The 979731-nt window shown below is 42.6% G+C and overlaps 5 protein-coding genes and 1 pseudogene across 28 annotated transcripts; 3 read left to right on the forward strand and 3 right to left on the reverse strand.

Annotated features, from left to right (window-relative positions):
- The first annotated feature begins 6229 nt into the window (after nt 1-6229).
- KALRN (kalirin RhoGEF kinase) lies at nt 6230-643452 on the forward strand. 2 transcript variants are annotated; one of them, XM_073305148.2, is made up of 35 exons: nt 6230-6522; nt 243394-243468; nt 262096-262210; nt 309135-309327; nt 313170-313682; nt 355047-355169; nt 366069-366260; nt 375664-375795; nt 385391-385621; nt 432047-432169; nt 477748-477939; nt 502186-502355; nt 505133-505307; nt 516495-516690; nt 520406-520572; nt 530269-530388; nt 535233-535451; nt 538547-538696; nt 539799-539913; nt 541880-541995; nt 544198-544320; nt 547504-547686; nt 548820-548938; nt 550368-550434; nt 552179-552288; nt 555789-555858; nt 556761-556850; nt 562964-563056; nt 566162-566273; nt 567468-567658; nt 568063-568164; nt 568909-569051; nt 571640-571742; nt 631040-631286; nt 641868-643452. In XM_073305148.2, the coding sequence occupies exons 1-35, from the start codon at nt 6450-6452 to the stop codon at nt 641885-641887; spliced, it is 5163 nt and encodes a 1720-aa protein (XP_073161249.1). In that variant the 5' UTR covers nt 6230-6449; the 3' UTR covers nt 641888-643452. The 2 variants fall into 2 exon arrangements, with proteins under 2 accessions (XP_073161249.1, XP_073161247.1); XM_073305146.2 differs by lacking the exon at nt 641868-643452 and adding an exon at nt 635501-635666.
- Nucleotides 630097-630330, reverse strand: LOC140895454 (small nuclear ribonucleoprotein F pseudogene; annotated as a pseudogene).
- A 12341-nt stretch (nt 643453-655793) lies between the features above and the next one.
- LOC144929079 (kalirin-like) lies at nt 655794-786519 on the forward strand. Of its 9 annotated transcripts, none has more exons than XM_073305149.2 (27): nt 655794-656017; nt 686136-686419; nt 687450-687554; nt 693173-693268; nt 695045-695175; nt 706476-706542; nt 707812-707915; nt 715788-715857; nt 717863-717949; nt 718843-718935; nt 726331-726381; nt 726773-726850; nt 727675-727860; nt 730419-730590; nt 733412-733650; nt 734573-734820; nt 738057-738180; nt 739353-739412; nt 759517-759544; nt 760695-760866; nt 762073-762194; nt 763881-764012; nt 770911-771075; nt 773250-773328; nt 774596-774796; nt 775858-775996; nt 778458-786519. In XM_073305149.2, exons 1-27 carry the CDS (start codon nt 655933-655935, stop codon nt 779001-779003), a joined length of 3864 nt encoding a protein of 1287 aa, XP_073161250.1. In that variant the 5' UTR covers nt 655794-655932; the 3' UTR covers nt 779004-786519. The 9 variants fall into 9 exon arrangements, with proteins under 9 accessions (XP_073161250.1, XP_078710908.1, XP_078710912.1 ...); XM_078854782.1 differs by having other exon boundaries at nt 687453-687554; XM_078854786.1 differs by lacking the exon at nt 774596-774796.
- A 1334-nt stretch (nt 786520-787853) lies between these two features.
- UMPS (uridine monophosphate synthetase) lies at nt 787854-795255 on the forward strand. 6 transcript variants are annotated; one of them, XR_012154198.2, is made up of 8 exons: nt 787854-788182; nt 789649-789802; nt 790523-791191; nt 791763-791938; nt 792534-792648; nt 792929-793082; nt 793167-793327; nt 794757-794819. XR_012154198.2 is itself a non-coding variant. In XM_073305154.2 (6 exons), the coding sequence occupies exons 1-6, from the start codon at nt 788030-788032 to the stop codon at nt 794781-794783; spliced, it is 1314 nt and encodes a 437-aa protein (XP_073161255.1). In that variant the 5' UTR covers nt 787854-788029; the 3' UTR covers nt 794784-794868. The 6 variants fall into 6 exon arrangements, 4 of the variants coding, with proteins under 4 accessions (XP_073161255.1, XP_073161257.1, XP_073161254.1 ...); XR_012154197.2 differs by lacking the exon at nt 793167-793327 and having other exon boundaries at nt 794757-794842; XM_073305154.2 differs by lacking the exons at nt 792929-793082; nt 793167-793327 and having other exon boundaries at nt 792534-792668; nt 794757-794868.
- A 7707-nt stretch (nt 795256-802962) lies between these two features.
- ITGB5 (integrin subunit beta 5) lies at nt 802963-919082 on the reverse strand. The gene is made up of 15 exons (XM_073305158.2): nt 918614-919082; nt 912570-912655; nt 895319-895523; nt 885474-885723; nt 878184-878352; nt 870840-871001; nt 868912-869007; nt 867522-867611; nt 862733-862867; nt 851266-851695; nt 813405-813627; nt 812003-812106; nt 806631-806747; nt 804461-804627; nt 802963-803581 (listed from the first exon to the last, which is right to left on the reverse strand). The coding sequence occupies exons 1-15, from the start codon at nt 918690-918692 to the stop codon at nt 803486-803488; spliced, it is 2409 nt and encodes an 802-aa protein (XP_073161259.1). The 5' UTR covers nt 918693-919082; the 3' UTR covers nt 802963-803485.
- Nucleotides 919083-942674: 23592 nt separating this feature from the next.
- Nucleotides 942675-976924, reverse strand: MUC13 (mucin 13, cell surface associated). 10 transcript variants are annotated; one of them, XM_073304695.2, is made up of 20 exons: nt 976803-976924; nt 968261-968314; nt 967968-968021; nt 967675-967728; nt 967382-967435; nt 967089-967142; nt 966796-966849; nt 966503-966556; nt 966210-966263; nt 963969-964004; nt 961102-961224; nt 959165-959271; nt 956531-956589; nt 955184-955353; nt 952510-952635; nt 951148-951262; nt 950195-950232; nt 946655-946742; nt 944776-944989; nt 942675-943291 (listed from the first exon to the last, which is right to left on the reverse strand). In XM_073304695.2, the coding sequence occupies exons 1-20, from the start codon at nt 976858-976860 to the stop codon at nt 943241-943243; spliced, it is 1617 nt and encodes a 538-aa protein (XP_073160796.2). In that variant the 5' UTR covers nt 976861-976924; the 3' UTR covers nt 942675-943240. The 10 variants fall into 10 exon arrangements, with proteins under 10 accessions (XP_073160796.2, XP_073160797.2, XP_073160798.2 ...); XM_073304696.2 differs by lacking the exon at nt 967968-968021; XM_073304697.2 differs by lacking the exon at nt 966796-966849.
- Nucleotides 976925-979731: the final 2807 nt, after the last annotated feature.

Here is a 979731-nt window from a genome sequence, read left to right on the forward strand (position 1 = left end):
TGGCAACACCTCCCTATACTGTATTCCATAGGGATAAAGTGTCATTCAGACCCCATCCCAAATTCTTACCAAAGTAGTTACAGAGTTCTGTTTAAACCAAATGATCCATCGACCAATATTCGTCCCTAAACCACATTCTAATCAAGGGGAGACTCGGCTGCATACTTTAGATATTCACAGGGCCCTGTCCTTTTATTTGCAGAAGACCAAATCATTTAGATCTTTCCCTAAATTATTTACAGCATTTGCTTACAGAATGAGGTCTCTGGGCTGATACCACCAGATCCAGGTTTGTATTAAGATTTGGGGTTGTATTAAGAGTGCAGTCAGGCTTCTCCAGGTGGGACCCCTGAGACAGTGCTTAGCCAGTCATGAAGTCAGGTAGGAGGACCGATGGGGAGCAGCATAAGCTCCTGTGGGGGAAGCCCTGAACAGGATCGGCTCTAGGCACGAGCAAAGCAAGCATGTGCTTGAGGTGGCACGTTTCCAGGGGCGGCATTCTGGCCATCCTTTTGTTTTCGGGGAACTTGCACTCTTGGAGCTGAGCCACTTAGATGGGGCAAGGGCACCATGCCCCTGGCCGCAGCGGGAAGGGGAAGCCTCAGCCCCCGGATGCTGAGCTGCTAGGGCCCAGCCGCTACCTGGGGAGGAGAGGGCGAGTCCTGCCAGGGAGCCGGGGCTGTGCTGCCTCATCTGCGCACTGGCTGCTGCGCTGCCTTGTGCCACCCCTTATATCGGGGCTTCTCTGCGCGGCCGGGCGGGGAAGGGGATAAAGCCCTTGCAGGCGCTGGGAGAAGGTGACATCACTCCCACTGCTTCCAGCGCTGCCTGCGAGCCCCAGCCCCACCTGAGCTTGGGGTGGCAAAAAACCTAGAGCTGGCCCTGGCCCTGAGCTAGGGCCTACAAAGAGCAGAAAGAACCCTACGGGAAGCTGCCAGAATCCCTGGGGAAGGAAAACAGTGAGGGGAAAACCTGCTAAGATGCAACAAAGGAGGAGCAGGAGCAGGTTCCTGTGGGAGAGGCCCAGAGGAAGGGTCAGTAAAAATACTTCAGTGGAGGCCAAGAGGGGCAGAAGAGTTGTTAGTTCAGCAGAGAAGGGAGATGTCAGAGGTCTGAGAAGCAAAGGGAGGCTACGTTAAGTACAAGCTGCAGAGAAGTAGCACAAGGCGGCTTAGAGACAGGAGCAGTCCAGGGAAACAGCAGTATTTCTGAAGAAGCAGACCTAGTAGCTTAATACAGGGTCCCTGGGCTGAAATTCAGAGTAGAAGGTGAGCCTGGGTTCCCCTACCAGCCCCTCGGGAAGGGGCAAGGAAGACCAACTGCAGGAGGAGAGTAGACTCCTGGGAAGCAGGGCCTAAGGAAGGGCCAGTTAAGATACGTCAGCAAGCAACAGAAGAAAAACTCTGTAGAAGCAGACTGGCCTCTTGTGGAGGAGACCCTGAGGGAGGGCCAGTAAGAACACTTCAGTGGAGCCCGACAAGGGGTGGAAGAATTATTTGGATGGTTTAGGTTGGACTTTCAGTTGAACCTTTTGTTCTCCCAAAAGGGGGCAGAAATGAAGGTGACTTGTCTGGAGGGCCAAGCTGTGGAAGACGCAGCGAAATGCATGCAGCCAGTAGGAGGTGCTGGAGATAAGGACATCTACAAAACAGCGATTTCGTGTTCAGTCCAGGCTTTCACTAAACACTGCTTCTTAGGAGAAGCATCAGGTCTGATGTTTGCAGTGCAGCTCTGCCAAAGAAACTTTATTTAAGCAGACTCTGAGCACCTACTGCTGTCACATCAAGTCATTCCTTGTGAGTCACCAAAAGTGTAATACATATGCACAAGAACTAGAGGATGAAAGAAAAATTATTTACCTTACAATAACCAGAGGTCTTTGAGATGTGTTGTCCATATGTATTCCATAACCTGTTCTCCATCCCCATTACCACAGAGTTCTTTCATATCTGAATTCTGCCATAGCAAAGGAACTGAATGGTGGTTAAGCCTGCTCTGCTCTGTATGCACTTGGTATGGGAGCACAAGGACACTTAATGCACATGCCCTGCCCAAGCGGACACTGCTGGCCAAAAAGACTCTGATCTCAAGCACATGGGGTGCATGCGCACCAAGAGTAGAATGTACATGGACAACAGATCTTGAAGAGCTCCAGTTACTGTAAGGTAAGTACCTTTTCTTAATCATGATGAAAGGTGCTGAAGGCATGAATAAGAGTTTCAGAAAAGGTGTGGGCAGTGTCTTGGGGATGAGAGGCAGAATTATAGAGTTGAGCAATAAAGGGAGACAGAGGTAAGTTCAGAGTCAAGTTTGGGTTGAGGTATAAAGACAAGATTTGAATTGAACAAGAAGATAGACATGGTGGAGTTTCAGTTAAGGTTTCGGTTTTTTTAGGACCAGCTTTTGTTACCCCCCCTTACTAATAACGTATAGTATCTTGCTCCACAAATAATCCCACTGATTCCAACTGTCACTGTGAGATAGAATGGCAAAATCTGGCCTTAATTAGTAGATTATCAGTTTTGGATATATTATCAGTTTTGGCTATAGTGGAATCGGTAGCTGATGAGGTTGAGAATGGCAGAAAGTGAGGAAAGGTTTTCACCATTTGCCCCTATCTTTCACATTAGTATCTGATTACCTGGATGTCATGGAATAACAGTAGGACATATGCTTTTCATCTTCAAGGCACTTTACAAATAGCAACTAGTTGTTCCTCAGAATACCCCTTTCAGATAAGTGAATAAATGTTATCCCTATATCACAGATAGTGAAACTGTGGTAGAGAAATTAAATCACTTGACAAGGCCACTTGTCAGACTTGGAACTAGAAATCAATGTGTCTTGGTTTCCCATCCCATTTTCCGACTATTAATCCATGCACCCCATCAGACCCAAAGCCTGCAAAAAGCAGAATGTGAAACTACCTGCAAGAACAAACACCATTTCAAATATCTGTTTCAGAAACCTGAAATATTAACAGCATGTTATGTAATATACTTAAAAACCCAGTTTTGTTACTTGATTCTCTGCACTTTTTACAGATACCACTGCAAAGTGCCTCATTGCTTTTAAATTTGATATGAGAACAATGCAAATTGATGACACACATGGAGAGGACAGCAAAGCACACATGGAAAAATCAGTGAAATCCTCTTGGAAGTTTAAGTACACAAGTTCAGACATGCACACACATACCTATTCAGGACATGGCACCCTCAGGAATGGAACTGCCAGCACCATGCTGTATACCCTCAAACACTATCCTATTGTAAGGAAAAATATTGTTTTAAAAACCAACTGGCACTGCATTAATTACCAACACTGCATGTTTCTTTGAACTAAAATTCAACAGGAGCTAGCTATTCTGGGACAAAAAGAAAAGGAGTACTTGTGGCACCTTAGAGACTAACCTTATTTGAGCATAAGCTTTCGTGAGCTACAGCTCACTTCATCGGATGCATACTGTGGAAACTGCAGAAGACATGATATACACAGAGACCATGAAACAATACCTCCTCCCACCCCACACTCCTGCTAGTAATAGCTTATCTAAAGTGACCACTCTCCTTACAATGTGTATGATGATCAAGTTGGGCCATTTCCAGCACAAATCCAGGTTTTCTCACCCTCCATGGATGTGAGATATGAGAGTATCCATTTTTGATTTTACATTTGGGGACAATGTATACCTTCAGATCAGCGGCACTGCTATGGGTACCCGCATGGCCCCACAGTATGCCAACATTTTTATGGCTGACTTAGAACAACGCTTCCTCAGCTCTCGTCCCCTAATGCCCCTACTCTACTTGCGCTATATTGATGACATCTTCATCATCTGGACCCATGGAAAAGAAGCCCTTGAGGAATTCCACCATGATTTCAACAATTTCCATCCCACCATCAACCTCAGCCTGGTCCAGTCCGCACAAGAGATCCACTTCCTGGACACTACAGTGCTAATAAACAATGGTCACATAAACACCACCCTATACCGGAAACCTACTGACCGCTATTCCTACCTACATGCCTCCAGCTTTCACCCTGACCACACCACACGATCCATCGTCTACAGCCAAGCTCTGCGATACAACCGCATTTGCTCCAACCCCTCAGACAGAGACAAACACCTACAAGATCTCTATCAAGCATTCTTACAACTACAATACCCATCTGCGGAAGTGAAGAAACAGATTGATAGAGCCAGAAGAGTTCCCAGAAGTCACCTACTGCAGGACAGGCCTAACAAAGAAAATAACAGAACGCCACTAGCCATCACCTTCAGCCCCCAACTAAAACCCCTCCAACGCATTATTAAGGATCTACAACCTATCCTGAAGGATGACCCAACACTCTCACAAATCTTGGAGACAGGCCAGTCCTTGCCTACAGACAGCCCCCCAACCTGAAGCAAATACTCACCAACAACCACATACCACACAACAGAACCACTAACCCAGGAACCTATCCTTGCAACAAAGCCCGTTGCCAACTGTGCCCACATATCTATTCAGGGGACACCATCACAGGGCCTAATAACATCAGCCACACTATCAGAGGCTCGTTCACCTGCACATCCACCAATGTGATAATGCCATCATGTGCCAGCAATGCCCCTCTGCCATGTACATTGGTCAAACTGGACAGTCTCTACGTAAAAGAATAAATGGACACAAATCAGATGTCAAGAATTATAACATTCATAAACCAGTCGGAGAACACTTCAATCTCTCTGGTCACGCAATTACAGACATGAAGGTCGCTATCTTACAACAAAAAAACTTCAAATCCAGACTCCAGCAAGAAACTGCTGAATTGGAATTCATTTGCAAATTGGATACTATTAATTTAGGCTTAAATAGAGACTGGGAGTGGCTAAGTCATTATGCAAGGTAGCCTATTTCCCTTTGTTTTTTCCTACCCCCACCCCCGACATTCTGGTTAAACTTGGATTTATGCTGGAAATGGCCCACCTTGATTATCATACACATTGTAAGGAGAGTGGTCAGTTTGGATGAGCTATTACCAGCAGGAGAGTGAGTTTGTGTGTGTGTTGGGGGGGGGGGGGGGAGGTTGAGAAAACCTGGATTTGTGCTGGAATTGGCCCACCTTGATTATCATACACATTGTAAAGAGTGTGGTCACGTTGGATGGACTATTACCAGCAGGAGAGTGAGTTTCTGGGGGGCGGGGGCGGAGGGTGAGAAAACCTGGATTTATGATGGAAATGGCCCAACTTGATTATCATACACATTGTAAGGAGAGTGGTCACTTTAGATAAGCTATTACCAGCAGGAGAGTGGGGTGGGAGGAGGTATTGTTTCATGGTCTCTGTGTATATAATGTCTTCTGCAGTTTCCACAGTATGCATCCGATGAAGTGAGCTGTAGCTCAGGAAAGCTTATGCTCAAATAAGGTTAGTCTCTAAGGTGCCACAAGTACTCCTTTTCTTTTTGCAAATACAGACTAACACGGCTGTTACTCTGAAACCTGTTATTCTGGGACAGATTTCATTTGCCCCATTGTATTTTCATACACACCCAGTAGGGTTTTGTCTTGTTTTGAATCTGCCTGAAAGAAGAGAGTGTTCACTGTGATCTGTATATCGGAAGGAAACCTCTGGTGAATGATCCATGTAGTAAGGACTAGAACAAGCATTAGTAAGGGTGTGTGTGTGTGAGAGAGAGAACTCGGCAGGAGAATATACAATAGGGCACAAGCCTGTATTGGCTGGGAGGGGGGGATTAGATGATTTAAGAGAGATGGAAAGAATGGGGGAGAAGAAAGTCCCTTGATCATGCAAAGATAAAGCTCCCACGAAATACACACACACACCCTCTCCCTCCCTCTCCCTCCCTCTCTCTCTCCCCCTTCCTCTTCCTTTTATAATATCCACATCCCAGTTTTCCTGCCTCCCTCAGGAAGTCCTGACGGCCAGAATAACCCAGGCTGGTTGAAATGATCATTTGGAAAACAACAATAGCTGGTGTGATACTGGCTCAGGCGGCTGCCGCTGCTGTAAGGAATTGAACTGTCATCTATGTAAATACAGCTCGGCTGGAGTCACATGTGCAGCAAGGGGCATTGTTGGCAAAGAAGAGAGGAGGAGGAGGGGAGGGGGAAGAGAGCAGAGCAGGTCTGAACAATAGAGAGAGGAGGGGGGTTGGCAGAGAGCCTGCTGTTGCTGGAGGTGTTGGGGGGCGGGAGGGGACTGCAAACCTCACACGACTGGCAGGCAGTAGGAGCAGCTGCTGCTAAGCCCTGGGAGCAGCAGCCCCAGCAGAGCTCACCAGACACCATGGAAGGGATGATCGCGCTGGTGCACGGCTGGGCTAGCTGCTGAAAGCGCCTCCATCCATCCCTCCCTCTTTCTCTCTCCCTTTGCTTCTCCTCCTCCCTAACTCTCTGGATATTAGCAGCAGCCGGGCTCGCCTCTCCTTTCCCCAGCCATGAATCCCGCAGAAGGGGCAGCGGAGGAAGGCGCTGTCCCCGATTCCGAGGTGGATGCTTTTTTCCGAACAGGTAAGGAAGGAATGGGGAAGGGGAGACGGAGGGGAAGGGGCTGCCATCGCCTGGGCGAGAATGGGATGTGAGAAAGGGGTTGTTTTGCATTGGCATCATCCCGGGGTGGGAAGCCACAAGGGACTGGCTGACTTGCTTTGTTTGGGGGCGCACGGACAGGGTTGGGGTCCCCTGGGTGAAGGGACCCCTGCTGATCTTCTCCTGTTTATATTTTGTTCATTGTCTCCTTCCCGTCCGCCTCCCCCCCCCCCCAAAAAAAAATAATAAAAAGACTTCAGTCTCACGGCTGGTGTGAGAGACATACACAGCCACTGAAGGAGAAGCCCCTTCTCTGGGCAAAGATGCTTTTGTGTTGGGGTTGTTTGCACAAGCACTTAACGAATTGACTGAGGATTGGAAAGTGTTGGTTGTCAGTTTCATAAGAGAAACCAGATTTATCCCCCAGCTTCTTGTTCCGTTTCCATTTGTTCCGTGGCTTGCTAGGAAATGATGCTGCTCTTCGCTTGTTACACAGGAATGGGGCGATCTTAGATCACTTTTTAAATGCAAGAAGGGGAGGGATTACATCTCCTCCCAGTTCTCGCATGGTACAAGATCTTAACATTGCAGGAAATTTATCGTTGCTCTCTCCCTTTCTCCTCTGAGATTGGAAATACAATAAAAGCCTCTCCAAGATGTTCGTTGATGGCTTGTGAGAACTACACATAAAAAAAGACATGGCATTGGGTCTCTAAACACGCCTTCAATTTGGGTTATAGATTGGGTCAGGTGTTGGAGCCAGAGACTCCGATTTTAACCATCCTTTTGCACATTGTCCACAATGTGTAACACCACTTCCTGGATCACTCCTCTGATCAGAATGGAGAATTAGGGTTAGCAAGATGTGGGGAAAGGTTAATAAATAATAATCATAGATCATTATTTTGAAGAGGAGTTTGCTTTCTTCCCTCCTCAGTCTACTAAATTTGTACTTTCACCTGAAAACTATAAATATACTATATGCACAAGTTCCCTTATCCCCTTCCATCTCAAACAACCCTTGCAATCCCTTTAAAGAGGCTTTGTTAACCCAGTGCCATCAGTCATGTGTACTGTGGCAGTGGTATTGGGCATTAGGGACACTAGAAATCAACACGGGTCATTACTGGTGAGCATATTTGCTTGGGTATCTCATTCCTCCTGAGGTGGACTTTGTTAGCAGGATCCAGAAGGTCAGGATCAAGAACAAATCCAATTGTATTTCAGTGAGTAGTGTGAGAAATAAATGTCTTTCAGTTTTAGAGGACAATACTATAACAGAGCATAAGATTAAATGTGACTCTACTTCTTAAAAGAACGTTTGGGCCAAATTCTCTAAGAAATGTGTATACACTAGATACCCACATAAAGTATTCAGAGTAGCAGCCGTGTTAATCTGTATTCGCAAAAAGAAAAGGAGTACGAAAGCTTATGCTCAAATAAATTTGTTAGTCTCTAAGGTGCAACAAGTACTCCTCTTCTTTTCACATAAAGTATTATTAGTTTGGTGGCCCTTATCTTTGAAACATGATTTTATGTGGGATCAAAGCCCCAAGTGAAACAATTTATGGGATTCCTTCTGATTCTGTAGGCCGAACCTTGAAGCATTACATGCTACTTGATAAATTTTTTTAATTTAAAATTGCAAAGGATTAAACACTCACTTCATAAGGGGATTGACCCTGGTAGTCTGGATTTGACACTTATTGCCACAGCTGTTTGTCAAGGCTTTGCTTTTCAGCTGCCTTTTTCCTTCTACCTGATCATTAGTTATGCAGAGAGCTTCAGGCTCCAGTTACAACAAAACAATCATGTAATCACCAAAACTTTAAAGAAGTTCATTCCTGCAGATCTGCTACAACTATGGTGGACTGAACCCTGTTCATGCGAAAATGCTTTGATCTAGAGGATAACTATAATAAGGTCTGACTGTGCATATCTTGTGATCCACAATCCATTAACCCAATGGATATTTGCCTCTTGACACCCTGCATGGCTACAAGCAAAGCATTTATAGATTTCCCATTCCCCAGTGGTGTACGTATTCTTGGGCTATTGAAGATTTGTGGAGTGCACTTTTTAAAAAAATTAGCATTTTTTCTTGGTAAAAAATTTATATTGCTTTAGAAATCTCCCCCTTAAAAGCTTAAATCATTGCCTAATGGCATTTAGTTCTCAACATAAGAAAAGATTACAAAGTTGAAGTCAAAGGGACTGTTCACATTTGTGTCTAGTTTGTAAAAGAAAGCATACTAAATAAGAAAAGAACACTCAAAAAGAATCCCATGATCAAACATTTTCCTATTCTGTGTCCTCCTCCAGAACTTCTATGCCTAAGGAATCATGAATATAATCTTGTTAGGTGTCCTATGTGTTTAATTTAAATGGTTCCTGGGAGGTTTTTTGGCATTCCCATTTACTCAAGTAAGTAAATAGTTTGAATCTGAAGGCTTCTATTCCATTGTGTGTCCTCTCATACACAAAACACTGACACTGTTTAAAAAGAAATTGACATGAACAAGCCTCATAGTTATATCAGGCGTGTTTTAAAATTAATACAAACATAAGAACAGCCATACTGGGTCAGACCAAAGGTCCATCTAGCCCAGTATCCTGTCTTCCGACAGTGGCCAATGCCAAGTGCCCAGAGGGAATGTACAGAACAGGTAATCATAAAGTGACCCATCCCATCGCTCATTTCCAGCTTTTGGCAAACAGAGGCTAGGGACACCATATCTGTCCATCCTGGCTAATAGCCATTGATGGACCTGATAAACAGAAATCAAGGCATCTGATGTTGGGCCTGACCTTAGTGAAACTGGTTATTTTTTATTGGAATAACCTACTTTTCTATGGATGCTTGCTTGTCCTATTTGGTTCTCTGCTTTGTGTGCTGATATTGTGACTGCCTAGAGTTGCTGTTGATGTCCATCTTAATGGATGCTAGAGAAAACAGCTGATGAGGTATATTCAGGGAGAGTCTAGATAGAACACTTGTGAACAAACTGAGAACCTGACCCTCTCAGACAGTCCCCTCTCAGGCAGAATTTCCACATAAGTCAATGGGAGTGTTGCCTGAGACAGGACTGTGAGATCAGACCCTGTATTACTCTTGTCTGTTTTTTTGTTTTTGTCTTTTGTTAAGTGGTTAGTGCTGTATAGATATGAATTACTAGTATTTATGTAGATTTTATAAAAGACAATTTCTTAGTGTCTTGGTGCATTCATGACAATTAAAAAATACTTTTAACATTAGATATCCCCTCCATATACAAGACTACCATTCAAAGATGCTGCCAAAATTTGGCTATAAAAAGGGCAATTGCAAGAAATTGTAGCTATCACAGGAAATAGCAAAAACTCAGAAGGCGGTGTCCCCAATGAAAACTCAGGGTCCTGACACTGTTCTCCATCAATATAGCAGTCAAAAGGTTTAGTAAACAGATGAGCTTTACACTGAACATCGAAGGTCAGTAGACTCAGCTCTCTTGGATCAACAGAGGAAGTATATGCCAGAGATGAAGGCTCTTCACGACGGATGTTTAGCAAGAGCACCCAGCAATTAAAATGTAGGATCTGTTATCAATGACAATGAAGATAACAGATCTGTAAGCGGAAAATAAAATCAAATTAATCAATCCAAAGTAATAAGTGATGGGCCTGATTTTGTTCTCATACTGGTGTGAAACAGGGATAACTTGTTTGAAGTCAATGGACATACACCAGTATAATTAAGATCAGAATCCTGTCAAATGTCTCTAAAGAAATGTGTGGCAGAGACTATTCTGATTTTAGTTACCATGGTGTATAAAAGGAGTAATTTCATTTACTTCAGTGGGATTGTATTTGTGTAACTGAAATCAGAATTCATAAATTCATAGACTTTACAGCCAGAAGGGATCATTATAATAATTGAGCCTGATCTTTGACTTCATACAGGCCATAGAACCAAAAGCAATAATTTCCACGTCAAGCCCAGAGCTTCTGTTTGAGCTATAGCAATTTGTGAAAGAATCTGGCCCTATGCCTTTATATACTTTATTAAGTTTTGGAGTTTTGATTTCTATTTGGTGACAAAGATTGAAAGAATAAAATTTTGCATAAGTTCTTAAGAAAAAGTGTCAGTGGTTTATTTCGTATCAGCAAGTTAAATGTATACTGAGTTTTCCAGTTTTTATGTTCTGTGCGACTGAATCCGAATGACTTTGTTGCTTGGAGAATGAGTAGAGTAACGGAAGTCATGATGTAAAGCCATGGTTGGAATGTCAGAACTTTCCCTGGATGTACGAGGACATATAAGAAAAGCTTTGTCTTTGTGCCTGTGTTCTAAGAATTTCTGTTACACTTTGGAAGCTGGTGTGAAACAGACAACAAAAATTTGTCAAACCTTAAATATTTATAGAGGTAAACTGATAGAAGAATCCAGCAAACCAGTGATTTCTTGAAACAGCAATCATTACTTCCTGTATACAGTGGATAGGGTTTTCTTTTCTAATTTGTTTTGTGTCATTTAAATCTAACATTGTTTCTGATGTGAAGAGGCAGAATCTGTCATTGATTCCTGTGGGTGAGTTGAAAGTTGATATTGTTCTATCTTTTTTTTTTTAGTGCAATGAATTATTCTCTTTTCCTTTTGCCTTCCACCAGCATGTTAGACTTTCACCATTGTTCATTTGTGTTCAAGTGACTGGCAGTTCTGCTACTAAATAATTTTAAAATGATTGGCAGTGGACAGGCTGTTTGATCAATAGATGTGCTTCAAATTATGTCTGCAGAAGGAGTGCTCCTTGAGGCTGATGGAATCAAGTGTCTCCTAGTAGGACAGATAAATTGAATCAATCTACTTGTTTCTGGTGGTAAGGTGTACTCATGGTGTCTGATTTCCTCACGGTCCAACTTTATAAGGTCTGTTTTGATAATGTACACTAATAAAGGAGGCTGTGATATGGAAAAGACTGCAATGTTTTGTGTTCCATTTGGAAAGGACCCCTGTTGTTTAAAGGGACAGTGACAATGTAGAGATCACACTTCTCTCTTAAAAAGAAAAGGAGTACTTGTGGCACCTTAGAGACTAACCAATTTATTTGAGCATGAGCTTTCGTGAGCTACAGCTCACTTCATCGGATGCATACTGTGGAAACTGCAGAAGACATTATATACACAGAGACCATGAAACAATACCTCCTCCCACCCCACTCTCCTGCTGGTACTAGCTTATCTAAAGTGATCATCAAGTTGGGCCATTTCCAGCACAAATCCAGGTTTTGTATGTACTATAGTATGGCACAATAATATTTATATTATTTTGTATTAATTTGAATAGCTAGCTCCCAGATTGATACCTCGTACCCACAGTTTCTGCTCAGAGCTAATCCTTTACTGCCAAGTTAACAATCCTTGATTCACAAAACAAGGGGGTGCAGATATAAAGGAAACATCAATACAGCATGGACTTTAGCTGCATTAGTAGGTGTTGCTATAGGGCCTGATCCGGTGCCCGCTGAAGTCAGTGGGAAAACTGGCATTGCCTTCATTGAGTTTTAAATCAAACCCACAGGGAAGAACAGTATTACTGTGAAAGAGAAGCCCCAAAGAATAATACAATGGCCATAGTGCTCATGAGTAAAGGAAACCTCTTTACAGTGGAACATAGATGGCCACATTTGTGTCTCGGTTGTCTCTCATCCATGGAAGGGGTAAACAGGTGTAACTAAGAGTCAGCTTTCACCAGGAAAGTATAACTATCACTGTTTTTTCCATGGCTGTATCAAGGCCTTGACAGAGTGCTGGGGAGTAGAAGATTTTTAAATATAGGATTGGACTTCAGAGATGTAAAAGAACATGCACCTTCTATGCTAAGGACCCTGTGGGGAATTCTCCCACTGCACAGGTGTGTTGGGCCTCTTTCAGGCAGGCAGGGCTGGTATGATGTATTTTGTTGTTTCAGCTGCTGTGACCTTATGGTCCCAAGGAAGTTTGATTATGGATGTATAGAAGCAGCTTTATTACTCCACTGTGACATGTACAATACAGTACCTACTGGTGTTTGGAAATACTTCATAGCTATATCAAAGAAAATACTTACAGAGCGTTAGACCTTATAAACCCAAATAGCTGTGCATTTTATGACGTGACCTTAAAGTAAGTCAAGAACAAGCTGAGATATTTGTGCTCTAATTTGATTTGGATTGGTGTCCTGCTTTTAATATTTTGGTGAATAAACAACTCCTTTTTTATAGGTCTATATGGTGCACATGCCCTTTGTTAAACTATGAGGATTCTACCACTTAGGAAACTTTGCCCAATGAGCCTTGTAAGCATAGCTGGGAGGTTTGTAGTACACATGTTGCAAAAGAAACCTGAATATAGGACAGAAAGAGAAAGCAAATGTAGAAGTAAAATGTGATAGTCTTACTAGAGAACTCTGGAATGCAGGTGGCTATAGAAGAAAAGTCATGGCAGGTTTGAATTTAAAAAAAAAATTTAGTCAGAGATTCTAGGACAAATTATGATCTCGGTTATCCTGGTGTAAATCTGGAATAACTCAGTTTACTTCAATGAACTTATGTTGGCTTTTTCACTAACATAACTGAAATTAGAACTTGGCCCAAACATCATGATGACATCAATCATAAAAGCATTCCTAAGTCAAGCCACCTGTGGAATACATGGGTTGCAGTACCATGTTATGGTCAGTTTTGCACAAGAAAGGAGTCATATTTGGTGGAGATATTTGCAGTTTACATGTCATTTCAGCTGTGGTTTAGACTGAGGCTGGTATTTGAACCCAAGGTACACCTCCATTCCCCCATGCAGCATTACAAAGGAGAGAATCCTATTTACATGACTACCTCATGTGGCTACAGATAATGTTAGTTTCTGGTACTATATCTTTTTGCTCCTTATTACAGTTAGGTGTGACAGCAGATTAGTAGAGACCATCAGTAGTTTAAAAGTTATACGTATCCAGTGCTGGAGTGTGAAGGAGTAATGGGAAAAAAATCATTGCTGTTTAAATAATTCCTGTTTCCTGATCCAGCATGCCGAAGAGAAGATTGGAGATAGCCAGGGATGAACTTTAGAAGATTGGGATCATATTTATAGTTGTTGCTAAATTTAACCTCAGATAATTTAGGCTTCAAGGCATGAGTAGTGCCATTGTAGTCAATAGCACTAGTCCTATGCTTAAAATTAAGTAAGTGCTCAAGAGCCTTGCAGAATCTGGGCCCAAGAATGGAATTTCATTTTTACTTTTAAAAGCAATGTGTTTGTTTTAATTAATTAATACCTAAACTATGTTGTATTTAATTGGGGGGATCTGTCTCCCTCTCTCTCTTTTGCCTACATTTATGCCTTACAATAGTGTACGAGCACCTCCTAGTTCATAAGAATTGCTCAGATAATATGACGAAACAGGCCATGTAGGTACATAGACAAATTAGGCAACCCCCCCTTAAAGGCAACAAATTGCCTTTAAAGCTAAAAATGAAATTTCTTTCCTGCAGCCTTATCTAAGACACCATTTTTGTTTCACTGATGGAACAAAGAACTGTAAGTAGGCACACTATACTTATTAGTATAAGGTCACATCATGCTTTTCGGAGAATAATAAGAGGAAATTATCTTCAGTTTAACATCAGTGACTGGTGAACCAGCTGCTCTGGTCACTTGTGTTACTAAAGTGGCCTTGGAGAAAAAAGTGAGTGGTGTTTGCAGCAGAAATTAAATTAACTCATTATATAATCTATAATAGTAGCTCGTATGTTAACTCAGCTGTGTTTTTCAGGTTTTTGATCACTTCTTTGTAGTAACTTGTAGACAAATGGCATAGGATGACCTGCCTTACTCTTTTAAGAAATCATTGATTCAAAAACATTCTCTTTAAAGAACTTGTGTCTCTCCTGGAGATTGCAGGAGTTTCTTGTCAGATATACTCTGTGAACCGTTAGTAAAACAGTAAAGGCAATGGGCCAGACTCTCTCTCACTCCCATGTAAACCCTATTGTCTAAGAGCAAAATTTGACCCAGTATGTTTATTACTTGAAATTAGTATATGCTTAGTAAAAGGAACTTGATAGAGGTTCTTTACTAATATTGTAGTTTCTGGCAAAGTTCCTGATTCCTGGAGTGTTCTCTGGCACCCCTACTGTTTTAATCACAACTGGTAGCCTATATTCTGAGCAGCAACATCAGTTGGAAACAATGGTGTCTGATTCTTGTTTGTCAGCTGGGACAATGGGCCTGCTGATGGGTTGTGGTAGAGGGGAGTGTGTTCCTTTTGTATGGCAGTACAGGCATGGCAGATGGCTAATTGGACATGATAAATCACTGGGGCAATGGGGGTAGCAAAAGGAGATCTGCAGGGATTATCAACTCATGATCAACTATCAAATATTAAAGAAAGGAAAGAAGTTTTCTATCAAAGCAGTTGAGTTTAACTTTTTGCTGCTTGACCATATGTCAGCCAAAAAAAGGGTAGAGGGACATCCTAACTAAACTCCTCGCTCCAGTTAATGTAAAGCATATTTCATTAGCTGAGAGCAAACCATATTACTGTATGGAAAGGTAGGGAAAAACATAGTCCCTAGAGATGCTGGCATGGCACTTAGTAAAATTAACGGAGTGTATCTTTCACTAGTCTTGTAAGAGAACATCAAGCTGTTGTACCAAACAGGATCCAAACTGGAAACAAGAATATTGTTGCAGTACTATTTCAATAGGAGAGGAAACATACACTGTGCCAAAATTTGGCTTTATATGTCTAAGGACATCAGTGATACAGTCACTGAAAAGTTAGAGTTGATTTGTGAGTATTGAATATATGTGTTTAAAATTGTTTTTGTTGGGTTTTAAGAGTTTGAAAAACAAATATTGTGGGGTCAACTCTTAAGGCCACTGGTCTTTATTCCGGCAACTGAATTAAAACAACTCAGTAAAAATGGAATGACGAGCTCAAGATCTGAATCATTGCTATTTATTTTTTATAGTAAGCATGCCTTAATTACTAGACCTACAAAGCTTAATTGGTGGAATTCTTGGCTCTGGTCAAGAAGATCGTATGTTCAAGTCCTATGCCAGAAGATGCAGCTGATATTTTGACACTATATGGTGGCAGTAGTCAGAAGTGCCATCCTTTGGATAAAATGTTAAACTATTCCTTTATGCCCATCCATAGCAGCCTTTCAGGTGAAAGATGAATTGCTCATGGCATTTTTCAAAAAAGAGTAGGAGGTAATTCCAGTGTTCTGGTTCACCTTTCCTCTCTCCATAAAACATAGTTTAATACCTAACTCTTTAAGTGAGCAATTGCCGAATATACAATGGCTGCTGCTACGTTTGTCTACACAGCTGTTACCCTGTCACTGTCTCAGTTTGCTGTTTTTTAAAATGTTGTGGGGTGCCTTGGGTGCTTGATAATGAAAAGAACTAAAATAACAGGTTTATGGCATTTAATAAATACATTTACATTATAGTAAAAATATATCCACCATAAATGAAAAATAAGTATGTAATACTCTACCAAACAATGGACATGATCTTCTCTCTGTGGAAATATCGTAGTGTCCCCCTTCCACTGTTTATTGCTGACTTTCCCCACACCACCTTAATGGAAATTCTTGCTGAAAATTTTCAACTTGTTTCTGCTGTTTCCAGTAGGCCACTATTGGGACTATTAGTCTATTGTTTCCTGGGACTATGGGTGCAGAAGAAACCAACAGAGACCCGTGGAAGGATTCTAATGGAATTCAGTGGAATTTCCATGAGGGTACCCTCTTGCTTGCCATGCTGTATTGTCATTTTTTATTATCTCTGTGATGTAACTTGGATTGTGAACTCCTTCAATACGGGAACTTGTCTCTTTATTTGTCTTTAAACCACCATGAATGCATCTGAAAGGGATTTGAAGAAGAATGTGGTGACCTTATGAACTAGTTTGGAGAGATTGTCCCAAGTGGAAGAAAGTACAAAGACAGCTGTGGGAGAACTGGATAAATGGATGGTGGAGACGAACGTTAGTAGCTGAGTGGAGGGAATGGGGAAGGACAAATAAAAGATGAGTAGATAAATAGTGGCGGACAGAATTGTCTAGGGCCTTAAAATTTAAGGAGAAGAAGCTTGAATTTAATATGCTAGAAAAGGGAGATCCCGTGGATAGATTCAAAGAAGGGGAGTTCCATGGTCAGAGCAATGGGCAAAGAAGAGGTTCTTAAGCACCTGTATCTTGGGAGTGGACATGTGAGTGTTAGGAAGGCCACATAGGAGGAAGTCACAATAGTAAAGAAGTGAGAGGATGAGGATCTTGAGAGTTTTAGCTGTTGGATGGAAGGAAAAGGTTAGATTTTAGAAATAAGATAGAGGAAAATGTTGCCGGATTTGGACACTGCCTTGATATGTGTGGTGAAAGAGGAGATACCTTATACACATACAGTGGGCAACGTTATAAAATCAACAGCATAAGTTACCACAAAGTGGAATTGCAGGCACAGCAAGTTCTTCCTCTTACATGTAGTTATATAAGTGTAGGGAGGTAATGTGATGTCTCTGACAGGTCACGTGCCACCTGAGGCACATTGCGTATATGCTAAGAAGATGATACCCCAGTGTGATAACTTGGCATTTTAATGGTGACCGCATTACACATGCATTCATAGATACAGTACATATGATTTACATTGTTTGTATATTATAAACCAACTAAAGAGTCTTCTTTTTACTTCAAACATGGCCATTCTTGCGTTGATGCTGCAGGGATCAGGTGCTTGATGATGAACCAAAGGCATTAGAGAGAGCCAAATCCTTGTGCATTCTGATTCATATTTATTGCCTTCTGTTCACAGAAATACGTTATAAAGAGCTAGTCGCTTTGGAACTGACTACCACTGTCTTCACAGCAATTGAAACTGTCTGCTTCAGCACAGAAAAGCAGACCAGAGAGTTCTGGGGATGATGCTAATAGAATCAGTCTGAAGCATTCAGATAAATTCAGTCTAAGGAGCAAGTCAAGCCTAACGGGTGAAAAGTAATGATCTTGTGAGCTTCAAGGGCCTGGATCTACTGTGTGCAAATCTCCAGCTAACAGCTTGCTCCAGTTCAACTCAGTTCTATTCTAAAGCTAGCCAGGTTGTGAAATAGCTCCGCCACCTATTATAGGATCCTGTTGGTCTGTAATCTATACACTTCTCCAGGTTGTTTATGAATTTCATAATGAGACAGTCTGCTAAGGAAATCTTTTTTTGTGTGTGTGTTTTGTGGGATGCTGATAAATTTTGGCCTCTTAAAAAGACTGACACGAAAACCAGATATAGAGAAAAACAGGATGGTTGGATCATTTTACATTAATTAAAACTGAGTTTTGTCTTTATAATGTTTTGTAGAAATGGTCCTTCTAACATCTAAACCCTTACCACAGAGAAGAGTCAAAATCCCATTTGTCTATACCACTGAATTATGCAGTGGGGCATAACCAGAAGCTCTGAACTGGTTGCTGTGATTGGAATTGATTTCATCTCTTGGTACAGCTGCAGTTCCATCACAGTGCTTTGCGTGGGAGACATACAGTGGTGTTGGTCATGTGCAGTGATCCAAAGAGAATAGATAGTAGTAGATCCTTACTCTGAGTTGCAGTCAAATGATAACTTTCTATAGCATGCACCTTGAGATTTAGTCAACTTGAGAGTGGATATGTGTAGAATAAGCAGTAACTGTTTTGTCTGATTCAGCATTCCTCACGCTCCTTGGTGTTAAGTGATAATAAAGATAATAATTAGTTGATAATACTTTGTATTTATATTGCATCCCAGGATCACAAAGCATCAGAATCCCTCTCTGTAAAATAGGGATAATGATACTGATCTCCCTTTGTAAAGCACTCTGAGATCTATGGATGAAAAGCACTATATTATAGCTAGTTTATTATTATTTTATTTATGAATATTAAATGAAAGAGAAGTATCATACATCTCCATAAAATGGGGATAAGTGAGGCACAGTTATGATCTGTGATTTGCCCAAGTTTACACTCTTACATTATTAAAAAATACCTGGTTAGCTAAACCCATTTTTATAAATACTCACACAGTTTTAATATCCTTTGTCTGGGCAACATGGACCAAGGGAAAGCATGCCAATTCCTTTTTGCAAAACTATTTTCAAACTTCAGAGCCTAAGTGCAGCACCAAAATCCATATTTAGGAATCGGAAATCAAAGGGAGCTGGGAGCAGTTAGTCCTTCTGAAAATCAAGCCACTTTTATGTAGGTGACCTACTTCAGGCACACAGGTTTGCAAATTTTGGCCTTAATCCTGGAAATGGGATTAACACACCTTTCTCTTGTCCATACTAACCAGTCAAAGTATCTTAAAACTGTGTTAGGCTGATGAACCTGTTTCTAAATATATATGGGCCAGGTCCAGAGTTGATGTAAAAAGTGGCCTAATGCTAGTGAAGTCAGTGGAACTATGCCAATTTATACAGACTGAGGATCTGGTCCAGGTTCAGCTAACATGCTTTTTGTGTTGCATAGATGGGGCCTAAATGAATCAATGGCAGAGTAGAAATATCTCTAATTTATGTATCTAGACATTTATATGGTGCTTATCATCATAGAAGCTCTGGACTTCAGCTGAGTGCCTAAATCCCTTTTAAAATTAGATGTAGGCTCCCCAGTCAATTAGGCATTGCAACGCTGAGTGCTGCAACACCTAAATATTTAAAAAAATCTGGATCTGAGTGCTTAGAAGCCAGGAGTTTAGACTTCCAGTCCTCAGCACTCACTACTATACACAGTCCTGTGTTACCTTTTTCTAGTGAGCATGCTATAAAAGTTGCATCTATTCTGAAACACTAAATGTAGGAGAGATTTAATTACATGCTATTAAAAAGTTCCACCTACATAAAAGAGCTTTGCTTTCTAGCCCAGGTTTGATAATTTATTTAATATTTTACATAGATCTCTCCTGAAGGGAATGTTTTCAGAACCCATTTACAGCCCTCTTTCTGCTGTTTGACTTTTACATTTGCCAGTTACCTTTTTGCCTGAGTTCCCTCCATTCTGCCATCAAACTTTACCATGAATGTCTCATACAAATGTTGAGTCCGTTAGTAACAAGAACATTGGATTTCTGGTCAATTCTTTGCAATCAGGTTTAACAGAACTTTAAACTTAGTATATTGCTTCCTTTTGTTAGTCTAACCTTTCTTCGTCCCTTATTTTCCTGATATAATCTAATAAATATAATTGTAAAAACTGTGCATCTCCGTTCCTGATGGAATCACTCAGTTATTTTTCAAGGTAGAGCGGATATGCCTTATGTGAGTATGTTTTAATGTGTGGGTCCTGAGAGCGGTTCAAACTATTCTATTTCTTTCCTTTATTTACCAGCAACACTCCACAGGTAAAGTACAATTAATAGATTTATTTATACCCATATTTAAACACTATATCAGAAGAACAGACAACCTGCATACAAGAAACATAGAGCCATGGAAAAAACATAGGAGGGGACAGAGGTCTAAACAAACTCACTTGGATGCACTCAGCACAGCTTCCATCTCATATTCTTTTCTGTCAGAGGAGTCTTGGAGGCATCAGGTATGGATCCACTAACCTATGGACCCCTGAGAGGTTTGCCCCAATTGTGTGACTCCTTTGTTGCCTCTGTATTGCTCCACAGCCCCTCCATCTAGCCCTGCTGCCCCCTCTCCCTAGCTGCCTGGTTTTCATGGGTTGCTTTCCCCACAACAGCATAGTTGCAGACATGGAGGGGACTCTGTGGGATTTAATGATTTTTGGAGCAGAATGAATTTCCATTCTCATATATACTTAAGTACTTGCCAGGTTTGGAGGAGAGCATACTTTGGGGGCATGGCTGCTCCCTGGCTCCGTTCTCTGCTGTCCTGAATCTGCCTGGGGCCTGTCCCTGCAGAACTCAGCAGAGTGGCTTCTGCAGGCAGGGCCGGATCTAGGCACCAGCAAAACAACCAGGTGCTTGGGGCGGTACATTTCTAGTGGCGGCATTCCGGCGCTGGCCATTCCACTCCTAGAAATGTGCCCCTACCACCCCAGCTTGCCTCCACCTGCTTCCCTGCGCGTGCTGCCACCGTTCTGCTTCTCCCCCCTCCCTCCCAGGCTTGCCGCACGTGGAACAGCTGTTTCACGCAGCAAGCCTGGGAGGAGAAGCCGGGAGTTGGCAGTGGTGGAATGGAGGTGAACTGGGGTGGATAGCGGTTCTTCTACCCCTCCCCGTTACTTCCTGTGCTCCCCCCACCCTTGCTCACTTTCGCTTCTCTCTGCCTGCTCCCCTGAACGTGCTGTCTCTCCCTCGCCTGAGAGGGAGGGGGAGAAGTGGAGCGGCAGCGTGTTCAGGGGAGCAGGAGGAGTGGAGGTGAGCTAGGGTGGGGGGTTGCGGGGGAGCTGCGGCACGCCCGGGGGAGGAGGAAGGGTCGGGGGCTTGGGGAAGGGGTTGTGAAGGGGCGAAGTTGGGGCAGAGCCGGGGCTGGGGGGCATGGAAAAAAAGTGGGGGCGGCCAAACATTTTTTTGCTTGGGGTGGCAAAAATCCTAGAGCTGGCCCTGTCTGCTGGGTTCCAGCATATCTTGCAGGTCCCTATCTCTTTTTACCCTCAATGCACCCAAACTGGATCTCATTCGTGCACTATTGAGATCACAGAAAACAACATCAGACAAACAAAACATGGAACCTTTATCCACACTAAGCTAAAAACCCTGAGACTGATGAGTCTTATGGGATGGTACAGAGTGCAATCTAGCTGTACTTAAGTAGGAGGCCTGATAGTGTGGGGGTGTAGTTAACAAAGAAGACTAAGCTCCTCCTTTATCTAATATGCAGGTATGTTAAAATCTGGGGCTAAAGACTTCTAAAAGTATTTCCCATGATCTGTCCCTTTTTGGTCTTATATATATATGTGTGTGTGTGTGTGTGTTTCTGAGATGACGGCCATATCAGGAACTGAATTAAAGCTTCCCACGTCATTATTTTTCCTTTTAGTTAGAGAAATGTGTGTGGATGTATTCCGAACAGTAGATCAGTCAGGAGCCTGAATCAATTAAATTTCAGAGGAAGCCAATTGTAGCAATCTATTTTTAAAAAATTATTTTCAGGAATTAGATTTCACGACCTGATTTGAACTGGACTTGGGCACATGCTGGACTTTGTGCTGCGGCCTGAGTCCACAGGAATGTCATTTTTCATCATTACAATTCCAGATACTTTGTGGAAACATGCAACTTCAAGACTCAGTCTTCACCTGGAACTGCATGAAAAACATTCCAACCACATATCAGACAGTGCCAAATTATTTCCCCCAATGCCATCAAAGATCTTGCTCATCCTGTGCATTAGTTATTGTGAGCTACAGCGGTTGGGCTGAAAAAGTAAAAATGTGTTTGTAAGATCCCAAAAGGGCTTCTTGGCTACCCCATTTTCCCCCAGGAAACAAAAATCTGGAATCTCTGTTAGTTTGTTTTTAAGAAGTGTTCTTCAGTGACTTATGCTGGTATTTTAACTTTTTTAATTTGACTTTCTATAAAAATGTCTTAAACTCCACCATGAATAAAGGGGCCTGTCATTATTTAAAAGCAGAAAGAACTGTATAGAACAGGGGTGGCCAAACTGGCTCGCGAGCCACATGCGGCTCTTTTACCGTTAAAGTGCGGCTTGCAAGCCCCACATGTCACCCCCATTCTTCGCCTACCAGACTCGGTGGGGGAGCTCAGAAGCTCTGCCTTTCAGGGGAGTGATGGGTTAGGGGCTTCTGTCCAGTGGGGAGGGGGGTCTTGGGGCTTCAGCCCTGCGGGACGCACCTGCTGGGACTCGGGGCTTCAGCAGGAGTGGGGCTGAAGCCCCGAGCCCCAGCTCCTGGCAGGTGTGCCCCAGCTCTTGAACTTCTGAAGATTGTCATATGTGGCTTGGAGGGCCAGTAAGTTTGGCCACCCTGGTATAAAATATGAGTTGATTAGCCACTAAAGATCTTGAAATATCAACACTGAAGCACCCATCCTTCTCTCCCAGATGTCACTATTGTTGGTAGTATAAATGTGGGTTGAAAGAGTCACTCTATTGCAAGATCCTGGTCCTGAAAGGGGCTGAGTGCTCCCAGTGTCAGTACTGTAAGTCAACTGGAGATAAGAGTGTTAAAGGTCCTGATCCAGCTCCCATTGCAGTGAACTGGGCATCTCTCAGTTTACTTCAGTGTGCTTTGGATTAGGCGCTGAGCACCTTGTATGGGGTGTTCCCCATGTTGAGAGATTGGACCTTAAAACTTTACATTTACTCTCTCAAAACTGTCTCAGAAATGTTCCTATTGAGCTGAAGTTACTCAAGCTTAGTTTCAGCCCAAAGATGATTGGAAAATTGTAACAAAATTGGGTAAGATGCTTTGAGTTATGCAACCATGAGATAGATATTTGCCTGTTCCAATAAAATTAAAAGGCATTTTTGCAGTTAGATAAGTAAAAGAACAGGTTAATGTTTAAGTTTAAGATTTGACATGAACGCAGTCGTCAATGCTGTAATCCCATCAGAATACTGAACCTAAACATGCTTGGTCTTGGTCTTTATTTGGATGGAAGATCTGCAGAGACATCTTGGTTCTTTTGGAAATGATGCTGGTGATTCCGTAGTTGTCAGTCTTTCCTTTGAGTCAGTAGTGAACTGAAGTGCTGGCTTAGGGGATGCAGTTACTGTAAGTGCAGCCTTTTGAAGGACAGCTAAAAGTGATGTCCTAACTCCTGGGTATAACTAGGTCCCTTACCATTTTTGGAGCCCCAGTGTGAGGGCTAGAATCCAATTTAGGTAACTATATTCTGCATCTTAAATTCCCTCTGTGGATTTAATTAATCTGTTTTTAGCCTAAACTGCTGTGTAATGTTGTTTTGCATGGTTAGGCAGCTGCTAAATTCCCCCTGCCCCCAGGGGCAGCATTTCAGTGGTGAGTGAATTGATTTCTATTCTATAGCTAATTGGCTTCAGTGTTGAAAGCAAAAGCTTTCACTGGAAATAATGTGGAAGTGCATTGTCCCAACATCTAGAGCTTGAGGGAGAGCAGGATGAGCACAGCTGCCACATCAACCTTTTATCAGGTGCAGGATCTGCTCAACTCTGTGCCCGGTTACCCAGGACCAAATTAGAATGGGTAAAATTTTTTTTTTTGGTCTAAATCTTTTTTGGTGAAAAAGGCAGATTCAGTGTCACGGAAATGTTTCTCAAGTTTATGTTGGATTCACTGAATTGTTTCAGCCAAGAAAACTCTAGAAACAAACAAACTAACCTAAATGACATTTTGACATTTTCAAAATATTGATGTTTTAAATTTGAAACCACATTCCGTTTCAAATTTTCTTTTAACTGTATTAAACAATCACAAACATTTTAAAATGGTTGAAATTGAAATAAAACGTTGAAATTTTGTTGAAACAAAACCTACCAGTCAACACAAATGGAAATTTTTAAAACCTTTTTGATTTGCTGAAAATTTAAAAAAATATATTTTGCGGCCCTCCCCCCTCCCCCCCAGTTTTTGGAATTGCCAGCAAACAAAAAAAACTTATTGGCACAGTAGATCTGATCCCTTCCCAGCCACTCGGGAGAGGCTGATACAAATAGTGGTGCTAGTTCTTGAAGTCCTTGCAATCCCAGCATAGAATCATAGAAGATTAGGGTTCAAAGACACTCAGCAGGTCATCTAATCCAATCCCCTGCTCAAAGCAGGACCAACCCCAACTCAATCATCCCAGCCAGGGCTTTGTCAAGCCAGGCCTTAAAAACCTCTAAGGATGGAGATTCCACTACCTCCCTAGGCAACCTATGCCAGTGCTTCACCACCCTCCTAGTGAACTAGTTTTTCCTAATATCCAACCTAGACCTCCCCCACTGCAACTTGAGACCATTGCTCCTTGTTCTGTCATCTGCCACCACTGAGAACAGCCTAGCACCATCCTTTTTGGAACTCCCCTTCAGGTAGTTGAAGGCTGCTATCAAATCCCCCCTCACTCTTTTCTTCTGCAGACTAAATAAGCCCCGTTTCCACAGCCTCTCCTCATAAGTCATGTGCCCAAGCCCCCTAATCATTTTCATTGCCCTCCGCTGGACTCTCTCCAATTTGTCCACATCCTTTCTGTAGTGGGAGATCCAAAACTGGATGCAATACTCTACATTTGGCCTCACCAGTGCTGAATAGAGGGGAATAATCCCTTCCCTCAATCTGCTGGCAATGCTCCTACTAATGCAGCCCAATATGTTGTTAGCTTTCTTGGCAACAAGGGCACACTGTTGACTCATATCCAGCTTCTCGTCCACTGTAAGCCCCAGGTTCTTTTCTGCAGAACTGCCGCTTAGCCAGTCGGTCCCCAGCCTGTAGAAGTGCATGGGATTCTTCCGTCCTAAGCGCAGGACTCTGCACTTCTCCTCGTTGAACCTCATCAGATTTCTTTTGGCCCAATCCTCCAATTTGTCTAGGTCACTCTGGACCCTGTCCCTACCCTCCAGTGTATCTACCTCTCTCCATCTTATGTCATCCGCGAACTTCCTGAGGGTGCAATCCATCCAATCATCCAGATAATTAATGAAGATGTTGAACAAAACTGGTCCCAGGACTGACCCCTGGGGCACTCCTCTTGATACCAACTACCAACTAGACATCGAGCCATTGATCACTACCCGCTAAGCCCGATGATCTAGCCAGCTTTCTATCCACCTTATAGTCCATTCATCCAATCTGTACTACTTTAACTTGCTGGCAAGAATACTGTGGGAGACTATCAGAAGCTTTGCTAAAGTCAAAGTATATCATATCCATCGCTTTCTCCATATCCACAGAACCAGTTATCTCATCCTAGAAGGCAATCAGGTTGGTCAGGCATGACTTGCCTTTGGTGAATCCATGTTTACTGTTCCTGATCACCTTCCTCTCCTCTAAGTGCTTCAAAATGGATTCCTTGAGGACCTGCTCCATGATTTTTTCTGGGGACTGAGGTGAGGCTGTAGTTCCCTGGATTCTCCTTCATCCCTTTTTAAAGATGAGCACTATATTTGCCTTTTTCCAATCATCCAGGACCTCCCCTGATTGCCACCAATTTTCAAAGCTAATGGTCAATGGCTCTGCAATCACATCAGCCAACTCCCTCAGCACCCTTGGATGCATCCAGCCCCATGGACTTGTGCATGTCCAGCTTTTCTAAATAGGGTTGCCCTTGTGTTTGGCTCCTGTGTATGGGTGTAAAGGAGAGGCTCCTTGCATCCTCTCCTCCTCTTGTGCAGCTGAGCAGGAGTTCAGCATGCCACAGCCCGTTCTTTAAAACAGCAAAGTGCTTGAGGATCCAGCAGGATGAAAGGTACCATATAAATGTAAGATGTTATTGTCATTAAAAAAAGTTGTGTTGGCCTGGCAGAGTTTTTACTCTCTGATAACAGGCTTGTAAATGAGTAACTGAGGTGTGCATAAGAGCATGTTCAGTTATAGAAGTGAAAAAGAGACAAGGGCTCACGCTTACGTAAGCATTCCAGGGTTCCCAAAGCAATGGATGCCTCAGTCAGGTCTGGCTGTAGCTGCTCAACCGGTAGGTGGGACCATAACAAGCTAGTCTTCCTGCTGTGTCATTTCTCCTCTATATCTTTGTCTCTGATGCTCCTGCTGGGGAGTTAATGTGGGGTAGTGAATAGTGTAAGTGTAAGACTAGACCAGCAATCACTAGTGAGTTGCAGTCTCATCTTTGCCACTGATCTAGTGTGTAACTTTGAGCAAGTCACCAAATATCTCTGTGCCTCATTCAGCCAAACTGGTGTAAGACTAATTCTGACCTACCTCACAGGAGGATGTCTAAAATACATCCCTCAAGTGTTTGCACCAGTAGCAGCATTGGTGCAAAGGAGGGATGGGTGTAGCAGCAAATACAGAAGATCAAGGGTTGTGTCAGAGAGGGACCCATATTGCACACAACTGAGCAGAAACAAATGCCTTTTTGGATTGTGGGGAATGGGGTGGGGAAGACCAGCTAGGCAGAAGAACCCCTGCAAGAGAATAGCATCGTGCAGGTGAATGATTGGTGGCCTACTTAGCCTTTGCCTACAGCTTCCACTGGTCTACCCATTAGATATAGCATCAGCCTAGACTTAAGTTCTCCCCTGGTTGCAATAATCAAGCCATTGGGATGGAGGAGGATTTTTGCACTAAGAAACCTAAGAAAGTAGATCACTTATCTGAAAAGCAAAGCCATAGCTGATGTTCCATGTTTCCTTGTTATTGCACAGATCTGTGTTACGCTAGGAGTGCTCTTCATCATCACCCACCTTCTCCTGCTGCTGGATCCTTCAGCGAAGCCATAATCCTGCATTTGCTAGCAGTCTCTTTTCATAGAATAGGTTGCGATTTTACAAATCTGACATTATGGCTTCTCTGCAGGAACAAAAAGGAGAAGATGGGCTCTGAATAATCATATTAAGTATTCTGCTGCTTCAAAGTTCTTTGCAAACATCAAACTAATCTTCACACTGTAAAAGAGGCAGTGTAGTCCAGTGAATAGTGCAAGGGGCTGGGAGTCTGGAGGTCTGGGTTCTATTTCCGCTGCCTCTGCTGGAGGACCTTGGGCAAGTAACTTCTTTTCATGCCTCATTTCCAAGCATTATAAGGTGGCTAAGGAACTGGCTAAAAGGGAGAAGGCAATAGGTTGTGCTAAAAGGTGAATTATTGGCCTGGATGGAGGTTATTAGTGCGGTTTCTTTAGGGTCAGTCTTGGGAGAAATCATATTGAATATTTTTATTAATGACCTTGGCACAAAAGCTAGGAGTGAACTAATTAAATTTGCTGATGATACAAAGGGGGGATGCATCGTCAATAAAGAGGGGGATTGAAATATTATACAGGAAGATCTGGATGACCTTGAAGACTGGAGTGACAGAAACGGAATTAAATTTAGTAGTGAAAAGTGCAAGGTCACGCACTTAGGGTCTAACAATAAAAGTTTCTTCTACATGCTGGGGGCTCATTAGTTAGAAGCAACAGAGGAGGAGAGAGACCTAGGTATGTGGGTCAATTGCATGACTATGTGTCATCATTGATGTGGCTGTGAAAACACGCAAATGCAATCCTAGCATGTATCAGGCGAGACATTTCCAGTAGAGAGAGAAGTATTAAAGCCATTGTAAAAGGCACTGTAATATGGAATTATGTACGGTTCTGGTCACCCATGTTCAAGAAAGATGAATTTTAAACTGGAATATGTGCAGAGAAGAGCTACTAGGCTAGTTAGGGGACTGGAGGGCCTATCTTATATGGGGAGCTTGACTTGTTTAGACCAGAAAACAAAGGTGCAGAGAGGGGATATGATTGCTCTCTATAAATACATTAGGGGAATACCAGGGAGGGTGAAGTGCTAGTGAAGCTAAAGGACAATGTTGGTAAAGAACAAATGGATATAAATTGGTCATGAACAAATTCAGGCTGGAAACTAGAAGAAGGATTCTAACCATTAGAGGGTGAGGTTCTGGAACAGCCTTCCAATAGGAGCTGTGGGAGCAAGCGACTTAATTAGCTTTGAGAGAGGACAAATTTATGAGTGCAATTGTATGATGGGTTGCTTGTAATGGTAGGGGGCGGGGTTCAAGAGCCCTGGGGCTCACTTCTGGTTTTTGTCTTTCCTAATAGCAAACATGTCAGGGTTTCAGTTGGCCACCTGCTGGAAGGTGGATATTTTCCCTCCCCAGTGTATTCTGGGAAGGTTTATCTCTTTCCTCAGAGGCACCAGAGATGTCCAGAGCTGGAGATGGGACCCTAGATATGGTGGACTAGAGCTCTAAGACAGCACCAAGTGTTCTCTCTCCAGAGCTTGGCTGGTTGGTTCTTGCTCACGTGCTCAGGGTCTAACTGATCATCATATATGGGATCAGGAAGGAATTTTCCCCTAGGTCAGATTTACAGTTACCTTGGGGTTTTTTGCCTTCCTCTGCAGCATGTGGGTGTGGGTCACTTGCCAGGATTATCAGGATATATTTCCTCAATTATTTCCCTGCCATTGCAGCGGTCTTGGGCACTGGTGCACCTGAGTTCTTTCTATTCTCTGCCTGCGACACATAATAGTCTGGTCTCCTGTGGGTCGCAATACTTTGGTCTAATTTCACTTGTGTTTAGTGTGTAGGTGCTGGGTGGTATTGGTGGCTTGTGACATACAGGAGGTCACATGATCTGGTGGTCCCTTTTGGCCTTAAACTCTGACTCTATTTCCACATCTATAAAAGGAAGATAATGATACTTAGCTCCTTTGTGAAGTGCTTTGAGATCTGTGTATGAAAAGTCCCTTATTATATTACCTAGTAAGATGTGTGTATATAATTATTAACACAGAAGCTGCTGTCTCTGTTTCACAAAAGGGGGAAACAGATTTCAAGTGATTTGCCAAAGACTACTGAGGGAGTCAGTATGAGAGCCCTCATTAGAACTCTGGAATTGCTGGCTGCTACTACAATGTGCAGACGACTAGCCGATTCCTCTCTTTACACTATACTCTTTGAGTAACCAAAAATTTGTTTAAATGCAGGTAACTTTGGTGTTTAGTAAACACAGTAAGCAAAATCATGAAAAATTTCAGTATGATAAGGGACATTATCAGGTCAGATATGACTTGGGTTTTTTTAAAATAAGCTTTTTAAAAACTAAAAATCAACAACGTTTCTGTGATTTTAAAAAATACGAACACACAAACATGCCACTGCATTGCTAACCCAATAGCATCATCTTGCTGGTTCAGGACATCCTGAAAATGAAATTGACTAGAAGCTAACCTCACTCAAAAATGAAATTGACTGTCATCTAATCTCATTTAGAGTGGTGTAAATCAGGAGTAATTCCACTGAAGTCAATGGAATTAAGCTGAACATGGTAGCAGAACTACATCCTTTATTTTCATTGTTCAAGATGAAACAAGTGCAAAAAGTACACAAACATATAACTAATGAAAAGAGATTAGATTCTCTATTTTAAATAAATTAAGGTGTTACTAATAGCACAGAAATGTATGGGATTTTCAGAAGCATTCAGTGTTGGCCTAATTATGCTTCCATTGAAGTTAATGGTAAGCCTCCAATTGAGTTCAATGGTACCAGATTTAGGCCATCACTGAGATCTTTTGAAAATCTTTCCCTACAACTTTTTGCCCTTGAGTTTTAACTGAACCTTCGCCCGCATGGAAGCCCTCTCTTCAAGCACAACTTTACTCTTGATTCTGAATTTTTCCTTTTTTGAGGGATTAAGCCAGATTCTTAATGTAATTTGAATCCATTTTATTGTAGGATGTATATTTAGTATCCAGTTGATTTTTATTTCCTCTAGAGTTCTTGGATAGCAAGTCCATTAAGAAAACTCACGGTTGCCAAACCAGTCTAAGACATTTGGAACTTCAATTACCTGGTGAACTCTTAAAGAGTAATTTAGTAATGAAAGCACTGAATGTATTCTGCAATGTGTAAGGATTGCTTACAGAGATAAAATGGTTTTGGCTGAGAGTCAGAGAAATACTTTTAAGATGATGTATCTGTGCAGCTACTTTGCTCTGCTCAGTCTTTTGAATGAAGCTGCATAGATTAGTACTGCAAAATGTCCCAGAACAAACTCAGCACTGCTGAATCTTGTGCACTAAAAATAAAACAATTAGTTGATATCTTTGCACTTAGAGTGTCTTTCATCTGTGGATCTCACTGTGCTTTATCAAACTGAATTTATTAATCCTAATCACACACCCTTGTGGGATAGGTAAACTGGCAGAAGCACATGCCCAAGATCACATACCAAGGTGGTAGCAGAATGTTGTCTGTGTTATACAATAGATGAGACTAGAGGATCACAATGCTCCATTCTGACCTTGGAATCTATGTATATTACCTGGGAGCTGTTAAGGTATGTTAAAGAAGGAGACTGGGAGTCAGGACACTGGAGTTCTTTTACCAGCTCTGCCACTGACTCACAATGTGACCTTGGGCAAAATTATGATTGACTCTTGAAGTGAACAAGAAGGGTAGGGTGAAAACAGACTTCCCTCCCATCTTGTGAATCCAAGTGCCACCAGCAGTAGCTTCTCAAAGAGGGCAGGATGGGACTTAGTTATACCTTCAGATGTAAATTACACTGCACCCAGTCTGAGATGGGGCACACAATTACTCTATCAACCTGAAAAGAAAGGGAGTACTTGTGGCACCTTAGAGACTAACCAATTTATTTGAGCATGAGCTTTGAAGTGAGCTGTGGCTCACGAAAGCTCATGCTCAAATAAATTGGTTAGTCTCTAAGGTGCCACAAGTACTCCTTTTCTTTTTGCGAATACAGACTAACACGGCTGTTACTCTGAAATCTATCAACCTGCTCATTGAGGCACACTGTCTCCCGAGTTCCTGGATTGGAACGATTCTGCAGTTTCCTCTACTATGTGCAGCTGGTCTCCCTTGTACTGAAACAATTTATGGCTTGATCTTTATATATTTACTTTACCCATCTGTAAACTGGGTATGTTAATAGCCAAACTGTGCTATGAGCATGAATGAATGCTTGGAGGTACTTGGACAACATATTCAGTGTCTTATTGTTCTATCACTAATACTGGTATAAATCATGTGTAATTCCATTAAAGTCAATAGAGTGAGTCTGGTGCAAAACCAACATAAGAGAAAAGAAAATTGAGTCCTATAAGTACCAAGTAATATCACCTACTGCCTGCTCATTCCTGCCCAGTTCGGGTAAGGAAGTGCTAGTGCATTTTGTAATGGGGTAGCGTATATTTCTTGATTTAAATTTTAGGATGTCAGTGTGTCCATGCTAATTTTATGTCTATCGTCACAGGTGACTTGCTGATAGCCTTGCTCAGGCACACTCAATAAAATGTACTTAGCTTCCAGATACCATGGGCATGGATGAAATGTAAATGCTAGATAGCTAAAATCTGAGTAGAGACGTCAGGATTTGGTCCCATGGCAATAGAATTAGAAAGTAAAGATATGAACAATTTAAAGAGACAGTAGCATGGAACATTTCAACTTCTGGAGTGAAAATATTGAAGCAAATATATATATATATATATAGGGCCAAATCACTGTTTCTGCAGTGGAAAGCAGCTGGAAAGCCAGGAGATCTGGCTGGCTTCAACCTGATGTCACCTGCCCTAATCTGTCACTCACACACTGCTCTTAGTTCAGATCCTGAAGACAAACAAAACTGTGCACTAGCGTCCTGGACTATCTGCATAAATTTGTGTGACTCTGTTTACGTGTGGGAGTGATACTAATAGGGCTTTCTTAACTACCCTGAGCTGGAGAGTTTGATTTGAAAACAAAACTTGTTTGTAGAATCAGGAGACACTAGCATGAAAGGTTTATAGAGTCTGAAGCCTGGTTGTGTCTCTTTTAAATGATGCTCTGATATTTGGTAGAACTATCCGTTTACAGCATCTGTGAAACTGAATGTGATTTGACACATATATTTTTGGCCTGCAGTCCATAACACACTTCTGTCTCGGTCAAGTGGCCCAGGCACAGTGCAAAGTGCTTGCGTTACTTAGGATTCTTAAAAAGCATTAATTGCGAACGAGTTCAGAGAGCCTACCTGACGCTTGGTTTAGACACTTCTCCCATTTTATAAGTGAGAAGGTCCTATAGCAAGAATAAGAAGTTCAGGTCAGGTGATTCTTTCAGGCTTGGTGTTTGATCATCGAAGTTTAAATGTTGCAATGTGTGGGATGTTTTCCCACAGCCTGATCACTCAAATATGCCTGAAGTTGCAGCCCTGCATGAAGGATGGAGGTTGGTTTTGTCCCTGGACAATGTAGAGGAGCCTCAGGGTTTCTCTAAACTGTACCCAGCTGCATTGGCTATCAAAGAACAATTCCACATTTAGGATTTGTTGGGTTACAGCACTGCTCTGGCCATGTCCCCAATGCACTCCCTATTGGAGTAAGAAGGGGGTTGTTTTAGGGCAAGTTATACCAGCTCAAACCATCCAGGGATTCCTTCACAGTGGGAGACTTTCATTTGTCCTGATTCGATGGCTTTCCAGCAGCTTTACACTGCTGTAACAGTGCACCACAACATGGTATATCACAATATTAATGGGCCAGAGCTTGGAGACTATTACACATTCCAGGCCAAATCCTGCCCTCGGTTATGCTGGTATAAAGCTGGAGTCAGTGGACTTGTTTCACATACTTACGTTCCTGTGAGTGAGAGTAGAATTTACCCTTCCTTGCTTAGACAAATCAGTGAGACTAATTTAATAGGACTTTGTTTAAGGAAGAGCTGGGTGAAACATAAGGGCCAGATAGTCACTAATAGCAATGGCCTGAGTAGGGGGCTGTGTGGGCACATTTGCTTCATGGGGAGCTTGGAGAAAGGTCTTCACTTAAGAGATCCTCTGGGAGGGGCAATCCCTTCCAAAGTTCACCAGTGGTCAGGGTACATCAGGATGGTGCAGCTTGCTCTCCTGGTCTGCCCAGCTCGGCCTGCGGCAAGGACCTGCCCCCTACTAACAGTCTTGGGCTGCATTCTGTCTAGGAAGTACTCACAATCAGCAATCCCTGTGCTCCTCCATACACAGGAATTGTATTTGTGACCATCCCTTAAAGGGCTGTTAAAGAAGGGAAGGCTACTCATCCTTTTTATGCTCTCGTAAGGGCCTGACACATTCTGGCCCCAAGTATAAATTGGGTAAAGACCGTCAGGCTTTTGCTCAACAACAATAGTGTGAAAACATCCCATAATCCTATTTTAGGGGTATTTGAGGTTGGTATGTTTGCCTAAACATTCACTATAAACACACATGCCTGATACTGATCTCACGCTGATTTTATACTTCTCTAAATCTGCCAACTTTGGGGACTTTCATTTATGCTGAATTAACATCAGTGTGTGTGAGAGCAGAATCAGGCCCATTGAAAAGGACTGCTAAAGTTAATTTCCTTCTAGGGCAGCCTTAGGCAAAGGCTATGCAGGTGGCTGCCTAGTCTGTCACATCTTACAGAGCACTGACTTAAAATGGGACCTCTGTGCCACTCACCAGCAGGACAGTCCCAAACTTCTTTCTAGTAGCTGCAGTGTCTTCTCCCCCTGTTTCTCCTCTCAACGGCATAGGGTGTCTTTGATTCTGCTCCATCATCTCCATAGGCTGCCTCTGTGATTCAACTCCACCCCAGAATCCTTTGTTCTGGCTAACATGGCGCTTCCTTTAAGTTATTACTGCAGCTGGCATGAAGTGTGGCACATTTGGGAGCAGAGGCTCTCACTGCAAACAACTGAGCATCAACAAAGATACCTGCTTGGCAGAAGGAATGGCACAGAAAATTGGGTGGAATGCTAAGCTGGGTGTGTTGGTGAGACGAAGGGAGCAGGGAGCAATTGAATAGGGTGCACCAAGAAAGCTAGGGGCAATCTTTCCACTCCTAGCAAAATCTGATCTAATGCAAGATGCAGGTATATTTATAACACTGTTTGACAGCTTCATGCTGTCTAGTCCCCAAGTTGATGATATCTGACTAAAAATGACGTTCCCTAGTCAATATTTATTTCCAAATGCATTCAGAACGTGACTTTTGTGCTTCCCTGGCTCTAGCTGACTGAAGCAAAAGCTCAACCTCTCACTTTTTGTTTCCGCTCTCTTGACATTTACTTGTAATGAACAGATCTGGAAGATGCAGTATATTTTTCTGGGTCACCAAATACATTATGTACTTGTCCTTCACACACAAAAGGCAATGTCTTTCATTTTTCAAACCATCAGCCTTTTTTTTTTTTGCCCTTTAAAAAAAATCATTTAAACTGAATGATTTTATCAATAAGCATTATTCATACAGGGGGAAAATCAATCAACAAATACTTACACTACATACACACACGCAATTCTATAATCATGTGGTGACAACCATCTATAAACAAAGGCCTGATTCTCCATTGTCTTGCAATTTGTGTGGTCTTTTACACCTGTGCAATGTGGATGTGAAATGCTGCCATTCTGATCAGGTGTAATGGCTGACTCAAGGGGCAGGGCAGAGGAGAATCGGGCTTCACTAGCCATCAGAATTGACAATAACATGGAAACTGGTTGAAATTAAAGCAAATTTCACAAGTGGTGTGTATCTTCTCAGCTCAGGTCCTGCTGCTTGACGGATGTGCGTGTGTATCACACACACACGTGCTGAGAGGGAAATTAATACACACATAGTCCTGGAATTACATCCCTGCATGAAAGAAGTATCTTTTTTATGGGATCTCAGTGGAATTCAGCCCTTTTTCAGAATTCAGAAGTCTTTGGCTTCTGCCCTCTTTCCACATCAGCTGGTGACATACTCTGTCTCTTCTTCTCTCACAAGATTTAAATTCCACTCCTCCTTTTCCATCCTGATGGCTAAATCTGTTGTCCACACCTTAATTTTTCCTGCCTCAGCTACTGCATCCTCCCCTTTTCTGGTCTTCTGACTATGCAGCTTGCCCTTTCCAGTTGTCCAAAATGCTTCCATGAAAATCATCTTTCTTGACTATTGAACTAACCATCCTCTCTTCAAACACCTCACATACTCCTCATTACACTGCCCATCAGGTTCCAAGCTCCTCATCCTCACTGTCAAGACTCATCATCATTTAGGGCTGACCTATATTTTTAACTTAATTTCTCTCCATATACCATCATCAGCCCAGTGTGGTCTGCCAACAATACCAGCCTTGATGTTTCTTTGACCCATTCCCATGCCTTATCCATGCTGCCCCTATATGTAGAACAACTCGATGGAGTTGGTAAGAAAATTCTCCCCACCCCCAACAAAATTTTGATGAAAACAAAAACTATTATTACTGACATTTTTAGAGGAAGATTTCACCTTTTCATTGAAAATCAGATATTTTTAGCCATTAAATTCAGACTGGAAATAAGTTGTGACTTTTGTCTAGCTTCAGCATCCAGCCATTGGATCATGTTATACCTTTCTCTGCTAGACTGAAGAGCCCATTATTAAATATTTGTTCCCCATGTAGATACTTATATACTGTAATCAAGTTACCTCTTAATCTTCTCTTTGTTGAGCTAAATAGATTGAGCTATTTGAGTCTATCGCTATAAGGCATGTTTTCTAATCCTTTAATAATTTTCGTGGCTCTTCTCTGAACCCCCTCCAATTTATCAACATCCTTCTTGAATTGTGGACAGCAGAACTGGACACAGTATTCCAGGAGCAATCACACCAATGCCAAATACAGAGGTTATATAACCTATCTGCTCCTACTTGTGATTCCCCTGTTTATGAAGCTCAGGATTGCATTAGCTCTTTTGGCCACACCATCACACTGGGAGCTCATGTTCAGCTGATTATTCACCATGACCCCCAAATATTTTTCACAGTCACTTCTTCCCAGGGTGGAGTTCCCCATCCTGTAAGTATGGCCTACATTCTTTGTTCCTAGAATATTTATTTAGCCATATTAAAATGCATGTTGTTTGCTTGTACCCCATTTACCTAGTGATCCAGAATCAGTGACCTGTCCTCTTCAAAAATTGAGGGAGTGGTAAATAATGTATGTTCTACAAACTTTTACAGTGATGGTTTTGTTCCAAGTCATTGATAAAAGTGTTAAATAGTGTAGGGCCAAGGACCAATCCCTGTGGGACCCCACTGGAAACATACTCGATGACGGTTTCTCATTTACAATTACATTTTGAGTCCTATTAGTTAGCCAGTTTTTAATCCATTTAATGTGTGCCATGTTAATTATCCTCATTTATTACATAATGTATTTGTTACAATATGTTTGTCTGACTTTAGATTGCAAGTCCTTGCAGGCAGGGATCATCTCTTTCTTCGTTTCTGTGTAGCATCTGACATACTTTTGGTCACTGAAAATAATAATAATAATTCGGCAGAAAATTCGGAAGAATTAAAAATCTCTGGAAGCCCATACACTAATGGCAGAAGAGGGCATCACTTCACTGAAATCACTGGACTTGTATTGGCTTACACTACTTTGAGTGAGCTTGGCTCAGACCCTACCCATGTGCACTCAAAATATACATGGAGCAAATCTTTGACTCAGTGGTTCAAGCAGGGCAGACTCCTTGAAGCCCTAGAAAATGAATTCTCTTTAAAACATGGAAAGGCTGCTCCTTGGAATGGAGAAGGTCTAGATTGTTATTAGGCCACTCTGATGCCCTGTATGCACCCTGTCCTTCCACCTCCTTCTTTCCTATATACTGTTCTTATGCGGCTGGTTCAACATGCTGCTGTCTGCAAATGTTCTCAGATAGTAATAGTTTTAAAGGTGAGGAGAGCCCTGTGGGGAAAATGAATGCATGGGGGAAGCTCATGCCCTGTGTAGCACATATAAGAAGAGAAGGTTCAGCATCTTGGGGGGTAGGGCTAACCAGAAACACTTGTCATCAAAAGGCTATGGGATAGTTTGTGATTACTGGGTGGGAAGGAGCACAGAGGGGTTTTGGAAGAGGAGTGCTAGAAATAGAAGGCAGAGATCACAAAAACTAAAGTGGGGTTGACCCCCCACAGTTAGTTTCTCAAGGTGTGGGGGTCTTGGGTGGGTGGGGAAGGTTCTGGATGCAGGGTGGAAGGGTGGCTATGCAGGGCCCTGTGTACTCGGTACCATGCTCTTCAGGTCAGGTACCATTCCTTCATATATGTTGTACATTTAGCACAATGGGGCCTCTGGGCATATTACTGTGTTACAAATATTATAAATGATGTATAGGGCAGCCCTGTGGAAGTCTCTGAATCCATAATCTGTTAAAAATGCTGAATTTATTTTCTTTGTATTCTCCCTCACCCCCAAAAATGTCTGGATATTGTTCAGTATGAGTTTATATTCTAAAAATATCACTGGGCACAAATATATAATGGAAAAAAGAGAAGCAAATTACCACATAGCCACACCTGTGGTCAACCTGTTAGCTAGCTGTAAGTCATAAAGTAACACAATACCAGAGGAACAATAGACGATCAAATGTGAAAACTATGTTGCTTTTTAAAAATTTGTATTTATCTGCAGTGTTTTTGAATGTGAATTTGTTGTTGAGAGAAGGCTTGTTTAGAATTTGCATCCAGTGGTTGCTTTTTTCTTTTTCTTTTACTTACGCCCCATCTCCCGCCTCTGAGACGTTGGCCTAGCTCTCATCTCCTAATCAAACCACTCTGGAGAGTTTTCAGTGTTTTGTGTATGCCAGTGCATGGTACAGCTGTCATATTCCTGCTGCTTGAGCAGAAATTTATGGTGAAGAAAGACAGATACATGTGGTGTTGGGTTATGAGGCTGACAGATTTGCTGTCATGTCTCATAGCAGTTTGTGTAAGATAAAGTAGGTTTTCATTTTTCACTCTATACTAGAGTGCAAAGATCAAAGTTGAAACGTACTCAGAATTAAATAACATATAACATCTAGACGGAGCCTGATTCTCCTCCTGGTGTAAATCTGGAGGCACTTAACTTAAGTCAATTTATAAAAAAAATAAAAAATTAAAGCTCCCACAGATGTACCTAGAGAAAGGTGAACTTGTACAACATACTGACAAACATAACCCATGCTGTCAAATAGTCTGCTGTCCCCTTCATGGTCTACTAGTTATGCCCAGATATTGGAAGACATGAACTCTTATCTGTTTTATTAGAGCACTGTTTTATGGTGTGAAGAATTGGCTGAGCAGCAATAAATCAGTAGAGGGCATTGGCAAAGGTGAGTGCTGTTCTACTATTTTCCTTGGGCTGAGAAAGGGATTAGGTCACCAGTAGGCAGTGGTGCTGGAACAATTTTTATCGTGGGGATGCTGAAAGCCATTGAACAAAACTGTAAATCCTGTATATGATGGAAACCACTTCAAGCCAAGAGGTACTGCTGCACCCCCAGCACCCCTAGTTCCAGTATCTATGCCAGTTGAGGAAGATTCCATGGCAGGAGGAATGGGTCACAGAGGCAGAGTGCCTGGGGCCCTGGAAGGAGCATGGTGTTGAAGGAAGTGCACTTTGGGATCCACCAGGTGTTAGGGTCTTATCGCTTTAGCATCTGAAGCATTGTTTCAACTATGGATGGTGTCTGGTGCACTACTGGGGACTGTCGTACCACAGCACGCTGGAAATTCTAGAGACAGACGGATATCTGCAATGGGTTTGTCTCAACTTTATTTAAATGTAGTTTACCCATGTGAATTCACTGTATTTCTAGCAGCAGCTGTCAAAATTATGTCTTGGATAAGGTGTCAAAACAGTCTGATCTCAATTCATTGAGGTCGCTGGGAGTCTGGCCTTATGTGGCTTTTGTTACATGTGTTTGAGCAAGAGTGAAACTGCACTGAACCTAATTAAAAGTCAACAATCAGAGAAAGATCTGAAGGAGAGAGAAATTTAGAAGTAGTACAAGATTTTGAAAAGTGTCTATTGATTTTGGATGCCTTGATTTTTGACAGTTCAGTTGGAGACACCTCAAAAGGGCCCTGATTTTCAGGAAGTGCTGAATATCTATCTTCTGAAAATCAGGCCCCTTTAAGGTTGCCTCTAGGTGGGCACCCAATTTCTGAAGCACCCAAAATCACTAGTCATGTATACAGATGGAAAGATTAAATCATGTTCTCTTGGGGTCCAATCCAACACTCATTAAAAGTCAATGGAAAGTTTCATATTGACTTTAATGGGTGCTGTCTTGGGTCTCCTCATGTACATATATAATGTCCATTCATGTTAAAGAAGTTACCACTTTGGTCAAGAGGAGAATATTTCCTAAAATCGAGAACTTCCTAATTAAATGTTAGAAGTGAAGTCGTCTTCTCCTGTTCTCCATCTTGCACAGTAGATTTCTACTCCCATAATCTTCTCTGTGCTTGTTACATATGATAAACATGAAAAGTGGGATACTTGAGCTGAATCCTGCAGTGGAAATTTCAGGGGGAAAATTTTCTCTAGAGTAAACTGTGAAGAATAAGTAAAAAGCCTGTTTATTCCAGGAGAGTGATTTCCCCTCCCTTATACAGTATTATATTTCTCTAAAAATATCATCTATAATGGTGTTTAGATGACCCAGTGTGTTCACCTTAAATATCTTGCCAAACAGGTGATACCAAATATTGACTACTTTCCTAGCAGAAAAAGGGTTTCTGGAGGGTTGCTGTGAATTTCTGCACATCTCATTCATGGTCCCTTGTCCAAATCATAGTCCACATTTTTTAAAAATACATTGAATTCAGGGAGGCTGACTATATCTGCTATGTTCCTAGTTACTACCATTTGGCTGGATCCCTAACTTGGATAACTCCAGATTTTTAACTTTTCTTCATATCCCATTTGTTTTAATGCTGGAAATGATCTTGTTACACTTCTCAATGCCTTGTCAATGTTGTTGGTATTTATACAGTGCCATAGGTCTGTATGGAACTTGACAAAAATAAAAAAGACAGAGTCCTGGCCCTAACTTAAAATTTAGATAAGACACAACAGATAGCGTTAAGATATAATGGTTGATGGTATGTGTGTTTGGGTTGCAGCATGCAGCGGAACGATGAGAGTTGCATATGAGTCTTGCTTGTTCCAAACATTTTTAGTTTTTGTATTTTATTTTTTAATCTGTTTTCTTTCTTCATTTGTAGCATTGGCATGATCGTATGCTGTAGAAAGAACTTTGAACTGGTCATAGCTTGAATTAATTAGAAAAATGTACTTCAGCCTTCAGGCTGGAGCGGTTTTATCGGAACTGTTCAGAGGAGATCTTGTTTGTCACAGATACACAATAGAATTAATGACCAGGATTGGGGGCTGTCATTGGCTAAAGCCATGTGGGCTCCCTATAGACCTACTAACAGCCTAGGTAACCAGCATAGAACAGCCTCAAGTGGGGAAGTAGGTTCTTTTTCAGTCTGTACCTGACCAAAATGTTCTTCCATAAATACATGGCTATTAACAGACCTTTTCATATGAGCATATTGGAGGGTCTACATTTGGGGTCCAATCCTGTGTGGTGCAGTGAGATATACTGAATGCCTCCAACTCATATTGAATTCAATGGCAAATGTAATTAAAGAGGGGATCCTGTTGTGTACATCCATTGGAGAAAGTACCCAAGTTCTCTCTATCTTTTGATGATCAATCCCATAAGAACCCATCTGGAAAAACAACTTTGCTTTAATTTATGTCTTCTTTGAACCTGATCCTAGGTTCCTTTACCAGGGAAACACTGAATGGGGATTTTGCCCATATAAGGACTAAGGGCTTTTTGTTTAGTATGTATCTGAAGTGTGCTTTCACACATAAATGTCAGCTTTTATGGCTCCTTAAAGATCCCTTGCTGACATTTAGGATATGTCTTACATTTGGGCTGGGAGGTATGATTCCCAGCTTGCTTAGACATACCCGTGCTAGCTTTGCTTTGGCTAGTGCCAAAAAATGGCAGTGTGTGTGTGGTGGCACAGGTGATGGCTTGGACCAGCTGCCTGAATAAGTACCCCAGGGGGCAGGTGGTGGTGTACTCAGAGCAGCTAGTGGCTGCCCATGCCACTGCAGACACTCTGCTATTTTTAGAACAAGCAGAGCTAACACTGGTATGTCTATGCTAGCAGGGAATCACACTTCCCAGCTCAAATGTAGATGAATGCTTACTTCATTGCACAGAATTTTCCTAGCAAATTTTAGTTTTTACCTTCTTGTATGCATCTCTGTTCATCCCCAATGGTGGATTTGACAAACTGTTTTATCTGCAGAGATGATGGTATGATATGCCTTATGTTACTTCTTTCTGGCCTGGTCTACACTACAAGTTTGTCAGATTTAGCAGCGTTAAATCCGAATTAACCCTGCACCCGTCTACACAACGAAGCCATTTTTTCGACATAAAGGGCTCTTAAAACCGATTTCTGTACTCCTCCCCAACGAGGGGATTAGCTTATGAAATTGACATCGCCGTTTTGAATTAGGGTTAGCGTGGACGCAATTTGAAGGTATTGGCCTCTGGGAGCTATCCCACAGTGCACCATTGTGACCGCTTTGGACAGAACTCTGAACTCGGATGCCCTTACCAGGTGTACAGGAAAAGCCCTGGGAACTTTTGAATCTCATTTCCTGTTTGGCCAGGCGAGCTCATCAGCACAGGTGACTGCAGAGCTCATCAGCACAGGTGACCATGCAGTCCCAGAATCGAAAAAGAGCTCCAGCATGGACCGAACAGGAGATACTGGATCTGATCGCTGTATGGGGAGAGGAATCCGTGCTATCAGAACTACGTTCCAAAAGACGAAATGCCAAAACATTTCAAAAAATCTCAGAGGCCATGAGGGACAGAGGCTAGATCAGGGATGGAACACAGTGCCGCATGAAACTTAAGGAGCTCAGACAAGCGTACCAGAAAACCAAAGAATCAAACGGATGCTCCGGGAAAGAGCCCCAGACATGCTGCTTCTACGCTGAGCTGCATGCAGTTCTAGGGGGGGGCTGCCACCACTACCCCACCCCTGTTCGTGGACTCCAATGATGGGGTACCCTCCGTCATGGCTGAGGATTTTGCAGATGGGGAAGATGATGATGAGGAGAACGAGCTTGGGGAGAGCACACAGCACACCGTTCTCCCCGACAGCCAGGATCTTTTTATCACCCTGATTGAAATACCCTCCCAACCCAACGAAGCCAGAGAAGGGACCTCTGGTGAGTATACCTTTTTAAATATAATACATGTTATAAAAGCAAGCGTTTTTAAATGATTAAGTAGCCCTGAGGACTTGGGATGCATTTGTGGCCAGTACTACTACTGGAAAAGTCTGTTAACATGTCTGGGGATGGAGCGGAAATCCTCCAGGGACATCTCCATGAAGCTCTCCTGGAGGTACTCTAAAAGCCTTTGCAGAAGGTTTCTGGGGAGAGCAGCCTTATTCTGTGCTCCTTGGTAGGACACTTTACCACGCCATGCTAGTAGCAAGTAATCTGGTATCATTGCATGACAAAGCCTGGCAGCGTATGGTCCTGGTGTTTGCTAGCATTCAAGCAACATCTGTTCTTTATCTCTCTGTGTTATCCTCAGGAGAGTGATATCGTTCATGGTAACCTGGTTGAAATAGGGGAATTTGATTAACGGGAAATTCAGAGGTGCCCATTCCTACTGGGCTGTTTGCCTGTGGCTGAAAAGAAATCCTCCCCGCAGTTAGCCACGCGGTGGGAGGGGGGCCATTGGCGCTGAGCTGTTCGCATTTGGTTAGCAGGGATCTTCCCTGATACCAGCCAGGCGGTGGGGGGAGGGGAAAAGCAATCATCCCAGAGAATGGATGTGGGGAGGGGGCTAGTTTGGTTTCTGCTGCTGCACGTTAACAGGAAAACTGCAGCACTAAATGGCCAACTCAACGGGCTTTGCTTGGTATGGGAAAGGAGGGGGCCGCTGTTATGAAGGTTGCAGAAGCCGAAAAACTATGGCTTACCATGGCCGCCTGCAAGCTGAATTCTGTTGCCCGGCCCTGCGTGTGTGATCTCTAACACCAAAGCTGCAGGCACTCAATATAAGATGCAAAATGCAACCTTGTACCAAAATCACATGTGCTATGTAATGTGAATAGTGTTGTTCACCGTGAAAGAGTATAGCCATTGTTCTGTAAAATGTATCTTTTAAAATACTTCACTCCCTTTTTTTCCTCCAGCAGCTGCAAATGTTTCAAGCCTCCGTCCTCCATCCCAGAGGCTATCTCAGGTAAGGCAGCGAAAAAAACACATGCACGATGAAATGTTCTCTGAGCTCATGCAGTCGTCCAGCACTGACAGAGCTGTGTGGAGGGACACAATAGCAGAGTACAGAATGGTGGCCAATGAACGTGAGGAGAGGTGGCGGCAGGAAGATCAGAGGAGGCATGAGGAAACACTGGGGCTACTGTGGGATCAAACAGACATGCTCCAGCGTCTGGTGGAGGTTCATGAACGGCAGCAGGATCACAGACTGCCGCTGCAGCCCCTGCTTAACTGCCCTCTGTCCTCCCCAAGTTCCACAGCCTTCTCACCCAGACGCCCAAGAGTGTGGTGGGGGAGGCTCCTGGCACCCAGCCATTCCACTCCAGTGGACGGCCCAAGCAACAGAAGGTTGGCATTCAACAAGTTTTAAAGTGGCCTTTTCCTTCCCTCCTACCCTCCTCCCACACCCCACCCGGACTACCTTGTGAGTTATCTCCCTATTTTTATAATCAATGAATAAAGAATACATGTTTTTAAAATGATAGTGACTTTATTTCCTTTGCAAGCAAGCTGTGATCGAAGGCAGGAGAGCGGGTGGCTTACAGGGAATTAGAGTCAACCAAGGGGGCGGGTTTTCATCAAGGAGAAACAAACAGAAGTGTCACACAGTACCGTGGCCTGTCATGAAACTGGTTTTCAAAGCTTCTCTTGATGCGCACCACTTCCTGCTGTGCTCTTCTAACTGCTCTGGTATCTGGCTGCGCGTATTCAGCGGCCAGGCGATTTTCATCAACCTCCCACCCCGCCATAAACGTCTCCCCCTTACTCTCACAGAGATTGTGGAGCACACAACAAGCAGCAATAACAATGGGAATATTGGTTTCGCTGAGGTCTGAGCGAGTCAGTAAACTGCGCCAGCGGCCCTTTAAATGTCCAAATGCACACTCTACCACCATTCTCCACTTGCTCAGCCTATAGTTGAACAGCTCCTGACTACTGTCCAGGCTGCCTGTGTATGGCTTCATGAGCCATGGCATTAAGGGGTAGGCTGGGTCCCCAAGGATAACTATAGGCATTTCAACATCTCCAATGGTTATTTTCTGGTCTGGGAATAAAGTTCCTTCCTGCAGCCGTTTAAACAGACCAGAGTTCCTGAAGATGCAAGCGTCATGAACCTTTCCCGGCCATCCCACGTTGATGTTGGTGAAACGTCCCTTGTGATCCACCCGTGCTTGCAGCACCATTGAAAAGTACCCCTTGCGGTTTATGTACTGGCTGCCCTGGTGGTCCGGTGCCAAGATAGGGATATGGGTTCTGTCTATGGCCCCACCACAGTTAGGGAATCCCATTGCAGCAAAGCCATCCACTATGACCTGCACATTTCCCAGGGTGACTACCCTGGATATCAGATCTTTGATTGCGTTGGCTACTTGCATCACAGCAGCCCCCACATTGATTACCGACTGACCGGTAGCTATCTGGCGTTGCAAGCTTCCACAGGGCTATTGACACTCGCTTGTGAACTGTGAGCGCTGCTCTCATCTTGGTATTCTTGCGCTTCAGGGCAGGGGAAAGCAAGTCACAAAGTTCCATGAAAGTGGCCTTACGCATGTGAAAGTTTCGGAGCCACTGAGAATCATCCCAGACTTGCAACACTATGCGGTCCCACCACTCTGTGCTTGTTTCCCGGGCCCAGAATTGGCATTCCATGGCATGAGCCTGCCCCATTAACACCATGATCTCCAAATTGCAGGGGAACGTGGTTTTAGAGAAAAGTGTGTTCATGTCCTCATCACCGCGCTGCCGTTGCCTCCTCACCTGGTTTTTCAGGTGCTGGTTCTGCATACACTGCACGATAATGCGCGAGGTGTTTACAATGGTCATAACTGCTATGGTGAGCTGAACGGGCTCCATGGTTGTTGTGCTATGGCGTCTGCTCCTGCTCGGGCAATCCAGGGAAAAGGGCGCGGAACGACTGCTTGCTGTTGCTCTGGGGGAGGGAGGGGCAACTGACAACATGGCTTAGGGGGTTGGCTTACAGGGAATTAAAATCAACAAAGGGGTGGCTTTGTGAGAAACAGAATGGCCCCCTCAAGGATAGAACTCAAAACCTCAAGGATAGAACTCAAAACTGGGTTTAGCAGGCCGTTGATTTCACGGAGGGAGGGAGGAGAACAAGAAAACAAAACAGATCTGGTCTATTTCTTGTTTTGATCCACTTCATCTATCTTTATACATATATATATATATATATGTATATATATGCTGGCAGCAGACTGTGCAGTACGACTGCTAGCCATTGTCATTTCCTGGGGTGCTCGGCAGAAGACGGTGCAGTATGACTGCTGGCCATTGTCTTCTGCTGGCTGCAGATTAAAAGACAGTGCACTGCTGGTAGGACTCAATCGCCATGAGACTAAACTTAAAAGGGAAATGACCTGGCTGAGTCACTCCCATGTTTGCCCAGGCACCCCTGACCTCATCGAGGTTGGTTAAAAGAGCACCCTGGACTACGTCGATGATGGCTACCAGTCATACTGCACTGTCTGCTGCCAAAAGGCAATAAACTGTTGCTGTGTAGCAATGCAGTACCGCGTCTGCCAGCACCCAGGAGACATACGTTGACGGTTAGCTGAGTGGGCTCCATGCGTGCCGTGGTATGGTGTCTGCACAGGTAACTCAAGAAAAAAGGCGCAAAATGATTGTCTGTGGTTGCTTTCACGGAGGGAGGCAGGGAGGGAAGGGGGGCCTGACGATATGTACCCAGAACCACCCACGACAATGTTTTAGCCCCATCAGGCACAGGGATTTCTACCCAGAATTCAAATGGATGGCGGAGACTGCGGGAACTGTGGGATAGCTACCCACAGTGCAACGCTCCAGAACTCGATGGTTGCCTCGGTACCATGGACACACGCCGCCGACTACATGCACTTAGAGCATTTGTGTGGGGACACACACAATCAACTGTATAAAAACGCTTTCTACAAAACCGACTTCTATAAATTTGTCCTAATTTCGTAGTGTAGACAAGGCCTTAGACACATGCTCAGTACTCTCTGAAAATAAGGCTCCTCTACAGTGTCTCAAGTTAGGCACCCAAAAACTGAGGCATTGAAAACCACTACTCATTTTTCAAAATCTTGACCTCTATCCCCTTTTATTTTTGAAGGGACTCCATGGCAGAAACCCATGTCTGTAGCAGAGACAGGCATTCATTCTTTACAGTATTAACTTTTTGTACTTTGGGATAATCATTAATGAACATTTCTGGTTTTGGGAAAAACACTGAGGACTGTAGGTGGAAGATTTTTTCTGTTTATCTCTGAAGCTGTGCTGCTCCATATTTGGAGCATTTAAGAACTGATCCTGAAATGGTGCTGTACACCTTCTATTCCCATTGATTGCTCTGTATCTCTCTGGATCAACCCCCTATACTGCTTAAGATGTAAAGCATTTTGTTCTGATCTCTTTGAAGGTTAATTTCCTCTTTACTTGGAGTATTCCCATAGCTATCCCAACAATTTACTGTTATTTATCTTTTTTCCTTTAGACCAACAAGAATTGTTGACAGATGAATGTGTTTTATTAAAATATTAAAGTGCTTTGCTTGTTTTGCTCAGCATGCTGCTTAAATGTACACTTGCTGGTAACTTGTGCATAAGTTTAATATTTCTTATTGACATGAGTCCTTTAGTAGCTAACATATTAGTTATCACCAGTTCATAAAACAACTGTTAGTTCCCAGAGTAATATGATTGCTGTAAATACCAATCCTTTTTGATCTCTAAGCAAGAACAAGCCAAAAGTAGTTGTACTGCATGGTAGTGAAACTATGTTTGGATACCAATGGCTTTATATGTACTTAGACCAAAATATTTACATTTGGATTTCTAATGTTAAACATATAAGTTCATATTTAGACACCTGTATAAAAACAGCTAGATATTCTGAGGTGCTGAACACCTCCAGCTGCCATTGGTTTCTGAAAATCAAGCCACTCTTGTTTAGGTGTTTAAAATTTGGATTTAGGTGACTAAATTTAGGCACCCATGTTTGAACATTTTGGCCTTAACTAGGCTGTACTGTGTATATGATAATCTATTCTAGTGAATAGGTGGAGCAGACCTAAACCACGGGAGGCTGGAATAAAACAGCAGAATGGTGTATATTGCTGTGTGCTCATGCAGACTAAGTGGTGCAGTAGCTTTTATCTTATTCTGAGACAGAAATGTTCATGGTCTGATTCAATAAAGATGGCATGTCTGAGCTTCATGCCAAATTAGGTTGTGGTACCACAAAAGATCAATTTTCTATGGCTTTTGCAATCCCTGGTTCCTACTGTTGTTTAATTTGGTGCTCAGGTGCTGTGTTAGTGAAGATCAGTTAATCGCTCAGATGTGCAGCATAACAGCACTGCATTGGTAATTTTTTTTTAATAGTGGGGAAAAAATAAGATTTTTAAAATCAGATCATTGGGAGCCTAGAAAGGCAAATGCAAGACTGGCAAGTATTACATACTGTTTAGACTCCTTTCTTTTCTGGGTTCTCCTTCAGGGGGTGAATTCATAACTGGCTTAGACTTCAAAAGGTAGAGCCAGTTGGTACAGTAGGTGTCCTGTGGTTTTAAAGACATAAACCCTTTGTAAATTATAGAAATGTTAATTAGGATTTAAACGGGTTTTGACATTGCTGGTATGCAGGAAGTGCTGTTTTCAGTAAGGGCATGATCCTGGTCTCATTGAAATCAATGGAAGATTTGCCATTGAGTACAGTGGAAGCACAATTAGGTCATTGTATAGCTGATAGAAACATATGAAAATAAGAACACTGATTGGAGGAGTAAGAGCCTGTCAAGTCTGTCCCAGCTATCTACCAAGTTTTCCTTTCTTGTACTTGCTCCATTCTTTTTTGAGTATTGCTATAGCAAAGCATTGCAGAAGTTTTGAAGGCTTGTTTACATGCACATCTGTTTGTCTGTCTATCTAAGCTCTGGTATGTTCCATAACTCTGATATCTGAAAGTCTCCCAAAATTATAAAGTATACCAGTACAGAGAGATTATTCTCTTTTCTCCCCAATACAGTCTGGACTTTTTGTTTGTTTGCTGTGAACAGTTTTATCTGGTGTTTGTTCTTGTGGGCAGGTTGGTGAAAGAAGCGTATTTTGCATGTTGCTCTGGAGGCAATGAGGTTCATGATCATTCTGATCATGTTGCTATTTCACCCGTCACTGCTATTTCACCTGTGCCTTCTACACAAATGAGGACCAGAGAAACAAAGTGCCTTATTCAAGGTCACACAATGAGTCAGTAGAAGAGTCTGGGATAAAAACCAGAGCCTCTAGACTCCCTGCCCCTTGCTCTTAACATTAAACATTTCTAACACACATGAATTCAGCTAACACACACGTAAAACAAGTTAGGGTGAAGTGAGTCCCAGGCATCAAACACTGTGGCCTGACCAAGGATCGTAACAAGATTCAAACGCAGCCAGCATTATTCACATTATGGTATCAGCGTCAGCAATATATAGAGAAATCTGACAATCAAAGGCCACTCCAAAGCCTGATTCAGGATTGTGATGTGAACAGTTGGCTCTCAAGAACTAGGTTGAAAAGGTTGAACATCGCACCTATGTTCTCAATTAATTACAGATAAGCCTAAGTGTCCTCCACCCTACCCACTGCCCCATCTATTCTAGTTTATTTCCACAAGTCCTTTAAAATATATGGGGCAGATCTTCATTAACATCAATGAAGCTATGACTATTTACACTATTTGAGGATCTACTCCTATCTATACATTTGAACACTTATCTTGAAAACTCATATCTTGTTTTTGAAACCAACCAAAAAGCAAGAGACAGGATTGAATTTTAAGATATAAGTCCTCTTTTCAGTGCACACATGAAACATCTATCTATCTGTCTTCCTTTTCTATCGTCACATATCCAATACACCCATCACCATAGTAATTAAGCACCAGCTACAAATAGCAAAGAAGCATAATGCTATTCAGTGATGTACTATCTCTGCTTCCCCCTTTTGTTGTCAGTATTTTTTAGAATTCTTTTTGTTGAACCACATGAATTAATGTAGGAAATTATTGCTGTGCATTTAAAAATCAGTTTCTACTGCAGTACTGTTGGGTTGGGAGCCCTCAGTCTAAAGGTTAGATTGAATTTGGACTTTAAATCGTACTACTGACAGGACAAGGGAAGAATGCACTGCCCCAAACTGGATTGCAAAAAAAAGTTGTTCTTGTAAAAGTTGCATGGAAGCTTTTATTACCTGAAGGTGTCATGAACATGGTTTGCCGTGCCAGCTGAACTATGCCATTTCTGACAGCACTGTGCCCCATGACGCACAAGCTATTGGGTTAGTGCTACAGCTGATCAGAAAAATTAGTTTAATCAGAATTTGCTAATGCTGCGAGATTGGAACATTTCACAGAGATGATTTTGCCAAAGTTTTGACGATTAGCTGCTGCCCGCCAGGGCTTCTGAGGCTGGAGACTCTAAGGTATCCAGCGGCTGCAGTCCTGGAACAGCCTGTCAGGTGGATTGCGCTGGGGACCTGAGGGCTTCTAGGGTCCGCAGCTCTAGGACAGCCATTCTGTTTCAGGGAGAATTTTTGGCTATTGTTCCTAATTAGAAGGAAAGCATATTCTGAAATATCAAAATCCACTGTGAAATGGAATTACCTGTCTCTGCACAGCCCTGGTTAGTACTGGCTCAAAGAGAAGAGTCCACGCTAACACCTCTTCTCCAAACACTAAGGTTTTCTTTGGAGGTCTCCCATCCAAGTATGTATCTTGTATGTGTTATTTAAATAACAATTCAGGGTGATACGGCTGCAGGCAATTTGAGAGAGAATCATTTAGCCAAAAAGATTTTGTATGAAAACTCATTTGTTGGTCCATTAAAAGTGCCACAGCACCTACCTTGTCTACTTTTATTTTTGAAATCTACTATGTCTTCAAACATTTTCCAATGTCCTATTTAGAATAGTGATTGAAATAGGCACTATAAATATGATGCTATAAACATCCAGGCAATAGAATTGAATGGCAAAACATCTGAGCTGCCAACAGCCTTTACCAGTACATTGTTCATCACCAATCTGATATAAGACATAAGCACACCTCCAAAGGAAGATAATCTGTAATGCAGAGACATACTCATTAAATTTATGACCAAGTGAAAATTATATATTGATATAAGAATTTGTTTATATCCAAGAGTGAGTCATTGATGGTTTGTGATAACTGCCATTTATAGGTGACAGGTAATTGTGTATTTTTAATTCATTTATTTAAATAGTTTAAATGTTCTTAATTGTATAAGGCCTCTGGGAGTATGTGCATGATTAAAAAACAAATGACTTTAAAGTGGAAGACTCCCTTTCCAGATACAATTGCATACCCTCCTACCTGGGCTTCCATCTGACAGAGACCAAAGAGATGGATCTACTTGTGTACCTGCCTAGTCCCTGTCATGACAGTATCTGAGCACCTCACAAAAATTAATCAGAGTAACTGTTTAAGGTAGGGAAATGATATAAACTTTACAGATAGAAAACTGAAGCATGGAGAGGTTAAGAGACTTGCTCCATCACACAAAATTTGTCAGTGTGCCAGAATGGAACCCAGATTTCCAGCTACCAATCCAGTGCCTTAACCACAAGGCCATCCTTCTTCCCCTTGTAACTTACCTTAAAGGTGAGTAAACTTGGGCTCTGCCAGACCAGAGTTCCAACTGTTGCCCCAGTGCTTCACATGATTCTAACTGCTTTGGTGGTACATGAGGAGAGACATGGTCTCTCAGAGAACATCTACACAGCCTGAAGCAGTGAGCCTCCCAGGCAGGATAAGAGATTCAGGTTTGCAGGGCCTCACACTAGTGTTCTAAAAATAACTGTGTTAGACAGTGCTTTGAAATTACAGTTCAGGCTGGAACTCAGGCTTTAAAGCATCCCTAGGCTTCAGGGCCCCAGCCCACGCTGAACTTTCTATACAGCTATTTTTAGTGAATTAGTGTGAGCCTGAGTCTCTTGGCCTGGGCTGGGAGGCTCACTGCCGTGGATTGTGTAGATGTATCCTCAGACAGCTGGGACTCCGGCCCTATAAGGATTTATAGAGAAAGTGAAGACCTTGAATTCCACCAGGATACAAACAAGAAAAAAGTACAGCTTATGGAACTGGCACAGTAGGCAGCCTGTGTATTGCTGCAGCAAGCCAGCAGGAAGCTGCAGGCTGCACTAGCTAAAGCATCCACTCTGCAAGTCATAGAGGCATGGATACCTGGTGAGGTTTGGACCTGAGAGAAGAGATTGCAAATACCTGGCTATACACAGCGGGAAGGAAGTAAACCCAGCTATTAATGCCACCTGAGAAAATAATTCCAAATTATTATTTATTGTTGTATGACAGTAGCACCTAGAAACTCGAGTCCAGGATCGAGAACCCATTAGGCTAGGTGATGTAGAAACACAGAACAAAAAGACTGTCCTTGCCTCCCCCACTGGGGAGTCAGTATCTGGCTCCACTATACCTTCCATTACCCCACTTGCAACGGCTGCGTCTTACCTGGATTGAGTTTGTCAGCTCAGTCTCGTCTATTTGCCAATCTCTGTCAAACACTGGAAAAGCAAAGGCATCAGACCTTCTGGGTCTGATAAAAATGAGACACAGGGAGGTATGTTATCCACATGATGATGCCTCCCCTCAGAATGTCTCACTGTCTCTTCTATTTACACACACAAGGTAAACAGCAGGGATGCTCAATTCTAGGTGATTTACAAGCATATTGTAAACAATAGTAACAGTTATAAAAGAAAACTTGTCAATGGTTGGGGATTATCAGGTTATTTTTGCTACTAGCCTGTTCAACTGCATGATGCTACTGCTGTTACCCTAGTCTTCCTTTCCTCTTATTTCAGAGTGGTAGCCGTGTTAGTCTGTATCAGCAAAAAGAACGAGGAGTACTTGTGGCACCATAGAGACTAACAAAGGTATTTGAGCATAAGCTTTTGTGGGCTAAAACCCACTTCATCAGATGCATTCCAAAATTCCAAAATACAGTTGGAAGATATATATATATATATACACACACACACAGAGAACATGAAAAAATGGGTGTTGCCATACACACTATAACAAGAGTGATCAATTAAGGTGCGCTATTAGCTGCAGGAGAAAAAAACCCTTTGTAGTGATAATCAGGATGGCCCATTTCCGACAGTTGACAAGAAGGTGTGAGTAACAGTGGGGTGGGAGGGGGAATAAGCATGGGGAAATAGTTTTACTTTGTGTAATGACCCATCCACTCCCAGTCTTTATTCAAGCCCAATTTAATGGTGTCCAGTTTGCAAATTAATTCCAATTCAGCAGTCTCTCTTTGGAGTCTGTTTTTTAAGTTTTTTTGTTGTAATATTGTGACTTTTAGGTCTTAATCGAGTGACCAGGGAGACTGAAGTGTTCTCTGACTGGTTTTTGAAGGTTATAATTCTTGACGTCTGATTTGTGTCCCTTTATTCTTTTACATAGAGACTGTCCGGTTTGGCCAATGTACATGGCAGGGGGACATTGCTGGCATATGATGGCATATATCACATCGGTAGATGTGCAGGTGAACGAGCCTCTGATGGTGTGGCTGATGTGATTAGGTCCTTTGATGGTTTCCCCTGAATAGATATGTGGACAGAGTTGGCAATGGGCTTTGTTGCAAGGATAGGTTCCTGGGTTAGTGTTTTTGGTGTGTGGTTGCTGGTGACTATTTGCTTCAGGTTGGGGGGCTGTCTGTAAGCAGCGACTGGCCTGTCTCCCAAGATCTGTGAGAGTGAGGGATCATCCTTCAGGATAGGTTGTAGATCCTTGATGATGTGCTGGAGAGGTTTTAGTTGGGGGCTGAAGGTGATGGCTAGTGGCGTTCTGTTACTTTCTTTGTTGGGCCTGTCCTGTAGTAGGTGACTTCTGGGTACTCTTCTGGCTCTGTCAGTCTGTTTCTTCACTTCAGCAGGTGGGTATTGTAGTTGTAAGAATGCTTGATAGTGATCTTGTAGGTGTTTGTCTCTGTCTGAGGGCTTGGAGCAAATGTGGTTGTATTGTAGAGCTTGGCTGTAGACAATGGATCGTGTGGTGTGGTCTGGATGAAAGCTGGAGGCATGTAAGTAAGTATAGCGGTCAGTAGGTTTCTGGTATAGGGTGGTGTTTATGTGACCATCGCTTATTAGCACTGTAGCACTAACCCAATAGCTTATGCTCAAATAAATTTGTTAGTCTCTAAGATGCCACAAGTACTCCTCATTCTTTTTCCTTTTATTATTTGTTACACTTACTGGTTGCATTGTGTCTTTAATCTGTAACCTCTTTTGGCAGTAACTGTGGCTTCCTATGTGTTGACATCACCTGCAGGTAGTGCAAGCTGGGCATCAAATTGAAGTGGGAAGCAATGAACTAAAGGCAGCTAAATGCTAGTCTTAGGCCTTGTCTACAGTACAGAGTTTTGTCAACGAAAGTTATGTTGACACTCAAAAAGCGCTGTAATAAAAGTCGGTATTGCATGTTCACACTCGCTCCCTCTGTAGGCAGAGTGTGTCCACAGTTGGGGCACTATCATTGACAGTGTGAGCAATGCACTGTGGGTACCTATCCCACAGTCCAGCTCGACATCTTCCATCACTAGGTCTTGTGGGAAGATGGAGCGGATCATGGTGCATCTTGGGACCAGGCTCAATGTTCCATGATGCATTGTTTTCTGTCCCAGCATTCCATGGGCTTCCAGCTTTCATGGCATTTTTCAACATCCCTTGTTTGCTATGCACTCCAGCATCTTTGTGAGAAGGGATGAATCCTGCACTGCTCTCCTATGCTCTGATACCTGTCATTAAGACATTGTGGCTGGCAGTGCAGTTAATCATGAAGTTTCCAACTGAAGAAAACTCCCAGTTGCCTGACATGCTGTCTGATATGGATAGGAGTAACTTTAGATTGCTTTTGGCATTCATGGAACAGCTGCAGAAAGTGGATCATCACTTCTGGGCTCGGAAAACAAGCACTGATTGGTGGGATCGTATTGTCATGTAGGTCTGGGGTGATGAGCAGTGGCTACAGAATTTTTGGATGTGGAAAGCCACCTTCCTGAAAGCGTGTGTGGAGCTTGCCCCAGCACTACGGTGCAAGGACACCAGAATGAGAGCTGCCCTATAGGTAGAGAAGCCCTTGGCAATCTCTGTGTGGAAGCTAGCAACTCCAGACTGCTACCATGGTCCTGAATCCATTTGGAGTTGAGAAGTTGACTGTTGGGGCTGCATTAATCCAAGAGTGCAGGGCAATTAATCGTATCCTGCTACGAAGAATCATGACTCTGGGAACTGTGGGTGAAATAGTGGACAGCTTTGCAGAAATGGTTTACCGTAACTGTGGAGGGGCGATAGGTGGCACACATTACAATTTTGGCACCAGATCACCTTGTGACAGAGTACATCAATAGGAAGGGGTACTTCTCCATGTTGTTGCAGGCACTTGTGGATCACCGTGGGCATTTCACTGACATCAATGCAGGGTGGTCCAGGAAGGTGCATGACGCATGCATCTTCAGGAACACAAGCCTGTATAGAAAGCTACAAGCGCGGACTTTCTTTCCAGACAGGAAGATTACAGTGGGGGATGTTGAAATGCCCATAAGTGATCCTGGGAGATCTGGCGTACCCCTTACAGCCATGGCTCATGAACCCTTACATGAGAAACCTGGACAGCAGCAAGGAGTGGTTCAACAACAGGCTGTATAGGTGCCAGATGACAGTGGAATGTGCCTTTGGAAGATTAAAGGCACGCTGGCAATGCCTTTATGGCAGGTTAGATCTCAATGAGGATAATATTCCCGTGGTTATAGCCATGTATTGTACATTGCATAATCTTTGTGAAGCTAAAGGTGAAAGGTTTGCTCAGGGGTGGAGTATTGAGGCAGGTTGCTTGGCTGTTGATTTTGAGCAGCCAGATACCAGAGCTATCAGAGGGGCCCACAGGGAGGCAATTCAAATCAGGGAGGCTTTGAAGCAACACTTAGAAAATGAGAACCAGTAATGTATATCTCTGTGATTGTGCTGCAATGTTACATTACATGTAGGTTTCCTAGGAAGCAATGGTGAAATTTGTGGTCTTACATTCCATTAAGCAAATGCTTAAACTGCCTGTGTATGTATTGGTACTGCCTGCTATCTCAATTTGCAGGAAACAAAGATGAGTTACTATTCAAAAACTTGGCTTTTATTGCGCAAGAAACAACACACACGCACACACAGACAAAGATGCTTGGTGGGAAAGGAGGCACCAGGGAAGGACAAACTTTCAGAGCTGTGTGTAGGTCCAGCTATCATTTTGAAAGTTGTCCGATGGGGTGGAGTGAAGGGGAAACTGAGAAGTCCCGGAAAATGGAAAGGACTGTGTGGGTGGAGTTTGGGGTGGCACAGAAAAGAGTTCTGAATGTGCTGCAGGAGAGGGTGGGCATGCATCTGATCAGTCTGCAGCATTATTAAGAACTTCAGCATCTGTGTTTGCTCCTCCATGACTTTCATCATCTGCTCAGTAGCGTCCTTAACAGACTCCTGATTTTCTTTTCTGTCCTGCCTTTCGGCTTCCCTCTGCTTCTTTGGTTCCCTTTTCTCTGCATTGGAGAAGTGAAGTAAATCCTGGAACATGCCTTATGTCTCTCGTTGGGGTGGTTTTATTTGGTTGCCAAAACAGAGCATTTTTGCTGTCAAAATCACATCACAGAGTGTACACGTTCACTGTTTTGTTGACAAAAGCTGCCTTTTGTGACAAGACTCTGAAATGCAGACAAGGCTGTAGAAAACAATAATTCAGCTTTAGATAACTCCGTGTTGAATGTCCCTTTTAGCAAATATCTCTAATGCTGATTGGATTTTAAAATTCCACTTAATACCTTTGTCTATGTCAATCCTAATACAACAGGGAAAGAATATCCCCATACTGTTAGGTGTATAAATTGGTAGGCTTTGCGGATTCTCCTTTCTTTTCCTTTGTCCGTTGCCTTGTAGGAGAATTTCAGTATTCTGGGTGCATATATCCTTTTCACCACTGAAGAGTTTAGAGGGTGAATTTTAAGAACATCTAGTGTCTAAAGAGCTGCTGGATTAAAGAATTTTGAAAATGTTTTAACAGGGCTGGGATTCTTTGTGTTTCATTTCTTTCTCTCAGCTTGTTCAGAATAATTTCAACTTGCTCCATTAGCGCAGCGGCCATGGATGAGATTTACTTTCTCACCATTCCCCAGTGCAAAACTTCAAGAGCATGGCTAGAGAGGTACCAGCCTCTCTTTATTTTCAAATTCCCTCTATGCTAATCTAAATTTTTCAAGACACACTCCCACCCCCATGGCCTTCAGTTTTCATTTTTGGTCAAAGTACAGGTGGTCAGCAACCCGTTTGTGTGTTTACATGTATGTCTGAGGATCCAGACAGAGTTTCTAATAGCAAAGTGATCTTTGAAGCCTCTAAAGAATATTCACCAACAGTTTTGTACCAATAGAAATCCCTAAATTGTATTCTAAATTTGGCACAAACGCAGGGCTGCTGGTTTCACTGTAAAAATAAACTGCTGTTTCTTTGGACACCTTTTGTTGTACTTCTAGAAGAATGCAGTTGCTTCCATGGGATATTTCCTACCTGCTCATTTACAAAATGTATGTGTAAAATGGACTGGAAATATAAAGTTTCTAAAAATAAATGAAACGCCATGCCAGCTCATGCATGCAATAGATGACAATACCATATGGTACACGAGATTAAATGGTGGTGGTGCCATATTTTTTAAATGGCACAGAAAAAAACGGATTCTTCCTATTATAATTTTACAGCATGCAGGTTGTTGAGCTGCCCAGGGTGTTCCTTTTTATAGCATTTCTTTAAACAGTTGCTTTTGTTTGTGATGTACAGTTGGGAGTGGGCTGTAGCTAGAAGTAAAATTGAAACAAAGAATAAAAAGGCAACCCTTACACACAAACTTCTGGTGTATTTTTAGATGAAGGGACACATTTTGTTGAACTGTAAAAGGTGGAGTCTAGTTGCTGTCTTCCTTGATTTTATAATGGTGCCAAATTTTACTCTGTTACCTCAATGCAAAACTAGATTGATTCCGTTGTCATCAGTGAAAATAAATAATATTTATTGTGGTGTATCACAGCAGAATCTGGGCTTTGGCATTTTCTGCTGCTGTATGTTAACTCTTGGTCCAATAGGAATTAAAACTGCATAATGGTACAGACTCAAGGGACTATGTTTATTCACACATACATAATGTATGTTATGTAAATATGTGTATATAAAGAGGACACTGCAGTTTGGTCTGATCAGAGTACCACAAAGGAATTTGACGTTATTGTGGTACGATTAAAAGCAATACGAAAATAGTTTCCAGTGTGCTTTGTTATTGTTTTTCTAATAGAAGATACCAGGGTCAGATTTCTCCAAAGCAGGCATAAATTGACATAGAGATAAGATAGAAAGTAAAAAAAAAACGAATTGAAAGGGGGCACTTCTCTGAGGCCCCGGAAAGTGTATCTGAGGTGGGAAGAAGTGGCTGGAGCAATGTCACTAGGGGGGAATAAGCATACATGTAAATAGGACTCTTCCATGCAGTGTGAGGTTGAAGCAGATAGGTGGAAAAATGCTGATGGAAGGTAGATCCATTTATCTAAAGCAGGGGCGGGCAAACTTTTTGGCGTGAGGGCCACATTGGGTTTCCAAAATTGTATGGAAGGCTGGTTAGGGGAGGCTGTGTCTCCTGAAACAGCCAGGCGTGGCCCGGCCCCCGCCTCCTATCTGACCCCCCCCCTCGCTTCTCGCCCTCTGACGTCTCCCCCAGGACTTCTGCCCCATCCACCACCCCCTGCTTCCTCTCCCCTGACCACTCCCAGACCTCCCACCCCTGACTGCCCCCTGCTGCCCCATCCAACCCCCTCCCTCATTCCTGACTGTTCCCCCAGGACCCTTACCCCATCCAACCCCCCTGTTCCCTGCCCTCTGACCGCCCGGACCCCTATCTGCACCCCTGACATCTCCCAAACTCCCCTGCCCTTTATCCAACCCCCCCGCCTCTTTACCACACTGCCTGGAGCACCGGTGGCTGGTGGCACTACAGCCGTGCCACCCAGAGCACCGGGTCAGGCCGTGGCTCTGCAACTGTGCTGCCCGGCCGCCCAGAGCATTGCGCCGGCGGCACAGCTCGCTGAGGCTGTGAGGGAGAGGGTGCAGCGGGGGAGGGGCCAGGGGTGAGCCTCCCAGGCCAGGAGCTCAGGGGCTGGGCAGGATGGTCCCGCAGGCCGGATGTGGCCCGCAGGCTGTAGTTTACCCACCTCTGATCTAAAGGCTGGGGATTAAAGTCTTTAGGTATGAAGGGACTTCTTAATGTGACAGTTCCTCCAAAGGAACAGGTGAGAATAATGCCATAAAACATCAAAAAAAGAATGACATAATGCCCTGACTGATATGCAAATGTAGAACTATTTATTGTATGCCTGCATCCTCCCCTCTTCTTCAGAACTGAAGGCGAGGACATCTTCATACCAACTGAAAAATCTCAAAGTGGAGGCATTGATGGAATAATGATTTAAAACAAGACAGTGTTATTGTGAGGAATTCTCTAGAACCAGAAAAGCCTCGCTTTTTTTACTGTGTGGATTTTGTGAGCTCTTATCAAATTATTGATGGAGTTCAAGGCACAGCAACCAGAGTGATGTCTGCCCTGGGAAAAGAGCAAAAAGAGGATTATTAGACAAAATACATCATAAAGAAAACAGAATAGCATCCAAAGTACAGTGCTTGAAGATATCTTTGGTATACCATATGTTTGACATGTCCCAAAAGGCATCTTCTGGAAATTGGTCCTTTCAGTAGTTATCTTATATAAAGATATAAACAAAGCATGCATGCTGGGACTTTCCATATGTTTGTCATAAAAAAATCCATGTCTATGTATCAAAGGAATAGTTTACAACTTAACAGTATGTGAGAATGGAAAATATTATTTTTGATGTAACCATTATTGGCCAGATTACTTGAGTTACTAATGCAGCATACGAAGTGTCCGAGGTGCCTGTGTCCCTAAAGAAAAGGAGTGCCATGAAAGCTTATGCTCAAATAAATTTGTTAGTCTCTAAGGTGCCACAAGTACTCCTTTTCTTTTTGCGAATACAGACTAGCGCTGCTGCTACTCTGTCCCTAAAGAGAAATTGTTCTATGAAATTGATGTAAATCGTGGCATGAGATTGACTACATTACAGATTTCATGGGAATTTGAAATTTCCATAGGAAATAAAATGCTGTATCTCATACAAACTAGATAGTTTTTGCCTTTTAAAAATATTCAGAATATATAGTCTGCTCCCATTGAGACTAATGGGAGCTTTGCATTGACTTTAACAGGAGCAGGAAAGAATCAGTAACAAGCAACGCATGTCCAAGACATGCAATATTGTAAGTCATGATCTTCCCATTAGTTGCTATTTTTCTTATTATTATTTGTATTATAGTAGTGCCTGGAGACCTCAATCAAGATCTGAACCTCGCTGTAGTGGGCAACGTACAGACACATAGGGATATTCTTACCGAACAAATAGACAAAACAGACAAAGGATGGGCAGGGGAACAGAGGCACAGAAAGGGGAAGTGACTTGCTCTTCCATCCAAGTTCAGTGCTCTAGACCACACTGACCTTTTTTCTGCATTGTACTAATGGAGGGCCTGCTTCTGCTAAATGAAAGGGATTTTTGCAGTAGATGTCAGTGGGACCAGGATCTGCCCCTAACTTTCCTAGGGTGATGGCAGAAGGGCAGTATTCCTGAATGATAAATCATATCATGTTATTGCAGTGAATAGATTTTGACTGGGCCATCTGTCTTTGACTTATGTTTTTTCCTGTTAGGAAGTGGGTGCTTTCTCAGGAGTGCTATTTTGATGCACACTATATCTGTATTGCATGATGCACTGCCACTATGATAAATGTAAATAATTGGAATTCTTCATTCTGTCTTTGCAGACAGGGCCTGACCATTCTTGTTCAACTAAGAGTTATGCAAAGCTCTTGGAAGCAAAATGTATCATTATGATAAGATTCTCTGACTGTGTTCAAGGCTGCTGTCATTCAGCTTCCTTTATTTATTAGCTTGTACTGGGGAGGAGAATATATACATTTTGATGTGATTCATGGTTAATGAAAGTTCCTTAGTTGCATCAAGCTACTGCTAAATGCAAAGCCTGTTAATTGAGTTCCTATACTTACTTATCTATTTATCTACATTCCTGGAGCCTTAAATATCCATGTCTCTTCCATGAAGGGGTGTCTATTGGTTATTGTTTTACAGGAACTCGCTGATCATCTGGAGCAGGAAATCACCTGCAGGGAAGTGAACTAATATACTTGTAGGACTCTCAGTCTGCTTTAGCTAATTTAATATATTTTTGTGTAAATACTTCTGTACTTATTCCACCTCTGGGGTGAAACATGGCAACTGTTTAACAGAACAATACTGTGCAACAATTTAGACCAGAAAGCAAAGAATACATTGGAGACCCAAATATATTTTATTTATAGCAGATGTTGGTATCACACATTATAATTAAGGGTGAAAAACACTTTCTGTTATGACCTCCTATTTTCAAATGCTTATAACTTTCCTGGAAAATCATCTTTTGGATTGGAGGTGAATTTTTTGTAACATTTGAGCAAAATTCCATAAGCTATTTTTGATATATAAAAGACTAAAAACGCAATACACTTTCTCCATTATAGAAAGAAATCTTCAGTAGATACAACATGATGAGTTGGTATTGCTCTTGGAAGCTTACTTTGTATATGATGTTATTTGAGAAATAGCATGTGATCGTGTAATTTAAGACTGTGTTGTAACGTAAACACACAAGGGGTCATTTCCTGATGTGTGTGCTTAATTGTGCAAACTTTCCATTGGTTCAGTGTAATTTTTTGTACTACATTCAATGTGTTTGTGTGTGTGTTTGTGAGAGAGAGACTAAAATAGATATTTTATAATAATGGTCGTGTTGAATTTAAACTTATCATTTATCTTTATTTTCATGCTGGAGATTCCATTATGCCGTGTGTGTGTGTTGTGTCTAATATACACATAATGGCAAATTTTACATGATATACGTACTCATGTCAACCCTGTGTGTTCAAGTGCTTTTTTTACTTCCCTCAGTGTCTCTGCCTCAGTTTTGCAGTAGTACTGAATGTAGATTTTTCAATGAATAAAAGTGTATATGTTTCTGCTACAGTTTCACTTTACTAGAGAGATCAGGGTGGAAAACATAACATGAAACCAAAGTGATGTAATCTCCAAGGGAAAAGTTGCATCAGTTGGCTTTAAGTAGAAATTATGTTTCTTTTTTAGTGAGTGTCTTGGATCAAGCGGTTTAGGGCTTCCAGCAGAAGTGTAAGTGCATCCAAATGGATTTTCTCCAGAGTAAAATGGTCTCTTTTTTTGGCTGTTCTTTTTATAGCAAAAATTATGTTAACGCTCAGCAATTTCTCATAAGTTCAGAACAGCAAAGTCCATTGGATCATCTGAAAAAAGTATCCAACATGCTGTATTGGGAAATCAAACCCCAAGAAGTAAGGAATACAGTATGATCCATATCTGAGGAACTCAAGAAAAAAATGAATAAAATTCATTTTATCAGAGGGGGAAAATGGATGACGTGTGTACTCATTTAGTTCTAAATCAGATAGTGGCAAATGCTTTTCAGAAGTTTATCGTTTTATTTCAGTTTTTCGTCTGATGTTGGGAAAACATTTTGATTTCATGTTATCAGACTGACTAAATGCTGTCTGCAGCCATGCCTTGTGGAACCCTGGTGAAGTCAGACTTAGGCTACAACTGAGGGCAGAATTTGGTTTATTAATTAATCCTTCTCAACTCCAAATAGGGGTGAGTATTATTAGCCTCATTTTACTCATGGGGAACCAGAAGCAGAGCAGGTAAGTGACTTTCCCAAGGCCACACAGTGAGGCAATATCAGGGTATTAGAATGCATGAGTTTTTGGATCTCTGCTCTTGTGTTCAAGCCACTAGACCATATCTCCCTCTCAAAATATTTTTTCATAAAGTGAGAGCACATTATAATTAGGATCTACTCTTTTCTAGTAATGTTTAGTGAGATTAGGGGGTTGAAGCCACTCCCAACATCAGCTGGTTTAGCCTCTGTATGATTAAGGATAAATTGAAAGTTCTTCAGGCCTGTTTTCTAGACTGGAGTATCCCATTCCTTTCTGTTTTCCCATCCTTCTCACTACATACTCTGGACCAAATTATCTGCATGTGTAAATGGCAAAACTCCACTGAAGCCTTATATTCTGAGACAAAAACCTGCAATAAGAAGGTGTTAAGGTTCATTGTAGGTATCAGTAATATAAGGGTAAAAAACATTCAAGGGATATTGTAAATATCCCAAAAGCAAGCATCACAAACCCAAGAAATTCAGAGTTAGGGTTACATTTAAAAGAAACCCAATATTTTAAGGTAAGAAATGCACAATTAAGGCAATCAATCAGCCTGAACTCTATGTTGTAGTGATGTCATGCAATAACCATGTGATTATGAATATGACATTTTAATGTTTGTCGTCCCAGATTAGATAAAACTGATTCTAAATACACATTAGATTTTTTTTTACCTTGTAGCATTCTACAAGGCAGATTATATTTCCAGCAAAACAAAGAAGTTGAATCCCTGCTTTAATTGCAAAATGATCTTCAGCATTAACTACTGACTTGCGACCAGTGCCTCCATAATAAAATCAGGCAATACCATACCTCACTTAGGGCCTGATCCCGCTTTCACTGAAATCAGAGGAAGCAGGTTTGGGACCTTAATCTGTACTACTTGCACCACTACTTTTTCCTTGCAGAGCCTGACAAGTGGAGCTGCTCCCAGAGGTGCCAGTTCATTGCCCAGGAAGTCAGGTGGGAAGATATCTGTATTCCTTGGAGGGCTGTTTTAAAATATTCTCCAAACCAAATTTAGCCTGCAGAACATGTTTGTCAGCACTGAATTGCTATAAATTAAATATTTAGTTTAGCTCTATAAAATTACCATGAAGATCATAGAATCATAGAATATCAGGGTTGGAAGGGACCCCTGAAGGTCATCTAGTCCAACCCCCTGCTCGAAGCAGGACCAATTCCCAGTTAAATCATCCCAGCCAGGGCTCTGTCAAGCCTGACCTTAAAAACCTCTAAGGAAGGAGATTCTACCACCTCCCTAGGTAACGCATTCCAGTGTTTCACCACCCTCTTAGTGAAAAAGTTTTTCCTAATATCCAATCTAAACCTCCCCCACTGCAACTTGAGACCATTACTCCTCGTTCTGTCATCTGCTACCATTGAGAACAGTCTAGAGCCATCCTCTTTGGAACCCCCTTTCAGGTAGTTGAAAGCAGCTATCAAATCCCCCCTCATTCTTCTCTTCTGCAGGCTAAACAATCCCAGCTCCCTCAGCCTCTCCTCATAAGTCATGTGTTCTAGACCCCTAATCATTTTTGTTGCCCTTCGCTGGACTCTCTCCAATTTATCCACATCCTTCTTGTGGTGTGGGGCCCAAAACTGGATACAGTACTCCAGATGAGGCCTCACCAATGTCGAATAGAGGGGAACGATCACGTCCCTCGATCTGCTGGCTATGCCCCGACTTATACATCCCAAAATGCCATTGGCCTTCTTGGCAACAAGGGCACACTGCTGACTCATATCCAGCTTCTCGTCCACTGTCACCCCAGGTCCTTTTCCGCAGAACTGCTGCCTAGCCATTCGGTCCCTAGTCTGTAGCGGTGCATTGGATTCTTCCGTCCTAAGTGCAGGACCCTGCACTTATCCTTATTGAACCTCATCAGATTTCTTTTGGCCCAATCCTCCAATTTGTCTAGGACCTTCTGTATCCTATCCCTCCCCTCCAGCGTATCTACCACTCCTCCCAGTTTAGTATCATCCGCAAATTTTCTGAGAGTGCAATCCACACCATCCTCCAGATCATTTATGAAGATATTGAACAAAACCGGCCCCAGGACCGACCCCTGGGGCACTCCACTTGATACCGGCTGCCAACTAGACATGGAGCCATTGATCACTACCCGTTGAGCCCGACACTCTAGCCAGCTTTCTACCCACCTTATAGTGCATTCATCCAGCCCATACTTCCTTAACTTGCTGACAAGAATACTGTGGGAGACCGTGTCAAAAGCTTTGCTAAAGTCAAGAAACAATACATCCACTGCTTTCCCTTCATCCACAGAACCAGTAATCTCATCATAAAAGGCAATTAGATTAGTCAGGCATGACCTTCCCTTGGTGAATCCATGCTGGCTGTTCCTGATCACTTTCCTCTCATGCAAGTGCATCAGGATTGATTCTTTGAGGACCTGCTCCATGATTTTTCCAGGGACTGAGGTGAGGCTGACTGGCCTGTAGTTCCCTGGATCCTCCTTCTTCCCTTTTTTAAAGATTGGCACTACATTAGCCTTTTTCTAGTCATCCGGGACTTCCCACGTTCGCCACGAGTTTTCAAAGATAATGGCCAATGGCTCTGCAATCACAGCCGCCAATTCCTTCAGCACTCTCGGATGCAACTCGTCCGGCCCCATGGACTTGTGCACGTCCAGCTTTTCTAAATAGTCCCTAACCACCTCTATCTCCACAGAGGGCTGGCCATCTCTTCCCCATTTTGTGATGCCCAGCGCAGCAGTCTGGGAGCTGACCTTGTTAGTGAAAACAGAGGCAAAAAAAGCATTGAGTACATTAGCTTTTTCCACATCCTCTGTCACTAGGTTGCCTCCCTCATTCATTAAGGGGCCCACACTTTCCTTGGCTTTCTTCTTGTTGCCAACATACCTGAAGAAACCCTTCTTGTTACTCTTGACATCTCTTGCTAGCTGCAGCTGCAGGTGCGATTTGGCCCTCCTGATATCATTCCTACATGCCCGAGCAATATTTTTATACTCTTCCCTGGTCATATGTCCAACCTTCCACTTCTTGTAAGCTTCTTTTTTATGTTTAAGATCCTCTAGGATTTCACCATTAAGCCAAGCTGGTCGCCTGCCATATTTACTATTCTTTCGACTCATCGGGATGGTTTGTCCCTGTAACCTCAACAGGGATTCCTTGAAATACAGCCAGCTCTCCTGGACTCCTTTCCCCTTCAAGTTAGTCCCCCAGGGGATCCTGGCCATCCGTTCCCTGAGGGAGTCGAAGTCTGCTTTCCTGAAGTCCAGGGTCCGTATCCTGCTGCTTACCTTTCTTCCCTGCGTCAGGATCCTGAACTCAACCAACTCATGGTCACTGCCTCCCAGATTCCCATCCACTTTTGCTTCCCCCACTAATTCTACCCGGTTTGTGAGCAGCAGGTCAAGAAAAGCGCCCCCCTAGTTGGCTCCTCTAGCACTTGCACCAGGAAATTGTCCCCTACACTTTCCAAAAACTTCCTGGATTGTCTATGCACTGCTGTATTGCTCTCCCAGCAGATATCAGGAAAATTAAAGTCACCCATGAGAATCAGGGCATGCGATCTAGTAGCTTCCGTGAGCTGCCGGAAGAAAGCCTCATCTACCTCATCCCCCTGGTCCGGTGGTCTATAGCAGACTCCCACCACCACATCACTCTTGTTGCACACACTTCTAAACTTAATCCAGAGACACTCAGGTTTTTCTACAGTTTCGTACCGGAGCTCTGAGCAGTCATACTGCTCCCTTACATACAGTGCTACTCCCCCACCTTTTCTGCCCTGCCTGTCCTTCCTGAACAGTTTATAACCATCCATGACAGTACTCCAGTCATGTGAGTTATCCCACCAAGTCTCTGTTATTCCAATCACGTCATAGTTCTTTGACATCACCAGGACCTCCAGTTCTCCCTGCTTGTTACCAAGGCTTTGTGTATTTGTATATAAGCACTTGAGATAACCTGTTGATCACCCCTCATTCCCAGTATGAGGCAGGAGCCCTCCCCTCACAGACATTCCTGCCTGTGCTTCCTCCCGGTATCCCACTTTCCCACTTTCCTCAGGGCTTTGGTCTCCTTCCCCCGGTGAACCTAGTTTAAAGATGTGGATGACGATAAAATGATGGATCCCATTGTGTGATTTGTCTTATGCCAGGTTTACACTCTAAACTGGGACATAGCTATGTTGGTTAGGAACATGATGAAGTGTGATCTCTGATTCCCATAGCTATCCTCGCAAAAGACCTAAGTGAAGATGCAGTTATGCTGCCCAAACTGTGCTTTTGCCGGTATAACTCATTCCAGCCCCCCAATGAAAATAAGTGAGGTTTCATCAATATAATTTTGACTGTCCTAAGCAGTTTTGTTGGCACAGCTGTGTCTATCAGAGATCATACTTCATAACACTTGACCAGCATAGCTAGTTTGGCAAAAATGTATAGTGTACAAGTGGTCTTAGACATGTGCTTTGTGCTGCTTTTATCCTTCAATCCCCTGCTTCCTTTTCTACAATTGCCAGCATAGGGATGCTTATTTTTAAGTAGATCATGAAATTCACACTGATTAAAGTGGACTTCAACTGGAAAAAAAAACTATATAAAAACATCTTCTTACTTAGCATATTTGCTCCCTGCATGTAATGAAAGTCAGATCTTTTTACTTGGGTGACAAAAATAAGTGTTTACTACTGTCAGCCCTGCAGAACCAATACAGCTCTGACAACGATCTGGATTCTTTTCTAGTTTATGCATCCTCAAGAGTATTGTTAACTAAATTCCATTTGCAGGGTCACCTGTCTTCAAATTATGCCATCAATTACACCTATTCAACCCCAGAGAAGACAATAGGGTTGCTCAGGTATTAATGAGACCATAATATGAGGACAGAGGCTTTGTGCAGCACTTGGCATGCAGAATTTGCATTATTGGTGATGAGAGCTAGGACAAATCCAGCTTGACTTTCAGATCCTGGGTGATGTTTTCAGGAGTTACTTTTATTAAAAACAGTTTTTACTTGTAACCTGAGGAACTTGCTATGGAAATTGGTGGCGCACAGTTGATGATCAACCTCATGTTGCCTTTTATGCTGAGTCACATCTCAGAGTAGAATCATACTTTGTAAGTAGAAGCCACTAAAGATTTGAAAGAACCAAAAATCTCCAGCAGACATAACAGTGGTCTGAGGAAGAAAACAATGCATTTTTTCTGACCATCAAAATATAATGAAAACTATTTTGTATCAGGAATAGCTGATGTGAATCTGAAAGTCAGGATTTTTTTTCCATCTCATGTTTTACCACTTTCAGATTTACATCAGGGATATGTCAGTGTTTTGAAAAATTAATGGGTTCAAACTGTGTTTCACCACAGCCACAGGTTTCCTTTTATAGCCCCAAAGAAAAAGTAGGCAGTGCTTGTGCAATGACTCTTGTAGTCATGTCCTTGGGTTTGTTTACTTCAATGTTGTTTAGTTACTGAATGCAATTTTGAGACCTGATTTTCCATTCTGTTACACTTGTTTTATGCCAGTGCAATTCCATTGAAGTTAATGGCATTACACTGTCATAAAAGTGATGTAAAGGAACGCAGAATCAAATCCTTAAATCTAAAGGGTTATTGGACACTAGCAGTCCTAAAGAGAAAGGGCCAACTTTTTCACTTTGGGAACCTAAAAGTTAGATACTTAAAGCCACATTTAGGCATCTAATTAAAAGTGGCCTCTCAGAAATCCTGGGTGTCCGCAGCTTCCATTGACTTCAGCGGGAGTTGGAGGAGTTCATCACCTTACCCCCCAGGTCGTGCTTTACAACCACTTTGCACAGATGTGAATGACTACACATGGTTACGGTAAGGAGAGTCAGTCCTTTGAGGCAGATTGTCAGCTGGCATAAATCAGTGTAAGCCCACTGAAGTCAATTGGGACTGTGTTGGTTTACTTCACCTGTGAAACTGGCCCATTGTCTTTAGATTCACATCAGTTCTGTTCTTGACACAAGATAGCTTTGAGGGTATTTTCAGTGGCCAGAAAATGCATTGTTTTCTTCCAACAAACTAAGGGCCAAATTGTGCCTTGCAAGCAGTGGCCTGAGTAGGGGGGCTGTGTGGTGTTCTGCCACCCACAAGGGAGCACCGGGAGGGGGGTGGGGAGAGGCTCGTCTTTGAGGCTTCTGAACGCTCCAGTGTGCACAGAGCTTGTAGAGAGTGTGCCATCCATTAGGTTGTAAGTATCCTCTCATCTATGTTAGTAAGGCTTGTTTGTTTTACAGGGTGGATAGGGTCCACCACATCTGAACCCTAACAATACTGCACTCCCCTAAGGTTTTTCCCTTTTGATGTACTTACTTTATTTGTCTTCAAAGACTGCCAGCACAACTACCATGCTTGAAAGCTAAGATGAGCAAATGAGGCTTCCTTCAGAACCCCTCAAAGTCCCTCCTTAATCATCTAGAGCATCATCCAAAGCCCATTGGATCAGGCCCCTAATAGGGTGGCTATTGAACAATGTGAGGCACTCCCTCCTTTAAAGGAAATTGCTTGCATTGCCTTTTTAGTACTTCCAGCCCTCGGAGCTGGAGACAGGGACCATTATTCTAACTTGGCTTGGCAGTTCAGAGCTCATTCACGAGGCTTCCAGGCTGGCTACAGCAAGGTTTAGTTGAACAGCTTTATACAAGGCCAGAATAATGATTTTTCTCTATTGTGCTAAGGGGAAGGAGAAACCTCCTGACTCTTTTTGCTTGATTGGAAGGAAAATGATTCTTTACTACTGGATTTCCCAAACTGCCATGTAATCCAAATAAATCTGGATTTTACCGAATTCCCATAAAAGGCTTAGTGATATTTGAGCCATTTTTTTTAACACTGTGCAATCTAGTGCCATAACATTACACATCAAAAGCTTTTTAAAAAATCATGGATAAATATGAGGGATTAATACAAAGCTTTTATTTCTACTAGGGGCGCACAGGACCTATTCTCGTCCATTTAATGATTCTCCATTTATGACATATAATCTTTGTTGGTTTGCGCTGCTTTCTATCTTACATTCCTTATCAAGTTTCAGAGTAACAGCCGTGTTAGTCTGTTTTCGCAAAAAGAAAAGGAGTACTTGTGGCACCTTAGAGACTAACCAATGTATTTGAGCATAAGCCTCCACGAGCCACAGCTCACCCCATCGGATGCACACTGTGGAAAATACAGAAGATGCTCCCATACACACAAACCATGAAAAAATGGGTGTCTACCACTACAAAAGGTTTTCTCTCCCCCCACCCCACTCTCCTGCTAGTAATAGCTTATCTAAAGTGATCACTCTCCTTACAATCTATCAACTGCATGAAAAAACTTGTACAGATACAGACAGACATCATCTTCCTTTCCAAATGCAAACAGATGGACATCGTACCAAAAGGACTGAAGTATCCATCCGATAAAGTGAGCTGTAGCTCACGAAAGCTTATGCTCAAATAAATTGGTTAGTCTCTAAGGTGCCACAAGTACTCCTTTTCTTTCTCCTTACAATGTGTATGATAATCAAGGTGGGCCATTTCCAGCACAAATCCAGGTTTTCTCCCCCCCCCTTTTTTTTTCACACACACAAACCCACTCTCCTGTTGGTAACAGCTTATCTAAATTGATCGCTCTCCTTACAATGTGTACGATAATCAAGGTGGGCCATCTCCAGCACAAATCCAGGGCTCAACAAGAATGTCTGAGGAAGGGGAGGGGGGGTAGGAAAGAACAAGGGGAAATAGGTTACCTTGCATAATGACTTAGCCACTCCCAGTCTCTATTCAAGCCTAAGTTAATTGCATCCAACTTGCAAATGAACTCCAATCCAACAGTCTCTCGCTGGAGCCCGGCTTCGAAGCTTTCCTGTTATAATATCGCAACCTTCATGTCTGCAATCGCGTGACCAGAGAGACAGATGGCCCACCTTGATTATCGTACACATTGTAAGGAGAGTGATCACTTTAGATAAGCTATTACCAACAGGAGAGTGGGTTTGTGTGTGAAAAAAAAGGGGGGGGGGAGAAAACCTGGATTTGTGCTGGAAATGGCCCACCTTGATTATCATACACATTGTAAGGAGAGTGATCACTTTAGATAAGCTATTACCAGCAGGAGAGTGGGGTGGAGAGAGAGAAAACCTTTTGTAGTGGTAGACACCCATTTTTTCATGGTTTGTGTGTATGGGAGCATCTTCTGTATTTTCCACAGTATGCATCCGATGGGGTGAGCTGTGGCTCGCGGAGGCTTATGCTCAAATAAATTGGTTAGTCTCTAAGGTGCCACAAGTACTCCTTTTCTTATTCCTTATCAAGGTTCTGCCATTATTTTCATAGTGCCTTGTTTTTATCTGATGATTTTCTAGGGCTGCAGTTCTTCATCACAGATACGCTATCACTGGGAATTCCACATCTTAGATTTTATTTTCACTGTTGCAAATTTATGATAAATCTATTGGGAATTGCAAGTGTTTGCTTCCCTACCATAAGGGGCCAGATTTATTGATACAGTGTGAATCTCCTATTTTATTCTTGAACAGTTGTATGGTTTGCTGAGTGACTCTTTGTAGATGTCAGATCTGAATTACATTTACTATTTCTTGTTATACCTTGTGAGGCTACAGCACAATGTGTAAAGACAAAACATCAATTAAGATATGAAATGTAGAACTTGAAGCTGTAGCTAGTAAACGAGGCAGAGATACTGTCAAAGGAAACATTACTGAAGGCAAAAGAATCTCTCCATGTGGATCTTAGTATGATACAAGGAAAATCTTCGTTCAAGAACTATATAAGTTAGTGTAGGTGGAAAATAAATGTAGGATGTCATCATTATGGGTATAGAGCTAAAAGCCTGCTTCCTCTCCCACTGGAACCAATGTCAAACCTCTTATTGACTCTGGAGGTACAGGACCAGCCCACATAAGCAAAGCATAGGACTAAACGCTGCTCTGATTTATGTTAGTGTTAATCACTGATATTAATTAAGTTATTGCTGATTTATAAGTGTCCCTTAGAGCTGAATTTGCCCCTGTGGTGTTGTCATTTCATCAACAAATATGAAGAAGGGGGACAGATTGTGAATCCAGTCTTGGTCTCATTAGGTTTTCCAGCAGCATGTAGATAACTTGGAGAAGAAGTGGTGAATGGGGATAAGTGACAGGACTTCACTGTTACTCCACATAAGCTTTCGTGAGCTACAGCTCACTTCACCGATGAAGTGAGCTGTAGCTCACGAAAGCTTATGCTCAGATAAATTGGTTAGTCTCTAAGGTGCCACAAGTACTCCTTTTCTTTTTGCGAATACAGACTAACACGGCTGTTACTCTGAAAACTGTTACTCCAGTCAGTACTAGCATGGAGGTTTCATTGCAATTTGACTTAGATAGGAGAGAGTTAAAAATCTGGCCAAGGTTTCTGATAAATGAGCGTGAAAACCTACAAAGGGCTAGAAGAAAGAGGCTAATTTGATTCCACTTTTATATATCCCTGTCTGATATTTTGGTGACATTTACAGCTATTAAATAGAGAGGATCTGTAAACTGTTGGTTTAAAAAAAAGGAAGAAGCAGTCACCACTGCCTCTGGAGATTTGTAAAAATATAGTTTTTATGCTCTCTTTAGTTATCAAATAATAGAAGACTCAGTAATGTGGCCAGACCATCAGAGACCAGCCTCCTGTATGCACTGTTCCTTTAAAATAACACTGTTAATTATCTTAGCTGTAGTTGAATCTGATCAAAATGTATTACACACTGGGGAACTGTTCATTCCAGCCCTCCTCATTTTGTCTTGTGCATGATGAATGCGATGTCTTCAACAAAAATGTGTCATTTTAACATAATACACTTCCCATGTTTTTGCTGTATGCAGAAGGACTGACAGGTCGTTTTTGTCTCTTGATGATGGACCTCTTATCGGTTCCTAGCATTTCAGATCAATCTTACATGAGTAGGTGATAGAGAGAGAAGTTATGATTACTATTGTTTTATTTGTTTGTAATGTGATAACACTGAGAGGCCCCAATTAGGGATTATGGCCACACTGTGCTAGACACTGCATGCATACATAGGAATCTACAGTTTGGAAACCTGAGCCTATGCATGTTAAAGTAAGTGAAAAGATTACCATTGACGTCAGTGGCCTTTGGATCAGGACTTATGGTTTCAATGTCAAGAGGAGAACATGAAGTCTGCTACTGCCTTCAAGCTAAGGACTTCAAACTTTAGTTCAAGCAGTAGAGCATCATAAATATCTGTACATGGCATAGCCATTAGAGGGGGACAAAGAACAACACTATTATTAGCATGGATTACATGAACATGTAAACAGTGATAGGTTTCTTCTTGACAGATTTACAGCCATTACACCTGGACAGTAGTTCAGCTACTCCCCATAAAGGAAACATATGGAGCTGGTTTTGTTGTTGGCAAAAACTGCTTATTTTTATTTGATGGCATTTGAGCCCTATGTAGGGAATATATTATTGTTAATGATTCTTACTGAAAATATTTCATAGTGAATTTATCACTAATGCAAAATGCGCATTTTATTTTCTGAATGGTTTCTTTGATTATATGTTGTAAATTTCTTGTTACAAAGGCAGTAGGAGGAAAACATTGGATTCACTCAAACAATTTCATTCCCAGTATAACTCAATGTAGTTTAATAGAATTACATTAGAGATTCATTTTGTTTGTTGTTATTATTTTAATGTGAATTGTAGCTTTTAATTATTCCCCCAATATCTTGTAAGTGCTGTAATGAATGGCTAAATTTTGGCAGGCAAGAGGGGCCCACCAGAAAACTAATAGCCACCACTGAGGTAAAGGTTGTTGTTATATATTTATAATGCCTCAACACCTAGAAGCTGTGGGCAAGTGCAGGGCCCCATTCTGCTAGGTGCTGTACATATGCAGGCTGCCCAGAAGAACTTAATCTAAATAGTTGTGATAGACAAAGAATAGAAAGGAAACTGAGGCACAGAGAGTAACTTAACCAACATCACATAGTAGGTCAGTGGCACAACTGGGAATAGAAATCATGTCTTTGAAGGCCCAGTCCAGTAACATAGCCACTGGACCACACGGCCACAATAGAAATGAGAGGCAAACCTAAGAACCACAGAGTGGATGCTTTGCAAGCCATGTGCATTAGGAGCACTGGAGGATTGTGTCAAGGCTGATCCTAGGGATGCTACCAGTGTTAGTATGCATCTGATTTCTGACCCTCTACGATTATCCCAGTGCATTTTTGTTCATGCTGTTGGCAAGAATAACTTGCACAGGGGCTGTGTATGGCAATGCAGCTAAACCAATATTTTCTTAGCCCTAAGATGACCACTCTCTTTAGTTCCCATATGCACATGTTCTTCTAGCAGTATTGCATTCTATGACCTCTGGAAGCTAACATTATATTCCTGCTCTTCTCAAGCACTTTGGTTATGATTTTGGTGATGAATTCAGGGAATGATCAGGGGATTTTGATCGTGGGCTAACCTTTGAAAGAGCAGAACTTGGAGAATAAAGTACTCACTGTACTGTACATCTGCATGCTATTTCTCAGAAATTTTTATTTAAGTGAGGAACCACATAGTATCCCTATGCCCCTGTTTGAGTCTATTTTTTGACATTAGACTTGCCATGATCTTGGAACTTCTGGTCCTGATTTTCTCTGAGCAAAGATTCTAGGGAGCACAAGATGAGGAACTACTGTGCCAACCAGCTGAGTCATGTCTGCTCGCTTACATAAAGGCACCATACTGTGTGTAACAGGGGACTCTTTATGGGATGGGATTTTCAAAGAGCTTAAAGGAGTTAGATACACAACTCCCAATGACTTTCAATGATATTTGAGTGCTATCCCTGTTTCCCCTAGGCTCTCTTGAAAACCTCAGTCTATAGCTCTCTTGAGCACCCTTAAAAGGCCCAAGAATGGATGAACTATATTTACTCTCTTACATCCTCTTCATGGAACTGATGTTTAGTATCAGAACATGGTCAGGGATGGCTTGTGTGCAAACCAAGGCAAGAAACCTTAGTAAATTCCCTATTCTCTATTGATATTTTCTGACATACCTGATCCTAATGAGTAAGTGCTCATCAGTCTGAGTAGGGAGTCCATAGTTTGGCCCAAAGCAATAGTTGCTCCATAAGATACTCAATAGAAAGATGAACTTTCTAATTTTGTTAAGGCTTGTCTTCTAAAAAATATTTATCTTGGTTTTATAGATGGAAGAAGTTGGGCTAAAAGAGAAACAGCAACATTCTTGACATGGGTAGCAGCCATTGTGATATTAAATAACCCATTATTTATTTTCAGATGCCCACCAGTAAATGATGCAAAAGATAAAAGTATTGTGTTGGGAGGGCTACTTCAATGTAATCTTTCACCCCACAATTGTTGCCTGAATGATTTTATTATAAGTATAACATGAGTTAAGGTCACTGTGTCAGAAAGTCAGCTGTTGCCTGGAGTATGCATCTGAACATCAATAACCTCTGTGTAACAAATAGCCCAGAGAAATCCTTTTGCTTCCTCCTTTTAACTTTTGCCTTCTCTTTACTGAACTGTACTACTGAATTTCAAATACAAACCCACTTAAAATGGAAATAACCTCATGTGGGCTGTTTCTTCAATGGTGTTGCTGAATACATCATAGCATGTGTGGATTGCTTCCTATTAGTTTAAATTAATAGCAGGTACCAACATTTTTGTGGTGCCAGATCTTACAAACTGCTTGACTGAAACTCATGTGAGTGCTGGTATAAATTCCAATTTTATACATGAGATTTTGCCTGGAAAAAAATACAGAAGCTCCAGAAAAAGGTACTTTTGTTGGCCAGATCTGTGTTTCTTTTGTTTTGCAATATAACGATGATTTGTGATGCTGTGAACCTGGAAGTGTGCAGAGTTATTACAGAACAAAAATACTTGTCTTAATGTTTTAACCTTTATTGTAGAGGAACTTTCACTTCAGAGGGATGTGTGGTCTGCTCCTGGGAGTGATGCACACACACTGAGAAGAGACTTAATTCTCCCAGACTGTGGAGGTGTAAATAGAGCAATATGCAACCCTTATAATTGTATAAGGATTCACATGGCAAAATGGTATGAGTAAGCTTTACCTAATGCAAACATATCGAGGCAAGTTCAACATTGCTCTTCAGCTTGTGTAGTCATTCAGGACCCAATCCAAAACACATTACACTCAATGATGGAAAGACTTCCATTGACTTCAGTGGACTTTGGAACAGGCCCTTAGGCTCCAGATGAACAAGATTCTTACATATATGCCTAACTTTCAGCATGTGAGTAGTTCCAGTGCAGTTCCATTGCTTATAGTTAGATACATGCTTAAGTATCTTGCTGAATTAGGGCCTTCCATCAGTATACAGTAGGTGTCAAATGCTCCCATTCATATGTCTCATTGACTCCTTCACATGCACAAAGGTCTCCTGCTTGGAGCAGCTTGCAATATTGGGAGGAGAGGGTAATTGCATATTTGACAGAGTTTGATGTTTGGAAATATATTACTTTTGGCGTAGTCTGATCTGGTTTAAAGTCAGGAAGCATGATCTTGGGCTTAAAGCACTGGCCTGGGATTCAGGAGATCTGGATAAAATCCCAGCTCCTCTACTGACTTCCTGTGTGAACTTGGGCTGGTTGCTTTGTCTCTCTGTGCCTCAGCCCACATCTGGGGATATAATCATTTCTTTCTCTCACCCTTTGCCTGTCTTGTCTATTTAAGACTGTAAGCTCTTTGGGGCAGTGACTGTGTGTGTGAATAGCATTTATCTCCATCTTGGTTGGGGGCTTTGGCTGCTACGTAGTACAAACAATAACAAAAAGAAAAATAGCAATTACTTAAAAGACCATGACTTCTGCAACTTCAGACATGTTTTGGCTGATGAGTTTTTGCAGCAGCCAGAGACGTGGTTGATCTTCTCTCCCCCTTCAGTTTGAATACTGATGAAGTAAATACTGCCACATTTAGGTCAACTGGCACATTTAGGCCCCTAGCTATATATTAAGTGGATGAAGGCTCAGATCCTGAAAGTTATTTAGGCTCCTAACTTTCATTTAGATCAATGGAAGTTAGGAGCCTAACTAAAACTTTCAGGATCTGGGCCAAAATGTTTTAATTACAGGGGAGAAAAGGATTCTTCTGGCACCGGGAGTTCAGCCCTAAATAGTGAATCTTACCCCATTATTGAAATCCCTTTGAGGTCCATGCTTTGTGCCTAGCATTTCCAGTTTGCATTGCTGAGAAACCAAAAAGAACACAATTGGAATGTTCTGCTCCTTTCTAGTTTAATAGTGGATTGTAAGGCCTGGGGCCTGTGCAGCTGAACAGACACAATACACAGGAGTATTTGGGTGAACGATGAAAGCCCCTGCCTGGCTTTTGTTTATTTGCCTTTTGAGTGACTCAAATAAAAATGTAATTGAATTAATTAATGTATTTATTTTATTTTGATCCTGAGTTGCAGCTCCCAGAAGGAAGTCATGAGCAACGGGGGAGAGAAAGGGAGATTGAGCCTTGTATTACAGAGCTCTCTGCTGAGACTTCTGGATTCCAGCTGCCTCTCTGGGCACTTCCTACTTGCAAGAAGAGAAGAGCCCTGTTCACTTCACACCTTCATTCTTTGCTTATATTTTATTCAGGAATGAAGGGCCCCAGAAAGAAAAACAGTGGTAGCTCTGGTGGGGAAGAAAGAGGTGGGGAGCAAGAGAAGGAGGAAAGGAGCTGACAAAGGAGCAGGAGGAGTTGGGCAGGAGCAGTGATCCAAACAGGTGACTGGCACACAGTGGGCAAGAAACAGCCTGCTGCCTCTTGTTGGGCAATGGGGTGTTGAAGGAGCTGGCTGCGAGGAGGCAGGGGTTGGAAATGGCAGAGCTAGATGAGTTGAATTCAGGGTTCAATGCAGTTGACATTTTCTGAATTTTAATTTTGCAACAAAAATTTCAGTGACAAAAATGGGTGAAAAATTTATCTTTTTTCCCTCTTGCTTTTTGCCCAGCTGTAGGCGGTAATAAGGCCCAAGTGCCTTCTGTCTCCCACAGTCAAACCAGAGGAGGAGGAACTTCTACCACTCCTCGGGCTTTATGTTCCAGGGATTCATTCTGAAGGCTTCACATTCCCTGAAAGTAATAGTTGGCTTTCTGCACTGTTGTCAGATAGGCTTCACATTCCCTGAAAGTAATAGTTGGCTTTCTGCACTGTTGTGGCCTGTATGGGTGGGTCTTAACATATTTTACAAGAATGATGGAGATTTGCCTGGTATTGAAACTTGGGTGGAGGAATGGGCTTTAGGTAGGGTGACCATATTTCCCTATGCTGAAAACAGGACACCTGGTAAAATTACTCATATTCATTTGAGTTCAACGGCAATCAATCAGAACTATGCAGAACAAACATTCAACTTAACATCACGTTGACTGAGCCCATGTTAAAAAGAAATACTGTGTAGTTGGATTATTTTTATTTACTTTCTTATCTTTAAGTCTTTAGGGTTAACATGGGGAGGGGTGACACCCCCTCAACCCATACGGGAGAGGACAAGCATACCCCTCTCTCACACAGCGGAAGGGAGGGTGGCCCACCAACCCAACCCTCCCTGCCTGGTGCTCTCCGCCCTCCATGCCTGGCTGGGCCTCCAGGACAGACACACCTCTTCTGGTACCTGGCAATGTGTCTTTCTGAGGCAACACGTGGTGGTGGCATGCAGGGTCACATGCCCCTCTCCCCAGATTTCTCCCAGGGTTCATACCAGAATGTGGCCAGCAGCAGCCTTTCGGCACTGTGCAGGAGGGAAAGGACGGGAGCTGCTTCTGGAAATGGGACGAGGGGCAAAGCTCTGCTGGCCTACAGCCAGCACGTAGAGGGGTTGCGCTGATGGACCGGTGGGGGGAGTGGCCAGCCCTGTGTGCTGCTTCTTTGCCCCACCACCATCCTTGCACACCCCTATCGCTGATCACTGGACACCCCACACTCACCACTGGTGGGCAGGCGGCTGGTGAGCAGGGATCTGGCCAGCTGCAGGATCTGCCAGTAGTGATAGACAGGGAGAGACAGAAAATATGGGACAATTTGCCCGTTTTTAAAAGTTTCAGGACACCTTCAGGAGGGCTTTAATATGGGACTGTCCCTTTAAAAACAGGATGACTGGTCACCCTACCTTTAGGAGCTGTACATGCTTTCCCATTACTTAGAGATTTTAAAATTACTTTTTCTTGTGCTTTTGGATGAAGTAGAATGACCAAAGGAACATGAATAATGGAATATACATGTGTGCATAGGAGAGAGATGCCTGTGCATCTATACATGGGTACACACATACACCCATTTTCTGTGGCATAGAGAAAGTAGCACAGAGAGAAGGAATATCTTGAAAAATTAGAACAATACTTTGTAAGCAAAATCTACACATAGAATATCAGGTCTGAAAGGGACCTCAGGAGGTCATCTAGTTCAACCCCCTGCTCAAAGCAGGGCCAATTCCCAACTCCCCAGATCTGTAAATGGCCCCCTCAAGGATTGAACTCACAACTCTGGGTTTAGCAGGCCAATGCTCAAGACACTGAGCTATCCCTCCCCATAGCACATGGTTTATGCTGTGCTGGATCTGGATGTTGTATTCCCTTTTTATGGGGCTCTATACAAGTATTATAACAGGGCTCTGAAATCCTTTCAACTGAAGTCAATACTCACAATGACCACTTAAAGACTGTCATAAATATAAAGGGAAGGGTAAACCCCTTTGAAATCCCTCCTGGCCAGGGGAAAGCTCCTCTCACCTGTAAAGGGTTAAGAAGCTAAAGGTAACCTCGCTGGCACCTGACCAAAATGACCAATGAGGAGACAAGATACTTTCAAAAGCTGGGAGGAGGGAGAGAAACAAAGGGTCTGTGTGTCTGTCTATAGTCTGTCTGTAGTATTCTTTGCCGGGGATAGACCAGGAATGGAGTCTTAGAACTTTTAGTAAGTAATCTAGCTAGGTATGTGTTAGATTATGATTTCTTTAAATGGCTGAGAAAAGGATTGTGCTGAATAGAATAACTATTTCTGTCTGTGTATCTTTTTTGTAACTTAAGGTTTTGCCTAGAGGGGTTCTCTATGTTTTTGAATCTAATTACCCTGTAAGATATCTACCATCCTGATTTTACAGGGGGGATTTCTTTATTTCTATTTACTTCTATTTTTATTAAAAGTCTTCTTGTAAGAAAACTGAATGCTTTTTCATTGTTCTCAGATCCAAGGGTTTGGGTCGGTGGTCACCTATGCAAATTGGTGAGGCTTTTATCCAACATTTCCCAGGAAAGGAGGAGTGCAAGTGTTAGGAGGATTGTTCATTGTTCTTAAGATCCAAGGGTCTGGGTCTGTAGTCACCTAGGCAAATTGGTGAGGCTTTTTACCAAACCTTGTCCAGGAAGTGGGGTGCAAGGTTTTGGGAAGTATTTTGGGGGGAAGGACGCGTCCAAACAGCTCTTCCCCAGTAACCAGTATTAGTTTGGTGGTGGTAGCGGCCAGTCCAAGGACAACGGGGGGAATATTTTGTACCTTGGGGAAGTTTTGACCTAAGCTGGTAAAGATAAGCTTAGGAGGTTTTTCATGCAGGTCCCCACATCTGTACCCTAGAGTTCAGAGTGGGGGAGGAACCTTGACAAAGACAATCTGCAGACCAAAAATTATTCCATGATATTATTCAGCAAATAATATTGAGTAATAAAGAAGTTTAAGAAAATTCAAAAGCTTTTTGGGGGTAATGCATGACAAAAAAGAGGCTATATTCATGGAAGGAATGAGCTGCTTGAATCATTTACTCATCTCTTATTTTATCACAGGTATTTTTAATTTACGTAGCAGATACAGCTTTTCTTATGCAGATATTTAAATGTAATCATGCCTTATTAAGCATCTAAATGTTCTACATGCCATAATTAGCACTGAGTCGTTATTCTTTTTCTCAAACATGGGGAAGTGTTGATACATAAACATCCTGTAATCTTGATTTCCTTTATGACAGCAAGAGTCTGACTTCAAACACTTCCTGCAACTATTTAGAGGTTAATTTAAGCTAAGGTAATTCAAATGCTGGCATAGAGCTATGCATCAGGACTTTTAAAAATCCCTGCAGCATAAAGGGATTCATATTTTGCTAATAAAAACAAACAGCTGTATCTCCCATATGGTATTCTCTTGTAAAATATTTACATTTGAAAGGCGCCCAGACTCTTTGCAGTAGAACACAATTTAAACAATGACTGTAAGTGAACAAAACATCTATTGTTGTCAGCTTTGATCGCAAAGGTTCTTAGCATACATCTTTTTTCTCCCACTCTGCATTAAGCTATCATCTTGTTACTGGAGAAAATGCCTTTTCTAGTAACTCACTACCTAAAAAAACAAACAAACAAAGAAAACCCCAGAAAGGCTCAGTGTAATGCAAGGGATTGTAAGATTTCAGTGGAGTCAAAGGGTGTGTGTAGGAAGAGAAATATTGTGGAAGAACCAGAGAAACAATGAAAGGAGAGAATGAGTTATTTGGATATGAAGTTTTATAATGGTTTGCTATTCTAAACTGCAGAAAAGTTGGCTCCAGATTGTTCTCCCTGGAAGCACTACCACTCCTTAGTTAGTGGCAGCAGTTTCCTTCGCTGTGTGTCTGCCAGAGTCTGTCTTTTTTAGCCTACTGGAAGGATAAATGTTAACTTTCCAGCTGGAATTGCTCTGTTTGCTTTCACAGTGAAAACAGAACTAACAATTCTGGTAATGTTATTAAAAAATATTTGTCATGTCAAAAAGTCTTGCTGGCTGTAATTACATTTAAACATCCCAAACTGAATAGCAATATTCAAACTGAGCTAGAGTATTTGATTAGGCTCAGTTAATAGTTACTAATGGATGTGCAGCTTTTTTGCATGACTCCAGGGAGAGAATGGGAGAATTAATGGCAGTCTTATTTGGAAAACTGTGAGTGACTGAAGAGGTCTGAGGTCTTGAATCTTGTACTATTCTGTGTGAGTTTGTGTGTAGTGAGACTAGTGTCAGCATTCTTCTATAAAACAGGGGGTTCTTATTTTTACAATTAAGACAAAATCTTAATAAAAATGAGTTTTTATTGTCTGTTGAGCATGAGGGTGGGTTTCGGGTATTTTTTTTAGCCTCTGTTTTGTCTCAAACCATCAGAATTCTCTTTGCAGGTCATGTTTGCTGTTGATGTTATGCTTTGTAGTGCAACAGGGACCTCAGCCTATAGAATTCAAACAATAAGCTACTATTAAAAACTCAGCTTCATGTAGCTGGGCACATGGTCTCCTGAGTGTGCCAGAAACCTACTGTAATTTATTAAGAGGTTGTCTACACTGGAGAGTTGTACTACTTTAAATATACTGGCATAGATAAAGTATTGTAACCCCCCTGTACAGTATAAAGATGAATTATGCTGGCATAGCTTGTTCTTGTACAGGAAGGGAAATAAGTGACACCAGTATAAGGCAGCTTCATATCAGTGTATCTGAATTTGGAAAAAATCTGACCCTTAACCAACATAGTTGTACCAGTTAGGGTTAGGTGGAAAATTCTACGTCAGACATTTTTTCATTGGACAATGCCATTTTGATGAAACCAGAAATTTTTTTTTAAATCAAATACATGTTGACAAAATTTCATTTAGAAAAAAATTGGAATTTGCGGGGGCGGGGAGAGTGTGGAATGTCTGGCTTCAACATTTTTTTTCAGCTAGACGTTTTCATTTTTTGTTTTGAAAGTATTTTAATTTTGAAATTTACTTTACATAAAAAAATTTAAAAGGTTCAAAATAAAAAGACAATGTTTTTGATTTATCAAAACAAAACATTTTGATTGACTCAAAGCAAGTTTTTTCCCCACAATTTTGTTTTGTGAAAAGCTGAAAAATTTTGACTTTGTGCCCAGTTCAGGATGGAAAATCTGTTTCCCAGTGAACTCTAATATGAATATAAACACTTTGTGTAGACATGGCTTTTAGTGGCTTGAGAAAACTGTTGAGGTACACTGTTATTACCAGTTTCAAGGCTCTAATTCAGCAAAACATGAGTCATCATATCCCTATTCAGTAAGGCACGTAAGTGCATGCTTAACTTTAAGCATGTGCTTAAGTCTATTCCATCCAGTGATAATTGGGCACATAAAGTTTAAATGTGCTTAAACCCTTTCTGAATAGGCTGGCATTACTCACATGCTTAAAGTTCAGCATGTGCTTAATTTTATGTGAAGCCACCCACAGTGCATCAGGTATCCAGTAAGAAGTGAAAAACAAGACAGAGTAAGACCAAACAGTGCCAACATGGGATACTAAAGAATTCGTTTTCAACAAAATATTTCCCTTTTGCTTTGACTGTATGTTCTTGACGTTATTAAGCGGTTGGGAACTTTCCTATTCATACTAAAAAAGCTATTTCCTTTTCATTTATTTATCAGCTCCATCTTGAAGCACATGTTCCTCTTTAAGTAGGAATAATTATGTACTCTTGGTGGGAGGCTGTAATATTTTTATGTGCTTTTTGACAAGGAGCCAAAAGGTGGTCCAAAAAAGTGACATCTTTTACTATATGGAATGTTTGGACTTCAGGAACAGTCTATATTTGGAAATAATAAATTACCAATGCCTTGAGAAAAACCATAAGATCTAAGAATGTTAATTTTATTTGTTAAAAAGAGCATAAGAATAATATTTATGACACTATCAGGCCATGAAATAACTTGGAGGATCTCTTGCTTTTCAAATAAGGAGATTCAAAGCTCTGTGTTTTTAAAATACATTTTAATTAATAAATAGAGTCATAAGAGATCAAAGAATCTGCAGGTGCAAGCTGTGTGTTTGTTAGGTTGATGGTGGATCTGCAATCCTAGAAGTCGTGGATGCTGTGTGTCCCACAGATCATCCGGCAACCATTAAAAAAACTCAGTGCAATAGAGGAGCTATTATTTCATACGGAACTGGAATCTATATAAACACATTTGCTATGTTTTTACTGCCTTGGATCTCTCCCTTATATTTTCTGAGGGGTTCAGAGGTGATAGCAGGAGGACAGTAACACTTTCAGGAGGCCGTGCTTCCGTAGCAGAAATTACAATAATTTTAACCCCTTAACATCCACGGCTTGCACTTGTAGTGCATGTACTGCCGTGGAACAGCTGTTGGTAACTCTGAGGCCACTAGGCTCTAAGCGCACAAAAGATCAGCTACATCAGGGTTATGACCCAGTGTTAATAGTGCTGTCATTTACTGTGTGGCTGCCACGTGACTTCCTTTGCTTTATCTTTAGTACTGGCTGGTGCAATATTTTCATCAAAATGCTTCCTTGCATAAACAAGGATTGTGGAAATTTAGCTTGCTCTTTTATTGAACCAGCCTGCTTTGCTTTTACAGTCAGAGTGCTTGCTTTAAAAAACTTTTTTGTGTCACTGATGGGGAAAAGAGTTAGGTTTCTATGTATACTAATCCCATGTAACCTGAATTACAACTAGTTGACATCTGAAAGACGTAGCTGCCATATGATTTTCAGGCAGACAGTCCAGGTTCTTTTTGGACTAATGATAGCCATCTTTCCTGGGTATTTTTGTTTGTCTGGCTCGTCCAGCAGCACCACAGAGTCTTATCCCTTGCAGAATGAAACTGCCTGCCTTTTTAGTGATAAATATTTTAAAATATTGCTTTAAAGCTAAATGTGCCTTTTCTTCATTCCAGGGAAAACACTTAAAACATAATTGATATTCTAGCTATTGTAGTAAATTTATGACCAGCTACGACTTCATCCTTGTCACTAGACTGCATGCCATGGCGACTCTGAACTCCATGGTGGCAGCAGGGATGGAACAAGTAAATACACTCCAGCTCTAAAAGCACACACCCTATACTGCTAACACCTAGAGGAGCCTCTCTATTGGGTGTTAGCAATATAAGACCAATGGCACACAATAATCTGCATTGTAAAAATTCAGTAAAATACTGCTTCATTTGTTTATAATGCCTCCTCTTTTCCCCTTCCCAACTAGTTCCTCATTAGCTACCTCCTCTTCTCTGTCTGCAGCTAGGCATTATGGAGCATTCAGAATCCCAGAGCTCTCCTGGTCTGGATGAAATGCACCTAGTTTTCTTCCTCTCAAATGTTTGAGCACATGGAGACCATTGACACCAAAATACCCTTCCTTCCATGCTCTGCAGAAAATACCCATTTAGAAGGGAAATGTTAAAAAACACAGTGCAATTAGGTGCCCAATTTCTATTGAGAATGATAGTGAGGCCAAGATTTTCAGATTTGACAAGTGATTTCTGATGCCCAATCTTAGACTCTTCAAAGGGGCCTGATTTCCAAAACCGCGGCACCTAAAATCACTAGTCACTTTGGAAAATCTGTCTCTCTAGTTTCCCATAGAACCCCAGAAGATAGTAAGGAGATAGGCAAAAACAGGGAATGCATCAACATTATAAACATGAAAACATTGTGTAATACCGAAAACATAAAATATCATTTACTTTCTTGCCAAGTAGCCTGGGCTGAAACAGATGAATGAGACTACACCCACATATTTGTGACGGCAGCACTTAGCCACATGTTGAAATTCTACCCAGCCAACTCTGTTTTGTTACTGGTGAGTATGTTTTAAATTTAAGTTATAAAAAAACCCTATTAAATATAGCTCATTACCAAATTCAGAAAATATCTTTAATGGATATTTCTTAGTCATGCAGATAATAGAGGTTACCCTTTGGAGAGTTTCCTAAAATGATTCTCCTTGCCTCTAAATCATCTGTTAGTACCACAGCAAAAAGAGTGATAGGGATGTGCTTAAATAAATGTATGCATTGATTAAAAAACCTTTGGGATGCTTAAAATGTGGCTCAGACACCTTCACATCACTGTTGGTGCCCTGTAAAGTCTGCCAGGTATTTGGAATGTCATGAATGTTGCATAATGTAGCACAAAGTGCTAGTCCCATCCTATGGCATCCAGAGGTAAAGGGCACAGAATTTCAAATTCATATTTGCAAAAGAAACCTAATTCTAAGAGCTATGTCTGTCCAATCAGGGAATACTAAAGTATCATATTACCTACGGTATGTGTCCAGTCAACCCAGCTGGAATATTAGTTACTTGTGACAAACAGCTCGTGAAGAAGCTACTTACCATAGAATTTATTAGGCAGATTGTTCAACTAATGAATACACTTGGGAAAATGGTGATCATGATCAAAGCAAAATATGTTGAATGAATTATTCGTTATTCAATCAGCTCTAAGGAAGTTCCAGCCTTCCCTCCTTTATAATTGACTATGGGACTATTGCCCTACTCCAGTGTCTGTAAACATGGGACCAGATCCTCAGTTGGTGTAAATTTCATATACAGCGCCACTGATTTTGATGAAGCAGTGCTGATTTGTATCTTGTGAACATATGGCCAATATAATGAAGTTCATGTGATAGAAGCTTTTGGGATGACTTTATTTTCCTTGCATTGAGCTATGTGTTTTGCCTAAGGACTGTGATTTCTTTGTGTGTTCCCAGTGCTCTCTTCTTGTATTTATTCTTTTCTGCTCTAATCTGCAAGGCTCACATGCTGCTTGTTTTTCAAGTGGTAGTGTTGAGTAGCCAAGAGTGGAACGAAGAGAAACTATGCAGTTGTCAGAGGCTGGAAATTAAGTATTGGATGCTCTGTTATATGTAGCTAACATAGAGGGTGACCTATCGCCAACATCTTCTACAAACTGCCATCATATCTAGCCTAGTACCTGTCTTGCTGTACATGGATATTCCTGCACAAATCTATTGAGTCGGATGCCTCCATCTGTTTCCTTCTTTCACTATCAGTCTGATATGTCTGTTCCTGGAAGAGCTGGAAGGAAGGTTGACTTTCAATAGGATGATCAGAATCTAAGTCATATGAAGGGCAAAGGACTGCAGATCAGATGAAAGGAAAAGTTTCTGCTTCCACCAGCTCTATGGTGAGCTGTTGTTTCCTCTACCTATTCTGCATTTTGGACTCCACTAGCCTTGCTAGTGATGAAGTAATCTGGGGCAAAAAGTAATTCCCCTTGTGCTGCCTCAATATTCTTAGACTCCTCTGGATACATGATGGATCTGGCTTTGTGTCTAAGGCTAGAAGTTTCACCAGAAGAAATGAGAGGGACTGCAGGGGCCAGTTTCTGTTCTCACTTTCACTGGTATAGATCAAGAGTAAGTGTATACTGGAGACAATGATTTACACTGGTGTAACTGAGAGCAGAATCAGCTCCTAACAGTTAAAAAAAAAAACAATTTGAGCTTTCAGTGATATCTTTTCATTGCTGATCTGAACAATGTTTTTTAAATTATGATTTAAAATATATTACATATAAGGCATCTACTGAAGGATATTTGCCTTCAGTAGTTTGCTAATGTTCTGGTAAGTTTAACAGGCTTTGTATTTGGGTTCATGACTGTTAATGCTGTTTTCTACTAGCTGATCATTGTCTCTGCTGATTTGTGACTGTGAGATGTGCTTATGTATAATAACACTCTTGCTCCTTCCTACTAAATGAATGGGCCAAATTCAGAAGTAGAGTTGCAAAAGGACTGTAAATTAGGTCCATGTGTATAAATTAATGATTTCAAGGAGGGTGTGGCTTCAATTTGATTTTCTTTTGGACAGAATGTACAAAATGAGGCTCAGATCCTGCCCCATTGAAGTCAATGGGAGTCAATATGAATGAAGTCAATATCCTAAACTGGATATAAATCCTACTTACAGTGATGGAGAAGTGGTTTGGAAGGATGGGTGTTGTCCAACCTGACATACAGAGATCATTAGAAAAGCGGCACTCTTAGCGTGACCGGGTGTGCGGTTTTTGATTGGAACACCCGTTGAGTTTCTGGTTGGTGGCACCATGCAGTGGGGCTGGGAGGCTCCCTGCTAGCCTCCATGCCATGTGGCTCCCAGGAAGCAGCTAGCAAATCACCCCTCTGGCTCCCACATGTTGGAGCCACCAGGGAGCTCCACATAATGCACCTGCCCCAAGCACTGCCCCCGCAGCTTCTGTTGGCTGGGAACTGCAGCCAATGGGAGCTGTGGGGGTGGCACCTGTGGATGGGACAGCGCGCAGAGTCGCCTGGCCATGCCTTCGCATAGGAGCTGGAGGTGGGACATGCTGCTGCTTCTGGGAGCTGCTTGAGGTAAGCGCTACGCAGAGCCCGTACCCCTGACTCCCTCCTGGGCCCCAACCCCCTGTCCTAGCCCTGATCCCCCTCCCACACTTTGAACCCCTCAACCCCACCCTGGAGACCCCTCCTGCACCCCAAACCCTCATCCCTGGCCCCACCCCAAAGCCCGCATTCCCAGCTGGAGCCATCACCCCCTCTCGCATCCCAACCCATTGCCTCAGTCTGAAGCCCCCTCCTGCACTCTGAACTTCTCATTTTGGCCCCCACCCCAGAGTCTGAACCCCCAGCCAGAGCCCCTCACCGCCCTCCCACACCTCAGCCCCCTGAGCCAGCCCAGTCAAAATGAGTGAGTGAGGGTGGGAAGAGCGAGCGACAGAGGGAGGGGGGATGGAGTGAGCAGGGGTGGGGCCTCAGAGCATGGGCAGGACATGGGCGTGGCCTCATAGGAGGGGCAGGGGTGGGGGTGGGGGTGGGGCCAGGGTGTTTGGTTTTGTGCAAGTAGAAAGTTAGCAACCCTAGGTTCGCTGATAGCACACCACACTTCGTGATGGGTAGGTAGCTAAACCCAGAGGAATCAAAGACAGAGAGAAAGAAAGCCTTGCAGTTCCATAGGCAACTGAACGCAGCAACTTCATTGAGGGTTACACAGCTAGTCCAGCAACAGCACAATATAGGAGGAATTCTATAAAATCAAATATTGTATAATTACTTCAGGTATATATATAGCTATAAGATTTTGCAAAATATATTGATAATATATAGCAAAATCTTATAGCTATGAATCTTTTATGATAAAATGGATAATGTGTATGTGTGCACCACTGCCCTTCATTGGATGGAATCAGAACTGCACATCTGTGAATTATTAGCCCTATACTGCTCAAAGCTGATGACCTATTTTCTTTAGCTCAAGAGGGAGGGGTTTTTACTTTGTGGCAGAAAAAGGTCTCTCTTCACTGTCACTGTGAAGTTCCAAGTGACCATGATGTACAGTGTGGTGATAATAGCGATGTCCTCGGTGGGCATGGGTTTGTTAAAGTAAGATCCCTATGTTTTCCATAGTTATAATACCATGCTTGTATTATAAAAAGGGGCCAATTCCCAAATAAAATATATTGTGAGGACTTTTTTGGTTTTGGTCTGACACCAACTTTGTCACAGTACTTGGTGGCTCCTGTGTGGGGTTGCAGGAATGTTTGGGGTGTCTACACTGGTGTGGATATAAATTAAATTGGGGCTGGGAATATGGAGGATTGCTTTATCTTACCCTATTTCTCAGCCCTCTGCCCCAGAGATGCCTACTTGCATCACCTCTGAATTGCCTTAGTATAACTTGCCACTTGACATGGCTGAAAAAACACCTTGTTTTTCACCTATAACATACATCCTTTTCCAGTTACACCCACCCTCTTCCAATCCATGAATGATTAATGATATTAGATTCCAGGGGGCAGACTTTTCAAAAGTGCACACAGCATCAACTAAAGTCAGTGGGAGCTGCAGGCCATTTTCACTTTTGAATATCCAGGCCACTTGTGAACACTGATGAATTTAAAACTAATACAGACTAGTGCACTTTGGCACTTACATACCATTTCCTGACTGCCCAATTTGCCAGTTACTGAACATCTCAATTTCTCTCAGCAGTGATTATAACCCAGTGTGTATTGTTATTCTGAGATGAATACACTGCTTCATCTTTCCTCACATCCTCTTTCCTAGATTTAATGCATTTACTTCTGGGTTAATCTGTAACACTTTTCATTATGAAGTAGCCTGAGAATGTCTAAAAAGAGGACTGTGTTGTATCTGCCAAGAAGCTAGAGGAAGAGGATGTACAGAGCTTCTTCCCATTGCATCCCCTCCACTTCCACCCCTCACAGAGGCCTGCCAGAGCTGCAATCCTTGTGCTTCCTTAGAAGCATAGAATCATAGAATATCAGGGTTGGAAGGGACCTCAGGAGGTCATCTAGTCCAACCCCCTGCTCAAAGCAGGACCAATCCCCAGTTTTTGCCCCAGATCTCTAAATGGCCCCCTCAAGGATTGAACTCACAACCCTGGGTTTAGCAGGCCAATGCTCCTTGCTAGCACCCCTATGGGTACTAGCCAGTGGTGAGCTAGAGCTGGTTCGCACCAATTCGCTAGAACCGTTTGTTAAATTTAGAAGCCCTTTTAGAACCGGTTGTTCCGCGAGGGACAACCGGTTCTAAAAGGGCTTCTAAATTTAATTGGCCCAAAGTGGCGCCTTAGGCGCCGACTCCAGGGGTGCTCCCAGGGGAAAATTTGGTGGGTGCAGAGCATCCACCGGCAGCTCCCCACCCCACCCCCGGCCCCAGCTCACCTCCGCTCCGCATCCGCCTCCTCCCCTGAACGCACCGCGCTGCCCCGCTCTGCTTCTCCGCCCCCCCAGGCTTCCTGCGAATCAGCTGTTCACGCGGGAAGCTGGGGCGGGCTGAGAAGCAAGCAGCAGTTTCCTGCTCAGGCCCAGGGAGGCAGAGCAGAGGTGAGCTGGGGCGGCGGGGGGGGCGCGAGTGCGAGGAGGGCCGCATGTGCCGCAGCAGGTAACCCGGGGTGGGAGGGCGCGCAGGGGAACCGCTCCCTGCCCCAGCTCACCTCCGCCACCCTCGGCCTGGCTGGAAGCCGCGGCCTGCTTCTCAGGCCTCCCAGGCTTCCCACCAAACAGCTGATTTGCGGGAAGCCGGGGCTGGGGTGCGGAGAAGCAGAGCGTTCAGGGGAGGAGGCGGAGCTGGAGCAGATGTGAGCTGGGGCCGGGTGCAGGGCGGGGAGCTGCTGGTGGGTGCTCTGCACCCACCAATTTTCCCCGTGGGTGCGCCAGCCCCGGAGCACCCACGGAGTCGGCGCCTAAGGTGCCACTTTTGATGTGATCAGTGGGGCAGCGGCCGTCCCCCCCCAGCTACACTCCCTCGCCCATAGGAGCCAGAGGGACCTGCTGGATGCTTCCTGGGAGTTGCCCCAGGTAAGCACCGCCGGGACTCCCCACCTCACCCCCCGGCAGGTGCCTCTGGCTCTTAGGGGTGGGGTGGGCACCCACTACGGTGGCCCACGAGACCCTCCTGCCCGGTTCTGGGGGAAGACAGGGGAGGGGGGTGGATGGGGCAGGAGTCCTGGGGGGGGTGTCAAGGAACGTGGAGGGGTTGGATGGGGCAGGAGTCCCGGGGGGCAACGACCCCCTCGTGGGGTGAGGAGGGAACCCGTTCTTAAGATTTTGGCAGCTCATCACTGGTACTACCCACTTCAGAAGGAGTGGGGAGGATATAGTGTCTAGTCTCTATCCCTCTGTCTGCATTGACCAGTGGAATCAGCCAGTGCAGACAGAGGTGCATGCTGCACCACTCTAAGAAATGGTTCCAGGATGTGCTTTCAGTGTGCCTGTGAGCTCTGGAGGGGATCGTGCTTTCTCGAGGCACAGTTCCTCAGGTACTTTCTGTGGATGGGGCAGCTTTGCATCGCCCTCAGTGTGAGCCAGTGCTAAATGTCACAACTGAGCCACAATGTGCTGAACAAAAGCCTCCCAAAGAGGAGAAGTCCTTTCGTTGTCAAGGCACTGACACAGAATCCTGTATTTGCTCATTATCATCTAAATATACTGTATGCTTCTCCCTGTCAACCAGGGTGCTATGTCCTTGTCAGAATAACGATTGATGCCTGACAGCAGCCATTCCTGGGAATACAACTCCCCATGCTGCCATGTTATGCATTCATAAGGTAATTACTAAAATGGAGGTGCCATTGATGAGCATATAATTTTGATGCTGGGTAATCCCCCTAAAAATATGTGGCACTAGTGCTGAATTAAAGTGGAGCTTTTGTATACTCACATATCTATATTTGAAACAACACAATATAACAAGGCAAATCCAACACAGAAACAAAAATAGAAGGTATCAAAATTGCTAGATATCAGGTACCTTTTTGATAACATGTGATCACTTATAGGAGTCCCATGTCAACTATGACAATGGGCTGTAATGATTTTTCAGTGAACCATTTCCTGCACACTCTCATTCAAAGTCTGGGCATATCGACCTAATTACCTCAACTCTTCTTCCTTAAGTCTGTTTTAAAAATTCTTAACAATTTATCTGATGCTATATATTGCTATAAATTGACTACTGCATAAAATTTCTATCAGACATACCAGATGGTCTCTCTTCCTTTCCAGTTTAGACTCTGACATGGTTCTACTTCAGTCGTTTTCCACATGATTCTAACATTCAGAGCAGCTTTGCCTCTAGTTTCTTTCCGTCCCTACCCTGCTCCCCACCTTTCCTTTCCTTTGTCACTGATGCTTGCTGTGTCATCTTGTCTTCTGGGGTGCCTGCCGCAAGGGACCTGAGCTCCAGCCCATATACATTTAATTCACCAGCTAAAAATACAGAGATGTCATTCCAGTCATTTCCACCCTGAGGGCAGGAAGCCTTGTGGGAACTTTACCATTTAATGAAATGCTTCCAGTGACACATTCTGAATGAGGTATTAGTATCTTCTGGAAATAAATCCAAAACCTAAAAAGGAGGACAAACTGTGTTGAACTAAAGTGTGGAAAAATTTATTTTAAAATTTCTGAACATTTTTCCAAAAGATACTGTATTAAGGCTTGATCCTTTGCAGTGCTGTGCACTCTCAGAGCAAGCTATGTTTGTCTAAGAAATATTTGCTGCACTTTTTCCCTTGGAGTTGAGGCCTCTCAGAACCAGGCATGTAATTCTGGGTGAGAGCCTGATATCCTTACTCCAGCAAAATTCTCATTAAAGCCAAGTAGTTTTGCCTGAATAAAAACTGAGAGCTCAGGTGTAGAGCTACCACTAGCCCTGAGTAATGGATAGCATGTGTTTGCACTACCCCAGAAGCAGACCATGCATCAAATTGTGACTCAGGGTCACTGTGTCCCCCTTGTTCTAGAGGGGAAATAAGCTGTGCCAACCCTGTACCTCGGCAGATTACTTCCCCCTTCAAGAAGGCTCAGCTGTATGGAAGGGGGAGTAGTCGCTGTGTATAGACTACTTCCCCCTCCCTGCCATGCTGTAATCTGTAATGTACGTAGCCTGCTCAGGGGAACAGAGAAGGAGAACCTGACTCCCTTTCACTCCCCTTTGTAGGATGAGCAATAACTTTACCTTCAGTGAGAGCTTCAGGTTTTGTGTCCTTAAGTTTAGTTGCTTTATGGTGCTGAAAATGGGGTTATATTAGAAGGCGGGCTTCTTTGTGCATCAGGCTTGCTCATGAAATTTACAGTAAGCTTTGAGAGTTTCTTTGGTTGTGAATTTGAAGCTTAAAACCTAAACCCAGAAATAAGCGATCAAGGCAAGATTTTCTTCCAAGCCTCTCAATAGCTTGCTGCTAATGCCTACTTACGCTTTTTCCTTCCGATGTATGATTTTTTTTTGTTAAACCAAGAGGCCTCATCATGGCCCTAGGATCGCCTCCAGCCCATCTCAACAGGAGCTATGCTCGTGAGCAGTAATACTGATTGACTTAATTGATGGGTTTGCAGATCCAGATCCTTGACTATTGTGCTTATGCATCAGTGTGTGTTCAGCCAGTGCTCTGTAATTGTGCAGCCAATTGGTTTTTGTTCCAAACTTGCATGACAAAATTCATGACTCTATTTTACTAACATTCAATATTTGACAAGCCACTAAAAAATAAAAACAGATGCAGCCATTATGTGGCTGCTTACATTTGCCTGCTTCTACCTGCTTTCTTCAGTCATGAATGAAATTGTAGCTTGTTCAGGGACAGAAACAGACCCCTGAATATGGTGATCAGGCAAAATGTATTCACCCGACTGACTTCACATAGAGGCTCTCATATAAGCCTGTGCTCCCAGTGGGTAACTGTGAGACAGTGTGCAGACAGATATTAGAATTCAAAATAAAGGCAAGTCAACCTCAAAGGCAGTGACACCAGGGAAGCCATATTGTGTGTTTGTGTGCTCATGCACATAGGTGTGTATATGTTAAACCCTAACATTCAAATTAAAATGTATATATATTTGTCTGAAATGGGTGCTTCTGGATGTTTCTGTACTGATTCTTTTAAAAAGTATTTCCCAGGGACTTAACTGAAAAATCTTTCTCCACCTGTTTATTTCTTGGTTACAGAAAGCAGGAAAGATTAAATTAATGAAGAAATTGTATTAACGTTTGTGTAAGGGGGGAGAAAGGAAGAGTTCTGCCAAAAAGTAAAGGAAGGCTTTCATACTTTGGCAATGACAGTGAAGTCAGTGGAGGAAAAATGGAGGACGTTTAAAGAATGTTTCATTAAGGCAGTGGAGGTAACATGGCAGAACGAGTGGTAAGATGGGGTGCTTTCAGAGAAGAAGCTGGTGGTGGAAATCTAATGTACAAGAGAAGTTAAAAAGAGAGAATTATTCAAAGAGTTTTAGGAAACAGGTCGTGATAATGAGACAGACAAAATGCATACAAAGAGGCATAAAAGGAGGCTATAAAGGCAGTTGCTAAGGCAAGAATGGAGGCTGAGGAGGAATTATACAGCAAGCTGGAAGAAAATGATAGCAGGAAATTGGTTTTTGGGTTGGCAAAAATGAGGAGTAATGAAGCACAGGGCATGAAGAAATCTTAGTCTGAAAGATGAGAACTGTGTGGTGACTAACCCTAAAGAGGTGGTAGAGGAATGGAAAAATATGTTTAAAGTCTGTTAAATGAGAAAAGCGTATTGCAAGTGCAAACACCACCAAAAATTAGGGAGAAGCTTGAAAAGTATATTGATCTCTGTAGAGGAGTAAAAGAAGCACTGAATAGGATGACAGAATGGTAAAGCAACTGGTGGAGATGAGACAACTATTGGTGTGCTCAAGATAGTTAGAGATATTGGAGTAAAGTGACTTCATAAATTACTATGTGTTTGCTGGGATCGAGCAAGGATATCAGATGACTGGAGAATGAGATTGATTATGCCTCTTTTGAAGGGTAAGGATGATGCAGATGATCCAACCACCTATTGAGGAATCACCTTGTTAAGTCAGCCTCTCAAAGTCCTTGAGGGAGTTTTGGAGGCAAGGTTGACATGCAAGGTGAAGGAAAATATAGGAGAGGAGCAGCATGGCTTTTGGAAGGGAAGGAGTACTGTAGATGCAATATTTTCAATGAGACAGACGTTTGGAAGAAGATAAATGAAAGGTGTAATTGCTATGGAGTATTCATTGATCTTGAGAAAACATATGACTCAGTTCTGTGGGAGTGGTCTTTTGCATATTGAAATAACAGGAGGGGGACTTGAAGAAGTTGAGATAATAGAGGCGCTACACTGAGGGTCAAGAGCTAAGGTGGTAACAATACATGGAATTTTGGAGAGTTTTCAGGCATGGTGGGATTGAGACAAGGTAGTGTGCTGAGTCCACTTCTTTTCATCCTAGTTATGGAGTTAATTAGTAGGAGAATCAAGCCTTTGGAGACCCAGAGAAAATTCATTTATGCTGACAATCTGGCTCTTTTGGCTCACAGCAAAGAGGAATTGGTAAATATGGTTTCAGAGTGGGCATATGTGTTTGAAGACCATGGTTTGAAGTTAAACATAAAATTGAAGTTATGCAATTAGGGAAGATGGAAGAAGAGCTGTTGGTTGAAGTATCAGGACAGAAACTGAAGCAGAAGAAGGAATTTGTGTCCTTAGAAAGTACACTTAGTGCCACCAGAGAGAAAAAGAGAGATGGAAAATTGAAAAGAAGAACCCAATATACATGGGTGGCAGAGTATTGAGGGACCGGCAATTAAGTAATAAACTGAGAGAAGACATATATGCTGCATGTGTTTGTCCCTGCCTGCTCTGTAGTTTGGAAATAGTTTTGTCTTACAGAGATGGAATAAAAGAAGGTGTAGGTAGTAGAACATAATATACTGAGGAGAATGGCAGGCAAATGGAGGGTAAACTGAATGTGCATGGAAGAAACTAGGGTAAAATTAAAAAAGAAAGCATGGGAGGAAGAAGACAGCAAGAAAGGACACGGAAGACTACGAATATGGTGGAAAGTCTCTGTTAAGAGAAGTGTGAAGAGAAAAGGACTGGAACTCCAAGAAGTATGAACCCATGCCATGGACCAGAAGGAGGGGTGAAGAATCATAGGCACCTCCAAACTTGTGTAAATGGGAAAAGGGGAAGTGAAGTGAAGAAATACTGATACTTATTATTCATGACTGACCTCTGCTTCCCCACTTGATTTAGTGTGATCCCTCAAGTTATAATTATAATTATCTATACCTATCCTATATCTATAACAGAAGAGGAACCGGGAAGATGGGAGGAAAAAGGAGAAAAGTAATTTGTTATAGTCTATAGGAGCAGTCAAGGATATCCATGAATATCTGAGAGGCTGGGGCTTTTATTTCTATGACTTTCTGGTGCAGAAGAAGGATGGGAGGGTTTCATCCAATACTTGACTTAAGGGACCTGTGACGGGTTGGACCCCCTTTCTGGGATGCAACCTGATGTACTGGGACTTCACTGAGCCTCTCTTACTCAGACAGCCTGGGTTCCATCTTCCTGCTTTGCTGAATTAAGCCCTTCGGCCTCTTGCAACACACACAGGTAGCGCCACACCCTGCTGCAGACACAGACTGAAGTCAGCTCTGTGTGAGAGGACTCCCCCAACACTCATGTGCACACCCCTTTTGGGAGATAAACCCAAAATAATACTGTCTTGCACTGTCAAGAAAAATCTGCACAGCGCAAGCTCATAAAAATCCGCGCTCTTCCTCAATGTGAGGAGACATGTGCACGACTTCTTGCCCCCCCTCCCCAGTTTGAAATTACATAAATTGGGTTTAATAATAAAATAAGTTTATTAATTACAAAAGGTAAATTTTAAGTGCTTAACGGGATAGCAAACAGAATAAAGCAGATTACCTTAGTAAATAAACAAAAGCTGCAAACTGATCTTAACACACTAGATAGGTAGGATACTGTGAAGGAGCAGAGAGACTGCAGCCGGGCACAGCATGGGTTAAAGAACACCTGTGAGTTCAACTAGCCCCACACGTTATACCTGCAGCCAATGCCAGGCATGGAGGGGGGAGAAAATAAGGGAGCCTGGCTCAGTCAGGGGCTGACTGGCGAAGAAGCAGGAGCTCTCTCTATGCCTGCCTGAAGGCACAGACCAGTAACTGGCCTGTCAACACAGCCACTGGAGGCAAGTAAATCTTCTCCTGCCAAGGGGATCCTACAGATAAGCCCCAACTGTGGGGCAACTGGACTAGCGGGGCCAAGCATCAAACTAAAAGGACTTGCATAGGGAGCAGGCCATGAAAACAGTCCCTGAACCCCCCACTCACAGCTGGGAGAAAGATCCATCTCCCCTGTTTAGGGGTTGAGTGACACAGGACCCTGGGCCAGGACCTGAGGGAGAAGGAGGGGTCAAGTTCCCCTACAGCCCCCTCACCAACGATGGATCTAGCCAGTAGGCTCCCCGGACACTGAGGTCTCTATCACAGATACGAATTAGCAAATTCTCACCCAGAGTGATAAACAGGCTGGCAGATTCTTAAGGCACCAGTTGTCTTGGCTTTTCCAGGGGTTTTCATACATAGGCTAAAGATCTTAGCCTGTGACCATCACTTCCCACAGTTCAGTCTTTGTTCCTCAGGTGACTTCAAGTGTGTTGTTGTAGGGAGAGTGAGGACTACTCATGTTGTCATTGTCCCTCTTTTTTATCTTCCCCCCACTTGCTGGAAAGCTTTTTTGCTGTGACCTGGGTCAAACAGTTTTCATTGTATAGAGCTATCTGACCTGGGTCAAACAGGTCAGTTCCCATTGTGTAGAGCTATCTCTGAGAGGTTTCTATTGCACACAGTTCCTGGGGTAATCCTTATGCTTGTGTGCATTTCTTCAATAAGCCACTAATATTGTTTGACCTTATCTCATGTAGCATATTTGAAATACGGAGACATGGTCAATATTCCCAGCTTCAGATACGAAAATGATACATGCATACAAATTGGACAAACACATTCAGTAAATTATAACCTTTCTAATGATATCTTACAAGACCCATCTTGCATAAAGTTATAGTTATATTCATATCAAACCATATTTCAATAAAGAATATGGAGCATAATGTCACAGGACCTGAACAAATACAGTTGGAATTTATGGTTCAATTTGTTGATTTTGGCTTCCATAATCTCTTCATTGTCAGTCATGGATCGGTTCACAACTTTCAATTTAAAGGATACCTATTATTGTATATAGATTCATCACGCTCATCAAATTTACCTCTTTTTCATGGTGGTCAGATGCAAGTTCCATTACAAAGTTCTTTAATTTGGCGTCTCCATAGTGCTCAGAGTTTTTACAAAATGCCTTTGGGTAGCAGCTCATTTGAGGAATTACTGTATTTTTGTTTACCCTTCTTTGGATGATTGGCTACTGAAGGGCACTGTGTGCAAGGACCTGTTAAGTTATATTGTCTTTACAACAAATCTCTTTTCAGATCTCAGGCTTCTCAACCACCCAAAGTCAGTTCTCTGTCCTGTTCAAAGGATTCCCTTTATAAGCTCCATACTGGACTCTGTGGAGGGGAGAGCCTTTCTACCAGAGGACAGCTTTCTTAAAATGATCCAGTATCTGTTAAAAATTTAAGTGTCCCTTTCAGAGTGTCAAAATCTTTTTGGGTCTCATGGGCCTTATGGCAGTCACTACTTACGTGATTCCATTTGCTTGTTTGAGAATGAGACCTATGCAGCACTGGATATCTCAGGTCTACAGACCAAGTTGGGCCAGCTTTCAGATGTTGATCACCATACCTCAGAACTTCATAGCTTCCCTAAAATGGTGGTCGGTCAGAGAAAATATGCTCAGAGGTGTACAGTTCAATCCCTCAAGTCCATCTTTGACAGAAACTTCAGATGCATCAAGCAAGGGGGGAGGGGAGGGTCATCTGAATTAGTTAACAATTCAAGGGCTTTGTTCATGTGAGGAGACAGCCCTGCACATCAACATGTTGGAATTGAAAGCCATTCATCTGGCCCTCATCTTTCCTTCCTCACCTACAAGGATGGGTTGTGCAGGTGGTGACAGACAATACATTTCTGATGTATCACATCAACAAGCAGGGAGCTGTCTTGTGTGCAGAGGCTATAAATCTGTGGGATTGGAGAATTCTTACAATGTTTATTCTATGGCCTCACATCTGGGAGGGGAGAACAGTGTAGTCACAGATTGTCTCAGCAGAGACAGCTCTCAGATGTATTCATGGTCCTTAAAGGATCAGTTGGTCCAGACCATATTCTCTAGCTGGGGTTGACCACGTGGACCTGTTTGCAACAAAAAGTGTTGCATTTTGTGCTCCAAAGTGGGCAAGGACAGCCTTTCCGTTGGATTCCTTCATTTAGCACTTGGGAAAGGGCTTGATGTATGCCTTTATGGCTGATGAACCTTTCACTTCTTTTCATAGAGACAAGATAGTTCTCAGAACTGATCCCAGATTCTTATCTAACGTGGTGGTCTGATTTTCACATCAAGCAGATAATTAATTTGCCATTTCTCCCCCTAAACCTCATGCTAATAAGGAGAAATCTGTTTGACACACTTTGGATGCCAGAAGGACCATAGTTTATTTAGACAGAATTAAGTATTTTTGTAAATTGTCATGATTGTGTGTCATACTAAAAACCACATGAGTTATACAGTTTCTGCCCTGATTGCCTCTTGGTGGATTAAACAATGTGTTACTGAATGTTATATGGTAGTAAAAGTTCCTGTAACTGCTTCGATTAGACCACACTCCACTAGTGCTGTGGTTTGTTCGTCAGTTGTGTTAGGCGGGTGCCAGTTGCTGAAACTTGCAGAGTTGCAACCTTGACTTCAGTGCACACTTTCACTAAGCACTATGCTTTGGACTTGGTCTCTAGGGAAGATGCTGGATTTGGTAAAGCGGTACTTCAGTCTCTATTCAATTAGGACTCTGTTCCTTCCGCCAGGTTAGTTTTCAGCACTGCTTATCAGTCTATCCCATAAGTGGGAATATTCAGAGCCACTCAAAGAAGAAATAAAAGTTACTTACTTGTCACTGGAATTCCTTGAGATGGCTCTGCACATTCACACTTCCCACCGGCCTTCCTCTCTTTGTCAGAGTCTTTCGTTTGTTCTGTGCCTCTGGCTTTGTGGTGCAAGTTGCTGAGGGCACTCCACCCACTATATAGCCCTGCCCTTAGAACATTGGTGATACTGAAGGGAGGGGTGGGGAAAGAAGAGGAAAATGTAACATGTTAGGCAAATTGCATGGGAGGGAAGATGAGCCAGACTTCAGCAAGATGCTTAAGTATGTGCTTAACGTTATGCACTTGCTTAAGTGCCTTGCTGAATCAGGGCCTAAATAAGGTCTTTGAAACTCTTTAGTTGATCAGCCAGTTCATACTGTCTTGTGTCCAATACAGTTTTCAAGCTAGTGTTCTAGAGCCAGTGGGTATAGTTGGTTTAAAATAACTAAGATAAATGTTAGATCTGGAAGGCTAGTCTAATCCACATTGTATGTTAACAGAAAATACTGTTTGGATAAGCACTACTGAACACAAATAACGTTAAAGAACTGAAAACAGCCCTTGTGTACAATCTCAAAGATGACAAGGGTCAGGAAGAAGAGAGAATAAATAAGCAGGGTATTGACATATTGCAAAATAAACCACAGATTCGTGTCAGGCTGGTGACACATGAACCTTGCAGTAGCTAGGGACCTGTATGCATCAGTTTATTTTTTTTTCTTGTGTCACAATTTCTTGACATAAATTTTAGTTCATTCGTGCTTTTCAGTGAAAGTAAGAAGTTCTTCTTGTCATGGATTCACAGAAACTGGAAACAGAAACTCCTGACAGCAGTATCAAGGACCTCTGATAATGTCTGCTCTATTAAAAGTAGAAGATTCTGGGGGAAGGGTGATTTTGTGGTTAGAATAGGAATCAGGAGAGCTCCATTCAGTTTTTGTCTGCCACAGATTTCCAGTTTGACATTGGAAAACTCAGTTAATCTGCGTGTGCTTCAGTTCCTCATTTACTGCTTGTATGCTGCATCCCTTTCTTCCACCCTTTGTCTGTCTTGTATATTTAGACTCAAAACTTTTCAGAGCAGGGTTGCTTCTTCCTACGTGCGAGTACAGTGCCTAGCACAACACGTGTCTGATCTCAGTTGGGGCCTTATGGTTACTAATACAAATAATAATAATGTTCAACTCAAAATAATCAGTTCATAAAATGGCATAAATCACAATGCTCTTGTTCTCTCCCAGCAGATTCCTTCCCTTTGAAATTGACAAGGCCACTCTCCTCTCTCCTGTGAGATCACCCCTCTTTCCTGTAAGCTCCAGTATCTTCTTTAGTCCCACGAAGGCTTCCTTCTCTCCTCCTAAGAAAGTCCCTGATATTCTTTCAATCCCTCCATGTTACCTCTAAGGTCATCCCCATTATTCAGTGACTCTGCTAATCTCCATGCTGAGACTCCAAGATCAGCTTTCAGTTCTTCTCCAGAAAACTGGAAGACTAATTTTGAATCCAATCAATCAATGTTTGTTTTGATGTACTGTATATGGTGTGATCAATATGCCTTTTTTTATTTATTTTGAATACTGGATGGAGGTTTTCAAAAAACATTAACTGCTGCTATTTAAATTGTGTGTTTCAAGTTAAAAGAACACCACTTGAGAAAGTTTCTTTGAGGGTAGCTACTATGGTTTGTGGAGCTGTGAAACTGAGATGCTTTTGGCTTTTTTATATACTACATATTTAAATTTCTAAGACCTCTCCTTCTATCAAGAATTTGGAAGCCACTTTGTTCTCGGAATCACTGCAACTGGAGGAGACTCCAACAGTGTGCTCTCTCTCATGGAGACTTGACATTTTCCCATTCTTTTTTTTTATTTTTTAAATCTAAAATAAGCTATTTTGGATGAGAAGTGCATGTTTAGCTCTTGGTGTCTGGAAACACCTAGTTACCAGAGGTGAAATTATACTCTCAGTCAAACTTACGCAATTCCATTTGAGTTCCTGTGAAACATTTTCACTTCTCACGCATTCTCTCACAATCTGTGCATGGCAGAACTGCCGCAGTTCTGTTGTAATTTGGTCTTGGCTTGGAGTGGACAGGAAAATGTGGCCCTGCTTTCCACTTTCCCTGGCTTTTCCTGCTTCTAAGACGTAACGCCAAACATAATGGTCAAAAATTAATGCCATCTTTTCACCAGTCATAGATGTTTCTAATGTAATTGTATAATTAGGTTTGTTTGCTTGGCAGTATTGCTGACATAATGTTAAAAGAAAAGGAGTACTTGTGGCACCGCAGAGTCTAACAAATTTATTTGAGCATAAGCTTTCGTGAGCTACAGCTCATTCATCGGATGCATTCAGTGGAAATTGTATTAACGTTTGTGTAAGGGGGGAGAAAGGAAGATCCACTGAACGCATCCGATGAAGTGAGCTGTAGCTCACGAAAGCTTATGCTCAAATAAATTTGTTAGTCTCTGCGGTGTCACAAGTACTCCTTTTCTTTTTGCAAATACAGACTAACACGGCTGCTACTCTGAAACCTGACATAATGTTGTACATTAACTCTGAAAACAAGAGGATGTATTTAAAAGTCCATCTTTATCATATAGGATTTCAATTTCATTGTGACTTAGGTTCCTAAGTAATTTATGCACTTTGGAAAATATTACATATAGTGAATAATTCATCCATTAATTTGAAATGCAGTGGAAAACTGTTTAGGTCATTGTAATCTCCATGTCACCTACAATTCTTTATGGTAGAGCTAGGTGACATTTTAGGATCTGTCAAAGTTGTTTGCATTTTGATACAGCCGTATTGCATGACTGTGGTTTAGTGAGGAGGAGCTGAGGGAATGATTCATTTAAGGTCTAAAGAGAAAAACAGCTTGTATCAGTAAAATAACTCTCATCTTCATTTGTAGACAGTACAGTAGACAGAAATCATTTTAAGTGGACATTATTTTTTCCTGTATTTAAGAGTTTTTGCATTCAAGATAGTCACAAACAGAGGAGGTTCAAACTACTTCAGATATCTATTAATGGGAGGAAAGATGGGTATCCACTGTGAACCTTGGACTGCTTTCCAGTGAGCAATATAAATCATTCCTAATCTTTACAGGTGGGATTTTCTGAAGTGCTCAGTGTTGGCCTAACTCTGCTACTATTCAAGTCAATGAAAATTTTACCATTAACTTCACTAGGTCAGTTAAGCCAATGCTGAACACTTTTGAAAATCCTATCCTAAAAATGCCAAGATTTGAGTTAGGTATAAGTGTGCATCAGTGCTTTGGAAAGCATATGAGGTGGAAAATTGACAAGAGATAATAAGGAAACACAGCAAAATGATCTAGGATGTTGATGAACCAATTAATTGGTAGAAGGAATGCGTTTCTCTCCTCATGTTTTCTTTTTAACAGCATGGTGCTGAGGGTTCAGAGGTGTGGAGAGGTGTTTTTTAAGGGTATTTCAGATCAGCGTTCAGAAGTTTGAAGTCTGTAAGTTATGAATCAGAATATCTGTCACTTGGCCTGGATTTTATTATGTGCCTTCTCTGATGAGTAGGTTTTGGGGATTCATAATTTGAAAACTTAAGAATTTAACAAGGCAATATTAATTTAATGTATATGCTACTTGATTGGGAGGAACATTCTCTTCTGCAGTCTGTAACAAACTCACAGTATGTTTCACTCATGATGCTTTTTAGAAATCTACAAAAGTTTCATGGCCAGAACAAGTTCAGAATATACAGTGTTGATCCAACAGTTTCATAGTGGGTTTTTGTGGAATAGATTTTTGTTTGTATTGACTGAGTGAAGTTGTTATCAGTGGGAATAATTCTGCTCTCAGTTAAACCTATGCAAACTCATTGACATCGCTGAGATTAAAGGAATGTAACAGAGGGCAGAATTTGGCAAAAATTGAATGAGTATATGGAATGTAGCATGTTTTGTGGTTAGGAATAACTGACTCCCTTTGTGAGCATTAGTCAGGAATTTGCCACTGATCATGCCTTTTTTTTCTTCTACAGTTTGTTTATGATTTTTTTTTAATGGATAGGTGTGTTTTTGTCCTAGTCTGTCACAATCTTTTTAAAGTTTTGCAAAAACATAAAATGTTTTAAAGGTTCATTTCATAGAGATGGCAGAATTATCACCAAAATGCTCCATACAAGAAGGATTGTTTGCCGCCTGCTGCTCCTAGACATGCACGTAACTATGCAATTACATCTTATCATACACTGAAATCTAGAAGAGATTTTTTTAAAATGCTTCAGTTACTTGAGTACATGAATAAATGCACTTCTCAAACCGCTTACTTTATTTTGAATAGTTTTCTCTACTGTATTTTATGAAATTTCATTGCCTATCAAGAGATATAGGGCCAAATTCTGTCCTTAGTTATATCTATGCAATCCCACCGATATAAATGAGGATAGAAGAGAGTAACTGAGAGCAGAATTCAGCCCTTTGTATGTGATTTCTTTGGTTCATATGTCAAATAAGTTGATATTCAGGGTATTTATGGCCACATCATTGGCATTCAGCCTTGTATAACATTGTAAACATTTCACAGTGATGAGGTGCAAAAGGTACTCCCAGTTGGTGTGGTATAAGAACACACAGAGCTGTTCAGTATGAATCTGTGGTGGCATGATGGGCAGCGTGCAATATGATACATGTTGAGTGAACCAAGTAAAGTGACCAAATAGACAGTAATTTGACTGTTTTCCCATGGTGTTGGTGTCGATGCATTATTGGCTCTGTTTCCACACCATAGTTTGTAACAGACATCCATTATTATACCCAGGGAGTCCTCCTTTTGCATCTTCATTAAGTATCAGTATCAGAGGTAACTCTCAGTGTGTTATATCTGGAATTGTCTGTACCAATATAATGGGATTTTTCTCCAATTTCATATAATTAAATGATATAAAAACTGTAGCCCACTACAAATGAAACAGCTTGCTTCCTTCTATCATGTGTGTGAATGTTCCTCAAGACACATGGGAGCATAGTAAGTACAACAGGGCAAGTGTCAAGCTGTGGAAGGCTCTGTGTGATGTAAAATGTATGATGATTCAGGCACATTTCTGAATGCTGGTTAACACATCTGACCATGGGGTAGGCCACTGCACAGAGTAATGATGCATTAGGAGAATGAAGAAGGGTTTTAGCAACTGGGGTAGTTAGAAATGTGGATGGGGTTCACATCACCACTCATAACTGATCCTAAAGAACCCAATCCTGCAGCCCTTATTCAGACAAAACATCCATTGGATCAAGTAAGGTTTGCTTCAATGGTCCTTAAATACCCAGCCATTGGAAGAACTCAAATTTAACAGTTCCTTTTAGAAAGCTACTTTTAATTATAACTACACAAGTACCTTTGGAATAAATGGCTGAAATGACTGGCTCCTAGGTTCCCAGCCCAGTTGCCAACCAAACATTGTTATCAGCAGATGACTGGAAGCTTATACCTTATACCATGTTCTATATGTTCACAGTATAGATTAAATGTATTTACATTTCAGCATATGGTAGGATTACACAGGGATACTTTAATCCAATATTTATGCATAGGGCTAGTGGTTCACATGTTATAAAGAGCCGCATTAGAAAGCTGTTTCATGACATGGCCAACACAGTTATGTCTGATTAATCTGAATGTCTTCTGCATACTTAGACTGTTTTTAATGCTGTGTCTGACCTTCGCACCATAATGCTAATGGTGCAGTGGACTTGCTATTGTCAGCTGAAATACAGTAATGACGGTTAATAAGAAATTAAGTCTCCTGAGAACCTTAGGAAAATAATTAGTACAATAGAAATATAAAACCTTTTATGACCGGCTGGATGAGCATCTGATGTGAGTTGGAGAAAGGTCTGTTTTAAAAAATTAGATGTTAGGTGCATTTTCCTCCTTCATTAATAATAGAACTTAGTGTTTTACATGTTCAAAGCACTATACAGATATTAACTAAATCATCCTCAAGTTGCCTCTGTGAAACAGATAAATAAGTATTACTATCCCCATTTTACAGAAGGGAAAAAACGGGGGCAAAGAGATGCTTTGACTTGCTCACTGCCACACACTAAATCAACAGCAGAGCTGTGATTAGAATTTAGGACTGCCAGTTCTGCGCTTAGTGCTCCCGATGTGCTGCCTCTCAGCCACAGGGAGAGAAGTAAAGTATTTCTGGATGGATGCAGGAGTCATCTGCTTGTGCCTGAACACCCTTGCTTTACTGACTGACTAAGGGGGTGTACTGTTGTGCTGCAGGGAAGTTTAGGGTTCATGAAAGCCCTAGAGACTGAAGTCACACAGTAAGTATTGCAATACTGTAAATATCAATACAGTTCCTAGCCCTAGAGGAATATCCACTTGGACAGATGAGGCAGAGTATATGCATCTCTACACTCACTCAGTCCTTGTTGCTTTAGGCTGCCAGGGGGCCAGTCAGTGCTAAATGTATTGGTAGCTTTATGATATGGATTGAGGCCACTAACATTGATCATCAATTCCGAAACTATGCTCTCTGGAACACTTGCTGGTGGTCCCCAGAAACCCAGCTGGTCACGCAGTGTTGGCTCATTGCTTTGTTTCCAACTGCTAAAATACATTATAATATAGTTAAAGATACTTAACTTCTTTGTTTCTATGTAAGCAATTGTACAATTGCCACACAGATACAAATGTGACTGGGAAGGGAGGCAGCTCTCACAGTTGTGAATGAGAAGGAAGGTGGTTCACAAGACAATCTCAAAGTCTGAGAAGCCCTGTCATAGACTACTGAATAACCTTTAAGCAGTAAAGGACTTTGCATCACAACAGACCTGAGTTAAATTTGAACTGGTGATCTAGAAATGAAAGACTCTATGTACTGGTCCTAATCCCCTGAATCATCTGGTGCCCCAGAGGAGCTGTTTTGGGCAGACTAATATTTGTTATAGTTACAGCGCTGCAATGCAGCTGATGACAACAAGAACGGGTTGGGTGAATACAAATGAAAAGTTAGGTAATTTCTTTTGTCTTGTGTTCTGTGCTCCGTTTTTCATTTTTGGTGCTGTAATACCACAGACCCATTTAAAACTGAATTGTTTATGTTTGAGTAGGATTGCTAAATTACAACTGACATTAACAGCATTGATGATTTAACATTTATTTATAACCAGCCTGCTAGCTAATGAAGGACAATGGTTTTTCTGGCAATCCAGGCCCCCTATTATTTAAAGGAGCCAGGCACAATTTTATGCAATCATGGCTTGTTGTTGTCGTCTTGGAAAGCAATTAGAAGTTTAATTAAAATCAACGCTTTCTATATTGGCTGCAACTGTAAATATCTGAAAATGATCAGACATGTGTCTGCAGCCTTTGGGATACAATGCTTGCAACGAATAGCGAACGTTTGCCAGATACTGAAATGAAGGAAAGTGTTGGCATGTATTTAAAAACCATATAAATGCTAAATTAAATCTTTTAGATCATATAATAATCTCCATATTTTTAAAGCTATTTTAAGTAGATCTGTCTCAGAATAAAACAAGAAGGAGAAAATAAAAGACATACTTTAGACAGAAAAGCATTACTCATCAGACTTTTAACTTTAATGATCACAAAGCTTTTTTTTTTAAAAAAAAAAACACTCTGTAATACTGTAATGTAAACCATATTTCCTGCTGGATGTTTAGGACAAATAGAGCCAGTTGCTGCAAGATATAATTAAGCTTACAAGTACAGTATAAACCGATAGGATACATTGAGATTCCAGCACAATAGCTATGCTGGAAAAGATGTGTAGAAGCTAAGCACTGTATATGACACTGTCCTTCTCTCTCCATTATAGTTAGTTCAGCACTTAAAGCTCTAGCCATTAAAGAATTAAACAGTAGTTGGTGTGTACTTTTTTCCCTTCCAAGAAGTTTTGGATGTATGGCATATGCAAAGATTCTAGTTCAAGAGAAACATTGGTTTGAGGAGGGAACATACCAATGTGGGCCAGGTTTAAGTAAGTGCAGCTGTATGGATTGAAATCTAATTTGGGCGTGTAGGGGGGAAATGCTCCCCCATTTTCCCTATACAAGACCTGATCACATACTTAGCAGCTAAAATCCCCCCAGATCTGTAACTTTATTTAATAAAAGGGCTGTCACATCCGTTATGTTGCTGGAGTGGGAGCAAATGGAGCAAGGAATTAAGGAAATGTAACCTTTTCATATTGCCTCTCATGTTCAAGTCCTAGAGCCTTAAAGGCCAACTTGACCTGCAGAAAAGGAGTGTCTTTTTATTTTAACGCAGGAACTCAGTTTTATTCAATGGCATTCACCCTGTAGCGCATGAAAGCTCTTGCAGACTAGATGATGAAGTATTAAGGCTGTAGGATTCTGAGTTTTTTTCATATGAGGAGGAAACCACAGCAATGTGTGTAATATTAATATTAACAGACTGTGTGCAGTTAATGATATCACAAGACCTTGATGTAATTACAGCCAGAGAGCCATGTTCTGGTCAACTGCAGCCATACACACAACCCCTCAGACAGATCACTATCTGCTAAGTGTTAGAATTATCTGTAGGGAATACATGCATGCAGGGGATGTTGCCTGGTCAGAGGCTGTACTGGCAATATATGAGAACCTGCACCATGCTTCCCTGGTCCCACTTCTGAATTCTCCTTCATGGCACCGATTGCAGAGGTTTGGTTTTGGAGGAAGCCAGAACCACAATGGAAAAACTCACTCCCTGTCCCACATTTTCCTGTCTGTGCATGGCTGTTCTGGCTGGTGCATGCTGTTAGGCACAGCATTGATAAGTATGCAATATACTCTGTATTAGTAGCACTTTGTTTATAGAACATATGACCCAATGTTACTGGCTTTCTGTGGTCATACAGAGGCAGATGTTCTTAAATCTTAAGAACCCTTTTCTATTCTGGTTTTGTAACTCAATCCCATCAAAATTTTATACAACATATCATGCCTAAAAATTTCATTTCTCTACAGCAAGAGAAAGGAGTAAAATTTCTCTTGGCCAGTTTTGAGGAAAGTAGCAGTGACCTGAACCAGACACCTGGTTCCAAAATGTGATGGTGTTTAGATTTCCAAACCAAATACTATTTTGCACCTTGCTATTATCTCTATAATAGGTTGAAACAATATTTAGAACTTTAAAAGGCATCAAAAACCAAATCTTAACTTTGCAGTTTGGCTCCCTTACTGATGAAGTCTCTTTTCCCAGTGAAATATCTCAAGTGGGCTGTAACCAGCAAGACCTTTGGTTGGCCATTTATGTATCCTTCACCACAAATAAAATAGGAAGGGAAAAAGAAACGAGATAATTAAATGGACACCAACATTACCTTTGTGAATAAATGTGTTAGGATGCTTGATGACAGTCTTGTTAATATCGCTTTCTGTCTAAAACTTTATAACATGCTCATCATCTTAAGTTCTGAGTTGAACTACTGGTCTCCAAATTTAAGATCAGGGGAGAATTGTCACCTATTACAATGGAAAGGTTGTTTGGGTGGCACGTCTGCCACGATGAGGACTAGAAAAAAATGAAAGTTGAGATTCTCATCTAATCACATGACTCCAGGAGATGAGGCTTTAAGAAAAATACTTAGTATCATAAGACTCAGTAAAACTGGGAGAGTTTGCATACTGTATTTGAATTATATGCTGTACATTCTGGAGTCTGGGTACTAGTCTTGAACTGAATTCCCTCCCTTTCTTTTAGGTTTTTAATTTGTGGTATTTCCAGATAAGAAGCAGGAGAGCAGTGTTTGTCAGTTTCCCAGCAATATAATCTATACATAAGAATTTAATCACATTCAACAACATTTCACGTTTCAAAATGTTACAATTTTGGAAATCGGAAATAATCTGAAGCAAAAATGTAACATGTTTGCCCAAGTTCAGACATTTATTTGAGAACATTTAAATGGCTAGCACAATAACCTACAGGACCCTAAATGTTTTCCATGTCTTGCGAGATCTCTTAAGCCAATTTAGTCAGAGCAAAGTCCATCATTACAAGACCACATAGCTGTCACAATTGTATCTTTCCAACCCATAGTCACAAATATTTCCCACCAGTTTGCCCCACTGAACTCCAATGAAGGCAAATGGGTGTTTACTTACATTGTAAATTGTGCTCCAGTTTAGTAATTTAGTTTCTTCCCTCCCTTTTGCTTTGTTTTTTCTGGAATGACAATTTTGTTATATTCATCTAATTGTTGTAAAAGCAGGGGAAATAAAAATTCAAAACTGAAGAGAACTCCTTGGCAGAAAAAGCCATTTGAGGCCACTGGGAAGTTTCTGCTGTCACTTGAAATGACTGCTGCGTGGGAGGATAATAGAAAGGCCTGGGTTTTGAAATGTGATTAGGATAAACAAATACTGGTTCTTATCCTTTAGTTAGTCACAATTTAATCCAACCAGCTCAGTGTAAAAGTGCATTTTTGGCCTTAATTGATATTTTACTAATCTCAGCACACAGGCCAGAACGATCACGTTTTGCTTTGACAGCATAAACTGTTGTGTAAGATTTAATCTGTACCATCAAAATATAAACATTCCCTTGGTCAGCCCATCATAGTTTAAACACCGAGTTACCATGATGGCTTAAATGGAGCTGTTTTTATGGCTGAAAACAAAATTGTCAGTGCTGGCTGGCAGTGGGGTCAAGGGGATCAATAAGGGCTGCTTTCCCCGTTACTGGAATCACTTACATTATTATAGGTCTGATCTTGTAAGCCCTCTGTGCCCTGAACACCTATGCAATCAGAGGGAATTCTATGCACAAGGGCTTGGCAGGATTGGACCCAAAAGTTGTTTAAAGTAGGCGGCTTGATGCCAATATAATTAATGCATTAATTGTGAAGAATTAAAGTCTTTAGGCATTGATTAAGTGAAAGCTCCTGAGGAATATCTGCTGAAATTTATCTTATTGATTATTTTCCTTTGGAGTGTTGAGTCCATCTTTGCTCTGTTTGTGACTGGGGCTGCAATATAGATTGTGGGGCCAGAGTTCTCTCTTTGGAATCCATAATGGTTCAAACACAAGGGTTTGTTCGCTTGTGCCCACAGTGCAGCCACCATTAGCAAACTGCTGCTGTGCCTCTGCTGATCCTTCACTCAGCATTACACCAACCAGCAGAGAATAGCCAGAATAAAACAGCACTCTGGCCTTCCCCCAGAGCTAGGAGGGGACCCACCACAGGCATCTCTTCCACCTTGGCAGTTTCTTACTGTGGAAATAGCAATGGCAGGATCTTGCTCTCGGGGATGGTTCTGCATGAGAATTTGAATATTTGGAGAAGGGAAGGATTCCATCAATCAAGCTCCCATTCTTAGGGTATAACATGCATTTATAGTTTAGTGAACTTTATAGTATGTATGTGTTCCACTGTCCTCTACTGCACAGAATCAGAGCTCCTCAGCTGTATGTCACTCAAAACCCTGTACCACTGGGAAGAACATTCTTTAGATCAGATGGTATTGGCCTGTGCTTTTGAAGCAGTGATGGAAAATTGGTTTTCCTTTAATCTACCTCTCATGTCCCAAGTTAAGAATTTGTGTTCCCTATGTAGTAGCTGATATCACAATTATGAGAAGTGAAGAGCAATGTCGAAAAATGATGCCTGCTCTGTATTAAGAGTTTATGATATCATCTACTGTTGTGAGGGAGAGACTGGCTTCAGTTTATCATCTGTGTCCTCACATCGTTCCTAGTTGCAAGACATTTTCAAAATGTTATTTTGATTACCAGAGAATTTCTGTCAACTGGACCATACCTTGTATGTAATAATAACAATAATAGTATAATTAATAATAGATTTTGCATTGTATAGAGCCTTCTATCAAGCCTCTTTTTCAATATTTTGGTTCTTCTGCTTCCATTTTATTCCTGAACGAGGAAGTAAAGAGGTAACAATATGAAATATAAAGGAGGTGAAAACTTGGAACTTTTCCAAATCTCAATATCCATTAGGGTTAGAGCTGGTTGGAAAAAAATCCATGACAATTGTCATAGTGTTTTCTGTTTGTTTTTAGAATTTTAAAATTAAAAAAAAATCATCAATATTTTGAAATTCAAAACATTTCAATTGGCTGTAGTTTGGGTTTACGTTTTAGGATGAAGGATCACATTATTTTATCTGAATTGTTACCCATCTGTAATTAGCACCCAAAGTTTCTACCTGGGATCCCTTTGCTTATTCATTTTTTTTTATTTTGTTATTGCATGTAGTGCTGTATAAGACAGGAACTAATAGTGCTGGCTTAAGCCAGACACTGTATCAGCAAGCACTGGAGAAGAGTAGGCTATTCACATGCACATCACTATCAACATTTATTTATGGCAGATTCTGAAAAGTACTGAAAATTTGCAACTCCCAGTGATTTCTGTGGGAGTTGCAGATATCCAGTACCTTCCAGGATTTGTGGTCTAAGCCTATTCGGGTCAACACCTATTGAAACCAATGGGAGCATTTCTATTCACTCCACTGGACTTTGGCTCAGGTCCTTGACCCTTATTGGGACTTTGCCAATGTTGGTAAACTCAAACTCTCATGTGCTTTTTTTTTTTAAATGAAATCCATTCTCAGAGTGCATGTCTGTCTTTGTTCCTTTTAAAATAAATACCTCAATGCTTTCTGTGTATTTAAAGAGTGAGATCACTCTTTTTCATACCAAACAATAATTATAATATTTTAAAAAATCAGTCTGTTTGAGGTGGTGGGATAAAGAAACAATAAAACCCTATTTTTTAATGTTTAATTCTAGATCAATTTATGGTTTTTACAACCCCAGTTCTGACAGTCTGAAATTAAAAGTCAGACATTTTAAAGTTTGTGAGAAAAAGCTTAAGAAAAATCAAGGACTAGCAGCTCAACCCTATAAGGACAAACAAGTGTACTCAGATGAGCACTAGTGAGCAAAACAGTAACAAATCAGACCACACATAGGATGGAGGAAAACATAACTAGTCAAACTTTAGAGCAGTTGCTATTATAAATCTCTGAGAAATAATGTGTGAAAAAGACTGCACCCCATTATCTGTGTAAACTTGAGGAGGCTCATGTTGATACAACAGTTCTGGAACTGCTCTTAAAAAACCTGTATAGTGTTTTGTCAGTAATCTGTGAATTAAAGGTCTCTAAAAGTACATGTTGATATGACAGAGATTTTCTGTAAGCATGCAAGTGTGGTCTCCTGTGCAGTGTAAAGTAGGTGAGGGGACTGTGCTGTGAAGTGTTACCAGCTGAGGCTCCTGTTCTTCCTTCCACTTCCAGAAGTCGAGGAGAGGCAGTGCCTGCAGGAGCCAACGCAGGTTCTAGGAAAAGGGAGAATGGAGACTGATAGCTGCCAATTTATGGAATTAGAGTATCAGTGATGGTCATTTAGATTTTGCCTTTTATACCTGTTTTTCGCAGTATATCAGCTGTATCCTTCTCATAGAGCATATGAGGCACTATTGATGCTTTCTGTTATCTATGTCCTGTCTATCTAGGACTCATTTGAAAAAACTAGGGCTCCACAGGTGATTCTCATAATTTCAGTGATTGGACAATCTTAATTTGTTCATTCTTCAGTGTCAAAATACCTATCTTTCTGTCTTTTACAATGGAAACATTAAAAAGCCTGCTGGGGGAGAGGGAGAAGGGAAATGAACAAAGCAAATTAGACTTCACTAATAAAAAATAGTGTTCTGCTATCAGGCCTGTCTTCCTCCCTTTCATTTACTCACAACACTTGATATTAGGAGTGATTGGGATAAAGAAATAAAGGACCAGCTCTCCAACTGGTATAAATCAGTGTGGATATAGTCAAGGGAGCTGTGCTCATTTACACCACCTGAGCATCTGGCCCCAAAGCTTTTGTTTTGATTTGCTGAAAAAGATGGCAAACCTGGATTAGAGCCCATTTACTGTAATCTCATCAGAAATCTGCAGTATCCCCAAACTGAAAGTGACTAGAAGCAGCCAGAAGGGACAACAAAGCAAGTTGGAGTAGCTTGTCAGAGGAGCAAGACCGCTCAGTAAATTTGAGCTACAGTGTAGTAATAAATGAAGAGCACAGTTTATTGTTAGTCATCTAATTTAAACCGGGGGGGGGGGGGGTAGAAAAAAACAAGGAGAAATAGGCTACCTTGCATAATGACTTAGCCACTCGACTGGGAGTGGCTAAGTCATTATGCAAGGTAGCCTATTTCCCCTTGTTTTTTTCTACCCCCCCCCCCCCCCAACGTTCTGGATAAACTTGGATTTATGCTGGAAATGGCCCACCTTGATTTTCACACACATTGTGAGGAGAGTGGTCACTTTGGATAAGCTATTACCAGCAGGAGAGTGAGTTTGTGTGTGTGGTTTTTGTAGGGGGGTGGGGGGGGTGAGAAAACCTGGATTTGTGCTGGAAATGGCCCACCTTGATTATCATACACATTTTAAAGAGAGTGGTCACTTTGGATGGGCTATTACCAGCAGGAGAGTGAGTTTGTGTGGGAGGGGCGGAGGGTGAGAAAACCTGGATTTGTGCTGGAAATGGCTCAACTTGATGATCACTTTAGATAAGCTATTACCAGCAGGAGAGTGGGGTGGGAGGAGGTATTGTTTTGTGGTCTCTGTGTATATAATGTCTTCTGCAGTTTCCACAGTATGCATCCGATGAAGTGAGCTGTAGCTCACGAAAGCTCATGCTCAAATAAATTGGTTAGTCTCTAAGGTGCCACAAGTACTCCTCTTCTTTTTAATGGAGTGCCAAGAGCTGTATTCATCATAGTAAAATGCAAATAGCCCATTGGTTCAAACTTAAGTGACAGACGCCAACAAGGAAAGTTTGACTGGGGAACAAAAGGCAGTATGGTTAAGGAAATCATCTAGCCAATGTGTAGTCTCTTTGTTCCTTGTCAATACACATCTCTAAATCTGTTTGCTTAGAACAAATGTTATAATAACAACTTTGCCTGCTGTTTGAACAAGAAATAGGGTCCTTTAAATTGTGTAATCACAGATTAGATAGCATGGAATCAGTTTTCAGAGTAATAGCTAGTGTTAGTCTGTATTCGCAAGAAGAAAAGAGTACTTGTGGCACCTTAGAGACTAACCAATTTATCTGAGCATAAGCTTTCGTGAGCTACAGCTCACTTCATCGGATGCATACTGTGGAAAGTATAGAAGATCTTTTTATACACACAAAGCATGAAAAAATGGGTGTTTACCACTACAAAAGGTTTTCTCTCCCCCCACCCCACTCTCCTGCTGGTAATAGCTTATCTAAAGTGATCACTCTCCTTACAATGTGTATGATAATCAAGGTGGGCCATTTCCAGCACAAATCCAGGGTTTAACAAGAACGTGGGGTGGGGGAGGGGACGACAAGGGGAAATAGGTTACCTTGCATAATGACTTAGCCACTCCCAGTCTCTATTCAAGCCTAAGTTAATTGTATCCAATTTGCAAATGAATTCCAATTCAACAGTCTCTCGCTGGAGTCTGGTTTTGAAGTTTTTTTGTTGTAATATCGCAATTTCCATGTCTGTGATTGTGTGACCAGAGAGATTGAAGTGTTCTCCAACTGGTTTATGAATGTTTTAATTCTTGACATCTGATTTGTGTCCATTTATTCTTTTACGTAGAGACTGTCCAGTTTGACCAATGTACATGGCAGAGGGGCATTGCTGGCACATGATGGCATATATCACATTGGTGGATGTGCAGGTGAATGAGCCTCTGATAGTGTGGCTGATGTTATTAGGCCCTGTGATGGTGTCCCCTGAATAGATATGTGGGCACAGTTGGCAACGGGCTTTGTTGCAAGGATAGGTTCCTGGGTTAGTGGTTCTGTTGTGTGGTATGTGGTTGCTGGTGAGTATTTGCTTCAGGTTGGGGGGCTGTCTGTAGGCAAGGACTGGCCTGTCTCCCAAGATTTGTGAGAGTGTTGAGTCATCCTTCAGGATAGGTTGTAGATCCTTAATAATGCGTTGGAGAGGTTTTAGTTGGGGGCTGAAGGTGACGGCTAGTGGCGTTCTGTTATTTTCTTTGTTAGGCCTGTCCTGTAGTAGGTGACTTCTGGGAACTCTTCTGGCTCTATCAATCTGTTTCTTCACTTCCGCAGGTGGGTAGTGTAGTTGTAAGAATGCTTGATAGAGATCTTGTAGGTGTTTGTCTCTGTCTGAGGGGTTGGAGCGAATGTGGTTGTATCGCAGAGCTTGGCTGTAGACGATGGATCATGTGGTGTGGTCAGGGTGAAAGCTGGAGGCATGTAGGTAGGAATAGCGGTCAGTAGGTTTCCGGTATAGGGTGGTGTTTATGTGACTATCGTTTATTAGCAGTGTAGTGTCCAGGAAGTGGATCTCTTGTGTGGACTGGACCAGGCTGAGGTTGATGGTGGGATGGAAATTGTTGAAATCATGGTGGAATTCCTCAAGGGCTTCTTTTCCATGGGTCCAGATGATGAAGATGTCATCAATATAGCACAAGTAGAGTAGGGGCGTTAGGGGACGAGAGCTGAGGAAGCGTTGTTCTAAGTCAGCCATAAAAATGTTGGCATACTGTGGGGCCATGCGGGTACCCATAGCAGTGCCGCTGATTTGAAAGTATACATTGTCCCCCAATGTAAAATAGTTATGGGTAAGGACAAAGTCACAAAGTTCAGCCACCAGGTTAGCCGTGACATTATCGGGGATAGTGTTCTTGATGGCTTGTAGTCCATCTTTGTGTGGAATGTTGGTGTAGAGGGCTTCTACATCCATAGTGGCCAGGATGGTGTTATCAGGAAGATCACCGATGGATTGTAGTTTCCTCAGGAAGTCAGTGGTGTCTCGAAGGTAGCCGGGAGTGCTGGTAGCGTAGGGCCTGAGGAGGGAGTCTACATAGCCAGACAATCCTGCTGTCAGGGTGCCAATGCCTGAGATGATGGGGCGCCCAGGATTTCCAGGTTTATAGATCTTGGGTAGTAGATAGAATATCCCAGGTCGAGGTTCCAGGGGTGTGTCTGTGTGGATTTGATCTTGTGCTTTTTCAGGGAGTTTCTTGAGCAAATGCTGTAGTTGCTTTTGGTAACTCTCAGTGGGATCAGAGGGTAATGGCTTGTAGAAAGTCGTGTTGGAGAGCTGCTGAGCAGCCTCTTGTTCATATTCCGACCTATTCATGATGACAACAGCACCTCCTTTGTCAGCCTTTTTGATTATGATGTCAGAGTTGTTTCTGAGGCTGTGGATGGCATTGTGTTCTGCATGGCTGAGGTTGTGGGGCAAGTGATGCTGCTTTTCCACAATTTCAGCCCGTGCACGTCGGCGGAAGCACACTATGTAGAAGTCCAGTCTGCTGTCTCAACCTTCAGGAGGAGTCCACCTAGAATCCTTCTTTTTGTAGTGTTGGTATGGAGGTCTCTGTGGATTAGTATGTTGTTCAGAGGTGTGTTGGAAATATTCCTTGAGTCGGAGACGTCGAAAATAGGATTCTAGGTCACCACAGAACTGTATCATGTTTGTGGGGGTGGAGGGGCAGAAGGAGAGGCCCCGAGATAGGACAGCTGCTTCTGCTGGGCTAAGAGTATAGTTGGATAGGTTAACAATATTGCTGAGTGGTTTGAGGGAACCATTGCTGTGGCCCCTTGTGGCATGTAGTAGTTTAGAAAGTTTAGTGTCCTTTTTCTTTTGTAGAGAAGCAAAGTGTGTGTTGTAAATGGCTTGTCTAGTTTTAGTAAAGTCCAGCCACGAGGAAGTTTGTGTGGAAGGTTGTTTTTTTATGAGAGTATCCATTTTTGAGAGCTCATTCTTTATCTTTCCCTGTTTGCTGTAGAGGATGTTGATCAGGTGGTTCCGCAGTTTCTTTGAGAGTGTGTGGCACAAGCTGTCAGCATAGTCTGTGTGGTATGTAGATTGTAATGGATTTTTGAGCTAATATATGTGAATGCATACAGTCATAACAAGTTGTTCCTGATGGCTGTAAGTCTGCGAGCTATCAATAAAACACGTTTATTTGCCTCCCCAGTGATAGCAGAACAGGAGAGCTTCTGCAGCAGTCACTTTTTAGGTACTGCAATTACTTGCTCCCCCTACCCCTTAAAATTCATCCAGGCCTTGATAAGAGCTTGTGTCTGCTTGTCCTCTTTAATTTATTGGAGTACTTTAAACCATTCCAGTTATCCATGAGCAGTACAGGGGAACTGATAATGAGCTGATATCGCTGTCTCTCTCTCCAGCAGAATCTTTTCTTTTTGTTAAGGCCTGGGGGAGAAATGGATTCTGACAGTGACAGAAGGGGCCACTGATAGCCACCGGTTGCATTAGTGGCAGTTTGCCAAGGAGCCATCAGCAGATTCACCATAAATCTTCATATTTATTTTTCTATGGCATCTATGAAATGTCACTTCTCTAAGCAGAATCAACTTTAGAAGGGACAGAATGTTAAAGGGGAATTTCAAATCTAAAATGCACTTTCTGCTTGTTTCTCAAGTGTTATGATTTAGATAACATTGGGGGATGTAGGAGCGTAGGAACTCCTGTACTGTTATCAGACCAATAATCCATCTAGTCCAACATCCTGTCTTTGGAGTGACCAGTACTACATGCTTCACAAGAAGCAGTAGACCCCTGTAATGGACATTTTTGCATTAATATGCCTAGAGCAGTTTCTTCTTAGCTCTCATAAGTTAGTGATTGATTAGTTTATGTCCTGAAGCGAGACAACTGATAACGCTTACACATTTCTCTCCTAAGCTAGTGTTTGCAATGTACCTGCAGATAATATTATTCATACAAATGCTCAATCTTTTTTAAAAATATCCTGTTAGTTTTTTGCCTCCATAATATCCTGTGGCAGTGAGTTCCACTGATTAAATATGCATTTGTGTTAAAAATTATTCCCTTTTATCAGTTTTACTTTCAGTGAAGTTCCCCTTGTTTCTATATTATGAGAAAAGGTAAATGGGAGCAATTTCTTTGTAACATTTTTAATTTGTATACCTCTATCATATACACTCTTATTTGTCTCTTCTCTAAACTAACTTTTGCAATCTTTGAAATCTCTCCTCGTGTGGACATTTTTCTATGCTTCTGATTTTCTATTGCCTTTCTCTGGATCTTTTTTGTTTCTTCTGTACTTTTTTAGATGTGGTTGACCAAGAAGTATTCAAGGTAAGGGAGTACTGTCTACACTATTTATATAAATTAATTATATTTGCATTCAATCTCCTTCTTAATACAGCCTAACATCTTGTTTGTTTGAGTCATATTCAATAAACAGAAACTTTCATTAACTTGTTCACCTAATGCTTGTTTCTTTAGTTATTTCAGTTTATGGATGAAATCCTAGCCTCCTTTGAAGTCATACCTACTGGAGTGTTTCTGTTCTCTCAGTAATTGGGGTGAGTTGCTGAGGCAGAGTTTACTTTAGACACAGATGATGTAGGTTACTGCCTCATGCGGCATTAGCACATGAGAGCAATGTGGAGAGCTATCTTCCATGGTCACTCTCTTCCAAAGAAGTAGGAACCAACAGGAAGTGAATGGAACCAAAGGAGAGGCAAGCAGTCTCTAGGTAAAGGAGAACCTGTTGTAAGCTTTTAAGATGAGAGAATGAATGAACTGTAGAGAAGTGGAAGAACAAAGGGTTAATTCCTAGGGCTTGTGCTTTTTCCTAGATGAAATAGTAAAGGTTCCTTATTCTCACAGCAATCAGCCATACCAAGGTGTTCGTTACTAGGCTATTAGTGGCTGACAGTGTGGCCAGTGCAGTTACCATAATCTACAGTTTGTGGTGTAGTATTATGTTGATAAATTCCACAGAGCATGGGGAAATATTTCTATACCTATTTAGGAGAGGTACATGTTTTTTCTTATGTAATAAATACAGGAAAAAACTGAAGAGAGAAAATCTTATTTTCCTTTTTTCACAAATACCTTGTCTTGCTTTGTGCTAAATAAATCTCAGATTTTGACACCTCCTGAGAAAATGGAGCAGGAGTTATTTAAGAATGATACCGTGAAGAAAGCATCCCTCTTGAGATTGTGGAAAGCATTTAGGCTTGGGTTTTCAAAGGAGTCTAAGGGTTTAGGCACTCAATCCTGGTAACTAGGAACCTAACTCCCTTAGGCTTTGTTGACAATCCAGGCTAAAGATTTCACTTGAAGGTAAAATTGGCTTCATTACAATACAGTGGAATACAGACCTGAATGAAGAATTTGACTGCTGCTGATTGAAAGTATATTTGGATTCATTCTTCAGGATTTTTTGTGGCAGCCTCAAATTAAGGAAATGAAAACAAAAATTGTATCTATGACACCAGTCAAGCAGTATTAAGAGGCCCAGTTTTTTTTCTCCTTTCTGAGGGGATGCTGCAGTGGAAATAATCTCTTTGGATTATGAAATTGCTGTGCCCAGAGATCCAGCCATTTTGGTTAAATGTCATATTGTTAAAATTACTGCTGTTGATATTAAATTGGCTGGATGGTGGTTCTTACTTACTAGCACAAGAACACAATTCTATCTCTAAGCATTGCTTTCAGGTTCAGTGCCACCAGCGTTCTGCAGCAAATCTATTCAGAATATGGTTAACTAAACCTCTTGGCACTATGGATATGTTGCTTCCACTAGAGCAGTGCTACTCAAAGTGGTGGTCTGCGAGCCATCGGCTGCCGGTCTGCATGCACACTGGAAAAAAAAATGCCGGTCCCCCACATCAGCTAGCTTGAGAAGCACTGCACTGGAGTACACAAAACAGATCTTACAAGATCCTTAGATGATCCTGAAAGCACTGCCAGGCACTTCAGTTAAAAGATAGGAAACAAAGGGTAGGAATAAAAGGTGAGAATGGAGAGAGGTAAATAGTGGTGTCCCTCAGGGGTCTGTAGTGTTCAACATATTCATAAATGATCTGGAAAAAGGGTTACGCAGTGAGGTGGTAAAATTTTCGGATGACACAAAATTACTCAAGATAGCTAAGTCCAAAGCACATGGCGAAGGGTTACAAAAGGATCTCACAAAACGGGATGACTGGGCAATACAATGGCAGAAGAAATTCACTGTTGATAAATGCAAAGTAATGCACTTGGCAAAATATAATCCCAACTATATATACAAAATGATGGAGTCTAAATTAGCTGAACCTGTCAATAAAGAGATTTTGATGTCATTGTGGATAGTTCTCCGAAAACATCTGCTTAATGTACAGTGGCAATTAAAAAAGCTAACAGAATATTCAGAATAATTAGGAAAGGGATAGATAATAAGAGAAAAATATCATATTGCCTCTATATATAATCCATGGCATGCCAACACATTGAACAGTGCGTGCAGATTTGGTTACCCCATCTCAAAAAAGATATATTGGATTTGGAAAAGGTACAGAGAAGGGCAACAGAAATGATTAGGGGTATAGAACATCTTCTGTATGAGGAGAGTTTAAAAAGACTGGGTCTTTTCAGCTTGGAAAAGAGATGACTAAGGGGGGGATATGATAGAGATCTATAAAATCATGAATGGTGTGGAAAAATTGAATATGGAAATGTTATTTACTCCTTCACATAACACAAGAACTAGGGGTCACCCAATGAAATTAATAGGAAGCAGATTTAAAACAAAAAACAAGTATTTCTTCACAGTCAACCTGTGGAACTCTTTGCCAGGGGATGTTGTGAAGGCCAAAACTATAACAAGGTTCCAATAAGAACTAGATAAGTTCATGAAGGATAGGTCCAGTAATGGCTATTAGCCAGCGTAGGCAGGGATCCAATACCATGTTCTGCATGTCCCTTGCCTCTGTTTGCCAGAAGCTGGGAATGGACGATGTGGGATGGATCACTTGATGATTACCTATTCTGTTCATTCCCTCTGAAGCACCTGATATTGGCCACTGTTGGAAGACAGGATACTGGGCTAGATGTACCATTGGTCTTACATCTGGGTTCTATATAAGAACATCAGAATGGCCATACTGGGTATCTGCTCCCTGCTGTAACCCATTAGACCTGGCTTTCCTCCTAGAGCTGGGATAGAACCCAGGTGTCCTGATGGGGTCTCTGTCTCCACAGAGTTAGTAATAAAATAAGAATATACATTAAAATTTTAAACCTAACCAGTGTCCCTTAAGTGACTTGCCATAAGATGTCAGAACATATTGTTAGAGCTGAGTGGGTCTAATATTTATTTAATTTTCTTTCTTTTATAAAGGGCTCCTGTCAGCTAATTGCTAAGTTATCTGTCAAAAAACTAGAGTTTTCAAGAAGGGACTGCCTAGATACTTGTGTCTTGTACAATAAATAAAAAGCATTTTCATCTTAGATGTTTTATTTAGGTCATGATCTGTAGTATTACTGTTATTTATTTGTTAAGCACTGATCACAATCACAACATTGTACAAGACCCAACTATTTAGGCAGTCCCTTCTTCAGGGAATTTCCAATCTAGGAAACAGCAAAATGGAACACACACTGTGAGGCCCAGAGGAAAAAATCCCCTTCAATAATTTAAATATATACATAAATATATATGTTCTTAATCTGATCATTGTCATTGTGGAAGAAGTGAGCTTTTTGGAGGGATTTGAATGAAGAGGGAATGGAGTCTTGTTGTACTAGGATTGAGGAGGCTATTCCACGCATAGGGATGCTGCATGGAAGAAGGCATAAGGACCAGAATGGGAGAAAGAAATGAAAAGGGCATTGAGGAGGCTTACTCAAGCAAGGATGGTGAGGGAGAATGTAATAGGAGTTGAGACCTGAGATGTAGGCCAGAGCACAGTTGCAAGTGTGCGTGAAAAACTTACTTTTGTGATGGTGGATAAGTGGAAGCCAATGGAGTGACTGACAGATAGGAGTGATATGTTCTGGTTTGGGTAAGGAAGATAACTTTGGCTATGTCTTTTGGTTGGATTGTGTTTTGGACAATTCTATGCTCTTGGGGCAAAATTGAGACCCGGCATCAGCTCACAACAGGTCTGAATTTGCTACTTTTTGTTTAAAATGTACTCTAACTTCTGTGAAAGCATTTTCAACCTTGTACATTTTAGAATGACCTTACCTTTTGGGTGGGGAGAAGCTGATTTTGAGAGACTCTTTAAGCAGAAAGCACTTTATTTTGCCTGTAACTTTCTGACTATTGTTTACACTGCTAAACCATAAATTCCACCTCTTGTACAGTGTCCTGCAATTTGTGAAAGTTAAGTTATGCTAATTATGTTTATTTAAATAACAATTAACTTGCTGCTCCTCTTAGGGTTTACTTCAGATCTCTTATCTTACGCTGGAGTCTTTCATGGTCTGTGGTTCTAAAGAAATAATAATGATGGACAGCTAGAATCTTGATAGTACCAATAAATATAGTGACTATGAAGCCTACCTTAATTGTTCGTGAAAGAGACTGATAAAAATCAATTGCTTAATGTAGGTGATCTCCTAGTAAGAGTGGCGCCAGAAGTGACTCAGTAAACTTGGGGATATTTTGGAATGGTGTCCTAAGATGGGAGATTGCCCAATAACAAAGGGGTCCATTTTATGGATTTCACTGTGCTTTAAATAATGTCATGCTTTTATTTATAATGTGAGACTTGAGTAATTTGCTCCTTTCATTAACCCGTAAAAGTGCAATTGCCAGAGGTCTATCAAAATCAGTAAGCCTAGACAGCCACAATAATTACAATCAGTTTCCAGTTTTAACTTGTGAAAATAACCATGATAGTATTATGTGCAAAGTCACTAAGCCTTTGTAATTAATTTTCTGCCTTCTCCATAACAGTCTTTTTGCCTTGGTCATTTGCATTATAAATCTTTTCTACAATGCCATGGATTTAAATTTTTAAAATTGAATTTTATTAAAGTAAAAATAAATCCCTTTACATAATAAACAGTGTTCAGAGTCCTGATTGAATACCTAAAAAGATTATTTAATTATTGTGTTGTTCCTAGACTACCGAATACTGTCAAGAATTTTAATGGCATTGTTCATACTGATGGATGAAGTGAGCTGTAGCTCACGAAAGCTTATGCTCAAATAAATTGGTTAGTCTCTAAGGTGCCACTAGTACTCCTTTTCTTTTTATAAATAGCAAGGTGGATAAATATTTGAAGTCTAAATTTTCAATAGCCTGTGTAGTCTCTCATTTTCAAACAGAGTAATCAGTTCATATAAACCATTAATAGGCTCTCAGAGGGTTTGGGAGATGGACACCGGGACATCTCCATATTCTATGGAACAGATTTGGGAGAACCTGCACAAAATATATTGATTAGTAGCTACAGGGAGCCAGTATGCTCTTCTGATTAGAGCCCAGGGCTGGGAGTCTGCACACCTGCATTTTAGTCTGGGCTCTGACACTGACTTGCTGTGTGACATTGGACAAATTCCTTAACCTCTCTGAGACTCAGTTTCTCTATCAGTAAAATGGGGGATAAAGTATTATCATACCTACTCGCAGGCATGTTGTGAGGCTTAATCTAAAGGAGTGGGCCTCAGTCTCTTCCATATCAGAATCCCCTTCTCATTAGCAGGATTATCCTGAAGTTTCCCTCCCTTCTAACTAGGAATGCCCTTCCACTTAGAAATATGGTAGGAAGGGCACGATGATTGATGACCTCCAAAACTTTGCCCAGGATTAACTCAGGTTATCCTAGTCATTCTGCTTGTCCTTTTTGGTTACTGGCATGTCATTAACACTCTTCCAGTCTTCTGGAATTTCCCTGGCATTCCAAGATATATTAAAATTTAACATCATCGGGCCAGAAATTTCATCAGCCAACATTTTAAGGACTCCTGGGTACAGGTTATATTGGCTTGCTGATTTAAAAATGTTTATCCCTCAAAGATGCTGTCTAACATCTTTCTCAGTTGTTAATGGACTGCAAAGTACTTCATCATCCTCCTGTCATATGAGTATGTCATCATACTTTCCAAATAGAGAACAGAAATATTTATTGAACATGTCTGCCTTTTCTGAATCATTATTAACAATTTTACCCTCTCCATCTAGTAATGAGCCTATACCACTGCTAGGATTTCTTTTGTTCCTAATATACAGAAAATTCCTTCTTATTGTCCTCGGCCCTGTCACAAGTAGACTTTTCCCTAATCAATTTTCCGCATTTTATACTCCTATTTCCCCCTTTTCCCAGTTCTTAAAGAACTCCCAATTTTCATTCACATTTTGGGTCTAAACTTTTCCTCCCAATCCATTTCACTCATACTTTTCCTCAGCTTCAGGATATTAGCCCTTTTGAAGCTCCTAGTATACATATTATTGGTTGAGACTGTTATAAACTGAAATGCCATCATTTTGTTCTTTGGTTGCATGAAATGTTGGTTTTGAATTGAAAAATGTTAGAAAGAGAGAGAATGTGGCTAGATTCTCAGTTATGCAAATCAGCAGAGCTCTACTGACTCCAGTGAGGCTACACCTATTTAAGCCAGGTCAGAATCTGGGCCTATGTTTTTAAGCTGTTAGTAAGGTACATTGGGTCCAGATGTACAATAAAGGTAGATGAATTCCCTTCCACTAAGATTTAAGCTAGTATACAAGGTAAATGAACATTCTGCTCTTAAAATATTGTTTAAAGAGAAAATTAAACTTGATTTCCTCTCCAAGCAGGTTGCTGGGAAACTATCCCTTAAAAAGCCCTTTTCTTTTCTCCGTTAGCAGCAGGGAAGCCTTTTCATGAAGTGCTTTGCTCCCTCAAGAAGGTCTCCTGCTGTTCAAGTTCTGTAGCTACACTAAGAGCAAGTCAGGAGGTGGATGTCAGAAAGACAGTATGCTAGGCTTTGGATTCGTGGGGCAACCTAAAAGTAGTACAAAGGGAAAGAGAAAAGCTGAACCTCTCCTGTTACAGGAGCAGGTCATTTTTCCAAGTGGAAACGGGAACCAAAACCAACCCCCGTCCTGTCTCAGTTAAAACTCCTGATAAGGCAATATTCCCATTCTTTAAAAAGCATAAAAACGTATGATATCATGTATTGTGTTGTGTTGTCAGGACCCGACACTTTAATGTGTATCATTATCATTCATCCTCTCATGTCTCTGTTTCAATGTTTCAGTTAAACTTGGTGCTTCAGCCTCTAGGATAACAACTGTGATCTGCATCAGAATAGTCAGTAACATGCTTCCAACTGGCCAGTGTACTGTCATCCTGTTTCCTTGCTTTGGTTTTCTTAACATTTCCTCATTTTTCTTTTTTTACTGTGAGACAAATCCCATGTGCTCACTCAATCAACACTCCCATTGAAGTAAGGACTGAACAGATCCTGAGTAAGGTAGTGGGGATTTCGCTCCCTCGGCATGTGTTAATTATTTTTATGAAAAACATATGCCAAAATCCTTGAGGCTAAATTGTACCAATGAGCCCCAGTCCTGAGCAGAAGATATTACTGAGCTGCATTATCCCAGATGGAGCTCCCTGAAGCACTGTGCCCCAATCTCTTGCCTTTTGAGGATGGCTAGTGCCCACATTGTGCCCCAGACAGTCCTTGTGCTTGATGGAGCTCGATAGCTGAAATTGTGGCTGAGCCTTGTCCAGGGTGGAAAAGGGACAGCAGGCTCCTTGGGGATAGCTACTGGTGTTTATAGAAGATGTAAGGTATTTTCAAAAATTCCAGGGGTAAATAAGAGGATCTTATCCTGAAATCTTTGCACAGGCAAAACTCCCATTGACTGCAGGATTAGGCCCACAAAGTTTTTATTGTTGGCCAGCTATTCATCTATCTTCTGCTCAGTTATATTTTACAATGTAATGGTAATGTTTTCAGGACCATCCAATCTATCATCTGCTTGGAAGATTAGGGTTTTTTGTTTCCAAAGAGAAAATTAATTCCCCTCCTGCTGAATTCACTTCTCTTTCAACTTAGTTTTTATGCCCACTTGACAGACAAGTATGTTTATTTAAGAACATGCTTATTAAAATGGGATAGACTAAATAAATAAATCAGAAAAATACTATTGAATCTCGATATTATTTGTGTGTTACAAAAGCCAAATCCTATGCAAGTAGTCCTGGTTTATTGTTCCACATAAGACAAAAGTTGTGCCAACTAGTGCTGGGAAACAGATCATCATTTTGGTTCAGATTGTATTTGGGTTTGCTGGTAACATGATGAGGAAATATTTGGCCCCTGAAAAGGAATAACATCCAAACCTGATCCAAAGGATAGAGGTGGGAGCCAGCAGTAGCACGGGTGTTGTTTGTATGCCTCTCCTGGACATATGAGGAAGGATGATGCTGGAGGTGGAGAAGCAGACCAAAGATTGGACACCAGATATCTGAATACTGACAGCAAATATTGGATGGCTGATATTCATGTTGTGATGGGTTCCCTTGGGGTGCCAACTGGAACTGGGGTACCACTGAACCCCCTGACCAACCAGCCTGGGCTCCTGCTCACACTGTACTGCTGTAACAATCTGCAAAGCCCTCCAGCCTGCACTTTCAGCAGCCTTCATACAGGTAGGGTCACACCAACTGCAGTTATATGCAGGCTCTCTGACCAGCCCTTGCATAGGAAGGCTACAGCCAAGGCAACTCCCAGCTCCCCATGCATGCACCCCTCTGGAGTATAAATCCAAAATTATACCATCTTGTGCTGCATAGGGAACTGTTCACCCCTTCCCTCAATGTGGAAGGGTATGCAACAGCCTTTGCCCCTGAACTATGATTCCCACACACTTCACTCCAACTCACTGGTTTTGATAAAGCAAAAACAAGTTTATTAACTACAAAGATGTATTTTAAGTGATTATAAGTGCTAGCAGACAGATCAAAGCAGATTACCTAGCAAATAAACCAAAAAAGCAAACTAAGCTTAATATACTAAATAGATTGAATATGAATTAGCAGATTCTCACCCTAAGAGATGATATAAGTCGGCTGCAGATTCTTAAGGGGCAAGCTGCACTTGCTTTACAGCTTGGAATCCCCAGGTGTTTCATTCACAGGCTAGAAATCTCTTTAGCCTGGGTCCAGCACTTCCTCCAGTTCAGTCTTTGTTCCTCAGGTGTTTCCAGGAGTCTTCTTGTGTGAGGAGTGAAGAACCAAAGATGATGTCACTCCCTGCCTTATATAGCTTTTGCATATGGTGGGAACCCTTTGTTCCCAAAGCTTGGTTCCCAGGCCAGTCTGTGGAAAAATACTGACATCCCAAGATGAAGGCCAGAGACATGTGGTCTGGTCACATGTCCTTGTAGAGTCATAGCAGCCATTACTTGGCGGCTGTCTGTAGCATTCTTAGGAAAGCTCCCCAGGTGGGAGACAAGCTTCCCCTAAGGCAGGGGTGGCAAACTTTTTGGGCCAAGGGCCACATCTGGGTGGGGAAATTGTATGCAGAACTGGGGTTGGGGTGCGGGAGGGAGTGCGAGGTGTGGGAGGGGGTGCAGTGTGCAGGAACAGGCTCAGGGCAAGGGATTGGGGCAGAGGAGGGGTGCGAGGTGTAGCGGGAGCTCAGGGAAGGGGTGGAGGAGGGGTGCATGGGGGTGCAGGCTGCAGCAGGGAGTTGGGGTGCAGGGGGGGTGCAAGGTGCAGACAGGGAGTTGGGGGGGTGGGGTGCAGGAGGGGTTCGGGCTTCAGCCCGGTGCCGCTTACCTAAAGCGGCTCCGGGATGGCAGCAGCGCACAACGGGGCCAGGGCAGGCTCCCTGCATGCCTGCTCTGGCCCCATGCCGCGCCACTCCAGGAAGTGGCCGGAATCACGTCACTGCGCAGCCCCGGGGGGGAGGCACACAGCTCCACGCGCTGTCCTTGCCACGCCTCCAGGTACCTCCCCCAAAGCTCTCATTGGCTGCGGTTTCCCATTCCCGGCCAATGGGAGCTGCGGGGGGCAGTGCCTGGAGGCAAGGGTAACGCACGAAGCCCTCTGTCTCCCCCACCCTCCCCGGGGCCCTAGGGACGTGGTGCTGGCCGCTTCTGAGAGCAGTGCGGGGCCTGTGGCACCACGGGGGGCAATCCTGCAGGCCGGATCCAAAGCCCTGAGGGGCCAGATCTGGCCTGCGGGCCGTAGTTTGCCCACCCCTGTCCTAAGGCCTATTGCTTTTTTCCTAATGGCTCATTGCCCTGAATAGGCCCTTCCCCTCCCAGCAATCTAGACAGATAACATCTTTCTAGGGGCGTTACACAGGTGTAACTACATTTGAAGTACAGTTTCATAGTCAATATTCATAACTTCAGATACAAAAATGATACATGCATACCATTGGATAATCATATTCAGCAAATCATAACTTTTCCAGTGACATGTCACATAACTTATCTTGCATAAAATACATTATAATTATGCCATAATCATATCATAATATCACTGTGCAGAATATGGGGTGCAGTTTTTCACATGCTATTCTGGAAATGTATCTTTCTTTTTGCCTGTCCCTACTGTCAGTACTTTGTATTTCCTTCAGTTTCTCTAGTGAGATGGGGAAAAATTTGTCGACTGTACTAGATCAGTAGTAATTCCATCATTTGCAATAGCCTTGAGTGGTTCTAAGAGAATAAGCTCCCTTTCACCTTATCACATACAAAAGTTGGGTTAGTTTTTGTAATGCTCCTCTTGATCAGGTATTTGGCAGGCATCTGTGGATACCAGTACTGAGCATGGGTGGGCTGAATATTTCCGTATTTGCAGAGTATTGTGGTACAATAAGGAAACCTCCATACCATTTACAGACATTTGCATAATACACTGAAACATGAGAAAGCCAGGCAATCAGAGTGATACAATATACAGTGATACAATCCTACATGTTATTAATCTTTGTGATGCAGGCTGTCATCTCTGCATTCTTTGTTAAAGAGGACATACTGCGTATATGGAGCAGCATCAGACATACTTTTTTCCCAGTGTAACTGGTACGCTACTCTAGGCAGCACTTGGCTAGTTAATCAAGCTAGGGAGAAAGGATGATGACATGATGATAAATATTTTTCTTACAGTGCTGTTTTTAATAGTCTGATTATCGTGGTGGCTGTGACTGATGGTCAAGATAAAGTGATGCTCAGAGTATGGGGGTTGTGTCTGACCAATGTTCCTTTGTCTGGTAAATGTTTCCAATTGTGCTCTACATTCCCTTTCTCCAATCAATCTTCTTTTGAGCCCATTCAAAGTAAAGAAAATAGGCTTTGGCAAATATTGATACACAGTGGTAACACACACAGGTGATTCATTTTGTATTCTTTAGCTGTAAGGAGGAGGCAAAATTTTTGCGATTGTTTGACACAGGTGTGTGTGTGAGAGAGAGGTGTCTATCCATTTACTGTAATATTAATTTCCTGCACCTTTTTAACTACTTGTTCGTTTCATAAACCTCTGGGGTATGGACTTCTGACCTTAAGCAGAAGAAGAGAAAGGGAGTCTAGATTCTACAGCTAGATTCTATTTGGTGTTGAGCAAAGCTTGGTCCAAGCAGGGAGTAGTTATGGCTCCCTCATCCTCAGGGCTGGATGTAGCCCCAATGCCACTTAAAACTGCTGCCGGGCAACTCCCACTGCATCATGGATGTGGATCCTTACTGGACCCTCCACCAGTGGAGGACTGATGGGGTGGAGCAGAGTGGAGGTGCATCTTGACCTGTCCCACCAATATGTCCCACCAACATGTACAGGCAGATACAGTGTGTGCAAAATAGGCAAGTGGATACATGACCAGCATCTTCTACAAAGACTTTGCGGGTTGAACGCCCCACTGCAGAGGTCTCTGCACAAACTAAACTGTTATGCCTTGTATTGTATTTGTCTGAGTTAGACTATAAGATCTTCAGAGCTGTGAAGTTCTGTACAACCCTATGTACGTTTATGGTACCATATAAATAAGTGGCCCACTGTGCCTTTTTTATTTTCTTTCCTTTGGTTATTTTTTGCCTATGTGAGACAAGGCTTTATCACATGATAGTAGCCCATAGCAGTGCAATAGGGAAATGAAACATCACTAAAATATATAAGAAATAGATAAAAAGTAAATAATTACATATGTGAGCTGCTAAAATGAAAATAGTTTGATATGTAAACAAATTAATTTTAGTTTGACAGAGTAATTGAGGCAGCTTTACAAGGCACATCAAGAACGGTCTCTGCCCTGAAGATCTTACAGTAGAATCTCAGAGTAACAAACACCTCGGGAATGGAGGTTGTTTGTAACTCTGAAATGTTCGTAACTCTGAACAAAATGTTATGGTGGTTCTTTCAAAAGTTTACAACTGAACATTGACTTAATGGAGCTTTGAAACTTTACTATGCAGAAAAAAATGCTGCTTTCCCTTTTTTAGTAGTTTACTTTTAACACAGTACTGTACTCTATTTGCTTTTTTTTTTTTTTTGTCTCTGATACCTGATTGTGTATTTCTGGTTCCAAATGAGGTGTGTAGTTGACTGGTCAGTTCATAACTCTGTTGCTTGTAACTCTGAAGTTCTACTGTACGATTTAAAGGTCCAGTACTGTAATGAACTCCACTTTGCAGTGAACTTCTGAATCTATCTGGAGCTCATTTTGGGATCAGGACCTAAAAGCAGACAGATAAGCCCAGAGACGCTGGAAGACCCAGGGGAGGAATTAGAATAGAGCACTTATGTACAGCCCCAATACAAGGTCATGTATCTACAAACAGAGTGAGTATAGACCATACTTACAGGATGTGGGGACTGTATCCTGTAAAGCAGTGACTCTGAAAAGGACTATAGTCTTTGTTAATAATGGGCTAACATGATCCTTGGATATATAAACAAGAATGTATCTATCAGGAGCAGGCAGATGATAATCTCTCTGTATATGGTACTGGTGAGTCCACTGTTCCGGTGTCCTTTACAGAGAACACTGAAAAATTGGAGAGGGTTCAGAGAAGAGCCACAAGGATGATTAGAGGGATGGAAAACCTGCCCTATGATGAGAGACTTTAGGAATACAATCTATTACATTTAACAAAGAGCAGACTGGAAGATTGCTTGATCATGTTCTTTAAGGATGTATACAGGGAGAAGATATCTCATACTAAAAGTCTCTTTAATTTAACAGACACAGGTATAACAAGATGTAATGGCTGGAAGTTAGCGCCAGAGCAGTTCAAACTGCAACTTTTTTTTTTTTTTTAAGTGAGGTAATTAGCCATTGGAACAGCTTCCTAATGCATGTAGTAAATTCTTCATCATTTGAAGTCTTTCATTTAAGCTCGGCTGTCTTTCTAAAAGATATGTTCTAATTCAACCACAAGTTATTGGATCCTATATAGAAATTACTGGGTGGAATTCCATGGCCTTGCATTACAACTTGAGATTCTATGGAAAATGTTGCTTGGTTTACACACTTAACTTCAAAATATCATATGCTCCCTCTTTTAAAAAAAATATAATGGATATGTCAATTGATTGATATGAATTACTGGACTTTGCAGAGGAAGGAAAGGGTAGGGACTGGGATTGGGAGGTTGTTCCATGCACAGGGGCAGCATGGAAAAGTTATGTCAAGGGTTAATAAGTTTGAATATATTCAGTCAGTATGTCAATAATACATTTTTTAACAGGATCCTATGGATTTTCTTACTCTTGCTCTCATTGTCTGTGAATTCTATACATTGCTATACTTTATGTAGCACCTTTAATCCAAAGACATAAAAGCATTTAACTAATGTTAGCTTCATCGCACTCGTGTGATGTTGTAGGCATTGTTATTATACCTGTTTTACAGATGGGTCAATTGAAGCACAGAGACATAGGGTGACTTGTTCAAGTCACATCGGAAATCTGGGGCATAACTAGGAATGGAACCTGGGAATCCTAGTGGAGAAGATGTATGCACTGTGTGTGAACATTTAGTCAGTTTTTAAGTTAGCTTGAAGTTGTCAACATAGTGGTATCTGATCTGGAGTACTGAGATCTACTGCTCATCTCCAAAGCATAACCTAAATAAAATGCAAGAAAAAACTATCTCAATTTTCAGCCAGTTCTTGAGCTGAAACAAAAGTGCAACTTTGAATTATAATCATTGTTAGCCGACACTGACTTGATGTGGGGTGGTGGGGGAACCTATAAGCACTGGTAGTGAAAGGCAATGAGTAGATGAGTGGCTGTTGAATATTTCTTTCAGTATATTTTCTCCCCAGAGGTGCCCTTTGTATTAGTCTCTTACCATGTGAAAAACTATAGCTTCCTAGTCAAGTCTGAACCAACATATTCTTCACACATTTGTCATTTTCATGTGTATTAGCATGAGCTTTTATTTTTACTTTCAACAGAATAGAAATTGAGCTAAAAGCTCAGTCAAGAGAGTTTTGCGTTTCATCTGGTTCCTAACCAAAAAAAAGTTATAAGCACACCTTCTATTTTACAAATTAATAAATAATAACATACTTTGAATATACATAGTGCTTTGCATATCTCAATTTCCCAACACTTTGGAGGGTGGATAATCATTATCACCACCATTGTACAGATAAATAAAAATGAAGGAAGGAGAGGATAAGCAACTTGCCTAAAGTATCACCATAAATCAGTGTTAGGACTGGGAACAGAACTGGGATTAGGAATGTCCATCTCAATGTACAGTCCACTAGAGCACAGCTTGAGACCTCAGCAAGGCACCCATTCAGTCATGATTTAGGCCTACATTTTCAGAATTTGACTAATGATTCTGGAGTGGCCAACTTGATACCCATTTATGTCTGTTTTCTTTAGATGATTTTGGATCTCCTCCTATTCCCATTGAAGTTAATGTGTTTTGCCATTGACATCAATAGGAGAAGAACTGAGCCCTTAGAATCATCTCCTCTAGCACAAAAGAATATGTTTGTCATTGAAGGATGAATTTTAAATTTTTTAAAGAATTCCTTCTAAGTGTTAGAGTCTTCCTTTTATTTTTATTAGAAAGCATTTTGATTTAGCAGAGATTACTTATAATTTTCTGAAAGTTGTCTGTTAGCATTCCCTCTAGTGAACTTCAACTTTTGAAGGTATTTCAAAAGTTTAAGAAAACCATCAGAAGTCTCTTCTGGTTCAGCTCATGAGCAACACCTGCTAAAATCAATATCCCATTGATGATGCAGAATAAATGATATTGGCAGCTCTTAGCTGGAAACTAGAATCTACAACTTTAAAATATGGGTAGAGGGTCAATAATGCATTTCTGGTGTATTAATACGTTTTTCTATGAGGAAATGCATAGACACTGTTCGATGGATTGGTATAATTTTTAACCCAAGCAGATATTAAAATAAATATTTAATCAGACCACTTATGGTGTGGGTCAGACAGTTAAACATAAATCTTATGAATAAACTTTCCTTCTCTTGTTCTGAATAGAAATGCAATATTGAGGAAAATGAAGTAAAATAATTTTGGTTTTAATGGCTAAATTGCTAAGGTAATTTGCAAAGTAATGTGCACTCTGCTTCCATTTATGCTGCAGTCTAAAGATAAGCGTGCCTCAAGTTAGCTGCCCTTTTACTATCCATATTTTGGAAACAAAATTCAAACAAATAAGTCAGCCAATATGTTTGACTCCTGGAAGGTAATACTGAAAGTCTTAAAGTGAATTGGAGAGGCAGTTCTTTTTCTATCAGTAATTTGTTTGTAGAGGAATTTTTTTTTTAAAAAAAAGAGAAAAACAGATTAATGAAAATATTCTTTAAACTGAATAATAAAAATTGCATTCTAAACATATTCATAGATTCATAGATATTAAGGTCAGAAGGGACCATTAATGATCATCTAGTCTGACCTCCTGCACAATGCAGGCCACAGAATCTCACCCACTCACTCCTGCAATAAACCTCTCACCTATGTCTGAGCTATTGAAGTCCTCAAATCATGGTTTAAAGACTTCAAGGTGCAGAGAATTCTCCAGCAAGTGACCCATGCCCCATGCTGCAGAGGAAGGTGAAAAACCCTCTTCCAATCTGCCCTGGAGGAAAATTCCTTCCCGACCCTAAATATGGCGATCAGCTGAACCCTGAGCATGTGGGCAAGATTCACCAACCAGGTACCCAGGAAAGAATTCTCTGTAGTAACTCAGATCCCACCCCATCTAACATCCCATCCCAGGCCATCGGGCCTATATATCATGAATAGTTAAAGATCAATTAATTGCCAAAATCATGTTATCCCATCATACCATCTCCTCCATCAACTTATCGAGTTTAATCTTGAAGCCAGATAGGTCTTTTGCCCCCACTGCTTCCTTTGGAAGGCTGTTCCAGAACTTCACTCGTCTGATGGTTAGAAACCTTCATCTAATTTCAAGTCATATTGAGAAAGCTGCCATACTTTGTGTCATTTAAGTGGACTGATTCTGGTCTAACTAGCCAGTTTCATTGTCAGTAGCCTTAGCTGTAAAACTTGTCAGATATAAAATATGGTTAATTAGATCAGAAAGATTTCCGAAATGAGAGCTTCAGGAGACTGAACTGATCATTAGAAGTCAATTTTTGAAATTAGAACAATTTAAATATCTGATGATTGTAAATTTAAATGGTACACACTACAGCTAAGGTACAAGGAACACATTCTGTTGTTACCCATCTCTGTGGACCAAAGTATCTTCTCTGACTTCATGGAGTCATGGGGCATATAGCTCTTTTCCCTCACAGATCTCTGACATTTCTAGATGAGTTCACTGGCTGGTGCCTTAATCTTGTCTTCAGGTAGATGAACTTTACAATAATGTACTGGCTTTATGGTGGAGTTTAGCACAGAATACATCTTACTGCCAATAACCTCTATGGACTTCAGGCTGAAACACCTGCTTCTAACCTCTCTTAGGTACAGCAGTGATGCTGATCCATAAACGAGGTAGCCTTAGAAGAAGTTTTTTTTTACTGGTAACTGGTTCTTGTTTTCTAACAATAAATAAGCCCCCAATCCTAGGGAAATTCTAATGTTCTTTCATGTCATGCTACTGACAAAGAAACAGTAACTGCTGCTCTTTGTCTGACTTCTGATGCTTCATCATTCTTCCCTTTTTTGCACTTTCCCCACACTGTTGTAGGCAACAGGACGAAATCTGCTTTTTGGTGCAAGAAACTGGACTGGGGCAGAGGGTCTCCAAATGTTATGGTTTTCTGTACGTGTCTGAATTCTTCAGTAAAGCTGTTTGGCTTCTTATGACTTGTATTCAACAGTCTAGGTACTGAGATACTTCATGGATAAGCATAGTATAAGCACTAGGATTGAGAGGTTGAACAGTCAGAAAAGAAAAAAAGCAGCAGCTAGAAGGAAATTTGAACAGTGTAAAAAAGAGAATTTTTGAAGGATTTTAAAAAAATTGAAGCTGGCGAGATTTCAGATCATGGATTGTACTTGGCACCGGACATCTTTATTTTGCACAGTGGAAGCAATACTGCACAGCAGTGACTAAATAAAAATGAAATCTACTTGTTTTTTATTAAATGATATTATATATGGTGTCCAACATATGTGTATTATTATAACCAGTGTTAACCATATATAGAATGCCAAGGGACAGCTGTAATATGCACACTTTATACTTTTTTTTAAAAGACTATATGACTTGCTCTTTTCTACAGGCCTATTCCTGGACCTATTGAGTTCAAAGAGAATTTGCCTTACCTTAGCTTACCAGTTTCTGCCCTCTGATACATTCACACAGCTACCCTTTTGGCAAAAAATGTTGACTGTGACCCCATCTCTGCTATGATGAATGAGAGATATAAAACATGGAAAATCACTGGGGTTGGGAGAAACATATTGAACATTATTGGGATTTGGGTTTGCAACTGGGTTCTTCATCTGTAACCACATTAGTGCAGACTTCAATATTATCGAAGTGACAACATTTATAATACATATGCTATTGACATAAAAGAGTCACAAGAGATGGAGAAACTTCTCGCTGCATTTCAGACTTGGATGAAATGTTTTTTGCTTTGTAGTGATTGTGTTGCTTACTGAGCATTTTACTCTAGATACTGTCCATAAAGGGCAAAATACATTGCTGGTGTAACTCACAGCAACTCAATTGAAGTCAATTAATTTGGTTCACAGTCTCCTAGAATAGAGGAATTCAATTAGCCAGTAATGGGGTTAATGATGGGGGCACACAAATGGTTTTCAGCTTTTCTTGTTAGGGATGTAGTTGATGACACCTCTATTCATGCTGACTTAATTGGGCCAGATTCTGCCACCCTGAATACACTGAACAGTATCTTACTTCACAAGCAGTCTCATTCATTTCAGTGAGACTGCTTATAGCAAAGCACTACGCAGCGTGAGGAAAGGGTAGCACAGTCTGGCCTGTTGTCTTTTATATGTTAATTCACATGAAACCTACTAACGTTTGCAGCTGTACTTTTTTTATTTATTTAACTTTTTTGTAATGATCTTATAAAACAGACAAATAAAAACTCCCTTAGTTTTTGTATTGAGAAAAGGCAGGCAATTTCCCCCTGCAACTTAGTTATGGCTCTGTAGGGACTAATAAAAAATAAAATTCTGTGTCTTGTTTAAATCATTAAGTAACCTTATCCAGTATTATGGGAGAAATATTGTCAGATTATCTGCCTGCTTTGATGTAGAAACTTTTCCTCAGGTAAAGCTTTTTCCATTGAAAGCCCATTCATGTCGCTTTTATTATCTTATTGCTTTCACACGTGGAGCATATTATCAGCTTAGGGACAAAATGCTGCTTTCCTCTTCCTTTAAATAGAGAGCTCAGTGAAAATAATATGAATCCTTCTGGGGTGTTTACCCTGCATTACTAGTAGCAGATCCATGGCGTCAGTGTTAATGATTTTATGTAGGAAGGAATGAAATCTCTGCACTAACCCTGAAGCACTGTGAGCTTTCCAGGTATTATTTTGCCATGCAGACATTTACTGCTGATTACTCTGGTCCTGTGAAAGGGTGTATTAGTTGTAACATTGATTTTCTTGTCCTCTTACATGGATAGAAAGAAATGTATCTGCCACATTTTGGTTGAGGGGAAATAAAACAATGTTTTTTACCCTCAAGCGTGAGCTAAAAAGAGTTCGGGGCAGGGACTGCTAAAGAAAACTATGGCACTTATACCTGTGATGAGGTCTTGGGTGGATTTTTAAACTATAGTAGTACATGTACTACTTATAATCTTTGGACTAAATTCACCCCAGGCTCCATGCTGACGGAAACTGTCGTGGAAAGTCCATCTCCCAGGGGAGGAGGCTCTGCTGACAGAAAATGGCCTCTAAAAATGGAACGTAGCACCACCGTTCAGTGGGTAATTGTGGGTGGAAGAAGCTGTAAGCAAGTCAGCCTCTGCAAGCAGGGCTCCTATGGAGTTCAGTCATAACTTATAAATGTCTCTTGGTAGAAGAGTTCAAGGGAAGACTTGCTAAAATAATACCTGCCCTCAGGGAGTGAATTCTGTCACCAACCTGGGCTGAACGGGGCTTAGCTGGCACCGGGGGTGGGGGCAGGGGTGTGTGCAATTTAACCATCACCAGGCCAGAAACCATGACTCCTACCCTTCAGTTTTAATTGTATAAAATCCAAAGCTGACAACTAGGAAAATGTACAGACTTATCCTTTCCAATTAGGAGTGGTCTCTTTTGTTTATCCCTTTAGCTGTGGCATTCTTGTTTGGCTGTCTCTAAATCTAATCTACCTCTCTAGGCATTTCTATACTGTGCTCATTACTGTGGTATGTAAGTACTTTGTGCAGTGGGGTGAGGAATGTAGTAAAAAACCCAAGGTTGAACCATGTTGCACTAATTTCTTGCCTGTGTGGAAGATTGTGCAGAGTTTGCCTTCTGCTTTCTATATCTTAAAAGGGGATGAAGCTAGTGTGGTTATTATTTATTAGTAGTATTATGTGTAATTTTTTTCAAGTGCCCAAAATGTCTTAGGTGGATTTCCAACCATAGAGGTTTCAAGCCAGAATCTCAGTTGGCATAGTTCCAATGACTTCCCCAGTGCTAGTTTAGAACAGATGAGGATCTGACCTTTCAGTTGCAGAACAAGGTCACGTCCAACTAATGGCAGTAAAATTTCCTCTCTTTTACAACCACCTCAAAAGTCAAGTATGTTTTTAGAATCTCATTTGTTTTGCACACTTTTTGGCTACTTGTTAATACTTCACACTAGCATTTGGATAGTGAAACCAAATTAGTCTTCAAAAACCAGTCAGAGAACACTTCAATCTCTTTGGTCAGTCGATTACAGACCTAAAAGTGGCAATTCTTCAACAAAAAAAACTTCAAAAACAGACTCCAAGGAGAGACTGCTGAATTGGAATTAATTTGCAAACTGGATACAATTAACTTAGGCTTGAATAAAGACTGGGAGTGGATGTGTCATTACACAAAGTAAAACTATTTCCCCTTGTTTATTTCCCCTCCTACTGTTCCTCACACGTTCTTGTCAACTGCTGGAAATGGCCCACCTTGATTATCACTACAAAAGGTTCCCCCTTGCCCCCGCTGGTAATAGCTCACCTTTCCTGATCACTCTCCTTACAGTGTGTATGGTAACACCCATTGTTCCATGTTCTCTGTGTATATAAAATCTCCCCACTGTATTTTCCACTGTACGCATCCGATTACGTGAGCTGTAGCTCACGAAAGCTTATGCTCAAATAAATTGGTTAGTCTCTAAGGTGCCACACGTACTCCTTTCCTTTATAGTGCCACACGTACTCCTTTTCTTTTTGCGGATACAGACTAACACGGCTGCTACTCTGAAACCAAATTAGTCTGTTTCACTTTCTAATTCCCATGCACTAGCACAATCCAGGAATGTGTGGGCTGCAAACATAGCAGGTGATGTATAAATCCAAACAAACATTTGACATTGAAAAATATATAATTTCAGGGTTTGGCAATTTATAAACTTGAACAAATGCTAAATGTTGTTGCCAACCTCGAGCAGAGATGGGCCCAGACGCAATTAGCTCACCTCGTCACGTGTGGATGAGGAAGATGGCCATGGGACCCAATAGGGCCACCTGGGAAAGAGATAAGTGGCTGTGGAAGAGCTGGAGGATTTAGAAGATTCCTGAAGGAGACCTTGGGGCATTTCTTTGTTGCCAGTTGGGGTGGAATTGGTGGAGGGTATGTCAAAGGGACCAGGGCGAAGCACAATACAAGACCCAGACGGAAGGCTAAGTCAAGTGGGGAGGGTTTCAGCCTAGAGGGTCCCCTGGTAACTGTGTGAAAGATTAAATAATTTAGACCCCACCCAGAAGGGGAACTATTGTTGTGAATACCTTGGAGTGTGTGGAGTTTTTTTAAGGAGTCCTGAGAAGGGGAAACTGAGGCAGTGCTGCTGCAGAGCCCCACCCCAGGTCACAAAGGGGCATCCTGAGGTGGTGTAAACTGTTACAAGATTCAACAGGGACTCTAATAAACTACAGGGATTTCTCTTCCTCTCCTTTTCTCTAAAGAATCCCTGTCGAATGGAAGCTTTGCTTTTCTATAGTGATGACAGTATGAAGTACTGGAGTGGTTCTCCATCTGCTGAATTGCACTCAAACTGTTATTCTTCATGCCTTTTCCTTCCTTCAGCTTGTAAAACTGGCAGAAGCAAATGAATCTGTAAAATAACAGCTCTGTGTTAATAAAGCATAATTGTACGTAATGGTGGTAAAAAGAGCATTGCTCCCACTAGGCTCTTTAGATCTCCAGGCCACTGGGAGGAGAGGAGACTTGTTAATCTTTACCTGTCCGGGGAGGGGATGGGTGAATGAACCCCATGCTAGATCTGGAGGGATGAGATAAAAACCCTGCCCTAAGCAAGCTGAACTTTTGCAGAAACTGCTAGGATTGCAGTGGAATGGAGTCACCTAACAACCTGGCTGCTATCAGTCTACTAACAAGGGCTGGTGGTGGATCAGTGGGGTCTCCAGTGTAGAAAAGCAAATTGGACCAAGTTACCATGTGAACGACAGACCTAGAAGGAGCATGCAAGATGCTGCAGGAAGTGGCATTGGTATACTTCCGTCTGAGTCGCTATGGGACAGGAAGTCCTTTTTTCAGTTGTGACTAAGAAGCCATGAATGAGCAGGACACTGAAAGTTTGATACACATCTCTTTGGTTACAGACAGATGTAACCAAATAGGAATAGGTAGGAAGATGTGAGTGAAAATATATTAGAGCTGGTCAGAACATTTTCAACAAATGTATGTTTGTTAAAATATATTGTTTTGGCAAAGTCAAAATGACGAATGACAAAGCCACTTTGATGAAATTTTCAATAGGAAGGGTGAATTCTCTGGTCACCTCTGACAAGAGAGAGCGACAGAATGAGACCCAACTCAAAAACCTGCCTTTTTGATCCAAAACTGGACATTTCAACCCAATTCCTTCTTTGAAAACCTTTGAAAGCTTTGGTTTTGGTTCCAAAGTGAAATGAAAACAAATTTCAAAACCTCAAAAATTGTCATGAAATGGAATTGTCATTCTCCGGCCTGTCTTAAAATATACCTATGGCTATGAGCCTCACAGGCCTATGAATGTTTTGTGAAAGGGAGCTGACTATTCCAGCTTTGTTTTCTTCAGTCCAAGGTGCATACACGATGACGTACAGACTGAACAGATTTCTGAAAGACCCATGCTGATTTGCATCAAAGTTGTTTTTCCTTTGTGATTATTGGTTGCTGTGTTCTTTTGAGGTGACGAAAGTGGGACCCTCAAAGCAATAATCCCAAGCCTCCTCTTGTCAGATAGAGATATGAGATTTATCAGCCGGTGCTGGAATGGGGTTCACACTCATATCATTAGCACAGGCTGGCTATAGGTGAGGTAGATGACCTCCTAAGTACAGCTGCCTAAAGATACTGAGGATTGCAGCAGGACTGTTGCTCCTAGTTATGATAGGTCTGAGAGATGCATATGTTTTGTATCTGCATGTCAGTCCATGGGGTAAGCATGATTTATGTGGGGCCGGATGGAAAAACTAGACAACGGAATAAAACCAGTGAACAGATATTCCCAATTTCTGAGTTGTTTAAAAAACTCATGTACATGTGTCAGAATGTAAAGATTAAGGAAGCTGCAAGGCAGCATTATCCATTGGATTAAGCCAGGGAGGACTAAGTTCAAACTCTGGTTCTGCCACCGATTTAAGGTGTAGCCCTGCTAAATTTTTCAAATGTTACTCCTGAGGGAATTCTGCACCAAAAAATTAAAAATTATGCCCACAATATTTTAAAATTCTGCAAATTTTATTTGTCAATAAATAAATGTGGCTCCAGCCTGACAGTGGGGAGCACAGGCTACTGACTGCATTGAGATGGGAGATCACCCTGAAGTCCCCCCTCCCTCGGTACAGGGACTTGGCAGTGAGGCTGCACCCGACCCTGATACAGTGCAAGGCTGTGTTCTGCAGGGAAGCATAGGAATTCCACAGTGCCGTTTTTTGCAGGTGCACAGTCATGCAGAATCCCCCCCGGAGTAAAATGTGCCCATTTATTTTGGATACCCCAATTTGAGAATGCCTGAGCCTGATTTTCACAATGGCTGAGCCACCAGGAAGCCCAGAGGAGTCAGTGGGAGTTGCTGAGCTCAGTATTGCTGAGAATTTAGTTTGAGGTTTCCTCAAGTTAATAATAGCTGTTGTATAGTGCTTTTCTTTAGTAGATCTCAAAGCACTTTACAGAAGAGGTCAATATCATTAGCTCCATTTTACAGATGGGAAAACTGAGGCACAGAAAGCTGGCATGACCTGCCCAAGGTCACCTAGCAGTAGAGCCAGGAGTAGAACCCAAATCTTCTGAGTCCCAGTCTAATGTTCTCTTCACTAGATCATCCTGCCAGCAGTTGAAATTTAAGTCATCTGAAGTCATTGATCACTTTTGAAAACTTTGACCTTAAACTATCTGCAGCTGCAGACTCAGACTTAAAATACACCATCAAGTATGCTGTGACTTATTTTTCAGTTTCTGGTAGTTTGTTACATAAGTGCTAATTATTATTAAGAAGATGGTGAATTATCTGTAGAGCACAGTAGGTACAAATGGCATTTAATGGATCAGGGAGAAAGGCTAAATCCTGAACTGAAGTGCCTTTAGAAGTCAATGGGAGATGCAGTTCCACATGGAATGCAGAATTTGGGTCTTTATTCAGGCAAACAGGATACATGGGGCATTAGTTCCATGAGAAGGAGACATCAGTGGTGAGATGATTAATGCAGGAAGCCCTGATACAAGAAGTGTGATTTAAGGAGGAACTTTTAAGGTGGAGAGGAGGAGAGCTCAGTGGATATGCAGGGGAAAGCTAGGGCACAAGCAGGGCATGGCACAACTCTGCCCCTTCCCTTGGACTTGATATTAATAACTGGAAAAATACATTAGCTGATGCTTCACATTACCGAGTAGAGCAAAAGATGCCATAATTAAGAGAGGGCTGATGCATTATTTAAGGGCAATTTGCAATTAGTGGTTCTAAGTGCCATGCTATATTATTATTTTCTCTCTTCTGTCTCAGTTCAATGCAGTTGGCTAATCTGCAAATTTACAATGATGGAAAGATCACTATGAACACAGCTATGGCTTTCCAAATTGAAGGGAGATGGAAGAGAAATGGAAGGCTTGCTACTATGGTTACAGAGGGAGAGAGAGAGAAAAAACTACAACAGTGGAACTCTGGTACAGCATGAGTGTCATGGATTTATAAATAAGTCAGTGCCATAGGCACTGATCAGCCAGAGGAGGGGGTGCCAGGAGGGAGGAAATTTGCATGTTGTTCCTCTGGGAAGCATTTTTCTCTAAATCCTTCCTGTAGAGGACAGGGTTTACCCCTTGCAGAGGAAGCAGAGGGCTGTGTCCACCAAACCTTACAGATCCTAAATATCCACTGAAGGTCAGAGCTTATGTCTCTGGCTCTGGGACCATTTCCTACCATTCACCTCCAGCTCCCTGGCAATGCATCAACAATCAAGCTTTGCTGCAAGGGAACTCACAGATCTTGAACTCCCCTGTAATACAGCACCTGGCTGTATTAACTTTCCTTAGGGGTTGGTGTGGGGAGAATGCATGCCTCCTCTTCCCATTCTCACCCCTTCCCCATGTCCTTGGGGCCACAGAAAGCCCCCACCCTATGTTCCAGGAGGTGGAAGTGGATAAAAGCAACTGTCCACCCCTTTCCTAATAGACTGGAGGAAAGCTGCATAATGTCACACAGCCCAGTGTTCATTATCAAGTACATTCGGATCCCTGTCACCTTCTTGCACTGTTGGTTTATTTCTTTAATAGTTTCACCCTTTCATTTGTTTCATGGACAAGACATCAGACATATTTGTTCATTCCATTCCATCCCCTATTGCTTAATTTATTTCTGCTGCCATGGCAGAGGTGTAAAGGTGCTCAACCTGTACTCTTATTGCATAATATTAAATATTTATTATATATGTAATATTGCAGGCAGTGATTCAGAAGTGATTAAACCCAAATAAATGTCATGAAAGCCCACAAGCAATCAATTCACTTTTCAAAATATTTTGTCTTTTTAATGTGTGTATGTATATATATTTTATTTTCAAGGATGTAGATATATTTGTTTAAATCCATTGTAGAATAATCTGCCTGACATGCCCCTATAATTCTATCAACTTCATAGCTGTCATTATTGTACATACTATAGGCACTTAATGGCAGCATCAGAATTAGCACTCACTTTCTTTAGTTGTAAAGCCATGGGCACATATCACTTGAAGTAAAGGAGAAGCTCCTCTTCCTGGTAGCAGAATAAGGCTCTGATCTGAAACATTGCTGTTGGTTTTAGGTTTTTTTAAGAGCTTGAATTTTAGCTATAGGCCAAATTTGACTTAATCATGATCTCCTTTGGGATTGTTCTCCACTCCCCAAACTAGTGCAGAAGAATCTTCCCTTGTGGATGTTTTAATGCAAGGGCCTATGACTTATCTTTTCTCTGCATTCCACTCCCTTTGAATTACATAGGAAGGAAACCATGTTGGGGGGGGGGGGGCGGACGGTTAGAAAACCTGGATTTGTGCTGGAAATGGCCCAACTTGATGATCACTTTAGATAAGCTATTACCAGCAGGACAGTGGGGTGGAAGGAGGTATTGTTTCATGGTCTCTGTGTGTATATAATGTCTTCTGCAGTTTCCACGGTATGCATCCGATGAAGTGAGCTGTAGCTCACGAAAGCTCATGCTCAAATAAATTGGTTAGTCTCTAAGGTGCCACAAGTACTCCTTTTCTTTTTGCGAATACAGACTAACACGGCTGTTACTCTGAAACCTATCACAACACTGTGGGATTCAGAGGAACATACAGAAAGCTTGTTGTCCTAATGTTTTGAAAAGAGGATGACGATGGGGTGGGAAGTGGAGTGCGAGAGAGATTATTGAGAAGGGAAGCCGAATTTGATTGATGTAAAGGGGAAATTCACCGCTGAAATGAAATTAAGTGAGAACTGGATGTAAGGAAAATCAGTGTCTAGGTTCATAACGGCTGTGGAGTTCAGGTGACTTATTTTCTGTATGGTTCACAGAGGTGTGCAAGAGCTTGGCAACTTCTTGGCTATTGCTGATACTCCTTCCTTGAGTTTCCAGTTGGGTGGCTGTACATCTTTGAGTTAAACCTCGTGCATTTAAACTGTGAGCTCTGAGTCTCGATGTGAAATTATAAATATGATCTAGGTTACTACAGTAGCAAAAATTTCAATGGACCTCTGATGAGTCTTGATTTTAGACTTAGCCAATGCCAACTGTTATTGTGAAGCCACTATTTTACCCTTTATACCCATTGTCCCTCATCCTATATGGCTACATATGTACAACCATCATAGGAGTAGGAGCTCATTTCTTCCAGTTGAAAAACAGGAATTTGCTGTCCCAAATGGAAAAGCCATCAACTCTGCTTGATAAAAGAGGATTTTAAATCCCTAACTTCCATGCTTGGGCTGGCTGTAAAGGTGACACATATGCCAGAATCTGGAATAGGAACTTGGTGTCCCATAGGCAGTGTGTATTAATACATTTCACATTGGCCTAGCCAATAGGAACTGTGCTAAACCTTGCTACTTAACTGGAAATCTCTCTTGCATACATCATGTAATATAGTCCAGTGTGCAGTAATTGCAGATGGAAAATGCTGCTCTGTGTGTGACTTTTATTTCACTTTTGTTCCACAGAAAAGCAGAGGGAGCTCACTTTGATAACTGGAACTCACCAACCCCCACAGCATTTAAACAAAATATACAACAGAATTGGGTTAATCCATTGATGCTGTAATCTGCATCCCCCTACCTCTCATTGGTCTCTACCCACTTCTTAGCTGAATTGAGGCCTCATGTTATTAAGACTTCTTTAGTTATGCAAAATATACTACAGATCACTAGCATGTGATGAAGTTTTAGCACAAATAATTAGACTGCAGTTGTTGAAATGAATGAAAAGGTCCCTATTGGGCTGCATTTCCCTTGCATCTTTTGTTATGTTTGTTTGAACAGTCATTAATTGGTAACATCGAGTCATTTGCAACGCACCTCACAGTCATTCATCCAAATTACTGAGTTGCTACTGCAGTTGCCTTTCATAACTATAATAGTAATAATAATAGTATGTATGTATGTAACTCTTGACATGTTTAGAGAGCTTTACACATATTAAGTAATTAAATCTATAGATATGTCTGTGAGGTAGAACCCCCCCCCCCCTCCCACACACACACATTTCAATTTCTTAATCTGATGAGGAGCTTTTTGGTCCATCAAGGGAGACCAGATGCTCTAAGATGCCCCTGATATTACTTTTTGTGTCTTGTGAACTATTTTTCTTTTAAATACCAGCTTATTTTTAAAAATTAGTTTTCAGTAGAGTACACCTGCTTGTCCTTACATTAGACATTTGTTTTAATAGGCTTTGTCAAAATATACAGGATCTGTTAAGGTTGATGCAAAAGTATGTTTAACAGCTTTCATCTTCTATCAGGTGTTCAGAGTGCCATGGTACTATCTTAATGAGCAGTCTGGAAATGTGTGTAATAATAGATCAGATGGGAATTATGATACCACTCTGTGGATCAGAACAAACTCTGGATACTGAGGGAGTCAGCAATGCCCATTAAAAGAAATGTTGGCTTTCCCATGTTGTTCAAGCTATCAAGGAACAAACCTGAAGGATATTTATTGTTTGCATGTATAGAGCTGAGCATAGTGGGATAGCATGTTGAGTCAGCTGGTTTCAGCACAAAGGTGCCAAGTCCACAGTGTATAAGAAATTCCATGAAAATAAAAAAAGAAAAAGGAATGAGCTAAAACATGAACTCGGAGTTGAAATATTTTATGAAACACGTTCTAAATCTCTTTGCTTTCGGACAGGCGATCTACAAGCCAAAAGAAGTAAATCTTTCTTTAAATGAATGAGACTTGGTAGACCTACAATTTTGCACACAGCATGAATTTAGCAAGGGAAGGAAATGGAGTGATTATGAGGCCAGGAGAAAGCTGTTTTGAGCTTAGTTTGAACAGCAAGAGGTGGAATATGTCCTGAGTACAATGCAGTAGAAAAAGAGAGGAAAAAAATCTGTGATGTGAACTAAATTAGCACTAACACACTTCTTTATTTTGTAACACTATAACTTCCCTGTCTCAGTCTGCTTTATTATATCCTTCACATGCTAAATCAACTTTTTAGGAAACTTCACTTACACTAAGGATTATGATTACATTGCATTTTACCAAGTCAAATGCTGCTCCAAGTAACTTCAGTGCAAAACTGGAGAACTCTGGGCCTGATTTTGCACCACTGCAACTTCCTTGATTTCAGTGCATAATTTGCACCATTTTTTAAGTTATAAAAAAAATACCCTTTATTAGCAATACTTAGCATTTATAGTTAGGTCTTTTCATCCATGGATCTCAAAATGCTCTGCAAAGGTAGCTAATATCACTTTCGCCATATTGCAGGTGGTAAAACCAAAGCATAGATTAAGTGAATTGACCCGGACCCATGAATAATTACAAAGTTGGGAACAAGATCTCCTGATAACATACCTAATAGACCACAGTGTCTCCTTAAATAAAATAAAAATGAATTTCCTCCATAAAATATCTTACTCTGTGTTTACACCGCTGTGAGATCAGCTTCAGGGCGTCCATCACTGTTCCCTCTAAGCTGTGCGAGTGTGTGTGCGCACACAGATCCTAAATACCACGCACAAAAATTTGCACAGAAGCACAACAATTTGCACAGAAGAAATTTTTTTGCGCACACAGCCTGTCAAAAATTTGCATAGAAGAATTTTTTTGCGTGCACAACCTGTCAAAAATTAGAGGGAACACTGGCTTCCATTAATAAAATGAGTTACTCCAGATTAGCTAAGATCAGTATTTGGCCTTCTGAATACCTAGAGAGGAAAGTATCTGCATTCTGGTTTCAAACCTTAGACTGAACTTTATAGTTGATCAGAGTAGGAGCACTACAACAGGTGAAAAAATAGGCAATCACTTTCCCAGTTTATATAGCAACCTGTGGTATTTCTTACTGGGCCTCTCTTCCTAAACTGGCAGGCACAGTATTGTCTGGATAGTCTTATTCCCTCCCCGGTGAAGTTCTGAAGCTCAGCTGTCTTCACTGGGCAGTACATATTTCCAAGTCCCTTCCCCTCTCACTACCCAATTCTGACTGGAAAATATGTTTTTAATATTGTGAAACAGATTATGTTTCTACACTACAAGCTCCACAGGAAATTCAGCATTTACTAATAATAAAAAATGACTTGGAGATTTCACTTGGAAGGGAGTTTAAGACAAGTCCAGAATGTTGAAGGGGCCACTCTTGCATTCCACTGGAGTGATATGAGGATGTGTGAACTAGGTAGTGATGGCCTTCAGAAAGGATTTCAAGTGTATGGAAAATATGCCATAATGGGAAAAGATAAAAGCAATGTCAAGCATGTGATGCAGGAAGGATGGCTGTTTGGTCCTGTTGTATTAGTCAAGTTCACGTTTTGTCCCCTGGAGGAAAGATCCTAAACTACCAAAACCGCTGAGGTGTATTATTATTATTTTGTGGGGAAACAGAGGCACTGAGAAGGAAAGTGACTTGCCCAAGGTCACAGAACAGGTGAGGCAGAGCCAGAATTAGAAAAAAATTCTCCTGACTCCAGTGCCCTATCCACCACACCACACTGCCTCCTGTAATTCTTCTAATGTGAACAAGAAAGTGACATTGTAAGAAAAAAAAGTGTTTCTAAATTTCTTTACAGACAAATAACAGACAATTTTCTGCCCCTTGATACTGAACATGTAAGCCCTAATCCTGCAAATATTTAAGTAGATGTCTAACTTTACTCACAGGAGTAGTCCCCTTAGTAAATTCAATGAGACTAATCATATGAATAAAGTGAGGCAAGAGCTGTAGTGTTCGCAGGAGTGGGGCCTAATTGCCCTATCTCAATCCCGATGAAGTCAATGGAAAAACTGCCTGACATCAGTGTCAGGTTTGGACCCTAAATTAAGATGCATTGATAAGGAGTGATTAAAAACAAGGGAAGATGGGGGAGGTCTGACTGATGTATACACTAAGATGAGTAGGCTTTAACAACATGTAGCTGCATAGCAGGGAGTGTGATTATTTTCAATGTCATTAAGTGGGAGACTCTGCTTTCAGACGTGTGAGAAATGCAGCTGTAGTTTATCTTTGGTTATGAGGCTTTATGATAGACATTTAAAAAAAAAATCTAACCATTGAGGCTCTTCAACTGTAAAAATTAGCTCCTGCACCCTGTGAGCAATGACCTGATGTCTTTCTTCATTTCTTCATGGGTTTGTGTTAGGGATATCTCTCAAGATAGTTACTCTTGAATGCCAGAGATCAAACGACTATCAATCTATATTTTTGCAATTGGCCTAAGGCACTTCCTAATAATCCACCATGAGGTTTATTTAGTTCTTAAAAATCACATAGAATGTATTCGCCCAGTGGTGGTACGGAATTTGGATTAATTATTGTAAAACATCTTGATAAGAATGGAGGGCAACTTTGAAGTCAACTGGACATGCTCACCCTGCTGTTCACTCTGCATCTTCACTTTGTGTTTATACAAAATAGAAATACCAGGTTACTATGGCAACTCCTTTTTCACAGGTTGTAATGTACTATAAATCTTTCCTATATGATAGATGGACAAAGAGAGAGGTAAGAAGATAAAAAGGTAGACTTGGAGATCATTGTATGTATGTAAAGATAAATAAGCCTAAAAGGTGGACATGTAATAATTCAAGGAAATGCAAAGCTCACAAACTATTCAGATATATCCATGTCTCTCTCTAGGTATATTATGTAGTCAATATTTTCCTCTTGGGAATACCTGCCTCATTTTTTTTTTTGTTTTTTGTTTTTGGTAAGCCATCTAGTGGAACTGAAGCTGGAATGTTAGGGTTCTATAATGTGTTTTATGCTTCTCTCACTAAACATTGTAGCAGCCTATTTATTAATGGTATTAATTCAAAAATAGATTGATAATGACCCCGGTGGAAAGTCATTACTGGTTTTCAAGGCAGTTAGTGCCTGATAAATCAGTAAAAATATAACTCTTGCTCCCATCACAAAATACAGCTCCTGTCGCTGACAGTCTTCCTGCTGTGCATGCGTGTTTGTGTTGGGGAGAGGATAATCTGCCATTGCAAAAGCAGTTTTTCTGTCTATATTGCAGATGTGTTTTGAGTATAATTTGTAGCCAGTTTCATACTCTTACAAGGAAGAGATTTAAAAACCATGGCAATATGAGTAATAGCTGATATATGTTTCTCTATAGTTATTAAATTATTTGCACTGTTGCAGTGCTCAGTGGCCCCATTTGAAATTGTGGACCCATTGAGGACCCATTGTACTACGTGAATGTACATGTAGTGAGAGACACTGCCTTCATCTCCTTCTTAACTAACGGCCAAAGGGAACTCTGTTAGAACTCTTGCCACTAAAGCTGAGTTTAACCCTATGGATGGGAATAAAGTTCCCAAAGCAATTCAAATGTCAAAGCCTGTGCCAGACCGTCTGGTGGTCTACAACACCAAAATATCATACTTCTCATCACCAGAAAGATTCCGTGGCAGTAAATAAACTGGGATTAACCAATTATCCTTAATTCATGGGCATGTCAGAAAGATTGTGTTGGGTCATAAATATCCATGTTGCCTATTAGTTACTCTGGACGTAGGGACCTGTTCACACACAAGTGAAAGATTCCACTTAGTAAAGGAAAGAAGCTTGTCTGTATTGATTGCTTTACTCATTAAGCTCTTGATACAGGAAAGCTTTTGGAAACCAGGCTGTAGTTAGCGGGATGCTTTCATCTAACTAGTTGCCCCTTGAACTGGAACACCAACTGCCTGTAAACTCTCTGTCATTGAATGGAGTTTCCTTTGCAGAGCTTCCTGCCCTCTGCATGGGCTTTTCAATGAAAAAATACTCTATGGCTTTTGACTAGTTGTGCTTTCCCACTGGTTGATAAGGTGTCAGACTTTTTCTTTCCACGTCTGTCTTGCCTGACTCAGGAAAAAGATACTGGGCAATGGAGCATTTCACCATTAGGTCAGTGCTGGTTCAACTTTCACACTGATAGATAGTGGCTGAAATATTTTAACCATGAGCGACCTGTGTGTAACGAGTTGGGGGTCTCCAGATCCACCACTGCAACTGACCCTATCAGGCAATCTCAGAAGAGAGGCCAGAACTGAATGTGTCTAGGAATCTGAACTTTCCTCTAAGACCTAGAGACCTAGTGTGTGGCTCACTCCCAGGGTGGTGCAGGGAGACCTTGCCATATGCACACGTTGTTCCATTGTCCATAAACAATAGGCACTTCATCCTTTAGTGATGTCAATTCCGCAACATCCTGAGAACTGAATTCACTTTAACAATAAATCTGACTCTTAAATAAAGGTGATTTGCATTAATGGTCTGGGAAATAAGTAATGTGCATCCCAGAACATAGGGCTTCATGCTGTTTTAAAGCTAGACAAAATCTCACTGAACGGTTTAAAATCAATAGCCCAGATGTAGGTGGATCACTCCTGCCATTCAGAGGGATTTTAGGAAAAACTTTGGTTTCTTCTGAGGGTTTTTTAGTTTGATCAAGTACTGAGCAATTTCACTTGGGACAAGGTGCACTGTTTCACAGCCAGTTCCCTATGAATGCAGTTTGTAGCTTCCTGGTTTATTTTTAACGTATTACTTGGGTAAGACAGAATAACTCTAGCTGAAATCAAAGGAAGTTGTGGATACTCAGCACCTCTAAAAATCAAATACTGAGTGTCTAGAGTTGGGTATTCAAAATTAGAAGTCACTTTAAAAGATTTCCCCTGCCTCAGTTCCCAAATCTGGAAAAGGGGGTAACAATGTGTAACTGCCCCATTGGGGTCTTGTGAATATTGATTTGTTAATGCATGGGAAATAGGAAGCTCTGCAGGGCAGGGACTGTTTTTGTTCTCTGTTTGTACAGCACCTGACACAATGGGATCCTGATTCAAAACTGGGGCTCCTAGGTATATAAAAAATAAGAATAACATTCATTATTGCTGAAACATCTGTTTTATATTTGAATTCATTTCAGTTAGAAGCTGTTATAGGGAAGTCAGAGTACCCATAATTTAGATGGTCAAAGGGCTACAAAAGATAATAAAAAGCTTTCTTTTCACACTGTTATGCCAAGCACTTAATGTATGCTGTGACTTTAGTTCAGCCATCATAGTTGTTGATGGCTATTGAATGATCCTTTTTGAGCTCCATAGCAATGTAGAATAATAGTTTTACGAACTGAAAATATGCACTGATTTTCAGAGAAACAGAGTGCAATTTATTTAGTGCACCACTAATGTTTGTGGAAGTCCTTTAAAATTATTGAAATGGACAGAACTCTGTCGCGCTTGTGAAGTTTGCTCACAATTTTCTTCATTGGAAAAGATAATCTGTTTGTGACCATAATCTAGTTAACATCAAAAGAAAAAGGATAAAGGAGCACTAAAAGAGTAATGAAGTAGAAACTATAATCTGAAAATTACAAGACTTTTTTTCTACTTCATTACTCTTTTAGTGCTCCTTTATGCTTTTCCTTTTCTAATTGTTGAGGTTTGCAAGAATTTTAAAATATTTTTTTTGCTTTCCACTTCGAGCATCCATGATGTAAGCAAAATATACACATCCAAAGGGTAAAAAATTGGCCACTTAAAGTTGTATCATTTTTTATTTTAAAGTACACTGCAATAGACACCCCAGAAATCTCTGTATATGAAATTCTATCCTCAGCTTATATTTATAACTCTCACAATTATCTAGAAGAACACTTTTAGTCCAAATGAAAATTAAAGACCCATATCCTCTGATACACAATGTACAAAATCTAATTCTTCCAGTAAACTTTTGCAAATCACTGCTTAAATATAGATTTTTGTATTTTTTTATAAAATGTTAGTAATTTATTGAAATTGCAGGGAGATGACAGCAATTTCTCCTTTCTGAAATTGAACTTGTTCTGAGCTAAACAGATATCTTCCAGTTGAGAAAAGTGGGTCAGACTTCTCAAATTAACCAGCCACAGAGGAAAATGTTTCAGGACTTTCTTGATGCAAATTCAGTTTTTTTAAAATTATTTTAATTTGGAATTAAAGGCACTTGTGAAGTGGGCTAAAGGTGAGAGAAGGTGGTGTGGAGGGGTATTGTCATTCTTATATATTCCATTCTTATCCTTGCAATTTTTTTTCTTACATTGAAAATGACAGTCATACCATATCATTTGGAAGGGCAGTATCCCATTTTAATGGGATCCAGCTGGAAATAATAGCAAAAGAATGACTGACTTGTATCCAGTTCAGCTCAGTAGTGACTGAATGTTGCTGTCATTCAATAGCTGTCCAGTGCTGTGTGTGAAATGAGTTTCATTGTCACAGGGATTCACAAACAATAACTACTGCCAAAATGAGCACTAGTTAGTCCTGTTACAGATAGTCCATTCTTGACTTTGCTGCTGAGACTATCCTCCTGCACCTAGAGGTGGTCCCTATGTATTATGGCTGACACAAAGTAACAGGGAAGCATGAGGGAAATTACCCTGCTGTTTTTCTATGCTGTACCCAACCTGTGACTTCATTCTCCCAGGTTGTCTATCCAGCACCTTTCAATAGGATTAAATTCACTTACAAATTTTAGCCTTAAAAAGAAAATGTGACTGATTTGTTGGGTGTGATCTAGTATTAAGGTACTGGATGGGGATTCAGGAGACCTGGACTCTAATTCTGGTTCTGCCCCTGATCTTCTGTGTGACGCTGAACAAGTCTGTCACTTTTTTGGACTACTTTCCCCTCTCACCTTTTATCTGTATTATCTATTTGGAGTGTAAGTTCTTTGGGGGCACGGATTGTGTCTTACTATGTGTTTATGTAGCACCTACCACAGCGCTGCCCTGATTTCATTAGGGGCCTCTATGTGCTACGATATAACAAATAATAATTGTGCAATATTCCTCTAATTGCTTCTACCAACTGCATTAAACATTTTAAGATGTATCATAATCTTCCTACAAATAGAGAGGATTGAAGAGCTATGAATAAAAGGAAGGTCCATAACCAGAAGATCCACCTGAAATTATCCACAGAAAGCTAAAGTTCTGATTTTAAGCTGAAAATTGATAGCTCAGCAGAAGTCACCTGGACACAGGACAAATGCAACCTTCTTCAGGGAATCATCAATCAGAAGGGAGTTACTTTTTTGCTTACACTGGTTATCCCTTTTAACAATGAAGGATAATGGCAGGACTCTTCATTTCATTCCGATGCTGACAGCTCTAAAAGAAAGATACTTAAATTAAAAAAGTTAACCTCCCTCCAGTGTTAGTTACAGGCTGATATATTTAATAGATGTTTCTATTTAATCATACATTTCCAAGAAGACAATCTAGGAAGTAAAAAAACAAAAAACAAAACAAAACAAAAAAAACCTGTGTGGTTCTCCACATTCATGAAATTCCAACAGCTCCCCTTCCCCCATCTTCTGTATTTCTCAGTGCAAGCTGGCCTACAGTGAAGCAATTTAGTTAACTACATTGGGACTGTATTAGTCCAGGAACACAACAAGACAGCTCTTTTCAAATGTCATACCTCCTATGTTTCTCAAGAGTTCCAAGTTTAATCCATCTAGTCGTTTACAGTTTCAACCCAGATGTCAAAAACATCTGTTAACCTGTCTGCGAGCATGAATGAGAAGGGGGGGGGGGGGATTTATGTATATTAGTCAAACTGATTTAAAGGGGGTAATAATTATTGTGAGACAGGAAGAATGGCTGATCTCTGCCTAACACGGAGAGAAGTGTCCACATGGCAGTCGTAGACCTTACTTAGCAAGGATGGCATGGGTGCTATGGTGTGTGCATTTGTCACAAAACAATTATTAAGGGATCAATCATGAGAGGTGCTGAGTAGTGCTGGGGATGCAGAGCACACTCATCTCCTTTTGTTCTCTGGGGGATGTAAGGGTGTTTAGCGCATTCAGGAGTTGTTCAGTACCATGCAGATTCAGACCCTAAGGTCTCAGTTCATCGTTCAGTCCTTATTCAGCAAAGTATTTAAGCACATGCTTAATTTTAAGCATGTATTTAAGTCCCATATGACTAATTAAAGTGAAGCATGTGCTTAATTGCTTTCCAGAGTAGGACCCTAAAAGCATAACATATAAATGCAGTCATATAAAATGCCATGTGTTTGGGGAAACATTTATGTCAATCTAATATTTTATTTATTATGTGCCTGATGGGAGAGTGCAACTTATTTTTTTAATTTTGCTGTAACTTCCTGTACGGCTAGAATTGATAATTCTATCATCATTTAGAAGCCACGCTACCTATTACATTTAATTACTTCCCCCTGTGGTTTTTAAATCAATGGTGACTTCAGAATGAGGGTGGCGTATAGTAAATTAGGTTATTTTCCTCTGCCACTTGCACAGTAATATGTGGCTACTAAGCAAATGCTGTTAATGATGGTGTATCTTCATTTACAAGCCACCTTCAGAGAGTGCGCTGCAAAGGCCCAATCATCCCAGTTGGTGCCCAGTACCCATTTGACAATAAAAGTGCCAGTTATGTCCAATCATCCCAGAAAAAATGTATGTTCTACCAGAAAAGATGCTATATGCTGATCACAGCTAAGCAAAGTGTGCGTGGTGGGGGTTAAGGGCCTAGTGCGGTGCACTGGAGCTGTAATATATGTGAGTGTGGCTTACTAAAAAAGGAAGTGAGGTCAAGGTCAAATTGGTTACTCATTCTGGACCAGTTCAGCAAAGCACTTAACCATGTGTTTAATTTTAAGTTTGAAGTCAATGGGAGTACTTAAGTGATTATGTGATGGTCGCTACCTTGGCTAACGTGCAAATTAGCCTGGAACCTCCACCTAGAGTTCAGTTTCAGAGTAGCAGCCGTGTTAGTCTGTATTCGCAAAAAGAAAAGGAGGACTTGTTACACCTTAGAGACTAACAAATTTATTTGAGCATAAGCTTTCGTGAGCTTCAGCTCACTTCATCAGATGCATTCAGACCTAGAGTTCTACATTCAGAGAGCTTCAAGTGCATGTCAGCAAGTCCTGATGGAGGGGAGTAACAAGTAGAGTCCCTACAAGCTCATTGCTTGGACCAGCTCTACTTTACATCTATATTAGTACTTGGAAAAGAGAAGTAGATCTAATTGTCAGATGAGAGGTATCACTTGGCAGTATGTCCATCACTTGGAGTGGACATGCTAAAGAAATTTCTAATTGGAATTACATACTGTCACTCTAGCTATCATGCAGATGAAAGGAAACTAACATGAAAACCCTTCATGTTATCTAACAAATATTAGAAAGCCACACACAGAGACTCATTAGTATATAGGGTCTGATTCTCCATTCCCGTGCACCAGTTTCAAGAGGAGTAACTTCACGCCAAGTCATTGGTTACACTGATATGAAAGATGTGTAAGTGAAAGGAAGAACAGGCCCACAGCGTAAAGAATCTGCCTCCAAACCTCAAAAGCAGTATGCGTGATGTTCAGGCCTTTGCTCACCCCTGTTGTGCTTAGATATTGCAGTTCACAAGGTGCACGCAAGAGCACTCACTGTTCTGAATTCCCCTCAAAGAGACTATCAGATTTAACATCTACTTGAGTTGCCTGGGGTCTTTGGGTCTAAGCCAGAGCTTTACTGTTATTCTGCCCTCAATTGTTGCATATGCGTTTCTTCCTTTCTTTCTTTTAAAAAATAAAGACCAAAGTGCCAAATTCTCTGCTTGTGTACAGTGGGGAAGCACCGTTACAGTTAATAGAAATGAACCAATGTACACCAGCACAAAATTTGGCCCATCGTCTCCATGGAGACAGCAGAAGTGTTTAGGCAGTTTTTAAAATGCATACTGCTTACACAAGGAGACCTTTACCTGTTTTGAATTACATCAACCAGGTCTGGTAATGGTAAGATGCATCCAGAAAAGTTTAAAGAGAATGAGCAAGGGATTTGAGGAACCTTTAAAAACTTTTCTAAAGCTCTTTCAGGAGAGATTCCTGAGGACTGCGAAGTGACAGACAAAACACCTATTATTTTTAAAGGGGTCAAGAGACAAATCAGGAAATGCTAGGCCCGTGTGTTTAACATCTGTTGTTGGGATGAGAAACACTTGGAAGCTATTTTAAGGGATGAAGTGGGAGAACACCTGGAAAAATGCAGTTTCACTAAGGACAGCTAGCATGGATTCAGGAAGGGGAGGTCACGCTTAGCTAATTTGATGGAGTCCTTTTACTAGGTTACTGCTGTGACATTGAAAGATGTGCAGTAAGTGGTTTACACACACAAAATCTTTGGTTAAGGATCTATGTCAGAAACAAATAACCAGGGTGAACAGTAATGGAAGAGAGGTTAAGAGTGTGCAGGGTGGAAAGTGGCTTGACACCAGGAGACAAAAGATAGTCATAGGTGGAAACTACTTGAGTTGGAAAGGGGTCGTGAATAGGACTGTGTGGAACCCAATGGATTCTGTTTGCATAGCTTCCACAAGCCGAAAAAAACAGGTTTGCTTAGGACTTGGGGTTCGGGTTTCACATAAACTCAAGAACTCTGAAATGAATTGGGAACAAACTCTGGACAAGTTACTCACATTGAAATAGGAGAATTTTAACACCTTCTCTTCCTACCCACTCATCCTCCACTACCTACTACAATAACACGTGTAGAGGGTGAGGAGCCCCGGTAGGTCAGTCTGTGTTCTACCCTGGTCCCTCGGCCTGCTGGGGATATTAGTCGGCAGCTCCTTCACGAAGCCATGAGCACAGGAGTGTACCTGGAGCGGTTAATGCCCCTCCCCAACACTTGCCCCTTCTGGGCATGAGAGAGACTCTGATGTACATCTGCTTCAAGTGTGCAAGGTTGCAACCCCTCCTCTGGCTCCTCCAGAACCTTCTCCTCAGGTTCTGGCTGCAATTTTCCACACCTCCTGATATTTGCACACCCCATCTGTGGCCCCACGAAGTCATGAGACCTTCTTGTCAACCTCCTTCTTGTGCTGGCCACGGTGGCCATCCATCATAGCAGGAGGAGGATGTTGGATAGGGAGGTGCTCTGTGACTGTGGGGCCTATTTCCCATAGGTCACATATACAGGCATAGTGCCTCTGGCTCCTGTCCTCTGGCTCCCTAAACACCCTGAAGGAGCAGTGGATGTTGTCCGGAGTTCTCTGTGGGGTACCCCCTCTGATTTGGACCCTGTGACCCTTACTCCCATCCCTGTTTTATCATTTGTTGCCTCCTGAAACTCCTTGATATCTGGATCTGCTAGCTCCCACCATTAGGCTGTGGGGATGGGCCTGTAGATGTGGGCGGGCTCATGCCCACCCATTCCCAGATTCTCAATAGGTACCTACTACAGGAACTCAGGACCTATCCCTCATCTAATATTTGCTATGGGGAGAGAGGGTAGTGGATCTCAACTCCACTTCCCCTTTGGACATCTTTTCAGGGCAACCTGCTGTTCTCTTTCTTTTCTGGGGACAGTGAGATGGTCTGTAGTTCCCTGTACCCTCTGGATAGATTTTTAGGGAAGCAGGATGATTTCTCATTACAACTGATTTAGTGATAGGCTAGATGATGAAAGTCCTCTATTCAGTTACAGAAATAGTAAAACATTGGCAGCTGTAGTTCAAACTTCTTGTCCCCCACTAACTAATGTGGTACAAAGAGCTAAAGTTATTGGCAAAACAAGTTATACGTTCTTTAGGGGACTGTATTATCTTCGTACCCTGATCTCTACAGGGAGGGACAATACATGGTTTGCTCATTCCTCTCCTGGTTTCCTCCCTCCCGACTCTCTCCTCCTGCACAAAAAACAAGGCCCAGGAAAAGGGGGAGACGTTGCAACTAAAATATCTTAGTGACTCCCTCTTTTCATGCTGAAGGGATATAAGCCAGCATGTAAAGGTTGAAACATACAGAACACGGGGGCACAGTCAGGCTCATAGTTTGGTGTGTTGGATGCAAGTTGTGGGGTAGATTTAATGGATACTTGCTTATCTCCACCCAGAAATTCCATTACTGGTCATGAAAGCTATTAGTGTTTTGGAGAAGGTGCTGCATGAAGCAATAAGGCTGCTATCTCTTCTAAATTGAGAGGAAAGGTTAAGGGAATTATTCTCTTTCGGCAGGAAAGAGACAAGTGAGGGTAAGGGAGTCTGAAGTGACCTTTACAGAAATGTCCAAAATTATTTAGGATTACACAAAGTCAATGACAGATTTAAGAACACGGGGACGTAATCTAATAATTAAGAAAATAGAACTAAACCAGGAAAAATTCAGTCCAAACTGCATCACACAAAGACAATAAATGCATGGGATTAGTTAGTGCTGAAGATGAATGAAGCAAAGATGATGTGAATCAAAGAGACATCTTGATCTCTTTCTCTTTCTTGGGAAAGAGAGGATTATGGGATTTAGTGAAAAAGCAAGGTTGGGTGGGGTGGGGTTTAGAGCTACCAAAAGTGGGCAAGTGGATTTTCCTGTTCCTAAAATATGTTGTTCTTTGAATATAATATGCTGACAGGGAAACCCCTGTGCAGGTCCACCCACAGCATTGTCAGATATGAGAGAGATTTCCTCAGGATCCCAAGGTGACAGTTGTTACCTATAGAGCCCACTGGTTTTGTTACAAGCACTCAGAAGGATTGCTCTGATCATTCATTAAGTTTTGTGCATCTTCCTTGGAGAGTGCTAATTACCATGTCAGGAATGTACTAAGCAGCTTGCCAAGAGCTAGAGATAGTACTGTTTACTTTCAGAGGAACAAAACACTCCCCAAGTCACCAAATACATCAAAGATGCAAGGAAAGTCTTGTGGTTTAGGTGCTGCTGTGCAACTTAGGTGATCTGAATTCAATTCCTGGCCCTGTAACAGACATCTGTGTGACCGTGGGCAAGGCCCACCTCTGTGCCTCAGTTTCCCCATTTGTAAAATGAGGATAATAATACTTGGAATCATAGAATAACAGAGTTGGAAGGGACCTCTGGAGGCCATCTAGTCCAACCCCCTGCCCAGAGCAGGACCAATCCCAACTAAATCCCAACTTCATTTCTTCCACCTTTCATCTTGCCTATTTGTCCTGTGAGTTCTCCAGGACAGGGACTGTCTGTTACTATGTGAATATATAGCACCTAGCACAGTAGGGCTGTGATCTCAGCTAGGGCCCTAGGTGCTACTGTGATAAAAGTATATTTAATCATTATTAATGAATATCAGTATTTATTCATCTGTGTTAGGACATAGGAGAGGGGAATTCCTCTTTGTGTTCCAAAGCTAAAACACTATGTCAGCCCTTAACACAAAATAAGCACAGAATAATAATTAGGGTAGCCAGTATATTCTCCTACTGTATCTATAGTTAACTTCAAGCCCCATTTGAAACCCTGTATATCCTGCAGGTTTAATGCCATAGTTTCAGTTGTATGCAGGAGATGTCTTTATGGTAATAATTGTTTTATGTGTTGCAAATAAATGAAATCATCAAAATGCGCAAGCAGCATCTGACATTAATTGTGTGAAATAAAATTCTGTAGAGAATTACACAAGAGAATCTCGCTGCTGGACGCTCCTAATCTTTAAGATTGATGTTTGTGCGGCTCAACAGGCTTGAAGTTCATTACATGTTGGATCGTTATTGTGAGTAGCCTGCATGTCAGCCCAGGTCATTCTCAATGAAGTGCAGTTCTAACGTGGGATTTCCGGTTTCCCATGTGGGTTTCCAGGATTTAAACTGGAACGTGGAAGAAAACGTTAAATTTGCTGGGTTTTCTTAATGCTCTCTGTTTCCTCATCAAATCAATACTGTTCCCTAAAACTCTGAGGTTTTTACAGAAATTAGACATTCCAGGTATAGACCGGTGATTACTAGACAGCAAAAAAAAAAAAAAGGGCAGCATTTCCATTCCTCTTTTGAAAGCAAAAGCCCCTGTTTATTAGAGCTTAATGAACATAATATATTGTAGTTATTACACTCAGGATGATTCCAGACATTGTCCTTGGAGGGGGTAAACTGAATCCTGATAATTGGCATTTAAGCAAAACTGGAAAGCGACACTTTATAATGGGTGGTATAATGCAGAACACCATCACCCTGCCTACCTGCCTCCTGTAGATTCAGTTTTGTCTGGTATTTAAGTACCCCTAAACTCCCATTTTCATTCTATTTGTTTTTGCCCCTACAGTTTAAAAAAACCCACCAAAATAAACCTTTAAGCTGAAATAATCATTATCAATTCCAGTATGACTAGCTGTCAGTATGCAGCTTAGGGAGGAGGAAGATTTTATAGTACTCAGCTTACAGCCATGATGGACATTTATGGACTTTATCAGGAACTTCTTTCCAGGCCCCCTGCTCATATTTTCTTTAAAGACAAGGATAATCATTTTTTCAGTCCACTACAATATCCCAGACCTTTGAAAATGATCTTCTGGTACTAAGAATAGAGAAGAACATGTACTCCAGTTAAAGCTTTATGTAAAATCCTCTTTGCCCTTTAGAGCATGGTGGGGGAAAACAAACCAATCTATTATTATATTAAAGAGAAATTCAGTAGATAGAGTGAGATCCAGAATATCTGTCAAGAAATAAAAATCAGTGTTGTTTTTAGATTTCTAATGAGGTTCTTTGAAATGTTAACAGAGCTTAGGCGACATGGGTGTTGTGAGTTGTTCATTTGAGTGTGTGTGTTCTTGCATGATCACAATAACATGTATATTTAAACCCCAATTATTGCAATGGGTATGGGAGATTTTTCTACACTAAAAGTGCAGTGCATTTAATAAATGTACCCTAGTGCCTAGCAGAGAGCAGCCCAGGTTCCCAACACACACCGCTTACGTGATGTCCAGCATTTAGAATCTGGTTTAGCTCACTGCGGTAAAAACAACATGTTACACTCATTAGAGTGCACTACAACTGGGGTAGGAAATTATTATGTTATTATACTTATAATTATTATATATTATACTTTTATACAGTATGCTAGTCAGTATAGGGTGGCAAAATACAGTAACGCTTTTTTTTAGCCGCATCTGCTTTAAAATGTATTATAGACTGGAAAAGTATAGCTGGGAAATTTGGAATTGGAGAAATTTGCAGAGTATGAAGGCTCAGTTGTAAGTCATGAAAAATTGCAAGGATTAAGGAAATAGCATCGTGGTTAAAGGATCCATAGTACTTGAGAATCTTGCTTATTTTTCACAGTAATCATTGTATAACATCCTTACAAAGTTATTTATTAGGTTATCTCACATCTAATGTGATGAGTATTGTTAAAGAGGTGATTAGAAGTATTTATCTTTACTGGAAAATAGCATACCCACATACAAAAGTATTATATGCCTTTACCAGCTGTACCATAAGTTCACTTGTTCAAGAATCTCTGTTCTCCCTTACGCAACTCAGTCAAATTGTGATTGGATAACAGCTGCTTTCAAGTCACATGTGGGGAGATTTTTGTTTTGTTTCCAGGATTCATATTTTATTACATGTGGTGGATTCATTTAAGGTGAGCTGTAGCTCACGAAAGCTTATGCTCAAACAAATTGGTTAGTCTCTAAGGTGCCACAAGTACTCCTTTTCTTTTTGAGAATACAGACTAACACAGCTGTTACTCTGAAACCAGATATTGTATAATAAATCCATTACAGCAGAGAATAATATGAAATTACTGAGATGCTGTGAACTTCTCCCATTTTCGGGAAATAATGTGCAGGAACTATATAGTATGGTTTATAGAGAAGTGTCTGCATTTGAGTAGTGTTTGAAGTGGCGTGTGCATATATGGACAGGTAGGGAAGAAGAATGGTCTTTTAGATAAGCCAGAGAACTGAGAGTCCACCTGTGTTCTTTTTCTGGCTCTGTCCCACATAGGTTGAATCTGAGGCTCCCACAGCCATGCACCATGTGTAGTTCATTTTCAGTTGGGTCTTAGTTCATCCCAGTACTTGCTTAAGTCATTCTCTATTCACCAAAATACTTGAGCACATACTTAAGTCCCATTAAAGTCAACTTAAGCACTTGCTTAATTGATTTGCTGAACAGGGGAGGTCTACTGAATCGGGGCCATCTGTGCAAAACGACTAGAGAATTCTTATCTGGTAGCATTTCACCCTCTGTGTGAGCTCCCCTGTGTAATCTTGGCTAAGTTATTTCAGTTCTCCGTGCCTCGCTTTCATCATCTATACAATGGGAATATTAACACCAACAGTATCTCAAAGGGGTGTGGTGAGACATAATTAATGTTTGTTAAGTGGTTTGAAATCCTCTAAAGGAGGTCCTGTAGAAAGCCAAAATATATCCATTGATCTATAGTCATTAATGGATTTTGGGATCTGTTAAGATGAAAGGTGTTATACAAATGTAAGATTTATAATTATTTTTACAGCATTATTCATGCAAAAGTATCACAGATCTCTTCCCATCTGATTAGTCTGTTCTGTTTAATTTCAGATATGTTTAAACACCATTACTGAATTAATTTAAATGATAAAATTCATGTTTTATATCTTTAGTAAAACTTCATTATTTTTTTTGTGTAACTTAATAAAGATAATGTGCAAGAATTCATTATAAATAAACCTGCAGAATTTGTATAATGAAATGGGTCTTGACTGTTGGTAGATCAGTGATTAAAATAACAAAGAAGTGTAGAAAGAAAGAAACAGAAATAAACTGGGTCCCGCTTTTAATTATCAATGTCTCCTGAAACATACTACGTAGGCCCAAGGATGTCGCTGGTGCCATCTATTTCAATTTAAAACTCTCTGAAATATTTCCTCTGTATAAACCCAATTACTCTGAAACCAATTTACATGACATTTGTTTCAATTTAAAACTCTCTGAAATATTTCCTCTGTATAAACCCAATTTACATGACATTTGCTTATAAATTAAAGGGAAGGTTGTGCGTTTTGCAGCTTTGCTGCTGCACCTGTGGCTAATACTGTGGAAAGACTAATGGAAGCAGGATTGGTGTTGTGGATAAGGTACAAGGCATGGATTCAGGCATTCAGGACTCCATTCGTAATTCTGCCATGGGCTTTCTGTGTAACCTTGAACAAATGGACTATCTTTTACGTGCCTCTGTTTCCCCATCTCTAAAGAGGGTATAATAATGTTCCATTCCTTATGGAGCTGGCATGAAGATACCATAACAAATGTTTATAAAACACTTTGAGAACCTCCAGTAGAAAGGCCAAGTAGGCTGCAGAGAATAAGTTATTATTGGACTTTTTAATTATAATTTCAACCAGTGTGACAGTAAGGAACTGCACATTCTTAGGCATACTGAATAAGTAATATATACAATAAACTCCTTGGGTGAGATTCTCACCCCTGCTTCCGGCTTTTTGAAGGCAGTAAAGGTCTGGAGTAGTGCTAAGAGGCTCTAGAAGCCCCAGTTCCAGGTTGGGGAGGAATTCCCCTGTTCAGGAAATAAGGTTGCCTTCCCAGGCCTGCCTTGAAAGACCCTGTAATTTATCCTCATGGCTCTCTGAATTATGCTGATGACCTTTCTAGCTGCTGGAACAGCCCAGGGTCAGGAGTGCTCTCCCCCATATTCCTCAGCCTGTGAATTTCACCCTTATTGTGCTAGCTGTTATTATGTAACAATAGCAGTGTTGAGAGTATTTTATCTCCACTAGGACTGAGGCTTTGTTTGTTTTGAATGTGGGCTAGAGCTAAATATTTGTCTCTGTGTGTGAGAGAATTTAGTGCCAGTTTTGTAAAATGAAGTCCTCTCTGTACAGATCAGGTCTGGCATAAATAGTGTCACTTTAGTCTCGTACATTGCCTTACCCCTGCATCTTTCCGTAAGCTGCAGAGATCACTCCAGGTGTGTGAAGACCAGAGGTGGAAATAGCAGTCTCCATACTTACCCAGTCATTGGCATCTCTCCTGAGCCTACAGACAAGGCCAGAGGTGCTGGAATGAAGGGTGCTGCTCTACCCCCTGGCTTGGAGTAGTTTCCATCATATACAGGGTTTACAGTTTGGTTCAATGGCTCTCAGTATCCCCACTCTACAAATTGTTCCAGCACCCCTGGACAATGCTACCAATTAGTGCCAGTAGTGTGGTGATCTGTGGTAGGTAAACACTTCTTTATTGGCAACTGAACAGGAAGATTGAAATTCTGAAGTGGTGGAAGATATAAAAACAAACTAAACCAACTTTGTCTTAATTGAAAATTTGAAGGCTGCATGGCAGAATCTCTGTAAAATATTTTGTGTGGAGACCAAATTCTAGTACCATTTGAATCCTTCAGAGGGGCCAGTCCTGTGTGGTTCTGAGAAGAACCATTAGCCTTCCTTTGATCATCAAAATAAAAAATGAGTGATATACTTTTCTGGTTCAAGGAAGAGCTTTAAAATGTGAAAAGAAAAGGAGTACTTGTGGCACCTTAGAGACTAACCAATTTATTAGAGCATAAGCTTTCGTGAGCTACAGCTCACTTCATCAGATGCATATCGTGGAAACTGCAGCAGACTTTATATATACACAGAGAATATATAAAGTCTGCTGCAGTTTCCACGATATGCATCTGATTAAGTGAGCTGTAGCTCACGAAAGCTTATGCTCTAATAAATTGGTTAGTCTCTAAGGTGCCACAAGTACTCCTTTTCTTTTTGCGAATACAGACTAACACGGCTGTTACTCTGAAACCTTTAAAATGTGATGGATGGCTGCCAGCGCTGGAGCAGTACACTTCATTTACTTACTTTTTGATGTGCAAGGAAGACGAAGGCATTGCCCTGGAAAAAGTTTGTGCAGTGAGAAGGTAGGGGAAGATAAAAGGGAGAGAGTGGAAAACCAGAGAACAGTCTGGCTTTAAAACGTGTCAAAGCCACTGCACAAAACAGCCTAGGCTCTGTAGAAATGTGTCACAATAGGAAATCGATTGTGAATTACACCATGTGATGCAGGCAACATTTTCCATCCTTCATTATAATGAGCAAGCACAGCCTTACATGATGATGACACTTAAGAGACTGCCCTTGGCTTAATTTACCCCCAGGCACAAGTATTCTATTGTATTTAACTCATGCATGGCCAGTGCTCTGAAATATGCATGCTGGCTGCAATGGTGGGTGGAGACTTGTAGAAACTCCAGGCCAATAAAGGCCCATCTTTCTTCTACTCTTATGCCTCATTGATCTCTTACAATAAGTGAAAAAGGACACTAATCAAGGCTATTGCTTCAAGTCTATTTCGTTTTCATTGTAAAGCAGTAGCGATGGGCTCTGTTGTAAAAGGAAGAAGCCTTTTCGCTCTGCATTGGCAGCTTTAGATGCCTTGAAACAAACCTTGCATAATGACAGGTTTCAGAGTAGCAGCCGTGTTAGTCTGTATTCGTAAAAAGAAAAGGAGTACTTGTGGCTCCTTAGAGACTAACAAATTTATTAGAGCATAAGCTTTCGTGAGCTACAGCTCAGTTCATCAGATGCATACAGTGGAAAATACAGCGGGGAGATTTTATATACACAGAGAACATGAAATAATGGGTGTTACCGTACAGACTGTAACGAGAGTGATCAGGAAAGGTGAGCTATTACCAGCAGGAGAGTGGGCCGGGGGGGGGGGGTGCGACCTTTTGTAGTGATAATCAAGGTGGGCCATTTCTAGCACTTTACAAGAACAGTAGGAGAGGAAATAAACAAGGGGAAATAGTTTTACTTTGTGTAATGACACATCCACTCACAGTCTTTATTCAAGCCTAAGTTAATTGTATCCAGTTTGCAAATTAATTCCAATTCAGCAGTCTCTCCTTGGAGTCTGTTTTTGAAGTTTTTTTTGTTGAAGAATTGCCACTTTTAGGTCTGTAATCGACTGACCAAAGAGATTGAAGTGTTCTCTGACTGGTTTTTGAATGTTATAATTCTTGACGTCTGATTTGTGTCCATTTATTCTTTTACGTAGAGACTGTCCAGTTTGGCCAATGTACATGGCAGAGGGGCATTGGCTCTCCTGCTGGTAATAGCTCACCTTTCCTGATCACTCTTGTTATAGTCTGTATGGTAACACCCATTGTTTCATGTTCTCTGTGTATATAAAATCTCCCCACTATAGTTTCCAATGTATGCATCCGATGAAGTGAGCTGTAACTCACGAAAGCTTATGCTCAAATAAATTTGTTAGTCTCTAAGGTGCCACAAGTACTCCTTTTCTTTTTTGAAACAAACCGTGTCTATGCAAGTGGAAGAATGCAAGAAACCAGCATGGACAAACAGAAAAAATATGGTGATGAATGATGAATAATTCTTTCTATGGAGTCTGAAAGAGAGACATGTATTTTTGGGAAGTTTGAGTGAATTCAGTGAAATGCTGGTGAAAGATGTTGACATGACAGGTCTGGAGACTGAAGTCCTCTCTGTAGCCAGAGGACAGACAGAACATGGGCAATTTTCCCCTCATCACCTCTCCTTTGTTCCTCAACTCTGACCTAGAAAGAACACCTGTGATGTGTATTCTTGTCCACTATGAACCAGATTGAGACAAACAGCTGATTTCATGGAGGCCACCAATCAGAGGCTGGTAACAACTTTCAAAAGCTGCTGAGGTGGGCTGCATTTGAAACAGCAAACAAAGGCTGAAGTGCTTTGTCTTTCACTATCTGTGCAATAGCTTAAGTAAGTACTTAATTAGTACAACAAAAATCTCCTACCCGTTATCACTGGTCATTATTGTGGCTGTCTGAAATATTCATGTAGAAGATAAACAAACTCCAACAGTGCCAACAAATGGTTGGGCGAGGGGTGGCAGGTCATCTCCCTGTTGAAAACACAGTCCTGTCCTTCAGCGCCCTCTTGAGCATTTCCACTCCTCCTCTTTAGCATGGGGACTTTGGGGTCTGGGACCGTGAACAGTAAATGTCGTTTCCAGTTGGGCTCTCACCTGAGGTGAATGTTCTTGTTGTTGTAACGTCCTCTTGCAGTGGTTAGGGGAACCCAAGTGTAATCTCTCCACCAGGCTCCAGTCCAGGACCCAATATTGGGCAGCTACACTCTGTACCTTGGGGTTCTGTGCAGCTGTCCCTGGACCACTTCGTACCTAAGTCTCGTTTAGTTTCACACAGTAAATCAACGAATTTTCAGTTTAGTCCCTGACCTGCACCACTCAGTCTACCAGGTAGATTTGTGCAGGTCAGCATTGTCAGGTCTCTTGTAATGAGCTCCTGGGCAGCACTTCCCCTCACAGAGCAGCCATCTGCTCCCTTCCACTGTTTTCCTGTCGCTGAGCTTCCCTGCAAGTTATTTAATCAACAATTAAAAAAGAATAAGGAAAATTGGGAAAGGTTAAAGGAAAACACATCACCCTGCTCTGTGGCAGGGAACATCACAAACAGTGTCTCTGGAATCTCAGGACAGTTCACAGTCTGTTCCTTGTAAGTCCCAGGCCGCCTTCTCAGGCCCTGGCTGTGCTGTAGGGATGCTGTGGGTTGGACACTTGCTCTGGTGGTGGCCACATGCTCTCAGGCTCTAAGTGGTAGGACTCTTCTTCCCAGTGTCCCCCCGCCCTGTCGGGGTTATGATCCGAGCCTGGCCTGCAGAGCCTCTTGGCTGAGGCGTCTCCCTGTGCTGGGCCTGCTGCCCAGGGTCCCCCTTGGTCTCCCCAGCTGCTCACCGCACTCAGCTCCGGACTGCTCCAGCCCCAGCTGCACAACTCTGTCTCTGCACTGCTGCTGCTGCTCTGCCTCCAGCTCCCTGGGCTGCTTCTCTGGCCCTTCTGCCTCTGGTTGCTGCAATTCTGCTGCCAGGACAGGTCTGCTCTGCAGGCTGCTTCTGTGAGACTGCTCCCAGCACAGACCTGCTTCCTGGGCTGCTTTTCTGGCCCCTCTGGATCTGATTGCTGCAGCTCTGCTTCCAGGGCAAGTCTGCTCTCTCTGGGCTGCAGCTCAGCTCCCAGGACAGGGTCTGCTCTCTCTGGGCTGCTTTTCTGGTCCCTCTGGATCTGGCACAGCTCTGCTCCCCAGCTTAACTTGGGCTACTGCTTTCTCCTTAGCTCGGCCCCACTCTGTCTGATCCAGGCAAATCCAGCTCACACGGAGGATGGGACCTTCCTGGCCTCCTGACTCTCTGATTAGCCTGCCCACCCTGTCATTCAGGCTGACCTGGACCATTGGCCTCTCCCCATTGCTCCTGGGGACTATCAGTCTCAGGGTCCTGGTTTCCCATAGACCCTTCCTCTTTTAGTATTGGGAGCTAGCCAACCAAAACACCTCCACTGAATGTTAGTAAGGGGACAACAGTCCCCTTACATTTGCATACTCCATCGCAATTCACAACTGTATTGACACATGAGGTTTTCACAATTTGTTTTGACTTGTTTTGACTTGTTCCAGTTTTGCAAAAATAAATAATTAAAAATATCAAAAATTTAAATTGAATAAGTTTTTTGCTAAAAAATTGGACCTTTTTTTTTAAATGAAAATGAACTCCCTTTAAGTTTGACAGGGTAACATTTTCAACAGCACTTAAGTACTAAGTTGAATGTCAATGGGATTTATGATCCTAAGCGCATGAGTTGCTTTTGAAATGTTCACCTGACATCACTCACATTTTGAAATTTCAATCTGATGAATAGCACTTTTCTTACTGAAACATGTTACATTACAAAATTGCACATATTTAGATGCAAAACCATCATTTCACAAACAGGGAAAATTTGTAGACTACAAAATGTACTGGAATGAAATGATCAATTAAAAAACCTTCCAATTATGTCAATTTTCATATACGCTGCTGCTTACAGGGTAGCTTAGTGAACTTAGTGAGACAAATTCAAGCAGGATCTCTGACACCAGGTCTGAATTTCACAATCTCCTCCTCCATCCAGATGAGAGAATAAGCATCTCCTATGCCTGGAACTGAACTGGGGCTACCCAGTACGGAAGTGAACCTCTTACTGAATGGGATACAGTAACCCTTTAACATATACATTCGTGGCAGCCCCAGATATTGGTCAAAATACCAGGAAGAAATAGAACATAACCTCTAGAAATTTGGGATCTTGAATTTCCCTTTCAAATGAAAGTTGTAAAGTTTTAAGTTAATAAGAATAAAAATCTAAAACCTTTAGACAGTTAAGGAGTCTCATTAAATCCTCTAGGACAAGCAGTCCTTTCTCACATGATTTGATATGTTTGCTGCTTAAACTGGTGAGTGCTGAGGCACTGTACTGTTTGTTTTGATTCCCAAAGCACAACTGTTATGAATCCCAAAGTGATAATAGCAGACTTAGAAGTGCTCGGCTCTAACAGATTGATTGGTTGTGCTTGACTATATACTATCCTCAGTCTGAGTCACTGTTTGCACATAACTTACTGGTATATACACATCGCCACTTGAAAATGCAGGTCGATGAAGTCCCTACAGTTTCTTCTGAACAGAAACCTTAGGACATATAAGTTCTGACTAGTTTATTCCAGTTTAACCTCTTCCATTCTCACTCTCCTCCCACTCCAGCCCCCACACATAAACACATTGAGGGTTGCATTTTGTAGTGTAGGACCATTATGATGTGTGGATGGGTGGGGAGGGGTGGGAGCTCTCATTCACATACCAGAAGGGCATGCAGTTTACTTAGACATCAACCACAGTTGCACAGCTTAGATCAAGCTCCTGATTTCCTCAGATCAGGGGTGGGGTGGGTGTATTTGGTTTGATCCATCTCTAAACCTAACTCTGTGGGGCAAGAAGGGAAGGTGAACATCAGATGTGCTACTAGCCAATTGTGTAATGTTATATGTGGGGGTGAAAAGTGGGGGAGGGAATTAATTCCTATCCTGAGCATAAGATTAATGATGGTCTTGTGGTAAAGGCCACTGGACTGAGTCTCAGTGGATCTGGGTTCAAAACAATTCCCAGCTCTGCAACAGACCTACTATACGATCTTTAGCCAAATCATGTTGTTTATCTGTGCCTCTGTTTCACTATCTTTCAAAAGGGGATTTTTCCTAGCTCACAGGGGTGTTGGGAGGACAAGTTTATTCACATTTGTGAGGCACTCAGCCATACAGTAAAGGGGTATAAGTTGAAGTATAAACCTATAATCATGAGATTTGATTAGTCTGGTCATGTCTTTTTGAAGGAAGATAATAGGAAAGCACATTTACAGCTGTTAGTTGCATCAAAGAGTCAAATTAATTATTGGTTGGTCTGAGTCCTACTCTTATGGAACTCAGTGGGAAAACTCCCATTAACTTCTGTAGAGGCAGGATGAAGTCCATGTTTGTGCTGTTCTTTGAAAAGTATAAGTGCTATATAGTATTGTTATTACAGTCTTCTCTTAAATGCACGCTGTAGTCAGTGGAAGCCCTGTGTGTGGATCTGAAGCAGAATTTGGCCCTATTTAATATAATTTGTTTGTAAAAACAAATGACAAAAATAAGGCCAAGTTCTGGTCTAATTTTCAACACACCAATCCACAGTGATTTAAAACTGGGATTACTTGGGCCTCACAGCAGGCCAATGATCGTCCTTAAGAGATTGTCTCTGGCATAGCAATAGTCTCTGCTCTGACTCCAGTGAAGTCACCAACAGCCTCTGAGGCTCCCCGCTTGATCAAAACCCCTGCAGGCTCTCGGCAGCAGTTTCTGGCTTCTTAGTAGCAGCTCCTGGTATGGACAGAGCTCCACACCAACAATCTCACTTCCTTTCCCAAAATGGAGTCCACCGCCTGCTCTCCCTACAGGAGGAAATCTGTCCCTCTTTCCCCAAGATATCATGGGAACCCAGATATCATGGGAACAACTTTCACGCAGTAAATAAGTACCTAGACTTTCACAATAAGCCAAAAATCAAGCTAATCTCATTTCAAAACAAGGCCAAAACAAGCCAATCCCTAAGAACCCCAACACTCTATGTGACTAGATCCCCCCGGTGTGCAGTCTGGGACTGTGGTGGGCCCGCTGTGCAGCCCTGACTCTCTCCCCTGGCCCTGCCCCCTTGCCCTGCTTGTCCCTCCTTGCCCCTGCTTGCTGGGAGCCGATAAAAGAAAAAAAGAATCTACAAGCCCAACAAGCTACAAGCCAAAAACTAGCCAACAAGCAACTCACAAGCCAATTAAGCCAAAAACAAGCCTAATGGCTGAGGGTTTTTGTTTTTTTTTTGTGAGTTTGGCATGTTTGCATGGGAATTGTAGTCTCTAAGGCTAGATTTCAGCACACAGGCTTTTCCTCTCAAACACTCCCAATAAAGGTCAGAAGCCTCTCTAGTAAAGGGTGCCTACATATATATATTTGATGTCTTTCTTTTGTATGTTGTATGCAGTGGCTCATCTTAATGGGACTTGTGCCCATAACCCATTTAGGGTATGGCTACACAGCAATTAAACACCTGAAGCTGGCCCCGGTCAGCTGACTTGGCTTGCAAGGCTCTGGCTAAGGCTCTGTAAAATTGCTGTGTAGACATTCAGGGGAAGGGTTCCAGAGCCCGGGCTCCAGTTTGAGCCTGATCATCTACACAGTAGTTTTTAGCTCTGCAGCCTAAGCCCTGCAAGCCTGAATCAGCTGACATGGGCCACCTGTGGCTGTGCCCCAGGTCTTTTATTCCAGTGTAGACATACCCTAAGTGCTTTTGACAATCAGCCCCAATGTGTATATGCAGCTTGCACACTCCACGCAAATTTGAAGAAAATAGTCTCCAGATTGACAGCCTTCAGCTTGTCTGGAGAGGATGTTGCCAACTGGGGCAACATGGTCTTTCATGGTCTAAGACTGCTGAAGAATCAGTCATTCTGTTTCTGCCCTGGTGGAAGCATACAAAATGTCTTTGACACACCGTTTGATAAAAATCCCGTTTTGCACGCTCTGGGGATGCTCCGTCTTCCCTTTAGAGAACAACAAAGAGAGATATTTATTGACAGTAGCAGCGAGAAAATGCATTACCACGCTATGGCTTACGGGACAAAGCCCTTCAATCAGGATGTGGCTAAAAAATAAATATCAGAAATGGAATATATTACAGCAAGGGCCAGACTGTCTCCAGACGTGTCTGAAAAACGAGGGGCTCCAGCAGATAAGACTTCAATGGCTTTCAGATAAACAACTGCTGAGAGCAGCCAATGCACATGCATTCCAAGGAAACTTGGGAACTGTGATTTGTGGGGCTGATCCTGTAAGCATCCCACTGGGAGATGGCTGTTAGACTTTCCTGAGTGTCAGCCTCACACATCCACACAATCCATCCTCCTCGGGGAACTGCCAGTATATTTTTCCCCATGACTTGCTGAGTTTCCAAAAGGTTCCCCTTCCTGAACTAAGCTTCCTGATCAGTGAAACTCTTAGCATCACATTTACCTATATAAGTATAATTATAATTGAGAAAGATTTGACCCAATGATCAGTTGGGAGTGCTCCTTTTGTTCCCCTATTACAGTTGTAATCACTGGAGTCTATTTAAAGCCCTGAAACTTTGAGATAATCATGGCCTCAGTCCTGCAAATACACATGTAACTTCATATATATGAAAAGTCCTCCTGAGCTCATCTGTAAAAATGGGACTGCTGACGTGCATATGTGTTTGCAGGAATGTTTAGTTCCATGCTAGCAAAAATCATATATCTTTCTCGAGACTGAGGACCTGATTCTCATTTTCATGAAGACCCCTTTACACTACACCAGAGTGTAAAAGGGTCTTCACGAAAAGGAGAGTTGGGCTGGCTATGAGAACACAGTTCTTGATGGATAGAAAATTATAACCGTTTCATTTTTCAGTGTAACCCTGGCCTAAGATTGTACTTAATTAATCTTGGGAAAAAGAACAGGAGTACTTGTAGCACCTTAGAGACTAACAAATTTATTACAGCATGTAGCCCACGAAAGCTTATGCTCTAATAAATTTGTTAGTCTCTAAGGTGCCACAAGTACCCCTATTCTTTTTGCAGATACAGACTAACACAGCTGCTACTCTGAATCTTGGGAAAGTGTCAGCCATTCACTGATTTTTACCATCTCTTTGTACAGCACCTAGCACAATCTTTGCTGGGATCTTTGGACAATACTGTAATAAAAATAATTATGAATGTAGCCATACATTTTTCACCCAGCCGTGTGTGTGGTATCCCGTTTACACATACATTGTAAGTTTTAATACCCACAAGTTGATCCGACACCAGATTTCAGTCCTGCTTTAAGAAATGAGTTTGAAGATGCTGGAGATGCCTTGGTACTGGTAACCAAATACTGCCAGAGCAAAAAGCACTTTTAACATTTGTCATCGACATTTTCAAACTTCAGTACCTAAAATTAGCAACCTGCAGGAGATTTTCAGAGCATGCAGCTCCCTCTTGTGTCTTTGAAAATCTCCCCCCACATTGTAGTTAGGTACTTAAATATAAGTGGTCTGCTTTTCAGGGTGCTCACAACCTCCACTCCCAATGACTCCGGTGGGTTTTCTGAGGTGTTCACAACCTCTGAGGATCAAGCCACTTTTATTTAGGTGTCTAACTATGTTGTTTTTAACTGCCTAGTTTTAGGCACCCATGCTTGATAATGTTGCCCTATAGGGCCCAATCCTGCTCTCATTGAAGCCAATGGTAAAATTCCATTGATTTCAGTGGAAGAAGGAGAAAGCTCATAGGGCATGTCTACACTGCAATTAAAAACCCGCAGCTGGCCCATGTCAGCTGACTCAGGCTCGCAGGTCTCAAGCTAAGTGACTGTTTAATTGTCGTGTAGATATTTGAGTTCAAGCTGGAGCCCAAGCTCTGGGACCTTCCCCCCTCACAGGGTCCCAAATCCTGGGCTCCAGCCTGAGTGCAAACATCTACACTGCAATTAGCCCATTAGCCCTAGCCCTCCGAGCCTGAATCAGCTGACATGGGCCAGCCGTGGATGTTTAACTGCAATGTAAACATCCCTGTAGTCACTCACCTGGTTCATCTTTACGCCAGGTATTAATAGCTTTTGATTGTGTTGTTGCTCACTGTTTGCTTCCAGCAAAGGATATGTGTTGATTGTACGCATTTATGGTTGTTCTCTACATCTCCTGACCATGCACTGCTGACATTGAGAAGGCTTGTGTTAGCCACAGTCCTGTACAAGGAAGAGGGTATGGCAAATCAAGGGTTAAGATAGCTTCACAGTTTTAGTGGTAATTAGAAATAATAGTGATTAAAAACCACAACTGAACTGATTCCAAAGGTCATAGAAAGAGTCCTAGGGCTTTAATGCTTTCGTATAATGGGCATTTTAAACCTAGTAGGTTTCTTCCCCTTATTTCCCCGAATGTATTTTTTCTGGAGATGTCTTTGATATGATGGACCCCATATCCGAAAGGGAATAATTATAGACAATGATACATACTTACACACGGTATATTTTTAACATAGTTTCTATTTGCAATGGAAAAAGAGAGACTGTGGTAGAAACAAGTGCTCTCATAACATGCATTTCACCATAATACACAGCCACATATTGCAATCAGTGAAGCAGACGTTGCAAATGGGCAGCTGATTTATTTCATGCTAGGCACTTGTGAGGCATCTATGGATTGAAGTGGAAGCATAAATAGGCTGATGCCATAAGATCGTCTTAGTAAATATTAATGAGGATGTGCTTTCCCGCTAGTAAAGAGTGAACGATGAAGAGGCAGTATGCACTGATAGCTGTGCAGAAATTAAACTTTTCCTTCTGTTGTGATCTTGTGTATCCTTTGAAGTGTATTCAAAAAGAGGATCCACCAGATTAAGTGAACTTACTTTATTTCCAGTAAGGACTATACAAAGAAAAAAGTATTGGGTAAAATTCATCCCTAGTCTAAGTCCACTGCAATCATGGAGTTACACCAGAAATGCATTTGGCCCACTGTGATTAATTTGAGAAATTTCCTAGTGATTTTTATGCCATGCTCCAACAGTCCATCTTTTGCAGCTTAGTTATTAATTCTTACCCCTGGCCTGTGAATCCAGCTAATTTTTTGTGTTCCAGGCTTTTGAAAGCATGTGGATAATCCATTTTGTAAATGCCTTGAATGACAAAAGTCTATCGTGATATCAGTTTTGCTGGTCACATGAAAGGGGATCCTCATTTGTCATTAATTTCTTTAGCCCCCCCGCCCCACCAATTAAAAAAGCAACGGGTGGAAGTTGTAAATCTGAATCTAGTTGCAAACCCTCCCAAAATTGCAGAATGTTGTAACCTGGCTCTGTTCCAGGCCTCACTCAACTTTAAAACGGAGTTGGTTTTCAAATGATTATTATTATTTAATTGCTATTTGTATTACTGTAGCACCTAGGAATCTCATGGATGGATCAGGACACCATAGTGCAAATTAGCTCTCTCCGGCTCTGAGTACATACTAAACACTCAAAAAGCTTGTCTTAGCATATGTCTCCATTCCCCAAAATGTGTAACTGGGCCAAACCCCTGTATGGACACACACATATCGGTTTAAAATGGGTTCTATAGGTTTAGCTTTTATCTGTACATTACCGATAAAGCAAAATGCCTACAACCTAGATTTAAATTTGTTTAAAAGCAATTTTGTTAAAAATCACACCTGTTGTTCAACCAGTGCAACTTTGTTTAGGCCAGGACTTAGAGCAGTCTTTCGAGCTTTTCTATGATCTACAGGCTTGTAAAGTCCCTCTGAGGGCTTTTATGCTGGCAGGGAGCCTTAAAGGTAGATGTAGGTGAGAATCTTAGAAATAGATACAAGGGATCACACACTTCCCCCAACTGTTTGCAGCCATGGTGATGGAGGGAAAGGGCAGGAGAGGTTTCACCCCTTCCTGAAACTAACTGCAAACACAAAATAATCAAACAAAACTTCCCTAGCAGGACTGAGAGACAGAGTGTCCTTTCAGCACTCTTGGTGTCATAGAGATGATTGTTTTGATGATCCCTCCACAAGATTTGTGTCTGGAGGAGCAGGCAGACTCTGATGATGCATGTATGGTTGGGAGGTGGGTCTAGTTATGATACCAAGATTGCCAGCCATAATGAAATAGTTGGCCTAATGTCATGACCCATTTGGTATTATATGCAAAGTTTCATGGCATCTGCCAAGTTTCCAGAGCTGCTGTCACAGAACTCCCATACATATAGTCACTTCCTCTGAATTCAATGGAATGGGGATAATGTTAATATTGCTACATTTTCATAAAGGCCTCAGATAGGACAGGTTGTACACTGGTTTCAGTGACAAAGATAGCATAGCCCAGTGGACTAGTTAAGGGTTCGGCCAGGAACTCCTGAGCTCTCACCCTGGCTATTTGCTGTGTGGCCTTGGAAAAGTCACTTATAGAATTTACGTGCCTGAATTTATTAATCTACATTGATATGTAGTCACATAAATAAAAGTGGCCTGATTTTTACAAGCTGTTGTGCACCTACCTCTCCAGTTGACTTCACTGGAAGCTACCGGTGCTCAGGAAATCAGTGTGCTTGTTCAGTTGCCCAACCTAAAAGAAAGGTTATCTTAACTTTTAAGGACCTGTTCCAGTAGCCACAAAAGTCAACAGTATTCTTTATATTGACTTCATTGGGCATTAGATTGGGTCCTAAATACAATGTATTATTCACACCCTACCTCCCAATGGCTGATAGCACTTTGTTATTAGCAGTATCAATGAGGGGTGAGTGAAGTAAGTACTAATACTAGACTGTATCACCAATACTCCAGCTGTGTGATACCTTACTCTGTGAGCAGTTTCATTGAGACAAATGGATTATATATGAGTAAGGACAGCAGAATCAAATTATGCACATGGCAATGCCAGGCAATCCAACATAAATATATATATAGGGTCTCATATGCAGTGTTTAGTTGTTGAAAAATGTCCTGGAAATTTTTTTCAGTAAAGTTATATTTAACTGAAAATTTAAATGGTTCAGGCATTCCTTGGCCCTTACTGATCAACCTGTGTTGCTGATGGCCTTCCCTGTGATATTTCCTAGTATGAAATTGACAAGAATTGGTTTTAAAGAGCTATGAAGATTCTTTCAAGAGACAGAATTTTTTTTTCTTTGGCATCTCTGAATATTTACTAGATAAATCTAGCTCATAACCTTAGTAGGTTTTCAGTGTCAAATATAAGTTTTAACTAAAAGCCGCTTTTATGGTTAGCAGGGATAACAAGCACTTCTAATTGTATAACTTGAAGGGGTACAGAAATTGTTTATACAGTGGAAGTCAAACAGAAAATAAAGATTTTATATTTAACAGAAAAAATCCAACATAATATTGCTCTATATTTAGCTGTAAGAGGTTATTAAATTACTGAACTCTTTGTGATATTTAAATAAATAAAGTCTCATTTTTCATTATGCAGCAGATCTCATTAAGAAAAAAAAGCTTTATATGAAATAATCTTTAGATCATCCTCTAATTCTAAGTAAATCTCTAAGAATGTTATGAGGAGAGAGAATTCTTAAAATGTTGAATTTTGTACCCTAATTAAATCTCTCTGACAGCTCTGTACATTATATGCAGCTCCATTCAGTACTGGGGTTTAGGAAAAGCTTTTCACAGCTACTTTTTCACAAGATGAGGTCCAAATTCTCTTTTATGTATTATAGAGGATGAAGGGCAATTTTCAGGTGATTGAAGCATTTTCACTTCCACAGAAGGTGTGCATATTATTTTTCTCTTCTTGAAGGGGAAGAAAATGTCTGAAGGGTGAACACTGCCAGCATTGTAATCAAGTAGGAGGAGCTGGATTCATTTCTGAAGTTGTGCTGAGAATGAAGTATGGGATTTGACTGATAGATTTTTAACTATAAATGGATTACTTAGAGTGTGACTGAGGTCATGTATAAAAAAGAAGCAAGCTAATTAAGTCTAATCTGCACTGTGAATGTCTTTTGTACTGATGATTGGAGATCAAAAGCTAGAGTAAGTTTTTTAAGATTATATTTTTAAAAACAAATAAATGAGTCTTATTAAGGGTAATTGGGGACATTCTTTCCAGAGGAACATTCAAAATCCTGGTTTTCCATGTGATTTTACGCACAAAAGTGTCTGTTCTGCCATAGATGCATGGGTGTTTACACACATAGCTTTTCCTTACATTCATGGTTCTCATGGGTGACTTTAATTTTCCTGATATCTGCTGGGAGAGCAATACAGCGGTGCATAGACAATCCAGGAAGTTTTTGGATAGCGTAGGGGACAATTTCCTGGTGCAAGTGCTAGAGGAGCCAACTAAGGGGGGAGCTTTTCTTGACCTGCTGATCACAAACCGGGAAGAATTAGAAGGGTAAGCAAAAGTGGATGGGAATCTGGGAGGCAGTGACCATGAGTTGGTTGAGTTCAGGATCCTGACACAGGGAAGAAAGGTAAGCAGCAGGATACGGACCCTGGACTTCAGGAAAGCAGACTTCGACTCCCTCAGGGAACAGATGGGTAGGATCCCCTGGGGGACTAACATGAAGGGGAAAGGAGTCCAGGAGAGCTGGCTGTATTTCAAGGAATCCCTGTTGAGGTTACAGGGACAAACCATCCCGATGTGTCGAAAGAATAGTAAATATGGCAGGCGACCAGCTTGGCTTAATGGTGAAATCCTAGCGGATCTTAAGCATAAAAAAGAAGCTTACAAGAAGTGGAAGGTTGGACATATGACCAGGGAAGAGTATAAAAATATTGCTCGGGCATGTAGGAATGAAATTAGGAGGGCCAAATCGCCCCTGGAGCTGCAGCTAGCGAGAGATGTTAAGAGTAACAAGAAGGGTTTCTTCAGGTATGTTGGCAACAAGAAGAAAGCCAAGGAAAGTGTGGGCCCCTTAATGAATGAGGGAGGCAACCTAGTGACAGAGGATGTGGAAAAAGCTAATGTACTCAATGCTTTTTTTGTCTCTGTCTTCACGAACAAGGTCAGCTCCCAGACTGCTGCGCTGGGCATCACAACATGGGGAATAGATGGCCAGCCCTCTGTGGAGAAAGAGGTGGTTAGGGACTATTAAGAAAAGCTGGACGTGCACAAGTCCATGGGGCCGGACGAGTTGCATCCGAGAGTGCTAAAGGAACTGGCGGCTGTGATTGCAGAGCCATTGGCCTTTACCTTTGAAAACTCGTGGCGAATGGGGGAAGTCCCGGATGACTGGAAAAAGGCTAATGTAGTGCCAATCTTTAAAAAAGGGAAGAAGGAGGATCCTGGGAACTACAGGCCAGTCAGCCTCACCTCAGTCCCCCGGAAAAATCATGGAGCAGGTCCTCAAGGAATCAATCCTGAAGCACCTACATGAGAGGAAAGTGATCAGGAACAGTCAGCATGGATTCACCAAGGGAAGGTCATGCCTGACTAATCTAATCCCCTTCTATGATGAGATTACTGGTTCTGTGGATGAAGGGAAAGCAGTGGATGTATTGTATCTTGACTTTAGCAAAGCTTTTGACACGGTCTCCCACAGTATTCTTGTCAGCAAGTTAAAGAAGTATGGGCTGGATGAATGCACTATAAGGTGGGTAGAAAGTTGGCTAGATTGTTGGGCTCAATGGGTAGTGATCAATGGCTCCATGTCTAGTTGGCAGCCGGTGTCAAGTGGAGTTCAGGGATCTTGTCCTTCAAGATACACAGCATCACCTGTGAGATGCTGAGCATCCTCAGTGAAGCCAAGGGAAGCAAAGGATGCTCAACACTTCATAAGAGGCCCTGAGCAGAGCAGAAGCCTTGCTTTGAAATTTTCCTTTACAATTCCTTGATTATAATTAGAATGGAAACCATGATTTCTCCAAGCAGAATAAACCAACCCCAGACAAGAATAACTGTGGAGAAGGATCAGGATGGGAAATAGAAATTTTAAGTGGTAGTTTAAGATTTTTCTCTTAATGAACAATCATAATGAACTGGTTTGACATATTATATATTGTATTTAAAGATACTGCATCATAGTTACTACTTATCATTTGGCCAGACAGTGTGTGGTAGTTACATGTGCTGTTGAGGGAGTGCAGTAGACAAATGGAAGATAAGGTTTAGGGCAGTCGTGGACAACCTGCGGCCTGTGGGCCACATGCAGCCCATCAGGGTAATCTGATCGCGAGACATTTTGCTGACATTGACTGTTTGCAGGCACAGCCCCCTGCAGCTCCCAGTGGCCGCAGCTCACCGTTCCTGGCCAATGGGAGCTGCAGGAAGCAGCGGGCTGCAGGAACATGAAGCTCCCATTGGCCGGGAACAGCAAACTGCAGCCACTGGGAGTTGTGGGGGCCGTGCCTGCAGATGGTCAACATCAGCAAAATGTCTCGTGGCCTGCAATCAGATTACCTTGATGGGCCGCAGGTTACTCACCACTGAGTATATCCCGGTGGCATCCTAATGGGTCAAAAGTTGATCTCCCATGCAAAGCCTTGTGAATGGGTTCTGTGCAGGGTTTAGCATTCTACCACCCAACCTTGAGACATGGTGTGGGACAACATTGCTGCGGTTCTGCAACCCTATTGCAGCCTGTGAGCTGTATGTAACATCCCTATCACTTCTGTCATGCATGCATCATGGCACAAAAAGTTTCATTCTGTAATACTCTTAGAGGAACATAACCTTTCGGTGACAGTAAACATCACTTGATGGATGTGCCAGCAGAGGTTTTACATGACCTTTTCCCCTTTTTATTTTATTTTTTTCTGATCTGTGAGTTTTTGGAGAATCATGTCTGGGATAATCCATCATAGAACAATGTAGTTTCAGATATGGGGCTAGCTACTGATTGAACAATGTCAGTTTGGCTGGGAAGTGTGTTTTTGGAAACCCCTCCCACAGTCGGATCTGAACAGCAAGAACTGTGTTGCAAGGAAGGAAGAATACAGAATAGCCAGTTCCTTGATAGCCAATACCCTCCCCAAGTGCAAAGAAGTTCAGTCAGTCTGGAGATCCATCCACAGATTCACACCATTTCCAATAGTAAAATGAATCCCTGAACGTCTTGTGTGTTGCTATGATTTGTATTACAGTAGCATCTAAAAGCCCCAACAGACATTAGGATTCCATTGTGCTTGATGTTTGTAGTAGTGTGTCCTCCCTTCGTGGGCATCCTCTCATCTCTGGCTGCAGCATTGCATGGGGTTCTCATTTCTAATGCCCCTACTGAGCTCTTCCTCAGCACTGCAATGGCCTTTCCCAGCCTTCCTCTTCTCTCAACACCCCACCTGAATATTCTCTGGATTGGCCCTGCAGCCAAGTTACATGAAAGTCGAACTCCTTTCTGGTGTAACACGAATGAGTCCCAGTGTAAAGTCCAAACAAATCCTCCAACTAATTCCCCTTTGACCTCTCTCAGGCTCCATTGTAGTTCCCTGATTGCCCTACCTCAGGTCTTCTACTTCTATAAAGTTCTTCCTCCATTGTTTCCTGTTTATTAAATGCTATCCTAGGGATTCTCTCTACAAGAGAGACCTGTCTTCTACAAACTATTTCCCCATGTTTATTTCCAACCCCCCCACCCCCTCACATGTTCCTCACATGTTCTTGTCAACTGCTGGAAATGGCCCACCTTGATTATCACTACAAAAGGTTTTATTTTTTTCCCCCCAACTCCCTTGCTGGTAATAGTTCACCTTACCTGATCACTCTCGTTACAGTGTGTATAGTAACACCCATTGTTTCATGTTCTCTGTGTATATAAAATCTCCCCACAGTGAGTGACCGGGCCCAGTCCATCCCACTCCAGACCGCCCAAACATTGGTGGAGCCAAGCCCAAGTTCCTGAATATTGGTGGAGCATGGGCACCATGGGCCCATATAACTCACCACCCATGGACCTACCTTCATCCTTTATCCCCATCTATTAGTGGCATCTTTCAGCTAAAGCTAGTTATTCCACTTTTATTTAATATTTAGTGGAGTTTATTTTTTGTTGTTAGGTGGTGGGCTGGTAGGTTTTGGCAGTGTTTTTTAATGGAAGTTCATGTATTTCATTTGGTGATAGAAGTCATTTGGAATAAGAGCATAACATTTTAAGATACGGACAAAGAGCATAAGCAACTAAAAACACCTCCTAAAACCAGGTACTCATGATAATATTGTGAGAAGCGGGAAGTCTCTGGTGAGTAGACCTGTGTAAAATATTTGCAGGAAACCTGAGTGAGACTAGCCTGATTTGGAGTTTTGCTACAATTTCCACATTTGGACCAGGATTCCAAGCCTCCTGTGTAAATCTCTGAGTGACTCTGGTGCCTTTTGAAATATATCTTTTTTAGAGTATTTATTTTATAGGGCTCCAGGTTAGAGCACTTTAAAAACGGTTGTTATTACTCGATATCCTTCTCTCCTAAGAGTGACTTATGACAGACAGGACAGGACTCCATCTTGATTTCAGTAAAGCTATGTGAATAACAGATGTTTCAGTTTCCTGGAAATTCTGATAAATTTAAAAAAAAATTTTGAGTCACCATGAAAACAAAATTATTTGAATTTTTTAGGAAATCAAAGCTTAAAAAAATCTGGTTGAATTAAATGTTTTGTTCGCTCTGAAACATTTCAGTGTTGAGCATTTTTTTTACATTCTTGTATTTTTATAAATAAAATTGAAAGCAACTACAAAACAAAAAGTAGTTTCAAACTGAAAAATTGAAACTTTTTGATTTTCTTCATAATTTCATTTTTCTATATGAAAAATTTGGTGAAACTGGCACAAATTTGCTAAACATTTTGGTGTTGCTGAATCTGCATTTTGGCTGGAAAAAAGTTTCAGCTGAAACATTTCACCCAGCTGTAGATTTCAGTGAATGGCCATTCAGATCAAAATGGAGCATTGCAGGTGGGGCCTGTAATGGCCACACTCTGATCCCAGTTATGCAGCATTTTAAAATTTGGATACACCTAACACAGCATACCCTAAGAGTTTGTATTTTATTTATGTGCATGACATGCTCTTATGGTTCTCCCAGTGTCTCTTTGTGCATTGAAGGTGATTGTCAGTGGCTCGTTCCCTTTCAACAGATGCTTTGGGGTGCACCTTTGAGGAATTAGACTCTCATCTCCTAAGTGGTGAGGAAGAATACTGTGTAGCACAGCTGAGTTGCACCACAATACTTTGTTAATTATAAGTCTCTAAGCAAGCGTGTGTTGTTCAGTCAGTGAACTGTGCCAAACAAATAATGAGTTTCTGCCTCAAAGAGCATATAGTCTATGGATCCAGTCCACAAAGATTTACATATGTGCTGAGATGTAACCACATGAGTAGCCCCATTGACATCAATGGGGAGTACTCGTGTGCATGAAGCTAAGCACAGACAAATCATTCTAGGATCAGTGAATTTCACCCCGTGTGGGACTGAATTGTTCCATAGACTTTGTGCCTCTGTACATGGGAGAATTTCACCCTACAGACACAAATGGGAATGATACAGTCCAGTATATTACTGAGCAACCATAGAGTGGAGAATGGACATTTTAGCTGGAATATTTCATGGAAGTGGTGGGTTTTGAAAGAGGAGAGTGCTGGTGCCTGATGTAAATTATTTGTGAGGGTATTCCAGTCATATGTAGGGGGAGAGTATGAAAGGTGGCAGGAAGTCAGGGGATGATAAAGGGGACAAAAAGGGAGATCAGAAGATTAAAAATCAATAAACCCATGTGATCCCTCTCCAAATAGTCCTTTGTTTTTTGTTTATGGAATTTTGTTTTTTAAAGATCAACTGAAATGCAGAGAAAAACACTTGAGATTCTAAATCAATAGCAGAAGGCACATGTAGACTTTACAAAATCATCAATACATTTCAGAACTAAATTGCATACAAAGAGGCATAAACATTGCCTTGTGTGCCTTGGCAAAGCTGCTCAAATGGCCTTAATATATTTTCAAGCAATTTTATTTGGAAGGTAGATGACTATCAGCCAGTGTTTCAGCCATATCTGCCTTCTTTGGGGCTTAATTAAGTGAGGCAATGACTGAAATACACTTTTATTTTTAAATAAAATTTCCTAGAAAATATATTAAGAACAAGTGAACTGTTCTGTGGAGGTGGGCAATGGAATTGTGTATGCCTATTCATGAATGGGCCTGACAAAATTTATCCTAGGATACTTAAGGAAATAGCGGAAACAATCTTGGAGTTAGTAGTTATCTTCAAGAACTCATGGAGAATGGGAGAGGTCCCAGAGGACTGGAGAAGGGCTAACATAGTACTTATCTTTAAAATGGGGAACAAAGAGGACATGGAGAAGTATAGACGTTTAACTTTGATACCTGGAAAGATACCGGAACAAATTATTAAAAAATCAGTTTGTAAGCACCTAGAGGATAATAGAGTTTTAAGGACTAGCCAGCATGGATTTGTCAAGAACAAACCATGCTTAACCAACCTAATTTCCTTCTTTCACAAGGGCACTGGTCTCTTAGATGTGGGGGGAAGCAGAAGACGTAATATATTTTGATCTTTAATAAGGCTTTTTACGCAGTCTGACATGACATTCTCATAAGCAAACTAGGGAAATGTGCTTCATATGAAATTACTGTAAAGTGAGTGCATAATTGGTTGAAAGACCTTACTAAAAGAGTTGTTATCAATGGTTTGCTGTCAAACTGGGAGGGCATATCTAGTAGGGTCAGGTCTGGGTCTGGTACTATTCAGTAATTTACTTAACGACGTGGATAATGGAAAACAGAATTTATGAGAAAAAGTTTAAAAAACTGGGCATGCTTAGTCATGAGAAAAGACTGAGGGAGGACCTGATAAGTCTTTTTTATAACAGCCCATAATATATTTTAAGACAATGATCAATTGTTCTCCATGTCCTCTGAAGGTTGGACAAGAAGGAATGGACTTAACCTGAAGAAGTGAGATTTAAATTAGATTTTAGGAAAAACTTTCTAACTGTAAAGGAAGATTAAGTTCTAGAATAGGATTTTAAGGGAGGTTGTGGAATCCCCATCACTGGAGGTTTTTAAGAACAGGTTAGACCTCTCAAGGGTGGTTTACTTGGTCCTATCTCAGCACAGGAGGCTGGACTAGGAGACCTCTTGAGGTCCCTTTCAATCCTATGATTCCATGATGTTTAAGATAGTGTGAAGCCAGCTCCCTGCATTATGAAACATTATTGTATGTAATAGAAATGAATTCAAAGACTGGCTGACATTAACTTTATGATCCTGATTCCCCAGAGATCTCTGGCCATTTCATGTCATTATGGCAGTGCAAAGCAGTCCTAGAATGGGTGGATTTGGCCACTTAAAAGCTCTTCCTGACTAGGAGAAGAGTTGGATGAGAGAGAGCTGCTAAAACGGTTCCTATGCCATGCTCTTTCCTATCAGCGTAGTGAGGAAAGGTAGTCTAGTGGATAGGGCACTGGTTTTGCATTCAGAACACAGACAGGTTCAATTCGCAGCTTAGCTACAGAGTTCCTGTGTGACCCCGGGCAAGTCACTTAATCTGCCCTGTTCCTTATCTGTAAAATGGGGATAAATATATCCATTGTTCCCTATCCATTTTGGGATAAATATATTAAAGACTGTGAGTGTCTCTGATACTACCTACAGTGGTGAGGGTCATGAGTATCTACATCAGGGTGAGGCTACCCAGCTTGAATAAGGAAGAAAGAATCAGGCTCTGTTTATGTAGGATACTTTTGAATGGGCTTAATTCTCTGCAGTGGGTACCCTGAGAAATCTTGCAGCTGGTGCTTTGGAACCCCCTATAGGAAGGTAGACTTGCAGAGTATACTAACTAGGGCATGGGAGCATCTTGCAATGAATCTATGCTGCAGAAAGCTAGCACAAGAACTAGGGGTCACCCAGTGAAATCAGTAGGCAGCAGATTTAAAACAAACATAAGGAAGTTCTTCTCACAATGCACAGTCAACCTGTGAAACTTATTGCCATGGGACGCTGTGAAGGCCAAAAGTATAAAAGGGTTCAAAAAAGAATTAGATAAGTTCATGGAGTATAGGTCTATCAATGACTATTAGCCAAGATGGTCAGGGATGCAACCCCATGCTCCAGGTGTCCCTAAACTTCCAACTGCCACAAGCATCTGGCACTGGCCATTGTCAGAGACAAGATACTGGGTTAGATGGACCACTGGTCTGACCCAGTAAGGCCGTTCTTATGTTCTCATAAATCTTGCACACTGGGTATGTCTATACGTTGAACTGGGGGTGTGAGTCCCAGCTTGAGGAGATATATTCACACTAGCTCTCAATTAGCTAGCACGGGGATGGGCTAACAGTCGCGAGTATATGCCTAGGGTCTCAGACAGATACGTACTTGGGGCAGCTATCCCCTCCGTCAGCTCACGCTGCTGTGGCTACATTCTGTTTTTAGCATGCTAACTGAATGAGATCTAGCAGAAGTATATGTCCTAGAGGTGGGGCTCTCACCCTCAGCTTGAAGTGTAGGCATACCCACTGTTTCAGCAGGCCAGGACAACAGCTCTTGTCCTTTAGCTCTAAAGATACAGTCCTTTTCCACTTGAGATAGAGCAGCATTTCTGTTTTGGATTTTGAATGGACCAACAACTTGATATACACATGCAAAACACTTCTGGCTCTGTCTAGGTTTTTCAGAACCATTTTTCTAACATTTCCAAATGGCACGTAAAGTAAACTCAAAATGAAGGTAAATTGATTTTACTCTGATTGTATTTTCCCATTGTCTGAGTGGTGCAATGATCCTGAGGTTTCCCAGTGCTGCTGTCCACCCCCTCCTTACCTTGGATGGGTCTGTGTTCATGGGATTGGCTGTAGCAGGAGATGGATGGAGGCCTGAACTCCGCCCATGGCAAGTAAGGCTTTATGAGATTAGTGAATGGAAGACACAATCACAATGCTGAGCATTATAGGGTAAAGTTTCAACCAGGGTGGAGCCCAGCTTCTGTTGCATTTTTGCAGCTCAAAATGGATTTGGAGGGAATTTGGACTAGCAAGTGCTAGCTACCTGATCTGCACCCACAATCAGAGGTGCAAATAGTCCATTTTTGAGTCTCTTTTAAATTACTGTTCCAAGAATGCAGATGCCAAGTAGGTGGGGTCAAACTGCATCTGCAAAAGGGAAGCCACCCTTAGAAAATTTAGCTCTACACACTGTGCATAGTAGTAAAGGACACCTGCTTTTCAAAGGGCCTCCTGATTAGCATGGTAGATAAAGAACAATTCTTAAGTGAAAGCTATTGTTCTGCTATTTGCTGCTGCTATTGTTTCCTCATAGTGCTAAAGTTTAATATGAATGTGTTTATTAGCAGCTCATAAAGCCACCTAATCGTGCGGAGTAGAATGAGTGCACATCTTTGATGGATTATTCCCCCCCTTAGGAATGAAAACAATAACATATTTAAGAAGTCCCCTGAGAGAAAGAGGAGGACACGACTAGGATGCCTTCTGATGTTTCTTGTTGATCTGTAAATAAGGTCAGATCTTTCTGCTGGCTGTTAGCATACCCACCCATCTGTGAAGAGACTTATTCTTAGGAAACCTAGCTATCTATATTTATATTGTTGTTCTTGGAACTAAAATAGGTATTTCACTTACAAGACCTATTTCTGAAACTGATGGATGCAAATTATAGTGGCCCTGTCCATATTTAGCATTACGTAGGCGTGACAGTTGTAGTATTCACATTTCACAGTGCTGACTGAATATAGCAAAGGGCTATCGTCCTATCAAACAGGAGGAAGGATGGACCAGAAGGCGTGAAATCTGGGTCGTATTTCTAACTCTACCATAGACTTTCTGTGTGATTTTGGACAAGTAACCGGGATATATTTTAAACCATCTGGAGGCCCAGCCTCCCTCCATGTGCGCACAAAATTTGAAACCATAAAATGAACTGTAGGTGCAAAACTGGGTGCTATCCATCTGCCTAATCTGCACCTACCATCAGGTGTGCATAGATTACAAGGCCAGAAGGGACCACTCTGATCATTTAGTCCAACCTCTGGTATAACACAGGCAGAGAAATTCCCGCAAATAATTCCTTTCAAACTGGAACATATCTTTTTTTTTTTTAAGAATCCAATCTTGATTTAAAAGTTGCCAGTGATGGAGAATCCACCATTACCCTTGGTAAGTTGTTCCAATGGTCAATTACCCTCACTTTTAAAAATCTACACCTTATTTTCAGTTTGAATTTCTCTAGCTTCAACCGCCAGTCGCTGGATCTTGTTATACCTTTGTTAGATTGAAGAGCCAATTAGCAAATATTTGTTCCCCATATAGGTACTAACAAACTGTGATCAAGATACCCCTTAACCTTTGCTTTGTTAAATTAAACAGATTGAACTCTGAGGTACAGATAGGTTGTCTGCGAGCACAGATTTCCAGATGCAAATTGCACACAAAAAAGAAGAGGACCCCAATTTGAAAATTGACCCTTAGTGTTTTTGTGCCTTAGCTTTCGGTGATAATACCTCTCTGAAATATAGTGGGAATTAGTCCCTAATCTAGCATCCATTGAAGTCACTGGAATGTCTCCCTTTGATGTTGATGGACATTGAATCATACCCTTAGTTTATATTTGTAAACTGCTTTGAGATCTTCACGTGAAAGGTGCACAGAAGTGCAAAGTATTGCTGGTATTTTTCCATTCAAAAGCAACATAGTGTTTTTTTGCTATTTCAGTGACCTGAAAGCCAGCCAAACAAAGCTTCAGTCTTCAATCAGTCTATCTTTCTGTCTCTTACAGGGACACTGCCACTAATCTTAGGCTCAAAATATAGATTTTGGAAGGGAATTAAAAAATAAAATATTGCAAGACTTAATGGGCCAGCTAGTGATCTCCTGAGTGTCATTAAATAGTAGGTTTCAGAGTAGCAGCCGTGTTAGTCTGTATCCGCAAAAAGAAAAGGAGGACTTGTGGCACCTTAGAGACTAACAAATTTATTTGAGCATAAGCTTTTGTGAGCTACAGCTCACTCCATTGGATGTACCTTACACCATGGCTCATCTCAGTAAAGTCAGTGACGTTCCTTGTATGGAGTGAGGTATGGCAGTGTGAGAAAGGTTATCCCAATCTGGCCCTAGATGAATAGAAATGTAAAGGTTTTTTAAAATTAAATATTAATCAAAACAATTAAATAGCCTTGCAGTGTTGTGAATCAATCAAACCAGCACTGATCTAATGCAGTGACTCACAACCTTTTCTGTAACATTGACCCCATATTACAACAGAAGAAAGTTTTGGGACCCCCATCGCTCATCTAGCCATAAAGAAAGGGGGGAGGGTTGCAACCCACACTGTCCCTGTTCACAATCCCAAGCTTTGAAAACCAGTTTCATGACTGGCCAGGCTACGGTGTGAAAGTTCTGTTTGTTTCTCCTTGATGACAGTGCACTGTCTTTTAATCAGCAGCCAGCAGAAGATGATGGCCAGCAGTCATACTGCACCGTCTTCTGCCGAGCACCCAGGAGATGACGATGGCTAGCAGTCGTACTGCACAGTCTGCTGCCAGCAAGATGTATAAAGATAGATGAAGTGGCTCAAAACAAGAAATAGACCAGATTTGTTTTGTATTCATTTTCTCCTCCCTCCCTCCGTGAAATCAACGGCCTGCTAAACCCAGTTTTGAGTTCTATCCTTGAGGTTTTGAGTTCTATCCTTGAGGGGGCCATTCAGTTTCTCGCAAAGCCACCCCCTTTGTTGATTTAATTCCCTGTAAGCCAACCCTGTAAGCCATGTTGTCAGTTGCCCCTCCCTCCGTCAGGGCTACGGCAGACAATCGTTCTGCGCCTTTTTTCTGTGCAGACGCCATACCACGGCAAACATGGAGCCCGCTCAATTCACTTTGGCAATTAGGAGCACATTAAACACCACACGCATTATCCAGCAGTATATGCAGCACCAGAACCTGGGAAAGCGAAACCGGGCGAGTAGGCGATGTCAGCACGGTGACGAGAGTGATGAGGACATGGACACTGACTTCTCTCAAAGCACAGGCCCTGGCAATGTGGGCATCATGGTGCTAATGGGGCAGGTTCATGCTGTGGAACGCCGATTCTGGGCTCGGGAAACAAGCACAGAGTGGTGGGACCACATAGTGTTGCAGGTCTGGGACGATTCCCAGTGGCTGCGAAACTTTCGCATGCGTAAGGCCACTTTCATGGAACTTTGTGACTTGCTTTCCCCTGCCCTGAGGCGCAAGAATACCAAGATGAGAGCAGCCCTCACAGTTGAGAAGTGAGAGGTAATAGCCCTGTGGAAGCTTGCAATGCCAGACAACTACCGGTCAGTCGGGAATCAATTTGGAGTGGGCAAATCTATTGTGGGGGCTGCTGTGATGCAAGTAGCCAACGCAATCAAAGATCTGATATCCAGGGTAGTCACCCTGGGAAATGTGCAGGTCATAGTGGATGGCTTTGCTGCAATGGGATTCCCTAACTGTGGTGGGGCCATAGACGGAACCCATATCCCTATCTTGGCACCGGAGCACCAAGCCGCCGAGTACATAAACCGCAAGGGGTACTTTTCAATAGTGCTGCAAACACTGGTGGATCACAAGGGACGTTTCACCAACATCAACGTGGGATGGCCGGGAAAGGCACATGACCCTCGCATCTTCAGGAACTCTGGTCTGTTTCAAAAGCTGCAGGAAGGGACTTTATTCCCAGACCAGAAAATAACCATTGGGGATGTTGAAATGCCTATAGTTATCCTTGGGGACCTGGCCTACCCCTTAATGCCATGGCTCATGAAGCCATACACAGGCAGCCTGGACAGTAGTCAGGAGCTGTTCAACTACAGGCTGAGCAAGTGCAGAATGGTGGTAGAATGTGCATTTGGACATTTAAAGGCACGCTGGCGCAGTTTACTGACTCGCTTAGACCTCAGCGAAACCAATATTCCCACTGTTATTACTGCTTGCTGTGTGCGCCACAATATCTGTGAGAGTAAGTGGGAGACGTTTATGGTGGGGTGGGAGGTTGAGGCAAATCGCCTGGCTGCTGGTTATGCACAGCCAGATACCAGGGTGGTTAGAAGAGCACAGGAGGGTGTGGTGCGCATCAGAGAAGCTTTGAAAACCAGTTTCATGATTGGCCAGGCTACGGTGTGAAAGTTCTGTTTATTTCTCGTTGATGAAACCCCCCGCCCCTTGGTTCACTCTACTTCCCTGTAAACTAACCACCCTCCCTTCCTCCCTTCAATCAGCTCTTGCAGAGGCAATAAAGCCATTGTTGCTTCACATTCATGCATTCTTTATTAACTCATCACACAAATAGGGGGATAACTACCAAGGTAGCCCAGGAGGGTGGTGGAGGAGAGAAGGACAAGGCCACACAGCACTTTAAAAGTTTAAAACGTATTGAATGCCAGTCTTTTGTTGCTTGGGCAATCCTCTGGGGTGGAGTGGCTGGGTGGCCGGAGGCCCCCCCACCGCGTTCTTGGGCGTCTGGGTGAGGAAGCTATGGAACTTGGGGAGGAGGGCGGTTGGTTACACAGGGGCTGTAGCGGCGGTCTGTGCTCCTGCTGCCTTTCCTGCAGCTCAGCCATACGCTGGAGCATATTAATTTGATCCTCCAGGAGCCTCAGCATTGAATCCTGCCTCCTCTCATCACACTGCTGCCACCTTTCAGCTTCAGCCCTCTCTTCAGCCCGTCACTTACTCTCTTCAGCCTGCCACCTCTCCTCCTGGTCATTTTGTGCTTTCCTGCACTCTGACATTGTCTGCCTCCACGCATTCGTCTGTGCTCTGTCAGTGTGGGAGGACAGCGTGAGCTCAGAGAACATTTCATCGCGAGTGCGTTTTTTTCGCCTTCTAAATTTCGCTAGCCTCTGGGAAGGAGAAGATCCTGTGATCCTTGAAACACATGCAGCTGGTGGAGAAAAAAAAGGGACAGTGGTATTTAAAAAGACACATTTTATAGAACAATGGGTACACTCTTTCATGGTAAACAAACCTTGCTGTTAACATTACATACATAGCACATGTGCTTTTGTTATAAGGTCGCATTTTGCCTCCCCCCCCCACCGCGTGGCTAACCCCTCCCCTCTCCCCGTGGTGAACAGCGGGGAACATTTCTGTTCAGCCACAGGCAAACAGCCCAGCAGGAACAGGCACCTCTGAATGTCCCCTTAAGAAAAGCACCCTATTTCAACCAGGTGACCATGAATGATACAACTCTCCTGAGGATAACACAGAGAGATAAAGAACGGATGTTGTTTGAACACCAGCAAACATACACTGCAATGCTTTGTTCTACAATGATTCCCGAGTACGTGCTACTGGCCTGGAGTGGTAAAGTGTCCTACCATGGAATAAGGCTGCCGTCTCCAGAAACCTTTTGCAAAGGCTTTGGGAGTACATCCAGGAGAGCCGCGAATGCCAGGTCAAATGAATCATTAAACATGCTTGCTTTTAAACCATGTACAGTATTTTAAAAGTACACTCACCAGAGGTCCCTTCTCCGCCTGGCAGATACGGGAAGCAGCCTTGGGTGGGTTCGGTGGGTACTGGCTCCAGGTCCAGGGTGAGAAACAGTTCCTGGCTCTCGGGAAAACCGGTTTCTCTGCTGGCTTGTTGTGAGCTATCTACAACCTCCTCATCATCATCTTCCTCGTCTGCAAAACCTGCTTCCGTGTTGCCTCCATCTCCATTGAAGGAGTCAAACAATACGGCTGGGGTAGTGGTGGCTGAACCCCCTAAAATGGCATGCAGCTCATCATAGAAGTGGCATATTTTGGGCTCTGACCTGGAGCGGCCGTTCGCCTCTCTGGTTTTCTGGTAGGCTTGCCTCAGCTCCTTAAGTTTCACGCGGCACTGCTTCGGGTCCCTGTTATGGCCTCTGTCCTTCATGCCCTGGGAGATTTTGACAAAGGTTTTGGCATTTCAAAAACTGGAACATAGTTCTGATAGCACGGATTCCTCTCTCCATACACTGATCAGATCCCGTACCTCCCATACGGTCCATGCTGGAGCTCTTTTGTGATTCTGGGACTCCATCATGGTCACCTGTGCTGATGAGCTCTGCATGGTCACCTGCAGCTTGCCACGCTGGCCAAACAGGAAATTGAAATTCAAAAGTTCGCGGGCCTTTTCCTGTCTACCAGGCCAGTGCATCTGAGTTGAGAGTGCTGTCCAGAGCGGTCACAATGGAGCACTCTGGGATAGCTCCCAGAGGCCAATACCGTCTAATTGTGTCCACGGTACCCCAAATTCGACCCAGCAAGGCCGATTTCAGCGCTAATCCCCTTTTCAGGGGTGGAGTAAGGAAGTCGATTTTAAGAGCCCTTTAAGTCGGAAAAAAAGGGCTTCGTCATGTGGACAGGTGCAGGGTTAAATCGATTTAACGCTGCTAAATTCGACCTCAACTCCTAGTGTAGACCAGGACCATGTTACAATTAGTACCAGGATAAGCTTAATTAGAAAGAGAGACCTGCCTGTGTGAGCTGCAGTTTTTATGCAATTGTAGCAATACCCTGAGGAAGGATTACATGGGGGGAGCAGTTTAAATTACTTGGAGATTTAAAGATTAGTTTTTTAACAATCATTGCACGAGAATTCAAGGAAAAAAACTTTCTGAAAAAGACGAAGTTAATTAAAAGATTGGATTTGGAGGCAGCAGGTGAATCAGATTTAAAATAGGAAGGGCCAGAACTCCCCTAGTCTTTCTTAGATGTGAATCACTGGCCTGTTCAGAAGCAACTTTGAAGCTGCAGCCAGTTCAGAGCTACATTATATGTATCCAAAGATCATAGGCTAGACTTGCACGAAGTTGATCAAACACCCCAGAAATAAACAGTTTGGGGCAGAGAGTATTTTGAGAGAATAATTTTCACCATGTCAGAGAGGTTTCATTCCCCTGATCCAGACAAAGAGCTATTGTGACGGACAGCCTGTATTACCTTCTTATTCACACTAGTGAGGACTTTTCTGTTCAGCTTATTTGAGATTTTGGACTTTGTGTGACTGATCACACTATAATGGAAACCAGACATAGATTCATAGATATTAAGGTCAGAAGGGACCACCATGATCATCTAGTCTGACCTCCTGCGCAACGCAGGCCACAGACTCTCACCCACCCACTCCTGCGATAAACCTCTCACCTATGTCTGAGCTACTGAAGTCCTCAAATCATGGTTTAAAGACTTCAAGTAGCAGAGAATCCTCCAGCAAGTGACATGAGAACCTATGTAATCTGTTCCATCCTCTCTCTATCCTGTGCAGAATTGTGCCCCACAGTATATGTCTTCTCAGCTCGTCTACCATGTTAAAACTAGATGACTAGACACACCACTGCTGATTAGATACATTTGGGCCATAGCCTGCAAGGTGCTGAGCATTCCTTTAATCTGATGAAGTTAAGTGGGAGTTGATAGCACTTAGCGCCTCAAGGATGCACTTAGCATCCTCTAGGGTCTGGCCTGTAAATTAAGGCTCCTTGGAACAGGGATCTGTCATGTTTTATTTATCTGTGAAGCACCAATGACCCCAATGGTGCTGAGTAAATAATAACATACTGTCAGGAACAGCCCCTCACAGGCTGGAGTAGGTGACCTAATTCTCTTACCCATCACTCATCTTTGATACTTTGTGACCAAATGTACAAAATCTGATATCTCAGCTGTGCTGTACAGCAAAGTGCTTAGAGCTGTAATGAGATCTAGGCCACCCATCCCAGCAAACTCACCTTCAGCAGCACATAGCAAAGAGGCACAGGCCCTGGGTGGTTTCTGTGCTCTGGGATTTGGTAGTTCCATCATTTTTCATTAAAAGTTTGAATATAAACTAGTTTACCTAAATGGTGACTTGCAAACACTGCAGAGGAAAGAGTTTTAGGATGATGTGTCAAATGCCCCAAATAGCAAGGGGATGAGGGAGATTCAGCATCTCAATGATTTCAAAATCTATTTTCACTTTCTCTCTGGCCCAATATCTAGGCTCCCAAATGCATCCTGATCCATAAGTTGCACTATATGTGTCATGCTGGAAATGTCACTTTATCAAAGCAAGAGTTCAATCCTGCTCTCAGTGAAGACCGTGGTGGCTTTGCCATTAACTTCAGTGGCAGCAGAACCATCCACACTGTTGGGTTTTAAAAAAAATGCAAACCCAGCTCTTCTGTCCCGTATGTATGCTGATTCCAACCAGCAGTGAAGTCTCATGGTCACTATTGTACATATAGTGCAGAGAGCACCAGCATAACCGGCCACTGCTGGGGACTAAGTGAATCATTCATCTGTTCCACTATGGTGGCTCTGTGCTCTTATGCATGCTGAAGAGACCATGCCACCAGGTGGGAGCCAGGAAGTCTTGCTGTCTAAACCTGGAATCGAGCAAATAAAGATAAAACCTGAAGTCTGTTATGTGCTGAATGCCCTCCTTGCCCCTGGTGTTCTGCACTTACAGATAATCAGCGCACAACTCTAAAGTTATGGACTTATTTCAGAGAATGAAGTTTTCTCCCTTTTAACACAGCCTGAGTGATTCCATTTTATAGGGCTCATTTCTATACCAGTCTCTTTAGAGTAAAAGGTCAAGTGCTGTTTTTCCCACATAAAATAAGCTTTCAGTGATTCACTAAGCCTTCTGGGAGGTGCTACTAATATGCTATTCTTATTGTTGTTCTATATTCTACTGATGACGTTCACGGTCATAATGCAGGAAACAAGATCCTGTAGAAGTGGCCATGTCTCGTTGTCTCTCTCTCTATTCTGTGCGTATTTACTCAGTTTGTCAGAGAACATAGTTTATTTTAACCTCAGTGTGGGGGAAGGATTTCAGTCTAAAATTCCCTGCACTTTAAAATGGCAATATGTTTTCAATTAAATACGTAGGGTTAGTAGCATATGTTATATTTCTAAAATATCTTTAAATCAGCTTCCTTAAGCACACACACATGCACACATGCATGAGTGTGCGCAAACACAGACACACTCAGAGGCCCAGATTGTTGACTACAAACAAGGAATAAACACAACAGCTCAGGAAGGGAGTTGCACTGAAAAATGGCCTTTGCACTCCCCCAAATTTTGGACAGGCCGATCCCAGTCCCGGTCCCTGGTGTAGCTCAGACAATCAGTTACATTGGCCTCTTGGAGCTGTTGGAAGCTAACTCGGCCGCTGTGGTCTGCAGGGAAGCCCCTTCTTTCCTAGCCATGCCCCCTATGTCAGCAGTGAGGTGATGGTATAGGAACTTCTACACCAGGACTACACCACCAGAGGATCCCTCTACACTAGAGTGACCTTCCTGTGACTAGCTACCAAGATCTATAGCCTGCGAGGTGCATAGCAGCTGCACCAGACTGGAAGATCCAGGCCATTCATTCCCAGGCTCCCAAATTCTCTCTTTTTCTTTGTGTGATTTGAACATCTGTGAGCTTGACATTCTTTGAAAGTCAAAATACACATCAAGCCAAAGGTGGGCAAAGTGTGGCCAAATACAGAATGCAGAATTCTTCAGGGTAGCCAGTACCACTCTAATCTTTAGACTGGGGATGTGACCCATGGAAAGTAGTGGTTCTAGCAAGTGATGATCCCAGCAAATGGCCATTACAGGCAGAATTTTATGTTCTGAGGCCCAGAGTATGACCTGCTGTACTTTCAAATCCTGTGGGATTCTTTATCCATACATATGTATAATATCCATATGTGATTATTGTTGTAAAAAGGATCATATCTGCCCATTCCCCAGTCACCATTACAGATGAATCCAAGAAGTGCAGATGAATGTCAAAATGAAAATATCTTTACAGTTCCCCCCCAAACCTCTTAAAATGAGGTTCATTGTGAGAGATCAGGCTCTTATTCCATCTCAGCCAGAGTTCATAGATTCCGGGGCCAGAAGGGACCATTGTGATCATCTAGTCTGACCTCCTGTATAACACAGGCCATAGAACTCCCCAAAACAATGGTTAATTACCCTCACTGTTAAAAATGTATGCCTTATTTCCAGTCTGAATTTAGCTTACATCACTATGTTCTCTAATGTATATTTTTAACTCTAGATTTGTGCTTGTGAGATTTTTCTTATATGAGGCTGAATACATAGAAAACTTTAATTCCAGTGTAAAATAGGCAATAGCGTGAGAATATTACTATATATGATGGCTTCAAACCCAGTTGTTGAGCTATGAAACATTTTAGCCCTAGAATCCTGGAAGTCTCTCAGCCCAGGGAGTTTCGATTTGCAGTCCTCTGTTATGAAAGGGTCCAAGTGAAATGTCTAGGGAAGTCAACCCCTACTGAGCCTTTTGCAGTTGTTTTATAGCTTCTTCTCTTTTTATTTAATGTTCATCGCTAACAAAAACAAACAAACAAAAAAGGACTTTTTCTTTCAGTTCACTTTTCTAGTCAAATCATCCCTTGTATCACCTGAAAGCATCCCACTCCCAAACATGATACTATAGAGGGCAGAATTGACAGATCCTGAACTGGGAGCTTCCCTGCTAAACTCTACCAATGAAATTACTGATGACCTTTGCAGATATCATGGCTTTTATGTTTCAATTCAGTTTGAACCTTGAGGATCTGATTTTTCTTTACTTTGTGGCAGCAAACACCAGCAGGGAATTCTTGTAGGCAGCCCATCTGGCAAGCTGGAGCATTAGGTCAGTGGCCAACCACCCCTTTAGGTAGCTAACTATGCAAAAAATAAATGCTTTTAACTTTCCAAGTAACTATATAAATGGTTTTGGAGATATGTTACTGGGAACCCTAATACTTCAAAGTCAAACATTGCTGTGTTATATTGCTAATAATATCCCCTTGTCAAACTCAATAAACATGAAGACATGGAAAGCTACCTTATTTAGAATGAGGAGACCTACCGGTGTGTAAATCCATCCTATTGCAGTGCCTTTCATTATGCATGGGTAATATTTTTGGTGTACTGAAAAGGCTTTTCGATTAGATTGTGCCAACCCTTTGCATAGCAGGATGCAAGGAACTTTCCACTACTACTCTCACAGCCCTGCACAAGAATTGTGCATATTCACATTACCTGTCCTAGGGGAATGTTGCCTACAGACCATTTAATGCTAAACTATCTGATCAGATTTTACATCTGGCAGTTCAGCTACAACTGGGATATGGAATCCTACAGAAGAAGATTGAGAAGTAGTGAAGTAACTCTAGGGCTGCTCCCCAATTCCTGTGACTACAGGATACGGATCACGTGGGATATGCCTTCCTGATCCCTGCTCAGTGCTCTGGAAATAGGCAAGAAGCTGTCCAAGGTCCCTGTCAATAATAACTAGGGGAAAGTAACTTCCAAAAAATCGAAATGTGGGCCTGGGTTCTACCTGGCCTTTATGTGGGTGCACAGTGGGAGGGGAAGGAGTAAGGGGCTTCCCCCTTTCCTTGGGCAGCATATATAAAGGCCAAGGGTATTTCCAGTCTCTGAGCTTTAAGGAGCACAAGGCCAGTTACTATCCTATTCCCCTGGAATATATACCACCCCAAAGGGGGTGGGAAAGAAGGGGGAATGCGCCCCAGTGTGTGACTCAATACCTCCTATTACTACAGGCTACATGCAATTTGTTCAATCTAGCCCTTGATTAGCACTTCAACCCTGTTCCATAGATGGATGACCAGGTGACTTGTCTGACTTAAATGTCCAAACCAGGGAAAAATCCTTTAGTTGGTTTCAGTAGACATGTGACTGTTTCCTGTGCTGTGAGATTTTTAATAGCTGATTCCTCTTAGTGCTTGAATCTTCTCGGGGATGCTCCATAGTGCAGTATATTTCAGTGCTAAGAAAATGCCTATTGAATCAGAGAACAATTACTTCAATTGATCTCAGCCTGGCCGCACTGCCAAAGCATTCAGTATTTCTGGCAACAAGATTCTTTCAGGACTGTAGTTTTTTAATAAAAGATCTTGCTAAGCTGTCAGTGTTTTTCTTTTACAGGAAGGAGGTGATGCACAGAAAGGAAATGTAATGGCTGTGTATAGGAAAAGTTTACTTTCTTTGGCTTTGAAAGTTGACATCATGCTAGCCTTGGGAACTTTCCACCTTCCATTGGGAGTCTCAGGTTTTGTCTAGGTATCATGTCATCTGTCCGAATTTATTTTGGATTAAAGAGAAATGATTAAAAGGAACTGACAATTAGACTTTGAAACAATTGGAGACCTGACGGTGTACAAGTGTAAGGCCTGTCTATCACCTTTCAGCTAAGAAGGTCTGGCTTCTTTCTTTCCCATCTGTCAATTCCCCGGGCCCACAGCTTCTTAAAGTTAAAATGCCAGTTCTTCTGATATGAGAGTGCTACTTATCTGATGTTATAGACACATCGTACTAACAACTCTAGGCTAAGATATTGGTAAACTTTCTAGCCAACACTACCATCTGAAAATTAAAGCTGGAAATGCCTTTTAAAAGAAAGATTGAGGGAATCCTGATGAGATCTCCATACCCCAGAGAATTATACAGACCTCAGTCAGATGCTCCATAAATTGAATCTTTTCTAATTATTATAAACTAATCTCTGTCTATTATCATCCATAGACTTTCTGTCCTTGGATCCTTTCTATAGCTTGTCACCATTTAGAGAATAATCCCTAAGTGACTGGTTGGCCCATTTCCCCATTTTTCCAGGCCTCTTTGGATCCAGTCTCCCTCTTCCTGGGTATTAGCAGGTCTTCTGTATACCCCAATTCAGGAAAGCATCCCTATTCAGGAACTATAATTAAGTGCTTTCTGGAATCTAAGCATAAATTTGTAGACTTTGCTGGGTATTTTCCCTAGCAGCTCATTGGTGCAGAAAACTGTTTCCAAACCATCTTACCAAACTAGGACCTCAGCCATAACCACCAATCTGCTATTCAATTAGTTGCTCAGACAACTTCCTATGTCACCTTCTGGCTCAAATAGCAAGTCTGAGCAAATCAGAGAGGATGGAAATCTCCTCCAATTAGGAGCTTTGTGGGCAGTGCCTCTGGTGAGCTAGGGTCCATCAGCCCCATAATCCCTGTTGTCACTAGCAAGCTGCCAAGTGATCGCTGTGGTCTGAGGACTGCTTGGGCCTCGTGGACCTGGATTCAAGACCTGTGATCCTTCACACAATGGTGGTTTGGTTGCCCTAAGCCCTACTAGTGTGATGAAGTTGGAGAGACTGGGATGTGGAACAGTCTAAACTATGCTGGTGAACAGCACATTGACAACTGAGTGGCTGGCAGGCAGTAGCAGTAAATTTGGGTTCAGCACAGAGTCATAGCGCTAAGGTAGAGGGATGACACATAATATTTGCTAGACCCTGCTGTACTCTGTAAAGAAGACTAGGTCCCACACTGATTTCTTGTCCTTACCTGGATATGTAACCATTTATTCCTGTTCTCTTTTGTGACTGATTCAGCATTCCACCATCACTACCCTACTTGCCATTTGATCCATTAGTCTTTTATGTGGCACTGCCCCTAAAGCCACCTAGAAGTCCAAGTAAATTCTTTACTTTTGCCTGCCTTTACTGTTACTCCCTAAAGGAAATTACTAAAGTTTGTCTACCATACCTCCCTTTTGTAAATCTGTGTTCCCTAGCTCATCTCTACCTATTCAAGTTATTTCCCATTTGGCCCTGTTCCAACTCAAAAACCTTTCCCAGTACGGAAGTCAAACTTAGTATGTCTGAAATTTCCTGTTTCCCTTAAAAACCATGAGCCTGTGAAATTTCATGCAGTCCATCATCCCTGAGATTCTGACTGGCTGGGCTATCCTAGAGCTCTGTCTTGTTATAGTTGTTCTCCTTCTTATTTATTTATTTTTTTAACATGTTCAGATGTCACCTCGCATTTCATTAATTTTTCATTTTTGGCCCCCAGGAAACTTCTCTTAATTTTTAGCACATTTTACTCATTCTCCCCACAGACCTTTGAGTCAAATAAATCATTTAGTTTCCTAGCAATATCCGCCTCATCTGTCATCAAGAGATAACGTTACTAAAACAATGAACAATAGATTTTAAAAAATGGACATCTGCAACTGCCAGATTTTTTTTGTCTCTACATTAAGATACTGATTCTATGCGCATGTGTGTATTTCTCTTGCATCTTGCTATTTTCCTGCCTGCCCGCCTCTCTCCATTAAAGGAGCTTGCCTGGGCTGACTTACTTTCCTGGCTGAGAAGAACTGGATGTAGAGCCCTCCAGGTCTTGTCTTTGGTGCTCCTGGGTCAACCAGAGGGTTTACTTGAGAACAATATATAGGAGAACCATAATTTAAAGGGAAACATAATGCAGTTTGTATTGCTTTACTGGGATACATGTGAACAGACATGAACAGGGACTGTGCCTCTTCAGGTGTGTGGACAGTGCTTATAATAGCATGGGGGCTGACTTAATACAAATAATAAACAATAACAATAATGAATTATACCAACTATAAAAGAAGGAACTGATGGAGATGGTGTCCTTGTTTCTTACTGTCTTGAATCACATGTTGCCATTTGTACTGTGCAAAGTGGCAGTAAATCTCTAGCATTTTGATTTGGTAGCACCTTCTACTCATTTTGCACGAGTGTAAATTAAGGTGTAGGGCCTGTGACTCTGATCACATATATTCTTGTGTAAATCTGCAGTAACTCCTTTAGACATTCATTGATATAAAATTGGTGTAAGGCAGTGGAGGAAGCCCAAAGGCTTCCATAGTTCTTCCCTTTTGGATAATCAGGGAAGCAGCTGGTAAACCTGAGAATGCTATATGTTAATGTGTGAAATTCACAAGGTGATTGGGTGAGATTAGAATGCTGAAGACCAAATTCTGCTCACTCTTACACAGGAACAAACCCAGGGATCTTAATGGAGTTTTTTCCGATTTACACCTGTGTAATTGAGAGCAGAATCTAGTCCAGAATCACTAATTTATATGACCAACTTCTGTGTTATTAGCAGCACTGTAAAGAGATAGAGGCACTGTATTTTCTAGTACTATACTGCCAGACATTATACTTCAGCTTTAACTTTCCTTTACATCTCATTTGCCAGTTTTGTAGTTTTTGTAGTGACCCATCACTACATTATGTCAGGTTTCAGAGTAGCAACCCTGTTAGTCTTTATCCGCAAAAAGAAAAGGAGTACTTGTGGCACCTTAGTCTCTAAGGTGCCACAAGTACTCCTTTTCTTTTTACTACATTATGTGTTATGGTTATCAAAGCAAATATTCTCAGGAGCATGCACCTAGCAGGACAAAATAAGGATTGGCCTTTACAAAGTGTCTGCTGCAGCCCTAATTCAGAGGCGTACAATATGGAAGTCAGTGGATGCCTTTTGCAGGGCATTCAGTACTTGTTGGATATGATAAGGAAAAAGAAGATTCAACAAAACATTGGTTTGGAAAAAAAAATTCTTGCTCTGTGATGATTTTGTAAGTTCAGTCTTGGGTTCCTGGTAGCTACTCCTCCTCCCCCTTTTTTAAGGCAGGATTCAAAAAGTGTGTAATTGTTGCATGGTCTGGAATATATTAGAATGGTTCTGTAGGTGGGCATAGGCTAAGGATTCAGGAGACCTGTGTTCTGATGCCAGCTTTGCCAATGGCTTGCTGCATGATGTTATCCTGAACCTGTTTCCCCATCCCCAGTGAGGATAATGATACTTATCTTTATAAATGTAACTGAATTGCTCAGAAAGTAGGAACAGAGAAAGGGATTCATAAGAATGGCCATACTGGGTCAGACCAAAGGTCCATCTAGCCCAGTATCCTGTCTTCCTACAGTGGCCAATGCCAGGTGCTTCAAAGGGAATGAACAGAACAGGTAATCACCAAGTGATCCATCCCCTGTCACCCATTCCCAGCTTCTGGCAAACAGAGGCTAGGGACCCCATCCCTGCCCATCCTGGCTAATAACCATTAATGGACCTATCTTCCTTGAATTTATCTCGTTCTTTTTTTAACCCTGCTATGGACTTGGTCTTCACAACATCCTCTGGCAAAGAGTTCAATAGGTTGGCTGTGCGTTGCATGAAGAAATACTTCCTTTTGTTTTTGTTTTAAATCTGCTGCCTATTAATTTCATTTGGTGACCCCTAGTTCCTGTGTTATGAGAAGGAGTAGGTAGCACCTCCTTATTTACTTTCTCCACACCAGTCATGATTTTATAGACCTCTATTATATCGCCCTTTAGTCGTCGCTTTTTCAAGCTGAAAAGTCCCAGTCTTATTAATCTCTCCTCATATGGAAGCTATTTTATACCCCTAATAATTTTTGTTGCCCTTTTCTGTACCTTTTCCAATTCCAATATATCTTTTTTGAGATGGGGCAGCACGCAGTATTCAAGATGTGGGCGTACCATGGATTTATACTGAGGCAATATGATATTTTCTGTCTTATTATCTATCCCTTTCCTAATGATTCCCAACATTCTGTTACCTTTTTTGACTGCCACTGCACACTGAGTGAATGTTTTCAGTCTTCAGCTGCATGAGGTGATGGGATGAATAGGAGAGGCATGTGAAGAGAAGGACTGTCTCTTCTCCTTCCCATCTATCAACATTGCCTTTCCCGCCCCCAAAATCCCCATACAGGTAACAGTGTTGGAATCAGTCCCTGCTTTTGCTGCTGCCCTCCAAGAAGTTCAAAGAAACTTGCAAGCACAGTTTGGTATTTGATCATTTTCTCTGCTGCTCCAGAGGTATCAGTGAAACTAAGTAGATACTGTACTTGTCAATATTGTTCTGCTGCTTCCAGCACTTGTCAGACAAAGCATTCAATTCACTCCTAAAAAGTGGGTGAGTGTATATTTCAGGCCTTGACAACAAATTCCTGTGTGCTTCTTGGTGTTTGAGCTATGACTCAGTGTATCATACTTCTCTAAATTTCACTTTTCTAAACTTCTCAGGGCTGGGAATATGTCTCCCTATGTGGGTTTTAAGCATGTGCTTAAATTCTCTTCACTTCAGTGACTGATTTAAGCACATGCATGAGGCTGAGCACATGCTTAAGCACCTTGCTGAATACACGTTTTCCTGAATTGGGGCCATGGTTTGTAAAGCACTGCTCCTATTGTCTATAAATAAATAACTGTAATTGCAAGGTTTATGGCATGAAGTCAGGGGAAATTTAATTGGGAATTGGTCCTGCTTCGAGCAGGGGGTTGGACTAGATGACCTTCTGGGGTCCCTTCCAACCCTGATATTCTATGATTCTATGATTCTATGATTCTATGAAAGTTTGTAACCAGTCACTCCAGTACAGGATGAAGTGTTCTCCTAGATTTTATACCTTCTTAGCATATATTTTTATGATTGTGCCCAAAAAAAATGATTATATTTTACAAAATAAAAACTTTTTCATTGCATATAAACCTTCGACTATGGGAACAGTATAGTATCAAGACCTCTCTCTATTCCATAACTGTGTTATTAAAACACAGTAAATTTGCCTGTTTCAGCTGGGCTTGCTAGCCAGCCCAGCAGGATACAAAACAGAATGGCTTATTCCAATATGCTTCCCATGAGCATTTTAATTTGTATCTAGTTGTAAGGGGACTGTTGCCCCCTTACTAACATTCAGTGGGGGTGTTTTAGTTGCTAGCTCCCAGTACTAAAAGGAGGAAGGGTCGATGGGGAATCAGGACCCTGAGACTGACAGCCCCCAGGTACAATGGGGAGAGGCCAATGCTCCAGGTCAACCTGAATGACAGGGTGGGCAGGCTAATCAGGGAATCAGGAGGCCAGGGAGGTCCCGTCCTCCGTGTGAGCTGGATTTGCCTGGGTCAGACAGAGTGGGGCCAAGCTAAGGAGAAAGCAGGGGCCCGAGCTGAGCTGGGGAGCAGAGCTGTGCCAGATCCAGAGGGGCCAGAAAAGCAGCCCAGGAAGCAGGTCTGTGCTGGGAGCAGTCTCACAGAAGCAGCCTGCAGAGCAGACCTGTCCTGGGAGCAGAGCTGCAGCAACCAGAGCCAGAGGGGCCAAAGAAGCAGCCCAGGGAGCTGGAGGCAGAGCAGCAGTGCAGAGACAGAATGGTGCAGCTGGGGCTGGAGCAGTCCGGAGCTGGGTGCGGTGAGCACTTGGGGAAAGCGAGGGGGACCCTGAGCAGTGGGCCCAGCACAGGGAGACGCCTCAGCCAAGAGGCTCTGCAGGCCAGGCTCGGATCATAACCCCGACAGGGCGGGGGGACTCTGGGAAGAAGGGTCCTAGCACTTAGAGCCTGAGAGCGTGTGGCCACCACCAGAGCAAGTGTCCAACCCACAGCATCCCTGCAGCACAGCCAGGGCCTGAGAAGGCGGCCTGGGACTTACAAGGAACAGACTGTGAACTGCCCTGACATTCCAGAGACACTGTTTGTGATGTTCCCTGCCACAGAGCGGGTTGATGTTCCCTTTAACCTCTCCCATTTTTCCTTATTCTTTTTTAAATTAATTGTTGATTAAATAACTTGCATTTGCTTTAACTTGTATGTAATGGTCAGTGGGTCAGAGAAGTGCCCAGTGCAGAGAGAGTACCCCGGAGTGGGGACACCCTAGCCCCTGTCCTAGGTGACCGCAACAGGGTTGGGGGTTGAGCCCCCCAGGAATCCTGGGCCCAGCCTTGTTGGGGTTACGAGGACTCTGCCATACAGGAGAGTGGAAGGGGAGTCCTCAAGGACAGGGAGGCCACTGGGTAAAGGAAGTGGGAGCGAGGACCCGGATCCTTTCGCTAGTCCACTTCACCGGGGTAGTGCAGAAGCCAGGAAAGTTCCCCATAATAGTGGGACTATTCCCCCGCTTACATAGTGAAGATTATTGCATCAATTTAATCTTTCTTAATATAACAATATTTAATTTCTTCAGGTATTTTGAGTGTTTCAGATTTGCTCTTTCAAATGCATATTAAAGCATCAGGAGGACACTGTTTTACTTTAAAAAGTAAATATCTTATTTAGTAAGTGAAAATGAAGGCTGGTTAGACTAACTTTCTAAGAATATAATAAAAAAGAAAAGGAGTACTTGTGGCACCTTAGAGACTAACCAATTTATTTGAGCATAAGCTTTCGTGAGCTACAGCTCACTTGCATCCGATGAAGTGAGCTGTAGCTCACGAAAGCTTATGCCCAAATAAATTGGTTAGTCTCTAAGGTGCCACAAGTACTCCTTTTCTTTTTGCGAATACAGACTAACACGGCTGCTACTCTGAAACCTAAGAATATAATACAAACCAAGATCTGTTCACTTGTTCAACTAGTTATTTAACAAGATAGATAATATTACTATGCTTGAAATATCTAATGGTTAATTAACATATCTCAGCATTAGCTATAGATAGGGAGGGAACTTCTTCTATCCAGTAATTGTGGGGTATTCAAATCCAGTCCATTTTATTTGTGTAGATACAATATAAAGAATACACATGCTGCAGATACAGTTACTATATAAATTGCCTACACACCTGAAGGATTGCAGACCCACAAGCTTGGTCCTTCATATCCTGAATCACAGGCCACTGTCATTTTGTTTAAAGAAAAGCCCTCCTTTAGCTCAAGTGTCTGGTTGGGTTGAGTCAGTTCTTGAGTGGGAGATTTCTCCAAGATTAACTACAATGCTGCAGAAATTGGTATTGGTATTTAGCAGGCACCTCTCTACTCTCTGAAGTTACTAATGTGAGCATGGTATTAGGGAACACTGTCTGTAATGACCTTTCAAATGAGAAGTAAACCTGAACTCCTAGCCTCTCTTGGTCCTTAAAGCTCTCAGGGTGATTTATTGCAAGGGTAGGGTGTCCTGGAATGAAAAAGGTGGTTGCTCTTCTGGGTTATAAAGAAGGCTAAGTAAATATTGTAATTTGGGGGAAACTTTTAGGGAAATTCCAGTTGCCTATGGTTTGTTGAAGGATTGCCTGGAACAAGCACATATTTTCAGAGAGAGCATTAACTCTTGCAGTGGAAAGTTCTCAGCACAGTTGGAACATTGTACTTCTGAAGAAGCATGATGTATATTCCGACAGCTGTCTGCATGTTCAGGGGTGCACAATTAAATTTGCTGAGCTGTGGTTTTTTCTGCTTCTCTGTTCAGTCAAGATTGCAGCTGCAGAAAGGTGACCATAGACTAGCCATTAAAGATAGATAATCTCCATCAGTTGGGTCCCCTAAGACTGGATTCAGCTGAATGCTAGAAAATGTACATTAAAGAACGATTCTCCATTGGTCAAGGACATGAGCTAAATCATCAAAGTAAATAGGTTTTTCTCACTTCACCTTAATGCTATGACTGGCCCTTGGGAAGTGGGTGTAATTACTGTCAAGTTGGTGAGGAAATTCTATAGTGCTGGGCTTGTTACAGTATGAAAGAAGCCCCATTCCATCCACTATATTTGAAAACTGACAGGGTGCTGAAAATGGTTACAGGGCTACATCCCAGTCCCACTGACATCAATGGTTCAACTCCCATTATCTCCTAAGGAACAAAGATTTGACCTACCTTGGGAAGATTTGGGGACTGTGTAGGAGACAGGAATTTTATTTACATTGTCCTCTTCGGTCTGTGACCATTTTTCATTATCATTTTGTCACATTTGGCTGCAGTCGCCAGCAAGACCCACTCTCTGGCCCCGCAGTGTTGTTTTCTGTAGAACCATTTCTCTTTAGAAATGTGGCAGATGGGGATGATACAGAAATTTCAAAACAGCATGATTCCAACTAGAGTACCAATTAAGCAGCCACTAAAAGCACCTTTATGGAGGACCTGTCCAGACAACAGAAGCCCCAAAGGAACAAGTGTTTTTTTTTCTCTTTTTTTTTTAAAGGGCCAGTGCTCTCAGTTTTTATTTAATACAAAAATTGAAGTGTAATGCTGCATCAATAGCATATAATATACCACAGCTTACCTAATTGTTAATGTTAAAAATAAACTGGGATCCCAAGGATGTCCTGGTGGTTTTGTGATGTGCAGATTGGGCATATTTTTTTAAATATAAAGTCTTTACATTAAGCAGAAAGTGCCATCTGGCCTCAGATTATAAAATCCATGTAGTGCCGTGTATGTTAGAAGTGCAAATTGTTTTCAGTGGTTTGTCATGAATTGTTAAGTGAGCGCACAGGTTCTTACCAGCAAAAGTGGAAGTAATTTCACATTTTTCAGTGATTTGCTCACACCATTTATTAATGCCGGCCATGGTCGTTTGATGTTCTTGTCTGTGTGTGTGTGTGTCTGCATGTGTGTGCGCGCAAGCATGTATAACCTTTGTTAATGGCTTATAGATTATTAATTAAAACATGCAGAGGTGAAAAACCCTCCATAACTGGCACTGGAACACACAACAGTCATTGCTGGCTAGTTCTTGTGAGAAGGTAGCTAGTTGATAAATTGGTTAAGATGATATACTGTCTTTACGCTCAGAAAACAAGAGGATATAGAAGCACCCAGCTGAGCAGCTGTGTGAACTCTTGTTTATCCTAAAGTTATTTAGGATCCTGTCTCTGGGACTCTGGAATCACATCATTGCAAACATACTGGCATCATAAATACTTCAGACTTGTAGAAATGATTACAAAACCTAATGTTCCAAAGTGGTAAAAGGGATTTAAAGCCATTTTGGTGATTTAAATGCTGTCTTAGTTATTTCCAGCTGGTGATATCCAGTTATAAAAATTATTTTCTTAATTAAAGGACATTAGTAATTAACTCTAATATCTATAAAGCAAACCAGAGTAACAACCATCTTCAGAATAATGAGACTTGTAGTCCTTTTGCTTATTTATAGCCCTTTACAATCTTAATCTGAACACTATGGTATGCAGGAGGGGCCAAATCTATTCTTGCCAGCTAAAAGCCTGAATCTGGAAGATACTGAGTATCTGGTTTCAATGAGAGATGAAAGTGTTCCGCACCTGGAAGGATGAGGCTCTTTGGGAGGTGTACATTACACTTCCGTGTGCCATCTGGAATCTCTGACTGCCACAGGATAGTCAACCGAGGGAGGGTCTATTAGTGGCATTACTTCCTACACTCCCTCTGCCGAGGAGTAGTTAAGTTTAACTTGGCTATGGACCTCACCAGTGGAAGCTGCTTAGTGTATGTGGTGAATCAACATATTCTCCAGCCTACTGAGCATATGCTGTCCATGGCTGCTTTCACAACGCTTTCCCCTTGTGTGCTTTCCACCACCAAGGACCCTGTACCTTTGGTTATGCTGGTGGCTGAATTTAGGTCCATATTTTTACCTTTAAATGTGAGGTGTGTGTGTGTGCACACAGTGAGAGAAAGAGGAACCAACATTTTGTTTTAAAAAAGAGAACTTTTTTGCCACTCATTGATTAAGGAGATTTCAAATCTGTCCATAGGACTGTGATGGAGCCTGGATGCCACCCATAGAATCATCCTTCTAAATTTCTCCTCCACACAGGGTGTCTACACTGCAGTGGAATCCCAGAGTTAGTGGGACTTGAGTTAGCTGACCCATGTTAGGGAACGTCTGCATTGTATTTTAACCCTATGTTAAGACTTTTCTAACCCATGCTCGAACCTAGGGAACTGCTATCCGCACTGCAGTGCGCAGACTCGAGTCGAAGTAACCACATGACAGAGTCGCTACGCCCCACTCCCAAATGTGGATGCTCTAGCCCTAGGACTGTGGTGCACTGTGGGAAAACTTTACTGCCTGCCTTGCACATTACCAGGAAGCAGCTCACTTTGCAAAAGTCTTGATTGGTTCTCTCACCATTGCAAACCCAAGAAGCTCTCTGACAGTGTGCTTGCAGATCAGTGATCAGAAGAGACTGAATTAATGCTGACCTGAGCTGAGCTCTTTGCAAAGGAGAGCTGGCTTCCATTTTCAACAACATGGATTGCAGATTGTTGAGACAGAGAGGACTACAGAAGTTGCCCCATGGAATTGTGGTCTTTGGTCTCTCGACGACCTCTGAATGCAGCATATTATTCAGTAATGCAGAATTGTTGTACTCAGCCACACTTAAAACCTGTCTCTTTCAGTGGCTTAATTAATACACTGTAATGTTTATGAGCTATGGTAAACATTTTGTTCTCAGTTAGGCTATCTGCAAGATTCAGACTATTGCCATTAGTCCTGAGATGTGTTTGGCATAAGTAACCCTATCCCAATCATTTGCCAGCTCGGGGACTTGTGTATAATGTGCGAAGGCTCTGTGCAGGATACTCACTGTTGTCAAACAATGCCTGCTGGCTGTTGGTAATTAAACATGCCTTTCTATGTTCACATTGCATCTTTTGACATGTTTTTAAAATTTTCTCTCATGATTTTTGTGCTTCTCGGATTGGTAATACTGCATTAGATAAATGGTAGGGGTTCAAATGCAAATGACAATGTCACTGAAATCAGTATAAGAGAGCACACAAAAGAAGTTTGCAAAAGGAGGCATTTAGAGGTGGTTAACTTTTATATGATAGTGGGACACTATAACAAATTTAGAGTGTGGGATTGGAACTAAGGGAGCAGGTTCCAGCCGAAAGCAGATTGATGGGGAGTGAATGCAGCAATGTGGAGAGGGTAGGAGGAAATGTAGAGTAGAAACGTTAATGGGGTTTCCCCATTTCTTTTACAGAGTGTGCTACATCTACAATGTTGAGAACAACCAAGATGTTTGTACCCTTCTCTTAAATGGTCATTCATGTAAACTGACAGAGACTACAGTTCAGATACCTGGAGAGCTTGTTCAGCCTGAACCAAGACTTTAGTATACTTCATACATGGAGCCAATGAACTGCAGAAGTCCATTCTGCAGAGCTGAAAAGGATGCAAATGCAGTGTTTTCTGTTTTATAGATTGTTACAGATACTAATAGAGGAGCCATTTTCCAGTGGCTTGGTGGCTATAGAAAACTCAAATCACACTGTCGGACTCTGCAGTCTGCTAACTGTAGATTCTATAAGTCATTGATCTATTTGATATTCTAGTTGCTATGATGTCAAACAGGAATACAACAGTGTTGTACTTTCAGGATTAGAGGTTGAAAGAATTTTGTCATTCAATAATCCAATCTGTCCAGTTCAATATAATCTATTTCCCCAGTGGAGTATTTAAGTACTTGGGAACATCTTTCAGAGAAACAATGGAGTGTGATATACTGTATTTTTGAAACTGATGTTCCATTTTAATAACAGTGAATATTACGACTAAGCATCACTTTTAGAAATGATACAAGAAGGTCAATAAAACTTCTCTTTAGAAGAACTGCGAGGTCACTACATAGCATTTTTCTCCCTGGTAAACTGCTAGCATCACTGACTGGATGAAACTTTCAAATTTATAGCCAAAAGCTGGCCCTACCTTTCTCATGCATTGGAAAGACTGAGTTTAGTGGTAGCAGATTCCTGGAGGAGGCAATGACAAACCTCCTATTGACCTCAGTGTTAGAGAAACGAGATGCAAGAGTACTAAGATGTGAAAGATCATGCCGAATTCTACTGGAGCCAAGAATTCAAAAGTAACTAGTGATTTTGGGTGCCTCAATTTTTGATGTGCCCAATTTGAGCCCCCTTAAGAAGGCCTCGTTTTCCAAAAGTGCTCAACTCACACCTTCTTGAAAATCAAGCCTCTTTAAGGTGTCTCATATTGGGCACCCAAACCACATATTATTTTTGAAAATCTTGGCCTATATTCGGATGTGTCCATAGATATTTTAAAACAACTTTGATCCTCGGTATTAAATCAGATTTTTTCATTCTTTTTGGTCCAATTCTACAGATAGCACCAAATCCTGCCTTCTTTGCTCTGTCCTTATTCACTCAAACACCCGTTGACTTTAAAGCAAGATTTGATGGAGTAAAGACTGAAGAGTGTTATCTGTTATCTTTGGGAACAGGAGACCAAAATCAGCATGGTGGAAGCAGGAGTTTCCCACTGATACCAGGCTATTTTGGCCCAAGTTCCTAACCCCTAGGCTTCTGTGGCAAGCCCTTCCCCCTTCAACTTATTCAGGGAACACACCCAATTGAACTGCATAGTCTTGAATACCCCCATTCCAAGTAACCCCTTCTGTGTGTAGGGAAGTCCCACAGAGCTCAGATCTGCCTTGAACAGGGGGTTCATATGAGTTGTTCCTGAAATCCTGCTCCCTATCCCCCACTCTGTACCAGTAGAAATTCAGGTGAATATTTCCACTCTGCAGTAAAATGTCTCTGAAAAGTTTGCTTACTCTATTCTTGATTGACCAAACCTCTGTAATTGGAACCTGATCCCTCGTGTCTAGTCTGTAGTTTGTTCCATTCTCATTTGAATACATAGATGTTTATCTTCAAGAATATAAACCAAGGGGCCAATTCTGCCAGGATTTATAAATACCAAGCTACCCCATTGAAATTCATGCTCTGGAAGTACTTGGGCCTGATCCTGTAATCATGTCATGCACAGAACTCCCATTTACTTCAATGGGAGTTCCATGTAAAACTGGTTGGGATTTTTTGTTGATGAAATTTTGATGAAATGGTTTTATTGAAACCAAATCTTTTCATAGGAATGGGTCAGTTTTGATTAAACGTTTGTCAGGAAGGTTTCTCAGGTTCAGAATGGAATTTCTGGGGGAGGGGGAGGGAAAGAGAGAGAGAGACAGAGACAGACCCCCATGCCAGAATAGCCCGTTGTTTAGGGCACTCACCTGGGATGTGGAAGACAGAGATTTAAATGACCCAGACCCAACATGAGCCAGCAATGAGATGCTGTTCCAAAAAAAGCAAATACAAATGTAGGTTGCTATCAGAGGCATAGCATGGAAGTCATGGGAGGTGATAGTATTGCTCTACTCCGGGCTGGTTAGGCCTCAGCTGGAGCACTGTGTCCAGTTTTGGTCACCAATATACAGAAAGGATGTAGAGAATCTAGAAAGGATCCAGAGGTGAGCAACAAAGATGATCAAAAGGATGGAATGCCAGCCATATGAACAAAGGCTAAAGGAACTGCGTATGTTTAGTTTGGGGAAAAAGGAAGATAAGAACATAAGAATGGCCATACTGGATCAGACCAAAGGTCCATCTAGCCCAGTATCCTGTCTTCCAACAGTGGCCAATGCCAGGTGCCCCAGAGGGAATGAATAGAACAGGTAATCACTAAGTGATCCATCCTCTGTTGCCCATTCCCAGCTTCTGGCAAACAGAGGCTAGGGACACCATCCCTGTGCATCCTGGCAAATAACCATTGATGGACTTATCCTCCATGAATTTTTCTAGTTCTTTTTTGAACCCTGTTATAGCCTTGGCCTTCAAAACATCCTCTGGCAAGGAGTTCCACGGGTTGACTGTGCATTGTGTGAAAAAATACTTAATTTTGTTTTAAACCTGCTGTCTATTGATTTCATTTGGTGACCCCTAGTTCTTGTGTTATGAGAAGGAGTAAATAACACTTCCTTATTTACTTTCTCCATAGCAGTCATGATTTTATAGACCTCTATCATATCCCACTTGGTCGTTTCTTTTCCAAGCTGAAAAGTCCCAGTCTTATTAATCTCTCCTCATATGGCAGCCATTCCATACCCTTAATCATTCTTGTTGCCCTTTTCTGAATCTTTTCCAATTCCAGTATATCTTTTTGGAGATGGAGTGACCACATCTGCATGTAGTATTCAAGATGTGGGCGTACCATGGATTTATACTGAGGCAATATGATATTTTCTGTCTTATTATCTATCCCTTGCTTAATGATTCCCAACATTCTGTTCACTTTTTTGACTGCCGCTGCATATTGAGTGGATGTTTTCAGAGAACTATCCACAATGACTCCAAGATCTCTTTCTTGAGTGATAACAACCAATTTAGACCCCATCATTTTATATGTATAGGTTGGATTGTGTTTTCCAATGTGCATTACTTTGCATTTATCAACACTGAATTTCATCTGCCATTTTGTTGTTCAGTCACCCAGTTTTGAGAGATCCTTTTGTAGCTCTTCGCAGTCTGCCTGGGACTTAACTATCATAAACAATTTTGTAACATCTGTAAATTTTGCCACCTCACTGTTTACCCCTTTTTCCACATCATTTACGAATATATTCGATAGGACTGGGCCCAGTACTGACCCCTGGGGGGACACCCCTATTTACCTCTCTCCATTCTGAAAACAGACCATTTATTCCTACCCTTTGTTTCCTATCTTTTAGCCAGTTACCAATCCATGAGAGTGCCTTCCCTCTTATCCCATGACAGCTTACTTTGCTTTAAGTGCCCTTGGTGAGGGACCTTGTCAAAGGCTTTCTGAAAATTTAAGTACATTATATCAACTGGATCCCCCTTGTCCACATTCTTGTTGACTCCCTCAAAGAATTCTAGTAGATTGGTGAAGCATGATTTCCCTTTACAAAATTCATGTTGACTCGTCCCCCAACAAATTATATTCATCCATGTGTGACAGTTTTGAAGGAGATTAAGGGGGTATATGATAGCTGGCTTGAGATACTTGAAAAGCTATAAAAAGATGTAGAAAAGTTGTTCTCTTTTGCCACTGAGGGCAGGACAAGAGGCAATGGGTTCAAACTACAGTATAGCAGTCTTAGATTAAATCTCAGGAAAAACTTCCTAACTCTAAGAACAGTAGGACAATGGAACAAACTGCCTAGGGAGGTTGTGGAAGCTTCTTCACTGGAGTTTTTCAGACCCTAATTTGGGACACAATTTTGGCCTGAAAGTTTCAATTTTAGTTGCAAATATATACTCCTTTTATTCCAGACCACAGTCTTATAATATAAGTATGAGTATAATCTTGGCTGGGAGGTCTTGACGAGGCCATGTATCTTCAAGTCCTTGTGAACCAGAACAGTGTCTCCTGATCATCATTCAAGAACTGCTCAATCAGAGCAGTTTCATGTAAAAAAAGCAGCTCATCATCTTGTGCAGATGAGTCTGGAAATGGAGAATTTTGGTTTGGGGTATGGCTTCCTGATCTGCATGATTTACTAATGTCCATGTGAGCTGGCATTGATCTGTAGTCTTTAAAATAGCATGGGGCATTTAATTGAAAAAACAACAACATTACAATGTGCATGAGACAATTGGTTATATACAGATATTGCTAGAGATTTGTTTTAATTGCTTTTGAGACTAAGTAAAATTTTATCCTTTGTGCATATAAAATGAACAGCAATTATTGCTCTTGTTTGAACAGGTCTCTAGATTTCCAGTAATCCAGAGGCATTTTCATTATGGATAAAATTCACCCCTGTGCAGAGAGTCAACACAAGGTCTATGCATTATTTACATCCCATGCAAGCCTCCGGGACTTAGGTAATGCATAGGTCTTGTTCTGGCTCTCTGTACAGGCATGAACTTCACACTCAGCTTGCAAATATCTATGCTACATTTTTCTTTTTATTTGCTGCAAAAGCTTTCCATTAAGGAAACCAAGATCACCCTCTTAAGGTGCATTAGCCCGTTTGACATCTCCAGTACAGATAACAATATAGGTCCTTTTCAAGTAGCTAGAGAAAGGGTAACCACTATGCTCTGAGCCTTGAACTACATCAGCTGAGGTAATGTGCTGTGAAGTTCCTACTCCTCTTGACTTTGAGAGCATTGTGTAGCTATAAGAGGATGACCAGACAAAGTAAATAATTGATATTTTGCATTCTGTTCGTATACAAGGGAAGGGAAAGAGAAAGAAAGATCACTAGGAGTTCATAAAAGACTGCAGCATTTTCCCATCATTTTCATCGTTAGATTCCCCATATTTCTTTGTATAGGCAGTTATCTAGGAAAAGGATCACATACTGTACTGTAATTTGCCCCAATTAATGCTGAATGGTCACTGCTCTAGTAGTTTCAGAATCAACTGATTCCCTCTAGCAGTGGATTTTGGTGAAGGTTAGTTTCTGTCAGTTTGTAGTTTATTCTCTTGAATCCCTGAAGCTCAGCTGATGTGATGCTATGAAAGACCCACATTTTCATTTGCTTGAAAGCTAGTATGTATTTTCGCCTACCGAGCAAATTATGTGAATTTTTTCATTAACCAGTTTTACCAGAGAGCCTAGCAAAATCCAAACTCAGGAAATGGCTGGATTTCTTAATCAAGACTTAGCCTTATTTTAAGAACTATTCAATATGGAAGTGTTAGAGATAAGCATATTCACCATATCCTTCCCTAAGATCACGATCTTGCATATTAGTTTTCAGGGCTACCAGTTTCCCAAGTGTTTGGCTGAGCTCTGCAAAAGCCATTGATAAGAGTTTATTTCCTGTCATGGGACCAGACCCTGTTTTCAATTACCATCCTGCAGTTTTATGGGCAACAGATTATTAACTTTTTAGAGGATGGGATGAATAAATACGGTATAAAAATATAATTCTTTTGAACTGGGACCAAGTTTAAAATTGCTTCTTGTGACTTTTAATCTTTTGATTTACCATAGTAACATTTTCATTAAAAAGCATACATGTGTTTCTTTTCTCATTTACACTTTCTTGATTCATTGTCCTCATTTACATTGATTAGTTCATTGTCTCCTCCTATTGAACTTTTAACTACAGCCAGAAAGGTTTGGGAGTTCTAAGTTAATGTGCAAATTTCTTCTGTCTGGAAACTCGAATATGTTCCAGTAAAAATAGGTGTTTGATTAATGGAAGAATTTAGAATGATTAGATTATTCTGTTTTCAAACAATCTTGCGTGTCTATGGCTTGGGATAAAAAATGTATGCGGTCTGAATAAATGATAAGCACCATCTTACCAATGACTCAAAGTACATTGAGTTAATTCTAATTCTGTTAGAGGAGCTTCCTGCAAATTGATATTTCTCCGGATTGGACAGTTCACAGAAAAGAATGTCTCTTTATGACTTAATGACCAGCTTTCAACATAAGCCCTCTCACAATTAAATCTAGGTCTTGGCTTAAAACAGGGCTTGGAATTTAGTCATCTGTGCCAGAAGTGCATGTGGCCAAGACCCGTTGTGGTGGAGATACTCCTGAAATCTTGGCTGATTGTCGTGTCTGGAGGAATACATTTGGCTGTCTGATAGAACAAGCCCTCTGTGAGGCCTAGTTTCCCCTACAGCAAAAAGAAATGGAAGATGGAGATCATCTGGCCATTGGTATCTCAAGATGCTGTTTCTCTGGCTGTTACCTACTGTCATCTTACATTGAAAGGGGAACTTCTCCTAGATCACCATGGACTTGGTATTGGTTACCCATACTAACTTGCAAACATGGAAGCCCATCAAAGATAGTATTTCCAGATGGGGAAACCATAATGAAAAAAAAAAGATTCCTCTCTGTAGAAATATGTTTTTCTCTTATATTGTGAACCTTTGATTCTGAAGAATTCACAGAAGTGGGAACTGAAGTTTTCTTTGTTTTCTAGCTATAGTTCAAACACAGTTGGCTGCCAGCTTCCTCTCATGGCCTTGTGGGATCAGCATTTTAAAAGTGAGAAGTAATTCAATTTTGGTACCAGTTCAGCTCTAGGCCTCATCTGAGTAGAGACTGACAACTCTGCAATTGTACCAGATTTCAATGTGTGTAGCTTTTTCTACCAAGGACAGTGCCACCAAACTCATTTCATTTAGGACTCAAGGTGTATTTGGGCTTATGCCGTAGAAGTGAAAGGTGAAGGGTTTTGTCAACCAAGCCATCCAGCTCCTACTAAAGAAAGAAAACACAATTTACAAAAGACTTGTGTTTGCTCCCCATCTCAGATTTTTTTGCAACAGCTTTAGCAGTTCTCCAGTTTATAGATGGACAAATGACATGTTCCAATAATGAGATGATTTAGTATATGGTATCATGTTGTATTTTCTAATCTGTCAACTTTTAGAGCCATCTTCACTTTGAAATTTGGTGAGATTACTGTCAGGAGTAAGTAGATGCTTGGGGAGAAAGAGAGAAGCATTGTAAAACCCATTCTGCTTGTAATGTTACTGCTAGTGCTCTTTACAAATGAAGGTAGCTGGGTATTATTTCTCACTTTCAGAAGGTCAGTGATAAATATTGTGTGGTTTTGGAACTTGTGTAATATCTGCTTCTAACTATTTGACAATGTGTAAATAGATCTAGAGACAGAGGTATTTGTAAAGTGTTTAGTAAAAATGCAAGTAAATAGCCTGAATGTGAAGAATAAGTAAATGACTGGTTCAGTTCCCCTTTTGTTGGGGAGGCAGTGTGGTCTACTGGATAGGGCACTGACCTGGGGGTCAGCAGACCTGGTTCTAGGCCTGGCTCTTACACTAACCTGCTGTGTGACCTTGGAGACGTTGCTTCACTTATCTTTGTGCTTCTGCTTCCTTTATCCTTATGAAGAGCATATACTCTTGGGACAGGAACTGTCTTTCACTGTGTATTTGTACAATACCTACCCCAATAGAACCCCAGTCTTGCTCACAGCCTTGATTCACTGCCTGGGTTCATGGGGACAAATAGACATGGCCTTGATGCACTACACTAATACTAATAATAAGTCGGACCCCCTTCCTCCCCAAAAAGAGGATCATGCTCTTCTCTTTATTTGAAGGAAACTATTTTCTGACTCCTCAAAGTGCCCTTTTCCTCAGGACAGGAGAGCACAAAGCACACTGTTCCCTGTGGAACTAAAGAAGGAATGTTTGCAGAGCAGTTAGCAAAAGATGTTCCTGCTGAAAGCTTTTTCAAGGATGACTCAAACAAGTGGGTTTTCTGAAATTGATATTCCTCAACTCTGATTTGATAAACAAATCATTGATGTGTGGTGGTGTGGGAATGCAGGGCATCACAGGGTCAAAAAAGGGCAGATAACACATGAAAAGGGCAGAGGACCAGCTCAGAAAAGCATTCTGTAAACACAAAATATAGGAAATGTTCTGAGAATTTGCATGCAGTGTGTAGATTACATAGTACCCCGGGAAGTTCAAGTTCAATAGGCTGATGGCTCAAGAGTTTACAGATCTTGGCATCACTGCTCGATGAGAGGATCTTAAATGATTTCTCTAGTCTGCTAGGAATGGACATAGTTTCATTTAAGAGGAACTTTACATGTCTTCTCTTTCTACTTATTTTTATTTTCTCTTGAACAAATATATTTATTGAGGTCAGTTTTAGAAAAAAAAATTTATGATTGATTTTCATAAGTCTTCTTACCCAGACCTAAAACAGAGAGTGCTGCTTCCACAGATGTCTGTTACACTGAATTCTTTCTCTACAAGGCTCTATTGTGACTACAGAAAAATTGGAGGGGTTTATTGCCAACCCCACCAGAATTTTTACCCCTGGAAACAGAAATTGACTTCATTCATTTTAGTATGTAAAGATACAGAATACTATTTGTATTTCATAAGCCATGTCTTCTGGACACTATCTTAGTTACTTATATGGCCCTCTTTACAATAATATCTGAGCACCTCATAGTCTTTAGTGTGTACTTTTCTTCACAATCTCCCTGTGAAGTAGGGATGAACTATTATTCCCATTTTACAGATGGGGAACTGTGGCACAAAGAGATGAAATGACTCGCCCAGGGTCACACAGGAAATCTTTGGCAGAGTAGGGATTTGAAACTGGGTCTCCTGAGTTCCAGGCTAGCACCATAACCATTACCCTTCCTCTCGCTGGTACCCACATAAAAAGATGTCAAAGCATCAGGTTCCAGGGCACCAGAAATGGCTGCATCAGGACCCCTCAGCATAGTTAGGCTATATTGATGGCAGTCCCTAAACTATGGGCCACCTGAAGCTTTTGTTGACTTTGATTCAACTTTAAGGCATCTGACACTTTACAGGAGGTGCTCAGCAACGGACAGGATTGGGCCAGAGAGAGGTTTCTTCTTTGCTGATGAATACAATGTAGAATGTGAAATCTGTGTTAATATACATACTGAATTAATGGTGGGGAGCCATTTGCATTACCCATTCTCACATTAGGACTGCAAATAGCACAGAATAGGACTATGAGCATATAAAATATCAGCTGTAATACAAAGTGATCCAGAAATCTTTACATCCTCCTTGCTATTCAGTGCTGTTCTATAGTGTTTCTAGGAAAAGTACATGAAGACAAGCCAGCAGCACTGCTTAATTTGATTGAGTGGTGATATAAGCTTGAAGTCAGGAAAGAATGAATTCCCCATTGAGATCCCATTGTCATTGGTGCTACCTTGAATGGAGTAAATTATCCAGAGAAGATTATAGACAGTTGTCTCACATTTAAGAGCTCTGTGATTGTGGATGATTTGAAAGGAGCTTCTAGTCAGTGAATATGTTTGTTGTAAGCTATGTAATTAACAGTTGTTGGGGCACTTCCTTTGGCTTTACCTCTGAATACATGAGCAGCACCGGAGAACAGCAGTACATTTTTCACCACCATAACTGCTGTAATTTGCCTGATGATAAATTGTTAACAACTTTCCTTAATGATGGAAGCCAGAAGTGTGCTTTCCAAACCAACAATGTTACACTTAACTAGAAATTATGACATTCTTATTTAAGTACACACCCTCATTTCCCCTTAGTGGGGGAAAAATGATTTGAGGCTCACTGTTCTCAGCTTGGCTGGGCTGCATGTGTCTGTAAGATGCACGCAGAAACTTTTGTTTATAAAACCAGCATGGAAGAAGTGCTGGGCATGCAAAATCTGATAACCTTTTAAAGGATAATTCCAGATCTGTTGACTTATTGCATCCTTAAATACCTTCAGTATTCCCAACCTTCACTGTCTAATAGTCCACACTCCCAATGCCTCCTATGCTGCCCTTATACATGGCACAAATTCCCTTAACAATCTAAAAAAACAGTATATAATGCTCCTTCAAGTCCTTCTATAATACCCATTGTAGCCATGATGGCATTGCCTACAGCAGTGTTTCTCAAGGACTGATCTGTGGACCGTGCTGGTCCCTGACATCTCCCTGACACAGTTTAGGAAAGCAATAAGCCACTCCCTGGTATCAAAAAGGTTGGGAAACACTGGCCTACAGAACACGACAAGTAGGTGTTGGCTAGGCAGTTGTGACTTTGTATGCACAGATTGTCTACATGATAATTTACTCCTTGGAGCTAAGATCATGTGTATTATCTCATCCCCTTTCTTTTCCATCCCAAATCATATGTTTATCTGTCTGTTGATTCTTGTAATTAATTTTAGGGCAATTTTCTCAGTTGCTGTCCATCAACATGGACCAATTTATACCAGGATTTAGCCCCGAAAGATTATAACCTCTTTAAAACAAGGAACCATCTTTTTGCTACTTGTTTATATAGTGTCTATAACAACGGGGCCCGAATACCTTATATGGGCCTGTAGGCATTACTATAATATAAAAAATAATAATGTATATGTGTTAACTCTTAGAAAATTGGTGTTTTCCAAACTGAGAGGCAGATGAAGGCTTAAGTTGTATGCAAGTATATGTCTTATGTATATGCCTGTCTAATCAATTTGACCATATGTCTAATGGAATAATTTGCAGTTGCTACACGTGGGTGCCTAAGGTTAGGCCGTCTAAATCCACATTTAGGCACTGAAATAAGCAGTCAGATTTTAAGAGGTACAGAGGCCATGCCATTTCAGGGAAGTTAATGGGAGCAGCTTCTGAAAATCAGGTCCCCTATCTGAGTGCCCAAATTATGGATTTAGGTAACTAGCTTTGAAAATATTAGCCTTAATTTTTATTCCTTTTCATTCCTGTTTGACTTGGAGAGCCAGTGCAGCTCTGGGAGACAGAGAAGAATTCTGTTCAGGCTCATGCTGGCCTTGTACAAGCCAGAAAGATGACAACTTAACTCTCATATCCCAGTGTGGGTTTATAGGCCTGACAGTTAGAAAAACAAACCAAACATCTTTTTACTTGTAAACTGAGCACATTTGATCTGGAAGTCATTGAGATGCAATAAACATGGAACTCCACAATCCCATTTTTATGGAGTCACTTTTCAGAGTAGAACCGCACTTAACAAAACAGTCATTATAATTGAATAGCAGGGTTTGTGAAAAGTGCTGGATTGAAAACATTGATGACAGAAGCCTTCTGTTTAATCAGGGAACAGCAGTGTCAGTGGTAACATAAACTTACAACATGCTGTTCCTCAAACAACCTATACCAAAGGCAGGACTTAATTTGTAATGAAAGAGGTGCCAAGGCTCACGCAATTAGGTGCCAAGGTTCAAGCAATTTTTTTTACTTTCATAAATGAAGCAGCAAGCCTAGAAGTGCCGAGGCTCAGCCCTGGCAAACCCTGGCACAAATTAAGCCCTGACCAAAGGGACTGACTGCCATTAGGGACTTGTCTGCATTATTACATTTGGTACCTGTTTCCCACAACTGGTGCAGGATGCACTGGAGTTAGCAATGGTGGAAGATGAAGTGTGGACACTCTTTTTGGAGCATATTTCTGTGACACAGTACACCCTGTCGTACTAGCACATTTGCAGCTGCACTGTTGCTAGAAAATAAGAACCACATTTTCAGAAACTCAGGGATGAAAAAGTAGTTCAATTGTTGTTGCCCATTTGGTTTCTGTGCAAATAACCATCCAATGCTGCCAATTACTGCTGGGTATACTTGTGCTTTTTTTTATGATGTGGACACCTGACTGCTGGGAACTGGAGCTCAGATTTTCAAAGCCACTAACTCATATAGTTTACGGAAAGTTTAATTGAAAAAGTATATAAATAATGCCTTTATGCTAAACTCAAGAGAATGGATTCTTCTAACAGTATCAAAATACAGCCTTCTGAATATTTTGACAAAAAGAAGGACGCATTTAAGTGTATTAGATATCACTGGGGGCTTGGGTTCTTTATTGCTGTCTTAGAAAGTTATTCTTTAGGGAGGAGTTTAAAGTGTACGTGAAAAGAAAATTATTTTCTTCCTGTAGTATTATTTGGGCAATTTATGGGCTCATTTGATTCACCAGTTTGCCTCTCATCAATATTTATTCCCATAATCTAGGAGTTTTGTGCGTGGTTCTGTGGTGATGCTTGGGGACAATGGGTGCGTTTGAAATGCATAGACTGACATATGGAGTTACTGCTCAGGGTGACACATTTGTAATTTGTCAGTGTGAGAGCAGTCAGTGTGCTTAGTACTGTAGTTCTTCAGTGGGGTGAAGACACCATCTCTTTGTTTCTCTTTGCATATCAATTTGAATTATTTTCTGTGGATGGAATGGTTGCTTGTCCATTTCACAGTACACTACTTAGAACATTGGATACTGTGGGACTGGTTATCTGGCCTCTTCCCCATATGTATGAAACAATGACAATGTAAATTTCCTTCCATAATATTTTTCATATACATTATTTATTCACATTCATGTCATGATTGCTCTATCTTGCGGTTTTCATTAGTAGTCAGCCTTACATATCTCTTACACCAGAGGTTGTCCAACTGTGGTCCGCGAGCTCCGTTCAGGTGGTCCACAGATAGTTCCCTCTAAGGTGTGCGTCTGGGCGGCTGCACATGAGAGAATGAAGATGCCACTCACCTAATTAGTGGAGCTGCGCAGGTGTGGCTCCACTAATTAAGTGCCTGGACCCTGGAGGAGATGCACTTGTAAGATGAGGTGGTGGCCTTGGGGGGAATAGAGGGTAGGTGGGAGGGGGCAGTGGGGTGAGAAGAGGGGGTGGGGGGAATTTGGGATGTGCAGGATTGCAGCGACCAGAGAAAGAAGTGACTTTTCCCAGTTCCAGGGCTGCGGCTGCTGGGGAGAGTCGGCCCTCCTCCCCAGCCTTAGCTCTGTGGCTGCTGTGGCGGGGGAGAGACCCCACTCCTTCTCAGCTCCAGGACTGCCGCAGCGGGGGAGAGAGGGCACATCCATCGCATTAGAAAGGTAAAACTACTGATATGAAAATATGAGTTGTGTGCTTCTATTTGAAGAACAAAAAAAATTTAATTTTTGTTTAATTAGCACTTTTATCCAAAGTGCTTTACAATAGTTAGTTAATGGTACAAGCAACATTTGGAAACGTCATTAAGTGGTCCGACGAGACCCTCAAAAATTTTCAAGTGGTCCACGGGAAAAAAAAGTTTGAGAACCACTGTCTTGCACTATGCAGGCAATAGGTGCCTTAATGTAAACTAATATTTTAGCATTTGATATGGATTTGTCCTGCGGAGATTGGTGGAGAGATCAGATTGTGTAGATATGTTTTCATGGATGGCGATCTCATCAGATCACACAAATTAAGCAAGTTTTGTCAGAGACATGGCCAAGGAAAATACAGATGATACAGGAAGTGTCATTGGTGACTCAGCAGGGAATACTCTTCCAGCCAAATCAGTTCCAAACCAATGCCACAGCATGGTTCTAGTGGGGATTATGCAGATACTGGAGGTGATGACTTTTGGGTGAGATGTAAACCTGAGATTCTGGACTCTTCCGTTCATTATAGATTCCACAACACTTTTTCTAAGATTAAAAGTTTTGGCCTAAAGTCTGGCTACTGTTCTAACACAGGTAATTACAATCTTTTTGCCTAAGTGCTTTAGGGCAAGGACTGTCACCCACTCTGTATTTGTACGGCACCTTGAACAATAGACAGAGATGGCTGGAGGATAACAGTTGTGTTTTGCAGCAACTTTTTAAGTTTTGAAATTTGGTTTTTTTCCAAAAAGTTTCATGTTTTTTTAAAACCAGAATTGTGCCAAAGTGCCCATTTTCAGAACAAAACCTGAGCTTGTCAATTCAGGCAGGGACGTGTGTATGGCACCAGGGTTTCTGTGGGGAGACACATTCAAGCCCCTTCTCTGCCTGATTCAGAGAGATCTGAAAACACTCATCCCAAATAACTTTCAATCAGGGATAGCAAGGATTTGAACCCAGGTCTTCCAAATCCCAGCTAGTGCCCCAACCAGCTGTCCATAGAACATGAGCTCTTGCTACTATCTCTGCCCTATAGCCAGAGGTGTAATTTCCAGCTTGGGTAGCTGTACATGTGCTAGCTCTGATGGCATTTCTGCTCTAAAAATAGAAGTGTAACTGTGGGGTAAGTGCTCGAGCGCTTAGTTTGTGCTGCTGCCCACGCTGCAGCAACTACGCTTCTATTTTTGGTGTGCTAGCTTGATCAGAGTTAGTGCATGTATGTCTCCCTGTGCTGGAAATTCATTTTTCCTTCACTTTAGAAGCAAATAAGAAAATACTACTAAGTTTCTCTTTTACCTCTTTCATTTAATGTTATTGTTTCTAATTAAACCTAACATTTTATTGACTCCAGACTGTAATTTAAGTCTTTACTTCAAAGCGAATTAGCATGGCAACTCCTAAGTGTTATTGATCAATTGACATAATGGACAAATCATTTCTGCAGCAACACTGGAGTTTGCTGGAAAACAACATGGAAGCCTTCATGTTGAGCCGTAAAATAAAAACATCCACAGACCCAACCAAATAAAATTATTTTGTTAGCAGAAGATTAGGAACAGTAATATAAATGTGTGTTCTGGGGGGTGGGAGGGAAAAACCACAAGATAACTTGGGACAGTGTATATTGTGTCAATTAAAAATACATTTGCAATGGGAAAAATCATAAGTGGCAGTGAAAAAAAATTACAGATGGAGGAGTGAAGTCTTACCCATGGTAGTAAAACTGGCAGAGGGGAATTGTGTATGCCCCTTTTTTGCCAATGGCCTGAACCCCATTGAAGTCAATGGAAGTCTTTCTCTTTACTTCAGTTGGATTTGGATCAGGTCCATAGTGTTTAGGATTCCAACAGGGTTACAGCAGCAGCCAGTAGCTAGGTCTTGTACAAGAAACCATGGGCTAAAATAGGCCTGAGTTATGACCACAACCTTAAATTCATTTTATTATGGGAGATTTTTAACCCCACCTTGTTATTAATCCACAAGACTATTTTATTAAAAAGAATGTGATGTTTCTCCTTGTCTGGTTTTGCTCATTTTTGCAGAGCACAGTGTTCAGTATAACCTGAATAAAAGAAAATAGCAACCAGCAAAATCCCTTTATAAGAGGGGAAGATGTGCCTAGAAAAGGCTTTTATAAAATAGCCTGGGGGAAAAAATGAAAATTATACCAAATATGGAGCACTTTTCTCAGACCTGCTGCAGAAAACAGTGTCAGTGCCGTGCCGTGCCCTCTGCCTTTGCAACGTAGCAATGTGATTAGAATACTAGGCTAGAAGGAGGGGCTCTAAATTAGTGGCCTGTGCTTTATAGACAAGTTAGATGGTCATTTGACTCCAGCTGTCAGGGATCTATATGGTAACAGCTTGCACCCTCCAGAGATCAGTCAGATTTCATTAACCTGTAGCGAGTTCTTTGTGCAGCTCTGAGCTCCTTTTAGCAAAGGGAAGCTAATTTGCTGAGTTTAGGCGGTAGCTGGATTAATCTCATTAGATATATTTTTCTTCCTTCTCTAAAGTAAAGCATGTTTAGGATGAAGAGCATGTTTCTGGTAACTGTGGCCTTCAGTTTTACAGTGTAATAGGATATGTGAGATGAGATTAAATGCATATCCTTCTGCCTCAGGCATCAATAAGGCTGCCTGGTAGGTTTATATAACTATACCTCATGTTGTACCAGCTCAGTAAAGTTAAAGTGGTGACTTGTCCGGGAAGGGATCGGAACAGTTGGTGATGTTAGTTTTTATCATAGACTTTTTTTCATCCTGTTTTCACCAAAAGACCTGTATAAGGGAAGCTGCATTTTCAAGTCACTGGTGACCCATGTCTTTTCAACATTACAAATACATTTAACGTTCTTGCCACAAGAATCTCAGGGTTCCTAGAGCAATATATCCTAGGGCTATAAACATTGGTCTATTTGAAAGATTTGGATAATAGGGGCTATATTGGCTTTAGACAGTAATTGAAAAGATGAGTAGGCTGACATTACATTAAACACAGACAGGCAGTAATTAATTGCTGTACATATATGGTGTGGAAGAAAAAATGTTAAGCTTAAAAAAAAAAAGTGTGCCTCAGAAGTCTTTAGCAATCAAGGAGGTAATTTGCTTTCCAAAATGATTCACAGCATCTCAGCTTAACTAATTAACAAAACAGCAGGGTTTTTGAATTTAACAGCAGCAGGGTTAGGACTCTGTGGGTACAACTACAAATGCCATCTAAGAATGTATTTCTAATCCTGCAATCAAATACCTTGGGATATTGGCTTTGCTCTTTCACGTCAATAGGCACCCAGCACCTTCCAGGATCAAACCTGTGGAGCAGTCAGAGTTACAAGTGGCTACTCTCTGTAATAGGAGCTAGATGAAGGTGAAAGAGGCAGGTGGAGAGGCGGAGGATTTTGCAGTGACAGGCATGACTCAGCGGTCCATAAAATGATTTTTATTAATGTTTAATGCATGTCAAAAATGTCAGAATAAGTAGGAGACATAAATTATTTAGTTTTGTGAGTTTTTTACCCTTTCCCCCCTGCTGATATATGTAAAGTGTTAGTTCCTGATTTGTTTAGGTATCTGATGCTATCTGAGAAATTAAACTGATCACCTTTACACTTAGAACATTTCACTGCAGCTCTTTTGAGAAGAATTAATGCTACTTTGTGGTCCAGTGTTTCACTAGAGAGCACTGAGAGATCTAGAGTGATTGGTGACTGGATTATATAAAATCTGGTAAAGTGGGTTGTGATTATTTGGGACTGATTTCTGGAGGAGTGGGCCATTGAATAATTGAAACAATGATAATGAAACCTAGAACAACTCTGGGGTCCAGTCTGCTATGTGTACTTAACGTGGGCAATTCTTATGGCCCTTGAGTAAAAGACAGTGGACTTGTGACCTGAGTCATAGTTTGGTTCCTAATTCTCCCTTGTTCCAGAATTGGAGTAAACTGTGTCAGCTCTTTTATCTGGCCCAGTTTACTTCACCATCTGTGCTGGCAGAGGCATGGGTCATGGTTCTGTGAATTGCCCAGCCCTGCTCTACAACGTCTTACCCATCAGTATGGGAGAGTAGCAGTCCCTTGGAGGCTGCTCTTCCAGCACTGCCGTGACTGGTGATGCATGTAGCCACATAGAGGCTGATCATGCCGGCTGCCCCCTTACTTTTCTGTGTGGGCTTATGCCATGGATCAGTTTGGCTCTAAATGGCAAATCCTTACTCATTCAAGAATTCACACTGAAGTCAGTGAGCCTCCTCACCAAAGAGGGACCAGCCACTTCAGTAAGGACTATGCATATCAGTTGCAGGATCCAGCCCTCATTTCATTTAGAGTCTTTTGAACTAGCTGGATCTGAAAACACTGCAGAAATAAATAATATCTATGGAATTAAAATCCTAAGCAATGGTAGAATGAGAGTAGGACCAAGAGATATAAACAAGGGAGGAAAAGTTTCTCTTCAGATGAGAAGAGTTGGTGAGACAGACATAGGAATAAAAAGATTAAAGAGAACTAATTAATAATTAGACCTGTGCTTCTGAATGTATAACGTGAACCAAAACCAAAGATGGATTATTATTTTTAATTGAAAAAACATAGTGCCATTCACACAAGACCCAATCCTTCTCCCATCCAAGTCAATGGGAACTTTGCTGGTGTATTTGTATGTGTTAGGATTGAGCACATGCACTCTATTAAAGAAAGAATAACAAAAAAAAAAAGGTTTCTATCTTAGAAGAAATTAACAGATTGTTTTTAATTTTGGGGAAAATGCAGTTCTGATTGTTTGGGATTTTGTTAAGGTTCTTAGGAAAGTTACAGGCGCTGAGACTAGGATCTGAATTGGCCTCTAATTAAAGTTGCTTTCTTACTGTCTGGCATTAAATCCCCTTGGGAAGCAGATGTTTGGAAAGCCCACTTTAGGCACTGGCATATGGTTCTTTTGTAAGGCCAGGGTTTCACTCCTGAATGTTGTACATAATTAGATATTTTATTTTTTCATCCTAGAAAAGTTACTGGGGACTGGAGACCTCTAGAAATTTGAGAATCTGGTTTTCTGTTAGATAGGTGGGTGACCTAATGATGTCACTTGATGAATTACAGGTGCAGGCTGATGTCTTGCAACAACACTTATGGCAAAAGCCTATAGAAAATACCAAGAATGAAATCAATGTAGTTTATAGAAATTTTTCTAACCTACAGAATTTAATGCAGAATGAGATCCTTCTGTACCAATCTGTAGAGTTTTTAATGGTGAATTACATCCTTCTTATAGAAACCCATAGGCAGATTTAAAACAGTTTATAGGGTTATTAAATTCTATAGAATGTTTCCATAAGGGATTCAGCTGTGACTGAAAGGAGAGTGAAATGAAAAGGAAATGTTCAAACACATAAGGTTTGGTCAGAGAAAACGCCCTTACTTGAAGCAACTGACAGTATTCTAGAGTAGAAATGGTCCCTAGCCCTGTACTAACAATGTTACAGGCAGCAGTCTTTTTGACAGTTATTGTAGAGCAGGATTCAGAGTAACAGCCGTGTTAGTCTGTATTCGCAAAAAGAAAAGGAGTACTTGTGGCACCTTAGAGACTAACCAATTTATTTGAGCATGAGCTTACGAAAGCTCATGCTCAAATAAATTGGTTAGTCTCTAAGGTGCCACAAGTACTCCTTTTCTTTTTGTAGAGCAGGAGTAGTCAATTATTTTTTGTCAAGGTTCAAATTTCTTGGTCAAGGTATAGTCAAGGCCCAGAAATCAGAGAAACATTTTTCACACTGCAATAACAATAATGATGGTAATAAGTAAATAAAAGATTTTGCAGTTGTTCAAAAGTGTCTGGTGGTCTGGATTTGGCCCGTGGTCTGCCTATTGACCATCCCTGCTGTAGAGTACAAAAATGTATAAGAGGAAAAGGATGGTTTTCTGGCTAAAGGCTCAGTCCTGCAAGGTGCTGATTATTCTCAGTTCCCTTTGCAGTCAAGTGTTCAGCAACTTGCAGTTTTGAGCCCTAAAAGTACAAGACTTGGCATCAGGTGATCCCACAAACTTCCGAAGTGATCTTGAGAAAGTCTCTTAACCTTTCTGTGCCTCAGTTTCCCCATCTGAAAAGGGAAATATTCTGATCTCCTACCTCAGAGGGGCTTTGTGAGGCTAAATTAATTAATGTTTGTAAAGTACTTCTGAGATCTTCAGATAATAACAACATTCAACGCTTTTGTAAAACTTTTCATTTGCAGATCTCAAAGTATTTTACAAAGGTGGGTAACCATTATTTCCCTTTTATAGTTGGGAAACTAAAACACAAAGAAGTGAAAACAGCTTGTTTAAGGTCACAGAGCAATATAGCAGCAGAGCCAGGAATAGAACACATGTCTTCTGACTCTGAGGCGCGTGCTCTAGCCCTAGGGCTATGGTGGCTAAAGGCATTATAGGAGTGCCAAGAATTGTTACTTTTATGAGGGCAAGAAATGAAACTTCTTAGACTGATCCCAAGCCCCAGATGAAAATAAAAAAGGAATGCCACTAAAGTTTGACTTGCATTAGTTACATCCTCATAGTATTGTTAGTGTTTGTTTAAAATAAAATAAAAATAATCCTCTGCTGATGGACATAAAGTATAGCATTCACCACAGATTGTACATTAATTCAGTTTTCTTCTAGTGCTTTGAGTAGTTTTGTGCCTTCATATGAAAAGACAAAGTCTGGCTGTTAGCTGAGGTGTGATACACAAAGTGTCATGTTTTTGACTTCAGATGCTGAATGCAGTTTGTAAGAGCCCACATGTGCCCTGAAGCTGATGAATTTGCATGTTTGATACAAGTGAGTGTATCTTTATCAAAGCCTTGCCAATTATTTGGCCTCCTCTCAAGCTGTGGGGCCACAGTTTAGATATTTGTATATTCAGAGGCTGTGTTGTGAGGCCTGGTGCTGCCAAGTGCCTCGTGGAGGGAATAACAATTTTAGCAATCAGCAACCCCCCCCCCAAAAAAAATTGAGAAAACCTGCCAGATCTTAATGTCACAGACAAGGCAATGGGGAAGGGTTTTAGCTCACAGTGGCTACCCCTGTATGAGGCTCTAAGTGACAGGAAATTTGAGAGACGGACTTTCCACTACAGAATGGGCAAGAGCTGCTGGATCTCTGACAAGTATTGGCAGAGCTTTGAAGGGCTGAGTATTGTTATCAAATAGCTCCGGCTGAGGGGATGTTGCAGAAAGCAGTCATGTTGTATAATTAATAGAAGGAAGGATAGAATGGGGAAACATAACAAAATATTAGTTTTGGATTGGGTCTAAGTAATACATATAAAAGGATATTCATCTTTTCATTTTAGAATAAATTCAAGTGTAAGATGAATATAACCTTTGTCTTGGCTGGGATAAATTGTTTGGCATATGGACCAGTGGTATTAGTCTGCTGTGCATACTGTCTGTTTGGTTTCCATGGTTCTTGTGACTGAACTCTTTAAAAAGTTCACTAGGACACAGTTTAGACTATATTGCATGTGTATGTGTACACTATGCCTAGCAGCATACAAAGATTTACTCAGTATAGTACTAGGGGAAGTGTTACAGTTCAAATTCATAATGTACTGAGAGCTAGAGTCAACTGTCAGGTCCCAGTTCCATGCAGGACTGAGGTATATGTTTAACTTCAAACACATACTAAAGTAGAATCATAGAATCATAGAATATCAGGGTTGGAAGGGACCCCAGAAGGTCATCTAGTCCAACCCCCTGCTCAAAGCAGGACCAATTCCCAGTTAAATCATCCCAGCCAGGGCTTTGTCAAGCCTGACCTTAAAAACCTCTAAGGAAGGAGATTCTACCACCTCCCTAGGTAACGCATTCCAGTGTTTCACCACCCTCTTAGTGAAAAAGTTTTTCCTAATATCCAATCTAAACCTCCCCCACTGCAACTTGAGACCATTACTCCTCGTTCTGTCATCTGCTACCATTGAGAACAGTCTAGAGCCATCCTCTTTGGAACCCCCTTTCAGGTAGTTGAAAGCAGCTATCAAATCCCCCCTCATTCTTCTCTTCTGCAGGCTAAACAATCCCAGCTCCCTCAGCCTCTCCTCATAACTCATGTGTTCCAGTCCCCTAATCATTTTTGTTGCCCTTCGCTGGACTCTCTCCAATTTATCCACATCCTTCTTGAAGTGTGGGGCCCAAAACTGGACACAGTACTCCAGATGAGGCCTCACCAATGTCGAATAGAGGGGAACGATCACGTCCCTCGATCTGCTCGCTATGCCCCTACTTATACATCCCAAAATGCCATTGGCCTTCTTGGCAACAAGGGCACACTGCTGACTCATATCCAGCTTCTCGTCCACTGTCACCCCTAGGTCCTTTTCTGCAGAACTGCTGCCTAGCCATTCGGTCCCTAGTCTGTAGCTGTGCATTGGGTTCTTCCGTCCTAAGTGCAGGACCCTGCACTTATCCTTATTGAACCTCATCAGATTCCTTTTGGCCCAATCTTCCAATTGGTCTAGGTCCTTCTGTATCCTATCCCTCCCCTCCAGCGTATCTACCACTCCTCCCAGTTTAGTATCATCCGCAAATTTGCTGAGAGTGCAATCCACACCATCCTCCAGATCATTTATGAAGATATTGAATAAAACCGGCCCCAGGACCGACCCTTGGGGCACTCCACTTGATACCGGCTGCCAACTAGACATGGAGCCATTGATCACTACCCATTGAGCCCGACAATTTAGCCAGCTTTCTACCCACCTTATAGTGCATTCATCCAGCCCATACTTCCTTAACTTGCTGACAAGAATACTATGGGAGACCGTGTCAAAAGCTTTGCTAAAGTCAAGAAACAATACATCCACTGCTTTCCCTTCATCCACAGAACCAGTAATCTCATCATAAAAGGCGATTAGATTAGTCAGGCATGACCTTCCCTTGGTGAATCCATGCTGGCTGTTCCTGATCACTTTCCTCTCATGCAAGTGCTTCAGGATTGATTCTTTGAGGACCTGCTCCATGATTTTTCCAGGGACTGAGGTGAGGCTGACTGGCCTGTAGTTCCCAGGATCTTCCTTCTTCCCTTTTTTAAAGATTGGCACTACATTAGCCTTTTTCCAGTCATCCGGGACTTCCCCGGTTCGCCACGAGTTTTCAAAGATAATGGCCAGTGGCTCTGCAATCACAGCCGCCAATTCCTTCAGCACTCTCGGATGCAACTCGTCCGGCCCCATGGACTTGTGCACGTCCAGCTTTTCTAAATAGTCCCTAACCGCCTCTATCTCCACAGAGGGCTGGCCATCTCTTCCGCATTTTGTGATGCCCAGCGCAGCAGTCTGGGAGCTGACCTTGTTAGTGAAAACAGAGGCAAAAAAAGCATTGAGTACATTAGCTTTTTCCACATCCTCTGTCACTAGGTTGCCTCCCTCATTCAGTAAGGGGCCCACACATTCCTTGGCTTTCTTCTTGTTGCCAACATACCTGAAGAAACCCTTCTTGTTACTCTTGACATCTCTGGCTAGCTGCAGCTCCAGGTGCGATTTGGCCCTCCTGATAACATTCCTACATGCCCGAGCAATATTTTTATACTCTTCCCTGGTCATATGTCCAACCTTCCACTTCTTGTAAGCTTCTTTTTTATGTTTAAGATCCGCTAGGATTTCACCATTAAGCCAAGTTGGTCGCCTGCCATATTTACTATTCTTTCGACTCATCGGGATGGTTTGTCCCTGTAACCTCAACAGGGTTTCCTTGAAATACAGCCAGCTCTCCTGGACTCCTTTCCCCTTCAAGTTAGTCCCCCAGGGGATCCTGGCCATCCGTTCCCTGAGGGAGTCGAAGTCTGCTTTCCTGAAGTCCAGGGTCGGTATCCTGCTGCTTACCTTTGTTCCCTGCGTCAGGATCCTGAACTCAACCAACTCATGGTCACTGCCTCCCAGATTCCCATCCACTTTTGCTTCCCCCACTAATTCTACCCGGTTTGTGAGCAGCAGGTCAAGAAAAGCACCCCCCCTAGTTGGCTCCTCTAGCACTTGCGCCAGGAAATTGTCCCCTACGCTTTCCAAAAACTTCCTGGATTGTCTATGCACCGCTGTATTGCTCTCCCAGCAGATATCAGGAAAATTAAAGTCACCCATGAGAATCAGGGCATGCGATCTAGTAGCTTCCGTGAGCTGCCGGAAGAAAGCCTCATCCACCTCATCCCCCTGGTCCGGTGGTCTATAGCAGACTCCCACCACTACATCACTCTTGTTGCACACACTTCTAAACTTAATCCAGAGACACTCAGGTTTTTCTGCAGTTTCGTACCGGAGCTCTGAGCAGTCATACTGCTCCCTTACATACAGTGCTACTCCCCCACCTTTTCTGCCCTGCCTGTCCTTCCTGAACAGTTTATAACCATCCATGACAGTACTCCAGTCATATGAGTTATCCCACCAAGTCTCTGTTATTCCGATCACGTCATAGTTCCTTGACATCACCAGGACCTCCAGTTCTCCCTGCTTGTTTCCAAGGCTTTGTGCATTTGTATATAAGCACTTGAGATAACCTGTTGATCGCCCCTCATTGCCAGTATGAGGCAGGAGCCCTCCCCTCACAGACATTCCTGCCTGTGCTTCCTCCCGGTATCCCGCTTTCCCACTTACCTCAGGGCTTTGGTCTCCTTCCCCCGGTGAACCTAGTTTAAAGCCCTCCTCACTAGGTTAGCCAGCCTGCTGGCAAAGATGCTCTTCCCTCTCTTCATTCTATACAACAAAGTACATTCTATACAACAAAGAACTTGTGCACTTTGAGGTCAATGGGATTTAAGCACGTGCTTAAATGCTTTGCTGAATTGGGTCCTCAGTTACATTGGTGTTACAGCAGTGCAAGTCCATTGAGGACAAAGGAGTTATTTGCATTTGCACTAGTGTAACTGAAAGCAGATTCTAGCTCCTGTTCTGTGAAGTGTAAGTAGTACAGTCCAGGCAAACTACAGTTCCATGGAAAATACCTGTAATGTTGGGTTTTGGTTCTTTTGTGCTCCCCAGATGAACATTGCTCACTTTGGTCACATCTCCTGTTCAGTGTGTGTTGAATTCAAGCAGCCCATTCACTTGAACACAAATTCATTTAGGAAAGAGACAACATATGGCAGGAACACTAAATTAGATCCTATTGATTGAGAAGGCAAACAATGGAAAGTAGAAGACCGCTACTTTTCTATCCTTGTTGCTTTGGTTTCATTCAATCTGCCTTTTGCCCTGGCCTCACTGCCTTCTAACCTGAAAATCTGTAGTGGTTACTGATTATTGTGAACTTCACAGATATTATTTTACTTTCTTAATTGGTTATTAAGTAGCATAATAATCTCGGCTCTTGCTGAAGTTTGTAGATCCTGGTGTTAAGCTTCAGTAATACTCCGAACTCAATAATGATTTTTACAGATTAATCATGCCTTTCTGTCTTTAGATTTGATTCATTTCTTTCCTTTTTTAACTCCCTCAACAGAATGAGAATGGAAAATGAGATCCTACCTAGTCTAGGAATGACCTTGGTTTGGGCAAAATCTTACCATCTGGGCACCAGGTGGGGGAAAGGGAGGGGAAGACCCTCTTGCTCCTGAGTAAACAGAAAAGGAGTAATGCACTCCTCTTTTGCAATACATTCACAAGAGGTGTGGTCAACAGACAGGGGGCGTATTCACACCACTTGTCTCAGCCAGATGGTGCCTGCAAACACAGGTCGGAAGCACATGTTGCTTCTCTTCAGCAATATGTGCTCTACCACACAATCCCCTGTCTGGTTCTGAACAAATCTGTCTAAAACCAGCATATTCCTGGTGGCAGAGAGCCCATCAGGCACTGTCTTGGCTCCGCCTCACTGACCCTGCTAGGGCAGGATTTGCTTTTACTCTGCAGGGTTTGAACAATAAATATAATTTATAATAATAGTACATGACATCGCTTTCTTGCCTTCCATCCAAGGATCTCAAAGCCCTTTACAAACTTTAATGTTTTTAATTGCCACAGAAGGTTAAGACGGGAGGGGATGTGGTTATATGAACCAAAGGAGGAAATGGAGTGCATTATGGGAAACCAGGAAGGACCAAGAGAGCTCAAGAGTAGGGTTGCCGGGTGTCCGGTTTTCGATCAGAACACCCGGTCGAAAAGGGACCCTGCTGGCTCCGGTCAGCACCGCTGACTGGGCCATTAAAAGTCCGATTGGCAGAGCAGTGGGGCTGGCAGATTCCCTGCCCAGCTCCTTTTGGCTCCCAGGAGGCAGCCAGCATGTCCCTCTGGCTCGGGGATGGCTAAGGGGGCTCCGCACGCCATTCCTGCCCTGTGTGCCCCAGCCCACAGCCCCCTCCTGCACCCCCAACCCCTCATCCCCGGCCCCACTCCAGAACCTGCACCCCCAGATGGAGCCCTCACCCCCTCCTGCACCTCATCCCCCTGCCGCAGCCCAGACTTCCCTCCTACATCCTGAACCCCTCATCTCTGGCCCCACCCCAGAGCCCACACCCCCAGCTGGAGCCCTCACACCCCTCCGCATCCCAACTCCCTGCCCTAGCCTGGTAAAAATGGGTGAGTGAGTGAGGGTTGGGGAGAGCAAGTGATAGAGGGAGGGGTGATGGAGTGAGAAGGGGCAGGGCCTCAGAGAAGCGGGGGTTTGGGGCAGGGGTGGGGCAACAGTGTTCGGTTTTCTGCTATTAGAAAGTTGGCAACCCTACTTAAGACAGAAAGAGAACAGGGTGTAATAAGGAACAAAAAAGAATTAAAATGAGTATAATAAATGAAAACGGGCAAAAATACTGGAAAAAAAAAGTAATGGAGAGAGGGGAAAATATGAAAAAGAAAAGGGAAAGCATTTAGAGAAGAAAGAACTATAGCATTCTCCAAGAACATAGAAAGGGGAAGGTCTTGTGGTTAAGACATTGGGCTAGGACTCAAGAGATATGGGTTCTAGTCCCAGCTCTAGACAGACTTCATGTCTGATCTTGGGCCAGTTACTTAATTTCTCTGTGTCTCAATTCCCCATCTGTAAAACGGGAAAAATAATACTTCCTTTCTCCCACCCTTAATCTGTCTTGGCTGTTTCCATTGTAAGATGTTTGCAGCAGGGACTGTTTCTTACTATGTGTTTGTACAGTGCCTAGCACTGATATTATTTAGTGCAACTAGGTGCTGCTGTAAGACAAGCAATAATAAAATCAACAGAGATTTAGGACCAAAAGAAGGATGAAGGAAAACAGACTCAAAAATTCGGAAGAAAAAATTATTAAAAAAACCAGAAAAAGATTCTAGGAGGGGCCTTAGTGAAGAAAAGAAGGAACAAAGTCAATGTGACCCAGATTCATCCCACCATAATTCATAGACTTCAGTGAAGTTACACAAGGGATGGGTTTGGCCCAATTTAATGCCAAAGTTCCTTAAGTGGTAAAATCTGTTCTGAGAACTATTTAAAAATGTGGGGTTACTTTCCTAAAACATTGCATGGAGTTTTAGACGAGTAACTCCCATCAAAGTCACATGACTGTAACCCCATGCAGTGCTTTGACAATATGCCCTCTTTTTTCAGACACATACTCGTTCTATGTATAAACTATTTCCACGGCTTTTCTAACAGCTGATCTTTATTTGAAATTGAGAGAATACTGCATTTTCCAGATTAGAGTTAAATCATTTCTAGGAACAGCCAGACTGGATCATACCACTGGTCCATCAAGTCCAGTATCCTGTCTCCAACAGTGGCCAAAGCTATGTGCTTCAGAGAAAGAAATCCTGAAGTAGGCAGTTATGGGGTAACCTGTCTCCAGGGATAGTTTACTGTACTAACTCTAACTATTAGAGTTTGGCTTACACCCCAAGCTTGAGGGTTTATATCCCTTCCAAAGCTCTTGTGTATATTATTAATCTTTTCTACTATAACCCTGGATATTCTTGTTATCCATGTAAATGTCCAATCTTTTTGAATCCAGCTGAGCTTCTGACTTCAATATCATGTGGCAATGAGTTGCACAGGCTAATTTATGCATTGTGTGGAAAAAAGTATTTCCTTTTATTGGTTTGAATTTGCTATGTTTCACTGACTGTTCTTTTGTGGGAACATTCCTCAAGCTCCCTTCCTCAATCATATGGTGTCTGGGTTACTGTGCCCCACCTAAAACTAGATCTCCCATTCAGATAACTTGAGGTGGGTAAATGACTGCTTTGAAGTGTTGTTCTGATGTGAAAAGTGACTATGTAAAAATAGCATTATGGGATTAGTTCCATGTTTGTCATTTCTCAGTGACTCCATATCAAATGGGCTCAGTTTACAAGAAGAATTTTTCTAACTGCCAACCCTGTAAACCTGATCTTCTCACACCGTCACTAATAATAAAGGGTTTGGCGGGACTAATTATGCTTCACTGACACTTGTAGTGCAATGGCTGGGGCACTAGACTAAGACTCAGGAAACCTGGAATCTATCTGAGTCTGCTCCATCCTGGTGGGTGATCTTGGGCATGCCACTTCATTGGCTGTTCCTCAGTTTTCCCATGTGTAAAACTGGGACAACAATACTTAACCTTCTTTGTACTGTGATTTGAGATCTACAGATCAAAAGAGCAGGAGAGATATTGTGGTGTAGTCCCATTCCCGTTCATAATTGGTGAATTAGTGACTGGAAATGAGCAAACAGTTCCACTGATGATGCAGAAGGATTGGAATCTAGCTCACTTTTATCTGTCTTGGTCCTGAAGGAATAATAAGAGAAAAGAACAGAGAGAATTTGTATTTTGCCCTTAAAGTCAGCAGATCTGCTGATCTAGGGAGTACCTTTTTACAGTCTTTTTTCAGTGCAGAGCTGTACTTTTACCACAATTCTGTCCTTCCTCCCAACCATTTGCCAATGGCTAGCTCCATTCTTAGGAGGCAGAGTGAGGGTAAAGATGTGTGTAGTTGGATGAAAAGTATTATTGGTGCCATGTTTTATGTATTAATCAGACCTGGGGTTTGTATACACAGGATTCCATAGGAAAAATTATACACTGTCATGCACAGAGGACATTGCATTTGGAAATAGAAACAAACACATCAGAAACCAATGTATTAGAAACAGCTGGTAGTTGGTATGAAAATGTTCTAATCTAAAAATAATAAGAATGGGCATGTTTATAAATTATAAACTAGAGAAAGCATATTTGCTGGGCCAGTTCCTCTCTGAGGCTGGGTTGCTGTTGATTTTTGGGCTGCCTTTTATCTTATTTGATCCTCTACTTTCCCTTTAAACACATACATACCCCTCCCCTGCAACCCTTATTAGAAAAAGACTACAATATAATACAGTAGTGGTCCAAAACAATACAATTTACAGTAGTATTTTGCCACAGGGTGGGCTGGCTTTTTAAGAGGAGTTGTTACCTGTGACTAATTAGCTGCCTCCTAGGTGACAGGTTTGAGGCCAGGGATCAGGTGATGGCCTGCATGTCACCTGGGGCCAGTTTTTAAAGGTATTTAGGCACCCTATCTTTAAAAGTCTGGTCCCAGGTTCTTAGGTAAAAGACCAACAAGCAGCTTTGTTGGGCGAGAGAGCTGCAAAGAGTGGGTGGGCTCCTACAGAGGACCCTGGCCCAAGGGAAAGGACCTGGTTTACCTGTATGATTTATGTTGGACTGTTTTGGTGTCTGAGAGAGAAACCCATCCCTGAAGAAAGGGGCTGTAAATTTGATACTGTTGGGAGCTTGATTTGGTGCCCTGGCTGATGAGTTGGCCCACGGCTTGCAGTCTCTTCGGTGTTTTTGACCACTACTGAAGAGTACTGTAGTATGTTTTATAAGTGTATGCACACACCTGCATCTATAAACCCTCATTGTTGTGCCCATTCATACTTTCCGTCGCACCTATGCTCTCTTAGTAAAGGCTGTTGTAACATCTTCATTAAGAGGGTCTGAATCTACCACAGGTGAGTTCCGAGGCTGAGTCAGGTGCAGGCACCATCACCATGGAAATGAAGTGTATTGCTGCTGTGCTGGTCCAGTGGGAGGTCACTCAAAGTTGTTCTGGAACCATGGAGCTTTGCATCAGGCTGAGAAGACCCTATTCATTTAATACATATGGCCCAATTCTCCAGCCTTACTCACATAGTGCCCAGTCAGCACCCACTGATATTAGTGGCAAAGGTCCTGTTAACTTCAGTGGTGCAGAAACTGGCCAGTCTGCAGTACTGGATCCACTGTTTCCCTCAACATATGCAAGGTAACATTGGGTACAGTTCTTCCTCCAGTGAAGTCAATGGTGTTGTATCAGGGAAAAATTTGGCTCAATGCTCTATTTCTGTACCTAAGAAGGATTATGTGCAGCTAATGTATCAGTTGCTCTGGTTTGTTTTATGATTTGTTTTAGAATCATAGGACTGGAAGGGACCTCAAGAAGTCATCTAGTCCAGTCCCCTGCCTCATGACAGGACTAAGTATTATCTAGATCATCCCTGACAGGTGTTTGGAGATTTTTAAGAGCAAATGGAAATTCCACAACCTCCCTAGGCAATTTAACCCTGACAGTTAGGAAGTTTTTCCTAATCTCCAACCTAACCCTCCCTTGCTGCAATTTAAGCCAATTGCTTCTTGTTCTATCCTCAGAGATTAGGAAAAACAATTTTTCTCCCTCCTCTTGTAACAACCTTTTATGTACTTGAAAACTGTTATCATGTCCCTGCTTAGTCTTCTCTTTTCCAGACTAAACAAACAAATTTTTTTCAACTTCCCTCATAGGTCATGTTTTCTAGACCTTTAATCATTTTTGTTGCTCTTCTCTGGACTGTCTCTAATTTGTCCACATCCTTCCTGAAATATGGCACCCAGAACTGGACACAGTACTCCAGTTGAGGCCTAATTAGTGCGGAGTAGAGTGGAAGAATTACTTCTTGTGTCTTGCTTACAACACTCCTGCTAATACATCCCAGAATAATGTTTGCTTTTTTTGCAACAGTGTTACACTGTTGACTTATATTTAGCTTGTGATCCACTCTGATCCCCAGATTCCTGATTGAATAAGGGGGTTAGGTAAATAACTGCATAAATCATCCTAAAATTTTGTCGGAGGCTAAATTACTATTATCCAAGACCTGCAGTAAATCAATCATCTCTCTCCTTTCTATCTCAATTTTCATAAATACATGCAAATTATTTGCTCTTGAAGCTATCAGAAGTGAGTACCAAAAGGTGAGCACATGAGAGGATTCCACAAATCAGGGTTCTTAAAGTGCAATGCAAGATTCAAATATAGCCTTGAAAGGGGTTAAGATGCAGGTTATGGAAACCCTCTCCCTGTAAGTGCAGGAGGAGTGCAAATCGAATCAACTACTGCTATATTCTTCTGGGGAGCTCAGCCAGCAAGCAGTGCCTATTCCTTTATCAAGAAAGATACAAGAACTAGCATAATACATTTGTTTTATGAGGCTATACATATGCCACTGCTATCAGGATGGATCAAACATGAGCCATTTAGTACCACAAACACAGGCTGGCCTCTTTCGACCAGCTGAATTGAAGAAGAACTTCTGCAATGGCAAACAGCAGCCTTTTGTACTTACGGGGTCAGCCACTAGAGGATGACATGATCACATATGCAAGGCAGGTTATTACGCAAGCAAATACAGACTGTAAATTTAGAATGCTACACTAACTTATCTTTAATAGTAATAATAATAGTATATGTACAGATTAGGTGCGGTTGTTCGGCTGTCTGCAAATTTGCAGTAAGGACCTCCGCCCTTGCAAAATGTGGGTAGCCTGCTGTATTATTGTATATGCTAAGGCTAGTTCACCTCTTACTGATTGCACAGACTTGCCGGGATAACGATCCCATGCCTTTGCTGTGTAAATAATGTATGGAACATGACAAAATACTCAGAGGGGCTTTTTTTCCATCCACATTCAATCTCAGGCAATTAAAAATCCTCCGCGAGTGGTGCTGCATTCAGCAGCTGTGACAAGACAAACCACAGAGTGCTGAACAACACAAGGCAGTCAGATGTTATAGCTGGAGTGAAACGCCTTATTTCAGGCCAATGAACAGAGCTGCTTCTAAGAGGGAGGTTTATCCCCCGCTCTGCTTTTCTCTCAGACGAATGGTGGATGTCGTCTGTCTGAGAAAGGCTAAAGGTAAAAAGAAAGTGTTTCAGTACACATTGTCACCTTTTCTGTTCATGTAACCGTGGCGGATTCAGAGTTGTATTGCAGCTATCTTTTTGCGATGGGTGTTCGCTCTGCAATGACAGTTGCTCTGTAGACCATGGCAACTGCAAAGATGTCCTTCAAACGTTCATTTTTCAACAGCAGCTGATGGAATAGCAGCATCTGGCCTGCAGTGGGACATTCATATTGGCTTATGGTATATAAGGAATGTGCTCTTGTCTTTTGAAAGAGTAGGAGACTCATGTCTTCTTGTGCTTCCAAGGGACTGAAAAATCAGTGATTTATTGGTGAAATTCCTTGAGGGGGTGAAGTCACTGAAACTGCAGGGGAAGATAAACAGCACATCAAAGTTCATGTAAACTGCAGGACTTGTACAAGGTTCTCTACCCTTTGAAATGGTGCAACAGACTCTCCCCTTGGGTCAGCCCAGCTATACTGAAGGGGAAAAGACCAGGCCCCACATAAACCCAACCCCTTTGGTGAATCTGTCACCAGGGACGATGCTCGATTAGTGCAGGCGCTGTAGTGCCCTCTTCACTTGTACTTGGGCTTTGCTTAGGGGCATATATGGGGAAGGCCACACTCTTCCATTCCTATGCACCTGCAAAGGGCGAGCCACAGTCTGGCCTATAGAAGGAAAGAGGGGAAAAAATTGATTCTCTGACTGAAAATTATTGACCCTACAGCACTCTGAAGAGTGAGATAGTCTGGGTGGATGCTTTCTGACTTTCCCCTTATAAATAAATTGCTGGTGAAGCTAATGCTGTTTGTGTCTCAACTACTACAATCTGTCTCATAGCCTATAAATGACAGAAAAGCACTTTCTGTTATTTGATTTGAGCAAAGTGGAGTGTGTAGGTAGCTGTATCCAGGGCCCAATCCCTTCTAATTTGGCATTGTTATTCTCCTCTGTTTTGCAGGGTCTTTTCGAAATGATGGCTTAAAAGCTGCTGATGTCCTTCCAATACTAAAGGAGAAAGTGGCCTTTGTGTCAGGTGGGTTCATCCTTTCATTTGTTTTCTCTTCAGAGGATGCAGAGCATCATGCCAATGAAAAGATGAGGAGCTCATTAGTAACAAAGACAACAACTTTTTACATCTTCACAGCACTGCACAGACATTTAAGGGCCAGTTTCTGATATCTGTACTGACATTGAATAATGCTCTGCTCCATGAGTAGTCCCACTGACTTCAATGAGATTACTTGCAGAACAAGATCCTACTCAGCATGTGTAAGGGTATTGGAATCTGGCCCTACGTGACTATGCCTCATGTACTGGGAGATAGGTAAATAGGCAGTACAAATGGACTCCTGGCATGAAGTTAGGATTGCCATTAAGATGTGAACCCAAATGTTCCCAAATTTCAGGGATCTTTGAATTAGCAGTTCCAATTGGGACTTACTCTAAAGATAAGCCCTCAGGGACAAAGTCTTAATCTAGGTCTACATTACTACAGAGTTTTGGGAGGTTCACATCTGGCATCCTGCTATGGACTTTTTGCCAGTAAACAGCATTATACACATTTTACAGAAAGCACCATACTCTACGCCCTGCTGTGTATTCAGTTTCTAATTCCAGCCTGCAGCTTTCAGAAAACCCAGTGAAGGATAATGATGAGATATTAATATAGCACCTTTCACCCTCAAGGATCCCAGAGGACACTACACATTGATTTACAAATCTACATTCTGAGGAACAATCTCGGCACAGCAGATGTGCAGACATCTGGGGCAGATGGGCTAGCTAGAGGAGGTTGGGCTGGGGTGCTTTCAGCGTGGATTGGATTGAGGTTCTATCAAAGTATGTTAGGACTTGCTGGGGTGGGAGGGATGAGGAAGTATGGATTGATAATCTTATACTAAGATGATCATATTTCCAAAATAACAGAGGGACATTTTAGTAGCAGCAGTTTTACAGTTGTGAAATATTCCAGTGTGCTGCATTCTGTCTGTTTTCTTTGATCTTTTCTCCTGGGTGAGAAAAGCTCCACCTGGAACAGCTCTCCCTCTTCCTTTTGCACCCCTCTAATTCTTGCTTCCCTCCTCTCTGTGGTTCTGTTGACTACAGAGAGGAGGGAAGCAACAGAGAGAGAGTCTGTCAGTTACATCTCCTTCAGCAGCCCTCTGCTCCCAGAGGCACAAGAGCAGGGGTTTATGGTGACTAGATTAGATTAGAACATTGACTCATTAGACTCATACTGCAATGGTATTGCCTGACAAGTCACGATAAACATTGGCCTTGATCAATAGTTGGCGTTAAACATGCTCACTGTGTGATGACAATGAAGCAGGTGTAGAAAGTATTTTATACCAGGATAGCAATATGACTTGAATAAATATTTTTGTCATTATGAAAACCTCACAGTTAAACTGGGACATCTCAGGTGTCTTGAAAAGAAGTTCTCAAGACACTAAATGAAAAACCAAGACTATCCTAGTAGAACTGGGAGACGCAGTCATTTTATCTTACACTGGTTTTATCTGAACATCTCAATGGGTTTTATGTACTTAAACTACAGAGCAGGATCCCATCATCAGCCTCTTTGGAAGGTGGAACATGATAATTAACAGAGCACAGCAACTGCAGAACTGTTTTGGACAGGAATTGAAATTGAACAGTGTGTTCAGTGGAACCTGCACGAGAGGATTCAGACAGGGATTATGCTGGAATTGAGCCAGGCCCCTTATGGGGCCTTGGAACACTTGGAACTTCTATTCACTTGGAAATGATCATGGCATCATATGGAAACTCATGGAATCTTTAATAGGACAAGTGGTCTGGACCTTGGTTTTACTTACCTGAAACTCCACACTGTGGCTTGGGTTCAGTTCTGACTCAGAGGGGAAACTTCACTCACTGAATTACTAACTCCTTAAGTACTGACCTGGCCCGAACCTGCTTGGCTTGTGAAATTTAAAGGATTGCTGCCAAACATTTGTATGCTCCTCTTTAGTTTCTCACTGTGATTCACTGCAGACAGGTATACTTGGGAAAGCTTTTCCCTGAAAGCCTCATTGGTCTCTGAAGTTTGTCTGAATGAAAATGTGATCATTCTTGACACAGCTAGCTAAATAGCTAGCTCACAATTTACAGCTTCTTCTCCAGAGTCTTCTACACAATGAATAGGGGTAATAATTGCCGGTGGCTTTTGAAGATGGAATGCATGAGGCTACAGAATCTTATTACTATAGTACCAGCATCATTCTTCAGTCCGGAGTCTAAGTACAGTTCAGTTTCTCTCTGTGTCATTGTAATGAGACAGATTGAGAAACGGATCTCTGTACGTGAATTGATTACTAGATTCTTTTAATTAAAATGGAACACGTTCCTAGAATATGGCATGACCACAAAGGAGAAAATGTTTGCTTAGAAAAAGAAAGATGAGAAAATTCTTGAGTCTCACAAAAATAATTCACTTGTAGTGTTGTCAGAACCGGTAGTGTGAGTGTTGGATTTGAAGTCTATACATCAGCATAAACGTCCTCAAGAGAAAAGTCATTTTTAGTTTTCTTCACTCAATTATTCTTATATCAAAGATATTTTTATATATTACAGTTAACTCCAGTGAGAAGCATATGCCAAAGTTATAGAGTAATTGGGGATGGTCTCCAAATCTTGATATTAAAAAAAAATGTATCAGTACACAGTCAATTCTCATCTGCTCATTTAGTTGTATGTTGTTTTCCTTTCCCGTAGTCTGTGGATATGTCTTCCCTTTCTAGGCCATGATCCTACAATGAGGTCGACCTATTGTAAGATTGGATCTTTGGAGTATAAATAAACTCCTCATGGCAGGAGCCATACCTTTTGTACTTGTCCAACCCTTAGCACGTTGTGAGTGCTGCTGTTTTGTGATCCCATATCATTGCTTTGAGTCTCCCAACCATTCATTCAAATTGGTGAGATGGACCATTAATAGGAGGGTGTAACCAAGTAGTGTGCATTCCAATAGGGAGGGTCAAAAACAGACACAGCACGAACTTACAGTGCAGTCCAGCAGTGTCAGAACTGTATGGAGACTTTCCAAGTGCCCTTGATTACAGATAGGGTTGCCAGGTGTTCGTTTTTTGACTGGAACACCTGGTCAAAAAATGGTCCCTGGTGGCTCCAGTCAGCACCACTGACCAGGCCGTTAAAACTCTGGTTGGCAGTGCAGGCAGGTTCCCTACCCAGCTTTGTGCGGCTTCCAGAAGCAGCAACATGTTCCTCCGGATCCTAGGTGTAGGGGCGGCCATGGAGGCTCCACGCACTGCCCCCACCCCAAGCACCGGCTCTGCAACTCCCACTGGCTGCGGCCAATGGGAGCTTGAGGGGCAATGCCTGTGGGCAGGGCAGGGCACGGAGCCGGAGGGACATGCCGGCCTTCCCGGGAGCGGTCTGGGGTAAGCACTGCCCGGAGTCTGCACCCCTCACCCCCTCCTGCACCCCATCCCCCTGACCAGCCCTGAGCCCCTTCCCACACCCAAACTCCCTTCCAGACCCCGTACCGCCTCCTGCACCCCAACCCCCTGCCCCAGTCCTGAGCCTCCTCCCGCACGCTGAACCCCTCGGCCCCAGCCTGGAGCCCCCTCCTGCACCCCAAACCCCTCATACATGGCCCCACCCCAGAGCCCGCACCCTCAGATGGATCCCTCACCCCCTCCCACAGCCCAACCCCTTTCCCCAGCCTGGTGAAAATGAGCAAGTGAGTGAGGGTGGGGGAGAGTGAGTGGAGGGAGGGGGGATGGAGTGAGCAGGGGAGGGGCCTCGGAGAAGGGGCGGGAAAGGTGAGGGGCCTTGGAGAAGGGGCCGGCACAAGGGTGTTCAGTTTTCTACTATTAGAAAGTTGGCAACCCTAATTACAGAGTTGAGGTGCAGCTAAGACCAGTTAGATTGTCCCACCTAAAAGTTAGTCCTAGAACTGCTTCTGGAGGATTGGAAGGAGGGGAAGGCTATGATTTTCTCTGAACTGGTTCTTCATTCCTTTCAATAACCCAGTGAGCTACCATACGTATCAAATATGAATTCTTTATAAACAGCACCTGAGGATTCTATTTCCAGTCCTAACAAACAGAGACACAATCCTAACAGCTGCAGGTACAATGTGGCTGCATCATTGGAATTTGATTGTTTTCTTAATTGACCACATGAAAACAGTTTAAGCAGTGGGCCTACTAGAGGCTTTTGCTACTTGCTCATGGCATACACCATAATAAGACCTTGGCTTTGCTCAGTTGATCCATTGTGCTGTGATCAGTAATGGATTTATAAGGGTTTGACAGTATTGGCGCAAACTGGAAGCCAGAAATTGATTTGTATATTGTGAAAAGGGGATGAGCAGAAAGGAAGGAAACAAAAAATGTTGTAGGTGATATTACTTCAGTGAGGAGTGGTGAAAACAGCATTCTGGAGTGGAAGTCCTCAAACTGGGGTACGCCTCCCTAGAGGGGCACAGAGGAACATTCAAGGGGGAGCAGCGGGGCCCAGGCCAGCCCCCATCAGGGATGGGGAGGGAGCGCCACCCAGCCCCACTCTGCTCCTAGCTCTGCTCTGGCCTGCCCCCAGCCATGGCCCTGGTTCCTGGTCCCACTCCCACAGGGGCGACTCGGCCCCTGGCCATGGCTCTGTTCCCAGCTCTGGCCCCGCCCCCAGCCTCGGCCCCCTTACACCTGTCCGAGTCCCCCCCTCCCCCCCACATCCCAGGTGCTGCGGCCCCGTTCCTGGCTCTGGGGGGATGTGGATGGGGGGGCATGAATATGAAAAGTTTGTAAATCACTGTTCTAGAGGATGTGATTACAGATGTTCATGAGAAATACAGATGGTCCATTTGAAGAGTGAATTCATGTGGGTGAGTTGTTGTCATGGTTACAGGGCTACCTGGACCTATTTCCCCTTTCTGATCTGTCCAAGTACACCCCCTCAGGTGTAGACCTTCTCCCTTTACTTAGCCTGGTGCCGAATTCCACAATTGTCCCACCCTAAGAGCAGCCCTTGGACTACAGTGCCCTATGTATCAACTGTGCTTACCCAGCAGGTCCGACTGAGCTGGATATCTGCAGTTCTTCCCTTTGGGAGTCTGTGATTAGTGGTGAATATAGGGACCAGACAGCCTTCTGAAACTACAGTATTCTTAATTTTGCAGTAGGAACAAAACATTTAAAGAAAAAAGATTTTAAAATAACAAACACTCTGCATACATTTATATTACCTCAAGGCTCTGATGGTAAGCTAGCCAGGTCTGACTTCTTCAGACACCGCAATGGGTGCCAGGGGACCCAATCTGGTTCCCTCGGACAATCCCCTGGGAATTCCACAATCTCTTTAGTAACCTATTCTACTACTTAACTATCATTATAGTTAAGAAGTTGTTCCTAATATCTAACCTAAATCTCCCTTGCTGCACATTAAGCTGATTACATCTTGTCCTACCTTCAGTGGACATGGAGAACAATTGATAACCCTCCTCTTTATAATAGTCCTTAACGTATTTCAAGACTGTAAACCTAGAGTGCATTTTAAAACCTGCGACACCAAGTCTCAGAGCTTGGGCCTTCAGATTCAGGTTTGTGGGGCTCATGCTATGGCGCCGAAAACAGTTGTGCAGACATTTGGGCTTGGGCTGGAACCTCTGCTCTGAAGCCTTGGGAGACAGTGGGCGTCAAAACCTGAGCTCCAGACTGAGCTGCAACATCTACCCTGCTGCTTTTAGCGCCATAGCACAAGGTTGAATCTGAGATCTAGGTTCTGAGGCTCATTGCCACGGGTTTTTAAAATGCAATGTAGACATACCCTCAGTTTACTTTTCTCAAGACTAAACATACCCATTTTTTTAGCCTTTCCTCATAGATTGTTTTCTAAACCTTGTGTCATTTTTGTTGCTCTCCTCTGTACTTTCCCCAGTTTGTCCACATCTCTTAAGGAGTGGTACCCGAAACTGGACACAATACTCCAGCTAAGGCCTTTCCAGTGCCAACTAGAGTGGAACTATTATCCTCCATAACTTACATAACAACACTGCTGTTAATATGCCCCAGAATGATATTCACCGTTATGAATGTCATCTTGTTGATTTCAGATGCCTGAAGGATGAATACATCAGAATATCATTTGTTCTTATTTAATGTCATACATAAGACATTTTTGCAGAACACTTCACAGCAAATTCCAATCTCTACAGGCAAATACAGTCCAACTAAACTGCAGCATGTAGGTTTTAACATTTCATACAGGTAGCATCTGTTTATGTTTTAAGGCAAGGATGGAAAATTTTAAGCTCTCCAAGTTTCTGGGAGAGTGACTGAGCATGGGGAAATCAATAGACATAGGAAGAAAGGTTTAATTGTTTTGGGAACATGTATTTATGGCATGCATTACACAGAGCTCAAACTAAGCCTTTACCAAAGGCTTTTTTTGTTTTGACTAACCGCACACAACAGAGGACACTAAACAGGAAGCAACTGGACAGTGAAACAGTTCTGTCATTCCTCAGTAATTCATTAAGCTTTGCTACCCCAAAAGCACACAGTCATCTTATGTCTTACACATTAATTGAAGAAACAGTGACTTCTAAGTCTGAGAGGCTAAAGACAGAGATCTTTACTGGATGGTCTTTGAGGGGAAGACATTGAATGTAAATAGATAAGATGAAAGGCTACCCTTGCAATTAAAAAGAAAAGGAGTACTTGTGGCACCTTAGAGACTAACAAATTTATTAGAGCATAAGCTTTCGTGAGCTACAGCTCACTTAAAGCTTATGCTCCGATAAATTTGTTAGTCTCTAAGGTGCCACAAGTACTCCTTTCCTTTTTACGGAGACAGACTAACATGCTACTCTGAAACCTTGCAATTAAGTTTTACTAAATTTAGGCCTGACAGGATGAATCAAAGAGGAAGCCTTTAGTTGTTTAGTTTTTAAGCCTCAACATGAGTCTGGAAAAATCAAGCTCAAAGGTAAAGCAATATTATGGTGGAAGTCACTGGCTTCCCTAAAAACCCCTTTGATACTGACACGTTAAGGCCTGACCGCATCTAGAGGTACACGGACCACATATCTGTAATGGTAGTTTCCTTTAGATGTACCCTGTGTAATTCATTTATTGCATTGCTAATTCCCAAAGCTCAATCCTGCTCTTAGAGAGGGAGTGATTGAAAATCCTCCTAAACTTTAAGAAAGTTTAGATCCAAATTTTGCCACTTGGGCCCATCTCTGCGGTTAGGGAGACTCTTAACTCATTGGAGCAGACTGAGATACCCATTTCTGGAATACTCTGGAACATGTTGGATTGTGAACAGAGCTGGCTGATCAAATTTTTAAGTTTAAAAAAAAAGCTTTTAGAACAATACAAAAATATTTGTATAAAAGACTTTTCATTCAAATTAAAGTTTTGATTCAAATCAAAATGTTGTTTCACCCTCTTTTCCAGTGAGAAGGAAAAGAAAAGAGGGAGAACCCCAAAGCTGAACTTTTTGTTTCAATTTGATGTTTTTCATTTAAAGAAAAATTTTCTTGTTAATTTCAAATGCAACTTTTTTTCATATCTTTCAAATTTTTGTTGCAGAAAATGTTTATTTTTGACCAACCCTAGGTGTGATTTTAAACTGATCATAATGATAAAAAGGTAAACTAGTTTGTTAGAATTAAAACAACATTGTTTGTGATGTCATTTTGTTCCTTTAGCATTTGCTGATGAAGTGATTCAGGATTTGCTTTGAAGGGAAAAAGGAAGATTTCTGATTATGAAACCACCAAGACTTTTGATTAGACCTGAACCTGCTGATATTGTGAGAAATAAATTAACCTGTAGGGAGAGATGTGGATGGGGCTCTGGGTCTGCACAGCTCTATAGATGCTTTAACCAGGAGTTTAAGACTGAAAGAGAAATAAAAACTCTCTCGATGGTTTCTGGCTTTTTTCACAGGTTGCTGTGGCTCTCAGGTAAAACATTAGTAGGATGCAGAGTCAGTGGCCATATTTCTCTCCATATGTTTTAACAATAGCTGTGGTTTAAATCAAACCATTTTAGCAGAGATTATTTAGTATCTGCCAGCACTCACTGTCCTGGCTCCTAGACACTAACAGCCTGCCAAAAGCAATCCACCTGTCTCCCTTCTGACTAGGGAGAGACCTCCTTTATGTGCTTCCTTAATTGGCTTGTTTAAGGTTAATGAGGCCACCTGTGCTGACTGGCTGAATCATCAATGAGGCTCAAGTGCTTTCAGCCTAGACAAACGAGAGGGTAAAAATCTCGCCCTCCCAAATTTTGTTCCCATGGGCTCGCAAGACCTTGCTAGACTCCAAATTAGAATCAGGACTCAATACAAACCCATTGCACTTAGCACTGGTTTCTAGGACAACCTACATAGGCTTCTAAGTGTTGTGTGCCCCGAAATCCAATCAGCCGAATAGCCCTTTTAATTGACCACAGTGACTTTAATTGGGTCAGAGTAACAACAAGAAGAAGACTAAAATAACTGCAAAACCCCCAAATTGTTTGCATAGCAAGAGAATCCTTATATACAAGCTACATCTGGTGCCTCCAACCCTGCTCTTGTTGCAAAGTGGCTACCAACTGACCAGTCTTTTGACTTCTGTAACACACTTTTCTAGACCTTACAGATACAGTAGCCACACACATACTCAGTGCTGAAAGCTCTCTATAGCTCAGTAAACATCCCTGCTTCTTGATGAGGACAATGGTGTTTGTCCTGGTGGAGGAATCAAGGGCGGGTTGTTTCTCTCCCAAGAGGGTTCCTTCAGGAAGCTCTGCACACTCAGCCACAGAGACACTTTGACAGGTTTTCCAATTGCTTGATCTAGTGCCTAGTGGTGGCAGTGTCATCATATATCCACTCCTTGTTCCTGAAGCACTTCTAGTAGATTCCAGGTTTCAGACATCCACCCTAATGGAAATGCACTAAGACACATCACTGAAGCAACTTTTCATTCATATTTAAACCAAGCCTTACTTATTAATATTGTCAGGGCTGGGGAGAGGCTGGTCCCAGAGTGTGAGGACCCAAGGAGGTGACTTGTTTTTAAATTGAGACCATCCTATAGATTGCAGCCGCAGGTTTTAGTCAGGTTGTTGATTTTTCCAGGTGATATTTGTTTCCTTTGCTGTCTCTTAGTGGGATTTTTGACCTCTGAAAAGATGTTCCCTGCATGAAATTCATGCAAGCAGAAATATGGCATTTTCCCAAGGCTGACTAATAAGTGCCAAGGCACAAAACTGAACATGCGGTTAGTGCCACACCTCTAGACTGATGGGTTTCAGCCATATAAGACATCTTCCTCATACAGGGAGGTATGAAAAATGGCCATGATTGCCGACTATGGGAAGCAAAGCTTTGAGACTATCTTTTAAAAATATTTATCCTGAAATTTGTAAATTATAAGGAAACTCATTTTCATAGCATTTGTAGAGTTGCTCCAGCCAAGGCCCTGCCAGTTCAGTGCCAGTCGGTTCCCATACAGTAGTGTGGTAGGCAAGGAAGTAAAAAGTGTAGCCGTAAACATTTAGATGTGCGAACAGTGAAAGCACCTGAAACCAGTACATAAGTCCAACATGGGTCCAACTCATTGGGTGTTTTGTTTATTTGCAAAATCCCCTACTTGGCTGTAATTGGGCCTCGTTTACATGCCATGGGTGTGTAAAATCCATTCAGCCAGTCAAATTAAAATCAATTGAATACTCTGTTAATCTTCACTGATTAACATCAGAAGCTAGGGTCCCTGATGGTTATTTGTGTTGATATCAAATCAGAGAGGCAGGTTGAGCCAAGGCAGGTGATCAACTTGGAGTTGGCTGCTGTACAACTGTGGCTGCCTGACTTTCTTCACCTTTCCTGGGATGATATGGGGGAGATTTTTCTGCAGTGGGGTAACTGACAGTGGTTTTTAAAATTTAGTTAGATTTAAATAAGTGCATGTAAAAGACTGCTTATCTCAGGCCTGGCCACCAATTACAATTACACTACAAAAATGATTACCAAGGCAGAGCATATTGCCCCACAATTCCTCCACATACAAACACAGTCACCAGTCAACAAAAACACATTACAAGTCAAATCAAAATCTCCTCATCCCTCATATTCCCATAAGAAACCCTATCCCCAACCACCACCCCAAATGCCAACTCATACAGATGGGTTTTGCAGCATGCCTGGAAAGTCAACTCAGTCAGGCTGTTTCAGGCGAGGAATGGGAGTGGAATTTGAAGTTGAGGAGCTGTCACACACAATGCTCTGTCAGCAGCTGCCTTTCGGATGTACTGTACCATAGATTCATAGACTCTAATGCCAGAAGGGACCATTGTGGTCATGTAGTGTGACCTTCTGTATAGCACAGGCCATAGGACTTCTCCAAAATAATTCCTATAGCATATATTTTAGAAAAACATACAATCTTGATCTAATGATGGAGAATTTACCATGGCCCTTGGTAAGTTGTTCCAATGGTTAATTACTCTCATTGTTAAAAATATAAGCCATATTTGCAGTCTGAATTTGACTAGCTTCAACTTCCAGTCATTGGATTGTGTTATACCTTTGTCTGCTAGATTGAAGAGACCATTATTAAATGTGTGTTCCTCATGCAGGTACTCACAAGTAATCAAGTAATCAAGTCATCCCTTAGCCTGCTTTGTGTTAAGCTAAATAGATTGAGTGCCTTGAGTCTATCACTATTACGCTTGTTTTCTAATCCTTTAATCATTCTTGTGGCTCTTCCCCGAACCCTCTCCAGTTTATCATCTTTCTTGAATTGTGGGCACAGTATTCCAGCAGCGGTTCTACGAGTACCAAATATAGAAATAAAATAACCCCTCTATTCCTATTCGAGAGACCTCTGTTTATGCATCCCTTGATCACATTAGCTTTTTTGGTCACAGTGTCACACTGGGAGCTCCAGGTGTGAACATAGAGCCTCATTCTTCACTGCCTCATACTTCTGAGGGTACATCTATACTGTGATGTAAAAAAAAAAAAAAAAACCCCAAAACATGTGGCATGCAGTCTCAGTTTCCAGTTCAGCTGACTTGGGCTTGCTGGGCTTGGGCTGTGGGTCTAAAAATTGCAATGTAGACATTGGGGCTCAGGCTGGAACTCAGGCTCTCAGACTCAGCTGAGCCAGGGAAAGGAAAGGAACATTACTTTCTTTGAGACTCTGGGTATACATGGATTTAAATTATGCTTCCCTAAAAAGTTTGTTGATTGCAGTTAGGACTCCTCAGCATATTGTTCCTCATAATATAGAGGTCTGTGAACTAAACTGAGCTCATTCTGTCTCCTGGTTCAGCACAGTTCTTCCTTATCATTCAACTGTCACTAAAAACTGGAGCTAAAATCCCTTTTGAGTAGCATTTCATTTTCTTTGGAAAGTTGCTTATGGTGCTAACTCTGCATGTGTCATGGAGATTTATGTTTGAGATTTAAGATAGTCTGGTGAGGCAATATATTCTTTGAACTAAGGTAGACATGGGAATCGAGGCCAGGACTCCTTGTTTTAATCCTACCTGAGGCCACAAGGCAATTCAGTGGCAAAGAAAAGTCACGTAGTGCCACTGTGGAACCCTTATTCACATTGACAAGTGCATATTCATGCACGTAGTCTCACTGAACTCCCATTTGTCAGGAGTGTGTGGGACAGCAACACGGGCCATTTTTGTCTACCATTCCACATTCTGGAGTACAAAAGGGAAAGCAGGCAGAGCTTTTGAATAGAATATAGTCAGTGGGAGAGTGAATAAGAACTGATATAGGTAGAGTGGAATGGTGCAAGGTCTTTGAATGTGAAGCATGATAGATGGAATCACAGCCCATCTTATAGAGGGGCTGTTTATTAAAGAAAAGAGATACAAACAATAGTCACAACAAAGAAGCTTCCACACAACTTGAGTCCCTGTTTTGTCTCCCTTACTTACCAGGGGACACACCATGTGCCAATGCTTGAATTGGGCTGGTGCATGCCTGTACATCATACTCTCTGAGTTGTCCACCATCTTACCTCACTTCTTTCCAGCCCTCGTTGTTACCTTTCGCTAGTCAGAGGCATTGATGGCAAAATTCAAAAGCTCTGGGACATGAAAGCCTCAACTCAGGAAGTTGGTTTGCCAGCAGCTGCCTGCAAGGGGAGCAAGAGGAGGGGCTGCCACCACAAGCCTTTTCCTGTGGGTGGGTGAACAATCGCAGGAGGAGCCAGCAGTGGAAGGTCCTTGGGAATGGCACCAAGGGGCTTCTGCTGCAGGGAAGAGTACCTGCTGTCTGCCTGCTGTCTGCAACCAGGGAGGAGCAGCTAGTGAGGAAGAAAAACAGCCCCGGAAGGGAAGATGACAGACCAGGATCAACACAACCCCCAGAGCTGCCAAGTTGAGAAGAGTCTACATTGGCGCAGGGAACCAAAGACCTGGCACACTTCCTAGCAGGAACCAGAGACTCCTAGCACATGGGACCTGAGGCAATTCACACATCCAGTAAGGGACTAGAAAGCTCCACTGTATCCTGTGACTTAATTGGAGACCCCCAGTGGTAGCATTTATGTGTTCTACTATCGCTATCCACTGAAGGTTTCTACCAGGAAGAGGTGCCTTAATTTGTTCTCTAAACTCTGTTGGCTGAAATTCACCCCATTCTATAATCTCTACATATTGAGGTGGTGACCATCTCAAATGAGGTGACATCTGCCCAACACTGTAGTATCTGAGCGTGTTAGTGGACAGAGCTATTGTTCCCCAATTTGACCCTTGCCCTGCCCAAGACTCTATGTAATGCATAGAGACATCTAGTGGGTGAATTGTGCATTGCAGGTAAACATTTCATTACACGAGGAGCTTGAATTTGATGCAGAAGCACAGAGGAGAGATTACCTTAGGGGAATGCCATGGTCACAGCTGCAGGAGTGGAAGCTGATTTCAGGAGCAGCGTTTGTGTAGCCTGGGAGGCGGTCAGGTGAGATATGGGGAAAGGTCAGAGAAGAGGAGGTTGCAGTTGCTGAAGCAGGTGATGACTAACTGATGAACAAAGGATTTTGCAGTAGGAATGCAGAGGACAGGATTGGTATATGGTTAAATGTTTGTTGTCAGTTCGTTTTGTGCCCACACACCTTCCTTTCTACAAAGCACTGATAACCATGGAACATCTGATTGCCTTTGTAAATCAGTACAAACCCTGTAAAAACTTACCTTGGAAAATAATTTGAAAATATTAACCTTTTGTTTTAGTATTTAATAAATGTAGTTAACAAACTTAATGACATGTTTGATTACTGCAGCTCATGCCTGTGGACCCTGTGGGAGGCAAGAGATGGGGCAAAGCAACAAGAGCAATCAAGACTCTCTACTCACCATTGCATTTTTTACTTTAAACAAATCCTACATGGATCTAGGAAAAACTAGTGTGCACAGAAAACAGCATTCAAGTGAAAATTGACATGGGATGAGATTGTTCTTGTAGACGGATAATTTCTGTGCAGGGGCAGAGTGTCTGTAATATTTTTAATTGAGGCCAAGAAAGATTTTTAGCCACGCATGGAACCAGTAATGAGTTCACCCCAGAGCACTGAACTGGAACTTGGGGGATGCGGTTTCTAGTCCTGGCTATTGCATGAGGGGTGACCTTCAGCAACCCACTTAACTTCCCTGTGCCTCACTTTCCCCAGTAGAATGGGGCTAATGATACTTAGCATCCTTTGTGAAGCACTCTGAGATCCCTGGACATAAAGTGCTATAGAAGAGCTAATTGTTATTACTAATAGTTCCCATTGATTCCCCAAGTTCTAAAATGGAACAGGAATATATAGAGATTAGTTTTGGAAGAAATTCTAGAATAAAACTTGTTATGCAAACTCTTTGTCAAATAATTGTAAATAATACAAAAATTCATAATAATCGTAACCTGTTTGTGGATAATTGGCAAACAGGAAAATGGTTACATTTGTGTGGTGCATTATATTTTCAATGAATATTTCACCCTGTTACACAAATTGGAGTGCTGTATTTCTTACCATGCATAAGAAATATTTGTTTCCTAAACAGTTCTTTTTGGCTCAGGTTTCTCAAGGTTTACTACCTGCCTCCTAGCTCTTGCATGCTGTGGAAGTGAAAATAATTGGTTCAGAGTCATTTCATGTATCCTTCCATCATTTGAAAAAACTTCAACTAGGTCACCGCAGAATCTTTGCTTCTCCAAAGAGAATTGGCTCATTTTCTCCAACCTGTCCTTGTGACTTCAGATTGTGTGATCTAGTATTATCTGCTCTGTTCCCTGGAGGACAATTAGATGAACTATTAAAAGAGGACTTTCAAACTGACTCAAAGATAGGCCAGAAATGTACTTGACCTGTATTTCTGTTACTATAGCTGAAGATCCTTCTATTACTATGTTGGCTTTCTTTCATGAGGTCAGCTTTCCTTCCTGCCTGATACTTCAGTGATGACGTAATGGTTTTGTTGTTGTTATGGTGTGTGAAATAATCTCAATGAAGAGTGAATATGCTCAAATCTAGAGTTTTTGATTTTTTTATATGAAAGCTGAACTGGGCCTATATGACTACAATTCAGCCTGGGAAATATTAATTATGGCACATCCCTATGGTCGTGCTGAATGGTGCACAGCCACCTCATACCCGGGGGAGGCAGAATTCCGCCTAGAGCTTCCTGTTTGTTCCTGGGAAGCATGCCCATTGCTACACCCTTTCAGCGGCTGCAGCAAAGTCCCTTCTACATGCCCAGACTGCTTAGGAACTAGACTTGTTGTCCCTTTGTTGCTCAGGGGTTCAAGAGAAGGGAGGCTTTTTGTGCTTTCTTCTCCCCTTACATGTCCTTGGAAAGCCAGACACATTCTTCTTTGAGTGATTGCACATGTGCATTCCGTACTTGGTGTCAGTGTACACAGTGCATGGCCGTTGGAAACGTTTTCCCTCAGTGATGCCCACCGGGCAGTTTGAGCTCCCCCTGCTGCTGTGCGCCACTGCATGCAGGTATAAAGAGCAGAGTCACCTCTATCCCGGCTCATTTCCTTTTTGCTGCCTGCGATGGTTGTTGGAACTCTGTTCAATGCCAGAACAGAATAATTCTCTCTCACCTTTGTAAATGGTGCGTGCGTGTAGTTAGTCTAGTCTTCAGGTTAGGATAGTTGATAAGTTTTTGTTGTGTTTAAAAAAAAGTTTTTCGGATTTGTTGTTTTCCCCATTTTGGGGAGTTTTCTATTCACAGTCCCAAGGTATGCTCCGGCTCCTGGGCTTTGGGGGAAGCACACATAAAGGACCAGTGCCAGATTTGCAGGGAGGTCAGGCCTGGGATGAAGAAGGGTAGGGAGGCTAGGCTGAAATTTCTGCTAATGGAGGCAGTGCTCCGGCCACCGGTGGGGCCGTCATGGTTTGAATTGGTTTTGAGTGCTGCAGCATCAGTGAGAAGCATGCCTCTAGTTTTAGTGGAATCCTGGCACCATTCTCCTTCACCTGTACCAAAGAAGAAATACAAAACTTCCATAGAGGCCCAAGCCAAAGGAAGTTCTCCATCCTGTAAGTCTGATAAGAGGAACTGGATCAGCCCCACCATGGTCAGAGGAAGGGGAATCTTTATTGTTGGACTCTGAGGTGGGATCTTACATCTCATAACCCCAAAGCAGGACCTGCCAGTTTCCTCAAAGATCCTCTCTTCTGACCTACCACTGTGACCTTAAATGGGACCTGCCGTGTTAATGTGGCCAGTACAGTGGGGCCCTGCCCTGTACCAGTGGTCGTTTTGGAACCCTTGAGGATTTCCTCCAGCTTCCAGATCTTCCCCACACTGTTATATTTAGTGCCCTGGTCTAGAAGGGTAGAGTTTGTGTACCAAGTGGCTCTGTGCCCAGAGACCAGTACTGGGTCTTGTACCAAATATCAGGAAGATGTTCCAGAACCAGAGCAACAGCCAGTAGCAGGAATTATACCCCCTTCAATCTTGGCATCCTCTTTATCCTCTACAGATCAGGCCACTTTGTCCAGGACAACTTCACCACCCCCCCCCCCATTAATTTTAAAGTTTATCAGGAGTTGTTAAAGAGAGTGGCTGGGCATACAGATGGAGGTGGTCAGGGAGTCCTCACATCACCTGATAGACATTTTATTATCTGTGCATCTGTGACAGGGTGGACTAGGCCCTGAGGCCCCGTGCTGGAGGCCTTGTGGCCTGCCACACCATGCCCCAGAAAAGGGAAGTAGAGAGGTCCTCCACGCTGCCTAGAGCAGCTGTGTGGAAAGCAGCTAATCAGGGCCCAGCAGGCTAGTATAAGAGCTGCAGGGCTAGACTGAGATCATTTCTTTGCTAGAGCTGGTGTAGAATGGCTAGTGCTCTGGCCTGGCTGCTGGGACTCCACCAGGACAAGGCCCCGAGGTAAGAGAGAAGAATGTGCGGGAGCCATGGGGAAGTGGTCCAGGGAATTATAGCAGCAATGCAGTTTATTTAAAGGGACATTGTGGACAACTGCTATCTATAGGGTCCCTGGGGTGGGACCTGGAGTAGAGGGTGGGCCTGGGTCCCCGCCCCAGCAGTCACTGGGAAAGTGGCCTGGACTTTGAGGCACCCCAGAAGGGTGACTGAACTGTTGTGGCCCAGCTGAGGAGCTGGGGCCAGAAAGATCCTGAGAGAATGAAGACATTGCCTCCAAGGAAGGTGCCCTGGGGCACTGCTCTAGTCCAGAGCAGGGACAAACAGAGACATTACAGAGGGCACTGAGAGAAGCCCCTGTTGGACTTGTACCCCGAAAGGGATTTGCTTGTCTTTTATCTCACAGACAGACTGTGTATGACTTGGGCTGAGTCAGTGAAGACCCACCACAAAGAGAGAGAGAGTAAAGGCACACACACATGCACTCAGCTAGAGAGCGCTTGCAAGAGGTGAGTGCAACCCCGTTACAGGGTTCCTCCAGGCTACCTTTGCTAGTTAATGATGCAATACTAGAGCCTATAAAGGCTTCATGGCAGATTCCATCCTCTTTTTGCCTCCCACCTCTAAAGGGGAAGAAAGAAAGTACTATGTATCCTTCCAAGGTTTTGAGTACCTTTATACTCCCTCTCACCTCTGGGCTCATTTGTCATCACAGCAGCTAATGAGAGAGCAAGAGAGGCACCAGGCTGCCACCCCCAAATCACAAGATGCTAAAAAGCTAGACTTATTTGTCAGAAAGATTTATTTGACAGGGCATTTGCAGTTGCATATCGCTAACCAATGGGCTTTGTTGGGGTGACATGATTTTAATTTGTGAGGCTCCATGGAAAAGTTCAGAGAGCTGCTTCTACAAAATGCTAGGCAGGAGTTTTCCTCCCTGGTCTATGAGGGCAGAGAACTTCACTGTAGGCATGAGAACGTCACTGTAGGCAGGGCTGGATGCTGCAGACTTGGCCTCTAGAACTATGGCTTCTGCAGTTGCCATGTGTAGATCATCCTGGTTGCAGTCTTCTGATCTTCCCCATTAAGTCCAGAATAGAATTCAGGACTTGCTGTTTAAGGGTTTTTCTCTATTCTTGGACCAGGTGGGCAGCAAGCTCCATGAAATTAAGGATGCTAGAGCCACCTTAAAGGCCCTACGTCTATACATAGATTCATAGATTCATAGATATTTAGGTCAGAAGGGACCATTATGATCATCTAGTCTGACCTCCTGCACAATGCAGGCCACAGAACTTCACCCACTACTCCTAAAAAAGACCTCACACCTATATCTGTGCTATTGAAGTCCTCAAATTGTAGTTTGAAGACCTCAAGGAGCAGAGAATCCTCCAGCAGGAGAGTGAATTTGTGTGGGGGGTGGAGGGTGAGAAAACCTGGATTTGTGCTGGAAATGGCCCAACTTGATGATCACTTTAGATAAGCTATTACCAGCAGGACAGTGGAGTGGGAGAAGGTATTGTTTCATATTCTCTGTGTGTATATAAAGTCTGCTGCAGTTTCCACGGTATGCATCCGATGAAGTGAGCTGTAGCTCACGAAAGCTCATACTCAAATAAATTGGTTAGTCTCTAAGGTGCCACAAGTACTCCTTTTCTTTTTATTTTAATGACAATGTATTTTAAGAATTTCTGTGAGACATTTGGTATTAGACATTGGCAGTTCTCCTGGATTTTTTTTCAAGGGGCAATGAAACTACATAAAATACCTCAAAATTCTCATGCCAATTGTTAAATGCATCCTACAAATGAGAAGCCCTAGGAGCCAGACACCAGATTTTAATTAAACTTTGAATTTGTAAGCAATTGCTAGATACATTAAAATGTCCTACTACATAAATTTTACTTAGGGACCAAAGAAGCAATGCAGATTGGGTAACACTGAAAAAGATTTCAGCTCTTCGGGTTTTGTCACATTTAACTCTCGCTGATGATAGGATTTTGTTAGCAGTCGCTGGTTGTATTAACTGTTATATTAGAAGCTTTGATGGGATTAAGTTAAGGTAAAAAGAAACATCAGTAAGAAGTTTTCTTGCATTTTTCCTTTCCTTGGTGCTCCAGCAAATGTGAGAATGTCTTACTCAATTAAGTGAGCCTGAAATCTACAAATGAATAAGGGGTCTTGAACATACAGTAATTTAAGTTTATCAATTCAGTGCACATACTTTTTTTGACATGTGCTTCCTGCCTGATTTTCTAACAATCCTTTATTTTCTGCAGGTGGCCGTGATAAACGAGGTGGTCCCATCCTGACCTTTCCAGCACGCAGCAATCACGATAGAATAAGGCAGGAAGACCTTCGGAAACTTGTGACTTATTTGGCCAGTGTGCCAAGGTAAAGCTCAAAAGAAAACACTTCAAAGCTGGGGGTGGATGAGTGGGTGGGGGAATTTGTTCTTGGCAGTTGCTGATTTCCAAGTATTAACCTTTTAGTACTTGGAACGGGGAAACATGTGTGTTCTAATTGCTTTCATCCAGTGAGATGTGATGCAGGAGCATGAGAGATTAGAGATGATACTAGTAAAGCATCTTGCTTGCACTGAACTGATGACAACAGTTCCTGTTTCTGTCATTTCTTTAGGTTGTTCTAGAGGAATTAAAAGGGGGGAAAGTGCTTTGATTCAGCTGCTTGGAGGTTTGTGTCTGGAGTTCTCTTTAGCAGGCTTGAGGGAGCCATTGTCTGGCATCACTTTTTAATACCTTCATTGCCAGCTTCAGGAAAGCTGGTGCAGGAAGGTATAATTCCCTATGCAGGAAGGAAGGGATTCACTCAGTTCAGGGTAGGCAATATTTCTGTGTCAGTACATCCTTGAGGTTTCTGCTGGGCAGTTTGCACTCCCAAGCTTTGCCTAATTTCCACCAACAGGATCTGCTGAGGGAAGGTACTGAACCTGCTGTCAATTCTCAAATATTGACTATGCCCTCTCTTTGGCCATCTCCCCCAATTTTTCAGGGTGTGCTAACTCCTTATATTCACTCCACCAGAATAGGAGAGTTTGCAGCCATTTAGTGTTTCTGCAGCCTTGTTCCTCGGTGAAGTTTCCAGGGTAGGCAGGCATAAACCCTGCACTGAATCTAGTCTTGTTTTGGTGTCTTGGCAGGTTACAAACCCAGATCTGCATATCTGGAGGAGGGTTTAGTTTACTTTCTCAGGATGCTGATTAAAATAAGAGTCCAAACTTCTCCCATCCCCAAAGATACAGGTACCTCTGAAGGTGGAAGCACATCTACTAGGAGAGATAACACTCTTGCCTCCCCCTGTCATTCGGAAATGAATACAGTCCCTCCCCAAAGGGCCTGATTCCCAATCCTTTCTCAAACCCTGGCTTCTCCTAGCATAGATGCTCTGCTTCACTATCCTTTTTCCAAAGTAAAAAGTCCTGTGTGGGTTATCTGGCCCTCCTTCTAGGGCTCATCTGGGTGAAAGAAGCTACTTCTCTCCCACCATGATTTGTCCCAACTCCAAGCTACCACTGACTGTCAGGGAACTACATTTATCAGTAATCCATCAACACTGAGGGGAGAGTCATGTTCCAGCCCATCTTGCACTTGGCGCTCTGGCTTGGGCTATAAAACAGTTAGCATTCTGGGTTTTTCTCAGACCCCAAATTGCCACCCCTAGTGCATTTCAGTGACTGTGTCACTTGTCCCACAGATTGTCTACAGAAGAACATTTTGGAACAGGTAATTGCTTCCCTTAGCAATCTTAAAGAGATGGTACCACCCATTTATAGGACTTACTCCTTACAAGTGCTAAAGCCATGCCCACATCCCTCAGAAGGGGTGGAAAACTTACTGCTCTCTTCACCCTATTCATCAGGCCTCTTCTAAAGTATGCCAGCTGGTAATAGTCTCATATGAGCCTTTACATCAGCCAGGGATTACTGAAGGGCAGGATGCTCTTGCCACTCACCTCCCCCTGGAAAGCCTTGACAAACCCATGGTCAGAGGAGGGTTGAGGGGGTTGGCCTAGAGCCATCATAGTCACTCTGTGCCAGCCAGGCATGCCACCTTTCCCAAAGCCAGGTTCTTGCTCACCGTATACAGTTTGCAGTAATATAAACACTGCAAAATAATGCTAGGAGGGAAGAGGTGTCATTTCCATGACCATCAAGAGATAAGGATATTTGAATAACGCACAAAGATTTACACATTATTCCAATCAGTGCCCAAAGTTAAGAGAACACATTCCAAGCACATAAGTGTTTGGGGATCTTTCTGAGATGACCAGTCAGGTGCAGATAGTTACAGGGGCAGACGTGCCTCTGTGTGCCACATAAACTGCAGCATGTGATTTTAATTTCCTGCCTGGTGACAAAATTTCATATGGCATCTGGCAGGGCTGCTTTCGTTGTTGTTTTTTACTTGTCAAGCCTTTTATTTACACACTGCTTGATGTCTCTCCAGCTGGCTCAATTTGTGATCATATTGTATGGAAGATTATGGATATGCTAGGGGTTGAGAGGGCAGTAGTGCAAATAAATGTCAGATTGCAACCAGTGCAAATAAATGTCAGATTGCTTTGCAATTGCCCTCCAGATATTGTTGTAATAAAACTGCTCTTAGATGTTATCATTTTTGCATGAGTCATAGCTATGAAGATATGGCATTGCCTCCTTTCCTCGAGATCAATGTTGCCAACAATTGCTCAGTTAAAATGGCCTTTTAGCATGCTTAGTCTTTATCTGTAGCTTTTCCCTTGTAGTTGTAGCAGAAGCACCCAAGATATGTGCCCTGGGTTTGCCCTCTTATACAAGTAAATCAATAGAGCAGTATCTGGATGCTTGTTTAGGTTGCCTCTCTCTTTGTTGTGTCAGCTATATGCACTCTTTGAGGTTTGGTATTGCCTAGCTTGTTAACTAGGAATGAAGCAGCTGAAAAAGCTTCAGCTAGCACAAAATATAGCAGTCGGGCTGCTTAGCAACATGAATCATTGTGAACACGCTACTTAGCCCAGCTCTTCTCTGTGCTGGCTCCCTATTGAATAGAGTCCAATTCACGGTCTCTGTCCTGAACTTCAAAGCCCTCCCTGGGGTTGGCCATAGTTAGTTATAGAAGAGAGAGCCTCTGCATGTGCAATGTGACCTCTCTCACCATGAAACTGGTAACCAACAGGAGAAGGCTTCTGAGAGGAGAACAAAGAAGTTTTATAGGAGCTGGACCTAAATTATGAAACTCACTCCTGCAAGATTAGGAATAACCACGCGCTTCATCACATTCAAAGCTAAATGCAAATCTCATCCCTTCCTTTTGTCTTTCCCCCAATGACAAATACATAGACATACACATATTCCACCCTGCTTCCTAAGTTATTTTTCCTACAGATTGTGAAGGGGGGGAATGGGAGAGAACATTGTTTTTAAATACTTGGGCAGGTGCTTACGTACTGCGGTGATGGAGACTAAAAGCACCTAGATGGACAGGACTGCACAATCTATTCTAGTTTTAAATTGTATTGCAGTCTACTTCTTTCCTAATCTTTTATTACCAATGATTTTCACTAGGGATAGCCAGGAACCACTCAAAGGTATTTATTTTTTGATGATTGTATCAAAATAACAGTTTGATTCCATATCATCAGCTCCCAGTCCATAGTCATTCATAGAGTATTTAATTTAACCCTGCTATAATTAACCAATGTGTCAATGACCTACCAAATTACATCAGTATGGATTCTGGATAGCCTGTCAGGAGAAGGAATTCTGATATTGCTATTGCTGAGGAGGTGAGGGCGTGTCAGCCTTGGTGGAAGAACTAGAAAATCTTCCTCAGCAAAAGGGACTATAATTAATCATACTGACATCAATCTAGCAATCCTGTCTTTATTCCCATTTCCTACAGCTCTTGAGAGAGAGATTAGCATCAATGTGGATGCTATCTGTCACTTAACCCTGGTTTCATATCTGAACGGAGAGGGCTGTGATGATATGTTACCATGATCTGTGTGCAGGGATAAGATCGGTGATGACATATAATGAGTTAGGGTGAAGGAAGTCTCTGCCCTAAGATAGCATTCCAAGTTTCTGATTCAGGTTTCTGTTATTCCATTTGTTTTAATAGAATGAAAACTCATTAGATGTTTAACTGACAGTAGTATCTCTTGGAGATGCAGCTGAATAGAAAATACTATTAAACAGCTAAGGCCTGGTCCTGACCCCCTAAATCATTGAAGTACTTGAAGTCAATGGAGCTGCTGGTATGAGTAAAGACTATTTCATGGGAGTAAAGGCTGCAGAACTGGGATCATAGTTTATGTCCAAAAATTATAAAATTCCAATTAGAGATTAGCATCTTAGTTTACATATGGGAATAAAAGGCACAATCCTAGGAGATGATGTGTTCACCTAAGGCAGAGGTGGTCAACCTGAGCCTGATAAGGAGCCAGAATTTACCAATGTACATTGCCAGAGCCACAGTAATATATCAGTAGCCCACCATCAACTCCCCCACCCTGCTCCCAGCGCCTCCCACCCACGGGCAGCCCTGCTGATCTGCGCCTCCCGCTCCCTCTCTGCACCTCCTGATCAGGTGTTTCATGGCATGCAGGAGGCTCGGGGAGGAAGAGCAAGGGCACTGTAGGCTCAGGGGAGAGGGCGGGAAGGGGTGGAGTGGGGGCACGGTCTGTGGCAGAGCCAGGGATTGAGCAGTGAGCACCCCCCGGCACACTGGAAAGTTGGCGCCTGTAGCTCCAGCCCCGGAGTCGGTGCCTAGACAAGGAGCCGCATGTTAACTTCTGAAGAGCCGCATGGGGCTCCGGGGCCACAGGTTGGCCACCCCTGACCTAAGGCCTGATCCTGTAGTGTCAGTACAAGTTGGGGGAGGGGCAGGGAAGGAGAAGTAACAATGTGTTAGAAATGTGATGCCAGACTCTGACTTTCTTACTCATATTGAGTAGCACCTTATTTCTCAAGTAGTTCCATGGAAATCAGTAGGGCTATTCATAGAGTAAGGTTTTACCTTTATTCACCGTGAGTATCTGCTCACTGTTAATCTGCTCCCATTAGTGCTAGCCTTTTCTACTTGTGTTTTCTTGATATGTGGGGCCAGATCTCAGCTGCTGGAAATCAGAGTAGCTTCCATGAACTCAATGGAGCTACTCTAATTTACACAAGCTGAGGATTTGGTCACAATGTCTTAAACTTGAGAAGCATGACCTTATCTCTGATGACAAGGGATTTAGGATCAGAGAAGTTCAGCTATGCTATTTTCCTATACTCCTTATATGGAGCATTATTCTGATCTCACTTACACAGATTTTACTTTGGTGGAGCTCAATTGATTTCAGTGGTGGTAGTCTTGATTTACATGTATATAAATGAAATAATCAGCAGGCCAATCTTTACTATTGCAGGCCCTTTAGAATCAAGAATTAAGTTTTGTACAGGCTGTAGGAGGATCAAAAAGGAGACAGCATATTATTAGCTTGAGCTTTCTGACTGCTCGCAGATCTCTGTATCTTGGCCTGATATGACGAAGGAAATATTCTTTCTCAGCTATAGTTGGTCTTCCTGCTGAACACATTAACCTGTCTTGGAGCCAAAATCTGCAAACTTCTTTGGTCTCTGGAAAAGGGGAATCCTAAAACACCTTGGAGACCAGTATTTTAAAGAAGTCCATTTTTATTTGTCCCTCTTTAAAAACCTTATCAAATTTCCCCATTCTGGGGGACATCCAGGACTCCTAGCAGCAGAGCAATGTTTTCAAAGGACAGGTCTATATGTTTGAAGCGCTTGTTGGAGATGCATTGATTCTAGTGTCTGTAAAATGTCTCAGAAAGGCAACTATTTAACTGCCTTTTAAAATTTATTTCAAGGTTTGGGAATTTTTTTTTAATAATTAAAAATATAATACATGGCCTGGCAAAATGTAGCAATATGTTTCACAACTCTGGATTAATTTCAAGCTGTTCATTGATGACCTGTGGCTGTGGTTCCCAAACTTGTTCTGCCGCTTGTGCAGGGAAAGCCCCTGTGGGCTGGGCCGGTTTGTTTACCTGCTGCGTCCGCAGGTTTGGCCAATCGTGGCTCCCAGTGGCCGTGTTTCGCTTCTCCACGCCAATGGGAGCTGCTGGAAGTGGCCCGGGCCGAACCTGCGGACGCAGCAGGTAAACAAACTGGCCTGGCCCGCCAGGGGCTTTCCCTGCACAAGTGGCAGAACAAGTTCAGCAGCCATTGACCTATGATAATGTGTATATTAGGTTTTCTGGCCAGGACTAGTGTGAAACTCATTTTGTTGATCGGGATTAAATGCTGCAATTCTATTTTCTGTTACCTGATCCTTATACAAAAAAAGCTTTAGAGTTGTTTTTGGAGGCTACAAAAATACTCACATTTTAAAAATAACACTGGGCCTTTAGTACTAATTTTAGTAACTAAATATCTGGTGCCATATGTCAGGTAATTATTCTGCAGTACACTTGCATAAAAAGAGCACATTTATAAATGAAGTGAAACTAATGAAGCTACTGGAGCTTTGGTATTTTCTTTAAATGTAGTTTGATTTTTTTAACTTGTATATATATTTCATATGCAGAAGGCTCATTGGGGGGTGGATAATTGAGGGGACTGGTAATGGTTTAAAGAGTCTTTTATTCTTCCTGGTAGCCCCTTCAGACCCAGCCTAGATTGGCACAGTTATTGTGATTTACTACCATCTAATGTCCATTTGGTGGTCTCTGTGAAATTAGTTGTTGGGCTCATTTCAGTTCCTAGGGTTCATGTACTAGGACACTGACCACATCATTTTGTGTTAAGTGGCACTTTGCTGGCAGTTTCAATTAGAGGCCATTGACTCAAACGGCCATGGAGATCGAGCTTTCCACTTACCCCCTTACTAGATGTGAGCCCTTCAGAAGATGATCCCTCATCTCCTTCCAGCTATGAAGATGACCTTTTCAGAGCAGGATTGTGGCATGTTGGTGGGATTGTACAGGGGAAGCTTGTGTTGCCTCAGTTGATACTGTACATAGAGAGCATACAGAAGGTCTCCAAGACTGGGAATTTGGCAATTTTCATCAACACTAAAAGCTGATATGTTTTAAAAATACAGTAATTTATAAAGAGCTTCATCAGGGTTTTCAGTCATTTTCAGGGCACAGAAGCCTTTGAGAGTTAGTCCAAACCTAATGGTGATGCAGGACATTTCACATCAATTCAAGACCACTTCCAATTTTGACTATTGTTGTTACCTTGAACAATTTAGCTGCCTGATCCTATACGGTGCTGAATGCCTTCTGCAAAGTCCTGAATGTCCTCTTCTCCCAGTGACTTCAATGAGATTTGAGGGTGCAGAAGGCTTTGTAGGATTTGGTCCTAAATCTGTTTGTTGCTGAAGGGTCAGTTCTGCTTCAAGAAAAGGAGGACTTGTGGCACCTTAGAGACTAACAAATTTGGGTGCCACAAGTCCTCCTTTTCTTTTTGCGGATACAGACTAACATGGCTGCTACTCTAAGAGTTCTGCTTCAGCTTCCAGTTGGATTACAGTGCAAGTGTTTTCAGTTGTATTTTGTAATGAATAACACAAATAGTATAATACAGTGCTTCATGTGTAATGTACTGTGAATTGCACACTTCAGCTAGCCTTTTCCTTCTAAGGACTGATAAATGGCATGATAACTTGGAGGCTGTGTGCAGCACTCTTTCCTAAGTGGTTAGAAAATGCATTGTATTTGCTCTAGCAGGAATTTCCCACATCCATTTGATGGATGTGTTGTGTGGAATAAAAAAGAGGCAAATAAGGCTGAAATAACATTAAGATCAGACAAAGGCAAGAAAACTGGCCTGTCTTATTTAATAATCTGTTAATCCTCAGAGTACATTTTTGTAAATGTCCATAACATGTGATCAAGGAATCCGAAAAAAACTTGGTTATTTCAAGAATTGATCTGTCATTTAAATCAGCTTTCTATGAGTACTAAGAAAATATTTTACCCATTCAGCCGGTGTAAAAGGTTTCTATTTATGTTCAAAAATTATTGTTTACAACATTTTAGAAGACCTGGAGTTCTGCTGTTAGTTTCACCTATCTGATTTCCAAGCATTTCCATTTTATTACACATTAGTTTGTTCTTGTTTGTCATTAGAGAATTGAGATTTTTTTGGGTCTATTGCCCTACTTCTTCAAACTGTCCATATATGACTCCATGTTTCCTACATGCTTTTCAACACCCTGGACAAAAGTCAACATCTAGTCAAATTTCGACCCTGAACCTGTAATCAGATCTATGTACACAGAGCCCTGCACCTGTGCGAATCCACATCTTAAGTGTGGTAGTCTCAAAAAGCAGCTTGGTCAAAAATGTTGTCATGGAGTCCCACGTTTATTGTGTCTCAGTGATTTCCATAGCTGTTTTCCGCATTTTATAAGTCAGATGTTTTTCTGCCAGACATGCATTTTAAAGTTATATTGGGTTCTTTCTCACTTGTGCAACATCTCCAGCAATAAAGATTCTGGAGGCTAAAGTTGGGGACACGTAGGGAACCCCTTATCTTCCAACTGGTGGCTCAGTTGTAAATGGATGTATAATTTGAAGACTGTGATGTTGCACTGCTGGCCCTGCAAGTGGAACTCAGTTAACAATAAGGATTCACAAGCCAGAAGAGAATTCAGTTCACTGGGCCTCTCTTCCCAGGGCTGAAAAGGAATTGAATCTTGTTTTATTCACTAATGTCAGTGGATGTGACTATATACATCCAGGGAAAAATTCTCCTGAATAAGAAGGTGACCTTTTAATGTAGTCACTTTTCAGAGCAGAAAAGTGGGCACTATGACCTGGTCCTGATGTCTTTTGGTTTTATTGTTTTGCCCTTTTCTAGTCTCAGTTCTACCCTGTAGTGTTCATGTCGTTACTGCGTGTGTGTGTTCAGGCCGTAGCTCCAGAGCTTACGGCTCTCTTACTTGCTAGGAGACAGAGTGGCAGCCAGCCAGAGTTCCATTTCATAAACAGATCTTCCCAACAAACAAAAGAGGAAACTCAAATATGTCCCCATTAAATACAGTGCATGGTCCTGCTCTGCTCAGCCACTGCATATGCTTTCCCCTTAGAGCCACAAATATGCCACTTCCCTTTAGCACAGAGGTGGGCAAACTGTTTGGTCCGAGGGCCACATCGGGGTTGCGAAACGGTATGGAGGGCTAGGTAGGGAAGGCTGTGCCTCCTCAAACAGCCTGTCACCCACCCACTTACTGCCCCCCTCAGAACCTCCGACCCATCCAACCCCCCCGCTCCTTGTTCCCTGACTGCCCCCTCCCGGGACCCCCGCCCCTAACCACCTCTCTGGGAGCCCACCCCCTATCCAATCCCCCTTGTTCCCTGACAGGCCCCCCCGGGACCCCTGACCCATCCAACCCCCCTTTGTCCCCTGACCGCCCTCTCCCGAGACCCCCCGTCCCTAACTGCCCCCCTGGGACCCCACCCCTTATCCAACCCCCCCCGGGACCCCCGACCGCCCCCTGGGACCCCACCCTCTATCCAACCTCCCCGTCTCCTGACCACCGCCTCCCCCCGAACCTCCACCCCATCCAACTGCCCCCCAGAACCTCCTGCCCCTTATCCAACCCACCCCCTTCCCATGATGCTCGGAGTGGCAGGACTGGCTTATTGGAAAGCCTGGGAGGTAGGCGGGCGTAAGTCGCATGGCCCGTACAGCTGCAGAGGAGGGGGTATAGCGGGGGAGGGGCTGGGGGCTAGCCTCCCTGGCCGGGAGCTCAGGGGTGGGCAGGACGGTCCCACGGGCCGGATGTGGCCCACGGGCCGTAGTTTGCCCACCTCTGCTTTAGTATCATGGGGCTTCTCTCTCTATCCCCTCAGGGAAAAGGTTCAATCATTTTTTATTTCAATAATTTTAATTTTTTTTTAAATCCTTCATAGAAGGCACTGCTAAAAACCTGGCTCTCCTCATAGCAGGAACCTGATTCTCCCTTCTATAATACTTAAATAGTAAAATGTACAGATGAAAAGAGAGGGATAGTGACAGAAGTACCTTAAAATATTTGGGGAAACAAACATTGTACTGATAGATGGAACCATATAGTGAAGGGGCAATATATGTCAGGGCTCAGTTTTGCCCTGATTTGCAGGGGAGCAATTTGCAAATTGCACCCATGTAAGTGAAAATATACAAATCCATTATATTGTTAATATAGGGTCTGGAATAAACCTCTTTAAGGTAGTAACTGAGATCTGATGCATATACCATGATTGGATTCCACTCTAGAGACTCTCATCTAATATATCCTCGTGTATAGTATTTTGCTTTACAGCCACTTTCCCAAAGTTAGAGAGTGCACTGAGCTATGCGTGCACTTGGCAATGAACAGTTTTGTGGTGTTTTTAAATATGGCTAGCCTCCGACTGTTCAATAATCTGTTGCTTTCTTGGGTTCTATGCAAAGCAGAAAAGTGAATTGCCTGATTTTTTTTCTACACCATCCTCCAATTCTTACTTTCTTTTTACATTTTTTTTAGTCCAGATGCTCCATTGGTGCAGCTCCATTGAAGTAAATAGGGCTACTCCAGTTTCCTCCCTCCGTGAACCTGGCCATTTATGTGAATGTAGTATTGATGAATGATAGACTGAGAGCCTGGAAGGTGATAGCATCCATTCATCCATGGGGCAGGTACAGCCTGGGCACTGTCAGCACAAGCTTCTTTACTACCTCCAAGAACAGAGAAACGAAGAAAAGTTATCAGCCCCAGAAAGAGGAGAGCAGAAGTCACTCTTAAAAAATGTGTTTTCATACTATGTTCAGCCCCTTGATGCTTCTGTGACTGCTGTAATATCAGTATAAACATACACTTCTAGGAGTGACATACACTTTTAGGAGTGAGAGGGTAATTCTGTTTCCATGTCTTTCTATTCCTTGGATTCTATCTTGAGCCTAACAAAAGATGCCAGTTAGTGTCAATTGTGCCAAGGGAGAATGGTCTTGTGGTTAAGGCACTGAACTGGCATTCAAGAAATCTGGGTTCACTTCTGGCTCTACAACTTCTGGCTCCTTTGTGATTGTGGGCATGTCCTTTAATATCGTTGTGCCTCAGTTCCCCATCTGTAAAATGGGGTTAAAATTACTTCCTGTCTCCTGCCTTTCATCTGTCGTTTCTGTTTAGCTCATATGCTCTTCAGAACAGAAATTCTCTTACCCTATGTTTCCACAGTGCCTTGCAAGATTGCGTCTCTAGACAAAACCATCATACAAATAACTGATAGTAATAAATAGTGATGGGGGACTGAGATCACCAATTAAGTTCACTTAGTTTTACATAACATCTTTCAGAGGGGTGCTGTGGGGGGTAACAACTAGTAGCCACTACTGATCTTGTCTAACTGGTGACCTAGAGTTGAACAGTCACCCTGGATTTCTAAAAGTATGAAGGAATCAACAAAATGACAATGTGAACTTTCTTTTCAACCATAGAGATGAGTGAATTGAAAAGTTGCTGAAAGTAGCAAAATGTGTAGGAGTTTTTGTTTTAATTTTCTGCATGCGAAGCACATATTGACAAGAGTTTTTCACATACCTTACCTGTAGCTGGTATTGTCTTCTCTTTGTTTGTAGGATGCATCGAGGCTTTCAGATGCACTTGTAAGACCATTTAATGCAGCTGCTATGACTGAATGAGACAGACACTGACAGTAAGTCATGGTCAGGACTGGAAGAGGAAAGGATCAGTTATAGCTTGAAGCATCTGGGAGGTCTCGGGAAGGGAGCCAAATATGATCATGCCCCATGAATTGTCTGACTTAGGGCTGCATGGCCTTGCTTTTTTTTTTTTTTAACCTCAGTTCAAGTACCTGATCCTTTGATTGGATCAGCATTTGCTCCTTTGTGCTAAATGCTTCTGCCGGTCAATTGTACTGACAGTTGCTGCTTGGAAGAAGGAAGTGATGTGTGTGTGGGGGGGAGGGAAGAAAACAATAAATCAGATGTTAGTGTCATAGAAAACAAAAACTGTATATTTCCTGCTGTTATTGGCCAGTTTCAGCAGCAAGGGGGTCCAATGTCAATACAATTTAGCTAAGAAGTAGGCACCAGTACAAATTATAAGAATTATACAGAATTTCCATTTTCCCCTTCCTCAGTGGATCTTGAACAAGTGGTGTGAAAGTCTCTGCGGCATAATTTTCAGCACAGTCCTCTATACGCTTTCTCCCTAAAAGTATTGATTTAAAGAGGTTGCTTGTGTGCCTTGTGGATTTTTTTTTAACATTCAAATTTGTGGCTCCATAATATTTATAAAGATCCAGATATCAGCAATATGGAGGTTTCAGTAAAGCAGGCAAGATAATTGCCCGAAGCCAGCGTGAACAGCATTTTAAATGAGCTAAAATTAGCAGGCATTAACCTTTGTGGGAATGGCACACTGGCAACTGGCAGTTTAAATGTGCAGTTCCCTTTTGAAGCCATGTCAGTGGCCGTCAGTAGAATTTACAGAATAATCAGTAAGTAATGTTATTCTAGCTAAAGTGTAGAAGCGATCTTACTCTGAGAATTTTATAGCAGCAGTAAAATTGTCTTGTAAATTTTGACAACGGACCAATGCTGATGGTTTTTCATGTTGATGGTTTTTCATCCACTGTAAGCAATGTTATCATTGTTATTCCAAACTATCATCATTTGGAGTAAATTTGGTCTCCTTCTGCCTGGGTATGGATGACCCTAGGGGAAGTGGAACCAGGGTGGTTCTCTGTGGTTTGCATTGGGGTGGATCCACTGTGCAAGGGATGGCAAAATGTAGTGCCTAATCCCAAACCTATTGAAGTCAATGGAAAAATGCCCGTTAACCTCAACAGGCATTGAATCAGGCTTTTATTGGGTGCCAGAGTACAGTATCTGTGGATGGTGCAGAGGCTCCATCAAAGTAGAGATCCTCGGCATAAGACAAGGCAGGAGTCATTGAAGTTAGTATAAACTTTAGGTTCCTTCTACCCCAGCACACAGCCTGACCACTCAGGCTGGGCTCTGGAGAGAGTATTTTTCCTTCACTGTATTGTAATCAGATTATATTACAATATAATAGCAATCAATATCACACTAATGTAGCACAATTCTTATATAATATAAAATATGGGATGGGATTTTCAAGAGTACCTAGGGATTTGGATGCCAATTCCCATTGGAAATTGGTGTCCGGATGCATTAGGACAATTTTGCATATCCTACTTATGGTTTCTTCCCATTTTCCACATGCTGCTCTTAGTGAATTCAATGTGTAACATTTTCCTTGCATGCATGTGGAGCTCCTGGTAGTTTCTATAACTTTATACTCATCAAGAGCAAACGTAGCTGCATGGTGTGGTGAGATAGCTACTTTTTTTTTTTTAAGAAACAGACAAAATAACCTAAACCCCCAACATAAAATGTTAATGACCAAAATAACATTAGAATTTTCTTTAAAAAAAAAAAAGTGTGAGGAAAATGTAACTTTAAACTGTTCCTTGCCCATCTAGTAGAGGCTGGCTCTCAAATATTTGCTACAGTATGTTTTTAAACTGTAAGTAAGAACAGGTTGGTTTCCCTGCATGAGCACATAGGGCTTTATCTCATGTATAATCTTGAGGAAAATCTTGTAATATCTTAGATTCTGGTGTGATACTTAACCAGAAAACCAAAGCTTCAGCAGGTCAGACAAAGAAGCTTCCCTTCCAAGATGGAGTTGCACTCATCCTAATACCTAGGTTTTAAAAAAACCTTTCTTTCGAAAAAGAGAGCCAGTATAAAGTTGTTTTGCAGAGTGGGTGCAAAGGATACCTCAGCTTCACCATTCTGTCTGATTAAAATTGCTGAGTTAGCAGCTCACTCATCTGTGTTGGGTCTGTAAGGTTATCTCCCGCTGGGCACAGAGAACAGTATGATACTCCGTCATTCTGGCAGTAGTAGTTGGCCACTCCTAACCAAATTCAGGATACTTTATTTCTTTCCTACACACAAGTGAAGTGATGTGTTCATGTGAAGTGGAAGTTCTTCTCTATTATCCACTCCCTGGTAGTATGAAGAGGAAGCTGACAGTCTCAAACTTTTATATGATGATTTTGGCACTTGGTCTTTTAATAGAAGGATGAATTAAGTTTTGGATTTTTTTTTAATTTATTATGTGAGCATCAGGCTTGCCAGATGTTTCTGCAGTTGATGCTGTCATTGAAGATCAAAAAAATACTATGTTTTGAAATCTAATATGAACAAATTATCTGTTTGAAAAACCCTGCCCTTGGTGAAATTTAACCTGTCTTCCTTCCCCTTCTTTTAAACCAATGTTAACTCTGAAAGCAGTCAAAGAATGTGTCCATGTAAGTAATATAAATCAATACCAAATCTGCAACCCTTTGACCTTTTCATGCATATTCATTGTCCATTCATGTTGATCTTGAATAGGAAACCAACACTAACGTTAATGTGGCACAAGCAGATGCGTAGGATCCTTCACAGCATTTTAAAATACATTTGGCCAAATTACCCCCAGAGAAATTCCATTGGATTCAGTGGACTTTAAACCAGGGCTGAATTCGGCCCATAATTCCCATATCCAAGACAAACAGTACAACTTCTCATAGTCAGATGTGCAGTAGATATTGTAGCAAGGCTGATAATTAAAATTTCTATTATTGTGGTAGAATGTAGCACTTCATTCTGCAGTGCTTTGGGGCTTCCTGTTGTAAACTCAAGTATCCCCTCAGGAGTTAAAGCTTTACAAATCAAGGCAGTGGCTTTTGTTGTCTGGAAGTATCCTCAGCAAATGAGTTTGAGCAGCTCTCAGGTCAATGTTGTTTATTGACAAGATAATATGATGCTCTGTATGCAGCTTTCGCATCCTACTTAAAGCAATATGTATTTTCCATACAATAGTCAGATGGGCATACTATAATTGTCTCATACTGTAGATGTGAAATTTGGATGACACATGCAAAAGGCATCCAGTTGCACATCATCAACAATAGCTGATAGAATACTGTGCATTGTATATGCTGAAATACTCTTTAAATTATATAAGTATAAAATATAGATTCAAATTAATTCCATGCCATCAAATCAGGAAATTCCCTTTTATTCGTGTGTGAATGTAATGCTTGTGAATGGATTGGGCTCTGGATTAGCTGGAAGATTCATTGGAGGATGATTTGATTAGTATTCCTTGTTGGTAAGCACTAAAAACATACTAGGCTAGGTTGAACTTAATACATCTTCTTCATCTCAGTGCTTTAAGATTCAGCACTTGACAGGCATGGAGAGTGAAGTCTTCTGTTAGTGGACAAAACACGGATAGTAGCAATGCAAATCCCCACCCCCATTGTTATGCTTCCTTGTTTCAATCCTGACCAAGTGCTGAAATAGTAGGTCCATGCCAATGGCCTGTTTAGTCCTTGGAGCCTCTGCTCACACCACCAGCAAGAATTCCATTTACTGTCAGTTCTGATGGTGTCTTACTCCTTTCTGATGTGGATATATCTGAAATAGTAACTGGGTGGAACCTCCCAATTTAACTTCGGTCACATTTGTAGGTCACATGTGCTCGTAGACCTATGTAATGTATCTGATCAACATGGACATAAAATGGCCATGGGGAGGAGGACTAAGATCCTGCTGCATTCTAATTCTGGCTTCAAAACTGACTCACTTTGTAACTTGATCAAGTCACGTAACCTCAGCGCACCTCATTTTCTCCATGTATAAAATAGGAATAACAACACTGGCAGGACAAAGACATCCCCTCTGTGACCCCTCTTTCATGCACTGATACAAACAAGTTACATATTGCCCCTCTGACCTGGTTAGTTACCACCCTTTATCTTGTACATGCTGATTCAATCAAAACATCTCTATTCATAACCCTGCCATCGTGACCTTATCCATAGAAGGTGTCAGTCTGTCCCTGTATCATCTGGGGAGTGTGTTTACACTGTAACCTTGATCTGGAGTGTTCTGGCGCAATTATTCTGGAATGTGTTTACGTTAATACTTAGTGCCTAGGGGTGCCTGTGTTTTTGCAATGCCAGCCCTGTTCTTGCCAAGTTCATGTATCAGATAGTGAACCTGCAAGCAGGCATTTGCTTTGTAACAGGGCCTGACTTTTGTTTATAGCCTGACTCTTGCTAACTTTGCTTTATATCGTCAGGACCTGACTTTAGTTTGGGTCTTAGGCCTTATACCGGGCCTCATGTCTAAGGATCTCTCTTTCTACTGCAGTTTGTAAAACGCCATGAAAATGGAAAGAACTATGTATTTTTATTGTAGACCTATTCTGAGAGGTAGGATAATGGGCCCTACAATTTGCATGCCCTAACTGGACTTCTCTTTGCTGGGAAGCAAGTACTTTTGATGTGGCATTTTCCATTATGTTTCGGAATGCTGTTTCAGAGACTGGATATGTCAGTAGTCCCTGTTCTGCACCATCACCTGACACTAGGAAATGGACCGGATAAGAGCTGCATTAGAAATCCCTCATTACAGACATGCTGATTTGATTTTTGTGGTGCTGAGGAATGGGGAAGTTGTGATGCCAATCCCTGATCCAATTAAAAAAAGTATATATTTGAAACTAGTTGACGCTCTTAACCATATGACAGTGGACAGGTTGGAGTTACTGCTTTAGTGATGAACTATTATTCTAGGAATTAAATGCATAGACAATATGGGCCTTTTCTATAGCATTTCTTATTACTCCATCTAGAACCCAGAATGCCTCTTTCTGAACACCATAGAGATCAAAGATTAATTTAGATTTTGCTTCCCGCCAGAGACCTATATCAGTTATTTGCTATTCTGTTCCCAACAGATTTATTGGAAAGCTCACTTTCACAATATATGTTCCACAACTGCCTCTCCAATGATTTTGTCATGTCAAATGATATACACAGTATTATGTGATTTGAAAGCAGGATCTGCTTAAAGTTATCCTTCGATTTTCATTGAGAAATGGACTGTTGGACACTTGAACACTGTAGTTTTATAAGCTGTTAAATTGCAGGTGTAGAGTATCACCCCTTTTACTGCTCTTCTGGTCATTAATTGGATACTGCCAAACATATGCATATGGCTAAATTTTTCATTGAAACAATGAGAATTCAACACCATTGAAAATCAGGCTATTTATAAAGGTGTCTGAACATGGATTTTAGGTACATAACTTTGACCAACCAAGGTACTCGGCTGGGGGTGTGGGCTCTGGGGTGGGGCCAGGGATGAGGGGTTTTGGATGCAGGAAGGGGCTCTGGGTTGGGGTGGGGGCTCAGGGTTGGGGCAGGGATAGGAGGTTGAGGCACAGTCTTACCTGAGGCGGCTTCCAGTCAGTGGCGCAGCAGGGCTAAGGCAGGCTCCCTGCCTGTTCTGGCTCCACGCTGTGCCCCGGAAGCACCCAGCAGGTTCAGCTTTTAGGTGGGGGTAGGGGGTAGGAGGCTCTACGCACTGTTCTTGCCCTACAGGCATTGCCCCCCCAGCTCCCACTGAACCACAGCCAATGGGAGTGCAGAGCTGGTGCTTGGGGCGGGGGCAGCGCGCGGAGCCCCATGCCCCCTTTCCCCCCACCTAGGAGCTGGACCTGTTGCTTCCGGGGTGCAGTGCGGTGCCAGGAGAGGTAGGGACTAGTCTGCCTTAGCCCTGCAGCACCGCCAACCGGACTTCTAATGGCCTGTTGGCCAGGGTCCCTTGTTGACTGGGGGTTCCAGTTGAAAACTGGACACCTGGCAACCCTAATTGGCACCCATCTGGTAGTATCTGAGCTTTGTGTAGCCATGTCCCATTTGAATACCAGAGGGAGCTCTTTAAGGGGCAAATCCTGCCCTTTCTTCCACAGCAGGAGAGGGCTCTGAACTGCTGTGATTAAAATGTGGGGGAGGGGCAAGATTCCTGGAACCCCCAAATGGCATATCCCTGCCTGCTGTAGATGTAGCTCTGCGGGGATTTCTTCCACAAAGGGGTCTTTGGAGAGTAGCAGGAGAAGGTTAGTGGAACTGAAAAATGTGGGGGTGGTTCCTTCCAGCCATGCCCTTTTACTATAATTAGGCGTAGTGCAAGGGGTAGGAGTTGTTCTTAAAGACCCATCTGTACTATGAAATTGTATTGCAAAACCATGTTTGTTTGTTTGTTTTTTATCCCAGGTATAATGTAGTTTGACGTCATGCACCCAGGCTAGACCCAACTAGGTGTAACAGTCTTAGTTTTCTGCCATATTAAACAACCAGTTTCAACCAGTACAGATGGGGCCTAAATGGACAGTGGTATTGGGAAATAGTGCCTGTTTTTTATTAGGCACTCAATATTATTGTGATGGATGCATGCTGTGGTGATGGATGATCTTAAGTAAACCAAATTTTTGTTTTTATTTACTGATTCATTCATCTAGTATTGTTTCAGTCAGAAGCCCTCTTGCCTTCCATAATCTATGTGGCTGAACTTAAAAATCAGTGACAAATCAGTGCTTCCAAAAGCTGGAGTCCCTCTTGCTCACTTGATCACTCAGTGCTAACTGCTATAGAACTAACGATTTTCATAAGTAAAAATGTTTCCCCTCTTTTTATGGAAGATGCAAATGCACAAAACATACTGCTGTAGTTCACGAAAGCTTATGCTCAAATAAATTTGTTAGTCTCTAAGGTACCACAAGTACTCCTTTTCTTTTTACTTTCACTGTGTTCATGCTGTTTTGAAAATATTCCAAAAAACAGATCTCTAGTTCGGGATGTTCTTAAATGTCTAATCTCTGCACCTGCAAAATTTTCTTGGCCCAAAACATCTAAGTTCTTCAGCATATGCATTTATTTTAGTTTTCCTCATTTTCTTGGCCAAGATTTTTGTTTCCATTCAAACCAGAATGTGGGAAATCTGTTTCTTGTCAAAGCCCAAATAAAAAAGTAGGTCTCCTTATCTTTGTTTCCAGCAACATGTTGCATAGGGTTGATGTTAGGCCCTGTTGAATTTGACATCTGTATTGTAGGTGGTAAAACCCTTTGAGATGCTTCAGGATAACAGGCTGTAAGATATTATTGAGCTGTAGCTCACGAAAGCTTATGCTCAAATAAATCTGTTAGTCTCTAAGGTGCCACAAGTCCTCCTTTTCTTTTTACTATTATATCTAGATCTGCTCTGTCTCAATTTTAGCACAAAGGGGGAGTGTGACATTTTCTCTTTGGATCACATATTGGTGGTGGATCTTGCCAACTAGATATGGACAGAGAAAAGTAGAGAAGGAATCATTACCAGCTGATGATCAAAGGACTTTCAGTTGGACTTTAATTCATTTCCAATATGATACACGCAAGTGTTGTGTAGGTAGATCAGTATTGCCTGGTCAAATGAGCAGGTTCAATCCACCACAGCTACAAAATTGGAGGCATTGATTGGAATCTCCTTTGATTACCAACTCTGATAGTTGTCGTTAGAAGAAAAGAAGAACTCTTAGTTGCTATAGGCATATACTCCAAAATCAGGTCTTTCACCCCAGTTAGGACCCATGTCCATACAATTAAACATAGGTATCCATTTTGAATAATTTAAGGCTGAGGACTGATCTGAATCTTTGCCCCAAACTTGAACCAAACCCCCCAAAAAATCAATTAAATAAAATGTCTGGGTTGTCTTGATCTGGTAGGAACTTGATATAGAAATGCCAAAAACCTTAATAAGAGCTGTTCTGGTGGTAATTATTACCCTATCAGAAATGGGATGTACCAGAAATATCATCTTTCTATTTTAGCATATTATACTGCTACCCATAACAGTAATAATGGAGCCTGTTCTTGTTTGACTTGCAGTGCAATTCTACAGGGTCTAAAAGGATTAGATAAGCATCTGAACATTTTGGGGCCTATCCAGGTCAAACCTAAACTCTGGAACATTTTGAGGTTTGCTGGATGTTTAAATGTTGCTTGAGCAAATTTCATTTGAGCAAATTTCAGTGGCTTTGCCATGCAGGCAGACCCAGTCCAGAAATCTGTGATGGGTTATAAAAATCACCCAAAATACAGCTACCTATGTCTGATTAAAAAAACCAAACTTGCTACTGGATTTGAAGTTCAGCCAAAGTGGCAATAAAATTGTACACTCAATTTTAAAATTTACATGTTTCACATATGAAAATTCACTAGAAATTTTTCGGGGACTGTGGTTTCCCAACAGGCACAAAAATGGGCCACTACATCAGGGTACAGAATAGAAGTGTTCCTGAGGGATTTTGGATGAGATGTGAGGATTGTTTGGCTGGATTTAAGCTGCAGTTGAGCTGACCCTGCTCACTTGATAAATCAGCACTGATCAATCTAAAAAGGCTATTAATTTAATCATTAGAGGAACATTTTCCTGGGACAAGTTTGCTAGCTACTTACTTATAGGCTTTGGATGCGAGAGTTATTTACTAGGCAGAATAATCCAGAAAATGCTTAATCTTCAGATGTGGTTATATATTATTAATTTCTATTACCATATTGCCTAAGAGCCCACTTATGAACCAATTTCCCCCATTGTGCAAGGGGCTGTACAAACACAGTCCCTGTCCCCAAAAGCTTACAATCTAAGTTTAAGACCAAAACAACAGATGATCACAGTTTAATGGGCTCTAGAGTGAACAGCAGGCCACAGCGGCCCATAACTTTGGAGAGCACACCCTTTACTATTCTAAGCATCATAGAAGTGCTTTGCCATATGCATGTAAGCATTTTAGAATATAGTTCGTAACAGTGACTGAAGTCAGGGGCTTCATTTCTTCCCAGCTCAGAACATTCAGGCTGAGCGTTGAACGTGCACCAGTGTGTTTTACTTGCCTGAGAACTAAATGCTACCTTAATCTGTGAAAATTTACACACCCTAGAAAATGATTATGTAGGCTAGCTCCATCTGGGGAAAACGATAGGATACAAGGCTTGTGTATTCAACCATTGACCATCTCTGGCAATCTTCCATGACACTAAACTTCAAAGAGTGTCTCATTATAGAACAAAGGCTTGTTAAGTAATATGTAAAGCACTGGGATCATGAGAAGGAAATCATCAGGCTGGAAATGTGCATTTCCCCCATATGCTATTAATTACAAAAGAAGGCAAGGGAAAAATATTGTGTTTGACTAACCTATTAATTACTTGAAATGAACTTGCAAAAATTATGTAAGAGGTCATTGGGGCACAACAAAGGACCTAACTGTTTTACTGGGAGTTTTCTATTATGGTTAAAATGGCATGTTACTTCACATAATCTTTCCTAGGTTTTGTATAGGAATTGTGACCCCGCAATTCAACACAAAAGTTAAGTACATGCTTAAGTCAGTCCCTATTCAGCAAAGCACATAAGCATGTGTTTTAAACATCTGCTTAACGGCTCTGCTGAATTGGGACCTATATATTGTAAGTAGAGCTGAGGGGAGGATTTTGAGATTTCTTTTATTGTTATTTTGTTTTTTTTTTACATTTGGCTTGTTCTGAATCAGAACTAAAACTGAAAATATTGAAATCCTCCACAAAGGAAAATTCTGGGAAAAAAAGTTTTCTATTTCAACTGATTTTTATTGTGTTATACAATTGTGAATTGGCACATTCCCCTCCTATGGGATACACTGGACCTTTTAAGATCCTGTTCTGGTTTTCTAGTCTGTGCCGGCTGCTCTTTAACACCCTGTTGTAATATTCCATTCTCCACCCTCATAGGCTGGAGGAGAAGAAATCCACTGAGCTCTTGCTAGAAATTTCACCCTGCTCCCTGAGGGGTTGCTGGGCCTGTGCCTTAGGTGGCTCCTTGCCAGCCACTGCTGACAAGCTTCTTTGGGATAGTCCCCAGCTTCTCTGGCAGCTGCCACTTTCTGCTTGAGCTGCAGCCTTTTATCCCAGCTGTTCCTAGTCAGGTAATTAGTCACAAGGTGAGGAGGGAGCTGCCTTGTCGATTAAGTGCTTTGTGGCTTTTGCCACATAGGGTTTATACACTCTATAATAATAATAATAATATAATATAAAATGAAACCGTCATTTCAAAATGATAAATCAAGTTTTTTTGTTCCAAAAATGTTGAAACAAACATTTTAAATTGTCTGAATTCTTTTCCACCTTTCTTCCAAAACTAAATTCCAGCAAAATCAACACAAATTCACAAAGTGTTTCGATTTTTGTTGGAACCACATATTCCAGTGGAATATGGTTCCATTGAACTGTCTCCACCAGCTCTAATTGTAAAGCAGAACTCTGCAAACAGGAACCAGATGGAGAAGCTGTTTTTTATCAGACAGACAGTCAGTTGGATGGAAAAAGTAGTGCTCTTGAACGCCGCTATCCTTTATAGGTTTGTATGTATGTACATATCTGTCACTGAAGGATCTATCCAGGAGGAATTCCACACAGCTAGGAGTATCAGTCAATACTTCCTCAGCATGGAAACTGCTTAAGATATCTGAAGATCCAGCTGCTTAAATGGAACAGAGAGGTGTATGGGACACACCTGTGGAGGGCTGCTTGATTCAACCTGTAAGAAAATTAAGCGTGGTCAGAAAGAGATCTTCAACCATTCAAGGATGACTGGCTATTCTTGCTGGTGATTCTGTACTAAGAAGAATGGAAAGAAGGGATAAGTGGACAACACAATCGTGTGTATTCTATAAGATTGAATAGGTTTCTAAAGTTGATGAGCAAGGAACTGCTGGTGATAGTGCATATTGGCACTATTGATACTGCATAGTGGTATATCTGACAGATTATAGATGACTTTAGGGAATTCAAAAACAACAAGGAGTCCGTTGGCACCTTAAAGACTAACAGATTTATTTGGGCATAAGCTTTCATGGGTAAAAAAACCCACTTCATCAGACCTCAGAAGCATGGTGAAGGAGAAGAATGTCAAAGAGGATCTTCAAGAAGATCGTTCTGTCTCACAAGCAAAGGAAGACAGAAAGCAGAATATTCTGGCCAATAGCTTTATATGACTTGCATCCAGGAGCTTTAAATGAGCTGGACAAGGAGCTCTCTGGATCATTATTGTTGCTTTTTGGCTAATGTTATGCCAATATTTTAAAAAGTGTAAATGGGACAATTATAGGCCTGACAGTGTAATATCAATCCTGGGCAAAATAATGGAATACCTGATGCAGGACTTGATGGATAAAGGATTAAAGGTGGGTAATATAATTAATGCCCAGCAACACAGGTTTATGGGAAAATTTTTTTTAAATGGGATTATACATTTGGTGATAAAGGTAATAGTGTTGCAGTCGTGTACTTAGATTTCTGTAAAGAATTTGACTTAGTACCACATGACATTTTGATTAAAAATCTAAAGCAATACAAATTTAACATAGCACACATTCAATGGATTAAAAACATGTCTCAAAATGTAATTGTAAATGGGGAATCATCATTAAGTGGGTGTATTACTAGTCAGGCTCTATGCTATTTAACATTTTTTATTAATGACCTTGAAGAAATCCTCACTGATAAATGGTAGGAATGGAAAGTAATGGGACAGGCACTGTTGCAGAGCAATCTGGATTGCTTGTTAAATTGGGTATAAGCAGACAATATGCCTCTTAATATGGCCAAATGTAAAGTTCTAGATCTAGGAGCAAAGAATGTAGGCCATACTTTCAAAATGGGTGGGCTTTATCCTGGGAAGTAGTCAGTTTGCAAAGCATTTGGGAGTCCTGGTGGATAATCAGATGAACATGAGCTCCCAGTGCTAATGCAATCCGTGGATGAATAAACTGGGGAAACGGAAATAGGAGTAGAGAGGTTATATTAACTCTGTATTTGGCAATGGTGTGACCACTATTTGAATATTGTGTCCAGTTCCAGTGTCCACAATTCAAGAAGGATCTTGATGAATTGGAGACGGTTCAGAGAAGAGCCATATGTATGTACTGAGTTAACAGAGACCTAACAGGTGCCTAGGCACCTAACTTCCATTAAGAAAGGACACAAAAGTAACAATAGTAGATGTACCAAATTGCTGTCTGAGTTTATAAAAATGAGCTACCAGTCTGTTTGTATCAGTGGCACATCCTCAGTTTTGGTAGGTATTTATATTTACCTGTTGTAAATTGGTACTGAGTATCATTTTCACCTCCCCACTTTCTGATGCTAGCACCCTCCACTGGTTTGTGTGATGAACAGAAATACAGACAGAATGGAGATCATGTCTGAGAAAGGTAAAGTAGTTATTTAATTTTAGAATCTAGTATGGGAAATGTGAACACAGTCGATGTCATTATATTTTTCCTTAGGCCAGTTGTTTTGTAGAAACTAGCTTTTTTTAAAAAAAAAAATACACTGAAAGATCACAAACTGCCATAGTATCAATCTGTATGCAGTGTAGTTGGAGCTATGTCGGTCCCAGGATATTAGAAAGGCAAGGTGGGTGAGGTAATATATTTTATTAGATCAACTTCTGTGGACCAGAGCTTTATGTCCTCAGATATTTAGGTGCCAAAAAACTTCCATTGGTGGTTTCACTCAAATGTTTTTGCTCATCTGTGTTGTCAGGTTTTATAGCAAATCTAAAATAATAATTATTTTTACATTTACTACTGCACCATGGGATTCCAATACTTTTAGCTGATTGTGCTGAGATCATCACTTTTACTCTGCACTTGAAGGAAAGCAGCAAACATCTTGATTATCAAATGAACATTCAGTTGCATACAACATTCATCTGTGTGCTTAGTCCAAATGTTGAGCCTTAGTTATGCAAAATGGCCATCAACATGGATCCAGTGCTGTGGTGTGATAGGGATGTCGCTTTGCTCAGAACAAATAAACGTGCAGGTTTGGTGATTAAAATAAGCAGCAGTGAAACGGTTAAAAATGTTGGCATTTAAGCAGTCATAATTTAGCTTTAAAGTTGACACCTAACTAAAATGAAGGATGTAAATTCATCCTCCTCCTAGTCCCATTGTTTCTCTCCACTGGCTGCAGATTCAGCAAGACAAAGTGCATTAGTTTACATAGTAAAGCCTATCTTTGCAAGCAGATGGGCTGGAAATCTAATTAAAACACCCCAAAGCTTTGATTCTGGCAAAAAAAGCCAAATCTGTGGGATGACCCTAAATCCTTTAAATTAAATGGATGTTCTGTGTCAGTGCAGTTCTATTGTCCCAGTTTATAAATAAAATATGAAGGGCTCCATTTTCACACAGGCCCATAAGTGTGCTCATTTATGAGTTTAATAAACCATGTGTATTCAGCACAATTAGATAAGCACATGTATATTGCAATAAATGTTCTCTATATAAAATCAACACGTATAATGCACCGTATAACTGAAGCATGGATAAATTGTCCCGTGTTTAGATTTTAAAATTATCTTTCTTACATTTTGGTGAGTTAACCATGAAAACGAAGGGTTGTATGCAATTTATAATTCTGTTGACAGCATAAATAAATAGCTTTGTCAGAAAATGTGTTAACATAATAGTATCTAGCTCTTAAATAACACTTTTCGTCTGTGGGTCTCACGTGCTTTACAAACAAAGATAAGAAGTGTGATCCCCATTTTACACACAGGGAAACTGAGGCACAGAAAGATGAAGTGACTCAGTCAGCCCACTCAAACTCACACTCAGCAGCAGAGCCAAGGACACCAAGTCTCCTGATTCCCAGTCCAGTGCCTCATTCACTGGACAACACTAAGTAAATGGTGAGCACTATTGGTGAGTCCCTAAAAGATATGAAGGGGAAATCTGGAAGAAAATATACTAGAACCTACCTAGCCTGCACTACATTGAAGCACACACAACTATGGTACCTAGGTGGTAAATAACCCTAACACATTATAATTCACACACAAAGCAGAGCTCTTTGTTCTGTTTACTGTCATTTCAATGGGATTTGGTCACTTAACCCCTTTCAGCAGCTTTGAAAATCCCAGCCTTAGGGCTTTAGATACCTGCAGGTGCTGTATGAACAATGTCTTTTGCTTCGGAGCCCTCTGCTGGACTTTTGCAAACAGGCACTTTCCAGTCTGGGGTACTGGAGCAGTTACCCCTATAGGGATCTTTCATGGAAGGTGGCACTTTTAAAGTAACAATTGTGCAAGGTGCATCATAGGAATAAAAAGGTGTATTTTTTATTTTCTTGTTTCTCTGAGTGTGTCAGGGCCTTAGGTGATATTTTCTATTGGCAGAGGTCACATATTTTGAGTGGGTGTGGAATTTTTTTTGTCTTGGCTGGTTTAAACAATAGCCTCTTATTGCCTGGGAGAAAGTGAACCTTTTCTGCTTAACTGCTGTGGCTAAACAGGTCTACAAAATATCTGCTATGTTTAATGGTAGGCTGAACCTCCACCATTCTTCCCACTATCCACTCCCGTCCTATGCTAGTACATTGTCTATCAGCCAAAGCTGATAGAACCAATATGCCTCCAGGCAGTTTGAAGGGAATTTAATTGATTGCTCACTCAATCTGTATAATAATCTTTTTGTCCTTGACTACTACTGATGGCTCGTAAATGTCCTCATCCTTACAAGCTACCAGAGCATGTGGAGGCATTATAGAAATAATGTTTGTCACAGGCAGCAGCTGTAGGTAGAGATGAAAAAAATTCTTTACTTCAGCCACTGTATCTTCCATCTCCCAAATGGTGAACTGTTTCATATGGTAAAAAGTTTCATCCAGCACACTGTTTCATCCAGCACATCTCCATCCAGGGACAAAAAGTCAAGTTTTTCTTGTTTGGAAGACCTTGTGTTACTGTGGTAAGGCTGTGTCAAGGTTCCTCCCCCACTCTGAACACTAGGGTACAGATGTGGGGACCTGCATGAAAACCTCCTAAGCTTATCTTTAGCAGCTCTGGTCAAAAACTTCCCCAAGGTACAAAATATTCCACCCTTTGTCCTTGGATTGGCCGCTACTATCACCAAACAAATACTGGTTACTGGGGAAGAGCTGTTTGGAAACGTCTTTCCCCCCAAAATACTTCCCAAAACCTTGCACCCCACTTCCTGGACAAGGTTTGGTAAAAAGCCTCACCAATTTGCATAGGTGACCACAGACCCAAACCCTTGGACCTGAGAACAATGAAAAAGCATTCAGTTTTCTTACAAGAAGACTTTTAATAGAAATAGGAATAAATAGAAGTAAAGAAATCCCCGCTGTAAAATCAGGATGGTAGATACCTTACAGGGTAATTAGATTCAAAACATAGAGAATCCCTCTAGGCAAAACCTTAAGTTACAAAAAAGATACACAGACAGAAATAGTTATTCTATTCAGCACAATTCTTTTCTCAGCCATTTAAAGAAATCATAATCTAACATATACCTGGCTAGATTACTTACTAAAAGTTCTAGGACTCCATTCCTGGTCTATCCCTGGCAAAAGCAGCATATAGACAGATAGAGACCCTTTGTTTCTCTCCCTCCTCACAGCTTTTGAAAGTATCTTGTCTCCTCATGGGTCATTTTGGTCAGGTGCCAGCGAGGTTACCTTTAGCTTCTTAACCCTTTACAGGTGAGAGGAGTTTTCCTCGGGCCAGGAGGGATTTTAAAGGGGGTTTACCCTTCCCTTTATATTTATGACAGGCTGCTTACACCCAGATTGAGCTCTCTGCTTCCATGGTAGCATTGTAGCCTGGACATGACTAAAGTACTATCTTTTGTGCTGAGGTTTCTTTGCTATGAAACGAGCCACAGTTTTGTTTTGGAGCCCTTTTTCTTTGGTATGGATATGTGGCTGTTTGGAGGCTCTGGGCGGAGACAAAGGCTATGGTGCTTTCAGTCTGCAGTCTCCATCTCCAGTGACCTAGCTAGTGTGGGTGTGTAGTACCTCTAAAAATCAGGATGAAGATGCTTCAAGTTAGTCACCCCATTTCAGAGGATATTTTTGAAAATGTTGTGCATATCCTCAGTGTTACTGGTTCCCACTTGTAAAATACTATGACTACTACTTTGTGTTTATATACTACCTTCCATCCAAAGACTTGATCCTTCATGGTGCAGAGCACTGCTATGACATGCTCATCACCTGTGGGATGATGTCTCTAAATGATGATACAATTACTAACCCTTGAAGGGAGTTGGGAAGGTTTTCTAAAGTGTTCATAATTAAGTGCAAGTATCATTTTTTTTTAAATTCTGCTGATCTATTGAGCAGCCGTCCTTGGGTTTTTGCTTTCTGCTGAAGACAATATCATTGTTTTTTGATGTCCATTAAAAAAAAAAAAGTGGCATGTTAATGTTTGCAACCATCCAGTGCTGAAAACAAATTCCTAAACAGTCCTGTCCTTTATAGAAAGTCCCCCAGTCTTAGACATCCAAATAACCTACATACAAGACAAAACAAACAGAAAAAATATATGTTCTGCCCAAACACTAGAGAGGAAAAAAGCCTTGTACTGTAAACGGAAACTCCCCAGACTTCTGCTCTAATGAACAATTCAGGGAGTAAGTCCCAAAGGCAGGAAAGAAACTGTAGTCTTAGAAATCTCAGTTCCAGGCAGCTCTGATGCCCTAACTTGAAGTCTCAGTTTTTGCATGGGAGATAGTGAAGGAGGTAGTTTCTTAAATATGATACAATGCTATCCTAGGGTATCGATGGGAGCACTGCAGGGACTATGTTTCAGAGAGAATGACTGAGCTTGGGCAAAAGAGAAGTTCAGGGAGAGTAATGTTTGGCATATACCTGTAAACTGCACAGCACTTGATTTAAAAACAAATAATATTTAGTACTATTGTAACCCTTCTGCCAGATGGAGCCAGCAGCAACCCAGGGCCAGATTCAATAGCTAGGGGTTCCATTCCATTGATACAACACAGAACTGGCTCAAGGCCCCACCCAATAACCTGGGAAACTTACACACCACCCTTGGGTGCCTTTGAGAGGCAATACTTCCCCACTTGCAAGCACAGTCTGAGTGTTGAAAAGAAACGTTTAATAAAAGGAGAGAAGTAACTGGGCATTAATTTGGGAAAACACCGCAGACAGGGTTCATAAACATAAACCATGAGTTTAAGACCCACCCCCAAGTGGGTTGGGCAGTGTCCTTTTCCCCTCAGGTTCTAAAGTCCAGCAACCCAAAATTCCCTTTTACATGCCTGACCCTTCTCTGCAACCCACTCACAGTTGCTGTCCTTGGGCAGTGCAGACCTAGAGTTCAGAGGTGCATCTGCAGAGTTCACCTCCCCCTTCTCCACCTCACGGTGGGGTAAAGAGGTACCTTACTCACTCCGCTGCTCAGGCACTCGCTCGCCACCCCTCTCTGCCAGCCACCCTGCTGGCCACTCACCAGCCACTCCTGCTAGCTGCCTGCTCTCTGCTTCCACCTGCTCACCGCTCTCGCTGTGCCTCTCCACCAGCCACCCTGCTGGCTGCTCGTCATGCCTCTCTGCCACACCAGCCATTCGAGCTCCAGCTGACTGTCAGTCGCCTTCTGCTGTGATCTTTGCACATCAGTCTCTTAGTAATTTTCAGCTGTTTGCAGGCTGCCAGAAACACTGCCTCCTCTCAAGTGATTTCAGCTCTCAGTGATTTTTAGCTGTTTCTGCCCAGCCTGCAAAGACAGTCCTACTACAACTGCTTTCACCTCTGATTGGGTATTTAACATAACAAAGAGGTTCCGAATGAAGCCTATTTAGCTCTATTCTTTGAACTGTGGGGAGGAACAGGTTAAACCATTCTAGGGAGGACCTTTGAGGGTGTGCAGCTCCTGGCTGGGGAGATCTGTCCCCACCCATCTTACTTTCACAGGGCTCTGATGTTCGAGACCCTGGCTTAAAGAGGCTCTTTCAGCTGAGGGTGGCCCCCTTCATTTGGGACAGGTTAAGCACAGTCCTGCTTTCTTGTATTCCTGCAATAAATACAACATTGGTAGTCATATTTCATTACCTCTGCATTCAGTACTAAGGTCATCTGTACCCAACACCAGCCAAAGTTGATCACTTTGACACTGGTATGTCTGCTGAATATGTGAGCAGGAGCAAACAGTATTTACATAAACATACCCAAAGTCTCTTCCCCTCCCAGCTAGCTGTCAGGGAAGCATTCATTCAGATTCTGCTTACTCTATATAGCACTATTACACTACCAGAGCAACTGTCACAGCACACTTGTGAGGTAAGGGAGTACTGTGATCTCTGTTATGCATTTGGAAAACTGAATCGCAGAAAGCATGACTTGTCCACAGTCACAAAATTACTTGGTGTCAGAGTCAAAGTTAGAACTCAGGAATTCCTGGCTCCTAGATGATCTGTCAAAGCCCTGGCTGGGATGTTTTAGTTGGGGTTGGTCCTGCTTTGAGCAGGGGGTTGGACTAGATGACCTCCTGAGGGGTTCTTCTATGATTCTATGTCCACTGCCTCAGAGCATGATGATGATATCAGAGAGAGTGGTGCCATGGAGAGAAAAGGGAGTTGGTAGTGATCAGATGCAGGGAGGAGCCAGCTAAGGTGCACTGCTGTTCCCACTGAAATCAATAGAAAAAAACTATTGACTTCAGTGGTGTGGGATCAGGCCTCTGTTGCCAAATGCACTAAGACATGGGAGGGAGGACAGAGGCATCTGACAGCTGAGGACCAGGACAAACTGTAGAAGATGAGGTTGGAGCCATTGGGTGGAATATGTGGAACACATAACATAAGAACAGCCATACTGGGTCAGACCAAAGGTCCATCTAGCCCAGGATCCTGTCTTCTGACAGTGGCCAATGCTAGGTGCTCAGAGGGAGTGAACAGAACAGGTAATCAGCAAGTGATCCATCCCCTGTTGCCCATTGCCAGCTTCTGGCAAACAGAGGCTAGGGACACCATCCTGGCTCATAGCCACTGATGCACCTATCCTCCATGAATTTATCTAGTTCTTTTTTGAACCCTTTTGTAGTCTTGGCCTTCACAACATCCTCTGACAAGGAGTTTCACAGATTGACTCCACATGATTGTGGAGGTTGGAAAAGTGGTGGCAAGGTATTACCTCAATTGAGAGAAACTTGGTAGCTGAACAATGACATGCTCACAGCTGTTTGGGTTGTTAGTTTTTTCACTGGCCCTTACAAACACTCAGCATTTCAGAAGTCGAACATCTCCCTCCAGGTTGGCTGATGGTCTCAGATTGCCTTCTGGAGTTCCTACTCCCTTTACAATGCTGACTGGTGAGCTTGTGTATACACAGTGAGCCTCAGTAATTCTGATGTGTTACACACTCATGCTACTATACAAATAAGCAATACCTCACATCAATTGTACCTGCTTTATCAGCAGGTCTTAACTCCTCCTACTAGGTGGAAAGAGAAAAGGAGTACTTGTGGCACCTTAGAGACTAACCAATTTATTAGAGCATAAGCTTTCGTGAGCTACAGCTCACTTCATCAGATGCATATCGTGGAAACTGCAGCAGACTTTATATATACACAGAGAATATGAACTCTGAAACCTACTAGGTGGAGTTACACATCCTTGCCTTTTAAGAATTTTTTTTTATCTGGAGAAAAGTATCACCATGTTGTGAGAGGAATATTTTGAATTGCACTGTGAAATTTACATGAGCATCAGATGTCTCTTGGGGTTAGGAAGATACAATAAATAAACCCGACTGTTTGCCTTCTCAGTGCTTTCCTGGTGGTTGTGTATGTACCTTTGCTCTTAAAAAAAAAAAAGGTGTTAGATTTAATCTAAAAAGTATGTTTTAGCAAATAGATTGATTTTGAAGCTGAAGAGGAAGCCCTTCTGGATGTAACACTATAGACAGACCTCTCAAGGATCTCCTCTGTAGTCTGGTATGGGCAGGAAACGTACATCTGATAAGCAAGCTATTTTGGGTAAATCAGCCTGGCTGCAAAGACTTACTTTGTTTGCATTGAGGAGGGGCTCAGAAGAATGAGAAATGTTAGTTAAACTTGGTCAGTCATACTGGTGGAGGCGGAGAAAATGGAGGATTTGGCTTTAAAATCATTATCCAATAAGAGCTCCAAATTCACACATACCGTGTTAATAAAAGTCTGTGTGGGGAGTGGGGAATGTTTCTTCGGTGTAGTGCTCAACTTTTCTCCTTTTTGGGCTGCACTTTGAATCCAGCAGGCAACCTTAAGTTAAATGAATGTGTGGACTTTTGCCAAAGTCTTGTGGGCAGCCTAATACAATGGCTATATAATTTCTATTCAGAAGCTAACATGGGAAAGCAACCTGAATACTGAAATAGTCAGGGCTAGGAAATACTCAGGTTTTTCATTTCATGGGAGAATCCATGTCGTCAATTTTTTCCTGTTCCAAAACAGATCAAAACCAAAAAAATTCAAAATTTCCCATGAAACAAAGTTCTGAAGAAAAAAATAAATCACTTTTTGGGTCAATCAAAACATTTTGTTCCAATTTTGACACTTTGTTCCATTTTATATTATACAAAATGAAATGAAAAGTGATTTCTAAATGGAAAATCAAAATGTTCCATTCCAAAAAGGTTGAAACAGAATGTTTGTTTTGACCTTATCAAAATGCAATATTTTTCAATTGTTCTTTTAAAACAAACTTTCATCAAAATCAATTTTTTTTGCAAAATATTTTGCTTTTCGCAAACTGGAAAAAACATTCCATTGGAAAATTTATGAGCAGCTCTACTCAAGACCCTTAAGATATGTCTAAACAGCAGCTGGGAGTGTACTTCCCCATGCAGAGGAACAAACTCAAGCTATCTCTGCCTCAGCTAGTGCACTAAAAATTGCAGTGGCCACAGCAGCATGGATGGAAGCTTGAGGTAGCTGCTTGAATGCAAGCCTGCCTGAGCCCCTGGGTATGTACTTGGGTGGCTACCCTGAGCCACTGCTTGTGCTGCCGCAGTCACGCTGGTGTTGTTAGCTCACTCTCTCGAACAGAACTGGTGTGTGTCTGTCTACCTGCATTGGGAAGCACTCTCCCAGCTCCTCCACAGGCACAGCTTTAGTAGAATTATTTTCCCCTCAGCATGGGTGCATGACTCTTAGTGAAGGTAATGGCAGTTATAAGAGCACTTATCAAGGGAGAAATGTGTACACTACTTTGAGAGAGCATTTTGAACACCTTTTGGCAGTAGTATTGCCTGTTCCACACTCTGTGCCTTATTCAGCCCTGGTTAAGCAGGCCCAAGTCCAGAAGACCCCGAGGGGTTGTATATGCTTACATTGGGGCTCAATTTGTCACAATGTCTGTGGACACTTTTAGGGCTTAACCATATGTCCCTGCCAAATGCTTAATCCCCCATTAATCATTTCTTGAAAATACACACACACACACACACACAAAAGTAAAACACTCTCCTATGCCTATTTGTGATGCCTAAGCTCTTCCCACTGCTCATAACTCGGTCTCCCATAATGTATTTTAGCAATCTGTGCACATTTGCAAGCTAGTGGATTTCCACCCTTGGGGATAATTCTTATTCACTCAGGGTACCTGGAGAGTTCCAGGTACTCAACACAAGTACATACTCACTCTACCTGGAGTCACTGATATTTTGGTCTAATATGCTAGAATCTGATATCCAGGAGATTAATTACTGCCCAGGTAGGCATTCTTTTCCTTTGGTGAGAACCTGGCATTGTTGGATTTAGAGTAATTCTTGTTGCAACTGCTTCTCAGTCTCTGCATTAGCCACAGAAAAATGCTGCACATTCAGAACCCACACACAAAGGCTGGAAATTATTCTGGTCTTAATTATTATCTTTGCTACACCAAGTACAGTAATATATATTTCTAACCTAGAGTTCCAGCTGAGTTGCATTCCTAGAAATACTCCCAGGTAACTCATGCTCCTCCAGACTATTCCCATGAAGTGTGTATATGTCACAACACAGCTCTAACAGTTATTTTTTACAACCAGTAGCAATAATGTGTGGATTTTCATTCAGCTGTTTGTTTGTTTATTTATTTCTGCCAAATAACCCAAAATCTAAGACAGTCCATGGTACAGAGAGAGTTTCTGCTTCAATATGTTTCTGTTGTAGTAACAAATCTCTCAAACATAGCCTTGGAGAAATAAAACAAACCAGCCCGTTTAATTTCATATTTATCCCAGCAGCTGTTTCCAGAGAACCTGCCAGACATTGATATGAATATAGTAAATCTAAGATAACATCATCAGAATAGGGCGATGGGGTTATATCAAGACGTCATCTGTCAGGGTAGTTTTAACAAGAACCTGAAAAATTATAACACTCACCCTCTGGTTGTGGGTTAACGGCTGTGATCATGTATTCTTGGACGCAGCTGTGTTTTATATCTGTCATTTGAATAAAGATATTAAGCTTCTCAAATACTGTTTTTGGGTCCAATCCAATAAAGTGCTGAGTGACTTTGTAGAAGTGGGCCCGATTCTGCTCTCCATTACAAAGATGTAAATTGGAGTAATGGTGTCCAGTCTGGATTTACGCTGGGGTAAGCAACAGCAGAATATGATTGATGCTGAGTCCTCTCAAATTCTGTTGACTTCAGTAGGATCTGAGAGCACTTTGCCCCTTTCAGGAGCTCTCAGTATTTTGCAGGATCAGAGTCTATGTTGGGGGATGATTTTCTTATAAGCATGATTGATTAGAGTACTGGGCCTCATTCTGTTCTGACTTACAGCAGACTTTACTAAAACTCCATTTACTTCAGGCCCATTAATTGAAAAGGAAAGAAAAGTACAACTAAGTGACTTACTTGGTGCCTTGCTTTGAAACAGCAGGGATATGCACTCCACTATCAAGCTTCTGCTTCCAAAGTTGTTTTTTTATGTCTTTGTATTCTCCTCTATTGATGTTTATCCATGATCTCTGGTTGAATGCAGGTATTGTGCAGTCACACATCTGCAGTCTTGTGCCATCCCCAGGCACACTTCATGTCCCCCTAAATACAGCAGCTCTGTTGGCCCTGGTAACCAGAGACTGGAAGTTTAGCTCTGACTGGACCCCTCAGGCTGCTGCTCTTTTTACAGCATGTCACTGGAAATCCTCTGCATTACTGCTTTATGTCCGATCCCAGACAATGTGGAACTGGCTTTGGTTTCTATTCTGAAACCAAGTGTTGGGGGTGCAGATTCTGGGCCGCGGGGGGCGAGGGGTTCAGAGTATGGGAGGGGGTTCAGGGTGTGGGCTCTGGGAGGGAGTTTGGGTATGGTAGGGGGCTCAGGGCTGGGGCAGGGGTGCAGGAGGGGGTGCAGCCTCTGGCTGGGGGTGCAGCCTCTGGAGTGGGGCCAGGGCTGAGGAGTTTGGGGTGCGGGAGGGAGCTCGGAGCAGGGGGTTGGGGTGCAGGAGGGGGTGCTGGGTTGGAGCAGGGAGTTGGGGTGCAGGGAGGGGATGAGGGCTCTGGCTGGGGGTGTGGACTCTGGGTTTGGGCTGGGGATCAGGGGGTTGGGGTGTAGGAAGGGGTTTGGGCTGCAGGCTCTGGCCAGGTGCCGCTTACCTCAGGTGGCTCCTGGAAGTGGCTGGCATGTCTGGCTTCTAGGCTCGGGGCAGCCAGGCAACTCTGCATACTGTCCCTGCCTGCAGGCACGGCCCCCACAGCTCCCATTGGCCAGGAACATGGCCAATGGGAGCTGCAGAGTCAGGACTCAGGGCGGGGGCAGCATGCAGAGACCCTCCCATGGCTACCCCTGTGCCTAGGAGCTGGACATGCCAGCTGCTTCCAGGAGCTGCGTGGAGCCAGGGCAGGCAGGGAGCCTGCCTTAGCCCTGCTGCACTACCTGCCAGACTTTTAGCAGCCTATTGAAATCTCCCAGATTGCTTTCAGTAGCCACTGGGAGATCAAAGCCAATTCCAGTAGACTCCTGGCCAATCAGGGAGGGTTGGCAACCCTAGATGGAAACCGCTCCAAGCAAGGGGGTGCAGCAGCACCCCCAGCACTCCTAGTTCCAGCACCTATATATAGGACCCATGACTGAGTGATATACTGTCCTTTGCACCCCACACACGGGCTCCAAAGTGGCAGTAGCCATTAGTTAAGCCTGTGGAATCTAGGAGTCGCCTCAGAGGAACTGCACTGCAGTTGAACATCCTGCCTACTAACTGGGGTAGTGAATGGTCAGGTGGGTGAATCAAGTACTGTGACAAAGTTCCTCCTCTACCTTGGTGGGTCTTTTGCTTATTGGTGGATTTGCTCACCTTGGAGCATCACAGCAGCCCTCAGTTTGGCTGTTTTCATGAACCCACAGTCCAGGTCAACTCCTCCTGTGTCTGACCAGGAGTTGGGAGGTTTGGGGGGAACCCAGGCCCACCCTCTACTCTGGGTTCCAGCCCAGGGCCCTGTGGAATGCAGCTGTCTAGAGTGCCCTTTGGAACAGCTGTGCGACAGCTAAAACTCCCTGGGCTACTTCCCCATGGCCTCCTCCCAACACCTTCTTTATTCTCACCATAAGACCTTCCTCCTGGTCTCTGATAATGCTTGTACTCCTCAGTCCTCCAACAGTATGCATTCTCACTCCCAGCTCCTTACACGCGCACCACAAACTGAAGTGAGCTCCTTTTTAAACCCAGGTGCCCTGATTAGCCTGCCTTAATTGATTCTAGCAGCTTCTTGATTGGCTGCAGGTGTTCATAGAATCATAGAATATCAGGGTTGGAAGGGACCTCAGGAGGTCATCTAGTCCAACCCCCTGCTCAAAAGCAGGACCCATCCCCAATTAAATCATCCCAGCCAGGGCTTTGTCAAGCCTGACCTTAAAAACTTCTAAGGAAGGAGATTCCACCACCTCCCTAGGCAACGCATTCCAGTGTTTCACCACCCTCCTAGTGAAAAAGTTTTTCCTAATATCCAATCTAAACCTCCCCCACTGCAACTTGAGACCATTACTCCTTGTCCTGTCCTCTTCCACCACTGAGAATAGTCTAGAACCATCCTCTCTGGAACCACCTCTCAGGTAGTTGAAAGCAGCTATCAAATCCCCCTTCATTCTTCTCTTCCGCAGACTAAACAATCCCAGTTCCCTCAGCCTCTCCTCATAAGTCATGTGTTCCAGACCCTTAATCATTTTTGTTGCCCTTCGCTGGACTCTTTCCAATTTATCCACATCCTTCTTGTAGTGTGGGGCCCAAAACTGGACACAGTACTCCAGATGAGGCCTCACCAATGTCAAATAGAGGGGGACGATCACGTCCCTCGATCTGCTGGCTATGCCCCTGCTTATACATCCCAAAATGCCATTGGCCTTCTTGGCAACAAGGGCACACTGCTGACTCATATCCAGTTTCTCGTCCACTGTCACCCCTAGGTCCTTTTCCGCAGAACTGCTGCCTAGCCATTCGGTCCCTAGTCTGTAGCTGTGCATTGGGTTCTTCCGTCCTAAGTGCAGGACCCTGCACTTATCCTTATTGAACCTCATCAGATTTCTTTTGGCCCAATCCTCCAATTTGTCTAGGTCCTTCTGTATCCTATCCCTGCCCTCCAGCGTGTCTACCACTCCTCCCAGTTTAGTATCATCCGCAAATTTTCTGAGAGTGCAATCCACATCATCTTCCAGATCATTTATGAAGATATTGAACAAAACCGACCCCTGGGGCACTCCACTTGACACCGGCTGCCAACTAGACATGGAGCCATTGATCACTACCCATTGAGCCCAACAATCTAGCCAACTTTCTACCCACCTTATAGTGCATTCATCCAGCCCACACTTCTTTAACTTGCTGACAAGAATACTGTGGGAGACCGTGTCAAAAGCTTTGCTAAAGTCAAGATACAATACATCCACTGCTTTCCCTTCATCCACAGAACCAGTAATCTCATCGTAGAAGGGGATTAGATTAGTCAGGCATGACCTTCCCTTGGTGAATCCATGCTGACTGTTCCTGATCACTTTCCTCTCATGTAGGTGCTTCAGGATTGATTCCTTGAGGACCTGCTCCATGATTTTTCCGGGGGACTGAAGTGAGGCTGACTGGCCTGTAGTTCCCAGGATCCTCCTTCTTCCCTTTTTTAAAGATTGGCACTACATTAGCCTTTTTCCAGTCATCCGGGACTTCCCCCATTCGCCACGAGTTTTCAAAGGTAAAGGCCAATGGCTCTGCAATCACAGCCGCCAGTTCCTTTAGCACTCTCGGATGCAACTCGTCCGGCCCCATGGACTTGTGCATGTCCAGCTTTTCTTAATAGTCCCTAACCACCTCTTTCTCCACAGAGGGCTGGCCATCTCTTCCCCATTTTGTGATGCCCAGCGCAGCAGTCTGGGAGCTGACCTTGTTCGTGAAGACAGAGACAAAAAAAGCATTGAGTACATTAGCTTTTTCCACATCCTCTGTCACTAGGTTGCCTCCCTCATTCATTAAGGGGCCCACACTTTCCTTGGCTTTCTTCTTGTTGCCAACATACCTGAAGAAACCCTTCTTGTTACTCTTAACATCTCTCGCTAGCTGCAGCTCCAGGGGCGATTTGGCCCTCCTAATTTCATTCCTACATGCCCGAGCAATATTTTTATACTCTTCCCTGGTCATATGTCCAACCTTCCACTTCTTGTAAGCTTCTTTTTTATGCTTAAGTTCCGCTAGGATTTCACCGTTAAGCCAAGCTGGTCGCCTGCCATATTTACTGTTCTTTCAACACATCGGGATGGTTTGTGCCTGTAACCTCAACAGGGATTCCTTGAAATACAGCCAGCTCTCCTGGGCTCCTTTCCCCTTCATGTTAGTCCCCCAGGGGATCCTACCCATCCGTTCCCTGAGGGAGTCGAAGTCTGCTTTCCTGAAGTCCAGGGTCCGTATCCTGCTGCTTACCTTTCTTCCCTGTGTCAGGATCCTGAACTCAACCAACTCATGGTCACTGCCTCCCAGATTCCCATCCACTTTTGCTTCCCCTACTAATTCTTCCTGGTTTGTGAGCAGCAGGTCAAGAAAAGCTCCCCCCCTAGTTGGCTCCTCTAGCACTTGCACTAGGAAATTGTCCCCTATGCTTTGCAAAAACTTCCTGGATTGTCTATGCACCGCTGTATTGCTCTCCCAGCAGATATCAGGAAAATTAAAGTCACCCATGAGAACCAGGGCATGCGATCTAGTAGCTTCCGCAAGCTGCCGGAAGAAAGCCTCATCCACCTCATCCCCATGTTCTAATCAGCCTGTCTTAATTGTCTCCAGAAGGTTCCTGGTTGTTCTGGAACCTTCCCTGTTACCTTACCCAGGGAAAAGGGACCTACTTAACCTGGGGCTAATATATCTGCCTTCTATTATCCCCTATCTGGCCCGACCCTGTCACAGTACATTTTGCTCAAAAAGACCTTCAGGCAAGTTTAATTCTTGCGTAATGATGCTAGCACAACAACAGTGCTGGACAAAAGTAAATAAGCCACAGATAAAGTGAACAGACGAGTAGATTTTAAAACTTTCTTGTAAAGATATTAGGTGTTATTAGTAACACTGGTATAGAAAACAGATATAATTTTTATACTGACAGTAAAAAGAAAAGGAGTACTTGTGGCACCTTAGAGACTAACCAATTTATTAGAGCATAAGCTTTCGTGAGCTACAGCTCACTTCATCAGATGCATCTGATGAAGTGAGCTGTAGCTCACGAAAGCTTATGCTCTAATAAATTGGTTAGTCTCTAAGGTGCCACAAGTACTCCTTTTCTTTTTGCGAATACAGACTAACACGGCTGTTACTCTGTATACTGACAGTGTCTCCTTAAGATAGGACTAGCTTTAAACATAGCAAATTATTTTTTGAAGATTTGATAAGTATCAGCTTCGTCTTTTACTTTTTGTGCATAAGAAAATATGTCAGACAGAAAGCACGTCAAACAGTGCGTTTTTTCATGAATTCAGGAATGCGAGATGGGAATGGAAACCTTCTGTTATTTCAGCTAATCAGTATTAAAACTTTGAAATGTCAGAAGTTTTGGCCAACCCATAATGGAGAAAAACACATGTAATTATTGACAGGTATCTGAAAAGTTAATCAAAATGCATAGAATGTTGAAACTTGTTTGATACCAAGTAAGCCAGTTCCTGCCAGAGAAAATAGATGTATAATGTGCCCAAATTAAAATGGATATTTGAGAAACAATGCTGTAAAAGTGCCTCAGAAAACAGTATTGTGAGATTTATTTTAACAAATGATCATATTTGCCTCTGGGTTTCAGTTTAACTTTTCCTTGATCAGGCCCAAAACATTATTTTCTTAAAGATGTTTATATTTTTTAAACTAAGACATGGTTGTGACACCTTGATACCCCAATATTCACCACTGTTATGTAATTAGGATATGTCTTATACAAAGTATGCCTTTTGTGAAGTGTCATTCTAAAGGTTTCAGAGTAACAGCCATGTTAGTCTGTATTCGCAAAAAGAAAAGGAGTACTTGTGGCACCTTAGAGACTAACCAATTTATTTGAGCATGAGCTTTCATGAAGTGAGCTGTAGCTCACGAAAGCTCATGCTCAAATAAATTGGTTAGTCTCTAAGGTGCCACAAGTACTCCTTTTCTTTTTGTCATTCTAAAAGTCTTGATCTGCTGGACATGAATATGTCGTTGGAGTGCATGTGTCACTGAAATATGTCGTAAGGTTGAAAACAGCCACAAGCAGCCTTTCAGGTACAGACAGTAAAAAAGGCCAAACAATGTTAATGGCTTATTGAGGAAATGCACACAAGCACAACGATTACCCCAGGAACCGTGTATGATGCAAACCTTTCAGAGATAGCACTACACAATGGGAACTGTTTGATCCAAGTCACAGCAAAAGAGCTTTCCAGCAAATGGGGAGAAGATATGAAAGGGGGAAAATGACATCATGCGCATAGGCGCCGACTCCATGGGTGCTCCAGGGCTGGAGCACCCACAAGAAAAAATGGTGGGTGCTGAGCACCCACTGGCAGCCCCCCTACCAGAACCTCTCCCTCCCCCCAATGCCTCCTGCCTGGGGGCGGGCCCCGCCTCCTGCTCCCTCTCAATGCCTACTGCTTGCCACCGATCAGCTGTTTTGCAGCATCAGGAGGTGCTGGGGGGGAGGAGCAAGGGTGCAGTGCACTCAGGGGAGGGGGTGGAACTGGGTGGGGTTGGAAAGAAGTGGGGAAGAGGCAGGGCAGGGGTGAAGTGGGGTGGGAGGAAGCAGGGTGGGGTCTTGGTGGAAGAGGTGTAATGGAGGCAGGGCCTGGGCAGAGCACCCCCTGTCAGATTAGAAACTTGGTGCCTATGATCATGGGGGGACCTCACTTTCCCTACAACACACCTGGAAACACCTGTGGAATTAAGATTGAACTTTGGGAAGTGATAGTCCCAGGCTAGAAGGATTTTCAGCCTGTGTATGAAAACCTGGGAAAGCCAAGGTAACTTGTGCCTTAAGAATCTGCAAGCCTGTTTATCACTGAGGGTGAGAATTTGCTAATTTATATCCTACCTATCTAGCATGTTAAACTCTGTTTGCGGTTTTCGGTAAGGTAATTGCTTTGATCTGTTTGTTATCACTTAATCTCTCTTTCATAGTTAATAAATTTGTTTTGTTTTCTCTATAAAACAAGTGTGGAACTCATACTTGGGGCAGAAAGCTGTTGCATATCTGTCTCCACGTTAAGGAAGAGGGCTAATTTTTTGAGCTTACGCTGTATAGTTCTCTGTGCAGCGCAAGATGATACAATTTTGGGTTTATACTCCAGAGGGGTTGTGCATCTCGATGCTGGGCAATTCCTTAGTTGAGCACTCCTATGCAGAGCTGATCTCAGCATCTGTGTGACTATAGCTGCAGCTGGGTGTGTCTTTACCTGTGTGTGTGCTAGAAGGGGGCTTGAGAGCCTGTCACAGCAGCACAGAGTAAGGGGAACCCAGGCTGGTGGGACAGGCTGGTTTAGTGATATCCGAGTTCCAAGTGACACCCCAGGGGGGAACCCATCACAATGGTCTCAATATTTGTTTGAAAGAAGTTATAGAGACCAGATGGTTCAAGTGGTTGCTAACACACAGGCTATTGGGTGCTTTCAATTCACTGGTGCAAATCTAGCCCAGGTCAGTAGTGGCTTATCAGTTTGATGGCTGTTTTGTGTCCCATGTGACATAAACCGGTGATTTGAATCTAGTTCCTAGTAGCCAGTTACTCAGGGCGGGGGCAGCATGCAGAGACCCTCCCATGGCTACCCCTGTGCCTAGGAGCCGGACATGCCAGCTGCTTCCAGGAGCTGCGTGGAGCCAGGGCCGGCGGGGAGAACAGAAAAATCATTCCCCACAATTTACATTATTTGCCAGCCTAAAGTGGGCACAAGGACTGAATGGGCATATGGACTAAATGTCCTCCAGGTAGCTGGCCAGATCAGGGATAAGACACGTTGGGACATTGTGAAGGAAACTTTGATTGCTGCTGCCCATGCTTTTCCTGGTCAGTGGATAAATTGAGCACATATGAACAGCCATATTGGGTCAGACCAAAGGTCCATCTAGCCCAGTATCCTGTCTTCTGTCAGTGGCCAATGCCAGGTGCATCAGAGGATGCAATTCTACTCTTTTCATTCTCTCACAGAATGTAATAAGTATGGCTAAATATCCAAACCTTTGTGGCCTAAAGTTAGCATCCTCAATCCACATTTAGGCACCTAAAGAAAAGTGACCTGATTTGTGAGTGAGTACTTACTGTTCCCCTTGTCTTCGGTGGAAGTAGTAGAAGTTGTGGATGTTCAGTGTATCTGAAAATCAGGGCAGGTTTCCTTTGGTGCCTAAATATGGATTTAGTAGCTTACCTTTAGATACCCAAAATTGCATTTTTGACTTATATCTTTAAAATCAAAGTATATGTGAAATCTCCACATGCACAGACTTCACTGAGGTGCTGTCTAAGCCTGTCCTACTTCCTCAAATTTGCTGCCTAATTTTGTTTTTGAGAATGTTTTTAATTCATTTAAAAAAAATTCTTTCGTTGTGCATGTATAGTTGAATGAAGAGTCATTTTCAGTATTAACTTACAGGCAGCTGTGTAGCAGTGTTATTAGTGGGGCTGGGAGGCAGCAGCTGAGGTCAGGGCCCCGTGATGCTAGGCACTGTACAAACACAGAGGAAGATACAGTCCTTCCTGTGAACCATTTATAATCAAAATACCTAATTCTCTCCTTTCCTCCTCCCTGTCCAGAGGCATCATCCCTCTGATTAGTACCTGTATGTCTGCTCATGCTATGAGTGTATGTGCCACTCTTAACAACACACTCTGTCACCTAAAAGTAGAAGTAATTAACAGAAGACTGTTTGTTTGGCTGGAGGCAGCTTAAATACTGTTAACTAATAGCTTCTGACAACTAGGTTTAGAAATCTGGTACTAAATTTGTCCATAAAGTCACAGAAGGGTGGTGTGGAATTATCACTGTGGGAGAAAGTTCAAACTCAGTGATAAGACACAGGGGCAGAAGCATTATTAGGTGAATGCTATTAATCTAATTAAAGTAATAATTGTAAGGATAGCCAACTCTCAGAAACTGCGAGCAAGATTCTTGAAACTATGTTTTCCTTTGTTCAAAATGAGAAACGCCATCCTTCAGTACATCAGCCTATAAATGCAAAGGACTAGTTTGTCTTCTCAATGTTATTGCCTTGAGTCAAGACATGTCTCTCTCAGGCGCTGTCAATCCACTTCTTTGTAACTGGGAAACTCCAATTTAACACTCATATGGAGATGCTGCTACTTGTTAAGATGAAATATTCTGGCCCAAAAATGTCTCTCTCAAAAAACAACCCCCAGGTTTCCCACTTGAACACTTAAGCAGTCTTTTTGTTGGAGTTTTGGACTAATTCAGTCATGACATGGCAGAAATCAAAAAGGCCTCTTGTCCAGAAAATGGGGACAGAGAGACTGATACCCCATAAAGTCAGGTTTCAGAGTAGCAGCCGTGTTAGTCTGTATCCGCAAAAAGAAAAGGAGTACTTGTGGCACCTTAGAGACTCACAAATTTATTTGAGCATAAGCTTTCATGAGCTACAGCTTTTGTTAGTCTCTAAGGTGCCACAAGTACTCCTTTTCTTTTTAGCCCATAAAGTGCATTTCTTCTCTTACCAACATGCCTACTGTTCTATCTATCGATCTATCTGTTGTCGTGGGAGATTTTCAAATGCACAAATGGCAGTGAGGTAGCTATGTATTAATGAGAATTGGATGTATAACTGCCCTTGTACCTTTGAAAACTCCCCTTCTGTCTATCTGTGTTTTCTTTGGGTCTGACCCCAAAAGCCGCTGAAGTCAGTGAAGAGACTCTAATTGGCTTAGGATGCAGCCCATAGTTATCTATCTTTTTTCTCTGTCTTATCGCTAAACGTCCTATTATGGTATCTAAGTGTATCTATCACTGAGATATCTAACAGCCTGAGCTTCAAAGTTTGGATCAAGGTCTGAACTTCTCCAAAGTCCATGGGAGTTTACATTTAAGGTTTTAGTCCAGGCTCATAAACACAAGATGACAGTCCCTCGGGGCATTACTATTTTGCTTAGGTAGGCAGTTCTTTTGTTGTTCATCAGTTGGTATTACATTAATTTGTTATATCTTCACTAGTTATAGGTCAGTTTTGTAAGCTGGCAGGTCAGCAGGACGTATAGAGGTTTGTCATGTGATAGAGATTGGCTGTTTGCCTCAATGTTATTATACTAGTTAGTTTTTCAAGAAAAGACATGTTAAATCTAGTTGTTACTACATCTGTTCTAGGGGCACTCAGTGTACCAGTACAGACAAGCCATTTCCTGAACCTCTTTGTCAATTGCTTGAAGGAAAAGCTGCTCCTGGAAAGTCAGCGATGGGAAAGTGGCCTGGCAGAAGCTGTTGAAAACCCCACAAAGCTTTTTTCTTGTTTGTTGCGGGGGGGTGGGGGGCGGGGAAGACGGACTCCACCACATCCTACTTCAGTTCAGATCCAGTTTAATTCAGCTCTGTTTCTCAGCTCTGGTACCAAAGGATAAGAGGCAGTAGTACCAATGACAGCTATTTTGGCATAAGTTATGGAAGAATTCAAACTTTTGATCTCCCAGCAATAGATAAAAGAAGAATAGAAAGTTCTGTACTCCTGGAGATATTTGGAGGTACCTGCTCCCTTTGGTTTTTCTTTTGAACTGACTGTTTTATGCAGAGTGTACTGCATGCATCAGAAGTGTTCAGGCATTTGATGTGCTGCTTGGCTTTGAATACACTAAACCCTTGCTGGCATAAGATTGTGTCTCTGTTCATCTTTGGGAACTGTGTATTGTGGACTCAGTTATTTCTCTTTCTCTTCCCTATTTCCCATGCTAACTGTAGGTTTAATATCCGTTTAACAAGTATTGTGGTGAACTGTATTAATACATCTCTCTTGTGGACAGATCCTTTTAGACCTGGTTGAGGTCACCAACAACTTTTATTCTTCCTACTATATGGCTGGCTTAAAGTAACCGAAGTACTTTATCTTCTCAATACTTCTCATTTCTCGCATTTTATCCTGAATAGCATCCTAATGCCTGTATAAACCATAACTGGAACAACAACAACAAAAACAAGAAAAGCTAGAAACTTAATTACATGGGTTTTATTTGTCTTAGTTAATGAACACATTTTAGTTCAAATTCAGTGTCAGTTCTATAAAGGATGCTCCTGTTTCTGTTCCAGCACAAAATCTGAACATGATCTTTGTATCAGCATTTCACTGCGATACATAGGTCCTCATTCTCATTCACGCTAAGATCCCTATGAACTGCTCTTTAAGGCCCCTTTACACTGTCAGAGTGGTGAGAAGGGCCCTAGTATAAATGAGAATCAGGCCTTTAGTGTTCAGTGGGAGCGTTTGTGGGGGGTCTGAGCATTAGATGACACTGAGATCCTTTCCAATTCTACATTGTAACAAGACATGCACAAATGCTAAATAAAATGATGAAGTGAGCTGTAGCTCATGAAAGCTCATGCTCAAATAAATTGGTTAGTCTCTAAGGTGCCACAAGTACTCCTTTTCTTTTTGCGAATACAGACTAACACGGCTGTTACTCTGAAATAAAACAGCTGTTCTCTACCTAATCTGGAGTGTCAAACTCATTATCTGGATAGGGCTAAATTCCATTTTAATGTATGGTCTGTGGGTTGGAGTATGTATTTAGGACTTCTATACTCCACTGAGTCTTCAGCATTTTTCCTGCTTATGTCAGTAGGTTCACACAAAGATCAAAGGTGGAATATGGCCTTTATGTAGTAACTGAGCTTTTTGTTACAGTTATTTATTACTTGTTCAGTACCTCTTTGTGGCATTCATCATCATTCAGTGGTAGAAATATATTCAACTTTAAGACCACCAAAATTTCTGCCCTTTATTTCTCTTCCATCCCCATCTCCTTTCTGTTTCTTTTCCACTTCCCTGTTTATCTCTGTCCTTCTTTCTTCTTTCTGCATTCCTTCACTGTAGCAACTCCCATCGTCTCATGAGCTTTACTCCCATCCTGTCCCCCATTCCATAAACAAAAATGAGCAGCAAGGAAAAATGTCAATTTTACATATTCAATTGTCATAAATTAGCTTTTCGAAGTTAACATGCCAGTGAGATTGCTGAGGGGTGGGAGAGTTCACATTTCGGAAGTTTTGTTTAGGCTCTCTGCAGACTCAGAAAGACAATGCTTCACGAGTTTAAATAAGATTCACATCTGGACTGTTATACTCACAGCCAGGAGAAACAGAAACTTCCTTTTTTAAAACACAGAATGCCACATGTGGGCCACAAATACTTTGTGTTTCTCTCCCTAAGTAGCTACACAAGGTGGAGGGAACAGCAGAGCTGAGGTGTCCCTGCACTCTTTCTCATCTATCCTCCTGAATAACAAGGAAAAGAAAATTTGCAAGCTAACGTCATGCTGCTTTTGAACTCTGTATATCTCTCATCATCAGTTCACATTGTCTGCTCTAGTTTTACAGCTCTTCCAAAATGACTAGGGAGGCACAAGGACCAGAAGTTGTGTGAACATTGTCTGAACAGGACCAAGAGACATTTGGAATGTGAATTTCAGTAGTGACTATAAATTGTGGGGGCTTCCATTTTGGGTGCCCAAACTGAGAAACCATACAGGAGACTGATTTTCTGAGGGCAGTTGCTCAGCACCATCTGAAAGTCAGGACCCTTTAAGGGCTCTCAAGTTGGGACTCCATAAATGGAGGCATGCAAAATCACTCATCACTTCTGAAAACTTTGGCCTCGCTTTATAGAATCCAATAAAGATGCTGAAGACAAAATCAATACTATATATTCTATTTATGTGTACATTAACTACTGATATAAATTAGAATTAGATCATAATAAAACTGTTAATATAGTATAATGGCTATATGGTATCTTATCCTCTGCTTTGTATTTCCAAGTATATTATTCCGTGCTTTGCATTAAAATGTTGAATGATAATAAAAGAAGCTGAGGCTTAATGAGTCATATCTCGTGTCTGTAGACAATATTAATAATCCTGCCATGCTTTTATCGCTACAGCGAAGATGTCTGTAAACGAGGATTCACTGTTATTATTGATATGCGGGGATCGAAGTGGGACTTGATCAAGCCTCTTCTGAAGACCCTTCAGGAAGCATTCCCTGCTGAGATCCACGTTGCCTTGATTATCAAACCTGACAACTTCTGGCAGAAGCAGAAAACTAATTTTGGCAGTTCCAAATTCATCTTTGAGGTGAGAGCCCAACTCAGAAGTTTTCTGGGTTGCATTTTGCCCCTCAAGGAATTTTCTTAGGGTAAAGATCAACTCTGTGCAGAGGGCCAACACAAGGACCATATGCCACTGAAGTTCCACTTTAGCCCCATTTTCAGAATTTAGGTTGTGCTTTGGCCCTGTGTTGGCCCTTTCCACAGGACTGAATTTCACTAGTATGTTTATGTTGATTTTTTTTGTGTGGTAGTTTTGCTTTCATTCTTTCCTTTTAACTAATGGATGGTTGGTTAGTGGATTTTTGTTTGCATGTTTTTGTGGTTTTTGTGGTTATGGTATGTTCTAAAATACAAAGAAACCTAAAGACACAAAATGCTGTAGACACTTCTTTTAGCTAGTCCTCTTCTAGAGAATTTCGCTAATGGTCCTGTTAAAAGGCATTTAGGTCCAGATTGTTAAAGGTAGTTAGGCATTGCTGTGCTCAATTCTGCAATGCCTAACTGATTTAAGAAATAAAATATTTTGACAAGGGATTTAGGCTCCTAAGTGCCTAAATCACAAATCATTTCATATTTGGAAATGAGAATTTTGTCTCCTAAATCAGTTAGGCATCGCAGTGCTGAGCTTAGCAATGCCTAAATACTTTTAACAATCTGGGCCTTAGACTTGAGGTTTATCTATATATTTTCATTATGTTAGGTTAATTGAAATTTACAACTGAATCTTTTGCATGTTGTGCTGACTATAACAGGTTCTTACTTGATTTTCTGAGTGTAAAACAATAAAAGGTATGCTACATAATTAAAGAGCATTTTACTAACTTTCCTCTTGGTGAAGGTAAACCAGCTACATTCAGTTCAGGCTTTTTGGTCTTTCTAGAAACTTGAGCTTCTTACTCAAATTGAAGCAAAATTCTGGTATGCAAAAGATTCATATATCAATTGGCATACACTATTAGCTTTTCTTTTCTGCCCCATTTCTAAGATAAGGGTCCATACTTGGTTAATTTACTCCAATGTAAATCCACTGATTTCAGTGAGATTCTGTGAATTTACAGAAGTGTAACTCAGAGCAGAATTTGGCCCATAGTCTATAACACTGAATGTTGAATTGCCTTTTCAGCTAACTATTGCTCCCGTTTAATGACGTTTTTAAGATCTGTTGATGTTAGTGGGACTCGAGCATGTGCTTAAAATTCAGACTATGCTTAAGCTGAATACAAACAGACTGCTGAGCTATTCTAATAGTCAGTCCTGGCTCCAGATAGTAGGGGCACTCCTGTGTGTTCTCTTACGGCATCTGCTGTCTGTCTTAAATTAAGGGCACTTTTGTTTTGAAAGTGCCCCTCAGGCCTTTACTCTGACTGCCATGCTGTTCACTGATATGTGGATGCCCTGACTGAATTCCTGCTGCTACTTTGGAACCCGCTACTGGAAAATGTTACGTAGTCTTGGGCACTGGAGCAGCTACCTCTTCACATAGATCCCTCATTCAGAAGAGTTGCGCTATTAAAGCTCTATAATGTTGTATAGAGCAGGTGTGAAGATACATTTATTCTACTTTGATTTTATTTCTTTTTCCCCCCACTTTTGTTTTTGGTGTGGGTGTGGGGTGGTGCCTGTGTGCCCTGAGGACAGAACTGCCACTGCTGATTTTACACAGCCAAGGTAAATCACAATGGGGTAGATCTCAGCTGAGGTAAATTGGCATAGCTCACCAAAAATCAGTGGAGGTAAATGGTTGATCTGAGCAGAGGATCTGATAACTACTACTATCAATTTTGAGGCCAAATTCTGCCTTTGAGGTTTATGAAAGTAATGCATTCATCGCAAGGCAGAATGTGTCCCTTTGTGAGGGTTGATTACTTGGATTTGGAGTCATAGGAAACTCTGCTGGAGCCAGTTCTGCTTTACAGACTTCATTTTCCCTTAAAGGTAAAATAAGCCATAAGCTGTTGCGAAGCAAAAAAGAGCAAGACAGACACTTGATTGATTAATTCAGACTCCAGGAACTTCCTGTCACTGTGAGGGATGGCCTCAGAAGCCTCATTACCATTAATTCAGAGGTGTTTTTGAAGATTATTTTCTTTTCCTCCTGAAAAGGTTGAATAAGTGGGCAATGATTTTTATTGGTTGCATTTTAAAAGAAAGAGAAATGAGAGCAGATAGACTGTTACCTTGTCTTAGCCCATCCATACCTGCTGAAGTTAAATGTATTCCTCTCAAACAGTTCTCAAGGGGAACAAATCTGAATAACAAATTTGCCTGCAGAACTCTTTAAATAAAAAGTCCTCCTGCCATATCATCATGTCAAAATGCTGATAAGGGAGAGAATGTACTGCAGTGACTTGACAAACGGTGTATTAGCAGTAAGGAGAGAGCTTTTTTTTGACAAGTAATCATACTCTAAATTGAATTATCATATTGCTTCTTTAAAGGGTCAGTGTACAGGTTGACAGGTTATATAATTTTAAATGAATTTTTAAAAATTGCATATTTACCTGCACATTGTTGGTCTGATCTCCCTTAAATGATCCTGTTTGTGAAAGAACATTACAACAGAATTTCAAAATAGCCCTTTTAGTGACCAATTTGATTATATAATTATCTGAGCATATCTTCAGTAAAAAAATCATTTTAATATGTAGCAGAGTTGTCTGAAATCATTTTTAGATGCACAGGAAACTAGAATAACAGATTGTTACCAGTTTACAATCTAGATGTACCAGTGAGCAACCTGTATTGTTGGGCCAAATTCAGACCAATAGCCTTCAATGGGAGTTTTTCCACTGACTTCAATAGGAGTTGGACTGGGCCAGAGATTTAAACAAGTGGCCTATATTTTCCATATTGATGTGATTTTGGGTGCCTCAGTTTTTTTGGGTGTACAAATGGAAACACCACCCAGGGCCTGATTTTGAGGGGTCAGATGTCTGGCACTTTCTGAAAACCAGTTCCCTTTCAGGGCTCTCAAGTTGAGCACACAAAAATGGAGGATCCCCTCCAAATCACTAGTCAGTTTTGAAAATGTAGGCCTATATTTCAATAAAAAGAATGTATAAAAAGGATGTGAACAGCTATCCATCATTAGGCCATTCATCTTACTAAATCCAAATTCTGAGTTGCTTTCCACACATCAAATCCCTTTATTTGGCATTGATTTTGTTAACATCTAAATAAATTAGAACAGTGTCTCTTATTGATTTTGCATGATTCATGGGTGGATCCTTTTATTCTTTTTGTTAATAATCCAATTACATTTTGTTTTTACATTGATTTTGGCTTAATCACAGTAGAAAGTAGTAGTGTGAAAGAGTTCTGACTGTGGCATAAAACAACTGGAATAATCTGAAAGAAAATAAGAAGCAGTATGCAGTGTATTTTGGTAAGACAGACTACATGCCTTCCTTCACATGCCCAAAACTTGTTTTACTGTACAGTCACTGACCTGCATATAATGCAGATAAGACAAGTAAGTGTAATATCATGTAGCCACTTAGTAAGTCAGCATAGCCAGTCTTCAGTAAGCATACTTTGATATTCAGTTAGAGCATGCACTTTGGGTTAAAGTACGGTAATCTCTGCAGAAGCATTCTCAGATGGTCATTTTAGCTAAAAATAAAATAAAAAAGCATTTTATTCCAGTAAAGTTCTCCACTAAAAGAATAAGTACACTTAAATAAAAATAAGGGGTTTAAACCTAGCTGAATTAATTGGAATTAGATATAGTCTCTAGTCTTCTCTGAAATGTTTTTTCAGTGACATATTTATGAGGAAAATAATCCATTCATGCCATTTACAGATTCCAGGATTATTTCTGGTTGGTTAATGAAAACTAATTCAGATTGTGTCATTTTCCTCCATTAGACAAGTATGGTCTCTGTTGAAGGCCTAGCGAAACTTGTGGATCCTTCCCAGCTGACTGATGAGTTTGAAGGATCCTTGGATTACAACCACGATGAATGGATAGAGCTGCGGGTCTCCTTGGAAGAGTTTTTCAACAGTGCCATCCATTTATTATCAAGGCTAGAGGATCTCCAGGAAATGTTGGCTAGGAAAGAATTTCCAGTTGATGTAGAAGGGTCAAGAAGGCTGATTGATGAGCACACACAGCTTAAAAAGAAAGTGATCAAAGCTCCTGTGGAGGAGCTGGACCGTGAGGGCCAAAGGTTATTACAATGCATACGATGCAGCGATGGTTTTTCTGGTAGGAACTGCATTCCTGGGAGTGCAGACTTCCAAAGTCTTGTGCCAAAGATCACCAGTCTGTTGGACAAGCTGCATTCAACCCGGCAACACTTACATCAGATGTGGCATGTTCGCAAACTGAAACTAGACCAGTGTTTTCAACTCCGACTCTTTGAGCAAGATGCTGAGAAGGTAAGGAATAACCTGCCCCTTCAACACTTTTACTGAGCTATTAACACACAGGTACTATGACCTTTATTATTTTTTCTACAATTAGCAACATGAGGAATTATTGAGAGATATGAATCTCAAGTTACCAGCAGATGTTCTTTATGTGACTCGTAAAACAAAACCACTGAATTAATTGTTGGAAGTAGCAGAGATCCAAGAATAACCTGCCTGTGTCAATTCTGACGAAAGCTAATCTGCTTTTTCTACTCACTGTGGGTACAGTTGGTAGACATTAGCATTTAAAATTGGGCTTTATTCAAGTTACTTTTGATATTTATGAATATATCCATGTAGTCCTATGCCAAAAGGAAAATGACAGAGTTTGAGTCACTCTGATTATTGTTTATATTTCTAGTCTAACCATGGAAAAATGTGTAACTAGAGATGAGTTTTCCTTGATTGTTATTCCGATCCATGTTTTCAGTCTCCCTGTCCTAGAGAAGAGTGGCAGGATTTACAGCGGGTAGGCTTTTAATTAATGGAATTCAGTACCAAGAAAATGGACATTTAGGTTCACTAGCACAAGATCGGGGATTGTATTTGGGATAGACTTAACTAACCACATGATTAGACAAAAAAAGTGTTCTGAAATGACCACACTATGTAAACTCAATGTATTTGGTTTGCATTAAACAGCACATAAGGATGACATTTGAATTGATACCTAACTGATGAGTCAGTGTCCAAGACTCATCCTGTTCTCCAGCATGGGATCATGTTTGAAGATTTATGTAAACGTTAAGTTGTACAATGCAATCGTTTTGGCAACTTAAAATTTCATTTGACATTTTTAATACTTCACAACGTCCAAAGAACACACAGTGGTCTTACACAGTATATAAAGAAATCTACATAGGTAAGTAATATGGCTATACCAAGAGTTAGTCGCATAATATGTCAGAAATGATACAATTCAAGTAAAGTTACGTTCCCATTTCCTCCTGTGACTAGAGCTGCTCCTTAACCCACTGTTCCCCAGAGTGTGGTTTGTACTCCCCATCACATATTCATGTCAAATTACAGTATCATCTGCTTTAACTGGCTTCTTATTACACATAATACTGACTTCAGTCTGTGTCTGCGTGCAGTGCAAGGTGCTGATTCTGACCTATAAAACCCATCAGTTTTTGGCTCTTGGCAGATGAAGAGGCTATCTCTGTCTTCATGAAACAGGGAAGCAGTTGAGACCAACTTTGCCCTTTCATGAATAGTCATTACTGTAGGTTTAAAAATCTGTGCAACAGAGGCAGGGTATTCTCAATGGAGAACCCTTAACTCTGTAAGTCAGTCACTCTGTGTTTGTCTACCAGAAGCCAAATCTGTGGATGTTTGTGCTCAGTGTGTGATTCATGTGTCACTTAAGCATTTGCTAGGAGGTGAGGGTGATAGTGGAGACGCTATGGAGCTACTCTGGAGAGAGAGTCCATCCACTATGATATTCTTTAAAAAACTGCAAATTAATTCTTGCACTTAAGAGCTTTTTGGAGAAACATTGTAAAAACTAATTTAATAAAATCTCAAGTCATGCAAAGCCAGATATAGGACAAACACATGTTTTCATCCCACATAAAAAATATATCTGAGAAGGGCAGCTACAAAAGAGGAGGGCCTTTCTGGTCTAAGTATCAGATTGGGAAGACTTTGACTTATTGAGTTACGGGTTCAACTTCTGACAGATTGTGTACCATGCAGTTTACTGCACATGTAATCTTTGACATGAGGCCCGACAAAAGTGAGATCCTTTCTGCTCTGCATGGCCATTTAAGAGCCCATGGCTTTGCTTCAGTGTCGTTAGCCAAAATTGTCCCTTCTACCCCTCCACTTTTGGGTGGCAAGCTGTATGCTGGTTGATTGCTGCTGTCCACTGCAGAGGTGGCTGCATTTCAATTGTGCTGTATGGATATGGATTTTGAAGCACTTGTAGATCATTCAGATGGAAGGTGCTTTATAATGTAAATGATTATTTTCATCAATTATTATTATTAATATCTGTAACCCCCCTTTCCTCCCTGGGTTACTCAAAAGAGGCAACAGTCACCTATGTGCCTGGGCACCTGATGTTGTTGACATTAAAGAATATTCTGAGTATCCTAGTGGTGATGCTGGATAGGTGGGAATCATAGAATATCAGGGTTGGAATGTACCTCAGGAGGTCATCTAGTCCAATCCCCATCCTTTATCCCCACACTCTACAGCAGTCCCTTTACTCCTAAAGGAATTTAAATTGGAGGTGCCTTCACCTGGCTGGCCCCTGTAGACACTTAATGGTGTGCCTTGGGAACCTCTAGGATTAAACCTATTCTAATAATAATAATAAATAATAATTAATAATATGTGACATGGGTCTAACTCAGAAATACCAATTATAAATAATATACATCCAATGTACTTAAATTAGAGTTAACACACCTTTACTTAACAACTTAAAGAAATAGGGTATAACAGACTAAGATTAAATGTCACTACTAATTTAAATCCACTGGGGGCAGTTGAATAAAATCAGTTAATCAATAGTATACAGTAATAAATTAAGCTTATCTACCTGGCATTTACACTGCAACCATTTACACCACCCTAGAGTGTACACTCCTCTGGATTTCAGAGTCCTAGATGCTTGCATGGGTGCACTTGAAGATCTGACGCTGGAGACAGCACTCTCTTGGTTCTGTGTATCAGTCCAGCCAAGGAAACAAGTCACACAACCCCTCTGACGATTGGAGTTGGCCCCACCAAATGTCAGCAGCTCTGGGTCATGGTTCAATGGGAAGATCATGCTGCCTCTCCTCAGACTCAGTCTCTCTGCTGTGCCCTTTCTCTTACAAGTACTTTCCCAAACAAGAGTGGGGGTTACTTAGAGTTCCTTCACTGCAGGCTCACCTCTGTTGGCTTAAGGCACAACAATAGTCTCTCCCCTGGCTCCAGAAAAGCCACAAACCACCTCGGAAGTTCCCTCCTCAATCAAAGCCCCAGGAGGCTCTCAGCAGCAGTTAGTATCTGCTCCTGATATGGACAGAGCTCCACACCAGAAATCTTGCTCCTCTCCCAAAATGGAGCCTACCACCTGTTCTCCCTGCACTCCCTGGAAGAGGAAGTCTCTCACTCTTTCCCCAAGGTGTCATGGGAGTTGTGGTGCCTAAGTCTGGATTGCAGCACACAGCATCTTCCCAACTGGAACACTTTCAATTAAGTTCAGAGGCCACACTAGTAAAGGGTGCCTACATATCAATAATATAATAATAGTGGTTACAGCTAAAAGACTATCTAACTTCATGAATGCCAGTGAAAATCAGGTAGGATCAAAGGCTAAAATAGGGAAAGAACAAGTTAAAAATTACTTAGACAAGTTAGATATCTTCAAGTCACCAGAGCCTGATGAAATACATCCTAGAATACTCAAGAAGCTGCCCAAGGATTATCTGAGCCATTAGCAATTATCTTTAAAAAGTCATGGAAGGTGGAAGAGATTCCAGAGGACTGGAAAAGAGCAAATATAGTGCCTATCTATAAAAAGGGAATAAGGGCAAATGGGGAATTACAGACCAGTCAGCGTAACTTCAGTACCGGGAAAGATAATGGAGCAAATAATTGAGCAATCAATTTGCAGACACCTAGAAGATAATAAGGTGATAAATAATAGCATGGATTTTTGAAGAACAAATTGTGTCAAACCAACCTAATAGCTTTCTTTCACAGGGTAACAAGCCTTGTGGATAGTGGGGAAGCGGTAGATGTGGTATATCTTGACTTTAGCATGGCTTTTGATACTGTCTCACATGACCTTCTGATAAACAAACTGGGGAAATACAACTTAGATGAAGCTACTATAAGGTGGGTGCATAACTGGTTGGAAAAACATTTCCAATGAGTAGTTATCAGTGGTTCACAGTCAAGTTGGAAGGACGTATCGAGTGAGGTCCCGCTGGGATCAGTTCTGGGTCTGGTTCTGTTCAATATCTTTATCAATGATTTAGATAATGGCATGGAGAGTATACCTGTGTAGTTTGTGGACGATACGAAGCTGGGAGGGGTTACATGGAAAATTGAAAGGTGGATAAGGAATTGGTTAAAGGGGAGCCTACAACGGGTCCTACTGAAAGGTGAACTGTCAGGCTGGAGGGAGGTTACCAGTGGAGTTCCTCAAGGATCGGTTTTGGGACCAATCTTATTTAATCTTGCGGATTGATACCAAACTGGGAGGAGTGGTAGATACGCTGGAGGGGAGGGATAGGATACAGAAGGACCTAGACAAATTGGAGGATTGGGCCAAAAGAAATCTGATGAGGTTCAATAAGGATAAGTGCAGGGTCCTGCACTTAGGATGGAAGAATCCAATGCACCGCTACAGACTAGGGACCGAATGGCTAGGCAGCAGTTCTGCGGAAAAGGACCTAGGGGTGACAGTGGATGAGAAGCTGGATATGAGTCAGCAGTGTGCCCTTGTTGCCAAGAAGGCCAATGGCATTTTGGGATGTATAAGTAGGGGCATAGTCAGCAGATCGAGGGACGTGATCGTTCCCCTCTATTCGACATTGGTGAGGCCTCATCTGGAGTACTGTGTCCAGTTTTGGGCCCCACACTACAAGAAGGATGTGGATAAATTGGAGAGAGTCCAGCGAAGGGCAACAAAAATGATTAGGGGTCTAGAACACATGACTTATGAGGAGAGGCTGAGGGAGCTGGGATTGTTTAGCCTGCAGAAGAGAAGAATGATGGGGGATTTGATAGCTGCTTTCAACTACCTAAAAGGGGGTTCCAAAGAGGATGGCTCTAGACTGTTCTCAATGGTAGCAGATGACAGAATGAGGAGTAATGGTCTCAGGTTGCAGTGGGGGAGGTTTAGATTGGATATTAGGAAAAACTTTTTCACTAAGAGGGTGGTGAAACACTGGAATGCGTTACCTAGGGAGGTGGTAGAATCTCCTTCCTTAGAGGTTTTTAAGGTCAGGCTTGACAAAGCCCTGGCTGGGATGATTTAACTGGGAATTGGTCCTGCTTCGAGCAGGGGGTTGGACTAGATGACCTTCAGGGGTCCCTTCCAACCCTGATATTCTATGATTCTATGATTCTATGAATTTTTTTATTACTGACCTTGGCACAAAAAGTGGGAGTGTGCTAATAAAGTTTGCAGATGATACAAAGCTGGGAGGTATTGCCAATTTAGAGAAGGACGAAGATATCCTACAGGAGGATCTGGATGGCCTTGTAAACTGGAGTAATAGTAATAGGATGAAAATTAATAGTGAGACATGTAATGTCATGCATTTAGGGATTAATAACAAGAATTTTAGTTATAAGCTAGGGACGCATCAATTAGAAGTAATGGAGGAGGAAAAGGACCTTGGGGTATTGGTTGATCATAGGATGACTATGAGTTGCCAATGTGATATGGCCGTGAAAAAAGCTAATGCAGTCTTGCGATGCATTAGGAGAGGTATTTCCAGTAGGGATAAGGAGGTTTTAGTACTGGTGGCACTGGTGAGACCTCACCTGGAACACTGTGTGCACTTCCGGTCTCCCATGTTTAAGAAGGATGAATTCAAACTGGAACAGGTACAGAGAAGGACTACTAGGATGATCCGAGGAATGGAAAACTTGTCTTATGAAAGGAGACTCAAGGAGCTTGGCTTGTTTAGCCTAACTAAAAGAAGGTTGAGGGGAGATATGATTGCTTTCTATAAATATATCAGAGGGATAAATACCGGAGAGGGAGAGGAATTATTTAAGCTCAGTACCAATGTGGACACAAGAACAAATGGATATAAACTGGTCACCAGGAAATTTAGACTAGAAATTAGACGAAGGTTTCTAACCATCAGAGGAGTGAAGTTTTGGAACAGCCTTCCAAGGGAAGCAGTGGGGGCAAAAGATCTATCTGGCTTTAAGATTAAACTCGATAAGTTTATGGAGGAGATGGTATGATGGGATAACATGGTTTTGGTAATTAAATATTCATGGTAAATAGGCCCAATGGCCTGTGATAGGTTATTAGATGGGTGGGATCTGAGTTACCCAGGAAAGAATTTTCTGTAGTATCTGGCTGATGAATCTTGCCCATATGCTCAGGGTTTAGCTGATGGCCATATTTGGGGTCGGGAAGGAATTTTCCTCCAGGGCAGATTGGAAGAGGCCTGGAGGTTTTTTGCCTTCCTCTGTAGCATGGGGCACGGGTCACTTGCTGGAGGATTCTCTGCTCCTTGAAGTCTTTAAACTACGATTTGAGGACTTCAATAGCACAGATATAGGTGTGAGGTATTTTGCAGGAGTGGTGGGTGAAATTCTGTGGCCTGCGTTGTGCAGGAGGTCAGACTAGATGATCATAATGGTCCCTTCTGACCTAAATATCTATGAATCTATGAATCTAAGTGCTTTGGAGGATAGGATTAAAATATAAAGTGATCTGGACAAACTGGAGAAATGGTCTGAAGTAAATAGGATGAAATTCAATAAGGACAAATACAAAGTACTCCACTTAGGAAGGAACAATCACATACAGTTGCTCACATACAAAATGGAAAAGGAGTACTGCTGAAAGGGATCTGGGGGTCATAGTGGATCACAATCTAAATGTGTGTCAACAGTGTAACACTGTTGCAAAAAAAGAAAACATCATTCTGGGATGTATTAGCAGGAGTGTTGTAAGCAAGACCCTAGAAGTAATTCTTCCGCTCTACTCCCCACTGATTAGGCCTCAGACACATTTCAGGAAAGATGTGGACAAATTGGAGAAAGTCCAGAGAAGAAGCAAGAAACATGATTAAAGATCTAGAAAACATGACCTCTGAGGGAAGTTTGAAAAAACTGGGTTTGTTTAATCTGGAGAAGAAAAGACTGAGGGGGGGGGGCATAACACTTTTCAAGTACATAAAAGGTTGTTGCAAGGAGAAGGAAGAAAAATTGTTCTCCTTAACCTGTGAGAATAGGACAAGAGGCAATAGGCTTAAATTGCAGGGAGGGCGGTTTAGGTTAGCCATTAGAAAAAACTTCCTAACTGTCAGGGTGGTTAAACACTGGAATAAATTGCCTAGGGAGGTTGTGGAATCCTCATCTTTGGAGATTTTTAGGAGCAGGTTAGATAAACACCTGTTAGGGATGGTCTAGATAGTACTTAGTACTGTCATGAGGCAGGGGACTGGACTAGATGACCTCTCGAGGTCCCTGCCAGTCCTATGATTCTATGACTTTCAAATAGAGCTTCCTGTAATACTTATTGCCCAGTGCCATTTTTAAGCATTAAAGGAAAATTTGCAAGCATCCAAAATTTCAGTCCCTTGCCAGCTCATGAAGAAGGAACTGTCAGGAAGAGTGGAGAAAAAGGACAATACAAATCTATTTGTCCGTGACAAATTAGGTTCTTTGCATATATTACTGGCAGGTGCCCAGCTGAGAGCCTGCATTTGGCAAGCCAGCAGATATCTGGGGCCCTCTCAACTAGTCATGACCAAGTCAGCTCTACCCCTCCTGAATATGCACATCATGGTTACTGTCTTTTGAATATTGGCATTATGACATTGCCTTACCATTCACAAACATCCTCATGTCAAAATACTGACCTAGAAGAGCCTGTATACCTCCAGTTCCTGTGGGCAGCTGCTAGAGTGCGTTTCAGGTTTGGGTTTCTCAGACTCACCAGTAATGATGTGCTCTTTGGGTGTGATGGAAGAAGGGACCCACAGAGATTCTGACGGAGCAGGCTGGAACCCCTCTCTAAATAGCCATTGGTGTCAGTCTTTTAACTTGGGTGGGGATCTGCAGATGTTTATACTGATGGTAAGTCTTGCTGGCAGCTGATTCCTTTAGGGGTCTCTATTAGTGTACATTAAACAGGGACTCAGAGACTTACTCAGCTTTTCTAGGCCTGTAGTATGCTGTGCCTCTCTAGCACCCTCTTGGGGAGAGGGTGGGCGCTGCTCCTCTCTGAGTCCAGGGCACAGTCCTCTGACTATGCTGTTCCGGGCATCTGCTCCCTTGCAGGGGGCTTTAAAATAGTCCAAACAAAAAGACAGGTTTCAGAGTAACAGCCGTGTTAGTCTGTATTCGCAAAAAGAAAAGGAGTACTTGTGGCACCTTAGAGACTAACCAATTTATTTGAGCATAAGCTTTTGTGAGCTACAGCTCACTTCATTGGATGCATACTGTTGAAAATACAGAAGATGTTTGTTTTTATACACACAAATCATGAAAAAATGGGTGTTTATCACTACACAAGGTTTTCTCTCCCCCCACCCCACTCTCCTGCTGGTAATAGCTTATGTAAAGTGATCACTCTCCTTACAATGTGTATGGTAATCAATCAAGGTGGGATAATCAAAGTGCTGGAAATGGCCCACCTTGATTATCATACACATTGTAAGGAGAGTGATCACTTTACATAAGCTATTACCAGCAGGAGAGTGGGGTGGGGGAAGAGAAAACCTTTTGTAGTGATAAACACCCATTTTTTCATGATTTGTGTGTATAAAAACAAACATCTTCTGTATTTTCTACAATATGCATCCGATGAAGTGAGCTGTAGCTCACGAAAGCTTATGCTCAAATAAATTGGTTAGTCTCTAAGGTGCCACAAGTACTCCTCTTCTTTTTTCCAAACAAAAAGTCAGTGTGTTTTCACAGCCAGCAAAAAGCAGAGGTCTAGGCCTTTGGGAAGACCCGCCCACCCCTCGGAAAGAGAGAGAGAGAAGTACCAGCCCTTCTTTCTGAGAGGGCTTGCGTAGCCGAGGCTCTCAGACCGTTTTCCCTCATCAGCAATCCCTGCTTCCAGGGGCCAGGGATCTCTGAGTTGTAGTCCTGCTCCTTCAGAGTGCTGCGCTGCACTGAGTAAGTGTAACCCACACACCTTCTGGGTGTGGTGTTCTGTCCCATCCAGTGGCACTGAGACCACTTAAAGAGAGACATGAAATGAGTCTGCTCTGCAGCCTTAGCTAACAGCCAATTGACTTTTAGCTCATGCAGTAGAGGCTCATGCACTAAGCTCCAGAGGTGCCAGGTTCGATCCTGCCCGACCATGACCAGGGTCTGTCAGTGTTACATAAGGATCCTCCCTTGTATGGACCTGCCCCACTCCAGGCTTGATAGGCCACACAAATGCACTGGTTTAAGGCTTACTGTGCCAAGAGGAGCTCTTTAACTCCTTCCACACTGGGTGGAGATCTGCCACATCACAGGCCCATGCAGTCTGAAGTAAATTCTTGTTTAATAAAGGTGGTGTTAGCTATTTTAGCAATTTCATATGCATCTGTCATTTTAATAACTAAGCACCAAACCTTGATTCAAGCACTGTGTGACCGGGCTGAAAAGCTAGCCTTGCCTTCTCTACCTCATTTTAGACTGCAACAGAGGAAAGCCTTGTACTCTCTTAAAGAGGGAGGGTCAGTTTGCTGTGACTTTTGTATTCTAATATTAACCAGATGCCATACTGCACAGATGCTTAAACTCCCATCCTAGATGTACAGAGTCCATCGTATAAACAGCCACTGCTCCTAATATCCTGTGACAGTGTGTTTAAGTTCAAAGGGTCCTGGTCCTTCCATTAGCCTGGTGAACTCTGCTCTCTCCTGATAGTGTGGTAGCAGTAGACAAGAAGGTCTCTTTACCTCCAGGGGAGGTATGTTACTGTTTCCTTGTAACCTGGATGTGTCACTCACTTATTTGGTTATCACTGAATAATGACTCTGTGTGCAAGTTCAGCCTGCTATGTAAGAAGCGGAATATAAATAAATACCTTTTTAATATCTCTGTATGTTGCTTGGATGGTATTTTAGAAAATCAGCTCTAATAGTGAAAGGGTGAAGAACAACTTCCATTTTTCACAGACACTTCTGACTAACAGGGCTAACAAAGTGCCTTCAATTGCCTGACAGATGTGATGTCAAGATGGGATGGGGAGCAGGAAATGACCTAATTTTTAGGGTAGGTTACTTTTTGAATCTCTCAGTATTTGGATACCATTGGTGTTCCCTTCAAAGCAAGGTGATTTCACTTTTGTCACTGCTTATAAGGATATTTTTAAATTAAAACCACTGGATAGTCACTTAAATTGTTCAAAGCAAAAGGCTTCTGTGATAGTTCACCTTTCAGCATTATTATTTTCCTTATGAAGAAATCAAGTGCAGTTCCTCAGGATGGGGTTACTAACCCTATGAAAACTGGGTCAACCAGTTGAGCTCCTTTCAGTGTCCAAAAAAGTTTACTAGATACCTGTAAGAAATATGACTGTTTTTTCTATTGAGTGAGTAGAGGCTCCAGTCTGGAACCAGACGGTCTGTAAAGTCGTCATCTGCTGAGTAGCTCACACATTTGGTGGAAGAAAAGGAGGGGGTGGCAGTCCCACTCAAGGCTTCTGTCACTGGAATTGCTTGGAGAAGGAGCGCAGCTGTCTGTGGAGAAACTTAGTTCTCAAGTCAATTATTGTCCTTTCCATGCTGGGGCAGAGGGAGGACAACAGTTAGGATATCACATAGAGCAAAAGCAGTGCACCGAGATTGAATCTACAGATGGCGACTGAAATCTTCTTGCGGCTCAAGTCACCAGACAGTGATTCAGTCAGGTCAACCATGTGGGGAGCATTGGCAGAGCAATGTGAGGAAATTCACATACTGTGCAATCCTGACTGTAATGATCTGTTGATAAATAACACATTGCAGCCTCCAGTACGGTCTCTGACGCTCGTTGTCCAACGAATTAATTCCTTACCAACTATATATGTACATGTCTGAACCAAAACTAGCTAGCTGTGTTTTTAGTGGATAAATATTTTTAACCATAAGTAACATATGAAAAATGCAGCTCGGGTCTAAATGGAATATTGTTTAAAACACAAACCACAGTCAACATAGATCCAGCTATTTGAAATATCTGAGAAATGTTAATTGGCTGGTTGATTTTTGGACAAGGAGAAGGAAAAAAAATCAGACAAGCATACACATACCAAAAAGACAAAAAATATTGTGTCTTTGTTATCAGGTTGTGTACTCGCCAACCCTTCTGGAAATACTTTAGGGCTGGCTTCCACCCCAAATTTGTAGGAATTTCCTGATTATTATGGGGTGGTCCCATTTCATCTTTACTGTCTTTATATATCCGAGTGGGAAACAATTACTACGATGCGATAAATATTGGCCACTAACATACTGACAACATGGACATTAGCTGGGATTGAACCTAGTGCCACAAGGCTGTATCACTTGAGCTAAGAAAGAGCTCCCTTCACTGTAAGTAGCATGCTGTACTAACCACTAGGGCCAGCCACTAGTGGGAGACAAGACATAAGACGAGACTGATCACATATCCCTCCAGCCCCCTCAGTGTATTTGAAAGGCTATTGAAAAGGATAAACTCCAAAACGTGACAGCCATAGGAACATGAGACTCTGTTGGGGGTATATAAACTGCACACCGGAAGTGATGGGGATAAGGAGCAGCTTTGGACCCAGGTGGCCCTGCCTATCCCCACCTGCAGAGTGTGCTCCAGCTGGAGATGGGGCTTAAAAGGGAGCCTGACAGCCCAGAAGGGACCTGAAATGGCAGAGAGAGAGACCTACCCTGAGAGCTCCTGAAGGATGCTACATAAACCTTTCCCTGGGAGGAAGAGCAAAATGAACTCTTTTTGATAATCTAGCTCCTTATTTTGGTGCTTAAAATTCTTCCCATAAAGAAGGTAACTTGGGGTTAAAGGTCAGTAGATGACTGTGCATGACTCATGCATGGCCCTGCTCCTTCTCCCACAGAAGCCAGTGGAAAAACTCATTGATTTCAGAAAGAATAGGAAAAGCCCTATGTGTGGAATTATTCTGAAGCTCCAGAAGAAGTTTCATATTTCCCAATATAGGGTCGGACCTAATGAGGTGCTGAGTGACTCTTCAGAGTTGCTGAGAACCTTCAGTTCTCACTGAAGTCAATGGGTGTTGTGGCTGTTCAGTAGCTATCAAAGCTGAGTATTTATACCATGCTCATCACCATGGTCTCTAAGTATGACAGCACATGAATGGATCATTCCCCTCTAGAGAGAAGAATGTTTATGGGCTTCCTCTGTCTCTCCAATGTTGAACATTTGGTGAATAGCAGCAAGCATGATTGCCGTGTACCCTCTACATTAGGAAAAAGGACACTACTCCATTACAATGCAAAAGTAAATAGTACAACCTTGCTGCCTTTTTCTTTGGAGAGAAGGTACCCCATTTGTGCGTTCATAACCAGGAGTATGATACATTTCAAGTATTACTTCCTTTTATACTGCACTTAAAAATTCTGATGCTGCATGTGCTGTAATAAAATGACATTACAGAGCTGATGACATGATCCTTCTTGCTAATAGGAGGCAGTTTATTTTATTACAGTCCATTAAGAAAAGCAACAGTAAATGTCCCTTAGAAAACTGCAGTTGATGCTTTTGTGCAGAGAGGCATTTCCTAGAAATGGATCCTCTCTGGCTTTCTGGAATAACAGCATGAGAAAGATTAAAAAGATGAGCAACTGTCAGGGCACTGGAACAATTTGTGTAGGGGGGGTGCTGAGAGCCATTGCACCAAACTGTAAACCCTGTATAGAATGGAATCCACTTCAAGCCAGGGGGTGCAGCAGCAACCCCAGAACCACTAGTTCCAGCACCTATGGCAACGGTAAGATCACTTGTGGCATCGTCCCTTCCCAGAGTCGTATTTATTTTTCCTTCTGTCAGCAGAGTATCAAGAGATTTTGAAAAAGATCTACAGTAGGTTTATATGAAATGGCAGAATGCTCCTATTTATAAGTGACTTGTTCATGATTACATATTAACTCTTACTACACTGTCTAGTTCCTAAGGGCATAACACCAGGGGATGGGCAACTTTCTGGTACATTACAGCTCAGGGAGGAAGATTTCTCTTAGTGAGGAGCAGGGGCATGATGGCACAGTTACCCAGGGGAGCCTAAACCAGTCTCGCCAACCGGCTGCTGGAAACATTCACTTATCCATGCCTGTTTTACATACAATCTGCCTGCTTGCTGCCAGGGTTTGACTGAAATGTTGAGCTAGACACCAGCAGGGGGCAGTGAACCTTTTGGGAACACATGTGGCAGGCCTGTGAGAAAACCATTTGAAAGCTGACTAGGGAGATAGGTTGCCATTAGAATCCTAGAATCATGGAATATCAGGGTTGAAAGGGACTTCAGGAGGTCATCTAGTCCAGCCCCCTGCTCAAAGCAGGACTAATCCCCAACTAAGTCATCCCAGCCAGGGCTTTGTCAAGCCTGACCTTAAAAACCTCTAAGGAAGGAGATTGCACCACCTCCCTAGGTAACAGAGTAGCAGCCGTGTTAGTCTGTATTCCCAAAAAGAAAAGGAGTACTTGTGGCACCTTAGAGACTAACATATTTATTTGAGCATAAGCTTTCGTGAGCTACAGCTCACTTCATCGGATGCATTCACATTCCAGTGCTTCACCACCCTCCTAGTGAAAAAGTTTTTCCTAATATCCAACCTAAACCTCCCCCACTGCAACTTGAAACTATTACTCCTCGTTCTGTCATCTGCTACCACTGAGAACAGTCTAGATCCATCCTTTTTGGAACCCCCTTTTAGGTAGTTGAAAGCAGCTATCAAATCCCCCCTCATTCTTCTCTTCTGCAGACTAAACAATCCCAGTTCCTTCAGCCTCTCCTTATAAATCATGTGCTCCAGCCCCCTAATCATTTTTGTTGCCCTCCGTCGGACGCTTTCCAATTTTTCCACATCCTTCTTGTAGTGTGGGGTCCAAAACTGGACACAGTACTCCAGATGAGGCCGCACCAATGTCGAATAGAGGGGAACGATCACGTCCCTCGATCTGCTGGCAGTGCCCCTACTTATACAGCCCAAAATGCCGTTAGCCTTCTTGGCAACAAGGGCACGCTGTTTACTCATATCCAGTTTCTCATCCACTGTAATCCCTAGGTCCTTTTCTGCAGAGCTGCTGCCTAGTCACTCAGTCCCTAATCTATGTCCCTAGTGCATGGGATTCCTCTGTCCTAAGTCCAGGACTCTGCACTTGTCCTTGTTGAACCTCATCAGATTTCTTTTGGCCCAATCCTCTTAATTTATCTAGGTTCCTCTGTATCCTATCCCTACCCTCCAAAGTATCTACCTCTTCTCCCAGTTTAGTGTCATCTGCAAACTTGCTGAGGGTGCAATCCACACCATCCTCCAGGTCATTAATGAAGATATTGAACAAAACCAGCCCCAGGACCGACCCTTGGGGCAGTCCGCTTGATACCGGCTGCCAACTAGATATGGAGCCATTGATCACTACCCATTGAGCCCGATGTTCTAGCCAGCTTTCTATCCACCTTATAGTCCATTCATCCAGGCCATATTTCTTTAACTTGCTGGCAAGAATACTGTGGGAGACCGTGTCAAAAGCTTTGCTAAAGTCAAGGAATAACACGTCCACTGCTTTCCCCTCATCCACAGAGCCAGTTATCTCATCATAGAAGGCAATTAGGTTAGTCAGGCATGACTTGCCCTTGGTGAATGCATGCTGACTGTTCCTGATCACTTTCCTCTCCTCTAAGTGATTCAAAATTGACTAGCGGTAAGGTGATCAGGAAAGGGAGCGAATTGGTCCTGGGAAGGGTTAGGTGAAGAATCAGAAGTTGGAGGGAAGCCATATGCATATTGGAAGAGGTAGGGAGGGGTGAGGGACTGTAAAGCTGCTGTATGCTGAGAAGAAATACATGCTTGCTGGATGGGTTAATATATTTTACTAATATAGTGCTAGGATTCATTGATGTCGGAATTTTTTTATGAACTTTTGTGTTAAATTGTTAAAAGTAATAACAGTAATAGCAGTAATGTGTTTCATTGTGGACTAAATTGTTAAAGGATTTAGAATTCAATGAAGTATAGTAATGTCATAGTGGAATACACACAATACTCAGTATGCAGGATATTTTCTGTCTATGGACTTGTACCATCATCATCACCATATAGGGTTGGTGGGTGCCTGGTTTATGACTAGAAAGCACTGCTGACCAGACACTAAAAGTCCAGTTACCTGCAGTAACCAGCCTCTGCCACCAGGAGGAAGGAAGAACAGCAGTAGCTGCTGAAGCTTGGAGGAGCACTCAGGGACAACTCTGGCAAGGGAAAGAGGTGGAGAAGGGGCGGGGCCTCAGGTAAAGAGGCGGAGCAGAGGGCAGGGGAGGTTCCGGCATTCAGTGTCTGGTTTTCACAAATTAAAAAGTTGGCCACCTTATCACCATAGTACTGTAAGTGAACATCCCAATGAGGGTCTTTCCAAAGAATCTGAACACACAAAAAGTTACTGTAACCAGGGTCAGTTCAGTGAATTTAAGGCCCTTCACAAAGTCGCTAGATTGAGGGCTTCTGACTGAAAAACCGAAGATTCGGTGTGTGACTTTCACTCCTACCCACACTCTGCATTCCTGTGCAATGCCAGCTGGGGAGGGCAATAGAGCAGAAGACTAGATAAAGAATCCAGAACTGAAGAAATACAGAACTGCTATCTATGTGCATGCATAAATGTGTTTGCAGAGAGCATTGTGAGGAAAGTGGATCAAGATTTCCTGCCAAACAAGAGTGATGTATCTCACTCACAGTCACAAAGTAGTCTGGGATGTCCCTAGGGCTCAAGTAATCAACACAAAGTTGTGTCAGCACAAAGCAACTATTTCTCACACACTGGAGCATGATCAGTAAGGATCACAGTAGCTTTGGCTGGGTCCCTGTCACCTGGATTCACTTCACTGCTGCAGGTTTGGCAGCACTGTCCGGATCATCCTTGATTATAACAAATTATTAAGGGCCTGGTGCTCAGGGAGCCATGTGTTTTTTCAGCACCTGTAACAATTGGGTCCTGATCCTGACTGGGACTTCTGCATGTTCCCATAATAATAAACAAAGCAGTGCAAGATTTAAACTTTGCTTCAGAAACGGAAACTGTACATCCAATTTTAGAAATCTGCATATTTGCCATTGAAAACCAGAATGCAAGTTCTACCAAGGCCTAATCAGTTTTACTTAATTACTTCACACATCTTGGAGTAGGGGAGGATCTAATAAGGCAGGTGAGAATTGAATTAATGTAGCAATAGCTCATGGCTTTCTCTATTGGGACGGCACAATTTTTCATTAGTTTTCAGAGTTTCTTCAAATTTGTGCGTTCTCTGTATTTTCTGATTTTAAAATAATTTAAATACTCCCTGCCAAGTGCACCTTTGCCTGAAATGTAGTGGTGTTTTCCCTTGTGGAGGGGGCCCCTATTAGGTGAACTGTCAGTGATTAAACATAGCACTTTGGTTTTGAGCACATCTGGAATTTTTTGCTAAAGTGCTGTGGCTTTAGAAGCTTCAGAAGCGCTTGTTTTGTTTTGTTTTAAAGAAACTATATTTGCTTACAAAGACCAAAGGTTACTCATAACAAGGGGATGGTGTAACAAGGTGATTAGCTGAGGTGATACCATGGGCATTGAATGAGTGACGTCATCTGTCAGAGAGAATTGCAACTTGCTGAGAAAAAAGAAAAGGAGTACTTGTGGCACCTTAGAGACTAACAAATTTATTTGAGCATAAGCTTTTGTGAGCTACAGCTCACTTCATCCGATGCATTCAGTGGAAAATACAGTGGGGAGATTTATATACACAGAGAACATGAAACAATGGGTGTTACCATACATACTGTAACGAGAGTGATCAGATAAGGTGAGCTAGTACCAGCCGGAGAGCTGGGGGGGAGAGGAAACTTTTGTAGTGATAATCAAGGTGGGCCATTGCCAGCAGTTGACAAGAATGTCTGAGGAACAGTGAGGTGGGCGGGTGGGAATAAACAAGGGGAAATAGTTTTACTTTGGGTAATGACCCATCCACTCCCAGTCTTTATTCAAGCCTAAGTTAATTGTATCCAGTTTGCAAATTAATTCCAATTCAGCAGTCTCTCGTTGGAGTCTGTTTTTGATGTTTTTTGTTGAAGAATTGCCACTTTTAGGTCTGTAATCGAGTGACCAAAGAGATTGAAGTGTTCTCCAACTGGTTTTTGAATGTTAAAATTCTTGATGTCTGATTTGTGTCCATTTATTCTTTTACATAGAGACTGTCCAGTTTTCCCAATGTACATGGCAGAGGGGCATTGCTGGCACATGATGACGTATATCACATTGGTAGATGTGCAGGTGAACGAGCCTCTGATAGTGTGGCTGATGTGATTAGGCCCTATGATGGTGTCCCCTGAATAGATATGTGGACACAGTTGGCAACAGGCTTTGTTGCAAGGATCGCCATCACCTTCAGCCCCCAACTAAAGCCTCTCCAACGCATCATCAAGGATCTACAACCTATTCTGAAGGACGACCCATCACTCTCACAGATCTTGGGAGACAGGCCAGTCCTTGCTTACAGACAGCCCCCCAACCTGAAGCAAATACTCACCAGCAACCATACAACAGAAGCACTAACCCAGGAACCTATCTTTGCAATAAAGTCCGTTGCCAACTGTGTCCACATATCTATAAATCTCCCCATTGTATTTTCCACTGAATGCATCTGATGAAGTGAGCTCACAAAATCTTATGCTCAAATAAATTTGTTAGTCTCTAAGGTGCCACAAGTACTCCTTTTCTTTTTGTGGATACAGACTAACATGGCTGCTACTCTGAAACCTGCTGAGAGTAGCAGCTAAATTATGTAAAATCTAAGCTGTCCCATGGAATCACAGACAGTTGAGAGTTATTGGGTGTGAAGAGGTAGGTGTTCAATCCCATTTGAAGGTATTTAGTGTGTAGTCAATTCTAGGCTAAATGGCAGGGCATAAGCAGATGTGGCCTGAAGATGTCCTCATCTTTAATATAAAGGTGAATCCCATATAGAATGTAGGTTTTAGTTCAGGATATTGCAATCTGAGACTTGAAATCTTTGCAGGCTACACCTCTGAATTAAAGATACACAACAAGTGTCCTCTGCACCATTTTATAAAAAGTAGGTAGGACTCAGGCTTCTGGCAGGTTGCTAGTGCCATCCTCAATTTGGGTGCCCCCAATGTAGGGGGCAGAGTTGCCAGAGCAGAAAGCAATCATGTCGGGCTTTCTAGGGATTATTTATTACTTTGACCACCAGTGTTCATGCTTAAGGAGATCCTGTTCTTTAAATGCTCAGTATCTATAGATGAGAGTGGGTTTTGCTAGATCAGGAGGTCATTATGGTTGTTCCTCGTTTCTTTCCTGAAGCTAAGACATGATACATCACTCTAAGATTGGATAGGCTTTTGAAGTTGACAAGCAAGGATCCACTGGTGATGGTTTATATCGTCACTAATGACACTGCATGGCAAGATATCTCACACATAATAGTTGACTTCAGGGGATTTGAAAGCGAGCCGAAGAATATCTCAACGATCTTCTCTGAGATCCTTCCTGTCCTGAGAGAGAAGGAAGGCAGAGGGTAGAAGATTCTGGAAATAAACTGCTGGGTAGATAAAAGTGGAGGGGTTTGATTTTGTAGAACATTGGTCCACCTTCTATGAAGCGAGGGGGCTTTATAGTTTGTATGGCCTCCACCTCACTAGAAGGGAAGCCACCTACTCAGGAACAGGCTGGCTGGAGTAGTCAAGAGGGTATTAAACCAATAACAAAAGGGGATGATAAAAAGAAGGAAGATATTAGCAGTCATTTAACACAGAATTAATATATTGAGTACAAAATTAATCAAGGAACCAAAGGAGACGAAAAGGAGAAATTCTTTAATTGCCCCTACCAGGGATTTCCCTACACGCCCCCTGAATTTCCCCAACACTCCCCCTAGTTTTGTGAACTAATTACATGCAGTGTTGCCAATTTAATGATTGTTTGGAAATTTGAATTGAAATTGAAACATTAATGCACACTTTAAAAGCATATAAAGTGTATGATAAAATACGTGTATCTGAAAAAGTATAATAGATTTGAAAAGTATGAACACAGACTAGCTTCCTTATACAGCTGTTGTTTTTTAGGACAATGTCAGTGCATTCATTTCGGTGACGTTGGCCAACCTAATTATTTAAAATTATGGTTTGTAAGCAAAGTCTAAATGAGCTCTCCCTGACAACTAGTGATGAGCTGGGGGGAAAGGCTTCAGGACCAGATTGTATTTACATTCACATCTAATCTAGCTAGGTATTCAGTAAACAGAGCTGTGTAGCCCAAGTGATAGATTTTGGCTGGGGTTGGGTTATAAATCACTTGAATGCATGGGGGTAATGAAATGTTATTGTATGAGTAAAGGGCAGTAGAACTGTACTCAGCCTGTGCTGGTTGAGGGCATCAAGAGAAAGGGTAGGGACAGGTGTTTTGCTTGATGGTCTGCCTGAGTCACCAGTACTATTTGACCTGCCGATCTCCACGGTTTAAAAACAGAGCTGACTAGGCTCCATAGATAGTCTTTTGTTTTGTTAAGTGACCACTACAGCTGAAATCACTGATAATCAGGTCTAACTGCTTAGACCTGCTGTGGGACAGTGTTTCTGTGGAAGAGATGGCCCAGTCTGCACTAGCAGTGAGGTTCCATCACTGAGAGCTCGGCTTAAATCACTGACAGGTGGGTGGAACCTCAAGAGACCAACTTGCAAAGGTCACAGTGGCAGGTGGCAGCAGAAGGTGACGGTGCAGGGCCATTGGCAACAGAGCGATGGACTGAATGGTGGCACAACGAACAACAGTGGCCAGAGTGAACAATGAGCAGCTGGAGGAACAAGCAAAGTGCCTTCTTGCCCCCCACCTAGGAGATGAACTCATGTGGAAGCACCTCTGAACTCAGTCTCCACTGACCAAGGACAACACTGGTGAGTGTTAATGAGGCTGTTAAAAATGCTGGAGACACAACACACTTCATGGGAACAAACATGGCTGTGGCATCTTACTTTCTATTTAAGCAAGAGATACCACACACTACAAACTGGAGACCAATGTTAAGTGCATTGTCTCTTGTTCATCCTGAAGTTGAATACTGGTTCTGAACAAGACCAGCAGATGCTCACTATCTTTCTGCAAGAAACTGAACTGACTGGCTAGAAGCATGTGGTGCAAGAGTGAAAGACTCAACAGTTGAAAAAGTGAAGAACTCTCTCACCACATTCAAAAAATTTGCATACATGACTGATGAATGCACCAATGGAAATGGGCATCAAGTATTAAGTCACTGTGTACGTTATCTTGATGTAAGTGGTTGGCCAGTCGATGCATTTCTAGATATTCAATTTATAGAAGACACGTCGGCTGCATCTGTGACAACCCACATCTTAGAAGAGTTAAATGCTTGTCAAGTAGACCCCAAACAGATGGCTGCTTGTGCATTTGATGGAGCTGTAAACTTCTCTGGAAGACATGGTGGAGTACAAGCTTTGCTCAGAGAAAAGTATAACCCTAATCTCTCCTATACACACTGCAGAGGCCATCTATTCCAACTAGCGCTTGTACGAGCTGCAGACTCTTCAAAAGACATTTAAAAAGCTATAAATGTAATGTCTTCATTATATTCTTTTTTCAACAAGAGTCCAAAGAGACTGAATATCTTGGAAAATATAGAAGATACACTGGGACTGAAGTTCAAATTAGTCCAACCTGGGAAAACCATCTGGCTTTCTCATGAGTGATCCTTGACTGTTGTCTTAAAATTACTCCAGCTGTTATTACTGGCTTTGGAAAGTATCTACCAAGACGGGATGGATCTAAGTAGTGGGGCTGGTGGATTACTTTTGCTACTACGTTCAGAGAAGACTATTGCCATTCTATCTTTTATAAGTCTACTGTTGAAACCACTTGGGTCATTAAACAATGCCATCCAGGCATCTGTTACAACAGTAGTAGATCTTTGTCCATCAATAGAAGCTACATTTGGATCAATCAGAGAGATATCCATTGAAAAAGTACTGGAAGAAGCAAAGACTTCCATCCAGAAGTTGACTAATGAAGGCATTTGTATTGAATCCTTAAGTGAAGAGGACAAGAATTGTTTGTTAAGACAACTGAAAAAGTACACAGACTTGCTTCTTAAAAATCTACAGCAGCGACTTCTAGATTCTATTCAACCTCTACATAACTTTTACAGATCTTTGTCCTATAAAATACCGACAGTTGAGTGGAGTGAGGCACTACCAGCTATGGGGCTGCCATGTGCTCAGGACAGAATAGAGAATTTGAACAGAGTGGAATATCATATGACGAATGAATGAAGTTTTGACTTCATCTTCTTTTTTATCATCGCTAGTGGCTCTACCCAATCCTTATGCTGTTTCCTGGGATGAAAGAAGTAGGAATTCATCTCTTGCTACTCCCAGTCACAAAAGCTACAGTTGTTCTTTTTCATCACTGAACAGAGTTTTGTGTTCTGAAAGAAGTTGTCTTCTGCCTGATCACATGAATGAACTAATGAGCATATCAATTGAAGGAATGGAAGTACTGGACACACGAGAAGCCACCAAAGATGAACACATTGCATTCAAGAAGTTCATTAACAGAGTTGTGCAAAATTATAACAAGAATCCAAGAAGGATGTAGATGTAGTGCTTCATAGAAGGCTTAAGTAGCCAACTTTAATTTGTGTGATGGTTATAAAACATGAGTTAAATCTAATAAAATGGTCACAAAACATTTTTCAGTTTTTACTATGGTGCCATACAGCCCACCTTCACCCCCATGGTCTCACTCCTCATTGGCCCTGAGTGCCCCCCACCCCTGTAAATTCGAACACCTTCCCCCCCCGCATTTCAATTCCTGGGGAAAACACTGGCTCCTACTCCAGTGAACCAATGCCTGGGTAACAAACAAGAGGAATTGGAATTGCTCATTTATGAGTATAAATTTGATCTAGTTGGTATTAGTGAAACCGAATGTTAAAATCAATGGATATAACCTATTTCAGAAGGATTGAGTGGGTAAAAGTGTGTTTATGGGGGGAGTGGCACTCTGTGTCAAACATATGTGTTCCAAGTTAACTTGGAAGAAATGATCTTGAATACTTATGCATTAGTATCCTAACAGATAAAGCTCAAGATGGGGTATTAGTTGATGTCTGCTACAGACCACCAAATCAGATGAGGGAACATGATGACCAACTTCTTATGCACTTATCTATAATATATAGGTTTAAAAGATGTGTGATCGTGGGGCAATTCTATATGAGTGAAATATGCTGAAGGGCTCATGCTGCCAGTACTGCAGCATCCCTGGAATTTCTAAATATTACAGATGACAATTTCCTGACTCAAGAAGTGTTGCGTCCTGCACAAGGGAACTCTATATTAGACTTCATCTTGACAGATAAAGAGGAACTGATTGCAGAACTAAAAATTAATGGTAACTTAAGTAGAACTGATCATGACTTGATCCCATTTATAATATGCAAACAGAATAAAATCCAGACCAGTAATATGTATGTATATATATAATACAGGGATCGGCAACCTTTGGCCCACGGCCCGCGAGGGTAAGCCCCCGGCAGGCCAGGCCGGTTTGTTTACCTGCTGCATCCGCAGATTCAGCCGATCGCAGCTCCCACTGGCCAGGGTTCACCGCTCCAGGCCAATGGGGGCTGCGGGAAGCGGCGGCCAGCACATCTCTCGGCCCGTGCTGCTTCTCCCAGCCCCCATTGGCTTGGAGCGGCGAACCGCGGTCAGTGGGAGCTGTGATCAGCCGAACCTGCAGACGTGGCAGGTAAACAAACCAGCCTGGCCCACCAGGGAGCTTACCCTCACAGGCTGTGTGCCAAAGGTTGTTGATCCTTGATATAATATACACACACACACACACACTCCTTGTGCTTTAAAAGGGACAATTTCACAAAGTTGAAAACAATTTACCAAGTGTCATGGTAGATTCTCCATCACTGACTATTTTTAAGTCAATACTGGATATTTTTCTAAAAGATCTGCTCTAGGAATTATTTTGGAGAAGTTGTCTTGCCTGTTTTATACAGAAAGTCAGACTTGATTATTACAATGGTCACTTCTTGCCTTGGAATATATGAATCCATGTGTATCATTAACATTGTGAACAGTTGCATCCTCTCTACCAGTAAGAAGTTGGGGGATGGATATAATAACAGTGGAACAGATTCATCAATATGCTTTGGCTGGTTTGTGCTGTTCCAGCAGTGTAAAGCAACTGCAAACTCAGTTTAGTCATCTAATTAAACTAGTTTTGTGGCTGCTTTGTGTGTGCTGCAGAGCAGTGGAGGGCACTGGTAAATCTGCACCAAAATCTTTGTCTTCCTCATTTATTTTACTCTGATTGCTTTCTCTGCCTACCACTCCATGCAGCCACCATTTCTTCAGCTTAAAAAAATGGAACAAGATCTCCTTTGGAGCCTCTCAGTGCCTCTCTACTGCTGCTGTTAAATACATTTAGTGCTGGTTTTACAGTCCGAGAGACCAGCTTCGTCTGTTTATGCCCAGAATAACTGCAGGATGGGCAGTGATGGTACAACCTTCCTTCCATACTACTTTACCATCACACCATTGTGGTTGTGATGGGAGTTCAGTTTCCATTGGCAAGTTAGCATTTTGACTCTACTGAGATTGCTGACAAGACTGGAATTGGTACTAACGGTGGTGTTGATTTTTATTGTATGGACAGTTGGCCACTAAGGCAGCCAAACACCCATGAGTGTTTGACCACTGTTGACCCAGATTGAATTTGGACCAGCAACACAGAAGCAGAATATACAAGAGATACAACATAGAAGCAGAATGTATGAGGGATGCAACAGACAAGCAGAAGGTTGGGAATTGAGGCTTACAGAGGTTAAGTGACCTGGCCTCATTTCACACACAAGTCTGTTTAGAGCTAGGAATTGAACTCAAGTCTCCTGAGTCCTAGATTGGTATCTTAAACAGAAGACTGTCCTTGCTTCAGTGCCTTCTAGCATCCTGAATTAGGGCCACTGGAGGGATGATGCCATGTATGTTTTCCATGATGGGGCTGAGCATGCCATTTCTACATCATTCACAAGTGAATCAGGTCTTATGCCTGGGAATACAAAATACTAACCATAAGCATTGCTGGCCCTGTTATTACAATTAGATGAGAAATGCTTGTGCTAGATTTCTTTCCTGGCTTAATTGAACATGTTCTAAAATGTTGTTGTACAATTTGGCTACTTCCTATCATATTTGAAAGGGAGCATTCAGCACACTTGTACCTTTCGGTGCATGAGGGCAGGTCATTAACCAAACGATTGCATACTTCTTGCTGTGTGAGAACTGTTCCCAAATTCAGCAGTTCTCGCTTCACAGTCTGTTCACTTCTAACTGTGAGGAAACAGCTCTACTGTCCATGTCTACTGAAACAGGAACACAGTGTACTGTCCTATTTCCAGCTTCCTGATGCCAGCATTGGATACTTAGTTACCAAAAATCACGATTCCTCCGTGAACATCAGAACTGAACTGATCCAAAAATAATTAAAGTCAGAATGTTCTGATGAAGTATTTTTGCATTTGCACCAGTTTCCTTTTTATTTTTATTGCCAATTTTGATATAGAGCATTTCAAGACTGCTTCACCTTCGTTGTCTTGGCACCACGGTAAATGCACAAAAATGTACCCGATCAGTATTGCAAGAGCAACTATTTTTGGCTGTCTCAGTAGGGAGTATTTCAATCATTATTTAACAGAGATTACAGCAGGTAATAACCAACATATTCAGTTGTAATTACTGAGGATGCCAAGGGATAAATGATCTAATGTAGCAGGAATCCATCACAGAGAGAAGATGATGAGAAGGAGGTTTTTAATTTTTATTTCCTTACTTATTGCTTCAACCCTCAAGAAGCCTTGGAGATAAAAACCTGGCTGTCAAAAATTCATACAGTGAAGTGGTATACAAATTCTAATAGTCAAATTAATTGTGCAGCAACTTCCAGACATGGTGTGGCATGGTTTTGGGATTTCTGTGGTACTCAAGGGGCAAAGCCAGGAGAGTTATGCACGTCATCCCAAATGAACACCAGTAACACAGTTAAACCATGCCATAACGTCCTTTATCTTGGAGATACCATGCGTTCTAGTGAAAATTACTTTTAAACTGTTTTAAAGAGTCTTTAACTCTCTATCACTCTTCCTATCAAACCAGGTTGTCTTGGCCTGCAAGATAGACAGTGTAGGGAGAGAAAAATGACAACTTTTTGAAACCTCTAAAAGTGACCTGAAATAGTTTCTTCATACATTATACTATCATGATGTTAAAGTGCCATTTGCACTGAGGAACTGGAACAACTGATAAAGGATTTTATGCCTTCATTGACAGAACTGTTTACTAAGGTGTAATCAGTTACACCTGTGCAAGCCCACTGATGGCAAGGGGATTGCACAGGTGTCAATGGGGGCTTAATTTGCCCTGCAGAACATTTATCACTGGTAATGATGCATGACAGGGAAAAATTATTCTTGGCATTCAGAGCCCAGGTTGTATTTGCTAGGCTGATGGCTAGAGAACATATTTTCACTCATAAACTGAGCTCATTTGATGTGGAAATCATCAAGGCAAAATGAACTTGGGAACACATATTCTGATCTCCAAGGAATCACTTTTCAAAGGAGACCTTCAATTGAACATTTGTGCACTATTTTAGGATCCCTCAGGGCTAGAAACAAATTCAGCTGTAAGTTAGTATTTCTGGTTTAAAGTTGTTATTCAGTATAAAGCGTCATGAGATGTCAGAGTTTAAACCTGTGACTATTCCACGACTGTGGAATAAAAATAAAAAAATAAAAAATCCATGACTGTGGAATAAAAAACAAAAAACTCAATGATAATAACAATGGGGGATTTCAACTATCCCCGTATTGACTGGGTACATATCACCTCAGGAAGGGATGCTGCGATAAATGACTGCTTCTTGGAGAAGCTAGTCCTGGAACCCACAAGAGGAGAGACAATTCTTGATTTAGTCCTAAGTGGAGCACAGAATCAGGTCCAAGAGGTGAATATAGCTGGACCGCTTGGTAATAGTGACCATAATTTCATTAAATTTAATATTCCTGTGGCGGGAAAACTCCACAGCGGCCCAACACTGTAGCATTTAATTTCAGAAAGGGGAACTACACAAAAATGAGGAGGTTAGTGAAACAGAAATTAAAAGGTACAGTACCAAAAGTAAAATCCCTGCAAGCTGCGTGGAAACTTTTTAAAGACACCAAAATAGAGGCTCAACTGAAATTTATACCCCAATTTAAAAAACATACTAAGAGAACCAAAAAAGAGCCACCGTGGTTAAACAACAAAGTAAAAGAAGCAGTGAGAGGCAAAAAGGCATCTTTTAAAAAGTGGAAGATAAATCCTAATGAGGAAAATAGAAAAGAGCATAAATTCTGGCAAATGAAGTGTAAAAATATAATTAGAAAGACCAAAAAAGAATTTGAACAGCTAGCCAAAGACTCCAAAAGTAATAGCAATTTTTTTTTAAATACATCAGAAGCAGAAAGCCTGCTAAATAACCAGTGGGGCCACTGGACGATCGAGATGCTGAAGGAGCACTCAAAGACGATAAGGCCGCTGCGGAGAAACTAAATGAATTTTTTGCATCGGTCTTCACTGTTGAGGATGTGTGGGAGATTCCCAAACCTGAACCATTCTTTTTGGGTTGCAGATCTGAGGAACTGTCCCAAATTGAGGTGTCGTTAGAGGAGGTTTTGGAACAAATTGATAAACTAAACAGTAATAAATCACCAGGACCAGATGGTATTCACCCAAGAGTTCTGAAAGAACTCAAAAGTGAAATTGCAGGACTACTAACTGTCATCTATAACCTATCATTTAAATCAGCTTCTGTACCAAATGACTGGAGAATAGCTAATATAACGTCAATTTTTAAAAAGGGCTCCAGAGGTGACCCTGGCAACTACAGGCCGGTAAGCCTCATTTCAGTACCAGGCAAATTGGTTGAAACTATTGTAGAGAACAAAATTGTCAGACATAGATGAACAGGAAATATTCAACGTGGTCTTTGTAAAGGGAAATCATACCTCATCAATCTACTAGAATTCTTTGAGGGGGTTAACCAGCATGCGGTCAAAGGAGATCCAGTGGATATAGTGTATTTAGATTTTCAGAAAGCCTTTGACAAGGTCCCTCACCAAAGACTCTTAAGCAAAATAAGCAGTCATGGGATAAGAGGGAAGGTTCTCACATAGATTGATAACTGGTTAAAAGATAGGAAACAAAGGGTAGGAATAAATGGTCAGTTTTCAGAATGGAGAGAGATAAATAGTGGTGTCCCCCAGGGATCTGTACTGGGCCCAGTCCTCTTTAACATATCCATAAATGATCTGGAAAAAGGAGTAAAAAGTGAGGTGTCAAAATTTGCAGATGATACAAAACTACTCAAGATAGTTAAGTCCCAGGCAGACTGCAAAGAACTACAACAGGATCTCACAAAACTGGGTGACTGGGCAACAAAAGGCAGATGAAATTTAATGTTGATAAATGCAAAGTAATGCACATTGGAAAACATCCTAACTGTACATATACAATAATGGTGTCTAAATTAGCTGTTACCACTCAAGAAAGAGATCTTGGAGTCATTGTGGATAGTTCTCTGAAATCAACTCAAATTGCAGCGGCAGTCAAAAAAGCGAACAGAATGTTGGGAATCATCAAGAAAGGGATAGATAATTAGACAGAAAATATCATATTTCCTCTATGTAAATTCATGGTACACCCACATCTTGAATACTGCGTGCAGATGTGATCACCCCATCTCAAAGAAGATATATTGGAATTGGAAAAGGTTTAGAAAATGGCAACAAAAATTATTAGGGGTGTAGAACGGCTTCCGTATGAGGAGAGGTTAATAAGACTGGGACTTTTCAGATTGGAAAAGAGGCGACTAAGGGGGGATATGATAGAGGTCTCTAAAATCATGACTGCTGTGGAGAAACTAAATAAGGAAGTGTTATTTACTCCTTCTCATAATGCGAGAACAAGGGGCCACCAAATGAAATTAATAGGTAGCAGGTTTAAAACAAACACAAGAAAGTATTTTTTCACACAACACACTGTTAACCTCTGGAACTCCTTGCCAGAGGGTGTTGAGAAGGCCAGTACTATACCGGGGTTCAAAAGGGAGTTAGATAGATTCATGGAAGATAGGTCCATTAATGGCTATTAGCCAGGATGGGCAGGAATGGTGTCCCTAGCCTCTGTTTGCCAGAAGCTGGGATTGGGTGACAGGGCTGCCGGCTTCTCCACTGACGGGGACAGGGCTCGGGCTTCCAGCCCCAACTGCCTGGCCCCGCTCTCCCTGGGGCTCGGGCTGCCAGCCCCATGTGGAGCACTGGGGCTCGGGCAGCCAGCTCCCCCGCTGACGGGGGCAGGGCTCGGGCTGCTCATGGTGATCGTGGGAGGTCCCGGACAAAAAGGAAGGCTGTAAAAAGGCTAATGTAGTACCCATCTTTAAAAAAGGGAAGAAGGAGGATCTGGGGAACTACAGACCAGTCAGCCTCACCTTAGTCCCTGGAAAAATCATGGAGCAGGTCCTCAAGGAATCAATTCTGAAGCACTTAGAGGAGAGGAAAGTGATCAGGAACAGTCAGCATGCATTCACCAAGGGCAAGTCATGCCTGACTAATCTAATTGCCTTCTATGACGAGATAACTGGCTCTGTGGATGAGGGGAAAGCAGTGGACGTGTTATTCCTTGACTTTAGCAAAGCTTTTGACACGGTCTCCCACAGTATTCTTGCCAGCAAGTTAAAGAAGTATGGCCTGGATGAATGGACTATAAGATGGATAGAAAGCTGGCTAGATTGTTGGGCTCAACGGGTAGTGACCAATGGCTCCATGTTTAGTTGGCAGCTGGTATCAAGCGGACTGCCCCAAGGGTCAGTCCTGGGCCCAGTTTTGTTCATTATCTTCATTAATGATCTGGATGATGGCATGGATTACACCCTCAGCTAGTTTGCAGATGACACAAAAGTGGGAGGAGAGGTAGATACTTTGGAGGATAGGGATAGGATACAGAGGGACCTAGACAAATTAGAGGTTTGGGCCAAAAGAAATCTGATGAGGTTCAACAAAGACAAGTACAGAGTCCTGCACTTAGGATGGAAGAATCCCATGCGCCGCTACAAACTAGGGACCGAATGGCTAGGCAGCAGTTCTGCAGAAAAGGACCTAGGGATTACAGTGGACGAGAAGCTGGATATGAGTCAACAGTTTGCCTTTTTTGCCAAGAAGACCAATGGCATTTTGGGCTGTATAAGTAGGGGCATTGCCAGCAGATCGAGGGTCGTGATCGTTCCCCACTATTCGACATTGGTGAGGCCTCATCTGGAGTACTGTGTCCAGTTTTGGGCCTCACACTACAAGAAGGTTGTGAAAAAATTGGAAAGCGTCCAGCAGAGGGCAACAAAAATGATTAGGGGACTGGAACACAAGACTTATGAGGAGAGGCTGAGGGAACTGGGATTGTTTTGTCTGCAGAAGAGAAGAATGAGGGGGGATTTGATAGCTGCTTTCAACTACCTGAAAGGGGGTTCCAAAAAGGATGGATCTAGACTGTTCTTAGTGGTAGCAGATGACAGAACGAGGAGTAATAGTCTCAAGTTGCAGTGGGAGAGGTTTAGGTTGGATATTAGGAAAAACTTATTCACTAGGAGTGTGGTGAAGCACTGGAATGTGTTACCTAGGGAGGTGGTGGAATCTCCTTCCTTTGAAGTTTTTATGGTCAGGCTTGACAAAGTCATGGTCGGGATGTTTTAGTTGGGGATTGGTCCTGCTTTGATCAGGGGGGTGGACTAGATGACCTCCTGAGGTCCCTTGCAACCCTGATATTCTATGATTTCTCACTCTCTCTGGGGTTTGGGCGGTCTGCCCTGCAACTGGGTCCCACCTGCTGCCTCCAATCTCTGGGGTCCTCCGTTCGCCATTAGTGAAATTTTTCTTTGGCAAACCCCCTGTAACGTTCTGCGAACCACCAGGGGTTCGCGAACCGCAGTTTGGGAACCACTGCTCTAGGGTCAGGGTTTTAGTGCATAATTTTGTAAATGCTTACATACATATATAACTTTACCCAAGTGAGTAGATCTTTAGAAGTCCAGTGATAAAGTTAAGCATGGGTAAAACTCTTTGCAGGACCAGGCCCTTCAAGTTCAGTTAGAACTTCCATATCAACCACCAACGGTTTACACAGTAACTTTTTGTGGAAATACTGGTGTATTCATATTATACACATTGCAAAGTCTATGGGCCTGATCTAATTCTCATTAAATTCAGTGGGAATCTTTGCACTGACTTTAATGGGTGATGATCAAGATCTTATATTTGGAAGCTTTATAAACCTCAAGAAAGTGACTTTGACCATTACTCCTCTACAAGTATTATTTTGTGAAAAGGAAGTTTTAAATGTTTGCTTAGCTTCAAATGTCCTCCATGTGGAACCTCTCATACTTTTCTCTAGGTGAGCAAATTTAAAACTGGATAGGTGGCACTGGCAACCCAACATGCATGCAACATCTCCTGTAAGTGATGGATTGCTTTGCTTTAATTGGTAAGGAATTTCTCTGGGCCTCCTACTGATTCCTCTAGCCTCGTCATCCCTTCAGATGCATTGCCTGGATTTCTTTGCATTTGATTATATACATAATTGGTTACCTGTCCTTCATTCAAATAAAGACCCAAAAGATTCTGTTAGAATAATAACATTTCTTAAGTGTGTACCAGCTCATAAGGAGACAGCGGAGACTAAATATTTGTGTGAAGTATTATGTACCATGTTGAGCAAAGCTCATTATGAAACCTTACCTCATATTTTTGTTGGGTCTTTTCCAATCACTCTTGAGTTTGTTTTTAGTATTTGAAACATATCTCTGGTTGTAATCTTGTCAGATCAAATCAGCTAAGCAGTGTCAGGCATGGTCAATACTTGGATGGGAGACTGCCAAGGAAAACTAAGGTGATGGAAGAAGTATAGCTGTTGATTCAATAGGTGGTTCTTTTCTATCTGTGTCCAGAAATCCAAGACATATATGTATAAATTAGATATTCCTTCAGGCTAATTGTTTTTCTTTGTTATCATCATGGTAATATTTTCAGGGATTCTATTCTGCCCCCGCTTACCAGTCCTAGCCTACTTCTTATGGCTTGGGCTGAGGATTCCTGAAAAGAAGGAATTGTTCAGAGGTGCCTTTTGAGAGATGGAGATTTTTTTTTGTCTGTGTAATTGCTAATGAGCTATTTCTTTAGCAAACATGTTCCGTGTATTTTTTTTTTTGGAAGCAGGAGTGCTATCACTCATATTTGCATGCAGTGGGGAGGGTTCATTGGCTTGATGTTCAGACTGAAATAATAATTAGAGCTTGGACTGAGCTGAGAAATTCAGACATGGATCTGAACCCAAACATCAGCAGAATTTGAGGGTGTTTTTGTAACATACTGGCTAAGTGCTTCTGATGGTGACATTGTAACAACCCACCACTGATCATCGATGGAGCTAGAAGTAGAGATCTTCAGCACCAATACAGGCCACTACCACTGGAGATAAAGCTGGTAGTAGTTGCTGATAGTACTAGTAGTAGCTGGTGGTAGTAGCAGACTTATCCCCACTGTGTTGACCAGGCACCGGGAGGGGATACATTACCGGCATTTAGCCAGTGTATTACATTTGGATCATTTTTTGCTGTATAGATAGGAGACAACTGAAAAATTTGGATCCTACCTTCCCCAGAGTTTGAGGGTATTGAGAACCAGGGTTTGGGCTCAAGCACATCTCTCATGTTAGTGAGTGTTATAAGAAAAATTTAAAAAGGGAGAGTTGTTACGATCATACTTAGGTGTTATGGTAATGAGCGCTATAGAAAACCATAGGTTAGAGTAGTGTCTCTATAGATGCTCCATTTCAGAGGTGCATGTGCACCACGTGCCTTCAATCAGAGATTTTCATTAACAGTGTCAGTTTGGACTGCATGGGCCCTACACATCTTCATGCCTCACACTAAGGCTATATAGAGCTGTGTGGGCAAATCACCCTCACTTCCTTCTCAGTGGCGTCAGCCTGAGATAGAGCTTTAGAGTATCTGCCTTGAACATGCCTTGACTAGAAGCTTTTTTCTTCTGCTAATGAGTTTAGGTTTTAGATAGTTTGCTAGTTTGTTAGGTTAGTAGTTGAGAGGATTCATTTTGTTCCTCTCCCTTCTTTCTGGGGAGGCTTGCCTTCCTAGGAAGGGCGTGCCTGTTTCACAGGGTTTCAAATGCTGCATCTCTTGCTAGGAGGCCATCCTAGTTAGCAACAGACACTCTGAGTACATTTGCTGCCTTGGAAAGTCACATTTCCCTCAGAAGTATAACTTCTGTCTGGCCCTTAAATCCAGGGTGAGGAGGAACTGGGAGATTAAGCTGAGTCTATTCATGATGGAACATTCACTTTGCCTTTCTCCAGAGCCAGCTGAGGTGAACCCCCCCGTACACCAGTCTTCAGGCAGATCCAGTGCTCCCATGATGTCTTTCCCCAAATTCCCCTCTCTCTCTCCATCATCCTTGACATCGTCCAGCAGAAAAGGGTACCAGAGATGATGGGAGTCTGGTGACTGAATAGGTCTCACTGCCGAGAGGCACGCAGTACCCCCTGAGCAGAGGAGACTCTGGTTCATCTGTCACCAATAAATCCTTTGCGTACCAAAATTCTTGTGGTACTGACATGATGGTGTGTCTGTCTCTACAGGTAGACGGTACCAAAGATTTAGAGTGCTCCAAGGTTGGCACTGATGGAGTTGGACACTTAGATTTGCATGGTACCCAGGAACCCATGAGAGGCTGTGCCAGCAGCAAAGCTGTGTCCGATGGTACTAATCTGGAGGAATGTTTCTCCTTGCCCTCTTTGTCACGTCTGGACTCCACCCAGGTTCAGTTGGAGCAATGGCAGATCTTAGAAGTGCTCTGGGACTTTCCAGCCTCACCAGTACCGGAGCAATCCTTTCCCTTTATGGTATCAAACCAAGAGGTCAAAGCTTTTGGGTTAACCTATGAAAGACCAAGGTTTTTTAGAAACAGGCTCCTTATGAGGGGAATGTGAACTCCTGGAGCCCTTCGAGGAGGTCTCTGGAGTCTACCCCTTTCTTGGGAAGAGTTGAGCTGTGTTAAAAAGGAGCACTGGATCATGGCAAAATATAATTACACAAACTACACAAAATGTACCACTTTTATTGAGTACCTTCCACTGAAGCAATGAGAGCAATTTCAGGTCATAACTGCTGAGGGACAGTTACCGTCCAGGAAATCCCTTCAAGCACCCCTAAATGTAGCAGATGCCTTGCCAGTTCCATCTCTATGGTGGTAGTTATGTACAGGGCATCCTGGCTCCAACTTTCTGGCTTTCCCAGAGGTCCACAGCACTGGAGCGGACCTCCCCATTGATGGTCTGCAAGTTGTTTTCAGAGAACACAGAAAAGTCCCTGAACACTTTGAAAGATTCCAAGATCACTTTACGATCTCTGAGAATTTACACTCCTACAAACAAAAGAAAATTTAGTAGGTCATAAACCTCCTAGAAATCTGGCCCAATCCACTTCTCTGTATTCCAAAGAACCTCTCAAGAAGAAACAGATTCCAGAAGAGAAGATCCCCTCATGCTTGTGGCCTGAGTACTCAGCCAGCCGCAAAACCCCACTTTTGATGGGCTGGTCAAAGGTTCAAATCCTCCTCATTCCTTAGTTCACCAGCTGCAACAGTTTGCCCACCTCCCCACATTTGGAGATTGGCTTCCTCATTTTCAGCATACAAAGATACTGATTTCTCCAAGAATAATTTGTCTGTAGTATCGGTTTCCATATACTCTTTACCTCCCTTACTCCTTTCCAGCCCACTTCCCCCATCCGTCTTCGAGGAACCTTTCTCACAAGCTCTCACTGAGACAGGAAATAAACTCCGTTCTTCATTTAGGAGTGATTGATCCTGTCCATGCTCAACACAAAGGAAAGGGTTTCTACTCAAGATACTTTATCATACAAAACAAAAACAGACAGTGGAGACTGATTTTAGATTTAAGGCTACTAACGCATGTGCCCCTAAAGTGGAGCACCCATAAGGGAACACATCTCGAAGAACCACAGTTACTGCACGGCGTTCATAACCTCCTCTTATCATTTGGAATGATGCTGTAAATCCTGTTGATCTGAATTATCATTGGACTGGGTACAAAATTATTTCGTGTCCTTGTTTGTCTTCTCCATTCTTAAACAAGCAGTCATTATGCTTGCTGAAATGGCAGGTTTTATAGTTAGAGCTGGTCAAAAGTCAGAATTTCCTGAGGAACAAAAATGCCGATATTCTAAAAAAATTTGCTCCACTTCAGAGTGCAAAGCAGAATTTCAGAATGTGTTGCAGAGGGAAAAACACAAAAAAATGTTTTGAAATAATGGAAACATTTTGCTTCAAAAATTTCTAAATGAAATTGACCCTGGGAGCCCAAGCTCTGAAGCTCCTGGCTCAGCCATGGTTCCTACAGCTTCCTAGGCGCTTGACTCCCCATGAGCCCTAGCAGACTGATGGAGATCCAGGAGCCTAGAAGTCCTGAGAGTCATGGCTAAGCAAGGAGCATCGAAGCTTGGGAGCCACAGCTCCCACTCTGTAACAAGGAGTTCTCATAGCTCTGAGGCTCCCTGCAGGCTCTAGTTGGGGCTTAGCTCCTGGTTTAGCAGCTGGGAGCCTTCAAGTCCTGGGGCAGTCCAAGTAGTGGGGCTTTCCAGAGCTGAAGACCATGGAAGCTCTGGGGTCCCCAGCCCCAAGGCAGTCCATATGGTGAAGCTTCTCCAGAGCCGTGAATCTTGGAAGCTTGTGTTCCCTAGCAGCGTGCTAGTCGAGCTGGCAGGAAACCTTGTCAAAACGCTCCCAATGGTTTGTCAGAATTTCATCAAAACCAATATGTTTCCACAAATCATTTGTTTTGTTGAACAATTCCTAATGAGTTGTAGTAACAGAGTCAGCCAGTAGGATCTGAAGCAAGGAGGCAGTACCCTCCTCCACTCTCAGTAAGACTTAGAACTATCATTCATTTATGATCAACTTGGGATCTGTCTTTTGGTCTGCTGTGTACTGGTGCAGGTGGCCCACTCTAGCAGGGGGTGGGGCAGAAGCAGCTAGGGAGGCTGTGGAAATCTGCAGCTAATTAGGGTGAAGCTTGTTAGGAGCCAGACAGGAGGCAGCTGCTGGGGCAGCCCAGAGGGGAGTCTCTTCCTGACAAGCAAGGGAGGAGGACTGGCTCCCAGGGAGAGCACCTGAGATAGAGCAGTGCTGGGCAGGCTCAGGGGAGCGGAGGGTGAGCTCTGGCCTGTTACCTGCTAGGCTGCAGGCCCCTGCCAGAAAGGGCCAAGAGGGTGCAAGGGCCAAGGGGAAGTGGTGTGGTGGAGTGGTGGGGCAACATGGGTCTGAAACAGTGGAGTAGAACAGACAACGGGCAAGACACCACCCGCAGAAGGCACTCCGGAGCTGGACTGAGCTAATTCCCAGAGTGACCAGCAGGAGGCGACGCGGTGGTGAGTCCTGATCCCATTACATGCTGCTTAACTTGGATTTCCCAGTCAACAGGGGACTTTGCTGACAAAATACCACTGGTTTTGGAGCCTGCTTAGAATGTTTTGTACATCTTGAACTGAGCTAATCAGAGCTAATTAATGCCAGGGTATGGATGGGGCAGTGGAGATACAGTTTTATATCCTAACTCACAAATGAAATAAACTTAGTAGGCTCAGTCTGGATCCTAGGGGGGATATTTAAGCACTAAAGAGTGGCACTGAACTTAGGGGAAATAGTTTAACAAACCTTTGTGAGAATGCTCTTTGCACAATGCTTGGATCTTATGATTCTTTCATACTGAAGAACTAATTCCCTCCATTAAATGCAATTTTTGTAGCACTTAGCACTGTTCAGTGTGTGCTTTCATTTTTCATTCATGTAGCACAAGAGATGCAGACGACAATGATAATCACCTTAGAAGTCATCTGCAAGTTACTTGTGTTTTTAAAAAAATAAGAAAATGAACAGTCACTTAGAAATTCTAAATGCTTAATTGGTCTCCAGATTATTTGGAGCTGTGTGGAGAAGTGTCAATATGGGAGACATTGAGAATTGTTGGTTCATGTGTTTTAACCCATCTAATGTCCAATCCTAGAGTTATTTCAAACTTTCATAAAATTTAGTGTGAGTTCCATGGCTGTAAGACTGATTAGCATACGAAAAGTCATTGACAGTCAGTCACTCCAATTAAAAAAATAAGCTGGAATGCTAACCGTAACAGTAATTAAAGAATCATTAATATAATGGCAATCACTGGACTAGATTAGGGTGATACTTTTCACAAATGGGTTGGAAACCATTGATTCAGTGCTAAGTAACACCATTTTAATGATAGGAAAACTATCTGCAGGCTGAGTCCTAAAATCTGGCCTACTTTAAAATAATCTGTGATAGAGAAATTAACCAAACCTTTTATTGTTAAATTATTTAATATTTCTACAGGACTCACAAGATAGCCCTTCAGTTTGAACTCCCCCTGCAGGTTCTGTGAAATAGCAATCACTGTCTGATCGCTTTGCTGACATCTTTAGTCTTTGAAGCAAACCAAGGAACACACTCATTTCATCTACATTAGCAACACAGGAAACACCAGTGTTTTTCAAGTGGGAAAGATATTGGACCTGAAAACATCTCAGGAAATCTTACACCAATAACCAGAGCCAGGACAACCAATGCTGTCACACCGACAGACTCACCTCTCTTCTCCAGTGTTGCCAACTCTCATGATTTTATCACGGGTCTTGCAACATTTAGCATTTTTTCTTAAAGCCCCAACTCCTGGAGTCATGTTATTATATGATAAGCTCATTTTTCTTTTTTTTTTAAATAGTAAATTTCTACCCCTTATGGTTGCAGAGAAAACCTTGGAAACATGAACCCCAAGAGCTCAAAAGTGGAAGGCAAATAAAAAGAATTCAGTTTGTTATTTAAAAAATCTCATGTGAGCCAATCTTGTGGGGGGGGTTTTTGGGTGTGGCTCATGAATTTTGAAAACTTGTCTCCTTACCACCACATCATTGGGGTTTCACAAGTGCTTCTGTGATGTTTACTACTCATGCTTCAGTGTCACATGATGAGGAATGTGAAAGTATGAACCACTCAATGCTGGCAGAGTTCTATGGTGATAACAATGTGAGCCCTCTTCTTCCTCCCCGGGAAATCCCGATGTTTCCACCTTTATCACAGTCCTGGCCCAGACTGAATGTGATTCCTCAGTTTTCCTGAGTAATAGGAAACCACCTGCTAGTATCTGCTAAGGCTCAGATTCAACAAAACACCCCTGTTCATCAAAGCACATATGTAATGGTTCATTGCTTTGCTGAATCTAGGCCTCTCTTGCCACTTGTCAGACACATACTCCAGCTCCAAGGAACTCAACATCTTGTTAGGGACCAGGATGTAGGTGGTGTTGTCTAGTGAGTAGAACAGACATTCAGGTCAGGGAGTGGAACTGAGAATCAGCACCATAGTCAACTGCTGATTACCAGAGCCAGGAGACAAGTGAATACGAAGCTGAGGGTCAGAGCTGGGGTCAGATACCAAATGCTAGAGTCCAGAGTCAAGCCAGAGTCGGAGTCAGAAGTCAGAGCTGAGGGTCAGAGCCAGGATTAGTCACCGATGGTCACAGGTGAGGTGTTAGTGCGTGAACCGGCAGAGGGGCAAGGAGCAGTCAGGAGCACAGTGGGAACTAGTACCATGGGCAGGGGCAAGGGAGGAGCTTGAAGCACGAATCAGAAACATGGTTGGATACAGCATGCAGGAAGCAGATACAAGCATGATCCAGTGCAGCAGCAGGGAATCACCTAATTGCTCAGACAACTTCTTTGTCACCTTTTGGCTTAAATAGCATGGCTGGACCAATCAGTGGAGCCCGGCGATCCTCAAGTCAAGGGTCTCGTGGATGGTACCTTGGCTTTGGCTGTAGTTCTGCTAGCTCTTTAGCTAGCCAGATTTCAGCAGACATCAGATGGTGGTCAGGATGTGACAGGTGTGTGGACACTCACTGGCCTGGATTTGAAAGCCAGGACATCACACACCTCTTCCTTCCCTGAGTTTACCGTGTTACGGGAGTTTATAGTAGGTGGAGGGAGAAGGTCACACACCAGATCTTGGACCTTATCAACATGAGATAATTTGCCACAGGCCCTGCAAGTAATTTGGAGTAACATAAATAAATACAGTCAAAATCTGAAACATAGTTGAGAATGCCTTCCTAATTCTGCTGCTGTCCATGAACATGAATGAAGAACAATTTTTGGAAGGCATCACAGAAAATGATTGTGTGTAGCTCAAAGCTCCTGAGGTACCCTTTCAATTACTATTGTTTGTTTTGATTTATTAAACGAGACAAAAGGGTACATTTTTATTCATTTGAAATTTTAATTTTTCTCCTAGTCAGTTATTCTACCTCAAAGTTCATAAATATGGCTTAACTTAACCCAGATCCTTGTTCTATAATACAATTGTGGCTAAGATGAAGAAAGCGCTCTTTCACCCCCAGAAATAATCTGTTACTACTTGTTTTGTTTTATTAATCATTTAAATTCAAGTTGATTCCATTTAGCATTGCTGTGCATAAAATACTAGATTTACTATTTATTTTCAATGGCTTTCAGCCAGGTTTTTTTCCTTAAATGGTTCTAGCTTGGTTAAAAACATGTTCACATTTAACATGTATCTGCTTGAGAGAAATCTGGTTTGGTTCTAAACAGAGAGATAAAACTCTGTTGTTTGGACATGAACTTTACTCTTGAAATATCTGTATTGTTTTATGGTAATACTTTTCTTGAGTCTACAGCTGCGTTAAATTCTTTTCTACTCAAATTGTATTAACTCTTAATGAGGCACTGAGATAGCTTTAGGTTGAATTACATTAGGTTGTTTTCTTCAGTTTAATCACTAAAGGTGTTTTGAAAACAGTGTCTACATCCCAGAATGAATCTGGTCAATTTCACAGTCTGAAATAATGAGTGAGCAGCCAGATTCTGATCTGTTACAGTGGTGTAAATCTGGCGTGATTGTACTGAGGTCAACAATGTTGTTCTGGATTTACAATGCTGTGATGGAGATCTGAATCTCTCCCTAAATATCTTCCATCAGCAAATGTAAAATACAAGATAAGGTAAAAAATCTCTTCCTGCAAATAAATTCATGTAAAATAACACATTAAGGGGACAGGTTGGTAGGACTCGTCTTTGGAGCAGGGGTCAGTGTAACAGCTCTAAATCTGGTGTTACTAGAGCTTTTATAAGGTTTATTCTTCTCTCTGATGTAACAGGTATTAAATGTTACTTTTGTAAAATCCTCTACACAGTGAGACTAGAACAAATCCTAATGTTGAAATGAGCATTTAGAGCAAAATCCAACTTCACTGGAGAGGAGTTTGAGGTGTATGTACAGAGCCTATTTTCAGCCTAAATGTCTGTGTAACTCTTCATGCCAATGGAACCTATATGTGCACAGGCAGAGGAGAACTGACCTTGGGAAATAATAATAATGTATAATACGCGGATGCTAGAATCTTTCTGTTCTTAAGGTGTCACCAGTCAAACTTTTTGTTATTCCATTGATTGGATGCTGGTATTTATCTGAGGTCACATCAGTAGCATAACAAAGATTTGTAGCAATCACTTGAGCATATGGTTGTTGTAGCTAAGCTGTTCATTTGCCTCCTTCCCACTCACAACAATGTAAAACCTCATGCCTCTTCAGCGCCACCAAATGACTGTACTGGTACTGTACAGCACCACCAAATGACTGTACTCCTGGTATTATTCATTTATTTATTATTGGTATTCTGGTACAGCCTAAGAACCCTGATCAGGGCCCCATTGTGCTAGGCATTGTACAGACATTTAACAAACAAGACAGTCCTTGACCTAAAGAAGTCACTCTCCACATGTCAGAAAGCACATAAAAGGTGGACAAAAGAGACAAACTGTGTGAGAGTGGGTTGGGAGGATAATGTAACAATAAAACAGGGTTTAGTGGAAGAAAATCTGAGTTCATCTTTTGCCTAACCAGTGCCAGACAAGAACGAAGACTTCCAGTTTGTTTATAATTTATTCTACAGGGAAACAAAAAACAATCAAGGTGCTATTTTTCAGTCAGTAAAATTAAAGGCAAAACCATTTGGTTTGGTAGGACTTGTTTGGCATGAGAAGAAGTGTTGTCTTAATGGTCATAGCTCATAACTTGGAGCTGTAATCTAGCACAGAATGTCCTCTGGAGTCTTATTTTTTATTAAACTATAGATCCCAGCCGTGGCTGCTGGGTTCTAGTCCCAGCTTTTCCACTAACATGCTTAGACCTTAACCAAATCACTTAACCTTTACGTACTCAGTTCCTCTATCTGTGAAAATTGAGGTGATATATACTGTGCAATGGTATAGTGTGAGTATGTGTGTATTAAGGCTCAGGACGTTGAGTTGGGACACTTAAATTCTGTTCTGGCTCTTCCTCAAAAAGGCTCTGTAACATTAGACAGGTCAATTAACTTCTCTATTCCTCAGTGCACTCATTTGAATAATGGGTATTATAATCCTTATCTACCTAATAGCTAACTTGTGATATTTAATTCATAAATGAGCTCCTTGGATGTCAGGTGTTATATAATAAAAGATGGAGACTAATAAAACTGATGTACAGAATTTTGTTAGAGTTAAATCCAACATACCAAACTACTTAGACATCTGTTTTCCTTTGAAATGGAGCTAAGAGCAATGAGACACTGACAGGAGTATGGACCATAGAATTAAATAAAATGTGTATGTGTGTTTCACTGTAAGCTAACGTTTCGAAGCAAGACTGCTCTTTGTTTTTGGGGGGAGCAAGTACTAATAAAATCAGTGTAAAACCTCAGTTTGGTTTTTAGCTGAAACATGTGGGGAGCTTATTCATATACTACAAAGAAAGAAAAAGAAGAAAACCAAATCATTATTGTGTAAAGATTAGTGGTCCATTCCTAGGTTCTGGTAACATTATGAACCACCAGAGCATTAGTCAATGGAATAACTTCTAATGTAGGCCCTGTCACTGTAGTCTTTCTACTTATGGAACTCCTAACAAAGTATAGGAAAGGACTATAGGATCAGCTTGCAGAGAGACCGGCTTACCATGTGTGTTCATAGAGAAGGTGGTAATAACTTAAATTTTGTCCTTGTTTGAATACACTCTATTCAGATAAGGGATGTTTTGTGGCGGTACTAAATCATTTTTTGTCATTCGCATAAATCTATGTCAGAAACGTTCATATTTGTATTTTGCACTTGATCTTACTCTTTTCTCCTCTGACTCTTTCTTTGTCTGGTGTGAACTTTCTATAGATGTTTGACTGGATCAGCCACAACAAAGAATTGTTCCTGCAGAGTCATACAGAGATTGGAGTGAGCTACCAACATGCCCTCGACTTACAGACACAGCATAATCATTTTGCAATGAATTCCATGGTAAGTTCAGAGATGCACTGTAAATATGGATTCTGTGTGTGTGTGTGTGGGATGGGAAGGGACAGGAGTGAGCGTCCACTCAAAAGAGACCTGCAGACCTATGAGATGTGAAGAATTAAAGAAGGTCAGGCTGGGCGTGGGGCAGCAGCACTTTGTTCTGGGAAGTTACCTTGTCAGCCCTGATGTTGCTATATGATCATTTCCTTGATTTAAAACCAGGCCAGTCCTGTGGAGCTGTTTACATTTTGGAAAACAAACACAGTATTTTTAAGGGTTTGGCATTTTCTTGACATGGAATTAATGAGACTCAGTAGAACACTAGCTGAGTGCTTTAATAATTTACACTTCTCTTCCCCCACATGGCTGCTCCTCAAAAATCCAAACAGGGGAATCTAATCAAACTGTCAGTTGAGTCCAGAATCAGATTTTGTTTTTCTTAGCTGATTGCAACTTTGGATGCAACTCATCATTACCTGAGGTGAAAAAAATTAATCATTGTCCATTTGGAAGTGCCTTGCTTTCTTACTTGGTCTTCCCTAGTATACAGCATTTGTGTCTGCAAGCTGCAATGCTTTCAGTGCAAAAATTGGGGCAGAATGTATTGACATTTTGATCATTGTGCTAATTTAGAACAATGAATGCACACATCCTATCGAAATGGCATAGGATAGGAATAGTCCTGTCCCCTCTCTCTCAATATTAACTGTCAGCTACAGGAAAAATGCCCTGAGTCAATCAACCACTTCATGCTGTGTTTCTGTCAGTTCTCTGTAAAGTGACGCAGGGTCAAGCGAGGTTGGCACTGGGACGAGAGACCTCCAAGCAATTTGTAGTTGTTTCAGCTTGTGGCATAAGTCACTCGTGAGCCATGGCCCTGCATCCTGCAAGTAGGCTCTGTGCTGCTGGATCAGCTGCCTTTCTGATGAAATGTAAAACAGAGATCCTGACCACTTGTGGTCATTAAAGACCACATGGCACTTTTCATAAGATTAGGAATGAAACCCTGGTGTCCTGGTCAAATTCCAATTCAGGTAATTATATTCCATTGACCTAAATTCCCCCTGCCTTTTTCATGGGCTAGTTATTTTTTTCACTAAACCATCATGCTGTGTGCTCATTAGAACACTGCAGTTCAGTGGTGGATAAGAGGTGCTATGTATGTTTATGTATTTATTGTGATTTTAATTCAAAAGTATGTCAAAACACAGGCTCTAGGAGTCCTGACTGTTGCTAAATTAACAATAAGAAACTATCACTCAGCAGAATACAGTAGAAAATTTAACCTACCTTCCCTTTGCTGCCCTGGGACCCTGCGCTCAAGAGGAGTTTCCACAGCATGGAAGGGTCTCTGATGAAAAGTTAATACTGCTTCATGCATGATAATAACTACTCTCATGTTATCCTCCCTTTACTGTGACAAAACTAAAACACAATTAAAGGGGGGAAATATTGTGTATAATACTCCAAAATCCTTTGTTATATTCTGCATATTCCTTATCTATCAGCGTCATCTGGACTAAACAAACAGGATCCCAGCTGATGGAGGAGGATATGTTTTAATTATTGTGTGTGTGTTTACGATGTTTTCATTTTATGCAGTAAATAACCATAATGCATCCAAATTCATTTTGGGGTTTTTCTTTAATTCCCTTAGAAATGATTTCCCAGTTGCTTTTCTTTTTAATCTTTTTTAAAATGCTCTAAGCATGTTGACATTCAAACAGATGAACTATAAACTATGACAGTTGAAGATAGGTATAGGACAATCCTCAAAGTATCAGGTGATAATAAAAACATGATGGGAGAATAAAGAGAGACTGTAACCAAATCAGAAAGAAACTGTAGAAGCATTCCAGGAGATGGCCCATAACTCAGTGCTGCCCAAACTTTACCCAACTGAAGGCCTCATTGGCACTTGCCAGAAGCCTTAAAGCTTTACCTGATGGTTGAAACTCGCCAGGGGCAGATAGCTCCTGCAAGACCCTCCTCACCAGTGGAGCCCTGCATTTCAAGTGCTTGGAGGAGGTTCTGAGAAGTGCAGCTGCATAGGTGACTTTGGTGATCCCTGAGCATTATGGAGAGGGTTTCTATACCATGTTGGCATAGCTGTGCAAGGAGGGCAGCTTTATGTGCTCTCTGGAGAGTTGCCATGGGTTACACAATTCCATAGGGCAGGTCTACACTAGAAGTGCTATATCAGTGCAGCTGCACTGATGCAGCTGTGTCCCTATGGTGCATCGGGTGAAGATGCTCTATGACAACAGGAAAGTGCTCTCCTGTCGGCATAATTACTCAACCTCTGTGAGAGGTGGAAGCTATGTCAGTGGGAGTGTCTCCTGCCAACATAGCACCAGTGTGAACAGTGCTTAATTCACTGTAATGTGTCTTTTTCACCCCCCTGAGCGATGTAAGTTAGATTGACTTAAGTGGTAGTGTAGACCTATAGTGTGAATAGCACTTCCACCCTGCAAAGGATCACAGAAGGGGCATAATTTGGAGTGGTGGCCACGGGAAGGCTTCACTGCAGCCCTGTACCCTAGTGTCAAGTGGATTTGGAAATGAGTTGGAAATTTATCTTACCCAGTTTTGGTCAATTCATATTCATACTTGTGTTTAATATGGAAATGGAGTCAGAAAAGAGTGAGCCTCAATTTGTGATGCTCCATCTTGATCTGAACAAACTTCCACTTGGAAGGATATGAAGCATTACATGTTGGGATATGTGCATTCCAGGAGCTGCACTGCCATACTAAAGATGTGTTTTCACTGGCAGGCAGCATTATAGGTTTCAGCGGTAAGGCATGCAGGAAAAGCAGGAAGAAAAAGGATCAAAATAAAAATGACCCTTTTCTGTCCAAAGTCCTCGCTACTTCAGCCTGATCCTGTTATAAGAGGTGTGCAAACACACTCCCGAGCCCCACAGGGATACGCCTGCATGCACTTAGTTGCAAAACTGCAATCTCTGTATCTATTTAAGGGAAAAGGAAACAAAGAGGTAATACATACATGTGAATCCAAATAATGTTGGAAACTATTTCAAACAATGATGAATCCAAAACTGATTCCTTAATTGAACTTGCCAGAATTTAGAGAAATTAGGATCTGACTTTGTGGCAGAACATTATTCTACAATGGAACAGACGAAAATCCCAGATCCAGAAATGTATGGTCCAGATCTGGATTTGGGTCAGATCTGTAACTGAACTTTGAAATATCAGTCCATCTCTAATTTTAAATCAAATGTATATCTTTACCAATTTTATTTTTTTAATGAAGAAAACATGAATAAGGATATTTTTGTCAGTGACAGGGACCTGGTGAAAAATTGTATATAGTAGAGCTAATTAGCTTATTATGGCAAGACTTGTCTGCCTGTGTATATCTTTTCCTAAGGGGTCCCTGATTTAAAGCCTAACAAAATTCTTTTTTTTACCTGTTTGTAGGCATCTTTTTAAGAAAAGTGTCAGGCAATGAAATTCAGAAACACAAAGCCACACCACAATGCTTTTGTAAAATGTATAGACTCATAGACTTTAAGGCCAGAATGGACCATCATGATCATATAGTCTGATCTCCTGCACATTGCAGGACACAGAACCACACCCGCCCACTCCTGTAAAAGAACCATAACCTCTGGCTGAGTTACTGAAGTCCTCATATCATGTCTCCTTATTGTTTATGGTGATGTCTCACTTCAGTTGCAGGTGATACTGTTTGATTTCTGGTGGAGACTGCCTGAAAATAACTGTTGAATTTATACATGGATTTTTGTACTTATGCATATTATCTAATATTTATATTGCACTAATGCCCAGAGGCTCCACTTAGGATCAGGGCCTTGTTGTAGTAAGTGCTGTGTAAACACACAGGACGACATGGTCCCTGCCTTGTAGAATTTACAATCTAAGCCCTGATTCTGACAACACTTGTGTATGTGAATTACTTTTTACACATCAGTAGTCCCTCTGAGCTCACATGCATAAAGTTACTCGTATGTGTACATGATTGCAGGATAATACATGATGAATGGGGGAGACGAAAGCAGTCACACTGGATAATTTTTATATACACATTCATTTGCTTCTTTGCTTTAACTCAGTGTTTCTCAGCCCTCTTCATACCATAACCCCATGTTGCAACAGGAAAAAGTTTCAGAAACCAACTCCCATCTACAAAAGGGAGAGTGGTTGTTAAACTTGTTTGCCACCCTCTAGGTTGAGAGCCCACTTCTCTTTTTTTCTTTTCTTTTGATCTTTACAGACACAGGGAGCAATACAACGTTGCCAGGCATTCCTGTCCATGACATCCATTAAGCCCAGCTTGTTATGTCTCTGCATATGATGTCCTGCCAGTCCGTGGTCGGACTCTGTGTTGGACTGACCTTGGTTGTGTTTGCATTATTTTCTCAAGCATCCCATCATCTGTTTGCCATTTGCAATGTTCCCACCATTGGAAGCTTCACAACCAACACTTCAACTTATATTTTAGAAATATAAACATAATACCTGACTGTCTCTCAACCTGCCTCCCACTAATTACAGTACTCCCAGCCCCAGTCATGAGTTAGGTCCCCAAAAATCCTGAGGTTGTCTTCAAAATCATGAAATAATAAAGTAATAATTAATAATAATATATGTGGGGTTGTTCTGCTTTACTTCCTAGTTTCTGAGCTTTAGCATACACAAAGGTCATGTTTTCAAGCTTTTCTCCACAATTATGAGGGCTAGAAACTTTATGATGTTTTTAAATGAAAGCTGAGATTTTCCTATAATCTGTTGATTTCACCACAGGGGTGGGAAAACTTTTTGGCCCGAGGGTCACATCTGAGAATAGAAATTGTATGGTGGGCCATGAATGCTCACGAAATTTGGGTTAGGGTGCGGGAGGGGGTGAGGGCTCTGGTTGGGGGCATGGGGTTTAGGGTGGGGCCAGAAATGAGTTCAGGGTGCTCTGGGCTGGGGAGTGGGGTGCGGGGCAGGGGGTTGAGGGCTCAGGCTGGGGGTGCGGGCTCTGCAGTGGGGCTGGGGAGTTTGGGGTGTAGGAGGGTGCTCTGGGCTGGGACTGAGGGGTTCGGAGGGCAGGAGGGGGATCAGGGCTGGGGCAGGAGGCTGGGGTGTGGGAAGGCGTGCAGGCTCTGGCTGGGAGTGCAGGCTCTGGGGTGGGGCTGGGGATGAGGAGTTTGAGGTATAGGAGGCGGCTCTGGGCTGGGACTTGGGGGTTCCGAGTGCGGGAGAGAGCTCTGGGCTGGGGCAGGAAGTTTGGGTGCAGGGGGTGTGAGGGCTCCAGCTGGGTGTGTGGGCTCTGGGGTGGGGCTGGGGATGAGGATTTTGGAGTGCAGGAGGATGCTCTGGGCTGGGATTGAGGCGTTCAGAGGGCGGAAGGGGGATCAGGGTTGGGGCGGGGAGTTTGGGTGTAGGGGTTGGCTCAGGGGTGCAGGTTCCCGGCAGTGCTTACCTCAAGCAGCTCCTGGAAGCTGTTGCCATGTCTGCCCTCCAGCTCCTATGCAGAGCCACAGCCAGGCAGCTCTGCACGCTGCCCCGTCCGCAGGTGCCACACTTCATCTTCCATTGGCCGCAGTTCCTGGCCAATGGGAGCTGCGGGGGCAGCACTTAGGGCAGGCAGCATGCAGAGCGGAGCCCCCTGGCTGCCCCTACACGTAGGAGCCAGAGTAAGGCTATGCTGCTGCTTCTGGGAGCCGTGTGGAGCGGCCCCTGACCCTGCTCTCCAGTGGGAGCTCAAGGATTAAAATGGCTTGCAGGCTGGAACCAGCCTGCAGGCTGTAGTTTGCCCACCCCTGTTCTAGCAAGTGGGGCTTTAAGAAGAACACCCACTATCATGAGGTTGGTGATAAAATCATGTGTTGACAGCACTGTAATTGGTTGAGTTCTTATAGGCAACACGCTAAAATGGGCTTTAAGAAAGGTTGTGGAGGAGAGAGTAGTCTGAGGGATGCTCTGCATTTTGCAGGAAGAATCCAATTGATTTCAAGGGAAGTTGAATTGGGTCCTGGATCTTTAAGCACATATTTTTGTGAAGTTCCTAGCACACTTTAGGCCCAAGTTAAATAATAATAATAGTTACAATAATCTTCTAAATTCAGCTGAAAAATATATTTGAAGGGTCTTTTCTCAGGACAAACCTTTTCACACACACACTTCCCGATACATTCTGATATACTTAACATGGGCCAACTTCCTTTTATAGAAACACTATTTGTAACACTGTTTATTCTTACTATGCTACTCCTTCCTCAGAAGTATAGTGTGTGAGGGGGATTAGAGGGGAAGAGCCATAAATTTCAGGTACTAAACTGCAGCTGAGTATTTTTCTTAAAAAACCACAAGTGTAAATGTAGATTTTTTCCCCCAGTGAATCATGCCACGTTTGTTTCTGTTTCTTCAGTTCTGAAATATGAATTATGTTAGTCTTTATTACAGTAGTACAATATTTATACCAATGTAATAACATGGTTCACTAAAACAAAACATTGAGCTCTGCCATATATTTAGTAATCCCATTAACCTAGTTAATTTTCTAGCCTAAGACACAATGTCCTAGTTAAATGGGCACAAGTCTGATTGATTGTAGTTTTGCACTTGGATTACCTGATATACGTGCTGTTTATTCTGATTGAAGTTATTCATATCTACTCCACCAAGATTGTTTTACGCCTATATTCATTACCTCGTGAAATGGTGAGTCATCGCTTTCTGATAAACACATGCTAACAGTGCTGTGTTCAGTGGTGGAATCATCAGCCTTTCTGTTGCCAAGGAGTTAATTATCTGAAACTAGACTGAGATGCATGTTGTCCTTAGAGAGTCACAATACATTTTAAATGCATTACAATTATCTGGTAAAGGCTAATGGCATCTTTTGGAAATTCCTGCCATTTATCATTTACATGAACTATAGCCTTCTGTATTAGGCTGAGAGAAAATGCCATTCAATATAATTCTGCATCAAGCCATTGGCTTTGTTACAGAGGCTACAATGGGAATCAAGATATTAAAGGTGTCCTATGAGAAACATTCTTCACTCACTCCATCTCCTCCACTCCTATTGCTCCCTCTCCCCCACCCTCACTCACACACTCATTTTCACTGGGCTGGGGCAGGGCTCTGGCTGGAGGTGCGGGCTTTGGGGTGGGTCTGGAGATGAGGTTTATGGTGCTGGAGGGGGCTCCAGGCTGGGGGTTGTGGCTGAGGGGTTCAGAGTGTGGTCAGGGGCTCCAAACTGGGGCAGGGGGTTGGAGTGTGGGAGGGGGTATGGGCTCTGGGTTGAGGGCGCGGGCTCTGGGGTGGGGCTGGGAATGAGGGTTTGGGGTGCAGGAAGGGGCTCTGGGCTTGGGGCCGAGGGTTCAGAGTGAGGGAGGGGGCTCCAGCTGGGGGTGCAGGTTCTAGGGTGGGGCCAGGGATGAGGGGCTTGGGGTGCAGGTGGGGGCTCCAGGCTGGGGCTGAGGAGTCTGGAGTGTGGGAATGGGCTCATGGCTGGGGCAGGAGGTTGGGTACTGGCTCCAGGAGAGAATATGGATGCGGGAGGGGATTCAGGGCTGAGGCAGGGGGTTGGGATGTGGGAGGGGGTGCGGAGTGTAGGGTGTGGGCTCCAGGTGGCACTTACCACAGGTGGCTCCCGGAAACAGCAGCTTGTCTGCAACGATACATAAAATGTAAGGTTTCCAGTGATGCAGGAAATACTTTAACCAAAGCTTAGTTATAGCCTAGTGTCTCTACAAGAGAATGTCAACTGTAACATTTTTGCCCTCACTTCTAGACAATAATATATTGTTTTCACATTGTTTGACCTATTGTATTACCATATAGCCATAAATCAAGGGCCTTGTGCAATTCCATGTGAGGAGACCTCTGTTGGCTGAGAGGAGTAGGGGCCTGAAGTATTTTTAAAAATGAGTGCCTCCGTGAGCCTGTTCATAGCAATGAATTTGCGAGCTCAAAGGAAAAGTAAAGTCTCAGACATTACATTCTCCATTCTGTTTACTTCCTGCTAGGATCAAAAGGTTCCTATAATAATATTGAACATCTCAGTTTACTCTTTTATGAACATGAACAAAACCAGAGGGATAATTTTGTAATATTTTAACAATTGGGTTTTGGTTGTTGAGATCTATGTCTCATTTTATTTAAAACTTTATAGATAGGAGAAGTGGTTCCAGTGTTTTCCCATTACTAGGAAGCAAGAGTAATTTGGGTTGTTGCAGAACTTAGGTTTTGGTTTTGAAAAACTAAATCAGGAGTGGTTTGCATCCCTGTCCCAATTTACCTCAAATACAGAGAAAAGTTTCCTACTTCCCTCCACATACAGAGTTTCAGTTTCTCTCTTTCTCTCTCCCTCTCTCTGTCCTGTTCAGGTGGGCTTATGGGGCCCTCCTGAGTAACTTTTATAGAGTACCCTGGAGATCTGCCAACCTGGTGCTCACCATGCAGAGAATGACAGGGGAACCTACTGAGACCCATTGTCCCTTGGCAGCTCTCAAAGTCCATTGGGGAGTAAGGGTATAGACTGTCCAAAACTCAAACTCTGCTCCCTGCTGGAGTGGGGAGAGCTGTGGAAGATATCTAGTTAGCTGTAGAACATATTGGTACTCTTCCAGTTTTGTTAATGAAAATCCTCATCTAAATAGATAGATATAAAAATATATAAATCTCCCCTAATTGGAAAACCAGATATTAGGAACATCTGCTCTGTCTCAATCAATCTAACCTTTTCTCCCTCCACTATTTAATATATTTATATACTGCAGTTACTGGGAACCAAAGAATTCACAATTGTTTTCCTTCCACTGAGTCATGCTCATTACGTTACAAGTACTGATATAATTCTACAGGGAAATAAAACCAAGTTCGGTAGGAAAGGCTCATTCTTCACGTGAAATCCAAACTGCACTGGCTTTCTAGTCCTTCAAAAAAAGCAGCATTCCAGATCTTCAGCTGCAGCAAATGGCATAACTCTATTAATTACAATCACCCGATGCTGATTTAGATCAGCTGAAAGTCTGGCCTAAAAAGTCTGAAAGCTGATCTTGACTGGAGCACAGCCATGAGGATTTTCAGGAAGAAAGCCTTGCTTATTTAGAAGTCTTTTTGCTGCAAGCCTAACTGCTCAGGTTAATTACAGCTTTTGAGCTAGAGGGACCCAAAGACACATTCCATAGTGGACAATAGTCAAAATCCCCAATCATGGCAATTTAAAAATTGTAATTCTAACTCCAAACGAGTTTTACCAGTTTTCTTCCAACTGCACCAAAAAATGAATAAATCTCCTTTACGTTTAGAATTACTTTGCTATTTTCAAGCCAAGCAAAATTTACAAACCAAGGCCATAGGAGCAGCAAAGAGAGGGGCCAAAAATAAGGCTTATAATGGAAGCTGGATGCCATCATGGCTCCATATTACGATATGCTGCACTGCTATATGTAACTGGGCACAAATGATATTAATAACTGATTTGCATTTGAATTGTCTAATACTTATGCATGCTGTGTATTCATACTGAAGTTATGCATCTCTACCACACTGAGGTCCTGATCCTGCAAACACTTACATGTGTGCTTAATTTCAGGCATGTGAATAGTCCCATTGTAGTCACCAGGGGCTACTCACCTACATAGAGTCATGCATGACCTCAAGTGTTTGCAGGATCAGGACCTTAGACTATTTTATGTACATGTTAAGCCCTTGAATCAGTCAGTCATGATTTTGTGACCGAGAAATTCAAATTGCGTTCCTCCCAGTTGTGGAATTGTTAGGCCAGTGATGCTCATCCTGTGGCTATCAGATTCTTCAGGTCTGATTGGAGTTCCCAATGCACTTCCAGATCTCAGGCTACATTTGTCATGGGAGCCCACCTCTCCTCTGTTAAGAAAGCCGGAGAATACCGAGTACAGGTAAAGAGTCCTAAATTGCTGGGCCTCTCCCAGCCATCAGTGAGGAATAGAAGGAGACAGAGGTGATTGCATCAAATGAAGTTCCAGAAAGCCATAAGGCTGTTGCTATCCAGTGTCCTGACACTGGCATTTTGATGGTGCATCAATATATTGTTGTGATGATTCTCTGTTATGAGGCTTATATTGTAATGAAATATTGGGGTATCATGCTGCTGTGTAATGGCTTTCTGAAATTCCACTTGATAACAAAGTGGGTCTTCAGAGCTTCCAGGCTGAGTACAACCCCTGACGGAAAATTCCCATCAAACAAACAGAAAATGATAAGCTTTCAGTGGGTCTTTTGAACTCTTCTACATTTAGAATGTAATATAAAATGTTATCCCTGCTATGGTATGGGTTAAAAAAATCTATAGAAAAGATAGTTTTCATGAAACTATATAACTTTTATAGCAATTTCATACATCTTCTTAAATTTCTATACAATATTGGTATAATCCCAATAAAATTCTATAGGACTTCTCCATAAGGAATTGTATTAGTCCATCTCGTGACAATGCACCCCTCTTTTAAGGGATCTCATTGATCTCTTGAAATGTAGAATGTAAACATTTTTGCAATTATAATTTGCACCAAGAACTGTGAATGAATGTACCTGAAATACCAAGAATAAGATAAAGAGAGCGGGAAATGAGAAGAAGCTAATTGGGTAAGAGACATCTCAGGTGTCGCAGATGATTTCCCCTAAATAAATAAAATGTGTGTGTGAGGGGGAAATAGATGATGTGCTAAAATATTTCTGTAGGATTTATTTTTAGAATGAAAGGTAGTATGTCTACAAACTACAACTCATTCATATCTAAAAAGCTGCTTGATTGTTCTCACCCCAACTTCTCTGCATCCTTCCAGCTGATGGTGTTTTGAATTTGTAATGAAGATGCAGAATGGCCGTGTTTCTCCCTTCTGTTTATTCATGTTTTTTTCCCCCTAATTTTCAGAATGCCTATGTCAACATCAATCGGATCATGTCAGTTGCATCCAGGCTTTCAGAGGCAGGCCATTATGCTTCCCAGCAAATTAAACAAATTTCTACCCAGCTAGATCAAGAATGGAAGAGCTTTGCTGCAGCTCTGGATGAGCGCAGTACCATCCTAGCCATGTCTGCCGTATTTCACCAGAAGGCTGAACAGGTGAGTTACAGTGAGTTGGAAAATTGTCTACAACCATGTTGGTAACCACTAAAATAAACTCTTATCTGATTGCTACTTTGTCTATATGCAGTGAATTTGGGAGTCTCAATCTGGTTCCTAGTGGACAAGTGTCGAAATCACCAATACCACCACTTCTACTGTAATTGACACAAATCGATTCCCTTATTAGTAATCTAAGAAGAAAGGCTAAGGATTTAATGAACATTCCTTTTCCCTTACAGGTGATCCTCCCCAGTCATAGGTGAGGTACATTGGTACAGTAATGCACTGCCTTGTTCTCTGCATTTCCGTGCAGCTGCCAGGACTATCTCTATTCTATGGATAAATTCAGGATTATTGTGGGTAGGAGAGTAGTGATGATAATGAAATATGTATGTGCACGTATGTATATATCTGCATGCACATACATAATACAGGTCTATACTAGACTATATTTTGTAAGAACAAAGGGCTGTAGGCCAAATTAATATTAATCAAACTCAATAAATTATTTACTATTATTTAATATTGTAGTAGTACCCATAGTTTTTAATTTCATTTAGTCTCACCATCAGAAGTCCATAAAGGTAGTTAGGGCAGCTCCAAAAGATTTCTTCTTTCCTTTGAGCAAAGTTCTGAAGTATATCTTCTAGGAAATAACATAGTTTAATAATTTCTTAACTAGGAAAGACTTGAAGTCTGCCTGCAGATGATACCTTTGCTTTTTAGGCCCAAATCCACTCTGCTTGCAAGTGATGACCTGCCTTTGATTGCTGGCTGTAAGTGGCATTCTTCCTTCAGCTGACAAATACTGCTTTGAGGCTGACTCCTCAGTCTTTTTATGCTCCTTCCTTTGACTCAGTAGTTAATGTCAAGCCCAATGAGTGGATGTGCTTGACGCTCATTTAATAACCCATGATTTGAATGGCTGGAGATTTTCTCCTGCGGTTTCATATACAAACCTGGAGCATGACCAGCTATGTTATATGACTTTTTATTATCCTCTAGACTGTGGGATTCATTTACACAGTAGAATATGTAGTTTTTAGACTGAAGTTTCTTCAGATGCATTTAACAGTTTGTCATCTTCAGATGTCCATTTTTATCTGAATGTGCCAAGAATCCTCTTTATGCAGAATGTAATGTGTATTATCTGTTTTTGCTAGTCTTTTGGGATTCTCGCAGTCTTTTGCTGTGAAAGTCCTCATGTTTGCAGCTAGTCTGGGTTTTGTTTTGGGTTTTTTTGTCTCTTGGAATGCCTTTCTCAAGTAGGATTCAGTTGTGGGGTTAGTTTAGACATGATAATCATTGTTGGTACAATACCCTATAACTGCCTCAGGAATTGCAGATGCAGTCTCAGTTGAAGTTTTCCTAATAGAAACTCCTTCATAGATTAATAAATTCTAAATAAACATTATATTATAATGTTACATTTTCTAACTTTCAGAAATCAACAAAATAAAGGAAGAGGTATGCAGAACCCAGAAAGAGGTATAGAATGTGTGTTACACATTATGACAAAGAGGTTGGTAGTTCCAACCCACTCCTAACGTGTTTTTGCCTTTGAGGCAGTGGGAGAGGGTAGGGGACATGGAGGTGGGGGGGCGGCTTTCCTGGTTTATAGGCATCTTGCTTTTCATTAATCATTGCAATAGATTCTGGAATGAGCTAAGAGATACTTCTGTTGGTGATCTTTGACTTCCTGATGGGAAAAGGATACAACTGAATCCTGTTTTCATTAGGCACTCTGTTTTAGCCTGGAAGGGGGAGACATCTAGCAGATGGATCCATGCCAATGGGCCCTTGTGCGCATACACAGCCCCAGATCAATGGGATCTGCATGGATCCGTCCATACAGATGCATTTGCAGGACTGGGGCCATGGTTTGGTCTTTTGAGATAAGTGAAATTGGTTTTGTTTTCAAATAAGTTGGTGAGTACCTTAAAATTACAGGTGTTCATGCAGATAAAGATGTTTACTTGAAATTTTATTTGCTAATAATGTTGATCTCAGAGAAGAAAATAATGTTTGTCTCAGAAGGCAGCTAAAGGTGTCCAGGGAAAGTCCAGCACAAACAGAAAACAGGATATTTATAACTTCTGCCCTAGAATTATGGCAGATTTCCTCTTGATTTTGTATTTTCTGCTTACACTGGACCAGAACGTAGAGCCATTACTCATCCTCCTGGGCACTTACTCATGTGAAAATACACCCTTGTCTCCAGTGGGGCTATTGTTCTGAAGAAGTGCTTATCCACGTGAGTAAGGGTTGTACACACTAACCCTCTTTCATCGGGCTGTCATGTTTCAGATACATTGAGCACCATAGTGTTTAGACACCAGTCTCTCTGCAGGGCTGTTAATCTTCTACCAGGAATACATTCACATGGAAAAAGAGAAAAGAGAATTATTTAAAGATATCATGAAAAATAATACTTTGTTTTTTATGAGTGAACTCCTGTTTTTCTGAACTTTTAGGCTTGTTTGCAATTTATGAAGTGTTGCTAAGAAATTTTATAACATGAAAGGTAATAGAAACCTGGATTGAACTGCTTGTTAGTTTGGGTGAATTTGTTGTCTTCTTGCCCTCTGAACATCAGAATAGATACTTTGCCTCAGTTGTAGCTTAAAAACAGCTTCATAATAACATCACTTTTAACAACTCTTCTTTTTTCTTTAAAATTGAAAGAAAGGGTCTAAAAATACAGTCTTCTCTTGGCAGCTCTTTAAAGGAACAAAAGTTTTTGCTTCCTGACAGTGACTGGAGTCTCTCAGCCTTGAGAAAACTAGAGCTTTTGTTAACGCTGAGTGGCAGTTGCTCTGCAGTTGGAATAAGAGACAGTTCAGTGGGAGGGGAGCATTGATGTGAAGCCAATAAACTCTGAATGCTGGAAAAATACGATGTGGGAGTCAGCATGTCCTACTCACAGCTCCATCAGCTGGAACTGAAATATTTGGCTTGCTTCAGTAGCTGTAGTAGGATAAACGATTACTTATACACTGAGGATTTAGTAATTTGATCTCTCTGGTACCCTACAAAATGTTAGGTATCAGGAATTTTGTATGAGACTGAGCTTAATGCCTATCAGACATTCCTATTGAAATGGATTATTTTTAATAACCTGTATACAATAAAGAAGGTTTAGATTTCTGATCCACACTGCCTTGGACCTAAATAATTCTGCCCTGGCTTGCAGCTCAGATCATGTCTCTTGTTGCACCCTTCTCTCTTCAAATGGTGCCAGCCTTGATGACACGTTCACCCATTTTACTGACAGTGTTACTCTGTCTTCTTCTTGCCAACCCGATGCATGGATTGCCTATCGGTAATGGGGACTACAAACCCTTCACTGGCCAGGAAAAGGCTACTGAGCTGCTGTGGGTTCTATCAGCCTTGCCCACTATACCTGCATTTGAATGGCGGTATTAGAAGAGGAAAGCACAGCTCAGCTGGGGAGAACAGACATCCAGCTGTCTCTGTGAGAGAGGCCTGGCTGGGGCCAGGAACTGCTTGAGAGCGTGCTGCCTGTTAACACCACCTGAAAGGAAGGTAAGATGATGCAGGACTCAAGTTGACGCCCCACCTGCAGTGTTTTTGAGCACCTCCTTGAAAAGAAGACAGACCTGATGTAAGACTATTGGTGAGACTTGCTACCAGTGACCTCTATGAGAGTCTGCCACCTGCTGGAGCCTCCCTGACAGAAGGAAGGCTTGACACGAGATTATTGTTTGCTATCAGAACCTTGCTTGTTGCTGCAAGCTGAGTCTGTGGTGCCCTGTCTGAAGAGGGTGACAGCCAAATAAACTCCTTTTATTTTGTTACACCTGACCTAGGTCTCCGTAGTGGTTTGCCCCAAGCGCCAGAGTGATCCTGGTCAAACCTCCCTAATCCAGTCTGACAGACCGTTACCGTCTTTTTGTTCAGTCTCTCCTAACAACTCACTTTTTCTGTGATGCCAATCGGAAGTGGGTCTAATAGAATCTTTTCACAGATTTCAGAGTAGCAGCCGTGTTAGTCTGTATTCGCAAAAAGAAAATGAGGACTTGTGGCACCTTAGAGACTAACCAATTTATTTGAGCATAAGCTTTTGTGAGCTACAGCTCACTTCATCGGATGCATCCGATGAAGTGAGCTGTAGCTCACGAAAGCTTATGCTCCGATAAATTGGTTAGTCTCTAAGGTGCCACTAGTACTCCTTTTTTAAATAGAATCTTAGCCATCAAACTTCTGGCATACAGTCCACTGTACCACAGTCCTGGCAAACACAGAGGCAAACACTTTTTTTAATGAAAAGAACCAGGGTATCTGTAACATCTAAGCAGAGAAGGCAGGACCTTTGTTTTTCAAAGTTTCATCTTAAAGACTCCCATACAACAAACTATATGGAACTCAATTTGTTTAGCTTGAAAGGATGAAAGACTGAATCAACAATGCTAGGAGCTGAACTTCCCTCTGTCTTCGTATGCCTCACAATTACATTTGCCTTCCTGGATCTTGTACTGTATACCTGTCACATGTACACAGGTCAAGCTGAACTTGGCTGAAAGAGCTCTAGGATCAAAGCTTTGGTTTTTTTTAAATTAAAAGAAAGGTAGATAAATACCAAATAGATCACAAAGAAACCCCCCAAAATAAAGAAAGGTAGAAAAAACCTTGGAGAGTCAAACAAAGCTTCCTATAGCACATGTTTTTGGTCAAAGGTGAAAATACTTAGTACTAGACCCCCACCACATCACCCAGGTCAGGGTCTGAGTTTGAGGGCATTCAACAGCATGTTTTCCCAATGCCTCCCACTTCAAATGGTGACAGGCCTGATTTTCCTCTCACAGCAGTATAAATGAGGATTAACTCTACTCATGTAAATGGAGGTGAATTGGTGTAAAACCAGTGTGAGAGAGGAATCAGGCCCTATATTTTTAAGTATGATTGACACCACGTTGTGACAGGAGGGTATATCGGATTGTGCCTGTTTTAGGAAGGTATATGAAACTGTGCCTTATTCCTGTTTCACTTCAATGGAGCTGTGCTGATTTACACAAGCTGGGATTCTGGCCCATAGACTGTCAAGGGAGGCAGGAATGAAAATACCAGGTTCTTTCTGTACTTGACAGTGGTTCCTAAAAGAGTTTTAAAGTATTCTTAAAGTGTTCACTTTGAAAACCCTGTCAGAAAGAGCAAATTAACGTCTTCAGTTGGCCAAAGATCTGAACCGTTAACTTTGAATCCAGTTCTGTCCTCAGAAATGCACATGCAGAACTCCCATTAAAAGTAATGGGTGTTGCATACATTCAGCATCTGTGAGCAGAATTTGGATGTTTATGCTGATCCTCTGAAAAGTCAATGGACCATTCAGTTTTCCCCCACCCAAGCAGACTTTATGCTCTCAGAAGCTCTCTGCTAGGATCTATACTAGTCAGGGCCACTTTTCCCTACCATTGCAGGGACCTGAGGCACTAGTGCATTTTTCTCCCTCCTATTCTCCACCTGTGGCACATAATAGTTTAGTCTGCTGTGTGGTCTAATTTTGGTTGCTGGGTTTAGTGGATAGGTGCTGGGTGGTGTTGGTGGCCTGTGATATATAGGAGGCCAGACTAGATCATCTGGTGGTCTCCTCTGGTCTTAAACTCTATGATTCTCGGTCTCTGAGTTTAAGCAAATCTGAGATCTCCTCATGTGATTGTGGGAGGAGTGGGGTGGCCTTTCCTGTGTAAACAATCAATCTCCACCAATCCATAGTTCTATATTAAAGTGTGAGATGGGGTGCACAGGCAGGGATGGGACAGGATGGGCAATGTTTGGAATGTGGGAGGAAAGAAGGGATCTAGAGACAGGTACATTCAGGACATCTTAGCTCAGTCCCTGAAGCAGGAGAAGGTGCCAGCAAATAAAGCAGCTAGAGAGAAGAAGAACCTGCCCGCAAGTGACTTCTTGCTTGGAGGACTCAACAAGGAATTTCAGCTAATAGGGAACTCCAGAGTGTCGGAGCTTGGCCTGAGAGGCAGTCAGGGGTCACAGACCTTGAGGCATAGCAGGCATGAGACTCAGCTTGCTTACTCACACATTGTATGTTCTGGAGGAAGGGTAAGTAGGAGCATGTGCTGTAACACACTGCCTTCTTGTGGTGGGCTTTCCCGACCTGGCTACTGCAGGGTTTGCAGCCTGAGTGAATAAACCCTAGGGCAAGTGATGAATCTGGCTTATGACTTTACAGGGCCTATTTGGGTCAAATCAGAAACACACAGGCTTTTTGTATTGAGGCTTTGTGTTTGTTTGTTTTTAAATGTCTTGGGGGAGGGGTTTTTTGTTTCAGTCTTTCATGGAAGCTTGTAAAACATGTACAGTTATTTAAGAGAGCCATTTTGGTCTATCATTTCAAATCACATTTAAGCAGCTTTTTATGTTCCCAATAGGAGCTGTTCCAGTCTATGGGATAAGTAGGTATTTAAGCAATTAATTTAAACGGTTCTGCACACCCAATAGACAGTAACAGCTTACAGAACTGCCATTCCAACCCAACAGTTAATTAGTTATTTACATTTTAAACGCATCTTTTTAACACAACAAACCACGATTTTATTGTATAAATATATATTTAGCATGAAAATACATGTGCATGTTATAAAGGCACTTGTGTCTTCATAGTGTATCATACTGTGATAAACTAATGTCTCTGCCATTTTCCAAGGTACCTAAATTAATTGTGCCATAATATGACTAATACTTTGCCGAAGTTCATTTAAAAAAAAAAATTGAGCCCTTTCCCTCCTGCCATCCACATTGGTAAAGTGTGTGTCACACTTCCTCCTAGGGGTTGGTCCTCTAGAGGGTAACAGCACTAACGAAGTTACTCCGTTAGCGCAAGTGGCAGAGGTCTGTTCTCCGGTGCTGAAGAGTTCCAGCCCATGCATGGATGCATTGCACTAACAGACATTCTAAACCTGAGTGCCACTGTGGTTTTTGGCATCATGGCTGTGGTTATATAATAACTCGGCACTTTTAGAGCATCTTTTACCAAAGAGTCAGGATCGATGGCACCAGACATACCAACAGTCTGTCGGGGAGAATCAAACCCAGGACTTTTCAACCCCATAAAACTCAGGCCTCCATTACAAGAGTTCAAGAGCATGTTGTTATTATAGTCAGTAGGGCCAGTACTAGAGATGTGATTTAATGCACGAAGCCAATGTATTACATACAACTCTCAAAGCCCTTTACAGACATTAAAGAATTCTCACAATGCCCCTGTGAGACAAGTAAGGATTATTATCCCCATTTTACAGAGGGATAAACTGAGACACAGAAGTGGAAATTTACCTAGGTACAGAGGACCATCATAAGGCCCTCCTCATTATGTAGCCCCACTGTGGGAATGTGTGTATATCTGGGGACTATGAGCAGAATAGCTTGTATTAGGGGGTTTCTGCACTGGTCTGAGAGGGAGAATGTGGTTAGAAGTCAAGAAAGAAGCCATTGGATCGATGACTATGTAGTTCCAGTGGCAGGAACCCCAGCCTATGCTGGTTTCTCCTAGAGGGAATTCAGTTCAGCCCCATGCCCTGACATGAGATGGGAATGTGAATGCCACTAGCCCTGCATAAAACCTGATTACTTAGTTGCTAAAAAACCTTGCAGAGTCAAACCATGCTTCCTATGGTGCATGTTTTTGATCAAAGGCCAATATATTTGGCACTAGCCTCCGTTTACTTAGGCTGTGTGCAGCAGTGTGTGTGTGAATATCACCTAGATAGGTACTGCAGATCAGCAGCAAAAGTCTACACAGCAGCACCCAGGAGTCCTGACCCCCAATCCCTTCTTCCAGATAACACTCCTTTTGTTCAGAGTGGTATCTTGTGGGAGTAGTTGCAGGTTTTAGCCCAGAATTCATTTTTATCGCTGAATCACAGTGTCTTGAAAATAAGGATTTATAATGCAGGCATTTTCAAACCTTGACTATAAGCAGTACTGTGAATAAAATTACCCTGATAATAAAAATAACACACTGATTACAGATGAGATTGGGATAGAAACTCTTTGCTTTGAAGCTCAGTGTGTTCTATGCTTTAAGTGAGTGCTTTGCTAACAAGCCACAGGTGAGCACTTCATGATCACAGCTTTATCTGTTCACGAGGGTGGTTTTGTAGCCATTGTGCGTTCAGCTTCTGGTATACTGCATCTGTTGTTATTATTAGCTGGTTCTTTTATTGATGGCTTTAAAGATCCTTAAGCACAGGGGAGCTAGTTTAACAAGAAGCTGGAGGAAGAGGAAATATTAACAGAGAGTAATGAGGTGACATTAGGAAGGTAGGTAGGTGTCTGCAACATCTGAGCACATTAGAAAGTATGTCAATAGATCAGGCTCCATTTTAAAAAGTGATGTGAGCCCTGAAGAGTAAAGTCCTTTTGTTATATAACAGGCAGCAGAAGTGTGGACTTGCTCACATTGTTCTGTCATGGTGTCTCAGCCCTGAGCCCTTAAGGAGTGAAAAGATGTTTCACCCCCTGAGCCTATTCAATCCCTGGCCTCTCTGCTGAGGCTGCCAACAAAGGTGCTAATTCATATCAATTGGGGTGAGGGTTGGTTTTTTATTTTTTTAATGTGGACATCTGCTCACTAGCAACTGGAATGAGACTAGCCGCTTATTTCAAATAGGCCACTCAACACCATCCGGTGGTATTGATGACTGATTGCTACTGACCTGGGCCAGATTCATATTGATGACCGAGAGGTGAAAGTCTTGGTATCCTATTACCAATTCCCCTGAGCCAGCCTCAGATTGAGAACTGCTTTAACACTTAGAAAATCTTCCTTTCACTGAAATGAATGTCAAAGATGATTTTAATGGGAGTTTTCTGTTACTCATGTGTGTGCTGTTAGGGCCGGGTGAATAGCTGTGCTGAGCTTGTTGGTGGTAAAATCACCCCTGTGTGGACCTCAAGCATAAACAATTGGGGAATTCTGACAATATTAAATGCAATTAGAGCACTGACTGCTTCTTTTCGGTCTATATTTTTATGTTGATTTTAGAAGCAGGGTTGTATTTCTCCTGTTTGTTATTCAAAGGTCCTTCCTTTAGGTATTCCTGAAGTTATTTTGAAAGTGCCCATGCACTTTACTTGTAAAGCAGGAGAAACAGAATCCTCCTCCTTCTAAAGCCTCCCTTAGGCCCAGCTGGTCTACAAAGTTTTGAGTGTATAAGGATCACAGTCACTTGTGTGGTCTGTACCATTTTGTTCCCTCCTGTAAACTCCTGGCATTGTGTTATTAGTTTGACACCGTTCACCTTCTGCTCAGTGCTGCATTCATCTATGGCACTCTGTAAATGGTTCACTGCAATAGTAATATTGTTACCTCCTGGCTAGTGAGTTTGAAACACCCTGCTGATTGCTTTTGGAATTGTTTCAGTTCCTTTCAGGTGTGGATGCCTGGTGTAAAATGTGTAGTGAAGGAGGCCTCCCATCAGAAATGCAAGACCTTGAGCTGGCCATCCATCATCATCAGTCTTTGTATGAACAGGTGACCCAGGCCTACACAGAGGTAAGTGTTTCCAGGAGAAGAATTTTAACAACTGCTAACAGATTGCTTAGCAATAATATCTATACAATTATGCATATTGGAGCTATTTTTAATTGAATAAATCAGTTTTACTTTCCATTGACTCATTGATATGATTGCTTAGTAGGGATAAAGCTAATAAACCTTTAAAATGGTACTTGAGAGATATGTGATCTCTTTACTCATGACTTCACATAGGAGGTCAGATTTGCTCCCAGGCAGTGGGCCCCCAATGCAGTAAGTCAATTTGGAGCAACAGCACAAACTGCAGCCACCCCCACACCTCTGGGGTACCTGTGACCAGCCAAGGCAGCTCACTGGCTGGCCAAGAGATAGGCTGCTTCATTACCTTTCCTGGGCATCCTACAGTAGTGGCGTTGCTGTGTAGCCCTGACTAAATTGCTTTCCGTTGGGAGTGAGTCCCTGCTCCAGTGCAGTTATTCTAATGGGGGTAAAGGGTATAATTTGATTTACTTTGCACACCATCAGCTCTTTTCAGTATCATCAAAGTCCCAAGACAGAGATGCCAGGTCCTTATCGCAGCAAAAGATGTAAAAGACTGTGCCTTACAGTTATATCCATTTGCATAAGCTGGGTCTCAGTAGGGAAATAAGCTTTCTCAGATCTAAAGAGCTTGTGTAAAAAGGATGATGTCAAGGTTGCTAAGACTAAAAACTGCCTTATGGCAGTTTGGCAAAAATCCTATAAAGATTTTCATTATGTTTTTGTCCCTGAATTGATCCAGGCTGTAGCAGGAAATAACTCTCCACAAACAGCTGACATTCAGTGCAATTCACTGCAAACAGACCAGTGCTCGTAGTCTGTATGCTTAGCATCTACATATGGCATAATTTGCTTTGTGCTTCTTTTTTCTCATCAGAGGTTCTTGTTTCTTGTTCTTCACTTCCTCACGCTCAGAAGGCTCTGTATTGTCCTTGATTATCTTTCTGGCCAAAGAGAGCTGGACCTAGTTCCTTACAGGGCTTGCAAAAGCCTCTCCCAAACTGGCTAATAGAAATGTGTACAATAACTGTAGTGATAGTCACTGGACCAGTCAAGGTACCAGGCAACAGAAAATCTGTCTGGAGGCCGAGCACTTCTCCTCCGTTGGGCATTGTAGGGTTAAAATGTGCCCTGTGAAGGCCAGGAAGGCAGTGTAGCCAAGGGAGCTGGATGATGCACTGATTCAACAACTCTCTAGCCTCTGCCAGGTATACAACCCCCAATGGACCTTAAAACCACCCTTCCATGCCAGAGCTTCCAGGAGAAGATGATGGTTGAAATACTGCCTATTGTTAGGATATAGATATTCAGGCCTGTCTGTAGAGGTCTATACTCTAAGAATTTAGGTGTATTCTTATCACTTAGCTAGTTATAGAGGTATAAAAGAAAGAAACAAAATCAATGTCTGCCGGTGTAAGGGCCTTCTCTTACCGTGACCGTCTAAGGTCCTGTTCTTAGGCTAAGGGCTTTGGCTAAGCAGCAGAGGCAGCCAAAAGCTGGGAAGCGACCCGTCACATCCTCACATTCCAAACTAGTCACATTGAAATAAGGCAATCTGGGGCTGTTAGAAAGGTGATCTAATCTATCACCTCCAGAGAAAAGGAAGAGCCTAGAGGATGTAAAAGGAAGTTTAGTTTGATAGTTTTCTGTTTGGTAAGAACTCACTTATCAATAGACACAGCTGAGAAACCCTCATGTCTTTATAGATGTAGTTGTAAAATCCTCACTTCTGTATTGTTTTGTCATTATAGTTCCCACTTTGCATGGTCTCTGTTTGGTTCTGTGATTGTTTCTGTCTGCTGTATAATTAATTTTGCTGGGTGTAAACTAATTAAGGTGGTGGGATATAGTTGGTTAAATAATCAAGTTACAATATGTTAGGATTGGTTAGTTAAATTTCAGTAAAATGATTGGTTAAGGTATAGCTAAGCAGAACTCAAGTTTTACTATATAGTCTGCAGTCAATCAGGAAGTGGGTAAGTGGGTCGGTGGATGGGAGGAAATGGGAACAGGGAATAGGAGTGGGGAATTGGAATCATGTTTTGCTAAGGGTAGGAATGGGAACAGGGCCACAGGTAAGGCTCTGTGGTGTCAGAGCTGGGAAGGGGGACACTAAGGAAGGAAACTGGAATCATGCTTGCTGGAAGTTCAGCCCAATAAACATCGAATTGTTTGCACCTTTGGACTTCGGGTATTGTTGCTCTCTGTTCATGCAAGAAGGACCAGGGAAGTAAGTGGGTGAAGGAATAAGCCTCCTAACACCTACCCTCCCCAGGGAAGGACCCACCACGGTGCAGTGGCCTTCACTGGAACAGTAAGGTGGAATCTGCCCCTCTGTACACCAGCAGGGGTGGGTCTAGCTCACCCTCCTTACTTTTTCCATCATATAAATTGTGAAGGACTGAGCTCCTTTAGATGTTTAGAAAGAGCTTCTTTCTTTTCCTGTACCAGACGAAGAATAGTCAATTAAATATCATCAAGATAAGGAAATGTGTATATTAAAGTCTCTTTGCATAATGTATGCTTAAATGGTTCTTAAATAAAGCCCACTGCTACATCTTACATTATGTGCCCCTGATATTTCCATCTTTGATATTCAATCCCACAAATCTGTGTTAAGATAAATAATAGTTAACTTTCAGTTGAAGACTTCACAACAAAGGCTAATGCTCTGTCCCAAACTCATCCTGCTGTGCCCTAGGTAAGAGAATAGAATTTGGTACTATAGATTTGTTGTTAGGCACTCACTACCGCGAGTCACAGCCCATCTCCTCAGTAACATGGGCTACCGAGAACATATCAAACTATCCCCCACTTCCTTCCCAAAGAATATTGAATCAAGTTAAAAGTCTCAATCTTTATCTTTAAAGTGCTCCATGGTCTGGGGTCAGGATATCTTAAAGACCATCTAAAACTCTGGGATGAAGATATCATTGACAACTTCACTTCTCTGGCAACGTGGAACTCTCAGCAATAAGAATAAAGCTTGTCTGGGCAGGAGATAGAAATTTCTCTGGGGGCTATCCGAGACTGTGGAATGAACTTCCCCAGAAAATAAGGACTGTCACAAACCTCTCCACTCCAAGTGCAAGGCACATTTCTTTGACCTGCCTTCTCTAATGCTCTACACAGAGCAAAAGTGGTGTGCATGCATGTGTGTGTTTGTGTCTCTGTATGAAAACAAAAAAAGACACACTATCAAAACAGAGTGCTCCACTGCCTGAGTGTCTTCCTCTGGGGAGAGAGTGAGAGAACAAACAGCATCTGACAGATGTGTAGTCACATGATTTAATGCACTACTGGAAGGTGCTCAGATACCACAGGGATGAGTGCTGTATAAAAAACAAATATGCTATAGTTAAGGCTACGATTTAGTTGCAGAGGTCACGGCAGTCACAGATTCCATGACTTTACTGGACCGCTGTGATTTCTTCCACTTCAGCTGTCAGCAGCTGAAGCCGGGGCTGGAGGTGGGACTATGCACCCCTGCCCTGCTGCAACTGGGGCTGGATGCCTGGAACCAGGACCCTGCTGCCTTGCAGGGGGCTGCAGCCAGGCTGTGCGCCACTGTCCTGCAGCTGTGGCCAGCTCCAGAGCCGGGGCTGTGCACGCCCCCATGGCTATACCCCTCCCACTGTGCCCAAGCCTGGGGGCTGCAGCAGGAGCCGTGTTCCCCTCTTGTGGCGTCCCAGGGCTGTGCGCAGTCCCTCCCCTCCCTGCTGCTGCCACGCCTTGGTGGGGGTGGCAGCTGGGCCGCGCACCCCTGTTCTGCAGCTAGCTCCAGAGTGGGGGCTGTGCGCCCCCGGTGACTGCACCCCCCACTGCACCCCAGCCCCATGGCTTCTGCCAGGGGCTGCAGCTGGGCCCGTGTGCTGCTGCCCAGTGGCTGCAGTGGGGGTCGTGTGCCCCCTTCGTGGCTTCCCAGAGCCGTGCACCACCCCCCATGGCTGCTGCCTGGGCTTGGCATGAGCTGCAGCTAGGCTGTGCGCCCCTGTCCTGCAGCTGCAACCAATTCTGGAGCGGGGACTGTGTGCCCCCCGTGGCTGTACCCCCGCTGCGGTCGCTGGTGCCGGGGGTGTGCCCCCAGCCATGGCGGGGGTTTTGGCCTGTCAGTCCCCCTCCCACATCCATGAGACTCCATTACTCTCCCCTACTTAGCCCTGCCCCTCGTTATTTTTACTAATGTCACAGACAGGTCACAGGCTCCGTTAATTTTCCTTTATTGTCCGTGACCTGTCTGTGACTTTTACTAAAAATAACTGACAAAACCTTAGCCTTAACTATAGTGAAAGTATGTAGATATATAAACTGCAATTCAGTCATCATATTTAATGCAATGGAGGGTGCTCAGGAGTCAGAATGCCTACTTTGAGACAATGCAGATGACACCATATTGCTGAAAGTTTCTGCTACAAGGTATTGTGAAGCTTTTTGGAGATGCTCACCAAAAGCCTCATACAGTGCCCATTAGAGCCTATGGAAAGCCTCACTTTGACTTCTCTGCACTTTTGCTCAGGCCCTAAACATATGGGGCCCAGTTTCTGCTGGACCCAAGCAAAGCTCACATATCATGGATGCAGGGGAGGCGAGCAAGGACTGACAGGAAATCAGTTCGGTTTATTAGCTACCTAGGTGTGAAAGCTTTAGCTTATGCTGCTGGCAGAAGATCTTCCATCATCAGAGAACTGGCAATAATGGAGCCCCCAAGAGGCCCCTCTCCACCTTTTATAATGGGTGGGACAACTCTGGTGGATGAGGTGGTGGAGGTGGTGCAGGAGCCACCATCTTTATATCCCACTCCACAGGAGGAATTTTTCAGGGTTTCTCTGGCCAGTGGGAGTTCATTTTATACTATCAATATGTCCAATGAATGTTGTGTCATAGACACATTGGTCCTGCTTTGAGCAGGGGATTGGACTAGATGACCTCCTGAGGTCCCTTCCAACCCTGGTATTCTATGAACTATAATTGAGATGCCCCCTTTAGTTTAACCTGTTTTTTTTTAATTACTCTTGATGTTAGTACTAATTGCTGGGGAAAGGAGAAGGATGAGGAGAATACAGGATTCTAGAGTCAAGCCCAACTTGTGTTGATGAGTACAACATCTTGCTAAATGTGATTGCACCAAGTATTGTTTATTCTTTGTCCCAAGAGGCACAATGCATCTGCTGTGAAGACCATTCCCTTACTTAGCTCAGCTATATCCACTAATCTGCAGAGGGGACCTTAGTCTGGTCACTTGCTAGGCTCTCAGCATGCTGCAGACCCAACTGGTAGGATATCTGGGATTTTAAAACTTCACAGTAACACCTAGCTGGAGAGTCTGCAGCCAGACTGTAATTTTCAATGCAAACAAGAAAGAAGCATGAATCAGACTAACTTGTTCATATATAGAGTTCTCATGTATAATTCACAGGGGGTGAGGTTCTTCCTGGGCATAGGTACAGCATGAGGTCTATGCAATTTAAGCCTTCAAAGTAGGGTGTAAGTGGAATGCAAATAGTGCATAGGCCCTTTGCTTATTTTCTGCACTTGAGTACCAGTGGTGCTCAAGTGTATTTCCCATAGATTGACTTTGTTAAAAGTTGTGATGTGACCTGCTAAGCAGGAATGTTAATGCTGCTGTCCTTGAACAATCCTTGAAAAATGCAAAGCATTCACATGAAAGGAAATTCAATGACTTATTTTTCAGTTATAAGGAGAAAGCTGAAAGTGATTGAAAAAGCACTGTAACTAGCTACCCAGACTGGTGAAACTATTCATTTATCTTTTCAAATCAATTCATTAGCAAATCTTTCAGTACACAGATCTTTCATGTCCATTGGTTGAGGGGTGGTATAGCATTCATAAAAGAAACACTTCTGGAATAGGAAATTTTGAATCGAACAAACGTCTGAGCCATAGAAGGTATGAAGGATTTGGAAAAACTCCTGTAATATTTTATGAATATTATGTGTACCTCTGTTTGACTATTATTGTTTGTTATATAATTACCAAGAGGGTTAATTCCAGCAAGAATAGGTGGGCAGATAGGCAGGAAAGCAGACAAAGACTGATACTTAATGGGACAATACAGGCATCATTCCCTTTGAAGTTTAGCTCTGACCTTATGGGAGGTAAATATTGGTTGGTCCCACTGGGCAAAGGGCCAGCTTGTAACCTCAGGGGACCTTCAGGTGGGAAGCTGAAACAAAGGCCTTTGAAGTAGATACAAACCTGAGTCTCTGATGCACTGGAGAGAGAGAGAGGGAGAGGGGCCGAGATTACAGGTGAGCAGACTGTCCCCTGAGACTCAGAGGGTTGGGTACTGGGGTAAGCTAGATCTACCTAAGCTTTAGGTAAGACAGATGCAAGTAGACGGTTGTGTAAGAAACCCTTTTTCCTGTTACACTGTGTTCCTGCTGTTGAGATTAAACATTACTTTGTTTGGTTTACTGTATGTGCACATTGATCACAGCCCCTAAAGAGAAATCTTATAGGACAGTTGAATTTAGCTGGGTCTGCATGAGCCCTCATGGCTAGTACACAGGGTACTGTTCCCCAGGATCCAATTTAAAGAGAGTGAGAATTTTGGGATGGGTGAAGGCTAGTTGCCTAACACTTTAGGGGACTGCATTTGCAGAGCCTGAAATGGGCCAAAGGAGAAGCTAGCCCTGAACTGTGACAGAACATTTCCAGAAATGTTCTCCGGAATAGAGCATGTCCATAAATGCCGTTATCACCAATGCACTTACAAGTGAATCTAGTGAATATCTTATCTGGTTGCATGTGTTCTGCATCTTCTTTCAGAAAAGGTTCTTGAGTCTTCTCTGTTTGGACTGACTTTGTTCTCACTAACACTTGTATAAATCAAAAGTAACTAAACTGAAATCAGTATAATTACAACAGGTGTAAGAGCAGGATCAGATCTATTGTAAAACGTAAGGCCACTAACAGCAACGTATGGTCCACCTGATTATCCCCACTTTGAAAACATTATTTGTATATACCTCTGGCTCAACTTTCTCTGCTGAAATCCTCATCTGTATCATCATTTCCTTTTGCCATCCCTATTGCAACTCCATCATCTGTGTCCCCAGCAGGCTGCAGCTCCCCTGGTTCCAGCATGTACAGATTGCTCCTGCCCATTTTCATGAACAAAGGAATTTGAGTATACCCCCCACACACTTACGCACAGCTCCCTAATCATTTCCAAGTCTAGTTCAAAACTGTCCTTTGTGTTTTGTGACAAAGTTCCTGCTCTACCTTGGTTGGTCTTGCACTTATTGGCAGAATTGCTCGCCTTGGAGCTTCACGGCAGCCCTCAGCTTGGCCGTTTTTCTGAATTCACAGTCCAGATCGACTCCTCCTGTGTCTGACCAGGAGTTGGGAGGATTTGGGGGGAACCCAGACCCGCCCTCTACTCCGGGTTCCAGCCCAGGGCCCTGTGGAATGCAGCTGTCTAGAACAGCTGTGCGACAGCTACAACTCCCTGGGCTACTTCCCCATGGCCTCCTCCCAACACCTTCTTTATCCTCACCATAGACCTTCCTCCTGGTGTCTGATAATGCCTGTACTCCTCAGTCCTCCAACAGTCCCCATTCTCACTCTCAGCTCCTAGTGCCTCTTGCTCCCAGCTCCTCACACGCACACCACAAACTGAAGTGAGCTCCTTTTTAAAACTCAGGTGCCCTGCCTTAATTGATTCTAGCAGCTTCTTGATTGGCTGCAGGTGTTCTAATCAGCCTGTCTTAATTGTCTCCAGAAGGTTCCTGATTGTTCTGGAACCATCCCTGTTACCTTACCCAGGGAAAAGGGACCTACTTAACCTGGGGCTAATATATCTGCCTTCGATTACTCTCCTATAGCCATCTGACACGACTCTGTCACAGTTTATAAAACTGCAGAGACTTGCCCTAGCCTATTTTACAATCATCGGCGACCTTCTTTTCCCAGTAAAACCAGTATCAATCTAAAATAATGCCATTGATTTCACTAGAGTTATTCCAGATATATTCTCCCGTAACTGATTAGGAAGCAGCATGATCTGTGGAAAGTGCTTGGGACTGGGAATCAGGAGTGTCTGTGACAGCCTTATTGTATCACTATGGACAAGTCACTTAATTTCTCAATACATCAATATCCCTATCTGTAAAATAGGGATAATGACACTGACCCATTTTTGAGAAATATTCTGAGATGTACTGATAATACTCAGTAGTAGAAATGATCAGAAAAACTTTGAGAGAACCATTTTCTTTTGAAATCTAAATGTTTTGCAAAATCATGTCAATTTTGCCTAAATTTATTTACGGAATTAAAAAAAGGGAATAAAAAGGTTCCAACATGTTGGACCATCTTCTTCTAACATTTTCACAACTAAACTTTTGTTTTGTTCCTCTTGAAATGACTCTTTGATTAGAATTTTTTTTAATTGTGTTATATAGAATATAATTTTTAAGACATCTAAATTGCAATGAAAATCTGATCTGAAATATTTTTTTCCTGGAATGTTCTTATGTGAAGAATCTTGGAATGTTCAAGCTTTGTTCCTAATTGGAATGAAAATATATTTAGAAATCTCAAAAGCCTCTATAAAACTGAATTTGCATTATGTCCACAGCTCTGTTTAGTACTTATAGAGTGCTTTATATTAGTAACTGATATCAGAGCCACACATTGACAATCCATGTATTTCTCAAATCCCCCCTTACAAGACACCAACACCCACATTTGTTAAATTAAGATAGTTGTAGTTCATTTACATTTTGCATTTTATGGCTGAAATTTTCAATGGGTCCCATGAAATACACAAGAAATACAATTTGGATGCATTCTTTTGCATGCACAGAAACCCTTTGTGTTGTAAAGGCAGAGTTTCATATGTGAAAATGATTACACTTGCAACATTTGCATGCAGGTTCCTTGGGCCCATTGAAAATGTAGGCCTGTAGTTTTCTCTGAACTGTTCCTGGGGAAGGAAAGATACTTTGGAGAAGGTTAGTACTACCACTTACTAATTTATTTTCTCTTCTCTTACTGAATGAAGGAGAGCATGGATTTCACCTTTTGGAATTTGCATTCATATGTCATAAGCTCACAAAGAAATGACTCTCTCTTACCATACCAACTGTGAATGTTTTAATCATCTGTGTATTTCTGAAAATGCCACCTCCTCACCAGAATGTGTCTATATGTCTCCTGCCTCTAAACACCACTCATAACACAACATTATTTCTCAATTAATTTTCAGCGCCCAAATGTCTGCAAACCATGCAGTAGTTCAGTATCTACCTTGGTATCTGTGGCTTTATATGGACCTGTCACTTCAGTGCCTAAGGTCCTACTGAGCAGCACAGTAGGTCCACTGTGAAACTGAGGCAGGTGATTAATACATAAGTAAAAGTAAAAAAAAATTGCTCAAGGTTTCCTGTCTTTTCCTTCTAACAGAGCCATTTATTGGGGTGTGGGTGGAGGGGTGGGGGGGGGCAGGGAAGAATTGGGAGGATGAGACTATTCTTGCTGCAAGCTGTCAGATGTTATGTTATCAGCACCAATGAAGTTGTCCCCTCGAGACTCAATCTATTTCTTTCAGGTAAGCCAGGATGGGAAGGCTTTGCTGGATGTCCTGCAGCGTCCCTTGAGCCCTGGAAACTCTGAATCCCTCACTGCTACTGCTAATTATTCCAAGGCTGTCCACCAGGTCTTGGATGTGGTACATGAAGTCTTGCATCACCAGCGGCGCCTAGAAAGCATCTGGCAGCACAGAAAAGTCCGATTACATCAAAGGCTGCAGCTCTGTGTTTTCCAGCAGGATGTTCAGCAGGTAATGTCATATATTAGAGCGGTGAAATGGAAGTCCGAATGACTAATACATGTTATGGCTAGATCACTTTGTAGCCATTAAATGTGTATGGTGACTCATCTGGAGGATATTTGTTACCACCTAGTATTATTACATATGCTAGATGTACAGTACTATCCTATTTCACCGTTCAGTACTTTTCAGCTATCTTTCGTAGAGTTCTTCATGTCAGATGCCACCATTGATAATGTAACTTATAACAAGAGACCTTTGATAAAATGTTTTGAAGGTTAATAGCTTTTGGAAGTAGACAGTTGGTTAGCACAGCTACAGTATATGCTTTAGAAAAAGATAGGTAATCGAGAAAAAGTGGGTGACAAGGTTAAAAGAAAAGGCCTGGGTGGAATAGTTTTGAATTGCCCCATTTTCCAGCTTGCCTTATGGAAATAATACTATAATGTTCAACAGAGTTTGGGCTCTTCACAGTAGAGCATAATCTTCTTTTTTGAGTGATCGCTGCATATCCCAACTTGTGGGATCCAGGTGCCTGCAGTGACAGCCCGTTGATCAAACTGTACCAGCAGCACATCCCATGAGTGTAAATGTGCAGAGTCCATGTCAAAGAACTTCAGTTAAAAGTCAGTAACCTTCAGATATGCAGAGGTTCATTTTGAAGAACTTTGGTTACAGATAAGTTGTCTTCATTTTCTTAGGGGGAGTAGCTATAAGAATATGATAACTAACAATAATCACAAGAGTTCCATGCTAATAGCTGCCCTTCTGTACACAAGCATGAAGAACATTGCAGGAGTCTGCTCACTTCCAACTATGTGGTATGTTAAGGGGAAGGCTACTGGCTAAGGTTGTGTGCTGCTAATATGGTGCCTGCTGTGAGTGAAGGGGCTGTAGGTTCTAATCCTGATATGGCATGTTAAAGTCCTTTTTTGTTTTTAAGTCATCCCTTTACAGTGAAACACAAAGAAGAGGTTGAGGGAGGAAGCTCTCATAAGTGTGTGAGGAAGGCAGGAACTGAGAACTATTGGGACATGCTAGCAGTGCCTGTGATGTTCTCATGTATGCCCAGTTTGGCACTAAAAACAGAGAGAATTGTGAGCATAGTGCTCCCTTGCAAATAGATACATTTCTTACCCAGCTTGAGCATTTTGTGGGCAGCGTTTTTACCTACTAAGGTGAAAAACGTTACTTTTGCTCAGCTTTTATTTAAAATCAAGATATTCACAACAGCGTTAAGGCCATAATTATTTACAAGAGATGCTTAATTTAAGGAACTTCTCTTACATTATATGTCAAAATATGTATGCTGCATGATAATGAAATCTGTAAGCTGCATAGTAAAGCATCCTTATGTGATTGAATGAGTACTGAGTTTCAATACTAGTGTATACTGGAAAATGTCTGAAATCCAAAAATGGCTGAAATCCGTTGTGACAAAGTAAAACAAAAAAAAAAGTTGGGGATTGGTCCTGCTTTGGGCAGGGGGTTGGACGAGATGACTTCCTGAGGTCCCTTCCAACCCTGATATTCTATGATTCTATGAAAACATGTAAAAATCAAGTAAATATTAAAGTTTGTATAGTAACCTTCATTCACCCATATGTCACAGATTGTGCTACATTCCAAAGTGGATTTGTGAGTAGCCTAAGGAAGACTAGTCCAAATAAATGTGAGAGACACCTTTTTTCAGTATTTTGGGTCAAGTACTGCCTCCCTTAGTCTGGTGAACAATCCTGCTGAACTCCATAGGACTATGCGTGGGGTAAAGCAAGCAGGCTTTGGCTTATTAGTGAAACCCATTCAGTCCTCTAGTCTCCTCCTCTTCCAGTCAATGGGGAATTTTGTCATTGTCTTCAACGAGAGTGGGTCTGGGGCCTTGGTGTGTATTATAACTGCTACATTCGTGAAAAATAAATTTCACATGAGCAGAATCATTTTAGAATGCATCACTGCAAAGCTTTGTAGTGTTCCATTGGCAGCAATCTTTCCAAATTTTCGTTATAATGAGTAGTTATTGTCTAGGAAGCAGCAACTTAATGACAGATGAGTTTCTGTCTTGGCACACACTTACTGTTAGAGGCATCTTTTTACTCTGCTTATAAAATGGGGAGGAAGAGATGAATCATTTTGTGCTTTAAACATCTATAGTGTTCAAGATAAATGCATCATAACTCAGTGAATGAAATTACCCTCTAAACAGACTCAGAAATGCGAGATAAAAATGTACACAGGGAAAAAAGATTTGGGGATATGATTTGCAAAATTGATCAGTATTTTTCAGGATCATTCCTATAGATCAGAGGTGGGCAAACTACAGCCCGCAGGCCACATCTGGCCCGCAGGACCCTCCTGCTCGGCCCCTGAGCTCCTGGCCCGGGAGGCTAGCCCCCGGCCCCTCCCCTGCTGACTCCCTCCCCCGCAGCCTCAGCTCACGGCACCACCGGCGCAATGCTCTGGGCGGCGGGGCTGTGACCTCCTGGGGCAGCGCAGCGGCAGAGCCCGGTCTGATTCAGTGCTCTGTGCTGCGCTGTGTGGCTGCCTGTCCTGGTGCAGCCGTGCTGCCAGCCACTGGCGCTCCAGGCAGCGCGGTAAGGGGGCAGGGAGTGGGGGGGGGGGTTGGATAGAGGGCAGGGGAGTTCGGGGTGGTGGTGGTCAGGGGCCGGGGGTGTGGATAGGGGTCAGGGCGGTCAGAGGTCCTGAGGGGCCCGTCAGGAACGGGAGGAGGGGTTGGATGGGGCGGCGGGGGACAGTCAGGGGTGGGGATTCCGGGGGCAGTCAGGAGACAGGGAGAAGGGATGGTTGCATGGGGCAGGGGTCCCATGGGGGGCAGTCAGGAAGGAGAGGGGTTGGATGGGGCTGTGGGGGGCAGTTGGGGTGGAGGGTCTGTTGGTGGTCAGGGAGAAGGGGTGGTTGGATGGGGTAGGGGCTGCGGGGGGCAGTCAGGAATGAGAGGAAGGGTTGGATGGGGAAGCGGGGGCAGTTAGGGGCAGGGGGTCTGGGGGCGGTCAGGGGACAGAGAGTGGGGGGTGGTGGTGGATGGGGCAGGGGTCCCGGGAGGCCATCAGGGAACAGGGGGGTTGGATGGGGCAGAAGTCCTGGGGGGGGGCATTAGGGGGCAAGAAGCAGGGGGGGTCGGACAGGGGGCAGTGGCCATGCCATGCCTGGCTGTCTGGGGAGGCACAGCCTCCCCTAACCGGCCCTTCATACAATTTTGGAAACCCGATGTGGCCCTCGGGCCAAAAAATTTGCCTGCCCCTGGTATAGATCTTGCTTGGCAAGGTATAGTTTAGGTCTGAATTCTGTCAGTAACAAACTAATAAATATACAGATTAATTAAAATATCTATTTGGAGATTGAAATGCACCATGTAAGGCAGAGTGATGTCAGAGTCCATCAAAAAAGTTGTCTAATTGGTCTATGCATGATGCCTCAAACTTGCAGCTTATATTTTCAGACACTTTTGTGGCAGGTTGCCCTGCCAGATGTCAAAATGTGGCCTATTGGCACTTCTTTATTTTGCAGCCATTATTCCCTTCCCATGAAACCACTCAATCCTTCCTATAGGAAATACTCGCATACCCCTTCAACAGTGAGAGTGATATATGTTTGCTCTTCTCCCAGCTCATTGCCAATGTTGCTCCTTTGATTGAAATGTGATTAGTTTGGCTGCTTCTCAGGGAACACAGCAGCAAACCAGGAGACAAAGATACTTTATTTGCAGATAGTTTCCTTTCATGTACAGAAGCCCTGAGTCAGCTGGGAGCAGCTACTGGATACAAGAGGGAACCATGCCTTTTATGGCTGCTGAAGGGTAAGTGGGAGAAGGGCAGGATGTCAACCAGTTACAAACAAGCTTTGGTCTCTGGTTAGGAAGCAAATCACTAGGTGATAGTGACTTGGACAGTGGTGGCCCTGTCTCAGTTCTCATTGTTTGAGGACTGTTTTTGAGAAGGGCATGCTGGACACAGCGCCAGGCTTACCTGGATTTTTCTGACTTCATAGATATGTTATCCTAGCTTTATGCCCAGATATATTAACAGAGACAAGGTTCCTTGGTTCACTATCTGCCTCTGGACAGAGGCCAGGTGTCCGTGTTGATTTCATTACATTTATTAGCGGCCACTGGTATGAAATGTTTAATGTGTAGCTGACACATCTGTAGGATCTTGTGGAGTGGATAGGATTGTTGTTTAGTGGCTCAGTGGGTAGTGGGGGGTAGCTGTCCATCCCCGCTGATGTGGTTCATTTCTCTTGCATCTCCTGTTCAGTGTAAATATGAAACTGCTTGGGGAAATTGCGATGGATATGGGGATGCATTGCCATCCATTTGGTGATAACCTTCAGCTATAGATCTCCTTCTCATAAAGTAGATATCTGGCTTTCTCAGATAGGTCCTTGGATGAGACTGAGCCAACTGATGCTCAGTCCAGAAAAAAATCTTAAGGTGGTGCTGATTGGCAGAGGGAGCAACTTGAGAAATTGGGCAGGGGAGAGGAGATTTGTGACTGCTGATCCTTTGGTGGAGAGTGTCCACCAATTCTCTAACAGGCTTGCAAAATTGCAGTATTTTTGGATCCCTGAGGTGTTCTTGAATCTGAGGTAGCTCATGCAGAATGCACCTGCCAACCTTTTTAGTGGTGTTAGTAAGTGTGAGGAGATGTATTTGTGTCCCATGAACCGCAATGCCACCTGTTTCTTTATGATCTGTCACATTCATAATGTGTCCAGCACTGTAGTGACTAGGCACGATGCTAATCTATAAAGCCCTATTATTTGACACTGGGCCACCCTTAGTATATTCAAGGAGAGGTGGTTCCTAACAAGATATCAGAAATCAGCTGAAGTCCTGTTGCTCGCCATTCCTATATGCACATTCTGGGGACTTGAAGTTGGGTGTCCTTAGTGGAAGGCACATGGGTCTAGAACTTACTACATCCATTGGTCTGCATGAGCTGGAGTTTACTGGCTTTCAGAGCCCAGTGCAAGACTCATCTTTGTAGCCAACCCATCACTTGATAATTCACTGTGGTTGGCTGGAGTGGTCAGATAGGTTGTGGGATGTTTAGTTTAACACGCTGTTACACTTAATTTGTCAGGATGGTGCAGAGAAAGTGTCATTAAAATTCAATGTAGATATAAAGCTGGCTGGCAGGAGAAGTGCAGGTGGAAGGAGGAAGCACTCTCCCCTCATAGGCAAGTACTTCAACATTATAATAGCTTTGGTTTTCACTGGCTGGAGAAGCAGATCATGCCCAAACCTATAGCTCTTGCGTGGAGCATAAGGTACTGCCAATATGGCACCTGCCTGATTGTATACAGTCCCTGGATGTATTGGATCCTCCAGGTGATACATAGTGTCTCTTTAGCCCATTTACAGAAGAGTGCTAAGCTGGTGGGGGGGATGTGAGAAAACCTTGATCTATGCAGGAAATAGCCCGACTTGATTATGTAAAGAGTTGTCACTTTGGATGGGCTATTACCAGCAGGAGAGTGAGTTTGTGGGGGGGTGGAGGGTGAGAAAACCTGGATTTGTGCTGGAAATGGCCCACCTGTTGATCACTTTAGATAAGCTATTACCAGCAGGACAGTGGGGTGGGAGGAGGTATTGTTTCATGATTTCTGTGTGTATATAAAGTCTGCTGCAGTTTCCACGGTAAACATCTGATGAAGTGAGCTGTAGCTCACGAAAGCTCATGCTCAAATAAATTGGTTAGTCTCTAAGGTGCCACAAGTACTCCTTTTCTTTTTGCGAATACAGACTAACACGGCTGTTCCTCTGAAAGCTGTATGAGGTAGTTTATAATCCATTATTCTCCAGCTTTAAGACTAAGAGTCTTTGAAGGATTATATTTATACACTGCCCCTACCACTCGGTTTTCCTGATCGCTTCAGGGCAACTGATAGTTCCCATTATGCCGCTGGCAGCTTTCTATCTCTCTTGCAGAGTGTTTCAACGGCACACCAAATAAGGCTATATATTCCATTTTATGCCTTTATTTACAAGAAGCATTCTCACTGGGTCTCATAAAATAAAAGAAACTTGCAAATAGTAAGGAAGAGGGATAGTACAATCAAGTCAAGTTCTTATTTGCTGCCATGTGACTTCAGCCATGACACTTTGTTAAAATGCAAAATAAAAGCATAATATGAAATACGTACCACACAAGCAGATCTGTCCCATACAAATCCCAAGTAAAGAGTTAGCCTTTACCAACAACCGACAGTTCAGTAATTAAAAGATTAAAATTCAAAGCATCACCAAGGATCTTCACAGCTCCTTCAGTCATTCCATCAAGTAATAAAATATGCTTAATGTTTATCACTCCCAAGCTTAAATCTCAATAGTGTCACCTCAGAGCCTTCTCTGTTTCTTATTGGTTTATTAGGAATAAGTGGCCAATGCTGTCTGGAGTTCCTCTTACCTATTAGTGAGTAGATGTTCCAATTCTGGAGTTTTTGTCTGGAGTTACTGTCCAAAAGAAAAAGGTCTTCCATTCTCCAAAACCTAGAGATAGAGATGTCTTTGTTTTCAGTAAGCTAGATCTTCTAGCAATTATTCAGTCTTCACAGAATCATAGAAGATTAGCATTGGAAGAAAGCTCAGGAGGTCATCTAGTCCAACCTCCTTGCTCAAGGCAGGACCAACCCCAACTAAATCATCCCAGCCAGGGCTTTGTCAAACCAGGCCTTAAAAACCTCTAAGGATGGAGATTCCACCACCTCCCTAGGTAACCTATTCTAGTGCTTCACTACCCTGCTGGTGAGATAAATGTCTCAGCACACAGTTTGGATAGATCATAGAGTGCAGTGTTCCCCTACATAGCTTTGAGAGTTTAGTTAATGTGTATGAATTTTTAAACCACACTTTATATCCCTAACAGCCTCTTATTTAGTACACGACAATTGCTTGTCTAGCAAGCATCCTCTAGTGTTTGCACAGTAAATCTGTAGAAAAAGGATTCCCCTTTTGCTTCCATCCCTGCTTTGTCACAGATGATGAAATAAAACAACTTGGCAATAGTTTTTTAATGGCAATTTGCTTTCCATTCTATTTGTTCTGACAAAAAATTAGCATCTTTTCAGGCAATATGAGTACCAGTCTAGATGAGAGAGGAGATGTGTGGCCTTCACTCACTATTCTGAGGTGAAGGACTGACAGGATGGGACCTTTTCAGTAACTAATGCTGAATTTCTGTTAAGTTCATTTGGAAATAAATAGTACTCTTCCACTTGTGTACCAGGTACATTCATTAGGATCAGTACTGTGGCAAGGGATGTCAGATGAATAAATAAAAATTGGACCACTTAAGTGTATATTGGCTAGTCATTTACTCATTTTAGATGTAGACTAGAGTTCACTTAACTAGTTTATGAGTGATCATTCTTCAGCTCAAATCCTTAGCGGCACGTGCAAATGCAAAGCTATTATTCAGTAGCATCCTAAGAACTTTCAGGGTGCCTCGTCCTGGGAGGAGCTAAGTGCCCTCATTTCCCATTGATGTCATAGGAAGCATTCAGCATCCTGCAGGACTGGTCCCCTGGTGAGGGCATGGGGATAAAAATGGGTTTAATTAATATTATTCAAACCCTCCCACTTCCCAGAATGCTTTAAAATTAGGACCCTGTTCTTCCTAGAAGTAGCTTTTGCATATTCCCACTCCCTACCGTCCCCTCTCAGCCAGCGTATCAGGTCTTGGAATATTATAGAAGAGTACTGCTTATCATTTGCCACTGCCCCCATCAGCCACTAGAGTTTTATGTACCTTTGAAGGTGTGTAGCAGTGATCATGTTCCCTCTGCACCACCTTGATGTACAGAATTGTAATATCTCTTTGGGTTCATACAGTCATGGCACCACTCAGCACAGCCTCAGACAGGATTGTGGCTAAAAGCTTTGAGTGATGATCTCAGTATTCATTCAGTAGTATTAGTACTTAACATGTTCAGAGCAGGGTACAAAGATCAATTAATTCATCCTTCCCTCTGAAGCATCTGGCACTGGCCACCGTCAGAAGACGGGATAGTGGGCTAGATGGATCATTGGTCTGACCCAGTATGGCTGTTCTTCTCTAATCCTCATTAGACTCCTGATGAATACAGTGATTACCATTAACAATTACTACACTCTGACATAAAGTCTGGGGTACCACACTTATTCCTGGTTTTAACTGCAGAGAAAACTATACAGCCTGACTGACCGTATTTGCAATGTTGCAAATGTTGATGTTTTAGTGGCAAGACTATCACTAAGTATTGTTCTCCCCATTGTAACTATGGCTAAGCCAAGGCATAGAGAGGTTAAATGACTTGCCCAATATTGCACTGTAAGTCAGTTTTACAGGCAGGATTAGAATTCAGTAGGTGCTTTATATGCTCAGTTACTACTGTGATGAGTATGGAATAGTTAGATGGGCAGTACCATGATCAATTAGACTGCTTCATGCAAATTTCAAAGCAACAATAATATTTGAAGATCAGCCTTCATTTACTGTTGTTCTGATTGGATTTCTTTAAGAATGTTTTCATAGGTGTATTTCGTAAATGGGTTAAAGGTAATCAGCCAAATTGAACTTTTCCAGTGACTTGGGGTTTGATCCAGAACCATTGAAGTCAATGGAACATATACTCACAGGAGCAGACCCTTTCTAAATCATCATCTTTAATTGCATCCATCTAACATCCAGGCCATCAGAACATTGTTGGCATTTAGCAGTCTTGAAATCATAGCATGGGAGGATAATTTTCAAACCACTTTCACGACACAAAGTTCTGCTCTTAGTCTCTCCTGTGCAAGCCTAATCAAGTCAGGTGTATTCCACGTGTGTGTAAGCTAGAGCAGAAATTGATAATTTAATTTAAACTGGACCTTCATATGTTTGGAGAATCAAATAAAATCCAACTCCAAGAGTTCCCCATTTCTCATATTATTTAAAACCCTGTAGACGTTTGCTACCCCTTTAGTCCAATATATATTCCACTGACTGTAAAAATCACCAGGTGACATGATCCAAGTCAGATGGTCTTAATTTAAAGATAAAGAGCCAGATCCTTGGCTGCACAGCATTCTAACCAGAGGGGAACAAGGTGTAAAGCTCACATTTGGTCTTCCCAGTCCTGCTGCTGGCATGTGCAAGGCCAGTCCCACTGTGCTGGCTTAGAGCAGCTTTAGTGTTAACTTCCATCTGTTGTGAATGGCCAGAGGGAGCTGAACTCATTCCCAGGAACTGGTATTGTGTAGGAATGTCCAGGCCATGCTCTGTTTCCTCTGACTACCAACACCTCCTTTTCCCTGCTGTACTGGGAGTAGAGAGAGGAGTGGCATAGAGCACTCATGCTGACACTATACAACTGAAGGATCCCCTTGCGCTGGGCTTCAGGACTAGATTGCACTGGAACCCCAACACAAAGCAGCTACACTACACAGAAGAATCTTGCCCCAGTTTTTCTTCACTTGCTTCTCATTTTACAACTCCTGAATGTTTCCTTTAATTCTCAAAGACTGATAGCAGAACTTTAGCAAGCGAGCATCTATAACAGAGGTTCTCAAACTTCATTGCACCGCAGCCCCCTTCTGACAATAAAAATTGCCCCAGGAGGGGAGACCGAAGCCTGAGCCCGCCCGAGCCCCACTACCCTGGATGGGCAGGGCTGGCCTTACCATGAGGCAAACTGAGGCGGCCACCTCAGGTCCCAGACTGTGGGGCGGGGGCACCACTAGGACCAAGAGTGTAGAAAATTATGTCTGCTGCTGGTGCATATGTATTCTCTCTGCTCTAGATGCAGAGAGATGGTGGAGTGCTGGAGGAAGGAGGGTACAAGAGACATAACAGGCAGGCAGGAGAAAAGGTGAGAGGGAATAACAAAGCAGCAGGAGCTGCAGGGAGAGAGAGAGAGGAGGAGCCTCTTATGTACCTCTCTAGCACCCCCAGGAGCCTTGACCGAAACACCAGCTTCTCAGGGAGCTTCCTGTTTCCTGCAGCTTCCCTGAATCCACTTGAGGAGAACAGGCAGTCAGCTGAAGTAGTAGGAGCCAGTTAGGCCCTTAAGACGCTGATATCTTCCCTCACTCTGGACCTGCTATCAGCCTGCTTATTTGTCCCCTTCAACTGAGTGTTGAGAGCCACTATAGCTGGCACGGAACAGCAGTCATGAGTGAAAGAAGAAAACGTCCCTCTGGGACAACATTCAGAAAAAGAAAGAAAGCAAAGGAAGCTTTTCTATCTAAGCAGAAAGGAGCTCTCTTGAGATACATAGGCACAAATGTTCACGGTGAGCCTTACGGCCCCGGTGAGGATGTGAGTGGTAAAAAGATGCCTGATCTTCCAGTTAGTCAGAGTGCAGGTGACCTGGCAGCTACTGCAGCATCCATATCTCCATCTCAAATGGATGTAACCATGCACATTCCTGAAGAAAAGTGTAGATCAGAGAAGAGTGTGGTGGAGGCACAAGAAACAGCTGCTGCTGAGTTTAGTTCCTTAAGTCTAGATGATCCAGGATTGTGGACCCACTTGAGCAGTAGCCTGAGGGACTTCCTTGTACTGCATACGCCACAGCAAGTGAAAAACTTCATGTTCCTCAAAGACAATGAATATAGAAGTTTCCATTCAACACATTATTGGCATGAAATCCCCAATGGTGACAAAGTGGAGAGGCCATGGCTTATGTACTCAAAAACCCAGAATGCTGCATATTGTTTTTGTTGCAAACTCTCCCAGTCTAATGTTCCAGCCGCAGTGGGTTCTACAGGAAAAAAGGACTGGCTAGAAATCTGGCATGCCATGAGAAGACAGCAAATCACCAGAGAGCATTCCATAGGTGGAAAGGTTAAAGGCCACCATAGATGATCAGCATTAAGAGAAGATTGCATCAGAGTCTCTTTACTGGCAAAATGTTCTGAAAAGGCTCACTGCCATTGTGAGAATGCGTGCTACCGAAAACCTAGCACTGCGTGGCACTTCAGATCAGCTGGATGTACCAGACAGTGGAAAATTCCTTAAAATTGTGGAGCTGATGGTTGAGTTTGATGCTGTACTCCAGGTGCATCTAAGAGTCACTACCCAAGAAATGTACATGCACCACTACCTTGAAAAAACAATTCAAAATGAGATCACACAGTTACTGTCAACAATAGTCAAACAGAAGATTGTAGCAGATCTGAAGTCAGCAAGATATTACTCTGTTATTCTGGACAGCACACCTGACATTAGCCATACGGAACAAATGGCTTTAATTGTGCGTTTTGTAACAGAGCCTAGTGAAAATGTCCCTGCAATGGTGACTGTCAGAGAGCATTTTCTAGAATTTATTGACATTGATAATACTACAGGAGCTGGTATGACAAATGTGCTTCTTAAAAAGCTGGAAGATATGGGACTTGCGATAGCTGACATGAGAGGTCAGAGCTACGATAGTGGTGCCAACATGAGAGGAAAGAACAGAGGACTACAAATACGGATCTGAGAGTTAAACTCTCGAGCTTTTTTTGTCCCATGCAGTTTTCATTCATTGAACTTGGTGGTCAGTGATGCAGCATCAGCTTCTAGTGAGGCTGCTGAATTTTTTAATGTAATTCAAAGTATCTATGTATTTTTCTCTGCATCAACTCAATGGCAAATTTTGAAGCAACATCTTGGAACATCCTCTGACACGGAAACCACTGAGCATCACACGATGGGAAAGTCAAGTGGAGGTGATAAAGCCTAACACACACCAAATTGGGAAGATAGATGATGCCATAGTTGCCATTATGGAGGATAATGCTATGACAGGAACTGTTCGTGGGAGAACAGTGGCAGAGGGAAATGGAATCACCGGAAACATACATAACTTCAAATTTCTGTGTGGCTTAGTGTTGTGGCATGACATATTGTTTGAAATAAATGTTGTAAGCAAGGGACTCCAAGGTGTTGACCTTGATATATCTGGAGCAATGGAACAACTGGACAAAGCAAAATCATACCTCTAGTCTTATCAGTCAGATGAGGGATTTCAAAATATTCTGAAGAGTGCACAGAAGTTGGCAGAGGAGCTTCACACTGAAGCTGTTTTGCCATTCATTCAAGAATACAAGAGTCACCGAAGAGGAAGACATTTTGATTATGAGGTACGGGATAATCCCATAAGAGACCCCAAACAACAATTCAAAGTTGAATTCTTTAACCAGGTGCTAGATTGTGCAATACAGTCAGCTGAAGAACGTTTCATGCAGCTGAAGGAACACAGCAGTATATTTGGAATGTGGTATGATATTCCAAAACTCCTCACTATACCTGAAGAAGACATACACCAGCAATGCAGGGCACGAGACATAGTGTTGACGCATGATGACATGTGCGATATTGATGCGAGTGATTTAGGGGATGAACTGAAAGCCCTTTCAAGATCCATTTCAGCAGGATCAACTCTAAAGGCTGTTCTGGAATATATGTGACAAATAAGATGACCACCCTCTTTCCAAATGCTTTTGTTGCTCTGTGCATACTTCTAACACTTCCTGTAACAGTTGCCAGTGGAGAACGCAGCTTCTCCAAGCTGAATTTAATAAAAACACATCTACGCTCCACAATGACACAGGAGAGGCTGTTTGGCCTTGCAGCCATCTCAATAGAGCATGAGCTGGCCCAGACTGTGGACCTTCGGGAGGCAGCTGAAATCTTTGCAACCAAGAAGGCACAGAAAGCACCACTTTGATTATTCAAACAGATAAAAACGCCAGTGTTTACTATGCAGACAAGAAAAGTTAACTTTCAAATGCCTGAACAGCAAATGTAAGTGTTACTTAAAATTTTTGGAACAAGGCATTTTAAGTTGTTAGTTCTCCTTTATTGAGGTAGGTAGCAGAGCAGTGCCATGAGAGGAGTAGAACGGAAAGAAGGCAGAATTGAGACCTTCCAAAGTTTTGGCCCAAGCGCAGGGGCATGGGGGCGTCATTTGAGCACCCCGACTCAGGTGCCAAAATGTGGGCTGGCCCTGTGAATGGGTGAGGGGCCAAAGCCTGAGCCTCACCGCCTTGGGAAGCAGGGGGGGCCAAAGCCCTCAGGCTTTGGCTTCAGCTCTGGACCGTGGTGCTCGGGCTAAAGCCCTGGGCCCCAGCAAGTCTAAGCCAGCCCTGGCGACCCCATTTAAAGGGGGTCGTGACCCACTTCGGGGTCCCGACCCACAGTCTGAGAACCGCTGATCTATATTATGCACGGATATTGTGGTCAGTGCTGAAAAAGCCACAGGGGAACTGTGTTGCTGACCCTGGAAAAAATTTAAGGAAGAAAAATGTGTTTTATGCTACAGATGATTGAAAGTTGGTAAATTATTTGCTCCCTGGATAGGCTGCAGTGCCCCAATTGAGAAATTTACATTTTTGGCATGCTGTTTTGATATGACTGGCTTTAAATTTCCACACTAAGGCTTCGACTCACCCTGCAAGCGTCTGATGAACATATGGTATAAAAATACCTAAGAGGTATATAGAGCTGTCAGCCTGAGCAATTAATTGCTTTAAATACTTTACAACCCAAAGAAAAACAAAAAGGACTGTTCTGAACTTCTAACAATGCTCCTTAAATACAGCTCAATGTTACTTGGCATTTTCTGTGCCAAAAATATTCACAAAAAACCCTGTTTTTAAATAACATTTTCATTTAATTATATTTGTCAGGAAATTCTTTATGGCTCATTGATTAACAATGCTCTATCCTGTGTGTAATTTGATTTAAAGTCTCATTTGAAATTAGTTAGGAACAACCATTCTTTCTTCTGCTCTATAGTTATTAATCTAAGCAGAGACTGTTCTTTTTTGTGCTTTAAAAAGCTCTGATTAAAAATAATAATAACTTTCTAATTTCCACCTGGAGAAATAGCATTAAGGAATATACTTCAGGGCTAGGCTTTGGTTTCAAACTAAAGTTGACTTAGCCTTGATGTAAGACTAGAGCAAGACGCTTTGATGGTCTGCACAGCTGTCTCAGGGAATAGGAGCTAAAGAAATCTGAACCAGCTAGTTTGATCTCTGAACCTAATGAAGCCAGAAGAGGAACTAAAAAGTAATTCCTTTGAGGCCAATAAAATGTCTTGCTTGTTTTGGGCCCTCTCTGTCCTTAAAGACAGCTCTGTCAGTCAGGTGATCCATTTTGCTGAACAAAAGAGCATTTGGGTCACAGCTGAGCATTCAAGGCTCTTCTTAGAAGGCCTAGTCTAAAGCCTGCAGAAATACTATTGGCTTCATTGGGTTTTGGATCAGGCCCATAATGGAGCTTGAAAAGTCTTTTGCTTTACGAAGGATCAGAAGAGGTGATTTAAATACAGAAGTTCTCCGTAATGTAAGTGTGGACTGCAGTCTAACAGTCCAATCTTGCAAAGTGTTGCGAACTCTCCACCATTAGAGGGAGGTTGTGATCATTCAGAATCTTGTGGGCTCAGTACCTCAGGATTTGCAGGTGCTTTGTGGGAAACTGAAAGACATTCTGAGGCACACTGAACAAGTGTTGTTGTTATTATTTATGTTTAGGCAGAAGTGTCCTTGTAGAGCACATGCTGTATTTCTCTTCTGTATTACTGTACCAGTGGCATGTGCATGAAAATTTCCCTGAAAATATGACACATCAATCAACATAATTGTTTCTAAGTGGCATGTGTTTTCAAGGCACCATTGGATCTTTAATTGGGATGGCAAAAGGTGAGGAAAAAGGAGCGGGGCTATTCATGAGTGAGAAGGCCTCCAAAATAGTGAAGCAAGAGAAATGAAGGGAAAGCGTTTTCTCCAGATGTGTTTTTTGAAAGCAGTTGCTGGAGTGACAGATTGTCACCAGAGACTAGGAGAAAATAGCCCCTTGAATAAATTTAAAATATAATACAATGAAACTTTAAGAAATAATATTTCACATCTATTGTGGCCCCTTTCATTCAAGAACCTCATAGTGTTTTTCAAAGGTAACCTCCTATAAATATACTTAAGTGACTTGCCAGAGGTCAGTAAAAGCCTCATGAATAGAACTCAGGATTCTTGATTCATAGTTCCCTGTTCTAATCACTAGTCTTCACTGCTTCTCCAACATTGTTCCTTATAGAAAGGTCTTATAGAATTTAGTGAAGTTCTATAGAAATGAAATAAGGATCAGTTACCCTAAAAAGTAGAGAATTATGTTTATAGGTTGGTTGAGGAATTCTATACAGAAATTATTGTTTTCTACTACATTCTGTTCTCTTGATCTTTCCTCTCCTTTCCCCACATTTTGTCTTTGTTGCCATCTTCATGATCTTCCCTGTCACTCAAGCATATAAGATAAGGGTCATCTTTCACTCTGCCTTTCCCATGTTCCAAACATTCAGATTGTCTTTTTCCCAAATCTGCCCTTCTCTTTATGTCCACACAGCTAAAATTCCTGTGCAGGGCTTGACCATTGCCAATCTTAATTGCGTTGTCCTCCTCCTCTGTTTCATCCCTGACAGCAACATTGCCCACTCTGGTTGATTTAAAATGCAGCTGCTACCATTATCTTCCATGCTCATCACTAGAGCTGGCCAGAAAACACAATTTCCCTCCTGGGACAAATTTCAAATCTTTGAAAAAAAATTCTTTACCAAATTGGGACAAAAAGTCAAAAATTTGAAGTTTTTCTCAGGAGAAGTCTCAAAGAATTTCACTTTTGGAGAACTGAAATGGAATTTTTTTGGCTCGCTTCCTTGGCTGCCTGACTGCCCTTGGAGCCAACTGCCTGGAGTGTCAGGCAGCCTGGGGAGCTGGCCACCCAGGGACTTGGTAACACAGCACAGGAAGCTGGTGATCAGGCAGCTCAGTGGAGACAGCTACCCAGGCAGTTGGATGCTGGCTGCCCAGGGAGTCTCGGCAGCCCACCAGGTGGGCTGCAGTGTAATCAGGGAGCTTGGGAACCTTTGGACCTTTCATTTTTTTACTTCTGACAAAATCTGAAATTTTCCTTCAGAAAAGTTTGCAGAGACTGCATTTTCTCTCAGAAAATCTTTCTTATCGAGAATTCCCAACCATCTCTACTCACCCTGACTATATCACTCCCTCTTGAATCCTCTAGAGGGTCTTATTTTCCTGTCTCACCAACTTCAAGGTCCTTATCCTTACTAATATGGCTCTTTGCTACTCTCTCTCTCTCCCTATACTTATGGGGTCGTCCACTCTCTGTTCTGCCAGTCTTGAATGTCCATTTGTGTGCATTTCCCGCAAAACTCTCCAGATTTTCTTCCATGCTGCCCCTTATGCATATAACACCATCCTTGAAGCAATGGTCACGCAGTGTGGGGGAGTCCAGGCCCTGCACCCCTCTTCCTGGGATTCACTGAGACTCTCAGCCAGCCAGTAGAACAGAAGAAGGTTTATTGGACAACAGGAAAACAGTCCAAAACAGAGCTTGTGGGTACACCCAGGACCCCTCAGTCCAGTCCTTCTGGGGGAGCAGGGAGCTTAGACCCCAGCCCTGGGGTTCCCTGCGTTCCTCCACCCAGCCCCAAACTGAAAACTAACCCCCACCCCCCAGCAGGCTCTCTCCTGCAGGATCTGTTCACATTCTTGGGCAGAGGTGTTACCTCCCCCTCCCGGCTCAGGTTACAGGCTCTAAGGTCTCCCATCCCCAGGGCACATTCCCAGGTCAACACTCCCCTCTCCCTGCTGCGTCACATCGTCACATCTCTCCCCCCTTCGAGACTGAACTGAGCGGGGTCACTCTGACCAGTGACCTGGGGAAGTTCGGGGCCCCCTCTCCGGGACAGCGCATCCGCTATCAGGTTGGCACTTCCCTTCACGTGGACCACGTCCATGTTGTAATCCTGCAGGAGCAGGCTCCATCTCAGGAGTTTGGCGTTGGCTCCTTTCATCTGGTGCAGCCAGGTCAGGGGAGAGTGGTCGGTGTACACGGTGAAGTGTTGCCCGAAGAGATACGGCTATAGTTTCTTGAGGGCCCATACCATGGCCAGGCACTCCTTCTCGATGGCTGCGTAATGTTGCTCCCGGGGTAGCAACTTCTTGCTGAGGTACACGATGGGGTGTCTCTCCCCCTTTTCATCTTCCTGCATTAACACCGCCCCCAGTCCCATGTCTGAGGCGTCGGTGAACACCACAAAGGGCTTGTCAAAGTCTGGGTTTGCCAGAACTGGGCCACCGACCAGAGCCTCCTTCAGCCCTGGAAAGCCTCCTGGCACTGCTCTGTCCAGACCACCTTGTCTGGCTTCCCCTTCTTGCATGGCTCAGTGTTGGGGGTGGCTATGGCGCTAAAGTGGGGCACAAATCTTCAGTAGTATCCTGCCATCCCAGTAAAGGCTTGGACCTGCTTTTTGGTGTGGGGAGCAGGCCAGTCTCTGATCACCTCCACCTTGGCTGATTCCAGCTTTAGGCAGCCGCTCCCCACCCGATGGCCCAGGTAAGATACTTCAGCCATCCCCACCTTGCACTTCTCCACTTTTACAGTCAGCCCAGCCCCCTGGAGTCGGTCCAGCACTAGTCTAACCTAGGACACATGGTCCTCCCAGGTCTGGCTAAAGACACAGATATCATCAATATACGCCACGACAAAACTCTCCATCCCCCTCAGTAGTTGGTCCACCAGGCACTGGAAGGTGGCAGGTACCACGCGTCTCTCATCAGGTCCAGGGGCCCCCTTACCCTCCTTCCATATAACAGTTCGAAAGGCGAAAATCCGGTAGACTCCTGGGGCACCTCCCTGTACGCGAACAGCAGGTGAGGTAAGTACTTGTCCCAATCCTGCGGGTGCTGGTTCATAAAGGTTTTCAGCATCATCTTTAGCGTCCCATTGAACCTCTCCACCAGCCCATTAGACTGGGGGTGATAAGCGGAGGCCCAGTTGTGCCGGACCCCACATTTCTGCCACAAGCACCGGAGCAGGGCCGACATGAAGTTGGACCCTTGGTCTGTCAAGACTTCCTTGGGGAACCCCACTCAGCTGAAAATGGTCAGGAGCACATCTGCCACGGTGTCTGCTTCAGTGGAAGCTAAGGGCACTGCCTCGGGGTAGCGGGTGGCAAAATCTACCACCACCAGAATGTATTTCTTCCCCGACCGGGTCGTCTTGCTGAGAGGCCCCACGATGTCCATGGCCACCTTCTGGAAAGGCTCCTCTATGATGGGCAAAGGTCTCAAAGCCGCTTTCCCCTTGTCCCGGGCCTTCCCCACCCTCTGACAGGGGTCACAGGATCGGCAATACTGCCGGACAGTGGTAAAGACCCCAGGCCAGTAAAAGTTCTGTAGCAACCTCTGCCGGGTGTGCTGGATTCCCTGGTGCCCTGAGAGGGGGATGTCATGGGCCAGGTACAGTAGCTTGCGGCGATACTTCTGGGGGACCACCAGCTGCTTCCTGATCCCACAGGACTCTACTTCCCTTGTGGGAGCCCATTCTTGGTACAGGAACCCCTTCTCCCACAGGAACCTCTCCTGGCAACCTCTCCTCATGGTCCGTACCACACTGAGGTTGGCCAGGTCCCTGAGCTTCTGCAAGGAGGGATCTTTCCTCAACTCGGCCTGGAACTCAGCGGCTGGGGAAGGGATGGGGACCGGTTCCCTCTCATTGGCCGGGTCTGAGGCCACAGCCTCTCTGAACTGTGCCCCTCAGCACTCCCTCCGCACCAGGGTAGGGTCCTGCGCCTCCAGTGTGGTACCCTCCCCGAGGTCAGGGTGCAGTGCCTCTTGCTGGCTCTGGCTACGGGTCACAACCAGGGCGGTCTGGGGCTTGCTTGGCCAGTCCTCTAGGTCTCACCCCATCAAAACCTCAGTGGGCAAATGGTGGTGTACCCCCACATCCTTGGGGCCTTCCTTGGCCCCCCATTTCAGGTGTACCCTTGCCATGGGCACCTTAAATGGGGTCCCACCCACCCCCATCAGGGTCAGGTAGGTGTTGGGCACCACCCAATCTGGGGCCACCACCTCGGGCCGGGCCAGCGTCACCTCCGCGCCCGTATCCCAGTATCCATTGACCTTCCCCCCATCCACCTCCAGGGGAACAAGGCACTCTCTCCAGAGGGACAACCCAGCGCCCATCCTGTAAACCGAGCACCCTGAGTCCAGAGCATCCAGCCCTCTGGCGGAGCTGGCCTGGGGTACTCTTCCCTCCTGAGCAGGTGGTAAACTGGCAGGCCCCCTTCCCTGGGTCGTCTTCCCCTTGTCCAGCTGGGTCCCTACCCAGTTAACCCTGGGTAGGTTGGGTCTGCTCAGTCTGTCCCTGAGCCTGGGGCACTGGGTCCGTACGTGGCCTCTCTGGCCACAGTGATAGCAGCTCAGATCACGTTGGTCCCCTTGAGCGGGTCGGAGGGGCCCGATGCCAGGCATTCCCCTTTGGAGGGGGTTCTCCCTATTTCCCCGCTGGGGGGTCCCATGGTGACTCCCTCTCTGCATCGGGGGGGGGGGGGGGGCTGTTCTTTTGGGACTCCTCCCTGCTACCCCCTGACCGACTGTTCACAAACTCGTCGGCCAACTGCCCTGCGTGCTGTGGGTTCTCTAGCTTTTTGTCCACCAACCATAGCCTCAGGTCGGATGGGCACTGTTCATACAGTTGCTCCAGTACAATTAGGTCAAGCAGGTCCTCTTTAGCTTGGGCCCCAGCTGTCCACTTGCAGGCATATCCCTGAATTCGGTTGACCAGTTGTAGGTATGTGACCTCAGGCGTTTTATGCTGACTCCGGAACCTTCTCCAGTACATCTCGGGGGTCAGCCCAAACTCACGGAGCAGGGCCTGTTTGAACAGTTCATAGTCTCCTGCCTCTGCCCCTGTCATTCGGCTGTACACCTCCATGGCTTTGGGGTCCAGTAAGGGGGTGAGAAACTGGAGCCTGTCTGCAGGGTCAACCCTGTGCATCTCGCAGGCATTCTCAAAGGCCGTCAGGAAGCTATCTGTGTCCTCCCCCTCCTTACGCTGGGCCAGGAAGCACTTATCAAAGCTCCTTGCAGTCTTGGGTCCCCCCGCACTCACTGCAGCCGGGGCCGCACTGCTCCTCAGCCTGGCCAGCTCCAGTTCACGCTGTCTCTGTTTCTCCTTCTCCTCCTGCTCATGCCTATGTTGCCTCTCCTTCTCCTCCTGCTCATGTTGACATTGTTTTTCATGATCCTCCAGCCCCCTCATTTTCATCTCCCTCTCCCATTCCAGCTGCTTCCGCTCCAGGGATGGGCAATCCATAAGGCCACTAGCCACTCCTCCTCCTTCACATTGCTCTCAAGACTAGTTTCTGCTCTGATGCCTACAAGAAATCAGGCAGTCATGAATGGGTTGCAGGAGAGCTGGATTTAGTTATTTAAAAAACTTCTTTTGGATGATTTGAACCTGGAAGCTGTGCAATAACTATCTCTGTAACTCTGTGAATTTATTATTGCTATCCCTGTCCCCTCTTTCCCCCTGGTTGCATCTTGTTCCAGATTAGATTGTAAATCCTTGGGGGAAGGGATTGTATCTTCCTGTGTGTTTGCACAACACCTAAGTACAGTGGAGTCCTGACCCTGATTGGGGTCTTTGGGTGCTCGTCCAATACAAATAGTTTTCTCTAGGACTTGTCCATAACTGGTATGAGAGTGGCTTCAGAAGCCCATTGGTCTGAGTCAGGATTATTCTGTAAATAATTCATATTTTGGCAACTACGTTGTCATTTTGAGTCTTAACCTCATTGTTGCACCTTGATTACAAAATTCTCTAATCCCAAAACTACACTAATTAATGGGAGTATTTCATTTAAAGTTGTATGCACTCAGCCAGTCTTTTCCCATGTAAAACCAGACAACTCCAGACAATAGGAAGAGGAAGCTTTTACATGCCCCCCCAGGGCTAAATGTTGTGATTGGGCATAGCACTAGCTATAAATGCCACATGTCCAAGCCCAGCTGAGAATCTTTACAATACATAGTCCTGCCCAACTTGATCATGACATTTATTAAATATTATTTAACCTTTATAATGTAGTAACACCAAGAGGCCAGTGAGTTCATGGGCTCTCTGTACTAGGTGCTGTGCAAAGATACAGTAAATAGGTTTTAATATTTTGGTTGAACATATAATAATAATAAGTAGCATTTATATAGCACTTTTATTGGTAGGTCTCACAGCACCTTGCAAAGGAAGTCACTATCATTATTCCCATTTTATAGATGGGGAGACTGAGGCACAGAAGGTTGAATGCCTTGCCCCAAGATCACCCAGCAGGCCAGTGCCAGGGCCAGGAATAGTACTCAGGTATTGTGAGTCCCAGTCCAGTGCTCTATCCAGTAGGCTACAGTGGCCCTCCTAAATCCCAAGGGTATATCCTTCATTGAGAAGGACTTTGAAACTACTTGATATCTATATTTTTTAAATTAATATGCTTATTTAAACACAATATATTTACAAATCTGCTTTGCTTCCTTGCTTGCAATTGTTGCATTTCTCAGGCGCCAGGTGTGATTTCGTGGTGCCAGCTAGGAAGGACTTGGCCTACCAAAAACATGAAATAAAGTGATGTGAAGAAACTTCTTTGCAAGCCACAAAGGGCCATTTTCAAATACACAGATTTCTCTAGGATGACAGATGCCATTCCTCACAGAAGTGGTAAACAGCTCTGCACAGTTATTGGCAATGATCAATGATTTTCCTAAATTTTTCAGACATCTTCTGGGTTTAAATTAGGGTTTTCAATGAATCCCAAATCAGCCTAGTACTTCAGATGTCTGTATTTATTATCAAAGCTGCAAATGTTATATTCCTATTGGACTGATGTCAGATCAGTGAGATATGAGGTTACTAGTGCTGAAATGGAATGCATGATACCAGCTAACTAATAAAGGTGCTTAAAAGGCATCATTACAAGTAGATCATGGCACCCTCTGTGTGACATTAACTGTAATGATCAATAGGCTTCATTAGTTACTCACCAAAAGCTTAAGCGAGTGATGAGCACACAAAGCTTCATTCAGCATCAGTGGGAACTGGAGGGAACTTTAGGAGGTCAGGCTACATGACTTAATGGGGATCCTGGCCTTAACATCTATGAATGAAAAGCAGTTGCTTGTGTTTCCACAGGGCTGCCTCTGTAAGGTTAGTATGAGAGGATGAGGATGGGACTGGAAAGGGATGGCTGGCCAAGAGGTGGGGAAAGTTCATTGTTTATTCCTTGAGAAAGGTCTGAGGAGGAACAAAATCATTGACATAAGAGGTGCTGGTGAAAACAGATTAAAATTGAACTCCTGTACCTGTCCCTTGTTCAAAAAACAGTCCTGCCCTTCTGATTGTGAACCATCCCCAATGAGTGACAGGCAGATATAATTGGCTGTGGTGTCTGACCACATAGTGGTAAATCTCCAGAGCAAAGAGTCCCAAATGTTAGAATCGTAGAAGATTTGGGTGTGAAGAGACCTCAGGAGGTTATCTAGTCCAACCCCCTGCTCAAAGCAGGACCAATCCGAACTAAATCATCCCAGCCAGGGCTTTGTCAAGCCGGGCTTTAAAAACCTCTAAGGATGGAGATTCCACTGCCTCCCTAGGCGGCCCATTGCAGTGCTTCACCACCCTCCTAGTGGTGTAGTTTTTCCCTAATATCCAACTGTAACCACATGCAGACTCACCTGGTGGTGCCTCCTGCTGGTCATCTCTAGGAATTAGTGTTCCAGCCTCCAGAGCGCCCTCTTCAGGCCAGTGTCTTGCCTTGCTTCTGGCTCCCATGTCCCTCCCAGGACCCTGGTGCCCCTTTCACTGGGTGCTGCCCCCTGGTAGTACCTCACAGTTCTGGGTCTCCCCCTGCCAGGGGAACCCCCACCCACTATCCCTACCTCACCTCAGTCATAGGCTCCTGCCAGTCACCAGCTAGCCCCCACACCCTGGGGAAGACTGCAGCGTGAGCCACTCATCACAGGCAAGGTTGGGTTTGGACCTGCTGCCTCTGCCTACCCATGGCTGCCCTGCAATCCCCGTACCTAATAGACCTTACCAGGCCCACAGCCTGGGGTTTTCCTAGGCCAGAGCTCCCCAGCTCCCTTGGCCTTCCCCCAGCCCTGCTCCAAATTAGATCCTTGGTTAAGCCAGTCCAGTCCTCCCCCTCTCTCTAGGCAGAGAGAGACACTGCCTGGGCTTCTGGCTCACAGCCTTTATAGAGCCAGCTGGTCCCTGATTGGGGCGTGACCCCCAGCTGAGGCTGCTTCCCCAATCAGCCCGTTGCCTTCCTTTTACAACAGCCCTCTCTCAGGGCTGTTTTAAACCCCTCTGGGCCCGAGCAGGTGTCCACCCTGCTACACCAACCTAGACCTCCCCCACTGCAACTTGAGACCGTTGCTCCTTGTTCTATCATCTGCCACCACTGAGAACAGCTGAGCTCCATCCTCTTTGGAACCCCCCTTCAGGTAGTTGAAGGCTGCTATCAAATCCCCCCTCACTCTTCTCTTCTGCAGACTAAACAAGCGCAGTTCCCTAAGCCTTTCCTCGTAAGTCATGTGCCCCAGCTCCCTGATAATTTTTGTTGCCCACCACTGGACTCTCTCCAATTTGTCCACATCCTTTCTGTAGTGGAGGGCTCAAAACTGGAGGCAGTGACCTCAACAGTGCCGAATAGAGGGGAACAATCACTTCCCTCGATCTGCTGACAGTGCTCCTACTAATGTAGCCCAACATGCCATTAGCCTTCTTGGCAACCAGGGCACACTGCTGACTCATATCCATTGTAATCCCCAGGTCCTTTTCTGCAGAACTGCTGGTTAGCCAGTTGGTCCCCAGCCTGTAGCGGTGCATGGGATTCTTCCGTCCTAAGTGCAGGACTCTGCACTTGTCCTTGTTGAACCTCATCAGTTTTCTTTTGGCCCAATCCTCCAATTTGTCTAGGTAACTCTGGACCCTATTCTTACCCTCCAGCATATCTACCTCTCCCCCCCAGATTGTGTAATCCGCAAACTTGCTGAGGGTGCAATCTATCCCATTGTCCGGATCATTAATAAAAATGTTGAATGAAACCGGACTCAGGACTGGCCCCTGGGGTACTCCGCTTGATACTGGCTGCCAACTAGACATTGAGCTGTTGATCGCTACCCGTTGAGCCTGACAATCTAGTCAGCTTTCTATCCACCTTATAGTCCATTCATCCAGTCTTGGATGGCTTGCTGGCAAGAATACTGCGGGAGAGCGTATCAAAAGCTTTGCTAAAATCAAGATATATCACGTCCACGCTTTCCCCATATCCACAGAGCCAGTTATCTCATTAGAAGCAATCAGATTGGTCAGGCAATGACTTGCCCTTGGTGAATCCATGTTGACTGTTCCTGATCACCTTCCTCTCCTCCAAGTGATTTAAAATGGTTTCCCCGAGGACCTGCTCCATGACTTTTCCAGGACTGAGGTGAGACTGACCGGTCTGTAGTTCCCCAGGTTCTCCTCCTTCCCTTTTTAAAAGATGGGCACTATATTTGCCTTTTTCCAGTTGTCCAGGACCTCCCCCGATCGCCACGAGTTTTCAAACATAATGGCCAATGGCTCTGCAATCACATCAGCCAATTCCCTCAGCACCCTCGGATGCATTAGATCTGGATCCATGGACTTGTGCGTGTCCAGCTTTTCTAAATAGTCCTAAACTTGTTCTTTCACTACTGCTGGCTGCTCACCTCCTCCCCATACTGTGTTGCCCAGGACAGCAGTGTGGGAGCTAACCTTGTCTGTGAAGACTGAGGCAAAAAAAGCATAGAGTACTTCAGCTTTTTCCACATCATCTGTCACTAGATTGCCTCCCCTATTCATTAAGTGACCCACACTTTCCCTGACCTTTTTCTTGTTGCTAACATACCCGTGGAAACCCTTCTTGTTACCCTTTACATCCCTTGCTAGCTACAACTCCATTTGTGTTTTGGCCTTCCTGATTACACCCCTGCATGCTCAAGCAATATTTTTACACTCCTCCCTAATCATCTGAACAGGTTTCCACTTCTTGTAAGCTTCCTTTTTGTGTTTAAGATCACCAGAGATTTCATTGTTAAACCAAGCTGGTTGCCAGCCATATTTGCTATTCTTTCTGCACATCAGGATGGTTTGTTCCTGCACCCTCAATAAGGCTTCTTTAAAATACAGCCAGCTTTCCTGGACTCCTTTCCCTCTCATATTAGCCTCCCAGGGGATCCTGCCCATCAGTTCCCTAAGGGAGTCAAAGTCTGCTTTTCTGAAGTCCAGGGTCCTTTCTTCCTTTTGTGAGGATCCTGAACTCAACCATCTCATGGTTACTGCTGCCCAGGTTGGGCAGAAGTCTTTGATGGCCAGCACCAACACTATAAATCCATTACAAAAATTCAACAGCAGATGATTTGAAGCCCCATGCAATGTGCAACAGTATCATTATATGCATACAGAGCACATTTTCTCTGTCTTGCACAGAAGGAACATGCACAAATTCAGATATTTATAGCTTCTCTACCCACACACAGCTTTGAAAATTTTGCCTTATAAGAAATATGTTCAGTTTAAAAAGCTAGGATGATTTTTGAATCTGAGGATCATTTTTTTGTTTCCTTACAAAGAGATTCTGAGAATATCAGTACTGGTTGGAGGAAGTAAAGAAGAAACATTCACTCTTCATTCACCTACCTGCCTATTGTTCTCCTGGAATATTTTAAAGGGACAACTGTTAAATGCCCTGTTAAACAGTTAAATGGGATATATTTGTTAAAGGGGATTTAACCAAGAAGACAAGTGGTATGCAGCATTAAGGAAAGAGGAACATGCACAATCCAATTCCTCCTCAGGAGATTATCAACTAGATTGTAGCATTTAGCAGTTGACTAGGGGAACAGTTCAGAGTTGCATGAGCTCAGCCATGCTATGCAGAGGGGAAGTGTGAAAGCCGTACCCTGCCTCAGGATGCCACAACTTGCTCGCTGCCTTCCAACTGAACCAAAGCCCTATTTACTTTGGGTTGACTGTGCCCCTGAGAGTTTCACATGGAATGCACTACCCTGCACTCCCCTCAGCACTGAGACTCAGACAGGTAACTGCTCAAATAAATAATAATAGCCATCTGTGGAGAGTTGTTGCAAGGCTTCCTTCACCACATAATCCTACCAAGAGGCTTGGGAGTTATAGGGGAAGCAGCTGTACATGGGATCCTCTGCACCCACTGCACATCAAGGAGCCATACTGTCCTGAAGAGGACAGAACATAGGCGAGATTTGGGAGCAGGCAAGGGATCTGTGACTATTGTATATGTATACAGTGGCCGGAACACCTTATATAAGGGGAGTGGAGCAAATGTCAGGGTCTATGAAAGACTGGTAACAGCGACCAAGATGTGGATGGTTTGGCCTGGTGGTCAGCTTGGTGTTCATGGATCCAGAGGCCAATGTACAGGTCTGGAGTCAGGAGCCAGGAGTTAGAGCCAAGTCAGACAGGAAACAAAGCTGAGAGTCAGTTTTGAGTCAGAAACCAAAGAGGTGTCGCCTAGGGTTGGAGCTGGGATCAGACAAGAAACAGGAACCAAAGAGTCAGCCAAGAAATCAGGGTGATAGGATTCAGGAAATGGAATGAGGCTGATGGTAGGAGCTGGGACCAGTGAGGCTCAAAGTCAGGAACCGGGGGCAAATCTGGGAATCAGATAGTGGACAGCAGGGTCTGCAGAAGCAGCAAGCCAGATCCATTTTGTTGCACAAACAACTTCCTGCATCTCCTTCTGACTTGAATAGTGTACCTGGCCCAATCGGGAACTCTGGAGCTCCTTCAGTCAGGTTCCTGTGGACAGTACCTTTACTGGAATATATGGCCTTAGGGCTTCCAATTCTTTAATCGCTGTGTAGAGCCACCAGGTGGTGTTGTAGGTGCAGCCGGAGAACATGTGGACCTGGGTTCAGGACTCATGAACACTCACAGCAGAAATACCACTATTCCACTCTTAGACCTGAAGTAGCAGCAATCACAGAGCTCTAAGGCTTCAGGGGGAGAGCAGAAAACAAGGCCATTGTTATGGAAAGTCAGCCCTTCAGGATGGCTGTCTTGGACCTTTTTTTTCTAGTATCACAGTTCCCTTTGCAGCTATATGCAAATAAGTAAGTCCCTGCACCTGCATACTACTATTGAGCTACAAGCTGCTGAGAGGGAATTACAGCTGGTGCAAGCTGCAGTAAGCACTGAGTGGATTTCCACTTGGGAAACTGTTAATTACCCAAGGAGCATGCTGTAAAGAGCAGCTGTATCTCCCCAAGGCCTCGGAGTCCCCACTCCATGGTGTGTAACTGTGGGACATCTGCGGTCTCTGGAAGCAAGGGGGAGAATGGAGAAGAGTCTGTGTCTCTGCAGGCTATGGCCTTTCCTGCCTCCTTTTCCTTTGCTCTGCAGTGGGCGACACATCTCAATAAACCCACATAGTCAAATCAGCAGCGCTATGTAATAATTTCAGCCACTTGTAGAACAGAATGCAGTCATTGTACTCCTGGCGAACTAGTGTTTTTGTTAATGACAGGAATCACGTTTTATTGTAAAAAGAAAATTTGTACAAAGGTGAAACCTTTACAAACTGTCCAGGAAGCTCATAAAATGCACCTACAATCTGATTTTAAGGGGACTTTGGGGTTTAATGTAGGCAAGAGAATAAAGGAAGATTTAAGAGTCATAATTGGCTCTGCATTTAATTCTTCCCATTAATTTAGTTGCACTGAGTAGATCAATATTGGTAGGTCTTTAAGGTTGCTTTTCCCTTTGAGGGTAGAATAGATTGTGTGTCTTTTCTTTTTAAAAGGCCTCTGTGATTATATGTGGTGCTGGTTGGACTAAACACAGTTTGAGGGGACGGGACAAAGCGGGGAATGATTAGAAAATCATACATAATAGCACTTGGATTAACTCCCAGGATTTTAAGATATGCATATGTGTGGTTTAATGCATGGATACTCCATGGAGAAGATATTGTAGAAGGGCAAGGGCAAGGTGTACATGGCAAAGTCCATGAAGAGCTTCCAGTGCATCTATAAGGTGATGAGTCATCCCTGAACTAGTGCCTGATTAAGCTACATGTGTTGATGAGTCATTCCTATGCTCCATTCCAGCTGATTCATAAACCAGGAGCTGGTGTGGTAACTCGGCTGGTATATAAGCCTCAGAGGAGAAACAGCAGCTCAGTCTGCTCAGTGTCACTTCATGGCTTGGAAATCTCCCGTGCCTGATAGTGCGAATGGACTCTGTGAGCCTTAGCCTGCTCCAACCTTTCTTTTGCTCCAGCTCCATTCCTAGTCTTGCTCTGGCCTTGCTATTGCTCTGACCTTGTTCTAACCCCACTCTGGACTCCTGACTCCAGTTCTGATCCCTGGCTCCAAGCACTAGGCCTGACTGCCATGGCTTCACCACTAGGCATCACCATCCTCATCAGTTTCTGACAGTTTGAGCAGCCTGACCCTGGTCAGCCTTGGTGGCCCAGAAGGATCTCCTATGTCCACAGGTGCCCTCTAAAATTGAAATGAAATCTCCAGGAACCCCCGCTACCGAGATGGCGGAACCAATTTGGGCTAGAACCATGTGGCCCAGCTACAATGTGAAAATGCCTCCCTACGCTCGCAGGTCCCCAGCAGTCCTGGACCCCCTTGCATCATCAGCCATGACAGCCCAAGATCTAGGCCCAAAGATCCCACTATCAAAGAGAGAGATTTGATGGCAATCATCAGAAGTATCAGGGATTTCTCAATCAGTGTTGCCTACTGTTCCTGTTGCAGCCAGTGATGTACCTGAATCACCAAACCAAGGTAGGAGTCGTCATCATCTTATTAACAGGTGAAGCTCTGGATTGGGCATGCTACTCCTGGAGCAGGGATACCTGATTCTCAATTACTTTGATGAATTCATTGGTGTTTTTTTGCTCATATTTGATGACCCAAACCATACTTGCTCCACCAAAGTTGCCCTGTAGTTACTCAGACAAGGCCCCTATCCCGTCAAGGCCCCTGTCACCCATTTCCATTGCCTGATTGCTGTCATGGCCTGGAACACAGTAGCACAGATTTACCATTTCTATCTATGCTTCAACAATGAGATTAAAGATCATAGAATCATAGACTTTAAGGTCAGAAGGGACCATTATGATAGTCTAGTCTGACGACCTGCACAACGCAGGCCACAGAATCTCATCCACCCACTCCTGTAACAAACCCCTAACCTATGCCTGAGCTATTGAAGTCCTCAAATCGTGGTTTAAAGACTTCAAGGTGCAGAATCATCCAGCAAGTGACCTGTGCCCCACGCTGCAGAGGAAGGCGAAAAACCACCAGGGCCTCTGCCAATCTGCCCTGGAGGAAAATTCCTTCCCAGCCCCAAATATGGTGATCAGCTAAACCCTGAGCATGTGGGCAAGATGAACTGGCCTGGGTTGATCCTCCCACTGCATTCCTGTATCTAAATTGACAATCGACTGTTTGAGGAATGCCAGGAAAGGAGGAAGGTGTACACTTGGTGCCTGCCTAGTCCTGATCTATTCCTGCTGCCCCTCAGGCAATCATTGGACCCAATCTCATGCAGATAGACATGACATGAAGGCTCCACTCAGATTGAGAGAAGGGATACCATAGTCTGAATAGCCTCTGCCTGTACAGTGGGCAACGAGGGCACTTTGCCACAATGTGCTCCTTCAGTCCTATTCTGTGGCTAGCCTGAGAAAACAGGGCAGGTTCAAATTAGAGGCAACCCAGCCGGACAGAATGACAAGGTCATGTTCCCAGGATTTGGTGGAAGCAGTCAATACAGCTTGCTGTCCTGGGGCCCGGTCATCTATGAGACTGCAAATCTCTAAATTGTAATTCAAGACCACCAGGAAACCCTGCAATTAAACCTGATTGACTCACTCCACTTCCCAATAGTGCTTGATTTGGGCATTTCCTGGAGAGCACAAGAAGTGTAGTTTGAGTCTGATTATTGTCAGCATCAATGTCTAGTTCAACCTGGTGTCGAAGACAGTAGATGCAATTTGGATAAGGCCACCATTTTCTGTGCACAGCAGGCTCAAAGTGAGGATAACTCACCAATCCCTACAAAATACAAGGACTTTGTGGACATATTTGATAAAAGAAATGTTAATGCTCTATCTCCACATAAGCCCTATGACTGCTCCCTAGATCTCCAGAAAGGGGGCATAATCCCCTTTGGGCAAATTTACTCTCTGTCAGAATCTGAACTCAGAGCCCTAAGGGGGAACACCTCAGCGAAAATCTAGTGAAGACTTTTGACTGTCCTGTGTGCCCTTCCATGGCCCCAATCATGTTTGTCAAAAAAAAGGATGGCACCTTGTACCTCTGCATAAACTATTGAGTGCTGAACAGGTGCAGATAAGGGCTACTAGGATGATCAGAGGAATGGAAAACCTCTTATGAGAGGAGACTCAAAGAGCTTGGCTTGTTTAACCTAACCAAATGAAGGCTGAGGAGAGATATGATTGCTCTCTATAAATACATCAGAGGAGTAAATACCAGCCAGGGAGTGGAGTTATTTAAGTTGAGTGCCAGTGTTGACATTAGAACAAATGGCTATAAATTCGGGATGAACAAGTTGCTTGAAATTAGATGAAGGTTTCTAATTGTCAGAGGAGTGAAATTCTGGAACAGATTTCCAAGGGGAACAGTGGAAGCAAAACACCTAACTTGCTTCAAGATTGACCTTCATAAGTTTATGGAGGGAATACTATGATGAGACTACCTACAATGACATGTGGCCTACCTGTGACTGCTAGTAGCAAATATCCCCAAAAGCTGGAGATGGAACACTAGATAGGGAGAGCTCTGAGTTCCTACAGAGAATTCTTTCCTAGGTGTCTGGTTGATGAGTCTTGCCGACATACTGAGAGTCCAACTGATCACAATATTTGGGGTCAGGAAGGAATTTTGCCGTTGGTCAGATGAGCAGAAACCTTGGGAGGGTTTTGTCTTCCTCTGCAGCATGGGGCACGGATCACTTGCACACATTAAACTAGAGTAAATGGTGGTGGAGCCTCTTGTAACTTGAAGTCTTTAAATCATGATTTGAAGATAAGTAACTCTGCCAGAGATTATGGGTCTGTTACAGGAGTGGGTGGGTTGAGGTTCTGTGGCCTGCATTATGCAGGAGGTCAGACTAGATGATCTTCTGGCCTTAAAGTCTCTTGAGTCTATAATATCCCAATCAACAATAAATATCATTTTCCATTGATCCGTGAACTACTGGAGAGGGCTGGCTCAGCTCAAATTGTCACTAAATTTGACATACCAGTAACCTGGTTCGCATCTGAGAAGGCAATGAATGGAAAACTAACTTTTCACACTTGGTATGGATATTTTGATACTTTGTCATGCCTTTTGGTTTCTGCAATGCCCCCGCCACATTCCAGCACTTGGTTAATGATATCTTCAGGGATGTTCTGGACCAGTTTATCAAAATCTACCTAGATAACATTCTTATTTTTTCAGAGAACCAAACTTTACATGATCAGCATGTCCAGTTAGTACTTGAATGTATTTGAGCAAACGGTCTGTATGGGAAGCCTGAGAAATGGGAATTTGATTGCTTCTCTGTGGCATTCTTGGGTTATACCATCTCTCCCTGTGGAATAAGTATGGATCCCAAAAAAATCTCTTTGATGTTTTTGACTTGGGCAGCACCTAAGAGCATCCGGGATATCCAGACCTTCCTAGGCGTTGCCAGCTTCTATAGACATTTCATATAAGGGTTCTCACAAGTGATGTTCCTTATTACCCAGCTGCTATGGAAGAACTCCACTTTTGCCTGGACACTGGGAGCCTAACTGGCTTTTGATCGTCTGAGGAAAGTGTTTACTTTTGCCCTCATCCAGTGAAACCCTTTGTTGTCGAAACAGATGCCTCTGATTATGTGATTGGGCCAGTGTTATCTTAGTTACATGAGCCCTCAAATGACCTCCACCCATGGACTTTCTATTCTAGGAAACTGACACTTGAGGAACAAAATTACAAAATCTAAGATAAGGTGTTACTGGTCATCAAGGCTGTATTACAGAAATGGCAGCACCGTCTAGAAGGCACATGCTTTCCAGTCCAGATGTTCACAGATCATCAGAAACCACCACAGCCTCCAGTCAACATCAGATACATTGGTCCCTCTTCTTTTCTAGATTAAACTTCACCCTGACCTACTGTCCTGGAACCCGAAATGGCAAACCTGATGTGCTATCCTGCAAGAGTGAGCACCTAGATAAGGGGGATAACCCTCCTGAACCTACCCCTATACTGAAGCCCTGCCATTTTGTAAATGTGCTGGCCAACACTTATCTTTTGGCCTTCTAAATTCCTCACTGCCCAATGATCCACTTGCAATGACATGGATGTCAGCCAATTCTGACCCAAACTTCTCAGTTAAAAACTAGGTACTCAGGTTTAAGGATCACATTTATGTCTCCAGTGGTCCACCCCATTTAGCCATACTCCAGCTATGCCATGATTCCCCACTGCAGGCCACTGCGGGTATTTTGAAGCTAATCTCTCGCAATTTTTGGTGGCCAAAAACTGTTCTCATCCATCAAATCTTACATTGCTTCTTGTGAGGCATGTGGCCAGAGGAAGACCTCCTCCCCGTCATGGAAAACCTTGAGGTGCCCTGATCCTGCTTTCAACCTACCCCAACCTTAGGCATCTGTCTCAATGGACTTCATCACTGATAGCCCCACTTTTTAGGGTTGCACAGCTATACTGGTCACTGTCAACCTCCTCTTCAAAATGGTGCATTTTACGCCTTGCCAGAAGTGATGGCTCATTAATTTTTGACTACATTTGCAAGCTCCATGGGTTACCAACTGACATTACATCTGATCATGGGCCACAATTTGTCTCCCCCTTTTGGAAAAAAATGTTAAAATTCCTGGAAGTCACCCTACTCATTTCCTCTGCTTACCACTTCCAGATGGATGGACATTCAGAATGGGTAAACCAGATTCTAGAACAATATCTCCATTGCTTCATCAACTACCATTAAGATGACTGGTGTTCCGACTTTTACCTTTCATCAAATTTGCTTACAATAACTCACATTGCAGATCAACTCACCAAAGTCTTTTCTATTCCAGTTATGGCTTCCCCCCCCATTTCACTGATCTGTACAACCAACCTTCTGTGTCTCTGTGGCCTCTGATTTTGTTCAACACCTCCACCACATTCAAAAGGAATTAAAATCACACTTAAACTCAGCCAGGTAGGGCTACAAACAATATGCTGACCTTTATCAATAGGACCATCCTCCCATGGTAGTCAGAGACAGGGTATGGCTCTCAGCTCAACGCTTGGATATCTCTCGACCCTCCCGGAAACTAGACCACTATTACCGTGGCCCATTTTGGATCATTCAACAGATTAAGCCAGTGATCTTCAAACTCTAGCTACCCTGTACCATGAAGATACATCCAATATTCCATGTTTCCTTGTTAAATAAATATGTGAATAATGTCTTTCCTGGACAACACAAGCACATCCACCCCCATCGTGGTTCAGGGGCAGGAAGAATACATGGTGAGACAGATCCTGGACTCTGCATTCTCTGAGGACAACTAATGTACTTTGTGAACGAGGAAGAGTCTGACTCAGCCAACCGTTCATGGGAACCAGCTGGTAACATATATGCACCCGGCCCCCTTTGAGAATTCAATTAATTGAATCCTGAAAAGCTGGGTGCCAGGATGCTGGGAAAGCATCATCGGGATGGGGTTCATGTAAGGTGATGATGATTCATCCTTGAACTAGAGCCTGATTTAGCCACCTGCATTGATGAGTCATTTCTGTGCTAGGTTCCAGCCAATCCACAGGCCAGGAGTTGGTCTGATGACTCTCAAAGCAGGTATCTAAGCCTCACAGAAGAAACAGCAGCTCAGTCTGCTCAAAATCACTTCATGGCTTGGAACGCTCCTGTGTCTGATAGTAGCAACAGATTCCACAAGCCTTAGCCTGCTCCAGCCTTCTCCCTAGGCCTGTTACAGCCATACTATTGTTCAGTACCTGTTTCTAGTCCCATTCTAGTCTTGCTCTTACTCCAGCCTTGTTTCAACCCTGCTTTGGACTCCTGCTTCCAGCTGTGACCCCCTGGCTTTGAGTGATAGGCCTGACTGCTATGGATCCAAGCAGTAAGCCTGACCATCCCCATCACAGTTTCTGACAGCATCCACTTCAGGGAATTGGGTTAGTAGTGGTCATGGCCCTCCCTCCGTGCTGCTCCTTTACTTTTCCCCTTGGGAATATGACAGAAGCTCAGAAGCATTGCTTCCGCTGATTGTGCAGCATCCCCCTCTGTGAGAAGCTATAGAATGGTGTTAATTGCAGGTGGATTTTTTTTTTAATGTGTCAGTTTCTGAGGGGGTAATATGATGTAAAGCAGCCACCTCTGGGTTTCTCCTACTCCAGCCAGCCACTTCTCTCCTCAAGACAGCGTCTTCCATTCATGTGGAGAGGCACCATCTCAAGAGGAAAGGGATGATGCCTCACAGGCTCTGCTTTCCTGTCTTCAATCTTACTAGCAACTTCATTTTGTCGGGTATTTGCTTTCCTTTCCTCGCTTACGTACGTTTCAATGAAGTTAATAGTTAATGAAGCTAATAGTCCCTGTGGAACATTTGTTAGTATTACATCACAAGAACTCATCTCTGTGTCCTAGGGATGACAACTGAGGGCACCCCACAGTTTTATGTTTTAGGGGAGATAATGGTAATATAATTCATTTTGAATGAATAAGTAGAAAGAACGCGTCCACCAGTAAGGTTTAGAGAAGGCTGGAGAAATATCAAAGATCATAATTATGGGTCTAATCCTCAGCTGGTGTTTAATTAGTATAGCTCCACTGACTTAGTTCCACCTCCAAAAATTGTCAGCCAGCCAGTTTTGTAATACCGAAGTACATCAGGGCAGATCTCCAGCTGGTGTAAATGAAGTACTTCCCCTGACTTCAATGATTTGGCCCCGTATATTTAAATATAGAAAAGGATGATTGGCTGACTTTTTCTTTGAGATGGAACTAAGAACTGATCTTTAGCAATACTGGATCCAGTATTGGTAAGCCTATTATTTTCTAATTAAATAGGCAGAAGTCATGTGGATTGCTAGGTAATTGTTTGTCACTGACTCTGAGCAGCTGTATTTTGTGCTTTTTAACACAGAGATTGGGTGTTTATTTTTTCTGGGTTTCAGTGTTTGTTTTAAAGCAGGTTATGGCTCTTTTTTAAAAGGAGAAATTGATGTTTTACCAGTATTTTAATATAATTATTTCCTTGAATTATATCAGCCCCTTCCGAAGGTCTAGACTGCTAATGTCACAAATGGGTGCACAGAGTGCTGAACAAAGAACAGTCATATTGCAGAGATGGCTAATTTAAATGTAGGTGGCTAATTAAAATTCTGTATAGGATATTAAGGAACAAATCAGTTAATTTTTGTGAGGTATTCCAGTACTTTGATTGTGAGTGCCATGGAAGTGCCCACGAATAAATAGGGCAGGAGTAGGGAACATGACTGTTTAGAACATTAACCTTTTACCTTTGGATCAGTGCCAGATTCTCAAAGGTATTTAGGCACCTAAATTCCATTGATTTCTGGTCACTAGAGAAAATGAGGTTGTCAAGGTTCCTTCCCCACTCTGAACTCTAGGGTACAGATGTGGGGACCTGCATGAAAGACCCCCTAAGCTTGTTCTTACCGGCTTAGGCTAAAAGCTTCCCCAAGGTACAAACTTTGCCTTGTCCTTGAACCCTATGCTGCCACCACCAAGTGTGTTAAACAAAGAACAGGGAAAGAGCCCACTTGGAGATGTCTTCCCCCAAAATATTCCCCCAAGCCCTACACCCCCTTTCCTGGGGAAGGCTTGATAAAAATCCTCACCAACTTGCACAGGTGAACACAGACCCAAACCCCTGGATCTTAAGAACAATGAAAAATCAATCAGGTTCTTAAAAGAAGAATTTTAATTGAAGAAAAAGTAAGAGAATCACCTCTGTAAAATCAGGATGGTAAATACCTTACAGGGTAATCAGATTCAAAACATAGAGAATCCCTCTAGGCAAAACTTAAGTTACAAAAAGACACAAAAACAGGAATATACATTCCATTCAGCACAGCTATTTTACCAGCCATTAAACAAAAGGAAATCTAACGTATTTCTAGCTAGATTACTTACTAACTAACAGTTGTAAGGCTGCATTCCTGATCTGTTCCCAGCAAAAGCATCACACAGACAGACCCTTCCCGCGCCCCCCCCCCCCACACTCTAGCTTTGAAAGTATCTTGTCCCCTCATTGGTCATTTTGGTCAGGTGCCAGCGAGGTTATCTTAGCTTCTTAACCCTTTACAAGTGAAAGGTTTCTGCCTGTGGCCAGGAGGGATTTTATAGCACTGTATACAGAAAGGTGGTTACCCTTTCCTTTATTTTTATAACAGAGATAAATCCCTACTGAAACCAATTGTCTGTTCATTAATGGTCCACTTGTCTACATTAGCTTGTGCTATTTGTAACTCACTTTCATGAGAACTAAATTTGCTCACAAATTGGCAACTGCATCTGGGTGTGGTAGAGGGGAAGCTTGCACTGCTTCAGCCTGTGCTACCCCTGTTCTGTTGGATAGAGGACTTCAGTCTCCAAAGCTGCCATTGGGGTACCTCTGATGAACACTGGGGGCTCAGTCCTGCCCCATATGAGTTTTGCTATTGATTTTAATGGGAGATGGTTCAGGATCTGTATTCAGTGGACCAAATTCTGAACCGATTTATCCTGGTGTAAATCTTCAACAAGTAAATGAAAATACTCCTGTTTTAAACCATTGTAAATTAGATCAGAATCTGGTTCACTGCCTCTTTTAAAATAAAACAAAAGGTTGGAAACAAAATAAAAATGCTCTTAGTTATTACCCTTTGATAAAGACAATCAGTAAGATTAGCTTAGTTTTGTTTTTGGTTCTATTCTAAGTCATTAATAAAGGCAGGAAAAGCCAGAGGATAAATTCCTTTGTGTTTAGATGTATTTTCTCAACTAGACCTTTACTTGACATTACCCTGCTGTGGCAAAACCAGGGATAGATGAGAAAAGAAATCTATTTCCAGCAAAGGTCTTCCATACAACAAAAGGAACTTTATTTTAATTAAATTGGACTTGGATTGCATTATTGGTCATTAAACAGGATTAGGATTTATTAAACCTCCTTGATTTTTTTTTTCTGTTCTGTTTCTTAATTGTTCTGTCTTCATTGGTACCATCAGTAACATCATATCCCCCTCAGGGCCTGATGTTTGGCTATAGATCTAGCTGCCTGTCCCAACTTATACAGGGCCAGGCTGCCACCTAGAGACCCTCCCTTTCTCTTTCTACCTCCCCCAGAGGACAGTGGCTTCTAGGAGTGGCCCCCCTCCAAAAAAACCACACAAACTTTGAGCCTTGTGTTACATACACACAAACACATACTTTTTGTAGTTCCCAATCCCTTGTACTTTAAGATGATGAAGTATTTATCTTCTGGCAAAAGATTTCACAAGCTGTTTGTTGCATCTGTAAAGTTCAACCCAACCAGTCAGTATTGTTATCTCGGGTTGTGTAAATTTTGAAAGGCTTTGACAGAACAGATCAAGTGTTGCCACTGTTAAGCAAAATAAAACATTTATAATAAACATTGAATGCAAAATACCGAGGAAAATATATTCTGGAACAAGAACCACTGAGCTAGTGTATTATGTGTCAAAGTTACAAAAAGTGCAGGTATCAAAGGAAGAATTTTTTAAGTATTTTAAATACACAAGGTCTTGGAATTACCCAAATATTAGGAAAAACAGTTTACAGAAAGGGATTTTGTTTAGAAAATAAAGTTTGATCTTTGTGACTGGGGATGGTGAAGATCTTACAAAAATAGAAAATCAAAGGCCCAGATTCATCCCTAAAACTTGTGGAGTTACACTGGAGCTGTAGTTGGCTTAAAATATTTGTAGAGCAAGCACTAAAGTCTACATTATGGACCAAATTATGCTTTCTGAACCTAAATCAGTAAGGTATTTAATCACATGCCTAACTTAAATATGTGAGTTGTCCCATTGAAGCCAATGAGGGTAGTGATGTGCTTAAAGTTAGGCACGTGCTTAAATACCTGGTTGAATCGGGACCTCACTCACGACATGTTAGAATCCTCTGCACGCCACTGAAGTTGTTCTGGGATTATTCCACCCCCAGTGGAGTTGCTACTGGATTAATTCAACCACAATTGAATTACTCCAGATTTTCACCTTTGTACCTGAGATCTAAGATCTGGATCTTTATTTTTTTTAATGTAAAATTGTGTCATTTATTTTCAATTTGAAGGTAGCCTGGTTCTAGAATCACTGTAGCAGTGTCTCTTGTAATTGGCAAAGATTAATGATTAAGCCCCAAACCAGATGATTGCCACAGACAAGTCGCTTCCTCAGTGGGTCATTCCATTTAGGAGAAACTAAACATTGTTAAATGTAGGTCATTGTCAAATGCGAAGCTAGATTACCCCATCATTATTGACAAAACACTGTGCATCTAATTCCTGCTTTTAAAAATCAACAGATTACCCATCTCTTCTGCTTTATCTAGGGTGACAGTGGAGCTCTCTGAATCTGATTGTGTGTCGGTGGCTCCTATGCCCTTCTCAAGTCTTTTTCCTTTTAGCTTCACATATTTGTGTCTGAGATGCGGAGCCTGAGTCAGAGCTCTGCTCGCTTACCACAGGACTCAGTTTGGCCCTAATATCAAGGATAAATATGATAGATCTATTTCTCCTTCCATTTTATTATTGACTAAAAAGGATAGTCAATATCCCTTTGTTTGATTACATTTCTGGTTTGTTCCGAAAAATTCTCAAGAGACCAAATGACTGAACTTAGCCATATTTATTGTCTAAAGACAAAGCAGTACACTACAAAAAGGAGATATACACACCCTCATTCCAGGAAATGAATTGTCACCGTATATTCACCTTACACAGAAGGTGTGCCTCAAAGATATGCATTTCAGCTAGTAGTATTTATAGTATGATTTTACAAGTTACAAAACTCTTTACATGTCACTAAAATCCAGCCCACCAATTCATAACTGTTCCTTAAATTGTTGTTTTGTTCTGTACTTTTCTTATCTCTGTTTTGGATGCTACACTCCAAACCAGCTGAACACAGAGGTACATCCTATCCTGTGCAAGGACTCCCCATTCCTGTATCTTAGCTTTGACAGACTTCCTATTTTCTAAGGCCAAAGCTGATTTCAGCTTTGCAGAGTATTATGGGATACTTGACATGGGTGAACAGAATTCTGAGAAGAGCTTAATACATTCAGTTAATATAACTTCCCAATGCCATGTATATAATTTATATTATATTGTTGCCATACACACAATACCTGTTCATGTGGTGTATACTATGACTAACATAAATGTATTGGCTAACATTATGTGCCTTGGTGTAAATAAGGAGCAGTCCACTGATATCACTATATTTATACTGCAGTCTGTGAGAGGAGAATCAGGCCCCAAGAATGTTTTCATCCATTCATTGAGTGTAGTTTTGTTTCATTTCATTGGTGACGTGGGTTTGCTGGCTGATCCAAGGCGTTCTGTTCTGTTCAGTGCATAATCAATGCTTGCCAGGAGAGAAAAAAAGAATGTGATTTGTGTAGAAAACAAATGAAAATTATACTCCTTTTTTTCTCCTTTAAAATAAGGGCAATGTTAAAAATCATCTTTTGAGAGTGGTGTCTTCTATTATTTGTGTGTGTGTGTCTCTTCCTTCCTCCCCCTGCCACATTTCTGCCAAAGGGTACAGCTGTCCTCAGAAGTGAGGCTTTTGTATGGTTTATGCTCTCCTGCTGTTAACATCCTAACACTGATTCCTAACAAACAGTGTGTCTGAGCCCTGTTTAATATGAATATTAAATGTATACAGATTAGATTGTGACTCAGAGGCTGCACCCATGAAAGGACACCAGACACCTTTCATGCCTCGCTTATGCTCTTTTGTAGGCCACCTGGGCCCTGAGTCTGGGCATGTAGGGATAAGCAGGGATACCCTCTTATTCCCTTCCATTGTGCAGGTGCTTAGGGAAGGAGCGAGGGAACAAAGGAACCTTGGCTCTACCACTTTCCTTGCTAACCAGAGAAGCTGTGCCAACATGAGTGGCGGGCTGTTGTAAATTGCTGCTGGGATAGACTACTGGGAAATCAGTACCCTAATGTACTACACCACGAGCAAGGAGGAAGCAGGGGAGGCAGCATTCTGACTCCCAGGTGTGTGTATGAATCACAGTGCTTCCTAGGCAGTGCCCCTTACACTCTGCCCGCTACTCAGGCCTGTGCCTAAAGTGAGAATCCAACTAGACTTTCACTAATGCAACAAGTATTTTCTAACAGGCATTCTGAAGTCTGAGTTGAGCCTCCAGGATAACCCAGCAGTCTGTATTGGAAACCTCTGTGGCTTCATAAAATGTGCATCAGCATTGTGGTTCTTTAGTATTATTATTGCAGTAGTATCCACATCTGGATCAGGCACCATTGTGTCAGGTGCTGCACAAACACCTAGTCAGCGAGAGTTCCTGGCCTGAAGAGCTTGATATCTAGATCAAATCTCATAGTAATCCTCACTGGAAAGAGATCATTAAAGAAACATTTTGGGATTAAATAATTACTTCATGTTTCAAATTATGGCCCTGACAGTCTCAGATGAGGTGACCAGTTACAGGATGTTGTCATCATTATTATGATTCATGGCATGTAGTATTTTTCTTAGTGATTTAAAAATATATTTGGAATATGGAGGACAATTATAAAATCAAAAACATAATGGACTAAATGTTCAACTCTGCACTTTTTGACAGCACTCTCAAAATATACAAAAAGTCGTGTGTATTTCAAAGGAATAATTAAATTATTTGAACTAAATCATTGTAATTTTGCTGTTTAGCTATAAACCTGACAAGTATTTTCAGCAACAGAATCAGTCATAAGTACTGTGATCTCAATTTAAAAAATCAGCATTGACCAGTACTTATCTATTGGTGATTCTGGAGTCGTTTCCTTTTCTCGGCATAAGAAAAACTGTGGTCTCTCCAAGACCACAGACAGATAAATGTTTACAAATGCTGATGTTTTTATTTGAGTGATGACCTTTTCAAGGTTGTTCTTGTGGCTAAGTCACAGGACTGGATCTGCTGCAGACTCGGGGCCTTATACTCAGAAGTCTGAGCATCTGCATCTCCTACTGTTTTCAGTTGGAGTGTGAGTGCTCAGCACTGCTGGAAATTAGGCCTCTGATGTATAAACTAAGGCCACTACTCAACTGTCCCATGCCTCAGTTTGCCCCTTTGTACAATGAGCATAATATTTCCTGTACCTCACAGACTTGGTGGTAGGTTTAATCTTGTCATGCTTGTAAGCAGCTGTGAGCTTATCAGATGGAAGGCATTATATATAAGGGTGAAATATTATTTATTAATAATAATAGTAAAGGATGGCCCAGTACTTAGGATGTTAGCCTAGAACTCAGGAGACCTAGGCTCAATTTCCTTCTCTGCCACAGGTTTCTTTTGTGACTTTGGGCAAGTCGCTGAGACCCAGACCCTCAAAAGTATTTAGGTGTCCAACTCCCATTGAAATCATCCAGTCCTCCCTTAATATTAGTATTTATAAATAATACTTTGCCCTTTATATATAATTAGATTGTGACTCAGGCTCCACACCCATATACGGGAGTGAGACATGCCCTCCTTCTGACTCCTCTCTTATGCCATTGTGTAGGCCTAACTGATTTCAGTGGGAGTTAGGTGCCTAAATACCTTTGAGGATCTGGCCTTAGGCTTTCTGTACTTCAGTTCTCCATCTGTAAAATGGGGGATAATTGCACTTCCCTACTTCACAGGGTTGTTGTGAGGATACATATATTAAAGATTGCGAGGCATTTAGGTACGATGGTAAGGGGGCCAGATAAGTACCTTAAATAGATAGACTTTGGTTGATGTAGAACAGGGCCACACAAGTGTGACTGAGCAAGTCATTACGTTTTAAATAGAAATCTTATTTGACTCATTTCTTGTGGCCATTATGGTAGAAATAGGTCTTAAGGAAGAAATTGTATCAGATGCTTCATGAAGGGAAGGTGCCTAGTGAATCTGTTTAGGAGGGCATTCCAGGCACAGAGGCAGCATAGAAAAAAGTATGGAGACAGTTGTGAGGGGAGCAGACAAATAGGCACTGAGGCGTATATCATTAGTGAATGATTAATAGGTTTTAGCTGAACTGTTCACCTTGTTTTGATTTATGAAGCGGACATACAACCTTATTATCCCGAGGTGTGATTTTATCTGATCTCATGAGCTAAGTAGTGTTGGGCCAGGGCAGCACTTAGAGAGGGGACCTCAAAGGAAACCTCCCAATGTTGCAGGAAGTGGTATGGTGATTCAGCAAATGGCACCCTCCCCTGTAAGTTATTATTGAACCAGTGCCACAGCATGGCATTAGGGAGCTCTGTGTTGTGTGGATGAGATGCAAAACCACTGCCGTTACTAGTTATGGATTAAATATCCTATGTCCCTTTTTGTAGCAATACCATGATTTGTATCAGTAGCCAGGCCCTATTAGGTAAAAGTATGTTGCCTACTCGTACTCCCCCTACAGTTCCAAGTGGCTGTGGTATTTTTCATTTCCTATCTTAAATTGTTGTACACTATTGATGTGAGTTGTCTTAAAAAAGGAGGTGTCCCATACCAGAAATAGAAACATTTCAATAGTGATTAAAGCAACCCCTCTGAATACAGTGTGTAAAATGCTTCAGGATGAAAAATGCTATTTATATATAATATATAATGCCGTAAATATGAAAAAGTTGCCCAAAAAATTGAAGCCATTTGTGAGTTTATTGGAAATAACATTTTTACAGTTTACAATTTTCTATTAAAAAAAAGAGACTGTGACCTCATGGGTTGAGATCTTCTAAGTCATGATTTAGCCTTAATCCAATTTTAATAACAAGTTGCAAACCCCTGACAAAAGGGAAGGGGATGTTAATGGAAGTATTAATAGAGTCATAATGACAGCCATGCTAGCAGGCAACCCTCCAATAATTACTATTATTACAAGTTATACGCAAACAAGACATATCATAGAAAAGCTCTTAGCAGGCCAGGTGTTATGTTGCTGTCATATCATTAAAGGAATATGTTAGGTTCTATAATGTAGGCAAATGGGAACAGAGTAGATCATAAAAGAAAAAGCATGGATAGGAATTTTGTTTCCAAAATCCCATGTGCTACTAGTTAATCCACAAAATGACATTTGTGACAACTATACATTGTCTCAGCAGGAGGTAGGGTGCTTCAATACCCACTTTTTTGAAGTGCTTTGAACTCTGTAGATGAAAACTACTATGTAAATTTCTAAATATTATTATTACAGTGTTCTTGCCATCAATGGAAGAAGAAAGGAAAAATGACAATATATAAAAAACTGCAGCTGTAGAGGATCTCATTATAAAGAGGCATTTAGAATATATAATGGAAGGAAAATCTGAAAGTCCAGGTGTTTTAGATCCTATACAGCTACATCATGAAATGACTCCATTTGCCTGAATAAAAGTCACACCTTCTTCCATTTTTTCATTTTTTCAGTTATCTCAGTTTAATCAGCAACAGCTGCTTTCACCAGAGCCACACTTGCCAAATGGCTTCTACACTCAGCCAGTATCTTCTGTCTTGGGCTCTAGGAATCCCTGCTCATGCATGGAGTGGTATTAAAAAGCCACAGTGGTCTATCTAGACAATGCTGATAAACTTGCCGTTGCAATTTCCCTCCCTACCCCCACGCCTACATGTCTGGGGCCCTGCTAATGTGATGTTCTCTGCTTATGCTCCAGTGACACATCATGTGAAGTATGAAAGTAGGAGCCACTTTGTGCTGGCAGAGCTCTATGGTGATGATAATTTTATCTCTAGGGAAATCAGGGTGGTCTTACCCTTTATCATAATACAGGCGCCAACCTTTCTTGGTTAGCAGGAAACCTCCAGCTACTATTCAGTTCTCCATTGACTTCAATGGGAGCTGAAGGAAAACCCCACCTGCAAACAGTACAGGTCACCTTACTTGACGGATGAGATCCTGAATCCCTGCACACACTGTGACACAGAATCACCAGTGCGGGACACATTCCTTATTTACTTTCTCCATTTCTTACCCCAAGTGGATCTGAACAACCCCTATCTCCCGACTGCTTGCATGACCTAGGAGCTTGAGGGCAGCTGGAGGGAGAGGATCACACAATATATCTTAGACCAGTGGTCTCCAGAGCGGCGTGCGTGAGCAAGACCATCCCTGGGGGTGCATGGCAGGAGGAGTACCGCCGGCACAGCGGCAGCAGCGCTGATTCTTCGGTGGCGTGCCGGTGCGCGATTCAAAAAGTTTGGAGATCCCTGCCTTAGACTTTGCAGACGTGCTACAATCAGCATGAGCCAGGTCCGCGGGGTCCCAGGTTAGCATGAACTGACCCTACTCATGGGACGTCTACATGAGGCATCCAAAATCTTGGCTTTAGTACAAATGATGGTGGCTTAATGGACAGCAGGTTGAGAAACCAAACTAGCATTATTGTGAGAGGCAGGTCCAGACTGACAACAGTGATACAGCTGAACTGTTTTGGAAAGAAAATCCCCCAAACCTTCAGATTATCAGACTTGTGACTTTGCTTTCAGCAGGGTTCAGTTACAGTGGGTAGCTTGAAATCTGAAGTTACTTGAAAAGTTGATACCCATCAGTGTTTTACAGCTTTTAGCTAAGGACCTTAACCTTTCCTTTTTAGATGCCCTGCTAACCCTCTCTCCCCTCCTCCTGAGCAATTTAAATGTATCCTTCCCTCATGTGTTTGGACTTGTTTTAGATTTTGCACGCTGAAGTCTGCTGTCTGTGTGAAGTCAATCATTGCACAACTAGCACTAGGTTTCAGTTTATGCTGGGAGTGTATTGTGGCAGGTTTGGGCCCTTTGGGGTGTCACCTAATGTGCTGGGATGCCACTGAGTCAGCCTGTTCTGCCAACCTGGGTCCCGTTTATCTGGCCTTCCTGGGTTAGGCTCACAAGTCTCTTCCAGCCAAGCACACAGGCAGGACCACACCCAGCTGCACAGAGAGACAGAGATCAGCTCTGGTAACATTCAGCCTTAGGGGCTTGCCCCAACACTCTGGTGCCCACTCCCTTTAAGGGGTACAAACCCAAAGGTTTTATGAAATTCACCCCCTCCCTCAATGTGGAGGGAGATATGCACAACTTCTTCCCCCCCTGCCCCCGGTTAGAAATTACTTAAACTGGGTTATATTATAAACAAGAAATAAGTTTATTAACTACAAAAGGTTAATTTTAAGTGAATATAAGAGATAACAGACAGAACAAAGCAGATTACTGACCAAATAAAGCAAAATACGAAAGCTAAGCTCAATATACTTAAGAAAAATTACAGAAATGTAACTTCTTACTCTAAATATTATTTTAGGCAGGTTGCAAAGTTTCTGTGGTTCAGAGTTCCAGTTATATTTCTTTTCAGATTGTACCCCTGTCTTAGTCTGGACTCCGCCCCTGCCTTCACTTCAGGTGGCTTTAGCAGTCTTTCTTCTTGAGCAGAGAGGACATGAAGAGGAGGAGTCCCATTTGCCTTCCTCCCCACTCTTACATAGGATTTACATAAGGCGGGAATCCTTTGTTCCCCAAATTTGACCCCCTTTCCCTTCCAGTGGAAAACTACAAGAAGTTCTGGGTAATGTTTAGTATGAGGTGACAAGACCACATGACTGTAGTGTCACAGCATCCATGAGTCAGTGGCAGTATGGAGCATCCCAAGGAAGGCCAAACCTTTCCACAGTCCATTGTCCTCGCAGATGGGTCATCAGCCCTGTATGGCTTTTCCATTGTTGTACCTGAAGTGTTAGCAGTGGGCATCACACAAAGTAGCATAGTTGAAATACAGATACACAGTCAATATTCCTAACTTTGGATACAGAAATGATACAGGCATACAAATTGAATAATCGCATTCAGGAAATCATAAGCTTTCCAATAATATCTTACAAGACCCATCTTGCATTAATATATCTCAGTTATGTCGTATTCATATCATAAGCATATTTTCATAAAGAATATGGAGTGAAACATCACATGTATAACAAGTGGAAGATATCAGATGTAAAAGACTTCCCGTTTCCTCCCACCCCTGCAGTTCAGACAGTCTCAAATTAAATTATTCAAAAGCAAACACTCATGCTCTCTCAAATGATCATGTTATTTGTAAGCCATATAAACAGGTAATGGCATTCCAATAATGGTAATTTATCACTAACATCTAAAAACACTTTATCTTCTGTCTGATTGGATTAGGCTCTGCCATATGCCAGTGTGTTTTCTACAGCAAACACACACAAATAATTTTTTCATCTATTTTAGCCACTTACTGAGAAATTCTGTGTGATAAAGAGACATAATAGATAATTGGATGTTCTTCTTTTGTGTCCAGGTATTGGACTGGATCGAAAACCATGGGGAAGCCTTTCTTAGTAAACACACTGGAGTGGGAAAGTCTCTTCACAGAGCACGAGCCCTTCAGAAAAGACATGATGATTTTGAAGAAGTAGCACAGGTAAGAGGCTGAAAATCTGGGTTATATGCACAATTTGCGCCTTCATGCTGATTTTGTTTTCCTTTCCTAGACTCCTAAGAACAAGTGTTGTTATTTATAGAGCTCTGTAACTGTTCTCAAACACATGAAATGGACAAGGATCCTACCCTGCAAAGTTTAAGATCTATCACCCACAGATGAACAGTTCAAAATGAAAGGTTGGCTTGAGAGCAAAACTGGAAGATTTCTTCACAGCAGTGGTTTTGATGGGAGAGGATTCCTGACACACATGAAATGGGAGGCAGCATAAAGGGAACATGAAAATGGCGCAATTTTGAGTGAGAAAAGAAGGGTGAAATAAGGAGAGCAGATCATGGGAAACAGAAGAGAAGCAAGAGATGAGAACTATCGATGGGGAAAGAGTAATGCAGGCCTTGGAGTTAATGATGGGGCACTTGAATGTAAAGTAGAATTGGAGAGGCAGCCAATGAAGGAACAGAGGAGAAGCTGATGTGGTTGCAATGATGAGAAATATTATCCACTTATTGTGAGTAGATAAATAGATTTTAAGGCCAGAAGGGACCATTATGCTCATCTAGTCGGACCTTCTGCTTAACACAGGCCATAGAACCTCATCCTGTAATTTCTGCATCAAGCCTATAACTTCTGTTTGAAATATGGTATATAGTTTGGAAAGACATCAAGTCTTACTTCAAAGACTTAGTGTGATGGAGAATTTACCATATTTCTAGGTAAGTTCTTCTAATGATTAATTACTATCACTGTTAAAAAATTTCTACCCTATGCCTAGTCTGAATTTATGTCGCCTCACCTTCCAGCCATTGGATCGTAGTATGCCTTTTTTCTGCTAGGCTAAAGAGATGTATATTAGAAATCTCTTCCCCATATAGGTACTTGTAGTCAATTCTTAGCCTTTTCTTAGACAAACTACACTGATCTATTGGGATGACGCTGTATGGCTTCCCTTTATTAAAAACACTTAAAATATATACCAGAATGCAAACTTTTTATCACTAATCACATTTTGCTCTAAGTTCCTCATAAACAGAGTAATGCAGACTTTTGTACGTAAAGTTTATCTCAGCCTTGGTTGCTGATGGTCTTTGAGTCAGGTGCTCCAGTCTCAGGGCATTCTAGATGGAAAGGTGCTCTCGGTAAATTAGATTTTACATAGATCATAGATAGATTTTACTTTGCTTACATGATGGGCACAAGACTTATTGCCCCTCAGATGGTCCCTGATCTATCATAGAAGTATGAAGAAAGTATCATCAAGTGCAACCCTTGGCCATCTTTTTCAGGTGTTTTCCTGGTTCAATTTTAGATGTCCCAAGCAATAGGGCTTACGCATATCCATATGGAGACTGTTTCTCAGCCTGCTGGAGGTCACTGTCTGGAAGTTCTTCTTGACGTTCAGTTTATGATTTCCCTTTTGTAATTTCTTTCCATTTCTCTTGTTTATGCCCCTTTTACTGTCATAATTAATTTATCGCCTTCCTTGGCATTTACAGACTTCATATATTTATAGCTGTTATCATGTCTCCTCTTAATTGTCTCTTAGTCATGTTGTACATATTTAACTCCACTGGGCTTTTTTATTAGTCAGTCCTTTCAGCCCTCTAATCTTTTATTATTTTCTTTCTCTGAACTCTCTCCAGTTTGTCAATATCTTTCTGGTAATACAGATGCTCAGATATGAATGCAGTATTCCAGAAGTGGTCACACCAGAACTGTACAGTGAAGGACTACAATGGTACCTCCTTTTCTCACGAGCTGAAGCCTTTGCATTGACAGCCTACAATTACGTTGTCTTTGGGGGCATGATCAAAATGTTACTCAATTGGTAGCTCATCTCAGTGGTAATTGGTTGCTCAGCCTGGCGGACTCTGAACTCTAATGACTTTGAGTCTTGTGCTTTAGATTCTAAGCCGTGTTGCCTCCCACTTAGAAATGGTTGGCCTGGCAAAATTCCCATTAACTTCAATGGGAATAGGATCTGGGCCCTTCTTCTGGTAGATTTACATGAGAATATTGTTACTAATTTATGAGGTCTGTCTGAACTATGACATTGGAATGCAGTGTTGGCAAATGGGGCATGGGGATGTATGTTGAGGGGGAAAGTGAAAGGAATCCCACGCTTTATCCAAGGTCAAAGACTTGAAAACACAATACTCTCTGCTTTGGAAAGAGTAATAGGAAGAATAAAGAGGAAAGACTATAAATTTATCACACCTGGGATTCTTCTGAAGAAATGTCTCATGAGGTAGATTTTGTGGTTTGGGAATAAATCTTCCTTCTTTTCACTGTATTCATGATTTATTCTTTTATTCCCCCCCCCCATCCCTTCCCTTTGGATTTGGGGCTTAACCCTTTAGAGTTTGTCTTCATTAGAATGATTTTTTCCCCCTCAAGTGAATTAATTACCAGTTAACTCAAGATGCTTAACAGCTTTGTAAAGGCTAGTGTGGATGATCCCATATGATTTGTTCCTGGCTGAGCCCCAGGTTAAAGCAAAAAATGTTTGTATCCTGGGATGAAGGATTGAGGAATGTCCACATTATCCCTTTGCAAAGATTGAGTTAATTGGCAATCAAGTAACTCAGGGTGAAAAAGTGCAGTATATGCATACCGTGGCCTAAGAGACTGAAGACGCATGCAATGGTATTTCAATGACAATGAACAGAACAGGGCAATTTTAAGTGATCCATCTCCTGTTTTCCAGTCCCAGCTTCTGGCAGTTGGAGATTTAGGGATGCCCAGAGCATAGGGATGTGTCCTTGACCATCTTGGTTAACAGCCTTTGTTGGACTTATTGTCCATGAATTATCTAATTCTTTGTTTAACCCACTTATAGTTTTGGCCTTCATGACATCCCATGACAACCATTTTCACAGGTTAACTGTGCATTGTATGAAGATACCTGTCTCTTGTAAAATTTGGAGATTTTTCTTATTGTAATTATTCTGGATGAAATGTAAGGATGGCCTATAAAATGAAGATGGACAAAATCGCTGGAGCTCTGAGTGGGCCCTCTGCACCATCCAGAACCCAGGCTTTTCTTGTGCATTTTATAGGCCTTTTTCATATCTCGTGCAAATCTGAGGTCTTTGGCTGTTTCTCAGCCAGATAACACTAGCCTATGGCTTGTCACTCCTGAAAAAGCTGCTCTTAGAGCACCAGCCAGTAATAAAATGAAAGAATCAGACACAAATGATTAGTTGTTATCAAGATATCATCCGAGGAAATACAGCTGATGCAGTACTACCTGGAATGACAAATAAGCACAGAAGCCTCTTTGGGGGCCTAGAGTATCTTTTATGGGTGCATATGAGAATCACAGTTCAGCCAATTCCCCAAATGTTACACATGATGTAAATACAAATAAGGTCCGATTTTAGAATCTACAAGCCTATCTTTCCCCACCAGGTACTTCAATATAGAATAGCACTGAATATTTTTCTTCCAGAACTGAATGAGAAAATACTATAGACTGGATCGTGCTCCCTTGATCCGTTCATGTCTGTATGGAAGGACGAGATCAGCCACTACTGCAGCTCTGTCGGCTTTGAACTGCCCCCTACAAAAAGCTCCCCAGACTCCACATACGAAGAGGGAGAATGTAGTGCACTGTCCCTCCTGCCAACACTCCAAGAAATCTGCTTAGAAGTTAATAACGGCCTCAGGCTTATTAACTTCTAGGCAGAGCCCTCTGCATGCTGTGAAATCTTCCTTCACATAGGGTACTATGGGCATCTCCTGGCAGAAGCCCTGTTGAAACAGCTTGCCTGGATTCATGCTGATTGTTAATTACAGGGGAGGGCTGACAGACAGTATGGAGGCAAATGACCTCTATTTAAGATCTCCCCCAAAATCTCCACAGTCTCAGGGGATATACAGGTTTTGAATGATCTGAAGCTAATTTTTCAAGAGAAACTTTTCTGAGTAGGCTCTTTTGCAGGTGTGGGCAATCTGATCCCATGTTGTTTAGGTCAGGGGTTCTTAACTTTTTTCTTTCTGAGTCCCCCCCAACATGCTATAAAAACTCCACGGCCCACCTGTGCCACAATAACTGGTTTTCTACATATAAAAGTCAGGGTCCGTGTTAGGGGGTATGAAGCTGGGCAATTGCCTGGGGCCCCACACCATAGGGCACCCCGTGAAGCTACATTGCTTCAGCTTCAGCTCTGGGTGGCGGAGCTCAGGGCCCTGGGCTTCAGCCCCATATAGTGGGGCTTCGGCTTTCTGCCCTGGGCCTCAGAGAGTCTAATGCTGGCCCTCCTTGGCAGGCCCCCTGAAAGCTGCTCATGGATCCCTGGTTGAGAACCACTGGTTTAGATTTACCCACCACTTTGCTGGAATGAGAGAATTTGTCTCAATATTGTTTTGGCCTGTAGATGGCACTCCCTGTACATTTTTTAAAAGACCTTCAGGTCTGTAAAGGGCTGAGGCATGGTTTAGTTTTAAATCCAAGTTAAGAGAATGTTGTCTTGTACGGAATTCCCAGGTGGATCCTTGATAGCTGCAATATCTCCCGTAGGCCCCCTCTTACTCCCAAAATGCTTTAATGCTCAGGATCACCTGAGAAAGCAGTAAACCTTAGGGTGGTTGGTTTTTTTGCCTTCCTCTGCGGTATGGGGTGCTGCTCACTTGCTAAAATTATCTGGGTATATCTCACTTAATCAGTCCCCTGCCATTGGTATTGGTACACCTCAGTCCCTTCTGTTGTCTACCAGTGGCACACAATTGTTTAGTCTCCCAAAGGCTGTAATACTTTGGTCCAATTGCAATTGTTGAGTTTAGTGTGTGGGTGGCTGGGTGGTGGTGGTGGCCTGTGATATACAGGAGGTCAGACTAGATGATCTAGAGGTCCCCTCTGGCCTTAAATTCTATGATTTGTGACATCTGTTGTTTGTCAATGCACAGTTGGGTATTCAGTACCTAAATATAATACAGTGCTCTCCACTTGTCCTTTTGTTGAGAAATTGCTCAAGCTTTGTTGAGCTACTTCATTGCCCTTTGGTCTCGCATCAGTTTACTAACAAATTTATTTGAGCATAAGCTTTCGTGAGCTACACAGCTCACTTCGAAGTGAGCTGTAGCTCACGAAAGCTCATGCTCAAATAAATTTGTTAGTCTCTAAGGTGCCACTCCTAAGGTGCCACTCCTTTCTTTTTGCAGATACAGACTAACACGGCTGCTACTCTGAAACCTGTCAGCTATTATTGACTTTTAGGTTTAGATGCTCTAAGATTACAATGTAAAATACCAAAAGTATAATGTGTAACAAGTGCACACGTTCTGAATGCCATTGCTTCAGAACTTGGAGAATCATTATTTCATCCTCATCAAACATACCATGTGAGCTAGGGTTGGGCCAGAGATGTTGTGCCTCTAGAGTTTGCGGAGCTTGCATCTGAATCAAAATGCGGCAAATCATGTTGTTCTTATTCAGGATTAAAACATTGTCTATATTGGTGCATAGATAGCCTGTATTACTGTAGATTCTGAACACCTTAGGATTCCTTAAAACCTATATCCACAAGTGAACTACTGGACCCTCTTCTAACTGCAGCTATTATGGAGGAGCACATCCCAAGCACCACACAGGGAAAGTAGCTGTGCTTCACAGGAAGTGATTATAAATGGATGGTGAAAAATTACTCACTTTCTCGCCTACACAAGTATCAACTCTTCTATTTTGTCCCATGAGATCAATTGGGAAGGGATAGCTTGAGGTCTAAACATCAGCTTTCAAGTGTCTATGCTTTCTTGTACCTACAAATTCAAATCCCCACAGATTCAACTTTGCCCTTCATTCTTCTTGGGCAGATAATTTCAATTCCATGGTTTCCTGGTTGGGGGCATTCAGATTAGACCTTGAAAACCAAGGGCCTGTCTGTTCTATTTTGAATCAAAGATCATATGGTATTCTTCATGTGAGTAGCAGTTTGCTTTGGATTTCCTGGCTAAAATTTCCCCTTCCTCCATTGTAGTGTGCAGTACATTGGTTGTCCACCTACCTGTCATCCATTCTGGAGTGGATTACATTCCAGAAGTGCTGTATGTATATAGTTTCCAAAGCACTTTGGGATTAAAAAGGTGTTATATTATAAGTGTTAATATATTTTAAAATATGCTTAGGTTCTGTTTGTCATGGGAACTACTAAATGTGGTGAGTACTAGAACACCTGCAGGTAAAAGTATATCCCTATGATCTTTTAGTATTGAAATATTTTTGAACTAGTTCAACCAAAACTAAATGAGGTTATGGGATAGTCAAGCCAAAACTGAATTGCAAACAGCTACTTGTTTGGTCTTGGAGATCAAAATCCAGTGTTTTGTCTTACAAATTCCAACTCTGTTGGATGTCAGCATTGTTAAGTTTGGCATAAAGTCCAGTACTGATTTAAAACATGCATAATTTAGGAAACCATGTTGATAATGAGTGTTTAGTGAGTGTTGTCTCAGGGTAATTTTTGAAAGCGTTGTGGTTTGGTTTTTGACCTACCTGCATGTCTAGAGTTGATGGGAATGCTGGAATTCTCCTCTTTTAGTTGGGCTACTATGGCACAACAAGGGGGGAAATATTGAGCTTTGGCAAGGAAAGTAGAGAACTAAAGCAATAGCAGGTAAAAAAATTGTTTGGAGTTAACAGAAAAACTAACTAAACTTTTGGTAGTGCTGACCCCAGAAATTCAAAAATCATGAGTCAGTCTCCAAAATATCATGAAATTATTCCAGGATTCTTATACAAAGTTGCATGTCTATATATTTGTCACCCCACATGGCTAATCGACAAGGTCTTAACCCACAACCTTCATATCCATGGCACAGATCTGTTTCACTTCAGATATATGAATAACTGGTGAGGGGAGAAATAATGCTGTTATTTTTTATCTGGAACAGTCCTTACAGGGAGAAAAAAACACACATTCCCGGAGGGTTACAGACACGTTTGTGAGACAGCACTGGAACTCTGGGCATCAGGTTTCTGGTTTCTCTTCCTGCGTGGAAGCAACTTGTGGTCTGTTACTTACAGACAACATAACCAAACGAAACAATGCCCAGATTTGGATTGTCTGTAGGGTCTGACCCTGAGCCTTCTGGATGTAAACGCACAAACCTGTACCACTTTATCTAAAGAACCAGCTCTCGTAGCACGGAAGCAGTAGCAGAGCAGAAACCTCTCTATAAGGTCGAGCTACTAAAAGGGGGTGACACAGAGCTGCACTATGCTAGGGCTTTTCTGCACTTGAAATGTTACAGTGGCACAGCTGTACCACTGCAGCTGTGCCACTGTAGTGCTTCAGTGTAGACACTACCTACACCAGTGGGTGGGGTTCTCCCGTCAGTGTAGTTAATCCACCTTCCTGCAAGGTGGTGGCTAGGTCAACAGAGGAATTCTTCTGTTGGCCTAGCACCGTCTACTTGGAGACTTAGGTCAGCTTAACCATGTCACTCAGGGGTGTGGATTTTTCGCATCCCTGAGTGACGTAGGTAAGCCGACCTAATTTTCTAGTGTAGATCAGGCTTTGGTGTGTATTACCAAAACACCTAATTTGCCAAGCTTCTTCTCAAAGGCCACATGGCAAAGTGGATGAGACTTGGCTCATTTATATTAGGGAACTGGATTTTATTCTCAGCTCTTGTGACTTTGTGCAAACTCTGAATTATCATACCCATGAATTGGGTGAATGACAGTTATCCCTCACCAGGATAGCAGTTTGAGAACTTGACTCATGATAAGCATTATGAAGTGCACAGAAATATTAACAGCAATTAGTGGAAGAGCTGTGACTAGAGCTCATAATCCCCATTTGCAATTTAGTGCAGCTTCTCCTACAGTACAGGTGGTCTCTTGCTGTCTGTGCTTCTGTTTTCCCCAAAATCTCATGACCAGCTGAATCTTTTCATGAGACTGCCCGAAGTAGGGGCCAATCACATTACTTGCAATATAATCATGAGATTGACAAACACAATAAATCTTCAGCAAACACCAGGGATCAGCCAAACAGGTTTACTTAAGTTGGTGTATTTCTTTGTCTTTAAGATCTATATATTTTTAATATGCCTATAAATTCAAAACATTGTTCCCATGATAGGCTGGTAGAAACATACAGGTATACAAGAGATATGTGTTCTTAGTCAATTCTAGAGCTGGTCAGAAAAATAAATTTTAGTTGCACAGGAAATTCTGCCATTTTGAAATTTGTTTCATTCTGAATCAGAATGAAAAGCCAGAATTTCCCACAGCAAAAACAAGGAAACTGAAAAATGTTGATTTGGAACCATTGAAACATTTCAATTTGATAATGTTGAAATAATTTAAAATATCACATATATATGTTATTTAAATTAATATTTGAATATAATCATCTAACCAAATGAATTAAAATGATAACGTTGAAACTATATTTTTACCTTGTCGAAACAAATTATTTTGACAATATTGAAATGAGAAAGGCTGAGTGATTTGTTAGACTTTTCCTGTTGAAAATTTTGTCAAAATCTGCACATTCCTGTGAAATATTTCTATTTCAACAAAACTCCATTTCCAGCAGAAAGCTGATGTGTGCAAAAAAATTGCAACTGGCTGTAATCCTCGTGCCATCCTTGCAGGCAGATCAGCTGATTATCAAACCGTAGCTATAGATTCAAGAAGATTAGTCCCCTGGATTCCGGAGTTTAATTTGTTATGGTGATGGATTATTACTGTTTGGTTGATCTCATTTTTGTGGCTGTTGATAGTAAAAATGTTCAGTACAGGAAAAGAAACAAAACAAAAAACCTCTGACAGACTGAACTTAATTTGCAGTGTTGTAGCCGTGTTTGTCCCAGGATATTAGAGAGACAAGATGAGTGAGGAAATATCTTCTATTGTTGAAAGAGAGAAACTTTGGAGCTACGCAAAGCTCTTCTGGGAAAGGTACCAATAAAAGATATTACCTCACTTACCTTGAATTGATTTGAACTTTTATCTTTTGCTTTTGTCATGCTGATGCCAAATATAGCCAATACCCCAAGATTTTATTCCTTTGTTTTGGAGAACTAATGGTGTCTCTGTCAGAACCACTAAAATAGTAGCCAGGAATAGTTCATAAGGCAGTATTGTAAATAGTCCACATTTTAAATGTACTGTATTGTCCCCCTGGTGCTTTATTGATGATAGTGGGTAAAAAAATAATGAATGTTGTGTACATGTCAGGGGAAAGACCAGGGGTCTGATTCTCTTCTCTGTTACACCAGTTTTACACCAGTGTTACATTGCTGATTTCAAAGGAGTTACAACACTTCAAACTGGCTGTAACAGAGTGGAGAATCCTCTACCCTGGGTCCTCAATAGGTATAGTAGTGCAGTGTCAGGAGTAAGGCCCTGCAGCTGCAGCTGCTCAGTCTCCTGACAGTCTAACATGTCAGCAGGCCAGTTCTTAAACCCAGCAGCAGCAGTAGCTCACTGGCTGTTCAACACATATGCCCACACATTGTTTGTCTCCTTGTGCTTGCCTCACTCCAAACTCTGCTCCTGCTTTGCTCCTCCACTGCTCCAGCCTAGACCTTGCCTTACACCCAGCCTTTTTCCATTCCAGTTCCAGTCTTGCTCTTTCCTTGGAACCAGCCCTGCTTCTGGCTTCCCAGACTCCAGGTAATCTGGGTCTGACTCTTGACTCTGATTCCTGGCTCTGACTCTGTCTTGACCCTTGGCTCTGGCATCTGGACTCTGATTTCGGTTCTGACCTGTGACTCTGATCCCCGGCTCTGATGCTGCTTTGACCTTGGACTCTGGCATTCAGACTCTGACCACTGGGCCTGACTCGTTCTCTGACCACTAGGCCTGACCATCGACAACCAGTTCCCCTTACATGCAGTTTCCTGATTCAAGTGTCATTTTCATTGTACATTACATGAAAACTGGTGTTTGCATTACCTAATTTACTTGCCTTTTGCATGACTATTATACATGCTTCACTTCAATATTGTAATAAATTCTATTTATCAACAGACTTTTAAAATCTGTTGTCATGGGTCAGATTTTGATCTTGGTTATAGCTGTTCAGATGTGGAGTAACTCCAGTGTCTTTAGTGGATGTATTCTGGAATTATAACTGAGATTATAATCCTAACAGCTAAATATTAATTCATTTGTTGATTAAAATTCATTCAATTCTGTTGTTAATATTAAACTCCATATCTTTTCTCTGTGAGGCCCTGATCCTTCATAGTCTAGTGCCAAGAATCCACTGTTTTATGTTGCTGTGTTGTTTGCAAAATTTAGTCATCTTTGATAGTGGCTATTAAAGAGCATTTCCACACACAACAGATCGAATTGAGCTCTCTTTACTCCCTCCCTCTTATTCAGTGAAGAAAATGGAAGACTTGCATAAGTAAAGAAAGCAAAATTTGACCTTCATTTTTAATGCAGTGACAATAATTATGGAGGAAAAATTGCATAATTTGCAAAAAGCAAGAGCACTAACATCAGGAGGTATTTCTGAATTGTCACTGAATATTTGCACAGGTGTTTTTCTAACATGGCTACCTATATTAGTATTCAGCAAATATAATGGCAGCCCACACACGCTCAAAAACAGTCACACAATGCCTCCTCATTATTAGTTCATTTCATTCAAAGCATAGGGATTGCTTTTCCCCCTCAGTGTGTGTGCTTAACTCCCACTGACTCTACTGGGAGTCTCACACAAGCATCTAGGGGAGGATGAACCCCCACTACTTATTATACGGATCCCACTGAACAGAAAACAATCAGAAATAATCTCACCCATCACACACACACTAAAGGGATCTTTGTGATTGATTGAGTGATTAATTCTTCATCACAACTGACTGAAATTAAAACTGCAACCCTCACCTTAAACATGTCAGCATCAGGGCTGCAAATGAACAGTTTCTATTTGGATTTGAAAGATGTGTTGGATGTACAGGATTAGATTTTCAGTGATGGCTCCTTTTTTGCCAATGTTTCATTATCACTACGTATCCTGTAATTTAGATATGTAACTGCCCATAAATCAGGTAACTGAACATCTAAACTGCATTTATGCAGTGCTCAAAATGTGCTAGGCACCATGTTCCAGAAAGCTTACAATTTACATAGAAATTACAACGGAGAAGATAGGTACTGTACAACATGAGGTGGGTTTTTTTCCAGGCACAGTTAATTTATGCCCACACAAAGTAGGCTGAGTTGAGACCCTTTTAGAACTAAGAACCCAATGTGCAAGCTTAGCACTCCTAGCTCAAAGCAATGCAGGGCAGCATTAAATGAACTCATGCTGTCCCTGTGCTATAGGAAGTAACAATCAGTGACTCATTTCACAGTGTGGCAAGTTGTTCCACTGGCATTTGTTTGGCAAATGCCAAAGATATCAGAGTATCTCTGACAATAATTCTCATTCTGTGCTGGGGCAAAATTATTCAATGCTTATGAAGCTATTGGCTGCATTCATGTGCCACTTCTGCTATCGTAGGTTCACAGGTCGATGGGACAGAAAGTGTTACCACGGTACAGGGAGCTCTGTAAAGCTGTGATCCTAGAGCTGAAATGCAGCCGAGTCGCTGAAGTATGTGCTTTGCAGAGATTGGTAATTGGGTCACCAGGTCATTTTAACAATAGTAAATTGAATGTCCTTGCTGTGGTACATACATATGGGGCAAAATGAGACACTGAGGCCATTGGGAGTTTTGTGCATATATACGATACAAGGGCAGAATCTGATCCATAAAATGGAATAGCGACAGAGTATAAAGCGTTTATCTGTTTTGAGGTGACATTTACATTTAAACATACTGCACACAGCTGTGAGTAAGCACTGTGCAGAAGAACTGCACAGCTATGACAGGGGGACAGCTTCTAACATATGGGCCAAGTACTGCAATCAATACAGCACTGTCTGGATTGGAACAGTGGCATGATCCCCATTCACCCACTTCACTAGCCACTTAATCTGCATAGCCACAGGCTGATCAGTCATAGTCCCATCTCCCGTACCCAGTGCCCTATGCTGTGCTGGCTCAGAGCCCTTCATGTCTACTATACTCCTGCACATTTCACCCTTTTATGTTCTATACTGTATATGCTAGGGATGAGCAACTGACGACCTGTAGACTGCATCTGGCCCCTCAGATCTTTTTGTCTTGTTTTGGCCCACCACAGCCCAGCTCAGGGCAGGCAATCCAGCAGCACTAGGGCTGTGGAAGGGTGGGGCATTGGGGTGGGGGGGTGGGGGTGCATGTGCTACATGACTTTGTGGCGAGATCAGGAAGCCAAGCCCAGCCCCACAGGACAGGAGCAACTGCTGTAGGGTGAGTGAGGTATCCCATCCTCCAAGGGCTGGGACCTTGATCTCAACCCCCCCCCCCGCCACGTCACAACCCCTGGTCTTCTAAAGGGTTTTAGTGGATTTTGTGGCTTTCTGCTATCATAAAGTTGCCCATCGCTGTATATGCAATGCCTGCATTAGGCAATGAAGCTCTCATTACTGCCTCTGCATTGGCCTCATGCCCCAGTTGTCAAGGGCTGTAAAGTATGTACTCCACATAGTATACCATTTCAATACTTGGAAAGCAGAGAGCCTTTGAGCGTGATTCTTCACTACCTTGCACTTTGTGCTGCAACTTACATGAGTGCGCAGTGGGTGTAAAGCCCAGTCAAATCAGAAGAGTAGCATTTCTCAGGTATGGATTTACTGTATAAGGCAGTGGAGAATCAGGCCTTTTGTGTTTTTATTTCTGTACAATATGTATAAAAAGGGGTTTCTAAAAAGTAGTTATTGCAAACACACAGTTTGTATCTATGACCAGATTCTCGTTTAAATTAAGCCCATTTTACACTCCCAGAATGGCGTAAAGGGGTTCTAAAGTAAATGAGAATCAGTCCCTATTCATCTGTTTATCTGTTATGTCTGTCTTTGTCTATTTCTCCATCAAAGTGGATAGATATGACAGAGACGATAATTATCCTATGTAGTCTAGCCAAGGAGCATGGCCCATAGGAGCAAATGGTGGCATGAAGCACCTGAACGACAGCTCCCATGAAGCATTGCCACACCTTAGGCACATGCATTTTAAAGCGAAACTGACTTGATACAGGTTGAATTGATTTCATCTACAGAAAATTTTGATTTTGTGGAAATTGCATTTGCTGTTGAAAAATCATTTTGACAGAAAATGCATGACTAGCTCTGGTTTCAGGCTTTCTGTAGACTCAGGCAAACATCCTTGCATTGTTTACAATTGGGTCACATTTTCAAACTTTTTATTTTTTAAACAAAAGCTTAGATTCTTCCCTCATTCCATCACTCAGGGAGGTATAGCCCTAGTCACAGGCCTATAGTAAAAATGCTTTACAAATGACACTCCTGTCCAGAATGCTATTAGTCTTTTTTGCAACTGCATGGCATTGTTGTCTTATGTTCAATTCGTGGTCCACTGTGACTCCCAGATCCTTTTCAGATGTTCTATTGCTAAGCCGGTTATTTTCCATTTTATGTTTGTGCATTTCTTTTTTCCTTCCTAAGTTTAGCAGTTTGCACTTGTCTTTACTGAATTCCATTTTGTTGATTTCAGACCAATTCATCAGTGTCCTTTTAAATGCTAATCCTTCTTCCAAAGTGCTAGCAACCCCTTCCAATTTGGTGTGATCTGCGAATTTTATAAGTATACTCTCCACTCCATTTTCTAAGTCATTAAGGAAAATGTTGGAAAGTTCTGGACCCAGGACAGACCCCTGCAGGACCCCATTAAATACATCCTCCCAGATTGATAGTAAACCATTGATAACTACTCTTTGATTATGGTTTTTCAACCAGTTATGCACCCACTTAATAATAATTTCATCTGGACAAATTGGCCCTACTTTGCTTATGCGACTGTGTCAAAAAGCTTGCTAAACTCAAGATTTATAATGTCTACTACTTACCCCCATTCACTAGGTCAGTAATCCTGTCAAACAGGAAAATTAGGTTGGTTAGGCATGATTTGTTCTTGACAAATTCATGTTGTCTATTACTTATTGCCCTATTATCCCTTAGGTGATTACAAATTACAGTTTCCACAGTATGCATCCGATGAAGTGAGCTGTAGCTCACAAAAGCTTATGCTCAAATAAATTGGTTAGTCTCTAAGGTGCCACAAGTACTCCTTTTCTTTTTGCGAATACAGACTAACACGGCTGTTACTCTGAAACCTACAAATTGATTGTTTTACAAATTTGTTCTGGTATCTTTCCAGGTATGGAAGTTAGGCTGATTGATCTATAATTCCCCGGGTCCTCTGTTCCCCTTCTAATGATAGATAATATATTTGCCCTTCTCCAAATCTCTGGGACGTCACCCGTTCTCTATGAGTTCTCAGAGATAATCACTAATGGTTCTAAGATTGCTTCAGCTAGTTCCTCAAGTACCACAGGGTGAATTTCATCAAGTCCTGCTGACTTGAATGCATCTAACTTATCTAAATATTCTTTCACTTTTCCAGCTTGTGTTCCTTCCCACTCATTGTTAATATTAGTTGTGCTAAGTATCTTGTCATCATTAACCTATTTAGTGAAGACTGAAGCAAAATAGGCATTAAGCACCACAGCCTTTTTAGGTCTTCCATTATTAGCTCTCCTTCCCTGCTAAGTATGGACCTACACTTTCCTTTGTCTTTCTCTAGCTCCTTACATATTTAGAGAATCTCTTCTTATTGCCTTTTATGTCCCTTGCTAGGAATAATTCATTTTGTGCCTTTTCCTTTCTGATTGTTGTCCCTACCTACTTGTCCTATTCTTTTGTATTCATCCTTAGCCATTTGACTATGCTTCTACTTCTTGTAAAATTCCTTTTTGATATTCAGGTCATTAAAGAGTGCCTGATGGACTGCCTGGGGTAAAACCCTCTCTGATTGGTTGTCTTTCTCACTTCTACTACCTCCTATGGAAAAGCAGCCAACCAGGGCTGCTGCAGGAGGCAGGCAGAGCTCCCTGCTCTCCCTTGAAGAGTGAGAGGTGTTTGCAGGTTGGAATGGGGAAGCAGCCAATACTGTTTTCACAAGAGGGACAGATAGAGCCCAGCAGCACAGGACAGCATTGCTCCTTGCTTCCCCAGCCTTCCTGTGAGCCATGGGTCTGCTTCTTCCTTCACCCTCACCCCTTGCCTGTTCTATAATCCATCAACACCAGTCCTGGAGGGAGAGGAGAACCCTCCTGGAGCTGCCCTACCCCAAACCCCGGGAAGGGTGTGAAGGTCTGGAAGGGACTGAAGAACTTCTAGAGCTGAAGGAGGAACAGAGGTGTGCTGGGCACAAGAGGCAGATGTGAGGCTTGAGGCCAACAGAGTGCAGACTTATTGTGTGGTTAGGTGTGCAGAGTTGATGTGGTGCCGTGGGCTGGAACAAATCAGAGGGCCAGGGGTACAAAATTTATTCAGTTAGGGCTTGGGGTGCAGAGTTGATGTGTAGATGGGATGCAACATTTAATTGGTGTAGGAGTTAAGTCACTGAAATCATATTTCTCACTATAAGTTGGCAACACTAAAAATTTGTCACAGGCATTTTGGTGGATGACAGGGGGAACTCAAAAATCAGAAGACGGATCAAAAAACATTATTTTCATCTAAAAATAAACAGACAGACATGATATTTGGGCCAATCCCATGATAGTTTGCGTCTGACTAATGCTTTCTGATCTTTTGATTTGGCAGTACTTTCTGAATAAGGAATGCACAAGAACAGATTAAGGATCTCAGGATTAGGCCCATGGCCTTTCTAGCAGAAACTTTGGAAGACCCTCACCAGAGAGGCAGTACCCCCAAATGGCTGTTACACATGCCAAAAATCAATACATTTTATAACTTCAGAGCTTCTGGTGGGAATAGAGTTCAGTACTAAATTCCACAGCATAAATCATTGCTAAAGTAAATTTAGCTCAAATCATGGGTGGCCTGCTAATGATGAGCCATAAATCAATAAATGTTATATTTCCTTTAAATCTTTGGTTGCAATTATGTATAATATCAACTGAATTTCACTCTATGGATTATTTTAAAAATGCATTCCATCTAAATCCTATCTGACCAGCGTACAGGATGTTAATCACACGGTGTTTGAGTGAAAACGAGAACTGAATGTGAAATATGGTTTATTTTTACAGAGGAGTGAAGATACAAATGTATTTCTTTGTTTCTTCATTATGTATATACTGTATGTCTTACTAACTTCTGTGGAAGATTTTAATTTTGTTGTATTGCAGGTACCCATGATGAAACTGATTTGATGGGTGAGCCATCAGGACAATTCACATGTCATGGAAATAACAGTGGTGAAAAATTGGTTTATAAATCTAATACAATTCAGAGAATGGTTTTTACTCATTTGAAACAAATTCCAATGTGTAAACCATGACAGAAAACGGAATTAATGTTCACAGATAGGCGCCTCTGAATCCAAAGGCACTCTTCTCACTGACCTGCTCCTAAGAGCACTGAACTGGAATGGGGAGAGAAAACTTAGAAGTTTTTTTAGCTGTAATTGAAACTGGGATGGGGGGAGGCAGCGGAGAACCATTAAGTGGATCTTCACTGTGGGTTCTTTTTGGCACCTTGTGATCCAGCCTACGTAAATGGCACACTCAGAGAGTTACAGTTCAGTTCCTGCTTTCCCCTTACTCCAGGTGATGTGAGCTGTGCCAGTTTTTTCCTGACATCTTATTCTTCTTCAAGTGATTGTACATGTGTATTCCACTTGTGGTGTGCGCGTATGCCCCGCGCACAGTTGTCAGGATATTTTCCTTCGGTGGTAACCTTCAGGGTGGCTCGAGTGCATTCTGCTGCTGCATGCCACTGTGTGCCCATATAAAGGGTCTAGCCAACCCCAAGCCCACTTAGTTCCTTCTTGTCTCCTTGGATGGTCATTGGAATTGCTCAGCTTGCCTTAGCAAGTGTTCTCAGTGTATTCATATTTTATTGTCGATAGTTGTTATAAGGTTATTCATTAGTTATTATTAGTGTAGATGGTTTGTTTTACGCCACCTGAAGGTTTTGTCTGTTACCTGACACCGAGGGATGCCTCAGTAACCGGGCTTCAAGCCCTGTGTTTCCTACAGTAAGCCGATGCCTGTAAGTGACCTGAAATCCTGCTGCTCGAAATGTTTGGAGGAAGTTCATATTTGGGATTGTTGCCAGATTTGCAGAGACTTTAAGCCTTGCATCAAGAAAGACAGAGATGCCAGGCTAAAGTTCGTACTTACGGGGGCATCTTTGAGACCTCCACTAGAGCCAAGTGGGTCAGACTCAGCATCGAGTGCTCAGGGTCAGTTAGGAGTCCACCTCCTCTCTTGCCTGAGTCCTGAGTCCCAGTGCCTAAGAAGAGACATAAGACCTCTAAACAGAGAGAGGAAGAGCTCCGGCACCAAAGTCTGCTAGGCATGGGTTTAAGAGTAGAATGTACACAGTCTAAGCACTCCTCTTTTCTGGCACTGCAGAAGCTGGCATCATTGACTCAGGCACTGAGGCAAGTACTGTTGGGTCAGGAGTCTGAGGAGCACCTTCTACATCCGAAGCACCATGCTATTCCAAGACCATCTTGGTACCAGCCACGTGGGATAGGAGTTTATGCTTTCAGTACCAATAGACAGTGCTCGCCAAAAACATCACGGTTTTGCTGGATGCAGGGTCAGCCCCAGTTGTCTCAGACAGCACACCCTTTGGTACCATTGAAGGGGAAGCCTGCAATGTTGGCAGCCTTGATGGGATGCTCTAGAATGCCGTACAAGTTTCCAGGATGCCAGATCCCATTTTTCCTATGTTTGCAAACTACCTTTCCCGCTTCCTCGGGGCTTGGTCCCGCATTACCACAGACCGCTAGGTACTAAGCATTGTATAGGTTGGAAATACCATCCAGTTTATTCCTATGCCCCACCCCATCCCTCTTCCAGGACCACTCTCACAAGGAGCTCCTAATCCAAAAGGTTCAGTGTCTCCTTCAGGTGGGAGCCATAGAGGATGCGCTGCAGTGTCTCAGAGGGAAGGTATTCTATTCCTGTTATTTCCTAATCCCAAAAGCAAAGGGAGGTCTCAGACCTATTTTAGACCTATGTCCGCCCAACAAATATTTCAAAAAGATAGTTTTGCATGGTCACCATTCCATTATTCTCTCCCTGGATCCTGGTATGCCACCCTCAACTTAAGAGACGTTTACTTTCATGTTGCAAAATATCAAGGTCACAGGAAGTTTCTCAGGTCATAGTGAAGCACTCTCATTACCACTTCACTGTGCTACCTTTTCGCCTCTCAGCAGTTCCTCAGGTTTTCACAAAATGTATTTCTGTGGTAGTGGCATTCCTGAGGAGACTAGGAGTGCAAGTCTACCCTTACCTGACTAGTCACAGGCGGGTCCAGCACTCAGGTTCTCTCCAGCATTCAACTCATCCGGTCAATTTTCAAAGCTATAGGTCTGCTGATCAACACAGACAAATCTACCCTTTGTTCAGTTCAGTGGATAGAGTTTGTAGGGGCAGTATTGGATGCTACTCAGGCCAGAGCTTTCTTTCCAGACACAAGATTCCAAACAATTCAGTTTCTTGTGGCAGACCTCAAGGTTCATCCAATCACAACAATCCCAAAACTGTATGAGTCTCCTGGGGCGTATGGCCTCATGCTCACATACAGTACAACATGCCAGGTTGCACTTCAGGCCTCTTCCAAGTCGTCTGGCCTCCGTTAATTCACCAAATCACCATCATCTGAATGCTGTGCTCATGGTGCCCTCAGGTGCTGACTTCACTAGATTGGTGGATGAGCCCACTCACTGTTTGTGTGGGCATTCCCTTTGTTTGCCCACAGCCTTCAATGACACTGGTCTTGGACGTGTCTGTACTGGGGTGGAGAGCTCATCTTGGCTCCCTTCAAACTCAGGGTCTGTGGTCCTCGAGGGATCTCTTTCATCATATCAGCATCAGAGAGCTAAGGGCTGTCCACCTCGCTTGTCGGGCCTTCCTACCTCATATCAAGAGGAAAAGCCTGTTTGTTCTCACAGACAACACTGCAGTGATGTTTTACCTCAACAAGCAAATGGGAACTCGCTCTTCCCTTTGTCAGGAAGCAGTTCTCCTATGGAAATTTTGCATAGCCAATTCAATCAACCTCGAGGTCTCTTACCTTTTAAAGGCGCAAAACAAGCTAGCGGACCGCCTAAGCAGGTTATTTATGAGTCACCATGAGTGGTGTCTCTGTCCTGGTGTTGCCAGATGAATTTTACAACAATGGAGGGCTCCCCAGATAGACCTATTTGCAAACAAGGCCAACAGAAAACGTCATCAGTTTTGCTCCCAACAAGGTTATAGTATAGGTTCAATCACAGATGCTTTCCTGCCACCCTAGACAAGCAAGCTTTGCTATGCTTTTCCCCCAGTCCCACTTTTACATGGAATGGTGCCAAAGATCAAGCTGGACCAGGTACGAGTTATATTAATAGCCCCAGAGTAGCCCTCCAGTCACTGGTTCTCCACTCTACTGGTGCTTTCGATGACAACTCCAATTTCACTCCACACCTGGACTTAAATAGTAGAAAACTCTCCAACAAAGCTGATTACCTGTCAAAATGGAGGCATTTCACTGTCTGGATTCATCAAACTGGAGTCTCACCAATTCAGTCCTTTATTCAGCATATACTGGAGTAGTTATCTATTATACCTAAAGCAGCAGGGATTAGCAATTTCATCTATCACAGTCTAACTGGCAACAATATCAGCTTTCCATCCTCATGCAGATAACCAGTCTATACTCTCTATGATATGACAATCATGTTTGTGAAGGGCCTTGAAAGGTTGTACCCTGAAATAAGAGAACCCATCCATCCCCTGGGGATTGAACCTGGTTTTGGTGACTTTCCTGGTAGCTATCACTTAAGCCAGGAGAGTGGCCAAATTGTTTGCTTTGACATCAGAACCATCTTATACAGTCTTTTTTAAGAATAAAGGGTACTTACACCCTCATCCAAGATTTCTCGCTAAACTGACATCAAACTGTCATACTAATGAGTCACTTTATTTACCTGTGTTTTACCCAAAACTACACACCAATAGAGAAGAGCAACAGCTGCACATCTTAGATGTTAGAAGGACATTGGCATTCTACATAGACGGGACAAAGCAATATCAATTATCAATCCATGGCCATGGGAAACAGAATGAATGGTCTCCCAGTTTCTTTACAAAGAATTTCATTTCAGATAACTTCCTGTATTTGTGTTTGTTACAACCTGGCAGGCATTTCCCCACCTGGCAAATTGATGGCACATTCTACAAGATCACAAGCTGCCTCAGCAGCGTTCCTTGCGCAAGTCTCACTAACCTTTTGTAACTGTAGTTCTTCAAGATGTGTTGCATATGTCCATTCCATGACCCACCCTCCTACCCCTTTACAGAGGAGTTATCCGTCAACAAGGAACTGTGGAGGCTCAGGGTCAGCTGGGTCCTCTATATCAGCATATGGAGGTGTGTGGCAGCAGATGGCGCTCAAGCCGCCCCAATGGGTACTACTGAGGGAAAATTTTCCAATTTCCAAGAGTGGAATGAACATATGCAACATATCTCAAAGAAAAACAGTTATGAAAGGTTAGTAATCATTTTTTCACCCTATGTACCAGCTCAGATGCACTGCCCAGTGCATTGGGAAGCACAGAGCCTTGGCCTACTCATCTGTGCCCATCTATGTAGCCTGGCAAATCTGGATTGGTAATCTGGGACGCTGATGCAGTATAGTAATGTAGCTCCTTACACCTGCACTGGCCTCTTGGCTGCCTCATAATTGAGCAAAATTGAGGAAAAATTGGCATTCCATCCTCTGGGAAATTGCAATATTTCTACATGGGATTATTTATGTGCTTAAAGTTAGACGTGGTTTTAAGTACCTTGCTGATTCAAAGCCTATACAAGGAGCTCAGCAAAAGATTCCATCATCTTTATCTTGGAAATGCTGGCAAAGCCACTGTTCACTAACTGTTGTGGCATCAGTAGCTCTGGTCCTTTAGGAGGCCATAAGTTTGTTCCTACTGGGAAGATATTCAGCAAGGCCTGTCTCTCACAGGGGGCACCTGATTCTGTGTCCATTTAAGTCAATGGCAAAACTCTCATTGACTTCACTAGTGGAGGAGCTAGGCCTGGGACACAGCTGCAGGAAGAACTGCCCATCTCCTTTTCAGTTTCTTGTAAGGAGTGGTTGCAACAAGAACAGGGACCAGGGATTCTATTTTCTGCTTCCCCCTATGGAGTATGTGGAAGTAGCATTGGTTTCTCATCTCCTCCCCTCTTCCTCTGGTTAGCTAGTCCCCTTAGAATGCATTGCTCTATCACCTTCTCAGTAGGTGGAACATGATTATGGTGAGTTCAGATCCACTGTAAACTGAGTTGGAGCATCATTATCAGAGAAGAGGAAGCCCATTGAAATGAACTGAAGCATTTTGAGATTTTAATTCAGTATGGGCATGATCCTGCCCCACTGGAGTAAGTGGAAGAAGGATCAGACCCTGTAAGTGCAGTTTCAGTACTGTGAGGGCCAGATTATGAGAGGTTATGTGTGGCTATGCAGAGTCATGCAAGGAACCTCCTTTCACCTGATAAGGCTACACAAGGGTCTCTCACAATAGCAGAATCTGTGCTCCCTATTCTTTAGGGAATGCACTGAGGGCATGGAGGAGGCAGGGCCATGGTCCCATCTCATCCAAACCTTCATTCCAGTCTGTGGATTGGAGCTAACGTGGTGTGATGGGGGGAGCAATCTGCATTGAGGAATATCCCTGGCAGGGATTGTGCTTGCCAGAGGCATAATCTCTCATGGCTCCTCTTGAGGTAATGCAGCTCTACACTGCCCTCCATGCAGGGCAGTGGCTTAAATTGCCACTGTGTAGCCTAAAGTGGCTTCCAGTTTTGAACCAGTACCCAAGGGGCCCTCAAAAATCAGTAACCTTGGAGAGGTGGCCTTTAACTTAAGATAAAATAAAATGCACTGGAAATCTTGAGGTTCCTTTAAAGTGATCACTTCAGAGAGAGATTTGTCTATTGGAAATGTCTTTAGTTGCAGATGTCAGTTTATGTTTGTCATCTTTCAGCATATAAATGGGAAACATGACTGTGGTGTTGTGTATTTTACAATATTGCTTTGTATTCTTACAGAATTATTCGTTGTCTTGATGCTATAGGGATGCATAAATATAGGTAAAAGCTTTTGGGACAATAAGGGCAAGATTTTGCCACCTTTGCTCATGTTGAATAGTGCCTCAGTAGCCCCTCTGAAGTCACGGTACTTTTCAGTGTGATGGTGGCAGAATCTGGCCTTATGGTATAGAGGTTTAGAGGAAGCTGAGACCAGCAGGAGGGGGAAAGAGGAGTGTGTATGAGAGACAGAAACGGGCAGGAGGGATTGTATGAAACCTGAGAAATGTCTTTGTGTCTCGCCTTCCCATATTAAACAGGACTCCAAAGAATGGACAGATTAGTGACAAAACCAGCCATTTTACAAAATCCACCTTCTTTTTATATTTCTTTAATGGCTGCACAGCTGCGTGTTGTATTTGGTGCTCATTTTTCCCAGCACCGCTGTCTGACCAAAGCCTCTCAATACTATTATCACTGTCTTTGAAATCTCCAAATGCGTAGGGCAATATTAGACACAGAATGCCTGAAGTTATTCCAGTTCAGGAGGCTGGCAGTACTTGATAAAGCTGTAATGATTCTGCTCATGTCTGCAGGGCTCAGAAAAGATAGAAAATAATACCTTGCCCTCCCAGATTGCTGCTCCCCTCTTGAGCTGCCATGCTTCTTCCTGCCTCTATAAAAAGCACTGAGGCCTTGCTATGAACTAGCTGTGCATGCTGGTGGTATTTATCATTTGAGATGCTGTCATACTACTATGCTTCCCTTCTGCCAGTTTGGCTCATCACATTCTTGTCATTCCCACAAAAGAAAAGGCTTTCTTCAGCTCTGATGAACCTTTTCTAGTTGCTCTGTTATCTAGCAGTCACTGAGCAAGTGCCATTTATTCAGTCCACTGATCACTCAATTATCAGTCAGTTCCAGGGATGATATTTAGGGTTTAAGGTACATTGGCTGCACCAAACAATACCAAATGTGGTAGGCTCTTTCTGCCTTAAGTAAAAACAATTCAGTTTCACGTTCAACTCCAATACTAATTTATAGTGATGGGCTGTGATGTTTTTTTCAGTGTTCTGTTACCATTGTCGTTGCTTGCTTCCACTCGGCTTTTATCTCAGAAGGTTATTTTCAAAGGAAGAAGAGAACGAGCAGCCTTTATGTACAGTAACTCCTCACTTAAAGTCGTCCTGGTTAACGTTGTTTCATTGTTACGTTACTGATCAATTAGGGAACATGCTCATTTAAAGTTGTGCAATGCTCCCGTCTAACGTCGTTTGGCAGCTGCCTGCTTTGTCCACTGCTTGCAGGAAGAGCAGCCCGTTGCAGCTAGCTGGTGGGGGCTTGGAACCAGGTTGGACCAGCAGCCCCTCATCAGCTCCCCGCTCCCCTAAGTGCCCTGTGCAGCAGCTGCCCAGCAGGCTACCAATTGCCAGCAGTTTAGCTGACCCTTCCCCCTCCCCCACCATGTGCTGCTCCTGCCCTCTTCCTTGGAGCTGCTCCCAGAAGCCTCCTGCTTGCTGTGCAGGGGAGGGGGGAGGGGTGAAAGTAAGGGGGTACGGGCTGGTACAGCATACCGGTAAAAGGTGGCCGCCAGTACCAGCCTGTACCGCTGACTTTAAAGTGCGGCTACCAGCAGGGCTGCCAATGCGGGAAGGGGCACAAAAGGGGAAGCGACAACCCGGTTTTAATATCGCTGCCCCTTTTGCCGCCCCCTCCCTCCCGGCCGCTGACAGTGTGGGGGAGGTGGAGGCAAAAGAAGTAACTGCCAGCTGAGATCTGGTAATGATATTTTTCAAACAGCATCTAGGATCAAATTAGACTCTTGAACTCAGTACTGTTTCTTGACTGAAAAAATAGTTTAAATAAATATATTTATTTAACCATTCCTGGCAATTAGGAACTATGATGATGGGCACACACAAATCCATTGTTCAATGACTGAGAATGTTTCAAAAGGAATTATTTTAAGTCTTTTTTGACTTAAAAATGGATAACTAAATTTTAAAATTTTCTGACATTTGAAGATAAAACACATTTTTTTTATAGAAGCAATAATACACTTCCAGAAGTGCTGTGCTGGATACAAACATTTCTCAAATAGGTGTCAATACAGCACTAACAGGTATCTAACACATACAGGCACCCAGGATAACACACACCCACACACATGCACAAACACACACACACACCTTGCCATGCATTGCTGCGTGTGATAAAATATATATTTTTCCTTTAGACCCAAGCTGCCAAACTTAGACCCAAATCCAGCAAGAATTTATATATATGTTTAACTATACACAGTGTGGGCTAGATCCTTTGCTGGGCCCAGCTGTCATAGCACCATTTACTTCATTTCAGCTACGACAATCTATACAGGTTGCGGATCCGGTTCACAATGTGTAAAGTTTAGCACATGCGTAAGTCATTGCAGAATGAGGCCCTTACTTCCCCATGCTCCCAGGCAACTCCCTAGCTTGAAAAATTCAGATCAGAGGGTCTGGTCATACAGCTCTGTGAAACTACTAACATTATATTTGAAACCTGAGATCTTTGTGAACAACAGAGAATTTGAAACTTTGATGCATAATGAACTTTTATAAAAGGAGGGGCGACAAACAAAGTTTACTGAACGTGTACCCAACAATATTTTGTCAATTCATCAGCAAAACAATTTTTTTCACCATAAAGAATTAAAGTATTAGAAAACTTGCTTTGTAGTGATTGAGCTCTTTTGGTCTATTTAGCTTAACAAAGAGAAGGTTAAGGGGTGACTTGATTACAGTCTCTAAATGGAGAACAAACACCTAACAATGAGCTCTTCAATCTAGCAGAGAAAAGTATAACACAAGCCAATGGCTGGAAGTGGAAGCTAGACAAATTCAGACTAGAAATAAGGTGCAAATTCATAATGATGAGAGGTTTCAGAGGAACAGCCGTGTTAGTCTGTATTCGCAAAAAGAAAAGGAGTACTTGTGGCACCTTAGAGACTAACCAATTTATTTGAGCATGAGCTTTCGTGAGCTACAGCTCACTTCATCAGATGTTTACCGTGGAAACTGCAGCAGACTTTATATACACACAGAAATCATGAAACAATACCTCCTCCCACCCCACTGTCCTGCTGGTAATAGCTTATCTAAAGTGATCAACAGGTGGGCCATTTCCAGCACAAATCCAGGTTTTCTCACCCTCCACCCCCCCACACAAATTCACTCTCCTGCTGGTGCTAGCCCATCCAAAGTGACAACTCTTTACATAATCAAGTCGGGCTATTTCCTGCATAGATCAAGGTTTTCTCACATCCCCCCCACCCCCATACACACACAAACTCACTCTCCTGCTGGTAATAGCTCATCTAAACTGACCATTCTCCAGGTTTAAATCCAAGTTAAACCAGAACATCTGGGGGGGGGGGGGTAGGAAAAAACAAGAGGAAACAGGCTACCTCATAATGATGAGAGTAGTTAAACATGGAAACAGTTTACCAAGGGTCATAGTGATTCTCCATCACTGACAATTTTTAAATCAAAACTTGGTGTTTTTTCTAAAAGATCTGGTCTAGGAATTATTTAAGGGAAGTTCTCTGGCCTGTGTTACACAGAAGGTCAGACTAGATAATCACAGTGGTCCCTTCTGGGCTTGGAATCGATGGGTCTATGAAATAGCTGCTATTTTTTTTAGAGCTGAGTAAATTATTCAAAATGAATTATTTATTTAACTAAGGTAGCCACTTTTTTCCTCTCAGAATATCTGTGAGGAGATAACTACTTTCTCACATTTATTATGGGCTTGATTCTGCAAAGTGCTGAAGGATTCTGCATATGCATAAATGTAAGCACATGAGTAGTTCCATTAACATCAAAGAGACTGCTCAGATGCTTAAAGTTAAGTACATAAGTAAGGACTTTGCTGCATTGGAACCAGGGTGTGCAGCACCTTGCACAATCAAGCCCTATTGAAATTTATTTGATTAACATCTATTTGATTTGATTTTTATTCTATTTAATGCCTTCATTGTGAACATTAGACATTCCAGCTGTGTTGCTTACGTGTGATTGGGCAGATAAATCACACAGTGTTTTTTCTGTTTCCTGACCAAATTAAAGTACATGCACTTCTGCCACAAAAACACGAGCACCTGAATTTAAAATGAGGTTCTGATCCTGCAAACACTGATGTATGTGTTTAAATAAGCAAAATAATCTTTGCAGAATCAGGGCTTTGGTTTCCATGAATACTTGCTCATGAAACTTTGAAAACCACCTTTTGCTACTATTTTTCCCAGTAAAATGTGAGAGTTCATTAAAAAAAATGGGGACATACACATAGTTAAATCAAATTAATTACAAAATTAAATACGTATCTACAGGGAAAATTTGCATTACTAGCTCTATTTTTAGTTTCTTTCCTCCAAAACACCTTTTTTTATTTTTGAAGAAACCTGCAAAAAAACCAAGGCAAAATATAATGAAAAAAGAAATTTTCACCACTTTTACCTGCGTGGGGAAGTTTAAGCAAATCCCTACATGGATGGAAGGTAAGAAGCTGACATGAATAACTTGCTGTACAGCACAGCTCATGAGAACTCCTTGGTTGACACCACACTTCTCCTGGACTTAGCACAGCAAGAAATTAAAAAGGGAGTTTCCATGGCCTAACTTGCTTGTTGCTGAATCAGCAGACTCCTTGCTAAGTCCATTTCAGTGGCTTCCACAGACTTTTAAATAAGCTTCCACACTGCAAAAGCTGGGAAATATTTTGTGTTGACCTTAGAGAACAAGCCCTTTTATTAGCTCATCAGGAGCAGTCATTAAAGGGGCACCATCAACTTCAAATGTAGTCAATTTTTAAAAATCAGGTAAAACTGGTTTCGGAGCATTATACCTCCCCAGAGCCCCCTGCAAATTGTTGTGTTTTTGAAATCACATCTCCCCCCCCCCTTTTTTTCTTTTACATATTTTTCTATACTGACAAGCTATGGGCCCAACCCTTGAAATATTCACATACATGAATATCTTTACTCTAATGAGTAGTCTCATGGATAAAGTTACTCCTGTGTTTGCAGGATTGAGCCCTAACTGAATATACGTTCTTTCATTTCTTTGAGTTATTGTAATGTAAGTATTATCTATAATATTAGTATGTTAAAAAATTAGACAGAAGTATCATTTTTAAATGAGTGTTTTCCCTGTAGTGCACATTTCAAACACAAGTATTAACTTACTGGATTTTCAACCCAATAGATCATCTGTTCCGAGTCATCAACATCAACACCATTCTGGACTCCTGCTATTGGAACCATGGCATCATTGCTCTTCTCCATAGGGTTAAGAGAAAGCCCATAAATGATATTATCTCTTGTAGCAATAAGGAAGGGATGTTCAACTGTGAAAACAACACGATAGAAATCAGAATTATATTCCTATATATTTCAGTCAGTAAAGGAAATGGGATGTTATGGGATGGTGTTTGCTAACTTTGTGCCAGAATTTGTGAACACACACAGTAAGCTTTTCAAAAATGAGTATTAGTTATAACCCTAAAATGACTTTTAAGCCCTGAAATCAGTGACCTGGTGTCCCCCTTCCCCCTACTCCTGCCCCCCGCTTACCCCTTTTCCATATAGAGCAGGGGGAGACACAACAGGGCTCAGGATGGAGAGAGCTGGCCACAGCTGCTGTCTCAACTTCCTGATCTTTTTAAAGGCAATGTACTTAGAATGTGGTGTCATCGTACTTAAAGGGGCAATGTGCATCTCGCTCTCTCTCTCACACACACACACAGGGTGTGTGTTTCTGTCTCTGTTTGCCATGCTGTCTCCCCTCCCTCCATTCGTGTAGCCTAGAGTGTGAGGCTACATTAAAAACAACGTGTTAACCCTTGAGGGCTCAGCCGAATGCTAGTTCATCCTTTAGCAATAATGACAGGTTTCAGAGAAACAGCCCTGTTAGTCTGTATTCGCAAAAAGAAAAGGAGTACTTGTGGCACCTTAGAGACTAACCAATTTATTAGAGCATAAGCTTTCGTGAGCTACAGCTCACTTCATCAGATGCATATCGTGGAAACTGCAGCAGACTTTATATATACACAGAGAATATGAAACAATACCTCCTCCCACCCCACTGTCCTGCTGGTAATAGCTTATCCAAAGTGATCATCAGGTGGGCCATTTCCAGCACAAATCCAGGTTTTCTCACCCTCCACCCCCCCACACAAATTCACTCTCCTGCTGGTGATAGCCCATCCAAAGTGACAACTCTTTACACAATGTGCATGACAATCAAGTTGGGCTATTTCCTGCACAAATCCAGGTTTTCTCACATCCCCCCCACCCCCATACACACACAAACTCACTCTCCTGCTGGTAATAGCTCATCCAAACTGACCACTCTCCCTACAATGTGCATGGTAATCAAGGTGGGCCATGTCCAGCACAAATCCAGGCTCTCTCACCCTGCCCCCCCGGGGGACACACACACACACACACACACAAACTCACTCTCCTGCTGGCAATAGCTCATCCAAACTGACCACTCTCCAAGTTTAAATCCAAGTTTACCAGAACGTCTGGGGGGGGAGGGGAAGGAAAAAACAAGGGGAAATAGGCTACCTTGCATAATGACTTAGCCACTCCCAGTCTCTATTTAAGCCTAAATTAATAGTGTCCAATTTGCAAATGAATTCCAATTCAGCAGTTTCTTGCTGGAGTCTGGATTTGAAGTTTTTTTGTTTTAAGATAGCGACCTTCATGTCTGTGATTGCGTGACCAGAGAGATTGAAGTGTTCTCCGACTGGTTTATGAATGTTATAATTCTTGACATCTGATTTGTGTCCATTTATTCTTTTACGTAGAGACTGTCCAGTTTGACCAATGTACATGGCAGAGGGGCATTGCTGGCACATGATGGCATATATCACATTGGTGGATGTGCAGGTGAACGAGCCTCTGATAGTGTGGCTGATGTTATTAGGCCCTGTGATGGTGTCCCCTGAATAGATATGTGGGCACAATTGGCAACGGGCTTTGTTGCAAGGATAAGTTCCTGGGTTAGTGGTTCTGTTGTGTGGTATGTGGTTGTTGGTGGGTATTTGCTTCAGGTTGCGGGGCTGTCTGTAGGCAAGGACTGGCCTGTCTCCCAAGATTTGTGAGAGTGTTGGGTCATCCTTTAGGATAGGTTGTAGATCCTTAATAATGCGTTGGAGGGGTTTTAGTTGGGGGCTGAAGGTGACGGCTAGTGGCGTTCTGTTATTTTCTTTGTTAGGCCTGTCCTGCAGTAGGTGACTTCTGGGAACTCTTCTGGCTCTATCAATCTGTTTCTTTACTTCTGCAGGTGGGTATTGTAGTTGTAAGAAAGCTTGACAGAGATCTTGTAGGTGTTTGTCTCTGTCTGAGGGGTTGGAGCAAATGCGGTTGTATCGCAAAGCTTGGCTGTAGACGATGGATCGTGTGGTGTGGTCAGGGTGAAAGCTGGAGGCATGTAGGTAGGAATAGCGGTCAGTAGGTTTCCGGTATAGGGTGGTGTTTATGTGACCATTGTTTATTAGCACTGTAGTGTCCAGGAAGTGGATCTCTTGTGTGGACTGGACCAGGCTGAGGTTGGTGGTGGGATGGAAATTGTTGAAATCATGGTGGAATTCCTCAAGGGCTTCTTTTCCATGGGTCCAGATGATGAAGATGTCATCAATATAGCGCAAGTAGAGTAGGGGCTTTAGGGGACGAGAGCTGAGGAAGCGTTGTTCTAAATCAGCCATAAAAATGTTGGCATACTGTGGGGCCATGCGGGTACCCATAGCAATGCCGCTGATCTGAAGGTATACATTGTCCCCAAATGTGAAATAGTTATGGTGAGGACAAAGTCACAAAGTTCAGCCACCAGGTTAGCCGTGACATTATCGGGGATAGTGTTCTTGACGGCTTGTAGTCCATCTTTGTGTGGAATGTTGGTGTAGAGGGCTTCTACATCCATAGTGGCCAGGATGGTGTTATCAGGAAGATCACCGATGGATTGAAGTTTCCTCAGGAAGTCAGTGGTGTCTCGAAGGTAGCTGGGAGTGCTGGTAGCGTAGGGCCTGAGGAGGGAGTCTACATAGCCAGACAATCCTGCTGTCAGGGTGCCAATGCCTGAGATGATGGGGCGCCCAGGATTTCCAGGTTTATGGATCTTGGGTAGAATCATAGAATCATAGAATATCAGGGTTGGAAGGGACCCCAGAAGGTCATCTAGTCCAACCCCCTGCTCAAAAGCAGGACCAATTCCCAGTTAAATCATCCCAGCCAGGGCTTTGTCAAGCCTGACCTTAAAAACCTCTAAGGAAGGAGATTCTACCACCTCCCTAGGTAACGCATTCCAGTGTTTCACCACCCTCTTAGTGAAAAAGTTTTTCCTAATATCCAATCTAAACCTCCCCCACTGCAACTTGAGACCATTACTCCTCGTTCTGTCATCTGCTACCATTGAGAACAGTCTAGAGCCATCCTCTTTGGAACCCCCTTTCAGGTAGTTGAAAGCAGCTATCAAATCCCCCCTCATTCTTCTCTTCTGCAGGCTAAACAATCCCAGCTCCCTCAGCCTCTCCTCATAACTCATGTGTTCCAGTCCCCTAATCATTTTTGTTGCCCTTCGCTGGACTCTCTCCAATTTATCCACATCCTTCTTGTAGTGTGGGGCCCAAAACTGGACACAGTACTCCAGATGAGGCCTCACCAATGTCGAATAGAGGGGAACGATCACATCCCTCGATCTGCTCGCTATGCCCCTTCTTATACATCCCAAAATGCCATTGGCCTTCTTGGCAACAAGGGCACACTGCTGACTCATATCCAGCTTCTCATCCACTGTCACCCCTAGGTCCTTTTCCGCAGAACTGCTGCCTAGCCATTCGGTCCCTAGTCTGTAGCTGTGCATTGGGTTCTTCCGTCCTAAGTGCAGGACCCTGCACTTATCCTTATTGAACCTCATCAGATTTCTTTTGGCCCAATCCTCCAATTTCTCTAGGTCCTTCTGTATCCTATCCCTCCCCTCCAGCGTATCTACCACTCCTCCCAGTTTAGTATCATCCGCAAATTTGCTGAGAGTGCAATCCACACCATCCTCCAGATCATTTATGAAGATATTGAACAAAACTGGCCCCAGGACCGACCCTTGGGGTACTCCACTTGATACCAGCTGCCAACTAGACATGGAGCCATTGATCACTACCCGTTGAGCCCGACAATCTAGCCAGCTTTCTACCCACCTTGTAGTGCATTCATCCAGCCCATACTTCCTTAACTTGCTGACAAGAATACTGTGGGAGACCGTGTCAAAAGCTTTGCTAAAGTCAAGAAACAATACATCCACTGCTTTCCCTTCATCCACAGAACCAGTAATCTCATCATAAAAGGCGATTAGATTAGTCAGGCATGACCTTCCCTTGGTGAATCCATGCTGGCTGTTCCTCATCACTTTCCTCTCATGCAAGTGCTTCAGGATTGATTCTTTGAGGACCTGCTCCATGATTTTTCCAGGGACTGAAGTGAGGCTGACTGGCCTGTAGTTCCCAGGATCCTCCTTCTTCCCTTTTTTAAAGATTGGCACTACATTAGCCTTTTTCCAGTCATCCGGTAGTAGATAGAATATCCTAGGTCGGGGTTCCAGGGGTGTGTCTGTGCGGATTTGATCTTGTGCTTTTTCAGGAAGTTTCTTGAGCAAATGCTGTAGTTGCTTTTGGTAACTCTCAGTGGGATCAGAGGGTAATGGCTTGTAGAAACTCGTGTTGGAGAGCTGCCGAGCAGCCTCTTGTTCATATTCCGACCTATTCATGATGACAACAGCACCTCCTTTGTCAGCCTTTTTGATTATGATGTCAGAGTTGTTTCTGAGGCTGTGGATGGCATTGCGTTCCGCATGGCTGAGGTTATGGGGCAAGTGATGCTGCTTTTCCACAATTTCAGCCCGTGCACGTCGGCGGAAGCACTCTATGTAGAAGTCCAGTCTGCTGTTTCGACCTTCAGGAGGAGTCCACCTAGAATCCCTCTTTCTGTAGTGTTGGTAGGGAGACCTCTGTGGATTAATATGCTGTTCAGAGGTATTTTGGAAATATTCCTTGAGTCGGAGACGTCGAAAATAGGATACTAGGTCACCACAGAACTGTATCATGCTCGTGGGGGTGGAGGGGCAGAAGGAGAGGCCCCGAGATAGAACAGCTACTTCTGCTGGGCTGAGAGTATAGTTGGATAGTTTAACAATATTGCTAGGTGGGTTGAGGGAACCATTGCTGTGGCCCCTTGTAGCATGTAGTAGTTTAGAAAGTTTAGTGTCCTTTTTCTTTTGTAGAGAAGCAAAGCGTGCGTTGTAAATGGCTTGTCTAGTTTTAGTAAAATCCAGCCACGAGGAAGCTTGTGTGGAAGGTTGGTTTTTTATGAGAGTATCCATTTTTGAGAGCTCATTCTTAATCTTTCCCTGTTTGCTGTTGAGGATGTTGATCAGGTGATTCTGCAGTTTCTTTGAGAGCGTGTGGCACAAGCTGTCAGCATAGTCTGTGTGGTATGTAGATTGTAATGGATTTTTTACCTTCAGTCCTTTTGGTACGATGTCCATCTGTTTGCATTTGGAAAGGAAGATGATGTCTGTCTGTATCTGTACAAGTTTTTTCATGCAGTTGATAGATTTCCACTCCAGAAGAGTTCCCAGAAGTTACCTACTACAGGACAGGCCTAACAAAGAAAATAACAGAACGCCACTAGCCGTCACCTTCAGCCCCCAACTAAAACCCCTCCAACGCATTATTAAGGATCTACAACCTATCCTAAAGGATGACCCAACACTCTCACAAATCTTGGGAGACAGGCCAGTCCTTGCCTACAGACAGCCCCGCAACCTGAAGCAAATACTCACCAACAACCACATACCACACAACAGAACCACTAACCCAGGAACTTATCCTTGCAACAAAGCCCTTTGCCAATTGTGCCCACATATCTATTCAGGGGACACCATCACAGGGCCTAATAACATCAGCCACACTATCAGAGGCTCGTTCACCTGCACATCCACCAATGTGATATATGCCATCATGTGCCAGCAATGCCCCTCTGCCATGTACATTGGTCAAACTGGACAGTCTCTACGTAAAAGAATAAATGGACACAAATCAGATGTCAAGAATTATAACATTCATAAACCAGTCGGAGAACACTTCAATCTCTCTGGTCACGCAATCACAGACATGAAGGTCGCTATCTTAAAACAAAAAAACTTCAAATCCAGACTCCAGCGAGAAACTGCTGAATTGGAATTCATTTGCAAATTGGATACTATTAATTTAGGCTTAAATAGAGACTGGGAGTGGCTAAGTCATTATGCAAGGTAGCCTGTTTCCTCTTGTTTTTTCCTACCCCCCCCCCCCAGATGTTCTGGTTTAACTTGGATTTAAACTTGAAGAGTGGTCAGTTTGGATGAGCTATTACCAGCAGGAGAGTGAGTTTGTGTGTGTATGGGGGTGGGGGTGATGTGAGAAAATCTGGATTTGTGCAGGAAATAGCCCAACTTGATTGTCATGCACATTGTGTAAAGAGTTGTCACTTTGGATGGGCTATCACCAGCAGGAGAGTGAATTTGTGTGGGGGGGTGGAGGGTGAGAAAACCTGGATTTGTGCTGGAAATGGCCCACCTGATGATCACTTTAGATAAGCTATTACCAGCAGGACAGTGGGGTGGGAGGAGGTATTGTTTCATATTCTCTGTGTATATATAAAGTCTGCTGCAGTTTCCACGATATGCATCTGATGAAGTGAGCTGTAGCTCACGAAAGCTTATGCTCTAATAAATTGGTTAATCTCTAAGGTGCCACAAGTACTCCTTTTCATTTAGCAGTAAGGCATTCCCTGGGAAATATCCCACCCTCTGATTTCACCACCTCAACCAAGCCTGGGGCTCTGGCTGCAGTAACAGCAGTGCATGCCCTTTAAATCAGCGCCAGAGCCCTGGGGCTCCCAGCCGCCGCCACTACCTTAAATTGCTGGCCTGGGGACGCTGCCCCCTGCCAGTATGGTCAGCTGTACACCGGACTGGACCGGCTTACTTTCACCTTTAAAAATAGGGCTTCAGTGTGCAAGGCCTTTGTAGTGGTATTCAGCCCTGAGGTCAATTTCATCCTGATGAGTAGTGCCTGTAGAAATCTTGATTGTTCTCTTGTATCTTCATGCTACTTCTGTTATTACTAATTCCTTGAGCATATTGAGTGCAATCATCACAATAATGTATGAAAATACATATGCAAAATGTCCATAGTTAAATTATTTTCAGCATTTCCTGACTTGTGTAGTTAACCATGCAAACTACTTTTTTTTCTAATGAAGAACTGGTCTAATTAGAACTGGTCAGATTTTTTTTAAAAGTTGATCTCAATGGAGCTATGCCAGTTTACACCAGTTGAGAACCTGTCCTGCTTTGTGTGTGTGTGTATTTCATTGGCGGTTCATGGAATAATGGCCATTTGGGACCATATTTAAATTAATTAGTGTGAATGTGATAGTAGAGTGTTCTCTACTTGATATGGTGTGACTGCATTCTTCATTGTGATTGATGACTGATGTAATCAAAGCTACATTGTGACATTTCTTATTTAAAGTGGGTACTTAGCTTAAGGGAGCAACTACAGTACTATTTCTATGACTAGAAAGAGAAAAATCAAATCATGGAAAATGAATAGCACAAAGCTTCCTGTTAAGTAGCATATATCCAGCTATTAATAGATAATCTTGATTACTTTCTTGGAATGAAGGGTTTAGGTAAATATCATATCTGGATTTTCATAGAGCATTTTATATAATGCCTCACAGTATTTTACTTTTAAAATTCATAAAATAAATTCAAATTGTCTTGGATGTGAACACTGGTGGGAAGATCCTAAACACAGGGTAAATATATATAGCAAGTTCTGCGATGTGTTTAATGAGATGCCACAGGGATCAATGTTTGTTCCATCTTATTTTATAGCTTCTTAGTGACTGATTCTGCCACCCTTGCTCATATTGAGAAGCACCTTACTCCTCGAGTAGCTCCATTGAATTCATACACTTATTCAAAGATCAAAGCACTAATCAAGGTGAGCATGGTGGCACAGTTGGGACCTTAATCATCTAGGAGCTGAAGTAAACATCATGTTCCTGAAATTCACAGATGTTACTAACTTGGGATGGGTTGCGGACACCTGTGAGGAAAGAGAAATAACACATATGAACCAAGAGACATGAAAACATTAGAAACGTGGGCAGAAAATAACAGAACAGGATTCCACTTGAATAATGCAGCTAATATATCTGTAGAAAAATAATCTAAAAAAAAATACAGTAGTATATGGCAGGGAGAAATCTGGGGAGTAGTGACTGTGACCAAAACTTGTGGTGATAGGAAACAGCAAATTAGACATGAATTTGCAATTGGATGTGATAGGAGAAAAGGCCAGGGCAGACTTAGGCTGTGTAGGAAGAGGCATCTTGTCATGGATTTATGAGATAATAGCCCCCCTCTATAAAGCTCTGGTGTGACTGCATCTGGAATATTGCATGTCATTTCATAAAACATATTGACAAATTGAAAGGTGTTGAGAGAGCAGCAAGAAGTTTGTGGAGGGTTATGGGACTAATTTACAAAAAAAAAGTTTCTCATATTCTGACTAAGGCCTTGATTCAGCATGTTACTTAAGTACTTCACATTTTTAAATGTAAATGTAAGCAAGTTCTTGAATAGATTCCTAAATCGGGGCCCAAGTGGCGGGCAGAAATGGACATCATAAACTCCAGATATTAAAAGGGTATAAACATCAAGGATGGTAGTACAAGAAAGTGTAACTAGGACTAATCAGACAGAATTTTGAAAAGAAAGATTTAGGTTGCATATAAGAAAAAATATCCTGACCAAAATTTTTCTGTAAAATAGTCTCCTGAGGGAGATGATGGAAGCCCTATTGCTTTGGACATTTGCAGTAAGTCTGAAGAAGACTCTAATCCAATGTACAATGGGGAACCATCCTGCCCTGGCAGGGAGATTGACTGCACCATCTAGGAGATCTTCTCTGCCATTAACTTCTGTGACTATAATTCCTTCTAGGTCTGGTTTGAATTAGAGCAAGAAAACACGAGTAAGAATACAGATCTTGATTTGATAATGTGAAACTCAAACCAAATAAAATCACAGAGTATATCATCATCATGCATTTATCCTCTGACCTGCTTACACGAGGGGGGATTTTGACAAAGATAGATGCAGCTTTAAACGCCTAATTTATTTGTCACAGAAATGCCTCATTGTGGTCACTCTTTAATTGTAAAATGTTGAATTACTGTATAGTTCTCCAGCAAAAGATTGAGTGTGAGATGAAAGTTCCTTTCAGCATTTAACCTAAGAAAACACTGAAGCTATTTTTAACAAGGGGGTTTAACAGAAAGAGTAGGATAGTGGTGATTGGCTTGAATAGTTAAGGGTAAGGACTAGAATAATTTATAACAATATCTGGGAAATGCAAAATTATCTTAAATCCAACGCTGACTGCAAAGGGTTACAGAGTGACTTCACAAAACTCGGTAACTGAGCAACAAAATCGCAGATGAAATTCAACATTGATAAGTGCAAAGTAATGCACATTGGCAAAAATAATCCCAACTATACATATCTAGTGATGGGTTCTGAATTAGCTTAACCACTCAAGAAAGAGATCTTGGAGTCACTGTGGATAGTTCTTTGAAAACTTCCATTAAATGTCACTGGGTAAATCCATGGTGCACCCACACCTCGAATACTGTGTCCAGTTCTGGTGGCCTCATCTCAAAATGGATATAATAAAACTGGAAAAGGTTCAGAGAAGGGCAACAAAGATGATCGAGGGTATGGAACAGCTTCCATGTGAGGAGAGACTAAAAAGATTAGGACTGCTGATCTTAGAAAAGAGACAATTAAGAGCTCCATATGATAAAGAGCTGTAAAATCACGAATGGTGTGGAAAAAGTGAATAGAGAAGTGTTATTACCCTTTCCCACAATACAAAAACCAGGTGTCACCAAATGAAATTAATAGTCATCAGGTTTAATACAAACAGGAGGAAGTACGTTTTTACATAGCACACAATTAACCTGTGGAAATCATTGCTATTGGATGTTGTGAAGGCCAAGAGTATAACTGGCTTCAAAAAAGAACTAGATTAGTTCACAGAGGATAGGTCCTTCAATGGCTATTAGCCAAGATGGTCAGGGATGCAGCCCCATGCTTGGAGCAGCCCTAAATCTCTGAATGCTAGAAGCTGGAGGGGAAGACGGGGTGGATCACTCCAACTGCTCTTTTTTGTACACTCCCTCTGAAGCTATGGTGCTCACCACTGTTGGAGACAGGATACTGGGCGAGATGGACTATTGGTTTGACCCAGTATGGCAGTTCTTAGGTTCTTATCTTTATACTTATTAGCATCTTGAAGTTATGTTAATGCTATAGATTCTTAGGGGAGAAATGTTACCTAGTAATCAATGCCCAGGACTAGGAACTAGGTACTTCTAAGTTCTAGTCCTGGCCTGACTCTCTCTGTATTCTTAGGCAAGTGACTAGGGACCTTATCCAATTCCCAGTAAAGTCAGTTGGCCCATTTCCATTGACTTCAATGAAAACTGGTTCAGGCTCAAAGCTTGCTGCCTCAGTTGTAGAGAGAGTCAGGATGCAGTTGTAATGAATGAAGGAAGAGACTTGATTGAGCTGCTGAAGTAACCTTATAGTCCGTTGGCTCTAACTTTCAGATTTACAGTTTAATCCAAAACTCACTGAAGTCAGTGAGTCTTTGCCAATAACTTCAATTCACTGCCCCCATACTTAGCTAACACAGCGTTAAGCTTGCTTCAGGTTAAGTGCCTCATACCCTTCAAGAATGTCAAGTGCACCTGTACTTACACTTCTGAAAGTCAGGAAGTATAGAGTCAGGGTACACAGCTTTGGTTCAATGGCTAAAGCATGGCACCTTGAACCAGCCATTTACTCTGACATTTACTCTGACATCAGGCTCCCTGCAAACACTCAGGTTTGCAATAGAGCCCCACTCCAGACGCACATAAGTAAATGAGTTTCTCTAGCGCAGCAACTTGGCTTGAGTATCTTTTAAAATATTGCTTCTCCAAAGGGGCCGTGGATGCCAGCCGCTAGCTGAGCTTAGTCCTGAGCAGAGGGATATCTATTTGGGAAGGATCAGAACTATAGTTTGAGCCCCATGTGTGTGCAAAAAATGTAAAATGTAGATGTCACATGATTGATTGGGGGGGGGGGGCGTATCTCAGCAACCCTATGCTCAACTGGTCAAGTTTGGACCAAGAACCCTACCTTGGACCCCTGTGAGTCACAGCAATTTTCAACACAATCCAGAGTATGTCTGTGGCTTTTAGAGCACTTCAAAAAATTAGCTGTTAAATAATATGCTAGACACAGCCTTAACTATTAGAACTAGTCTTAGAACCTTGGAAATATTTTCCACCTGTTTGGTCAAAACCAGAATGCTTTGCAAAATTGTGTTAATTTGGCTGAAATTTCTTTTTTGGAGGGAAAAAACAAACAAAAAAAGTTCAGGCAATGTTGAAATATCCCATTTTGATATTTTCAGATATTTCAATTTTTTGTTTTGAAATGTTATATTATATATAGAAAAAACAGAAAAGTTGAAATCAAAATGACACATTTTGATTGATCAGAACTTTAAAACATTTCAGAATGTTCTTTCATGGGTCATTTTGAAATGTTGAGGTTTTGTTCTGATTCAAAACAAAAACAAATGTTAAAACCACAAAATAGAATCATTGTCCTCAAACCAGGTGTATTAATTGTAGCACCAATGCTGCCATCCCACTATGGGTTTTGGGTTCAAGCCCCAACTGTACAAATGTGGTACTGTCTAATGTCACCACCCAGAATCTTCCTGATTCCTAGGCTGAATGAAACAGACCTGGACAGGACTGCTCACTCTTCTTCAAATACTTAACTAGCCCAACACTGGTGTTGGGGGAAGGGGGGGGGGGTGTCAGTTAATGTTTCTTTCAATGTTTCACCTTTTTTTTTTTTTAGTGAAAATGTCTTCTCTCTGATCTGCTGGAAAGTCTCAGTTTGAATATTCTGTATTCATTAGAATGATGTCTCTATGCATGCAAAGTGAGAGAGGCAGCAGAATCTCAGAGCTGAGCTCCACCATGCAGATCAGAGAGGAAAAACTGAGTCCTGAGATTTTGACTTTTATTTATGTTTAAATGAATGCACAAGGAGGTGTACAATGTACTGGCAGGCTATGAAATGTCAGTCCACTTTTTTCATAAGCAGCCTTTATTTATCTCCTATAGTTTATGGAATCCTTAATAACTGATGAAACAAATAGTAGAATGAATGTTGATATCTGACCCCAAAGCAATATCAGCTAACAAACATTTCTGATTATGAATGGAGGGATGGATTTTTTAGCTGCAGTCTTTTCCATAATCTTATTTGATATTTCTTGCAAGCAGAAAATAAAAATAAAACTCTGATAGTTCTTTCTGAAATGAATTCAAAAAGCACAAATTAGATAGGTTTCCATTCTGAAGCCTGAAGTATTTTTCATTTTCTTGTGATTGCAAATTTCATGAGTTTCAGCAGGTGGTTATACAAAGATTACTACAGAAAGGTTATTAAGAGATTTGAGATGAAAATTGGTTTTGTGCTTGAAATGGCACCTAAGCACTACATACTACCATTTAGCAGGTCAGTGGGATAGAATTTCAAGGATTTCTACATTACAGTCTGCTCTTTTGGGGGTTCATGCGTTGTTGGGGGGAAGAATCTTATATCAAAAAGAAAAACCTTCAAGGGTCAAATAAAAAATAATCCAGCAGAAGATTATTAACCAATGAAATTGTTACTGTTGTTATTTAGCTGGCAATTGTCTCCCCCCAGAGCCACATATGAAAGGGACTTTCTGCATATGGATCTACAATGTAAAAAAGGGATTAGCTGCCTCTGTAGCATTGTTACTCCACACCTGAACATAGCCATTATATGAACAACATACCCTCATATCTCAATGTCTCTACTTTGACCCGTTAACCTTTTACCCCCAATCGGGGATATTGCACATTATGTATTCCTTACGCCATCCGATCCTAAACTGAATTTTGCACCCCTTGATAATCTGTACCTTATTCCCTGATAACCAGAAACTTCTACACTTAAACTGTGTACCATTTTTTTCTTTATTTTAACATCATCTTAATAAAATTGTTTTCCAGTCCGCTAAGGACTCCTTAGAGAACCTTCTGCAGGTTTGGGGAGCCATACGGAGGCAGCAGCAGGGAGAAGGCTGTACATTGTCTCCTCTTTGCCAGCAACAGTAATTTCACCCACAGGCTGCATTAACTCTTGTATGGTTTCCCATCTCTGCTCTTTAACTCCACTTTAAGGGAGGATTATGGATATGGGTGTACTGGCTAACAAGGCAAGTCCTGGTAGCACGACTTCGGTGGAGTCACTCTACCTGGAAGCAAAGAGGGGAAACAGGGAATCTTGGAGCTTCTGCAGTGACCCAGATCCTAGGTTTCTTATTAATCCTTCAAGATGAGCATGGTTATTGGGCAACCTGGTGGGTTTTGGACCTCCTTTTTTAACTTGGCGGTGAGGGAGCAGGGAGAGGTGTTCAAGAAAAGCTCCCTAAGGGGCACCTCATATATATTTTTTATCCTCCCCAAAGTCCCTCCTTTGGGTTTTCCCTATGTGAAGGGTGATCTGGTACGTTATTATTTATACAGAACCAAAAGAGCAGGAGGAGCGTTAAACAAATAAGACACGGTCTCTGCCCTGAAGAACTTACAGCAGAGGTAATAAATAGGCAGAACATGGGCCAAATCTGAACCCCCAGCTGCTTTTGAATCAACCCTGAAATCTTTTTATTTATTTACTTCTTATCATTATTGTTGCTTTATTATTATTATTATTATTTATTATTATTTTCTCTAGAGTCTGGAACTTGACAATACCTTGACCAAGAAATTTGGACCTTGACAAAAAATAATTGACTACTGCTGTCTTACAGTCTAAACAGAGAAGGAATTGATGAGGGATATGGAATGGCACGTGAAAACATGTGAAACAGCAATGAAATACCAATTTCGAACACAGCGTGTTAGCTTCACCTTAGATGGATTTTTGATTAGCCCCCATCAGCTGGTGGGATGGGGAGAGCTAATGTTCTGGGAAAAGTGTGTTAAAGATTGATCTACAATGAAACACTTGAGTACACGTCACAAAATGCAGGCATGTTTTATAAGTAAATGGGGAAAAAAGACTCTGTGCTTGCTTATTAGATCATTGTTGTATTTATATTCTTTTATGTCAAGGAATGCCAGTTCTTTTGTGTGTACATCAAGGTCTGGAGTTCAAGTTTAGTTTAGGTAAGCAACTAACCTTTGAGAGTTATCTGGAATTTACATGAACCACTAGGGCTGCAAAGCTGAGCTGGAAATCTCTAAAGAACAGGCTTTGTGATTCCAGTGGGGCAGGAAATGCCCAAGAACAGCTTCTCCTCTGGAACTTTGCACCTGCTCCAAGCCCTGGCTGGGGTCTGGAAGGACAGAGATGCGTTAAAAAGGAGTGGGGGAATCTCTAGAACTCAAGAAATATTTTATCCAGGCTTGTTCACTCATGCGTATATAAGTGGTACACAGCTGCACTGGTTATTTTTTAAAAAATTAGCATTGCCCTACGTTGTCCAGAATCTAAACATCAATTCACCAAGGGCAAGTGATGCCTGACCAACCTGATCGCCGGTTATGATGAGAGAACTGGCTCTGTGCATATGGGGAAAGTGGTGGACATGGTATACCTTGACTTTAGCAAAGCTTTTGATACAATCTCCCACAGTATTCTTGCCCTCAAGTTAAAAAAGTATGGATTGGATGAATGGACTATAAGGTAGATAGAAAACTGGCTAGATCGCTGGGCTCATTGGGTAGTGGTCCATGGCTATTATGTTTAGTTGGCAGCCAGTATCAAGCAGAGTGCCCCAGGGGTCGGTCCTGGGGCCGGTTTTGTTCACCATCTTCATTAATGATCTGGATGATGGGATGGATTGCACCCTCAGCAAATTCGCTAATGACACTAACATGGAGGGAGAGGTAGATATGCTGGAGGGTAGTGATAGGGTCCAGAGTGACCTAGATAAATTGGAGGATTGGGCCAAAAGAAATCTGATGAGGTTCAACAAGGACAAGTGCAGAGTCCTACACTTAGGACAGAATAATCCCATGCACTGCTACAGACTGGGGACCGACTGGTTAAGCGGCAGTTCTGCACAAAAGGACCTGGGATTACAGAAGACAAGAAGCTGGATATGAGTCAACAATGTGCCCTTGATGCAAAGAAGGCTGACGGCATATTGGGCTGCATTAGTAGGAGCATTGCCAGCAGACCGGGGGAAGTGATTATTCCCCTTGATTCAGCACTGGTGAGGCCACATCTGGAGTACTGTGTCCAGTTTTGGGCCTCCCTCTACAGAAAGGATATGGACAAATTGGAGAGAGTTCAGCAAAGGGCAACAAAAATGATTAGGGGGCTTGGGCACATGACTTATGAGGACAGACTGAGGGAACTGGGTTTATTTAGTCTGCAGAAGAGAAGAGTGAGGGGGGATTTAATAGCAGCCTTCAACTACGTGAAGGGGGGTTCCAAAGAGGATGGAGCTAGGCTGTTCTCAGTGGTGGCAGATGATAGAATAAGGAACAATGGTCTCAAGTTGCAGTTGGGGAGGGCTAGGTTAGATATTAGGAAAAACTATTTCACTAGGAGGGTGGTGAAGCACTGGAATGGGTTACCTCGGAAGGTGGTGGAATCTCCATCCTTAGAGGTTTTTAAGGCCCGGCTTGACAAAGCCCTGGCTGGGATGATTTAGTTGGGGATTGGTTCTGCTTTGAGCAGGGGGTTGGACTAGATGACCTCCTGAGGTCTCTTCCAGTCCTAATCTTCTGTGATTCTGTGCCTATGGCATTGTGCTACTGCATAAGAACCTGAAAGCGAAAGGAATTTACTATTAGAAGCAAAACTATTATACTGCTTTATTGTCCAAAAGGAGAAATGCAAAAAAGGTTATATTTATACCCAATCAGCAGAAATAGGGAAAATTAACAGTGAATTACATATCCCATATTCATTCTACTTCAATAATCTAAGATTTTTTTTTGTAGTGTAGGTAAGGGATTTTTTCCTAAATATACGGGGACAGCTTTTGAGACTGTTACCTACTTTTTACTTAGTTTTTACTCTGGTGACTTCTATTGACTCAATCAGCATATCCTCTGTGTGAGGACTTCGGGATTTGATTCATGGCTTTTAGACTGACATTGTTCCTTAAATGCTCAGGGGGATGCATATGTCCACACTTTTCAATAAGTTAATGTATATCTCGGCTGAGAAAGATCTCTGCATGGGATTTTCAGAAGCCCTTAGTGCTGGCATAACTCTGCTTCTATTGAAATGAATGGTAAAGCTCCCTTTGACTTCAATGGGAGTAGAGTGAGGCCAGTGCTGAGCGCTTTTGAAAATCCCGTCTCCTGATTGGAAACTCCTTTGGGCTGATATGTTATCTCCTTATTTGATTGTAAATTGCCTAGCACTCTTTTTTTTATTCATAGATATTAAGGTCAGAAGGGACAATTATGATCATCTAGTCTGACCTCCTGCACAATGCAGGCCACAGAATCTCACCCACCCACTCCTGCGATAAACATCTCACCTATGTCTGAGCTATTGAAGTCCTCAAATCATGGTTTAAAGACTTGAAGGAGCAGAGAATCCTCCAGCAAGTGACCCGTGCCCCATGCTACAGAGGAAGGCGAAAAACCTCCAGGGCCTCTTCCAATCTGCCCTGGAGGAAAATTCCTTCCTGACCCCAAATATGGCGATCAGCTGAACCCTGAGCATATGGGCAAGATTCACCAGCCAGATACCCAGGAAAGAATTCTCTGTAGTAACTCAGATCCCACCCCATCTAACATCCCATCATAGGCCACTGGACCTATTTACCATGTATATTTAAAGATCAATTAATTGCCAGAATCATGTTATCCCATCATACCATCTCCTTCATAAACTTATCGAGTTTAATCTTAAAGCCAGATAGGTCTTTTGCCCCCACTGCTTCCCTTGGAAGGCTATTCCAAAACTTCACTGCTCTGATGGTTAGAAACCTTCGTCTAATTTCAAGTCTAAACTTCGTGATGACCAGTTTATATCCATTTGTTCTTGTGTCCACATTGGTACTGAGCTTTGGTCACTATGGGTTATTGACTTCAGTGGGACTACTTGGGGAAAGTAAGTGCCCATCACTGTGAGCACTGGTTGCACAATCTAGACCTACACAAATAATAATCTTAACAATAAATAATCCATCAAACTGACTGTATAACTATCTATTTTGGAATTAATGGTCTGTGCTGTCTATACACCATTTCTATTTCATGGGACATACTCTTTGTATATTAGTATAGCAGAGTTTTCCACAGATGGAATGGAAAGGAGGAGAGGAAGCATGGCCCAATGATTAGGGTACTAGATTATGACTTGGGAGACCTGGGTTCAATGCGTGCTCTGCTACAGATTTCCTTGGACAAGTCACTTTGTCACTGTGTGCCTCTGTTTCCCATCTGTAAAATGGGGATAATAGCACTTCCTTGCCTCACAGGGGTGTTGTGAGGATAAATACATTAAATAATTGTGAGCTGCATAGCTACTATAGTGATAAGGGCCAGGTAAGTACCTCAGACATACTGGAAATGATGTCATTCATAAGCATTTCACATTGTTTGATTAGCCAGCCCACAGTAGCAGTGATTGTCTCCTTCTTATAAATCAAGTGTTCAACAGATAAGAGATAACATAGAAGCAACTTGAAGACAAAATCTCACACTTGGATTTCTCCCAACTTACCACACAAAAGCCACCGAAATTCATACATTTCTTGTGGATGAGATATTTCGGGCTAATATGATTACATGCTGCAATATGATCGCCATTAGGAGCCCTTCCTAACCAGTGTGCTGCCAAGTGTCACGTGAGACAACTTCTGCCTCTGAAGTGGTTAACTCCAGTTGCTTCATTACTGTATCTTTGAGAAATTCCAGAATTCTGGAAAAAACAAGTACACAGTGATACTTATCTGTCAGGCTAGCTAGCGCTGTAGTGGTGTGCGTTTCAAACAAGAAATTATTTCATGCCTATTCAGGGATTAGTCTATGTGGGTTAATACTTGCTCCTCTCACAGATGGCAGCACCAATAGGAATTATTACCATTGTTTTACAACTCTGATTATCACTCGCTTTCATGCCTTTGAAACTGCAAGCAGCTTGTTTCAGTAGTTTATTTGCCACAGTTATATTACTCATACTCTGTTCCTTGCTTTCTTTTCTGGTAGAATACATACACAAATGCAGACAAGCTTTTAGAGGCTGCAGAGCAGTTGGCTCAGACTGGGGAATGTGATCCTGAAGAGATCTACAAAGCAGCCCGGCATCTGGAAGTGCGGATTCAGGACTTTGTCCGGAGAGTGGAACAGAGGAAACTTCTCTTGGACATGTCTGTCTCCTTCCACACTCACACCAAAGAGGTAAGATGCACGTGATAGAGTTTCTCTATATTGCAGAATGATGCAACAGACTGACTCAATGTACAAAGTGAAAACTCAGAGGACACAAACAGGATGCATTTATTGCACAGGGCGCATGCCAAATTCCTGCCTTATTTGATTTGGATGCTTGGGACCTAACTGCAGTAAAGAGGAGAAATGTGCTTAAGACATTTTTATGCATGATATGGAACAATAGCATAGTGAGACATTATAGCAAAAACAGACCAAACAGTGGTTAATTCACAATTAAAAGGTGACACTGTAAAATAAATGGCCAGTCATATACGTTTGAGGTCTAAGAACATCAATTAGGATAAACTCATTAGACGTAAACATGTCTGCAGTGCAATTTGTACTCCTTGAGGAATTCTGTTTTAATGTAGCATTAATTAATGTAACCACTGTTACTGTTTCTAGAAAAAATAACATAGCCATTATTAGTAAGTGTGTCTAGAAAAATTAAACTGGTTAATGAAGCTGATTTTTGTTTTCCAAATTAACCATAGGGCCTCACAAGCATGCGTACACATGAGGTTTTGATGACTAAGAGAAAACCTGAATACATGCTGTTCAGTGTAAGTGAAAAACATTCAAAGATAAGGCTGTCTCGACTGAGATACAGTGGACAAGACATCAAATAGGAGGCCCCTGGGGACGTAATTAAAGCATACCTCACATTTTTCTGTAGACCAAAGGCCATTCAGCAATGAGTGACTTTTAAAGATAGGCTTTCTTCTGAGGGAGATGGAATTAGTCAGAACCATTGTTTTCATGCACTGTAGCATCAGTATGCAACAGCATACTTGATCCATAGAGATGCTCTTATTAGCTGAAGGCTTTGCCTGTATTAGTTGAATTGCATACTACAAACAAGTCCTCTATAATAGGCTTCAGCAAAGTGGGGGGACGTCCATAAACAAAAGTCTTATGATGACAGAGGTAGCCTCCGAGAAAGTATTAATGATTTGCAGTATATGTCTCACTTTTGTTAAGCCTTGGAGATACAGTAATGAACTTTCAGCTGTTGGAAGAGTAGGGTGCGCAAAGTTGCACATACAGGTCCTGATTCTGCAGGGTACTTAAAAAAAAGTCTAAATCTAAGCACATGGTAAGTCCTTTTAACATCAGTATTTATGTGCTTCAGGTTAAGCGTGTGCTTAAGTGCCTTGCTGAATTGGGGCCATAATTCTCAGACCAAGTTATTGCTCTGGTGTCCAATATAGAGTCAGATTCTCATCTCAGTTACACTGGTGTACATCATGTGTAACTTCATTGGTTATGTCTGCACTAGAAATTATTTATAAAAAATTCCTATTGTTGCTAGCACTGGTTCAGCTCCACAGATGGTAGCTTGCAATGCTAGTGTAGAGAGGGCTTCAAGAAGCCATTGGCATTTTAAGCCAGGGGTTCTCAACCTTTTTCTTGCTGAGGCGCCCCTCAACATGCCATAAAAACACCAGAGCCCGCGGGGGCAGGAGACGGGAATTCGGGGTTCTGGGCCGGGGAGGACTCTTGGGCATGGGCATAGTTTTACTTCTATTTGGGGGCAGGGCAAGAGCTGGCAGGGCTTGAGCCAGCCCAGCACCGCACAGCAGGGTCCAGGGAGGGAGCCCCACCGCCACCCCTGACTCACTCCGGAGGCCACCCAGCCTGTCTGGGCTGTGGGGAGAATGCAACGAAAAATTATAACTCGAAGGGGGAACTCAGTTCAAACAGTTTGAAAACTGCTCAAGGTGCAGGGAGGGGACAGCTAGGGGCTGTGTGTGTGCAGGGGGGTAGCTCAGGGTGCAAGGAGGTGGGTAGCAGGGCTGTGTGCGGGCAAGGGGTAGCGCCGGGTGCAGGGAAGGGGGTAGCTCAGGGTGCAGGCAGGGGTGTCTCCCAGCTTCGGGGTGGGTGCTGGGGCTCCTGGCTTTGCCAGTTTCAGCCCCATGCTGCTCCTGGCTTCAGAGGCTTGAGGGGGTGCTGGCATCAATCAGCCCCATGCTGCTCCCAGCTTGGGTGGGGAACCCAACAGCTTCAGCCCTGCACCGCTCCCAGCTTGGGGAAGGGGGTGCCGGCTTCAGCCCCATGCTGCTCCCAGCTTGGAGAGGGGGCCGCCGGCTTCTGCCCCGCGTCGCTCCTGGCTGGGGCGGGGGGCCATCAGCTTCAGCACCATGCTGCTCCCAGGTTGCGGAGGGGCCGCCGGCTTCTGCCCCACCTCGCTCCTGGCTGGGGTGGGGGGCCATCGGCTTCAGCACCATGCTGTTCCCAGGTTGGGGTGGGGGGGACCACCGGCTTCAGCCCCGCTGTATTTGAGATCAGCATCTGGTCCATAATTTAAGGTAGCAGTGGGTGAAATCTGAACTAGCTGTTTGAGATCCATAACTAGCCCAGAATCTCTGTCAGAGTGAAATTCACCCATGATGCAGAGAGGATGGTGCTAGGACCTCTGTATCGCATAAACTCCACCTGGCTTCTGTGCAGGGGGACATGAGTGGAGTGCAGCATGTGCACTATTCACAGCACACGTGGGGTTTGCAAACCCATGTGGAACTGATTCAAAGGCTTCAGTGACAGCAGACTGGGGAAGGAGCCACAGATCCATGTTTATGGGAATCCAGTGGCTTTGATAGCCTTTGCAATTGATGCAGAGCCACGGCAGCTGCTATTGCAGTTCATAGCAGCCACAAGGAGTTGGGAGATGCACAGTAGCTCTGCTACACAGGGGAAGCTTTCACTTCTCCAGCCCCTTGACACTTTACTCATGTGAATCCAAAGAGTTTGGCTATATGTGGGTGGACTGAATTTCATCCCCTGTTGTTACCTGTATCATTCCTCTAGCATGTTTCCATATCTTAGATTAGAAGCACTGGCATTAATCACATGGCCCCAACAGCATGCTTATTGCCAAGAGAGTTTAGTGAGGAAATTGCTGAGGTTTCAGTGTTCATCTGCCAGATACAGCAAACACCGAAGAGACAATGAAGTAAATTAAGAGTGCCAGAAGTGAGCTTGTGCGAAGGGCAAAATGTTAAACCAGTAGAGTCTAGGCACATGTTTGGGTCTGGAGCTGCCTTTTTATAGTATAAATAGGTTGACCTAAGTGAAAATGACGCATGGCTTGGCTTTGTTTGGACCTTGAATTTTATTGAAAAGTGGAGAATTAACCAACATAAATGTTTTTCAGTATGGCTGTAAAATAGATGGTTGAACTCTTTAAAAGTGAAGAAATTATACTCCTTTGCCATCTTTCCCTATGGTAGTGTTCAAATTCTTTGCCCATTTCTGTGTTAGCTGACTTCCTTCACAGGAAAATAGAGATTTATTGGTCTCTAACTGAAATCCAGTCCACAATCGCTTTGTGAATACCCCAGGTCACACAGATCAGTCTGGAACCAAATCCAGAAGCCTCATGCTCTAACCCCTGAGCTAATATCCATCCCAAACTAGACCCGTAAGCCTCTATTTATTTTTGACACTTTTTCAGAATTGGTCCACACGTGGCATATTTCTGTGTATTAGCTGGGCTCCCAATCCAGCTAAGCTGTAATCATTAGGGTCCAATTCTAAAGCCTTCACTCAGTTTTATCAGGCAAAACTCTCTATTGATTTTAACTGAGTTAGGGAAGAAGTTCAGACACATGTTAGGGGGCTTATTCCTTCACCCACTTACTTCCCTGGTCCTTCTCGCATGAACAGAGAGCAACAATACCCGAAGTCCAAAGGTGCAAACAATTCGATGTTTATTGGGGTGAACTTCCAGCAAGCATGATTCCAGTTTCCTTCCTTAGTATCCTCCTTCCCAGCTCTGACACCACAAAGCCTTACACCTGTGTCCCTGTTCCCATTCCTGCCCTTAGCCAAACATGATTCCAACTTCCTTACTCCCATTCCCTGTTCCCATTTCCCCCTTTAGCAAAACATGATTCCAATTTTCTTACCCCCATTCCCTGTTCCCATCTCCCCATTTAGCAAAACATGATTCCAATTTTCTTACCCCCATTCCCTGTTCCCATCTCCCTCTTTAGCAAAACATGATTCCAATTTTCTTACCCCCATTCCCTGTTCCCATCTCACACACCCACATGCCCACCCCCACCCACACCCCGTCACTTCCTCATTGACTACAGATTATATAGTAAAACTTGAGTTCTGCTTAGCTATACCTTAACCAATCATTTTCCTGAAATTTAACTAACCAATCCTAACATATTGTAACATGATTATGTAACCAATTATATCCCACCACCTCAATTAGTTTACACCCAGCAAAATTAATTATACAGCAGACAGGAACAATCACAGAACCAGACAGAGATTATACAGACAAACAGCAGCAAAGTGGGAACTATAATGACAAAACAATACAGAAAGAAAAGGAGGACTTGTGGCACCTTAGAGACTAACCAATTTATTTGAGCATGAGCTTTCGTGAGCTACAGCTCACTTCATCAGATGTTTACCGTGGAAACTGCAGCAGACTTTATATACACACAGAAATCATGAAACAATACCTCCTCCCACCCCACTGTCCTGCTGGTAATAGCTTATCTAAAGTGATCAACAGGTGGGCCATTTCCAGCACAAATCCAGGTTTTCTCACCCTCCACCCCCCCACACAAATTCACTCTCCTGCTGGTGCTAGCCCATCCAAAGTGACAACTCTTTACATAATCAAGTCGGGCTATTTCCTGCATAGATCAAGGTTTTCTCACATCCCCCCCACCCCCATACACACACAAACTCACTCTCCTGCTGGTAATAGCTCATCTAAACTGACCATTCTCCAGGTTTAAATCCAAGTTAAACCAGAACATCTGGGGGGGGGGGGGTAGGAAAAAACAAGAGGAAACAGGCTACCTTGCATAATGACTTAGCCACTCCCAGAGGAGTGGCTAAGTCATTATGCAAGGTAGCCTGTTTCCTCTTGTTTTTTCCTACCCCCCCCCCCCCCCAGATGTTCTGGTTTAACTTGGATTTAAACCTGGAGAATGGTCAGTTTAGATGAGCTATTACCAGCAGGAGAGTGAGTTTGTGTGTGTATGGGGGTGGGGGGGATGTGAGAAAACCTTGATCTATGCAGGAAATAGCCCGACTTGATTATGTAAAGAGTTGTCACTTTGGATGGGCTAGCACCAGCAGGAGAGTGAATTTGTGTGGGGGGGTGGAGGGTGAGAAAACCTGGATTTGTGCTGGAAATGGCCCACCTGTTGATCACTTTAGATAAGCTATTACCAGCAGGACAGTGGGGTGGGAGGAGGTATTGTTTCATGATTTCTGTGTGTATATAAAGTCTGCTGCAGTTTCCACGGTAAACATCTGATGAAGTGAGCTGTAGCTCACGAAAGCTCATGCTCAAATAAATTGGTTAGTCTCTAAGGTGCCACAAGTCCTCCTTTTCTTTTTGCGAATACAGACTAACACGGCTGTTCCTCTGAAAACAATACAGAAGTGAGGATTTCACATCCCAGCTATTGATAAGTGAGTTCTTGCCAGACAGGATGCTATCAAACTAAGTTTCCTTTTACATTTTCTAGGCACTTCCCTTTCTCTGGAGGTGATAGGAATACAATCCTGTCCTGATAGTGCCTAACAGCCCAATAGCACCTTATTTCAATGTGACTAGTTTGGAATGTGAGGATGTGACTGTTCGCTTCCCAGCTTATGGCTGCCTCTGCTGCTTAGCCAAAGGCCTTAGCCTAAGAACAGGGCCTCAGACTGTCACAGTAAGAGAAGGCCCTTACACCAGCAGACAGTGATTTTGATTCTTTCTTTTATACCTCTATCACTAGCCAAGTGATAAGAATACACCTAAATTCTTAGAGTACAGGCCTTTGCAGACAGGCCTGAATATCTATATCCTAACAACACATATCTCAAGGCAGAAAATCTTTTAGTGACAGCAGTAACATGTCGACACCTGAGTTCTATTGCTGCTCTTTTCTAGGAAGTATTCCAGTTACAATGCCAACATACCCCTCTAGGATTAACTGCAGATCAGTTGTTTGCATTGCAGTGCCTTGTATTGTTTTGTACTGTGCCCATTCACACCTTTAGCCTGTAGGCTCCTCAGGGCAGGGATTATGCTGTTTGTCTGACACATTAAACACATGTATGCAGTGTAGCTGTAGCTGTGTTGGTCCCAGGATATTAGAGAGACAAGGGGGGCAAAGTAATATCTTTCTCACTTCTGTTGGTGAGAAAGACAAGCTTTTGAGCTACACAGAGCTCTTCTTCAGGTCTTCACAGCTAAATGCAAAGTGGAACTGATTCCTTAGCATTAGTAGTTAGCAAATATACTAAGGGCCCATTTAAGGTGTTGTGGCACGTTAGCACATCTGAAGTCATAGGGCTAAAAGAGGGATTAGTGGGTTACAGATTGTTGTAATAAGCCATAAATCCAGTGTCTCTGTTCAGTCTATGATTTTCAGTATCTAGCAGAGTTATGAATTTAAGCTCTCAGGCTCATCTTTTGAAAGTGTTGTGCAGGTTTCCTTTGAGGATGAGGACTGATAGGTCAGACATGGAGTGATCACTTTGTGAAAAGTGTTCACCCACAGGTGACTGGATATTTTTCTCTTTTATCATTTTCCTGTGTGAGTTCATTTGAGAACGCAGTGGTTTCACCCAGATAGTTGCTATTGGGGTATATAGTGCACTGGGTAAGGTATGCCACATGTTGTGATAGACATGTGTAGGATCCGTGGCTCTTGAAAGGCATGTTGTGGAGGGTGTTGATCATTGTAGAAGTGGAAATATGTGTGCAGGTTTTGCATCTGTTGTTCTGGCAGTGTTTGCATTGGTGCATTCTAGTCTTTGGGAAGCTTGCTTCTGATGATGAGTTTGGAGAGTTGGGAGGTTGTTTGAAAGCCAGAAGTGAGGGTTCAGGAAAGATTTCCTTCACGATGGGGTCCCCATCAAGTATGGGTTCTAGTTGTTTGATGATATCCCATATGGGTTCTACTGTGGGGTGGTATACCTCATCCAGTGCTCTAAATGCCCCAGTAACAACTATGTGGGTGAAACCAGACAATCAGCATGCTCTTGAATGAACTCCCACAGGAAAAAGACTGAAGACAAAAACACCATATCACCTGTGGGTGAACACTTCACAAAGTGATCACGCCACATCTGACCTATCAGCCAGACACACAGATACCAAAGAATATGCTCTGAGGAGAAAGTCTGTGATACACACTTAAAACCACCTTCACCAAACAAGGACACTCCATCAGAGAAGTAGATCACATCTTGTAATGGGCCACCTGCATACCTTGAGATAGCCTGCTTCAGTACAGAAATATAACCACCTCTGACTGCACACCTCTTGTGGTCACCTACCACCCCCACACTGGTAGTGTTTTCTTAGCAATAATGCAGGAAGCTTTGGTTTAGACCTAGTTTTCATCTAAGTTTCTCAAATTCTCATTTTTTGATAATGGATCTATTGAAACAGCTGTTTAAAGAGAGTTCAGTAGTGGGAAGTCAGTCTTGCTGACACAGTCTTTGTGGAAGTATTCCGACTGTCGTCTTGTGATTAACTCGTGTCTTTGGTAGTCTCTCTAACATGTATATGATTAATTCTAGAACCATATGACTGACTGCATTTATCATGCATCAGTGACCACTTCACGTGCACCCTGCCCATTAATCCATCTCTGTCTGGGACTACGTCTAAGATTCCCAACATCTGAGCAGCTTCAAACAACTCCCATTTCAGAAGTAAATCAATCAATCCATCAACTTGCCAGAAAAATCCTTCCTTCCCTGTTCTTCCCCCAGTTCCCTACCTGATAGGGTTGCCAGGTGCCTAGTTTTCGACCAGAAAGTCCGGTCAAAAAGGGGACCTGGCAGTGTCCAGTCAGATGTACTGACCAGACACCAAAAGGCTGGTTACCACGGGGCAGGGTGAGGTGCTGAGTCATTAACTCACGCCAGCCCCGCTCAGCTAGGGTTGTCTCCTACCAGCAGGCAGGCTCCTTGTCAGGCTGCAGCAAGGAGCCTGGACGTGGGGGAGGGAGCCTGGCAGGGAGGGAGATGGAGACAATCCCGTGAGCGATGGGGTGGGAGAGGAGTGAGCAATGGGATCAGGTCCTCAGGGGAGGGGGCGGAGAAGGGGCAGGGCCTCAGGGGTCTGGTTACCAGCAATTACAAAGGTGGAAACCCTACTGCCTGGATTGCACTGGCAGAAGACACAGGACAATATTTAGCCCTGAATCAGTGACTATTTTAAGGACAGATATCTTATGACCTATCAAGGCTAGAAGTCGCTTTTTTACATCATTGGAAAGGGGAGACTCCAAGCACTGCTTCTTGCACATGGTCTCCTATGAGGCCTGGACTCATTATACTAAGGATGCTTTCTTTACTGATGAAGGGGTATGAAAAATAGTACCAATAAAACATTTTAAAAACTCTCAAAATCATTGCTAAGACTACATGGCATATACTGAAAATACGATTTTCTGGTGCAGTATAAATGTTTCAGTGCCATGAATTTAGGATGAACTACACAAGTCACTCCCACTTGATCATTCATAAGTACTGTAGCTACCGTATCTTATCCTATTTCCAGGCACATAAAAACTTTATACTGTGTGCCTCGCTATTGTAATACATTAAATATCATTTAAGATCATCATACATATCTTTCAAAGCCTGCTAGGCCAAAGACTACTAGACATTCTTTATCCCAAGACCTGAAAGTGCTCTCTTGGGGATCAAATCCAATAACCCATATGCCAGGGCAGAATTAGAAACGATTGCCAGTGAGCTTTCAGCATAGAAGAATTCTGCAGACTTGTACATGAGTCATTTCCCCAAGCTTTGACGGTGTCTTAGTGTAGGTTTTTGTGTCAAGTCTGTCTGTAGGTTTCACCATCACTTGCTATGAATTCCAACTTTCATGATCGTACTGTAAGGCTGTGATATTTGGTATTTTTCATAAAGCTCCAGCTCCTGGACTCAAGTGATTTCAATAGAATCTCAGCTTTCATTTAAAAAATAAGTAAGTTTCTAGACTTCATGCTTTTGGAGAAAAGGTTGCAAATGCAACCCAAGGGCACCCTAAAGACTCAAAAACCAGAAGGCAAATAAAAAGAAAATAAAATTTTAGTATTTTTAAATCAAATTATTTTAAAGGTAATTGCATGATTTTAAGGCCAGACTCAAGCTTTTAGAATCCTTGGGGTTGGCAATATCCTGTATCAGAAATGTAAAGATAAAGGGGCACTGTCAACAGCTCTGTATAATTAGTAACTTTTTTAATGGTCTTGTATAATTAAATACCAATTTAGCAACTTATAAATGCTATGTCTTTCTCTACTGATTTTGTTTTCTGTTTAGCACACATGATGTTTTCTCCCCTTGTTTAGACCTGCAGGAACTCATGTGGCAATGTGCCAGCAGCATTTATGTCTTCAGCCTGAATAAAGACAAGCCTGAGAACAGTTTTTGTTCATTAATTGCTGAAGTTAAGCAGTAAGGGGTGGACACAGGCACACACTTGACTACATTCTTGGCTTCATGGGCGGGGCTTAAACGGCATATCTAAAGTGCATCTGGGGGCAAACCACCTGGCCTGGGTCCACAGACTTATGGTAGTGGGGCTTGTGCTGGCAGTCTAAAAATAACTGTGTTGATGTTACAGCTTGGGTTGGAGCCTAGGCTCTGAAGCCTGGGGGACAGGGGATGGTCTTAACAGCCCAAGCTCCAGTCTAAACTGCAACGTTGAAGCACTGACTACACGCCTGTTTTGAGAGAACTAGCACAAGTCCTACCAGAACACGTGTGTGGACCCAGGCTGGGAGAGTGACTCCCAGATGCAGTGTAGACATGCCATAAGGCTACCTGTTAGCATTAATTTGGATGTCTAAAAATGTCCATATGTAGGTGAGCATACACTCCACAGTGTATTGAAGGGTTAAGCAAAACATAAGTTTGGGCACTGCCTTGGTGTTCTTTATGTTGGCTGGCAGTGGAGTGACAGATATAAAACCCCAAAGGAATCCCGACCTGATATAGGCATATTTAAGCTACGTGGGTGCTGCATTAAATGTGACAGTTCTGTAATGTAGAAGGCTGCATATGCAGCTTCCCAGTTTTCTGGGGATTAAACACATGCCGCCTGCATTCAGTTCAGCATCAGACGCCAAACTGGCAGCCAACTGGCCAGTCTGTGGCTTCAAGCCTGTCTTTCAATTGTTTAAACCTTTTTGTTTGTTTATTTATTATGCAGTAGGTCTCACTGTCTGCCTTTTTATGTGTTTCTTAGAAAGCTGCCATTTTAAATGGTAGAAGGGCCAGCCTTGGCCTTCTGTCCCCACATCCTCCCCTTGTCCCCTCCTACTCCTATCCCCTCCATCCCCTGCTTCCCGCCCCTGGTTCCCATACCCAGCTCCTGACCCTTCCCAAGTTCTGCCTGTATCCCCACCTTTCTGCTATACATGCTGGCTCCTGCCTGTCCCCTTCCCATCTGACTCCTGCTTCTTCCTTCCCTCCTGCTTATATCTTCCCCCTTCTCTCTGTTCCTGCCCCATCCCCAATTCTTGATCCCTCCCTCCGCAGCTCCTACCCTCTCCACCCTTCCTCCTGCTCCTGCCCCTTATTCCTATTCCTTCCCATCTTCTGCCCGCCTTTGCTCCTACCACAGTCCCTCCTCCCACTGCGCGCCTATCCCCACCCAAGCTTCTTCCCTAGTCCTTCTCCCCAGCCTGCATCTCTTTCCCCTGCCCCCACGTTTCTCACCTTTCTGTGAATTCCAGTCAGGAGGCTTCCTCCTTGTACACACTGCCTTGGTGCCAGCAGGGAATCACAGAGAGCACAGGAGGTGTTGTCCTGCTGCTCTTAGATCCTGTGTCCAGCACCACCATGGAGATATGAATGATGTAAGGACAGTCTTGCTCAGCCCTGGCATCCCCCGGATGGAGCATGTTCAGTTGGTCTGTATGAATGGTGCATGCACACTCTGATCAGCACATAGGAACTGTGGGGGGATTGAGCATGCTCAGTACAAATGGAATCTTGAGCAAATGTAGCTTGCAAACTCTAACAAGTCTCTACTGAGCATGTGCAAACTGCAATTTTGCAGACGCTTGTATCCTGACAAAATCTGGACAAATTTTCATAAGGATGGCTAAAGGCACCTCTCTGGCTCCGGGGAACAGCCTTCCCAATATCAAGTCCCTGCTCTAAAGCATAGAGGTGCTAGATATTCTCAAGGAAACAGTTGTAAAAATATTTTTAATATATGCAAAACAACTTTTTCCCCCTAGGGTTACCATCTTTGAAATGCAAGAAACCCAGCACCCTCCCCAAAAGTCAAGCCCTTCGCAACCCCAACCACATGGCAACTCCACAACTCTCACCATCCCAACCCCGGATTCAACAGCCACTTATAGTATCAAGAGAGAAAACACATATAGATAAGACTGATAATATCATTGATAGCAAACAGGGTGTTTGTTTTATCAGCCAATTCTGCCAGCCAGTCTTTGTAGTCTGTTTCCTTTAGCCAGTTGTCATTGAATGTGTAGTTTCTGATGCTAGCTTTTTTTTTTTTCGGGGGGCGGGGAGTATAGTAGGATTCACTTGCACCATCTCCCTCATCTTCCATTATTTAATAGGCCTTGTACATCTCTGCACTCTCATATGACTTAAACCCTCTCTCACCCACACGCATGGTGCACTTGAGTGTTCGTGGGCAGACAGCTGCTATATTTTCAACAGTTTTGATCTGTTATTGCGTAAACTGCAGAAGTGGGAACACTGCAGCATCTTTAGCTGGACATAGAAACTTTTAACATTAGATATCCCCGTGTCTTGTGATAATAATGCAAAACTTTAGACCCACGTAAAAAAAAACCCTGGCAAATTAAATGATTTTTCGGGCAACTGGCAAATCCATAGAAAACCCGACCAGGCCAATCAAATACCAGCCAGATGGTAACCCTCTTTTTCCCTAACCTCGTTCTCAGAAACTGCAGATCAGTTTTAGCTGAAACTTCCTTGCAAATTTCAGCTTAAGCAGACACCTGCTATGGAGAATGTCAGCCTGAACAGTTTAAGTTTGACAAAGTTATAAGCAACTGAAAACACGGTCTTCTACTGGAAAGCATCAGGTAATCGTAACCATAGGAGTTGCTATCTGTACCATTTAAAATACATATACACACACACACACAGAGTGCTATGGTTATGAAATTAAATTCACTGTGCTTCAGGCAAGTGCCATAACTAGGGGATCTAGATCTTTTAGGTCTTTAATTTTAACAGAGGTTGGTTTTCATATTGTGGTAGAGACCTTGGGAATCTTTAAATTAAATGCTGGCTTGTTTATGGTCTCCTGCTGTGGATTCTAACAAACGGAACAGATGATGACAATGAATCAAAGTTAATCACAGAGCAAACATGACTGTTTCTGGGACACTGTTTAATTCTGTTGTTCATCTTAAATTGACCCACTTCACAGTTTATTTTTCTATACTTTATAATATATTGCTTAAATTTAACTGTTACTATTGTCATTTTGAAGAATATGCCCATCAAATTCATAGATATTCATAGATATTAAGGTCAGAAGGGACCATTATGATCATCTAGTCTGATCTCCTGCACAACACAGGCCACAGAATCTCACCCACCCACTCCTGCGAAAAACCTTTCACCTGTGTCTGAACTATTGAAGTCCTCAAATCGTGGTTTAAAGACTTGAAGGAGCAGAGAATCCTCCAGCAAGTGGCCTGTGCCCCATGCTACAGAGGAAGGCGAAAAACCTCCAGGGCCTCTTCCAATCTGCCCTGGAGGAAAATTCCTTCCCGACCCCAAATATGGCGATCAGCTGAACCCTGAGCATATGGGCAAGATTCACCAGCCAGATACCCAGGAAAGAATTCTCTGTAGTAACTCAAATCCCACCCCATCTAACATCCCATCACAGGCCATTGGGCCTATTTACCATGAATATTTAAAGATGAATTAATTGCCAAAATCATGTTATCCCATCATACCATCTCCTCCATCAACTTATTGAGTTTAATCTTAAAGCCAGATAGGTCTTTTGCCCCCACTGCTTCCCTTGGAATGCTATTCCAAAATTTCACTCCTCTGATGGTTAGAAACCTTGGTCTAATTTCAAGTCTAAACTTCGTGATGACCAGTTTATATCCATTTGTTCTTCTGTCCACATTGGTACTGAGCTTAAATAATTTCTCTCCCTCTCCGGTATTTATCCCTCTGATATATTTATAGAGAGCAATCATATCTCCCCTCAACCTTCTTTTAGTTAGGCTAAACAAGCCAAGCTCCTTGAGTCTCCTTTCATAAGACAGGTTTTCCATTCCTCGGATCATCCTATTAGCCCTTCTTTGTACCTGTTCCAGTTTGAATTCATCCTTCTTAAACATGGGAGACCAGAACTGCACACAGTATTCCAGGTGAGGTCTCACCAGTACCTTGTATAACGGTACTAAAACCTCCTTATCTGTACTGGAAATACCTCGCCTGATGCATCCCAAGACCGCATTAGCTTGAGTGCTGTGATGTTCAGGGTAATCAATTAAATGACTCCCTTAACTGACAACTTTTAAGATCTCTGGGAAGGTCCACCCTTTTGAAGACACAAAGCTGCTCACCAATATACCCAAGAAGCCTCATCTAATTTTTGGTCCACTGGCATTTTAGCCCCCTCCCACCTCAATTCACTATACAGATAAATTTTAAAAATAATTGAAACACAAACAAAGCATGACCAAAAAAAGAATGGCCAAAATTAGCTTTTTATATATAAACATTTCACTGTGTCAATATCTTATATCTTGCGCCGTTTCGGGGGTAGAATCAAGTGCTGCATGTCTTGTTGAAAAGTCGTCAATCTTCCTTTTCAAACGGTATAAAACTCCCAGCTCAGATTTTCAAGGCTGCCTAGAGATTTGACTTTCAAATATCAGCCCTCTCTGCAGGGTTGTGAAATATCAGACCTTACACATAAACCCCTGGTCCAGTACTGAATATTATGGGTGTTGGGTCGATGAAATTTTTGACGGGGGATTTTGTGAGAGGAAGACTCTCCATTTGAGGGGGGAAAGGAGAGACCTTTGTGACAGGTTCAGTTTTAAAAAATGGCAGTTGTGTAAAGGTGCTCGCATGTTTGGAATCTTAGAAATAGTCCTTGTAAAATGGATTAGTGGGCAGAGAAAAGGTGAAGCTGTCAAAGGTGCAGAGTAAATACATTTATCACAAGGATATCACCACCATAGATGCATACACACATATAAAATGGAAAAAAAAAACAACCCACACACATGCATTACCATTGTTAGAACAGGAGAAATGGCTTCAAATACATTTCTACAGAGCCTAGGACAATGAGATAGCATTCTTGATTGGGTAGGTGGGGCCTGTGTGGGTATACTACTAACACAATACAAATAATAAATACGTAAATGCATATAGTTTCATGTGAGCTAAATGCATAAGAGATCAGCCTATGACATCATCAGCTGATTATCATGAACCATCACTCATGGGGACAAATCCTGCCCTTAGGTATGCACTTGCTACTCCCACTGACTTCAGAATTTGCCCATGATTTTGACAGAAGCGTAAGTGCTCACCAGTCCTTTGTGCTGGTAGGTCCCTTACAGGCTTAAACCTGTCACATACCTTAGCAGTGTTAGCAAAGCTCTGAAGCTGTGGAAGCAGGAGAGCAGGGTCATCAAGGACTGTGCTGAGGTCCAATTCGTTTAATGTCTAGAAATAAGATTATTTTACAAAGGATTAAGGAGCCGGGAAGGGAGAGCTGTGGTATCCTGGCAGCACATCCTACACTCAATTGGAAAAGTCTGAGTCTGAAGTACAGCCAGACCCCTATTGAATAAAAATTCTGCCATCTGTGATCTGTTAAAAAAAAATCAGCTAGAGCAAAATGATTGTAAACACAAACATATGGGCCAAATTTCAATAAATCTAGCATGTAGAAAGCCACGTAAAAGAAAAATAACTTGTCTGTTCATCTGTCATGAACTTGCCAAGGGATTCCTATGTTACATGACACATTCTCAATATACACTGCATAGTCCACCTTTTCCTTTCAGTCATCTGTTGTTTGTTGTTTTGTTTTGTTTTTTCTCTGCTTTGACCATGTTCACTATTAACTTTAGACAGGTTTCAGAGTAGCAGCCGTGTTAGTCTGTATTCACAAAAAGAACAGGAGTACTTGTGGCACCTTAGAGACTAACAAATTTATTTGAGCATAAGCTTTCGTGAGCTACAGCTCACTTTATCGATGCATTCAGTGGAAAATACAGTGGGGTGATTTATATACACAGAGAACATGAAACAATGTGTGTTACCATACACACTGTAAGGAGAGTGATCACTTAAGGTGAGCTATTACCAGCAGGACAGCAGGGGGGCGGGGGGAGGAACCTTTTGTAGTGATAATCAAGATGGGCCATTTCCAGCAGTTGTCAAGAATGTCTGAGCAACAGTGAGGGGTGGGGGGGGGAATAAACAAGGGGAAATAGTTTTACTTCGTGTAATGACCCATCCACTCCCAGTCTCTATTCAAGCCTAAGTTAATTGTATCCAGTTTGCAAATTAATTCCAATTCAGCAGTCTCTCGTTGGAGTCTGTTTTTGAAGTCTTTTTGTTGTAATATTGCGACTTTTAGGTCTGTAATCGAGTGACCACAGAGATTGAAGTGTTCTCCGACTGGTTTATGAATGTTATAATTCTTGATGTCTGATTTGTGTCCATTTATTCTTTTACGTAGAGACTGTCCAGTTTGACCAATGTACATGGCAGAGGGGCATTGCTGGCACATGATGGCATATATCACATTGGTGGATGTGCAGGTGAACGAGCCTCTGATAGTGTGGCTGATGTGATTAAGCCCTATGTTGGTGTCCCCTGAATAGATATGTGGACACAGTTGGCAACGGGCTTTGTTGCAAGGATAGGTTCCTGGGTTAGTGGTTCTGTTCTGTGGTGTGTGGTTGCTGGTGAGTATTTGCTTCAGGTTGGGAGGCTGTCTGTAAGCAAGGACTGGCCTGTCTCCCAAGATCTGTGAGAGTGATGGGTCGTCCTTCAGGATAGGTTGTAGATCCTTGATGATGTGCTGGAGAGGTTTTAGTTGGGGGCTGAAGGTGATGGCTAGTGGCGTTCTGTTATTTTCTTTGTTGGGCCTGTCCTGTAGTAGGTGACTTCTGGGTACTCTTCTGGCTCTGTGAATCTGTTTCTTGACTTCACTCCTTGCAACAAAGCCCTCCCCCACCTCCCACTGTTTCTCAGACATTCTTGTCAACTGCTGGAAATGGCCTACCTTGATTATCACGACAAAAGGTCCCCCCCTCCCCGGCTCTTCTGCTGGTAGTAGCTCACCTTAAGTGATCACTCTGGTTACAGTGTGTATGGTAACACCCATTGTTTCACGTTCTCTATGTATATAAATCTCCCTGCTGTATTTTCCACTGAATGCGTCCGATGAAGTGAGCTGTAGCTCACAAAAGCTTATGCTCAAATAAATTTGTTAGCCTCTAAGGTGCCACAAGTACTCCTTTTCTTTTTATTAACTTTAGAGACTCATTGCATCTACAATCCCACCTCTGATTTGGCATGCCTGCTGTGAATTAACCCTTCATATGCCAGACAAAAAGTGCTTTTTAACTCAGTCATTGATGAGTCAGCAAATTCTACAGAAACTCCTCTTTTTAATGAATATAAATAGTACATTCTGTTGGTACCCTCAATGTAAGGAGGACAGAACTTTTCCCAGTCCCCCTGAACAAAGAATTTAGGACATACTAGGAACAAAGAATGTAGGCAATACTAACAAAATAGGGACTTTATCCTGGGAAGAAGAGACTCTGAAGACAAATTGGGGGTTGTGGTGGTGATGTAATTCTGGGATATATAAACAGGTGAATCTCAACTAGGAATAGAGAGGTTGTTTTACCTCTGTATTTGAATGCTGCTTGAAATCTGTGTCCAGTTCTGGTGCCCACAATTCAAGTAGGATGTTGATAAATTGGGGAGAATTCAGAGAAGAGCCACAAGAATGGTTAAAGAATGAGAAAGGATGCCATATTGTGTTAGACTCAAAGAGCTCAATCTATTTAACTTTACAAATAAAAGGTTATGGAGTGACTTGATTACAGTCTATAAGTATCTACATGGGGAACACATATGTAATAATGGGTTCCTCAATCTAGTAGAGAAAGGTATAACATGATCCAATGGCTGGAAGTTGATGCTAGACAAATTTAGACTGGAAATACAGTGTACATTTTGAGAGTGAGGATAATTAACCACTGAAACAATTTATCAAGGGTCGTGGTGGATTCTCCATCACTGACCATTTTTGAATCAAGATTGGATGTTTTTCTGAAAGCCCTGCTCCAGGAATTATTTTTGGGGAAGTTCTCTGTCCTGTGTTCTACAGGAGATCAGACTAGATGGTCACAATGGTCCCTTTTGGCCTTGGAATCTATGAATCTGTGACTGAGCATACAGCTCTATCAGTAGTATGCACAGTCAGTGGTATGCGTTGTCAACATCTGTGACAGTTTCTGTATTCAATAGTCTTCATTAAAGCCATACTGGCAATCTCCTGTAATTCATCCCTGTCACTCAAAAATATGTTCTAGTCCCCTGTAAATGCATGTGCCTGATAAGAGTCTATAAAACTAGTTTAAAGTGGCTAATATGAACACGATAGTTTGAGAAGATGGTGGCTTCAGAAAGAGTCTTTGGTAACAGAAAGGCAAAAACACTTAGTTTAATCCTTCAGAAGTTTTCACAAAGTGATTCAGAGTTGTCACAAGTGACTTATTTATGAAATTCCTAGTCAGGGGCTAGGGTGGGGGAGAGGCACACAAAGGTATTGAAGCTGCAGATCAGGGTAAATGTGTATATATGTTTAGCAAATGATAATTCAAGCCACAGGGAAATGTGTAGAGGAAGAGGGATATCTAGATCCCCTGTTGGAGAAGTTATAGAATGTGATGACCCAGAGAACAGTTTTGAATGGGAATTTCATGGCTCTCCCTCCCATCAGTATAGATCACTGAATGTTCAGTGCGTGGTCCTGCAGCTGTTAGGAGCTCCTCCTGTGCCAGATTCTACTTTGTTTCACTGGTGTAAATCTGGGCTAACTCCACTGACTTCCATTGAATTTCTCCTGATTTACACCAGTATAACTGAGTGTTGAATTTTTTCTTCTCTTTGCAGTCTCTCAGTTAATTGTCTTCAGAGTCATAATTACAGACAAATTAAAAATAAAAACTGCTAAAAGGAGACCATGTTTTTGCAATTCATGCTGATAACAGGAGAACTAAAGAGCATGAACACTGGACTCCTCTGTAAAGCCACCTTCATCTGATGCGGTGGTTAGGCCCTGAATTGCATATATATGTCCTTGGGGATCTACATGCTTGATGTAAGTGTAGCTGTCATTGGCATGTTTGCCTCAAGAGGAGATTATACTGTGCTGTATCAGTGTGGTCCATGCAGAACTTGGAAAAAACATCAGATGTTTAGGCTTTGCAAATCCTTTTGCCATGGGCGAGGATACTAATTAAAAAAGCTACACATACAGAAGCACCAGATGCAGCCTAACCAAGGATGAATATCAAGAAACTGGCAAGGGAATGAAAAAGCAAGAAAGAGGTTAAGAAGGCATCAGATCCTTTCTTCACAAACTGTTCCCTTCTTTCCTTGTGTTCCTTCTTCACAAGCACTTTGTTGATGACATCTGGTCATGTTACATCTTGCTGCAGGATGTCTTATTATCATCAGCATATCGCCATGGAAGTTGCACATTGTGGTTTCATCATCAGCATTGGGTCACACCCTTGTCACATGATGTTCAACTGATGTCACTTTAGTATGGACATTTCATCATGTGATATTTCATTTGTGATACCTGGTCATTAGGGTTGCCAACTTTCTAATCGCCCAAAACCGAAGACCGCAAGGCCCCACCCCTACCCCGCCCCTTCTCCAAGGCCCTGCCCCTGCTCGCTCCATCCCTCCTCCCTCCATCGCTCGCTCTCCCCAACCCTCACTCACTTTCACCAGGCTGGGGCAGGTGGTTGGGGTGTGGGAGGGTTGAGGACTCCAGCTGGGGGTGAGGGCTCTGGGATTGGACCGGGGATGAGGGGTTTGGGGTGTGGGAGAGGGCTCTGGGCTGGGACAGGGGGTTGGGGTGTGGGGAGGGTATGGGCTCTGGGCTGGGGGTGTGGGCTCTGGGTGGGGCCAGAAATGAGGGATTTGGGGTGCGGGAGAGGGCTCCAGGCTGGGGCCGAGGAGTTCGGAGTGTGGGAGGGGGTGTGGGCTCCAGCTGAGGACGTGGGCTCTGGGGTGGAGCCAGGGTTGAGGCGTGAAGGAGGGCACTCTGGGCTGGGGCAGGGGTTAGGGTGCGGGGGGGTGAGGGCTCTGGCTGATGGGGGGTGGGTTCTTGGGGGGCAGGGATGAGGGTTTTGGGGTACAGGATAGGGCTCAGGGCTGGGACAGGGTTTTGGGGAGGTGCGGGGTGCAGGTTCTGGGAGGGAGTTTGGGTGCAGTTGGGTACTCTGGGTTGCGGCAGGGGGCTGGGATGCAGGGTCCCAGCAGCGCTTACCACGACTTCCAGGAAGCAGCTGCCAGGTCCTTGCAGCCCCTAAGCGCATGGGCGGCCAGGGAGGCTCTGCGCACTGCCCTTGTGCCTGCAGGCGCCACCCCTGCACCTCCCATTGGTCACGGTTCTTGGCCACTGAGAACTGCAAAGCCGGCACTGGGGCAGGGGCATGCGTGGAGTCTCCATGGCCTCCCATGCGCCTAGGGGTTGCAGGGACCTGGCGGCCGCTTTTGGAAGCCGCATGGAGCCAGGACAGGCAGGGAGCCGGCCTTAACCCCGGGCCTCAGCTGCACCGCCAACTGGACTTTTAACGGCCCAGTCGTCAGCCTGACCAGAGCCGCCAGGGTCCCTTATTGTCCAGGCATTCCGGTCGAAAACCGGATGCCTGGCAACCCTACCGGTCATGTCATATCTTATCAATCAATATATTGTTTAGTATGTTTCCACTGATATTTCTGTGTTCCATTATTACATGAAAGACATAGGTCCTTCGTGGCATATGAAAATGGTGTGGAAATACCCCAAGGAAACATAACAATAACTTACATTTAGATAGCATTTTACATATTCAAAGTGCTTTATAAACATGAGCTAATTAAGTCTCACAAATACCCTGTAAAGTGTTATTTCCACTTTTTCAGTGTGTAAGTGAGAGAACCCGTGTGGTTACTTTATTTCTCTTTTAATACTGTTTGCTCTAGTTGTCCTGATAACTATTAACCTACTGAGCTACCATGAACATACTTTCCGGGCACACTGTGTAAACAAATGTATCATACCTTATATTGTAAATAGTAGTTTGTGTACTCCTTGCGATTGTATAAATTGTCTGTTTTTTTTATTATTCCCATTTTTAATTATTAGTCCAACTGTAAAAATCTCAATAGTTATTGACCCACTCCTTATTTTGCTTTCTACTAGTATCATTGCTAAATACTTTTAAATCGTATTTTGGGAGATTGAAACTCAATAGCATTTTGAAATAGCAGCATTCAAAGCTGGTGTAGCATAGGGTGCTTAATAGTTATTCTACACTCGCAGACAAAGTTTTCTTAATCATCTTTTCAGATTTCAGATTTTTGATTAATGTGGTCCCTTGCTCTAAGTCAAAGGCAATCATTTCTAGGTAACAAACACAGGTGTCCTTCAAACCTCCAGTAGGTGCTCTCATTAAGTACTTGAGTAAACTGACAGGGGTGCATCAGATGAAAAAGCTGAAAGTAAAGAGCTGTCTTGTTCTTCCATCAAGTGAAGCTGCCTGTGTATTATAGGTGAGAGGAACAGAGAGAAAGTTGCTACAATACAGAAAGAAAAGTGGCAGATGGTCCAAAATAGGGCCTTGGTTTTCTTCCATAGAGCAACAGTCTAGTGATCAGAGAATTAAATATTTTTTTCTTATTTGAAACTATGATTGCCTTAATTTAAAAAAAACAAAACCCTTATCTATATACAGCTTGTTTGTGGACCAGAAGGGCTAAATATTCATCTCAATCTTCTTTGCAGTTGCAGTTTGCAACTACAAAATTTTCACTTGAATGTATTTTGCATCTGTAAAATTTGTGGATGGATATTTTTTGCAGGTGCATATCAGGTTGTTAACCATTAAAGACAATGATTAATATTTGCATCCATGATTTATTGCGGCAGACCATAATTCAGTAAATGTGAATAAGCAAGTGTACAAAAATACCTCTATATTATTGCTTCATGTAGGTTTTCCAGATTTTTCTATCGTCTTTGTTTTTATGAGCTGCGATGCGAGATGGAGTAGAGACTGCTTTCTTTTTTTGAGCTATGCAGATTGTTGGCACTTATAATAAAAATGGTAATTACATTTGGAAAATATGTGACTGCAAATTTTGCTAATGCTAAACATTCAGGAGGAAAACTTGCTTCCTGCAAATGTATGCCAAAAACTTTATTACAACACATAAATGGTTTAAATGAAAAACTGAATCTGTACTCAGCCTAAAGTGAACTGGCTGCCCAGGAGTAAGCTGCAGCATACATTACACTGACTAGGGAAGCCTATGGGCCACGTACCATATGTCTGATGACTTATTCTTTTCTGTCTGGTTACCCACTGAAAAATGATCTGAATCAAAAACTAACGATTTAGAGATAAAAAAGTTGCCTTGGTTTTTAAAATCAGTTGTTGGAATGGACTGATTTTGAAGAGAAGCTGAGCACTTTCCACTCCCACTGACGTCTGTGGATATAGAGAATGCTCTGCACCTCTGAAAATCATTTAGTGCCCTTCTGGTATGAACAATGGCTCATGCAGATTTTTTAATGCAGTTTGAGGCAGTTTGTTTAATTTGTGCAGCTCATTTGTTTTCAAATTTCCTTAGTTAAAGGCTTCTGTGGTACAAATGCTGTTTACCAAGTGAGATTTTCTGTTGATTTCCACATTCAATTTCCATTTTTTTAGTGGAAACAGATGAAATTTGAGCCTCACAATTACTATGAGCTGAGAATAACAACTCTTAAATCATTGACGAGAAATAGCAGTGCTCATTGCAATAGCAATAGCACATTGCAACATAGAAGTATGACTTGAGGTGCAGAATAGCAACCTTTGACATGATTCTGTGGTCATTCCCCATCACACCATGGGCCAAGTGTGGAAAAGCATTATTGAATCCAGGGAAGGGCTACAGTGAAATGCATTATAAACTCTCTCTCTGATAGGGTTTGTATGCCAAATGGGTTTTTTTTAAATCAATTCAGTAGTTGCGTCAGAATTAAAAATCAATCCCCCAAAAACACAAAATGTTTTACTGCATTGTATCAAGCCAAAATAAAGAGTGTGGCTTCTTGGTCTCACTTAACAACCAGCTTCACCTCCGAGTGATGCTGTAGTACATTTCATTTTATTACTTTCGCTGCTCTTATAAATGAAAGACCTTGTAGTGAATTATATTAATTGGAATTACTAGTAGTACAATACCTGGGAGGTGTGAAATAAAGATAAACTTGAGTCAGATTCCTCTTGCAAGTTGTTTCTGAAATATCTTCTTAATCTTATTAATACTGACTGATCCTTTGTATTAGGATTTCCCAGGGATTGGTGGAGTCTAAAGATTTAAAACCTTCTAGTCAAGGATAACCCTAAACTCTGATAGCTTTTGTTATGCAAATTGTCACAATCAAAGGTCATCCTCTGGAAAAATCTGACATTAATGAGTTCAGAGATTCAGATGCTGTCTCAAGCAAATGTAGACATTATGGAAATGCTTTCCTAAGTGACTTACCCATGGTTACACAAATAGTCAGTAACAGAGTTAGGAATAGAACAGAGGAAGCCTGATTCCCACAACAAATCAATAGGCTTATGGTCCATTGGGCCTCATTCTGAAGAGTAACATAGTTTTACCAACTTCACTGACTCTCCCGCGTAGTTGTCTGTCTTTTATTGATGTGTAGCCCTAACTCTCTTTGAGGAGAATCACTTTATAGCTGCATGAAAAAGCAGACAAAACACAGTCCCACTGTTGCCCAAGGTACTAGCTCTGCACTTTTTAGAATTCCCACAATTGGAATGGCAACACTTCCCAATACAGTGACCTGTCCTGTCACCTTGCACAAGATGCAGCAGAGAGCAACAGAGAATGGGTTAATGGGACACATCAAGTGGAAAATATTCTTTCATAGAGCCATGAGGATTTGCTGGCAGATCGCCAGCTCAGTTGATGCAATTTTACATTACTCTACAAGGCAAGCTTAATGGGGAAACCTCAGTGCTTTGTAAGGGGCTTTGTAACTATCTAGGAGCTTGGGCTTGTCTGCTGTTCAGATTTCAGTGAGTGAACAGCTGTCTGGAAATTCTAATCTAAACACTTAGTAAAATGATGTTTTTAAGTAATAGTCAGGACCATTTAAAATGGATGGATCAGCATAGAATTGATTGGGGTCTCTGTTGTCCAGTAGAAACAAAGACACCTTTTTATTATGTCTGGATTTCATCTAGATCCTAAAGTCACAATCTCAGATGCAGAGGGCACATTACAAAAATACTGTATGGAAAGCATAGTTGACTGGGCACAACTGATTATCAATCAATATCACACACTTGATTTATTTTCTTAGGGCCTGATCCTGCAAGATGCTGAACACATTCAACTTCAAGTAAAGTCAGTGGGATCTGAGGACATGAAAGCTTATGCTCAAATAAATTTGGTAGTCTCTAAGGTGCCACAAGTACTCCTTTTCTTTTTGCGGATACAGACTAACATGGCTGCTACTCTGAAACTCAGCTCCTGATAGGATTGTGTCAATTTAAGGGGTTATAATTTATTTGTTGTATGTAGAGTTCATTGCAGCAGTACATTAGTTTAAGGTTATAGTGATATATAATAGACCGAGATGCCAATTAAATTAAGAAATACAGTGCTTAATATTCTGATATGTGTATTTTACTTTGATGTTTAAAATTAAATTCCATCTACCAGAATCCAGAACTCAATATAGCTTTTTGATTTTGAAACCATAAGTTTAGGTATCATTTAGCATCTGAAACATTTGTGCGTAGAATCTTGATTAATGCTTTCTAAAATGGGATTAAATGATAAAAGGGTTAAATCTCAACCTCTTTCTCTTTCTGATTTGTATTTCTTTCCCCTCCTTCACAGCTGTGGACATGGATGGAAGATCTACAGAAGGAGCTCTTAGAGGATGTCTGTGCTGACTCAGTGGATGCGGTTCAGGAGCTTATCAAGCAGTTCCAGCAGCAGCAAACAGCCACCCTGGATGCTACCCTCAATGTCATTAAAGAAGGTGAAGATCTAATCCAACAGCTCAGGTATGTGTCCTACCTCAGGAGAGATGTCAAGAAATCTGGTGAAGCATTGTGCATTAGGTGCAAGTTAACAGGGGAAATGTAACTTACAATTTAACAGAAGGATTTATTCACTACCTTTTATATTTATGATGGTTCAGGCTCTTATAGTATTTTATTGAAACTGCAAGGAGTGATTTGTAGAGACTAAGAAGAATAGTCTATGAATCAGCATGGATTGCTGTATCTAATGGATTGGTAGATATATAGATTAAATGTTTTTCAGGTGAATATTTTTGAGTGAATATTTATGGAAGTTTGTTAAATGGTTGTGAGCTGAGGCCCAGTAGGTTACGTGATTACTCTTGCTGTATGGAAGCTGTATGCCTGTAAATAAAGCCTGTATAATTGTATAACAGGCCACAGTATTTCACTGTGTGCAGTACATGTAGTTTATTCATGCCGTCAGACTATTCTTGTATTGGCATTTGTATTATAAATTAAAGCTGCTCCTTTTACCCAATTTAGAATGCGCTAGTTGACTGACTTTAAGAAATGTTTCTGTCCTCTCGGTAAATATGAGTTTCTTAAACTTTGTTCCTATCCAGTGTGAATTTATCTTATCAAGAAATTCCACCCCAAGGGTCACGTTCTGCTCTCATTTACACTGGTTTTACCCCAGTTTAACTTTGACTTCAGTGATGTTTTACTGATTTTTCCTGGTGTGACTGAGATTAGAATCAAGCCCTATATTTTTGTATTGTGAGGGTTATCCTAGGATGGAGAATCTTCCAATACCTGCCAGGAATGTAACCAAAAGATCATCACTAAAACAGAAGAAGTAACTTGTTTAACGGGAGTTCACTAAATAAGATTTTTGGCAGTCACAGTAGTACTCTTCTTGAGTCTTCCATACAGAGTCTATAGATACAAATTACCTCTCTTCCTTCCTCCATGTGCAGCTATGTACATTCTACTACAAGAACTTCTGCTATATATAATGTGATTATATAGAGCTTGGTTGTGATTCAGCTGATGCAGCTACATGGGGGGAAATGGGGTGTAAATGTCTCTGCCTCACTGTACAACTGCACAAGGCTTACCTGGATCACAGGTAAGCCTTTTGAGTGCAGGAGGGAAGAAAGGGGATTCCTTGCTTGATATTTCTTGCTGTGAGCCGATGGGTAAGAAAGGACAGAAGTAGGCAGAGTCTTGGTTCCATGGACTACAAGCTAGCTGGCCAGGAGTGTGGGGAAATGCTCTGTGTTTGGTAATAAGCTAACTCAGCATACTTCCCCATGCAACTGTGCAAAACAGGAGCTCAAGTCACAGTTTCTTTTTGGAGCTCCTACACACCACGCATTATACAGGGCTAGGAGTAAACCCTTAATCACCTTTCAGTATCATGGTTAGGTTGCACAGTTTATTGCTGCAGTCCCCGGAATTGATGTTTCAACATGGTTTTCTTTTCCCCAAGACAGAATCACAGACTGATAGGGACTAGCAATGGAAAATGTCTGCTGGTTCATCCTATTACACTACCAGGGCAGGATTTTTCCTTACAGTATATTTTATAGTGCTTCAAACTGTCTTATTTTAAATGTCTCAAGCAACGCAGCTGCCACTGTGTACTTTATGGGGAAAACAAAACATAACTTTCTTTGGCATTTTACTTGTTTTAACTTAAGCACCAAAACTTCGGCACTCAATTCTGTCTTCAGATCTGCCTACATGGCTCCCGCTGAAGTTAGGGGAAGCTACACTGGCATGTCTGAGGAGAGAATTTACCTTTAATGCCCCGAAAAGCTTATTTATCCACAGAACCCACAGGACAAACATATATTAAAGAACCCAAGCTTCCAGATCCCTACTGTTAAATGTGAGAGAGCCAGCAATGAGGAAACGGACAATAATGAAAATAGTTTCTGCCCTGTATTTATAATGCACAACTGTCTTGGGGCCAGATTGTGGCATTAAGGCAGACCCCTGCTATTAAGATGGTGCAACCTGTTCCTCCTGACTGCTTGAGCTGGAGAGTAGGGGGTGGTGCTATGGCCCTTTCTCCTCTCTGCTCCCTTTGGAATGATGTGTGCTCTGGGGGTGCATAGCAGAAGCAGTTCCTGAACACCCCTGGGGACATGGATTGTACAGTGAGGGAAGATTCCTTGCACCCTACCCATCACCCTGGGCACCTACACAAGGGCAAGTCACAATCTGTCTTTTAGTGTTTTAAAATACTTACAGTGTTGGAATTTTTCCCTGGTTATGTTTCATTCTGACCAATTAATCAAGGGGAATCAGAAGAATCCCAGTCTTGTTAGGCTAAAATATTGGCAATTCAAACTCTCTTAACTCACTAGCAACAATGCAAATGGTGGCATAATTTAACTTGTAAAGATCTACAGCGTGTTAGTAGCAGCTTTGAGGATGATGCTTCTGAGACAGGCTGATTGTAGAAAGAAATGGGTCATTTGGACTAGAATTAAATGGGATTGCCAGTCAGATTCCTCAAAAGATCAGTTCAGATTTATGTGCCATTCTGTTCCCCTCCAACTCCTTGTTAGTGTATCAGGGTCAAAGTGTCACAACATGTGAAAGGATGTGCTCATTGTTTTGACTTTGTGTTGAGTCCAGGAAACACAGGATTTCAACAAGCAGAAGAAATGAGCATTGCATATACCTTCCTCCAGCCCTTTGTGCTTCGGCTCACTTCTCAGCTGTGCACAGAATTGAGAGTGTTTAATTCCTGCTCTTTTCTTGCATTAATGCTGAGCTTTAACCATTCTCCTGCCTTGACACAGGGATTCAGCGGTATCCAACAATAAGACTCCACACAATAGCTCCATCAGCCACATCGAATCTGTCCTTCAGCAGCTTGATGAGGCCCAGGTACAGATGGAAGAGCTCTTCCATGAACGGAAAATTAAGCTCGACATCTTCCTTCAGCTCCGGATTTTTGAACAGTACACCATAGAGGTAAGAGCTGTGTGGGTGACCTGGGAAAGGTAGCACTGTGGAGGTGGTGACTATGTCTCTGACTAATACTCTAACAGGATACACAGAGTTCCAGGGAATCACAGAAGACTTTGATTACACTGAGATGTCTGGTGGAACTAGGAGGTGAATAGAAATCAGTTGTTAACTTGGAAATTTAGAAACCAGTAATATGCCTTTGTGACATACTGATAAAATACAAGACACGTTCATGTCTGCCCAGCTGATTGTATTCAGAGTGTCTGAATGCTTTGGTGACCAGTTTTATGGCATGCATCGTACAGTGGCTTACATATGCCCCTCATGTACATCTGTCTTTGCTAATCTAAAGTTCACGATTTTTTGCTGGTGAGATTTTTCTCTTTAGATGCATTTTATGGCTTTGAACCCCTCGATGCAACAAAATATTAAGCATCAAATGAAGGGTTCTCTTACAAATCAGGCATAACAGTTGTTTTACATAAAGGGGGAAAAGAGAAATACTGTACAAGAAGCCCTAAAGTACTCATCATGTAATTTTATGTGCCTGGGAGTAGATTTAAAAAGAGGTCTTATATCTCTACCTTGTACTCCTTTTTTTAAATCAAATGCTATTGTTGAAAAAACTGTTATCAGTGCACTAAATAAATGAAGTTTTCTTGGACTGAGTAATTTTAAAGAGATTTTTAACAAATCTGAATAAATATTTACCTTTAAATCAGATGGAATGTGATACCAAAGCATGGGATGTTAATTAATTTGTGTCTCATGTATGCTGGAACATAGTGTTGTGTACATAGCCCATATGAGGTATCAACTTGCGACTGTGTCTTTCTTGTGGTGGTTCAGAGACACCTTTGGGAGTGAATAAATCTGTTAATGTGGCGCTTTTTTTGAAGTGTTCTATGATGATATATTCCTAGAGATGTTGCATGTAATTCAATAGGTGTTCTGATGGAATATATTGATAGTTAATGGAAACTTTAGAATGCTACATAACACTTCATAAGAGACAGTTTATTTTAAGTTAGGACAAGAAATAGTGTTACATTATAGTAGATGGAAAAGCTGTGAATGCAGATTCCTAGATGGGAATTGATCTATAGCAATATGCAACAGATACAGTACAGACCCACATTTCTGTATAGTCATATTTTGTAGGGAAAGCTATTCTACAGTTTTTGCTATAAATATAAATAGAACAGTCTTGTTAAAATAGTTCTTTGCATACCATTCACATACAAACACTTGGATATCCTAATACATACTCTTACACACATGGTATGTTTGCGCAAGAGCAGTGGTTGTCTTAAAAACTCAAACTTCTAGGTACATGCAATAACCATGGCATCTGCATATGCATAGAATAGAAGATACTGTGGTACTGCAGAGTGGCAAATGCTGAGTATTTAATGACTCCCACTCTTCATGAGCATGTGTGTACATGCATGTATATATATGCGTGTACTTTTTAGACTGAAATCAAATTAAATGCAAACTATATAGGTATGTTTGCATGCAGCATACACTGGATGTTCATAGTGGAGCTGTGTGAGCCTTTCATTAAGAACTCCAAATCACGTGAAGCTTTCTGAGTTTCATTGCAGACCGCAAGCCTGGGTTATGTACACAGCAGGAAGATTAGGGATGTTCCATGTGGCAGTATGGCTTCACCGTGCCTCCAACTTCAGCAAGTGACACCATCTAGCTTTGAGGGAAGATTTCAGAATTCATTCCAGTTATAACTCTTTGCCCTTATGCAGTGCTTTTCAATCAAGGATCTCAAAGTGATTTTCCAAGGTGGATAGGTATCTTTATCCCTGTTTTATAGATGGGGAAACTATGGCACAGAGCGGTGACATGACTTGCCCAAGGTCATACAGCTGGTCATGCTCAGAACTGGGTGTAGAGTCCAGGTCCACCGTGTCTACTTTATCGCTGTGTGGGTATTTGCTTTGATGCACACAGACACATCTAGTAGGCCCTGACTCAGCAAGGTGCTTGAAGTTCAACATGTACTTTGACCTTGCTGAATCAGGGCTGTAGTGACTAATAGGGGCTTGAAAGAAAACCAGTGATGTTACTTTGATTTACTATTGTTTATGTGTGATTTTCTCTTGTTTATTATGAGAACACTAGAACTCACACTACAAGAGTCAGAGAGCATGTTTCTTATTTGCATCGGGAATCTGATAGGCAGAGTCTTGTAGTTAGAGATCTCTTTCTTTAAATGAAATGTATAACTATGACACATAATTCATAACCAATGACAAAACAGAAAAAGTTTGTAGCCAGATCAATATAGGAACTTATAAATAAGTCTAGCTGCCAAGATTAGTCTTCAAGCAAGGAAATCAACTTAAACGACAATAAAATGAAAAGCAATTTGAAATGTATGTTAAATGTCACCTTTATATTATACATCTTAAGCAATTGTTGATTTGATTCAGCTGACAAAAGAATAATCTTTAAACAGATACTAGATTGCAGTCAGTTGTCTCAAAACTATAATAAAGACTCCTGTGTGTCAATAGTGGAACCATTATCAGAATTAACAGAGCTATTTTATCCTATTTTTAATTTGGGAAGCCAAAAAGATATTCCCGTCATCATAATTAAGAAACCTGTAATGCTTTTGATCTTTGTTTATTCTAAGCGTGGCAGAGAAGACAACAGAGGCTGGGAGACTAAGAGCAACAAATTATACCTTAAGCAAAATGTGTTTTTATTGATGGTGGTTGGCTTGAGATTTAGCTGGAAATTAAATTTTTATATTTTTATTGTTTTCCATGATGGCCCAGGTTCTCAGGTGTGGGTGTAAACTGAATATAGAAGCAGAGGCTGTGCTGTGTAAATAAAGCATGCTGATACAATGGACACCACTGTGATTCTCAGATCAATAATTCCTTCTTCTGTGCTGGTTTAAGTCCCCTTCTATCTGTCCAGAGAGCAGAGCTACCTCTGTCATCACCTGCAATCACATTCCCGCCGTGCTCTCATGCTGGAAAACACTGTCACCATTCTGACTGATTAAGCATGCCTTGTCATTTAAGATATGGGAGTGAAGCCCTTCCCTATGGTGGAAAGCTGAAGTGGCTAACCATAAGTGAGAAAAGATGCATGGTAGAGGCACTTTTGTGAGCACATCCTGAAGTCTGTGTTGTGCTTTCAAAACCAAGGCATTTGATGGACATGCATAAGATTCCAATGGCTTTCCTAGAAACTGTCCTATAGCTGGTTTCAGAGTAACAGCCGTGTTAGTCTGTATTCGCAAAAAGAAAAGGAGGACTTGTGGCACCTTAGAGACTAACCAATTTATTAGAGCATGAGCTTTCGTGAGCTACAGCTCTACTCTGGTAGATGCATCTGGCTCCATGCCCCTCCCCTCTTGTCAAGCTCCGCGTTGCCTACTCTCCCTTCCACTCTACCAATGTTCCCAGCCTTGTCCACATTTTTCTCAGCTTCTGACATCTTCCTGCCTTATTCCCCATTGTCCCCTATGCATAATACAAGCACCCAGAGCTCATTCACAAGGCCCCTACCCAGTCCACATTTAAATCCCTCTTAAAGTCCCTCTTCTGCTGTGCTGCTCACAGTGAGTAGTACTGATTTGTATGTTAATTGCCTGTTGCCCCTCCATGACTTAATCTCTGTGTGCTTATCTGCCTAGCCTTAGGTTATGAGCTCTTTGGAGCAGGGACTGTCCCTGCCTTAAGTGTCTGGAAAGTACCTAGCAGGTGGTGGGTACTGCTGTAAATAAATAATAAAAATAAAATAACAATGAGGAAGTCAGAGCCATGTCTTTTTGAATTTCTAATTCCTTTTGTTAATATAATGCAATATTTAAATGATGTGACTAATTCTAGCGCTCTTATATGAGTCATTGCATATCATTTCTATAATTATATATAAGGGTTATATTAAATCTAAAAAGAACATAGGATAAAAATGCAGCAAAGCAGCAAAGATCACAGTTAAAGCTAAAATTCCATTCTTAACTTAATCCATTGTTCTTTGCAGATAACCTACTAAAGTCACCCTCTCTTTAGAGTGCCTTGAAATAAATCTGAAAAATGGGCTAAGTTAAGAATGGCTTTTGTTGCATTTGGGCTTGTGCCTTTTTCACTACTGGAAGATTTTGCCTGAATGTTTTTTTTTAAATGTTTTCCCCCCTTGCTTATTTCTTTTAACTTTTAGGGTGATCAGGAATACCTGGCTATGTGCGAGGTCTATCTGGAAGTCTCTGCAGATATAGATTGTTAGTGCTCACACCTTGATGGAAGTAGTGGTGGTGAAATCTTTAACAGAAATGGCTTTCTCCAAAATGCTCATTAGGCCTTGAAGTTAAATAAGTGATAATAGAAACAGGCAAAAACCAAAGAGTTGAAAACAGTCTTACTGAAAATCCCTTCCAATCTCAGTGGCTCATCTTTCACCTTACTGTTGTGTCTCCTGGCAATTCTCCACTACAAGACTCTTTCCTTGGGAGCTTCATCCACTGCTTGAAGCTGCTTCTCCATGGTGGAACCCAGAAGGGGCATCTGCTGAAGGATCACCAATCCATTCCTGGGGCAAATGCCTTTTCTTACTTAACTGCCCCCATGGACATTATGAAGAGGATACAAATTGCACCCCAACCCTCCTCCTTCCTGGAGAAATAGTCACACCCTGTATTGTATTTGGTCAAACATCTCTATTTTAATTCCAAGCATCTGTCTGCTTACTGTTTTCCATATCCCTTGTTTGTCTAGCTCGCTTTTAAAGCTAAAAATATGGAGGATAGTTTCAAAGCTACAAATGGCAGTTAAGTGCCTAGCCACTTTGACTTTCAATGGGAGTCAGGTCCTAACTGCCATTTGTGCTTTTGAAAATCTAACCCCTTCTCTCTGGCTTCCCTAGATGGTGAAATCCACATTACAGGCCACTTTCTTTTGCGGTTCCTCTCGTAAACTTCCTCTGAGAATTGCCTTAAATGTCCACTCTGTAGATTTCTGTTGGAGTTGGAGCTTATCTATAAACTTTCCCTCCTGCTCTGGTGCTTGGAATACAGATAGATCATCTTCAGAGTTAATTGTACTCCACGAACACTACCTATACTTCCATTTATTTAGGTGCATTGGACTTTATCCATTCTGCAAGGAAATCTGCCATCTGTGTGTATTTTCTCTCCAACTTGTATCACTTCCTTTTTTATTTAGAGAAGAGGTATTCTACCTAAAAGTGAACCCACGGTGTTTCTGTTGGTGATGGCAAACCAGCTACAATCAGTTAGGAACTCTTGTCTGCACTAGGGACTTCTGCTTCTTACTCAAGTCAAGGCAGATGTTTGGCATACGGATATTAATCCAAAGCCATGTAACGTGATTTGTTGTCTTCTCTTTCCTGCTCCAGTCCTAATATATTGGATAATCTTTAGATAGTGGATATTTGATCTGCTTTTTGACTAAGTATATCGATTCCAAATTGTGACTGGCAACTGGAAACAGGCATAACAGACTACTGAAAGCTTTCAGATACCCCAGTGACAATGGATTCTGATTTATAGCAGCTTCATTAATTACTCTTGGTTGATAGTCCTCCTTTTATTTAAGGGACCTACCCTATTTGGTGCCTGATAGCCCACATTATTTTATCAAATCAATGTAGATTTCAAGACAGAAAGGGACTATTATGATCATCTAGCCTGATCTCCTTCATAACACAGGCCAAAGAACTTCATCCAGTGGTTTCTGCATCCAGCCCAATAACCTGTGTTTGAACTAGAGCAGGGATCGGCAACCTTTGGCCCGAGGCCCGCCACGGTAAGCCCCCTGGTGAGCCCAGCCGGTTTGTTTACCTGCCGCGTCCGCAGGTTCGGCTGATCACAGCTCCCACTGGCCGCAGTTCACTACTCCAGGCCGATGAGGGCTGCGGGAAGCGGTGGTCAGCACATCCCTTGAGCCGCACCACTTCCCCCAGCCCCCATTGGCCTGGAACGGCAAACCGCGTCCAGTGGGAGCTGCAATCTGCTGACCCTGCAGACACGGCAGGTAAACAAACCATCTGGGCTCACCAGGGGGCTTACCCTGGTGGGCCGCGGGCCAAAGGTTGCTGATCCCTGAACTTGAGAATACAAAAGCAATATTTCTTCCCAGTTTTAAGCCAGGGATCTTTCACATGATGTGAACATAGTAACTGTTACATTAAAAGGACATTATTGTCAGAAGGTCAGGCTGAAAGAGACAGAGAACCATTTGACCCTTGTTGAGAGACATTAGTGGAGGTGCTGAGTATTGAACTGAGGGGCTCACATGTATGAAGCATATGTTATATCACTGAACGTTATCCCCAACTAATATCTATAAAATGTGCTTTGTCCTGTATTTTAGCACCAGTCATGAAAAGGCTTATAGCTGTGATGGAAATGAATGACACTGTTCTACAAATAAAGGGTTGTGAGGTGCTGTCCCTCAGAAACATGCTCTGCCCTGGTCATGCTGCCTATTCCCCTTCCACAATCATTTACCACTAAAAGCAGGAATAGTCTGAACAGGTGTGTGCGCATAGAGACCATTGCCAGGGTCAGGGCTAGTACATGCCTCTGACCACCCTACGGATCCCATAGGCCTTTCTCTGCAGGGAAGCTTCTCCAAGACTTTGCAGGTGGTCCTATAAAGTAGCTGCCAGATTCTTCCCAGTGATTCTGCCATCCACTTTCCTGGTGTGTGTCTGCAAAGCGCCACCCAGAATCCATTCTGTGCGGATTTTACAGTCGCATGCAGTCCATGTTCTTTTCTATTTCTGCCCTTGGAGATTCACAGCAGATGCTCACTGTGGACAGAAGGACAGAATTTGGTTCTTTAGTCTTGTCTTATACTATGAAAGGTCCCTGGGTCACTAAAGTCTGCTATGTGCTGAATTTCGTTTTCCACCTTTACCATTTCGTTGGCTCTATTTTTCCTCCTATCAAATCTTGCAGCTTTGATTTCACTTCTTGGCTCTTCGGGCTTAACATGAATTTGGAAAGGAACAAAAGTCTTCTGTCAGGCAGTAACTCACTTCACTGTTATTTATAACTCACTTGAGTGTCACTTTCCAAGTTTATAACATTAGCAGAGTCTTTCACATGAATTAGCTGTCTGCTCAGAGATACAGGATTTTTATGGCTTTGTACAGATAGATCTGTATAGTTGACACTCAGAAATGAGGATTCTTTGTTCAAAATCAGGTTCCAGAGATCTTGGCTCATAAAATATGAATTACATAATAGGCATCATAAAAAAGATTCCAGCCACTCCTACTTGTAGAGCTTTTATTTTTTCACATACATCATATTGGATGTCCTTACATTTTCACCTGGAAAGCGAGGCTCGAAGCTGTCTTTTAGAGACATGTTCAGTTTTTTATATTTTGGGATTCAGAATCCAAAGCATCAGAGCACAATCATTGCAATGACATCGTCCATATACCCACTATCAACCCATCCAGTGTGGCATCTCTGCATATTATCAAAAACAGGAGGAATGTATTGTGATACCTTCAGAGCCACCCCACACTGAAGCCTGTCTTGCAGTCTGAGAGACAGGAACAGGGAGCTTTCTGCAGGTGTAGGATTCATAAAAGTGACAGCTTCATTCTCCCTTCCTGCTCCTGCCATCCACATCAGTCTGCTGGCAACGTTCTGCTCTTAGGTGCACTAAATAGATGTCATTCTATGATCTGCTCTACTAATCTACTCTGCACTCCTCTGGTGAGCTGAGTGCTGGAGCTGAGATCCGCTTGCTCTCCATTTCCACTGCCAAAACCCTGGGTCATGCCATGGTTCTGTCTCCCCTGGATTGCTGTAAACACCTCCTCAGCAGCCTCCCTGACTCTCCTCTCTTCAGTCTAGCCAACTACTAAGCAATCTTCCTCTCCCTCTGCTCTGGCTATGTTAGACCTTCATCACCATCTCCTTCCATGTACTCCCTGTCTTCATGTCCAGGCTCTGCCCAGCTCCTTCATTGCCTCTATATGACCTTCCCTCACTCCCCACCTTGACTCTACCCTGCCCACTCTTCTGCTGTTTGCCTGTTCAATGTCACATATTCCATCTTACTTGACAAATTAACCCTGTGAGAGACCTATATAGATTTTTTTCTTGCCATGGAAGAATATTAGAGATAAAATGGGTGAGGTAATATCTTTTATTGGACCAACGTCTGGTGGTGAAAGACAAGCTTTCGAGCTTACGCAGAGCTTGGAAGAAGAGCTTTGTGTAAGCTTGAAAGCTTGTCTCCAATAAAAGCTTGTCTCCAGAGGCACTCTGTACCTCAAAGCAGCACTCTAGAATCCCCATATTCACCACTGTCATATAATTATATGTTTTGTACAAAGTTTGCCTTGTGAGGTATCATTTTAACAGCCTTGATCTGTTGAACACCAATGACCTGTGAGATTGTATGTGCTATCATTGTACAGGAAGTTATGAAGTTTTGTTGTGTGTGTGTTACTGAAATGTATTGTGAGGTTGAGAACACCCACAACCAGCCTTTCTGGTACAACGGTGGAATAGCCAGGTGCACTGATGGCCCACTGAAGGGAATCCACTCTCCCAACCACCATCTCAGAGAGAGCGCATATACAATGGAGACTAGCATGTCATAGTAAAAGATCTTTCCAGCAAGCTGTAAGAAACTATGAAGAGGTGAAATGACATCATGACTTGGCCTCACTTTCCCTCCTACCCCCAAATCAACACCTGGAAACACGTCTAGAGAACAAAGACTTTGAACTGTGGGAGGGTGGTCCCAGGCTGGAAGGCAGGTCCAGCCTCCGTACTGAAGATCTGTGAACTGTTTGTATCATCTCTCAGGGTGAGACATTGCTTGATTCAAATCCTATTTAGTTTATAGAACTCAAATTGTGAATTTAATTGTATTTCTTAGGTAACCAACTTTAATCTCTACACATTACTTTTAATCACTTAAAATCTATCTTTTTTATATTTTACCTAAAACAGTGTATTTTGGTAGGGGTGCTTGGAAAATCTCAGCTCAGTTTACAAAGGCGAGTATGTCTCCTCTCTACATCAAGGCAGTGGCGGACTGGGTAATGAACTTACACTGATCAGGCTTCTGACCAGGGCAAAACAGTACAGTTCTGGGTGCAAGGCTGGGGAGCTGGGGATGTCCCTGCTTGTGGATGTCTGTGTAAGTGCAGGACCTGTCAGATGTTTGTGGCTTGGCAACAGCATCACAGAGTGAGAGGGAAACCCAGGTTGGTGGGACAGAGGGTTCAGTAGTCCCACAATCCAGGTTGCACCCCGGGAACCCCATCACAAAGAGATATTACCTCTCACACTGTATCCCTCTAATATCCTGAGATCAACATGCCAACATCAACACTGCATTCAACACTGTGCATAGACAGCCACAGGATGGAGAGATACTTTCTCCACAGTAGAACAGAATCTCCACTATCCTAAATATGGAATTTGTAAGAGAAATCAGATGTGACATATTATTGGATTTCTGATTCCTCTCTGTAACTATTATTCATAAGTGCATTTAGGTAGTTTCCCTAAAGCAGGTGCACAAGAATGTATTCGCATCTACAGGAAACTGGGCAGTACTTTGATTAACTCTATTATACATTTTCAAATGACTATGTTTTAGCAGCCTGACAATCAATGCAATGAACTATGACTGGCAATATTCTTAATAACTAACAAAAATTAAACCTCCTTCTGATCCAGTAAAATTATATGCCATTCTACCAACACATGCAAGCAAAACAGGCTTCATATGGAACCTCAAGTACTATAGTCATTAATAGTGGAAATCCATTCTCACTTTAAACTGTAGATATTCATTGTGCTGTCTATAGCTTAAAATGAGGTCAAGTCAGCCTTAGTCCTTCTAGCTGTCAGTAGAGGCTCTCTCTTTAAAACCCTTTCTAATTTTCTACCGAGCTCCTTCTCTGATTTCCACCATGACCATCTCTCTAGGGCTTGGTAATTGTTCGAAAATCTGCCAATAAGCCACCACATTCCAGAGACTCCAATTAACTGAGAAGTGTGAGTGAATCATAGGCCACGGGAATCAGGAATGGCACCAAAGGGACTGTAAACAGAGATAGTTATTATTTAAAGTTAATTGAGTGGAATGGACAAAGGAATAATCAGAATAAAAATGGAACACCCTCAGGATCTCCTGTGCTCTGCCTTTCACCCTGCGACTTCAGTCCCAGGTTTGTAAAATGGTCACAGATTACCTGGGGTGAACAAATCTGTGTTTCTGCTTTTTTCAAAGAAGAGTCTAAAAAAGGTTTCTGGGCTTGTGTTCTCATTTTGAATTTAAAACTGTGTCTTTTAAATCCCCATCCAAAACAACATGTAAGGACTTGGAGCCAGAAATCCTTGGTTCTGTGCCCTTGGTTTGCTTTGTGACCATGGGATAAGACACCAAAATTTTCAAAAGTGGGTTTCAAAAGTTAATCACCTAAGTATATATTTAGGAAACCACAAATCCCATTGATTTCAGTGAGAACTGAGGCTCAGCATCTCTGAAAATGGGGCATCTTTCACATAGGTACCTAAATACGGATTTAGATGTCTAACTTAACAGCACGATTTGATTATCGTTACCTTTGTCCCTGTTCTTCATTTCCTCCTACTGCTTTTTATGCTCACTTGTTTGTATCTAGTTGCAAGTGTGATTCTGCAGAGGCTAATGCTATTGGACCCATTTACTGTCTTGGTACTATTGGGCAATAACACAGTAAAAATAATAATAGTAGATTAATCCGGCCAATTGTTATAATGAAGAAACAGAGAACACAGAACAAAGGAAGCAAAGTTAGCCAACCTCTCCTAATTACTGCTCGATATTGGTGTAGAGGTTAGAGCTGGGAACTGTGGTTCTGTACCTAACTCTGCTACTGGCTTGGTGTGACGTTGAACAAGCCACTTCTGTGCTGTATTTTCCCGGCCTGTAAATGGTGTAACAGTACTCACCCACCTTTTTCAAAGCTTTGAGATCCACAGAAGAAAAGTGCCATGCCAAGGGCCTGTTCCAAAGCCCATGGAAGTCAACAGGAAGACTCCCCTTGATTTCAAGGGGCTTAGGATCAAACCCTAAGTGTGGAGTATTACGATGATCCAAATACTGTTTTGGAGTAATCTTTTGTTGGCTTCTAGTGCATACAATATGTGGCTTTTTTTCTTTGAAGGTAACAGCAGAGTTAGATGCCTGGAATGAAGATTTGCTGAGACAAATGAATGATTTCAATACCGAGGACCTCACTCTGGCTGAGCAGCGCTTGCAGCGCCACACCGAACGGAAACTGGCCATGAACAACATGACCTTTGAGGTTATCCAGCAAGGGCAAGATTTGCACCAGTACATCATGGAAGTCCAGGCTTCAGGTGAGCAGGACACTTTGCTTAATGGGCATCCATTTACAAAAATACAAAAGAAAACACACAATCTGTGAACAGAGTCCTAGCCAGGTAACTGGCTGGTAACTGGATATTCTTCCTTCAAAGAAGTATTGGAATGTACATTGTTTTCAGTATGAACAGGGCATAAGATGTTGGAATTTTACTTGCAGTGTCCACTTGGAAGTTAAGATAAGCACTTGGTTGGAAAAAGCTCCCTGGCATGTGCTCCTAAACAGCAGTCTTGAAGCATATTGGTAGAGAAGTTGCTTTGTATCTTATATCCTGCTTCTCAGCAAAAGGTTCAGGTTTCCAGTGAGTACTGTAAAATCCTGATTTTTGCATTCTCACCCGGGGAAAATAATCATTCAGATTAATCTCTGCATACTGTCCCAGAGGCTATAATTACTTGTGAGATGCTTAAATCTTCTCACATGCCTTGAAAGGCACACAGAGCAATTCCCCCACCCCCTTTAATTAAGATAAGAAGGACTGCTCAGGATACAAACAAAACTGATTTTCTTGGTCTCCTCCCATTCTCTTGCAAACATTTCACCCCAAGATACATTCTGGCAATAGTCAGCATAATTCAGCAAGCTCAGGTTAACAGAAGCTCAGTAGCAACTAAGAGAGAATGTTGCAGGGTAGGAAACCAGGTACATTGGGTGAACCATATGTGGAAGCTTGCACAGCGTCTACTCACATGAGCTATTACCAGCAGGATAGTGAGTTTGTGTGTGTGGTTTTTGGGAGGGGGGTGAGGGGGTGAGAGAACCTGGATTTGTGCAGGAAATGGCCCAACTTTATTATCATGCACATTGTGTAAAGAGTTGTCACTTTGGATGGGCTATCACCAGCAGGAGAGTGAATTTGTGTGGGGGGGTGGAGGGTGAGAAAACCTGGATTTGTGCTGGAAATGGCCCACCTGATGATCACTTTAGATAAGCTATTACCAGCTGGACAATGGGGTGGGAGGAGGTATTTTTTCATATTCTCTGTGTATATATAAAGTCTGCTGCAGTTTCCACGGCATGCATCTGATGAAGTGAGCTGTAGCTCACGAAAGCTCATGCTCAAATAAATTGGTTAGTCTCTAAGGTGCCACAAGTACTCCTTTTCTTTTTGCGAATACAGACTAACACGGCTGTTACTCTGAAACCTAAGGTTATTCAGTGATTTAGTTAAGACCTGATTATGTTGCTACCACTAATAGAATTTGGGCAGTAGTTGTGCTAGTTAGCATAACTACTTATTTAAAAATTGGAAGTCAAGTCAGAAATTTGACTTCTGGCATCCATGCAAACAGAGTGGCCTTTTCTTAAAATTATCAATGGACTATGTGGGTGGATTTTTTTCAGATTTCATCTTATTTTGGCAAATTAGGCTTTTTATAATATCCTAATTGGTTAAAACATAGGCAAAATGTGATGCATAATATAGGCCTGATCCAAAGCCTGTTGAAGTCAATGGTAGTCTTTTCATTGACTTCACTGTACTTTGAATCACGCCTTATATAAATGTGTATAATTTAAAAGGTCTGTAGTTATCCAAGTGATAGAAGAAAAGATACATAGGTAGGCAGATTGTACAATGCACCAAATTATGCTCTCAGTTACACCAGCATAAATTCAGAGTAAATCTGGTCACTTCCGTGCTGTTTCTCTAGATTTATGCCAGTATAACTGAGAGCTGTGGTGTATTTATGTTGTTGTACTTGTGGCTACTCTTTTTAATAAACCTGTTTAAGAGCATGCTCCACTCAATACCAGTCTGTTGAAATCCCCTTCAGTAATGAGATGATTGAAGAAAACAGAAACTGCGTTCAGTTTATTGAAAAAACAGTTGTGCTTACATATCACAAACCTCCAGGTGAGGACGTTTATGTGTGAAATTATTCCAAAAACACAACGTAAAAATGCTTTCTATTTTACAAATCCACCTTTGAGAAGAACGAGCTCTCTTGTTGCATATGCTGGCAATGTGGCATAAATCTGTGTGACATGTGGCAAGCAAGAAAGGGCAAATCATTCATCACTGGGAGAGCAGTCTGCCCTTGAATAACATCCTAGGCAGTTTACTGGTTGCTGATGATGAGTTAGCACAGTCAAAACTACATCAGTCGAGTGTGCATGATGGAAAACTGTGAGTTTAATATCAAATAGGCAGGGTGAAGTCAAGCATACAAAACACCAGCAATGTCCTAAGGACACAGTACCATATGCAGACTAATTATAACAAATATGCACGATGCCTGGCAGTTAGAAGGAACTTCACTCCCAAGAATGGGAGCATAAATTAAATTTCCAGACCCTAAATGTGAAGCCTGGGGCCATTCCACCTTATTTGGTAATGAAGAAGCTGTTTTGTTTTGGCTGGGAAAGAGAATCAGCCAATCAGTTTTACTCCGATGTGGCTTTCATGATAAAACCAGAGACTGGAAGAGACAAGGTGGGGCTGACACTGGGTTGCTTTGGTTTCTAATCCTGCCCTCGGAGGATATCACTGTGACAGAGGGTGACAGTCATGGAACTCTGGGACATAAAAACGGTGCTTCACATGAAATGCCTCTAAACATAATTTCCCTGCTCCCTGTACAACAGCTGTCCGCTGCAGGGAGTGGGGGGGGGGGGGGGGGGGAGAACAGCGCAGTGGTTTCTCACACTTACTTGAATCTGATTATTATAATTATTAGGATCCTGCTTCTGTTGAAGCCAATAACAAAATTCTAAATAACTTCAATGGGAGAAGGATCAGGTCCTGACTGATTTATGATTACATGGATTACAGTAGTGTGGAATGTCAAATAAAGACTCTGGCCAAAGTCTGTCAGTTGCACTGGTGAGGTTGCATGTCAAAGAGGACAATATACTGCTCTGCATTGTTTTTCTTGGGACTGTTACACAGTGAGCCAGATCCTTTGTTCCAGTAGAGCATATTCAGTGCCGGACTTTGAAGGATTGGGGAAGGGGGCACTAAGCCACCTTTTCAGGCTTCCAGTTCTAGAGTTGGTTTGGGAATGATTTGACACATGGCATAATTGAGAACAGCCTAAAGGATAGTAAATTACAAGAGTGTTAATGGTCCCCTTAGGACCCAGAAGGACTTTAGGCACACTCCACATTGTGGGCTCCCAGCCCATCCACCATCTTAAATTGAGGACAGGAATTGATCGATCTTTCTTTCTTTCTTTCTTTCTTTCTTTCTTTCTTTCTTTCTTTCTTTCTTTCTTTCTTTCTTTCTTTCTTTCTTTCTTTCTATAATCAAAGAAAGAATGTGTTTATATGATATTGATTAATGAAATAACATAAGGCTGAGGGAGTATTTTAGTCTTTGATTTGTTAAAATTCATAAAGTATTTTTTAAAATTCCCAGTTCCACATCACCAAAACTGTAGTCAAATCATCTCCGTATGGACAGTTTCAGATGAGCAAAACAAGGAGCAATTAACATAGAAATGTCATTTTATTGGTACACACAGTGATAGGACAATACAGTCATAGCATTCAACAAACATGTGCATCAGGGTAAACCATATGTTGTTTGTGAGAGGGTTTACCAAGAATCAAGAGAGGTTCAAATCAATGTGACAGGTGTTAGAATTGTACTGCAAAAGGAATTGCAAATAAATGAAATTCTCTCTCTCTCTCTCTCTCTCTCTCTCTCTCTCTCTCTCTCTCTCTCTCTCTCTGTCATTTTGTTGTAGGCATTGAACTAATCTGCGAAAAGGACATTGATCTTGCGACACAAGTGCAAGAGCTGCTGGAGTTCCTTCATGAGAAACAGCATGAGCTAGAGCTTAACGCCGATCAGACTCACAAACGGCTAGAGCAGTGCCTACAGCTCCGGCACCTACAGGCTGAGGTCAAGCAGGTCAGGCTTTCTTCCACAGCCATTAAACCATTTTGTGATAGCTTAAACGTGTCTTGAAAGCAATTACAGTATGCGCAGGCTGTTAAAACCATTTCTGCCAAATTGCCTCCCTTTAGGCGTATGGAGTGTTAATCCTTTTCTTTAGCAGTACTTGATCTATTCACGGGTTCCAAAATGACCCTTTACAAGTAACTGAGGAGTCTGTTCCATGTTCTGTGCATGTGCAAGACCCCATGAATATTTATGGGAGTTATGTTCACCATCCTTGCAAAACTGACCCCATAGCTTTTAAATTGGAGTGTGCTTCAGAACAGAATGTCCTCTGGGAATATGAGGATGTGGGGTACAAACTGAAAGCATTGGTCTCATTATGGATATCTCAATGCCCAGGTCTAAAGCTGACTCCACTCTAGTTTGGCCTCCTTACTTAATTTTTTGCATGATTACTGATCTGTGGGGAGCTCGACCAAGGTTATCATCTTTGGTTAAGATGTAGAACCCTGACTATTTGTAGTCTTTAACCTAGGATCTCACAATTTTAGGGTGTTAGTCTGCTAGTCCCAATTACATTAAAGCTCAGTTAGTTGTGCTTTGCCTACCTAAATTTCCCAGTAGCTTCATTTGGACGTGTAATATTTCTTCACTTGCTGTCCTGTGCAGTTTCATGGTGCCTCAGAGCTGCAATTTTTCACTCCAGAGGTGGCTGCATTACAGTGAAATGACTATATGTCCTAATTTAATGGGACAATCTGGGTTTTTCATAGGATGCCCCGGGTATGTCTTTCTGATCACTTGAAATATCCCAGTTTTTCATTTCATCAGTGAAAATGTTTGCTGTTTTTGTTTTTTTTTAAATAATTACGAATGTTTGTTCATAACATTACTTTAGGGAGTAAAAGATGCTCTATGTTTACCAGGAAAAAAAGAGTTCAGTGGAACAAGGGTTCAGTGTTTGGAGTGCAGAGAAAAGTCAAATGAATATAGACTCTATCAAAGCTGTTCTTTTGCAACAAGTGAATGTTTGCACTTGTTCAATGTTTCATGAGAAACTGGTTCAGAACATTACATTACCGGCAAAAATCCTTCACTCTGAGAAATATGTACTTGGGGCTGCTGAGTCAGAAGCTGGCATTTGCGACATTAGTGCATGTTAAAAAAAAAAAGTGCACTTTTGTATGAGTTGTTTGCACCTTCAAAAATGTCAACAGAAAAGTCTCCTAGTTTTTAATTTTGAAAATATAGTCACCTGGCATTTCGGTGGCGGTATAAAGTGTGTGGAATTTATAAAGTGCTTTGGAACCCTTCTGAATGGAAGGCTCTATATTTTAATAATATCTTTGTTTATAAAGTGTCTTTCTTTCTATAATTATTTCAAATATTTCACACACTATATTTACAACAAGCATTTCACTTACTGCAATGTAGCCAATTCTGAAATGAAACCCGGTGGCTATTTAATAGCGCACAGCAGCACTGGTTTAGAACATAGAGTACCAGACCCAACAGAAATTCTAGAAATATATGTTGTTATTATTGGGCCCAGTCCAAATCCCAGTAAAGTAAATGTGAGTCTTTCTCTTAACTTTAGAAAGGGGTTGGATCAGGCCCATTATTATAGCATTGTTTTTTGAGAAATACAGTGATGGCTGCACTCTGGATAACTAAAGCTGTGGGTCTCAGAAGCAAGGATTGGTTAATTTCATTCACAGGCTTGTGTCTTAGAATATTCTACAAAGCAGACATTTAAAAATGTAAGTGATAAGACTGAACTGTCTAACTCCTGCAAGAGGAACACAAATAGCTGCTTTGAATTAGTGTTTCCTTAACAGTATTTGAACCGTCAAAGCCTTCATTACTCTATAACCTTCAGCAACCCTATGGCTAAGAATCATTGTATTTGTTCAGCTGAATACTAAAAAACCTATTCCTTATTAACCTGTCAATTATTGTAGCTAGTTTCCCCTGAAAAGAGCCAAATTGAAATATATCTGTGCCCTATCATAAGGTGGCTGTATTTGGTTTCCTGGGGATGAGTCATATTCATAACCACTTAGTGAAATTGGAAAATATATTGATTTTGGCGTGTTGTTCATCGCTGGTCTGGTCCAAATTTCCTTCACTTTTTAGAGCACTTAAGACAATGAATGGTCTCCATCTCATTACCAAATTGCACTTGCTCTTGAGAGTCAATTGAGATTTGGTTGCCACAGACACCTACTGTAGCTCTGGTAAAATTGTGCTGAAACAGCAAACTAGGCTGAGTTCTGAAACATGTACATATGTTTGCATTTTAACATAATGGCTCATGTAAATCCAAAGTCCGTTTCCTGTCTGTATCTATTTAAGTCTCATTTAGGAAAGGTTTCTGCATTAAATCACATGCTTCATAGGTTTGAATGCTAAGAGGATACATGTTTGGAGCCATTTAAGTGGACCATCTCAAAGTGTGATGCTCTGTGACCTGAGACAGAGTGGAAATAATACAGATCACTGGTTCACAAAATCTTTCATATTAAGGAAGAGAGCTTCTCAAGGACATGTCCCCTCTCCCCCCACAACTCACCCTCCCAGCCTCTCCTTCCCTGTTGTAACTATAGAACTTGGAAGGCTTATGCAGCAATAATAGCAGGATAATATTAAGGAGATGAGATTAAAAGAAATTCCCTTTAATGCAATGCTGGCAGCTGTTTGGCTTTCCATTCCTGTTCCCCTTTTTTATATTTGTGCATTTATTTCCTTTCACTAGGTATAAGACTTTACTTTTCTTAGTACCCAATGTACCCAATCTCCCCTCACTGCCCCAGTGTTCTCGACTCTCCAGCTCATGTTGCTGGTTAGTTCTTCCCTCCTGTGTGCCTTCTAACCCACCAGCTTTGGTGTCCACTTCAAAGATTTGATGACAATTGAGTGTAACCCAAAGGACTACATGAAGCAACCAGTCTTGACTTTTTTCAGTTTAATAGAATTAAAAGGCCTTTGGAAACCTGAAAAGAGACTTGAGCTGGGCTATAACTATCAGGAGGTGTCCTTGCTTGGAGACTGGCAGATGCTTCCCTGATATACTAAAAGAAACTCCTCAGATCACCTGCAAGGGAATCACCTGCAAAATAAAGATTCTTGTACATTAATTTCTTTACTCATTGGTGGAGTTTCAAGTTGGAAGTCTGAGGAGAATTTGGCCTTCATGTTTAATTACAGTAGGACACAGAAACAGTGAAACTCTGCTTATAGCCAATTGGAACAGAAGTCGATGATTGTTTCAGTGCATTGTAATTACAATCCTGGTGAAACTTCTGCTTACAGTGAAATCATTCTGCAGGGGAGAGATGGCTTTGCTCTAAGAGGGTTCCACTGTTATTGCTTTTCAGTCATAAGGAAAATGATTGGGCCTCTTTGGAGAGACTTGGGGTGGGTGCAGTTATTTAATTCCAGAAATATTTAATTTCCACTTCAACAAAATTGATAAAATCTGTAATTTGTAGGAAATGTCTGTTTAAAGGCCATTGCTTAGTGTTAGCCTGCACATTCCCAGATAATAACGAGTCTATAAATATAGGAGAGTGATCGGAGAATTGTCTTGGGGCTATATTAGAAGCATCTATACAAAATTTTAATTAAAAGAATATTAAGCACCATGTAAATCTGAGTCAATTTGTGAACAGGTCTTGTAAACCAGATAAAAAATATGTAAATGTTCACCTCCAAACATTTCCCAGTCCTAATTACAACTCATATACACAGAGAAAAAGGCTCTTTGTGATTGGTTTTTGCCCTGGCTGTGGTGGGTACTCAAGGAAGCTTTTGATATGCAAATGAAAGTTCTGCTTCCTAGAGGTACACAAAAAATAAATATTAGTGCTGGAAAAATTACTTGTAAAAAAAGTTTAGACAGTCTAAGCTGAGAACAGTACATTTCTATAAGCAATGATGAGCATTTGTGAATATGTTTGTGCCATCAGAGTTCTCAGCAAACATTATAGAGTAGGTTTGTGGCTAACTCTGCATGGTTGCTCACTGGGCCTTGGAGGAAGGGTGCAAGGAGCCTTTCCCTGCTTTGCGCTCGTGAGCACAGTTAGCTCCTGGAGTATATGGAGCAGGAGATCCTAGCACCACTGGCAGTTCTAGAAACTCCAGCTGAGCTGAACTACCATGGGGTGAAGGGAATCCCTCTTGCACCCTGTTAAAGAAGAGTTTATACTATGCTATCACTTCTGCAGCCATTATGGATGGTAGATTGTGAAACCAGGTGGACTAGGTGGTGGGGTTGGATCATGAGAAACTGATAAACTACAGGGAAGTGAAAGAGATGGTAGAGAAGAGAAGCTGAGAGGTACCAGGCCTGCCAGAGGAGGTAGAAGGTAGCACTGGGGAAAAGGCCCTAAAAAGAAGGACCAGGAGATGCTGGGCATTCAAAGGAAGGAGCAAATGAAGCAAGAAAAGCAGATGCCATCAAAGTTCTGGTTTGAATGTTGCTGCCCTTTGATCCAAGAGTGCCTCCAGCTTTCAGTTTACGGGCAATGTTGGTACAAATGGGATAAAGCAGACCAGACCGAGGGCATTTGACTGGGCCTCACTTTCCTTTTGGACCTGCAGATGGAATGGGCATGTGATAGATTCTAATGTGCTTCTGTACACAGTATGAGTATTGATGGAAGAAAGGAAATGAGAAAAGGTGGGCTATGATAAGCAGGACTTTAGTAATACACCAAGTAGCAAGGTTAATCACTACTAGAAGATTACTGTCGCATTTTTTATAGCTTAAATGTTCTTCCCTTTGATACTGATTAACACAGTTATCCTGTGTGCAAGTTTTGCTTACAAACAACTTCACTAAAGAGTACTTGTACAAAGCTTTGGAAAGGAGAAAAATGAGGATGCTTAGGTGAAGATGATTAACTCTAAATTGGAAACATACATAATTATTGAACAGGCTTCAAAACAAAGGATTTGTCATTCCTGTTCAGACCATCAGTTCTCATATCCTTCCCGAAGCAATCCATACTTGGTGCTTCAGAGAAAGGCTAAGCCCTGCCCTTTCCCCCAGCCAATGCTAGGCAGCTGGTCATACAACACTGTACATAGGGATAAAAATGTCCTTCCTAACTTTCTAGTCACCTGGAACCCTGTGTCATCAGATGTGATTTCCCTTCTTAGCTCTAATAACTACTGCAAATGTTACAGTACATCAAAAATTATTCAGCATCACAATTAGGAGTGGTGATGACAAGGCTACTCATTACACTACTTACAAACTCAGAAATTCTTGCTGAAGCTTTCTGACTGGAAATATAAGGATACACAAATCTGAACTGAAAAATGAAGGTAGTGAGTACAGGATGGAAGGTTTTACATTGCTGGTAAACTTCCAACAAGCTGTGTGTTTTTATAGTGCATATAAAGTGAGCTCTGATTTATAGCCTGACTTAGATGCTTAGAATAATTTCTTGTAATCATTATTACTGAGTTGTTTATTTTAGTTGTTTGTTTAACTTGAGCAACATAAAAGACAGTTGTATTTGTGAGAAGTTGGTGCAGCAGAAAAAATATTGATTTCCAAGTAGTTGGCATTTAGACATAGGCAATTAATTTAGCTGGTATTGATCAGTTGTGCTAAAAGTAGACACTCGACCATGAGGGCGATGGCTGTTATTGTTTTTAAACAAATGGACACAGCAAAAAAGTATGTTAAAATACTATCAACAGGAGGGAAGCCGAAAGGACCAGTGAGGCACTGAGTTAAAGCACTAGTGCTTTGATCCTGCAAACATTTACATATGTGCTTCTCTTTAAAAACATGACTTGTAAACATTTGCAGGATCAGTGTCTAGCTTTGAATCTCTGAAGACTAGATAATACATTTTCAGAGCTGCATGAAGTTTTAGTTTCCACTGAAATTAAGGAGAGCCATAGGATCCACAGATCAGAGGATGATTAGAATGTGCAGTATACAGCTGACCTTTCTGTCTCCTCTTCCTGCTTCCCAAATCTTCCTTACCCAGATATCAGAGGAAAGTAGAGTGCAGACTAGTGTTGCTACTAGATGGTAGAGTAGCACTAGTGTGTTACTACTAGATGTCAGTGAATACTGCAAAACATCTGTGAATATTCAACTTGCAATTTTTATCAAATCCATTTTGCTCATGGAAATGGTTTTCACAAGTGATTGAGTTTTACTGATTTATATTAATGAATATTTGCACTTTAAGTACTTGTGCATTCTTCTAATTAGGGAGCAGAAATGATGCCTTTTGGCTTACCTGACCAATCAGAACAGACTCAGGTTCACAAAATAGCTGAGTGGAAGAGCCTGCCCTAAGCCATGTAGGTACACACCTGGCTTTCATCAATATTGTTAGTACCTCAGTTTCATGAGAAGAAAATTTAACCAAAAATTTTGGTAAAAGTGTCACTGAATGAAGCCAACAGACTGCAGGGAATGAAGAATCAAGGCTGAAATGCCATGCCCAACCCCGCTAACTACTTCTAGTTGCAGCACATATAATATGTGTGCTCACCTGCTTTCAGACAGTGAGATAAAAGGCAGAGTGACAGATGTACCACTTACGTTTCCAGTGTTTATTGGGCTAGATCAGGCATTTGTCATTTTTGTAAAGTAGGTTTTTTCAGAGCCATTGTGTAAACATAACGTGATTGACAAGACGGAAGAACAGAACTCTGCTTTAAGATGCAAATTATTGATTTCATTGGGTCAAGGTGGCTGTTGCACAGAGAGATCAAGTACAGGGAGGATATCTCATTACCACAGATGTTAGAAAATAAGTCCTATTATGTCATCCAGTCCATTGCCCTGTGTTTACAGCCAACCTGACTTTTAAGGCTGAGGTTTCTGAAGCTGGATGTAGAGAGACAAATTCCTAAAATAATTCTGCATCTAAATCTAATATTTTAGAAAATTTCAGCTTAAAGGTTTGATAAATGAAGGCTGCTTCCTAAAATTCCCTGTGACATTCTGATCACTTTTTTGAAAGAATGATTATGCTCAGCTACTGCTTTTCTAAAAGAAAATACTCCTGTTTTTAAAAAAAAATCACAAAGGCATAGGTCAGCCAACAGTTCAGCAAAAACGTGAAAGTGTTTGCTGGGTTATGCTGTTGTCACTTCATATCTTGTCCAGCTATGGTGATCCTTTAGTTAATTCCTTCCTAAAAGAGACAGAGTATCAACTCTTGGTACAGTGTAGTTGGTCATACATGGGCTTACTGGTCTGGGGGATTATACAAAATCGTAGACAAAAAGATGGTTGTGTGGTAATCCCATTCCTTTTTCTCAGAAACACTGTTGTGTTTCCCACGGCAACAGTAGCATCTGCTGTTGAAAGAGAGAGAGCTGATAGATCAAGACTGCCCTACTGCTGACTTGAGCAGAATGTTATTTTCTACAAATTAGGGTCAGCTACATGTGTAGACTGGTTCCCTTTTTTCCTCCTAGGGACAACTAATTTCCTTATCCCAGAGGGAGGCAAATGGCTGTGAGGAGGGTGGTGTATGATGTAGGGAGGAGGAAAAATTGTTCCTTTAAGGCACTTGAATGAATCACTGTGGGGGGGGAAGAGGGACAAAAGATAAATTGCTATCTAGAATGGTAAACCAAAGTTATTGAATTTCAAAGCTGTATAGATCTTGAGCTACATTTGTGAAAGTGATTGGGCAGTAAGGATTTCCCGTGCATTTGTGAACTGGATGTAACAATTTGCAAAATAAGGCTGGATTTCTTGCAATAATTTGCAGCTACATTAACAGAAAATAGGACTAAGACTTGTAGGCAAATTCATCCAGGAACTTACATGTGCAGTTTGAGTGATTATTTTTGGACAAAGTGTTTTAAAATAGCAGAATGCGTTTCCACTGGTTTTTAAAAAAATGTTCTGGTAAATCTGTCATACATATATATACAGCCGAATTCTGCCACCCTGACAGTGTGCCTTACTCCAAAAGTAATCTAAGAGCCTGATCCGAAGCCATTGAAGCCAATGGAAAGATACTTTTGACTTCAGTGGTCTTTGATTCAAGCCCTTATTGAAACCTGTGGGACTACTTGCAGAATAGGATACTATTCAACATCAGTAAAGGTAGCAGGATTGGACCCATAATGATCGGGGGGGGGGAATTGTTCACTTACATTTTTGAGAAAATTGATATCCAAGAGAATATCAAGGATATTTGCATTATTCGTAGATAAGTGCAAATATACTTATGGAGCAAGGAGGACAGTTTTGAAAGGCGGGGGGCTAAACTGTACAAGTGCAGAATAAGAATCACAGAGTAAGATTAGAGAATGAAGATGGAAATTGCACTCTGCAAATGTGTAAGAAGAAACAATGCACATTGAAATCAAGAAGAACTGGACCAATTGTTAAGTGCAAATTGAAGGAATACTTCATTGTGCCCCACCTGATTCATGCTAGTCCAAACAAGAAAGATAAAAATGAACAGGACAAGCAAGGATAAATGGAGAACTTTTGGAAGGCTGAATACTATGACAATGAGATCACAGTTCAAGGTGGGATAGCTACAGGTCTAAAAGAGTTCTCTGTCACTAGGGTTACTGTGGATACAGGACACCCTCCTTTTTGAAACAATGTAATCAAGAAGCATCTTTAAACTCTGTGTTTGCTAATATGGATCCCTGCCCAGTGTAAACAGGGATAAACTGTTACAAACCCATGCTATAGAGTAAAGGGGGTTCTTGTCTATAAAATCCATGGGCCCTTGTCTATAAAATCCATGGGCCCTTGTCTATAGAAGAGTTTGTCCACACTGGTCAAGGAATTGTTGGCATACTGCTATCAAGAATGTGTTCAGAGAAGGCTATGGACAATAGTAGAGGTGAGCCTGAGTTCTAGAGCTTCGTCTGTGATCCAGATCAGACCTAACCTTCCTCCAAATTTCTTGGTGTTCACACTGGGGGGAGAGGGATGCTTTGATTAAAACTAGTCAAACTTTCATGTAGAAATGGGCCCATTTTTTGTTTCAGCAAATATGAAGAGAGTTCCTTAGAAGCATCCAAACCGTGAGTCTCCATGAGACCTGACAAACCATCTCTTTCACCTAATCCTGTGCCAGAGGCTTGGTGGTTGAAAAAATACAGTACAGGGCGTGAGAACTCACATTGCTAGCTACTGTGGCTCCTAAAGTCAATGGGCCTGACCCTGATTTCATTTAAAAGTGAGATCAGAATCATGCCCCTGCGCTAAGAACTGTTTTATTTGCTAATAAGATGTAAGTACAACAAAGCAGCTTTTAAGGTGAAAATGTGACCTTTCAAACATAAATATGGACAGGAATTTGAAAAAGCAGTGGAAGAGCCTGTCTAATTTGAACTCTGCTCTATTACCCTTTGCATTTCTGCCCCGTGGCATTTACACAGAGGAATATTCACTTTTGTAATCAAAACTTCAGATGAGACTGGGCACTTCCTTGCTATCTAAATACTCCTGCAATGTCTTATAATTTTTCAAGCAATAACTTCTACAGTGTGACCTTTTGTCTCTTTGACAATTAATATTATTTATGTAATGAAGTCAGTCCTTATCCCAGGATTTATCTACTACCGATTGACTTGCACTCAGACCATGTTAAGCAAAATACATTTCTTCAGGTGGGCTGAATCACTAGATTATGTGACTGCATGGACAATCAGATCTAGATAACCTTTCAACATATCCTTTCTGTACAGGTGCTCGGCTGGATTCGGAATGGGGAATCAATGCTCAATGCCAGCCTAGTCAATGCAAGCTCCCTTTCAGAAGCTGAGCAGCTCCAGCGAGAACATGAGCAATTCCAACTGGCCATAGAGGTAACACCAATGGGAACATTTTGCTTCTCTTTCGCAGATAAACAGTATAGATGGGGCTGTCTCTCAGGCATACATCAAACCATTGTTTGCTTGAAGAAAAAGAAAAAATAATCTTTGAAAAGGCAATTTATCACTAACCTCATACGGTAGGAGGAGCTTAACAGTGACATAAATTATTTCTCATCAATAGCTAGTCCTTTTGCTGTCAGATGTAAACAGTGGCATTCATGAAAACTCCAGACACACACATCCTGGTCATTCCCTTGCTAACGTTATGACCCAATCAACATTCTTGGAAGTGAACTTGAAATAAGAAAAGTTCACAAAGTCAGTTTCTTTCTGAGAACAAGATTCGTAGATTATTTCCAGGACCCACCATTATGAATATATTCATCACTGAATATTAAAGCACCCTCTCAGATGAAATCTCTGTCTGACGTAATTTTGCTGTTTTGGAATGAACAGGGGAAGTTCAGGAAAGAAGAGCTCTCCTAAAATATTGTTTTGTCAGAATAGAGAAGTAAAGTTTGTCCTAACTGTTGTCTAAATTGTGGTTTTGCCACAAGCCCTTTCCATGGTACAGCACAGAGTTATACTGCCCTGGTTTGGAGATTTATATAATATGTTTTTATAGCTGTAGCTCACGAAAGCTTGTGCTCTAATAAATTTGTTAGTCTCTAAGGTGCCACAAGTACTCCTGTTCTTCTTTCAACACTGTAGTAGCTCAGCATCTTCCAGTATTGCATTAAGCAATGTGATTACCATCTGTCACTGCATTTGATATTACGCCGGTGACATACTAAGAGATGTATTTCCTTCTCCCATTCACGCTGATTAAGGAGTGTCTAGTCCCTTAGCTTATTACTCTAATGGTTACAATTTTCATGGGTAAAGGAACATTCTGTCTTTCCTCAGGTCTCCTCCTGTAATCAAAATGTGTTAAAAACAAAAAACAAAAAAAAAACTAGCTAACGTCAAACTTGCAATTGCCATGAAAATAACATCTCCATAGGGGGAGATTTGGGAGAGTACTTTGCTTAATAGAAACTGTATTAAATACTCCTGTAAACTTTAAGGAAACTGACATATGTTATCAGTGTTGCTAGTTGGTTTAGGGGTTATAATCTCTGCAAATAACCAATTTTGATCCAATTCTACTAGGATTAAGGAAAGAGTAGCTCTTCACTGATGTTGCTCCCTGCGGGAAAAGCAAAAGTTTAGTATCTGGGGTAGAGGGAGGGTGGAAATTATGTATCAGCTGGTTGGCATTGAATTGTGCTGACTAAATCTTAGCAGCACTAGGCAGACAGCACTGTGGGGAAGGATACACACTGTCTGTGTATCACAGCTTGCTACCACTGGGGAGATACTTGTATTCAGCAGGAAATGCGAGCCACATAGGGAGAAAAGGATTATAACATTGTAGGGGAAGAAAGTTTGCAAAGGAGAAAACACTAAATTAAATATTAATAGTGTTTAAAGCTCAACATGTGAGAGATATCTGCAAAGCACATAGGGCAGAGACAGGCCTCTAAAGGATTTCTAAATGTTGCATTCATTTTCATTTAAAATTCTTTAAAGTTTATTTAAAATAAGCATTACTACCCTACCAGCAGTAAAACAGCTGGATATTAAATTAAACCAGTTGTTCTTGAACATCTTCCTAAATATTTCTGCCAATTATTCATCCTTTTTGCTAATAGTTTTCTCTACATTGCATTATTCAACAGTTTATTACCAGAGGTTTTCAAGCTCCTTTCCTGGTTCAGGGATTAGATCATAAATGTTTCAAGTGTGAATTTGGCATTAACAGTTAAAAACGAAACAAAGACTAGATGTGTCTTTAGGAGACGTGGGTTTCCTTACAGAAGGTTAAAAATAAAATCAAAATATTGAGTTAAACAGTACCCCCTCCGTGCAGCCACACCAGATGAGGGGGGAAGGACTGAGGGGTGGTCTTCCTGTTGGCAGCCTGCATAAGGGCTGCCCTTGCACTCAGGGGTGTGCAGAGTCTGCTACTCTGTTGCTCCCCCTGGGAGTAATAGCTATGAAAAAGGATGAAGAATGTGTGGATTCATGATTATGTCCCTCCTACACCCTGATCCTCATACATCCCTAAAAGCCTTAAATTACTGTAGTAAATTACTCCTCTAGTCAGCACAGCCAGAGGACTCCAGGAGGTACCCTTGTCTCCTGGCATTCCCCGAGGGTGATGTGACTGCAACTCCCCTTACAGTAACATATTTGACATGTTTCAGAGTAACAGCCGTGTTAGTCTGTCTTTGCAAAAAGAACAGGAGTACTTGTGGCACCTTAGAGACTAACCAATTTATTTGAGCATGAGCTTTCGTGAGCTACAGCTCACTTAGAATCATAGAATATCAGGGTTGGAAGGGACCTCAGAAGGTCATCTAGTCCAACCCCCTGCTCAAAGCAGGACCAATCCCCATTTGCCCCATATCCCTAAATGGCCTCCTCAAGGGTTGAACTTACAACCCTGGGTTTAGCAGGCCAAAGCTCAAACCACTGAGCTATTCATCGGATGCATACCATGGAAACTGCAGCAGACTTTATATACACACAGAGACCATGAAACAATACCTCCTCCCACCCCACTGTCCTGCTGGTAATAGCTTATCTAAAGTGATCATCAAGTTGGGTCATTTCCAGCACAAATCCAGGTTTTCTCACCCTCCGCGCCCCCCCCCCCAAACTCACTCTCCTGCTGGTAATACCCCATCCAAAGTGACCACTCTCTTCACAATGTGTATGATAATCACGGTGGGCCATTTCCTGCACAAATCCAGGTTCTCTCACCCCCTCACCCCCCTCCAAAAACCACACGCACAAACTCACTCTCCTGCTGGTAATAGCTTATCCAAAGTGACCACTCTCCCTACAATGTGCATGATAATCAAGGTGGGCCATTTCCAGCACAAATCCAGGTTTTCTCACCCTCCGACCCCCATACACACACAAACTCACTCTCCTGCTGGTAATAGCTCATCCAAAGTGACCACTCTCCCTACAATGTGCATGGTAATCAAGGTGGGCCATGTCCAGCACAAATCCAGGCTTTCTCACCCGCCCCCCTCCTCCCCCCGGAAACACACACACACACACAAACTCAACTCTCCTGCTGGCAATAGCTCATCCAAACTGACCACTGTGTGTGTATAATGTCTTCTGCAGTTTCCACGGTATGCATCCGATGAAGTGAGCTGTAGCTCACGAAAGCTCATGCTCAAATATTTGACATGAAATATTATTGTGGCATATTAGATGGTACAAGGCATGGGGAGTCAAGATCACTAAACTTTTTAAAATCCAGGGGGCTCAAATTCTGTTATGAATTATGAATAGGGCTTCTGATTTTAGGTTTTAACAGATAAACAGCAATAAAACACTCCCAACAAAAAAGAAATGAAACCAGTATTTATCCAATAAACACTGGAAATGGGTACTTGTATCTATGGGCAAGTGTACACGGAGCAGTGATACAGATTATAGGCATGTGATTTCTAAAGCGCACAAATACGTTGTGCATGAATTGGTCTGGTGTGCACTAGAGGTTCCCCAGTGCTCTTTAACATAGTGCTCTTTGAAACTGTATTATGTTAAAGTGCACTAGGAAACATTACAAAGGGATTACTCACTACAGTACATTCTACTGCAGTGGTTCTCAAACTGCGTTGGACCCCAAAGTGGGTCACGACCCCGTTTTAACGAGGTTGCCAGGGCTGGCTTAGACTTGCTGGGGTCGAAGCTAAAGCCCAAGCCCGAGGGTTTCAGCCCTGGTTGGTGGGGCTCAGGTTACAGGCCCCCTGCCTGGGGCTGAAGCCATTGGGCTTTGGCTTTGCCCCTCGCCTTGGGGTGGCGGGGCTTGGGTGGGCTCAGGCTTCGGTCCCCATTCCTGGGCCCTGTGATAATTTTTATTGTCAGAAGGGGGTCGTAGTGCAATGAAATTTGAGAACCCCTGTGCTACTGTAACGAGTAACATATATAATATACGTTATATAGCTATATGTTATATAGTATGTACCAAATGAGTAACATATATAATATACATTATATAGTATGTACCAAAACCCTAATTGTTGGACATCTACATAAAACTCAAACATTGCTAAAAATAAACCCTTAAAAATGAAATTAATAACCCCCCAAAAAGAAGCCCTTATTATGAAATAAAACTATTATTATTAATAATAAATTTTGAATGGCCATTTACAGAGATTAAAAGAGATAATGGTCCCTTTAAGGCACCTTCATATTTTCCAGAATTGATGGGTTGGAATATTAGGGCCTGATCCCACAGACACCTGGGCCAAGTGAATATCTTTTCTCACATGAATAATCCCTTTTACGTTAATGGAAATACTCATGTGAGTAAAGTTATGAGTTTAAATGTTTCAGGATTGGACCCTTAGTTTGCTAACTGTTATAGATTTGCTGGTTGCTTTCGTCCTTTGCTCCAGAGTGGGGAGAATTAGGCACTGTGTGGAGGCCAGATATAGCTCCTGATTGCCATTAGCTGAATTTTGGGTTCCAAAAAGTATGTAATTCCATCAGGATTCCTAGGTTACTGCCATAGTGGCAGTAGCTAATCTATGGCATTTACCCATTTATCCGCCAGTGCTTGCTGCTCTCCAGCTCTAACAACGTGTTGTGTACTTGTGTCAATAAAGTGCACCAAAGTGCTTTATAAAAAATAACTGTTAATTCTAGAAAATTATCTGAAAATGTTTCACTCTCTCGCCTCTCCATGCTCACACCTCACTTCATCTCTTTACCATACACCTGGCACATCTGTACAAACCTCTTTTTCTTCCCCTCATACACAGTCCCTCTTTCATGCCACTTCCTTACAGAAGACACACCAGAGTGCTCTGCAGGTACAGCAGAAGGCTGAAGTGTTGCTACAGGCTGGGCACTATGATGCTGATGCCATCCGGGAGTGTGCTGAAAAGGTGGCATTACATTGGCAACAGCTGATGTTGAAGATGGAGGACAGGCTCAAGCTGGTCAATGCGTCAGTTGCTTTCTATAAAACCTCTGAGCAGGTGAGCTGAACAATGTTGTCCTAGCATATACTCTAACATAGCTGGTTCCCAACCTAAACAGGAAAGATCTTGATTATACCAACTAGTGGCATCTGCCTCCTAGTCACTTGGTTACTCTCTAATCTGCAGAGAACCTTGACTGGCTCCCAGTCCCCTTTCACAATTGCAGGGCATGGTAGCTTTGTGGGGCATAGCACAGAGTTTCAGCTTTAGGGTTCTTCTACCTTATCTTGAGCAGTCCCCAGGTGTGGATGGAGAGTCTGGAGTATCGGGCACAAAACCCAGAAGTAGAGCTGGTCAAAATTGTTGCATCTGAAAGGATTTTTGATAAATGTCACTTTGAACTATCTGAAAACTTTTGTGCCCCCCCATTCTTCTTTTCATTAAAATGATATGAAAAATATTTAGTTTGAGTTTTTTCTCTCCCCTTTCCCCAGGGGGAAAAAGGGAAAGAGAAAGGGGGTGAAGGAGGGAAAGAGCCTGAAACCACAATATTTTTGTTTAGAATTTAGATTAATGTTTTTCTTTTATTTCAAACATTTTTTAAAAGGGCTCTGTTAGTTTGTTTCTTTCCTTTGAAATTGCTCCCGCTTAACATTTACAGTTGTTGACGAGCCCTAGCCAGAAGTATCAATGCTAGTTAGGCATCCTGATACCAAAAAAAAAAAAAAAAAAAAAAGAAGGAAATAAATGATGGAGTGGCCACTCCTAACCCAGTAGTACAGGGCAAGGTAATGTAGACCGCACTAAGAATCATATATCAGCTCTACCTTGCCTTGTTCTAGGAGTCTATATATTGCAAAGTGCATTCGAACTGGCTTCTGGTATGGTTGGATTAGTCCATCCCTTGCATAAACAAGTGCAATTCTTATTGAGATCAATGGGAATTAGGTCTGCTTACCCCGGGCTTCTCATATGGATGCTCAGATGGCATTTCTTGGTTTAACTTAGCACAATCGTGCAGTTTGTGTTGGCGTGCACATTGCATGTCTTTGGGTTGGGTATACAAAAGGAAACAGTGATTTACATTGATGCCTGCAGAATTACTCACATGCAGTTAGTTCATGCAGTTGAGAGTGCCAGACAGGCCCTGTCAGGACCAGCCACATTGCCCTGCAATGGGTGTAGTTGATTTGATGGTAGCACAGTTTCTTGTCCATTATGGAAAGAGATTTTTCTAACCCCCCTTGTTACAAACTACCCCTTGGCTAGTCTCCAACATGGTTTGTTAAATGCATTTGTAACCATGTTCAATGTAAATGCAAAACCTTGTTACATGTGTCTTTGGCTGGCAAGACTTTTGAACACGGTTACTATCCTTAGTATACATAGGGTTGAAAAGAACTACTGCTGCTAAAGGTATCTGAGGGGAAAAAAACTCACTGAGGGATAAATGGGTGCCTTATGCAGTGAGAAGCGCTGGTCAAAATATATGTAGTTTATTTGTCAAATCTAGACCCTTTTTCCACTGGTGGGTTGTTGATGAGTATATTGCCATGTCCAGCTCATTGGTTGCTTTTATTCAGTGAATGTTTAGTGTAAAGATAGTTCAGCTCACAAACTGTTCTCTGCAAGTAATTGTTCATCAACAATCAGGCTATTTGATTGGTCATCTAGGTCACATGGTGTTTCTGTTCCATGATTAGATGACAATAATTTTTATACACAGGAGGATAGCCTGAAAAGGTAACTGGGGCTTTGATACTCTCAGAAAGGGAGTGGGGAAAACTGTAGGGAGCAGCTGTGGGAGAGAAGCTAGGGCTAAGGAATTGTAAGAAATGTTTGTACTTTTCCATAACTCTGTTCCACCGCAGCTGTTCTGGCTGCCCCTATACTCCCCTGATTTAAAGTTATCCAAGTTCTTTCCTGACTGTGTTTACGACAGACTTCATGCTAATTTTTCCTCATCATGGTAACAGAGTAATGACATTTGCATATATGAGGCAGTCCTGTTTGTAAAAGGCATGCACACAATGCTGTTCATCTCGTTTGGTTAATTGCCTCAGGGCCAGTACTCCAAAACATTTTGATGCCCTCAAGAACCCCAAAATAAAAAGCAGGTAAGCCAAATGTTTATTCCGTGTACAGCACCTGGCACGCTTCCTGCACAAATAAGTGTTCTTGTGTCAACATGCACATTTGCACACAGACAGTCTCACAAATGCAAGCTTCCTCTGAACATCAGCCTTGTTCATACGAATATTGGTGGGAAGTGTGAACGTGGTCAAATCCACCTTCACTGAAAATTTGGGAGAATGTTTGAAGGACATATTTTTGACATCAATGGGACTTAGCACATGGGCGACAGAGCACTTAGAATCCCAGTCAGTCACTATCAGCATGCAGTCTTTTCACAGCAGCAAAAGCTCTGTTGCTATTAAGGGCTGCTCTGCACACTATTTCCATACTGGTTAACTATAGGGGTTTAGGTGGCCCATTCTGGTAAATTTACCAGAGTAAGCTATACCTAAGCAGCTTTATACCAGTATAACCGCATCAACACTATGGGGTTACACCAATTTAAACTATAACCTTTTCTAAAAAACTGTTATGGAATCTGGCCACAGACAAGACCGAATGTTCAGCTGAAGAAAATTAATTCCAGATTTAGTTTCTGTTTCAGGAAAGTATTTAAGCATATGTTTAATTTCAAGCATGTGCTAAATCTTGTTGACTTCAGTGGGATTAAGCACATGTCAAAGCACCTTTCCTGAATAGGGATCATTTCCTGAATGATCTTCTGGGGCCAGATGGAACCCTACCCCAGTATAAACCTCAGGGTTTCTCACCTGTTATTCCTTAGAGGGGGAGTGGGATTTCTCCCCTTAACCAGGATGAGTTACAGACCACAGCCCCAAACTGCAGGGATCCCTAGTGTGAAGAATGGATGACAGGGCCTTCTGTGAAGAGGCCCTTTGCACCCACATATCCAACACTCCCTGATGGCACTGCTCTCATGGACTGAGATTCCAAATACTTATCTGTGAAACACTTTTGACTGGTCTAACAGCGAGCTAATCAGCTTTTAATGAATCTTTATGTTGCTGATTATGACTCTGGTAACTGCGCTGCTGTATTTTGGGGCCATTCTTCAGGTGTGCAGTGTGCTGGAGAGTCTGGAACAGGAATACAGAAGGGATGAAGATTGGTGCGGAGGTCGGGATAAGCTTGGACCAGCAGCTGAGATAGACCATGTCATCCCCCTTATCAGCAAGCATCTGGAACAGAAGGAGGCTTTTCTCAAGGTACTTCTGTAATTGCTCAGAAACTCTTTCAGGCTTGGAAGAACAGCATTATTAAGTATTATTATAGTAATTTATTTTCTAGGAGGCAGAGCAGTTTAGAGCAATGTTTTTGCACTTGCAGGGTGGGAGGTTCTAAATTCTAATCCCAACTCTCCTACCGACCTGCTGTGTAACCTCTGGGCAAGTTTCCCACCTGTATAATGGGGATAGTAATACTTACCTGGGAGAGGCATTGCAAGCATTAATTGGGGAACATTTGCATTACAGTTGGAGCATGTTAAATGCTACAAAAATAGTATTATTTGTTCGCAAAATTATTTATTATGAAAATTTAAAATACCAGATACTACAAGGCATTTCATATGTGCTTATTTGAAATTTACAATGCGTAGAATTCCATGTAACTAATGAATTAGAGATGCATGAAGTAGATTTCACCTCCACAGGGCAGCATCAGGGTTGATTCTGGGCTTTCTGCCTGCCATCCAGGTGTTAGACCATATGTGCTGCTGAGCTGGCTGGCTTGAATGTCAACTAGTCAGGAGCCTGCCACCCATTACAAATGATTATACTTATTTGAAACTACTCACATAGGCCAGTCTTAAAAAGTGAAATAAAGTAATAAAAGTAAATAGATCACTCATTGTGGTATGCAATGAGCAAACTTCATGAGGCATTAATGGTCACATAGCACTGGAAGGGGCCTCCTGTGTTATCAAGTTCAGTCTTTGCTATCGCAAGCAACCCTATCATATAATCACATTCATAAATTTATCAGTCAATTTCTGCTAGATTAAAAATGTATGCTCTGTACCAGATCTTTGCACAATTACTTTATTAGCATCATTAATTTGCTTCAGGAAATTAAATCAGCCATTGTTTCTAAATAGCCAGGTATTTTAATACTGTGTAATGCACCATCCATGAGATTTTTAGTTTAGTATGTGATATGTGGTGTATGTGACTGTCAGATGTTGTGCTCCAGAATTCTTTCATGCATGAGGACCTGCTTCTGGAGGTCAAGAGAAAAACTCACTATTTAATAAATTTGTTTTATTTTTACTTTTGCAATGGTAACTCTTCTCTTGCGGGGTTTCCATAGGCCTGCACGTTAGCACGAAGGAACGCTGAAGTATTCCTCAAGTACATTCACAGGAACAACGTCAGCATGCCTGGAGTAGCAAGTCATACCAGGGGGCCTGAGCAGCAAGTGAAAGGTTGGTGCATTGATGCAATGGCAGCATTAAGATTTTTTCTCTCACCAACCTAGATGTCAGATTCTCATCATCCTAAGGCTTCTAGACATGTCATAAAGGAGCCCAGAAGCTTATTACCTTCTATAACTGAAACAACATCCATTATCAATAACTTTAACAACATCTTGGGACCTTTATGAAGGCGTTCCTTTCTCTATTAGACCGAATTTCTCATACAAAACACTAACTTTGGTGAATGTTAAATGGACATCAGAAAAACACTGGGTCTGTGGCTCCTCTCATTTGGATGAAGTCTACAGGAATGACAGGGTGGAGTTCCATGGGTTGTGTGATACAGGAGCTCAGACAGGATGATCATAAATGCCTTCTGGCCTTAAAACCTATGAAAGTAAGAATAGACACAAATCAAATATAAGATCTCAATACACTCCTTTCCTGCCAAGAAAAGCAGAAAATCAAAATCGAAATATGCTTGTCATCAGAATGCAACTCATCAATTCATTTTTTATATTCCAAATCACGCTGCCACATCAAGCACTAACCAACTGTCCTGTCCTTCACTAGTCTCTTTCACTTGGTCAAAAGAACATTGTTGCAACATAATGATATATTTGAAGTTTTTGGCTGTGTTTCCACTGCTACTCCCCCACTCTTAGATTAGCAATCGAACAGTTGCTAATCTATCCCCAGCAATCATGTGAGGTGCTGCTAAAGATGAGCCTAAGTGAATCTGCAGAACTAAGCAATTTTTTTTATTATTGAATTACTTGTGAAGTTGTAGAAAGGAGCAGATTAATGGCAATGCAGACATCATATAGATTAATAACAAGAGAGCAGGAACCTGGGTTATTTGTACTCAATAAGACGATCAAAATGCCTCTGATCATTACAAAATACACTTTTTCTTTCTATGAATGCTAGTGTTTCAATTGGTGCCAGATTTAATCTCATACTTAGCTAAAGTTGTCCATGAATTTGACAAATTGGTTGTATTTTGTCACTCTGTGATTTCTGTGTCTATTAAAAATTATGGGCCCTGATTCAGCAAAGTACATAAACACATGCCTAACAGTATACTAGTGTGTAGTCCTTATGTGAGCATGCAGATAATCAGTTTTTCAGTTCAGTGGCCAAACCAAAAAAGAGGGGGGGGGAATCATTTTAGGTTAACCTGAAATGAAATGTTTTTGAATTTTTCAGCTAACTGAAAAAAAAATAAAAAATTCATTACAGGTTGCACAAAATGTTTCATTTCATTTTGTTTCTGGGGTGTTTTTACGTTTAAAAAAATTAATAACACGTAAGTAAGATTCAAAGCAAAAAGTGGTTTTGGATCAAAATGTTGAAACATTTCATTTAGAAAATGTCAAAATGAATATTTCAACTTTTTCTAATGGGGGAGGAGGGGTGTTCAACCAAAACAATTTGGTGAATTCAACACAAATTTACAAAGTGTTTTGGTTGACTCAAATTTGCATTTTTTTTATGAAAACAATTGCATCTAAAAATTTCACCCAGCTCTAGTCCTTATTGACTTTGACGAGACTACTCACATACTTAAGTGTCTTGCTGAATTTGGGCCTTGGTCCTCAAGCAGGGCTTGACTGAATGGCTATTGACAAATAAACTAGTCCACAATAGCTCCCCATGTGGACACTCTACACTGGAATAAAAGTCACTTTATTCCAGAATAATTAGTGAGCTTCTAAAGCAGAGTAATTATTCTGGAATAAAATCACTTTTATTTTGGAACAGAGAATGTCCACATGGGGAACTATATTAGCTTATACTGCAATATTGTATTGTATTTTTGTCACTAGTCTTTTTTAACCCAATGGTTTGTTTAAGAAGGATGATCTGAAGGGCTCTACTCCTGCAAGTTCACCCTTGTGACAGTGAAATGAGCTCAGACTTTGTTGGTTTATGTCTGCGTCCACTTATAGAGCCATTCTGCTTGGCCCCACAGCCATTCTGAGTGAGCTGCTGCAGAGAGAGAACCGGGTTCTTCACTTCTGGACTTTGAAGAAACGGAGATTAGATCAGTGCCAACAGTACGTGGTCTTTGAGCGCAGTGCCAAACAGGTACTGTAATGACCCAGTCCTGTCTGGGGGGTTTATACATCAATCTCAGAATGCTATCTACAGTCTGTGATTTGTAACTGGCAAATGGAAATGGAGGGAAAACCCCTACATTTTGGAGGCATTTTTAAAAAACAAGAATAATAGTTTTGTCAATCCAAATTCTTGGCCAGTTTTGCTCAGTGGTTTGAAAGCAAGAAGAATGAAAAATTAAAATCCACACTTAAGACCCTCCGTAATGAAAGGAGCTTCCAAATATAACTCTGCATCTTACAGAGCACACTGACAGAGCAGAAAAGACTTTGGCCTAGATACAAGGGTAACCTGTAAAGTGGTATGAATTTCCGCTTGGTAGGGGTATTTGAGGGAGTCTGACAGAACCCAGAGAAGTCTCATGTGAATGTAACTTGAAGTCAGTGGGAGTTTTGCTGAATTAAGAACCACAGAATTAGACTGAAAGGGTCTGGAAGAGTGAGATGTTGCAGAAAAAGTACCTAACAGGGAGACGTTTGTCCCTACTGTAACTTATAACCTTTCGCACCTTCTTCCCGTTCCAGGGCCAAATCTAGCAAAGAGGTGTAAGGTGGTGTTATGTGTTGGCAAGTGGGTGTAAGGTAGTCTAAGTGAGTATAAGGAAACATAAAGGTGAAAGTCTCCACAGCTTTCCCCTTGTGTAGTTATTTATAGTAGTGCAAAGTGCTTACTGTGTGAGTGACAGGAGAATTCTGATAGGGCTATCTGTCTATCTCAGGGGTAGGCAACCTACGGCACGCGTGCCAAAGGCGGCATGCAGGCTGATTTTCAGCGGCACTCACACTGCCCGGGTCCTGGCCACTGGTCCGGGGGCTCTGCATTTTAATTTAATTTTAAATAAAGCTTCTTAAACATTTTAAAACCCTTATTTACTTTACATACAACAATAGTTTAGTTATATATTATAGACTTATAGACAGAGACCTTCTAAAAATGTTAAAATGTATCACTGGCACACGAAGCCTTAAATTAGAGTGAATAAATGAAGACTCGGCACACCCCTTCTGAAAGGTTGCCGACCCCTGGTCTATCTTCTGCATTTATAAGACATCCATTTCCTTAATATCTGGGTACCACACACAATATGTTTTTTAAAATTTTGTTATTCTCTCAATCCCCATGAGGTAAGGAAGTACTGTCATCTCTTCTTTACGGTTGGGGACCTAAGGCGCAGAGAGATTTAGGGTATGTCTACACTGCAGTGAGACACCCGCGGCTGGCCTGTGCCTGCTGACTCGGGTTCACCAGACGCAGGCTAAGGAGCCATTTAATCGCAGTGTAGATATTCTGGCTCAGGCTACAGCTGGAGCTCTGGGACTCTCCCGCCTAGCAGGATCCTAGAGCCTGGGCTCCAGTCCGAGCCCAAACATCTACGCCACAACTAAACAGCCCATTAGCCCGAGCCAGCTGGCATGAGCCAGCCGGGAGTGTCTAATTTCAGTGTAGCCATACCCAAGTGACTTGGCCAAGGCCATACAGGAATTCTGTGTCAAAGTAGGGAATTAAACCTGGGTCTCCGAAATCCCAGGTTAAAGCCCTAACCGCTGGACATTCCTTCCTCTCATCCTTCCTCTCCCCCTCCCCCCTTTGCACAAGTATAAATCACTAAACAAGGGGCAAGGCAATGGAGAATCACACCTTACATTTGTGCAACTTGCATACGAGGAGACTGAACAAGATAAGAAAATGCAGGTTAATAGGTGTAAGAGTTGGGGTGGGGAGGACTCTCACTCATTCTCCTGTTAGCTGGTTTTCCTAGTACAAGCCTCCTTTCTGGCCCCACTCCAGTTGCACATTGCCATCCTGCCAGTACAAAGCAGCTGGAAACCCAGTTGTTCTGGCCCCCTCTGTGTAAGGGGGATTCCTGGATTTTGTTTAACCACTGAACATAGTGTGGCTGAACCAGAGAATCTGTTCTTCCACATGTAAATTACTCTCACTTAAAATCCCTTAACTCACTCACAGGCAATTTATGCCACTTTACATATCCCCTCTGAATCTGGCCAACTGATGGGTTCTCTTGATGTGTCCTTAGAGTATGTTTTAATACACGGAGCACAAGGTCCCACTGGAACCAAGATCCTTCATTTGTAAGAGTTTTCATAAGAGGAGTAATTCTTGAAATACAGACATATTTTTTTAATTTTCTTTGGTTGCTTTTGCCATTCCCAGGCCTTAGACTGGATCCAAGAAACAGGCGAATATTACCTCTCTACTCACAACTCCACAGGGGAATCAGCAGAAGAAACTCAGGAACTCCTGAAAGAATATGGGGAATTCAGAGTACCTGCCAAGGTAAACAGTAACAACATTCTAATTATGGCATCTGCCTTTCGTGAGCCTGTGTTTATGGTTCCTATTTCACACTCCCTTTTTCAGGGGCTTAGAACTGTGCAATAAATATTCTCTGGATTCTGGAATCTGCTGTTGACATTCTTGGCCCAGGAGGGAACTTTTTCCTTTGAGAACTGTGGCACACCATTTTTGAACCAGTCTTGAGCACAAAAAGGGGATTTTTATGCTGTCTTTTTTGGTGATGGGGTAGTTTTGCTCTGCTCTAAAGCAGGGCGAGCTGATTTGTACAAGGAATAATTCACAGGTATCAAGTTTCTAACTTAGACATAGTGAAACTCCCACCACAATTTTGTAAAAAATAATTGAATAGTTAATTTAGCCTAACATAGCTGAGGTCACCTTGGCCTGGATGGATGTTCCTTCTGTAATTACTATTGCAATTTGTTTAATTGATTCTCTTTGGACTGGCTACTTACGACCATCCTATTCATTAGAAGTGCTCCATTGATCCCACTGAAGTACTTCTAATGAATGGGTTTGTAAATTCCCAGGATTAGTTCTGTTGTCTCCTGAGCTTCATTAGCAAGAAACTATTAATTGCTATGGACCATTTCTGTGGAATCTGGGGTTGTCATAGATTGATGATGGGATTGGAACTGCTTCAGGCAAACTAATCCAAACCAAAGTTAATTTATAGACAGAAAATACACTGAATTCACAAGGATATTAACAGTCACAGATATGGATCTAAATTGCTAAGCCTGACTACAGCAGGGCACCAGCCTCAGTGTTATGCAGCCTCAATCCACTGTGTATAGAAATGGATATTCCTTAATTCTTCATGTGAATGTCCATGTTTGTGTGGGCTTCTATCACAGACTTCATGTTCATCCTCCTTCCCTTCTTTTTCTTATAAAAGTTTGTGAGTGAATATGTTGTTTGTGAAATGGGGATTAATGACAAAAGAGTGAAGTGGGTATAAGTCAGGGTTCTTTTAAAGCAACAGCTCTCGGTGGTTTTCAGTGCCTTAAGCAACTGGAAAATGTATGCCTCTCCCAGACCATTGCCACGTTCATAATAAGATGTCAATGAGCCGTTTTCCAACCACAATATTTTCTTGTCCAAGGTGAAGATGCAAGAGCAAAGGCACTGATAGTTTTGTGAATTACATACCCTTCTCACAAGGTGAAATTGAATTTAATGAAACAATTTATAATCTTCACACCTACTCCTTCCTCAGTTAATTTTCTAGTGCTACTGAGGTGGCCACAGACTCTCCGATTCATGTGTTTTGCTAGTGGAACTTCTAGAACTGCCTTAAAGTTTGAAATCTCCTGGAAGTTTTGTGGAGTGAAACATACATTTGTACATTCATGGCTAGATTTTCTGAGGTGCCAAGCATCTGAAGCTCTTTTGATTTCAGAGAGAGCTGCAGGTGCTCTTCACCTTTGAAAAGCAGGCCATGCAGCATTCTTCAGGACAGAAGGCAGATGTACTTTGGGGATGTGATTGCCTCTCATTCTGTTTTTGAAGATTAATGTTTGAGTCACAGATGGAACTCAGTTTGATTTGTATACTTTAGACATTTGCTTTTATAAGCAGTTTTCACCACAGACAGACCGGGCTCAAATCTTACATCCAGACACCTTCAATTTCTGGAGGCAGTTTGGAATTCAGACTTAAAATCCAGCTCTAAATGTAATTATTGTTCCATTTGTCTACAATGGACTGAGCCAAAACCCCAGATCTGAAACATCCCTAAACATCAGATCCCATGGTGATTGTGGCAGTACACGAACCTGACTAGAATAGAACTTGAAGAGGGTGGAAGTCTGGGTATGAATGTTATATCTTGGGCCCTTTTTAGTTTTTAATGCTCTGATTAGAACTAGAGCATTGTTTTATATCTGGATCCAGTTCTTGGGTAGGACTCTGCGACCTCTATGATCGATCAAACCATATTCAAACTAGTAGAAAGAGAGCCTGAGACATAAGCCCTTGTATTAGAGGCCTGGCATGAGGCAGGTCCTGCTCACAGAATTTGGCAAGAACAGGGCTAATATTGCAGAAATACACATTCCTAAGAAGTACTAGTCACATAGTGCTTATGCAAACACATCCCGATATCAAGGATGGTTCAAAAACATTCCCCAAGGATAACAGGAACACACTGAACCCTCCTAAAAGATAAGGTCAGGATGACAGTACATAATAGAAATGTTTTAATCAAACCAACATATACAAAATGATGGGTGATAACTAATGACATCAGGGGGTGGTAACTAACTATGTCAAAGGGGCAGTACTAATTTGTTTGTACTGGGGTATAAAGATGTATCTCAGAGCAAGTATCTTTGGCCAGCCTAGGGAGCAGTGGAAAGTCCCGCCACTGACTGAGCTGCGTTAGTGGTCCGGTAGAGTCTGCGGGATACTAGTACTGTGCTTTGTCGACAATAAACCTGGCCAGGTGCCTTCTTCCCTTAACGGATCTTGTCGTCTTTGGGTGGTTTGTTTGAGGTCTGCCGTGCCATCTGTCTGCACAGGGCTGGGGCAGCACACAGAGGGAACACACACACACACAGCCAAACATCTGTCAACATCTAAACACAGAAATATCCCAGAAATTTCATTCAGAAAGCAGAAATCAATGACTCAAGCCCACCTCCCCGGCTGATGTTTTGAATACTGATGACAAAATGTTTAAAAGACCTAAATATGGATTCAGAATGATTGTGTATATATTATGGTGGGAAACTTGAAATGTTATTCACTGTCCAAAATCAGAGCCATTACAAATAATGATTTGATATTTCTGTAGGGTTTATAATATCAAAACAAGAAGTAATAGGTTAAGAAAGAAAAGATCTGTCAACCTTTCATCATATTTTTCCTTTATGCATTTGTGAGTACAGTTGTGGAGCCTTAACCTTCCATATTTCATGCAGGGGATTTCTCACCCTGCAAGGTGAATTCCATTGATTAACACTGAGTCCTCCTTGCCAAAATGGCATTGCCTTGCTGCAGGACAGGCGGGAGTTTAAAGCTTCTGGACTGTACGTATTATGAAATAAAGTCTTTATTTTAGTATGTGTAAGATTGTGAACTGCATCTGGCTGCTGTGTGAATTAAAATCAAAGGAAATAATCATAAACCTGTCATAACCACGGACCATGTTTTGGGCAGCAAACCAAGGAGAAAGTGAAGCTTCTCATACAGCTGGCTGACAGCTTTATAGAAAAAGGACATATACATGCCGTTGAAATTAGGAAATGGGTCACCACTGTTGACAAACGCTATCGGGACTTCTCTCTGAGGATGGGGAAATACCGCTACTCACTGGAAAAAGTCCTTGGAATCAATACAGAGGTACTGTAAGTCAATGTCCTGCTGTGATATTACACCAAGCAATCCAGAAACAGCTCTACCTACAGAGAAAAAGCTACTCATCTGAGGTCAATAGGCTAACAGAGTCATAGATGAGAAGGAGGAAGGAAGAGCCTTCTACACAAATGCTTGCGCCCATAAGACAGGGAGATTGTATGGATACTGGGGAGGAGTGGGTAATAGATCAATCGGGTAAAACAATCCAAGTTAATTTTATCATAAATCACAACTCCTGTTCCCAGCCCCTGGTCTTGATTTCCACATTCCAGCCCTTACAGCTAAGGTCTGAGAGCTCCCCATCACGTCTCTGGGTTCTCCTAGGGAGATGTCCAGTAAAACACAGGAAACAAAAATGTCACACTTTCGGTATTTTGTAGTGGGGATAAAAATCTTTCAGGCATTCATTTTACATCATAAACAAGCAAAGGACACACACAGTCATCACCAGCAAACCCATAATTTAAAGGCACGTTTAAGGCCTCTGTTTTACGCACCCCTGCTAATCACTGTCTAGATTGGAATGCCAGGGGCAGAAGAGAATTGGAAGCAGGTATTGAACCTAGTATTGTGAGGAACTAGAAAGAGGCCTTTCTTTCTGAACACATTGTAGGATAAATACCCATAGACTTAGATTGGGGATCAGATTCTGTTCTCCTAACTCAGGTGAACAGTCCCTTTAAAACAAATTGATTTAATCTTAGGCTAGATTGAAATACTTTTACACTGAATAATACCTCACTTCCAATTATTGCACTATTTTTGGAGTAAAGTACAACTGAACTAATTTAGCCTGTTAGGTGTACGGTAAGCAGATTTAGTTCTTTGTCTCCACTTTTGTTCCTAGATAGACATAATGGTAGAGACCTTATTAATACATAGTGATTCAATTTTAAAAAAATTCTCTCTAGGTGAAGCATAAATAAAGGGTGCTGTTGATGTCTCTCTCGCTCTGTCTCCTTAATTCTTCTGTTTATCTCTGAATTTGCTTCATTTTATTTTTGGCAGTTTTGTCCTATTTTTATTCCTTTTTATCTACTCAGTCTTGCGAATGTGCTGCCTATTACATAGCACTGGGATTAGACCCAAATTAAAATCTGTGTTGTTACTGTTTATAGGATAACAAAGACCTGGAACTGGACATCATTCCAGCGAGTCTTTCAGACCGGGAGGTGAAGCTGCGAGACGCAAATCACGAGGTTAATGAAGAAAAAAGGAAGTCAGCCAGAAAGAAAGAGTATGTGCCAAAACACACACTGCAACAACATAGCACATGAAGTGACCCTTTCCCATGGTCACAACCAGTATTAACGACTCCATAATTCCAGCCAGTTGTGGGGCGATGGAGATATGTCTATATGGGCTTGAATAGAAATTGTGACTGTAGGCTGGAGTGATTTCAAAAGATTTAGTTTGAATTTCTTTGTGATTAATTATTTTCAGAAAGGTTAAGGAGTAAGTCAGAGAAGTGGATTAGTACATGCTGGTTATAATAATTGAGAGACTCGTTATCACTAGGGTCTTTCTGTCTGGATAAGAGGGAGAAGAGAAAGTTAAAATAATATGTATATGTGCAATCAAACATTGTTTCCCAATTAACCTTTTATGATCAGATGGTGTGAAATCCTGATCCCATTGAAATCAAGGGGGGTTGTGATATTGACTTCAGTGAGGCCAGGATTTCACTCACAGTGTTTAAAATTCTGAGGTTGAGATAGGCTTAAAAATCTCAGAACTAAAAGTCATATAGGCCAGGCTAAAATAGGGAAAAACTGTAATTTCAGAGCACACATTTTGGCTTACTTCATATGTGTTATGGTTCTGAGTTTAGTCATTTATACAGATGGTCTTTCTCATGTCTGTGAAATATTAAGTGTGATGGAGGGACTGTACAAGAAGTTGTTTGGTTTTGAGGGCATGTTATATTTGTGGTTTTACAAAGTTTGGGCCCAGATTTTCAAAATTTTGGGTGCACAACTTGAGAAACTTAGGGCCTACTTTTTTCAGAGGCGTAGAACATCCCAAGCTCTGATTGACTTCAGTTGGAGCAGTGGTTGCTCAGAACCTCTGAAAATCAACATCTACATGCTTCAAGTTGGGCACCTAATAACTGAGCCAACTAAAGGGCTAGACTGTGCCAATCCTGACACTGAGTAGTTTACTCTACAAATAGTTCTACTGAAATCAAGGTACTACTCAACATGAGTAAGGGTGACACCAGGTTGCCCATAAATAGTGGATACTTCTAAAAATGTAGGTGGTGTGGGCCAATTTCAAAGTCCTTACTTATACAAAAGTCCAGTATAATTGGTGGGAGTCACATGACTAAGGACTTCAGGACTCCCCCATAGATAAGACATGCCAAAGGATTGGAGAAACACATTGTAATTGGATTTTATTCCAGAAGGCTGTTTTTTAAAATGTGGAACTATACTATATGTAAGATTGGTCCCAAGTGACTAGAAAATACGTGGTATTTTGTTCATAAATTTGTAAGGTATGATTATTATTATTTGAATTCCCATAGAGCCTAGGTAATACCAGTAGGTGAAAATTAGAGTGGAACTGCACTGATTTATGACAAATATAGAAGAGATTTTTTCTCTTTAGTAATGCCATAAATGTGTATTATGTATAAGCTGACTGAACGACCTTCCTCCTTCCAGATTCATTATGGCTGAACTGCTTCAGACTGAAAAAGCGTATGTCAGAGACTTGCATGAATGTTTAGAGGTAAGTTCTTTGCCCTCTAAGATCATAGTATTCTCAGTAATGATACAGCATCCTCGCATATATTTGTGCTGTTCTAGACTGTACAGTAAAGCCTGTGTGTCAGACACTGACTGGCACCTGCAAGGAGTGAGAGGGTGTGTGAGAGGATGCTAAGGCAGGTAGGAGGTTTCCTTCAATTCAGCTTCTCTGGCCCCCGGCAGTCGTGCTTAGGGGAAGATAGAGGCAGGGCTGGAAAGTGCAGACAATCAGGTTCCACTGGTGGAAGCATAGGCACCAACTTCCTCAGTTCCTGGGGGAAGCTCGACCCTCGCTCCGCCACAGGCCTCACTCCCACTCCACCCCTTCCCCCAAGCCTCCACCCCACCTTTTTCTACCCCAGGCCCCGCCCGTACAACACCCCTTCCCCCTACCCCGCCTCATTCTGCCCCCTCCCCTGCTCTTTCTGCCCACAGTCCTCCCCCTCTCCCGGAGCACCTCCTGCACACCACTGAACAGCTGATCACCGGTGCGTGGGAGGGCGGGGGAGGAGCTGATCAGCAGGGCCCGCCAGCAGGCTGGAGGCGCTGAGGGGGAGGGAGAGAAGCTGATCCGGGGAGCTGCCAGTGGGTGCTGAGCACCCACTATTTTTTTTATGGGTGCTCCAGCCCTGGAGCACCCATGGAGACAGCACCTATTGGTGGGAGTTGGGGAAGAAGTAGAATGAGCTATTTTTTTACATTGCCAAAAAGAGAAAGTGTGGCAGATACTCTTATGAATATGTCTGTGTGTAAATATTTGCACCCCAACTGACAGTCTGAGCTCTCCTCTATTTCTAAAAGCTTCATTCATCCATTCAGAGAGTAGAAACACTTCCACATGACTTTGGGGCTCAGGTCACTTGCAGGTTTAAAATAGTGTAAATCGCGGATTCTCTGTAACTTGAAGTCTTTAAAACATGATTTGAGGACTTCAGTAGCTCAGCCAGAGGTTATGGGTCTATTACAGGAGTGGGCAGGTTTGGTTCTGTGGCCTACAATGTGCAAGAGGTCAGACTCACTAGATGATCATGATGGTCCCTTCTGACCTTAAAGTCTATGAGTCTGTGGAAAACTAGGTAATTATGAATAGCAAATACTTCATGAATTAATCCAGAGACTGAAATTTGTTCATTTAAAACATTCCTTAAATAATTTGTGTGTAACATCTCATTAAAAATTGAACTCTGTGCCTGGATAGTTTGTGAACAGAAAAAGGGTCTCCATCACACTGGTAAATACTGTGTTGTAAATAGTTTGCTAAATTCTATTTAAGGGTTTCCTCTGAGTAGATCTATGATACTGAGGACAGTAAACAAGGTAAACCTTACAGACGAGGTTAGCATTCAAGTTCCTACATCTAGAACGTGGCTTTATACATAGAATGATAAATGCTTCACTCTTAAAGTTGTGAACTCATCTTACCTTTGAACTGTTTTCGGTCTGTAGTTCTATTTGGCCATCAGCAGTGAGCATTCAGAGAGAGAGTGAGCTCTGGTTTTGTCGCCATGATTTCACTTCCCCCTCAGACATCCTTCTCTGTGTCAGCACTTCGAATTTCTTGAGACATTTTTCACGTCATTGGAGCATTTACATTTTATTTCTTTTCAGATTGTTTAATCTCCAAATGCACTATTTCCCTTGTCAATCTGTGCCTTTGGCAAGAAAATAGGAAGCTCTGTTCTTTTGCTTTGTACTTCTTGGTACTAAGAATTTCTTGTGTCTTCCAGACCTACCTTTGGGAAATGACAAGTGGAGTAGAGGAGATACCTGCTGGGATTCTTAATAAAGAACATATAATCTTTGGCAACATTCAGGAGATTTACGATTTCCATAACAAGTAGGTTTTCCTAATGTGTCCAAGAAGGTTCATTAATTAAAAAACAAAACAAAACAAAACAAAAATCCCCAAATCATTTTGTACGTATATATAATGTGTGCTGAGAACTGGTACAGTAGTATTTGTAGAAAGGCACGGAGTTATTGATCGAAACTTGGGGAGTACTGACAGTTTCCTTGTTTACTTCTTTGTAAAAATAATTAAAATTTTATTCAAACTTTGCTTATACCTGATTAAAGACATGCAAACCAGACTAGTAATACAATAAAAGCTGTTTTAATCCAGCATGTTGAGGCAATGGGGGGTGCCGGTAAGTGAAAAATGCCGGTTAACTAAGAGGGAGGGGACTGGGGTGTAGGAGTGGGTGTGGGGCGCAGGCTCTGGGAAGGAGTTTGGGTCTGGGAGGGGGCTCAGGCAGCTGGTTGGGGCACGGGAAGGGATGCGGGGTGCTGGATCCGGGGAGGTGCCCACCTCTGGCGGCTCCCCGCAAGCAGTGACCTGTACTGGCTGCTCCTAGGCGGAGGCACCTGCACCTGCAGGCGCCGCCCCCACAGCTCCCATTGGCCACAGTTCCCAGCGCTTGGGGTCGGGGCAGGTCAGTGACAGCGCGCAGAGCTGCCTGATGTGCCTCCACCTAGGAGCAGCTGGGACAGGTCACCGATTGTGGGGAGCTGCCTGTTGTGAGGATCCCCAGGATCCAGCAACCCGCGCCCCCTCCTGCACTCCGCGCCCCTTCCCGAACCCAAACGCCCTCTCAGAGCCCATGCTCCACACCCCTCCTGCGCCCCAACCCCCTGCCGGCCCCACGCCAACCAGACTATAAATTGGCATTTCAATGAAGATCAGAAACACAGGTTTATAGAGCTTTTTGGCTGGTGAAGTTCCGGATAAAACAGCTCTTACTGTAATAATATAATAATAATGCTTTGCAGTCTTATAAGCTCTTTCCATCTAAGTATTTCAGAGCACTCTACAAACATTAATGAATTAAGCTTCACACCACTGTGAAGCAGGTATCATTATCCCCATTTTGGGAAAAAACAGGCACCAAGAAGTTATGTAGTATTCCCTCAATTTTAGAGATGGGAAAAATGGGGCCTAGTTTCAGAGTGTATATACCATATATGTATCATAATACATTTTTTCCTATTTAGAAGTTAAAAGCCCAGATCCCTAGCCATACAAAACATATCTCAGGTTATAAACTGATTAATGTAAATCAATAGGACCCTTGTTACCAAATAAAGTTAATCAAAATTAGAGAAATAGAATCTCTATCCAGCTGGTCTCAGGAAGCAAAACAATTGTTGTTATCACCTCTGAATAATTAGATTAAATTATTGTTAAAAGTCTGAGACTCTCTTGTATGCTTAGCCCACTGAAGGTCTGCCAGATTTAATCACCCATGCTGAATGTATCCAGCCTAATAAAGATCTTCTCATATTACATGGGTCAAACAGAGCATCAGCAGTCTGGTCTTAAATCAGTGAAGTCAGTGGGAGCTTTGCCATTGATGTCATGGGCACAGAATCAAACCCTGTCTGATTCAAGGACTTGATCTAGCCAAGCTGGATGGGAACAACAGACTGCTTGATTTGTAAATTCTATCAGTTTACTGTACTGAGATGAAATCAGTAAAGTCAACCATTTAAGTAGAAGTCTGGAATCTTGCCTGTCAAACATACCATCTCTTGAAAAAGGCTGGAAACAGAAGAAATGATCAATGGGAGATTAAGAAATAGCCAGTCCTACAGCCACCTATACTTACAGCTAACCTGTAGCTCCCCCTACATCAGGTTGGGACTATACCCTTTACATTAATCAGATTTGCATTCACTTATTCTTCCCTTAATGTATATGTGCATGCAATAGGAGTTACATACACAACACCCAACGGACACTGGATCCCATAATTCCAATTCAAATAAAGAGTCTTCAAATTATACATCAAAAAGTGAGGCAATCTTAGAAGCAAACACATCAAAACAACACTTTGCAGTCCTAAGGATTTGTCTGCGCTTCAGTCAGATAAAGTGAAACTTGTGATATCTTAAACCAGTACATAAATAGATATGGTCCAACAGAGACCATATCACTCACAGATTGTGCAGTCAGCATTAAAATGAACCAGAATGGTAGGTTCAAACTATTTGTATTACATGAAAAATGTCCTATACCTTGTGGATATATAAATTATTAGACCACTTAAAATGCCCAAACTTCTTATTGGTAGATTTCCCTCCACCTCTATTTGCTAAGTACTTGAGCAATGCGGTGGTCTGGTTTTCACCCCAATTCCCCTTTCTCCCATTGTGGTGTCCCTCCCACCCGTTATGTTTGTTTTGCAGCAATTGATGTTTGTATCCGGGAGATCCTATAGGATTTGCTATTGTAGAAAACCGTAGTGCACAGCACACACAACTGTTTTCACACCCTCCTATTCATTCTGTTCAGTGACCCTTAAGCCAGAGGAGTAACTTGAGAGATGTGAAATTTTCCATCTTTCAGCAGAGGATGAACATCCCTTGCACTGCTGACCTAGGGAGTGAGTTTAGTCCCAAGGCCCTGGCTGATAACTTGAGACTTGCCCTCAATTCTCTCAATTGCTACCATTGCCTAATTTAGCCTAAAATACTATAGAGGGATTGTGGTGTAGTAGACTGAGTTCAGGCTCAGAAGCCATAAACTTCTGAGCTCCTATCCTTGCTCTGCTACTGACACACTGTGTAAAGTTGGGTAAATCACTTAACTTCTCTGCCTCATTTTTCCATTTGTAAAATAGGGATAATGCCACTAGAGGTGGTTGGGAATTTTTCAACAAAAGGTGTTTTTGACTGAAAATGCCAATTCATTGAAATTTGAACTTTTCATGGGAAATAGTTTTGACGAAACTTTCTTTGGGAAGATTTCTCAGGTTTCTTAGAGAGTGAGAAATGTTCCACAACCGCCCAGTGGTGAGAGTGTTCACCTTTGACTTGCAAGACTCAGATTCAAGACCCAGCTTTGCCTGAATTAGAGCAAGGACTGGAATTTGCCGAGTGCTCTAACCACTGGGGTATTGGTTATTTTGGGGTGAGTCTCTCTCTCTCTCTCTCCCCCCCACCATTTTGTCCTGATGCACAATGGGAACATTTTTGAAATTTTCACAGATGGGAAAACTGTTTCCCACTCCACTCTAAATATTATCTCCCTGACAAGGTTGCAGTGCAGGTGAATTAGTTCATGCCTGCACAGTGCTTTGTTGCCTCTACAGCACTATCCCAGTGCTAAGGATTGTCATCTTTTTATCTGTTGTTGGGCCATGGAGCAAACGTTTCAGATGGAGCAGTCGTGTTCAAAGAAAAAAGCATCCATTGACAGTAACACACTTTTTCAATGGCCAGGGCATAAAACACATTTGATTAGCTTTGTAATAAAGATACTTTTAACGGTAATCTTAGCATGGTGCAGATATTCAGCTATACAGAGTAACTAACTCTAGCTGTCTCTCACATTTTCAGCATTTTCCTGAAAGAACTAGAGAAATATGAACAACTGCCTGAAGACGTGGGTCACTGCTTTGTCACCTGGGTAATGAGGCTTCCTGCTTCACTATTTATTATCTCCTCAAACCCAACCAGAAGCAAGCTAGAGATTGGTGCAAATGATACTTTCCTAGTGATGAGTAGAGGACACTTAGAGCTATATTGTGACTTGGAGTGCACATCCGCACAGAGAAGTAAAGGGAACACAGCTCTACGCTGCCTTCCTGTTTGCTCCTTCCCTGCAGCAGAGGAAACTAGAGCCTTGACTCCCTCCCTTGACCCCCACCCCACCCCCAGCTTTCCTGCACTCACTGGCCAACACAGTTGAGCCAGTCTGGGTGATAAGTGATATAGCCAACAGTAAATTACTACCTCCCCCGGGAGCAAAGTGGAAGTAGGGAGGGCATTGTGGCTCCATTCAGCACTCAGGTATCCAGAGTAGATGTTTGTGTCATGAACCCCTGAGCCATAATTCCTTCCCTGAGAAGTCTCTGTGGCCCCACAGTGGTGGGCTGTGTCCTTGTGACAAAATATAGCCCTTAACTCTGTAACAATTGCTTCAAGGCAGAAGTAAATGTTTTCAGACATTGTTCATGTTTTACCAACAATCTGTTGTTAAATGGCCCATCTTCTGTAAGGGACTGGTGTGTGCAGAGTCTAACACTTACTCAGTACCCCAGAATAAAGCTGAAAACGTTTGCCTGAGCCTTCTCTCTGATACCTGTAGATTTGTTAAAGACAAGCATACAGGTCTAATATTTGGTGCACCTCGTATACCTCAGCTGGAAGAACAGTTTGCCTTTTATTTTTCTATTTAACCTGCAATACTCTCATTACAGTAAGAGGAACTGGTTTACTGCATGTATTTATCCTGCTGAGTCTTAATGGGTGATTGTGGGAGCAGAGCAATAGCTTATCTTGCTTTTCCCTTGATGTTTGTTTTCACAGGCAGATAAATTTCAGATATATGTCACCTACTGCAAAAACAAGCCTGATTCCAGCCAGCTCATCCTGGAGCATGGAGGGACTTTCTTTGATGTAAGCAGCTCTTGACGTTCTCCATCATAGCACACACTGTTGCTGAAAAAGAATATTATAAAATTTTAACATTTGTCCTTTCTCCTTCTTTGGTATTTGATTCTTTCTTTCCATTGCAAATGTCACATAATGGTTTCCCTCCCGCTGGATAATGTATACGAGCATTGTGTGATGTGCAGTCTTCATCACTGGGGAAAGTTGGTCCTAGTAGGATTGGGCAATCCTTATGGGAACCTTCATCTGGTTTTAGAATCAAATCATTTTAAGGTTCTGGATGGTTCAGATTTCCTCTGGCCTTCCAGTTCCAGTGACAAAATCAAACAAGAGACTCTGAGCTCATTATATTTATACCTTGAAGTGCCAAAATCCAATAAGGGGATCTCTTCTCACAGCACATCCAAGATAAGAAGCTAATTCTGCAAACAGTTACTAAACACTTGCCTAAACATGACAGTACGTGACCACATTGATTTCAGCTGGACTATGTCTAGCCGTAAAGCGCTAAGCCTGGTAATAAGTGTGTGCAGGATCCAGCCCCAGCTTTGAAGACAGAGGTGGCTCAGACAAAACATGCATGCTTGTGGATTCTTTATTTGAACTAAATGCGTTCATTGAACCTCTGGAGTCTGGGCTATCTCTCATCCATATTAACACTCTGTTACTCCAGTCCTTTAGGGACCACTGTGGGTTATCCTTAAAATTTTACATACATCTCCTTTCCTAAACACTAAATATCGTCAGTTACAAATATAATCAGTCAGCAGGGTTCCTATTCATGCAGCTGGTACCATGGTAATAACTGTATGAATCAACTCGTGAACTCGTTACAGGCCATTGATTAAATTGTTTCAGTTAAATTCAGCATTTAGAGCTCTTAAGTGAACCAGAAAAATGAAGAGCATAATATTCTCTTTTAAAAATAATTTGCTCTGGACCTCATAGTGCTCTTTGTAAATTAGCCAGCTCCTCTTCCTAAAAGTATATTTGACAGTTAAATAGTTTTACCAGCAGGTGGCACTTATGCCTATTTAATAGTTTAGAAGTGGCTTCCCTGGGATATGGAACATTTCAGGGGATTTACAGGTTTATCAGTGTGTTCACATAGATGAACACATTTGCTCTGCGAAGCTTTTCCATCAGTCGCGTATGTTGACTGGAGATCTTCTGATAGTGCTTAATACTGCTAGTTAAAGTTTCAGCATCTTGATGTTTTGCAGCGGCAAGTTCTGTTTTTATGCGGCCAAGGTAGGGATTCTACTATGCTGAAAAACAACTTGGTATGCAAAGGGAGAAAAAGGACATGCCAGAAACACTGAAGGGTAAAAGGTCTCCATAGTCCCATACCTTGTGAAGTCAATTACACCAGTGCAAAGTGGTTGTAAAACTTGCCCATTCTGATGTGGTTAGTGTTTACTTTGCAGTGGTGTAAATGACTGCACAAATTGAAGGACAGTGGAGAATCAGGCCCTCAGTGTAATATGAAAGAAATTAAATTCATCTTTCCAATTCTTGTTAATGAGATTTGGACAATATCCAGCACATCTTGCTAAAAAGATACTCTCTGCAATAATAATCTTCCTACTCTACTTGCGCTATATTGATGACATCTTCATCATCTGGACCCATGGAAAAGAAGCCCTTGAGGAATTCCACCATGATTTCAACAATTTCCATCCCACCACCAACCTCAGCCTGGTCCAGTCCACACAAGAGATCCACTTCCTGGACACTACAGTGCTAATAAACAATGGCCACATAAACACCACCCTATACCGTAAACCTACTGACCGCTATTCCTACCTGCATGCCTCCAGCTTTCACCCTGACCACACCACACGATCCATCGTCTACAGCCAAGCTCTGCGATACAACCGCATTTGCTCCAACCCCTCAGACAGAGACAAACACCTACAAGATCTCTGTCAAGCTTTCTTACAACTACAATACCCACCTGCAGAAGTAAAGAAACAGATTGATAGAGCCAGAAGAGTTCCCAGAAGTTACCTACTACAGGACAGGCCTAACAAAGAAAATAACAGAACGCCACTAGCCGTCACCTTCAGCCCCCAACTAAAACCCCTCCAACGCATTATTAAGGATCTACAACCTATCCTAAAGGATGACCCAACACTCTCACAAGTCTTGGGAGACAGGCCAGTCCTTGCCTACAGACAGCCCCGCAACCTGAAGCAAATACTCACCAACAACCACATACCACACAACAGAACCACTAACCCAGGAACTTATCCTTGCAACAAAGCCCGTTGCCAATTGTGCCCACATATCTATTCAGGGGACACCATCACAGGGCCTAATAACATCAGCCACACTATCAGAGGCTCGTTCACCTGCACATCCACCAATGTGATCTATGCCATCATGTGCCAGCAATGCCCCTCTGCCATGTACATTGGTCAAACTGGACAGTCTCTACGTAAAAGAATAAATGGACACAAATCAGATGTCAAGAATTATAACATTCATAAACCAGTCGGAGAACACTTCAATCTCTCTGGTCACGCAATCACAGACATGAAGGTCGCTATCTTAAAACAAAAAAACTTCAAATCCAGACTCCAGCGAGAAACTGCTGAATTGGAATTCATTTGCAAATTGGATACTATTAATTTAGGCTTAAATAGAGACTGGGAGTGGCTAAGTCATTATGCAAGGTAGCCTGTTTCCTCTTGTTTTTTCCTACCCCCCCCCCCCAGATGTTCTGGTTTAACTTGGATTTAAACCTGGAGAATGGTCAGTTTAGATGAGCTATTACCAGCAGGAGAGTGAGTTTGTGTGTGTATGGGGGTGGGGAGGATGTGAGAAAACCTTGATCTATGCAGGAAATAGCCCGACTTGATTATGTAAAGAGTTGTCACTTTGGATGGGCTAGCACCAGCAGGAGAGTGAATTTGTGTGGGGGGGTGGAGGGTGAGAAAACCTGGATTTGTGCTGGAAATGGCCCACCTGTTGATCACTTTAGATAAGCTATTACCAGCAGGACAGTGGGGTGGGAGGAGGTATTGTTTCATGATTTCTGTGTGTATATAAAGTCTGCTGCAGTTTCCACTGTAAACATCTGATGAAGTGAGCTGTAGCTCACGAAAGCTCATGCTCAAATAAATTGGTTAGTCTCTAAGGTGCCACAAGTACTCCTTTTCTTTTTGCGAATACAGACTAACACGGCTGTTCCTCTGAAACATGTATATAGTATCTCTGAGGATTTCAAAGTACTGCACAAAGTTTGCAAACACTTGAGTCACTCCATCCACCACAGAAATGCAGCCACCAATGAGAGTAAAGTAGCAATCTAGTAAAGGACCTCATTGAGCACCCATTCAAGTCAATGGGAATCTTTCCATTTCAGAGATCTTTCCCTAAAAGCACATGGCATTGCTAATGATCAGCATAGGACAGGCAGCAAGGGAGACTGCCACATCAACTCTGAAACTACAGGAAGAAGTTAGGGAGTCAGAATGTAGTTACCCAAATTGGTAATTTGGTTGGGACATTGGAACCAGCACCCTTATTCTTTTGAAAATAGCAGTGAATTCTAACGGCCACAAGTTACTTGATTCACCAAACTCTTCCACCTCTTATATCTGTTCTTCTGTAATACCTAACTGTGTAGCATTAAAATTGTGTATATTTTCTTCATCCAGTAGCTTCAGAGATCACTGATGTCTAATAGACTTGTTAATTTCTTATGACAGTTCTTTAATTCAATATATTCTCCACAGTCACCAGATATAACTGTGGCTAGTCATACAGGCCAGATCCCCAGCTAGTGTAAATCAGCATGGCTTTGAAGTCAGTGGAGTTATGCAAGTTCACACCAGCTGAGGATCTGGGACATAGATAAGAAACATTTGATCCCTGTTTCTCTCTTCCATCTGCCTCGTGGACTGTTTCTCTGAATCTGCTGCAATTTAAACAATAACAGAGCTGAGTACTGCTTTCTTATTTAAACTATCATGAGCAAGTTCCCCTTCTGGGAGTGTTGGAGCATGTCAAGGAAAATTTGGCCAGAGCATAGACAGACGGGGTGCCCAAGAGGACACAGAGAAAGTACAAAACAGGGAGGATCTGGTTCAAACAGTTGCCCATATTCTTCCCCTCACTTGAAATATTTTTCTTTCGATCTTAGTAAAAGCTCAGAGTGTTAGTATAGAGCTGCCCCCAGGCACCTTTGATTTGCGTGACCAGCATGCACACAGCACAACATGGTAAGGGTCACTGACCTTGGCGGTGTTATAGGGATTCATATTTCCGCATGGATGGAGTGTTCTTGAACAATGTCTCCAATGAACTAGAGGCACGTTTTTCTTCCTCAGGAAGCAGGCAGAATCCCTGTGTCTCCTTAGTTAATTCTTCAAGAGATATAGTGCTGCAAATTCATATAGTGCTTTCCAGCATCCAAGTGCTTTACAAAAGATCCCACTTTACAGATGTATGTGAAATCTTTTATGTCCTGTCGGCAGTATCACATAGCAGTAACTGCTCAGGATGCAGCTCCATACTCTGGTCCTTGTGTGGATGGCCATTTTGTGTGTTCTAAGGCCCTGTCCTGGCTAAAACTCCTGACTGACTATATAACCAGCCAGAGCCTTCGACACCTCACCACCATTCAGCTTGTGTCCACCCAGCAATTTTGCTTCCCTCATAACTATGTTTGCACATCCACACCTCGCCTGCTTTCTGTGTGTTTTTGTATCAGTGCATCAGACACTGGGTGAGATTTTGTTCTTCACCTATTAGAGATGCAGCACAGAACTTGCAGCCCAGAGGAAGAGGGGAGGAGACTTTAAGCTTCTTCACAACCCCAAGCATAACTGTCTGAGTTACCCCTGGGTGGCAGCACTGCCCAGAATCTCTACAGTGCCATGTTCTGCGATCCCACTCCCCATATGTCCTTCCTGCCCTCACCCCCATGCCTCGTGTGTCTCCTATGCCAGGCTGTGTGAAGGAGTCCTCTGGAGGCTGTCTTGCAGTTCTTGTGGCACCTTAGAGACTAACCAATTTATTTGAGCATGAGCTTTCGTGAGCTACAGCTCACGTGCCACAAGTACTCCTTTTCTTTTTGCGAATACAGACTAACACGGCTGTTACTCTGAAACCTGTCTTGCAGTTGTCTGCCTCTATGTCTATTCTGGGGAAATCCTCCCTCGGTAGGAACTGAGACTTTTAGGACCCCTCTGGTTCACTCTGGCCTTATTCAGTGTAGAAGGGCTGGGCAGGTATGAAGATTTCACTGTTTCTGAGCAGCTATCCCATAGTGCATGGGCCTAGTGTGCCTCGTGAACATTCACCAGCAGCACATAAGGCAGTGCATTCTGGAGTGTCCTACTGCCCCAAGAGTTGGGACACAGGAGGAAAGAAACGCTTAGTTACGCAGACAGTACAAACAACCTGTGCTGAACTGGTTCCAGGAAAAGAATCATGTGCCAGCCGGTACACAATGTTGCGGGATGGGCAAATATCACGGGTGGGGAAGAGGAGGGGTCAGACTACATTGTGCTTTAGCTAGATCCTCAGCTGGCAGAATGCTCCTTGGGGCTATTACCAACTGGAGCAAGTCAGTGCAGTGTCCTGGCTGGCTCTCACCTGACCCATGGCTAGGGGCCAAGAAGAGAATAAGGGAGCTGTAACTGGATCTGTGATGGCCCCTCCCTTTCCTCTGTTATGCTGAAACATAAAATCTGGCCCAGGGCATCCTGGAGGTTATTAACTAAATGCTCCAGAATGTGAAGAATTATGATAAAGGTCCACCCCAGACATGACATTAATGCAGGATTTAATGTTAAGGGTCTGATTTAGACCCTCACGACTAAGGAAAAACAGTTTACATGTCAATAAATACATCCTAAGGCAAAACCTGTGTTATTTACTCAACAGAGTCCGAGCTGGAGTGATTGCACAGAGCTCTCCCTGTTTACAGACCAGAAGAGAACACTAAATAACCCTGTGGTCTATTGTTGTCCTTTATGTGTGTGAACTAAAAACTAGTTAAAGTAAGAACTCCAGGGCTAAAGTTAGTTATGGGTGGTTCCATCTGGTATTGGGTAAAAAAAATTTTATGCCTGTATTTAACAGCATCTTATTTTCACCTCCTGTAGGAAATTCAACAAAGGCACGGCCTGGCCAACTCTATCTCCTCCTATTTAATCAAGCCCGTCCAGAGGATCACCAAATACCAACTTTTACTGAAGGTACAGTAATGATCTAGTCTGATTAGCCACATTGTTCAGATGGGGTACAGAGGGTCACAGAGAGAGTCAATAACTTGACTGGCAGGCACAGTAGCCTGGAGCCACAAGATATGGGGGTCTAGCACTGGTCACGTTAGGTTCAATTAGGAGCCTCTCTGTAAGCCTGTGCAGGGGAGTTAGTGAGTGTAATGATCCCTCTTACTCCCCTTTAGGAGCTAACTGCATGGTCAGACCCTACTGAGGGGTTGAGCAGCTGCTGCAGCTGGGCCCCCCGCACCCTTCCAGATAAGTGGCAAGGAATGGAAAGGAGGGGCGAGGAGTGGATGGAACCTTGGCTCACCCCTCACTTGCTGACACAATGACCAATGCAGCTGATCTGATGCTAAGGTGGAAATAAGTTGGGCCAGGAAAAGAGCTGTAAATGAGAATCTGACTCAGTGAGAAGAGGAGGAATGATCCAGTGGTTAGGGAGACCTAAGTTCAACAGTCTTTTTGCTGCACTGGTTAGGGAGACCTTGCTGCAACAGTCTTTTTGTGTAACCTTGGACAATGGGAGTTAGGCATCATAAACACCTTTAAAAATTGGTTGGTTAATTAGTCTGCATCTCAGTTCCTCATCTGTAAAATGGGGATAATAGCACTTCCTACCTAACAGGGTGTTGTGAAAACAGATATATTACAGATTGTGAGGCACATAGATTCTATGGTAATGGCAGCCAAATAAGTACCTAAAATATAGTGTGAAACACTGCCATGCTGATCTGCTAGTGGCTTGCACACCTTTTGTTCAGGTGTAAATAACTGCACAATGAATGAAGGCAATGAAGAAGTTGGCCCACCCAGAACATGTGTCTTGTAAAATGATATGGAAATCATAAATGAATCTGATAATGCCTCTAGCAAATTCAAGCCAATTTCTCAACTGTATTTCTGCCCAAGAGGTTCTTTTACCAATGCATTGAAATTACCAAGTTTTTATAAATGCATACCATGGGGTTAAGTATCATATATTAAAGAAAATCTTTCTCTGTGTTTTAATAACATAAGCAATTAAACTGGTAAAAATTGCAAAGCTCCAATTTACTTTTCACCATTAATGCTGTTTATTTACTGTTTGCATTTCATTCATCTCAGTCAGTGGAAATAAGATGGTCAGTTTCTCTTGTGTTTAGTCACTTTCATTTACTGGGTATTATACACTATGCAGTGCTGCAGTATTCAGGCTTCCTACACTGCAGGGCAGAGCTCTCAATTCACCTTCAATATGGAGGGTGATACCAACAAATTAACTCTGTCACCAGCTCAGTCTCTGAAACATTTATGCCATCAACTTGCATTTGAGGGTGAGCCCCATCCCAAAAGGACCCAAGGGGGCAAGGAGAGGGAGACGAATACAGCTCTTACTGAAATCTGTGGAAAGATTCCTATTGACTTTGATGGCAGTTGGATCAGTCATAGGTGGGTACAGAAATAAGGAGAGATTTAATGGTAGGGAATAACTGTGATAGAAAGGGGAGAGGAAAAATGAAATCTTGAATTGTAAAAGTAGATAGGGGAGAAAGACTGAACTGGAAAAGAGAAACATCTTGGGAAAAAAGTGTTTTGTAGAGAAAAATGCAAAGGATGAAGAACTTCTGAGGGGGAGGCATATGGTATATTACAAATAACAGAAGAAAAGATGCATGAAGAGGAAAAGTAGACACAGAGAGACTGATTCTCCACAGGAAATGAGCTCTGAACATCCAGTCTAGCCCTAAGAAGAGAAAAAGGAAAGAAGGGGAAAATCCAGGGGAGATAGAAGTGTTTTCTTATACAGTAAGTTTGCTTTCTGGAACACTTTGGTCAGATGTTTTAATGACAGTTCAGCTGTTTCTAATAATAGCAAACATCTGGATGTTTTCCTGGGTTTGGATAGGGACTCCTACCCAACATCTGCCTCTTTTTGGACGCTGGATATCAGCTTAATTTTTTCTTTGAAACGTTGACAGGTACAGCACAGGAATACTTACACACAAATAAAAGACTCATGAGAGTAACTTTAAAATTAACAATGGGAACATTTTCTATTGATCTTGGATTTTGAAAATTGATCAGACAGTATCCACTTAAAAACTAACCACCAATAGGAGAGTCTCATATAAGACATGGAAGGTCATTGTCCCACTCTGTTTGGCACAGGTGAGGCCTCAGCGGGTGTACTGTGTCCAGTTCCAGTTGCCGCACATTAGGGAAGATCTGGACAAATTGGAGACCATCTAGAAAATAGCTACAAAAATGATAAAAGCTTTAGAAAACCTGATCTGTGAGGAAAGGTTAAAAATGGACATATTTAGTCTAGAGAAGAGAACACTGATGGGGGACACCAATAATAGTCCTCAAATATATTAAGGGCTGTTACAAAGAGCATGGTGATGAATTGTTCTCGATGTCCACTGAAGGTAGGACAAGATGCAATGGGCTTTATCTGCAACAAGGGAGTTTTAGGCTAGATATTAGAAAAAAACTTTCTAATTATAAGGATGGTTAAGCATTGGAATAGATTACCAAGGACGACTGTGGATTCCCCATCATTGGAGGTTTTTCAGAATAGGTTAGACAAATACCTGTCATGGATGGTCCTGTTTCAGCTCAGGAGGCTGGACTAAATGATCTCTGGAGTCCTTTCCAGCCCTACATTGCTATGATTCTAAACAAAATATATGTAGGGTAAAATCTCACTAGAAATAGAGACAATTTAAGCCTCTTTTAGGCCCTCTCTATAGATGAATTTGTACCATTTAGTTAAACTGGTTCAATTAAACTGGCTTAGTTAAATCAGTGCAAACTGCTGTGTAGACACTCTTATATTGGTTTCAGGGTGATCTATTTTGTTGAACCTTAAACTAGTTCTCAATCAACTGAATCCAGGTTTATGATATATGAGTGTCCACATGGCCTTTGATGCAATTAAACTTCATCCATTTTAAATCTCACCTTTAATTAACCTGTTTCAACACTTCATGGAGACAAGGCTTTTTGGCTGGGAAATGTAATCTGAATTTAAATGAGTGTATATTTTTCTGCCTGTAAAGAAGTTAATTATATATGGCCTGCATTTCTTCTTAGGAACTCTTAACCTGTTGTGAAGAAGGCAAAGGAGAACTCAAAGATGGCCTGGAAGTGATGCTCAGTGTCCCCAAGAAGGCAAACGACGCCATGCACGTCAGCATGCTGGAAGGTAGCAGATTCTCAAAATCATGAGGGGGAAAGCTATGCAGGAATTAATCCTGAGGTGTCTTGTTGCCTAGAGTTTGCAGTGACAGGTTTGTGATTGCTGACTGCCCATTGCTCTCAGATGCTTCCCTACTCCTCATGAGATTTCTCAGAAATACTTGTCACACCTGTAAAAAGGAGAAGAGTGTTCAAGCAAGTAATAGAAGCAATGTCCTACATCTATCTGCACAGCACCTCATGGGATGGTGATTAAAATTGCTGATGGGCAAACTCATCAGCAAAATTAAGAATACACACACACACACACACACACACACACACACACACACACACACACACACACACAACCTCGAGCCAAACCGTTTCTGGAAATCTAATATTTGATTGTTTTTCACTCTGGTCTCCGACCAAAAGTAGAAATGCCCTATTACTACAAGAGAATCAGTTCCTGTGAGAATCAAGAGCTATGGACAGTTTATCTAAGGCTTTCACAAGCATCTGGAAGTTTTTTTTTATGAATTGAACCTAAACTCTAAACTGATAAAGCCCAATTCTGATGTCATACCAGTTTTACACTAATATAGTTCCATCGTCTCCAGTGGAATTACTCTCGAACCACATTGGTGTGAGATCAGAAAGGCCCTCTGAAGTTTGCCTATCGTTGGTTACACTGCCCATATTTTGATAGGCTAAGCTAAAATGCTCTGAATTGCCACATGGTACAGAGTTCATCATTAAAGTTTTTACTGTGTCATTTACAAGTAATTAAGATTGTGGTGGCATGCACAGTAGTCCATATATTGCTGCCCTATATACAGTTGTCACCATTAAAATCTTTACCGTGTTTCCCCTTGCCTAATGAATATTACCACACACAAATACAGTGGAAAGCACTAAAGGTACATACAGGACAGCAATATAGGTACATTTCACCCAATATATATGGCACACTGAGTACCACAGAAACAATTCAATCCAAAGCAACAGAGAATAAAGTGAACAATGTTCTGACTGTGACAGTGCCTTTCCATTAATATCCATTCAAGAATTAGTTGCATAATAAAGCATGCGACTCTATGTTCCTATTCTTTCATAACACTGTAATCCTCTGAACAGTGAAAACCCTGCTTTGTTGATCATTGGGGATATTGGTCCCAGGAACAAAACTGGATAAAATGTTCTGTTGTGTTTCATTTAGGCTTTGATGAAAACCTGGATGTTCAGGGAGAGCTCATCCTTCAGGATTCCTTTCAAGTGTGGGATCCCAAGTCTCTCATTCGGAAAGGTCGCGAGAGACACTTGTTTCTCTTTGAAATCTCTTTGGTTTTTAGCAAAGAAATCAAAGATTCTTCAGGACACACTAAATATGTTTACAAGAACAAACTACTGGTAGGTCTACCAGAATGAGATATTCTGGGGTTGGGTTTTTTATAGGTAGAGATGGAAGGGAAGGCTTGTTTGTCTCTGCATTGAGTTTGGAATACTTATGCATTCTGGAACCCCATGCTCAGACCTTGTCGGGGCTCACTGAGCCCTGCTATATCTGAAAAACAAAGCTCAGAGCATTTCTGGAAAGATTAAAGATGACAGTGTGCATGGTGGTTGGGATGGTGGCAGTGGGGTTCGTCTGAACTGATCAAACACCTTTCCCTTGCCATCCCTTGCTTATGGCTTTGTTTTCAGTTTATTTTATCAGTGTACAACATACCAGAGGAGCTGAGCTCCCCCACAATGTAAAATCTCTTGAAACCAGGAGGCTCCATTCATAATGTACGATCTCTCCTTCTCACTAGACCTCAGAACTGGGAGTGACAGAGCACGTCGAGGGAGATCCCTGTAAATTTGCCTTGTGGTCCGGGCGGACACCATCCTCAGACAACAAAACAGTGCTGAAAGTGAGTCTTTTGAGCTTGTTTTCTTTGCCTTCAAAGCATTAAATTCCCAACTGGGGACTGGAAGTGCTAAGTGAAAGGTAGGATTTTTTTCCCTGGAAGCATGCATGTAGTTCCCATTGGAGTCAGGGGTCAATTCTGCCCGCATCTTGGGGCAGAATTTGGTTCTAATATATAGCCTGGCTCAAGAGGGTTCAATTATGCAGCTGCTCAGTCCACTGCAGTCCTCTTCCTATTATGGTCTGTTTTGAGCCACTGCAGAATCTAACTCAGGATGATTCTGAGTTTGAATTTGTATTTACATTGGGGACTGTAATTGGTTCAGTTGATTGCCCCTGGATTCATTGGCAGTAGTGCTTTTCTTCAAACTCACAGAGCTGACAATCATTTCGCTGATTGAATTCTTAAAAAAGAACTCACACTAGATATTTTGTTTGAGAAATACCAGCTGTGCACTGATAACCTGTTTCCTCACCAGAGAGCATTTTTTTATTTCTTGTATTAAATATACATCTAGAGATTAACTGCTCTCGTGTTGCTTGTTGAACTTATTAGGTAGGTATGGCAAACATGCGCTTCCAGTTCTGCTAGGTTTATTAGGTATTCCAGCTGCTGTGACAATGGAGTGAGGAACCAACAGTGAAACAGTCAATCATGTGTTAATATCAACAAATCATGACTCTTCAACATAGGAGACGTGCCAAGAATATTATAATGTGCCTATCGTTTTGCCTTTTGGAACTTCAGGCATCCAGTATTGAAACAAAACAGGAATGGATCAAAAATATCCGGGAAGTCATTCAGGAGAGGATTATTCATTTGAAAGGAGCTTTGAAGGAGCCAATCCAGCTCCCCAAGACACCAGCAAAGCAGAGAAATAACAGTAAAAGGTAACCTCAGTGATTCCATAAACAACCCTCCTGTTTGGAGCTTGATTCTCGGTTGGAACTGTTTTCTTCAGCAGTGCAGGTTTGCTCAGATTAGTTAATTGAATAGAAATTCTCAAAATAACTTCAACTGTTTGAGTGAAAAAAATTTGATTGGACAAGCTGTCCTAAACAAAAATAAGGGGCCAGATTTTCACATTGTATAAATCCATGAAATCAGTGGACCTTTGCCGTATCATACCAGGAGAGTGTCTGTTTGCTTTTTACAAGATTCACGTAGCATTTTTACGATAACCATCCACAGTCTTCACAGACAAACTTTGCTTTTTTTGACCATGAAATGGAGGAAAACATGTAATGAAAACCTTTTCTGTGGAAACCAAACATTTTCAAATTAAAAATATTCAACCCCCCCAAACTACTAGAGTGATGTATAACATGTAATGAATTAACTGCTGGATCAGAATGAAAATTACCCATTGAGTCCAAGGATATTTCTCTTGCTGACCCCACCTGAAGAGGAGTCTATTTCTTCTCACAAACAAGCGCCTGCGTATTCCCTTTTCTTGTTCGATTTTATGTATCATGTGACAATAAAAATAATAAGTGGTCTTCAGCATTTCAGTGTTACCGTCCATGACAAATAATAAGAAATAATAACAGGACTTTTGTGGACAACAAGGTGGAGTACCTGGTTAGAAAAAATTATATACAATGGATTGTTCCTTTCACTGCATTAACTAAGGTTCCAGCCTTGCATTGGGATCCATTAGAACAGACCCCTGAGCCCATGTACAGTCAGTCTGTCCATCTTAGGGGTCTCAAACTCAGTTTACCTTAGGGCCAGTGCCAGTCCTCAAATCCTCCCAGCGGGCCAATAACGTCACTCATGCCACCCAGAACCCGCCCCCCCCAAATTCTTCCCCCCCACCTTGGCTAAGGCTCTGGGAGGGAGTTTGGGAGTCTGGGAGGAGGTCTGGGGGATTGGGGGGATTGGGGGGCAGGATCTGGGAGGGAGTTTGGATGCAGAAGGGTGAGAGGTTGGGCTCTGGGAGGGAGTTTGGGTGGGGGAAGGGGTCTGGGGTGCAGGCTCTGGGATGGAGTTTGGGTGCTGGGTGCAGGCTCTGGGCGGGGGCAGGGGTGCAGGAGGAGGGGGTGGGGTTGCAGGTTCTCAGAGCAAGTTTGGGGGTGGGAAGGGGGTGTGGGAAGGGGGAGGGGTGCAGGCTCTGGGAGGGATTTTGGGGGTGGGAGGGGTGTGTGGGGAGGAGGTCGGGGGGGTGCAGTGCTAACCTGGGGCTCCAAGGCACGGCGGGCTGGGGGGCCTCCACGCGCTGCTGCTCCCAGGCACCGCCCCGCAGCTTTCCATTGGCCACAGGGTGCTCGGGCCAGGGGCTGTGCGTGGCGGTACAGCCCCGCCCCAGGGTTGCAGGGAGGGAATGGCAGACACGTGGAGTGAGCAGGCAGAAGCCGCTCAGCTCCGCTGCGCTCCCGGTAGTGGGCAGGGCCCCTGGACATTGTAAATCACCCAGCAGACTCGCGGTTGGGAAGCACCTCAGGGTGGCAGGTGGGGCCAAGAGAGAGACTTGGCCCCAAAATTGCCCCATTGGGGAGGTTCTCGGGCTGCAGATGGCCAGGAGTATGAGAGCCCCCATTTGAGCACCTCTCAATCTTTAACATGTTTATTATCATAACATCCCTGAGAAGTTGGCCAATGCTTTGATCCCCATTTTACAGATGGAGAACTAAGGCACAGAGAGACTAAGACCCAGATTTTTAAAGGTGATTTGCCTATGGTTTCACAGGAAATCTCTGGCAGAGCAGGAAATTGAACCACAGGCTACCACCCTAAACAGTGGAGCATCCTTGCCCTCACAGTTTTTCATGGGCTTATGGATGGGTTTGCTCTCATAGATCCCAATGAAAGAGTGAGACCTTTGTTGGCAACATCAAAGTCCTGTCAGATGTAACAGGCTGCTTGTATTCCTTGTATACTAATTTCAGTAAAGAAATTCTTAAAAAGAGGCAGAAAGAGGTTCAACGGAAAAGAATTTCAGGAGGGGGAAAAAATACCCTATGCCAACAGACTGATGTGGTTATATCTTTTCTTTTCTTTTCTTTTTACAATCCTGTCATTTTTATGCTAGTTTTAAACTCCTGAAAATGTGGATTACAGTGAGACTGCAGAGATATCCCTTCACTTCAGTGTCGTGAACAGCAATGCTATTATTTGGATGGCTGGTTTTGGTTAAGTGAGAAATCTAACTCGAGTGAAATATCTGCCTTACCACCCTCATTAGGGAACTATTTCTAGGAGCAAGAGCCTTCGTTGCTGTAAATATGGACACAAAGGCCATTCCTATTCCAGCAATAAACATGGTGATTATATGCAGAATTCTAACCCTACAGCAGAGGTGACATCATTTTAAATTACACAGTGTGTAATAATATGAGCTCCATCAATGGGGTAATCTTAGCACAAATCCTGCCCAATGTGCTGAATTGGCAGTTCTCAAATCCACCTGTGAATTTTTGCACTTCCCAAGGCTGGTGCTTTAAGTAAACAGGGTTGTTTTCTCATTGTCCCTGTGCAGAGATGGAGTAGATGATGCAGACAGCCAAGGAGATGGAAGCAGTCAGCCTGATACCATTTCCATTGCATCCAGAACCTCACAGAACACAGTGGACAGTGACAAGGTAGGATCTATCCCTGCATATGCACTGCAGCTAACTCTTCCCAAGAGAATTTAGGATAAAAGCAGAATAGAAAGAGAGACAAAGAGACTAACCCTTTATAGAGGTTCTTTAGCTGTATTACACTTGGGAACCCCTTTGCTGAGATATTAAAAATCTGGCTATTCTTGTGCTTGTCCTCAGTATTGCTGTGGTACATAGTTTGCCCTTCTTGTTGCTGGTTCTGAGCTGCAGCCTCTGCCCTGTGTGTTAAAATTTAGAGGTTGAGTAGGCTATGAAAAATCACAGCTCAGAGCAACTTTTTTCTTATTAGCACTGTCTCAGAGTGAGCCAGATTGTGAATTACCAGACAGTTGGTTATCTTCTGTAATTGCCATATTAGTGCCAAAAACTAGTCTATTGGAGGGACCATGGGTGCACACACAGCAATTAATATAACAGCACTGAAATGCAAACTCTCCCCCCACCCCCACTCCATTGTGTAATCATGAGAGCCTGGGAGGCCTTCTCCTTCCAGATACGGTGATTCTGGAATCCATTCCTTCTCGACATATGGTGGAACATATCTGTGGTACCCTTGAGGCTCATTAGATTCCATTTTAATGTTGTATGTTGCTCTGTGTGTGTGTATGATTGTTTTATTTATTGAACAATCCGAGGATTTGGCTGTTTGGGTGCTCCATTACTGCTATGAGGATTGACTTGGGTATATTGCCCTAATTCCTCCAACTGTGATCTTTGGCCATATTTCCAGTTGCCCAGAAGTCTTTGTTCAGAAGCACTGATTCAGCAGTGATGTATTGTTAATCACAATAATTTATTCAGTTTAATATAGTTGGGTTTTTCATATCCACCAAGAGTATTTATGCCTTTTCACCTGTTTGGTTTTGAAACCGATGTAAACTTGCAAAATAATGAACTTTCCAGGATCACCTATGGTATATGTGCTCATCGGTGTTTTTATCATGCTGCCAGTGGCACTGAGTAGAAAGTGTTCTTGCAATTACAAAACTTGTATCTGTGATTGTCAGGCTCACCAATGAGCTCCAGTATAAGATGTTTTTGAGAGCTGAACTCAGAAATAGGAATGAATTGTAAATGAATAACCTTTAAAAGCCTCCAAGATAATACATTATTGGAACATGCCTTTTAAGGTAAACATGTTATTACTTTCTTGTTCCACCAATAACCTAAACAAGATTTGGTGTGATCTATATATATCCCAAAAGCCACTGAAACTAGATGAATACCTTGCTGGATGCTGGAAAATACATTTTCGCTTCTTTGATTTACACTGACTTATTCTGCATTTCAGTATTGTTCATCTCTGTTATTCCTGATAAATGTTCTGATTCAGCAAAGCACTTGAGCACATGCTTAACTTTAACCATTTGCCTAAGTCCTGTTGATTTCAATGTGACTTATCCTTATGCTTACTGTTAAAGGCATGGATAAGTGCTTTGCTGTACAGGAATAGACATAAGCGTAAGTGTATTCTCAAGTGTTTTGGTGAATCAGACCTATCGACTCAAAGTCAAATTCTGCTAAAATAGGGCCCTTGACATCAATGGCACTAATTGTGGGAGTAGGGTGAGGAGAATTTAGCCTTCATGGTGCTGCATTGCAGCACCTTTATGCTGAGGGGTGTTGTATAACTCACCATTTTACCTCAGAATCATCTCTTCATGTTTCCATACACTAATACTTTAAAGACTGAGGTCTTGATCCTGTATCTGGATCTGCTGTCAGCGGCCTTTGTGCTGGCAGATCCCAAAGAAATACTGGAACCTAACAGAGTACAGTACTTCTTACAAAAAGAAAAGGAGTACTTGTGGCACCTTAGAGACTAACCAATTTATTTTAGTCTCTAAGATGTCACAAGTCCTCCTTTTCTTTTTGCGAATACAGACTAACACGGCTGCTACTCTGAAACCAGTACTTCTTACGTTAACTTCTCCTAAACACAGAGCAGTATTTTGGACATTTGGGGGATTTTAGTCTGGGGCCTTGAAGAGATATTGACTCCTTATGTGTGGTGCTTCTCTTCCAGGAGAATTAGAGTGAGGCCTCTTGGTGAGAGGCATCAGTGGTTTATCTTCTCAGCCGGACCAACAGTAAATGATCAGAGAGCTTGTGGGCAGATCTCAGAAAAGCTGCAGCTGCACTCCCTCAGGTTCTTGGCGCAGCTGGTAGCGCTTGGGTAAACTCTGTAACATATGCAGCATAATGAGTTCATGTGCGGCAGATAACAGCACTGCTCAGGCACCCATATGTAATGAATCTGTGATCTGTAAATAATAGACTCAATTACTATCCAACTCCAGTTAGTGGAGTTACCCTGGTGTAAGAGAAATCAGATTCAGGCATTGAGATGTGTCCTAAATATAGCTCTCCATTCTGTGACCTCAGTGAAATCTCTCTCCAGGTGCCCCCCTGGGATTAAATCCAGAAGAAATCGGGGAGAGGCTCCCCCTTTGAAAACAACACACTATCTCTTCATAGAAACCTCTTTTACAAATACATGCAAAGCCACTTCAAAGCAATGTCAGCCAGTCTAGAGGCAGATTAATTTGCACTTGGAACATTTATATATTAACTTAACACTCGAAACAATTTTTAAGTAACATTGAGGTTCACACAATTTTCTCAAAGCAAGGAAATTTAAAGCTAAAGTCAACACACTTTCTCCTTTCCTTCATTCTGGCTATTATGCCTGGGGATTATCCAGGACATAATTGAATGTTAGGGGAAATGAATGGCATGCATCATTTTGGGCTAAAACAACCCAAACAGATTTTTGAGTTTGAGCAGTGCCAACAACTCTCTAAAACTTGTATTTGATCACACCCCTTCAGCCACACTCCTTTATTTCAAATCTTTTCAAAAACAAATCTCTCCTGGTTGAGAGTAAGTTTCATTCTTCTCATATATCAAGCTCCAGCCTTGGAGCAAATTTTGTAAAGCTACATTTTAAACTCATGGGGGCAAGGAGGGTGTTGAGTAGAAATACTGACACAGCTGTTACTCCAGTAGCCTGAATGGGAATTTTCATTGTCTCTGACTGTAGATTAATTAAACAGTACGTTTTAGCAGAGGACATAGTGTGCTGTGGTGGCCAGGGCACTAGACTAAGGGAAAGAAGAACTGGGCTCTAATCCTGGCTCTGTCACTGACCTGCTGTGTGTCCTTAGATAAGTGACTTCACTTCTCTATGCCTCTATCTCCTCACATCCTTTGTCTATTTTGTTTTTTTAATTGTAAGCTCTTCAAGGCAGATATTGTCTCTCACTATGTGTTTGCCCAGCACTTGGGGCCTGGATCTCAGCTGAAGACTTTAGGCAGCACTAAAGTAATAATAATTAATGACATTCACATCACGTAGGCCTCGGCCCTTATTCAGGAAATATGTGCCTAACTTTAGCAGTGTTTCTAAGTCTCATAATCTGTGATAGGTTTCAGAGTAGCAGCCGTGTTAGTCTGTATCCATAAAAAGAAAAAGAGAACTTGTGGCACCTTAGAGACTAACAAATTTATTAGAGCATAAGCTTTCGTGAGCTACAGTTCACTTCATCGGATGCATACAGTGTAAAATACAGTGGGGAGATTTATATACACAGAACATGAAACAGTGGGTGTTACCATACACACTGTAACGAGAGTGATCAGGTAAGGTGAACTATTACCAGCGGGGGGCGGGGGGAAACCTTTTGTAGTGATAATCAAGGTGGGCCATTTCCAGCACTTTACAAGAACAGTAGGAGGGGAAATAAACCAGGGAAATAGTTTTACTTTGTGTAATGACCCATCCACTCCCAGTCTTTATTCAAGCCTAAGTTAATTGTATCCAGTTTGCAAATTAATTCCAATTCAGCAGTCTCTCGTTGGAGTCTGTTTTTGAAGTTTTTTTGTTGAAGAATTGCCAATTTTAGGTCTGTAATCGAGTGACCAAAGAGATTGTAGTGTTCTCCGACTGGTTTTTGAACGTTATAATTCTTGACGTCTGATTTATTCTTTTACGTAGAGACTGTCCAGTTTGGCCAATGTACATGGCAGAGGGGCGTTGCTGACACATGATGACATATATCACATTGGTAGATGTGCAGGTGAACAAGCCTCTGATAGTGTGGCTGATGTGATTAGGCCTTTATGATGGTGTCCCCTGAATAGATATATGGACACAGTTGGCAACGGGCTTTGTTGCAAGGATAGGTTCCCAGGTTAGTGGTTCTGTTGTGTGGTGTCTGGTTGCTGGTGAGTATTTGCTTCAGGTTGGGTGGCTGTCTGTAAGCAAGGACTGGCCTGTCTCCCAAGATCTGTGAGAGTGATGGAGAGTGATGGGTCATCCTTCAGGATAGGTTGTAGATCCTTGATGATGCATTGGAGAGGTTTCAGTTGGGGGCTGAAGGTGACGGCTAGTGGCGTTCTGTTATTTTCTTTGTTGGGCCTGTCCTGTAATAGGTGACTTCTGGGTACTCTTCTGGCTCTGTCAATCTGTTTCTTCACTTCAGCAGGTGGGTATTGTAGTTGTAAGAATACTTGATAGAGATCTTGTAGGTGTTTGTCTCTGTAGAGAAGGGTTGGAGCAAATGCGGTTGTATCGTAGAGCTTGCCTGTAGACAATGGATCGGGTGGTGTCTTCTGGGTGAAAGCTGGAGGCATGTAGGTAAGCATAGCGGTCAGTAGGTTTCCGGTATAGGGTGGTGTTTATGTGACCATTGTTTATTAGCACTGTAGTGTCCAGGAAGTGGATCTCTTGTGTGGACTGGTCCAGGATGAGGTTGATGGTGGGATGGAAATTGTTGAAATCATGGTGGAATTCCTCAAGGGCTTCTTTTCCATGGGTCCAGATGATGAAGATGTCATCAATGTAGCGCAAGTAGAGTAGGGGCATTAGGGGACGAGAGCTGAGGAAGCGTTGTTCTAAGTCAGCCATAAAAATGTCAGCATACGGGTACCCATAGCAGTGCCACTGATTTGAAGGTATACATTATCCCCAAATGTGAAATAATTATGGGTGAGGACAAAGTCACAAAGTTCAGCCACCAGGTTTGCCGTGACATTATCAGGGATAGTGTTCCTGATGGCTTGTAGTCCATCTTTGTGTGGAATGTTGGTGTAGACGGCTTCTACATCCATAGTGTCTAGGATGGTATTTTCAGGAAGATCACCAATGGATTGTAGTTTCCTCAGGAAGTCAGTGGCATCTCAAAGATAGCTGGGAGTGCTGGTAGCCTGAGGAGGGAGTCTACATAGTCTACATAGCCAGACAGTCATGCTGTAGGGGTGCCAATGCCTGAGATGATGGGGCGTTCAGGATTTCCAGGTTTATGGATCTTGGGTAGCAGATAGAATACTCCTGGTCGGGGTTCTAGGGGTGTGTCTGTGCGGATTTGTTCTTGTGCTTTTTCAGGGAGTTTCTTGAGCAGATGGTGTAGTTTCTTTTGGTAACCCTCAGTGGGATCAGAGGGTAATGGCTTGTAGAAAGTGGTGTTGGAGAGAGCTGCCTAGCAGCCTCTTGTTCATATTCCGACCTATTCATGATGACGACAGCACCTCCTTTGTCAGCCATTTTGATTATGATGTCAGAGTTGTTTCTGAGGCTGTGGATGGCATTGTGTTCTGCACGACTGAGGTTATGGGGCAAGTGATGTTGCTTTTCCACAATTTCAGCCCGTGCACGTTGGGGAAGCACTCTATGTAGAAGTCCAGTCTGTTGTTTCGACTTTCAGGAGGAGTCCACCCAGAATCCTTCTTTTTGTAGTGTTGGTAGGAAGGTCTTTGTGGGTTAGTATGTTGTTCAGAGGTGTGTTGGAAATATTCCTTGAGTCAGAGACCTAAAAGTGGCAATTCTTCAACAAAAAAACTTCAAAAACAGACTCCAAGGAGAGACTGCTGAATTGGAATTAATGTGCAAACTGGATACAATTAACTTAGGCTAGAATAAAGACTGGGAGTGGATGTGTCATTACACAAAGTAAAACTATTTCCCCTTGTTTATTTCCCCTCCTACCGTTTTTGTAAATTGCTGGAAATGGCCCACCTTGATTATCACTACAAAAGGTCCCTCCCCCGCAACCTCCCACCCACCCACCCCCCGCTCTCCTGCTGGTAATAGCTCACCTTTCCTGGTCACTCTTGTTACAGTCTGTATGGTAACACCCATTGTTTCATGTTCTCTGTGTATATAAAATCTTCCCACTATATTTTCCACTGTATGCATCCAATGAAGTGAGCTGTAGCTCATGAAAGCTTATGCTCAAATAAATTTGTTAGTCTCTAAGGTGTCACGAGTACTCCAATTCTTTTTACATAATGTGTGATGTTTTTCTTAAAGCCTCAAAACCTGTAAAACAATTAATTTCTAGCTGTTGGGGCTGTGGAGAAAAGTTGGAAAACATGAATCCTACGGGCTTAAAAAGCAGAAGGCAAATAAAAAGGAATCCAAATTTTTTATTATTAAATTCTCATGACTCTTAAGACAATCTCGTGCTGATTGGGGGTCTGGGTCATGACTTTTAGTGTTAGGGATTGGCAGTACTGTTTTAAACATGTCAGTAATCACTTCCTGGACACTACAGTGCTAATAAACAATGGTCACATAAACACCACACTATACCGGAAACCTACTGACCGCTATTCCTACCTACATGCCTCCAGCTTTCACCCTGACCACACCACACGATCCATCGTCTACAGCCAAGCTCTGCGATACAACCGCATTTGCTCCAACCCCTCAGACAGAGACAAACACCTACAAGATCTCTGTCAAGCTTTCTTACAACTACAATACCACCTGCGGAAGTGAAGAAACAGATAGATAGAGCCAGAAGAGTTCCCAGAAGTTACCTACTACAGGACAGGCCTAACAAAGAAAATAACAGAACGCCACTAGCCGTCACCTTCAGCCCCCAACTAAAACCCCTCCAACGCATTATTAAGGATCTACAACCTATCCTAAAGGATGACCCAACACTCTCACAAATCTTGGGAGACAGGCCAGTCCTTGCCTACAGACAGCCCCGCAACCTAAAGCAAATACTCACCAACAACCACATACCACACAACAGAACCACTAACCCAGGAACTTATCCTTGCAACAAAGCCCGTTGCCAACTGTGCCCACATATCTATTCAGGGGACACCATCACAGGGCCTAGTAACATCAGCCACACTATCAGAGGCTCGTTCACCTGCACATCCACCAATGTGATATATGCCATCATGTGCCAGCAATGCCCCTCTGCCATGTACATTGGTCAAACTGGACAGTCTCTATGTAAAAGAATAAATGGACACAAATCAGATGTCAAGAATTATAACGTTCATAAACCAGTCGGAGAACACTTCAATCTCTCTGGTCACGCAATCACAGACATGAAGGTCGCTATCTTAAAACAAAAAAACTTCAAATCCAGACTCCAGCAAGAAACTGCTGAATTGGAATTCATTTGCAAATTGGACGCTATTAATTTAGGCTTAAATAGAGACTGGGAGTGGCTAAGTCATTATGCAAGGTAGCCTATTTCCCCTTGTTTTTTCCTCCCCCCCCTCCCCCAGACATTCTGGTAAACTTGGATTTAAACTTGGAGAGTGGTCAGTTTGGATGAGCTATTGCCAGCAGGAGAGTGAGTTTGTGTGTGTGTGTCCCCCGGGGGGGCAGGGTGAGAGAGCCTGGATTTGTGCTGGACATGGCCCACCTTGATTACCATGCACATTGTAGGGAGACTGGTCACTTTGGATGAGCTATTACCAGCAGGAGAGGGAGTTTGTGTGTGTATGGGGGTGAGGGGGTGAGAAAACCTGGATTTGTGCTGGAAATGGCCCACCTTGATTATCATGCACATTGTAGGGAGAGTGATCACTTTGGATGAGCTTTTACCAGCAGGAGAGTGAGTTTGTGTGTGTGATTTTTGGAGGGGGATGAGGGGGTGAGAGAACCTGGATTTCACCCAGGAGCTGAGCTCAGGGGAGGGATAGCTCAGTGGTTTGAGCATTGGCCTGCTAAACCCAGGGTTGTGAGTTCAATCCCTGAGGGGGCCATTTGGGATCTGGGGCAAAAATTGGGGATTGGTCCTGCTTTGAGCAGGGGGTTGGACTAGATGACCTCCTGAGGTCCCTTCCAACCCTGATATTCTATGATTCTATGATTCTGCAGGAAATGGCCCACCTTGATTATCATGCACATTGTGAAGAGAGTTGTCACTTTGGATGGGCTATTACCAGCAGGAGAGTGAGTTTGTGTGTAGGCAGGTGGAGGGTGAGAAAACCTGGATTTGTGCTGGAAATGGCCCAACTTGATGATCACTTTAGATAAGCTATTACCAGCAGGACAGTGGGGTGGGAGGAGGTATTGTTTCATGATCTCTGTGTGTATATAATATCTGCTGCAGTTTCCACTGAATGCATCCGATGAAGTGAGCTGTAGCTCACGAAAGCTCATGCTCAAATAAATTGGTTAGTCTCTGAGGTGCCACAAGTACTCCTTTTCTTTTTATTGAAATCAGTGGCATTACTCATGCTTAAAGTTAGGCAAGTGCTTGAGTAACTTCCTGAATCTGGGCCCTGGTCCTTAATACTTTTAATATTTTTTTAATAATTTTTCTTTTCCTTGGATTTTATCCTAGAAGCCACAGCATAAAAGTAGTGATAGTGACTATCTGTAGACTACAAATACTTCGTCTTTTTACTATATGCTATGTAGCAAAAAGCTTGAATTTCAAATTGAATCTATGAACCCACTTCGTTATAAAAAGAAAGACAAAAAATATATACAATGTTTATACAATACAATATACAACAGGTTTTTTTTGTAAAACCTGTATTCTGAAGTATTTTTAAAAAACACTTCTTTCTCCATTTGAGAAAATGTTTTATATGAGAAACGTAGGTACTCTGTACTGTACATGGAATTGAAAGGCAAATAGAAACAACAGGAATGAGTAATATTATAGCAAATAGAAACCTCTGTAAATGCTTGAGACAGGACCTGTGTGATCTACTATACCAAAATTAGTTCATTATCCTCTACAAAGTAAACCAGTTCTCTACTTTTGTCCTGTACAGTAAACACTCTTTAACACACTGTACAAAAACTTCACTTGGGATGAAAACCTTGGCCCATTTAAGTCAGTGGCAAAGCTCCCACCCTCTGTGTATAAAGAAAAGGAGTACTTGTGGCACCTTAGAGACTAACCAATTTATTTGAGCATGCTCAAATAAATTGGTTAGTCTCTAAGGTGCCACAATTACTCCTTTTCTTTTTGCGAATACAGACTAACACGGCTGTTACTCTGTGATCTCTGTGTATAGACTCATGGCTTGAGGGACCCACACAAAGAAGATGCTAACGTGAAAGACATTCCAACTTGTTTAGATCTATTGGCTTTGAGAGCTTGCTATTTTTAAAAATGTTGGTCTGATTCCTACTGATTTATCTTCTATTTTCCTTTGGAGGTTGCTGGGGAGAGCCGTCCTCCTCCCATACATGTTGTTTTTGGATCTGAAAAAAGCTCTGAAATGTGAACTGGAAAGTTTAGATGCTGTAAAAATATACAGCAAATACTGTGTATCTTTAATTAGAAAATGGCCTCAATTCCCATTTCAGAGGAATCATAATACTGAGATCTTGACCTCTGCCATCTCTACCTGTGGTACTATATAAATAATAATCAAAGTAACAATAATTGTTCTAGTTGAAGTTGATTATTATAAGATGCTTGTTTTTAATAATGGTCATTAACAATTGGAACAACTTATCTTGAAACATGATGGATTCTCATTTTCCATCAGTTGAAATCTTTAAATTAAGACTGAATATCCTTCTCAAAGAGATGCTATTGCTCAAATAGAAATCATGGCTTGATGCAGGAATTACTGGGTGAGGTTCTATGGCCTGTGTCATGCAGGAGATTACATGAATGGCTTCTCTACATGGCACCAGCAAAGCGCACTAGAGGGGTGAGATTTGTAAAGTGTTCTAATGTACTGCATGCAAACTGCCCCATGTAGAGCTTACTGATGTGGTCTGAAAGGTATCTACTTTACATTAATGAGTGGGACTATGTTAATGCAAACTAGGTACTTTTCAGAGCATTCCAACAGTATTAACTCAGGGCAGTTAGAGTCCTTTGCAAATCCAACCCCTCTAGTGTGCTTTGTCAGCACCATGTAGACAAGCCTGTGATGATCATAATGGTCCCTTCTTCCTATGTCATCTATGAATGGGTTAATATGAAGAGTCCCCTTATCCTTTTCATAGAATTAGAGCTGTTAACCTTGGTTTTCTGCCAAATTCCCACTCATGTAACTGTGTTTTTCTTACATAACTTCCCACTATAGATACAGAATTTTCTCTGTCAGTGAATGGCCCCCTCACGGCCTCAGGGTAGCCATACAAGTGTCCCCACTTGGTTCCTCAGATAAATTCCACATGGGCTTTCTGTGGCCAAAAATACCCCTTTTAGGGATCTGAGGTTTATTTACATTAAAATAAACTCCAAGTAAAATTCCAGCCTCAAATTAAAGTCTAACAACAGTCTACACAAAACAAAAGTTTCTCTTCCTACTCCCAGGCCTTCCTGCCTGGGGTCTTTCCTACTTTTGCAGGCAACTCCAAGGCCCCACCAGACCTATATGCTGCCCTGGCAATGAACAATGAGGAATCACCCCCACAGGAGGAGGAGGAGAAGCCATGTACCCCCTAGGCTGGGAGGTTCACAGCCACCACTCCCAGGAGGAAATGTAGGGTAATGGTAGTTGGTGACTCTCTTCTGAGGGGGTCAGAGGCACCCATCTGTCACCCTGACATGGCATCCTGGGAGATATGCTGCTTGCCCGGGGCCTGTATCTGAGATGTTATGGAGGGATTGTCGAGGATCATACCGCCCTCCAATTGCTACCCCATGCTGCTCATCCATGTGAATACTAATGATACTGTGAGGTATGACCCTCAGCAGATCAGAAGTGATTACCAGGCTCTGGGAGTATGGGTGAAGGAGTTCGGTGTGCAGGTGGTGTTCTCTTCGATCCTTCCAGTCAAGGGTAGGGGCCCAGGCAGAGAGAGATGCATCCTGGAGGTGAATGCCTGGCTGTGAAGATGGTATCACCAGGAGGGCTTTGGCTTCCTTGACCATGGGATGCTGTTCCAGGAAGGACTGCTAAGCAGAGATGGGGTCCACCTATTGAGAAAGGGGAAGAGTATATTTGGATACAGATTGGCTAACCTACTGAGGAGGGCTTTAAGCTAGGTTTGAAGGGGGCAGGTGACCAAAGCCCACAGATAAGTCAAGAACATGGAGACCTGGGAGAAGGTTTGGAATTTTGGGGGGGCATGGTCTGTTATTCCAGGGATAAAGCAGAGACAAGACAGAACTGGGGAGTGGGGGCAGATCAAATCAGTATCTTAGATGTCTGTATACTAATGCAAGAAGTATGGGGAATAAACAGGAAGAACTCAAAATGCTAGTAAATAAACACAACTATGACATAGTTTGCATTACAGAAACCTAGTGGGATAATACACATGATTGGAATATTGGTATAGAAGGTTACAGCTTGCTCAGGAAGGACAGGCAGAAAGGTTTCTGCATTAAGATTTCTTTATACACCTTCTCATTAATTGTAACCTCTTTGGTTTGAGGCTCTCCTTGGCATGAAACCTGGGGACATCCTCACAATAATGCTCCTGGTAAAAAGTTTCACATCATTACAAGGCACACACATTGAATGCATCCGATGAAGTGAGCTGTAGCTCACGAAAGCTTATGCTCAAATAAATTTGTTAGTCTCTAAGGTGCCACAAGTACTCCTTTTCTTTTTGCGAATACAGACTTTTGCTACTCTGAAACCTGACATTGTTTGAGGCTGTCAGATGTTCTTCATCTTTTATAGTGAGTTATGCTGCTGCTACCAGTTGCATAGCCAGAGAAAATGCAAGAGAGCTACAAAATTAAAAAGAGATTTAATTCTGTTTTTCCCTCTGGTGCAGCATCCTTCTGGCTGATGACTTTGTAGTTTTTTTGTACTGTACTGAAATCCTGCCAAGGTTTTCTAAAAACTGGCTACTGTAAGATATGGAAAGACTAAATCTGTTTTTCCCTCCCGGCATCTGAGATTGCATGGCCGGCCCATAAACACTATGAATTAATAATTATTCAGAAGATGTTTTTGTTCTGCAAAAACATTTCTAGGGAAAATTATCAATATGTTTATGTGGGGGTGTAACAGTCCACGACTTTTAGGATTTCTGGTGTACAGTAACTTCCCCATCTCTTTGTCTGTTTTATCGCTCTTGAAAAGCTCAAATTGGGGAGCAGTTTTGGATTTCACACGAGGAATATTCCAAAACCTTGACTATTAGTTCAAGGGTAATCCTTACCATAATCTGCATTGATACAGAATTGGGACTAGTACTCCATACTGATCAGACAGATTGTCTTACCTTTGGAGTCTGACATCCAAAGCATTTCCTTCACCCTTTTATAAACATAACAAAATGATGATCAAGAAAAGGGTTATTAACTGTTTTCTCATTCCAGAGGTGATGCACAGTGGCCTATGACTAAAATGTTATATTAGCAAACTCATATCCCATAAATAGAGAGCCTGGGGAACCTATTCTTTTGCTTTCCTATGTGTGTGAACAATGCTGTCTCCCAGTCCTAGGTGAATGCAACACGAGTGGCTATCAAATAGCTGTTGCTGGACGTGTTTATACTTTGTTCCTGAAAATTCACTGATTATAATGATGATAAAGACTGGTGTTTACTGTGCACATATGTACTTGTTGTAAGGGCTGCTGTGGGAATCCTTCCCCAGGGAATTTTTGGAAAATACCAGCCATCTAGTGCAGTTTGATCCATTTCAAAGGCAGTGTACTTTTTGAGTAGTAGGATAATTCCCCTCTCAGGGATGTTGAGAGTGGATGAACCTCAGCAGAGGCGGGGAGATCTTCCCACTCCCCCTTTTAATCTGGTGGCTGAATTTTAACAAGTGTCTCTTAGGAGCCCTGAGTGTTCCCCCCAGATATCCCTGACTGCAGTGGTCCTTACAACCATAGTATGATAAATTATAAAGCCAAAATACAGGAAAGTACAGAACAAAGCTTCACTAGTTGTTCTCTCTCCACCCCCTCAACTGGCTTGTCATGTGAGATTCACTGTATAGTGCATACAAAGCTTTGATGTTGTCTCCTAATGCAATAATTCCTAAAGGGTGCTTAATTCATTCTCAGTGAAAAAGATGCTGGACTTATTTCTAGCTGCAGACAGTTTGTTCATTTACATTGGCAGGCCTTACTTGCTATGGAGCAATCTGTGGTTTCATTTCAGTGTCAAAAGAGAACAAAACATCTGGAAGCTTGGAACATCTGCAATGTCAGTGCTAATGGAAATCATACTTAACATCCCACTATAGATCTTCATAAAATGCATCAGTCAGATTTACCATGACTATGTCTTGAAAATCTCAGGTGAGATTTTCAGAAGTGTTAATGAGTTTCAGTGGGACTTGTGCTCCTAAATCACTGAGACACTTTTAAAAATCCCATTCCTCGGTGACATGACATTACAGTGGTGCCTGAGAAAAAGTGAATGACCCATTCACACAAGCTTATTACCATTAAAATGTACAACGCTAATGGCAGTAGAGGCTTTGTGGATGAAGTTTCTTAGCACAGCACCCAGTTGTATGGGTGCTATTTTGTGCCCACAAATAAATGCAGGCACAAATCCTGCCCCAATCAGGTAATTAGATGCTAGCAAGAGGTAAGGTTGAAGCCTCTTTAAAAATGTGGTCCTGCTACTACCCGTTCTCAGAAGACATTTTTCAATAAGTGATTTTTCTGGCAATAATTGTTAAACTTACTCAGGAAATATAAAACATACTGTACTTCCATTACAATATAGAGTCTCTTTTGCTATTTTTAATTTCTAGTACTATCCATTTAATAAAGAAAGGTTGTTATTGATTTTAAAGTTAGTATATAGGGCCTCATTTTCCAACTTGGGAAGTTGAAATTAGGCACCTAAATCTATGGCCTTATTTTTTGATCATTTCAATCTAACGTGACTTTGATGTCAAATAAGAAACTCAGCAATATTAATGAACAAAAGTAAAGTGTCCCTATAATAACATTGGGTATAAGACTCCTTCAGGCTGTACTGACTCTGAGAGCAAGATGGCTGCTGAATTCTGCACACAGGAAGACTTAAACGTAAAAGGTCAGTACATGAAAAGAAGGGTTATTGCAACGTTCTGGGGTTTGCAGCGTCATAGCTACATACACCTTAGTTTCCATGGCAACCCATTTGCTACATCCTGTCTGATAGCACAGGCAGTGTGAAAATCAAATTAGAAAGCAACACACTGATAAATGTACCCTTTGTACAGGCACATGGCCACACAGCTAAAGGTCAAGTTAACTTTAATAATAAATATCCCAGCCTAATTGCGAACACAGTATCTGTAAATCACAAGATGTTCCTGATGTACATGTGATCTTGCTTTAGGCAGAATGGCTTTATCTTACGAGGCATAAGGCTAACTTGGTTACTAGTGTAGAATTGAACTGCACCTACGAGTTGCAAAGACAGTTCAAAGTCTCTGCTCTGGATGACGGCATGCTGCTAAAGTGCAGGAAATAAATTATGCTGCAAACCAGTAAAGCTTCATGAGCAAATCAAACCCAGAAAAACACTTTCCAATTTGCTTTTTACTGGAAAGAAAGACTTCAGCAATTGAGCAGTCAGGATGTTAAAGTGGTTCAGTTTGAAGCAATCAAAACAGAACAAGAAGGGAGTAAGTATGATCAGACCCCTACCCTTTGAAAGACATGGTGGATGGAAGAGAATAATAATATGTTGTACAATAGATAGATTAAAATCAGTCATTGATTTACAGGAAGGAAAAAAGGACACTCCGTTTTTCAGATAAGGATACTCTAGTTGCAGTTTCACCTGCATAGAATGTGCCATGATTTTCACAGAATTAAGAAGTCAAATATTTTTTGCTGTTTCTCCTAATAATTCAGAAAGTGTGTGTGACTCTGCGTGGGAGAGGAGGTTTTAGAGTTGGTGGCTGCTCTCACCTTGAACTCAGAAGAGTTAAAAAGCTGATGTGTGTCAGACAGGTCAAAAACACACAATGCTGTCTCCAGCAAGATTCTGTCTGGAATGGGAATGTAAAAATATATACATTCAGAGACCAAGAAGTTTCAAAAAGTAAATGTTTGAAAATGGGAGTGGAGATTGAAGGCTGTTGTTAGAGCTTATCAGAGCCAGCCTTAGCTTTTTTGGGTGGGCCTGTGAAATAATTTCCCACCCCCTACTTCCAAAAAACAACTCCCATCCACTGTTAGCCCTTCACTATCTACAGTGACAGCTTCAGGATTTTGGAATGGATTGATTAGATAATTGCTTGATCCACCCAAAGACTTAACTGCATAATTGCATCTCAAAAGGGGGCAGTGGGGAAACTTATTGCCATCCGTTGGCATATACTGCAGGACAGGTCAAGTCCAGTTGATCATCTATAATTATCTACATTCAGTAATGCTCATTGTTTTGCTATATAATGTAATGCTGTTGTAGTGTATTATTGGGAAATAGTATATGAGTGTAATATGTACATTCAAGGAGGCCAGGTGCAATCTTAACTTTTGGTATCTTTTGAATGCTTAATTATGTGACCTTAATAACTAGGAAAATATGTGCTGTTACCTGTGGAGCTCTTTTGCCAGCAATGGTGGACAATGTTAGGAAAGTAAATGTAGTGTAGCACTGGTCTGAGCATGTAACATTGTAGCAGAATCAACCTCAGCTTTGCATCAACAAACACGTTCCTTGGCTAGTCAGACTTCCTAGCTTACTAAAGATTATTCTTGAGCCTGTGAGAAAACATGGCAATGTTTAAAAAGTATAAAACTAATAGTCCACCGATCCTATCACCCTGTATTTTACCTCCTGTATTCTTACTAAACAAGAAGCTGTTTTTTATCCAAATTTGATAGTTATCTGATTGTTCTTCCAAGAACTGGAGTTCATATTTATTTATGACAGTAACAGTCAGGGTGAGTCTCTTTTAAGTTTTCATTCCATTAATTAGGGATGTTTGTTTTATTTGGTGATCTCTAACTCAGAATGGAACACAGAATGCTCATTTCTTGAGCAGTGCCTGGAACAATTTGTTATTTGCTGGTGGGAATATTTTTCCTTTTAGTTTTCATCATACATTTTTCAGTAGTTATTACTTGTTGTTATTTATAAAGTGTCAGGGCCAACATACAGACAGCTGGAACTAGTGGTTGGAGTAGGAGTTAGAATTGGGAGTCAAGCCAAAGGACAGAGTTGAAAGTGGAGAGTCAAGCCAAAGGTCAGAGCCAGATTCAGAGACCAGAACAAGGCATTAAGGCAGGAACAGGTCAAGAAAGCAGGAACAAAGAGCAAGGCAGAGAAGCTGCGTTCAGGAGTCAGACACAAAGGCAAGGTCCAGTGTAGCAGCCAGGTAGAGGCCACTTGTGTAGACAAATTCCTCTGCCTCTCTTTGGGTTTAAATAGGAAGCCCTGACCAATCAGAATTCACAGTGTTCTTACAGTCAAGTCCCGAGAAAACCTCCCTGATGTAACTTTGAGTTTCATGGTCTCTCCTGGTTAGTTTGTTAGCAGCGAGCTTCTGGGTGGGAGCAGAGCTGCGACAAGTCAACTGGAAACCCTGCAGACCCCATTCAAGACTTGCAGCGTGCCAGAGTTGTACAAGGAGCTTTGCCAACATTTAAAGAACATAGACCCTTCCATGAGGAGCTTGTAATATAACTCAGACAAATCTATTATAAAGGAAGAAAGATCAGGATCAAGTATGATCAGAAAAGATCAAAGATCAATGATCAGAAGAGATTGAATTTTGAGCATCCTTAGATAAGAGTTGAGTGACCAGAAAAATTAGAAGATACCAATGATCAGCAGAGATCAAAGATCAGTGTTACAGAGAAGATCAATACTGGAAAGCAAACCAAAGGTGGGCAAGAAGGAGGAGCAGAAGGACAACATTTGGCACATGGTGAGAGAGTGTCCCAAGTATAGGGTCTTCTTGATAAAATACCTGAGCATGTGAGAAGGAAACAAATGGAAGGTTAATTCTTAGACTGTAAACTCTTCAGGACAGGGATTGTTGTCTACTTCTGTTTGTACAGTGCCCAGTACAATTGGGCCCCGGTCATGATTGGGCCTTTAAGTGTTACTATAATACTGTAGCCTTAATAAATAATAATACTAGAAATTTTCCACCCTTACAATATTTATTGATTATTACCATACATTCTTTCTCCAGGCAGGCTACATCAAAGTTTCTTTCAGAAACGCCTCCCTTTCTTTAAGGGATTGGCGTAACTTGTGATAGGGAGATACACAACACAAAAATTACCTGTGGAACTCACTGTTCTGGGATGTTGTGATGGCCAAAAGTATAATTGGTTACAAAAAAGAACTGGATGATAAATTCATGGAGGATAGGTCCATCAATGGATATTAGCCAAGATGGTGAGGGACTCAACGCCATGCTCGGGGTGACACTAAATCTCTGACTGCCAGAAGCCAGGAGGGGAAGACGGAGCAGATCACTCCATAATTGCCCTGTTCTGTACACTCCCCTTCCCTAAAGCTTTGGTACAGGCAATGGGCTGCTGTCAGAGACAAAATATTGTGCAAGATAGACTATCCATGGTCTGACCTATTATGGCAGCTTTCATGTTCTAACTCTGCTTGACGTCAGTGGGAGTTGAGGCTGGGAGCACTTGGCACCTCATAGGACTGGGACTTCAGTTTGCCTCATTACTGCTAAAGTGTTGATGCTGTACTGTGTAGTCTCTAGAAGTCAAGGTGAAGTTCCTGCTTGGGTTACTGCGTGCAGTCAGAATTTTATTTGTTAAGCCATAACCCCAAATGCCAGCTGTTAGAACAGTAACATTGTCAGAGGCTGAAGAAAAGTAAAATGAAATACACAAGCACACAGGCTTTTTTTTTTAAACCTTGTAGCCTGCCACAGATAACAGAGACCAGTTGCATCTTCCTAGGACTTTCACTAAGCAACCATCCATCCTGTATTTTACAGGATATCCTTCTTTTAGAAGCTAATACCCCAGTAAGAATAAGAAGGCTTTCATCAGATAAGAAGTATGCAAGCTTCCAGTCTTTGTTCTCAAGGCCTTACGCCACTCATTCCTGACCATTATCTCATGAACTTCTTTTTTTTCACATTCCTCCTGTCCTCTGGCATTCTTCCAATGGCACTTACCTTGGTGCAACATTCATTCCCTTCTGCCAGACCAAAGTCCTAGTGTATTGCCCCTAGCCCTTGAACACCCTTACTAAACCTGTTCAGAAAGTCACACCTGAATCCTTCTGAGAAAGAAATGTCACCCATGAGAAGAGAGTTTAAAAAAAACCCTGTTGTTTAACAAGACCATCAAGATGTTTCTGGACTTCACGTTATGTCTACACTCCAGAGCTATCCCGGCGTAACTATGTTGTTGGCTTAGGAAGGCCAGCATAATCCTTTGGTGCAGGAATATTCCCTTCCTGAATGAAGTTAGCTACATTAGCAGAAGCATTCTTCCCTCAACATACCTGCATTTATACTACCGGTTAAATGAGCATAGTTATGTCAGTGAAGGGTGTGGTTTTTTTTCAACCTAACTTTTATCAGTAGACCAAGCCATAGTTACTATGTGATATTGTTGTTCTCATGCTCCTTCTCTTCCCTCACTCCTTTATTGTTTGTTTATGAAACCCTCTGTTGTGTTATCTACTTTGGGGCAAGGGCTATGTTTTTGTGAGGTGCCTAGCCACATTCTTGTGTGCTCACAAAATTATAATATTTTAAAACTGAAATGCAATAGCGGTGTGCCATAATAATGAAGCAGACAGTTGGGAGATCAGAGGCATCCAACAGGGTTACATGACTGTTAGTGTGAGATACATGAGACAGTATGTAGCTTTCATTGCTGACTGAGCTCACAGTAAGTGCCTCTAAGTTCAGGAATTTCCTGTTTGGACATACAGAAGCCTCCTAGAATGAAGCCCTCATTTTTTCATAACCCTAGAGGAGTGGTAAATCCCATCTTTTACAAGATCCACAGATCTATGCTGATGGAGAAAAAGCAACCTATATGGAAAAATGGAGGGGAAAATATTCCCCATATTCCCAGCTAATATAAATCATCTTTGATCCATTGATCTGAATGGAACTATGTTACTTTACATTGGCTGAGAAGCTGACTCAGCACACCTAAAAATCTGGGAACAGAACCCACTCTCATCGAATTCACGGGCAGTTTTGCCATTCATTTTAGTGGTAGCGGGATTTAGTCCCAGCCTTTGAACGAAGCATTCCCCCCTTTTTCATAAACAAACAAACAAAAATATCCCAAAGCATGGCCAGGCTGGAAGGCTAAACTGATTGCACTTTCAAACACATGAATGCCCCACTTTCCACATGTCTGATCCCAGTCCTCCAGTGAGCTTTAAGGTACAAAGGAGGAAGAGCCATCTCTGTACTTGTAGCATGAAATCTTGGCCCTACTGGAGTCAATAGCAAAACTCCCATGGAATTCAGTGGGGCCAGGATATCACCCTTAGAGGTTACCACTGACAGTCACAGATCGGGTGGAGATGTGGCTCAGTTGATAAAGCAGACCAGTAATTGCCACTCCCTTCATACTGCAGAGACTCTGAATAGGAAATCAGTCATAAAATGGTTCTCTCAGGACAGTTTTAATCAGTTTTAACCAGTTTTAACTGCTTCCGAAGGTTGGGTTCAGAACCTGGAATTTGCATTTGTCTCCCTACAGGTATTCCTAGGAAACCCATTTAACTTTGTGCCAAAAGTTCCTCCTTGTCTGACACATTGTTTAGTATGGTCCTTTGAAGCTCATAACACTGTGCAGGGTTTACACAGGCCATGTCTTCCTTCCTAGATAAGTTACATACTTTGCATTTATAAGTCAGTGGACTACAAAGCTATATAAATTTAATTCAGTACAATCTCCCAAAGATACTGCTGGAAATTGTCATGTCTGTCACACTAAGACACAGTAATGGGGTCCTTATAAGTTCTATAGATAGGCATACCAGGATCCAGGTTTATACAAGGGACATGCAAGGATCAAGCTTCATTAAAGACACTTATATAATCCTGTCACTTGTGCTGGTATGGCTGGTGTAGTGGGTGTTAAACTTTTGCCTGATAAATAGGGCTTTCATCTGTGATTCATTGCACCTTTAAATGGTATGTGTGAGAAAGTCACCATTGGAGTCACTTGTCCCCATGTAGAGAGACATATGTTAAGTGACTTAATAGTTTTTGTTTGATAAGACTCTTTTACAATGTTGTATTTGTCTGCTGCTACTTCAGTAACAAACATAAGGGATACTAGCATCCAATCATGCAGGGGTTTATAGTTACTATTAACTGGTATATGGAAAGACAATATAAGATAAATAAATCCACCAAGAATTAGAACACTGTCACTGTGAATCCTTTTCTCTTTACTCACAACAGATTATCCCTCTCTTACTAAGTGCTCTTTGCACAGTTGGTAGGTGGGAGTAACTCTAGCAAAGATAAATAATTTTAAATTCTTAAGATGAACTTTTCATGTTTACAACAGTAATAAAGCAATTCCAAATGCTGGGGGCAGCATCTACACAACATGAACAATCCAAATGAAATAACGAATATTACTTGTGATAAAGTGTATATGTAATAAATGCAGAAAGATGGGAGAATTAAAACTGATCTTTATTATTACCACTTTCCCTTTACATAAATGAGAGGGTTCAGCCGATGAAGGTTCTGTTTGATCTCAGAGCTTCACCAGTGCCTGTTCTTAGAAGTCAGCTAATTTGCATTCATGCCCCAAAACAGTAATTGATTTTAATAATACTGGGTCTTATATAATTATGTTCATCCATAGATCTCAAAGTGCTTTATGAAAGAGAGCAGTGTCATCCCCATTTTAAAAGGTAGGGAAACTGAGACATGGTGTCAGAGTAACAGCCGTGTTAGTCTGTATTCGCAAAAAGAAAAGAGTACTTGTGGCACCTTAGAGACTAACCAATTTATTTGAGCATGAGCTTTCGTGAGCTACAGCTCACTTCATCGGATGCATACTGTGGAAATTGCAGAAGACATTATATACACAGAGACCATGAAACAATACCTTCTCCCACCCCACTCCCAGCAGGAGAGTGAGTTTGTGTGTGTGTGTTTGGGGGGGGGGGGGTGAGAAAACCTGGATTTGTGCTGGAAATGGCCCACCTTGATTTTCATACACATTGTAAGGAGAGTGGTCACTTTGGATAAGCTATTACCAGCAGGAGAGTAAGTTTGTGTGTGTGGTTTCTGGAAAAAGGGGAGGGGGGTGAGAAAACCTGGATTTGAGCTGGAAATGACCCATCTTGATTATCATACACATTGTAAAGAGAGTGGTCACTTTGGATGGGCTATTACCAGCAGGAGAGTGGGGTGGGAGAAGGTATTGTTTCATGGTCTCTGTGTATATAATGTCTTCTGCAGTTTCCACAGTATGCATCCGATGAAGTGAGCTGTAGCTCACGAAAGCTTATGCTCAAATAAATTGGTTAGTCTCTAAGGTGCCACAAGTACTCCTTTTCTTTTTCAGACATAGTGATTTACCTGTAGTCACATAGTTTACCAGTGGTAGGGCCAGATTAGTACTCCGGTCTCTTAAGTCCCAATCCAGAGCTGTATCTGCTCAGCCAAACTCTGCATGTCTAGGAAATCCATTTACAGTATTTATTCATTGCAGTACCTACCATGTATAAGATAGTGCAATTCAAAACATTAATCGTCTATATCATTCCCCCTTCCCTCTTATTTTCTCAGGGCCAAAGAGCCAAACTTGATTTAACTTATTTATTTGAAATTAGATCTGGATCCAGATTCAAGTTTTCCCAAAGGTCTTTATTGTTCCAGGCTGGGGTCTTGGTTTGGGAATTTTTTATCAGGCTCCTAAATTGACAGAAACAAGCCGTGACTTTAGTTGAAAACCTGATTATACTAAAGAATGATTCAGTGTTCTCTCACTGAGCCTGGGGCTTGAGGAGAGAGATAGAAGGGAGGAGGCAAGTGAGACCAACAAGCAACTATAATTATAGGAGAGCACTTCATCTAAATGTAGAGTGAATCATTCAAGAGCTGGCAGTCTGGGACAAATGCATTCACTGATTTTGCTTTTTTGCACGGACACCGTGACCCCTAAAGGGTTTATGTATCAGAGGGGTCTCTTCTTGGATGCTTGAGAATTCAAGTGCAGTAGCGTATCTGAAGGAGCTCATTGCAAGAATGAAGAGAAGAATTCTGACATGAAGATCTTCCAGAAGGGTCCAGGATTAGCTATATGGAGAGTAAGGGCCATGGTAGAGATCCTCACCTCCTTGGCTTTCCCTCCCCTTTATGTGGTTAAGATGCATGTTCTTATTTAAGGAAGGGCATTTATTTAGTTTCATTTGAAGCATTATGATGAAAGTGGGCCTTATCCTCCTCTCATCTACCACTGTGTAAATCAGGAATATCTCCTTTGACATCACAGTATAAAACTAGTGTGAGAGAAGAATTGGGTTCGATATCTCCAATCAACTGTCTGATCAGGATAGGGTGTATAGTACTTCATTCTATGTCCTGATTGTTGTATAGTCTTGTTGTGAGCTGCTCAATGCCTGCCATCTTCCATCCCATAGGAGGCTGGCTGTATTTCAGTGATTGCTAACATCTCTACACAGAGGTGCAGAACTCCTCATAGAAGACAAAAATCAGTGGCATGGCCTAGAGAAACAATTAGAAGTAGATTTCTAATTCTGTTTTATTAGAGGCAAGGTTACTGTTAATCAGAGGACAGAGTCTAATATAGTAATTGATTGAAAGGACTTCTTAATCAATGTAGAAGTTGTTTATAAGAAACTCATAGTGTGAAGAAAGGACCCTGCATTGTTGCTTGTAAATTGTAACTGCTTTGCACTAGACTTCCTTGCTTGCATTTTCCAGAATATATAGAAATTCACTTACCTTTGCTTTGGATCGCTAAAGGGCTCTGGCTCTCACACAATAACATGTCATGAAGAAATCACTTGCCCTGGTATATACATTGCCCCCCAGGTTAAGTAGTAATATAGTTGATAAGGGAGCATGAATGTGGTCTTGCCTTGCAGTTTCAGCCCAGATGCGGTTTGCTTTGTGCAACAAGTCTCTTGCTTTGTTCTTGAGAAAGATTCTGAATGTAAAAATGTAAATAATAATAATAATAATGAATAATAAAAAGAATTCCAGGATCTGATTGGGAGTTTACATATTCAATGTCCTTTCAGATTCAGACAATGCAGAGGAGGAACCAGTCCACTGAAAAAGACTGAATAATGTCCACTTTTTCTTTTTTTCAAAATGCAGAGGACACAAAAACTTTTGGACCCTCAGAAACTTTAGGAAGCAGTATGCCACGTGGTTGAGGTAAACAGCAGTGGAGATTTATAGTACTTCAGAAACAAAAAAAGAAGAAGAAAACTCTTTGTCACTGGAGTTGAACATTTATTGCAATCAGTTTTACTTAACTATAGTGTCACTTCCTTTGGTTGTTTACTACTACAGCAGGATGGTTTTGCTGGGTACATAAAAATATAACATATGTCACTTTAAATTGTTGAGCTTGAAAGATTTAGGACTGTTAGATTATCCAGCTGGAATCACTCCCGTTGCATTGCATTACAGTCATCTGCAGGAACTTTTGATGTCAGTGAGACAGCAGGAGAGAAGGGGAAGCAGTAAGTATCAGTGGAATTGTTTCAGAGTAACAGCCGTGTTAGTCTGTATTCGCAAAAAGAAAAGGAGGACTTGTGGCACCTTAGAGACTAACTCTAATAATAACTCTATGCTCTAATAAATTGGTTAGTCTCTAAGGTGCCACAAGTCCTCCTTTTCTTTATGCTCTAATAAATTGGTTAGTCTCTAAGGTGCCACAAGTACTCCTTTTCTATCAGTGGAATGTGCATTATGATTAGTTTTCCTATGTGGTGTCTGAAGCTGCACACCCTGTGTATCTCATTTAGCTTAAGTGGCTGATCTATTCAGTCCTCTACTTGATGCAGGACTGGCAGATAGGAATAGTCATTCTGTGGCCCCAATTCAGCAAAGCATGTGCATAATGTTAAACACGTGCTAACGTCCCTCTTAAGTCAATGGGGCTTAAATACGTGCTTTGTTGAATTAGGGCCTGGATGCAGATGTATTTCTTTGTTGAAGGCAGAGGTTAACTGGCTTGTAGCATGGGCGATGCAAAGTATAACGCTCACAGCTAGAGTGAATGTGCACATGACTTTTCTAGAAGTTGTTCAGATAGACTCATATTTTCATAATGAAATCGGTTGTGTCTACCTCCTGGAATAGGAAATTGATTTTTTTTCTCTCTTAGCTGCTTGCATGGGCAATATAACAATCACAAAGGAATCATTGACTTAAACTGTGGATAAGAAAAGGCTTTAGAGCGAAATATTTGAAAAAAAATACACAAAAGACTGCTTAGATAATGTCTTTATTTGCTAGATAAAAACAGAAGATGGGCAGGATCAAGTTCTGTCAGTGTCCCCCAACCTCCATAATTATAAGGAAAATGATCATATGGGATATGTCTGTTGGAGCCTAGCAGATGATGCCTGCTCACTGCATCAGAGGAAGGCAAACATTCCTGTCTAAGCTACAAGTCAATAAACCCTGCAATAAAAATTCTTGCCAACTGCACATTTGGCAACTAGTTCAACCATGTGCATGGGCTAAATCCTGCCTTCATCAAAGCCAATGGGAGTTTTTACTTCAGTGGGGCCAAGATTGGACCTCATGTTAGTGTAATGCACACTTACACAGTGTGATGCTCTGAGCTCTGATGCCCTTGTGGCTGGACCACACAAGGGTTTATGAGTTTGCTACTGGTTTTAAACTAATAGCGTTGGGTCTTTTATACCTCAGGCAGTAGAGGCTCATACTATTAGATTCAGAGGTTTGGGGTTCAATTACCACCGGTGACAGCCTACCTAAAGGTGTCATGTTACATAAAAAGAAAAGGAGTACTTGTGGCACCTTAGAGACTAACCAATTTATTAGAGCATAAGCTTTCGTGAGCTACAGCTCACTTCATCAGATGCATATCGTGGAAACTGCAGCAGACTTTATATATACACAGAGAATATGAAACAATACCTCCTCCCACCCCACTGTCCTGCTGGTAATAGCTTATCTAAAGTGATCATCAGGTGGGCCATTTCCAGCACAAATCCAGGTTTTCTCACCCTCCACCCCCCCCACACAAATTCACTCTCCTGCTGGTGATATGCATCTGATGAAGTGAGCTGTAGCTCACGAAAGCTTATGCTCTAATAAATTGGTTAGTCTCTAAGGTACCACAAGTACTCCTTTTCTTTTTGCGAATACAGACTAACACGGCTGTTACTCTGAAACATGTTACATAAAGAATTCACACAATCATTTAAATCTGAAGATATTATTGATATCGAAGTAATTATCTATATGCTGTTCTTGAAACCCAGTGAAAACATGTTCTTTGTACTTGCTTAATGGATCATTTGTCTGATCTCATCTATCTTCTTCACAGCTATGGGTTGGGTGTTTGGTCACTTTATTTTTTATTTTCTTGCATTTACCACACCCCCCCCCGAATATCCTCCTCCCCCTTGTCAATTAATCACACGCAGTAAGTTTTCCAACCATCCACCCCTGTAAATTTGAACACCCCCTCTAATTTCAATTCCTGGGGAAAACACTATTTAGACTGTATTGTTGGTTCTCTTTTGACAAAAGCCAGACTCTTGCTCGTTGGTACTCATCATACTGGCTGACATGATTTGCATGTGCAGCAGCCTAGAGTGCTTTATGAGTATGGTATCTTAAGTATTACCAACAGAAGAATGATTTCCAAAAGTGAGCTGTGGAGCTGTTCTGAGCATGTAATTAAAATAATTACAAATCCCTAGAGGATGGTACAGTGCTGTGGGTATTTGCACTTTAATCCTATCATCTATTTTAGTTTTATTAAATGTGCTTCTCCTAATTGTAGATATTCACAGATGGGCCTGATTCTGCTTCCTTTCAGAATGGTTGTACATAGTTGTAATTCCATTGACTTCAGTGGAATTACTCTTGATTCACAACAGTGTAATAGAGAGCAGAATCTGATCCTATGGGACAAATTCAGTGCTGGTGTATGCAGATATAACCCAGTGAATACAGTAGAAACTGCATGCCTCCAGTTACACCAATAGTAAATTGGGCCTAAAGTCTCTGCCTTAACAGCTTCTCAGAAAGCCAAGGGCTACATGAAATTGAATAAACTTCAGCCACCACCCTCTCATACATGGGTATAGCCTGCTCAGAGTACCCTCCCAGCATACAGTGCTCCATCTTGATCTATATAACTTTTAAAATATTTTTCTCCACACTTCTTTTAAATATTTCAACTCTGAATATGGTTAAATTTGTGTGTTTAGTGTGTCCATAGCTCCATAAATTGGTGCCACAAGCAATCATGTTGTTATGGTTTAGTTGTCCTTGTATGTATGTTATTGTGGATTATATATGTTGTTTCACACATATAATCCACAAAATCAGGCTGAGATATATTGTCCCCTCTTTATTTTATTTTGTAGACTTCAGATACTGCAGGAATTTTGTTAATTTAAGTCTGGATGCTCAGCAAGCCTCTCAGGTTGTGGGGTAGATCAATAAGTAATCAGGTACCCAACCCTGGGGAAACTGGGAACATATCTGTGAATGGCAGCAAGAGATAACTAGCCAGGGAAGAGAAAATATCAAGTGAACCTGTAATCTAAGACAGGTTTCAGAGTAACAGCCCTGTTAGTCTGTATTCGCAAAAAGAAAAGGAGTACTTGTGGCACCTTAGAGACTAACCAATTTATTTGAGCATAAGCTTTCGTGAGCTACAGCTCACTTCATCGGATGCATACCGTGGAAACTGCAGCAGACTTTATATACACACAGAGAATATGAAACAATACCTCCTCCCACCCCACTGTCCTGCTGGTAATAGCTTATCTAAAGTGATCATCAACTTGGGCCATTTCCAGCACAAATCCAGGTTTTCTCACCCTCCACCCCCCCACACAAATTCACTCTCCTGCTGGTGATAGCCCATCCAAAGTGACAACTCTCTACACAATGTGCATGATAACCAGCAGGATAGTGAGTTTGTGTGTGTGGTTTTTGGGAGAGGGGTGAGGGGGTGACAGTGGGGTGGGAGGAGGTATTGTTTCATATTCTCTGTGTGTATATATAAAGTCTGCTGCAGTTTCCACGGCATGCATCCGATGAAGTGAGCTATAGCTCACGAAAGCTCATGCTCAAATAAATTGGTTAGTCTCTAAAGTGCCACAAGTACTCCTTTTCTTTTTGTAATCTAAGAGTCTCTCTCATATAATTGGAGAGACGGGTATAATCTGAGCAAAGCATTGAAAGCAAAGGGCCTTTGAGTGCTAATTGTGTCTTTAGTACTGATTCTCTCTTTACCCGTACACCAGTTACTTGAATTGTTTGTCTGAGATTCTCTGTCTGTGAAATGGGGAACAAAGGGTGTTGTGATGATTCCTTGGTTCATGTTGTAAAGCAAGTAAGAGATGGACCTAATTCTAACCTGAACCTTACTGGGTATGCAATGCAGAGGAGGGTTTAAGGAGCCTCGCCCAAGTTCTGCAGATTGTTCCGCCCATTGCTGCTTCTGAGATAATGAGGCTGTGTATAATACCTTACTCTGGAAGTTCTTAAATGACACAATCACCCCTTGTATGAGTGCTCAGTACTAGTATTAACAAAGTTATGCTGAAAAATATTCTGAAACTTGTATTATTAAAACACATATTTTACAGATAATAAAATACATAAAGAATCCTTTTCAAATAATGCCACATAGTCTGAGTGAAATCATATCCCTGTTCTAACGTGAATTGCAGGAGAAATAGACTGGAGTTGAGGTATCACTCCTAACTTTATCTGCATCTGACATCTCACTTATAGCATAACCTGAGAGCCAGGAACCCTGCAGCCTTTTAAAAATAGATTGTATAATTAATAATAAAATGCTCCAAGAGATTAATCCTCTCTTTTTTTTAGAAATTCTGTGCAGTGAACAATCACGTACAAACTTAACTTATGTGCTCACACATACACTAGCATGCGATGAAATTAAAGCAGGACTGTTTAATATTTATACCAGACAGGAAATTATTACAGCACTAAATCCTGGTGTGTTAAGGCTTCATGCAACATGCTGAAGCAGATTATTGGAGCATTAATACATTTGGGTAATAGTATACAGCAGAAGATGATTGGTATATTAATGCACTAGAGTACTGTACCATCATGCAGTATATTGTGAGGTTGTTGAAGCATTAGTTCATTGGGGCGTTAAGGCCTCATGCAATGTAATGAGAGAATATTGCTGGCTGAAATATTCCTGGATGATCATTTCATGCCAAAATGACCCTGTTTTTAACTTCTTGAAACACGGGTTTCTTTGCAGCTACTTTTTTACATTTCATTTTTTTCTCATTGAAGTTTCAAATGGAAAATATTTTGCTGTTGGGTTGACAGACATTCTATAGTTAATTTTGGCTCTATTTTTTCTAATTTTGAGCTGAGCTGGTTGCTTGTTATAGTCACATTGTATTGGTTCTGGTTTCCTCATTGGCTGAGACTACCCAATGCATTTGGATAGTTTGAGGAAGCCATTTTGAGTCACTTTTTAAGAGGGAGTGGTCTCCATTTAGTGTATTCTGCCTCTGAGACACACCTAAAAAACAATGTTGGCAGCCACTTTATGGGGCAGCTCCTACGCTGCTGTTTATTGTCTCCTGAACACACTAGTTCCAGATTCTGCCTGGAAGCTTCTCCAAAGACACCAGAGGGACAGCTGACCACCAGGCCTTATCTACAAGAAAGACAACACCAGGAAGAGGTGCATACTGGAGCTCTGATATGATTTTGTATTAAACCCTTATGCAATATAATGGGAGAAATTGTTGGGACACTACTGTTCTGGAACAAGTTTATTACAAGCAAATTATACATCAGGAGAAAGCCACACATTTGAGAGCGGGGCCTTTGTTTTTACTGCACTTTCATGACATCATAGAACATTTAGTACCTTCTTAGCACAGTTAGCAGCATGTGCCAATGCAATTTGAGCAGCTACTAACTGGGTGACAAACTATCCAAATCTTATATGTGCAGTGCTGCTGTAGCTGTGTCCGTCCCAGGATATGAGAGAGAAAGAGGAGTGAGGCAATATCTGTTATTGGGCCAATTTTTGTTGATGAAAGAGTCAAGCTTTTGAGCTCCACGAAGCTTCAAGAAGAGCTCTGTGGAGCTCAAAAGTTTGTCCCTCTCACCAACAGAAGTTGGTCTAGTAAAAGATATTACCTCACCCATCTTGTCTCTCTCATCTCTCATATTGTTGTTAATTCAGAGGAAGCTCATGGTGGGACGAGGGAACAGTTACTTTGCCCTATAGGTGGATTTTTTTCACATGCTCTCTGAGCTCTTTCTTGCACAGTTTGTTAAAATCTCACCATTTAAATCAGCCTTAAGCTGTAGACTTACTTTTTTATCATACTCCAACATGTCAGAATATCACATAACATGTGAAATAGCCTGGGTAAAGCCAAAGCAGCATGCTAGATTAAAAAAAAAAAAGAAAGGAAGAAAACAAACTGTCTTAAAGTAAGACACTAGTGTAGGCAATGTGAGAACAATAGTAAAATACAGATGAAAGTGTCTTAGGTCAGGAGCTATTAAAAAAAACCAACAGCAGCCTTTTATCAAGAGAAAATGGAACATGCTGTATTGCTAATACCACCGCACACTTTAGGCTATGTAACTGATACATCTGCTGTATCGCATTATGGCTGCTGGTGAAAGATTACAGAAAGACAATGCCGGAAAGCAAAATCCTGATTTTAATACCCAGAACGGTATTGAGCAACTTCCCCATACTGTCACCATAATGGATCAGTCCGACTCGGAAGGTTCAGGCCTAATCTTAAAGTATAATTCAGTTATCAAGCCCATTCAGACCATGTTCTCTCTTCTACAGCCACCAGCAAAGGTGCCCATGCAGTTAGACATTTGTCCAGTGGAAACTGGACCGCTGTCTCTTTTCACAAATATACTGCATTATCTGGTCCTTTAGGGAAACTTTTTGTCATGTCCTATACCTTTGTGCAAGCCTCTCGAGCAGTGTCTGAACCTAATGCATATTAGGGAGGACTGAGTGCGTTCTAATAGTCAAAATTCCTACATCGCATCTCTTTGGTAGTTTAGGTAAGGACACAGTGTTAGCTCAGAAGCTATGAAAATTTCAAAAGATCCTGAAGAAGCCATTGGTATCACTTGAATTGGATTCTCTAAATCAAAAAAGGCAATAGGTGCTGTAAGCTTCAGAGCACGCTGTGGCCTGATGAAGAGAGAGTGATCCTCAAAATCTTGCTACATTTCATTTTATTTAATAAAATAACAATACCTAGCTCTTACATGAGGTTTTTCACCTGTCACTCTCACAGTGCTTTGCAAAGAACGTAAATACCAATATCCCTCTTAAAAAAACAGAGACCAAGGTCACATAGGAAGCTAGAGCTGGGAATAGAACCCACATTGTCTGAATCCCAGGTAAATTCCTATCCACAAGGCCACCCTGTGTTACATTTAGTGGCCATGCAGTTACGAGTAACATTCTCACCGTTAAGCAGCAAATTATTCAATATGGTTTTAAAAAAATCTCTCTTATTGAAGTCAGTGGAAGTTTTGAGGGCACAACCAATCACAGGATCTGGCTCAAGACCTCCTCGTCTGGCCCTTCTGTTATTCTTACAGATTGTGACAGGGTCGGGCCAGATGGCTATAGGAGAGTAATAGAAGGCAGATATATTAGCCCCAGGCTAAGTAGGTCCCTTTTCTCTGGGTAAGGTAACAGAGAAGGTTTCAGAACAATCAGGAACATTCTGGAGACAATTAAGACAGGCTGATTAGAACATCTGCAGCCAATCAAGAAGCTGCTAGAATCAATTAAGGAAGGCTAATCAGGGCACCTGGGTTTTAAAAAGGGGGTCACTTCAATTTGTGGGTGTGCGTGTGAGGAGCTGGAAGCAAGGGGCACTAGGAGCTGAGAGTGAGAACGCGGACTGTTGGAGGATTGAGGAGTACAAGCATTATCAGACACCAGGAGGAAGGTCCTATGGTGAGGATAAAGAAGGTGTTGGGAGGAGGCCATGGGGAAGTAGCCCAAGGAGTTGTAGCTGTCACACAGCTGTTCCAGGAGGCACTCTAGACACCTGCATTCCACAGGGCCCTGGGCTGGAACCCAGAGTAGAGGGCGGGCCCGGGTTCTCCCTAAACCTCCCAACTCCTGGTCAGATATAGGAGGAGTCGACCTGGACTGAGAATTCAGAAAAACGGCCAAGCTGAAGGCTGCTGTGAAGCTCCAAAGTGAGCAAATCTACCAATAAGCGCAAGACCCACCAAGGTAGAGCAGGAACTTTGTCACAAGATTTAATTATTTTGAAAACACATCTGTACAGACACGTACAACAGCAACAACAAGATAATAATAATAAAGTTATGATGTGTTCTTTGCAGCAATGATCCAGCTCTCTCTTTGGGAGAAACTCTTTGGCTTCTGGGTTTATAGTTTATCCATTCTGGAACTGGATTATTGCCTCGTAAAACTAGGGTGACCAGATCACAAGAGTGAAATATCAGGACACATTGGGCGAGCTGGGGGGCAGGGGAGAAGAGACAGACACAGGCGCACACCCCCGACTGGAGCCAGAGGCACACTGCTCCGCCTGGCCCTGTGCTACCACCGTGCCCCTTCCTGTTGCGGGTGGGCCCATGCTGCGCCACACAGCTCCCCTGCCCAGCGCCCCCTGGATCCACTATGCCCAGAGCCCACCTACAACCCTTCCACCACAAATGCACAGTGCTGTGCGCACACACACCCCACCCAGCGCCTCCCTGCCCACAGCCCCACCATAGCTGCCCAGCACCCCACACACAACCTCCCACTCGCTAGTTTCCCAATACACACAGATTTCCCCTCCCTCCATTCCTCCCTCCCTCCCAATGCCCTTCCCCACAGCCCCACCACCACAACTACACAATGCCCCACACAGACCCCCAGTGCCCTGACACACACAGATCTTCCCAGCATCCCCCAGCAGGCCCCCACTGTCTAGCACCCCAAAACACACAAACCTCCCCCACTGCCCAGCACCCTCCACATCCTCACAGTCCAGCACCCCAAACACACCTCTAAGACACTCACCATCACATCCTGCCTCCTTCCCTGGCTGCACTCACCAGCCCTGCTGGGAGGTCTCTGGCTCCTAGGGTGAGAGCTGCGAGGGGAGTCTCCAGACTCTCCACATGCTGCGCCCACCACAAGCGCAAGCTCCATGGCTCCCATTGGCCAGGAAACGTGCCAGTGGGAGCTGCCAGAGCCACGGAGCAGGGCTTGCAGGTGCCAGCAGCATGCAGAGCCCACCCACCCTGAGAGCCAGAGGGACCTGCCCGGGGGCGAGGTGGGGAGTCCCGACGGTGCTTACCTGGGGCGGCTCCTGTCCTGGGAAGCATCCATCAGGCAGGTCCCTCTGGCTCCTAGGGTTATGGGTCAGGTGAGCGGAGGGCTCTCTGCCCACTCCCGGTGCCTGCAAGCCCTGCCCCTGCAGCACACGGCGCTCCTGCTGGTGGGTGGGTGCCAGGAACTGCTGCAGGAGGCAGTGAGCGGAGGCACCGCAGCTGCGGTCCGGATGGTCCGGATATCGGGACAAAGGGCGTCCCGACCGATGTAAGGTTGGGACGCGGGACAAGTCCCCTAAAATCGGGACGTCTGGTCACCCTAAGTAAAACAATGCATCGGCCTTTTTTGCTTTAGTTAGCCATCTACTTTTATTAGGGTGCTCCCTACCAAGCCTGCATTAATATTATAAACGTACAGAAGGTTCATTATTTCACAACAAACAACTAGCTAATACTACTGTTATTTTTACAATGGATAGGCACGCTATTGAAATATAGTTGTGATTATATCCTTTCTGTCCCTGTCTTTCTTTCTTTTTCTATGTTTTGGGGAGACGGGGGGAGATGGGAAGAGCATAGATCTGCAATTGGTCCTTTTCACTATCACACAAATGTGTCATTTTCGCTGAAATGGACAGATTGTAATGGGAACAGATCAGCGATAATACATTACTGGAATATAGCCATCCCCCAGAGAGCACATAAAAATATTTATTCCGCCTAAGTCTTAAAACCTGAAACTTGTGTGGTTAATGGTCCTCGTATGGAATCTATTTGTGAATTTTATGTGCACTTGTAAGCCTTTGATTCTCATTTACTGTTTTTTCCCTTACCCCCGCAAGTTACCATGACAAATGTGTCAGATAAAATACAGCTCTCAGATAATATGGCCACTGCTTAAAAAAGCATTTCTGGCTTGTAAAAATTGAAACTATTGAAGCATTGAATTTCTGCATTTTTGTTCTAGGGGATTACTGTAGATTAATGAATTTCCAAAGTATGAAATAGAACAGATGCCCCGATAAGCACCATGTAGCAAATTTCTCAAAAATTGTGGTAATTAAATAAAAGCACATACAGTCAATGTGTTTGCAGTGCTAAGGATGTTGTCATTTGCTGAGAATGGGAAAGATGCTGCGTTTGTCCATAGTAAAAGCATCTATGAATTTTAATTCCATATATACTCTATGTATAATATACAGTAAGGGCACTTAAATAACCCTAGTGGGTTTTGTTCATCTGCTCTGGATTAAAGAGAGATTTGTGATTGGGAAGAGATTGTCCTCCTGGATGTATTGGCAGGGACTTTGCTGGATAGGTGTGGAGGGGTTGTTTTGTTCTGGATTTTTTTGTTTTTGTTGCTTATTGCTTTCCTTGACCAAAGATCATTTGTTTGGATCAGCTGAATGTATTCTAAATCCTCCATTTCTTGGGATGGTTACCGGTGCCCCCCCGTTCCCTCCACCATTTTGTTCTAGTTTCATGAGAATGTTACTAATTCTGAAAAAGAGGGGTGCATATATGCAAACTGTTTGGATTGAATTGCAAATTAGGACTCACCCAATAGGATTTAAGCATCTGACTCATGTTAAGTATGTGCTACATGCTTTGCTTAATAGGAATGGACTTAAGCACATGCTTAAAATTCAGCATGTGTTTCAATTCTGTGCTATATTATGGCCTTAGAGTTGTTCATCTTTTGGGGATAATGAATAAAAAACTGTGACTGTATTTTCAAAAGCGCTGTGTATTTTATGTCCACTACTAAGATCTATAATCAGACATGCTAAAATAGGTGTAATTAGCAGTCGTGCTTCTGGATTTAAACTCATCTTTACAGAGGTCAGGAGGGGCTGTTTGTCCTCTCCCAGGAAAAGAGTGCACAACTGGATAAGAGTTGTGAGTTCCTCCAAAGGTGCTTAGTACTTCTTGGTATCAGGCCCAAACTCGCATCTGTTCCAAAGCAGAGTATAACAACCTCATTATCAAAAGCAAAAGAAACACGTGTACTAGGAAAGACCTGGCTTATGAAAAGTGTTCTATGTTCTAAGGGGATAAAAATATAAATTTAAACCAGATGCATAAAGATTCAGTACCAAAACAGTCTGGAAAGCTGTTTCCAATTGGCCTGACCTGCCACATTAAAAAAAAAGATTTCTGTTTGTGCCTATCTAGAGAGAGATAACCAGCAGGAATTCATTAAGAAAATCAGAAAGTTGCATTCCACCCAGGAGGCAGTAAGAAAAGGGACATTTATGTGCATTGAGATTTAAACTTTTTAGTTGTTTCTGTTAACTTCCCAAGCAAAAAGCTCACCCATCTATATTTTAGTTAGCCTTTTGGGTGGAGTCCTGTTATCATAGGAGCACAGAGCTACATGAATGAGTTGGCTTACAGGGTTTGCCATTTTACACCAGTTTAAGATCTGGCACTGATGTTTAAATACAGCGGAGATTGTGCATTGCTTTGACTAGTAAAATTCATACTGTGGACCAAATTCTGCTCTCAGTTATAACAGTAAAGCCAAGGTGGATGTGCTGGTGTAACTAAACCTCTTAAACAAACTCTGAGATAGCATTTTTTTTTGTCTGTGTTTTTCATCTCAGGCCTAGCATCATAGGGCCTCTGGATGCTATCTTAATGTAATTAATAAAAATAATAATAGACTTTTGGCCTTGTTTGTAAAACAGGTCATTTCCAATCTGCTGCCCGTGACCACATGATTAGTATTCTAGCCTTTCCTTATTTGGCATAATCCATAGTCCTTATTTAATATAAAAAAATCTCATGGTGAAATATTCAGGCAGTCATACAGTCTTCTCCTCTCCCCCCACCAGTTGATTTCTGTTGATTGTTGCAAATAAAAGAAAAACAAGGCATTATATATATATATATATATAGCTGCTGACCTTAATCTGTGTCTACAGAACATAAATAATCTTCCCTTTAAAAGGTTAGGATGTATGTTTCTATCACATTAGGAGGGCAACATTGTTTCACTCTGCAGCTGCTATTTAAACAGTGTGAAATCTCTTTTTAATCATAGGCAAAGTTCAAAATGAGATGCTTCAGACATCTGCTAGCTATTAGGGGCTCTGCCTGCTGGAGGTAATAAATTATAGCCAAGGAGAGAGTCAAATGACTTAATAGTATTTGTGTTCATTGCTTTCAAAGTTTGTTCTCATCCAGTGTTATCTGTTCTTCTTGTTAGCCTGGAAGTAGTCAACAGGTCTTGAAAGAACATTGTGTTGTGGGTCATGTAGGTGTAATCACAGTGGGATAAGACTAACACCATGTATTTTAAGTTAGGGAAGAAACAACAAACAACTTGATTTCACTTTTCCACAGTGCAAGGGGTTTGAAATTGAATCACATTAGTGCACCCTCTGTGCATCCTGCCAAAAAGAGGGGAAAAAAAGAAAGAAAGAAAGAAAAAAAAAAAAAAAGAGAAAAGCTGAGTGGTTCCTGTAAAGTGTGTGGGAAAAGGGCCACTTTAGACTCCTCAGAATGGGGGATAATGGCTCAGCTTTCTAATTTGCCATGGAAACCTCTTGTCAACCCAGTAACAATGACGTCAAGGTGAAGTGCCAGAGAGACAGTGTTAGTCTGTTTGGTACACACCTGTTCAACAGCAGGAGTACCAGGTATGTAGGCTCTTACATTTTCCATCCATTGTACAAGACAACTTGGACGTTGGTGAGTGTTTAGAAAGTGTTACCCTGCAATTGGACAACTTTTCTGAGGCTTAATAAAACATTTACTTGTGATCAGGTGGTTTTGAAACTTTAAGTTACACAGAATTGTAATTAATAGGAGTTTGACCTGGAGAATAACTTCATTTTCTGTGTATAACATTGGACATTAATGATGTCAGCTTTGTGTCATGAGAGAAGAGAAGTAACTCCCATCAATTTATTTACTCTATTTGCACGGGAGTAAATACTTTTGATGGCCCTCGCCAAAGTAATACGATATAAAGCATATGTAAAGGGAAAGAGGATAAAAGTAATACGATATAAAGCATATGTAAAGGGAAAGAGGATACTGCCTCTGCTTCTGATAATGCCACCCCTGTACAAGCCGCAGTCCATGGAGAACGATATTTTTCCTGCATGTTTTTTGCTGTGAGATTGATTATCATGTTTAATGTTGAAGATCAGTTAATTTTCCTTTAATAATATCAGACTAGATCTGTGTTTCTCCTTTTCATAGTTGTAATCTACAAATGCATGACTACCCTACTACTTTTGTTAATTAAAAAATAACTGGAACAGAGGCTTTTAGAAAGTATTTAAAACAAACATTTTTCCTTTTTACACTAAAAATACATTAGTGGAGAAAGCAGACTATTTCTGCTGGGCTGTGTCTGTGAGGTATCAAAATCAGGTGTATATGTGTTACATTTGTAATAGATTTTAAATCAGTAGAGGAACTGTACCATGCCAGTTCTTGATGCATTTTCTCTTACCACAGCTAAAACAGTAATTTACAGCAGTTACACATCTTGGCCATGGCAGCATATGATCATTTTAATAAATTAAACTGCACAATTATCATTGCTAAACTGTATGCATGAAACTGACAGATTCCTAGAATGCGAAGGAGAAAGGCACGTGATCTAGTCATATGAATGAAGACAATGAAAATTATGCTGGGTTGATGAGTGAATGTAAAGCTGAGAAAAGGAGCAATATGAAATGACGCTGGGTTAGCATGAGAGGAAAATGGAGTCAGCTAATGTCAAATGATATTTACCGTACAAACGTGAGTCAACAAAAAACAAATGATACCAAATAATAACAGTGGAGCTCATCTGACTCTGAGACAAAGAACTATGTCAGTTTATAGTTCCCAAATAACTGACGAAAGAAGATGAATGTTGACAAGCGTCAGTTGCTAAAACAACATAATCCTAATGGAGACGGATGAAGTCAGATGATTGCCAAGTTCCAAGGAGTTGGAAGGCACAATGCAAGGGAGTTGGTTTTATACATAAGTGGGAGAATTGCCATTAGGGAGAAAGAAATAGAGGCCAATCTGCTCATTTGCATGGGTGCAACTACCATTGAGGTCAGTGTGTAACGCACAATTGAGGGTAGAAATGAGCCCATAGTGTGTGCATGCACATGGAATGGGTGGCTGTGTGAGTATTTCATCCTGCATTCACAGTGATGAAGAAATCTTTTTCTCCCTCTTCTATTTCTGCTCCTTTCATTAACTCCTGAAGGAGAAGCTCACACATTTAATCCAGGCAGAATTGAAGAAATACCTAGAAATACTCTATAAGACACAAAGTGATACAAGGATCAGTTTCTTTCTTTTGAATTTTGGTGAACTTTTTGTTTAATGTTCTACGGTTGTCTTACTTTATTTTATTCATTTTATTCATTGCCAAATAGTAAGTTAACAGGAGAACTGGGAATGCAACTGAAATTTTCTGACTCCCAGTCCACTGCACTTACCACTAGGCTACACTCCATCTTCAGTATATGTATCTTGTGTAAATTATAGAATTGTGTGTTCAGATGGCCTGATCAAGGATTGAAGTGCTTATCAATTTCTTCATAAGCATTTTATTGTTGGCTTGGCTGCGACTCACCTTTTTTTTTTTTTTTTTTTAACTTCCCTAATACTTGTTGGAAGACTATTGCAGCAAAACTTAACGTGTCCTGCAAATTCTTTGCATATGTAGAGGACAGCTTTCTGTTTCAGAAAGTTGAGGAAACAATTCATTTTGGATGAATTAGTTTCAAACATGAAGTTGGTCGGGAACTTGGGAGGAAGTGACCACGATCTGATAGAATTCAAGATCTTATGGAAAGGAGAACATGAGATCAGTAAAACAAGGACACTGGTCTTCAAAAAGGCGGATTTCAACTGACTCAGAGAAACAGTAGGCAAGGTCCCTTGGAAAGACCAATTAGGAAGAAAAGGAGTCAAGGGGGGCTGGCAGTTCTTAAAAGATGTAATACTAGTGGCTCAACATCAAGCTATTTCCATGCAGCTGAAAGATAAAAAGAGCCACAAGAGGCCAATGTGGCTACAGAAGGAGCTCTTTAGCTGCCTAAAACCAAAAAGGGATACATACAGGAAGGGGAAGGAGGGGCATGTCACCAAGGATGGATGCATGGGAATTGTGTGAGCATGTAGGGACAAAATCAGGAAAGCCAAGGCAAAGAATGAGTTACAGCTGGCAAGAACTGTTGGAGACAACAAGAAGGGGTTCTTCAAATATGTCAGACAAAAAAGAAAGATCAAGGATGGTGTGGGTCTGCTGCTCAGTGAAGAAGGTGAGCTCATAATGGAAGATGATAGGAAGGCAGAGCTGTTCAATGCCTACTTTTCTTCAGTATTCTTACAAAAATAACATGTGATCAGATGACTAGCGAAGTTACGAGAGACAATAATTGGGAAGGAAAGTAGATCGGGATAAGTAAAGAACACATCAGAGATCTTCTGACCAATTTGAATGAATTCAAATCAGTGGGGCCAGATGCTATTCACCTGAGTATACTGAAGGAATTCTCTGAAGAAATCTTGGCACCACTGGCAATAATATTTACAAACTCATGGATGTCAGGAGAGGTTCCAGAAGACTGGAGAAGGGCTAACGTAGTGCTCATCTTTAAAACGGGGAAAAAGGAGGAGCCAGGGAACTATAGACCAGACAGCCTGACTTTGATTCCTGGGAAGCTATTAGAACAAATTATAAAACATTCAGTTTGTGAATACCTGGAGGATGAAGGGATAATCACTAGCAGCCAGCATGAATTTACCACGAACAAATCATGCCAAACCAGCTTGATATCCTTCATTGACAGAGTAACTGATTTGGTGGATAGGAGGAATGTGGTGAACATAATATACCTGGACTTCAGCAAGGTTTTTGACGCAGTTCTAAAAGACATTCTGATAAGTAAACTGGAGAAATGTGGGCTCGACAGAACTACCATTGAGTAGATACATAATTGGTTAAACAACCACAAACAGAGTAACTATTAATGGAATTATGTTGGATTGGAGGGAATGTCTCAAGTGGGTTCCACAGGGATCTCTTCTGGGTCTGGTGTTTAACATCTTTATTAATGACCTGGATGTAGATATAGAGAGCACACTGATCAAGTTTGCAGATGACACAAAGGTGCGGTGGGGTTGCCAATACTTTGGAGGATAGAGCTAAAATTCAGAGGGATCTTGATAAATTGGAGAGCTGGGCTATAGATAACAAAATGAAACTCAACAAAGACAAATGTAAGGTGCTATACTTAGAGAAGAAAAAAATGCACAAACACAGAATGGGGGAAAACTGGCATGGCAACAGCACTGTTGAGAAGGATCTGGGAGTTGTGGTGGAGCACAACCTCAGCATGAGTCAGCAATGCAATGCTGTTGCAAAAAGAAAGCAAACGCAATTTTAGGTTGCATTAAAAGAGTCATAGCATGCAAGTCATGGGAGGTGATAGTACCGCTCTACTCAGCGCTGGTTAAGCCTCAGCTGGAGTACTGTGTCCAGTTTAGGTCACCAAAGTATGGAAAGGACGTAGAAAAACGGGAAAGGATCCAGAGGCAGGCGACAAAGATGACCAAAGGGCTGGAATGTAAGCCATCTGAGTAAAAGCTGAAGGAAGTAGGTATGTTTAGTCTGGAAAAGAGGAGATAAGGGGGGATATGATAGCAGTCTTCAGATACTTAAAAGGCTGCCATAAAGATGGAGAAAAGTTGTTCTCTTTTGCCACAGAGGGCAGGACAAGAGACAATGGGTTGAAACTCAGTATAGCATATTTAGATAGCATATTTAGAAACTTCCTGAAAAAGCACAAGATCAAATCCGCACAGACACACCCCTGGAACCCCGACCTGGGATATTCTATCTACTACCCAAGATCCATAAACCTGGAAATCCTGGGCGCCCCATCATCTCAGGCATTGGCACCCTGACAGCAGGATTGTCTGGCTATGTAGACTCCCTCCTCAGGCCCTACGCTACCAGCACTCCCAGCTACCTTCGAGACACCACTGACTTCCTGAGGAAACTACAATCCATCGGTGATCTTCCTGATAACACCATCCTGGCCACTATGGATGTAGAAGCCCTCTACACCAACATTCCACACAAAGATGGACTACAAGCCGTCAAGAACACTATCCCCGATAATGTCACGGCTAACCTGGTGGCTGAACTTTGTGACTTTGTCCTTACCCATAACTACTTCACATTTGGGGACAATGTATACCTTCAGATCAGCGGCACTGCTATGGGTACCCGCATGGCCCCACAGTATGCCAACATTTTTATGGCTGATTTAGAACAACGCTTCCTCAGCTCTCGTCCCCTAAAGCCCCTACTCTACTTGCGCTATATTGATGACATCTTCATCATCTGGACCCATGGAAAAGAAGCCCTTGAGGAATTCCACCATGATTTCAACAATTTCCATCCCACCACCAACCTCAGCCTGGTCCAGTCCACACAAGAGATCCACTTCCTAGACACTACAGTGCTAATAAACAATGGTCACATAAACACCACCCTATACCGGAAACCTACTGACCGCTATTCCTACCTGCATGCCTCCAGCTTTCACCCTGACCACACCACACGATCCATCGTCTACAGCCAAGCTCTGCGATACAACCGCATTTGCTCCAACCGCTCAGACAGAGACAAACACCTATAAGATCTCTGTCAAGCTTTCTTACAACTACAATACCCACCTGCAGAAGTAAAGAAACAGATTGATAGAGCCAGAAGAGTTCCCAGAAGTTACCTACTACAGGACAGGCCTAACAAAGAAAATAACAGAACGCCACTAGCCGTCACCTTCAGCCCCCAACTAAAACCCCTCCAACGCATTATTAAGGATCTACAACCTATCCTAAAGGATGACCCAACACTCTCACAAATCTTGGGAGACAGGCCAGTCCTTGCCTACAGACAGCCCCGCAACCTGAAGCAAATACTCACCAACAACCACATACCACACAACAGAACCACTAACCCAGGAACTTATCCTTGCAACAAAGCCCGTTGCCAATTGTGCCCACATATCTATTCAGGGGACACCATCACAGGGCCTAATAACATCAGCCACACTATCAGAGGCTCGTTCACCTGCACATCCACCAATGTGATATATGCCATCATGTGCCAGCAATGCCCCTCTGCCATGTACATTGGTCAAACTGGACAGTCTCTACGTAAAAGAATAAATGGACACAAATCAGATGTCAAGAATTATAACATTCCTAAACCAGTCGGAGAACACTTCAATCTCTCTGGTCACGCGATCACAGACATGAAGGTTGCTATGTTAAAACAAAAAAACTTCAAATCCAGACTCCAGCAAGAAACTGCTGAATTGGAATTCATTTGCAAATTGGATACTATTAATTTAGGCTTAAATAGAGACTTGGAGTGGCTAAGTCATTATGCAAGGTAGCCTGTTTCCTCTTGTTTTTTCCTACCCCCCCCCCCCCAGATGTTCTGGTTTAACTTGGATTTTAACTTGAAGAGTGGTCAGTTTGGATGAGCTATTACCAGCAGGAGAGTGAGTTTGTGTGTGTATGGGGGTGGGGGGGATGTGAGAACCTGGATTTGTGCAGGAAATAGCCCAGCTTGATTGTCATGCACATTGTGTAAAGAGTTGTCACTTTGGATGGGCTATCACCAGCAGGAGAGTGAATTTGTGTGGGGGGGTAGAGGGTGAGAAAACCTGGATTTGTGCTGGAAATCACTTTAGATAAGCTATTACCAGCAGGACAGTGGGGTGGGAATAGGTATTGTTTCATATTCTCTGTGTATATATAAAGCCTGCTGCAGTTTCCACGATATGCATCTGAGGAAGTGAGCTGTAGCTCACGAAAGCTTATGCTCTAATAAATTGGTTAGTCTCTAAGGTGCCACAAGTCCTCCTTTTCTTTTTGCGAATACAGACTAACACGGCTGTTACTCTGAAACCTGTCATATTTAGATTAAATCTCAGGGAAAACTTTCTAACTGTCAGAACATCAGGACAATGGAACAGACTGCCTAGGAAGGTTCTGGAAACTTCTTCAGTGGAGGTATTCAAAAGGAGGCTGGATAGCCATTTGTCTTGGATGGTTTAGACACAACAAATCCTGCATCTTGGCAGAGGGTTACACTTGATGGCCCCTGTGGTCCCTTCTAACCCTATGGCTCTATGAGTCTGTCACACAGGTGCTGATTCAGAAAAGCACTTTTAAGCACATGCTTAAGTCCTGTTGTCTCTAATGGGACTTAAGCATGTGCTTTCCTGAATCGGGGCCATGATTTGGATACATGCCATACCATATGCATTGGGTTCAAAATAGATCCTGTAAAACAAATGACAAAAAAACCTGGGTTTTGTGTATAAATGAATATTTCTGCAGGAAATGTCCATTTTCCGTGAGGATTTTCATTGTACAAAGCAAAACCTGAAAATGTTGCAGTTTGGGATTTTCCCAACAAAAGCCTGAAAAAAGACAAATTTGAACAAAGTTGGGGAAAATAGGCTAAATTTTTCACAGAAACAAACAAACAAAAATAATCCTGACCTGATGTAGTTCAAACCTATTTATCTGACAAGTGGATACCACAGTTATACTATTCTTTTGTGGCAGAGCTGGTCAAAAAATTGTCCTCAGTGTTTTTGTTTTACCAAAAACAAGAAAAAAATGTCCATGAAAGTTGTCAGGATTTAGCCAAATTGTGTAAATACCTTCATATTTTTTTCCTGCATTGCTCCATTTTCTGGGATGAGTTTTTCAGGTTCTCTTCCCATTTTTCCATGCTACTGTGATAGACCCAGGCCAGCTGGGTACAGCAGAGTAGTCAAAGGCAGATATACCGGCCACTGGATAAGCAGTTTTCTGTTCCCTGACTAACCAGAGCACGGGCTGCTCCAGGCCAGGGTGGGCACATGACTCCAGTTAGCCTGCAAACAGTCAGTTGAAGCTATTAACCTAATGTGAACACCTGACCCTAATTAAGGCCCCTCTGATACTATAAGAGGGCTCACTCCGGTCAGGCTGAGGGGAGCCCGAGGAGAGGAAGTGTGGCTGAAGGGCTGGGTAATGAAGACAACCTCAAGTCACTGGTAAAGGGAGCCCTAAGGTAAGGGTGAAGAAGGCGTTCAGAGAGAGAAGCAGGAGAGCTGTGGGGAAGTGGCCCAGGGAAATGTAGCAACTCTGGCAGTGAAAGGTCAGCTGCTGCTATTAGGGTCCCTGGGCTGGAACCCAGAGAAGAGGGTGGGGCTGGGTTCCCCCCAACCTTCCACTACAGAAACACCTCCCAGGAGGGGAAGACAGGCCCCTGTCAGGATAGGAGGCTAAACTGTTTGGGAATAAGCCCATAGGGACAACAGAGACTGTGGGAGTTCTCTCACCAACCTCCTTGCTGGCTTATGATGAAAAGGACTCAGTAGACTGTAACCCTGGCCCTAGAGAGAGAAGGGCTACAGGGAGGGTTGCAGTGAGCCTCTGAGGCTAGCATAAACTGCTTGGAAGCGCGGGACCCATGGGGACAAGGTCAGAGCTCTGCCACACTATATACAACCACTGTTCCCTCTAAGCTATGCGTGTGTGCATGTGCACACAGATCCTAAACCCTGTGCACACGGCGAAACACCGCACGCACAACAATTTGCACAGAAGAAATTTTTTGTGCACACAGCCTGTCAAAAATTAGAGGGAACATTGTATACAACATCTCAAAGGTGCAGTCCTTCCTTGTACTTATCACTGAAAATAGGTACCACCGTTTCATTTCTTCCTTGGATGCTGTTTTGTATACAGCCAAAAATATGGTTTTACAGCTGAGATGTTAGGAAGGTTGTTGCTTAAAAGATTTGCACAGAAAACCTCCAAGGGCAGGCTCTACAGCTGTGCTGCAGGTAATGTAAGGGTGTGATCACTGTATTTCTGCATCAGCGCAGGTATTTATTATTACTGTAGTGCCCAAAGTGTGCTAGCATTTTATGGGTATAAATGGATAAAATCAGAAAGATCTTTACACTAAAAAGCTTACAGTCTAGATGAAGAAATGACACAGCAGTGAAACACCTAACAAAAGGTAGTGGTAGGTTGAAGGTGTAGGATACAGAGGTTGCAGATAGCAGGGAGTGTGAACATGCACCAGGTTACCTAAGAAAGCTGCTAGTGATACTAGTTTATTTTTTTTATGTCTTATGGAAGGACGGCAGTTGAGTATGAGAGGAGTTACTAATGAGAAGAGTTTAGATGGGGTATTGAATTACTTATTTCCCTGTGCTTATTAGGGTGAGTAGGTGTCCCGATTTTATAGGGACAGTCCTGATGTTTGGGTCTTTTTCTTATATAGGCTCCTATTACTTCCCGCCCCCATCCCGATTTTTCACACTTGCTCTCTGGTCACCCTAGCTTATTTCCTTGCTTTGGAGTTTATGTTTATGGGCTATGCAGTCTAGTAAACTTTAACTCAAAGTGAACAAAGGAATTTCTCCATTTTTTTCCGATAAATATTTATCAACATTGATAGTTATTCAAATGGACAGAAATCAGCACTGATGTGTATTGCCGCTCTGCATCCTCCTGCATTGCTCTGATGTATCTAAGGCCCGCCACCCTCCACAACCCACTTCCTTGGCTGGTCTCCTGCGGAGGTATATTCCTACCCGTGTTCTGCCATATAGCCCCATTCTTTTCCACTGCATAGCCCAAATCCTCCCCATTCTCTAACCAAACACAGCCCTGTTTTCCCCATCAACCACACAGCCGCACTTCACAACACGTTCCCTCATCACCACTCTTTACTTCCCTACCATATTAGGCTTGTAAACATTGGTATGTGTCAATATTGTAGCAACAATTATATCTGTCAGTGTTTAAGTATCATTACTGACACATATCTACATTGCTGAATCTAAATGTTGATAACAGCTGAATGTGATAGGTGAGTAGGAGGAATGATGAGAACTTGGGATGTGGGTGTAGGATCATGTTGAGGAACAGAATTCTAGGGACAGGAAACCTGTGGCAGGAAGTGGAGACTCTTGGTGGGCACCTGCAGAAAGCAGAATTCTTGGGACATATGGGGTCATGGGAATATGTGAGTTGTATGGGGACATGGTGGGTAAGTAGGTCTGTAGCAAGGAATACAGGGAAACTTGGTCTGTGCATAAGGGAGATAGACTTGAGCTGGGGTGGGAGAGCCTAGAGCCTGCAGTGGGAGAACCAATGGTATGAAAATATGAGCTATGCTTTGTAGAGGGGGAGCTGTCCTAAGATAAACCACCTAGGAAAGTAACAGAAGTAGCTGAACAGTTTTGGTGGCTCATCTTGCTGTAATGCACTCAGCTGATGCTGAATATGGGCAGTAAGTATGTGTTTAATTCTAGAATTTCAAAAGTGGCGTGTGACCAAAATAGCATGCGAGAGAGAGAGAGTGATTGGTTAGGACTGCCATTGTTTAACCAGAAGAACTCAAAAGATGTGCAGAGTATGGGCAAACTTTTAAAAGAGCGTCCTCTACAGTGATTAGTTTTCATTATGAAATTTCCTTATGAAAAGTTATTGTGCCATACATGGAGACTGAATTCAATCATTAAATTATAAAACACAAAGATTTTACTTTTGTAAAAATCTCTGTCCAGCCTTATCTATGGAATCTCTAGCAATGCCGCCATCATTTCAGAAAGGCTTAGTTTAGTTAGTAGTTAACATGCACTGGTGAAGCTAACAGAAGTACCACTATACAGGTACATTGTACAGCTTATTCAGTTTATTCTAACAGTGAAGTACAACTGAAACAGACAGGTTTAGGACAGGATTTTCAAAGAAACCCTGGGCAAATGAATGCTTAGCTAGGATGAACTTCAGTGGGCTTTAGCTGCAACTCCCCTAAGTGCCTTTGAAAATTCCAGCCTTCTCTCTGAAATGGAACTTCCCTATAAAGAGGACGGATGGTCTAGTGGATAGGGCACTACCCTAGCATTTGGGAGATCTGACTTCAGTCTTTTGTTCTGCCACAGACTTCCTTGGTGAATTTGGGCAAGTTGCCTGGGGCCAGATATACAGGCACCTAAATACCTTTAAAAATCTGGCCTGTAGCCTCTCTGTGCCTCAGTTCCCCATCTGTAAAATGGGCATAGCAGCACGTCCCTACCTCACAAGGATGTTGTGAGAATAAATACATTAAAGATTGTGAGGCGCTCATATACTACATTGATGGGCCCAGGTAAGTACCTTTGACAGATTCATATACATGTTAAAGGCATGTTGAATATGTTAATGTGAAACATTAAATTTACTTGGCTGTCACACTGCAAACCTTACACTTAGATATGAGAACCTTATGGTTATGCTGTGCATTTAATGTTTCCAGAAAGCCTAAGGAGTATTTTAAGTTTAGGGTATATCTCCCATGCCACAGTATATTGCGCAAAAAGTAAAAATATAGAATTTGTGAGCAAAGCAAGTGGGGGTAACTTAGTCAAACTTTGAAAATGAGGCTTTCTATATTGATTAAGTCAAAATGAAGAACGAAGGGAACAGATTTATTTGAATATGACACCGATTGCATAGGGCACGGTATTTGATTTGAAATGTCTTCAGTGGAAGAACTGAAGCGGAGGCATTGGATTTGCTTATCAATGGCTATTATTTTTCAAATCACCCTCTGATCAAAGGAGCATAGCCAGTTCTTTTAGGACAATTCTGTTCTTTCCTTTTTTGTGCTAGACTTCACTGATCCATTTTTAGCTCTTATATAATGTAACTGGCAACGTTAATGAGCACTTCTTTTCAGCTAAAACAGTTTCATAAAGCAAGTCAGAGCTACAGTCAAATCCTGGATTTGTATTCTTATTTGCAATAGAATTTAGTGCCCAAGGAGGAACAAAAAAAAATGCAATCTGAGATTGTAATAAGAGAAGAACAGATTTTATAGCATCAGTGTCCTCTGGGCATGCTCAGCTCAATTCTGTCTGAAGGACAGACCAAGAATTCTAAAATTCAAAAACTGAAGCTGTTGGTTAATTTGAGACCCACAGTACAGTAGCATAGGCAACATTTTAAAAAGGGAAACATGTTAACACAGCCAGAGTCCTTTTATCGCTATTTTAAATAAGCTGATCTGTATAAAGACCATTGTAATCTCTCATACTGTTGTGGTTTAAGCAGTATCCTTATTTTAATAATGCTTTATGTGCAATTAGACCTTTGCTGTAAACACACCAGGCCTAACTGTCCACTCTGTTACAATAGTTGGTACGTGGAGTCACACCAGTGAAATACTGGTGTAATGCAGTGGAAAATCAGACACCAAGGGATCAGCTGGTGGAACCCAAGCTGCAGCCCCTTGTGGTGCAAAATGCATCCAGTGCAGGAGTGGAAACTGCTGGAAGGATTTGATGTGGCCAACATCCCTTTCCAAGTGAGAGGGGCAACCAGGGGATCTGTCAAGTCACTGTCAGAGCATATGTCTAAAATCCTCTACCAGCTATAGATGCAGAGCCAAATGCAGACGGTTGATTGTTTAGTTGTTGTTTGTTTGTGGACATGGGCATACAGTAATCTTGCAAAAGCCTGGGCATATTTTATGGCTTGCTTGGGAATGGCCACACTACTCCTACACAGCCATCCACAAAGATTACTCATGCCAGGAGCATTATTAATCTCAATGGAGGAAAGTGCACAGGAAATGTGGGCAGGGGGAGAGTTGTGCACTAAATTCATGGACTAAGCACAGTCCAGCTGCAGCCCAGAATGCCCCCCTCTGCAGCTCCAACTGTTGAGGATCTATGAAAGCATTAATTCTACAGGTACCTGGGGAGGACTCCACGGCATGTCCTTTCGTTTCCCCTCCCATGCACATATGTATGTGCAGCCCAAGGCTTGAATCTGGCACCCAATATTTTCTAAACAATCACTGTCAATGAAATGTTTTTAATGTTCAACTATATAATATCCTTTTGAAAATTTCCATTCTGTAGTGCAACACCTGTGAGGGTAATGGGGACTGGTGCCAGTCCCTAATAACACTTTGTAAAATACAAAGCATTGCAGCTTTCCTAGCTATGAGGAGAATTACTTTGCTAATTCCTTGAGATACATTCTTCCATAATCTCAAGTATGAATCTGACTTTGTGTTCTATTAGACAACCTACTAAATATCATTAAGGACAATTTATCTAAATTGCCCTTGAGTTAATGCTAGGCCTTAGGCCCTGATTTATAGTAACTGAGTCTAGGGACCCTCTATAAAAATGAAAAATAGCAGCTATTAAATTTATAAAAGGGAAACAACTTGGAAAAGGAGAAAGTATGCCAAGCTAGCCTCTCCAGAAATGGCAAAAGGGAGTCTGATTTACGGGACCATATGGTTTAGACATAGTTTGCATAATGTCCTCCAATTAAAAATAAAACCCATTGTATAAAAAACATCTGTTCTCAGATTTCAACATTTGGGGCAAAAAAAAAAAACAAAAACAACCCATCAGGGAATAATTTAAATCCTTCATTGTGTTTTTGTTTTCTGAATTCAGCTTTTACCTGTTTTGAGAAGTTAGCATGCCCCACGTCAAACTACACTACACTCTCATGGAGTATTCTTTGACGCATTGTGAGATGCTAGCATTCCTGCACAGGGATTATTTGGTTGCTTGATGTGATGCTACTGTAACCCACACACCTCCTGGGTGTGGTGTTCTGTCCCCTCTAGTGGCCCCAAGACCACTTGGAGATTAATGAGTCTGCTACAGCCTTAGCTAAGAGAAATGCGGCTTTTAGCTCATGCAGAAGAGGCTCATGCATTGAGATCCCAGGTTTGATCCCGCCCGACAACGACCAGGGTCTGTCGGCATTACAAGTGGGGACTCATCTGGGATTTCAACTGGGAAGTCCTGAAACACAGGATGTGCTTCCTCAGGTAGGGGAAATATGTAACCCACACACCTCCTGGGTGTGGTGCTCTGTCCCCTCTCTGAGACCACTTAGAGATTAATGAGTCTGCTACAGCCCTAGCAAAGAGCCACATGGCTTTTAGCTCATGCATTTAGCTCCAGAGATCCCAGGTATGATCCCATCCATTGATGACGGGGGTCTGTAGGTGTGATACTACCGGTATGATTGCAGACTGTTATGTTTACATTTACAAGACACTATCATTTTTTTGCATTAAACAAGTCAGGTATCCAGCCTTTGTTTCAACCGGATCAATTCATTTTATGAGTTCTCTGGAAGCTGGAATATCTGACCCTATTCAGGTGAACGTGGGCAGAGATTTTTGCAATGAAGCAACAATGTAGAGATAGCAACATAATTATCTAGACAAACTACGAGATTGTATTAAAGTAAACTTAATCCTGGTGATATTAATCTCTTCTGGCTTCATCTCTGTTTGAAGTAAAACCATATTTAATGTGTATACCACCAAATTTCAACTCCATAAATTGAGATGACCTCAGCTCTAACAAAATATTCCTTGGCCCACCAAATCCTGTTTACCCCTTGAGCATCGCTTGCCACCTCCTATGGAGAAACTTAATCTGAGATCTGACCTGTGCTATAGACATCAGGAAACAACTTCCAGTTCAATATCATTTAAAAGCAGAGGTGGTTAGTGTACTGTAGTTGAATCTCTAACATTTTGCTGAATGTCAAACACCTTGCACCCAGTATTGCTATGGCCAGTGCTTTCTGAAAGGAGCAGGGCACTGGAAGATGGTTCCCCTCTTTTCCAAATAGTCTGACAAGGGCAGGATTCCATGGTCAGGGGAAGGAAGAGGTGCACTTTGAAAAGGAATTCATGCTGCACATTTCATTATACACATAAGTGTATAAGCAGACACCGTACCCAGCAGACCACAGGCCTCCATTGTGGTCTGAGTTGTCTGGGATAGGAGCCAGTGTTGATCCTAGCACTATCTTGCAAGCTGTGGAGGATCCTGCCCTGCTGCATGCTTCAGGGAAGAGGCTGCCCACACAGCGCAGCAGAATGCAGGGCTCTCCTGTGTCTGTTTAACAATGAAGAAGTAGGTTATAAGAAAGGGAACGTGTCTGTTAGTTGTGTAGGAGACTAGCAGGCAGGGCCTTGGGCATTACATAACTTTGCCTTTGTCTTATTGGTTGACATTAGAGAACATCTCTTAACCTCTGTGTACCTCGATAAAATGGAACTCATAATCTCACTGATCTCACAGAAGTGTTGTGAAGCTTGGTGTATTAAAATTCAGAAAGTGCTTTAAGAGCTGAGAGCCTCAGATAACAGCCACTTATATAAGCACAAAGTATTATGTCTAGGGAGAGCCTTGTCAACCAATGAGTGTGGCATTCATTAATGTTTGTCTAAATAAAGACAGTTTCTTATCAAAACTTCTGAGAGAGTAGAACTCTCTCCAGCATATTATTGTATCGCTGATATCAGGTAGACATCTTTATGTTCTCCATCCAAGGCCCATTTGAGACTCACCTTTTCAGTTCCCTGGTTAGTTAACACTTACCACATTGTTGAGCTTTGCCTGTGGTGTTTGTACAGTGCCTTGAGCTGTTTACCAGTAAGCTTTTGGTCATAGTATACAATTAGATTTCACAGAGTTGCTGAACAATTTGTTGGGAGATGACATATGATGAATAATACTTCTGCTGAGGGAATTCTTGGCCATTTAGGTCCAGATACTCTGTTTTTCCCAATCTCTGGGGGAATTTAGAACAAACTGGGGGCTACCGGCTGTAACAGCTGAGTAGCTAAATGTGCTCCTTCCTAACCTCCTACACGCAGGCTGCTATGTTAGCTCTGTGCCCACTAAGGAGGTATAACTGGTTTCTGCTCGTTTTGTACTATTTCAGAGAGCCAAGTGTGAGCTTTGGAGCCATTGAGCACCCTCTGAGAGGTTCTGAGTGCCATAAAGGGTACGCACAATTTTCCAGGATCAAGCCCATACTGACGTTCTGACTGGATTCTAAAGCAAGTTGTTGAACAAACATAATACACATCTTGACATCTGGTCACCCTTGACCTTGAAAACATTCCAGACAACATTGCATGTGCTCTTTTGGGTAGAGTGAAGCCGTATTTTCCTGAAAAATGCCTCTGAAATTCTTCAGAGAGTGCCATTCAAGCTGTACTGCAGATGTGTGAGCATGTGCATCAATCCAAAACTCAGCACAGCCAGGATGTGGTTGTGCAGTCTGGCAATGAGATGTTTAACATGAAAGGTATATGTTATTTGAGCTCATAAAAACAGATTTCCTTTCTATTAATATATTTATACATTTCCACTTGCTATCACTGCCTTTTTCTCTTGCCATAGAATCACATGATATGTCTTGATTCCATAGGTTGCTGCATCTCGTAATGTCACTTGGCATTATCGCCTGACTCACAGTAGCATAAGCTGTGAATTTGGGCTGCAGAGCCATCACAGTGATCTCAACCAGATGTGCAACTAATGGGTTACATAGAAATAGATCGTCCCAGGGAACTGGGGTCCATTGACTGATTGTGTTAATTTTATCAAAGAGAAGAGAAAAGTCAGAGGAAAATGTCATGCCTATCTTAATGAAAATTAAAGCTGAATGTAACAGGTCCAAATCCTGAAGCCAATGAAATTTTGCCTGAAAAAGGACTTCAGCAATGAGTTAAAGACTCCCCAGATAAAGGGTCTAATTCTAATCTAAATCTGGAGTAAATCCATTCACTTCATGACTCCCGATTTAGCCCCTTTGTGCCTGAAATCACACTCTGGCCCACACTAAAACCTATTCACAGAGATGCAGCAAAATGTTAACCAGAATCTCCAGTGCTCTCAGCCAGGCATTTCAAAGCTGCACAGGCTTTAGATGGAGGAAACTGGGTACCTCAATGCCTGTAGTCTTTGGCAGAGCCAGTCACACCGGGATAAACCTAAAGCCCTTCTCTGATGCCTAATCACCATCTAAGATTTATGCTGTTTGATCTTTTTTAACCTCGCTTTTTCCAAATCTCCTATGGAAATTACACACATTTATACAGAGAACATTCCTTACCTCCTTTCCCTTCCCCCAGGCTGTACATTGAAAATTGTCAGGTGAAATCCAGCAGTGGAAAGCCTAATTTTGTAGTCCCCTTCTGGGCTGTGGTGACAGCTCTGAGATTTTTCAGTACAGACCAAATCAACCTTTAAGAATCTAATTCATTTTTCTGTTTATCTCCTGATATAAATGCAAACCCCATTCTTTTTCTCTCTGCCTCTTTCACCCTCTTAGAATAGTCTGTTTAGGGTAACTAAATGGTTCTATCCAAAACTGGCTGTCATCCAAAACCAGATGGGCAGAAATCCTAATAGCAACAGAAAGCTAGCAATTTATATGAGTGCACAATACAGAAATACTTTGTTTAAACCAGCACAGGGCTGTATCTTATTGAATATATGTAAACAGCAAGCTACTGTGAGTTTTTGTAATAATGTTTACATATTTTAGAACAGTTAAATAGCCTGAGCTGTTCTCAGTGACTCTAACAAATTCATCTTCCACCATTTGCTGTTTGTGTGAAAATCAGATATGTTTATTTAAGATTTGTACTGAAGGGGTAAATAGCTCTTCATTTAATTGAAATGTATTCTGCATGCTACCTCGATTCTGAGGTGCTATGTATTGTTTTTTACTTCTGGACATCTCTGTTTTTGCAATATTAAAACTGAAATCCAAACAGATATGTATAAGTAGGGGCATAGCGAGCAGATCGAGGGACGTGATCGTTCCCCTCTATTCGACATTGGTGAGGCCTCATCTGGAGTACTGTGTCCAGTTTTGGGCCCCACACTTCAAGAAGGATGTGGATAAATTGGAGAGAGTCCAGCGAAGGGCAACAAAAATGATTAGGGGACTGGAACACATGAGTTATGAGGAGAGGCTGAGGGAGCTGGGATTGTTTAGCCTGCAGAAGAGAAGAATGAGGGGGGATTTGATAGCTGCTTTCAACTACCTGAAAGGGGGTTCCAAAGAGGATGGCTCTAGACTGTTCTCAATGGTAGCAGATGACAGAACGAGGAGTAATGGTCTCAAGTTGCAGTGGGGGAGGTTTAGATTGGATATTAGGAAAAACTTTTTCACTAAGAGGGTGGTGAAACACTGGAATGCGTTACCTAGGGAGGTGGTAGAATCTCCTTCCTTAGAGGTTTTTAAGGTCAGGCTTGACAAAGCCCTGGCTGGGATGATTTAACTGGGAATTGGCCCTGCTTTGAGCAGGGGGTTGGACTAGATGACCTTCTGGGGTCCCTTCCAACCCTGATATTCTATGATTCTATGAAAGAGAAATAAGTTAAGTGTGAAAAAGATGTAACACAAGCACAGGAGTTCTGTTAACAATGAAGTCCATGCAAATATACATAGAGCATTAATTAGAGATGGGCCAGAAGTAGAACCTTTTATCCAGACCCTCCCCCAAACAGATTAATATTGCAAAAGAAAAAGCCTTGGACGTTGCCTGCCAATGAACCTTCTAATATTGGCTAGCTATATACAGGGCAATAGCCTAAATGGACAACAGCTTAAATGGACAATTGGCATCGCAGTTCAGTTTTAGACCTTGGCAAAAGCATGTCAGGCAAGCAACCTCAGTTGACAGTGTTTGGAGTCCAGTGTGAAATTCACAAGGAATTATTTGAAAAGTAGTGAGTGTTAGGCACAGTGCATAGAATCTCCTCCCAGCTCCCTACCTTCCATCCACTATTCAGTTTAGAGATGGACCTCCGTTGCAAAACTTGGATGAAGATTTGAACATTCCCAAAACACAGGGAATTCAGACATAGGTCTTGGAATCAGTCCCGCCTGTAATTTGGTTATTTACCTCTTCACACTGGCAGTGAGATTGTCTGACCTGTAATTAACCCCATAACCCTCAGATACAGGAAGTGCTCTGGGTGTTTAGTCCATGTCCACAGGTAGTTGAACAGAGTACATTGTTCTTCAGAGTGTTACAGGTTTGTCAGGATAGTATTTATTTGTTTACCTAGCAACCATCAACAGATTATTATAAGCGACTTCCCAGTTCTCAAACTGAGCTTGGTTTGATCTTTCAGAAGCACGGTGTGTAAGACCCACTGCAGCATGTGGGATGAACAATTGAGGCTTTGGAGGATTTCCCCTAAACTTGTAAAAAGGTGGCATTCCTGCCCTGTGATGAACAAAACTACACTCTCATAGAGTATTGTTAGGCACCCCGGGTGAGGTTTGGTATATTAATAAAAGATAATACAAATTCTAGGTAAACCTTCACTTAGTGCTTAGCTCCCCACAGTTTATTTTACCGGAGACTAACTTGTCCCCATTTTAGAAGTACTTAGGGTTCCTTCCCTGGGGACACATCTGGCCCAAACCCCAGCTCTCTCTGCCAGAGGACTATTCCCATCTCTCTTTAATATTTGAGTGATAAAGTCATAAGGCACTAGCAAATGTACTGTAGTGAATAGTTCTGCACTGGCAGGGGGATGGACTGGATGTGACCTGGGCAGTCTTTACAATATTAATATTTATGATAAGTAGACTTTGGGGCTCAGTCTGTGATCCCCTTCACTTTCTCTCATGGCCACTCTGCTGCTTGAGCCCAAACAGATGTGCTGATGCCCATGTTCATATATCAGACTATGATTCAGAAAAGACCGTAATACATTAATTCCACATTAAACATTACCATACGGCTCACAAAGTTTTTCTGGCTCCTGTGCTTGGAGCAGCTTGAATTGCCTGATGGCAGGATGTCTTCATGACTGGGATCATTTTTAAGGCTTGTGTTTCATCATCCCAAGGCTGGTGGGCAATTGACAGGGTCCTCCCACATGAAAGCTCCAGTGGGAGCCTGACGTTGTTGTGTAGTTGGGTCAGCAGAGTCAACATAAAGTAAACGGCTCACATCAGTGCTCATAATTTTGTGAGCTTTTCCCCCATGTGTGCATCCTATAGTAGCAATGAATGACTCAGTCACTGCAGATTGTGCTGGCATAGGATGGGGTTCTCTTCTAGCTCCAGCATTCCTCTGAAATTTATTTCCATTGCATAACTGGGATGTGTGGAAGGTCTAGATAGGTGTTCTGTCTGATGCACCTGGTATACTAGGCATAGGGAAAGTGTGTAAAATAACTATAACAGGGATAATCCTGAACTGGCTTGGATAGTTAGTAAAAGGCAGAATAGAGATGACCATGCATCCAAACTGATAGTTCAGACCAGGACCTGAACCCTGCAGTTGTGCCCATCTCTAATTAGTTGCCATGTGTAGCTAGCAACGTGTTCAATGTCTATGGGTCATATTGTGGTTTTTAAGCTGTAGCCTAGGCTTCATGGGATGTGGAGGGACTCAGCCAGAAGTTCTGCAGTGGCTGCTCTGTCAACTTTTCACTCAGGTGTGGTGGATACATTTCTCTGTGCTTGCTCAGCTCTGCCATCTCTCTGCCACTCCCCTTTGGATGGCTAGCTCCACTGGGGCACTAACAGGGAGCAGTGGCTGACCTACGGAATGTGCCTGGCTCTCTGCAGCCCACATAGCAAATGGCACATATTCTTTCTATGTTTCTGCTCACTGCCTCATTGAATGGAGTTGGTCACTCCAAGGGACTATTTCTGAGAGCTAATCAGATGGAACTATGTGACTCCTTACAGACACATCTCAGCCTGTAACAGTGTACTGAACTCATCAGTTATATTCCGTGGCTCAGGCACAAAAAAAGCACAGAAGATGTCTTCATAGCCACTGGCTATTGCTACACAGGAGACCAAGGCACAACTAGTCCAGGGTAGGGGTTTTTGAGTCCAGAATTCCTGGTTGTACAGGTTTCACCTGGGTCAGAATTGCCAGAGTCCCACACTAGCTGCTTTCAGGTCATGATGGCTGAACTGTTTTTGGGCCCCTTTGTTAAGTGCTAATAGTTTATTATCTGTATTTGCTATTCTCTTTTCTTACTGATTCTAATATTAATTGGGTATGCCTATGCCTGGGGGTTTCTCTGTGCCTGGGGAGTACTGGGTTTGTCTTTGTGTCTGATCTTATTGTTCTGCTTTATTGTCTATTCAAGGTTGGATCTTTATTTTTATATTCATGTTTTGTACTGTTCCTATTGCACAATGCTTAGATGCTAACTAACACTCGGCTATTGATTTATTAAATGAATAAAGTGTAACGGGGGGTTATTTCTAAAATAATGAGGGAACACCTCATGGAGAACCGTATTAAACTATTTTCATATGAAATACAGGCTCTGAGGCATTATGTATTTTCTTTTTCTCTCTTTCATATCAAATGTAATTGTGGTATGCATGTATTTTATTTTGCATAACTGATTGTAGATATAACATCATTTTATGGCTGAAATAATTATTCTCTTTTTTAAAAATGTATTAAACAAGTAATAGACTAAGGGAGCACTTCATAGGTGAAAGGATGTCTACCATCAACGGGCTGATCCATCTGCATTTCACTTATATGCTTTACAGATATTTTTCCAAAACTTGCCATTACTGCCAGGTAGTCAAAGCTCAGATACATACCAGGTGAAACTACTTGCTAACTCCTTTTGTGGATGTAACTGAGAGGATCCTGAAATGATCTGCTGTCACAACTAGAGTAAGATAACCAGAGATCATTTTCCCTCTCCACAACTCTAGCTGAACCTCAGATGTTCGTTCTCAGGCCTTGTCATCCCTCAGACACATAGCAACACCTGAAGCGGATGTGAGGGAACAGTCTAGATAGATATGCCCCTATCCCTTTGATGAAACTGAACTCTCCTATTACTTCTCTGCGAGTACAGTTTCAGACCCTTTCTGCCCTTAGTTATACCAGAATAAATCCAGCTTTATTAGCTTTATTAACTACAGTGGAATTGTTCCAAATCCCAGTATAACTTGGCAGAATTTGGCCCATTGCCTTGAGTGACTATTTTTAACAAGTAAGAGGAAAACAATAAGGCTGTAGAAGTCACTAGTTAATGACAATATCTGAGGTTCACCAAGTGAAGGTACTTCCTATGTGGAGGTGTTTAGAAGTGCTGTCCTGGTTGAAGGACCCTTTATCACAGACCACTAGGAATTTAACAAGATATTGACCAAGCCACATCATAATTCCATTTTTAGGGTAGCCATTCCTGTGTCTTTTGCACGAGGTGCAGTGTCACAAATAATTGATATGGACATGTCAGATATTCAGTGCAGGGCTTCATAGATTGATGTTCACTGTAACATGCTTTACTGTGTTCTGACTTTCTGAAGCAGTGGCTTCCCAAGGCGACTCACTCTTTTCCTAGGCGATATTAGGGTTATTTCTCCTCTTCGGTTTAAACAGTGAAAATGGACATACTTTCCAAAAATCAAATTGGCCACCTGAAGAAAGCCTTTACCTAGTTTGTAACACCTGCCACCCTCATTACTGGAAATGATCAGTCTCTGGCTGTCATTTAAGGAGTATCCAGGGGAACATGCAGCCATTTATTTTCTTGGCTTTAAGCCCAGCTCATTTGAGACAGTGGTTTGTTAATATGCTGTTCAGTACATCCCACCCAGCCTCCCCCATATTTAGATAAAACGGCCATTCAGTCCCTTATTAGCTTGGTGTATGATGGCAAACATAGACATCTAGTGGCACTTTAGTGCAATGCACATAGCTTTTAAAACTGGTTTGTGTTTGTGTGTGTGTGAGAGAGAAAAACTGATCTTTATTTTCCAGAAATATACAAACTTATTCTCTCAGTTCTCAAACTTCTTCTACTCTGATGTACAGGACATTGTTACATCTTATCAAAACTTCACCAAGGTGTCCTGACAATGCACCATCTATGTATTCTTCTGTATGTTCAAGCTGCATGTTCATGTAGCTGTCGACAGACACCAGGTAGCCCTTGTACTCCATCCCCCACTTCAGCTTCACCATTACTGGCTTCCCCATCAGCCCATTCAGGAAGGGCTTGGAGTTCAGGGGCAAGCTCATGGTAACGTGACCTGGCACAAGGCAGCAGTAAAAACAAAAATTACTTGCAGGGCCACACGTGCGCCTGTGGAAGGCAAATAGAAATGCCCCAGGCTGCTCCTTCGGGTGTTTATTTTTCCCTTAAAAAGGAGGAGAGGTCTGATTTTCTTCCAAGAGAAGCAGTGGAGGCCTCATAACTTCAAAATAGAGAACATACTGTATGGAACAACCCTCTTTTGGTGAAATGAGGGCAGGTTTCTTTTCTTGTATATTCTGTATTCATTCCCTCATTGAAACCCCTACTGATCTCATGTGGAGAGGGTGCAGAACATGAATGTAACCCAGTCTGTGGACAGGAGAGTTGGAGCTTACTCTGAGATTGATCAGAATGCTGGGGAATCCTGAACCCCAATCATTACTCTCCTACAAAAAGACGCAAGAAAAACAAGTGTTGGAAAGAATCTCCCAAAGCTGGAAAACGTCAGCAAATGTAGGGGTTAACAGATGGGTGGTTTTGAATTTATTACTTAAGGCTGGCAATAGAAATAAAGGAAATCAGAGGCACGGCTAGTTGAACTTTGACAAAGGAAATGACTAACACAGCTGCTAAGGAATTGCAACAGAAATCCTATCAGCCAAAGATCTAGGATTGCCAATACAAATACAGTATACCAGCCAATTGAATTCAGTGCACTTTAACCTGTTGATATTTTTCTTTCTACCTGGGCAGTTGTCTGGAGGGTGTGAACTAACCGTGGTGCTACAAGACTTCACAGCTGGCCACAGCAGTGAGCTGAGCATCCAGGTGGGACAGACAGTGGAGTTACTGGAGAGGCCCAGTGAAAGGCCTGGCTGGTGTTTGGTACGGACAACTGAGCGGAGCCCCCCTCAGGAAGGCCTAGTCCCCAGCAGCACTCTCTGCATCTCCCATTCTCGGAGCAGTGTGGAGATGGACTGCTTCTTCCCTTCAGGAAAAGGTAGGCAGAAATCTATCAGAGTTCCCTCAGCAAAGACTATCTCAGGTTTCCCCTTTTGAAATACACAACTGTTTTTCTAGCACCGCCCACTTCCCAAGGAACAGATGTAGATAAGTTACATTTTAGTCATTAATATGTTCTGCTAATACCTTCTTGTAAATCAATACAGTTCTAGGAAATCTCCATGAGAGTGTCTCTTTATTACCAGCATGGAGATTGTTATTATCCTGAGACACTGGAGTCACAGATCATAGTATAATCATAGCCTTTAATATACATGTAGGAGAAAATGTCTTTTGAATGTCTTATGGGACCACCTGCAACTCCTAATGGTCTAGGAGAAGTGAAAGTTAAACTGTGTGTATTTTCAGCATCCCCGTATTATATATCTGATGCTTTATGGATGCTGCAGTGTACATTAATGCCAGTTCTTTTGGTTATCTTCCTACACACTTGTCCCTTTGTTAATCCCTGCACACAAACTTTCTTTTCACTGGTACAAGAGTCCATAATTGCAGGTGAGCCCTGGTGATGCCAAGTTTTCCTCTAGGAATATCTGATTGTCTCCATTTTAACTTATTCATCAGCTGAGTAGATTTGCAACTAACAGTGACAAAGGCATAATGTTGAGTAAAATACAGTTTCTTGAGTAAGGGATACAGGAATTGCCATGTTAGACTAGACTTTTGAAGATCAGCTAGTCTTGCTTCTGGAAGTGACATGTACTTGTATCTTAAGAGGAAGGTGAAATGACCTGTGTACTGTGGTACATCATGGTGAGAGAGATTCCTCCACAACTACTTATGCACGGAAACAAGAGGACTGATGCTCTCCTTCCAGATTTTACACTTCGCTGATGTTACTACAAAATGAAAATCCTTTTCATATAAATGCCTACAGTTAAAAAGTGAAATAATATTATTAATGTAGTCAAAAGTATGATTAATTTAGCAAGCATGATTGAAAAAAAAATTCTAACCTAGACAAAGGATATATACTGTTCTAAAAAAAATTCATTGGGGGATAGATGGAGCAGTGCTTTCTATATACTGCTTACTAAAGCCATCCTTCAGTCACCTGGTAGAATAGCTCCAAGCTGTCAATGGTCAATACATGAAGTGCCTAAAAGTCACAATTCTTCAACAAAAAAACTCTCCGAGAGACTGCTGAATTGGAATTAATTTGCGAACTGGACACCATTAAATTAGGCTTGAATAAAGACTGGGAGTGGATGTGTCATTACACTAAGTAAAACTATTTCCCCCACACCCCACTGTTCGTCACACGTTCTTGTCAACTCCTGAAATGGCCCACCTGGATTATCACTAAAAAAGGTATTTTTTCTCTCCTGCTGGTAATAGCTCACCTTACCTGATCACTCTTGTTACAGTGTGTATGGTAACACCCATTGTTTCATGTTCTCTGTGTATATAAAATCTCCCCACTGTATTTTCCACTGCATGCATCCGATGAAGTGAGCTGTAGCTTATGAAAGCTTATGCTCAAATATATTTGTTAGTCTCTAAGGTGCCACAAGTTCTCCTTTTCTTTTTGCGGACACAGACTAACACGGCTGCTACGCTGAAACCTTCAAAAAAAGCTACTCTGACTAGCTGCACAACAACACATATGCTGGAAGCTTGATCATACCCGCAAACTAGCAGACCACAACCTATTGGGTCTATAGTGCATGGCATCCTCATTGTTCAGGTCCCCTTTCAGTGTACTATTGAGCGCTAGGTGAGAATTCTGCCAAGCAAGTGCTCTAAGGAGTGTAGGGAGAAGAGGCTCCTTATATAGTATTCCTGACCCCCAAGATACCAACCTGGCCTCGTCTTTCTGTTTGTGAATTTTCCCATTACAGCATAGGAAGCAGAGTTAAATTTATTCTCATGAAACAAAATAAGCTTGGAAGTTTTTATAAAAAGCATGCATTAAAATGAGCTATATTCTGTCCTTGTTCCTTTCAAGAAACCTCCATCACCACAGGTGGGGGCTTGGCACAAAGATGAAAGAAAATAGAAAAATGAGTAGGGCAAACTCCGATGTATGTATAGTACTAAAGATTTTGAGCATGGTTTTAATTAGAGATGGGCCTGAACTAAAACACCAGATCAGATAACCACAGAACTAAGGGGCAAGGTAATTCACGCTCAGATTTGATATTCCCCAGTGGCCTCTCTGTTATGGTCCTTTCCCATGCCCTATATTGCATCGGGAGAGGAGAAAAACATCCTGCTGCCACCGCTGCTGGTTGTAGGTGAGCCTAGAGCCCAAGAATCCTCAAACCTGATCTGAGTTTCACCTGTTTTTTGCTCAGTTCTACTGCGGCTTTTCCTGTCTATCACATCACTGGAGTCATGATGCACTGTGACAACTTTTGTTTATGCTGCAGCAGGTGCTTGTCCTCCGTTCATTCACTAGAGGGTGCTGCTGAATTGTATTGTTACAAATGTGGTTAGTCTAGTGTGCATTTGGGAACTTTAATAATGGTAAAGTGTGGGAGGAGAAACATGTAATTAAATATCACTCAAGCCTCTGTACTAATAGCTGCACCCTGAAGTGATTACATGATGCAAGAGTATTGTGTTGGGTAGGAATATTGTGACAAGGTACTCATGCTCTGGTATTTCACAGAGGTGAGCTGAAACTGGAAACTCCAGTCATAACCCATTCAGATTCCTGGCACACTAGGCTTTAAAATCCTAGATCAGAACCTGCCCCTATAGTTTTTGTTCTAAGTTATATCTGAGACCACAAAAACCACCGTTTTCCATTACTGGTAGAGATACCACCAAAATTGCATGAAATATGTTGCTCTCATGAGATTTCTGCAATTTTGGGTCAAAATCTCAAGAGACAACTTTGCAGGATTTCAGTGCTGTTGAATCTGAACTCAACAGTAGCTGTAGTTTTCTCTGAGTGGGTCAAAGAAGGGTATCAGTTTTTCATAAAAAAAAATCTGTCCCCTTTTTCATTAAAAATGTCTAAACTTGAATTTTTTGAGCAGCTTAGGTTTTTGTATGGTGCCTGTCACTGCAGCAGCTGTTTTCAGACCAAAACCCAATCCCTTGCTTAAACTTAAAAATAAACCAAGAGCAACTTATTAGCCTCGCTCTAATTTCTCAGTATTGCTTCATCAGCTCAGTGGTTCTCCAGCATTTTTGTTCCATGGGCCAATTCACAATTTTATATGGAAAAATATAGCAAGCAGACTTCACCCATCTGTTTCAAATATGAAATTCTGCACAACTATACAAAAGCAGCAGTGGGTTAAGCAGCCTTGGAGATAACAACATTATTTATAATTGTCTTTATAAGCAATATAATTTCAAGAACGGAAAGTCTCTTCACTTAAAACCTAGTGTCTCTATCAGTAAATTGAGACATAATTTAGCAGATTTCTGTCAAAATATTAAAAAATAACTGCATCTGCTTAGTGAGAAATGGCAAATAATTGTATAATCTTTATATCTTATACTGTTTTTATATAAATCACCTTACACTGTTTATATAAATATGTGGGGTCTTAAAATGGAGTTTATATTGGCCATAAACCCTAAAAACGTGTATGATTTATGGGTTTGCTCCAACATTTTATCTAGCATCAGTGCAAGCTGTCACCTAAAAAATATCAATCAATGTTTGTAATATTTAACAATATAAAATTCCTGTTTAACAGCCAGTGAAGACGTAAAGGCAGAACTGACAAGTGCAGATGCATTCAGACACTTTCTGCTGCTGTAGATTGACTGATTCCGAATGTGTTATGAAGGTTCTTTACTGTTTCTTTTAAAATAATAAAAAAGTAACATAAAAAGATTCGAAAAATTATGAAGAGCCCCAAATAGAATAGAATAAAAACCTGTAAGAATCCCCACTGGTTTTGCCTGATGTCTACTGTTGATGGACAATAGAACTAGAACTTTAAAATGCTTGTCTCATAGCCTTCCCTTGCCTTTGCTGCTGCTCACTCCTGTGAGAATACACGGTGGTTTTCTCTGTGACTAGATTACAGGTCAGGGTAACAGTGCAGGCCTGAATGTTCTTTATTTCTAACAGTCCAACAGCATTTGAAATTACACGTTTGTAAACAGGCACGTGGTTTTCTAAACTTTCCCATTCCCAAGTAATTTATGGCTGGTTGAGTAAAAAACTGTCCTGCAGTTCTGGTACTGTACTTAGGAATTCATGATTTTTTTTTTCCCAACTAGCATTCCAAGGGAGAGACAAAGAAGAGTTATGATCTACTAAGACTGAAATACTGTCTGAACTGTCCCACATGGCACATCACAGAAAACAGTGACTTTTATTCCTGTCTGTTTTGCTGTACAATTGTGCTCTAAGAGACAGTGAATCTCAGATTAGGGGAATGAAATCTATATGAATGGAAAGAAACCTAATAACCTAGCAAATGTACATTAAATAAATTGAGACAAGTTTACCCTTGGTGTCACTCCGTTAATCTCATCTAAGGCTGTGAATCAACTAGCCTGCTCAAGCTAGCTTGAATCCAGCTAGTACAAATAATAATAGCAGTAAAGACTGCACAGTCTGGGCTTCAGCACAATGGTACGGACCCTAGGTGTGTACTCTGCTCGCTATCTGTTCTGAAGCCTGTGCTAGCTGGATTCCTGCTAGCTCAGGTAAGATAATCCATGCACAGCTTTTGCTGTGTGGTGATTCTGAGGATGAATGTGGCCCTTAGAAGAAATACAATTACAAGTTATCTTGAATTTTAGAATTTATCATATTGCTCTATCATTTCAATGTAACATCAAAATGATAGTTTACCTTAAAATTCTAGAGTAGCAAATTAAGGTTCTCACAATACATGCTGAACACCCACACTGAACAGAAAGGAATTTATTAAAAACAACTCTAAAGTATTATGCAGCAGTTGTTTTGTACCAATAATGGAAACTGGAGCAGTTGTTTGAGGGCATATTATATGTATCCATAAAACTTCAAAAACAGGTAATGGGACTTGTGCTTGCATATCCACATGGTGCAATTGGGCCAATTGGATATTCAAGTTATATTTAACAGCATAGCTACTAACAAAAAACATTCCATGTATCTAACATGGGTAAATTAATCTGACTGAGATTCTTTTGCATTTCTTGACTCTGGGCCTGATTCTCATTTTAAAAGGTAACAGGGCAAGGTGCCACCAGCCTGTCTGTTAGGGGTCTTGGCCTCTTTAAGGTCATGGACTCTGGGAGTTATAATTCCTCGTGGAGTATGTGACCCGAACGAACACATGACTGATAGAGGAGTCAGATGACTGCCTGCGGGGCTATAAAAGGAGGCTGCCTTCTCTTAGTACAAAGAGGTGAGGCAGGAGGAAGGAAACAGATAAGGGTTTTGCGTATGGGGGTCGAGAAGGATGATCTCAATGAACAAAGGGATCAATAGGAGATTCCCTCTTCCTCCCCTCCCGCACCTGGATATACACCTTTCTTCATTCTGTAGTCACTATGTTTGTTCTTTGAGCACATTTTGGAACAAATTGATAAATTAAACAGTAATAAGTCACCAGGACCACCTAATATTCACCCAAGAGTTCTGAAGGAACTCAAATACAAAATTGCAGAACCTCTAACTGTGGTATATAACCTATTCTTAAATCAACCTTTGTACCAGGTGACTGGAGGATAGCTAATGTAACACTGATTTTTTTAAAAAGGCTCCAGAGGTGATCCTGGAAATTTCAGGCTGGTAAGCCTAACTTCAGTACCAGGCTAATTCGTCAAAACTATTAAAGAACAGAATTATCAGACACATAAATGAACACAGTACGTTGGGGAAGAGTCAACATGTATTTTGTAAGGGGAAATCATGCCTCGCCAATCCATTAGAATTCTTTGAGGTGGTCAACAAGTATGGTGACAAGGGTAATCCAGTGGATATAGCAACTTTCACAAAGCCTTTGACTCCAAAGGCTCATAAACAGTCATGGGATAAGAGGGAATGTCCTTCCATGGATTAGTAAAAGGTAGGAAACAAAGGGTAGAAATAAATGGTATGTTTTCACAATGGAAAGAGGTAAGTAATGGGGTCTCCCAAAGATCTGTACTGGGACCAGTGCTATTCAACATATTCATAAATGATAAGGAAAAAGGGGTAAACGGTGAGGTGGTAAAGTTTGTAGACTACACATAATTATTCAAGATAGTTAAGTCCAAAGCAGACTGCGAAGAGTTACAAAGAGATCTCACAAAACTGGGTGACTGGGCAACAAAATGGCAGATGAAATTCACTGTTTAAAAATGCAAAGCAATGCACAGTGGAAAACATAATCCCAATTATACATACAAAATGATGGGGTTTAAATTAACTGCTACCACTCAAGAAAGAGATCTTGGATCATTGGGGATAGTTCTCAGAAAACATCTGCTCAGTGTGCAGCAGCAATCAAAATAGCTAACACAATGTTAGGAACCATTAGGAAAGGGATAGATAATATTAGAAAATACAGTACCATTATATAAATCAATGACATACCAACACCTTGAATACTGCATGCGTTTCTGGTTGCCCCATCTCAAAGATAGATATATTTGAATTGGAAAAAGTACAGAGAAGGGCACCAAAAATTATTAGGGATATGGAACAGCTTTCATCCGGGGAGAGATTGAAAGACTGGGACTGTTCATCTTAGAAAAGAGATGACCAAGGGATGATACGATAGAGGTCTATAACATCACGAATGGTGTGGAGAAAGTGAATAAGGAAGTGTTATTTATCCCTTCACATGACACAAGAACCTGGGGTCTCCCAATGAAATTAATAGTCAGCAGGTTTAAAACAAACATAAGCAAGTACTTCTTCACACAATGCAGAGTCAAACTGTGGACCTGTTTGCCAGGGGATGTCGTGAAGGCTGAAAGTATAACTGGGTTCAAAAAAATTAGATAAGTTCATGGAGGGTAGCTCCATCAATGGCTATATGCCAAGCTGGTCAGGGATGCAACCTCATGCCCTGGGTGTCCCTAAACCTCTGACTGCCAGACACTGGCACTGGATGATGGGATGGATCACTCAATAATTATCCTGCTCTGTTCATTCCCTTTGTAGCATCTGGCACCAGCCACTGTCGGAAGACAGGATACTGGGCTAAATGGACCGTTGGTGTTACCAAGTACGGACATTCACATGTTCTTATCTATGAGTGCTAAAGCTGTTGTGGAAGAGAACAGCTTCTGGTTGGCTGTCTTGGCTTTTGTGCCCTCCAGCCCTCCCAAAAGGATTCCAATAAATATTCTTGTAATAATAGGCATTATAACTACTTCCCACATTTCTGTTCAATTTTTGCATCTTAGATTTTATTAACCTTTCAGGACTAGACTGCTTTAGTTTGCTCCTGTTCAGCTCTGGTTATGCTGAGTATTAAATTACAATCCACATTGGTTTATGTGGTTTCTCCGCTTTGGCTAAAATAATCCCTTTTACAAAATCTATTTAATGGTAATGATTCCTGATTTCCCAGGAGAGCTGTGAGAGGATGATTCAGAAAATTTTAGTATATTAAATGAAACCTTCAGTTGGTTTTATAAAGGCTGAGAAATTGTTTGGGTTTCTAAGAGTTTTAATTAAGAGCACTCAGTTAAAGAGTTTAGGCTGTGTGATCTCAAGGAAACATTATTAGTTAACACAATCAATATAACTGGCACATAAACAGCCCATGGAGTTTCTCTTGAGCAAACAATATTCGGGCTCCCACTATCAGCATAAGTAGACAGTATCTAAATAAAAAACATTCCTTTACCTGTGTTCCAAATCACACTTCAGCAGGTGGGCTCAAGCTCTTTCACTGATTATCTCTTAATAGAGAGATGGTTTCATGGCTATTTCCCCCTGCCATTTGTAATCGCATATTATCCCTGTAAAAAGCACAGCAGTAACTTACGTATAAAAATAACGCTAGGAAAGGATGGCACTTTCACTTGTCTTCTAACATGATAGAGCAGCTGGAAAAAAGGTGGATAACCAGCACTGTATGACCTTCCTACCACCTCTTCATGGACCACCACCAAATGCTACGCACACAACCATTTGGCTAAAGACCACACTTTGGGAACAACTGATTTTTGCTATTAAAAGTGGAAGATTTAAAAAGCTTATTTAGAGAGGAGGCCTGGACCAAAACACACTTAAGCCTTAGAAAAGTTCAAATCTGAACTTGGTAGCATAAGACCATCTATAATTTAATTTGCTTTTTATTATCTACTGAATTTTTGCCTTCTGCTCCCAGCCCAGTCCTGCATCTCTACTCCTATGAGTAGTGCAAGTGAAGTTAATGAGAATATAAAAAATGAGAAATCAAAACTGAAAGTACTCTGAAGGGAAAGTGAAGCTAGTCCAGCTTCATCTTTCTAAACTAGTGTTTCCCTAAGTCTGAGGTGGCCCCTGAGGTGGGGCACAAAGGTCCAGCTCAGGGTCATGGATAGGCCTTTCAGTTCTTCTCCAGAGTCTCACTTTACATACAAATAAATTAAGGGTGAAATTCAGACCCTTTTGAAGTAAGTGACAAAACTATCAGGCTGAGATCCTCAAAGGCTCCTAACTTCCATTGATTTCATTCTGAGAATGTTGTCATATACTTCAAAAGGGTCTGAATTTCACCCTTACGTTATTTGAAATCAATGGAAATTAGGAGCCTAAATACCTTTGAGGATCTGGGCCTCACTGATTACAGTGGGGCCAGGATTTCACCCTAAGTCTTTTGCTCTTATACTTGTGAAAACCTTTGAAATGTGGCCCCAGTGTAAGCAATGTTTGCCTGACTTTACAGATACCTTGAAACAACGGCTCTGAGGTGTTAACCATATATAGTAATTTGGGAAATAACAATGTCAGTAAAGTCAAATGTACTTGCTGCTTCAGCTGGAATAATATATATCCAAAGCAAAGGATCCTGAGGCACTCCACCTGAATCCTTATTTTTACTGAGAATGACTTTTCTGATGAATGCTGTGATAAAACAGGAAAGGCTCTTTAGAGAAGCAATTCTGCTATTGTTTAGCTGATTTTTATTATTTCAAACAAAGAAGACTTTGTTTAAAGAGAAAAGGCCTGTGAATTTCCTTATTTACTTTGTCTTCGCTTCCCCTTTATTGGGAGGTGAAACTTCACCCATCTAATCGCATTACTTTAACCTAAAATTCAGCAATAACATAGGTCATGCTCTGGTTTCATTATAACAGACACAACCTGGTTTTGAATATGTGATGGACGAGTGACATTATCAAGAACAATAGAGGAATTCCATATCTTGTCCTAGTACAGAAGGTTTGCCAAATTAGGCAGTCACATAAATGGTGTTGTAAATTACACATCGGTGTCAAGGAAAATTAGAATGTGATGGTATAATTTGCACTGATTTGACATTCATTGGGACTCATTCTCTTCACGTCAGTGTAAATAAGAAGTAACTCCACTGTAGCTGATGGAGTTATACCACTGTAACTGAAAAGAGACTAAGGCCCCATAGATGTATCTTACTCATCAAGGGACCAGAAGGGAGCGGGTGGCAGGAAAAGCAATTAATTGCAGGACGTAAAATAAAATAGGCCCCCTCATTGTTGCTTTGCTAGCTACATCTCCTTCCACCTTTTCAGCATGTAAATTACACTCACTTTGCATAATTATTGAATGCCATGCTATTTGTTTGGTCATGGTGTGTATTAGCCCCTAATCAAGAGTTAGGGCCCCACTGTGCAAGGCACTGTACACAAACAATGTGCACGTACACACAATGAAAAGTTAGTTGTTGTCCCAAAAAATGTACAGTCTAAGTATAAAACAAGAGACTACCGATGGATGCAATAAATATGGGGAGCACAAGGTAAAATTGGATGCAACTGTAACTGGATTAAATTCTATGGTCAATATTACACAAGAGGTCAGATTAGATGATTTAATGGTCCCTTCTGACCTTAACATCTACAAAAACGTTACTATTTGACCACTAGCACTCTCTTTCTAACGTGTAAGCTACCGCACCATTTAGGTCACAGCTAATTTGGCCTGAAGTCTCTCATGCAGTCGCATTTCCTGGCAATTTGGCCGTGTTAATTTCTGTGTTGAAATACTGGCACAATTTTCTCCAATTGGGACTGAACGTGGAATATAATCGCTGCCTGTGGAGATCAGCAAATCATTTGTCGGTGTGTTTTCAGGATGGATGCTCAAACAAAGCTTCAGTGGCATAGAAAATAGAACATAAATTGCAGACACCTCAAAGTGGCAAAATGGGACGAGTAAGACACCAGACATGTCAGAGAAAAAAGGTGTCATTGCGTAGGATAATGCTAAACATGCTTCCAGTGATCTCCCTGAGAACAGGGAATTAATGCTTCAGAAGTGTTAAAAACTAAAGTCTCTGAGGAAGGAAATAGTCAAGAGTGTATCGCCAGTATGCAGACTCCTGGCAACACTGCTCTTAGTGTTGCTGCTGAAATGCCTATCTCAGCAGAAAAATCTTCCCTCTCAGGATAAGTGGTTATTTGTTTCCTTCTGATATGCTTGTGGCTTTGCTGGTGAGGCATTTTTTAGAACTGAATTTATCTTCTCCAGTTGCAGCTATTTTATGGTGAGATGATCCTTTGCAACCGGACTAGCCAGGCTGCAGAACAGACATCTCCACCGGGGATTGTGGGGGAAGAGCAATAAGGATCTTCCGAGGCTCCCTCTTCTGACCTCCCTAAACCTGTTGACCCAGACACTCATCTCAATCAACTGGTTTCTGCTGCACTGCCTACAAAACGTGAAGTGGGACATGTGGTTTAGCAAGGAGATCCAATACAGAGAAGAAAAGCAATGGAAAGATCAAGTTATGCATGTGCTTTCCCAAGTGACCATGTGACCTTACTATAAATTCCCTTCTCTTGCTTCTCGACATTTGTCTTCTTATGAGCTTACTTATGTCCCATTGCAGTTTGATTGTAAAGCCTTTCATGGAAGGACATTTTGGAGCCCTCCGGAGGAAAAACGTAATGCAGATTGACAGCAGTCATCCACAGCTGTAACTGCAGTCTCAGAGTTGTAGTAGTCTCCAGACCAGCATGCTCCCCCTGTGTTGGGGAAACTGACTGGTGAATCTGCAAAATTACAGATCTACCATGCACTTCTCTCCTGGCTTCATTCAGCCCCTTTCTGAGAAGGCCAGATTAAGGCAAATTGGGATCCTAGCTACTGCATGAAATGAGGCCACCCATTTACTCCCCTGTATTGACTGATGGCAGGGGTGCTCTTTTTCCCCTGCCCCAAAACACACAGCACTACAGTGCCTCCGTCTCCCTCCATAGAGTGGTAACAGAAGCCTCTCCCCTTTGGAACAACAAGGATGGCAGCAGGGATCCTCTTTACCATTCATAGATGAAGCAGTGTCAGAAAGGGGCCTCAGTACTTGCCCCAGCAGCTGGGACGTGTCTAGTTGAGTAGTTGGATTTGGCCACTAAATGTGTAATGACCCAGCCACTCCCAGTCTGTATTCAAACCCAACACATATTGAATCTATTTCCCCATGTTAAGTATCCTCACACCTTCTTGTCAACTGTCTAAATGGGCCATCTTGATTGTCACTACAAAAGTTTTTTTCTCCTGCTGATAATAGCCCATCTTAATTAATTAGCCTCTTACTCCACCTTTTCATGTTCTCTGTATGTATGTATATATTTATCTTCTTACTATATGTTCCATTCTATGCATCCGATGAAGTGGGCTGTAGCCCACGAAAGCTTATGCTCTAATAAATTTGTTAGAATCTAAGGTGCCACAAGTACTTCTGTTCTTTAAGTTAGAAATTAAGTCTTTATTTTTGAATGAAAACTGAGGTTCTGATGCATTGACTTGACTGCCAGGGCTCTACACACAAGCGTTGTGGCAATGAATGCTCCATTAGGTAAACAATTCTATTTTTAAACCTTTAAGCAAGACTGCCTTGTGGGGACAGTTTTAACTGTGGAGTTACCCTAGCACCCAAGAAAAAAAGAAATACGGTTTGCCATGGGTGGATGTATCTGAAGGGGTTCCACATGAAGTACTGATTATGATTCTCAAATCATAGGACAGGGTTTTTATTAGCACTAGCCTGAAGTCAACAATTATAACCCCTCTTCCCTCCCCCACAAATAAAAACATGCAGCCCAGAGAAAGGGTGTAAAAATAACATGTCTTGGTTTGAATAAAATGTATACACTACTTTCTCTGTATCTGCTCCTGCTTCTTGAAATGTATGAGGTAGGTGAGAGGGTTGTGTAGTAGCACTTCGCCCAGCCAGCTAGCAGGAAAGTAACCAATGTGAATTACCAAAAGAGAGTGACTGGAGCCTGTGAGTGGCTTGGGTCTTGCTTTTCATCTGCAGCTTTGGTTGAACTAAATATAGCAAAGTAACATGCTGCTGTCTGACTGTAATCCACCTGAGATTATGTGGGGAAGAGTGGGATCTGGACCACTGACCTAGAGTTTCTGCTGTGTAAGTTCAGTGGGCCACCATTCATTATTATACTCCTGGCCTGTTGAACATGGATTTATTCACCAGTCTTTTTTGCCCTGAAATCCATAAGATTTAAGAGTGAAGAACAGATTCTGGGTTTATGCCTGTTTTCTTTACTAATCTAATGTTGATGCATGGATTATCAGGGCATGTCCTGGTAAAAATGGTACCCAAGTGTGCTGGCTTTTCAGCTCTACCAGAAAGCAAGGAGAACAAACCCAGGACCAGTATTCACATCCTTACTGGCTGCTGTGCAGCCCTTCTGTTATTAATTTTAAACAAATAGTTTATGAACCAGTTTTAAAGTGAGCTAGCTGTGATGAAAGTTTAATTTCACTCAACAGTCAGAGCCAAAGACCAGCACACTGAAGTGCCCAGCACACAAGTATTAAATAACTGATTGCAGTTTACTGAGACTGTTTCTGTAAATGGGCTACAGCAGATGCATCACAGATTTGATATACTTACGCTAACACAACGAGCCTGATTCTCTTCTCATTTATACCAGTCTACCAACTTCATTACTTTGAAAGATGTAAATCAGGAATAAGAGTCAAAACTAATGTCAGTTTCATTAGGGGCAGATTAGTCCCAGACTCCAAAAATGCATTCATTTATATTTGTTTTCTTTTACAACATATTATATATTTATATTACTGCCAGTTAAAAGGCAATTCCCTTCCATATTAGGACAGGTTCAAGCATTCTTGGCTGTAGTCTGCCGTAGAGAATCTTCAAAGTTACATTTACATATATTTCCACAGAGGCGTGTACAAGGGGGAAGCAAGCAGGGGCACAGGCCTCCCCAATAATCGGCGGAGACACAGAGCAAGCTCCTCCAAAAGTTGTCAATTTTAAATACATGCACACCCCTGTATTTCCTTATCAGTGCTTCGTGGTATTCTTTGGAAGTTCTGAGTATAGAATCACTTAGTGATTCTACAGAACCATGTCCCAGTGAAATAATGATCTATTTTCTTGTAGTATTCTACAGGATGTACAATACTTCTTAAATATCATAACGTTTAAAGAAACCAAGGAACAATTGCATAAGTAGCACAGTGAAAGTTGGCTCGGTTTCCAATCTGCTAAAAAGTGTGTCATCACACAGAAGCAATAGCAGTGCACTGCCCAACATTCACATAATAAAGACTGCCCTGACTTTTGCCTTTAATAATGAGATTTGAAAGTCACATCTCTAGGTACTTCTGGTTTTCATACAGGGAATCTAATACTTCATTTGTCTTTCCAGTAATGCTAAGCTGCTTGATACCAAATCACATTCTTATTAAGGCACTTTTCTAAATACAAGGGATTAAGAATTAAACAGCAACACCTAGTGATTATAATTCCAGGACACTTTTCTGTTCTGGAGATTAGGGAACTGAAATCTTTCAGCTCAAAATATTGATTTATGTAGGTAATAGTACTTTAACCTTATGGGGCTTAGGTTGCTGTAAATTTCAATTTTATTATTTCAAAAGGCACCTGGCCCTGCATATTGTTCATGATGTGTAAGATTCTAAGACATTTTAAGCCAACGTGCAAATTCTGCCTTTAAATATGCACATGTGGCTTCCACTAAAGTCTATGGGAAGTGCACCCATGCACCAGACTGCAGCATGTAATCCTGAAGGGCAAATCTTCCCTCATACCAGCCTATGCAAAGCCTAGGTTAAAAAAAAAAGTTTTGTGCCTCAGTGTATCCTCTCCCTCAGGTTACAGCCACTGGGTTGCAATAGCCTCTTTGGCCATTGTAAAGCTCCTATGTAGCTAAGTACAGCCCAGTGGAACCATATCTTTACAGTCATCATAGAATACAAGAGTGCAACCTCTCTGCACATTATCCTTACTTTGGAGTCATGCACATTCTGCTTAATTCAAAGCCTTCTGCAGTCTTTACTTGTTTGTTTGAAGATATGGACCACTGCATTTGAAGATACAGAAATATATGTTCTTCTTGCAATCATAGCATCAACTCATCTTGTTGCCTGCCCCCTTTTCTCAAATAGGTTAGGGAGGGTGTAGACACAAGGTGGTTTTTAATATTATAGAAGGGTTATAATTGTATCTTATGTATTTAGTTGTGAACTCTTTGTTTTTTTGCTGTAAGGTATGCATGGACACTGCCTACCCCAACGAGGTCTTGATCACAGAGTGGGGCCCATCAAAGCTACTACAGTACCAATGATTAATAAGTTACTTGATGACTAATGTTTAATATAATATGAACACAGAAGAAGTGAAAAGTACATGTTGTTAGGTTTACAAGGAAATCTGTTGACTGTGGGAAAAACCAGAAATGTCCCAGGTCTTAGTGTGCTGTACCCTCTGACAGGAGGACAGCAAGTTTGGTTACGTAATAGTAACTGGAAGTTTAGGTGTGTGAAATTTCAGATCCAATTAGAGTATGATCCAAATAGCAGAGACTATGGGTGGGATATTTGAAACCCTGGCCTAATAATGCTCCTACTGACTTTAATACAAGGAGAATTGCAATGCTGAACATCTACGGAAATCCCACCTCACATGGTGTATGTGGTGTACATGTATCTACAATCTAGAAATGCTTGCAACTCTTGCCAAACTGTGGAGATTACAATATGCAACAGGACAGAGAAGATGCATGCTGGCAGTACAAAACAGAGGGCTTTTTTCTGTCAGAGGCCATTCTGTGAACTATATAAAATAATCTTGTTTTATATTCTTCCACAGAAGGCCTCCTGTCACTTCTGGCCTTGCTGTTTATTTCCACCATACATTTTAATAACAGCTTTACGTTTTCTTTTACATCACTCTTAAATTGGATACAGCAGATCAGAAAGCTTTGCAGTGATGGCACCTTTACACTATTAAATGTCTCCTGTTAAGAATTCCTCTGCATTTTCTAGCAAAAAAGGAAAGTGGACAAAGGGCCATATCCACACTTGTTAATATAGTGATTTGGCCCACAAAGTGAAGGGTTTTACAGCATTGATCCTGTACACAGTATTTTAATTTCAGTCCAGCTCCTTTCTAGCAGAAAGCAGAGATTCCCCTCCCACCCCCGAGACACACACAGCACGAAGATTTTCAGGTCTAACTAGCATAGTGTATACCATTTACACTTTTTAAAAATATATAGAAGCACAAATGTGTTGGATACTCAGAAAAAAGCAAAAGGTGCCAAACAGCATTTGCCACTTTCTCTAAAGCACCTTAGGTGACCAGAATGGTATTTTCCCAATAAGAAGGAAGGAAGCAGATTACCTGGCAGGGAGCAGTGGCATCAGAAGAGAAATTTATCTTCGATTTTATCATGAAAGTTGAACAAACTCAGAGAGAGAGACTAGCTGATGGTTTTTTTCTGCTACTACTTTTGATGCACTCCCATTTTGTATACACCATTTATTCATCATTGCAAGAGCTAGCTCCATAAATTATGCTACGTTGTTATGGTTGCCAGAATTGAAGAAAAGTTACCACACACATCAGGCCTGGGTGGAAAAGGCCCCTGTTTCCTTTGAAAAAGAATATGTGAAGAACTGATACAAGCTCATAATTTCTCTCCACACCCAAATACTGTAGCAGAGTACCCAAAACTGTCCAAAAGGCAGGTTTTGTACATGCTGTTTGTCCTTCCTTATTTGATGATAGCTGGCTAGGCAGTATTACTGCCAAAAAGAACCGGGAGGCCATTCTACATCACAAATTGAATATATGAGCCAACCATGCAATGCAGTTGCAAAAAAGGCAACTCTCACTCTGGAGTGTAACAACAGGAGTGTCATATTTTTCCTCTTTACTCCACACTGGCCTCGGCTGGAATACTTTGCCCAGTTCTGGGCACCACACTTTAGGAAGGACATGGACAAACTCAAGTGAGTCCAGAGGAGAGCAACAAATATAATAAAAGGTTTAGAAAACATAATCTATGAGGAAAAGATTTTAAAAAAGCATGTTTAGTCGTGAGAAAAGAAGATTGAGTTGGGACCTGATAATCATCAAAAATGTGAAGGGCTGTTATAAAGTGGACGGTGACCAGTTTTCTCCATATACTCTAAAAGCAGGAAAGACGTAATGGGCTTAAACTGTAGTAAGGCAGATTTAGGTTAGATTTTAGGAAAAACTTTCTAACTATAAGGATAGTTAAGCTCTGGAATAGGCTTCCAAGGGAGATTGTGGAATCCCCATCACTGGAGGTTTTTAAGAACAGTTCGACTAACAGATGTGTAGGGATGGTGTAGGTCTCCTGGGTCTTGCCTTGGTGCAAGAGGTTGGACTAAACAACCTCTTGAGGTCCCTTCCAGTCCTACATTTCTGTGACTCTGTGTTGCTAGTGGACAGTCATTCCCATAGATCTGCTTTTGATCTCATTGAGATAAATATTTCTGGAAGCAAATACAAAATCTGCTTTTTCTTTTTTTAAACTGAAGACACGATAATCTTTTATTTTGACAGACCACTTATTTCAATTAGTATCCATCACCTTATTGGCATGGCTCTCTTGAAGCCAGTTCATGCAGGCCACAAGATAATGTTAGCTATATCTCCAAAATACTGGACTATTGCATACTGGTTTATGTGTATGGGGACACCAGAGAGGAATCACTGCTGCAGCCACATTCAATCATGGTTCATCAGGTGCCGTTGCTGGCTCAGTAGAGACATTCCCTCTGGTTATGCAAGGATGGTCAGACTCAGCGTAGGCATTTGTTGGTGGATACAGCTGTCCCACTGACGTAGCAACCATCTGAGTGAAATGTTAGCAGGGGAGTTTGCACAGAGGTCAGTAAAGATCTTCCAGAATATTTGAGAAAGAGGGAGAGGCATCACTGCGTGTAGCCCTATTAACTGAAGTGCATTTTACTTCCCAGCTGCACCTAGAGAATAGGAATATGGCTTCTAATGACCATTGCAAATACTTAACAAGCAACAGACCTGTACAGCATGCCCCTGCATCTCTGTGCTTTTTTGCTGTTCTGCCTAAGCTGGTTACAGGGAGAAACTGACCAACTTGATTATGTAGTACTATTATGTACAGATTAGCAAGCATTGTGACTAGAAATCAGATGAACTGGCCAGAGATGGCAGGTTCTTCATGGTTGGATTTGCATTCTGAAGGTGTCAGAGAGCCAAAATCATTATAAAATAAGTGCATAGGTCTGATCCAGACGCCATAGAAGTCAGGGAAAAAAACCCTCAACTACAATGGGTTTGTGATCAGGACCTACCTGCTCAGGATTCCAGTTCAAGCATCGAGGTCTCGTATGTTAAGTACTCTCAAGGAAAGAATAGTTAAAGCAAGGGGTGGACACTGGCCTGGATTAAGGCATAAGTACTATAGGCCCATGCCTAGGGTTTAGCTTCTAGAGTCTGCCACCTCATCAGATTTTAAGCTTTAATTTAAAAAAAAAGTTTCTATCCCTCATGGTTGCAAAGAGAAACTTGAAAATGTGACTAAAGTGTGACTGATGCAGTGATGTCTGCCTGAGTTTGTAGGGAGCCTGAAACGGTAGCTCGGAGAGGTGTAAACTGCCCTCTGTATCTCAATGAAGTGTTAACACCAAGATCCAATGCTCTTGAGTCCCACCATTCCCCCAGCAGAGGACTGTGTGTGTGCCAGAAGGAATGCAGTGCAGTGGGCCCAGCTAACACATCCATACAGAAAACTGAGGAAATTTAGAGGAGCCGCTTGTTGCCATCCATTCCTCTCCAGGCAAAAGAGGGGAACCCTGCTGCTCTCAAGGAGTGGAAGATGCCCTCCTATTGGTCCCAGTTGGGGGCAGGGCAGGCAGAGGGAGTCCCATTACTTTACCACTTCTTCTCTAGCAAGGGAGGGGGACCGTTCTTCCCTTTCTACTCCAAATAAGGGCTATGCCATAGTTTATCAGATTACATTAATCCAGTCATAAATTGAAATAATCTCTGAAAGGGGGACTGGTCTAGCCAAACATACGTATATCATGGGCAGTTCAGTTAGAAGTGTGCACTGAGCATACATGTCTTTTTCTTCTTTTTGTTTTAAACTAGTTGATAATGTTCTTCATCCCCCCCACCCCCATCACCGCTGTGTTAAGTAGACGGGACAAAAATCTCTCCCTGGAGTTGTGTCAGGACGGAATCTGACCTTGATTTTATTATTTATGTAATTTTATCTGTTTTTTAAAAATATGAAGTTTGGGCTAACTAGCATGACCAAACTTCAGTTACTTATAAGAATTTGGTTAATTTGATTTCATTTAACGAGCGTTTAGTGCTGTTCAACAGCAGTAGCCAGAGCCAAGAATAATGTACAGGAATTTGCTATGTAAGCAACCACCACACAGTTCTGCCAAGTCACTGTCCTTAAAATATTTCCGCCCTCGCTGGGTTTGGCAGTAAGCACACATGGAATAGTATTTTTTATAAATATTTAGTAGAAGTAAAGCTGACAGTGTTTAATTCATATTTTGTTACCGATCCTCAGACATAACAAAACAATAAATTTGTAGCCTTTATATGTTGCTTTCATCCCTAGGCCTCAGAGCACATTAGAAGAAACAGAAGTATTATTATCACCATTTTACACACGGAGAAACTGAGGTACTAAAAGGGAAGGTGACTTCCCTGTGGTCACAGAGTAAGTCTGGAGCAGAGCTGGGAATAGAACCTAATTTACCTGATTCCCAGGGTCCTAACTACTAGGTAAGGTAGCCTCCAACCCCAGCTGCCACTCCAGAGCTGTAGGCTGGTGCATTAAATATGGTAGCATCATTTTCTGGAGTTCTTAGTGAACCATGTGTGTATACAGTGTGCCGCTGCAGACAATAGGTATCACTTATTTAAAGATGTATGATTCAGATTGTAGGTGTGTCAGTCCCATGATATTAGAGAGAGAAATATGTTTTATTGGACCACCTTCTGGTGGGGACAGAGAGACAAGCTTTCGAGCCAAGAGCTTTGTGTAGTTTGAAAGCCTGTCTCTCTCACCAACAGAAGTTGCTCTAATCGAATGATATCAATGCAAGTTACATTATTCAGCCCTCGTGTGTCTGTGTGTGTGTGTGTATATATATATATATATATATAGAGAGAGAGAGAGAGAGAGAGAGAATTTAAGAGACTATTACAAGAGAAATCCGTCCATTGTGTGGCTCACAAGCTAAATGAGAGTCAACAGTCTAACACTGTTGGGAAAAAAAAAAGCAGGCATTATTCTGGGATGTATTAATAAGAGTGTTGTAAGCAAGACAGAAGTGATTCTTCCACTGTACCCTACATTGATAAGGCCACAGATGGAGTACTGTGTCCAGTTCTGGGTGCCACATTTCAGGAAAGATGTAGACAAACTGGAGAAAGTCCAGAGAAGAGCAACAAAAACGATTACAGGTCTAGAAAATGTGTCCAACGAGGAAAGATTGAAAAAAATGTGTTTGTTTAGTTTGGAGAAAAGGAGACTGAGGGGGGACATGATGACAGTTATCAAGTACATAAAAAGTTGTTTAAAAAAAAAAAGCAAAAAATTGTTCTCTTTAACCTCTGAGGACAGGACAGGAAGCAATGGGCTTAAATTCCACTAAGGGAGGTTGAGGTTGGACATTAGAAAAAACTTCCTAACGGTCAGGGTGGTAAGGCATCGGAACAAATTGATTAGGGAGGTTGTGGAATCTCTGTCATAGGAAGTTTTTAAAAACAGGTTAGACAAACACCTGACAGGAATGGTCTAGTTATTACATACTCCTGCCTTGAGTGCAGGGGACTGGACTAGTTGACCTACTGAGGTCCCTTCCAGTCCTACACATCTAGGATTCTATGATTGTTAGAGAGAGAAAAATCTCTGCAGACGACCTAGTCTTCTGTGTGACTAAGGATTCTTCAAGGGCAGTTTCTGATGCATACACCCACTGCTGAGGCTGAATGCATGAGCAGATTGAACTAATTTTCTCAAGATTCCTGTGATGGGATATAATGGCATCCATACACTCCTTTCTGTAATCTACTGAGCAGCACACTTTCCCTCTGTGTAATTTGGTCTTCATTATGCTCAGGTTTATGTACCTTTAACCAATTAAAAGGTACCCAGAAGAAATGCATGACAGTTGCTGTATCATCTCCAGGGATCCTAGAAATCTATTTGCCATGGAATAATGTAGAATTTTCATTTTTACAGAGAACCTTTAGTTGTTTTTTTTTTTTATAGGGGCTTGGACTGTCAGCCCTGGTTTGGTTAATAGAGAGCGAGCCGCATAACAGAGGCGGGGAGAAATGGGGTTCTACTGTATATCAATAAAACATTGTGTTCAACTGATACCTCTATACACAGTGTGGCTAGGTAAACTAAAATTCAGCATTTCATTTTAATCGCAGAAAAACACTGATGTTTAGGGTTTATTGGGTTTGTTTGTTTTTTAAAAATCACATCAAACTAGAATCCCTGCTCATCTCTATCACTGTGGAGTTCAGAGCACTGTTAAGGAAGAGTTAATAAATTAACCTTCAGGATGCAGCACACAACTTATCTTTTTATTTTAGCAATTGCTTGATGTTGGACTAAACTTGTGGAGGATGATTTATACAGGTGGGGCTGTAATTATTGCTTTGGGGACAAGACCCCATGCTGCAGTCTCTCACTGACAGAAGGAGTCCTGTCAGCTTCAGAAGGAGCAAGATTGGGATCCTAAAATGACAGCAAAGTGACTGTTGCAGACATCAGCAATTTTGTTTTGATTGGTGCACCAGAAAATGTGCTTTACAGGAACCATGGACTTCAGGTTCATTTTTATTTTACCTTTGTAATTTATGAATGCTGCGGCTCATAGGGATTACTTCCATATGCTGACAAGCACTTCTATACCCTAAATATTTAATTTTGAGAAATTCCTCTTTGAAGTTACAGGACCAAATTCAATCACTAGTACAAGTTCCAATGACAAGTTAATGGCAGCTATGTCCACTTAGTCATAGGATGAAGTGATTCTGTAGGGCTCTTCTCTTCTTTCACCTGGAAGGGACAAATAGATATAACATGAGTTTGCATTTAATCATGTATTCTTATTTAGTAAATATTTTGCTAAGTGAGATGCAATATTATAACTTTAGCCCTCTTAAGAAAATCTCCAGGGCTAATGTCTAGCTTTAACCTTAGCAGTATTGCCAACCCCACATATTCAGAAATCAAGCCCCCACCCCCAAATCACAAGATTTAAAATATATGCAAAATTGGGTTTCTTTTGATTTCCCTTCTGGTTTTTGAGCAGTTAGGTGACATATGAATCAGGATTTCAAGCTTTCCTCTACAATCATGAGGGATGGAAACATCTTGTTTGTTTGCTTGTTTTAAATGAAAGCAGAGATTCTCATGTATCCAAAGTCCCAGTTCCTTGAGTCACATAAGAAAAACACCAAATATTGACAAACTCCAACAATAAAGCCACAAGAGCTGGCACTACTCACTTACTAACATATCAATTGGTCTTCAATACACATTTTAAGGGGCTGTTTATCAAGTTACTAGATCAAATCCTGCCCTGATTCCAGTCAATGGCAAAATTGCAATGCATTTCAATAGGTACGGGGTAAGGTCTCAAGCTGGCTGCTAGGGCCATCAAAATAACAGTTAGATTTATTCCCTGTGATACAAGAACTGGACACTAGGGGTCTCTGTGAACTCACCAAAACAGAGACTTTCTGTTTGTCATATAGCCTAACCCTAACAGAAACAGAACTACACGTACAGAGGTATTAGGGATACTGTACCATTACTGTTTGCTGCCTAATACCATCTGCTCATCTATATAACTAAAGCAGTGGCCCTCACAGCCATTTTAAATATAAAATGTTAGTCCCAGCATGTTTATTAGGTTCTTCTTAAACCAAGGGTTCTCAACACAGACTGTCTCTCCTTTTAAGAGATGCCTTAGGGCATTTGGCATGAGAGTACTGCATGCTTCAAGAAGAAGTTATTCCCATGTTTATCATCTAGGTAGACAGTGCATTTCTTCAGCCTGAAATACCAACACATCACAGGGAAGTGGAAGCAAGGAGTTAAGATTCACCTTTGTTTCTGCATTATCAAAGAGCACTGGGGCACTCAGAGAGGCATGGTTTGCAGAAAGAGGTTTTGCACTTTGAATCAGTTAGTAAGTTGCCTATGTTCCAAATGAGGCTGCAGCATAACCAGGCTTGCCTGCTCTCTTTAAAGACAAAGGGGTAAGGATAAGAATCTCATTGTGGGCCCTGTTTAGCCCTCCCTGCTTCATTCATTGGCCTCAATTCACTGCATCTGACACAGAGTTAATGCAAATTCTACCCCTCTGCACTAGCAGGAGCATATCAACCTGGAGGTTCTTTGTCAGGGGAGATCTAACCTGCATAGCATTCAATCCAGCAGATGCACTAAATCAGCCCTGGTATGCTCCCTCCTTGGCCAGCATTGCTCATTGTTGGGGTCATACTAATTAGCGCTGCACGTTCCCTATTACATCAGGGTTTGTGAACACGGCACACCTTGCTGGTGTTGTGACCCTAACCCAAGGTGTCAAAGAGGGCTCTCAGGCACTGGCAAAACGTGAATTATTCACAGCCACTATATAATGAAACAAACATCTGTCCCTTAGTTTAAATCACTAAAGTAATGGCAGTCCTCAGCCATGGTCCAAAACATATAGCATGAAGGAAATGAGAAGCCATAGGCTAACAGGAGAAAGCAAAATGCAGCACCTGTTTGTTCTCAGATTACTGCTTTCTGATGTATATTACCTCTTAGAAATGTTAACAGGCTCTGTCTCTTTCATAGCAAGAACACAAAAAGTAATTGTAAGAATTATAGACCACTTAAAGGTCACACAGACTATGGGATTGGTAGTCAGACATCCTGTTCCCACCTACCTGCTGTATAAATCCTAAGTATTGTTATAAAAAAATGAAATTCCAAGTGCAAATCATTCACAAAACAAATTTTGCCTCTGAACACTTGGAAAGAAAGAAGCATAACTCAGATCAACATTGTGTCAACTAAAACCTAGTCAATCCTCATTCCTTTTTACCCTAGGGTTTATTTGTCTAACTCTATACTTTTTTTTCTGTTACACTTGTTTAGCTCAGTAGCAGATATAGCTCCAGTGGAGTTACACATTTTCTTAGGGGTTTTGGTTTGTTTGTTTGTTTCTTGATTACTACTTCACATTCTTCACTGAAGAGGTAACTCACCAGCCCTTGTTAATAGATCACAGGCAACGAGGTTGTCAGGTGCTTTCATTCCACAGCAATCCTAACAGTTTTTGTATTTGGAACATGTTTTAACTGCATCCCAGGCAGATCCACCATTATGCAATTTAGTTTCAGAAATAATGGATTTGGCACCAGTTATCAAGTATTGCAAAAGCAATACGAAATGCCCTATCAAAAGAAAGGAGTTCCAAATTCGGGAAATGTCACAGTTAAAGGCTGGAGAACTGACAGGCTTGAATCTAAGTACAAGCATTACTAGAAGCCCTTGCATCAGAAATCTTCTGACTCCTGACAGACATAATATACTAGAAACAATGATTGCGTAATTAACAGAATTATGAGTCTTCTCCCATAGACTCTCACAGTGAGCATGTGTGTACTGGTAAGAACGATGTTGATCATTAAACAGTGTTTTGTATCTGTAGCCAAAGCCACCTGATTGAAAACTACATTGAAGTAGAAGGGATGTGTGTAGTTTTCTTAGTATATCCAGCTGCTAGAAGAATCCAGTCAAAGCCTCTCCAGAGGTGAACTGCATGCTCTAGTTAATACTTATTTTATTTCTTTATGGGTATGACTGTAATTTGCTTTCTTGGTAGAGGAAAGAGTCCTTGTATAATATTTTGGTTCCAAAGTAGCATGCCTGATGATAGGTTCATCCAAGGAGGAGTTTCACCCCTATGGTGTCTTTATATTGCATAATGTGGTGAGACTACTCTTCTGGGATGGGAATTCAGCCAACAGCTGGGGGTGTGGGTGTAACTCCACCCTCCTCCACTCCGCCCCCCCCCCCGCTTAAGTAGCTCCTCCCACTTCTAAGGTGGTTTGCTTGCAAGTTAGAGTAGAGGCAATACCTATAGTGTTTAGTGCTGAATTTAGGTAGTATTACACTTTTCTGGTGGATTTTTTTTATGGGGGTTGGTGACTACTTGCTATGAACAGCACAGAGACAGAATGAAAGGTGGGAGGCACGGTTATTCCAGCAGTTCGTGTTTGGGATGGTTCTTTTCAAAGTGTTGCTGCTGTTTCCCATGCAAAGGTCAGTAGCTACTGAACTGTATTTCTCTTTTGAAATCGATATGAGAGTAACAGCTGAGCTGGAAAAGGGGCCCCGGGGAGGACAGCTTCCTGAGCAAGCATTTGATGTTTGTTACTCTGCATAGAATAAGATACTTCAAACTGACTAGGTTAATAACAAATATTTAAGTAGCTTTTGTGCTGACTGGAATGGGTAGCAATGTAGTAGCATTCTTTTTTTGGAAAGCTCACTGTAGTTGCTAAAGCTTTTGGAAAGGGGTTATGTGTACTGGATGTAGAAACTATGATTAAAATAATGACGTATTTTTCCACTTGTGTATGGCTCTAATCTGCCTGATTAACCACTATAGTGTCACATCATTGTTGTACATCTTCCTTGTCAGTTTGCCCATCATGGGAGTGATCTTTACAATGTGACAAATGTCTTTAAGATAATAATGCTTTGTGCTGTCAGTAGTGTAGCTGCTCTTAATCAGGAGGGTTAAATAAGTGAACTTCTTATACAAAACAAAAACCACTTAGAGTGTAGTTTTTGCGTAACTTGGCTTTTGCTACAGGTTGACCTCTGAATATAAAACAGGAATTACTTTTCCACAAGGCAGTTTTAAGTACAAAATCCCAAGCATTTACTACTAGCTGCTACTCTTGGGTAAACGAGATTTAAGAATAGATAAATCCCTACTTCAGTGCAGTCAAGACTAAAGTTGTCCTTGCTGTTATCTCTGTTGTTTACAGATGGGGGGGAAAATATGCGAGTGGCTTTATGGAAAAGTCCTATAGCATTTCAGAGAAAGTGACTTATCAGAAAAAGTAGTTCTTGTAACCATTCAATACATAACTATTTTCCTTCTATAAGCTGACTCAAAAATCTACAGAAAGGATATTCTCTCGAGCTGTATTGGGCGGCTATTTGATGGTTAAACACACTAACCCAAATTATATAGATTTTTAGAGTAACTTTGATAGAAGCCTATTGAAATGCTGTAAACCTAGTTCTATGGAACTCTTGCGAAAGGGAGGTGGCTTGGACATAAACAATTCTGTAATTTTAAAATGGCAATGGCTAAGTCTAATTTTATCCTTTTTTCTGTTTTTGCAATACCACACTTGTAGATTCATAAGCTTTTGGCTTTAAAAATAAGAGTGCGCAAAAGGAACCACTCCAAACCCCAGACAGTTTTTATGAAAACAAAACCTAATTCATTTGACAGGTTTCAGAGTAACAGCCGTGTTAGTCTGTATTTGCAAAAAGAAAAGGAGTACTTGTGGCACCTTAGAGACTAACCAATTTATTTGAGCATAAGCTCCTGCTGTGGAGAGTGAGTTTGTGTGTGGGGGGGCGGAGGGTGAGAAAACCTGGATTTGTGCTGGAAATGGCCCAACTTGATTATCATACACATTGTAAGGTGAGTGATCACTTTAGATAAGCTATTACCAGCAGGAGAGTGGGGTGGGAGAAGGTATTGTTTCATGGTCTCTGTGTATATAATGTCTTCTGCAGTTTCCACAGTATGCATCCGATGAAGTGAGCTGTAGCTCACGAAAGCTTATGCTCAAATAAATTGGTTAGTCTCTAAGGTGCCACAAGTACTCCTTTTCTTAATTCATTTGAGTTTCCCTGTTTCTCTCCCTGCCACTCCTCCCCCCCCCGCCCAAACTGCTGTGCTGTATGCCTCCGCAGGCCTCTTCAATCTTAGCTGAGCTCTGCATCAGAACAGCTTGTAACAAGGACGTACAGTCCTTAAGCCATAAAAAAGTGGCCGTTTCATGCCGAGGTCTGTAAACACAGATACACAAATTGTTTTTAGGAAAGCAACTGGTTTGGGGATATCTTCTGCAGGGAGAAGGCTCTGAATAAATTGCTAGTTAAGCATGTGCTGCAAGACCAGTTCAGTGTGTATTCAAGACTGTAAATGGCACAGTCTGCTGTAGCCCTTAATAATCAGCATGTTATTCAAATACCCCTTGTTTATTCACATCCATAAGGGAAGCTTTTCCTTAGCTTGCCTGTGCTAAAAAATACTCCCAGAAATGCCTCTTACTGAAAGTTATTTCTATGGCTTGCTTTTTGCTTCCCCCCCTTTTTTTTTTTTTTTTTTTTTTGAATGGAGGAGCCATTCTCTAGGAGTACAAAGGGAGGGGATACCCTCGGAAGCCACTTTCTATGCTGAAGCCCAGTGTGAGCACTCTTTGTTAGAAGAACCTCAGGCTCAGAAAACTGACTTATAAAGCGGGGATATCAGTGGTTTTAATCAGTGTGTGTGTGAGGGTTCAACTGGGCAGAGTTCAGTGCCGTGACTTTTCAGCTTGTACAATGGGCCCTTCAGTAAGAGCAATGATGATTGATTGGGTTTATTAGTGAGAAACAATGAGTGCTTTCACTATTCCCTAGGTTAGTTTACCAGTGTGGGTCATCCTCCATCTTTGTCCCAAAGGTTCAGGAGAGGTTGATTGCCACAGCTACTTTCTGCAGAGGGGGGAAAAATGGTTTGTTTGTGTCAATATCTGAAGGCAAATAACCCACCATGCAGGTCACCAAGGAGGGAATGGGCCAAAGTTGAAAGGATACATTTTATCATAGCTGCCAGGAAACACTCTGGACTATAAGGTCAATGAGATAGGAACTCTTTGCCCAATGGCATGCTAAGGCTTTATTATGAGACTCAGCATTTCCTGGGTTTGGATGGGATAGAAATACATTGTGCTCCTCACAGTTGGGCGCAACCAACCTTCCGAGTGGCTGGGGGAGGGGTATGTGCCAGTGCTTCATACTTCAAAACCTGCAGAGCCAACACCTTCTAAAGTATGTAGGCATTACTGACTTTCCCAAAACAAGGTCAAGAGTGATTCGGAAGAGTAAAGACTGCAAGACTGCAGACTCCACAGGGCATTGGAAGCCTTAACTTAGTCCTATCATGCCTTGGGAAACAGGCTTTTACAGAAACAAAGCTGTACTGTATTTCAGTGCTTCCTGTTCCATGGCAGGTTGGCAATAAACGGGCAAAATAAAAACAAGGTGAGGAAAACACTTAAGCTATGTCCTTTTTGAAGAGTTTGGTTCAATGCAGCATTTTGGTGAAGGCTGGAACGGTTCTTGATCAGGTACAAATCAGCTGTCCCTTTTTATATTACATTTTCCAATAATTAAAATAAAGGTAAATGAAGGGGGCTCAAGGACAGACTGGCTTACTAAATTCATGCATCATGAATTTGCAATGCATGTGCTTTGCTCAGCTGGTATTGAGCTAGGTTCACAATTCTGCAAAAGCAACAAACCAGAAAAGGAAGCATGTTCAGTTTGCCTTGATTTTTAGCATGATTTAATAGAATGTTGATCTGCAACAACGCAAGAAGACCTATCATCAAACGAGTGAGTGACTCTGGAGCTTCGGATATTGCATTCTTGTCCTTTGCAGGGTTTGACAGTTACCTACTGAACAGAAAAGGAGTACTTGTGGCACCTTAGAGACTAACCAATTTATTTGAGCATGAGCTTTCGTGAGCTACAGCTGAAAGCTCATGCTCAAATAAATTGGTTAGTCTCTAAGGTGCCACAAGTACTCCTTTTCTTTTTGCGAATACAGACTAACACGGCTGTTCCTCTGAAACCTGTCACTACTGAACAGAGATGGTGACAGGATTGTCACCCAAACCAAATTGATTGAACAAGCTATAGGACAAGTCCACTCTGAAAGCACTGTTGGCACTGCCAGAGTTAGCACACATAGCAGGTTCAGAACAGGTTAGTGCTAGCTGACATGGCTTTGCACTTCAAAGTGTTGATCCCTGTTGCTGCTTGTTTTCCTGGGAATGCCACTGGGAGAGGGAAACAGCTGATATTATTCTCTTCTCTGGAATGTTAGCTGACCATATTGGCAATTCTCATTTGCCTATACAATAATGAAAGGTGGGATATTTATTTTTGATAGCGGATTTATTTTCATCTTGCCTTCTCCCTAATAGCGAAGGGAGCATGAGCAGGAAGGAGAGAGATTAATAATAGTCATGGTGCCTTTTCAGGGAAAAAACGAAGGTGGTCGGATGGTGGAAATGCACTTACGTATGCATTCTACATGCACTTGTTGATGGTGTGGGCACTCCAGAGTACCACATCACCATGCTAATGTTAATAGAACATGTCATTAAGCTTGGAGACAATTCCTTAATGCTGTAACTTGACTTTTGAACATCTAACGTCACTTCTTTGTCATTGCCCAAAGACAGGCTTCATATTTTTAGGGCCATTTCTCTGCCCTTCTTAGGGTAACCAGATAGACAGTGTGGAAAAATTGGGACAGGAGGTGGGGGGGTAACAGGTGCTTATATAAGAAAAAGCCCTGAATATTGGGACTGTCCCTATAAAATCAGGACATCTGGTCACCATAGCCCTTCTCCACCTTGCTTCAATCTCAGATTTGCTGTGGAAAGTGTATAATTATAAAGAGGGCTCATCTATAACATGGATACAGGGCAACTTGACTTCGATTTGTTCTTGCTGCTGCCCTGTAAATGACCTCTCCTGCTTCAGAGGGTGGATCTCTTTACTGGTGACAGATGCCTGATATCTTGTACTTTGGCAACACTGACATAGATTGTCATGCCAGTGAAGTGTCTCCTGAACTGAATCTGAAAAAAATTGGCAAGATTAGTTTGCAGCCCATTGTCAGTGAGAGGTCACGCATCCGTGTTAAGCAAAAGTATTTTGTGCTCTGGAACTTGGAGATGATGCAGATAATTGATCTGGGGGAGTGTGGTTGGGGTGGAGGGGGGAGAGCATAGTGCAGTGTAAAAAGTCTGAGGCTTAATTCTTGTGTGAAATTTTGCTGAGACACGTATGTGGAGCCTTTCGTTTGGAAAAGTTTGGATTTTGTGTAATAGGGTGATTTTGAAAAGAGTTTTGTCAGATGTCTAAAAATACTGCTTGAATTTCAATCTCATGCAGTCTTTCACAACAGTAGTGTTCATGGTATCTTTTTGGCATGACTTCTGTAAGGTGGACTCCTGATCTAGTCAGCTATGCCCACGTGTACAGAACTAGTGGAGTACAGTCAGGGAAAGTGATCTGGCACTGGGTACCATTTGCAGTTGTGGTCTAACTCAACTCAAGGTGAACTAGACAAGAATTCCTTCTGTGCTCAAGTGAAGTGCAGAGATACTCAGTCTAATATAGGAACATGTTTCATGGCAAAAAAATTCAGTCTGATTTGCTTTCATTCATGAAAATGATAGTAAAGAGCAGTAGGCTCATGCAATTCTTCTGGCCAATTAATTTAATCAGGCAAAGTTTGAGAAACAGTTTTTGCAATGTCATTATGTTTGCACACAAGAGACAGAGTAATAAGACACTTCCTACCAGTCACTATGACTGTAAAAGCAATGTGACACAGGCTTGAATTCTGAATATGATCTTATAAGCAGGAGAGAGAGTCACTGAATTCTCAGTAAGAATCAGTACCATGGGGAAGGAATCTCCTTTATTTAACAAAAATGTGCAAAACGCCCATCAGCTGCATTTTTCTGTCTTGGGTTAGAAGCAGTTGTTTTTCTAATTATGAGTAGTGTACCAGCACCCCCCAGAGTCTGAGCCCTTTTAAAGAGCCTAGAAAATGGGAAAAATAAATGCCAGAAATTTTCTTGATTAGTGGAAAGTCTGGGTAAAAGAGGAGTCTTCCAGTATGTTCTAAATGTGGTCAGGTCAGGCTGTGTGTTTGGTTTTGTTTTTTTTTTTTTTTTTGTTAAGATGCCTTCCTTCAGAAGCAAACTTCAGAGGTGAAGTTCCACCACTAAGAATGCCCTGGCTCCAGCTCCGTTGAGCTTCAGTCTGGAGCAGAGAGCTGAAATATTGTTGATTGAATGTATGTGATGTGGTAGGCCCTGAGACATAGCCTCTTCCTCTCAGACCCAAGTCATTTGGAGTTTTATGGAAAGCAGCTAGCACCTTGAATTTCACTTGGAGATGAATGTCAGTAATCCAGATCATAGGTATAATGTACCTGCACCACTCTGCCTCACTTGGAAACCAGGCACCTCCTGTATTTGATGAAGTTGGGTGTCATATGTTAGCCCCAGGTAGGGTGTATTGAGTTCTAATTCTCCTAGCTAACAGGTCATAAAGATATGGATCACTGTAGCAATGTCTGCATCGCAGAAAGAAAGATGGAGAAGTATTTATGGCCACTGATTAAATTTGGGAATCAAGGAGCCCAACTGTGTATGTGGAATTGTGTATACTGCTCCAAACTCTCAGCTAACTAGTCTGTGGTACAAATAAACCGCCTATTGTAAACTTTTGCTCTGAACATTTTTTAAGTTGACACCCTGCTGTAAGGCCGAACTGTGACAGGTTCGGTCACAGAGACCCCCTTGGGACTGTCCCCTGACGTGCTGGAATTACCTGAGCCTATTTTCCCTGCCAGCTTGGGACTCCAGAACCCTGCCTTGTTAAGCCAAACTCGCTAGCCTGTTGCAACACAGACTTGGGGATCTGAGCCACACTCCCAAAGCTGCAGACTTTTTAACCAAAAACTGCTCAGCAGGTCAGTTATCTCCAGCACCCAGACACCCAGTTCCCAATGAGATCCAAACACCAAATAAATTGCTTACTCTGCATAAAGCTTATACGGGGTAAACCCATAAACACTGATAGGAGGCGGGAGGGATAGCTCAGTGGTTTGAGGATTGGCCTGCTAAACCCAGGGTTGTGAGCTCAATATTTGAGGGGGCCATTTAGGGATCTGGGGCAAAAATTGGGGATTGGCCCTGCTTTGAGCAGGGGGTTTGACTAGATCTCCTGAGGTACCTTCCAACCTTGAGATTCTATGATAGAGAAAGAGAGATGCACAGCTGTCTGCTCCCCCGGGTATTAATCACTTTGGGTTTACTAATAAACAAATCCTACTTGTAATATGTAATAAAATCACTTAAGTGGTTTTAAATAATATCAGACAGAACAAAGTAAGTTACCAAGTAAAATAAAGCAAAAACATGCAAATCTAAGCCTAATACACTAAGAAACTGATTACAGATAATATCTTACTCTTAGATGTTTTAATAAGCTTCTTTCACAGACTAGACTCCTTCCTAGTCTGAGTCCAATCCTTTCCCCTGGTACAATCCTTGTTAGTTCCAGCTCAGGTGGTAACTAGGGTTTTTCTCATGACTGCCGCCTTCTTTGTTAGCTTTGGGACAAGGTGGGAATCTTTTGTTTCTCTGGATCGTCCCCCCCTGCCCAATGGAAAATGGTTCTAAATGGTTTAAGATGGGTTCCACCATTCTTCCTGGGCTGGCTTACACGAACACAGGAAGGCTTGCAAGTAAACAGAGCCATTTACAATCAATTGTCCTAGTCCATCAAGATTCTAAACAATCATTAATGGCCCACACTTTGCATAATTACAATAGGACCTTAGAGTTTATATTTCTAGCTTCAGGTACAAGAATGATACATGCATACAAATAGGATGAACACTCAGTAGATTATAAGGTTTGTAATGATACCTTACAAGAGACCGTTTGCATAAAGCATACTCCAGTTACATCATATTTACACTCATAAGCATATTTCCATAAAACATTATGGAGTGCAGTGTCACAGGAACTATACTGTAATTGTACCACATGGCTCTTATGGATGACTTAAATAGTTTTTGCTGTTACCCTGTAATGGAAAGTGACCTAATGCAAGACATGGATCTGTTTTGAATGGCTGATGTAAATATCTGAAATCAAGAGCTTGCCCCTTCCCCTTCTTCAGCAGTCATCCTGTGTATATGACTAGTCATGTACTTGTGTGTGGCTGCTCTAAACTTTTTATTTCATAAAATAAGAAGCTCAGGTGAATGTTAGACCCTCCCACTTATGTTTTATTATATGGAAAACAAAAGCTGAGTGTCGGGGAAGGTTCTTTTATTTTAAGGAGCCTGTCCTTTTCTTCTGTCCTCTCCCCCTTACCCCGCCCCCCCCCCCCCGCCCAAGTCTTTTGCTCTCTTTCCTCTTCCATGTCTTGCATCTCCTTTACCCTGTTTTTTTCATTCTCCTTTTGTTAATCTCAAAAATTCATTGACTCATGCTAAGGAAGATGTGTAGTGTAAGACTAATTAAATAGACTTTCCTTGGCTTCAATTTTAGTGACTCTGATGTATGGTAAAGACTGTTCAGCCAGTCACCTCTTAGATCTTCTCTAAGCTGTCAGAAACATTGTGCCATACTGGAAGATGGAGAAATTGGCATAACCACAAGCGCTGTCAGAGCATTAGTACAAGTTATCTCTTTATTAGATAAAAGGCAAGTTTTCTTAGGAAAACCATTTTTAGAAGATATGAGGGTTATAGGCATTAAAGTCAACTGTAGAGCATTGTTAAGGAAATTAGTACCTTTCTGCTGCATGATAGCAAGGGTATGATCTGCAATAAACTCATTCATATTGGGAAATGTTATGGACTTGAACATTCTATTTTCTGTTTAAAACTGAACCATGGTTACAGTACATGAAGCATACTGGAATGTGTGTCCAAAACAGCTTTGTTGAAATCAACATGGAGGTAAAAACAATGGTGAAGATTAAGAATGTCTGACAAGTTTGTCCAGTTTCTTAGTGCTTCCTGAATAGCAAATATGAGGAAACTACTAAATTCTTCAATAGGCTTTCTGGGAAAAACCACTGAATTGCTTACTAGTTGTGACATTAGAATGTCTATAGACTCAGCAGTACTAGCCTTCTGTCTGTGCAGTTTTTCATTTGTTCAGTCCTTTGTGTTTAAGGGTTCTTGGTGCTCTCACACCAAAGTGGCTTTTTAAATTTTGACCCAGTTCCACTATGGCAGTTGTTTTCAGCCTTTTTTCATTTGCAGACTCCTAAAATATTTCAAATTAGAGGTGCAGACCCCTTTGGAAATCTTAGACTTAGTCTGTGGACTACCAAGTGTCCACAGACCACAGGTTGAAAATCACTGTTCTGTGGTAACAGCCACCTTTCACGGACCCCTTAGACATAGTCTGTAGACACACCCCACCCCACCCCGGTTGAAAACCCCTGCACTAGGGAAACTTCTACATCCCTAATAGAACTTTCTCTTGTCCCTTCAAAGTCACTGCATCCTCACATGCCTAAGGATTGTACCTGGAGTCAAGGCAGGCCATGCCATCCTTTGAGAGACAGTTGCATTTGGGATGTGGCAAAGGGGATGTACAGACAAGACTTTCAGATCTCACATTGTACAAGTATACAGATCAGCCACATGCTATCAAGTCTGAAACTAAATGAGTGGTGTCAAGTATTAGAGGAGTAGCCGTGTTAGTCTGGATCTGTAATAGTGGCAAAGAGTCATGTGACACCTGATAGACTAAAAGACATATCGGAGCATAAGCTTTGGTGGGTGAATACCCACTTCGTCAGATGCATGGAGTGGAAACTTCCAGAGGCAGGTATAAATATGCAAGCAAGAATCAGGCTAGGGATAATGAGGTTAGCTCAATCAGGGAGGATGAGGCCCTCTTCTAGTAGTTGAGGTGTGAACACCAAGGGAGGAAAAACTGCTTTTGTAGTTGGCTAGCCATTCACAGTCTTTGTTTAATCCTGAGCTGATAGTGTCAAATTTGCAAATGAACTGAAGCTCAGCAGTTTCTCTTTGAAGTCTGATCCTGAAGTTTTTTTGCTGCAGGATGGCTGCCTTTTAAATCTGCTATTGTGTGTTCAGGGAGGTTGAAGTGTTCTCCTACAGGTTTTTGTATATTGCCAATCCTAATATCTGATTTGTGTCCATTTATCCTCTTATGGAGGGACTGTTCAGTTTGGCTGATGTACAAAGCAGAGGGGCATTTCTGGCACATGATGGCATATATTACATTGGTGGATGTGCAGGTGAATGAACCGGTGATGGTGTGGCTGATCTGATTAGGTCCTGTGATGGTGTCACTGGTGTAGATGTGGGCAGAGTTGGCATCGAGGTTTGTTGCATGGATTGGTTCCTGAGTTAGTTACTATGGTGTGGTGTGTTGTTGCTGGTGAGAATATGCTTCAGGTTGGTGGTTTGTCTGTGGGCGAGCACTGGCTGGCCTGTCTCCCACGGCCTAAGTGAGGGATCGTTGTCCAGGATGGGTTGTAGATCACTGATGATGCGTTGGGGAGATTTTAGCTGAGGACTGTATGTGATGGCCAGTGGAGTTCTGTTGGTTTCTTTCTTGGGCTTGTCTCGCAGCAGGAGGCTTCTGGGTACATGTCTAGCTCTGTTGATCTGTTTCCTTATTTCCTCATGCGGGTATTGTAGTTTTGAGAATGCTTGGTGAAGATCTTTTTTCAGAGTAGCAGCCGTGTTAGTCTGTGTTTGCAAAAAGAAAGAGTACTTGTGGCACCTTAGAGACTTAGAGATCTTGTAGGTGTTGGTATCTTTCTGAGGGGTTGGAGCAAATGCGGTTGTACCTCAGTGGTTGGCTGTAGACAATGGATCGTGTGGTGTGTCCGGGATGGAAGCTGGAGGTATGAAGGTAGGCATAGTGGTCAGTGGGTTTTCAGTATAGGGTGGTAAGTGACCATCCCTTATTTGCCCCATGGAGTCTAGGAAGTGGACCTCCCGTGTAGCTTGGTCCAGGCTGAGGTTGATGGTGGGGTGGAAGCTGTTGAAATTGTGGTGGAATTCTTTCAGGGTTTCCTTCCCATGGGTCCAGATGATGAAGATATCATCAATGTAGCATAGGTAGAGAAGGGACGTGAGTGGACAACAGCTGAGCAAGTGGTGTTCCAGGTCAGCCATAAAAATGTTGGCGTATTGTGGGGCCATGCGGATGCCCATAGCGGTGCCACTGGTCTGGAGGTGTATATTGTCACCAAATTTGAAATAATTGTGTGTGAGGATAAAGTCACAGAGTTCGGCAACCAGTTGTGCTGTGGCATCAACCAGTTGTGCTGTTCCTGACAGCTTGTATTCCATCTGTGTGTGGGATGTTTGTGTAGAGAGCCTCTACATCCATGGCGGCTAGGATGGTGTTTTCTGGAAGATCACCAATGCATTATAGTCTTCTCAGGAAATCAGTGATGTCACTGAGATAGCTGGGAGTGCTGGTGGTATAGGGTCTGAGTAGAGAGCGGTGCTGATCCTAATTCTTGAGGTTACTGTATTGTTTTCAGCTCTCATAAGTTCAGCTGATTTAAAAGAGAATACATGAATTTTGCTTTCATGCCCGCAAAACTCCCAAACCATCTCTTTCACTTCAAGCACATATGAGAGATCACAAGACTTATCTTGCCACAAGACTCCGGGTGAAAGACTTGACTCTTAAGGGAAAAACGCTTGTGATAAGTACGCACTGGCTGAGCATTGATAAAGAGCAGAGTAAACGGGGTGTATTACTTTTCTACAAAGCATTTCAAGACTGGAGAGGAATTGTCCTGAATATTCCAAGTAGGGTTAATGGGGGGAGGAGAGCAATTCTTTCCCAAGTTGTCTTTCCTGATATTCAGTCTAGCACTGATATTCTAGACTGGGGATGAAGTGGTGGAAGCTCCATTGAGATACTTGTAGACTAGACAAAGCACTTTGAAAACTATATACCATAGGGAATGCTCATAGGAGGAGTGGACTCTTCAGCTAACTAGACAACTTAATACAGTAGATAAGTGTCATTCTCAGTTTCTACTTGGTGGTGGGTACAGAGAGATCTTTCAAGCAAAGTCTTGAATATGTTTCTACTCTTAACATGACTCCAACTCAAGTGTTACAAGCACTGAAGAGTGAAATATAAAGTAAACACATAGATGAGGTAGCAGGTGTAAGCAATTAGGAGCCTAGGAAATGCACCTAGTCCTGTCATCTCTTCCAAAATGTTTTCAGCCTCTGAGCTTGAGGAAGACCATAGGCTTCACAGGAGAGTTTCATGTCCGTTCCTTTTGCATAATCGGACTACATCATGACAAGTGAACTCTTGCAGAAGAATGCAGCACACAAATGAAACCATCCACCTTCTGAGTCATAGGGAGGTAGTGATTTAAGTCAGTTTGACAGTCTCAAAGAAGGGATCTTGCTAGTTTGGTAGTCAATAGGCATCATATACACTGCAGAAGTATTTTTCACATCACAAAATAAGTAGCCCTTAAAGATCCAGTCCACTTTTAGGTGGATACACCAAACTAGTTATTATCACATAAGAATTACATTGCTACCATTTAAACACTCTTATTATGGTGTAAAGCAGAGAGAAGCAACAAAAGCTTGTCAGACATTTTTGTGAAAAACACATTGTAAATAATATTCTGTTCTTTAAAAAGGAGCAGCTTAGTGGGTAAAGAAAAATGTTATCAGATATGATGGAAAATGTCTTCTCTTCTAATTTCTTTCCAATTGGGAAATATTAACTTTTATTTCACACCTAAAAGTAACATGTCCTCTCTGACTTGTCCTGGTTTGTGTGTCACTGTAGTCAGTCATGTCAACCTTATTGTGGGTTTCAAGTAGGTTCAGCTGACTAGCATATCAGCTGTGACTGACAGAGGTCTCAGACAATCAGCAATGTGAGATACATGCCTCTCCCTTGTGAATTGTCCATTTTTGTCCAATTAATTCTTTTTGGATTGCTATAAATTTATCCCCTCTTCCTCCCCTCGATCCCAAAACTCACCATGACTCTCCCCACTGGCTTCAGACCTTTTTGAGGTTAGAGTTCCATTAATTAAAATGATTATCCTGGACTGCTTCATGTGTAATTGAAAAATTCCCCTTGGTTAGGTCCTAGCAAGGTGAGCATTAGAACCTGCAAATAGAATTTAAAAAATATATAAAACTGAATTTATTTTCTTATATGAAAGGATTACTACATTTAGGTTTTGCTTCACTTTTTCTTTGTCATGCACTTTTTTTCCTTCAGTGTGACGTGTACAAAACAACTTTCATAGGAAAGCACTGAAAATCAACTCTTTTGACAACATTTGTTGGGTGTTTGAAAGATATATTTAGTGGTGGTTTGGAGGAGTGGCAATAACATTCTTGGTTTTCTTGGCAGGTTTCTTACAACTTACTCTATACTGTAGTACAAGTATAGTACAGTGTAAGTGGCAGTGTGACAGTGGCTCCCAAAGGGAGTGAATTTAATGGCCTTAAGGAAGGAGTCCACAGATAGCCAGAGGCCACTAGCACAGGTTTCTATGCAGTTTCAAGTAAAGATCTCTTGTTTGTCAATGCAAGACAAAGTATCTAGTTCAAAGTATCTTTTCCATACTCCTGTTGAGTGGGTTGGAGCAGAATTGGGGTCCCGAAGGATACAATGGGAAAAGGGAGCAGCACCTCCTGAGACACTGATGAAGCTACTAGAAAATCCCAAAGTCATTTCGTTATAAGTTTGAGCACCACAACTACAAAATCTTGTAATTAATAATGTGCTATATCATACTTTCTCAAGAATCTCAAAAAGCTTTACAGAGTCAATGAAGCCTATCAAATCCTCATGACACACACTAATGTTTAATATCCATTTTACAGATTATCAAACTGAGTCAGACACCAGTTAAATGACTTTCCCAAGCTGTTCGGTTTTGACCAGAAAGTCTGGTTAAAAAGGGGACCTGCCAGTGTCCAGTCAGACACACTGAATGGACACCAAAAGTCCAGTTGTAGGTGGGAGGGTATTCAACCTATGCCAGGCCCTGCTCAGTCAGGGCTGCCTCTTGCCTGCATCTGTGGGTAGGCAGGCAGCAGGTTCAGAGTCAGACTGCAGCTCCCAGCCCCACAGCAGAGGGGGACCAGCTGGGGTGGGAAGAAGGTGGAGGGCAGCAAGTGATGGGGGGTGGGGATGACAGGCAGAGCAGGAAGCGGGCCCAAGGGGAAGAGCTGGAGTGTGTGCAGGCGGGGGGTCCAGTTTTCAGAAACGTGTAACCCTAACAGCAAATTTGGGGCAATAGGAGTCAGGTTTTCTGATTCCCAGAATCCTGTTCTAACTGCTAGATATGTTCTACAGTAAGACAGGTTAGCATGGCTCAGTAAGTACCTTTTTACTGCTGTCCATGGCCTTAACACTGTTACCCAGCACAAAGGCTAACCGTGGCTAAAACCTCCTGCAAAATAGTGTTCAATAAAATTATTCATGAGTAAGAGTGACAGAATTGGGCCCTGTTGAAAATAATGGCACGGAGATAGTGCCCCAAATGGCCTGTGTGTTCATGCCAATTTCAAGAGGCAGGGAGCATCCACATAGTTCAATAAGATCTACAAATGCTTCGAACCTCTGAAAATCAGGACACAACTGGACAGTGCCATGGAACAGTTCTGTAAGATGCTGGCAAGTATTGCGCAACTCGGCATAACTTAACCACACACTGAATAAATACACTTTGAGAATGTTTTGAAGAGATGTAGCCTAATTAATCCTCTGGGGGTATAATATGTATATCACTGAGATCCAATTTAGCATCATGCGATCTTGCTTTTTGTGGCCTAAGGACTCTGCTTTAAGACAAACACATTACCATTGGTAACTAATGGATTACTTAGAAATGCAAATGTGTTCAATGAGTAGAATATAAAAATAAGATGGTACCAAAGCTTCATATAACTGAAGTGCATCAAATCTTGTATATTTCAGATCCTTCATATTTTATATGTGAGTTAACCATCTGAAATAATGTTCAAATGTTTAATTCAAATCATCTATACTTCGAGTGAGAGTAACTACTGCCTACTTCCCCTGCAAAAAATCTTTAGTGTAAAGTGATAACACTTAAACATTCTGGGTTTGTCTTGAATTATGTTACCTGAGTATTTACAGTATTCCCTCTATCTGGCAAATGGCTCTCTCTCTCCCTCAGCACAGTAGACAATCATGTCAGTAAAATGCCAGTTCATAGTGAAGCCTATGCAGAATATGAGAGCATCTGGCAGCTTTTGAGGCTTCTACTTTTTTATTTTGCAAAAATAGGTTTGTAAAAATGTCCAGTTTTCTTACTGAAATCTAAGTTGAGAGTGAGATTTACTCCAGAATACCCAATAGCCTGGTGGGTAGGGCACTGGCCTCAGGCCTCTCTCAAACCAGATCAGCTCCCTGCTTTACCTGGTTCAAAGTGATCTGGGATGAGATAATTCTACTCTGAATTGGTGTTTGATATCCCAGGTCACTGTCCTAACCGCCAGGCTACACAGTGGAAGAATATCTGTCATGCACCATCTCTCACCCCTACCATAAAAAGTATTCCAAGTTACTTTTCTCAGTTGTTTTGGAACTTGGCTTTGAAATGAGAGTAACTACTTGGTAGAGCACACGCTCAAGTTGAAAGTTTGACTGGTGGCTCCCCCTTTCCAAAATGCCGTGGTGCAGCGTGTAACGTAAATGATTCACATTATAAAATGCAGTATTAAAGATCTAAGCAAAACTGAATTTTGACATTGATTACTACCTAGCCACTCATAAGTAACACTGGCACAGACTGCTGTATTTTGAAAGTCAGTGGGCTGTTCCAACCTTGGAAATCAAAATCAGACAGTTGGGAATAAGATATCGCCTGGGTAACTCTTGAAAGGTCTGTGTTTATATCAGAACATTGACACTGCTTCAGGATGTTGAGAGCTCAGTATGTACTGCAGAGATTTTCCTCAATCTAGGGAAACCCTTTCCCAAGGGGCAGAATGGAGAAATCTTCCTTCTTGCTGGTCTCAGAAATCCAGCATTCATACTTCAGCACGTGAAAGATAACCTCCCCTGAGGGCCTGTCTTGCTCATGCCAGTTTCTTAGGTTTTGACAAAGCTACTCCCTCCCCTTATGAGCTGTTAAATGAAAACAAAGGGACAGAGTAGAATTAGAACATTCAAAAATCAGTCAGAGAACACTGTAACCTCCCTGGTCACTCAATTTCAGACCTGAAAGTTGCAATTCTCCAACAAAAAAACTTCAAAACAGACTCCAGCGAGAAACTGCAGAATTGGAATTAATTTGCAAACTGGACACCATTAAATTAGGCTTGAATAAAGACTGGGAGTTTTTACTTTGTGTAATGACCCATGCTAATTTTTTCCCCTACTGTTTCTCAGACCTTGTCAACTGTTGGAAATGGGCCATCCTGATTATTACTACAAAATATTTTTTCTCCTCTAGATAATAGCCCACCTTAATTAATTGGTCTCGTTACAGTTGGTATGGCAACACCCATTTTTTCATGGGAGTGTGTGTATATGTATATATAATATAATCTTCCTACTGTATTTTCCACTGCATGCATCGGATGAAGTGGGTTTTAGCCCACAAAAGCTTATGCCCAAATAAACTTTAGTCTCTAAAGTGCCACAAGTACTCCTCGGTTTTTGTTTTTGTTTTGTTGTTTGCTGATACAGACTAACACGGCTACCGCTCTGAAACCTATATTCTTCTTGTCACTATCTGGGGGCATCTTGTGGTGATTTGAGTTTCTGAAAAGTGTATTGAAACCTCTTGCAAATCTAACAGCCTTATGAGGATAATTAGTGTCTTTTGAAGCTGGTTGCCTGTTCTCCCTCTGTAATTTTCAAACAGTAAAATATAAAACACCAGTAATTCAGATCTTCCTGTTTTACTTGGTGACCACCATTTACACTTATTCAGACCTCCTTTAACCCATGTTCATTATCTTTGCTACAAGGATATATTTTTCTTTAAGTAATTTTAGAAGTCAAGGGGGTGGAGAAAGTAGCTTCTGGGAATTGGCACTGGGAGCTCAGGCACAGAAGTATGCAATGTGGCTTTGGGCATATTTATCATCTAACAGCTCTACTCTCATTCTCGTTAGTCATATGGTGTCCACTGTAGCCCCAGGACCATCCACAACTTATTTTTTATTCCATCCTTCTGTCTTTGGGACTATCAGAGCTGAATAATATATTAAGAGTGAGCAAGTGAAAACAGTCCAGCATGAACATCTACTTGACTGTACAGTTTTTCTGTCATTGCCTAATCCTAGTCACAATTAGACATGCACGTAGATCATATTGGGGGTTCTACCCTGGCTGTAACCAGTTTTTTTCTTTACCATGAGGCTTCCTATGACCTCAATAGAGGAATGTAGTGGGACTCTTCCCCCAGTACACATTTCCCTTTGTACACTTGTATCCCTCTCATCCTATCTTGTAGTGTTACTTAGTAGCACTATATGACTTAAGCAGTATATTTTGCACTGGTCGGTATGTAGAGGAAGAATTAGTCTCTGCTGTGAGTTCTTTACAGCCTCAGAATGTCAAAGGAGAACATCTCCTCACTGAATAGGCTTTGTAAACCCTGTGTATGCTTGGAAGGGTTAGTGACATCATTCTAACCATAGACTTTTCCTCCAAACCTGTGCAAAAAATGTTTTTTGGTTCCCAATAATCTGATTGTGGCTTCTATTTTTTTTTCCATTAGAAATTGGCCAGGGTGCATGTCTGCAGATTCCTTTTGAGATACAGAAATAGGCGCTCCTGGGCTGTAAACAAGCTAGTCAGATGTCTTCATGCTGTCTCTTTTCTCTGAGCTCTCTGAGTAGGGGCAGTGGTTTGTTCTACAGCAGAAAAGGCCTGCTTTGAGCCTAGGGCAACATTGGCTTCAGTGGTGATGTCATGTCACTGAGGAATCACTTAATTAAAAGTGGAAAAATTCTTACTGTAGCTCAATTTTGAGAGCTGCTGAATGAAGCTGACCCTTGACACCCTGTAAAAGAATAGGCCTTGTGTTTTATTAACAGCTGCTTGGAAAGTATGTGTAACAAATTTTGTTTTTGTGCCCACCACTAGGATAAAAGATGGTATTCCACAGACTGCTACCATGCCATCCATAGCAGAAATAAAATAGCTAGATCCAAATTAAAAAGCTGATCAGTTGGACTCCATATGGATGTTTAAACATTTTATAGTGATCTATGCTAAAAGGAGGGTATATTTATAATTTCTAGTGAATGGTTTTATTAGTGCTATGCAAAAATGATGCACTGCTTCTTGCATGTGCAACTTCACACCTACTGGGTGGGTGGCAGTGGGCAGGTTTTTAAAAATTCTAGGTTACGTCACACTTCAGGTTTCCACAAAGGGTTCTTAACATAACTGAATTTATGTTGAGAATGCAGAAAGCTCTCTTGCTAAATAGAATTTCAGAAATAAAAATTTTAGGGTTTTTGTTGCTATGAGTGGCCCTCTTTTAGGGTGACCAGGTGTCTGGTTTTCAACCAGAACACCTGGTAGAAAAGGGACCCTGGTGGCTCAGGTCAGCACTGCTAACCGGGCCATTAAAAGTCCGGTTGGCAGTGCTGCAGAGCTAAAGCAGGCTAGTCTCTACCTGTCCTGGCTCTGCGCTGCACCGTGGAAGCAGCCAGCAGGTCCAGCTCCTGGGTGGGGTGGGGAAGGGGGATGCACAGGGCTCTGTGCACTGCCCCTGCCCTAGCACCTGCTCTGCACTCCCATTGGCCGGGAACCATAACCAATGGGAGCTGCGGGGGTGGTGACTGTGGGCGAGAGCAGTGCACAGAGCCGCCTGCTGTGCTTCTGCCTTGGAGACAGACCTACGGCTGGCTGCTTTTGGGGCACAGCACGGAGTCAGGACAGGCAGGAAGCCTTCCTTAACGCCACTGCACCGCTGACCAGGAGCTGCCTAAGGTAAGCCCATGCCCTAGCCCTGAGCGCCCCACCCCAGAGCCTGCACCCCCAGCTGGAGCCCTCGTCCCCTCCCTCACTCCAGCCTGGTGAAAGTGAGTGAGGGTGGGGGAGAGCGAGTCAGCGAGGGACAGGGAATGTAGTGAGTGGGGGGCAGGGCCTCAGGGAAGCAGCAGGACAGAGGGTGTGGTCTCAGGGAAGGGGCAAGGCTAGGGTGTTCAGTTTTGTGTGATTAGGAAGTGGGCAACCCTATCCTCTTTCCCAGCATGTAACTTCCAGAATTATTGTTTGTCATGGATTCACAAAATGTTTCAATTTCAAAATGAAAAGTGAAAGGAGTTTGGCGCTTAAAAATTCCTCCAAAGAAACATGCAATAGCTTTGACATAAACATTAGTTTGTATGAAAAAGAACCCCCCCCCCCAGCCAGAAACTAAACCAAGCGGCATTCAAAGTTGAGTCTTCTCCAGAAACCTGCTACCCAACTCCATTGCCTTGTGGGAAGAATACTCGATTCTTAATTTTTGCCAGGGCTGAGCCCCAGCACATCTGGGCTTCGTGCATCAATTATGAATTTTTTTGTTAGTTTGCTTGAGCTCCAGCCCCTCTTTCATTACTAATTAAACACTGAGAATGCTCCTATCTGTCTTTGCCAGCCAAGTGATATTTGTTGCAGCTGTGCTCTGAGCTGGTTCACAATGTGTCCTCTCTGCCTGGTATGTGTGGGGGTTTCTGGAAACTTATGAACAAGCGTGCCTGAGATTTCCACAGAAAATACATTTTAACACTTACTCATGGCATCCTGACTTCTTTCACCCTTCAGAATGATTCCTCTAGTAAATGTTCGTTTGGCGCCAACTTTCATTGGCACTAGTGGTGCTCGCGCCCCCCTGGCCCCGCCCCAACTCCACCCCCTCTCTGCCCCTATTGGACCCTTCCCCAAATCATGCCCTGGCCCCACCTCTTCCCCCAGTGCGCCACGTTCTTCTTCCTCCTCCTCCTCCTCCCCCCCGTCCCTCCCAGTGCCTGCCACGCGAAACAGCTGTTTCGAGGCACAAGCGCTGGGAGGGAGGGGGAAGAAGCAGGATGCGGCGGCACACTCGGGAGGAGGCGGAGGTGAGCTAGGGAGGGGAGCTTCTGGTGGGTACAGAGCACCCACCAATTTTTCCTCATGGGTGCTCCAGCCCTGGAGCACCCACAGAGTCTGCGCCTATGGTGGTGGTCTGTAGGGAGCTAAGTAAGGCTTCCCTTCTTGGCGTAGCTCTCACTCTTCTGGCTCTTCAACTCTAGATTGAGGCTGGCTGGGATTACCTCACACAGTGAGCTGCTTGATGAACTCTCTTTTGCTTCCTTGTGATTCTTGCCACAAACTCCAGAGTGGCTACTATAAATAAGACACAAGTGGTGTGGGTGAGGGGTGAATTGTGAAAAGAGACTAGCTTGTCAAGAAGACTGATAAGAGCAGTAAAGCAAAAAAACCTCCCTAAGGAAGGTGGTGATGTTGGTCTATGCTTTTCTGCGTGAGCACGCTTCAGAGAGACTGGGACAACCAGAGTATGACGGGCTCACCCAACGGCAGGTGTCTATGCTGTTACTTCTAACTCTGTAGGTGTTAGGTCAGGTCGTAGCCTCTCTGGCTGGCTGCTCTCCTAGCTTGTAAGTAATTACTGCATGTACTACCCTGCTCTTAGCTTTAGATACTCCTCCATAGAGCATGTGCACTCTCGTCCTCCAGATACTCTGCAATAAGATTCCTTTCCCCAAAAGATCACCTACAACAGCTTTAATTCTGCATGCTACACCAAGACTAATTGTTCTAGCTATTTCTCTGCCAGACTGACTTCAACAGTTACTTCTAATAGGACAGTAACAAGATGCAGTGTCTGGGTTTTGTTACTGATTTCTTTCCCTTGTGCTGTCCCTTGTCCCTTTTCCTAGAGAGGCTAGACGTGTTCATATCGCACTCTCAGTACCCTTTTTCATTTTTTTTTTATTTTTAAAGAATCTTGAAGACTACACCGTTCAGAGCTGCTTTTTTAGGCCTTTTGGTTTAGCTCCATCTTTGAAACTTTCCTAGAGTTGCAATAATTCATTCCTGACCTCCAGTTTGATAAGTGGAGTTCTTAGACATAACCCCTTATTGATTGACACAACCGAAACCTGGCGACTGGTTTGGTTTCTCAGCTTTCCAAGAGTGTTCTGAGGAAATTCATGTCTGAAGAACTGAGCTAAAATAAAACTGTTCAGCTGAAGTTAATGGCAGGTTGCCTTTTGGGGATTTATTGCTAGTTAGAATGAACTGTCACATGCTTAACCTCAACTAATTTCCTGCTGAGAGATGCGACTGATACAAAGTACACCAAGTCCCTGGATTGTTCATTTTGCTTTGGCCTACTATCCTGTCTGAATAGCATAACCAGGGAGATGTACATTCCTTAACTCCAGGGAGATCAGTGACTATTACCCTAAGACATAGAAGCCCCCGGTAGCATTCGTTATGCTTTCTAGAAATCGCTGGATATTAATGTTTTTTTGATTCTAAAACCTTGTATTGACTTGGGCAGTGTAGGTGGAGTGCCCTCTTCTAAATACTATCTGAATCAAAGCAAGCTCTGTTTTCTTGCCCATTACAAGTAATACCAGGTTTTCAGTAAAGAAACTATTTTTAAGTTCTAAATGTCTAGCATAACTTCGAGTTTAGTCTTTTTTTGGTTAATTTTGGAGGTCAGATTTGCATGTTCATAGTGGAACCAGGAAGTCAGACTTCTGAATTTCATTAGATTGAAAGTCTGTCACACTTCTGGCTCTAACTCCTTTTTATCTTTTTAGCCAGGTATGTTGCTTTCTATTTCTCAAATATTTTGTGTAATTCTAACACAACTTTTACTCCAGGAAGTCCATATAATTTTGCCAGTTGAATATGTGGATGAAATTATTTATCCCAAGAAACTGACCTGTGAGAATTCTGGCAACTTCATTTGATGCCTTTTCAGTGTTACTTTGAGTTGGGGCATCGGATGAGCCCCCAAAAATAAAATAGAAAACTGCCAACATCTGCCTGATCTCCAGTACAGATGGGCCCAAAGTAAAATGCTGAACCCAAACATCTTCCATACTTTGGAGGGTAGGTGAAAATTTTGCAGGTGAATCTGAACTTATTTTCAGACATAAAACCAGGTAGCATGGAGTTTCTTCTGACTTGTGGCTGAATTTCAAGTAAGCTCAGGCAGATCTTTTTGAAACATATGAATACTAACAAAATTGACCAGCATTCTGAACCTACAAGGAAATCTGAAATGTGCACAATTTTGTGCCTAGGTTTTGTTAAAGTTTAGCACCACTCTAATTTTAAATAATTCCCACTCCAATTGTCGTCTTTCTCCATCTATGTGGGTGCTTAGGACTATTTGCACATTCTTGTGGCTTTTTCACTGAAACCTTTTGTGGTGGCTTTGATTTGAAAAGGTGGTCTTCTGTATAATAGAATGTTGACACATGTTAGCTTTTTAGCAGTGTAACTAGCTGCTTTTGTATAAGCAATGGGAAGATTTCTTCCTTTACTGACAAACCTGACTCTAATGCAGTAGGTTGTTGGCCAGGAATCCAAAGTAGATGGATTGTTTCTTGAACTCTGCTGCAAATTCACAGTAGGTGCATGTAGTGACTAGAATCTACTCAAGCTGTAAAGCTTGGATTTAGATTTCAATCCTCCCAAACGCTGAAGTTTTTTAATGCGTGTTAGCACCCACTAGCATGTCTAAATGCTTTACACAAAAACACCTGCAAGACCAAAAGAGCTTGCAATCCAACGGCCTTATTCAGCCACCCTTAAATGCATTGAGTAGAACTTCACCTCCTGACTAGTCCTCCTCACTTTAAATGGTGTGGCATGAGAAGTAAGGTATTAGTATGAATAAAGGAACCTGAATCAGTCCCTAAATTATAGACTTGAGACCATTCCGTATGTACATTGGGAATGGGATGTACTTGGGAAGGAAGAGAACGTTACAGACTGCAAGAATAAGAGTGAGCATCTCACTGATTGAGATGAAGATTTTGTGTAAATGCACATTTTAAAAATAAGTGCTAATGTAAACGTTCTCATTGTGCACACACACGGTAGGCACAGAAGAACCCTGCTTTCCAAGACACTCAAGTACAAAGGAATTCAAGGTCTCCAAAACTGGTAACTTGAATGGAATCCATATTCTCCTCCTATGCTGATATTTCACCCCTGCACCATAAAGGAGAGAGCATTTTTTCTTGCAATAACCGCTGCAGATGGAAAATGGGCTCTGGAAGGCACAATAGAGCTCAGTTGACGGTTTATTGGGAGAGATCATGAAGCCATTACTCCCACTAGTGAGTGGCTATTCACAGGTATAGTCCCATTGACTTCAGTGAGTTTGCCAGTAGGGTTCACAATCTTGTTAACTGTATTTGACATCCTTGAGGTACAATCCTTCTGCCCTACCTGGAATGATGCTTAGATGACTTGGAAATGCAACACAGAAATCAAATTCCTACACTCTGGGGGTTTTTTTTTTTTTTGAGGAAGCCTGCAGTTGTCCATCACTGCTACAGAAAATTGCTTTGAGATAGTAAGGTCATCCCAGTTAAACTTCACATTAAGATCCTGTGATCTTGCTCTTCTGACTTTAAAACAGAATTTTATCCTTTTGTAAGTCACTGACATTTTTACAGCTGTAAGCTATTCTAATGCCTAGCTATCAAGAATGAAAGCCATTTGGGACATCTGAACTAGTTTCTCTCTTTAGATAGATAGTTTGAATAGTGTGGCTCTAAAAGATTTCTTTTCTGTAATTTGATGTGAGAAGTCTTTTCAGCACCTCATTGGAGAGACTAGTGCCTGTAATGCTGAATCAGATATTTCTAACATAGTGTCATCACATTCTTCTAGTTCCTACTCTGTAGGGGGTGGGGAAGTTAAATTGAAATGACTTATACTAGTCACCTGGCACCACATTCTCTTTTTGAAACGTTTCAAGGGCTATGCTTTCAATATTCTGAATTTTCATTCAGAATGTTATATTTAAATAGCCTCTTCCTGAGTAGTAGCCTTAAATCTAGGAGATGGTCCATTTTAGCAACAAGAATAAACAAGTTCACTAATTTAGCAGTGCAAAACCATCAAATTTTAAGGCTTTTTAATCTGACTGTAAATATCTGCTACTGTCATGTTGCCAAGCAACAGATTTCTTGGAGACTTGTATAGAGGTGCAAGCTGGGTTGTGAATGTACCTCATACTAGCTTGCCATCCCCTAACTGACCATCTGTACCATGCTGACGCACACCAATAATCTGTTATTGGGCTTTGATCTAATCTTTGAAACAGGACCAGATCGAAGAGTATTAAAGACCTGTTAATGTGAGTCAGCAGTGTCCATATTCAAGTAGAAAGGCCCTCACACTCTTTTTTTTGTGTCTGAGTGGTTTGGGCAGGAAACTTATCCAGCCGTATTAGTCTACTGAACCCAATGTAGACATTTTGGTTTACCAGGTAAACATTTAAAAGTTCTGTCCTGGCATAGTGGTGACATTATGATATACATGGATATGCCCATTTGCTGTACTCTGCAGCTGTTCCAGAAGAACCTGGTGTTCCCGTAGTCTGTCCTTTGAAGTGAGGGCAAAAGTTAATCAGTCTTTATGGGTAAAATTTCCAAACTTCACCTGGATCATCTTAATGAAATTGTTTCCAGTGCACATTCACACCGGTAGTTTTGTGACTAGGAGAGAGTCATAGCAAATCGTCACTGTTGCACTTGATACCTCTTGCTGTCTGAATTTCAATCTATTTGAAGACCTCAGACTGAAGAAATCCACTGATAAGTCTAAAAAATAATTGACTTAATTTTCCCCCATCAGAGATCTGACCTGGTCTGAACTTTTGGAGTTTCTGGAGACTTTATCAAGAGTGACTAGTGACTTGGATGCTCAATTTGGCACACTTTCAGAGGGCCTAATTTTCAGAGAGCAGATTTTTTTTTCCAGGACTTTCTGAACATCAAGCCCCTGTAAAAAGATTCAGTAAACTGGGCATCTAAACAGCAAGGCACCCAAAGTCCCTTTTCAGACCATCTATAGGGTTGTCAATTTTTGGTTTGGCATATTTCTGGAGGTTTAGTCACATAGATTAATCTTTAATTCCTGGAGACTCCAGGACAATCCTGGAGGTGTGGCAACCTTACCACTCCAACGAACACACACAGCAAGTTTCAGAGAGGTAGCCATGTTAGTCTGTATCAGTAAAAACAACGAGGAATCCTTGTGGCACCTTAGAGACTAACAAATTTATTTGGGCATAAGCTTTTGTGGGATATAACCCACTTCATCAGATGCATGGAGTGGAAAATAAAGTAAGCAGGTATAAAGATGGGAGTTGCCTTACCGAGTGCTAACAAAGTCAATTCAATTAGGGTGGCCCATTCCTAACAGTTGACAAGAAGCGGTGAATATCAACAGAGGGAAAAATTATTTTTTGTAGTGACCCAGCCACTCCCAGTCTTTATTCAAGCCTAATTTGATGGTGTCCAGTTTGCAAACTGATTCCAGTTCTGCAGTTTCTCATTGGAGGGTTTTTTTGTTGGAGAATGGCGACTTTTAATTCTGTTGAGTGTCCATGGAGACTGAAGTGCTCTCCTACTGGTTTTTGAATGTTACAATTCTTGATGTCTGATTTGTGTCCAGCAACTACACACCACACAACAGAAACACTAACCCAGGAACCAACCCCTGCAACAAACCCCGTTGCCAACTCTGCATATCTATTCAAGGAACATCATCATAGGACCCAACCACATCAGCCACACCGCCCTTAATGGTGTCTCTGATGTGGTTGGGTCCTATGATGATGTTCCTTGAATAGATATGCAGAGTTGGCAACGGAGTTTGTTGCAGGGGTTGGTTCCTGGGTTAGTGTTTCTGTTGTGTGGTGTGTAGTTGCTGGACACAAATCGGACATCAAGAATTGTAACATTCAAAAACCAGTAGGAGAGCACTTCAGTGTCACTGGACACTCAATAACAGAATTAAGTTGCCATTAAAGTAGAAGGAGCTGTGACTGGAACCTAAAGAGGGGGGTGGTGGTTTTTGTTTAATTTTGGGATTATTGCTTTTTATCTGGGCTCTGAGGAAAGAGCCTTTTAAACAATTGTACGAGTGTTCCTTTCAGAAGGCTTTACTGTAGGGAGATATACTGCCATAAAGTAGTGTGTGTTGGCTTCTTGACTAGGCTGTTTAAGTGACTTCATTGTTACAGCATAGGGGGAGGAGGGAAACTGAGGCAGGCCACTACAGAATGGTACTTGGCTGCAAGCAGATGCTCAGGAAGCAACAGTGGCCCTTCTATAGCCATGATTTTATGATGTATAGTTAATCTGGTAGTATCCATTTTTTGTACTGTCCCAGGATAAATTGGGTAACATTAAAAAAATTGTTTTTTATATAATACACATACCTCTAAATACCCCTATAAATTGTGTCCCATTCTTTAGTCATCACTAGGGCAGAGTCTTCATTGACCACTGTGGGATATTTGCCTAAGTAAAGATACTCCAAATTAGCCTAAAAGAAAAGGAGTACTTGTGGCACCTTAGAGACTAACAAATTTATTTGAGCATAAGCTTTTGTGAGGTACCAGCTCAGTTCATCAGATGCATGCAGTGGAAAATACAGTGACCGCTGCTACTCTGAAACCTGTCATTATGCAAGGCACTGAATTTAGCCGTATGGCGTGGAAATCTATCAACTTCATGAAAAAACTCGTACCCCATTGTATTTTCCACTGAATGCATCCAATGAAGTGAGCTGTAGCTCATGAAAGCTTATGCTCAAATAAATTTGTTCGTCTCTAAGGTGCCACAAGTACTCCTTTTTCTTTTCACTTAAGATGAGCTATTAAGCAGGAGAGCAGGGGGAGGGGAACCTTTTGTAGTGATAATCAAGGTGGGCCATTTCCAGCAGTTGACAAGAATGTCTAAGGAACAGTGGGGGGGGTGGGGGTGAGGAAAATAAATATTGGGAAATAATTTTACTTTGTGTAATGACCCATCCACTCCCGGTCTTTATTCAAGCCTAAGTTAATTGTATCCAGTTTGCAAATTAATTCTAGTTCTGCTGTCTTTCCTGGTTTAACCAATTTGGTCCAAGTTTATAAAGTAGTAATATTTTTGCCAGCAGAGAGCCACTCTGGAGGGAGAGGGGTTACTATTTTACAATTTTAGGTCACTAAACAAAGCATTTTACTGCATGTTTAGAGTTAATTTATGAACAACGGAGGGGATTGCTTAGTTTGCAATAGGCTAAGAGAAGCTAAAGTTTGGCTCCTCAAACATTAAGAATGCCCAGATTATCACTTCTCTGCTGGAGTGGGGAAAGGAAGAACTATTTTGAAAATGGCCAGATGATAGACGGCCCTTTTGGAATGTCTTGCCCCAAAGGCAGGGGAGGGGGGAGAAAGTTGTGGGGGTGTTTTTTTGTTTTTTGTTTGTTTGGGCCCACCAACTTTGACTCCTTTCCTTTTAAGGTCAAAGAACCAGCCTTATCTATGAAAATGCATGGCTTCGGTCAGTTACTATTGATTTTATTTTCAGCCTATTTTGTGTTAATCAACTGATTTTAAATAGGTACAAGGGAGGCTTACAGAACTGTTTTCAGAGGCTAGCTTATCTGCTGTCTGATAGGCTTCAGACACTTTCCATTCACAGAACTCACGTGTTCCTTTGAAAGCAAAACTTTATCAGCATACCCTGTTGTGTCAGCAAAATTCAAGGTTTTAGAATAGTAACTTTGCACTTTTGAGCAACATGCAGGACATAAGTTCCCTTCCCTCTCCAGTTTAAACTCCCTTGCATGTTAGCTGTGGAATGCAAACTTTCCACATCTCTTCACTCAGCAAAGTTTCTACTACTGAAATATTCCCCTTTGAAACAGAACAGCCATCTGTTTCCAGGAAGCTGTCTTATTTTAACTGCTAGCTACTCTAGCAGTTAAAATAACTTTTAAAGTTACTGTCCTGTACAAAACTCCTTCATGGGCTCATGGAAGGTGTCACTTCGGTGGCCATGGAGAGTGGATTCTTTTGTTTCTCAATTTAAATGTGTACTGTGCACAAATCCTATCGGGGCTAGCCCCATTTGCAGGGTATTCAAGGCCAAAGGGTACTATGCTCGTTGGAGGGCCAGGTGGGAGGGGATTCTAACAGCAGATGTTAGCATGCACAGCCAAACATGAAAAGAAGCCCCTAACTTGCATTCAAAGTAACATTATGATCCAAAACAAACTCCAGCAGATCAGCCATCTTGAATCTTTTTACTGAGGCACTGATGGAAAGGTAAATAAATCTAGTGATCACTACCCATTTTAATTCATTGCGGTATAATCACAATTTGTCAGAACAAGACTCTGACATTAGGAAAACAAAACAATAAATGAAACAAGTAAGGTGAACTTGTCCTGAAGGGAAAAATGTCTTGTTTTGTGGGAAATCAGTGTTATGCTATGGAATTTGCCCTATAAGCAGGAAACTCCTGTAGGGCAAGTGGGATTTTAAATCTCCAGGATTGTAAAACACATGAGATTAAAGGAAAAGGGAAAGCATTCTGACAGCAACCTGTGCTGTGCAATGGTCTCCCATTGGAGTAGGTTCCCCATAACCTAATCAGCCTCTCTTGTAGAATCAGTTTGAGAAGAAAGGGCAATTTTCACAATTCTCTGGATGTGTGTAATTCAATCTTGCTGCTGTGCCTGCCAGAGAGGATGCCAAATGTGGTGGTGGTTTTAGTGATGTGCAAAACCATTTACTGAGTACCAGTCATACCTCCTTTCACACCATCTGCCGAATAGTCAAGATGTGAACTTTTAGTCCTTATTGACCTGGGCTGGATTTGAATTTGCAGCCTTGGAGGTAAAGGGTCCATTATCCTATTATTGATCCACAGAGCCATTATGTCAGTTTTGAGCTCCAACCAATCCTAGAGCCAGCAAGTGCCTGCACCAATAGGGTGACCAGATGTCCCAATTTTATAGGGGCAGTCTCAATTTTTGGTTCTTTATATATAGGCTATTTTTTCCTCTCTCCTCCCCCTCCTCCCCCCAATTTTTCACACTTGCTGTCTGGTCACCGTATGTATCAATCACCTGGTACAAGCTAGGACTTTGCTATTTTGTCAGATATCAACAGCCTCCAGGCAGCTTGGAATTTCAGGGGTATAGAGAGGGAGAGAGTCGGTTTTAAGGCTAGAGAGGTGCACCAGATCATCTAGTCTGACCTCCTGTATATTATAGCCCACCTGCACACTAAACCCAACCCACCCACATTCTCTATTCCCTGGCTGTTTGTGCTGTTTGTGGGGTAGGAAAGACAAGATAATAATAAGAGCTTCTGCAATGACTTTATGCCACCCCAGGATCCCCATATGCTGGGTGTCTTCCGTCTGCACTGAGGGAAGCAGACCTGGTACACTGAACAACACTTTCAATTCAACTTCTGTAATGTCTGGCTGATTTAATCAGGCAATGGCAAAGTGTCACTTTCTTCTGTACACTGAAGGAACACTGTAGTCTCCCTTTGGCTGTAGAGCTTCTGCCCACTACTTTCCCTGGCTGCCCTATGGCCTAGCTCCTTGCTAATCTTTAAAAGATACAGTAATATAACCTCTGCTGTCCTGAAAACAAAATCCAGCTACCCCAGTGGAATCTGTACAAAATTCCTAATCCTGTTTTTCTAAAAAAAGTTTCAATGCTTTGAAATAAATGGAGTGACGTTCACCTTTTTGCCAGATCTAAAGATGTTAGTTTTTTGCTCAGCATGATTCACTTTTAAATCTAGAGCTGGCCACTACTGATCCAGATCAAAGGTGCAAGGGCTTCACTTAAACCAAGGACATTGTTTACTGAGCAGGAGGAGGGAATGGGCAAAAAGAGGAGCCTGTCAGGAATTACTTCTGAAGCAGTTCTCAAAGCTATACTTTACTTTCCCACTTCTTGCAAGAAGCTAGCACAAGCTCAGGGACGCAGCCTAAAAACCCATCATTGTATAGCTAACAGAAGACGCACAGTACGTACTTATGATCACTTAAGTTTCCAGTGGAAACAAAATGGAACAGACTGACTAGGTGCTGATGGCTAGAAAAGCTTTATGGTAGTAGCTGTTGCTGTAGCTATTTTGTGCCTTGCTCTCACTTCACAGTGGAGTCTGGGGTAGGAACTGAGAAAATCTAGTTGCATTTTTTGTCTGTGATGTTTCACAAGTACAGGTAATATGGAGGGAAATGAGAAGTATATAGGATTTAGAGGAATCTTAACCATCTTTTTCAATCAGGTGTGCAGTAAATATAGGTGTGCTATAGAATTAATTTCTGAAGAAAACAGACTGACTTGTTCAACACTTGACAAATTTATTTTTCAAAACATTTTTATTTTGTTCTGCTTTGCACAAATCCCCATGCACTGTAACATGGTACATCCTAATTGTGGGTAGTCCCAGAAAGCCAGCAGGCAGTGTCATCAGTCATCTGTTTTGTTTCCTTCAGATGCATATTCAGTCTCCTCCGGTGAAAATGGAGGGAAGTCAGAATCGGTGGCCAACTTGCAGCCTCAGTCATCCCTTAACTCAATCCAGAGCTCTCCTGGCCCAAAGCGTTCAACAAACACACTGAAAAAATGGCTGACAAGTCCTGTGCGTCGGCTGAACAGTGGGAAGGCTGAGAGTAACCTCAAAAAACAGAAGAAAGTGCGAGATGGCAGGAAGAGCTTTGACCTGGGTTCACCAAAGCCTGGTGATGAGACCACTCCTCAAGGGGACAGTGCAGATGAGGTATGTATTAAGAGTAATGTAGATGAGACTGCATCTTGGGCAGAGCATTCAGTGATGTCTGTCTGCCAGTCCAGAATAAGGATGTATTATACATAGTCAGGAACAGCTGTTCCTGACTAACTGTGTACACTCACTGTTCTGGAATAATGGTGCCTTGTTCTCATTTACTTTCACTTGAAAGTGTGCTAAATTAGGTGGGGGGGCTGAGTGGAGTGGTAGAGAACCTCCTTTTGTGCTTAAAGGAAAACTACTGTGATTATGAAAGATGTAATATCTTTTCAGAATAACTAAAACAAAATTGATTATATTTATACCACAGATATGATCTTGCCATCTTGAATATCTAACATTAATTCGGGCTAAGATTTTCAAAATTATTGTACACCAGGATGTTTGGTGTTTGTTTCAATTTAATAACTAAACAAGACGTTCCAGATTAAGATGCACAGTAAGCATTCTTGAGTAATGATTAACAATTTATGCTGATACCTATATTTGTTTTAAACTGACTTATTTTCTATTAAGTAAGCCATACCAATTTTTTATTCTGTTAAATATATTTATCTGCAGCAATAATGGTCACTGTCTCCCTGTGTCACACTGACTAGAATGTTACTTCGTGATCCATCCTGTCAGCAGCTCTAGCTTGAAAGTTGAACAGAAAATGGTCACGCTATTTGAATGCATGGGGAGATAAGAAATTCAAAGCTTTACATTACCTTTTATTAATGTAAATTAGATGTGGCCTCTAAGGCAATAGAGGTAAATAATAAAAAAAATCTTAGGTGTCCCATTAACTATTATTTAATGGCTTTCAACAACTTGCTTTGGAAGAGTATATTGTCCCTGGCTGATCTCTCAATAGTGGAAAAAAAATATTTACTATGACTTATCCATAATCCTCCCGGCCCCGTATCTGTGTTGATACAGCTATTGTATTAGAAATAAGCATAAAGGTAGCTAGCTAGGCTTTGAAGTGGTGTGTTCGGATAACTAGCCTTTTTGTGTCTAACAATGATCTTGCTTTCAGAAGAGTAAGAAGGGTTGGGGAGAAGATGAGCCAGATGAAGAATCCCACACACCGCTTCCTCCTCCTATGAAGATTTTTGACAATGACCCTACGCAGGATGAAATGGTAGGGCTTTGCAGCTAACCAGTTTGTTGGCTAGTTGTGGTTCCCCAAATGACTGTGCTTTATTCATTTGACTATATTGTTAACAGTGAATAATTCTTCCAGTATACATAGGTCAGTCAGGTTACAGTGGACAATTTTCTTGTGGTGTCACTGTTCAGAACCCTTCACTGAATAGCTTTTAAGAAAATGGTGTCTGCTGAGCAATCCAGTTGTGTAGTCTTTGCTTTGGTGCATAAGGACGCTTCTTCTTTGTTTTGTGTTAAAATTTTCTATAACTTAAATTCCACACTGGGGTGGGTGGTTGGGGTGTGTGTGTGCTGGTTGGTGACTGTTTTGGCCGCAGTGAATAGGGCAGATGTAGTATCATCAAATGCAGGAGATCCAGAAAGGAAACTGACTGGGAGTCAGGAGACCTGGGCACTAATCCAAGTCCTGCCAGTGTCTTCCTGTGTGACCTCAGTTAAGTCACTTCACTTCTCTGTGCCCCAGCTTTCCTATCTGTGAAATGGGGAGAGAGGTCCTTATGCACCATTCTAAACTGCTTTGGAACTTTGAAAAGTTCTATATAAATTCAAAGTGTTATTTGCTGGCTCTTTCCAGAGACAACTGGGGGTATTCACTCGCCTGACCAAAAAAAGAAAACCAATGCCAACTTCTCTTGTTATGCGCTGGAGCAACAATTTAGGTCCTATAGGAATCTTCAGTTCTTTCCCATGCTTGTGCATCATGCTGATAGGCTACTTGTCAATAGGTTTTTCTCTTCTATTGTGCCATCTGTATTTCTGCTACTACAGGCCCAGATTTCAAACTTGGGCATCTTAGACTAGCCATTTGGAGACTCAGGCACCCAGATTACTGTTTAGGTGCCTGAATGTCCATTTAGTCACCCAATGTGGATATTAAGGTGCCTGTGTTTTGGAAAGTGAGCTCTTTGGCCCTTTTGGGTGTTTTACTTATTGTTAGTGCCATTTAGCTGCATGTGATGGAGAGGCTGCTGGAGGCATTCTGTTGTGGTGAATGACATAGTGGTGTATAAAATGAATCCTTGGATTATTTCAGTTTGCTTTGGAGTGAGGGGAGACTTTAACCTGTGAATTTGATCCATGGATCTGCTTTGTTTTCACTTAATTGCCTTGGTTGTCTGTCTTGTCTACATATTTTATTTTTTTCCTTGTTCTGCCAACTCCTACAAATCTGTTCTCCTGTAAGCGGCTTCCTTTCTTTCCTCGTGGCATCTGTTTTAACACTATACTTCCCACCCCTCACGATCCAGTTAGTTAATGTGTGCAAAGAGGCAAAAATGGGAGAGATCAGGAAGTCATCCCCAAAAATCTGGGGAGGATTATTGCTGGTTAGGAGCTTCAGAAAGGGCAGTGAGCAGCAAGTCTCTGCCAGCTAGCCAGTGCATGGACCCATGGATCAGAGTGATACAGGGTGGATTCAGGGGCACTCCTCTCATCTGTCAGCTTCTGTTACAACATTGGGTGGAGGCAGCAAGATGGGCAGGCAGCAGCTGGGAGTCATGGACTCTTGACCTTATGTATTGCATGTACTACTGGCTGTCTGGAGGGGTCGGGGTGGTGGGGGAGCAAAGCTTTGGATCCATGCCAGTATGGTGTTAGTCTGCTCCTGGCTGGTTGCCTGCAGAATTTAGATTTTGTTTTTAATCTGTCTCATGCCTCTGGTCACAACTTCTGATGTTTAACATGCCAGGAGATTTTAGGGTCTATGGTGCATGCGTGACCCTCTAACACTTGATGCTGATGAACTAATCTGTTATCTTCTCCATATAGATAAACTTTACAGAGCCTTTTGGCATCCTGATTACTTCCCCCATCCCAAAGGAGAATAACTGGCAGACTTGGCTTGTATTCTAACTTTTGAGCATGGATCCAGAATTAGGTGTTTTAAAATGCAGGTCGAGGCACTCCCCTTCAAACATTCACCCTTGTGTAAACAGCCTGGTATGGGCCTTCTCCACTTGCTGGAAACTGTGCCTCTGACTTGCCTGACAAAGACAACTTAACTTTACTCTACTCTGCATTGAGGTTCTGTCTTTTATGAGAAGAAGGATGGTCTGGTACAGAACACTAATGTGGAACTTGGGCGGCCTGGATTCAATTCCTTGCTCCTCCACAGACGACTTGAGCAAATTGCTTAGTCGCTGTGCCTCAGTTGTCTATTTGTAAAACCAGAATAATAGTATGTCCCTATTAAAGCTGGCCACACTTTTTCTTAACGAATAGCAAACTCGCCAAAAGCCACACTTTTCAGGGCATGACAACTAGTTGTAAATTCAAGGAATAGTTTCAGCCAAAAAATTGAGCGGGGTGCAGGGGAAAAACTTCAGACACATCAAAACAAAATGTATTGATGTTTTTGAAACCAAGTATTTTCAAATTAACACTCCATTTTGAAATGACATTAAAACACTTTAAACAATTTCTTTGCCTTTTGGTTTTGGCAAGGAAAAATTCTTCTTTTTAAAAGGAACTGTTTTTTTGTTTTTAAACTTTTTTGGTTTGGCTGGAGAAAGTCGGTGATTAGCTCCATTCTGTTCCCTATCTAACTGGAATATTGTGTTTCTGCACGTGCTGACTGTGAGGCCCTTGACTACCATAATGAGGAACACAGCTTGCATATGGGGAAATTCTAACACTACTTTCGTTTGTCCCTGTAAACGCCCATTGTCAAAGAGAATCTAGTTTACCTTCATTTGAAGCTGGAAGACTTGTGCATTTTAATTTTTTAATTCCATATCAAGACTTTTTTTCTTGTGAAACCATTTGAAAGTTCCAGTATTGGCACAAATCATCCCCCCCTCTCCCTGTGCTACATCTTTCCCCCTCCCCTCAGCTTTGGCTTACTGTCTCTAAAGTGGTCTGAAGATGTAAAATAATATAAATGCAAAAAACAGAAGTGCTCAGTATTAAGCATCTAATCACCACTGAGGTACCTACGTTGCTGACTTTTTGCTAGCGTTGAGCAGGCTCAACGCTACTTGAAATAAGTGGGAGCTACAGGCGTTGAGCACTTCTGAAAATCAGACCCACTTACTTATGCACCTACATTTGAAAATGGTGGCTTAAACATCCAGCTGTTTTTCCTCTCTTCAGAGCTCTGCTTGTCAGTCATTTTTTGCTAGAGATGCCTCTCCTGCTTCAACATCTGCATGTAATCTTGAATAAAAATTTAAAGATTATTAGCTTCAAAACCAGAATGTAATTCCTCTGTTGAATAGTAAACTAACAACCTGATAATCTGTAACTTTGTGTTTTAATTAGAGCTGTTAGATGTGTCTTTTGTAATTTTGCTTTCACCCAAGTGAGAGTGGCAATATGTTCACATTTTCTGTACTGCCTCAAGAAAAGTGGGTAGGATGAGTCTCCTCTTCCCCCTTTCCCTGCTGCCGTATCATACAACAGAAGCAAGCCCTCCCCTGTCAGTTTTCTGACTCCCCCAATAGTTTGTCTAATGAGATGGCCACATGCCTAATCTTCAATGTCACTTCTCCTGGGTCTCATTCTCCAACACTTCTTAATCTCCAGTGTGCACTTACTAGAGCTTGAATAGTGACTTCATTGAAGCAGTACCCTTCTTTCTTCTCTCCCCCCCTCCCCACTTCACTAAGTGACTGAGGAGATAAATAAGCCGTTGTTCATTCTAACGGGATAGACTGTAAAGGCAGCTGAATCTTTATAGCTGGCTGCCATTAAAGCATGCACAGAACCTATTATCAAGGGGCACAGAGTTGCAGTCAGCACTTGTCTGAAAATACATTTATCCTGTACTGCAGACGAGCTAGCATAGCTCTCTTCTATCAGCCTGACTCTTTTCACCTAGGAGAGTTTGTCTTCGGGGTGCTGGAGGTTCATAGCACCTATTGATTGTGCTCCATTGTGAGTGCTCATCATTTACAACTAGAGCCCTTTTGTTTTTTTTTAGTGTAGATGCTAAATATGGATTTAGGTGCTGAACTTTGGGCACCCAAGTTCAAAAATATTAGGGTTTTGTAAGATGCAATAGAAAGCTAATACCTGTAGAGATGTTTCTTTGAACATAGGGGTGTGTTTGAAGCACTTTTCCTTTCATAGGCCTGGTCCCGAGTAGTATCACCTTACAGGTATTCCTACATCGGTATGCTGTACTGGCAAAGCACTCCTAGTGTGGACCTGGCTTATGCTGGCAAACATTACCCCCCCTTCTCCCCTCCACACACACACACACACACACACACACACCTGAGCAGAACAAGCTATGTTGGTTCAGCTTTGCCAGTATCACTAAATCTATACTGGGGACTTTTTCTGGTGGGTGCGATGCATAACCATTGAGAGTGTGTGGGGGGGCACAATTTAAAGGTTTTGGAGGGTGAGGGGGACATGATTGCCACATGTCCCAGTTAGAAAGTCTCTGTTCTAGACCAGAGGAAACACATGGGGCAATGCTGGGGGATGGGGAGGCCTGGGGGGCAGGCCACCTAGCAGAAATTGGGGGTGGGGTGGGGTTACACATTGTCTCAGTTTGCTGGCCTAGCTATGTTGGTCAGGGATTGCATTTGTTCACATCGCTGACAGCTGGGCCTGCCGAACCCGTAGTATAGGCGTGGCCATAGTTTTAAAATTTAAAAAAAAAAAATCTCTGCAACCCAAATGTTGCAGAATGGTGCTAATGTATGAGAACCAGCAAGTGAAACTGACTAAATTCCTTGCCCACATTGTTGACTTTGCCTCAGTTTTTGGATGCCCAACACCAGACACCTGATGCCTGACTTATTTATCTTTTCCCAAGGAGTACTGATCATCCACAGCTCTCATTTACTTGAAAATGTTTTTTTAAACCCTGTGTGCCTTCACTTTCCCACTTGTAAAATCAAGGTAATGGTATTGTCTACCTTTGTGTAAGCAAGATCAGTTTTGTAGTGTCTGTAAAGCTATTGAGTTCCTTGAAAGGAAAAAACTGAATTTTAAAGTATTTATTCATTATAATCTACCTGTGACTTGCAACATGGGTAAGGAAACTTGCTTTCCTAAGTTATAGGGTGACCATATGTCCTATTTTGGCTGGAACTGTCCTTTTTTTAAAAAAAAAAAAGCCCTGTCCTGGCTGTCCCTGTTATTTATTATTATGATGAAAGTGGGCATTTGTCCCTGATCAAGTTGGCATGAGCAAATGGGAAAAATTCCCCTTTTTGTCCCCGCCCTCTCCCACCCCCCAAAAAAAGAGGGTTATGACAGCCTCATGCAGAGGGGGAGGCAGGGCTTGAGCAAGCAGCAACGCCAGCCCCAGTTTCATACGGGGGGGTGCTGGGCAGATGACTTGGGCCAGTCCCGTGGGGAGGCTCAGGCAAGCTGGTCAGGCCAGCCCTGCACAGTGTTCTTTTAGCAACTAAGTTTTGAACCCTGCACAGAAATGCCACCCAGAATTCTAGTGCTAATTCTGTGCTTTGCTAGTCTGGTGACAGTCAGCTACCTGACACCATGCATGTAATCCTCACACGCCCATGTTCTTCCTGCTTGAGTCCCAAACATTACCTCACTGATTGCTGGTTTGGTCACTTTCCTAACCCCTTCTCATCCTGCTAACCTGCTTTTCCTTTGCAAACTGGTGTCTTGCAGTCCTCCTCTTTGCTAGCTGCTCGTCAGAGCTCCTCTGATGTCCCAACTGCTGCGGATCTTGTCAGTGCAATAGAAAAGTTGGTCAAAAGTAAGCTGGTAAGTGTAGTGTCCTGGAAATTATGTACAGAATAGGCATAACTTGTCTCTGTAGCATGAGTTCAACTGTCTGCCTTATTTCCTTGCTCCTTTGCACCTGCTGAATTTTTATTAACCTTTAGGCTCTCCAGTTCAGTGTAGAAGTTCTAACAATTGTTACGCCACAACTAAAATTAAATGCAGTTGCAAGCTTCTGTGCAGATGTTGCAACAAAGTCCGTTAAATTTTCAAAGCATTGTATAGCCTTTGAATTGTATGATACCCATGAATTTCATATATTAGTGTATAAGAGCCATTCATCAGAACAGACATAAACATTTGGATTATATTAAAGGCAAGGCCTTATTCATCATATGGTAATTTTTTTTTACCATGGGAGTTTAGCTATGAAGCAGCTGTCAATTATTTCTTGACCTAAGTCTCTCTGAAAATTTTAATGAATCTGCATTCCTCCTAAATAGCGAAATTGTTTAACTTCTTAATGTGTAATAGATGGTGCTTTAATTTCAATAAGGTTCATCAAAACTATCACTTCCTCTTCTGCTATTTTAAAAAAGAAATCTCATCAGTTTTGTTCTCATCTCTACCATGGTGGAAGCACCACAAATCCTCTGGTTTTAGTCTATTCTAGAATTTACTGTAATGCGTTTGCAATTTTCAATCTTCTTTCTACTGGGCAGTTGCATATAGTGTGGAAGAGATGATTTTGGCTTCCTTTAATTGTTGCTTGAAACAATCCTCTATAGGGTAAAACATCCCTGGGCCTGTAAACTTGGGCAAATGCTACAGCTTAAACAAGTTTTGCTCAATGAAAAAGTCAGTTGAGGCAGACCTATGTTGAATCTGAAAGTTCATTTTCTTGCACTCATTTTAAGGGTGAGGAGAATAAGAAAACAAGCGGTGCTGGAATTCCTACGAATCTGTGGAACCAGCTTTATCTGGTAAAGTGATTCCACAGTAGAAGTAGTAATTTTGGTTTTGGTGCTTTATCAGTCTGAGATTTCAGCACACAGGGGTAGTATCTGGTTGGGGAAAGTGTTGTCCTCAGGGTTGTATGCTCTTGGATGAGGGCTAAGTTGAGCATTTGAAGGAAACAGATATTTCAGAATGAAATAGGCTTGTTGTGACTGGAGAAGCAGGACACTAGAAAAGAAGGGGAACTTCTAGAAATTTCACAGCTACCAAAAAGGTTTAAATTACAGTGAGACTGATAAATGTAAAAAGTGTGTATATTAACTCTGTTAGAGGTTTTCATAGCAGGATATCTAGTCTCCCTCCCCCTCCGCCCCCACTTATTGAACTCAGTAATATTTAATGGGTTTCAGACCAATGTTTCAGTTTTTGTATGTTCCTTTTCTGGAAGGTATCTTCATTTAATCTTCCATAGAACATCGTTATATATGCTTGTAGCCTAATTCTATCTGATTTTGGAGGGCAATGGGATTTTTCTCTTTGCAGATTGCTCTGAATAATTTGAGATGTTTGTTTTTTAGCATAACCAACATTTTCATCCTGTGCTTAATGGTGTATGCCTTCTGCTGTGCTGCAGTGAATCAGACTGTAGGTTTCAGGTTGTTTTTTTCTATATCCACTTGAAATATAACCAAACTGGTTTCAACTAAATATCTGAGGTGGGACAGTGGGGGACATAACTGAACATCAATCTGTTTTTAGTTTCCCCTACTCACAATTGCCGAGGCGACTATTGCAACAGAAGGTAACTCTAGCGTTGTAGCTCAAGGATAACGTTTGTTCTATAATCCTTTGGTTTTTTAGACCCTAGAAGGAGGAACTTATCGAGGAAGCTTAAAAGATGGCACTGGGTGTTTAAATGAAGGGCTGACGCCTTCAACTCCCCCAAGAAACCTTGAAGAGGAACAAAAAGCCAAAGCAATGAGAGGCAGGATGTAAGTTATCTAGCTGCTTTTTATTTCTCAAATACACCCTGTAGAAGTGTGCACAGCTATAAATTAGGGAACACTGCTCTGGCAAAGGATACACAAGACTGATAGTCTAAAGTCTAGATTTCTAGTCTCTCTGCTTGTCTGGTTTTCTCAGGCTATTAAAAAAAATCAGAGATCGATGCCTTTTTCTGTACTGTGGGGAAGAGGGGAAAATGGTGCATCTTTATCATGGGATAGCTAAACTTACCAGTAAGTACCATTATCAATCCTGCTGTAAAATCGTAGTAGAGACAAGGCTCTGTAGGTAAACTAGGCAAGGTGAAACCCGGGGCAGCGCAGTAAAATATTAACCTCCCTTCAGGTAAAAACTTCAGGGACCTTGTCTCAGCTAGGATTTTACAGCGAGATAACTATTGCACAGTACTTAATCTCATGAGAAGTGGAATCCCCTTTTTTAGCATTGACATCAAAGCCTTATTCTGTAAAGCTGCTGTATACATGCTGACAGGGTGGTGGCTAGTTTAGATAGATCTTCATTTTTCTTTATACAGTACCAGAAATGTGCCTTGATTTACAGACAAAAGAGAACACTCCTGCCCTGACCGCGCTTATCTAAATTAAAGCATGCCTTACAGTATGTTTATCACGAGGCAAGGATGAGAGAGATAGTGAGGATTGGGGAAGGGAAGTAAAGGGTTATAACAATAAGATCATGTGGTTGCTTCGATTATGAAACCTTGCAGCATGAACACTATTAACATCTCTCTTTAGACTTTGAGGGGAAAAGCTAGGATGCATAGACCTCATGGAAGTGTTCAAGGGGTGAGTCAGTGGAGGAATAGCAGACTGGTTTGGGAAAGGTTCTAGGCATGGAAAGGAAACCAGGCAGGGGGAAGGTGTAGCCGAGAGGCTAGCAAGAGCAAAGTAGCATAGGGCTTTGAAAGATGGTATGAGTCCTTTGAATTTGATGCAGAAGCCAGAGAAGCAATTTGGTGAGGAGCTTGATGTATTCATCATAGCGGACAAAGTGTGACTTTTTTTCAGATGCATTTTTTCAATGGACTAGAGAGGCAGGTTGGAGATCAGCACCCAGCTTTACCTGTAGAGAACTCCTCTGGTATATAAACTGTTATCTTTTTCTGAAGATTGCCCCAATATGGCACATACTTGGTTTCAGTATCTGTCTGATTAATGAATTACTAGTTTACCATTGCAAGTTTTATTCTTCTCTTTTCACTATAGAGAAACTTACCACTTTGTACATATCTATACATGTGACTTTCTGAAATGCAGAAAGCTCTGGCAGCTGTACACTACATATATTTTGTGTCTATTTCAGTCCAAATAATTCCTATTATTCCAGGATGTTTAAAAACAGCTGCTAGTGGCTTTCAAGATCAGTCAGCTTTTCTGTGGTCTGTATGTGGTGCCATTTTGTTTCTTGTTTTTAATAACCTATTAAGGAGCTCAAATTCAAACTCAAATTATGACCCTTATTTCTTAGTAAACAAACAATATATTACCACCTATGGATAGGATTTTACAAGTAATCTTCTGTGTGGACACATGTATGTGTCCTTTTACCTTTAATCTCTGTGCTGTGAGCCCCTTGTGACGGGTTCCCTTGGGGCACCACCTAGAACTGGGGTACCCCTGGGCTCCCTTTTACACTGCACCACTTTGACAAGCTACAAAGCCTTCCAGCTTACAAATACATACAGGTAGGGACACACCCAGGTGCAGTTACAAGCAGACTTTGTCCAGCCCCTGCATGGGAAAGCTACTCCCAGCTCCTTAGGCACTCATCCCTGCTGATATATAAACCCAAAATTATACTGTCTTGTGCTCTACAGCGTAAGCTCATAAAATTTGCCCCCTCTCTCAATGTGGAGGGGAATATGCAACACCCTTTTGCCCCTGAGTTCTGATAAAGCAAGACTAAGTTAATTTTAAATTTTTTATAGTTGTTAACAAGTGATGACAAATGTATAAAAGCAGATTACCTAGCAAATAAACAAAAAATGCAAACTAAACTTTGTATCCAATCTAAGTATATTAATAGCAGATTTTCACCCTAAGAGGAGATATAAGCAGGCTGCAAATTAAGGGGCAAGCTTCACTTGCTTTACAGTTTGAAATCCCCTGTGATCTAGACAGAAAGTATCTGGCCTAGTGGGTGTTACCCAGGTGTAACTACATTTGAAATACAGATATAGTCAATATTCATAACTTTGGATACAAAAATGATACATGCATACAAATAAGATAATCATTCTGCAAATCATAACCTCTTCAATGATCTCTCACCTGACTTACCTTGCATAAAATACATTATCAATGTTCCCTTTAACTTTTTACATCCCTGTGCAGAATGAATTTTATGTGCACCAATATGGAGTGGTGTGTGGTAGGAGTGGGTTTGAGGGGTTTGGCGTGTGTGTGGTGGGGAGGAGGTGCTCAGGGCTGGAGCAGAAGGTTAGGATAGAGGGGGTCTGGGCTCTGGGGTGGGACTGGGGATGAGGGGTTCAGGGCACAGGAGGGGGCTCAGGGCTGGGGCAGAGGATTGGGGTGTAGGAAGGGGGAGGGCGGGGGGGTGCACCTGGGGATGAGGGGTTTGGGGTACAGGCTGCCCCAGCTCTGTGATGGGGAGAGAGGACAGACACACAGAGCCCTCTCTCACTGTAGCAGCTATGGGGCTGGGGCTGGGGCTGGGGGAGATGTGCCTCTCCCTGCCAGCAGCAGCTCGGGAACCCCATCCCTCAATTCTCTATCCCTGGACCACTAAGGTACCAAATTCTGCTGGGCCAGAAAAGGCCATCCTTACATGGCGGTAACTGCTACTGGCGGGAAAACATGCCAGTTGCAGTTTGTATCCACACACTAGCAGCAGCTCCAAGGGAGCGGCAGCTCTCCCTGCTGGCAGCTGTGCACACCCCAATTTGCTCCTCTCCTTTCCAGGCCCCTGTGGCTGCATACCTGAACAACCTTTTATAGCCTGCTGTGCAGCTTCGAGGGAACTTAGCTTATAATGTCAACATCCTATCACTGTGAAAAATATGGGCTGTGGTGTCATATCCCTATTCCAGCAGATATTGCTGAATTATTTCCACCAGATTAAAGGGATATTTTCTGATTGCTGTGATACATGAGAGTAAATTTGCAGGAGTTGTCAATATGTAGGAATACTTATGTTTTTTTTTAAAGTGAGGGAATGGTCCACATCCACTTGACATTTCCCCCGCACTCCTTCCAATACCATGTAGAAGAAAATACCTTCTATAACGGAAAAATGCATGTAATATGCCTGTATTCCCCACGATTACATCATTGTAAATGACTTCATTTTTGCTAACCTACAGTAAACACCGGTAAAGGAACTTGTTCTCTGGCAGCGTCCCTCTTCTTCTTCTTTTTTTTTTTAAATGTATAATTTGGAAGTAGTAATTACATGTCATACATGGTAAAACAATTGATATAAGTATCAAGTGACATTTGAACACAAATGTCTGTTTCAAATGATGGGGGTGGGGGAAAAGCCATGTGGTCTTCTATAGCTGTGAGTGAATGTAATTTAAGCAGTGTAGATGCTGAACTAAGCTCCTGAAGCAAGAGTAAATGTACCATTTTGCTTTGTATCTCTGCGTTGGCAAAACTGATCCTGCACCTTTGTTCATCAGAGGTTGTTACAATTTATCCTGAAGGATGCTTAAATTCTAGCCCTCAGACCTATGAACACTGGAGCATGGCCACCATTGGTGTTCTGTGATTTTGATCTCATGGACACTTAATGCCAGATTCTGCCTCATATTAACCTAAGTGTAGATGGAGAGGAGAAATGTTCTTGAGAACAGGGAGCAATTCTTCCCTCAACACCCAGCATTCCTGGATAGCAACAGGACAGGAGTCCTACCTAGTGGTAAGTGCAGGGTTCCCCTCTCAGCTAGTAAATCTGTTGGTATATCCATGGCGAAGGAGGTGTAGCATATTCCTTACAGGGACATGTAGGTCAGCCAGGGGAACAGAAGCATAGGGCATATGCTTGCCCAGGGACACATGCTGCTGCTTTGTAAAGGAGCAGCAGTTTGCCCAGCATGTATTTTACACAAGTATGGAACTTGGCAGAGTGGCTCTTGGAACTCATGAGCAGCTGGCCTTTCCACTGCCGCTCCATGGCTCCTACCCAAAGGGGCTGGATTTTGCTGTTAAATAAACAAGAAGCTGCATGACCTCTTCTACAGAAAGTTTCCTTTCTGCTTTGCCTAAACAAGATGAATGAGTGCGACCAACACTGCCGTCACACTATATGACAATCTCCATATGTCTCACAGGTTTTCTGTACCTCACACATAACTATGGAATTGTCTTTAATGTTTCGTCTTAGTTCATGATGTTTTTGTAGGCAGGGAAGTTTTTCCACATGAAATGGCACATGGTGGCGTCATTGCTATTTCATCTCATAGTTTGTCTGTAGAGTTTAATCGTACAGAATACCAACAACCGTTCTCTGTTCTGAGACATGAGCTCAGAATGCCTTCACCCACCGGTTAAGTCTGTCTCACAGTATCGCTTCGGTTAGCGCTTAATCTTATCAAATAATTTTGGGTTTTTTACCAGTCACCAAACATGTCTTTTCTTATCTTCAGAATTCTCACTAGCCCATGTGATCTTTTTCCTCTTCAGAATGCCTGTGTTTTCTGTTTCAGTCTTTACAAGGGCTTCCGTATAGCACAGTATTGTCTACAGAGCTGTCATTTCAAGTGGGTCACTGTTGATTGAGGTATACATGTGACACTAGGCATGAAAGCATTCCCCTATCTTGTTAGTCTCATCATTGCATTATTGAATTTGAACTTGGATGGAATTTAGTTCATAGTGCTAAATTGTTTCTGTGTAATTGAGAGGGACACTATCTGTAGAAAGACAGGTAGAACTCTCTTGAAATTGTCATGTAGAGAACAGTACGTGACTAATCAGTTTGACTGATATGAGTTTGTGTGCATTGAAGCTTCCTCTACCCAGGATTACTGGCTTTGAAATGAGCATAAAGCCTTTGACTGCCACACCTGCATTATTTACTATAAGATCAGTCCTTTGGAAAGGAAATGGGATTCATTCTCCTAGCATTGAATCTCAAGAAGTGAAATTTAAAGCCAGTTCCTTTAAGATGGAATAAATGAACTTTACTCATGGGAGGGCTTGCTAGGGGAACAAAATACTCCTCTTCCACAAGGCTATAAAGTACTTGAACAGAGATTCTATGGCTACTGCTGTATCTCTTCTATGCACCCTCTCATGTGTGGAGTTGGGGGTCCTTTGGACAAGGGTCTAGTTCTTTTTGTGGTGCACATACCTTCTTCTTAGATATGAATGCAACTAGCACACTGGAGCTGGAATGGTTTGTTTTTGTTGTGCAGCCATACCCATTGGGTTGATGCACACACCTTGTGTCTCCTCATTGCCCTTCCTGAGACTATATAAGGGCAGCACCACTCAGTCCCCTTCAGTTCCTTCTCACTGCCCATGGCCTGAGCTGGTGCTACCTGTGAAGTTTGCCTCACTTTTTTTCTGCAGTTAGCTCTGTACCTTCCTTGTTAATAGTTAGCAGTTGGTACCCAGTAGATAAGTGTGTCTTCATTTTAATTAAAATTTAGTTCAGTACTAGGCATTGGTGACATGCAGAGCTTTCTGGGCTTTAAGTACTACCCATCCTCCACTCCAGTACAGGGCATGTTAGCAGTACCAATGCTGGTCCCAGCTAAGAAATTGAATGGCACCTTGGACCTGATACTATCTTGGCTCTGGCGAACACTATGCAGACTTCAGCTCAGTCCTCCGTTCTGCTGCCTGTTTAGGATCCTACAGCCTCTTTACTGGAACATGTATCAGCATGGGCGCCAACTACAGATTATTCCTTGGCGCAGACTGTGAGATCTTTGGTGTACGATGACAACCATCATCTCAGCATGTTTACAGTGCCAAAGACAAGGCCTGCTCCGGTACCTACCTTGGTGCCTGCGTTGGGCTATGGAAGTTGGTCACCCAGTAGCCCAATCAGGTTTGGCGCTTTCAATTTCTATGGACTGTTCACGTGACGATCTGGTTTGGAGTCATCCAGCACGTCGACTAACTGTAATTAGGAGGGGACAGTGAAGTCCTCTGGACCAACTCTATAAGGAGAACATTGGTAGTAAGAGCATCTGAAAAAGCACAGACAGATTGTCATGGCCTAGCACCGACTGGTCACCATGTCTTCTGCTCTTCTGTAATGGCTGAATCCCTGGAGTGTTTATTTCCCTCTGGCAGGACTCACTGAACCTGTCAAGGGGAAGGTCACTAGGCCATCCAGCAAGGCCACTTTCAGAGCTGTCTAGGTTGAAAGCACATGCAGATATTGTTCCCCTTGAGCAGCCAGTGCTATGAGGGCACCCATTGTAGGAGGAGCAAATTCCTTTTCCCCCCACTCATCCCCCTAGGAGGATCACTTTGCTCCAGTTCACCTGTCCCTCTCCTCATAGGTGCCAACTTCCTCTGTTCCTTGGGGGTGCTCGATCCCCGCTCCGCATTAGGCCCTGTTCCTACTCCACCCCATCCGCCAAGCCCCATCTCACTCCATTTCTTCCTCTCCCCGCTCCTCCCCCTCGCCCTCAGTACCTCCTGCATGCCACTGGACAGTTAATCCACAGTGTGTGGGAGGCATGGGGAGGGAGGGGCAGGAGCTTATCAGCAGCGCCGCTAGGGATGGAAGGCACTGATCCATGCGGCTGCCAGTAATTGAGCACCTGCTACCTTTTTTCTGTGGATGCTTCAGCCCTGAAGCACCCCTGGAGTCTGCACCTATGCCTTTCCTCACCTGAAAACCTGATGATGCCGTACTCCTCTTCTCTGGTCCCTGAGGACTTTAAGCTCTCAAGACCTGCTGAGGAGAATGGAAGCAGTTTTAAGCATAGAAGTTGAGCTTGTACAAGAGAAACACACAAAACTGGTATTCATTCTCCAGTTGTCTGCCCCTGGAAGGGGTAGCCCTCTTGATTTAATGACACTCTCTTCTAGATCTAGCAAAGACTTTATGGCACATGCCAGCTTTTTTAGCTCCCACAGCTGAGCTCACAGACAAACATTATCATATCCTGTTGGAAGACTTTGCATGCTTTTTCTTCTCTTCCTGCTCCAAATTCCTTGGTGGCTACAGCTGCCAATGAGAGATCGTGTCCAGGAAGACTTAAATCAACCCCCAGTGAAAAAGGGCCAAATTGTTCGGGAGAAAAATGTATTCCACATCCTCTCTCCAGATGCACATAGCAAACCAGCAGATACCGTTACCATCCCTGTTTACAAAGTTGTATTTGGCTATGTCTAGGTTTACTGACAAACTTCTGGAGGAATCACAGAAGGAGTTCAGAGCTTTCCTTGAAGGCTGCATCATAGGCAAAACATCCCCCCGCCCCCAGTCTGTATTTGATACACTGGACACTTTTTAGGATAATGGCCTCTGCAATAGCAGTGAGGAAAACCTTATGGTTGCAGAACTCAGACATAGCCCCAGACACTCAACAAACTATAGTTTTGATGGACTTTTTGTTTTTTGTTTTCAGAGAAGACCAATGAGACTTTACATTCATTTAAGGGCTCTCTGGGTACCCTTTTTGGCTCCTTAGGGGTCTATGCTCGAGCACCCAAGTGGTGTGAATACAGACCACATCAACAGGAGTATCAACACGAGTGTTAGAGGCAGTTTATGTACCCATCAAGTTAGAACGAGTTTTCAAGACAGAAGTGCACATCACAGAAGACCCTCAAGCTCCACAACACAGCACACTCCTCTTCAGTCATTCTTGGGGGTAGCAGCCTATTTGACCTCTTCCTTGAGGACAGCAATACTGTAATCAGCAATCTTCCTATGATTTCCCCTCCCTCCATGTGTGGATGGATTGTCCCACTTCCTCAATGCTTGGGAAGCTATAACAATGGACGACTGGTGAGACGGAAATATTCTATCCAATTCCTCTCCAATCACCCTTCTTACCCTGTCCCTTTTCAGGGACCAAACTCATGAGTCAATGCTCTGTCAAGAAGTTCAGATTCTGCTCTCTCTATGGGCTATAGAAGAAGTTCCCACATCCACATCAGGGAAAGGGGTTTTACTCATTATATTTTCTGATCCCTGAAGTCCAAGGTGGATCTCCACTCCATACTGGATCCTTGAAATTTCCACAAGTTAATCAAGCACATAAGATTTTGCATGGTCTCTCTAGTGTCAATCACTCACTGCCATCTAGGACAGACTGGTTTGCTGCCCTTGATCTCCAGGATGCCTACTGCCTGTGACTTGGTGGAATTGTCACATGGAGGTTCCAGAGATTCGCAGTAGCAGGTCAACACTATTGATACACAATACTTCCCTTTGGCCTGTCATTCTTGTATGTATTCACCATGTTCCTGGTGGTGGTGATCTCTTTGAGGAAGAAGGGAATTCCCCTCTTCCCATATTTGGACAATTAGATGGTGCAGGGCAAATCCAAACAGCATGTTCAGTTCATCGTCCATTTCTTGATTTGTCTGAGCCTCATGCTGCATAAAGGCAAATCCAGATTAGGGCCATATTTTCTATGTGGGGACTATTTGATTCTACAAGCTCGATGACATTCCTCCCTCACTGTAGGTTTCAGGCCATTCACCACCTGTGCCTGTCCCTTGGATCACATCCCACCACATGGTCTGGGCATGTCTGAGACCACTGAGCCTTATGTGATCCGACATATGCCGGCTGCATGTGTGCTCCCTTCAAACTTGGCTAAAGCTAGTCTATCAACTGAACAGACACCCTTAGACAAGTTGATCCAGGTACCTCTGGTGCTCCTGTGTTCCCTGGAGTGGTGGATGAATCAAGTGTGTGGGGAGGGAGTGCGGTGGGGGGAGGTACACTTTTTTTCTCTCCTTCCGCTTCCATTCAAGACAGTCGTTTGTCTCTTTCTGATAGGTTGAGGTGCATATCTTGAGTGGCTGCAAATCCATGCTTTATGGATGGAGCATGAAGTGACTCTTCATATCACGGTTCTCAGACTGGGAAATTTCACAGGGCTTGCCACACGTTTCTCCCTTGCATCAAGGGCTTGTCATTCTGGATACTACATGACGATACAACTGCAATGTACTACGTAAACTGACAGGGAGTGGCACAATCTGATCAGCTTTGTCAGGAAGCTTTGGTTCTTTTTGCATCAGGAAAGGTGTTCCTCTCATTGCCACTGACTGACTTGGCTCCCAGATTTGGCTGCTTATCCCCTCAGCAGGAGATTATGCCCAAATCGCAGGAGATTCCCTCGAACAATGTTTTCAAGGCCCTTTTCCAAATGTGGGTGTTCCAACAGTCCTCTTGTTCGCAATAAAGGACAACTAGAAATGGTGTCAATTTTGTTCTCAAGTGGATCTCCATTCAATCTCCCTATTCAGTACCTTTCTTCTTAGATAGGGGACTAGATTTCATGTATGCATTCCTCCCCATCCTACTCCTCCCCCAGAATATACTCAAATAGAAAAAGGGTCATGACCAATCTGGCATGATAGGAATCATCTTGGCAACACTGTGCTAGTTCTCTAATCTTCACAGCCTCTCAACTCTGCCCCTATTCATGGATCTGCCATCCCAGCAACATGGACAGATTTTGCACCCAGATCCCAGCAAACTGCACTTCACAACATGGATGTTAGGTTTTTTTTTTCTGCTTGACCTAATCACTTAAGTGGCAGTTCAAGAAATGTTGCTTAATAGGAAACAATCCACTAGACCCACCAATGTGGCGAAATGGAAGCATTTTTTCTGTATAGTCCAATCTCCATGGAATACAACCACAGAGGCTAAGATTCAGGACATTGTAGAGTACCTGTTGCACCTTAAATCCTCAGGTCTTACGCTAAGCAACCTGAGGTTTCACTTAGCAGTGATATCAGCTATCCATCCCCCTAGCCAGGTGACATCTCCTCCTCTCCAACTTTGGCTCTCAGCCCCATGATTTCTAGATTTTTTTTTTTTTAAGGGGTTGTTTGGCTTTCCTCCTGTTAAAGATACAGTACCTCTTTGGGACCTCCAACATTGTGTTGGCTGTTTTGATGTGTTCTCCATTTGAGCTTTGGCAACCTGTTCTAGTCCCCATCTGTCAGACATCCTTCCCAATGACTATTCTATTGCCCAGAAGAGTGGCAAGGCCTCCTTATGTGCTGCTTCTCTGCGCCCTCCCCACCCCCGCCCCCCCAGGATAAAGTAGCTTTGAGGCCACATCCAAAACATTTTATATGTAGTATTGACATTTCATTTAAACAAGACAATATACTTCCCAATTTTTTTCCTGAAGCTGCATTCAATGAATGTCTGCATACTCTAGATGTAAGGTGAATATTGGTGTTCTATCTAGATGGGACCAAACACTTCAAGCTATTGCCTTGTCCTTTTCATTTCTTATGCTGACAGGATGAGAGGTCAAGCTGTTACAGTGCATGTAATCTCCAGGTGGATTACTACTTCCTATATTATGACTGTCGGCCCACTCTACAGAGCTCAAGCTACTTCAGCGACTTTTCTAAAGGATGTCCCTATGCTGGACATTTGTAGGACTGCTGCATGGTCCTTTGTGCACACCTTCACTCAGTCAGTACTATGTAGTTACAACTGCTTCAGGATCGGTGCTAACTTGAGGAAAGCTATATTGGTTTCTCTATCTAAATAGACTCAGAGCCCCCTCCTGTGGGTACTGTTTTAGATACCTACGTAGAATACATGTGTGCAACCTCTTCTTGAACAACAGTTTAGAATTAATAACTGCTTTTGTTTGGTGTTTTTGTGTTTTGTTTTGTTTTTGTTCTGTATAATCAGACCAACTGACTGTCTCTACCCAAGGATTAAAAAAAAAACCCTGGTGAGAAGGATTTCCACTACCTGTGGAACAGATGAAGAATGTTCTGAACTGACATGGTTAAGTTTTCATCAGACAGTAGCTATTGAGCCATGAAGTCATAGGTGCTGGAACTAGGAGTGCTGGGGGTATAGCAGCACCCCTTGGTTTAAAGTAGTTTCCATTATGTACAGGTTTACAGTTTGGTTCAATGGCTTTCAGCACCCCCACTATAAAAAATTGTTTTAGAACCTATGCATGAAACTGAGTTGAGGGAGAACTAGGTCATGTGAACTGGAATAAGGATGTAGTCTTTGGTTAGAAACTGTGTGTGTGTGTGTGGGGAGGGGGGGAGAGAGAGAGAGATGGAGAGGCAGTAACTTGTATTGAGAAATGATGCAGCTGTTTTTTATCTAGGTTTGTCTTAAATGAGCTGGTGCAGACTGAGAAAGACTATGTCAAAGACTTGGGAATCGTGGTAGAGGTGAGTTTAAAAAGTCAATTTAATACCTTTAAACTCTGGTTGTAATTGCTCAGATCAGCAAAAGGATGTCTTCCTAACTGGATACTGTGCTAAAAAGTGCCTAAAGTAAATGTTTCTAAATACTAAATTTAAAACCTACAATGAAGTGTGCAAAGGCTTATCTTGGCTGACTTGTTTCTCTTGGGTTGTGATACATGAGATCCTTTCAGCTGTAGTATAGTCTTCCAGGTGATGAAGAATAGATTTTTCTTCTTGCACTTCTTGTATTCTCCTGTTGCTATTAGACAGAGATCCTACCTGAAACTGGAACTGATTAATAATGGCACTCTCTTTATTTAGAGAAGGGCCCAAACCAAAGTTCCAAATTTGAACACCTCTAAAAATTGGTATCTTGATCCAAACTTCATCTCAGGCCCATATGTAGCAGCTGAGTTATTTGTTTGTAACACTCTTTGGGATGAAAGGAACTATATCAGTTTCAAAAGTGTCCATTAATTTTGGATGCTTCAAGTTTTGAGTGCCCCATTGATACATAGAGGTTTTCAGCACATACAACACCAGTTGCTCCAAGGTGAGGACCAAAAAACAAAGGCACTGAAAACTTGTGACCTCTAGGAAAATCTTTTGCTTTTTTCAAACTTATTAGCTCAGTGAGTGCTGCCAACCAATTTAGTGGTGGCTTTCAAAGGCTTCCAAGCTTTTAGAACTCATGTGTTCTCCTACTCAGATAATGAAGTGTGAGGTAAACGTAAACCGACATTTGTAATGCTACAAAGACTCAAATAGGATTTCTCATGCCTTCTGAGCATTCCATTTCTGACTCTCCCTAAATTTACTACATGATTTTGTGCACCCAAGAAGTACTTTTTTTTTCTTTTCTTTTTTTTTTTTTGATAAATGAATCTTATCTGTGCCGAGTTTGGCTTCTTGCACTTATCAGGGAATCCAAGAATTTTGGACAAACCACTTATGTAACTTTTAATTGTACTTGTCCCTTTAGTGACATTACAGTAGATTTGTACAACCTTTATGAGAAATTACAGAATAAATCCCTTTATAGCTTTTTCTTTTACGGCAAGTGTGTAATTTTAAAATATAAGATGGGTGTCTGGTTTTAAACTGCATAACATGTGTTTTAAGTACCTGGTTTTCTTCTAAAGAAAGAGATTCTACCAGTTATGGCATGTAACTTGTGCTTGTCCTGAAAAATGAAATTATTATTATTATTCAGCTGGGCCATTAGTTAATCACTGATCTTTCATACTACAGGGCTTCATGAAGAGAATAGAAGAAAAAGGGGTTACTGAAGATATGAAAGGGAAAGACAAGATTGTATTTGGCAATATCCACCAGATTTATGACTGGCACAAGGAGTAAGTTGGATTTTTAGATATCTTTGACAACTGTACTTCTCCAAAGGGGAGAGAATTGGAAATCAGGGTGCCTGGGTTCTATACCTGTCTCTACTACCAAATTTACTTTGAATGGACTTTGTGCAAGTCATTGAGGCCCAAACTTGCGAGCTTTATTTGGGTCCCAAATAAAAATGGTATGATTTTCAGAGGTGCTGCGAAGTACCCTCCACTCCCCTGGACTTCAGCGGGTACTAGCACTTCAGAAAACAATGGCAGCTTTTTATTTAGGTTGTAAAATGTGGTTTTAATCCTGATGCTGGAGGTTCCTGATGTTGACACTGTGGTGTCATTGGATGGTAGGCGTATAAAATAAAAATGGGCTCAAGGTAACTTTCACTCAAAGAATCTGACTGGGCTTAATTTAAGAATGTTTGATACTGGGACTTGTGGATGCTCAATACCTCCAAAAATCAGCCCATGCAATGTGTCCCACTAAAACAAGATTCAGACTGGAATTCAGAAACAGGCTAACCTGGATATGGATGTGGAAAGAATGGTGCACGTATGTGAAAAGAGAAAACAGTACATGGAAAAGCTGCATCAGTCCATGTTTCCTAATCTGACGTAGGAGTTGGGTCAAACACAAGAAAGCTTTGGAATTTGCGGATGATACTAAACTGGGAGGAGTGGTAGATACGCTGGAGGGGAGGGATAGGATACAGAAGGACCTAGACAAATTGGAGGATTGGGCCAAAAGAAATCTGATGAGGTTCAATAAGGATAAGTGCAGGGTCCTGCACTTAGGACGGAAGAACCCAATGCACAGCTACAGACTAGGGACCGAATGGCTAGGCAGCAGTTCTGCGGAAAAGGACCTAGGGGTGACAGTGGACGAGAAGCTGGATATGAGTCAGCAGTGTGCCCTTGTTGCCAAGAAGGCCAATGGCATTTTGGGATGTATAAGTAGGGGCATAGCGAGCAGATCGAGGGACGTGATCGTTCCCCTCTATTCGACATTGGTGAGGCCTCATCTGGAGTACTGTGTCCAGTTTTGGGCCCCACACTTCAAGAAGGATGTGGATAAATTGGAGAGAGTCCAGCGAAGGGCAACAAAAATGATTAGGGGACTGGAACACATGAGTTATGAGGAGAGGCTGAGGGAGCTGGGATTGTTTAGCCTGCAGAAGAGAAGAATGAGGGGGGATTTGATAGCTGCTTTCAACTACCTGAAAGGGGGTTCCAAAGAGGATGGCTCTAGACTGTTCTCAATGGTAGCAGATGGCAGAACGAGGAGTAATGGTCTCAAGTTGCAGTGGGGGAGGTTTAGATTGGATATTAGGAAAAACTTTTTCACTAAGAGGGTGGTGAAACACTGGAATGCGTTACCTAGGGAGGTGGTAGAATCTCCTTCCTTAGAGGTTTTTAAGGTCAGGCTTGACAAAGCCCTGGCTGGGATGATTTAACTGGGAATTGGTCCTGCTTTGAGCAGGGGGTTGGACTAGATGACCTTCTGGGGTCCCTTCCAACCCTGATATTCTGTGATTCCTCAGGGTGGGGATGTGTTGTTGGACACTAGCTCCCAGAAATCTGCCCAAGATAAATGCTTATTTCAAGTCCCAGAAGTAGGTTATTTACAATGTAACACTGTGAGCAGCATCTTGCTTTTAACCTTGAGCAGCAACTATTGCTGCTTTTTAACCATACGAGAACAATAGTCCCATTGACTCTGAAGTGCATTTCAACTCTGGCATTCATAAACATTCAGCAGCTACAGCTCACTGCTGCAGAGCTTGCCTTAACTGAATTGAGTTTCAACAAATTCTTTTTTTTTTAATTAAATGTTGCAAGGTGCCTGATTAGAGGAATAAATGTCTGAATTCAATAGTCAAGTGTTACCCAGACTTTCTAAGTAAGGTCAGATTTCCTCTAGATCTTCTGTATTGAAAATCCCATATTGACGCAAATGGACTTAGAGTTAATGCTATCTTGTGCCAGCCTCACAGGGCAGGGATATGCACTTCAAAAATTCCATTACAATAAGAAATCAATAGAACTATAGATAAACTAGAAATCATTAACAGAAATCTCTCTCCATCTTTTAACACAGGGTTGGGCAAACTATGGCCCGCAGGCCAGATCCGGCCCGTCAGGGCTTTCAGTCTGGCCCATGGGATTGCCAGCCCCATGATGCAGCGTGGCTAAAGCAGGCTCCCTGGTCCCATGCCGCTCCTGGAAGTGGCTGGCACCATGTCCCTGCGGCCGCTGGAGAAGGGGGGCAGAGAGCTTCATGCTCTGCCCTCGCCTGCAGGCACCGCCCCCCGCAACTCCCATTGGCCAGGAACAGGGAACCACGGACAATGGCAGCTTCAGGGTCATCCTTCAGGATAGGTTGTAGATCCTTAATAATGCGTTGGAGGGGTTTTAGTTGGGGGCTGAAGGTGACGGCTAGTAGCGTTCTGTTGTTTTCTTTGTTAGGCCTGTCCTGTAGTAAGTGACTTACCAGCAGGAGAGTGGGTTTGTGGGGGGGGGAACCTGGATTTGTGCTGGAAATGGCCCAACTTGATTATCATACACATTGTAAGGAGAGTGATCACTTTAGATAAGCTATTACCAGCAGGAGAGTGGGGTGGGGGGAGAGAAAACCTTTTGTAGTGGTAAACACCCATTTTTTCATGCTTTGTGTGTATAAAAAGATCTTCTATACTTTCCACAGTATGCATCCGATGAAGTGAGCTGTAGCTCACGAAAGCTTATGCTCAAATAAATTGGTTAGTCTAGTCTCTAAGGTGCCACAAGTACTCCTTTTCTTTTTGCGAATACAGACTAACACGGCTGTTACTCTGAAACTTAGACACCGATAACTTTTGACCAGCTCTAGTTAGTTTGTAGTCAAAATGTTTAGTGACTAAACATAGCCTTAGACAAAAAATGAAAGATTTTCTACAGAAGTTTTCATTTTGGTCAAAACTCTTCATGGTTTTGTCCAACTGTACCTTTTTTAAATTTCAATTTTCAGTTTTCAGAAGTTGTTTTTGGTAAATGTTTTTTTTTTTTTTTTAATGTTGGGGGGTTTAAATAACTCCAAACTTCTGCAGAGAGTCTCTTGGCATTTTTCAACCATCTCTAATGAAAACCACAGAACAGAGTAAAAGTGAACACTTAAAATCCAAGAACTGATTTCCCTGACTTTTTTTTCCTCTCTCCCCTCCTTCCCCCACCACCCCCAATCCCAACAATGTTTTGATAGGTGTAACATGGACCTAAAGGAAAAAGCCAGGTTTCCCCCTCTCGTTCAGTTGTTGTGGAATTCTCTAGCTTGATTGGATAATTATGGATGTAATGGTGCTGGTTCTGGTGGGGTCCAACTGAGCTTGCCAATTCAGGACAGATTGCCTAGAGCAGGGCAGTTACAGCCCTACACTGGAATTCCTTTACTATTAAGGCAAACCAAACCAGCCAAATGGAGAGGACTTTGGTTTTACCCCACTGGCTAACTACAAGTCACACAAGCAATTTCCTTAGGGTATGTCTACACTACAAAATTAGGTCGATATTATAGAAGTCCATTTTTAGAAATCGATTTTATACAGTCGATTGCATATGTCCACACTAAGCGCATTAAGTCGTAGTGCATCCTCACTACTGTGGCTAGCATCGACTTACAGAGCGGTGCATTGTGGGTAGCTATCCTGCAGTTTCCGCCACCCATTGGAATTCTGGGTTAAGCACCCAATGCCTGATGGGGCAAAAACATTGTCGCGGGTGATTTAAGGTACATGTAGTCAGTCACCCCTCCCTCCATGAAAGCAACAGCAGACAATCGTTTTGCGCCTTTTTTCTGCACGGACGCCATACCACGGCAAACGTGCAGCCCGCTCAGCTCAGCTCACGGACACCGCCGCTGTTGTGTCCTGGGTGCTTCTGGCAGCAGACGGTGCAGTAGGACTGCTAATCATCGTCATCCACCGCTTCCACTGCAACTCTGCTCTGCTGCTATTGTCTCAATAGCGAATTTCTCCATGTTGTCTGTCATGGGCTCCCGGGTACGTGTGTTCTTCCTCAGGAAATGTGCGCAGTGCTAATCATCATCCTCCACCGCTTCCGCTGTAACTCCGCTCTCATGAATCCACTTTGCAGGTCCTCTCATCGTTCTCTATAAAGATCTATTCTTGTGGCTTCCGTTGTCAGCCACCACTTCCTCTGCAACTCTGCTCTCCTGCATACAGCATATCACAGCAATCATGGAGCAATCAGATCACCGTGGCAGTTATGAGCATTGTAAACACCTCGCGCATTATCCTGCAGTATGTGGAGAACCAGAACCTGCAAAAGCAGGCGAAGAGTTGGCAGCAGCGCAGTGATGAGGACATGGACACAGACTTCTCTCAAAGCCAGGGCCCCAGCAATTTGGACATCCTGGTGGCAATGGGGCAGGCTCATGCCATGGAACGCTGATTCTGAGCCTGGGAAACAAGCACAGACTGGTGGGGCCACATAGTGTTGCAGGTCTGGGACAATTCCCAGTGGCTGCAAAACTTTCGCATGCGTAAGGGCACTTTCATGGAACTTTGACTTGCTTTTCCCTGCCCTGAAGCGCAAGAATACCAAGATGAGAGCAGCCCTCACAGTTCAGAAGCTAGTGGCAATAGCCCCCTGGAAGCTTGCAACAGCAAACAGCTACTGGTTAGTCAGGAATCAATTTGGAGTGGGCAAATCTACTGTGGGGCCTGCTATGATCAGGATCCAGTTTGGATTCCCTAACAGTGGTGGGGCAATAGACAGACAGAATGCATATCCCTATCTTGGGACTGGACCACCTTGGCAGCCGGTACATAAACCGCAAGGGGGGTACTTTTCAATGGTGTTGCAAGCACTGGTGTATCACAAGGGAGGTTTCACCGACATCAACGTGGGATGGCCAAGAAAGGTACATGAGGCTCACGTCTTCAGGAACTCTGGTCTGTTTGAACAGCTGCAGGAAGGGACTTACTTCCCAGAAAATCACCGTTGGGGATGTTGAAATGCCTATAGTTATCCTTGGGGACCCAGCCTACCCCTTAATGCCATGGCTCATGAAGCCATACACAGGCACCCTGGAGAGTCAGGAGCTGTTCAACTATAGGCTGAGCAAGTGCAGAATGGTGGTAGAATGTGCATTTGGATGTTTAAAAGCGCGCTGGCGCAGTTTACTGACTCAGTTAGACCTTCGCAAAACCAATATTCCCATTGTTGCTGCTTGTTGTGTGCTCCACAATATGTGTGAGTAAGGGGGAGACATTTATGGGAGGGTGGGAGGTTGCAGCAAATTGCCTGGCCACTGCTTATGCACAGCCAGACACCCATGGTGATTAGAAGAGCACAACAGGGCACGCTACACATCAGAGAAGCTTTGAAAACCAGTTTCTTGACTGGCCAGGCGTTCATTTTCTGCTTTCCTGGACTCTGACGTTGTTTGCCTCCATGCATTCTGCTGAGCTCTTTCAGTGCAGGAGTACTGCATGAGCTCAGAACGTTTCATCGCAAGTGCGTGGGTTTTTTTTTTCCGACTTATCTCCTTTGGGACGGAGATGATAGGAGGAGCGTAAAAACATTTGCAGTTCCGGGAGGGGGGAAAAAAGGGAGAGTAGTATTTAAAGACACATTTTAGAGAACAATGGGTAGACTCTTTTTAACGTTACATAGCACATGTGCTTTTGGTACAAGGTCGTATTTTGCCTCTTACGTTGGGGGCATGCCAGTTTGGTATGAGAGATCACACATGCAGGGCCCGGCAACATAATTTGGCTTGCAGGCAGCCATGGTAAGCCACAGTCTTTTGGCTTCAACCTTCATAACGCGTGGGAATGGTTTCAAACAGCAGCACCCTCCTTTCCCATACCAAGCACCCATTGGGTTGGCCATTTAAAAGGAGGGGCTGTACTGGCCGCGAATACATCCCAAGTCTTTAAGGCAAATCGATCATTAAACATGCTTGCTTTTAAACCATGTATTATATTTACAAAAGTACACTCACCAGAGGTGCCTTCTCCGGGTTCATGGTCCAGGAGCCTGCCTTGGGAAGGTATTGGCTCCTGGGTGACAAACTGTTCCTGGCTGTCGGGGAGAATGGTTTCTCCTCTTGCCTGCTGTGCGCTATCCTCCCTCTTTCTTGGCCCCCCAAATCCTCATGCCTGTTGCATGAGACTCCCCCTTGCAGGTGTCCATGGACCTAGTAGTAGCCCACCTAGTAGTAGCCTAGTAGTAGCCCACCCCCCAGAATTGCATGCAGCTAATCATAGAAGCGGCATGTCTGGGGCTCTGACCCAGAGCGGCCGTTTGCCTCTTTGATTTGTTGGTAGGGTTGCCTGAGCTCCTTAATTTTCATGCGGCACTGCTGCAGGTCCCTGTTGTAGCCTCTGTCCATCATGCCCTTGGAGATTTTTGCAAATATTTTGGCATTTCGTCTCTTGGAACAGAGTTCTGATAGCACGGATTCATCTCCCCATACAGAGATCAGATCAGTATCTCCCGTTCGGTCCATGCTGGAGCTCTTTGCAGTTCTGGGACTGCATAGTCACCTGTGTTGATGAGCTCGCCATGCTGGCCAAACAGGAAATGAAATTCAAAAGTTCCCAGGGCTTTTCCTGTGTACCTGGCTAGTGCATCTGAGTTGAAAGTACTGTTCAGAGCGGTCACAATGGAGCACTCTGGGATAGCTCCTGGAGGCCACTGCCATCGAATTTCATCCACACTACCCCAATTCGACCCGGCAATGTCGATTTCAGTGCTAATCCCCTTGTCGGGGGAAGAGTACAAAAATCTATTCTAAGAGCCCTTTAAGTCAACAAAAATGGCTTCATCATGTGGACGGGTGCAGAGTTAAATCGATCCAATGCTGCTAAATTCGACCTAAACTTGTAGTGTAGACCAGGGCCTAAACACTCCAGTTTCCCAGCATTGCCCCCAGGGCCACTCGTTATAGGGATGAATGATTATGAAAACCAATACCCATGTAAAAGAATAAAGGTTCTCCTGATCCCAAAGGACCAAGCCCCAGACCCAGGTCAAGATACAAGTTAGATCTTACCCACAAATCATGCTGTTGCCAATCCTTTAGAATCTAAAATCTTAAGGTTTATTGATAAAAAGAAAAAGATATAGATGAGAGCTAGAATTGGTAAAAAAGAATAAATTATATACAGTAATGGCAAAGTTCTTGGTTCAGGCTTGTAGCAGTGATGGAATAAGCTGCAGGTTCAAATCAAGTCTCTGGAGTACATCCACAGTCTGGGATGGGTCAGAGCTTCAGTTTGTAGCAAAAACCCTCCAGAGGTATGAAGGATTGAAGACAAGATGTAGATGAGGCAGCTGCCTTTTATAGTCTCTTCCAGATGTAAGAACACCTCTTCGTTCTTACTCTGGAAAACTACAGCAAAATGGAGTTTGCCGTCACATAGGCAGGTCACATGACTATGCGTGACTCAATTGTTTATGGGTGGCAGCCATTGCTCACATGCTACCTTGAAAGTTCCCAGGAAGACTTCTTATGTGGATTGGAGTCTTCCAAGATCCATTGTCAGTTAAGTGTTTCTTGATTGAGCATTTAATTTGCATATTCCTTTCTCAAGAAGCTGACCAAATGCTTTACTAAGGCTACTTTAAGATCAAAACATATTGATATATTCATAACTTTTACTACAAAAACAATACAGATAGCATAATCATACCCAGCAAATCATAACCTTCCTATAGACATCTTACACAACATCCTTTGTACAAAATTTGCTGCAAATATATAACAGTTATCTATAGTTACAGATTATGTCAATACCGTCAGGGGTGCGGGGGGAGGTGTGGTGGGGGTAGGAAGGGGAAACTATTCTGGATTGCTGATCTTCTTTTTACTTTCAGTTTTTTCCTGGCTGAACTGGAAAAATGTCTCCAGGAACATGAGCGTTTAGCACAGCTTTTTATCAAACACGTGAGTGTTTCTATGTTCTCGGAAAAAGTCTCTTCCTTCTAAATTCAGTTTGACCATGTTGAATTGCTATGCTCATGTATTAACACTTTCAATCCAGATATAAAATAAGGCTTACACTTTTGTTTCCTCAGCTACTGAATGGCTGAGTTTCCCTAAATCATAAAAACCAGAGGCCACCCTTCTCCTCCCCCCCCCCACCTATTTGCTACTTGGATTGACGCGACTGAGCATGTATATAGCTCAGATACTCTGCTTACTTTCTCCAGACTTGAGGGAAGAGCTCTGTGAAGCTTGTCCCTTACGCCATCAGAAGCTGGTCCAATAAAAGATATGCATCACCTTCCTTGTATCTCGTATTCTGGGACCAACAAGCTGAACATGTACTATTTATTTATTTTTGGCTGAAGTGCAGAGAGCAAAAACACATTTTTCCAGGAATATTTCTCATTTGGTTATCAACATTGTATTTTTTCTGCTAGGAATACTTTGTATTGTGCAAGACTGAAATAACCTTGGCACATGGCATGCTGTGTACTCTGAAGATCATGTGTTTAAGAATAGTTTTTATCATTAAATTTACAATTTATCATTGGTTGCCATAATGTTTAAAACAGGGGTGGGCAAACTTTTTGGCCTGAGGGCCACATCTAGGAATAGAAATTGTATAGTGGTCCATGAATGCTCACAAAATTGGAGTTGGGGTGGGGGCTCTGAGGTGGGGCCAGAAATGACTAGTTCAGGATGTGGGATGGAGCTTCAGGGTGGGGCACAGGGGGTGGGGGAGGGCTCCAGATGGGGGTGTGGGCTCTGGGGTGTGGGTGTGGAGTTTGGGGTGTAGAAAAGTGCTCTGGGCTGGGACCGAGGGGTTTGGAGGGTGGGAGGGGGATCAGGGCTGGGACAGGGGGTTGGGGTGTGGGAAGGGGTGCAGGCTCCAGCTGGGGGTCAGGTGCAGGCTCTGGGGTGGGGCTGCGGATGAGGGGTCCGGGGTGCAGCGGAGTGCTCCAGGCTTGGACTGAGGCGTTCGGAGGGCAGGAGAGGGATCAGATCTGGGGCAGGGAATTAGGGCACGGGGAGAGGCTCAGGTGTAGGCTCCAGGCGGCGCTTGCCTCAAGCGGCTCACAGAAGCAGCAGCATGTCCCTTTTCTGGCTCCTATGTGGAAGTGCGGCCAGGTGGTGCTGCATGCTGCCCTGTCCGCAGGTGCTGCCCTGTCCGCAGGTACTGCCCCTGCAGCTCCCACTGACTGCGGTTCCCAGCCAATGGGAGCTAGGGGGTGGCGTTTGGGGCGGGGACGGTGTGCAGAGCAGAGCCCCCTGGCTGCCCGTACATGTAGGAGGCAGAGGGGGGCCATGCCACTGCTTCCAGGAGCTGCATGGAGCAGCCCCCTAACCTGCTCCCTGACTGGAGCACCGGAGCGGGGCAAGCACCAGACCCCGTGCCCTAGTGGGAGCTTGAGGGCTGGATTAAAACAGCTGGCAGGCCGTAGTTTGTCCACCCCTGGCTTAAAAAATAAAAGTACATGTTGTTTTTAACTTAAAGTATGTTGTCCAACTTATTTTAAAAGTAACTGAACACCAAGAAGTAAAAACACTGGACCATACCCTTGGCTAGCATAAATCTTATGTGGAGCTATGTTGAATTACATGCAGTGAGGATCTGGCCCCTTGTTTAAAGCCTCCATCTGTCAAACATAGGTGCACTTGACTCGCACCGTTGAACTCAATGGGGCCACTTGCCAAAGTAAAGCTACTCAAGTGCCTGAGTGTTTAGAGGATCAGGGCTGCATTGTGCAAATATCCTATATTGGAGGAGGAATATTGCCTTGATTGTTTTTCATCAAGGAGTGACTCATGGTCAGCTAGAACAGACCTGATTCCATTACATGATTTCGTTGTAAATGAGCATGATCAAGCAGAACAATTTTAGCATCTTTCTGCCACTCCAATCATTTAATAAAAATATAGTAGTGAATTTCTTACTAGGTTCCTGTGCATCTTGCCTTCACAGGAGAGGAGATTACACATGTATGTGGTGTATTGTCAAAACAAACCACGATCAGAATACGTAGTAGCTGAATATGATGCATACTTTGAGGTAAGGTTGGCCACATTCACTATATACTATTGCTACCTAAATCTGTCATGTGAGGTTAAAGGCAAATTACTCAAAAACCTATGGGTTTTGGCTCTGTTTCGCTAAGGTAAAGGATTTTGTGATACAGTTTATTCTTGTATACAAGTATATTCTGTTTACAGTATCTTTCAAGCAATTTCTTGTGTGTATATATATCTCAAATTCCCATTCTTCTATTACTTTCCAGTTAATGACGAGGCTATTGCGTTCCCAAAATGCAATTCATTTTCTTCTCACTCTTAGTCTGAAATGGCTTTTGCCACCTGTGATCTTTGCAGAGAATAGTCAGGAGTTTGCGTGGGGTATATTTTGTTTGAATAATTGGCTGACTGCTTTTGTGGTGTTTAGGGGTTTGTTCTGCTGGATGATTTACAGTTAATCTCCCCCCCCCCCAAGACTTTTTGTGTTCACTCCAGGAAGTCTTTGGGGCTATCCACACTTTATAATGCAAAAAGGAATGGTGCTTCATTTCATTAAAGGGTATGTCACTGCAACCTTTCATGCTCTTCAGGATTTCTTCATGGCCATTACCCGACTATAATGGGAAGAGCAGTCTCCAGATCTTCAATTCCTACTCTACCAGCTCAAACTGAAAATGAATCCCAAGTATTTAAATTAGCTTCCAAGTATTTTGCCCAGTACATGCCAAAAAGGGACACTTACAGATTTTTGAAATCCTTTGGTTTTCTAAAATGTCCTCTTGCTCTGGCAGAAAATTATTCTTAATCTTCTTTTTATTTTGAGTGTGTCAATTACCGTGTCCTGTTTCCTGTCTTTGCTAATAGAATAGCTATAAATGTCTTCATGTGGTTTGTTGTTTCTTAATATTGTTATAATTTAATATTCCTTTTTAGGAGGTACAACAAGAAATAAACCAACGGTTAAGCCTAAGTGACTTTTTAATCAAACCGATTCAAAGAATAACCAAGTACCAGCTTCTACTCAAGGTGAGTGTAAAGATGCAATTCAGGTTAAACAATGGATAGTTTTAATCTTGCATTAGACTCGAATCAGTCTGAATTTCATTTTAACTTATTAGGTTTGTCTCTTTAAAATTTGACTTTAAAATTATCTTATGGGTATGTTGTAATTAACCATCTCTTTAACTCAAGTGAAAAGTTAATGGAAGTTCTGCGTTAGCCCCTACAATATTTGTTTGTCTGCAGACAGACATTCAGCCAGCAGAGGGGCCCCAGTTAGGACATCTCTGAGAACAGAGCTTGGTAGCTGATGATGGCTAATGTCTTCTGTATGTCAGTCTTCGTTTTTTGAGACGCTTCAGTTGCTTTACCCAGTCTTGCTAGAATAATTAAAGGTTTAGGGATGTTCTACATGAGTTGCATTGAAATTAGCTGATCAATGCTTTTGAGGTTTCTCATTTTTAAAAAAAAAAAAAGTCTTCATTGAAAATGAGGTGTGGTGTCTTTTTTGTTTTTTTTTTTTTTAAATCAAATCTCATTTTGATGAATTATGTTGGGGGGTGGGGGGGAATGAACAACTTGATGGGAACCTAACTTTAAATTTTTCATTTCATAATTGTGGGGAAAATGCCCATTGCTAACTTTTTTCCACCCCTAGAAAATAAAACTAGCAAAAGGTAGAAAACAGTCACTAGAGAAAATAGCTAATTTCCCCCTTACATATACACTTCCTTAATGTTTCAAATTTTCCTATGGGGTGTAAGTTATTTTCTGACAAGAAAATTTCAAATCAGGATTTTTCCTATGGAAATGCCCACTGTAAACATTCCTGTTTTCTGGCCAGCTCTAAGTGGAATAAACCAATCTAGAAATATCACCAGCACAGACTGGCACTGAATGAAGGCAAATGCTTTTAACAGATGTGACTGAGCTTCTGTACGTTGATATCCCATGCCCCAGGAAGAGAAACGGATAGATCCAAATTTTTGTCTAATTTATGAGTCCAACTTGGACACATGACATGATTTTTCAAGGATTCTGAGCACCCACGGCTCTTTTTGACTTCTTCCACCACTCTTGCTGCTCATCATCTCTTAAAATCTAACCTGGGGTGTCTAATTTTAGTTGCCCAACTTGAATCACTTCTGAAATTTGGCCCATAATCTATAAAGCTACTGGTGGTTTTTTTAGTTTTTGTTTAAGCTACTTAGCATATGAAACTGACTGCCATCAGCCTACTCTTTGGTAACTGTATTAGTTGCAAAAAAGTAATTGCATTTGTCTATAAGGGTATGTCTACACTACGAAATTAGGTCGAATTTATAGAAGTCGTTTTTTTAGAAATCGGTTTTATATATTCGAGTGTGTATGTCCCCACAGAAAATGCTCTAAGTGCATTAACTCGGCGGAGCGCTTCCACAGTACCGAGGCAAGCGTCGATTTCCGGAGCGTTGCACTGTGGGTAGCTATCCCACAGTTCCCGCAGTCTCCGCTGCCCATTGGAATTCTGTGTTGATATCCCAATGCCTGATGGGGCTAAAACATTGTCGCGGGTGGTTCTGGGTACATATCGTCAGGCCCCCATTCCCTCCCTCCCCCCGTGAAAGCAAGGGCAGACAATCATTTCGCGCCTTTTTTCCTGAGTTACCTGTGCAGACGCCATACCACGGCAAGCATGGAGCCCGCTCAGGTAACCGTCACCCTATGTCTCCTGGGTGCTGGCAGACGCGGTATGGCATTGCTACACAGTAGCAGCAACCCCTTGCCTTGTGGCAGCAGACGGTACAGTACTACTGGTAGCCGTCATCGTCATGTCTGAGGTGCTCCTGGTCGCCTCTGTGAGGTCGATCAGGAGCGCCTGGGCAGACATGGGCGCAGGGACTAAATTTGGAGTGACTTGAGCAGGTCATTCTCTTTAGTCCTGCAGTCAGTCCTATTGAACCGTCTTATGGTGAGCGGGCAGGCGATACAGACTGCTAGCAGTCGTACTGTACCATCTTCTGCCGAGCAGCCATGAGATGTGGATGGCATGCAGTCCTTCTGCACCGTCTGCTGCCAGCCAAAGATGTAAAAGATAGATGGAGTGGATCAAAACAAGAAATAGACCAGATTTGCTTCCCCCCCTCCCCTGTCTAGGGGACTCATTCTTCTAGATCACACTGCAGTCACTTACAGAGAAGGTGCAGCGAGGTAAATCTAGCCATGTATCAATCAGAGGCCAGGCTAACCTTCTTGTTCCAATAACGACAATAACTTAGGTGCACCATTTCTTATTGGAACCCTCCGTGAAGTCCTGCCTGAAATACTCCTTGATGTAAAGCCACCCCCTTTGTTGATTTTAGCTCCCTGAAGCCAACCCTGTAAGCGCCCCTCCCAGCGTCAGAGCAATGGCAAACAATCGGGCATCTGAGAGTGCTGTCCAGAGCACTCACAATGGAGCACTCTGATGGGGCTAAAACGTCGCGGGTGGTTCTGGGTACGTGTCGTCAGGCCCCCGTTCCCTCCCTCCCTCCGTGAAAGCAAGGGCAGACAATCGTTTCGCGCCTTTTTTCATGAGTTACCTGTGCAGACACCATACCACGGCAAGCATGGAGCCAACTCAGGTAACCGTCACCCTATGTCTCCTGGGTGCTGGCAGACGCGGTACGGCTTTGCTGCACAGTAGCAGCAACCCATTGCCTTCTGGCAGCAGACGGTGCAATACGACTGGTAGTCGTCCTCGTCGTGTCCGAGGTGCTCCTGGCCACGTCGGCTGGGAGCGCCTGGGCAGACATGGGCGCAGGGACTAAATTTGGAGTGACTTGAGCAGGTCATTCTCTTTAGTCCTGCAGTCCTATTGAACCGTCTTATGGTGAGCGGGCAGGCGATACGGACTGCTAGCAGTCGTACTGTACCATCTTCTGCCAGGCAGGCAAGAGATGAGGATTGCTAGCAGTCGTATTGTACCATCTTATGCCAGGCAGGCAAGAGATGAAGATGGCTAGCAGTCGTACTGTACCATCTTCTGCCAAGCAGCCATGAGATGTGGATGGCATGCAGTCCTTCTGCACCGTCTGCTGCCAGCCAAAGATGTAAAAGATAGATGGAGTGGGTCAGAACAAGAAATAGACCAGATTTGTTTTGTACTCCTTTTCCTCCTCCCCTGTCTAGATCACACTGCAGTCACTCACAGAGAAGGTGCAGCGAGGTAAATCTAGCCATGTATCAATCAGAGGCCAGGCTAACCTCCTTGTTCCAATAACAACGATAACTTAGGTGCACCATTTCTTATTGGAACCCTTTGTGCAGTCCTGCCTGAAATAATCCTTGATGTACAGGCACACCCTTTGTTGATTTTAGCTCCCTGAAGCCAACCCTGTAAACCGTGTCGTCAGTCGCCCCTCCCTCCGTCAGAGCAACGGCAGACAATCGTTCCGCGCCTTTTTTCTGTGCGGACGCCATACCAAGGCAAGCATGGAGGCCGCTGAGCTCATTTTGGCAATTAGGAGCACATCAACCACCACACGCATTATCCAGCAGTATATGCAGCACCAGAACATGGCAACGCGATACCGGGCGAGGAGGCGACGTCAGCGCGGTCCCGTGAGTGATCAGGACATGGACACAGATTTCTCTGAAAGCATGGGCCCTGACCATGCATGCATCATGGTGCTAATGGGGCAGGTTCATGCTGTGGAACGCCGATTCTGGGCTCGGGAAACAAGCACAGACTGGTGGGACCGCATAGTGTTGCAGGTCTGGGACGATTCCCAGTGGCTGCGAAACTTTCGCATGCATAAGGGCACTTTCATGGAACTTTGTGACTTGCTTTCCCCTGCCCTGAAGCGCATGAATACCAGGATGAGAGCAGCCCTCACAGTTGAGAAGCAAGTGGCGATAGCCCTGTGGAAGCTTGCAACGCCAGACAGCTACCGGTCAGTTGGGAATCAATTTGGAGTGGGCAAATCTACTGTGGGGGCTGCTGTTATGCAAGTAGCTCACGCAATCAAAGATCTGCTGATATCAAGGGTAGTGACCCTGGGAAATGTGCAGGTCATAGTGGATGGCTTTGCTGCAATGGGATTCCGTAACTGTGGTGGGGCTATAGACGGAACCCATATCCCTATCTTGGCACTGGAGCACCAAGCCGCCGAGTACATAAACCGCAAGGGGTACTTTTCGATAGTGCTGCAAGCTCTGGTGGATCACAAGGGACGTTTCACCAACATCAACGTGGGATGGCCGGGAAAGGTGCATGACGCTCGCATCTTCAGGAACTCTGGTCTGTTTCAAAAGCTGCAGGAAGGGACTTTATTCCCAGACCAGAAAATAACTGTTGGGGATGTTGAAATGCCTATATGTATCCTTGGGGACTCAGCCTACCCCTTAATGCCATGGCTCATGAAGCCGTACACAGGCAGCCTGGACAGTAGTCAGGAGCTGTTCAACTACAGGCTGAGCAAGTGCAGAATGGTGGTAGAATGTGCATTTGGACGTTTAAAGGCGCGCTGGCGCAGTTTACTGACTCGCTTAGACCTCAGCGAAACCAATATTCCCACTGTTATTACTGCTTGCTGTGTGCTCCACAATATCTGTGAGAGTAAGGGGGAGACGTTTATGGCGGGGTGGGAGGCTGAGGCAAATCGCCTAGCTGCTGGTTACGCGCAGCCAGACACCAGGGCGGTTAGAAGAGCACAGGAGGGCGCGGTACGCATCAGAGAAGCTTTGAAAACCAGTTTCATGACTGGCCAGGCTACGGTGTGAAAGTTCTGTTTGTTTCTCCTTGATGAAACCCCCCGCCCCTTGGTTCACTCTACTTCCCTGTAAGCTAACCACCCTCCCCTCCTCCCTTTAATCACCGCTTGCAGAGGCAATAAAGTCATTGCTGCTTCACAGTCATGCATTCGTTATTCATTCATCACACAAATAGGGAGATGACTACCAAGGTATCCCAGGAGGGGTGGTGGAGGAGGGAAGGAAAATGCCACACAGCACTTTAAGCACAGCACTTTAAAAGTTTACAACTTTAAAATTTATTGAATGACAGCTTTCTTTTTTTGGGCAATCCTCTGTGGTGGAGTGGCTGGTTGGCTGGAGGCCCTCCCACCGCGTTCTTGGGCGTCTGGGTGTGGAGGCTATGGAACTTGGGGAGGAGGGCGGTTGGTTACAGAGGGGCAGCAGTGGCAGTCTGTGCTCCAGCTGCCTTTGCTGCAGCTCAACCATACACTGGAGCATTCTGGTTTGGTCCTGCAGCAGCCTCAGCATTGAATCCTGCCTCCTCTCATCACGCTGCCGCCACATTTGAGCTTCAGCCCTGTCTTCAGCCCGCCACTTACTCTCTTCAGCCCTCCACCTCTCCTCCCGGTCATTTTGTGCTTTCCTGCACTCTGACATTATTTGCCTCCACGCATTCGTCTGTGCTCTGTCAGTGTGGGAGGACAGCATGAGCTCGGAGAACATTTCATCGCGAGTGCGTTTTTTTTTTCTTTCTAAGCTTCACTAGCCTCTGGGAAGGAGAAGATCCTGTGATCATTGAAACACATGCAGCTGGTGGAGAAAAAAAAAGGGACAGCGGTATTTAAAAAGACACATTTTATAAAACAGTCGCTACACTCTTTCAGGGTAAACCTTGCTGTTAACATTACATACATAGCACATGTGCTTCCGTTACAAGGTCGCATTTTGCCTCCTCCCACCGCGTGACTACCCCCTCAACCTTCCCCCCTCCCTGTGGCTAACAGCGGGGAACATTTCTGTTCAGCCACAGGCAAACAGCCCAGCAGGAACGGGCACCTCTGAGTGTCCCTGAAGAAAAGCACTCTCTTTCAACCAGATGACCATGAATTATATCTCACTTTCCTGAGGATAACACAGAGAGATAAAGAACTGATTTTGGTTGAATGCCAGCAAACATACACTGCAATGCTTTGTTCTACAGTGATTCCCGAGTACGTGTTACTGGCCTGGAGTGGTAGTGTCCTACCATGAAGGACGAAATAAGGCTGCCCTCCCCAGAAACCTTTTGCAAAGGCTTTAGGACTACATCTAGGAGAACCGCAAATGCCAGGGCAAAGTAATCCTTTCACATGCTTGCTTTTAAACCATGTATAGCATTTTAAAAGGTACACTCACCAGAGGTCCCTTCTCTGCCTGCTGGGTCCAGGAGGCAGCCTTGGGTGGGTTCGGGGGGTACTGGCTCCAGGTCTAGGGTGAGAAACAGTTCCTGGCTGTCGGGAAAACCGGTTTCTCCGCTTGCTTGCTGTGAGCTATCTACAACCTCCTCATCATCATCATCTTCTTCGTCCCCAAAACCTGCTTCCGTATTGCCTCCATCTCCATTGAAGGAGTCAAACAACACGGCTGGGGTAGTGGTGGCTGAACCCCCTAAAATGGCATGCAGCTCATCATAGAAGCGGCATGTTTGGGGCTCTGACCCAGAGTGGCTGTTCGCCTCTCTGGTTTTCTGGTAGGCTTGCCTCAGCTCCTTCAGTTTCACGCGGCACTGTTTCGGGTCCCTGTTATGGCCTCTGTCCTTCATGCCCTGGGAGATTTTCACAAAGGTTTTGGCATTTTGAAAACTGGAACGGAGTTCTGATAGCACGGATTCCTCTCCCCAAACAGCGATCAGATCCCGTACCTCCCGTTCGGTCCATGCTGGAGCTCTTTTGCGATTCTGGGACTCCATCATGGTCACCTGTGCTGATGAGCTCTGCATGGTCACCTGCAGCTTGCCACGCTGGCCAAACAGGAAATGAGATTCAAAAGTTTGCGGTTCTTTTCCTGTCTACCTGGCCAGTGCATCTGAGTTGAGAGTGCTGTCCAGAGCGGTCAGAATGGAGCACTCTGGGATAGCTCCCGGAGGCCAATACCATCGAATTGTGTCCACAGTACCCCAAATTCGAGCCGGGAACATCGATTTAAGTGCTAATCCACTTGTCAGGGGTGGAGTAAGGAAATCGATTTTAAGAGCCCTTTAAGTCGAAATAAAGGGCTTCACTGTGTGGACGGGTGCAGGTTTAAATCGATTTAACGTTGCTAAATTCGACCTAAAGTCCTAGTGTAGACCAGGGCTAAGATTTCAAAAGGGGAAAAAAGGGTATCTTCAAATGTGTGGTCTTGTGGCTTAAAAGAGGGGACTGAGTCAGCATTCCCAAACTCTAATTTTAGTTCTGTTCTGTCCTGTCCTGCTTTGTGAATTTCAGCAAGTCATTCAACCTTTTGTGCTTTTTAATAAAATGGGTAGCATATTTTCCCTACCTCACAAGCATGTTTTGAAAACTAATTCATGTATATTAAGTTTCTCAGAGTCGCAAAGTGTTGTCTAATTACATCTTTCATTTTCTGTGGAGTTGCATCCTGCTGCTTGCTGGTGGATTTCTTTTTAAACTGGATAATGGATATCTTTCCTAAAACATCTTATGAGAACGGTCTTGTTTTCTTTAGGACTTCCTGCGATACAGTGAAAAAGCTGGGCTGGAATGTTCGGATATAGAGGTATCCTTTCATATCCTAGACTCTCTTGCTTTATCTGGATATTGCCAAATAATTCAGTGGAATTTGGTAGAGCGAAAGCCAATTGCCAATAGAATATTGGAGATGAGCAAAGGAACGATTACTTATGTTTCATGTTTCATTTAAGTTAAACTAGAAAAGGAAAATAAATTAAGCTACATGTAGTTGGGGCCCATGCCTGCATGCCAGACCTCCCATTGACATTAGTGAAACACTTAGGTCCACCAGAATCATGCCTTTATAACTTCTAAAAATGAGCGTGCCTCATTCATTTATCATTTGATTGCTGGCGCCTGTGTTTTTAATCATTCCTTAAAGAGCGCTCTGCTCTGACTGTCTCATAATTAATTAATATATCATTTTTATTTAACAGAAAGCAGTTGAATTAATGTGCCTTGTACCAAAACGTTGCAATGACATGATGAACCTGGGCCGTCTTCAGGGCTTTGAGGTATGCATCTCTTGTGCTTGCTTAAAGAGCAGTGCTCAAGGGACTATGAGGGGCTATTGTCTTTTTCAGTAATTATCTCCAAAGATTGTCCTTCAGCCTCTTTAGCCAGTATTCTGCTCTGCTCTCTTAACTGTGAGCTACATTCCTGAGCTTCAGGGGGAGGGGTGGGATGAATGTATACCTGTAGTTCTAAAAATGGAACAATCCTATACAGGCATCAAAATCTGAGGCCTGTTACTGCTTCTCAAAGCTTGAATTGCAGACTTATTTTCTCTGCCAGAACAAGTGGTCTCCCATCCAGACTCCTCTGCTGCTTAGCATGATAACCCAAATCCTTGAGTGAGGTAGCTCAACATGAGGGTATGAGCACCAGTACAGCTTCAGAGGGGGCTCTTGAATGATGTACCACGTTGACCGATTCAACGCAGGAATTGGCTAATCCTGGTAAAATGCCTAATCTCAAAAATTAGGTTTAGCGTGTCTTAAATAGTAAATAGTCTTAAATAGTAGCTCAAATTTATAATGGGAATATAGTTGGAAACAGGTATAAAAACATTCCATTGGAGACATGGCATTTTCTGTCTTGGAAACGCAGTTGGTGGCCATGAGAATCAAGAACAGCTGTGTTAGAAGTCTGAGTGAACTCCTGTCAAGGAAGGCAAAGACTTCTTTGGTGTCAGGTCCAGAGGAATTCTGCCTTTCTGAAAATTCAGTGCTCCTTGGAAACCCCAGAATATGTGAACATTAGCAGATCAGCCCTTGGGCTCTGTGATTTTGTTCTTACCCATGTGTGTGTTTATGTTGGCAACTTCTCTATTTCTCAGGGCAAACTGACTGCTCAAGGAAAGCTGCTGCAGCAGGATACATTCTATGTAACTGAGCAGGATTCTGGAGGGCTGTCTCGGCCAAAGGAGCGCAGGGTCTTCCTATTTGAGCAAATAGTCATCTTTAGTGAACTTCTTAGGAAAGGTTCTTTAACACCAGGCTATATGTTTAAGAGAAGCATAAAGGTAAGAAATGAGAGTCCTATTTGATGAGAGTTTGCTACTTAACTATGACTTTTCTTTGCTCTGGACTGACTTTTAGGCATACCAGTCTTCAAGTGCCAGATGTAGACCTTGGTCTGCAGAGCGTTCCCATTAATTTTCAGTAATATGGACCAAGGAGAGTATAGGGACAACAATTGTAAATCTGCCCCTGCACAGATCAGAACTGCCCTTTGCTGCATATCTTGTAAAGTCAGCTACTGAACAGTTAACATCTGTTGCCTGGAGCTCCGCATGAATAAGAGTTGGGTCTACTGAAGAACTAATGGTAGCAGGAGAATGGGCTTGCTAATTTTATCTTAGCTAGGAGTGGAGGAGGGGAAACTGAACCAAAATGATTTTGGACCGCAACTCAGAACTTAAGCACATGCCTAACTCTAATAGGGATGCTTTCCTGAATCGGGAGGCCTTAATCGTCAATCTTTGCTATTACTTTATTGGCCTACTTAGTGTTGCAAGAGAGACTATTCCAGGTGGAAATATTCGTAAGAACACAAAACCCAAAAACATTAAACTATAAATCTCAAGTAAAGTTGTTGTAAATCCTGATGTCTTTAAATCCATTTAATTTTAAAATCACTTCCTACCTTCCCCCTTCCATTGGTTGCGGGCAGGGTGAGGGGAGGAGAAAAACATCAAGTGACAAGAATGAGCCCTAATTTTTACTCTGGGGGGGAAAGTTGACTTCTCCATAGGTGGTGATTCTAGAAAGCGTGAAAATATAGGTTCTCTGCAAAAAGCAATTCTTGCGTTGTATGTTAGATATTTTTTTCTATATATCTACCAATGCCAAAAGAAGCAAATTTGGCCTAGGGCTATCTGGTAGCTTCCAGTTAAACTGCACTTCAGGGCATGTCTTTGGTACATTGTTAGCTTGAGCTATAACTCCAGTTTTGCCCCAACCCAACTCCTGTTCACGCACAGGTCTCTAATTTGAGTTAAGTGGCGCTTTAAGCGTCAACTAGCAACCCATCGGGGAGTAAATTGAAGCTTGAGTGCTCTACTCATGCTCAAGTGAGGACGTAGCTGTTTGGTTTTGATTAGATGCTGGTGTGTTCTAACACTCTGCTAATACAATCACTCTATAGCTTGAGTTGACAGCAATGATTTTGTGGTCTGATCACCACTCTTGTGGATTGGCTGGCAGCTGGCAACACTGCATAGGCTTCTCCTGTCCACATAGGTAATCCACCTCCCCAAGAAGCAGTAGCTGGGTCAACAGAAAGTCTTCCATCGACCAAATGCTGTCTGCACTAGGAATATAAGTGGGCATAGCTCCATTTCTCAGGGGTGTGGATTTTTCAGACCCCTGACATGTAACTATTCGATGTCAGTTCCCAGTATGGAACAGTCCTCACTTGAGCTAGCTTGAGTTTACTCTGCTCGATCTAGGCTAACTGTTACAGTGAAGACCTGCCCTTAGAATGATGTGGAGCGTGATGTTTTTCTGCTTGCTGTGGTGGTTTTCTTTTAAACCTGAGTTAATTTGCAGAATTTCTTCCCCATTCACTTGATAGGCAGTTTTTATGTATTTGGGGAACTGAAAATGAGATGACTTCACTTTGAGCTGGTTCATGCATGTTGTTGGTGGATGCTCAACACCTCACTGATATGCATATTGGAAATACATTAGCTGGATGGTGCACCATCCATCCCCTCTCTACTTAATTTTGTGGGCTGTAGAGTAAAACAGCAGTGTACCTGCTTGCAAGAATGGCTAAAGCTGACAGATCAGAAGTGTGTTTTTCTGATCATTCATGCATGTTCACATCATGTTTCACAGACACCTGAAATGTTTAACAGGACTAGCGGCATCCTGGATGAAGGACACAATCCTGCAAACACTTACTTGCATGCTTATCTTTAGACACATGAGTAGTCACAATAAAGTCAAAGATAGGTACATAAAGTGTTTGCAGGATCATAGCCTAATGGAATCTTTGCACAGCAAGTGACTTAAGTGGTAGAATAATCAGAGGGGAAATACCACTGGATCGTCAGTGGAGAATTATTCCTTTTAGTATGTCTTTGTACACAGTCCAATTTTAAGTGTCTAATGATGGAGTTCCCATTACTCCCCTTAGGAGAAACAGTGATGTAAACATTGCTGTCAACTCTTGTATTAGAGGGATGGTAGGGTTTTTGTGGGGCAGGAGTGTTTTAGTTCTTAGGAGGAATTTTTTTTAATGTCACTTTCAGGTTATGCTTATTTTTGACGCATCAACCACGGTCACGTTACCTTTTTCAAAGGAAGTTGTAACTCAAGACCATGCAGATGGATGTTGAGAGATCTGGGAGAGCTATTGAGGCATGATACTTAAACCTGAAAAATCTGCCTGTAGGATGCTAGACCTTCATTAGACATTGTCTGGAACTTCAAGCACATTGGCATTTTGTTCTCCTTATAGTAATCAAATGATAGTTTAAGCTAATTTATGTTCAGGAAATTAGTGAAACCCTTTATCTTTGAATGCTCTTGAGCCTTCTCCAATGTAACCCATGCTTCATTGGGCTTATTGCAGATGAACTATCTAATCATTGAAGAAATAGTGGAGGATGATCCCTGTAAATTTGCTCTTATGAGCCGGGAAACTTCAGAACGAGTCATTTTACAGGCTGCCAATCCTGAAATTCAACAAGCTTGGATACAGGACATCAATCAGGTTCTGGACACACAAAGAGACTTCCTAAATGGTACGTAGTCTATCTCTGGACAGTGTCTTCTGCATTAATCCGAATCTATGATCTTCAAATGTTGTCTTTGCTGAAAAACACTCATCACCTTCAGGTTCATAAGGAAATATCTCAAGCAGAAAGCTGAATCCAAACTTCCCATCTTTAAGTAGTTGTTGGCATAAGGCCAGGCCATGTCCCTTTTGAGAGTTCATGTAGAGGAATCCTTGATATATTGACCTTCCCTTTTTCTTGCAGAGGAAAGGCTCATGTGCTTGTACAGTCCCACCCCAAGCAATGATCTGTCTACCTAATTCAGGGACTGCATTGTGATGGGGAGAATCTAGATGGCCGGTGAGGGGGACGGGTGGGGGAAAGGCATATAATGCCACCATAATCCTCAGACCTTTTAAGTTGTCTAGAAAAGTTTGTACAGCTCCATGCTGTGTTAACTGTTCCATGGAATTCTTGGCTGGCCCAGGAACAACTGTGGCCAGTGGGGTCTGACTCTGGCAGCGCTTGTGATTTCCTGCTAAAGTGTATGGTTGGTAGTGTGTTAGCCAGGTTCAGAGGCAGGTTTTATCCCAGAGAGCCAAATCCCTCTCCCCAGTAGCATGCTGCTGGGACATATCTGTGGTGAAAGCCTCACAAAACTTCCTTGCTTTTTCAAGGTCATGTTTCCTGGTGCCTGTTAACTGCACTCAACGTTGTAAATATAGTAGCACTCAGAGGCCATAATCAGAATCCACTCACTCCAGAATGGTAGCCTGGCCTTCAGCTTGCACCCCTGATATGGAGAGACTGTCAGGCTAGAATAGTCTCAACTCAGAGGTGTTTGTAAAAACAAAAATTTGCCCCAGAAATCTGAATGTCTTAAACATTTGATGCTGTGCTTCTGGGAGAGTGCAGAGCATTGCATGTGTCTGACATTTGGGGCGCCTGAAGGGTTTGGTTAGCTGAATTGACTTTTATATGGGTCTGATTGCCCTTTTGCACTGCAGCAGCTCCAAAGGTTGTCATCTCACCATCAGTTCAGTCAAACTAACGCAGAGAGCAGCTGCAGAAGTGGGCTCTCTCTCAAATGTAAAGTGTGCAGAGGAAAGGAAGATATCTGAGACTTATTTTTTTAATTAAATTATTCCTTTCCTTTCTCCCCTCCTCCCCCCCCACCCCCCAAACCCGTTTTTAGTAAAAATGCTGGAGTCGGTGTCTATCCCTTGTGAGGTTTTTCTTCATCTCAGTGTTAGGAGGGATGCTTCTGTTGTGTTTTCTTGATTGGATTAATTTGATCTGTGACACTTTATCCTGCATTTTCTCATTGCTGAATTAGTTTCTCCGCATTCCATTTAGTTTACAGTCTGAATGACCAATGTACAGAGTACTGATTCTCTAGGAATGATCTGTCCAGAGCCATTGAAGCTGCATACACTTAGGAATTTCTAGTCTTCGATCCTGTTGACTCTTCCTCTCTTCCCTCTTCTGAATAATGGCAATAAGTGTAGAAAGATTTATGAGCTCAGTCTGCCCCTAAAACTTTTGTCTGAGGCCAGTTCACAGTGATAGCTGGTGCATAATAATACCAGGTGGGGCTCTAGATACAAGCTGTGTCACAGGGCCTCTTACCATCTCCTGTAGGTTGATCAACTCTTCAAGTGGAAAAGAGGACGTGTGTGTGTGTGTGTGTGTGTGTTGGGGAGGGGGGAGATGAAGTCAGGAGAAAAAGGGTCCCCTCTTTCCTTCCCCTTAGCCCTTCAGAATGATCAACTAGGATATTTCTCAGTAAAAGAGAGGCTGAGAAAACTGCAGCCTCTTTACCTTTCTCTCCAGTTCCACACTTCTCCCCCTCCAAACTACCTCTAACCTGCCAGTTCCCCACCTACACCTTCATTTATCATTGACTCCTATTCTCAAATCTGCCAACCCAACCTTTCTCCCCTACTGCCTCAGAAAACCCAATCTTTTCTGCTCCCGCCAGCTCAAATATACACACCTATTTCCTTTCCAATCTCTCCACAGCTAAGCACCTTCTCCTGCTCCCAGACTTACTATTTTGGGTTTGCAAAATCTGACTTAGCTTGTGGGCATGCCCACAAACTTTCTTAACCTCAGCTGGTCATTCATCTCCAGAAGATGCCCTTACTAAGGTTAACATTCTGATGCCATCAACAGCAATTGCCTAGTTGGTAGTTTCCAGGAACTGCCCTGCATCAAGGTAGTTACAGATCATGTACAAATCCTACACCTTGGCAGGGGGGTGAGACTAGATGACCCTTCCAGTCCCTTCTAACTCTGTGGTTCTACACAAAGATGTAACCAGGTCCAGAGTAAACTACATTTGGTGATAATTTCGTAGCCATGGCTTCTTGTCTATATAGGTGGGTTCTGTGAGTAGGAGGTTTTCGGAGTGTAACAGGAGCCAGTAACTTAGTGGCCTGGGTGTCAAGTACTTCAATAAATACACACTACATACTTAAGTTTTGTCATTTGTACCTATAAGGGAACTCTGAATCATTCTGATAGATGTGCTGTTTGAAATTAAAATGTGAACTTATTTGTTTCCGTTGAAGGGCTAAGTTTTCAGCATGATGTAGCATTAGACAAGCAACTCCATCATAGCAGTAAAAGGAGTCTCTTGTGTTGAATCATTATATCCTGTACTGCGAGGTGGTCTCAAGATGTCTAAATGTAAATGCTCTTCCAAGTGTGATGCAGTTGAGTATCCCTTGGGTTTACTTTGAAAGCAATATCGGTTTAATTGAAATGACATGCAAGTCATGTACTGCACATCCGGCTACGCTGTGTCACAAGCAGCAGTACATCTAATTCTCTTCCTCTCCTGCAGCACTACAGTCGCCCATAGAGTATCAACGCAAAGAAAGTACCTCGGCAGTAATGAGACCACAAGCTAGTAGGGTGTCTCAGCCCAACAGCAGACCCTATTCTTCTGTTCCAGTAGGGTCTGAGAAGCCTTCAAAGGCTACAAGCCGTAACCCATCCATGCCACCCCTGAAGATATCTACCTCTAATGGCAGTGCAGGGTATGAACACCACCAGCCTGGGGACAAATACGAACAAAACAAGGTACTTTCTCTGTTCACCGTTTATACTCAAGCATACCTTTCTTTGTATCATGGAATATCCATGAGATTATGAGCTTATCAGGTCAGTAGAAACCAGCTTGCCAAACTTGTGGCACAGCAGAATAGGTGGTTAAAGATCAAAGATGTGCAGAACTTAAACACTTACAAACAACTGTAAGAAAACTTAAGGCTCATGAAAAGTGTGGTGTTCACAACCCTGATGACTGAATTTTCATTTACAGCACAGGCAGCTGCCATAAAACCTTCCACCTCAATCTTGGAACAATATGCCTAGCACCCTGACTTGAAGATCAGCTCTGTGCTTGTCCTCTGTGAGGCTGCTAACGAGTGCCAGTTGTGGAGATAGGGTTTCCTCTGTGATGTATACTATTGCAAACAGAGCTGAGTTCATGAACTCCAGTTCCCATAGGCCACCAAATCAGCACTGGTTCAAATGCAGCCTTGACAGGGACTAAAAGCTGTTGTTGCAAGTCAAATTACTGTGTGATGTTTACCTGCCATTGCGAAATGGCTCTTGAGTGTTAATTTCACATTCAGATATCAGCTTTCACTGCTCTTTTCCCCACATCCTGGTATAGAATGGTTTTGCTACAATAAAATGCAAATAAGTTTTTTCTTAGCACTCCTAGAACAAAATTACCGTTGAACCAAATGCGAATTATGATAGGAAACGGGACTCTGTCTTTAATTCTGAGGGTATTTGGATTACTAGATAACTTCAAATTCTTAATTATAGATTTTTTTTTTCTTCTGGTGTAAATTTATAATTATTTAAGGATTTTAAAACACCCTCTTTTCTTCACTAGTCTGAAAACTGTGCCCTGGCTGCTCCTAAAAAAGGTAACTCTTACTTCTTCCCCAGCAACACAACTTTCTAAGAATTTCTATTGTCCCCTTCACAGAGTGACTTGGGAGGGTGCAATGGGACCTCTTCCATGGTGGTAATCAAAGATTACTATGCACTGAAGGAGAATGAGATCTGCGTGAATCAGGGCGAGGTGGTTCAGATCCTTGCCATCAACCAGCAAAACATGTTCCTGGTGTACCAGCCTGCCAACGACCACTCCCCGGCCGCTGAAGGATGGATTCCAGGCAATATCTTGGCTCCCCTCACTAAATCCACTACAGATAATAGCGACGGAAGCATCAAGTAAGTGCCATGTTGGCTTCCCTGGGAGCAGTGTATGGATTTTTGAGGAAAAAACAAAAAAATGGTAGGGAATTCCTGCTGGTTTTTTTTTTTTTTTCTACAGTGCCATTGGAACAAACTTTGAATGCTCAATCCACAGCATGGGGCATCCATGTTGGATAGTTCGGGTTTTGGTTATTTTTGTTTGATTTTTTTTGTTTATACTTTGTAAAGAGTTTAAAGGCATGTTTTACATTGATCCATTTTACACCGACATGGACCTGATTGGACTGGACTTATATTTATGTTGTATTAAGTTACTAATTATATATATATATTGGTTATAACAGCTTCTAGCAAAAAATCAGGCCTTGTGTTGGACTGAGGCCTGCTTCTCAAGGAGGAGAGATTTTGTTGTCTATGGCAATTTCTTTGTACAGCTTGTATCTTTTATTTTGACATTTTTCTGTTCACGGTAACTTTTGTAAAATTTTTGTTGGCAAGACCCCCTTCTAAGTACATTCCTGTATAAAGTATTTTGCACTATTTAAAGAAACCCATATTGATGAAGTCAGGTTGTGCAATATAATGGATAGTCGCAATGTTCATCATTGTACCTGTAATGTAACTAATAATTTTAAATGTACTATTTTAAATATGTAAAATAAATTTTCACCATGAGCATGTTTTAATGAGGTTTAAAAGGACTAGCTTGACCCTTTTGTTTTCTTTTTGTTATAATGTTTTGTTGCTTATTTAACAAATGTGTGGATATTTTTTTCTGATTTTTAGAAATTTGTCAATCTGAAATGACTAAATGCAAGAAAGTGGTTTTTTGGTATTAAATACAGAAGGTACAACCCTGTTTAGTAATACCTGTTTTCTTTTGATATCTAAAATTTATTAGCATGATGGATGCTAAATCTTATCTCACATGAGTGCCTCAAGGTGTAGATTTGAAGTGGGGATGAACGAAGCCTTTAAAAAATATATATATATATTCTGCTGAAGTTAGTTGTGTCAGTGGTATTGGGTTTACCTGTATTGTTCTAAAAGATCAATGCTCCTGGTCAAAACATGTCTGAAATGTATACTAAACCTATGGAATTATTTAGCATCTTTCTGATGGCTAGAGACTTGATTGCATTCTTCTCTAGCACTGGTGTGGAATTGGGTGCTGTTATATTTTGTCAACAGCATTAGATTTTTCCAGTAAGTGATGTCCAATTGAAACTTCCTGTGCGGTCGTACTCTGCAACGATTTCCGCAAAGAGAACGAAACAAAAATTGTTGTCGTGAATGACGCACATGTTGCACTTTTTCCTTTTCCCTTTTTGAGATTTAGATCTCAAATATTCTCTTCATGCTCTGGGAATAAATAGTTGCTTGACTGAACTCTCTAATGGGTGTCCTATAAAACAAAAACAATGGCCAGCTGTGGGTGTGGTCTACTGCTCTATCTATGTTGCGATGTAATATGGTTTAAAAGTGGGGTGAATGACTTAGTCTGTCTGACTAGTCTATCCATAACCCATACTAAAGCAGTTACAGTACAGTGTTCACACCCTACTCTGTTTGATCTTGCTGGTCATAGTTCAGCCAGTTGGAGGTAAGGGGAGAGAAACCCATCAACCCACCACTGACTCCATCCAGATCTTCAAAGAAAGCTTAAACTTGAATTCTGGTGAGAGTTCTGCAGTATTTGGATAACTCCCCACTGCTTTGCATATCCAATTTGGATCTCGCCTAGAGGTGCCAAAATATCCCAAGCAAGAATATTGTCATCAGATTTCTAGCCAAATTTTATAGATGTGAGCAGTTTATAGAATGCTGCTCCTTTCTGGTGCTCATCTTCACTGGATGTGAATGCCCATAACTAGTTCTCAAAGACACCATGCACGTGACCTTGTTTGTGTTGCTGTAGTGTGGACACTCTCTAAAAGTGGTTGTGGACACAGTTTCAGTTAACATAAACCAGTTTAGTCTTGTGCTGGTGACGCTGTTAGAGGTCTGTAGTTTTAATCTTGACGTGACCTACTGTACTATTCTAATCTGATGCCAAAGCATAATGAACACACGAACACTTAAGAATTGGAATACAGAATGTCTACTGTTTCTGGAGTTTCAGATCCTAACAGGTCATATTTTATTGGCATCACAAGTTATCATTGGATTACATGCAACTTTCTGTATAAAATGTGTCAAGGTACTGTAGATGCGACATGAGCCAAACATTGGCTTCAAACATGCAAATAAATTTGCATGCTTTAAAGGTGGGCAGATGTAGCATAATGCTTCTGACCTGGGTCCCAGCTCATTCCACTGCTATTCTTGAACTTTCTGCTTTAGGTGAATATTAAAAAATAAACACACACCTTGAAAATGGCAAACTTTCTGCTGTGATAGTAAATTAAATCCATATTTTAAACTGATTTTTTTTTCTTAATTTGATGTCTGGTCTGGTCTGATCTGATCTGATTTTTCTCTTGTCTCCACAGCATTTTTCTTGTAAAGGGTGCCATGGCATTTTTTCCAAGGATAAGGTCATGGGGACAGTAAATAGGGGTTGGACATGAAAATCACTAATTCTGTATTCTGTTTAGTCAACAAATAAAGATTTGATAATGTCAGACAATTGGATTGACAAAATGCAACCATGTTAAACTAACAAGAAATTCTTGGCCCCAAGAAGTATAGCAAAGCTTGTAGTTCTGGGAAACTACTTCTCTTGGAAATCTAATGACCTAGTTACTACTTGGTGGTTTTTTAGCTTTTCATGTTCTTAGCAACACTGAGGGATCCACCTTGAACTTCTGAACTCTTGTACTTGCTGTATCAAATCAGTCCATTAAGACCCATTCCCATCACATTTGCATCAGTTTCACTGCTTGAATTGACAAGATTTAAATTGAATGGACACTTTAGCAAGAAACGTTTGGGACAAATGCAAGCACTAAAGTCCCTGAAGCCTGATAGATTATCTGAAGCTGAGGCAGCCCAGTTCCCTGTTTTATCTAGGGAACTGGCTATCTGCTAAATGTATTAAAACAGCAAATGTGGCACAACATCTGCTGGTAGAACTATTGAAATTTTTTCAAATAAATGTTATTGCTGAAACTGAAATAGATGCATTCCTGGTGGCTTTCACTTTCTAGGGAATTGCAGTACTCACAAATGTAGCTGCTGGTCCCCTTTTCCACATCCTTCCTTCCCTGCCATGAGCTGCCTTTTGATTGGTGCATTTTTTGGTACAACAGGAAGTCATGTTCATGGCATACCCTGCGCATGAGAAAGCGGGCGGAAAAGGAGAGCAGTGGCAAAAATGAATCCAATGGGCCACGTAAATCCAAGGATATTCTGGGCAACAAAGTCTCTGTTAAAGTGAGTAAGGCCATCCAAAGCCGTGGGCCGCTCTCCTGCTTCCCATCCTCCTCACCCCCTCTGCCATCCTCTCTCAGGAGAGGTGGGGGGTGACGTTTTGATTTTTGTTTATAATTCTATAATTTTTGGTAGTTCCTATGCTAACAGGATTTTGCATGCAAAATAAAATGCAGCCTTTGTGTTTGGTTGGGGTTTTTTTGGTTTGGTGTTTTTGTTTTTTTGTTTTTTTTTTCTGGCATCCAAACTACAAGTAAGTATTTCTCATTTTTATAAAATATTTATAAAATTAAATATATATGCCCAATGGAAGAAATGCAAAATGTGGGCAGCAGTGTGGGGGTTTTTTTGTTTTTGCTCCTTTTACCTTGGCTAAACTTGGAGCTGCATCATACCAGATAGTGAGGCAACAGCCTATGTGAAAGCTGAGTGAAATCCTGGCACCATTGAAGTCAATATGAGTTTTGCCACTCACTTCAATAGGGCCAGGATTTTACCTTCTGTCTTAAACTAACAGGGTTTTCAACTTTGGGGTCACAGCCAAGTGTTTGGGGGAGGTGTCCTCAACCACTCCCTTTTCCCATATTAAAAGAGTGGGGGACCAGCCTGGATCTTGGTGTGTATGGGGGTGGGGAATGGTAGGAGGATGTATTTTAATATGGGAAAGATGAACTATGGTTTAAGATCCATCTTCTGCTATGGTTGCATGACTAATATTTTCTAAGTCCGAGCACAAATCCCTGTAAAAGATGATAAAGGAGCCTCCTCAGCACCTATATGGGGCTTGTTTCTCCCAACAAGGACAAGCAAATTCTCATAGTAAAATTTTCTGCAACAAACAAAACCCAGGTTTGCACAGATATAAAATCTTTACAGAAGATGTAAGGTAGCCAAGAATCCAGACTCAAAGAAGTAGCTGGTCTAGCTTGGCAGACAAATTCTTCATTCTATGGCTTTCTTTGCTATTTTTTTTTATTGCCTAAACAACTGTCGCAAGATTGTTACCTCTTCTTTCGCAAAAGCATGTTGCTGACTTTTTTTCTGTTTTTAAAGCATTTCCTTTACCAGTACACATTTTCATGCTGCTCGCAAGTCGGCTGCTGCTGCTCACGCAGCCTAACCAATCTCTGTTCTAACCTTTTACTTCTTTCTTCCTCTTCATGCTGCCAAACAAGGAGACCAACAGCTCCGAGGAATCAGAGTGTGATGACCTTGACCCCAATACTAGCATGGAGGTACAGACAACCATTGTGATATTCTTTTCCAGAGAATATGTACCATTCTTTTAAATTTTTTTTAAATGCTTGTGTCCATACAGTACATGGATATACACTTAAATTCAGTATAACATACACGGACTGCCAGCTCTGTTTTGTTGAGAACCTACTTGGAGTTTGGGCAAATGTTGGGGGTGGAGGGGTAAGGGAGGTGTTAAGCCATGTGAGACTGCTGGCCAGGAAGCTAATTTGGTTTTTCCTGAAGATACCTCTGATTTAGATTTCCTCAGGTGAGATTTCTCTGACTGAAAGGGTCACATAATTGCCAATATGTGCTGCTCTATTTCCATTTTATATTATTAAGATGGTGGGTTTTATGTTGAACTGCTCTAGCTAGGCTAGTGTTGAAATCTGGTATGGCCAATGCTATTGTACTGACAGACTAGATTGATACTTTCCAAAAAAAAAAATAATGTTGATCCAGCACTTAGGTATCAAAAGTCCAGATTAAATTTGGTCGGTCTTACAGCAAGTAGGCTTTTTTTAAACAGGAAGCTACAGTTGCATGGAAGTCTAAATAGTGCACTGCGGTTAGATGGTCTTTATTTCAGGGAAGGCTGAGATTGATAAGTAGACCTCATTTGATGTCTTTACTCTAGTTTTATTCCAGTGTAACTCAGTTAACTTGAGTGGAGATATCCCTGATGTGCACCCATGTCAGAGGAAAATCAAATTAGAGTTTAAGAACTCTAGACCTTAAAAGGAAATAATCTGTATGATAGTAACAGCTAACCGCCCCAATGTATCAAGCACTATACAAACCTTCTGAGAGACCGTCCCTGCCCCCAAAGATTTTACAGTCCAAATAGACAAGACAAGGAGACAGACAAGTGATTGCCCAGTGTGTGGTGCCTTTCCCAGCGACATGCTAGGATTAGAATACCAGTATCTGGCCTCCAATAAAGTATTTTTTTTCATTCGGACATTATGTAACTTTTGCATGAAGGAAAAGGTAAGAATCTCCTGTAAGAATCTGAGAGGAAATTGAGATGGACCTGGTCAAATCTGTCACCTTACCTGACCAGGAACGCTTTTTTCATTACAGTAGCTTCATCAAACAGATACTTATTGGAGGAATGTAGCCTAAAGGAAATCTTGACTCCTACAGTTTGAAAAGTAGCCTAAGGCTCTACAGTAGTTATAATTCAGGTTAAATTACACTTTAATAGTATATGCTTTACATTTTAAGAGCTGTGCAAACATTACCTATCAGATGCTGTGAGGGTTAGTTATGGGGCAAGAAAGCAAAACCACCATAACTGTTGGCAAGACCAGTATGGGTTTCAGCTGCATGCCAAACTGCTGAGGAGGTGGGTGGGCAAGCAGGTTGGCAGGAAGCTAAGTAGGCTTCAGGGGTAACCATGCCTGTGTTTCATCAGAACTTCAGTGAAATTGGACAATTTCCATAAAATGGTTCAACCTGCTATAGTAATATACTCTGGGAAAGAGAAGTTCTTAACAACGGACCCAGAGAGAGGACAGGGGATGGTGACAGGGCTCACTCAGCCCAGGTGCTACTCAGTGGCCAGGTGGGGCATGACAGGTCCTCTTCTCTTCTGGGCTTCCCTGTTTACAGCTGCCCAGATCCTGTGGTGATCTGGCCTTTCTGTGTGTCAGCCCTCCAGCTAGGTCTCGCATTTTATGTCCGCCCCTTTTGGACTTGTAAAGTCAACCAATGGGCATAGCCCTCTGGGTCTACCCCTGGGTTGAGGTTTCAGGGTCTTCTCTCCCGTAGACTCCCCATATAAGGGGTTCCAAAGGCAGAAGTGGATCCCTGAGGAGTTAGAGGAACCTGGCCCCACCCTCTCCACCAGGTTCTAATCCAGGGACCAGGGTAGGTAGCTATGTCTACTGCTCCTCCCTGGATCACTTCCTACCCACCCCTCTTCCAACAAGTAAAGTGAAGACCTCAAATAAGGGGAACTCAAAGTCTCAAATCTTCTACAACTCCCATGCCTCTTTCCTTTGAGTTTAGCCACACTGGAGTCAGGCCTCAGGAGCTCAGAATGTAGGCCTGCTGCCCTGCTCCCCTTCTGACCTCCTCCAAACCAGGCATACTTTGCAGGTGTGGCAGTGTGGGACTACCTGGGCCCAAAGTAGCTGCTTAACCCCTTCCTTACTGTTGCAGGGTTTGTATGCCCTGTCACATAGAATATCAGGGTTGGAAGGGACCTCAGGAGGTCATCTAGTCCAACCCCCTAATCAAAGCAGGACCTAATCCCCAACTAAATCATCCCAGCCAAGGCTTTGTCAAGCCTGACCTTAAAAACCTTTAAGGAAGGAGATTCCACCACCTACCTAGGTAACCCATTCCAGTGCTTCACCACCCTCCTAGTGAAAAAGTTTTTCCTAATATCCAACCTAAACCTCCCCCACTGCAACTTCAGACCATTACTCCTTGTTCTGTCATCTGCTGCCACTGAAAACAGTCTAGATCCATCCTCTTTGGAACCCCCTTTCAGGTAGTTAAAAGCAGCTATCAAATCCCCCCTCATTCTTGTCTTTTGCAGACTAAATAAGCCCAGTTCCCTCCGCCTCTCCTCATAAGTCATGTGCTCCAGCCCCCTAATCATTTTTGTTGCCCTCTGCTGGACTCTTTCTAATTTTTCCACATCCTTCTTGTAGTGTGGGACCCAAAACGGGACACAGTACTCCAGATGAGGCCTCACCAATGCCGAATAGAGGGGAATGATCATGTCCCTTGATCTGCTGGCAGTGATCTTACGTATACAGCCCAAAATGCCATTAGCCTTCTTGGCAACAAGGGCACACTGTTGACTCATATACAGCTTCTTGTCCACTGTAACCCCTAGGTCCTTTTCTGCAGAACTGCTGCCAGCCATTTGGTCCCTAGTCTGTAGCAGTGCATGGGATTCTTCCGTCCTAAGTGCAGGACTCTGCACTTGTCCTTGTTGAACCTCATCAGATTTCTTTTGGCCCAATCCTCTAATTTGTCTAGGTCCCTCTGTATCGTATCCTCTCCCTACCCTCCAGCATATCTACCACTCCTCCCAGTTTAGTGTCATCTGCAAACTTGCTGAGGGTGCAATCCACGTCATCTTCCAGATCTTTAATAAAAATATTGAACAAAACTGGCCCCAAGACCGACCCATGGGGCACTCCACTTGATACCAGCTGCCAACTAGACATGGAGCCATTGATCACTACCCATTGAGCCTGACAATCTAGCCAGTGTTTTGTCCACCTTATAGTCCATTCATCCAGCCCATATGTTAACTTGCTGGTAAGAATACTGTGGGAGACCGTATCAAAAGCTTTGCTAAAGTTGAGAAATAACACGTCTACTGCTTTCCCCTCATCCACAGAGCCAGTTATCTCATCATAGAAGGCAATTAGGTTAGTCAGGCATGACCTTCCCTTGGTGAATCCATGCTGACTGTTCCTGGTTACTTTCATCTCCTCAAAGTGCTTCAAAATTGATTCCTTGAGGACCTGCTCCATGATTTTTTCAGGGACTGAGGTGAGGCTGGATACTTTTCCCCCATCAAAACAGGGCCCAGGGTACTGTCCTCAACAAATGGTTCTCTGCCCTTTGGGGGGGGGGGAGGAATCTGCATTTTGCTGAGCTGCTCCACCTTTGGTGGAGTACCTCAAAGTTGTATGGTTGTAGCACTCTTGAAGGATTGGTGTCTTTCATGGAGCTTGATCAGTCACTTAGAGAAATGTTCCCTTAGATACTATTTTTTTGGAGGCATCCATATCCCACTTCACAGCCAAGCGTCCTTCCAATGACTGAATAAATTTCTTCCTAAGGGAATCTCTTTTGACTTTTATGCAGAGGACTAGGCATTCTTCTCTGTCTGGCTGCTTGGATTCCCACTTCTGAAGCGTCTGCCAGCATGATAAAGGGTTTTGAAAAACCCAGGTAAAGGAGTACCATTCTTAGCAGAGGTGACCATTTTAAGGTTCTAAATGTTGCATCACAGACTTCTGACCAGATAATCTTTTGGGGACAACTGTCCTTGATAAGGTCCATGAGCAGGGGCTGCAATCATGGTGAATTCTAGAACAAATTGCTTATAATACCCTGCCAATCCCAAGAAGCATTGCACCTGCTTCATTGTTGTTTGTATGGGGCAGGGCATGAAGGCTTGTTAGCTATGTGACTAACAGCTAGAATTGGGCTGTCCCTACTGTACAGCCCAGATACATGACCTCTTAGTTCCCCATCTTGCATTTAGCCAGGCTCACCATGAGCCCTACATCTGAGGGCCTGCAGCATGGCTGTGACCTTCATATGGGGTTGCCCCAGTTCTGCCAATAGATGATATTGAGATGCTGCTGTGTACTGTCCATGTGGTCTAAGTACGTGGTCCATAAATTGCTCAAATGTCACTGCTACCCCATGGGGGCTGAATGGTGTAGTGTGGAACTGGTAAAGGCTGAACAGAGTGGTAAAGGCTGTCTTCATTCTCCCTCTTCTCCACCCCCTCTACCCCCCCCCCCAGAATATAGGTGTCAAAGGGATCTGCCAATACCCTTTTGACAAATCCAGGGTGATAATATATTTGAATGTTCCTAGGCATTCTAGTAGCTTGTCCATCCTGGGGATTGGGTATACGTCAAATTTTGATATTGCATTAAGCTTTCTAAAGTTAATAAGCATGTCATGCCATCTGGTTTTGTTACCAGCACAATGGCACTCCTCCACTCATGTCTAGTATTGCTTATTATTCCTCCAGGACAGCTTCTCGTATTTTCTGAGAAAAGGGCTGAGGGGTCTCTTGTATCTGTTCTTATTCTGTGGTTCTTTATGGTACGTCAAGTAGATTTGTCCAGGTAGAGCTGAAAATACAGAGGATAAAGACTCAACCAAACAATATATCAGGGCTTTTTGCTCAGTCTGGAGATCTTCTCAGTCTGTATGATCTCTGAACTCTGGGTGACTGGGGATCTAGTTCAGGGTCAGGAGGATAAGGTGGTGGTAGTTGTCCTGCTCTGACTTTGCAAGTCTTTAAAAGGTTAACATGCAAAAGAGAGACCCGACTATATCTCCTCTCCTGGCTGTCAGATTTCAGAGTCCACTGGTCCAACTTGTCTTACTACCACAAATGGTCCTTAGCATCTGGCCAGCAACTTAGATTCCAGAGTTGGTAGGGATAACATCACTTGGTCACCATGCCTAAAGACACACAGATGGGTCCCTTGGTTGTATGGACCTCATCAAGCTCTCTTTTGAGAGATTGCCTAAAGACTTAAGCCTCTCATGCAATCTGAAGAACATACTGGACCATGTTTGTGGCCTGTGGCCTCTGTTTCTCCCCAATTTCTAGGGGAAGCTTAGGATGCCATAAGGCTGTCTCCCGTATAGTAGCTCAAACTGTGAGAATCAAGTGAAAGCTTGTGGGATTTCTCCTGTGACACATAATAGTGAGGGAAGTAGTTGGTCAATGGTGAGGATCTGACATCCCAAATTTTTTTACCATCTTTCAGCATTTTGGCAAACCATTCCACTAAGCCATCTGTCTGGAGGTAACAAACTGATTAAGTTTGTTTTGACCTTTAGCAGGTCACAGGTCAGTATCTGGGTGAATTGTTCTACTAAGACTGGCTCTGCCACCTTTCTTGGGCTGTAGCCAGCGCCAACAGTGGTCCCTTCGCTTCCGGGCTACCACCTGGGGCAGGGCCCCCTGTGGATACATTTCTTTGCAAAAGCAATGCTGATATTTGGATGTTACATACAAAACCTAATACAAAATAGTCCTGTGTGGCCACAGGGTTGAGTCCCCTGTAGGCAGCCTGAGGTGGCCCCATAAAATATGGAGCCAGCGAAATGGCCCAGTGTGTGGGAGGCTGCTGTGCAGCTGTCACCACTTGTTCAAATGTAGCTAGAAAAGCCTCAGTCATCCTCTGGTCTCATCTTTGAGTTTCACTGGGATCGTGGGGAGTGAAGATGAGCTCGGTGTTCCTGTGAGGGAATTAGTCATCAGGGGCCACAACAATGTGAGCATCCGATGTCCGTTGGACAAGGCACGGCTGTTGCTCTTGTTGCTGTGCAGCCAGTTTTCTGACAAGCTGCTGCTGTTGTAACTGGAGGGCTGCTTGTTGCTGCTGTTAGGCAGCCATCTGTTGCAACACCTGGTATTGTCATTTGTGTGGTTGCATAGCCTGCTGCGGCTGGTTATGTCAGCCATTTGAACAGTTTCTCTACATCCATCTGTCCGGTAGCCCCACCTGGCATAGTCTGCCCAAATGCTTTTAGCAGATTTGGATGAGTTGCCTGCATTCTCCACCAACTGTGAAGGGGCTCACTTGCCACAGATGCCCCCCAGTGGTCTGGTGGGGTGGAGCAGATCCTCTTCACTCCTGGTGCCCCTGTGGACAGCTGCTCTGATACCACAGTGATCTGGCCTTTCTGAGAGTCCATCCTCCAGCCAGGTCATGCCTTTCAGGGGTAGCTGAACAAGGGGGTAGCTCTCTGGGTTAGGTAAGGGTCTCCCCCGAGTTGAGGTCTTGTCTTGTCCTTCAGGGCCAATCCCCTGTACCTGTCAGGTTGCCATTCATTTCCTGTAGCTAAAAATACCATTACTCACTCTAATTCACAAAGGTCTCATTAGCCTGTAATAAATTCAAATCAATGCAAGAGCAAAACTGGTGCTGATCTGGGCCCTTAAAAATACCTTCTCATACTGCAGTGGAAAAAAAAAACAAAAAAACCTAGGAGAAGCAGAGCAAGGACAACCTGTTCTCAGCTGCCAGTAATGTTGCCAATCCTCCAGGATTGTCCTGGAGTCTCCAGGAATTTAATCTTTAATTAAAGATCATTATGTGATTGAAACCTCCAGGAATATGTCCAACCAAAATCGGCAATCCTAGCTGTGAGTAAATTAAACATTATAGTCTGGTTTTAGTTGCCATACAACAAAGGTTTTCTTAAATCTACTATTCTTCCCCTGAGACGAGTTTCTAGATCATGGGTGTAGGGAAGAGGGGGCGCATTTATGCTCTCAGTAGAGTGCTGGTGCTGGAAGTCTCTTGTTCACAGGATTGCCTTGCTTCTTGTGTAGCTATCTTCTTCCTCCACCATTCTGGCTGCTAAACCTTAACATGGAGGGACTGCCTCAGCATGAGTGACTCCTTCTCCATGCTCATTCATGTCTTGGGGTCTCAACTGTTAGCAAGGCTCCCAAGTGGGAGAATTGTTTGGTGGAGTGGACACCTGAGACACTGAGAGGACAGAGTCCAATAAATCCTTCTAAACTGCTTTCCAAACCACTGCCCATTTGGGCCAGACTCATCCCAGTGCCATCGAGATGAAAAGCTCTCTGTCCAGGAGGGATGCCCTAGCCCATCTAGTCTCCTTGTGAAGAGAGATGTTTAGGAAATGAATAGGCAGTCATCTTGCAACCTGATTGGGTTTCTTCTTCTTTTGTGGAAACTCCACTGACAATGCTACTGCAGTCATTGTTCTAAAAATGTAGGGTAGCTATAATTTTGTACTGCTCAGAAGAGCTACACTCAAGGCTAAGAAAAGTATGTAAACAGGACCCCAAGAGCCTTCTATAACTCGCCTCAAAACCTATGCAAGACTACTTGGGTGCAGGAGGGGAATAGGATCACCAATTGGTTCTCATTTAGATTTGGCAGAAATAGTCATATCCTCTCCTTTTGTTACCATTTCTAGAAGCTGGAGGACTTCATTAGAGACGTGATCTAGACACCTCAAAGTATTTGCATAACTACAAGATTAATATCTTGCCTTAGCATCTCTGCTTTTGTTCAGATTTTTATCCTATGCCTCACTGACTGTTAGCAAAATAAATAGTTTCTCTGGAGACAAGGTGGCCGGGAAGCATGAGCACAGAGTTAGGAATCAGGAAGTCACAAATTCTAAACCTGGATCAGCTAGTGTGTGGCCTTTCAAATAAAAGTCTAACACGTAGGAGTGCTAGTAAGAGGCCAATCTTTATGGCAGTGGCAGATTTAGAGTTAGTGGGGCCCTGTGTGCAGGTTCATTTCTTCCCCACTCCCCCCCCCCCCGACCCAGCCAAGAAACAGAACGTTTTCTCATCTCCCCTCAGTTTTTCATTTTTTTTCTTCCTTCTCCTCCTCCTCCTCTATTATAAATAATAGGAAGTAAATGAAAATAAAGTGAGGTACCTTGATTGTTGCAGGGGGTCAGACTCTGGGAGGGAGTTTGGGTGCAGGCTCTGGGCTGGCACAGAGGGTTGGGGTGCGGGAGCGGTTAGGGGGACGGCACTTACCTTGAACAGCGCAGCCCCCAAAGCAACCAGCACACCCCTCTGGCAGCGCCTCCTAGGCGGGGAGGGAACCAGGTGGTCTCTCTGTGCCACTGCCCACCGGCGCCACCCCCACAGCTTCCATTGGCCGCAGTTCCCAACCAATGGGAGTTGCGGAGTTGGCACTCGGGGTGGGAGCAATGCACGGAGACACCCCCAGGGGCCGCATGGACATGCCGGCTGCTTCTGTGAGTGGTGTGACACGGAGGGAGGGAGGCAGTGCGGGCAGGGAGCCACCTTAGCCCTGCTGCACTGCTGCTGGCATGTCTCTGCGCGCCACTGGGGGGGTGGGGGAGCGGGTCTCCATGCGCTGCCTGGGGCGGGGCAGCATGTGGACCCGCCTCCTCCCGCTAGAGGCATGCAGAGACATGCCAACAGCCAGCCGCTTCCAGGAGCAGCATGGGGCCACCGGCCACGGAATGCAGGCTGCCTGCCTGAGCCCGGCTGTGCTGCCGGCCGGGACTCAGGGGCAGGTTGTCAGATGAGGTGTGTCCTGCATTTTGGGGGGCCCCCTGTTGTTGTGGGCCTTGTACCACCTCACTGTTTCATGGTAAATCCACCCCTGGTTTATAGTGTGGCTCCAGTCAGTTGATTAGGGTTAGGGTTACACATGATCATGCCACATCTCTGCAGGAAAGGAGTCAGTGGCTGCTATTATAACCTTGGGCGAGTCACTTCATCTCTCTGCACCTGTGCTCCCATCTGTCAAATGCTGATCGTGGTCTACCTTTCAGGCTTTCTGTGAGGATTGTGAATTAGTATAATTGCTGGGTCATGCTTGGCACATGGAAAGCAATGTGTAAAATCCTTATGAGCAATTTTGAAATATGGTTGCCTTTAACTCCCAGCACAGGAGGAGGATGAGTCATTCACAACACCTGTCCAGCCACTTTAGCAGTGCTAGCCAGATCTTGTGGCTTTCAATTTTCAAGTCTAACTTTGCCTTTGTTAACTTAAACAAACAACAAAACCACAAAAAACCCTGGAGTGTTGGAAGCATTTGCTTTTGTGTGGGCTAGTGGGGAAATTTGCATAGACTTTGCAACTAATATATATGTATTATGAGAGCAAATGTAGGGAGCACAAAGTTTGCGATTAAATATCTATAGCTTCATTATTATGTTCCCTTTGGTCTAAACAATGGTACCTGATACTGTAGAACTTCTTACTCAGAATATTAACATTGCTCATTTAATAATACTTTGAATAGGCAGTGTATTCTGTGATATTGTACTCTTTGCTTATCCACATCCACAAGGTATATGGACAAAGAATGATGAGCCTGGGGTGAACTGAGATGGCTTCTTCCCCCTCTAGTTCCCCATTGTGGAAAAACTGTAGACACTTGGTATTGTTTCATCAAAGAAGAGCTCTGCATGTTCACCTGTTGGCAATGTGATGGGAGAATGTAACCTACCATTAGGAAAGGGGTCTGTCCGCATGCCTATAGTTCATTGCACTCCAATGGGCAGACACACCCCTTGAGACTGATGGTTTCCTTTGTGAATCATGTGGACGCTTTCCACACCCAACACTTGTGCTTTGAACAATTACGGGAAAGAACACGACTGATAGTCTTTATATTTTTTGGGACAGAGTCCTTGAAAAGTGTCATTTAAGTTAACAAAGCAAATCCTGGTCAGGCTCCTTCCATTGTCAAACCAGTGTACCCCCTCAAGTCAGAAGGCCTGATCGAAAGCTAGGTTTTGTTGGGTCCTGACAATAAGACCACCAAGTTGGGAAGGTGGGTAGATACTGCATGCAGTGACGGATGCTCTAGGGAGAAAGTCAGATTTCTCTGGCTCCTTGAGTAGTTACAGAGCCCGTACGTCCAGCCCCTTCCAGGCACTTCTCTAGGGAACTCTGCTCAACTGCCCAAGCATTTTGCAGGTCGGCATTTTCTTTTTAAATCAGACCTTCGCTGTGACAGTACCAGTTTCTCTGACGGCGTCTTCAATCTTTTAATGCTCTGGCGGCGCTTTCCTTCGTAACAAGCGTTGTCCTTTTTGGAATAATGGGAGGCTTCTGAAAGTGTCAGAAGGCAACATTAGCTCTGCTTTGATCAGTGGAGTTCTGGTTTTGCTGTGGATTAAGGTTTTTTGTTTTTGGGGTTTTTTTTCTTTTTCTTTCTCCTGAAAGCTAGTAATGATTATGAAGGAATCCTACTAAATCTTTTGCTTTTCCAGTGATCCTTAATTTTTTTTAAACTTAAAAATAAAGGAACAAGAAATATGTTGACACTGGATTCTGCAACCCTCATTTGCAAATGATAGTGTGTGTTTTTCTTTTTAATCTGTTAGACAAGGAAAAGAACAGAGAATAGCTTGCAAACACTGACCTGCCTGTCCTAGAGTAAACCCTGCCCTCTACTGTTAAAATGAAGAATGACTCCTATTATGAAAGGTTTCAGAGTAACAGCCGTGTTAGTCTGTATTCGCAAAAAGAAAAGAGTACTTGTGGCACCTTAGAGACTAACCAATTTATCTGAGCATAAGCTTTCGTGAGCTGCATCCGATGAAGTGAGCTGTAGCTCCCGAAAGCTTATGCTCAAATAAATTGGTTAGTCTCTAAGGTGCCACAAGTACTCCTTTTCTTTTTCCTATTATGAAGGCTTTTACATTCTGACTTTGTGGGAGTCAGTTTGAAAACGATGACTGGGAAAGTTCATTACTATACTATAGTTTTACTGTAGTACTGGAATGTTGGGTTGTATGGATCTGAGCTTCTGTGCAGAGGGTCAATCAGTAGTTATGTGACTGCTGCATGAGATCCCACAACCATCCTCCTAAGAGAGCTGTACAGCTCGCAGTCCATAATGAAGTGTTCGTCAAGAGGGGAATCAAATCCTTTAATAAATGGACAAGCCACCTGAAAGCTGTTGAGCTTTCCGGAATAGAAATGAGGCATTTTGACTTGTGCTCACACCAACAAACTACAAAGAAGAGTACAGGGCTTGTGTAAACAAAAAAATATAAGCACTTGCTAGGATCTCAAGATGTTCAAAGCACTTTGCTGGGAACTGACTGCCTTATTGCTGCAAATATGTCTGCTACTGTGCAAAGTATTCATACTGCAGGCAGACCTGTACCTTAACCTGATTTTAGTGGCCAAAAAGATGAATAGCTGTTGCCCAATATCTTAATATTAGGTGCTGTCATAGGCTTTTGCAATGCTTGTCTAAAGACTAATATTAAACCCTAAATTCTTACTATTTCTCTACAGCTGTAGCATTTGTTACACAAAGACACACAGTTGCTGGAAAGTTAACTATGTGCCCAAAGGGCTTGATCCTGTTTGGTATGGAGGGTGAACCTTGTCAGTCCCGTTATCTGAAGAAGCTCGCTTGCATAAGCGCTGACCTATTTGGCCTTTATGCTAATTATCAGAGCTACTGGAGAAAAATGAGAAGAGTTGATTGCATATTCATCTCATTCATTTTGTTCGGTTTGGAAAAGTCCAGTGAGGACTCAGAGTGTAGTGTGTAGACAGCAAGTGTAAGGGTATGTAATAGTTTACTAATGGCAGCAGGTTCAGCTTCTGTCACACTTCAGTGTTCGACCTCTCAGCAGCATTCTCCATGCTAGGTCATGGTAGTCACTGAATCCATTTCAGTCAGGTGTTATGGAAGGTTGATTTTTTTTTTTTATATAACCGTGATTAGCATGCCATTCGCTGACCATCTCATCAAGCCAATAAACGCTTGTCAGATTGTGCTTCCTTTGCTTACTATGGCCCTTGGGGCCACTTTTGTTTGCTATTTATATGAGCCTGCTTAGTTAGTTATAAGGAAATGCAATCTGCCCTTCTATCAAATTTTATAGTTTACTGTTCCACCTGAATCCTACTGCAGTTTCTACTCTGCCCACTGGTTTATGGAGCATTTGGCAATGGATGCGTGACTACTTTATGTAGCTGAATTGAAACACAACAGAAATCCAGTTTATTGGCCATAAGTAGTTGCTAAGTGATGCTTCCACCCTGATAATTCTGTTCAATAACGTCCTAATCTGTAAGTACAGTTTACATAGTTTGTGTCAAACCACCCACAGCCTGGTTGTGTATATTAGGTCCACTATTAATGCTTCTCTTTGTCACTTATAAAACTGTGCCAGCAAAACAGACTTCAGATAAATACTCTGGTTATCTTAATATCACGTTACCAGTTTTATCTTTAGGAGCCCCACTGACACTGTATTTAGGATGCAGATTAAAATGTAAGCAGCTTACATTTTTATGGGCATTCACCTGGCTGAGCATCTTACTCTTGTTTTCACATCTTTGCTTAGTTTGCTGCTTAAATTACATAGACTCCAACCAGATCTCTTTTGCTGTTGGTCTTTTAGCTGAGATGACCCCAGCCATCCCCTTTGGAGGGGAGTGGCAGGTAAAGTCAATATTAGTACTGGCAGTGTTTAAATTTAAACTCCTGCAAGTATGTCCCTAAGGTTTTGCCAGGATGAAGCCATGTACAGTGAAGGGTTCCGGTCCACACCTCCATAAATCTTCAGACTAGAGCCCCAACTCGCTGGTATTTACTTGTAAGGCCTTGCCCCTGGGAGGAGCCTGTGCTCCTGATACACACTTTCAGTCTGTTCTGTCTGTGGCTTGCCTCTGCCTTTTTACAGCCTTCTATTGCTTTCTCACTCAAAGGGATATATATATTGACTATAACAGGGTTCAAAAAAGAACTAGATAAGTTCATGGAGGATAGGTCCATCAATGGCCATTAGCCAGTATGGACAGGGCTGGTGGCCCTAGCTTCTGTTTGCCAGAAGCTGGGAATGGGCGACGGGATGGATCACTTGAAGATTACCTGTTCTGTTCATTCCCTCTGGGGCACTTGGCATTGGCCACTGTCAGAAGACAGGATACGGGCTAGATGGACCTTTGGTCTGACCCAATATGGCCATTCTTATGATAGCATTATACCCCTAGAGCTGTACATAGAGGTGACCTGCCTGCTGGTCTCCACAGTGTTCATGCAGAAGGGGAATGTGGTCCGTTGTCTTTACGCTGCCATTCCCCTCCTCTTGGGGAACCCAGGGAGCGTGCTCTTGTAGGGCTGCATGCTGGGAAAGGGGTAGAGACTAACTGGGATGGAGGCAGGGGCATGCAGTGCAGGAGTAGGGCTGGCCAGGAGTGTAGCAGAGACTGCACATCTTCCCCCTCAGTTCAAAAGCAGATTACCTGTGAAAATGAATGGCCTGAAACTGGCTATGTTCTCTCAAGTGATTACCCCCCCATACATACAGCTTTCGGTCCCAGGGACAGTCCTGGCCATGGGCAGCAATGGAGCTGTGCTGCCAGGCATAGGTGCTGACTTTTTTATTTTTCCTGGTGGGTACTTTACCCTGGCTCTGCCCTCAGGCCCTGCTCCAGACCCGCCCCCCTGCCCTTTGCTTGCTCCTCTCCACCCCCTCCCCCAACACACGCTCAACCGGTGCTGGCTCTCCCCCCCCCCCCCCCGCAGTGCCTTCTGACAGCCAACAAACAGCTGAGCAGCAGCTAGCCAGCTCCATGGCCCCACCAAACAACTGTGGCTGATGGGTGCTTGAGCCCCAGAGCGCGCCCCCCCCCGGTGTTAGTGACTCTGCTGCCAAGAACAAGGACTTGCAACAGGGGCACAGGTCTCAGTGTAGCTGGCCTTGTTTCTTCAAAAGGTCCTCTAACTCCTCCCTGTGATAAGCTGGCATCAGGGATCTCTACAAGGGAATCTTTAAGGATGTTTCCTCTCAGGACCCTGTGCCTGTTGGTCATTCCATGTATGGGGATGATCCTCTATTCTGGTTAATCAGCAACTGGATACGGGGGTGTGAAGGATGCTATATAAATACACCTTTGTATTGTTCTACTGATGGATTTGCGCTACATGAACATGGCAGCTCAAGGGACTTTTGGCTCAGAACTTAGCTTTCGGGCACGTTCGGTTAGTGACGTATCTTGGTTGGGCTAATCCAGCTGTGTAGTACCATTTCACCAGCCTGTGTGTCCAGCTCTCTACTACTGATTTCACTCTTCTCAGGGTGCAGAGTTCATGGCAAATACTTTCCAGAGACCCTTTCTTCTCTGTATGCTGCAGTTCGTATTTTGCCATCATCATCCTGTTGTCAGCAGAGGGAGCAAACTTCAGAATGGCAGTTGCCCTACTTTCTCAACTCTCTCCACGCATGCTGGAAATAAACGGATATATAAATAAATATCTGGTACGCTGACTAAAAGGAGTCAGGAGCGATTAACTGAGTCCTAAACCATAACACTTCCTTTAGGTTTGTCACATGACTTCAACATTGAAGGATCTTCTTATGCCCAAGGAAACTGTGGGCCAGTTCAGTCTACAAACAGAAACCCTGGAGCTGGAGTTGGCTAATGTTTAAAAGGGAGGGTGTGGGGGTGTATATGGAGTGGGGAGTTTGTATAGTCCATGGAAAGATAAGGAATTTTACATCCTCCAAAATAGAGCAGACCATATTTACCCTATCAGGGAAATCTTCTAAAAAAGATTATAGAAGTGAATTAAAACAGTTTTTTGTACGTGTATGTTTTAAGAGCCCTCCTGTCTTTTGTGCAATCCACTGTCTTGGAGACTTTCAGAAAAACATGGCACGCTCCCTGATCAGGGAGAATACCCAACCTACAGCGATAAAGCAGTTTGAAAAGAGTCACATAAACTTGCCCAAAGCTAACGGGGCAGATTCTCAGCAGAAATAAGTCAATGGTTCTGGCGGCTTATATCAGCCCAAGATGTCTTGTGTACCTCTGCCATAATGACAAAAAGTTACAAGTCTGTTTGGTGGCTTGAAGAAAACACTTGACTCCACAGAAGAAATGTTGGTTTAGCTTACAGTATGTCTACACTGCAATCATGGGTCTGATTACAGCTCATGCAGACTGCTCAGGTACTGAAGCAATGATGCCATGGCAGCCTGGACTTCAGCATGAGCTAGCTGCGCAAATAATTACGAAGGGTTCCAGGCAGGCTTTCACAGGCTCTGCAGAAGTCTGCACTGCCACAAGCTTTTCTAGCTCAGATATGTCTACACAAGTTGCAATCTCACATCCCGATTGTAGTGTAGACGTACTCTGTCATGCAGAGATAGGTGCTGATTAAATTCTAATGACCACCTGCTCCCCACGCACAAGCTTTTTGCAAATAGAGACAGCAAAGTCCAGGGAATAGGAATCTGGACTTTGAGTTGGGGGATCCGGGTTCTATATCCAGTTTTGTCACTGACACTTTCTTTGCTTCTGAACAAGTAGTTTAATCTTCCTGTACCTCCATTTCCCTGTTCCCATGAGTGATAGCTCCCTAATGTTTTACAAAAGGAGAGGGAATAAGTATATTAACTGACCTACTGAAACCAATAGCTGAATCATATGGGGAACACTTTGAATTAAGGATTTATTTGCAAAAATGTTCTCTTTTTGGTCCAATATCACATTTTTCTAAATTGCAGTCATGTAATAACTTACACGTAGGGGATAGGAATTTCAAAAGGCCAATTTTTTGAAAGAGACTTAGGCGGTCTCAGGTTAAGTCTTGTTGAAAGACAATGAAAATTTTACCCGTAGACTCGATCAATGCTATCTAGCTGTAGTAATTTTCTTTCTGGGTACTAAAATATAAAATACCTTGTAAGGTTGTTATTGCAAATGCATCATGTCTCACAAGTTATTAAAGAAGGTAGCATTATTTATTCATATTTTTATTGCTTTAATATCTGAGACATCATAGCTGTATCTATTAATTAAACATTTATGTACAGGAACTCGTATGTGATGTGTTAAGAGTATTTCATTCTCTTGCTTGCCAATCCAATAAAGGCAGAAATCAATTTAATATAAAAGGCACTTTAATGGGTGAGTGCAGGGAGGATGTGCAGATTTAAAGTTCTGGAGTAGGGTGGGTATGGAGTTCACTTATACTGTGATTCTTAAGTTGTGTATATTGGTTAACCTAAAAAGTCCAGAATGCTGGAGCCTTCATGCAAATGAGTTAATGCCCAGATCTGCATATTTGATAGATATGCATTTCTCATTTACATAAACATCAGTAAGTGTCCTGAATGTCCAGCTCCTGGTGTCTTACCATGAAACTTATTCCAATTCCTTTTCTGTTTCCTATAAATGAGAGAAGCACTTAATCACAAGGGCAGGTCTCACCTCCTCTGCCCCTGTGTCAGAGCAGGAGAGAATTAACTAGCATGTATGTAAGTTAATGATTATCCAGGAAACGGTATTAATCCACACAGTAACTGGCTGGCTGCATAACATACGACTCCAGAAAGGAAACCCCCTGATGACAAGCTGCATTGTAACTTCCCCCTTCTCTGCTTCTACAGAACCTAAAATGCACAGCTAGGGCCAAATCTGAAGATCATTGGTTCCATTGGCCTTTGGATCAGGCCCTTTTAGGTGGTAGGATGGGTGGCTGGCAGTAATGTGGAAGGGAATCATCTGGCATAACCATCCTTTCCTCTGGGTTGCCTCCCTTCAGCCCAGCGTGAGGTTATTGAGCACATGCTTAGGATCCTCAGTTCTTTGCAAAGGCATCCTTAAATACTTGTCCGAAGATGTGGTTCGGCTCTGAAAAGCTACTTTTAAAATGGCCCCATTGTCTCAGTGATTTCCAGATCAAATCTTCTCTGTTCACAAGCAAAGAGATGCTTGGGTTTTTGTTTTTCTTCCTCCTCCCCCCCCCCCCCGGGCTGAAATGCCTGCAAACTCAACCTAGGAGGATAAAGTCGAGCCGGATTCGATACTTTCTCATGCATTGCTGCCAATACTAAAGGTTCCCTTTGCCATGTTATGCGTCTGTGGGTTTGCACATTTCACTCAGGCCTTGTCTACGCTAATGTAAGTTACGTTAGTTAGGTTACGTAAATTACATAACTTACTTATGACAGGAGACGTTCTCCCATCGAGGTAGATTCCGCCTCTCTCTGAGGTGGAGTACTGAAATCAACAGGAGAGTGCTCTCCCATCGACTTATGTCTTCACCAGACCCGCTAAATCAATGCTGCTGCATTGATCACAGCAGCATCGATTTTAGCGCTGTAGTAAAGACTAGCCCTCAATTAACAATGCACATGGTGATACGCAAGAAGGAATAGAATCCTAGCTCCCACACCCAGGCTAGGAGGGGAAAAACTCTACAGTATGGTCAGTAAAGTCAGCAGATCTGCCTCTTTATGCAGCCAGGGAGCAGATCTGTCAAGGGAGAAAGCCACAGTTATTTTTCAGAGCAGAACTGCTCCTCAGACATTTCCTACAGGAACCTTTGGAATGTTTCCTTTGCTTTTCTGCCTGTTTTTTTCTTAACTGTGTGAAGACAAAGCACTTTAAATTAAAGCACTTTAATTTAAAGCAGCAGCTGTCCACATCTGATTCCAGTTACATGTTTAGGAGTGTGCACATCATCCATTAAATGTCATTACTGTCAGAAGGGATGACAGAGTTCTCCAATATCTTGGGGAGACTAATCATTTTTATGCAGAATATATTTTAGATCCATTATTATTAACACATTTTTTCACGTTAAAGTCAATACTAGGTTTGAAAAAAAAAATCCCAACAGACTTCTTGGACGAAGAAAATGATTTAAGTCTTTATAAGCTTCCGAGAATGAAAAAATGGGGTCTCTGTTATTTCCAGAATGTCAGAGTGTCAAAATGATGTCCCCTGTGTACAGAATTCTAGTTTGTTAGGTACGTTATTACGAAAAGTTTTGGGGGCTTTGCTCCAGAGTATCAATTACTGACTGTTTCTAGAGTACTAGATGTACAGTACTGGCTTGTATGGATCAGTGATCTCATCCACTACAATAAATTTCTGATTCCTATCAGATCTACTGTGAAGGACCAAATTCTGGCCAACGCTAGGAAGTTAGGTAACCCACATCCCAAATGGAAATATATATGCAGCAAACCTGTGTTGGTATGTGCCCCTATTTTGCCTGAGTCTGGGCCTGAGCATGGTCTCCTCCTACATTCTCTTTTTGCTAAGAAAAGAAGATAATGCATGAAGAGCTCTGATGCCTAAGAGCATGCTCTGGTCAGCTGCAGAAGTGGGTGTATATGTACCCTGGAGGCCTTCTTCATTTCCCTCTTGCCACTTGCAGTTACACCTTTCCATGCTGAAAATTGAAGGGGGCCTGACGAGTGCTGTCTTTTTACACCTTCTGGAGGAGGCACAGTTAGGCAACCAACTTCCCCCATGTGTCTCTGCTGCAACCTGAAGGTTTGCAGGCATGCATGAATGAGCATCATCAGCAGAATTTAGCCCAAAGGCTGAAACCTTCCTGTGCTATATGCATGTTCTAGCACTTTTCTCACTCTGTGTTATTTGCTATGGAAAGGTATTTGCCAAAAAATGCTGAATTAACCTCTTTGCCTTTAAAAGGTTACCTTTAAACATTACTGTTTCTGCTCTTGAGGCCTGAATGGTCCCAGGGTGGCAATGGATAGACTCCATCAGTGTCACTAGGCTTTGAATCAGACCTTCACTGCACTGATATCTCTCAGATTGGCACCTAGATAAATGCATGTAAAGATGTTTTAGTAGAGGAAAAGGGTTACTGGTGTGTACATGGTGCTGGTACAGTGTTTTACTGGCCTGAACTTGGCTCATGAATCAACAGTGGGTTAATGAATTTACCCTAAACAAGTGCCAATAAAATCTTCTTACCACTCTTCACCATCATGTATTTTGTGTATGCCAAACTATAGAGAGGTGTTGTTATAGATGTAGCATTGTAAAAATTATTGGTATTGGTTTTGTATCCCTCTATCTTTAAAATATAAGGTCAAGTTGCCTCAATCACCATGTGTGGGTCATTGAATGATAAATCATTTCTAATTTTGACTGCATTCCATCATTGTATAAAAGAGCTCACAAATACCATGACTAGGTGCAAATAATTTAGAAAGTAGAGATACCCAGAGAGCCAGTGAGATAAGGCAAGATTTTTATAGCCATAACAGGCCATGAGATATTAGATCTTAATGCTGTCATTGGACTGGAATCTGTCAGCCCTGGGGCTTGAACCATTGTAATTGAGAGTGAGGGCAAAGAAGTAAATATTTTTGTGACATGGGTTACCTAGGGAGGTGGTAGAACCTCCTTCCTTAGAGGTTTTTAAGGTCAGGCTTGACACAGCCCTGGCTGGGATGATTTAGTTGGGGATTGGTCCTGCTTTGAGCAGGGGATTGGACTAGATGACCTCCTGAGGTCCCTTCCAACCCTGATATTCTGTGCTCACTGTCCCCCCCCTTCCCCCCTTTTTACCAAAGCATTTCGGAGATTAAAAGGTGTCTCAGCAGAGATGGGTTAGTGAGCAGAGTGCAGGTGAGATGGTCAAAGGTACATGATAAATGCATTTGATCACGTGTCTGTGCAATTGATCACATGGTGGAACAATATATCATGTGGTTGCAGAAAGAAAGGAATTAATAGCATGAGCATCACCACATATGTGATAAAAATAAACTATAGCCTACAGTCTTCAGAGAGTTAGATGATTGCCTGTTGCCTATGCTGCAATTAACACTGAAAAGGGTTATGCTTTATTAAAGTAACAGTTCTTAAAATTTTAATTTGCCTTTTTAACTATGCACTAGCCATTTAGAACTCCCTTATAGATGCTTGCTGTGTATGTTGGTTGTTAGCGATTCCTCTCGTGCTCTCTGATCAGTCTGTCTCTCTGCATTTCATGTCCATTTCTTCACTTTACCTTGCAGAAGAAAGGTGTTGCTTCTCTATTGTCCAAAAAAAATTAAATGTTTCTATTTCTTCTCATTTTTCAGATAATGAACCCAAATTTCATCCAAGAAGGTGAGTGAAAGACAGCTGTGCACTGCAATGTTTTCCTGCCATGCCAGCAACCTGGATCAACCCACATAAAACAGAACTTCACAGGGTTTGATCATAGTGACTCACATTAGGGCAGGTCCCACATGGGCACACTGCCTGAGTAATCTTGGCTAGATTCCAGGGTAATCAGCATGAGGAGGATTCCTTCTGGTCCTAGTACGTCCTGTCAACAACCAAAGGATCCATGCAGTGCTGAAATCGCCAGACCCGCACTTCCCCCAAATGCCCTTTTCAAAACAAGAGTGTCAGACTTCCTGTGAAATACACAGTGCCTGAGCGTTAGCATCTTAAGGGTGGTGGTACAGCCCTGCCAAAGAGGCAGGGTGGAGCTGTGTTGACCCAGGAAGAGCATCAGGAGATTGTGCTTCAGGCCAGTGCAGTCTTTCCCGTGGCTGCTCAGTGTGAACAGGAAGGAGCAGGAGCTCACTCTGCGCCATTTATTATGCTGGTATGGCATGCCATTGTAACCCAGACACCTCCTGGATGTGGTGTTCTGTCCCATCTAGTGGCACCAAGACCACTTGGAGAGAGAAAATGAATCTGCTCTACAACCTTAGCCAACAGCCAGGTGGCTTTTAGCTCATGCAGTAGAGGCTCATGCACTAAGCTCCAGAGGTCCCCGGTTCGATCCCACACGCCGATGACTGGGGTCTGTAGGTGTTGCGCCATCTTCCCCAGTGTGCCAGTGTTATTCGTCAGGCTGCAGGGACACAGCCCGCTTCCTTCTCACCCATTCACCTGCTTCCCAGGTGGAGAAAAGAAGCCAGCAGTCTCTGCGCTTTCCCGAGCAAAGGGACTGCTACTGTGGGAGGCCCTTGCATGTTGGGCTTTTTGCAGGGCTCCCACCCCTGCCAGGCCATGCAAGAGCCATCACAGTCTGGCTCTTAGTGAAGTCGCAGTTTCAGCAATTTCCCTTCCAGCCTCCTGTATCCTCAGCACTTGGTACCAAGGTTTTAAAGGCATCATTCAGGCACATGATCCTATATAAAACCCCACTGTGATGGGTAGGATTAAATGCTTGTATTCAAATATCGGGTCTGGGTGGGGGCACATTTCTTCTGCTTGGCTAAAAGGATTTGTGTGTGTGGGTTTTGTTTTTTTTTTCCTCCAGTGGCTCCAGAGTTTCTCGTGCCATTAGTGGATATCACCTGTTTGCTTGGTGACACGGTGATGCTGCAGTGCAAAGTCTGTGGACGGCCAAAGCCCAACATAACCTGGAAGGGACCGGATCAAAATATTCTCGACAATGAGAACAGCACAGCCACTTATACAGTTTCATCCTGGTAAGTTCATGTATTGGACTCCCGAAGTATTCAGGCTTGTTAGTAGTTTCCCTCCTATCAAACGAGGTGACGGCACCAATCTGCCTGCAAGACACATTAAAGACAAACGATTATCTGAGCCAGCCTGGCGTGCTGCAGTAGCAGCACATTATATATGTCCGCTATGGGGGGGTCAAAGTTTGGGACTCGAGTGAAGTCTGTGGCTCCCCAACCTGGGAATATGCTTCGCCTCGGGGACGAGGCAGTGTCTTGTGTGACCCTCTAGGGACCTCCTTCAGCTGTTCCAAGAACAGCGTGGATTGTCTCTAGGGGAAGTCATAGCTGACTGTGCTTGGACAGAAAGACGGATCATCAGAATGCTGGATGCCCTAAAAGCCCCATGTGGGGAGGGAAAATAGATTTTTCCAGAGAGCTTTGCAGTCAGCTTTGGGCAAACCTTGCCAGCTCTGGAGTTTGAGTAGTTCAGATAAGCAGCCTGAGTTCAGATGCTCATCTACAGCTTATCTAAACCACTTGGGAGGACAAAATTAAAGTGGAAATCTCAGGGGAACGAGCTTTCTCGAAAGATTTTTTTTTTCAGTGCTTCTGGTTCTGGCACAGGTGTACCCTGGGAATGCAGAGTCGGGTGAAAATGAGAAATCAAAAAAGTTACTGTGCTCATTCATCAAAACGCACTGCCAGGTCAAGAGATCCCCTGGAGACCATCAGTTTTCACAGCTGCCCTTACTCTAACTTGCCCTGCTTGTACTTACTCAGCAGACCGACTCCTTGTGGTATTTAGAGGGGTGATAGTCCCATACAGGTGATGTGTTTACATCAGTGGTTCCCTTTTTTCTTCAGAACTGGGGATCAATCTAGTCTTGTTGCCTTGAGTCTTTTTTTCCAACATCCCTTTCTCCACCGCAATGCTGCCAAACGCATGACTGCACGTAAATTGTCTGTCAATGGGCCAAATTCAGGCCTAGTGCAACCTTGTGCAAATCCACTGGACTCAATGGAGCAATGTCACAGGTCTGAATTTGGCCCAGGAGAACTAAAATACCCTTAGTATGTATTTCTCCTTAGTGCTTTGCGTTGACATCCTTTATCTGTGCCCACTGTACCCTCTAAGACATCTTCATCGTTCCAATACGCTACAAGAGATGCCAGTGTAAGTAGTCACTAGTAAAACAGCATTTTCAAATGTGATGTTTCTGACACCTGTAGTGATTCTGGGGAAATCACCCTGAAGATTTGTAACCTGATGCCTCAGGACAGTGGTATTTACACCTGTGTGGCAACAAATGAACATGGAACAGCCTCGACCTCCGCTACAGTCAAAGTGCAAGGTATTGGATTTTACCTTATCTTTTTGTGCTTCTGAAACATAATGCAGCAACCGCTTTGCTGAGCCCCTTTGTGGAGGCTGGGAGCGCTTACAAATAGCCACTGTCCAAACAAGTAGGTAAGGAGCTGTTGCAAGTGGATGACAAACAAGGGGGCCAAACCATGCAGACTTTACTCAACCCCAATTCCCACTCGTGTCAGAGGGAGCAGCTGATGCTTAGCTCTAGATTTAGGTGCCTTAACTTTAAGGGCCACGTTTTAAAATCTTGGCCTAACATGCATCATAACCTTTACCCATCCTAGCTGAGAATGCAGCTTCCTGTAACCACAGCACCCTGCGGGCCCAGACTGGGCCCCAATGCAAAGACCAAGTGTGATTTGCATAAACACTTTCAGTGAGCGTAAGAAGGAAATTGAGTCCTTTCCAAGTTACAAATCATTAGCATAGATGATGATGTTGCCCCTGCTCTTCCCTCTTTGCAGAATGCTTTGGCCGGGGGAGCCTACACCTAAGCAAGGGGGCAAGAAGTTTACTGGTGGTGAGTTTAGGGCTTTCCACCTCCTTTGAAGGGAGGGGGCAAGGATTTGGCCCTTAGAAAACACTTTGAGGGAACTCACCTTTGAAGAATGATGAAGGATCCGTGGAATTATAATGAGTCCCAATGGTGAGCTGATTGTTGGTGACCTCCACTCCAACAAAGCATATTTTAGAAATTCAAATGAGAGATGCCTGAGGCATTAGAGGCAATGCAGCCGTAAAGAATGTATAACTGATGGCTTGTGGAGGTGCGAGTCCTGAACATTTAGGAAGTCAATTTGTTTGTTCTCACAATGGGCCCCATTGGTTTGATTTGTCAGATTTACCGGAAAAGTAAGTGGGTAAATGAGCTGCCACCGTATTCCAGACAGTGCTTCGCTACATGCGTAGCAATTGCTGATTGACTCCTAAGTGCTACAGTAATTCAAATAAGTATTATTATTATTAATTCCACCCCATGTGCCTTGTCTGTCACCTTTTGCAATGTCAGCCATTCAAAAGTCATTACTCTGAGCTCAACACACCAACGGGCCATTCAGTTCAGTGAACTCATCGGAAATTTTTTAACTTCAGTGGGTTTGGATCAGGCACTGAGATTGCAGCAGAAACCAGTAGCAATGGGCTAAGGATACCAATGCACCTGCATTTACCATAGTTAGAATAAACTAATACAAATCGCCATGTGTCTGAGTGAAAATTCCCGCCCCCCCTTGCTGTTCTCCAAGGTCAAAGGTGATGATATTGCCATGCCATCCTCAGTGATGCTGAAATATACCGTGGCTGCACTTGTCTTCCTTTGTTCCTCAAATATCACTAGAGAGAGGGGGTGCTCAGGCTTCAGAGCAAAGCTGAGCACCAGCTGAGAGCAAGAAGAAACTCCCACCCATGCTATAGTGTTGCACAACTGAGTAAGCACATTATGGTCTAGAGGACATTGGCCTTCCTCTCAAACCTTTTAGTATAGACCCGTGTTGGAAACAGGATACCTGACTGGATGGACCAGTTCTGATATAACAATTCCTGTGATTGCTCCAGTCGCTGTCCAGACAACTCTCATGTCTACAGTGGGCAGTGGTAGGGCTTTCTTTTATATGCTCTAAGCAGTAAAGTACAAACAATAGGTGATGGGGTACTGATTTTTCTTTTCAAGGTGTTCCAGCAGCCCCAAACCGTCCCATCGCTCAGGAAAGAAGCTGCACTTCAGTGATCCTTCGCTGGCTGCCCCCATCCAGTACAGGCAATTGCCCCATTTCAGGCTACACTGTAGAGTACAGAGAAGAAGGTAGGAAAACGTTAGCCTTTACAGCCGGGGTGCCATTAAGGGGGTACAAGGGAGCCTGGCACCCCTCCTCCCCTCCCCCGGGTTTCATACAGAAGGTGTGCTCCCAGACAGAGCTCTTAGGGTATGTCTACATGGGCAGAGTTACAGCGCCACTCAGAGAGCCCTGCTGGGAAACCGCTGTTGTGTGTTGACACGGTCAGCTGCCTGCACAACAGCGTGTTCACACTTGCGGCACTTGCAGCGGTATTCGGAGCGGTGCACTCTGGGCAGCTATCCCCCAGAGCATCTCTTCCTCTTCTGCCGCTAAGAGTTGTGGGAAGGCAGAGGGGGTTGTGGGGCATCCTGGGTCCTGTCCCAATGCCCCGTGATGCATTGCTTCGCACCCCAGCAATCCCTGTGCTTCCGTTTGCATTTGGCACCATCTTTCAACGGTTTGTGTACTGCACGCCCTGCCCTGCTTCTTCGGACTGCAGGAATGAATTCCGAACTGTTGACCAATATGCTGCTTGCTCTGACTAACCCATCACGAGTGGCAGTGGAGTTGTTCCTTAAACTACAAAGGCAAGAGGAATGCGACATTGATCTCGCCAAGTATAGTAGCTACGTCATGAGATTGCTTGTGGCCTTCACAGAGGTACTGACCAGGGTGGAACACTGCTTTCAGGCTCAGGAAACAAGCAGTGGGTGGTGGGATCACATCGTCATGCACGTCTGGGATGGCGAGCAGTGGCTGCAGAACTTTTGGATGAGGAAAGCCACATTCGTGGGACTGTGTGATGAGCTCGTCCCAGTCCTGCAGCGCAGGAACACGAGAATGAGAGCTGCCCTGCCCTTGGAGAAGCGCATGGTGATTGCACTGTGGAAACGGGCTACTCCAGACTGCTACCGATCAGTCGCTAACCAGTTTGGAGTGGCAAAGTCGACCATTGGACTCATGCTGACGGAAGTGTGCAGGGCCATTATTCGCATCCTGTTCTGAAACACCGTGACCCTGGGCAACGTGCGTGACCTTGTGGATGGCTTTGCACAAATGGTCTTTCCTAACTGCAGAGGGGCGATAGATGGCATGCATATTCCAATTCTGGCACCAGACCACCTAGCTACCAAGTACATTAATCGCAATGAATATTTCTCAATGGTTCTCCAGGCGCTTGTGGATCATCGTGGGCATTTCACAGACATTAACGCAGGCTGGTCCGGAAAGGTGCATAACACACACATCTTTCGGAACACTGGCCTGTTCAGGAAGCTGCAAGCAGGGACTTTCTTCCCGGACCAGAAGATCACCGTAGGGGAAGTTGAAATGCCCATTGTGATCCTGGGAGACCCCGCCTACCCCTTAATGCCGTGGCTTATGAAGCCATACACAGGGCAACTTGACAGCAGCAAGGAGCAGTTCAACAACAGCGTGAGCAAGTGCAGAATGACTTGTGTGCTTTTTGACATTTAAAGGCCCACTGGCGCTGCATATATGGGAAGCTGGACCTGGCCGATGACAATATTCCTGTGCTTATAGCTGTGTGCTGTACATTCCGTAATATTTTTGAAGGGAAGAGTGAAAGCTTCACTTTGAACTGTCTGAGTCTTCTCATTTGAGTGGATGAAATTTGTCAATTTCCAGGACTGTTTTTCATAACATTTTCATACTTGAAGTATCTGCCTGTGGGATGTTCGTGATGGATGATGCAATGAACAGGGAGAAACTCCAGAAACTTGGTCGCTTTTGAAAAGTCTGATAAGACTTACTTTTTTTCCCACCATTGCAGGTGCTCCATCCGTTGCAACACTGACAAGTTCATCCAGCAGTGCATTGCCATTTGTCAATGCTTTGTCAAGTGCATTTTTTGTCAACACTGCGGTCTGTTTCTTTCAGCGCCACTAAGTCCAACATTTCTTCTTTCACAATTAAATCCGTGGAAACATAGTGAACAAATATTGCTAGTTGTGGTTTATCTTGAATATCTGTGGATTTGTCGACAGCTAGGCTGAATGCTAGAGCATTCTTTAGATCATTTTGCATCTTGCTTGCAACATCAGCACCGATCTGGGAGATCCGCCTCACCATAGTGTGGCACAAAATTGGAATTTGGCGTATTAGTTGTTTAAGTTTTGTGTTACTTAAATTTAAATTGCAACAATGTCTGCTATATTCTTCTTAACAAATTCTCTATCACAATACGGACGTTTCGTACAAGCGATGCTCCATGCCATAACAAAATTAGTTTCAGTTGTTGTTAGCTACCTTACTGAATGCCAAAAGTAGTGTCTGCTGACTGTTGCAGTGTTTAATGCGGTTATCTTGTTTTTCCTTAATTCTGATCCAGGAGTGTATTTAGAGGAAACGTTATTGTGAGTTGTTTCATAGTGACGTTTGTAGTGAGAGAGCATACATTGCAGATAAGGCACAGGGGTTTGTCACCTTTCCTAGTGAATGCAAAATCTTCCCCCCATTCTGGCTGAAAACTTTGGTTTTCTTCTTCATACTTGGTTTCTTACAGTTTGAAGATGTCACTGTCATCCATGAAATTAACGTAGGGTTAATGCTTTTATCTAAAACTGTTCAGCTACAACTTATGAATAGTAAACATGGCCTGTAGTGTGCAGCATGCAAGGAGATCACAGCACATGAGGTCTACATGGTTCCACAGTGATGCAATTTCCTGTTATAATGAGCATGTGCTGCTGAAGCCAGAGCCTAGGCACTACCTGCAGGGCTGAAGCCCCCAGCAGCGGTGCCCCTCCCATGGGACTGAAACCTAGCCTTGCCACCCTCTTGCAGGCTTGAAGCCAAAAGCACCAGCTCACCCCCAGGGGGCTGAAGCCCCGAGCTTCAACTCATCCCCCAGCCGGGCTGAAGTCCTGAGCCATGGTGCCCTGCTACAGGGCTGAAGCTGCGAGTGCCAGCTCGTCCCACTGTGGGGTGAAGACCCGGGCACTGGGTCTTCCCCATCCCCCTGCGGGATAAAGCCCTGAGCTCCACAAGCCACAGTTGACCCTTTAAAGAGCCACATTTGGCTCGTGAGCCCCAGTTTGGCCACACCTGTCATAGGCCATTAAATTTCTCCCAGCTACTCCTGCATTGAGCCCAGTAACTTGGGTTTGGCTAATGCAAAGATGTCCAGTCTTGATTCAAAGTCTTATCATACTGTCACTGTATCAGACAGGCTTTTCTGATGGGCTCTTACTGTGGGTACGTTAAGCTGCCTGTGTTTTTGAGCCAAATAATTTTATTTCCTGCATTCCAGTAACGTCCCACTTCCTGTATTTCTTCCATCCAGCACTGCATTCTACCACCTTTCTCCATTCCAACACTCCTTTCCCCCTGAAAAAATAAATGCACTGCCATCCCTATGGGCCTAGCAACACATTATGCCAAGGTAATATGAAATGATTCACATTCCTGTTCGCCTTCTGCCCACAAAGGCGCAATGTTCACTGGGTGGAACGCCTTGCCTTAGGCATATGGCCTCTTTTTTTGTTTTTTGTTGTTGTTTTTTTTCCCTTCATCATTCTACAACAAAAACGTAAGAAGCAATTTTGAATTTAATCGTCTAAATCCCGTCACTTAGTGAATGATCTACCTTAACCCTCATCGCATCGATTTGACTGGCACATCTGACAAAGAACAATAGCCTTTGCATTAACAGTAATCCAAAACATTTTAAAAAGCAGTAGTTTTGAGTATTTTGATTATTTGGATCAAAAACACAGGCAGCTTAACATATCCACAGTAAGGATCACAAGGATCACTGACTTTTCCTTGTCTGTGTCTGCCTTGTAAGCGAACCTCCCAGATAGTCACATTCATGTACTTTATGCAAAGCATATACTTTATGGTAAGAACTTAAGGTTAAATAGTAAGTATTATACACACAAATTCCGCCTCCTGACTCTAATTTATATAAAAATACTCCATGCTTGTGCATCTTGCTCTTCTCTTGCCACGTGAATGCCCAATACTACTGTGACTTACATGGATGTTAATGGATGTCATGCAGCTCACGTGCCCCAGATCAAAACATACCCCAGGTTGTTTTTCAGGCCCAGAGGTTGAAGATTTGTGATATGGAGTCATGCCATCTTCAGTGAATCTGGACTGTAACGTGGCTGCCTGTGCCTCCTTCCCAGATGTGATTACTACCACTGGTCCAGTTGTCTTCTTTCTTTTTTCCCACATTTGGTACATTACATCTGAAAATCCTCCAGTGTATCCCAAAATCCTTTGTGCTGGTTTCCATTGTTTTTCAAACAAGACACCAAGGTCCATGAACCATTCCTGTAGCCCTTCCTGTGAAGGGTCCCCTGGGTTTCCGGGCATTCACAGAAGACCCAGTTGCAAATGACTGAACCAATCTGCATCTGCACAGGTGAGGAGAGACTGAATGGGACTCAGTTATTTGTGGTAACGAGAGGCCCCTCTTTTAAATAAATCTCCAGTACAGAATCTCCTTTTCTGCTGATTCCTTTGGTATTTCACCCAGTTATTCCACTGTCATTTCCAGATCTGTCTGGATATTTTTTCGTGGGATGTATTTTGGTCTCGTCCATGAATTTTATTCCTGGAAGGCTCCATATTTAGCAGATCTCATTATGTATGCCACAGACATGTTTTGAGAATCCTGACAACTTGTTCTTCATCTAGGTCCTTCAAAGAATCCTATCTAAGGCCTAGTCCCCTCTTGCCATTGTAAATAATGCATCATAGAATTTCTCCCACTGTATTTCACTGTAATCAAAGAGAGAAAATCATCAAGTCAATGTCCCATTTCTTTACCTGATTTCACACTCACTGAAACATTGTACACAGGCACATCAACATAAGCCTGTGAGAGAGAACTTCAAATGCTGTGCCCAGAAAGATGTTAACAAACTGAAGGGAGTTCAGAGAACAATAGAAATGACGGGTTTCAGGGATTGACTTAAAGGAAAGAGTAAAAGTATTACATAGCGGTAGCTTGGTTAAACAATAACTAGAGAGAAGATGTGTTTGGAGGGAGAAAAATTATCTCAGGGTAGTCTGAGGAGATATTAGCAAAGAATAATTGGATGACATTGTGAGAAGAAAAGTTTAGGATGCACTATTGTTTACTAAACCATGTACTAAACTGTCATGTACTAAACAATGGAATAGTCTCCTGGGGGATGTGGTGGAAGCCCTATCACAAGGGAGGCCTGATTCTCCTTGACACCAGTATAACTCCAAAGGGAGGCTACATGCCTAATGCAAGTTAGAACCTCTTGGATCACTCTACACAATGAAATGAAAGGTTTCAGAGTAGCAGCCGTGTTAGTCTGTATTCGCAAAAAGAAAAGGAGTACTAGTGGAATCTTACAGACTAACCAATTTATTTGAGCATAAGCTTTTGTGAGCTACAGCTCACTTCATCAGATGCATTCAGTGGAAAATACAGTGAGGATATTTATATACACACAGAACATGAAAAAATAGGTGTTATCATACACACTGCAAGGAGAGTGATCACTTAAGATGAGCTATTACCAGCAGGAGAGTTGGGGTGGGGAGAGAACCTTTTGTAGTGATAATCAAGGTGGGCCATTTCCAGCAGTTAACAGGAATATTCGAAGAGCAGTGTGGGGGGCGGAATAGTTTTACTTTGTGTAATGACACATCCATTCCCAGTCTCTCTATTCAAGCTTAAGTTAATTGTATCCAGTTTGCAAATTAACCACCTTGATTATCACTACAAAAGGTTTTCTCCCCCCCCCCCCCACTCTCCTGCTGGTAATAACTCATCTTAAGTGATCACTCTCCTTAGCCCTGGTCTACACTAGGACTTTAGGTCGAATTTAGCAGCATTAAATCGATGTAAACGTGCACCTGTCCACATGATGAAGCCCTTTTTTTCGACTTAAAGGGCTCTTAAAATCGATTTCCTTACTCCACCCCTGACAAATGGATTAGTGCTTAAATCGGCCTTGCCGGGTCGAATTTGGGGTACTGTGGACAAAATTCGATGGTATTGGCCTCCGGGAGCTATCCCAGAGTGCTCCATTGTGACCGCTCTGGACAGCACTCTCAACTCAGATGCACTGGCCAGGTAGACAGGAAAAGAACCGCGAACTTTTGAATCTCATTTCCGGAGACTGCGGGAACTGTGGGATAGCTACCCATAGTGCAACACTCCGGAAGTCGACGCTTGCCTCGGTACTGTGGAAGCACTCCGCCGAGTTAATGCACTTAGAGCATTTTCTGTGGGGACACACACACTCGAATGTATAAAAACGATTTCTAAAAAACAGACTTCTATAAATTCAACCTAATTTCGTAGTGTAGACATACCCTTATAGTGTGTATGATAACACCCATTTTTTCATGTTCTGTGTGTATATAAATCTCCTCACTGTATTTTCCACTGGATGCATCTGATGAAGTGAGCTGTAGCTCACAAAAGCTTATGCTCAAATTGGTTAGTCTCCAAGGTGCCACAAGTACTCCTTTTCTTTTTAATGAAATTAAAGCAGCTCAAAATCAGCGTATTGTAGTAGAGCATTAGGCCCATCAAAACTAATCTTGAGCAAATCACTCAAGAATGTATCATTGCAAACAATTCTGTGTGTTTTCAGGTCAGTGGTCAAAATTAACTACATAATAATAGAGGCTTTTTTATTTCTACCTTTTAAAAAAGCCCATGGATTTTAGCTGCTACAATATACGCAGCCTCATGTGACATATATATGGGTGTGGGAGAGAGAATTCTTACTGAGTATGCTTCATTCACACACTGATTTCTTTATGAATTGGCCTTGTCATTCTGTTATATAACCTGTAAACGGTGGTGGCTAATTGTGCTAGGTAGCTTTAAGAACTGGCATTCTACTTCTAAGCTAAATCAAACTGTATTTTCTTCAGCTAGCTCTTTCTCTCCATAAAATTCAGGATCCCAGGTCTGGCAGCAGTCAGTAGCCTCCACTTTGGATACCTATCTCGTCATTGAAGATCTCACTCCAGGCTGTCGATATCAGTTCAGAGTCAGCGCCAGCAATCCCTGGGGAATTAGTTTACCTAGTGAGCCGTCGGAGTTTGTGAGTCTCCCTGAGTATGGTGAGTACTTTGTGAAAAGGAAAAGGCCAGCTGATGGATGAGAAGGAGAATGTAGTGCTTGAAAGGAGAATTGTTCTTTGATTGGTCAACATTAAATTTCCCTTGCAGAGCTGAGATTCAGGTGATGAATAAGGTGATGAATATCAGAGAAAGCTAGATACTTCCTCAGAGTAGTCCTAAATGTTACTAGCTTCACCAAGTCCTAGCATCAACACAACTCCTTTCTCTCTAAAAAGAAAAGGCATTTGAATAACTGAGTATCTGATGGATCCCAGAAATCTCGCCATTCCTCCACCCCACCATAACAGGATTCCTCCATATCCCCCAATGCCAGGGAATGTATGCCCAATTCCTCTCTTGCCCTCCCCACTCCCACATGCCACCGGCTTTGTCTGGAAAGTAGGCCATTTTGAGAAATATAATCAAGTTAAATGAAGACCCAGCCAATAATCCTCTTCACTCCTGTAAGGCATTTCATCTGAGGCTTTCAAATCCATTTACAAATATTAATCCTCCTCACACCCTTGAGATGGGAATAAGGCAGGATTACTAACCTCATTTTACAGATAAGGAAACTGAGGTTCTCTTGGTTTAAAACCTATGAATGTATTTTATCAAGTCATAAATGGAGAGGGAGGATGGACTTGCGGTCAAGGTCCTGTGTGACCTTGGACAAGTCACTTGATCCACAGTGCCTCAGTTCCCATCTGTAAAATAGGGATAATACTTTCCATCTCCCCGACTCTGCCTTGCCTATCTAGACCATAAACTCTTTGGAGCAAGGTCTGACTCTTACTACGTGCAATGCCTAGCATCATGGAGCTCTGGTCTTGGTTGGTGGGTCTAGGCACTAACTGTAATATAAATAATTTTGTTTTATATTGTAAGAAATAATAGAATACTGAATACTATGTGCAAATGCAGTCACTCCATCTCAAAAAGATGTATTGGGATTGGAGAAGGTACAGAAAAGGGCAACAAAAATTATTAGGTTATGGAACGGCTGCCATATGAGGAGAGATTAATAAGACTTGGACTTTTCAGCTTGGAAAAGAGAAGACTAAGCAGGGATATTGGGGGGAGGGATAGCTCAGTGGTTTGAGCATTGGCCTGCTAAACCCAGGGTTGTGAGTTCAATCCTTGAGGGGGCCATTTAGGGATCTGGGGCAAAAATTGGGGATTGGTCCTGCTTTGAGCAGGGGGTTGGACTAGATGACCTCCTGAGGTCCCTTCCAACCCTGATATTCTATGATTCTATGATATGATAGTAGTCCATAAAATCATGACTGGTGTGGGGAAAGTAAATAAGGGGGAAAAGTGCTATTTACTCCTTCTCATAACACAAGAACTAGGGGTCACCAAATGAAATGAATAGGCAGCAGGTTTAAACCAAACAAAAATAAGTATTTCTTTGCACAACCTGTGGAACTCCTTGCCAGAGGATGTTGTGAAGGCCAAGACTATAACAGGTTCAAAAAGAACTAGAGAAGTTCATGAAGGATAGGTCCACGCATAGCTATTAGCCAGGATGGACAAGGATGGTGTCCATAGCCCGTTTGCCAGAAGCTGGGAATGGGCGATGAGATGGATCACTTGATGATTACCTGTTCTGTTCATTCCCTCTGGGCACCTGGCATTGGCTACGGTTGGAAGACAAGATACTGGGCTAGATGGACCATTGGTCTGACCTAGTATGGCCATTCTTATGTTCTCCACGCCGTGATAGCCTGCACTCCAGCCCAACCTGCAACATCTGCACTGCTATTTTTAGTGCACTAGTTCAAACCCCATTAGTGTGAATCTGTCTACAGGGGCTGGGTGGCTCACTCCCAGCTGCAGTGTAGTTGTGCCCAGAGGGGCAACTATAACTTCGGCCCCGCAGGTTGTCTTTGTTATAGTGAAGACTCCTGCAGCCACTGGAGCAGCCCAGCACAAAGGTAACTTCAAGTCACCGTAACTTCCTCTTCTCCTGGGATGCACCTTTTAGAGGCACAGTGCAGAATCTCCCCATGGCAGTTTTGCCTAGGGAAGAGATATGGAAACGGACTTTTAATTGTTAGTTTTTCTTTTAAGACACTTAAAATTTTTCATGCTATATGATCAATCAAACATGTTTTATGTTACCTAGGAAACTTTTCTTAACCTGGATCTTTCTTGAATGTTTTTCCCCAAAGATGCTGCCGCTGATGGTGCCACTGTTTCATGGAAAGAAAACTTTGACTTTGCTTATATGGAATTGCATGAGATTGGGAGGTAATATTAGCATTGTAATAAAACACAAAAACAACCAGGTGAAGCTTTCCCATCAGGAGAATGTTTAGGGTTCTTTTTATAGCTACCAAGTAAATGCAGCATCTCCTTCTTGCCTTTTCAAAAATGCCATTTTTTTTCATGGTGTTGTGCAATAAAATCAGTACAAAATATGTCACTTTCAAGACAGAGTTTAGAATGTAGTCTGAGGACTGTAATTCAGAAATGAATGGCTGAATGTGAACTCCTAACCTATTAGTTGTGGAAATCTGTATCTGTCATTGGAAGTTTTTGCTAGCATCTGCTCTCATTTCTCTAGTTTGACCTGGGCTTTTGATATCCTGATAATCCAGCCAATCTTGATATACTTATTTCTCAGCGCCCTAGTTCAGCAAAGTGCTTAAGCGTGTGCTTAAGTCCATCACTATCCAACAAAGTATTTAAGTGCATGATTAAAGTTAATCATGCATGCAAGTGCTTTGCTGAATAGAGATGATCTGTTGAACTGGAGCCCAAATGGGTAATGTAGAATACTTTGTGTGAGGTCACCCTCTAGGGGTTGGCCAATATATAAAGATAAGGGATCTACTACTAGGGCAGTCTAAGAGAGCTGCTTTAGGTCAAGAGGTGGAAGCCAGTGTTTCTGGGGCTAATGGGTTATGGTTCTATTGTGGCTCTGTAGGGCGATGTACAATTCATCTAGTATCTGTCTGTTCAGTATATGGATTCTTTAACTACTTTACTAGTTACAAGACAGGAGTATTTCACTTTGTTCCTCCACTGCGGAATGATTGTGGACAGCTTTGGACAAGTCTCACCTACCCTGTATAAGTGATTTACTGCTGCTTGTCCCTCATAATCACTTTATCTTATCTGAAATGACTAGGTGAAATGATTAAATATTGTTAATTTAATGGGGAGGGGGCTCTTTTGGCTTCCTGAGAATTGTAGTTTTTATTAAGAAAATATTTTTGTGCTTATTTAAAAGAAAAAGTAGCAGCTGCAAATTGAACCTGCGGGAGATTATTAGACAACAGCACAATGACTGTACAAAGAGAAATGATACCTTTTGCTCATCCCAAAAAATCTCAACTCCCAGGATAGGGAACATAGGTTCTTTGTAGGGAAATATTATGAATAACTAGACCTATCTGATTCCTTGTAAAATATTAATGCGCTGAATCCAATAACTCTTTGAAAATCACTGTTATTGCACTGAAAAAACAGACATGATTTATTCATGGATCGTCTTCATTGTCATGTCTTCCAGGGGTCGATTCTCCATAGTAAAGAAATGTATTCACAAAGCCACCAGGAAGGATGTCGCCGTGAAATTCATTAGTAAAAAAATGAAAAAGAAAGAGCAGGCAGCACACGAAGCAGCTTTGTTACAGCATTTGCAGCATCCTCAGTACATAACGATCCACGATACCTATGAGTCGCCCACGTCCTATATCTTAGTTTTAGAGCTGTAAGTACCTGGCAGGATCAGGATTTAAGTGAGGCTGTCCCATTGACTTCAGTGAGCCTAGGATTTCACCCGCTGCCCCTTTTTTTAGATTATAGTTCCAAGTACAGCACCCGTTACACACTGGTCTTCTACTGTCTCATCTATGGATTAAAGGAAACTAAGAATCATTGGGACAAGTTCATGTTTGATGTTACTCCACTGAAGGCAGTGGGAATACATCAGAGATTAATTTGGCCCACTCTGTCCATTTTTTAATAATTGTGTTCAAATATATATCAGTCAAATCTCACCCAAATGCTGCACTGCATTTGTCACTATAAAACATAGGCAAGTGCCCTTGCTCTGTAAAGAAAAGGTTTTTGGAGACAAGGTGGCTTAGTGGACAGAGCAATGGTTTAAGACTCCTGAGTTCTAGTCCTGGCTCTGCCACTAACCTGCAGGATTACCTTGGGGAAGTCACTGTCCTCCCTGTGCCTCAGTTTCCGCAGCTGTCAAATGGGGATAATAATAGTGGCCTGCTTTGAAATCTAATGATTAAAAGAGCTTGATGTTATTATTGTAAAATGCTACTGAGATAGACTGTCCCATGAAATACATGTGGGCTATGTGTATATATATTTACACAGTTAAATAGACCTGGGTGGACATCTTTCAGTGTGTGCATTTTCAAAAGGAAAATATTTTCATTTGAAAATTTCGGGTTTTTTTTACAGCTTTATCCATCAGCTCTACAGATAAATAGACCAATCCCAGTAAATACATGTATTTGCTTTCAGAGAAATTGCCACCATATGTTGAATCAGTTTTTGAGCAAATTACGATATCTTGAGGCTGCTTTAGATTTTTCAAAGACCGTTGATAAATTAATGGTTGAGAAATAATCATGCTACCGCTTTCATGGCCTGCCAGTGTCTTTAGCGATCATTAGCTACATGCTGAGCCTTACATTTTAGTTTCCTCCATTTTTAGGTCATTTGCAGTTATATTTTCTAATATTAGCCGTTCCTGGAGGTTTCATGTGATTTTTTTTTTTTCAAGCTGGGTTTTTTATTTGTTTTTAGTATGGATGATGGCCGTCTCTTGGATTATCTGATGAATCATGATGAACTGATGGAGGAAAAAGTAGCTTTCTACATAAGAGACACAATGGAAGCCTTACAATATCTTCACAATTGCAGAGTGGCTCATTTAGATATAAAGGTAGGAAGAAAAGAGGATGAAGCTGTTCATTGGTCAAGCACCGCCCCAGAATGCTTAGGAGACACAGTGTGTGACCTAATGAGTTTACAGTCTAAATAGACAGCTCAGATCAAAAAAGCGCCAGGCGGCCAGCAGACAGGCTGATCACACGGGTGGTGCAGGATTTCTTTCTTCCTTTTAATATGTAAGACATCCCTTCCCTGTTTCATGGGTTTATACTGCTGGGCTTTGTGGAAGAGCCATGTTTTAAGGAGGGATTTGGTTAGGAGAGTGGATGCCTGGCACATGAGAAAAGTTGCTCTTGCGAAAAAGAGAAGAGTAGGAGAAGGATGCAAAGGGAGAAGTTGGGCAGGAGGAGCAAAGTAGGGACTATGAAAAGAAAAGAGCAGAGAGGCAGACAAGAGTATAGTAGTGCAAAGCCTTGAAGGTGAGGGCAAGGAGCTTAAACTTGAATGGGATGGGACAGGAGCCCCGCGGAGAGATTCAAGGAGGGGAGTGACTTCATCAGAGGGGAAAAAGGATTTTCCCAACTGCATTTTGGAGAATTAGGGAGGCTCGAAAGTCCATAGTGTCATTAACATGAATCAAACCTTGTTTTGCTAACACACCTGGCAGGAGGCAGCTCTGCTGTCAGAGTCTGACAGATAATGTCCTGAATTCATTATTGTAATGTTTTACTTATTGGCATTCCAATTCTTTTGACTGATTGTAACTAGCACAGAATACAGTCACTAGAATTTCATTGGGGATTGACACAAACCTTGGCTCAAGCTGCCCTGGGTAGCAGTTAAGGTTGTATTGGTTGTTTTGGGATTGATTTATTTTTATACAAAGTGCAGGTGCAGACTTAAATGGCAATCAAAAATAGACACTAAGGCACCAACCTGCCCTCTTATATGAATTCCCTTTCCACTTAGTGACTCAATCCCTAGTAATAGACTCAGCTCAGTGGAGGAGTCTCCTGGAATCATCAGACCAGAAATGTGTCCTTGCAGGTGGTGCTTTGGTTCTTCCATTGCCCATGACCAAATCTTTTTTCCAAAATAACATATAAAAAGGTTAAGTCCCAATTGGCTAAGCTACTCAAAATGCTTTTCAATATGTATTTTTATGTTCTTTGCTGGACCCATAGGAGCTTTCAGGAAGTCTATTGATGTTCCTGCAAATTACTTAGAAATTACACTGAATCCTAAATTAGCAACTTTGTTAGACCATAGGGTAGCTTCCCAAAGCAAGTGGTGGGAGTCCCCATCACTTGAGTCATTCAGAGATGCATTGATGGGAACAAAACTGTGCTGGTAAGTGAGAAGCAAGAGGGGCAGAAGTCACAGTAGTCCATAGACTGAGTCATGCACTTATAAAACTGGGTGAAGGAAGGGATGCTGGTGTTGCCAACAATGATTTGAGAACGGGGAGAGAGGAGAGTGTTTGGAAAGCTCTATGATTTGTTTAATTTTAAGACATGTTGAGCTTGAGGTAGCAGTAAGAACTGCATGAGGATGAGGAGACAGAGACCAGCAGAGAGGTATGAGTAGATGATGGTGAAGAAATAAATTTGAAAGTTATCACAAGCTAGATGAGAGCTGAATCCACGGTTCAAATGAAAACTCCTGGGGAAAGTGCAAAAGGAGGGAGACAGCCAGAGGGAGAGAGCCATAAGAAATGATGAAATAGCTGTGAGTAGGAGGAAACCACAAAAAACTCCTATACTCTTGTTTGGAAGACAAATAATTATATCCATATATAATTGCTCTAGGAAGATTAATTTGGGAAAAATAAACGTATCTCCTAGAAACCAAGAGTCAAGTCCTGCTCCATTACACTGGTGTAAAACCCGAATAACTCTATTGATACTAAAGGTGTTGTTCTGCCTTAACAGCTGTTTAAATGGGAGCTGAATTTGTTCCCAGGCATTCAGTGTCCTGGTTGGTATTTCACATCTCTGATTCAGTATAAGTCTTGATGAGCTACTACACATGAAAAGCAAAGCTCAATATTGGTGTAGACCAGGAGTTCTCAACCTTTTTCTTTCTGAGGCCCCCCACCTCCCCCAAACATGCTATAAAAACTCCACGGCCCACCTGTGCCACAATAACTAGTTTTCTGCATATAAAAGCCACGGCCGGTGTTATGGGTTAGCAAGCTGGGCAGTTGCCCAGGGCTCCATGCCACGGGGCACCGTGAAGCTAAGTTGCTCAGAATTCTACTTCAGCCCCAGGTGGAGGGTCTCAGGACCCCAAGCTTCAGCTCCATGCAGGGGCCTATGCAGCTTTCTGCTCTGGGCCCCAGCAAGTCTAACACTGGCCCTGCTTAGTGGACCCCCTGAAACCTGCTCACAGCCCCCCAGGGGACCCTGGGCCTCTGGTTGAGAACCACTGATATTGACTTCTCTTAAAGTGAAAGCCACAAATTTAATTTACAAAACAATCCTACAATTTAGTCTGTTTTAAAATTTCAACAGCCAGAAAATCTGCTCATTGACTTAAGGATCCCAGTGCCTCGTGTCAAGCTTATAGACTTGGAAGATGCAGTTCAGATCACAGGTCATTACCATGTTCATCAGCTGCTTGGAAACCCTGAATTTGCAGCTCCTGAAGTTATCCAAGGTGCCCCTGTCTCACTGGGCACGGACATCTGGAGCATTGGGGTCCTCACCTACGTCATGTTAAGTGGTGTCTCTCCATTCCTGGATGAAAGCAAAGAGGAGACATGTATAAATGTGTGCAGAGTGGATTTCAGCTTCCCTCATGAGTATTTCTGTGATGTGAGTCATGCAGCCAGAGACTTCATCAATGTTATCCTCCAGGAAGACTTCAGGAGGAGGCCAACAGCAGCCACTTGTTTACAGCATCCTTGGCTGCAGCCTCACAATGGCAGCTATTCCAAAATCCCACTGGATACCTCCCGTCTGGCTTGCTTCATTGAGCGCCGCAGACACCAGTATGATGTGCATCCAGTTCCCAATGTTAAGAGCTTCATAATGAGCAGGATGAACCCGGGAACGTGATGCTGTGTGGTCCTGTGATACTACACAGCTGGGCCTGAGGCAAGGCATACAGTATAAACAGACACAAGGCAGAATCTGTCTGTATATAATTCTGTATTAAGTATTACATACATTTCATGTGGTTTCCCAAACTGAGGGATGTAACTCATGCTAGTGGTTGCAGTATCTGTCCAGTTACTCAGAACCAAAGTTACTGTAGGTGCTGTTAAGTCTGCATGCACACCCTCTTGACAAGGCTGTTCTTGGAAAGCAAGCAATCTTCTGGTTATAATGTCCATAATATAAACAGGGTGTTTAAAATGGGAGCCAAAATACTGTTGCCTTGTTTTTCTGAAAGGCAGCCTTATAAGACAGCCTCACGATCTTGCCAGACTGATTTGGAAGAGAGTAGTGATTGGTGGAGTAAAACTAGGTTGACCCTAGGCAGTCGGCATTTACTGCAAAACTGTGTTGGATTCAGATTTTGCTGAAATCATTGCTAGCCAAGTGCCAGTTACAGGCTGGACTTTGCAAGCCCTTAATACACATGACTCCCATTGACATCAATGGGGACTCAGTCTGCAGAGGGCATGCAGGATCAGGCCCTATTCATTGTAATATAAGCTTTTGTGGTTAACTGATTTAAATACAATGTGATTTCAGACATGCTGTCATTACATGTTATTGCTCACGCATACCTCTCCAGATGAGAATACTAGTGGGATTCCAGAGCTTTCTGCTATATCAAACCACCATGCAGTAACTTTTAGAGCTTCGGTTAAGGCAGTGAATTCACTGCGCCAGAAAGCTGTTTTGACTAAGCACAATGAGACGCTGATGGTTTTTTAAAACATTTTATAAACATTGTACAGAAATCTTTTCCAAAACCTGTGCACTGAGAAAAGGCTATGTCTGATTTTTGCCGTATCTGTAAATTAGATGATTTTTTTTCTATCAGGTTGTTCAATTTACATATGGGGGGTGGGTGTGGGAGTGTGTGTGTGGGTATAATATATATATAAAAGGATCCTGTTCCATTTCTAGCTCTGAAATTGCTTGGCCCAAAGTTCATCCAAAGCTGGTCAAAGTGCAGAAAGAATAGTGGGTTCATCTTTGTGTTTACAGCTTCAAAATGGTTTTCAGTGTTTAAAATTGGTTGCTTATTACACTTCCAGATTCATAAATCTCGCTCCAGGCACTTCAAGGCCTCCACTACCAAAGCATCCATGAGGTTATTTTTATGTCCTAGGCAATTCATTGGCTGGCCAAATCTTCTTCCGGTCCTGCGGCTAAAAAGGGGAAGAGGCAACTCACTGCCTAGTGTTTTTCCTCCTCCTGCTCCAATAGCTTGGGGACCCTACAAATTGTAAGGCCAGCCCTGTGGGGGGGTGGATCTGATAATCAGCAATGCAGTATATTCTGTCCAGGTTCGTGGGTAAGTTCTGTCAGTGCTGAGAACTATCTGCATGCCTGGAGCAGGCAATACCACTGATGTTACCAAGCCAGATAATAGTAAACCCTTCATTCATGGCGTTGGGATTTCTCGAGGCAAAGGGCTTGGTCCAATAACCTGTGCTATCTAGTCTATCTAGAGAAATCACTTAGGGGCAGTAGCAAAATCCAGCACACAGTCCAAGTGACTAGGCTGTGCCCCGGGAATATCCCCAGGAGTTGGTTGGTGGGCAGAGAGGAATTCTCTCCACCGCCAAGTGATGTAGTCACTCCACAAGAACTACGATAGCCTCAGGGCTTCTGTCTTTCACCCCCTTCAAAGCCCAAATTCATAGCATGCAGGAGCCCTCTACCTTTCTGTGGGATCCCAGCAATATGCTTGCCCTACACAATGAAATCACATTGACTGAAGTGAAGGTAGGGCCTCCTCTGCCCTTCGGGTGGGGCAGTATATTTTGCTAGTGGACACAGAAGCCAGCAAGAGCACATTCAGAGATGCTCAGCCCTGTGTAACTTAGATAAAAGAATGGGTTCTGGGGATCTGGGACCTGCAGTCAGAGAAGAGAGACACTGTAACGGGGAGGGTCAGAGGCAGCATAACAGGCACTATCAATGAGGAGGGAGAGCCAAGCACTCCGAAGTGGAGGGGAGGCAGGAGTCCATCTGGAGGACTTGGAAGGGAAAGGCTTGTCAAGGGCTGGATATTATGGATCATCTGGAACCCATTCCACTTTTCTAAGCAAATCACCGGCACCTCCCACAAATCAGAGAATAGAATCACCTCCTCAGCAAGACTGCAACATGGCGTTAGCATTGGCAGCAGAAGCTCCTCCAGACTACAGCCACCGATGGGTTTCCTACATGAGTTGCGGCACTCAGGTATTTTCTCACTGCAGGACTATTCATACTTCCCTTCTCCCTACTTGTAAAAGTTGGCTCTTGAGGACATTTCACTTATCTGCTTTGATTGTGCTGCCCTTAAGTATCATATCATATTGCCTCTATATAAATCCATGGTACACCCACATCTTGAATATTAGTTGCAGATGTGGCTGTCCCATCTCAAAGATATATTGGAAAAGGTTTAGAAAAGGGCAACAAAAATGATTAGGAGTATGGAACAGCTTCCGTAGGAGGAGAGATTAATAAGACTGGGACTTTTCATCTTGCAAAAGAGACTACTAAGGGGACATATAGAGGGCTATAAAATCATGACTGGTGTGGAGAAAGTAAATAAGGAAGTGCTAGTTACTCCTTCTCATAACACATGAACTAGGGGCCACCAAATGAAATTAATAGGCAGCAAGTTTAAAACAAAAAAAAATTTTTCACACAATGCACAGCCAACCTGTGGAACTCCTTGCCAGAGGATGTTGTGAAGGCCAAGACTATAACAGGGTTCAAAAAAGAACTAGATAAATTAATACAGGATAGGTCTATCAATGGCTATTAGCCAGGATGGGCAGGGATGGTGTCCCTAGCCTCTGTTTGTCAAAAGTTGGGAATGGGCAACAGGGGATAGATCACTTGATGATTCCCTGTTCTGTTCATTCCCTCTGGGGCACCTGGCATTGGCCACTGTCGGAAGACGGGACCTGGGCTAGATGGACCTTTAGTCTGAATCAGTATGGCTGTTCTTATGTTTATGGGAGTTCAGTTAAAAATCCCAACAACTTTTCTAAAATCTGTGTACTTTGTAAGCCACAAACTTTCTCCTGGTCATTAGTACAAAAAAAGTCACATGGATCTTTCTCAATATGGAGTCAGTTCTTGTTTTATTTTCTTGCAATCTGCATTCAAGTCTCAAATTGCCACACAGAGTAAATGCACTTGCAGCTTTGAGGCTTGTGGGAAAAGAGATTGGATTGACAGCCAGAATGTTTAGGGCCTCTTGCTGCCATAAAATGATAGAAAAAGGAAGGATGAAAGGCTGGGAGATAGGTTAGGCCCTGTAGCTCAAAAAACATCTTTAAAAAGTGAGGTGCCTTTTAGACGAGAGATTGGAAAATGCTGAACTTGAAACCTTTAGATTTTTATGCAGGGGGTTTCCTTTTTGCTTTTGCCTCTTTCTCATTAGACAATTCCATTTCCCATGCACTGCTCTTTTTCAGTTAGCTCAAAAATCCTTGAACCTTTTAATCACAAGGTTATCTACAAATGTTATGAGCCTGATCTTGCATTCCTCACACAAATAAAACTACCACTGATTTTAATAGGTGTTTTCCCTAAATAAGAAATGCCGAATTGCACTGTAAGTGCTAGTTTACATTAAACACTAAGGAATTATGTCTGATCTTGCTCCCACTGAAACAATTTATGGCCAAATCTTGACCTCTCCACTGCAGATGCAGAAGGACCTGAAAAGTGTAACTCTGCCCAAATGAGTCCTTGAACTTCAGCAAATAGGAAAAGTGGATCCTCAAAGTGGACTAGTGGTTCCAGAACCGCAACAGCATGGTGGCTGTTGGAGAGCTTGCATATTAAGTATTGCCTATAACAAACAGTGAAGAGCTCATTGTTTTTCATGAGGTACAGATAGGCTGTTAAGAGGTTTGAAACCAGAAGACGAAATTTGTACTGTGAAATCTGTACTGTGAAATTTTAACCATCAGTGTGGCATAATGAAAGGTAGCAGCAATGAAGTTAATGAAACACCAACATATATGATACCATCCTGTATGTATTTACTGAATTCTGACAATAGAATTGTAAACGGCCACATGGCAAATGGATATTAAGTGGAGAAAGTTGAATTTCTAGTTGCACAGAGGTCTGGAGGCTCTGCTTGAAGTGGTCAGGTCACGTGTACTTTGTAATACCTTACTAATTCTTTGTGTCTACGCAATATTGAAAATCCTAAAGAAAGGGCTGCTGCTTAGATAGTGACCCACCAAGAGCAAACCTAAGATGCTGCATTAACCGAAAAATCACAGTGCAGCAGCATGTGTGTGTGTGTATCCATCTAGCTTTGTCTCTGTTCTTGTGAGCAGGCATGTTTTTGACACTGAAACACTCTGGCCGCTTACAAGAAGGGAGCGAATAGGCAAAGAAGACGACTGGCACCCAGTCAAGGTTTTTCAATACCGGTAACTTAAACAGTAACTCGTGGCCCTCAGGGACAGAGTACAAATTCTTTAGACCCGGGTGGCTGATCTGGAGGAGCTAACGGAGAAAGAGAGGTACACAGACCAAGACTGACTAAAGCGGTCCCACCCCCTATCTGACAGATTCTGTGGTGTTGATGAGAAAACAATCCCATAGTTGGGACCCTCTTCCAGATGATGTCATGGTATCCTCTTGCACTGAGGACACATGGACAGATGGGTGCAGTGTGGGGGAGAAACTGGTTGATGTGGTACATGAAGGTACTAATGATGTAGGGAAACATAGGAGAGATGTCCTAGAGACCAAATTAGGCTGCTAGAAAAGAGATTACTGTCCAGGACCTCCATGGTGGCAGTCTCTGAAATGCTTCTAATTCCATGCACAGGGCCAGTTAACTAGTTAAGATAGGAAACAAAAGGTAGGGGAAAATGGTCAGTTTCACAGTGGAGAGAGGTAAGTTTCTGGGTCACCCAAAGATCTGTACTAGGACCAGTGCTGTTCAACATATTCATAAGTGATCTGGAAATGGGGTAAACAGTGAGATGGCAAAGTTTGTAGAAGATACAAAATTACTCAAGATAGTTAAGTCCAAAGCAGATTGTGAAGAATTACAAAGGGATCTCACAAAAGTGCATGACACTGCAACAAAATGGTAGATGAAATTCAATATTGCTAAGTGCAAAGTAAAGCATATTGGAAAACATAAGACCCACCTATATTTACCAAATGACGGCATCTAAATTAGCTGTTACCTCTCAAGAAAGAGAACTTGGAATCATGCTGGATAGTTCTCCAAAAACATCTGGTCAATGTGCAGTGGCAGTCAAAAAAAAGCTAACCATGTTAGGAACCATTAGGAAAGGGATAGACAATAAGACAGAAAATACCATGTTGCCTCTCTATAAATCCATGGTATGCCCACACCTTGAATACTGTGTACAGTTCTGGTTGTCCCATCTCAAAGATATATTAGGACTGGGAAAAGTACAGAGAAGCGCAACAAAATCTGAGGGGTATGGAACAGCTTCAGCTGAGGAGAGATTAAAGACTGAGACTGTTCAGCATGGAAAAGAGACGACTAAGGGGAGATATGATAGAGGTCTATACAATCATGACTGGTGAGGAGAAAGTAAATAAGGAAGTGCTATTTACCACTTCACATGACACATGAACCAGGGGTCATCCAATGTAATTAATAGGTAGCAGGTTTAAAATGAACAAAAGGAAGAACTTCTTCACACAGTGCAGTCAACCTGGGGATGTTGTGAAGCTCAAAAGTATAATTGGTTTCAAAAAAGAATTAGATAAATTCATAGAGGTTAGGCCCCTCAATGGCTATTTGCGAAGATAGTCAGGGACACAACACCATGCTCTGGGTGTCTCCAAACCTCTTGACTGTTAGAAGCTGGGAGTGGATGACAGGGGATGGATCACTTGATAAATATCCCTGTTCTTTTCACTGCTGCTGAAGCATCCAACACTGCCACTGTCGGAAGACAGGATACTGGGCCAGATAGACCATTGGTCTGATCCAGTATGGCTGTTCTTATGTAAAATAATCAAAGCTTTCCACATCCCACCCCCCACTCTGTCACCTCCGTGTCTTGTTCCTTCTCTTCTTTTTCTCGAATAACTGATCCTTTTGGCAGGAATGCTATTTTGAAGTGCTAAGAGACAAGGTGTGTAAGAGCTTTTATTGGACCAACTTCTGTTGGTGAAAGAGTCAGGCTTAGGCAGAGGTCTTCTTTAGGTCTGGGAAAGGTCTATTTTGAAGTGCTGGCAGTTGAAACAAGCATCATTTTTCAAGTAAGTAAATTTGGGGCCAAATTCTGCTTAGTTTCCTGTGGTGTCAGAGGGTTTCACAGGTGTAACTGAGGGCATAATTTGGCCTTTGATATGCTAACCATCAAAAGAGGCTAAATATGGAACCCCAGAATGCTATTTGTATGGATGCTTTGGGACTATAACCATACTTTAATGCCTTTCAAATTAGAAGATAAAAAGCAAATTATCTAAAATACAATACAATCTTCAGAGACGAGTTTAGCGACGAGTGCATACACAGAGGTCTGACTGACAATCACACAGTTGGTTCTGTTTCCAGTCATTCACTATGAGGCAGATTCTTCTCTCCCACAGGACTCAGATTTATTATTCAGTTCATTCTTTTGTGTTCCAGCAGAAGATGGGGCTTTTCGGAGGGGAACAAAATATAATCCTATTTTACAAGGCTGATTGCACACTGCCATCAAGTGATGAATTCCTATTCTGGAATCTGTATATTGATGAATGTTACCATACTGTCAGGATTCTGAATATTTGCTGTAATTGTGGTCTTTTAATATGAAGCTACTCAAACAAACATCTTCTCTAGTCACTTAAGCCATATTTCACCTCCCATGTCTAACTTTCGATGCTGGTGCTTTTACTTCTCTTTCTACCAAACTGTTCAAAATTACTCTGCCAGTGAGGTCAATAAAACCAGATATGCCTTCCACTGATACCATAAGGAAGGCAAAGGCACAGACTGTTTTGTTGTTTTTTAAAAGAAGGAAATTTCACAGTGAGAGTTAGAATATACTGATGCTTTCCAATCTTTGCAACAATCAACTGAAAGAGGAGCAAAAAAAACAAAACAAAAAAAACTGCTAGGAGCACAGCATTTTCAAGGTGCAAACTAATTCCACAGCCTTAATTTCAGTGTCCCGCTGGTCTGCCTTAAGTGTATGTTCTATTACAAATTTCATTTTGTATACACACAATGTGGTTTTGTAAAGGTAAGTTTGTAAATAGTTTATTTGAAAGTCCAATCACTCGTGTAACATTGTAAAGTGATTAGCTGCTGTCACGTGTTAATATTACTATGCTACAGTACGTTATCTACAGAAGCTTCAAAATGTACATCTTCTTTCATTGTGTTCCTATAAATACAGTATATTAAAGATGCAGTTTCTGGGTTTTTTGAGTAAAGACAATTGTTCAGAGAAAATGAGTCAGTTTTATTTCACAAACTCTGGATTCTGTAGAGCCTTAAGACACTAAACCACATCAGCTACTTTACTTAATACACCCTTTCTGACTGGATGTCCAAAGGGAACTCAAACATTGAAGGTATCACCTAATAATGTGCTAGGTCTTACATACAGCTGAGCAAACAATAATTGCTTTTGTAGTTCAGTAGTCAAATTGGAAAATCCCCCAAAAAGTTCATTTTGGATCAACCTAACAAAGAACTAGGAGCGGTGGTTCTTGCGGAAATGAAAAAACAAAAACTGAAAATCAAGTTGGGTCAAACATGTTTTGATGCAAAATAATTTGGTGGCGTTGGGGTGATTTTACTTTTTTAAAATAAATCTAGCCATGTTTCATGAAGGAAACATTTAAAAATCAAAAGTTTTTTTTTTAATATGTTGAAATGACATGTTTTGACCTTTTTTTTTCAGCTGAAACTATTTGCAAATTATACCCCTATAGTTTTATTCGATCCAAAACTGCATTTTTCAGCAAGTAAATGGTTCGTCCTAACGTTTCACCCAGCTCTTGCCTAGTGTATGTAAAATACAGGATGGAACTGCTTTTTCTTTATTCACTATAAGGTTCAGCAGGGGGCGCGGATCTCTGGACGTGACTGTTTGAAGCTGCGCTGCTCTTCAAGCATGCTCTCCCCATCCAGTCAAAGACTAAGCACCACTTGGTAACATCCCATCGCTCTCCCTGCAGATACCAAGAGGAGGCTCTCTGCCAAGGCAACAAGAGGCTATCACACCCACAGGCTAGCCCCCTTGCCAGCCCCAAGAAAGGCTCCTGTCAGCCACGGTGTTGTCAACACTTTAGATTTTATCATGTCTCGAGGCATTTGGGGTGTTTCTTAAAGCCCCTGCTCCTGGAGTCAGGTGATTGTGGGGAACCTCTGCTTTTAGTCAAAGAAACAACATGCCCTTCTAGGGGCAGAGAAAAGCTGGAGGGGGTGACCCCTGCCCCAAACGCCTGGAGAGAGGAGCCCCCAGCCCTCCGCTTTCCGTTTACAGCTAAGGGCCGGGTATTTTTTGAGCCCCGAGGCAGGATCCAGTGAGGCGACGGCGGGTGACAGCGACCATTGCCCGATGAGCCACGTGCGGCCGGGTCACCCACCCACCCACCGCCATGGGCCCCCTGTCTCCGGGGGGCTGAACGGGGAGCCCCCGATCCCCCTAAGCCCATGCGAGGGGCCGGCTACGGAGGCCGGGATGAAGATCTTTGTGACGCTCCACCCACTCCCGCCAAGCGGGACAGGTCCTGGCGGGAACCCGGATTGTCCGGCCCCGAATCAGCCCGCCGGCTGACACAGCGCATGCGCATACAGTGGCGGTGCCAGCCAAAGGAGGGGACAGAGCCCCTTCTTTTCCCGTTGCGAGCCCCGCGGCTCGCTCTTTGTCACGTCATCATTGGGCGCCGGCCGGGAGAGGTGGATGACGCGCGGGGCGCGCGGGCCGGCTTTCCCCTGAGGGAGCATGGTGGAGGCGGGCTCCCTGGAGCGGCTGGTGTCCGGGCTGCACCGGGCCCAGGCCCTGCGCTTCGGCGACTTCGTGCTTAAGAGCGGCCTCGCCTCCCCCGTCTACGTCGACCTACGGGTCATCGTCTCCCACCCGCCCCTCCTCAACCAGGTGCATGGCCGGGGGGGGGCCTCCTGCTGCTGCTGGGTGGGGGGCGGCGGCCCGCGGGCTCTACTGCTGCGGGGAGTGGCCCCTGTTGCGGCGGGGGCGGGGGGTCCGGTCCTGTCCGGTCTGCGGGCCCTGCTCTACTTTTGAGCAGAGCAGCCTGGAGACCGTAGCCTGGGCATATCTGGGACAGTGCTGCGCCCGTAACCCCTTCCGTCCCGGTTGCTTGACCGGCTGCTCCGCGAGCGCGCGGTGGTCGCTGGCCGCCGATCCGCACGTGACCTGGCTCTGCGCGCGCCGATCCGCACGTGACCTGGCTCTGCGCGCGCCCTCAGGCTCGGTTGTGGCGGCGCGGCGCGGTTTAAGCGCGGCCGTTCCGCTGGCGAGGAGGCGCTCGCTGCACCCGGAGGCGCTGCTGGGGCGTTTTACGGGCAGAAGTCAAAGCAAATTTATTCGTGTGGGGGTTATGGAAAAATCGCTTCTCTTTCACGTCTTTTGTCCAGACGGCTGCAGAGGGCAGAGAGCTTTATGCTGAAATGAAGCAGGAGCAAGACCTGCTGGTTTCTGTGCATAAGTATTTATTGCAGCTTGTAGCTCTCCTCTTCGGCCTCCTGACCTTGGGATAGGCCAGTGGCTCGCTTGGTTTATAATCCTCCTTTCATCCTCTGGCTGGAGTGCAGTGAATATTGATGAATATCTGACCTTCCGCTAACCAGGGATTTAAGTTAGTTGTCTGTTTTGAATAACTGAGGCTTTCCTTTATTAAAAAAAAAAAAATGTAGTCCTCATGGTGGCGAGACTGGAAAACATTTTCTTTCTCTCTTTGTGTGTATAAATACAGTACTGCAAGCATGGATCTGTAATATGGAATAAACAATATCTTTCCATTTTTTTTCTTTTTTCTTTTTTTTTTTTTGGCCACTGTGCTAGCACTACCATTTTGGAACTAATCTGTTAATCTGTTGAAATGGTCTATTATACATACCCAGTCCCCCAGCCCGTACAGAATACAGCCCCACATTCCACTTTTTATTTTTAGGTAGTATCCTTAAGGGTGATTGTCAGTAGTTCACAGTGAGAAAAAGAAGGTGAGAGTAAATTTAAAAGAAGAGATGACTTGTTGGCTAAAGGAATGGTGACAATGCAAAAAAAAAATCCAGTGGAGAGCATGTTTTGTGTGACTCCTTGAATAACTGGTCGCTGACCACTAATTCCATGAATGAAGTTACCAGACATTTTTCTTAGCTAATCCTTCCCCCAAAGAGTTTAATCTTAATCTATTTTGATAGCACCCAAAATGTGTTAGGAGCTATCAGAGTACAAATAGTACTGGCAGAATATTGCTTACAAACTTCTGAGGAAGTAGCTTCTGACCATACACCAATCAGTCAGGAATATCTGAAATTGCTTCTATGGGTGATATATGCTTGTAGTTTAATTTAGTACTGCTTAAAAATATGATGTATTTTTAGATTGCAGATCTCCTGTTCCAAACAGCAAAAAATGCAAGGCTCAGGTATGACTCAGTGTGTGGTGTTCCATACACAGCATTGCCTTTGGCTACAATTATCTGCTCGTCCAACCAGATCCCAATGCTTATACGGAGGAAGGAAGCAAAAGACTATGGTAAAATGATTCAAGTTAATTAAAGTTAAATTGTCTTTTCTGGTTGAAAGATTTGCTTGTGAAAGTACTTTAAATAGTTTTTATGACTTGCATTCCTTGTGTTCCAATGGAAGATCATCTCTCCAATTGAAAGGAAAAAAATTCCCACTCTCTTGCCCCCCAAAATGTGTAACGCTGTCTCTGAAAACTGTCTCATCAGTACACTCATTGCTCCTGGTTCTCCTAGAGCAAGTGCCTTTTGTTGCATCCCCCTAACAGGTGCTGCATGAGCTTGTGCCCTTTTACTGGTTATGAGGAAAGGTGCCAGGGACTCAGTAGTCTCCATAATCTCTGCAGTGGGGTGTTAAACTGTTTCTTGTTGAGTGTAGAACTAGGATATTGGTAAATATATTAAACAGTATGTCTCAGTGGTGGAGATAATTTTCATGCCATTGCAAATAGCTACAGAAGAGATTAATTTTATGGGTTTAGTACTGGTTTCATTCACAATAATTTGCTCTTCTATAGTGCCTTTCACCCAAGGAATAGTAGAATGTGTGTGCTGGTGCCTGTAAGAGCAAATAAATCATAAAGATCTCAAGTTGTTTTGCAAATACGAATAAACCTCACAACTTCCTGGGGTATAAAGGAGTATTTTATCTACTCAGGAAGGTCAAGTCACTTTTATGTTAATTTTTTTAAACCGGTAATTCAGTGGATTGTGCCTTTATTGATTTAAAGGTACCAAACGTCTGGTGGAAGGCATCATTAATCCAGGAGAAACCTGTTTGATCATTGAGGATGTGGTCACAAGTGGATCTAGTATCTTGGAAACTGTAGAGGTTCTTCAGAAAGAAGGATTAAAAATCACTGATGCCATAGTGCTGCTGGATAGAGAGCAGGGAGGAAAGCAACGGTTAGAAGAACAAGGGATTTGCCTACATTCTGTGTGCACCTTGTCCACGATGCTAGAGATTCTCCAGCAGCAGCAAAAAGTTGACTCTGAGATGGTTGAAAAGGTGAAGAAATTCATTCTGGAGAATGTCTTCAAACCAGCAGAGCAAAATGATGCTGCTCTCATCAAACAAATGTGCAAAGAAATGAGCTTTAGCACTCGTGCTCAGCTACCTGGAATCCATCCTGTTGCAGCGCGACTTCTCAAGCTCATGGAAAAGAAACAAACTAACTTATGCCTCTCTGCTGATGTCACGGACTCCAAAGAACTTCTACAGCTGGCTGCCACTCTAGGCCCCAGCATTTGTATCTTAAAGACTCACATAGATATCCTGAATGATTTCACCCAAGAGGTAATAAAGGAGTTGCGAGCACTTGCAGACCAACATGAGTACCTGATATTCGAAGACCGCAAGTTTGCAGACATTGGAAACACTGTGAAACATCAGTATCAAGGTGATTATTTGCAACCTTAGTTTATTGTGACTTTTCTGCCAATACCTTTGCCTGCTAAATATAATGTGATTCCCTTTAGTGCAAAGATATGATGATGATGACACCTATATTGATTTTTAAAATACCATTTACTTGTGCATGCTTGATTTTGTTTGTCTGAACCTGTTCATTTAAGCTATGACAGTATCTGTGTAGAGCCTTCATCACCTGAATCTGTTTTGTTCTGTTTGTTTTTCTTTCTCATTATTTTGTTGCATGTTGCCCTGAAAGGTAATACTAGTGATAGTAGGCTCTAGGTGTTGATAAACACCTCTCCAAACAAAGAAGACAAAACCTTACCGGTTTTGTGAAAAATATGATTTAGAGACAGTGGCCGGTTGTGTTTAGGCAGTTTACAGGTTGTTCAACCAGATTGTACATGCAGCCGCCGGAAACTGCAGTGGTTAAAACATCTTAAAAATGTGCACTGCTTAGTGTGCTCTGTCTTCGTTAAAACACATTTCCTGCTTGAGGATAAACTCATAGTGGTACTTAACTGAAAATATGTGCTTCTCTGTTCCTTTCTTCTCAGGTGGTGTATTCAAAATAGCTTCCTGGGCAGATATAGTTAATGCCCATGTGGTTCCAGGCTCTGGAGTTGTGAAAGGGCTGAAAGAAGTAGGGCTTCCTTCACAGCGAGGCTGTCTTTTGATTGCTGAGATGAGTTCTCAAGGGTCACTTGCCACTGGTGACTACACAAAATCTGCAGTAAGTTGGAATTTCTGTTTTGCTTGGAAGACTTCCAGATTGCTTTGGCAATGGAGATTGGTTGCGTGCACTTCATAACATTATAGCCTGCATTTACAAACAGCTTTTCAAGTACAGCTACAAGTTACCAGACTTCTCTGCAGTGCTTTAAAGACAATAAACTTGTAGACTTTCAAATCTTAAGAGGTTGCCCACAGCTTCCATGTGGTATCACCAGTCTGTTACTGACTTGTTTTGAACTATCATAGTGACCACTGCAAAAGCGTGTTTGCTCTTTACTACTTTCCTTAGCAATCACATCCTGTTAGCTTTTGTTTTACATTCCCTGTTTAATGTCCAGTCTTCTGTTATACATCTTCTAGTTACATCTAGGTTCTAATAAGGAGCTGTCAATTCTGCATGCTGTGTTTATTTCTTAAGTAGTGAGGTTTTGACATGGATTGAAACACTGCAAAAAGCTGATTTCTCTCTGGCATCTTACACTGTCAGAAAAAAACATGAAGCATGCAGGTGGCAGAGCATAAGACGATTGGTCAGGTTTAGTTTTAAGCATGGGAATTTGTAAACTTTGTTCTTTGGTTTTTGTTATATTTAGGTACAAATGGCTGAAGAAAACTCAGATTTTGTTTTTGGATTCATTTCTGGTTCCAGAGTTAGTAACAAACCAGAATTTCTTCACTTGACTCCGGGGGTCCAGATGCAAGCTGGAGGTAAAAACACCCCTGGGGAGGTAGAATTTGCAGTTAAATTTCTCACGGTCATTTCAGAAGTGACTTTTAAATTATAGAATGTTTATAGTGTAATTTTTTTGCAGCTGTCTCTAATGTAACTGTCTATTTTGAAGGGGGGAAAACTGGTTGTTATCCCATGAAAATAGTATTGTGCATATGCAGTGCATCTTATTTAATAGGTGTGGATACTTGGATACAAGTATGAGAGCGTATGTGCCTAGAAACAACAGCCCTCAATCCTCAATACTTTCTCCTGCAGATCTCTGGAAACTTTCGGAAGGAGAACAGTAGGCTAGGCAGCCTTTTTGCTAGGCTTCTTGCTACCTCAAGTTTTGCGTGCAATGGAGTGCGCAGCTCCTGAGTACATGACAGACGTGTTAAATGTGCTATCATTAGACTGCAAATTCAAATGTGTAAGTGAACACAGTCAAAAAGCATAACTAAATGCAAACAATGTAAAATCCTAACCATAACATATTAACATTTTTATTTCATAGAATCGTCATAGAATATCAGGGTTGGAAAGGACCTCAGGAGGTCATCTAGTCCAACCCCCTGCTCAAAGCAGGACCAATTCCCAACTGAATCATCCCAGCCAGGGCTTTGTCAAGCCTGACTTTAAAAACTTCTAAGGAAGGAGATTCCACCACCTCCCTAGGTAACATTTTCCAGTGCTTCACCACCCTCCTAGTGAAAAAGTTTTTCCTAATATCCAACCTAAACGTTCCCCACTGCAACTTGAGACCATTACTCCTTGTTCTGTCATCTGCTACCACTGAGAACAGTCTAGAGCCATCCTCTTTGGAACCCCCCTTCAGGTAGTTGAAAGCAGCTATCAAATCCCCCCTCGTTCTTCTCTCCTGCAGACTAAACAATCCCAGTTCCCTCAGCCTCTCCTCATAAGTCATGTGCCCCAATACCCCTAATCATTTTTGTTGACCTCCACTAGACGTTTTCCAATTTTTCCACATCCTTCTTGTAGTGTGGGGCCCAAAAAAGGACACAGTACTCCAGATGAGGCCTCACCAGTGTCGAATAGAGGGGAACGATCACGTCTCTCGATCTGCTGGCAATACCCCTACTTATACAGCCCAAAATGCCATTGGCCTTCTTGGCAACAAGGGCACGCTGTTGCCTCATATCCAGCTTCTTGTCCACTGTAACCCCTAAGTCCTTTTCTGCAGAACTGCTGCCTAGCCATTCGGTTCCTAGTCTGTAGCGGTGCATGGGATTCTTCCATCCTAAGTGCAGGAGTCTGCACTTGTCCTTGTTGAACCTCATCAGATTTCTTTTGGCCCAATCCTCTAATTTGTCTAGGTCCCTCTGTATCCTATCCCTACCCTCCAGCATATCTACCTCTCCTCCCAGTTTAGTGTCAACTGCAAACTTGCTGAGGGTGCAATCCACACCATCCTCCAGATCATTAATGAAGATATTGAACAAAACCAGCCCCAGGACCGACCCTTGGGGCACTCCACTTGATACCAGCTGCCAAGTAGACATGGAGACATTGATCACTACCCCTTGAGCCCGATGATCTAGCCAGCTTTCTATCCACCTTTATTTAATAGAATTGAATACAAAAGAATCAGAAATCTTCTGTTGAGTAAGTTATGCGTTTCCCAAAACTGTTTCAGTGAGATGTTTTCCTTTTATCAGTAGCTGCTTCATGTAATCAAAAGCAAAATCACGTATCTTCATTTGAATGCAGAAAATTCTGTTTAGTTATGAGACTATTTTGTTAGCAGTCAAGTTCTATAAATCAGACACGCTGTGTAAGATATGTATGTAAGCAGCAATCCAATCATATGCAACACAAATAATCAATAATCCTGCCAAAGACTTTTTGGCTAACTACTCCATATGGTAGAGAATGAAAAATGAGACCCTGGATATTGAATTCTGTGTGAATGATATTTAACTGAGCATTCAAAGCAGTCTCATATAAAATGCGTCAAGTCTGAGGTGTTAAGAACTCAAGCTTGTCGCTCCTCTTGAGTCCTAATGTCTGTTTTAGAACTTCTAGGAGATGGCATTACTTATTACAAATCAGAAAACTGATGTAGCATATATGTTATGTGTTTCAGGTGATAACTTTGGACAGAAGTACTTAAGTCCACAGGAAGTTATTAGCAAAAGAGGCTCAGATGTCATTATTGTGGGACGTGGCATCTTGTCTGCATCAAATCGTCCAGAGGAAGCAGAGATGTACAGGAAGGCAGCATGGGAGAGCTATTTAAGCAGACTTGCTGTTCATACACAAGACTAATTCGAGCCTAGGATTCCAGTGAACAAACTAACCCAATGCATTCTAAAAGAAGCTGGAGTAATTAGGAGGATGTTTCTCCCCATTGGTTAGGTTGTCATCTACTCTGAACTCAATTGAATATTTTGCTTTACATAAAATCTGCCAGTGACTAAGTTTTTTAGTAATGTGTAAAGGCTAAATCACATTAATTGTGACCATTGTTTCTTTGCATGTGAGACTGTGAAACCAAAAATCACCGCCCAACTTTAGTCTTACTTCTAACTGGTCCTCCAGTCTGTTACTTTGGAAAAAAATAAATGAAAACACTCCAGGTGGTACTTGCGGGTTATTACTGCCCTCTGGCATTTCCTTTAGGTATGGAAACAGTGCAGGTGGAGTTTTTTCAATACTGTACAACAAAGCTGACCATTCACTACATTGAATGGGACAACACAACTTGTAGGGAGCACAAACCAGTCTGAATCTGTTACTTAATAAACATTTGAATTGACTCTCCTTCAAATGTGAGTTTTTATATTCATAGTATTTTCCCTCTTTCGTAAATATCTTGGATTAAAAACTCAGGGTACAATAAACTTAAGCCTCTAACTTTCAATTACTGCCCCTTCCTGGTATTTGTAACTGCTGTTGTGACTGGTATGAATTATTGGTACCATGGTTCCTCTCCAAATTTGCTATGACAAAATTACAGCTGCAGCTATTAGTTAACCCAGGGTGAAACTGATTTGCAGTGAGGCTTGGTGGGTCTATTAATGAGAGGCAAAAGGACAAAGTCCTGAGGTTATACAACTGTTGAATTTCTAGTAGGCTGGTTATTTTTATGAAAAATCTTTAGTACTTTTCCATATTTTTTCACCGTTTGAGATTTTTAATTAAAGGATGTAAAAATATGTCTGATGGATGTTGATTAAAGAGATGGAGTCACCTTAAATTTGCACCAAAATGCACTTCAGAGTGAAACTAAATTGGATTTTCATTGTTCAGATCAAGGAAAGCAAGAGTATAAATAACTGGAATTCTGAGTTACTACTTTTAATAAGCTACATCATAAGAATTAAAGTATGTATATAACATAAATACCTTAAGCTGAGAGTCCCCCTTTCTCATTGAGCTGGACTTTTCTTAGCAAAGCTGAAGAGCTTCTATGGCCTGTCTCACCAGTGAAACTTGATCAATCCATCATCTCTTGTGCGAAGTATTAGCTGCATGGCTTTCACAATGAGTTCTTGATCTCCAGTTTATTGCTAAAGATAGTAATACGAAGGCTTTCTTTCTTTGTTTTGTTTTTTAAGAAGGTCATAGGACATTCTTAAATCTCTGCTGCCTGTCCTCCTGTTGTAAGTGGTAGCTAAGCAGAAAGAAACTTGCCTGATGCATGGTCTCTTATACTTTACCCTTCTCTGCTAAAACTATTACCGTTTCCCCTTTCTTCCACCAGAGGGAGCTGTGACTCCCTTGGACGCTTTTAGAAGCCACAGTACCATTTTAGCTAATAGATTTCATCATAAGCATGTATTGTTGCTGTTTCTCATCAGAAGCAGTCTGTTTTTCAACAAAAGTGTAATACTCTCACTGCACTGAAGCTGATCCCATGATTGAGAGTTGCAGAGATTTATGTGAATTATCTTGAGCACAATATTTGTCTTAAGTGGTGAAAAGTCTCAGTCTCTGCTATTGCAGTGCAGGGCGATTAATGAATTTTGTGACCTCCATTGTTACCTAAGCCAGCCTATTATTTACTGGATGGGTCATAAAGACCTTGAACCAGCAGCTAAATCTCTGGCTTAAGCCCTCTGTTTACAACCAATTAATTAGCTTTATCAAAAGGTGACATATCTCTGGAATCAAACAGTGGTGACTGTTGGAGAGAGTGATCCTAGTGTCCAATTTTTTTAGCAAGTCCCTGTGTCCCAGAGCATGGCACTATTTCTTTTTTGTTGAAACAAGTGAGGGTATTGATTTTTTTTTTTTAATTTGCTCAGAATTGTTCACAGCCCTTCATTAATGAGCGGCATTCATTCTATTGTACAATTTATACTTCAGTGCTTCAGTTCACCCTGATGACGTCCAAAACATTTCACTTAGTAAACAAGACCAAATTATCGCTCCTGCCTGCACTGCCCCACATGGTCTTTTATAATCAGGACTGTTCCAGCAAACAAGCGTGTGTGGCTCTAATCTGAGAGAAGATTTGTTTTCTTTCAGGCACCTGAAATGGATGAAATCCACTTCAAATTAATGTTAATTTCTTTTGCATGTCCCTGCTGTTTACATTCCACAAAGTGTAGTTCCCATGGTTGGTCAAAACTGCATTTGTAACATGGGAACTAGGTCACAATTTAAAAAACTCATTTGCATCATAATATATGAAGCTGATCAGGCCAGAGAATGAATTACAAAGACTTTGTCAGTCAGAGCTGGAGGCAAATGACTACCGTAATCTTAATCTCTTTATAGTTTATGAAATCCATATCTATAGTGAAACTCCATTTATAGGGAAATAGAAGGGAAGTTCCATATTTTTCATTGTGAATTATAATAATGAATAATTGTTCTTAGCCCTTCATCATTGTACATTGCTACACCAGCACTAATGATAGCAACTAATACTTGGTTAGCTGCACATTGTTCAGCAATGGTACTTTCCCTGTATAACATGACATGCATTAAGTGTTATGCTTCTGATACAGACACTGAGTGGGTTTAGGCAAGATGAAATGTACTCCTAGTTCTATATTCAACGTCCCAGGAAATGAGCCAAGTAGCATTTCAAATGTGATTATATTCACTGATCCCCAATGACCATGTTCATTGGCATGAGTCTTACAGGAAGCAACACAAACATTGTTTGAGGTTAGGGAAGAGTTTGCACCAAAGGAATGTGAAATACCCTCAGGAGGGTTGTCTGGAATCTTGTTTTGGGAGGCCACTGACTCTGGGGATGTGGATTCCATTTTGGAAGGACTTGACCTGAAACTGTCTAGACTGTTTAATCAGTTTCAGAGACACAGTTGACTCTTGACATGGCTTGAGCCGCACCCACTGTGGTTAAGCTTTCTCAGGACCAGTGGTAAAACAGCTATCCTTGAAAGCAGCCTGCACTAGCCCTGGGTTTTCTTCTTCTAATGGTTTTCATACACATTACTGGAGTTGTGGCAGAACCCCAGTTGTCTTATTGGTTTGCCACCTGATTGTGCATTACCTTATGTTCAACGCCCATCCCTCCAGCTGTGCTAGACCCATCTGGGGCAACAGAGCCAACTTGTCCCAGAAGGAAATGCTACCAACCCACGCTGGCGGTGTGGAGGATGGGAATGCATACACATGCTTAACCTACGGTTCAGTGTACGGAAAAAAACTGCTGTGTGAGTACAACTGTTTACAGCCATTGCAACAGAGGCAAGTGTCACAGCCTAGTTACCAGAACACAACAAACCAAAGTTTAAAAGTTAATGGTGACTCACAGTTACAAAGAAGGTGACAGGTTGGAGGTTGAGGATCAGATCAAGCAGCTTGGGGAGTCAATCAAATCTGGGTTTCTGACTGCTCAGGTCAGTGGGCTAGCTCTCTGTGGCCCATCTTTTGTACAGGTAGCACATGCCTCCTGGATCAGGCTCCGCAGGAGAGATGGGCGTCACGCAGTAGAATGTTCCAACCAGGTAGGAGCTAGACTTCTGACAGCTCAGCAGTGGTGGGGGTGGTGGCAGGACTGAGGTGGCTTTGTGCAGGCTCACTAGGGCAACTGTAGGCGGGTACAGGATGAGGCAGCTAAGTGGTTTTGTAAATATCAGTGGGATTTAATATACATCTAGTGCCTCGGCCCTAATCCTCAGGCACCTAACTCCCCTTTCCTTGAAAAGCCCAATAGGCAGCTGAGTGAATCTTTAGGCTCCTTCTCACTTTGAGTCTCAGTTCCTCATGTGTAAAATTGGGCTAATAGCTCTGCCCTTGCTCAAAGAAAAGTGATAAAGAAGGGGAGGTGCTCAGCTACTACAGTAATTATGTGTGTGGAGGGGGTGGAACCCCCACAGAAAAGCTATTTATTCGAAAGATGTGCCTTCTTCCTCAGTCCCACAGCCTTTGGGGTGGAGGGGGTGTCTCTCGTCCCTGCGTGAGGGTGGCTATTACAATATTGTTGAAGCTGTTATGTATTTAGATTTTTTGCACTCTACTGCTGTGATTAGCATCGACTGAATATACACACCGGGAGGTTTCACAGCCTTATCCAAAGCGTACCATTGTTAGGAACATGAAAATGAATGAATGAAATGCAAGGTGATGGGTTTTCTGATTGCCCATAATGATGTAGACCAGAATCCACTTCAGAACATGAACATCCAAACCCCTCTCCCTTCCCACCCACCGCCCCCTCCCCTCCCGCCCCTTCCCCCCCAAAAGCATCCCCTGGCTATGCTATGAGCTCCACAAACAGAAGATGGCTGTTGTAATGTCATGGTGGCTCCAATTTGGCCAGACCAGTACTGACATTTTTCCATCACATGAGACCCTAAGTTATTTTCCTCCTTAGTTTTCATGCAGGAATGCGAGTTGTGGTCAGGCTGCGTAACCACAAACAGGCATTATGTATCATTCCCATGGCTTGACCCTGCACTCGCATATCAAAGGGATGGTTTTAATCACTAGTTAACTGTTTACTTTTATTCCCCTTTCTTTTAACTTGGAAATACTGTACTGGGCTCAGCTGTTGACTCCCATGGTATGTACATGCTAGTTCTGTAAAATGATCTAAGCAAAAGATGACTAACAGTGAGAGGGTGCGGGGCTGAGGAGGCCCAGTAGCGGGAGATCTTGCTCTCGCCAGCTGAGCTGGTAGGTGCACCAGGTCAGCTGCTTAGTTGCTGAAGCCCCTCTTCCGCATGTCACTCCTCAGTAGCTGACCAGGGAGCTGCCGCTAAATGTGCTGGCTTCTGAGGATCTCGTTCTGACTCCCTCATGCATTGTATGGAGAGCCGAGCTGAGCTGGCGATTTTACCCAGCAGACCACACAGGAGGTTAAGTGGTCCAGTGTTGAGTGAAGAGATGCCGAACCATGCATGCTTTGAGGAACTGGGCTGGAGCGATTAAATTAATGGGTTCAGGCCAAGAGGAAGGCTGTGGCAGAACCGAAAGCAGAGCCCTGGTCTCCTTGGTGCAAGCTGGATGGGTCAACCACAAGATCAGATTATTTTCCTCATATGTTAATAGAACTTTCATACCGTTCACTGAAGCAACTGAAGTGTCACTTCTGCCACCCTGAACTAAATGGAGCAGCGGTCGGGTGTAAGAGGTTTTGTGCTTGCTATAGCGAACATTAATCAACGCTGCTGTGGGGAGCTGGCGGGCTGCAGAAAATAACCCCATGAGCCACATGTTCTATCCTAACCCCAGAGGTTTATACTCTCACGAATATCCAAAAAGCACCACGGACTGCTCAGTGGTTTGAGCATTGGCCTGCTAAACCCAGGGTTGTGAGTTCAATCCTTGAGGGGGCCATTTAGGGATCTGGGGCAAAAATTGGGGATTGGTCCTGCTTTGAGCAGGGGGTTGGACTAGATGACCTCCTGAGGTCCCGTCCAACCCTAACCTTCTATGATTTAGTATACTTCTGTGCTGGTGTGATTTCTGACCATTACAGTTCATCAAGTCAGCAGGCAGGCACAGGCAGTAATGCACTTGTCCTGTTGCCTTGACTGAGAGGTTTCTGATCAAAGGGAGTGTAGCTTGCAGGAAGCTCCTGGGGTAATATCTTGTTGGGGGGGGAGGGATAGCTCAGCGGTTTGAGCATTGGCCTGCTAAACCCAGGTTGTGAGTTCAATCCTTGAGGGGGCCATTTAGGGATCTGAGGCAAAAACTGGGGATTGGCCCTGCTTTGAGCAGGGGGTTGGACTAGATGACCTCCTGCGGTCCCTTCCAACCCTGATATTCTATGACTCTATGATCACACACAGCCGTGTTAGGAGACCCTGGCAGAGGGCACTGTACTACTGAACGCCTCAGGTAGCGGAAAGGGCTGGAGCAGAGCCCTTAGCAGTCATTTGGCAGGCACCTTCCAGCAGTGACCGATCCAGCTTCTAAACCAGAGGTGGGCAAACTACGGCCCGCAGGCCCTTCCTGCCCAGCCCATGAGCTCCCGGGAGCCAGGAGGGGTGTGTGGATAGGGGTCGAGGCTGTCAGGGGCCAGGGAGCAGAGGGGCGTTGGATGGGGGGTGTGGGGGGTCCCCGGGAAGTCTCTGAAGAGCAGCACATCAGGGCAGAGTTGCCCTCTGGAATGTCAGCTGATCTTTACAGGATGGCTGCCCTCGTGTCCCATTGACCCAAAGTCACTGGCCTGTAGGCACCACACAGCCACCAGTCCCCTCTGAACTGCTGCACAAGGAGTCATGCCAAACCCTGCCCCCTCCTATGCAGAAAAACAGCATCATTTCTGTTGCTGCTAGACCTGCCGTGACTGCGATGAGAGGAAGCCGAGCCTCTGCATCCCTGGGTGTTTTAAGCCTCCCAGAGCTTAAAGAGAGGCGAGTCACTGCACCAGGCTTGGGGTTCCTATATAGCACCTGCTGTCTCCTGCCTGAGAGCTGTCATCTGTGGCTTTCTGGCTGCCTAGCCCCTGGCTGCAGTGTTGACCTTTCAGACGTCCCCTGGCACTTAGGGTCTGGCTACACAGCTGCTGGCAGGTGGCCTTCCCAGCATGGACCAACATACACATGGGTGTGGCCCTTGAGCTAGTGCCTAAACACAGCACTCTGCCCATGGTGGCATGAGTGGCAGCTTGGGCTAGCTGCCCAGGTACATCCTGGCGTGACATGCTCGATACCCATGTTTGTGATACAGCGTTTTCATATGAGCCACTCTGTAATGTTACCACAATGCGTACAGCCATCTCCCCCTAAATTACCACAGAGAACTGTTCCCCTTCTTTGCCCTCCCGGCCACAGGCATGGACCCACCTCCTCTCCTGCCTCCCTGTTGCTTGGTTCTCAGAAATGATTCATTCAGGAAAATCTCTGCAACCACAGCTTCCACTGATGCTGACAGGCTGCAATTTGCAGAGCTGCAGCAATCGCCGTTCAGCTATTTTTAGTAGTGTCTCACCAGGTCCTTCAGCATTTCCATTCAAGCATGGGGGAGGGGGCTGAAAACATCCTGAAGGCACATTGTGTATGATGAGAAAATAAGTGTTGCTGTTTACATAGGCAGGGGAAAAAAATCAAAATGGGATGGCTGGGACCATGACCCATTTCCAGAGGGAAAAGCAATGAAAATCATTTGTTTGTGCTCTTTCCTGGCACATTTCCTGCAATTGACTAGCTCGCATGAGCTGCTCAGGGCAAAGTGACAAAGTCAGCAACACAGACCGGAACAGTGGCAGCTGGACTGTCTTGTATGTATTTTCCTCCGCCAAAGGCCTGCCGCAACATTCACATTGGGCCAGCGTTACAGCAGCCATGCAGAATAGCTTAAACCCTGTGGTATGGACATGGACAGGAAGCTTCAGTCTCTTAAAAACATCAGCTATTTGGTACCAAAAGCACAGGCCATTACCCCAGTGCTCATGAAAGAAGACGGCTTGTAAGTACCAGGCTGTTCTAGCCCCAGGGCCCGGCTGCTTTAGTCGTAAGTTTTAAGGCCAGAAGGGACCATTACAATCACGAGTCTGACCTTTTGCATAACACAGGACAAAGAACCTTTCCATACTCAGGCCACCTTTGCCATAGGATTCCCCCAGGATGCCCCTTCCATTTAGCAATACGGGAAGGCTCGGCTGGTTGCAACAACTGACAACTCTTTGTGTCCCACACACCCAGCTGAGAACCCCTGCACTAAGCCGATGCAGGACATCGTCAGCAGTCGCCATGGCTGAAATTGCTTTTTCGCTTTCACTTTTTTAGATGTATAGCTCTGCTGATAAGGGTGGAAACCAGATCCATTTGTGCGTACAGGAGTTAAAAGCAGTAGCCTCCCAAAAATGCATTTGCCATAGGGCATGCCAGGGAACCACTGGACAGCACTGATAACATCACAGGTGCACAACAGGGTTATTTTTTTAATATAAAAAAAAGATTTTCAAGACTGCAGAACACCCGGACCCTAGTTTTTTTTTTTTACACAACTGCTTCCAGCACCCCCCGCTTCAAGCTAATTGCCCCCTAAAGACTTGCAATGGCATGGTCTCCCCTGAATTTGGCCTAGTCACCTCTTCTACCGGGTGTATATGGCTGAAGCGGCAATATGGCACTTCTTTCTCTGAGCTGGAGGGTTTAAGGTATCCAGAAAGCTGGGGTATGAAGAGTTCCGCACCTCTCAGAGTCAATGAGCACCAGCAATGAGCCCAGGAGCATGTCTTTGTGTCCAGGAATCATACGGCACATGCCCTGCTGAGCCACTTGTCTTTACTGTGCAAATAACAGCCTTCTGTCCACGATCAGTCTTGCTTTAAAGGTATTCTCCACTGAAAAGGATTCCAGCTTCAGTTCAGGAAGCAGCAGCAAAGTCAAGCAATTGTCCACAGCACTCCAGTTCTGGCTGTGTCAGATTTCCAATATGCAGTCAATCAATTGTGCCATTATAGGACTTGCTTAGCTTGTTGAATGTGAAATCTAAGCTATGCGTAGAGATAGGCTTTCGGTAAAGAGGATTGGATGCCTAAAAAAAAAAAGTCAAACAGAAAAGCATATGAGTGACAATAACACTGCTATGTAATCACATTTGCTCAGAGATCTAGCTCCATTTGGCTTCCTCGGGAATGTGTTATTCAAACACAAACAGAAACTGGGTTGCTGTGCTGTCTTCACAGGAAACCTGGTAAGCAAACTGCACCTGTGTTCCATCTAATTCAGTACCCTGTCTCCTTATTCCAGGAGAATTTCCTGGTACCTAGAGCAGAGAAGATTCAAAGGTAAGGCAAAGCAGCCTACACAGGAAACCCTGCAGAAGCTGTTTCCTTATGGACATCTCCAATGGGCAAAGCTAACCAGGATGGGGGCAGAATCACCATAAAAACCATCTTATAGGTTTATCAAAAAGACAATGTAAATTTTAAGTAACAGGATAATCTTCAATGCAATTATAATGGGCTTGCTCAAAGTTAGTACTTCTAGTCTGCAACGGGTAGTTACAATCTAGACTGTAAATTCTGTCTCCTAATGGGTGAGGGTACAAAATCTAGCACAATAGAGCCCTGATCTCAGTTATCAATGTTAAAATTGAAGACTGAACAAAATATTGCTGAGTATTTGGATTATTCCCTGATGCAGGGTGCAGCATTAGTCCCTTATAAGGAGCTGCAATTAGCCAGAGTAAAAGCACACACAGTTCAATGGGGCCCGACTGCCCCAGCCCCACCCTGAAGCACACCTGCGTGAAGCAGGGCACAATTTTGCCAATAGCGTCTTCATATCAAGTCAGCCGAGTCTTCCTTTAAGTCTGACACCCTCATCATGAGTCTCCATGTGCCTTATGCCCCCCCCTCCCATCCCCAATCCATGAACCTTCTCCAACCCTTCCCCATGAAGTGCCCCTCACCATTTCATATCTCGCCCGGGAGCGTTCGCTTTGGAATCTGGCAAACTCCCGTCTGTCGTGAATGGTGACAAGCAGCTTCCAGACAACCAGAAGTACAATTCCTATCAGTAAAATGCTGCCCACCACGGCCAGCAAGATGGTCAGGGCATTGGGTGCAGAGCCACACTCTAGAGAGGAAAAAAAGAAAATTAGCCTTGATGAGGGACATGCCCTAACATGGGATGTGCACTGGGTAACATTAGACCATTCAGATGCGGGGAGCAGACAGAGAGAGAGAGAGCACAGCCTCTGATTGGTCAGTCACTGGAGACCAGTGGAACGCCACGGACACGGATGGAATCACTCCGGATTTACACTGCTGTCACAAAGCGTTTACTTTGGCGTTGTCCTTTCTAACTGAAGTTTTAAAGCGATTTTCTCTAACACAAATCCTGCCCCATTGACATAAATCGCAAAATTCCCATTGACTTCAATGGGGTGAGAGTTTCACCCAACATTTGTTTACGATGGACGTTTCATCTACGGCAATGCGGCCAGCAACACCAGCCGTGTGTCTGTAATGCAGGAGGACCAGTGCAAGCACAGAGGGTTAAGGGCTTAGGGCAACTGACAAAGTGCCTGGAGCAAGTGGCTATTTCAGCTCCTGGTCATCCCTGAGCATGAAAATAGGAGATCATTAGAATCATTAAGCGAGTCTATTAACTAATGGCTCTGCTATTTCAATCAGGCATAAGATGCTGCAAATGCAAAATGTGAAGTCTCTTGAGGCCAGGTCCATAATGGCTTATGCCTCCAGAGACATGTGCGGACTTGCTAGCAGCTCCTGTGCCATGCTCACACCATTTCACACCACCACAAGGGTGCTTGTTTGGGAAAATGGCTTGCAGCTTATTAAAGTACCACTTGCTTCACGTGCCAGAAACACAGATGTCTTCAGCCATGGTCTCGGGAGATCAGCAGGATCACATGCTAGGGGACACACATACATTATGTGCTGCTTGGGCCAGGAGCAGTGTTTGGAAATAGAGAAAATATCTGTAGTTGCTATGGTTTATAAACAGGCGTGCTGAGAATCCCACAATTAATTCAGCGGACAAGTGACTGCATGGGGGCTATATTTGGAAACTTAACCCACTGGATGCTTTTAGGTATGACAGTAGATGTTTCTGATTTCTTCAGCCAGGTTTGTGATAAGAGTTTTGCAGTCATCTAATGCCAATATTAGAGAGGAGCACGGGCCATGAAATTCATCATTTAGATCAGGGGTGTTGGTTCTCTAGCCAACGCATTTTAAGTCATCCAGATTCATTTGCTCTCTGCGGGACTGGCTTTCAGCCCTACCAGTTCAAGCAGCTGTTTGGGGACCCACACAGTTAGGGGCTTTGTGGCAGCTCAGCTGACAGGTTGCACCAATCCCAAAATGATTGTGACCCTTCACTGCTCCCCAACTGTCCCCCACTGCTATGTCTCCCCTTTCCCTCCACTGTCTCGTGCTCTGTTGCACATTTGGGAGGGAAATCTCTGTCACCTGTGCTCTCTCAGACTCCTCCCTCTCCTCAGTGGTGTCTCTCCCAGAACCCACCGCACTCCTCCTTTTGGTGCCATATCTTCAGAGTACCCCTGCTACCCCAGTTCAAAAACACACCCCATCATTTCACATGGAGGCTGACACTATGTCTAGGGACAGGAAGAAACAAGGCAGCACACACACACACCATAGAGCCTCTCTCTACCCCATCTTGGTGGTCTCTCTATTGTGGGAGAATTTAACAGCAGGATCTAGAAAATGTGCTTGCTATAGCGAACATTAATCAAAGCTGCTGTGGGGAGCTGGCGGGCTGCAGAAAATAACCCCAAAATATCTATATGGGCGTAGGACCAGAGGCAGCGGCACTGACATCCTGATGTTTCCCTCCCAATCTAACCCAGCTTAGAGTTCCATGAACTGTAAGGTCAGCCCTGACTCAGTTTCCCCAAACATCGATCTTAGTTTCCTTAAAAGCCTGTTTTGGAGGAGGCCTTCAAGCTTTCTCCTCACCTAGAATCTGCTAAGGCCGCAATTACTGGGGAGCACTTAGCCTTTCTGACAAGCAGGCACATTCAGCGGTAGTCTAGCACTTCTCAGGAGCTGGCATCTTATATCAAAACAAAAAACAAATGCAGAAACAACCTGGCTCTTTGAGGACTGTGAGATTGGACTTTCCATTGGGAAGTTCTGAGTAGGTGAACTTCATCACACAGTTATTCACGGGGTAGACACACAGGACCGAGTGCTGGTCATCTGTTTCTGGAATGAAATGAACATTCCTGAGGTTCTCTTAGCAGTGTAAAGGAGCCCAATGCATCTAAAACACACGTTAAACAGTGAAGACATTCTGTAGCATTTGGTGATATGGCATCTCCACATGGTGACATAACGTTCAGACATTTGTTGTTCAGCTGTTTTCTTTCTGCAGGAAGAAAAGCCTCTACCATTCAAAGATCTGGCCTTAGAGCTGGATGTGTTTTCTGGAACTCTATAGCTCTGGGGACTTTGAATTCCTTTAAATACAAGGAGCTTCCTGTTGGTACATATGGTGCACATTACAGAACAATTCAAATAGCTGAAATAGAAGAAACCATTAACACTAGAGGGAAGAAAAAAAAAAACACAACCCAACCACGGTACCTTAGCTTTGCATCTATCATCTGGATGCTCTTCTATGAACACAAATAAATGGCTGTGAAGGAAATGTCTCGGTGGGTTTAGCCTACTTCATACAAAGAGAGAAATTAATATGGGTCTCGAAAGAAGGTCGAGCAAATCAGAACCTTTGAAAAATCCATTTGCAAGTTCAGCAGCACTTCCCTTCACATACTGGAGGAGTTGGGGGGAAAATACACAACAAAGAGAGCCTGGAAATGAGCACAATCTGATTCTGATTTGTGAGGAAGGTTGAGGTTTAAATAAAACAATAGAGCACTACTAAACATGAAGATCTGGAGAGATCAAAATACTCAGTGCTGACATCCTTCAGTGACGGGCACTCTACAGATAGCCAGATCGCTACACTGGGGAGCCAGTGTGGTCTGGTGGGCAGGGCACCACCTTGAGCATGAGGAGAACGGGGTTCTAATCCCCTGCCTACTGCATGACTGAGCAAGGCACTTCCCTTCCTAGCTTTAGCCCTATTTAGGCTGTAAGATCTTCAGGGCAAGGACCATCTCCCACTATGGGTATGTTCACCCTGCAAATCAGAGGTGTGACTGCAGCTTGAGTAGGCATGCCCATGCTCGTTTTAATCTAGCTAGTGTGGCTGAAAAGCAGCCACGATGCAGTGGCACAGATCCCAGCACGGCTAGGAACACGAGTATATACCCAGGGTTCCAGGCAGGCTTGTACAGCCAGGCTGATGCCTGGGCCACCAGTCACTCTTTTTCGCCACGTCTGCGAGATTAAAGGTAGGGCGCGTATCCCAAGCTGCAATCACACCTCTGACTGCAAGGTGGACACACGCTGTGTGTTTCTACAGTGCGCTGGCTGGGACTTCTCGGCACTAGCATAACACAAGTAATAATTAACGATCATGCACACAAACATTTTGAAGTGAAACTTACACTCAGTGGTGCACGTAACAGTAAGATACTCAGGGCAAATCTAAAAGCTGCCAAGATCTTTTCTTTCGACAGTACCACCCTATGCAGTTCAAAAAGGAAGCCATTTTTCTTTTCCTTTCTCTTGCTCTTAAATTTGGAAAGCTGTGGATAAAGTGATGGATATAGGTCCATTTTATGAGGAAAGCAGTGAACTGTGGACATAAATGAGGATGTTATCAAAACCACAATTCATCACTCGACTTGCATTCCAAATGTGCTCAATTGTTTTATCTCCGGAAATAATCAGGAGGTTTATTTTTTCAAGACTGAGACGGAAGTGGGGAGTGTGTGTGGTGGGGGAGAGGAATAAGTTGAGAGAGAAAAGGTGAAAGTGGAGGAGTGGCAGGAAATTTAGAAGACTTGTTTGACGCAGGAATTTGTTTTGTTTTTTTAATGTACCATAGAAGAAAGAGCAGGCTGTTTGTGCTACTGCTGCCATTATAACTAACAGGCCGTGGTTTCTTTGGAAATCTTGTCATTGCAGGGAAATTATAACGTGGGTGCAAAACAATCAGTTTGATTTCAAATTTGCTGCCCTGACCAGTCTCAGTTCCAAGCAGATCTTTGTAGTGTTTAAAGCAGAGGGCTGAATTCCATGTAAAATTAAGGTCGGTGAGCTGGGGTACAAATTTCAGAGTACTCACGGTTCCCCCTCAATCCCCACTGGGGTCAGTGCGACGTTTGCACCATGATCAAGGGTAGAATATGGCCTTTGTGTACTGACTAAGCTTGTAGGCTGGGATTTGCAAATGAGTCTAAAGGAGTTAGACTTCCACATCCCATTAATTTGAAATGAGAGCAGGGCAGCTAACTTGCTTAGGCACCTTGAAAATCCAGGCGACAGTTACCATTGTTAGTAGTAGCTGCTGAGTGCCTTCCTCTCAGATTCAGTATCAGTGGAAAAATGATCACATTTATGAGCCTGCTATTTCACCCTATTATTTTTCTTCCTTCTGCATTTCCTCTGTCTCCCTTTTCCTTTCTGTCTTTGACCTGGCCTCCGTAGGGAAATGATTACCCCTCTGTTACAGTAACGGCTGATAAGCATGCAGTGATACAGCTGTATCCATGTTAACACTAGTGTAAGTAAATATCAACATTCCAGGCTTTAACAAGCATCTGAAATGTGCACTATACAGCGTGAATATACTGTCAGCCAGGTTTTGGTCTCAGTCTTAACAGGCTTCAGATCCTTTAGTAATTGAAATTAAAAAAAAAAAAAAAAGAATAAAAACACAGCTCCTGGCCAAAACAAGAAAGTTTAAAACCCTTGGCTGTTAGTTGCCCTGCCCCATCTTCCAAAACAGCTGGGGAGCTTGCAAACCACAGGCATGATCCTGTGCTTCTACCCAGTGCCATCTCCCAGGGTGCAAGTCAGCACAAAAACGTGGCCATGTGTGTTGCAAGACTTAGGCATGAGAATGTAACTTCAACTTACACCCCTGCATTTTCCGCCTGCAAACAAACAACAGACTAGCTACGTGAAAGTAGCTTTTTGTGGTTAGAAGAGGCTGGAGGGGTTTAAAGTGGCCTGATGACCTTGCAGCTTTTGCAGTGAGCTGTTATTAAATGTAGTGTCACAGACCCACTGTTCGAATCTCTTGGTGCTTGTAACAAGGCTGGAAATAATATGGGAAGAGGTAGAAACCCCACTGCTCACATTGTTTAAAACTAGCTCAAAGCACGTGAGAAGGGACCTCGGATGGCAGATTGGGAGGAAGCTGGAAAAGCTCAAGGTTACCTATCACATTTTCACCACAAATTGCTGATTCTATGAGGAGGGAAGGGGGAAAAAGAACAGTGAAAAAAGTTACAAATGTGAAAGGTTAGAGATGACCTAATTTATCTGCTCCTTCAGAAAAGGCCGTCCATTCCACCCCAATGCCCTCATCTTTCTACGCCAAGCCCCTCCCTTAAACCTCATTCTTCCAAGAGGCCTAGAAAACATCCCACCTCTATGAAGTGTTCATGTTACAGACACAAGGAGGGAGTGTGCCATACAAACAACACCACAAAAAATGTTGCTCTAACAAGATATTTGCTAACTCTTCCTGCTCAATCACTTTCCATTGGGTTGCATCCTGTTCCCCTTACTTCATCTATTAACTATAGCCAAAAAGCACATAACACAACTCAGGTGGTCTTCATATTCTTTACTCCTAGGCCACGTGCGCACTAGTAGCCCTGGACAGTGTAACTTCATGGCTGCCCTAAATATTGCTGGCTGTTAACAGCTCTTCAGGGCAAGGATCTTGTCTTCTTACCTATCTATAATGGGCCTAGACATCCTTGGTATTGTGCATATAAAAATATCTTTTTAAGTAATTTTTGCTTCACTACATGGCCAAAGCTTCTCCATCATGATTAATTTCTCCTGCTGAAGGATTTATTTGACTGGGATCTTGGCAAGTTTTGGCAGTGCAGACTGGTATGGGTGTATCACTTAACCAAGACAGCTTCGTACTGACTCTATGGATCACAATGTTATTAGGTGTAACCAGGCATGCTAGTTTTGCATTGTCCCTGTCATCAGAAACTCTCCCATTTACTCCTGCCTCTGTAACAAAGCAGAGAAAAATCTAGGTGTATCTCTAAGACCTTCCAGAAGGAAGAAAGAGAGCAGACTCCCACAAGGCAATTAATTGAATATGAAATTTTACTTAAAAAAAACATTGATTCAGAAGATAGAGCCAGCATAGCAGCAATCCTCAAAAAGAAAGCTGACAGCAAAAGTGCAACCAGTATGACTTATGTAAACTACATATTAAAACCAAACAGAGAAACCTATTTGATTAACAAAAATGGTTCTTCACTATTAAGAGATTAGGTAGAAAACTGATTGATTTTACTTTTAAAAACAAATCAGTTGCATGCTCATAATGTACCAGGTGAATTGAAATGTAGCGTTTAGATCAGAGGTGGGCAAACTACGGCCCCTCCCCTGCTGTTCCCCCTCCCACGCAGACACGCTGCTGTGCGGGCAGCAGGGCTGCGAGCTGCTGCCGCTCTGAGTGGCATGGTAAGGGGGCGGTGGTGCACGCACACAGCAGTTGGGGGGGTTGGATAGGGGGTCCTGGGGGACAGTCAGGGGACAGGGAGCAGGGGGCAGTTGGATGGGGTGGAGGTTCTGGGGCGGTCAGGGGCTGGGGAACGGGGAGGGTTGGATAGGGTCTGGGAGTCCCAGGGGGCCTGTCAGGGGGTGGGGGTGTGGATAGGTCAGGGCAGTCAGGGGACAGGGAGCAGGGGGGGGTTGGATCCTGGGGGGTGGTTTGGGGCCGGGGGGGGTCCCAGGAGGGGGCAGTCAGGGGACAAGGAGCAGGGGGGATTGGATCCTGGGGGGCGGTTTGGGGCGGGGGGGGTCCCAGGAGGGGGCAGTCAGGGGACAAGGAGCAGGGGGGATTGGATGGGTCGGGGGTTCTGAGGGGAACAGTTAGGGGGCGGGAAGTGGGAGGCGGGGAATGGGGGCAGAGGCCAGGCTGTTTGGAGGGCACAGCCTTCCCTACCCAGCCCTCCATACAGGTCTGCACCCCAATGTGGCCCTTGGGCCAAAAAGTTTGCCCACCCCTGGTTTAGATTCTGAATTCCAGATCTAATCTGAATCTAGTAACATTTACTGTGTCAAGATTACAAGTGTTACACGTAGCTGATATGGATAAGAGAATAAACCCAGCATATGGTAAATAGTTGGATCTGGGGTGAACATTGTAACAGTGAAGAGATTATAACCTGGAGGTAGGAAAATAGATTAGCCTTTCTAAATCCAGATTTTTATTTGTGACCTACTTTATGGAAAAGCTTCGATGCCAATCAGGGTAAATACAATTCTTTGCAAAGACCAGTTAAATCTAGCCAGTTGCAACGCCGCATGCCTGAAGTTCCCATATGAGTCTGCTGTACATTACTTACTGAGGACATCCACACGTGTAATGATCTCATCCTTGCAGTGTTTTGGGCAGGTTTGGTTATCAGCCAGTCCTCCTGAGTTATGTAACATGCACTCAATGCAGTCCCTTCAGGAGTGAGACACAAAGAGAAAGACTAAACATCTTTGAAACCATGGGAACATGCAGACCTGCCACCCAAATTGTTTGCCAAAGGGAATCTTGACCTGTTAATCCACAGAGTCAGAGGCATGCGCAGGAATTTAAATGTTACTTCTTTGGCCAGGGGGTGGGGGTCACATGGATCGTGGGGGGCGCAAAACTCCTCTGGTGGGGGGAGAGAGCAAACTCCCCCTGCAGAACTTCTCCTGCTCCTGGGCTGCGGGGGTGGGGGGAGCTCCTCCACGCAGTTCAGAAGTAGGAGGAGTTCTGCGTCCCCCGCCGGTTATTGAGGGGGGGCATGCCTCTGCTTGCCCCCTTCTGCATGCCCCTGCACAGAGTCACACATTTGCATCATAAAAGAAATAGAAACCTTTTGGCCAAACTCTCCAAATTAAGGACAGATTAACCCTGGAGGTGGGGCTGAATTGCAAACTTCCCTAATTGTCTGGGTGTGTTTGTATTTGGAACTTTGGTTTAACCCACTACAGAGGTGGGTGTTGGCTGTTCAATTTGGATCCAGCCCTGAATGTTTTCTAATTTGAGTATCCAGATTTCTCGTATGGGACCATCTCGGAAACGGCTCAAAGAAGAAAAGGCAGACACCATAAATATTTGTTGTGGGGCTACAAGCATTTAAATGATCAAAGCAGCTTTTCCAGTGTATTTTCAGTCTCTTAAATCACAACCATCCCCTGGCATCCTAGTGCTCTCTCCGTACCACATAGCAAGATCCATTGAAATAAAATCCTTGCTCTAGGCAGGGGAAGCAGATCTGGCTGCCAGTAATTACCCAGTAGAACCCGCATTAGAACAAGGCATGAAATGACCTGTATTGGTCACTTTCTGCCAGGCTCAGACTGTTTTGCAGGAAAATTTCCCAGAGAGGCATCTGGATACCTCCAGCCACATGCTAACAATCCCTCAGTGCCTTCCCATAATTCCGTGTTTGTGCCCAAAAGGACAGGCAAATTCTCCAACAATTCACTGGGAAAGACTCAGCCCGGTGCAGCATACTGCTGCACAAAGAACCATGGGAGCCCCCAGACATCCCAGTGACACACACATGGGGGAACACAGGACAGACACTGTTCACACCTGGGCTAGGCTAACTCAGGTGCCATCCCTGCAGTGAAGGCGTACCCTTAGGCAGCCAGTCCAACCTGAAGCAGTGATAGAGGCCCCTTATTGGAAGGACTTCTGAAATCAAACACGATTTCCCTTCATGACGCAGAGTAAGCCATTAATGAGCACAGTTGGTGAGGTACCTTTTAGTGCTGCAGACATTTGGGCAGGTAGGACATTTCTCACACGTCTCTCCAAAGGCTCCGGGCTCGGTGCATTGGCATTTCCCACAGACACAGTTGCCTCTGCCACTGCACATCTGACTGGCATTCGAAACGCAACGGTTAGTCTCTGTCGAGCAGTTGCAGTTGTCTCCAATGTAACCAGCATGGCACTTGCACTCCCCACAGTGACACTCCCCATGGCCTAAAGATAATCGATAGCAAGCACAAACAGCAGACGTCAGTGCAAGTAAACATAGGTGTTACTCGGGAAAAACCTGGGGTTGGAATGCAGTGACTGTGCAGGAGGTAGAAAGGAACAGAGACGCATCGGTAACATTCTTGATGTTACAGAGCTGAAGGGAGGGAGGTTATTTGGAGGGCGGGGGGGGACATAAGAAGATGAATGCAAGACAAGTGCTTAAGTATCAAGTTACTTGGGGCCTTAGATAGAAAGTTCTTAGTCTCTAGTTATTGTTCTTACTATTGTAACACACAGAGTGGCCTGCAGTGGGGAAATCAGTCTGAACTTTTACAGCCCAGGGACAATAGTTTTCTGTTATAACCTACCTCTCCAGCCAACATGTGACTGGCTACTACAGATTTTATGCTTCAGCCAGAGCAATCAGAATTTGGCTAAAGCATGGTTGTCTTCATCTCTGTTTTCTCTGTCCTATGGATTAACATTTCGGATTCCTAGAGTCCCCTTTAAAGTGTTACTCCTCCTATTCTATTACCCACTTATACAGTGATGGACATTAAAGTGCAAATGAAGCCCTGTTAGCACCTTTCAGCAACAACTCACTGCAGGAGTAAAATATTCTTAACTGCTGCAGAGGGCTCAATATATACTTTACTATGCTCATTACTATACGTTTCAGCAAAAACGACGAGAAGTACTTATGGCACCTTAGAGACGAACACATTTATTTGGGCACAAGCTTTCATGGGCTAAAACCCACTTCATCAGATGCATGGAGTGAAAAATACAGTTGGCAGAATATATATACACAGTACATAAAAAGATGGGAGTTGCCTTACCACGTGGGGGGTCAGTTCTAATGAGACAATTCAATGAAAGTGTAAGTGGGCTATTATCAACAGGAGGAAAAATCACTTTTGTAGTGGATTCTAGGCTTTCAATGCCATGCAGAATGTGCCTAGAAGATTTCCTCTTTCATCTTCTATTTTTATAAGAAAAATGTCAGCAGTAGACTAAAGTTTGTTGCCGTGTCAACATGAAGACTCCAGTTAAGTGAAATGGAGAATTGTTACTCCCTGGTTTAGCATTAGGATTTCTGCTGTTATTGGATCAGTTTAAAAAAAGGGGGAAAAGCCCTCAGATAATTTAAAGCGGAGGACAGCTAGAGGTGAAGTTAAGTTCTTTCAGCATGTAGAGTTCTTCATTGTTCCAGCCTGCTAAAAGAAACATGCTAATAAAGGATACGTTTGTTTATATATCTGAAGAGGGCTTTCGAAATGGCCTGAGAATTTCAATGTAAATCCAGCTCTCCCAGTTTACCACAGAGGGAAGCAAAGAAAACCCAACCCTGACAGTGATTTAAAGCAGAAGGGCCGGAAAAGTAGCAAAAGAGCAGCTGAGCCTTTGATTCTTCACACCCACCCTCCCCGCCGAAAGCTGGCAAAGGTTCTGAAACAACACCTTTAGGAATATTGCTTTTTAAACCAGATGTGGCTGTGTCTCAGCTGCACAGAAGACGATGTTTAACAGATACATACTGCTGGGTGCTGGAGAGCTATGGTACAGTTAATATAATCTCAATACTCACTGTAGTTAAGCAGCGGAAGCTGAAGCAGATACAGAAAAAACAGAGTTTGTGGTCAGTTTTCTACAGTCTTCTTAGTATAGCATCAGACTTTCCTAATGTACCCCACGTGGCAATCAATGGAACAGCCCTTGCTGGGTTTTATGCCTGGCCTCCTCTAGTTCACATGTCTCAGAAAGAAGAGCTTTCTCTCTCCATCTTTCCCCATGCTCCTTCTGTCCCTCAGGTGTGGGACTTGGCTTTATTATAGAGCGATCAAAGGTTGTTAGAGTGCTCTTTACAGCACTTCCCTGTTTAATGAACAAGGTATGTGCCGCAATAATCAGGCTCTCTGATGAACTACTGGACGCTCACTTCCTATGCTACCTTTTCTAGGCAGATCCCTAGCTAGATTCAGATGGGTTATCATAGAATATCAGGGTTGGACGGGACCTCAGGAGGTCATCTAGTCCAACCCCCTGCTCAAAGCAGGACCAACCCCCAATTTTTGCCCCCGATCCCTAAATGGCCCCCTCAAGGATTGAACTCACAACCCCTGGATTTAGCAGGCCAATGTTCAAACCACTGAGCTATCCCTCCCAACCTACCGCACAAGGATGTTGGGAGGACAAATGTATTAGATTGTCAGGTGCTCTGATACTCAGGTGAGGGGCACCCAGATAAATACCACAGATAGCTTCACTGTGTGCATTTTTAAAAACAATGCTGGAAATTAGTGAATAACGGCATTGGTCCAAGCCAGGCACAGAGTGGGCAGCTGCTGTACAAATGCTTCCTCCTCCCACTATCCTACCAGTCTCTGCAGTGGTTTGTGATAAATCCAAATCCCTCGGGTTCAGTCTTTCATGTGACTGGTTTTGAACCGAGGTCCTAGCAGTGGAAGGCTACTGGATTAACCATTTCATAAGCCAGTTCATCATTTCTCCCTCCCCTCTCCTTTAACAGATGGAAATATCTAAGGCCTTCTTTGGGAGAGTTTTCCCACATTACACTACACAGAGGGAGGAAATGCACCAGAATAAGCCCGGCCCACCCTCCAAATAAATCCAGTACCTCAGATTTATTTGCCAAAAAATTATCCTCCTAACTATAAGTTACAGTCCTGTTTCTCAGACACTGTCATTGATGGTCCTTTGTCAACTCAAAGGAGAAGCAGCTGCACCTGTTACTGAAAATACCTCTCCATAGACTCAAAGCACCTTGCTCATCAAACAATGCAGGAGATCTGGCAGCAGTCCCTCAGGTTTGTGGGCATTAGACAAGAGTTCCAATCGTTATGGATACACAGAGAATCCAATACAGTGGTTCTCCTCCAGCAAAGCTTCCTACTGCAGCTGTGGGACTTGGAGACAGCCTGAAAAGTCGATCATCTCAAAGGCTTTCAGTTATTGTAAGTGGAGTGTCAAGTTGTCAAGTGTGCAGTTTCATGAATCAGCTCCCTGGAAATAATGCTGGGATTCTTAACTGCTTAACCCCAGAAGGAGATCGCTTTCAAATACATATTTTATAAAGCCAAACAGTTTGCATATATGCTCATCAGCAAATTAATTACATCTTCAGTTTCCCCACTGGAAACAGTCTCATGTTTCTCAGACAAGATTGCTAAAAAATTATATGCAGATTCTTCTGTTCACCACAAGCACTCCGATTTCTCTGGCTTTCCACGACTTCTGCGTTGGCAGCGGTGCTACAGCACAAATACAGGCGCTGGAAATACAGAAACTTCTTTTCTTTCACTAGCCGCCTCATAAGGAGCATTCACACAGCCCCTTTTCATCCCCATCATTTGCTTGGGACCAAACTCGCTACTTCAAACTAGTACAAGCCATAAGGTGTCCGCATGTTCATACTCTCTCCAGATGCAACATTCTGTACCTGATATTGATAAGTAATCAGTAATCCAGGAGGGGCAGATGGAATAGGGTGTCTATTTTAGGCATGTAAATATCTGATTTACATATGCAAGTTGGCTGCTTGCATATGACCATTGAGTTTCAGAACTGGTCACACCCACGCACAAATTAGCAAGTACATATATTGCCATAGCCCAGCTACATCAATTATGATTTTCTTACACATTCAGTGTAAGACTGCCATGGGACTTTCATTATTATCAGCTGTATTACAGTAGAGCCTAGGGGCCCCAATCAAGGATCAGGGTCCCTCTGTACAAGGTGCTGTACACACATGTAGTTAAAAAATAAAACAATAGGAATTCCTTGCCCCAGGGTGTTCACAATGTGGGATTGTGATAGGACTCAACAAGCGGATGCCAGACAAACCTTGTATTTAACAGTGACACTTTGAGTTAGTTTCCCAGACCTGAAGAAGAGCTCCGTGTAAGCTCGAAAGTTTGTCTCTCTCACCAACACTAGTTGGTCCAGTAAAAGATATTCCCTCACCCACCTTCTCAGACAAAAATAAGGAGGGAGAGAACAAGGTAACTGTAAAACAAACGTGTTTTTGTATAACAAACTTATCAAGAACTTAGTGAAATTCAAAGAGGAACTGGACATTTATATGGGTAACCATAGTACTGAGAGTCACAATAGTGAACATTAACAAACATTTCAGAAGGGATACAAAACCGAATTCTCTAAGGTTCAAGCCAATTAGGGATTCGGATGAGACCCTCACAAGGTGCCGCTTATTCCACATCTGCCTACCATGGGGCTTCTTGAGTCTTTTTCTGAAGCATCTGGTACTGGCTCCACTCTGAGCCCAGAAGTCTACACCGCAATTAAATAGCCCCCTAGCCCAAGCCCCATGAGCCTGAGTCAGCTGGCACGGGGCAGCAGCAGGTTTTTAACTGCAGTATAGACATACCCAATATGTCTAAGGCCTGACCAACTCCTAAAACTTAGGTCAACCTAGCTTCATCATTCATGAGTGTGAAAGATTCACACCCCTGAGAGACATTATTAAGCCAACCTAAGCCCTGGTACAGACATTGCTAGGTTGATGGAAGATTTTTCCATTGACCTAGCTACCGCCTCAATGGTGTGGATTAACTACAGTGATGGAAAAAGCCCATCTATCACCGTAGCAGGTGTCTATGCATGGCAGTGCTAGAGCCTGGGGTAGACAAGCCCTCAGAGCAAAGTCTCCATTAGCTCTAGAGGAAGAGGGAGAGACCTATATTTCTGGACTAGAAGGTCTTGCGGAGAGCTCTGTGATTTGGCAGTTTCAGGCCACAGGGATTTTGATGACTTGTCGTCTTTGTTTCTGTTTGTTTGTTCAAGTCCAATACTCCAGCCTCATTAGGGTAGCCACCTTTCTAATTGCTGGTAACCAGACCCCAGTGGCCCCCGCCCCCTGCCCTGCCTCTTCTCCAGGTTCCATCCCTTTCCTGCCTCTTCCACCCAATGGCCCACCCCTGCTCCGTCTCTTCCCCCATCTCAAGGGACCTGCCTGCAGGTAAGAGGCGGCCCCGGCTGAGAACAGGGGCTGGGACAGGTTAATGACCCAGCACCTCTCCCCACCCTGCAGTAACTGGACTTTTGGTTCAGCTGCCATTTAGGGTTGCCAGGTCCCCTGTTCGACTGGACTTTCCGGTTGAAAACTGGGCACCTGGAAACCCTAAATGGCACCCGGACACAGAAGCCAAAAACCGGACTGTCCGGGTAAAACCTGGATCAGTGGCAATGCTAAGCCTAGCCCAAGACTGAATGATAAAGCAAACCTAGCTGACACTAGGATTCCAAATTAAACCACCAAGCTCTCTTGAGAACGTGCTCAAAGGGAGAGATTCACTGTAAAGGAGCTGATCTGGTTTGCAAGCCTCACTAAGCATTTCGATGAACCTGAGCCTGATTTCAGGTTTGCAGCAAAATTTCCAAAACCTTGGAATACTGCATGGTATTTGCATTTCATAGCAGAAAGGTGTGTATGCTTCCAGCCCTATCTGCCTCACTGACATATGTTGAGTGTCCAAGGAGTTATTACTTTACATAAGATAATGTCTATGGGGAAGTATTCCAGGACTCCGGCTCTAAATATAAACCAAGGAATGGTACTGCTCACCAGGAAAGGGTCTCACTTCCAAACTGGGAATGTAATCTCAGACTAAGAGAGAAGGTGTATTTTAATACACCTCCAAGCTAATAAAGTATCATGGTGCAGAGTTTTAATGTGTACAGTATTTTTTTAAAAAAATCTTTGTGTGGTTTGGTTTGGTTTTGAATGTAATCTACTAGGGCGGGTCTGTACAGCCAAAGAGATTAACTGAATTTTCCAGCCATAAAAAGATACATTTTCTTCTGTTCCATCCCTTAAATTAAATTATCTTAGACCCTTTAAGTCTCCAGATAAGACTAGGAAATGAAATGTTCTCTCTGAATTTGCCCTTAAACATCACAGATTATTAACTGGAAACCTCCATTAAATATCCCTGAATAAAGCTGTCTAGCTGAACCGTGTGCTTGCCAAACCCCACTGCAGTCAAAAGAGAAATCCAGATAAATAAAAGTCTGTAACCTGTCAAAATGCCCCTATTCTGCATCTCTGTAGGATTCAACACTAGCTCCTGTAAAGCTGTGTCAGAGATCTGAGACTGGGAACAGAACAGCATAGGCAGTTTGTTGGATAGGAGCTGAGGTGCACAGTGATGTTTAGGGAACCCCAGCACGCTTCACCTAATACAGCAAAGAGGCCAGTTGTACGGCCTGATCTTTAAAGATGCTGAGCACCCACAGCTCTCAGGAAAGTCTAAGAAGCAGGTGCTCTGCAATTCTGAAAGCCAGCCAGTCCCGCTTTGTGTGTGCTGCACTTCAGCCATGCTCAGATCTGAGTTGCACAGTCGTGTCCTGCTGTTACTTAAACATTTGGCATAACATCTACTTGTCCTCATTTCACCCACCCACCCCCTTTCTGGGATTCTTGATGAGCAAACAAGGACCATCCAGAAGGCTCCCCCACCCCACCCCCCCCACCCCCATCCCCGGCTTCTCCTTTTCACACGGGTGGCAAGAGCACAGAACAAATTAGAAGAATTGGCAGGGTGAGGCTCGGCTCTCTGTGCTGCTGCTGCTTTGGACTGCAAAGTAATGTGTTCACAGGAACACATGCTGTTCTTCCTTGGAGTGTCTGTGTTGTACAAGAAACCCCTGAAGGGGTTGTAGCAATTAGATTAACAGATATTAGAGATCAAAAAGACTTCCTGGGTCATCTAGGATATGCAAACACACATGCATATGGAGGCCAGTGCAGGATTGTTCCCTTCCCTACATCAGATTTTCCTGTACAATCATAGACTCATAGAATATCAGGGTTGGAAGGGACCTCAGGAGGTCATCTAGTCCACCCCCTGCTCAAAGCAGGACCAATTCCCAACTGAATCATCCCAGCCAGGGCTTTGTCAAGCCTGATCTTAAAAACTTCTAAGGAAGGAGATTCCACCACCTCCCTAGGTAACGCATTCCAGTGTTTCACCACCCTCCTAGTGAAAAAGTTTTTCCTAATATCCAACCTAAATGTTCCCCACTGCAACTTGAGACCATTACTCCTTGTTCTGTCATCTGCTACCGCTGAGAACAGTGTAGATTCATCCTCTTTGGAACCCCCTTTCAGGTAGTTGAAAGCAGCTATCAAATCCCCCCTCGTTCTTCTCTTCCGCAGACTAAACAATCCCAGTTCCCTCAGCCTCTCCTCATAACTCATGTGTTCCAGTCCCCTAATCATTTTTGTTGCCCTCCACTGGATGTTTTCCAATTTTTCCACATCCTTCTTGTAGTGTGGGGCCCAAAACTGGACACAGTACTCGAGATGAGGCCTCACCAATGTCGAATAGAGAGGAACGATCACGTCCCTCGATCTGCTGGCAATGCCCCTACTTATACACCCCAAAATGCCATTGGCCTTCTTGGCAACAAGGGCACACTGTTGACTCATATCCAGCTTCTCATCCGCTGTAACCCCTAGGTCCTTTTCTGCAGAACTGCTGCCAAGCCATTCAGTCCCTAGTCTGTAGCGGTGCATGGGATTCTTCCATCCTAAGTGCAGGAGTCTGCACTTGTCCTTGTTGAACCTCATCAGATTTCTTTTGGCCCAATCCTCCAATTTGTCTAGGTCCCTCTGTATCTTATCCCTACCCTCCAAAGTATCTACCTCTCCTCCCAGTTTAGTGTCATCTGCAAACTTGCTGAGGGTGCAATCCACATCATCCTCCAGATCATTAATGAAGATATTGCACAAAACCGGCCCCAGGACCAACCCTTGGGGCACTCCATTTGATACCGGTTGCCAACTAGACATGGAACCATTGATCACTACCCGTTGAGCCTGACAATCCAGCTTTCTATCCACCTTATAGTCCATTCATCCAGCCCATACTTCTTTAACTTGCTGGCAAGAACACTGTGGGAGACAGTGTCAAAGCTTTGCTAAAGTCAAGGAACAACACGTCCGCTGCTTTCCCTTCATCCACAGAACCACTTATCTCGTCATAGAAGGCAATTAGATTAGTCAGGCATGACTTGCCCTTGGTGAATCCATGCTAACTGTTCCTGATCACTTTCCTCTCCTCTAAGTGCTTCAGAATTGATTCCTTGAGGACCTGCTCCATGATTTTTCCAGGGACTGAGGTGAGGCTGACTGGCCTGTAGTTCCCAGGATCCTCCTTCTTCCCTTTTTTAAAGATGGGCACTACATTAGCCTTTTTCCAGTCATCCGGGACTTCCCCCAATCGCCACGAGTTTTCAAAGATAATGGCTAGTGGCTCTGCAATCACATCCGCCAACTCCTTTAGCACTCTCGGATGCAACACATCCGGCCCCATGGACTTGTGCACGTCCAGCTTTTCTAAATAGTCCAGAACCACTTCTTTCTCCACAGAGGGCTGGTCATCTCCTCCCCATGCTGTGCTGCCCAGTGCAGTAGTCTGGGAGCTGACCTTGTTCGTGAAGATAGAAGCAAAAAAAGCATTGAGTACATTAGCTTTTTCCACATCCTCTGTCACTAGGTTGCCTCCCTCATTCAGTAAGGGGCCCACACTTTCCTTGACTTTCTTCTTGTTGCTAACATACCTGAAGAAACCCTGTACTTTGTTCAGTTTAATGTTAGAAGCTTCCACCATTTCCCATGCGACGTTATTCCACCAGTCAAGAACCTCTCTGCAGGACCTTTCGCCCAAAATCCATCCTATGTTTTCCTTTGATTAATTTCATCCCATGATGCCTAGTAAGGTCCCCCCTCATACTCTAGTTGTCACCATTTACAATTCTCCAAAAGGCAGTGGGGGCCTCATAGACTTTAAGGCTAGAAGAGACCATCATGATCATCTAGTCTGCCCTCCTGCAAGTCGCAGGCCACAGAACCTCACCCCCTGCTCCTATAATAGACCCATAACCTCTGGCTGAGCTAGTAAAGTCCTCAAATCATGATGTAAAGACTTCAAGTTACAGAAAATCTGCCATTTACACTAGTTTAAACCTGCAAGTGACCCATGCCCTTTGCTGCAGAGGAAAGCAAACCCCCCTCCCCCCCATCATTTCTGCCAATTTGACCTAGGGCAAAATTTCTTCCCGACTCCAAATATGATAGTCATTTGGACCCTGAGCATTTCAGCAAGACTCCACAGCCAGACACCTAGGAAGGAATTCTCTGTAGTAACTCAGAGTTCTTCCCAACTAGTGTTCCATCACCGGCCTTTGGGGATATTTGCAGTTGCAGATCGGCTACATGCCATTGTAGGCAGTTTCATCACACCTTCCCCTCCACAAACTTATCAAGCTCAGTCTTGAAGACAGTTAGGTGTTTTGCCCCCCACTGGTACCCTTGGGAGACAGTTCCAGAACTTCACTACTCTGATGGTTAGAAACCTTCATTTAATTTCAAGCCTAAACTTGTTGATGGCCAGTTTATATCCATTTGTTTTTGTGTCAACATTGGTGCTTAACTTAAATAACTCCCTTCTCTCGCTGGTATTTATCCTTCTGATGTATTTATAGAGAGCAATCATATCTCCCCTCAGCCTTCTTTTGGTTAGGCTAAACAAGCCAAGCTCTTGGAGTCTCTTCTCCTAAGGTAGGTTTTCCTTTCCTCTCATCCTAGTAGCTCTTCTCTGCACTTGTTCCCATTTGAATTCATCTTTCTTAAATATGGAAGGACAGAATTGCACACGGTATTCCAGATGAGGTTACACCTGTTGTATATAATACTGTATACACCTTCCAGAAGAACTTTCAGTTCTTTTTAATGGCTGTATTGATTATCAGGACCTCAAAAGATTTGGGGTTCAAATAAGCATCTGGAAGGTTGGTCATTCTTCCTCATGAGGCCCATCACCTCCAAACAAGTTCTGTCAAAAGGGTGCTCTGACCTACAGTTGCCTTGATAGTGTAGGGTGGTTGCTCTCAGAGTCCACTTACACCACAGAGCTTCTCTAGAGAAGCTTCTCTAGAGAAGCTCTGTCAGAAAATCCTGGGATGTGGGAGTGTGTAGGAAGTGCAAGTCCCAATGTCTCAGTAAAGAATGGCTGGATACGCCAATGTCAGATTTCAGAGAAGGTTTCAGGTCTCTTCCATTAACCAGAAATTTTGTCCACCTATCAAACCCGTCATTTCTCAGCATTGTTTTCCCCATAAAACCTACCCTTCGGGTAGCTAGAACAAATGAATGTTGACAACTCTCAAGATTTTGCCACAAGTCTCGTGATATTAAGCTTGTTTCTTCACTCTCCCAGATCCTGGAGTCACATGATTATGAGAGAATCTCAGCTTTCCCTTAAAATAAATTAACAGTAAGTTTCTAGCCCTCTCGGTTGTGGAGAAAATCTTGAAAGCCCTAAAGGCTCTAACACCAACAAGGAAATAAAATGAACTCAAAATGTATTTACTTTTTAAAAGAGCTAATATTTTTAAGCCAATTTCATGATTTTGGGGCCTGATTTATTCCTTTTGAATGCTTGGGGCTGGCATTGGCGTTACTGTGGATTAAAGAGGGTTGTTGTTGTTTTTTAAAGGCGGTACTAAATTTAGTTCCTGACAAATCCAGGTGTGTGCTCCTGTACTGCTACCATAGTGTACATGCACAGACTTTGTCCTTCATAGAATCACAGAAATGTAGGCCTGGAAATGTAGGCCTCAAGAGCTCCTCTAGGCCATTACCCCCACAGCGAGGCAGAATTAAATATACCTAGACCATCCCTGACAAGTGTTTGTTCAACCTGTTTTTTAAAACCTCAGTCTTCTTTTCTCAAGACTAAACATGCCCAGTTTTTTTAACCTTTGCTTATCCAGGTAAGGTTTTCTAAACCTCTGTCATTTTTGTTGCTCTCCTCTGGACTTTCTCCAGTTTGTTCCCATCTTTCTTAAAGTGTGGTGCCCAAAACTGGACACAGTACTCCATCTGAGGCCTCACCAATGCCAAATAGAGCAGAATTACCTCCCCTTTCTTACATACGATGCTCCTATTAATACATCCCTGAATGACAACTGCCTTTTTCACAGCAGCACCACACTGTGGACTCAGATTCTATTCGTGATCCACTGTAACCCTCAGATCATTTTTGGCAACATTTCTGTCTACCTGTAGTAGTACTTTGCATATGTCTTTATTGACTATTTATCTACCTTTGTACCTCACTGGCCTAATTTTCCACCAGCCGATGTTTCAGTGACAAGCAGCTGATGTCAAGGCTGGAAACGAGTTCTTTAGGACTATGAAGTGTAAATAAATATATCGTGGGGACTCCAGGAGATTAATATTTGAAGGGGAAGGAAGCAGCGGGGTAGAAGATACTTTGAACACTTGGAAAACATAGACCTCTATGTTTAGAAAAGAGTTATAGTTAGAAACAGTGTCTGCTTAGGCAAATAAATGAAACCACTTCCTGCTAAACTATTTCCATGACTCAGATGAGCCACAAGCTTTAGCTTTTGTCTGAGTTCCAAGGGTGCAGATAACTGAGTTTTATGCAACGCAAGTCATCTAGCATGCACTGTACTTTGGGTAACTGCAGTCGCTCTGGCAGATGTTTTGCATTGGTCAGAGAGGCAGGGAAAGCTCAGAAGCAGAGGAAGTTTTCAAGAGGAGGAGGGTATTAGTGTTCACTCTCATAAGCACACAACACTGTTGCTGCTCTAAAACGGCCTGGCAAAGGTAACATGTAAGCAAGGCTGGTATGAACATGTAAGGAGACTAATGGGAACAGCGACTTCCTTGTTTGATGAAGGTTACTATGTAACCAGCAAATTAAGAGTCAGGGGGTCAAAATTCTCTGCTGGTGTAAATGGGTACAGATCCCTGACTTCAGTGGACTTTTTCCATTTACACCAGAGAGAATTTGGCTCATCTGTGCTCAGCCACAAGATAGTATTGAAAAAACAAGGCATTAAAGGGCAAATTGTAGGGTATGCCCTTTGGTGAAATTAAGAGAGTCCCCGGGTACATTATAACTTCTAGCAGATGCCTTCCAGGCATCCTGCTTGTGCATTGATTTCAATGGATTATCATATCTCAAGAGGCAGCACAGAGAGGAGATGAGCCCCTCAGTGGTTGTCATTTCAAGACAAGTCCCTCATTTCAGTCCCAAAGTTAACTACATTCTGCACAAATATGATGTCCCCTCATTTTTATGGTTGAAAATTATTTACATCAGAAATGCAGGTCCATGAACCTGGCATTAGTAAAGAGTCAAATACACTGAAGGAATCAATCCCACAGCCTTCTAAATTTACAGCACGAATGCTTTGTGTCACTCCCCCCCTCTTTTGGGGTCTTTATCCCAGGTGTCCCACATTTGGGTATTGAGAGACACACAGCTAATTCTGCACTGTTTTCAAGATCCCAGCTACCAGACACCTGTGGCTGTGAAAGTGACACACTCACTCAGTTTGCTCACTTGTTTGGATACTTTCAGGGGAAATGAGGACTTCACCTAGCACACGTGGCTTCAGAAACTGCTGTCCCATAAAGCCAGCTAAGACTTACCTCAGGGCACAGTGGATCCATAGCTCCTGCAACAGCTACCACCAGACCGTTCCCATTTTATTTCTCTATGCTCATATGCAACTGAAATTTAAACACTAAATAGCATATGTGTTCATTCTAACAAGCAGCACGTCATAAGCAGAAGGCCAAAATGGACAGGTAGGCTGGATTTCTTAAAATAAAATCCTTTGTTTAATAAACTCTTACCACCTTGCAGGTCTCCCGCCTTTAGCTGACATTACTGGATATCTGCTGCTAAGTGAGTAGTGTCTCAGCCTAGCCTTGATGTGAGTCACATGTGGTCTGTTGGTGACAGGTTTAGTGGAGGGGCCTGGGAGCTAGGACTCCTGGGTTCTATTCCTGGCTCTGCTATTGACTCACTGTGTGATCTTGGGACAGTCACTCTGTGTCTTTGTGCTTCACTTTACTGGCCTGTTTCCTACCCTAGTGTGTTTGGGGCTTAAATTAAAGCTTGAAAGCACTTAGAGAACCATACATGGAAGACATTATCCAAGTGCTCACAAGCATTAATATTTTAGTATTAACCCTTTTGAGGATGTCATAATCTCTCCCCTGGGGAAAGGAGGGGACCCTTCAACTTCCTCCCCCCACTTACTTATCCCTCAATTTCCCCTACACTCAGTTAGAGGAAAGACAGATTGCGGGCCTTGGGAGAGACTACAGAGTTTTAACCCTTTCATTACCACTTATCATGCCGTGCCTGGTGGAAGGAAATGCATGTGTTTGACTGGACTGGCAATGGAACATCATGGCACAGCCACGGAAAGCTGGCACAGCAGAGATGCAGCAATGCAGGGCCATCAGTGATGCTGTTAAACGGGTTAGCTTGAGCGTGCATGGAAAGGGGTAGTTCTCGGTCCCATTCTTGAGTCAAAAGAAGAAGCAATTCCAAAACAAGACTCCAGATCCCAACATCCCTGAACTGGGGGGTCCAAACTTTGTGGCTCAAGCCCATCTTTAAAAAAAAAAAAAAAAGGTAGGAGGAACAGTGTTCTCACAAGGCACAGGCACTTAATGCCCCTTGGCTGGACTTCATTACGAGGAATCATCCCTAGAACAGAGAGATTCTTTCTGTGCAAAATCCCAACCCACGGGAAACTCACCTGGTTCCACATTTTCATATAAACACAAGAGTCTGGGCCAAGTTTGCAAAGCTTCACAAGGTTTGGCAGGGGTCTTGGAGCGAGTTAAGATTTTCATTCAAAAAACAAGACAAACTCTGCAGCTTGGGCAGCACCACTTTAAAAACCAGAGACCAATTGACAGAATGCTTCCATCGGGACTGTGGCCAAGTATTTCACCCCTTTTCTCTTTAATTCCGTGATGGTGTTTAATGCCTCATTAGCATGCCTTAGCGATAGCAAAAGGTCTGCTGGAGGACAAGAGGGGGACACCTGTGGAAGAGGGGCAGCTCTGGCAGCATTTTCTGCAGCTGGGTTTCCTAGGGAAGGCTGCCAGATTTCAGAAGGGTTACAAGTGGCTTCTATACAGATAAGGGTCTGTATGGGGTAAAAAAGGATAAACAGGGGAAAGTTTCCCTTCAGTGCAGGGAGTGGAAACCCTGCCAAGTAAGCTTTGGTCCATTTGGGAAAGAACAAGCAGTCGACGACTGTTCTGTTTTGAGTTGCACACAGCAAGATGATGCCATCTCAGAGAGCAATGGTGAGGTGTTATTATTCTAGACACACAGAGGACCAGTTTAAAAAAAAAATTATGAATTGAAACAAGGGCAGAAAAATGATTAATTTCCCAATGGAGATCCTGTGCAAAAGCAATGATAACTATGATATTTATGGCATAGTTCATTTAACCTGAAAGGAGACCTAAGCACTTTATAACCTAACATACAAAACTATATCCAAGATTAATTTTTCCCACCACAACAATGCAGTCACTTCTGGGGTGAAACATGGCAACTGTTTAACAGAATGCAGCTATACAGCACATTAACTTTGGCCAGAAAGTAAAGACTCCTGGACTCATCTGAAACTGCAGGGAGTTTACACGGGCAAAATATAATCACCAGAGGAGTAGAAATACCCTGTTTTTGAGAAAAGGTAACATAGGCGGTGTCCTAGGACTGTAAGGTTTACATTTCATCAGAAAGACGATACCTCTAGCAAATCCAGTGACCGCATGACATTTATCAGATGTTAAAGGAAAAGATCTCGAAGGAAAAAAGGAAAAAAACCATATTGTGACAATTTTGGGTTAGTGAGTCCCATTAAACTCTCCACACGAAGCACAGGAAAATAAAACCATGTGCTAGTAAAGCAGCATTTGAGTAATTGTACTGTCTGTTTTCAGGGCTAGCCCTCAGCCAAGCTGCTGGCTGGGTTGTCGACCCGTAATTCTTAGAAGTCAGATAAAGCTGACCTTGACCCACTCTGTTGCTGGACTGACTGCCAAGTTACTGCCACTCTGCTGGGGAAGGAAGCTGGGAGTTGCTAGCTGGCATTCCAGATATGTAAAAAGACCCTTGGAACAAAGGATGGAAAGCTGGAAACTTACGAGATGGCTGAATGCGTGGGCGCCATACTAAAACGGAGGGTAGGAGGGTTAGTGGAGAAAAATCCCTTAAGCTGTCATTTCAGTGTACAGTTGCAGGGAGCGAGGCAAGGGAGGTAGCAGGCTGTATTGCCAAAGGATACAAAGTGAATTTGTGACAGAAGGGCCTCTCAGGGTTCAGTTTGGTTAGTTCCCCAAGCTTCTGAGTTCTGCAAAGTTGGGCTGCAAATATTTATCATTCTCACCAATTTAAGCATTTCTTCATATTTAATATTTAGTGCTTCCTCATTCATTTAATTCAATACCCATTAATCTCTGGAGAACAGGCCTGTGAGATTCCCAGTGCTTCTGTTTCCAGCTGGAAATCCTGGGGGAAAGGCCTCTTGTGGTACTTCCAGGTCTGGTACAGGCCAAACTCACTGGAACATTTTAGTCTTTTCACAGAGGCCTGTGGTTATGGGGCAGCTGGTCACAAGTTTGAGCTTTTGTAATGCCTGGATGCAGTCGAGCAGATGACCAGGTATATGAGCCAATGTGAGAGGTGAGTATGGGGCCTTGGTCCTGTCATCTGCCCAGTCTCCTTTCCAAGTCCTGTTATTGAAGGGAGAGCAAGAGCAAGGAGTCCATGCTCTTCCTAGAACACAGGTTGCTGTTTGAATGTACCCTGCACAGCCACATTTGGGGAAGCTTATTGTCCACCTCTCGATGGCTGCACCAGGGCCTCTGCCAGTTGTGTAACCAGGGGAAGCTTCTCCAGTCAGCGAAGCGGTCCGTGGACAACCTGATGCCAGCCTAGAGCTAACCGTGAATCTTTTTCTTCCTGTGCACAATCCCAGAATGAGACTCAGTTAAAAACAAAAAATCCACAATCATTTTGATTTCTGAAGCCACTTTGCTGTGAACCAAAGAGGAGGAGCCCCAGGCAGCATGCAGCTGCCAAACCCGGAGGTGCATATTTGTTCTATTTAACACATAGGCTAGGGCTAGAGAAAGGGTGGTGTCTGATTTGTACAGCGCTGCATTGCACATCCCTGGGCTAAATTAATTCTAGTCGTCCCTTCGCACTTACATAGAAACAAGGGACAGAGGAAGCAAAACTGAGAGGGAGAGGGCGACTGAGGGAGAGAAAACCTTATGTTGTTATTCTACCAATCCAGAGTACGTGCATGCCACAGGAACACACAGTGCTGTAAAGCACAAGAGGAAAGAGAGAACAAGTTTACAGAGACAGACTCAGAGGAGGAAAGGTTAAGGGGTAAACAGGAAAAAGAAAAACAAAAATAGGGACGAGATGTAAAGAGCCAAGAAAATGCTGCTGGATTTTTACTGCACCTTATTCAAACTGTCTCTGTTAGCCAGGTGGTGCAAGATCTACAGATTACCATTCCCCAAAGTGGACATTCTGTCATGAAATATTCCTTTATTTTCTTTACTGTGTGAAGCTGCAAACCTCTATGAAGTGTCATAGGCCACACAGAGCACATGCACCAGCGAAATCAGGCAGGATGCCCTATGCTGCTAGCCCTCCTCCTGCAGGATCTCAGCTCAGCCACAAGAATCCCTTGGGCCTACATGACTTGCAGTCTAAATGGCTGCTAAAAGACATAAAGGAGAGTTGTGCAAATACCTGATTTTTTCGGTTCATTAGCAGTTAAAAAAATTAATTTTGGATCAACCAAAATGTTTTGTTCAACCCAAAACTAATGTTTCATTTTTGAGCTTTTTAATTTTTTTTATAAAATTGAAATAAATTTGAAAAATGATAGGTCACTTTGAATCAAAAAGTTTGATTTTTTTCAAATCCCCCTCCCCCCCCCCCAAACCAGTTTGGCAAAATCATTATGAATTCACAAAACATTTCAATTAACCCAACTGCATTTTGCGGCAAAAGAGTACCAGCCAAAAAATTCTGCCCAGCACGAGTATAAAGCAAAAGGTGGAAGAAAAAGGAAACATGCACTCAGTTACCTTAGTGATAAGTGCAGTAAAAATACTTGAATTAGATAAGGACAGATCAGATGGATGAAATTTTTCTAAAGGCTGATTTTTGTGCCCCCAGCAATAAAGACTTGACCTCAAATTCCCTATTCAGATTAAAAAAAAAACCCAAAAAAAAGTATCATTGGAAAGTTGTCTCCAGACCCATTTTCCTTCACTCTTTTATTCAACCCAAGAAACCCAAGTCAACCCAAGAGAGTGACAGCAGCATCCCAAGACACCATTGGCCTGATTACATCAGGAATAAATGCCACCCTACAGATGAAGAGACTTTACCACACATTAGGCTGAAGCTGCAACACACATTATACACACCCTTGAGAGGTGTACACTGAATATACAACAAAAGGAAGAGTGGTCAATGCTACTTGAAAGGCACTCAGTTGAAGAGTAAGTAAATAGCAACAGCTCTAAAACAGGTTGAGGTTCTAATGCACTGTAACCGCCACCATGTTTTTGTAACACACTCATCTGACTCAACTACACCAATCACAGTTGAGTTGTGTCCACACAGTAGCCCATCTACCATCACAGTTACATGTTCATCACACACACAAGTCTACACCTCCTCCGTGGTCCAACTAGGAAACATTTCAATCCAAGAAATGAATGTTTTGAAAAGTTATGAGCATATAAAATGGGATTTGCAACAGAGATTGCTTTGCAACCTTAACTACAGGAGGTGCTACTAGGGGATGACAACAACAAACAACAGAACAACACTCATCACTATGCAGTTAAGTTGTGTCTCCATATCTTCTTCTGTTGATAAATCCACACACCTTGCAGATCCAGTCTGCTACAAAGAGGGTTACGACGAAGTGCAAGCTATACTTCATTTGCTCTACAGCAGCTACAAACAGTGAGAATGAAAATGGAGCATGTTTGTCAACGGTCTTCCCAAAGCTGAAATTTGAGCATGTTACCCAGTGGGTTGCTCCAGCTTCCTCTTGGGTTGTAGTTCTTTTGGAACATTGTTGAAGAGAATCCCAAACATGGTATTTTTAAACAACACATTCAATATCAACTAATAAATATTTTAGTGGGAAGAAAATATCTCTCGTTGATAGACTCTTTGCTTACTATTTTAATAAAACAAGTGTTATTTTAAGGATAAATGGTTAATGACTTTCCAAAACAGTACAAGAGGCACATACAGAAGCCAGAGAAGTTAGGTACATAAGAATTGCGAAACTGGAACAGATCTGTAGTTCAATCAGTCCAGTGCCTCTCTCTTACCCTTGCCAGCACCAGATGCTTCAGAAGAAGGTACAAGAAAATCCCATGGTAGGTAGATATAGGATAATCCGCACCTCAGGAAGTTCTCTTCCTAATTCTTAATACAGTAGTTACAGATGGATTTAAGTCCGGAAGAATGAGGTTCTATATCTTTTCCAATACTCTTTTGTTAGCATCAATTATCACAACTCTGGCTATTCTTGTTATCCAAAAAAAAATGTCCAATCCTACTTTGCATCTTGCTGAATTCTTGACCTCAACAACATCCTGTGGCAGTAAGTTCCAAAGTCTAATTGCACAGGACATGAAAATAGTTTTCCTTTTACCAGTTTTGTCACTTCTCAATTTCACAGACCATCCCCTTTCTATATGTGTTATGAGAGCCTGAACAGGCTACTGATCTATTTTTTCTAGGTAAAAGGAAGAAATTTTTTTTCCCCAACTGAATCTTAAATTGCCTTTATTCTGTGCCACTGAGGACTGCTATTTTCCTGAATCTGAGGAGACTGTTTTGTAAACCTATTGCATGTTGGGTGATCTTTGCAATAATATGTTTCAGGAAAGTAGAAATGAATTAGAAATATATCCCTATTGACATGTGACTCAAGTTTCCCCCTATATTTAAACACATATACAAAACGTAAAAATAGAGATGGGGTCAAATCACTAACTTTGATACTGACTTTCCTAAAAAGTTTGGAGCTGTTTAGAACTGGGATCTTGATTCAGATCTTCGGTTCAAGTCCATCTCAATTTTCATTTTTTCTTAAATTTTGCTTTCTGGGTTTTCTTCCCCTCCCAAAAGGCACATATGTTAGCACTAAAAACATGTATTTTGAGAACTCATTCTTCCAGTGAAGGTGAGGTGAATAGGAGGAAAGCAGGGCCATCCATCTCTAGCTATGCCTGTCCCACATGTAGTGCCGTAATAGGATGAACCAAGGATTCATTCCAGAGGCAGGGAGAGGATCTAAATCTAATACAATCAAAGTCTGGATGTGAGGGAAATGAAATGCTTAATATTCAGCATTCTCTGTCCCACTCAGAATGTGTTGGCAGAATCTACTTTAATAAGATAAAAGAAATAAATGGACAATTACATGGATGCCAATGGTACCTCTGGGTACAAATGGGATAAGATGCTTAATTACTGCCATTCCTGTTCACATGAACCATCAATTGCTAAACTGGGGACTGGGGATATACTCATCAACTTTCTCCCCCAGACATATTGGAGGGACCTCTCTGCTTTATTTTGGCCTTTGCCCAGACACATCACATAGGGATTGCTCTTTGCAATTATGTGGGTGTCCTCATGTGCTCGATTATGTGCAACTGCTGGAGACTGGGCACTGATGGGTTTTGATCCTTTTCATCTTCTAGATCTATATTTTTCTTTTAAATAGTTAGAAGTGTCCCAGAATGTACATCCCTTTTTTTTCCTTTTTTTTTTTTTTGACAAGAGGAAACCAGACGTACCAGGAGTAAACCATAAACAGAATAGAAACCAGATTGAGGAAAAATAAAAACAGAAGAAAACAGAGATATACCTGAGAAAAATTTGACTGTCAGAGAAAGAGGAAGTGAACCTTTAAGAGGGCTCTTGTACTTGAGAAAGACTAATGTAAGCAAAACACAGAGTACCTCTAAACATTCCCTAAAAGTCTCAACATAGAAAGAGCATACTTAGTCTGAGTGTCCTCAGAAATTTAAACAGAACATATAGAGTACCTCTCATACAATATGCATATTGACATATGTACACTGGACCTGTAAGAATTATTGTATGGAAAGAAAATAAAAAGGTTGTAAAAATGAATCTCAGAAATTGCCCAATGCCCACACACATCTGTGCACCTATGCAGCTACAACAGGTATTTAAGACTGGTGAATGGAAATCCATGTATGAATCAGAATAGAATTTGCTGTCGTAAGAGCAAGACTTGTAATATAATTAAACTTGACATCCTTGTGGGGAGACAATACCAAAGAAACCCACCAAAGTAGCATTTAACTTCAGAAAGGGGAACTATACAAAAATGAGGAATCTAGTTAAAAGAAAATTAAAAGGTAAAGTCACAAAAGTGAAATGCCTGCTAGCTTCATGGAAACTTTTTAAGAACACCATAATAGCTCAAATTAAATGTATACCCCAAATTAAAAAACCGTTAGAGGACCAAAAAAAGTGCCTCTGTGGCTAAACAACAAAGAAAAAGAAGCAGTTAGAGGCAAAAATGCATCCTTTATAAATTGGAAGTCAAATACTAATGAGGAAAATAGAGAGGAACATAAACTCTGGCAAATCGGGTGTAAAAGTATAATTGGGCAGGCCAAAAAAAGAATTTGAAGAGCAACTAGCAAAGGACTCAAAAACTAAAAGCAAAAATGTTTTTAAGCACATCAGAAGCAGGAGCCTGCCAAACAACCAGTGGGGCCACTGGGCAATCGAGGTGTTAAAGGAGCACTCCAGGAAAATAAGGCTATTGTGGAGAAGTTGCTAATTCTTTGCATCGGTCTTCACTGCAGAGAATGCGAGGGAGATTTCCACATCTGAACTATTCTTTTTAGGTGACAAATCTGATGAACTGCCCCAGATCGAAGTGTCATAACAGACAGCTGCTGCTTCCCACCCCTGATGTAGCTGCATTTCAGTGATCAATGAAATTAAGCCTATATCTAGGATGTTTGCCAAAGACAGAGGCAATCCTGGTTTGTACTTATTTAAAATGAAAGTCAGTCTCTACTAGAAAAACACACATGAAAAAGGGCTACAGAGTAAATGGCAGCTGCACCTGATTTGAGATTGGAGTGTTGTTCTGCAGACAGATCAGCCCAGATGCATGGTCAAACAGGACCCACAATTAAACCTGCTACAATAGCAAGAGTTACCTCACTATGAGTGAAACTAACAACTGGCTGCTGCTTACTACTGTTCAAATCAGTCCTCATTACATTGGCAAGACCTGTCTGCTCCAGTTGACCTCAACCTTACATTTCCTTACACTAATCAGGTTGACAACAGTAAATGGAACATGCTCAGCCTAATGGTTCTAACTCAATCAGCAAGAGAACAAGACAGGGTTAGTAGGCCCCAAGTTTGGCTCACTTTCTCATCAAATATGTGGAGCCAAAACATTCATGAATCAGGGGGGAAAAATACAGCTTAAGCATACAAAGATGTAATACCTATAAAAGCTGATGCATGGGGTTAGCCTTTTAAATGGTCAAAGAAGACACAGAGCCCCTCATTCCTTCATTCAGAGTTTACGTGTATGTAGTCTATGAATCCAAGATTAGGACAGAAGAAGTCTCAATGGGGTTTTGTTTAACTTAATTGGTTTCCTAATCTATTTTTTGTCCTTATTCAGCTAAATTGTTTTTGATTTGTTTTACTATATTAAATGCTTTGAATCAGGGTTTTGGTTGCTGGGTTTTATCAGCAATAAAAATTAACATAAGATGGAATTGTGTAGCTGAATTAAGGCCATATAAACTCACAGATTTATGGACTAAGTCCAGAAGGGACCATCATGATCATCTAGTCTGACCTCCTGCACATTGCAGGCCACAGAACCTTGCTCACTCACTCCTGTAATAGTCCCATAACCTCTGGCTTAGTTACTGAAATCCTCAAATCATGATTTAAAAGACTTCAGGTTACAGAGAATCCGCCATTTACACTAGTTTAAAGCTGCAAGTGACCCATGTCCCATGCTTCAGAGGAAGGTGAAAACCCCCAGGGTCTCTAAAGAACTTTAGGAAAACGTGTAGCCTGAATAGAAGGGCTCTCAAGCTCTCTCACAGTGTGAACCACAACTTAATAGAGAGATCCTCAAGTGGACACATCCTCCTGCCTTTGCACTTGCACAACATCCCTCTGGCAAACACAGCCATTGCTTACATGGAAAAGTATTTAATGTATTTTAGCTGACTCAATGAAATTTAGCAGCTGGAAACAAGATGGAGGAGCCAGAATCATTAGGAGTAGCTATCTCTCTAGCAACTGCCACAGACCACAGTATAAGACTTGCTGTCTTAACAGGAACTCAACTCCATACTTTTAAAATATAAAGACATGTATTTTATCCACAAGGCCACATGATATTACATTAGCATGCAGGAGAAGTTAGAAGTTTTTTGGCCACTGGTTTGCTCTCACATTTATCCATACATCCAACATGAATACATTAAGAACATAAAAATAAAAAGAGGTAATTTTTAAAAGCACTGCAGAATTTAGAGTGTGCTAGAGTTCATTCCAAGATCTCCAAAAATGGAAACTTTCCCTAAGTCAGATCTAGCGTACTGCATCTTTATTTGTTGAACAAAAATGTAAGACAGATGAAGGAGAACAGGAACTTTCTATATGCTGCTTTTATATTTCTCCATACAGAAGGAACCAGCTATCTTTGTATATGATCTTCACAAAGTAACACTGCAATGCTTGGTTTAGTAAATTCAGATTCCACAACCAATTCGGTCCTGTCTGGACTGTACTTTTTCTACCTTAACACAAGTTGCTGTCGCCATTTTCAATGTAGGTGTTTTTTTCATCCCTAAAAAAAATTCTCATAACATTTTTCTTTAGAGCAATTCATGTCTGAAGCTCAACTGAATTAAAAGTACATTTTAAAAGTGGGGAAAGGAAATAAGTTTTCATACAGCGCATGATTAGTTTGTGGAACTCATTGCAACAAAGTGTTAATGAAGATTCAAAAAAGGGCTGGGCATTTATAAGGGAAACAAGACTAGCTAGAGTGATGATGATAATAACCATTACAAAAATCCCCAGAGTTCTGAAATGGATATAAAGCCTTATGTTTTGAATAGCATAAGCCAACCTCTCACTATTTGGAGTAAGGAAGAAACTGTCCCTGGAGGTAGATTATCTCATAACTGCTACTGTAGGGTTCCTTGCACCTTCCTCTGAGGCCTTTGGTGCCGGCCACTGTCAGAGACAGGACACTGGACTAGATGGACCTTTAGTCTGATCTATGATGTCAGCTCCTATGCTATAGCCTTCAAGAGGAACCCTATCTGAACCAACCAGCAGGCTTGCATGATGAAGAAGGGGAGAAGAGAGGTGCTATTAGAGGAGGAATCAGTAAGGAAAGCATCTTCCAAGCATATACTACCCCAACAGTGATCTAAAACTAGCTCCTCATCTCCACTTTGCAACCCACATTTCCCATTGCTCCTGCTGCCATTTGCGGTTCTGCAGCTCAGGGCAGGAGAGCGAGAGATCTAGAGAAACCCACAGTACTATAAACCTCCCTAATAAATGAACATCTGATCCAGAGAGTGTTTTGAGTTCAACCTGCCCCAACTGCCCTCCCTTCCCCCTAGTCCTTATAACCACCATAAGCAACCACTGTTTGAATGGCACATCAGGAGCCTTCGAACTGCTGCTAATGATTTGGGCTGTGATCTCTAACCAAACAGCTGGCGCCAAGGGATTGCTCAATAGTCTTCTGACAGTTTAGGAACGACAGTACAGTGACTCTCAACTGAGCCTCAAAAGATTTCATATCATTTGGGTGCTCCTGCTCAGCACTCTGTCTTCAACCTCCTGTAACTGCTGCAGAATTACACATAATGTGAAAGTATAGGCTACATATGAACTCCAGTAGCAGCAATTAAAGAGACCGTGCACATTTTACTCCACAGCTGCATGATTCATCTTTATAGCATGGCATCTGCAGCCACCGCAAAATCATAACATTTCGGCATACTTTAAACAATATTCTGTCCAAATCAAAAGCCTATTTTTAACTTCTACACCCATGTCTCTAGTAGCCTTTTTGTCTTTCCCAGTTATCTCCAGGTTTTCCATTCAATGCACTGCATTAACCTTAGGACTTTGCTTATACTCTTTTGCAAGAACAAAAAAGGGGAGAAAAATGTTGACATGACAAAAACATTAAAAGTGTGGTTTAGGCGTCATTCCCTTATGAATGCCTCTTTCATCCACAGGGCGCAGTGTCCCGTTCTGACATGCCTTCAATTTGCTTTGGAAAGCTCCCAAACATCAGAGTCATCAGACACAAAGTATAAACAAGCTCTCTTGCTTTCCCCTCAAAAATCCCAAACTCATAATCCACACCCTGTAAGTTATTACATAAAATGTTTACAGTGGCGATGATTCCTTTTTAAGCCTACCAGAATTCTAGGCTGAAATTTTGAAACTTAATGATCAAACTAACATTAGGTCCCTCAGCAAAAGTGGCCTCATTTTCAGAGGTATTGGATACCCAGAGCTGTCAGGAATAAACACATTTGTTATTTAGGTGACTCACTTTCAGTGCAAGTGCTTAGCTTTACACACCCATGTTTAAAATATTTAGGTAAAAACAGTCTGAAGCAGGAGTTCTCAATCTTTTTCTTTCTGAGCTCCCCACCCCGCACCCGCACCTGTGCCACAACTGTTTTTCAGTAGATTAAAAGCCAAGGGGTAGCAAGCAGAGCAACTGCCCAGGGCCCATGCCACAGGGGGCCCTGCGAAGCTAAATTGCTTGGGCTTCAGCTTCAGTCCCAGGCAGCAGAGCTTGGCATTTGGCTTTCTGCCCTGGGCCCCAGTGAGTCTAATGCTGGGCCTGCTCTCTGGTTTATTTTGGTAGAACCCCTGAAACCTGCTCGCGGCTCCCCAGTTGACCCCCGACTCCTGGTTGAGGACTGCTGGTCTGAAGGTTCATTCTGCTTTAGCGAAGAGTTGTGAACATAGGGCAGATGAACTGCCGTCCTGTCTGTATTAATGGAAGCCAATTATCTGGAATGTCAGAGCTTGGTACCGCTTATGTTTTCGCTGCTAAAAATGCCATGCTTTTTTACCTCAGGGTAACTAATGTGCATAAGCTAGCCTGGGCTTAAAACACAGTGAAGACAAAGCACTCTAGGTTTATTGTGAAGTAATCTAAGGGTTTGTCTAGAACTAGGGAACTTACAGTGGCACAGCTGTACGGACAGAGCTGCACCCCTGTAAGATTGCCCACGTAGCCTGTCATGGAGTCCCCGGGCGATGCTCTGGGACTGCTCCCTACGAAGCCTGGCAGGACTCTGGTGAAGTTTCATCTCTGTGAGCTGACTGTCTACAGGGAAAACAGCTCACACAGCTTCCACCTTCCTGGGTCTGACCTCAGAGCATTCAGCATCCTCTGCCCCTCCGTGCACTTCCCACAGTGAGTCCGCCCAGGCGGGGTCCTGGGAAAGCCAGAGGGTCCTTCACCCCAACTTCACAGTCAGACGTAACTCTTAGCCAGCCAGTAAAACAGAGGTTTATTAGATGACATGAACATGGTCTAAAACAGAGCTTGTAGGTACAGAGAACAGGACCCCTCAGCCAGGTCCATTTTGGGGGGCAGTGAGCCAGACAACCACATCTGCACTTCACTCCATGTCCCCAGCCAGCCCCAAACTGAAACTCTCTCTCGCCCCTCCTCCTCTGGGCTTTGTCCCTTTCCCGGGCCAGGAGGCCACCTGATCTCTTTGTTTTCAACCCTTTAGCTATCACCTTGCAGGGGGGAAGGGCCAGGCCATCAGTGGCCAGGAAACAGGGTGTTGGCCATTCTCTGTGTCCAGACCCCTGCACATACCTGCCCTCTAGGGCTCTGCAATGATCATACATCCTTTTCCCACCACCTAGATACTTAAGAACTGCATAGGGAAACTGAGGCACCCCCACAATATTCAGAGAAAACATTAAGAACAGTCCCACTTCATCACATAGCTGCTGTACGCTGACAGGAGAGAGCTCTCCCGTCGACATAATAAAACCACCTCCATGAGTGGTGGTAGCTATGTTGGTGGGACAAGCTCTCCCCCCGCCCTGACATAGCGCTGTCCACACCGTTGCTTCTGTTGATGTATCTCATGTTGCTCAGGGGTGTGGTTTTTTCATATCCCTCCGCGACATATTATACCAACAAAAGTGGCAGTGTAAACAAGCTCGTGGTGAGGTCAGCCCTATACCCCCGCCTAGGATTGAGCTCGCCTAATTTATCTCACAGTCAACCCACAGTGCCTTGCCTTCACTGTGTTTTTTCTCAGGAAAGCTCACATGCAGACATCAGTTATCTTGAGGTAAAAGACACACCCTTGTTAGCAGGGAAGGCAAGGTCTACAAAAATGCTTATCAAGAGATGTCATTGGAGTTGGGAGTAGGAGTTTGGCAGATTATATCCAGGATAATTAAGAAGCCTTTCTAAGAGGGAGCCCTGCACTGGAAAATGTATAACGGCATGTTTGACATCGCAGACTCTGATTTGTAATCGAATGCAGGTTTGGTTTTGACCCAGTGGACCAAATTTATCCCTGTTCTAACTTCACTAAAATGATTGGAATTGCACTATGGTACTTGGATTGTAAGGTCTTTAGAACAGGGAACTTTTTGTTGTTTGTACAATGCTTAGCACAATGGGGTCTTGATGTATGACCGGGGCTCCTAGTGCAACCTCAATACAATAACAACCACCCACACCACTATGGATGAATAAGTCTATAGAAAGTATCTAGGATTGTGGTAATTAGCACGATAGCAGGCCTCAATGCTGGTCTCACAGTGCCTGCTCCAGGGGAGAAGTGCCACCCACAATATCAGTGCCAAGAGCTGGTATTGCAGAGTTTGGCAAACACCTTCCCCTCTCTATTGCCTAACCAAGGTACCAGGGATAACTGGGATACCATTCCAACCTAAGCAGTGCACCTTCCTGTTGGATCTCCTGGAAGGTCTGGGTTAACAAATATCATCATGGAGCCAGGGGTTAGGGCACCAGAAATTGAATTATAGCATCTGGGAGTTAGATGTCTAATCAAAGAGTTTGCTTAAAAACAAAAAAATTGCTTTACCTGGTTTAAAATGTATTGGTCACTTCCAGTTCTTCTCTTTTTAATAAAATAAAAAAACTCAAAACAAAATATTGCCAAGACTGCAAAGGATTTGCTGATTCTCAGCACCTCTAAGGATCAAGTCCTTGGGTAGGTGGCTATTGCTGCATCATACACAAAGCTAACCCGTTAGCAGCTAAATACACATGTAATCTGCTAACTTGGATTCCTAAGTCACTATTGAAAATGGACCTTTAAGGGATTTTGCATATTTTACCCATGGTGCTTTATTCCCACATACTCATATGGTATCTTCTCACATAGCATCTGCTCTTGAGAGGCAGTGTGGTCTAGTGGTTAGCACACAGACACAGAAGTAGAAGTCAGGATTCCTGGTTCGATCCTCAGATACATCATTTAACTTCTTTGTGCCTCTGGTTATCAACCTGTAAAACTGTTACTATACATTTAATAGTTATAATAATTAGGAGGGTGTCGCAAGGATTAATTAATATTTGCAAAATGCTTGATAAACCACACAGTCCGCTCGACTTTTTTAAAAGGGCAGGATAGACTATAAATTCCTGATCCCACAGGCCCACTAATTCCTCATACGAGTAAGTTCCATGTCAGGTAGCGGGAGAAGTAATTTAGAGTTTACATCAACATTATTATTCTTTATTTATACTGCATTTGTGGTTAGAGGCTCTTCCCTGTTGTGCTAGACACTGTACAAACATAACAAAAGAGATGGTCCTAGTCCTGAAGGGTTTACAAACTATGTATAAGGTTACAGACAACAGGAAGCTACAACAAACAGACCGGGAGCACGGGATAGCAAGGAACTGATTAAACAGCATGAGCTTGAAGTGACTTTCTATAAAGCTACTACTAAAATACAGTAGACACTGCAAATAACAGATTATCATGACTATTTAAAAAACCATAGGAATGTTCTTTTTCCTCCCCGACATAGTGATCCAAATGTTACAGATCAGAAATCAGAGTTGTGCATTTCCCAGCATGATGTGCACCACTGTGCTGTATTCAGAAAGCTTGTCTATTTTCAGCATCCAGTGGCAGTTGTCTCATCAGCAGATTTACGAAACAGCAACTTCTGTTTAGCCTAGGAGTGGTTCATTCCTCATTTCAATAATCAACTGATTCATTTTTCAAAGGGAAAAAAAACAGACTTCCAGTGAAATGTTGTTTGTTTGTCTCTTGTGTTTTGGGGACGGTGGAAGTTATATAAAGCATTCTATGCCTCCTGTCCAGGAATCATTCAACTGTGGTTTAAAACAGCTATTCTTGGATTTAGGAAACAGTGGAACAATGTCACTGGTTTGTAAAGAGCTGGAAGCAATCTTTGTCAACAGTTATAGTGCATCATAATGCCAGTGAATTATTTTCCACAGCCATTCTTCAGGGATACACAGTACTGAACTGCCTCTCAATGGTATGGCTATTTACAGGAATAGGCATAATATCTTGGGTAATCACGAGTGCCACCTTGTTTAGTGTGGGACATATATTCAGACACATGAGACAAGCTGGCCTATGATGTTCCAGTTCTACATCTAGAGTAGTGACATTCTTGTTTCCCTTTAGAGTGGGTCCCATCCAACCTCCATATAACTCATCCACTCGTTTTGCTGCATGGAAGGAGAACCTACATACACTACTGTGTCCAGAACTTTCTGCACTGGGAACAGTGAAAAGAACAGGAGGTGCAATGTAGCTCTTTGTAATGACTGAGGAGGAAGCTGAGTGCTTCTTAAAGTGAGTTATCCATTGGGAACAAGGGTTTGGCATGCGGGCTCATGGGAGATACTTACAAATGAAGACAGGAGAGAGCTCTCTCTCATTGACCACAGTATTGAGCTATGTGCTGTGCAGCTCCCAGTAGTCTCAGACTGAGAGGCCAAAAGGTCATTTCTTACTAATAGTCATTACTCTATTAAAGTAATAATGAGGAGGAGAGGTGGTCCCAAGCCACAAAGTTTAGATCAAGACATGCACTGCCTGAGAAAGTTAGGGGATGTTAGATCCAGGGATACCAGAGATGATCCCACTGCAAAACCAGGCTGTGACTTCCCCAAAGGTTGGATCTGTTCATTCAAGACTGGGGTTTTCCATCAGGCCCATCCAAAGTTTAAAGCAAAAAAGATGTAGAAGTGTCCCAGATTAGTCGCTGGTTGGGATACAATACTGGAGGGCAGGCTATTCCGTGAACAAGCCAGTGGAATGGGACTTGACAGACATGGGCTCTATTTCCAGCTCTGCCACTGAACTGGTGTGTGACCTTGGGCAGGTCTCTTCACCTCTCTCTGCCTCTATTTTTCCTGGTCTTCAGGGCAGGAACGGTCTTTTATTATGTATATGAACAGTGTCTAGCACAATGGGATCCTGATCTCAGTTAGAGCTTTAGACATTACAGCAATACAAATATAATAAAGGTCTGAAGATTTTTATATTTTTAAATCTGTTTTTAGAACAGTTTAAAACCCCACAATCCAAAACCACTTGGCTGCCGGTCGAGATGCCAGAAGCACTTTATAGGCCCATCTCCCTTTGATCTTGTGGTACTTCCTATGGTGCGCAAGGGTGCAAAGGATTCCGGAGAGTATGACAGGGGATGACTAAACGGCTGATTGGGGTGAACCAATATGAGTAAAGCCTGAGAACACAAATGTCGCAAGGCGGTGGGGGACAACCTTTTTTTCCCATTTACCCTTTTAATTTCATTTTTCTAGAGGATGGTGCCAATGACTCTAACACAAGCATAGGAAAATCTAAGAAAAACATAGATTCATAGATTCTAAGGCCAGAAGGAACCAATGTGATCATCTAGTACAGAGGTGGGCAAACTACGGCCCGTGGCACCCTCCTACTCGGCCCCTGAGCATCTGGCCCGGGAGGCTCCCCGTCCCCCGCAGCCTCAGTGAGCCATGCCGCCGGCACAACGCTCTGGGCGGCCGGGCAGCGCAGTTGCAGAGCCGCAGCCTGACCCGGTGCTCTGGCTGGAGCAGCTGGAGCACCGCCAGCCACCAGAGCTCCAGGTAGCGTGGTAAGGGGGCAGGGAGCAGGGGGGGTTGGATAGAGGGCAGGGGATCTGGGGGTGGTGGTCAGGGGGCGGGGGTGTGGATAGGGGGCGGGGCGGTCAGAGGACGGGGAACACAGGGGTTGGATGGGGCAGGAGTCCCGGGGGGCAAGTCAGGAATGAGAGGGGGGGTTGGATGGGGCGGCAGGGGGCAGTCAGGGGTGGGGAGTCCGGGGGTGGTCAGGGGAAAGGGAGCAGGGGGTGAGAAGTGGGGGGAGGGTCAGATAGGAGGCAGGGGCCGGGCCACGCCTGGCTGTTTGGGGAGATCCAGCCTCCCCTAACCAGCCCTCCATTCAATTTTGGAAACCTGATGGGGCCCTCAAGCCAAAAAGTTTGTCTGCCCCTGATCTAGTATGACTTCCTGTACAACGCAGGGCAGAGAACTTCTCCAAAATAATTCCTGTTTAAACTGGAGCAAGAGTTTTAGAAAAACATCCACTCTTAACTTAAGAATTGCCAGTAATGGAAAATTCACCACAACCCTTGGTAAATTTTTCCCTTGGTTAACTCCCCTTACTGTTAAAAATGTACACCTTATTTCCAGTCTGAATTTGTCTGGCTTCAACTTCTTGCCACTGGATCTTGTTATAACTTTGTCTGCTAGACTAAAGAGCCCATTATTAAATATTTGTTCCTCAGGTAGGTATTTACAAACTTTAACCGAGTCACCACTTAACCCAGTGTTTCCCAAACGGTGGGTCTTAACCCACCAGTGGGTTGCAGTAAATGTCTAGGCAAGTCACCTGTCACTGACCCTCCCATGTCACTTCTCACACTGTACATGCTTTAGGAGTGCTCCTGCCCACCAGAGCCACTTGCAGGAAGGGGTATTGACCCAGCTGCCCCTCCATCATGACGGAGGAGCGGTTGGGCCAAATATGAGTGAGTGGTGTTGCGACCTGGCACGTTACAGCTCTACGCAGGTTTGGCCCAGCCACCCCTTCATCATGAGAGAGGGGCAGCTGGGCCAATCCTGAGTGGTGCTGAGCCCCTGTGTGGTAGGTCGCAATGCCTGGAGTGGGGAGCTGGGTTTCAGTTAGGCCTCTCAAACATCAAAGGATCTTTGACCAGCTAATTCTCTCTAGGACAGAGAGAGCCTGGAGGGCTGTTCTGTGTTTTCTGGTGTTTTGTTGTAGCCTGTCTTCTACTCGCACTTTAAGGAGTGATGACCTCAAACTACAGGGGAGTAGCCGGCATCGGAGCTCTCTATCCACAGAGGCTGGGAAAGTGAGAACAAGGGCACTGAAGGTTGCTGAGAAGAGGACTTGGGCTGGAGTGCTAGCACCGCGGAAAGCACATCATTTTGTGTTTTGTGGTGTTAGAATAAAAAAAATAGTAAATAGTAGTTACACACACATGCACAATAAATAGGTAATGGTGGGTCCCCCAAAAAAGAAAAGTGAAGTGGATGGGTCACCTTAGTAAAAAGTTTGGGAACCATTGTCTTGACCTTCTCTTTCCTAAACTACATCGACAGAGTACTTTGAGTCTAACACTATACAGCATATTTTGCAATCCAAATAATTGCTAAAAAGATCCAAACAACAGTGATGGTCTGAATAGAGTAAAGTGCTGAGCTATCCCGATAATTCAGTGGTTAGACATACAAAGGTATTGCTATGTGAGTTAAAAACCCAGACAAATCCAAGATCCCCAAAGGTGACTGAGCAGAATATGGGGCAGAGTCCATTTTAGAGGCACCAAATTTATTTGCAAACCACATCATCAGCTGCGTGCCTTGAATATTCTTAGCCTGCCAATAGTATTGGATCCTGCCACAGGAATAAAACAGACACCACATGGAAGAACTCAAAGCCAGCTTTCACGCTCCGAACTGAGAAAGCTGCCCAAGAAACTATACACTTCCCACTCAGCCTTTAAATAGCAACCTTAGTCAAAACCAGCAGCGTAAAGACGTTATAGCTAGCAAGTCTGGTTTAGCAAGGGAGTCCTAGCTCTACAGCTGAGCAAGATCAGGGAAGCTCTGTGCGCTGTAGAAGACCCAGAATAGCATTAGCATAGCCTAAAAATAAATAAAGTATGGCAACACTTTGCATTATAGGCTTATGCGGTGCCGGTGACTGGAACATACATCATTAATGGAGAAAAGCCCCAGCATGATTCTATGGAGGACAGGTGCTATCTTTTAGAGGCGGCAAAGAGGCATGGCCATGTGAACCAAGATCCCCCTCTCCACACACTTTTTTGGGGAGGGAGCGGGCAGGAAAAGAACATGAGCTGCAGCATCCTGACCAGCTTCTCTGCAGTATGGCCAACCCCAAATGTTCAAAGATCATGAGTCAGGTTCACCAAAGATCATGAGGTTGGCTTTAAAATCATGATGTTTCATGTAAAATAATAGATTGTGTGTTCTTTTTATTTGCCTTCTGCTTTTTGAATCTTTAGAGTGGACTGGGGTCACATTTTGAAGCTTTTTCCACAGCCATGAGGGCAAGAAACTTTATTCTTAAAAAAAAAAAAAAAGTAAGGCTCAAATCAGAGCTCCGGTACGAAACTGCAGAAAAACCTGAGTGTCTCTGGATTAAGTTTAGAAGTGTGTGCAACAAGAGTGATGTAGTGGTGGGAGTCTGCTATAGACCACCGGACCAGGGGGATGAGGTGGATGAGGCTTTCTTCCGGCAGCTCACGGAAGCTACTAGATCGCATGCCCTGATTCTCATGGGTGACTTTAATTTTCCTGATATCTGCTGGGAGAGCAATACAGTGGTGCATAGACAATCCAGGAAGTTTTTGGAAAGCGTAGGGGACAATTTCCTGGCGCAAGTGCTAGAGGAGCCAACTAGGGGGGGCGCTTTTCTTGACCTGCTGCTCACAAACCGGGTAGAATTAGTGGGGGAAGCAAAAGTGGATGGGAATCTGGGAGGCAGTGACCATGAGTTGGTTGAGTTCAGGATCCTGACGCAGGGAAGAAAGGTAAGCAGCAGGATACGGACCCTGGACTTCAGGAAAGCAGACTTCGACTCCCTCAGGGAACGGATGGCCAGGATCCCCTGGGGGACTAACTTGAAGGGGAAAGGAGTCCAGGAGAGCTGGCTGTATTTCAAGGAATCCCTGTTGAGGTTACAGGGACAAACCATCCCGATGAGTCGAAAGAATAGTAAATATGGCAGGCGACCAGCTTGGCTTAATGGTGAAATCCTAGCGGATCTTAAACATAAAAAAGAAGCTTACAGGAAGTGGAAGGTTGGACATATGACCAGGGAAGAGTATAAAAATATTGCTCGGGCATGTAAGAATGTTATCAGGAGGGCCAAATCGCACCTGGAGCTGCAGCTAGCCAGAGATGTCAAGAGTAACAAGAAGGGTTTCTTCAGGTATGTTGGCAACAAGAAGAAAGCCAAGGAATGTGTGGGCCCCTTACTGAATGAGGGAGGCAACCTAGTGACAGAGGATGTGGAAAAAGCTAATGTACTCAATGCTTTTTTTGCCTCTGTTTTCACTAACAAGGTCAGCTCCCAGACTGCTGCGCTGCGCATCACAAAATGCGGAAGAGATGGCCAGCCCTCTGTGGAGATAGAGGCGGTTAGGGACTATTTAGAAAAGCTGGACGTGCACAAGTCCATGGGGCCGGACGAGTTGCATCCGAGAGTGCTGAAGGAATTGGCGGCTGTGATTGCAGAGCCACTGGCCATTATCTTTGAAAACTCGTGGCGAACCGGGGAAGTCCCGGATGACTGGAAAAAGGCTAATGTAGTGCCCATCTTTAAAAAAGGGAAGAAGGAAGATCCTGGGAACTACAGGCCAGTCAGCCTCACCTCAGTCCCTGGAAAAATCATGGAGCAGGTCCTCAAAGAATCAATCCTGAAGCACTTGCATGAGAGGAAAGTGATCAGGAACAGCCAGCATGGATTCACCAAGGGAAGGTCATGCCTGACTAATCTAATCGCCTTTTATGATGAGATTACTGGTTCTGTGGATGAAGGGAAAGCAGTGGATGTATTGTTTCTTGACTTTAGCAAAGCTTTTGACACGGTCTCCCATAGTATTCTTGTCAGCAAGTTAAAGAAGTATGGGCTGGATGAATGCACTATAAGGTGGGTAGAAAGCTGGCTAGATTGTCGGGCTCAACGGGTAGTGATCAATGGCTCCATGTCTAGTTGGCAGCCGGTATCAAGTGGAGTGCCCCAAGGGTCGGTCCTGGGGCCGGTTTTATTCAATATCTTCATAAATGATCTGGAGGATGGTGTGGATTGCACTCTCAGCAAATTTGCGGATGATACTAAACTGGGAGGAGTGGTAGATACGCTGGAGGGGAGGGATAGGATACAGAAGGACCTAGACCAATTGGAAGATTGGGCCAAAAGGAATCTGATGAGGTTCAATAAGGATAAGTGCAGGGTCCTGCACTTAGGACGGAAGAACCCAATGCACAGCTACAGACTAGGGACCGAATGGCTAGGCAGCAGTTCTGCGGAAAAGGACCTAGGGGTGACAGTGGACGAGAAGCTGGATATGAGTCAGCAGTGTGCCCTTGTTGCCAAGAAGGCCAATGGCATTTTGGGATGTATAAGTAGGGGCATAGCGAGCAGATCGAGGGACGTGATCGTTCCCCTCTATTCGACATTGGTGAGGCCTCATCTGGAGTACTGTGTCCAGTTTTGGGCCCCACACTTCAAGAAGGATGTGGATAAATTGGAGAGAGTCCAGCGAAGGGCAACAAAAATGATTAGGGGACTGGAACACATGACTTATGAGGAGAGGCTGAGGGAGCTGGGATTGTTTAGCCTGCAGAAGAGAAGAATGAGGGGGGATTTGATAGCTGCTTTCAACTACCTGAAAGGGGGTTCCAAAGAGGATGGCTCTAGACTGTTCTCAATGGTAGCAGATGACAGAACAAGGAGTAATGGTCTCAAGTTGCAGTGGGGGAGGTTTAGATTGGATATTAGGAAAAACTTTTTCACTAAGAGGGTGGTGAAACACTGGAATGCGTTACCTAGGGAGGTGGTAGAATCTCCTTCCTTAGAGGTTTTTAAGGTCAGGCTTGACAAAGCCCTGGCTGGGATGATTTAACTGGGAATTGGTCCTGCTTTGAGCAGGGGGTTGGACTAGATGACCTTCTGGGGTCCCTTCCAACCCTGATATTCTATGATTCTATGATTCTATGAAATCAGCACATATCTGCTTGACTCCAGGAGCTGGGGCTTTAAGGAAAACAATAATTATCGTGAGTCTTATGACAAAATCATGAGAATTGGCAAGACTCTTAAGTTTGGACAATTATATTCTTCCTATTTAAAACTCCCACTTCAGTTTTGACTGGATACTGTATTCATCTTCCCAGTTGCAGCTGGTAAGATCCCTGAGGCAGGCTACACAGGGGACTAAATGAGTCTCTCTGCGTTGTTTTGTTCTATTCAGTAGCAGCTGTGTTCTGACCCAGAGGTAGCTGCATTTCAGTGGAGGATGCCATGCCCCCAAATGTATATGATACAGTCTGTAAAGTCCTGGGGGATCCTTTAGGATGAAGAGGCCACTGCACACATAGTAGTCCGTAGTCAGCTGAGTGGCATGAAGTCTTACAGATTTTTTAAAAGTCATAAAGTGAACAACAATACACAGAGAGATTTATATAAGTTGCTTCTGCTTCTCCCTGCAAGGTAAGGGTTTTAACTAAAGAATTCCAGAAGGAGAGCAAAGGTCTATAAGCAGAATGTTTCTGTGACAGGGTGAGAGTAGCCTAAGGCTGACTCATCGGTGAAAGGGCCTCATTTGGCCCAGCTGAGGATATAATTAGCGATTCAAGCTCCTCAGCTAAGGACAATGAAAAGAAAGACAGGAAGAGATGAGAAAAGCCAGGCCCTCAGGGAGGTGAGATCTCTCACCCTGTGCCTAACTGAATCTCTCACACCAGGTGTGATTCACTGTCTGCAAGAACCGGGTGTAGACATGCACAGAATAGAAGTGGTTGCTGATTGCAATCATGAAGGGGACAGAGCATTTCAAAGACAGAAGGCTGAGCCGGAGAGGCAGGAAAAAGGGCATGTAGGAAGCTTCTTCTCCTTGTATGTGCAGCTGGGCAAAATCTCTCTATAGTGCACAGGAATGTTGGAGTTGGGGAGACTGGCTAATGTGCTGCCCCAAGGATCACCCTGAGGCATAGGTGCTGGAACTAGGGGTGCAGGGGGTGCTGCAGCACCCCCTGACTTGAAGTGGTTTCCATTATATACAGAGTTTACAGTTTGGTTCAATTGCTTTCAGCACCCCAACTATAAAAATTGTTCCAGCACCCCTGCCCTGAGGGGAGTAAGATCTACACATTAGTGTCTGTGCCCACACTCGTTTCCCAAGAAAGTAAGACAAAATGGCTTCTGCTAACCCTCCGGAGTAATAAGGAGAAGGCTCAGCTAATCAAAGATGCAAAACCAACAACAGATGGCCAATCAAAACCGACCCAGCTCAACCAACCCAGACTTCTCATTCCCCAGGGATCTTGGAGAACGTCCCAATTTGGAGAGTACAGCTCGTTCTACACTCTTTGCCAGTGCCAATGAAAGGCCAATTCTCATAGACAACATGCATTCTATTCATTATCACAGTGAGAGTTTCTTTCTAGATCTCATTTTTTAAACAAACCTAAAAGCAGAGATGGCATGATACTTACCAGAGGTCGTTTTTACCAGCTATATTACTGCCCCCAGAAAAACTACTTAGTCCCAGTTTAAGGCATTTTCTATTTTAAAAACTGTTTTGTTAATACACACCACATTACACTTAGTTTTAGATACATATTCAAATTGTGGTTACATAAGACAGTAGATTCAGAGATTAATTTAGGGCGGTCCAAATAAAAAGTAAAACTGCAGTACATAGAATACTAACATATGTAGTTATAATACTGACCATATGAATGTCTGTATACATTTTGGTTTGGTATTTTCTCAAGAAAGTTATACATGTCATGACTCATATCTCGGTTTTCATTACTATATAAGTGAAAGTCGAAAATATTTGATGATATGAAATGGACAATAATGCAGAGTTGTAGGCTTGAAGCATTAAGCAATAAGAGGCATGCAGGGTTTACCGGTCCAGGGCCATTTGGCAGTGCAGCATACTGTAGTAAGAGGCCAATTTTGAGGTAGTGGACAGACCGAGCTAATTCCTCAGTTCTGAAAAGATTCATTCTATGCTTGTTGAACTCACTGGACACTGATGCAATTATTTTGCCCAGTTTAAACTGGATTTAAGCCGGTACCAGCACCATGTCCTAAACTGTTTTTTCCTGGGAAATTGCCAACCCTGTGTTGAAGGAACAGCACAAATCTCAACATGGAAAGAACACATGGCAATTTGCAAGTACCAGCATACGAAGCATGCTGGAGTGATCTAAAATCATTTCTCAGCCAAGCAAGCATAGGAGAGTCAGTGGACAGTAACAGCTTTTGAATGAGGAGAAATAAAAAGAGGGACACATACTCACCTGAACAGAGGACACCCTTGTATCTGGCACAGGAGAAGTCATTGCATTCACAGAATAATCCATAGATCCTTCCAAACTCACTCTTGTAGCAGACGCACTGGTTGCAGCTGCATTCCCCCCTGCCACTGCAGACAGGTTTGCCTTCAGCCTCCCGGCACATGTTCTGATACATGTTCCCATTCTCTCCCTCTTCGCATTCACACTTGGATCCCAAATAGCCTGAGTTACATTCACATAATCCACATGTGTAAGTCCCATTCCCACTGCACTTGCTGCTGTTCCGTTCCATCCGCTTCGTACATCCACAAGTGCAGTTGTAAGCAACCTCCACCTCCAGAGTGTCCCGGAACCCAGCTGGCTTTATGGTGAAAGTGTGCGAGGTGTTTTCGGCAGGGCAGCTCCGAGCTTCGACAGACACCTCAAAGGAAACCTAAAGAGGAATGTAGAGACATTTAAAAAATAAATAAATAAAAGACCGAATCGGGAGCTTAAATTGTAGCTTCTGAAACATCAAACGGCAGAATGGTTCAGTGGGAGGGGTAGTGACTTGAGATACAGGAGACTTGGGGTCCAAGCTCTGCCATGCGACCTTGGGCAAATCACCTCTCCTTTGTTTCCCTTTCCAACTCTTTGGTGCACTTGTCTATTTAGACTGTACACTTTTCAGGGCAGGGACTGTCTTTTCCCATATGTATGTATACTGCCTAGTGCAGAGGGGCCCTGATGTTAATTGAGGCCTCTAGATGCTATTGTAATACAAATAATTAACAAATAAAGAGACTTTTAGAACTTCACGGGTTCTAGAATTCAAAAAACTTTTCAGAACTTAAAAGCAAGATTCTACTTGAAATAACAACAACCCGGGAAATTACAGACCAGACATCTTAACTTCAGTACCATAAAAGATAATGGTGCAAATAATTAAGCAATAAATTTGCAAACATCTAGAAGATAATAAGATGATGAGTAACAGTCAGCATGGATTTGTCAAGAACAAATTGTGTCAAACCAACCGAATAGCTTTCTTTGACAGGGTAACAAGCCTTGTGAATGGGGGGGAAGCGGTTGTTGTGGTACACTTCTACCCCGATATAATGCGACCCAATATAAACACAAATTCAGATATAACGTGGTAAAGCAGTGGGGAGGGGGGGCTGCGCGCTCCGGGGAATCAAAGCAAGTTCGATATAACACGGTTTCACCTATAACGCAGTAAGATTTTTTGGCTCCTGAGGACAGCGTTATTTCGGGGTAGAGGTGTATATCTTGACCTTAGCAAGGCTTTTGAAGCGGTCTCGCATGACCTCAAACAAATTTGGGAAATACAACCTAGATGGAGCTACTATAAGGTGGGCGCATAACTGGTTTGAAAACTATTTGCAGAGAGTAGTTATCAGTGGTTCACAATCAAGCTGGAATGGCATATGAGGTAGGGTCCTGCAGAAATCAGTTCTGGATCCAATTCTGTTCAACATCTTCACCGGTGCTTTAGATAATGGCATACAGAGTACACTTATAAAGTTTGCAGACAATACCAAGCTGGGATGGGTTGCAAGTGCTTTGGAGGATGGGATTAAAATTCAAAATGATCTGGACAAACTGGAGAAATGGTCTGAAGTAAATAGGATGAAATTGAATAAAGACAAATGCAAAGTACTCCACTTAGTAAGGAACAATCAGTTGCACACCTACAACATGGGAAATGACTGCCTAGGAAGGAGTACTGTGTAAAGGGATCTGGGGGTCCTAGTAGATCACAAGCTATATATGAGTCAACAGTGCAACACTGCTGCAAAAAAAGCAAACATCATTCTGGAATGTATTAGCAGGAGTAAGCAAGACATGAGAAGTAATTTTTCTGCTCTACTCCGTGCTGATTAGGCCTCAACTGGAGTATTGTGTCCAGTTCTGGGCATCACATTTCAGGAAAGATGTGGACAAATTGGAGAAAGTCCAGAGAAGACAACAAAAATGATTAAAGGCCTAGAAAATATGTCCTAAGAGGAAAGATTGAAAAAATTGCATCCGATGAAGTGAGCTGTAGCTCACGAAAGCTCATGCTCAAATAAATTGGTTAGTCTCTAAGGTGCCACAAGTACTCCTTTTCTTTTTGCGAATACAGACTAACACGGCTGTTACTCTGAAACCTGAAAAAATTGTGTTTGTTTAGTCTGGAGAAGAGAAGACTGAGCGGGGACATGATAACAGTTTTCAAGAACATAAAAGGCTGTTACAAGGAGGAGGGAGAAACATTGTTCTCCTTAACCTCTGAGGACAGGACAAGAAGCAATGGGCTTAATTTGCTGCAAAGGCAGTTTAGGTTGGACATTAGGAAAAACTTCCTGTCAGGGTAGTTAAGCACTGGAATAAACTGCCTAGGGAGGTTGTGGAATCTCTGTCATTGGAGATTTTTAAGAGCAGGTTAGACACCTGTCAGAGATGGTCTAGATCTGATAATACTTAGTCCTGCCATGAGTGCAGGGGACTGGACTAGATGACCTCTCAAGGTCCCTTCCTGTCCGACAGATCTATGATTCTATCTGAAGACAGAGGGTAAAAACTGGCTTTGAATGGTCCTGTTTATTGTCTGAGTGACTCTGTGTCCAATGTGCTCAAAAGAGGGTTTGGTTTGTTTTTCTAATTTCCAGCCCTGAAACATAATCTAGGATCTGAAAGTCCAGATGGGATCTTTCTGGCTTGTTCATCTAACCAGTTTCAAGATGGATCTTTATAAATTTATGAATAGGATTATATGACCGGATTGCCTTCAGTTGCCTTTGCCTCAGTCTTTAATAAGGCTAAAGAGGATCTTAGGGATAATGGTAACATGACAAATGGGAATGAGGATATGGAGGTAGATATTACCATATCTGAGGTAGAAGCGAAACTCGAACAGCTTAATGGGACTAAATTGGGTGGGCCCAGATAATCTTCATCCAAGAATATTAAAGGAATTGGCACATGAAATCGCAAGCCCATTAGCAAGAATTTTTAATGAATCTGTAAACTCAGGGGTTGTACCATATGACTGGAGAATTGCTAACATAGTTCCTATTTTTAAGAAAGGAAAAAAAGTGATCAGGGTAACTACAGGCCTGTTAGTTTGACATTTGTAGTATGCAAGGTCTTGGAAACAATTTTGAAGGAGAAAGTAGTTAAGCACATTGAGGTCAATGGTAAATGGGACAAAATACAACATGCTTTTACAAAAGGTAGATCGTGCCAAACCAACCTGATCTCCTTTTTTGAGAAAGTAACAGATTTTTTACACAAAGGAAATGCAGTGGATCTAATTTACCTAGATTTCAATAAGGCATTTGATACCATGCCACATGGGGAATTATTAAATTGGAAAAGATGGGGATCAATATGAAAATTGAAAAGTGGATAAGGAATTAGTTAACAGGGAGACTACAGCGGGTCCTACTGAAAGGTGAACTGTCAGGCTGGAGGGAGGTTACCAGTGGAGTTCCTCAGGGATCAGTTTTGGGACCAATCTTATTATTAATGACCTCGGCACAAAAAGTGGGAGTGTGCTAATAAAGTTTGCGGATGATACAAAGCTGGGAGGTATTGCCAATTTAGAGAAGGACCGGGAAATCATACAGGAAGATTTGGATGACCTTGTAAACTGGAGTAATAGTAATAGGATGAAATTTAATAGTGAGAAGTGTAAGGTTATACATTTAGGGATTAATAACAAGAATTTTAGTTATAAGCTGGGAACGCATCAATTAGAAGTAACGGAGGAGGACAAGGACTTTGGCATACTGGTTGATCATAGGATGACTATGAGCCGCCAATGTGATGTGGCCGTGAAAAAAGCTAATGCGGTCTTGCGATGCATCAGGAGAGGTATTTCCAGTACAGATAAGGAGGTTTTAGTACCGTTATACAAGGCACTAGTAAGACCTCACCTGGAATACTGTGTGCAGTTCTGGTCTCCCACGTTTAAGAAAGATGAATTCAAACTGGAACAGGTACAGAGAAGGGCTACTAGGATGATCCGAGGAATGGAAAACCTGTCTTATGAAAGGAGACTCAAGGAGCTTGGCTTGTTTAGCCTACCTAAAGGAAGGTTGAGGGGAGATATGATTGCTCTCTATAAATATATCAGAGGGATAAATACCGGAGAGGGAGAGGAATTATTTAAGATCAGTACCAATGTGGACACAAGAACAAATGGATATAAACTGGTCATTTGGAAGTTTAGACTTGAAAATAGACGAAGGTTTCTAACCATCAGAGGAGTGAAGTTTTGGAATAGCCTTCCAAGGGAAGCAGTGGGGGCAAAAGACCTATCTGGCTTTAAGATTAAACTCGATAAATTTATGGAGGAGATGGTATGATGGGATAACATGATTTTGGTAATTAATTGATCTTCATGGTAAATAGGCTGTCATAAAGATAAAGGGAAGGGTAAACACCTTTAAAATCCTTCCTGGCCAGAGAAAAGACCCTTTCACCTGTAAAGGGTTAAGAAGCTAGGATAACCACGCTGGCACCTGACCAAAATGACCAATGAGGAGACAAGATACTTTCAAAAGCTGCGGGGGGTGGGGAGAAAACAAATTTCTCTCTGCCTGTCTGTGTGATGCTTTTGCCGGGGACAGCACAGGAATGGAGTCTTAGAACTTAGTAAGTAATCTAGCTAGATATGCATTAGATTATGATTTCTTTGAATGGCTGAGAAAATAAGCTGTGCTGAATAGAATGGATATTCCTGTCTGTGTGTCTTTTTTGTAACTTAAGGTTTTGCCTTGAGGGATTCTCTATGTTTCGAATCAAATTATCCTGTAAGGTATTTACCATCTTGATTTTACAGAGGTGATACTTTTTTACTGTTCCTTCTATTAAAATTCTTCTTTTCAAGAACTGAATGTTTTTTTCATTGTTCTTAAGATCCAAGGGTTTGGGTCTGTGGTCACCTATGCAAATTGGTGAGGCTTTTTACCAAACCTTGTCCATGAAGTGGGGTGCAAGGGTTGGGAGGATTTTGGGGGAAAAAAACATTTCCAAACAACGCTTTCCTAATAAAATAAACCTGGATAAACGTTTGGTGGTTGCAGTGGAAGTCCAAGGGCAAAGGGTAAAATAGTTTGTACCTTGGGGAAGTTTTAACCTAAGCTGGTAAAAGTAAGCTTAGGAGGTTTTCATGCAGGTCCCCACATCTGTACCCTAGAGTTCAGAGTGGGGAAGGAACCTTGACATAGGCCTAATGGCCTGTGATGGGATGTTAGATGGGGTGGGATCTGAGTTACTATAGAAAATTCTTTCCTGGGTATCTGGCTGGTGAATCTTGCCCATAAGCTCAGGGTTTAGCTGATTGCCGTATTTGGGATCGGGAAGGAATTTTCCTCCAGGGCAGATTCGAAGAGGCCCTGGAGGTTTTTCGCCTTCCTCTGTAGCATGGGGCACGGGTCACTTGCTGGAGGATTCTCTGCTCCTTGAAGTCTTTAAACCATGAGGACTTCAATCGCTCAGACATAGGTGAGAGGTTTTTTGCAGGAGTGGGTGGGTGAGATTCTGCAGCCTGCATTGTGCAGGAGGTCGGACTAGATGATCATAATGGTCCCTTCTGACCTTAGTATCTATGAATCTATGAATAGCAGAGGACTGAACTCAATGACCCAGGAGGTCCCTTCCAGTCCTATGTTCTCATGTTCTTCATCATCACCAGTAATGAAGATACCACAGGCCAAATGCAGCCCTCACCTTCACCTATTCAATCCCACTGCCTTCACTGTAGCCTCGTAGGTGTAACACAGGGCAGAATCTGACCTTGCAACGGGATCCTAGTTAACAATTCTTTTGCTGGAGCATGAGCCAGAACAGCCTCTAGCTCTCACTCTCTCATGGTATTGTAGGGTGAACACAGCTAATAGGAGCACAAACCTATTTTTGTCCCGAATTAAGTGATTCTGAATTCACACAGGGGCCAGATTTGTTAAGAAGAAGGTGCAGTTTATACATAGTTCCTTTATCAGGCAGATCTGCACTTTGGGTTTCATTCCAGTGGAGGTGAAAAAGATGTTTGTTTTTATGCCTTTGAAACAGTATTGCAGGTTTCAGTTTTAAACAGTTTAGTGAGAACACCTAGAGCTAAAAATTGTGAAATTGCCAAAGCCCTCTGGGTTCTTGCATCCTGAAATACCATAAGCGTCATTCTAGCTTGGTGAGGGAGGTTAAAAATATCATATGATCCAGGTGAAAGGAGCACAGGGATCAAACAGAAATTTAATCTTAGCAAGCTGCACAATATAGATCCCCACAGCAATGTCTATTTCTATTTTAAAAACTCTCCACATGGTTTGTGGGGAGAGGAGGGACGACAAATAGCTACACCACGTTACCATGTGTTGCATTGCCTAAAAAATAAGCTAAAGCCTAACTGTGGAGTGTTTCAGTCTCCTGATAGGTATACAGACGTCCCTGGGAAGATACGTGTGGGTTAAATATCTTGTTTGCATTACTGGTTGTAACAAAGCATTTTCAATCTGAACTGGAGCCAGCTCTAACTTCACCTGTTTATCCTGCATTTAGATGCAGGAAATGTCACCCACTAACCAAAATGTTTATTTTTTTGTGGACACCTCCTTCTAAAAGAAGCCACAAGTATAAAAGAGAAGATTTGCAATAATATTAGCGTCACCAGCAGTTAGTGGTAATTTTCTTCATTATTGCTCACTCTGGTTTCTGTGCAGCGGGAAGGAGTTATAACTGGAGCAGCCGTTCTTGTCTATTCTATTTAAAGAACAAATGTAATGATCTGGCAAAGGTTAACAAATATTCAGAAATCCAGGGTTAGAGTCAAAACTGTGCACAGCTCCATAATTAATTTGTATATATAATGTCCATACCTATGTACAGAAATTGGGTATAACGGGTCAGTTGTGAACACAAATTCCTTATTTGCACATGAAATCATGATAGTTGCATATGCCAATTTAGCAAGCATCATATGGCCCAGTCTCCTGAGGTTTTGAGAAATCAGACCTACATTTTATCAAAGTCTCCACCCACACAATGTTATTGGTATTTAGATGGATACTTCTGTTAGAATCTGTTTTTCTCTCTCTCTCTGATTATATATGTAGCACCTCATCATCCCAATTCATTCTGTGATGCTGCAATCAATGCGAGGGATTTTCTCCTTGAGAACCAAGAAAATGTCACAGCCAATGACTTGGACTATGAAGACTGAAGAAGTCTTGCCCTTTTATAGACTGCAGGGAGCTGCTATTGTTACTAACAAACACAGAGTGCTTCACATCTTGCAGTCCAGACAGACACAACCAGTTGAGGAAAAAATACTTTGAGATCTTTGCATGGAAGGCATTATGTTAGGACAAAGTATTTTCATTCCAGGCCTCTGAATAAACTCTTCTTTTATCTACTACAGTCACTTGGGTTTATTTTGAAGACACAAAACAAAAACAGATGGGGGAAAAGATCCTTCTCCTTTAAAGAGTCACCTTGAATTCTTGTTGCTATTGGAATCATAGAATATCAGAGTTGGAAGGAACCTCAGGAGATCATCCAGTCCAACCCCCTGCTCAAAGCAGGACCAATCTCCAATTTCTGCCCCAGATCCCAAATGCACCCCCCCTCAAGGATTGAACTCACAACCCTGGGTTTAGCAGGCCAATGCTCAAACCACTGAGCTATCCCTCCCCCCAATACATCTACTCTGTTCTGTTCTTATTTGCCAAATGGCAGCATGCAAAATGGAATTTCAGCACCCAGTTCCACCTAATGGAAACAGCAGCAATACTGGCCCTTCTTTGGAAAAAGGGGATCGGGGGTGGGAGACTGATTTCCAAGACCTGAAATGGTTACAGAGAATAGAAAAAATGCTAAATTACAGAGGAAATCAGATCAGAGAGACTGAGCTAAGGGGATCTGTGAAAAGCCAGCAGGATTACATGGACTGACACCAGTGCTTCTAGGACTAAACCATAGCAGCTTAGGACCCCAATACCAGCATTATCCTCTTTTAAGAAAGTTTCCCTTCAGCTTTAAGAGCCAGATCCTGCTGCCTTTGAAGTCAATGGGAATTTTACCATTGACTTTAACTGGGGCAGGATGTAGCCCCACACATGAATTGAGGGAACTTCTACTGCTACAAAGACCATTGTTCCCTTTCAAGTTTTCTGCAGAGAGGCAAACTTTACAGCACTAATGGGTCATTGAGAGAAAGCAGAGAAGCATGAAAATTAAAGGTGGCAGAGACCTCCAGCTTATATCCAATTCCCCCACTGCCAGCACAGAATTGTGCCTCACAGCAGACCCATTAGTGCTCTGTTCACGTCAGGGGGGCTTCTCATTACTAATCTGCCTGACTCTCTGTCCTAGGTAGGAAATGCTCATGCTGTGCTGCCTGCCATTTGTAGCTCCCCCCGCCCCCATCCCCAAAATTATGATGCTTTCTCCTAGTTTCTCTCTCACTTCCTGGGCCAGCAAGGGCTAGCATCTCTGCAGAGAGGCTGTGCACTCGGTCCGCAGGGAAGATAGACTGTGTCCACAATCTATGGTTGATACATGGAGCAATCCTGACCATCTCCCCAGCAATTCACACTCAGCTGGAAACGGACAGTTATTCACTATTTATACACCACTAGACTAATTACAGGAATTAGCCAGTGAATTCCATTCAGATTGCCAACCCCTGTGCCAAGACAGAGCAACCTTAGTGGTAGCACCATAAAACAGACCATGGGACACTGCAAACATAGATAAATGTATGCCTCAAAGGGTTTTCCTGCCTTTAAGAGTTTACAAGATAAATCCAAAACAAGACACAGGGCAGCAGTTCAAGAAAGGGAGGGCATGAAGATTATTGAGGAAGAGGAGGAGGAAGGATTGTTTAAAGGAGTGGACTTTATAGAGGGTTTCAAGGCGATGACAGAGGGCAGTTGCTGGATGCAGACAAGGAGAGAGTTCTGTGGCAGGGAGCAACACGAGATAAAATGAAGCAGTAAATCAGGAGCAGTGGGAAGACAGAAAGCCACAGTGTGTAGCCGGAGGTTATCAGGAGGTGGAGGGATGAACAGAGGAAAACTTGATGATTCAGAAGCCCCTTCCTGCCTCCCAGCTGTACTTTGCTATGAAGTATGTCACTTTCAGACCCAAATATACCTCCTTGCACAGAAGCCTGGTGTTACCATTCTAGCATGCTGCTCTAAAAGCAGGTGCCAGAAAATCCTGTAAATGGCAAAGAAAGGAATCCCACACACCACTGAAAGCTGCCTCCCCCAGACTGTTTGGAACTCTCTCACTCATTAAGCCTCAGCAAGTTGAGTGTTATTGCGTTCCTTTTACCTTCCTGCACTTATCCAACAAGTCATAACCCATAATGCAAAATGCTTTCTGCAGAGTACGCTGGGGATGAGATGGCAGCTGAAGGGACCTTCATGTATGTGCCAAACCATAGTGAGCGTGACCAAGCGTCGTATCCGATGATTCATTGGGAGCTCTATCCTTAGCACTATCTTTGCCAGCGGATGGATTAGATTATCTGATTAGTCCACCTCTATCTACCACAATCCGAATTGTTGTCTACCCAGGAAGACAAGACTATGATCAGTTTTTCATTTCCCCAGAAAGCCACTGGGTTTGAAAAGGCCCATGTCTCAAAATGCTTAAAATGCCTGAAGAGGTCTTTCCAGGGGTCCTCTTTTGCCTTTCCCAGACTCAGTAATGTGCCAGCTGTCGTGGGCTGGGTGGCAGTAGCTCCATGCCAGCTTCTTTAGCTGGCTAACACAAAAGGGAATGGCTGGAGATTGGTGCAAAGATGATATGTGACCTTTTCTGTTTCAAAGCATTTTAAAATTCCAAGCACTGATTTACTCTTAACCTCAGGAAAAATCTGTAATTCCTCTAAAATAAGGAAAATAAAATAATGGCATTCAGCTACTCCATGCATCAGTGCAACAAATATATCACTGAGGGCAAGATTCTCTGCTGGTGTAAGATGGCCTGGCTCCATTGACTTCATGGCTCCATGATGATTTATACCCACAGATAATCTGGCTGTCTGAAGTTCAGCCTCCTGTTTTGCATGCCAGATAGAAATAAACTAGGATAGAGTAGCAAGTCCAAGACAACACATGTCTTAAAGACTGTTTATCCCTTGAAATTTGTGTAGCAAGGTACTGAATCTATCATGTCCAAACAGTATCATAGAATCACAGAAGATTAGGGTTGGAAGAGACCTCAGGAGGTCATCTAATCCAACCCCCTGCTCAAAGCAGGACAACCCCAACTAAATTATCCCAGCCAAGGCTTTGTCAAGCCTGACCTTAAAAAGCTCTAAGGATGGAGATTCCACCACCTCCCTAGGTAACCCATTCCAGTGCTTCACCACCCTCCTAGTGAAATAGTGTTTACTAATATCCAACCTAGACCGCCCCCACTGCAACTTGAGACCATTACTCCTTGTTCTGTCAAGTTAGTCTTGGAAAGAACCAAGAACCATCTCTCACTACCAGAGGACAATCATTTCCTCAGGACATGCCATGCTGCAGGCCTTACTGTCCACCCAGGGGATTGTCAATAGGAAAGAAAAAGACCAAAGACCCAACCACTAAATCCTCCTAGGAGAACTGAAAGCTGAAAACAAAAACATCTTTCTGATCTTATCCTGATTTTGGCCCAAAAGTTTCATCCTTTGTCTTTTGTAGTAATTTATCATGTTGCAACATTTCCCTAAATGTCCTGAAAACCGACTTGATATAGTTGAACAATTTATTTATCTTACAAACATGCAACTTTAAGACAAGCAGAGCTAAGCTTTCCTATTTATTAATTAGCGCACAATAGAGTCCAATATGGGATAATGTTAGCATTTAGGGGCAAGATGTGTTTTTACCCCACAGTGCCACCTCAAGTTATATCTCAGATTCACCAAATGAAATAATAGTGCCATCCACGCGTGAGTAGCTTTTTGTACGTTTCTCACTTTTTGAAATACTGTAGAAGGTCACTGAAATAGAATACTGGTAAGTGATTGAGTTTTGGGAGAGACAGAAGACTAAGGATCTCAGACTTAATCGCAATAACATCTGTAATATCTAAAGAGATAGAGAGATTTGAGGAAATAAAAGGAGATAGGTAAGAAGATGACACAGATGCCTGGGATCAGAGTCTATTCCTGCCTTTCACAGTCCATAAAATGCTCAAGAAAACTCCATGCCTGTGATTGAAAACAAGACACCTGTTTTCCCTCAGAGCTGACCTTGAATTGATTTACTTCTCACAAAGCCACCATCTCTTAGCACTTTTGTGGTACCATCATCAGAGGATTTCAACATTAACTAGGCCTCAATATGTTGCCCAAAGGAGGAAGGCAAGTATTACTATCCATTTAACGGAGGGGAACAATAAACAAACAAGAGTGAAGTGACTCCCAGAAGATCACAGAGTATCACAACAACCCATCTAATGAAGATGCAAAAATCAAACTTACTGTGTCTCCTATTTGGAGATCTGCACACTTCCTGAGTCCAGGATACAAGAAACCGTCTTGGCATGTAGCTGTGAAGGTCAGGCTGACATCCTCAGGACTGTCCCAAACGGTTAGTTCTACTTTAGACCGAATACTCTAGAAAGCAAACGGAAAAGAAACCCATCAGATTACTAAAATCAGTAGGCATCTTTCTTGTCCATGTGGTTCTTCTTAGTCTATTGAGGTTCTTATACTGTGCTCAGTGTGGCTGGGCATCTATATATATATATATATATATATATATATATATATAAAAAAAAAAATTTTTAAAATAATGCGTGCACACACCTGTATATGTAACATTATATCAGCTCAGTGTACTTTTGACCAGCACAGCTAGAGTTGTGGGCAGCTATCCATTCACACACATGCACCCACTCCTTCACAGAAAGGATAGTCATCTTCAAACAGTCACAAAAGGTATTTTTTCCATTGAAAAGTAAAAGACTGATAAAACATGGCTCGTATCCTGAAGACATCAGTTGGAGGTTTTATGGCGGATCAAGGACAGTACTGTGCAGGTGTCCATAATGCTGCATATTCAAATCACAGACTAATATACCTGAGGATTGTTTGTGCACAATGTGACTGGAATGCAGAGATGTATAACTAGATCTTAAAACAGATATTTCTGTGCCAGGAAGAAAAACTGCTTTAGAGTATGAATGGGCTCTGTTGTCTACCTCTGAGGAAAAGGTCAGCATATGGCCTGAACATCCATAACTCTCCTGTATAAAATTACTGTTATTAAAATATAGGGCCTGATTCTTCACTCTCTTGCACCCTGAGACATCATTTACATCTGTGGAAAGGGTGTGGAAAACTTTACCAAGTCAGAATTACCATGCCAGCAATTGTACTGTATTCGCTCACTGATTAACAATGCTGATCAGAAAACCAATAGATTTCCAGATAAAATATTTCTCAGAGGGAAGGGGGGAAAAAACAGACAAGTTTTGAAATTTTTTCTGTTGAAAAATATCATGTCAGGTTTTCTATGGGAATTTTTGTTGAGAACTAAAAAGAAATTTTTTGTTTTGTTTCATTTCAGAACATTTCAGACTAAAGAACTGTGTTTCTTTTCCATTTTCAGATTTGAGAGGTTGGGGGAGGGTTCCTCATCCCTCTCTTATACTCTTCTTCCTGCCCTTTCTCCCCCTCCCCACAACTGGGACATTTTAAGTCAAACTGAAACCAAACTATTCATTTCATTTTGAAATATTTATTTGAAACCAAGTTTCTTGTTTGTTTCTGATCAGAAAAAATCAAAATAAATTTTTTTGTCAAGGAATATTTTGGTGCATAAAATTGTTTTGATCAGCTCTACTAATGCTCTGGTAGGTTCTCCAACCCACTCTGGCTTAACACCATGGCCAATCAGTCTGCTAATGAACTCTGTGCTCACACTGAAAGGCAATGCTAGCAAAAGGCTAATGCTTTTGGAAAGCAGCAGGGGAGAAACTGGTTTAGACGATGCAAATCTGAACAACCCAAGACAAAAAACCCTAACTTCCCATATCCATGTTGTAATACAGGAAACTATTTCCTGTCTGGAGTCTGGATTGTGCTGTCAGGTTCATGGGTTCACATTACAACCCCTACAGAGGTTCTATTACTTGGAGTCTGAACACAGTATGTTTCTATAAAGTTCAAATGCACTCCACACACATCTGCCAACCCACTCCCCCTAAAACTAATCTCACAAAAATGAACATTGACCTGTCAGAATAATGTGCTATCTCTTCTTCCTGATCTGGGAAAATTTCAGCAGCCAGCTGTATCCTAGAAAGGAGACTAACTATCAGTAATGTAAATACACTGAGTTATCACTTGATCAAGACTGAGTCTATTTAAAGAGCTGGAGAAAAGCTGTCTTGGCATTTTTCTATCAGCACTTGGAATACTCCAGCCAGCATCCTTTCCTAACTATCATTTAACCACTTGGTGCTATCTCACGTACCCAATAAGCCAGGAGAAGCATATGCTCTATGGTGCCCCCATAGCTATTAGACTCTGATCGTCTCTGAGGATCTGTCTACACTGAGGGGGGGGAAAGTCTGTTCTTAGATTAACTAACTTGAGTTAAAAAAGCAGTGAAGATATGGCAAGTCTATTTTTAACTTGGGTTAGCAGTTCCAGTTACAGCCTATAAAGGAGCTTGGAGTTGAACTCAAGCTACTAACCCCAGTTAAAAGCGGAGTTGCCTTGTCTGCACTGCTATTTTAACCCAAGTTAGCTAATGTGGGTTAGCTAAACTGAGTCAAGAACACACCTTTTATTTGCAGTGGAGACATACCCTTAAGGGACTGGTGGGAGCTCTCAATAGTGTACTCATTTAAAACCAGACTGAACACAGCACTGAAGTGCAGACTGGGGAGAACAACCCCACGCTGGTCACAAGATAGCTTAGGGGTCTTTTCTCTTATTTCTAGGATTCTATGATAGCCTTATTGACAAATGCATGTTGTTGTTTTTTAAATCAGCAACACTACATAGCTCCAAAAGCTATAGAGGAGCCAGACAAGTTCTATTTCATCTCATGCTTCCTCAAAGTAACAGACAAATGTGATGTGATGTTGGTGGCTGGTGGTGATGTGCAAGGCAGAAAGAACACAGCTGGATTGTCAGATGCCAGATTGAGAGTAGGAAAAGCAGAGCAAGAGGTGGAGGGAATCCAGTTGTGGCTTATACAGTGAAAGTTTGATATGGAAAATAAACAGGGAAGCACCAGAGAGGGAGAAGGATTGAGGGAAATCTTCCTTCTTCCTAGCCATGGCTGACTTTCCCTCAGGACAGAAGTGCAAGATGCTGGCTTCCCTGGTCTTCCTACTTGAAAGAACTTTGCCTAAGCAGGTTTCTCATCTATATTCAGTTCCCAAAGATCTCAACCCCCTCTTGGTTGAAGGACTTATCTTTCTCGGCTTGCAAGAGCTCTGTTTCCTTGTATCTATCTAGTGATAAGATGTCAAAATGGCCTTCTGTCTCGGCTAATATCTTCCAAAGTTCAGTGACCTTGTTTCAAGAGGCAGGATGACCTCATGTTGTTTCCCCCTTCCTGTGGGTTTCCCCTCCCCCTGTACGTACATAGGGCTTCCATGGTTTTGATTCTAGGAAGCTTAATTTACATAGAAGACAGTGTGACGTTCCCTCCTGTCTGGGAGAGACCCATTTCCGACTTTGTTTGAGCACAGACTGACAAGCCTAATATTCATGAGTATTCATAATTCCTTATGTAGTGTTAATACATACAATTCACAATGTCAACTACCAGTTGCCATAGGCATTCATAAAACACCTCACTTATTATACTTTTATAACACAGCAATATTGTCTACAATCAGTTGATTCAATTGCTCATCACTTGAGGTTCAGGCCCCCTTCCCCCACCTCTTCAGAGACCAGTAAAACTTTGTAATGTATTCTTTGAAAAGTAAAACCCAGACCAAGGTGTAGATGCCATGCTGTCTCCTCCCCATGGGTTAGCTTGACAGTTTTGTTTACCTAATATCTTAATGGACCTTCAATGTCTCTGCCTGACAGCTGGACTGGTCAGAGAAGCAAATACACATTCCTTTGTCTAGGAAGACCTGTTTATCAACTCCCCGTGACATGCCTGGCTTAAACACAGTTTAGTCAGCATTCCAGCACATATCCATAATTCTTAATACACACCTCCAGGGCTTAAATTCAGCTGGAGCTATCTGGAGCGGAGCTCTGGTAAATATTTTCAAACCTCTGGGGGGCCGTGAGCCAGATTCAGGGGAATTGCGGGGCTGAAGCCCCGAGCCCTGGGGCTCCAGGAAATACTCTAAGAGAATTTAAGCCCTGCACACTGCATACATACATCACACAAGAATATTAATGATCAGGGAGATATTAGTTTTCCAATGACATGTTACAGGACATCTTTTAGATACAGATTGTAACCACCAATTCAGTGTGAGTTGGGGCACACTGAATTGGTCAAGCCAGCTGAAACTCATTACCTGATACCAGTGAGCCCCTTACCCTCTGGCACTAGGATGCTCTGAGTGTCACAGAGCTGGATCAGGCCCACAGTGAGCTGCCTGACAAAGACACACTAGCTAAGATATCACTGGCTTTACCATCATCAGGGTACTCTGATTTAGAGACAGCAATACTCAGAAAGAGAGAAAACTACCCTGTCTTAGCCTGCCGTGCACTGGCTGTCCATGTGGGCCCTGCTGACACGTTAACAGTTCATTAATGTGCTTTGATTAGTCCTTTTTCAAATAGCAGTAGAATTAGATCAAGGCGCATTAACAAAGTGTTAATACACGTCAGCAGGGTCAACATGGACGGTTAGTGCAGGGTAGAGTCACAGCCCAGCTTGCCACGTTCGGGTAGACAAGCCCTTAGTCTCACTGTGCCTCAGTTCTCCATCTGTAAAATGGGGATAAGAGCAGTTCTCTGTCTCATGGGGTGTTAAGAGGATAAATACATTCAAGACTGTAAGGGGATCAAATACTACAGTAAGGGGCGCTGTATAAGTATCTAAGATAGACAGGGCGTGAAACCAGCACAAACAACCTCATCCTGAGTCTGACCTAGACGCTACAATCCCTGCAGGGTGGAGGCAGCAGTTCTAGTGATAGTTCTGGTCCTACAGACAGCTGGTTCAGAAGGAACCAATTATGGGTGGAGCCCACAAGGGAGGAATAAGCAAGTTGAACTGAACTCAGTTTTTACTACACATCAGCTGAAATGTTAAAGTAAAAGAGAAACTTACATTGTATGCCTTGACTATCAGCTGGATAATGTTGTTGGAGTCTTGATGTAAAATCTCCACTGTCGTTCCGGGAATTAGTGCTGTAAAATTCTTAAAAACAAACACAGAAAGATTCACAAAATGAAATACAGAACATGGGTTAAATTGTGCTCTCAATTCTACCAGTGTAGCCATTAACCTCAATTGTTGCTTGCACGGGATGGAGGACACAGTTTTGCCCAGAATCTATTAATTAGAGTACATGATACAGTGTAATTTTAATATGGAGCACTTGACAAAGGAAATAGGAGCATTATGGGTCCATAAAATGCTAATCAAAATCTACAGCCAAAGAAACTGGCCAAATAATGATCAGTAACCCACTCCCAACCAACCAAGGCCCACACCCATTAGATGGAGCAAGATCCAGTGGATTTGAACTTGTGTAAATGAGAGCAGAATTTGGCACACATTCCTGCCGTACAAGAAGCAAGCCTTGGATTGCATCAGAGACTGCTCTGGTGGATATGCTAGTTTGCACTGAAAAGGGTGTGGAGAATGAGATAATAAACCATTTAGCTCTCTGTGGGTTACTAGCATGATTTTGAAATTACCAGCATTTACGATTGTCCTGCCTTTAGTGCAAGGGATGAGTTTCTGGGATAAGGTATTTTTTTAAAACCTGGATGCAAACATTTATGAGAGCACCTTCCATGCAACCATTTGCCCCCTCTCCACTTTATTTTTTATGCTGAACAGCATGGTTTCCTTCTTTAAAAAATAAAAATTAAAAAGGCAGCAGTGGTGGTAGGAACCCAGACTCAGTTTGTGTGCGTTTCTAGAAATCCTTGAGACTGAGAATAGAAACTCTACATGTGTTTTAGCCCAGATACTATTTGAATTCCCTCAGAAAAAATATTTTTTGCTTGAAAGCTCTGGATTTAGTGATGGAAAAAATACAATCAGGCAGAAACACCGTGCGTTCTTAGGTAATGGGATTAAGTAATAGCAGTGGGGTGAACAGGTGTGTGCTCTCTCAGATGCTGAATGGCTGGCAACTTTCCTAAAATCAGGATCAGACCAGAGTCTATTTTAGGTATTCACATGATCGTAAACATTTATCTGTTTACTTTAAGACGCTTACGTGCTTTTCACTGAAACGACAAGACTTTCAGTGTCTGCAGAGGCACAACTGGGTGAGTTCAACTTATGCAAGAATTTCCAGGCTTTACAGCACAGCTCTTGCTCACATGTATTTAATTCAGAGTTGTTCCTCATTTCCTCCCACACCAGCCTGCTTCATTCTATTCCTGTTAGAAGGAAGACTATTCCAAGTGTCACTAACGGCTCTTTCCCCACCAATTGATCACATAAAAACCATCTCCCTGCTGGGTTGTTCAACAGCACTTACCTTGTAAAGTATATAATGAGCTTTTGTCACAGCAAATATGAGATGAATGTTGTTTTCATCCAGTTTCTCCCCAAGAAGTGCTAGGGAAGGATAATCCTAGGAAAACAGATCAGAAAGACTCATTTGTGACACAGAAACAAAGAGCAATTTAATGTTTATTCTAACTAGAGCAGCAGATTTCCTTATGGAAACACAGCATGTGTTATTCTTATGCAGAGTCCTTATAGTGTAGCTATAGCCAGAAAAGTGACATATTCTCTCTGTATATGTATTTCTTACACACCTATCACATGCAAATGCCAACAAAATCAACTACAGCAAACAACCCATCTGAAACACTGATCTTCCCACTCTTTACTTTGCCATCAGTGAGTGCATGGATTTAAATTAATTGCTATCTTCAAGAAAGGGAGATGAGGCCATTATCTGGGGTTACTGTCATGGGAAATCTACTGCAGAGAGAGAGAGAGAGAGAGATCTGACATTATTTTGCCCTGAAAGTGGTAAAATCCATTGTCTGCTCCTTGTGTCTTAGAGTAATGACAAGAAAATAAGCAGCTTAACATCAGAGTTTTAACTTTAGCCCTGCAAAGCCCACATCGATGTGGGGGAGTGAGATGGATTCTATGTGGCCCTGCACACCATCAATAGACCATCTGCAGGATCTTCACTGTGTTGATTAAATGAAGACAACAGAAAGAGGTTGGCTGGAATTTCAGATCCCAGGCTGAGTTTGCAGTTAGGGGAGAAAACCCCACCATCTTTTTACTTGCAAACTGATCAAGTTTAATTTGGAGCCAGTGAGATGAAAAACATGGAAGCCCGTGGATTCCTTCTTTGCCAATTTCACAATATAACGCCACACCAATACACAGAAAGTAGGAGTGACCAATGGAAATGTAATTTTATTTGTTACAAATTCAAACAGGCAAAACAAAAATTAGCTTGCTTCAAGGACTCCAGCCTGTTGTCATAAGGCAGCCAGCCAGGAAAGCCTGGCATAATGAGGGTGGGGAACCTTCTATGTACATTCAGGAACACAACAATCATTAGGGTTTGTAAGCAGCAGAATAAAGCGTAGATCTGCAGAACACTTGATAATTACACAGCAGACAAGGACTCATTCACCCAGGAAGTAACCTGCAGTCTCCTCTGTTGACTCACTTGTAATTTCCAAAGAAAGAAAGAAAGGTTATTTTGTCTATTATCATTTAATATTTATATAACTATCAGACCCAGAAGCCCCAGTCAGGAACAGGGCTACATTGCGCTAAATAATGTACACACAGGCCCTGCACTGAAGAGATGACAGACAATCTACTGCACATGTACTAGAAGAGGAGTATGACATTTTACATTTTCTTTACACTCTGTGGACGAATCTTGCCATGATTTGGGATGTCAAATGAACCTTTCCCGTGTGCAACTAACCCTGAGGGGTCTGCAGGCTTGAAAGTCTGTTTAGCCATTTTTGGATGCTACAGGAAACAAGGGGACTGGATGGGAGGGATAGCTCAGTGGTTTGAGCATTGGCTTGCTAAACCCAGGTTTGTGAGTTCAATCCTTGAGGGGGCCATTTAGGGATCTGAGGCAAAAAAAACTGGGGATTGGTCCTGCTTTGAGCAGGGGGGTGGACTAGATGACCTCTTGAGGTCCCTTCCAACCCTGATATTTTGTGATGGCTCAGGGACTTGGCAGTGCAAGAGGAGTCTTTCACTTGTAGACTGCCGACTCAAATGAAGCCCCCAGAGTAGTAGGGAGTGCAAGTTGTTGACATCTGTCAAAGGGTCCTGCAAGATCAGCTCTTTTAATAGGGGTATTTTGAAACCAAATAAATAAATGCAAGGAATTTGCTGACACTCAAAGGTTTCGAAGCGCCCAATAAAAAGGGAACCCAGCACACAGAAGGCACTGTGGTTTATTCTCACCAGCTGGTTGGACGCACTGTATTCGTTCGCCTCATTCAGGTGACACTGGCCATCATGTGGCTGGACCAGTCCACCTAACTTCCCGTCCAGTGCTACGTGTGGCACATCGTCTGTCGTGAAGACCAGCAAGTGAGAGGCCTCTTTCCGCCAGCCAATCTTCTCCTGGGTGGAAACAAAACCAGGAGAGAGTCATCAGTCTCCTTTTCTGAGCCAAGTGCTTCTCAGGTTGTGCTGTGTATTGTCCCAGCCCCACTCCCATACAACAGAGGAGTCTCTGTTATCACTGATTAAAAGGATACTGCAGGCCTAGCCGCCGACTCTTGACCAGGGATAAAACTCAGGAACCCCTTTGGGTACCATTTCCCAACATTTCTTTCCAGTAAGATTATTTAAAAAGGCACTAGGAGGTATGTACATAAGTGAACCATCCACCAGACCCTCTCTATGCTGCTCCAGGAATAAGCATTTCAGCTGCTTTTATAGCCAAAGGAGACCTGCCAAATTCCTCCAAACACAGTAAATCTGATCTTGTTTCCTCAGCAACATGGAATTGCCATGCTGCTGCAAACAGCATGGAGCGATAGTGAGAGCTGTACTCATAATGGATGGCATTTTCATTAAATACTGATCATAAAAAGCTATTCCGAGGTGTAATACACCAGATGAGGTCTCTACCCATATAGCACTCACACCCCATACACAAACTCAGTGTAGGTTTTTACTTCAGAGTTAATCTGGGCTCTTACTTGGTGTCATCGTAGGGCTACAACTTTGTCACCGAGGTCATGGTGGTCAGAGAAATCATGAATTTGAGCAACATTCATGAAATCTTGGCAGTGGCTGCAAAAACACATTTGATTAGGTCCCCAAGCCAAGTGGCGTTGTGATCCTGTGCACCAGGTAGCAATGCCTGGGGTGGAGAGCCAGGTCCAGACACATGGGACAGGAGCTGTCATTATGGGGTGAGTGTGGCGTGGGCTTGCTCTCCAGTCCCCCGGCAAACCCCATCCCAAACATCACCTGTTGTGTCTGTTGATGTAGTGGAAATTACATTATTTGGTGACCTTTTCATTACTGATCCTTTTCTTCCTGCATCTCTACTATGAAATTAACTAAAAATTTCCCTGCTAAAATCAGAGCCTTTTTTATCCCTAACTGTTTTGGACCAGGATGTAGGCGGTCTGGCCTACTAGTTAGAGCAGGAGTCTGTTCTAGTGGGCAGTGCAGGCAGCCAGGTTGGGGAACAAAGCCAAGGCTCATCACCAGAGGCAACTGTCAGTTACCAGAGCCAGGAGTCAAGCCAGATCAAAGCTGAGGGTCAGAGCCAAGGTCAGATGCCATATGCCAGAGGCAAGGGTCAAGCCAGACTCAGGGACAGAAATCAGAGGCCAGGGTCGGAGCCAGGACTGGTCATGGACGACTGGAGTCGAGGCATAAGGGCAGGAGGAGAGGCAAGGATTAAGCATGGTGCAGGAGCATGGTGGAAACAGGAGTGAAGGTGGGCTAAGGCAGGAGCCAGAAGAAGACCAGGAAGCCGGGTGCAAGAGACGGACACAAGCATGGTCCAATGGAGCACCACAGGGAACCACCTTGTTACTCAGACAAACTTCCTATTCCTCCTCCTGGGTTAAATAGCGTAGTTGGACCAATCAGTGGAGCTGGGTGATCCTCCAATCACAGCTCCTGTGGGTGGTGCCTTGGCTGGGGCTATAGCTCTAGTAGATTCTCAGCCCACCTGGTTTCAGTAGCCATTAGATGGAAGCTAGAATGTGGTAGCTGTCTGGGGATTCTCTTGAACCAAGGCCACCACACTAACTCTCCTCCTGTCTGCACACAAAACCCTCCCATCCGAGTTTGGTGGTGTTTTACACCCAGGTTAGCTGGCTCATCTGGAGCTGGGGGCTAAAACCCAAGTGGTGCTTTCACTTGAGCTGATAACCTGCCCATTTTGCAGTGAGGACAGGGGTCTGGGGCTAAACCACACAAGCACTGATAGTCCTCCAGTGCCTTCCCACAATTCTCCCATCTGCCCAAAAGGACAGACACGTTCTCCCACAATTCACAGGGAAAGTATCACAGAGCAGCTCAGCTTACCTCTGCACAAAGGACCATGGGGTAGGCCCCCAGAAGCCCTAGTGACATACAGTGAGAGTGCAGCACTAGTGAGGACACAATAATGTGGGTGGGGCTGTGCAGTGAGCCTGCTCACTATCAGGCTAGGCTATACCCAGATGCCAATCAACCACATTAACTCTGCAGGGAAGGCACATCCTTCAACAGAGAAATCCTCCTAGCTACCTGGAGAGAATGCTCACTCAGGCCATACTCTGACTGGCTCATCCGAGAGCCTGCAGTACGGGCTGCAGAACAGCGCCAGGAGTATCCCTTGCTACTTATGCATAAGGGCCAGACACAATTACAGTCTGTGCTCAGGAGAGCACAGGGACTGCTCCCTCTGCACTCCTCCATGGAGGCAGGGCACTGCGTGGGGAAGTGCTCTACCCTATATGTTTCCATCCTTTGGAGCTCCGGGAGGCATTCTTCCTTCATGATGTAAAATGCTTCCCTGTCCTCTCCTAAGGCACTCCAGCTCTGCACCACCCACAAAAGCACCGCTGTGCTTTTAAAAGCACAATCAAGGTTTAGATCCCCTTTTTGGGGCACCTGTAAGGCAAGAATGGCATTTCAAAATTCATTGTTGCTGGTTGTTAATCCATAATGTTACAGCACATTCCACCAATGCTCCTGGATTGCATGGACCCCAGGCTACATGTAGGTGCAATTCAAAGCCTAGATGATTGCACTAACAAGCCCTAGATACATATGATGGGGCAGAACAGTCCCAGAATAGGCCCTCCACTCTTAGCTTCTCCCTTTGGTGCAGTGGAGTCCAAGGCTGGGATTTTCAAATACACCTAAGCAGTTTGGGAGTACAAGTTCTCTCGACTTTGACAGACACGTGTTTTCATGAGTGATTTAGGCACTTCTGAAAACCGCAATCCAACTCTGGTGAGCTCCCTGGTAATTTCAATATTTCAATTCAATCAATCAAAGAAACAACTTCCCAGTTTATATTTCTCCTTTTTGACATGGTTGCTAACCCGAGGTTTTCATAATGGCATTTCTAAAGAGCCACACAATGAATATAAGATTGTAGGAACAAATACTTGCCAGTCACGTGGCTAACACACCAGTCTCACTCATTCTCTCTCCCACCCCCACTGTCCTGGAACAGGCACATTCCAGCTCATTTTGCAATGTGCATTTTTGATCTGGCAAGCACAAGGTATTTGACAGAACTGATCTCTTGGACAAATGGCAAAAAAAACTTCTCAGCAACATGCAACTCCTCACGTACTGGAGTGAAAAAAACCACTTTAATGTTAAACCATATCAAGCATTGGATGTGCAAGTACTTTGCGATACCTCCCTTCTCTATCCCTTTGGGAGGTCAAAAGCTGACATAGTTCGCAGGACTGAGTCCAAAACAACCCCAATGAGGTTAGAAGGATTAAGCTAGAGTTTCATTAGCTGTGAAACGTGTCTGCATAGACAGAACTGGCTGCATTTAAAAAGTGGTTATTAGGCCATTCAAAAGTATGCTGCTTCTATTCATCGGACTATTGAGACCATCTTTAAATCAAGAGCCGACTCTCTTTTAATGTAGTTTCCCTTATTCTTGTACTTAAGCCAAACACAGGGAAACTTAAAAAATGACTTTTCTTTAAAAAGGGAAAGAGATTTTGTACTAAGCCAGACAAATCACACTGGAGATTTCTGGTCCAATTAATAATAAGCATAGTCCCCTGGAAGAAGAAAACTGGCCCAAGATTTTGTTTGAAGAAAAAAACAAATGTTGATATTTAACCATTTACCTGTTGCCTTTGTTAGCTAAGGAGCAAAATCTATCACCTGAAAGGGTTGGAGGCTGCGTTAATTTTCAGGCTCACTCATTTTTGTATTTGCAAAAAGCAGGGCTCTGAACAAGTGCATTGGTGCCCTAGACAACACTGAAGTTTGGCATTTAATTCCCTTCCCTGGCTGCTATCACCTAACCCACCATTTCACCCATCCTTCTCCTGCCATCTCATCCTCCAAAAGGACACCATTTTCTGCCTGGTGAGCAGCACCCATGAAGGGCCAAATCCTGAGAGGTATTAAGCACCTTCTGGCTCCCACCAATTTCAGTGGCAGTTGAAGGTGCCCAGAACCACTCAAGATCTGGGTCTAAATTTTCAATAGCATCCACCAGTTTTAACCCTCTAGGCCCAATACTCAGGGAAGCTGATCCCCTCACAGCCTCAGCGCAGATCAATGGGAGCTGCAGGCATTCAGCACCGTTGAGGAGTAGGTCCCAGATGTCTCAAATTGGGCGCCAAAATTAGACATGCACATTATTTGTAGCAAGAAAACGGATGGTAACTGGAAAGGGAAAGATGCCTCTATGAATTGTAAGTTTTTCACGAAAATTCCTATTAACTAGAATCTTTGCTGGTGGTGTGGCTCACCGTTCACTGGATAGGGAAGACATCGGGGAAAGGTGCAACTCTTGTAGCTTCCTACCAGATCTGGCTTTAGTAGCCACGTGCTTCCCAATTATTCCCGGAATGAAACTAGCTTTTCTTTCTAATATATGACTTGTGTTATGGACAGGCAGGGCTAGACCCAAGGTTTGTGGAAGGAAGCCATTAAATACTCCCCAAAGTAGAGGAAGGTCAGGGGAAGTTTAAGCAGTGCATATATATATATTTAATATGTTTATTTTGGCACTAACCTTTGACTAAGTTAAAGGTGGCAAGGGCATGTGTGGAGCAGGAAAGGAGACTTTCAGGGCAGGGAATGCATAGGAGGGGAATGGAGAGGAAAACCAAATTGCGGTAGGGCTGCCAATGCACTGGGTGGAACTACTAGGAACCAGGAGGACATGTGAAACCTGCACAAGGCCAGCCAACCAAGTGTACGTAACCAGTTCAGAGGAAACCAGCATTTCACACAGCCTTAAGCAACTACATCATAAAAGTGCTGAAACATGCAGCCAGTCATTCTTCAGTAGTTAGTTTCTATCATGAAATGCAGAACACACTGCTCCGTTTATGATCATAAAAACATCCAACCAGACTTTAGTTTATTTCTACCCAGCTAACAATTTGAAAAAAAAACATGGAGATATATTTGTGCCCCCCCCCACACACATACTTTTAAAAAAAATCTATATCCGCGAGACAGAAGGTGACCTTACAAAAGGAAGGGATACAGGGTCTGATCTCAAGCCAAGCGACGTCAATAGGAGCTTTTCCATTGGTTTCAATGGGGTTTGCATCAGGCCCGTAACTCCATGAGTAAGCAACATTGCTTCCTCTAGAGAGGGAGCAACAACTGAAAGCATAAAGCAGCAACGAGCTTCAAGCCTTCTGTACTAAAACCAGTATTTCCAATGGTAAAAAAATAAATCAAGCCTTCACTGCAATTTTAGCAGATCCCAAGATCTCTGAACTCTGCTGGAGAATGAAAAACCAACAAATCTTATACCAAATTTTTCAAACTTGGATGCCTAAAGTATCTAAATTCCTATTTAGGCACCCAAATAAAAGAGGCCTGATTTTCAGATGCACTGGGCACTCTGAGCCCCCAGTGAACACGTGTAGAAAAACAGGGCATTTTATTATTGTGATATAGGATCTTTAGAAGCACATATATGATTTAGGAGCACAAATCCCAGTGGCTCTCAAAGGGACTTGTGCTCCTAAGTCACTTAGGCACTTCTGAAAATATTGCCCTAAAAGTTAGGTACCTAGAGTGGGATTTTCAGATATGCGCCAAATGTATAGACATGAATTGGAGGAGGAATGGAAAGCAATGAGTTCGGGGTTTGTTTCTAAGTGATTTGCCCTTTGTACTGCTCAAGTCAAATTTCCAAAGGGAAAATATATATATAACCAAGCAATCGGGACTAATTACTCTTATTTTCTTTCTGCAGCTCACTTCATAGAACGTAGGAGTCACAAACTTCTTAGGCATTGACAATATTTGTACTTTTAAAATTAAACACAGCAGGAAGCCAAAAAGCTGCAAGTGGAAAATGTAATTACAGAAGACTGGTTAATATTCCTGTCTAGCCAGTTTAGCCTCAGTATAAAAGCTCATTGTGCCTGGCTTTTTCATTGCCTAAGACAGTTAGCCCATCCGTGTTGATTTTTACCATAACATCTTTCAAAAAGAAGCCAGATGTTGGTACGGCTATTAGTTTGTATTTATTGTACAAATCTTTCCCACTCTAGGATCTAAAAAAAAAAAAAAGAGCGAAATGAGACCGGCCAAAAGAGTAATGACTCGGGGATACAGAACTTCTCAGACAGCTAAGTCAGAAAAGCAGCACTGTACTAGGCATTGAATATACTTAAATATTTAGACAATTTAGATATTCAGAGACTAGCACTGCCTCCAAATGTGGGTATCCAACCTGAGACACCTTAAAAAGGGGCCTGATTTTCAGAAATGCCGATCAGGAAAGTTGGGCACCCAAAAATCAAGGCACCTAAAGATCTCTAGTCTAGTCTTTTGAAAATCTTGGCCCTGTAACTGGGATAACATTAAGGGAAACACGTGAAGTGCAGGAGCCAGATGCCAAGCAAAACGCATGTATAAGACATGAAGATACCCATACCGACTGCCAAAGTGACTGCTGATATTGTCTGTATTGTGTCCCTTCACTGTGAGCAGTGGAGGTGTCCTGGAGATCCCAGCCACACAGTGGGAACTTGGCCATTTACACCACAATTCAAGATGGTGCAATGTGCATTGACTTCCCTGGTTGACCTGGTCTCCTAACTGGCATGGAAGGGATTGTCAGTGCCATGCCCCTTCTGTCCCACCTCCAGAAGAAGCCAGTAGTTCCTCTCCCCTTACTCAGGAGGATCTACAAAGAGCTATCCTTTCCATATGGGGGGAATAAATATTATCACATTTTAAACAATCATAACAAAACCTCACCTGGGGTCACCTGGGGTCAGTAGGAAGTGAAACTGAGGCCATAAGCACTGACAATGGAATCAACTCTTACAGCTCTAAATTCACATCTGCAAGGACTCACATTCTTTATCCCTTTGAACTATGCAAGATACTAATGGTTGTTTTCCATACATAAAAATCTACAAAATAATAATAAAAAACCCCTTTCCACTGTATCTTTGTTATGTACTCTCTGCAAATTTAATCGTGATTTCCAAGAAATCACCAAATGCTGAAGGTCTTTTTTCTATTGCAAGAATAGAGTTGAGGAAAGCTCCTAAACCTCCTTTTTGTTGTGCTTTAAAACTCAAGCAGCACAAGCAACCAGTGACTCACCTTGCACACAGCAGCCTGCAGGATTGCATCAAAGCCACCTTCTGGAGCATCTCTGTTCCGGGAAACCTTCTGTTTCTGAACTTCTTCATTGAAACTGTCCACTTTATCCGTGAGGGACAAGAGATGGCGGAATCCAAAGGATGGGACACAGTGTGGAAATAACTTGTAACTGGAAGCAGAAATAGAGAAACAGAAATGAAAGGGGTGTGCTTAAGTGCCCTGAGGACAGAATGAGGAGCTAGGAATTGCAGAGCTCTGTTCCCAGTTCTAACACAGGTAAGTCCCCCCAGACAAGTCACCCAAAGCCAAGTGTTCCAATGCAGCTTCTCAATTTGATAACCCCCAGTTCTGGATGCTCAACTAGAAACACCTCCCAAAGAGCAGGAATTGTGGTTGCTCAGCACTCCTGGGAAAACTCAAAAGTTGAGGCACCCAAAGTCAGAGGCCACTTTTGAAAACATGGGCTTCGCCGTTAAGTTTTGGCTCCTGTATGATAGGGCTAGGATTGCTTTATCACTTAGGACTGTTTGAATCTACAGCACACTAGCTGCTGCACCATGTAAGCGATATTAGAAAGACAAAACAAAGCAATGAACCAGAGATCTGAGCATGATAAACCAGAAGGCTCAGGGCTCTGGACCCAGCTGATGTCACAGATTAGCATGATGTCTAGGAAACACTGCCAACTCCTGGTTGAGCACTTCCACCCTGATGTCTAACATGCTTACATTACGTGACATTCATGACACCTAAGCAGTTTTCCAAATTGATAATCATCCTTATTATTGATATTGCATTTAAAGCACCACACAGATATGAACTAATTCATCCCTACAGCATCAATCTGAGGCAGGTGAGTAACTATTATCTCAGTTTTCCCAGTCCCCGGGTAAGTCAGTGGCAGAGTTGGGATTAGAATGCCCTTCAGCCCCTGTGCCAATTCCACCATGTTACTCTGCTTTTGGCTCAAGCACTAGGTTTTGATTGGAGTTAATATCTTCAGCCCAATTGATTGTGTCTCACAAAACACATCACATGTGTAAGCACTGCAGCTTTAGCTCTCAACCTGTTTTGCTGGGGTAGGAGATTTTCACAGTTTAACAACTTCAAACCCAATTAGCTAACATTCTGCAGCCTAAACAGAGACTATCTTTTAGTGCTAGGTTAATTACGTGGAAAAAACAGTGAATGCACGGGGGTTTGGGAGGGGAAGAAAAAACCAATGATTTTAAAGTAAGTGAGTCTAGAGAGTAAGACTTTTACTGATTCATTATTAACTTGTAAAATAACCCAAGAGAACAATTAAAGGCCTTTGGTGCCAGCTTTATATTCAGGGCACCATTTGACTTAACATAGCTTAAAAGATGCTTTTAATAGGCCGAAGATTCTTTTTTAACATAACCCACTGAGAATTCAGATTCCTTACTCGCCAGTCATGAATGCAGGTGTACAATGTTCAGTCTCCAGGGACCAAGGATAAGCTCTTTTAACTGAACTTCAGGTATTTATCACACTGCTATGTACATACCCATATGTAAGTGCACTTTACAGTAGTGATTGTATTGTGTGCAATGACATCATCTACCTTGGGTACCCTACATGCAGAAGGGAACAAATCATCCAGTGAGGTTTCTAGCTTTGTAGGGTTAAAAAAAAAAAAAGAACTAGATAAATTCATGGAGGATGGGTCCATCAATGGCTATTAGCCAGGATGGGCAGGGATGGTGTCCCTAGCCTCTGTTTGCCAGAAGCTGTGTGACAGGAGATGAATTACTTGGTGATTACCTGTTCTGTTCATTCCCTCTGGGGCACTTGGCATTGGCCACTGTTGGAAGACAGGACACTGGGCTAGATGGACCTTTGGTCTGACCCAGTATGGCCATTCTTATGTTCGTATGTACATATTTGCCTACCGATTTAAAATGCATGATGGCGCACAGGAAGAATGAAGAGAAGAAAGAGGATATAAACAACAGCTCAGAGGGGCCTGCTATATGTACAGGGGATAGCATGGTGTGATCACTTGTGATCAAGCTTTTGCTCAGGGTTCCTATTCACTTATAGGGGCAACTCAAGGTGTTTGTGCTCTTCAAAGCCTTGACTTATCTGGGGCTCAGCAAGAGGCTCCTATTGCTGGCTCTGAGTAAAATGCCTGGGGGGCTAGTAGTCAGATTCTATCAGCTGAGGACCCTCTCACCTTTGAGATCTGCTCATCTTGGCACATCACCAGAGCCCCAGGCTAGTGCACATCAGGGCAGGGAGAAGATGCTGAGTTAGCACTGGGTGTGTTCGTTTCCCCCTACACATAGTTTTATGGAAATTTACGATAGTCACTTGTTGACATGAACCTGACTGAGCCAGAGATGTGGGCTCTGGAGAGCAGCAAAATAAGAAACAGACCACGGAAATAGAAATAAATAGCATATATTCATCATCACCGCATGCTCCCCAAGCCTTTACACTGTTCATGTCAAGACATTGTACATGCCAGTGCATAAAGATGATTGTTTCCTAGGTCCTGGTTTTTTAATACTGTCCCTGTGACAATTCAGATCTTCAGGTGAGTGATGCTGGGTTTCTGTTCATATTCTTAGAGGCCAAATCCTGGATCTTGGGATGTAACCCAAAACAAGGCACACATTAACACTGCAAAAGCACCAGAGCTCGGACTTACTCACACACACACACATCGCGTGAGCGTTCAGAGTTTGGGGCGATTCAGAGCTCATACCCAGCTCAGCACAGTAAGCGCTGAAAGAAACGGGCCACCCCACATCAGCTGCAATCTCTAAATCCTGCTCCAGAAACCATCTGCAAGTCAGTATCCAGAAAGCCTGCAGAGTGGGAACTCTACTGCTTTTGGGTAGCTAGGAATGGGGCAAAACAGTTGTGCCCCCAGTTCCACTCCTGGCTGCAGTTTTTTGGGTGCCAGTTGGCAGAGAGCTCGGGATTTTTTACATGTGTCTAAAAACAGCCAACCGAAAAGACCTAACTCCCTAATAAGCAAACAACCTGTGCTCTGCAAGGTAAACATGGCAATGCAATCCACTTCTATGGCAGCAATCAGGGTACAATGGCGATCCAGAGGAAAACAAACAAATAGACAAGAGGAGAAAGAACAACCCTGAAGCAGGCATTCCAGCCAAACCACTCAGATTTCTCAATGCCTCTTAAATCTCTTCCCAACCCCCCACAGCTGCTTTGGACACCTCATAAAGGTGAAGAATGTTATGATATAAAGATAGTCCGATCTAACAGGAATGTGCGCACGATGGGAAAGAAGAAGGCAGCAGCTCTAGGCTGATTTAATTAAAGGACTGCAACAGTTTGCAACTTCTCACTGCATACTCAGTTCCCCTTCCTCTTATTCCCCCTTCACCCTCCCAATGTCTCTTTCATTAGCACTGCATTTCACTGGATATAATTAATTTAATCGTATCTTATCTGTACCTCAACAAGCTCTTGCAGATCTGATTTAAATCCCTTTCCCAGCCTGCCAGAAATGTGAGACAATGGCAGTGAAGATGGCTGAGCATGTACGCCCTGGGTATCCCATATCTTGGTGGCAATAAGCCATCCCTATGCCCTGGAGCCTTGTCGACCGCATCAGGTGAGCACAGCATTCAGAAGCATGGGCTTTGACTGAGTGACCCAGGACAGCCTTCAGAGTGAAAGAAAACATTCATCCCCAGAGCCAAGCGTTCATCCTCAGCCAGTGTGGTTTTCGCTGCATCAGCATCCCAAAGTTGGCAACACAGGATACTTTACTTTAAGCTAAATTGAATGAAGGCCACTTTAATTCTGAATAAGTGCCTCCACACAAGGGTTTAATGCGGTTTAACTAATCCACTTTAAATTCACACTGTTAGATAATTTGGATTAATTTTCCAAAGTGTATCCCTACAGTCAAATCTTAAATCTGGTGTAAGGATATTGACGTCAATGGAGTTACACCAACATTTAATGGGCATGAGAACCAACCTGTCCTGGGGTGTATATACCCTATTCTGGCCTGGCAACCCAGGAGCTAATGCAGGAACTGCCAGTCAACCCTGATTGGCAGCCCCACAGCAGCTGGGAGAAAAAAAAGATCTGGAGAGCAGAGGGGTGGGGTTAGGGTGACCAGACGTCCCGATAAAATCGGGACTGTCCCGATTTTTAGTTCTTTGTCCTGCGTCCCGACTGATGCACGGCTGATATTGCGGCTTTGGCCACTCCAGCGTTTCTTTCTTTTTTTCTATTTTGCTTCCCCCATGTGTCCCGATATTTTGTCCATTTCATCTGGTCACCGTAGGTGGGGCGGCTGCCAGAGGAGCAAACAGGCTAAAGAAGGAAATTCCAGCCAGCAAGCAACTGAAAAGGTGCCCAGAGAAGGGACAATCACATCTATGAGCTGGAGAAGCCTACAGAAACCAAGGGAGGTAGGAAGGAGCTCAGGGCACAGTGCGAGGAGTTGCTGAGGCCTGATTCTTCCTGCCTAAGGGCCCTGAGCTGGAACCCAGTGGAATTGGCAGGCCTCATCCCCTACTGGATCCTTGGGAGACATAAGAACTGAAGGGGTTTCCAGACCCCCCAAGCACAAGGACCCATTGACCTCGCCAATTATAAGGGGGAAACCCACACACCGCAGCAGGCCTGAGGCTAACACCCTTCATTGCCCGATTGGGACTACCACAGAGATTCAGGCAAGAGGAGATGACTGACTGTCCTAACAGATTGAGTGAACTCTGGTGCAGTGCTCCACCTGGCCAAGGGAGGAGTTGTTGCTTCAGCATACCCACTCACACAAGCCATTCAACATGCCTTCAATGACCACCTGACATTACTCCCCCCGCCCTCCCCCCAAAAGTTTCATTGTTAGAGGCCAGCCAAAACGTCTCATGTCATCTTTGAATTGAGGATTGCAGTTCACATTCGCACCCATGGTTCTGAAGCCAGACCTGTAATTTTGGTTCCAAATCAAACCCAAAATAGACAGCAAATGTTTTTCAGTTAAGAGTTGGATGGTGCCAAAATCTCACAAGAAATGTTGTTCTTTTATGGTCTTTGGCCTAAGATAGCAGAAGCTCATAAGAACAGTTCACCCACTTTGAGTTGACTCCTGGCCCTGAGTGAGATAATCCAGATGGGAACAGCACATCCTCAGACCATCACAATTAATTTGGAAGCTACACATATGAAAACATGTCTACTAATGTGAAGCACTGACCAACCAAAAGTTTTCCCAGAGACTGCTGGCTCCAGGAACACAACTGTTCTTGGCATTTTCATGGTCAAGGGGTCAAGAGTTGCTGTGGGTGGGATTTTCAGAAGTGCTCTGAATTGATCTAACACTACTCCCACTGAAGTAAATTGGAGTTTTATCATTGACTTTAATGGGAGAGTGTTAGTTTAATGCTGAGCACTTTTGAAAAATCTCACCCCACGTGTCTAAAGCAGGAGCATCTGGCCTTTTTCACAATAGCACAACACCACATGTAGTTGGTGCCCCCAAAACAAATGCGGGAGGGGGTTTGATGGCCAGAGGGTGTTCACATGTCCAGCAAATAAACAAAATTCCTGTCAGAAAATGCACTAACATTCCTCTCCTTTTCTGCCAAGCCAGACTCTAAGGGCCTGATTCTTCTCTCACTTAGACCAGTCTTCCTCTGGTATAATTCTACAAATTTACTCTATTTTACACTGGTGTAGATGGAAGATTTCAGGCCCAGAGTCTCTAGGCAGAGCAAACCAGAGCAAGGAAGGCTCTGAAATGACTGCAGAGCTAACAACTGAGCTGTATGGATGAGCAATAGCTTCCGGACTCCATCCATACTCTCTCCACCCGCTCCATACCCAGCATCATCATTAAAGAATGAAAAAAAAAAATAGCAACAGTTTCTAGCTCATTATCTTCAAAATACTTCAGAAGCATACATTAGTCCTCCTAAGACCAGTCCTCCCAATACCCCTGTAAGGTAGGCAAGTATTAATGTGGTCTCCATTTTAAAGAAAAGAAAGGGGAGGCAAAGAAGCTGAAGTGATTTGTTGAGGGCCACAGAGTGAGTCAGTGTCAAGGCAGAATTAGAATTCAGAAGTTCCTGCCTCCTGGTCCTTTGCTCCAACCACACCTATGTCTACTCCTTCATCTGAGCATTCAACTGCACTGAAGAGTCTGTTATAAAGTGGGGGTTTTGCACATCTTGATGTTCTGCTGCTCCTGAGCTGTAAAAAGCTGTCCTTCTTTGTATAGCACTAGAGCATTACAACAGTGTGGCTGTGGGTGCTCAGCCCCTCTGAAAATCTGGACATAAATGTGTGTAATCCAGCTGACTCTAAAACAGCAACAACAAATCAAATCTTTCAATAATGGCCCAGGAGAACACCACTGAACCTGCAATGAGAATTACGTAGGTGGGCAACGGACAGAGTATTTTTTGGTGGAATTACATAGGGCCTGAGACAAAAATGCTCATCAAAGCCAGTGGAAAGACTCCTTATATTGTATTTTTCCATAACTGGAGGAGATGTGCCTGAAAGAACGACAGAGCTTAACCATCATGAAGTTGGAGAGGAAGAAGGGCGAGTTAAAATCCATATTGGAATTTTGCTGATTGGACCGAGTGCTATCCCTGAATGTAAATGCGCTGTAAAGAAAAACAGTGAGCTGTATTTGCTTGCTCAGTTCCTAAACAATGCTCAGTATTGTAACCCAAATGGAAAGAAAGGATCTTATGGAACCATTGTCAAAGAAAAGTCAGCAAGAAGACGCAGCTTGCAACTGATGCATGCTGATTGAGCAGTTGCCTGCAGTAGTCCCATAATCACCCGAAGTAGACACGTCATTTCATCCAGCAGGTTCACTAACATAGTGCCTGCAGCTAGTCAGAGAGCTGTGGCAGGGTGTTATCAATCTTGCAAATGTGAAAGATCATGCAAGTCACCATAAAACAAAGAAAACTGCCTGGCATCTCTACTCTACAGGACATATGCCAGCCTAATAATAATAAATAATAATACCACCTAGCTCTTATATAGCACTTTTCATCAGTAGAGCTCAAACTAAGGTATGTATTACTACCCCTGTTTTACAGATGGGGAAACTGAGCAGGGAAGTCACACAGCGGGGAAGTGACTTGCCCTAGGCACCCAGCAGGCCAGTAGCAGAGCCAGGAATAGATCCGGGTCTCCCAAGATGAAATCCAGTGCTCTATCCACTAGGAAACACTACCTCTCTCAGCCTGCATCCCCACCCACCCCCAACTGAAGCCTGCATCACAACTGGTCAGTGGGGCTCCAGAGAACACTTACCCAATGCAGGGATTGTTTTGATATCGCGGAGCTGTGTAGGAGAAAGGAGAAATATTTTTGTCCACAAACGACCCAAACCCCAGCCGGAAATTGCTGGTGAGCTTTCTCATCTCCTCAGCCAGCTTGGTTCCCAGATTCCGAATGTTATCCAGATCATCCTTCATGGATAGCGAGAGATCCATCAAGTAATACAAATCCACAGGATAGTCTTCTACCTGACGAACCTGCACTCGGAAGGAGGTCTTGTCACCTGCAGGAATAGAACAGTAGGAGGCACTGAGAAGAACTGCATTGTAGAAAGAGTCCCCTACCACAACACACACTCTTTTGAATCTGGGTCCATATTTATTCTGCTTCTACTAGATCAGTGTAACCATCAACAGCAATAGACATAAGGATTCATGTTGAAAATAGGAGCTGTTCTGCTAAGTTTCCTGTTGCAAAGTGAAACTGATATATGCAAAATCCAGATAGCACACTTTTCTTGCTGTAGCCCATTCCAACATGTATACCATTCCTTCCCTAAACTGACCACAGAAATAGCTGGAGATAAGCAAGAAAGGGGAGAGGGAAAGGAGGCTAAACATGCTTTTTGTAAATCCATTCCCATGTATATGAACTGAGAAATGTTACTCTAGTCTGTATCTACATATAGTTTTGGTGGGGGAGGTGAGGAGTCCCTCATTTTTAGTTTAGGTAGCACCTAAGTATATGCAGCACTGTATATATTGTGTCAAACAAACAACAAAATGCTTATAATCTAGATACACACTTGGGTCCAAAACAATACAGAAAGAAAAGGAAGCAGCATGGATCACAGCTGAGATGCTTCATTGAATAGAGCAGATTTTTAGAAGGCTATCGAAATAGGGACCTTGGCAAACCTTATTTGGCGGTCTGTTCAAAATAGAATGGGCATAGTCAATGAAGGAACAAGGTGGGTATGGGCAAAAGAGACAAACGGAATGGTCCAGAAAGAATCTTCAGTGGAATAGAAGGAGTGAGAAGAGTGTGGGAGGAAAGGAGGGCAAGAGATGTAGACAAGGAGGAGAAAACAAGAAGTCTGGACTTTATGCAGAAGACAAGTCAATAAAGAGATTAAAGAAAGGAGGAGACCTGGTCAGTCTCTCTGATCATGAGAAGGGATCATGTCAGCGGCATTTTGGATAGACTGGGAGTGGAGGAAAGATGAATTAGAGAGAAGACTGCTGTAGTTATAAGAGCAATGTATTTACCTGTGGTAACTGGAAGTTCTTTGAGATATGTGGCCTCGATCTGTATTCCACTGTGGGTGTGCGCACGCACTCCATGCACCGCAAGTTGTAGAATTCTTGCAAGCAGTGTTCATTGGATCGCGCATGAGCTTTTGGCCTCCTCAATGTTGAGTGCATAAAGGGCAGAGCATACTGACCACCTCCCCAATTAAATCCAATAAAGACCCGAAGTAGAAGGAAAGGAGGGCGGAAAGTAGAATACAGGCAGGAACCACACATCTCAAAGAACCTCCAGTTGCCACAAGGTAAATAACTTCCTCTTCTTCTTTGAGTGCTTGTTCCAATGTGTATTCCACTGTGGGTGACTGACAGGCAGTACTCAAGTTGGAGGAGGATGTGAGGATGCAGACAGCAGAGTCATTTGGAGACCTCTGTCCCAAAGGATGCATCAGTGGAGGAGTTAGGCTCTAGTGCAGAACGTCTCGCAAACGTGTGGATGGAACTCCACTTGGCTGCCCTGCAAATGTCAAGTAAAGGTACTTCCTAAAGCGATGCCACTGAAGTTGCTTGAGTTCTTGTAGAATAAGCCCTCAATCCATGAGGGGGAGGAAGATGCAACAATTGGGTAACAGAGCAGGATACAGCCCAAGATCCATTTAGAGATCCTCTGGGAGACTACAGCTTGACCTCTGACTCATTCTGCTATAGTGAAATACAATCTAGGTGATTTTTTGATTGCTTTTGTCCTTTGCAGGCAACAGCACAACGTACACTGAGGGAATGAAGTCTCCTCTCCTGCTCAGATGAATGTGGTTTTGGGGAAAAAAACCAAAACACAGGTAAGTGGATTGGCTGGTTTATGTGAAACTCCAAAACTACTCTGAGGGTCAATTTTGGATGTAGTTGTAAAGAGACTTTGTCCTTATGGAATTCAAGTGTATGGAGGATCTGCCATGAGGGCTACCAGCTCACCTACCCTCCTGGCTGAAGTAATAGCCATAAGGAATGCAACTTTCATTGACAATTGAGACATAGAACATATAGCTAATGGTTCAAAGTGAGGCTGAGTGAGTGCTGAAAATAAAAGGTTTAGATCCCACTGAGGAGTACGTTTCCTTACTGGCAAGAAGCTTCTGATTAGACCCTTCAAGAATCTGTTAATTAACAGCCGAGTGAAAATTAAATTATCATCTGATGGTGGATAGAACACACTCATTACTGCCCAGTGGACTCGAACAGAACTGAGGGAAAGCCCAGCCATTTTGAGAGAAAGATGATAGTCCAAAATAAGGGGAATATCTGCTGACTCAGGAGATAAGTATTTCTGCTGTGTCCAGATGGACAAACACTTCTATTTCCTAGTAGAACCTTTTCTGCTATTCTTAAGGATGGTTTGGTACAGCTTCAGAGCAAGAATGTTCTGGTGTCAATGCCCGTTCAAAAACCAAGCCAGGAGATGAAGCACTTTAGGGTTGGAATGGTTGATCCTGCTCTTCTTGTGGGTCAAGAGATTAGGAAAGTACTCGATGCTGATTAGAAGGAGATTCGGGAATCAAAATTATCTGGGCCAAATAGGGGTGATGAAAATGACTTGTGCCCTATCCTGATGAATTTTCCCTATGACCTGAAGGAGTGATAAAAGAAGAAAGGCAAAGCTCAGATGGTCGGACTGAGAGAGAAGGAAAGCATCATCTTGGGAGTGTAGCCTAGAGATCTTCTGGAAAAATGTATGTTGCATTTCTTGTTTGTTTGGGAGGAAAATAGATCCCAGTTGGGTTTCTACCATTCATTGAGCGAAGATACTATACACTTTGTCTCTTTCGAGGACAGTCATAAGATCAGGTTTCAGAGTAGCAGCCGTGTTAGTCTGTATTCGCAAAAAGAAAAGGAGTACTTGTGGCACCTTAGAGACTAACAAATCGCCGATGATAAAACTGTCGAGATGCTGGTCTAGGTTTGCAAGTATTCTATGCAGCCCATGACAGCGAGCTTCCCGGCCCAGGTCAACATTTGTATTTTTAGTGCGGTAGTGCAAGCCCAAGTCTGCCAACCTGCTACGGGCTGTGTAGACATGCCCTTAGTGTCTTATCACTGATGGGCAAACACGCGTGGAGCTGCGCAAAACCTGGTACCTATGCTTGTTATGAAGCATCACTGTCAAGCAGTGTAGATCCTAGATTCTCCTCTCTTCCACTGGACTAACTCCATTGAATTCAATGGGTAAAACCAGGAGGAGACTCAGATTTTGCAGCTTGGTTTAGGAGCCACAGCTATTTAAATTATTTCCCTACAGCTCTAGTTCAAGAGATACTTCCAAAGCAGGGCCCTTTTATTACATGTAACTGCTTTGCCCTGGGGCTTGCATAGGAAGAGTTCCTGATAAAGGCATAGCTATTAAAGAAGGGCAGTTTCTATATTAACAATTGCACTATAGGTTGTAGCTACTAGATAACAGCTTCTAAAACAAATGATGTGTCTACACTGGCACTTCCTCTGCAAAAGTTTTGTCATTCAGGGAGCGTTAAAAAAAACCCCACACCCTGAATGACAAAATTTTTACTGACAAAAAGCAGCACCGGTGTGAACAGCGCTTTGTCAGCAAGAGCGTTCTCCTGTGGACAAAGCCGTTGCGCTCGTTGGGGATGAAAGTTTTTTGTTGGTGGGAGAACTCTCTCCTGATGGCAAACAGACAAACATCAGCTACACTTCTGTGTCACTAAAAGCCTCATAAAAGCCAAAACCAAAGAGTATCAAAGAGGCTGCATGCTATACTAGTAACTACTCCCCCCATCCAATCCAAGTTTCTGTTTAAATACCATTTTCTTTCTGTAGCACTGGAAAGCCATTACACCACAGGGCATGAATTTGCATAGGGCCTACAAGTAAACAAAGTTCTCAGGAGGGCTATGTTTGATCAGCTAAATGTAACATGCTACCAAAAATATATATTGGTGGGGAGAGGTGGTAAAGGGAAAATGATATGTGTGCAATACCTATCAACACTGAAGGGGTGGGTGGGAGAACAGATGCCCCCAATTGCAGACGTGGCTGTTTGAATTTAGTGCTGTAAGGATCAGTTTTAAATAGGAAAAAACAGGAACATGTAAGTGAGAATCAGAACGAATTTCCTGCTGAAACGTTCAGCCTTTTCAGAAATAAAGTTTTGGACCTAACCAATTTGAATGAAACCTTTTAAACTCAGCCACAAAAATTATCCCACCGTTCTAACATGTTCAACTGCTGCAGGAAGAAGCGGTTCTGTACATCGCAGGGAAGGGGAATACTGCACAATCCGTGAGGTGGCATTTGACCAGTTGATCCTGGGGTTCTCAACTCTCTTGTTGAAGAGATGCACACAAACTGAAGGCACTTTAATTATATGTATTTAATTTCACATCATCACCTATGATAAATTTAAGATCTGTCACAACTACTGTACATTAAACACACAGTACAACTCAGTCCAAGTCTGTTTAATCTTCAGACACATTAATGGCTTCCGTCTCTTCCCTAGAGAGCAAGAGATGTTTTAATCATTAACATTTATTTAAAGCTACAATCCTTTCCTTATTCCCTGCACTGAGCGAGATTCTTCTAAGTAACAATTTCACCTGCAGCACTAAATATGCATTCAGTGGAAGTGATTGATGTGACAGGAGGCTTAGCTAAAGAATAGCCTTTTCCCCACTCCTCCCTAAAACTGTTAACAAGCAGGTTTTTTCTTTCCAATTGGTAAAAGGATTTTCCTTTGTGCATGAAGAGCAGTTTTCGCATGGTATTCTTCTCTCGTCTAGAGACGCATATGGACTTTACAGTCATAGGGTGAAATTCTGTCTCAGTTGAAATCAGTGGGAGCTTTGGGATTGACTTCCATGGGGCCAAGATTTCACCCAGGGTGTTTATAACCCAAATAACTGAAGAATAAGTCCACAACTGTAGATCTCAAGGCAGGGAACAAGTCTTCTCTATGGCTACAATCCTACTAACATTTACCCATGTGCTTAAACTTTACACTGTGCAAGCAGTCCCATTGAAGTCTGCAAACTAAGCATGTCATTGTTTGCAAGATCAGGGGCTGCATTTCTAAAGCACCACGCATATAGCGACAATCTGTGAAAGTATTTTAATAACAACCTGCACATGGAATTGCTTTCATCCATTCAGCTGGGACTAACATAGCGCTGGTTGCTTCCACTCCCCACCCAGTGTCACCCCACCACTAACAACGTCTTGCACTAAAATGATCCCTTTCATCGTAAGACCTCAAAACCCTTTACAAACTCTACTTAAAGCTCATAGAAACACTATGGTAAGGTGACGCTAGGGGCCCAGGTTCTGAAATGCATCCAAATAAGAGGGAAGAATCTGGCACAGGGAAACAGATTTTAAGTGACAAGTTCAACAATCCACAGCAAGTCAGGGAAAGCACCTTTAAGTATAAGCCCTTTTAAGTTTTGACTCCCAGTCACCAGCTCTTTCTATTAGATCATATTGCCACACTTATGTTTTAAAGAACTTATTCAAATCCCTCAAAAATGGAGGAACACAGAAGTTGCAGTATAGGATCAGATGATTAGTCTGTTATATCAAGTGTCCTTACCCCTGCAGTAGTCACTGAGAAAGGAGAAAACCCCTTTAAATATACCTAGCCACTTGAACAATGCTGTCTGTACATGAAGGAACAACACTTCTTCTTGACCCTTGCAACCTACACCTTTGAACATGGAGATGCAATTACCTTTTTGATCTCAGTTTGCAAACCACACTTCCTCTCAAGAAGAGGGTCAATACAGCAGTAATTGGATGAAATTCTATGGCCTGGGTTATGCTGGAGGTCAGACTAGATGATTTAGTGGTCACTTTTGGCCTTAAAATATAGGAATCAATTAATCTATGAAAGACTTGCACTGAGAAGGAGTGAGATACTGGGTCCAAATCTCCTCTCACTCTAATAAATCCATCGATTTCAATGGAGTTACCGCTGATGCACACTGGTCCATCTTTTCCACTCCATTACTCCTAGACAGTTTCACCCCCAGGAATAATCCACAACCCCCAGAGCTTTGATTTTAAACTTTCCCTAAACCTGAATTAAGGAACACTGCTGATACATTGTCTCAAACAGTTCATTTGAGAACTAGAAAGACTGCTTTTACCTGACTTAAGAATGAAACCTCAGCAATTTTTCTCCTCACTGCTGTAAAAATGAGCAGAGGAAGATTTATATGCATTGGGCTTTAATGTGGAGAAAGCATCTGTCTTGTTTATTTAGCACGTGACAATCTTTCTAGGTACCCTGAAATGCAACTGTTCTCCCAAAAGCGCTCTTAGTCCTATTTCGTAATGCTTAGGGCTAAATGGCCAATAAAACATGCATTCTATTTTATATTTTTAATTCCATCTCTATGTTCCCACCATTCACATTTCTGATAGCCAACCAGGGCACGGTGCATTAATGCTAGAGACAAGCTTTAAACCATGGTGTTAAAAACTGCACACCTGACTTTGATGCCCCTTCTATGTCTGTAAATCTGGAGTGACTCCCATAAAGTCAGTGGAGTTATCCCACTTTGAACTAGGAGCCTGCCTCAAGATTTAGGATCTAACTTTACACACTGAGATTTGAAAATTTGGTATTAGGACATTAGAAATACCTTGAGAGAGTCAGAAGGATAGATCAGATTGGAGATTGATACCTCCCAACTATCTACTCTGTTCTGCTTCTAGTTACTAGTCAAAGATACAGACACGTTGATTCATCTTCAAAGTATTAAGACACTTATGCAAAGTTTCCTGATGTAACACAAAATTGGAAGCACATGCAAAGTCCAGACAATGCTGTTTCCTTTCTGTTTCATATTTATTGTCCTGCCATTAAGTGAAACCATCAGAACTCAAATTCTTACATAAGGATTAATATGTAATTTCCACAGGAGATGCTAACCTACAGGATTAGGAAATCATTTGTCCTAAATGAGATGGGATCCTGCTCAACGTTAATGGAAAAGAATGAAAGTGGGAGATTCCATTACAAACATCCAGAATTATTCCTCCCTGCAATGGTCCCTATACCCTGCTGTGCCAGCATACAGGTGATGGGAAAGCCCTGTAGCTGGCTGGGGAAGAATTTCCTCCGCTCAGACACTGGGTAGGCACCACTACACAATCCCCCTGGAGTAGTGGGTGCACCAAAGGCAAAGATAAGTCCCTATAGCACGGAAAACTATGTGCATTCTGGACAGTTCAGGTAACACAGATGCCCACTAGCAGCCCAGACAGAGCAGGTTTAACTTAGAGCAACCCCTGGGGTAGCTAGTTTACATCAGGGGCTGCACTGGCCTCCAGCCAGCCCGGAACAGAGAGAGCACAAAGATGGACTAAAATCATTTTTGCCTCCCACTGTGCTGTGGGCTGTGCCTCCTAGAGATGCAGGGCGCACACTACCCTAAATCTCTATTTTGGAATGCTCCTTTCTATTGATCTGCCATGCAAACAAACAGAGACCAGTTCACAGCAACCCCAAAGACACGTTATATCTAGCACAGGTGTTTCTAAAGCACCCTTCGCCTACGAGTTGTACAAGTAAAGACAGCGCCAAGTGGATTCCAAATGGCAACATTCCCACCATCTCTCTCCCTTGCAAACCTCCCTCTTCTCCTCTCTCCAATAAAGAAGGCCTTATCTAGGCATGAGATCTTACATTGTGATCCTAAAAAGGCCAGTGTGCATTGCACATCTAGTCAGAACTGAAGCCTGCCCCCATTCTGCACAAAACTCTACCACCAGAGTACCTATCAAACAGGAGAACTGCTCTTATTTCTGAAGGCTACTGGCCAGTAGCTAAAAGGCCAGCCTGGGGGAGTTCCACCACCTTCTCTCTAGCTACAGTATAAAAAGGTCAATTTAAATGTTGCAAACTGTGCAGAACTGTCCTGGGAAGCTCTGGAATTTGCTGGTTACAAGAAGTTTCATGGTAGGGAGGGTTTTGGGGAGTCAGGGTTTGAAAGCAATGCTCTGCTGATACAGTGTTTTCTGCCAGCAATTGCTTCAGGAAACTCTTTAGCATAAAAGAATTAGAGCTGGTCTTCTGCGACAGTAAACTTATTTGGTATACAACACTAAGTCCCAGAAACCATCTGCATGGCCAGCAGCAATTCCATGCATGCCTGTGATTTGTCTACTATAGTAGCAGCATTCGCTCACTCTCTCAAGAGCAGACCATGGCTTTGTCTACACTGCCAAGCGAACGACAGGTGCTTAAAAGAGCCCCCCCACTCTCCCCAAAAGACAAAAGCTTTGCCATGGCGAGTGGCAGTGTAAGCGGTTCGTTGTTGGCAGGAGCGCTCTCCTGCCAACAACGCGAAACCTGCTCGTAGAGGGTGGAAGTATTTTGTCGGCAAACGTATCTTGTCGCTAAAAGCTATGTAGTGTAGACAAAGCCCATGCTTCCCTCCCTACTCCTGGGCTGCTTAGTCTTTATCACCGCAGCCAAAAGAGTGATTGGAGAGGCTCTGTCCTGGGATGGAAGAGCTCCTTTTCAGAAGCATCCACTAATACTGGGTGCCCAATTTAAAACAGTATTGGCCTTGAGACACTAGGGCCTGCTGCTTTGCAGAATAAGGTACTTTCCAACGTCAGTAGCCCTAAGAGAGCACTGCATTGATTCACAGTGGGAAGAGTTTATTCAGACCCTTAAGGGCTAGAATATTTGTAACGTTACAGCTTGCATCGTGCAGAAACCGACGGACGCCCTAGAGCCGCACTGGCGCTAGAAGCCACCAGCTCAATCTTCCCCCTCTTCATGGGAGAAAACGACATACTTCCTCTTTACCTCTATGCTTGAAAAAGCTAGAGCAAAAAGACAGGTCTCAGATTCACTCCCACTTTCCTTTGACGAAGCAAGCGCTTATATCGGCTGTTAGCTTTGCTCTAAAGGGTCTTACGCACCAAACGCCAAATGTATTTGTAAGAATGCTGAACCCACACGACAGCTTTTTTTCCCTTTGCAAGAAACGTTAAATAACAAACATGCTTCCACGGCTGAGTCCCGCTCTTTCAATTATAAATGCTTTGCTTTGTAATTGGAAGTTCCAGGGGAACGGGTGGCGTGGGGTCACAAGTTCAGACCTCCTATGGCAGTGACAGCCAAAGCCCTGATCTTGCCATTTGTATTTTTCTGGGTCTTTCACACAGCAACAGGGACCAGCAGTTTTTAAATGTGGTTAATTAGAACATTATGATTGTAAACCACAACAATTATCAGGCTGGGGGTTATGTGTAGGAACTTTCGTTTTAATTGACTAATTTTGAAGTTCAGAATGTCCGTTTACATTTTATAAAGGATTAAGACTAGTACTTATAAGGGTTTTATAAAGAATTAACTCATCTGGAGGTCACCATAACAGGAGTACCCTCTCGAGTGAGCAGAAATACTGAGGCCCTTACTCCACAGTGCACAGGTGGACTGAAGTCAATAGGACTGTGTGGGTTTAGCAGTTCCCCTTTGTGTTGTAAGTTACAGGATCAGGGCCTGAGATCTCAAATCTACTCAGAATTTTACACACCACACACACACACACCCCTCAAATATCTTCTAATCCAGAACAAAGGTCAGCATCACTGTTAACTCACCAGGCCGCAGATTCAATGAGATCTTCTGAGGCATTATTTGTGTCACATCCGAAAGGGTCAAGCTGGAGCCCTTGCTACTTAGAGGAAGATTCTCCATGATGTTAATGCTGCTTTTGGGAGTCTCAAGTTCCCCCGCACAGCCATTCGTAATCAGGTTTTCTACGAAGTCGCACCTCGATGTGATGAATTTTGTGCTGCCGAATTCCTAGGAGTTGGAGAAGGAACAAAAGAGAAAAAAAATCAATTCCGCAACGGGAATCTTGTTTTGACATGCAGCGATCTACAGCAAGAGGGAGGTGAGCGGGAGAGGACAATGTCATCTAGATTGGCTGCACTGCCAATGCATCCAGTACCTAGAGGGACTGAACCTTTCAGATCAAATTAGTGCAACAGTGAGAAAGCAGGGGGGATATGGGAGAGGACAATTCTTCAGAAATGTTGTGAAAGCTGGAGTGTATGGTGTGATCAAGAGGCACTGCTCTATGACAGGTTTCAGAGTAACAGCCGTGTTAGTCTGTATTTGCAAAAAGAAAAGGAGTACTTGTGGCACCTTAGAGACTAACCAATTTATTAGAGCATAAACTTTCGTGAGCTACAGCTCACTTCATCAGATGCATATCGTGGAAACTGCAGCAGACTTTATATATACACAGAGAATATGAAACAATACCTCCTCCCACCCCACTGTCCTGCTGGTAATAGCTTATCTAAAGTGATTATCAGGTGGACCATTTCCAGCACAAATCCAGGTTCTCTCACCCTCCACCCCCCCCCACATCAGGTGGGCCATTTCCAGCACAAATCCAGGTTTTCTCACCCTCCACCCCCCCACACAAATTGTGGGGGGGGGGGGGTGGAGGGTGAGAAAACCTGGATTTGTGCTGGAAATGGCCCACCTGATAATCACTTTAGATAAGCTATTACCAGCAGGACAGTGGGGTGGGAATAGGTATTGTTTCATATTCTCTGTGTATATATAAAGTCTGCTGCAGTTTCCACGATATGCATCTGATGAAGTGAGCTGTAGCTCACGAAAGCTTATGCTCTAATAAATTGGTTAGTCTCTAAGGTGCCACAAGTACTCCTTTTCTTTTTGCTCTATGACAGCAACTCCTAACAGGCCTGACAAACTCATTACACATAACATATTGCTGTCATAGTATTTGTCTATAAAGAGTGTCTTGTAAGGTATCAAATGAAAGCTGTAACTAGGGCTCCATGTCTGTCACAGAAGTCACGGTGAGAAAGACAAACTTTCAAGTGTCACAGAGCTCTTCTTCAAGTCTGGGAAATGTACTGCCAGGATCACAGTAAAATGCAAGGTGGAACAGATTGTTTAACATAAATAGTTAGCACATACTGTAAGGGACCATTCAAGGTAGAGTTGCCTGTTAACACCTCTGCAGTCTTAGGACAAAAAGAGGGGGTTAGTGGGTTACAGATTGTAGTTATAAGCCATAAACTTTGTCTCTCTAATATCCAGGGACCGACACAGCTACAACACTGCATACAACAATGGAAGATATTGAATTTAGCCATTTGAAATGGAAACTCCACAACATGAAGAAAGAAGAAAAACTTAACAGCAACATCTGCTTCCAGAGCAAATGCAAGAAACAAAACATCATCCCTAGAGGCCTCGCCATCTATAACTCTCTGACCACTACACACAACTCTATATATGCTGAACAGCTCTGCACAGACACTAAAAATCATGGACTGAACAGAGACACTGGATTTTTGGCTTATAAGAAAAATCGGTAACTCTCTTTTTTTGTCCTAGGACTGCAGAGGTGTTAACAGGCCACTCTACCTTGAATGGTCCCTTACAATATTGCAGTGATGCTGGGAGTACCTTTCCAAGACTTGAGGAAGAGCTGTGTGTGGCTAGAAAGCTTGTCTCTCTCAGCAACAGAAGTTGGTCCAATAAAAGATATTACCTGCCCCACCTTGTCTCTCTAATAAAAGGAAGAGTGAGGAGAGATTCTGGGATCGCTGGGAGGAAGTGGGAGCAGAAATAGGTGGGAAATGGAGTGTTTTAAAGGGGAAGGGGAGAAATAAGCTGTATATGTTGAGGAAGATGTTAAAACCTAATATGGGCTCGTAGATAAATGGACTCAATCTCCAACTTGCCCTCATGTATGTCTAGCGATTAATGTTGAACCAAACTACAGCAAATGTGTATCCTATCTATTTAGAAGGAAGAGTGCTGGGGTGTAGGCCACAATTGATATCTTGCTCTGGGGCAACAAATGGCTGTTATAATCACAGGGAGTTTACCAACTGCATTGAGATGTCCCTCAGCCCTAGCAACAAAGAAACTTAATCCAAACACACAGCATTCCCTGGGGCAGTGGCTTTGTAACAGCCGGACACATAAAGAGGCCAAGTATTTTTCCAAAGAGTTTTTAGAAACTATGGAGTGGGGATTTTCAAAGACGCCGGAGGAAGTTAGGTACCCAAAGCTCAATGAATTTTGACAGATTTCCTCCAATTTCTGGAAGATAGCTGCATAGAGACACCCATCCTATGCTCTGAGTGCCGACCCCATAGGTTAAAACCACACAAAATAATACAAAAATAAAAGGACAACCCATAAATACAACCACTCCAACCATCCCTCCAATTCACTCAACAGCCTGGGAAAAATAAAAATAAGCAATTACTCAGTTTAGGCATCTTCACATCTTTCTATACAGCTCTTTTCCTCAGAAGATCTCAAAGAATTTTACAAACAAAGTCATCCTCTCACAACCCCCATTTGTGGTAGGGAAGTGTTACTTATCCCTACTTTTCAGAGGGGGAAACTGAGGCACAGAACCATCTAATGAGTTGCTCACGGTCACACAGCAAGTCAGTGGCAAAACCAATGATAGAATCTACATTTCATGGCCTCATCTTTAACCATCAGACCGACTTCTTCTTAATAATGAACAGAAGAGCTTCTCACTACCTCCTAAAACATGAGGGAAGAACTTGAATATTGTGCCACCATCACACACACAGAATCCCCAAAACATTTTTTTAATACAAGGTTAGAATGTTTATATTTGAAATATACTTGATTTACATTCCAGCTTCCAAATACTAAGTCTAACCAAAGGAATGGTATGTCATACAGATATTAACATTAATTTCTTGGAACATGTAATGCAAACAGGTGACCTTCCAGATAGAAAGACTATTTAAATCATTTTCTTTTCTTTTTTTCTTAAAAAACAAAAAGAAAATCAGAACAGTGGGTAAAGGGACAGATTTTAAAAAGATTACCTAGGGTCTGTTGATACGTTGTAAGGGTTTGATTTAAGCCCCACTGAAGTCAATGAAAATACCCCCACTGACTTCAGTGGGGGTCTCTGCATAGCCTGAGTGACATATTGTACAAATGGTGGGAGGAGTTAAGGGAAATCTAAAAGGAAGGAGGCTCTGCTGACTAAAGCCCCCTCTGGGAGTCAGGAACTCGGGGCCTGATTCTTGATCTCATTTACACAGGCTTTACACTTGCACAGCCCCATGGATTTCAGTGGTGTTGCTCCTGGCTTAGCTGAGACCAGAATCAGGCCCTGGAGTTCTACTGCCAGTTTTGCTACAGTCTCCTTCTGTCATCACAACCTCTCTATGCCTCAAAATCCCCATCTGGAAAATAGGAATATGTTATTAATCAAGTTTATTACAGTAGTGTGTAGGGACCAAGCAAGATCAGGGCCCCAGTGCGCTAGGCACTGTATAAACTCAGAGGAGCAGATAACCCCTGCCTCTAAGCGCTTACAGTATCAACTGCCAGATTGTGCAGCCCTTACTCACCCTGGCAGGCACTTACTCAAGCAAGTAGTCTCCCTGAAAGCAATGGAGCTAATTGAATGAGTAAGTTCACCAGGGGAAGCATGGGCTCCACAGTCTATAGTGTCTGTAAAGCATTTTGCAGAGGTGTCAGCTCTTGGAGGCAGGGAGTATGTTTGTACAGCTCCTAGCACAATGGGGTCCTGTCCGTGACCAGCACCTCTAGGTGCTACCACAATACAAATAATAATCATTTGAAAACCTCTCAGGGAAGGCACTACAGAAATGTGAAGTACTATAACCATCCTGATTGTATATGAGACCTTTCCTGCAGCCTACGCGCTGACCTGGCTGTGTGGCTTTATTTGTGTTGGTTGTCTACCAGCACGTTAGAAAGAGCGCTATCACTGCACTAACGTAACCTACACAAGAGCAACAGAAAGTTTCAACCAGTCGCATAGCCGTGCGTGATTATCCCTGAAGTACTAATACTGGTCAAAGCTTTAGTACAGAAACTTCAAACCAGGTGACATTTGGGGTTCATCGCGGACCAGAAATACAGCCCGACCTGGCATGACATGAAACGTCTACCAAATGTCTCCAGGAATCTTCAGGCTTGACCCAAAGCCCATGAATATTAATCGTAAGGCTAGGGCTACTCTAGAGACCCTACAGCCGTGCAGCTGCACCAAGAGAGAGAACTGTCCCAACAGCTTAATTACTCCAGCCTCCTCCCCGAGCAGCGGGAGCTATGTTGGCAGGAGAAGTTCTCCCCTCAACATAGCGCTGTACACACCGGAACTTAAATCGGCATAAATTATATTGCTCAAGGGGGTGGCTAATTCACACCCCTGTCAACTTAAGCTGTAGTGAAGCCATAGACAAAGACTCCCACTGACTTCAATGAGCTTTGCATCTGGCCTTTATTTTTTGGAAGGGGAGAAGTAAACACAGACCTACTTAGGAAGATAGGGCAGGTAGGAGCAGCAAGGTCAGCTGCAATTCTTTCCTCATCAGTGTGTGACAGCACTGTGAAAAAGGTCTCTAGATACAGCATTGTTTACCATGTTGTTGAGCTTCTCTGTCCGTGTTATTTAGAGAAAAAGGAAGAAGCCAGTATGCAATGGCCTGAGTATACATGGATCTGTATTTGAGTGAGGGGAAAGACACAGCAGAACATATGTAGCAATGACACTCTGGTGGCCTATTTTCCTCCTTTTGGTAGAGCTGTAGAAGATAGAGTCACCAAAGCCACCCACAAGGGAAAGAATCAATTAGACTTAGGGAGGGGAAGATCCACTGAAGAACTATGACTGTTATTGACTAGATGGGCTACCAGCCACATTCAGCCCAGGTTTCTGCAAACAGCACAGGCCACACACCCCTCTCGTCCAGAAAGTTACCAGGAATGCAACACTAGATAGCAACCACAACACATGAAATTGAAGGGGAAAAGAAAAAGGGATCAGCACAACTCAAGGAGTGACCCATTTATGTGAGGGGTATGGCAAAGGTGTCTGGATGCACTGGTTCAGCACATCTCCTCAGCAACCTCCACTACTGGGACTGCCATGAAGCCACCTTTCCTCCTCCTTCAGCGCCACGAGTCTAAAGCTTCACACCCTTGGCAGAGACCATGAGGGAAGAATGGGGAGGTTACCACTGCATGCCTCCCTGGGAGTTTTCATGGGGCAGAGGGTGGGGCTCAGTTATTGCTGGGAAGTCTCTGTGCTCCTTTGGGCAAATCTCGCCCTGCAGAGGTCACCCCTAAAAGCTTGTCTGGTTTTCCTTATACTAAGAGATACGGTTCTCTCAGTGGCTACAGCATCCCCATGTATATTTCTGTAATTACGGTCGGGAATACACCGCATACTACAAACACTGACTCAAAGCTATTTAGTTACTATCCAGAAAATTTAAGGGCAACCACTGTACATAGCCATCTCCTAACAATAACTGTTAATGCCTCTCAGCTCATTGTCATCTGCGCACTCACTAAACATTAATCCACCCATTTTTTTTGACATTTAAGTCTTTTCTATTGAAATTTCTTCTTCTAAAATAACCCAAAGTAGGACCACAGGAATTGCCAAACTGGATCAGATCGTGGTCCATCTAGTCCAATATCCTGCCTTCAACAGCATTCAGCACCCAAGCCCTTCCCTCTAAGTTTTGCACTGATCAGGGAATTGTCTTGCTCCTGTTAGTTTTTTAAAAACAGATGTATCAGCAGGGGAAACAGTAGCAGTCTGCCTCCGACGTGCTGGCTCCAACAGAGCTGAAAAGCCGGGTGATCTTTATAGTAGTTCACTACCGAGAACCTTTCACATTTCTTTATAATGTGAATGAGATCAAATTAATAAACAGATCAATTAAATGCAGTGCTTCTAGCAAAACCCCCAGCCCCCACTAAGCTACACATAGGAAGAAGTAGTACAGGTTTCTCACATCATTGCTTCAGGAACCAATTGCCCACTTGCGACCCTATATTTACATTGTCCTGAGCTGTCCGGAGTGGCTCAGGAACATGAGTACCAACCTCAGGGGAGAATGTTACCAACCAGGGCACAAACCTCAGACTGGTAGTGAGTTCTGTACTTAGATTTCACCAACCGAGTATCCAGTGTGAAGTCCTGAAGCACTATAACAGCCTTAACTTGGAGTCACAGACAGTCCCCTTGGGCACTCAGTCTATCTTGCCATCCAGGCAAGCCTGTATTTGTGTCAGATGGCCCCTTACACCAAAAATCACAACAGTATTTAAGTTACTCCCAGTTCCAGAAGACCAGTCACTTACTAGTCAATTGCACCTTAGATCTTATACCAAAGACAACACTTGTAGCCAACACACAGATGAGCCAGACTGGTTTCCAGCTATGTGCTGGTCAGTGTTCAGTTCAGGACTAGTGGCCTTGGCATGAGCTGGCACCGGGTCTGCTAGCGTCACATACATGCTTTTGATTTTTTAGCGTACCTTACCAAGGCCCCAGAAGAAACTTTGAAGGCATATGTCTGCAGTTGGTGAGTGCAGGAAATCATGGTAACTTGTTGCAGAATGTATCTCATAAGCTCAAGCAGCAGCCAAGATTTCATGCTTGGTAACTGATGTGGGGCTGGTACCAAACCACAGGTCCAAATACTCCTGAATGCATCTAAATGCAGTAATCTAAATGCAGTGGTTCAGACTCTTTGCTGTTTGTTTGGATACTATACTAATACGTGGGGAAGAAAACATGCCACCCAGAGGTTTAAATGCACAGGTAGTATAACTCAGACACTGAGGGACTAGAGCGTAGCAAGAAAAGCAACTAAGAGGAAGGTGTAAGAAGGGGCATTGCAGGACTCCCTCACATATACACACATAGGCACCAACTTCCCCTCTTCCCCATGGGTGCTCGACCCTGCCTCTGCCACTGGCCCCGCCCCCAGCCCACCCCTTCCATGAGGCCATGGCCCTGCCCCACCTCTTTCCACTCCTGCGCCGCCCCCATTCCAATCCCTTCCCCGAAGTCCCCGCCCCAACTCCGCCCCCTCCCTGCCCCTATTCCAACTACTTCCCCAAATCCCCGCCCCGGCCCCACCTCCTCCCCTGAGCACATCATGTTCCAGCTCCTCCCCCCCTCCCGAAGCGTGCGAACGCTGCCAGACAGCCCCGGAGCACCCATGGAGTCGGCGTCTATGTATACACATACAAACTATACTGTCTTCTGGCTCCTCCATGTGTAGGTTACACCAATTTAGACCCAGTTATTGACATATGCTTATACATTGTTCTAGCATTTGGCCTCAAAAATCATAAATTGGTACAAAGAGGGCTCAGAAAAACATAGGAATGGCCATACTGGCTCAGACCAAAGGTCCATCTAGCCCAGTATCCTGTCTTCCGACAGTGGCCAATGCCAGGTGCTTCAGAGAAAATGAACAGAACAGATAATCATCAAGTGATCCATGCCCTGTCACACACTCCCAGCTTCTGGCAAACAGAGGCTAAGGATACCATACCTGCCCATCCTGACTAATAGCCATTGATGGACCTATCCTCCATGAACTTATCTAGTTCTGTTTCAAACCCTGTTAGCGTCTTGGACTTCACAACATTCTCTGGCAAAGAGTTCCACAGGTTGACTTTATGTCAAGAAATACTTGCTTTTATTTGTTTTAAACCTGCTGCCTATTAATTTCATTTGGTGACCCCCTAGTTCTTGTGTTATGAGAAGGAGTAAATAACACTTCCTTATTTACTTTCTCCACACCAGTCATGATTTTATAGACCTCAATCATATCCTCCCTTACTCGTCTCTTTTCCAAGCTGAAAAGTCCTAGTTTTATTAATCTCTCCTCATACAGAAGCCGTTCCATATCATTATTCACTTTTGTTGACCTTTTCTGAACCTTTTCCAATTCCAATATATCTTTTTTGAGATGGGGTGACCACATCTGCACGCAGTATTCAAGATGTTGGCGTACCATGGATTTATACTGAGGCAATATGATATTTTCTGTCTTATTATCTATCCCTTTCCTAATGATTCCCAACATTCTGTTTGATTTTGCACATTGAGGGGACGTTTTCAGAGAACTATCCACAATGACTCCAAAATCTCTTTCTTGAGTGGCAACAGCTAATTTAGACCCCATCATTTTATATGTATAGTTGGGACTATGTTTTCCAATGTGCATGACTTTGCATTTATCATCATTGAATTTAATCTGCCATTTTGTTGCCCAGTCACCCAGTTCTGAGAGATCCTTTTGTCGCTCTTCGCAGTCTGCCTGGGACTTAACTATCTCGAGTAGGGTTGCCCACTTTCTACTCACACAAAACCAAACACCCTTGCCCTGCCCCACCCTCCTCCAAGGCCCTGCCCATCTCCTACCCCTTCTCTGAGGCCCCGCCCCAGCTCGCTCTCCTCACCCTCACTCACTTGCTCATTTTCACCATGCTGGCTCAGGGGGCTGGGGTGCAGAAGGGGGTGAGGGCTCCAGCTGGGGGTGTGGCAGCAATAAAGTCCAAGGGCAAAAGCTAAAATAGTTTGTACCTTGGGGAAGTTTTAACCTAAGCTGGTAAAAATAAGCTTAGGGGGTTTTTCATGCAGGTCCCCACATCTATACCCTAGAGTTCAGAGTGGGGAAGGAACCTTGACAACCCCTTTTTCCAGATCATTTATGAATACGTTGAACAGGTCCCAGTACAGACCCTTGCAAGGGGACATCACTGTTTACCTCTCTCCATTCTGAAAACTGGCCATTTATTCCTATTCTTTGTCTCCTATCTTTTAACCAGTTACCAATCCATGAGAGGACTTTCCCTCTTATCCCATGAGAGCTTACTTTGCTTCAGAGCCTTTGGTGAGGGACCTTGTCAAAGGCTTTCTAAAAATCTAAGTACATTATATCCACTGGATCCCCCTTGTCCACATGTTTGTTGACCCCTATCAAGGTTCCCTCCCGACTCTGAACTCTAGGGTACAGATGTGGGGACCTGCATGAAAACCCCCCTAAGCTTATTTTTACCAGCTTAGATTAAAACTTCCCCAAGGTACAAACTATTTTACCTTATGTCCCTGGATCTTATTGCTGCCACCACCAAGCGTCTAACAAATATATGAAAGGGAAAGAGCCCGCTTGGAAACGTCTTACCCCCCAAAATCCCCCCAAGCCCTACACCCCCTTTTCTGGGGAACGCTTGATAAAAATCCTCACCAATTTGCATAGGTGAACACAGACCCAAACCCTTGGATCTTAAGAACAATGAAAAAGCAATCAGGTTCTTAAAAGAAGAATTTTAATTAAAGAAAAGGTAAAACAATCACCTCTGTAAAATCAGGATGGTAAATACCTCACAGGGTAATCAGATTCAAAACATAGAGAATCCCTCTAGGCAAAACCTTAAGTTACAAAAAGACACAAAAACAGGAATATACATTCCATTCAGCACAACTTATTTTATCAGCCATTTAAACAAAACAGAATCTAACGCATATCTAACTAGATTGCTTACTGACTTTTTACAGGAGTTCTGACCTGCATTCCTGCTCTGGACCTGGCAAAAGCAACACACAGACAGAGAGAACCCTTTGTTTCCTCCCCCTCCAGCTTCAAAAGTATCTTGTCTCCTCATTGGTCATTTTGGTCAGGTGCCAGCAAGGTTATCTTAGCTTCTTAACCCTTTACAGGTGAAAAGGTTTTTCCTCTGGCCAGGACAGATTTAAAGGTGTTTACCCTTCCCTTTATATTTATGACAACCCCCCTCAAAGAATTCTAGTAGATTGGTGAGGCATGATTTCCCTTTACAAAACCCATGTTGACTCTTCCCCAACAAGTTATGTTCATCTATGTGTATGACAATTTTGTTCTTTACTATAGTTTCAACCAGTTTGCAGGTACTGAAATTAGGCTTATCAGCAATAGGTATGATAATCTGCAGACACACATAACTAACTACAGAAGCAACATTACAAGTTACCCATACGATGGCATCAGTGACTTACTATCAGCAAACAACTATTCACACCTCCGGGTGGCATAACAGAAACACTTCGGAGAGTTTCCAGTGTACAATGGCCATCTGTCAAAGGAAAGGAGTATGTGGACTTCATCTGGGACAGCTAAGGGCTCCGGAATGAGTGATGCATGCTTACATAGGCTCTGGCCCGCTATCCATTGGCAGACACATGCAAAGGAGCAGAATTCCACACACCAGCCTCAACACAAGATCAGCAGGTTTTAGTTCCTTTATGCTGTGGTTTTTGAAGCTTTATCAATTACCTGCATCTGGGTTTCTCTGTGGAATCCACAGAATGTCAAGTCGCAACTTCCCATGCTTCTTTTTCAGACATTTCTGTCCCTTCCGCACTCATCCCACCCTAGTTTGCTTACTTCCTAGGATGTCTGGCACGAAACCAAAGAATTTAAAAAAAAAATCAAGATGATGTGCAGATGTTTTATTTATGCTATGCCATGATTTATAAAATCTACAGTATTTCACTGATCTACTTCATACCTTGCAGGAGCAATGAACAAACAGTCTATCAGGAAATTAAAAAAAAAAAGTCACTACATTATCTCACTCCTACACGATCAGTAAGGTGCCAAGCACGCTTTTGGCACCAGATCCATAACAACACTAAAGCCAAGTCTTCAATGACAGACAAGTAAGATGCTCCCAAAGATTGTACGGAAAGAAGCAGAGGGAGGAAGGGGAAGAGGAGAGGATATTATACAGTCTACAATAGTTTATAAGCAAAACAGAATCTAGGGATGAACTGAAACCAAACTCCCTGACCCAAACTTTACAAAAGCTGAAATTCAGACCCAGACTTTGCAGCTTGCTCCCATTTGTAAATTAACATCAAAACACTCAAATAAGCACCATGTATGCAAGAATATGAATGCAATCTTGCCAATAAGTTCACCGTCTGCCTCTCCTACAAAGAAACCCATTAAATAGCCACCAGAGGTTAGCAACCAAACGCTGTTTGTTCTAGAGCAAAGCTAATCTGGCTAGAAAGTGCCTGAATGTTTTCATTTGTTTACAGTAGCACTCACGATGTGCTAGGTGCTTGCCAAATACTGTCCCTTCCCCAAGGATTTCCCAAACTAATGGCAGCCAAGCAAACAAAGGTTAGACAAAAAAAGAACTGGAACAACAATAGACAAATTATATACAAAACAACTTGATTCACTGTAGGAAACATTTAGTTCATATAATAATTTAATTCCTGCCTTGATCTGTGCCGGATTTTTCCCTGGCATTTATTTCTTCTTTATTCAGTCCAATCTTACATTAATTCAGCCTAAATTTCCCTTTCCTTAGCTTCATCTTTTGATTCATTTCTCAATAATATCTCTTGTTCCCCCCTCAGCTTCCCAGCATAAATACCAGAGATGACATTTTTTCCAGTGGTTTTGATGAGACCAGCTTTTTTTTTTTTTTCTCCTTTTGCTCGTTCCATATGAGGCTAAGTTTGGCAGGAAATAAAGGTGCAATGGCAGCTCCCACTATGAAAGAAGAGCTTCCATCAGAGCCATCTGCTTTCACCAGCACACCTGAGCAGCTCCAGCAATATTGGCAAACAGGCCTCCAAGGGGAGGTCAGCTAGATTCCTCTGCTGCCACCCAGAAAACATTACGCTGATGAAAAAGCCCAAACACTGTACAAATTAGTACAAGTTTGAAAGGAATATGTAAGGCCTTAGCAGTCTGAAGAAAGGATTCTGGTTTTTCCTCTAGATTCCAGCAGAAAGGGGCAGGCTGTAGCTGTTTCAATCACTTTGCAAATCCATATTCTATTTCTCTGACATATTTTTACTCAGACACCCCTGCCATTGCATCATCTTTAAAAACCACACTATGGAGAGGCTTTCAATACTATCCACTTAAATCTGCATATTTTGCAGTTTCTTCTTTAAGAGATTATTAATCATGTTTATCAGGGTAGTGCCTAAGGACCAGCCAAGAATGGGGCCCTTTTGTGCTAGGCACTGTACAAACAGAGTAACAAACAGCCCTTGCCTAGAAGAGCTCACAAATTTAAGTAGACTAGAGACATGGGAAAGGGTGGAACACACAAGCAGAGTGAACAAGGTAATGGTGGCAAATATGTTTGTTTCATTATTTGGAAGAGGGGTTAGTTAGGAGTGGATCAGATGAATGGAAACAACAGGAAAGAGAGAGGGGACATTAAAAGAAACAGGAATGAGGGGGACAGAGCAGTGGAAAAGAGGGTAGGAGGGGAAGATGTGAAGTGAAGCTGAAGTGAAGAGACTGAGAGATTGGAGCAAATGACCAATCAGCACAGGGCAGAAAAAGTCCAGTCAAACCTGCAGAAAGTTGTCTGAATGGCCAAAGATCCCTACTTCAGCTGTTTCTGCAGCTGCTCCCACCAGCTGGAGTCTCTGACTCGTTCTTCTCTACAGTTCTTCCCTCCCCGCAAGGTCACATGGTGCAGAGTAGGCAATTTAAATTGACTCATTTCAGTCCCAGCTTTCAAGGTGCTCTGCCGTGAGCCAACCAAATTTGTGTTCATTTCCAGGTTTCTAATAGGGGCAGTAGATATTTCACACCCCTGAGCGATGTAGCTATGTCGATTTACATTTTAAGTGTAGACGAGGCCTAAGACAGGCAGAACTCACACTGGGCAATGAACTGGAATTGCTTGCTGGGAGCCCCTCAGAACACACACACTGCACTTTAAAGACATTTTGCCTCAATCACAACGAAAGGAGGTAGGATTCAAACTGTTAATCACATTTTAAAGAGTCCCTTGTTCCATCTGGTCACATAAGAAGAGGGAAAAGGTTATTACAGCACTTTCAGTTATCTAACCACAAGCCACCAGCTACATGCAGGGAAAGTTCAGCTAGAGCCAGCTGTGTGATAGTTCTCATCAGAGCCTACACCCTCAACATGCAGTTCTGCTCTGAAAAGTGACTATCAAAATGGCATCGTTGGCTTCCATGTTTATTGGGTCTTTGTCATAAATATAAAGGGAAGGGTAAACACCTTTAAAATTCCTCCTGGCCAGAGGAAAAACCCTTTCACCTGTAAAGGGTTAAGAAGCTAGGATAACCTCGCTGGCACATGACCAATGAGGAGACAAGATACTTTCAAAGCTGGAGGGGAGAGAAACAAAGGGTCTCTCTGTTTGTGTGATGCTTTTGCCGGGAACAGAAAAGGAATGGAGTCTTAGAACTTAGTAAGTAATCTAGCTAGATATGTGTTCGATTCTGTTTTGTTTAAATGGCTGATAAAATAAGTTGTGCTGAATGGAATGTATACTCCCGTTTTTGTGTCTTCTTGTAACTTAAGGTTTTGACTAGAGGGATTCTCTATGTTTTGAATCTGATTACCCTGTAAGGTATTTACCATCCTGATTTTACAGAGGTGATTCTTTTACTTTTTTTCTTCAATTAAAATTCTTCTTTTAAGAACCTGATTGCTTTTTCATTGTTCTTAAGATCCAAGGGTTTGGGTCTGTGTTCACCTATGCAAATTGGTGAGGATTTTTATCAAGCCTTCCCCAGGAAAGGGGGTGTAGGGTTTGGGGAGGATCTGGGGGGGAAGACATTTCTAAGCGGGCTCCTTCCCTGTCATATATTTGTTAGATGCTTGGTGGTGGCAGCAATAAAGTCCAAGGGCAAAAGGTAAAATAGTTTGTACCTTGGGGAAGTTTTAACCTAAGCTGGTAAAAATAAGCTTACGGGGTTTTCATGCAGGTCCCCACATCCGTAACCTAGAGTTCAGAGTCGGGAAGGAAACTTGACAGTCTTAGTGATTTCTGTTCTGACTGTGCTAACACAATACCACGGAGTAACTAAAACACCAAAAACTATCCATTTCTGAGGGCTCTTTTTCAGTATTGGAGTGCATTAAGTTAGTACTATACCCTTAAATATTTCATGGTTTTTAGGAGCTAACACTATAAAGATCACTGGTCAGAAAATTATTTTGGGGAATACAAACTGAGAATATAATACATGCTATTATACTGATACCATTTTAACACCCAAATTATTTATATTTTGTAAAAACATCCATCTACAAAATTTTAGACATGGGAAATACCTCCATGAGTTTAAGTTCCAATGGAGCCATATTTGGTTTAAAATCGGCATTCCCTGGCAGAATAATGCTACAATGCTTGGGCTATAAATGCTAATTAATGAAAATATGAAAGTGAAATGGTCTAGAAATCCATTATCAGAAAATATAACTGACTAGACTACTGTGTTTTCATTGTTCAAGTTTAAGAGAAATAGACAAAAGTGATATGCAAACCAAGAACGTTTTTAGATTTTCAGAATTAATAATCCAAGGTGACATTTATAATACAGTTAAAAACACTGTCTTTTAGAAATACATGGTTCTTAACTGGCCAGTTTATTATTTCATTATTATGATTGGTATTTGCAAAGAAAGGCTTTGAAATGGATATTTAAATAGCTGACCCAACCTAGATCGAAGAATGTATTTCTCTCTTGTAAATAGATTTTTCCCCTTTTTGCCCCAAATTCCATTTAGAAATCATTACAAAAAAAAAAAAAATCTATGGCTTGCTATGCAACATCACAACACTAGTGCCAAAAACTGACCTACAATTAACAGTCACCCCAACTACCAGACAAACATTTGCATTGGCAGAATTGTTCAAAAATTGCCTTTCTATGCCAAGAAAAAAAGCCTATTGGATACCCACAGCTTAATAGACAACATTCCTGTATTCTAAAATCACCACCACCAATTACTTGGCTGAAATAGTTTTTGCAGCTGTATACAAGATGTCTCAAAAGCAGAGGCTTTTGCTGCATTCCTTCTCCCTGTACACACTATGCACTCTTTTGCAACGGCATGAAAACTATTATGATTTTAGGTTACACAGTAATGCAGTCTTAACAGGTTTCCCCTAACAGTCCTAGCTGTGCCTATGAATAAATGAAAGCTAACAAAGTGTCTGAGCACTACAGCGGTTCTGCCTTTAAGCTCAAGACTATGACAAAAGAAATTTTAAAAAGAAATGACATAAAATGTCCTAACTGAACTAGAAGAAAAGTAGCAGTGCAGAAATGGGCAGCAAAAAACTTGAGAATTTTACCTCTGGCCAAACCAGTTGATGGCCACACAAGCAGTGAACCTCCTTAATCACAGATCTAGGGCCCAGCAATAAAACAGCTACAGTAAGTCACAATTGCTCTTTGTTCTTCATACTATGACTTTTGCTCAGTTTCTTATGCAAGCTCCTAAAGGGATTATGAACAGAATTTCTTGATCTTTTTCCCCCTCTCCATTTGAGGATCCAGATAATTAAACTCACGTAGGGCCCAATACACTAGGCACATGGCAATGATGAGCTCGACAACCAGCATCAGTTCTTCAGAACCCACATGACACCTGCATTTCTAAGCAAAGTGACCACAAGATCTTTGCAGTACACTGTACTTCCCCTCCCAGTCCAGCGTTTGGAATCATAGCTCATCAGGTAGGTTTTAACTTAGGTCCCAGTCCTCCAAGGAGATGAGCACTCTGTGCATACATTATAAGCTCTTTAGGGCAGGGATCATGCTTTTTGTTTCTCTCAAGCACTATGCACAATTTAGGACACTACATAAGTAATAATTTAAGGCTATCATTTTATTAGGTAGTGTATATATTATAAACACGCACTGTAAATCTGGACACAAGACAGTGTGGCAGTACGTTTTTATGGGCTACACTGCCAGTTTTCAATCTGTCCTGTGAAAAGGGCAGCATGTAGCTGCAGTGCCCCAGGAAGAGATCAGGGGGGGAATCGCCACAATTCCCTCCCTGATTCCACCTTTCCTCCAGGGGGAAAAACAAGCCTATATTTAATGTAGATTGCTTCCTCCTCTGTTTCAGAGTAACAGCCGTGTTAGTCTGTATTCGCAAAAAGAAAAGGAGTACTTGTGGCACCTTAGAGACTAACCAATTTATTTGAGCATAAGCTTTCGTGAGCTACAGCTCACTTCATCGGAAGTGAGCTGTAGCTCACGAAAGCTTATGCTCAAATAAATTGGTTAGTCTCTAAGGTGCCACAAGTACTCCTTTTCTTCTTCCTCCTCTGTGTTGGTTCAGCTATACAGAACAGCACATGGCAAGGGTAGATCAAAGGCTCTGCCCTCTCTCAGTCCCAGCCTGCCCACCTGCGTGGCAGAGGGGAGTAGCAGCCCAGTCGAGACTGCTCTTCTTCCTGGTCTGTAACCTTTCCAAGCATTTAGCCTATACAGGGGTGTAAGAGGGTATAATCTTGCCCTATATTTCCAAACCCAGCCCCTGACCTTTGAGCACTCTGCAATCCTCCTCCATTTGGATACTATTTAAGGAAGAGATCCAATCATTTCTGCCCACACAGGAAGTTTGGAAGCTGAATATTCCCAGATCTGACCACCAGGTCCTGGCATTATGCAAACACTATGGAAAGTATGGCCAAGCGCACAATCAGATTCTTTCCAGGCTTTGCAGAAACAGTAGCTAGTTTATAAAATATAAAGTCAAATGCTAGTGACTAGGGTCGTTAGAACTCCAGTAAAACCGACTGAGGATGTGACCATCATACAACCTTCAGTGAAAAGGAATTCACATAGTGCAACATTCAGCAACACACAGTGGTCTGAAAATACGACGTATGGGATTAATTCAGCAAAACATGCTGACCCAGCAAGGTATTGCACTGAGCAAATGCTAGAGTGCAAGTATATTTAGGATGCATAGAAAGGGAAAAGCAGATCCACTTCTCGGTTTGTCAAAGAGCTTATAAATTATGTGTGTGAGATAGTCTAAACAGGTGGGGCATGGAAGAACTCCCCTCGTCTTTACCAATCTTTTTCAGTGGGGAATGGTTCTGGGAAGAGGGAAAGGAAAGTCCATCTCTGTGTTTTGCAGTAAGCAGTTTATATTAACCCACAACTAACTAAAAGCCCACAAGCGGAACAGAAAAGCAAGACCATGTACATACCTCTTTGGAGCACCAAGCGCATTTTGGATGAATGAGCAGGCACTCTTCACAGGAGGTAGCACTTCCACTTGTGCAAATATTGAGACCTTCAACAATAAAAAACAACAGAGAATGGGGTCATCTTACAGGTGAAACAGCTTGAAATTGGTAGCTTATTGCTCATCGCAATACACTTTATGTAACAATTAATGTAAGATTAAACATTTCACAGGCCTTTGGAGTTTGAACCACCGAAAATTAGGACTCTAGTGATTTCCTTTCCTCCCCGCTCAGATCAATTAATTTTTGGAAGAGTTAGTCAATTGATCAATCTAATTAAATATTTCCAAGACTTCTGCTAGAACACAACAGTCATTACATTGACATGAATGTTGCTCCTTGCAAATCCTAGATAACACTGACTTTTAAAAGCTGGCAAAACAAGTCCCAGTAGGCTTTTTATGATTATTATTATTATTCCTTTTCATCTGAATGAACTAGTAGGGTAAAATATTAATACATCTTTTTAATCTTAAATTAACCTTTAATTATCTCTGATCCCCACTTCCCACACGAGTGATTTACATAATTGAGTCACCTCCTTACTCAAAATTGCTTTAATTTATTAAGAGTCATTTCCATAGCATATCCAGGTTAAGCAAGACAGCTCGTTTATATTGGGTAGTGTCCAATGCATCTTAGAATGGAACATGTTGGTCCGCGCTGTATGGTAGTATGTTTTTTATGTGGAGTGCTAATGCAAAACATACATTGACTCCGGCACACACAACTTGCAATGTTATCGGCACCCTTAAATTATTAGCGTCATACAGAGTAAAGACAACCAACAGGATTTTATACCCAGAATCTAGTATGGAGGTTCTGAGCACATTAAATTAGTGCTGAGTTGTCATCACTAGGGTTAAATCGTACTAAACATCAAAAGTATTAGGTTTGAATGCAACAGCGTAAGTTTAATGGTGTCTGTAGATATGATGAAAATAACCATCGATGTCTCTGTGCTCCAGTGTGCAGCTATTAACGTCAACTGTCGATAACTAATTAGACAAAATTCCAACAGAGGAGTCTATGTGGATGCTGCATAGTCTAAAAGGAAATGCCTTGGGCTTGAATTCTGAGCCCACTTATTTTTCCCACACTGAATGTCAATGAAAGCATTTCATGCCTCGTGCTACAGCTCATCTATTAGCAGACAGTTATATCCACAGACACTATTGCACTATGCATAAAGCCAGTGAAGGCTGAGTGGACTTGGTGATGTCTGGAATAGGCTGATTAAAGTTTTGCTCTTTAGGAGGAACTTTTTGTTGTAATGTCGGCTTCTGAGTCCCAACTGCTGCCCTCCTTGAATGCATTTATATTTAAAAATTTTAAATGTTGGATTTGGCTGTAGGGGTCACTCAAGTTTGAGGGATGTATTGAAGAGGAAGGAAGTAGTGAATCAAGCTGGACAGCTGTATAAGGGAATGCCATGCTCTAGGTTAGAAGCTAGTAAAGGGTAATTTTCACATCACAATTTTTAAGTCATGATTGTGCCCTGACTGTTTATGTCAATGTCTCACACTGGCAATTATCTATAACCCACAGGATGATTCATTTTAACTCACTCTCCCTAAATCAAGGGAGCTATGACTTGTACTTTTTCAATGGTTTTCATTGAAGGATACCGTCTGGTTTTGTTTTCATTTAACAATAGTTAAAAATTACAATAATGTTATTTAATTGATTGCTATTATATACATGCAATTTACTCCTTAAACCAAGCCCAATTTCTGGACTTTTCAAGAATTCAAAAAATGAAACAAAATATTGACTATAAAACTGAGCTACTGTCTGCACAGATCTGTAATTAACACGTTGAACTCTATTTCCAAACCATGCAATTAGATGTGGTTTTCAGAGAAGCTGTAAAGCTTTCCCCACTCACAAGAAGTCTTGTAACAATGGGTTTTGTAGTATAGCAAAACTGCTGTGTTTTATTTTCCTTATAAATTAATTCAAGGGGCAAAGGAGGGGACTAATTGGAGAGAAAACAAACTGTTGTAGAAATCAGCCTTCCTGTTGCAGGTACAACCAGCACCACTGCTCTAAATGTCCAAGATGTGTCTCTGATACTGGTTTTGAAAAGTCAGTGCCTCACTAATGATATTTTGTGATGTTTACCAAGTAGTATGGTTAAGAGGACATCTCTAGAAGCCAACAGCAGCTGAGTTCTAATCCTGGCTTTCCCACTGACATTTAGACATCACTTGACCTTCTGTCTGTAAAATGAGGCTAATGTTTACCTACCTTCTTTACAAAATATTGTAAATGGGTTATCCTCATTTATAGGCGGGACTGTGAGGATTTACGTATTAATAGAGTTTAAGGCCAGAAGCAACCACAAGATCGTCTAGTCTTAATGTTGTTATTAAAATGAAAACCAAGAGTTCCCTTCATTGGGCCTTTCCCATTCTGTACCAGGGCTAATGCCTCCTCCACAGCACCCTACTCACGCCACTCAGCAAGGTGCAGGGAACATGGCAGCTTTTGAAGTTTCAACATTTGTTTTCGTTATGCACTGGAATAAAACCAAACCTTTCAACCGTTGCTGGAAAAAAGGGAATTGTGTCACAATGCAAAAAAGGGAATTGTGTCAAAAACCTGAGCTTTTTGATTTGAGTGGTGTGCATCACCACTGGCCTGGGAGACCCAAATTCAAGTCCCTGCTCTGCCCAAGTCAGTGCTGACTTTTTCATCTCAGATTATGCTAAATCAGGTGGAGCAGAGACATGAACCTAAATTTCCTACATCCCAGGCCAGTGCCCTGACCACCAAACTTTAGAGTGTGAGTCTTAGGCTCTCTCTAACTTGATTAAAATAGATACACCTCCATGTAACACATTTCAGCTTCAGCAAAACAGCATATTTGGACAAAAATGTTCGGACAAGCTCTAGCTGGGAAAGGAATCCACCCCTCCAAAGCCACAGATCTCCACAGCTGCTAACATGCCATCCGTCTGGCATAACCCAAGCTTGCATGCCACCAACCACAAGAGGCTGGAGGATCTGCACCTATTCTCCATATTGCTCTGCCCTGTATCTAGTTCCACGCTGCTCAAGTACCCAGCAGGCTCTGAGTGGCTTCCTCAAATCGTGCCATTTCCTTGGAACAGCAGAACTACACTGGTTCCAATGCAAGAGGGACCTCTGCACCCATGGGTGAAAAGGGCAAGATTTGCACCCAGGAGGATAACTCAGCTATGATCCCAAAATTCTGATGATGCAGAATGAGCTACACCAAACAGCAAGTTTGTGAGAGGCGCCCAGGGAGGCCACCGAACAGATGCTCCATGCAAATTGCTGCGACCTTTTTTTAAACCAGTTCTGCCATAAAGCCCAATATAGCCAACTCCATAGTACATAACACATTTTAATGTACCAGCTTGCCTAAAACAGAGATAGCTCTGTATCCATGTAGTTAGGTGCGAGATTTCATCCACCTTAGCTACGTAGGGGCTGAAGTCAGTAGGAGTTATGAGTACTCAGCATCTCTTAGGATGGAAGAAAATCTATGGTGAAAATCTGTTGAGTTTTACTGCCCCATGCCATAGCACTCTCCACAGGATGAAGAGCTTGTAAATGTAGCTAGTTAATAATGTAAACACAAGGGGTAAATAAATGAAGAGTGGACTCAAAGAAGTTTATTGGGCTCAACTTATAAGAGACCAGCACTACACTAATAAAGAGAGTGGCCATTTCCAGTATTATCAGAGCACAATCACAAATTGCTGCTGTTTTAATAGGTGTCCGGGAGCCATAAAAGCATCCCTGCTGAGGAGAACAATGACAGCTCTCTGGATTAAGTACATCTTTCACATTAGGGCTGAACCTGTGCCAGGAGCAATATAAGGAAAGGAGGCCTAGATATCAACAGATAATAAAATGAATGTTTTAGATTTTATGATTATTAATGCTGCCACTTGCCATCTAGATCACTGAAGACCTGTAACCCAAACACTCAGTGAACCTAATCAATATTCTAGGGAGGAATCTTTCTTCTGTTGAAGTTGATTATAATCAAACTTTATTCCTTTTCATGCCAAGTAGAGAATGGCTTGAGTTGTAAAATCCAGACCCACAAAGTTTAAGGCAGTTCACATCCAGGGATATGGTCTTCTAGGCCACATTCAATAGCAAGTCTCTACCAACTCTGAAAATAAATAATCACATTAAAAAGAAAAACCTTGAAGTGGGGCCTTGGAGAATATCTATGAGCAAGAACTTGCCTGTTCTTTGTAATTAGGAGTGAAATCCAAAATTGATCAGAAACCATTGAAAATCAAAGCTGAGCCCTTTGTTCAAATGGTTCAAGTCAATATGACTGCTGGCTAGCTCTCCACTGGCCTCTCAGGACACTTAGAGAAGGATAATCAGGTCTGTTCAGATAACAACTGCTCCTTGTACTATCCTTACAATATTTGCTCCAAATGGACACAGAGATCTGGTACTTTTGAGAAACAGCAAAAAGCAATAGTATATATGGAAACCTGGGCACACGCAATTCCAGGCTTAGCTGAAGACAACTCACCTCAAGTGTGACTTACTCAAAACATCTGTATTTTTAAGAGCAAGGCACATGTGGCTATTATTTACCACTGTGATATTTGGCAATTTGGTAAACATTTTGGAATATAAAACACAATCAAAACACAGGAGGAAAAAATCAAGAGAACCTTTGGGCTGGTGAACTGCTCTATTTTATTGGGACTGTTGATTTTCATGCTCTGTATTTTTATTTTCAGTTATAATAATTATATATAGTCTCTGGGGGAAAAATGTTTTTTATTGGGATTGCTAGTAAAAAGGGATACCAGTCCAAAAACTCTTGAGCACCCTGACACCACTTACAAAAAAAAAATTTAACAGCCTGTCCCCAAATTTGATGGGAGTTTGTTGTTTTCAGAACCACATGTTCATTGTTTGGCCTAAAATGAGGAGAACCAAGGACTGTAACATGATGCATGTGCGTGCACTTTGTGAGGTCTACTCCTTTCCTGATACGGTTATCTCATTTCGGAAGGTGTGTCAGAGTCATGTCGGGCAATATCATTAACCACATACCAGCTACTGCACTACATTCTGCCTTGAAACCAGTTCAACTCCTTTATAAAGAGCCCCTTATAACATGCCAAACCCAGCATTAAAAACACCTCCTCACAACGTGCACATTTTCCCTTGGCTCAGATGGGGGAACCCTGCCACGGAGACCTCTTTCGTGCTTCCGGATAAACAACCCCACTCATTGGTGGCTGCACCTTGGTGGTGGACGAAGTGAACTTTGTGATATATATATAGTGCCTGTACAGAGCTTTGAGTCCAAAGGCCCTGTAGACAACGTACAGTATCAAGGTTATGGAATTTAAAAAAACCCGATTATTTAAAAACCTGACCTCACACTTGGCAAGGCAATTCCCATCTTTTCATGTATTTATACCTGCTCCTGTATTTTCCACTCCATGCATCTGATGAAGTGAGTTCTAGCCCACGAAAGCTTATGCCCAAATAAATGTGTTCATCTCTAAGGTGCCACAAGGACTCCTCTTGTTTTTGCTGATACAGACTAACAGGGCTACCCCTCTGAAACAGATTATTGATAACCTTCGATCCAGAAAGTGTTTCAAGGAGTCTTTTGTGCTGGGGGATGGGGGGATATCACCTGCCCCGCTAAGGGGGGGAGGGAAGGAATCCAGAACCCAGTTTGCCCCCAGAATCTGGAACATCAATGGGGCACTTCATCTGTCTTTAGCTGCTTCGGGGGAAGGCCGCCCTCCCTGAGCACTTGGCAAAGGGATACCTTGCCAGGAAGAAACAACACCCCCCCCCGCCCCAGCTAGTCACTTTCCCCACCCCCCTCTCTCTTGCCACAAGCCCCCGTGCAGCCCCAGGAAGCCACCACAGAGCTGATGGTTAGTACTATTATCCCTGCCGCGCAATCTTCGCAATTTCCACTCGGAACAGCCCCCCAGCTTCCCGGTCGGGTGAGACCTGAACAGCCAGCTTACCCCTGAGGTGGTGGAGCAGGGCGGAGAGGACGAAGAGGCGGGCGGCGCTGGGGGAAGACAGCCCCAGTCCCCGGGGCATAGTGCCTGCAGCTGGAGGTGGGGTTGCGCTGCAGCGGAGGAGCCCGCCGAGCTAGCAGCGGCCACAGCTGCCTGGCCGGCGGGAGGCAGCGAGCCGCTCGGCCGCTGCAGCAGGAGCGATCCCGGCCTGCCGGGCGCGCATTACTGTCCCGGCGAACAGGTCACGGAGACGGGCTGGGCGCAGAGCATGCCCCGCTCCCCGGGGGACCAGGCAGCGAGCCCTGCGGCGCCTCAGGGGGTCCCCTCCCCGACCATCAGCAGCGGGCAACGGCCTGGAGCGCAGCGCCACCGGCTCAGGAGTTGCGTGGCGGGACCTCCCGGTTTGCAGCCAAGTTTCCCAAGCCTTGGATTAATCCCTTCATTTCTCCCTCCCCGGGTCTGCCCCGCGCCCGCTGTCCCCTCCCTCCCTGGGCCTGGCTCCCGCTGTCCCCTCCCTCCCGGGTCTGCCCCGCGCCCGCTATCCCCTCCCTCCCTGGGCCTGGCTCCCGCTGTCCCCTCCCTCCCGGGTCTGCCCCGCGCCCTCTGTCCCCTCCCTCCCTGGGCCTGGCTCCCGCTGTCCCCTCCCTCCCGGGTCTGCCCCGCGCCCTCTGTCCCCTCCCTCCCTGGGCCTGGCTCCCGCTGTCCCCTCCCTCCCGGGTCTGCCCCGCGCCCGCTGTCCCCTCCCTCCCTGGGCCTGGCTCCCCCTGTCCCCTCCCTCCCGGGTCTGCCCCGCGCCCGCTGTCCCCTCCCTCCCTGGGCCTGGCTCCCGCTGTCCCCTCCCTCCCGGGTCTGCCCCGCGCCCGCTGTCCCCTCCCTCCCTGGGCCTGGCTCCCCCTGTCCCCTCCCTCCCGGGTCTGCCCCGCGCCCTCTGTCGGTCCCCTCCCTCCCTCCCTCCCGGGTCTGCTCCGCGCCCTCTGTCGGTCCCCTCCCTCTCTGGGTCCGTCCCCCGTGCTCCGAGGCTGAGCAACTTTCTTCCTGCAGGAGAGTGCGAATATGAAACCTCCGCCCAGCCTGTCCAGTGTGCACGCCGGGATCCTTAACACTTAACCGCCCGCTGGGGATGCCTCTCTCAAGTCAAACACACACATGCCCCAGCCGTCGCGCCAATTGACACACGTACTCCCCCCCAACACACACACACGTACCCGCTCCTAGACGGCACCCAGACACACAAACAGCAGACATGCATCCACTCATACTCTTCACCCACTCTGGCACACAAGTCCCATACTCCCCCCAACACACACACACACACAAACAGCAGACATGCACACACATACTCTGCCCACACACTGGCACACAAGTCCCATACTCCTTCCGCTACACTGCAAGCACAAGCCTTCGAACTAAACTAGTGTACACACACACACACACACACTCTCTCCAAGTGGGTATCATTTCCTAACCTGTTCACAGGCTTAGAAGAATTCACTTTTTATTTTTTTGTCATTTCAATGGCTAATATCACTGTTTATTCTTAAGCATTTTCTGTTTTTATCCATTTACATTGTCAGAGTTGTGAGAAATTGGGGGAGGAGGGTTCAGCCAAGAAGGACGACAGACAAGCACCATTTAATGACAGTGTATGCTGAGATTCAAAAAGTTAAAGTTTTATGACCATTTAAACACAAATTGTCAACATCAAATGTAAAAATATACAAAGTTACAATACAAATATACAATAGCCTTTAAACAAACTAGTAAATTTTCAAACCACATTTTTCTTACTTTGGCTATCTGTAAATGTGTGTCATCAATAGAAATAGTTTTTCATCAGTTGTGTATGCATTGTGAAATCAACATTTTCCAACATTTACTAATAAAAATCTAGTTTTTAAAGCCTGCCCATCCATTTGCTTTCATTACTTTTCTTTTCCAGAAATGCATTAAGTATGTCTGCATTACTAAACATTAAAGAACAATCCAAATCAACTGAATTGCCTGTCCTCTGTTAACTCCAAATGGAAGAATTATTTAAATATCACTGATAATTCCCTTAATTCCCTCCCGGCCTTCTACAGTTTCAGAAGCAGGTTCCAAAAACATATTTTCTGTCCATTTGTAACAGAGTGAGAGAACAAACATTTCAGATCTAGAGGATGATTGTGAATTTATGAGGGCGTTTCAGTTGCTGTTTGGATTTACTAGTTTCTTCTGTTTTCATGGATTATAACTCAGTTATGCAACATTAAAGGAAAATTCCAGTAATTAGTTATACTAGTTTAGGCTTGGATCCTGAAAAGCTTTACCACTCATGGTGCTACATGTTTGCTGGAGCGGAGCATTAGAGTTTGAGCCTAAGAGATACTGAGCACTCACATCTCTATTCCTAATCTAATATTGACATTATTTTGTGTATGTAAATCATATTAACTATAATATTTGCTCTATTCCCATTAACTTTCATAGTTATTTTTTACAAATATGGCCAATTGTTTCAGTATTGCCATAACTGTGAAAGGTCATGGAACTGGGTTTAATTTAACTAATTATTTGTAATCTGTCTTCAAGGCCACTGTTAGCTGTAGCTCACGAAAGCTCATGCTCAAATAAATTGGTTAGTCTCTAAGGTGCCACAAGTACTCCTTTTCTTTTTGCGAATACAGACTAACACGGCTGTTACTCTGAAACCTGTTAGGAATTGTCCGCACACAAAAGTTGTGCCACTTTCACTGTACCAATATCTTTAAAGCAGTACAATCCCCTTAGGGTGGGCACAGTTATATCAGTACACATGTATAGCCCCTTCTCATGTAGAAAGGGGAATAAACAGTATTATCAGCCCCGAAGGTTAAAAAAACATCAATCAGACCCCCAACAATCATGGGATTGGCCCAAAATCATGGTGATTTGGGTTTTGTTTTTTTAAGATTACATTACATTTTTGGCCTGTCTTTTGATTTCTGTACTCCCCCCGCCAGCTCCCAATCTGTGTGTGTGAGAGAGACATAATTAGATTGCCAACACTTCCAAATTTGAGGTGATTGTGGCCCCCACTGCAGAAGCTTTTACCCCCACATCTGCCCAACCCCCTGCCAAGCAATCAGTTCTACACCCCACCTCCTCCTGCCCCCTTCTCCTGCAGCTCCTGGGTCTTCACCCCTTGTCCCAGGCCAGAGTTATGTGGGGATGCAACAGGATTCTTTTCTCCCCATTCCAGGCAGGGGAGACTGGCAACTCCAGGGGTTCTTCACCCCCCTCTCTGCCCCTTCCCAGACCCGGTATTATACAGCTGCCCTGAGCTGCTGGGCACTTTCTGCTCCTAGTACCTGCTCCCCTCTCCCCTTCTGTGAGAAAGGGGTCTGCTCCTGAGAGGAGGGGGAGAGAGCTGCGTCCACTTCCTGCAGCAGCTCTGACTGGCTGCTTTCCCCCAGGAGGCAGAACTGGAAAAGCAGCTAATCAGAGGAGGGGCCACTCCCCCAGCTGAAATTCTGGAGTGACTGGTTTCTGAGTCATTTTGTTGCCAGACTAGTTCTGCTCCACCAAAGTGGGGTGATGCGTGAGATAACTGGGAGAGTTGGCAACACTGGATCAGCAATGCCAGTAGAAGGGCAGATAAAAGGTGCCGAATTTGTGCCGAGGCTTGCCAGGGCTGAGCCCCAGCACCGCTGGGCTTGCCGCGTCAGTTGTGAAAGTAAAGAAGAAGTTGCTCAAGCCCAGGCACCTCTTTCCTTACAAATTAAGCACTGCCTTTATCCCAGTGCAATCGCGTCCATACTAGGACAGAGTTGTACTGCTATCTCGGTAAAACCCAAAAGGAAAAAAAAGTCACACTCCAAACTGACGTCATTATTCTGAAACAAACCTGTGCATAGCCCAAGCTTAGCTGCCGTATTGAAAAGAAAAGAGCCACCATTAGCTGGCCATTTTGTTGCAGGTATCACAGCCAAAGTGGGGTCTTGAGGAGAGATCTGAAGGAGGAATGTGTGTGTAGTGTTCATTCAAAGTGCAGTGTGCAAAGCGTGCCTGAAACAAATTGACCCCTGCTGTAATTTCAGCCATGTCAAGTTGCACCAGGGAGGAATATGTCCCAAAGGTTTGATAACAGCCTGTTATGTGTGTATATCTGTCTGTTCTACAAACTGAATCAAATTCATCCCTGGATTTACAGTGCAGATCCACCTGGCCCACAGTGCACTCTGTTGCTGACATGCCTCTAGAATAAAAGGCATTCCTTTGTGGGGAGCCTGGATAAAGGAAATCTGTGCCACAGAACCCCTGTGAAGGTGTAATGAGATAGGTAAAGCAGTAGTGCAGGGGGTTCTCTACCCTTTGCCCACCATGGTAGTGAGTTCTGTCCAAACTCTGAATATGCCAGCCTAGAGTGGACAGTAAGGGTATATCTACGCTGCAATAAGACACCCGCAGCTGGCCTAGCGTGTGGGACTCAGGCTTGCAGGGCTATAAAATTGCAGACATGGTGAAGCCCAGGCTCTGGGAACCTGGTGTCCTGAGACATCATCATGCTCTAGGTAATCCAGAGTTCTGAATAAAGAATGATATTGGCTATACCCTATAAGCAGACTGCAGTACTTGAGTGCTTTAAAACACCCTGCTTGTCAAGAAAAGAAACTACCAGGAGCTCCCTGTGCTGGCCCAGCTTACCCATAATCCCTCCTCTTGCTACACAGGAAAACAATGGGGATTAAAAAAACCCCACAGATGTACAAGGGAGAGCTGAAGAATGGTAAATAAGTAACACAGAGAAAGGAAACCCAAGAGGTAAGAGGAGAAATCTACAACAGTGGAAAAGTCAGGCAAAAAAAACCCCACCACTGAAAGAGATGGAAGACATACAGGGTATATTTTTTAAGAGAAGTTGCCTCAGGAGCTTGGTTCCAGGAGATGCAGCCTTTCACCACTATATCACTGGTTGTATTTAGCCCAGCTAGGTAGCATCCAAAGTTCATATACTGACTATTTGGTGGCCCGTGTGAAACTAGTGACTAGTTGGTGTCATTGCAGTTCCACTGGGATGGTGGATTTTGTGTGTGTGTGTGTGTGTGTGTGTGTTGTGGATACCAAATGGCACTGGGGGCCGGGTCCTGCTCAGTGGGAGGGGAGAAGGATTGGCCCAAGAGTTTCAGTTCCATCATTCCCTCCCACAGTGAATCTTGACAGAGGGAGACAGCTAATCCAGGAGCCCCTGTGTGTGGTTCACTTTACAGACTTAGCTTTGAGAGTTCCACTTAGCCATGGAGGGGAATCAGCAGGGTATTAATGCTGCTTTAAGCAGCATTAACACAGGGTCACATTTCCAATGGGAAATCTATGGAGTGTGATTGCTCCTTGATTCCATGGGTCCTGCCCTGCTCTCCAGTTCCTGTAGAGGAATAACCCTGTAGAGCTTTAGTGGAGGAAGTTCTCTGGGTCCCTAGGGGAGAGTATGGTGCAAAGTCAGTTGTCTCCCATTTGGTCACATGCAGAAGCAGCAGGAAGGATATTGCCCTAGATATTTATAGAGCAGCAGTAAAGTCAAGAGAAGGACTTTTTCATAGTTTTCCATTAAATGTGAGGAATCCACCCCACAACAGTGAGGACAGCCACGGTGTCTGTAAGGTTGGCTACACAGCCAGGAAATAACCCATTAAATGAGGTTATGTGCAGCCTGAATTGAAGCTCCTAGACTAGTCTTTATCTAATCCTTTCTAATTGCCTGCTATGGTGGGCTCTGAACTACATTCCTATTGCTGACACTCTGGAGGATTCGGGGACAAGCTGAGAGCAGCTACCAGCATAGAGCAAAGTCAGAGAATGAAGATTACCTCCTGCATTCCTCTGTGTGACAGCATTTAATGAGCCACACACCTTTTCCCTAGAATTCCCTTATACAAAAGAAGGGACCAAGACCAGAAAGATGCAAGCGTAATCTGTGGAAACAGAATTATTCAATATAAGGTGCAATGCAAATTGATGAGGAAATGGCATCTCGGGAAGCAGTGTGGTGCTGCGATTAGAGCGCAACCTCAGGAGATTTGTGTTCCATTCACAAAGCGAATGTGTCAGAGCTGGGATCATGGATGGACAAGTTGCATAAAGGCCAATCCTGCTCTACTGAAGTCAAGGAAAGTTTTGCCATTAACTTCAATGGTGCAGGATCAGGCCCTTAACCTCTCTAAGCCTCAAGTTCTTTATCTGTAAAATAAGGATACCACCACCTCTCATAGGACTATTCTGAGGCCCAGTTGATTAGTGGTAGCAAAGTGCACTGGGATCCTTGAATGTGAAATGGTAAGTATTACACTTACTGTATTGTGAGGTCATGTGGTTCAATCCTGTGAGACGCTGAGCACCCACTCAATGGTGCAGAGAACACTTACCTCCCACTGAAACCATTGAGGACATTCAGTACCTTGCTGGATAAGGCCCGTGAACTGTCCAAACAAAAAACCTGACTTGTAGTTAAGTGTCACAGCGCATTTCCTCTGGAAAAGGAAACAGGAAGAGCACTTGGACTCTGCGGGGCTCATCTTTTTTGTTTGCTTCATCTGGCACATCTTAAAGCTACTGTTAAGGCAGGACTTTCACCCAAGAGAGTCTTCTCCAGTACATCTGAGCTTAAGATCCATTTTAAACTCAGTTCTCTTGATCCCCAATCATCAGTAGAGAGGAACAAACTCAATGGGACTGATTTGGATTTTGCAAAACCCAATCAGGTATGTTTTGTTTGCAAAAGCCAAATCAGAGATGATTTGGATCTGAGTTCCAAATATCTGAATCCCTGGATCCTGCCTGGGGCAAGGAGGGAAGATAATAAGGGCTGGGATATCTCTACATACCAAGTGATTCATTTAATAGGCCCTAGTCCAGATTTTTAATATGGCTCCTATCTTTATAAGGATTGATGCAAAACTCTGGTCTCAGACATGCTCTAACCTTGTTCAGATCTGAATACTGGTATGTGAGTCCCGCTCTAATTTAAAATAGAAGTTGCATTTTCACAGCCCATTGCTTTGCCCCTAGTTGCCACTGCAATGAAATCCTAGTCCTAAAATTGTGACATCTCAATCCTTCCCTGATAACTTCCCTGATGGCTGTAAAGTCATAAACGTAGGGTTGTAATTTACTATGAGAGCCAAAAGGAGGAGAAGCCAGGTGGTGAGAGCATGAACTCTTAATCAAATCCCAGTAGGTGCAATAATAGGAGAAGCAATAGGACTCTGCAACCAGGGAACTGTAGTGTCCTGGGGACACCCCTTTAGAATCCTGGAAAGGACTTTGGAGCAACTAAGATAATCCCCTCCTGGCCAGGTTTCACACTGAAGCCTGTGAATGCTGGGATAGGACCCAAGAATTTAGATTGCATTAGAGGGATGCCTGTATCGTGTAGATATGATCATTAAAGCTCATAGGTGCTGCATATATCATTATTAATTGTTTGCATTCATGCACACAACAGCTAGGAGCCCTGGTCATTGATCAGAAGCCCATCGTACTAGGTGCTGTACAAACACAGAACAAGACAGTCCCTGCCCCAAGGTGCTTACACTTCAAATTGCAAGACCAAGAGACAACAGATGGCTACAGACACATAGGAAAGTACAAGGAAACAGTGACACGAATATGGCCAGCAAGATAGGCGGTGGACTTAGCACATCAGCAGCCTAAACAGTGACGATTTATTATAGGAATCAATGCAAAAAGAGGGAGTTTTTAGGAGAGAGATGTGAAGGTGGATAAGGAGGTAGCTTGATAGAAGTTTATCCAGAACTTCTTTCGAGTGTGTGTGGGGCAGCCTGGCCAAAAGCATGAAGGTGCTTGTTTGAAAATTTAACAAGTAAGTGATGGCGGCTGATGTCGTGGGCCAATCAGAGGCAAGCATGGCCAGCTGGCTCGTGAGTGAGAAATGCTGGATTGACAGAGTGGGGATTGACCATGAATACAAGCACAATATGTTTGATGTGACAAAGAAGGGGAAGCCAGCAAAGGGATGCAAAAGAGAGGAGTGACATGGTCAAATTGATGGGATAGGGAAATGATCTTTGCAATAGCATTCTGAATAGTTATGGGTTTGGCAACGTTGCATTTGTGAAGGCCAGACAGAAGGATGTTGCAGTAATCCAGATGTGTTGTGAGGAGACCAGAGTTGTAGCTGCATGGATGGATCAGAAAGGCCGTACCTTAGAGATGTGAGAAGAATTGGAGAGAGTCAGACATAGGCCTGTAAACTGGGTATCATCTTCAACTCAGACCTTTCTAGGTCCTCACATCCAGGCTGAGTGACAAGCAGGATGATAGTGTTATCCACAGTTATTGGAAAAGGAGGTAGTAGGGAGGGCTTCTCAGGGGGAGAAGAAGATTAGGAGCTTTGTTATAGTCATGTTTAGCTTCAGCTGATGGGTGGACATCCATGAGGTGATGGCAAAGAGACAGGCTGAGATTTTAGTTTGGACAGGTCTGGAATAGTGAGGTAGATCTGTAAATCATCAGCCTAGGAATGGTAGTTAAATGGTTTGCAGATGAGATTACCCAGAGGTAATGTGTAGAGTGAGAAGAAAAGGACAGGGATCTGGAGGAGGATTCTTTGAAGAACATGCTGAAGGAGCAATTAGAGAGGTAGGGGGAGAACCAGGAGAGGACACGGTCACGGAAGCCAAGGGAGGACAAGATTTCAAGAAGAGGAACATAGTAGATTGTGTCAGAGGCAGCTGAAAGGTCAAGGAGGAGGAGCAGCACGTACCTGGGTATCCAGTCAATCTTTTGATTCAAGCAGCTCCTAGTTAAATGGAAGACTGCACATACCTAGGCTCAGATTGAACAACCTGGACTGATTTATGATTTTCCAAAACAATCCACAAAAGGGAGATGTGCTGGCTTCAGGTGAGATTTGCTTGGAGTTTTTCTGGCTTTTGTTTGAACCCAAAACTCAAAGTCAGAGAGAATGAAGCTCAGTGAAATGAAACAAATGAAAAGCAAACTTGTGTGAATCCTGGTGCCCCATAGCACATTATGGAAAGCTCTGGTTTTAATACACCTTCTCACCAGCTTCTTATCTGAGCTGTTGCCAGACTTCCTTAAGCATCAGGAAGTAGACACAGTGGTAGGCAAGATATGGGACTTGATAGATCAGTTTTCTTGACCAGGTTAATAACCAATTCTCTGTTTTCCTTCTCTTTCCAAAGATCTTCAAAGAAATGCCATTGGCTGAGACCCGATTTCTCCCTGACTTCACCACCTCATTTATTCACCAGAGGCTAGATCCTTATCACTGTCCCAGATCACAGCCCAAGTAACCATCAAGGAATCCCCTCCAGGCCACGGAGCCACTCTGCGGTTGCCACTAACGCTTTAGTGCTGCGGTAGCCTCCACTTCTACTGCATCCCCTTGGATTGCTACAGTGACAGTGCCACCTTCCCTGCCCACTCTTTCCCTTCCCCCAGTTTTTTGCTGTGAGCTTGGACACAGGAAGACCCTGCAGAGTTATGTCAGCACACAGGGAGTCAAGATCCCCCGTGTGACGGGTCTGGGCCCTTTGGGGTCACCTGATATGCTGGGATGCCACTGACTCGGCCTATTTTTCCCAGCGTGGGTCCCCTTTACTGGGCCTTGCTGGGCTAGGCTCACAAGCCTCTTCCAGCCAAGCACACAGGCAGGGCCACACCCAGGTTGGCAGAATAGGCTGACTCAGTGGCATCCCAAACCCAGTTTATGTAATTTCGAATGGAGGGGGTGGGGCAGGGAAAAAGTTGTGCATATCTCCCTCCACACTGAGGGAGGGGGCGAATTTCATAAAACCTTTGTGTTTGTACCCCTTAAAGGGAGTGGGCACCAGAGCGTTGGGGAAAACCCCTAAGGTCGAATCTTTGCAGAGAGGATCTCTGTCTCTCTGTGCAGCTGGGTGCGGCCCTGCCTGCCAAAATAGCACTTGGTCCTATGTGGACAATTTACTGTACAGGCTGTGTGTGTGATTCTGCCTTTTAGTGGCTGGGCCCACAGAGAGGATATCAGACCTGCTACAGCTACAACCTGAGGGAACATTCTTCTAGCCCAAGTGATAGATACCTGTATTTTTGGAGATGGAGGACCAGGAGCGTGTTTGATTAATTGTCTCTGTTATTGATTGATCAACTGACAGTTTTCAGAAATGAAGTAGGCACTTTACAGGAACATATGAAAATATCATTCCTGGGAACACAGTCCATGGATTATTTACATCAGAGCCCTGCACATCCTTGGAGGGAGGAGTGGGATATGCTCCCAAATCATCTCAGACAAAACCGGAAGGATTTTTGTTTGGCTGTCAAGTTATTCCAGATTTAATTGTTAGAATCTAAAGAAATTGTGGATTGGCTGGTGTGCTGTATTAAAAACTGTGTTAAAATTGTAGGCTGTCTCTTTAAATTTCAGGATATTTTCCTGGTCCTGCTTGCAGGCTAGGGGGTTCTGTGAGCTAGGGGGTGCTGTAGGGAAGTGTACAGACTGACTGCTGTTAGGCCCAGATGCAGCCAGCCAGCCTATAGTAAGGGTGGGGGAGTTGTGCCTCTCTGTTCGGGAGGAGCCTGTTTTGGGGTCCTTGTGTGTTATCATGCTGAATTCTAAGAAAGAAAGTAGTGTTATGTTCCAGCAAGAGTATTTATATTTGTCTCTAACTTCTCTGTGTGTGTGCCATGAACATAACAGCTGAAAAGCTGACCGTTGTGGGCTACATCATTAATTTCAGCAGTGCGGTTAATTAAAATGTGGCTATACAAGTGTCATTTATTCAGTGCATGAGGTCAGAGGATATCTATGGCTCAAATGAAGGGTCACACCTGTGATCCTGATAAGCGTGCCATGATCTGTGACATTAATAAGAATACCATCAATGGGATAGACCCATGGGTGCATGAGGTTATGACACAGAAGGGGGTTAAAAATTAACTCCAAGCCAATGTTTAGCATCTGTTACTGGTTGACCCAGAAGTAGAATGAATGCATTAAGAGTTCTTTGGTTTCTAAAGGATATTCCTGCTGTTGAGAAGTGACAGTACCACCTTGTGGCTGAACAAAGACTTTGCCGAGTAGAATAAATGAAAGTCACTTTGTGCAACACTATAAAAGAGCAACATAAAACAACTATGACAATTTATAACACAGATCTAATAGATTCTATCAGAAGAGTAAATGGAATGGAAACAGTGGAGAGGTTTCCTTGGTGGAAATCATCATTGGGTCATATTTCATTTTGCTTTGGTATGTCAAAAAAATCAGGGAAATCCTGGCTATACCAAAGTCAATGGCAAAACTCCCATTGACTTCAATGGAGCGGGGATTTCAAGTGAGTGAAATGCTATGAAAGCGTGAAAGCTGAGATTTGCAAAGCTGCCTAAACAAATTCTCACTAAAGTTAGCTGGTGTTAGCCTCCAAATCCCCTATTCAGCTTTTTAAAATCTCATCTGAAACTTTTAAAACATTAGCAGATTATTGTTCTAAGCAAATCCCTACACATTTTCTTTTGCCCTTTTCACCATGAAACATCCAGAATTTTAAATTGCTTACTGTCTAGATACATAAAAGGAAGCATATGCAACTTTTGAAAGATAAAATCCTTTACAACTGGAAGGAATGAAAATCCTAAAAAGAAAGTCCTTGTCTTGTAAAATCATTTAACCTACAATGACTAGAGATGGAACACATGCATTGTTTGGTTTGTAGTTAGTTAAGTTACACACTCTCTTTTCATATTTATTACATTTAACAAAATAAGGTTTTTTTTAGCCATTCATGTTAACAGCTAATCTGAAAAATAAGGAATTCCTGCAAGGTTCTCTGTGAAGGTAGTTCAGAGTGCCAGTTTAGTTACCTTGAAAAATTAACCAGTTATATAAAATATTTCTCAAGGGATTGTCAGATATTTTCCAGAGATTCAGCCATGCAACTCACTTCCTCTTCCTGGCTATATCTCTGATTTATTTGTAGAGTAACTGCAGGAGTGATCTTATTTTGTAATCAGTCTCACTTCAGAGGAGACAAGATGAGGAGAAAGGACATCCAATAAACTGTGCAGTAAAACAATTGTTCTTTGAGACAGGTGGGGATGGGAGGGAGGGCCCTAAAAATGGGTTTGAGTGTCTTCCTCCTCCCACTCTCCAAAAAATGTAACAAGCACTATGTTGGGAAACTATTAATATCCCATTAGAAAATTTATTACAGCACCCATTCTTTACCCCGAAAGCCAACCACTTCTGAGAAAGATGTACCAGCATGATGGGTGGGGATGGTGAGTTCTGATTAATATTAAATGAAATAAAACTTCAGGAGTTTGTAGATGCTATTGGACAGTTTAAATATAACCCCAGGAGTTGTTGAACACTATGGGTGACTCTTTCTAGCAACTCAAAGTCATTAAAATAATATATTTACAAAATTAAATAAGGGTCTAACCCAAAACTGAAATGTTTCAAGGGTTCACAAACGTCCACCATACTTTTATAGAACAAGCATTTGCTGTAAAAACATTTAAAAGCTATGGGTATTTGTAGGGTGTTTACTATGATTGTGATACATCCATTTATTTCAAAATAACCCAAAACTTTAAGCAAGAAAAAAACATATTTAAAAAAAACCCACCAAGATATTCATCGATACCAGTAACATTAAGGATTGTTATGCATGGTGATTTACTGTTTAATACTGTAAGAAGGCCCTACAGTGCTATGTTTTTTAATTGAAACAGAAAAATGTATTTTACCTTAAAAAAAAAAAAAAAAGCGCAGCCCAGTTGTGCAGACAACTTAATTCCCCCACCCCGTAGATCGCAAAAGGAAACGTTGGGGATGGGTGCCTAATTTCCTTACGTATCGATTAATTCCGAATTGCAAGTGATCAAGTCAACCTGCTAACTACAGACTATGAAACAAAGTGTTAGGATGGTATAAAAATCTCAGTTTTTTGGACACTGTCCTCTTTCAACAGAAACGATTTTGAACAGAAAAGCTGCTGGACTGCAAGACTAGGTATGCTGCTTGTTTTTAACTCTGAAAATATATATTATATAATGTCACTCTTTGTCCATGCTGCCCTTACTAAATAATGGTACCTATCTTTATTGCTGTGTGATCTGTTTAGCATGGAAATAGCAACTTCATGCTGCTTTTCACCAGGGCCAGCTAATACCCCATTTTTAACTATAGGTGTGCTTAATACTGTTAAATAAAAAAAACCACCAGGTATAACACAGATTGCATAGGGATTTGATGCAATTGGGGAATAATACTAACTAAAAATGTTGTGTGTTCTTTAATCCAAAGGCCCAGATACACATGGAGGAAAAACAGAATAACCTCCATGTGTATCCCTTTACCCTGTGGTGGAAGGTAACTTTCTGCAATTGGCTTTTAAAAGCTTGTGTGTTTTAAAATGTTTGTAATTAGTTTTAATGTTTAAATTGTGAGTTAGGGGTCTATGCAAGACATAAGTGTGGAGTTTTTTTAAAGTATATGGTTGAAAACTGTTGGTTTGGCATGTTTCAAACTAACAGTGTTTTTACACTCTGCAAAATGTGATGTGTTTTTTAAAATGGGTTGTTTTAAAATTAGTGTTTAAATTGTTGTGGGTGATTTAGGGGGCCTGTGCAAGACATAGTTATGGTGGGGGATTTTAAAAGTATTTTATTACACACTTTGTTTTTGGGTGCATGGTGGAAACATGCGCTTGTATTAAAAAATGTCTAGGTTTTAGAGAAACACTAGAGGTAGAAATAAACCAAAATCGGTGTTTGTTGTACAGCCTGAAATGGATGATTTTGTTTTAAAGCTATGACTCTTTAAATAGAAAAAACACCCTAATGAGTATTTTATTTTTTAAGTTTACAAGACAGTTTCATGTGTTTTATAAGAATAATGTTGTCTGCTCCACAGTATGGTCAAAACATGAGAGATCCTTAGACCAGAGGGTAAACAAGCTCAAAAGTAAAAGGAAAGAGACAGCTGGAAAGGAAAATTCACCAACATCAACTGCTGATGGATGGATGAAGCCCAGTAAACATATTTTGCTTATTGGTTTGGTTATCTTATGAGGTTTTGTAATGTAAGCAAATACATAGGTGTGGGTAAGAAAAATGGTAAAGTTAAGTTTTGTAAAATGTTTATTTGATGCTAAATTGGAACATCTGTTTTTCTTAATCAGGCATGGGCAGCTCTCCTGACAATGCTGTAGTCAGAGCTACAGGGACACCTCCACCAGAACCGCCAAAGAACCAGGAATCTGCTCTGAGATCTTTAACACAACCACCACCAATGCAAAACAGCACAAGAACGCAGACAAAGCATCAGGCAGTCCAAAACTCATATACGTCAAACCCAAGGACAAAACAAAAGACTCTGGTAAAAAGCAACCCATTGCAAACACAGCACCTTAGTGGTCAGCACCACACCAAGCCCTGAGAAAACAGAGCGAAAACACACATTTACAAACCCGGAGCACGCACTTTAGGGGTTGTGAATAAAAAAATCAAGGACTGAAAGCTCCTGCGATGCTGGGGTATTACAACCACAACTCCAGTTCCTCTGTAGTCAACATCACACCAAACCCTGAAAAAACTGAGAGTGAACACACACACACACACATTCACAAACCTGGAACATGTGCTTTAGGGGTTGTGAATAAAAAAACCAAGGACTGAAAGCTCCTGCAATGCTGGGGTATCTGAAAATTATTACAAACCATTCTCCCTACACAATAAGCTTGGCACAGCTCTTCATATTTTTCCCAAATCCTTTAAAAATACCGATGCTAGGTTCAGAAAGCTGAGGGATGCTGTATCCTCAGGGCTTCTAAAATAAAGAAGGAATGGAAACTACATCAAAAATGCAAAAGCTCTTGCGGGTGACTTTTTGCAAAATATTTCAAATTTTCCAGAGGTTGGCTCTGAGCAGGCGTGACTATTCATGGAAAGGGGCCTGGGTAAAAGGGGCACCCTCAAGGGTACACATCAGCTAAGTTGTAAACAAAAGCGGGGGACAGCATTTGGGGGGGATAACCAGATGGCTGCCCAAAAGTTATGAGCTGGGGACACTGTAAAAATTTTTTAAAAGGCTAAAGAGAAAAAAATAAAAAGAGATGCCCCCTATTGGAGGCTCTCAGACTGATGTGTCTGAGAATAGGGAGGCAGAATCTGACCTGCAGTGTGGAGGTAACTCTCACACAGTCTAATTTAGAAAATTCCCCAGAAGGCTCTCTAGATGGGTCCCTGACTACTCCTGATGATCCTTTCGGTGGCCCCTCATAGTCTGACTCTCAAATAGTGTCTGACGTAGAAGACGCAGCTGATGGTCCCATAGAGGAACCCCCAGGTAACCCTGAAAATGCAGATGCAGACCCCCAAACAGACATGAGTGAGTGAGAAGTTGGCAACAGGAATTACCTAGATTTGGGGGTTTGGTGTATTGTGAGGAATTTCGTTTCGTCGATCTTGAGTGAATAAATTCAGCTCAGCAGGTTGTTGAAGCCATACACAGGTGGATACAGTTAGTTCTCGATGACGTTAACAGTAGGGTAGCCCCCGACGATTACATTCAGTTACATTTAGAGAGTGATAATTTAACCAACCCTTTGTTTTCGGTAAGGAGAACTAGGGTTGAGCTGTCTGCTGAAGACTTCTTAAATCAGACCTCAGAGCTGTTACAGAGTAAAACAGAGATGCATGTCGATGGGACATTGCGCCTCATTGTGACAGTTGTAAAAAACATGGGCAGGGTGGCCATAGAGTTTTAAATTCTACCCTTAGTAGTCAAATCATCCATAAAAAGAGACAGTGTTTAGCATAGGTGCTGACTCCGTGGGTGCTCCGGGGCTGGAGCACCCACGGGGAAAAATTAGTGGGTGCTCTGCACCTACTGGCAGCCAAGTTCCCCTCACCCCCTGCCCCATCTCTTCCTCCTCCCCTGAGTGCGCCTCATGCCCACCCCTCCACCTACTGCTGTTTGGCAGTGTTAGCATGTTCCAGGGGCAGGGGGAGGAGTGGGAATGTGGCATGCTCAGGGGAGCAGGCGGGGAAGAGGCAGGACCAGGATGGGCATTTGGGCAAGGAGTTGGAATATTGGCAGGGAGGGGGCAGAGTTGAGGCAGGGACTTTGGGAAGGGCTGGGAATGGGGGTGGGGAAGAGGTGGGGCAGGAGAGTGGCTGGGGGGGGTGTCAAGCACCCACGGGAAAGAGAGGACGTCGGCACCTATGGTGTTTAGTAGGCCTGACTTACACTGGTACCAATCTGTGTTTTGCGGGCGGGTTCTTGGCCGTCATGTCCGTCTGTAAACCCACAGATGCGAAATTGCTAGACAGGGAGAGAAAGTTGCATGAGAAACTGGGGTGGTCAGATAAAAAAAAAAAAAAGATTATGCTCAGTGATGTAGCGGCATTTGAACAGAATTTAGGAGTCAACATACAGGTGGTGCTTTATGCGGCGAAAGGTAGGTGGGTTTTTTTTTTTAAAACGGGAGGCCCAGTGTACCCCAAGCCTTTTTCATCCTGTTGCACGATGAGCATTATTATGGGGTTCTGGATGTGAAAAAGTTGTTTGGTGCGAAAAATTATTGTGAGTTTTGCCACACGGTGTACAGTCACGACCACTCTTGCAGGTATCATTGCTGCCTCTCCTTGAGTGCGACATACTCAGACAGCGTGGGTGTGCAGCCGAGGTGTCCTAGCTGTAGACTGTATTGTCGGTCCAAAGAGTGTTTAGACAGACACGTCGACTGCGCATCGAAAAAACGAGTCGAATGCCTGTCTAAATCTTTGTGTGATAAGTGTTAGTCTTATGTGGACAAGGGGCACAGGTGTAAAGGGAGGCAGTGTCAGGGTTTGATCACTGGTGATATAGATAGCCACCTGTGTTTTACGGAGAGCATTAGAAAGCCCAAATCATTGGAAAAGTATATTTTTTATGATTTTGAATGCACGCAGGAGACGGGGTTGCATGTGCCCAATTACATTTTTGCTATGTTCCTAAAGCTGGAAAAATCCTGGGAATTTAAGGGCAGTGAGTGTCTTTCTACCTTTGTTAAGACCTTTATTGGCAAAAAGTTCTGGGACTATGCTTTCCTAGCGCACAATTTCAAAGGTTACGATGCGTACTTTGTCGTTAGACAGTTACTGAAGGAAAAGATGTGCATAGAACTTATAACTCGGGGTAGTAAACTAATGTGTGTGGAAGTTAAGGCCCTGGGCGTTTGTTTTATAGACTCTTAACTTTTTGCCTATGAAGCTTAGCAAGCTCCTTCAGGCAATGGGGTTTGAAGGTTGCAAAGGGTATTTTCCACACTTCTTTAACACTTTAGAAAACCAAAATTATATGGGGCCCATGCCCAAGGTGGAGCACTATGGCATAGACAGCATGATGCCCAGCAAGAAAGCATTTCTTGACTGCTATCAGGAAAACAGATATGAGACATTTGACTTGCAGAAAGAGCTCGCATATTATTGTTAGCAGGATGTCAAAAATTTGAGACGGGCCTGTATCCTGTACAGAGAAGAGATCATGAAAATGACAGAGATGGGAAATATTGTATAGAGAGGCCCTGGTAAATTCACAGAGGTAAAATTGTGTATAGATCCTTTCTGGTACATAACACTGGCATCTGTCTGCATGGCTATGTACAGGTTTATGTTTTTGCAGCCTAACACAGTAGATCTTCTTCCTCCAGACAACTATAACAGGCACAAAAAGAGATATTCGACCCCCTTTATTCAGTGGCTGTTGTATACTGCTCAAAGAAAATATACAGATACGGCATGCTTTACGGAGTGGGGAATTACAGGTAGGCCCCTACTTTCTAGATGGTTACGCCGTTGTTGACAGTGTACGTACAGCCTTTGAGTTTAGTGAGTGTTTTTTCCACAGCTGTGTCACCTGTTGTGAAAAAGCACAGAACCCTATGATGGGGACAACTTTTGGGTTTCTTTATTACAAGATGCAGCTCAAGACCAACCTGATTGCCTTCTATGATGAGATAACTGGCTCTGTCAATATGGAGAAAACGGTGAATGTGATATATCTTGACTTTAGCAAAGCTTTTGATATGGTCTCCCACAGTATTCTTGCCAGCAAATTAAAAAATGTATTGATTGGATGAATGGACTATAAGGTGGATAGAAAGCTGGCTAGATTGTCAGGCTCAACAGATAGTGATCAACAGCTCAATGTCTAGTTGGCAGCTGGTATCAAGCGGAGTGCCCCAGGGGTCGGTCCTGGGGCCAGTTTTGTTCAACATCTTTATTAATGATCTGGATGATGGAATTAATTACATCCTTATCAAGTTCACAGATGACACTAATCTTTGGGGAGAGATAGATACGATGGAGGGTAAGGATAGGGTCCAGAGTGACCTAGACAAATTGGAGGATTGGGCCAAAAGAAATCTGATGAGGTTCAACAAGGACAAGTGCAGAGTTCTGCACTTAGGAAGGGAGAATCCCATGCACCGCTACAGGCTGGGGACCGACTGGCTAAGCAACAGTTCTGGGGATTACTGTGGACGAGAAGCTAGATATGAGTCAGCAGTGTGCCCTTGTTGCCAAGAAGGCCAATGGCATATTGGGCTGCATTAGTAGGAGCATTTCCAGCAGATCAAGGGAAGTGATTATTCCCCTCTATTCGGCACTGCTGAGGCCACACCTGGAGTATTGTGTCCAGTTTTGGTCCTCCCACTACAGAAGGGATGTGGACAAATTGGAAAGAGTCCAGCGGAGGGCAACAAAAATATTTAGGGGGCTGGGGCACATGACTTATGAGGAGAGGCTGAGGGAACTGGGGTTATTTAGTCTTCAGAAGAGAAGAGTGAGGGGGGATTTGATAGCAGCCTTCAATTACCTGAAGGAGGGTTCCAAAGAGGATGGAGCTAAGCTGTTCTCAGTGGTGGCAGATGACAGAACAAGAAACAATGGTCTCAAGTTGCAGTGGGGGAGGTCTAGGTTGGATTAGGAAACACTATTTCACTAGGAGGGTGGTGAAGCACTGAAATGAGTTACCTAGGGAGGCAGTCGAATCTCCATCCTTAGAGGTTTTTAAGTGCCGGCTTGACAAAGCCTTGGCTGGGATGATTTAGTTGGTGTTGGTCCTGCTTTGAGCAGGGGATTAGACTAGATGACCTGCTGAGGTCTTTTCCAACCCTAATATTCTATGATTCTATAAGACCAACTGTCTGAAAAGACTTGGTTAAGTAGTGAGGACCCTCTGGGAGCATGAGTGGGAGGTGATAGAAACAGACATGGAACTTGCAGATTTCTTAAACAAAGCCCAGCTGCCTCAGCCCCTCCTGCTTCTGAGGGTGATGCTGCACTCTCATTGGAAGAGGGTGGTAGGGGGAGTTCTTAGAGGGGTAATACAACCCTCTTCTGGGCAGGTCACCCTGCCCCAGAACTCCCCCCGATTGGTCAAATCCACTCTCAGGGATGTTCTCTGTGACTGAAACCCATCCTGATTGGTAGAGGATGGTGGGAAGAATTCTTAGATGGGTCACATGACCCACTTTTGGACAGATCACCCCACCCCGGAACACCCCTGATTGGTCAAATCTCCTCTCGCGGCAGTCCTACGGGGGGGGGGTGTGAAACCCATCCTGATTGGTAGAGGGTGGTGGGAGAAGTTCTTAGAGGGGTCACATGACATCCTTTGCTTCCGGTCATGTGTCCGTCTTGACTCTGGAAGTAATACCCCACTGAAGGCACAGTCTTGCTGCAGTGGGATTCCACATGTATCACTAGCAGGGGTCTATACTTTTGCCTGCAGAATCTCAGTTACTTGCAATAATAGAAGAGGACTGGATCCAGTTTCATTCTCAGATCCCAGGCTGATTTGGCAGGCTGGGCAGCTAGAATAACCTTTTGAACTAAAAGCCAATAATCACAAAACCCCACAATGCTGTTTTCCCAGACACATTTCAGAGTAGAAAAATACTTTAAAATAGCCAAACTGAAAACAAATCCCTCCCACTTTGCCTTTTATAACTACAGAGTTGCAGCCTAGATCAGATGTTTATGGCTGAGTCTGAAATCCTGAAGAACAGGGGTTTTAAAAGAAACTCTGACAGACCCTTGTAGCACAAGCAGAGGATGCTGTTGCTGCTGCTATGAAAGTTAACTTTGAATGCAATTAAAATTCCTCAGTGTTCAAATGACATGAACATCTGACAGCTTTTGCAGTCTGTCTCGTCATTGACCCACAAATAACTTACTGAGCATAATACAGCAGATTTAATTAAAGAGTAACTCATGATTCAGCCTTCAAATACAGTTCAAATTCCTATGATTTGCTTTGCAAGAAAAAAAGGATTTTAATAATTATTTACATAAACGTTTTTAACAGCCAACAGCTGTATGTATTTTTAAAAAATTCATTGACATTAGGAGGTAGAACTGGAGATCTCTCTTAGATTAGAAACCTCAATGGACAGTCTTTTGCTTTACTTACCAGAAGACATAATTTAAAAAAAAAAATGAAAAAAAAAATCACACACACTGAAAAGACTAAACTTAATTAAAATAATACATCTATTCACTGAGACTTTGGCAGAGAGAATTAAGGCATCCATAGATATTGACTGCATAAATCAATAAATTCATTTGTAGGTTTTGAAGATGCAGACTGATATATCTTCAGATATAATCCCCATGAGTCCTGAAGTTATTAACCAGAATAGTTTGGAGTATTATTTATCTCCTAAGAAGTATTTCTGTTATAAGTATTTATTACCGTTATACGTAGGTATAGTCCAGCACTTCTATACAGCCATAATACTAACTAGAATATGGAATACCCATGGAAAAGTCTAAAAACCTATTGTGATGTCTGAACTTCAAAAAGTTCAGCAGTTCAGTATAGGACCATTGTATCCTAAGCTTCTCTGAACCAATTTGGTCTAGGCATCAGGCTCGAAAGCTTGCAAGATCAGTCTGCCTTGGCAAGGTTTCTAGTACATCTTGGATTCAGCTGGGTCAGAACAGTATGGTCAAGATATTCTGGACCATCTACATATGGTCCTATTGAAGAACAGATGCTGAAGCAGCAACAAAAAATGAGAAGTGTTCAGATTCTGGTTAAGGTACATTGTTTTTAATTGGAACCTGTCCACAAGTCTCTACCAAACCACGCCTCACTGTTGCTTGTGTTTCATGGTTTATACATGACCAGCATTGTGAGTAGAAAAGTATTGAAGGTTCAATCCCTGGCTGGTGTTGGAGCCCATCCATCTTTGTCATGCCCTGCATGCAGCTACTTGGGCCATTCTGGGTATGCCTACACAGCAAAGAAAAACCCACAGCTGGCCTATGCCAGCTGACTCGGGCTCATGGGGCTCAGGCTATGGGGCTGTTTCACTGATGTGAATGCTTCTGGGCTCAGGCTAGAGCTTGAGCTCTGGGACCCTCCCACCTTGCAGGGTGCTAGAGCCTGGGCTCCAGCTGGATACAGCAGTGAAATAGCCTCAGATCTCTGCCAAACCACCCCTCTGCCTGAAGCCCACAAGCCTAAGTCTGCTGGCACAGGCCAGCCACAGGTATCTGGTTGCTGTGTAGACATGCCTGCTGTGGTCTGTTCCTTCTTATGACTCATCCAGACAGCTGAGAGCCTCACCCCTCCTAGGGAAACAAGAAGTCCAAACAAAAACCTAAAGCCTTAGTGACCATGAACCAGGTCTTCAGCCCCAGTGTAGGCTCAGTAGTCCTTGCCCCTTTCCTCTTGCAGCTTACACTGCCTCTCCTGTAGGGGGGGTGCAAGGGAACCCAGGCCCACCCTCTCCTCTGGGTGATAAGCAGCTAGGGTCTGTTTCTTATGATCCTTTGCTAGTTCCCTTGGCTATTTCCTACCTTTGCCTGTTTGCAGGTGTCTCTCGTGGAGCTGTGCTCTCCACTCCTCTCTCCTTGGAGCTTCTTCTCTCTGTGCAGCTTCTCCCAGTTTGTTGCTGAGTTTTCTTCTCAGGATGGCTCCCCACTGGCAGTCACCTGGAACCCCTGTTAGCCTCTCCTTTCAGGACCAGTCCCAGGGTAAAAGCTCACTGTTGTAGCTCTCTTCTCTTGTGTACTGCTTTTGGCCCCACTGTCCTTCCTTGATAGAAACCACCCAGTCTGGCTATCCCCAGTTGGATCTAATCCTTAATTACCTGTCTCCCCTCCAGGTGTCACAAAATGGACTAATTGGGATCTCTGACTGCCTTTAACTCTGTCATTGCCAGTGTGGGGTCAACCCCAGATGGCCAGTTGTCTGGTGTGACTTTATCAGAGGACATGAAGTAAGACTAAAGAATAATCATTCAAATATTGAAGCTTATCAGAGAGGGCCCATGAAAAATATCAGAACCACTTGGCACATCCTCCATTCTTCACAACTGGCTGGTATCCTTCCAGTCACATATTGGTTGCGTTAGAACATTTAAAGTATTGACGAAGTGCATAGCTGCATACAAGTGTCATAGGTATCAGCAGGAGCAGACCTGTAGTCCCCAAACCAAAAGCCTCTACATTCTGAGCTAATGGAGAACTTCCTTACCTGGGAGAAAGTAGCAGACTGTTATGGGCATAGGGGCCAGCCAGAAGAAAGATAGATGATCATATACCCAAGGCTGGCATATCACAGAACCATTAAGAATCCAGGCTGGAATTTTCAGAGGCCTTTGGGAGTTAGGCACCCAACTCTCATTGAAAGTCAATGGCACTGGGTACAAAACCCCTAAGCAGCATCACTACATTGAGATTTAACCAATATTTCTAATTTGATCATCTGAATGCAAGGTGGGCACAAACCAGACTCCTGGATCCAACCCCTCTCTGCCTTTGGGGATGTTCAGAAGCTGTATTCAGACACCTACAACTAATTATACTGCATTCATCAGTGTAGTATCTGAGCATCTTCAGTTGCTCATTAAGTAACATGACTAGCATCTGTCCTGTGTTTGTTCTCTTCTCCTCTCCCCTGAGGAAGAAGTGTGTGCAGTGGAGTGTTTTGTTTTGATTTTTTTTAAATAACACACACTGCTATGTATTTATGTTAGAGAGAGCAGGTAAAAGAAATGTGCCTTTCACTTAAAGTGGAAGGGGTGGGGTTTGTGGTGATCCTTAGTTCTTGTGGGAGCTCATTCAGAGTCTCACATTGGCTCCTGAGAAAGCTCTGTCTCCTGCACAGACGAGCTTTACCCTTACTATAAAGAGCTCCATCATGGTTTTCATCCTGCGGCTTTAGTCAATCTTTTAGGTACCCTGACCCCAGACCATAGAGTGCCTGGAAGAGGAGGACTGAGATTTTGAACTTGATTTGATATTCTGTGGGAGCCAGTGTAGGGTGCAGAGGACAGGTCTGATGTGTGCAAGGGAACCCCACATCTCTGTGAACAGCATTATATGAAAGTCAGTTTATTGAGCAAGTGCTGTGTTTAATAGAACACAAGTTAGTTTGTATGTCCCAAGAACACAAATCACAAACTGTAACATGGTAATTAAATTAAATTAAATTATATTTTATAGGCACCTAACCTTTTTAAATATATATACAGAGTTTGAAATGCTAGTGCTAATCAATGGAGACATTATATGATAAATTATACAGTAAAATATGGATTAGGTATCATATTAAAAAAGATTTACTGAATGTAAAAAGACAGCAAAATTGAATAATAAAAATAATAAGGGGGAAAAAATCCAAGTAACAATTCTTTTCAGGAAGCTTAGTAGAAATATGCTTTATACCAGGCTTACGTCCGGAGAAGCTGAAAGTGATCACAAACGATATGTGATGGGAAGCTAATGCTTTTGTAAAAGGCATCCTTGGGAGGTAGTGGCCCTGCCATTGTATGCGGAGGGAAGTGTAAATGGGTTCAGACCGAAGCCCTGGCTCTGGACACCAGGTTCAGGCCTCCATCTGGGTCTCACAGAACTGAAGACCCTCCAACATGAAGGGGCTGTGGCAAGCAAGAGTTGGAATCTGAAACCAGATCTTTTATTATTTGTTTTATAGCAACACTTAGGGGCTCCAGTTGAGATTGGAGCTCATCTGTTTGAATGTTCCCAAGACAGCGCTATCTATTTGGAACCCAAAGCAGTATGAAATCTGGGAGACTGTTCTTTGTAGCCTGGACTTACACTACTTTTTTTGTGTGGCAGTTTTTCATGATGTTAACACATCTTTGCCCGTGGTAGCAATGGCAAGAGTGCTGGTGCAGACCAGCTCAGATGGCTGTCATCACCATGTCATCTGGACCTTCTCTGAATAGAGTTAGACAACACCGGGGTTAAAATGCTGGTGCCCTGTATACGCTAGCTCTCCCACTATGGCTGCCACTGCTAAGGCTGCAAGGGTGGGAGGCTTCCTGAAAAAATCTTGTGTAGACACAATCTGTGATGGACAAGCCCATAGTGTCCTTAAATACATCTTGTCCCCATTTTAATTTTCACTTATTTAAGCAGATTAGTTATACAGATGTCTCCTTCAGATTGCTGTCTTCATTTAAAAAGTCGTCTGCAGAATTTGTCATCAATTTAAGCATTCTAATTGCTAGCCAATGAAAATCCTCTGGTTGGTGATGAAGCTGCAGAACCCATCGACTGTGGTCTGTTGTCATGGTTCTCATATCTCTCCAAGCTGCTGGTCTCTTGTTCTGCTTAATTTCAGTATCTGCGCTGAAGCCTGAAGCCATCACCCTTTGATGTCGTTTCAAACTTGAAAAAGCAATATGAACAAGTTGATGGGACAGAAAATACAGGTCAGTGTTCATGTGTTCTACTGCAGTAGCCCTTCCTCAGCCTAACTTGAGCTTTGATGGAAAACAGAGAGTTTTGGGGCAATTATTTTTCAAGATACGTTTTCATCTGTGAAAAGTTAATCTTGATCAGTCAGGAAAGTCTGACAAAATCACTATTTGGCTAAATCAGATCAAGTGATTGTTACCTGAAGTAATTAGTTCCTTTTTATCAGCAGTTTTTGTATATTACACAATGTAAAATTTACCATGTTTCTCGGATTCAAGGATTAGGCCTCAATTCAGCACAAGCATGTGCTTAAAATTAAAGCCCTTGTACAAGTTCTTTACTAAATAGGGACAGTTTGCTGCATCAGGTCCTTACTGAGGTGGACCTAAAATACTTTTCTAAAAGGCTTTGGATATTCAAGGTCCAATTCTGCACTCTGTATCCAGACAAAACTCCAAGTCACTTCACGTGGGTGTTTTCCCTAAGCCAGGACTGCAAAATTGGGATGCCAAACATTTAAAAAACACTTTTTCCCCTAAAAGAGGGGTATGTGTGTGTATGCGTGCAAATGTTCAAGGATTGCAAGGCTCCAGATGAAATTGAATTTGATGGAAAAAATCTAAAACCTGGGAAAATTAACATTCGATATAAGTTATGGGGGGGGAAGGGAGGAAAAGGAGGACTTGTGGCACCTTAGAGACTAACAAATTTATTTGAGCATAAGGTTTCATGAGCTACAGCTCACTTCTGAAATCTCTGAAATCACGCATCTGCCTGTACTACCGATGTGTTATTTATGGGGCGCACGCAGGATACAGCACATGCCTTTTATTGATCGCTATGTTCTCAATGTGATTAAAACTGCCGCACCAAGTGCCACGGTGCACCGCAGTTCTCCAGCTGAGTATAAAGAGCCAAAATCCAGGCAGTGCATCCCAGTGTGTCAGAAAACACCCTCTAGCGTAACTCGTCTATGCTTGTTGGGCTCCCCTGTGCAGTGTTAAAGCAATGGGTGAGGTTCTCGGTTATGCCTCTTACGGCCCTTTAAGCCCCCTTCGTGCCCTCCAAAACCTGGGCTGCTCTGGCGGGCTGGAGTGGCCCCCAGTATAAATTAGACAGTTCTGAGAGTTTGTCTAAGTTTCAACAGCCTCCCTGGGCAGCAGCACTGCATGCTGTGGCCTCCCCCATGACACCCTTTCCCACCCCTGCAGCTCTACCCACAGCACAAAGGCATGAGGGCTTTTAAGGGGGTCCTCAGAAGGCAGCCTACAGCTGTCTTCTTCAGCTCCAGTGATAGGGGTATGTTTCCAGGGCTTGATCAAGGGCTTTCAGACCCACCACTCTATCACTTTTACCCACTATGAAGGGGCTGGAGTGGAGGTGAGGATCTCACCCTTTCCCTACATTACTAGGGTTAAAATATACATTCTCTTAGTCATGTATGAATCACCTACCTCATCATCATCATAATCCCTCTCAGGAAGTCTCCTTGTTTGTGGTCCCATCTCATAAGGGTTCACTTGACTAGCATTGCTAGTCTGGATTGTGGGAAAGATTTTCTCATTTGCAGCAGGGTTGATGGCAGAAACAAGTCCAGGTGTTTCTCTGTTATCTGAATAGTCCTCTCTCAGCAAATGCCTCTTCTCTGGATTTTGCCTTTTATTTGCTCTTTAATGAAAAAGAAAAGCGTCTTTTCCAAGGCTTAACTTTTTAGATGTATCTTGATCCATTTAACCCCCCACTCCTCCTTATTTTTCACACTCTCTTGTCCCTCTTTTTGAAATGTGCAATGAGAGTAAGTGTTGGTGCACTTGCTGCATGCTATGACATCACTTGTCACAAAGGCCAGACAGCACAGTTTATAAAGCAAGCCCCAAAACTTCTTATTACAAATATGGTTTAAGGTGCCAGGAGGGGCAGAGATCAGAGAAACCCCTTTCTGTTTTGTCATGGGAAGAGGGAATTCTCCCTGACACAACACTAATTGCACTTGTAACTGTGTATGCAAACAAGAAACTGGTATGTTAATTTACACCCATTACAAAAGCTACTTTCATACATGCAATCAAGGTCCTCCACCCTGCAAATGCCACATTGTATTCCTCCAGGAGTGGGCAAGGGTAGAGTGACTATGCTTGAGTGGCTTCCATACCCCCTGCTTGGGAGGATCATAGGCTCCATGGCAATTCAGAATAGGCCAGTGCACAGGGGAGCATTGGAGCTGGGCTGAGAAAGGGGCCATTGGGTTTAAGATTAGGCAGATCTAGTGGCTGGGAACCTCAGATAAAAGATGCAGAGACAGTAGTGGCTGATGGGGTTGCCCCCTCTGAGGTATAGAACACTGCAACATGCCTATCAGTTACATGCCAGAGACCCAACTACCCCACTATCATGCCAGGGCACAGTGCAGCAGGTACCATCTCCCTCTGCCACCCATGCCAGGGTGAGGAACCTGAAGCCCCAAGCCAGGCCCACCCCAGCCCCTCTTCTTCCTATGGCCTCAAGCACCTAGGCTATGCCCCCATCTTCTGCTGCTCTGAGCCCATGACCCCAGCCCCTGTTGCTGGACACCCTGGGTTGGTCCCTGTTGCCTACCTGGTGGCTTGCTTAAGGGTAGGTTGGCCCTGCAGCACCCCAGCCTTCTTGTTATTGCCACTCTCTGTCCCTCAACCACGAGTTGGCCCTGCAGCCAGTCCTGTCCCACCTCCTGGAGCTCACCCTCATTGGCTTCCCACCTGGCAGCCCTGTCTGCCCATTGGGGCTCAGTGCAGATGCAGCCCGCATCCCTGAGAAACTTTCTGAGAAAACCCAGGACTTTTACTGTCCCAAGAAGACTTACAGATTTCCCACAACAGCTACCTCAAAAAAAGGGATGATCCCGGGAAAACCTGGACAGGGGGCAACCCACGTGGCTAAGGAGGACCACAGAGGTGCTGAACTTGAGCTCCACAGTCTGTCCCTGGGCTCAAGGGGTGGAGTCTGACCTCCTTTCTGGTTGTGTGTTGTGGCAGAGATATGAATTTAGAGGCTTTAAGCAGGGGGAGGGGGTACATTTCAGCCATATTTGCGTATTTTGGAAACAGACACCCAGGGCCAGATTCTCAACAATGTGAGCACACATTTCTCATGACAGCACACAAATTGTTAGAGGAACACATTCAAAGGGAAAAATACCTTACCTTCATGCAAAATGGTGGTAATGATGTGTCCCAAATAGAGAGACAATTGCATTGGCAGCTTTAAAAATCTGGCCCCTCTTTTTGAAACTAGCCCACTCTGTAGAGTTTAGCAATCTCCCTTGTGTTTAAGTGCCTAGCAAGCAACTATTTGTACCTCATTGAAGTGAAAATGAGTCCTGCAGCTAAGCCCAGGATCAGAGCCCCACATAGGACAGCCACAATGATAAGGATCAACAAGGAATCTGAAAAGAGAGAGATTAAAAATTCATAGCAAACATGATATACAAGGGAACCTCTCCTTTTCTACAATCAGAATATATTTTGGAGTAAAATAGATTCTGTACCATCAAAACGTATCTGTCTTTCATGCTATTACTCTTGGGGCAGTGCTTATGAGATGGCCACCATCATGGATTGAACCCGTCTGCTCCAGAGCTAAAGGCATAAGCTGCTATAGTTTGAGCTAAAGCTCAGAGAGAACTGTAACACTTCATATCCGCTGTGAATCTGCAGACGGGGACCCCATAACACCCACTCACCAGTGAGTTACATACTTTTTCAGCTCAAAGGAAGCTCATCCAAAGCATCTGAGGCCCATAGCAGTTTGAATCCTGGATCACCCCCACTGACATGACATCTGCCATCTTATCTTGGCCAACACACACTGGGGATTGAACTAGGAACCTCCAGAGCTAAAAGTATAAGCTACTACAGCTCGAACTAAAGAGCTAAACCTGTACGTGTAGGGATTACAACAACTCATGTCCTCTGTGGATGTGCACGGGGGAGGGGGAGACTCTTTAACACTCACCGGTGGGTTACACTTGCCATCAGCAAACTCCTGCTCCTGCATTAGGCTCTGCTAGTAAAGACCTTTGCATGGGTGAAGAGTTCTCTTGAAGTAAATGGTCCTCAGCACATGTTCCATACCAGCAGACCCCAGTGCAGGCTCAAGGTCTAAGGTTGCAAATTAACCTCTTTTGCAACCTCCTATTTACATTTGCTTGTGCTTCACTGACATATTTTCTTTTTGTACTGAAATATCACCTGTTTGCTCTCAGTCAAAGGCTGGAGTTTTTGAAAAATTGGAGAAAATCCCTTTGTACAGTTACAACTGATGGAAGGGTGGGAAAAAATGATTTTTTTCTCCTGACTGGCTGCTATTTTCCAAATTTTGTCTGTGAAAACAAAACACCCCCCCCCGCCCCAGTTTTCCTAAAGCCCTTATTTACCCTCCCCAAAAAATCATTAAAAAATTGTTTTCGTTCAATTGTTATGGGGGTTGGGGCATGAAGGAAAGTTCCAGCTAGGTATGCTCTGAACGTTTAAATGTTTATCTCTTCACAGGGGAGGAAGGATGGGCTTGTGGTGCAAGTATGAGCCAGAAGGGCTGGGTTTAATTCCCAGTTCTGCTACAGACTTCTTATATGACCAGGGCAAATCATTTAAACACACTCTGCCTCAACTGTCTTTCTATAAAATGGGCCTCATACTGACCTCATGGGGCTGTTGTGTAGATTAAAGTTTGTGACAACACTATGAACTCCTGAGTCAAGAATCATTGAGTTGATCAATTTGGGGAGGAAATTTCAGAAGGGAAGTTCTCTTTTACACTTGCTTAGGATGACGTTTTTTCTGATGCTTTTAGTTGTGTAATTGCCTGAAGCACTGTGGAATAATGAAAACCAGCTGCTCAATGCCAGGGTGCTGCAGCTATGTTTTTTCTCCATCTACAGTGTGGAGGAGTTTAAAAAAAAATCCACATGGAATTAAGCAAACTACATTTGCACAACTCCATAATGCTGCCGCTTCAGTGTCTGCTTTAAGATAGAGTAATCAGAATCTTATTTGCTAACTTTGGTGAGTAAAATAACTTTTCATTGCTCTTTACTCCTGCAGAGTCAACACAATTGAGGGCAGATCTACACTAGAAGTGCTACATCAGCGCAGCGGTGCCCCTGTAGTGCATCTAGTGAAGACACTCTATGCTGACGGGAGAGTGCTCTCCTGTTGGCATAATTACTCCATCTCCGTGAGCAGCAGAAGCTATGTCAGCGGGAGAGCGTCTCCTGCCGTCATAGCATCGGTGCGAACAGCGCTTAGGTCGCTGTAACTTGCATCACTCAGGAAGGTGTTTTTTTCACTCCCTTGAGCGACGTAAGTGAGATCGACTTAAGCGGTAGTGGAGATTTGCCCTCAGAGAGCGTGAACTGGATTCCATTTCCTCTTGCACATTATTAATGCAGTTGCCTACTAAAATCCAGTCACTTAGCTCTGTGCAGCTACACTGTAGGCAATGAGGGTACAAAGTGTCTCTAAAGGTTTACTCTGAAGATAGTGGGGTGGAGGGGAAGAGGTATAATTGAGACTATCACTTTGCCCACACAACCTTTAGTACTAGTAATGCTGTACTATTTTGGATCATGAGTTAGTCTGTTAAATGTATATATTTGAGAGACACCATATGGTGTGCGGGTGAGTTGATGTTGCCCTCTGAATTTTATTGTTAGAATTTCCCAAGATTGTCTTTAAATTCATAACCTTGCTGTTGCATTTGTGCATATTTTAAGCAATTGGTTTTCTTAAATTGTTTTAGAAAAGGCATTAGAAGTAAGAACCCAAAAGCCTTCTTAACAAAATACATGCAGAGCATTTAACAGGGTCAAAAATTTCTTCCTCTTATAACTTACGCTTATGCCTGGCCAGCTTTACTCTGTGCTGTGTTAAAACTATTATTAGCCATTTCCCTAAAAACTTTCAGGCAAAACATGCAAAGGTTTTGAGGTCTTAGAGTTGAATACACACACAGGTTAAACATATACCAATTTAAGAATATAGTGATGGTAAGAGGAGTTGAAACATTCACATGCAAATGCACCCTGCACTGAATTAGACCCCAGCCAGTCACAGTGATTAAACAGTCATAAGTGTCAAGTTCTTCAGCAAACTTCTCTCTACACAGGATGATACTGTCAGCACAACCTCTGAGAGGGATGAGGGGGACATTTCTGTCAACAATATTTTCCTATCCTATAAGATGCTGAAAAATTGGAGAGTTTGCAGATAAAACTCACAAGAATGAAGGAGCTCAATCTGTTCAGCTATCAAAAAGAAGATCAAGAGGTGACTTAATCATAGTGTATAAATACCTTCCTGAGGAGAAAATATGGGGTACTAAATGGCACTTTAATGTAGTAGAGAAAGGTATGATGAGAGCCAGTGGATGAAGTTAAAGCTAGACAAATTCAAACTAGAAAAAAGGCATGAAGCATGATTAATCACTGGAACAAATTAACTACCAAGGAAAGTGATGGATTCTCCATCTCTTGATGCCTTCAGATCAAGACTGGATGGTTTTCTGAAAGACGTGCTCTAGCCAAACACAAGTTATTGGGCTCAATGCAGGCATAATTGGATGCAATTCGATAGCCTGTGTTCTATGGCCAGAAGGAGATCAAACTGGATAATCTAATGGTTTCTTCTGGCCTTAGTGTCTATAATGCTTCCTGCCACATGGCTACAGGACTCACGCTTTTTAACTCATCCTTCCCTAACTTTGTGTTGTTGTTAACATGGTGTGTTTGCATCTCCATATGCTACTAATGCTCACTCTACTATTGCAGGGTCTGCTCTGCAAGTAAAACATTGCTGGAAATCTTTCCTATAAGTAAAAATCAGAAACTCTTGTACTCACTGTTGCTACAGTTTACTCCAGAGTAGCCCACATCACACCTAAACAATAGTAAAAGAAATGGAAATTGAGTTCATGCTGTTCAGTAGATGGTCATGAAACAATGGAACAGTCCCACCCACCACCATCTTCTCTTATTGATGGGTTTCATATTTGTGATCTTATCTCTAAATCTACGTAGTTTCTGTGTTGATTTGGGTGAGAAGAAACAGTTGAGAAACACCAATTTCCTTTCTAAACTAAAATTTCTTTATCCAAGATTTTCAGACATGACTACTGATTTTGGATATCTCCATTTTTGAAGTGCCCAACTTGATACACCTTAAAAGGGGCTAATTTTCAGAACGTGCCGAGCACCCGTCTATGAAAATCAAGCCCCCATAGGTGTTTCAAGATGGGTGCCCAAAAATGGAGGCACTCACAGTCACTAGCCACTTCTGAAAAACTTGGCCTTTGTGTGTCATAGTCTTTCTTGGGCACCTGAGTGCCGACAGCGACTCACTTTTCATACCAATGCTACCATTTTGAAATAAAACTTATGCTAGTGTCAGAATTAATTTTGCTGGTGAATGTAACAGTCATAGGAACAGCTGGATTGACAGAGAATGAAGAAGTTCTCTGTTTATCCAGAGGTACAGCCTGGGTAGTAGCATAGCTTCCCCACACTACTCCAGTAATGAGTTTCAACCCTGTCCTGGAGGAAGCATCTCTAGAGGGAAACCCAAGCAAAATACCATAGGACTTATACTGGTCAGCACATGTGCTTCCCCTGGACCTCAATGGAAGTTCTGCCATGAATTTGAAGCAGTATAGCTCAGTCTTTGTTGGTTACTTAATGTCATTTAATTTGTGCAGTTTAGGGCTGTGATTCTAAAAGCAATATTGTCAACTCCATCCTGTTTTAAATACCACGTTGCCTTATCTTGATAGAACAAAGGAAGTAGCTGAGTACTCACTTCACGCAGTTTCCATCTTTGTTTTTGAAATTAGGAAGACATTGGCAAACTGGGGCGCTGTTTTTACCCGTAACACAATGCATGTGATCTTCTTCAGAACATGTGTTATCACAATCTACATTTTCAATGGAAAAAAACCGAGAGTTGTTTTAAAGACAGTCTGAAAATGGATATTCTGATATAGAGGCTTAATACTTCAATATGCAAATATTTACATTTTCAGTTAACAAAGAAGGTGGCAAAATACACCTGTTTATTTCCTGTCCCCTTATAAACTCACAGAATTCTGATTTGCCTCTGTGCTATGTTATGTCTTTAAGGGCTATCGAATGATCTTTTAATAGAAATACACACACAGAAAAGAAACTTAAATACAGGCACAATAGCAGAAGAAAAAGTACCATTGCTTGGTTCCCACCAGTCTGTGGCCTTGCCAACTCTTGTGATTTTATCATGAATTTTTCCAAGATTTGCTGTTTTTCTTAAAGGCTCAGCTCTTGGAATCAATTAATTAGATGAGAATCTCAGTTAATAAAGCATGTTTCTAGCACTCGTGGTTACGGAGAAAGGCTTGAAAACATGAACTGAATGTCTGGTAAAGGCTCCAAAACCAAAAGGCAAATAAGAACCCCAAATTTGTTATCTTCTGAAAACCCCTCATGATTGTTGAATGCTTAGGGCTGGCAACGCTGTCTTGTGCAGCACAGTTACAATACCACCCCTAAAACCCAGTGGGCAGCAGGGCAGCTGAATCCTAGAAAGGGGATTAGGGGTAGCTGGACTGCTGGCTAGCTCTGGGTCATGGTGAGGCAATGGGCCAACCTCATAGGCCCCAAGAAAATCTGCAAACCGTCAGGGAAAATAATAACACCGAGTCCTACAGGCATGCTAGTAAGAGACAATTTATTCAATAGGTCCTGTTAAATAACAAAGACCTGCTATTTGTAAACCGCTGGTATGCACAGTCAGGCTCCAGATTTTTTCAAGCCCAGCAGCCCTGGTGGATTGACTCCTGAACCATTTGCAAGGAGAATAGGTTATCTACCCAATGCTCAGCTGGCTATGTGGTACCAATACTGTGATTTCAATCACAATACCCAGATGGTTTAAATTAGTCACATGCTTAAGAGCGTTGCTAAATTGGAATGGAATGACTCATGTGATTAAAGTGAAGCACCTGCTTAAGATCACTGTTTCATCAGGGCTTCAGTGCCCAATTTTCAGAGCTGCAGATGCTCAGCACCTGAGAAAATCCCTTTTTCTCAAATGGTGCTGACACAGAGTGCAACCAAGGGGAAATGAAGGCGGGGAGAGGAAAGCCCAACCCATTATAAGAGCTTATAATGGTCATAAAGCTCTCACCTGAACAGGTTTTTTCTTCTTTGTTCTTCTTAGACAATCCTGATTTGCACTCACACGTTAGTCCATCAGTGTCCACACACGTAGTAGTTGCCTCATCACAGCCATAAATGTCACATTGTGAAAGTTCTAAAAACAAAATGAAATATTTCAAAGACTGATCATAAAATAAAATCTATAATTAGCAGCAGCCTTTAATACAAAGTAGTGTGCCTGCTTAATAGCCTATGTACTGTATAGTTAGTATTTCTGAATTCAATTTTAAGCTATATTTAGGGTACAAATACCCCCCCGTCACCTTGAATTAACCTTTACAGTATTGATGACCTTCCCAGCAACTGAACCATTCCCATCACAGGTGCTGATCTCTCATCTCTCCCTGCCTACAACTGGCCTGATTTGCCTCCCAGCAGCCTAACCTTCCCCAATGCCACCCAGAAAAAAGTTCTCGTGAAGGTTTCTTCCCTTAGCCCCTTTAAAAAACATGCAATCCACCCCCTGCCCTCCCATACAGGGAGTTGCGCTTTAGTGGAGACGACTGATGGATGTAAAGCTGAGCATACATGTAAGTATTTGCAGGATCCGAGCTTATAAGTAATATGTCATACAGTGTTCAACTTATATATAACTTGAAATTGGGATAGAAGCTCAGCATAGGAGAGGAACTCTACAATTGATTGGGGTTAGAAAAAATTTCCCCTGTGGATGGGTTATTCAATAATTTCCACTATGGAGGTTGTTCTATCTTTTTCTGAGGTATTTGGTACTGACCACTCAGAGACATTAGGTTCACTTGATTGTCTAAACTAGCATAGCAATTTCTATAGTTTTAAATTATTTAAAATTGATTCAGGAAAATAAACCTCAAAATGATACTTTGAAAAGAAATCTATCAGGATTTTGTTTCAAGTTGGTTCCAAAAGCTATGGCTCTGTTTGATTTGCACAGCTGTAAGTGATGACAAATGAGTAAATGGCACTAATAAAGCCATACTTACATCTTAGTTTAATTTTTCCATTTAGAATGTTACATCCTCAAAAAAAAAAAAAGAAAAAAAAAAGGACTAGCATAAAATATTCTGTCCGACTCAAACTTCAAATATCAAACTTGCTGCTACAGCACTGAGAGTGCTCAGACACCCCATGCACAGAAGGAATCTTCTTGAGAAGATAATTAGGCATCTTAAATTATTTAATAATTGACTATAAATAGAAGGGACTGAATTGTAGATTTTAAAGATTCAGTTTTACAAAGCAATCTTAATCCACCAGGACTCACAAGGAGTTCAAAGCTATTGTAATTCCAGCAAAATTGAGTCACATACTAGGTCATCCTCTAAGCCCTCCCGCAAATTTTCAGCAAAAGATTCAGCTCAGTTTCTAACTATGGGCTTAATCCTGCAAGGCGCTCAGTGATCTGACCTTGATCTATCAAAGCACTTAAGCACATGCTTAACTTTAAGCATGTGAATAGTATTACTGGGTAAATATGCTGGCCTTGTTTTAGCAAGGCAATAAAGTACAAAAATAGTCCCAGTGAACTCAATGGAATTACTCATGTGCTTAAAGTTAAACATATGCGTTCGTGCTTTACTGGCTAAGGACAAAGGGATTTGGCATCTGTACAAATGAGCCCTAAGGCCCTGTCCCATCACGAGCTCTGCATGGACACAGATGTCCATTTGCATGGAGCTCAGTAGCAGGATCAGGGCACTGGTGTGCAAGTTTTATTTTTGCCAGAGTTCATTAAAAATGTGAACATTTTTCACGAACATTTTAGAAAAAAATACCTTGTGTCTGTTTTTCCTTGAAAAATGTCAACATTTTTTGACTGGTCCCAGCTTCTGCTGATTTTTAATTAATGATACTTTTGCAGGAAATAGTAGAGAAAGTGCAAAACGTAACAAAAGATGTTCAGCTCTAAGTTTTAATGCACTTTTCCTGCAAGAGTTGGTTGTTTTAGTAACGTAAGAATTTCCATACTGGATTACACTGGTGAGACATCTCGTCCGGTACCTGGTCACTGTGGCCCCAGTTCAGGAATGTGCTCAAGCATGTGCTTAATCCGTCCCTATTCAGAAAACACTTAAGCTCATGCTTAAGTTAAGCATTTACTTAAATATTTTCCTAAATTGGGATGCTGGCCTAAATGTGGCCAATACCAGATGCTTCCGAGGATGGGGTAAGAAACCCACCTACTGGACAATTATGAATAATCAGACAATAAGGAATTTTCCTTACTCACTCGCCAATAAGAGATTGTCTTATACTCAGAAACACAGGAGTCATATTTCTTTTATTTTTGTCCTGTGTAAAGAGAGGGACTGTATTTTTATTCTGTGTTTGTCCCGCAGCTGGTACAATGGGTTCCTGATCCATGGCTCCTAAGTGCTATGACAATACAAACCATAAATAATAATACTCCCATTAGCTACATAAACTGTAACATTCAGAAAAACATTCATTTTGGAAATGAATATTCCTCTTCTATTCCCAAATACAAATATAACATTGTCTGTGTCTCAAAAAGACAAAAAGTTACAATGAATGGTTGAGTTTTCAAAGTAGATTAGGGGATTTAGACATAACTCATTAAAATTAATGGAGGGTATGTTTCAAAGAGCTTTGTCCTCATCAGCTTGGAAAATCTCCGCCAGTGTTCTTAGTGTAGTACTTACTTTGATAGCTGCCATTATTGAAATAGGAATGGACTTTCAATGCTTCTTCTATGAGGCTAGCAACACCACTAGTGTTTAATTCTGTGGTCACTTCAAACATGTTGCTTATTGTCACGATAGTTCCACTGGTCTCCGCTTTAATCTGTATTTTAGATTTTGCTGAACTTTGTCTGAAAAATAAGAATCTAGTGTAATTGTAGAAAGTACCATAAAAACCACATTTACTTTAACAACAGATTTTTGTAATCAATCACACAGGCATATCATAGGCAGCGAGAGCAGATTTGCCCACAGACACATTATACCACTGTGCGGTGCCTCTTGGTTCTCACCCGGTGATAACATCTTGAGGGGGTGAAGATCATTCAGTCTCCACATCCCATTCTTTAGTCTCTGCTCTGCCAACACGTGATCCAATGAATGCAAATGAGTTGCAACAGGATTTTATGAAATGGTCATTTTCTCACTAGAAATTAGACTGAGATCACAAATTCACTGACTACTGGTTATTTGCACCAACCTGGATCTCATGTCAATTGGTAACCAAGAGGTTTACGATGCTCTACCCTACTTAGTAACTCCTTGAGGCATCCAGTCCCTGTTGTGATGAGATTTTCACTCTTAACCCTAATCATTACACTTTCAAGAGCCAGATTTTCAAATAACATGGGTGTACAATTGCCCAAATAATTTTTGCACATTGTGTTAAGTGCATATGTACGTGAACAAATAAGTAAAAGGCTGAAGTCAGAGTGGTCCTAAATGTGCCCCAAACATTTTTCCCTCTTAATGCTGCTGAATACAATAGTAACTTTACTAAGGGCCAGATTCTGATACCTATATTCATGATGAACAGGGTCTTATGCTATGTTTGTCTTATCCCTTTGGCTATTATCAATAGGAATACCCATGGAGTAAAGTGCTACTCAGCATAAGTTAAGCTCTTGGAATCTGGCCCTAAAAATTTACGTACCACATCAATACCATATTCTACTCTCAGTATTTTTGCAAAACTCCCATTGTTACTAGAGGGGGTTCTACTGTGCAACAAGGGGTATTGTCTCAGCTCACCCTACACACAGGATGAGTCTGAAACTTCTGATGCTAAAATGTGTATTTTCCAAAGTGGGCCACATTCCCAAAAGCAAGAAATCCTCACTGATCTGAAACCTCCTTTAGCTGAGTTCATTTCATATTGCTCATCTGAATTGATTAAAGGAGGATTGACAGTATATAAGATGGGGCAAACTAAGAAAGCAATGTGAGCGATGCGTTCTGTATCTATGCTATGTACACAAAGAGAGATCACAAACACACACACGCAAACACAGGAGCTGCTGAACTTACCTTATATTCACAATTATTGTCTCTCCATAGTCTGTCTTATTTTTGAAAGTTGTGTTGAACTATGAAAGATAAAATGAATTTGGTTTATACCTTTGTAAAACCACAGAACAAAATAGGCAAGGGAAATTTGTGGGGTTCATGTCTCTCAGAGCCAGTTAGGGAAATCAAAGGCCCAGAGCTCCCCATGCCATGTCCAGGCAAATTCGTATTGGCTCCTAAGAGAGCTCTGCCTAAACAAGGAGTGCCGGAGTGGGCCATAAAATTGAGTATAATAATAAATGACCACTACATACAGACATTGTAGGGTGCACCATCCACCCAGGCTCCACACTTAAAGGGATGCCTCTATGCACAGATCTTCCTCATCCAGCTTGGACAGAGGGAGAGGGGGACTCAGCCTCCCCAGCGGAACCAAAGCCCTGTTCCCCATGACACTATGGAGGGGCATCCTTGGGCCTCTGATATCCATGGTGAGGAGCAGACCAGGGACAGAGGCAGTGGGGTGGGTTCAGGATGAACATCATTTCCCGCCCTGCCGCCTTGGCAAGCTGCGAACGGTGAGTGGAGTCTCAAGCCGTGGTAACTTTTCTGTGCCTCCATCTCCTCCCCATCTAGCCCTCAAACATGTGCACTGGAGCTTCCCTCCCCGCCCCCCGCCCCCCGCGTAAGGTAGGGGGAGGTTTCTCAGAAGCATTGGATAATGGAGGAATCCTTGGTAGCACAAGTCCAATGGAGGCTCACAGCTAAAGAGCATGTGCAGGACAGTGAGCCCAGGAGACGGTGGGGAGGCACATCCGCCCACAGATGTTCCTGTTCCTCCAGCAGATCACAGATATTCATGCGACTCTGGGAGGTTCAGTGGCTGAGCCCCCTTCTTATGGCACAAGGATGTGCGTGTGCGGGTACACTCATACACAGAGTCCATCTCTCTGGCTGAAGTACCCAGAGGAAATCCCACAATGGGAAACTCATAGTGGCTTCTGTTCCTAGACCTCTTCACACAGGTTTCTTAGCAGGAGGGGAAGATCTCTCCTCCCTTCACCAATCAGTGCGACATGGGGCACCAAGAAGCAACTCTTATAATGAGCAAATCCATCATCATAGTCCATTAAAGAACATTAGTATAATCACCCAGTATATCCCACTTCCCCAGGAAAGCTCTTCCAAGACTTCATTCAATGTTTATACAAAAGCACATTGTGTTTAACATTCCCCTCATTCATACTATTCATCTACTTATGGAACGGAAATTAGGACTCTTATTTAGGTGCCTAAATCCATATTTAGACATCTAAACTTTAGGCACCAATGTCTGAAAATGCTGGCCTTTACTTATGCTCATATGGTAGGAATACATTTTCCCGTATAAAACTGTAACTTACTTTTACTCTTATTAATGAGAATTACTGTCTCAAACCTGCTGATGATGTTCAAATAGTTATCACTGAGTAGGATCATGTTTACTATGATGTACAAGTTATTCCAATCAAGGCATGAGGCCTACAAAAAGTACAGAATTTGTAATAAGAAAATAAATATGTATTTGTCCACCCTCCTTGTAGAAACATTTGAATTAAAAAAAGGGTGCAGATACAGCAGCCTTAGGACATAGGTGCCCAGAGCTTTAAAACTGTACAGATTCAAGGCACACAACAGAGGCTGGTCAGCAAATTTCCAGTTGAACAGTTTTCCAGCAGAAAATGCTGTTTTGTCAAAAAATTTAAATGTTTTGCAGGAACATGTTGATTTCTATGAAAGCTGCAATGGAAAAAGTGGAGATGGCGATGGAGTTTTTCCTTCTATCAGCCTGGGGGGGGTTCCCTCTCCACCTCAGACTTCCTCCTGTCGCCAGTTTGGGGGTTTCTCCATCCACCTCCCTGCCATCTTAAGTCAGCCGGGAGGAAGAAGCAGTGCAAGGGGACAGGGAGACCTGGGACAGGTGCCAGCAGCATTGATATGTTCCCAAATGGGAATTTTCCCTTTCATGGGAAATTCTGAAGTTCGACGTTTTGATCCAATTTGGAACAAAACAAAATCTTGCACACTTGGAATTTCCTGTGTGACAGAAATCCCATTTGTTGACCAGCTCTAGTATACAAGGCCAAATTTTGGTTTCTTATCTATGAAAGAAAGAGAACAATACTTCAGGCACAACCTGTACTGTCAAACTCAGTTTCTTATCCGCCTCTAGGCCCTGTCTTCACCACAGCCTGCCCCCAGACTGCATTCCCTGCACCAACTCTTCTTTAATACCTTGGAGAGGGTATCCAGCCTGCCTTTCTCTTAAAGAGATAGCACCCTGTCATAGGGTCTGTTTGTTTTACATTCTATGGGACTTTTTAATAAGGGAAGCAAGTAAGCAAATTAGGGGCAAATTCTGATCTCCGACACATACATGCAACTTCCACTGACTTCAGTAGGAATGATGTGTGTACATCTCTGAGGGTAGAATTTGGCTGTCATGTAAAGGAGTCTAGACTGATGTAGCATATCCCGTGACAGAGGTTGAAGAAGGTGTAAGTTATGCTGACCAAGACACCACTTTGAGGCCCCATATCTTCCTGCACATATCTCATTCCAGGAAGTAGATCTCAAGATTAAATATATATGGAAGAATTTTTTTAAATGACTCACAAAATCTGTAACATTTTTGTATAATTGCTTATACTCTGGTGAGTTTTCATGTGCCATGCTGTCGGTATACGGTGTTTTCAGTGTCAACTGTCCAGGGAATACTTTTCCTAAAAATAAAGCAGAGACATTAATTCATTACACTGCATTTGTAATAAACAGGGTTACAATGTTGGGTTATCCATGTTTTAGAGATGAGAAGCAACTCTGCATAAGATCTATATTTGCTAATTTTCTTCTATTGGAGGAGACAGGGAGGGATAAGTATTCACTTAACCAACCCTTATCAAAAAAGGGTTAAACCCTGCTATCAGTGGGCATGGAAGTAAGAGAAACTGATGTGGTTCTTCTACTAAAATAATGTTAAACTATGAGTGTGGCTCAACACAAACAAAAACAGGATATGTCCAAGTATTACCGCATTTAATGGCATAAGCCAAGATTTTCATGAATGGGTGCGTAGATGTCAACATGGGGTCCCCAGGGATCAGTTCTGGGTCTGGTTCTATTCAATATCTTCATCAGTGATTTAGATAATGGCACACAGAGTACACTTATAAAGTTTGCAGAGGATACCAAGCTGGGAGGGGTTCAAAGTGCTTTGGAGGATAGGATTAAAATGCAAAATGATCTGGATAGTGGATCAAAAGCTAAATATGAGTGAACAGTGTAACACTGTTGCCAAAAAAGCAAACATCATTCTGGGATGTATTAGCAGGAGTGTTGTAAGCAAGACATGAGAAGTAATTCTTCTACTCTACTCCGCACTGATTACTTCTCAACTGGAGTATTGTGTCCAGTTCTGGGCACCACATTTCAGGAAAGATGTGGACAAACCGGAGAAAGTCCAGAGAAGAGTAACAAAAATGATTAAAGGTCTAGAAAACATGACCTATGAGGGAAGATTGAAAAAAACTGGGTTTGTTTAATCTGGAGAAGAGAGGATGAAGAGGGAACAGAAGACTCACAGGGGACATTTTTCAAGTACATAAAAAGTTGTTACAAGGAGGAGGAAGAAAAATTAACCTTATCCTCAGCGGATAGGACAAGAAGCAATGGGCTTAATTTGCAGCAGGGGTGGCTTAGTTTGGACATTAGGAAAAACTTTCCAACTGTCAGGGTGGGTAAGCACTGGAATAAATTGCCAGGGGAGGTTGTGGAATCTCCATCATTGGAAATTTTTTAAGAGCAGGTTAGACAAACACCTGTCAGGGACTGTCTAATACTTAGCCCTGCCATGAGTGCAGGGGACTGGATTAGATGACCTCTTGAGGTCCCCTCCAGTCCTATGATTCTATGGCATATGGATTTTGGGGCAGATTTTCAAAGGTCTTGGTGTGCCCAAAGGTGTCTAATGATTGAAATCATGGGTGTTAGGTGCCTAACCTGCTTAGGCACTTCAGAAAATCCAGCTTGGTGCCAATCTGCATCTCTAGGTGCCTAAATAACTTTGAAAAGCTAGCCTTTGGGCACCTAAGTAAGAGGCCTAATTTCCCCAAATGCTGAGCACCCAGCAGCTCCTATGCAGTCCCACTTCAGCAGGACTTGGGTGGGTGCTCACCAGTTTGGAAAATAAGGCCATTTTTTTAGAAGCCTATTTTTGGCACCTGCTTTTTTAGTCTTGGCCATAAACATTAGCTTTCACTTACCCCGGGGTTTCCGTCTGCTTTTCATGTAATTTAATTCACACCCTTAGCCCTGTGGGAGTGCAGTTTTTTCTAGTGGGTTAAATCCTTTTGTTTCAATAATGCTTCAGGAGGTAAAACAGGTCAACCCAATGGGAACTATTTGCAGAGTAAAGTGCTACTCAGTGTGGGTCAGAGTGGAGGAGACTTGCCCAGACCATGTACATGTTCACTGAGAAAATTAGAATGAGTATAGAAAATGCACCATTGTCTGTGCAGTGGATTAAGAAAACAGATCACCAGCAGCCAACTCACCTTCCTGACATCTTGATGTGCTATAGTAGTATCCATATGGGCACTGGCACATATAACCTTGATATAGGTTAATGCACTTAGCATTGCCACCACACGGTTTATTTGCACAGCCCAGAGGTGCTTCTAAGAGGAAAGATATTGACACAGCTGAACAATGCACTAGACCAGGAGGATGGAAGCTTTTTCGTTTTCCTCCTGTTAAACTAGTCATGCCTCGAGAAGAGTCACACACTTAAACATGCCTTATGACAGTAGGCCAAATCCTCAGCTGGTATGAGTTGGTGTTACTCCATTGACTTCCATGGAGCTATGCCTGTTTACACCATCTGAGGATCTGGCCCAGTATGCAACAGTAAGGCCGCAGATGAATCATGATATGCAATAAATTCTAAACTGTTAAGTTTCCTCTAAGCAAACAAGGCCAAAAAGGACTCTAAGCAACCTGTCCCAGCTGCTCCTAGGTGGAGGCCTGGCAAGCAGCTCTGCGCACTTCCCCTGTCCCACCCCGAGCACTGGTCCCCAGCTTCCATGAGCCGGGAACTGCAGCCAAAGGGAGCTGCAGGTGGAGGCAGTGAGTGTCTCCCGCATCTGGCACCCCGCACCCGCTCCTGTGCCCCAAGCTCCCTCCTCCACCCAAACTCCTCCCACAGCCTGCACGCCACACCCCGCTCATGCCCCAAACCCCTGCCAGCCCCGCGCCAACCCGACTATAAACCGGACTTTCAATGAAGATCAGAAATACCAGTTAATAGAGCTTTCCAGTTGGTGAAGTGCTGGATAAAACAGCTTTTACTCTGTGTGTGTGTGTGTGTGTGTGTGTGTGTGTGTGTGTGTGAGTGAGTGCACGCGCGCACTGAAAAGATAGGAAATTCCACAATTAAGGTTGCCTGTGCAACCTTAATTTAGCCCCTTAGTGCATATGCATTACAATACAGTTTTTAATTGCATGATCACATACTATTTTTTCCACAAGACCCCTGCCTCACTCAGTGCACAGGATGGATGGTGCTCACTGCACAGATGACTGTTACTATTACTTTTTACACTGAGAGTGTGGCCCAGGTGATATTTCCTGCACAATATTCATTCCCTGCTCTAAATATAGAATTATTAATTTCCTCATGGGCATCTCTATGGCACTCATCACTATTATATCTGAGTGCTTCATAAACTCTAAAGACCTTACCTTCCATCACTCCTGCAGAGTAGGGACATATTATTATCCCATTTTACCAATGAGGAACTGAGGCACAAGGAGATTAAGGCCAAAAGTGTCCACTAATGTTGAGTGCTCAGCTTCAGACACTAAGGGCCTGATTTTTCATAAGAACATAAGAGCATAAGGACGGCCATACTGGGTCAGACCAAAGGTCCATCTAGCCCAATATCCTGTCTTCCGACAGTGGCCAACGCCATGTGCCCCAAAGGGAATGAACAGAACAGGTAATCACCAAGTGATCCATCTCCCATTGCTCATTCTCAGCTTCTGGCAAACTGAGGCTAGGGACACTATCCCTGCCCATCTTGGCTAATAGCCATTGATGGACCTCTCCTCCATGAATTCATCGAGTTCTTTTTTTAACCCTATTACAGTCTTGGCCTTCACAACATCCTCCAACATCATTTTAGAGTGCTTGGCCGTTTTATACCACTCGATATTCTCAATGCACAGCTCCCATTCACTTCAGTTGCCATTTTATGAGCAGGTGAGTGCATTTCTGCAAATGCGACCTATAAAATACAGCACACACAGTTAGCAGACACCAGTAAAAAAATGTGGTTTAAGGGACTTGACCAGCATCACCCTAGAACTCTGTGGCAGAGGCAGGGATAGAATTCGATTCTCCAGGAGGCTAATTCAACCATTTTAACGACAAGATCATCCTTTCTAATGAGGTCCAAAGAGGCCTGTAAACAAATGTGGGTCCCACAGCCAACAGCCCCATTCACAACACAGTCTTGATACTAAGTGCATGTGATGGACCTGGTCTGGGAATGTGAGGCCAGGGTCTTGTGGAAAAAATATTAGTGATCATGTAACAAAGACTGTATTCGCAAAAAGAAAAGGAGGACTTGTGGCACCTTAGAGACTAACCAATTTATTAGAGCATAAGCTTTCGTGAGCTACAGCTCTAATAAATTGGTTAGTCTCTAAGGTGCCACAAGTCCTCCTTTTCTTTTTGCGAATACAGACTAACACGGCTGTTACTCTGAAAGACTGTATTGTAATGCATATGCACAAGAGGGCCACATCATAAACTTGTTAGCTGCAGTAGCTACAAGATGGTAATAACTGAGAGAGATTGGAGGAAAAACCTGTTTTTCTTTCTTTAGTCAGTTTGTTTCCTTTTTCATTTGACAACACTTTGTGACTAGTCTGTCAGTGTTTCCCCTGTAGAGCCAGGCAATTCTATGTATGGGTGTCCCATTGCTAGAGGGTGATGGAAAGAGAGGACCTGAAGCTTCTTTTAAACAACTTTTATGAACTGACTGGGAGCTGCCCAAGGTAAGCGCCACCTGGCTGGAGCCTGCACCCTGAACCTCCTGCCCCAGGTCAGAATGCCCTCCCGCACCCCAAACCCCTGCTCAAGGTTGGAACCCCCTTCTGCACTCCTCCCTCTCAGAGCCTGTATCCCAGCCCTGAGCCCCCTCCCGGAGTCTGCACCCCCTCCTGCACCCCAGCCCCCTACCCCAGCCCAATGAAAGTTAGGCAGGGTGGGGGAGAGTGAGCGATGGAGGGAGGGGGATGGAGTCAGTGTGGGCATGGCCTCAGGGAAGCCGGGGCAGCAGAGGTTTTTGGTTTTGTGCAATTAGAGTGTAGAGTTTTTGTATGTATGATGTCACTTCCATTCCATTCAATCTCTTACCTGTAGAAGATGCAGATTGTGTAGCAGAGGTATCTCCTGTAAAAGAATGAACATCTTACAATGCAAACCTCAGATAATTATTTTTCAACAACCTAGTTTTCTACAACTACCCATCCAAATCAAACTGATTTTTTAAAGGAAATTGTATCTACTTAAAAATCTCTCTTCTATCTGGAAACTTATTCGCTGCTGCATCTGCAAAATGGCAATAACAGAGAGATTGGAGGAAAAACTGTTTTTCCTCTATTTAGTCAGTTTGTTGCCTTTTTCATTTGACAACACCTTGTGATTAGTCTGTGTTGGGGGGGGCAGGGGTTCTGGGGGGCAGTCAGGAAGGAGGGGGCAGTGGATGGGGTGGTGGGGGGCAGTCAGGGGCAGGGATTCCAGGGGAGGTCGGGAACAGGGGGCGGGGGGGAGGGTCCTGGGTGGGGATGTCAGGGAACAGGGGAGGTTGGATGGGGCAGGAGTCCCGGGGGGGGGCGTCAAGGGGCGAGAAGCAAGGGGGAGCAGAGGCACAGCCTGGCACAGCCTCCCCTAACCAGCCCTCCATACCATTTCTGAAACCCGATGTGGCCCTCAGGCCAAAAAGTTTGCCCACCCCTGGATTAGAGGAAAAAGCCCTATTTTTCTCTGTGTAGTCAGTTTCTTTACTTTGGGCAGTTGATAACACTTTGTGCCTAGCCTGTGGCAATGATTCCCCTGTAGAGTCAGACAATCAGTTCCACCCCCATTCTTTGTATGGGTGTCTGTAGCCAGACAGTCAGCCCCCCCCCCCCTCAGACCAGCATTGCTGGAAACACAGGAGGAAGCAGGAACAGGGCACTTAACATATATTCCAGCACAGCCTTTGAAGCTGTGAAAGCACAGGTGTGCTGCTACAATGTGCCTCTGGGAACAGATACAAGGATTAAGCTCACAGCAGGCAGAGGCCCTGTGACAGACATGGCTCTTAGCCCCAACTAAATAGCGTGATGCACACACACCAACATCCTAGTTGGGAAAATATTTACCCTGATAAAAGAAATGTCCAGTAGTCGACACTTATTGTTTCTCTCCTTTGCAAGTGTAAACTACTCTTGTGAAAGCTGGCGTCACCCCGACAGACCAGCCTCAATTTGGCATAAGAAAGGAGAAAGAGAATAAAGGAGTACAGAGGTATAAGTAGGGGACCTACAGCACCATGATTTTTGAGTGCTTTTCACTATCTATCTGCTGGTCAGATAAGTGACAGCCTCCCAAGGCTTCTGCAGCTAAGAGGGTCCCTACGCCTTGTCCCTTATTCGTCTTTCCGCGGAATTGAGTGACCGATCCTGGCTTGGCACCGCTGGAATCGAGAGATGCAAGGAGGGTAAGAAGCACCCACACCTGATCTCCTATCTTTAGTGTACACATATTTTGAAATAGAGCTCTATATTTTGTTTTCTTTCTTTGGGATTGTGGCTTCAGTTTTGTAACTTGTTTGTGTGTGTAACATCTCTACATTTAAATAAGTAGGCACTAGCAATTTTGTAACCACATGATTAGAATCTAGCTTAATAAATTTTGGTAACCATTTATGCATAAGCCTGACTTGTTTTCTCTGGTTTACTGTAAAGCAGCCAACACAATTAAAGAACCTCAGCCGTTTTGGCTCTAAAGCCTGGCCATTAGGTGAGAGTACTAAGAGCCTAGCGTTGAGTTGTGCCGCCTCCACGGGGCAAACTCTTGGGGCACCTGTCAGTCAATCCTGGCTGCCCGCTGCGAAGGAGCTCTGAGCTCTAGCAGTTAAAGTCACGGGTGTGGAGAGGCTCTTAGTGCTGCCATTGGGGCACCTGTCAGTCAGTATTGACTGCCCGCTGCGAAGGAGCTCTGAGCTCTAGCAGTTAAAGTCACGGGTGGTTAGGACCTTGGGGCATCCGTCAGCCTAGCCCGGGCTGCCCGCCGCGAAGGGACAGTGCGTCCTAGCGGTTAAAGTCACGGATGGTATAAACGGGCATAGCTGGCACCTCACCAAACATCCTTGGCCGTCGGCTAACAGTGTCCCACTGCTAGACGGGACGAAAATGGAGGACTTGAAAGCTTCCTTTAAACACCCATTATAAACTGACTAAATTTGAAATTGATGTCAGCTACTCCGTTGAGCTTCACAATTAAATCATCATCTTTATCAGTTATATTTTACAATTCTTTTCTGTAGCAAAGTATTTTTGATTATGATTTTAAGATATATACTTATCAATCAGCTCCATTCTTCCCGCTTACCTGTCATAGTTATGGGTGCCTGGGTAGTGGTGGGTCCCTGGGTAGTGGTACTTTCTGTAAAATAAGAAACAAATCTTTAAATGCAAGCCACACTATGGCATCCTAGTAAATATATATAGACATTAGACCTGACCTGACTAAATTTGAAATTGACGTCAGCTACTCCGTTGAGTCTTCACCATTAAATCATCATCGTTCTCAGTTATATTTTACAATTCTTTTCTGTAGCAAAATATTTTTGATTATGATTTTAAGATATATACTTATCAATCAGCTCCATTCCTCCCGCTTACCTGTCGTAGTTATGGGTGCCTGGGTAGTGGTGGGTCCCTGGGTAGTGGTACTTTCTGTAAAATAAGAAACAAATCTTTAAATGCAAACCACACTATGGCATCCTAGTAAATATATATAGACATTAGACCTGACCTGACTAAATTTGAAATTGACATCAGCTACTCCGTTGAGTCTTCACAATTAAATCATCATCATTCTCAGTTATATTTTACAATTCTTTTCTGTAGCAAAATATTTTTGATTATGATTTTAAGATATATACTTATCAATCAGCTCCATTCCTCCCGCTTACCTGTCGTAGTTATGGGTGCCTGAGTAGCGGTGGGTCCCTGGGTAGTGGTACTTTCTGTAAAATAAGAAACAAATCTTTAAATGCAAGCCACACTATGGCATCCTAGTAAATATATATAGACATTAGACCTGACCTGACTAAATTTGAAATTGACGTCAGCTACTCCGTTGAGTCTTCACCATTAAATCATCATCGTTCTCAGTTATATTTTACAATTCTTTTCTGTAGCAAAATATTTTTGATTATGATTTTAAGATATATACTTATCAATCAGCTCCATTCCTCCCGCTTACCTGTCGTAGTTATGGGTGCCTGGGTAGTGGTGGGTCCCTGGGTAGTGGTACTTTCTGTAAAATAAGAAACAAATCTTTAAATGCAAACCACACTATGGCATCCTAGTAAATATATATAGACATTAGACCTGACCTGACTAAATTTGAAATTGACATCAGCTACTCCGTTGAGTCTTCACAATTAAATCATCATCATTCTCAGTTATATTTTACAATTCTTTTCTGTAGCAAAATATTTTTGATTATGATTTTAAGATATATACTTATCAATCAGCTCCATTCCTCCCGCTTACCTGTCGTAGTTATGGGTGCCTGAGTAGCGGTGGGTCCCTGGGTAGTGGTACTTTCTGTAAAATAAGAAACAAATCTTTAAATGCAAGCCACACTATGGCATCCTAGTAAATATATATAGACATTAGACCTGACCTGACTAAATTTGAAATTGACGTCAGCTACTCCGTTGAGTCTTCACCATTAAATCATCATCGTTCTCAGTTATATTTTACAATTCTTTTCTGTAGCAAAATATTTTTGATTATGATTTTAAGATATATACTTATCAATCAGCTCCATTCCTCCCGCTTACCTGTCGTAGTTATGGGTGCCTGGGTAGTGGTGGGTCCCTGGGTAGTGGTACTTTCTGTAAAATAAGAAACAAATCTTTAAATGCAAACCACACTATGGCATCCTAGTAAATATATATAGACATTAGACCTGACCTGACTAAATTTGAAATTGACATCAGCTACTCCGTTGAGTCTTCACAATTAAATCATCATCATTCTCAGTTATATTTTACAATTCTTTTCTGTAGCAAAATATTTTTGATTATGATTTTAAGATATATACTTATCAATCAGCTCCATTCCTCCCGCTTACCTGTCGTAGTTATGGGTGCCTGGGTAGCGGTGGGTCCCTGGGTAGTGGTACTTTCTGTAAAATAAGAAACAAATCTTTAAATGCAAGCCACACTATGGCATCCTAGTAAATATATATAGACATTAGACCTGACCTGACTAAATTTGAAATTGACGTCAGCTACTCCGTTGAGTCTTCACAATTAAATCATCATCATTCTCAGTTATATTTTACAATTCTTTTCTGTAGCAAAATATTTTTGATTATGATTTTAAGATATATACTTATCAATCAGCTCCATTCCTCCCGCTTACCTGTCGTAGTTATGGGTGCCTGGGTAGTGGTGGGTCCCTGGGTAGTGGTACTTTCTGTAAAATAAGAAACAAATCTTTAAATGCAAACCACACTATGACATCCTAGTAAATATATATGGACATCAGACCTGACCCTAACTCAGAGAACTGACATGAAGGTTTTAACTTCCTTGCAAAAGGAAGATGTGCTGTTCTTGACCGTTTGTTATGGTAATGTCCCAAATATTAACATATACATTGAATGTTCTCATATTATACTCCTGGGGGCATTCTGCACTAAAAATCAAAAATTCTGCACCCAAAAATTAAAAATTCTGTGCACAATATTAAAAATTCTGCAAGTTTTGTTTGTCAACATAATGCTACACAATCACACCAGTTTCAATTATTTTGGTAATTAATTTCAAAATACCTGCCAGCAAGTATGTCTGTAACAATACAGACACACACATTAATTCCCCCAGGAGCAGAGAGTTAAAGAAACCATCTGACAACCCAGTTTCTGTTTCTCCGCTCCCTTCACTACCACTCCCGAGCCCAGCCATGACCACGCCTCACCCACCCCAGACATCTGCACCTTTCCTCCCCCAGAGCCCAGGGATCCAGAGGGAGAAACAGCCTGATGCTTGGTCCCAGGTTTGGACTGATTTTTCTGTGCACTGCCCTCTCCTTCCCTCAGGGCATGCTCAGAACTGCAGCTGCCAGGAACTCTCTAGTTCCCTTCCCCTCACCTCAGCATAGTCTTCTATGTGCGAGCTGGGCTCTGGCAGGTTCAGTAGCCCCTAGTGGCAGCTAGTAGCATTGAAGTCCATTTCTGTGGGGGAAAGGAAATTCTGTGCGCATGTTAATTTCTGCAAAATTCTGCATTGCGCAGTGGCACAGAATTCCCCCAGGAGTAACGTTAGGATAAGATATATTCATTGAAAACACTAAGGGGCATCAGAGGAAACAAACCCTAGGATTGTCAGTGCCATGTGTTCAGCAGCAGCTGCAGCAGGTTGGCAGACCCCAAAGAGCCGTAGCCTCCTTGCAGATCATGCTAGTGCCCCACGATGAGTTGCTCAGTAATAATGATTTTTCTTCAGCGTCATAGCTGTGCCTGATGCTTGAAACATCCGGTGTACTCATCCCCACTCCACTCCTATTCCTTCTGCTTACCTGACATGGCTGTGAAAGCTGCAGCAGAACCTCCTACCAAAGAGCTAACTACATGACATCTCTGGAGATCAGCTCTGATTTTTACATACATAATATTCCAGGTGAGTAGCCCATGGGAGTTAGAACTCCCTACAAAGTGAGAGATGGGATGTTCTTGTCTATTTGTTATGCTTATGTTTCAAGTGTAAACATTTAAAGTACCCGTGACCAGGTTTGTGGACAGCTTGTTTATCAAAACCACAAGGGAGATTCAGCCGGAACAAAGTCCTGCTCCTATAGCACCAAAGACGAAATTCACCAGGTACTGTGTTGACTTACCACAGTGATATTATCACTATTATTTAGACTAATAATTCTTTTCCACAGAACTATATTTGTGCCTGGTGTTTTTATGCCTTTGACATTTTTATTCCTTCTGCTTAGCTCTTGCAACTGCAGAAGGTGTGGGGGAGATACCTCCTATATATGATTTCTGTCGCCTTTTAACAGAAACCTCACAACCGCAGTCCAGTAAACATATACTGACGCAGGGACCCTACCAACAGACACATATGGAAATACATATCAGTACTTTTAAAGGAACCTCCACCAGCCTAAAAATCTTACTCATGGCTGACATACACGTTACCTGCTATCGTTACAAAATGGCTACAACTGAAAGACTAGTGCAGGGAAAATGTTTTCTCTGTTTAGTTTATTTACTCCATATATTTGACAGCACCATGTGTATAGTCAGTTTCACTATTTCCCCTGCATAATCGGTTTCTTCTTTTGTTTATATGGGTCGCACACTACTACAGAGTGAGGAAAACAAAGGAAACACAATTTTAACTCCACAGAATTTGGCCAGGTGGCACAGGGACTTATATAGGTTCTGAAATTACTGTAAAGTCATGTTTTTAATTGACTGGATTTCAAGTGAGTAATGTGCTCTTTGATATCACCAGCAAATGTCCTGGCTATTCACCATTATATCATCAGTAGTTGCACGTGTTATTTACAATTATTTTTCAACACCCAAGTTTTCTAGCGCCACATGTTTAAATAAAACTCTGGATTTTTAAAAAGAACTTCCATCTACTTAAAACCTGCTTCTATCCAAAAAAACTTGTTACATGCTTTATTTGCAAAATGGCTTTGACAGAGAGATTTGAGGGGAAAAAAATCTATTTTTCTCTATGTAGTCAGTTTCTTTACTTTGGGCAGTTGATAACACTTTGTGCCTAGCCTGTGGCAATGGTTCCCCTGTAGAGTCAGACAATCAGTTCCACCCCCATTCTTTGTATGGGTCTCCCACTCCCTAGGCGGTGACGAAAACGGAGGACCTGAAAGCTTCCTTTAAACACCTTTTATAAACTGACTAAATTTGAAATTGACGTCAGCTACTCCTTTGAGTCTTCACAATTAAATCATCATCATTCTCAGTTATATTTTACAATTTTTTTCTGTAGCAAAATATTATTGATTGTGATTTTAAGATTCATACTTATCAATCAGTTTGACTCCTCCCGCTTACCTGCCCTATTTATGGGTGTCTGGGTAGTGCTACTTTCTGTAAAATAAGAAACAAATCTTTAAATGCAAACCACACTATGACATCCTAGTAAATATATATGGACATCAGACCTGACCCTAACTCAGAGAACTGACATGAAGGTTTTAACTTCCTTGCAAAAGGAAGATGTGCTGTTCTTGACTGTTTGTTATGGTAATGTCCCAAATATTAACATATACACTGAATGTTATCAGGTTATACTCCTGGGGGCATTCTGCACTAAAAATTGAAAAATTCTGCACCCAAAAATTAAAAATTCTGTGCACAATATTTAAAAATTCTGCAAATTTTGTTTGACAAAATAACACTACATAAACCAACCTGCTGCAGCTGTAGGAGTTGCAGTTGATGAACAAATGAAAACAAATATCCACATCACTAGAATATTAGGATAAGATATATTTATTGAAACCACCAGGGGGCATCAGAGGAACAAACCCTGGGATTGTCACCGCCATGCGTTCAGCAGCAGCCTCCTTGGAGTTGCAGCTGATGAACTAAAGAAAACAAATATTCACACCACTATAACAGCGGACATCGGCTCTGATCATAACTCGGGCAAGTAGCACATGGGAGTTTTAACTTCCTAGAAATTGGGAGATGTGATGTTCTAGCCCAATTATTATGCTCAGGCTCCAAAAGGTAACAAGCATTGGTAGGACAAATTTATCTAAATCCTTAGGGGGTATCCGTGGGGTCACCACTTAGGACCTTCAGAACCAAGGGTGAAATTCACCAGCTACTCCACAATTTTATGAATACAACCAATAAATATATTATTTATTAATCATTACTATTTGTCTACATCATATTTGTGCTTGTAAGCCCCAGAGTGAGCAATCTCTACTGTGCCTCCTCAATTTCAAAACCCAACTTGACAATCTGATTAAAACATAATTTATATATAGCCCTCAGGTCTGATCCTTACTCAGGGAAAAATCACCTGTGGGAATTTTAACTTCTGAGCAATAGGACAAGTTCACCAGCTATTTGCTGGATCTTCACCTTTGGGGTTGTAAGTTAATTGGGGCTCGGATGGTCTTTTTGTTCCATCCGTACAGCGCCTAGCACTGTAGGATCATGGTCCATGATAGGGGCTCCAAAGTCTACCACAACACAAATAATTAGATAAATCAATGTTACCAACAGATTAAGTGTTATTTATTATCAATAATTATTTTTCTACAGCATCATATTTGTTCCTCCTTCCTTTAAGCCTCGTAGTATAGGCAGGGCAGGCAGCACCTCTTCTGATTAAAGTTGCTAAACACTTCTATTATAGGACCTTGTTTTCAACTGCTTGTAACTTTGCCAAACTTCAACTGTTTGGACTGAAATTTTCCATGCTGGGTAACTGCCTCAGGCTGAATTCTTGTGGACAGGAGCCAGGGACTGGGATCAGAAATGGGACTGGCTGGATAAAAAGACTGGGACAAAGAGCCAGAGGCCTGGGGAGGTGATTGGACAAGGACTCCAGGGAAGGATTCTGGGACCTGAAGCTTCCTTTAGATGTATTTTATAAATTAACTAAATTTCAAATTGACAGTATCTCTTTAATATTATCAGCTGGTCTGTTGGTTCTACACAATTAAATCATCTTTGGCATTATTTACACTTTTTCAATAGAAAAATATTTGTGACAGGTGATTTTAATACTTATCAATAGGGGTGGCAGAATTCAATTTTTTTAAAATAATTTTGATATATAATATAGATGTTTATTTTTAAGCTTTTTAACATTTTGGATCATTTAAGTTTTCACAGGTCGGGGAAGTAATGGGGCTGGTGTCAAGAAAGCTTTTAATGACAGCAGGTGGTAAGATTAAATAAGTAAAAGTTTTATAAACCATAAAAACACACTGTTATCATTATGTATCAAAATATATGAAGTAAATATTCTTATATTAAACTCTAAGAAGGTCTCAAGTAGCATTTTTTTTCTTTGCTTATCTGTACATTTCAACTAGTATAAAAGGAAATATTTTTTCTTGTTTGTCTATTTACGGTGAAATTGAGGTTTACCAACATTTAGCAATAAAAATGTAATCCTTCCAAGCCTACTAATCAGTTAATTCCATTCCTCCTGCTTTTCTGATCCTAACTCAGATAAATAGCGCATGAAAGTAAATTTCCTTGAAAATGGGAGATGTGATGTTCTTGTCCATTTGTTATGTTAATGTCCCAAATATTAACATGTAAATTAAATGTTATCACAAGTTGCAATAATATATATTTATTGAAACCACTAGGGGACATCAGTGGGAACAAATCCTGAGATTGTTGTCAGTGTTAACATCTGAAGTAAATGTAACTGTAGATTGAAATAACAGAGTTCTCTAAATTACCAGATATCGTGTGGGAAGAAAATATGGTACTATCAGCACCATTACCTTCCATTTCTTCTGCTTAACTCTTGGTGCTGGGGAAGGTGTGGGTAGAAAGAAGTTTTATAAAAGAGTAAAGAACTCCTAAAATGGAAACCTCACTACAACAATCTGGTAAAGATATATTGAGCAAGGGACAGACTCAGTCCAGATTGAAGCTAAGGACAAAACTTCTGTAAGAACAGGCTTTTCTTTTGAAATTACCATGGAATGAACTTGTCCCCATACTTGATTAACATTACAAATGCTAACATGTAAACTACAGATTAACACATATTTTAAAAAATCATATTCTAGTTCCCGTTTGAATTTGAGGAAGATTGACTTAGGTCTTATCCTGTTCCTGCTGAAGCCACCAGCAAAACTCTCCTTGACTTCAGTGGGATCAGGCCCATAGTACATTTTATTTAAAAAATGGTCCCGGTCTGAAAAGTGACTAATGAATAATAACACCTTTTCACTCAGCAGCTCCTGTGTCTCTGGACAGCAAACCATGAAACACCTAAATCAGTAGTTCCTGTTGGAAGTCTGCTGTATGTTCCTGTTGCAGGGGCAAAACTTGACTCTAGTTTTATCTGTGCAGCTCTGCCTTGTGTGAGCAAAACAACCCTTAAACAAACAAACAACCTTATTGTTTTTTCAGACCCAGATGTGAGTTTGCAGTGCTGAGTTGGGAATGGGAGTTTTCAGTTGTAAACTGACCACATTTGGTAAGGAGCCACTGAGTTACAATAAACATGGTACCCTATTATGCTATTTGTACAGTCAGGTTTTGGAGTAGAATTTCACTAGAGAATTTCAGCCCTTTTAGGTATCCTTAACTGTTGAATTTGATGAAAATGTGGTATTGTTTGGGTCTAGAAAAAAGGAAAATAAATCTTAATAGGCATGCTGGTAAATATATTATACTGACATAGGCCCAGATTCTGATCTCAGTTCAACAGATTCTGGGGAAAATTGTTCCCCATTCGTCACGGTAGTACCCACACTCACTTTCACCCCAATGTTCTAATTTCAAAGCCATGCACGTAGGTTGCCAGTGAAAGTGAGCTAGTGTGGGGTCCCATCTGGGATACAGGAGACCACTAGGCCTGCTCCAAAGAAGCCCTGGCCTGGGATCCTTTCAGAAGCTGAGTACATCCTAGCAGCAATTGCAGGCTAGAAATGAAGCCAGTTTGCAGCTTCTGGGGACAAGCGATCCACAGGAGAGGAGTCTGGACCATGGGTAAGACTCAACTGAGAGGGGAGGAGAGGGACCTGCCCCTTTTCCCTCCCGCACTCTCTGCCTGGAAATTAGGAAGAGACATGGTGGGGGAGCTGCTGGGACTGTTTTGGAATTCCAACTGGAGAGAAAGCAGGCGGTGACCACACCCCAAACTGAAGAGGGAGGTAGGAAGTGGTCCTGGGAAGGCTGGTCAGTGCACCAGGAAGAGGTGACTGAGACATTCCTGGTCTCTCCCCTTTGGGCCCTGGGTCCCCCTACTTACCCCTCTTTTCCCTCTCCCCTGTCTGTCTGGGAGAGCTCTGGGGCACCAGGGAATTGATGAGCCATGGTTGGCCCATTGGTCCTGTTGGCTTCTGATTGAAACCTGCTACAGGAGGCTTAATATAGGTTTTGTCAACAAGATAGCCCACACTAGTGAGTTTCAGTCCCTTATTTTAATGAGCAGCCATCTGATTTCAAAAGCAACAGAATTAGATTAGATTTGAGGTTTGTTGGCTTAATTCCCAAAGAACAGGTGCTTTGCATTCTCTACAGGATTCACTTCCATATGTATTAACCTTAACCTGAAGGAAGGCCATACCCCTGTGTTATCAGCACCAGCTACTGCAGACAAAGATTTCCATTAAACCTCGTCTAGACTCCACAAGGGTGGAGGAGGTTTTACATATTTAAAGGTAAATTTAAGGCTCAAGCACAATGCCAAATGGACACCCATGGAGACTGAAATTATGCATTTAGCCACAGAACTGGTTCAGAACAGACAACAGCTTCCCACTGCCTTCCCTGCATGCTTGCCAATCAGCTCCTCCTCATCCCTCCTAGTGCCTCCTGTCCGCTGTGACTCAGCTGTTCAGCGGCATGCAGGAGGTGCTTGGGCGGAGGAGGAGTGAGGGCAGGGCGTGCTCAGGGGAGGGGTTGGAATGGGGCAGGGGGCGGAATGGGGGTGGGAAGAGGCAGGGCTGGGGTGGGGACTTGGGGGGAGTGGGGGCAGGGCCTGGGGCAGAGCAGGGATTGAGCACCCCCTGGCAACTCATAAAGATGGCGCCTATGCATGAGGTATTGCTGCCCTGAAACAACTCAAAAGGATTTTCATTTAAAAATTAAAGATTTGGGAACAAGCACAGCAGTTCCCATGTCTCCATGCTTATAATATATATTTATAGGTCATTGGACTGTTCGCTATTCATGTTCGTACAGTGCCTAATACATTGTGAGTGCAACTGGAAATTATAATAATACCACCTAGCTCTTATGCAGCATTTTTCATCAGCAGATCTCAAAGCAATTTGTGATGGCATTGGAAGAAATGAATGTGTCACAATGACTGGTTTATCTAATGCATTGTGTGTGTATCACCATAGTCACTGAGATTGTGTCCTCCTCTCACATTACTCTAAATCAGTGAAGACCTTCAGACAGCTGCCATCCAAGCACCTGCTCTTTCCCACCCCTCCTTTTTCTCCTACATTAAAAGAAAAATCAGGAAGGAAGGAGTTAAGGCTGATCCTCTGTCTCATGTTTATATCAGTGGCAATGCTCCAGTCAAATAAAGTAAGTTAAAGATTGACTCTCAGCTTTTACTTTGCAGATTCCTGGCTTTTGTTGATTTGATACTTAATTAGATGTAACCCTGGATATCAGATACATATCCCTGGCCCCTTATCATTTATTGTGTACCCAATCCCAAGCCTTCAAACTCAACGGAAAACTCCCATTGACTTCAATGGGGCAGGATCAAATCCTGGGTGAATCAGATGGTGTGGAGCTGTTTTTTGTGAAGATTATTCTTTCAGGGATTAAGTGTTTTGCTGAAATAAGGGACACCTACAGCACTCCGTTCTCCTGGAGCTGAAGTTGAATAGTTACTTATTTACTAATGAAAATAGCCCTGCTTCTTATCTTTTCTAATGAAGGGTTAATCTCTGTGCTCCAGTACATAGGTCATACAAACAGATTGATGCACTAAATTAATTTAATCACAAACAACAATGTTTTTGTCTGGGTCTGTGAATGGGTAAAACTTGGTTTCAGTTAAATTTTTCCACCCCTTAATTAATCAGAAACTAGAAGCGCTAAAATGTAACCATTCTTCTGCTGAATATTGCGTTATTTTAGGAACCATCTTAGTAAATGCACCACTAGGAAAATGTTATCCATTCCCTGTGTAGATGAATTGGGTTGTTATTTAATAGTCCCAGAATAGAAGATAGCGTTTCTTACCTGACTTGGCACAGGAAGCAAAGCTAAGCAGAAGGGCGAGAGATACGTAGCCTTTCATTTTTGAGGCTGCTCTCAGGTAATCCTACGAGGAAGTGGTTTCTCTCCTTATGTCTGCTCATTTAAAATTGTTCTAACGGGTACAGAGTTCAACCTCTAACTGACGTCGGAATTGCAAATGGCAGCAAATGGATGATGTTAATTTATTTTAGCTTCCTCTTTAGACTTTGAGACAGACTGATGCTAGCTTGCTTAATACCAACAATTAACTTGCTGTAAACTGACGGCACTTTAAGCCTCAGCTCATAATTGCATTAGTCATATAAGCAAATGATTCTTTCCATATGCTCAGTGGGATACAAATTCTAGGCCAAGACATACAGAAAAGTAAAAGGTAACAGAAAACAGCTGGCGTTTGGAAGCCACAGAAATGGGAGTTGGATTGAGCCTGAACAAAGCAGATTTGTGAAATAAACACTCTTTATCCTCAACTCCTGGCAAGATGAGTGTTAGCATAACCAACTGTCGACATAATCGACTGTGGGGTCAATTATAAATTTCTTTGCTGCTGTTTAAGGTTTGAAGTTGCTCTGCTAGGCCTGTAGGACTGGGTTCAATCTGTCTAGAAGGCCTTTCCTAAGAATGCATAAAGCTTAGCCTCGAGGCCTGAGTCAGAGTCGTAGCTCTATTACTTGCTCTGGGAAATTAAAATGTAACGTCCCTGGTCTCCTTTGCAGGCACCTCTTCCCTATGCGTAAGCCCTCAGATTTCTTTGGGAACATGGAACCACAAGGGTCTGGGGGAAGAGGGGACAAGCCGTCACCAGATACGTGAAAACCCTCTATATATTTACATAAACGAAACAGAGCCACCCAAATTAGAGCATCAGGAGTGTGGGCACCCCACAGTTCTAATAATAATTGTCTGATATCTGGAGGTCCAGAACTCATAGTCCCACCCCAACCGCCTGAAACCCCCATCCTGAGTCCAGTTAGTGATAGGCAAGGGGCACCAAGGGGCAACTCAACGCCACCTCTGTTCCATTCCAGAGAACCACTCTATCAGGTCCTGGTCCAGTGCTGTAATATCAGCCCTGCTTTCACCAGCCTGGTGGGCTGGGGCACTGTGAAGTCAGCTCAGCATTGTTGCTGTCTGTCAGGTTGCTGCACCTACATCTTTGTGTCATTGTTGTTACTGCTCCAGTCGGGCCTTGCTGCAAAGTCAGCTCTGCACCACAGCCATTTGTCTGGCTGGGTCTCACTGCAAAGTCAGCTCAGAGCAAACTAGGACTCTGGCTCCTGACCTTTAGGACACAGCCCTCCTCCCTGATAAGCCTGAGTTTTGTTACCAAACCTTAGTTCACTTCCCATGAAGTCAAGGTGGCTCACTCTTTCCAGGTCCTCACCTGCATGTTATGCCCTTCCAAGAGCACAGGAATAAGAATAATCTATTCTCACTCCTACAATCAAAGCATAATGGCATTCCAGCCAAACTCAGGAGATGGAATTATGGGTAAGCAATATTATAATTCATTTAAATGAAGCTGACCAGAGCTGGGCTTTCCTCGTCTCCCTTAGGCTGGTGAGCAGAGTTCCATCCAACTAAATCTTCTGGCCTGGCAGGTGTATAGAGCTGAAGACTAGCTCTCTGCCGAGAGGGGCAAAATACACTAAACCCATCTACTGCCATGAGAAGAACGTAGAAATTGCCATCCAGCTCTTTCTTCCCCAAACACGTACATACGTATGTACATACGTGTGTGTGTGTGTGAGAGAGAGAGAGAGAGAGCTGGCTGTTTATGGTAGTGGGGAGTCTGGGGAAGGGAGTGCTGGAAGGCTGTCATCACAACTGGGACAGAGTTATGGTTGTGGTCTGATATATAGTGGTTGTTCTAGCAGTGAGATGTGCCTCTCTGATAGGAGCAGTAACAGGCGTGTCCTGTTAGATGCCTTACCTTTTCATTTCTATGGTTTTGTGTTAGGTATGTGATGTGCACAGTAGCAACAACCTTAACACACACACAAGATAATGCTCACAGCATGGCCGTCTTGATATTCCAAGAGGGTGATGTTGGGAAGGAGCAGACAAACACAGCTTGATTCACTGTTTAGCTTGGGATTGTACCTATGTTTTAATTTCCACCAAACTATGAAACATCTGTATTCAAGAATCAAGCATGATCATGGGAAGGGAAGGAGTGTTTCAAAATTATGAATGTTAGATGGTTTCCCCCTCACACAGACTTCTGGTTTCTAGCCAGATCCAAAAATGGAAAAACACAAGTCTTTGCAGTATTTATGGCTGGGTGGAGAATCCATTCCCCTCTCCAGGTAAATTAGTGGAGATGGAATCTACCAGCCAAATCTATACTGATAGATTTTCTTAAACCTTTTAAAAAACCTCTCTTTTAGCGAGCACAATTCATATGCCTGAGTGCTTGTATAGAGAACCAATTTCTTTCTTGTGTCTGTGATACTGAGCCCTATGGAGGCTCCAAACTTCCAAGTCTGGCTCCAGCTGGAATCCCAAGGAGACCTTCCCTCTTCTATAGAGTGATTGGAGCTGGACCATCTCTCATGTGCTTTTGGGGAATGGTGTCAAGGAGGATCTGAGCAAGCAGAGAGCCTCAATCTGCAGAGCCCAGAGCAAGTCTCTGTGGCTTACTGATAATCAGCCATGGAGATCAGCTCCAAAACAGAGCTGTTATCAGAGTGAAAACCTCTCACCTACCCCCTCCTCCAGACAATAGGAGGGATGTCTGATAGAAAGGCCACCCCAACCATCCCAGGAAGCATCCTCCTGCAGGGGATCACTTTGTACCTTCATCCTAATCACTCTTTCTCCCCCCACACATTTCCACTGGTGTGACTGAAGCAGTGGATTCCACAAGGGAAGGTGTGTGTGTGGGGAGGGGGGAAAAGCTGGCTCTTTG

Source organism: Lepidochelys kempii, chromosome 11 (genome assembly GCF_965140285.1).
Source record: "Lepidochelys kempii isolate rLepKem1 chromosome 11, rLepKem1.hap1, whole genome shotgun sequence".
Lineage (NCBI taxonomy): Eukaryota > Metazoa > Chordata > Testudines > Cheloniidae > Lepidochelys > Lepidochelys kempii.

Coding starts and splice junctions, on each gene's coding strand:
- UMPS (XM_073305153.2), top strand. CDS start 788,030: ATGGTGGAGGCGGGCTCCCTGGAGCGGCTGGTGTCCGGGCTGCACCGG. Junction 789,803..790,522: donor GAAGGAAGCAAAAGACTATG/GTAAAATGATTC, acceptor ATTGATTTAAAG/GTACCAAACGTCTGGTGGAA. Junction 791,192..791,762: donor TGTGAAACATCAGTATCAAG/GTGATTATTTGC, acceptor CTTTCTTCTCAG/GTGGTGTATTCAAAATAGCT.
- LOC144929079 (XM_073305149.2), top strand. CDS start 655,933: ATGAAAGGTGGGAGGCACGGTTATTCCAGCAGTTCGTGTTTGGGATGG. Junction 738,181..739,352: donor GCAACAAAGTCTCTGTTAAA/GTGAGTAAGGCC, acceptor CTGCCAAACAAG/GAGACCAACAGCTCCGAGGA. Junction 760,867..762,072: donor ACTTATACAGTTTCATCCTG/GTAAGTTCATGT, acceptor TGACACCTGTAG/TGATTCTGGGGAAATCACCC.
- KALRN (XM_073305146.2), top strand. CDS start 6,450: ATGAATCCCGCAGAAGGGGCAGCGGAGGAAGGCGCTGTCCCCGATTCC. Junction 502,356..505,132: donor GATCTAATCCAACAGCTCAG/GTATGTGTCCTA, acceptor GCCTTGACACAG/GGATTCAGCGGTATCCAACA. Junction 520,573..530,268: donor TACAGGCTGAGGTCAAGCAG/GTCAGGCTTTCT, acceptor CTTTCTGTACAG/GTGCTCGGCTGGATTCGGAA.
- MUC13 (XM_073304695.2), bottom strand. CDS start 976,860: ATGAAAGGCTACGTATCTCTCGCCCTTCTGCTTAGCTTTGCTTCCTGT. Junction 968,022..968,260: donor GGCACCCATAACTACGACAG/GTAAGCGGGAGG, acceptor CTTATTTTACAG/AAAGTACCACTACCCAGGGA. Junction 966,850..967,088: donor GGCACCCATAACTACGACAG/GTAAGCGGGAGG, acceptor CTTATTTTACAG/AAAGTACCACTACCCAGGGA.
- ITGB5 (XM_073305158.2), bottom strand. CDS start 918,692: ATGCCCCGGGGACTGGGGCTGTCTTCCCCCAGCGCCGCCCGCCTCTTC. Junction 806,748..812,002: donor TACACGTGTGGATGTCCTCA/GTAAGTAATGTA, acceptor ATTTCATTCCAG/AAACAGATGACCAGCACTCG. Junction 804,628..806,630: donor CACAGTCCTCAAAGAGCCAG/GTTGTTTCTGCA, acceptor TTTCCTCTCTAG/AGTGTGGCTCTGCACCCAAT.